This window comes from Lissotriton helveticus, chromosome 1_2, assembly GCF_964261635.1.
Source record: "Lissotriton helveticus chromosome 1_2, aLisHel1.1, whole genome shotgun sequence".
Lineage (NCBI taxonomy): Eukaryota > Metazoa > Chordata > Amphibia > Caudata > Salamandridae > Lissotriton > Lissotriton helveticus.
In genome coordinates, this window is record NC_136058.1 from 248,331,575 (window position 1) to 249,485,007 (window position 1,153,433).

The following is a 1,153,433-nucleotide window of genomic DNA, read 5'->3' on the forward strand; positions in this document are numbered from 1 at the left end:
AGTAGTTGATGGTGTTCTATCACCTCCGTTATCAGGATCTTGTTTTCCTGAGGACTGAACTGTGTCTTCCTCTTCTTGTCCTTGCCCCTCCCTGACCCCGAGATCCCAGGCTTGTCCTCCAGGGGGGCTTGTGGGGTTCTGGCTGTCCTATGTTCTTGCTCCAGCTACCTCCATTGTCCTTCGCAGTTGTTTTGATTTTGTTTTTTTTTTAACTTTTATAGTGATTTTTCCTGCCTGACGTGTGTGAATTGCAGTCCTGGCACAGCTTAGTGCTGATTTTGTTATCATGGTTGGGCCCATCGCAACTTTTTTCACATTGTGGTTTAGATTTTTATCGCCGTCCCGGTGACTTTATCGCGGACATTTGCCACGTGATTGGGAGACTATCACATGTTACCGCTGTGCTGTGAATAGGACGTTAACACAGTTATTTTCCCGCGATAGACGGCGATGTGACTCATTGCAATAACCGATTTTGGCGATGATTATCACGTTCTTGTGAATATCCCCCTATATCCGTACCACACATCCATGTGTTATATCCCTATCATACGTCACTCTCAATCAATCAATTAATCAGTGTTTTATAAAGCACGCTACTCACCCGTGAATCTCTGTAATGAGTATTGCCATTTATAGATCCACATTAAAATTGTTGAGCAAAACAGTTCACTTCCGCGGCGACTGCCTGCCAAATAACAAGGGCAACTCCTTTACAGTTTCAAACTGTGAGGGTTCTGCCAAAATCAATGTAAATCAGCACTATACTGATAGTATTGGAGATTTCAAATTGAATCTCCCCTTGCATTTTGCATTTAATGAGTATTGCATGTCTCATTACACCCAGACTTTTTCTATACAAGCAGAGGCTGTTCCCCATTATTTACAATCTGCCTCGTTTCCGCTGAAGAGGAACAACAGGTCCCCTGCATAATATGTACTAATTTTAAAACATGACACATTCACAAAAAACTTTAATTTCTAATATTTTTTAGGCACAATATTTCTTAATTACGCACTTTTGCATGTATTTGACTGCTCTATTGTTGTTTCAGTATTTAGACATGTTGTCTTTGACCACGATATTTCAGGTCCCTGTAATTATTGTGATTCTAAATACATGATGAGTCAAAAAATAAAATCTACGCATAATGCTACTGTTGACTCTGAATGACTACATTTTATTAGGAAATGCAATTATATTTTATCATTTTATGATGCTGTGCACGCTAGAATAAAAGCCTGTTGAAAAAACTGCAAAAAACCCAAAAGAGTATGAAAGTGTCCTCGGATTTTGAAGGATTTGAAACCATTCTCAGTACAGGAGAAATAATATTTAATTTGTGATGGACTTACTAAAAGAAGAACTTGACAGACTGTCTCTGTCTCTGACACAGTCAAGGAAGCAGTGTCTGGAGGCTACTCAGCTGCAAGGTAGGCGCTCATCTTGACATCCGCTTAAGAAGAGTGACATCCACAGCTGCCAAGTCCCATGCAATTTGTGAAATCCCGCCCTGGCTGTTCAGCCAAAATCATAATGCATGCTAGGATATTGGAGTCCTGACATACAATATAAAAATGATGAGGTAGGTAATAGTAGCCCCTGTAATGCTGGAATGTATTGCTCTATGAAATGATATGTCTTCAGTTTCTTTCTGATCTGCAGGAGGTTGTTCTAATGTTGATACAGATTTTGTTTTAGATTCTAGGAGTGTAAATGGAGAAGCCCTGCCTTCTGTTATTTTCTTTCTTGCATTTCTTCACTTCTGGTCTGGTGAAGCCCACAGGCTCTCTGAAGTGGTTAGTTTGTCTGCCGGTTATTTTTGGAGTCTTCCTAAATGGTTTTAAAGGTGATGTAATTGGTAATGAATATGATACAGGCATGGAGGGGGGAGCCAGTGTAGTTCCTTCGCAGTTGGCATGCTGTGAGCGAAATTTTTCTTTCCCTTGATGAGACAAGTTGCGCTGTGTAGGATGCTTTCCACCCACCCAATGTGGTGTTACAGAGCCCATTGAGCAGAGCGTTGACTCCACCCCAGTGGTAGGGGACTAATGCTTGCATTGCTGTTCGTAAGTTGTCTTCTAGTAGAAAGGCTTTAATGTTTTGTCAGGAAGATTTCTTGGCAATGAGGTCTTTCAAGCAGAGGTCTGTGATGAGGGTGAATACAAGTGATTTTGCATGTGAAGGTCACCTGGTGGTGAGACCCTCGAACTTGGTGTCGGAAAGATAAGTGGGAATCTGCTGTTGTGTGGTTCTGCTAGTAGAAGGAATTCATTATTTGTTGAGTTGTGTTTAAAACAGGTGCTTGACATGAAATGCTGGACTCGCTGAAGGGAGACTTTTAGTTGCTGAATGTCTTGAGCTGAAGAGATTGTGAGGTAGAGTTGTATGTCATTCCAGTACTGATCTATCTTGATGTTGCTGTCAGGGAGCATGATTCAGAAGGCTTGCATTTAGAGGCCAATGGGAGTCTTTGTTGAAGAAATGTCATGCTTGATGGTGTAAGAATATCACCATCAAGGCGGTGGCCTTGATGGAGTTGATCATGACACTGAGTTCAGTGCTTAATAGTTGGCTGAATGTTGTCTTGTTGGGGATTGGGTGGTGTAGAATTAAAGGCAGAGCGGATGTCTGTTTTGTAATGATGATGTTGGATCTGAGGGGCATATTATCAAGGGGGTTTATCTCCGCTTTTTTGGCTTTAAAAGCCAAGAAAGCGGAGATAAAATGATCTCCCTATTACCAGTTAGCGACAGCTAGTAGGAGATAGCGACCATCTTGGGCCCCACTTTGCATGTCAGTGATATTTATCACTAATGACATGCAAAGTGGGCGTGCCAAGATGTTAGCGACTGGAACAGTCGCTAACATCGCTATCTCCTATTACCAACTTTTGGAGATATTCGCGCTAAGCGCGAATATCTCCAAAAGCTAACACCTGCCCTGAGCAGTTCTTAGCCATGTTATCCAATTATCGCTATTGCTTGGTAATATGCCCCCGAGTTTTATATCTTCTCGGTGAAGAGGGTGATGATGTTACACGTTTCTGCTGACTGAGGAAGTTGCTTTCTGGGCATCAAGTTAATGCAATGCTTGACAGTACTGAAGAAAGCTTTGGCTCTGTTGGTTGTTTTATTAATGCTTCAATTGTGATAGAATTCTCGAGGGTGGTTTTCGTTGTGGTGATGGGAAATGTGCATGCCAAATGAAATGAAATGTTTTGAGCAACCTTAGGAGGACTTGGTCCATCTCCATTTCTTATCTAACATACCCGATCTCTGGAAGTTCTTGGTTGTAGCTTGGTGCTGAGGGCATTGGTTTGGTGAAACATATTTCTAGTTGCACACTCAGTCAAAAATTACATCAAAGTGTTGTTGTCAGGATGCAGTCACCTTGTGGACAGAATCTAATGGGAACAATGCTCTTATCCATCTGAGTGGCACAACTGGTCAGGCGAGTTTTGTCTCAGGCTGCACAAAGTACATTTTTACAAAGTTACTTTTCCATCAAACTCAAACTGTAGTGTGCTCTATTTTTTATATATTATTATTCAACCCTATGGGCTTACAAAGCACACTTTAGGGGTGAAATATGAATACACAAAAAAAATTGACTTTCCTCCTTTGAAAACATTGCTATCCTTGGTATGTGTTACATAAGTGCATTGAAACTGTAGTCCAGAAAAAGCACAGTGGTGATCCTGACAGCCAAATGTGGGCCCTGTATGGTCACACTTCAGTCCATATGTAACATTTACATTTTCATGTCATACATGTGTTTTATGCATCATTTATAATCAACTTTCAGGAGAGGTAAGTAAGCTACACAGGGAAATGCAATGTGCAGCACCTGTTTTAGGGATGAAACTCTGGCCCCTTGCTACTGGTGTGGTAAAGTGCACATGATTCTAAAGCCAGTTAAATCAGCCAGGAAAAAATGAGGGACAATGACAAAAAGCATACCATTCCTCAGACACTCGTTCAGGATTCTTAGCAATTAATATATGTTTACTCTACTACTTTATGCATGATATTCATATATACTTATCCAATATAGCCCAATCTAGGATTCTTTCCTGTTCCATAACTGGATACCCCTCATTCAATGTACCAAACCCTGTTAGAAGAGTTCAGCTAAATGTTCAAGAAAATTGTCAAAGTTCCTTTCATCAACAACATGACTTTTCAGAATTCTTCTCTGTATTCCCAAATTCCATCGTCCAATCCAAGGTTCATGCAGCAAAGTCCTGGCTGCAGCAACATTGTATCACAATTGCCTAGCAAAGAACATGGGGGCATATTATCAAGGGGGTTTATCTCCGCTTTTTTGGCTTTAAAAGCCAAGAAAGCCGAGATAAAATTATCTCCCTATTACCTAGCTGTCGCTAACACCAGTGATATTTATCACTAATGACATGCAAAGTGGGCGTGCCAAGATGTTAGCGACTGGAAACAGTCGCTAACATCGCTATCTCCTATTACCAACTTATGGAGATATTCGCGCTAAGCTCGAATATCTCCAAAAGCTATTACCTGCCCTGAGCAGTTCTTAGCCATGTTATCCAATGGGAGGTGGATAACATGGCTAAGAGCATTAGCTCGATAATGCATGAATATCGCTGACTTTTCAGCGATATTCATGCATTGCGGACGATTTTTATCGCATTTGCGATAAACCTTGGTAATACCAAGGTTTATTTGCGATAAAAATCGCCGTAGCTCAGCTGTAAATTTTTGTCTCTAACCAAGCAATAGCGATAATTATCGCTATTGCTTGGTAATATGCCCCACGGTGAATCACAAGGGAAGTTACTCTGGATACACCAAGATGCACACCATCTCCCCACACTACTGCTGGGACATATAGTTTATTGTCAACATGCTGCCTCATAGTGTGTTCTCCGGACTTGTACAGCCTCATTCAAGACAGTGTAGACTCTGGACACTAATGATGATCGCCAACCTTTCCTTCACTGAAAGCAACTTAGCACTAGCTGGCTTTAAGTACGGTATCCCAGACTTGAAATACGGTATCCCAGACTTGAAATACGGTATCCCAGACTTGAACCACACTAAGCCGTATGCAGCATTTCAGACCACTCTTCCTCACGGATGTGATGTATGTTTTGAGGAGTGTGTTCACATGAGAGATGACTTTGTGGAGTTTGAAAGGCTGATGGTTTATTTTTGAGAGTGCCCATTGGAAAGTTGTTTATGGAGCAGGCTGTCTGCTTTTGATGAGTGGAGGTTGGAAAAGGGATAGGGATGTGGTCAATCCAATCCGGTGGTTTTGGGGCCTTGCAGTGAAGCAAGGGAGAAGCTGGCTAGATGAGCTATTAACATTGGGGTGGATTGATAAGGAGACTTGTTGATTGATATTCAGATTTTTGAAGAGTATACAGAGGGAATATTTCACTATCTACCTGCTAACATCACAAGGAAGCTAAAGTCTCAGGAATGTGGGTGGGCATGCCGAAATGACACAATTGTTTCTATGAAGCTCTTGTTTCTGATTGTTCTGTTGAAGGACGCTTCTGAAAGGCAAGCAAGCAAGGAGCTCAAAAGACAGGGGAGGCGGAGGTCATTAAGAGTGTATGGCTAGTAGACATGTGGATGACCTCCAGGTGCTTCGTGTGGTTCTTTCTTTGGATATTGTAATCAAACGTTAATAGAAGTCAAAAACCTGCATCGATATAATTGCGAGACATTTACTTATTTATTTAGTGTTTTATAGAATGCAAACGTGCGCCGTACAGGGATAACACATTGTATAGTAGAATGAAATAGTAAAAAAACAAGCATTAGAAATGCAATAGGTCTCGCATTTTATGAGTTGGAGCTATTGGCATTGTAAATAACAATGGGGCATATTATCAAGAAAGGGCGCTACATTATTGCCGCTTTTATCGGCAGGAAACTGCCGATAAAGCGGCGATAATGGGATTGATAATATGCTCTATGAATTCCAATCGAAGCCCATGTTAGATGTGAAGACATCTAACATGGGCTCCGATTGGAATTCATAGAGCATATTATCAAGCACATTATCGCCGCTTTATCGGCAGTTTCCTGCCGATAAAAGCGGCGATAATGTAACGCCCGTTCTTGATAATATGCCCCACTGTCTTTTACCCTTGTGTTATGGAGTGGATGTATGTGGTTTGAGTGGAAGTATGTGGGTTGGATTGAAATTGTTAGTTTTATGGCGTGGAATTGTGTTGTATAGAGTGGATTTGGGTAGTGTGAAAATGTGGCATGGTGTGCAGTGGAATTAAGTGTATAGTAATTATGTGATGTAGAGCGCAGTGGTGCAGAGTAAAGTTGTGTGGAGCATAGTTGTATAGCGTGGTGCTGCGTATATTGCAGTAGAGTGGAACAGATTGTAAAAGAGTGGCTTAGAGTCATACTCATTGCAGTGCTTGGAGGTGAAGGAAAGCAGAAAAACATAATTAATGTGCATGTGTGCTTTTAAAGGTATCAAGACTCTTCTGGTGATATTTGCACCAATGATGATTTTCCAACTTGATGTAATTTTGCCCCTCTGTTTTATTTTCCACATAAATGTGATCTGTGCTTCTAAATGCTTTTTACACTAATAGTAATGTTTAACCAAAGAGAATGTTGTAACTCAGTGTGGTCTTAACATAATGTTGTCTCACAGCGACGCACAACTTTTCAACGTCATTCAGAATCTTAGTATCACATTTTCTTTATCTATGGAGTGGTTTTGCACCAACATGTGGCCCAGCACCGCGGATGACACCCTGATAACCCTGCACCAAGAGTTATTTTGCACCTAAATATGTTTGTGCACCTAAATGTGATTGCTGTAGCTAAATGTGATTATTGCTTTCAAAGGTGCACTCTCCTTTTGATGTTGTACTAGGTGCGATTACGCCCCAAAAAGTGAGTTTTCCATAAATGTGTTTTTGCACCTGTTACTCAGTTTCTTGACTAAGAGGAAATTGGATGGTAGCCTTAATAAATAACGTGGGGACTTTTAATTCAATGTGCGGTGTGTTTCATGGCAATGCAGCTCTGTGTCCCATCTGTACTGCATTTTGGAGAAGGGCACTCGGTACAGTGGTTACTGCTGTACTAGGAAGTTTTGTATAGAGCAGTGTCGCTGAATTTACGACACATTTTGCTACAGGGGGTGTCCTGTGCGTCCAGTCCCGTACTCATACCGTTCCTCTAAAGTACTTGTAACATCTGTAATTGACCGATTCCTTGTATTTTCCTCACTTTCTCGCCCTTAAAATGTATTCTATATTACGGACCGCAAAGAAAACATTTACAAACGGTGTCAACGCTTTTGTAACTATAGAAGTGTACATTTTCAGACCAGAGTATTTTGTTGAGTCTTTCCGTTTTTTGTCATCTGATTTGCACTTGTGCTGTGTGAAAGCACTATATCGTGCTACGGGGATACATTAAGAGAAGATGGAACTGGATGCCTCAGTTATGTGACTGTAAGGAGACAGACTGCAGTCATTAATTTCCTTTGCACATCTTTTTTTGAATTTCCCTCTCAAAGCTAATCCTGTTGAAGTTGAAGTCTAAATATGATCCTATAACACGTAGTAACAGTCTAATGTGACTGTTACTACGTGCCTCTCCAGCACTGTAACCCCTAGAGCTTATAGGCACATAAGGCGCTGTGCAAACAGGATGAAACCTGTACAGTGCTTAAACTCAGGACACCCAGCTTTGGCAGCTGCACTTTTTAGCTGAGATGATTTACAGCACAAGGGTCTGCATCATGAACCGTGCTCCGCAAAGCAGAACACCTGTTTTGTTACATTTATGTGTCTAAATATAAACATATAACTCCTTGTTAATGCAAGGATTTTGAAAAAAGCAAGTGAGAGAGAATGGGAATCTCTGCTCACTGTTTGTGGCTTGTTCAGTCTAAAGTTCATGCACAACCCCAAACAAACTCAGAGATGTATACATGGGGCCTCATTTATGAGGCCGTGCGTCACTTTTACGCCACTTTTTGTGACGCACCAGCAGCGTAAAAAATGTGCCTTGTTGCTCCATACTTACAAAGTGACGCATCTAGGTAGATGGTTCACTTTGTAAACACCTGCGCTACATTATACCTACGCCAGGTATAATGTATGCAGGTGGGGCGTTCTGATGCAAGAAAGGGTCATAGAAGTGGCGCAGTGAAATGTATGAGATTTCAGTGCGCCACTTCTAGGACACAAATGCGTCAAATTCTTACACCTGCCTGACAGCAGGCGTAAGACTGACACAGGCCCTTTCACATGGGGCTTGCCCCATGTGAAAGGACACATTGCTGGAGTTGCGTCACTTTTGTGACACACTCCAGCAATGCGTCACTTTTGCGCCATACACATACGTCAGAAATACTGGCGTATCTGTAACTCCTTGCGCGATGATGCATCATACTGTAAATATGACGCATCATTGGTGTCGCAAGGAGGGGGCAGTGAAAAGTGACGCATCGCTGTTTTCACGCAGCGATGCGTCACTTTTCATGAATGAGGCCCATGATCTTTACACACCTCAAGCGCAAACAAGCAGGCGCTGGCTGGTATGATAGCTTTATGGCAGTGTTGAAGCACCTCTTGGCGTGGCTGGTATTGTATTGTATTGTATTGTAATTGCATTTATATAGCTCTTACTACCCTTGATGAGGCGTTGAAGCGATTTTTCGGCGAGTAGCACACTACTCCAGGACCCATAGAGGATTAGTGTTGAATTAGTCTAGTGAAACATGCAAGTACATTTTAAGTGGTGAATATGTTAGTCAGTTATTTGGATTTGGAAGGATAGCAAAAGGATAGAGGAGGAAAAAGTTTTGTATTTATATAGCGCTTGTTACCCCTGATGGGGTGCTGACGCACGCTATTCAGGAAGCCCATAAAGGATTAGTGGTGAATTAATAAAGTGAAATATGAAGTAATTTCAGTGATGGCTATTAGTCAGTTATTTGGCATGAGAAGGATAGCGGAGGGATAAAAGGGGAAGACAGGTTTGCATTTATATAGCACTTGTTACCCCTGATGGATGTTGAAGCGCTTTTCTGGTGAGTAGCACACCACTCTGGAACCCATAAAGGATTAGTGATGAATTAGTATAGTTGAATATAGAATTTGAGAAATGAACATGTTAGTCTGTTAATTTTGATTGAAACAGATAGTGGAGGGTTAAAAGAGGGAAAGATGTGTTTTTTTTATTTAGTTTTTTTTAGCAGTAGGAGAAGGCTTTTAGATGAGTAAAAAGGAGTTTTGAGGGAAGAGTTTAGAAAGGTTTGTTTTAGGGGATCGGTATAGTAAAAGAGGTGTCAGATGAAGCAAGGAGGGGTAGAGTAGGAGAGAGTCTAGAAAGGGTAATTTTGGAGATCATAGTTTTATGGGGTTTGGGATAAATGAGAGTGGATGAGGAGGATATATTGAGTGAAGTATAGCCTGAGGAATAGGGTAGTGCATTGAAAATGCTAAATTAGAAGAAAGTGATAAATATATAGATCCATAAGTACCATAAGTTTGTGGATGGTGTGTGCTGGATATTGCTAAAAGGGTTAATGGGCAGCATTTCTTGCGCTGGCCAGTCTTAAACAGGCTCAAACAGGCAACTGCCCTTGTCCTCTCCGCCCTTAGCCTCAACGCCCAGGGTCAGACACCCTAACCCTGGCCTTTTACAGCCCTAGTAATGTTTTTATAGCACAGTACCAGCACTTCTCTGCAATGCTCTAAATGTAATGGGCCAGAGAAAGAATACCCTTTTTTTGGGTGATGTACTTTTCATGGGCACTGCCAGCCCTTCTGCAGGAGTATGATATATTTACATTAGGCAGAAGAGGCAATTTTCTATAGTGCTCATGCAACAACATCTGTTTTTCAGGGAGAACAAAACATGAAACATTGCTTATTTAGCATTGTTATTGTTTATTTTTCTGGCAACTGCCTCAATGTAACTTTCTTGACAGAAAACGACAAGCAGAGGTCAGTAAAATACCAGAATCACTTTAGCAGGGATCACACAGCAGCCTCATCCACGCGCCTGCGCACTGTAAGCAACTCAGACAATGCAACACCTCAGGGTTACGACTATGGGAGGGAAGGCAGAAAATTATCATTTTCATTGTATGCGAGGATTTTCAAATAATATGGACCCGTACAGAATAGCACTATGGTTAGGCATTCCTGTTTCCAGTTTCTATTTTTAGTAGATTCTGGTGGGGGGTTTTCAGTGTTTTCAATACCTTAAAAAAATTGTGATTATCAGTGGTTACACATTTTCGTGACATTAAAAAAAACGGTAACAGTGTTTTTCTGGTGTTTATGGAATGTTTTGCTTTTATTATTGCTTGCTTTTTGCACCGATTGCACATGTGTATAGACAGTTTGCATACAGGGTATATGAGGTCCAAATATATTTTTACAAATCAAACTTACTATAGTACACCATACAATACTTCTTTAGTGAGTCTTTGGTCATGCATGCTCACTCTTTCCTTCCCATGTAAGCGTTTATATGTGAAAAGGCCCTCTCAACATTGGCACTTGAGACGTGCAACTCCAAAATAGCCAGTACACAATTTGCTAACTCTGGCCACTGATATAGCTTTCCATGCCGATACTGGGGCACCTGAAGATTGTGATTCTTTAGGACAGGTTCTGCAAAATATGTGTGTTGAACTGGGCATATGTTCCCTCAGTTATTGAAGCAATAAAAAATGAAGCAGTACTTTTCAAAGTCTGGAGAAAAGTTCCCTTTATGGAAGGGATCTAGAACTTGTGCAGAGTACCTCAGTGAGGCTTCATTGACTTCAAATACCATGGTCGGTGAAGGGACATTTCTTTGCATCATTGCAAGCCATTTCTGATGCGCTGTAAAATAAAATTTCTTGAATTGGTTCTCAACATTTCTTTGCTTACCAAGAGGCAAGAATTCGAACATGGAACATGTTGCTGTGCTTAAGTCTCTAAAAGTGTCGCCAAGCTTATTCTCATGGAGATGTTTCACATCTACACCAATTACACTGAATGCTTGGTTGTCTTCCGCGTAGGGACTTTTTTTCTGTTCAACTACCTCTGTTTAACTTTCTTAATAGAAAACGACCAGTAGAGGTCAGTAAAATATCATAATTGATTTCTGCTTGTTCAACTGCCTCTATTTAACGGTCTTGATAGAAAGCAACCAGAAGAGGTCAGTAAAGTACCAGATTTGCTTTCTGCTGAGGGACTTTCTTTTTTTAATTTTTCTGGCAACTTCCTCAATGTAACTTTCTTGACAGAAGGCGACAAGCAGAGGTCAGTAAAATACTACAATCACTTTAGCATTCTATATATTTCAGTCCATAGAAATTGTCTTCCACAAGCACCCATAGATGATAATATTTGTTTCAAATCTTGTATTTTCAGTGATATGACCACCGAAGGTCCTGACTTGTGAGGGAGATCTAGTAATGACTAATTGTACTGCAGCTCTTTGTAGAATTAATTTGATATTGGATACTGTAATATTCACTGCCCACTGCTAATCTCGTCCCATAATGCTTTGCAGGGCCTTTGGTTGGTATTGTTTTGTTGCCAATAACTGTGCTTGGGGTGGTCCTAAGAGGATGGGATCACCACCGAAGTTCAACAAGATGAACTTCAAAAAGATATTTAAAAAAAATGACACCAGGGAACGCACGTATCCCTACTTGATGAAAGATTTTTTTCCAACAGAATCCCAACCAGTCCAATTGGGTACCGAAACACACTACCTTTTCTGATACAGCTTCTTCATGCTCGGACGAAAATAAAAGTCGAGGAAACACCCCTAATTATAGATTTGGCAGAGGATATAATCCTTCTTTTTTAGCGAGAGGCCAACTACCACAGAGAGGTCGAGCTCATAACACACAGAGGGGATGGTTCAGGAACCAATATACTTCTGGGTTCTGCCAAACCAGGAACAGTTACTACGAATGGTAGAGCCAATACCTGATGATAATATACCTACAATGGGAACTCAGAGTAATCCTACATTGGCAGTAGTCCCTATTTTCAATCTATCTACACATAAATTGAGTTCAAAAGAGATTGAGCTCTTGAGTCATAGATTATCGTTTGTTCCTACTAACAGAAATGATTCATTTATAACCCAGGTTGAGATGTATAAATTCTTTAGAACCTTACGGTTGAAATAACAAGAATTTGAATATTTAAACTAAAAAGATTTTTCCATTCCAGCGTTTTATGTTACCAAAAATACATAAGAATAATGCACATTCCCCTGGTAGGCCTATTGTTGCTGGTTGTCAGTCGATTTTACAACCATTGGCTGAATATGTTGATTTTTTCATTAAACCTTTTGTTTCCCTTACAAGATCGTACACTAGGGACAGTTCAAGTGTGATTACAAAACTGGAAGCTCAACCATTTAATAATAATAATAATAATAATAATAATTCTTTATTCGGTTAATCACAAGGAAAACCATAAAAGAAACAGTCAACAGAAAAAGATCCATGCATATACAGATAAGAAAAAACATTTCATAAAAAACATTAGTCGTTTGGGAAATAAAAACAGGCGTTTTTGTTAAAAACAAGAGAATATTTGCTTTTAAAAGTCATTGCTTTTTCTTGTGCATGTTGCTAAAGATTTTTTCTATGATTAATAATACATTTTAAAAAATTTAGAACTAGGTAGCAAACTTCTTCAGACTCTAAAGATTGCAGACGATAAAAGGCCGGTCGGCACTGTCTGGGGCCCCACCGCCTGCATATCGGGAGAATCCAACGTTTTCTGTGAGGGTGGTAAAATTTGCAAAACATAATAACGTGAATATTAGATTGAGTTGATTTCCCGTCGCAAGGGCATAGGGGCATAGTTTGTTCCCAGGCCTTATTTGTGGGAAAAGCAACCAGTCTGTAGAAAAGGTTTAGTCTGAGCCTAGTCAATAGCATCCTCTCGTATATTTTGGTCTGTAGGGTAAGATAAGGTTGAATGCCAAAAGTTTGCTGAACTATGTTCGCGTGAATCACTGTGGGTTTTGTGGCATCGGAGGACAGTCTTAGTGCTTCCAGATGTCGTAGGGCAAGTTCTTTAAGCTCCTTTTTTGGAAGAGAGACAATTAACTCTGGTTGGAGATAGTATTTTTCGAGCTCAAGGTCGGTGAGAAAGTTTCTGATGTAACGGAGCCACTTCAGTCTAAGGGAGTGGTCGAGTAGCATTGTATCAGCCACTATCGACTGAGTTAATGTATTCGTCTCCGATACCCAGATACGCCTCCACAGGAGCAAAGGCTGGATTTTGATAAGATCCTGGAGATAGGGAATTCCCAGTTCGATGTGGGAGGCATAGGTTGATGAGCCTTTCGGAGTGGCAAGGAGAAATCTTATAAATTCATTTTCAATTTTCTGTAGGGCGCCAACATCTGTATAACCCCAGACTCCTGCTCCGTAAAGAGCAATGGCCTGGCACTTGGCTTTGTAGATTCTCAGGAGTTCTACTGGGCGTCTCCTTCCCAGTTTCCGGGAGAAAGACTGCAGCGCCGCTGTCGAACGTTTGAATAGATGGCATCGGGTGTCCACAGCTGGTTTCCATGATAGCTTATCATCTATCATGATCCCAAGGTATGGGTATTGCGCAGTGGTCTCAAGTGGTTGGTTGTCAAGAACAAGGTTTTTTGTACCTTTCTTCACCCCCCCCTGTGATCATCACAAATGTTTTTTTAACGTTGACCTTTAGGTCCAGGGAGTTCATGAAGGAGGTGTATCTGTTAAGTGAGTACTGGAGTTCGCGGGGAGTTCGGGCCAGGATAACGGCGTCATCCGCGTAAAGGAGTGCTGGAATCGGTCTCTGTTTCAGTTTTGGGAGGTCCTGGGCCCCCCTCAGCATCGCTTCCTCGAGGCCGTTGGTGTAGAGCGAGAAGAGAAAGGGGGCCAGGACGCAGCCCTGCCTGACTCCTCTCTCCACCCCGAATGGCGCCGTCAGCTCTCCGTTCTTTCCAAAGCGGACTCTCGCCGAGGCCCCAGAATACAACTCTCTCAGAATGTCCAACAGGGAGGGGTCCACATCCATTTCTCTTAGGACTGTCCATAGTTTGGAGTGTGAGAAACAGTCAAAAGCGGCAGACAGGTCCACATAGACCATGTATACCGTAGTTTTCTTGGCCTGCATGTATTTGGCCATTATGAGACTGAGGTTGAGTGCCTGCTCTACTGTTCCGAGGCCTTCTCTAAAACCAAATTGTAGGTCCGAAATGATGGCTTTTTCCTCGCTCCACTGTTGGAGTCTCTCCAAAATGACCCTCCCCACCACTTTACCAAGAGAGTCCAGAAGGGAAATAGGGCGATAGCATTTTGCGTCCTGGCGATCCCCTTTTTTAAAAATGGGGACCATGATTGATTTGGTCCAGGAGTCTAAAATACCTTCGCTGGCTGCAGCTGCACAGACTCTTGTGAGGATGGGTGCCCAGAGATCTTGATTAAATTTGAAGAGGTCAACAGGGACACCATCAGGGCCCGGGGCTTTTCCTGTCTTGCTTTTTTCCAAAGCCACCAAGATTTCAGAGATGTCGAAAGATATTGGGATTGGATATTGTACCTTGTTGTAAAGATTCGGTAGATGGTCTATAGTTCCTTGAACTTTGAATATGTTTTCAAAGTGGGCTATCCAGGTTCCCTCATCTATGGCCACCTCTATCTTGGGCGAGTTGTTATCGGAGAGGTATGGGGATCTAACCGTTCTCCAGAAGTCCTTGCTGTTTTTCGATAAGGAGCTCTTATCTAGATCTTTCCACAGTTTCTCTTTCATTTGTTGTACTCTTAAGTTGCGATCCTTTTTGTATTGTCTTCTCAAGAGTTGAATGAGACCCGTGTCTCTTGGTTTTTTATGAAGGGCGGATTTTAAGTCTGTTAGGGCCCTCGTGCAGTTATGGTCAAACCATCCTTTTTTTATTACTTGTTTGTTTGTTATTTTCCCCGTGAGCAGTTCTTTGGCTACTGCCAAGATTTCTCCAAAGTTTAGGAGGACGTCTGCATGATTTGTCGCCGGGTCCAGGCAGTTAATAATGTTCGGATACGCCTGGTTTACTAACTTCTTCGTAAGATTTTGCGGGTCGATTTTTTCCCATTTTATGGAGTAACCATTATGTTTCCCTAGTTGCAATCTGTTTTGGCTGAGAGCTTTAGCTATATCAGTGGCCTTAGAATTATATTCTGGTGGATGAAGTACTATCCTTAAGGCACAGTGATCGCTTAGTGTGTTTGTCATTACTTTATAATCTGTAACCATTGTGGTAAGGCCTTGAGAGAGCAGGATAAAGTCCACTGTTGTCTGGTGGCCTCTGCCCACATAGGTTGGGTCAAACTGATGCTCCTTTGCCTTTGTGGAGTTAGCGATCGTTAAGTCAAACTCTGACAGTATGTTGTTCATGACTTTGCCGGATTTATTGTGGGCGAAATGGGCTAGTGGGACTTCGTGTTCATCCACAAACCCACAGCATTGGGAGACTACCATTGGGCATGGATGAAGGTTGAAGTCACCTCCCCAAAGAAGGTGAGTCATTTTGGAGTTAGTCTCCCGCTGTAATGAGCTTCTTAATCTCTCCTGCATGTTTTCCGCGAAAATCAAAAAATCATTTTCCGTTAGATTGTTGTATGAATTAACGAGGGTAATAATGTGTTTGCTTGCAAAGGAGAGAGAAAATATCTGGCAGTTAGGGTCGGTGAAAAGATTAGTCACTTTTAGGCGGGAAAGGGTGTTGGCAATGTAGGTTGTTAGTCCTCCTTTGGGTCTACCTATCGAACTACGAATAGCTGGGGAAAAATAGGTTTTGTACCCCAGTATGTGAAGCTCTGAGGTTGTCCAGGTCTCTTGAAGACAAATTATTTTGCCTTGTTCAAGGAAGTTCATAGCTATAGGTTCTTCGATCTTAGAGCGTAGACCCGCCACATTCCAAAATAGGAAGGGTAGTGTGAAGGAATTAGGTTTTGGGGCTAGGGTTGGTAAGGTCTTCACAATGTTGTTAGTTAGGGGAGGGGAGTGTGAGAGGTTAGAGTTAGTATAACCTGTATCCTTTGGTGGTCAGTCTACCATTTCTAGGGGACTATATCTGTTTGCTAGTGGGATGTTATGCCAAGGGTCCCATCTGGGCGGTTCTCTACGGGCCATCCTCTGCTGTTGATATCCCCACTCCCCCCAATTTGGTCCCTGATGACGTGGATTTACTGTATGCCAGAGATTTTCCTGCTCGCGCAGGCGAGGGGGGCCATATTGTCTACTCTCGTAGACTGTGGGATGGCGATGGGGTCGTTCGACCCACGGGAAAACAGGGTCCTCAAAGAAGTTGCTGTTTGTAACTTGGAATGTGGGATAGAAGAAGGAAAGCGGTTTGATTCTAATTCCTCCAATTTCGTTGGATTGATCCCAGGAGGTAATATACTCTGCCGCCCAGGGGTCCTCAAAGGTTATGATGATACAGTCCCCTGAGGACTGTTTACTTCCTTTCCCTATCCATGGGGTCCTACGTAGGGAGGAAATCCTTCCGTGGCAGTTTGGTGGCATGGGACGATTTGTCTGTAGCCAATGGTGTACTTTATTTTTTAGGGACCATGGCGGTTCCGCCGTGTTAGGAGCTAATTCAGGTACTCCGATCATAACCGCAACATAGGGGGCAGCCTCGGGGGGAAGCTCAGAATGAGCTCTGATTTCTCCAGTCCCTCTTAGGGTGTTTCTTTGGGTTGGTTGGGTAAAGGGGTTGAGTGCGGGAGGCTTGGGAGGTACGGTTTTTCTTGGTACTGGTAGTGACGTGGTTGTTGTGGTTACTACGTTATTATCTTGTTTTGAAGTGGTTGGCGCTGTGATAGTAGAGTTTGAAGTAGTTGAGGTCAGCGTAGCTGAGGGTAGAGGGGTGGGGGGTAGTGCTATCGATGTGACTGTCTGTGGTGTAGTAGTTTGGGGAGTTATAAGTTTTGCAGTCGTGCCCGAAGGATTTGAGAGGGTGCTATGAAAAGGATTTGTACCCCCTTTCTTTTGTTGGGGAGGTGCCTGTTTGTTTTGTGGCGTAGGAATAAGCTTCGAGATCTGAGACTCTATCTTTGCTAGTTTTTGTTCTACGGGTTGTAGAAGTTGTTTAAAAAGTTCAGCTAGCTTGTTTATGAGAATAGAGTTGTCGTTTACTTCCGGACCCGTTTCTACGGTAAGTTGGGTTGGTGAGACCAATGAAATGGGAGTAACACTTTCTTGATGGTCATGATGTACTATTATAGTGGAGAGTTGTTGCTGTACTAGTGGTGTTGGGATGGGAGGGGGAGCAGTTTGCAGTATGATGGGAATTATTTGAGTAGAGTTGTTTTTGCTAATTGCTCCTTCCCTCCTGCCTCTGGCTTGTATATCCTCCACGGGTAGTATTTGAGTGGGGGATTGGGGGGGTAGCTCAGGAGTTCTTTCTAGTTCTGAGCCTAGAGGAGAATCTATAAACTCGGATACAGATAGATCAACATTGTTTGGGAGGCTGCGTCTGCCCTCACTCACAATCCCTGGTATTATTTTGTTGGTGATTGAGACAGGGGTTCTGGCTTCAGCTAGATTTCCCAGGGAGGATCTTTTGGCAAATTCTAGATCCAAGGAGACTCTGTTTTCCATAAGGGAGATACTTTGGTCGATGAACGAATTTGCTTTGGTGATAAAGTCGTCCATGGGACCCAATAGTTTTCCGACACTCCCTGGAGCTAGGGTCTTTTTTCCTCTTGTGACTACCATCTTGTGGAGTTGAGAGTCAGTGTTATAGTTGGTATTACAGAGATGAGAATGATAAATAAATAAATAATAATAAGAAGATGAGTGTGCAAAAGGTGTGGATGTTTACTTACAAAGGGAGTGGCCCAGTCCAGTCTCTCAGGTCCTCGAACGGCCTCAAACGGCCCACTCTTTGCCCGGTCTTCACCCCGGGCTCCGACCCGCGCGCGTCCCGCGGTGCGCGTTCCAAGGATCGCTTTTAGGGTGTGGTGGATTGTAGGGGCGTGGCACTGTGAGGGGGCGCGGCTCTCGCGGGAAGAGGACCAGCTGAAGCTGTTGTATGCTGGTCCTCGCAGTCCCGGGGCCAGCGCCTCACCCTCCTCTGCGGCCACGCGGTGTTTACCGGCGTCCTGGCTGATCCAGCAACGCAGGGTCAAGGTGGTTCTGCTACTCCTGTAGCACAGGCGGCAATTCAGGGCTCCCAAACAACAAAGTCAATTACGAGTGGCACAATTACATCCCTTTTTTATCATGGGTATCCTTACTTCTTGGGTCAGAGAGGTGACTAATAGTAGCCGTGTCGCTGTCGTTATCTCTTCTAGCAAAGTCTCCCTTCTCGCGTCCTCATTCCCGAAGCAGTGTGAAGAGCTCAACCATTTGATATCCTTGAGACAATGGATATAGAGAGCTTGTATACAAGCATACCTCAATTTGAAGCCCTCAATGTCATCAGAGATGTTTTAGAGGAGAGACCATGTCCACATCAGGTTCCCTCTGACTTCATTGTAAACTGTGCTAAAATTGCGCTTGAACCAAACTATTTCATGTTTAATGGGGATTTTGTTTTGCCAATTAAAGGGTGTCGCTATGGGAGCAATTTTTGCTCCAGATATAGCGAACCTATTTCTTGTCTCCTTTGAGGACCGAGTGATTTATAACAACAACCCCTTTTCATCCATACTGATATTATAAAGAGAGAGCCCAAACCTTTGAGGCGGGTAATCTCAGTAACCACAGCACCAATCACAACACCTAATACAGCGTTTGAAAGGGCAGTTGCAGCAGAAGGACATAGGCTATGCAAACGGCCACCATATACATTTAAAAGGTAAAAGAACCGTGCCAGCAAAGTAGTCCCTTGTGGGCGTGTCTGCGTTCTGCTGTGGGCGTGTGCTGGGGGGCGTGACAAACGCTGGGGGCATGTGGTCTTTTCCACCCTTCATGCCATGTGAGTCGTAATTGCGCCGCATCAAGGGGAACGCTGGGGGTGTGACACGCTGGGGCCGTGACAAATGCTGTGGGCGGGTGTCCATGCTATGGACGTGTGTCTGCCCTTCATGCCATGTGAAGCGCCAATTACGCAATTGCGCTGCATCAAGGGGCACGCTGGGTGCGTGAAAACACTGGTGGCGTGTGCTACATTCCGCACTTCATGCCATCTGGGTCGTACAGATTCAGATTCAATACACTTTATTCGATTAAATTAAAATCATAAAAGGACACAGCATAAAAATACAATATAAGTACATACAATCGATGGGTGAATACTATATAAAATGGGTAATATTCATAAAATTTAAAAGTCAAGTGCCATGCTTGATTTTCTTAGCAACAAAAGGTGCAAAAATGCATAACCAGAATACATTAATCAGATCGTCTGCTGTGGCCATGTGCTGGGGGCGTCACAAAGGCGTTCACCTCGAAGAGTGGTAAGTAACCATTCGCAAGACTCACTTGGGGGACTGCCCATTGTCTCACACATACTGGGGGTGCGGAATGCAGTGTGTGCCTTGGCCTGGGTGCGTCTGAAAGGGCCGAAAGCAGTGTGTGGCCTGGCCTGGGTGTGTCTAAAAAGCACTCGGGCCAAAGAGCGTCGGTGTGGGTCATAAAAAAATAAGAACAGCGGGAAACAATCATCTAAGACTCACACAATTCTAATTGTAGACGGTCGCCACTGGCCCTCAAGCGGGGCACACGCAACTGAGCGTGTCTGCGGGGACAATTACAGCAGCCTCTCATGGGCGCTATTACTGAACTATCACATTAAACCAAATTACACGCAACTGCTAACATCAGCCAGGGCTGTAGCCGGGCTTAGGCGGCGGATCACTACACTAATTACATGCGCCTGCTAACATGAACCAGGGCTGCAGCTGGGCCTCAAGCGGGGGGACACGCGCCTGCTAACATCAACCAGGGCTGCAGCTGGGCCTCAAGCGGGGGAACACGCGAATGACCGTATCTGAATACACACATTACACACATTCTATTTCATACCCGGACAACGACGGGACGGGCTGCTAGTTCCCATATAAAGAAATATCTATGATACATAGATGATGTATGTCTAATATGGGAAAGTATCATCACTATACTACCGGAGTTCCATTCTTGGCTCAATGAGCAAGATACCAATCTTCAATTTACAATTGAATATAATAACCAGTCCATAAGTTTTTTAGACTTTCTCATTTGGAATGATGAGCGTGAGCTATCAGTAAGTCTTTTCACCAAGCCTACTGCGAGAAATACGCTCTTAAAATACACGAGTCATCATCCGCGTAATTTACGAGACAATCTCCCTTTTGGACAATTTTTACGGATTAAACAAAATTGTACCAAAAGAGAGGATTATTTCAAAGAGGCCAAAGTTTTACAATCCAAGTTGGTGATGAGAAATTATCCTTATAGAATTGTGAAACACTTGTTACAACGGGCTTTGTATTATGACCGACAGGCTTTGTTGCAAACTAAAAGTCATCATGAAAATGAATATGACTCTATCACCTGTGTTACTACTTTTGAAACTGAATCCAATACAATAAAAAAAGATAGTGTCAAAGAATTGGTACAAAAAATTGAACCACAATTGAAGCGACCTCGATTCGCTTTCAAAAGGGCAAGACGTTTGAGGGATCATTTGTTGAAAGCATATAGAGAACCAGCTCCTACAACCCTGCAAAATATATGGGGATTAATGCCCATAGTAGGACACTATCCATGTGGACATTGTGCAGCTTGTGCAACTACATCTGTGGTAAAATCATGTATTCTAAATGAAAAAGAGTGGATTTTACGACACCATTTAAATTGTTTGACCAAGAATGTCATCTATTGTATACAATGCCCGTGTTCTTTGTACTACATAGGGAAAATTACACATGAGATGCAGTCCTGCCAAGCGTCACGCAACAGGTGTGACGCACACGCATTTCAGTGCGGTGATCCGCATCACCGCACTGAAATGCATTGTCACGCATTTTGTCACCTGCCAAGGCGTGCCAGTCGATGCTGCTGTCAATCACCGTGGCAGCATGGGGGCCTGGGATTAATATTCCGGATGTGCTGGCTTCGGCGGTAGAGAGTGCCATCATGTCCCGGAGGAAGCTGGAAGTAGGCAAAAGGGGCGGGGGATTTGAATGCAGCAGCACGAGACACTTGAGTCAGGAAGGCGGCAAGTCAGTGTGAGGTGCGTGAAGAATGCGCGGCGACGAGTCGCTGCGCAGAGTCTCACAAAATGTCATGGCCAGGCAGCGCGCCATGCATGAGGCCTCACCTGCGGCTGCACTGTAGCATGATCGGGCCGGCGCGCTGCGTGTGCCGCGGGGAGACTGGCGCTGCAGACTTGCGCACACTGCTGCAAGGCTGGCATGATCATGATGAGCGGCGCGCCGTCCGCCATCCGACGAGAGGCTGCAGGTGCAGCACTAACAGCACTCAGAGGTCTGGCCCCCCCGCCTACCGTGTGGCTCAGCGCCCACTGCCCGGTGTCACCCGTGTCTAGCAGAGAGTAGTGAAGTTGAGGAACTTCGAAGACAACACAGTAAGTAATAGTAGAACTTTACTAGTAACGCTCGTCTGACTGTCTGAGGCAGCCTGCAGTGCTCAGACAGTGCTCTCTGCCATTCTGAGACTCTGCCAGTCTCTGTGTGTAGTGTGTTATGCAGTAGTTACGTCGGCGGCTGGGCTAACTTGTCGTGGTGTAGTGTGACGAGTGTCTCTACTCTTAATGCCACACAGAGCTCAGCCTCAGCTGCACGCACGGCACTGACTGACTCACACATTTGTGGCATTCTCAGAGGCCCCTGAGTCCCCTCATCATACTCTCCTGATTTTTCAGGCAGAAGCTGGCCAGGGGGCGTACTAGGGTTAGTGCCCTTCCATTTCTGGTGCTCCACAGCATTTTCAAGAACTTCTTGGTATCCTAAATGGCTGTAATTTCTGATATTTAGACGTTTCCCAAGTCTTCATGGCATGATATTTGCCCGTGAGAAAGTGTTACTCATTGTTGTTGAAATGTCACTCATAATTTCGCAAAAATTACAAAAATGTCACACATGGCAATCTGAAACCTTGGCAGCTATGGAGATGAAAAAACGTATTATGCAGCATTAATCTGCACCGTTGGTTGAGCATTATTTGGAAAAATCACATACTCCTATGGATATGAACTGGTTTGTTCTGGAAATTGACAAGAGTTCAAGGAGAAGGCAGAATTTCGATCATCTACTTATACTCAAGGAGAATAGATGGACCTGGTCAGCTAGAACTGTGGAGAAAGGAATGAACTTTTATGTGGGGTGGCCAACATTAGCAACCTTATAAGGGGCCAGATGACTCACTTGAATATATTACTGTATATGAGATATATAGATGATTAAGATCTAAGTTATATATCCATTGTGACACAAGGCATCCAGCAGGTAGTTGATATTTAATTGGCAATCAATATTCTGTAATACGCTGTATCTATTTATATATGAGCATGTTGGATTTTCGGACCATTGTCTGAAATAACAGACTGTTTACATGGTAGTGTGAAAATTGTAGGTTTGCAGTAAGGTTATGACATGAAGCTTTATAGATAACATCCTGTGCAATATGCTATACTACAACGCGGCAGTTTCCACGAAAGGCTTTACCACGCATGCATTAGAACGCATGCGTGGTTACCACAGAAGCATTTACCACGCATACCTTTACTACGAGATGTGTAGTAAAGGCATGTGTGGTAAATGCAAAAAAAAAGGGGTGCATCGGGGGCCTACCCAATAAAAAAAAGTGAGAATAAAAAAGGGGCTTGGGGGATCTCCCCCCACCAAAAAAAAAAAAGAAATTACGAAGCAAAATGGAGACAATCGGCAATCGGAATTGTTAGAGAGGAAACGGAAAGAAACTTCCGCTTCCTCTTTATGACGTAGAACGTCATCAAAGAAGATGAAGAACGACGTGAAGAGGTAAGGGGAATTAAAAAATAAAAAAAGATTGAGGGTTAAGGGCAGGGGTAAATAGACAAAGGTTTGGGGGCTGGGGGACACGTAAGGGTAAAAGGGAGGGGTATGACCTTTCCCAAGAGTATGACCTTACCATGCATAAATTAACAACAAAAATCGTTGTTAATCTATGCGTGGTAAAGGAATATTCGTGGGAAAGGTTATGCGTGAAACAAGCATTCCGTAGTAACGCATGGGTGGTAGAGGCATCCGTTGCAACAGAATTCGTTCTAACGACATATAACCTATTACGATACGGTATGTTATAGACAATACCGTGTTAGTACACCTAAGATGGCCGACACATTTTTGGCGTTGGAGCACGTTATGCCAGAAAGGTTATAGGTCAGGAAAGATACTGTGTCCTCACTCGGTCTCGCTGTCGAGTGTTGGACGGATTAAGTCAAGTCCCTAAAACTGTAAGTCAGCATGTTATACAGATGCTGAGTGAGTTTGTGTGTTAATGTTTTGTAAATTAGTTGGCAGTATGATTTCAATCATGCTGTGGCATTTTCGTTTTGTAGGAAATAGATGCGGAGTGACACGGAAAACTTCTTTGTGAGTATAACTTGATTTTGGTATAAGAGCTCTGAGTTGCTGCATTAACACTACCCTTGAAAGCGCAGTTATGGAATTAACAACTGAATGTATTCTAGTTTTAGATCTAATGAGAAGTAAATTGAAGGTAAGAGTAGAAGTTTATATTTTCACTAGTGGAGATCGGTAGTGGTTAGTTTGAGTTACTCATGAGTTGGTGTTGTTTTTATGTTAAAGTTGCCGAGAAGTATGCAGCGCTTAAGTGATTAAGAATGTGGTTCATGTGGTATTGTGGTTTTTGCCACTACTGGTGTTGGGCCAAATCATGTAGGATGGTTCTTTTTGGTGGTCTTCAAGAGCATACACATTGTTGGCTCTTATGTTTGAAAAGTTTTGGCACGTGGTTATGTACATAGAGGGTGCACTCTATTTTCGTATTGAGTAATAAGCAGATGATACTCTTTTGAACTCCAGTTTTTTCTAAATATATGTTTTCTGAATATGTTGATATTGTATGTTTTATGCTATATTCATGGTGTAACGCTATCGTCCTGGGGATGGTCCTGTGGTTTTGTCAGACCTTATATGAGGCCGAAACGTCGACTCTACTACACCTTTTTGTTTATTTAGTTATTTGCGGAAGCATATTGAAATGAATATAAACAATGAATTGATTGCAATGTATGGCTGATTCCATGTACTGTCCATACTGTAGAACAAAAGGTGTTTGATACTACTGTTTATGCTATACGAATTAAGGCAGTAGTTAATGTGTTACCATACGTGATATGATTAATTAATATTTTTCTATGTTCTATGATAAAGTTCATTGTGTTATAATTGATTGATTCTAATATAAAAATATCTATTTATTGATGGAAAACTCTTTGAGTTTTGAGGAAATTTTGTTCACTTGTGTGACGACTCCTAAATGATACGTTACAGTTGAATGATTCCTCAAGTATAATCTATGTTTTGTTATCGGTTATTAGGCCAGCCAGCCCTTGTAAGATCTGGCAATATTAATGAGCAATTCTAAAGGATCCACTTCAGTCCTAACACAATGCTATGCAGTTTGTAATGCAAGAATCAGGCACTTTGCAATGTAAAAATAATGCAGTTCTTTATGCAAAAATCAAGCAGTTCATAATGCCAAAATAGTGGAATGCGTAATGCAAAAATTAGGTTGTTTCGTATGCAAACTAACACAATGAGTAATGCAACAATTAAGTAGTTTGTTATGCACAAATAGCGCAAAGCGTAATGCAACAATCAGGCAGTTCATAATGCAGGAATAATGCAATGCATAATGCAACTTTCAGGTAGTTCGTAATGCAAAAATAATGGAATGCCTAATACACTAATCAGGTAGTTCGTAATGCTGAAACAATGCAATGCATATTACGATAATCAGGAAGTTCATAATGCAGAAATAATGCAATGCGTAATACACTTCAGGGGGTTCGTAATGCAAAAATAATGCAATGCGTATCACAACAATCAGGTAGTTCGCAATGCAGAAATAATGCAGTGCGCAATACACTCCAGCAAAGATCCCGGTGCCCTGGGCGGTCTCTCCGCCACTCGCGGTCAGCTTTCATCAGCAGCGCCCCCAACACGGGTATGATGTAAACCAAAGTGCAGCTCTGCACTTCTGCCCTGGTACTGCCACTCCTTGGCAAGTACAGGCCGTGACATGAGCCAAAGCAGAGGCCCATGTTGCAGGAATGAGAGAGTCTGAGAGCGTCTCCCTCAAAGTCGGTACACTAGGCGGCGACACATGTTACATGAGGAGGGTGCAACTTCACTCTCCTCTCTTCTTCCCGCAACTTGGGCCTCCGATGCAACTTTGTAGATTCTGGGCAGGGGAACTCGGGCTCTCCCTTGATGGGGTTGATTTGAGGTCCCGCTCTTTTAATGGCGGTCTCGGGCCGGCGGCTCAGCTCCTCTGGGGCTGCCGGTCTGGGCCGCTGGTGCTAAGAAGATCTCAGTCTGCAACAGGGCACACGCACACAGCGTCGCTGAGACTCACTTGAGCTTCGGTTGAGCACGTTCACAGGGCACTCCTCACGAAGGTGACAGGCTGCACAAAGCACACACACACACACACAGCGTCGCTGAGACTCATTTGAACTCCGGGTGCACGATAAAAGGTCACACCTCACAAAGGTCTCAGGCTACACATATAACACACACACAATGTCGCTAAGACTCACTTGGACTCCAGGTGCACGATAACAGGACAATCCGCACGTAGGTCTCAGGCTGCACAAATCACACGCAAACAGCGTCGCTGAGACTCACTTGGACTCCAGTGCACACGTTAACAGGGCAATCTGCACGAAGGGCTCAGGCTGCACAAATCACACGCACACAGCGTTGGTGAGACTCGCTCGGACTCCAAGTGCCTACGATCAAAGGGCAATTCTTATGAGGGTCTCAGACTACAAAAAGCACACGCACACAACGTCCCTGAGAATCTCCTGGAAACATTTTGTGTTCCTGAGTTTTTGCAACAGGGAGCCAGCTCACCTCAGGCCCTTGGGGATAAGTTACTTCCGAGCACATCATACAGCAAAGTCCTTTCACGCAGGGGTACACAGCACACAGCAAAGTCCCTTTATTCTCTCTTTGGGTAAAGCAGCAAACTGCAGGCCAGCCCCAGAACACACAGCAAGGGTCAGTCCTTTCCTTCAGTCTCTTCAGCTGTTTCTTCCTAGGCAGAGGTTCCTCTTGACCAGAATTTAGGTTCAATCCATTTCAGTCTTGATCAATCCATTTCCAACTTCAGGGGCATCCGCTCTCATAGTTATACCGCTAAATGTCTTTGAAGTCTTTGTGTTCAGGGGTCACTGACCCCTGTTCAAACCAGTTTTGGGTGCCTCCCTGCCAGTGACACCTTCTTCCTTTGATTAGTGGGGGGTCTGGATTCTCAATCACTCAGAAGGAGATGGTGCCATTGTTTTATGGCAGCAACCCAGGCCTCTTCACCTCTAGGGGCTACTCCTTCCCCCTTCACTCCAACTGCAGGTCAGCCTGATGCTGTCTGGCCTCCTCTCTGAGCTCAAGACATTCCCCAGATCCTATCACTTTCAAATCCAGACAGTCAATCCACAACCAGGCAGAGACACACAGAAATGTTAGAGCACAAAACCCCAACCACTTCTAAAAGAGTGGTTTCAAAACACGCACTGCAAAAACCACCTTCATAAAAAGATTTGTCATTACACTGGTGAGTTCAGGCACACTAAACTTCACCTCTCCATCTGAAGCCTATGGGAAGATACGCTGGAAAACATATTACACAGCCTCCCCATTGTGTCCTATGGGCAAGATGGCCTTTCAATAGTGAAAAACGAAATGGAGAGTATTTCAATGTCAGGACATGGTACACACATCTCAGTACATGTCCCACCTTTCACATACACTGCTCCCTGCCCAGGGGGTACCTTGGAACTACCATAGGGGTGTCTGATGTGCATAGAAGAGGAAGGGTAAGGCATGGCAAGTGGATACATTTGTCAGGACAACATGGCAGTTTAACAAACTGCGTACAGGCACTGCAGTGGCAGGCCTGAGTTCTCTCTTTAAGGCTACTTGTGTGAGTGACACAATTAGTGCTGCAGGCCCACTAGTAGCATTTGCATTGCCAGCCCTGGCACACATAGTGCACTTTACTAGGGACTTTACTAGCAAGGCAAACATACCAATCATTGACAACCAATTGCCATTATACTTTACACAGGCAACACTATGTCAGAAAAAAGGTCTAGGGGGAAATCAAAAGGTTTAGGGAACTTTAGCCAAAACGAGCCAAGTCCAACAATAACGTTTTTAAAAAGGAGGCAAAGCCCCGGGGGAAGGGGCACACAGGGTCAAAAATGGCCTCGGGAGGGGGACTGCACGGTCCCCTCCTATAAATGGGAAAATATATATTTTTTTTAAATGTGTGGCCATGCCCCGGGGGATGGGGACCCCGTAGCCAAAAAAATATTAAGAAAAGGGAGCCACACAGCCTCCCTTCAAAAAAAAAAAAAGAAAAGGAAAGCTGGCATCTCTCCAGAGGGGCCTAGCTAGTAGAATGCACCTGCCCTTATGTTATAACTATCAGGCTATTCTTACTGATAAGCTCAGTTTGGTCTCTCCTCGCACTTTGTTGAGCAAGCAAATTTTGTATACCCGTATAAGTCATTTTGCATGCTGGTATGAGCCAGGACCTCCCTTTGGTTTTATGCTGACTATTTAAACCTAACCATATATAAGGCCCCTGTTTTCTGTACTCCTTAGAATGCCTCCTACAGTTTCCTGAGGGTACTGTGTGACGTAGTCTCTCTCATCTGAGGTTAATAAAGATGTCTTTTATATTACAGCATCTTTGCCAATCTCTTCTTTGTTGGTTTAAAAGGACCAGGTTAATCAGTGAGACCCCTGAGAAGGTTTCTATTTTCTTCACTGGGAGATGATAAATAGTTCTTTGTGTGGTCCGTTTTAAGGTTCTCTACCTTTATTGGTAGAAGTTGTAGGGAACCAACAATATCATCCGGACACTTGAGGTTTTTTAAGGCAGTTGTTAATTTGCTCAGGTTCTGATTGATCAACATTAATATTTTAGAATTTTCTTTCATCAGCGCCAGTTCCACAGAAATCTGTTAAAGGAACCCAACCTGCTTGGCAAGTAATGACGATTGATTTGTTAAAATATCTACCATTTGTGTTACTGATTGCTCCCATTGCGGTCAGCACTGAAAAAGTCAGAGGTGTGTCTTCATCTCCTAAAGATTTAAATATGCGCTTATCCCCATTCAGGGATTGGATGTTTTGACCTTCTTTGGGCCAAAGCCTTGGATCTGAGTTATTGTGTGAAGTGTTATGTTGTAGATCCTGACCAGATGAAGTGAAATTAATTGTATTGACTATATGTATCAGTTCCTGCAGTTTCCCAGTTGACATTGAATTGTTGAAAGAATCAGCTGCTGTTTCTACTTGATCATATTTTTTGTCAGCCATCGCCTAGAACAGGTGGTAAATGTCCTCTACAACCTGGGGAGGTCAAGGAAGCAAATAAGTAACCAGTGATCCCACCTTCAACTGGCTATAACAGCATAAGAGTGGGGTATTGAATTCAAGTCAAGTGTGTTGCAAAAATGAGCAAAAGCAGGCAACCAGCAGAGCAAGTAAAGCAAGGAGGTCCATGGAATGGACAGCAAATGGCAAACAAATGGCAAGCTGTGGCAAAGAACAGCAATTGGTGAGCTGCGGCTAATGGTCGACAACAAGATAGCAGGACTGGACCTCCAAAAGCGTAAGCTGCAGCGGCCTAATGCAGGCCGCTTCCATGCCAACGAAGGGAGCCGCAGATCTAGCCTTACTGCTGAGTATTGCCGAGACCGCAGAGAGATCACAGAACCTCCAACGCTTGGAACTGCGGCTCACTTACCATCACAGACCACACCTTCTGAGAGGATAGGTGTTTCTGGAGACAATTGGTACTAGCCATCTGTGTGATAAAAATATGCTGTATTTGTGGATTCAAAGCTCATCTTTGCAGTGGGAACTGCTTTGAAAATGCAAAGGGCAGTCAAGAGTTACTGTACTTCAGTTGCAAAAATGGTGACTTTTTCAATCTTATTCCCAGATCCCTATTGAATCCCAAACTAAGCAACAAGTACCACATTAACACTTGGCAAAGTAGACAAGGCTAACACAGGAAAGAGGAGTGAGCTGGAACGTTAGGCCCCTTGATTTTTAACACTATCTTTTCAGCAAGTGTTTTAGCTTTAAATGAAAACTATTGTATTCTAACAAGCCCTGGGTTTCTTGTGTTCATGTTCAGGGAGGACCTGGCTTGGTAATTCAGGCTGGACAGGTTCAAGACTGATTTACAAATAGCTGATTCCAAACTAAAGTGTCATAGTGTCCAAAATACCGATGGACTGAGATGAGGCCCGAGTAATTACCAGGGGTTGAGATTAATTCAAGCATTCCTTCTATCAATTTTTTGTATACTTTAGTGATTCTGTGATTAAGCACCTCCAAAATGTGGGTTTCATGATGTAATGGGGAACAAGTCAAGAAATAACAGATAAAGACATTTTCGAATCAACCCTAAGGCGCTTCCACCAGCTGATATGGAACACCGTGTGCAGATCATTGATGCTGGCACTAACAGCAGCAAGGAAATCTTCGCCATCATCAAAGATTTCACTGCGCCTCCTGCTACCTCCAACAATATTACCCCTAACTAAACCTTTGCAACAAGCTATCTGAGTTTGTCCATAGCAAAATCAACTCCATATACAGCATCTTCTGTTGTGTCTCTGGCTCTGCTCGATGAGGTTTACTTTCACAGCCATGGGTGATCTTAGTCCAATGTACCAGCACTGAATGTGAAAAACAGGTTATTGTAGCACTGCAGATCCCACCCATTACATAAATGTGGTGATGTCAATGATTTTGGGTTATTAACAGGAGCAGTGGTAATCCACAAGATTGTTCATTAATGATTTCCACACTCAGTAGATCACTAGAAACAGAATATTTATGTCAATATATTTATTTTTACTAGTATTCCTCCAAAGCTGAGAGGTACAAAAATAACATATTTTTCCTACGCCGATGACTTAAACATCAATTAGGCCTAAAACATCAATTAAACCATTTGCATAAGAATAACTTGTAGAAAGATTAATTGCAAATATGCCCAAAACAAAAGTCATGACCTCAAATTCCGAGATCTAGAGTACATAATATTAGTAATATCACAGAAGATAATAAAAAGCAGCTAAGCTTTTTAATACCAGTGAAAATAGGAGACAATAGAAACAATACAACTTAAAGCCCTTACACTCTCACTGTTCTACCTCAAAGCACTATGCTAGCGCTGGCGGTGAATAAATAATAAGCCTGAACTTTGGATGTGGTGCACATATCTGGACAACAGGGTTTGTTGTATGTTTCGAATAGCTTGTCAGCATTTTTGGAGCAAAAGGTCAAGAGCTAGGGGACTGTGTCTACAACAGAACAAAATCAGGCACGAGTTCATGAATTCAGAATGGAATGCTTCACAGAGCTTTGGGGAGTCTTGCCGGACGCTTCTTTGGTCAAGATGGAATCAAGTGCCATGCTCTTCTGGATCTGTGTCTGCAACTTGGGTGATATTTCTCTCATAAGAGGTCAAGCGGTAATCCTTATAAATTCTATCTAATCTAAGATGGAATTTACAATAAATCATTACAAAGACTTTACTACTTGCTGTGCATAATGTACCAAGTAAACTCTCAAAACAATGACATCCCCAGCAGGGATTATATTGTTTTGTTAGCACAGACTGTGAAATATTCACATAGTTAAGTGCTGGATAAATCTCAGCTAAGCGAAATTACATTAGAGCACGCAATTGTTTTGCAAGAGTTCATGTTGTACATGTGTGTGGTAAGTAATGTTCTATCTAGTCAGGTGTTTGGAAAACCCAAATATAATGTGTGATGTAGAGATTTTAAGGTATGGCTCTTATGAAATATTCACTGTTTTACTGCAAAGAAATCAGGACTAATATTAGCCCATGAATGAAGAAATATACTGAAACCTATTTAAAAAAAGAAAAGTGGTTATATTTTGTTTTTGTGGCCCAATGTTTAGCTGGAAATCCCATTGGAAATGTCCAGGGTTATTTTAAATGTATATTTGTATAATTTATTTTTATAATAATGTGTTTTGTCTAAATGTATACACTCTAATACTATTATTTAAGGTTTGCCACGTTTATTAAAACCTGAAAACCAAGAGGTTTTCCTTATAGAACTGCAGTGCACACCATCAGGGGGGGGAGTCTGGTACCCTGAATAAGTTACCTGCAGGCCCTCTCACGGAGTCAAACAAAAATGAATCATCTGGAGCAATAGCAGACCAAATGATGGAAAATACGTCCTCAAGTAGTGAAGCTCCCCCGAAGAGTATCTTCTAACAGGTTGTGAGGATCCATCACTGCCTAGAATAAACCAGGCACTACTGATACAGAGAACAGAAGCACACGAGTACTATCAACAGGCCAAAGTAGACAGTAAGGAGATAAAGCAAGTCCTGTTGGAGGTTACATCCAAAGTTACTCAGCTCTCTTCAGAGGTTACAGATTTTCAGGAACGGGTTGCTGTAGTAGAGGAGGCTAATACGTATTCAGTGAGCCTGGTGAAATCGAAAAACTCTCAAATTGGGCTTATGCAAGCAACTTGGAAGATCTCGAGAACAGGCAGCCACCCCAGAATCTAAGGGCCTTTGGTATCCAATAAGGGAAGGAGGGCAATGATCCAAGGGCATTTATTGTTACTCTTTTTCAAAAAGCCTTTCCCGACCTAGGAGACTAAGAAATGGATTCACAAATCCAACATGCGCATAGGCTGCCCTTGGTTCTAACACAGGCTAATCAAGGCCGGCCCAATTTTGCATGGCCAATCCTGTTTTTTTTGTCAATTTTCTATTTTGCCAGGCAATATATCTGAAGGCTTGCCCAGCAGCACCTGTTAAGGTTGACTCAATGTCCATATTTGTGCAATCTCATTTATGCAAGCAAACAATGGATAAATGATGGGAGATGCGCCAGTTGATGGATCCTTTCAAGAACTTCTGTTCACAAGTTTTTTCTCAAGAACTGGCACGCCTTAAAGTAATGAAGGAAGGCTGAACACATTTTTTCTTTAATGAATACGATGCTAATTGAGCTCTTTCGGAGTGGCAGTCTGCAGCCAAGAAGGGACCAAATACTTAATGGCATATGCTTTTCTCTCTTTTTTTCTTTTTTTTAGAGCGTCTGGGAACAAGGGTTTCTCAATCTAGATCAATAGAGAAGAATGATTTGTGAACAGCTGTAGAATATGCTTTATACATTCATTTGTATAGGGTTTTGAATTACAACCATGGGTGAAAGCAGATATGTATTAAGGTAGCCATGGTGAGGTTGGGTGGTGGCCGGGGTCTTGCAGGGGTAGGCAGGGAGTGTGTCCTCCCCAGATGCTGCCAGGGTGGGACAGCAGATAAGTGGGCTATCCCTTTCCATAGACAAGGGGGAGGGTTGGTTGGGTGGGGGCGAGATCTGGAACTCAGTGTTCTGAACTTGTCTTACAATATGACAGGTGGGGATGGGAGAAGGGAGGGAGGGGTTTAATTAGTCACAGTTTGGTGAAGGTAACACTGATCGAGCACAAGGGAAAGAGAAATGCAATCAGGGGGAACAAGTGGTGTGGTTTTTTTTTTTATATGTTTAAATGTTGTACATAAAATATATGTGCTGAAATGTATCCGGCCTCAACAATTCTGGGAAACGTCGGCTAGTAACGGAGGAACTTTGAATATTTAAACCCCATATATATTAGGACTCTCCGAAACCCATCTGGCTTATAAAAATAGAACACACTTCAAAATGATTGGTTATGATGTACTGGTTAGCACGTCGCAATCGATTTCTATTCAGGGGGTTGCTATTCTGAAATCTAAAAATTGCCAGGCTACTGCGCTACGTAAACTGGCTGATTCTAAGGGGAGATGGGCAATAGCTCAGGTACTGATCTATGGGCACAAAGTTACGGTGTGCGCAGTGTATGGCCCCAATATCGACTGTCCTGATATGTTTTCTTAATTGCGTACTGAGTTACTGGAATGGGACGATGATCTGATCTTCATGGGAGATTTTAATTGTAATTTAATTGTATTATGGACAGAAAAATAGATACCACTAACACTTTAACCCGGTCCAGGACGGGCAAGCTTAGGGATGCTATATCCGAGCTTCTTCATATACATCAACTAGAGGATGTATTGCAAAGATTAAATCCTACGGTGCCAGGTTTATTCAAACCCTCATAAAACATGTTCTAGAATAGACATGATCTTCACTAGTAATAGGACCTTAGAGAGGGCACAAATTGAGGTATGTCCTAAGATTAACTCGGACCATAATCCGGTAATGTTGACCTTGCAGCTTCATTGGGGTGTTACAGAGTCAAGGAGAGATTTACCTTTTCCCAGATACCTTCTTAATAGCCTAGAGTACGTGTAATTTATGCAAGGAACACTGGGGGAATTCATCAAAAATAATGAGGGAACAACGTCACAGCAATGGTCTGGGATTGTATGAATGCATTTGTTCGAGGGGCTACACTGAAATATATATTTTTTTAAAATAGATAGGGGCTATCCTAGCTGGAACAAAGACATAAGACATATCTAGATTTAGAGCAAAAGCATCTTAGGGCAATTGCTTTAAGGAACCCGGGGGAGCAGCTGATCTATTAACAGGTGATAGACGCCAGAGCTAAACTTAAAAAAAAGTTTAGGGGACAAATTAGCAAATGGCTACCATAAGTTTAAAAATAAACATTACAATTATGGGGAAAGGGTTGGGCATGTGCTAGCTAATCAAATTGCTGATATGAGGGTCAGATCTAGTATCAAATGTATTAAAGAGGCAGTCAAGTAAGTATATACCAGAACGGAGGATATAATCGAGCAACTTAAGTCATACTATGCCAACTTGTATGATCATTCAACTTGCTTTAACCATCAAATTGCAACAGGTTATATTGAGGAGAGCACTATGGGGCATATTACCAACGATTAGCGATATTTATCACTAACGATGCTTAGCAACAAATGTTTTAACGCTAAGCATCGCCGGAAATTATCGCAGAGATATCTTGCTATTAGCAAGGTTTGTCTCAGAAGTGATAAAAATCCTCGCGCTAACTGCCAAATGAGAGATTATCGCTGGAAAACCAACGACAATCTCTCGAAGTTTGGCGTTAGCTTGATGATAGGGGCTCACAAACCTAGCCATGATATCCACCTTCCATAGGATATCATGGCTAAGTCAGGAAAATACCAGGTGTAAAAAAAGCAGTGCTAACCGCGGTTAACGCTGCTTTTTTTTTAACACTAACAGGGTTAGCGAAATGCTTGATAATAGGAGAAATGTCGCTTAACAACATTTCTCCTATTATTTTTCTCTGGAACGCCCCCTTTGCATCTCATTAGAGATGAAAGGGGAAGCGTAGAGAAAAAGGGTGCTAACATGCGAATTTGCGTGTTAGGAACCCTGTTGCTGATAGGGAGATAATTTTATCTCCGCTTTCTTGGCTTTTAAAGCCAAAAAAGCGGGGATAAATCCCTTGATAATATGCCCCTTTGTCTTTCTTGAACGGCTATCTTTCCGAGCCTTTACAATGGGATGTTGATCAGGGGGAAATAGTGGGCGCTATTAATATTTTGCCTACCGGTACAGCTGTGGGTGGTGATACAATTCGGCTGGATTTTATTCGTTTTTTTAAAATAGGCTCCTACCGGTCTTTCTTGCACTATGTAAGGAGATCACGCATGGGGGGGAGTTCCACCCTCCTAGAATATCACTAATATTGTAGTGTTTTAAAAAAAGGGGAAACCAGCAGAGGAGCTCAGCTCATATCGGCCGATATCATTGATAAATGCCGACGCAAATTTTTTTTCCAAAATCCTTGCATCTCATCTTGCCCCGGTTATCCACGTTTTAGTGTCAGAGCATCAGCATGGGTTTCTTCCAGGCAGAGATACAGCAGCCCACATTAATACAGCCATTGCCGTGTTTGATGTATCGGGCCGATTAGAACAGCGTGTTCAGTTGCTGATGTTGAGAAGGCTTTCGACCGGGTGGTCTGGGGATCACTATGGCTACAATGGTCTCGGTCAGAGGTTTATCTCTGCAATCCAGAAACTGTATAGCAATCCGACAGCTTTGGTTAAAGTCTCTCCTCATCTTTTTTTGAAGTTCAAAGGGGCACGCGACAGGGTTGTCCCCTATCCCCGCTGTTGTTCGCACTTTATATTGAGCCCTTTGTACAACACTTGCTACGTAATGCAAGGATTCTACCAGTATTTCTTAATGGCGTAGCGCTCAAACTGACTGCGTATGCTGATGATATAGCAGGCTTTTCTAGTAAACCTGAAGACTCTATAGTTGAGATCAATTCAGAAGCCCAGCGCCTTCGGTCATTTTCAGGTTATAAATTAAACTTAAACACAACCCAAACAGTATTGGACTACCAATCAAATGCCGCCCTGGCGGCTTTGGGAATTACACAAACAGCAACATATTTAGGGGGTTGCATTTGTAGTCAAATAGACAAGGTGATTGCACTTAATTATGAACCATTGTTAAAGAGGGTTGTGTCAAAAATGCGTAGTTGGCATAGGCGTCCCAATAGTATTGTGGGGAGATGTAACATCATCAAAATGAATAATTTGGCAAAGTTTTTGTATTTATTTCATACTATCCCATAAATGGTCCCCCAGGCTTTTTCTAAATGCCTGGAAGGTGCTATAGGTAGCTTTAACTGGAGCTACTTGACGTGCTTGGAGAGCCTTACGTTTTATTAAACTACCTTATATTCAAGGTGGGTTTATGCTTCCAGACTTTAAATTATATTTTTGGGCTGCATTCTTTGGCCGACTGCAAAGTTTGTTTAATGGTCCTGATAGTGGCAGTATCTGGCTTTCATATCAAATAGCGAATGGCCCGATGCAGGGTTTTTGATATACAAAACCATGGATCCCAACTATTACAAAAGGGTGCGATTTAAGATTTTGAGAGATATTGTTAAGATATGGCAAGATATCTCTAAAGCATATTCCACTGCATATTGGCATGTATACACTAGGTAATGGGGGAATGCTGCATTGCCAGAAGTATTTCATGACTCTGTTGGATGCAGGTGTAGAAGCATGGGTATAGATTAGAACAACTTGGCCAACTGTATGATGGGCAAGGCTTCCGGTTGTTTGCTGCTTTGCAGGAAGAGTCTGGGTTGCCACAGACTATGTTCTTTAAGTATCTACAAATAAGGGACTGTTTGCTACGCGGCTTGGGTTTATTACAGATACCAAGTCCCTCTGAGATACTTTCTGTACTCTTCCAGACTTGTGGCCGGGGGTTAATCGGCTAAGCCTACAAGCAGCTTTTAGCTACTGCTATGATGATGGCATACAAATTGCAGAAAAGTTAAGTTGGGTTTTTCTAATCAATATAACTAGTAACAAAGTACAGGAATCCATGGCGACTACAGATACAGCAGTAGCATCGGTCAATTTGAAGCTACAGCCACATAGGTTAATTTTTATGCAGCACTATACTCCTGAGCTAATCTCTAAATGGGCTGTGAATCAATCATCTTCTCGTAATGCATATTGTCCAAAATGTCAAATGTATGCTGCTGATTTAAGCCACATGTTCATTATGTGTCCAGGGTTGAGTGTATTTTGGTCTAAAGTTAATCATGTTCTTTCAATTTTGGCTGGACACAGCATTCAAATGGCAGAGAAGGAACTTGTGCTGGGGATAATACAGGACGAGGTTGTCTCTCTGGTGCATTTATATCAATTTTAATCATATGCGCTTGTTTGTGTATTGCTCGCATTTGAATCCAAAAAAAAGGACCCAGTATCAATGGGCCCGATTCACAGAATGAACTTAAGACTCAATCCTAAACTTAATACTATTTTGGCATTCACAGAATGCACTTACTACTTTTGGCATTCACAGAATGAACTTACTACTTTTGGTATTCACAGAAGCTAGGATTTTGTCTTAAGTCTGTCTTAAGTCTGTCTTAAGTTTGTCTTAAGTCTGTCTTAAATCTGTCTTAAGTCTGTCTTAAGTTTGTCTTAAGTCTGTCTTAAGACTTTCTTAAGTCTGTCTTAAATCTGTCTTAAGTCTGTCTTAAGACAAACTTAAGGCAAAATCCTAACTTCTGTGAACACCAAAAGTAGTAAGTTCATTCTGTGAATGCCAAAAGTAGTAAGTGCATTCTGTGAATACCAAAACAGTAGTAAGTTTAGGATTCAGGCTTAAGTTCATTCTGTGAATCGGGCCCAATTAATTTTGGTCTTTGCTTCACGTAATATATGAAATGGAAATGCTCTTGCGAAAGTTAGAGGTCCACATTTTTGCCGAAAATTTGAACAGGATTAGAATTGTGTGATATACATATTTTGTTGAGGTTTATATTTAGCAAGATATGTTTGAGTTTATAATTAATCTTTTTTTATTTCTTTTTCCTCTTGTATGTTTCCTTGTTCTCCCTTTCTCTTTCTTTTTGAAATTTGTCAATGTAATCTCCTGACGTGCTTGTTTTCTGTTTATCGATTTGCATTTATAGCTACATAAAATATTTAAAAAATTAAAAACTCCAGGGCACTCTTAATGCCTAGATATTGTAGCTAGTTGAAAATAGTTGTTATGTCATGTTTAGCTTCCGTCTTAAGGGGAAATTAAGCCTGTACTTTAGGGAGTCACTCACTAAGTGAATGACATGTAGAACTGCATTTTGTATTCCACACCGCTTTATTTCTATGCAGGGTGGGAGCCTATTTTAAAAGTCCATTTGCTTGAATATTGTTCCCTGAGCTCTTCGGGTACTAAGGAGGGAGAAATGGCAATATTATGACCTCCCCACTATGAGGTGCATCCCTTCATAAAGACTAGAGGCCAGTCAACATCTGCAAAAGATTATGCCAAAAAATGTATGTGGTATGCCCGTTTCAATCTGTATATTGTTTAGTTGAATTTATAACCGGATGGTCTTTTTTCCAAGATTGTAGGGAATTTTTACCTCTTCAGTTGTGCTACCCTGAAGCACTATTTATCGATTGATAACATAAACGTATTGTATGTGCTGAACATTTTTGTGCAGGTCTGGTATCAACTAGTCCTCTAAAAGTCATTTGTATGATCTATAGTCTAAGTCACCTATAGACTAATAATACTTACTTCAGTAAGTGTGTTACTTGTAGAAGTGTAAGTATGTGTTTGTCAGCTCATGGGCTAAGCCCAGCCAACATGTGACAGGTGACTCTGTCTTTATTTAGCAAACCCCTACTAACATTCTGTGATGTATGAGGCAATTAACTACCAAACGATGGATGGTGCTCATTATGTCTCAAAGGGATTTCCAGGGCTCAGTAGAGTAACTATTTAACAACAAACTTTGTGTCTAAAAGTTTCCAGTTTTGGGACCTATGTAGTTGAACTCCAAACCTTCACCCATAAGCGAAAATATTCGCAAAAGAAATGCAGCAAATGCATTTACAAATATTTTGAAAGAGGTATGCAGCGAGTGCATTCACTCTCTCTTCCTGTTAGGAACACTTCTGTTAAAGAGGTATGAATGTGTGCCCTGAAATAAATCTCCTATGACAATAGAAGCTACTTGTGCCATGTTAGCAAGCAGATTAAATGAACATGAAAAAGGTCAATTGGGGAATAACCTATTATCAGCCAAGAGCTTAAAAAACCTATGTTGAATGTTGCTCCCCATTTAACAAGTAAGAGATAATACACCAATATTATGCCAAATGGTCCGAACATCCATTTTTAAGCATAGCATTGATCTTTTGAGTGTGTAATCCAAATCTACAAAAATTCCATAAAATCCGTACGTTGAAGGGCCACATGTTGCATAAACCGAGTCTCTGTCTTAGCTCTACAAGGATTTTTTCACACCCATGCGTAACATGGGGAATTTACTCCAATGCACCAGTGCTGAATGTGAAAAACAGGTTATTGTCGCCCGCAGAATTCCACCCAGTACATAAATTAATGCTTTTGGGTTACCAACAAGGAGCAGTGGTAATCCAGACAATTGTTCTTAATGATTTACACAATCAAGATCACCAGAAGCGAAATATGTATTTCAGCATATTTACTTTAAATAGGTATTTTAAAATGCCAGGGTCCAGTGCACATAATATTGGTAACATCACAGAAGATAATAAAAAGCAACTAAGCTTTTCAATAACAGTGAAAACAGAGAAAATCAAATAACCACAATATACAGCCATTGTACCATCACTGTGCTATCCCTAAGCGCTATGCTAGTCCTATCAGGTGAATAAATAGTAAGCCTTAGATCCGGAGGTGGTGCACATACCTCGACAACAGGGTTTGTTGTCTGTTTGGAATAGCTTGTCAGATATTTCAAGCAGAAGGCCAAGAGCTAGGATATTGTGTCTATGAGAGAACCCAATCCTGGCACCAGTTCATGAAGGCAGAATGCAATGCTTCAAAGATCCTTCAGCAGCCCGCTGAAGGCTTCTTCAATTGAGATGGAATCTGCTGCCATGCTCATCTGGATCTGTAATCTGTGTCTGAAGCCTGGGTGAAGTTTCAGTCCTAAGTGGTTTCTGCAATTTGCGTCTGTGACCTGGATGAAGTTTTTCTCCTAAGTGGTCAAGAGGTAGTCCTTAGGTAATCTATCTTATCTAAGATGGAATTTGCAATGTCAGCTTAGGAATGTTATGTCACAATCATTTACATCAGTGGATGCACAAATAAGGTAAATATGTCGCTATGGACTACATTATTTCAGGAAACATCCTTTATGACGCAACTTTTACCACAGAGTTCCTTTACAACGCAGGTTTTTCAACGCAAGTCATTCCAACAAATTGTGCTGGGGGGCGCTCTAGGATAGGTAATACTTTAATTTACTATCCAACACCTTCCCTACTATCCACGGGGATTGGAGTTGGAATAGTAAATTAAACTATTCACTATCCAGCACCCCCCCAACGCAAGTCGTTGTAACGACTTGCGTTGAAAAACTTGAAAAGGCATGCGTAGTAAAAGCATGCATTGTAACAATGTACATCCCATTATTTGGGTTATTGTTGTTATTTGACTTTCAGAAAAGCACCTGTTCTAGATTGATGTCTCACTGGGGGCTTTGTTGATGTCTATATCTGAATTACTTGATACTTTTACAGTTCTTGGAAAGATAAGCACAGATGACATCTGCGTCAAAGGTAAACACTTTGATGATTCTGCATAATTTGAGGAAAAATGGCAACCTTCATTGTCAAAGATGGCGTCCTCCATTATCTAGGATGGATCCAGGGCCAAATGTAAACAAGCAAGACAATCTTTCTAAAATTAAGGTTATAGCTAAAATGAAACCTCTCCTGTATGTGTTTTAGAACAATGAACTAAAAGAAATAAGTCTAAAGTGATTAAAATAATAAAACTATGGAGGGACACAGTCATAAGATTTATGACTTCCGGAAATCATTATTAAGCTAAATATTTACTAAATTATCACTGAATGTGTTTTTGATTGATCTTACTCAGACATAGTCATTATACATTTACAGATTAAAAGCACATCCCAGAAGCGTGCATTTGATAAAACATCAATTAATCACTTATTTCACGTTTAAGAACACTCTTCAAACTGAAATAAAATCGCCTGAGAATCTACCAGATATGGTCTCACCTACTGCCAGTACATTTCAAGGATGTTCATCTCGCCTAAAGCTGATAAATCCGACACTTCTGGAGGAAGACCAACTGACTGCTACTGCAAGTTCGCCTTTCACAGGGAACACTTGCACATCTCCGCTAATAAAGATAGCCTTTGCTGTTAACAAGATGTGCAGTGTGTCTCTTCTCACTAAGAAAGTGTAGACTGAAAGTTGTTCTGCCTTCCATGCTCTCTTAGTGTAGAACATAGAAATAGGCATTTGGTTGTTATGTTTTAAATTAAATTTTAATACCTGCTGAAAATGTTCAGTTTATTCTTGTTACCTATAATTTGTCTGTTTGCTGTTTTTATAACATACTGTGTAATTGCCACTATGCTTTAAATGGCATTTTTAAACATGCTAGAATGTTTAATCTTATTCATGTTACCTATAACGTGTCTGCTTGCTGTTTTTATAATATTCGGTCAAATTATTTTTAACAGGACCCTATCCCTGTCATAAATAATCTTCCCATCACAGCTGAAGAACAAACCCCGACTTTGTGGCCCACATCGCCATCATCGAAATCGCTGCTACTATGAAGACCATTGAGTGCCAACTGACCCTTGCCCCCACCATGCCTGCATCAAAGGACTCCAACCAATCTGTGTTCCACTAACACTCATCCTCAATGGCGCCACATTCCCAGACACCACTGAAATGTCACTCAAGAAACCATCTTCTGACCCAGCCACACTTTCCATCTACTGACCCATCTCCCTCCTCCTATAGCCAGCAACAGTCCTAGAGAAACTAATCAACCAACGCCTCACTGATCATCTCAGCAACCACCAGCTCCTTGATGCCATGCTGTTCCGATTAAGGCCCAACCACAGAATAGCACTCATCACCACCAAAGCCTACATCTCCATGATCCTTGACAGAGGAGACACAACAGCAGTCATGTTCCTGGACCTCTCATCAGCATTTGATATGGTTTCACATTCATCCACTTTAGGCGCCTGCAAGTACCATCTTTCCACACAACATCAACATGCTCCACTATAATGATGGCACACAATTCATACTCTTCCTCTCAATAAAACCCCCAACACAAGACACAAGTTCACCACCTGCACAACCAAAGTCACTAAGTGGATGAAAGTCAACGGTTTCTAACTCAACACAGACAAAACAGAATTAGTGATCTACCGCAAGAACACCTCACCATGGGACTGCAACTGGTAGCTAGCCAAACTCAGGCCCACCCCCAGCATCAGTGCCAGGAACCTCTGAATAATTATTGACAGCAAACTGGATTTGACTAAACAAGTCAACTGAGTAACTGAATCCTGATTCTACAACTTGAAGATGCTGAGGAAAATCTTCAATCACTCCCAAGAAACACTTAAAAACCTGTTACTCAAGCCCTTGTCACCAACAAGGGAGGCTTTGGTAACACCCTCTATGCCAGGATTACCAAGCAACTCACTTGAAGACTTCCAAACCATCCATAACTCAGCAGCCAGACTCATCCTCAACCTCCAAAACAGAAGTGCACCACACCACACCACAGGAAGCTCCTTGGCTCTCAATACACAAACAAGCTCATTTCAACTGCTCACACACATCCAAGACACTACACAACTTAGGTCAAACTTACCTGAACAATCACATCTCCTTTCACCAACCACCCAGATACCTCCACTCCACAAGACAAAATGAAGGATACTTTTTACTTCTTTTTAGACGGCAAAAGTGTAACACTGACTGCTCAATTTGGCATTCAGATGTCAAACAAAATGCACACCCTGAAGTGGTTGTTGGCTCTGTGACACACAAGGTTGTATTCTCAATCATTAGAAACACTGCATTGGGCTCTGAAATAAATGACAATGTATCAAATATTACCTATTAAATTTATTTATTAAGATGTTTATTTTTTACACTGTAAATGACAATACAAATTCAAAGAAATAAAAAAATAACTTCAATGCATGTTGATTTTGCAAAAAGCATTTGAAAATGAGTTTTATTAGCCTTTCATTTTTATTTACTGGAAACCCCTTCTCTGACCACCTTGGTCCTCTACCCAAAATGCCTTCACACTGACGGGTTCCACTAGAGCCCCTAGAACCTCTTCTTTGCAGCGGCGAGTGTTTCCACTTCCTTCATGAAGCGAAGGCAAAGCTCCTCCTGCCAAGGCAGAGCCACACACTGCACAGATAGAGGCAGTCCCACACCACTCTCTATAGCCTGTAAGAGAAAGAAAGAGGAGCATAACTAATACGAGGGAAACAAAATGCATTAAGAGCCGTAGTCAAAAAAAGATGATCCAGAGAAGAAAGTAGAACATATATCAACTAGCTGAGCATAAACAGCAGCAACAAAAAAGTTTGCAGGACTGATATACAAAGTATAAATTGTCAATTACTTAAGGATAGCATAAGAAAGAACTTAAGTTCAGGGCAGATTTAAGCAAATCACCCCTCAAATGAACAGCAACAAACTAACAGAATATTCCTACTGAAACATATACGTTCCTAGATGGAACCCATCTGTTTCATGTGTCGATGCTTGGACATTCCACTCTGAACTCGACTAAGCAGTAAGACACTACACATGTTCTTCCTTAACAAAACAAACAAAACTCTAGGGTAAGACTAAAAACAATTTGAAGAGAAAAGAAAGGCTAAATGAAAAGAACACTCAGTAAAACCCTGAAAACCGACAAAAAAGTGCAAATAATAAGTCCATTTGTGATATAAACTCTTAAATATTCTGTTTAAATACTGAGTGAAGTTAGTCAAGTTGAGATATACTTTAACAGATACACAGTTCTCAAAGCATATTTCCCAACATTACGAGTGCCACTACCGTGAGATTCTCCCAAGTCAGCACCAGCTGACTGACACCCCAAACCAGTCAGGCACCCCACAAACTTCCAACTGTCTCTCTTGTCTTTCTTTTTCATCATTATGCACCAAAATCCAACTTAAAATTCACAGTATCGGATCATCTATTTTTTATAGCATTCAAGATTCCTTAATAATTGCCATGGGATTAGTGAATTTGGACCAACTAAAAGTACCTGGTGGTGCTCTAATCTCCACACAAACTCAAACAACCACACTTTGGGCCAGATGAATGAAGCGTTTTCCCGTTCACAAATGGGCCAATTCGCAGAATTGGCCTGTTTGCGAACCGGAAAAAGCCTTATTGGATCTATCACCCCAAAAGGTCATAGCAAAATAAGGAATGCAAAATTTGCCTTTCCCTATTCTGCGAATGCATTTAAGGAATCGCAAATTGTGATTCCATGAATGCAATTTTGGAAGCACACAAAATTTGTGATCTGGCCTTAAGGAATCGCAAATTACCACCAACTTCACGTTGGTGGTAACTTGCAATTTCCTGGAAAAACTCACTTTTTTGCATTTTTTTAAGTGCCATGTGGTGCACATACGTGCCACATGTGCACACATGCATATTTCAGGGATGCAAAAGGGTGTCCTATTGGCACCCTTGAAATTGTATGCTCATTTTGCGAGTACCTATTGGGTACTCGCAAATTGCGCATGCAATTCCCATTCATTTTTATGGGCCTCTTGGCCCATAGAAATGAATTGGGAGCCATTCCTTATTTGCGACTCGCAATTTGCGACTCGCAAATAAGGAAGGCATAGGAATCGCTATTTTAATAGCGAAACCTATGTACATTACATTTTGTGAGTCCTTAATAGCGAATCTGTAAAATTCGCTGTAAAGGAATCACAAAATACAATGTTGATACATCTGCCCCTTTGCTCCTTAACATTCTTGCTGATTGTATCTATTCCTTCATGATTTTATTAAGTCTTTCTACCACCCCATTTGTCTCTGGATGGTACAGCACTCAATCCATATCCACAGCTCTGTGTTCTTATAGAAATTACTCACACTCTTGCACAAAACTGGGCCCAATTGTCAGACAATAAACAATTTGACAACCTTTCTTTTACAAACACTTCAAAAATCTGATCACAACTTCTTGTATCCATAACCATTTTTACCTCTGGCCAGCTGGAAAATAAATAAACCGATACCAAAATAAATGGAGGGCAACAACCTGGAAGTGGATGCAACAAATCCAGTAACACCCTTCAAAGATTTCTTTGGCAATAACCTACTGTGCACTGCAGAGTCCAAATCTGCCCTATCTTGTCACCTACCTAACATTCTGTAGAATTCCTAATTGTTCTCTCCACATACATATCTAACACTGAAACTTTACAGGTGCTGTTACAAACACGAGCCCCTACTTCTGAGCAACTTACCGACATCGGGGACCGACGAAGGGCCGCGCTGTATCTGACTCTCAGAGGGCCACTGCTCCGATCGCTGGACGGAGGGAGTCTGCTGCGGACTCGACGATTGCGAGGCACCCTGTGACTGCTGGTCAGTCTCGCTCGCTGCTGCAGAGACATAGGACGGCCGGAGCTGCGCTGAGACCATGGGGCTAATCAAGTGAGTGCCCCTCAGTGCCAGTCGGTCTCGCTCGTGAGACGGCCAGAGCTGCGCTGTGGCCGCGGGGCGAATCGAGTGAGTGCCCCTCTGGTGACCGCAGGTTGCTGCAGGCTGAGGGCGAGCCGTGCAAGTGCACCGGGTGCCTCTGAGACCCTGCGAGCCTGCCTCTATGGGGCCGTCGAACTGACCCCCGGATTTGCAGCATCCGCTGGCCAATCCCGCCTCGCCGAAGTTGCGGGAAGAGGATGCTGTGCTGGATAGAACAACGTTGGGGCTGCGGGGCCGATTAGTGAGGATTTGTGAGGATGCTGCCTTGACCCTGATGAGCCTCCTTTGCTGGGGATTTATTGCTTTGTCGATGCTCGTGAGCGCCCAAGCCCGGTAAGGAGACCACACTGCCTTCTGCGGCCCGGTCTCTATATCGCGAACTTATCGGCACTTGTGGGCGAGCGCCTAAGCCAGTCCCGAGGTCCGTGCTGCCCGCTATGTGCTCTGCGACCGCATACACCCGAGGTTGCATCAGCACGTAGCGGTCCCCGCTCCGCGGGTGTCCGCTGGTGCCATGACCACTGTTTACCCCCCTGTTCTGGATCTGGTCGATGGCAACAGTTCTTTCGCTCTTCTCACATATTGGTTAAGGTCCACATGATCTAACCACTCGTTTCTTGCTGCCTGGCCCTAACATGGCGGCTTCTGAGCCAACCCAGCTCAGCCATCTTAAAAAAAACATTGTTTGTGCAACCGATTCTCCATTTTCCTGGGTGCCTGAAAATTACTTCACATGCCCCTCCCCATAAAAAGTGAAAGAAGACTGCCCCAAAGCATTCATAGGAATAGAAAAAGGACTGATCAATCTCTCAGTCCTCTCATATCCCTCCTCAGGGAAAGCGAAAGAGGATTGCTCAAAGTGTATCTGGGACTGTTAAATGAGGACCGCTTGAACTTCTGTAGCTGCCATCCTGGCATTGTTTTTAAATCGGTCCTAGTACTCTTTTTGTTCTGAAGCTCTGGACCTTTACTACAATGTGCACCCTTAGAGGGGGCAACGCATTGTGCACTCTTTAGGTAAGCCCAACTCATAAGGCAGACCTTTTTGGGCACTTTGACCGACCACATACCTCACTACTATCAACAGTCCCCCTGGGCGAGAGGATCAATACTCTCCCCAACATGGCAGGACCTGTCCTGACCCCCACGGACGACAACTCCTACAACTTTATCTATCCTCCCAACCTCTCCAAAACGGCTGCTAAATCCTTGAAACACTCCATCCTGAAAAGGCATCCTGAGACCCTAGTCTCTGACTTTCGCTCCAGCGCAGACCAAGGTGCAATCATTAATGACCTTATCTTCTACTCCAGGAGAGCGTCGCTCTGGCGCAAAGCATTCTCGAATCTCCTCAACGTACATAATACTAGGAAAATTCCACACGGCAACAAACTCACAATCGCACCATTCGCAAACCTGCGTGCTGACCTCACCATCACCAAAAACGGCATCATCTAGATCCAAGCTCCACCTAAAGACCTCAACAAATTTGCGGACCTCTTCTCTCTCCTTAAAAAATATGTGCACAACCCCACCTCATCCTCACTCCCCCCCACCCGCCCCACCTAATCCACCAAGGGAACATAGCCTCTCTCCATCCATCCATGACAGGGCTCCCAACACAGGTCGGCAGCGCCCCCCTACTATGCATCCAGCGCTTACCAACTGCGACATGCCCCTACCCCTAACCTACAACCTACATTCTCATCCCTCTCCTATGGATACTGATACCCCCCCTTGGCCCAACCCTCCAGATGTCCTGGCCCATCTACCAGGCCGCCAGCACAAGCCACCAGAAGTCTGCCCAAATCTTCAACCTCAAATCCTCCCTATCGCAGAGATATTGAAACTCATGACTCTGGCCGATCTAGCTTCATTACGGGGCCTATGGCACACTTCACCAGTTCTGTCCCCATACCATTGGCCCCCTACCTGTAAAAGCACCCCTCTTTTATGGATTTGGACACTCTCCACTGCAAAGCTACCGAATTAACCTTGAGCATCCACAATTCCATTACGGACCTACAGAACGTCCTGCACCTCACCGAGCTCTCTATTTCTATCAGGATTTCGCAGAACTCTACCCCCCACTTCCTCCTCCGAGCTCCTTTGCCATCCATTCCCGCTAACTCTGAGACACTTGCGCCGTCACAGACAACCCTGCCACCTCACAGAGAAAGAAGTGCTGGCCCTCCTCCAAGCCTACACACCTACTCCTGCAACGACAAGCCCTCTGGAGCTCTCGGAGGAAGAAAATTGTGGACCTCCTCATTAGCTATGAAACCTTATGCCCCTCTGACCCAAGGAATGAACAACCTATACGTACAATTGCAAGCAACCCCTACAGATCAGCTGCTCTCTGCAACAGAGGGGTAGTCAACAGTAACCTAGTGCTAGTCCAAACCTCTGCCACTAGTCACAACACGCACCCCGTCCCCCCTTTATCCGGTATCCTTATCAACTGCCGCTCTGCGGTAAAGCATGCCTCTGATGTCGCCAATCTCATCCTGAACCCAAATGCAGACTTAGCGATCTTGACTGAATCCTGGCTAAATGAATCTTCCTCGCCCCGCCTAGACCTTCTAGTCCTGCCCAACTATCACATCGTAAGGCTGGACAGGCAATCAGGAAAAGGGGGAAGGCATTGCCTGCATCTACCGCTCCAACCTCCCTATCACTGAACTTCTGGCCAAACCTACAGACTCTTGTGAATATCTTGCTCTCTCCGTGTGCAGCAACACCACCCTTTAGTGCAGACTGCACATCCTTTACCACCCCCCAGGCAAGAATGACACCTACACAGACTACTTCATGGAAATCATCACTGCCAAGGCCTCCCAGAACTCCAATGACATTTTCCTTAGTGACTTTAACTTGCACTGGAACGATCCCAAGGTCCTGCAGGTCAACACCATCAGAGACTGCTTGACCAACCAAGCCCTTACCCAAGCCTGCTCTCTCCCTACTCACTCGAAAGGTGCCATTCTAGACTGGATCATCTCCAAGGAATCTGCGGTCAAGCTCATCTCCATAGATCCTTGCGACTGGTCTGACCACCATGCTATCACCTTCCTTATGTCAGGCACTCACAAGACATGGACACCGCAACCGGTGATCCCCAAAAGATGGATCAGAGACACCAAGATCCTTGACCACAAGAAATTGGCTGCCCGTTGTGAAACTGACCTCCCCCTCCTCCAAATCTCACCACGGTCGACACCCTCACTGAACATTATTCCACAACTATATCCAACATTATTGATGACCTTGCTCCGCTAAAACTAAAAAGAATCCAGATCAAAGACAGGAACCCCTGGTTCAACGGATCCCTCAACAATAAGAGGAGGTCCCTCCGGCAAACAGAACGGAATTGGAAAAAGCACCCATCAGCAGCCCATCCTAAACTTCTCTGCCAGGCCTGAAAAGCCTATAACAAGAAAACACTCAACTCTAAAAAAGATTTCTTCGGATCAGAACTGGATAACGCCAAGAATTGACCTTGCTAATTATTCGAGTTGGTCAAACACCAATCCGACAAACTGGCTAACTCATCCAAAGAAACCCCTATATCTCCAATCCCATGAAAGCAATTCTCCTCCTTCTTCTGTGATAAAGTCTCTGCCCTAGGAAAGGAACTCATATCAGCTACCTATTACCAAACCCCGCCGGCTCTTCCTCCTCACTCCGCACAACCCTCCCAGACTTCTCTCAAAAACCAAGCACACTGGACCAACTTTAAAGTCTACGATGTACAATCTGTCTCAAAAATACTATCCTATTTAAAACCCAACAATCACTACAATGACCCTCTCCCATCAAACTGCTTAGCCGCCGCCTCTCAGGCTATCATCCCTTCTTGGACTGCAAAAATCAACGCCTTCTTCTTATAGGGATCGATACCTGACTCTCTCAAAGCCGGCCAGGTTGTCCCCATTTTAAAAAAACCTACGCTAGATCCTGCTTCTCCTGGCATCCCACTCCTAGCTAAAATGCTGGGAAAATGTGTACAACAGGAGTTGAGCCATCACATCACCAACTTCCACCTACAAGATGACTTGTAATCCGGATTTAGACCCAGGCACAGCAGGGAAATCACACTCCTCCACATCGTGGATGATGCCCTTCAAGCCCTTGACCAAGGCAAAACCTGTCTCCTGATCCTCATAGACCTATCCTCTGCCTTTAACATGGTTAACCACAAAATTCTCTGTAATCGCCTCAATCTTAGGATGGGCCTAGATTGCACTGTTCTTGCTTGGTTTAGGTCCTTCCTCCAGAATTGCTCACAGAGAGTCCTGATCAATGGTAACCTGTACGCTTCCTCTCCGATTACGGTGGGAGTCCCTCAAGGATCAACCTTGTCCCCTACCCTCTTCATCTTTATCTTGAACCGCTCTCAGAGGTGCTGCGCACCGCCAATATCTCCTACCACATGTATGCCGACGACACACAGCTCCACAACAAAGTCTCTTCTCCAGAGGGTATTTGCTCCCTGAATGAGACCCTGAAGTTGACTGTTCACTGGCTCACTTCTAACCAGCTTAAACTCAATGCACAAAAAAACGGAGTTCCTCTTAATTGCACCATGCAACGCCAATACTGACATTCAAGAATGGATCAAGGCAATCTCAGCGCTAAACTGCGCTCCTACCATTGTGGACTGTGCTAAATCCCTTGGAATTATCTTAGAGAGCAATCTGAACATGCGTGGCCATATCAACGCAATGGCCAAAACTGCCAGATTTCACTTGAACTACCTAAGAAACATAAAACCATTCCTCGACACCCCAGAGCTAACATCGTCAATTCAGGCCCTAGTCATCTCTAGGCTAGAATATGGTTGCTCCACCCTCGCCGAAGAGCTCTCTGGCACCCTTGAAAGCCTGCCTCAATGCCGACGCCAGACTTCTAACTGGCTCTAAGAAATACAACCATATCTCATCCCACCTTAAAGCTCTGAACTGGCTTCCTCTTGAGGCCAGAATCCAATTCAAGCTGGATTGCATCACTCACAAGGCTCTCTATCCCAAGTCCCCTGCATTTCTCGCCCAGATGCTCGTGATATCTGGAGGAGCCAGAAACTCCTGGTCCGCCAGAGACCTTTTACTCCAACCTGCATGTTTCATCAAGAAAAGAACGTACAATCAGGCCTTCCCTGGTGCTGCCCCAAGAATATAGAACTCACTCCCACCCGCCATTAGAAGAATACCGTCTAGCCCACTTCAAAAGAGAGGCCCAAAATTTCCTAATGGGCAAATTCCTCTCCTAACGCTCATGTTACAATCACCTCCGTAACCTGGCTTCGCATATCGATACAGCTTTATCCCGGGGCCCACTCCCCCTATGACACCCACTCCGCACTCCCGAACATACCCCCTGGGTGTTGAGACTGCTACTCTTACTTAATGTATTGATTTGTTCCTACCCCAAAATGTATCCAGATATAACAATTGTTGGTTCTATCATATGCTATATCCACCTGTCCCTATCCCATTGACTTTTTTTTCCTTCCTCTGTCCTTGTATCCCACCTGTTACTTCTGTAAAGCGCTCTGATACCCTCACGGGTCTGGTTCGCGCTCTATAAAACACTAAATAAATAAATATCTACTACCCATAAAAAACAGTCCATCTTTCCCCCCTACTTCATTGTTTTTTCCATTATCCAGAACACCCTCAACATTCATCGCTGGCACCCACACTCCTGAAATCTGGAAATCTACAATGTCTCCTCCTTCCATCTGTCTTCCGATAAGGCTCCATTTGTTGCACTGCACACTTGGACTTCAACAATTCATTAAGTAATTTCTCCTCATCCACAAAGACATGCTCCACCAAAACCAGCCTGGATAGTAAGCCGTCCCGCTGACTACCCCTGGTATGTTATCGACTGTCTTCTTTCAAACTCAGTATCCATTTCCAAATTCTCACACACTGTGTCCAACCCTTTCTTGTTGAATATTACTCTTGAAGGTTTAGGATCCATCCTGACAGGAAATATTACTCATCATGAAAACTGTCTGAATTTATTTATCACCCTCTGCTTCACCAAGGTTACCCTTTCAATTACTGAATAATTAACCTTGTATCTGGCCGCGGTCCTTGAACTGAATGATATACTCTTCTCCTTATCTCCGCCAAAATGAAATAAAACCGCACCTCACCTTTTGTGCTAGCATCGGTAACAATTTCTGTCTTCCTACCTGGGCTAAATGCTTGTAAATCCATAGCTCTTCTCAAATGTTTCTTCAATGTCTGAAACTCCTTTTGACACTTCCCATTCCATCTATGTTTCTCAGCATCCATAGGAACATTCTCACTGCAGCATTTTCTTCTGACAGTCTCTCAATAAACCTCCTCTAAAAATCCACCATCGCAAGAAGTTACAGTAGTAACTCTTTGCTGTTGCGAGGTGCCTCTAACTTCTCAATGAGTTCCATAAATTCTTTCTTAGGTCTCATACCTGAAGCTGAAACTTGATGACCAAGGTAATTAATTTGATCTTTCCAAAACATCACTTCTCACATTTTAAAGCCAGCCTACTTTCCTTGAATTTTCCTAGCACCCTCCTCACTAGCTCATTATCCTTATTCTATGTTGTCGCATAATGTAAAGCATCAATTTTGAAATATTTAAGTGAATTAATTTCTCCCAGCATAGTTGTCAATTATTTTGAAAACTCGTGCTGCTGGGATAAGCCAAAAAGCATCTATATGTTCCTATTGGCTTTACAAAGACAGTGAAGTCTTGTTAGGCATCATGTAGCCTACCTTGAAAGTACGCACGCTCAAAGTGTAAGATAGGAATACCTTTGAGTTCTTTGGCACTGATATATAGGAATGGGAACTTACTCACAATAACTGCTTTACTGAGCAATCTCATACTGAAACACGCCTGTATGTCACTATTGGGTCTCTTGGCTACCACCACAGAAACCACCCATTCTGTAGCTTTCAATAGCTCTATTACACCTGATTCGCCTAATTTCCTCAATTATTTAACAATATTATTGTATGAAATCCATCTTTTATGATTGGTCAGTGCAAAGTTTTAACTTTTTGTTGCACCCTTTATTTTTCCTGGCTTTGGAACTATGCATACTTTACTCCTGTTAACCAGTAGTAAAGGGCAGTGCTCCCCCTTGAAACATAGTTGAATAGGCATATTGCTAACTGGAATACTTAACTTGCCAATAAGGCCCTCCTACATGGGACACAGTCACCCCATGGTCTGGAAGTTAAATACCACCATGTGGACTGCAGCACCTATTGTGCCATCCATTACATTGGTGTGTAAAACATGGCTTCAGGCCTAACCTGTGCAGCCTGACTGTAGCAGAGTAAAAACTGCAATTCGACCAGTCCAAATAAACCCTTTTAACCGGTCAATATCAGCCTTTCGAATATAAACAAGTCATCGCTATGTAGCCCTTGTATCCTACAAGGCAGAGTGCATGGTATTCAAATGTTGGACATGCATTAACATTAACATGGTCTTACAGTGGCTTGCACCTCAAGGCTACTTTCACTTTAGGAAGACTGACTGGCCTATAGCAAAACACTGGGATGCAATATTAAATACTACTACTATATCTCGAGAACGGGACTAGCCAGAAAAATACGTGAACAACAATTATTTACTAGTTATTTTAAATTCAATGCAATGGTGAAGTCAGATTTTTTATAAATATTAAGGAATGGTAACTTTTAAAAACCTGCCTTGTTCTTGCCTGATGTTCCTAGAGGCTACTTTGCACTTGATCTCCATCTTTTCCCAGTTAGCAATCAGCATTTGAATATATCAGAATAAATTGTGAAAAGACTTACAGGAGCTATGCAATAGATCGCTGTGATTGAAAGGTCATCCTGGATAGACAGGGCAGGGATTATTACTTTGAGCTCAGCGGAAGGGTGGGGGCTGTGAGCATCCTTTTTGACATTACAGTGTCAAATCCTGCTTGGAAGGTCTGCTGAGTTCACATATAATACGTGGGGCAGACTTTAAAGAAAAGGAACATGATGCAAGACAATTCTTGTGTATGCACTGTCTGGTTGCAGAAGAATCTTGCTTTCCCACTAGACTTATGTCTCTCGGTTTGTTGTGAGTATAGTGGCTGAGGTGCAGAACACTCTTCACTCACTGCCAAGCCTCAGAGCCCAAATGTAGTGTGGCAGAAGAATGTTGCCATCTTGAATATGCCCAAAGTGCGTAGAGTTGGCCCTGGGAATGTTTATCCCATTGGTTAGGGTGTGCCAATGAGTTATTCCCACCTACTAGCTAGTGCCAGGCACAAACATGACTCTGCTAGACTTTAGGAAGAAAAGGAGATGATGAAACCTGCTGTCTTTGACCTGGGAGGTGCCCTGAGGGACTGGAACTGCTTCCTCTTGAGAGGAGAAAGAAGTGGACTCCAATTGGGATACAATAAACTTCAAGAGCCCTTTCCTGCAACTGCTTGACTCTGACCACTGGCAACAGGACCTGAACTGGACCCTGCTGATGACCACAGCCTCACACACTGTGAGTCTCTAAGGGGCAGATGTATCATCACCATCATTTGCAATTCCCAAATAGCGATTTTTTAGAAATCGCTATTTGAGAATTGCAATTTGGGATGTATGTAGAAATTCGCTATTTTTTAGCGATTTCTTAAAATTACATAATTGCGATTAGCAAATCGCTAATCGCAATTAAGAAATAATTTCCCATTCATTTCTATGGGCCAGCAGGCCCATAGGAAGAAATGGGAAAGTTATTCTCAATTTGCGATTCGCAATTTGCTAATCGCATATTGAGAATAATTTCAAGGGTGCAAGGGTGTCTTAAGGACACCCTGCTGCACCCCTGAAATTTACATGAGTGCGCATATGGCGCACATACATGCCCTAAGGGCATGTATGAGTGCCACATGGCACCTTTACAAATGCAAAAAAGTGCATTTGTAAAAGAAATCGCAAATTACCACCAACTACAAGCTGGTGGTAATTTGCGATTTCTTAATGTGGATTCGCAAAAAAAATGCTTGATGCATAGCATTTAAGGAATCGCAAAATTGCGATTCCCTAAATGTTTGAGCAAAATAAGGAATTGCAATTTTTGCGATTGCTTACTTTGCGATTTTGCTCATACATACCAAAACACAGTTTGCAATTCGCAAACGCCGGAATTCTGCGAATTCTGGCGTTTGCGAATCGCAAACGGCTTCTTACATCTGGCCCCTTGTGTCTTCACTGAGGTGTTGGGGTTGCTTTAAGAGTGTCATTCTGAGGTGGCTTGGGATTTTAAGGACTAAATCAGAAGGTAAAATATTTGACGAGGATGAACCTGGTTGATGTATCCAACCCACACTCCATTGTGGTCAACCTCAAACTGCACCTATGTCCCTGTCTTAGATCTCTGGAGGTGGTGTGGATTAGTACCGACGGCTCAATGGTACACAACAACACTCAAATCATTGTTCAGTCAGAGTGTTTACTTATGAAAAGGAAAATTACTTTTATTACACACACACTAAAAAATACAATGCAATCACTGCAAACAGGCAAATAGAAATAGCATTTGGGACACCCTCAGAACAGTTTAAAGACCCAGCAAGCCCTAAACCCACAATCAAAACACCCCCATATTAGATCAAATATCACAATATAAGGTATTGTCATTATCAATAAGCCTGGCCTACTGGCTTTGTCATGGTGCCACCACAAATGAAAGCAGAAATCATGGTATAATCCATCATTATAACACCAATGAAATCAAAAGGGAAAGTACCAACATTCAATACTATTCAGTATAAGGTAAAACCTTGCATTGTCAACTATTGGCTTTGTCAATAAAACATTGAGTTGAATACAGTGCCCGAGTCTTAGTTCTACTTTAACTATAGATCTACTGAAGCTTCAGGAAAATCCAACAAAGATATGTGTACTTCTGAGCCCATGTGAAAAGCACAAGTTCCGAGAGTTCTAGAAAACATTGAGGGGGATATTCTCAAGAACGTGCGATAACTATCGTAAAATTAGCTTAACGGAACTTTCAACGTCGCAGTCTATCGTGGAAAAATTACGCCGTGTTAACTAAGTATTCACAACACAGTGGTCTCATGATAACACATCAATCGACTGCGTTAAAAACAACACGACGCCGCTAAAATGCGAAACACGAACGCAAAAAAAGCTGTCATGAGGCCAATCACGATACGAAAATTTGCAAAAACCAGCGACAGGCCTGCATTTCACACAGGTCAGGCAGGAATAATCAACATAAAAGTAGAAAAAAACAGAAAAACAAATGCCAAACAACAGCGAAGCACAATGGATGTTGCCAGATCAAATACGGAGGACAACCAGAAGCCCACAAGCCCCCCGGAGAGGACCTGCCTGGGACCTCCGGCCATTGAAGGACAAGGAGAAGAAGAGTAGGAAGAAGCGGTTTACTTCGCAGGAAAACAGGAGCCTGATGATGGAGGTGGTATAACACCATCAACAACTGTTCGTCACCTCCACTGTGTCATTGGAAGCCTAAATAGACTATGGCAGTCCATCGTGGACAAGGTGAATGCAGTGGGAGTGCTGAAGAGGACAATGGAAGAGGTCAAGAGGCGCTGGAATGATGTCAAGCGCAAAACCAAGCTGAAAATCACCATCAACCGGAAGGCAGCAATGTAGACTGGAGGTGGGAGTTCAGCGCCACAGGAGGAGCTGGACGATATGGAGTACATGGTGTCCACAGTCATCACTGGGGAGACCTTGGCAGGAGTTGGGGGGCCGGACACTGCTCAACATGACTGGACACAACAGCACAAGGGTGAGTAACGACCAGGGACTGGGGAGACAGGGGAAGATGGGCACAATGGCACACGTCTAAAATTGAGCTGAGCACATCTGCGGACAAACCATGCCCCAGCCCCCAACTCCCACCAAGAGACCAATGTACCCAAGTATGCAACATCCCAGCACTGCATAGGCACATCGCATGAAATAGAGAAGGGGCAGCAAAATCAGAGCTGCAGGGGCGATTCTCCCAAAATGCAGGACACACACACAACATGCAGAGCACATCAACACTGACAACAATGTGGTACAAACCGCACATGTCCACAGCAGAACACAGGACACAACTGGTTTAGGCTAGAGGCTCAAATAGAAGAAGAGTTTGCTGGGGGACAAGAAGAACAAGTGGAGCAAACTAAACAGACTAAACAGGCGTATATTTTGAGGAGTGCAGCAAAAGGAGTGGAGAAAGTACCTATTATTGATGCAGCTAGATCATTGAAAAAGGCTCTTAAAAATAAAACTGCCAGCAAACAAAGTTGTAAATTGGTGAAACACTCGGCGGTGCACAAAACAAAACCAACCCCCTCCCTTAACACGTACTTTAAGCCCATCCCTAAAACATTAATCTTAAGAGCGGACACTAAGGAGCAAGGTGCAGATTTAGAAGGCTGGCAAGACTGGTCTCCCCATTTGAGTCCCAATAGGTTTCAAATATTTTCAACGGAGACGGATACCGAGATGCAAGGTACAGATACTTTAGACACTCTAGAATTAGTAGGTAAGACGGATCAAGACAGTTTAGACAACACCTTAGTGCGCACACCAGATGAGGTAGGGGAGCTGTTCGTAAACGGGGTGGAGGATCTAAGAAAAAAGGAGGAGGAGGCTATGGGGAAACAGAAAACTTTAGATGACGACGAATCAGACCAGGGCAACCCGGATTTACCTATAATAGCTTTACTGCAGAAACTTGATAGAGACATGCATGAAGGCTTCGACATATCACGGGCCAACCAAGAGAGTATTCGAGCTTCTTGCAACCTGTTAGAGGCTAAGTTTTGTGAGCTAAGCTCTCGTACAGAAGTTTTAGAAAACGAGACAAACCAGCTTAGGGAGACGGTAATGGGAAACCGTAAAGAGATTGAGGAGATTAAATTCAGAGAGAGGCTCCAGGAAGATAGAGTGGAGAGATTGGAAAATATGCAGAGACGGAACAATATAAAAATTTTGAAACTACCTGAAGGCAGAGAGGAAACTGATATTAAAAAATATCTAGTTCACCTATTGAAGACAGAGTTAGAATTGGAAGAGGAGGAGGAGCAGATCTTTATAGATATTCAGCGGGTGCATCGGGATCCCTTCAGGTTAAATGTAAATAGAACCAAGCCTAGGAAAATATTAATTAATTTCCTCACATATAATTTAAAGGAGAAAATCTTGTCAGCTGCTCTAAGGAAGAAAAGTATAACTGTTGATGGAATAAAAGTTGAAGTAAGGTCCGACTTGTCCCCAGTAACAGCCAATAGGCAGTGGGAGCTAGGGAAGCGGATAGTTCCACTTAGAGAGCTGGGAGCAACTGTCCAACTTAAATTTCCGGCATTTTTGAAAATAATGTGGAGAAATAAAATGTACTCTATTCGCACTGTTGAGGAGGTTGACATATTCATTGAGCAATGTCGTGAGCTATCGAAAGAGGCAGTGGTATAACCCCTAGCTCTAAATCTAATCTAGGCTGACAAATAGACCTGCATAAAAGTATGTAAATAGTTTTGATGATAAAAAAGCTGAGCACCACCGCCAGCCACACTCGAAGGGCCTAGGCCATGAGTAGGCTGGTGGGGTTTTCAAAGAGAGGGTTGGGGGGGTACAGTGAGATAGGGGGTGGCGGGATTGGGTTGGGTTGGGAGGGTGGAAAAATTGAAAAAGATCCTCAAATGCCAAATAGTCGCCTGGTTGATTTTTGTATTTGGTGAGTTAACCAATGAGTGGGGCTAGTCTATTGGAAATAAAAGTCTTGTCATGGAATGTCAATGGATTACGTGTAAAGTCCAGGAGACAGCTAATTTTGAAAATATTTAGAAGATTCATCGGCCCATATAATCATTTTACAGGAGACACATTTAACTGCCACAGAGTCTAAAGCTATATTTGGAAAACAACGTTGGGTTGCACATTCTTTTTATACATCCCAATCTATTGTAACTAAGGGAGTGGCGATTTTGATAAGGCAAGGTGTACATTTTAGTTTTGAATCTATGGTAGCTGATTTTAGAGGAAGGTGGTTGATTTTGCAGGCCAAGCTGGCAGGAGAGAAATTGATTATTATTGGATACTATGGACCAAACCAGGACGACGTTGGACCTTTGGATACTCTGGCTTCTGAATTGTTAAATTTTTCAGGGAAGATTATTATAGCGGGTGATTTTAATACAGTAATGGACGGTAATTTAGACCGTTCTGGGAAGAGAGGACAGGGTAATGTGAAGATGTCGAACAGGGTTAGGTTGTTGTTGTCCCTGTTTGGTTTATGTGATATATGGCGCAAAAAATTTGGTCAACAGCTTGGCTATACATATTATAATCTAAAATACAAGCATAAATCTCGAATAGATTATTTTTTGTTGAACTTGAGAAGGGATCAGTTAATAAATATTAACCACTTAGGAGTCCATCTCTCGGATCATTCGGCTATAATATTAATTTTGGGATTTAAAATAGAGAGGGGGGACACAGCTTGGAGGCTTGACCGAACTCTTCTTCTAGATGAGGGGTATTTGAAGGTTATAATGGAGGAATTAGAAGTCTTCTTGGAAGCAAATAAGGGTTCAGCTAAGCCTGAGATAGTTTGGGAGGCTTGTAAGGCTTTTTTAAGGGGTAGGTTGGGTGCTTCGGGTGCAGGAAAACGTAGACAGTATTATAAAAAGGTGGCAGACTTGGAAGAGAAGATTCGGCAAATAGAAAGGAAGGTCCTGGAGGAGAGAGATTTAATGAAAAGAAAGCAGGCGGTACAGGAATTAGCTGTTTTGAAATCTGACTTGGTGGCTGTGCTAGCACACAGAATCAAAGAGAAATGGGATGCTAGTAACTTGGCACATTTTAGTTATGGGGAGGGAACCAGCAAATTACTTGCATGGAAGGCAAAAAAGGATCTAACCCGCAACTTTATTAAGGAAATCAAAAAAGTTGATGTAGATACTACAATATCAGATAGCAGAGGGATCACAGAGGCTTTTTTTGAGTATTTTTCAAAGGTCTATCAAGAAGATTTAGAACCGGACTTCCGGGCTGTCAGAGAGTGGGTGCAATTGGTAGACCCACTTCCACCGCAGTGTAAAGAGATTTTGAACTCTGAGATATCTTTGACGGAGGTTGAAAGATCTTTAAGTCTCTGCAAGAGAGGCAAGGCGCCTGGTCCGGACGGCCTACCATCAGAAGTATATAAATCGTTGACAAGTTTAATTGCTCCAACATTGTGTCAACTATTTAACAGTATTTTTCAAGGAAAAGCAACAATGCCAGATTCTTGGAATGAAGCGGTTATAGTCCTGATTCCTAAACCCGGTAAATCCCCAAAAAATTTAGAGTCATATAGGCTGATATCACTGCTTAACTGTGATTATAAACTTTTTGCTAAGATATTGGTGGATAGGCTAAGTTTAGTTATATCACAGATAGTTCACGAGGACCAGAAGGGATTTATCAGGGGAAGATTTTTAAAGGACCTCACATTTCAATTGATTGGTGCTATAGATATTGCAACAACTTTTAGGCTTCCATTGGCAGTAATCGCTCTTGATGCTGCTAAAGCCTTTGATCGTGTCAATTGTTTTTTTTTTTAAGGTTCTTTTGGGGCACCTTGATTTTGGCACAAGTTTCACCAACACTATATTATCTTTCTACTGCTCCCCTACCTCCAAGGTCTTGGTAAATGGTACTTTGAGGTACAGCGCGGTACACGGCAGGGGTGTTCCCTATCCCCATTACTATTTAATTTATATATTGAGCCTCTTGCTTCTAGGATTAGGAATTCAGACAGCATATTACCATTTGTAGTGGAAGGATGGGAGAAAAAAATAGGTCTGTATGCAGATGACATTATTATTTATACCCCTAACCTGCATTATTCACTGCCAAGCTTATATGGAATAACTAAGGAGTTTGGTCAGGTGTCTGGATATGAACTTAATCAGGATAAAACTGAAATTATGTCATGGAATTTAGATACAGAAGACATAGTATTAAAAAAAGACATGCGCTACCTGGGGGTAAGGATCACCCATGACATAGCAGACATGTCTAAAACTAACTTTAAGAAGATACAAAAAGAAATAAGCTCTACTCTGCGAAGTTGGGGCCACCTACTACTCACTCTTTACGGACGTACCAATCTGGTAAAGATGATGATTCTTCCAAAGATGACCTTCTTGTTTGAGACAATACCTTTGTTATTTAACACAGTCTGGATTAAGAGGCTCCAAAGTGAAGTTTGTTCGTTTATTTGGGCTATGAAAGGGTCCCACTTGTCCTGTAAAAAACTTAGGAGGAGACTATGTAAAGGCGGATTGGCGGCCCCGGATTTTGTGTTATATTCATGGGCTTTTCAGTTAAAGAATTTTAGGATCTTATTAGGAGTTCCAAAGGATACAGATGTCGGAATCATGTTTTATGTTATGCTTGAAAAAAGCAACTATAATAAGGAGGGCTATATGTGTAAATTTTCTGACCCCAAATTCTTCAAGAAAGTAAGGTTGAAAATCTTGCGGGATGCAGCGCAATTGTGGTGTAAGGTCAGGAGGACTATAAAGATTTCCTATTATGGACACAGGGCACCAATATGGGATGCCCCAGGCTCTCCTCTCTGGTCTCAGGATGCCTTGGCTATACCGCTTAGAGCAACAGGGTTAGACTGTTGGGGAGATCTATATCCGGGCGGAAAACTGATTGACTGGGGCCAGGGCGAGGCTCCCTGGGGGAAGTGATTTTCAAAATTTAAGTACCTCCAGATTCAAACTTGGGCAAGCAAACTGGAGATCGATATCGGTCGGCATAACAATTTGAAAGATAAACTTTTTTCTAGTCAAGCATACAAGAAAGAAGTTGCTTTATGGTACTGGGCAATGTTGGAAACTGAAGACGGTGTGTTCCAGCTTCCAGAGGCTCTGTGGGGAGATTGCTTGCCAGACATCGCTACAGAAGAACAATGGCAAGTAACGATGGCTATGTTGTATAAAGTGGTTAAATCTGCAAATTTAAGGAGAAATCTTTTGTTCACTATCCACAGAGCTTACTGGTCTCCTCGAAGGCTCTCGAAGTTCAAGGCTGGAGGTATGGTGGAATGCCCTAAATGCAGAAGTATCAACGTAGACGATCTACACATGTTTGTGCAATGTCCAAACAACAGAGAGTTTTGGAAGGATGTAAGGAAAAGCTTGTCAAAGGTGCTTGATGTAAATATGGATGTAAGCCCTGAACTTATTATCACTGGAAGATATGACTTGCAAAGTAAGAATATTACGGACAAGGTTAAATTGGTGTTCTATGGAGTTTTACTCGCCCGCAGGGAGATTTGTAAATTATGGGTTTCGCCTACATCCCCAACACGATTGGATTGGGTAAAAGCCATGAGATACTTTGCTAAACTAGATTTTTTGGGTCAGAAAAGGAGAAAGTATAGATTTTGGTTACCTTTTTTACAACATTTTGGTTAAGGGGGGAAATAATAAAAATCCGATGATTAAGGTCTTGGCCTATCTCGCTGGCGGCCTTTTACTCAAATGAGGCTATACAGATAAGGTAGCAGCTGCCAGAAGATTTAAGTCTCGGGGTTTTTCGGCTAGCATGTAGTTAGAGGCTTAATATTACTGGGCGGCAGCACAAGCCTTGGACGTTAATGTCGGCGTATGAGATAAAAGCCCATGGACAGTACCGTATTGAGTTTCATTTGTGCATATGGGTGGCTATAAGGCTAATGAGGATAAAAAAAACATTTAAAAAAACAAAAAAACAACTGGTGTCGACTGGGTGTAGACACTGGCCAATCACATTTTTTTTTGGGGGTTTTTTATTAAGCGCAGCCTTTCGCTCCGAAGGGAGCATCTTGGCGCTAAGCGAGCGTGTGCAAGATTGGATGATAGAGGATCTAGATGGCTGCCATCACATAGGTATCGGATTGCTGATATACCCAAGTCTTCAGTTGTTTCCTGAAAAGACTCTCAGTCTCAATCAGTCTGAGGTTTACGGGCAGGTTGTTCCAAGCCCTTGCTGCAAGGACTGTGAAAGTTTTTCCACCCCTGGTTTTGTATTTATACCTGGGGATCTTGGTGAGGTTGGTCCCGGAGGATCTCAGACAGCGTGCGGGGTCATAGTGGATGAAACGGTTGGCGAGGTATTTAGGACCTATGTTTTTCAGGGCTTTAAAAACTGTTAGTAAGAGTTTGAAAAAGATTCTCTTATGCAGAGGCAACCAGTGGAGACAATTTAATGCTGCTGAGGCGGAAGATTTCCTGGGTAGTTTTAACACTAATCTTGCAGCAGCGTGCTGTACACTTTGCAACTTCTTCAGAGTGGACTTTTTCACTCCGGCCATCAACCCATTGCAATAATCGAGTCGGGAGAGTATTAATGCAACCACGACCGATTTCCTAGAAGCAATGGGGAGGAAGTCAAAACATTTTTTTAGAGATTTGATGAGTCCAAAACAGCAACCGGCCGTACTCCTGACGTGATCGTCAAAGGAGAGGGTTGCATCATATTGTACGCCCAGGGTGCGAGCAGAAGTCACTGCACTAGGCGGGGCCTCTGAATCTTTGGGCCACCAATTCTTAGGGCAAAAGAGTAAATCTTTCCCTAATGGTATGATTTCAGTTTTCCCGCTGTTGCACTTCAAGTGGTTTGTATTCAACCACTGAAATACCTCCGTGAGACAATTCTGAAACCGCAGCTCTGTATCCGTGCAGTTTTTGTCGATAGAGACGACGAGTTGGGTGTCGTCAGCATATGACGTGACAAGGATCCCATGAGACTCTATCACAGCCAGGAGGGGTGCCATATAGATATAAAAAGTAATGGGCTTAATATGGACCCCTGCGGTACTCCCGATGTAATGGTTTTTTCACTGGATAGGTGGGGACCCAAAGACACAGATTGGGACCTATTGGTCAGGAAAGATTTTACCCATGCCAAAGCTGTGTCTGTCACGCCAATCTCACGCATCCTATCAATCAGGATGACATGAGAGATTGTATCGAACGCTGCTGTGAGATCGAGCAGGATGAGGACGGCTTTCCTTCCCTCATCCTGCAGGAACTTGATGGAATCGGAGAGTTCTATCAGGGCCGTTTCGGTAGAGTGGCTGGGGCGAAAGCCAGATTGCTGTGGGTGCAGAATGTTATGGTTCTCCACAAATGCTTTTAGCTCCCAGTACACTATCTGTTCCGTGATCTTTCCTAGAACAGGCAGGAGTGAGATGGGGCGCATGTTCGTCAGATCCAAAGGGGATTTATTCAACTTTTTCATCAGGGGTTTCACGATGGCCTTTTTCCATTCGTTAGGCACTACCCCTGAGTCTAAGGAAGCATTTATGATAGCGTTGATGTTAGGATTGACTACCTCAATTAGATGATGCAGTATGCGAGGGGGACAGGAGTCAGTTGGTGCTCCTGATTTGCAGGCCAGAATCGCCTTGCGGGTCTGTTGGAGGGAGACAGGTTGAAAGCCGCAAAGGGAATGATGGTGATCGCCTACCTGTTTCTGGGGTCCAAGAGTGGGAATGGTCAGGGAGGGCGGGAAATCCTTTTGAATGATTGCAATTTTTTCCCCAAAGAAATCTGCAATTTGGTTGCACAGAGTTTCAGAGGGGGGGATTTCGGGCTGGAGAGCTTTGGGGTGAGTGAAGGATTTGACGATGGAGAAAACCGTTTTTTGCTTCTGATGGGCGTCGTTGATAGCTTTTGTGTAATACTCCTTTTTGGCAGACTTTATGCTTGAGAGGTATAATTTCCTCTGCTGAACATAGAGGGCTCTTGAAACATCATCGTATGTTTTCCTCCACTTCCTTTCTTTTATTCTACAAAGAAGGTGGCTCTCAGTTAAGGCCTGGGTGTACCATGGGGCGCTCAGTTTCCTTCTGGGACACTTCACACGGTCACCTTTGGAATTAGAGTTTTCCGAGATAATTTGATCCATCCAGACGTGGAAGTTGCGAGAATCAACCGATACGTCTCCCACCAACGTAGGGGCCTGGGCCAGTTGCTGGGAATCCAGCTTAATACGGTCGGTCACCTTTCTCCAGTTTACCGAGAAGGAGGGTTGGGAGCGCTTTATTGTTGATGAAACTGGGACTTGTTGCTCAATGTCAAAGGGAATGAAACAATGGTCGGTCCAGATTTGTGGAATGGGAGGGGACGTAGTCATTGTACTTAAGTTGGAACAGATACCGTCCAAAATGTGGCCGGCTTGATGGGTAGAAGCGGTCACTAATTGAGCCAGTCCAAAGATATTTAGGGTATGTTGGAAACAAGTGGCATGTGGGTCGACGCACGATTCCAGTTGCATATTCATGTATCCTAATAGAGTAAAGTGAGGGTAGCGTAACATGAGTGACCCAAGTACTTCATCTAGGGAGTCCAGAAAGGAGGTGGCATTGCCTGGAGGGCGATAGATTAGGCCTCCCGAGAAAGAGGTAGAGGCATTGAGTTTGATCGAAAAGCCGATACTCTCGCTACCCTTAAGAGGGCCTAAATCAAATGTGTGGCACGAGAAAGACTTTTTTACAATGAGAGCAACCCCACCTCCACGCCCGATTGGTCTGTCCTGCCTGAAGATGGTGAAATCAGGGGGAAGGGCAGTAGCCAAATCGGGATTAGAGGAGTCGTTGAGCCATGTTTCTGTTATAAAAAGAGCGTCAAGATCATAACACATGATTAAATCGTGTATATCTTGGCTGTGGCAGCACAGCGAGCGGGCATTGATAAGACCTCCCTTGAAATTATTGCAGCCGTGCTTAGGGGGAGCGGAGTGATTGGGCATTTCTGTGGATGTCCAGGGAGACGTCCATTTACAATGTGAACATGAAAAGGGGCCCCAAATTTGATCAGTGGGGAGACAACCCGTACATAGATCACCTATCCTAGGGCGAAGTGCCAACAATTCCCTACTGTCATACCTGGTAGTGGATAGATGTTGCCCAGCATGCCCCGCGCCCGGCGCGATCCTGGCGCGAACGGGCGCAGACGGGCTTGGCTTAGGCGCGGCTTCGGCGCGCCCGCTGCGCCAGCCCGCTGCGCCGTCTGGCCGGTCTACACATTATATAGGGAGAGAGGAGGGTGGGAGGACGGCGCGACTAGAGCGCTCCCCCAGCCTCAAAGATGGCGCCCACCGCCGCCGAGTATCGGCTGGAAAACGGCTGGGCGAGGAGGAAGGAAATTAAGAAATGGGTAAGGGTGTCAGTGTGCCTGGCTAATAATTCCCACTTAACACTGTTAAAAGCCCCCAAAGTTAAAAGCTGTACCTGTAATCTGAGTTCATAATTTACAAGTACAAACACACACCAGGCATGTTGTCGAAATGTCCACTGATCCCCATCAAATAGGCAGCTCCTCCCAAACAGCCACAATGTACGCAATCATGTAGGGTCCGATTCACAGAACTAACTTAAGACAAAATCCTAAACTTACTACTTTTGGTATTCACAGAAATTAGGATTTTGTCTTAAGACAGACTTAAGACAGACTTAAGTTAGGATTCTGTCTTAAGTCTGTCTTAAGTCTGTCTTAAGTCTGTCTTAAGACAAAATCCTAACTTCTGTGAATACCAAAAGTAGTAAGTTTAGGATTTTGTCTTAAGTTAGTTCTGTGAATCGGGCCCGTAGTCTGTATGAAAACTTGTACAATGCGACAACATACGTGTGGACACAATGTTAAACTGCATCTACCCTTAAAATTGCAGAGGGAGAATTAACACATCCTGCAGAGCAGCCCGAACCTCTCTTCTCTGATGACGAAGAGGACCACCACAGCTTCAACTTCGATGCCCTCCAACAGCTCGTGGACAACCTCCGCAGCCCGCCTCCAGGGGAAGGGCAGCCCAGCTGCTACGAGGAGACCCCACCCCCTGCACAGACCACACATCAGGCAGCACCCACCACCACGGCTGCCTCCCAGCACCCCCACAAAGAACACATGGCCTTCCAACACCATGTGTTCGGGTGCGAGGAGAATCTGGCTGAACAGGTGTTTGTGGGCTTCGACCACATGGTAGACAGACTAGATGCCATACGAGGGTGTCTAAGTCCCATCAGGGACCACTCACAGTCCCTAACGGATACCCACAGTCGACTCCATGCTCTCCAACGGACCATGGCTGACATCACTGGAGCCCTGACTCAGAGAATAGAACGACTGTCCAGTCAGAGTGGCTCTAGCAATGTCACACAGGAGTTGGAAATCATGCGGAGTTTAATGGAGACCATGGAGCGGGCGGATGTGGAAAAAGTGGCTGCCAAGGCTGCACACCAGCGAGTAGAGCTTGGTTCCTCAATGACCTCAAGACCATCCTCATGGCATTGCTGCCACAAGGCCCGGCGCTGATGCATACTGCTGCTGCTACCACTACATCCTCATCTCCACCCCCTGAAGTGTCAGTGCCACACAGTGTGGCAGACATTCCACCTCCGGCCCCTGAGGTGTCACTGCCACACAGTGCAGGAGACAGAACACCACCACCCACACATGAGGCACATGCAACAGCAGTGGATGAAGATGCGGATGAACCTGCCTTCGTGGTATGAAGGACGCAGTAGTATTCTTCTCCGCCATATGGCCGGTTTCTGCTTGGTCCTGCTCTCTGCATCATCACCTTCCACTGTCCCTCAATGCACTCTGCAACACTCACCTTGGACCTCGACATGGACTGCAATATGCTGTTTGATCGCCAATGATACAGCAATCAGATTGCGGAGTGAACTCTTCCTCTTCCTTTGGACTTGTCATTCCCTGAAGGACTCTGGCTGGCCCTCCCTGGACCAACATTGTCATGTGGGGTTTGCATGGCCCTGTACTGCTCCAGATGCAACACTCCACTGAATGTGCATTAAACATTCCTAATCACACAGTTGTGTCATGTCTATGGTCTTTTGAGTGTGGTAGTATGGATGAATGTAGGCTCAGTAAATTCCTCTTACGTCCATGAGGCTCATGTTGCAGAACTTGGGTCACAGGGTGACACATTGCCCAATGCGGTCCCGATGACCCAGACACAACAACAGGGACACACGCATTAGTTACTTCCTTGTCCAGCCCAATACAAAACCACGCCCGGGGTCATTGTTCACAACCTTACGCTGGACTGGCATACACCAGGCCAGCCCACTCTGCTTACGCTCACCGGCGCTACATGTCCCAGGTCTTCTCTGTAGTGATCTGCTGGTCACAGGTCTAGTTGTCAGCATGCTACAGCCACTCACTCATGGCTGATGTACACCCACACCACACCCATCCAGCACACGCGTCACAGGACATGTGACCCTGCCAATAAAAAGGGCCGAGCGCAAGTGCTTGACGCTATTTCCACTCTGTATCTGGGTGTATTCGTGTGGTGTTCATGTAGGCATGAGGGCCTATGGCCCTGCAATATCACATTCCCCCGGCCCGGAGGTGACATGATGGCACCACGATACTCAATCATAACGGGTCCATGACTTGTTGGCACAGACTTGGTGACACCGGATACACTGTGGCCAGCACAGGCACACCGCCAAGGGACGGTGACTTTCAGTGCACTGAGGTGGAGGTACCTTAAGTGCTGAATGGGTGTGCAGCCTGCAATGATGCCCTGTCCTGTCATTCCCTACTGATCAGGATTTGTGTGCCCTTCTAGACTGCAGTGTAGACCAGGGCCAAAGCCAGAGGGCAGTGCGGTCCTACCGCAAAGTGGCGTCACCTCCCGGTTCACAGAGTTAGAGGCACCTCAAGGGCTGAGCGGGTGTGCAACCTGCGATGATGCCGGGTGCACTGGTATGTACTCTACCACTGCAAAATCAAGACCCATAATCAAATGTGAGACCTGGTGGCCTGCAGAGCGGGGCTGCATGATGTGGAGGGTGCCATGTTCGCAGGCCCCGGTCTTTGGGCTTGCACCGGCAAATGGTGGGCCTTCATGGTGACACGCCAGTGGCGGAAGGTGAGCAGTGAGGCCTGGGTGCACAGGGGCAGGCGTGCATCGCTGGGCAGCGGGAGGGTCTGGGGTGCAGCTGCCTTGGTGCGCATGTGTGGGCCTGCACCACTGGGCGGTGTGAGGGGCTAAGATGCAGCTGCCTGGGTGCGCAGGGGCGGACATGCACTGTAAGTAAGTAAGTAAGTAGCATGCACTGCTGTATGGCTGGAGGGGCTGGGGTGCAGCTGCCTGGGTGCACAGGGGCAGACAGGTGTTAATGTAGTGTGTGCAATTGTATGTACCTTGCCATTCTTGTATCTGTTTCAGATGAGGGATCTGTTTCAGATGAGGTACCTGCTGATCTGCACTACATACCGGCACGTGGTTGGAGACATACCGCTGGCAGCAGGTGAGCAGTGAGGCCTGGGTGCGCAGTGTCGGCACTCTCGCTCCCTGTCTCTCTCTTCTTTTCTCTGTGTCTATCCCTCCCTCTCTTTCCGTCTTCCTCGCTATATCTCTCTCTTTCCGTCTTCCCCCCTCTCTCTCTCTCTCCTTTACTCTCTCTCTGTCCTGTGATGTCTGCATGACACACCCTCTCATCTGGATTTTTATCTTGCAGGCTGTGACCTACAGATTGTCCAGTGGACAGCAGACATGAGTCTTCATTTATGTTCTTTTGTGTTATATTGAATAAATGGTTTATGGTACTTTGAAGGTGAATGTGTGATGCTCCTTGTGCGACATCAGTCGTATTTTTTTTACATGATTTCATGGAGTTGATGTGACATGTCTTTGTCTGGGGGGGTCCTGGGGGTGGTGGCAGTGGGTTTTGTGGCCATGTTGGGGCTCCCAGCTGCATGATAAGTGGCTCCGTGGCATCTGTTGCCCTTCAGGTGTGGCTCTGGGCCGGGCTCCCTTTTGTGGTGCAGGCTGTCATCCGACTTTACACCAGGTCAGAGCTGGTGTTGATTTCCTGTTGCTAACGTGCCTTCTCGCATGTTTTGTGATTTTATCACCGATCTGGCTGGTCGTTCATAATGTTGCATAGAGGTGTTGTCGCAGCTTTTGGCACGGGTACATTTACTCTGCATCTCATCAGCGATAGTTGAGGGGGTCATCTGTGGCGATATTTTTTTTAACTGGTGATATGGGCTGTTAGCATCAGCTTGTGAATAGGGCAATACAGTTATCGCCACTTTGGCTGTGATAAAGTGCCGTTAACTCGGTGATAACTCCTTGAGAATATGCCCCTGAGTGTCTTCTAAGGGCATGGGTAGAACTCCCTGAAGATTTAGGGTGACATTTTTGAGGGATTCTTATATGGGCTTTTGCATTTCCTCAAGGCCTCAACAACACTTCCACAATATTTTGGTGGTGCAAATATGCAAATTTAGAGCCTTGCCCAAGGGCTTATTGGAAGCTTCAGCTCCTATGCTCCATTTATGCATACAAAAAAACTAAGCAGCTTTTGCAACAAGCATTTGGCTCTATTGACTTTTAACACATGGCCTTGTGCCACACTTTAAAAAAACGTAATATACCAGGTGCCTGTGTCCACTCGGTCAGCCAGGTAACATATACCTCTGGGGGACTTGTGGGGAGCTCAATCCCACCCTTGTCCTCGCGGATGGGGTGATATGGAGTGTATGCACCATGCTTCCAGCCAGACATGGACAAGTGGAGCATGAAAGGCACACTGCTATTGGTAGTGCAGTGGCACTCATCTCTGCACCCAAGAATATCGGGTCACCCGGGACAGTTTGCTCTTGCATCAGGCCCGGGAGATGTGGGTCATTGGAGCTCGGAGTGACTCAGGGAGGGAGCACATGCATGCCCTCTCTTCATTCAATTTAAATAAAGTGAGGATGCAATGACCTACGAGGCCAAGGCCCTACCTGGGCTCAGATAAAGAAACTGCTACCAAGTGCGACAGGCTTTGTTCACATTTCAGTCCACTCCTCTCCTCCCCCATCTGAACATGCTTCTCACGTGGTTTTCTTTTGCCCATAGCGATCATCACAACTTTGGCATCAATTTGCTAGTAACCAGGAGCATTTTCTTCAGGCTTCATGACATGCACAGCTTATGTTTGTGGAAAGCTTGATTTTTGTAGCTTCCTTCATCAGACCTTATTATGCCTCGGCTCTTAATGACTCTCCTGCTTGGGGGGCATCTTTCATAGCCCCTCCACAGCCAACAAGCTTGATCTTTGTATCTTCCTTCATCAGATCTTATTCTGCCTCATCTCTTGATGGTCTCTCCTGCTTGGGGGGCATCTTCCATAGCCCCTCCACAGCCAACAAGCAAAATACTGTCCCTGCCAAACTCATCCCCAGCTCTTGGCTACCTATGTATCAGCAGAGTCAAGAGCTAATCCACAGAAGTCCCACTGGAACTGTCCAGGATCCCCCAGCAGGTCCACGTCCCCAAATGTTCTCGTGGAACATAAGGGGGCCAATGCCACTGGTGCTGATCCTCATCCTGGGTGCCAGTTGCCGTAGAAGTCCGTCAGTCCACCTTATCGGTGGGGTCAGATGGCTTCTCCTTTTAGTTTGGTATTTTTTGTCTGTTGTCACTATCAGGTGCAATGTTTCTGATGTGTTGCTTCCATGATGAGGGCTATTAAACTTTGGGTGGATATATCTGGTAGGTAGGCAATCCTCGGGGTTACATCATTACTCCACCCTACCCAGACCCTCCTGCACAACATTATGAAACATTTAAAGTTGGCCACTTTAAGTTGAAGCACCGGGGCGCCTTAAACATAAGCAAGCAATGTCTATGGGAGTGAGGACTGTATACACAAGGAGGGGAAATCTTATAATATTATGACTCCACGACTACTGTCAGCCACAGACTTCTGCTTGCCCACTGAATTACGTTGATGCTTTAAGCAGAATAATTATACGTGTATTAGTGCACTGTGATGTGGAATTAAGTACATTTTCATTCTATAAATCAAATCACTTATTGGCCAATGGTTTATTAGGTGTTATGGTACACAGACATAATATCGACTCCAAAATATCGTTTGGACATAATATCGACTCCAAAATATCGTTTGGAGAAAATATCGACAGGACAGAATATCGACAGCCAAAATATCGTTTTTAAGGTAAGTGAAGTAATATCGTTTTTAAGGTAAGTGAAGTAATATCGTTTTTATTTTTAGGGTTCAGGGTCAGTTTTGGGTTTTTGGGTAAAGGGGTATTTTTAGGGTTCAGGGTCAGTTTTGGGTTTTTGGGTAAAGGGGTATTTTTAGGGTTCAGGGTCAGTTTTGGGTTTTTGGGTAAAGGGGTATTTTTAGGGTTCAGGGTCAGTTTTCAGTTTTTGGGCAAAGGGGTATTTTTAGGGTTCAGGGTCAGTTTTCAGTTTTTGGGTAAAGGGGTATTTTTAGGGTTCAGGGTCAGTTTTCAGTTTTTGGGTAAAGGGGTATTTTTAGGGTTCAGGGTCAGTTTTCAGTTTTTGGGTAAAGGGGTATTTTTAGGGTTCAGGGTCAGTTTTCAGTTTTTGGGTATTATTTTATTATATTTTATTACTATATATATATATATGTTTAATAAATATGAAATAAAAAAATATTTATTTAACTTTCATTAATTATTTAATTATTATAAGTTAATTTAAGTAATTTTAAGTATATTTTAGTAATTAATTATTAATATTAATTTAATTTAACACTGTTTTTAGTAAATACGATATTTTTTTACAACTATATTTTTGTAAACGATATTTTTAACTCGATATTTTTGTACTTACCTGTTTGTAGATAGAAACTCGATATTTTGACTGTCGATATTTTCTCAACGATATTTTTGATGGTCGATATTCTGTCCGTCGATATTCTTTCAGTGATCCGGTGTTATTTATGTTCTGCTGAGTTCGTGGTCTCTAATACCCACATCACATCTCAGTGTAGTCTTTCAACTTCTCTGCTTTGCGACTTTGAGTGTTGATTCAAGGGACATACTTTACCTAGGAACATGAGACTTGCCCACCAAACTTATACAGCTGCCTGATCCATTCCTATAACAAGCATTTGCAATGCAATAGGTCTCGCATTAGGAAAGTGTGAGCTATTGGTATTGTAAATGACACATTTTTTAAATATGAATGAGAACAAGCATATGGGGTGTCAGAGAGGGTAATAACATTTCACTTCGAGCTGAAGAATCAGGAGCAGGGGAGAAAGAGCCTGGGAGGGATGCTGGAGAAGAAAAAAAAATATCAGGCTACGTGCAGGAAAGTAGCAGCTCCACTGAAGCCTGAGTGAGCGGGAGGGGCAGAGGGGGAGGCTGGAAAAGAGCAAACACACGGTTTTATTTATTTATTCTGCAGCACGAAGCAGCAGAGCTTTCCTACCATTGACTTAATACATGCTGCATTCCTCTTTAGGGCATAGGGAAAAGGAGGAAGCGGCAACGCCCCCTCTTAATGCACACATCGTTGTGCATGACGGGCTTCACTTGTATGCAGTAATATTGGCTTTACTGTTCGCCGCATATAGGCTTTGCAATATTTATTTGAAAAGTAACATGATCTGTGCAGCAATAATTTCATTAACAAGTCGGGTGGGGGTGGAGGAGCAGGGGAGCGAGCGAGTGGGAGGGAACGAGCATATGGGGTGTCAGAGATGGTAATAACATTTCACTTCAAGCTGAAAAATCCAGAGCAGGGGAGAAAGAGCCTGGGAGGGATGCTGGAGAAGAAAAAAAAAAAAGCATTGGCCATGAAAGAGACACGGGCTCGCGGCCGTGAAAGTGAAAGCGCGGCCGTGAGATGCGCTCTGTAGTGGGGGAAGGGGAGGGGCAGGGGCCGTTGTGAGATGGATTCCTCTGAAGTCTGCCTCTGAAGTCTGATACGAGGTAGATGGTGTTTAATGTGCACGCGCGTCTCGCACAACTGGCATTGCTTTGAAGGCTGATGGCGGGGGAGCAGCTTGGGAGGCATTCCATTGAAGTCTGGTACGAGGCTGATGGGTTTAACGTGCATGCGCGTCTCACACGAGTGCATCACATGAACTGCACGTAATCCGCGCTTGGTCAAGAGTTTGTTTCGCCTACTATATACTCGCCTATTTATCCCTGCAGAATAGAATAGTCGAGACCTAAAAACATCATAGAGGAGATCCTCTTGTGTTTGACTGCAGTCTAAAAAAGTATGGCTTTCTCCTTTGTTTATGTGGCTTGGGCTTGCCCAATCTAGTTGTAGTATAAAGAGTTAATAAGCACATGCACATTTTTCCCTACACCTTACTTTCCGAGCACCATTGATTGCTCTATTTTGTGAGGGGGCCTTTGATCCTCCTGCTGGTTAGCAGAGTAATTAATTGGATCCTGTGGAAAGGGGGAAGGGCAAAGACCAGAGTCTGGTAATGGCAGAGCCTATGACATATGAAAATTTGTAAAGTGCCACAAGGAGTACAGTTATCACAGGAATGACAGTGAATCTGCACTTGGTGTACACATTTACCCTATGTGAGAAATTAATTTATTAGTTGAAGTAGATAGTAGTCCTTTTAAAGTAATAACTGAAGTATTCATTACTAGGTCCAGATAGGCCTCTTTAAACCTGAGTTCAAACCTGGGTACCTGTAGCCCGGAGCAGACAGGTTTAACCATGAATAACTGCGTAAACCATTGATCCGCACCAAAAAAGTTAAAATGTAGAAAGCATAACACAACAAAAATCTGGAGCGTGGGCTGGATACAGGGGCAAGGTTTGTCCTGATAGAAAGTTTACCTTCTCACTTTATTCTGGAGAAAAGTCCTTTTCAATGGTTGGTAGTTCGGGCTAGGCTGGATCTGAAGAGAGGCTTGTTGATGGCAGTTGGCAAAAGTGTGGGTCCTCAGTGGGAGCCTCAAATTCTGTAAAAAGTTTGAGGTTCTCAATGTTGCAGGTGGGACAACTCAGAACAGGTGACGGTTGAAGTCGGGGCCCAGGAAGACATTACCATTGAGGTGCTGTTCAGCATTTGTCCCAGTGAAGTACATTATGTTCAGACTTAGAAACTTTTCTGAAAGTCAAAATCCGTTCACTGGGCAAACCAGCAACTTGAGTCCAACTAGCAGTTCGACATCAGCTGCTGCAGCTCGGCAGTGGTCCGGCTGTAGATTAAGGTTCTTCTGGCAAAAAGTTAATTAAAAGATTTTAAGTGTACAGTCCTGCATTTGAAGAGGGGCCAGTACCCTCTAACATCAGCTAAGAGTCTAGGACTTTTTGGGCACCACTTAAAGGAGAGGACTCAATCTCCCAGAAGGCACCAACAAGGTTCAAGGAAAATCCAGTAGGAGATGATCATCTGGGAAAAGCAGAGAAATGGGATTCTTGCAGCTTTTGTGTTCCTGAGGCTGAACAGGAGGCTATCAAACTAGCCCTTAGAGTCCCTTCTTCTGTTCTAGGTACAAGTGGTGAGCAGGATCTGCCTTTGGGATTACTGTGTACTGGATAAACAGCAAGTGCAGTCCTTCTTCAGTCTTCCATGGGTCCAGAGGTATTCTGAAGAGAATAATGAACGGCCATTTTTATGCCTAGTGTAGGCCAGTGGTTCGGGGGATCCTCTGGCCACTCCCTAACCAATGGGCTAAAAGTTCTTACTTTTGCAGCCCTTTCTGTGTGTTTTACTGTAAACGATCCCGCAGTACCATTCTTTACCTAAAACAAATATGGAGGCACCTGTGTTCCCTTGTGCAGAACTCAATGGGCCCAACCAGAGGTGCAATGGGCAAATCTGCACCTGTGGTCACTAAACCGGCTCTGGAGGCAGCCCCTATCCCACTGGGAATGATGCCCAGTGGAATATCACGACAATGAGGAGGCAGGACTCAGTGTGGGTTAAGCCTGCTTGTGACAGTGTAGGTACTTATTGCAGTTTAATTAAGTCCTGGGCACAGCCCAGAACTACATCCGACATCCTTTTGGGGAGGGGGGCATCTCCCCACACCCAGGCCTTTTGTGCGATGTCTGGGAGCAATACACATCTCACCCCAGAAGAGCCATTAACAGTCAAGTGACACTGCATAATGGCAGTGATTAACTACATCCATGTGGGACATGAACAGAATGTTTGCACATGGGAGAACCCTTGGAGCCTCGTCGGCCGCCATTCCCCGCGCCGAGCAGAGGGACACGCCCCCTTTTAGGCCACGCCCCCTGCCACTCGTATAAAGCGCGCTGATCTGACAAGCGCCACAGCTAATCTTGGACCCTCCTGAGGCTCAGCCGGGAGTAGGAAAATTGTTATTTGCACCTATTTTAACCTTTGCTTGTATTGCTTTTTAAAGTCACTCACCCTGGCCTCTGACGCTGATCTCTGCGTGCAGGCACCCCCTCTCAGCGGAGCTAGCGCTGAAGAGGGAGAACCCTTGGAGCCTCGTTGGCCGCCATTCCCCGCGCCGAGCAGAGGGACACACCCCCTTTTAGGCCACGCCCCCTGCCACTCGTATAAAGCGCGCTGATCTGACAAGCGCCACAGCTAATCTTGGACGCTCCTGAGGCTCAGCCGGGAGTAGGAAAATTGTTATTTTGCACCTATTTTAACCTTTGCTTGTATTGCTTTTTAAAGTCACTCACCCTGGCATCTGACGCTGATCTCTGCGTGCAGGCACCCCCTCTCAGCGGAGCTAGCGCTGAAGAGGGAGAACCCTTGGAGCCTCGTCGGCCGCCATTCCCCGCGCCGAGCAGAGGGACACGCCCCCTTTTAGGCCACGCCCCCTGTCACCATCCCAGCCCTATAAACATGTGTTTGTACCGGAAGCGCAGCGGACGAGCGCAGCGGGCGCGCCGAAGGCGCGCTTAAGGCAAGCTCGTCTGCGCTCGCCTGCGATCACGACGCGGCCGGGGCCGGTCCCCCTGCCCGATTCACCAGCGATACTACCGTAACATACACTCGGACTGAGTTGATGTCCCTGAGACTTTCCCCATGTTTGATCTGCCCCTGGCCTACCCCTGACGCTCGGAGCCTTGCCTTTGTATGTAAAGTCTGCCATTTTTCCCTTCCTCCCCTCGACCTTACATACAGTCCGGCTCTCGCTCTGAATTCCGCCCCCACTTGTGGAGCCTGCCCTTCTTTTACCCTAAGAGCTGCATTGATTAACTGCAGATCATTGAGTAAACACGCCATTGACATCTGGCAGTCCCTTCGGGACAACAATTGGGATCTGCTTTTCTTAACAGAAACTTGGCTGAATGATACCACGAACCCCATCATCACCCTCGCCCTTCCAGTGGGTTACAGTATCGTCTGTGCCAATAGACCCAATGGTAAACAGGGAGGTGGCGTTGCCCTAATCCATAAATCCAAATGGACGGCTACCTTCCCTTTATATGACCCACTTGATTGTATAGAAGGTCTACCTTTCAGTGTTCAAATCTCCCCGTCTACCTCCTGCTCGGGAATACTTGTCTACCGCCCCCCCATCTGCCGGCCTTGGCAGACTATATTTTCCAGCTTAGCACACGCTACGCCAATTTCACTGCTTTGGGGGACTTCAATCTCCACGCAAATGAGGAATCTTGTTCGCACAGCCACAATTTTATCTCCACGCTGGCGGCTTGCAATCTAGAGCAAAAAATAGCCTTACCCACGCACAAAGCGGGACATACACTAGATCTGATCTGTTCCAACCTACCAAGTATTCGGGCAGCCTCCCCCATCCCGGTCATTTGGTCGGATCATTTCCTCATCCCTTTTGAGATAGATATTTTCTGTTCCACTAGACCCATTATCACTCCTAAAGCATCAGGCAGAAACTGGAGCTGTATCACTCCAGAAACGCTCCAGGAATACTTAAAAAATTCCCAACCCATCCCGTCGTCTGACCCAGACAGTGGTATTGACCATCTGGACGCCTGGATCAGTCAAGCCATCGAGGCTTTGGCCCCATTTAAACCTATCATAACCTACAGGGCTACACCATCTGCACCTTGGTATTCCAACGAGCTTCGTCAGAAAAAGGCCTCGTGCAAATCTCTCGAACGCTTCTGGAGGCAGAACTACTCCCTGGATAGTAAAACCATCTATAAGACAGCCCTCAAAGAATACCGCAGAATGATTGAGGAGCACAAAAGGGACTTTCTGGCCTCTAGAATTAAACATGCTAATAACAGCGCCAGGGAGATTTTCAGCATAGTCATATCCTTTACGGACCCCAACGCGCTGACTCGGATTCAGCCTGCCTCCCAGTCTTTGAGCGATAAACTTTCGCAATTCTTTGAGGAAAAAATCAAGACCATCTACTCCTCCTTCCCAATCTCTAACAGAGAAGGTCCGACAGAGGAATCCACCTCTTACATGCTACAGTCTCCCACTCTGATAGAATTTGCAGTCATTTCCGAAGCCGACACCATGGCAGAACTACTCAAATGTAAGTCTGGCTCGCCTAATGATCCTTGGCCAGCCAAACAATACAAGAAACTGGCTCCCCTGCTCAATCCCTACTTGAACCACATCTGGAACGAATCCCTGAGAATGGGCTGCTTTCCCTCCAAATGGAAACACGCTTCCCTGATCCCCATTCTGAAAAAACCCAATCTGGACCCTGATAACCCCAGTAACTACAGGCCTATTTCTCTCCTGCCTGCCCCAGCTAAGATCTTGGAAAAACTGGTACACTCCCAGCTAGCGAATTACATCGAATCCAATGGGCTCCTACATGACTCCCAGCACGGCTTTCGGTCGGGCCACAGCACGGAGTCAGCCCTTGTTGAAATGGCTGACTCGGTGAGATGGTCGATGGACCGGGGGTCGAGGGCGGTGTTAGTGCTGCTGGATCTTTCAGCGGCATTTGACACCGTCTCTCATAAGATCTTGCTGAGAAGGCTGGGGGACCTAGGTATAGGCGGAACGGTTCTGAAGTGGTTCTCTTCTTACCTATGTGACCGCACTCAGCAGGTATATACCTCTCCATATACCTCCTCCGCTAGACCACTCAAATGGGGAGTTCCTCAGGGCTCATCCCTGAGCCCGCTTCTGTTCAATGTTTATTTCACCCCCCTGGCTAAACTGATTGCGCAAACTGGGATTAAATACACCTCCTATGCTGACGACATTCAGTTACTTTTTACCTTTGTGACCCCCTCCGCCTCTGCCTTCGATCCGCTGAAATCCTGTCTTAGAGACATCTCCAGTTGGATGGACTCCAACTCCCTCCGACTCAATGCAGGAAAAACTGAGATCCTGTTTTTTAACTCACCATCCTCTTTGGATCCCAATCTGTGGTGGCCAGATGACCTGAGCCAAGCCCCCACGCCCAAAGACTTGGTGAGAAACTTGGGAGTGCGTTGGGACAATCATCTTAGTTTTAATGCTCAGGTCCAAACAGTAGCAGCATCTTGTTTTGCAAAGATCAAGACGATTAACCGGCTTATCAACTATCTGCCGGCAGACTGCCGTAAGACTGTGGTACAAGCATTGATAACATCTCACCTTGACTACGCCAATGCATTATATCTTGGTATCACAGCAGGCCTTTGCCATAAACTACAGACTGTCCAAAATGCTGCCGCTCGGCTGGTGGAGAGAATCCCAGCTAGACATCACATCTCTCCTCACCTCCGAAAACTGCATTGGCTACCTATTGCCAAGAGATGTGTATTTAAGGCCATGACTCTGGCTTTCCGCGCTTCTAAGGGCAATGGCTCAGCCCACTTGAAAAGCACTCTGAGGCCGTATGTCAAGGCCAGGACATTACGTTCTAATTCCCTAATTCTCCTGGAAACCCCAAGATTCAAACGTACTCGTGCCGGAGGGAAAACATTCGAGGTTTGCGCCACTCAGTGTTGGAACAAGCTTCCGGTTACTTTACGTGCCTGTCAAACTGAAGCGGCATTTCGAAAGTCACTAAAGACCCACCTTTTCTCCATATAATGTTTTCCTCTTTTCCTACCCTCACTGTTCCCAGATTTACCAGCGCCGGGACGCCCCGTTGGGGCAGCTGTGCGCTTTATAAAACACACAAATAATAATAATAATAATAATGTTTTTATGTGGGATAAGTGCAGTAGTATAGAAAAAAAGTAAGCAAGTATGCATGACTGTATGTGGACAGGAATCCATTTTTGAACTCCAATGTTCAAGTGAGAGGTCAAAATGAGTCTTTTCAGAGAGGGATTTGAATTTGTGGGAGCCGCTCAGAATATTTCTTAGGAGTGACCAGGCTCCTCCAAAGGTTGCGGAAGGATGAAATGGACTTTTAAGATGGAAGATAGACCCAAGCTCTGTACCTGCTACCCCTCATTCACAGAAGTGGGATGCAGACAGAGATGAGTAGTGGCCAGGGAGGGAGCAGTAACTTTTTCTCTGTAACTTTGCTGCCAAGCTAGGAATCATCCTCATCTACCCTTCAAACGTTCAAACACCCAGACCAAACATGTTGTGGCTGAGTGGTTCCTAGGAAGGGATTTTTTTTCTTACTTTCTTTATTGCAGTTTTCTGGCATACTTCACATATGTAAACAGTTACATCTCATGGACCACCCTAAACAATAAGCAATATATTCCCAGTCAGAGGCTAATGATCCAATATGGTTTCCACTGAAGTGATTACCAAACTATCAATCAGCATCCTAGGAAGGGATGTAAACTACCTGAGATATGACACACCTAACCAGAGCATGGAAGCTCTGTAATCCACATTTAGTCTACTATTCAGGTATAAATATGATCCTGAATCCCTAGATTGGGGTTCGAGGGACTTCTCATTGACTGGTGCCTGCCCAGGCGGTGCACAGCAGTGTTGCATGACAAGATTTCTGTATTCAAGGATGGTGTCTTTGGCAGTCACAGTGCTACTCAAGGACGGACTTGAAGGCCTGCAACATTAGTGCTTGTAGATTTACTTGAAAATATGCTTGAAGGAAAAAGCAATCACTGTTGAGAAAGGGGCATTAGAGGCATTCTTAGGAACTGAATAGAAAGTGGCATAAAGACCAGTTACCTGTAGGATAAATTTATGTGTAGAAAAATAAATTAATCACATGGGTGAAGCACTGAGAGAGACATCAGGGATAGATCAGACTACTGTCGCTATGGTGAGCTGACTCCTGTCCTTTCACACTAGTGTGCTGCAATGCCAATTCTCACTAGGGCTTGTAGCCTAACTTGCAATGCACTGATCTAAGCATAGAAGTCTAGCAGTCAGAGGCCAGTGAACTAACTTTCATCCTGCAGACTGCATTCTTTCAAACATCTGTGGTGCAGAACAAACCCTAAGCATCTACAATGGAGCCCCAGAAGTGACCAATGGAGTGATATGATTAAGCTTCCCCCTAGTACTTGAGGAAAAGAATCCCTGCACCCTGGGGATCATGATGTGCAGGTAAGCCAAGATCATTGGAGTGGTACGTTTGGTTATTTTGGGTTTTCATTCGGCTGCTCAAAGCTGGCGGTTGCACTCAAGAGATATAGCCAGCGAGGGCTAAAAGGAACAGAGTATTAGCTAGAATATCTCCAGCAACCTTCTGTTGTGTAGTTCCTCCAAACCTAAATAGGATCTGCTTGTTTAGACAACATAAACTAAGGGATTGGTGTCCAAGTAGAAAGACATATGTATATAGGTAGAGTGAAAGACAGATAAGACTGGTAGATAGACATGTGTATAGTTATACATACGACATAGCTTAAATGAATAATATAATTATTAAATGTCTATATGAGCAGGACATACAAGAGCACTGAAAGCAAATTAGAAATCCCTATAAGTTGGACAAACTGGATAGATTTGTTTACAAATATAATTATAGTCTTCAATTAACATTGATACATGAAAGCCAATCAAGGATGCAATTATAAATGCAGTTAATTGAGTGCATATTGAAAAGAACATTACTTTATGAATAACATTTTCAAACAGACACAATATGGTATGCTGTGAAACTGTATTAGTCAGATAAGGGAAGGGTACTGAAAAAGGAATTTACAACAGCATTAGGAAGGGACAGAAACTAATAAAGCTGGAATGTGCCCGGTACATACATCTGGTAGCTATCACAGTCGTTAACCCAATGGCTGCTGCCGTCGGCCAACGGACGTCGCGTGCACTACCTTGGAAGTGCTGCGCACGTCCGTTGGCCGACGCTGCCTCACCCGTTTTTCGAACGTTCAGCACTGGAGCAGAACGTTCGACGCAGCCAACGGGTTAAACAAAAAGGCATCACTGAACAATAAAGTGAATACAAAAACACTGGTGCTGATGTGTTCTTTGTGAAAGAGAAAAATGTAATCACTCAAAGTGATGTTAACCAGTGGTGGAAGTAGTCTGACCCGCTGTTCTATGCGGTATGCTGTAGTGGGCAGCAGGAAAATATTAATGGCACAACAGACCAATGGAGACTCAAAGCCCCTTTAAGTAGGTATATTCTAAGTATGATTTTAGTAAAATCAAAAAGGTCTTGGCTAACGCCAGACCTAAAAAGTGAAACCTACAAGAACGTTTTGAGTGGATGCTGGAGTTTGCTGACTCCACATTACACGCCTCTGGAGGTAGACATCAGGAGATTTCTCACATGGGTTTAAATATTATTGAATTATATGGCACTGTTCCCTTTTCACCTAACAAATCCATTTATGTTGCACCATTTTTTTTATTTTTCTGTCTCTTTTCTTTTTCTCATTTATTTGTTTCAGTTTTACTACTTTAGGAACTTTTGGTGTGGCTACATGCTTTTATTTGCTATCATGCTTTTCATGACTCGACTAGTCAATTTAGCTTACTTAGTCTTCTAGTGGCGCATTAAGCACATGTTATAGTGTTTGATTCTCCTTAGTCTTAATGGAAGAACTGAATTCAGTGAGGGAAAATAATATTCCATCCAAGCACTTTAAAGGGGTCAATTAATTTAAAAAAAGGGATATGTAAACACACCCACAATGGACAGATTGTAAGTCATGGGTCAACTTTTTGAATAGTTAGTGACAATGATAATGGATAAAATAGCCTACAGAAATGATTATTCTTTTATAGAAAACGCACTTTGTGCCACAATCACAAAAAAAGATTTTCCTAGAAATAGATTGATCTCTCAATCTATTTCTCAACATCTTCTTCTTTTTAGAATGGGGCCGTCATTTTATTTAGTGTGGAGTTACTATGTCCGAATAAAGACAATCCAACAGTATTATACAAATTACTATTAGAATAAACTGTTCAGAAAACTATCCGGAAAGTTGGTGTTGACTTTAGGCTCATGAAAGCTCCAGGATTAGACTCCCCTAATTCAAGGAGAGACTTTTCTTAGCCTAACATTTGCTGCAACTTGGGCTGGTTGATCCAAGACATCAAAAAATCTCTGTGCTTTAGACTACAGTTTCATTTTGATGAAATATAAAACTGCATCCAGAATCGATTATTAAATTCTCACTCAACAAGCCATCCAAAAAACAGCTCCTGATTGGAGTCTTAGGCCATTCTTTCATTATGTAACAATTTGCCATTTCTAAATCTAAAACTACATCAAGGAGAAGAGATCTTCATAAACTTCATCACAGAATTGAGTTTTTCTAGAAGCTATGAACATTTACATCCTACTGTTATTTTCTAGACAAGGGTGGATTAGCCTGTCGTGTATTTCTATAGGTTCTGAATCGATCCCCCTATTCCTGACCCTATTCTGGTTAAACTACCTAGCTAGTTAACTAACAGTCAGCCCATGAGGCAAGAAATTCCCCATGATGCAGATACCGTTATCTGACGCAGTCACACTACGGCACAGGAACGTGTTATCTGATTAGGTCATAACGCTTGAGATCTAATTAGACAAGCGATATTCCTCCAGCCCCTGATAAGGCATACGACGTTCTCATAACAAATCAAACCTATGACAACCTGGATAATCCGTGCGGCCATTGTTTTGATTTCACAGAGAACTTTAGTAAAGAATGTGCTAACGAGCAAGTCGTATGACATCTTTATTGACGTACCTATGTCCATCCTTACGTCAATCCCGGCACCTTTAAGGTATAAATATTGCCGATCTTGCCCTATGCAAAACACACGCGTGGTGACAAGACGGAGCAGCCACACTTGCCGAAGCCGAGAGCAGAAGCAGACCCCGCTGGCAGCAGCCCCGCCTTCCTGACGCGCTGAGAGACGCGCTGCTATCTCAAGCCGAGAGACCCAGCACCGGCGCTTCCGGGTAGCCCTCGCAGGCAGCCTGGAATATCGAGAGCAGAGAAAGAGATACCATTCCTCATTCATCCTAAATTCCAGGTACAGAACTGAATAACCCCTCCTAGAGAATTCTTTAGTTATTCACTTGGCAAAAACAAACTTAACTTAAACTGTAACTTTCTATTCCCGCCCACGCATTAGACTTAGGTCAGGTACACGGGGTAGGCGTATTTAGAAACACCAGTTGAGTACGTTTAGTCAAATGTATATGTGTATGTAAATATATTTTAATCATTTTAAACATCATATGGCTCAGAAACCATATCAATGTTTTTACAGTATTATTTTATACTATTGCTTCTAATGTATGCACTTTACTTAACTATAAGTATCGCAATAATATCGATCCATTTCTCTTGTACGAGAAAAGAGACTGATCAATAAATAACATCTTTTTATTGAACACGCCCGTCTCTTCCTTTTCTCTACATTCTGATGAGACTAAGAATGCACGTACTGACTGAGTAAAATAATTGCCTTGTGCTCACACGACTCTTGAGATTGACTCTTGATTAGGGGAGAGCAAAGTTGTCATGTTCTATGGTTGTCAGAAACTAAATCCCTTCTTGTCTAATCAGGGGAGTTAATCCTTCCTTGAACATTCGAGAAAGTTTCTAGCGAACTCTGAGCTTAGCTGGCAAACCCAAAAATTAAGTCTAGTATCGACAGTAGTAGACCTAGTTAACGTCTGGCCTAGGCCTTTACTGCTGTAGGTATTATTCCAATGCGCAGAGCCTATTGGGAAGATAGGAACTACACTACATGGCGCCCAACGCGTTTGGAAAGGGCGATAAAACTAACGTAAGACATTTAGAGTAACTCAGTCGTGCTTTCTCACTCAGACCCCTTTTCCCAAATACTCCAAAGACGTCTGGAGTGGGTGAAAGGTTATAATATCCTCCAAAACCTCGCAGGAGGGAACTCCTATGTATGGTTCTTGGTATAGTCAACGTTGAAGGATAAAACAGTTCCAAAATATTGTGCACCTAATCTCTGTTTCCATAAAGAAACCTGATCTGCAAATAAACATAATACCATCCTGTCTGTAAAATGGGAGACAGTGATGGAGAAAGAGAAGCAGTTAGATTAGCGGCTGAAATAGCAGCAGCTGATAATGCTGCACTAGATGCGGACGCGGATATAATACTCATTCCGGTCGCCAAAAGGAGATCTATAACCTTAAAACTTATAGAAAATGGACTGACACCTAGAGGTGGCACAGTCATATTCGTAATCGAGGCACACGAATATCGGCAGACAGAGATATACTATACATGGATACATTTCCCAGCAGCAAATGCTGTAACAAAGTACTTCCACTATTACAAAATAGAGGTTCCACCAGAAACGTACACTCCTTTCGAGGAGGTGGAAGTACCACTCAAATTCCAAGAGCATTTGCTCTTATTTGATGGCGCCCTAAAACATAATAATCACATTACAAGGCTCGGTCCTTTAGGAAGACCAGGAGCAACGTGGCCGGTCTTAGCCGGATACACACCACATCCAGACATCGACGAGATGCCTGCACCAGAGCTATTAATACAGCTAAAACAACTACTAAAAATTCACAGACAATTAGTTCAGTATGTAATGCGGACTTCTACAATTCAGCCAGCGATTAAACTACCACAGCTGACCTCTCACCAGGGGAACACAAATAAAATTACACCACAGAACATCCAATCCTGCCTAGGTAAGGTTCCAGCTAAACGGGAACAGATACCATTCTGGTTGGCACAGAAAATCACCCAAATAGAGGCGGTGTTTCCTGACACCACCCCGCTAGAAAAACACAGGATTCTGACTATATGTCTCCCAATGGGAATCGCACCACACATTGAGGACTGTGACACTTGGGGTACAGTCTTTGCTTCCATCTACACAAAAACGCACGGTGTCCCATCCATTTCGGTGATACCAGATGTGCTAAAACAAATTCAAGATGAATACGGTCCAGAACCTGCTTTAACTCTTGGTATGAAATTACTGAAAGACTTCAAGCAGGTCTCGGCTATATTACTAGCCAACATAAAAGGTGAAGCAGCAAACGTGGCGATCCGCCAGAGGTTAAAAGAGACAGATATAGCAGACCAACCAGCTGAAATTGCCAGAATCATAGAAAAATCCTATGAAGAACTAGGCAGAGATAGTCTAGGTGGAATACCGGTAAAACCGCAACTGACTACAAGTCCAGAAAAAATATTTTTTAATAATAATAATTCACCAAAAAAGAACTGGGATGGAAACAAACAATCCAATCCAAAAGAAAAGAAATTCCAGTCCAGAGGAAGGTCTCCTAGGCGAAGAGAGAAATCTCCAAACCCGAGACAAAGGTCACCTCAGAGTGAACCCTCTGGGAATAGATATAACCTTAGAAATAGGGATAATATTAAAAAACCTGATAGATATCAAGACATTGATACACGTCCCTCTCAATCTTTTCAGAATTCCTCGCAGAAATCGGAAAGAAGAGGACGATCAGAAGAGCACGCCAAGTCCAAAGACAAGGAACCTGCTCAACTGAAAAAGAAATCACAATTTCCAAAAAAGAAGGTAGCCAGTATCAAGGTAGTTAACAATGCCGAGAATACTGAGGACACAATTGAAAAACGGAGAGTGGGCTCAGACAATGCTAGACAGCGCAGCAGAGGTGAGCATAGCTCGCAAAGTCCTTATGAATCATCTGGAGACAGTGGACACGAATGAATACCTTCAAGTGGAAACTGCAGATACCAGAGTTAGCAAGCCCCACAAAATATATGAGATAACATTACGTATAGAGGGAGATAAGACTAGGAAAATAAGGGGACTATTTTGGGATAACCTATCCAAAGGCTATGACATCCTTCTAGCTGAAAAAGACTGGCCACCGGAGTTTGTCAGGGAGTGCCCTCATGGCGAAGAAGTAATTATGCCTGCCTTCTCGAATCAAATACCGATTCATAAAAAATACACACTTGCTAGAAAGTGGGCAGTGGCCTTAGCACCTGCTTTATATAAAAATCATGTAGGATGGGATGAGGATTCTCCTCCTCACAAAGTCCAGTTAAAATCACAACCAACTGCACAAAGGCAGTACCCAATTAAGCAAGAAGCTAAAAAACAAGTAAATGAAATACTAGATCAGCTAGAATACCAAGGGGTGATTGAAACTTGCACCTCACAAATGAACAATCCTTTGTTTCCGGTCTCCAAACCAGACAATTCGTACCGTCTAGTTTTGGATTACCGACACCTTAACACATGTTGCAAAACTTTTGCAGTGCAAAACTCACACAGTGCTGCACTAATGAATAACATAGTGCGCAAAAAATACAAAACAACCTTGGACATCTCCAACGGATTCTTTTGTCAAAACATAGCACCAGAGAGCAGATATTTAACTGCATTCTCAGTAAATGGCACTCAAAAACAATTCTGTCGGTTAGCCCAGGGGTACAAGAATAGCCCGGGGGTATTCTCAGCGAGAGTAACAGAATTACTACAACAATATGATGATGAAGCATTATCTTATGTCGATGACATTTACTTAACAGATGATGACTTGGAAACTCACTTGAAAAGAGTGAACACCATAATACTTGGTTTCGCTGCAGAGGGTTACAAATTCAACTTCAAAAAATCCAGAATTGCCCATCTGAAAATCCAGTACGGAGGATATGAATTATCAAGTATTGCCTGGTTGACAGTCTTTTAAGAACTAGAAGAATTAAAAAATCTAAAATATGAAAAGACGTATCCTCTGCCAATCGACATTCTGCCTCTACGACATTACGCCTGTGTAATCTATACAGACGGACATGCTCAACCATCCGTTTGGGGAGAACAAGCATACAACCCCACATGTGAGATTACAAAAGAAGTGTGGCGCGGAGGTAAACTAAGACCTCTATTAACAAAGACACACTCAGTAGAAACCAATTCAGAACAACAAACTGAAATATTAGCTTTGAAAATGGCGCTAGATAATGCGGATCGCGAATTCCCGACACTTATAGTGTCAGATTCATATTTCTGCGTCAAAGCATATAACAAGGATTTGCAGACATGGATTCAGAACGGTTACAAAGATGACACAGATGCACCAATAAAGCAGAGACTTCTCTGGGAACAAGTAGCTCTTTTGAAGAAAGAACTACCAAAGACTCACGTGACTCACTCACTGAGTCATCAACGTGATGGCGTTCACGTTGTGGGGAATTCATTGGCTGAGACAGCCGCAGCGGCAGCCACTAAATCGGCTCCCGTAGATCGAAAAAAGCGTACATTAAAATACATTGACGGCGAAACATTGCTGGCGGTGAAAACGTCATCAAAAGGCGACTGCTCAGCGTTACCGATCAACTATCCACTCAATTATACATACATAATCGATGCAAACTCCGTCCCTTTTGCTCGAATCCCTGGAGTGGGGGATAGAGTGATTCCAAACATGGACAGGAGAAACTTGTTAATCGCAGACGCACACATGGGCGAGGGTCACAGACACCTTAAATTAAAAGATTCTCTGGAAGAATTACAATCACGGTACTGGTGGCCAGGCATGAGCCTGCACTACACCATGTTTGTAAAAAACTGCCCAAACTGTAACAGAGATCGCAGTGGGGAGAGAAGCAGTTTAATACCTCGTCGTATCAAGGCAGATAATATTACCAGCAAAAAGAATGGCTTGCGATTAACATACACAGGCTAGTTCCACTTATAATGTAGATCCACAGCACTCGGCTGACGTCCGGACTGTTATACAAGATTTGCGAGTCTAAATGGCATATACGCTAAGAGCATGCTACGTTCGACCAATTTTTCTTTTTCTCAGGCAATCCAGCCTGGGGGGGGAAGGAATGGCCAAATGAGCACAGCCCAGCGGGAATCTTCTCACTTCCTTCCTGAGGGTATGGGATGGTGTAAAGAAAAAACCAAGACAGAAAGCAATCTATAATAGAAAGGATATTAGGTTCGGGAGCTGGGTGGGTCAAACATCTAATAAGTGTCCAACGTAGTCTAAATAACTTGCCAAGAAATTCTCTGAAGGGATTCAGTCCGTACGAATTATTATTCGGAACTAGGATGTTGATCTCTGACCTTGATAGTCAGACTTCAGTGGTAACAGAAAAAACCTTTGATGTCAAAGACCGTTTGGCTATTTTGCAGGACTTAAACAAAACAAGAAAAGACCTGAGCAACATACAGTTGAAACAACAGCCAACAACCACTGAAGATTCACCACCTGTCCCAGCAAGACCTGTCTGGATTCCAAAAGTCGGGGATCTAGTCAGGGAAAAGATCGCGGTAAAGAAGGAATTTGGGCCTTCTTACAGAAAAGCAGTTCCTGTCTTGTCTGTCAACGGGACAAGATCAGTTGTACTACCGCCACTTGCTGGAAAAAAGGAGAACCGAGTTGTATCCATCGACCTGGTAAAACCACAACATGTGGCCGATAACAAACAGTAGGCCAAGTGGACTCCCAATAAGTAGCAGAACACCAAGGTTTGCTACCAGTACAGAGGTCCTAACAAAGAGGCTCATCACATTCGAAACGCCTACAGAAGAACAACAAGGACTATGCAACAATGCAATAGAACTTAGACCTCTGAAAACCCAAATAAAGACATTTAGCAGAGACACACCAATCTATACAGAAGTACCAAGTGAAAATGCAAGAAACAAAAATCCTGAACCAATTGGAACAATTGACAGAACTGCATCCGGTTACTTCATCAACTTCGATGATTCCTCTGAAGGCTTCAGCGAACAAAAGACACAGCCATCATCAAAATCCTTTAAAGACAAAGCAAAGGAGCTTTTGAAACAACTAAAAGAAACATATCTGATTTCTCCATGGATTGAATTTTGGGTGGGTTTTGGTGCATTTATCCTCATACTTTGGCTCATCATGGTATTTACCTTGGGACGCTTCATTGAGGGAAAATATGCTAAAATGGACACAGCAAGTCAGAACATCAACTTGGTCCTCAAACCACACACATCTTCACACGTCGAGAAACGAGAACTTTCTTCAGAACTTTCTTCAGCCAACTTCACAGCAATTCCAATACCTGGTGGGGTAGCCTGGGACAACACTGACTATGAAATTTATGGTCCGGTCGAGATCCTGAAATATCCACACCAAATCAAGATCTCTTTGAGTGACTTTGCAAAACCAAACTCATTTGCTGATGATTGGGACTTTGAAAGTATTAACAATATGATGTCTGACTTAGTAATGTCTGCTAAATTTACAAAACATGATTATTTGCAGGGTTCTACAAATTATGATAGTATGTATTGCTATAACCACTATGGTAACCATTTCTTGCATAAATCTGCACAACCTAGAAATGTTTTAAGTTATAATCAATGGGAACATTGTGCTACACCTCCAAAAGGGAGCTCTAGAACCGTATATGACAAATATTCATATTTTTCAGGTTTTAACATAACTAATGCTGAAACATTTTATTACAAATTGTCAAACAAGACAGGGATGAAAACCATGATAACCAACACAAAATTGATATATTCAGATTCTTTCTTTGAAAAAATGAATACTTTTGAATTTGATTATTGGGACAAACATGTTGATTTGAAAAGTGTTTGGGGTACAAAAGAATGGCAAGTACAGGGTTTAGAAGCTTTGTTTAGAGCCTGCATGATCCCAGAACAAATGATATTTTTAAATGACACCGTCCAACAAACCACCTGTCTTGGCCTAGCAAAAATCAAAGATTTAAATAACCTGTCTATTCCAAAGCCAACAATGTTTAGCAATAACTCTGATACAGATGAAGAAATAGACATAAACCATATACTTAACCAAAACAGAACACATCCTGATTGGAAACAATGGTTGATCTGGCCCACAGATACAAATAACTGTCAAGATAGATTCCTGAATAAAACACAGGGTTTCAAAATGAACAGGCCAGACCCTAGATATCCTCAAAGACATCACCCAGGGATAATAACAACCTACAGTGTGGGCAAATTATGCCTCCAATGGCTACAGTCTTCCACACTGCCTGAAATTAAGCAACACCTAACTTTACTTACTGATGGTGCTGACTTGCGTGATTTCATACTGGGACCACGCAAACAGCGTCATAAGCGTTTCATAGCAGCCTCTGTATATGCAGCATACAATGAGGCCTGGAAGGTTACTCAAATTGAGACAGCAGAAAGAATATGGGAAATTTACCGTATTAATTTGGAAAAATCACTTTCTGTAGTGGACAATGGGTTAATGACTCTGTCCTCCAGAATTTTTTCATTGGACAGCATTGTGTCTTCAGCAATCGATATATTATCGCAAGACTTACTATTATTACAACATGGTCAGTCACAATTGCGTTCTATTGTACAGCTTGGCTGGACGTTACAAAATCTGCGTTCAGGCTATGTGCCTTGGCGTTTAATCAACACAACGTCACTATTCCAAATCTTTAACCTTACTGATAGACAAATCGGTATGGCGCAGAAGGGTGCTGATTATACAATCTTGAGCATTGAAAAACTAGAAAGATTACCAATGACAATGTCAGAACGACCTGTCAGTGAATGGATAATACACGGAATCATAAATATTCCAATCTCAACCTTCAGGTTTCAATACTGCCAAAAATATATACAGGCTGGCATGTACGAGAAATTGGGAAAAGGGTACCTTAAAACAACTTGGAACCTGCCCTATTCACATGCATGTGTCAGTAACAAAGGACAGAAAGTGTTTCTTAGTGGCAACAATTGTGCTATGTCACTGAGCGGCACGCTTCTGTGTAACGGTATTAGTTTGCACGGAGCCTGTGAAGGGAATTCATACAACCTTTCATGTCACCAGCAAGGCGCACCTGCAACTGAAATAGAACCATTCTTTCAAAGACTCTATAATGGGAGTTACATTCTTATTGTAGACCGCAGATGCTGTAGTCTTATGCCCGGGACTCCTTATCTCGTCACTACGACGGCGAAGGTCAAGTGCTGTGGACGTTCTTTGTTCCCCAGCTCCTTTCCAGACAGGGAGGCAAGGGCATGGCCCGGTCTGAAAATTACTTCTATTCGAATAGACACTTTAAGCAGAATGAAAACAGTGCTTCTTCAGACGCCTACAAGGCTCACGTCATCTAAAGAAACGTATGATCTACAAGTCGCAAGGACGACTGCAGAGATACATACATTATTATCAACCAATTCCCCCGTACATTTCGCGGAAATCCTGAGCGAAATCTTAAATATTTCTGATACCACAGGGGTCTCAAAGGTATTTAAGACAGTATTTTCGATGGCATTAACACCATTCAAAGCCATACTGGGTATTTTTCCAGACTTCGTCCATCCGATTTTTGGCGGACTTCCCCTGATCCTAGGACTAATTGCAGGAATCCTATTCCTGGTCCTTATTTTTCGTTATGGCAACCCATGTCACAGAACAAAATCTCACGACAATCGAAGATACGATCCTAGCCATTGGATACCGGGACCGGATATCAAAAATCCTGGGACTCTCCCGGCTTAGAGACCTAAACATGACTTGGTTTCTATCATTTCGACCAATGTGGCAAAGGTGTGTTTTACCTGTACTAAGGTGTCTGCTATGCGGAGAAGAATGCGTGTTAGACACCTGTCTGACGCTACAATCGGATGCGCCAGTGGATGCAGATACACTGTTGGTTCCTACCAAGGTTCACGCACTGTGCTGCCCTCAAAGGCTGCCAATTCTGATGACGGCATTCCTGGAATCTTCACCACTGCCATTGAGAAGTAGTGAAGTTCAAGATGAAAGCAACATCGAACAGGTACGACCTTCTGTCAGCAATGCAAATCAGAATGTCAATGGAGACAATCATGCGCACGAATGCATGGTTACCCCTATTTCCGACTTAGTGGAACTTTCCCATGAAGCTGTTGACAGTTTTTTCGAAAGCCTGAATGATATGATGTTCTCTCCGGAACAGAAATAGAGACTTTTGAGTAAACTCGCACGCGGCGTTCCCTGAATTCGGCCTTCAACTTTAAAAATAAAGTCACATGAACAATTACAATCCAGTTCACGGACAGCAACTTTTTTCAGCAAGCCCCTAAAATATTTTTCTATATATTTTTTCCCGGGACACTGATCTTCTGCTTAAAGTAAGAAACTATTCCTAGAGAACTAAGATTTCTATTTTTTTAGATTCTTTATAGACTTTATATAGACTTTAGCTGCCCACTGGTATGTTCACAATATATTTTATGTGATGAAATGGTTTCGACTTTTTTTCTGTATAGCCATATTAAGAGCCATTTCATGTGTATTTCTCATATACCAACAAACAATAATGCATAACAATGCGTGTTTACTTTTGCATTTGATTCATAGCTTAAGTGCATACGATATATATGACTGCAATTTTTCAGTATATTTGAAAATTTCAAAATGCATTTATGTATTTTGGGGTGGTAAGGTATACACTATACTCTATAGTATGTTGTACTATGTTATACTATGCATAGATTAGTAGATATGACCATAGTTAGCGTGGAGTGGGTGTCGTGTATTTCTATAGGTTCTGAATCGATCCCCCTATTCCTGACCCTATTCTGGTTAAACTACCTAGCTAGTTAACTAACAGTCAGCCCATGAGGCAAGAAATTCCCCATGATGCAGATACCGTTATCTGACGCAGTCACACTACGGCACAGGAACGTGTTATCTGATTAGGTCATAACGCTTGAGATCTAATTAGACAAGCGATATTCCTCCAGCCCCTGATAAGGCATACGACGTTCTCATAACAAATCAAACCTATGACAACCTGGATAATCCGTGCGGCCATTGTTTTGATTTCACAGAGAACTTTAGTAAAGAATGTGCTAACGAGCAAGTCGTATGACATCTTTATTGACGTACCTATGTCCATCCTTACGTCAATCCCGGCACCTTTAAGGTATAAATATTGCCGATCTTGCCCTATGCAAAATACACGCGTGGTGACAAGACGGAGCAGCCACACTTGCCGAAGCCGAGAGCAGAAGCAGACCCCGCTGGCAGCAGCCCCGCCTTCCTGACGCGCTGAGAGACGCGCTGCTATCTCAAGCCGAGAGACCCAGCACCGGCGCTTCCGGGTAGCCCTCGCAGGCAGCCTGGAATATCGAGAGCAGAGAAAGAGATACCATTCCTCATTCATCCTAAATTCCAGGTACAGAACTGAATAACCCCTCCTAGAGAATTCTTTAGTTATTCACTTGGCAAAAACAAACTTAACTTAAACTGTAACTTTCTATTCCCGCCCACGCATTAGACTTAGGTCAGGTACACGGGGTAGGCGTATTTAGAAACACCAGTTGAGTACGTTTAGTCAAATGTATATGTGTATGTAAATATATTTTAATCATTTTAAACATCATATGGCTCAGAAACCATATCAATGTTTTTACAGTATTATTTTATACTATTGCTTCTAATGTATGCACTTTACTTAACTATAAGTATCGCAATAATATCGATCCATTTCTCTTGTACGAGAAAAGAGACTGATCAATAAATAACATGTTTTTATTGAACACGCCCGTCTCTTCCTTTTCTCTACATTCTGATGAGACTAAGAATGCACGTACTGACTGAGTAAAATAATTGCCTTGTGCTCACACGACTCTTGAGATTGACTCTTGATTAGGGGAGAGCAAAGTTGTCATGTTCTATGGTTGTCAGAAACTAAATCCCTTCTTGTCTAATCAGGGGAGTTAATCCTTCCTTGAACATTCGAGAAAGTTTCTAGCGAACTCTGAGCTTAGCTGGCAAACCCAAAAATTAAGTCTAGTATCGACAGTAGTAGACCTAGTTAACGTCTGGCCTAGGCCTTTACTGCTGTAGGTATTATTCCAATGCGCAGAGCCTATTGGGAAGATAGGAACTACACTACAAGCCTTGATTTATTTACTCTTTATTCAATTACAAGCATATAAAAATAAAAGAGCACGCAAAAAATGCAATATAACTACATAAAAACAACAGTAAGAACATCATCATTTCATATTGCTACACACTTTGTGATTCAACTATCATCCACATAGATGGCTCTGCACAAAATAAAAGCCATAGCAAATAAAGTGCTCCAATGCAGTACATATTCAGTAAAATGAGAAATCTGAATTGTAAGAGAGCTAGAAATCAATGACTTTCACCAGCGGAAACCATGTTTAAAGAATGCTTCCACAGAATACACACTCTGAATAGTCAGACAGCATACGGAGAATTACATTTCAGGCTAAAAACCGCAAGTTTTAGGAATTGATAAACTTTACAAAACAAAAAAGTGTGTGCCATGGTTTGGGGGGAGAATTCATCCCATGGGCATAGTAAAATGGACTTTGAATCAATTTGACCTATCAGAAAACAATATGCGATCCAATAGTCCTCATGCGAAATTTCATCAAAAGTGCCCTTTGCCACACGTTGTGTACATATGAAAGATATGGCTCAACACCTATAACGGTTTGAATGCTAACCAGCGCTCTAATAATGGGCTTCATGATCTCCCTACCCTCTAACACTAGTGATGGCCCACCTCAGGTAAAGCTTCTTAACATTACTGACTTCACCTCTTGAGCTGGCACGAGGTGTGGTAAACAAGTCTTAACTTCATAAGGGTTCCACTGTTTTCATAAGATAATTCAGCCACTGGATCCTGAGCCCAAGATGACATGCCAAGTAGTCGAATGTAACTTATTGGTTAAAAGCTGCTTTACGGGTACTCCATATAGAAACTTAGAGGAGAAGTGATGCAAGCACCACTAGATCAGTAACGTAAGCCAAGCCCAATACCTCATGAAAAATATACTGGGTTCTGCGGGGCCTAACTATAAAAAGCATCTGCAAAAAAGTTGCCCTCCCGCTGTAGACAAGAGCAATCTCAAAAGACCCAAACTCCCACCGCATATTTTAACACAGGTAGACATTTCAGCTTATAAGTTCCCAACAGGGGCGATATTGGTTTACTACCTATTTTAGGTGATACATTAAACAGGGCCCCAAAGGTGTGGTTACAACAAAGACAACTGTTGGAGAGCCAGGGCAAGAAACTGTTCAGGGAATCAAAAGTCACTCCTGAATAAGACAATTCCTTGACCCAGGTGATATTATTACCCTTTATAAAGATAGACCTGACTTTACTGCTATGAGGACTATACACCATGAAGTGAGTTTTGGTAGTGTTCATATCTAAATCCAGGATATCCATAAAAGGTACAACGTTCTAAACTAGGGCCCGTAATCCATTAGCTGTTTGAATGAGCAAGACTGCATCAATAGCATAAAGTAAAGCTGGTAGTGGGGTAGATTTAACCATTGGTAAATATTCACCATTATTGGTAAGCGATGAGTTTAGGACATTAATATATAAAAGAAACAAAATCAGTGCCAAAACGCACCCCTGGTAAACTTGACGAGGCAGGGTTGAGGAGGATCTACACTCACCATCTATGCCATACCTGACCATTGCTAAACCCCCATATGCTAATGCTCATAAAACATCCACCAAAGTTTGGGGCATGCCCATCCGATAAGGATGAACCATAATTTAGAGTGCTTTACACAATCAAAAGCACAGCTTAAATCTATGTAGACAATATAAAGGGCGCCCGTTTTGATCATGGAATAATTCCCAACCAATAGGCTCAGGTGAAGGCCCTGTTCCTGAGTCCACTGACCCTCTCTGAATCCATATTGCATCTTGTAAAGGACACAAGTCTGTTGGATCCAAGCCTCTATCCTTCGCAAGAGGATACACAGACCACTTTAACCACTGAGTCCAAGAGTGAGTCAGTCAGTCTGAAGCAGTGAGGGTCCTGTCAATTATCTTTCTTAAAAATTGGAACAATAACTGCCTCCTGTCAGGAGAAAAGGATCTTACAGAATAGCACCACCCTATGAGGTATTCAAACAATGACTAGAAGTAAGAGAATAACTTTTGTATCCTCAATTTTCCGGAAAAATGAAGAAAACCTTAAACCAAACACAATATTGCAAGGCTTGGCTCAAATGTATGTCCTGGCCAGAAAATAAATGTAAATAGCAAAAAGTAAAACATGATTTAAAAGGCAATCATGTATAACATAATTGAATGAATTCAGCATCACTCAGTCAGAATATGCCAGCAGATTGTTTGCTTGACCTGTTAATAAAACGTGGTGCAAAAATGTGGCGCAGGTAATTATTGAGTGAGACACAGCTTTACAGGCCTGAGATGAGGAAGAACTAAAAACTCTGTTTTCAAAATCACAATAAGGAATTATATCAATCTGACAGAATGATATCTACTATTGCTATATAAGAGTGTCAATCTCATCTCTCTATTCCTGTTTTTTCCAAAAACAGGACCACTCCTTTTTTCCTCAACTACTCATAAAGCAAGAGATACCAACAGTGGTGACTGACCTTCCTAACAAGAAAGCATACAGTGAGGATAAAATCCCCGCAGAATTTTTTATGTCTTTCTCAGAGCTTTTGATCAGTCCTCTAATACGACTCTGAATTCACATTTTGATGGAGATGTTTCTTCCTCTTTCAAAGTTAATCGAAGTGATTTACAATGTAACTGTAACTAAGACAGAAGTCATCCTGCTTATTGATGAAGACAAATCATTTATCACTTTCTGCGCAGAGACAACAAGAACAGCATTAAAGTTGAGTTGGACATTGCGACAGACACATATTAAAACATTTCTAGCCTGATGGACCTATACCAGAGTCAGAAACTAATGACAATGAAGGTATGTGATTATCTGTATAATTTGGCATCCAATTCCAGGATTGTACGGTCAGCAGGCAGACGAAGGGCCTTGCCAGCCAGCACATAACCTGCTCAGATTCAGAGGAAAGAGAGGAAGACTGTTTGGAGACCAAGACACCTAACCCAACAGTACAGCAGATACTTTTTGTCCTGGCCTTTTGGCACTTTGTTTGCCTCCCCATCCCAGTCACGGCTGGTAGTGGGAGTACCGGCCGGGCGGTAACGTGGGGAGGAGGAGGGGCAGGGTGGGGGGTAGTAATGTATGGATTACGGACTTTAACAGGTAAGTAAACAAATAAATAAAACGAATTTCGTTGCGCGCACTGCATCACATTTGGTGATGCAGTGCAAGGAACGAAATTCGTTTTATTTATTTATATGTTTACTTACCAGTTAAAGTCCGTAATCCATACATTACTACCCCCAACGCTGCCCCTCCCCTCCCCACATCACCGCCCGGCCGTTACTCCCACTACCGCTGCGGCTGCCCCATCCTCAACCACCACTGTCTGCCACACAGACCATCTGCAATAGAAGACCTTTTGAAGGAGCTGACCTGTACTTCCAACACTGAAACAAGCCGAGCCCACCACCCATTGAGCAGGCAATGGAGCCACAGTCATCCCTCCTCATGCAAAGAATATAATAATTCCGACACAGCACCCATTGGACTTGTGAAGGATCACCAGTCACCCCTCCTCCAGCACCAAAAAGAAAATCTCAGACCCGCTGGTCTTTGGGTATGAGGCTGGCCCCCCCTTTCAGATGGTAGGAGGCTGGAGACAGGGTGCTCTAAACCACTTAAAGGTAAGTTGGGTCCACCAACCATGGGGCATGCAGCGAGCACCAAACCTATCCTCCTCCACACAGATGACAAATTGACACCTCCAGTCCCATCACCTAAAGGTAAGATGGGAACACAGCGGAGCCCCAGTCATGCCTTCAATATCAAAGCTCTACTTTCCCCTCAACTCTCCACCATGAAAAAGTAAGTACGGCCTGCTAGCAATGGCAGGCCTTTCAACACCTATCCCTCCACCCAAAGTACCCATGCCCACTCCATCTCTCACCACCCAAAAATACGTTTACCCTGCCTTTCAAGGGGTATACGCACGATCCCTTCCACCCCTCAGCACAAAAAGCACCATTTCCACAAACTCGCCAAAAAGAATTAGGCTGGACTAACAATTCTTGCGCCTCCTGGTCATCCCATCATAACTCAAGCATCACTGGCCATTCCACCACCCCACCATTCTAAAGTAAGCTGGACACACCACCCAGGTTGCATGTAGCAAGCTCGCAGTAAACCCTCCCGAGTATTTTGAGGGTAGGAGGCCAGGAAAGGGGACAACTTTCAATGTTGGGAGGCAGAGGTCAGTGTTTTGAGGGTAGAAGCAGTTTTTAGTGGAAAGGTGGCAGGGTATATAGCAGTGTTTTGCGGCCATTTACTGGCATCATGTAGGTGGTAGAACAAAATGTTGTGGGGTTGAATGACAGGGGCATAAGGAGTAAATGTTACTCTTTTATTCGTAGAGGAAAGTGTTCAGAGGGTACTGTAGAAGATGGTGAGCAGTGTTTTGGGGGCAGGAGGCAAAGCTCGGGATAGGGTGACAGTGGAGTGGCAGAGTTTCCATGGTTGGGCTGCAGGGAAAGGAGCAGAAGTCAATGTATTGGGGAAGAGTGACAGGTAAGGGGTTAGTCTGATCTAACCTTTTTGTAGAAGAGGGAAGAATCTGCGGTTCAGCAACTGTCCCGCACTGTGGTAACAACACAATGCAACTGATACTGAGACAATGGGTCAGGAGGTTAGTTTGTGGTTATTTATACTTTCGGGAAGATGATACATAAGCCAATACACAGTCCTTTAATTTATGGGCTCAGATTTCTGAGAAGGCACTGTCAGTTGGTAAGGATCCTGGGTGCCCCCAGACAAACTTTGAATGTTGGACATTCTTTGTGAGGGTGTCATTGCACCCTTTTCACATGAGCTGTTCCAGCGAAGTTCTGTAATTTTTTTCTTTGTGCGAAATAATCTACCTTTTTTTTTATTGAGTCTAGATTGCTATTTTAACATTTCGCCAAAATGCATTTAAAGTATATGGGCCATATGTATTAACAAACTATTTTGCGATTCCTAAATAGCGATTTTTAAGGAATCGCTATTTAGGAATTGCAAAATAGTGTGTATGAAGAAAATCGCTAATTAAGGAATCATTTCCAATGCATTCCTATGGGCCCGGAGGCCCATAGGAATGATTGCGAAATAATTCTCAAATTGCGAATTCGAAATTTGCTAATCGCAATTTGAGAATTATTTCAAGGGTGCAGGGGTGTCTCAAAGACACCCTGCTGCACCCCTGAAATGTACATGTGTGTGCATATGGCGCACATACATGCCCTATGGGCATGTGTGTGCATCACATGTCACATTAAAAAATGCCACATTGTGCATTTTTTGAAGAATTCGCAAGTTACCATCAACTACAAGTTGGTGGTAATTTGCGAATTCTTAACCATAATTCGCAACCCAAAAATGGTACATACATAGCATTTAAGGAATCGCAAAATTGCAATTCCTTAAATGCTATGGCAAAATAAGGAATCGCAAATATTTGCTATTCCTTATTTTGCAAATATTACATACATACCAAAACATGCAAAAAGGCCGTTTGCGAATTTCGGCCTTTGCGATTCGCAAACGGCTTGATACATATGGCCTTAAGTGTGTGAAGTTATTTTTGTTCAGTTGCAGTTTTGACTTTATTCGTGCATTAATGTTATTAATTTTATTATTTCGCTTCTTTTTCTTCAAAGTGCTCCTTTTTGAAACCGAGTTCCTTTTTCTAACTTTCTCACTGTAATTTAATTCACAATGTTTCATTTTTGCCCTACTCTGCTATCTGTTCTCTTTTCAAACTAAGTTTGTCTATTTGTTCAAACCGGTTTCATGCTATCCATTCTTAGGTGCAACCAGTAGTCTATTGTGATTGTGTTTCAGTTTTTTTGTGGTTACTTTAGAGCACACTTTGGAGCATTACGTCAGATTGTCCTTACACGCTTTTACTCTAGCTCTTTCCCCCCAATTCCTTTGGCGTGCTTTGGATCAGAGCAGGCGTTTTATTTTGAAACATTTTGAAAATGTTTTCATTAAAGATTGTAACCATTAGCTTTTTCCCCAATTGCTTTTTTCCCCTTTGGGGCACGTGAGATAGCACTGATAACATTTTCAGAGCAGTCCCGGGGGAATGCATTAAATCCCCTCAGGGAACTCAAACCTGCATGGGGAACTTTTTCATGTGTCACCTGCAGGCAAATTACTTCTGTGTTCCACTGCTTCAAACGCTTTATGTTCTTTCTAACTGCAGAAAATTGTGGTTTAAATCTATTGACTAACTATTCACAGGGCCCGATTCACAGAACTAACTTAAGACAAAATTCTAAACTTACTATCATTTTGGTATTCACAGAAGGCACTTACTCATTTTGGTATTCACAGAAGGCACTTACTCATTTCGGTATTCACAGAAGTTAGGAGTCCTAACTTTAGGACTCCTAAATGCCTTCTGTGAATATCGAAAGTCTTAAAATTAGGATTTTTCTCAATTTTACTACTACTAAACTGAGAAAAATCCTAATTTTAAGACTTTCGGTAATCACAGAAGGCATTTAGGAGTCCTAAAGTTAGGAGTCCCAACTTTACTACTATTAAACTGAGAAAAATCCTAATTTTAAGACTTTCGGTATTCACAGAAGCCATTTAGGAGTCCTAAAGTTAGGAGTCCTAACTTTACTACTACTAAATAGAGAAACATCCTAATTTTAAGACTTTCAGTATTCACAGAAGGCATTTAGGAGTCCTAAAGTTAGGACTCCTAACTTCTGTGAATACCGAAATGAGTAAGTGTCTTCTGTGAATACCAAAATGAGTAAGTGCCTTCTGTGAATACGAAAATGGTAGTAAGTTTAGGATTTTGTCTTAAGTTAGTTCTGTGAATCGGGCCCACAGTCTTTAGCACCATAACTAAAGAAACGCATAATGAACCAGTACATCTGCCATTAACATCACACACATACTTATGTAGTGAAAAAAGAAGGAACTGTTTATCATGCTCTAAATATTGCATTCAAATTATAACTCTGCGGGTCCACATAGAACGAGGAGGGAGGTAGGAAGAAAACAGTACAGATACAGTGGCGTAGTAAGGTCAGGTTGTAGCCGGGGCGGAAAATTTCTTGTCCCCCTCGACTTAACAAAATGGTGAAAATATGTGTTTAAAACACATATTTTGTCACCCCCCTCAGTGATGACACCCGGGGCGGCCCGCACCCACTGCAACCCCCTTCTTATGCCACTGTACAGATAGACCCCATTTAGACTAACATCTTACGCAAAACCTCAGACGCAACCCACCTTTGCCAACATCCTAGAGTAAATGTCACAAATTGCATCCCAAGATGATCTGAAAGGGAGATTTTTGGAGTTTAAATCCAGCCCCCTGTATGAGTCCTTTTGGGACTTCATTTAAAAACCCTTGGATAGAAGACTATACTTCCTATTTCGGCTGGGCACCCTCCCACTAAAATCCCTCACACGCAAATGGTACAACACTGATAATATTGAATGCCAGTTATGAGTAGATCAAATGGAAACCTATTCCCACATTCTCTTTGCTTGTCCAGCCTATGAGGCTCCAAGGAAAAAATGGTTGAGGCCATTATGTAAAAATATAGGAAGCAGAAACATTCCACTGAGAATATTATGTACAAAATAATCTGAGCAGTGTGCAATATCTGTCGCTAAATTCCTGGGATGGATGTGGATAATAAGTACTAAGATGCAAATCTTATCTGGGGGCATTTTATCCAGCAGTCAATAAAGCACACATGATGTAGATCAGAAATCAAGGACTTGAAGTCTGTCTAGTTTAGTCATATACTAAACAATGATTTTTTTGAGTTTAACTGTTTGAAGCAGTGTTCAAAATCATACAGCACATAATTGCTAATTTGCACTAAGAGGAAGTTTTGGGATGTAGCACATAGGAATAGCACATTTTGCGAATGTAGCACATAAGTATAGCACATTTTGTGACACTCTGAACTTTGTATTGTGGTCTCTAGCACCATCACCACTCCAAAATGGCACCCACGCATGCGCAGCCATGTCCCAGGCCTGCATACAGAGTCACGCATATGCCCACACATGACCCAAACGCTACCAGCTACTGACACGACCACATGCAGATCGCCTCGCTGCTAAGGAAAAACTGCGGCAAAAGCAAAGCAGCATTTACAGAGACGGAGTGAGGTTAGGTAGGTTAGCGGACCTCCTTTCCCAACGAGAACTGTAAGTAACAAGGCATTTCTTCCCTAGCAGTCATCGTGGAAGGCCGCACATTTAGTTTTTCCCTAAAATACGCTACTTTTGCCTAATGCTATAACTCTCCAAACAGATCTCGAGGACACCCACAGCCGAATGTCATGGGGACTTTCTCCTGTGAAATTTGGGCAGGTTTACAACTTGCAGTATATGGGCTATGCCTACACAGTGACCTGAGGTTTGCCATCAATGGTGTAACCTAGAATAGCTACGTGTTTTTATGCACCATATTTTGCGCTACTTACCTTCCATGGTGACTTTACAGCGATCCTTGACTGATAATGTTAATATCTGTTGGTTCGTCTATGCCACAAATTTGAGATCGCGCCATATTCCACGTACGCCTATTGTTTGTTCGTCCTTCATATTGCTATATCTCTATAGTCCACAAATGGAATCACCTACTATAACATAACAGTAGATAATAAGATATCACAAGCACTTGGTTCACCAAAGGGGGACCCAGGACCCTTTTAAAGTTACCCTATCAGGAGAACTATTATGTAATGACTCTTCCTTTCTCTGTTTTTGTCATTCCAGAATACTATTCCCTCATTCTAGTGGCACTAGATTGATCGTTACGGGCCACTAAATTTTCCTAGCACTCACTACACTTTTTCTTTGGTCCTGAAGAAGCATGTGGTATCTCCTCCTGAGACCAATCATTGCGCGAAACATGACAACCTCTAAACTTGCCCACTAGAGGTATGCTCTATGGCTAGCTACCGAGGGCCATAATCCCCCTCAAGCAGCACAACCTTTGGGTTTTTTCCCAATGGCAGAGGGATCTCTTTTTCAATAAATCCACTAGCTACCCCTCCAGTCACCTTTTAACCTGATGTTAGGACACCACTGCCAATCATACCCTCACGCACCCTTACGGCTTCATCTTAAAAAGATCTCTGACAAAGTGCCCCTTCGGGAGACCCGTAGGCCATTGCAGTGCTGGCCCGACGAGGAGCATTGCCCAATGAATGATGAAGCATGACATCCTTCGTGGGTGTGTGAGGGCACCAAGATCAGGACACACGGTCCCAAGCCATTACAGTATTAGAACGACCGCAGTCTTACTCCCTACTTCTCTACTAGAAGAACGGTGACTCTCGTGGGATATTAGTAAAATTGCACATATAGGAGACATAAATAAAGGGCTACTTAAGTGGGTGGCACAATCAGTGCTGCAGGCGCACTAGTAGCATTTAATTTACATTTACAGGCCCTGGGGACATACAGTGCACTTTACTAGGCACTTATAAGTAAATAAAATATGCCAATTGTGGATAAGCCAATGTTACCAGAGTCTAGGGAGAGAGCGCATGCATTTTAGCACTCGTTAGCAGTGGTAAAGTGCTTAGAGTCCTACAGCCAACAAAAACAAGGTTAGCAAAATGGGGAAGAAAGAAGGCCAAAACTTTTGGGGTGACCCTGCAGAAACTGCCATTTCCAACATTTCTCTTTGGAGTATGGGATGCAACATTCAACATATTTGCATACCAGTCCAACAACTGTGCATCACACCCTCACAGAGAACATCAAGCTTAGCTCCAGGGTTCAAGCATGTCATCTGACTGCAAAGGACTTCTGACTTCCTGTATTTAAACTCCTTTGCAACTTAGTTTTAAAAGGTTTCAGGTTTTCTATTCTTTGCAGTTGATTGTTTCTAGATTGAAACTGTGTTAATTTTCACCTTTTTCATTGTCCCTACTTGATAGTTTTGATTTTTTATTATAATTTTTTTAGTGGATTTTATTCCCCTTTTTATGCAAGCAAGACAGAATACATATTAAAACATGAGGCAGAGAAAAAAAAAAGAAAATACAATACATCGCAAAAAAGCAACAAAGATCATACACCGTTCTCAAAGATGAAAAATAAGCATGACAAAGTAATATTTGTTCGTAATCAGTAACAAAGACAGGGAAGAATGGTCTCTGCTAGTACAAACAAAATATTTCAAATACCCCAAAGAGGGCATATGCTAAATCCAACTCCCCTTGAATCCACTGCCGAACGGGTGCCCAGATCTTCATGCCCAAAGCTCTTTTTTTCCGGCCCTTCGTTCTGTATATAGCCACTTCTATATTATATGTAGCTAGGAGGTGCGCTCTCCAAGTATCAAAAGGAGGGGGAACTGGATTAATCCATCCTTGGATGATACATGCCCATATTATTGCCATACAGATAAATAATAGATTTTCTTCCCAACCGGTAATGTATCAGTAGTTACCCCAATTAGAACTAGTTCCCCTGTTAAAATAACTGTGGATCCAAACAATAGTGCCAAAAATATCTGAATTGCAACAAAAAATGAGGATAACTGAGGACAGGAAAAAAATATATGTAGTGCATCGGCTGCAAACAGCCCAAATCTACTGCACGATGTACCCGCAGTCGACCCCCATTTAGAAATTTTTAAGGGCGTATAATATAGATCAAATAGGGCCATATAATGCTGTGTGCGTGATCTGCCTGTAATCAAGATGGTGTTCGCCAAGGCGATGAATTCCTCTATCTGGATATCATTGCTGCCTAACTTTTCTGCCCATCTCCCATGGTGAAACTCTAAATCATCTAAACATGCAGAGATAAGCAGCTTATAATAATAACCTATCGATTTTTTAGAGAACATGCTATCGATAAGTGGAATCCTACGCAAACCAGAGCGATCCTGCGGGTGTAGAGTATTAAAGAAACTATGAATCTGCAGGTACTTGAAATAATCATGGCTTGTTAAATTATACTTGTCTAAAAGCTCAGAAAAAGAGATTAGGTGATCGTTCTGCCACAAGTCACCCACAGAATGAATTCCGCAGTTACGCCATCTGGTCATAACGTAATCTTGAAAAACGGCGGGAAAAATGCTAGATGATGAGAAGGGTGGATATAACAGGATCTTCTGAATCCCTAATCGGCGCTTGATTATCCTCCATACCCCATATGCGGCTTTCAAAGTCTTAAATTTAGTTTTTTTGTAGTAGCTTGGCTCTATATTTTTAACAAGACAACCACGACACTCCTCTCCCAATGCAAATTCATAAATTGATGGTGAGTGACTCACTGGAATTCGTGCCTTTCCACCAATTAACAGCGGGCTGATAAACTGTAATACTGCTGCAAAATAATAATACAAAAAATGCAGAATTCCCCACCAACCCCTAGCCTTTGGTAGAATCATCTTCTTATATGATCTGCGCTGGTGTTTATAACCCCACAAGAATCTAGCTGCCATCCTTTCTAATTGTTTAAAACAACTCAGGGGGAATTCCAGAGGAATTTGATAGTTTTCAATCTTGATTTTGTTTCTACCTTTTTGATTTTTTTTCTTCGTGCAAGTGCAATTCAGCAAACATTGGTTCATTTTAAAATTGTGTTTTCTTTCAACATTTTTACTCTGCTTTTATTCTAATTGTGTGCGTTTTTCCCCCTTTGGAATCAGTGAAGTAAAACCTAATATACTTGAAGACCAGTCCAGCAACAGGGCAACATTTCCCAACAGAGAACTGCAACTTTCTTAGAGTCATCCAACAACTGTGCCACCTTTCTGCAATCAACTTTAGGATTCCTAGAGAGCAATCAACATTATACTGCAGGTAGAATGGAAAATTCATGAAGCCTATGAATGATGAGAAGAACTTATCACATTTAGTTATCCAAATAATTGCAGTAGACCAGACCAGAGAATATAGCGATGTGAGGCATGCTGATTTCGGAGTGATGCTTTGCTCTTTATGTATTTTGATGTACTTTCTTCTAAAGCACAAAGCAGGCCATGTTTGAAAGTTTATGAAGGATATACATGTGTGATAGCAAAGACTCATAAACACTGCACTTGCAATGCAGACATCAATATATCCCGAAATGTGTCCATCAGACGACTGTGATCTCACTTTTCCCAAACAGTATCAGGACTGGTGCATTAACCGTAAATTAAAAGTAGGTGGGTCAACATCTGTACAGCACTGAAAATTCCACTGAGCAAAAATGATTACCCTGTGTAGAGTAGATTCCATCATCAGCAAATATTAATTAATAAGTGGTACAATCCCAGTAAGTCATCAGCGTTAAAAATGTAATCTCCCAGAAATATTTTTGAGAGCAGAAGAACATTTTAAAAAGCAAATGCATAACTGAAATATCAGTGTGATGTTTGAAGAAATAACTGATGCCAAGGAATGCTGTCTGCTGAAAGTTATCTGTTGTGATCCCATTACAAGTTGGCCCTCGAGTCCAGGCACACTGACCAGACTCGGTTTTCCTCCCATGGTGGAACCACTGAATAATATTGCAAGCATTTCTCAGGGTCCTCATAATTTGCAACATACAGATTGCTGGAGAGTCATTCAACACGCCTTTTGTGAAGCTGACTGCTTTCATGTTCTACTTCTCAATGAATCTTCTACAGGACTAGTAGCAGAAAGCGAAAGTACCTCCATTACCATGCGGAGGTCCATGAAATGAAACCGTTACTGGAACATGACCCTTGCAGTATCCAAAGGAATTCTTGGTTTTCATTTGTCTGGTACCACTGCAAGCACTGCAATGCCTATGCTGGGTTTGTTAAATATGAGATGCAACTCAGCAAATCTCTCTAATTACCTTGAAAATCTTCAGAGAATTCGGTGCAGTAACAACAAAAAGTGTATTACAGTTGAGTTTGAAATTGTGGCAGTTAAATATCAAAACATTCCAAGTCTGGTAGATCTATGTCAGAGTCAGAAAGTAATGACAATGAAGGTATTTGATGATTTGCACAACTTGGCATCCTATCCCAGTACTGTAGTACGTATTCAGTCATCCCAGGTTTAAGCGAGGCTCAAGATCAGGAGCTTCAACTCTACTTTGAACATGAAGGCCAAGAAACATTTCAAACATCAATTTCAGGGGTTATTGACACTGACGTCTTCGGCAGCCATATACAAGGATACTCTGATTAGTTCTACAGATGCTGAAAGGAGCAACGGCACCTATAAAATAATGTTCTCATATAGATGGTTCTCACTCATGGAGCAGTCCATCCATGTGCAGGTTTGTTTATACTACTTTTAGCAGCAGGATATTGGACTAGAATGGGCTGCTCAGAACAATTTAAACAAAATAGCCAAGAAGAAGAACTTTCAACAATAATATTTATAACAATGTCTTAGAATAAACTTTCATGATATAATTTACAGAAAGAAGTTTCCTGTTTTCGGTTGAAAGAGTATAAGTACACAAATGTGACATAAAGGGCCAAAAAATTCCCAGTTTGGTGGCACCAAACTGGCTTGCGTCTGCTGCAATATTAAGTGGTGGGCCCAGGGGAGGGGCCTGATAATAATACATTCCAAAATAACAGGTTTAATAAAGATACCCAGAGGCATGCCCTTTCTCTTCCATCTTCTTTGACTTGTTGATAGACCCCTGGCCATTGCTCTATGAATAGCACCTGATATCTACTGCCTGTCTCCAGACTTGACAAAATATATTTATACTCAGATGATACCGTTTTATGTATAATTTGCCAGTTTTGAAATTGTCAATATATCTTTTGCCTTAATTTAATCTATAACTGTGCTAAAAGGGATACAGAGTAAATACTTGTAAAACAAATAACATCTTATTACTAAATAGTTCTTCATCTCTTCTTGTAAAAAAAATAAAGTCTAGTTATTCTGCATTCTCGAAATTATACTTAGAAGCCCTAATATATGAAATAGGTACACACTCTATGTGTAGTTTGTAGTTGATATAACCATAAGAGGTGTGGCGCCGCGGCTAGGGCGAATGACTCTGGCTTCTGGGATCACGGTCCGATCCCCAGCACCGGCGGCAGATTATCCCAGCACCATGTGACTCTGGGCAATAGCTTGCTTAATCTTTCCGATGGCCCCCAGCGCCGAGAGACCCCTTATGGGTGATTGTGCGCTTTACAAATGTGGATTATTATTATGTTATTGATTCCTTTTCCGTTATTTTTGTCTCTGTTTTCCTTATTTCAAGGAAAACTCAATACAAAGATTTAAAAATTAAATTAATACATGTTCTATAAGCTTACCTATGTTCAACTCCTTAGGAAAATGGTTGCTATGGGTTGGATAGCCTTCATAAGGATATGACTGTGATCTGTTTTTATTTCCTCTACACCCCCTTCCTGTTTTCAGGCTATATTATTTTAGAAACTTCTCTAGTCTTATATAGAGGAACTGAATATGCCAATTTCTGAGGAAGGAATAGCTTTATGAAACTTCTTGCACTTCTATTATGTATCATTTACATTTAATTGTTACAAATGAGTATAGTCTAGCGGGCTATACCGGCTGTTAAAGGCCCACTCCAGTGTTAACGGACTGAGCCGACGGCAAGGGCCTTTAACAAGGGAGCAGGACTTTAATGGCGGTATAACCCAACTACAGAGGGCTATGGGGCCATTAAAACATTCCACCACTAGAGGGCAGAATGTTCTAATAAATAGAACAAAGGCCTCACAGAGCCTGAGGGGATAGAAATCCTCTCTGGCTCCATGAGACCTTTGTTCACAGCAACAGATGTGAACACCAACATTGGAATGTTGGAGCTTTGGGCTTCTACCACTCGTTAGAAGCCCAGGGCACTCCATTGTTTTCAATGGAGAGCCCAACATTCTAATGTTTTAATAAACATTCATTTTTTCGGTTAGTACTCTGTAATACAAACAAGGTAGATACAAGTTTCCAGGTACCATGCTGAAAGCTAACATGACATTTTAATTGAACATACATTATCCCTGCAGTACATGTTGAAACAAGGATTAACAACTGCAATGCGTTCATATCAAAATTAGAACGCAAACTATCTCCATTTGGGAATCTCTTAGTATGGGATCTATTAAAAATGTATTGTTGACTTGATTATATTTAGCCTTGGGAACATGTTTTAAAATTGTCTTTTTTTGTATGGCCAAATAGAGAGCCTTCTAAAAACGCTTTCTTAGAAAGCTATGGCAGATTTTTTAGAGCTAATTTTCAAACTCTTTTTTTATGTTATCAGGTTGGGTCCCATTTAAGAGTGTAGGGCAATTTCTAGCATATTTTCATTCCATTAAAGGGCTGCCATGTCTTGCAATTGCTATTACATATAGCAAGACAATACTGACATAGCACCTTACTTCTATTATTTGGGAAGAAGATTGCAGTTGTACATTTTCTTCCCAAAGAGTCACCCGTTTGCGAAAGATGTAGTTTTATTCTTCCTGGATGCTGTAATATAATCTAGCTCAGTTCAACAAAATGAATGACTCTATATCAGTGCACTTTGTGTGGAAAGCATAATACCAGAGATTGAGTTTATAACATATGGGCTTATGCCCAATTTAGATAAATATTGAATAGACATCTGTTGGTATGTTAAAAGAGTATTTGGAGTTCAGATTGAGCGAAGCCATTTGATAAGCATGACAGGAAGCACCTACGAACTAGAAGGGTTACAGATCTAACCACAATTTAGTCTTTATAACAATGACAACAGCTAGATCACTAATTACATAAAGGTGGAAGAAATCATTGAAGCAGGCAAGGAAGCAGAAGTGAAAGTTGCTCCTGACAGCAGGAGCAGCATTTTTAACTGCTCCCAGTTAGAGGAACCCATGTGGTCGCCCTCTGGATGCAGGGAGCCGGCTGGGGCTGCGGGAACATTGGGGCTCCCCCATGGGCTCCTATAATAATGTAGGGCACCCTCTACTGACCAGGTACTGGGGGATGGCGTCCTCGTGGCCAATACACGGCCAGGGAGGGGGCTGTATGCCCCTTCCCACTTCATAATGTGGCTAGGCCCCGGGAAATGGGGTCCCCAGGGTCAAAATAGGCCAAGGAAGGGGCAGGGTTGCATGCCTCGCCTCATTTTTATTAGGGCTGGCCTTTGGGAGATGAGTTCATTGGGGCCAGAAATTTACAACGTGTCCAGGCCCTAGGGGCATGTGGTTCCCGGGGCCAAAATGGGCCCAGGGAGGGGGCCTGCATGCCTCCCTCCCTCCCTCATATATTAAGCAATGGGCCCTGGGGATGGGGTCCCCCAGGCCAAATACAGCCTGGGGAGGGGGCTACATACCCCCATCCTAGCTGCAGCCCATGCAGATAAGAGTGGTGGGGCCATGGCGCCGGGTGGGGGGTATTTCAACAGATGACGTGTCTGCCTTCCCTAAAGAAAATTGGTGGGCCACGGGGGATTGAATCCCTGGGGCCAAAATCAAACCAGTGAAGGGCTGCATGTCACCCTCCTGGGTTGAATGCCTTAGGGGGGTTGGCCGCAGGGCCTGGCCTTGGACTTGTGGCCAATCTGCCACCATGCACGGCCATCAACTGTGTTAGTTGCATGCGTGGTGTTGACCACCGTGCCAGATCCGGTAAGGGTGAGAAAAGCTTGCTGGAGATATGTTAACTGAATGAGCCTCGCTATGCAGAGAATGCCAAAGTGCATGCGTGCCATAAAGGCATCAAGGCAGTCCATCTCATTTAGGGGTACCACCCACTGCTCCCGCTGTCAGGGATCCCATCAGGGCAGGAGAGTGTGTAACTAAGGTTTTGTAGATTTGTGAAATTCCCCCTTTCCCCAAGGGACCCATGATCACTTGCATTTCGAGTGGGATGTACTTTGGGGCATCCCCCAACTCCTCTTGGTACTCGGAGAGAGCATACCTAAGTTGTAAGTATTGAAAGAAGGGGGATATATGCATGTGGAACTTGGACTGTAAGTTCTGAAATGATTCAATGTCAATTATATCCCAAGCGCCTCCCAGGTGCAAGAACAATGAGGTCCCAACCTCGTAATGCTTTGACGTTTGACACACAAATCATTCAGCAGCCCACCCACAAGGGAGTCTCCAGCGTAAGCCTACTGGCCCAAACAGTAGAGTCACTCTCCATGCCCGGAAACCTACTCTGGTCAGTTGTGGGAGAGTTTCTGGAACCAGGGGCCTATAAAGGATACTCAATATATTCTATAGTTGAAGTATGGCTTACTCTACCCTGTATGCTGGGTCCTTCCAGCCCTAGTGGAACCAGTCATTCATCATTAGGATGTGGGCTGCCCAGTAAAACAGATGGATATCCTCCTTGGCATGTCCCACGTCATACAAGGAATGGACACATTTACCAAATGCGACTGTAGGAGGCTTATTTGCCCATAGGAGCTATCTCATGAGAGCATCTAGGGTGATAAACCAGGTCTGCAGAATGTGGATTGGGAAGTTTTGAAAGGCATAGAGTGCCAGGGGAGGATCATCATTTTAAATATGGCTATCCTACCCATGAGATTGGGGGTCAGCTTGTCTCATCAGGTCATGTCCATTTCAGCCTTCCCTAACAATGGGTGGATTCTGGTTCCCAGGATATGCACACCTCCAGGTATGGAAAACTATGCAGCATATGAGGATGCTGGGTGGCAGGTTTTATCTTGTTGGTCACCCAGGACGGGGACAAAGAAGGATTTATCCCAGGTGACACATAGACAAGAGGCCATGCCAAATGTGTACAGAATGTGGATAAGTCGAAATCCCATCACAGTGGGCTGTGAGAGGAACAGGAGGAAGTTGTCCACATTTAGGACGATTCTGTCCTGCTTCAGCAGTCCTCAGTCAAAGTCCCATACCTACGCATCACAGCACACCCAGGCCACCATGGACTCACACATTCTGAGGAACCTTATCATTCTCAGGAGCTTTCACATTTTTAAAGAGCACAATAGCTCTAATCAACGCCTCGCATAACAATTCTGAGCTTGAAACTTCTAATATCCAAACCATTCCCTCCAACCCATTCATAGAGGTTAGTGTCAATCACAGAACCTCAAACTTGGTCAACTTGCTCCCTATCACTACTTCTCACTGCGAAACACTTGTAACTAAAGCTCACAACAAATCAATGCTTATTAACTGTATGTATGCGGTAAGACATGCTGCTGATATCGCCGATCTCATTCTCTCTCAAGATGTAGACCGCCTTATCTTGATGGAAACCTAGATTAACAAATCCCTTTCACCAACATTATACATCTTAGTTTCCCCCGAGTATAACATAATATGACTAGATGGACCTCATGAAGTCAGAGGAGGCTTAGCCTGCATTTTCCCATTCACTTCTCACCCTAAAACACACAAAAACAGATCCGATGTCTTCTTTTGAACACATGGGCATCGAACTCCGGAACAACAAAAGCTTAGTATCTTTACTACACATGATCTATCATCCCCCTGGAGATAACAATCTCTTTGTAGAACAAAAAATGGAGACCATATCCTCCTATTTGGATGAAAATCTGATGCATATCTTTCTAGGTAACTTCAACCTTCACTGGAACAACGCAAAGGATCCCTTGCTGTGCACTTTTAAGGCCTTCCTCTCTGATCTAAACTTCACCCAATACTGCAATGGTCCTACCCACATCAAAGGATCCACCCTTGACTTAATCATTATGAAACACAATGTTATTCAAGTAACCGCCATCACCCCCTGTGACTGGTCGGATCATTACCTAATTTCTTTCAACATCTTGAAAAGAGTAGCACTCAGGTAAGGTCAACCTCGTAAGGCCAAACAATGGTCAAGAGATTGAGGAACATCAATTTTGAGATAATTAGAATCAGCAAAAAACGTTTTCTCCCGCCCCCCCAACCTGTCAAATCTTGAGGAACTCACTGATCACAACACTCATTCCATGGCTAATATTATTGACCCAATTGCTCCAAACCAAATCAGAATTCCCAGCAAATCATCCAAACCTTGCTTCAATTGCTCCCTTAATGATAAAAGACGCAAGTTAAGGATGGAGGAGAGAACCTGGACAAACTCGCCTTCTGCTACAAACCTTAAACAACTGCGGATAACAAGAAGCATGTACAACAAGAATATCTGTAGTGCCAAGACCAACCCCTTTAGATCACAACTCATCCTCACCAAAAACAGCCCGAAAAAATTGTTCGAAATCATCAAACAGCAAGCCAAACACTCAATTGACCAACAATCCACACTCAATAACTTAACTCAAAATAGCAAGGAATTCTCTGCAGACTTCTTTGAAAGACAAGAAAGATTGAGTTAGAATTACTACGCATCACTACAAATACACATGGTATATCCCAATCCATTACCTCTACCTCACCCTTGTCAATTGCCCCTCTCTCTGATTCACAGTATTGCTCTACAAAAAACCAAGCACTATGGAATAACTTTAGACCCCCAGACGACGTTGAGCTCTTTAAATCGATCAATCATTTGTAAAGCGCACTACATACTCGCGAGGGTCTCAAGGCGCTGGGGTATCCTCCTGAAGGTCAGCAGGTCTTGGGTCTGTCATAGGCTCAGTGGGAGGGTGTTCCATGTCTTGGTGGCGAGGTGGGAGAAGGATCTCCTATCGGTGGTTGTTTTATGGATGCGCGGGACGGTGGCGAGTGAGAGGTCGGTGGAGCAAAATTAGCAGTTGGAGATGTAGAAGGAGAGCCGTCTAGTGAGGTAGGCTAGGCCGGTCTTGTGGAGTGCCATGTGTGCGTTGGTAAGGAGCTTGAAGGATATCCTCTTGTTGACGGGGAGCCAGTGCAGGTTTCACAGGTGGGGTTTAATGTGGCCGTGGCGTGGTACGTCGAGGATCAGTCGTGTCGAGGTGTTTTGGATGCGTTGTAGTTGTTTGATGAGCTTGGTCGGGGCTCCCGCATAGAGGGCGTTTCCGTAGTCGAGTCTGCTGCTGACGAGGGCCTGGGTGACTGTCTTTCTTGTATCTGTGGGGATCCATCTGTAGATCTTGTGGAGCATGCGGAGGGCATTGAACCAGGAGGTGGAGACGGCCTTGACTTGCTTGGTCATTAAGAGCGTTCAGTCGAGGATGATTCTCAGGTTGCGTGTGTGGTCGGTGGGTGTCGGGGCTGCCCCCAGTGCCGTCAGCCACAAGGATTCGTCCCCGGCTGAAGGGTTGGAGCCGAGGATGAGGACCTCTGTCTTGCTCAAGTTCAGCTTGCAGATGGCTGGTCTACATCCAGTCGGCGACCGCCTTCATTCCTTCGTGGAGGTTGGCTTTGGCGGTGAAGGGGTCCTTGGTGAGGGAGATGATCAGCTGAGTGCCGTCGGCATAGGAGATTATATTGAGGTCGTGCTGTCAGGGCCATGTAAATGTTGAACAGCGTCGGGCTGAGGAAGGATCCCTGGGGTACGCTGCAGATGATCTAGTAGACTTTGGAATGGAATGGGGGGAGGCGGACGCTCTGGGCTCTGTCGGAGAGGAAGGAGGTGGTCCAATCCAGAGCCTTGTCTCGGATTCCTCTCTTCTTTAAAGCCCTCAAACCATTTCAATGATCCTCTTCCAGCCAATCTCTTCTAAGATCTTTTATGCTCAGTGCTACCACTCTGGTCTAAAATTGTCCATGAATCTCTCCTGCAAGGAAGATTCCAGACTGTCTCAAAATGGGTCAAGATACCCCATCCCCCAAAAAAACTAATGCAGACCTAACGGATCCTAACAGCTTCAGATCAATTTACAAGATAATAACTTTAGCCAAACTAGTTGAGAAGTGTATCCACACACAACTATGTAATCACATTGAATGATTTCAAAACCTCAACCTTCACCAATCAGGATTCAGATTGGTTCACAGCACATCAACTGCCTTGATTCACATCGTCGAAAACACTTTAAACTTCTGGACGAAAATGAAAGCTGCCTTCTTACACTTCTAGATCTCTCTTCAGCATTTGACATGGTCAAATGGTTGAACAAAGGATGTGGTTAGCAGGCCCAGTCCTAAATTGGTTCTCCTCATTCCAGCACAATAGAATGCAAAGAATCAAAATCAACCATTCCCTTTCTTCCCAAGTCTTTATAGGAGCGCCTCAAGGGTCAACCCTGTCTCCCATGCTCTTCAACCTATTTATGGAACCTCTCACTGAAATTCTGAGTCATTCAAACATACATTACCACATGTACACAGATGATACTCAACTGTACTTGAAAATCTCTACTCCAGAAGACATCAAAACACTTAACTCTGCCCTTGAGAAAAGGCAAAATTGGTTAACCGATGCTCTCAATATTCTGAAAACCGAATACCTCCTGATCTGCCCCCGCAATCATTCGACCCCACACATTCATGACTGGCTCAACAACTAACAGCCCTCAAATGTACCCCTCACATTATGGACTCAACTAGATCTTTAGGCATAATACTGGACAAACACCTAAATATGCAAGACCAAATCAGGGCAACAACCACTAGGGCTAATCACCAACTTAACACCGTAAGGAAAATCAAACCCTTCCTTCCTACAGCTGACATGAAACTGGCAGTCCAATCACTAGATATCTCTCGCCTAGATTACAGAATTGTGACTGTAGCTTGACTCCTCAAAGCCAAACTGGCCCCTTTAAGGGCTACACAGAACTCTGCAGCCAGACTCATTACTAGTTCAGGAAATTGTGAACGTATCACACCAGACTTAATTCAACTCAAGTGGCTCCCCTTAGAAGCAAGGATTTGTTTCAAGATTGCCTTCTTGACACATAAAGCACTTCACTATAACACTCTGGTTTACTTGGCAAATAAACTTGAACTATCCGGCTTGAATCGATCCCTAAGAAGTATTAAGAATATACTGCTGAAACCACCACAATTCAATTAGATGAAAACCTACAACCAAGCCTTCTCAGGTTTGGTGCCGAGAATCAGGATTGCTCTTCCTCCTGAAATCGGATCCAACCGTTCGATTGCCACAATAATAAAAAAGAAGGCATACTCCTGAACAGCAACTTGCAAAAATTTACATGAAACCATCTGATGTGAAACCAATTCGCCAGGCTCTTCAGTACTCTCAATCGAATGATTTATGTTGCATTTGTTTTGCTTTATATCTCCAATTTTTAGGCCACGTTTCTTTCCTGCTTTTAGTTAAGTGCCTGATCATTTGTTCAAATTGCTACCCTTCCTTTCATACTGCTTGCTTTTGTGTACAGCGCTCTGATACTCAGATGGGTCATGTTTGTGCTTTGTAAAACCTTTCAAATAAATAATTATAAATAATAGAGCCATTCAGGAAATACAAGGGAATGTCAGGGTCTGATGGCCAACTATCAACTATCCAGGTCCCTCGAAGTGGCTGCTTTGAGGGACCTGGACGAGGGATAGGGAGCAGCCCTTCCGCTTTTGCTCCTTCTCCCCTCCTCGAATCGATTGAGAGACACCGGGTGCCGGTCCGGGAGGCAGGCAATCAAGCGGTGCATGAACCCTGTCCCAGCCGCCGAATTGCAGGCATCGGCTGTGACGCAAGAAGCGGGCTCTGGAGGAAGTGCTGTGAAAGGCCCAGACTGTTCTAATACAGCGCTGTGAATCAGACCGCAGCAGCGAAACACCAGAGGGGAAATAAACTCGGGCGCCTGCATTCCCCCCTCGCCAAAAAATACAAATAAAATAATTTGCAAATTTAAAGACTGGAGCAGGCGAAGGTGCTTTGTGATGCAAAGTGGCATTTGGCCCGAGGGGTGCATTGTGGCGGGACTGAGTAACCCTCCAGATAATTGCTGTGGGCGTGACCCGAGGGCTAATATTAAGCAGGATCCCCTACATCAGTGGCGGCCACTTGTTGAAGGTGGATGCGTGAACTCAATCAATCAATCATATCATTTGTAAAGCGCACTACTCACCCGTGAGGGTCTCAAGGCGCTGGGGTGGGGAATGCTGCTACTGCTCGAAAAGCCAGGTCTTGATGAGTTTTCTGAAGGTCAGCAGGTCTTGGGTCTGCTGTAGGTGGAGGGTGTTCCAGGTCTTGGCGGCGAGGTGGGAGAACGATCTACCGCCTGTGGTCGCTCTTCGGAAGCGGGGGACTGTAGCGAGGGCGAGGTCGGCAGAGTGGAGCTGGCGGGTGGGGGTGTAGAAGCTGAGTCCTCTGTTGAGGTAGGTTGGTCCGGTGTTGTGGAGTGCCTTGTGTACGTAGGTGAGGAGCTTGAAGGTTATCCTCTTGTTGACCGGGAGCCAGTGCAGGTCTCTCAGGTGGGGTGTGATGTGGCTGCGGCGAGGTATGTCGAGGATCAGGCGTGCAGAGGTGTTCTTGATGCGTTGGAGCCGTCTCAGGAGTTTGGCCGAGGCTCCTGTGTAGAGGGCGTTTCCATAGTCCAACCTGCTGCTGACAAGGGCCTGGGTGGTACAAAAGGGGGTGGTAATGGACGGAGCATCCGAACCAATCAAACACTCACACCCAGTCAAAAGAGCTGGGTTTAATCCATCACCGTTCTTTAGCCCACTCTGCCACCCCAGTTCAGACATGGCTATATGCAAATCAGGCTGACCCTGTGCCTCATGGGAACAGTCCAGCCCGAACTGCCAAGTCATGCCTTCCATGGACCGGAAACAAGCTACCGAGGACCGGTTTCTGGCATTACAGCCGTCTTCAGCTCGGCTTGCTTGAATCCAGTGGCAAAGTGAGCAGGGGACTCACGTCTGAGCATACCCTGCCACACTTATGGCGGCCAAAAGCGGTACAAAAGGGGGTGGTAATGGACGGAGCATCCGAACCAATCAAACACTCACACCCAGTCAAAAGATCTGGGTTTAATCCATCACCATTCTTTAGCCCACTCTGCCACCCCAGTTCAGACAAGGCTATATGCAAATCATTCTGACCCTGTGCCTCATGGGAACAGTCCAGCCCGAACTGCCAAGCCATGCCTTCCCTGGACCGGAAACAAGCTACCGAGGACCGGTTTCTGGCATTACAGCCGTCTTCAGCCCGGCTTGCTTGAATCCAGTGGCAAAGTGAGCAAGGGACTCACATCTGAGCATACCCTGCCACACTTATGGCGGCCAAAAGCGGTACAAAAGGGGGTGGTAATGGACGGAGCATCCGAACCAATCAAACACTCACACCCAGTCAAAAGATCTGGGTTTAATCCATCACCGTTCTTTAGCCCACTCTGCCACCCCAGTTCAGACAAGGCTATATGCAAATCAGTCTGACCCTGCGCCTCATGGGAACAGTCCAGCCCGAACTGCCAAGCCATGCCTTCCCTGGACCGGAAACAAGCTATGGAGGACCGGTTTCTGGCATTACAGCCATCTTCAGCCCGGCTTGCTTGAATCCAGTGGCAAAGTGAGCAAAGGACACACGTATGAGCATACCCTGCCACACTTATGGCGGCCAAAAGCGGTACAAAAGGGGGTGGTAATGGACGGAGCATCAGAACCAATCAAACACTCACACCCAGTCAAAAGATCTGGGTTTAATCCATCACCGTTCTTTAGCCCACTCTGCCACCCCAGTTCAGACATGGCTATATGCAAATCAGTCTGACCCTGTGCCTCATGGGAACAGACAAGGGCCTAGGTGACTGTTCTTCTCGTTTCATGGGGATCCACTTGTAGATCCTACGGAGCATGCGGAGGGTGTAGAAGCAGGAGGAGGAGATGGCGTTGACCTGTTTAATCATGGAGAGGTTGGAGTCGAGGATGACCCCTCGGTTGCGTGCGTGGCCGGTGGGTGTTGGAGCGGTTCCCAGTGCGGTCGGCCACCAGGAGTCGTCCCAGGCCGAAGGGTTGGATCCGAGGATGAGGTCCTCCGTCTTGTCCGAGTTCAGCTTCAGTCGGCTGTTCGTCATCCATTCAGCAACGGCCTTCATTCCTTCGTGAAGGTTGGTTTTGGCGGTGTGGGGGTCCTTGATGAGGGAGAGTATCAGCTGGGTGTCATCGGCAAAGGAGAGGATGTTGAGGTCGTGCCGACGAGCGACGTGGGCGAGCGGTGCCATGTAGATGTTAAACAGGGTTGGGCTGAGGGATGAGCCCTGGGGTACGCTGCAGATGATCTCATTGGTTTTGGAGCAGAAGGGGGGAAGGCGGACGCTTTGTGTTCTGCTGGAGAGGAAGGAGGTGGTCCAGTCCAGGGCCTTCTCTTGGATCCCAGCGTTGTGGAGGCGTGTTCGTAGTGTGTGGTGACAGACTGTGTCGAAGGCGGCTGACAGGTCCAGGAGGATGCATGCTCCGGAGTGCCTGTCCGTGCCCAGTAGGGGCCTGACCCTAAGATGGCGTTGGCTAGGGGGCCAGACGGCGGCTCAGAGACTGAGAAATTAACGCATGTGCAGAGGCATCTCCTATCTGGCGGGGCATGAATAAACGGTGCCAACAGGACTCCATCACTCCATCCCCTCAGGAAAGAGAGCCCACATGTGAAGGGCGGAGCATTCAGAGTTTTGAGACACTGGGGGAACCTACTCTTGGTCCGAATTCATTCACAACGCCGACACATGGAGCGCTGCCACAATGCCTTACTCTCAATTGCCTTTCTCTCAATTGCTTTTCTCTCAATTCTGCTTCTGTGAATTGGGGTTGATCTGCTTACCTTCGGAACTGTCCCTTCCACCTCTCCTCTCATGGGGCAAGCTGGAAGATGAGGCTGATGGAGCTTCCTAGTAACACCTGCACTGCTACAGTCAATGTAACTCTGACGATGCCCCAAGGGCGTAAACCGAAACTGTATGTACTTACCTCGGAGACCCAGTACCCTTGGCCGTTGCCCGGTGGAACTGTCCTATGCAGCTATAGAGGAGTCTGGTTCTGGTTCACCACTTGGCCGTCACCTACCTAGCTGGACATTGTTTTTCACTGTTCTTCTTGGTTTATCTGTCTTTCACAGTGACTGCTTGGTTCCCCTTGATGGACTTTCCCCCTCCTGCCTGCCTTGACTCTATCGGCATTCCCTGTTTTCCTTTCCCTCTCTCTGTTACGCCGCGCACTATTAATGCATACTACAGTGTTACTGTGGCTCCATCATGTGTCCTTATGTGCTTTTCACTAGTAAAACTTGTTGTTACTTGGTAATCACTATGTAACTTATGTAAACATTTTGTAACTTGCAACTCGCTGTTCCTCATGTAAAGCACTCTGATAACTCCAGTTCTAGCCAGCGCTATATAAAACTCTAATAAATAAACCAATAAAATAGAATCATTCTCTGGATGGGTGCCCGGAGAGGTTACAGAGGCCCCTCCTGAGATGTTATGATGTTATATATGAGCAGACTACAAATCTGTGAAATGTTTTATCCAGGAATGTGGTTTAATAAAAAAAACCTCTAGGAGACAGTAATCCATTAGGCTGCCATGGCCTACAATTGGCAAGAAAACACTGCATTTTGGTGAATCTACAAGGTTCAGCCAGTAAATATTGATCCAATTCTGTTTCGTTGTGGTCATTTTTTGCTTGTATCTAGTTCTGGCCACTGTAACCCGATCTGGATCACGCAATTTGATGGCCTGGATTAGTGAAGACTCTGCCTTGCCACAATCACTAGAATACCTTGACATAGTCTTAAATGTGAGGGGTTTTGAGGTTTATTCTGCTTTGATGCATCATATTTCAGTGGCCTAAACAAGGTGCAGTGGAGGTCTGTGATAGGGAACTCACTTGTATGGGATTTAGCAAAAGGACCTAAAAGGGTTATATATTTGGAGTAATTTGTCAGGCTTAGTTGTCAGATTAGTCCATTTAACAGAGCTTCTATTGTTCCCAAGGGATAAAGGTGTCGCAAACAACTTGTAAGTAGCAGTGGAATCAAAGAAAGTGTTGCCCCACAATGATAGTTTTAGCGTATTATAAACACGATCCATTCTTTATATTATGAAAAATCTTCCATAGTATGCTATAATTTTAAATAAAGAATAACATAATAGACTCTTCTGTTACTCCACCTTATAGATTCAGTATCTGTTCTATGGGTATCATATTTAGGTTGTTCATTACAAACACAAAGGCCATTTGAAAGAGTTATAGACACTAGCTAGATGGCAGCTGTAGACCAAGTATTCATTGGGCCAGCATCAAGCCTTTGTATACCTGTAACAAAATCTTCAAAATCTTTGATTGTTTCATGCATTTTAGGGGCTCAAATGATAGATTTTAATATAACAAGACAGAAGAGTTACCTAGTCTACTTGATGAAAGGTGATCCAGTAATGCGTTGGAGATTCTTTGTTTTTCAGCAGTGAACGATTGTGGATGCTATACGCATTCACAGCTAAGATACTACTCCCCTGAATCGTCGGCCCGATTATGTCAGAGATGTCTATCACCAGTTTTTTGATATTCAGGTTTAAGGAATACCTAACGTAAACTAAGATGCCACCTGAAGGGCGTTTAGCTATGGACAGGGTTGCTTCAATACTGGAATTTGAGTAGCCAGATCTGAATTATAGTTCTAAGGACCAGGGGGCATATTACCAAGCAATAGCGATAATTATCGCTATTGCTTGGTTAGAGACAACATTTTACCGCTGAGCTGCGGCGATTTTTATCGCAGATAAACCTTGGTATTACCAAGGTTTATCGCAAATGCGATAAAAAACGGCCGCAATGCATGAATATCGCTGAAAAGTCAGCGATATTCATGCATTACCGAGCTAATGCTCTTAGCCATGTTATCCACCTCCCATTGGATAACATGGCTAAGAACTGCTCAGGGGAGGTGTTAGCTTTTGGAGATATTCGCGCTTAGCGCGAATATCTCCAAAAGTTGGTAATAGGAGATAGCGATGTTAGCGACTGTTTCCAGTCGCTAACATCTTGGCACGCCCACTTTGCATGTCATTAGTGATAAATATCACTGACATTCAAAGCGGGGCCCAAGATGGTCGCTATCTCCTACTAGCTGTCGCTAACTGGTGTTAGCAACAGCTAGGTAATAGGGAGATAATTTTATCTCCGCTTTCTTGGCTTTTAAAGCCAAAAAAGCGGAGATAAACCCCCTTGATAATATGCCCCCAGGTTTCCTGGAGCAGTATTATATCAAAATCATCTATGGCATTATCCCATAGAGTATCAATGGTTTTGTCACTTATACCTGCCAACTCTATGGGAGGAGTACTCCCACTCCCCACAGTTGTTGGGTCCCAGTAGCTTAATTTTGAGTTACACTCAACAAGATGGAAACCATATTCTCACGGGCAAATCTATTCAATCTTACTATATTCTAGTCTGAACGTCATGAACTCGGGAGCCCAAGCAGTGAGTTGTGGATGGAGTTTATGGCTTTGAAGGGATTTGTATTAATTAATTGAGAATACCCTATCTCCACCTTGTGAGTTACTCATTACTTAGTCAATCTCTGCTAATCTTGGAGCATAGGGGCTTATTGGGATTGAGGCTCTCTGAATGTTTTGATGTTAATTAATTCAAAAAAATAAATAATACATTACATTTGCCCCAAAAAATAACCCCATATATAAATATTAAAAAAAAGATAATATAAAAAAATACAGTAAGTGTATAAAACTCATATCGACACATTTATTACATATCCATTAATAAAAAAGAAAACTATCTTATATAAAATATATCTTTTTAAACATTTTAAAGTTTAAAAACGTTGCACACTATTCCCCTACAAGTCCTACATCCTGCTCCTAAATTATATTTTAAATGTGTTTATATGTAAACACACTTAAAAAATATATATATTTTAAAAAAAGTAAACATTATATTTAAAAGAAAGTACATCAATATAAAAATGGATCAATCTAAACAAATAACAATAGGTAAATACATAATTCATAAACATTGCCTATACATTTAAAAGTTAAACACAATAAATAATCAAAATTTAAATAATCCACAGTCTACCTCCCTATAAACCACACATCCCATGGCTAAAATGTTTTGCAATTTTAAATGCAAAAAGAACAATTGATGGACAGAATGCAGAACAATGTCATACATTCACCCCAGTCCAGAGATCTGGGCCTAAATCCATCATTTTTTGTTGTTTACCATGCCATTCCAGTTTCGATCCAGCCATATGCACATCAGTCTTGACCCTGTGCCTCATGGGTACAGTCCAGCCCGAACTGCAAGGCCAGGTCTTCCCTGGACTGGAAACAAGCATCCTAGGACTGGTTTTGGGATTTCACCCCTCATCAGCCAGGTTAGCTTGACTCCAGTGGCATGGATAGCACAAGGCCCAATTCTGGGCATGCCCGTCCCACTCGGGTTGACAAATGCAAAAAGAACATTTGATGAACATAATGCAGCCCAATACAGAGATCTGTGCCTAAATCCATTGCTTTTTGTTCACCATGCCATTCCAGTTTGAACCCAGCCATATGCAAATCAGTCTTGACCCTGCACCTTACTGCCAGGCCAGGTCCTCCCTGGACTGGAAACAAGTATCCTAGGACCAGTTTCGGGGTTTCACCCCTCATTAGCCAGGATAGCTTGACTCCAGTGACATGGAGAGCACGAGACACACTTCTGAGCATGCCCATCCCACTCGGGGTGACAAATGCAAAAAGAACATTTGATGAACAGAATGCAGAACAATGTCATACATTCCCTGCAATACAGAGATCTGGGCCTAAATCCATCACTTTTTTGTTCACCATGCCATTCCAGTTTGAACCCAGCCACATGCAAATCAGTATAAATAGCAAAACTGAGGGCAGAGGCTGATGAGAACCACACTCAACACTTGAATAGTGTTTTTAAAGTAGCTGATGGTGCCCGGAACCAAGGAGTACTTCCCTCTCTACTCCCCACAATCTAGGTGCAACACCTAACAAACTATGAACACAAAGATGGTTCCAGCACTCTTTACAATGATGTCAAAAAGTTCTTCATTATCTCTAATCAAACAATTCAAGTAATTCAGCACATAGGGAAAAACCAGGTATCCAAGTCCAGAGTATATTTTCCTTTATCCTAATGTTCTTTATTTTTCACAGACAGTTTTCTTCTTTCATAGATTAATTCATCATAGCCAACGTGTTTCGTCTCCTGAGAGACTTCTTCAGGGCTTCCAACATATATCCTAATGTGAAATTCCCCTACAGAACACAGTGTTTCCAGTACCAGTATGGACAACGTTTTTTTCTATGCAATTTTCCAACAATCGATACGCGGCATAGTAACCGCCAGCAATTCGTGCAGTGTTTCCGTATCTACGGAAACACTGCACAAATTATAAAGAGTGCTGGAAACATGCAAATCAGTCTTCACCCTGTGCCTTATGGGTTCAGGCCAGCCTGAACTGCCAGGCCAGGTCATCCCTTGACTAGAAACAAGAATCCTAGGAACGATTTCATGGTTTCACCCCTCATCATCCAGGATAGCTGGACTCCAGTGGCATGGAGAGCACAGGGCCCATGTCTGGGCGTGCCCGTCCCACTCAGGGTGACCAATGCAAAAAGAACAATTGTTGGACAAAATGCAAAACAATGTCATACATTCACCATTTGCATATAGCCATGTCTGAAATGGGGTGGCTGAGTGGGCTAAAGAATGGTGATGGATTAAACCCAGATCAGTTGACTGGGGGTGAGTGTTTGATTTGCTCAAACGTTCCGTCCATCATCCCCTTTTGTATCGCTTTGTTCGCCCTAAGTGTGGCAGGGTATGCTCAGACGCGAGTCCCTTGCTCACTTGGCCACTGGATTCAAGATAGCCTGGCTGATGAGGATTATGAATCCGAAACCGGTCCCAGGATGCTTGTTTCTGGTGCATGGAAGACATGGCTTGGCACTTCGGGCTGGACTGTTCCCCGTGAGGCACAGGGTCAGACTGATTTGCATATAACCATGTCTGAAATGGGGTGGCTGAGTGGGCTAAAGAATGGTGATGGATTAAACCCCGATCAGTTGACTGGGGGTGAGTGTATTATTTGCTCAAACGCTCCGTCCATCATCCCCTTTTGTATCGCTTTGTTCGCCCTAAGTGTGGCAGGGTATGCTCAGACGTGAGTCCCTTGCTCACTTGGCCACTGGATTCAAGATAGCCTGGCTGATGAGGATTATGAATCTGAAACCGGTCCCAGGATGCTTGTTTCTGGTCCATGGAAAACATGGCTTGGCAGTTCGGGCTGGACTGTTCCCATGAGGCACAGGGTCAGACTGATTTGCATATAGCCATGTCTGAAATGGGGTGGCTGAGTGGGCTAAAGAATGGTGATGGATTAAACCCAGATCAGTTGACTGGGGGTGAGTGTTTGATTTGCTCAAACGCTCCGTCCATCATCTCCTTTTGTATCGCTTTGTTCGCCCAAAGTGTGGCAGGGTATGCTCAGACGTGAGTCCCTTGCTCACTTGGCCACTGGATTCAAGATAGCCTGGCTGATGAGGATTATGAATCCGAAACCGGTCCCAGGATGCTTGTTTCCGGTCCATGGAAGACATGGCTTGGCAGTTCGGGCTGGACTGTTCCCATGAGGCACAGGGTCAGACTGATTTGCATATAGCCATGTCTGAAATAGGGTGGCTGAGTGGGCTAAAGAATGGTGATGGATTAAACCCAGATCAGTTGACTGGGGGTGAGTGTTTGATTTGCTCAAACGCTCCGTCCATCATCCCCTTTTGTATCGATACATTCACCACAGTACAGAGATCTGGGCCAAAAACTATTGTTTTTTTGCTCACCATGTCATTCCAGTTTGAACCCAGCCATATGCAATTCAGTCTTGACCCTGTTCCTCATGGGTTTAATCCAGCCCGAACTGCCAGGCAATTGTTTCTTTTGCAATTGTCGCCCTAAGTGGGAAGGGTATGCCCAGACGTGGGTCCCATGCTCACTATACCACTGGATTCAAGCTATCTTGGCTCATGAAGGGTGATGCCCCGAAACCTGTCCCAGGATGCTTGTTTCCGGTCCAGGGAGGACCTGTCTTGGCAGTTCGGCCTGGACTGTTCCCACAAGGAACAGGGTTAAGACTGATTTGCACATGGCTGGGTCCAAACTGGGGTGTTGGGGTGTGCAAAAGAATGACGGATTTAACCCAGATTCTTGTGACTGGTGGTGGATTCTTGTATTGCCCAGCATTCCATTCATCAATTGTTTCTTTTGCACATGTCGCCCCATGTGGAAAGGGTATGCCCAGATGTGGGTCCCGTGCTGAGTACACCAATGGATTCAAGTTAGCCTGGCTGATAAAGAGTTATACACTGAAAGCGGTCCCAGGATGCTTGTTCCTGGTTCAGGGAGGACCTAGCTTGGCAGTTCGGGCTGGACGGGTCCAACAAGAAACAAGGCCATGACTGATTTGCATATGGCTGGGCCCAGCGTGGGATGGTGTGGTCAGCAAAAGAATGATGGATTTAACCCAGATCCTTGTGACTGGGGGGTGAATGTTTACATTGTCCAGCATTTCGTCCATCAATTCTTTCTTTTGCATATTGCAATTTTAAATAACATATATGTGAACACATAAAAAAAGAAAATCAACATTTAACACAACAATATTGTAAACAACAATATTTTATTACGGTTTTAAAAACCTATAATAATAGTATTCCCAGTTGCGATATGTATCACAATAATTTCTCTTCGATAGTTTGGTAAAACACCCCAAAGAGTAATAACCCTGCTGCAGCACTGCCTGCTTCAAACGTGCTCAGTAATGCAAGTCAGGATTCAGAAGCTGTCCCCAGATGCTGGGCTTGGGCAGGTCCCAGGAATTAAGGCAATAGATATACACATACCTTTTTCATCAGCTTGTCCCACTCATCATCATAGCCACTTCCGTAATTCTTCATCTGCCTCTCATCTTCCTCCGTCACTTTACCGATAGGTACCACACCAGCAGGGAAGTTCAGGATATTGAACAGCACTGTATAGCAAATGGGAGCTGTAAAAGAAACAGAAATAAACTACACAGTAAAGAAATTGCATGCCCTACTATGTAAAATGCAGTTACTGCAGCTTAGATAGTGTAGGAGATGGAACATAAAGCTTCCTAACTCTGCAATAATGTGATCACCTCTATACTATGAGCAGTAGAGAGGTGCAGTGCTGGAAATAGAATAAATGCACCCTGGAAACCAAAAATGTGGGGGCAATTGGAAGTGGTAGAAAAGGCTGCACGTCCATGCCATAGATTAATGTGTACACAGCAAATAGCAACGTTTATCATAGTAAATATAACTAAGGAGATTAATGCACTGACTAGAGAGATCTTTCTGCAGTTGCTGGTAACAAGTTTGAATCATCAGAAAATAGCTCCAAGAGTTAGCGCTGTCTATATGTGTCGGTCACAGACTCCTGTTCCACATAAGATACCTATGTGGTTTATGCTTTTATTTTAGAGTTCCTCGTATAACTTGCAGGTGAAAAGTTACAATTCTGTGAGTTATGCATCTCCTGCACAATCAGCTGTTTATACTTTATAAGGTTTTAAATCATTCTTTCCCTATTCTGAAGTTGATAAAATGGGGTTTATTTGGTAGATACCCAAGGAGCTTGAATGTGAATTGGTGCTGCTCCATGTGTCCTGGTGCTGACACAGTATACTGAGGCATTGTCAGAATAATTTGCTAGTGTTCATCCTGAATAGAGTTTTGGCTCGGAGATAGCTTTCACAACCGCTAACCAGCTGGTTAAGACTCAATTCCAGTGCTGATAAATGAAGCATTGCTTACTGCAAATTAAAGTTTACTACCAGGGCAAAACTTGAGCAGAGTACATTGTTCCAATAACCCTTGAGTTGACCTACAGGAAGTGGACCGAAACCTTTTTAGACTTGTCCACATTTCAATTTAAAATGCAAGTCTGTGTTTGAGGCAAAAGCAGGTTGATGCATGTTCCATTACAATACAATAGATAACAGCCCATTTTTAGATCGAGACTAGAGTTAGTGCGCTCTAGGGAAGTTCTCCGATACAATACAGTAGAGAAACCCCGCCCACTAACCGGCCCATATGTGTCATTGGCGTGTGTCTTTGTCCTTCGTAAATGCTGGCTTCTGGTTCCTGAATAGGCTTGTTAGTCCGTCCTTAGTACGGCTGTGTTGTGATTTGATTCCTCCCATGGATACTGGCCCCTTTACTTCGGTTCTTACACCATCAGCACTAGGGGGCATATTCATAAAAGACTGGTGTTAAAATTATCGCTGTTTTATCGACAGGAAACTACAGATAAAACGGCGATAATGGGCTTGATAATACGCCCTTAATTCCCATAGAAGCCCATGTTCTGGTGTTAACGTGTATTTATGGTAAGAACAGTGGTTCAAAGTTGACCTGATAAGGTCCAGTAACACAAGGTTAAGTATTATTTAAACAACTGAATCAATCAGTGGTGGGAGCAGGCTTCATAGGGCAACAGATAGTCATTGTATGTAGATTCATATTTACAAGTGCTCACATAAGTGACAAGGGTGCGTAAGGTGACTGAGGGAAAGTGACAATACACAAAATATCACACAAAATAAACATAGACATCCAAGACGATATGTACAGGTGAAGGGATTTTCAACAGGGGGTCGACGACGTTTCGATCTTTTGTTACTTTAGATCATCATCAGGACTGTGTGAGCTTTTCATTCAAGAGTAATAGGGAGCCATGGTCGTACTTCAAATTCGGTACAGTGGGAAGGGGAAACATTCACGGTCTGGATTTACAGATTAACTGGCTCAAGACGTAAAGGGACCTTAGTCGTGTTTCGGTTCAGTACAGTTGCGGTAGGAAACATTCAAGGACAAGTTTATCAGATTAACTGATTCAAGATAATAGGAAGCCTAGGTAGTGCTTCAAAATTTGTGCAGTTAGGAGGCGAACCAATCAATTACTGGTATGTTCATATTTTGGAAGCATTGCTGTGAAAATCAAACCCGATCCCAAAGGTGGACCAGGATGGATGGCGGCATCGTAATAAATAGCTTAGGGTGAATCGTGAGGATTGAGACAAAGTAAATCAGTCAAGGGGCTTAGTAAGGGCCTCCGTTTCCTCGTGGTGCTGGAAATTCAAGTCAGGTTTAATTTAATGGTGCTACCATCTGGATCGTCCTCGCGGCTGCTGTCACGGCTGGAGCTGCGAGCTGGTGTTAGCATGGGCTTCTATGAGAATTAACAAGGGCGTATTATCAAGCCCATTATCGACGTGTTATCGTCAGTTTCCTGCCGATAAAACGGCGATAATTTTAACACCAGTCCTTGATAATATGCCCCCAGATTCTTTGAGTTTGTCCTACTTGAGGCAGGACAACGTGCTTTGTTTACTTTCAACGATCTATGCACCCTTTCACTTTCAAGGGTGCCGGGACAATCTCGACCACTTGTTTCATTTGGATGTGGATTCGCTCATCTCTGGGTTAAAATACAGATGTGCTGAGTCTACTTCGGGGTGAGTCCCCCTTAAGATATGACTTTAATGTTAAAAACAAGTTTTTTTTCTAAAATACATTGGTCCACGGTGATGTGAAGGGAAGACGGGATAATGCAAATTGTTTTCTTTATATATATATAAAGAGAAAACAGAGCTAGCACAATAACAATCATAGCGGTCTAAAAACACTGGAGCAAATGTGGCATCGTACATTACCTGACTATGGGCTCGCTGGAGGCATGTCCCTAGCGCTTGGTAACCCCAGTCTGGGGTGTATTTCTCTGGAAAAGCGCCTCTTTCCCCGACCATGAGGTGGTGGGAGTGCGCAGGTCAGACCTCCACTGAATGGGATATACATTGGGGAGGCTCGCCCTGACCAACTGCTCTCTTCCCTGGGTTTGTGTCGGGAGGTGCTTTGATCAGTCAAGCGCTTCCTTCCCATGTGTGGGTGCAGGCTGCCTCGGCTCTCAGTGGGACAACTTGTCTCTGCTTGGGTTAGAACTGGAAGGATGGCATGTGGACAAACGCGTACAGGCTGGAGGGGGGGTTAGCGATCCCCTCTCTGGGGGGTGTGTAGTAGGTTGGATGGAGGTCTCTGTGAGTATTCTTCTCCTGAGTGGTGTGCAGCAGATCGGAATGGATTTTGTCAAGTTTGTTGTGCACTAGACTGTGTTGCAACAGCAGGCAGGGAAGGTTCCACAAGCTTCTTGTGCACGGGGAGTGTGCATCACTAGGCAGAAGAGGTTCTCTGTGCACCTGCTTCTTGTGCACAGGGAGTGTGCACAGCAGGTCAGGAGGGCTCTCTGTGCACTGGGTTGCGAGCACCAGCCGACAGGAGAGACCCGGGACTTTGTGTGTGATGTGAGGCAGTTGCCTGCTGGGCCAGCTTTCGTCAGCCGCCTCTCTCTGCGAGCCGTGTGCGTCTGCAGGGATCCATTCAGGAATGTGTCTCATCTCTCCACGACTTGCTGGTGTGTTCATGACAAACCACCTATTCTATACCAGATGTGCACAAATCCTAGCACACACCAAAGTTTTATGGGAGAACCGGAAGTGCCAGTGCTGGAAAAATAAATCAGTAGCCCTCTTTTAGGACCATACCATTTCATGAAAGAACATGTGTTGACTATCAGGAAGAACAAAGAAAAACCAAAGGTGATGATGGACGGAGCGTTGACAATACAAACACTCACCCCCAGTCAACTGATCTGGGTTTAATCCATCATCGTTCTTTAGCTCACTCCGCCACCCCAGTTCAGACATGGCCATATGCAAATCAGTCTGACCCTGTGCCTCATGGGAACAGTCCAGCCCGAACTGCCAAGCCATGTCTTCCCTGGACCGGAATCAAGCTTCCCAGGACCGGTTTCTGGCATTAAAGCCGTCTTCAGCCGGGCTTGCTTGATTCCAGTGGCAAAGTGAGCAAGGGACTCACGTCTGAGCAAACCATGCCGACTTAGGGCGAACAAAGAAAAAACAAAGGTGATGATGGACGGAGCGTTGACAATACAAACACTCACCCCCAGTCAACTGATCTGGGTTTAATCCATCACCGTTCTTTAGCTCACTCCGCCACCCCAGTTCAGACATGGCCATATGCAAATCAGTCTGACTCTGTGCCTCATGGGAACAGTCCAGCCCAAACTGCCAAGCCATGTCTTCCCTGGACCGGAATCAAGCTTCCCAGGACCGGTTTCTGGCATAACAGCCGTCTTCAGCCAGGCTTGCTTGACTCCAGTGGCAAAGTGAGCAAGGAACTCACGTCTGAGCATACCCTGCCAACTTAGGGCGAACAAAGAAAAACCAAAGGTGATGATGGACGGAGCGTTGACAATACAAACACTCACCCCCAGTCAACTGATCTGGGTTTAATCTATCACTGTTCTTTAGCTCACTCCGCCACCCCAGTTCAGACATGGCCATATGCAAATCAGTCTGACCCTGTGCCTCATGGGAACAGTCCAGGCGGAACTGCCAAGCCATGTCTTCCCTGGACCGGAATAAAGCTTCCCAGGACCGGTTTCTGGCATTACAGCCGTCTTCTCTGGAAGTGACCAGAGAAGGAATTTCATAATTATCTAATGAACAAAGAGTTTGGATTAGGGACTAACCTCTAGGGTCTGATAGAATTTCCATTCAAGAAACCTTGTTCAGCCTCGTAGGGGGAAGAAAAAGATTTGAAGAGGAGATGCACAGATGAAAGAATTTCCTGCTTCACTTGTGGCCAAAACAGGTCAGAAGTCACAGGCACCAGTCCTAAATTTGCTTTAAGAATACTTTGGAAAATGTATTTTGCATTACAAACCTTATTTTTCAGTGCATTTCTCCTCTACTGAAGGACAAAAGCTATATATTTGCAGGAATCTGGGACCCGGAAAAAAGAGGTGCAACAAATGTGTGAACTTTTTAGACAGCCGCACAACCATATAAGCTTTTTTGGTTGTAAAAAAATTGATACAGCTGAGCCACCTATTTAGGCTAGCCATGAGCTCCCATGGTTTGTCCTTACTTCGACACTTAGCTACTTTTGGAGCTTTTCTTGTCAGATGATGGGCCTTCCTGAATGATCCTTCAACACATAACCAGTGCTTTGGAACCCTGCTTAGGTAAAACTTCAACTTTAGTCCCACTTGATATGTTTCTGCTCCATACTTCTTTATTGTCAATCGGGGTTTAGAACGAACTATAGTACAGAAACGGCCCTATTGGAAGTCACTGAATCTATCAAAGCCACCCTAGATAGAGGAGGTAAGGCACTATTGGTACTGCTGGACCTCTCTGCAGCTTTTGATACCGTGCCCTATAGACGACTCCTACAGAGACTCTGTGAATGTGGCATTGGGGGCACGGTTCTCAGGTGGTTTTCTTCCTTTCTGGAAGGCCGTCAGTAATCTGCCTGGTCCCCCCTTTCTCAGCGGATATTTCACCGCTGAATGTTGCAGTGCCTCAAGGCTCAGTATTGAGTCCAACTTTATTTAATATTTATATAGCCCCATTGGCACCCCTAGCTGAACAACATGGGGCAAAAGTGATAACTTATGCTGACGCCATTCAACTGTTGTTCACATGCAAGAAGGGCAAGATGTTTAGTGATAACACAATCAACTTATGCCTGACAAAAGTGTTTTACTGGTTCCGACAAAATCAACTGTCCTGTAACTCTGCCAAAACTGAAATAATCTTCTTCGGACACACTCCGGAGGATGAATGGCGTAATTGGTGGCCCAGGATCAGTCTCCACCTTCTAGTCCAGTTACCACTGTGAAAAATCTAGGAGTCTTGCTTGACTCGGATCTTTCTATGAAGTTGTAGGTTCAATCAGTGGCTGGTATGTATTTTAGGCTCCTAAAAATGATGAGCAACTTCCTAACGCTGCTCCCCTTGCCCATAGGAAAACAGTGGTCCAAGCCTTGATCACGTCAAGGCTGGATTATGTAAATGTGCTATACCTGGGCATCCCAAATTATCTATTGGGCTGCCTACATGTAGTTCAAAATGCAGGCGCTAGAGCTATCTCTCTGGTCAGGCCCAGGACTCACATGACCGCTCATTTAAAATCTCTGCACTGACTCTCAGTGAAAAATAGGGTTAATTTTAAGTCCCTTGTGTTGGCCTTTAAGGCTTTACATAATAGTGGGGCTCAGTACATCAGAAATAAAATTTACCCTATACCCCAGCCAGGAGATTGAGGTCATCAACCCAACATTTGCTATCGGTGCCTAATTTCGTCCGGGCTAGGAAGTGGGGACTTTCATTCCAGGTGGTAGTTGGAAGACTATGGAATGGTCTGCCTCTTTCTCTCAGACAAGAACAAGCGTGTCTCAGTTTCAGGCGCCAAATTAAGACTTGGCTGTTCCATCAGTAATGGGGACTTTGCGGGATGGGACTGTACACTGTTTTCCGTCAAGGGGGACCTGTTAGAACCGGGACACTCCATGGAGTAGCCGTGCGCATTATAAATACCCCAAAACATTAACATTTTAAGAACAGAATTATAACCCTGCACCAGGATTAGCCTCCAGTTTTAATCCAGCTACCTGGACTTGAGCCTCTGCCCCTTGAGATGCCTCTGTCTCAATAGGGCCTCTGAAATACACTAATTTCTATCTTGACATTACAAAGTAATGCTCTATTGATTTGCAAAGTTACCATTTTCTCATAATATCTGAAACCCTTAGCCATTTCGATTTATTTTGCAGTCTTTTTTAAATTTCACATTCATGTAATATTTTTACAAACTTTGAGTGGATTCTTTATTTATATGTGCTGTTGTTGGGGTAGTTTACTAAACAAAGTATTTTAACAGTGGAATGTCTTATTGCTCAGGTCAAGCCACAAAAAGTCGACTACATTTGCATCTGTCTAACCAAGACTGTGAATGCTATAGACCATCCTATTCCTTACACAGGATCCATCATCCCACAATCCTGCTGCCCTGTGGACATCTGCATTTAGAGCATCCCACAAAATGCAGAATTAGCAGCTCTACTTCTTTTGCTACCCCAAAAGAACCAATTGCCAACTTTTTATTTTTTGGAGCATTTCATGGTTACTTTGTAAATCCTAACCATTAACACTCTAGAATATTTTATCACTGATATCCGCCATTGAACGGTCTAAAGAAATACTTGTTCTGTGCTCCTAATACTAGTTTTTATGTAACGAGGACACCCACATGCAAGGTGGCAAACCACCTCTGATGATAAATGGAGCAAAAAAGGAGTCTTTGCCCATTTAGTTAATGGCCAGCATTATTGCAGTGTGTTACTCAATGACGTAAACCTGTGGTTAGACCCCTTACACAATAAAACTTGACACATGTTACACTACATATAGGGATTTCTTTTCCGTCTTCGTGTTTCACATCCAGAAACAGTTTTGGTGAAGACCATTCTCTACAATTACAGGGAGGTCGTTTTGCTGTCAATACTCCAGTGTTAAAATGTAGAAATATCCACGTTGCACTGTTCGAACAATGTGCCCTTATATTTTGCATTTCCTTGGCGCAAACTCTAAATTGTGTTGCAATGCAATGTAGTTTGCTCTGCCACATCATGCAGGCCCTCTTTTCTGCATAGTTTCAGGGACTCTTGTTAAAATCTGTGCATGTCCCAGCAATTCGAGCCCTTGAGAACAGTTTGAGGAAGAAGACTTTGAAGTGTGGCTGATTATTCGTATGCACTTTAATGAGTGAGTCTATTGAGTTAAACAAAGTGTAAAGTTTAAAGCAGTGTTACCTGATGCAAAAGTTACAGAAACCACTTGCAATGGCCTGGCACATTGCAGTGGTTTGCTATGGTTTCTCTATCCCAACATGCAGTAGATTACTCGCACTCTATATGGCAAGGTTTCAAAACTATTAGTTGAAAATGCAGTAAGATTACAATTAGTCACAGTAACATGAGCCAAACAGAGATGGGCTTGAGACCCTCACCCCTCTCTCTGACCCGCTTCTAGCCCCGCCCCACAAAACTAACTTCCAACAAGAGCTGGTAACGGAAAACATTTTTGGGCTCACAACACATAGAAAAAACCATGAAAGCATGCCCCCCCCACCTCCCCCCCCCGGACTGATACACTACCAAATAGAAGTCCGGGGTATCCAATATTAAAAGCAGGACCCAACATTGGACAAAGAACAACATCTAACTTCAGCTTCTGCCATTCCGCGATAAAAGCCTCCTTGTATTCCTGAGTAGAAAGGGAGAGAATCAAGTGAGAAAAGGCAACACAAGACATTTTTCACACATTGGTTTTGTCGCATTAAGTGATAATACCATATTAGCATGTCCGCTGTTTTCCAGAGTTGTAGGAAAGACAGGTATGAAGTTACCACAAATTATGTCAAACAGCCCCCACACAAATCAATAACCAAACACTACACCCACACTTTCCTCTTGCATAAAGGCCCACTCCTAGAGACACACTTCCATTTAGTACACCTAGCGCTCACATATATTGTCCATCCAAGAATTACCAGCACGTCGGAGTGAGCACACATACACAATCCAATCCTTTAGGTACACTATTAACAGAAATAATACTCAGATAGTACTACAGAGGATACTTTTGCCACAACATTTCCAAAAATCGACTTAGATTTCATCTGGTATATTTGAGTAAGTGAAGGCACCATGTGCCTTGGACAGAGAGGGGTGGATGGATACATTACAGTCGATTTGTGATGTATCCTGTAATAATGAGATGACAGGTAAAGTTATTACAGGTAACTTCTGACATTACAATGTTTGCTGCCACCAGTGAAGATTAAAGACGTCATAGAGCATAACTACAGCTGAACTTTAAAGAAGAAAAATGGGAATTATCTTTCCATTCTTTAGAAATGTTTTCCAAAAGAAAATGAGCATAAAGGAGATATGTATTACACTATGTTTACTTTTTCTCAATACTTGTAATTACAGGGAAAAATAAAACCTCTCAGCATTTTTCTACACTTTCTTAGTGTAGGCATTTTAAAAATTTTGATTTTCACAGCACTGAAATCTTTGGGCAACACATTTCTCATTTCTTTTCGATGTACTTAATTTCGATTAAAATCCCACTGTAATTCTTTATGTCTGCAGTCATACTATCACTTTCATATAAAGAGAATGCCACAAAACATTCAAGTGGTTGAGGGAAGGGTGCTGATGTGACAATCTGACAAATGCCCGTGGTTCATTATATGGCTATTGCAAGTGACACTGGAGTTCCATGACCTACCACTAGAATGCGATGGAACTTCTTAGTGGCTTGTAAAATCTTTATAATGCATGGCGGTGGGGGGTACTTTAGCCCTATTATATTACGGTATATTATTACTGTGCACTTCTGCATATACGGTTTATGCCAGGACAATTTTTCATGTGTATGTATTTAACCAATTTATTTAACCATATCCCAGATACAAGGAAATTAATTTGTGTAGCACAGTAAAATCACACTCGTGACTAGGAGAGTTGTTTCCATCTGTGAAATAATTGCTATATTCAAACTGTGGGGCTGTAAAATGTGTTTTTTCTCATGTCATCCTTGCTGTACTGTTAAAATTCAATACATTTCCACTTTATCAATAAATATGTTAATGCGAGTCTATCAGCAACATGGGTCTAAAGAACGTTATTAGGCCACATTTATTTTCACTGCCTTGGCAAAATATCCAACAATTTACCGAGAGAGCGAGAGAGAGCGGAGATAAATAAAGGGGCGAGTGAGAGAGTGAGTGCATGTCTCTTTATTCCCCTCTCTTTCTCTCTCTCTCCCCACCCACTGCTGATGAAGGAAATTTGTGAGTGAGTAACAAAAAGAGAGAGAGAGAGTGTGTTTTGAAAGGAATATACACATTTTTAAGGCATATCCTTTTTCAGTCCTGCTCCTGCCCAAAATGATGTTGAAGATAATCCCAGATTAGTTCCTAGGGATGCTAGTTTGAGGGAGCCAGTCTATATCCCATTTCCCCACTGACGTTCTGGATTCCGTGAAGATATTCTCTCTCCTGCTTGCATCACAGGTGAACAAGTTAGCTGGTAGCTGTTTTGGTCTCTTGAGAACATTGAGGAAAACTCTCAGATGGCTTCCGGCGGAGTACAAAAGAATAGTGATCCAGGACTGATCCTATCCCTCCTTGATTACAGTAATTCACTCTACCCACGTTGTGATGGGAAGTCTTCAAATTATTCAGAATGCTGCAGCCCTGACACTATGAAGTATTCCTAAATTGCAGTCAGCTAGGAAAGCTTTAAAATCCCATCACTGGGTTCCCATAAACTGCAGAGTTCTATTTGAAGCTTTTTGCCTTGTACATCGGGCCAAACACAGGATGAGCCCAAAAGGTCTTCATTGGTTCCTCACACCATATCAACCCAATAGGGCTCTCAGATCTAATAACCTTGATCTTTTGCTGCTGCCAGGCCCGGACTGGCCATAGCGGGCACCGGGCAATCCCCCGGTGCACCGCAAGGGTGGGGGCCGGGTTTGGGCCCCTGGGGCTGATTTTGTTACAGGGCCGATTTTGCTATGCTGCAAAATCGTCCCTGCAACAAAATCGGCCGAAAATCGGCCCTAGCAAAGTGCTCGGCGGCTAGACATAAGTTATTGTTAGACAATCAAGGAAATCTTGTAGCTGGAAAATGTTTTGGGATATTAAAAGTCCTTAAGAAGATTCTGGAGATCTTATCTTTGTCATCCCAGAAAATAGTAATTGAAGCCACGGTTTATTTGCAAAGTAAGCAGCGGGTTTGCCTTCTCTTTGCCTGAGTCTTGCCAGAGTCCTGCCCGTCTGCGCCCGTCAGCGTCCCGGAGGCAGCGGAGCGGTGTAGGACTTTGACTTGGCTGGGAGGATGATCTGCTATTCTTCTACGACTCTCCGGGCTTTGCAAATTTCTTCCTGCGCGTGCCGATCCGTCTTTCCGGGTCGTTTTAGGGAAAAACGGCTCTGCCCTGGATGTGGTTGGTCGCCTGTTTATGCTCCCTCCGCCGATCTTCGGCTAGGCGAGGACCGTGTGAAACATCGATGCTTACTGCTGAACATGAGATCAGTAGGCAGGCATGCCCTCGACATTTTTGATCTTCTTGTCAGGGAAAATCCTTTATGCCTTCTGCTGACTGAAACCTGGTTGGGGGAGACGTCCAATCCGGACATCCTAGCGGCCATTCCACCGGACTATAACATCTTTCGCCAGGACAGAGCCAAGGGAAGGGGTGGTGGGGTGGCGGTGGTTGTTAAGAAGAGTGTATTATGCTCTATTCTCCCCTTGGACACGATCGCAGGCTCTGAGTCCCTTGCCTTCACTATTAGGCTGTCCCTGCATCAAGCCTTGAAAGGGCTGCTGATATACAGACCCCCAGGACCTGCGGGCTCTTTCTTCGAGGACCTCCAGGTGGCCATATCCGGTTTGGCTTTGTCTGGCAGCATTGTCTGCTAGCGGGCGATTTTAATTTTCATTTGGATGTGGCTGAGGATTCGAATTCAAATAAATTGATTGATATCACTGCCCCTCTGGGCCTTGCTCCTTCTCTGACGGGCCCCACACATGATAAGGGACACACCTTGGATCAAGTGTTTTCATCGATCCCTTCAGTGGATATTGAACTTTTCCCGGTGCTCTGGTCTGATCACAGGTTGGTTGGGTTCTCCATACTGGGGAGTGAGCATCTACCCGGCGGCGCACCCACCCAGCCTGGATTAGCCTCGAGGGCACTACACAGAGTGACGCCAGAGTTGTTAGCTCAGGCGTTTGTCGACCATCCGTGCCCCATCTCGGGCGACCTGGAGCTGGATACAGAGGTCATGCAGGTGTGGCTGGCAGAGAGGCTGAATGATCTAGCCCCTGTAATGGCCCCCCGACCTACGGCCAAGCGGCGGTCTGCGCCTTGGTTTACGGAGGCGCTGCGTATTGATCGAAGCCAGTGTAAGGTAGCCGAGAGGGCGTGGCGCTCTCAGTTTGATGGGGAGGCCAGACTTGCCTATAGGATGGCGGTTAAAGCCTACCATCGCAATATTCTCTGTGCAAAAAAAGAATATCTTGCCAGAAGGATAGAGGCGGCCTCCAACTCATGCAAGGAGATTTTCACGGTGGTGAGGGAGTTTACGGCCCCTAGATCCAACCGGCCGCAAATAGTGTCATCTGAGTCATGGGTCTGTGATCTCGCCAGGTTTTTTACGGATAAGATCAAATCGATCCAGGCCTCCTTTTCAGAGAGGTCCGTTGAAGGGGTTTTCAGCACTGGGGCGGGACTCGTTCCATCGTCTACGCCAGATGTTGTTTTGGTGGAGTTCCCCTCTGTTTCCCCCGATGCTTCCCTTACGCTTTTGGCCAGTCTTAAATCGGGTTCGCCACTTGACCCCTGTCCAGCCAAATTTTTGGCCAGGATGGCGTCGGTGATGAACCCATTGGTCAATCCTCTCTTGAACTTGTCTTTGAGGGAGGGGAGGGTCCCGCGGTCCTGGAAAAGGGCTATGGTGATCCCTCTCCTCAAGAAGCCTGGACTGGATGCTGAGGTTCTGGCCAACTATAGGCCAATCTCCCTTCTCCCGGCCCTGGCGAAGCTCACGGAGAAGCATGTGCATGGCGTCCTTTCTAGCTTTCTAGAATCAAATGACCTACTGCACCCCTCGCAATCCAGATTCCGGCCTAACTTAAGTACAGAGACGGCACTCCTCGAGGTGTCAGGTTATTCGGGAGACACTGGACGTAGGAGGCAAGGCCATGCTTGTCATGCTAGATTTGTCGGCGGCCTTCGACACCGTCCCCCATGAGGCGCTGCTCGCCAGACTTTATGACATCGGTCTAAGGGGGACGGTGCTCAAATGGTTTACTTCTTTTCTTGAGGGCCGCCGACAAACGGTCTGTGCCTCCACGAGCTCCGCTGAGATGCCGCCTTAGGGAGTCGGAGTTCCACAGGGCTCTGTGTTGAGCCCGACTCTTTTTAACATCTTTATGACCCCACTGGCGGCACTGGCGGAGGCTTTTGGGGCCCAGATCGTGTCTTATGCGGATGACACTCAACTGCTCTTCACGTGCAGGAAAGATCAGGCATTTGATGGAGAGAGCATCCGGGGGTGCCTAGGGATGGTCTTTGACTGGTTCCAACGGAATGGCCTCAAGGCCAACTCCAACAAATCGGAGGTTCTGCCTTTCGGCTGCGCCTCGGACCCTGAATGGCGTGAGTGGTGGCCAACGGACATGTGTCCTCCTGCTCAGTCATCTTTGGTGGCCAAAAACTTGGGAGTCAAGTTTGATAACAACCTCACGCTAAGATCACACATTCTTGGTCTGACGGGCACCTGTTTTGGTATCTTGAAGATGCTCCGGAAGTTCTTACCTCTGCTTACAGAGGAGCATAGAAAGATCACTGTTCAAGCCTTAATAGGCTCTAGATTGGACTATGCCAATGCCCTATATTTAGGTCTCCCGGACTATCTTGTACAGCGGCTGCAAGTGGTGCAGTACTCCGTGGCTCGCGCCATTTTTGGCCTTCATAGGCGAGCGAGAACATCCGGGTTGGTGCAGTCGCTTCACTGGCTGCCCATCCGGAAGCGGATTATGTTTAAAACTCTGACTTTGGGGCATAAAGCACTTTTTGGCTCGGGAGCAAGGTATCTGCAGCGAAGGCTTGCCTTTTATCGCCCGGCCCGCTCACTTCGGTCAGAATCTTTGTTCATGGCTGTGGTCCCTCGAGTGTGGAAGGCTCGCACTGGGGGTCGCTCCTTTAGTCTCAGGGCCCCCCAGCTGTGGAACTCCTTACCTCTGGCTTTACGTAGTACTCCCAATCTGTTCCTGTTTAGGAAGAGCCTTAAGACCTGGCTTTTTAACCTTTAGGGTGCTCTTTTTTCCTCTGTCACTGTTTTATGTTGTTATGTTTTTTAATCGCTGAGCTGCCTACATAAAGCGCCGGGACACTCTTTTTGAGTAGCCGTGCGCTATATAAATAAAAGTATAACATAACATAACATAACATAACATATAGCTCTGGGTAGACCCCGATGTATCCGAGCACTTTACATGAGGCTCTGATCCTCATGTAAAGCGCTCTGATACAGGTTACATAGTTACATCAATTACAGGTTTAAAGTAAGGACATAGGAGAACACAAAAACATGAGATGTGGGGGAGGAAAGGAAACGCAATGGGGCGACGAGGAAAACAATGCCAGATGTCCGGCTGGGTAGTGTCGGCTGAGGGGGTGAACCAGAGCCAAAACTCCTCTATAGCTGCATAGGACAGCTCCACTTGGCATCTGCCAAGGTTGCTCGGGCTCCGAGTTAAGTCCAAACATTTATGGTATCCGCCCAGGGGGCATGGTCAAATGTTCCATCGACAGGCACCGGTCCTGTTGTTACTGGGAAGCACCGGCAAGGTCGGCAGATTGTAGGACAACCCATCGTTCTCCTGGCGGGGGTGAAGCTGAAAAGGAGTTGTGCCGAGAGACCTGATCCTCATCAGGCTTTAATCCTGTATAGTCCTCTATAGCCCCCCATAGCGACAGTTGTAGATTTGATCTGGGCGCCATTTTAGAGTCGGGCAAGCCTGGGACTGACCTACACTTTGAATAAGCAGGTCTCACTATGCCCCCAGTTTAGGGCGCTGATAAAAGGGGGCTCCTTGGAGTGTCCCAGCCGACATCTATGCTTTGTAGTGCTTTCTCACCGAAGACCTTGCTGTGCACCTTCGGGCTTCTTTAGCGTGAGAAGGTGGTAGCTTCCCCCAGTCAAATGTCCCCAGTGGCGGCCATCTTAGAGTCAGACGCACGTTGCAGCTCTGGATTCTCTTCACATGTGACTCACATCGCTTCCTTTAAAGACCTTTGGGACTCCTGTTTTAAACCTCCCCATCAACTGGCACCTCCTGTGCTACTTCGTAAGAGATCCACTCACTGGAGTTATGCTCCTGCCATCTTAGATTCAGACGGCATGGAGGGTGTGCCCCCGGTACCACGCACCTTCTTGATGGGCTGAGCTGGCCCCCGCTGCCTAGCAAATAAGTGCAGCTGGGTCCAGAGGTCTACCGCGCTCACAGGTTCCAAGAGCGCCTGCCTTCACTCCGGCCAGAGAGGGTTTTTGGGCCTACCACCCAAAGGCAGACTTGCTGGGCGTCAGCATTACTTGCTCTGATGGATCTATTCACAAGAGAGCTATGAGGGCAGGTTATCAAGCTGGCTAGGCGGGTCTCAGGGGAACAGGCAATTCATTTCAGGAAACTGCATCTCTGCTAGAAACCATGTGGACATTGTTACATTCATTAATTAAGTCTAGTAAAGAGTTACAAGAAATGTTATATCAGTCGGTGAACTAAAGCCAAATATTTTCAAAATATAGGACCCGATTCACAGAACTAACTCAAGACAAAATCCTAAACTTACTACCATTTTCGTATTCACAGAAGGCACTTACTCACTTTGGTATTCACAGAAGACACTTACTCATTTCGGTATTCACAGAAGTTAGGACTCCTAACTTTAGGACTCCTAAATGCCTTGTGTGAATACCAAAAGTCTTAAAATTAGGATCTTTCTCAACTTTACTACTACTAAACTGAGAAAAATCCCAATTTTAAGACTTTTGGTTTTCACGGAAGGCATTTAGGAGTCCTAAAGTTAGGAGTTCTAACTTTACTACTACTAAACTGAAAAAAATCCTAATTTTAAGACTTTCGGTATTCACAGAAGGCATATAGGAGTCCTAAAGTTAGGAGTCCTAACTTTACTACTAATAAATTGAGAAAAATCCTAATTTTAAGACTTTCGGTATTCACAGAAGGCATTTAGGAGTCCTAAAGTTAGGACTCCTAACTTCTGTGAATACCGAAATGAGTAAGTGTAGGAAGGTGGCTACCTGACTATGGTTACCCCAGATTTTTTGCCTGTGTTTAGCTGGTTTTTTTTGACTTAGTTGACCTGGTTCCCTGCTAATCAGGGCCCCAGGCCATCTGCTCTCTCTGTAAAATGGATTCCATGTACCCTAGGTACATACCCCAATTGGAAATGGACTCCTTGTCAGCCCCTGTATAATGCACTATAGGTGCCCAGGGCATAGGGGCCACCAAGGCCTACCAGGGGCTGCAGCATATCTTTTGCCACCCCTGGCTGGTTCTTAAATTGACACAACTGGCTGATCACTCAGCTGGGGTAAGGTGGTGTAATCACCCCTTGCTTAGATATAGTATACCTATATCTAAACCTATATCTGGACACATATTAACCTGTGAGCCACTCCTATGGAAGGCCTCATCAATCCTGGAGGCAGAGTGCGTGGTTTCATGTGAGATGGAGCTCTAGCATGAGCTGAGCCTGTCTGCAGCTGTCGGGAACAAATCCCTAAGCTGTTTCAGGATAATGCCATACCATATACTATTAAGTGCCTTATAATCCTCGCGGTTATTTAGCAACTTTGGTTTGGCTTTATCAAAACATGTCGTGTAAGGTGTCATACGATTTGGAATACCATCCCCTCGCCAGTTCTGGCGACGGGGATGGCATTCCACCCCTCTAGAGGGGTAAGACATGTTCCTTTACTAAATGCGGTTAATTTCTCCAAAGACCTTAAGATCCACAAAATGGATGCCTCTGCCACAGACAAATGTCTAGACCCCTGCAGTTGACCGAAACTCAGCAGATGGGGTCTGGACAAAGGGTTTCCTGTCACAGGAGGGTGTCACCACCCTCCAGACAGGAGATAGTGTATTGTAGCAGGGAGGTTTGAAAGAAACCAGACACTGCCTGGGGCGCACAAGGCTGCCCCTTGCATAATCCGGCCAAACCGGTTCTGGGGCACTCCAGCCCTCGTGCCAGGGCGGCCTGGATCAAAGGAAGGGGGTGTATCCACCCACTTCCTGGGTCCCACCCATAGGAGGGGACCTAGCAGGTAATCACGCCCCCCAGATTGGAATAAGAGTGGGAGCAGTGCCAATGCACATCAGATTTCCTGGAAGAAACATTTGAAACGATATTCTGGACCCTTCGCCCTCCATCTCAACGTGGAAGCCCGAAGAATCTCCCTTGTGGTCAAGGAGTGACCACCCTGCAGCAGCAGGCACCATCCAGCCCTCGACGTCTACTTAGTTGCAGTTCCCGCCGGAGCTCGAGCGACTGAGATCGACGAGATCAAGCCTGCCTGCCTTCTAACAGCCCGATCCACAGTCCCTGCAAAGCTGAGACCCGTGGAGGCGACCGGAAGCGTGGGGCACGCCATCTTGAATTGACCACGAGACGCTGACCGTGCAGCCCACGAGTGACCCTCGAAGCTGTGCACCGGGGTTTGAGAAGCCCCCACCCTGAGCTACTCCTGAGCCGAAGTTCAGCCCTCCACACTCGACGAGTGCTGCGTGGGGCCCTTTGGCACTATTTGGCTCAACGCGTTGGCCCGGTCACTTGCCAGCTGGCTAGTGGTCCCTGTGCCGACGAACTACCTAAGAAGACTCGTGAATCTGGTTGCTCCAGATCCACACCAGCTCCCCTGAAAAGGAGCCCCGACTCTGACCTTCCTGGTCCGAGTGAGAAGCAATCTTCCAATCCTGCGTGGATTGCTCTTACCAAGGCTTGTTTGCTCCAAACTTGAAGCCGACTGCACCGACGGTGAGAGCCTGCGTGGGACAGATCGTGACCTGCTCCTGGACGTCGCAGATGTCCCAGAGCCCACGTGACAGCGGAGAGAAGCTCCTCGACGACCACCTGATTGCGCCCGACATTGCCTGGTTCCGTCCTGGTTCCACCCTGGTCACTGCTGAGTGACCCAGACTCTGTCCCCTCTGCTTTCAGGTACTCTACAACTTGAGTCCACCCTTGGACTCCACCGGACACTTCGTCTTCACCCTGCCTGCAGCCCTTTCAGCTTCAAGCACCAAGAGCCTGCGTGTCAAAACCCGACGCCACTTCGACCCTGTGCACCCACTTCCTGTGGGTGAGGTAACTTTGCTCCGCCGGTGTTCCCACACTGGTGCACACCTCTAGGGTCTGTGTGTTAAGTTTTGTTCCTCTAGGTTCAGCGGAAGTGTCCTTAAACTTTAACTCTATGACTTTTACGCACCATTGGTTAACATTGGTGCATGCGTGCGCTTTCCGCACATCTCCCGAATCCCGAGGGCCATTCCCGACTTCAGCATTGCTTGTCCTGACTGCTCCCAGCGATTCCCTAGGCCCTAGGCCTAACCACTGTTCGAGTGGTCTCTCTTATACCACTTGTTTAGTATATGGTTTGAGTGGCCACCCGCCCTCATCCATAATTGTGCAACTTGTATGTTTAAACAGTGCTTTTGATTTAACGCTTGTGCCCCTTTATTCATAAAGAATACTGGGGATTGTTTTTAGTAATAAACACATATATTTTCATAATATATACTTGTGTGGTGTCCTTTCATTTGGTATTACAGGATTGTATGTGGTAAAACAGCTCGCTTAACACGACCTCTTAAGTTAAGCCTTTAGGCTGCTTAGTCCATGCTACCCCTAGGATAGCTTGTCTAATAAGGTTGACTTACAACCAGACACCATAAGGGATTGTTTGGTCAGGTAGTAGGTGGTTCCAGAATTGGAAACATCCCCTACCAGGCCAACTTCTCACATTGGTGAGCAGCGGTGCGGATTTGAGCTTGCTGTTGTTTTACCATTGCAATCTTTATATCAAATTGAAAGATCACATCAAGTACCTCTAGGTACATATAAAATCAAAAGCTTAGCATATTAAGTTCTACTGAACTTAGTAGTTGTAGGTTGAAGGGATTAGCACACCCTGACTACAACTAACTAGCAAGGTACAGTAGGAAAACACTTAGTGTAGGTAAGTGCACCACTTACACCTCACTAGTAACCATGTCTGACACAGGAAAAGCCTCTGGGTCTGCTCCTGTGACAGTTGACCCTACCCAGGCAACTTTTGGATATGACAAACTAACCCGCAGAGACTTGATTGCCTTGTGCAAAGCAAGAGGGTTAAAAAGGGGCAGAAGCCCCACCTGCCTAATCCTGGTAGAAATCCTAGAACAGGATGACTTAGAGAAGGCTAAAGCAGCTTCCCTAGACACAGGAAATGGAGGGAACCCCCCTGTAGTTGATCCCCCTGAAGAGGAGGATGATGATGACTTGGATGAGGACTCAGATGTTGAGGACTTAGAAGTACAGGATCAGGGTAGCCAGGTTCCAGTTGGTAGGCTTAGCCAGGCCAACTTGGACCTACTGGGGAATGGAGAGGGCCAGCACCTCCCCAGAACCCAACATGTGATTCTCCCAGGCAACAGAAGAATGAGATCTCCCTCAGGGGACTCTCATCTTTCTAGTGCCTCCAGAGAATCAGAGAGAGGCATGAGTGCTTCTCAGAAAGCTGAGCATAGGGCCAGAATGAGGGCTGTCGAACTCCAAATAGAGAGGGAGAAGGTAGCCTTGGCTCAAGCTAAACTTACCATGGCCCAAGCTAAACTTGCCTTGGCAAGAGAGCAGAAATTGTGTGGCTTAGATGCCACTGGTGGCAGCAATATTCCAAAAGAGAAACCCAGGTCCTATGATAGTAGAAACCTGACAAAGATTGTGCCCCCCTTCAAAGAAGGGGATGACATCCACAAATGGATGACTGCTCTTGAGAGAGCCTGCATGGTACAGCAGGTTCCTGAGGAACAGTGGGCAGCAATCTTATGGTACTCCTTTTCAGAAAAAGGGAGAGATAAGCTCCTCACTGTTAGACATGAGGATGCAAACAATTACAAAGTCCTGAAGAGTGTTCTGATAGATGGGTTTGGCTTAACCACTGAACAGTACAGGTTGAAGTTCAGAGATACCCAGAAGACACAGACTCAGGACTGGACTGATTTTGTAGATTGTGCTACTAAGGCTCTGGAGGGTTGGCTACATGGCAGCAAAGTACATGACTTTACAGGATTGTATAATTTGATTATGAGGGAGCAGATCCTAAGTAATTGTCAGAACCAGCTCTTACACCAGCACCTGGTGGACTCTGATCTGACCTCTCCCCAAGAATTGGGAAAGAAGGCAGACAAGTGGGTCAGAACCAGGATTAGGCCTAAGAATCAGGACAGTAACCAGAAGAAGGAGTCTACCAAGCCTCAAGATAAGGGTGGGGATAAAAATAAAGAAAAGACTTCCCCAGGGCCCCAAAACTCCAAGAATGGGGGTGGGTCCCAAGACACTTCTTCAACTGAGAAAAAGCCTTATTGTTATGCCTGTAAACAGGTTGGGCATTACAAAACAGACAACTGTTGTCCCAAGAATAACAATAAAGAAAATATACCTCCAAAGCCAGCTTCAACACCTCCTGTTACTGTCAGCAATAATCCCCCAGGAAGTGGAAGCACACCCAGGAATCTGGGTGGGTTTACTGTTGGAGCTCAGGTGGACCCTGGCCTATCCAGGTCCCCATCACCCAATGATCTTGTTTATGAGACTGGCATGGGGTTTGCCAACTTCTCTGCTTGCCCAAATACTTTGAGCAAGTATAGACAAGAACCCATCATCAATGGTTTGAAAGTTGAAGCTTTTAGAGACACAGGGGCTAGCATCACCATGGTGGCTGATGGCCTAGTCCCCTCTAAGCAACTTTTACCTGGTGCCACATACCAGGTTACAAACATTGATGGAATCCAAACAAATCATCCCATGGCAGTAGTAAGTCTCAGCTGGGGAGGTGTCATTGGCCCAAAGAGAGTGGCAGTGTCACCAAACTTGCCTGTAGACTGCCTACTTGGTAATGATTTGGAGATCTCAGCCTGGGCTGAGGTTGAACAGGAAACCCATTCTAGAATGGTGAATTCCAATGGAAAGGTTAGTGGGGCTGTAATGGCTACAGCCCCAATTCAAGATGTCCTTCCTGAAAAGGTTGGTAGGGCTGAGAAACTCTCTGCCCCATCTTTAGCAAAAGCTCTTCCTGAACAGGATAGCAAAGCTGTTATGATAACAGCAGAAACCCAAACTGAGTCTCCTCCTGAAAAGGTTGGTGGGGCTGTGATGGCCACAGCCCAAACTCAAACTGATATGTGTGTTGCGAAACCTAAAATGATGGATAACTCCACACAAACTGAGAGCATGGAGGAGGAAGAGAAATCTCCCCCTCACCAGACTTTAGGACAGGATCAGCCTCCTCAGGGAACTGATCTTACCCCTGATGAAGGAACTGCCCCAGAGGTGGTTGGGCCTAACCTGACAGAACCCCTGATGTCAGTGGACCCTTCTCAGGTGATACCCAGTCTGGAGCAGGTAACCTGCCCCTCTCTCCCTTGCCTTAGCCAGCCCAGGGCTGCAGAGGACAAGAAGGACAGTGAGACCCAGAGGGCCCCCTGTCAAATAAAGCACCCCCATCAAAAGATTAGGTGCACCAAAACTAGTAGCCCTAGTAAGGTGAAAACTTTAAAAACTCCTGAGGGAGCCCCCTTAAAAACAGTTAGGGACCTCCCACAGATGGATTCTGTTGGGCACAGCCAAACTTGGGACCCAAAGGGCCCAAACCTGAACTGTCCCTCCAGCAAGCCAAACAGAGGGACCCAGCCTCCAGCTTTAGGTAGCCAGAGGTTGACCCTGAGAGCACAGTGCAACTCAGTTAAAGAAATAAAGGCACACATGGTGGAAGATAATTGGAGGAAGCCAAGCCCTAACTTAGTAGAGCCTCACTTCAATACTCCATATCCAAACCAGCCTTTAACTTTGCATAAACACACCCAAGGTAGTAATTCCCTATGGTGGAGACCCTCTAATACCCAAAGGGTGAGGGACTGCTTAGTGGACCATGAGACAGGGGGTACCCATGCTAGTGCAGGTACTTCCTTATATGGCCACTCAGGCAATATAGGCTTACCTGGCCAAGGATAGCCTTATCTCCTTTCGTTTGGGGGGGGGGTTATGTAGGAAGGTGGCTACCTGACTATGGTTACCCCAGATTTTTTGCCTGTGTTTAGCTGGTTTTTTGACTTAGTTGACCTGGTTCCCTGCTAATCAGGGCCCCAGGCCATCTGCTCTCTCTGTAAAATGGATTCCCTGTACCCTAGGTACATACCCCAATTGGAAATGGACTCCTTGTCAGCCCCTGTATAATGCACTATAGGTGCCCAGGGCATAGGGGCCACCAAGGCCTACCAGGGGCTGCAGCATATCTTTTGCCACCCCTGGCTGGTTCTTAAATTGACACAACTGGCTGATCACTCAGCTGGGGTAAGGTGGTGTAATCACCCCTTGCTTAGATATAGTATACCTATATCTAAACCTATATCTGGACACATATTAACCTGTGAGCCACTCCTATGGAAGGCCTCATCAATCCTGGAGGCAGAGTGCGTGGTTTCATGTGAGATGGAGCTCTAGCATGAGCTGAGCCTGTCTGCAGCTGTCGGGAACAAATCCCTAAGCTGTTTCAGGATAATGCCATACCATATACTATTAAGTGCCTTATAATCCTCGCGGTTATTTAGCAACTTTGGTTTGGCTTTATCAAAACATGTCGTGTAAGGTGTCATACGATTTGGAATACCATCCCCTCGCCAGTTCTGGCGACGGGGATGGCATTCCACCCCTCTAGAGGGGTAAGACATGTTCCTTTACTAAATGCGGTTAATTTCTCCAAAGACCTTAAGATCCACAAAATGGATGCCTCTGCCACAGACAAATGTCTAGACCCCTGCAGTTGACCGAAACTCAGCAGATGGGGTCTGGACAAAGGGTTTCCTGTCACAGGAGGGTGTCACCACCCTCCAGACAGGAGATAGTGTATTGTAGCAGGGAGGTTTGAAAGAAACCAGACACTGCCTGGGGCGCACAAGGCTGCCCCTTGCATAATCCGGCCAAACCGGTTCTGGGGCACTTCAGCCCTCGTGCCAGGGCGGCCTGGATCAAAGGAAGGGGGTGTATCCACCCACTTCCTGGGTCCCACCCATAGGAGGGGACCTAGCAGGTAATCACGCCCCCCAGATTGGAATAAGAGTGGGAGCAGTGCCAATGCACATCAGATTTCCTGGAAGAAACATTTGAAACGATATTCTGGACCCTTCGCCCTCCATCTCAACGTGGAAGCCCGAAGAATCTCCCTTGTGGTCAAGGAGTGACCACCCTGCAGCAGCAGGCACCATCCAGCCCTCGACGTCTACTTAGTTGCAGTTCCCGCCGGAGCTCGAGCGACTGAGATCGACGAGATCAAGCCTGCCTGCCTTCCAACAGCCCGATCCACAGTCCCTGCAAAGCTGAGACCCGTGGAGGCGACCGGAAGCGTGGGGCACGCCATCTTGAATTGACCACGAGACGCTGACCGTGCAGCCCACGAGTGACCCTCGAAGCTGTGCACCGGGGTTTGAGAAGCCCCCACCCTGAGCTACTCCTGAGCCGAAGTTCAGCCCTCCACACTCGACGAGTGCTGCGTGGGGCCCTTTGGCACTATTTGGCTCAACGCGTTGGCCCGGTCACTTGCCAGCTGGCTAGTGGTCCCTGTGCCGACGAACTACCTAAGAAGACTCGTGAATCTGGTTGCTCCAGATCCGCACCAGCTCCCCTGAAAAGGAGCCCCGACTCTGACCTTCCTGGTCCGAGTGAGAAGCAATCTTCCGATCCTGCGTGGATTGCTCTTACCAAGGCTTGTTTGCTCCAAAGTTGAAGCCGACTGCACCGACGGTGAGAGCCTGCGTGGGACAGATCGTGACCTGCTCCTGGACGTCGCAGATGCCCCAGAGCCCACGTGACAGCGGAGAGAAGCTCCTCGACGACCACCTGATTGCGCCCGACATTGCCTGGTTCCGTCCTGGTTCCACCCTGGTCACTGCTGAGTGACCCAGACTCTGTCCCCTCTGCTTTCAGGTACTCTACAACTTGAGTCCACCCTTGGACTCCACCGGACACTTCGTCTTCACCCTGCCTGCAGCCCTTTCAGCTTCAAGCACCAAGAGCCTGCGTGTCAAAACCCGACGCCACTTCGACCCTGTGCACCCACTTCCTGTGGGTGAGGTAACTTTGCTCCGCCGGTGTTCCCACACTGGTGCACACCTCTAGGGTCTGTGTGTTAAGTTTTGTTCCTCTAGGTTCAGCGGAAGTGTCCTTAAACTTTAACTCTATGACTTTTACGCACCATTGGTTAACATTGGTGCATGCGTGCGCTTTCCGCACATCTCCCGAATCCCGAGGGCCATTCCCGACTTCAGCATTGCTTGTCCTGACTGCTCCCAGCGATTCCCTAGGCCCTAGGCCTAACCACTGTTCGAGTGGTCTCTCTTATACCACTTGTTTAGTATATGGTTTGAGTGGCCACCCGCCCTCATCCATAATTGTGCAACTTGTATGTTTAAACAGTGCTTTTGATTTAACGCTTGTGCCCCTTTATTCATAAAGAATACTGGGGATTGTTTTTAGTAATAAACACATATATTTTCATAATATATACTTGTGTGGTGTCCTTTCATTTGGTATTACAGGATTGTATGTGGTAAAACAGCTCGCTTAACACGACCTCTTAAGTTAAGCCTTTAGGCTGCTTAGTCCATGCTACCCCTAGGATAGCTTGTCTAATAAGGTTGACTTACAACCAGACACCATAAGGGATTGTTTGGTCAGGTAGTAGGTGGTTCCAGAATTGGAAACATCCCCTACCAGGCCAACTTCTCACAGTAAGTGTCTTCTGTGAATAGCAAAATGAGTAAGTGACTTCTGTGAATACGAAAATGGTAGTAAGTTTAGGATTTTGTCTTAAGTTAGTTCTGTAAATCGGGCCCATCGTGACTAGACTTTTTACGTTTTTTTTTAAATTAAGCAGCCCGTTTTTTGATCCATTCATAGGGACTGAGTCCAACTTTAGTGTCCTTAGGGAACTGTAAACCTCCATCATTCACACAAAATCTAACATGTGGTAAATGAAGTAATTTTATTTTACTGTAGACTGTGCTCCAACTAAGCTGTACTTCCAGGACTGGATAATTGTGTAATCTCCATGGCCAGGAAGGGATTCCAAATTATTCTTCAGATCCGTTTCTTGGAGCATGTCGGTCTCCTTTGAGGCATCACCTGTCTTCTTCTGGTTCCTACATCCAGTCCTACTTTAAAGCAGCTATTAAAGAGGGTGACAGGATACTGCCCTCTAAGCATGCACAAAATACCGAATCTGAGGCTCCAAGCCTATTTCGCCTGTCCAACCACCCCAAAAACTGTCTCTGAACATAAACAAGGCCAGTCGCATGTCCTCTGCAGTGCTCAAGCCTTGGCCTCATGTCATGGGTTGTAGAGGGGATGAAGATGGTGAAGAGACCACCTTTCATTGTAGTGTAGTCCAAAAGGAGTCGTCTAAACGTGACTAAACAGATTACAGCATATCCAAAATTCTGCTGTGCACCTGTTGTTGAAACTCCCCAGACACGTCTCTGCTGAAGCCGGTTTGACAAAACTGCACTGGCTCCCTATTAAGAAGCGAATTGCCTTAAAAGTTCTTTGCTATTTCTACAAGGTGCTGTCAAATGGACGCTTCACTGGCTGCCCATCCGGAAACGGATCATGTTTAAATCTTTGACGCTGATGCATAAAGCACTTTTTGGCTCAGGTGCTAGGTATTTGCAACGGAGGCTGTCCTTTTACCGTCCAGCCCGCTCACTGCGGTCAGAATCTCTTTTCATGGCCGTGGTTCCGCGTGTGAAAAAGGCCCGCACTGGGGGTCGCTCCTTTAGCTTCAAGGCCCCTCAGCTTTGGAATTCGCTTCCGATGGTTTTACGTAGCACCTCTAATTTGCTTCAGTTCAGGAAGAGCCTAAAGACCTGGCTTTTTAACCTTTAGGCTTTCTTTTCTCTCCCCTTTTTTTTGCTGTGCGGTCTGTTATTTTGTCTGTTGTGTTATTTACACTGAGCTGCATGTGGAAAGCGCCAGGGCACTCTTTTAGAGTAGCCGTGCACTATATAAACACAATATAACATAACATAACAAATGATGGACCTTGGTACCTTCGGTGTTTGACTAAACCTTATGTCCCAAGTTAGGAATTTAAGATCATCTGATGCCAGGATAGCTCTGGTTCCAAATTTTCAAAAAAGTCAGAATTGGAGGCAGATCTTTTAGCTACTCGGCATCCATGATCTGGAACACTTTGGGCCAGATGTAGGACCCCTAATACTGGTCGGTAACGGCCGAAATTACAGAATTTCGGCCGTTACCGACCGGTATTAGGCATTTGGGATGTAGATGGCTACATTTCAGATTCGGCAATTTACCGAATCGGTATTTAAGAATCCGGTAAATTTCTGAATTCTTAAAGACTGATTCGGTAAATTACCGAATCTGAAATGTAGGAAGCACTCAAGTGAGTGCTTTTCACCTGTAAGGATTCGTTATTTACCACCAACTACAAGTTGGTTAGTAACTAGCGAAAACCGTTAAAAAACAATTTTGTGCTTTTTTAACAGTGCCATGTGGCAGATATACATGCCCTTAGGGCATGTATGCGTGCCACATGTGCACCCATGCACTATTCAGGGATACAACAAGGTGTCAATTTGACACGCTGCCACCCTTGTAGGTCTTCCCCCTTACCGATTTGGTATTCACCAAATCGGTATTCCCCATTCATTCCTATGGGCCTGGAGTTAAATACCGAATCGGTATTTACCGAATTTTACAGATTTGGTAAAAATGACCGAATTAATATCTACATAGCATTTACCCATTCTAAAATACCGAATCGGTAAAATTCGGTATTTTAGAATCGGTAAATGGTATTTACCTACATCTGGCCCTTTGTCTTTAAAAATCCGGCATGGACCATCTGAAGCCTCACTTAGGAAATAGTTGAAAACTTGGCTCTTGGCCTTATGTTATTATCCTCTCATATGAGTAGTTCTTGTTGGAATGGATTCCTAGTGCTGGGACACTTCAATGAAGTAGCCATGCACTCTATAAATCTGATTTTATTATTATTATGGATAAGTTCTGGTCTGAAGGTCACAAGCTCATCAATGCTGTAGGTTGGTAAAATGAGTACCTTTACTTTGGATAATAACCATCTTTTAATACAGCATGTAGAGATGCGAACAAATGGAATGCAGTGTTCCAAAAGAGTGATCGATATTATTTTATTACAATAGTTCAAGAAAGTTCACCAATGTTCACCTTTACCAACATTATCTTTCCTTGATTAAGTGGATGTAGAAATACGTTTTGGCAGCAGAACCAGGCAAATTCACCAAGTGAAAAGGCAGGCAAAGTTTCATGATTATGCCCAAGATCAAGTTAAATTCCCTGGAGATAATGTGATCCTTCCCGGCAGGGTGGGACTTCCAGCTATAATCAACTGGTACTTTGTTTCCCTAAAGGGAGATTTTTTAATGCTACCGCCAAGGCAATTATTATTAGTGCAACAGGTCATGTTGCACTGAGGGCATAAGTGTAACAGGTCCAATTTCATCTACTTATACTTGGTTTTTCCTACCCACTTGGGAGCCTAGGGGGGCAATTTTGATTGTGCGCAGTAAGGCACATGACAGCTTACTGTGTTACTGCACTCAGGTATACCAATAACTTTGGGCAACAGTGGGTAAACCTACCTCTGCTTGCCAGCCAGGTTTAGGCAATTCCTTGCTGCTCAGAAGGTTGGACTTTCACCAGTGGGACTCACAGTGTGGCTAAGGGGAAACCTACAAGAGTTTCCTGTTGTCACATAATCCCCATTTCTATCTCCTTTTTTTAAACTTCACCAGCTTTGCACAAATTTGCAATCCAATAGCAGTTTAAAATTGCATTTTCTTTTAATAATCGGGGAAAAATTCTCTTACATCTTCACAAGCAAGAAGATAGTTGTGTTCATCGTGAATTGGTTAGCTACTTTCCAGTAAGAAATATTTCAGTTCTTTCAGATGAAATCCTCAAGATCCCTACCATTCTTGCAGCGGGGCCAAGATATGTTGACCTGTTAGCTCAAAGGGCATAAAAAAACAAAGTGAATGATACAATGCCTTATCTATTCTCAACTACTGTCGATCGCTTGGGCCCTATCACAATCCATCATTTTCATTCACCATGTCGCCTCAATTGAAGCAGCCTTATGCAAATCAGCCTTGATCCTGCACCACTGAGAACAGTCCAGCCCGAAAAGCGAGGTCCTCCGTGAACCGGAACACAAGAAACCCAGGATTGATTTCATGTGTATTATGGACTCATCAGCCAGGCATAGATTGATTCCTGTGGCACAGTCAACACAGGATCCATGTCTGGGAATATGCATCACACTTAAGGCATAAAAATCCATGTCTGGGAATATGCATCACACTTAAGGCATAAAAAAACAAAGTGCTGGATGGAATGCTTGATTTAATCTCAGCCACTGGCAATCACTTGAGCTGCAACCCAATCCATTGTTTTTCGCCCACTATACCACCTACGTTTGGACCCAGTCATATGGAAATCAACCTTGACCCCGCTCCAATGGGAACAGGCTAGCTGGAACTATGAAGGGCTTGATGGGCAGTGCTTAGCATGTTTAGCAGTGGTGGCAGCATACTCTGTCTTGTGAATCCTCATAGTTGACCAAAGTGTTTTATCTGAGAGTAAGTCTTACTGTCCCTTTTTATGTAAAGTTTCACTGTTATGTGAAACCTAGAAACTGTGTGTATGTTGATGGTGTGTGCATGTATAATTTGCTTGTTGGACATTTATAGTTGCCGGAGTCTGTGTATTAGTCTGAGTTATGAAGCTTGTTGGGTCCATTTTAGATGCTCATGGTTTATCACAGTGCACGATGGATGATGAGGACAGCTTCCCTGGACATCAGAAGTGTACTGCCTGCATTTATGTGGCTGGAGGGTGGACATCCAGTAAATTAACCCGTCCGCTGTGCCGAACGTTCCGCGCTGGTGCGAAACGTTCTATTGCGCGGGCGGGGCCGGAACGTTCAGCGGACTTGCACAGCACTACCGAGGAAGTGCACGCGACATCCGCTGAACGTGCCCCGCACGGAAGGGGTTAAGTAGGGAGGATGGAGATATGGTTACCTTCATAAATTCCATCAAGATATTTTTAGGAAGGGTCTGCTGATGAGTTTTTCCTGAGCACTGTCATTCGGTTGATTGTAGGTGACCTGACATCCTTTGTGTGCTTTTTCTCAACTTTTTGCTTTCAATCCACCTGTTTTTATGGACTTTGTTTTTGCCTGTCTTAAGACTCTCTGCACTTTACCACTGCTAACCAGTGCTAAAGTGCTGTGGTCTCTCCTTTAAACATGGTGAAATTGACTTACACCTAATTGGAGCATTCAACTTATTGTATGTTCCTAGTAAAGTGGTACAAGCTGTACCCCAAACCTGTAAATTAAATGCTACTAGAGGACCTGCAGCTTGTATTGTGCCACCCACTGAAGCAGCCCTTTAAACATTTCTCAGGCCTGCTATTACAGTCTATGTGTGCACTTGGAAAACAGACATTTCTACCTGGCCAAATAAACCTTTTGCCAAACCTTCCTTTTTAATACATATGAGTCATCCATAGGGTAGGATGCAGTGTATTTAAAGTGCTGGACATGTATTTTGTAACTTTTACATGTGCTAGTAGTGAAGAACGATTTAATTCGTTTTTCACTACTGAAAAGCCTGCCTCCCCATAGGATGACATTGGTTTACCTTATTACGTTTAATATGTGAAAAACGTCAATTGTGAGCAGTAAGGGAAGTCAAGTTTGTTCCCTAAGGAATTTTAGTTTAAAACCCTCATTAATAGTAAAGTTGGATTTTAAGTCACAAATCTGAAAATGCCATTTTTAGAAATTTGTCCCAACCATTCGGTGCCTGCAGTCTGTATCCTGGGACACATAACTAGGTGCAGCTGCCTGTTGGCCTTTGTGTATTGCTCTCAGACAGTGACACACAGTGAGAATAGATGTTGGCCAGATGGGCCATCTCTGTCAGAAAAGGGGGAGTAATTGTCCCCTGCACAGCTGCACATCACAAATGTTCCGACTCAGCACACTCACACACAGTTTTAAACTAGTCTTTTGCACTCCAAGACATGCTGGGACCGGGGCAGGGACGTTGTACATTCCAGACACCTCTTTAAGGAGAGGGCTCTAGAAGCTTCTCCCACTTCAAAGTGGGCACCAGGTATGAGTAGGGGATCCTCAGACCCAACTCTTCAGTACACCTCTGGGCCTGCTGAAAACTTTGAAGAAGGACTTTTGTGTTGCTCTGCTGCAAAAAGGGCTGTTTTGCTGCCCAGCTACTCTGCTCCCTGAGTGAGAAGGACTGGAATGTACCTTTAATTCAGGACCACCAGAGTGACTCCAAGTTCTAGTTGGCTGGCTTCCTCGTCAGAGCCTTTTGGGACAGAAATGGCCCTAACCATCTTAATCCCTACATCTGGACTATGCCTGCTGTTAGTCCTACCCCCCCAAATGATGCACCTCCAGACATGGACTCTTAGAAGCACGGTTGGAGGTGCTCTGCCATTCCTGCTCTGGACTTCACCAGAATTAATGCAGTGTGTCGCAAACCTGCCACAGTCTCACATCGCCTCATCAGAATGATACAGCCTCAACACAAGCTCACATCGCAGTCCTTGCAGTTTCTCATTGGAACTGACATGTGACAACGCTTCGACGCAAGTCTGCATCACAACTTCTCATCAGAAACGATGCAGCACAAAGCATCCTTCATGCAAACCCACACCGCAGCCCTCGCAGTTCATCGGAACTGCAGCTGTGTGACGCAAATATTGCATCAGCTTTCGGAACCATTATCGGCGGGCCTATCTAAGTCCTTGTACCCGGCACGTGCGCCATCGTGGTGGACCTAAACATGTGATTTTAGCCCTATCCAGCGTGACCAGATAATCACAGTTGGCATTTTGTGCTTTTAAAGGACGAATTTTACCTGAACCTTTCCAAATGAATGTCTCTGGATTCTACTAATTACATTTTTCATGTTTTACTGTCCAATAATGTATTACATTTTACTCTGTTTTTCTAAATTGGTGTGAGATTTTTCCTGTGTTGTGTTCTTACCTTATAACACTTTGTGTGCTGTATAAATACTTTACCCAATGCCTCTAAGTGAAGCCTGGCTGCTTTTGTGCTAAGCTTGCAGAAGGTTAAGCACAGGTTAATTTAGGGTTTGCGTGTGTTTCACCATGATGATAATTGTGGTTGCTGATTGAGTAGGGTTTCACCCCCAGCAACCATTTTCCCACTTTACTTCAGTAGGTGTGAGGTAGAACTGCAGTTTCTGTTGTTCAAGTTATGGAAGTTTCTGGGTCAAGCCTGGCCTTTTGTCTGACCCTGATTACTGCTTCACAGGTACTGCTATGTGCAAAAACTTCACACTTCATTATGCCAATGCTGGAAATGCTCTAATTTGGAGACAGCCACAATACTACCTGAGGTAAGAAGTATCACTTTATGAAAAGCAATCTGGCAAGTATAAATATAAGAGAACAACCCCAAACTGGTTCTGCAATCCTAGTTCTAGAAAATGTAAATTAAGGTGGGACTCATACTACCTAACTTTTCTCCAGTTCCAAGTTCTTTGCAGCACATGAAGGGTGTGCTCCACTGAGTATTCAAAAGACTGCTGTGTGTGGAGAGCTGATGTCTACCTGACAGCCAGATTCCCAGAGATGATGGTCTTTACTTTCGAGCTGAAGGTCGGCCTTGTGCCTTGACGCCTATATGCGTGCTGAGAGAGGGAAAGAGTCTACCTGACACCAGAAGAGGAGAGGTTGTCCAAGAGAAGAAGTCCAACATGTTTCTGGACTGAAGGACACCTTGAGAAAGTGGACTGCCTGGAAGAGGGAAGACAGTTGTGACACATGCTGTAATACCTATCCCATTCACTATCCGCAGTTGTTGTGAGAACTGCGAAAACCTGTCTCAGTCTGTAACTACTGAGCTGCATGAATCCAGCACTGGCATATGCTGGACTGCAACTGCCTTGCGGCGTGAATATTGTACTGGCCCATATCATGCTGCAACTGCCACATTGCATGAATGCTGTATCCACCCATGTTACACAGCACTTGCCATGCTGCATGACTTCTGAACCAGCTGTGTGGGTATCAATCTGCTGTGCTACATGAGTCATACGCATGCCTCTGTTGGGCTGCAACTGAGGTGCTGTGTATACGTCAATGTTGGCCCCAAAATAGGTAGGCAATGCAGAGAAATATAAAGACTGCTGCCCAAGGTTTTCTGACAGCCTCCTATCACCACTTGAAAGATGCATTTGGGTCCCCTTGTGCCCACTACAAGGACAGCATACTGGTAACAATGACCACGGTCTGTAATTTAGACCCAGCTACTGCAACAAGATGAGGTGACCAGCGTAGTCTCGACAAGCATATTACTAGTTTCCTCTCCGCCAGGGTTGTCATGATGGTTTCTCCTCCATGAAAACCATGGCGGAGAGGAAACAAAGGAGGCCTTACAGGGCCCCCTTGTGCCTCACCCCCAGTGGATGCACAGGTGGGGGGAAAACATGTGCCCCCCTGTATGCATGCACAGAAATTCAATCAAGGCATGTACTTATTAGTCCATGCCGTGCTGGAACTATTTTTGACGTTCCCATTGCGGTGCCTATTTTATAGGGACTGTCGTGGGAACGCTAAAGGAGTTGCCCTTCAATGACTAAAAAAGTAATTATACGGCAGGCAGTTTTCACACAGGTTTGGTGGTGTGGAGGCAGGGCAGCCCCGCCGCCGCACTGTTAAACTCATAATTGGCCCCATAGTGTGTGCTATGCTACATGCATGCAGTCACAGTTCAGTGTAAACTCTATCATGCTCAGACATGTTTTTCAGGCATACATTTAATGTAATTTATTTTATTGGTTTATTTTTATTCAAATCTTTTTAAGGGCTTGTCTACAATAACTATCTACTGCTTTTAGTCCAGAGGATAGTCTTGCATACTCTTACAACAAGGGACTGAAAGGCCAACACATATTCCACAACTTTTTCGTTAATCAAATAACGTTGGCACATTCCCCACACCAGTGGTTCTTAACCATTTGACTTCTTTTGACCCCCATTTACTCATTACTGCACCTCAAGGACCCACAATGAATCATTATTGCAATCTGTCGACCCTCACTGAGTCATAATTGGAATCTGAGGACCCCCACTGAGTCATTACTGGAAGCCGATGACCACGGCCTAAGGATTTTCAATGATATGACCTGCACAAACAATACACAAAGACATGCAGAAATAAGGATTCATCACACATATACACAAATGATGCAAAATGTTATTTAATTCACAACAAATATAAACAACTCGGAATAAGAAGGTTGGATCTTTTCTAAGTTCAATTGAGGCCACTCATTCTACTATATTTTGTTTAAAGCACTCGCACTGCTCACACTAATCAAACTGAAGATGCAACTTAATTTTTCACCCCCAAATTTAAATTCCTTCACATTTACAAAACGGATTCAAATGTTCAACTGCACATTTTTCTTGTTCATTTATAAGCCCTGTTAATCTGTTAAAAGTATTTAATTTTCTAAGCAGTCGGGGACCCCCCTGAGTAGGCTACACTCGTCTGGCTCAGTGAATCGATGTATATTTAAAACAGACATGGTGGATAGATATGTGTTTCTTGTTCTTCAGAGCAAGCACCTGTATTGTTCGCATATCAATCAAAAACATGGGCACATGGAGTTGGCTAGGAGAAGATGGACCATGCACAGTGAAGAAAAAGACGAAGCAGGTAATCACATAGATTGCATTGTGACAAGATGTGGTAATAGCAATAACTAGATGTGTGGGAAGTAGTCAGAGATTCTTATTCTCCACATCAAATAGGAAGCTGAGTGAGCAATGAGGCTTGGACAGTTATTGGGTTATAACGTCTATTTTCAGAGCCCACAGTTCTGCCACAAACAATATCTATCTATTTTATCCATTCTTTTTCTATTTTCTAATTTCCCCGTGTGGTTGCAAGGTCGTGCGGTACATCCTTTCCATCCCTTACAATTCCCTTTCATCTAGCCTAGATATTCCTAGAATTCTTGGGGAATAACTCAACCCCATTACCAATTAGTAGCAATCATGTAAATATTCTATCTTCTTGCTGTTTCGCCCTTGTTAATCTAATCTGCGCACTGTGGCATTTCCACACCATGCCCCATGCAGTAATGTTAAGCTTTTCTGAGTTTTTTACACTGTACGCAAAAAACACCTTGTCAAATGGTTAATAACACTTGAACCTAAAGGCTTGCTGCTGTGGTGAAAGGGATTGGAACATTGGAGTACACCAAAGAATAGAGGCAAGTAAAATGTGACATTTTAAAAGATAGTTAATAAATGATATTTAAAAATCAAGTACCTGTTGTTCTGTCTGGGCCGCCCACAGTGTCTTCACCGACCTACATGTTTTTTAAAGACATTTGTAAATTACATGCAAAATACACAGTATAAATGACCCACTATCTTGTGGAATAAGGTATTAGTTAGATAAGGCACTTTCACATTTCCAGCGCCCAATGTATTCTGGAATAATCACATACTACTAAATGAACTGTACCCAGTGCCTAACATCGTTGGCCATACAGAGTTGCAATACCCTATATTGTTAAAACAAATTGCAACCAATGTTTACGGTCATCATTTACAAAAGTGGGTGAAAGGACAGAAATGGACATCAATTTTAAAATAATCTGTATTAAGCTGCAAATCTTGTTTAGTCTTTTAGTATTTCGTGATATGGAAGTAATTCTTTGGATGCATATGTCAATTTTAAAATGATATTTTCTCTAGTCTTGGCTCTTGGAGATATTTCAAACAAATAGTCTTAATTTGAGTTTAGCAACACCCTTGACAAAGTTTAATTCCCCTTTTTATGTGAGCTTTCATTCATTGTTAGGGGTAGACTGCCTTGAGCTTAAGTGACAAGAGTGGTCAGCTGAAAACACTACAGACCAAATCACTGCAACAAAGTCTACGTTGCATGTAAGTTAGGTCTACACTACGCTGTGCTCTTAGTGTTCCGGCTTTGAGCTTCCTGCGTTTCCTTGTTTCACGTTTTCTATTTATTTTTACTTGTTCCTCGAGGTGTTCATAGAATGACCTTCTCAATCACTCTGAAGTTGTCTGATTTGTGGAAATAGACAGGGACCTGAATTACCGGAAACTTTAGGGTTTGTTCGTTGGATATGATTTTTCAACAGCAGAAAGCTTTTTTCTTTTATTTACATATACTTTGTACACTACTCTATCAAGCTTAATCTCAAAAACAGTGGTAAACTTGTGTCTTCAGACTTGAAGCCCACCATAGAGGCAGTGTTATGACAGTTTGGATTTCAAAAACACGTTTCCGGTCCAGTTTACAAAACTGCACCCATTACAGCATTCCAGAGCACTCAGTTCTCTTTATGCTTTAAGGAGTTAGCCTCATGGATGCCCAGCCATTGCCTAAAATTAAATGGCAACAAAACTGAAATACTGATAGTTGAGAAAGCCCTTTCTATATGGTCATCAGCATGGTGGCCTGAGGTTTTGGGGCAAATTCATGCCCAGAAAGCAGAAGCTAAAAATCTAGGGGTTTGGCTGGATTCCAAACTAACGTTTGAGAGCCAAATCAGGAAGGTGGCTGGGAAATATTTTGGAACTCTCAAAGTCCTAAGGAAAAGCCTAGATCTATTACCGATTGCTGCCAGAAAAAAAATGGTTCATTCCTTGGTCACATCCCAGATAGATTATGATAATATCCTCTATCTTGGAGTATAAAAAAAAGGTCTAACCAAGTTCCAATCTATTCAAAATGTGTTTGCACGTCTAGTCCTGAACCTTCCAATAAGAGCACCTGCCGCAAAGACTCTGGCTACCCTCCACTGACTTCCCGTGGAAAAGATGATTACTTTTAAGGTTATGTGCTACCGTCAAAGAAATCTATGGAAAAAGTTTCAGATATACCTTCGCCCTATGATAATATCTTACATACCGGCAAGTAATTTAAGATCTAAAGTAACTTTCTTAGTCAGGGTGCCAAGAAAGCAAAAAGTCAGGATGGGAGGTCGATCTTTTGGATACCTCGCAGCCAAGATTTGAAATACCATGCCAGTGACTTTGAGAACCGAACCCTGCAAAAGCTGTTCCCATCTTCAAACAAGAAAACTTAGATCCTCTTTAATGTTCTGGTGACCCCTAGCTGGTATAGCTTCACCTCCTGATCCACTCAATAGTCATATTAGTGTGGGGACACACCGGTGGTGTAACTATGCACTTTACAAAACGATAAAACTAACCTAAAACGAAACTAAACATGGTGAAAAAGTTATATGAGTTATTTTTATTTAGGCAACCACACACGTGAGTGCGTTTTAACACAGCAAAATATACCAAGCACCAAAGCACTTTCTACTTTTTCACTTCTTTCTTCCATGGGGAAAGAAAATTCTTTCAGAGACACAACCCCTTTCCATGGGAGCAATACCTTTTTTGTCAAACGTTCCCTTGTCCTTGCAGCAATGGTAGTGAGTCATTACCTCCTTTGTCAGAGTCTATGTCCCAAGATTTCTAGGATGGGAAAGGGTTAGAGAATGGTGTGTGAAAGCCCCAACATGACTATTCTTGTGGGTGCTCACATATTTCATGAGCTTTTATGCTCTGGAATGTCCTCTGCTGTCCCACAGGAGGATATATATTCAGATGAGGTGTGAGTAAATCCTTTTACAATTACAAACTGGTGAATTGCAAAAATAGATTGCACTTGTAAAAATGTTATGTGCCGATACATGAAAATCTTTCTCAAACATACTGCTCAAGCTTCCTCAGCCCTCTTTATTACTTTATTTGCCAAATATGACATGAACCATGACTTTGATCACCCACACCACCTATGACTCTATTTTATCTGCCATGAGCGCTGGGTGATAAACAAGGAGGCATATTATTGATATTATTGATAATTTATTTGTGGGCTTTAACCTGCTTTCAAAGGAAAAAAAAGTCTTATGATACAACGTACAATGTTCATATGTCTTCATTGTAAATCTTTGTCAGTAAGATGTCAGTGGCAAATGCTTTCTGAAGATATCCAATTTTTCCTACTTTCTGAAGGGAAGGTAGTTGGTGAATAAAAACATATGCCATACAGTAGGTTGTTTAAATGGGTATTACCAGTGATTGCAGAAAGCAGTGTATGTTCCTAGTTGGAAGGATGTGTGAGTACCACTGGATCTCTACAAAAAGGGGGATCGTACTGTTCCTCTAAAGAAAATACTGGAGGAGTCACGAGTAACTAGGTCCCACTATATTGAGGAAAGATATAAGTGGGGATCCATATGTTGGATCTTAATGCCCTCACACACCCTTTCAAGTGTCATGCTTCATCATATGGGGTGTTCCTCGTTGGGTTGGCGGTGCAATACCCAACGGGCTGCCTAAAGTAGGGGCACTTTGTCGGAGATCTTCTATCCAACTGCCGTTTGGTGAAGTGCGGGTGTGGGGCCAGGACTGTTTAGATGTGATGGAGTGATTTAAAATAGGAATTGGAGTACCTAGAAGGACAACTTTATTCTCAGGTCTCCTATCCTAGCTAAAAACAGTGTACAAGGCACACATGCCGAGGTTGATGGCAAGTGTGGTGGTGTCCTTGTTAGAGTGTGTTGGTCAACATGTAAACATCTAAACAGTTATATATTGGGAGTACAATTAACCCTACATACCCCTAGTCAACCTGCTTTGGCCATCCTTCAGAGTTGTTTTGAATGAGGATGCATTGGATGAGTGGATATATTCCAGATTAGTTAGGCTTCCATTATTCACTTTTTATGTAGTAACGTTTATGATACCTCATGTTATGTCTCATATGTTCAAAATTTTGATACTGACTTTTCTAGTGAATAATTGTTGTTCTGATGATTTACTTCTGGGTCTCCACGCTTCCAATGCAACTGCATCAATGCAATTAGAATGCACATTTAAACGGCTATTGACACTCAAGATTTGTTAAGACACTCATATGCAGTCACTCCTAAACAGGGTGATAGACATTTCTATAGCATATATTTCAACAAACTAAATAAACTCTACATAAGAAACAAATACAGATTTTCATGAAGCCTTGAAAAAGTCCAAAAGAACAAAATAAGTATCAACTCAAGTAAACGGTATACTAATGTGAATAAAGAATGTAGGACCAAACTTTCAAACAAAGGGTTATGGCATTATTTACCTGACCACAAAAAATTAATCAACTATATATGTATGTTTGCACATAAATATGGCATTTGTGCCTCACGGAAATATATATAGGCAACTATTTGTAACACTATACTCATTAAACCACAAAGAGTGGAAAAGACAGTTAATCATACCTTGATGACGACAATGTACTGAGCAACCTGGAAATACGTGGACTCTGGAAAAGAAACATGATTTATTGTTTACAGTTTATGACAATTGACATTTAATTCTCTACAGTTATGAGTGGAGTGGTGTGGCTCACTGGTTAGAGGTGGCAGACCCGGAAGCAGAGAACGGCCCGGGACCAGGGTTCAATTCCCGACGCGGCAGGGTCATGGACCAGGGTCAGCGGACTCGATAATTCTCGCCTCGGTGCCTACTCTAACCAGGAATCACACTCTGCAACTCTGGGCATTAGCTTGCCTCATTTCTACAACGGCCCCCCACATTCGCTGGGGATGCCTGGTTTCCCCTTGGAGATACCCAGTAGGGACCATCTCACAGGGATAGCCAGGACAGGTTCCCCAGCGGTCTACAGCGCCACGACGCCTCAGGGCAGCAGTGCGCTTTACAAGACACATACATACATGAGACCTTTGCTAGGGCAGTCATCAAAGTGGAGTTGTATTGCAAGAGTTACCTCTCCTGGTCCAGCAGAGTATCCCTTTGTAGATCATAAAAAGGTGCACCACTAAAACTTGCTTTGCTTTATATAATACAACTGTGCTAACAACATGGTATTAATAGAGGGATTTACAGATTGAAAGCCTTACTTTCTGATCCTGTAACATTCTTGATTTGATTGGTCAATAACCTTGTGCAATATCTGGGCATATGCTTGCTGAATTTCCCTAGATTCAGTTAAAAGGGTCCAAAAGGAATGCCTACAGATTGTTTCTGTCAGCAAACTCTGTAATCCCAAAGGTTATAGAGATTCAGGAGGAACAGAGTGTTGAAGATGCAAATATAATCTAGTAGTCCATGTTTACAAGGAAAGGACCATCAATATAGTGTAGTGCCTCACATTTTAAACTAGATTGTTTTCCTACGGAAAGTCTTTTTAGGCCACCCTTATATAAAAAAACTCACATTAGAAAACATAGAAGGTTTGAGAACGATTAATTGTAAACTTAAGCAGGTTTGTTCTGGGATAGAATGTCAGTGAAAAAGTGGTGACCTAGACACTTTACTGCTTTGAAAACAAATGTTAAGTGTTTGAATATGGTCTGGTTGATAGTGTAGAGGCAGTTGGTTCGAAGTTCTATACTGAGGTGAGGACATGCTCTGTAAAGTATAGAGAGCTCTGGTATCAAAGTTCATGACTGTCAGGTGGTACACGTTGATTTGGGTTTTATTCGTGTTAAAGGATGTATGTGTTTGCATCTTGCATAGATTCATTAACTGAAAACGTGCTGTGACAGTTGTGTTGGTAAATAAATGCTTCAATTGTTATGGATGGGCAGAAAAGAACCCAAGGTTTCTGACACAGGAGGCAAATTTCACACAGCAATTAGGAAAGTTGATGAATTTTGTTGAAGAGATGGTTGCTGGTAAAGGTAACCATAGTTCCATCCACTGTCCAGTCGCAAGGAGGATTTTGGTAATGCATGAACTGCATTAATGAATGGAGGTGGAACTTAAAAACAGGACTGGAAAAATATTTGGGTGTTATCTACAAAATATTTATAGGAGAAACTGGATGAAGATATAATACCAGTAGGAGCAGATGTGAAGAGTGAGAAGTGTATTTCGTATATCATTGCATTTCAGCATTTGCTTACACTGTAGTCACTTTATTAAATGTCCAACTCTGATCCCATTTAATATCATTGAGATACGTTTTGATTAACCCCTTTGGCGCTGATGACGAGCTCAGCTCGTCATCAGTTGCGCCGCTCGCACACTGATGACGAGCTGAGCTCGTCATCTAACGCGGCTTTTTGAAAAAAGCCGCGTAGCGCGAAAACCGCCGCAGCGCGCATGCGGTTAAAGCAATATTTTCGATCTCTAGTATCATAAAAGCAACATACATTGTACAAAACATAAGTATGAATACACACACTTACATATGCATAAAAGACAAAATCAATTATACTCCCAACACAATCCCATACTAGGAACAAATATACACATATATTTTTTTAGTTTTATATAGCGCAAACTGGACCCAAAGGGATCAAAGCGCTTTACATACGCACCTGTTGCATTACAGAGAGACACATTCATTTTTGTTAGGCATGAGGGAATTAAGTGATTTTCCAAGAATCACAGGTTGTTTGAACGTCCCTTGCTGAGACTCAAATCCGGATCCTCAGCTTCAAGGTCGACAACTCGAGCCATTAGGCTACATACTTTCCCCCTTCTACTCTTAAATCATTTTTATATGTGAACAATGTTTATAAAGTGCCACTTCAAGCAAGGTCGTACAAAAGGGGGTGGTGATGGACGGAGCATCTGAACCAATCAAACACTCACACCCAGTCAAAAGATCTGGGTTTGATCCATCACCGTTCTTTAGCCCACTCTGCCACTCCAGTTCAGACATGGCTATATGCAAATCCGTCTGACCCTGTGCCTCATGGGAACAGTCCAGCCCGAACTGCCAAGCCATGCCTTCCCTGGGCCGGAAACAAGCTTCCGAGGACCGGTTTCTGGCATTACAGCCGTCTTCAGCCCGGCTTGTTTGAATCCAGTGGCAAAGTGAGCAAGGGACTCATGTCTGAGCATACCCTGCCACACTTATGGTGGCCAAAGCGGTACAAAAGGGGGTGGTGATGGACGGAGCATCTGAACTAATCAAACACCCAGTCAAAAGATCTGGGTTTGATACATTACCATTCTTTAGCCCACTCTGCCACCCCAGTTCAGACATGGCTATATGCAAATCAGTCTGACCCTGTGCCTCATGGGAACAGTCCCGCCCGAACTGCCAAGCCATGCCTTCCCTGGACCAGAAACAAGCTTCCGAGGACCGGTTTCTGGCATTACAGCCCTCTTCAGCCCGTCTTACTTGAATCCAGTGGCAAAGTGAGCAAGGGACTCACGTCTGAGCATACCCAGCCACACTTATGGCAGAAAAGCGGGGCCCTAGATGGTCGCCATCTCCTACTAGCTCTTGCTAACTAGTGTTAGTGACAGCTAGGTAATAGGGAGATAATTTTATCTCCGATTTCTTGGCTTTTAAAGACAAAAAAGTGGAGATAAATCCCTTGATAATATGCCCCACAGTTTCCAAAAATCTTAAGGCACTTTTAGTGGATGCTGAAAAATTAAGGGCTATCTTCTCCCAGGGTCCGGTAGGAAGAGGTACTGGACACAATGGTCTCTCTTGTAATTTCCAGTGCTTATCAGAATCCAGGCACTGAGGACAAGCATTCACCAATGAGTGAACTTCATTATTCATGCCGGAGCAGCAGTAAAAGTGATGCAACTTTTTGGATGTGGAGGAAAAACCTAGCCATCCACTATGAGCACTTTTAAGAAGACCCGCCTGGAAGCTAACTGGTGGGATGAACCAATGTTGTGTTTCATTTTCATATGAAAGCTCAGAGGCTACCTGCGCATATGCATGAAGATCAGAAGTATGGCATCTGCCACAAGGTCAGCCTTCCTGGACATGTTTCATCTTACATTCAAGAACATCACCTGCTTTGAAGTAATCTGAATCCAAAAATACTTTATCACAGACACTCACTCCATCAACAAGTGTCAAAACAAACTCTTTTTTCATTGTCATAAACATCTTCCCAACAACTCTCTTTGAGAGGCAATCTGGTGAGGCCGTCCATCCGAAAGTTCTTTTCACCTTGTACATATTTTATTGAAACATCATACTCCTGCATCTTAGATAAATATCTGACTAAACAAACAGAAGCATTACAATGCCCATTACCATTCAGTCAATAAACCAATGTTTTATGGTCTGTAAAGATGTCAACATTTGTTCCCCAAAGATAGGAATTGAACTTCTGAGCAGCTCTTACACATGCTAATGCTTCTCTTTCGATAGTGCTATAGTTCATTTCTGCAGTTTTGACTGATCTAGAGGGAAAACCACTGTACACTTCTTAATATTCACCATTTGGTCCAAGACTGCACTCAAGCCATACATGCTAGCATCTACACGTATGACATACCTTTTTTCCAGACACAAAGAGTTGTAACGCAGGTGCCTCAGCAACTAGTTTCTTAGTTTGCTCAAAAGCCTTTTCCGGAGATTATAACCAGTCAAACGTGACAGCATTCTTAGGAAGGCATCTCAAAGGTTGAACAGCAATGGCATACCCAGGTAAAAAACAAGCATAATATTCACAAAGCCATAAGAATGACCGTAGGGTATCTTTGTCAAATGGAGGAGGTGCTTTTTGCATGGCCTCGATGTTGCCACATTTAAGGCGAATCCCTTCTGTAGATATAGTGGGGCATATTATCAAGGACGGGCAATACATTATCGCCACTTTTATCGGCAGGAAACTGCCGATAAAACGGCGATAATGGGCTTGATAATATGCTCTATAGAATTCCTGTCGAAGCCCATGTTAGATTTCTTCACATCTAACATGGGCTTCGATAGGAATTCTATAGAGCATATTATCAAGCCCATTATCGCCGTTTTATTGGCAGTTTCCTGCCGATAAAAGCGGCGATAATGTATCACCCGTCCTTGATAATATGCCCCAGTGTTTCCTAAATAAACTATTTCTAAAGTTAAGAGTTTACACTTCTCAGGTTTGACTGTCATCCCTTTGTTTTTAAGAATATTGAGAACATGCTTAACAACGATCATGTGTTGTTCAGCATCAAAACAGGAGTTCAAACAGGAGCGCTCATTTCATGGAAAACGAGTTCAAGGCCAGGAAGAAACAGGTTACACTTTTCAGGTATACTATTCTGTGAAGCACTGTGCTTACCTGAATGAATCACCCTTTCTAATGCAATCAAGATGGAACTAAAGAGACCTTTGCTGCTTTCAGTTGTAGCAAATTGATCATTTGGAAAGCATCAACACCATTTCATGAAAAAAGCTGCACTTTCTAAAAGCACACATTTTAAATAAGTGGATGTGGGAAAATATTTCCTTCAGAATTAAAAACTACTATTTTGAAAAACAAATATTCTGCATTTTCACAATGCCCTACAAACATTATAGGAAGCCACCTTAACCATGGTTCCTGTGATCCTGCTTTAGGTGTTTTGGCGGGGCCTTTTCAGTCCACTACTTGGATTCCTTCTGTGAGCAAGACAGATTTCCTCCTAATACGAATAAAGGGTCAAAGAGAAGCTATCCGAGCTCTACCTCAACCTACCATCAAAAATACATTTGATTTCGTACTTTATTCCAGCTGCTTAAAGTCTGCGTTTCATCTCTTGAAAGAGACACATCCCCTGAAAAAGCATTGAACTAATGTCATTTTCTGGACATTTCATGATCTTCAAGCAGCTCTATCCACTGATCAGGTCTTAAAATATCTTGACTTCAGTTAATTTCTCTCTCTCAGCATCTGTAGCAGACATAGGTCTGAGTGCAATTCTCACCCAGGACGAATACAGCTTTGTGAATATGGTCCTGTTTCTTAGCTGAAACCTGCTTCGTTAGGAGACTAAGGGCCATATGTATCAAGGTAAAAATTAGCGATTCTGTAATAGCGATTTTTAAGAAATCGCTATTTCAGAATCGCTAATTGGTAAGTATCCCGAAAATTGCAATTTTTTAGCGATTTCTTGAGATTCTTTAATTGCGAATTCGCAAATTGTGAATTCGCAACTAAGGAATACTTTCCCATTCATTTCTATGGGCCAGGAGGCCCATAGGAATGAATGAGAAGTTATTCTCAATTTGCGATTCGCAATTTGCTAATCGCATATTGAGAATAATTTCAAGGGTGCAGGGGTGTCCAAATGACACCCTGTTGCACCCCTGAAATATGCATGGGTGCACATGTGGCACATATACATGCCCTAAGGCCATGTATGTGCGCCACATGGCACTTTAAAAAATGCAAAAATGTGCATTTGTCAAGGAATTCGTAACTTACCTCCAACTAGAAGTTGGTGGTAATTTGCGATTCCTTAAGGCCATTTAGCAAAATGTTTTGACTTCTTACATTGCATTTAAGGAATCGCAAAATTTGCGATACCTTAAATACAATCGCAAAATAAGGAATCGCAAATTTTGCGATTCCTTATTTTGCATGCAGATTTGTGTGATACATACCATTTTGCGAAAATGCATTCGCAAACGCCGAAATTCTGCAAATTTTGGCGTTTGCGAACGCATTTGGGCATGGTACATATGGCCCCAATTCTTCCACAGTTGTTAAGGAATGGCTCACCAACGAACCTGTGCATTACCTTTTTTATTATATGGGCTGTCATTACCTGAAAATGCCCCACAACGAAGACAATATCTCCTATGGATTCATCATTGTGTAGTTGTTACAAATCTGTATTACCTGAAAATGTAAAGGATCCCTCAATGCAGGTCATACTATTGTTCCTCGAAGCAGCAAGCTACCCTACCCAATTTTGCAGTTTCCTTGGGATCCATGATAGGCTGGGTCAGCACAGCTCCTCAAATGACACCAGCAACACCACACAGCAAACACCAACTTGTTCAGGCTAGATTCTGCTGAAGCAGGACAGGCTGCCCAGAATTGGCAACCTTGCGGCTATTAATCGAGAAGAAACTTGCAGACTACTAAATTGCTGCCATCTTACACCTCTGCTGCCTCTACAGGGCTCTCCGAGTAGCTGGTGACCATTGTCGCCAGCGACGCTCAAAGAGTGGCAAACAGAGGGCTTTTTGACCCTGGACTACCTCTTTGAGAATGGCGCCTTCATACATTATGATGTGCTAGTTGGCAACTGTGATGCCCTGCATGCACACTTCCTATGCAGTACATAACTACCACTGAAACCTTGTCTCATTCACTCCTCTAATATCTTCACACACTGGGAACCAGAGACTGCCTTATTACCTGGCTATCTGGGCACTCCAATACCCCAGGCAGGTCACCCTCATGCGCCTGAGTGACAAATGGGAGGCTGACAAGACCAGATCCCTACCTGATAAGGAATGGAACGAATCCTGGTTTACTCGGCGACAGTATGGTGAAATGCCCGGTTAAAGCTCCTGCAATTCTTTGTGCTTCATACAGCATATCTAGCTCTGGAAAGAATCAACAGATACTTTCCTGGTGCTTAAGCAGTTTGCCCCCACTGCCTCAAACAGGATGCAGACTTTTGCGACATGTTTTGGGCGTGCCCATCACCTGGTCCCTACTGGCCTTCAGGCTTCTTTACTTTACTTTGTAGACTTATAGAGCGCAGGAGAATCATCCTAAAAGGGGATCTCTCTGCGCTATGGGAGGAAGTAGGGAGGGCACACCCATCTAGAACAACCAAGTATTTAGAAGTTTCTTAAAACTGGGTAGCTCACTGCAAGCCCTGATGTTTGATCGCAATTTATTCCAGTGGCTCGCAGCCAAATAACAGAAGGCTCTACTGCCCTTCGTTACCCTCTGTATCTTCTGAATACATAGAAGGTTGGCATTACTAGATCTTAATTGTCGGGCCGGTTGATACCGCCTGAGTTTATTGCTGAGATAAACAGTTCCTTCCCCCTGTAATGATTTGAAAACAACACAGAGCATCTTAAAAATAGCTCGTGTCCTCACCGGGTGCCCATGTAACTGGCTCAACAGAGGGACCAATGGGGTCTGTGTCGGCTTGTTTAGAGCGAGGCGGGCTGCAGTGTTCTGCACTACCTGCAGACGTATTAGTAGGTCCTGCATGGCACCCACCAACAGCGAGTTACCATAGTCCAGCCGACTTACCAGGAGTGACTGGACAAGGGTATTCCGCGCTGACAAAGGGACCCAGGAAAAGAATTTCCTGAGCATCCTCATTGTGCCAAAACACGTGCCAGACACTATCTTGACCTGCTCCTCCATAGATAATTCATCATCCATCCTGATGGCCAAATTCTTGGCCCATCTCCTGGGTGACAGAGCTTCGCCCAACTCGGGCGGCCACCACTCAGGGGACCAGATAGTCTCAACTATCCCGAATAGCAGAATTTCTGTTTTTGAGGAATTGTGTTGTAAGAAATTCCTCCTCATCCAGACGGCAATACTAGACATGCAGCTTCTAAATTTCTGTTGGGTTGACATAACATCTTCCTCAATGGGAACAATTAGCTGCGTGTCATCCCCATAGGAAATAGTCTCAAACCCAAGGCCTCTGATGATGTCAGCTAGGGGTGTCACATATGCATTGAACAGGGTCGGACTAAGTACAGAACCCTGCCGGACACCCCTGTCCACCCCTATTGTCTGTGATACAAATGAACCCAACTGGATGCTCTGTGTCCGCCCCGCTAGAAAGCTCTGAATCCACTCTAGAGCCTTACCCCTCACCCCAATCCCCCCCAGTCTGTCCAGCAGCAACCAGTGTGAGATGGTATCAAATGCTGCTGACAGATCAAGGAGGACTAGGATCACTGGAGTCCCTCCGTCTAATGTCATCCTGATGGTGTTCGTCTCTTCTAACAGTGCAGCCTCCGTGCTATGTGATGCACGGAATCCAGACTAAGAGGGATCCAGGAGATGATTCTGTTCCAGATAGTGGGAGAGCTGTTGGTTCACTAGAGTTTCCAGAACCTTCGCACACCAGGGGAGGAGTGAAACAGGCCTGTAGTTCTGCAGCTCAGACGGATCCGCCGTCGCCTTCTTTAGGAGTGGCTTAACCTGTGCTCTTTTCCACTCATTCGGAAATATAGCTGTCTCCAACGAGATGTTGTATATTTTAGAAAGCGCATCTGTCAGCACTGGGCTGAGTATTGATATCACAGCCGGTGGTACAGGATCAGATGGCGAGCCCGACATTACACAGCTTAGTAGGGAGCCTACTTGCTCTCTACCTCCCGCAAGTAACCAATTTAATCCCTCCACACGTGGGAGGTCTGTGCCTTGCGTTGTTTTCTACAACCTGTGAGACATTTCGCCATACTCCAAGCAAGATGCATCATAGCGCTTCATTGAAAAGCTATTTAACTTCCAAGTCCGGTGGTGCAGAGACATTCAACCCTGGCTTGGGGTGAGGCTGAGAGCACTGCGCGTCGGGCAATTACAAGCCCTCCTCTTTCTCGTTTCGCCCAGTCTAGATCACATCCTTTCTGACTGCGCATAGCATTGCCACATTATTGTGCTCTGCACAGGGAAACCTCCCATCTTCACTCCGACACAGCCACTATATATATTGCTTGCCCCCGCCTTATTCATTTCCCTCCCCTTCATAATTAAATTAGGCCTTTAGTGGATTGGCCTGCTAGAATTTGGCCTGCCTTCCTTCTACAATTGCACATGCTTAATCATCTTTCTTGGGCTGACTTATGATCCTGCTTTCCCTATAATTACTACTACCTCCCAGAATGGCATATGATTGTATTGTATTTTTGTTACTGCCATTATTGCATACTGTAAAAATAGTAAAGAGCATTAAAAAGCAACAGTCGCCTTGGAAAACTCGAATGTGCAGGACTGCTGACATTGCCATTTTTTTACTGATAACACTTGTACTGACATTTGTGCCTGTTTGGGTGGTCACTAGTGTATTGCTACCAGAACAGATGTGGTTACTATTGCACTGTGGCAAAATTTGCTTTTAGCTCACAAAACATTCCTTGAGCAGAAGTAGCTCTAAGTTGAAGTTCTTATAAGTTACCTTCTCCAATTTTCGTTGATCGCAGAATTTGAATTATAGGAATGCTGTGCCTCATTGGTTTTTTTTAACAAAGTTACAATTTCTGAAAGGTCACTCACACAGTGAAAATTCTTGTTAAGATGCGTCATTGGTCCCTGCTCCAGCATTGGTACCCAGATTCTTCAAGCAATTTCCAGATACGTCTGATTGTTCGCAGGACAGGAATATTATTGAGCTGACGCAGTTCCTTCTGCCTCGCTCTGACCAGATGCCTCGCTCAGAAAAAAATAACATAGGCCTGCACAGATGAGAGTGGGCTGGGTTATGGTGAGCCATGACAGTGCATTAGCACTGACAGGGACTTACTCACCAGGAAGCGGCCAACTCTCTGGTGCAGGCTTCTCTTAAGGCACTCTTCCCTGTCGGGGGACGCAGTGCTGCAGGGCGATTGCATCGCATATTTGCACTCAACATGGTTGTTTCTCCTACCAAAAAGCACTGGGAGTTGAGTTAAGGAAGCATCTTATTTCCAAATTCAAGATGGCCGATGGGACTTAATATTCAATCTAATGTTTGGCAAACAAAAATGGAGGTCTAGAGATTGTGGAATATCTTCCGGCATACACGCTATAAGAGGGGAAGCCTCTTGTCACTTCCATGCTTTCACAAAGTTATTTTTGGTCTTGCTCATCTTTCCTGTTTTTTTGTCCCACGTTTTTTCTAGGAATTGGAGACATCTTCTCTTTTATCAAGTTCTCTAAATCCTTCTCCTTTCATCTCCAGCTGCCTTGCAAATCTCCAATACTACTCTTCACCATCTTCTATGGCGGTTTTTTGCCAGCTGCTTTTTTTCTTCTTGGGGCTCATTTCTTGAAGGATCTTGCTGATAGGTGCTACCTAGTCGGCAGCACTGTAGCTACTGGAAGGGGCCTGCCTTACATCTGGCAGCCAAGAACATAGAAGACAGAACCCGAAAGGTGCCATTGACGTGACCGACATCACAGGAAACTAAGGCACTTTTTTGCAGACAGTTAAAAGAGCAAGAAGGAATGTGCCATTCAAATTGGATACCCAAAAAGTGGGTGATTGCATATAAAGTGCTTTTAAGATAACCAATAGAACCTGAATAGGAATCACTTGTGCACCAGATGCCAGGGCAGTTGACGAATGTGGGAGAAATGTGAGCCTATATTTTTTGGTCTGTTACTACTTGTGCTGAAGTATTTTGGATCGGTTGTAATTTTTGTGATTAATGCCAATTTCATGAGTGGCCCTGTATCTCAAGCTCTTTGCAAACCCATATTTGCGCATGAGTTGGAATTATTATTGTACATGTATGTTATTGTACCCGGTTATAACTGAGTGCAACATGGTGTGCACGTCCTCTTTAATTCAACAAGTCAAACCTATGAGAATGTGACAAGGTAGACATGCCTGCTAAATACTGAATTTTGGTACTGGTATTTCCCATTATTGGTGGATACACTTATAATATGTACTATTTATTCATGGGCATATACTGATGTCTCATATTTTATAAGGTGTGACAAATATCACAGCCTTCTCGAGGCCACTCATTACAAGGGCCCATGAGCATTCGATACTGATCCAAGTAAAATGCTACTCCCATTTTTTATTTATTCTCGATTTAACCAAAGAAATTACCACATGAATGCAAGCATGCAAAGAAATACAACTTACCCAAGGTTTCATAAAGAAGGCCAGCATTTTCTTCATGAAAACTGGACTCCTCAATGTAGATACTAAGCCTTGGTGAAGCGGCTCAAGAATATTTCCTTTGCTGGAAAGATGCAAAATGTATATTGTGAAAGCAGTTGGGTAAATACATTTTATGGGAATAACACTGTAAGTGCAGATTAGGTTTGCCCATAGTGGTCACAAGTAGTATTTGTGATTTGAGATGGGCCTGAGTAAAGCCTAGTTTTCATGATGTGAGATGTACAGTGACAGCCCTCCTATCCCACTGGATTCATGCACCATCCCAGAGGCATCCAGGTCAAAAGCAAAGATACAGCTTCTCACGCTATTTTCTAAGGACCAGATTTGAGTGGGGAGGTTATCCTCATGAGTATGCAAATTGGAGGCATCAGCTAAATCAGGATTACAAACGCAGTGGGAAAGCCGCTCTTTTAGTGTTTTCCCTCATGGGCATTTCACCACCTGCAAGCTGGTGAAACCTCTGGGTGGGAAACTGTAAAATTACTGTCACAATCAGGTGCATGAGTGCAGATTCACACACTAATTCCAGTGCTTAATTTGTAAAAAAAAAAAGAAGTGCAGGTGCTAAAACTTTTGCCAAGGAGGCCACCGCTCACGTCTTCCTCCGGGGAGCCCCAATTTCAACACTCTCACTGCCTCAGTCTCTATCTTCTAACCTTGATATGTGGTCTGTCCCCTAAGTCTTTGATCTAAGAGTCTATCCTCGAACCTCTCTAATTGTTTTCTATCATCTTTGTAACACCCTGTATTTCTGATTTGCCCTCTATTCATTTTAGCCCTGCCCTTTTTTCTCTTCACTTTTATCCATGCTCTGCTCTCTCTCCCCTCGATCTTGGCTCTTTACTATCACTCTCTAGCAGTGATTAGCAGCGTCTCCATTTTATTGTTTGTCTGCATTTCTTCCTCTGTCCTGTCCTCCACATCCTTTCATTCTATCTTCTCTCTTCTTAATGCTTACTTCTTCACATCATGGCTGCTTTCTCTTTGTATCGGATTTGCTCTCCTCCTTTTCTTCCACTTTGCTCCGTTATATTTCGCTCCTCTCTTGTTGTTTCTTCTCTTCACTCTTGCTGTCTCGCATCTCTAACATTGCTGCTGCCTGTGACCACTGTCGTTAGCCTGTACATGTCCCTGCTATTTTGAACTCTGCGCCTTCCTCTTGTCATTCCTAAAGAAGCAGAAGATGACGTGTTTTACTTTCTTACCTACACCGAGTGCAAAAGCAAAATGTACACCAAATATACACCAAATTTGCATATCATAATCAGTGTGGTATGACTGAGTTTATTGCGGAACAGGTGGCTGCTTGAGCACAGCAGGTCATGTCACTGCTAGTGCTGCCTGTAATTAGTATGTCCAGGGATGGCGATGGCATAGACATCCACTGCCCAGCTTGCTGTGACCCTGCCTGCTACAGCACAGGCATTGTCGCCAGCAGTAATGCTGCCAATGCCGGTAAATATGGCTGTGGTGCCTACTGGACTCACTCACGCTCAGCAATTACCATGCTGGGGTGCAGCCACAGGTTCTACAGGTGACGCCATGGCGCACAAAAGTTGTGTTGGGCCACAGGCGTACCGAGCACATTGAGGATAGCAGCAATGCAGGGCTGCCGGATATGCTACTCTGGCTACGCAACAAGTGGAAAGTCCACACTTACTTTCATTTATTCTTCCTCAAGAGCCCTCACTCCCAAGTTCCAAATGCGCTCTTGCAGCTTCCTTGCCTCAACTCCGTAATGAGCCAGACCCCAGCTACAATTATCCAATGGGAGGCTTAGGCTCAGGCAGTGGCAGGGTGTAGCAGACTAGGGGAATAGAATGCAAGCCATGGTTCGTCTATGACTTCTTGGATTTTTGATCAGCGTGATGACACCATCACTAACGTGGTGATACACAATCATGCCTGCCTGGACAGGCGTATGCCGGCCTGCCTATGAACATTTACCTACCAGTCACCATGCAATGTTTGTTATTCTTTTTATTTTGAATTTGAACAATTAATATTGAGACCACCACCTGTAGGTTCAGATATGTTAGCCCTGGCCCTGTGTAAGAAGTGCAGGTGCTCAGCACCTGAGGGCACCTGCTCAAATTAAGCACTGACTAATTCTCTACTTCTCAGCAAGCAGTTAGGAGCACACTCTGAAATGGACTCAAATTCTCTATCACAAAATGACTGATATATTCAGTATTAGTAATTCTGGGTGCAAACTTGCCAATGCAGGATTACAGCATCACTTATACTAGAAACCAAAGTATTTTGCTGCCAATTTCAGTTAAGACTGACATAACTGTACTGAAAGTCAACAAAAATCCATTACTAATTGGGCTGGCCATCTGCCCTGCTATTAAAATAAACAACATGTCGAAAGACACATAGTCCCTTAGACCTACTGCTCTAATTGCTGCGAACAGCAGCTGCCACAAAAGTGATATATCACCAAATGTACTGCATTCAATTCTTTCAAAACGAATCTTGTCCTTATCTTGATAATCCGTTGTGTTGGTTTTCATATGACTTTATTCCTCACATTCTCCTATTTTATTGGTATCATGCTTAGTCATTTCTGTATCCATTAACACATCACCGGCTCATCCCTGATGCATTTCAGAAGGATTTCAAACAAAAATAAACACAATTACTTGATGAAGATTAGACATGCATTATTAAGTTCCAAAACAAGCTATTTTTGCATTATTCGCAATATCGTGAACGTAACAATCCATGCATGAGATGTACCCTATTATGAAGGAAAACACATCAATCATCCATGCCCCATAAAAAACAACGTGATAATAAATGCATGGGTGTGCCTAGTTAACTGCAAACACCATCTGCAACAAAATGCCCGTTCATTTTTTGCATAAAATCCAGTTTCATTGTTACCTGTTCCTGAATGGATGCAACCTCTACCTAGCTCATCTTGAGGCACCTTAAGTAGTGACTCAATGGAAATCCTGCACCTTACTTGCTAAAAACAACAGGCAGATGGTAGATGAAGCTAGAAATATCTCAATTGTATGCTGCCAAAAGCCCAGTGGGTTTAATGTAGTAATTGTCTGTTAGTCAATCAAATAACTAGCATTAATGATTAAAGTCTCTATATACGCATAATCAATGGTGCAAAATAAAATCTGGACGACCACATAGGCAGCCCCGAGGTCTCCACTAAGAACTGAAAATGATGTGACCTTAACAGATGTGAACAGACTATTTTAAGGTTGACCCATGAGGTATTGACAAGTGAATTCTTGTGAGACTGTGGTGTGTGTCATTAGGTCTACGTTTGAAAGAGTGTGCGTATTCTAATCACGTGTTAGAAACTGCTTTTGGCCATGGCCTAGAGTTAAACTGAGGTGGCATGGTTGAGGTTCCGTGACAATTTTAGATGATGTTTTTGACTCGCACGAATATGGTCGAGTCTGGTATCTAAGAACCGCAAATGACGAGTTTAGTAATTGTGCACAGTTTCGCTGTGCTATCTTAAACCGTTCATTTGATATGTGAGTTTTCCATCTGTACCCACGGGTACCATCTTAGATACGGCATCCATTTTGTCTCTTGCCCTCAAGTAGCCAGCGAACGGACACTGTCCGCTTCGCGACCCTGGGACTCCCACGATATTTACGGAAGACACATGTTCTTTGTAAATGTTTTTATGATGAGGGGGATGATACTGTAAGGCAGATGGCCCCGCTCGAGGCTCATCTTGCCGTGCCAGTTTATTGTCTCAGCCGTGCATCTCATTAGGCACGTCCCTTTGATGCCTGTATCTCGTGTTTCCCGATACTCCCCCTTTACACCCTTTTCGACTCTCTCACTGTTTCCATCTTCCCCTTCACCTGTTTTTAGTTCCTATTTCGATCTGTTTTACTGCCGATTGGAATTCACTAATGTTGGGAAGATGGGTTTTTACAGTTGGGAACCACCAAATGTTTCCGCACTTATGTTCCGGACCTTATGTGTCTCAAAGTGACCAAAGCGACCCCTCTGAGGGATAATTATGGGAACCGGGTTGTAAACTTTGTGTATCATGATGTCCTATGGGTAAAAACTGTATAAAAGGAGCGATCCACAGAACCAATTTGAAGCAGTCTCCCCAAGTTGCACGTGTTGTACTTGTCGTGACTTCTGTGTTCCCTGCAGTAATAAACCTTGAATCTTTGACGCCGAAGGAAGTGTCCCGTGTCTCTGTAGTTTGTGCGCCGAAACAGGTAATCCCATGAAGGTTATAGGTGTTGTTCCCTGGCACCGCTGGTACTGATAAAAGTCCAGTCCTTCAGTTGGCGCCCAACGTGGGGCGACTTCAGCGGTACCGGTCCGGTCCAAAGCCTGATGTTCGTGAGGAACTTCGTGTGAAATCTCCGAGGGAAGGTGCACCCCGCTTCATCGATCCTGTTGTCGAAATAAGTGGCCCGAAGTTTTTCCCTGCGAAGATTCCCGCCTCCTGACGGCTGCAACGGACTGATGCCCTGACTGTCGACCTGTCTTCGACGCCCGGCGTAGACCTTTGTACAGAGCGAGACGATAGACGGGCCTTCCTGGTGACGCCATTGAAATTCTGAGTTAAGTATTTGTGGGTCGCTCCCAGTCCTTAGTGATTGTTTTTAGCTTTTTGAAAGCTTTGGTGTTAACCTTTAAGGTTTTTGTTGTAATAGCTCATTGAGCTTTGTAATAGCCTCCTCAGGCTTTGTGGTAATAGCTCTCCGAGCTTTGTAATAGCCTTACGGCTTTGTTGTATTGCATGGTTCCATTGCATTTGTGGTTCTTAGTATTGGTTCTTAGTATTATTTGACAGTTGCAATTGCCAAAAACCGAGGGTTTTGACTTACACGAGGTTTTATTGCTTCGGTAATCCTTGAAGTTTGATACTAGGTTAGTGTGCACGATGCCTAGCCATAGTGGTTTGTTTCGTATTTTCAAATGTTGCGCAATGGATTCCCGGTTGGAGGACTCATGTCCGATACCTCCAGTTGGAACTCCGATACATGATCTTTATAGTCGACACGGTGTGGGTCCCATAATCTATAATGATTACTGGATCCGCTACACAAAGAAGGACGGTGACCTTAGATGGCCACCACACGGAACTTTTGAACTTTCGATTTTAGATAATCTTGAGGCTAAATTATTTTTAAAGAAAGCTAGGCCAGCTATGTTTGATTCCTTTCGGATATGGCGCAAAGAGGCCAAGCAGAAAGAAATCAAACAACTTAAAAAGGATAAAAAGCAAGAATTTGTTCCGATAATGCAAGCTATAAAAGAATGTAGACAAGACAAAGAAGAAAAAGATATGGAAATAGCTACTAGATTACATCATATGAGAATAGATAAATGTTATCCAGCTTTACCGAATAAATTAGAAAAGAAAGAAGAAGATTCGAAGGAGGATCCCTTGCTATCATACTTGATGAAATCACCACCTCCTTATGTACAGGGTGCTACTGCTCCTGTAGTTCCTCCTGTAATACCTCCTGTTGTTCCTCTTGTTGCTCCGGCGGCTGCGGGTCAGCCCGCTGTTAACCCTACGTTTGTTCCACCACCTGTCCTCGTTCCTACTGCTCCTGTACCTGTACCCCTGCAGTCTGTTGTTTCTGCTACTCCGACTACCTTGTCTGTTTCTACTATGCCTTCCTTTACCTCTCGTGTTGTTACTCCTGTTTTTCATTCCCCTTCTGTTCGTAAGCGTGTTCCTAATTCTGTTGCTACCCTTTATTCACCTCTTCCTGGTCCGTTATTTTCGTCGGATTCATCTGATACTCCTCAGAGACGGAGTCAGATCCCTAGTGGTAGGGAGAAAGAGACGTTAGTAACAATGGCCCATAGGTGGATAAGACATCCTGCCAATTACACTCCACGTGTAGTGTTCGATACATTTTCTCAGTTTAATGAGCCTACGCAGAGATTCGTATTTGAGGAAATGTGTAACTTTTTGAGAGAAGAATGGTACAATAATGATGTAGATGATGTACCGTCCGACATAATTGAACTCCAGAGTAACTTTTCGAATGGTATGATTGTAGGTGACGATGTACGACGTGCCGTGGAACGTTTATTAGCATTCAGACCCACAGCACGTTCTCGAGCGACATTAGATAATACCACTGAGAATTGGAAAGCGGGTTCTGGTCAGTATCCCATGAGAGAAGTCCCGCCACTGTGGGTGCCTGGAGATCCGCAAGCTAACCCTCCGGTTTTACCACATTTCCAAAGGGTGTGGATACATCTTCCATGGAAGCGATCGGAAGTTTTGCAGGTAAAGCAATCCTTACCCGATCCGCGTAAAAATCCGACTGGTTATTATAAGGAGTTATCACAACTGGTGGAAGCTTCTATTATGAATATTGCCGACATCGACATGTTGTTTGGCAATGTTGTACCGCAACCAGTTTGGGCTAAAATTCGTCAAGCCAATCACGCAGTTGAATTAGGGGGTGATTGGGCTGCACTGCTAACAGCTGATGCATTACAAGTTGGTGGGGCCAAACCTGAACAGTTGATTTTGGATTTACCTCAGAAAATCATTACGCTCATGAAAACTCTCATGCCAGCGATGAAGGTGAACTGGGATAAGTTGTCAGCTTGTAAGCAAAAGAAAGACGAGAGCGTCTCGGATTTCTTTACGAGGTTTGAGGAAGCGTTTATCGACCACAGCGGCCAGGACATGGGCGCTGAGGGAGGTCAGCGGTTATTCGTTGACAAATTCGTGTCGAATTTGTTGCCTGAGCTCTGCAACAAATTAAAGAATTCAGAAAGTGCGTGGGCAGTCTCGACCCCTGCGCAAATATTGGCAACGGCTCAGTATTATGAGAATAGGGAAAAGGAAGAAAGTGATCGTGTAGAAAAGAAAACGAAGGAGCTCAAAACGAAGGTTTTGTTGCAGCAAGCATACCCTCCACGATCAAACCAAAATGATGCGCAACAGCAGTATCGGCCACGAGCACAGACTGATAGGATGCAGCAGCGTTCTGACAACTTTGATTATAGATCTACACTTGGATATAATCAGTGTGCATATTGTAGGAAAGAAGGACACCTAAAATTTGAGTGTCTTGCTTTAAAAGACCGTTTAAATGGTGTGTCAGCTCGAGGAAATCGTGGCAGTGGTCCTCAACAGGCACCACGTGGTAAAGGTCGAGGTATTTTCCCCAATCAGAATGACCGTTATCAAAATCAATCGGATGCAAATAATTGTTTTGACCAGCGGAATGCGGGATCAGTCCGGTCTACACAGTATAATGTGGATGATTATTATGTAGAGCATGACACTGATGCAAATGACCACTACTAGGATAGCCTAAGACAAAGAGAGGGAGTAGTGTCAGTTCCGGTCGATCAGAGTGGGCCTTACGTTGCAGTAGCTACATCGGGTGTAGTTGAGCCTTTTCTGTTAGACACTGGTGCGACGAAAAGTTCCATCATGCATTCAAAACTCCCTGGCGCACCTCTGTCTGGCTTAACGAATGTTTCCGTGGGATTCTCTGGCGCCCCTGTTAGTAATCCAGTCTCTAACCCTTTGTCTCTTATGATTGGACCACGTGAGCTAACGGCTCCACTGATTCTATCTACAGGTTGTGGTGAAAATCTTTTGGGCCTGGATTTGTTGAAACGATTATATGCAACATTGTATTGTTCCCCTGAAGGAGTGGAACTTACATTGGGGAGGAGAGTGATCTCTCCCATGTATTTATCGGTTGATAAATTCCCACCGGAATTGAATTCCCTTCCTGCGTCCTTATGGGCCACAGGTCCCAATGATGTGGGCCTGTTAGACATTCCACCCTATGTGATCCAATTAAAACCAAATGCGCGATTACCGCGGTTACCTCAATATCGTATTTCTCTTGGAGGCGAACGAGCACTGTTAGGAATCATTCATGATCTCATTGGAAAGGGTGTTGTTGAAGAAACTCGTGGAAACGTGTGTAATAGCCCTGTATTGCCAATTTTGAAACGAACTGACCCAACTAAACCCCCTGTGTATCGTTTTGTTATAGATTTGAGAGAGGTAAACAAAATAGTGGTTCCGCAATTTCCTGTGGTTCCCGACATTACGGCTTTACTAACAATGATTCCGGCATCTGCCTCCTGGTTCACAGTGATCGATTTAAAGAATGCTTTCTTTAGTATTCCGATCGCAGAAGAAAGCAGAGACCTGTTCGGATTCTCATTAGGAGGTCGCAGTTTTAGGCTAAAACGCGCTCCACAGGGTTACTGTGAGAGTCCATCAATCTACAGCCAAGCACTTAAAGGTCAGCTTGATGACTTTATATTGCCTAAAGGTGCAGCTTTGATTCAATACGTAGACGATCTTTTAGTGGCAGCTGATACAGAAGCTATTTGCAAAACGGCTACAGTATCATTATTGCACTATCTACATGACTTGCACCACAAGGTATCACCTTCGAAGCTACAGTATTGTTGCCAAGAAGTTACCTATTTAGGTCACTTATTGTCAAAAGAAGGGAGAAGGTTGACCCCAGAGAGAATTACAGCAATTTCCCGAATGACTGTGCCAAAATCCCAAAGAGATGTTCGTGCCTTTTTAGGTATTACGTCCTACTGCAGACAATGGATTCCAAACTTTTCATTGTTGGCGAAACCATTGATAGCCCTTACATGCAAAGACGTTTCATCCCCAGTACCTTGGTCCGAAGAATGTCAGAAAAGTTTTTCTGAATTGCGTGATGCGTTGTGTTCGGCTCCTGTGTTGGGTACTCCTGATTACAGTAAGCCGTTTACACTATACGTTCACGAGAGGGATGGTTGCGCGTTGAGTGTTTTGACACAATCTTTTGGTGGTAAGCAACGCCCATGTGCATACTTTTCTTCGACTTTAGACCCAGTAGCAAGAGCCTTGCCAAGTTGCTTAAGGGCAACAGCGGCAGCTGCGGCGTCCATTCGACAGTCTGCAGGTCTAGTCATGGGTAATATGCTCACGGTAATGGTTCCGCATGCAGTCGACACTCTATTGAACCGAACGAAAACTCAACATCTGACGAGCGCAAGATTGTCTGGGTATGAGTTGACGTTGCTGGCCAGTCATATACGGATAAAACGATGTAATGTGTTGAGTCCAGCAACATTGCTGCCGATCGACACAGAATCAAGCAGTGAAGCAGTACATGACTGCTACCTCAGAACTGAGGAAGAAACCAAGGGTCGCATTGACCTAAAGGATACTCCATTGACAGATCCCGATGGTACTCTGTATGTGGATGGTTCTTGTTTCAAATTACCGAATGGTGATGTGACAACTGCGTATGCTATAGTTACATTGAAAACGATTGTGGAGAGCGCAAGGTTGAGTCAGAATTCAGCTCAGGCTGCTGAGCTCATTGCCTTGACGAGAGCATGTGTATTGTCTAAAGATAAACGAGTGAATGTGTTTACAGATAGCCAGTATGCATTTGGTGTGGCACATAGTTTTGGACGACTGTGGAGAGAGAGAGGATTCCTTACGTCACATGGTACGAAGATTCAGCATGGCCAGCTTGTGAATGATCTTTTGGATGCACTTACATTGCCTAAGCAAGTGGCGATTGTCAAATGTAGTGCGCATCGTAAGGTGACGGATGATGTTGGTTGTGGTAATGCATTTGCGGATGAAACTGCTAAAGAAACTGCCCGGAACTTTAGCACTCGAATGTATGTGACGAGTTCGGTTAGGGGGCCTGCAGAATCAAGTATGTGTGAAAACACTATCGAGAGTGTGAAAGCAATTCAGAATGAGGCCACCGAAACTGAAAAGACGAAGTGGAGAGAAAGTACGGGGAAGTTGGATACGAATGGTTGTTGGATTGACTTGTCGGAACAGAAAAGATGGATGTTGCCTGATGCGTATGTGCTGGCTGTTGTGACTATGGCACACGGGTTAGCACATATTAGCGCGAAAGGTATCTGTAAATTGCTGTTTCCTGTGTGGAAGAATGATGGTATTACGAAATGTGCTGAACGTTTGGTTAAGAATTGCATGGTGTGTTTGATGCATAATCCTGGTAAGGGCACTCCCACTCCACCTGGCCATTTTGCCCCTCCTGCATACCCTTTCGAAGTTATCCAGTTGGACTTTATTCACATGGAAAGATGTAATAACTTGAAGTATGTATTGGTTGTGGTGTGCGCATTCTCCCGATGGATTGAGGCCTACCCCCTTAAAGATAATACGGCTTTGTCCACGGCAAAAATTTTACTCAAAGAATATTTTTCCCGTTACGGAATGCCTCGGGTTGTGTGGTCAGACAACGGAAGTGAGTTTGTTGGGAGCGTGATGAAGAGTGTGTGTCGCGGATTAGGGATTGTTCAAAAATTTCATAGTGCAAACCATCCACAATCAGCAGGATTGGTGGAAGGGTACAATGGCACCCTTAAACTAAAACTAGCAAAGATTCAGGCTACGACAGGTCTTTCGTGGCCTGACGCTTTACCCTTAGCATTACTGTCAACAAGGGCAACTGTACACTCCCGAGTAGGGCTCAGTCCCTATGAAATAGTGTTCGGTCGTCCTGCCAATGTTTGGGGGGTCCCTAGACCAGGTGTCTTTTGTGAACTTGAGTATCCAATGTTAATCGATTATCTTCATGACTTGACTGCTAAACTGAGGTTAATTCACCAACAGGTTCACGAAGCATTGCCAACACAGACAGAGGGTCCAGGCCACCAACTCCAACCCGGAGATTGGGTGGTGACGCGCAACTTCTCACGCAAGAACAATTTGGACCCTAGATTCACTGGACCCTACCAAGTCCTCCTTGCCACGAGAACTGCAGTTCGTCTTGAGGGGCGCAGAAATTGGGTGCATGCCACCCACACCAAGAAAGTCCCCATTCCGTTGCCAGCAGACTCGTGGGTGAGGAAAGGCATTGCATCAACTAAAACCGAAGGATTGCCGGCATTTGTACCTTTCAGCGACGCACAACCTGTCGGAGAATCCTCAGTGCAGCAAAAAGGCAATACTGAACATTTGTCAACAGAAAACTCAAGACCAGAGCATTCAGCTGATCAACAGGGCGTTGTCCCTCCTACAGATCTTTTGTTTAAAGAACAGACACGTCCTGGGAAAACTAGATATTTTTTGCGATCCAGCACTAAAGACTAATAAAAACCCCGTTCTGTGCATTATCCCGTTTTCTATGATCAGTTTGAACACTCATCCCATTGTAATTATTTTGTATATATTCATTGAGCTTCGTTCCTTACACTTTTTGTTTTCACAGCTGAGAGACATTTGTTTTTGATATATATATATATAGTGAAATAAAGGCCGTAGGGCCGCGCGTGTACTTCCTTCTGGTTAGTAGGTCTTGACGCTAGGTTAAAGACCGTCGATTCCTGGGAACTCCTAGGAATTGACTATTGCTACACAGAACGAAGTGCGTCAAGAAACGTTGCGGACGGTCATAGGGAATGGCATTTTTGAAGCTGATGGATTTGGAAAGAGCTCAAGCAAGAAGATTCAAGCTGCAGCAACTCAGTCGTACCAAATGTTTCATATTCCAAATATTCGTACTGTTTATGACTATTTCTGCATTTTTGGTAGGTGCAGTGTATTACACAATGTTTCACTTCTTGTCTTCTATCATACCTACTCCTACCCCTGACCTTAAACTCATCCCCACTGACTCTCCTCATTCTTTTCACATCTTACCTGAACACGAGCAGGCTAGACGTGCAGAATTCCGCAATAATTCCTTTATTCAACTCCTTCATCAGCATCAGTTAGTGGTTAACACTACTAATTGTTGGGTGTGTGGATTGATGCCACATACTACGGATAAGGGAATTCCATATCTGGTGTTACCGTATAGCTCCCAAGGGTCTGCTCGAGCATTTCAAACAATGTTCCGAAGCGCACTGGGTTTCCACCCCATTCGAGAACCACGTTCCCCTTACTCTGGTCCTACTTCGTACCAAAAATCTTTATCGATAGCAATAGAGGATTTAGATAGCGATATCTATGATCTTTCGCTTATCCCTGAAGAAGAGGTACAAGCCTATAGGGTCCTAAGTAGAGGCGAATATAGTGTGTTCACTAATGAAAAACAGCTTAAAAGCTCGCCTCCGATATGGGTCGTACCCCACATTGGTAATTTTTGCCTAATAGGTCGCGGCCGTAGATCGAAAGCCCGACTTGGAGAGAGTGCTTGCACTGAAAATTACATTCTGCCAATGGTCTCCTCCCCTGTGTTCCTAGCTGCCAAGGGTACCTACTTTATTTGTCATGATCGTGCATATGCATGGTTACCCTCTGACTTTATAGGCGCATGCTTTATTGCCAACTTGTTGCCTCCGACGTTCACTGTAGATGCAGATTATCACAAAACTAGAGTTGTGAGAGGCGTAATTAGCAAAGAGGATACTGCCGGTCAAGAGGCAGGAGACTTTTTCAAAGGTTTCCTTCCGTTTTGGGGACCTATGGTTAATAGTAGAAACCTGAGACAGTTGACTCGAGTGGTAGAATCGACAGCTAATATTACTGCCAGTGCCCTTGGTAATATCACCACAGAACTTCAGGCGGATAGACTTATGACGTTACAAAACCGTATGGTTTTAGATGTGATCTTGGCAGATCGAGGTGGGGTTTGTAAGGTGATCCATTCATCTTGCTGTATTTTCATTCCTGATAACGCTCCGACTGTCTATCAAGCCATCTCAAGGTTGCATAAGATCTCCGAATCCATACACGTGGATGTAGGGGATTGGACGCTACTTGGATGGTTTTGGGGCCTGATGTCGACTTGGGGTTGGAAAATTCTGACGATCATTGGAGTCGTTGTAGTGTTCCTGTTCACGTGTTGCCTTTGTGTGCAGTGCGGTCCTGCCTTATGTGGCCTCTGTGCTACAACGTGTATGAGACAGCCACCTGTTACCGAAGGGTCGCGATTGGACAGAGCTATGCTACAACAACATCTCGAGGGTCTGATGAATATCGAATATGATTCCGATTAGTGCTTGCCTACATGAGGGCAAAAGGAGCGTCTGAGGTTCCGTGACAATTTTAGATGATGTTTTTGACTCGCACGAATATGGTCGAGTCTGGTATCTAAGAACCGCAAATGACGAGTTTAGTAATTGTGCACAGTTTCGCTGTGCTATCTTAAACCGTTCATTTGATATGTGAGTTTTCCATCTGTACCCACGGGTACCATCTTAGATACGGCATCCATTTTGTCTCTTGCCCTCAAGTAGCCAGCGAACGGACACTGTCCGCTTCGCGACCCTGGGACTCCCACGATATTTACGGAAGACACATGTTCTTTGTAAATGTTTTTATGATGAGGGGGATGATACTGTAAGGCAGATGGCCCCGCTCGAGGCTCATCTTGCCGTGCCAGTTTATTGTCTCAGCCGTGCATCTCATTAGGCACGTCCCTTTGATGCCTGTATCTCGTGTTTCCCGATACTCCCCCTTTACACCCTTTTCGACTCTCTCACTGTTTCCATCTTCCCCTTCACCTGTTTTTAGTTCCTATTTCGATCTGTTTTACTGCCGATTGGAATTCACTAATGTTGGGAAGATGGGTTTTTACAGTTGGGAACCACCAAATGTTTCCGCACTTATGTTCCGGACCTTATGTGTCTCAAAGTGACCAAAGCGACCCCTCTGAGGGATAATTATGGGAACCGGGTTGTAAACTTTGTGTATCATGATGTCCTATGGGTAAAAACTGTATAAAAGGAGCGATCCACAGAACCAATTTGAAGCAGTCTCCCCAAGTTGCACGTGTTGTACTTGTCGTGACTTCTGTGTTCCCTGCAGTAATAAACCTTGAATCTTTGACGCCGAAGGAAGTGTCCCGTGTCTCTGTAGTTTGTGCGCCGAAACAGGTAATCCCATGAAGGTTATAGGTGTTGTTCCCTGGCACCGCTGGTACTGATAAAAGTCCAGTCCTTCATGGTGGGCAAAATAATTATGGATTATTTGATCATACCATCCATCACCTTGTTTTTTGGCATTTGCCACCCCAAGTGCGCCGGGTAAGCCCAGACGTCAGTCCCTGGCTCACTATGCCACTGGAACCAAGCTATACCTTGCTGACGAGCCCTAACTAGGGTGACACAGATCTTGAGTTGCTTGTCTTCCTGTTCAGAGAAGACCTGGCCTGGTAGTTCCTTCTGGACTGTTCCCATGAGCAGAAGGGTCAAGACTAATTTGCATAGGGCTGGCTCTAAACTGAGGTATTGTACACAAAGTGGGAAACCCAGTATACCCTTGAGGGATTGGGCTATATAAATGATAAGGAAGGGTTGCCTTCAAGGGATTTTGTTTAAGTACAATTGGATTCTCAAATTTTAATAAGAAATGAATCTTGGGCCTGTATTATTCTGACCCTAACCAAACAATAGCATAACAATTCACAAATTTCACCATAAATATGGATTGAATGAAGCAAAATAACACAGAAACCGGTGTATATAAAAAGTATTCACTTTATGAATTTGAAAAGGGTACTGAAAATGTATATATACAACGTAACAAGAAGGAAAATCATATACAATTAAATAACACCTTCACTGTAACATTTTGTATCACTTTTCCTCTTTAAAAATAAAATACACAAATTAATAGAGGAAAAAGCGTAGGTTGACGTTTCGGTCTCTATCTTTCCAATTCAGAGACCATCTTCAGGACAATACAGATATACAAAAGTTGACCCCTGAGGAGGGAAAGAGCATGCATGAATTGCTGCTGCGTGAGTTACCTAAGGCGCCGGTCCTTTTTCGATGGTCGTCCGATTGAATTACGTAGATCGACCTGTTACATTTGTTGCATAAAGAAAAAACCAATGAGAGACATTAGAAAATACTCGTGTCGCTGTATGGAGTGACTAAGAACTCCACTTCATTGATATTTAAACCGTCGTCTTAACGTTCAGTGAAGAAAATAAGGAATAAACACTGATACGTCGATTCAGACAGATCCGCTTATCTTCGTGGTAGTAAACCTGTATAACACTTTGGAATACGGTTGCTCTTTCCCTCCTCAGGGGTCAACTTTTGTATATCTGTATTGTTCTGAAGATGGTCTCTGAAATGAGGTGGCATCATGGATAAAATATGATGGATTGGGATGCGGTCTACAGTGACTGCCTGGGACTGAGAATAATTTGAGCATTCCATCCATCACCTTCTTGTTTTTACTTTCTCAAAAAGTGGCATGAAAATATTTGCATTGTTGGTGGCTGCGGAACAGTCCATTGGCGTGCCATTCTTCTGTAGATGGAACTCATCTTTCCAAGTGAAATAGATGTGAAACGAGGCAAAATGCAATACATCTAATAGAAATGTTTTGTTTGCTCCAAAATTCTCTTCCTACACCAATGCCTACTCCATTGCATCCAAACCTTGAGGTGGGGGATGGGGGTATATAAGGCAGTAATACCAATAGCACACAGCCAGATGTTTGATCTCATTGAGTGTGACTGCCTGTAAATTGTTGAGAGAGTTAGTGTTTTTACTGAATGTTTCATGGGTGGAACTGTGATGATGGGACACAAAAGGAGGGTCTGTTAAGTTGTTAGGGTTCTTTAGGAGCATGTACAATCCACAGTTTTTAGGATTAATTGTTGTAAGAAAACGTTTGGTCTTGAGCATGATTACAAGAATATTTGGCATTCCTTTGTGGGATCTCTTTGCAACTTAAAGTTCACATTAGTGTAATTGACATGCTCATTTACTTTGCATGTGTAATGCCCTGTATAAATTATGACTAAAGCTACTCCCTTTTCTGCCATCTGTAGCATGGTATTTCGTTTTCCCGCAAGGTTAGTCTGTCCATTTAAGTGAAATTGGTTTGGGTATTTTTCTCATTAAACCATATATTTTTTTCTTTAAATCATTCTTGACAAGTGTATTAAAATTGTCCAATGTTTTATGTCAAGAGGGGACATTAGGTAATTTTAGGTTTGGAATCTTTTGTAGATGTGGTCAACTGGATTGATTGATACTGTTGAGAGGTTTTCAAATGAGAATTTTAACCACAGATTCCTCATCAACTAAAAAAAAATGCAACTTCAATATACAGTTTATTGGTTTTGGTATGTGGGTACCAAATAAGTTCCCTTAGATAATACTTTTGTTTTGGTGTGCAGTTATAGGGGGCAGTTATAGGGGTTGAGAAAATATTAATCACCAGGGGCCACATGTACAAAGCTTTTTTGAGGTCTCAAACAGACCCATTTACAAAATTGGACCGTTTGTTAAATGTCGTATACTTGTAAAGCGCACAGCTGCCCCAGCAAAGGGGCGTCCCGGCGCTGTATACCGCTGGGGAACCCGTCCTGGCTTTCCCTGTGGGATGGTCCCTACTGGGAATCCCCAAGGTGGAGCCAGGCATCCCCGGCGTTGATGGGGCCGTTGTGGAGATTAGGCAAGCTAATGCCCAGAGTTGCCGAGTGGGACCCCAGGTTAGAGTAGGCACTGAGGCGAGAATTGTCGAGTCCGCTGACCCTGGTCCACGACCCTGCCGCGTCGGGAATTGAACCCTGGTCCCGGGCCGACTTCTGCTCCCGGGTCTGCCGCCTCTAACCAGTGAGCCACACCACTCCACTTTGTGAATGTTTTTCGACTAAAACGCAGTCACAAAGCATTCCCTCTTAACCACAAAGTACAAAATATGGTGGTAACCCATTTGCAAACGGGAAGGTGTTCCCAAGAGACCCCTTCCCATTAGTGAATGTATGCTAAAACCGTTTTCAAGAGCAGGCAGTGGTATAAATGAAACTCTTAAAAAAAATGAAACTGAAATGTTTAGTTTAATTTTTTTTAAACAAATCTCACTTTCCTTCAAGGGAAACGGGCTGCATTTAAAAAAAACTAAAACATTGTTTTATGTAAGCAAACACAGTTATGGTGGTCTGCTGGCCCCAGGAGGCGACCATCCCTGTGTTTTTAGCGATTCCCAATGGAGCACAAATGGCGACTTACCTCATGAATATGAATTAGGAAGGCCAATTGCGACCCCACTGGGATTTGCAAACAGGGTGAAACACACTGTTGTACATAGTTGTTTGCCATTTCCTAATAGCCAATCGCAAAAATGTTGCTATTTGGAACTTGCAAACGGAATTCTATGTACATGTGGTGCTAGATCATTGACTTCTCAGATTCTCGCGTTCCGTTTCTTTTGTTTTTTACTTTTTCCTCTCCTGGTTTTTCAATTACATTTGTAAGTATAGGTCTCTTGTTGGAGACTGGAGTCTTGTCTAAAAAAGCAGCATCTCTTGATGTGGCATGATCTCAATTCATCTTTTCTCTGTCACTCTTTTTTTTCCTATGACTGTTGTTTTGTTTCTCCCTATTAGTTCTTCTTCAGATACACTAATCTCTTCTAATGTGGTAGAAGTAGTAATTTTTCAGTGCGCCCTTTTAAGTACTCTCCAGCCCACGTCCATATCTCGTTGAGTTTATAATCAATGGTATCCCTTTTAATTACGTTGAAGTCCTTGTTGTGTTCTATTTGCTGCGTACGGCTGGTGCCTCAAAGGAAGAAATCACCAACTGTATTAAATTCAATTATTTCAAACATTATATTGTCCATTTTTTCGTTATCCATTTTTTTTGGTTTGCACATGATCCCTTCATCGCCACACTCACCACGGTTTTGAGTAGTCTTATTTACAATTCATGTGCGCACTACAGCAGTTTGTTTTTATTTAGCCCAATATTATTTATTTAGAAATGTGGTACAGCATCTTTTTTGTAATGGCGACCCCATGAAGTTTAACAAGATAAGAAGAATCCCTGACAGGAGTTGGAGAGCATTTGGGCTCGATCATACTCAGTGACATATCACATACCTGCCATAAATGTTTCCATTTTATGAGGGTAACTTTCACCAAGTCCTAGGTCTTCAGTTAGCCGAATTCTGGGACTTGTACTCCCACACCGATAATGTGGCACTGTAGCATGAAGGGTTTAGTCTGCACAAACATCTCAATGTCATGTGAGGGATAACTTAGCTTTGTTGCTGTTCTGTGTAAATGTGTAGACAGGCTGCATTGCTTTACAATATCTTAAACGTGTACCTTGTGCTAGCTCAAAGGCTGCCAAGAATTTTCAAAGCAAGAGAGGTATACTGCTGGAGTTTCCGTCTTCCCTAGTTAGCAAACTAATTAAACATTACCTGGAGGAATAGGGCACCCTACTATAAAATAGTATACACACACCATTGCTAAGGATAGAAGCTTCTGTTAGGGAGTTTGGAAATAGTCAGATGTACATCTTAAAATGGTTCCTTGAGGTATGGTGTTTTTCACTAATCCTGGTAACCTACAATTCGCAATTGATCAGAGAGTAATGCCCCTGCTGCAAAAAGCTGAATGGTTTAACACCGCTAGACCTTCAAAGACAATTTGTTCAAGCGAACTGAAATGTAAAAAATAATAATTTTGTGAGACTACACGTTGACTGGGAGTTGAAAGCTGGCCTCTGATACGTGGAACTCCGTCAAAGACAGGAGTTCAAATCTCTGAACTCAGCCCCAGATTCCGCTTGTTTTCACTCTATCGCTCCTGATTGTGGAACCATAAATGTAAGCATTGTTCATATAATTTCCAGCATTCTAGCCCTATTGACCACATGCAGCAATACTGCACCAAGGGGCAGATGTATCATCCGTTTTTTTCTCGCAAGCGCCGCTATTCGCAAAAAAGAAGCGTTTGCGAAAAAAAACGGAAAATGCGTTGTATCATGAAAATCGGATCGCAAAATTAAGGAATCGCAAAATGTGCGATTCCTTAATTTTGCGTCAGCATTTAAGGAATCGCAAATTGCGATTCCTTAAATGCTATGTATGAAGCACCCAAGTTGTGCGAATTCCAATTAAGAAATCGCAAATTACCACCAACTTGTAGGCATGTATGTGCGCCATATGCACACACACATTTAAATTACAGGGGTGTAGAAGGGTGTCCTTTGGACACCCCTGCACCCTTGAAATTATTCTCAATTTGCGATTAGCAAATTGCAAATCACAAATTGAGAATAACTTCCCATTCCTTGCTATGGGCCTCCTGGCCCATAGAAATGAATGGGAAAGTATTTCTTAATTGCGAATTCGCAATTTGCGAATTCGCTATTAAGGAATATCAAGAAATCACAATTTTTTTTGATTTTTTTGATACATACCATTTGCGATTCTCAAATAGCGATTCTCAAAAAATCGCTCTTTGAGAATTGCAAATAGGTATCTTGATACATCTGCCCCCAAGTCTTTAAGCTATTATTACTAAATTGTCGCTCCTTACCAAAACACGCTGAGGAAGTATCCCTGCTCCTTATGGAGGAAAGCCCTGATGTTTTGTTCCTTACGGAAACCTGGCTAAACACAACCGCTGATCCTGACATAGTTCAAGCTCTTCCTCCCGGTTACATAATACAGAGACTAGATCGAACTAATGGAAAAGGGGGTGGAATTGCCATCATCTGAAAGAGTCATCTTAATTGTAGAATTCTTGGGAGACCCTCTTTTAAACTGTGAAAACTTTCACTTCTCAATAGGATTCACATCTACGTTAACTCTATCAGGGATCCTGATCTATCGCCCCCCATGATCTATAGGCCTATTCTGTAACCCACTTGCAGATACGGTCCCCAAACTAGCAAGCTCCACTACTAACTTCACTGTTCTTGGAGATTTTAATATCCATTTTGATGATTTAACCTCCAAAATTGCAACTGAACTGATTTCAGATCTAGCGGCCGTACAGCTTACTCAAAAAGTACCGTCAGTAACACACTTAAAAGGACACCTCCTAGACCCTATTTTCTCGGGGCTGAAGGAGCTATCCTGTCAAGCCCCAAGACCTATTCCCTGGTCAGATCACTTTCTTATCCCCTTTTCCTGGTCTCCTACCAAGCCGACTTGTACAAACTAAGTCACGATGTTGGTCAAAACTCCCATTAGACACCTGGATATCAACCTTGGAGAGATCTAGGCCTGCTCTCGACTCTGATCCGATAGTGGCCAATGAGAAATTTGGCATCTGGATCAATAGTTCAGTTTTTTTTTTAATTTTTTTATAAAGCACTTCACTCCAAGACTTAATTTTGACCTCGACTCTCTGTATTGCTCTAAACTGTCTTTATATAAGAATCTTACTAAAACTATAGTTTTCAAGAAACCTCAGAAATATATCACTTTTAATCTAAATCATGGGGTCAGGAGATCGATCGTTCTGCTTCGATTTGGGATACTACCTGTAAAAACCGTAACATCTAAATGGCACTTAAAAGAAAGCTCTATGTGTAATTTGTGTGAAGGCGGAGAGCAGGATTTGGAGTACTTGATATTTAGCACCTAGCAGCTTTCCCTACAATGGACTATAATTGCCTGCTAGCCACTGTTGACCGAGTAAAAAGTGGTTCACCTTAAACCCTGTCACACTTAGGATTCTCAAATAAGCAACAGAGATAGTTGGCCCGCTCATTTTAGACCTGATTAATTCACCCATTCTTTCCGGAGTAGTCCCCCCCTCCTGGAAAAAAGCAATGGTCAGAGCCTTGTTAAAGAAATCCACCTTAGACCCTGACTGCTTGGCCAACTATCGCCCAATTTCCCTCCTCCCGGGAAATAGTAAAATCTTAGAGAAATATGTAAAAATAACACTCTCTGCCTATTTGGAATCCAACCACCTTCTTCATCCAACCCAAACAGGATTTTGTCCCGATCACGGCACAGGGACAGCTCTCCTAGCTGTCATGGAAGATTCGAGAAAAATCCTCAATTCAGGAGGATCATCTGCCGTGATCCTTTTGGACTTGAGTGCAGCCTTCTATACGGTGAATCACAGTATCCTAATTGACCATCTCAGAAATTTGGGTGTGTCGGGAACAGCCTTAACCTGGCTGACGTCATTCCTGGAGGGTGATCCTTCCAGGTATATGGGGGTGAAGTTACTTCCAAGCCCTGGCCCCTTTTATGTGGAGTCCCACGGGGCTCTTCATTAAACCCACTGCTTTTTAATGCCTATATGGCTCCACTGGCAGAGATCATACAGCCCTACAGAGTGAACATCGTAACATTCGCTGAAGATACTCAACTAGTTGTGTCACTAAACCACCCCTGATACATCCACACCCCACCTTTGCACTTGTCTTGAAGGAATGGCCAAATTGATGAACTATTCCTATTTTAAGCCTATGCTCCTTGGTAATCCGTCACTATTCAGACCAATTAAGATGTGGCTGACTGCAATGGGATCAGCACCCATCCCCAAATCACATATAAAAAGTTTGGGGTTCTGGCTGGACTCAGACCTTATTCTTAAAGTCAAAATAGAAAGGTAGTTGCCGTCTGTTTTAGCATGCTTAGAATGCTACGTAAAGTACTTCCTCTACTTCCCTTTCAAGCCAAAAAACTTGCAGTCCAAGCGCTTATTCTATCACGCCTAGACTTTAGCAATGGACTTTACCTGGGCGCTCCTGAGGCAGTGCTTACTAAACTTCAAATGATTCAGAACTATGCGGCAACTACGCTCATGGGAACTCCCTATCGTCAGTCAGCCAAACCTGCCATAAAAACTCTACATTGGCTGCCCATTCAGGAGAGAGTCCTGTTCAAAGCTCTTTGTATCACTCACAAATTGCTTAGAGGGAATGGACCTAAGATCATCTCCCCTTTAGTCAAACCCTATCAAGCCAATAGGCCTTTACGATCGGATGAACTGCACTTGGCCTTTGTACTAAGGATCAAAAGAGCCAGAAGCGGAGGTCGTCTTTTTCTTATAATGCCGCCAAGCTCTGAAACTCTCTTCCTCTTTAGCTGCGGAAGGAAACTAACCATCTGATGTTTCGATAGTAGTTGCATACCCGGCTCTTTCCCAAATAAGTCTCAGAAGCTTCTTTCACTCCTTAGCGTTGGAATGCCCATGAGTAGCCATGCACTCCATAAATGCTACTTCTATTCTATTCCATTCTATTCTATTATATTCTATTCTATATTTCGTGCAGCCATTCTCTCATTTAGTGGCAAAGTAACAGTGTTCCATTATTTACTCCTGTGCAACATATTAACTGACAAGCTGTGATTCCTTGAACCCCGAATTCATAGCTTGTTCGTCAGAAAATATTGACTATGCATGGACCTCACATCCACCATAAAATTACATGCTGGGGAAAACACGCAGAGATCTATAAATGAGAAAAACACAAAAGTGGTGATTGCATTGCAAAAATTAATATCATCCACTGGTAATTACCCTACTAACAAGACCCAATTTAGACTGAAACAGGCCTGGGGTTGCTTAGGTTCCATTTGGAGGAGCCTTTGCCTGGCAACTTGTGCTGTACTTTTCCTACTAAAGCAGGACAAAGCCTGATTTGCATATGTTTGATTCCTGTCTGTAATGGCCTGGCGGGCAAAAAGAATGGACTAAATTGCGGCACAGAGTACTAATTACCAGTAGCTAAGATGAATTCAAGCAATCCACCCATCTCTTTTTGTTTTCCTCTGTGCAATGCCTGAAGCAGGAGATATGTACTCAGGACATAGGTGCTATGCTCACGGTACCATAGAACTCAAGCTGCAACCTACTGTTGGAGTCCAAATGGCATAAACTGATTTAGGGTTGCTTGTGTTCCTCGTTGAAGGCTGGGCTGGACTGGGAACAAAAGCAGCCTTGGCAAAAAAGTACAGCCTCCAACTGGGTTTACAGTACTCCTTCAGAAAGCTAATTTTAGTAATTTATAGCACAAAGTGGTGCATTTTACATATATATATATACCTATATATATATGTGTGTGTGTGTGTGTATATATATATATATATATATATATATATATATATATATATATATATATATATATATATATATATATAAATATAAATTCACTGACAAGCATTTACAATGCAATGGTCTCGGCAATATTATAGGTAGAGCTATTGGCATTGCTCATTCTTTTTTTTGTATCCCTAAATAAATGGCATTGTCATTTATATTGGCAATAGCTTAATTTCTTGCATATGCGAGACCTATTGCATTAGCAGAGAGAGTGAGGTAGTGAGATAGTGAGGTAGTGAGATAGAGAGAGTGAGGTAGTGAAATAGAGAGAGAGTAAGGTAGTGAAATAGAGAGTGAGGTAGTGAGAGACCAAGAGAGTGAGGTAGTGAAAGAGTGAGGTAGTGAGGGAGAGGAGAAGAAAAAACCCTCTAATTTTGTAGTTGGATAAAAAGAAACTCAATAGCATGTCATCTGCTGCTTGATAATAAGGTTAACTATGTTTTTAAACCTAGCTAGCAACAGAAATGTGTTAAGGTCAATCAATATATGGTTTGTAGCAGACATGAACGTGATACCAATTCTCTCATCGTTAACTTATTAAAAGGGTATTTAAAATCCAATTTTCTGTAAATTATTATACCTTTGACATGCTGTTGAAATCCTGTACATAGTGTATTGTTCAGTTCTTATACTCGTGGGTCAATAACCCAACCCTAACCTGCTCTCCACTTCTAATCCCTCCGTGCCTAGTAAATTAACCAATCTAGTAGATGACTTTAGTGATTTGAAAATCACGTGTGCTACCATGGATACTGTTATGTGAATCACCACAGTAAAAATGGTACCTTCTATTTTAAACTTCAAATACATACATTGATACATTTGTTACATATTGGTATGTGGCATTTATTCTTGTTTCTAATTATAGATCTTAGACTCCTAACTGTCCATTAACAAAATATGTAAATTTTAGTATGATCACGCCAAAATAATTCACATTATATTAACATGCGTTTCCGCACTATTATTTGATTATTGTGTGGTGGGCGGAATTGCAATTTATTCTCTTGAGCAGTTGTCTGTGTTTTATCAGTGGCATCCTTGAAGGGTAATTCTTTTTACTGTGATGCTTCTTAGCAACATCTTTTAATGGCACTCAGGAAATGTCCACCTCGTATCTATTGTTAAAACTCCTGCATAGAATATATTGTATATTAATAACAAGCGTTTTTTTTTTCGTTTAAAGTAGAAATAGCACATGTTAGTTTCATATGTGGCGATTTCTACTCAGTTCACTGTTCTCATTCATTCTCATCAACTAATGCTTAACATGTGGCGGACTCAAGCCCTCATTTTTGAGTAAAATATATTATTTTTTATCATCAGACTTGGTGCCCAGAGCAAAAAAAACACAAAAAAACGATAAGCAGAAACGAGAGGATGAAGGGAAAGAGAGAAAGCAAGGATGGAAAATAATCTTCAAGAGTGTGAGAGCGATGTGAAATGCAGGGTGGCGGAAAGAAGGGTGCACGAGATTCAACAGTAGTGAAATTTAGCAGCGGGTTCCTCAGAAAAATGTTGGGCCTCTGCACTTATAATTTATTTAGTACAAGCTAATCACCTAATAGAATCATCCATTTTATTTAGGTATTGATATCATTATAAGCTACAGGTCACTGATTGGATTCATGCAGCCTTTTCAATCCACCTGACTCTGTTAAATGATTTTCATTGCTCTGAGTAAAATAGGCCCCTTATTTATGCAACTCTAAACAGTTTGTTGTGGCACGAGACAAATCGACAATGTCTTTATATTATGTAGGTAATTCCTATACATGAGGAAAATTCCTACAATGCATCAACAGGTTTATTTCACACTTAAAGTAAATAAAAAACGAAACGAAATAAAACAATTAGGTAACTGATGGTTTTACTATGAGGAATCTCGTGAAGCCAGGTTTTAGCTGTCGTCCCTCCACTCACAAGAGTCTGGTACCATGGTGACCTCGTAAAATCCACAATACTTGTTAATACAAGACCATTTAATCAACGAGAGTAGAGAAAAGCTTCACGGCCAAAGGAGCCCTCATAATTAGAAATGTGCATTTGCCCTCATTTGCTGAGGCTAGAAAAGCTTTTTCGGTCTGCTCAGTGTTGTGTCAAAAGCTAGACCGGCGCACACCTCCCTACAGCTCTGAATGGCTTGGGTTAATAAATGGATCTAAACTACGGCCTACTGTTTACTACTGGAGTTTAACTGCCTCATCCTGAGTTGTCCTCTTCTACATTATTTGGGATGTGCTAGATTCCGGGCCAATATGCTGGAGCGAAACTGGCACCAGATTCATGGGATGTGCAACTTTCCAACACTTTGGTGTAAGATCTCGTCGCTCACAAAGCGCACGCTAATTATTTTCCCTCCAAATGGATGTTGATTTATATTGATTTAATGAGACTAGACACCATCAGATCAGTGCTCTCAGCATTTCTGTGCAAACAAATATGTAAATAGCCAAGTCATGCATTGTTTAGACTTTTCCCTTTTTTACATTTTTCCTCATATTGCCTACATATGAAACAAGCCATACTTTTAGTCGCTATTAAATCTGTCCCGGAAAACTCCGGTGGCCTCACTGCCGCCCTTTGCTCACACAGCAGCCCGTGCTCGGCTTCTTATGACTCACCTCGGCTGTCTCTTTATTCCTTCTTTAACTGGGACAAACATGGCCACGCGACGTGAGGAGGAGCCGAAGAAAGAAAACAAACACTTGCATCGTCATCGCGCGCTGCGTTGGCGGGTCTGCCGCGGCCGGTCCTGCAGTAAGGGGCACGGCGCATGTGTAAGGCCGAAACCTTCCATGGGGCACGGCCCGAGGAACCACTGTAAAATCGAACCCCCTCCGCGCCAACAAGATTCTTAACCCCTAAAGTGCTTAAAGTGGACGGCCGCAGCCCCGAGTCTGCCGCGGCCGGTCCTGCAGTAAGGGGCACGGCGCATGCGTAAGGCCGAAACCTTCCATGGGGCACGGCGCATGCGCAAGCAGCGGGAGGTATTGCTAGCGTCTCAGCTTCCGAGGAGGACAGCGCGTTCACGCGCGCGTGGCCGGCGCAAATCGCCTTGCGCGCGGCCAGGACTGTCCTCCTGGGAAGCTGAGCCGCTAACATAAGGTCTCTGGCGAGAGCGAGCTTCGCTCGCTTCTAGCCGAGACCTAAAAAAACCATAGGTTTCAGACATGTTATAGTTAAGAATTAGCATTTAAAAAACCTTAGAAATACACTGAAAAAACCATCGGTTTTAGGGGTGTTATAGTTAGCTGGACATTTCACTCGTACAAAACCATTGAAATTCCTCCGTTATAGTTAGTTTTACTAAGTATAACTCGGGCGCCTGCAATCCACTGCTGATGATGTCACATATGGTGAAAACCACACAATGGATTCTTATGGAAGGAAATACAAGTTACTGGTAAGTAGGGTTAGAATTACTTTTGAGGGTCAGTGCTAGACTAAAAGATGCAGCACTAGCTTCTCTCCTGATAACAGGTGAGTAAATCGGATTTCGTTGTTGGGATGATTTTAGGTGAATATTTTAAAGTTCCAAAACTCCACATTTAGAAGAATTTCCAAGTGAAACCAGTCAACGTTAGCCTATGGAAGGAAATTCAAGTTACTGGTAAGTACGCTTAAAAAGCTCCTGGACGGGGGACCACGCGCCCCCCTCCCACATTATACAACGCCCCAGGGGGTAGTGGTCCCTGGGGCTTGGGGGTCTGTCACGGAAACCCAATTTGAATATTTAGTGCCCTGGGGAGGTGGCGGTCCCCGTGGCGTGTGGGGGGGGCTTGAACCCCCACACAGGGTGTTTTTAAAAAAAACAAAGCCCTGGGGTTAACGGTCCTCGGGGCCGTGGGTAGGACGTGAGACCCCACCATTCATTTGTTAAAGCCCCGGGGGGTGTTGGTCCCTGGGGGCCTTAGAGCCCCCTAACAAACTAGCAGAAGCCCCGGGGGATGGTGGTCCCCGGGGCCATGGGGGGCCATGAGCCCCCACCATTCATTTTTTAAAGCCCTGGGGGTGGCGGTCCCCGGGGCTAGGGGTGGCTGAGAGCCCCACCAACAATTTAGCAGAAGCCCCGGTGGTGGCATTCCCTGGGACTGGGGGGCCTGAGAACCCCCCCATGAATTTTAAGAAGCCCCGGGGGTGGCGGTCCCTGTGGCTGGGGGGGCCTGAGAGCCCCCCCACAACAAATTTTAAGAAGCCCCGGGGGGTGGCCTTGGGGTGGTGGTCCCCGGGGCTGGGGTAGTCTGAGAGCCCCTCCACCCAATTTAAAGAAGCCCCGGGGTGGTGGTCCCCGAGGCTGTGGGGGGACCGTGACCCCACCTATATTTTGTTAAAGCCCCGGGGGTGGTGGTCCCCGGGGCAGTGTGGGGGGGATTGGGCCCCCCACACTCTTTTTTCATCATGCTCCTGGGATTTCGCCCCCGGGGGCTAGTTAGCATTGAAGCGTGGGAGCCCGCGCTCTGTTTCTTTTTTTTTGATCGGCAGGATCTGCACATCCTGTGCGGATTTTGCCAATTTTTTTAAAAAAGATATTAAAGATTTTGGCCTTGGGGTTCCTTGTGGGACCCCCTGAACAGGCCAAGCGTGTCAGGATGTTTCTACCCTGCCCCCTTTTCGCGTTTTCTGTATTTTTTTAATAGGTTTCTTGTGCCTCGGTACTACCGAGGCACAAGATGGCTGCCAACACTTCCTGATTTGGAGTGTTGACAGCCAATTAGAATACAGCTTGTGCGCTTAGGGTGTGCGGATCCACAGCGGCCATAGATATATATGCACTTTTAATTGTCATTTTCTCAGGAACTACTGAACGGATTTACACCATTGACGCAAAAGGCATGAGTCTGAACTAAGGACTACCTCTTTGCCAAATTTGGTGTAATTCCGTTCAGCAGTTCGGGCTGTAGCCGCGATGAACGGTTCCTATGGAAAAATAAAACTCAGCCCCCGCTCCACGAATCACCCCAAGACTTTCAGGATAGGAGCGGACCGGAACTGGCCATTAGTTTTTAAAATTTCACGAAGATTTGTCAATCGGCGCCAAAGCTATTTCAAATAGAATGTTGCGGATTTCCTATGGAAAATAGGTCCTAACTATAACTACCTACTGGCGATATATATATATAAAAACCAAAGTATGTCTGTCTGTCTGTTAGTCCTTTATGCATTAGTGCACCATCCATCCGATCGCCATGAAACTTTAGGAAGTTGTTGAGTACACTCCGCAAAGGTTTCTGGCATAACATTAATATCGGCCCCCCAGGGCCCTCATAATCTTTCAAATACTGATGTACGCACCAGACGGAAAAACAACAAATCGTGTATCCACAAGCCCTCAAATAAATAAATAGAATTAAAACACCATTCATTCGATCGCCATGAAACTTTGGGAAGTTGTTGAGTACACTCCCGCGAAGGTTTCTAGCATAAATTTGTTCTAAATATGGTCCCCCAGGGCCCTCATAATCTTTTGAATACTGATGTACGCACAAGACGGAAAAAAAAAATTGTGTATCCACAAGCACTCAAATAAATAAATAGAATTAAAACAGCATTCATCCGATCGCCAGGAAACTTTGGGAAGTTGTTGAGTACACTCCCGCGAAGGTTTCAGGCATAATTTATTTTTAAAATATCGCCCCCCCAGGGCCCTCATAATCTTTCAAATACTGATGTACGCACCAGACGGAAAAACAAAAAATCGTGTATCCACACGCACTCGAATAAATAAATAGAATTAAAACAACACTTCTAAATGTTTTCCATATTAAAATGAATAAGCTTCAATAAAAATGACACAATGTAAATCGAATGTTATTATAACAAGTTTCCTTGAATTTCCTTTCTTCGGAGATCACAGCAACGCGCAACGGGTAAGCTAGTATATGGAATCGAGGACGGGCCCACTTGTGGAGTCCATACAGGACTTGATTGTGTGCTTTCCGTACTACACTTCCCAGAAGTCTCACTGGAGCCTCCCATCGACGGGCGAGTTATATAATTGGAGAAGTGTAGCGGGTGCGCACACCGCTTCCGTTAAAGCCCCTGAAGAGAAGCAGATGGAGCTTCGAAACGCGTCGGGCAGATCCATTACGGAGCGGCGTCTACAAGCGGATCCCCGTCCTCACCTACACATAAATAAAGCTGCTGCTCGCGTGCTACTCACATGGTGGACAACCTTGGAGCGTGAATCTATATGCGGCAGTCCAGCCGCAGAGTATGCACCACCCCGTTAACGTGGGGGTCACGGCAGTGAAGTAGCAGCCGTACATGGAATCGAGGACGGGCCCACTTGTGGAGTCCATACAGGACTTGATTGTGTGCTTTCCGTACTACACTTCCCAGAAGTCTCACTGGAGCCTCCCATCGACGGGCGAGTTATATAATTGGAGAAGTGTAGCGGGTGCGCACACCGCTTCCGTTAAAGCCCCTGAAGAGAAGCAGATGGAGCTTCGAAACGCGTCGGGCAGATCCATTACGGAGCGGCGTCTACAAGCGGATCCCCGTCCTCACCTGCACATAAATAAAGCTGCTGCTCGCGTGCTACTCACATGGTGGACAACCTTGGAGCGTGAATCTATATGCGGCAGTCCAGCCGCAGAGTATGCACCACCCCGTTAACGTGGGGGTCACGGCAGTGAAGTAGCAGCCGTACATGGAATCGAGGACGGGCCCACTTGTGGAGTCCATACAGGACTTGATTGTGTGCTTTCCGTACTACACTTCCCAGAAGTCTCACTGGAGCCTCCCATCGACGGGCGAGTTATATAATTGGAGAAGTGTAGCGGGTGCGCACACCGCTTCCGTTAAAGCCCCTGAAGAGAAGCAGATGGAGCTTCGAAACGCGTCGGGCAGATCCATTACGGAGCGGCGTCTACAAGCGGATCCCCGTCCTCACCTACACATAAATAAAGCTGCTGCTCGCGTGCTACTCACATGGTGGACAACCTTGGAGCGTGAATATATATATATATATATTCACTGAAAAACGATAGGTTTCACACATGTTATAGTTAGCTGGACATTTCACTCATACAAAACCATTGAAATTCCCCCGTTATAGTTAGTTCAGCTAACTATAACTTGCGTGCCCGCAATGCACTGCTGATGACGTCACATATTACATCACTCATGACATGGTCAGTGACATCACTCATGACTTCACTGATGACATTTCAAATGACATCACCGATGACATCACTGATGAAATCATCCAGTGAATGTGTGTCTTTCTGAAAAATAAATATTTTTTATATATGTATATCTAAAGGTCGATGGAAGAATAAATGGGTAAATAAGTGTCTAAATGGATGTTTTTTTTGTAAAATTGATTGTATAACTGACTTATTAAGTGTATCTTAGTGAATACATGTATTAACGAGTAATGTTTAAATATTTAAATATCTGTATCAGTGTCTCACTATTTGTATAACTGGCTGCATAGGTTGGTGAGTAGCTACATGAGTGTGTATATGGGTTATTACTTTGTTTTTTGAGTATCAGTATTAGTGTCTGTATAGTTCAGTGGGGGATATTACTTAGCTTATAGATGCATGAATGAGTGACTCACTGTTTGTATGTGTTTTGAAGACAGCATTGTGCAGGTCTGTATGGGTGGATGAGTGTGTGTATGGGTGTGTTAGTGAGTGAATGACTGTCTCAATAGTGTCTTTATCAATAACTACATATGTTTTAAACTAGTATGTGAGTATTGATGTATATAAGTGAGTATATGTGAGAGTGAGAGTTTGGAAGAGTTCCTGTATAAATAAGTATGTGTTTCTATAAGTGATTGTTTAAGAAAGTAAGTACGTGTAAGTTTCTGTAGAAGTAAGTGTAGTGGTGTGTGTATAGCTGTATATGCAAGTAAATGGATGTTTGATAGTTTATTTGCATGTGTGAGTATGTGTGTAAGTAACTCTAGGGATGAGTATTGGTGTGTAACAGGATATATAGGTGTATGAGTACAAATGATGAGTGAGTACATGTATGAGTGACTGTATAGAACTGTTGGTGAATGAGTGGATGTGTATGTAGATGTTGGAATTACTGAATAGGTTGTTGTAACTGGTATTGGTATCTCCATTTTTTTGAAAATTTTTGTTTCTATTTTTGAATGTGTGTATCAAAGGTTATATTAGGGTGAGAGGAGGTCTGCCACTCTTTCACAAAGATGATGTCATCAGTGATGTCATTTGAGATGTCATCAGCGATGTCATGAGTGATGTCACTGACCATGTCATGAGTGATGTAATATGTGACGTCATCAGCAGTGCATTGCGGGCGCGCGAGTTATAGTTAGCTAAACTAACTATAATGGGGGTATTTCAATGGTTTTGTATGAGTGAAATGCACAGCAAACTATAACGTGTGAAACCTATGGTTTTTTCAGTGAATTTGAAAGGTTTCGTAAATGCTAATTCCTAACTATATAACGTGGCTGAAACCTATGGTTTTTCTGTGAATTTCTAAGGTTTTTTAAATGCTAATTCTTAACTATATAACGTGGCTGAAACCTCCGTTTTTTTCAGTGAATTTCAAAGATATTGTAAATGATAATTTTTAAATGTATTAATTGTTATTTTGATTTATACTGATTTACTACATTGTTTTAAAGTATTTATTTTTAGATATTTTATTTTTTAAATTACATTACATATTTTTTAAATAAATTGAAAAAAAATGTTTTTAAAAATATTGAAATTGTAATATTTTTTATTTTTATTTTATATCTTTTTTAATTTATATATATTTTATATAGCAGGCAATGATATCCTATGGAAGGAAATTCAAGTTACTGGTAAGTACGGTTAACATTACTTTTCAGGCTCAGTAGTGGGCTGAAAGATGCAGCACTGAGGTCTCTCCTGATAACAGGTGAGTAAATCGGAATTCATAGTTCGCCTGATTTTTTAAGAATTTTTTAAAGTTCCAAAACTCCACACTTAGAAAAATTTCCAAGTGAAACCAGTCAATGTTAGCCTATTGTAGGAAATTCAAGTTACTGTAAGTATGGTTAAAATTACTTTTCAGGATCAGTAGTGAGCTAAAATATGCAGCACTGAGGTCTCTCCTGATAACAGGTGAGTACATCGGAATTCGTAGTGCGACTGATTTTAAATAATTTTTTTAATTTCCAAAACTCCACACTTAGAAGAATTTCCAAGTGAAACCAGACAATGTTAGCCTATGGAAGGAAATTCAAGTTACTGTAAGTATGGTTAAAATTACTTTTCAGGATCAGTAGTGAGCTAATATATGCAACTGCTAGGAGAGTGGCCTTAAAGGCATGCCAATGTATTTGCAGATGGGTATCTTCAGGGTTATTCTCCATGGAATGGTTTTGGATACTTTCTGTAAGCATTTCTCAATTTTAATTTTAAATAAACCAACATGCATCTTCCAAGTAGAGATAGTGTTTGTTATCTTACCTCTGTTCCATTCCAGGTTTATACGTGAGTGATGGACAAGTTACTTACCTTTGGGAATGCCTTATCTGGTAGAGACATTATCTAGCCACATATTCCTTACCTTTGAACTTACAGGTGACAGGCTGGATCTGGAATATTTTCATACCAGTCCCCTTGTGTGCCATTAGGTGAGGTCGTTCGACTCCGCGTGATGTAGTCAGTGTTGTGTTTGGCATCATTGTGACGTCTGCATGACTCGAGCGCGCTGAGGTCAGTACTTTTCTTGACTTTCCATGCCAGAAGCACGGAACCATCAAGTGACTGACCATGGTGTGTTAAAAAAGACAGCTAGGTCCCTGAAAGGGAAAATCACTAACACTAACAACAATTCTGCAGGGGAGGATGGGTGGGTCGGTAAGCAGTATGCAACTATATCATGTTTCTACCAGATAAGGCATTAACAAAGGTAAGTAACTTGTCCATCTGATAGAAACATCTGGCCACAGATTCCTTACCTTTAAATAGATACCCAAGCAATACCTTCCCCGGAGGAGGGACTGCAAACAAGCTTTAGATCATGAAATCCTGTAAGGCAGAGAGGCCAAACAGGCCCTCTCTGCAAACTTGAGAATTCAGGCAATAGTGTCTGGCAAAAGTGTGCAGAGATGCCTATTTGGCCGCTTGGCACATGTCAGAAATTTAAACACCACACTGGAGGGATGTGGTGGCTGCCTTCGCCGGATGGAATGGGCCCTAATGCCTTCAGAAGTCTGTTTCTTTGCTAAGGCGTAACATATTTTGATACAGAGGTTAACCCATCGTGATATGGTCCTCTTTTGGACAGCATACCCTTTCTTTGCTACCACTTACACTATAAAGAGTTGCTCATCCACCATCTTTAGTGCGATCAAGGTAGAAAGCTAACTCTCTTTTTGGGTCCAGAAAGTGGAGATGCTCCTCTTCTGTGGAAGGGTGTGGAGGTGCATGGAAAGTGGTCAGAGTAACGAACTGTTCCACATGGAAGGAAGTTACAACCAAGGGCAAAAAAGATGCCCTGGTTATTAGCACCACAAGACTGTCAGGTAAGGAGGCTATGATAAACGTGCCTGCAGTTTGCTCACCCTCCGGGCAGGAGTAATTGCCACCAAAAAGGCTGATTAGATAGTGAGCAATCATAGAGGGCAGTTGTGCACCAGCTCAACGGTGTACAAATCAAGAAAGTAAGGGCAAAATGATGGTCCCATTGTGGCATAAGAAAAGGAGAAGCGGGAAACAAGTGGGTTAACTCCTTCAAAAACCTCTGCATCAGAGGGGACCTAAAAAGTGAAGGCTGATCCGGCAGTCAAAGAAAATCAAAATGTCCGAAAGATAGCCTTCAAAGTGTCAAAACAATATCCCTGCTGGGCCAAGGAAAGGTTAAACAGGAGAATATCTGCCAGAAAAGCAGATAAGGGGTAAATAGACGGTTCTGTACAATATTTACAAAATGTATTCCATCTGCTGGTAAATACCGATTTGGTTGAGGGGCGCCTGGCCGCCAGAATAACTTAGCAGGCTTTGGGAGGGAGGCCAAAAGCTGTCAACTGTCGTTGGTCATTCTCCAGATAAGGATGCAGAGAGTAGACAGGTTCAGGTGGAGGACCCTTCCCTGCTGCTGCGACAGAAGATCCTCCCAAAGGGGTAGCCTGATTGGAGGATTTATGCTCACAGCTAGAAGCTCCGGATACCAAACTCTCTGTGCACAATATGGAGCCACAAGAATGACTTTTTCCCGGTTTGTCCTGATCTTGTTGAGCATTCTGGGCAGGAGTGGTATGGGAGGAAAGGCATACAGGAGGCCTGAGCTGCACTCGCGACGAAAAGCGTTGCTGAGCAAGGGCCGCCTTGGAAACTCCAATGCGCAAAACTGCTGACATGGCACGTTTTCTTCGGAGGCGAGCAGAGCTAACCAAGGCTCTCCTCACCACTGAAAGAGACCTTGTACCACATCCGGATGGAGACGCCACTCATGATCTGCATGACATCTTCGGCTGAGTTTGTCTGCTCTGGCATTCAGAGAACCAGCCCAATGTTGAACCACCAGGGAAATGCCCCATTGTTCCAGCCAAGTACAGAGGTGCCAGGCCTCTTGACCCCACTCCGCCTTGTTTGTTGCAGTACCACATGGTGGTAGTGTTGTCCGTGAACAGCTGAACTAGCCTGTAGGAAATTAGGATCTGCTTTCATGGTTACCCCCACTTTCTGCTGGTGTCATTATGTTTTAGTGACTAGTCTGACACCTGCTAACCAGTCTCTGTGCTTCCTCCCTAAATTGGACATGTTGAGTACTTGGGTAACCCAGATTGGCTACTGATGTACCCTTATAACTCCCTAGTATCTGATACAAAGGCTCCCAGGGCATAGATGCACCAGGGGCCCCATGAAGCATGTATTGTGCCACCTGTGGCAGATCACTCAAATTGTGACAATAGGCATGCGATTGCAGCCTGTGTAAGCTGGTGTTAGCACCACTTATGACACATATAAGATTTCATATATATAAAACCTATAAGTCACCCCTAAGACAGGCCTTTCATTCCTGAAGGCAGGGTGCTTGTTTATAAGTGTGAGGGTGCCCCTGAATGAGCAGGTCACCCCTACAACCTTCTGAGTCCATTCTCCTGGGTTGTAAGTGAGACAGCCATATAACATAAAGAGGGGCACTGCCTCATTAAGCGATGACCATCATGAAACTGACCGTAACCAACCCGGTCATGTTTGGTCTCAAACATGTTGGAATCATACCTCCAATTTCAAGCACTGTAAAGGCCCTCCATTCGGCCCTCAGTGCTCCCAGTACCAGTTTTCTAGAACCGGACAGCACAACAAGGCTTCTGCCAACCAGAGATATGTTTCTGCCCTCCTGCTGCTGAGCCAAACTCGAGCAGAGGAAGCCAGAACAATAGGCATCCTGTCACAGATAGGGTTTAGTGCATAGTCCAGTTCAAACCAGTTCAGGGAGCCTTAACTACTGCTCTGGTGTGAAACTGGACAAAGGGCAGGGGAGTATCTCCCCCTTGTCCAGCCCCTCCTTAGGGGGGGAACCCTGTGTCATCCCAACCCTTTCCTTAGGGTATTCATGGGCTTACCTGTGGGTGGGTACCTAGATTATTGTTGGACATGATACAATTCAGACACCACTTCAACTTCGACCATCTGGGCACTCTGGACTTCACTGGACTTCGCTCTGGGCATCAAGGCTGCAACTGGGAATACTCCTGCTGCTCCTGATTGCTTCGCCCTGCTTGTCTGCTGCAACGTCTGTGCCTGTGCTCCATACAGGAAGCCGTCCAGGGCCTGTGGACATCCAAGACACCTGAAGGAATCTCCCTTGAAGTGAAGGAGTCACTTCTCCGTATCTGCAGGCACTGCAACGATGCTAACCAGACTGCTGATCCTGAGCTCCTACTGACTACAAAAGGCTCAGCGACACAAGTAGTACCTCTTGATATCCGACAAGGCCTGCCCTGTCCTCTCACCAAAGCTTGAGGCCAGTATCCTGTGTCAGAGCTGCAGGAACCGAACCTCTGTGCACCGAGTCAAATTGCAGTTGCAAAGGCTTGTTGGCTTTCTTCCACCAAGATCTTCGGGCTCCAAGTAGCCCCAACCTCAAGAATCTCCAGTAACCAATATATTTGTCCTCACCACATCACTTGTACAGTGGGCCTGCATCTTTGGTGAGCTGCTCTAGGTCCTCTGCAACTCCAGTGCCTCCGGCCTGTGGGTCCTCTTGAGGGTCATCTTTAAATTTTTGTGGGCTCCCCTGATTGCTCGGGGCCTGCCCTGACTACCCTGTTTGTGGTCAGTCTCCTGGTTCTTGCTGGTTCCGACATTGCACCCTCTTCAATTTCCATGTTGGTTGCAGTTGCCAAGGCTTGTTGGTGATCCCGACTGACACCGACCCCTCAACTCTCGTCAACCAACGTGGGACAGCTCGTAAACAGCTCCTTGTCGTCCATAGCATTGCTTGGTCCTCAAACCTGCGGCCCCAAGGTCACGTCAACTCTTTTACAGCACCCAACATCAGTGGACATTCGTCTTCGGGGCCTCCTGGTCACTTCCAAGTGGCATAGACTCTGTCCCCTAGGTTTTCAGGAACTTCTCGTATTGAATCCACCTTTGGGTTCGACTGGACACTTTCACTTTCTCCAGCAGCGGCATCTTCTTGAAGTCCTACATTGGGTTTGACTGCAGGTTCCGATGCCACTTCACACCTTTGCACCCGGCTCCCCTGGGACAGGTTCCTACGGTATCCACGGATGGGGTGACACTCCAACCTTCTGTCTTCCACAGGGTTCTTCAGGGTCCCCTGGGAAGGGTCTTTAATCTTCAAAATTGCAACCGCGACTTACACGTTGATCTGTAGGGAGAACACGGTTGTGTTCCTACACTGCACACAATCTCCGTGGGGGTCCTAGATACTCACCTTGGGTGGTGCTTTGGGTTCCCGGATTTCTACGCCCTCTAAGTATTGCCTTGACTCTAGTCGTGGTTCGCATACCACTATTTTAGTATATGGTTCGGTCCCCCCCTGGTGACCACTTTGTAATATGTGTTACGTACCTGTTTCTATTGCAAAGTATTGTGTGCATTGTGTATATCTCCAGATAGGAGATATCTAAATGTTTTAGTGTGTGTCTTATAATAACTACATATTTGTATAAATACACCGTGTGGTTCTTTTCCATTTAATCTATACTTAAAAGATTATATACAGGTAAAACAAGCTGCTTTACACTCCTTTTGGATAAGCCTGAAGGCTGCCCTTCACAGCTACCACTTAGAGAGCTTTCTAAGGTTGTCTAAGATCACTAAAAATCACAATAAGTGTTGTCTGGATCAGTGCAAGGTGTCCACTTACATAAGTGTAAATCATATACTGCGCCTGCCTCTCACAGCTACTACCAAATCATTTTTCAATAAACTAATGTCAACGTAATGTGATCCACACACACACCTGAATTGTTGTTGGCCAAACAAATGTGTGCCTGAGCAAGGTCCTGAGAGATAGGAACAATTAATGGAATATATTCAGTACACTGTAGTATTTCAATTGCCACACTACCAGAATGGATGTATACATATATATAATTTTTCTTTTGGCAAGGAGATTTGGAGACAACTGATAGGTGTGGCTATGGGGGCCTGCTTCTCCCCCAGCTACGCGTGTTTACACGTTGGCTGGTGGGAGGAGCGGGTCCTCAGGGTCACACATCAAGCATGGGTACGTGAGAAAATTGTTAAATACCTTCGTTACATTGACGACATCTTTATTGTTTGGCAAGGTGATGAAAATGAAGCATGTACATTTATTAATGAGATCAACCATAACCACCTTAATTTGAAATTTACCTCTAACATAAGTGCCAAACAAGCAGAATTTGTAGATGTTAAAATCTATGTAGATGGTGACAAACGAATACAAACTACCCTGCACAGAAAAGCTACAGCGGGCAATACCACGCTCCATTCTTCTAGTCTTCATTCCAGACACACCATCCATAACATACCCTATGGAGAAATCCTAAGGTTAAAAAGAATCTGTAGCTCCACTGAGGATTATGATAAATGTGTCATGGATTTAAAACACCGAATGAAAGCTCGGGGATACTCGGAGCGGCTGTTTAATCTAGCTGTAACTAAAGCACAAAAGCGTTCCAGAGCCAGCTTATTCACAGACACTAAAAGCAAAAATGATACAGTCCCTGATGATACGACCTTAAGCAGTACAGACTGTCCCAGGTTCATAACAGACTATAGCAGTCAAGAAAACAAAATTAGACAAATAATTAACCGGAATTGGTCCACTGTTCTCACAGATATCGTTCTGGGATGCTTACTGCCAAATAAACCATCGGTTACTTTTAGGCGAGCGCAGAGTATGGGTGCAGTTTTGGACCGTGGCAGTCCAGAACTACAACAAAAACCTAATTGGCTGTCACCAGCAGGGTTCCGTAAATGTACCACTTGCAGAGCTTGCAAGTTTGGAACAAACAAAACCCATTACAGAACACCATTTTCTGCCTCTGAAATCCCAATTCAGGGCAGCCATACCTGCAAGACAGAGTATGCGGTATATGTCCTGACGTGCACTTGCGGCCTTAATTATATAGGCAGCACAAAACAGCAAGTGCACGTCAGGATTCTCCAGCATATTCGGGCAATTCTTCATTGCGATCAGGCGTATCAGTGGCTCGCCACTTTGAGAGTATACATAACAAAGACATTAACTGTCTCTCATATTATGTGGTGGCGTCTGTCCCTAAATCTAGAAGAGGTGGTAACCGTGAGCTCAAACTGAGGCGATTGGAATCAAGTTTGATTCTAGAGTACGATAGCAAGTGGCCAAATGGGCTAAATAATACTGAGGATTTGCGCCACTTTCTTTAATGCTGCGACTCTATTAACATGCCCACCAGTTAGAAACAGGTTACCTAGTTTCTCATTCTGCTCCCTAGATATATCAGGTTCCCTGTGATCTAGGGAGATGGTCTGTGTTTCAATATTAGCTTCATATAGTATTGCGTTTCTGAACAATGGCAGGGGTGGCTAGTCAAGTTCCTGGTTAGCCACTCCAATGACAATTTCAACCGTTCTGTCCCTTCATGTATATATACATTTATGCAATTTTATGCAATATTTTTTAGTCTAGATGTGTGATGTTTTAGCACTTTTTACACATGTGGTGTTTCTATTATATATGAATTTATATTTTATATATATGATTAAATAGTCAAACCAGTATTAAATGTCTTTTAATGTATGCTTTTGCGTAACATATGGTAGGCTAATATTGTCCTTCTATGTTGCAAAAAACATACGCATTATATACACAGGTTACTATCATCAGGCACCCCTAGCACTGTTTTTTCCTTCCCTCTTGATTTGTATTTTGCACATAATATATTTACTTCACAAATATCAGACTATGGGTCAACAATCATTGTACATTGCACTTTAAATCTTACCCGTTTTTTCCCCAATTTGGTACAGGTCGCTAGTTTAGACCTTGCATACTGTTTCTTACATAAGGGATTTATCCCGGAATAATTTTAGAAACGGAATGTAATAGATGGTAGTCAATCAACGATATATATTTTTTACCGTCTTGCTCAGTTATTTTTCCAATGTTAAGTAACTTATTGGTATGTGCATAGGTCTTCAGCGACATCATAGAGTATTTTCTCTATTTCTATGACCATGTAGCCAGCTTTGAAAATTGGCGGGGAGGCGGACTTCACTGCATTATAAATACAAATGAAAATTGTTGGTTCTTTGCATGTGATCAAGGGCTCGTGGAGCCCGAAACGCGTCTTGCCCGTTTGCTTCCAACCTTTCCTGCAATTAAAAACCTGTGATTTTGTAAGCTGTGGTCCGTCTCCTTGCTTGCCTCGCCGGTCCTGTACTGGGATTTGGAAGTGACGTTTCCTTGGAGTCTGCGTATGTATGTATATATATATATATATATATATATATATATATATATATATATATATATATATATATATATATATATATATATATGTGTGTGTGTGTGATTTCCCACCATACTGAGAGTCCTAAGAAATTTTGATTGGTTTTCATTCCTGCCATCCATCCTGGCCTGCTGAATACTTAAAAAGTATATAGCTTATCAATAGTGGAGTTACACAAGAAGTGTCCTCTACTTATTAGTTAATCCCACTCTTCTTGGGATCGGTTCCATTTATTTTCTGCTTGAATAATCAGACCTAACCCTAGTCTCAATCTACTTGACATACATCACCTGGAATCTATCCTGCAGGTCATAGGACTGCACTAGCTCATCAGGTCTGGAATTCTACCTGATTGAATAGCCGGAAGAAGGTAGAGAATCACACATTGAATCCAAGAAATAAAATGTAATCTAACATTCAACTGGAATTCTTCATTTGAGATTTTTTATCTTGTTTGTAGCTTCAATCATTTACATTTAAGAGGCTGACTTCACTAATGTTAGTCAATGAACTGTAATCTACTTCCAAACTATTGACAATGGTTGCCGTCTTTGCTAATGTTGCTTGAGTACATGTAAGGTTCTTACGATTTCTTGACAAAGAAATTAATATTAATGTCACTCAGAGACTGATACGCAAAGGTAAATGTACACTTTTCTGTTAATGTATGATTTCTTCCACCTCACAAAGCAATGTTACGAGTAGTATATTTACGACTGTCTGTCTTTTCATCTGCAGAGACTCAGAAGTCATAAAGATACTACTCGTTAAATTGTTTTGTGAATTGCAGAAAAGCGTAAGCTAACATAAAAGGGTAAGCTTGCCTTTATGAATCAGGCACACGGTGTACCACAAGGTATTTACAATTTAATGACAAAGATTACTGACTTCATTAATGTCACTTGGTGCTCTGTAAGGATCTCACAATTCATTCACAAAGGTTTCTAGCTTCACTAATCCATCTCAGTGACCAGTAAAGGATTTGCAATTTGGCAAAGGTTACTGATTTCGCTAGTGTCACTTGGTGAAATACAAGGATCCTAACAATTTATTTGTGAAGGTTGCTGACTTTGTTAATGTCACTTAGTGAACTGTAAGGTACTTACAATTTATCTGCAAATGCTGATCCTCCATCTGCAAAGACTAACTTGCAAAACATCTCAGTGGCACCACCGCCCTCCAGTGCAGGGGGTGAAAATGCCACCAGCTGTGTAGAGAGAGATAGAGCTGTTCAAAATACCTTCTTGAGTAACACATTACAGTTTTAAACATTTAGCAGTGAAATACTAACATTGAAAATAAAGATTAATTTGATTCACATGGCACGTACAATGTGAAAATGAAGTAAAGTAACTGAGATGGGATGGTCATACTGACGTGGAGGTTTTCCTTACTGCGTGGGCTATTTTTTCATTGGAACGCACTTAAAATAAGTGGCATAATGAATACATATTGATAACAACTACAATATATGGTGTTTGCTCGTCACATATAAACAGCAGTCCTGGACTGTATTGAATGCAAGGCTAACAGAAAATGTTTTAGATACTAATAATTCAAACACGAGACAGTAAATCAATTTTATCAGTCATATCACTAACCTAGATTCTAAAAAGTTTCTCTTGCACAAATTTCCCCAATTTGACTGAAATGTTCAATCCTCAGTGCACGTTTCCAAATAAATGATGGATGTCCGATGATTTAATTCTGAATGGCAGACTCATTCATTCTGTGCTATAAGCATTGACATAACGGTTTCAATGTCCATTCTCAAATTTTTTAGGCTCCCTATAAAAATGCTATGTTTACCTGCAGTGATTGAATGGACAAAGCATAAGTCTGTTAATGTGCTTTATTTAAATATTTCATTGCAAAAGTTGCAACAAATTAATGTGTGTCAATTAGGGGAAAACTGGGAAAACATACTGGAGGATACAAAACCATGGAAAAGTAATTTTTAGGAAAGACAATTATGAGAAAATGGAAAACAAAGGAAATATCTTTTTTTTTCAAACGTGTTTATTGAACTTTTTTCAAGTACATCGTAAGTTATCGCCATCATTTCACTCATCGCAGTGAGCATTGGAATAACAACGAGACGGAAAAGGCAGATAAAAACACATTATCTAGAAAATGCCCTAGCCCCAAATCCAACGTGAATGCTAAAATGAAGGATACAGCCGTCAATAAAAGAGGGGTGTGGGCAGACCCCCGTGGTCATCATATAAAACTTAACAACCTAATGGGGCGTCTAATCGTTCTTCTGTGATGGTGTGCTATCAAATCCTTCCAACCGGAAAAGTAGTTTTAAGGAAAGGCAATTATTAGAAAATGGAAACAAAGGAAATATAATTTTAAGGCAAAATCCAAAATTACATTAAACTTGGGTGGATTTTAGGACTACTGTGGGTTTTGGGTTCAGGGATGGGAAATGTTTAGGATGTTGAGGCTTTTTAGGGGGTAGGAAGAATTGGAGATCGGGCATAGAGAGGGATTTTAGGGTTCAGTGATGAATGCTGTTAGGGGTAGTGAGTGATTTATAGTTCAATGATGGTGGCTATTTGGGGAAGAAAGGGCATTCAGACTTCAGGTGTTAATTTAAGGGTTTTAGGGGGCAGGGATTGATGGTGTTTAGGGGTTGTGAGGGGTCAGCAATGGATAGTGTTTACAGGTGGTGATAGGTCAGCAAATTAAAAACATTCAAAGTAATTGCTTGAGGTATAAATATGGAATAAGTTCCCCTGAAATAAATAACTCAAACAAAACTGTTTCTGAAAGTAACACATTCCACATTTGCATTTAGACTTAAATAATGAGCATTCAAAAATCGATTTCAACCACAAAGACATTCTATGAATTGGTTTCTATAAAAAGATAAATGCCATTTATTCTGAAATTTTCCATTAAACTGTTTAAATTAAACGGTCTCTCAGTAATGGTTTGACATGAAATTGTTTTACCATTAAATAATTTATAACCCCTGCAAACTGATAAGTAAGTTCACTCACATGGGGGGATTTGTTGATCATTGTCAGAACCCCTTTCAGAGAGCCACGGGGAATGGAGGGGCTACTGGGACCAAATGTGATAGGCTGAGGTATTTTACTCCTGATGTCCCAGGGCCTGGTCTACTATTGATACTAAGCAACTAGGCCAAGTACACCACCTGCACTTGACTCTCAGTGATAGCTGTGGCCGAGCAGTCAAGGCTCCCTCAGTGTGGGGGTGATGTAGATACAGGTCAGTGAACACGACTCATAACTCACAGTACAAACAGTAAGAACAACAAATCAATGTCCAGCCAAAAACGTACCTTTATAAGAAAAGTTGTAATTTATTTCTACCTCGATACATGCAAAGGAATACCACATTTAGAAGCAACAACACAATTCTCTTTGAGTTTGGGGTTCTAGTAAGTGGTCAGCCAAATCTCTGTCCCAACCTCCTTCATTTAATGTGTTCTGACTTATTTCCCATTCACTGGTGACCACACCAGGGAATGCAAACTATTAGTTCGCACTTAAGTGTGCTTCCTTCTGACTCTTCAAGAACTTGCTCAAAAAGGGGCTAAGATGCCACAGCACCATTAGCAGCAGGTTGACCGGGTCCCAACTGGCCCTGTTCTCATCTTGGCGTATATTTAACAAGGACCCCCTGTGTTCATAGAAATAAAGTTCCTAGACCAGGGAAAGAGTAAGCAATTGATATGTAACAATCTAGGCAACCATAAAGAGGCAAATCAATATATGGATAAATAATTGGAAGGAAACTAAGCTACACCATTACTTTTTTGAAAATTCAGCAGTTTATTAATAATAAAAAGTGTCAAAATACAATATTAAATTTCAGAGTTAAAACGCATATTAAAGAATGTAATTTGCACAAAAAAGAAGGAATGGACATGATACATAAATCACATTATATATGAAAAAGCATATAAAATTAAGGAAAGGGTGAGGAAAGGTGGCGAATTAGTACGCGCGTTTCGGCGACCAGCGCCTTCTTCTGGAGCAGCCACAGTAGTTTCTAGAAAATAATAATTTTACATAGAGAGAAAATTACACACTGTTCTCATCTTACCATGTCTCGCATCCCAGCTCAATTCAGCGATGCAGCGGGTGCCTCAATACACAGTTGTGAGTCCTGCTCAATTCAGAGAAGTCAGGCTCCTCGTGGCCCTCACTGCAGCACTCGGCAGCACAAGCTCTCTGTCCAAAGCGACTCAGCCAGAGGTCCCTCAGATGTAAGAGTAGGTTAATGAAGCTTCACGAAGCTCAAGAAGCACTAAGTTCATTCGGGTCAACAGGGGTGGGAAATCCTTTCTTCAGCTTATGAATGGAGCCAGAGAGGATGCAACATCGTCCACGGAGACTCTGGCAGTCCTCAGCGGTGAGTCAGGGGCAATTCCCTCACTGCGCGGGTCCAACTGACTAGTGGTAGCCTCAGTTTCTATTTTGGGTCAAACCTTTGGGCAACAGTGGTCCAGTCTGCCCCTCCTGGCTTACGGGGTGGTTGCGGTAAATGGTGATCCAGGCTCAGGCTACCTGGCCCAGATGGTCAAAAGTATTGGCACTCCTTGAAATGGCACTTTATCAGTGGCCTCCTCTGGCATACGGGGCCACAGCAGCGCCATGGTATGGGTGTAGCACGACCCGCACAGCTTTCAACCAACAGCCAAGGCTATGGTGGCCCTCTCTTGCCATACAGGGGTTGTTTTTTTTTTTTTTTTTTTTTAAAAACCTTTATTTGAGTAAGCAAAAAAGTACAAGGATGGGCCTACAACCACACGGGCCGGCCGCTAAAGAGGAGTAGACACATACAATATACGCCCGCAGAGGTAAGAGTCAATCAACAACGCAATACTCATCACTATTTACAGGACAAAAACAGATTTTATTTATATGAAAGAACAAACACACACAAAAAAGGCGAAAGTGTATTACTGAAAGTCAGCTCAATGGACGTAAGGGGGGGACAGCAGCAGAAGTACAGTAGCAAAACTCTAAGCACTAAGGAGCTCGGGGGGGGGAGGGATACAGAAGTCAGTACAAAAGGGGGGGGGGAGGGCCGGAGACACCAGCGCAACCCCTATATGAAAGGTTCCAAGAACGCTTGCCTAAGGAGTCAGGGCAAGCTCGATAGTGCCCACAAGGGGAGGAGTACAAATGTCGCCACGGTAGTCGTTCCATTGACCCCACACCTTCACCCATGCCCCGGGTCTGCCCCTGGCCACATAGACAGTTTTCTCACGGAACATGGACCAATCCATGTTATCCTCCCATTTCAAGAGGTCAGGGGGCCTGGAGGCCCCCCAGAGTTGTGCAATATCTCGCTTCGCAACCATATAGCCCAGGGTGGCCCATCTAGTCTGTGCCACCGAGTAGTCCGTGGGCTCCCAAACATTCAAAAGGCATCGACGAGGTTCCGGACGCAAGGACACCCCTGTCACCACAGCCATCACTTCAAGCACGGCCGCCCAATAAGCAGCCACCATCGGGCACTCCCAAAGAATATGCAGGAAAGTAGCACGCAAACCACACCCACGCTTACACAATCCATCGGAGGAAAAGCCCATCACCACCAGTCGCGGTCCCGTCACGTACACCCGATGAAGGATCTTCAATTGGACCAGACGGAGACGAGCCGGAATAGCCACCTCCTTCGGGGAGGAGAGGGCTGATTGCCAATCTTCATCATCAAGTTCTAACCCATCACCCATCCACGATTCCCGAAGTCTGGCCAATAAGTCAGTCCGATTGTTAATCAACTTTTTATAGATCAGGGAGATAGTGCTATCAGGAAGATGTTCATCAAGGATACGGTCCTCAAGGGGGGAAGAGTCAGGCGGGACCTCACCAGGAGCAAATACCGAAGCCAGGGCGTGCCTGAGCTGTAAATAACGAAAGAATTCCCGACCACTCAGGCCATAGTCAGCCTGGAGGGCCTGAAACGAACGCACAGAACCCTTAGAGTACACATCCCCCACCTTAGAAATCCCAATCATGTCCCAACGGTCGAAACCCTTGGAAGACCAAAGACCGCCCAGACGTTCCGAAGCATAAAGCGGCGTCGCCAACGTCAAGCGATCCTCCCAGCCCGAGCTCACATTCGCGGCTCGCCACACCGTCAAAGCAGTCAATGTAGGTCCCACAAGATGGCGCCTAGCGGAGCGAGAATAAAGCACCCTGTTAAAGTCACCTCCCGGAAGCTGAAGTTTATCCATTTCAAACGCCGGATTACGACCTGGCGAAAACATAGCGTGATTGATAGCGGACAGATGGGAAGCCCAGTAATATCTCTTAATGTCGGGGAGCGCCATGCCCCCATCATACCACGGGATGGAAAGTTTCGCGAGAGCAATGCGCGGACGCCCATCCCAAATAAGCTGCCTCTGAAGGCTCTCAATCTCCCGAAAATAGGACTTAGGGATAGGATCATAATAATTCTGGAGAGCATAGAGAAACCGCGGCAATGACATCATCTTAAACAGGGCCGCCCGACCCAGGGGAGACAGGGGAAGTTTGCGCCAACGGGCAACGTCCAAACGTAGCCTAAGCAACGGGGGAAGGAGATTACGATCAAAACGAAGGGACGAGTCCAAGGTAACAAAAACCCCCAAGTATTTGAAGCCATCCCTGGCCACCTGAAGAGGAAGTCTGCTCGGCAACGGAGGCAAGACACCAGATAAAACATACACACAGGATTTAGACCAATTGATGATGAGGCCTGAGTTAGCGCCAAAGGACACAAGAACGTCAAATAAAACAGTCAAAGACTTGCGAGGGGAAGTAAGGTACAAAAGGATGTCGTCCGCATAGAGCGAGACGCGGTCTTCGAAGTCCGGGGCCCAGCGAATCCCTTTAAGGGACGGTTCCCACCGGAGCCAGGCCGCTAATGGTTCAAGAGCGAGCGCAAACAACAGCGGGGACAGGGGGCAACCCTGACGGGTACCCCTGCCCAAGGTGAAGGGAGCCGACACTCTACCGTTTACCACAACTTGTGCCAGAGGTTCCGCGTACAACAACTGAATCCAGCTAATAAACTCGCACCCGAAACCGAATTTCTCAAGGGTCGCCCATAGATAGGGCCACTCCACAGTATCAAAGGCCATAGAGGCATCCAGGGACGCCAAAATGGCCGGTTCAGTCAGAAGCCCCGCCCTCGCCAGGACGCCGTGAAGGCGCCGCAAATTCAAAGCAGTGTTGCGATGCGGGATAAAGCCAGACTGATCCGGATGGACCAAATCCCCGAGAACCGAAAGGAGACGGGTCGCCAAAAGTTTAGCCAAAACCTTGGGTTCAACATTTAACAGGGATATGGGTCTATATGAGGAACAGAGGTCACGTGGTTTACCATCTTTAGGGATAACGACGATTGTCGCCAGACGCTGATCATAGGGAAGGATGTTCCGCTCACGAGATTCTAGAAACATGGCGCGAAGATACGGCGCCATCTTATCGGGGCGTAACTTGTACAACTCAATAGGCAACCCGTTCGGGCCCAACGCTTTGCCCGAACGGAGCGAACGGATAGCAGTCGCTATCTCATCATTCGTAAAAGGGGAGTCCAAAGCAATACGGTCCAGGTCGGTGACACAGGGCAAAGTGATATCGCGCAAGAGGAAGCGGGAGTCAGCCACGTCCCTAACAGACACGGGAGCATATACAACACGGAAATATTCCGCAAAACGATCAACAATGGCAGTCGGGTCAATCACATTCTCACCACTCGCAGACTGAATCACAGGCACCACACGATTAACTCTTTCTTTCTTGTCCAACCACGCTAGGAGTTTACCCGCCTTATCACCCACATCGTACAATCTGCCTCGTTGCTCACGAAACATCACCTTTGCAGCGTCAGTGACCAGGGATTTATATGCAAACTGTTTTAGACCCAGGGCATGGAGTTTCTCAGGCGTGACACCAGATTCCAACTCGTCCTCCAAAGCAGAGATCTCCCCTTCAAGGTCCACCACCTCCCTCCTCCCGGCCTTCTTGGCTTCAACAATCAAGGAAAGGGCCTGTCCACGAATCACAGTTTTAAAGGCTTCCCACAGGGACACAGCCGAAGGGACCGACCCCTCGTTTTCCAGGAAATATGCATCCATGGACTTGAGCAAGAGGGTACGAGTCTCAGGGGAGGAAAGATACCATGGGTTAATTGGAGCCACTCGGCCCGCCGCCTCTACCCCAACCTCGAAACGAAGCCAGAGCGGCGAGTGGTCAGAAATACCCCTTGGCAAATGCAAAATCTCACGAACCGCCGACGACTGGGCCGCGGGCATCAGGAAATAATCCAGCCGAGACAGACTGCCATGTGCCCCAGAATGGAAAGTGTATTGGAGCTGAGTGGGATGCAAGAGTCGCCAGCAGTCCACAAGGCCAAAGGTATCTAGAAACCCACCCAACCACTGCTGAGCCTGCGGAGTATCCCTAGGGGGATGGCGATCATGAAGGCCGGAAAGCACCGAATTAAAATCACCGGCCAGGAAGAGAGTACTATCAGGGAGATCTAACAAAACACGGCCCAAATCAGTGAAAGTAGAAGTCTGCAAACCCGGGGGAACATAAACATTAAAGAGAGATAGGGTGCGGCCCTCATATCTACCCACCAAGACAGTATATCTCCCACGGTCATCTTGAATCACCTCGTCAATTGCCAGGGGGAGGGAGGAACGAACAAGGATACCCACACCCCAAGATCCGGAGGTAAACCCCGAGTGCGCCACAAGGCGGTAGCCCCATCTATTCATTGCATTACAAACATTACCAATCAAATGGGTTTCCTGCATGAAAACAATGTCAGGCGACAAACGCCGTATACAATTCAAGACCACACTGCGCTTAATACGATCTCCCAGGCCATTAACGTTCCAGGAAACAAATTTCAACCCTCTACCCCCCATCCCATCCACCCGAGCCAAGACCCCTCATCCATGAGCAAGACATCAGAAACAACAGCAAACACAGGAGCAATTCGCCTTGAAAACAACACACAAGAAAGAAAGAACTTCCCAGCCCCCCTCCCCCAAACTGAAAGGAAACACCCCCCACCCTGCACCCCTGCAAAAAGCTAAAGAGCCACCCCAACCTGCAGTGTGCCTGTCGCCCCATAACCCCTAGTCTACACAAAGACCCCGGAGGAGGAAAGGTCTCCGTTCCACCCGCCCCCGACAAACATCAAGAACGAAAATTAACAAAAGAAAGAGAAAATAATCACATTGCAGAGGAACGCCGGGCAACAATCCCGAAAAAGTATTCAAAATAAAACATGTTAGCCAAACAGTCAGATCTCCACACCACCTTCGGCACCACCAGGGTGAGCGGCGGATTCAGTCTCAGGAGTACGGTCAGGCAAGGAGTCCAGCCAGTCATTAACAGCATCTGGGCGATCAAAGAAAAGGGTACGCTCATTGTACTCGACCCGAAGTCTGGTGGGATAGAGCATAGCATAGCGTAAGCCCCGATCCCGAAGACGTTTCTTGGTCCCACGAAACTCCATCCGTTGTCTCTGAACTTGTTGGGAAAAGTCCGGGTAAAAGTTTACTGTAGCATTCTCAAAGGCCACCGGGCCCTTCACCCGCGAGGCCTGCAGGATAGCGTCCCGGTCTCTATAATGAAAAAGCTTCGCTACAATGGGTCTCGGCGGGGCTCCCGGCCGAACTTTGCCCCCTGGAACACGATGTGCGCGTTCCACCGTGAAGAACTTCGTAAGGCCGGAAGGGGCAAGATGGTTCAAGACCAGATCCTCAACCAGGAGATCCACCGAGTGGGGTTCAGGGTTCTCCGGTACACCAACCAGGCGAACATTGCAGCGACGTGCCCTATTTTCAAAATCCTCCAGGCGTCGGGTCATGAAGTCGTTTACCCGACGGAGATTGCCGACTTCTGTCTGGAGCTCCGAGACGTCCTTCGTGAGGCTGGACGATTTAATGTCCAATGATTGCACCCTCTCATTCGTCTTGCCGAGATCAGCACGAATCAGATTAACCTCAATAGCCACGGTGTCAAGTTTATGGGCCAAGGCCTCGTACTGTAGGCCGGTGGATTCCCTCACGCCCGAGATGGCGCCCATGATGTCTTGTAGGGAGGGCTCCGCCGACTCTTCCAAAACTCGATCGGACGCTGTACTAGAACCAGGCAGGGCAGCTCCGGGGGATCCCTTAGAATGAGTATAGCGATCCATGACATTGGATTGAACCGGAGCTCCGCGCAGAGGTGCTTTCGTCTTGCGCGTCTCTCTGTTCCCTCTGCCCGCCATTTTGAAGATGCGTCACAGGACAAGCCACCAGGGTCGACGGGCCCGACTCCCAAAGTACAGGATCAAAAGTACACAAAAATGAGGGGCACAACTCGGGTAGAGGTCGCCAAGCCAGCAAATAGTCCGCAGGAAAACCCAACAGCCGATCTGCCTCCAGGTCTCAGCCGCAACTCGATAGTCACACCCGTGGCCCAAGTCGGAACAGAATCGAAACTGAAACTTAGGAAGGGGGACCCACAAGGCCAGATCTCCTGCCGTTGTTGTTCAATTCCAGGACGGCTACAGAACCGCACCCCGTCCCGGGGGCACCTCAAGGGCGGAGGCCAAAAGTTCAGACCACCATATCTCAGGAATGCGGGATCCAAATCAATTTCTGAAAGGTGCCAGGCTGGTCAGCCAAACGTCCTCCTCACGGATCCTTGCAAGAAATCAGGATTCAGTCAGGATAAAATGCCGGGAGCGGCGAGGGTCCGGAGAGCGCTGTGCTCAAGCGGCCATCTCGGATGCCCGCCAAGCTCCTCCATACAGGGGTTGTTGAAAGCAATCCTGCACACAGTCCATGACCCACTTGGTGTAAAGCGAATCCTCATACCTTGCATAAGGAGTCCTTCTGATGAGACTCCCCATTGGGCCATGCTCCCTCTAACATTCTTCTCTTCCTCATAGGGCACACACTAGTCTTGACAATCAAGCAGGCACTGGTGCTCTAGGGCAGGTGGTCTTGGCTTTGCTGAGGGATGCCCCCTCACCCAGCAGGGAGACTAGCAGGACTTGCCCCCAAGTTCTGGCCACAGGAAGAAGTCTTGCAGAGCTACCCCTTCTCACTTCCTCCAGCTGCTTGGAAGATGACAATTTTTGGGGATTCAAATCTCCCCTTTTTATTGTCCTTTTCAAGACACCAAATGTAATTTAGGGTTTGGGTCTTTGACGTTTTATGTTGGAGCTCTGCTTTGGGGCACTTCTACTTTTCATCTTCCCTTATGGAAGAGGTCTGCCACTGCGGGCATGACACTGAAGCTGATTGCTTACAGCATAATTCAAGGGATTGACTGGAGTTTACACTTAGATGTCACCCACAGTGATGTCTGCATCAAAGGGTTAACCCCAGACCCCCAGTCCTACGTTTTATGATTATCTTATCAGCCCTATCTTCCTTCCTGAGATGTGCCAAGGCCCCTTCTGTGTGATCTATCACGGAATCAAAGAGCGGGTAATGTGAGGGGAGTTTGTTCCTTCCAGTGTGTACCGTCCCAGATGTCAGAAATGTAACAATTCACAAATCTGTCTGAGGGGGATTCCTCTCCTTCTTATGTCTTCATCAAGCAGATCTGGGCTTCCCAAACTGTTCCTCAATGAAATAAAACATTCCAGGCACACTCACTCAGTGTACATTCATAGTACCCTTACATTTCAGCACTAATATAGCTATGAAATGTGCCCTTGCATGCACATATGCATTCAGTACACACTCTATCTGCTCACACTATTCAGCACTGAAGCTCTTCTTTCTTTACCCTGGAGTGCTTATGAATGTATGACATTGTTCTGCATTCTGTCCATCAATTGTTCTTTTTGCATATTTTAAAACAAAGGCACTGCCAGCACACACACACTCACTATGTGCAGGCTGCACAACTCTTCACCTTTCATGTATTGGGCTTCACACAACCACAAATACACCCAGCACATGCGGTCCCTGTGTATTCACAGCACAGCACTACATCTCTCATGTAATGTATTCCTCTCAGGCATACATACACATTTACTTGTACCAACCACATGTACTGCACAGTACTGCACTATCCATGTACTGTATCTTTCACAGGCGCACAAACAACTAAAGCAGAATCACTACTCCAGCATGCAGCACTCCACATCTACCTGATGTAGCCTAAGGTTGAGTTAAGCACACCGCAGCGGAACTTTTAAAAAGGTGGGTGAGCCTGCAGGCCTCACTTTAATGACACAGGGTAAAAACTTCCTGTTCACTACTACTGATCAGTACACAGTAAGGTACCATCTCTACACTTGTGCTGCTTAACTCCGAGGGAAGGTGGTAGCCTTCCACCACTATGAGGGTAGAACTTTGGACGCCTCTCCCGGTCCAACAAGACCACAATTCGTGAGACAGGCCTGTGTCATGGCACACACGCATGATCTGTGTTCACCTATCACAACAACAAAAAATCTGCATCAGGGATCAAGACAATAATACAGTTGGGCTCTGGGGCAGGGTAAATGCCTCTTACCATGCAGAGGACTTTTCCGTACCAACAGTCATGCATGAAGGATAATTCCCCTTACCAGCACAAAGGACATGAAGAGTTGCATTTGAGTGTGATCTCGATTGGGTATAGGGCTTGCTGCCAATAGTTTCAATATCTTACCAGGCTCTAATCTAGATAATTTGTGAAGTCAAAAAGACAATAACACCTGGATTCAAGGTCAATGAATCAGAATCACTATCCTACCTTTATAAAGTATAGATAAATCTTCCCTCTGACAGTCAATATTGGCTTGCAGACTCACTCCCACGAGATATGAAGACACAGGTGCAGCCCGCAGCACCAGGGTTTCTGCACTCTATGCTAGCAGGGTTGGCTGTCTCGACTTTACTCTTCTGAGTAAAAACTTAGCATTCCTCTCCACATGATGACCTGCAAATACTCTCATAAGTGCAACAGACTCACTCCTAACACATTTTTGTGTGTATCACACTGCATTGTCGTCCTGCAACTAGGTAGGTGACACCCAATACAGCTGCAATGATGTAGTCTCTGGTCTATGAATTTAACTAAAACATTTAGGGCCCGATGTAGGTAATTCTTATTTACCACTTCTTAAATACCGAATTTTACCGATTTGGTATTTAAGAAGTGGTAAATATGAAGGGGGAGATGTAGGTATTTCCAGATGTGTAAATACCGAATCTTTAAGATTCGGTATTTACCGAATCTGGAAATACCGAATCGGTATTTCCTATTGATTCCTATGGGCTGTGAAGCCCATAGGAATCAATGGGCAATACAGATTCTGTAATTACAGAATCGGTAAATACCGATTTTAGCAAGGGTGCAGGGGGTGTCACTTTGACACCCTCTGGCACCCCAAGAATAGGCATGTGCGCCATGTGGCACACAGACATGCCCTAAGGGCATGTCTGTCTGTCACATGGCTAGGTGTGCATGCCCACATGGGCATGCACACCTGTATTCGATATTTTAACACCCAATTGGATTGGGTGTTAAAATACCGAATCTGAAAGGCCTGCGGCACTCAAAGATGTGCTACGTACATATGCTTTTACAGACTCGGTATTTTTACCGAGTCTGTATTTACCGATTCGGTAATTTTACTGAATCTGTAAATACAGATTCGGTAAAATACCGATTCTGTAAAGCATGCTCCTACATCTCAAAATCCAATTACCGGTCTGTAACGGCCGAATTCGGCCGTTACCGACCGGTAATTGGCCACCTACATCTGGCCCTGAAATCTGGCGATTCACAATCATCTAAATATTGTGAAAGCTTGATACCTCAGCATATTTCCCTGCTACCCTTTTACTGCATTTCCCTGTCCACATTCTCTCTTTTTTCTATCATTCTTGCCCTGTTCCCCTGCATTCAGTACTCCTACTACATGTTGATTGCTACTTGCTATTTTCCAGCCTTTTAGAGGGATAACTATATGCACTGAGAGCCTTTGATGGCATCATAAAAAGTCAGGGGTACGCATGGCGTGTCTACTCTTGTGTATCCGCACAACTGAGGAGCATAGGATAGAGAACGTCAAACGTCTTTACAATAGTGATTTGTTAAACACAGGCTCAAATGAAGAAGTGGATCTAAATCACTTGTTGGTATTTCATGAAAATAGTTCCGGTCTTAGATTTGTTGGAAGGCTAGCCCACAAAATAAAACATGATAATTAGATTGATCTGCCGGTGATTCATTTCTATCTCTGTGAAAAGGTTGGCTGATCTCAGAGGTAAACATTGTTTACAACGCGGTGTTTACACCGCAGTGCCTTTACAACGATGCCATTACAACGCAAGTCGTTACTACGACTTGCGCTGGATGGCGCTGTTGGGCAAGGAATGTTGTAATTTTATATTCCAACACCTTCCCTACTGTTACATGAACTGGTGTTGGAATATAAAATTATAATATTCCAAAATCCGCGCCCTCCAACGCAAGTCGTTGTAGCGACTTGCGTTGTAATGCCCGCGTTGTCAAGTACCGCGAATCGCGTTGTACTGACATACATCCATCTCAGATTTATATAGAGTTTGTAAGGCTGCAATATCCTCATGTGATAACTTGGGTCATTGTCTCAGTGATGTATGGGCAAAACAGTGTCTTGAATGGAACCTTTCAAAGGTGGTCAAAGTAGATCTTTGAAAGATGCCTGAATGCAACCAAACTTTAAAGGTGAAGTATGATCTGGGTTGCATGATCTTGGGCCCTTTGGCAAGTAGCAAAGTCTTTTTTAGTCATTCCAGTGGCCTAGCAATCAGACAACAGCAATAAAAAGAAAAGCTACTTTATGAGGAAGGTGCAGCACAGGAAGCAAAGGACATCACAAATTAGTCAAAGGTGATTGAATGCATTTTTTGTGACTGGATTTAATTGGATTCTGAAGGAAAGATCAATGTCAAATAGCATACCCAAATGATGTGCGTTTTTCAATGCTGTAGGTGAGGCCAATCCAGGGGGGGCACACAAGGCCCTATTGCAGGATCTCAGTTTTCTGAATGATGAGGCAAATCCAATTTACTTTTGTTCAGCACTGGACATCTTTCACACTGCTGAGCACTTTTTAAAGGCTTCCAGATCCTTCTTCAATTTAGAATTGATCTGTGAGTCATCAGCATACACATAGTGCCCGATGTGATAGACATTCAAAATGTAAGAGATTTAGAAGGATCCTTGAGACAGTTGCTCATTTAGTGACCACACAGTCAGAATGTTTGGAGCCAAGCTAGAACATGCTGGGTAAGACTCCTCAAGCAGAATGTGAAACCGGATCAGGTGGTGTCCCTGTATGTTGTCTCGTTTTTGAACAATCTCTCTGTGGTTGATAGTGCTGACTACCTCCAAAAGATCCAGGAGAATCTGTACCCTCTTGTTTGGATTTTACAGCAAGATGTTGTGCCATACAAACACGCAGGTAAAACTGGCACATTTAGTAAGGAACCCCAACCTCAGTTTGCAAGAGCATATACAAATTTCCATCCCTGTTTTCCTTTTTGCAATTCAAAAGAGGTCTTAAAAATACAATATAGCAAGGTATTTTCTCGGAGACTTTTTTAAAGGGACTGTGAATGGGTTGTGATTTGATTATTCTCAAAGAATAAGTACAGATGTTTAATGGATATTATGACCTCCTTTGTGACTCAGATGTACCTGGACCAGCCGACAGGAGAGATCTATTTTCATTTGATTCACCCAATAAAACATTTGGAATTATACATTATTTCAGACTGGGAATGCTTCCTTTGGCAGGAAATTTACTCCAGAAAATAGGTGACTCGTGGCAGGATGACAAAGAACTTACACAGCATTTCCTATACTTATGTCTGGTATAAGTGAAGCCTAGGAGGCATTCGTGGAGATATCTGTCAAACAATGCATATGCTCAAACCCAGAGAAAAACACTTGCAATTTGCAGGTTAATCTCTGATTTAGCAAGGCTCCATGAGATCAGAATCGTCCAGACCAGCCAAATGTCTAAGGGCCCGATTTATACTTTAATGGATGGGATACTACGTCACAAACAGGACGGATATTCCGTCACCGAATTACAAATGCCATACGGTGTAATGCAACTGTAATATGCCGACCGGGATATACGTCACATTTTGTGATGGAGTATTCCATATGCCAAAAATCAGGCCCTAAGTAGCAAACAATTTGGTACCTAAATACCTATTTGGCCTTGTATGTACATGCAGGTTTCACGTCTATTTGCAGGGCATGATACATGGATATTGAATATTTGCAGTGTATAACCTATTCCTTCTCTTTCTCTCGAACAAAATAATGATGATAATGGTTAAAGAGCAAACTGCATCTGTATGGCTACAATTTAGGGAGCTATACCACAGACTGAAGGGGATCCACATTAACTTTAATATTATGTAGGTGCAAGACACTTTTCCCCAACCAAGAGATTGTCTGAGGTCAGTAACTTTGACTGTGTTGCTGTCAAATGATATTGCATTAAGAAGCAATCATAATAATGCCAATATTGGCAATAATAGTGAAAATATTTCCTTATCAACAAAAACTAACATAAAAATAACGATGTGCACATTTCGCTACTCAACCCTGATTTATATATGTTGCTCTATATTCTGAAGGATGCTTTACAAGTTTTTTTCCAATAGGAAATGATGATTCAAGTCCAAAAGTAGACCTTCTGGTTTCATTAACTGTCATGTATTTTTAACACTGGTATGATTTATCTTGATGACATAGCACTGATTATTTATTCCCCTTGTAAATATGGCTTTCATTAATGTATTATTTTATTTTCTGTCACAGTTTACCTGAGCTCCACTAGATGATTAAATCCAATAACGAATAGCAATCGGGGAAGATAACCATTTTTTTAACTAGTAATCCATGGAGGAGAAATATGAAATGCTATTGACTATAAGGTATTTTCACATTTTTATCAATGGTAACTCAATGCTTATGTTGAGTGATTTGAGTAAATGGTTTCTCAATAAAGCAATGTAGAGTTCTAATGGCTAATATTGAGAAATGTAGGTAAGCAGTATCTACTAAATTGGGTATTAAGTGACTGTGTCCCTTTCCAGTGCAACAGCATAACTTATTTGATTGCATTTGCATCTTCACTAGAGAACTAGAGAAAGCCAATCATCTCTGTGAAATGTCAGGGCAATTTATGTTATTTGTATCATGTAAAATCAATAATATACTAGGCCAAATGTATCACCTGCCAGGCTCTACTGAAATGCAATCTTGGCAATTCTTTGCACTTTGCCAGGTGTATCAATCTGGCAAAGTTCACAAAGGCTCTTCTCAGGGAATTGTGTAAATTGTGCCTCATAAATGTTCATGATCCGGATTCTATCCGTGAATCATTGCGGCCAACACTGCCGCTCAGTTTGCTGATGGAAAGCTGGGCGGCTGTAGACATCAAAAAGGGCCAAACCGCTCTGGGCAGCGTGGCGGCCATTTTGGAAAGGTAGATAGTTCTCGAATAAGAACCTAAACGATAGGTTGGACTACAAATAACACACACAAAAACACGGTGGGACTTACACAAATTTAATAAAGGTGACTGAAGTGGCAGATATCTTGTTACAGTATCTCAAAAAATAGGACCCCATGTGTTAACAGTTGTGGGGGTAGGGAGCATTCTTTAAGAGGAATCTATATATACATATGGATCAGTAGGAAGCATGTATATATATATATATATATATATATATATATATATATATATGTGTATACAACAGAACCATCTGTTTTCAAGGGTATGTTACAGGGTTCATTATAGGAGAAGCTCTCCTCTCAGGGGTTGATTAAGTATGGTTGTTATTGCAGGTTGTTTATAGCCGGTGCCTCAAGATGAGGTTACACAGATTCATTGCAGGTCATGAAGGTTTTGCTAGAAGGCCCCAAGGAATAGCATCATTCAATCCACTAGTGTCTGTCTTGAGTTTGTACACCCAGCAATGTTCTTTTTCCAGAAGGCGTTTTTCTAGGTTGTCCTGCCCCCATAGGTGTTCCAGGATCACCCATTTCATATCATTAGGGGTGTGTAGTTTTTCGATGAAGTGTGATGTCATCTTAGTAGTGTTCTTTTTACACCGGATGTTGCTTCTATGCTCCACTATCCTTTTGCTGGCTTTTCTCGTAGTCATACCAATGTAATGGAGATCACAAATGCACGTGATCATATAAACTACACCCGTAGTGTTACAATTCGTAAAGTTTCTGATTTCCCACGTCATTTTGTTGTTGAAAGTGATCTTCTTTGTCAAATGGCAGACACTGCAATCATTGCAGGGGTAATGTCCTGTCGGTAATGTTGTTATTGTTCCCTGTTTGTTATTCCTGTTCTCCATTTTCGGTCTTGTGTGGACCAGGTAGTCTCTCAAATTCTTGCCTTTCTTATGACTGAACATGGGTGTTGGAATGTTGAGGTTACCACAGTTCAGGGCGTGCCAATGTTTTTTAATGATTTTAGTCACTCTGTCAGATGCAATGTTGTATGTAGTAATACAGATAGGTCTTTTGTCGCCTGAGGTATCCTTAGTTGTTTTTGGTTGAAGTAATGCCTCTCGGTTGTTGTTGGCAGCTCTCTTTTTAGCTTTATTGACCAAATTCACGGGGTACTGTCTATCCAAGAGTTTCTTTGTGAGATCTTTGGCTTGTTGGTGGAATGTTTCCTTTGTGCTGCAATTGCGTCTCAGTCTTAAAAACTGTCCAAAAGGTAAGTTCTCTTTGAGTTGTCTTGGGTGAAAATTATCGAAGATTAGGAGGCAATTTCTCGCAGTGGGTTTGAAGTGGGTAGTTGTACTCAAAAAACCTTCTATTGCCATAATGTTTAGGTCTAAGAATATAAGATTTGACCTACTCATGGTATGTGTGAAAATCAGGAAAGGATACTGTTGGTTGAGACATGTTATGAAATCCTAAGCCTCTGACTCAGTGTCTTCCCAAATCAGTAGGACATCGTCGATGTACCTTTTCCATAGACTTAGATGTTGTTTGTAAGGGTTAGTGTTATTCAAGATTTTTCGTTTCTCTAATTGGTACACGTACAATCCCGCTACGCTCGGCGCGAAAGTACTTCCCATGCTGGTCCCGTGGGATTGGCGAAATAACGTGTCTTCAAAACGGAAGAAGTTCTCCGTGAGGGCGAGGCGGGAACACTCAAGTATGACATGTCGTGGTGTCTGGTACCTCCAGGTTTGTTCGAATTGAACATCCTCCAAGATCTGTAACGTCTCAGCATGAGGGAGGCTCGTATACAGGCTTTACACGTCTAATCCTATCAGGATTTTAGTGGTGGGGTCAAAAGGTAAGTCCTGTAGTAGTGAGAGAACCCATTTGGTATCTTGTAAATAGATGTCAGTAGTTTGGATCAGGGGTCTTAGGAAAGCGTCTGCAAACTTTGACAGAGGTTCCAGAACTGAACCTATACCGGATACAATAGGCCTTCCTGGTGGATTCGTTATTGATTTATGAATTTTGGGTATAGTGTAGAAATACGATGCTGGAAGGACCCATCAGTTTCTGTCTTAGGCACTTTTATTCGTTTTGTATAGCATCAGAAACGAGGATATCTGGCTAACAGCCAGGGTCTACACCCTAACACAGTTTTTTCTTCCCAACAGATACACCTCTGAATTACAGAAGAGTTGTATGTATATACAGTTATATTTCAATTGCTCATTGTTAGGCATATTATACATTCACTTTTTGGAGTGGAACTCACAGGGCTGGACCCTGTGACGTCCTGAAGAAGAGCTGAGGGGTACAGCTCGAAACTAGTTGGCTTTCTACTAGGGTCTTGGTTACATTATACAGCCAGGGCACCTAGAGAACCACCCCACTTTTAATATATCCACTAGGGGCACGAATAAAGTAATCTCCGCCAACTCACACCACTCCACTCATCCTCCTTTGTCACACTGCACCACACATAGTCAGTCAGTCAGTCAGTCAGTCAGAATATCTTTATTCGACTTATTCAAAGTCATACAAAGAAAAAAACAATAAAAACATATCATGCAAAGTATTTTTCTTAAGAGGAATAATATAAATATACAGTTTTAAAAAGGTAATATACACAATTAAAAAAGTGTTACGTTCATAAAGTGATCATACATGATGAAACATTTACTTTAACGCAAAGTTTGGCAGACAGCTTTCACCCTTGAGGCGGCTACCAGAAAATTAGCTATGCAAAAAGTAATGCGTGGATTAGGCAGTAATTGTAAAAAAAAGCAGGGCCGGTCTCACTTGGGTGAAGCCGGCCTCTTTCAGGATAGGGAACAAATATTTTTTCCTCTGCTCTATGTACAACCCACAAAAAATAACAAAATGCATTGTATCCTGCACAGAAAACTGGTCACAGCTGCAGGGAGGGGCTAAATCCGGCTTCTGCCAAGTTTTAAAAGAACCTAGATGAAAATGTAACAAATTAAATCTAAACTTAGTTAATAAAAACCTGTGAAAGGGGATTGTGACGAAACTAAGGTAAGATGCAAGTGAGGATGAGCTGACCAGGAGGCAATGTTCCCTTACTGATGGTTTCATCAATTCACATTCCTCACGGCATGCTTCCTTCCTTTCCCTGAATGATTTTTTTATAAAGTCAATGTCTTGTACCTTAATTTTCTCTGGGGAGGAAAAAAGCTCCGGACGTCCCAAGTCTGCGAATGTTTTAGCTAAATAGGCCAGCCATGGGATCTTGTTAAATTTGTCCAGCGACAAAACATCGTGCATAATTTTATGGTTCAGGAGAAGTTCTTCGTTCATCCACATTTTCACCCAAAAGATCAGAGGGGACATGCTCAATGTATCTGACAAATAAGGTAGGCCCACTTCTTTGTGGATTGAGTAAGTTGGGGTTGACTGTGGTACAGAAAGCAGGGTTCTGATAAATCTGTTCTCTGCTCTCTGTATTAGATCTAAATTTACATACCCCCACAAAGCGGAACCATATAACGCAATGGCCACAGATTTACACTTGTACATTTTTAAGAGGGCTTCCATAGGCCTAGCCCCTAACTTGCCAGCAAAGCCCAGGAGAGCTGATGACGATCTAATTACAGCTAGCCTCTTTGCACTTATCTGTGGCCCCCAGGACCCTTTCTGGTCAAACAGTACACCTAAGTAGGGGAATGTAGATACCATAGAGACAATGTCCCCCCTGCAAGAGAATGTTTTATGACTTTTCTTGTTGCACTCACGCCCCATTACCATTGTGTGTGACTTAGTTACATTTACCTTAAGGTCCAGACGCTCCATAAATGAGCCGAAAGCATCCAAAAGGTACTGAAGGCCGACACCCGTGCGGGCGATTAGCACGGCGTCATCCGCATACAGAAGTGCCGGAATTTGGGCATCTCCTGCATGCGGGACGTCGGCTTCCTGCCCCCGCAGGTGTGCGCCCAGGCCATTGATATAGATGGTGAAGAGCAAGGGGGCTAGTATACAACCTTGCCGTACCCCCTTTAAAGAGTTAAAAAGGGGGGTACGTCTACCATCATTTGTTACACGTACAGCTGCAAAGAGCTCCTGGTGCAAAGTGGCCATGAACGCGACCAAGGCTTCATCAATGCCCATCTCCAACAGGATCAACCACAGCTTTGACCTATTGACCAAGTCAAAAGCCGAGGAGAGGTCCATGAATGCAAGATACACGGACCCCTCCTTGGCCACGGTATATTTGGAGATAAGCAAATACAAATTAACGCACTGTTCAATGGTCCCTTTTCTTTCTCTAAAGCCATATTGTATCTCGAACAACCCGCCGCAGCTCTCAACATTCTCCCTCAATCTAGATAGAAGGACTCGGCCTAAGATTTTTACAGTTGAGTCCAAGAGGGATATAGGCCTATAACAGGCGAGATCGTCCCGCTGACCTTTATTTTTAAAAATAGGAACGATAGTGGATGTAGCCCATGAGGCTGGAACTGGGTTACCATTAGCTGCATTAAACACATTTGTCAAAACCTCTGCCCACAGTTTTGGTGAATACATAAAAAAGTCGGCAGGGACACCATCAGGGCCGGGTGCCTTGTGCTTTGTAGTAGCCAAGATTGCTTTTTCCACTTCTTGGGGGTTAAAAAGGATAGGGCGGATGGCTACAATGACCAACGGGACATCTTTAATTTCTTTATCCTCATCCCCGTAAACATTTTTAAAATGGGACAGCCATTTTTCATCGGGGATAACGCAGTCCATGGGTTCATTATTATCATCTGAAAATAAAGGCTGTTTAATAATCTCCCAAAATTTCCTGCTGTCCTTCAGCACTGACGCTGAGAGGAGATTTTCCCATGATTCGCGTTTGATGTTGTCCTTCCGTTTCTTTATAGCTAACTTGTAGATTTTCCTTAATCTGGTAATGTCGTCTTTAACCCTAGGAGTTTTTTTTAGGGCTACCAGCAGTGATCTGTGGGCATTTGAACATGCTGAATCAAACCAGCGCATAGTTCCTGGGGTTCCTTTTTTTTGGTTTTGCTAAAAGGTCCTGTGACACCTGGCCACATATTAGCTCAAATGCCTCTACTATTTCTTTGCCCTGCGCACAATGTTTTTTACAGATCTCGACCTTGTCCTTGATTTTGGGAAATTTTTTTGCATAAAATTCTTCTGGGATCACTTTAGCCCATTTCACTCGCCTATCTTGGTCAGTAATCCTCAAGGGGTGAGCGAGTTTTGCTGTTATTGGGGATACTCCCATCTGGGCTCCCCAAGCCACTTCGAGTACTACCGGGTTATGATCGCTAAAGTGTATTTGTACTGTGCGATAATCCATAGTCCGGTTTAAAATACCTTGTGAAACAAAGATGTAATCTATTATTGTGCCTTGCTGGGCACCAATAAAAGTTGGCAGTCTCAGACCGCCGTCAGGTTCATACAGGTCGAAGTTAGCGAGCAGTTCTTCTAGCTCCTCCCCCTCTGTAGAGTGTTCAAAGTGGGGTCCCTGTGGTCCCTCGTCCCCATCGTCACTGCTTCCCCTACAGGCTAGGTTACACAAATGAATATTAAAATCGCCTAATAAAATAAACTCTAAAACGTACTTGATATTCTGGCTTACTGTTTTTAAAATGCTATCTAAATTAGCAACATTGCAACCTCTGTAGTCACTGTTCCCTGAGTTGTAAAAGTTTATGTATATGGTCCTGCTGGTATTGTTAATCACCCTTTCAACCATTAGGATATTGTGGGAATCGGTGCTTATCTGCCTATATCTTCCCTTCAAGTCTAGAGAGAACAAGATCACTAGGCCTCCCTTGGCTCTCCCCATACGACTGGGGACAGCTGGTTTAGTAAAACTAGTGAACCCATCCCACCAGAGGTTGGCGGATGTATCCCAGGTTTCCTGGAGTGCAATGATATGGTGGCTTAAGACGAAACTTGACCATGCCTTATCCTGTCTTTTGGCACTTAGGCCTGCTATATTCCAGCTTATAATCTTGCAGGAATCTGTGGGTTTCTTAGAGTCTTGGTACCCCGCCGGGGCCCCTTCGGCTATTCGCGGCGGTTTTGTCCCCTCATTGATACCCACTTGCAAAAGACTCTGTGAGTTATCGCTGACAAGGCTCTGGTTTGCACAATGCTCCAGCCGATTTAGTGTAAGAAGATAATCTCGATTTAATATGACTTGGCCCTCTAACACTGTCTGGGGGGTGGGCTCACTGGAGTCTTGGCCATTGGTGTGTTGACTTCTCTTGGGTAGTGGCATATTCAGAACATCGATTGCCAAATCAATTCCATCTGTGAGTCAATCACAATCATTTAGGTTCGATAAAGGTCCATACCTATTCCCCATTCCAAATCCCCAATCGAAAGGGGTAGCTACCTGGCTCCATCCACTAGCTGTTGTATTCCACATGGGACGTGGGGTGTTTGGGCGCATCAAAGGCTGATCGTTTCCCATCCGTGATAAAAACCCATTACCCTGAGTTCTATGGTCGTAACCCAGAAATCCAGGACCCCAACCATTTGTAGTGGGCCCATGTGACATTACTGATCTGGCGATTGGCTCAATCGGGTAGTTATATTTTCCTGTCTCATAATTGATCATGGGCTGAAAACGGTCATTGTTATATCGGGGTCTGGTATCCCCTCCCCAGCTAGTGTTATTTATGTATCTCCTAGGTCTAGGGATATTGGGGAAGGTAGCAAACTGGATCTCACTATAAAAGAATTTTAGGGTGAGGGGAATTATAGAGCCACTTCGTTGTTGGGGTGGGAAAATGTTAGAGAGGATATTTGGGAGTACCTCTGCGTTAGCAAAATTTAATATTACGCAGTCCCCCTTAAACTTTTTTGGCTTGTTCCCAATCCATGATACCCTCCTTGTCATAACAATATCCCCTGCTAATTGATCAAACCCTTGATATGCCATATGCATATTGTTAGTGAGCCAGTGTAACGCTTTATCTTTTAGACCCTGGTTAGATTCTGTTTTGTCTTGTGATAGAGCAGGGACATTTGCCAGTACAAGTACTACAGGTGAGGCTTCCATAATAAATTGGGCTGAGTCATCCTCTTGTTGCAGTCGTGCTGGTACGACAGATGGTACTGTGGAGACTTCTCCTACTAGTTCCTGGCTAGGCACAGGTAGTGATGGAGATGCTGGTGGCTGCCCTTGCGGGATAGTCTGTGTTTGGCTTTCCAATGGGATGTCCTCCGCGTCCGTGGCCACCAGTTTTGTAACAAGAGTAGATAGGTTCTCCACCTCTTCAATCAGCTTACTTTGTGACCCGCCCAACTTTTTGACCTCGGAAGTTAATTTATCCAATTTCCCGATCATAGGCTTAATAATTGTCCTGATTTTCATGTCTATCATATCTTGAATCCTATTAAATAGGTCATCATCAATGATGCGTCTTGACTCCTCGTCAACATCAAGCTCCACAGTTTTCCCTTCCCGTCTTGGTGACGTGACCAGCTTTTTCCTGCCTTGCTGTTTCCCCCCACGCTTTGCCTGAAATCTTCTGCAGGTTCTCACGGCCCGTGCTACAGGCAGCTGGGGTGATAGAACTTCATCCACCGTGTCTATCTGATGGTTGGAATCAGAGACTGCGTTTGTTGACAAATCTGCTGGTGGATCTGAGTCACCGTCCTCCATACCAATATCTTGAGGATTAGAGTCTGGTATATATATGGGAGGGTTTTCTACAGGTATGTCGGGCATTAATGCATTGGAGAGGGGGCTTTCAGGGAGCAAAGTTGGCGATTGGCTCAAACCTAGGGATTGCCTTCTTTCATTGTTGATCTTGCTGACAACTTGTACTAGGTAAGAGTCTAAAGTATTGAGTGGCTCAGTGGCAGCAGGTAGCAATTTTTTTCCCATGTTTACGATAGGCTTTTAGAAGCTATCAGGAAACTAAACGGTGCTCAAGGGATTAACTCCAAATAATTTGCCCAATGTTAGCAGGGCAACAGGATGTGGCTATCATGCAACAGTATACACTTTCTTAATCAACTCAAGTCATGAACCAGATGCGTACTTAACTAAGGATCAACGGGTACAGTACCTTTGCAGCTCAATGCAGGAAATGTCTGGGGGGTGGCCTTGCCTGGCCTTTTCGTGCCTCTGAGGGCCACAGAGGGCCCGCCCTTTGCCCGGGCTTCGCCCCGGGCGTCCCGCGATGCGGGGGTGTCGGGGATTTTGTAGCGCCTCCTGGCGCGTTCTCCCCGCATTGTTGGTCACCTGTTGTGCGCCGCCGCGTGGCCTGCCGGGTGTTGTAGTCCCCGGAGCGGCGGCGCGGTGTTTGCGGATTTAGTGACTCTTGGCGGTGGCGGCTGGTACCTGCAGCAGACTCTCGGCGGTGGCGGCGGTAAGTGTTGTGGCTCCCCCGCTCTGCCGGGGTGTCGGGGATTTTGTAGCGCCTCCTGGCGCGTTCTCCCCGCGTTGTTGGTCACCTGTTGTGCGCCGCCGCGTGGCCTGCCGGGTGTTGTAGTGCCCGGAGCGGCGGCGCGGTGTTTGCGGATTTAGTGACTCTTGGCGGTGGCGGCTGGTACCTGCAGCAGACTCTCGGCGGTGGCGGCGGTAAGTGTTGTGGCTCCCCCGCTCTGCCGGGGTGTCGGGGATTTTGTAGCGCCTCCTGGCGCGTTCTCCCCGCGTTGTTGGTCACCTGTTGTGTGCCGCCGCGTGGCCTGCCGGGTGTTGTAGTCCCCGGAGCGGCGGCGCGGTGTTTGCGGATTTAGTGACTCTTGGCGGTGGCGGCTGGTACCTGCAGCAGACTCTCGGCGGTGGCGGCGGTAAGTGTTGTGGCTCCCCCACCACACATAGTCCTAATTGATAGTGCTCCTACGTATTTCGCAAGTCGTAGCACGCCTCAACCTGCAGCGGGTTGGGATGGCCCCTATGATGAAGCATGTCACCGTGAGGCAACTCCGGTGAGTGAGGGGACTCAAGAAAAAGGGTATCCTCCCCTTTTTTCTCTTCATTCTTTCCTTTCTTTCTGTATGAGTAACGTCCAATGCAGACAGTGACTAATCGTCAGAGCTATATTTTTCTATCCGATACTTTGGATTTTATTGATGTACACTTTAGCTGTGGAGGGCGAACCTAGCTAAATTTCCTCTACCTCCCCCCCTCTTTGTTTGAATTTTGTCATTTACAGCGTGAAGCTGTGGGAGTATAAAGATATATTTTCTTTTCTACACAGACCCCCACTCTTTTCACTTAGTGTCTACACACAAAATGGCAGAAATTACTGGCCTCACTTTTTCAGAAGAAGAAGTGGAGAGAATCATAGCATCAATGATTCCATTAACAGACACCACACATAAGGACTCAGATAGTTTCAATCAGAGCTGGGATGAACTATCAGAACTTAAAAAGAACCAAGTAAAGACTTTGATACATGGTGTTATGATGGCTCAGTATCTAAGAGCAAACGCAGCCCCGCGGGGGCTAATAGTAAAAAACGAAGCCTTCATTTTTCAACATGACAAACAGTTCAAAACCGACTGGTCACTAATCTCCTGGCACTGCACCAGAGATTGGCTCATGCTAATCATCAAAACAGCAGGCAGACTGTGTGAAGAAATGAGAGTGGAGGCACTTAAAATTGAAGTACAGCTAAAAAGTTTCCAAAATACCACGGATCTTAACAAACGCTTGGATGAGCTCAACAAACAGATGACGGACTACGAGATAAGTCTTAAGGATACCAAATTTACTAAATTCAACAAAGACCTAAAAAACTTCTCACATGAGAAAGTCTACCCTTATACTGAAGCAGACTACATCCCTTCGAACAAAAATCCGGGATACAATACAGACTCAGAAAATTCGGACAATGGCTCAGATACCTCTAGCAACGGTGAAAATTACACTTGCAATAGAATTAGACGCCCCAGAGGAGGACGTTTCAGGAATAGAGGTGGGTATAAGCCTAACTGGCATGGATATTATGGACCAACACCGTATGGAGCACCACCCCCACCCCCTCCTCCTTTCTTCTATGGCCCACCCGGCTACCAACAACAATACCAACAACAACCCAACAACTTTTGGGACCCAGCACAAGGACAGGAACAACAAAACCTACCTTTTTTAGGAAGAGGCAGAGGACCTCAGAGGGGAAAAACAAGAAGAGGACACCAAGTCCAGTGGGCACAAGCACTAGAAACATCAATGAGGCACACCAGGAGCATGGGCTCAGTAGACCAACCAACAACCAGCAAGCCACCAGCCTAGTGGTAAACCTCTCAGACTTCCCAATCACAGACATCCAAAGGAAAGTCTTGGAGAAGGGATTGGGTTTTGCCCCGACTCCTAACATGGACAAATTCCTTTTAGCTCGTGAAACTAAACGAGTTTATAAGGAAAATCAAATTGCACGTCTTTTTCAAAGACAAACCTGCAAACGCCCTACCCACTGATGATACTGGATTACATAAAAAATCTACCTTCACGCCTCCAAATACGAATCTCCCGGTGGAGCTACCAGCTTTCGAAAAAGCAGTAATGAAAGACATCGGTGAAATAGATCCCAAAACTATCAAAGTCTTCCATAATCTCAGCAAAATTGAAAGTGAAGCTTTGAGGACACAGTCAGCAAGGAAAGAGATTACAATCAAACCGGCAGACAAGGGCGGCACCATAGTGTTACAAAACACCAACACTTACAGGGAAGTATGCCTGAACCTATTAACTGACCAAAGGAACTATGTGAAGATCACAGAAGATCCAACCAACCGTCTGAAAAGAGAGATCGCATACCTCATTGAAGAATCAACGGCAAACAATTGGCTGACCACAAAAGAAGCTGCTTTTCTGGAGAGCAAAACCCCTATCACCCCATATTTCTACACTATACCCAAAATGCATAAATCAATAACGAATCCACCAGGAAGGCCTATTGTATCCGGTATAGGTTCAGTTCTGGAACCTCTGTCAAAGTTTGCAGAAGCTTTCCTAAGACCCCTGATCCAAACCACTGACACCTATTTACAAGATACCAAATCGGTTCTCTCACTACTGCAGGACTTACCTTTTGACCCCACCACTAAAATCCTGATATGATTAGACATGGAAAGCCTGTATACGAGCCTCCCTCATGCTGAGACGTTACAGATCTTGGAGGATGTTCTATTCAAACAAACCTGGAGGTACCAGACACCACGACATGTCATACTTGAGTGTTGCCGCCTCGCCCTCACGGAGAACTTCTTTCGTTTTGAAGACACGTTATTTCGCCAATCCCACAGGACCAGCATGACAAGTACTTTCACGCCGAGCGTAGCGGGATTGTACGTGCACCAATTAGAGAAACAAAAAATCTTGAATAACACTAACCCTTACAAACGACATCTAAGTCTATGGAAAAGGTACATCGATGATGTCCTGCTGATTTGGGAAGGCACTGAGGCAGAGGCTTTGGATTTCATAACATGGCTCAACCAACAGGATCCTTTCCTGATTTTCACACATACCATGAGTAGGTCAAATCTTGTATTCTTAGTCCTAAACATTATGGCAACAGAAGGTTTTTTGAGTACAACTACCCACTTCAAACCCACTGCGAGAAACTGCCTCCTAATCTTCGATAGTTTTCACCCAAGGCAACTCAAAGAGAACTTACCTTTTGGACAGTTTTTAAGACTGAGACGCAATTGCAGCACAAAGGAAACATTCCACCAACAAGCCAAAGAACTCACAAAGAAACTGTTGCATATACAGTACCCCGTGAATTTGGTCAATAAAGCTAAAAAGAGAGCTGCCAACAACAACCGAGAGGCATTACTTGAACCAAAAACAACTAAGGATACCTCAGGCGACAAAAGACCTATCTGTATTACTACATACAACATTGCATCTGACAGAGTGACTAAAATCATTAAAAAACATTGGCGCACCCTAAACTGTGGTAACCTCAACATTCCAACACCCATGTTCAGTCATAAGAAAGGAAAGAATTTGAGAGACTACCTGGTCCACACAAGACCGAAAATGGAGAACAGGAATAACAAACAGGGAACAATAACAACATTACCGACAGGACATTACCCCTGCAATGATTGCAGTGTCTGCCATTTGACAAATGCAACCAAGAAGATCACTTTCAACAACAAAATGACGTGGGAAATCAGAAACTTCATGAATTGTAACACTACGGGTGTAGTTTATATGATCACGTGCATTTGTGATCTTCATTACATTGGTATGACTACGAGAAAAGCCAGCAAAAGGATAGTGGAGCATAGAGGCAACATCCGGTGTAAAAAGAACACCACTAAGATGACATCACACTTCATCAAAAAACTACACACCCCTAACGATATGAAATGGGTGATCCTGGAACACCTATGGGGACAGGACAACCTAGAAAAATGCCTTCTGGAAAAAGAACAACGCTGGGTGTACAAACTCAAGACAGACACTAATGGATTGAATGATGCTATTCCTTGGGGCCTTCTAGAAAAACCTTCATGACCTGCAATGAATCTGTGTAACCTCATCTTGAGGCACCGGCTATAAACAACCTGCAATAACAACCATACTTAATCAACCCCTGAGAGGAGAGCTTCTCCTATAATGAACCCTGTAACATACCCTTGAAAACAGATGGTTCTGTTGTATACACACATATATATATATATATATATATAATTATATATATATATACATGCTTCCTACTGATCCATATGTATATATAGATTCCTCTTAAAGAATGCTCCCTACCCCCATAACTGTTAAAACATGGGCTCCTGTTTTTTGAGCTACTGTAACAAGATATCTGCCACTTCAGTCACCTTTATTAAATTTGTGTAAGTCCCACCGTGTTTTTGTGTGTGTTATTTGTAGTCCAACCTATTGTTTAGGTTCTCACTCGAGAACTATCTACCATTCCAAAATGGCCACCACGCTGCCCAGAGCGGTTTGGGCCTTTTTGATGTCTACAGCCGCCCAGCTTTTCATCAGCAAACTGGGCGGCAACCTTCATATACTGGCTTTTGGGACCGGGCCGGTAAATCCGCCGGTCGTGAGGGACGCCGAGTAGGTGAACAAGCCAGGAACAGCCCGTAATCAGTAAGATGTTAGTTTTTACAGGCCTCACGGTACCGAGGGGCGCCCGTGTTTGATATGCACGCCGCCCCCGCGAGTAAAACGGTAAGAGCCGCGCTGACAGGTTAATCCACCTTTTAACATTACAGATGGATGCAACGGACTTCCTTTGATCCCTTACAGGACCCAGAGGCTTATTAGAGCCCAAAACATATGTATGTGGTTTCTAGTTATATGTATGTCTTATGTATCGTGTTGTGACATTCGTGTGTACATTTCTCTTGGCACTATAATTTCCTAACGGGTCTGTGTAAATATTGCTTTTGTTTTTAATCGTTAATACGCACTCAATTTTCCTTCTAGGACACACGAAGGTTACGAGTTGCATGGGGCTATTTATGTAAATACGGTGCTTACAATTATATTATACCTAGGGACCTCATTATGACCCACACGCGATACTGGAAGGACCCATCAGTTTCTTTCTTAGGCACTTTTATTCGTTTTGTATAGCATTAGAAATGAGGATATCTGGCTAACAGCTAGGGTCTACACCCTAACACTGTTTTTTCTTCCCAACAGATACACCTCTGAATTACAGAAGCGTCGTATGTATATACAGTTATATTTCAATTGCTCATTGTTAGGCATATTATACATTCACTTTTTGGAGTGGAACTCACAGGGCTGGACCCTGTGACGTCCTGAAGAACAGCTGAGGGGTACAGCTCTAAACTAGTTGGCTTTCTACTAGGGTCTTGGTTACATTATACAGCCAGGGCACCTAGAGAACCACCCCACTTTTAGTATATCCACTAGGGGCACGAATAAAGTTATCTCCGCCCACTAGCAAGATATTTTTAACTCACACCACTCCACTCATCCTCCTTTGTCACACTGCACCACACATAGTCCTCCCTGATAGTGCTCCTACGTATTTCGCAAGTCTTAGCACGCCTCAACCCGCAGCGGGTTGGGATGGCCACTATGATGAAGCATGTCACGGTGAGGCAACTCCGGTGAGTGAGGGGACTCAAGAAAAAGGGTATCCTCCCCTTTTTTCTCTTCTTTCTTTCCTTTCTTTCTGTAAGAGTAACATCCAATGCAGACAGTGACTCATCGTCAGAGCTAGGTTTTTCTCTCCGATACTTCGGATTTTATTGATGTACACAGGAAGTAATGCACAGCAAAATAAAGTTTCTCCATTTTGGGTTTAGTTAAAGAGTGGCACTTTGATGAAGTCTACAGTGAAACAAACAGGAAGTGCTGCAACAGTAGGGAAGAACACCCCAGGGAACTTTTACCCCATTGGTTAGGGAGTGGCCACGAGTTTCCCCCTCCAATAGGCTGGCATGGGCATAAATGTGGCACCACCGTACCCTCTTCTGAACACCTCTGGGCTTGTGGAAGATAGAAGAAGGACTGCACCTGCTGTTGCAACCTGTGAGGAGAACCCCAAGGGCAGGACCTGCTAGCACTTGTACTTAGATCTGAGACATGGACTCCAAGGGTCATTTCACTGACTCCTGTTAAGCTACAGGTAAACAAAAGCCACAAGAAGCACCCTTTCCTGAAGACCCGACTGACCAGTTCTAACTGCACCTTCCCTGGACCCTGCTAATATATTCTCCTGGAGTGATTGCTGACATCTAAGTGGTATCCCTAAGATCCTCAGACTCTTTTCCTAACCCTAAATGCTGAGACTTATAAACTTTTTCAAGGATATTTTCCTCGAGAACCGACAGCAGCCCAAAATCAACATTCCAAGCCACTATGACAAAGGTGCTTGCTGCTTGGCCAAATATTCAGGTTGCTCCCATTTCCACAGCAGCTAATCTGTTTCAGCAAGACATCACAAAGAGTGTATAAAGCCTTTTTGAACTCTAATTCGCTACAGCTTGCAGGCTTGTTCCGCTTGAGGAATCCGAGCTCTGAAAAAGAGGACCAGTTCTGAAAGGATAAATCTTCACGTGGTGAAGGCGGCAAAAGTCTCCACCCAGCGAGGGACTTTCCTTGGGAGCGAATTTAGAATTTCTCCCAAACTGAACTGTTCTGCCAAGAACTTTATTGGAACTTTATCTGACGGCTATTCGGCCTTGTGGAACCCATTTCGGACACAGCCTGCTGCCTTGCCCCCCTGAGAATTTTTGACTTACATTTCAGAGATTAAGTCAGAGAGTAAAGCTTCCAACTGGGTCGAATCTGGTCTGTGTATCTGACATGCACTGCATTGTAGTCGGCCTTAAGGTATGACTTTGACCCAGTCTAGCAGGATCAGTTGCCAGTGGTTGGCACTTTGTGGAGCTAAAACCCAATTCAGACTTTAAAAATTAATTTACACAGTTCCCTAATTGGAGTTTGGTTGCTGTGATCTCATTTTGTTCATTAAAATATTCTTTATTTTTATGAAGTGGAGTGGGGTTTTATTTTGTTGTGTTTTAAATTGTTTTACTGCTTTGGTATTTCTAAATACTTTGCACATTTTCTTATGTTAAGCCTGTCTGCTCCATGCCATATTTACGAGAGGTTGAGCTCAGGTTTAAATGACTGAAGCCTTTACTGGACCTCACAGGGATAGGGCCACAAGTAATAATCCACTTTCACACATATGTGTTCCATGGTGGGATTCAGAACCTGTGCCCCATTACGATGTCGGGCAGAAGGGCATTCGGAAGCTTGTTGGTGGCGGTCTGCACGACATCAGTCCGACTGCTGTATTAGGATATTGGCGGTCCAACCGATGACTGCGGGGAATCCGCTCTGCCTCCGACAGGCTCAAGGAGCCCGTCAGGGTAGAGGGCAGGTCATAATCCCCAAAATGGAGCTGTTGCCTGCTTAGGCACTACCGTGGGGATTACGATGCATGTTTCCGACAGCCTTTTTTTTTTAGAAAGGCTGCCGTAAATGGACTTTGGGGGACCCTTGGGCCCCTGAACCTGCCTCGGCCTGCGCTATTAGAAATGGGGGCACCTGTGGTGCCCCCCAACATACATGAATTGTGTGGCAGGCACAGCATGGTGCCTGCCACATGGTGAATGGATGTTTAAAAAGTGTAATTTTCCTATTGCGGCTTGTGCTGGAGCCCACAGTACAAGCTGCAATAGGAATTATGAACTTTCCTTACCCCCCTTCTCTGATATATAAGAATGTGTTGCTCCCGGAAGCGCAGCGGACGGGCGCAGCGGGCGCGCCGGCGGTGCGCCGAAGGCGCGCCAAAGGCAAGCCCGTCTGCGCCCGTCCGCGACCATACGGGACCAGGGGCCACAATCCCTGGTTCCCACATAACCCAGGGCAGGACGTACAGCTCGGCAGCCATTCACAATATAGGAACTACAGCTGCTGTACACTGCACACACATTTACTCACCAGCTGAACTTCCCTCTCGCTGCCTTGGATGCAAACATCCCTTTCACAACACCACATCGCTAGCCGCGACGCAGGAATATTGTATGTATGTGCTAAATTGCCGGTCATTACCGAGGCACAGCACACAAATTGCCCTGCTGCTAGAGGAGCGCAAGCCGGACGCCATCTTTTTGACAGAGACATAGCTTACATCTCAATCTGAGCCAGACATAGTCTCAGCCTTACCCTCTGGTTTTCAAATCTATAGATTAGACCGGACAGAGGGGAGAGGAGGAGGCCTGGCTATCATACTAAAAGACCAGTATCGCTGCCGCACCACAGCTGAAACTATTCCCGAGTGCGAAAGTTTAGCATTCAGCATAGATTTTACTGCGAACAGCTCCTTCTCCGGCACTCTGATATACCGCCCCCCAGAGCCGGCTAAGTTGTTTCATAGGTCTCTTCCAGACATCATAGCCAAACGAATCATGACCTCCGCTAACTACACGGTCCTAGGAGATCTTAATCTCCATTTCAATTCTCCTATAGATCACACTGCCATGGAACTAACAGATGATCTAGCAGCCTTACAATTAACTCAGCTTGTTACAGCCCCTACTCATGAAAAGGGTAATCTACTTGACCCGATTTTTAGTAACTGCACCGAGCTGGTGGTGGGCCACTCGCCTTCCATGGTCGGATCATTTCTTAGTCCCGCTCACCTGGCTCACCTGCAAAACCCCCCTGCCTACCCCCCAAGTCATAACGAAGAGGAATTGGGCTAAATTACCCATGGAGTCTTGGATAAGCAACTTACAGCCTGATTCATGAAGCGAAATAGCGCCCGCAATGGCTGCGAAAACGCAATTGCGGGTGCAAAACACGGAATCGGCATTCAAGTACGAAATAGCGAAATCGCTAAAAAATAATAGCGATCGGAATAGCGATTACGCTGTAATAGTCGCAGACTCCGGGAAGTCGAGCAATAGCGATACGGAAATAGCGACCAACCACGGAATCTGCGAAATCAATAGCGAAGCGCAATATTGTCTCAATCGGCATTCATGAAAGAAATACATTAGCGAAAAAGCGCTAAATCGCACGTTTCCGCGGCGCAATTTAAGGACAACTCAAAGCAGGTGGTAACCATAAAAGCCATGATTAACCAAAATTTGAAAAACTGTTAGCCAATCACCAACAGGTCCAGGCCTGACCAATCACACATAAGGACATTCAGCAGCAGCACTAGGCGTTCCACAATGCCTGGGATGTACATGGTGGTGAGGCGGCGAAGGCTACAGCGAGCAGCACGGAGGAGACGCATGAGGCAGGCAAGGATTTACCGGCAGCGGGTCACCTTGCTGGGCCAGACCAGAGAACAGATTTATGCAAAATACAGGCTGAATGGGGAAATGATCACCTGGCTGATACAAGAACTCGACCCCATCATGCAGCACCCAACAAGGCGAAACAATTCTGTGCCCACACATGTGCAGGTATTGTGCAGCCTGCACCTCCTGGCCTCCGGCAGTTTCCAGGGCATAGTAGCCGCTGCTGGGGGGATATCCCAGCCCACCATGTCACGCTGCCTCCACACTTTTGTTGACGCCATGCTCAGCCAGCTCCACCGGCACATCACATTTCCCACGAGCCAACAGGAATTGGACCTGACAAAACTACAATTTTATAATGTTGCCCATTTTCCCCATGTCCTCGGCTGCATAGACTGTACCCACGTCGCCATCTGCCCACCAGCTGGCACGGAGTATATGTACCGCAACAGGAAGTCCTACCACTCCCTCAACATACAGATGGTCTGCAATGCCAAGACCATCATCACTGACATTGTGGCCCAGTACCCAGGGAGTACCCATGACTCCTTTATCTTCAGGCACAGCGGACTCCACACACGACTGATCAGGGGAGAGTTTGGGGAAGGACACCTACTTGGTAAGTACACTTTGTCGACAATGTCACATTGCTATGAAGTAACTGCGCTGCACAGGCAATCAACATCTGCTCCTCTCATTCAGGTGACAGTGGCTACGCCCTACGGGAATACCTCCTGACCCCTTACCTCAACCCTGCCACACCTCAGCAACGCCGCTACAATGTTGCGCACATCCGGACAAGGAACTGTATTGAAAGGACATTTGGCCTGCTCAAGAGCAGGTTCCGTATACTGCACAAGACAGGTGGGGCCATGTATTACAGTCCTGCAGCGTGCTGCCGCATTGTGGCTGTCTGTGCAATGCTTCATAACATTGCAACCAAGCGCCGGATACCAGTTGACATATCAGGCAGTGAATCTGAGGGGGACGACCGGCCACCAGCACATGCGCACCATGCACGCGGGGAGAACCCAGCTGAAGGCCACAGACGTCGCAACCACATCACAGCTAACAATTTCTAGCCCACCCCCTTCCCCCACCCCACATATCACAATTGCATGCAAAATGTAATGATTACACAAGGCGAATGTGTGCAGCAAAATAAATGTATTTGTTTGATTCACAAGAAAAAAGGGTCATGGTAACAACTATTTACAAAATGCAGTATTCCTGCATACTGCATGAGACGGTTCATGGCAGGCTTAGCTTCAGCCTGCGCCTGTGTCCCTGACACAATGTCATTGGCGCCTCCGGCGCACAATTCCCAGGCGCCTGTGAGGCTCTTCCTCATCCTGGGCAGCTGTACCAGGCGTAGCCCTGGTGCTGCGCCTAGGTGGGGGGGCCTGCGTGGCAGAGTGGCTGCTGACACTCGAGGCACCCTCACTCGCATCGTCTCCCCCCACAATGGCCGGTAGCACAGGTGCATGCAGTGCGGTGACGGCGGTGGTCAAGTGCTCCAGCACCCGGGTAATGTCCTCGCAGCACTGGACCAGTTGGTGCTGCTGGGTCAACGAGCGCCGCGCCAGCTGGGTGGTGGCATTTGCTGACACATAATTGGAGCGACTATAGGTGGACAGCCGGCTCAGCAGCTGGTGGTGGCGCCTGATTGCAACACTGCGGTGCTTCACCAGCGCTGCAGTATTGTCCTCCATAGCCGCCGTCATGCGGTCCATGGCCGCCGTCATGCGGTCCATCCGCTCGCCCACTCCCGCCACATTGCGGCCAATCTTATGCAGCTGGAGCTGGATGGCTCCTTGCTGCTGCGACTGGCGCTGGTGTATTCGGAGCATGCGCCGCTCCACGCTCATGCAGGCATGGAGATGCCCATTGCCCCTCCTGCTGTTGGGCCGCTGTGTAGCGGATGTGGCTGGCCCAGATCTTGTTGGACGTGCTGCAGGTGTTGTAGCAGCTGGTGTTGCAGGTGCGGCTGGCACTGGAGGCACATTGGTGGGGTGCCTGGCTCTGGCAGCCGGTGGGCCTGCAGATGTTGCAGCAGGTAAGGCGGGGGGCCTGGCCTTGGCAGCCGGTGGGCCTGCAGATGTTGCCGCAGGTAAGGCGGGGGGCCTGGCCTTGGCAGCCGGTGGGCCTGCAGATGTTGCCGCAGGTAAGGCGGGGGGCCTGGCCTTGGCAGCCGGTGGGCCTGCAGATGTTGCAGCAGGTAAGGTGGGGGGCCTGGCTGCTGGTGTTGGCGCTGCCGCAGGGGCTGGTGGCTGGGTATCAGGTAGGGATTCCTCCTCCTGGGCCTCCTCATCAATCAGCAGCCTCTCGCTGTCACTGCTATCACCCGCACCTGTGAGGGTAAGTGGATACTCATTAGGTGCATGTGACTGTCAGACGTGCAGATGTTACATGCATGCTGGGTGTCATTCCCTGGGTGGCTGTGTATTTGCGCACTTTGGAACCTTTCTGGCCGCATTGTGGTACTACTACATTGTGGACATACTACGTCTCCCACAATGCTTCAGGGCATTTCCTGATGCACAACATAGGCATGACTAAGGGCCAATGAGTGAGCCTATTTGGTCAGGGGCGGTCATAGGGGACAGGGTCGCAGTCGCATGCCACTTACCTTGGGTGTCTTGGGTGGGGCGGGAGGAGTCCAGAGGGGTCACGCCAACACACGCCTCCCTCTCCAAGGTGTCCTCTACCTGGTCCTCCAGGGGGGTGTTGGGTGGGACAGTCGGTCCACCACCTCCGGTGCCTGATGCCTCACCAAGGCGCTCCGCCACCCTCTCCTTGGCACGCCCTCGGAGGTCGTACCACCGCTTTTTCAGCTCCTCCAGAGACCTGTCCGCAACGCCCACAGAGTTGATGCTGGAGGCAATCCCCACCCAGATCCTCCGCTTCTCCTGCTCTGGGACCCTCCGGGAGTTGGCACCAAACAGCTGGTCGTGGTTGGCCACCACCCCTTCTATAAGGTTCTCCAGCTCCTGCTCGGAGAATTTCAGTTTGCGCTTGCGGCCAGCGCTGTTGCTGGGGCCTGGCTGAGGTTCGTCGGACATGGCGGTCGCTATTTCGGCGGGGTCGGGAGTCGCTAACGGCGGTTTAGCGGCAGCTTTCCGTCGTGAACACTCGACTGATAGCGTCACTGTGGTGTTTGGGGGTGGGATTTGGCTGCTTCCTGGTTGTGATGTCATCACGGTGCTCGGAATGCGTCTTCCCGTTTTCCAGATCTCGCGAGATTGCGACTCGCATTCCCGATCGCACGGGATTGCGAGTCGCTATCCCGTGCGATCGGGATTGCGAGTCGCTATCCCGTGCGATCGGGATTGCGAGTCGCAATCCCGATCGCAGGTAGCCGGAAATAGCGATTTTTCTGCGTTTTTTGTAGGTCGCTAACGGCTTTAGCGCCCGCGTGCGAGTCGCTATTTTTTCCCCGAAAAGTACATGAATGCCGTTTTGCGTTTCCTCAATAGCGAGTCGCTATTAATCGCTATTAGGGACACGCAAAACGGCCCGTATATGAATCAGGCTGATAGATTCCACCCGCCCACCTCTCCGCACAGACCCCAACTTGGCAAACAAGAATTATGAGGGTTGGATCACGAACTCACTGGATACGATTCTCCCTTTTCGGAGATCTATATCAAAGAGGATGCATAAATCCGCACCCTGGTTCTCAGACACCTTAAGAGGAAAAAAACGCCTCTGTAGGAAACGAGAGAGCGTGGCGTCTAGATTTCCTACCTGAAAAAAAGTCCCAATATAGAGAGGCAATTAAGGCCTACAGAGATGGGGTCAGGACGGCCCAGGCCACCTACTTTGCGGACAAAATCATGGAAGCCAAATCCAAACCCAAGGAAATCTTTCACCTGGTAAAAAAATGCACTAAAGTGAACACAGCTCCTCCCTTGGCAAAAACGCAAGAACAATGCAATGAGTTAGCGGAATTCTTCCATAATAAAGTTACCCAGATCTACTCTTCCCTCCCGATAGCAGCCACAAATCCAGGAGCAGCCGACCAAACATCTTCAAGTCACCCCACCCCCCCAGACCAGTCAAATCTTGAACATTTCCCCCCATTAGACCTTGACACCCTTAATCAATTGGCACGCCAAGTCAAATCTGGCTCTCCTCGTGACCCAGCTCCACCGGAGATCCTGCTACAGGCAAGCCAAGCCACCCTGCCCGTAATTCTGGACCTATTAAACTCTTCCATTTCCTCCTGTACAGTGCCCACTGTATGGAAGAGAGCCATGGTACGGGCGCTGGTAAAAAACCCCAATCTTGATCCAGAAGATCACTCCAGTTACCGCCCTATCTCACTACTCCCCTGGGTAAGTAAGGTCCTGGAGAAGTATATAAACACCCAGTTAGTTCAATTTCTTGAGACCAACTTGCTATTGGACACGACCCAGACAGGCTTCAGACCTAAGCATGGAACGAAACCGCCTTGTTAGCGGTTACCGAAGAATCACGCAGGATACTAGATCAAGGAGGATCAGTGGCAGTGATCCTCCTTGACCTAAGTACAGCCTTTGATACGGTCAGCCATGCCACCTTGCTAAACCGTCTACGTAACATCGGAGTAAAAGGCGATGCACTGAGGTGGCTTGACTCCTTCCTGACCAACAGATCTTTTCAGATCTTTGACGGGGAAATAGTGTCAGCCAGCAAATCACTGAGCTGTGGGGTTCCGCAGGGCTCTTCCTTAAGCCCTGCGTTGTTTAACATATATATGAAACCACTGGCTGGGGTCGTCGAACCGCACGGTATTAAGATCATATCGTATGCCGACGATACCCAGCTAGTGGTTTCTCTGGCACAAGAGGGCAACAGGCAATCCTCGGAAGGCCTGTTGAAATGTTTAGAGGATGTCAAGGAGTGGATGACAATCTCCTCTTTAAAACTCAACGGAGATAAAAACTGAGCTCATGCTCCTGGGCCCAGTATCACCAGTGCCACTCATCTCCCTATGGCCTCCCTGTCTGGGCACCCCTCCTACCCCTAAGGATAGTGTAAAAAGCCTGGGAGTATGGCTGGACAAAAGTCTCTCTTTCACCACTCAGGCCACTAAGTTATCTGCCACCTGTTTCGGCCTACTTAGAACACTGAGGAAAGTTCTACCCCTTCTGCCAATGGAAGCCAAAAAAGTGGCAGTACAAGGCCTGATTCAGTCCCGGCTAGATTCTAATAACGCCCTATACGTGGGAGCCCCTGAGATGACCTTACGAAAGTTGCAGGTGGTACAGAACTGTGCAGCCCGTACTTTGCTACAGATCCCACGCACTCAGTCAGCCAGATCCGGATTAAAAAGTTTGCATTGGCTGCCAGTTAGGCAGAGAGTGGCATTTAAGGCACTATGCATTGCCCACCGGGCCTTCTGGAAGACAGGCCCAGCAATCAATGACAACTTAGTCACCCGCTACCACCCAAGTAGAAATCTTCGTTCGAGGCTTTTCTGGCGGTGGTACCTAAAGTTAGGAGAGCCAGGACCGGAGGCAGGATGTTCTCCCTGAACGCCTCGAAGTTGTGGAACTCACTTCCTTCACAACTCCGGTCCAATTCGAACCTGCTCTCCTTCCACAAACAATTGAAGACCCTTCTGTTTGCAAGGTCCACCGAATTCTAACCTCTTCTGCACTGCCCCGCTCTGTCTATATACTCAGCGCTTGGACGCCCATTGGGCAGCAATCGCGCTATACAAATAAATATACAATACAATACAATACATCATGAAGGTGGTGGCATCCTAATTAGGGAAGCGGGACCTCCAACTCCTGGCTGGCGGTCCGGTTTCCGACACAATGCTGGTAGAACGCTCGTCAGACTGGCATCATAAAGAGTTGGAAATTAAAAAGCTCTAAATTGAACTGAGAGCAAAAATTATTTTTGGGATTTTTACTTGGCATAAGGTGTTTAATAGGGTAATATTTTTATTTAATTTTTGCACCTTTTAACATCCGAGGGAAAACGGAGTGGATCTGGCTGCAAAGGCATTTCCCCCTGCTAAGTATCCATCTGAGGAAGCCTGGCAGACATTAAAAGATGCCATGTTTTCCTATAAACGCATGTTTACAGTAGTACATGGCATTGTGAATCAGGTCTAGTGTCTCCAAAGAGCTGTTTTTCTATTGAAATAGTATGTACGACATGTCTACCTACACCTTTGGCAAGTAGTAAAAGATAAAAGAAATGTTTCTGCTGTTTCTGTTTACAAACAAATAACAGAGGACAAATCAAAGAATAACAATGATGAGTAATTAGACGTGATTGGAGCCCTTTTAGATCAGCTCTCTAGCTTATATGAGAAAAGCGGATTGTATTTTAATTTGCAGATCGTTTTATGTGGAAGACTACACACTTGTTGGACACATTTGAAGAAATTTCAAAGGGAAACTCCTAATGCTAACCTCATGAGCTGGGAATTGTGCATGGCAGAATGATATTGTGACAGAAATCAGAGTTTGTAATACTGTTCAATGGTGACTCATCCTGGAGAATAACTGACCGATATAAAATACTGTGGGTAACCCTTTGCGATCACATGAACCCAAATCAAAACCTTTTTAAATGCAAGTGTTCATCTTTGCTTTCGATTGGTGAATGGCTGCTTAAAATGCCCCATCTCTAATTGATTGAAAGGATAACATTCAGAATGAGGGATAATGAAGACAGCCACGACCAAATATGGAAAGACTTCCTTAAAAAATATGATTACATAAGGTATACGATTTATGAAAAGTTCAGTGGCAGAGCTGGTGTTTTTTAGGCTAGGTTTGTTTACTTTTTCGTTTCCATACCCTTCTGTCTTTCTGACAAGATGGCTGTAATTATTTACTCCTTGAATTCTATGTCTACATTATATTACAGTTTATAATGACTATATAAGTTACTTGTATTACAGATGCAATACTTCAACGGTATACTATGTTTCATCTTTCAATGAAAAGAAAACAATAAAACCAAACAATTACCCTAAATTAAAGAAACGTGGAAAAGAAAGACTATGCTCCTAAAACATAGGTACATGGATACAAATGGTGGTAAAGATAACATCTTTAGAAAAGATCCATTACAATGATATTTGAAGTACGAGGATACCAATATTAAAATGTTGTGGTACCACATTAGAATATGAAGCTCAGCAATGCTTACCGTGTGCCCTGCTTCTTCAAGAAGCTTTTTAGCTTCATGAACTGCTCGTCTCATACTGGGGACTGCTGGAAAATAGCTCATATTGTCAAAATAGCCAATCCTAAGAGGTTCGGAACTGGAATAAATCTGGAATGACAGGTTGTGATTGTTTAAAATGTAGGTTTCACTTAAGCAAAAGTAAATGGAGTACACATTTAATGGCTCACACGTTTGCCAATATATTTGAAAAAACAAATGTTGACTTGTTTTACCTCCTAAGGGTCTCTTCTTTCTGTGCTCATATTTACCTGCCAGATGCCTCACACTAACTAGCTTATACTTAAAAATACCTAAACTACAAATCTCCCACAAATGAGTCTGTTTAGTTTCAACCTCATCAACAGATGTGATTCAATGTTCGTCTACTGTGCTTACAATGTGCCACTGTGCTCTTTATCCAGTATGGAAAAATATTTCGTTTTAATTTGTTGCGAACAGTCCTATTCATAAACAATAATGGCATATAATGTGAACTAAAGCAGACTACTAAGAATAAACCACCTTGCCATTTTTGTTCCATCAACCCTGATATGGTGTATGACTTTCAGGACCTCTGCTTAGAAGTTTGTTCAATAATCCACTGTCTAATGTGCACGTTCAACCTCTTTATTGCAAAGAAAAACCAAATGCAGTCAGATGTATCTCTTTATTACAGCCATGTACATGGATACAATTCCTCTTGCTGCCACCTCCTGGTGCCACCAACTCCTGTGAACTAGAACATACAGGGCGTTCCAGAACACTCAAGCCAGGTGGCATCTAAGCATGATGCAAAATACAGCACATCTTCTCCCTTAACAATATACATATAAAGACAATAACAAAATACATATATATATATATATATATACATATATATATATATATATATATATATAAAAACTTACTTTGTGACTACTATATAAACTATATTTACTACCTACAAGTTACTCTATCAAATGTTTATTAGTACCTGCAATATATTGAATACATTTACCGTATTCACAAACAAAATCTTCAGATTTCCTGGTTTTACAATTCTCCTACCAAATATCCCTCTCTCTTCATTCGTGAAGCAAGCTTGTCCAATTTCTGCACTCACTCTCCTTTCTCCATTAATTCCCTCACAGGAATTCCTTACATCTTCACTATGTCCTTCATATGAGTTCCTTACATTATCACCATGTCCCTCACTACCACCAGCAACTCTTTCATCCCCCATCCAAACCAAGTTCCCATCTACTTCATCAACAACATGCCCCTCTCTACCATTCTAATTACACTTCGCCAATCCACTCAAGTGCTAGATTTACCATCATTCAACAATGCTGAAATACACAATATTTTCATTACCTTCTTCGGTGATGAAAACTTGCTTTTATCCTTCCACTTCAACACGCATCCCTTAACTAACAAAATCGCCAACCTCCAAAGTCATCGATTTAACTCAATGCTTACAATCATACAAGGATTTATAAGTTTACCACGCCTGTGCAAATTTCTTTCTTTCTTATTCAGGTGACTATTCCACTCTCCTAGATTTTTGCATCCAACTAATATTATCCTTAGTGACAGCTATCCTTCCTCTCAACAATTCAAATGGACTATGCCCAGTACTTACAGAGGGCGTAATACTATATTATCACATAATTCGTGCGACATCCTTCATCCACTACAAATTCTGCTCTTTGCCAACTATATAGTACCTTTTACGAACCCTCTTGAAGAGTCCCACAAAACCATTTCCTTCAGGATGATAAACCAATGTAGTCTTATGCACTAAGGCATTTTTTAAAAAAAAAAAATCCAGGAAATAGTCTGAAAAAATCTTCGGTCAATCAATCAATCAATCAATACATTTGTAGAGCGCGCTACTCACCGGTGAGGGTCTCAAGGTGCTAAAGGGAGGGGTGCTCTCATTGCTCGAATAGCCAGGTCTTGAGGTGCTTCCTGAAGGTGAGATGGTCCTGGGTCAGTCGAAGGTGTGCGGGGAGTGAGTTCCATGACTTTGCGGCCAGGAAGGAGAACGACCTTCCTCCAGCGGTGGTTCTGTGGCTCCGTGGAACGGTGGCGAAGGCAAGGCTGGCTGAGCGGAGCTGGCGGGTGGGGGTGTAGAACGAGAGGCGGTCGTTGAGGTATTCGGGTCCTTTGTCGTGGAACGCTTTGTGTGCGTGGGTGAGGAGCCTGAACATGATCCTCTTGTTGACAGGGAGCCAGTGCAGGTTTCTTAGGTGGGCGGATATGTGGCTGTGGCGGGGGATGTCGAGGATGAGTCGGGCGGAGGCGTTTTGTATGCGATGATATCGTTTCTGGAGTTTGGCTGTGGTTCCTGCGTAAAGGGCGTTTCCGAAGTCCAGTCGGCTGGTGACGAGGGCCTGGGTGACGGTCTTTCTGGTTTCGGTGAGGATCCACCTGAAGATTTTTCAGAGCATGCGCAGGGTGTTGAAACAGGATGAGGAGACTGCGTTGACTTGCCTGGTCATCGAGAAGGAGGAGTCCAGGATGAATCCTAGGTTACGTGCGTGGTCCGTGGGAGTAGATGCGGAGCCCAGTGCTGTGGGCCACCAGGAGTCGTCCCAGGCGGAGGTGGATTGTCCGAGGATGAGGACCTCCATCTTGTTTGAGTTCAGCTTCAGGCGACTGAGCTTCATCCATTCAGCGACGTATTTCATTCCTTCCTGGAGGTTGGTTTTGGCGGTGGCTGGGTCCTTGGTGAGGGAGAGTATTAGTTGGGTGTCGTCGGCATAGGAGATGATGTTGATGTTGTGTTTGCGTGCGATGACGGCGAGGGGGCTCATGTAGATATTGAAGAGTGTTGGGCTGAGAGAGGAGCCTTGGGGTATGCCACAGATGATCTCGGTAGCCGTTGAGCGGAAGGGAGGGAGGCAGAGAAAGAAGGTGATCCATTCCAGGGACTTTCCTTGGACCCCAGTGTGGAAGAGATGGGTTATTAGGGTGCGATGGCATACGATGTCAAACGCTGCCGAGAGGTCTAGTAGAATGAGGGCGGTTGTTTCTCCGTTGTCCATCATGGTCCTGATGTCATCGGTGGCTGCGATGAAAGCGGTTTCGGTGCTGTGGTTTGCTCGAAATCCGGACTGGGACGGGTCAATGATTACTTATGACATGCTTGGGTAATCCTTATCTCAGAAACACTTTGTCTAGAAACCCTACTGCCACATGCCCATCCACACTACTCATTATCTCTATCACCGGCCACTTAGAAAAATTGTCTAATAGCTCAGTTATATGCCGCACCTCTCCACTTGTCTCCTTAAATGGTCTCATAATAACAGTCCTAACCCTTTCCCAAGACATGTTGGGACTAACAATGGGACACAAAGGCGGTCTTGACGTAAAACAGGATTTGTTTGAATTCTCAATTGTACACAATTTCCCACTAATCCCTTCTTCCTCACATCCATCCCTATCCACCAATATGAAGATTTAACTCTAACCTTGGTTTGTGTTATACCATGATGTCCTTCATGACAAATATTCAAACTTCAACTTGCCATTATACACCAAAAACTCATATCTTACTTCCCAAAGAGCAAATAACTCCTTAGTAATGCTATTCTTTGCTGGCCATCAATCTCTACTTAGTCTACTAACTTTATTAAACATGGTATCTTCTTCCATACTTTTCTCCCATTCTTCTTTACTTAACCCTGAGATTTCCCTTCCTATTAACCTCGCCACACAACAAGTATCCCAGTCATCTTCCTTCTCTTTAACACTTGCAATGGTAGCTGAATTAAGCAATTAGATATCTTATTTTTTACTCTTGGCACATATTATACTTTATAATTGAAAACAAACAATTTCAGTGGCATACGTGCAATGTGCAGAGAAACTAACTTAAGTCGTTTTGTGGTAAGCACCCTTGTAAGTGGTTTATGATCACATCTCAGTATGACTGTCAGACACCTCCAAAAGGGATGGAAATATTCCAAACTTCGCAAAAACTCCAGAGTCTCTCTTTCAATTACAGGAAACTGTTCAGTGGGAGTCAATGACCAAGAAGCAAAGGCTATTAGTATTTCCCTTCCATCCTTCCCAATTGAGTGAGCACAGCTCCTACACTTTTCTTGCTAGCATCAGTTGTTTTTATAGATTAGAAGTGCATGAAGCCCTGGCATGGAATTAATGAGGAAATTGAGAGAAGCCAGACCTCTTTTTGATCCCTGACACATTTCCAATACCGTTATTCAGATGCATATTCTACATTGGTGTGGAATAGGTTTGGTGGATATATTTGAAATGGAAACCTGACAGCCGTACCATGTCTATGGTAGGCTGTTTTTCTCTTCATTGGCGCAGTGGCTGAGATCCAATGGCCGATGCATGCTCCAAACATTGCTGTGCTTGCCCTCCAGTCATGCCCACTACTGCTATTACGCCTGTGTGCCAACCTCTTTGTTTTCGTCTTCACATAGACACGCATTTGCCTCAACCTGGGGTGAGTAGATCTCGCTGAGTTTTGCTCCATGGAATTTCGTGGAGTTACGTGACAGATGAAATTCGGGTATGTTGCGCTTTTCATTCTGATTTTTAGTGCCAGGAGCTCGTTCCGTGCTGATAAAACAGCACAAACGGCAGCATGCCAGAGGGCACTCCTTCTTGATTTGATTTTGATGCCACTCGAGTAGATTTTCTACTGGAGGGGCTGCTTTCTGACCACAAATGGTTGCAGTGCTCGTGTTGGGAAAATCTCATCAAGTGTCCTCGTAGCGACTATGGGATGTCAAACCTCATCGCTCCCACCACCTTATCATTGGTAAGCTGTGCTTGAGAAAAAATTCGGCCATGCAGCAGTTGGCAGAATTTGGCAGGAATGCTGCATTACATGTGTAATACAGAGGGCCAAAACTCCAGCAATTCCACTGTCAGAGCAGAATGTATCGCTCACCCCTAGTGCCCACAACTTGACCTTGCATTCTGCCATTCTGGATTGGCATCATTTACACGCGATTCTTCACGCGTGACATTGTGCTACATAGTGCTAGCGCATTATGAAATGTATCGAAAATAAAAACAGATTGCTGCACGCATACCTAGGAGCACTCTGTACATGATATTGCCTATGAAATGTTTGGAATATAAATACTGACTTGTGACTTTTGGTTATAAACCTGGAAACTGGTAACTTCAATTTACCATTATCTATTGTGCCCTACTTACGTAGCAGAAGTATCAATGTTATTTATAACTGCATGTGCATTGAAGCAGTTTAACGTCACAGTTCCTGCTGCTACTAACTCCTGTGCATTGGAACCTACAGGACATTCTGTTACACTCAAGCACTATGCAAAATACAACACACTTCAATTGGAAGTAGGACGAACTATGTGGAGTGATAGAAACGTCCAGTAAATTGAATTACAACTCTTTTTTGCACCACACTTTTAAAACTATCTCCAGTTGATGCAGTGGTAGTATAGACATATAATTCATTAATACTTCTTCCAATAATATCAAAGCTAACTAGGGCAGAGTTCTAATCCTGGAGTTATTCTGAAGTAAATGTCACCAGAAGCACTGTTTCTTGCATTTCATGGCCCGGCATGTAAACTGGAAATGGTTGTACTACTATTCGGTCTACCTTTTCCACTACCAGCCTTTTAAATATTCTGGTCCAAAATGTTTTCAACAGTCTCCCCTGAGGATCTAAGCTTTTTAGTTTTGGCATAAAGAATGTCAAATTCACCATGTGTTCATGCCAAGCCTCTTTCAGATATAAACATTAGGCACCTTCTGTCTCTGTAATATTTCCAACTTTGTAATTGTCTCTGTTAGAAAGATATGTAGCCACCATGCTTCACAATTAAGGTACATGCTAAACCACATTAACATGGTTTCCAGTATTGTTATTAATGCCACTTTTGAAAATGATTTTTGCCCTCCCAAAATCCATTTGTAAGTAGGCATTTGCTGTAACAGCCTTTGTGTGCCTCTGCAGCTCCCTACTGCACAACAGTAACAAGTCATCACACTGAACGTGCTGACTGTACCAACCTTAACCTTCCCTGTGGCTGTCCCTGCGTTGGTGTAAGCTCCTGGGGGCTGAGGGCCTATTAATCCGTTGCCTGGTGTCAGATGAGAAATATTCCACAAATATAGTGACATCCACACACTTGTTTAAAATCATTGTATAATTGTGTCAATCAGCAGAGGACTGTGGCCATTGGATGTAAAGGCACTCATGGACTTTTTGCTCAAGTATAAACTTTCATTGGGTGCAAGAAGGTACTTAATTTGAGTCAGTGGTTTCCGGTGCCCAGCACCGGCACTTAATTGTCAACACCGGATCTAATGATAGTCCACCATATGTTGATGCTGCCTGCCTAACACATTAAAGAAGGGAAATACCTGCCTCTCACGCCATTCCTATAGCTTTGGATGGCCAAGAATAGGCAGAATGTTCACACTTGTAAAAGTGCGATGGTTAGTAGTTCACTTGGTACTGCTTTTGGTAGTGCTGGCAAGCGCAATGGGTGGTGCATGCTGTAGTGGCCTCCTAAGAAGGACACTGCCACTTACCTTTTTTCAAGTTAAACACTGGTGCAAGATGTATTCATGATGCCAACCTTCCCAACAAATCAGTTTTGTCAGAGGTTGTGAAGTCTCGTAAATGGATTCTGTCTTATGTAAGACAGGCTATTGCCTGCTGTGTATCTGTTATTGCTTTTAGGAAAAAAATTTCCTCCCGCCCAGGGAGGCGAGATTTCCTTACATTTATATTAAAGCAAAAGTGGTGTAACAGTTGTGTTGTATTAGTGCAGTCATCTCAAAAGTGTACTGAGCACCAGCAACTCTTGAGGATACGAGTAATCGTGGCTGCCCTCCAATCCGAGATGGTCAGCCATTACTGATTTTCTTCACACTCATTTTATGGACTGCAAGTAGAATGGCAAAAACTTGAATTGAAAGAGCTCAGCATATGCAATGAATTTCAGCTAATTATTTTGTCCTGGTGTATAGTGCTATCATTGGTAATGTACCCTAATATAGGCTTAATTAGTCACCTAACCTTTCACCTACATTTTCCCTATTATTGTATGACATAACCTTTTTGGTATTGGCCTTTTACCTAGTTGGGTGCTGCATAAATGTTGTGTGGTTTTCCCAGAAAGCTAGCCTCATTTGTTATGCACAAGGATTCTCAGAATCACAGCAGGATTACCATCTTCTGCATAATACCTATGTATAAGGGTCATCACTTTCGTCATCCTCCGCCGACATGACACAGCAAGGTAGAACCCATGAGGGTATGTTTTGGGTATATGAATCCCATATCTTTGCTGGGGCAAGAAGAGGAGAAAGACGTACATGCTGACACACTGGTGTGAGACACTCAGGTTCCTGGTCGCAGACACTCCAGCACGCAGTGGTCTGACATCCCTCGTGGGAGTCCATATCAAGACCAAGATGGGGTCCTTCATTCTCTCACACAGGAGAGTGGGGTTGGTTTTACCCTAGGGGGATTCTTGGCTCTACACTTACATACAAGCTAGACAGATCTAGTTATAGTTGCATCGTAGGAGTACGCATTATTATTTTCATGTATTTATATGCCTGCACATATTCATTGTTTTAGAACTATGGTAGAAATCTACAATCCATTTACTCTGTTGGTGCTTATAATCATTTATATCTGTTTCTGTCTTATGGTTGTTTCAGCACACCTATTTTACACTAGAATGACGCTGGTTCAATAAAAGCTTATTGAAAATACCCCCACCGTTTATTCTGTGTATCTCTCTGAGACAAAGTGAGCCCGAGTGACTGAGCGAAAAGTACTCTACTGTTTCCACGATCCCTGAAGGTACAGTGTTGTCATGTTCAATAGTTGCTACTAACTATTCTCTCCTTGGTAAGAGGAGTTTACAGTTGTACTGTGAGCTAGCTGGTTTACAGGAAAACATACCTGGTGGGGGTGTCTGTAATCAGTCTGGACAATAATCCAACAGTTTATGTAGTCTAAACACACAGATTCTATATAGATTTATAGGAACTACATGAAAATAGGCGTATGGCTTTATCCAACTTACAAGTCTTTCAGCGTCATTAAATTGCCTTCCTGCATTAGTGGGGTTAAATTGTGCAGGGTGTTAATTGTGAACTGTTGTCTTATGGCTCAGTATTGAGTGTCCGAAGTCCGCATGTCTTATGTGGGGCTGTTGTTAAGACGCCACTTGGAGGCCATCCCAGGTGCACACTCTGTCCTTCTTTCTGACTCTAGAAGGTCAGTTGCTGGTGGATTTTGTGTCTCCCAAGAAAGGGATGATTCTGGGTCGCACGGGAGGGACTTCCAGGGTGTCTAAGAAAATCGTCCTTTCAGAAAGATACTTTAATAGCCCCGGCACCTACTAATAACGTAGACTGTAGGGATAACTGGGCAGCAGTTCTTCTATTGTCTTTTCTTGTTTTACCCTGCGATTCCCCCCTGGTTAGAGAAGCTTTAAACTTGGTTAACTCTGTCTAATTTTGTTGCAGCTCCTGTTTGAGTCTGTGATTGACATTCATAACTCCTGTCTGCATAGCCTCCTGCATCACTAGCTTCTTGAAAACAACTTGCTTGCTATATTTTAGCATAAAATGCATCCAGTATGTCAGTTTTTAAAGTGAGGGTGCAGTTTGTCCTAAAAATAGTAAGAAAAAAACAAAAGCACAGCAAACAACAGTTGCTTGCATTCTGCTGTTCCTGTGTGTTCAGGATAATTACAGCAAATGGTGCCTAATTATGTTAAGTGGCATAATTTAAGGAATTTTGCGTTAACAAGTGGAATGCTAAATTCCAGAAATTACGCAAATTACCGTGCGGTAATTTGCATTTGGCACAGGCATACTGTTTTTGCATAGGGTACTGTGCAGCATTAGTCAAAGCCCTCATTGCGAGTGGCCCATACTAATTAATGTTGGGGATGGGGAATTAATTATGTTATTGGGTAATAATATGTAGAAATCAGACAAGTTGTGTCAGTTTCAACATCTTTTTCCCTGTTCTCTACTTGTAGACTTCCCCTACTTAAAACAGGTGAAATTGCTGGGTTAACTATCACTTATCAGCCGTGTTTCCACTTTACTCATAGACACAATGGGCCATGTAATTCTTATCAACATCAGATTTAGTTGGACATTTATAATGACAGATTTCATGGTTTACTTCAGTTACTGTACATCACCCATATTGGAATGTGGTTTATTAGTAGAGGTTAGTAGGTACCAACCACTAGTAATAGGGCCATAATAACAATATAAGGCCCAGTCAAGGTCTCAATAAATGATTTCCTTGCTCAACTCCGGTAGCTGGCTGCAAGCAGACAAGCTTAACTTAGGAGACAGGTGAGTAAAGCATTTAAAAACATCAATACATTAAATAAGTAAGACATAAAATACAATAAAAACCCAACAGCAATTTATTAAAATAGGAATTATGTTTATAATTAAACACGAAAATGACAAAGATCCAATGTAGGGAATCGGAAATATTAATTTTTAAAGAACAAACACGTTCTACTGCCAAAACAGCCAAAAAGGCCACATTGGGATATCTGGTCTCGCTTAACCTGGACAAGTCAAGTTTTCAGACCAAACGCGATGGAGCACAGTCAGATACACATAGCGGTAAGTACCTTCTGACTTAGTCACTTTTTTGGAGCTGTTTCTCCCAACGTCAAGCAAGGCTTCTCGGCACACTAACTTTAGGTTTGGCGGTGGCTTGGCTCAGCTTGATGCCTCATTGAACTCCTGAAAGACTTGTCAATGACGAAAAGCTCCGGACCATCAGCAGGGCTAACCTGAATCTCAGGCTGAGTCGTGGTGCGGCGTCGTCGGCTTGACTCTCGACAACAGGTCAGTCAACTTAGGAGCTTTTTGACAAAAATTCTCCAAATCTTCCCAAACTTCTGGATCTTCTTCCAGTAGGTCGTTTTGGGGTCCATAAAGGGGGTGGTGATGGACAGAGTATCTGAATTAAGCAGAACACTCCTACCCAGTCAAAAGATCAGGGCTTGATCCATCACCGTTTTTTAGATCACTGCACCATCCCAGCTCAGAACCTGGCTACATGCAAATTAGTCTGACCCTGGCCCAGTGCATCATGGGAACAGGGCAGACCAAACTACCAAGCCAATTCTTTACTGGAAAGGAAACAAGCTTCCAGGGACCGGTTTCTGGCATTACAGCCGTCTTCGGCCCGGCTTGCTTGAATCCTGATGGTGCAGTGAGCAAGGGACTCACATCTGAGCATACCCTTCCACACTTGTGGTGGCCAAAACGATTCATAAAGGGGGTGGTGATGGACAGAGTATCTGAATTAAGCAGAACACTCCTACCCAGTCAAAAGATCAGGGCTTGATCCATCACCGTTTTTTAGCTCACTGCACCATCCCAGCTCAAAACCTGGCTACATGCAAATTAGTCTGACCCTGGCCCAGTGCATCATGGGAACAGGGCAGACCAAACTACCAAGCCAATTCTTTACTGGAAAGGAAACAAGCTTCCGGGGACCGGTTTCTGGCATTACAGCCGTCTTCGGCCCGGCTTGCTTGAATCCTGATGGTGCAGTGAGCAAGGGACTCACATCTGAGCATACCCTTCCACACTTGTGGTGGCCAAAACGATTCATAAAGGGGGTGGTGATGGACAGAGTATCTGAATTAAGCAGAACACTCCTACCCAGTGAAAAGATCAGGGCTTGATCCATCACCGTTTTTAGGCTCACTGCACCATCCCAGCTCAGAACCTGGCTACATGCAAATTAGTCTGACCCTGGCCCAGTGCATCATGGGAACAGGGCAGACCAAACTACCAAGCCAATTCTTTACTGGAAAGGAAACAAGCTTCCGGGGACCGGTTTCTGGCATTACAGCCGTCTTCGGCCCGGCTTGCTTGAATCCTGATGGTGCAGTGAGCAAGGGACTCACATCTGAGCATACACTTCCACACTTGTGGTGGCCAAAACGATTCGTTTTGGGGTTCCAAAGTCTCCACAACTCCAATCCAAGGTTCCAGAAGCTCCAAATTGCTCCTTGGGATTTGGGACCAGGTTCTTCTTGCTAGAGATGATGCAGGTGGAGGTTTTTTAGCTTGTTGCTTTCAAGGAGTCCACTTTTCAAAGCATTGGCCAAGTCCTTAGGGCTTTCATACCAAAGTGTGTAGCAGCTTCATTCATTCAGGGTGCAATCCTCTTGGTATAGGCTAATGTTTCAGCAGGGCAGTCCTTCTTCTTTCTGTAGTTCAGGCAGGGCTTTGAGTTGTTGAGCAGCTCTCCCATAATTATCCAGTGCTCTTGGGCGACAAATAGGGGGGCACCCCTGACCAACAAGGGCCAGAGTGCCACCCAGAAGTATGACAGCTTCCTCCAAAGTGGGGCATATTCGTATCCCAGAAAGCACTCTTTTAAAATCCAAAATGGAGAAACTATCCTGTATGTTAAAATCTGACTAAGCCAACCCACTGGTGTGGCTAAGTTTCCCTAGCACTCCCTTTCCAGCCCCTCTGCTAATTCAATTGTTGAGGCTCATGTCTGGCTGGGTATGCAGGCTGTGTAAGTGAGCTTGTGTCCAACCTTAACTGTCAGTCTCTCTTTGAAGACCAGTTTGGCTACTCCACCCCATCCTGCCTTTTGCTCTGAAGCTACAGATCTCCTCCCGCCAGATGTTATTTGTCTCTATGCAGGCCACTTCACATCTCATAAGTTTGGCTCAGTATGCCAAATCTGGCCAATGAGACAAGAGGGTATTGGGAGGCTGGATTTTGGTTTATCAGAAAAGCAAGTTCTATAACTTCTTGTCTGTGATAGTTATAATAAATCTGACCTTTGCAAGTTGTTAGATTTATTCCACCAATTTAATACTTTGAAGTATATTTGTAGCTCGCTCTTATAAGTAAGATTTATTATATTAAAGGATTCCCATGTTAGTCTATGGTGCCAAAGTGCAATAAAGGGGGAAAATGACACAAAGAATTGGCAGTTTTTCCCCACATGGGCATAGAAAGCATCTTTTTTAAATGCCCATTCTTATAGTTACAAGGCACCCTACCCCTGAAAAACTCAGGGCCAGATTACGAGTTTCGGTAGTGCGGGGGCAGACGGTACTCCACTGCTGCGCTCCCACAGCGCTAAGACTCGCTGCTGCCACCCAACCAGATTACAAGTTATTTGTAGTGTAGAAGTGTGGTGTTCCCATGGTGGTGCCTCTTTTAAAGGCTGTTGAAGGCACCGCAATGGGAACACCTCACATGGTCCCTGAACGGCATGGACTTGAAAGTCCATGCCGTGTAGGAACTTTTGTTCATGCACACAGGGGAGGGACATGTTATGCACCCATGTGTGCATGCACAAAGGGTGGAGGCAAAGGGGGCCCTGTAGGGCCCCCTTTCTTCCCTCTCCTCCAAGGTTTATATGGAGGAGGAACCCCTAATATGCTTGGCTGGACCACGGCAGTCCCAAGCATATTGCGGCCTCTGACCGCCACCCCACCTCCAGGGAACGGTGGTTCCCTGGTGGAGTCCGCGGTCCAAGGGTGGTCTGACTAGCCTACTTGTGATTGGGCTGTCGGACTGCCAGTGCGGTGGTGGATAGACCACCACTGCCATGCCACCATGAGTCTGGAGGTTCAGGGACTGCCAGCCTCATCATCGGGCCCTTAGAGGAGACCTTAAGGGAAACATATGAAAAAATAAGGACGTTTTAGACTTTAGAAGTGCCTTTAATCCCCAAGTTTAAACCTGCATATTATTTAATTTTTAAAGCAGCTTGCAAAGAAGGGATGCCTTTAAAATGACAGCATGCAACTGAACAGTGCACACTAAAGTACATTAAGGGCCTGATAACAGCTTTTGTGATGTGGCGCCGGGTTCTGCCTGCCGCAGCACTGCCAAAGCTGTAGTCAGATTAGGAGTTTCCTCCTGTTTGGCAGGCTGGTTTTTTGCATTCCCATGGCAGTGCCTCAGAAGATGGGCGCCATAATGGGAACGTAAAAAAGAGTTCCTGCATGGCACGGGCTGAAATGTTCATGCATGCAGAAACTGGGGTGCATGCACACAGGGGGGAATATGTTGTGCCCCCCTCCATGCATCCCCATGCGGAGGTGGCACAGGGACCCTTTGCGTCCTCTCTATCATGATGTTCATGGAGTAGGAACCTCATAGAGAGCACTGGCAGAAAGAAAACACATATTATGCTTGACACGACTGCGGCAGTCCTGCCAAGCATATTGCAGCCTTGAGACTACCGCAATACCGCCAGGGAACTGCAGTTTCCTGGCGGGAGCAGGGCAAAGTTGATCCATCTGCCCTAATCATAATAGAGTGGTTGGGATACCGCCGCACCCCCGCGAGTCTGGTGGTCTGCGGACTGCCAGACTCGTAATGGGCCCCCAAATCTGCTGTGCCTCTAAAACCTACATGCCCTACCATATACTAGGGGTTTACAGGTAAGGTGACATACCAATTGTAATTACACCTAATTACCATTTACCTTTAACACAGAGCACTGGCCCTGGGTCTGGTTAGCAGAGCCCAGGGCACAATCATAGTTGGTTATCACCAGAATTAGTCAAATAATGGGGGTGATCAGGGTGAAAATGATGACTTTTGGACAATATAGTCAATGTGTTACATGCAATCCACATCTGTGTTTTCGTTCAATCGCATAGGTCACTTTTGGCCCACATAGGCCAAACCTCAGTCCTGCAGTATTCATCTCATTAACTGCTGCTTCTCAGCAGTCCATCATTTTCTTCACTAGTTAATTCTATTTCTACCTCAAAAAGCATTCGCAAAGGCACCAGGTATCACTTATTCCAGATATTGTGCTTACGCAATTTATTTAGACATGCACAGCAGCGTGGCTGCCCTACAGCATGCCTACAGTTTAAAAAAGGACTAAGACATGGCCAGTGCTAACTGCGCAAAGGTACTTTTAATTATTGCTGGCAGGAGAGAGGGCTGGGCAGGATGCAACACCGAGGGAGAGGGGAGGAAACAGAGAGGGCAGATGGGGAGGACAACGCAGCCAGCAGTTTTCGGTTTATAGCACTTTTTTAAGGCTGGTGGGAGTGCAACGTGTATGGGTCAGAGCGATTCAGGTTGGGGACAATGCAATATGGACAGAGGGAATGAGGGTGGGGGCAAGACAATATGGACAGCTGGAGGAAGGGTGGGGGCAAAGCAACATGGGCAGCAGTAGGAAAGAAGGCTGGGGGCAAGGCAAAACAGACGGTGGGAGGTATGGAGCAAAGTCAACATGGACAGTGGAGGGGACAAGCCAGCACGTAGAGAGGGAGAGAGCAGGAAAAGACAACACGGACAGTGGGATGAAGGGAGAGGGCAAAGTCATCATGGACAGTGGGAGGGATGGGGCAAGGCCAAAATGGACAGCGCTGGGTAGGGCGGTGGCAAAGACAACGAGGATGGGACCGAAATACATGACTAAGCCAGGTGAAAAGATGCACACTGATAGATTGCTTAGGCTCAAAGAATAAGTAGCGCCTAGATAAGCAAGCAGGGAAAGGATACAAGTAATGTGCGCATACACCCAGGGAATGGACAAAAACAGGAAGAGGAAGGAAGCTTACAGCAGCTGACCAGTAAGAAGCAAAGAAATGGGAGTGGCAGTGGAGCCAACCAACTGTAAGCAAAGGGGGGCTTGAAGCCCGCTGGAAAGAAAATAAAGGATCTTGCAAAGCACAGAGCAAGAGTGGTCTTAGGTGAGACCGAAAAAGTCATGCTGCTTGCAAGTTCTTTCACCAGAAGAATAATTCTGCACAAAAATAACATCCCATCTCCACACAAATTTTTTAGCAGAACATTATGTATTTCTCTCAGCCTCTAGTTCTCCAACAGTGATTCCTACAGGTTGCACCAATTACCTTCACTTGCCCACAGGGTCCCGATAATTCAAAAGTTGCCTCTCCTCACCAAGTGCTGTGTTGTGTTTTTAATTTAAATTCAACTCTTACACAGTCGTAATGAAAACTTTACATTCCATCCCAGTTGTGACATATAATCTTGACAATTTTGAATTCACAAGGAAAGTTATAGTCATTCTTTTTTTTCTGAATCCACAAATCAGATAAGAATCAGTATTTACTGTTTTTTTTAAAAAATTGTATGTATCAGTCTGTTTACCTCCTCCTTGAATGGAAGAGGTGGCACGGTAGGGTCCAGGAGGAACATGTCGTCACACAGGAGGGATCTCATGAACAGGGCTAGGCTGTCCACATCGTTTGCCATGGGGGCAATCGCTATAGGCACTAGAAGTGTGAGATCAAAGAACGCATTAAAAAATTATCATTGTAGTAAGTCATGAATAAAGCCGAAATTTACAGTGACACAGCTTCTATGATGAAGTTATCAATAATCATTTGTTTAATATGCATAGTGTATGGTAGAGAATTGTTGTACCCTAAGATTACATGTACTCCATAAAACAAAGTAAACATGAAAGAAAGAGTGTCAGCCATAGAAGGGACCAAGGCAAAGTAGATTTTGTTTGCCCTAGAATGTTCTTTCTATCGATCCTTTAAAGTTCAACTATCCCATCACGGTACATAAAGTATATTAAAAGGCTAATCACCTCAGAGCCTTATTTGAGTAAACCCAAGATATTCACCACTATTCCTCATCAAGTGTTCAACATGTCAAGTTAGCTCAACTACTTTTATGCAGGGGCTCTTGCAAAATACTTCAAGACGTCTTATTCACAAAATAAGAAGTAAATCTGTACCCATAGGAGCGCACCTAGGTACATTTGAAGAATTCCTACTTTTTGATATTCACCAATATCTGTAGTAGTACACCTGGAAAGCTTCACATTGTGAAGCTTTCCATGTGTATTACTGTGAATGCCCCACACGGTCCTATTTCATCTGTGTGGAATTCTATATTTGGTTGAATTCCACATAGGTACAATGGAGCCTCTTATGCATATACACATTTTTCCCTCCATTGGAACACAATTTCCCAGTATGGAAAGCCCATCCCCTGCAACCACAGCAAATCTGGGTGTGGTCTCTTCCAATTCTTATCATAGAATGGGCGATACAACAGCCACTGGCTGGAGCACCTTTCCTACCACTTCCAGGGCGGAATTGATGAGAGAGAGAAAGAGTTCCTCTGAAATAAAGTTGTGAAGGATGTAGGCTTGAAGATTCATGGAGGTTTCAGGAATTTGTTTAGGGTATTGCATATATGAGAAGAGTCGACAAAAATATATTGTGGAGTTTGGAATAATTTGTATGCACCTCAACAATAGACGACCCATGGCCACCAGGCATGTAAAGAGATATGATTGCAGGTTTCCCACCATGATAGTTTTATGGCAGTGGCTATTAAAATTTCCACCAGTATTAAGTCTGTGTTTAGGAAATTTAGTGAAACTGCAGCAGCTAGAATCTCCAGGGTCAAGAGTGATGTTGTTTCTGAAGATGTCCTTGAGGTATGAGGCAACCCTATCCCAGAAGAGTGTGATATATTTACAGCTCAAACGCATATGTTCAGAGTTACAAAGGGACTCCTTACAATTTCAAGAAGTCGCTGTGTCAGCCACAATTTAGAAAGTTTGGATTGGGCAGGAGTCCTTGATGAACTGAGAATATTCTGTTTTGAATTATAGTTCATGAATCAACGTACACCTGGCAAGTTGTTCACATACATCGACCAAGTGAGCTTGAAAAGGGGTTTCTGAGTGTGCTTTTGAGTTCTTCTTCTCTTATTTGTTAAAGTAAGGAGGACCTTTTAATTTTATGATTGCTGATGATTTGCTAGATCTTTGATGCTACATGGCATGATTTATTCAGTTTCTAGAGAAGGATTGGGAGAACGAGGACTTAGGGATTCTTATTTTGAGAGTTTGACTTTAATATATAGACCTGGGGTCACAACCTTTTTCTGTGATGAGAGCTACTTTTGGTACTCGTATTATTAGCACTGCAATAGTGTCATCATCAGATAATATACATTAGTGGCCACTATATGCAAGTTTACTACCAGCACTCACATCAGGAATGGTTGCCAACAGTCATGTAAAAAAAGGCTTTGCTAATATAAAATACCTCTACTTGGGTAATGCATAACAGACATAGCTGTAATGCCTCTGATACCAAGATAATAACATTTGTAAAAAGTCTCCTCAATGCCACTGGATTTATTGCTCAAATATCAGCTTCAAATATAAGCTAGAAATACAGCCATTTTCCTTAAAATATAAACTCATGAGTTCTGAAAATTAACAAATTTTCATCTCAAATACACACTCAATGTTGGTATACATAAATTATTTCAGCCAAGCAAAAGCTTCTAATTTAATAGGGTTTTCTAGACATATAATAACTACTTACAGGTAGCTGGAAAGCTACCAGTAGCTCAAAAGGTACTCGTTAGAGAAGCCTGATGTAGAAAGTAGTGCAAATCTATGTTGAGGAGTGACTGGTTGGCTTGCTGTTCTGCAAATGAAAGTGGTTGGCTGTTTTTAGGTAGGTATTTTATTAACAGAATTTCTTCCTAATCCTAGGAAGTCCTGAGTAACCCTGGGTGCAGGACTACGCTATGCTCGCAGAGCGTGCGTAGTTTGCGCTACTACGCGCTACACGAATTGCACATAGCACTGTGCAGAAACCTGTAGTGGGCATTTTTTGCTTGCTCGCGGTCCTCAACGTCAAGTTGGCAACCGCGAGTGAGCAAAATCAACATCCAGGTGAGAATTTTCCCTCGATCGCGATCAGCAACATCAAGTTGCCATTCGCAAGCGTGGAAAATATACCTCCTGGCGACATTGTCAATGCAGGGAGGTCAGGTTTCTTATTGCGAGTGGTCGCGTATGCTCGCGACTGCTCGCGATGATAAACTACCAGTCCACGTTGAGAAAGCTGCCGCTCGAGTACAAGTCTACTCAACCGCTTGCACTGTGCAAGATGCTGTTTGCAATGATTGCACAGTGCGGACAAGCATTCGGCACTTTCCAATCAGTGCGTACAGCCTTTTTCCTACTGCACTACGCAGTTCGCGTAGCTATGCATAGTGAGAAGTGCACTTAGCGTAGCTACGTGTAGCGCTACTAAGCAAACTACACCCAGGGTTTCCTGAGAGCATGAATTTTGTCTTTTACTATTCTTGTAGTTTTCCATAATGAAATTAGGGCAGAATTATACACTGATTGTTTAGAGACTTGTCCAGACTGAGTAAAGTCATGGATGTATCTAGAAAAGTCAATTTGGAGTAAGGTACTATGATTGGGTTCTGTTTGAAAGTGGTTTATCAGTTGGAGTTGGCTTTAGTCAATCACAAGTAATAAAGGGCACTATCTTGATGGGTCCAGTTAAAAATGTCAGTCATTTAAATCTGAGTTAAACCTCTGGCCGCTATGCACAGAGAAAACAGCGTCAACTTTGAGAAAAAGTGGAAAGCATTTAGAAGTACTAAAACAGTGTAAAGCTCAAAATCAAAAACACAATTAAAATCTCACTCCACTTTATAACAAGCATTGGCAAAGCTAATCGGTCTGGCCCTTAACATAGTTACAGTAACTCAAGTAATTACCAGATATTCTTTTCACATCAGAAGAAACTTATGAAGTCTTTAAACATACTGCAGCCCTTAAGAACTTTACTAAATGTTCCACTTGAGTAAGATGCAACTGCTTCAAATGTCCTTCACACAGTTTAGAGGTGTGGATTAGAAATAAAACATTTACTAATCTACTTTTGCCTCTGTAATACATTATGCTTGATTTCAATAGGAAAAGTAAATATTCCAATGCTGCTGAATCAATAGCTCAACTTTCAATACATATTTTAATTATTATGGGAAAATTGCAAGGAAAACCTACTATATATAGGGCCAGATGTATCAAAGGGTTTTATCCATTCTGTGTCTATGGGAAAATGTGTTCATACATAAGGGTCATAGTTACTAGCAATCAAGTGCACTCTACCGAACTGATGAGAAACAGTTTTTTTGTGTGCTACTATAGTTGTGCCCCAGTAAAAAATGCCTGCTAACTTATGCTATAGACTGTGGGAAGAAGAAGACAAATTCAAGCCAATAGATAAAGATATTTGGTGAAGGGTAATATATATATATTAAAGATAAAGATTGCTATTTGCCAACCAATAAAGCGGTCTATGCAAAATGTATCAAGACTTTCCATTGATTGTTAATGTCTTGGAGGGAGGAGGGTTTGATTGACACAGATTAATATAATTTCCTACTCTGTAAATATATCCTGCAATCCCTACTTTTAATCACCACCCCAAAATTCATAAAAATGGCAGTAGACCATCAGGGAGACCTATTGTTGCTTCCATCAATAGTCTGCTAAAGAACTGTTTTATTTACATAGTCTCCTTCCTGGCAACATGGGTCATATATATATATATATACACACACACACAAAGCAGTGCATTGCGGGGGCACAAGTTATAGTTAACTCACCTAACTATAAAAGCTGAATTTCTCTGGTTTTATCAGGTGAAATGTCAGCATAACTATAATGTTCCTCTAACCTTTGGTTTTTTCAGTGACTTTCTAAGGTTTTTTTTAAATGCTAATTCCTAACTATAACCTTTGGTTTTTTTTATGAACTTCGAAGGGATTTTGTTATTCCATTTCCTAATTGTAGCATGTAACTTTTTAGATTGAGTGTGTAACTGAGTACCTGTGAGTGTTTGAGTGGATGAGTTTGTGCGTGTCTCCATGTGAATGGGAGCCAGTCTGTGAGTGGGTGTGTGATAGTCTCACTGGGTGTGTGAGTAGGTGCATGAGTTTCTGAGTGGGTGTCTGAGTAGGTGCATTAGTCTCACAGTGGGTCTATGAATCAGTGTGTGAGTGTTTGAGTGGGTCTGTGAGTGGGTACACGAGTCTCTGAGTGGGTCTGAGAGTCAGGGCAATGTTCTTTGAGTAGATCTGTGAGTGAGAGTATGCATTATTTTGTGAGTGGGCGTATGTGGGCCTGAGTGGGTCCTGCTCATTCCGTGCTCATTTTCTGTTTGTTTCAGACCTTTATTTTTCCTCTTTCTACTCGTTGCTCATCTTTATTTTGCCTCTTCTGTTCGTTCCCGACCTTTATTTTGCCTCTTTCTGCTCATTTCTGACCTGTATTTTTCCTCTTTCTGCTAGTTTCTGAACTTTATCCTGCCTCTTTCTGCTCAATGCTGGCCTTTATTTTGACTCTCTCTTCTCGTTTCTGACCTTTATTATGCCTCTTTCTTGTCCTTTCTGGCCTTTAGTTTGACTCATTTTGCTCACTTCTGACCTCTATTTTGCTTCTTTATGTTGGTTGTTCACCACTATTTTGCCTCTTTCGTATCATTTCTGACTTCTGTTTTACCTCTTTCTTCTATTCTGATCTCTATTTTGCCTCTTTCTCCTTGTTGCTGGCCTTTATTTTTCCTCTTTCTGCTCATTTCTGGCCTGTATTTGACTCTTTCTGCTCGTTGCTGATTTCTATTTTGTCCCTTTCTGCTCACTGCTGGTCTCTAGTTTGCCACTTTCTGCTGATTGCTGATCCTTTTTTTCCCTCTTTCTGCTAATTGCTGATATTTATTCTGCCTCTTTATGCTTGTTACTTATCTTTATTTTTCCTCTTTCTGCGTGTTGCTGACCTTTATTCTTTCTCTTTCTGCTAGTTTCTCACCTTTACCTTGCCTCTTTCTACACATTGCTTACTAAGCCCGGGCGGAGACCTCTGCTCCGCCTGTGGAGTGTGTGGAGATGTGCATCCTCCGAATTCTGCGGGGAAGGCAAATCTCTGCACACTACGCAGCTGAGCTGTCTCCTCCCACCAAGCAAAAGCAAACACCTACCGCCTGATTGTGGGCAGCTCGGGCGATAGCAGCAGTCAGCCTCCATCATAGAATTTAGCCCGGTGAGACGCTATGCCCATGGGGCTGGGGGTCAGCGACCGACCCCCTACTTTAATTGATTTCAGCCCTAGGAAGGTGGCAGTCCCAGGGCTGTAGGAAGGGCCGCGCAGCACCACATAAGTTAGAATATATTGCTCCGGGGAGGTGGCGGCCCCCGGGGCTGTGGGGGCATGAAGGCCGCCGCATTATTTTACTGTATTTGCTTCATGGAGTTGGAGGTCCCTAGGGTGCAGGGCCCCCCCGCATACATATTTTTTAGTGCTCCTCGGAGGTGGGGTCCTCGGGCTGTAGGCAGGGCTGCACAGGCCCTCCTGTATTATTTTACTGTGATTTCCCCAAGGGAGGTGGTGGTCCCGGGCGTGAGTCTATGGGCCCGCATGCATACATATTTTTAAGTGCCTCTGGAGGTGGCGGCCCCCGGGCTGCAGGGTGGCAGAGTGGCCCCCACAGGAAGGTGGTGGTCCCTGGGGCTATGGAGGGCCCTGTGAGCCCACCTACATTCATTTATACACATTTGTCCAGGGGAGGTGGTAGTCCCCAGGGCATTCATAAGCCCTAGGAGGGGAGTCCAGAGCTCCCCCTCCTATTTTTGTAGTATGTCTGCGGGACCTGGCCCACCAGGGTGCCTTACCAGAAACAAGAGTGGGAGACAGTTCCTCTCCCCTGCTAAACCGTTGCAATGTGGGGTTCCGCAAGGGTCGACTTTGAGTCCGACCCTGTTTAACATCTATGTGGCCCCACTTGCTAGGTTAGTAAAATCGCAGGGGATGGAGGTGGTGTCAAACGCGGATGACACACAGATCATGGTGTCCCTGGCCCATTTGGTCAGTACCTCCGCGTTCAGCTTCAGGAACTGCATGCAAGCAGTTTCTGAATGGATGATTCAAAACTCCTTGAAGCTGAATAAAACCGAGGTGCTGGTCTTTGGTAAGGACCAGGAGATTTGGTCCAGCGAGTGGTGGCCCCCTTCGTTGGGAGCCTGTCCTATTCCATCTCACTCTGCCAGGAATCTTGGCGTCATCTTTGACACCTCGTTGACCATGAACCTCCAGGTAAATAGAACAGTGGCCACCTGCTGGGGAGTTATTAGGATTCTGAGGAGAATCGTTCACTATCTCTCCCCTGAGGCCCGTAAGCAGACCGTGGTCGCGCTGGTGTCCTCCCGGCTGGATTACTGCAACGCATTGTATGCAGATATCAATAAAGGCCTTATTCAACGCCTTCAGACTGTGCAGAATGCGGCCGCAAGATTTGTTCTGGATGCCCCTAAATCTTTTTCTGCCACACTAGCCAGGAAGAGCCTCCATTGGCTTCCGATCCAGTTTAGGATCTCTTTTAAAATACTCTGCCTGGTCTTTGGAGCCCTATCGGCAAGATGCTCTGATGCCATAGGCTCCCTTTTAACTTGCTATATTCCAAGCAGGAGCCTCCGTTCCTCCAATATGAATCTTCTTTGCATTCCCCGCACTAATAAGGTCAGATGGGGAGGATGGGCCTTCTCTACTGTGGCCCCCCGATTATGGAATTCCTTCCCCGCTGAGATCAAGACTCAACCCTCGTTGGCCCTTTTTAGAAAGGCGCTAAAAACGTGGTGTTTTATCAAGGCCTACCAGAAAGCTTGCTTTGGGGATACTACAAGCATTTGGTTTAGGCACCTTGACGCCCATTGGGCTAAGTAGCACTATATAAATCGGGTTTCATTCATTCATTCACCGTGCTTGCTTCTTTTTTTACCCTAGATTTGTGACTCCGTCACACGTTCACGTCTAAAATGTAAGCAAGAATTAATTTTTTGGCCTTTGTGAGGACCCTCTGGCACCCGCCAAGAGGCATAGGGGCTCAGAGTATTCCTACCCTGACACCTTCTCTTTTTTTACACATTTTCTGTGGGACTCTGCAGATTCCATGTCCCAAGACTGCTTCCAACACTTCCTGGTTGAAGTGTTGGCAGCACATCAGATTTCAGCTTGTGGACTGTCAGATCCTTAGAAGATCCACTTCCCTATATATACAAATTTGGGTTTTCCTTGATATTTCCAAAACTACTGAATGGGTTTACGCCAATTTACAAAAAGTTCACTTTATTGTCCAACAGCTACCTTTTTGCCCTGCCAAATTTGGAGTTATTCTGTTCAGCGGTTCGTGATATAGTCATGTCTAAATTCTCTGAATCTCTACGGGAATTAACAAGGGGAAATGTGTTTTGGGACCCCCACTTTTTTAGGTACCTGCTTAACTGATGACCACAAAACTTTCAAGACAGCAGCAGAAGTGAACGTTAGAATAGTTTTGAAAATTTCACAAGGATTGTTGGCAAAACAAAAAAAGATCTTTCTGTGGACACTTGGTCCTAATTATTACTACCTACTGGCGACCTCTAGCATGTAATATATATAAATATATGTTGTTGAAGGGTTATACATATATATACACACATCGAATCTGCATCTCCTCAAGTAGTTCCCAGAGTTCCCACTCAAGTACAATGCTAAAACTTCAAAATTCTTAACCAGGGCTGTAGTTCCTCAAGACATTACTAGAGTTTGCTCTTGAGTCAGATGCAAAGCACTGAAACCCTTTAATGAAGCTGCAGTTCCCTAGTCATTACTAGGTATCACTTTCAAGTCAAATGCGAAAGCTTTGATTTTATTTCATTAAGATGCAGCGTTACTTGGTGTACCTCAAAAGTCAGAGGGAAATGCACTGAAATTATTCTATGAAACTGTGCTTTATTATTAATTGACCCTCACAAGTCAAAAGCAAAAGCATTTACATTCCTTTGTGTAAGCGTAAATCCACTATTCGTAATAGGTGTTCCGCATAAGTCAAATGGAAAATTATTCAAATTCCTACAAATACATTGATATTCTTTTGTGAAGATGAAGTTGCACATGTCGTTACTAGGCGTCCATCACAAGTCAAATGCAAAAGCATTGAAATTCTTACATGAAGTTGCAGTTCCACTAGCGATTGCTAGGCATCTCTAACAGATGAAATGCAAAAGCAATGAAGTTCTTACACAAAGCTGCAGTTCCACTGGTCGTTACTAAGTGTCCATCACAAGTGAAATGCAAAAGCATTGAAATATTTCCATGAAGCTGCATTTCCACTTGGTAATTGACTTCCAGCTCACTTTTGCTATTTTAATCATTTGTTCTTGTTTTACATAGGATTGATTATTTACCAAAGCTAGTTCATAATAATGAGGCACAGTTGCAGATTTCAATACAGTTCTTGATTTTTTTTAACAAGTTTGTGATCACACTATACTATTTTTAGGAACTTTTACTCACTGGTAAATACACTGATAAGCACAGTCAGAGAGCTTATTTTTGTTGTTTATATTTCGATAGGTGTAAGCTTTGTGTATGAGTTGAGAGGCATGTTTTCTGCACGCTGCCAGTGCTGCTACAGCACTCCATGAGGGGAAATGTAGCTCCAGTAGCAGTTACTAGAGGTCTCACTCAAGTGGCTAATATATCAATCACTGACCTGAGGGGAAGGTCAACCTAAAAATCTGCATATACACTTTAGTTACTCTAACCATTAGTGCTTATTTTCAATAGGATACATAAATATACCAAAGCTGGTTTATAGTGAGGAAAGAACATTGCAAATTCCAATCAATGTCTTGAGAGCTAAGAAAATAGTTGATGTAACCCTACTACACATAGGGACTAACAGTCATTGGGAAGTGCAAATGTCTAACAATTTTTATTTTGGGGGACAATTGTTTAGGTGCATGTGTACATGTGCAAGGGAAAAGTGAAGTTACTAAAAGAAAACACATCTAATGGCTGGAGTGGGCTTGTCTATTGATCTATACCATCTGCTGGGGTGAAAGGGAGTATAACTTGAGTGACATGTCAACAGAGCAATGCTGAAAGAGTGTTATTTGGAGCCCCTATATATGTATATATTTTGGATATGATTGTTTTGGAAAAATGAGGCTGGCATGCCAGCTAAAGCTGTCTTTGTTCAGGACCTAAAAATAGGGAAAAATGTAAATAATATAATGACACCAAAATGAAAAAATCCAATTAGAGGAACTTGAGATGAATTGTAAAGGTTTAAGTAAAAGTAGCAACAAAAAGCAGAAAGCTACAATGGAAGTAAATGGTTGTGGTGGACAAGGATCCAGTCATGATTTGAGGAGGACCACGACGGAGAGCAACCTGGTCCAAGGTTTTATCAAATAGGCAATGAGTGAGGTACTGCTGAAGACGTTGGTTTGGCATCTCTCAATGTTCATCCCTCAGCCCTACCCTGTTCAACACCTACATGAGTCCCTTGGCCAACATCGTCAGATTGCATGGACGGAATTTCATATCCTACTCAGATGTACCCAGCTCATCTTCTTGCTATCAGAAGACTACTCCGCCATGCGGGCTAACTTCCACTGGTGCGTGATGAGCATCACAGACTTGATGATGGACAACTGCCTAAAACTCAAAACAGGCAAGACAAAAGTGCTGATCTTTTGGAACTATACCTCTCCATGGAACAACCCATAGTTGACTCCTGAACTTGGATCCTCACTCACTCTGTCCGACCACACCTGCAGCATTGGCATCTTCCTGGGCAGGAAGCTCACCATGAAAAGACAGATCAACCTCAAATTGTCTGCCTGCTTCCTCATCCTTCACTTGCCCTGCAAGATCTTCAAGTGGCTCCTCATTGACACTAGACTGACCTTCACACAAACCCTTGTCACTAGCCTCCGGACAAAGATAACACACTCTACATAGGAATCACCTTGCACCTCTTTAAGAGACTGCAAATCATATAGAACTAAGCAGCGAGATTCATTCTAGACCTCCCTAAACAGACCCAAACCACCCCACCTCAAGAAGCTCCACTGGCTTTCCATTCAGAAGAGATGCCAGCTCAGGATGGTGATCCAAACCTTCAAAACCCTCTACAACCAGGGACCAGCTGACATCAACCACCACTTGAATTTCCAACTTCGCTCCAGATACCTGCGCTCTGCCTCCCTCTGCCTTGTCCAAACCCCCCGGATCCGCTGCAGCAACAGTGGAGGATGCTCCACTCATACCTCACTGTGAAGTCCTGGAATGACGTCCCACTTTATTTCATGATCTCATCCTCTGTGCTGGAATCCGGAAAAGGACTCAAGACCTGCCTGTTCAACTGAGCCTCCATTGCAGTAGTGCTCTCAGCACCTGGATACCCTATGGATGATTAGCCACGCAATACAAATCCAGATTGATTGATTAATTGAAAAGCTCTGAGCAAATATGTTGCCCACTGAAGTCTTCTTGCCAGTCGGATACTTTTGTCGCCTTCGCCCAGACAATATATTTACAGTGCAAGTTAGTCACTCTTTCGAAGTTCAGAATCCTACAGCAGGGCAAGGCTTCTGCTGTATCCAATGCTGAATTTCTTGAGGTCAGATACCTTCTTGTAGAGGGTTCGCTGAATCAAATTTGGGGCTTAGAGAAGGTCCAAGTTGAAGAAACCTGATTTCTTAAACCAACATGGTCGCTTGGGGTGGTTTGTCCCATTCCTCCGGAAGTCTGGAAGTTCCAGTCTTGGAATCGACCTTCTTTTGGGAGCTATTCCTCCAGAATTTTCCTCAGGTATGCATTATAGTACTACTACAGTACTCATTATTTTTAATCTTTTCAGGAAGCCCATTATTAAAAAACGTATATGATTGCATCCTAGATAATTTTAGGTTCCCTTTTCCTACTGTGAGAAATTGTGCTGCTGGTTGATGGGGTGAAACTCTACTCGAGCAGCATACACAATCCTTGTTTGGGTGAGGCACAAGCAAACTCCAAATTAACCTGTGTTCAGTTCTCTGGTTGCAAGTCATAGAGCAGTCAGGCTTAATTTAGAGACATTGTGTAAAGTATTTATGCAGCACTTCGAACAGTAATAAAGTGAAAACACCACACATGAAAAAATCAACAGCAATTTAGAAACAGAATAGATTTGAATAAATAAACGAATAAGAAAACGAAAAAAATCCAATCAGTAGAACTAGACATATGGAATAGAAGAGTTCAGTAAATATAGTGCCAAAAAGCACAAAGCTCCAACTGTGGATCTCTGCTCATGCCGGACAAGGACAAAGTCACACATTCAGGCTTACTGCGATGGAGGTGGGCTGGCTACAGGGACCCAGCTGAACAATTGTACCTTAAGTCCGGCTTACGTACCGTTGAAAGGTCCTGTGTCGAGGATGCGTCGCGCCGCCAATGAGATGTGTTAGTTCCAGGGAGCTTAGGAGCTATGATGTGAGGTCCTGCGTCGTTGAAGAGGATTGTGTCGAATAGGGCTGTGGTGCAAAGTCTGGCATCGAGAAAGCATTGTACAGTCGAGAAGATGCGTTGTTTCTGAGGAGCTGCGAGACTGCAATGAGAAGCTGCTGTCAATGAGATATTTACGATGCAAGGCACAGTGGCGATTTCGATGATTTCGATGTACGCTGCGGAGTCGTTACACTGGGAGAACCCTTGCAGAAAGGCAATTTATCGGTTCGGCTTGGGTTGTACAACACAGCAGAGGAGAAGCATCAGTTCTGCTTGATCCACAGATAGTCTGACAAAGCAATTTCAGGCCCACTTTCAAGGGTCCACGACTTGGGTGGCACCACTTGTAACGGCTCTAGTCAGGAGACCAGCCTACTAGCCCTTGAAGTTACTTTGTGGTCCTGGGTTCAACAGATGCCAAGTTCATTCCTTCTCACCCAGGCAAAAGGACAGCAGGGCAGTATTCCTTCAGAGCAGTAGTCGTACACCATTACTTTCAGCAGTGCAGCAGTCCTTCTTCCAGGCAGAGTATCCACTGGTCCAGAAGTGTACTGAACATATGGTGGCTGGGGTCCAATATTTATACCTGGGCCTTCCTTTGAAGCGGGAAAACATTCTAGATGTTTCCCTTAGTAGTCCACAGCCACCATGCCTTCCCTGTCCTGACTCCAGACTACCTGCAGTCCTTTGTGTGGAGGTACGTAACAGCCCATTCAAGTGTAGGTAAGGCTGTGCCCAGCTCTGCCCTTCCATCCAGCCAGTGATGGCCCATCCAGGATCACACCTATGTTACCCATTGTGTTTCGCTGTCTAGGAGGAATACACCAACCCCAACTCTCCAACTACACCCAGTCATGTTCCTCAGGGACAGGCTGCAGGCACTAATGGCTAAGGAAGGAAAGTGCCAACTTGGTAAAAGTGCCTTTTTCAAAATTGTAAGTTAAAATCCAACTTCACCATGAAAGAGGATTTTTCATTAAGCAACTCCCCATGTGACAGTCCCCTGTCCAGCTCGCCCGCAGTCCGCTACCCTCTGCTGCCAGTTTACCTGCTGCCCTCTGTTTGTACCTCCTCTGTTCATTTCTTGAACTGTTTTGCTTTTTCTGCACATTTTTCTGTCCTCTGGTTTGTCCTTTTCAGCTAGTTTTTCAACCCTCTGTTTTGCCCTTTCTGCTGGTTTTTCTGGACTCTGTTTTGTCTTTTCTGCCCTCTGTTTTTCCCTCTTCTGCTCCGTTTTTCCTTTCTGCTTGATTTTCTGCCCTCTGTCTTGCCTTTTCTATCTGCTCATTTTTCTGCCCACTCTTTTTCCTTCTTCTGCTTGTATCTTCCCTCTCCCCGCAGTTTCCTTTGGACCCAGTATTTCGACAGAGACCTCACACCCCAGTGTCCAAATGCCCCCAGGGGTGACAGTGCTGCGCTCTACAAATGCTGATTGATTGATTGATTGATTGATTACAATTCCAAAGACACCAAACATGAACTGGTTACCTGTTCTCATTTGGAAATTACAGTTTACTAAATGCAATAAGGTAATTTCAACCTTATTCTATGAGAGAGGCGGGCATTGCAGTAGTGGAAAACAAATGTAAGAGTTTTTCACTACCAGGACATATAAAACCTAAAGATACATGGCAAACATTTTAAATGCACTGCACCTTCCGGTCTAGACTGTCCAGGGCCTACCCAAAGGGTTTACTCCATAGGGGGGTTCTCTTGTATAGTCAAAGTGACACATGCATGGTCAGACATGGGGATAGGTTTGATCTTTAGATCCGTAGCAGATTACAGGTGTGGGGTTATCAGCTTGTATATAGTCAATGACCAAATGCGATTCATGTGGGAAAGAGAAATAAATAAATTCTTAACCAGCAGAATTTTATAGCCTCCGAACATCCTCTAGTTTATGTGTTATGCATAGATTCTTAACCTGTCTGTGGGAGCTGAATGGGTGAGATTTGGAGGTCAAACGTCTGTTTAATATTCCATCCATTGGGAAACTAAGTCTCCACTTTAGATGATGTTTGCATTTTGGGGGAGTTTGGTTAATTGTTTTGTTAAGGGAGGACCAGAATTCTGGGGAACCAGATTTGTTCTGCATGCTGGAAGCACCAAAGTTTAAATTTGAGAGGTCTCAGGCTTCTGTTGCCTTTACGTCAAAGCAAAAAAGTTGAGAAAATCTGTATGCAATATATTGATTAAATCAAAATATGTTTTATTTCCCTGTAGAATATTGTGAAGGTCTGCATGAGTTGTCGGATGAAAATGATTACTAGAAAGGGGCTTAGGCTGTTTATATTAGTTTTTAGAAGTAGGAAAATTTAAAACATTCAAAAATAAAAATAAGCTGTCTATCAGTAATCACATCTAGTGCTATCATGATCTGTTATCTTTGCTGTGTTGTCAATCCAGTGCTAACCAGTAGTGATAATGTGTGTTTCACCTGACACAGACAGAAATCACTGCATGATCCACTTCAATTGAGAACTATTTCTAGATAGTATTAGTAGCATACCAAAATGAGATGCACCTAAAAAATTACTGTACATGCAGCAACATTTAGGGTCCAGTTCACAATAGCACTTTCATCTGGGAACACCTATAAACATACCTGTGGCCATTCCCAACCCCAATCTGACACTTTTCCACCCTGGAATTGGTCACATATTTAATCAGCCAATAGGCTGTTGGGGAAGGGCTTTCTCCACAACATGGGCCCTCATTACGATGGCATTCAGACGAGCGTCCGACCGCCGTCGTATCAGGCAGGTGTCTGACCACCTACATGTGAGTGGTTACACCTGCTCAATTACAATGCGATTGCCTTGCAGGCAGTCGGAAAATTGCTATTTTGCATTGCAACTTGTGCTGTTGCAATAGAAAAAGGTTGCAGCACAAGCCACAATGCAAAAGAGCAGTTTTCAAACATCCGTGCACCTTGTGCCAGGCACCATGTGGTGCCTGGCACAAGGTGCAGGGATATTTAGGGGGGCACGACATGTGCCCTCCTGGGCCCATAGCAAAGGCCCTCGGGGTAGAGGAGCTCTGCTAGGGACCCCCAAAGTCTAACTCTGTCTGCCTTTACATGAAAGAGGGAGGATGGCCTTCAAAATCCCTACATCTATGCCTGAGCAGGCACCGCCCCTATGGTAGGGATTACAGTCCCACCGCTACCCCAACAGGCTTGAAAAAGCAGTGGTCAGTCCCTACAACCAATGCCTTTGACCACCAGATTCTAATCCGGCAGTCTGACCACTGCTATAGATGTCAGTGAGCCAATGGCCTGTCGGTGGCGGGCTCACCGAAATAAGGCTCCTAGTAATCACAATAGAATCAAAACCTCACCGTTTTTGTACACTTCTCTTCAGACAGTTGAGAAACATCATGGACAGTGTTTAACATTAGGGGCTATGAAAGTGATATGGATGGTTGTGAATCTCTGGTAAAAATGCTCTCTGTAATCAAGTTAAATGTAAAACAGACTGAAGAATGTTCTAAAGTGTTTTGTAACAAACATAGTATATTTAATTTATATTAAAGTGAGTAGCAAATATTAAACAACATACCTACATATTGTCCAGCTACTGGAATGCTCATACCTGAAACACTAAAATAAAGAAAAAAACGTTAATAAGATAGTTAAAGAACTGAATTTTTGATAGATACTGTCAAAAGTTTCCTGTTATCTTACATTTAAAAAAAATATGTATAGCAAGGAAAGAACATCCACTGTCATGTAAGGGAAATTACAATTGTATTGAGGGAGTGGGAGGTTTAAAAGCCTGATGATTGTTCTTCTCCTTGAAAATCCAGATGTCTAAAAGTCTACTGAAAGTAAAACAAGTGGTTGCAAAGTCATTATATGCTCAGGCCAGTACACCACTCCGAAAAGTGTTCAAGGTGAAGACTTCAGTGCAGTTCAACGTTTGCCACTTTTATGAGAAGATTATTATCTTAATGACAAGTCCAATTTCAAAAGGCGACGTCAAGGATGTGACTATTACAAACGATTTCATTTGTTACGTAAAAAATGCCCCCTGTCCCCACCCCTCACATCTGTTAAATCGAGGAGGGGTGTAATGTTTATTCCTCTAAAAATGTTGGTGCATATTATCAAGAACGGCATTAAAATTATCGCCGCTTTAGCGGCAGGAAACTGTCGCTAAAGCGGCGAAAATGGGCTTGATAATATGCCCTTGGGAATTCCAATGGAGGCCCATGTTCACACCAGAACATGGGCTTCTATGGGAATTCACAAGGGCATATTATTAAACCCATTATTGCCGCTTTAGCGGCAGTTTTCTTCAGGAGTCCTTCTGTGGGTTGCAACCCTGTTGTAGTTAACTTCCGGTCAAACAGTTGACCTTTGCAGAGCACTGTCCATCACTGGATGCCAGTAGGAGTCAGGAGTAACGGAGCCTTCTTTTTTCAACTTTCAGGCGTACCAATAGAGAGCAGGTCACATGCAAGGACCAGGTTAGTCCCGCTAAACAGTTATCTTTTCAAGTATAGCGCGAAGGATGCCAATCACATTGGCATAGGACACGGGAAGTAGGCTGTCAGCTCCAGAAACAGATCATTATCATACTAAACAGAGGTCCTTGTAAAAGGATTTAACTTGATTAATGCATATAGAACACAATGGAATCCATAAAGGATACCTAGCCGGGTAGGAATTTTTATTATAAACAATTATATTTCTGTCAAGAGACAGTTTTAATATCCAGTAGGATACAGTCCTGTATCCAAAACAGTACATGTAAAACGTGACAATGGTGAAAGGAGGTGCCAATTTAAACACATAGGTCAAAACAAAAACAGAAGCAAATTACGAAACATTTAGGCGAAACAGAGGAAGAAGCTTGCTATGAGTTATGCTTAATGTGGCAAGCAAATTATGTAGAAAACAGATGTTACACCTCAATTGAAATTATTATGGGGTACGCTGTTATACTAAGTCGACGGTGTTTCGATCCCTTTCATGTGATGGAGCGAGATTTTGTTTTAGCTCGCAAAGTTAAACTCCTATAATAAAACTAATTGTATTAACGTGTGTGGAATGAATATTATTAACCAACTTAGATTAAAATTGCAAATCACGCTACATGGGGATTAACATGTGTGCTCATATATGTGCTTTATGTTGCAGATGCTTGTTCGTGGAAAATAATAAGCTAATTTTGTATATTGTTATGTTAGAATTAATTGCGGCTGTTTTAATTAATGGCATGTGCTTATTTTCGTATGCTTATGTTTTGTCTTTTCGTCTTTGTAAGGCTTATTCTGTTTATTACTAAAATGCTTTGGCTACGTAATATTTATTAATGGGTTAATAATTAGCAAAGGTGGGTGGGTAACAGAACAAACTTTATTTCTTTCATTAATTGATGTTTTGTGTTTGTTTATGCATTAGGTTTACGAATGGGCCTGAGAAAATGGCTGGCAGTCCTGCAGCTCATGAAAGCTTGACCAGAGTAAAGTCTTTACTCATGCGCAGCCGAAAGAGTCTTCTTTTTGCTGAACAAACAATGTTTAATGCAGAAACAATTGCGGTCGAGTTAAACGTGTTCTTGGAGTCTTTGCCAAGGACAGGATGCTGTAAGGCTTGGCAAGATTAGGAAGTGAAAGATTCTCCTCGGGAAATGTAACATTTTGAGGAAGCAAAAGGATGGTGAAACTAAGAACAATAAGGGCTATGATGAGGTCCCGGACTTGGTCAGAAGAGCAATGACCTAATAGTGGACTGACATGGCTCAACCAATCAAAAGTTGGATTGACAGAAAAAATGAGCGATATAGATACTTTAGTTAGTCAGAAAAGGTATAAAAACTGTCACCATGGGAGGGAGGGGGCTCTTCTTCTCCCGATTCCTGTTAGGCGTGACGTGCTGACGGATTCTTTGGAGCACGTAAGGATCAATAGGGTTAAATGACTTTTACCTTTATTCTTTTAGGTGAAGTGAGTTTTAGACAGGGTAAATAGGGTTTAGGGTAATGGAAAACTGTTTATTCTCCATTTGACATGCTATTTGATTTTGCTTGAAACTGACAGACTAATTTGCAATTCCTCAAATAATGCTGCTTGAATAAAAAGATTATAAATAAAATGCACTCTTTTTCTTTGAATAAATAGCTAATAAATAAGATTTTTGAAAAGACAAGCTGGCCTTGTTATTTCACAGTCTTGTTACCATCAGTTGATCCATTTGCCTAAGTGACTTAATTAAATGCTGAGTTTCATAAAACCATGGTAAATTCATCATACTGCAGTTGTATATAAATGTATATATAATTTGTGAATAGGTTTTATTAATTAGGTCACATGATTCAGTTGCTCAAAAATATGTCTTGTTAGTTTATGGGTCTTGTGAGTGTTTCATGATTAATGGTGAGTATTGTGGAGTTGGGTAGCGTTATTATGACATATTTTCTATAGGGGCGCTGGATCAAATCTTTGGTAGCAGAGTGACGGTTACTATGGTAACGGACATGCTACATGGTAATTACATAGGATCCATGACTAAAACATGTTAAGTTTGTCAAAGTTGTTATATGTTGTCGAAAGGTTTTTTCCAGCAGTGTGAAAAATCCTAGTTGTGTCGGCATATGAGTGGTGTGACAAGTGAAGTTACACAGTGCATTTTTTCTGTTTCAGAATAGTGGTATTGTTATCACTAGTGTTGTGGACGTACAACACGAGTTAGGGACTCTAGGTGTGCTAGGTAGAATGTATAGTGAGGATTGTCTATGAAATTGTAGCTTTTGAGTATAGGGACTTAGAGCCTGTTATAAAACTCACTGTGAAAAGAGTAGTCGAATTTATCCAAACTTGTGCGAAGGGTAAAGTGACGTCGTTTATTTTACTGGCAAATGTGGATTTCTATGGCTGGGTAAAGTCCTGCCAGGATTTCATGTATGTATGGTTAGGGAAACTTTCCGTTTAAAAGTGCGTTAATGATTTTGTAATTCCGTTCAAGTCAAACTTTGAATTGCTACTTTATGTGCATTCAGAGGGAAACAAATTCGTTATTACCTGTTAGAAGGGTAGAGTAAAGGTTTACTTTATCAACGAATGTATATTCTGTGAGAGTAGCGTCGTCTATTTCACGCAAAAGAATACTTATATGACTGTAAAGGCTATCACTTTATTTTAGCAAAACAGACAAATGGTTTGTTTTTCTGTTGTTACTAATTGAAATTCATTGAAAAAGTGTTTTTAAAATGGCGCTGTGAAAAGATTTTGTGAAGGAGGGGTGAGCTCTAGGAGTGAGAGACGAGAAGCTTCAACGGTGCCTTCCTTAGGCCTGGTCACCCCCTCCTGTCCCCGCTGACACCGACCACCACTTGAGAGCCCCAGCCACCTGAGAACCGGCCGCCAGACGATTTTACCGCCGCTGCCTCCCTGCGGCCCCGCCCCCCGCCGCCCATTCGCCGAGACCCAGCCGACCCGCCCTCCCGGCTCCCCTCTTAAGGGGACCACGGACAGCCCTGTCCAGTGACCACTGCGCCTTCCTTAGGCCTGGTCACCCCCTCCTGTCCTCGCTGACACCGACCACCACTTGAGAGCCCCAGCCACCTGAGAACCGGCCGCCAGAGCGCCCCAGCCACCACAGAGCCGGCCGCTCGCTCCGATTTTCCCGTCGCTGCCTCCCTGCGGCCCCGCCCCCCGCCGCCCATTCGCCGAGACCCAGCCGACCCGCCCTCCCGGCTCCCCTCTTATGACGCCCACTCCCACGCGCAGCGTTGACGCGCAGCGGGCGCGCCTACTGTGCGCCAAAGGCGCGCCAAAGGCAAGCCCGTCTGTGCCTGGACCGCGCCCAGCGCCAGAACCCCTGGCCCCCAAGGATGCCAGCCCACCCGCGGGACCTACGACAAAGCCACCCTCAACGCACTCAACATCGGCCGAACCCCCGGCTGCTACCACGCCACCCCGAGACGCATCCACGGACCCTTCACCTGCCACTCCTGCGACTTCTCCTGCACCCGGACCGGCACCGCACCCACCAAGCCGAACACCAGCAGCAACCACCTCAATTGCCTCTTGCTCAAAACCCGCTCCGTCCACAGACATGCCGTGGAGCTCTGGAACCTCCTCAACTCGACATCCCCAGACGTCGCCTTCCTCACGGAGACATGGATGAACGCCTCCTCAACGCCCGACATCGCCATCGCCATCCCGGACGGATACAAGATCACCCGGAGGGACCGCGTCAACCAGACGGGAGGAGGCATCGCCATTGTCCATAAGAACACCATCCGCATCACGACCAACACCGACGACACCCTCTCAGCCGCTAAACATCTTCAGTTCCAGATCCACACCGACCCCAAGACCACCCTCAAAGGCACCCTAATCTACAGACCCCCGGGACCACGCACACAATTCAGCGAAGACATCGCAGACATCATCAGTCCGCAGGCCCTCCCCTCCGCTGACTACATCCTCCTAGGGGACTTCAACTTCCACCTGGAGAACAACAGCGACCGCAACACCACCACCCTGCTGGACAACCTCGCCAACCTCGGACTCAAGCAGCTGGTGACCACCCCCACCCACTACGCCGGCCACACGCTTGACCCCGCTTTCTACTCCAGCAAGGACATCTCCTTCAGCCAAGCCACCGGACCCTACTGGACAGACCACAGCTGCGTCCACTTCAGCTTCAGAAAGAACACGATCCACCACCACCAGCAACAGGTTCCAAGCAGAAGCTGGAACATGATCACAGCCGACCAGCTCGCCGCATCCCTGAGACAGAACCCCCCCGCCAGCTCAGCGAACCCCAACCAGGCCGCCAACAACCTGACGAGATGGATCAGCAACTGCGCAGACGACCTCGCCCCACTGAGGACCCCTCCCAGCAGACCCGGCAGCAAGAAAGCATCCTGGTTCACCGACGAACTCAAGAGCTCCAAGAAGAACTGCTGAGCCCTCGAGAAAGCCTGGCGCAGAGACCCGACACCAGTCAACATGACCACCCTCAAGCTCGCCACCCGAAAACACCACCAACTGATCCACGCCACCAAGATAACCGCATTCAAGGACCGTCTAGACAACAACGCCCACAACAGCAAGGAACTCTTCCACATCGTCAAAGAGCTCTCCAACCCCAGCGCCGGAAACAACGACATCACCCCATCGCAAGACCTCTGCAACTCTCTCGCCACATACTTCCACAGCAAGATCGCAGACATACACAACAGCTTCAGCACACAGCCGACGCACCCTACAACCGCAACAACGCCCCCCACCACCACCCTCCGCACCTGGACCCCGATCCACACCGAGGAGACCATACGCACGATGAACTCCATCCACTCCGGATCTCCAACCGACCCCTGCCCTCACCACGTCTTCAACAAGGCCGACGTCGTCATCGCACCTCATCTCCGGGACACCATCAATACCTCCTTCGACACCGCCACCTTCCCGGAGAGCTGGAAACATGCCAAACTCAGCGCCCTCCTGAAGAAACCATCAGCTGACCCCACCGACCTCAAAAACTACCGCCCCATCTCGCTCCTCCCGTTTCCTGCCAAAGTCATCGAGAAGACCGTCAACAGACAGCTGGCCGCCTTCCTCGAGACAAATGGATCCCTCGACCCCTCGCAGTCTGGCTTCCGGGCCAACCACAGCACCGAGACCGCCCTCATCGCAGTCACTGATGACATCCGAGCCCTGCTCGACAACGGTGAAACAGCGGCCCTCATCCTCCTGGACCTCTCCGCGGCGTTCGACACTGTCTGCCACCGCACCCTCGTGCAGCGCCTCAGTAACGTCGGAATCCAAGAGAAGGCCCTGGAATGGATCATCTCCTTCCTCGCCGGAAGGACACAGAGAGTCCCCCTCCCCCCGTTCAGATCAGAAGCCACCGAAGTCATCTGCGGCGTACCACAAGGATCATCACTCAGCCCCACGCTGTTCAACATCTACATGAGCCCCCTTGCGGCCATCGCACGCCAACACAACCTCAACATCATCTCCTATGCTGACGACACCCAGCTGATCCTCTCCCTCACCAACGACCCCCCACCGCCAGAACCAGCCTACACGAAGGGATGAAAGACGTAGCCGAGTGGATGATGGCAGCCGCCTGAAACTGAACTCAGATAAGACGGAAGTCCTCATCCTGGGATCATCACCATCCGCCTGGGACGACTCCTGGTGGCCCCCTGCCCTGGGCAGCGCTCCCAAACCAACGGACCACGCATGCAACCTGGGCTTCATACTGGACTCCTCCCTCTCCATGACCGGACAAGTCAACGCCGTCTCCTCGTCATGCTTCAACATCCTACGCATGCTACGGAAGATCTTCCGATGGATCCCCACCGAAACCAGGAAGACAGTCACCCAGGCCCTCGTCACCAGCCGTCTAGACTACGGCAACTCCCTCTACGCCGGACCCACTGCAAAACTCCAGAAAAAACTCCAGCGGATTCAGAACGCCTCAGCACGGCTCATTCTGGACATCCCCCGACACAACCACATCTCCGCACACCTAAGAAACCTGCACTGGCTCCCCGTCAACAAGAGAATCACGTTCTGACTCCTCACCCACGTACACAAAGCTCTCCATAACCAAGGCCCAAGATACCTCAACGACCGCCTCAACTTCTACACTCCCACCCGCCATCTCCGATCGACCAGCCAAGCCCTCGCCGCCGTCCCCCGCATCTGAAGAGCCACAACGGGAGGAAGATCCTTCTCCTACCTGGCCGCCAAGATGTGGAACTCCCTCCCCACCCACCTCCGCCTGACCCAAGACCACCTCGCCTTCAGGAAGCAACTCAAGACCTGGCTGTTCGAGCAATAGCGGATCCCCCCCTCCCCAAGCGCCTTGAGACCCTCCGGGTGAGTAGCGCGCTATACAAATGCCTGATTGATTGTACGTCACAGGATCCGCGCTGTGATTGGCTAGCATACGTCACAGCTAGCGCACTGATTGGCTCACATGACTCTGACGAGCTTTTAGCTGATTGGCTCATCCTGAAAGCAGTAATTCTATTGGTTGAGCAAGTTGGTGACGTAGCTTAACCTGATTGGCTTGTTGGTGTGTTTCGCGCACGGATTGGCTGGTTTTGTGGAACAACCAGGAAACATTTACGATCATTTTAAATTGAACGGATTTGATTAAAACCTGAGTTATTATTACAAGAAGGAGGAAAAGAAGCTTACATGGCTTTAGAAATTAAAAAATATATTTTCACCTGATAAGAAAATTGAAATGCGAGGTGGAAAATTACTTCATAAGTACAAAACACCTGCAGCCTATATGGAAGGTGAATATGGTTATCATACTTGCCGTTGGTTTGATACATGGATGGATTATACCAAGAATGATGGTGTTCTAGCTTGGCCAGAAGATGGTTCATTTAAAATGAGGGTTTTGAAAAATTTAAGAGAAAAAATGATGGCTCTTGTGCCGAAGCCTAGACCTACACAATTTTAAGCTTTAGTTGAATGGGAGGATGAGATGTTTGAACTTCAACGAGAAGCAACGAGAGGTATAACAAGAGCTCCAAAATCAAATGCTCATAGAGAAACTCATGAAGATAGAATGCGTCGATGGAGACAGGCAGACATGTGTGATGTTTTATACCCAGTGAGAGTAATGGTTACCGAAATACCAGGTCAAAAGAATACCCAAAAGAAAAATAATATTGAAGAAAGTAAATTAGAAGATTCAGTTTTAGAAGAAATGTATTTGACAAATAAGAAACAGACTCCTTTTAAACCAGCTTGTTCATGGTCTACCCCGATGGTTTCTCCAGGAACCACTCCAAGTGCACCTCCGCTTAATGAAGAATCACCCAGATTTTACCCGAATAATCCTGAAACTCCTGAAAGAGTAGAAACGATAACAAATTCTAGTGCATATAATTTTCCTGAAACACCAAATTTGAGAAATGAGGCTTCTAAAAATTCAATGGGAGCAGGGAGAGTTGAAGAAACTCCAAGTACATCAGAATATTTACGATCAAAAGAAGAATTAATTCGACAATTAACTAGAGGCATGGAAGCAGTGACAGTTCCAGTAACGATTGGTCCTGTTCAACCTGTTTTTGATCAGGGAGAAATTAGAAATGCAGGTTTGACTATTCCATTAAATGCAGAAATTCAGAAAGTGGCAGAAAAATTTTACCCAGATTTAACTGAAATCCATCGAGAGAAAACAATGATGCCTGATTTAACTTTTAATCAAAATTCATCATGCAGAACTCCAGCTGGTGCAGAGTCAGATACTGAATCCCCAGAAGAGTGTTGAGAAATCAGATTCAACCGCAAAGCTTGATGTTGCAAGACTAAAAGCAGATTTAGAGGAATTAATTATTGCCACAATTGGTCCTGACAGTTTGAAGCATTATCAAGATGATGAATTGTTATTCATTTGCAAAAGTGTAGAGTGGAAAACGAAAAATAAATATGAACAATTAGAAAAATTTGCTACAGAATTAGAGATTGATTTGAGCAGGCAGGAAATTTTGGGAAAACATTACAGATTAGACTTTACTGAAAAAGACATTGAGAATTTTAATACAATGGGAAGGATTGTGCATATAAAAGATTTGGTTGTGTACATTAAAAAATTGGGTGATTTGAGTAAATGGAGAGTGAAATGGACACAAAAGAGAGAGGAAGAAAAGAGAGAAAGGCTGGCTAATCAGTATCCAATGAGAGAAATAGCAGGAGATGGTTATGTGCATGTTCCCTGGTCTAGACAAGACATTTTGTTGTTCACAAATGATTTTCCTCGGCTGAGAGAAAAGCCCGTAGAATGGTATCGACAGGTGGACACATTCATAAAGGTTTCGAAGGTTCTGTGGATTGATCTTGATGGATTCTTTGACATTGTTGTCCCATCAGATCTTTGGACAGAATGTAAAATTGCTGTAAGTTGGCCAAATGTAGAACATGCTGGAGATGTTTCAACAGGTGCCCCATCATCAGAAGTCATGGGATTGTATGACAAAGTGATTTACTGGTTGAAAAATAAGATTCCCCCTAAAGAAGTTGATTGGGTCAAAATAGACAGAAGCTCTGAAAGCAGGAACAGAAAATCTGAAACTGGGAAGTTGAAGGTAATAGAAGAAGAAGAAGAAGACGAATTACCAAGTACCAGCTATAAAGATAATGTTCCTAACGGAGTGAAGCTGCCGAGTAAAGAAAGTCCTAGGTACAAGTTTCAAGTTTCAGATACAGAATCTGAAGAGAGTGATGAAGAATGTGATATAAGAAAATTCAGAAAAAGAGCTTGGAGAGCAGAGTGTAATGTGTCTGAGCCAAAGAAGAAATTACTGAGAAAAGGTGATAACTGGCCAAAAGAAAATGAAGGTCTGAAATTCAAGTTGGTTAACAGATAAAAGGAGGAAATTAATGAAATAACAAGTCAATAAGATCCTGAAAAGAAAACTGAATCAGGAAAGAAAATAGAAGTCATTAGTAGTAGGGCGAAGAAAGTTGTGAAACCAAACCAGAAATACAAGTCGCCTGAATGGACCTACATAATAATTCCACCTGTAGTTGAGATTAGTAGCAGTAGTCAGGAAGAGATAGATGACAATAGTGACAAAGATTGAAGTATCTTCAGTTACAATTTTTATGTTTTCGTTTTTGGTATAAGGCTGAAGAAATTGTGTTAGGTGACACAAGGTCGAAGAAATTGTGTTAGCTGGGAAAAAACATTGATGTAAGACGCAAGGTCGAAGAAAAGTTGTTAGAAAGTGGGAATTTCTTTAAAAAAAAAAATAAGGGGGTGTTAGAAATTAGATTAGAAATTTTAAATTTTTTATGTTTGTTTTCTTTGCAAGGCTTTGTTAACAGAGTGAAAATGCCTTACACTTTTTTTAATAACAATTCAAGATGTTCCATTTTTAGGAGATGCTATAAAATGTCTTTGATTTGTGTGGTCCTAATAATTTTGCTTTGGTTGGTTTTAGCTGTCATTTTCCCTTTTGGAATTGACAAGGAGATGTATAAGGCCAATATGACGAGCAAAGCTTCAGTTAAACAAGATAAACATAGTGCAACAGGCAAAACTAACAGAGTTATTGATCATAATGCAGAGATTCACCAGGATAGATCTGTTGGTGATTTTTCTAGTAATACTTTTTCAAGACTCCTGGCTGAATATGTAAAGGTCATGGAAGTCAAAGACTGTTACATTTGTGTGAAATTGCCTGCTTCTGTTTCGGAGGGAGTTACCTATAACATGCTTCCTCTTACTTATGGCATAACCTGTAGTGTAATAGCTAGCTTATTTTATCAGACTGGTCGTTTAGAATATTATTATTCAAATTACGATGAGATTTTTGCAAATCTGAAAATTGAGAAAAGCCTAAATAAGCATAAGCAAGCCAAACAGATGAGGGAATTTTTTATCGTGACAAATAAATTCACCTATGAGTATGCTTTTAAAAACAATTTGACATGTAAATTGAGATCTGAGGAAAAGTCTTTCCTGAATTTGGTTGGGGAGAGAAGAGCAATTTATAAAAGAAATGAGATGCTCAAACAGACTAAATCGAAATTCTGGCAGTCAGAGGACGAAAAACTTAATGGCAAAACTTTTGAAAATGTTGCAATACACATTGACCAACCAATTAGTGGTAAATTCTGTATTAGGAGAGATAACACTTTGTTTGATAATTATTTCGTGGGTGCAAGTCATTGTGAGGACACATATCAAATCATGGGGGGTTGGGGATTCAAAGGTGGTAAGGATCCAATTTTTTCTGGAATTTATTTTGCATGTGGAGACAAAGCTTACTATAACCTCCCAGATCACTGGTATGGGACGTGTTTTGTTGGACTTGTTTTTCCATAAATATTTCATGTTGACAGAAATGCAGAAGGTTCATTTGAAATCAGCAATCATCTGAACAGATTCAAAAGAGAAAGTTTCTCAGAAATTTTGGGAGATATCTTTGAAGCAGTGATACCTTTAGTGGGTATAACCCTGAATGCAGGTAGAATCAGAAAATTGTCCACAATTGTTGACAGGTTGTCAACTGACACAGCTAGTGATTTTCAATTAGTGGATACTGAGCTCATTGCTATACGGTCCATGGAAATGCAGAATCGTCTTGTTTAGATATTCTGCTAGCAAAAGAGGGAGGAGTTTGGTCATTTTGCATGTCCAACACTGCTGTACCTATATTCCTGACCGGAGTCAAAATATTGAGATGTATATTAAAAACATCACTGAGTTGCAATCAGAAATTGTACCCTTAGAAGAGGATGATTTTTCAGAACGTCTGAGCAAGAGATTTGAAGCAATCAAAACCTGGTTTCAAGAGATTGGTGGTTCAATTCTTGGCAAAATACTGACACCTTTATTAGTGTAGTCTTTGTGATACTGTTGTTGAAGATCAGTTGCATGTTACACAAAAGAAAGAAATACTTGAGGAAAAAGAAGAGATTTTATAAGCTCAGAAAAGAACAGGAGAGAGAGATAGAACTGGAAGAGTTTCGTAGAACTCAATATGAGAGTTGCAGACCAACAGCTGAGACAAGGCTTTAGAAATACTAATACAGTGAAAATCAAAGCATGTTAATCTTTGGGATAAAAAGTTTTACTAAATTTTTGGGTATGGTTTGGTGAGTTTGAAATCACCAGATGAGGGAGTTGATGGAGCGAGATTTTGTTTTAGCTCGCAAAGTTAAACTCCTATAATAAAACGAATTGTATTAACGTGTGTGGAATGAATATTATTAACAAACTTAGATTAAAATTGCAAATCACGATACATGGGGATTAACATGTGTGCTCATATATGTGCTTTATGTTGCAGATGCTTGTTTGTGGAAAATAATAAGCTAATTTTGTCTTTTGTTATGTTAGAATTAATTGCGGCTGTTTTAATTAATGGCATGTGCTTATTTTCGTATGCTTATGTTTTATCTTTTCGTCTTTGTAAGGCTTATTCTGTTTATTACTAAAATGTTTTGGCTAGGTAATATTTATTAAAGGGTTAATAATTAGCAAAGGTGTGTGGGTAACAGAACTAACTTTATTTCTTTCATTAATTGATGTTTTGTGTTTGTTTATACATTAGTTTTACGAATGGGCCTGAGAAAATGGCTGGCAGTCCTGCAGCTCATGAAAGCTTGACCAGAGTAAAGTCTTTACTCATGCGCAGTCGAAAGAGTCTTCTTTTTGCTGAACAAACAACGTTTAATGCAGAAACAATTGCGGTCGAGTTAAACGTGTTCTTGGAGTCTTTGCCAAGGACAGGATGCTGTAAGGCTTGCCAAGATTAGGAAGTGAAAGATTCTCCTCGGGAAATGTAACTTTTTGAGGAAGCAAAAGGATGGTGAAACTAAGAACAATAAGGGCTATGATGAGGCCCCGGACTTGGTCAGAAGAGCAATGACCTAATAGTGGACTGACATGGCTCAACCAATCAAAAGTTTGGATTGACAGAAAAAATGAGCGATATAGATACTTTAGTTAGTCAGAAAAGGTATAAAAACTGTCACCATGGGAGGGAGGGGGCTCTTCTTCTCCCGATTCCTGTTAGGCGTGACGTGCTGACAGGCTCTTTGGAGCACGTAAGGATCAATAGGGTTAAATGACTTTTACCTTTATTCTTTTAGGTGAAGTGAGTTTTAGACAGGGTAAATAGGGTTTAGGGTAATGGAAAACTGTTTATTCTCCATTTGACATGCTATTTGATTTTGCTTGAAACTGACAGACTAATTTGCAATTCCTCAAATAATGCTGCTTGAATAAAAAGATTCTAAATAAAATGCACTCTTTTTCTTTGAATAAATAGCTAATAAATAAGATTTTTGAAAAGACAAGCTGGCCTTGTTATTTCACAGTCTTGTTACCATCAGTTGATCCATTTGCCTAAGTGACTTAATTAAATGCTGAGTTTCGATAAGCCATGGTTGTATATAAATGTATATATAATTTGTGAATAGGTTTTATTAATTAGGTCACATGATTCAGTTGCTCAAAAATATGTCTTGTTAGTTTATGGGTCTTGTGAGTGTTTCATGATTAATGGTGAGTATTGTGGAGTTGGGTAGCGTTATTATGACATATTTTCTATAGGGGCGCTGGATCAAATCTTTTGTAGCAGAGTGACAGTTACTATGGTAACGGACATGCTACATGGTAATTACATAGGATCCATGACTAAAACATCTTAAGTTTGTCAAAGTTGTTATATGTTGTCGAAAGGTTTTTTCCAGCAGTGTGAAAAATCCTAGTTGTGCCGGCATATGAGTAGAGTGACAAGTGAAGTTACACAGTGCATTTGTTCTGTTTCAAAATAGTGGTATTGTTATCACTAGTGTTGTGGACGTACAACACGAGTTAGGGACTCTAGGTGTGCTAGGTAGAATGTATAGTGAGGATTGTCTATGAAATTGTAGCTTTTGAGTATAGGGACTTAGAGCCTGTTATAAAACTCACTGGGATTTCATGTATGTATGGTTAGGGAAACTTTCCGTTTAAAAGTGCGTTAATGATTTTGTAATTCCGTTCAAGTCAAACTTTGAATTGCTACTTTATGTGCATTCAGAGGGAAACGAATTCGTTATTACCTGTTAGAAGGGTAGAGTAAAGGTTTACTTTATCACCGAATGTATATTCTGTGAGAGTAGCGTCGTCCATTTCACGCAAAAGAATACTTGTATGACTGTAAAGGCTATCACTTTATTTTAGCGAAACAGACAAATGGTTTGTTTTTCTGTTGTTACTAATTGAAATTCATTGAAAAGGTGTTCTTAAAATGGCGCTGTGAAAAGATTTTGTGAAGGAGGGGTGAGCTCTAGGAGTGAGAGACGAGAAGCTTCAACGGCGCCTTCCTTAGGCCTGGTCACCCCCTCCTGTCCCCGCTGACACCGACCACCACTTGAAAGCCCCAGCCACCTGAGAACCGGCCGCCAGGGCGCCCCAGCCACCACAGAGCCGGCCGCTCGCTCCGATTTTCCCGCCGCTGCCTCCCTGCGGCCCCGCCCCCGCCGCCCATTCGCCGAGACCCAGCTGACCCGCCCTCCCGGCTCCCCTCTTAAGGGGACCACCGACAGCCCTGTCCAGTGACCACCGCGCCTTCCTTAGGCCTGGTCACCGCCTCCTGTCCCCGCAGACACCGACCACCACTTGAGAGCCCCAGCCACCTGAGAACCGGCCGCCAGAGCGCCCCAGCCACCACAGAGCCGGCCGCTCGCTCCGATTTTCCCGCCGCTGCCTCCCTGCGGCCCCGCCCCCCGACGCCCATTTGCCGAGACCCAGCCGACCCGCCCTCCCGGCTCCCCTCTTATGACGCCCACTCCCACGCGCAGTGTTGACGCACAGTGGGCGCGCCTATTGTGCGCCGAAGGCGCGCCAAAGGCAAGCCCGTCTGCACCTGGACCGTGCCCAGCGCCGGAACCCCTGGCCCCCGAGGATGCCAGCCCACCCGCCGGACCTACGACACAGCCACCCTCAACGCACTCAACATCGGCCGAACCCCCGGCTGCTACCGCGCCACCCCGAGACGCATCCACGGACCCTTCACCTGCCACTCCTGCGACTTCTTCTGCACCCGGACCGGCACCGCACCCACCAAGCCGAACACCAGCAGCAACCACCTCAATTGCCTCCTGCTCAACACCCGCTCCATCCACAGACATGCCGTGGAGCTCTGGAACCTCCTCGACTCGACATCCCCAGACGTCGCCTTCCTCACGGAGACATGGATGAACGCCTCCTCAACGCCCGACATCGCCATCGCCATCCCGGACGGATACAAGATCACCCGGAGGGACCGCGTCAACCAGACGGGAGGAGGCATCGCCATCGTCCATAAGACCACCATCCGCATCACGACCAACACCGACGACACCCTCTCAGCCGCTGCACATCTTCACTTCCAGATCCACACCGACCCCAAGACCACCCTCAGAGGCACCCTCATCTACAGACCCCCGGGACCACACACACAATTCAGCGAAGACATCGCAGACTTCATCAGTCCGCAGGCCCTCCCCTCCGCTGACTACATCCTCCTAGGGGACTTCAACTTCCACCTGGAGAACAACAGCAACCGCAACACCACCACCCTGCTAAACAACCTCGCCAACCTCGGACTCAAGCAGCTGGTGACCACCCACACCCACTACGCCGGCCACACGCTTGACCCCGTTTTCTCCTCAAGCAAGGACATCTCCTTCAGCCACGCCACCGGACCCTACTGGACAGACCACAGCTGCGTCCACTTCAGCTTCAGAAAGAACACGATCCACCACCACCAGCAACAGGTTCCACGCAGAAGCTGGAACAAGATCACAGCCGACCAGCTCGCCGCATCCCTGAGCCAGAACCCCCCCACCAGCTCAGCGAACCCCAACCAGGCCGCCAACAACCTGACGAGATGGATCAGCAACTGCGCAGATGACCTCGCCCCACTGAGGACCCCTCCCAGCAGACCCGGCAGCAAGAAAGCATCCTGGTTCACCGACGAACTCAAGAGCTCCAAGAAGAACTGCCGAGCCCTCGAGAAAGCCTGGCGCAGAGTGTCTAGGAAATACACGGAGCTAAAAACTGAGTTTTGTTACATTTAGGTCCACCGCTTGATCGAGGATCCCTTTTGCCAAGCTCCAACGATACATTTACAATATCCCTGTTCTTGGTACGTTGGTATAGCAACCGTGTTCATTTACTTTTCTTGTGTCAAAGCGAGTGCATTAGGCACGTATAAGCGTTGTTATGATTTAGATTAAGCTAAGTTGTAAGTGGTGGTTGATGTTCAAGTAACTCAATCAGTGTATTATTGTTGAGAATTGTTTTGAGTAGTGTTTGGAACCCTGTGTGAATCTCGAGTGACAATGATATATGGTGTCACCAACACAGGACTAGATATGTAAAAAAGGCTAAATCAAGTATGAATCTGATTTAAGTCAATTAGACCACTGAAGATGTAATGAGTCATTTAAAATTTGAGTTGGTCGCCTATGTTCTCTTTTACTAAGGTGATGTGCACAAATATTCCTCAAACCTGTTCCTACACATAAGTATTTGTAAATGATATTGTTTTGTGCAGATCCAACAGCTACTCTTAAGTTGTTTGAAAAATAGGGTTTCATCTATGTTTTGTTGAATTTCATGAATGTTTTTTTTGTCTATGTCTTTTGTAAATATTAGTAATATGTCTGCAGTAGCAAGATTAGTCATTCAGTTTTATATGGAGTGTGTCACCTAGGTGTATGATTTTTTGTAAATTATGATGGATGTGTAACTGTAAACATTTATGTTTCAGATTACACCGCAGTTCTTAGCAGTATATAAGTGACATCAGTCCTGAGGATGGTCTCGGAAACTGTGCTTTAAGAGACCGAAACGTCGACACTATCATCTTATCCCTGCAATGTTTAATTCATCTTGATTTGGGATAGATGTTTTTTTAGGTTTTGCTGTGACACATATTAATTTGACATTAACTTTTGTGTACCTGCATCTCCTACTTTCTGCTTTGTTGAATTACTTTAAAAAAAACTTTTGATAAAATTCATTTTTTATATACACCTTTGTGTTTTGTTGTTTATATGTTGTGTATGTGTTCCAATTTGTTACATGTGATTTTATGGTCTTGATTTATTCAACTCTGATGTATTAGTTACACTTTAGGATGATTGACTTCTCCTTCTTCAACTAATTATAATTTACAATTTGTACCTCATTCAAACTATATCCCTTGAAGGCACCTCTACCCCTCTACTGGCGCAGAGACCCGACACCAGTCAACATGACCACCCTCAAGCTCGCCACCCGAAAACACCACCAACTGATCCACGCCACCAAGAAAACCGCATTCAAGGATTGTCTGGACAACAACGCCCACAACAGCAAGGAACTCTTCCACATCGTCAAAGAGCTCTCCAACCCCAGCGCCGGAAACCACGACATCACCCCATCGCAAGACCTCTGCAACTCTCTCGCCGCATACTTCCACAGCAAGATCGCAGACATACACAACAGCTTCAGCACACAGCCGACGCACCCTACAACCGCAACAACGCCCCCCACCACCACCCTCCGCGCCTGGACCCCGATCAACACCGAGGAGACCATACGCACGATGAACTCCATCCACTCCGGATCTCCAACCAACCCCTGCCCTCACCACGTCTTCAACAAGGCCTACGTCGTCATCGCACCTCATCTCCGGGACACCATCAATACCTCCTTCGACACCGCAACCTTCCTGAAGAGCTGGAAACATGCCGAACTCAGCGCCCTCCTGAAGAAACCATCAGCCGACCCCACCGACCTCAAAAACTACCGCCCCATCTTGCTCCTCCCGTTTCCTGCCAAAGTCATTGAGAAGACCGTCAACAGACAGCTGGCCGCCTTCCTCGAGACAAAAGGATCCCTCGACCCCTCGCAGTCTGGCTTCCGGGCCAACCACAGCACCGAGACCGCCCTCATCGCAGCCACTGACAACATCCGAGCCCTGCTCGACAACGGTGAAACAGCGGCCCTCATCCTCCTGGACCTCTCCGCGGCATTCAACACTGTCTGCCACCGCACCCTAGTGCAGCGCCTCAGTAACGTCGGAATCCAAGAGAAGGCCCTGGAATGGATCATCTCCTTCCTCGCCGGAAGGACACAGAGAGTCCGCCTCCCCCCGTTCAGATCAGAAGCCACCGAAGTCATCTGCGGCGTACCACAAGGATCATCACTCAGCCCCACGCTGTTCAACATCTACATGAGCCCCCTTGCGGCCATCGCACGTCAACACAACCTCAACATCATCTCCTACGATGACGACACCCAGCTGATCCTCTCCCTCACCAACAACCCCGCCACCGCCAGAACCAGCCTACACGAAGGGATGAAAGACGTAGCCGAGTGGATGATGAACAGCCGCCTGAAACTGAACTCAGATAAGACGGAAGTCCTCATCCTGGGAACATCACCATCCGCCTGGGACGACTCCTGGTGGCCCCCTGCCCTGGGCAGCGCTCCCAAACCAACGGACCACGCACGCAACCTGGGCTTCATACTGGACTCCTCCCTCTCCATGACCGGACAAGTCAACGCCGTCTCCTCGTCATGCTTCAACATCCTACGCATGCTACGGAAGATCTTCCGATGGATCCCCACCGAAACCAGGAAGACGGTCACCCAGGCCCTCGTCACCAGCCGTCTAGACTACGGCAACTCTCTCTACGCCGGAACCACTGCAAAACTCCAGAAAAAACTCCAGCGGATTCAGAACGCCTCAGCACGGCTCATTCTGGACATCCCCCGATACAGCCACATCTCCGCACACCTAAGAAACCTGCACTGGCTCCCCGTCAACAAGAGAATCACGTTCCGACTCCTCACCCACCCACACAAAGCTCTCCATAACCAAGGCCCAAGATACCTCAACGACCGCCTCAACTTCTACACTCCAACCTGCCATCTCCGATCGACCAGCCAAGCCCTCGCCGCCGTCCCCCGCATCCGAAGAGCCACAATGGGAGGAAGATCCTTCTCCTACCTGGCCGCCAAGACGTGGAACTCCCTCCCCACCCACCTCCGCCTGACCCAAGACCACCTCGCCTTCAGGAAGCAACTCAAGACCTGGCTGTTCGAGCAATAGCGGACCCCCCCCTCCCCAAGCGCCTTGAGACCCTCCGGGTGAGTAGCGCGCTATACAAATGCCTGATTGATTGTACGTCACAGGGTCCGCGCTGTGATTGGCTAGCATACGTCACAGCTAGCGCACTGATTGGCTCACGTGACTCTGACGGGCTTTTAGCTGATTGGCTCATCCTGAAAGCAGTAATTCTATTGGTTGAGCAAGGTGGTGACGTAGCTTAACCTGATTGGCTTGTTGGTGTGTTTCGCGCACAAATTGGCTAGTTTTGTGGAACAACCAGGAAACATTTACGATCATTTTAAATTGAACGGATTTGATTAAAACATGAGTTATTATTACAAGAAGGAGGAAAAGAAGCTTACATGGCTTTAGAAACTAAAAAATATATTTTCACCTGATAAGAAAATTGAAACGTGAGGTGGAAAATTACTTCATAAGTACAAAACACCTGCAGCCTATATGGAAGGTGAATATGGTTATCATACTTGCCTTTGGTTTGATACATGGATGGATTATACCAAGAATGATGGTGTTCTAGCTTGGCCAGAAGATGGTTCATTTAAAATGAGGGTTTTGAAAAATGTAAGAGAAAAAATGATGGCTCTTGTGCCGAAGCCTAGACCTACACAATTTGAGGCTTTAGTTGAATGGGAGGATGAGGTGTTTGAACTTCAACGAGAAGCAGCGAGAGGTATAACAAGAGCTCCAAAATCAAATGCTCATAGAGAAACTCATGAAGATAGAATGCGTCGATGGAGACAGGCAGATATGTGTGATGTTTTATACCCAGTGAGAGTAATGGTTACCGAAATACCAGGTCAAAAGAATACCCAAAAGAAAAATAATATTGAAGAAAGTGAATTGGAAGATTCAGTTTTAGAAGAAAAATATTTGACAAATAAGAAACAGACTCCTTTTAAACCAGCTTGTTCATGGTCTACCCCGATGGTTTCTCCAGGAACCACTCCAAGTGCACCTCCGCTTAATGAAGAACCACCCAGATTTTACCCGAATAATCCTGAAACTCCTGAAAGAGTAGAAACGAGAACAAATTCTAGTGCATATAATTTTCCTGAAACACCAAATTTGAGAAATGAGGCTTCTAAAAATTCAATGGGAGCAGGGAGAGTTGATGAAACTCCAAGTACATCAGAATAATTACGATCAAAAGAAGAATTAATTCGACAATTAACTAGAGGCATGGAAGCAGTGACAGTTCCAGTAACGATTGGTCCTGTTCAACCTGTTTTTGATCAGGGAGAAATTAGAAATGCAGGTTTGACTATTCCATTAAATGCAGAAATTCAGAAAGTGGCAGAAAAATTTTACCCAGATTTAACTGAAATCCTTCGAGAGAAAATAATGATGCCTGATTTAACTTTTAATCAAAATTCATCATGCAGAACTCCAGCTGGTGCAGAGTCAGATACTTAATCCCCAGAAAAGAGTGTTGAGAAATCAGATTCAACCGCAAAGCTTGATGTTGCGAGACTAAAAGCAGATTTAGAGGAATTAATTATTGCCACAATTGGTCCTGACAGTTTGAAGCATTATCAAGATGATGAATTGTTATTCATTTGCAAAAGTGTAGAGTGGAAAAGGAAAAATAAATATGAACAATTAGAAGAATTGGCTACAGAATTAGAGATTGATTTGAGCAGGCAGGAAATTTTGGGAAAACATTACAGATTAGACTTTACTGAAAAAGACATTGAGAATTTTAATACAATGGGAAGGATTGTGCATATAAAAGATTTGGTTGTGTACATAAAAAAATTGTGTGATTTGAGTAAATGGAGAGTGAAATGGACAAAAAAGAGAGAGGAAGAAAAGAGAGAAAGGCTGGCTAATCAGTATCCAATGAGAGAAATAGCAGGAGGTGGTTATGTGCATGTTCCCTGGTCTAGACAAGACATTTTGTTGTTCACAAATGATTTTCCTCGGCTGAGAGAAAAGCCCGTAGAATGGTATCGACAGGTGGACAGATTCATAAAGGTTTCGAAGGTTCTGTGGATTGATCTTGATGGATTCTTTGACATTGTTGTCCCATCAGATCTTTGGACAGAATGTAAAATTGCTGTAAGTTGGCCAAATGTAGAACATGTTGGAGATGTTTCAACAGGTGCCCCATCATCAGAAGTCATGGGATTGTATGACATAGTGATTTACTGGTTGAAAAATCAGATTCCCCCGAAAGAAGTTGATTGGGTCAAAATAGACAGAACAAATCCGGAGCCAAAAGAATCAGTGCATTCATTCTATGAAAGATTACTGTTGGTTTTTAAACAGTACAGTGGCTATGAAAAATTAAGTGAAAAGGATATGAGCCACTTTATTTACAGATTTGTTTATGGCTTGAGACCTGAAATTGGTGAGATGATTAGAAATGGTATTGTCGGATGGCAATCACTCTCAGTTGATGATATACTGAGAAAAGCAAAATACTGCAGTGACGAGATAGACGCCAAACAGAAAAAGCTTAAGGAAAAGGCAATGTGGGCACAGGTGAAAGTAGCTGAACAGCAGATTGCAAATTTAGAGAACAAAAATGTCAATGTTAATCAGAATCAGGGGCAAGGAAAATGTAAGGGAAATTTTAATAAACCAAAATTTATTGTTAATATTGTAGAGCTAAAACAAAAGCTGCCTTGTTTTAATTGTGGCGAAATTGGACACTGGAAACGTGAGTGTAAAAATCCGCCCAGAAATTTAAAAAATGCATCATTAAATACACAGATGCAGAATGATGTAAATCTGCAGCAACAGCTACTGCGACAATTAAATTAGCTAAATCTACAGCAACAGCTACAGCGACAGTTAGTGAATCAGCAGAGTCAGATTCCACAACCACCCCTTCCAAACTGTATGAATGGTCAGAGGTACAATTCGGAAACAGGATTCTGTGGAGGTGAACAGGTAATCAGACCGCAAAGGGTGAATGTGCCAAATGTTTCTCAACAATTTTTGATGACAGAAAATGGTGGAAGTGATTCTGAGGATTACTTATGACGGTGCCTGAGAGAGGGGGAAGAGTGTGTGCTTGGAGCCACTCTTGAGGTTGACCAGTCTGGTTCATATGTAAATGGCAAAGTGAATGAGGTAGAAATCACTTTCCTTGTGGACACTGGTGCTACCCGTTCTACTGTTAGATCAGTGGAAATAGAAAACCTGCCTCTCTCTGGTGATAGCATCCAAGTAGTTGGCGTAGCTAATCAACAAATTAAAACAGATTTGACAGAGCCTGAGAAAGTAGAAATTGGTAAATTCAAAGACAAACACAGGTTTGTAGTTTGCAACAGTAGTCCTGTAAACTTGCTGGGAAGAGATATCCTATGCAAGATGAATTGCAAAATATATTGCTCACCGGGGGGTATTGAGCTTCAGACACTAGAAGAAGATGGGCTGTACAAATTGACAATGTTGATGGTTGAAGCAGAGGAAAGTAAATTATTTCCTGCATTTGATAAAGACAATTTACCTGAAGAACTGAAAAAGACAGTCAAAGCTGAAATTTGGGATTTGACAGGAAGAGAGATGGGTTTGATGAAAAATGTAGACCCAGTTAAAATTACAGTGAAACAAGGAATAGATTTTCCAAACATTCCTCAGTACATAATGAAAGCAGAAACAATTGAAGGTGTAATTCCTGCAATGGACAAATTCATAAAGCAAGGTGTTCTAAAAGAAATTGAAAGCACTCCTTGTAATTCACCGATTATGGGGATCAAAAAGCCAAACGGAACGTACAGAATAGTTCAAGACCTGAGAAAAGTTAATCAAATAGTTGTTCCATGTTGCCCAGTTGTTCCAAACTCAGCAGTGATTCTTTACCAGATTCCGCATGATGCAGAATGGTATACAGTCATCGACCTTTGCTATGCGTTCTTTACTGTTCCATTGCATCCAGACAGCCAGCAAATTTTTGCGTTCAGATTCCAGGATCGCATCCTAGCATGGTGTTGCATCCCTCAAGGGTATACAGAGAGTCCATCTATATTTAATCAGTTGCTAAAGAAATCATTGGAGAATCTAAATTTACCTGGAAAATCGACACTGGTTCAGTACATTGATGACCTCCTTGTAGTGGCCAAAACTCGATATAACTGTGTCACAGATACAATTACTCTTTTAAATAACTTAGCAGATGAGGGACATAAAGTGTCACCTGCAAAATTACAGTTTTGCAAACAAGAAGTAAAATACCTTGGTCACAGAATTGCAAAAGGAATCAGACAAGTGACAATTGAGAGAATAAAAATGATTCAGGGAATGCAACCTCCAAAAACACAGAGACAGGTCAGAATGTTTCTAGGAATGGTTGGCTATTGTCGCCAATGGATTAGTGGATTTTCAGTAATTGCAAAACCACTGCAGAGACTAACAAAATCAGATATAAAAGACCCAATTGTTCTTACAGAAATTTAGATGGAGGCTTTTGAAAAGCTAACAAGAAGCTTGTGTGAAACTCCAGCTTTAGGCATGCCAGATTACGAAAAAGACTTTGAGCTGTACTGCAGTGAAAGAGAAGGATGTGCATTGTCAGTTCTAATTCAGAGATACTGAAAACTGAGAAAGCCTATAGCATATTTCTCAGCAGTGCTTGATCCTGTTGCAAAAGCATTATCAGGCCGTTTAAAGGCAGTAGCTGCAACTAGTGTGAGTCTTGAGCAAAGTGAGGGAATTATCATGGGATTTCCTGTAAAAGTCTATGTACCACACTCTGTTGAAATTCTCCTTACCAGAAGCAAAACGCAGCATTTAACCAGTAACAGGCTTACAAAATATGAGAAAGTTATTCTGGGATCAGACAATGTCTCAATAGCAAGGTGTGTGAATTTAAATCCTTCCACACTGTTGCCTGATGGTACTGTAACAGAAATCAGAAATGAAAATGACATTGACCATGAGTGCTTGGATGTTTTGGAATATTGCACCAAGCCTAGGCAGGACATTAAAGATGTTCCTTTACCTGTGTCAGATTTTGTTTACTTTGTTGATGGTTCTTGTTTAAGAACAGATGAAGGTTTTCTAAGAGCAGCATATTCGGTATGTACAGTAGCTACTGTGATTGAAGCATCATGTCTCGAAGGAATTCGTTCAGCTCAAGTAGCGGAATTGATTGCTTTGATTCGTGCATGTGAAAGATCAAAGGAGTTAAAAATTACCATAATAACTGACAGCCAATACGGATACAGAGTTGTTCATGATTATGGTCAGCTCTGGTCTCAAAGGGGTTATTTAACCTCTGCAGGAACACCCATCAGAAATGCAAAATTGATCAAGAGATTGATTGATGGCATTCAGTTACCAGAGAAAATCGCTGTCATGAAATGTGCAGCGCACAAAAAGGGTGAAGATTTTATCACAAAAGGAAATGCCTATGCAGACGAGATAGCGAGGTACTGTGCGAAAAACAATTTTTCAATTAATCGAGAAAGGGATGATGAACATATTTTGAGCTCACTTATGCTAACATCTGTAGTTGAAACATGGCAGGGAGTAAAAGATTTGCAAGATGAGGCAGAAGATGAGGAAAAAGACACTTGGTTAAAAGCAGGTTGCAGACAGCGAGAGGAGGATGGAATTTGGCTATACAAAGATGACAGATCAGTTTTTCCAAACAGCATGATTGCTGACATGGCTAGGATGTACCATGGTCAGGGACATATTGGAAGAGATTCTATGATTAGGCTGTTCAGGCAGACTTGGTATAACCCAAAGTTTAGGATAATTGCAGAATCTCTTTGCCAACGGTGCTTGATTTGCCAACAAATGAACCCCAACAGAAAAACAATTGTAAGCATGGGAACCATAGGACGGGAGGGTGGTCCTTTCACCAGGTTACAAATGGATTTCATTGAAATGCCACCACACAATAAGTTACGCTATGTGTTGGTGATAATCTGTTTGTTTTCAAGGTGGGTTGAAGCATTCCCCACTCGACACAATGACTCAGTTACTGTTGCAAAATTACTTTTAAGGGAGATAATACCTAGGTACGGTTTCCCGGTAACTGTGGAAACTGATCGTGGAAGACATTTTGAAAACAGATTGTTACAATTGGTTTGTGAAGCTTTAAGTATAGAACAGAAACTGCATTGTGCATACAGACCAGAAACCACCAGGTGTTGTAGAGCAAGTGAACTGTACTATCAAAAATAGGATAGGAAAAATGTGTCTAGCTACAGGTATGAAGTGGACTGATGCACTTCCACTTGTTTTGATGTCACTAAGAAGTACTCCTGATAAAAAGACAGGTCTAAGCCCACATGACATTATCATGGGCAGAGTCATGAGACAAGCATTTATTCCAGTAGGAAAGCTGATGACTATAAATGATAGCGTCATTTTGGACTATTGCAAGAATCTGTCTGACGTCGTGACTTCTGTGTTCCATCAGGTGGGAAATGAAGTGCAAACAAGAGAAAAAGAGCAAGCACATGATCTGTTACCAGGTGACTGGGTGAGGACAAAAGTTCATCGAAGAAGAAACTGTCTAGTACCCAGGTGGCAAAAAGCTAGGCAAGTCGTTCTTGTCACAACAAATGCAGTGAAGTGCAAGGGTTTGAAGAGGTGGATTCACGCAAGTCATACCATTCGTGTACCTCCACCTGAAAATTCTGACGAAGAAAGTGACTCTACTACTGATTCGGATTCTGAAGAAGAACCTGAGAAAAATCCAGATCCTGAAGCTCGACAAGAAGGTCGACATCTGGAGTGTTCAATTGCGAGTCAAGCATTGAATGAAAAAGATTTGGAAATTGTGACACTAGACTCTGAAAATGATGAAGAAGTGTTAGAAAGAGAAGCAGAAAAAGAGTCTAATCAAATCGTAATTCAAGACCAGGAGAGTATTGAAAAGCAGAAAAGAAGCTTTGAAAGCAGGAACAGAAAATCTGAAACTGGGAAGTTGAAGGTAATAGAAGAAGAAGAAGACGAAGACGAATTACCAAGTACCAGCTATAAAGATAATGTTCCTAACGGAGTGAAGCTGCCGAGTAAAGAAAGTCCTAGGTACAAGTTTCAAGTTTCAGATACAAACAATCAATCATGCCATTTGTATAGGGCACTACTCACCCGGGAGGGTCTCAAGGCGCTTGGGGGGAGGGGTATGCTACTGTTTGAACAGCCAGGTCTTGAGTTGTTTCCTGAAGGCGAGATGGTCCTGGGTCAGCCGAAGGTGGATGGGGAGGGAGTTCCAAGTCTTGGCAGCCAGGTAAGAGAAGGATCTTCCTCCGGCGGTGGCTCTTCGGATGCGTGGTATGGCTGCGAGGGCGAGGCTGGTGGACCGTAGCTGGCGGGTGGGCGTGTAGAAGGTCAGGCGGTCGTTGAGGTACTTGGGGCCCAGGTCGTGGAGAGACTTGTGTGCGTGGGTGAGGAGCCGGAACTTGATCCTCTTGTCGACGGGGAGCCAGTGCAGGTTCCTCAGGTGGCTGGAGATGTGGCTGCGTCGGGGGACATCCAGGATGAGTCGGGCGGAGGCGCTCTGGATGCGCTGGAGTCTTTTCTGTAGCTTGGCTGTGGTTCCGGCGTAGAGGGCGTTTCCGTAGTCCAGTCGGCTGGTGACGAGTGCCTGGGTGACAGTCTTCCTGGTCTCGGTCGGGATCCAGCGGAAGATCTTGCGAAGCATACGCAGGGTGTTGAAGCACGATGAGGAGACGGCGTTGACTTGTCTGGTCATCGAGAGGGAGGGGTCCAGGATGAAGCCCAGGTTGCGTGCGTGGTCGGTTGGCTTGGGTGCGGTGCCCAGGGCTGGGGGCCACCAGGAGTCGTCCCAAGCGGAGGGCGAAGATCCCAGGATGAGGACTTCCGTCTTGTCCGAGTTCAGTTTCATGCGGCTGTCCTTCATCCACTCGGTGACGTCTTTCATCCCTTCGCGTAGGCAGGTTCTGGCAGTGTCGGGGTCTCTGGTGAGGGAGAGGATCAGCTGGTTGTCGTCGGCGTAAGAGATGATGTTGAGGTTGTGCTGGCGTGCGATGGCTGCGAGAGGTTTCATGTAGATGTTGAAGAGGGTGGGGCTGAGTGAAGATCCTTGCGGGACACCGCAGATGACTTCGGTGGCCTCGGAGCGAAACGGGGGGAGGCGGACTCTTTGTGTTCTTCCGGCGAGGAACGAGATGATCCACTCCAGTGCATTCTCTTGGATACCGATGTTGCTGAGGCGCTGGACTAGGGTGCGGTGGCAGACCGTGTCGAACGCAGCGGAGAGGTCCAGGAGGATGAGGGCCACTGTTTCCCCCTTGTCGAGCAGGGTCCGGATGTTGTCGGTGGCTGCGATGAGGGCAGTCTCGGTGCTGTGGTTGGCTCTGAAGCCAGACTGCGAGGGGTCGAGGGATCCGTTCGTCTCGAGGAAGGCGGTCAGCTGTCTGTTGACGATCTTCTCGATGACTTTAGCAGGAAAAGGGAGGAGCGAGATGGGGCGGAAGTTTTTGACATCGGTGGGGTCCGCTGTAGGTTTCTTCAGGAGGGTGCTGATCTCGGCGTGCTTCCAGCTCTCCAGGAAGGTGGCGGTGTTGAAGGAGGCGTTGATGATGTCCGGAGTTGGGGTGCGATGGTGGAGTCGGCCTTGTTGAAGACGTGGTGTGGGCAGGGGTCGGTCGGAGATCCGGAGTGGATGGTGTTCATCGTGCGGGCTGTGTCTTCGGTGGTCACCGTGGTCCAGGTGCGAAGGGTGGCGGTTGGGTGCGTGGGTGGGGCGCCGAAGCTGTTGTGGATGTCGGCGATCTTGCGGTGGAAGAACGAGGCGAGGGAGTCGCAGAGGTCTTGTGACGGAGTGATGTCGTTGGTGCCGGTGCTGGGGTTGGAGAACTCCTTGACGATAGTGAAGAGCTCTTTGCTGTCGTGGGCGTTGTTGTCCAGTCGTTCCTTCAGGGATTTCTTCTTGGTGGTGCGGATGAGCTGGTGGTGCTTGCGGGTAGCGTGTTTGAGGGCGGTCATGTTGTCGGTGGTCCGGTTGAGGAGCCAGGCTTTCTCGAGGGTGCCGCAGGTCTTCTTGGAGTCCTTGAGGTCATCGGTGAACCAGGATGCCTTCTTGCTTCTGGGTCTGCTGGGAGGGTTCTTTAGTGGCGGGAGGTCGTCGGCGCAGGCGGTCAGCCACTGTGTGAAGTTGCGGGCTGCTTCGTTGGGGTCCGTTGTGTTGGCGGGTGGGCTCTGGCTGAGGGAGGTGGTGAGGTGGTCCGCGGTGATCTTGCTCCAATTCCTGTGAGGTACCTGTTGCGGGTGGTGGTGGGTCATGGATCTTTTGAAGCTGAAGTGGACGCAGCTGTGGTTGGTCCAGTGGAGTCCGGTGGCGTGGCTGAAGGTGATGTACTTGCTGGTAGAGAAGACGGGATCAAGCGTGTGGCCGGCGTAGTGGGTGGGGGTGTACAGAATCTGAAGAGAGTGATGAAGAATGTGATATAAGAAAATTCAGAAAAAGAGCTTGGAGAGCAGAGTGTAATGTGTCTGAGCCAAAGAAGAAATTACTGAGAAAAGGTGATAACTGGCCAAAAGAAAATGAAGGTCTGAAATTCAAGTTGGTTAACAGATAAAAGGAGGAAATTAATGAAATAACAAGTCAATAAGATCCTGAAAAGAAAACCGAATCAGGAAAGAAAATAGAAGTCATTAGAAGTAGGGCGAAGAGAGTTGTGAAACCAAACCAGAAATACAAGTCGCCTGAATGGACCTTCATAATAATTCCACCTGTAGTTGAGATTAGTAGCAGTAGTCAGGAAGAGATAGATGACAATAGTGACAAAGATTGAAGTATCTTCTGTTAAAATTTTTACGTTTTCGTTTTTGGTATAAGGCTGAAGAAATTGTGTTAGGTGACACAAGGTCGAAGAAATTGTGTTAGCTGGGAAAAAACATTGATGTAAGACACATGGTCGAAGAAAAGTTGTTAGAAAGTGGGAATTTCTTAAAAAAAAAAAAAAAGGGGGGTGTTAGAAATTAGATTAGAAATTTTAAAATTTTGATGTTTGTTTTCTTTGCAAGGCTTTGTTAACAGAGTGAAAATGCCTTACACTTTTTTAAATAACAATTCAAGATGTTCCATTTTTAGGAGATGCTGTAAAATGTCTTTGATTTGTGTGGTCCTAATAATTTTGCTTTGGTTGGTTTTAGCTGTCATTTTCCCTTTTGGAATTGACAAGGAGATGTATAAGGCAAAGCTTCAGTTAAACAAGATAAACATAGTGCAACAGACAAAACTAACAGAGTTATTGATCATAATGCAGAGATTCACCAGGATAGATCTGTTGGTGGTTTTTCTAGTAATACTTTTTCAAGACTCCTGGCTGAATATGTAAAGGTCATGGAAGTCAAAGACTGTTACATTTGTGTGAAATTGCCTGCTTCTGTTTCGGAGGGAGTTACCTATAACATGCTTCCTCTTACTTATGGCATAACCTGTAGTGTAATAGTTAGCTTATTTTATCAGACTGGTCGTTTAGAATATTATTATTCAATTTACGACGAGATTTTTGCAAATCTGAAAATTGAGAAAAGCCTAAATAAGCATAAGCAAGCCAAACAGATGAGGGAATTTTTCATCGTGACAAATAAATTCACCTATGAGTATGCTTTTAAAAACAATTTGACATGTAAATTGAGATCTGAGGAAAAGTCTTTCCTGAATTTGGTTGAGGAGAGAAGAGCAATTTATAAAAGAAATGAGATGCTCAAACAGACTAAATCGAAATTCTGGCAGTCAGAGGACGAAAAACTTAATGGCAAAACTTTTGAAAATGTTGCAATCCACATTGCCAAACCGGATACTATGGATCAGAATATGCCAACATTGAAGACGCATCCGATGTAAGACGCCAAACGCTCCATTGGTAGAACAGTTTTCAAGTCACAGTCATGATAAAAATGACATTGAATGGACCATCATCAGCCAAATCAAACAGCCCCGAGGGGAGCAGACATGACTAGCCTTCTCAACAAAGAGGAATTAAAATGGATTTTGCGGACCAAAAGTATGAAAAATGGGCTTAACAGAACTGAGGATTGGGCCAACCTTCTTTGATTTTAAGTGTTCCAATAATACTGGTTTTGTTTTTACTGTCTCCACCAATTCTGAAGAATACACTGTAATTTGTAAATTGTTTGAATTGAATTTAGCCAATTCTGCATGCTATCCCTCCTTTTTCCCCCTAGGCAATATCCTATAGGCACCCCTAATTCTCACTCTTCTCGCCACTAAGTGTCTTGGTTTCTTATCCCCTCACCCTTGATGGCTGATGTAATTCCCACCCGGTCCCCTGCGCTGAGCACTCCACTCCCGCCATCATATCTACGTCCACACTGCCGTAAGCAGTCTGCATCGAGCCACCGCGCTCGTTCCTAAACTCGCATTGGCGGCTTGGAGGAGGGTCATCCCTTTCGCTATCCCTTACTCCCCCTTCAGAAAGACACCATACAATCAATCAATCAATCAATCATATCATTTGTAAAGCGCACTACTCACCCGTGAGGGACTCAAGGCGCCCAGGATTCAGAACAGCTCCGTACAAGTTTGAAGCGCTGAGGATTCCCGCCAGCCTGGGGCCCCTAGCCTTCATTTACAATTGGTAAGGTCGCACTTTACCCTCTCTCCCCTCCTTGTCCCTATCCAGAGTATTCCCCTCTAACCACATCCCTCCTTCTCCCTTCAGGTTCCGATGAGCGACGCTTATCAGGTAAATTCGCACTGACCCCTTATAACGCCGGTAATTCTCGTTCTGACTTGTTTAGTTAACCCACCCTCCTTATTTACAATTGGTAAGGTTGCACTTTACCCACTCTCCCCTCCCTTGTCCCTATCCAGAGTATTCCCCTCTAACCACATCCATCCTTCTCCCTTCAGGTTCCGAAGAGCGACCTATTAGGTAAATGGTTCCCCGCACGTTTGACTAGATTCGACCACAGTAGATTCCCGGTTCACCCACGTCCCTCACTGGTCCTCACTCAACATGTCTTTCCCAACGCCGTTTTGCTATTATAGTAACCCCTGCACTTCTGCCCGGTTTTTCACGGGTTACTTTTCACAGGCTGGACAGCCCTTGACATTGCATGACCTTAATAAGCACTCTCCATTTAATTCTTTTGGCCTTGATGCACAAATAGTGCCTTCTGTATTAGTAAGTGCATTTTTACCGTGTCTGGCATATGTATAGCACTCAATTCCTAATTATGAATATTTGTACTTTTTTCACCTTTTTCTCCCCCCGTTTTTCCCCGCGTCATTGAAATCTACTGTTATGTGGTAGTGTTGTATATAGGCTTATAGATAATTTTAGTCCTGATTATGATTTTAGCTATTGCATGAAAGGGATCGAAACGCCGTTGACTTAGTATAACAGCGTACACACAAATAATTTCAATTGAGGTGTAACGTCTGTTTTCTACATAATTTGCTTGCCACATTAAGCATAACTCATAGCAAGCTTCTTCCTCTATTTCGCCTAAATGTTTCGTCATTTGTTTCTGTTTTTGTTTTGACCTATGTGTTTAAATTGGCACCTCCTTTCACCATTGTCACACTTTACATGTACTGTTTTGGATACAGGACTGTATCCTACCGGAAATTACAACTGTCTCTTGACAGAAATATAATTGTTTATAATAAAAAATTCCTACCCGGCTGGGTAGCCTATATGGATTCCATTGTGTTCTATATGCATTATTCAAGTTAAATCCTTTTACAAGGACCTCTGTTCAGTATAATAATATGTTCCCCTAGGTCCTTGGTCACCTTTAGGGTCCCCTTGTCTTTTTTGAAAACATTAGAAACAGATAAAGCATTGCAGAAGTTTTTTTGCTTTAGAGTGAGAAGCTGGTTGTCACTGGAGCTTCACGTTGGCAAACATTGCAGGCTGTTACTGTCAGCGTGAAATGCAGGTCTCGCATTGCTGGCTATCATGGGGGGTCACCATCAGTGCAAAGAGCTGGTCGCGCTGGAGCTTCACATTTGCGGCTCATCGCAGTCGGTCTATTCTCAGAGTGAAAAGGTCACTTTGGGGTCACAAGGAGCCAAAAAATCTAGAACTTCACCTTTTCTTTAGGAGGATTTCACACTGATGCCAGCCAAGGATCCAGGACCGGGGGAGCATCTCTTGGGGATCAGAACTCTCTCCAGGAGAGGCAAGCAGCAGGGCTCTGGCTCATCTAGTTGGTGTTGGGCAGCGGGGCAGTAGCAGGGAGGCCACTGGAAGTGTGTTGTGTAATTCATACAGGAGGTCAACCAGCTGACATTAGGAGTCACTCTGAGAAACCTGGGCAAGCAAGTCCAATCCTTTCTTTAGTCAGCAGTACAATCCCTCTTCCTCAGAGAGCAGGGCATTCCTGAATCTTCCAGGAGTGTTTTGATGAGAGGTTCTGAAGCTCCCATTTTATAACTGGTGCCAGTCTCTGAATGGGGAAAATCCCTGTGCGAGTAGCAAAACGGGTTCTGGTCAGTTTTTACCCTTTCCCTGGTCTTGTCTCCAAAATGTGTAGGGTGACAAAGGCAACGGAAGGTTCCTTTGTGTGTGCTGCAGGCAGGGCCCTTTGAAATGCAATCCGCACAGGGTACAGCTCCTCCCCACACCCTCTCCCCTTACACCTATGCTTCCTTTGTTTCACTGTCTGGAAGCAATACACAACCCACAACAGTAAGCTCATTCACAGTCATGTCATCATGGGTGAAAGGTATAGTTGATTTGGGCATAAAAATGCAGACTTTCTAAAAGTGGCATTTACAAAATTGTAACATAACATCCGTCTTCACCATCATAAGAGCATTTTAAATTACAATGTATTTGAGTGTAGACATAATTTCCCTATCTCCCCTCACCTCCCCCCATCTGAAGTTAGCACTTATTAAGTGTAATAAGGCAATACATTGTTAGTCTATGGGAGAGAAAGCCTTGCAACAGTAAAAAATGACTTTCACTGCTAAGACATGAATTTTTTTAACATATATCCTACTTTTTAAATACCATGCACCTTGCCCTAGGAGCCATCAGGGTCTACTTAGGGGAGACATAAGTATTAAATAAAAGGTTTTGACCTGGCAAAAGGTTTATTTTATCAGGTCTAAATTTCAATATAAAACTACACTACAGACTACAATAGCAGGCCTGAAACATGTATACTATCAATCAATCAAACAGTATTTGTATAGCGCTGCACTGCCACCCCTAAGGGTACCTGGGCTCTGAGGTTGAAGAGTCTCCGTCGAAAAGCCAGGTCTTGAGTTTCTTTCTGAAGTTCACCAGGAAGGCAGCTGGAAATTCAATTGGTGGTGATGTAGGATGGTCCTTGTTTGTGTGGAGCTTTGTATGCATTTGTGAGGACCTTGAACTGGATTCTCTTCTGGGTGGGGAGCCAGTTCAGGTTTCTGAGAGGGATGATGAGGGTCTGTTTTGGGAGGTCCAGGATGAGCCTGGCTGCTATAGTCTGTATGTTTTGGAGTCTTTTGAGGAGCTGGTTGGGATTGGAGCACACAGAGTCTCTTTTTGTGGCCTTAGGACTCTGGGCATTTTCCCACTGTGATATATTGTGAAAGTGCGCCCCACCTTCCTACACATGTTAGGAAGTGGTGTTTACCTGGTGTTTTCAAAAATGTCTCAAGCCTGCCATTGCAGGCCTGTGTCTGCGCATTTGCACTTATGCCCAGGTGGCCTTTCTAATTAATTGGCCAATGCTGAGGGTGCCTTTCACTAACACTATAGCACCCCTAGGGAGAGGTGAAGCAAGTGGTACATGAAAGGCAGGTCAAGTACACATGTGTGTTCCCTGCCCAGGGTATACAGTCTAAATATCGAGTTTTTAATATCGAGTTACATTAATATCGAGTTAAAAATATAGAATGGACACAATATCGAATGGACAGAATATAGACTACAAAAATATCGATTAGAATAGCATTAATATCGAATCAAAAATATAGAATGGACAAAATATCGAATGGACAGAATATAAACAACAAAAATATCGAATTTGAGGTAAGTAAGTTAATATTAATTCTTTAAAGTATGTTTTATGTTAGTATATGTGTGAAAAGTGTATATTTATTTTATAATTTGTTTTAATTAATTAATTTTATGGTATTTCATTTTTGCGTAATATAATTCTGTAACGGGTTGTGGGTTTATAGGGGAATAGGGTGGGAAGTAATTTAATTATAATTAATTACATATGTTAATTCATTTATTGGTATTTATTTTGAATTAATTGTTAGTTAATAATTAATTGGTAATTAATTAAAATATAATTGGTAATTATTTTAATTAATTGATTAATTGATAATTATGTTAATTTTATTAATGCATTTTCTGTAGCGGGTTGTGGGTTTAGAGGGGAATAGGGTGAGAAATAATTGAATTATAATTAATTAAATATGTTAATTTATTTTTTGGTATTTATTTTGAATTAATTGTCAATTAATAATTAATTGGTAATTAATTAAAATGTAATTGATAATGATTTTAATTAATTGATTAATTGATAATTATGTTAATTATGTTAACTTTATTAATGTATTTTCTGTAGCGGGTTGTGGGTTTATAGGGGAATAGGGTGGGAAGTAATTTAAATATATTTATTAAAATTTTTAAATGTATTTATTAGTATTTATTTTGAATTCATTGATATTTCAATTTTTAATTGGTAATTAATTAAAATATAATTGGTAATTAATTTTAATTAATTTATTAATTGATAATTATGTAAATTGTATTAATGTATTTTCTGTAGTGGGTTGTGGGTTTATAGGGGAATAGGGTGGGAAGTAATTTAATTGTAAGTAATTAAATATTGTTATTTATTTATTGGTTTTGTTTTGTTGTCATTTTTAATAATGTTTTAATTGTTAAATAATTAATTGGTAATTGGTAAATAATTTGTAATAATAGGTAAATATTTGTAATAATTTTATTTATGTATTTTTAATGTATTCATTATTATATTATATAAAGTTGTTAATTACTTTTAATTAATTTGTATTTGGTATTAATATTTAATTTATTTTTATTCATATATGAAGTATTTACTTTCCCTACTGTTGCACTCTCTGGAGTGTGAATAGTAATTCTTACCCCTACGCTATCCAACGCTTTCCCTACTGTTGCACTCGTTGGAGTGGGAATAGTTATTTTTACCCCTACGCTATCCAATGCTTTCCCTACTGTTGCACTCTTTGGAGTGGGAATAGTAATTTTTACCCCTACGCTATCCAACACTTTCCCTACTGTTGCACTCTCTGGAGTGGGAATAGTAATGTTAACCCTCCCGCTATCCATCGCTTTCCCTACTGTTGCACTTTCTGGATTGGAAATAGTAATTTTTACCCCTACGCTATCCAATGCTTTCCCTACTGTTGCACTCTTTGGAGTGGGAATAGTAATTTTAACTCTCCCGCTATCCAACGGTTTCCCTACTGTTGCACTCTTTTGAGTGGGAATAGTAATTCTGACCCCAATGCTATCCAACACTTTCCTTACTGTTGCACTCTCTGGAGTGGGAATAGTAATTTTTACCCCTACGCTAGCCAATGCTTTCTCTACTGCTGCACTCTTTGGAGTGGGAATAGTAATCTTACCTCTCCCGCTATCCAACGCTTTCCCTACTGTTGCACTCTCTGGAGTGGTAATAGTAATTTTTACTCCTACGCTATCCAACACTTTCTCTACTGTTGCACTCTTTGGAGTGGGAATAGTAATTTTTACCCGTACGCTATCCAACACTTTCCCTACTGTTGCGAGTGGGAATAGTAATTTTAACCCTCCCGCTATCCAACGCTTTCCCTCCTGTTGCACTTTCTGGATTGGGAACAGTAATTTTGACCCCTACGCTGTGCTGTGCCTTCACTGTGCTGCGGTGTGGTTTTATTTGTTTGTTTCGTTACCTAACGAATACTCTGTTTTGACATTGGTTTTAACCATTCGACCTCGGCCCATGTGTAGTGTAGTTCCTATATTCCCAATAGGCTCTGCGCATTGGAATAACATAAACGATAGTTTAGACGTAGGACTTAGGTCGACTGGGTCGCTATTGAATATGTTAGACTTAATTATGAATGCCAGCTAGCTCAGAGGTCACTAGAAACTTTCTCGAATTCACAAGAATGGATTAGTTTCTGACAACCGCATAAACATGACAACATTGCTTCCTCCAGAATAAGGATTATACCTCCAGAGTCGCGGAAACAATAGATAACTATTTTATTCAATCGTGCATGATTAGTTTCACCAGAAGTGCAGAGAAACAGAGAGAAGGGCATTTTCAATAAAAGAGGTTATTTATTGAACAGTATTCTTTCTCATGCAAGAGAAGTGAGTTGCTACAATTACAATACTTGTCATAAAGTAAAGTGCGTACAGTAAAATGAGTATTATGAAATAATACTGTAAAAGCATGGCATGGTTTCTAAGCCATACGGTGTTTAAAATGGATAAAATATATACATTGATAAAATTAAGACTAAGCATACTCAACTGGTGCTTCTAAGATACGCCTACCCCGGTGTACCTAACCTAAGCCTAGTACCTGGGAAGGAGTAAGTGAGATGTAGTTTGAGTTAAGATAGTTTCTGCCAAGAATCTGAATCACGAATTCTCTAAGGGTCTAATCAGCTCCGTACCTTGGTTATAGAATGAAGGAGGTCTTGTATCTCTCTCTCAGGACTCGATCTCCCAGCAACCCGCAAGGATGAGAGGGAGCTGGATTTCTCGGCAGGAGAAAAGACAGCGTCTCTCTCAGTGCGTCCGCGGTAGGGTCGGCTTCCTTCGGCACTTGCTACAGCAGGGCGTCGGGCAAGTAGATAGTCGATCTACTCCAAACCACTGTGTGTTTTGCTAGAGCAGATGCTGGTATATTTATACCCGGAAGGTGCCGAGTTTGACGTAAGGTTGGACATAAGACGTCACTAAGAACTCGCAGTTCTTTTAAGACTCCGGGAGTTCTAGGACAAATCGATACAGAAGCAGGGGGAATTCCCGGGATGCTGAAGGCTTGGTTTGTTTAAGAACGCATTGTGCTTTCTAGGAGACTATGGGAGTAGCCTTGCCGTATTTGGATTGCATTGGTTATGTCTTAATATGGGTATGATTCTTATGCCTATATAAGGATATGATTTGATATAACCACATAAGGGCATAAATCGGGAATATTTAACTAGAGTCCTAGATTCGTTTACAACACCCACTCCACGTATAATGTCCATCATTACTAAATACTAAGCAATTTTAAACATATCTATGCATGTGTTTTCCATCCCACCCCAAAATACATAAAATGCATTTGAAATGGTATATACACGAAAATGAGTAGTATACTGTACATTTTTGTAAGCAGTGGTATCATTCAGATAATGCATATATTGTACATTGGAATGTTGACTGAATGAATCACGAAAATTACATTTATGAAATGGCTCTTAATACAGAAGAGAAGGTCGAGACCATTTCATCACATATTTATACAAGACTGTACATGTGCTAGAGGCTAAATCAAAATATTGTCTCTAGAGTTTTCAAAAATAGAAATCTTGTTCTCTAAGAATAGTTCTACTTTAAGCAGAGTATCATGTGCCAAAAAAGTTAATATTTTGGTAACGGGGAAACAATAATTTCGCTTTCAGGGAAAAATAGTTCCACAGTTTTTTAGAAGTTTTGTTTATCAAAACTGAAGGACGAATTCAGAGTTCAGGGAACGCTGTGTGCTCGTGTTTTCAAAAGCTATTCTCGTTGTTAGGGGAGAACATTAGCTCAGATAGGCTAGCAAAGAATTTGTCTACAACAGTAGGTGAAAGTTGGACCATGTCCGAAAAAGTAGAAATAGTGCATATGTGAGATGCATTGCTGTCATCGGTGTCTAGATCAGCAATGGTCACAGAAGGTTGTACCTGTGTGCCGCTTTCATCTGGTACCTCATCGCCACCTAATCGTAATGGTGAGGTCTCAACGAATGCCGTCATCAGAATAGGTAGCCTCTGGCGACAACACGTTGCATGAGCCATTACCAAACCAAGCAAAGTATCGATATCCATAGGTACTGCTGATGGGAGTGTGAGACAGACGTCTAACACGCATTCTTCTCCACAGAGCAGGCATCGTAGAACAGGTAGGATGCATTCTTGCCAGACTGGTCTGAACGAAAGAAACCAGGTAGTATTCAGATCTCTTAGCCGAGCCAAGCCGAGGACTTTAGTAATCCGATCTCGGTATCTCATTGCTAGGAGCGTTTCTTCCATTGTAGCCTGAGTTTTGTTTGTGGCTGGATTTGCCATATCGGAGCAGAAGGAACAAAAATAAGATTCCTGCTACAAGTCCCAAGATGAGAGGCCGGCCGCCAAACACAGAGTGCACGAAATTCGGGAAGATGCTCAGGACTGCTTCAAAGGGTGCTAACAAGCCCGAAATTGTTTTCTTAAATACATGTGCGATGCCACTGGTATCAGACATGTTCAAGATTTGACTTAACATTTCTGCGAAATGCACGGGGCAATTTGTTGATAATAATGCATGTATCTCTGCTGCTGTCCTTGAGACTTGCAGATCATACGTTTCTCTAGACTAGGTTAAAGGCACAGTTGTTTGTAAAAGAATTGATTTCATTCTGCTTAAAGTATCAATTCGAATAGAAGAGATATTCAGAGAAGGCCATATCGCTGCCTCCTTGTCTGGTTTGCTGTTTGGATACAGTACTTGCATACAGCAAGTGACCCTGGAAGTTACACTGACGAGATAGGCCGTTCCTGGCACCATGCCACAACAGCTGCGGTCACTTATCATAACGTAACTGCCATTGGAAAGTTGTCTGAAAAAAGGCTCTATTTGTGTAGCAGGGGTGCCGTGCAGGTGGCATGAAAGGTTATTTGATGAACCTTCGCATGCTCCATGCAAGTTAATTCCTTGACACAGAAGTGTACCGCTCAGTGAGTTTTTACAGTTGTAACCACTAAGAAATACCTCTTTTTTTCCCCCATTCCAACATCTATGTGTGTAAAGTAGATTGCAGGTTGACTTGATGTAACCTTTACCCAACCTTTCATACAGGCCTGCTGGTATGTGCTTATGGCAATATTGAAACTGAAAAGTTGTTATCGGAATTGTAATGGTGCCATGTATTATCCATTCAATGACAGGTCTTTCGGAGATTTCAATGCTCAGCACCGTATAGTCTGCTCCTTTTTGTGCTAAAGAGATTTGTTTATCTGTAAGGTTAAAGATAGAAAATAATGACGTTGTGTTGATTAGACGCCATGGCACGTAGCCTGAATGGAGATTTTGTAACGTCCAGCCTAACTGTACAATAGAACGTAATTGGGACTGGCCATGTTGTGACATTAGCATATCCTGTTATATTATATGAATAGCAGATGATACAATGCTGTCCAGTGAATAAATTCTGGAGGACAGAGTCGTTAACCCCCCATTGTCCTCTACAGACAGTGATTTTTCCAAATTAATACGATCAATTTCTCGTATTTTTTCAGCAGTTTCAATTTGCGTCATTTTCCAAGCTTCGTTGTAAGCAGCATAGATACCGGCGTATATGAAACGTTTTTGACGCTGTTTGCGAGGTCCCAATAAGAAATCTCGCAAGTCAGCACCTTCTTTAAGTAAGGTCAAGTGTTGCTTAATTTCAGGTAGGGTGGATTTCTGTAGCCATTCGAGGTATAGTTTTCCTACACTGTATGTTGTAATTATCCCTGGATGTTGTCTCTGGGAATATCTTGGGTCTGGCCTGCTCTGTGTTTTGTTCAGGAATCTATCTTGACAGTTATTAGTGTCTGTGGGCCAGATCAACCATTTTCTATCTCCACATCTGTAGTGCTATTACTATCAGGTATGGGCTTTGGTATAGACGGGTTGTTTAAGTCCTTTATCTTGGCTAGGCCAAGACAGGTTGTTTGTTGAAGGGTGTCATTCAGGAACATTATTTGTTCTGGGATCATGCAGGCTCTGAATAATGATTTTAAAACTTGTAACTGCCAGTCTTTTGTACCCCAGATAGTTTTTGTCTCAATGTTGTTTTTCCAAAATTCAAAACCAAATGTAGACATTTTTTCATAAAATTTTGCAAAATATATCAGTTTAGTATTTGTCAACATGTTTTTCATTCCTGTCTTATTTATAGTCTTAAAATAAAACATTTCTGGATCAATGATAATAAACCCTGAGAAGTATGGGAATTTCTCATAAAATGTTTTCGAACTGCCTTTTGGCTGTGTTGGACTATGTTTCCATTGATTATAAGTAAAAACATTTCTTGGATTAGCAGATTTATGCAAATAGTGTTGCCCATAATGATTAAAGCAATACATTTCTTCATAATCTGACGAGCCTTCTAAATAATCATGTTCTGTAAATTTTGCTGACATTTCTAAATGTGACATCATATTATTAATAATTTCAAAGTTCCAATCATCAGAGAAAGTACTAGGTGATACAAAGTCACTTAATGAAACCTTGAACTGCTGTAGATATTTCAATAGTTCAACCGGGCCATAGATGTCGTAATCAGTAGCATCCCATGCTACACCACCAGGTATAGGAATGGTTGTGATGTTTACTGATGATAGTTCTCTTTTTTTCAATGTGAGAAGATCTGTGAGGCTTTAGAACCAAGTTGATGTTCTGACTTGCTGTGTCCATTATACTGTATTTTCCATCAATCATTCTTCCCAAGCTTAAAACCAAAATGAGCCAGAGTAGGAGGAAAAGTACACCTAACACAATCCACAATTAAATCCATGGTGCAATCAGATATGTTTCTCCAAGTTCATGAAAGAGTTCAGTTATTTTTTCTTTGAAAGTTTTATTTGCTGGCTTTTCTTCATGTTCACTTGGATCTTCAGAAAAGTCATCGAAATTGATGAAGTAACCAGATGCAGTTCTATCAATTGTTGGAATTGCTTCAGGATTTTTATTAATCTTTGTAGTTGCTTCTTCTTTTGTCATATTAGTATGGTCAGAGGCTACATCATTGTAGACAGGTGTTTCTTGACGAACTGTTGCAATTTGCGTTTCAAGAGGCACAAGTTCCATGGCTTTGTTGCATAGTCCTTCTTTATTCACTGCAGGTTTATCAAATGTGATTAGTCTTTCAGTTTGAACCTCTTGAATTGTAGCAAGGTTTGGTCTTCTGCTACATCTTGGGAGTCCACTGGGCCTACTACTTATTATTGGCCACATGATTGTGGTTTTACCAGGTCGATTGATACAACTATGTTCTCCTTTTTACCAGCAAGGGGCGGTAGTACTTCTGATCTTGTTCCGCTGATAGCTAAGACCGGTACTGCTTTTCTGTAAGAAGGCCCAAATTCCTTCTTCACCACGATCTTTTCTCTGACCAGATCCCCAATCTTTGGAATCCAGACAGGTCTTGCTGGGACAGGTGGTTTTTCTTCAGTGGCCATTAGCTTTGTGTTACTTAGACTTCTTCTTGTTTCATTTAAGTCCTGTAAAACAGCCAAACGATCTTTGATATCAAAGGTTTTTTGTTCCACCACTGAAGTCTGACTATCGAGGAATTCGATTATCATTCTAGTACCAACCAAAAGTTCATACGGAGTGATTCCACCCAGAGAATGTCTTGGCAGATTATTAAGACTACGTTGGACACTTATTAGATGTTTGACCCATCCATCGCCCGAACCTAATACCCTCGCTGTTATAGATTGCTTTATGTCACAGTTTTTTCTCTCCACTACCGCATTTCCCTCAGGATGGAATGGACTAGAGCAGTGTTTCCCAAACTGTGGTCCGCGGACCCCCAGGGGTCCGTGACACATTCCCAGGGGGTCCGTAGGCAACAGTTTTAAAAGCACAGAAACATTTCTTATATAATTAGCAGCTTTCCAGCAACAATAAAAGTGTCACGAGAATGCCAGTGAATAATGTACCTGCTGGAGAGCGAGGAGAGGTTTGTTCAGTGGCAGCTTTGATTTAACTAATGTAGCACAGAGGGTTAATGTGCCTACTGCAAAGAATGTGTAACATGCATCTTAAAAAGCAGCATTTTATGTGCCTAGGTTAGTGGTCACTGCTTTTGTCACAGAGATTCCTTTATTACCGTGCACTTCATAAGTGACAATCGTAATCTAGCAGAGGGACCTATAAACTGTCATCAAAGAGCTGCTTGCAAACTGCATGGTACCAGTTAGTAACTTATATTTTGTCCCAGTTATTCATTATCCTGATGCTGCTAAAAAGATATATTTGGGTGGAAATAAATTTTCAATGTTAAAGTCAATGCTAGCCACTGTGTTATGCTCTGAATCCTGAGTTTGTACTTTTCCAGACCAAGCACTCTTTAAATATTTTATATACACGCTGATTTACATGTATGATTCAATGTCTCTATATGTGTGTGATGTAAAGTGCTCTGACATCCTACAATGGTATGAGAGATGCTACAAAACAAATGAAATACATGTGACAGAGGGGCTATTACTTCAATATAAAATACTAAGGGCCAGATGTACGATCTGTTTTTATATGCGGGAATGGGTTCGCGAACCCGTTTGCGCATGCAAAAACCTATTGGGCCATGTACATAACCTATTTCGCGAGTCGCAATTTGTTTGCAACTCTCTAAATAGGTTTTGCAACTTGCTATTTGGAAGGGGCATTCCCTTCCAAATAGCGAGTCTCAAAACCATGTACAAATGTTTTGCGTTCGCAAAACAGTCACAATTACCACCTACTTCAAGTAGATGGTAATGCATTCGCAAATGGCAAGGGGTCGCCCAAATGCATGCAAAATAATTTTTTACGGTCAGGCAGTGGTCCCAGGGACCTCTGCTTGCCCTTAGAATATGAAACGAAAACATTTCATTTTTTTTTTTTAAATGCATGGTAAACAGGCTGCATTTTTTTTTAAACTGCTTTATTTAAAAGCAGTCCGAGACATGGTGGCCTGCAGAGCCCAGCAGGCCACCATCGCTGGGAGGGCTGGCATTCCCAATGGGCTCGCAAATTGCGAGAGGCTCATTAATATTAATGAACCTCGCAATTTGCGACCCCATTGGGAATCCCAAACAGTGTTAAACAAAAAACTGTTGTACATTTCATTTAGTGACTCGCAATTTGCCACTCACAATGTGTCGCTAAATGCGAGGCGCTAAATGAAATGGTCGTACATCTGGCCCCAACATCCTTAGTACTTTGAGTATTTGTTTTGTGTGCACACGTGTGTATTTTTTTCGAATTACTGTTTTAACCCCTTGGCCGTGGCGGTAATTCCGCCGCGGAGCTAGTGGGCGGGCGGGCCGCGCCGCCACGCTCGTGTCTGAACCACTCCATCACTGCTTGTGACGGAATGGTTCTGTCAAGGCCCCGCCCGCTCAATAGAACGCACCGCGCAGGCGCGAAATCAGCGCTGCGCAGGCGCGGCGGACGGGCCGTGACGGAACCATTCCGTCACCAGCACAGCCCCACCGTGGCTCGTGACAGAATGGTTCCGTCACGAGTGCGCAAGGGGTTAATGTTTGAAATTTAACTCATACAAATTGCTTGGGGGTCCCCGGCTTCCAGTGGTGACTCAATGGAGGTCCTCACGAGTCAAAAGTTTGGGAACCACTGGACTAGATTACCGCAATGCAATGCCCAAGCTGGGCATGGCCTCCTTGTAAGCTCGAGAGCTAAACGCAGGACCCTGGTCAGAATGTAGCATGCCTATTGCCTATGTGCCGATAAAGACTCGCAAATCTTTTATAACAGTTCTGGCGTCAGCCGAGCGCTGGGGCCACATCCAAATGAATCTTGTCTTAATATTTATGGGATCGCATTTTTCCGTGTGGACGTCTGCGTGTAGATAGCCTAATGCTGTCTAATAGAGGTGTCTGGGCTGGTATCTGGTCCGGTTCACAACTGCGATCTCTATTGCAGTCCTGACAATCCATTGCAAAGTTATAAATTTGCACGCTCATCCCCCGCCACCAGTATTGTGATTGCAATTCTATTAGAGATTTCAAAATCTCTTGGTGCCTCAGACCCATTCCCATGTGTGCTGCTTGAATCAAGTAAGCCCTCGGTTCGTGTTTGGAATTACTCTGTCCCCCACTCCAGGGATTCGAGCAAAAGGAACGGAGTTCGCATCAATTATGTATGTATTATTGAGTGGATAATTTAGAGGTAATGCCGCATAGTCGCCTTTTAATGAGCTTTAACTGCCAGCATGGTTTCTCCATCTATTTGTTTTCTAGAACGCTTGTTTGTAGCTACGGAAGCCGGTTGAACAGCTGCCGTTGTGGCTTTGTTAGCCAATGAATTCCCTGCAACGTGAACGCCATCACGTCGAAGACTCTGCGTATGTATCACGTGAGTCTTTCGTAGTTCTTTCTGTAAAAGAACTACTTGTTCCCATAGTTTTTTATGCTTTATTGTGACACCTGTCGCATCTTTGTAACCGTTTTTAATCCAGGTCTGCATGAAATTATTGTAAGACTGGATGCAAAAATGCGATTCGCACACTATTAGTGTAGGGGATTCGCGATCGGCATTCTCAAGCGCCATCTTTAAAGCTCGTAGTTCAGTTCGCTGAGCTGTGCAGTTCCTGAGTGATTCAGTTTTAGTGACCATTGGTCTGAATTTATCTATGCACCAGCGACCTTTAACAATCGCTCATGCTGCATTATAAACTTGTTTATCCACAAAGTAGTGTTGTGCAAATCTGTCCGTGTAGATTACACAGGTGTACTGTTCGAGAGGCAGCATTTCGATCGACAGAGGACATTCATGTTCGTATTCTAGATGTTCTAGCTTTTTCATTTTGGGACCAAATGCGTGTATCACGTCTGTTGCAGCAAGAGAATTAACCCGTTGTATCCATTTTGGATCTAATGCCATAGCATTTGGAATGCTCGGTCTTGGTACTGCCTCAAGGGCTGATACTGCTGTTAAAACAGAGATGCTCTTCCCTTCGGCTAGGGCTCTTTCATTTGCTACCGCAGTTTGGACTGCAGTCAGAATTTTTTCAGTAGAACTGAATTTCATTTCAAATTGTGTGTACAAGTGTGATTTATAAGCTATTGGTACCGTTTCTCCCTCATTAGAGGTCAGGTACGTAAATCTGCATCTTCCTGGGATGACTCAGATTACAAGTTTGCGTTCGTTTGCGCGTGTTTGCAGTTTTGTTTTAGTTAACATGTCTTTTTGTATTGATCGTAACATTTTTGTGTGTTTCTGTGTCCAATTAATTGGTTTGAAATCAGGTTTTATTAATTTGTAGAGGGGTTTAACCCTCTCTGCGTTAGTTTAGAATGTAAGTTCTTCCGAAATTCAGGAAACCTAGAATTGATTGTAAGTTTTTCAGCGTTTTTGGAGCTTGGAGTACTGCACACTTCTCTAAGAAGTTGTCTGCTAGGCTTTTGCGATCACTTGATAACTCATATCCTAAAAATAGGACAGTGAGGTGGGCAATTCGTGATTTTTTAAAGTTGAATTTGTACCCTTCAGATGCGAACCCAAGAATAATGGTGTTCACTCTTTTCAAGTGTGTCTCCAGGTCATCGTCTGTAAGATAGATGTCATCGACATAAGATAATGCCTCATCATCATACATTTGTAATATTTCTGTTACCCTGGCTGAAAATAATCCTGGGCTGTTCTTGAATCCCTGGGGGAGACGACAAAATTGCCCTTGGGCCCCCATACTGGAGAAAGCGGTCAAATACCTGCTTTCTGGTCCAATGTTTTGACAGAAGAAACCATTTGAAATATCTAGGGGTCGATTCCGATTCGGGAAAAAAAACGTCCGCACGATTTGTATCCGAAGCCCTCTCCGTACGAATCATACCCGTCCGTCCGAGTTGCGAAGTACGATCCGTATTCCGTGAATCTGTCCGAATCGTAGCGATTCGTACGTATTGCAATGCTGAAAGAGTGAACCGTACGACTCGTACACATACCGTACGACTCGTACACATGTCGTACGACCCGACGAGTACGATCCGGACTGGGGTATGAGGACGCGATTCGTACGGTCCACGTCAGGTAAGGGCGAGTTGTACGGAAAAGCACACCAACACATACACACCGTACGGTCCGTACACCCCATAATTGCAGGGGTACGCACCGTAACCCTGCGATCATAGGGTGTACGAGCCGTACCCCCATTGTACGATGGGTGTACGAGCCGTACCCCCAATGTACGATGGGTGTGCGAGTCGTACCCCCATTGTACGATGAGTGTACGAGCCGTACCCCCATTGTACGATGGGTGTATGTGCCGTACCCCCATTGTACGATGGGTGTACGAGCCGTACCTCTTGTACGATGGGTGTACGAGCCGTACCCCCATCGTACAATGGGGGTACGGCTCGTACACCCAGCGTACATGGGGTACGGCTCGTACACCCATCGTACAATGGGGGTACGGCTCGTACACCCATCGTACAATGGGGGTTCGTACAATGGGGGTTCGTACAATGGGGGTACGGCTCGTACACCACATGATCACAGAGGTACGGTGTGTACCCCAGCGATCATGGGGGGGTACGCACCGTACCCGGGGGGGCCGTTCCGTACCTGTTTCGGCGCGAACTCTGCTTTTATGGCTGCTTTCAGCTCCCGTAGAAAAAGGGTTGTACGGTGCGTACCCGACACGTATCGTACTTGCTGGGTCCTAAAAACCAGCCGCGAACCGTACAGATGTCGCATACAGCGGGTTCCGAGGGAGAATCGTACGGAGATTAGAGTCGTACGGTCTCTGTACGACTCGTACGGAGTACGGCTCCTGGTACGAATCGTACTTCGTCGTACGTACGGGGGACGTTGCAGGGTACGATTCGTACGGGAAAAACGCTCCGAACGGCTATTCGGAGCGGTTTTTCCCGAATCGGAATCGACCCCCTAATGTTGTTTTATATTTTTTGCGCACAATGTTATTCATTAGTGCTGCACTGTGTGAGTTTTGTACTGCAAATGTTTTGCAACAAAAGTTTAGGTGTCTGTAATCCAAAACTAGACGATATGAATCGTCCGGTTTGGAGACAGGAAACAAAGGGTTGTTCATTTGTGAGGTGCATGTTTCAATCACCCCCTGGTATTCAAGTTGATCTAAGATCTCCCGGACTTGTTTTTTATCTTCTTGCTTAACCGGATACTGCCTCTGTGCAGTAGGTTGATTTTTTAACTGAATTTTATGGTGAGGAGAATCCTCATCCCATCCTACATGATTTTTATATACTGCAGGGGCTTGGGCCACTGCCCATTTTCTAGCATATGTGTATTTTGTATGAATTGGAATGTGATTTGAGAAGGCAGGTATAATCATTTCTTCCCCATGTGGGCACTCCCTAACAAACTCTGGTAGCCAGTCTTTCTCTGCTAGAAGGATCATAGCCTTTAGATAGATTCTCCCAAAAGAGACCTCTTATTTTCCTAGTTTTGTCCCCTTCTATACGTAAATAAATTTCGTATAATTTATGGGGTACACTAACTCTGGTGTCTGCAGTTTCCACCTGAATGTATTCATTCGTGTCCACTGTCTCCAGAAGATTCATCAGGATCTTGCGAGCTATGGTCACTTCTGCACCGCTGTCCAGCATTGTCTGGGCCCATTCTCTGTTCTTGAGTTGTGTCCTCAGAATCCTCGGCATTTTTTATTTTAATACTAGCTACCTTGTTTTTTGGAAATTGTAATTTTTTACTTTGATGAGCAGGTTCCTTGTCTTTGGACTTGACGCGCTCTTCTTTATGTTCTGACTGTCCTCTTCTTTCCGATTTCTGTGAGGAAGTCTGAAAAGATCGAGAGGGATGTGTATCATTATCTTGATATCTGTCAGGTTTTCTTAAATTATCCCTATTTCTAAGGTTGTATCTTTTTTCAGAGGGCTCCTGTTGTGGAGACCTGTCCCCTCGTCCTGGACATCTATTTCTCCGGGGGAGGGACCTTCCTCTGGACTGAAACTGTTTTTCTCTGGGAGTGGTTTGTTTATTACCCTCCCACTTCTTTTTTTGAGTAATGAGATTATTCTTAATAAAGCTTTTTCAGGATTTTCAGTTAGTTGTGGTTTTAGTGGTTGCCCACCCAAACTATCTCTACCTAATTCTTCATAGCACTTTTCAATTATTCTGGCAAGTTCAAAAGGTTGTTCTGTGATTTCTGTTTCTTTAAATTTTTGGCGGATCGCCACAGATGCTGCTTCTCCTTGTATGTTGGCTAGTAGTATAGCCGAGACTTGCTTAAAGTCTTTCAGTAATTTCATACCTAGATTTAAAGCAGGCTCTGGACCGTATTCATTTTGAATCTGTTTTAGTACGTCTGGTATAACCGCCATAGACGGAACACCATGTGTTTTTGTGTATATTGAAGCAAAGACTGTTCCCCAAGTGTCACAGTCCTCCACATGTGGTGCGATCCCCATTGGTAGACAGATTGTCAGAATTCTGTGGTTTTCATGAGGTGTAGTATCAGGAAATACTGCCTCTATTTGAGTAATTTTTTGAGCTAACCAGAACGGAATTTGTTCCCGTTTTGCGGGTAATTTGCCAATGACTGATTGTATAGTCTGTGGTGTAATTTTATTTGTGTTCCCCTGGTGAGGTGGGCTGTGGAAATTTTATTGCTGGCTGGACTGTTAAAGTCCGCATGACATATTGGGCCAATTGTCTATGTATTTTAATTAGTTGTTTAAGCTGAACTAAAAGTTCTCTGCCTGACATTCCTTCAATGTCAGGATGTGGTGTATAGCTAGCTAGAACCGGCCATGTGGCTCCTGGTCTACCTAGTGGACCGAGCCTGGTAATTTGATTTAGATGTTTAAGACGATCTGTTGCAGGAATGACTTGGGAAGCCGGACCTGGCTTTCACCCTCAACCGATCAGGATGGGGTACAAACTGTGTTTCACCGCAAAGAGATTCACTTTCTGGATGGTCTTGCGGTGCATCAAGGAGCAATCACTGTAGGCCTGGAAATCATGGTCTGACTCTAGGCACCACAAGGAAACCGCATGTGGGTCAGTCACGAACATCTGCTTGAAGCATTCCCCACACGTTTAAACTCTGTTTCAACACTGTAGACATTTAGTCAGAAGAGTGGTCTCAAGTGAGACAAGGGGTAGTTCTGGATCCACATCTGGTGGTGCAACAAAGAAAGGAACTGATGTCAGCACGCATGGGTGACACTTACATAGGCCTGTCAACAGCACGTCCAGGGAGAAAAAAACCTTGGCACTGAGCCACCAGCACCAACAGCCAGTGCACAGGTATACTGCTGAAACTTTTCAGTATCTAGTCTGACAAAAGGGGGATTATTCAAAAGGTGGGGAATCTGTGGTTAGAAGTCCCCTTGAGAAGGAGGTGTATCAAAGACGCACCTTTAGCGTGACAAAGGGTGTCCCATTGCACCCTCCCTATACACAGCGTCAAGACCCCAGGCCCCTCGCAACCGCAGATGCTCCTCGGCCACTGAACTCTGCACTCTGCGTTCCAGATGTCCCTCAGCTCACTGCCCCCATGGCTCCCCCTCCAACACTGAAGATGCATTCGCCTGCATAACCTGCTTCTTCTCCTGCTTGCCCCCCTGCCATTAGCCCCTACCCATCCCTTCCCCTCCTCTTCTTCCCACACAACACATCTCCTCATAATTCACAACCCACCCTGACTTGCCTCTTCCTCAACACTCGGTCAGTCATCAGACATGCCTTCAAAGCATGGGACTTTCCGCACAAATTCTACCAATATTGCTTTTCTTGACAAAAACTTGGCTCTCCCAAACTTCAGCCACGAACATCGCTATGGCTATCCCCCCTGGCTTCAAGATTGCAACACCGTACAGAACTTGCTAACCCAGAGTAGAACTAGCCATCATTTATAAAGAACACAACCACAACTCCATCATCTCAGCATACTTCAAAGACCTCCTGGAACACCTGGTCTTTAATGTCCATATCGTCAGCAATACTATAATGTCGGTGTGTTGGTGTAAGTTGGGGGGCTGCTCTACAGAATCAACATCATCTCATAGTTGGCGACACCAATCTGATCCTCTCAGACGACACTCTCAACACCCAGAAGAAATTCCCCACCTGCATAAAGCGCAACTGCCCAAAGTTCAACACCTAGCAGAAAGAAGTGGTACTCTTTGCAAAGGACCAAAGCCTGATGGCCTGCCAAATTAGGACCAATTTCCAACCCCTCTAACAAAGTCGGGAACCTCTGTATGATAGTGGACAACAAGGATCAGCCAAGTCAACACAGTTGCTTCTTGCTGCTTCCTCACCCTCAAGAGCCTCACCAAAATCTTCAGCTGCCTCCTTTTTAACACCAGTAGAACCATCACAAAGGTTCTGGTGTGCAGCAATCTGGAACAAGGAAAAAACATTCTATGTTGGAATCACCACACATCTCATGAAGAGACTATAGTTCATTCAACATGCTACAGACAGACTCACACTGAAACTCTCTCCCATCTCTTGCATTTCGACACAAGTAAAATATACCCACTGGCTCCAGGTTCACAAGCATGCACTCTTCAAACTCCCCATGCACATATACAAAGCCCTACAAAATCTAGGACCAACTCTCATGAACATCCAGATGAAATTCCCACACTGGCTAGAAATCTCTGCTCAGCCAGCCTCATCCTCTACGACATCCCCTGCACCCTAAGAGCCAAAGCCAACAAGTGTGCTTTCTTGCACCTGGCTCCCAAAGCCTTGAACGACCTCTACATGCACATCATAAACGATACATCAGTCCTTGGATTTTGCATGAAATTAAACACCTGGCTATTCAAATAGGTCCTATCATTGGCCACACCATTCATTATAGCCACAGGATAGCCTCCCTGATGAGATGCCCACCATAAAAATACATATAACATAACATAATGCTGTGATCTTTTGAAATAAGCTGCATGTGCCAGCATTATTCCATATCCATGGTAGCATTCTGTTGTAGTGCTTGCTTCTGGAGTAACTGCAGGCTGGCAGCAGAAAGTTGGTGACGTTTCTCTCAAAGCTAAATAAAAGCTGAATATCTTACCTGGATGTGTCTTCCTAACACATAACATGGTACATGCTGTAAATTAAGTGTGCATTTGTAGCTAGTGCCTCTGCATGGTATAAATTAGGGGCTTCCAAATTCACCTAATTTACTTTTGTCTAATAGTGCAAAATTTCAGGAACATTTTGCAAAATTACACAAATTACTCAAAATGCAAATCCATCATCCAGCACTATATTTTAACAGCTAATGTGTCCTCAAATCAATGTTGACTTAAGGACATATTTTGCTGTAAAACAAAAACAGAACAAAAATCAAGTGAAGCAAGCAACAGCTACTCAAGCTCTGGATATTTGAATTATTCCCGAGTGCTTGTGGAAAGATTTTGCCACTAATGGCATATTATTAAGTAATGATGTACTTTTTATAATTTTGCCTAACAAGCCTAACAAAACATTTCTGAAATTTCACAAATTACGAATGATTGATTAAAATGTTGCTTTGCCTAGTATAAATGCAATATAATAATTAACACATGATATTGCCAACATATAAATGACTTCAAATGACATCCAAATGAGCTGAAGTCTCTGGAGAGAAGAATCAACCTTACTAAAATTTTTGAAAGTAGAAGTACCTATTGGAAAGATGCATTAAAGAGTGTCAAGTCTGCTGTAATGCATGCATGCACAAAGCACAAGGTACACTATATTACAATGGCCTGCAGCAGTTAGTAAACGTACTGAGTGATAGGCTACACCTATACAATCAAAAGGTTACCTTTCTTACCAGGTCAGTATTTATGGATCTAATAATCAGCATTTCAGGATTTGTTATATTAGCTACTCTAAGTCAACAAAGTAAGTAACATACCTAAGGCTCCATGAAAGATTCCCGTGCCAACTCTGGTATAATTATATTATATATTGATTTCTGGAGAATGTATGACAAGCACCCATTTTTGAAAAATCAACAGCCAACATTCCAGCCTCCCTATAACAGAGAGACTACTGACCACTGACAGAGTTATAGGCATCACAAACATGTATGGTCTGTGAGCTTTTTGGTACTGGTTCTAGCTAGTATGAATATCTACAGTGACTAGCACTAATGCCACTAGTAATGTAATTGTGCCCATTCTTAGAGAGCTATTTGAGATTCTCAATACTGGAAATTACCTTCTGTTCCATAGTACATCCCCACATTTTTTACTTGACTGTTTTTGCTGGCTGTAGAACTCCATGCAGCCTGCCACTGTGGTCTCTTTTAAATCTGATGAAATTGGTATACCCATATTTTGCATATTCAATCTACCTATAAGTCCTTAGTATGCGGTACAACGTGTACCCAGGGCCTGTAAGTTAAATGCCACTAGTGGGCTATAGCACCCAATGTGCCACCCCCTGCAGTGACAATGCTAACAGGACTGTAGGTCTACACTCTGTAACCTGGCTGTGCAGTTTTAAAACTGCCAATTGGACCTGTCAAAATAACCCCTTTTGACAGGTCTAAGCCTTCCTTTCAAATACTAATAAGACACCCCAGCAAGACCCTTTTGCCCATAAGGTAGGGTACATGGTATTTAAAATTAAGACATTTAGACATTTCATCTTAAACATGTCCTCAAAGTGAAAAGGCCCAATAAGTTATTTTCACTTTAGAGGGGTTGGCTGTTCCTTAAGAAAGCATTGGTATCGAATTTTAAATGTAACATTGTTGGATTTCTAATAAATATTTAGGAAGAGAGACTTTTAGAAAGTTATTGCTGTCACACAGGAGCTGAATAGCCCTTTGATAAGTTGTAAACTTACCCTCATAGCAGAGACACAGGGCTCGGGTGTGGGGAGTTTTTCTGTTCCTCTGGCAGGAAGCCCATCTGGGCTGTGTTCGTGACCTTAATTAACTTCAACTATGCTTACCCTATTCAGATAGATGTAGCTAACGCCTGGGTCTGAATCCTTTAACCCTCTAGTCAGCCAGACACCAATCCCACTGGGAGAGGAGATACTACCTTGAAATAGTTTTGCATGGCCACAGTGTAGAGGCTGCTCATTTGCCCAGCCTCACCTCTAGGGTGGAACAGGAGTTCTGCACAAGGGATAGAGGCCTCTGCCATCTTGGTTTTAGTTAGTGAAGGGCACTGTGGGATTATTTGCAGTAGAGCACACAAAAAGTGCTACAAATGTGGGAAGGGTCATCACAAGGACATTTTCCCATTGGCAAAGGAGTGGCCAGGGGTATTCGCCACCTAAAAGCTGGGGTAAGACATAAAGGTGACACTCACTTTCTGGACCTGTGGAAGAACAAAACATACTGGACATCCTGTCTGTGACATGCTAAGAGCCGTGAACAAAGGTCCCGTCCTCCCTCTTGTAACCAGTACAAATAAATCCAAGGGTCAAAAGGCTGACTTCCTGATCAAGCAACAGGGACAAAAGAAGCTCCACACTACTTTTTTGCAATTACCTAGCTGACCAGTCAGAACTGGACCTGTCCTTGACCCTGCTGGAGTGAGTCTTTCACCCTTAGTGCTGTCTGCAAGACCCTGGACCCATGGCAAGTGGCAAAGTCTACTTCGCTTAACTTTTACTAAAAGACCACCGGAGGACTGGGACCCACCTGCTGAGCTGATCTGACTAAGGTACTTTGCAGTTGGGCTAAAGATTCATGTTGCTCCCATTAAGATCTTTCCCGCATCAGCAGATCCAATTTGCTGAGAGGGTATCTGGCCTTGCAGAACCCTCTTTGACTACAACCAGTCGCCTTTCCTCACTGGAAGAATCTGAGCTCCAAAAAGTGACTAAGTCTGAAGGTAGAACTCTTCCCCGAGCAAAGGTGCAAAAAGTATTCAGCTAGTGAGTGACCTTCACTGGGTGCAAAATCCAAATTCCTCTGCGCATTCCCGACAAAAATCAATTTGTTTACAGAGGCCTCATCCAGCGACTTTCTGGTTGCTCAGAGTCCTCTTCGACCACAGCCTGCTGTTGTGCACCACTGTGGAATTTTGACATGAATTTCAGAGACTATGTCTGAAGTTAAAACTTCTGATTGGGTCGTACCTTGTTTCTGCATCTGACCAATGCTCCATCTTGGTCAGCCGTAACTAGCACCTAGGAACAAGTCAAGCTAACTAAATTACCTCAGTTGGTGCTTACAGCTCTCTGGCGCTATTCTGAACTTTAAAAACGTTTCTTTTCACATGCAGACACATGAAGCCAATTTCAACTTGTACCTGTGCACACATAATCTATTTTATTCATATCACAACTCTATTACTTCTGTTCATATGCAGGTACGCTTGGTGCTATGCTACAATAGCCAAGGAATGGGCTTTTGTTCTCTGTATCGAAACAGCCAAAGTCATAAGAAAGTTCCACAGGTGCATAACTATAGAGTGATAAATTACTATGACTGATTAAACTATTAATGAATGATATTCGCATGAGTGAAGATAAACTATAAATCTTTTCTGCCCCCAATTTACTATGCATATATAAATAGTTCTAATCGAAATGCTATTTCTATGAAACGGACATTGGTTGATCAAGGGCCTGCACACAATAAGAAGGCACAGACAAAGGTAGAATGTTGTTTCATGCGTTAAAGCGTGTTTGCAATACCGCAAGCGACATGGACCAACCAAATGCAGTTTTCAGAACTTACCTTAGTCTAGGAACAGTTGGGTTCAAGGCACATAATCCACAAAAACTGGCAGGAAATCGGATGCTTCCACCCATATCAGACCCTAATCCGATAATGGAGCCACCAGCGGCGATGATAGCCCCTTCGCCTCCTGAAGATCCTCCAGGGGCCTTTTTGTGGTTCAGAGGATTGAAGGTCTGCCCATTCACTGGATTGCTGCAGTCATAACTGAGAGAGTGTTGAAACAAAATGAAATTATGTTTAGAAGAAGTGGTTTAGATTTGTCTGGATAGTAAAATAAGTTTCTTTCACATAGAGAACAATGCAGTGAAACATAGTGATAACGCTACACCTTAATTCTTGTGTCATTGATTAGCACATGTTGTTTTTTCCCGTTTTATAAAAGAGGTTCAGAAGTCCCTGATTTATACACCTTCAATACCAAAGGTGCGTGAGCCAAGAAATGTTGATGTGGGATGAATGTAAGGCTCTGGCCCGGCCCATGGCCCACGGCGACTGGCGATCGAGAAATAGAGTTCTGGTGGAATCCCAGACACCTCCTTTTTCCCTTACTTAATATAGTTTTCAAAAGATAAAACTGCTAAGCGGATATGGAGATTTTCTCGTCGCTCATTTGCTGAACATCATACTTGCAAACACACTAGATTCAGACGGGAAACACACTATTTTCTCAAGCAAAAAAGGCTCTATTTTAGCAGTTTACTGCCTTAAGAATGCCTTTATTTCAATGTAAGTCAATGGGGTAAAAGACATCCACCGATTCTTTCAATATATCCCTCTTTCTAGTTTGAAAATGTTAGCATGTATGGAACTTCACTTATATCTCATTACACACTTGTATCCCAAGACGTAGGGGTGGGGGGACAGGGAGATCAAGAAATGGAGAGGAAATAGTAACTCGTATGCATTGCACTATAATGCGATGCATGGCCTGATTTCAGTAGTAGGAGGATACTTATCATTCAATCTAAATACAGTAATATCGAAATACACCTTGGGCAAACACAGAAACAGGGAGTAAAGCCATTGAATCAGGAGCCTGGAAAGTGTGAGATACCAGAAAACCATCAAATCATAAGTAAGGAGGGTCTGTCTCAAAGCCCACTCTATGCATTCTATGCTCAATTCAATTTCAATTAATCTTTATTCGATTATATATTTATATATATATATATATCTCCTGCTCCAAACACTCTCTCCCAGCCGGGAAGGAAGTAGCTGCACTCGCGGGATTTTTTATCAGATATAGTTTATTTTCTTAGCGCTTCACAAACGCGTTTCAGGTATGTCCCTTCTTCAGTGTGTTCACGGTAAGTGAACTGAGAAAGCGTTTATTTAAAACAACAAGTGACATGTGCAAACCTGAGGTAGGACTGCTCACTGTCGTTACTCAGTGGGCGCCATCTTGTAATGTGCAAAATCGCAATGAACAATGTACGTATATATACACCAAATCCATCGATATTTACATAATGTACACAAATGTATTTACATAAAAAATATTCAATTCATGGTATTTTGCGTGAATCAGCATAATGCCGAAAGTCAATTGGCCTGCACATCACTTTACAATATAGCCGTGGATCGGCAAATGGCGATTCCATAATCTGGAACCGTCTCTTGACCTCACCAACAATGCTGTGTATCGGCAAATCGCACCCGTCAACACTTTTATAAGAGGTTTTATTCTTATACCTTTTGATATGTATTATAGATAGATTTAAGGATGGCTTAGCCTAGCTCCCTAGGTGAACTGCCAGTCCTTCTCCACTGTTCAACCCTCTTGGGCTTTTGGTTTGTAAATCGATAATAAATCTAGATTCCAACCTTCTAAGCTTCAATGTCCTATCTCCTCCTCTGATATGTGCCGGTACATGATCTAATCCAAAATATTGGAGTAGATTTCTGTTGCTTTGATGTTTGATGGCAAAATGCCTTGCCACCGGATAGCTCATATCTTTATTTGCAATGGCGCGCATGTGCTCAAGAATCCTTATTTTCACACAGTTTATGGTGCTCCCTATATATTTTAATTTACAGGGGCAGGTTAGACAACACACTACATGTGTTGTTTGACATGTAATGAATTTGTTGATGGTTTTCCGATCTTTCAGTCCCGGAACCTCAAAGCCTAACACTCTCTTACTGAATGCACACGCCTTGCATCTTCCACAAGGGAAGAAACCTTTCATCTCGGCTAGTGTGTTCAGTTGTGCTGTTGGGGTGTCTAGATGGCTGTGTACCAGTTTATCTCTAAGGGACCTAGCTTTTCTGAAGGTTACTAGTGGTACTGTTGGAATATCCATGCCAATAATTGGATCTGTTTTCAGGACGTGCCAATTTTTTCGCATGGTTTCCCTGACAAAATTGGCATCTTCGGAGTATGTAGTTATCAAACGGAACTTTCCTTCATTTGCCTTCTTTTGACTTTCATTCACAAGTAAATGTTTCCTTGGTATCCTGTTGACCTTTCTCAAAGTATTTTCAAGATGTTTAAGATCGTAACCCCTGGTAACGAACCTCTCAAGGCTTTCTTCAGCTGCTTTCATGAAATCACATTCACAAGAGCAGTTTCGTTTCAGGCGTAGCAACTCCCCATAGGGGATGCTTTGTTTTAATTTTACCGGGTGACTGCTGGTAGCATGTAAAGTGCTATTTCCAGCAGTCGGTTTACGGTAAAGGGCTGTAGTGATTTTCTCATCCCTAATTTCGATCCTCAGGTCGAGGTAGCTCACTGCCACTGGGCTAATCTCGCCCGAGAACCGATAACAATAACGCCCAGTGGCAGTGAGCTATATATATATATAGCTCATTTATTTAATTTATATAATGGAAATACATTTGTGTATATTATGTAAATATCGATGGATTTGGTGTATATATATACGTACATTGTTCATTGCGATTTTGCACATTACAAGATGGCGCCCACTGAGTAACGACAGTGAGCAGTCCTACCTCAGTTTTGCACATGTCACATGTTGTTTTAAATAAAATCTTTCTCAGTTCACTTACCGTGAACACACTGAAGAAGGGAGATACCCGAAACGCGTTTGTGACGCGCTAAGAATATGAACTATATCTGATCAAAAATCGTGTGAGTGCTGCTACTTCCTTCACGGCTGGGAGAGTGTTTGGAGCAGGATAGTGACACATAGCACCACCGTATGAGCGGCACCCACCTACGAGTGTCCCGTTGTATGTAAAGGTGCAAAGGAGCGAGAATATATATATATATATATATATATATATATATATATATATATATATATATATATATATATACATATATATATATACATATATATATATATTCACTGAAAAAACCATTGGTTTCAGGCCTTATATAGTTAGGAATTAGCATTTAAAAAAAACCTTGCAAATTCACTGAAAAATCCATAGGTTTCAGGCCTTATATAGTTAGGAATTGGCATTTAAAAAACCTTGCAAATTCACTAAAAAAAACATAGGTTTCAGGCCTTATATAGTTAGGAATTAGCATTTAAAAAACCTTTGAAATTCACTGAAAAAACCATAGGTTTCAGGAGTTATATAGTTAGGAATTAGCTTTTACAAAACCTTTGAAATTCACTCAAAAAACTATAAGTTTTAGTGGTGTTATAGTTAGCTGGACATTTTACTCATACAAAACCATTGAAATTGCTCCTACATAGTTAGTTGTACTAACTATATTTCACGCACCCGCAATCCACTGCTGATGATGTCACATATTAGATCATTCATGACATGGTCAGTGACATCACTGATGACATCTCAAATGACATCACTGATGACATCACTGATGACATCATCCACGTGACAATCACATACACTATTACAATTTTTCATCACTCTTTGTAAAATACTGAGTATCATATTTAAATCCATTGTCACAGCAATACAAGTATCTAAAAATCCACTCAGTGATTCATAGATGTATACACACATCTAATCCCTTACCTATGGATTCACTCATACATGCTGTCAATGAACAATAGAACACTATCAAAAATACTTATAAATCTATATCGACATTAAACAACAGCACGCATCCTATTCACAAATGAAGTCATCCTACTCACTTATGCAAACAATGGATCATAGTTACATATTTACTTAGCAAAACACTTATACAAACACCACTTCTTCTATTCATTTAGATAGTAAGTCATACTTAGTGAATTATAAAATCATTATTACAAGTATACAGTTATCCATACAGTCACTCACACAATCATTGTGTCTTATGTATACTTATTTATATACAACAACTGACACATACACTGCCTTTTATTTTTCTAGTTTGTTGGACCTGTACCTTTGAGAAATATATTTGCTCATCACCACACCCATAAAGAGATTCCCTCACCCAAACTGTTAGAACATGTAGTTTTAACTTCATATATCTACTGAATCAACTATTCACACATCTTTGGACAGTCACACACCCCCCACCGAACCACACACACTTTCACACTCCCATACAAATACTCAGTTAACTAATCAATAACTAATATAGACTTTCACATAGCTAGTAACCAACTGTAGAATCAGTTTACACAACAACTGACAAAGTGATACAAATATTCACACAGTTTAGTCACTATCCACTATATTTAGTGAGACATTATAAATTGGTCAAGTAAACAGTCAATTACACTGCTACTAAATCCTCCATCCAAATATTTATTTATATATATCCACTCATTCTTCAATGCAAATTGCTATATATATAATGCATATTTAGTATTAAATCTGTTTATTAAGCAGAAAGAATAATCACACTGCACCTCACAAAGAGAATTAGCATCGACGCCGAGGGGCGGCTGTCTGGGCCAGTGGCATAGTACACGCCCCACATAGTGAAACCAGACGGTGACAGTTAACACAGCAAGCCGCCTACAACCCATCCGGGCCGGCCGCGTCTAAAGAGGTGCTCGGAGGATGCAAGTGGAGCTAATGACAATGCGAAGAAACAAGAGTCTGCAAAATGAAACAAAACTAACCCCAAACTCCCTGCCCCCCCCGCCCCCCCTCCTTGTCCAGTAGTCAAGCACAGGGTATCACATCTACGCCATCTCATCTACGAACCCAGTGGAGCCGCCGTCACCGGGCCCTTGCGTTTGCGTGTACGCGCCTCAGGCTCCGGCAATGGGGTATCTGCGAGGCGTAGCAGTCGGAGATACCGGGGACAGCTTACCTCCCGGAATTCCCCGGTCAGCAGGGAGAGGAAGGGCTGCCACAAAGCTGCAAAATCCACCCCCCTCCCTGTCGCGGTTAGTGAGAGCTTTTCCATACCCAGTATTGCCCAAAGCCTATGTAACCAGCCCAGTTGCAGTGGAGCCTGCGCCGCCCTCCAGTGAGCCACAATGTTCTGTGCCGCCGCCCCCAATGCCAGTGCAATCAGTCTACCCCTCCAGGACTTCAGAGGGTACATGAGGGCGTTAGGGAGACCAAGTATGATGTAGGCAGGGAAACGGGGCAGTTGTGTATCTAGGTGGGAGTCAATGAGGTCCAGGATGGGGGTCCAGTACGGACGGAGCTTATCGCATCCCCACAGCAAATGCTCCAGTGTCCCCAATTCCCCACACCCCCTCCAACAGCGATCGCTCACTCGGGGGTCCCACTGATGCAACCTCTCGGGGGTGTGATACCAGTATGTGGCAATTTTGGTCATCGTCTCAGTGAGGCCTGTGTGGTGGGCCGAATGTCTGGCCCTGTAGTAGACACCCTCCCATTCCTTCCTCGTGAGTTGGCGCCCCAGGTCCCTTTCCCACCTAATCTGACCTGCGTTGTATGTGTGAGTATTGGTGAGGAGAAGCTGCTGGTATAGATCCGAAATGATTTTCTTATCTGATGTGCGGGTCCATAGCCACTTCTCATAGTGTGTGAGATGTCGTTGGGCGCCCGGTGAGATGGAAGGGTGAAGGACCCAGTGCCGCACCTGTAGGTATCGCAGTCGGTCTGCCTCAGCAACACCATAGTCCTGCTGCACCTGGTGAAACGGAAGTATCCCTTTGAGGTCAAACATGTGGCCCACCGCTCTGCAGGGGGTCGCCCGCCATGCCTCAAAAGCCTTCGTGTCCAGTCCCGGTGTGAAATCTGGGTTATCAAAGATCGGCGTCATCGGCGACGGAAAAGAAGTCAACCCCTTCTTCACAGCAACCTTGTCCCAAACCCCAAGGACGGTGCTCGTGATGTCGGAGGCGTATAAGTTGGGGGGTCTGTGGCACCGTGGGAGAAATGGGACCCCCTGTAGTGGACGACCGGCCACTGCCTGGTCTTGAAAGAGCCAGTGCTTGCCCGATTCTAGTTGATGCCACTCCACCAACGTGCGTAGTTGTGCCGCCTGAAAGTATAGCGCGAGGTCGGGTATCCCCACTCCCCCATGTTCCGGTGGCAGAGTCGCTATAGTATGCTTGAAACGCGGACGTCGCCCATTCCAGATAAATCTCGACAAGTCCGACTGTGTGTTCTTGAGCCACTCACGTGGTGGTCGCAGGGGGAGTGTCTGGAACAGGTACAAAATCTGTGGGAGCAAGGTCATCTTGACCGCCGCGATTCGGCCAAGCCACGACAGCGTGAGAGGCCTCCAACGCCGCAGCTGGTCACGGATCTTTCCCGTCAGAGTCGCGTAATTGGCCTCTGCAGTGGCCCGCACTGTCGGCGCCAAGTGGACTCCTAAGTAGGAGATGGAGGAGGCCGACCATTGCACCTGAAACTCCGCCTTGACCTCCGTCAGGACGTCGGGGGCCAGTGAGATATTCAGGGCCTCCGATTTCGCCTCATTGATTTTAAAGCCCGAGGCTTGCGCGAAGGTGTGGAGTTCCACGAAAAGCGCTCGCAGTGATTGCATCGGGTCAGTGAGGGATAGCAGTATGTCGTCCGCATACAAACTAATTTTGTGAGTGTCACCACCAAAGCGGACACCCGAGATGCGATCGTGTTGTCTCACTCTCTGCGCCATCGGCTCCATATAGAGGGCGAACAGGAGGGGAGAGAGCGGGCAGCCCTGTCGAGTACCCCTGCCGATTTCGAACCTCGGGGAGGTATGGCCATTGACCCGCACCGCGGCATTGGGACGCCGATAACAGTTGAATATGCGGTGACAGAGAGTTTCCCCAAACCCGAAGCGCTGCAACACCTGTTCCAGATAGGGCCAATGCACCCTGTCGAACGCTTTTTCTGCGTCGATGGTGAGAAGCATGCAACCCGGTCTCGTGCGCGAGCCAGCCTCGATGAGATGGAGGACTCGCCGAGTATTGTCGCTGGTCTGCCTCTGGGGGATGAATCCCGACTGGTCAGGGTCTACCAGCTGCTGCATATACGGCGCCAAGCGGCTCGCAATGATGCCGGTGTAAAGTTTCAAATCCACATTAAGCAGGGAAATGGGCCGATAGGAGCCGCATTCCGTCGGGTCACGACCAGCTTTAGGGATCACTGATATGGCCGCCTCCAGCAATTCCGGGGGAATGGCACCGGGTCGATCAAAGGTGTTAAACAGGTCGCGCAGGATGGGGGCGACCTGCTGGCAGAATGTCTTATAGAAGGCCGCCGTATAGCCATCCGGTCCCGGCGACTTCCCCACCTTGAGGCGGGATATCGCTGATATGACCTCCTCCAGGCCAATGGGCCGGTCTAGGAAGTCCGCTTGTGCTTGCGTGAGGGTGGGGAGCGTCGCGCCGTGCAGATAGTCCAGGCCCACCTGGGGGTCAAGGCGATCCGCGTCGTAGAGGCCGGCGTAGAAGTCGCCAAAAGCTGCCGCTATATCTGCATCTTCCGTAACCTGCGTCCCGTGCGTGGAGTTGAGGGCGCCCACTTGGCGTCTCTGTTCCTGTGCCCGCAGCCTACTCGCTAAAAGCTTCCCGCAGCGGTCACCACCGGTGTAGTACACGTGCTTGAGACGGATGGCGGCGTATTCTGCCACATCCTGGTCTAGTGCCGCGAGCATCTTCCGCTCCGTGCATAACTGGCGCCACGCCCGCGCGGCCCCAGTGCGTTGGTGCATCTGTTCCAATTCAGCCACCCGCTGAGTGAGTTCGGCTCTTTTCAGTGCTCTGTCCTTGTTATCAGCGGAGGCGATAGAAATGATCTCGCCTCGCAGGACCGCCTTGAGGGCCGCCCATTGAGTGGCCTTGGACGTGTCGTCGTTGGCATTGTGGGCCAAGAATTGCGCGAGCGCGGTCTTGAGCCTATCCTGTGTTGCGGGCGACAACAGGAGTCCGTCCCGAAGCCGCCAGTGGCGCCGTGGTGTCGGCGTAGGCGCCATCCGGAGAGTAGCCACCACCGGGGAATGATCAGACAGCGAGGCTGGGAGTATCTCTACGTCCTCGGCCTGCGCCATCAGCTGTGCGGAACACAAGAAGTAGTCCAGTCGCGCGTAGGTCTTATGTGCCGCTGAGTAGTAGGTGTAAGCCGCGGAATGTGGGTGGAAATGTCGCCATAAGTCAGTGATGGCCAGGTCAGAGAGATGTGCATGCCCCGATACTGAGAGTGCCCCCACCTGTCCAACCCTCTGGCCGGTGCGGTCAGCCGTGTTGTGAAACACCAGGTTCAGGTCTCCCCCCAGCAGTAGGTGTGGATGTGTAGTGGCTGTGGCAGCTTCCAGTGCCGTGAGAAGGAACTTTTCCTGCCCCTCATTAGGTGCGTACACCGAGCCCACCAGCAACGTCTGCCCCGTCACCTGGAAGCTGTGGAGGAGAAGCCGCCCCTTGATCTCGGCCTCTTTCTGCATGACCCGCCCCTGGAAGGACCTAGCAACCAGTATAGCCACCCCAGCAACCTTTTTGTGTGAAGAGGAGAAAATTTGCCACGGGAAGGCGCGCGACCGCAACCTAAGGTGGTCTTTGGGCACCAAGTGTGTCTCCTGTAGGAGGCAGATATCTGCCTTTGAGTGGTCTAGGAAGGACAGGACTGCTCTGCGTTTGACCGGGTTGTTGAGGCCTCGCACATTAAGGGAAAGTATCCTCAGTGGGCGTGTCATGGTGGGCGTAGTGAGTGGTAAGCTATCGTTATGTCTGGTGCTCGCGATGTGGCGGCATGGCGCGGGGCAGTCCCCTGGTCAGCGCCACCCCAGTTCGTGACCCCCAGTAAAGAGCCCACAGGCCCTGGACAAGGAGAGTGCCCTCCCCCCTCCCTCCCTTTAACCAACACCCTTCCAACTCCCTCTTGCAGAACACCGCCTACCCACCCCCTCCCCCTCACCCCAACTGACCCGTCCCCCACTCCCCCCCCTCTCTAGCCCCAAAAATGAACTGTCCCCTGCGCCCCCACCTTCGCTTCCCCCCCCACCCCAATCCCCAAAACCCAACCAAAGAAACCAGAATGAACATCATAGTCCCAGGTCAACCTAGTGAAGGAAGGACCTGTGGAGTAGTCAGTGTCCAAAGTGACCCAAGCCAGTCGGAGTCAAAGTACAGATAGGGACGTGGTGGTAGCGACCGTCGTGGCTCCCCACCCCGCCACCCCTCATGATGCTACTGTCTCTGCACGCCCCCGCAAGGAGTGACTCATGGAGGTCCAGAGGTGTCCTTTGCTACTTCCTGAACCGCGTCAGCCTGCTCCTTGGCAATTGTCAATGGGTCCGGTCGGGCCCGCCGCTTGGGCTGTCTCCGTCTGCGGACCTTCTGCCAGCCGTCGCGACGGGGTCTTGATGAGCGTTCCTGTGACGACTCCGTATTAGTGTCGTCGCCGACATCCTGCTCCGGGAGCTCGATCCCCAGCAAGGTGCAGGCGTCCTGGAGGGAGCGCATCTGGTGGAGAGAGCCATCCCAACGGAAGATTAGTCGAAACGGATGGCCCCAGGAGTAGGGCACCTCCTTGTCTCTCAAGAAAGAGGTGACAATCTTGAATTCCCGTCTCTTTTGGAGTGTGATCGCCGAGAGGTCCTGAAAGAGCTCCACTGATGCATCTCGGAAGCGGAGGGGTCGAGACTGGCGCGCCTCTCTAAGGATTCTCTCCTTCAGGGGGAAGTCTGGGAGGAACGCCAGTATGTCCGGGGGAGGTGCAGGAGCCCGGCGGGGCAGGCCCACTCGGTGTGCACGGTCAATGCGGATGGGGAAGTCCGCCGGCTCCTTGAGGATTTCCCGGAACAGCTCCTGGAGATATAGGGTGACACTATTCCCCTCCGTCTTCAATGGCACGCCCCGGACCCTGATGTTGTTCCGCCTGGAGCGGTTCTCCAGGTCCTCGGCGTGTGCCTGTAGACCTATCTGCTGTTCATGGAGCCGCAGGACTTCTTGCTGAAGATGCACCATCTCCTCGCAGCGGACCTGGTTCGATTCCTCCATCGCGGCCACCCTTTCCCCCAAGCCGTCCATGTCTCTGCGTATTTCCTTTTGTTCGCTCACCAACTCCTGCTTAAGAGTCTGGAAGTCCTCTCTCAACGATCCGAAGAGGGCCTCGAGGAAGGATCTCGTGACCGGGGCCTCCTCCTGGTTCCCACTCTTACCGGACGCGGGTATGGGCGACAACGACGCCGGTTGAGCCTTGTCCCCTTTCTGGGATTGTTTCCCCAGCAGGTCGGCGATAGAGCGGCCTCCTCTTCGATTGGCATTTGCCATCTTGGTGTGGTTCGCCGAGCCCTCTCTCTACGTTCACGTTCTCGGGCTGACGCTCCGGCAGGACAGTCACTACCCCCCGGGGGATCGCTGTGACTCCGGGGTTCAGGGATTATGCAGTGTCTCTGGGGGGCCGCCGGGCCTGACAGATCGCCACTCGCCAATGTCCCAATGCCCCTGTTGTCCCGTGAGTGCTCCCCGGGCGTCCGCGGTCGTCGCGGCCTAGTCCGTCCGACGCTAGCCGTGCCCCCACTCACCGCCCGTAATGCTCAGGGCTCCTCCGGGGGACACCGCTCCCTCCGAGATTGCAGACGTCTCCAACCTCCTGGCTCCTCTCCGCTGGTCCGCCTAGTCCCAGACCGGGCCCTCTATTCTGGCGATGGCCACCTCCCGCCCGGCTGCCGGTCAGGGTGCGCGCTCGTGGGTAGGTCCTACGGTGATCAGGGCCGCAGGTGTCACTATCGCCTCCCAGCCGCCTCCGGGAGCCCCGATCACAGCCCACACTCGCTGCTCCCGAATCAGTGCGCTCCTCCCAGTGGCGCAGGTGAGGTCCTGTCCGCAGCCGGCCCTTTTCCCGGCCGGTGAGTAGGCCCCGACCGGGCCTTTGATGCCAGCACTGCCGGTCTCCTACGTCGCAGGGTGGCACACCTCGGGGACTCTCAGCGTGCCAGTCAGTGGCGACCGGGCCCCGAGCGAGGAGGCGCAACAACACTCAGCTCGGCCGCCAGCCACCCGGCGCTCCCCTTTCAAGCCAGCTCAGGCCCAAGCCGGGGCCTCGATTTGGGCGCCGGTGTCAACCGCTCCCGGGGCCGCTCAGCCGGGACCAAGGCTGCCGCTTCTCCGCGGCTCCCTCACCGGCAATCCTGTGCTGTGGCTACGCCTGCCGCTCCACTTGCCGCCGACGGCGAACTCGCCGCCTCACTAGCCACCGGGGACCACCGCCTGGGTTGGGCCCCCCTCTCGACTGTTCTGTGGAGCTCACCGGCCGCCGTCAGGAACCAGGTACTCCAGGTCTGAATACAGGACTATCCGCCCACCAGGGGCCAAGGCAGGCGGGCGAGGCGACTCCCGGCCAATGCTCCAATCTCCCAGGGTCCCGACTCTGCACCCGCTTGGCCCACGCTATCCCGCCAGGCCCCGACCGGGCCCTCGATTTATAAGCTCCCGGCCCACCTTGTTACTCACTGCCGGGAGCTCCACGGGCCGCTCGAGTCTCTTCTCTCCCTGCCAGTTGCCTCAGGGGCCAGGTGCTTATATTGCGTGGGCCAACTCCTCCAGTGCTCCGCCGTTGCCCAGTCGCATAGGCCCAGACCGGGCCCTCAATTTTCGCGCTCCCGGCGTATCAGATTTCAGCCGCCGGGAGCTCAATGCGCCAGGCCAGCCCCTTGCTCACTCGGCGCCTCTGGAGGTCGGGGGGGTACGCGGCGTCCCCCGATAGGGTCCCCGGCCGCCCAGCACCTCCTCGGTCAGTCCGCTTAGGCCCAGCCCGGGGTCTCGATTTGGCGCCTTCCGCACCTCTCGCTGCTCTCGGTCGGGGTCTCCCCCGGGCGGGACCAGTCTCCGGCTTCCCGGTGTTGCAGGGGACGCCGCTGGCCTCTCAGTCGCGTCGGGGGTACTTGCGGCGGTTGTGGGGAGCAGGGCCTCTTGAAGGTCGATGTTTGGGGGCAATTCGCTATGTTTATGGGTGCTGAAGGGGAATTAGGGCAGGGAGCCACGCAGACCTGCGACTGTTCAGGTCGCCATCTCGGCCACGCCCCCTCTATAATGCATATTTAAATAACGAAGCAAACCACATTCACTGGATGATGTCATCAGTGTTACTCCGCCAACTACGCCCACCCTTAGTGACTACCTCAAATGTGTATATATAAATTTATATAGATATATTTTTAAGAAATTCATCTGATACTTGTTCAATTAATTATAAGGAACTCCTCTCAGGGAAATTATTGTTATTGGTAATTAATTTGTGGCTGATTGCTTATTCTAACGTACTGTTTTGTTTGTATGTTTTTATGTTTAACGGCCCTGTAGAAGTCTCAAGTGAACCGGGACGAAACGCGTTGGCTGTTCATCTTGGACATGTCGTCTTGTTTTTACTTGGAAAATTATGAATAAAATTGATGAAAAGCAATCTGAAAGAATATTGTGTATTATATGATTGTTTGCTGTCAAGAACTGTGTCATAATTTGGCTAAAGACCTTATGATGTGTACAACATCTTCCTAGACTCCAGCAAACATTTCTGGTTGTGCTCCTTATTTTGTTTGGCTCATTGGTGTTATACTTTGTATATATTGTATGTTTAGTTTAATGTTTAGTATAGTGTGTATATGTGTGTAGATAACTGTTGTAGGTGGTCTGTCTTTCAGACTGACATGTTTCACAAATGATATGAACAAGAAAAAAGATTTAAAGAGAAGTAAATAAATACATCAGATCATTTGCATCAGAGAATGCTCTTAGTCTGTTGAAGTAAAAGCCTCACTCGAAAATAACAGCTGGGTCTTTGTTTGTTTAAAATGTTGTATAGGCCCTACCTAGCTGCCTTTGGGCCCAACCCCTTTCTTCTCGAATGATAACTTTAGATTGAGAGCAGATGATGTATGATGTATGATGAATGATGTATGCACTTGAATGAATTTTAATGGAAACCCCTCTTAATGGTGAACTTGAATTTTAAGTTACAATCCTTAAACTTTTAGAAAAGTTACTATTTTGAAAATGCCACTTTAAAAAAGTTCAAAGAACAATTGATAGACAGAATGCAGAACAATGTCATACATTGACCCCAGTACATAGATCTGGGCCTAAATCCATATTTTATTTACTCACCATGTCATTCCAGTTTGGACCCAGCCATATTCAAATCAGTCTTGACCCTGCACCCAATGGGAACAGTCCACCCCAACCTGCCAGGCGAGGGGATCCCTGGACTGGAAACAAGCATCCTAGGACTGGTTTTGGGCCCTCATCACCCAGGATAGCTTGACAACAGTGGCATGGAGAGAACGGGACCCACATCTGGGCATACCCGTCCCACTCCGGGTGACAAATGCAAAAAGAACAATTGATGGACAGAATGCAGAACAATGTCATACATTCACCCCAGTACAAACATCTGTGCCTAAATCCATAGTTATTTTGCCCACCATGCCATTCCAGTTTGGACCCAGCCATATGCATATCAGTCTTGACCCTGCGCCCAATGGAAACAGTCCAGCCTGAACTGCCAGGCCAGGTCCTCCGTGGACTAGAACCAAGCATTCTAGGACCGGTTTTGGGCTTTCAGCCCTCATCAGACAAGATAGCTTGACTCCAGTCGCATGGAGAGCAGGGGACCCACGTCTGGGCATTCCCGTCCCACTCGGGGTGACAAATGCAAAAAAGGACAATTGAAGGACAGAATGCAGAACAATGTCATACATTCACCCCAGTACAGAGATTGGGGCCTAAATCCATCGGTGTTTTGCTCATCATGCCATTCCAGTTTGGACCCAGCCATATGCAAATAAGTCTTGACCGCGCCCAGTGGGAACAGTCCAGCCTGAACTGCCAGGCCAGGTCCTCCCGGGCTCTCAGGGACACAACAAGCTTCAGAGGCTTCCGTTCAATTTCCCTGCTGACCTGCTGCATCAGGGCATTTCTGGACCTGCAAGTCAACCAGCCTGTGCCCTGCAACTGGCCTCTGCCGGAGTGAGTCCTGATCCGAAAAAGATGTGGCGCAAGTCCTGGACCCGGGGCTGGCATCAGAAAGAACTCATTCTTGCCTAACTGAAGGTTCTATCAAATCTGGCACAAAGTGTAGAGAAGCCCAGAAAAGCCTTGACGCACAGCTAATAGTGCTCATCGGACCCAAGGTAAAGCCTTGGCATACAGCTAAGTTCTTCATCGGAACAGGCGTTGAGCGCCATGAAGTCCTTCAAAACCTCGCCGCAGAGCTGAGAGCTTTATCGCAACTAATACAGAGTGACACAAAGCCCTGCAAAGCCTCATCACACAGCTCAGAGCTTCTTTGGAACCAACGCAGAGCACTGAGAAGCCTTGCAAAGCACTGCCGTGCAGACCTCGCACCAAGGATATAAGGTACAACTACCAGCAGGCCACACTCGGTCCGCGCCCGGCCTGCACTCCATCGTGGTCGGCATGAACTTGTAGGACCAGATATCTTCAGATGGTGCTTTGCTGCTGGTGGTGCTATTTTTACTTACAACTTTAAAAGTCATTATCTTCATTTCTGCTGACTTGATTTTTTTCGGGGGGGGCTTTCTTTATTGGCACTATAAAATAGTCACAATTAGTATCAGAGAACAGTATAATTGAAATGCAGGAAAATTTGATGAAAAATAAACATTATCAAGAGTAAAAATTGGATCAGATACATGTTCTGAGTTTCAACATATAAAGCACCATAACATGTTAGAATAATGAGACAAGGAATGAGCTTAAACATTTTAATAAGCATCTGTGATATTTGTAGGCTAGCAATTCATGTGCAGGGCAAGGGGGCTGACTTTGTCATCTTTAGATGTTTCCAGTAAGTGAATTATTTTTTCCATTCTGGTATCATTTTATAAATCAAAATGTACTCTATGTTTCGAACTTATATTGGTAGTTCTGGACTCTGAAACGACCTAATGATGAAGGCACTTTACAAAGTCTAGGAAGCAAAAATGACTGAGCTATGCCCAGTCATCATGTTTGCTTATCTGATATCAAAGTAGAAGAGGTATTTGGGAGTAAATGCAGTCGCAAGAAATGTATCTCTATTTAAGAGAATACATGGAATCGGAGGCATGAGATAAGGTAATCCAACCGAAAATAATTAATCTTTCCCATGGGTCCTCAGAGAATACAGGAACCTTGCTCTCCCACAGAAAAACCTCACTCCATTCTTCCACTGACACAGAGGACAGTTCCCAAGCCCTTCATTAACTATGACTCTTGACAAGTCTACCTAGACTAGATACAACCTACTTCCCCAAATCCAGCTATGTGCCCTACCAGCAGTACAGAACATTTAATAAAGCTTTAGCGCCTGGCTTTTGCAGACTGTTAGAGTGCTATTTGTTTGTAGTTTTCTTTGAGTCCTTTAATAATCTTTTTCCTACTTTGGAGCAGGATTCAGAAATGTGCATGCTCACAAACCAGATAAACACCCCTCTGCGTCCTAATGTTGGATTTGTACTTGACCAGAATATCATGTTAAACTAGACACTCTGCTGCACTTGCTGGGTCTTGGGCATATGGATACCAAAACAATTACAAGGGCAACCTGAGACAATTTTACTATGCAGATTCCCTATTCCTAAAAAATAGGCGAGACTATAAGAGCTCCCTTGGATTTCCAAAGGTTGAGCCCCCAGATAAGTTTAGAATATAGGTGACGAGGACTCGATGACGAAGCATGCTACTAGAGTGAAAGCACAGTGGGTGAGAGCCCTTAAAATAAACCAGCAGGTTTGCCAGAGAGGGCCGTACTTGATGGAGTGTGCCCCTTAGGTCGTGGGCACCCCCTTCTGAATTTAATGTATGCAGATGACACACAAATTCACATGTATACATTAATATACCCTTTCACTCAACTCCTCCAAGATCAGGATTCTCCTTCTTGGCCTGAATGATCCACATCCAGATCAAATTATCTGTAACCTGCACATTAATAATAACATCAATCTCTCAATGATCCACCAGCTAAATAATGTATCTAAACATCTTTTAGACAACATACACATCCTGACATGTCTTCCCCGGGTGATAGGCTCAGCAGCATGTCTGGATTTCTGGATATTCCCAAACACAGGCTCACGGGTTAGTGAACAGCTAAAAGTAATTTCGGATATGGCACACTTACCATGCAATTCCACCATACCACCTCACTAGAGGGGCTTGTTATGGTCTGGAGATGATCAGGGTAGTAGGAGACTATGGGCTTCAGGTGTCTATTGCCTGTGGCACAATAGAGACCCATGACACTTTTACATTCAGTAAGATGGTGCTGTCGACTGGCTCACAATGTTTTCCTATGGTACCCTTCATGCATTGATGGGCAATACAATAATTCATAAGGTTTAGTTACTTAAACCAATATTGCAGCCATGTATTTTGGGTTACCTTAAGTACAGCCTCATTCAGTGCGGATTATATTGGCACGCTGCCTGACTAGTGTATGTATATAAGTTTCCTTGATTATAGTTTGTGACCAGACTAATTCCGTACTTTCTAACTAGCCTAGTTTTCGTTGTGCACTTTTATTGTTTTGTTTGTTTTCGCTATGAGGATTTTTTTCATTTCTACTGTAAACTCTATTTATATTACTCATAGACTTGCATCGAAAGTGACGTGGTATTAAACGATAACTGCATTACTTCAGGTGGTGAGTGCCACGCCATTTGACTCTTATGGCAGTTGGTTTACGCTTTTCCATGATTGATGTTGTTGTCTTCCTTGAAGTCTTCTTTGCCTACCAGCAGCACATGTGCTCACTAACTTCCCTACCCTTGTTTTCCAGTTCCCCCTTGATTCTACAGTTTGAAACTGTGATATGTCAAGTCCTGAACACTTTAAGATGGTTGGGCACTCTGGGTCACTGGCAGGATCAGTTACTAAACCCCTGACACAATTCTGCCCTCTTTGGAAAGTGTTGCTGTAATGTTATATACATTATTCTCTCTGATAATACTATAAATAGAGTCCAAAACAATGCTGTCACTCAACTTGTCTACAGACTGGAATGCACACATCATATCACTAGCCTCTCTGATGATGCTTCACTATCTCCCAGTATAACAACGGACTGGCTTCCATGGCTTATGCTTTGCACACAAGGGGCCTCATTTATGAGGCCTTGCGTCACTTTTACGCCGACGGTGTGTCACTTTTACGCTGCCGGTGCGTCACTTTTTGTGATGCACCAGTGGCGTACAAAATGCACCTTGTTGCGCCATATTTACAAAGTGATGCATCTAGGTAGATGCGTCACTTTGTACACCCCTGCGCCACATTATACCTGCGCCAGGTATAATGTATGCAAGGGGGGCGTATTGACGCAAGGAGGGTCGTAGAAGTGACGGAGTGAAATCTATGAGATCTCACTGCGTCACTTTTATGACGCCGTTGCGTCCAAATCTTGCGCCTGTCTCACAGCAGGCGTAAGACTGACGCAGGCCCTTTCACATGGGGCTTGCCCCAAGTGAAAGGACGCATTGCTGGAGTTGCGTCACTTTTGGGACACACTCCAGCAATGCGTCACTTTTGCGCTTACAGATACGTCAGAAATACTGATGTATCTGTAACTCCTTGCGACATGATGCGTCATACATTAAATATGACGCATCAGGAATATAGCAAGGAGTGCGCACTGAGAAGTGATGCATCGCTGCTTTCACGCAGCGATGCGTCATTTCTCATAAGTGAGGCCCAAGGCTCTCAATGGTCCATCGCCAGACTAATCTTCTTAGGTGCTTCTGCCTATCAACTGACCACATGCCTAAGGATGGCTACACAAAACATTTTGATGTTCACCCTACAAGAAACACAATATTGGTGGCTGATAATGTGTCAGTGCTCCTAATTTTGTAACTTGATTTCTTTATTTTTATGTTCAGAAGACAAGCTTTTAAAGTACAGGAACTCACTAAAGAAGCATTTCTTCGAAAAGGTATTTGGTCTGCCCTTCGTATGACATTTAGATTCGAACTTTAATATATGACTTTAAATTCGTGCTGCTGTTTATCCTTTCGCTCCTCCTCCTGTGTAACACCACAATTTAAAAATACCTTGATGTCACCCCTACTTTGTTCCAGGGGTTTATAAAAACAATGACTAAAACAAGATAACTGCAAGCTCTATTTCTTTCATGTACTGAAACATAACTTGAGATCCAGCAAGGCTTATTTGATGACCCAGTTCAGCTTGACTGTCAAGAGTCACAGCAAGAGATTGATCCGTGCTTCTTGGGGCTCTCGCTATGACCAACCTAAGGGATCTTTCAAGCCTGGCATAGTTCAAGAACAACTAAAAACCTGCAGGTATACAGGGGAATTCTCTTTCCCTGTGATGTTCTTTCAGCATCCAGCTTCAACAAAGGAATGCAAAGCATGAACAGTTGGACCTGCAACACGTATTTCTTCATTATTAAAAAAAAGCCATATGACATAAAAGCACATAATTACCTAAACAACGCCTGTGGGATATTAGTCTTCACAAAGGGGATGCCTCCTTGCTTCTTCAAAACCTGGATGAGCACACAGTCCTCTTCGTCCATAACATCGTGAAATTGTAAAAGGCCAGAAGCACTGTCATAACCCTACAAGGACAAAAAAAGGATCCACATATAAATCAAAAGCTGGTCCCAAACCGTGTTTCATTTAATAACAAAAAATGCAAATCGAGAGCTGATGTGTCCAAGTACGTTTGAATAGAGGTAAACAATGATGAAGGAAAGACAAAGGGCGCAATTAGAAGCATTCCTGCATCTTTACATGACTCAGAGCCCCTTCATGTTGTAAGCAAAAAAAGGAAGAAATATGTGCATGACCAATAAACACGTTACATTTTCACAAGCTGAAAAAGTAAGGATTCTCTATTCCATAAAACTATTCAGGGTGGCTGTGTTGGAAAATGCCACAAGTGACCAGTAGCCCGCTAGAATAGCCACACATGGCCCTTGTTACCCTATGCCAAACCATGATCACCAGATGTATTTATATTATACCACTGTGTAATGCCCATTCAGTTACTTCCAGTAACATATCTGTTAGGCCATTCCAAGCTTTCCTGATGCAAGCTGTGAGACAACCTATTCACCATCATGTAGCCTCCAAATACCCCACAGTCATCACACTTGTCAGCATCCTACAATGCTCACACAGCTGGTGTGATGACTCTGAGTGCACCCCAAGCCAAGCTGTCCTTCACGGCCCATAGGATGAAATCTCCACAATGCTGGATTCATATTCGCCAATGACATCAAAATGTATAAATACATCTCTGTTAGACCTGAATCCAAAACACAACTTATCACAAACATCTGATTTCTGCCTACCTTTTTCCTAAAAACAGAATTGGTGGAAATGGTTTCCCAGCCTATGTTTTAAGGATGGAACCAACTCAATCTTTCGGTTCCTGGGGTGGTCACGTTAGAGGTACTTCCCAGCCTAAGAAAACATTGGGCACCTGATTCTGTAAAGTTTCTCACCAATACTGGTCTTTTGATAGTGGTGTCCACGCCAATGTCCAGCTCCCACAGGCAAAAAGAGGACCATGGGACTTGGATCCCTGGAAAAATTGTCATCTCATGATGACCAAGCTGGATTAACCAATGACATGCCCATAAACGTGGTCAGTGAGCACTATCAGTTCGGCCAGAGGGCCAGGGGCGTAGCTTCGGTGGTGGAGGGGTGTTTGGGGTGTTACACCCTCCTAATAAATGTATTTTCTGAGGACTAATTGGGTACAGGTGCTTTCAGTTAGGTATGGTGAGGTGCGTATTGGATTTCACCTGGGATTTTTGCATGCATACACTGGCAAAAATCACACACACACTCTCTCATCTCCGCTATGAAAGTCCTCAAAATGTTGGCTATTTTACAAAATATAGTGCTTCTGTCACTTACTATTTCTTTCAAACTGCATTCCTCTCCTTTTCCACTGCTCCTTAAGTCTCTCTCATGTAGCCTTCTTGTCATATAATTTATTTTAACATTATATGAAAGCATGATTGTTGGGAAATCTGAAGCTCAAACCCCTTTAATCTTACTGACCAAGCTACGCCCCTGCAGAGGACTGGACCGGTCCCGTAGTCCCAGACACTGCACAAGTGTTTCTGTGAGACCTTCCGCGGGAATTTTGGCTCTGGCACATCAACACGCGGGAGTGCACTAAAACCTCGGACGGGGGAGCAAGAGGAGTCTCTATGTCTTCAACTTGAGGGTCAAGTACCTTGAGTCAAAAACGTGAGTAAATCTGAAAAGAGCAGAAAGAGATTTAATAACCCCTGATCCAGCTGCTCATAGCCCAAGAGATCACATTAATGTACTCTTTATTACCCAATCTCACATTCTACCAGACTGGGTGCTTGGGTTGACAACTGCATAAATGTGAGGGTACAGACTAGGGCCAGCAGAAGATGCTTTATTTTCTGAGAGCTTAATCTGGGCCTCTACAGGATGCAGGTAGGTCATAATGTGTTTTGCGTTTTATGTTTGCCCCATTTGCATATGAGTTCCACAGGTCCAGACAGAAGTTGGTTTGTAGAGCTCCCAGTCCGTTGTTGAATTTCTGCTCAAATAGCTTAAATGACTCACCATGGGCATCTAGCTTGCTAATTATAGAGTTATTAGGAGCCTTATTGGTTTCAACCAGGACTGTTTCTATTTGATGTAAACCTTTATTTGTATTATCTATTCTCTTACTACGTGCAGGTCTCATTCTTGGGCAAGTGGTTACGGATGATTGGGGGGCTTTCTTACTCGTTTTAGTGGAGGTGGTGAGTTGGATTCAGATTGAGAAATTCACTCAAAAATAAATTGAATACACCCATTATGCCCTGGGCCCGCAGTCACACCATTGCCCATTCTTGAGCACCTTCCTTCAACATTAATTGTGTCACTCTCTGAGGAGTCCTTTGGGTCATTGGAGGAGACATTGGTCAAAGTTGCGGAATATATTACAGGTTCTCCACATGTTAGCAGTGATTCTTCCACCGAAGATATTTGCCTGTCTATGTCCCCCAATGCTTTTTTAGGTCTCGCCTGACGTACGCAGCGCACAGCGCTGCTCTCGCCATTCGAAGGCTTTTTGTTATCAATTCAACATGTGCACCCGTACGGAGGGACAAAGTTGGCGTCGGGCTGTCCACATGCACCTGCATTTTTTGTCCCTCCAAAATTGGTGCACATGTTGAAACGGAGTTAAGCCACTTCGCAGCTTTATAACAATGTGGGGACCTGCATGCGCGCCCATGTTTGTAACACCCAAAGCATGTAGTCTGCAGTAGGATGGAGCAGCAGCGCACTCTGCTGGACAGTGGAGATGACAGCTTGTTCACAGAGATACGCATGGTAATGAAAAATGAGTCATGAAAGACAAGACACTGCCACAGGGTGTCTCGCAAGGCCTTCACTCTGATGTAAACCACGCCCCCTTCTTCAGTGTACTTACATCCCTGGGCCAGTAATGTCGTTCACGCCTCTTCTCTCTCCTTTACAGTTCTTACACCTTAAGAATGCTTCTCTTGTGATTCTCCCGAGATATATTTTCTTTCTCTTGTGCCCCTTGCGCCTCCACCCTGTACCTCTATTGTCTGGGGCATGTAAACACCTCTCATAACCTTGAGATGAGGTAAAATAAGTCAAAACAAAGCAACAAGACAACTTCTGCAGGTAAAAGGACCCCACCTGTCCTGTGTCAAAAGCCTTTCGATGGTTTCCTGTTGCTACAAGGTCTCCTTTGTAAATCCTTTCACTCCGCATCACATACAATAAATGACGTGGAAATGGTCCAGTTTTCCTTTGCACAACGTTCAAGAGACGCTTTCAGAAAATTTACCCCACACTGCTAGAAGAAAGCCACAGGCTTCACTGTAAGTCTGAGCCCATGAGGTCTGCAGCTCACCGCCGGCAAGGGGATGTATGTCATTACCACGCATGCTTTTACAACGCATGCCTTTACCACGCAACTTTCACAACGCAAGTCGTTACAACGACTTGCGTTGGGGGTGCTGGATAGTGAATAGTTTAATTTACTATTCCAACTCCAGTCCCCGTGGATAGTAGGGAAGGTTTTGGATAGTAAATTAACTATTCCCTATCCTAGAGCGCCCCCCAGCGCAAGTCGTTGTAACGACTTGCATTGTAAAAGTTGCGTGGTAAAGGTACTGCATTGTAAAAGTTGCTCTTCCCTCGGCAAGGACACAAGCCATCAGCCACCCACAACCACCTGGAGGTAAGGATGATGGAGCCCTGGTTAGTCCTCACCTGACTACAGTAGCAACATAAACACAACTACACCCTTCCACCCAGCAGTGTGAGAAAAAGAGCAGAATCCCATCTCACTCAAAGAAATATCAAAATCTTACAAAAACAAGCATTGGCATAGCCAATAGGTCACACCTTTGGGACCTTATAAGTGTTTAGTTATCCAGCACAATATCCTTGGTGCAACAACATCAACTGTTGTATGGCTAAACACTTATAAGGTTCCAAAGGCGAGACCTATTGGCTATGCCAATGCTTGTTAATATATTTTAGTAAAGACAGTTGTGATTTGTCTGGGGGCTGGGTGAAGGATTTGTTGGCAAAAACAGTGTGTTTTCTCATGCCCATGTTTAAGAAATGCTTTTAGAGTGGAGAAAGGTAATAGCAATAAAATCAGAAAATCATCATAAATCAGAACAGTAAAATGAAAAGTAGGTGCAAGTTATTACATGAAAGGTTTCCAGAGTGTCCAACCCCGCGAACTCACAATCCTAGTACAGACCCCCCTGATATTCGTAGAACCAGTACAATACAGCACCACAAAGCATAGTTCGATACTCCACCCCTCTCCAATTAAGTGAAATGAAGTTTTATCAGCTCCTGGAATAAATGTACAGGGAGTGACTCAGAAATGCCAAGTTGCCTTTCGAGGAAAAGTCACAAGCAGAAGAATAGGAATGCATATACAAGCATCTAAAAGGACCTTACTCTCAACGCAGGTGGGTACATCACAATAAAGCTACCTGGGGTAAGCATTCCAAAGCACTTCCAGCCGCAGTGACAATGGTCAAATTAGGCATCCCCATACTCATATAGCAACAATTTTAGTTTATGGTATACAAGACGAGTAGCTCAATAGTTGTATTTGGCTTCAAGGATTGGATTTACTGTAATCATATATATATTGTAGGGCAAACAAAGAGTCTTCGAAGAGCCCCATATTATCTAGAACAACACTGGAGACTGAGGGATAATATCGCATCTGAGCTCCTGTTGCAGTCCCCATCTTGGAATGGGCTCAATAGATCAGAAAAAAGGGGAAGGTGTGTTTGTCTTAAAAGGTCATTGAAAGACAGCAGTGAAAAATTGAATCAGTGTGCACTCACAGGAGCATCAAAACAACTTTGGAATCACTGAGGCAGTACCATCTGTGTCTTGTCACAAGGAGATTAAGTTTGCATTGGTATGACCGGGAGAGAAGACTGGAGTGGTTCCGGCAGATGTGTAGGTTGCATCAGGCCACAAAGTTGCAGAGATGTTTATCTGTAACCAGGGTTTCTCTTCACATCGATAGGGCATTGGATGTCTCAATGCTCATAATATGTTCCATTCCAGAGGACAGATCGAACTTGATGCCATTGTGGCAGTAAAAAGTAGCACCATCGAAAGGAGCAGCAGTATTATGATGCAATCTTCAACTCCGCCAAGCTAGGCCCTCATCCCCTTAAAATATCTCAAACAACTTTATTCATGAAAGATTTTCTGGGTTGCACATGCACTTCTTAGGCCGCATGAACCCACTTGTGGCTACTGATGTATTCTAATATCAAAATTAACTTCATATAGAAGATTGAAAGAATCAAAGCTAAAATCAATATTATTTTCAGGGTTATAGAAAATAAATATTTTCCAAAATGGGCAAGTCTTTTGTTTTAATCTACTGACGGTAATATAGTGCTTATGTTAAATAGTTTATATTTATGTTTGTATTCAATCTGTATTTTCCATGTGCACATGTTACTCTTTGATTAGCTGAATGGCCAAATGGACTTGACTCTGCACTCAAAGTGTCTCTTAGTTGTAGTTTCTTTGTATACTTTTTCAATAATGTGGCTGGTGCTATATGTGGATCCCCTGCTGAGCCACAGGGGTAACTTAAACTACTATGGATACGTGTTTCTTGAACCTCAAGATTCACAACCACATCAGTGCTGATGTGGTTGTGAATCTTGAGGTTCAAGAAACACGTATCCATAGTACTCTTTGATTAGCACCATGGAGATGGAATGTTCATGATGAATGTTGAGTCAATTGCACCTGACTCCGGCTTGCTGATGGATGGGACATTTTATGCTCTTGATTAAACTTAATTTGTGCTACAATTGGTCTTCTCAAAATATTCATTTATCTAATTTTACACTTGCTACGACGTGGTGAACTTAACCCTATGCCCAGATGTAAGGTGATTTGTCTCAACATCAACACATTTTAAATCAAGAGTCTTACTTCAGCCCTGTAGCAGCTGTTCATGTGAGTTTATATTTATCCATCCTTAATAAGTAAGCATACGCCACATGCCTCACCCTGTTGTATCTAATACATAGTGGAGAGGTTGGGAGGCTTCAATGGGGGCTCATTTTAACTTTATATTCTGACTTAGTAATCTTAGCCGTCAAGGGAAGAGTTGCTTTGATTAAAAAGAAATCCATTTACAATATATTAGGGCATGCACCACACATCTCACCTTTCTTTTTCAAATCCTGAGAGGTTGGGAGACTTCCGTGCGGGCCCTATTTTCTCTTCCATAAGTTTCATAGTTGTTTTTAGAAATATTGTGATTGCGCTCCTGTTCACTGTGGCTTTTCCTTGGATCTTTTAAAATTGCTGTGACTTAAAATTAAGAACCAGCGTTTTGAAAGCCTATTTTCCAAGGAGCGTGTTATGCAGTTGGAAGTGGTATTTGTCAAGCAATTTCTAAAGGATTGATGTATTGGAGGTGTCACTCTAAATGTCTGATGTACTGGAGATGTCCACGCTTATTTTTAGGTTTCGCCTGGGGCACGGAGCGTTAGCTCCGCCTCCAGAGAAATCTCTAGTCTTCAGTAAGGGACTCTTGGAATACGCCCTCTGTTCCATTGGCTAGCTCCATAAATGGAGGCTAGCCATTGGAACAGAGATCTGTCCGTCAAGGCCGGACCAGATCGGGGGCGTTCCCCAGATTTTTTCCCTCTCCACTCACTTCTGTTCGTTATCACGGTGGTGGGTGTGTGTTACGCAGGAAGCGCTTTATCTATACCCCCCTAACGCTTGGAAGCGCTTTATATTCCTCACAGCGCCTGGCAGCGCTTTTATTCCTATAGCGCTGAGGAGCGCTTCATCTGTTACCGCCGGTGCCCCCCCGGCATTGCCCGAGATTGTCCCTGTCGCCGCCCGGCTGAACCGGAAGTCAGGCAGGCCGGGAGCGGGACAGGAGGAAGTGCCAGGAAGTAGGAGGGCGGGAGCCTACCCCGCCTCCCACGAAGCGTCGCAGCTTTCTGGAGCACCGGAGCAGGCAGGAGCCTTCCCTGCGCCCCGGTGCCCTCGCCCCAGAAAGAGTGAGGAGGAGACTTGGAGGCTCACGAGAAGACCGCCGTCGCCGCCTCTGTCCGTGCCGCCAGCCACCAGCCAGAGGAGAGAGAAGCTGGTAAGTGCTGGGGCGGGAGGAGAGTCCGGCGAGATTGTCCCCGTCGCCGCCCGGCCGTACCGGAAGTCAGGCAGGCCGGGAGCGGGACAGGAGGAAGTGCCAGGAAGTAGGAGGGCGGGAGCCTACCCCGCCTCCCACGAAGCGTCGCGGCTTTCCGGAGCACCGGAGCAGGCAGGAGCCTTCCCTGCGCCCCGGTGCCCTCGCCCCAGAAAGAGTGAGGAGGAGCCTTGGAGGCTCACGAGAAGACCGCCGTCCCCGCCTCTGTCCCTGCCGCCAGCCACCAGCCGGAGGAGAGAGAAGCTGGTAAGTGCTGGGGCGGGAGGAGAGTCCGGCGAGATTGTCCCCGTCGCCGCCCGGCCGAACCGGAAGTCAGGCAGGCCGGGAGCGGGACAGGAGGAAGTGCCAGGAAGTAGGAGGGCGGGAGCCTACCCCGCCTCCCACGAAGCGTCGCGGCTTTCTGGAGCACCGGAGCAGGCAGGAGCCTTCCCTGCGCCCCGGTGCCCTCGCCCTAGAAAGAGTGAGGAGGAGCCTTGGAGGCTCACGAGAAGACCGCCGTCGCCGCCTCTGTCCCTGCCGCCAGCCACCAGCCGGAGGAGAGAGAAGCTGGTAAGTGCTGGGGCGGGAGGAGAGTCCGGCGAGCAGTAGGTTCCACGAGGGCTCCGGGCCCCATTCCCAGTGCCCGTCCCTCTCCTATGGAACGAGCACAGGAGTGTGCAGGGCCCGGGGGGCCTTACATCAATCTCAAGTCCCCCGAGCGAGGGGGGACTCCATTCTCAGGTGCACAGTCTTGTTTGAGAGCCTTCGCTGCGGTGCCTCAGTTTGTGTGATTTTTATCGCAGACGCTGCAGAGGTTTTACAGCAACAAAGAGTGGGCCATTGACTTAAGCGGAGCCAATCACTGTATGAAGCAGCCAAGAGGTGTAGTACTTCCCAACACTTTATGAGGCCTATTCGCTGTTTTCAGATATCTAAAGTGCTTTAAGGACCAGCGCAGGCCTTAGTTTTGAAAGCAGTTACCATGCACGTTACTTGCAGGGAATATGCGTCCATGGAGGGAAGATAAAAGAACAAGGAAAGTGGCTAGGACAGCGTCTCTTTAAAGGTAGAGTTTTGTCTCTTTCTCCCATCGCTCCGCAACGAGATGGTTTAAAGCGCTATATGCTTGTTTCCCCTTGTGTGCAGCAGTTTTAGTGCTGGGCTGGATCCTGCGTGGAGGGAGGGAGCCGGGGAGCACGTTAGCAGCAGGAAGTGCCCTTCTTGGAGCATGCCTTTGAATGAATGGCAGTTGTTTCTTGCGTCCGCCAAGTTCTTTAAATTTGTATGACTGACCGTGGATCCGGTTTGTATCTAGGGGGTGCAGGAACCAGACCACATTTGTTTGACACCTCTCAATCTGTGCATTCAAAAAAGCGCATGGGTTTCCACTTGAACTGCCTTGAGCCAGTATAGTTTTTTTAATTAAGACGTTTAATGAACAGCAAAGCAAAAAGGGCTAATGCAATTGACTGATAATGAACATTGACACTACAAAAAAATGAGGCTGCAGTGCATCTGTCAGATCCCTTTAAAACCCAAAGCATCTCCTGCCCTTTCCCCTCCTTCCCACTGCGTCGGCAATAAAACGATAAACCGTATTGACACAAGGACGAGCGTATCGCTCTCGGTGTTATTGGAGGAAAGGGTGAAAGTGCCACCCGGCAGCCGTTGTGTTGACACCTACCGCTTTTTTTCTGTAGATATTTTTGTTTCCCCTTGCTGGTGGCGTGTGTTGGAGGAGGGTCTGCCCTGACAGCTCGCGTGGACCGCCGGTGCCTCGACAGGGCCCTGCGCGCATCCTTCTCGTTATCCCGCAGCCCCAAGAGGATCACTTCCAGGCGGGATTAGGTTACCCCGGAGGCAGGGATTTGCCCTTGTACTGCCTGTTGACCCCTCCAGCCCTCTGGTGTGTAATACTCGTTTTATTACACTTTCGCTCTTGCCTGGCATCATTAATCGTTCTGCCTATTACATTTACATCGTTCTGTGCATTTAAGCTTCAGGGAGTCGGCTCCCCAAATCCAAAAAGTGGATGCTTTGGAGTTCCACTGACAGGGGCAGAAGATAACGTCCGGGTGCATTTCTGTAGTGTTTAAATTAAATAACCGGAACATAGCGCTTTTGCATGGTGACATTCTAGCACCGTATACTGCTTATACCTTCTGGAGCGATCCTTGTTTAAGGAGAAATCCTAGTCACTCCCTTAATTCCCCGTTTTCATTGGTGACAGATCCATCATACTGATTTGCTCCTAGTTGCTCATTTGGTCATTCTTGGCTTTCTTACTCTTCCTCAGTGCCCTGTAATTAGTAGCATAAAAAAGTGCTCCTATCTCTTTGTTTCACTTTCTCCCCTTTTAGACGTTTGATAATAGTTGACACCTGTCCCACATAATCTGTTATTGGCATGGCATTGCACCTCTTCTCACGATTTTCAAACCTCTTTGGATTTTCTTTGCTGGAAGTTGATTTTAAGTATGTAAAATAAAGATGCCTCCACTTCAGTGAGTTGTAGGCAGGGAATTATGCAGCAGGGAGCACCAAATTACATATCAGGGTTGATTAATTTATGCTGCAAGAAAAGGGAAGTTATAGGGCTTAATGCTAAAACTTACAAGAGCAGGCGGCACAGATAACTTATCAGCAGTAATAATAAAAACAGCTATTCCTTGGTGGAACAACTTGCTCCACCTGCTTTTTCAAACAAATTCTCCTGAAAAAAGCTTCCTAGATTGCTGGAAGGGGCAGTCCCTCGAGTCTGGGGTACACCTCCTCCACCTCTGGCCAAGTTAGAACCCCCGCCCCACGTACGCAGCTCTATCTTCATTGTTTACCTCCTCTCTTTCATCACTTCTCCCTTACCCTCCCTCTATTTCATGCTAGAGGCTTCATGCGAGCCTCAGCTGGTGAAACTCTGCTTCTGTGCCACCCCTGACCTCTGTGTGGGGCTCTTTGCGTGTGTGTGGGGCTCTTTGCGTGTGTGTGGGGCTCTTTGCGTGTGTGTGTGGGGGGCTCTTGCATGTGTGTGTGGGGGGCTCTTGCGTGGTGTGTGTGGGGGGCTCTTGTGTGTGTGTGGGGCTCTTGTGTGGGTGTGTGTGTGCAAATGCAATACGTCTTGCATTTGCGACAGAGTAAGCTGTTGGCATTGTAAATGACAATGCCATTTATTTATCTGTTTTCAAAACAAACACATAAATAAAAAGTTTGTAATTTACAATGCCAATAGCTCAAACTTTTCCGAAGGCGAAACCGTTGCATTGTAAATGCTTGTTTGAATTACTTGCTACCTTGAAAGTCACCGCCTTAGAAATTATAGGCGTTTCTTAACCACATCGCTGCTTAAGAGTTTCCCCTGCTGTGCTGGACAGCAACGAAAACGGGTGTGGTCATGACGAGCTGAGCTCGTCATGAGCACCTGAGAGGTACATGCCATGACGAGCTGAGCTCGTCATGAGCATGGAAGGGGTTAAGGAGCCTCGATTAACAGTTTTTATTTTTCATATCTCTAAATTCTAGCTCGAGATGATTGGATTGTGTTGTTAAGCACTTTCAATTTGTGGTTTTTATTTGTTTATGGCTTTGATGTACATTCGTTATACTTGGAAAACCACCAGCACATGCATGTGCGTCATTTGAAATCAGCGCGTGTCTTTAAAATCAGCGCATGTATTTATCACATACAAAAGCCTCCAGAACATATCTACGCATCATTTAAATTCAGCGCGTTGCCATTTCCTTTTGAGCGCTTACTGTTCAATCCGCGCTTCCTGGGGATTTTATTTGTCTCTTTCTCGTCATCCTTTGGAACTTCACTCTTCCTAGCTCCTCACGACCTTCAACTTCATTGCGTCATGTTACGCAACGTATTCTTAGAGCGTAACGTGACGTGAGCGCAATTGTTTTTTCCTTCATTGCCGCTGTCACTCACAATTTGTAGCACCTCCATAAACGCTTAGCTCTTCGTGTCAAGAGTAAAAGCATCAAAACGACCAATGCATCAAGAATAAAAAGTAATCAATTCTTTGACTCCACTGTCACCTAGTGGGTGTAGACATAATTGCATGTTTCTTTGTTATTTTTTTTTGTTATTCAACAGGTTAGGATACCATACTATTTCTCAATGTATTCGTTTATGCTCGTTCAAAGCACGAAGTATAGACATGAAAGGACTAGTTTTACCATTTTTATTATTATTTTTTAATTGAAATTTTGAAATTTGAGTCGCATTATCCAATTTGGGTAAGCTCAGGGGTCATTTTGTCCTTATCATACTGGCAAATCTTTGGTACTCATTCATTTCTGTTTCCTCAGGACAAAGTTCAAATTAAACCTAACTTGAGGACTATTACAAAATTGAACCCTTTTACCCTATTCTTTTTTGTTTCAAATTAAGTCTATAGTACATTGTCACATATTGAACAAGCAAAACGTTGCCACACCACCTTTCTTTTTGTCATCACCGGGTGATCCACCCATAAAATGGCAAAAATGGAAGAAAGTTTTCGAAAGGTATGCTAAGGTATGTGGTACTAACCTGAGTGCAGAAAGAAGAACTGCGTTACTGTTGCATTGCCTAGGATCTGAAGGTCAGGAAGTTTTCGATCATCTTCCTGAAATTGATGATACCACCTTAAACGAATATGAAATATGCATTGCAAAGTTAAATAAACACTATTTACCCAAAGTAAGCACTATTCTTGAGAGGTACCATTTTGTGAGAAGAAACCAAAATGAGGGTGAAAGTGTTGAGAATGATATCTCTGCGTTGAGAAAACAAGGTTCTTCCTGTAAGTTTGGTGCCTTAATTGAAGAGAGGATTAGAGATCAGTTCATGCTTGGTCGCAACATACAAAAGGTTAGAGACGATATTTGGCAAAAGGATGAGTCATCACTTGACAAAGTAGTTTCTATTGCCAAACAGATAGAACATTCTGTGAAATGTTTGATATCATTACAAAACAGGAAAAAACTAGTAGTGCAGTTGTACATGAAGTGAAAGTGAACGCTAAACAGAATGTCATAAAGAAAAATCTTAAGCATAATTCAAAAGATAATAGTTTTCGTTCTTCCCAGAACAAAATTTATCAACCGAAGTGCTTTCGTTGTGGAATTATTGGTCATTTAGCAAATGACAAAAAGAGTCCTGCATAAAGAGTATGTGTACAAAATGTAAAAAGGTTTGTCATTTTACTAATGCTTGTCACTTAAAAAAGACAAAGACCAAAGTTAATCTAGTTGACCAAAATAGGTGCACAGAAGATGATTCTGATTCTGATTTCGACTGTGGGCAGATCGTCTCACAAATTTCTGATAAAAAGGACCTTTTGACACAGTGATGATTGAAGGGAAAGGTACTCGCATGCTTCTCAATTCTGGTGCAAAGATTTCTATTGTATCTAAACAGTTGCTTAAAAGACAAAATAAAAATTATGAATGCAGACATCAGTCCGTTTGCTTATGGTGGCGAACCCATCAAACTTTTAGGGTATTTTAAAGGATTGATAGAATATAAAGGTAGACTCACTGCTGGCAAGGTTTATGTCTCTCACAAAGGTGATAGCATATTAAGTTGGCTACACCAAGAAGACCTTGGGGTCATGTTAGATCCAAATAGTGATCCACCAATTGTATTAAAGGAACATTTCAAGGTAAACTTAGTTAACTCTACTGGTGACTGTATGAAATACTTTGACAATCTCAAAACTTCCTTCCCAAGTGTCTTTAGGAAAGAACTGGGTTGTCTTCGAGGGTACACCCATAAAATCAAATTAGTTTCAGGGGCTGTCCCTGTTGCGAGTAAAGTTCGCAGCATGCCTTTTTCAGTAAAGGATGAAATGAAGGAGCAGATAGAGAAATTCTGACAGAAGTTTACGCTTATGCATAGACTTGAGGAATTTGAACAAACAAGTAGTTGTTTATAAGTATCCCCTACCAAAAATTTCTGAAATGCACATATTACTGAAAGGTGCTAAGGTCTTTTCCACTGTAGATCTTAAGTCTTCCGTCTCCTCACCCACGCACACAAAGCCCTACACAACCAAGGCCCGACTTACCTCAACAGCCGCCTCAACTTCTACGCTCCCAAACGCCATCTCCGCTCGACCAGTCACGCCCTCGCCGCCGTCCCCCGCATCCGAAGAGCGACAACAGGAGGAAGGTCCTTCTCCTACCTGGCCGCCAAGACTTGGAACTCCCTCCCGACCGACCTGCGCCTGACCCAAGACCACCTCTCCTTCAGGAAGAAGCTCAAGACCTGGCTGTTCGAGCAGTAAAGGCACCCCCCCTCCCAGCGCCTTGAGACCCTACGGGTGAGTAGTGCGCTCTATAAATGTCTTGATTGATTGATTGAAGTCTGCGTACCATCAGATTTTGTTGAATGAGTGTTCCAAAGATTATACCGCGTTTATCACTCCATTTGGCACCTTCTGGTTTGCCAGACTGCTTTTTGGTTTGATATCCGTGGCCTCCGTTTTTCAGAGGGCTTTGGAGAAGGTTTTGCAAGATCTGGTTGGGGTTAATATCTGTTTAGAAAAAGAAGTGAGCTACCCCACTGTACAAGAGAGGGGCTACCACAGGTAAATAAAATGTAGAGTTCTCTTGGAGAAAGAATAAAGTAAAATAATGTTCACAATAACATCTAATCCTCTTGTTATATCCTCCACACGACACAAGATCTCAATCATACACAATCACTCAAAAGACCCTAGACCCAACTGGTCAATTATGGTAGTATTACAAACAAATGCATTAAAAAAGGATATTTATTTATGTCAAAAGTATCTATTGCAAATTAAAAATTACAATACAACAAAAATGTATACATTAAAAACACAATGTTGCATTCATATGACAATGGGAGACAAAAACCAAATGCAAATAATTAATTGCATCTATTGTGGGTTGTTTCCTATGGAATTTGTTTTGTTATATGTTAGACTGTCCACAGCCCTTCATATTCTATTGGACAGTAACAAGTTCCTGGGATACAACCAATTAAAAACCACAGGCGTCAACGCATTTCGGTGATATTGTTCAGATGTAAACCACCTTTCTCAAGACTAAAATTATATAACAGTCTCTCTTATGAAAAGAACCAGCAAATTTGTTGGCAATTCCAAGGATGGCATGGGAATTTATATCTTCCACTTGATATGGGCAGGGCTCCTATGGACTCCAAGCGCCAGTTATACACAATCTTCTTTGGAGCTAATACATAAGCGTAATTCTCCTTCTGATTTATTTAAATGATCGAGGTGCAGCCTGGTATTCCCTATAACCTTGATCCTGTGTGGGAATCCAGAACATACTTATGCATATATCGTGATGCAATATTGCTAGGAGTCCGTGTATTGTTCATATAGATAGGGTTTCCACAGTGCCTCAACTGATAGTGGGATCTAGCTCGGCAGTAGCTCCTGTCCTCAATCGGGTCGCAGACAAACTTGATTGAGTGATTGTGTATGATTTAGGCGTTATGTCATGTGGAGGACATAGCAAGAGGATTAGATGTTATTGAGAACATTATTTTACTTTATTCTTTCTCCAAGAGAACTCTACATTTTATTTCCCTGGGGTTAAGATCTATCAGGATGACGTTTTGATTTTTGGAGGCAATGATGAGGAACATAATTTTAGACTAAAGCAAGTGTTTGAAAGGTTCAGTCAATTTAATCTTACTGTCAGACTGGATAAATGTAAGTTTAAGAAATCTTCTATTAACTACCTGGGACACACCATTTCAGAGAAAGGAGTACAACCCAAACAAGAATTGGTTGAAGCCATAACAGAAATTAGTTTCCCCAGCCAATAAAGAGGAGTTGATGACATTTCTGGGTATGGCGGAATACTACAGTAAATTTGTACCAAGGTTTGCTGAGAAAAGCAATAAATGAAAACATTACTATGCAAAGGGGTTGATTTTGTGTGGTCTCCAAAATGTGAAGAGGAATTTGTCACCCTTAAAGCAGATTTAGGAAAAACACCAAAATTACGCAGTTTTGATCGCTCCTTGAGGTCTGTTTTAGTTACAGACGCCAGCATGAAAGGTCTTGGAGCTGTTCTTCAACAAGAGAAGGGAGATCAGGTTAATGTAATGTTATTCCTCTCTAGGAGTCTAAAAGGACCTGAACTCAGGTATTCTGTAATAGAGAGGGAAGCATTAGCTGTACATTGGGCCATGAAGAAGTTAAAAAATGTACTATGGGGAACAAAGTTTACTGTGAGAATGGACCATAAACCCTTATGTGAGGTCTTTAACAAGAAAGGTTTTTATTCCATTTCCAACCAAATTTCAAAATGGGTTGTGGCACTGCAGGCTTACGATTTTAATGTAGAGTATTTACCTGGTGTGGGAAACTGTGTTGCAGATACCTTGTCAAGACTTGTGTGAGAAGATATTGATGACTCAGTTGTTGAGGATGACAATTCTAATGAATGGGTCTGTAACATAGAAGATGATGGCATTAAAGTAGAGAAGTGGAGAGATGAGTGCAAAAATGACGTAGTCCTAATAGAATTGTGTGTTTTAATTAAAAAGGGGTGGTTTAAAAAGACTGATGGAGAGTTGGACAAGTTTTGGAATGTTAGAGATGAATTGTCTGAACTTGATGGCATTGTCTTAAGGGGGTCAAAATGAATTCCTCCTTCGACCTTGTGAGGAGAATTGATTGATCTGGCTCGCAAAGGTCATCAGGGCATGTCCAAAACAAAAGAGAGGTTGAGACTAACTTATTGGTGGCCGGGGATTGATCTCCAGGTTGAGCGATCCATTAGGGAGTGCGTGCCCTGCACTCTTAGTGAAAAATGCCTTAAGCCTTGGGTCCAAACTTAGGTCATCAGGGAACATCCTGAGGGTCCTTGGCATGAGCTAGCTTTAGATATATTAGGTCCAGTCCCAACTGAAGGAGAAGATATGTATGTTTTTGTTTTAATTGACATGTATTCAAGATGGCCAGAAATCAAGCTTACCAAATCAATTGATTCTAAACATGTTATTTCTTTCTTAAAATAATTTTTTGCACGGGAAGTTTACCTAACTGTTTATTAACAGACAATGGGGTACAATTTGTACCTGTTGAAATGTAAAGGTTTTTGGAGAAATGTACAATAAAACATAAAAGATGTTCGCTCTATCATCCAGAAACAAATGGCATGGTGGAACGCTTTGTTAGAGTGCTTAAAGAAACCATCTCTATGGCAAAACAGAATGGAATGGATTGGAAAAAAGAGGTAAATAGAAAGGTTGAAGTTTATAGATTTTCACCTCATGCCATGACAGGATGTACTCCTTTTCATCTTCTCAAAGGAAGACACCCCAATACTCTTGTGGTGCCTTTCTGGGTAAATGATATGGTTTCTAAGAAGGAGGATAGGCCTAGAGTTGATTGCTGGAAAAGTAAAAAGGAAGGTAAGATTGCTGTAAGTAAACAAACATTTGATGTCAGAAAGGCATCTAAGGTCACGGTGGTAAAGGTTGGTGACTTAGTAATGATCAGGGCTCCACTTGGACATAAAACGTCTGCTTTATTTCAGAGGCCTCACAAAGTGGTTAAAGTTTTAACCAATGCTCTTAAGACTGAAGATTCTCGAATATTGAATCTCAAAAGGGTTGTGGTGATCAAGAACACTTCTCTTTTGAGTGGTGATTCTTTTATTGATCCAAAGTCTGTTACATCTAGTAAACTCTTTGATCATCCCAGGAAAAGAAGTGAAAGAATCAGAACCAAACCTATGAAATTTAACGACTTTGTGATGGACAAATAGTTATTATAGGAGGAAGGTATGTAATATAGTGCTTATGTTAAATAGTTTATATTTATGTTTGTATTCAATCTGTATTTTCCATGTACACATGTTCCTCTTTGATTACCACCATGGAGATTGCATGTTCATGATGAATGTTGAGTCAGCTGCACCTGACACCTGCTTGCTGATGGTGAATGGGACATTTTATGCTCTGGATTAAACTTAATTTGTTCTACAATTGGTCTTCTCAAAGGATTCATTCATCTAATTTTACACTGACGTTTCCAAAATGTAACTGGTGTTTAAGCATTCCTGTTTCTTGTGCCTACACCAATGTTTCCAAAGGAATTTAATGTTGTGTTTACTTATCTTTTGGAAAAATAGCAACAATATTTCAATTCAGCTACTTAAGGTTTCTCTGAACGCTCTACAGCTAAATTCAAGTCCAAGTTTATCTCTTGTGGAGTAAGTTTAGGAGTAATTGACCGAGTCAAAGGAAATCACTTCTGTATTTCAGTAGGAATTAAGCTTTCTTTTGGGCCCCTATCTAGTGGTAAACATCACCAATTGCAGACGGTTATAACAGTTATACAATCTGCTCTGTCGTTGATAATGAAGTGCTCATCTTGCGGGTGCCTTGGTGGTTAAGCCTTGGCCAAAGCGTCTGTTGACGCTCCCGCTGCTCACTCTTGGGAAAAGTGCCTGCATGCGCGCTGTGCTGGCAGTTATTTAAGCGTGTTGCGCTTAATATCATAATTTTAAATGCTCGTTTTGATATTTGTTTAATATTTTCCTGTGAGCCTTGGTTTTAATTGTAATTTGGTCCTGCCCACATACTTGCATTTTAAATAGTGCCCCCACCGCGCTTAGCGCGGAGCTTACCGTTTTGTGCAGCTTCCTCGTGGTGCTTGGTCGCCATCTTGGGGTGGTCTCTGCCTCCTTCCGCCTCTTGCCTGAGCGCTCTAGCGCTTCCTGTTGCCCAGGTGAGCTGCTACTTAAGGCGAGCTCTCCCGCTGCTCACTCTTGGGAAAGGTGCCTGCATGCGCGCTGTGCTGGCAGTTATTTAAGCGTGTTGCGCTTAATATCATAATTTTAAATGCTCGTTTTGATATTTGTTTAATATTTTCCTGTGAGCCTTGGTTTTAATTGTAATTTGGTCCTGCCCACATACTTGCATTTTAAATAGTGCCCCCACCGCGCTTAGCGCGGAGCTTACCGTTTTGTGCAGCTTCCTCGTGGTGCTTGGTCGCCATCTTGGGGTGGTCTCTGCCTCCTTCCGCCTCTTGCCTGAGCGCTCTAGCGCTTCCTGTTGCCCAGGTGAGCTGCTACTTAAAGCTCACTCTGGTCGCGCAGCGGTGACGCGCAGCGGTCGCGCCTGACTCGCGCCGGAGTCGAGCCAGAGTCTGCCCGTCTGCGCCCGTCCGCGCTAAGTACGCGGGACGCCGGGGGTTTCACTCTGTTAGATCGCTGTATGCCTCCATCCTCTGATTTGATAGGATGATTGTTTATTCTAGCGCTTCCCTTCGAGCCATCAGGGATTCTCTTCCACGCTGCTCGGCCGCATCATACCATCCGCTATGTGGCCCGTGTCAGTGTGTTTGTAACATGTGGTCGATGGACCGGCCTGTAGGTATTCGCGAGTCTGCTACCTCTCCCGCCCTACGAGCTTGCCCTGGTGCCTTTTCTGCGCCTGGTAGCCTGGGACCTGGTCTACGATTTTTAAATCTTAATACCAGATCTTTAGTAAAGCACCACTTATCTGTGGCAGATCTTATTTTGGATGAGACACCAGATCTGCTGGCTTTAACTGAAACCTGGCTTCAAGACACGGATGACGCCATAGTTAATCTTGCTGTCCCCCGGGCTATCTATGTTTTAGATCTAATCGCCATTCTAGAGGAGGAGGTATTGCTTTATTTATTAAATCTGCTTTCACTTGTACCTGGACGGTCTTGCAGATTGCCGGTTGCGAGAGCGCTCTGTTTAAAGTTACCATCAGCCCCCAGTTCTCGCTGTCGGGGATGGTTGTTTACCGCCCCCCAGGCAGCGACGTAGCTTTTAGAGGTGCTTTTCCGGAGGCTGTGAGCCTATTGGTTAGTGGTTGCGCTAATTTCTCGATCTTGGGCGACCTCAACCTCCACTTCGATAGGTTGGAGTCTCTGGCCATCAGTGGTTTTCTGGCCGACCTAGAGGCTCTGCAGCTGATTCAGTTTGTCTCTCAGCCTACTCATGTGGCCGGCCACATCCTTGACCCGTTCTTCACGACTCTTTCGGGTGTCCAGATTGTGGCGGTTGATCCTGTGGCATGGTCTGACCACTACTTGGTGTCTGCTTGGCTTCCCCTCCCCGCCAACCCTATTATTCCATCTCCTTTGCGGATACCTCGGCGCCACTGGAATAAACTTAAGCTGGAGGACCTTCACTGCATTATGGGTGCTGAACCTTTGGGTCCTCTGCTGGATGCTTCCTCGGGCTATGACCGGTTCTGTAACTGGATTACCAGGGCGCTTGATGCCCTGGTACCTATCATCTCCAGTAAGTCCAGTCCTCGGCAGGCTAGCCCCTGGTACGACAGTGCGCTGCGTGCCATGAAGTCCTCCTGCAGACGGGCAGAAAGGAAGTGGCGTAAAACGTATGACGCCGATAGGAAATCCGCCTATCTGGCCTCAGTCAAGCTCTACCACCGAGCTATATGTAGGGCCCGGGCGGCGTTTTACGCAGCCGAATTCCGAAATAGCCTGAATCCCACAAAAACCATCTTTAAAACCATAAAAGACCTGATGGCAAAGAGAGTACCTCTGCAGTTGGACAGTTCCATCGCCCATTGTGAAGTCCTAGCCACTTTCTTTCTGGACAAAGTTAAGAAAATCTACCAGGCGTTTCCGAGTCCACCCCCACCTGTGATTCCCTGGAGTGGTTCCAGTAACTGTCCATCGCTGTATTCCCTTCCAACTCTCTCTAATGAGGAGTTCGCGAAATGGGCCTTGCAAGTCAAATCTGGCTCGCCGGCAGACCCGGTAAGATCGGCCCTCTTCAGGGATGCTGCCTTTCAGGGGCGCACAGTAGTGTGTTCTCTGATTAACCTCTCCCTGACCTCTGGCCTAGTCCCTGCCAAGTGGAAGCAAGCGGTGGTTTCCCCGATCCTGAAAAAACCATCTTTGGATCCGTTGAAACCAGAAAACTACCGCCCTATATCTTTGCTCCCTTGGCCGGCCAAGGTCATGGAGGCCCATGTAAACCGGGCCCTCATAGAGCATATGACCCAAGTCAATGTTCTGGATCCCGTGCAGAATGGGTTTCGTGCTGGTCACAGCACAGAGACGGCCCTTCTGGCAATGGTTGAGCACTTGCGGAGTGTATTGATTGCAGGTCAAACGGCAGCGCTTATTTTATTAGACCTGAGCGCTGCCTTTGACACTGTTTCCCATCGCATCCTTTTACACCGCCTGCAGGACATTGGCCTTTGTGGTTCTGCTCTGCAGTGGTTCCGCTCCTTCCTCAGTGATCGCTCCTTCTGCGTTGCCACCCCTCCCTTTCAGTCCAAATACCATCCGTTGGACCTGGGGGTGCCTCAGGGCTCCTCGCTGAGTCCCACGCTTTTTAATCTGTACGTGCAGCCGCTGGCTGAAGTCGCCAGGCAATGGGGCCTAACCATGGTTTCCTATGCCGACGACACTCAGCTGGCGGTTACGATCAGCGGGGATGCCAAGAAGGATGCCCTCAGGTTCCGCACTGGACTGAGAGAGGTGGCCAGCTGGATGAATAACAACTGTCTCCAGCTGAACGCATTGAAAACGGAGGTGATGGTCGTTGGAAGGGATGCGGACCGCTGGGGAGAGGGATGGTGGCCTCCTGAGCTGGGAACAGCGCCAGCCCCTGTCCTGGAACTCAGGAATCTGGGAGTATGGCTTGACCACAAGTTAAGCTTCGTGACTCACACGAAGAGAGTGGCGGCGTGCTGTTTTGGAGTATTACGCGGGCTAAGACCCCTGCTCAAATTTTTTGATGCTCCTACAAGACAGCTGGTCATTCAAGCAATGATTATTTCTCGCCTGGACTATGCTAGTTCACTCCTTTTAGGAGCGAACCAAGCTGAGATACTACGTTTACAGCGAGTCCAGAACGCTGCGGCTAGGGCGGTGTTCGGCCTGCCCCGGACCTGCCCTACCTCCAATACCCTGCGGTCCTTACACTGGCTCCCGATGAATAAGCGAATTCAATTTAAAGCCCTCAGCCTGGTTTTCAAAATTCTTCGAGAGTCGGCACCTGTGCTACTTAATAAATTGACTTCTCCCTATGTGCCAACTCGCTCACTTCGTTCCCTGGGACAATCCTTGGTGGTTGTTCCTCGGTTCAGACTTAGTCGGATGGGGGGACGCTCTTTTCGAGTGAAAGCTGCAACCCTCTGGAATGCGCTCCCTTTGGAAATCCGCCTCTTGGATGATTTAATATCCTTCCGTAGGGCCTTGAAAACTTTTTTGTTTTAAAAACTTCCCCTGTTTTTAAGTGCTCTGCTTTTCTGTTGCTGGTTTTAGTGTTGTGTTGTGTTTGCCTTTCCCTGCGCCAGGACGCTCCTTCGCTGGAGTATCTGTGCGCATTAAAAATACCACATAACATAACATAACATGGCTACGTCAGTTCAGATGCCAGACTCTTGTAATTTCTTGAGCTGCAGCTTCACCTCTTCCCTGACAATTATGGGGTGTTATGTACTTTGTGAATTTTGTGGTATGTAGAGGTTTTCACTCTGTTTTGTGAGTGAATCCTTTGAGTCCAATTTTCTGTTTCTTCCCCATCACAAGCAATCAACACCCGTTCTGGACTATTAGGATCAAGAACGATATGTAACACCCTAAGGTCTTTCCAACCTAAATCTGATGAGCCATCAGCTGCTACATACAATTTGCAAGTAGCTCTCCTGCCCTTGAACTCAAACACAAGTAATCTAAATCCTAACATGTCGATTTGTTTCACCTATGAAGCTCTCAGGCTTCATATCTGTAGATTCTAAATGGATTTATTTCCTGACATCCGTATTCTTAAACTCCAATTTGCGCCCAAATCAAGATTCTGACTCTGTGCTAATGGTCCCCACCCTTGTGTTTTTTATCAATAGGATTTGTCAAAACTTGATGCCTATCTTGTAAACAAAAAGCACTACTTACAACCTTGTGGACGCAAGAATGTGAGGAATATGTACAATTAGTCTATTGTCTCACATTGTGTGGGCTGAAACTCTGAATAATGTAGTAATTGAGTGCCCACTAATAAGCAGTATCACAAACTGTGTTTTCACAACTCCTAAGGTAAAAGTGCATCCAGCATATTGCAGACCTGAGGGTTGTATTGTCACCTGAAGCTGAAAAACGATGCATCTCTGGCACAGAGAAAATCTTGGATTCAAATTTGTAATATTTGATGTAGCTGTTGTAATATTCTTGTTATACATCACAACCCAATGTTTCTCTCAAAATGTATTAATATACATAAATTTGACTCTAGTGTTAAGGGTTTAAGATCAATCGCATCAACTGATGGACACTGAATTTGTAGTAGAAGACAACTTTTACCGTCTAAAAAATGTGGCTAGATAGAATGTGCCTTGTTGATGAACTTAAAGTCCAACTTTGATTATATATTAGTATTTTTATGAAACATGTGGTCGCTCTGAGTAAAGGAAAACAACTGAGTTGTTACTACCTAGTTAGAAAAATCAGCGCCGAGTCAGTCTGAAGGTCTCATGATTATAATTCCATTGTTAGCAGCAAAACATGTTTGGTAAAACCTATGCATTTACTGAATTACTGTACGAATGAATGACCTGAGCAAGTCCCACAAAATACTTTTTGTGTAGTTTCATTTCACATTGAGAGTGATAAACATGAAATATTCAAAAGCAATAAAAAGAAATACCTTGCAAGGAATTGAATTCTTTACACTGAATGGTATCCCAAAGAGAGGCCCCTTTTCTTTCTGGTTCTTGAGCTCCTGCAGCTGTAACTCGCACTCCTGTATAAAATCCGTAATGCAGTTCACCTCCCTGTGCACCGCCAAGGCCTGAAATGGATGTAAACAAAAGAGCATACACATTATCAAACTGAAATGTGCACATTCTAGCGAAGCCAATCTTCCCCTCTGGTGCTCGATTGACAGTGCCTCTTAGTCAAAGGTTGGCAGCGCTCATAGCTCTTACTAGAGTATAATCCACAGAGAAACCAGACATCAGAAAGTTCCATACACCAGTTTGAGTACCATTCAATATTTTGTTTATATCTCAGTTTAAAAAAATAGGTCTGTACATTAATAATTGATTTAAAACTCAACAAAAAAAGACGATTCTACAGGTAAAAGCCATGCACTGATCAGATATCAAATCAACTTTGCTGGTCCATTTCTAAATGCTACCTAATATTTCAGCAACTTTTGAGTTCAAGGCCTTCCCACAAATGCTATCCGTGGTACCATTTTCTGTTCTCCTAAATGTTGTGTCCGGAATTAGAAGTTTATCAGAGGGCCACATCTTTATGGGCCGGCCATCTTAGAAGGTCATGTAGCATTGTCATATGGCAGAAGACCAACAGCCCACATCACAGGGACACACGCAAGAGGGGGAGAACAGGAAGGACAAAGATAGACAGCAGACAGGAACACATACAATCTCATTAACATCGGGATTCTCACAAATTATGGAGCGGGAGCTTCCGTCTGGCAAAACAGTCTCACTCATTGTTTGGAAGCATTGCTAAAGTAGAGCCTATCTCATTTGGTGGTAGGTTCACACCACAGGGTGCTGTATCTCTGATTGTGTGCTGGTTTAATGCCTTGCTCAACAGTCTCATATCAGTGGGTGTGTCTCTTACCTTGGAGCACAATCTTGCCTTTTTAGGGAGAAGAACAAGAAAGTGACTTTTAGAAAAAAACAATATTTCGGTACTTCTTGAAGCCATAGCCCAACTGGCTTACAGCAAGCCTGTTAAGTGAGAAAGCCCGACAACCCTTCAGAGAATTCAGGGACTGGGATTACTTCTCCAGAAGAAATGTGAAATGTTTGAGTCAAATAGTGAACGTCACAACACTTTTTTAAAGAATTTAGTCTGAAACATTCCCCAGAAATTTCTTAAAATAATCTCATGAAATAAAAATAAATAAGGCTACCTACTGAGGCTAACTGTCCCGAGGGGTGTTGAGAAGTCATTCTTCTAGGTGTCACAAACCCGAAGAAATGCTTACCCTGCACAAAGGGCAACAAAGTACCTTTCTGCCTTACATTGCGAATGGATTAATTAGTTCATCATCGGTGGAAGTAGTAGCAAACATGCTCTCAGAGTCCTTACTTCTCACTTCCAGTGTGCGGGGGTTCTTGTGTGTTCCCTTCATGCCGATCCACCTACATGAACCCTTTGGATATTTTTTGTCTCGATAAGAATTTTAGATACTTTTTCTCTGTACAGCTATTTTTTAACCCTTACTTCCTTTGAGGAAAGCACCTTAAAAAACTTGGTTTCAGTTTTTTTTTTTAATAGTTCTGCTGTCAAGGGATTGCCGGAAATAAAGTAGTGTTGCTCCTTTGTTCCTCAGAAATTTTAATCTCAGCACTAACATTTGGCTACACAATTTGTATGACAGTATTATTCATATTCAGATACTGTGTTGTTCAATTGTATGTAAGCTCATTTTGTGGACATCAACAAGCTTGCTTCCTATACACTGCTTAATATGGGGCCTTTTCACAAAGGTAAATATACAGTTGTATAATTCCACTCACGTATACTTGCTACCGCACCTAGATGTAAGTTTACACTTTTTTGCTCTTCACTATTTCCGAGTGTGGATTTACACCTAGGTGTAGACTGGTATGTCTCCAGTCTATCAAATAAGGGGGTGGAGCCTCCTTCAAAGTGATTTAATAGAGCAAAGTTACTTAGTAATGTTGCACATGTAGTTGAAGAAGTCCGCCACAGTGGTGAGGTCTCCATATAGAAAAGAGTACGGAAAATGATTAAAGTTTATACTTCTTTAAAATAAAAAAAGTTAATGTAAAATATGAATGTAAATTCATGTTAAATATATATTTTCAAACTAGAACTAATAAAATAAAATGTTACAGCAAATGAACTTAAATAAATGTGTATTGAGTAATTCATTAATTAAATTAGCTATAATAACAACATTTATAAATAATAATTTTTAAATAATTAAAAACACATAGTCTCACATTTTACCTTGGAGACCACAGTACTGGTTAGTAATTGGAACAATATCTAACCAGTCATGCCATCAATGACGCCATTTAACGTGTCATGAGGTGATGTCATATGTGATGGAAAGGAATGCATGATTGGGTCACAAGTTATAGTTAATTGACTAAAGTATACCTGCCATATTTCGGTGTTTTTTTTACTTTAATTTAACCAAAGTTTTTTTCAATCAAATTCTGAAGTTTTTTTTATTATATTCTAAATTGGTCCAGCGCCCACAAGTGCAAAACCAATGTTGTACAAGGTCTCAGGCCATGCACAGCAAGGGCTGGCTGCAGGACCTGGTATCTTGGCCAGGCCCTGTGCCCAATAGTTCGCTGGCACCCAGCTCCTGCTGCACACAACGTTTGTCTATCAAAATGATTGCTACCACAGTGGGATTTTCCCACTGGACCTACGCCCTATCCTCAGTGGGAGTTCCTTTGTGGGTGCCCGAACCACCAGTGCACCACAAGCATGTTCCAAAGGTTGCCTGCAGGTCTTGGCCTCATGGCCAAGCCTGTGTAGGCTGTTAATCCAAGCTGCACAAATAATTTATGTACCAAAATATTTACTATTTAAAAATGAGGGTGGTTTTAAGTCACTGAGAAAAAGGATAGGATGAAGTTGACTAAACTATAACTGCCATATTTCAGTGTTTTTTTGTTGTTTTTTAACATCAGTTTTTGTCTTATTTCAACACCTACATAAAACATTACTTTAACCTTTGGTTCATTTCAAGTAATTTCTAGAGTTTTTTTTTAATGATATTCTAAACTGGCCCAACTCCTCATCCTCAAAGAGTGCAAAACCACTGTTGTAGAAGGTCTCAGGCCGTGCACAACAAGGGTTGGCTGCCGGGCCTGGCCTACTGTCCAGCCTCTGTGTCCAACACTTTGCTGGCACCCAGCCCTTGCTCTGCACACAGATTATTTCTAACAAAATGATTACTATTACCGTGGGATTTTACCACTGGACCTGCACCCAATCCTCTGCGGGAGTGAGTCCCTTTGGGGGTGCCCAAACCAACAATGCACCAAAAGCATGTTGCCTGTGATTTAGCTCAGATTTCATCTGGAGTCAGGCATTGCTTTATTTTTGTGTTGCAGATAGACTGCATTTAAAGTGACACCCAGATTTTGGGGCAACACATGGCACATGAAATATGAAATGAGGCCCAGTCAAATGCTTTTTAAAAGGGGCACTTTTGGTGCATTCCAAGTGAAAGACATGAAATGAGGCCTAGTAAATGCTTTCAGTCTGAAATGCTTGTGCTGAATTAACATGTGTTTTTGCTGTGTAGAGAAACTCATGATTGCAGTTTCCTTTTTAGCTTTAAGGATAATCATGGAATGTGTTCTCTCTTCCCAGACCCTTTTCCTTGTAATCTACACTCTCTGTTCCTGTCTTAAGAGACTTTGGCTATGTTGCATATTTAGACAATGCATATTCATTTCATAACACATCTTCTTATAATGTGTATTAATTAAGCATGCACCAACACTACACGCGGGCAGACGCATTTTGCATGAAAAGCTATCTAAAACATTAGAGCATGTTACTATGAGTGTGTGCTTTGAACATTTGCACTTGTGCATGTTTATGCTATGTTGTACATTGCACATTTTTGCACGTTGTGCACAAATAATGGAAAAGCTGCTGTCAACTTTTAACTAATACAGGGTAATAGTATGGGGAAGGTAAACATAATGGGTTTTATTTTCACAAATTAATACTCTTTTGTGTTTGTTTTGTTTTTTGGCCTACCATAAAATGGCTGCCTGGGAATCCAGCATGGCTGGGAATTGTACTGAATGAGAGACGCATGCGCCGAACCAGCTTGCCTCAAGTGAAGACATGAGTCAAGGCCACAGTGAACTGTACATTCTTGTTATCGTGCCAATGTACCAGTGTCTGTGGAAAGTATCAGTCCAGCGTGCGATGTGAAAGGAAGAAGGAAATGGACTGATACATTTTTCTGCCTTAATATTGCATATTTTGTATAATTATCGATGGTGAAACATAAGTCTGTATTAAGCATATAAGCTTCCTTTGTTAAAACTGGTATGGGTTGGATTTGCAATGAGAACATGATGGGGAGACCCTCATGTCATCTATGCTAACCAATCACAGTGCAAGGTTCTACTGAGAACTGCAACAGTATTAGTGCAGTCAGCCAAGAATTAGAGTATAAATAATGACCTCTTAGGTGGCGTGTCTGCCTTAAGCCTTAGAGCCTTTAAAGAATTCTGACTGACATTTGATGCCTTATTCCCTTCCTTTATGGAATGCCTTGTATTCAATCTGTAATATGTTCTGTATTAATTCTATTTTTCCTATTTTCAATTCTGTAACCTGATTGAATATTTGACTAATGAATAAAGGGTCAGAGAACCTTAACTTTTAACTAGAATTTTTTTTTTTAATACTCACAACTCTTTATTGGCTTAAAAAGTAATTGCATTTTTGATTTGTCATGTCTATGTAAAGTCTGCTGAAGGTAATACACAGTGTCAAGGGTCCAACACCTTTTCAGTGGTAAAATAGAGGTAAATTAGGTTTTGCATTGAGAAATTACCATGAAATTACTGCTGGATCACCTGCAGTTCTTGGCCTCATGGGCAAGCCTGTGCGGGCTGTTAACCCACATTGCTCACAAAATGTGTCTACCAAAAAGTTTACTATTTGAAAATTAGGGAGGTTTAAAGCCACTGAAAAAATGGAAGGATGAATAAACAGATTTGCAAGGGAATACTGTTTCTATGCAGATGTATACCTTTCTAACTATCTTTAGCATTATTATGTCTTAACTTACTGAAGACATTTTTTAGCCTCCTGGTTGTATTCCTACATAACATCTCAATGGTCATTTACTTCAGCCTGCTCCTCAGGAAAGGCTTTAAATTTAGCAGCTCATATTGCAGCAAAATGGCATCCAGGAGTGCCTCATTTCTGTTGTGAGTACAAAATGTTAGCACTCTAGTATTTCATTATAAGTCTGTAGTGAAGCAGCAGTTGGTCACTAGGGAAGTAAATTACAGATTACTGCTTTACATTGTGGGTACATGTTTCACTCTGCCTGTCAGAATGTTTAACTGCCATGGATGAGGAAGATATTTGTGAATTCACAGAAAAGTGTCCTGATTGTAGCTTTCTAGAGCACTAACCATAGTTTAGATGGCATAAAGAAATACATAAATACCTAATTTTTCATTTACTGTTTCCCCCTGTTGGATCTTAGTTCAGTTGTATAGCTTTGATCCAAGCAAGATGAGATTCAAGTGTAGCACACTTGCCATAAACACAGAATGTTACAACTCTAGTTGTTCATTAGAACACTGCGGTGAAGCTGCAGTTGAAGACTGGGGAATCATGTGATCGGCTGATGGTGGTTTCATTCAGTAAACCAAACTTGTTTTTGACATTGATGTTGAAGATATTTAAGAATTTATAGAAAAGGTATCCTCATTTTAGCTTTCTAGAACACTAATCATAATTTTTATGACAAAATGAACCTTCTCATGTTGTTAATTTTTAAAGGTAATTATTTCAGTTTTACAGCTTTGAGTCCATCAAAATGGTATTCAGGTGGGCCATAGTTCTGTCATCAATACAGAATGTGAACACTCTAGTGGCTAATTAGAATACTGTTGTGAAGCTGCAGTAGAACAATGCGGAAGTACATGTTTTACAAAGAATAGTGTTAAGTAAGGTTCCACACGAATTACAGAGTTCAAGCACTTTATTGATTGGCTCAACCCCAGCATCTGCAACACAACTCTCCTATTCGACCGTCTCCCCTGTTCTGCCAACCACCTTACGTCGAAACATTCCAAGCCCTGCCTAGTGAACATTCTAAGCATCAGAACATTCCCATGGCAACCTCACGATCCTCAATGCCATAAACACAACACATCTTCCCCCTTTAATTTGAAAATAAAGATAATAAACAATAAAGGACTACAACAATTCACCTGATTAGTTAACCAAGTGCAAAATGGAACTAAAGTAATTATGCAGCAAAATATATGAACCGTATGAAAATGGAACATTCCTGAGAAATATCTGCATTCCATACAAACTTATAACCTTTTTAAAGTAGCTGCCTTATCGGGTACACCTTCCCAGAAAAAGTGTATACATATTTATAATAGAATTCCGCTTGCCCTAAAAAGGAATACATTTTATCTTTACTTTGGGGCACAGGAGCTTGTATAATAGCATCAACTAGGAAGACTGTAGCCTTAGGGTTTTTTACCAATCTAACCCAATAAAGGATTGGCCGTAGGACTCTAATTTCTGATATTGGGGTAAAATTTAGCTCTGTGTAGAGTGTCACTAGAGGGATGCATGGTCCAAGCCCCCGTACAGCTCTACGGCTATTTGGAATCGGACATTCATGTACCCCAATAGGTCTGTCCCATACAATGCAGCCGCCACTGCATTTGCTTTTATATTTGCAGAATGACATTGATGTTCTGGCACTGGCCTTATGCCTAGACTTCAAAACTGCTCCAGCAATTTGCCTAAAAACTGAAGTAGCCTTCTGTATTTGGCAGTGCAAATTCTCTGAAAATCATATTCCCAGATAATCAAACTGCTTAACAGATTCCAAGGGTACACCTTTAACTGAAGGTTGCCACCTTAAACTAGGAGAGGACCTCAGTACCATGCTCGTTGTTTTGCTACCATTAATGGTCAAAGACTTCTTGTTGCAATATGCCACAAAACATAGTAATAACCTATGGGTGGTGTTTTCTGTTTGCGACATCAACACAGATTCATCCGCATATAATAATATTGGCACCCTCTTATCGGCTATAGTGAGGAAGTCTAAAGGCTCTTCCATCAACGTCGCTACATCGTTAAAATTGAGGCTGAAAATAAAGGGCACCAGCACACACTCCTGCTGGACACCTTTTTTGACAGTGCAGTGTTATGTGCACTCCCCACCCTGACCATACCTTACTTTAGCCGTATTACTGGAGTGTAGGGCCCTACTGGCAATTACTAGGGAGGTATCAACTCCAAGGTCTTCCGGGGATCTCTACAGCTTCTCTTGTTTGACTAGATTGAAGGCAACTTTCAGAATTACAAATATTAAATGTAGCAATGACTTCCTCACCACTGTAACTTTGTAAGAGATCATGCATAATCGGAGCGCCTGGTCAATGGTCCCTATATGTGGCCTAAAACTGCCCTGCACTTATGTCATGATATTATGGGCTTCAACCCATCCCTAGAGTCCACTGAGCAGGACTTTCCCTAAACATGTCCCTGTGCCACCTAGAAGGGAGATCAGATGGTAATTAACTGGTGTACTTTGATCACCTTTCTTATGGATCGGCACAATAATAGCTGAGTGCCATGAAGGGGGTACATCGTTACCAGCAAGAGCAGAATTAAACACTTTAGTGAGAATGCTGGACCACAGTTGGGGCTCCTCATGGTATATATATTATTTTTTTTAAACAGTTTTTATTAATTTTGTGCACAAATCAGACCATTCAAGTCTCAGATCATCCACCTCATATATCGTTCCTCCCCGTCTTGTACACACATACCCATTCAACAATCCTAACCATAACATCCCACCTCCCTCTCTACCCCCCCCCCTTGTCAGTGTGCCTCACATCCCCAATTGCGGTTCGTTTGGTCCAACATTACAACAGCGGGTGGCACTCCCCTTTATTCACCACCCACATACAGCTCCAGGTATAATCCAGCATTATCAAAGTGCAGCGTCACAACCCCGGGGTCCGGTAACCCCCTCAATCTGCCCCCTCGCTGTTCTGGTTGTCAGTTGAACTCCTCCCCTCCATCCCCGCAGCTTCCACCCCGTCCCGTCCCGCCTCCTCTGTCCCATTCGCCGGCTCACCAGTCTCCCCCTCCTCATCAGCCTCCATTCGCGACTGCAACTCTATCACTAGTGCGCTCCACGCCCTAGCCGTCTCCATCGCTTTATCGTTAGCCGCGCGCCTAGCTAATTGCAATCGGAGAGTGCTCTCAGATGAGGCCCATTGCAGGAAACACCTCCGCCACCTCAGGAAGTTGGGTCCCCCTCTAGTTTTCCAGTGTAGGGTAAGTTCCCTTTTGGCCATTATGAACCCCAAATCATAAAATTTACTAGTGACTTTAGTGGCAGGAGTATGGGGAAACCAAAGCAGCAGGCATGCCCCCGCGTCTGCATCAATCTGCCGACCCGTGACCGCGTTCAGGCAAGCAACAACGTCCATCCAGTACGTGCCGAGCCCCGTACAGGACCAGAACATATGTGCAAAGTCAGCGTCCCCCGCTGCGCAGCGTGGACAGGTCAACAGCGCACCTCCAAAAATTCGATGGATACTGGCCGGCGTCCAATATGCCCTATGGAGGGTATAATATTGAACCAGCTGGTACCGGACATTTCGGGTGCCCTTCCAGGCCCTACGTACCAGCTGGGGCCAAGTCATCTCCGGTATCTGCCGTCCAAGGTCAGCCTCCCAGCGCTCCCGCAGCCCATCAAGGGGAGGGGGTTCAGCCAGCGCCATTCTCCTATATAAGCATGTGATGGCCTTATGCGTGCCAGCCGCCATCATTACGTACTGGCAGCCCAGCGATGTGGGCGGCTCCACCAACCCCATCTTCCAACGCCTCTGAATCCCTGCAACCAAAGCCGCGTGCAACAGGAAGTCACCCCGCGGGAGCCCGAATGTCTCTTGTAATGCACCGAACGGCAGCAAGACACCGTCCTGATACAAGTCACCCAGCATGTGGACCCCAAGGTCCTCCCAGTCTGCTAGCACCGACCAATCTCCGCCGTGCGGGATGGCAGTACACACCCCAAGTGGTATCTCCGGTGCATAGGGCGTACGACACCCCCCCCGTCTGTGGCAGCGCAGCCAGCACTTGCGAAGAGTACGCTCCTCAAGTGTCAGCTGCTCCAACCGAAGTTCCTGTTGGAGCACAATAAAGGACAGAACATGGCTCTGCACAAGCCGCCCCTGCGGGCCGTCCGGTCCTCTGAATTCTCGCGCCACCGCCTGCGTGAGCCATTGAAGTTGAGCAGCCAGGTAATACCATTCGAAATCTGGCACGGCCATACCACCCTCATCCCGGGACCTGAGCAAAGTATTCAGGGCTACCCGTCGCCTGCCAGTGCCCCAAATAAAGCCGATCACCACGGATCTCAGAGTGCGGAAGAAAGAGGATGGGATCCACACCGGCAACGTCCGGAAAAAGTAAAGGAGTCTCGGCAGGACCACCATTTTTAACAAGGCTATCCGCCCCGCGACAGATAACGGGAGGACCTGCCAAAACCTCATACTACCTCTGATGCCTCTCATGGCCCTTCCCACGTTTCCCTCGTACAGTAGCGAATGGGTGTGGTATATATGAACTCCGAGATACTGCAGGCAATCCGGTTCCCAGCGCAGACCGTCCAGCTCCACCGGTTGAACACATCGAGCGGTTAAGGGGAAGAGGCAGGTCTTGGACCAATTAACCCGAAGGCCCGATAGGTCCCCGAATTCCCGAAGCAAGGCACGCGCCCCCGCCACGGATGAATCTACATCTGCCAGGAACAACAAGAGGTCGTCTGCATACAAGGAGATATAATGCATGTCGCCTCGGGATAGTACTCCGGCAAAGGACCGACCCTGTCGGGCCCGAGCCGCCAGCGGCTCGATCGCCAAAGCGAAAAGGAGCGGGGACAAGGAGCAACCCTGTCTAGTGCCCCGCCCAACCGCGCACGCCGCCGATATGGAGCGGCCCGTCCGGACCCTAGCAGTGGCCGACTCATATAAAAGCCCTCACCTAGCCCGAACCGAAGGAGCACGCAATACAGATAAGGCCATTCCACACTGTCGAAGGCCTTTTCAATGTCCACTGACAGCGCCGCCGCCCCCACAGGGCCCTCCCCCTCCACATCCATAATGCGTATCAGGCGTCGTATGCACGTCGAGGTGTCCCTAGTGGGGATAAATCCCGATTGGTCTGGATGAACCAACGAGCACATATGAGTTGAGAGCCTCGTCGCCAATATTCTGCTCAGCACCTTATAGTCTACTGTGAGCATCGACAATGGCCGATACGCCGTTCTAGCCGTAGGGACGCCGCCCTTTTTCAACAGCGGGATGACAATCGCCTCTCGCACCGACGTCGGTAGCCTACCCCGCTCCCAGGCCTCCCCATACACCTGGTGGAGGCGTGGTGCCAGCAAGTCCAAAAACGCCGCGTAAAACTCCACAGGGAGACCATCCCCCCCCGGTGTCTTCTTCCTGGCCATATGTTTAATCGCCGCCCTAATCTCACCCTGCGAAATAGCCGCCCCAAGCAAAGTGCTCTGTTCTAGTCCTAGCCGTGGTAGCTGGGCCTCCTCAAGGAAGGCATCCAATTCCGCAGGGCAAGCCGTCATCCGACTCCGATAGAGTTCCGCATAATACTCCCGGAACTGAGTGTTAATCTCCAGTTGCGAATGGACCACGTCCCCGGTCGATGTAGCTAACGACAAAATCGGCGTACCCCTGGTATCAGGGTTCGCCAGCCAGGCCAGCAGCGTGCCGACCCGATCTCGCTCCGCGTGCGCCCGGACCATGTATTCCCGGTAGTCATGACAACGGAGCCTCTCCACCTGGGCGGCCACCCGTTCCCGAGCCTCCAGCACATCGTCCTTATTACTACCCACTGCGTGACTGGTCCTCTCCGCCAGGCGCAGTGCAGTCTCCTCCCGCGCGATATCGGCTAACAGCGTCCGGCGAACCCCCGACGCGTACGAGAGGCACGCGCCTCGCACCACCACCTTGAAGGCGTCCCACTCAAGTGCCCGAGTGGACGCTGTCCCCGAGTTCTCTAGGAAATAGCGCTCAATGCAGGTCTGCAAGTCAGCGTGAAAGACTGGGTCCTCCAGCGTCAACGGATTCAGCCGCCACAAAGGAACCGGTTGTCACTGCCTGGTCCAAATGACCGTAAGCAGGCAAGGGTTATGATCCGATATGGTCCGCGCCAAGTACTCGCAATCATGCGTGAGCTCTTGGGCCCCACTGGAGCAGAGGAACGTGTCAAGACGCACATGTAAATCATGCGGTACCGAATAGAACGAATAATCCCTGTCTGTGGGGTGACACGTCCGCCACGCGTCCTGCAGTCCCCAGCGGTCCTGCCAATCACTCCGGACCGCGGCTACTCTACGCACCGCCGATCGAGCCAGCGGCGGATGAGAACGGTCCAACTCAACATCTGTCACCGAGTTAAAATCCCCACCCATGTACACCGTACTCACGAGCACATCCGAGAGTCGACTCGACAAGATGGAGAAGAACGCTGCCTGATCAAAGTTGGGGGCATATACGCTACAGAACGCCACATCCCGGCCATCCAGCCTCCCCAACACTGCCACAAACCTCCCGTCCTGATCCACTCTAGTGATCAACGGTTGAAAGGGGACACCCGCCTTCACCCAAATGAGTACCCCCCTAGCATGCGCAGAATAAGTAGTATAGAAGAGGTGCCCTCTCCATCGCCGCTGCAGCGCCTGACCCTCCGCCAAAGTTAAATGCGTCTCTTGCAAGAAAGCCACCTGGACCCCCCTCCGGACTAAGTATGCATGCACTTTATACCTCTTCCTCATGGAGTTAAGCCCCCGCACATTCCAGGTAATGCACTTCAGTTCCAATCTAGCCGCCATCAGTGGGCACATAGCGCAGTCCAAACCCCAACAGTATCACCGGCACACTGACAATACCCAGCAACTCAACAGCCCCATAACATCCCCAACCAACGCCCTTCCCACCCACCCCCAGAACAGGCATCAAACAGTTGTCACCCATCCAAACCCCACCCCCGAATACGAGGGAAACTCTGGTAACTACCAGAGACTCACGAAGTACGTGAGGTCGAGGAGGTGTCCACTCACCAACCCGCCGGACAGCCCAAACCCATCCCACCAGAGGTGCCGATCCCGGCTAGTAACAGTCCTCCCCCACCCCACCCCCGGCTGCACCACCCCGTATCAACAATCAGGCCCGAGGCCCATCACCCTCCATAAGATGCGGAGCACAGTTGCCCCTCTGGGCGCCCAAAGCACAAGGCCTCTGGAGCCCTCAGTTCGTTCACCCCGCCGGGCCCGCAGACCCCCTTACTGTCTGGTACTCAACGGCTCGCAGTCACTCGTCCAGTAAGCCATCCGCCGTCTGCCGCGTGATCCGGAGCCGTTCCCCTATGTCCTTGTCCGAAGCTTCATCTGACCCCCCTGGTTCTACCTCTTCCGAATCCTGTCTCGAGCTCTGGTCTGCCACCTGAGTCTGATGAACCACTCCAGATATGTCCGACACCGCTTTCAGGGCATCTCTCCTTTCCTGTGCAGTTTGAGAAGCCGATGGCGACCTTCTACCCTGCTCTCTCCTCCGATTGCGCCTGCTCCTGCGCGGTCTCGGCCGTGTCTCTGCACTCTCCGTCCAATTGCCCGATCCATCCTTGCCCGCTCTGTATCGCTCCAACCACTGCCAGGCGTCGTCCGGGGAGTCACAGAACGTCGCTACTCCGTCCACCAGCACCTTCAGGCGAGCAGGAAACAACAGCGAGTATTGAACCCCTTCGTCACGGAGGGCTCTTTTTACAGCGATAAAGGAATAGCGGCTGCGTTGGACCTCCTGGGAATAGTCTGGGAAGATGGATACAGAGGCGTTGTCCACCTTATAGGGGCCGGCTAGTCTGGCCTGCCGCAATATAATGTCCCGGTCCCTGAAGTGGAGCAGCCGGGCTATCACCGGCCTCGGGGGTCGGCCCGGGGAAAGGGGACGCGCTGGGACCCTATGAGGCCTCTCCAAAGTGTAGAAGGGCGTCAAGCCCTCAGAGACCACCACGTCCCTCAGCCAGTTCTCCAGGTACGCAACCATATCGTCCCCCTCGATATTTTCAGGCAATCCCACCACGCGGATGTTGTTGCGTCTGTTGCGCCCTTCTGCGTCGGCCGCCCTCCGTTCCAACATCTGCACCCTGCGGGTTAGGTCCTCCAGGGCAGCGTTCGACGTCTTCTGGGCTGGTTCCATCGTTTCGATCGCCAGTTCAGTGGCTTTGACCCGGTCCGCAAGCTTTCCATGGTCCGCCTTCAGAAGGCCAAGGCTCGTGGATACCTGGGCGATGTCCTGGCGCAGCGCCTCTCTCGTATCTCCGATAGCCTGGAGAATCTGGTCCAGCTGTTGCTGCTGTAACCCCGCCGTCCGGTCACCCGCAGTTTGCTGCTGGTCCAGGGGGTCCGATGAATCCTCCACCTGGTCCGGTTGCGCGGTGCCCACTCCCTTCCGTGGTTTTCCCATGGTGGCGAACCCGTGAGCACAGCACTACCAACCCCGCACGAACACCCAACCTGGATCCGCAGCAAGGCCAAACTTGGTAGTCCGCCAATAAAGGCCTATCTGGTCAGCAGGACCCAGCCCAGGAAGGGAGGGCAACCAGCCAGCACAGCCAGGACTCGGCCCCACTATCTCCAAAGTGGTGCGCTGCGCCCCAGGCCCCCAGCGCCAACAGCGTAGGCCGCCAGGGATCCTGCACTGCGCCCAAATCGTCCCCGCCGGTCACCTGCTGCTCGAGGTCCGCGAAGGGGGTGGAACGGGCCCAGGCCCTTCCCGGCGCCAGCTAGTCGTCCCAGGGAGCTCGAAGGGCAAGGTCACCGGTGTAGCTGGTCGTCGCAGGACACAAGAGGGCCCCCTCTGGTGATCCCCGGGCCCCCTCAGCGATTCTGGCCACTAGGCCCGGCAAGCACCACCAAAGTCCGATAGTCCCGCTTCCAAATCAGTGCCCCCGGGCACTAGGTCAGCGGCGCTCCACTTATGCAGCCGCAGGAGCAAGGCGCCAGGCGGTTGCTGTACCGACCTCCGACGGCGGGCACCTCCGCCCCCAGCAGCCGCTTCCGATCGTCTGTTGCGCCGGTGTCCAGGCGTCCGTACCGCCAATGCCCGGTGTGTCAGGCCCGGTCTGCAGGGCCCCAGGGCGTCGCTGCCTTTTCCCGGGATGTAGGCGCCCGTCCGCGCCGCCCACCAGCCTCTCACGTCCGAGAAGCTCCGGCGGCCCCCAGAAATCGAGGCCGGGGATCTGCCGGCACGCACAGGCCCAGGCAAGATGGCCGGCTGACGCACTCGCGGAGCCCGCCGAGGGGCGCGATTCTCTGCTGCTGCGGGACCCAGCGCAGTCCCTCTCGGCGCTAGGGCAACCCGCGGCTCTCAACTGCCGAGCCCGGGTGTTGGCGCCGCCGGGGGGGGTCTGCGATCAGGATAAGTCCCGAGACCGGCCTGGAGCTCAGGGCTCAGGCATCCATGCTCGGCGGCTCCGTGGCCACGCCCCCTCTTGCTGCTCCTCCTCATGGTATATAGCAGTAGGCCCCACATCGGGGCCTTTGGCTTAGTGTTTCTGCCTATCGCTCAAGTATCTTTCTATGTCTGGTACTAGGCTGAAAGTCCCCACGGCCCCAAGCAAACACCTTCTTGAGCTAGCACCGGAACTGTGGGGTTGTCACTATATTTGAAGCTAAAGAGTCCATACAGATAGCCCAATGTAGGTTTCTATGATATATACTGACCCTTTCTCCACCCTTGATTCCAATTCCCACAATGTTTAGGAATTTTTTCCTCCCAAAGAGTCAATTGGTTCAGCAGTTTCTTAGTTCTCAAAAGGAGTTTATATTCTCAAAATAACAATTCACTTTGTGGACTACAGTGTTGTTGTACTAGGGCATATGAAACAACTCATTCCAAGGCATTCCTCATCATACCCTTGTGCTCCTTTTCGCGTCCTCCACTATGGCAGGTTTAGGACCAGTGGGCTTAGACCAAATGGTCTTCAGCTCCTTTACCATCCCGTTATAGACTACTAGGATTACACAGTTATCATCAGAAGGGGAGTTCAAAATTGCTGATCCATACTTAGTCATTATACACTCCAGCAGTGGGAGTTTGTGATAATATTCTCACCTTACGCTCTTTCTGCTATTGGATGGGACAATCACATGCCTATAACTCCTCTCCATTTAGTTATTTACAATGGCTCCTCTCCTTGGGCACAATTTCGTGCCACAGGGGAATAGTCACTTTCCACTCTTCTGACAACAGCCGTATCATGCACACATTCCCAACTCTCTATATTGATTAGGATGAAGTCAATTAATGATTGACTTCTCCTGTTTTTAAAAGTTGCCCTGGCAGTACTATTGAAGGGAGTGTGGACACTAATAAAGCATAGTGCGTAGCAGGCAGTTTAGTCGGAAGCTCACAGAATGCACCACCCTTCTTTGAGGATTTAAGATTTAAGATTGATCATAGCTGACTTGAGTATACCTAAACAACAGTCTTCCATTAAGACCTCAGTATTATTTATAGCATTGAATGGTTTTGTATTAAAATCTCCACAAATCAATAACATGTACTTCTCCTCTTTGCCCTCCTCCCTCATACTCCTGATGTAGGAAACCAAATCCCCCCAAATCGCCTGAACCTCTGTAGACCACCCTGGCAGTAAATAAATGTCAACCACCCCACCTTTGGAGCCTGTGAGCCAGATTCTCACATGTTGTACATCGGGAGACAATTTAGCTACCCCAAGTTGTTCAATCCTGCATTTCCGCTTACATGACACCCACAGAGTAAGCCCACCTGAACACCGACACCTCTGAAGGTGGTTAGCCTGCATGTTGCTATCTAGAAAGCCATTTAAACTGAATCCCTCAAGGGCCCATGTTTCTTGAAAATAGCATATATGATATTGCATGACAAACTTCAGCCAGTCCTCATCCTCTGTTTTACTCAGTAAGCCTGCAATATTCCATGTTAGTACATGCAAATAGTAATTCATAGACTTGTCTGTAGAACTGGCTCTCTATCTCCCAGTTGGAATCAGGGTAGCATACTCAGAGGGTAGATTCTTCCATACTCAATCAGATTCCCGTCTAGTGAGGTCTCCAGGTTTTGTTGCCACTGCTGCTGCTGTCCATGTACAGTCTTTGTGGTCAAACTCAGTTTCTTTAATCCCAGGATTTGTAAAAGTAATTGTTCTGCAGTTATTGCAAGCAGCACGGCACAGGTCCATATGGGATACTCCATTTAAGTTTTGTGGGTCGCTCTTCAATGGCCCCACCAATGATTCATAATTAATGGGGAGTTCAGTGATGGAGAAGACAGTATGTATCCCATATTGCCCTGATGGGACTTTGTCTTCACGGTCCGGGCTTGGTCCGGGTTTGGACAAAGCAAAACGTCAACCTCCCCTACAATGTAGAAATCATCTATATGACTGAGAACCAGTCTAGGGCGGGTACTGGTCTGAATACCCCAGTTTGGCCATCTCCCAGTCTCCCCAACTGAACGGCAGACCGGCTTTGCAAAGGAGTCATAGAAATTCCAGCGTTTGTTAACCTATCTAGTTGGGGCACCTCTGCAGCTCCTTTGATGAGTCAACTTCTACTTTTGGAATTCCCTTTCCTTTTTGGTTGTGTAAAGAGCTTTTTCACTTGTAACATGGTGGTGGCTTCTTGACCACCATCATTCTGCATAAGCATTTATGTTTTCTAGGCAATTAGTGTCATTTGTGTTGTTTGTAGCATTCACTCTCACAATAGAATGGATAGAGGTTGGTTCTTGAGGCATCATGTTCTCTGTTGTTTCTGTGCTTGTCAAGCTATTTCTTAGGTCGGGTCTTTAGTGCTCCCCTTGGAGTTAGAGAAAAGCCACTTGAATGAGTATACAGAGAAGAGAAGATCAGTCCTTTACTTTTTTTTGGATCTTACCGTCTTCCTGGTGCTTAGCGATTTTTGGATCTTACCGTCTTCCTGGTGCTTAGCGATTTTTGAGTGGGGCTCCTCAAAGTTGTTGTGAGAGGGTCCCTACACTCTTCAGGGCCAAAGCTTCCCACTGCAGTTCCTCTTGGCACAGACTTGTGATCTGCACTTTGACTCCTTGTGGTATTATTGAGGCAGTCAAGAGTAGAACTGGTTTTAGTTTCCTGATTTTGATTTTTCTATCAGAAGAACAGGCTGTTTAGTTATACCTTTACATGCTGAGCTACTTTCAACTGTTCTATCAGGCTGAGTGGAGGAGATTGCCTTCTGTGCTATCAAATTACATTTCACATTTTGAGAGTCTGTCTGCAAGGGTGCATTGTGTTTCCTGCCTGCAGACATGAGTGGAGGAAGGATCAGGGTCAATAGTGACAGAATATGGTCGGACCCCACAAGAGCTCTCTGTAACAGCTAAATAATTGAAGATAAGACCCTGTCAATGGCAGTCATTGCTTCTGAATTTATAAAGTCTTTTGAGGCCTACAAGTTGACTAAGGTTCTTCCAGAGAAAAAGTTTGCAGGGATTTTTGCAAGATAGAACCATCGAAGTGAGGACTCCCTATAAAGGCTCTACTACTTTCCTCAGGTGGGTCTTCAAACTCTACCTGGGCCTCCACAATGTTGTCTAAGATAATAATGGGATCATCAGGATGTCCATCGCCCCCTGTGCTTGCCCTCCCATGCACTGAGACACTCAATGGTACCTCGGTCGGAGTGTAGTCCAGAAACATTAAAGAGGTGGTACTCAAAGAGTCACTGCTCGGGAATTTATCTTCAAATAGATCAATTGGTACTTCTGCACTTTGGGTAACGTCCTCTTGTGCTAGATACATTGGTAGTTCAGAGGATGGGAGATTGTTAACTTTGCTGAACTTCTCTGCCATCACCTTGTACTCGCTCTGAGGCAGGACCCCTGAGCTTTGTATACCATCCATTGGACCATGCAGCCTTGATTACATTTGTACCAGTGCCAGTGTCTGGTCATTTAGACCAACTACCCCATCATTGAATTTGAATTCATGGGCACCCCCCTTGAGGTTTTCTCTGTCAGACTTTTCTTCATAGGGGGAGCCAGCTCACTTTTGAAAGGGTGCAGCCCCAACTCGGTCGATGAGTCATCACCATCAACCATCATCAAATATCTTTATTTTGACTCAGAAGAGCCATAAAAGTACATCATAGCACAACTGATTACAAGCACAATAAAAGTATAAAATGAGTAAAATAACTACACAATAACAATACAACATTTGAGATACAAATAATGATAATACAATAAAAAGTCATAAATATCATAGACCAATAAATCATTTATAATACCCCCTGGTGTTAAAGGGTCCAATTGTACTTTAAAAGTACTCCCAGCATATCGAGGGAGTGAGTTTCAAGTTTGCTTGGAATACATCAGCAATACAGTAGAACAAAATTGTTTGTATATGTTATAAGGCATAGCTGGATACCCCCAACTATTTCCCTGTTGGAGAAACACCTCTCTCTATTGGTGGCCTGAAACATGGTCTCTGCTAGGAACCACAATGCTGTCCAAGTAACTAGTAAGTAAAAACAGAGTAGAGGATTCCCACAGGGCACTAGCTATTGCTAAATGTGGTAAAGTGAACAGTGCATTAAAAAATGTGTTGCGAATCAGCGTTAATGTGTATGGAATTCTATCCTAACAAGCATTGGCATAGCCAATAGGTCTCGCCTTTGGGGCCTTATCAGTGTTTAGATATCCAGCACAATATCCTTGGTGCAACAACATCAACTGTTGCATGACTAAACACTTATAAGGTCCCAAAGACGAGACCTATTGGCTATGCCAATGCACTGCCAATAGGTCCCGCCTTTAATATGCAGGCATTTACAAATTGGCTTTGCTGATGCCTGTTAGCTTTAGTTAAAAGGGTAATAATACTGTGTTTTAACTAGCAAAGTATCATCCTTGCCACCCGCTTATTCCGTACCCTACTCTCCTCCACCAATCTATATATGTCACGTTAGTAGTGTCGTTTTAGATGGAGCCATCATGGCCAGTATCGAGGGGATGCCAAGCCCCAGAACCCCACACTGCTTGTCCTGGCGGAGGCGCTGTAACAAGCTTAAAAGCACCAGATATATAGGAAAGGGGATGGAGAGCAACACAGTGGAAAGCAGTGGTGGTATGAGTAGTGCTCACACTGCTGCCATCGTAGTCGCGCAGCATTACACCAGGATCTGACCCCTCAATAACACTGGATATACAAAGCAACTGCCTCACCGTCATTATCCCACACAGAAAACACAATGTATTGAATCAGGCGGAAAATAGGAAGCAAATGAGCATGCGCTCAATGGAGACACATTTTAAATGCAGTATGTGTAAAATGGAAACACACAGTTGAGAATTACAGACAAGAAAAAGAAAAGGATACAGACTTTGCAACTCCAATCTCCGATTGTTAGATGTTTCATTTAAGCACCAAAAAAGGTGTCAACAAGTAATTGAACATTTCTACACAAAAAAATAGAGCATAAGTAATCAATTGCCCCATAACTAGTCGAGCGTTGCGCTGATCTTAGGCAACAGTAATGAAGTTGATAAAAAAAACAATTACCAGCTTTCTCGTCACATCCTTTTGGATAACACCTCCAAAATATCAGGCATAGGCGACTACTCCAGCCAGGTTTCATTAAAACAGTGGATGTGCAGTGAGCTTATCTTCCAGGAAGTTGTAGATTTCAGTGCTAGCTTGCGCAGGGACCTGGTACTTAGGAGAGCCATGTTGTAGAGAATGATAGGAATTTACATCTCCTTGGCCGGGCATCTGGGGCAGGCCTAAAATTTGACTGCTTGGTCACCCACTTGTATTTACCCCAGAAGAGGATCAATGTAGAGGCATTATGCCAGACCTGTGTGACCTGTCAGGCCAGTAGCATGTATGGACAGAAGGACAAGGCTCCCCTCCATATTTTCCTTTTAGAGGGGTGGACATTGTCGGCCCTCCTGACCCTAATACAACCTGGAGTTGGCGGACCATACCACCTGGTACACTGAGGCCATGCCCTTGGGGGTAGTGACTGCACCTATTGTGGCTATGGCACTGGTAGGAATATTTACCCAAGGTTTCCCGAAAAGACAGTGTCAAACCAGAGGACAAGCTTCATGTCAGCATACATAAAGTCCAGGTGGGATAGATGTGGGGTTCCTTACAAGTTTTCCACAGCCTACTATCCCACGACTAATGGGGTTGTTGAAATGTTTACGAAGATCCTCAAAGATTTGAAAATGGGCCTATCAAAGCTGTTAAGAATATAAGTAGAATGTCTTACTCCCATGCCTGCTGTTTGCATAGGGATGTCCTGCAGAAGGGAGTGAGTTTTATCCCCTTTGCACTTCTGTTTGGCCACCACATGAGAGGAACTCCGAGACTGGTAAAGGAGGGGCGGGAGAAAGCTTCCAGGGAAGCTTCACAGGACGTTGTGGACCATATATTAGGTCTTGTGGTCCAAGATGAGACAATGCATGAAAGATGCCAACCAGAATTTTGATGCCAACCAGAATCTGCTAACCAGTCAGGAAATGATTAAGCAGTGGTGCATCCAGAAGGACACTCTGGGAGAGTATCAACCTGGCCAAAACGTGTGAGTAATGGTGCCCTGATCCCTCCAGGAACAGGTGACTAGACCCTACAAAGTCAAGTGGAAAAAGAGTGACATCACATACATAATGGATCTGCTGACTCCCAGAAACCCTTTGAGGGTCCTACATGTAAACCAACTCAAGCCCCCGTTGAGAGGCCCAAGATAACTATGCTCATGGTGATAGATGGTGGAGAAGAGAAGGAAAGCAAGCCCCTCTCAGGTCTCCTGCCATGCAAGAAGGAAGATGGCTCATTATAGAGAGTAATCCTCTCTCAAGCTCTAACAAAAGAGTGAGAGAGGGAGTGCCGCCAGTAACTGGGATATTTTGATATAGCCACAGGGACAGCATGTCTGTTAAGAATAAGAACTACAGACTGTCAGAAAAGGTGAGAGCTAGAATCATAAACAAGGTATCTGCAATGCTGAGCCTGGGAGTGATTGAGTCCTCTGATAGTCCCTCGCCCAGTACTGTGAACTCAATACCAAAGGCTGACTACTGGATAGCACCACTGAACTGTACCGTATGGACTATAGAATGCTCAACTCGGTCACCAAGAATAATGCACACCTCATACCACGGTCTCTTGAGCTCATCAACAGGCTAGGGACTACCAAGTTCCTCAGTACCTTTGACTTGATGTCAGGGTTCTGGCAGCTTGCCCTAACTAAGGCTGCAATGAAGAGATCAACAGTCCCCAATCTAGAGAGGCATTTCTAATTGCGGTTGAAGCTTTTCGGATTGAAGAATAACTTTGCTACCTTTCATCGGTTGGGCTACCAGGTCTAGGATGGGATGGAGGAGTTGGCTGCCACCTACATGGACAACAATGAAGTCTTTAAATATAGCTGGATAGACCACCTGGTCCACCTCCCCAAAATGCTTCAGACCCTGCAATAGGCATGCCTGACTTTCAAGGCAAGTGTCAGGGCAGGGCTCTGTAGTGTACCTTGGTCATCAAGCTGGCAGAGTAAGTAAAGTAAAGTCCACATTTGTAAAGCGCACAATCACCCGTAAGGGTCTCTAGGCGCTGGGGGGCCGTCGGGAAGATTAAGCGAGCTATTGCCCAGAGTCACATGGTGCTGGGCTAACCTGCCGCCGGAGCCGGGGATCGAACCGTGGTCCCCAGATTCCAGCGTCAGTCGCCCTGGCCGCGGCGCCACACCTCTTCCTCCCCCAGAGGACACATCAAGCCCTCAAAACCAATATCCTGACCAGAATCGCCTGGAGCCTCTCAAGAACCAGACACAGGTGAGAGCCTTTTTGGGCCTCAAGCCTACTACTATAAGTTTGTGAAGGCACTGCATTGTTGCCTCCCTTACACAACTCACCCAAAAGAAACAACCTAAAAGGTGATATGGACATAGGCTTGACTAAAAAAGCATTTGACACCCTGAAGGAAGCACTGTGTACTACGCCAGTCCTCAAGGCACCCAACATCAGCAAGGAATTTGTGGTTCAAACAGACACTTAAGAGCGTGACACTGGGGCACTTCTTTCACAGCTAAGTGAGGAGCGCCTGGATCAACCTCTAGTGTTCGACAGTAAACAACATCTACCCAGGGAGCAAAGGCAGAGCATTGTTGAAAGGGAAACATTAGCTATGGTCTGGTTTCTAAAGAAACTGTGACCATGCTGGTTTGGTACTCATTTCCAGGTTCAGACAGGCCAGAGACCTCTTATGTGGCTCATGTAAACTCAAGGAAAGAATCCAAAACTGCTGATATCTCCTAACAGGGTATTGTCTTCAGAGTGGAGCACGGCCCTGTGACAGACTATGCCATTGCTGATGGCCTTTCCAGGTTTTTCCACCTTAGCAATGAGAACTCCCATGTCTTCTCCCCGCCTTCTGCTAGGGTGAGCATGTAGGTAATTACCATCTTTTGCATAATGTCCCACCAATTTATGTCCTGTTTGCTTAACAGGTGTAAATTGCCTGTGCTCACACTTTAAACATGTCAAACGTGGCTACATCCTGATTGCTGTAATTAACTAGCCTATAAATTCCTAGTGTAAGGTGTAAAAAGTACACTCACTGCCTGGACGTTAAATGCCACTGATGGAATGCAGCACCTACTGTCCTATCCCATCCAGGGACAGGGAAAACAAGACTAGAGGTATAGCCTATGTGGGGAGACTGCTGCAGTGAAAACCTGCCAATCGGTTCGTCCCTATCCCTTTCTGATAGCAACATGCCTCCTTTTCAAATATAAGTAAGTCTACCCTGTGAAGGTCTTGTAGCATGCAAGGCAGGGTGGTGCATGGTTTTTAAAAGTGGAAAAGGGAGAAGATTAATATTAAAATTTCCCCACAGTAAAAAAGGAGCAATGGCAATTTTCAATGTTGCAGGCCTGGCTTTCCTATGTAGACAATAAGCAACTAAAGTTCATAGTTTATAAAATAAAATCCAATTTAGTGATGAAATTGGATTTTTAATAAATGTTAAGGAAAAGTAAATTTAGAATAAATATGTTTCCTCTGCCAGAGGGTCCTGAAGGCTAATGTGAATTAATTCTCTAGTAACTCCCAGGCTGCGCTTAGCCTGGGAAGAGGTCCAAAGAGGTGTGAATTTCCTCCCAGGGACATACAAAGGGTTGATTTGATTGAGCAGAGATGACCCCTCTGAGCTCAAAGGAATATGTAAAATGGGGGTGTAAAGATGTGTACATATCTTTAAGGTTTTGGTTCTTTCTTTATTACCTAACTTGCACACATAATAGAATTGTTTTGCTTTGACAATCACAGTTGTGCATGCTGTAAACATGTTTATGTGTAATATGTAACCTGTGACTGCTCACTCACTCTGTGAGTTTGGAATGCCACTGCCAGGCAAATGCAGATAGAAAGCACAGGACGAGGACGCACTCCCTTGGGCTCCTGTACTTTATTTAAAGAAACTGTGAAGACAAAGGCAATATCTTGCTTCAGAGTCCTTCCATTTCTACTAATTCACAGGGGGCTGTGGGCATTCGGTTTACACCAAAGTTCCAGATTCTGCCTGACAGGTCTGATGAGCCGCAAGTACAACTTTGGCACACTTGAAAGGGAGACAACTGGATGCGAGGACAATTTTTGTATTTCCCTTGTCAGATTACCGAATGACCCTGCATCTGTATATGACAATTATTAAATATACAGTAACCCGGATTTGAATCTGACCACCTGGCATTTACAGATCTTAACTAGGCATTCAACAGAGTTAACTGTGATAAATTGTGGTCTATCCTCTTTTCAATGGGGTTGGATCCTGACATTGTACATTTTCTATGGGATCTCCACGCTAACACTACAGTATCAGTTTGTTACACAAAAAACTCTGCACTCACCCCTTTGACACAGTTGGGGTTTCCTGCAAGGGACGATACTCACCCCTTTTTTACTCAATTTATATAGAAACAGATTCAAACAGGCACTGGTGGCTGCACGGGTAGATTGTCTCCAAATAGGTACTCGCTTGTTCCCAATTCTGTTCTATGCAGATGATGCAGTTTTTATGGCTAGGACAGCCACAGGCCTACAAACTTTACTGACTACCTTTGTGGCCTTTTTGGACAATCTGGACATATCAGTTAACTTTACCAAATCTGTTGTCATGGTGGTGGTTCCTTGATCAACTAGATCTATAATGTTCAAGGTTATCACATACCTTGTTAACGGTAAAGGCCTTTCCATAACTAGGACTCAACTTGAGCTGGAAACCCCTTATTACATCCAAGAAAGGGGGGGTTGTAAGGGCTAACGCTGCCAATTTTAACTTAGCACCAGAATCTCGAGCAGACCACTTAAGGCCTCAGTCAATATTTTTTAGGCAAAGTGAATCTCCAAGGTTTCATATGGTTGTGACATTTGGGGCTATGTATCGGCTAATCAACTTCAAATTATAGAAATCATTTCTGAGGCTCTTGTTATGAGTTCCCTTAAGCACCTTGTCATTTTGTGTGCAAGAATCTGGGTGAGTTAAATGATGCATTTCACGGAACCTTATTTAGCAAGTAGGAAAAGTAAAATGGGGGTGTGGGGGGGAAAAGGTTCTCCGGGGGTGGTCTTGTCCGAGGGGAAAAATTCTTTAAAAAAAGCAACACGAGAAGGAGAGTCATTGAATATGATGGGAAGGAGTTATCTTTGTTTTTTAGTGAGCAGAATATTAGAAATTGTTTAACCTGTGCTCTGGAACGTATAAGTTAAGATGCTTAGCTTGAAATGTCGCAGGTCTTAATAATAAGAATAAAAGACGACTCGTTTCTGAAGAGCTTAGACTGTATGACCCACATTTAGTTTTTTTATCCGAGACACATATTGCCCATAAAGACAGTAAGTTATTCAGCCAACTAGGCTATGATGTTATAATATGCTCTGCATTACAGGTATCAATTAGAGGAGTTGCTATCCTTAAAGATAGACGACTCAGAGTGGAAACTCTCAAAACTGCCTCAGATAAAAATGGCCGTTGGGCCAATGCGCAATTATCCACAGGAACCCGTAAATATGTACTCTGTGTGATTTATGGGCCAAATACCGATGATTATATTGTTTTTGACCAACTAAATATAGAGCTTCTGGGGTGGGAAGGGGAAGTTATTATTATGGGGGACTTCAACTGCATCATGGATTATCAGCGAGATACTACCAGACAAGGCACTTTTCAGCGTATGCGTAAAGTGCGTGCCGCAATTTTAGAAATTGGCCGTATACACAATATCAGGGATATCTGGCGCTCTCTTTACCGCAATATGTCAGGTTATACTTACTATTCAGCGCCCCATAAATTATGCTCCCGTATTGACATGGCCTGGGCTACAGATAATATATTGCACACCAGTTCTATTGAGATTTGCCCTCGGGTTACCTCGGACCACAACCCTATTTTGCTTATGTTCAATAACCCACAAACTCAAGTGGTTCCAAGGATGTTTTCCTTCCCCCGTCATTTACTTTCTGACGCAGGTTACATATCACAGCTTAAATTACATCTCTGTGAATTTATCAAATTCAACCTTAATTCTACTTCCTGTATAATTGTCTGGGATGCTTGTAAGGCTAGTATTAGGGGGTTTACCCAACAATTTGTTCCCAGGCAGAACTCTGAACGTAGTAATACGAATAAAAATCTGACATCTAACATCTTGGCACAAGAATTACTTCTGGCCGATGCTTTACGAACCGGCTCTTCCAATGTGGTTGAACTGGGATTAATACTCGGGCACTTAAAATCAAATCTAAAAACAATTTTCATTGAAAAAAGCAGCGCTAAACTACATAAATTTAAAATTTCTCACTATGAAGGTGGAGACAAAATCCGTAAAATTTTGGCTTATAAAGTTGCGGATGATAGAGCTCACACCTTGATTAAAAGCCTTAGAGGCTCCAATAATATCATATACGATCAGCCAGCACAGACACTGGATCAATTTGTGGAGTTTTACAATATCTTATATACCCCTGAGAATCAACCTAGTTCAGCGAAGATACTAAATTATTTGGATAGTAATATAAAAGAAAATCATAATACACCCGGGTTAGATCAATTATCTGAGGAGATTACTTTCTTAGAGATCAGGCAAGCTATTTTTTCTCTACCCTCGGGGAAAGCAGCAGGGGAAGATACTGTTCCAGTAGAGCTTTAAAAAATTTGTATTGAGGAACTACTCCCTCTATTTTCTCAAGTAATTCGATCTATCGGGGAAAGCGGGAAGGCTCCCAGCTCCTGGAACATTGCCAAAATGTTTTTTTTTTTTAAAAGGGCAAACCGGCAGATGAGTGTGGGTCTTACAGACCATCTCACTTATAAACACGGATGCCAAGGTTTTTGCAAACATTTTAGCTACCCGATTGGCTCCGTTTATACCCAAAATAGTAAATTCACAACAACATGGATTCGTAATGGGAAGGGACACTACTGCCCATATTAACACGGCCATAACTGCATTCGACATAGCTGAGACAGAGTCCACCCCACTCGGTATGATTTTGTTGGATGCTGAGAAGGCTTTCGACCGAGTGGGGTGGGACTATCTTTGGTCTGTTATGACCTTTATTGGTTTCAGGGGCCAATTTGTCAGTTGGATACGAGCCCTATATGATAATCCTATAGCGAGTATCAGCTATGCTGGGCTGACCTCTTCTACTTTTGCCATCTCCCGGGGCACCCGGCAGGGGTGTCCTTTATCACCCCTGCTGTTTGTTCTGTTGATGGAACCCTTTCTCTACGCTCTCCAGCTCCAGCCCCGAATAACACAGTTCAGATCTGGTCCGCACTCTCTGAAAATTACCGCATATGCGGATGACATCGCTATTTATTCTACCGATGTCGTAGAGGCACTAGAGGGGATTACGGCCGAGGCAAGCAGATTCGGAGCCGTTTCAGGATACAAGCTAAATATAAATAAAACACAAATAGTAGTTAACCATAAACCATCTGCTGTTGTCTCCGGAATCTGTAGGGTTGCCACTTATCTAGGGGTTAAAATGTCATCCAAAATTAGTGAGGTTATCACAATAAACTATGATGCCCTATTAAAATCAACAGCTTTGTCTTTAAAAAAATGGCAAAACTTCCTTTAAATATTATCAGTAGAATTAACCTGATCAAAATGAAAGTGCTTCCTAAATTTATTTATTTATTTCGCTCCATACCACTAGCACTTAGTAACTCTTTTTTCAAAAAACTTGATGGGATATTTAGCAGCTTCATCTGGGGATACAGGAAGGTGCGTAGATCTTTGATGTTACTCAAAGGTTCTTTAGATAGCAGGGGACTCAATTTCCCGGATTTCAAATTATATTATTGGGCTACCTTTCTCGGCCGTTTACGTTCTTTGCTTAATTCAGACACTCAATTTTATTTTCATATCATCATGTTAAACTCAGACTCCAAAATGTTTCTGTTAAGACTTAATGACCCTAACTACTACAAAAGGGTTACATTTAAGACTGCAAGAGATACTGCTAAGATTTTGGTTCAATATCTTGGCATTTTGTAAAACTTCCTTGTTTCATTCCAAATTGTGGTTATGGGGAAACCCGGGCCTTCCTGAGATTTTTTACGATGGTTTGGCAAATATATGGTCTGCTCACGGTATCACAACACTGGGGGACCTTTATGGCTCTCACGGTTTCTTAGACTTTGAGGCACTTAAATATTTATACAAACTGACCGAACCAATGAGATTTAAGTATATATTCAAATTCATGACTTTTTGGTACGCAAGATGAAAATATTTGAAAGTTTAGATTCCGACATCTGGAACTGCTTTTACTCAATGAAGACCAAATCTTTAATTAGTGAAGGATATAGATGCCTTAACACTTATAAGATTGGTGATTGCTCTTAATTAGCAGAGAAATGGAGCTCTAAGTTGGGACTTAATATAACTTCAAATCAGATTGCTTTTTCCCTCTCCAATCTCAATAATCTCGTTCAATCTTCGAGTCTAAGATTACAGCAATTCAAAACCACTTGTATGTTATATCACACTCCTGAAATGATTTCTAAGTGGTCCACAAATGTTTCTTTCAGTGATCGTACCAAGTGCCCAAAATGCGATTTAGCAGGTGCTGATTTAGAACACATGTTGTTTTCTTGCCCGGTTTTAACGGAGTTTTGGTCTGCTCTGGATAAGGTTTTGAAATTGAAATTGGTTAGGCCACCTTCTCTTCGGCTCTAACAGTACTGTTAGATGTACACTCTGTTTTCTTGCCCGGTTTTAACGGAGTTTTGGTCTGCTCTGGATAAGGTTTTGAAATTGAAATTGGTTAGGCCACCTTCTTTTTCGGCTCTAACAGTACTTAGATGTACACTCTGTCACTCTTCCTCAGCAGGCCCTAGTCACTATATTACTATCATGTGCCAAATTAACCATCGCCCGTGGCTGGATCTCCCCGCAGCCCCCTCTTATTATCGAGTGGTGGTCACTGGTCAACGAAATCCATTCTATGGAGTCGGCTTTGGCTAAACTTAGAGGTGTCCGGTCCTTAAGGAAATGTGAAAAAATCTGGGGCAATTTCATTTAAAATGTAAAGCATTAAATTTGTATTTTTATCTTGAACATTTAAGGGATAAATCTCCCACAAAGCTCGAATTTAATATGATTGTTTCACTGTTTCATTGCCGTTTTTACTTTCCTGCTTTGCGCTATTATGAAGTAATTGTTTCTTTATTCATTCTGCCACATTGTTGTAAACTATTCCCATCCTGATTTGTTTTGTTTTATTCTATCCTCGCTTGTCGTGTTGTTAATAAAAAATATATTTAAAAAAAAAGGAAAAGGAAAATGGAATGATTCTTGCTTACTAGGTTTAGCACCTGTTGCTTGCTTCACGTAGAGGTTGGCATGAGATAGGGTCTCTAGGTTCTTTTGGCACCGAACGTGTGTCTCCACAGGATACAATGCATTGTATCATGTTTTATAGATATTTTAACATGCCAAGGAAATATTTTACTGTTCCTTTGCTCAACCAAGATTTTTAAAAGTTTGATCAGCTTTAATGTTTCTACAATGATTAATTGATAAAAAATGTCATATTTAGTGTTGCCAGTTTTTTACAAGACATTGTGAGATTGAGGTATTCGTAAATGTGATCACTGTGCTACATATTGACATGTATTTTGCTAATTGTGCTGCATTTGTGAATGTGATTCTATGCTTTTATGTTTTGACATGTAACCAAATAAAGATTTATAGACCCTGCTTTTGTCCCACTAGATTTCTGTCTCCGGGTTTGTTGTTGCTACAGTGCCTACTTCAAACTGGATTTTAGTTATAGATGTGGGTGGACACAAGTAATAACCATAATGCATCCCCCTACACACGCACAACCCTCAGATCCAAAGTTTCATGTGGTCAAAGGATTTTGTCATCTTGAACATTTTGTGACTCATAGCATTTTGTCCTTTTTGAAGTTAGCAAACAGGTACTACTGGAAAAGCGGGTAGGGTTGCTCCCAGAAACTTTGACCAGTTGATTAAGGAGTGGCCAGGTATCACCACCACTCAATAGCTGGTGCCAGTCTTAAATGTGGCGCCCAAAGACACCTGAGTAAGTAAGGGCGGAAAATTCGTTCCGCTCGCGGAATGTGCGAATTTTTGGCAATTTTGCGAGCCGCGAATCGCGCGAAATTGCTCAAAAATCCGCAATTCGCGAATTGGCGGATTTTTTTCTTGTTCGCGCTTCAAAAATACAATATCGCACGCGCAGCATTGACTTACCATGATTCTGCGTTCGCTGATGAGTTTTCCTCCCTGTTCGCGTGCGCTGCGAGATTTTGGTAGCTGGCCGAGCGACGCCACGATCGCGAACACGTCATTGCGACCCAAAACAGGAAATTGAGAGCGCGAACACGTCATTGCGACCCGAAACAGGAAATTGCAAACGCGAACACGTCATTGCGACCCAAAACAGGAAAAAGGCATCACGAGCAGGCTGGTTATGTGGAAACAACATGTTTGCGACCGTTGCGACCGCATGCGCAAGTTCTCGTTCCCGAACTGGTAAGGAAATCTTGCGAACTCGCAAAAAACAAAGTTTGCAAGCTCGCAGAATTTGGCGTATTTTTGCGAATCACGATTACGAATTCGCGCTAATTCGCGTATCGCAAATTCCGCCCAAGCTTAGACCTGAGAAGAGCTTCAAGGGACTGGACCCTTTCCCCTTATGCCTAGAACTAAGAAGTCATTGAAAAACAATGGGGTAGACCCAGAAAGTCAACAGGACCTGGGTAGTTATATATTTATAGAAAAAGTGGTCCTAGACACAATTTGTTAAACCAGACACAATCAATGTAAGTGTTAATTATTCACACTAAGTAAGGGGTCAGATTTAATCTGAACAAACAAAAGGAGATGTATTATTAGCTAATGCTGCTATCAATGCGAAAGAACCCAACAAAACAGTACCAAAACAATTTATACTGCAGTTTTATTTACATATTGATAAAAAATTTGGCAATAAGAGAATTAGAAAAAGGGGGGTGCTCAAGTGATGAGAAGGAAAGGCTGAAAGCACAGGATTTAGAATAGGTTCAGTGCAAAACAAGAATTATATTTACATTGCACAAAAGTAAAGCCTACCCCTACAAAGTATATACACACTATTATACACGGGGACTGGGAAAATGGTACAGGCTTTAGGAAATTAAAAGGGGGGCATAACCGTCGACGTTTCGACCCTGGCGCAATACGGGAAAGTTGCGACCTCTGCTACGGGTCTTCTTCAGGACAGATGGGGGCGGGGAGAGGGGAGCACCACGGCAAAGACTGTGGCGGTGTAACAAGGCCAGATCATTTGGGCGATACACCTCTGACTGATAAATTCAATTTGAAGCCAAGATGGTGATTATGGATAGGAACAATGAGGCGATATCAATCGTGCCTGATATGGTCAAACAGTGACCAATTAGTTGCGGGCGAGGGAAACCAAGCTCCTGTTTGGAAAGGACCTGTATTGAAATAAACGGACCGGGTGTTTATTTCAATACAGGTCCTTGTTACACCGCCACTGCACTGAACCTATTCTAAATCCTGTGCTTTCAGCCTTTCCTTCTCATCACTTGAGCACCCCCCTTTTTCTAATTCTCTTATTGCCAAATTTTTTATCAATATGTAAATAAAACTGCAGTATAAATTGTTTTGGTACTGTTTTGTTGGGTTCTTTCGCATTGATAGCAGCATTAGCTAATAATACATCTCCTTTTGTTTGTTCAGATTAAATCTGACCCCTTACTTAGTGTGAATAATTAACACTTACATTGATTGTGTCTGGTTTAACAAATTGTGTCTAGGACCACTTTTTCTATAAATATAGAACTAAGAAGTGCATTTGAAAGGACAGCTGTCTGACATCCTGTGTAGCTACACGGACACAAGTGGCAAAATTCCTTTTCCCTAGTGTGCCCAGTTGATCACTGGCGACTGGACATTACAGGGGGACCCTGCTGGAGTGAGATTAGACCCCAAGTCCTGACCTAGCTCCTGGGAGCCTTAGATATGACCCAGAGGAGTTTCTCCTGAAAACCCTGAAAAGTTGGGACTCCAAAGACATAATGTAATCTTTTTGACCACCACCCGCACCAGCTGCCTGACTGCCTGGACCAACGTCAGCGACGAAGACACCATCAAAACCATGAACTCCATCGACTCCGGATCCCCATCCGACCCCTGCCCTCACCACGTCTTCAACAAAGCCAGCACAACCATCGCACCCCACGTCCGGAAAACAATCAACAGCTCCTTCGACACAGCAACCTTCCCGGCAAGCTGGAAGCACACCGAGATCAACGCCCTTCTGAAGAAACCCAAGGCAGACCCCAAGGACCTCAAGAACTTCCGGACCATCTCCCTGCTCCCTTTCCCGGCAAAAGTGACAGAGAAGATTGTCAACAAACAGCTGACCCGTTACCTCGAAGACAACAACGTCTTCGACCCATCCCAATCTGGCTTCCGCAGCAACCACAGCACCGAGACCGCCCTCATCGCCGCCACCGACGACATCAGGATCCTGATGGACAAATGAGAAACAGCTGCCCTCATCCTCCTGGACCTATCAGCCGCCTTCGACACGGTCTGCCACCGCACCCTATCGGCGCGCCTCCACGACGCCGGAATTCAAGAGAAGGCCCTGGCCTGAACCACATCCTTCCTCTCCGGCAGAACCCAGAGCATCTGCCTCCCTCCCTTCCGATCAAGAACCACTGACATCATCTGTGGCATCCCACAGGGATCCTCCCTCAGCCCAACGCTGTTCAATATCCACATGGCTCCACACGCCCACGTTGCACGACAACACAGCCTCAACATCATCTCCTACGCCGACGACACTCAGCTGATCATATCCCTCACCGAAGACCCCAACACCACCAAAGCCAACCTCCACAGAGGATTGAAGGCCGTCGCCGACTGGATGAAGGACAGCAGACTGAAGCTGAATTCAGACAAAACGGAGGAGCTCATCCTCGGACCCAGCCCATCAGCCTGGGACAACTCCTGGTGGCCCACATCGCTAGGCACACCCCCGGAACCCACCGACCACGCACGCAACCTGGGTTTCATCCTCGACTCCTCACTCTCCATGACCAAGCAAGTCAATGCCGTCTCCGCGTCCTGCTTCAACACCCTTCGAATATTCCGCAGGATTTTCAAGTGGATCCCTCCCGACACGAGAAAAGCCATCACCCAGGCCCTCATCACCAACAGACTCGACTACGGAAACGCCCTCTACTCAGGAACAACTGACAAGCTCCTGAGACGACTACAACGAATCCAGAACGCCTCAGCACGACTGATCCTCGACGTCCCCCGGCGCAGCCACATCGCACCCCACCTGAGAAGCCTGCACTGGCTCCAAGTCAACAAGAGGATCACCTTAAACGAACCTGGTTCTTGTATCTGACCTGCCCTCAATCATGGTCAGCATGACATCGCATTTAGGTCCCGGTCCACTGTGACAATAGACTGTCATTAGCACTTTGCACTTTTTGGTGATATCTCTACTTAACATGTAAAAAAAATCATATCTCTGGCTGCTCTTGTTGGATTTTTGTCCTTTTGGTGTAATTTTGTTTATTAAAATGTACTCTATTTTTCTCATTTGGATTGGAATTTTTGTATTGCTTAGTGTTTTGACTTCAATACTGTATTGGTACAGTATGAATATTTTACATATTACCGTAAGTAGTGAAATTCAGGGTTCATCCTGACAAGAGATGTGATTAATCCTTTAGGTGGGCAGTCACACTCTTGACATGTTTTGCTACAGCTGTCAACAAATCTACATAGATTTTATGGGTGACAGGTGAAAGCCATGATGGAAAGAGTAGGCACGTTTCCTTTGATTTTAACTGCATCCCCTGATTTGTAAATACATTTGACATTTATTGCTGATTTTATCAAAGAATTTCACAAATAGTAAAAAACAAAAATGAGCAACACAAAAACAAATCTAACAATTCATAAATGAATAAACGCATGCTCACCGTCAGGCTTCAGGAAATTCTTGTTATTGAAAGCAAATGTAAGATCCAAGACTGAAAAGTTCATTTTCTTATATTACAGTTTCATGTCAGCTTAAGAAACAGGATTGCTTCATTAAAACAGCCATATAGGTTTCCTCACCTTTCCCATATAGGTGTAGAGGACACTTTCTGGGGAGATAGATCCATTCTGCAGGCCATCAGCCAGGTCCACCATTGACATTGAAAGGATCGTCCTAGAGTCCAATTTGGGATTCTGAAAGAAGCATAGGTAAAATCAAAGGTATCCTTCCTCTTACAGCAGCAATGGGTCACAGTAGCTCACAGGACATCCTGTCTAACAGGCACATGTCCCAGCATGATCCTCCATCACCAGTACCTATCAAAAATGGTTTTATGACGGTACATTGCATGCAATTACTTTGCATGCCTTTTACACGCATTTTTAGCGCATGTTTTTACTGTGAAAATACATTTAAAACGCATGCCAATACCACACATTGTTTTTATATTTAAAAACAATTTATTTGTGGGGGGGGAAACCTTCCAGTCCCCCTCAACTTACATTAAGTGCGTTGTATTGGCATGCGTTTTAAATGCAAATTCGTGGTAAAAATATCTGCTCTAAAAATTCGTTGTAAAGGCTTAACAAAGTAAAACCTCATTGTAAAGGCTGTTTACAATCAAAAATGTATTTTGATCAATAAAATTAGCACTACCAAATGTCATCAATGGTTAAAGTAACACAAGATTGTTCATTTTCCTGTATCGCCGAACTCCCCTGAATTGTCATACAAAAGAACGTGCTTTCTTAGAGATCTGTCTACTGTCTAGTCCGTCAAGCAGGTCAGCACCCAGCTCTGCAAAAGTAACATTTTCCGTGCCGACTTCCTTTCAGCATTTAGCTGCTGCCCATGCCACGACTTGAGGCATAGGAATCAGGTTATGGAGTATCCTGTTCTCATGGCTTGCCTGTCGGTTCCTGTATGTTGCATGTTCTACTTTAGTCGAAGATTGATTGTGGCGCTCAAAGCTGCACAGTTAGTATTTGGGTGGCAATGCACCAGTTTAAGCCAAACACCAACTTATTGTCTAAGTTGTCGAACCACATTTGCACAGTTGCACCATCTGAATGAAACCCAACAAACACAGTGCCAGTTCCCCAAGCTGCCCTGTCCCTGGCAAGGTCGAGACTGCACTGCACATGCATGCCCCTGCAAACATGGAAATGTCTAAATCCCCCCAAAAAATACATTCACCTGTTACTATTTCTAACATCTGTTATGTGAGTAGCTGTGTGACTGTCTGTATCCATGTGTGAGTGGATGTCTGAGTACCTGTATAGGTGAATATGTGGGTGTGTGAGTAACTGTATGGGTGTGGGGTTGAGGGGTGACTGGCTGTATTGGTGAGTGAGTGGGTGTGAGAGTGGCTGTATGGGTGTGAGTGGCTGTATGGGTGAGTGAGTGGCTTTGTGATTGGCTCTATGAATGAGTGAGTGGGTGTGTGAGTGGCTCTATGGATCAGTGAGTGGGTGTGTGAGTGGCTGTATGGGTGAGTCAGTGACTGTGTGAGTGGCTATATGGGTCTGTGAGTAGATATGTGAATGGCTGTACTGTCGACTAAGTGGCTGTATGAGTGGCTTTATCAGTGAGGGACTGTATGTATATGTGGCAGTATGGGTGACTGAGTGGCTATTTGAGAGGGTGTTTGGTTAAATGATTGGGTATCTGAGTGGCTGAATTAGAGATTGAGTATCTATGTGAGTGGCTGTATGGGTGAGTTGCTCTGTTGAGAAGCTGTATGGGTGAGTGACTGGGTGTGTGAGTGATTATGTGGGTGAATGAGTGGCTGTGTGATTGACTAAGGGTGAGTTAGTGAGTGTGTGAGTAGCTGTATGGGAAGTGAATGGTTGTGTGAATGGCTTTATGGGTGAGTGAATGGTTCAATGGATGATGTCATCACTGATGTTATCAGTGATGTCATTAGAGGTGTCATCAGTGATGTCATTAACCATGTCCTGAGTGATGTTAAATGGGAGGTCATAAGCAGTGCATTGCGGTGGCTTAAGTTTAAGCATGGACCTAAAATCCGTTCCGTTCGCGGAATTTGCGGATTTTCTGCAATTGCGCGGTCCGCGAATCTCGCGAAATTGCAGAAAAATCCACGAAATCGTGTTCGAGACGGATTTTCAAAAACTGAAGTACATGAAACACTTACAGGGTTACAGCAGGTGCCCAAGTTGAAGCTAAGTTCTTTGTAACCATTTACAAAATGGTTACAAAGAAATTAACTTCAACTTGGGCACCTGCTGTAACCCTGTAAGTGCTTCCTGAGCGGCGCCTCCAGAGTTGTATTCTCTGACCCTGCTCTGACCCTCGAAGCAGGGTCAGAAAATAGTTACAAGTATTGCACAATGCTCCAGGCTGTCACAAAAATTAAACCACAACAGGAAGCACTTACAGATAAGGAAGCAGGTGCCGGACTTGAAGCTCAAATTCAGTAACATATTAACCAGCCCCCGGTTGAGGCTGGGCAGGTGTGCTTTCTCCCTATAATCTACAGTGGTGAACCAGAGGGTGCTGTGATGAACCAGAAAGTGCAGTTGTGAACCAGAGGGTGCTGTGATGAACCAGAGGGTGGCACTGGTGAACCAGAGGGTGGCAGTGGTGAACCAGAGGGTGCTGTGATGAACCAAAGGGTGGCAGTGATGAACCAGTGGGTGGCAGTGATGAACCAGAGGGTGACAGTGGTGAACCAGAGGGTGTCAGTGGTGAACCAGAGGGTGGCAGTGGTGAACCAGAGGGTGCTGTGATGAATCAGAGGGTTGCAGTGATGACCCAGAGGGTGACAGTGATGAACCAGAGGGTGGCAGTGGTGAACCAGAGGGTGGCAGTGATGAACCAGAGGGTGGCAGTGGTGAACCAGAGGGTGACAGTGATGAACCAGAGGGTGGCAGTGGTGAACCGGAGGGTGGCAGTGATGAACCAGAGGGTGGCAGTGGTGAACCAGAGGGTGGCAGTGATGTACCAGAGGGTGGCAGTGGTGAAGCAGAGGGTGGCAGTGTTGAACCAGAGGGTGGCAGTGATGAACCAGATGGTGGCAAGGGTGAACCAGAGGGTGGCATTGGTGAACCAGAGGGTGGCAGTGATGAACCAGAGGGCGGCAGTGATGAACCAGATGGTGGCAGGGGTGAACCAGAGGGTGGCAGTGGTGAACCAGAGGGTGGCAGTGGTGAACCAGAGGGTGGCAGTGATGAACCAGAGGGTGCAAGTGATGAATCGGAGGGTGGCAGGGGAGAACCAGAGGGTGGCAGTGGTGAACAAGAGGGTGGCAGTGATGAACCAGAGGGTGGCAGTGGTGAGCCAGAGGGTGACAGTCGTGAACCAGGTGGTGCTGTGATGAACCAGATGGTGGCAGGGGTGAACCAGAGGGTGGCAGGGGTGAACCAGAGGGTGGCAGGGGTGAACCAGAGGGTGGCAATGGTGAACCAGAGGGTGCAGTGATGAACCATAGGTGGGCAGTGGTGAACCAATGGGTGGCAGTGGTGAACCAGAGGGTGGCAGTGATGAACCAGAGGGTGGCAGTGGTGAACCAGAGGGTGGCAGTGATGAACCAGAGGGTGACAGTGATGAAGCAGAGGGTGACAGTGATGAACGAGAGGGTGGCAGTGGAGAACCAGAGGATGGCAGTGATGAACCAGAGGGTGGCAGTGGTGAACCAGAGGGTGGCAGTGATGAACCAGAGGGTGGCAGTGATGAACCAGATGGTGGCAGGGATGAACCAGAGGGTGGCAGTGGTGAACCAGAGGGTGGCAGTGATGAACTAGAGGGCGGCAGTGATGAACCAGAGGGTGTCAGTGGTGAATCAGAGGGTGGCAGTGATGAACCTGAGGGTGGCAGTGATGAACCAGAGGGTGGCAAAATGAACCAGATGGTGGCAGGGGTGAACCAGAGGGTGGCAGTGGTGAACCATAGGGTGGCAGTGGTGAACCAGAGGGTGGCTGTGATGAACCAGAGGCTGGCAGTGATGAATCAGAGGGTGGCAGGGGAGAACGAGAGGGTGGCAGTGGTGAACCAGAGGGTGGCAGTGATGAACCAGAAGGTGACAGTGGTGAACCATAGGGTGACAGTGGTGAACCAGATGGTGCTGTGATGAACCAGATGGTGGCAGGGGTGAACCAGAGGGTGCAGTGATGAACCAGAGGGTGGCAGTGGTGAACCAGAGGGTGGCAGTGGTGAACCAGAGGGTGGCAGTGGTGAACCAGAGGGTGGCAGTGATGAACCAGAGGGTGACAGTGATGATCCAGAGGGTGGCAGTGGTGAACCAGAGGGTGGCAGTGATGAACTAGAGGGTGGCATTGATGAACCAGAGGGTGGCAGTGGTGAACCAGAGGGAGCCAGTGGTGAACCAGAGGGTGCTGTGATGAACAAGAGAGTGGCAGTGATGAACCAGAGGGTGGCAGTGGTGAACCAGAGGGAGCTGTGATGAACCAGATGGTGGCAGTGATGAACCAGAGGGTGGCAGTGGTGAACCAGAGTGTGCTGTGGTGAACCAGAGGATGGCAGTGATCAACCAGAGGGTGGCAGTCGTGAACCAGAGGATGGCAGTGATCAACCAGAGGATGGCAGTGATGAACCAGAGGGTGGCAGTGATGAACCAGAGGGTGGCACTGGTGAACCAGAGGGTGCTGTGATGAACCAGAGGGTGGCAGTGATGAACCAGAGGGTGACAGTGATGATCCAGAGGGTGGCAGTGGCAAACCAGAGGGTGGCAGTGATGAACCAGAGGGTGGCAGTGATGATCCAGAGGGTGGCAGTGGCGAACCAGAGGGTGGCAGTAATGAACCAGAGGGTGGCGTGATGAACCAGAGGGTGGCAGTGATGAACCAGAGGGTGGCAGTGGTGAACCAGAGGGTGCTGTGATGAACCAGAGGGTGACAGTGATGAACCAAAGGGTGGCAGTGGTGAACCAGAGTGTGGCAGTGAAGAACCAGAGGGTGACAGTGATGAACCAGAGGGTGGCAGTGGTGAACCAGAGGGTGGCAGTGATGAACCATAGGGTGGCAGTGGTGACCCAGATGGTGGCAGTGATGAACCAGAGGGTGACAGTGATGAACCACAGGGTGGCAGTGGTGAACCAGAGTGTGGCAGTGAAGAACCAGAGGGTGACAGTGATGAACCAGAGGGTGGCAGTGGTGAACCAGAGGGTGGCAGTGATGAACCAGAGGGTGGCAGTGGTGACCCAGATGGTGGCAGTAATGAACCAGAGGGTGACAGTGATGAACCAGAGGGTGGCAGTGATGAATTAGAGGGTGCAGTGGTGAACCAGAGGGTGCTGTGATGAACCAGAGGGTGGCAGTGGTGACCCAGATGGTGGCAGTAATGAACCAGAGGGTGACAGTGATGAACCAGAGGGTGGCAGTGATGAATTAGAGGGTGGCAGTGGTGAACCAGAGGGTGCTGTGATGAACCAGAGGGTGGCAGTGATGAACCAGAGGGTGACAGTGATGAACCAGAGGGTGGCAGTGGTGAACCAGAGGGTGCTGTGATGAACTAAAGGGTGGCAGTGATGAACCAGAGGGTGACAGTGATGAACCAGAGGGTCACAGTGGTGAACCAGAGTGTGGCAGTGGTGAAATAGAGGGTGGCAGTGATGAAGCAGAGGGTGGCAGTGGTGAACCAGAGGGTGGCAGTGCTGAACCAGAGGGTGGCAGTGATGAACCAGAGGGTGACAGTGATGAACCAGAGGGTGGCGCTGCTAAACTGCCTGGGAGCCCTGTGGGTGTGAGCCCCTGCGCTGCTGAGCTGCCCTGGGGTTGTGAGCCCACGCGCTACTGTACTGCCCCGGGGCCCAGTGGGTGTGAGCCCCCGTGCTGCTGAAATGCCCCGGAGCCCTCTCAGTGTGAAAATCATTTGTGCTCAATTGCCTGGGAGCCCTTTGGGTGTGAGCACAAATTGTGCTAAGTGTCCCCCTGCCCCCTGTACATATATACCCATACCGCACAGCACCATTATGCTCTTGCACCATGAAGTCTGGTGCCTGGATGCTCCTGATCCGTGTAGGTGGTACCACCATCTGGTGCAGTAATGTAAAGTCATAACTTGCTACACAGCACCAATAAACATGTGTCCCCCCTGGCACCGGTATGCTCATGTACCAGGCGTGGAGCACCCGCATGCCACTGCACCCTACTGCCCAGCGCCAGCATATGCCTGTACGGGGCAGTTTAGTAGGAGATGGGACATTGTCCAGCAGCAGCAGCTGCATGCGCCTGAACCCACAGAGCAGGATCAGTATGGCTTTGTACCAACACGCGCAGCAGAGCTATCTTGGACATCTGAAGGATTCTGGGGTCCTGTGCCAAACTTATTTTTGCATCCATGAGTTTCCCGAGCGCCATCCCCGTGTAGCTCCTGTGACCAGGAGGCTGCTTTCTCCTCATCTGATGCTCTGCTCGGTCTCTGACCCTTTATAAACAAGATGCATGTGAACTCGCATAGAAGCCCCGCCGGTTTGGCCCCATCCACCACACACTAGCAGTATGAAACGTCTTCCCGTCCGTCCCCACTATAATGGCCAGCTCACTCAAGGGACCTCAGCGCCTTTTGGCGCGCTGGCAAAGTTACATGCACATGTGGTCACATATTTGTGCAAATTGCACAAAAATCCGCAAGTTCGCAGGAAAATTCGCGAACTCGTGGACTTTTTTTGCAATTTCGCATGAATTCGCAGACCGCGAATTCGCAAATTTCGCCCATACTTACTTAAGTTATAGTTACTTCAGGTTAATATAATTTCAATGGTTTTGTAGGAGTGAAATCTGAACCTAACTATAACGTTCCAGTGATGGGTTTTTTGTGAATGTCAAAGCTTTTTAAAATTGTATTTCCTACGGTAACCTTTAACCTTTCAGAGTGGGTGTGTGAGTGACTGAATCGGTCAGTGAGTGGATGTGTGAGTGGCTGTATGGGTCTTTGAGTGGGTGTGTGAATAGCTATGTGGGTGAGCATGTGGATTTGTGAGTGGTTTTATGGGTCTGTGAGGGGTGTGTGAGTAGCTGTATAGGGCTGCACTGTGGGTGGATAATTTGGCAGGGCCTTCAAAGAGCTCTCATCATTCCAGCTGTTTTGGACTTACTGGTGGAAAGGGAAGAGGTTCATGGGCCACAAGGACCCTCGGCATCCAAGGGGACTTCATCCGCAATCTTTAGTGCACCAAGAGACATGTTTGCAAAGTGGTGGAGAAAGGGGACGGGCCTCCAACCAGCTCTCAGCAATCCCTCTGTGTCAAACTTACTGGTGGTAGAAACAGGAAGTGTTCTTGGGCCCTAATATTCTTCAGCATCCAAGGGGACTTCATACCTAACCAGTAGTGCACCAGGAGGCATCTGCAGAGAGTTGGACAAAGGGTGTGGGACCTCAATGACCTCTTAGCAATCCCACTGTGTGGGACTTACTGGTGGTAACAGGAGGGGTTCTTGGCCCCCAAGGACACTCAGCATCCAAGGGGACTTTATCCCCCAATCCATAGTGTGCTAGGAGGTGCATTTGCAGAGTGGTGGAGAGAGAGGGTGGGGCCTCCAAGTAGCTTTCAGCAATCCCGCTGTGTGGGGCTTACTGGAGGTAACAGGAGGCGTAGTTGGCCTCCAAGGACCCTCGGGAGTCATACGGACTTCATCCACAAACTAGTAATGTGCCAAGAGGCGTGTTTGCAGTGTGGTGGAGAAAGTGGGCGGGGCCTCCGATGAGCTATCAGCAATCCTGCTCTGTGGGACTCACTGGAGGTAACAGAAGAATTTCTTAGTCTCCAAGGACTTGCAGCACCCAAGGGGACTTCATCCCCCAACCCGTAGGGCACCAGGAGGTGTGTTTGAGGAGTGGTGAAGAAAGGGGGAGGGCCTCCAACGAGCTCTTAGCAATCGCTCTGCATGGGACTTACTGGAGGGAACAGGAGGGCCTTTGCCCCCAAGGACCCTCAGCATCCAAGGGGACTTCATCTGCCACAAGAAGTGGGACAGGAGACACGTTTGCAGAGTGGTGGACAAAGGGGACGGGGCCTCTGATGAGCTGTATCAGAATTCGCTGTTCCACAGGGAAGGGGTCGCACCGAGCACCCCAGAGGATTCCCAGATAACCGCATATTGATAAATAAATGTTGTAAGGCAATTTATTGTCCTTTATGAGTCCCTCTGGGACCCTTCTAACACACCCATGGGGTCAGGGTACCTCTACCCTGACCCCTTTATTCACTTTGCACAGACATTCTCAGCCCCAGGAACCGTTTCCCGACAAACAAAATGGTGGTTGCAACTTTTTTGTGAAGGTGCGGCCAACCAATCAGGACTTTGCTTTGGTGCATGCATCTGCCGAGGATCTGCGTGCCTATACATACAAATTTCGATTTCGTTTAATATCTCTAAAACTATTGAATGGATTAACATTAAATCTAAAAAGCGTGATCTGCAAACAAAATCTACCATTCACCCATATTTAGTATAATTCCGTCTAGAGTTTTGGGCTGTAGTCCTGTGCAAAACTCTTACAGGAATTAACATCGGGATAACACATTTCAGAACCCCCACTCTTTCTCGGGCCTCACCTCACAAATCATCCCAAAACTTCCCATACAGCAGATGAAGCAAGCATTCAACCTTTTGGGAGAAATTTGTGAAGATCCGTCAACCGGCACCAAAGAGATAGGTAAGTCAAAGAAAAAACCATTTTTCCTATGGAAACATGGTCCTAACTATAACAATGTAATATATATAAATATATACAAATTCAATGTTTCGTGAAAGTCACTATCAGTGTGTCTGGTAAAATCTCTTTTAGATCCAAGTCCAATTTCATTATACCCCAATGTTTTCTGAGGCACCTGAATATTTCTTGATTACCTTTCTATATTGAGTAATATACCCTTCTCCTTCCTCACTTTCTTCACAGTCCTTGGTCTCAGTAATTCCTCTCTCTTAATCGGTCATACTTGATAGCTGCCATGTATTCCGATTGCATATGAGTGACCTTTTCAAGTTTTCAGTATACGTATGAGTGACACTCGACAACCAAATGTGTGACACTTGGAGTGATACTTTCTTGCAAACAGACCTGTTAGTCCTGGTACAATTGGGGTGAGTCTCCCTTCCATTTTTTACTGATTGCCTTTTCTGTTTTTGATATGTTTTGCTGGTTTGGATGCTTTGGGCACTGCGCCACTGCTATTCAGTGCCGCAGTGCAAGTGATCAATATGTTAAATTCATGTACTGATTAGTGACTCCATGATTGGCTTATTTGACTTACTTGTCAGACCTTAGTATATTACACCATGTGTGCCCAGGGCCTGCAAATCAAATGCTGGTGGTGGGCTTGCAGCACTGATTGTGCCATCCACAAAATCAGCTCGTAAAGTGTGTCTCAGGCAGACCATTGCAGAGCCTGTGTGCACTCTGTGACTGCCATAACGACACTTGGCAAGTGCAGCCACTTGCCAGTCCCTAAACCTTTCCTTTTCTACATATCAGACAACCCTAATGTAGGCCCAAGGACAGAGTGTATTTTATGTAAAAGGTAGGACATGCACTGATGTGTGTGGCATGTCCTGATAGTGAATTACTGCCATTTTAGTTTTTCACCATTGCAAGGCTAACTGTCCCCATAGGCCAGTATGGGCAGTTTGATTATAACATCTTATAATCCTAACTGACCCAGGGAACATGGTAGAAATTCAAATTTAGTATGCGTGAACTCAGGATGATAAAATATCTTTTAGTAAAGTTGGTTTTTAGCATTCTGTGTTTGAAAATACCACTCTTAGAAAGTTATTTTCTTACCTAACCATCCAGCCTGCGTCTGCTAGCTTGTGTATTGCATGTCTGGTTTGTGAGTGACAGGGGCTGTGGTGGCTCCAGGAGACAGGGTGAGTCAGCGCAGGGCTAAATAGACCTATCTGCATGTACAATGGTCGGAGGAGTAGCACCTGGGCCTGAATAGGACTGTGTCTGCCTTCCACAATGCTAGCTCCACCTCCTTTAGTGTGTCTGATGACCCTTGCCCACCCTGCCAAAGGAAAGAAGTCGTCATGTAAACAAAGTGTTCCAGGACTGCACAGAACTGGTTTGGACTAGGTGCAGGACCCTCTGCCTTCAGAGGACAAAGGATTTTGCAGTATAAACATTAGACCCCAGGACTTTAGATCACTTCTGGGAACACAAGACAAACCTTTGCCAAGGAGAAGAACCAAGGAACCTGCAGGAGTTTGGACTGCCCCTCTGCCAGTGTGCTGTTTGTTGGGTTGGCCTGCAGTGGTTTCTTTATTGCCAAGGAAAGGAGAAGGATTTTTTAAGGAACTTTCATCATCTTGCAGAATATTTCTCCAAGGGCTTGAATCTGAGCTTGCCTCCTGACCGAAGTCTCAGGGATACCAGATTTCACCCCTTCTGTTTGCCTGCATCTGCAACTTGCTATTCTAGCTGCTACAGAAAGAATTCTGCTACACCAACGCCGATGAGCGCCGCCGCCATCTGCATCGAAGCCGTGAGCGATGCTCCGACTTGCAACGTAGACCCGCCCCGGCTGCCCCAGGACTTTAGATCACTTCTGGGAACACAGGATGAACCTTTGCCAAAGAGAAGAACCAAGGAAGCTGCAGGAGTTTGGACCGCCCCTATGCCAGTGTGCTGTTTGCTGGGTTGGCCTGCAGTGGTTTCTTTATTGCCAAGGAAAGGAGAAGGAACTTTTAAGGTACTTTCATCATCTTGCAGAATATTTCCCCAAGGGCTTGAATCTGAGCTTGCCTCCTGACGGAAGTCTCAGGGATACCAGACTTCACCCCTTCTGTTTGCCTGCATCTGCAACTTGCTGTTCTAGCTGCTACAGAAAGAATTCTGCTACACCAACGCCGACAAGCACCGCCGCCATCTGCATCGAAGCCAGGAGCTATGCTGTGACTTGCAACGTGGACCCATCACCGGCCGCCGTGCCTCCTCGACGATTGTATGACAGTACAACGCGGGCTATTATCACGCGTGCCATTACAACGCTGTTTTTACAATGCAAGTCGTCACAACCACTTGTGCTGTAAGCGCTGGTTAGTGGAATAGTTTAATTTTCTATTCCAACTCCAGCCCACGTTACAGTAGGGAAGGTGTTGGAATAGAAAATCAAACTATTCCTTGTCCAACAGCGTCCTCCAGCGCAAGTCGTTGAAACAACTTGCGTTGTAAAATCAGCGTAGTAATGGCAGCGCGTGGTAATGCCCCCATTGTAAAGGCTATTCCCCCTCCTCGACGCCAGTGAACGACATCGTAAGCCTGCCATAGCATGAGCGCTACTCCGACTTGCAACGTAGGCCCGATGCCTGTTGCTGTGCGGCATCGACTCCGAAGCCGACATCATCGCGGAGCCGAACGTCGACGTGGGTTATCAAGAATCCATCAAAATCGTTACATCGTATGGAACCGTGGTTTCGGCGCCATCATGACGTCACCTCCTCTCCGGTCAGGAACTGACGCCTACCCTGCCTGTGCTAGCATCCAGGTCCCGACGCATCACCTCCCCCGAAGCAATGAACCGATGCCGCAATGCGCCATCGACGCCGCACCTCCGCAACGCCGTGAGCTGTCTTTTTTTGCTTTTCCAAGGTACTGTTCTCTGTGGGTTTGTTTTGACTCCGGGCCCTACGCCGCGCACCTCGCGGTCAGCGCCGTACTTTGTGGATTTCTTTGGCCTTGACGTTGTGATAACTCCAGTTGGGGTTATCTATTGTTAAAGATTGCTTTTAAGTGAATAACCTATTTTCGAACTATTTCTACCATCTTGAACAATTATTATTCATTACAGAGTCGTGGATTTTTGCCGTTTATGGTCTTGTTATAAGTCAATATAAAGAATCCACATTTTTATAAAATCTGTGTGATGTCCATCTGTAGTGTTTTCACTATATTACTTTATGTGTTCATAAATGCTTCACACACTGCCTTTGTGATAAGCCTGTCTGCTCGTGCCAAGCTACCAAGTGGGCGAGCAGGGTTTATCCAGGAGTGTAATAGCTCTTTTCCTGACTAAGAAGCAAGGGTCCCTATTTGGTCAAAGGTGTGAGAAGTTGGCCTGGCAAATGCTGTCCACTATTTTAGTGGGCACGTTGCACCAGTCCAAACGACCCTTATTGATGGTAGGTTAAAGACAACCTTTATAGAAAGCTATCCTAGTGGTAGCTATGTAGAACAGCCTTCATGCTAAGTCTTGGAGGAATTTAAAGCAGCTTGTTTTACCAGTCTATAATCTTGTGAATAACCAAATGAAAGGAGAACCACACCAGGTATATATATAAAATATATTGTATTTATTCTAAACACCTCCCTCTAGTCTCTTTATGAGGCTAGAGGCAAAAGTACATTCAGTAAACTCAATAACACACAGTAAATTATCACAATATACGTTGAGCCCTAGGGGCGTACGAAACCATATATTAAGAAAGTGGTATAAGAGCCACAACTTGCATAGATACAAGACCTAGAGCCTGTAAAACCATTGGAGCCACCAGGAACCACCCAAGGTAGTGACACAGGTGATCCACGGGGGACACGTGCAGTGTCTAAACACAGCCGCAAATCACCGTTAACTTCTATGGGGAAAGTCACGGTTGGAAATTTAAAGATAAAGGACACTTAGTGGAGGACTTTCAGCAAACCCTTTAGACTTAAAGTGTTCTAGAGCCAACACCCAAGGGAGCATCAGAATACTCGAGTTACCCCACCCAGGGAAGCCGGGTGCATAGGTGTCTTTTGGTGTCGGGTTTCATTGTCGTTTTCAATGGCGATCTGCTGAAAAGTGCTGCTGCCGAAGAAGTGGAAAGTGTCCAGGGCGATCCAAGCCTGGATCGCAGATCAGAAGAAACAAAAAGCAGAGGGGACAGAGTCTGGGTCACTAGCCAGTGACCAGGGGCACGATAGTCGAAAGCCCACAGATGTCGGGTAATTTCAGGTGAAGAAGGTGAAGCTTGACTCTTCAGCCACGAGGACCAGGAGGCGTTGACAATGACCGGGAGCTGAATTCCAGCTGTGCCACAAAGGGTGTCGAGTGCTGCGGTGTGGGTTTCCAGATTGGACCCAACAAGCCTTGGCAACAGCAACCCACACAGGAATCAAATAAATGCTTTGGTGTGGACCAGCAAGGTCTGAGGGACTCATCACTTGGTAGGGAGTCAGGGTAAGTCTGGAGCAACCAGGGAAGTCCAAGGAAAATCAGAATGGCCAGTTGACAGTCCAGTGATCGCAAAGGAGCCTTAAGCAGAAATGCAAGAAGCAGGCTCACGGAACACTTGTGGAGTGTAGGCCCACAATCTTTGTTGCAGATGGTGTGCGGGGCTTGGGCTATAAGTAACCCAAAGCACAACTTCAGGAAAGCTTGGGAAGTTAATGCATTCAGCAAATGTGCAAGTGTGCAGGGGTTCCGGTTCCACGTCACTCCTGAGGGCGGTGGGTCTCAGCTTTGCTGGGGACTCGGGTCGGCCTTCGAGAAGTCTAGAAATCCTCTTCCCGGACTGCAAATACTTCAGAATCCGGCATGAGCTTTGGAGATGCAAAACGGCAAATGCTTCATTGGTGCCTGCTTGAGCAGGTGAGTCACTCCTTGACCCCAAGGGAGATTCTTCCATCCTCTAGTCTTTAGTAGAGCGTCGAAGTTCCAGGATTCAGTTTCAGAGTTTAGTTCAGGTGTAATCTAAAGTCCTGTTGTCAGGGGTCCCTTGTTTATACTAAGAAAAGGGGTTGGACATACTCTGGGGACCCACATATGGGAGGGTCTGGAAAGAGGGGTGGCTACACCCATTTTCTTTGTCCAGTTTTATGCCAGAGCAGGGGTGGGTAGCCCCTGCAACCGGTTTGAACTGGACTATGCACAGGGACACCAAATGTGCCCCCAGTTCAGACTTCAAAGCACTCTCAGAGTGCACCCACCCAGTCCCAATACACTAAAGCCTGTCTGGGAGGTCATTAAACCTCCTTGTAACAGGAAACCTATTGTCCAGGCCTCCCCTGCCGGAGTTTCGGTCAGCAGCAGGAAGCCAGACTCGTGTCTGTGGCTGCAGCATCCATTTTGTGATGCCAGGGCTGTTTTAAACTATTACCGGTTAGACCAGTGTGTACATGTCTCTCCTTCTAGAAGGGTGGAATTCTACCCCCGCCGCCAGGACTGGCGGGGGGTAGGATTCCAAAGTGTCAAACACGACATGTTTCCATGCAGCCATTCCAAAGTTAGCATTTACAGCGAGGTTATAATACACTTAAGAGTATGTGATCTGGCTGCATCATAGAACAGCCTCACAGAATAGGCTCCGAAAGATGCAGAGGGGACCAGCTCATGCATGGACACCCTCCCACACCAAACCAAACACTCTCCCTTCAGGATTGATAAGGCCTGAATAGGAGTGACTGATAGGCTTATATGTGTCAGTGATTAAAGGTAGATATAGGTAACCTATATCTTAGTAAGGGGTGCATGCACCACCTTACCCAGGCGCAGTTGCAGTCCTGTGGTGTCATTTTGAAAGGCTTCCCAGGGGTGGCATAATACATGCTTCATCCCCTAGTAGGCCTCTGGGGTACCTATGCCCTTAGTACCATATACTAGGGACTCACAAGGGTAACTCAGTAACCAAACTGGAGTGTACCTAAAGTACAGGCAATCATTTTAGGGAGGAAGCAGCTAGGCTGGGGTCCTGGATAGCAGGGCCCCAGCCAGACTAAAGTCGGAAAACAGTGAAACACCAGCAAAAAGTGGGGGTAACCATAATAAGCCAATCCTACTCTCCTGAAAAAAAGGTACCTACCTCTGCCAACCAGAGACCCACAGTTCTAACAAGATCCAATCAATGAAGACCATGGAAAAAGAAATGTATTAGAAATTACACACTTTTGAGCAAAGATAAAAGCTCTAAAATGTTTTGAAACTACTTCAAAACCTGTGAAACAGAAGGTCCTAACTACAAATGTAATCAAGTCTCAGACAGGAAGCGGGCCGTCTGCTCAGAATTCCCAAGGCACAGCCCTTGGTAGGGGTAGGGGTGAGGGTGAAATTACAGATTCACTTGTGCATGGCTTTGCAGCATCCATAATTAAAAGACCACCAAACTTCAGACAGTGCTGGTCTACATTTTATCTTATATATAACATACCCATTTATTTTGTTGGTTTCAACCAGATGATCATTTCCAATTATTATATGTCCCCTCATGTAAGGTATACTACCCATTATATGAGTTACAAATTCTCAACAAAACTATTAATTTACGCATTTCCATCTGTGCCATAAATTTACTGAACACAATGGACAACTAGGTGGCAGTCGTGCGTCAATTGAGCTAATTTCTTTCATAAAATTTTCTGACAGGGTCAAAAGTATGACTACTGTATAAGTTTGAGCATAGACCAGTCACGGCCCGTCCACTGCAAAAGTTGTTGGCGGGCAGGGAAGGGAGCAGGGGGGTGGGAGAGGAGGAACTCGGGGTGGGGGGGGGGGGGGCGGGGGGGTACAAAATAAAAAGAAAAAAGAAACTTACCTGATCGCCTCCGCAGTTCGCTCCAGCTCTCTCTTCCTGATTGTGGGACAGGCTCCCAGACAGCACTGCGGCTGAGCGCTACAACGTTGTGCTCCCATGCAGCCTGTGAGCCTGTAACTGCTTTCTCCAGCCCAGCAATGCAGCTGGGGCTGGGGAAAGCTTAATTGTGCATGAGTGTTTGGCTGCCCTGAAACGGCCAGAAATCACCTCATGTGCAGTGCACTGCCCCAACACAGTGTTAACCCCATCACTCACCCCAAAGACTCGTCAGAGGTCTGGGGGCGGGTCCAGGGGTATTTAAAAAAAATTATAATGAAGAGGGTTAGTAACCTGTTTTATTATCGTTTTATTTGCAGCTGGTGGCTGGGTGGCAGCGCTCCTCCAACCTAATGAGGGCACGCCGCTGACGTAGACCGTTTATTTATTTTAGTTATAATAATTTAAACTTGCAAATTGCTGTAGAATGTAAGATGTGAAATGCATACAAACACGTCTCCACTGAACTTCTTTAGGTAAAGTAGAACGTACCTGTCGCGGCTAAACACAGTTGGCGTAAAGATGGACTTCCCTACAGAGATGAGCTGTATGAAGGACAGCAGCCTGCAGGACACTTGTGCGCCCACATGGCTGTTTCACTTTAATTTTCAGAAAGAGGCTGATCTCCGGCTCTGCAAGATGGCTGAGAAATTAATATGGTTGGATCACATTACGTGTAGCGATCCACTCTGGTGCTGTGTCACCCAGCTGTGGTAGGAGCGAGGACTGTGGATCTCTAGCGTATTTATTAATTCAGAAAATCCATACCCCAGCATCCTGTATAGGGCTTTTTAGACAAAGAGTTCAATGAGAGCGGGAGACCAGAACCTAATGTGAAATGTGCTGCTCCTTGGCAAACATATTTAAAGAATTATCTGAATCTTCAAATTTAATGTGGATCTTGAGCCCTGATGATGTCTGTAGGGACGAAACGCATTGACTGGCCTGCGTGGATTGCTTCAGATGGAAAGCATTGATTGAATAAAATTTGGATTTGTACTAAGAAACACACGACTCCCAAGTGTTTATTCTTTGAATTTTGGAGAGAAAAAGTATTGATGGACTTTTACACATTCTTTTTCTTCTAAAGTTGGACTTTGCATTATCGTGGCCAATGGGCAGTAGGACCACATAAAGCTGAGTGTTAAAGTGTGCCTTAATAAGGTTTGTTATATTACACCAGTGTGTCCTTTTTCTTAGCCCACTACTGACAGTTGGTAAATTTTTCGAGGCTGGTGGTACTTTTTTACGGTTGCCTGAACCGCATGTCTGCTCCAAGGTCCTACTCTACTAGCAGCTTAAATAAATAGATCGCAAAGGACATCCATAATGCAGGGATGCAATTAGCTTATGGACTCACCTGATTGCCTGACAATGTCCTATACTATCGGTGATGCGGAGGATGGGCCCAAAATGCACTATTCTACTGTCTGATGCAGGGCACTTGGCAGGGCTGAAAGAGTTGCATCTGAAGCCAACCTGGGACGACTCCTGGTGGCCAACAGATCTGGGTGCTACAGCCAGCCCGACGGACCACGAACAAAACCTTGGCATTATACTGGACTCTTCGCTCACAATGAACTGCCAAATCAACACAGTCTCCTCAGCCTGCTTCCACATGCTCTGCCTGCTCTGAAAGGCTTTCAGATGGATCCCCACAGATTCCAGAAGGACGGTCACCCAGCAGATTAGACTACAGCAATGGACTCTACGCTGGCATCACCCAAAAACAGCAAAAAAAACTACAGAATGTCCAAAACGCCACCGCCAGGCTTGTCCTTGTCAGTCCCACCAACACAGCCACATCACACAACACCTTCGACAACTCCACTGGCTCCAAGTCAACAAGAGAGTCACCTTCAAGCTCCTCACTCACGCCTACAAAGCCCTACACAATGAAGGACCAGCGTACCTGAACCACCACCTCACATACCACGTACCCACCAGACAACTTCGATCATCCCAACTCGTCCTCGCCTCCATCTCCAGTATCCACAAGACCAGAACCGGAGAGAGATCGTTCTCCTACCTTGCCGCCAAGACCAGGAATTGCCCCTGCACCGTGGCAATTATAGTCACTGACTCGTTTCATGAACGACCTCAACACCTGGCTCTTTGAATGATCCTCCACCCAGTGCGACTAGCAGCCCCCCACTCACAGCGCCTTGCGACTCTCACAGGTGAGTAGCTGCACTTTATAACCCCCTGATTGATTGATTGATTGAAGTGCTGGACTGACAACTTGAAATATATACAAGTAATGGCGCAGGTAGTGAAACAAATGTTATGTAAAGAAAAAACAGCTAGGGGTTGCTTATCTTGTAATTCAGGGAGGGCATTACCAAGCAGTTTGGACTGGACTGTTTCTTATAGAGCAAGGTTAAGACGGATTTCCTTATGGCTGCATCCAAAATGAGGTGGCAAGATGGTAAAAAAAGTGATGGGTTGGAATGCCAATCCGAGCTATTGGCAGTGGTTGCTTATTGCAAGCATTTCTCCCATCACCTTTTTTGTGTTCAATGTAACGCCCTAAGTGGCCAAGGGTATGCCCAGACATGGTTCAGCTGTTCATTTTGCCTCTAGAACAAGCTTCACCTGACAGAAGAGTCCCAATAAGGGTGAAACTGGTCTAACTTGATTGTGTTTCAGTTCAAGGTGGACCTGGCCTGGAAGTTCAGGCTAGACTGTTCCTATTGGAGTAGCATCAAGGCTCATTTGCATACGGTGGAGAAAAGAACAGAGAGCCCCACCACAGCATTGACTTTTTTGGGAGTGGAACTAGACTGTATAGTGATGTGGTCCCTTCTCTTGGGGGAGAGGGGTAGTTAAAGACCATGATGAACTTGTTATTAGAAGTGAGAGACGGGACCAAACATGAGTTGAGACAAATGCAGTGCTTAATTTGTGCCAGTGGTTTCTGGTGCTTAGCACAGGACTTATTTAACAGGGCCAGGTCTATTGATTTTATCTTTTGTGCTTGACGGGTCCAATAATTAATAAAAATAAATGTACCTGTCTGTTCTGTCCTACATCGGTTCAGCTGTCTACCCGGTATTGCCTGTTAGGCCTCCAGATAATGGCCCACCCAGGTCTAGGCATGAACACTGCATCATGTTAGGGATGTCAGTAGTTCACGCCTGTCTGTAACCAAGGAGTATGTATTCCCATTGGATAATTACAGTTGATGGCAAGTTGGCTGGAAAAGCTCAGGTCTCAGGAAACACTAATTGCAAAGTCGGAGTAAATTAAAATTGCGTAGCCAGATAGCATAGCATACATAACAGCTTGCACGCTCTGAACAGAATCCATCTGAAGCAGGCCATACATAATTCATTCTGCTGGTCTTTTGCATGCTTGTGGTTTGGGCCTACCACCAAGTACAGATCATGTCAGAAGGATCCTGTACTGGGGTCTGCAGCGCTATAAAACAATGCACCAGCACCCTAATTGTTGTGCTGCGTAGGAGCCTGTAAGTGGCAGCATGACAGGCAGGGCCAGACTGGGAACCGAAACCGGCCCTGGCAAAGAGCTCAGCTGACCGGGGAAGGGGTGGACATGGCTAGCGGAAATCTTTGTGCCACTTTTGTTGCTGGGGGCCGATATTGCAGCTAGGCTACAAAACCGGCCCCGGGAACATAAACGGCCCACAGGGGTCTAAAACCACCCCATTCCCTGGCGGCTCACCAGGGAAACGCCCGGTGCCCGATACAGCCAATACGCCCCTGATTACAGGGAGCAACTAGTTAGCAGACTTGGCAGGCCAAGCTGGACTTTAGACCTGCACAGAAGATTAGAACGTGACAGTGATGTGACCTGCTGTGACCAGTCGACATCACATCACACCTCACAGAGCAGGTAAGTTAGGAGCAAAGTTACTTGGCAAGGGGCATAAGATGAAAAGTGAATTTAATCAGAGGATTGCATCATGACATTTTCGTTTTGCAGTGTTACTGTTTGCATAGGGAGAACTTGGCCGTAGGGAATTAGAGTACATTAAAACAGACAGCCACAGAAACGTGGTACAGATAAAAATCCATTTGAGCCGAATCTGTGATGTAAAAATGGATTGTTTTTTAACCACAGTAGTTTGTACTAGAAATTATATTGGATTCTAGGAAAGTGAAGTGTTGTGGGCTTTAAGGGCTGTAAATTGACAATCTTATGGTAACATTTGGGTAGAAAGCCTATGTTGAAGTACGTGTTGAGGAAATGATTTCCATTTCAAGCCAGGAAAATTGAGCTTATAAAATAGATAATAATGTACAGAAATTCAAGAGCTTATCGAGAAATTTCACTGAATTATGGGGAATATTATCAAGGGATTTATCTCCGCTTTTTTGGCTTTAAAAGCCAAGAAAGTGGAGATAAAATTATCTCCCTATCAGCAACAGGTTGCTAACACGCAAATTCGCATGTTAGCACCCTTTTTCTCTACGCTTCCCCTTGCATCTCTAATGAGATGCAAAGGGGGCGTTCCAGAGAAAAATAATAGGAGAAATGTTGTTAAGTGACATTTCTCCTATTATCAAGGATTTCGCTAACCCTGTTAGTGATAAAAAAAGCAGCGCTAACCGCGGTTAGCACTGCTTTTTTTACACCTGGGGCCTCATTTATGAAAAGTGACGCATCGCTGCGTGAAAACAGCGATGCGTCACTTTTCACTGCGCACTCCTTGCGACACCAATGATGCGTCATATTTAATGTATGATGCATCATGTCGCAAGGAGTTACAGATACGTCAGTATTTTTGACGTATCTATAAGCGCAAAAGTGACGCAACTCCAGCAATGCGCCCTTTCACATGGGGCTAGCCCCATGTGAAAGGGCCTGCATCAGTCTTACGCCTGCTGTGAAGCAGGCGCAAGATTTTGACGCAACGGCGTCCTAAAAGTGACGCAGTGAAATCTCATAGATTTCACTGCGTCACTTCTACGACCCTTCCTTGCGTCAATACGCCCCCCTTGCATACATTATACCTGGCGCAGGTATAATGTGGCGCAGGGGTTTACAAAGTGACGCATCTACCTAAATGCGTCACTTTGTAAATATGGTGCAACAAGGCACATTATTTACGCTGCTGGTGCGTCACAAAAAGTGACGCACCGGCGGCGTAAAAGTGGCGCACGGCCTCATAAATGAGGCACCCGGTATTTTCCTGACTTAGCCATGATATCCTATGGAAGGTGGATATCATGGCTAAGTTTGTGAGCCCCTATCATCAAGCTAACACCAAACTTCGAGAGATTATCATTGGTTATCCAGTGATAATCTCTCATTTGGCAGTTAGCGTGAGGATTTTTATCACTTCTGAGATAAACCTTGCTAATAGCAAGTTATCTCTGCGATAATTTCCGGCGATGCTTAGCGTTAAAAAATTCTTTGCTAAGCATCGTTAGCGATAAATATCGCTAATCGTCAACAAGAGAATCACCTTCCGGCTCCTCACCCACGCACACAAAGCCCTACACAACCAAGGACCAGGATACCTCAACAGCCGCCTCAACTTCTACGCTCCCAAACGCCAGCTTCGATCGACCAGCCACGCCCTCGCCGCCGTCCCCCGCATCCGAAGAGCCACCACAGGAGGAAAGTCCTTCTCCTACCTGGCCGCCAAGACTTGGAACTCCCTTCCGACCCACCTCCGCCTGACCCAGGACCACCTCGCCTTCAGGAAGCAGCTCAAGACCTGGCTGTTCGAGCAGTAGCGGACCCCCTCCCCCCAGCGCCTTGAGACCCTCCGGGTGAGTAGTGCGCGATATAAATGCTCTGATTGATTGATTGATTGATTGAAGGAGTAAAGAGTGAGGTGAAAAATGCATGATGTGGAATAAATATACACAGTTTGGGCACTTGGCATTCTTAATATTCAGTAGCACTGGCCGTGGGATTTTGAGCAAAATTTTGGGCCCCAGCAAATTAAGCACTGGACAAATGCAACAGATCTTGGGACACTTGAACGTTGCCTGAGGAATAATTGTGCGGGAGGGGGGAGTCGGGGGGGGGCCTTCTGCATGCATATGGGAGTCCAAATGATTTCTCATCATAAAAAACATGCAAAAGAATGTTGTAATTTCGCAATCCTTCCTATCTTCTCCAAGTATAGCAAACAGATTAGGAGCAAGGAAAGAAAGATAAGGAGAAGCTTTTACTTGAAGTATGCTTTATTAAGACATTGATCGGGACCTGAAGGTATAAAATTGTAAAACATTCAACACAGTGTGAGATTTTAATTCTTTATTGCGTGATTAATAAAAATCATTGCAATCAAAACATCTTCACAATCACATATAATATATAAAAACAGAGAGCTCCTTACTGCAAATGTTATTACCAATTGTACCAATACATACATGAATATGTCGTAAAATCAACATAGACCGGATCATGCAATAAAAACGAATTCCAAGAAGAAACAATTAATTTTTGAAAACGTCAAATACAATAGTAAGATATTGTTCATATTGTGAAATGAAGTGTCAACATGCATAATTAGTAATTCCTTAGCTCAAGGACATTAATAAAGTGAATCAATTAGGTCTGACCCAGGGTTGTCTCAGTTATTACATTGCTTATTTATTACCCTGAAAACATATACACTTGTTCTACTAGGTATCAAACTGTGCAAAGGATCGCTTGGGTTCAGGTGATACAAATCATGCTATAAATAGTAATGTCATTAATGAAACAAAGTTATATATATTTTTAAAGAAAATATCGACAAATACTATAGCAAGATATTACACCTATTTTATGTGAAAGTGCCAATGTGCCATACGTTGTAATTTCATAGGTCTAGGATGATAATGAAGTGCACCAAATCTCTTTCCCAAAATAGATACAATTAGTTCAGTTTGTACTACTAGGTATCTGACTGTGCAGAGGATCTCTTAAGTTCAGGTGATACAAATTTAATGCATCTCAAACCGGGAATACCAAATATTTTTCGGCTGCATATACATTTTTTATTAGCGGGCATAATAACGGAATCGACTCATAAGATAAGGACCTAACAAGTGTCTGGTGGGCTGATCTAACCCCAATCTTCAAAAAAAGGGTTTTAAATAAAAACGCCAAATTGTAATCAGTTTAGGACAAACACATACTATATGAACTAATGATTCTTGTGGCCATCCGCAAAATCTGCAGTTGGTATCCGTCCACTGCTCAATCCAAGGCTGCATACACTCTTATGTAGGATGTATTCCCTTACGTAGATTTAAAAAGCTATTTTTTATTTTAGCAGAGAAGTATGCCATCAAATAGGGATGAATACGTAACGACTGATTGAATTAATCACATACCATGCATGCTTTTTCCCTGCTAACCCGATTTTATCCAACTTAAGAGATTCAATTTTTTTTTTTTTAAATCAACTTATAATTGGGCATTGTCAATTTATGAAGCTCTTCTTACAGACCAATATCCCTTAGGCATGTGAAATATGAGATCTCCATTTAACATCATAGGCAGACTTATTTATATCAATTCAGCAATACTTTTCGAAGGAGGCAGGGGCAGCAGAAAACATAGAGAACATACATTTCAAAAAGGCTCCGGCTGACACCAAGCTCTGCCTTTGGAAACCAAACTCTAGTCTTATACCTTATAACACAGGGTGAGGATAACTACAGGGGTTTGAAAACAAATTAAAGATTAGTTGACATTTTGCTAGGTAGGTCGCTCCCCCTCCACACAGCACCGCCTGTGTGTCCTTGCCCCAACTGCCGCTGCTGAGGATGTTCAAGGCCCTCCTCTACCCGCAGGCTACCACCTGCGCCTCATCCCTGGTGGCCAGTGGCAGGCCGTAGGTTTGTATCATCATCTGTATCTTTATTGTATTGCCTTATTGTTATTTTGGTGTCTGTGACTGCTGCTGTCTGTTTTCCCGCCGAGCCTGTATTTGGTCTGTGCCCTCTCTTCCTTCTGTTCCCCTCGCTGTTCCCGTGTTTCTCTGCCCGTTTTGCCATCTGTTCCCTTCGTTGCCCCTGTGTTTCTCTGCCGGTTTTTGCCTTCTGTTCCCTTTGTTGCCCCTTGTTTCTCTGCCCGTTTTTACCTTCTGTTCCCTTTGTAGCCCGTGTTTCTCTGCCTGCTTTTGCCTTCTGTTCTCTTGTTTCCCCCGTAATTCGGTGCCCTTCTGCCTTCTGCTCCCTTCGTCACCCCTCACCGCTACTGCTCCCGCTCCAGCTGCTGCGTCCCCAACTCCCTGACCGCCCATTCGCTGCTCCTGCCCTGCCTCCCGCATCCCAGCTGCTCCTCCCTCCCACCTCCCCATATATGGCGGCTGCTGCGTGGTGAGGAGAGAGGCCCTTGACCCTGCTAGGTAGGTCGCTCCATCTCCACACAGCACTGCCTGTGTTTCCTAGCCCCAGCTGCCGCTGCTGAGGAAGTTCGAGGCCCTCCTCCACCCACAGGCTACCACCTGCGCCTCATCCCTGGTGGCCAGTGGTAGGCCATAAGTTTGTATCATCATCTTATCTTTATTGTATTGCCTTATTGTTATTTTGCTGTCTCTGACTGCTGTCGTCTGTTTTCCCGCGGTGCCTGTATTTGGTCTGTGCCCTCTCTTCTTCTGTTCCCCTTGCTGTCCCCGTGTTTCTCTGCCCGTTTTGCCTTCTGTTCCCTTGCAGTCCCCGTGTTTCTCTGCCCATTTTTGCTCTCTGTTCCCATTGTTGCCCCTGTGTTTTTCTGCCCGTTTTTGCCTTCTGTTCCTTTTGTTGCCCTGGTGTTTCTCTGCCTGTTTCTGCCTTCTGTTCCCTTCGTTGCCCCCGTGTTTCTCTGCCCGTTTTTGCCTTCTGCCTTCTGTTCCCTTGTTGCCCTTGTAATTCGGTGCCTTCTGCTCCCTTCGTCGCCTCTCACCGCTCCCGCTTCAGCTGCAGCATCCCCGCCCCCCTGACCACCCATTCACTGCCCCTGCCCTGCCTGCCACCTCCCAGCTGCTCCTCCCTCCCACCTCCCCATATATGGCTGCTGCTGCGCGGCCTAGCCGCTGGCGTGCCTAAGGCAAGCCCGTCTGAACCCGTCCACACCTGGACCGTGCCCGGCACCAGAACCCCTGGTACCCGCGCCCTCCGCGATGACCGCCGCTGCTATGATGCCAGCATACTCCACGCTCTCAACTGTGGACAGACCCACACCTGCTTCAAAGCCGCCCCAAAACGCCCACCGGGCCCCTTCACCTGCCGGAACAGCAGCTACACCAGCCTCAGAGCCGCCGAACCACCCGCCAAGAAAGGCCCCAATCACATCCGACGCATCCTACTGAACACCCACTCCGCAAGCAAACATGCTGTCGAGCTCTGGGACCTGCTCGACACTTCATCCCCGGACATCACCTTCCTGACAGAGACCTGGATGAACAACTCCTCCGCACCCGAAATCGCCATTGCCATCCCAGACGGCTACAAGATCACCCGCAGAGACCGCACCAACGGAGTCGGAGGAGGAATCGCCATTGTCCACATGAACAGCATCAGGGTCTCGACTAGCACCGACGACACTCTCAGCACCGCCGAACACATGCATTTCCAGTTCCACACAGACCCCAATTCCACCCTTAGAGGCACCCTCGTCTACAGACCCCCCCAGACCCTGACCCCAGTTCAGCGACTCCATCGCCAATTTCATCAGCACGCACGCCCTGCCCTCCACCGACTACATCCTCCTCGGAGACCTGAACTTTCACCTTGACAACAACAACAACAGCATCTCCACCACCCTGATAGATAACCTCGCCAACCTCGGACTGGGGCAACTCGTCACAACACCTACCCACTCCGCCGGCCACAAGCTCGACCCCCTCTTCTCCTCAAGCTCCCACGTCTCCTTCAGCCACACCACTGAACTCCTCTGGACCGACCACCGCTGCATCCACTTCACCTTCCAGAAACCCACCACACACAACAGATCCCCTGCAGCTGCTGAAGCAAAATCACCGAAGACCAACTACACGTAAACCTTGCTCTCAGCCCACCCACCGAACCCTCCAACACCGACGATGCTGCCCACAGCCTCAGGCATTTGATCGACGACTGCGCCAACACCTTCGCCCCACTGAAGAAACCCTCCTACAGAGACACCAGCAAGAGGGCCAGCTAGTTCTCCCCAGAACTCCTAGCCTCCAAGCGAGCGTGCTGGAAACTAAAGAAGAAATGGCACAATCCACTCTGGCTCCCTGTCAGGCCCATTCCTGTACCACATCTTTAACAAAGCCAGCAGCTCCATCGCACCCCATCTACGCAAAGTCATCAATCTCTCCCTAACGACCGCGACCTTCCCAGAGAGCTGGAAACACCCTGAAATCAACGCCCTACTCAGAAAATCCAAGGTGGACCCAAGAGACCTCAATAACTTCTGGCCCATCTTTCTTCTTCCGTTCCCAACTAAGGTCGTCGAGAAGAACGTCAACAGACAGCTAACCCGATACCTCGAAGAAAACAGAATCCTGGACCCTTCCCAGTCAGCGTTCCGCAGCAACCACAGCACCGAGACTGCCCTCATCACCGCCACCGTCACCAGGACCCTGCTGGACAATGGTGAGACTGCAGCCTTCATCCTCCTGGACCTCTCCGCCGCCTTATACACCGTATGCCACCGCACACTACGCGCACACCTTCACGCCGTAGGGATCTGAGACAAGGCTCTGGAATGGACAACCTCCTTCCTATCTGGCAAAACCCAGAGCGTCCACCTCGCCCCCCCCCCATTCCTATCCAAAGCCTCCAAGATCATCTGCGGCGTACCTCAGGGATCTTCCCTCAGCCCGACTCTGTTCAACATCTACATGGACCAGCTGGCACACGGCACCCGACAACACGACCTCAACATAATCTCCTATGCCGACGACACTCAACTGATCCTCTCCCTCACCAAGGACCCAATCACCACCAAATCCAACCTCCATGAAGGAATGAAGGCCGTCGCCGACTGGATGAAGATCAGCTGGCTGAAGCTGAATACGGACAAGACAGAGGTCCTCATCCTCAGCTCCAACCCTTCAGCCAGGGACGACTCTTGGTGGCCGACAGCACTGGGGGCTGCCCCGACACCCACCGACCACACACGCAACCTGGGAATCATCCTCGACTTAACGGTCTCCATGAACAAGCAAGTCAACGCCGTCTCCTCTTCCTGCTTCTACACGCTCTGCATGCTCCGCAAAATCTAGAGGTGGATCCCAACAGATACAAGAAGAACAGTTACCCAGGCCCTCATCAGCAGCAGACTCGATTACGAAAACGCCCTCAATGCGGGAGCCCCAACTAAGCTCATAAAACAACTGCAATGCATCCAAAGCGCCTCTGCACAATTGATCCTCGACGTACCACGCCACAGCCACATCACCCCCCACCTGAGAAACGTGCACTGGCTCCCCATCAACAAGAGGATATCCTTCAAGCTCCTCATCCACGCACACAAGGCACTCCACAAGACCAGCCCAGCCTACCTCAAAAGACGACTTTCCTTCTACATCCCCAACCGCCAGCTCTGCTCCGCCGACCTCGCACTCGCCACTGTCCCTCGCATCTGAAGAACAACCACCGGCGGGAGATCCTTCTCCCACCTCGCCACCATGACCTGGAACACCCTCCCACTGAGCCTACGACAGACCCAAGACCTGCTGACCTTCAGGAGGCAACTCAAGACCTGGCTCTTTGACCAATAGCGCCCCCCTCCCAGCACCTTGAGACCCTCACGCGTATGTAGTGCGCTCTACAAATGACTGATTGATTGATTGATTGATTGATTGATTGATTGATGAGACCCGACCCCTATGAGTGGAATGTGTGTATATACTCAGATGCTACAGAAGCTATATTGGAATGGGAGGTGGTGCGTTGAGACGTGACTTGATGACTGCAACAGGTGGAATCATAGCATAATGTTTATGGAATTTTGCCTCCTCGTTTTGGCAATGGATTTGTGAAAACATGTGCTGAGTAATATTTTAATTATTGCCAATAAGGCTGTGGTGAATTAACAAATAACCTGCTAGTGATCAGTGGATACTGAAGACATGGGGCCTTATTTATGAAGGCCTTGCGCCGCCGGTGCGACACTTTTAACATGGGAAAAAGTGACGCACCGGCGGCGCAAGGCCTTCATAAATAAGGCCCATGGTGTTTGAGGGTGAATGTATTGTTTCAGGCCTGTCCTATCTTTCTATAGGTGGAGTTTGCCACTGCAAATGTGGAGTTTCCACAGTGGTACAGCTACTTTTAAATTGTTTGTGAACACCAAAAAAAAAAGGAAAATTACACAAAAGTGTAAGTTTACCTTTGTGAATCAGGTCAGGTAAGTTTAAATAGGGAGATGTGCTGGAAAGCAGCACGGGAAATGTGGTCCCCTGGGTCTTGTACTGGCTGGTGTAAGGAGAAGGGATGGTGGTGCAAGCATGCAAAATGCAGAAGTTAGTCTGTGGTTAAATATATTGATGTTTGACAAAGGGTAAAGGGTAAAGGGTAGGGGAGAAAAACGGGTCGGTAATAGGGGAAAAGGGGAGTGGTTCATATTGTACTGTTAAAGCAAGAGGTACGAGTTTTAGAATATGCAGCTAAACCGAGGGTTAAACATGTGTGAGCTCTGACTGTTTCCAAATAAAGCAAACTCTACCACAACTTGAGAAAAACAAGTACGGTCATAATCTTAAAGTGAAACTTAGGAACCGTTCTCAAACCAAGTTTTTGAGCTAAAATCTCTCGATGATTTTAATGACGTGTGGAACCCAGCTTTATATCCTTGGAACTCCTGTGGCACTAATTAGGCATTTGAAACTTCTAAGTGATGTTGCTTATATCACGTATTTTGATCCCTATCAAGGATACTGATTGGTCATACACTCTCAAATGGCTGAGGATTTTTAGACACAGTTATTTGTTTTCATGGTTGTATGGTGTTGCTTACTTCACGTTAAACACAACCATGGACGTGTTTGTTGTGACCCTTTGAGTTGGTTTTCATGCATGCAACAAGGGTCTCATATCATAAAGCACCTTATAAGAAGGGTCTTCTGGTTTCACTGATGATTGTGTCACTTGGTGTTTGGGAGATTACAAAATGAGATTGTAATTTTATTATTTTGTAACACATGGTTTTTCAACCCTGATGAAGTTACGCATGACGAAACGTGTATTAGCTGGAATGTATCAGAAATTAAGAATTTTCTAGTATTCCCAGAGACTGTAATCTGGATTTTGTGAGGACAATTGGATAAAACTAGTATTTGGGGGAGTACTATGGAACTATCATACATCAATAAAAAGTTTATTTTTTGGTATGGTTGGGAATGGGCATCATATACAATAAGAATCAGGACCTGCTTTTCCATGATTGGCAAAGTGTGTTTGGGCACTGCCCTCGGCATGAGAGCGGTCTTGTCACACAATTGCCTTTCTCTATCATTGGATTCCCTTGTTTAGAACCTCTGGGTTCTCAGGCTGGAAATGAGGCTTGCAGTACGCCCTCCTCTGGTGATCCTTACCAGTGTTATCATGTCTCATATGAAAGAAGAGAGTGAAACCGTGAATCCATTGAATTTTCTGCCGCTCTTCAAGTGTGAAAAGACTGTGGCCAGACGCTGACGCTGTTACATTTGGCCTGTCTGCTTGGTACCCCTGACGTCTCACGGCCACGAAGGCAGTTAGTTGCAGGAACAGAAAATTAACACGTCTCAGTCTGAACACCCTGGTTTCAGCTGGCCCCCTTCTGGCACTGGCTTGCTGGCTGGCTTTTATATTTTTGGACCATCCCATAGCATGTTGAGGCTCTCTTCATAGAAAAAGTAACGCCACAGGAAACTTCAGTGGGCCTCATTTATGAAAAGTGACGCACCGCTGCGTGAAAACAGCGATGCGTCACTTTTCATTGTGTCCTCCTTGCGACACCAATGATGCGTCATATTTACAGATAAATCAGTTTTTCTGACGTATCTGTATGGCGCAAAAGTGACGCATTGCTGGAGTGTGTCACAAAAGTGATGCAACTCCAGCAATGTGTCCTTTCACATGGGGCAATCGCCATATGAAGGGGCCTGCCTCAGTCTTACGCCTGCTGTGAGGCAGGCTTAAGAAATTGACGCATTTGCGTTCTAGAAGTGGCGCAGTGAAATCTTATACATTTCACTGTGTCACTTCTATGACCAGGTATAATGTAGCGCAGGGGTTTACAAAGTGACGCATCTACCTAGATGCGTCACTTTGTAAATTTGGTGCAACAAGGCACATTTTTTACGCTGCTGGTGCGTCACAAAAAGTGACGCACCGGCGGCGTAAAAGTGACGCACCAGTGTGTTTTCAATCCACATTAAAATCATGGCCCAAACGCTACTTGATAATGTAATGGGACTACTATAACCTCCCCCTTGCTGGGCCCCGGCCAGTTCACAGCATCCTCGTAGATCAGGGTTACAGTTCATGGTGGCTACGTGGGGCTTCACATGTCCAGGAGTAGAGTACTCCAGGACCATCAAGGAGAATTTCGTGAAACATCGAGTAGGAAATTTGCCAGCCATCCAGCTTACCACCATGGCTGCGGGGCAAATGTCTCCACATTGCCGTCTGTTCAACAATGGAGTCGAGAACTTGGCTCACCTGATATGCACATTACCAGGTCTAACAAGAGAAAGATCATGCCTGCTCAAGTATCACTTCAACCAGCAAGGTATCCAAACACAGAGGCAAGCTGTGATAGCCTGTTTTATTTTATTTATTTATTTATTTATTTATTTATTTATTTATTTATTTTTTGAAGACCTTTATTAAAGTTACAGAATTAGAACACAGCCTCGTGCCTACAACCTGATGGGTCAGGCCGGCAGCGTTAGCATATAGATCAATCATGCTCCGCAACCCTGGGCAGGGAGCCAGAAGTGAACACAGCATGTCGCCTACAACCCATTTGGGCCGGCCGCGAAGCATGTTATTTAAAGCTGTAAAAAGGAGGCATAATACCGCAGGCAGTTGATAAGGTAATGTCAATTCTTAAACACTTGAGGTCTCATCATTTACTTTTTGTTGAACTCTAAACATTAACAATAACTCATTACAGAACTGAGGCGGTCAGTCCCCCTCCCATGCGAAACCCCCAGTCGGGGGGGACGTGGTAGGCAGGGTCTCTTAACTCCAAGACCAGCAGAGTATGTCCATAAGCATTGGGCTAAATGTGAGAGTGAGTGCATACTTTTTGGTATAAGGGCCAATCGTGTATTCCCCATGGGGGGGCGGGGAAGGGGCCATGTGCAGGGCCTGTGCCGGTCTTTGGGTATTGGGGAGATAATCCACCGTGATGTGTCATGATGTGTGCAACGTACCTGGGAAAGTAGGGGGGGGAGAACAGGGGGTGGGGGGGGGGCAGGGGTGGGGTGGGGGGGTAGGAGGATAGCAGTGTCCAACTCCGACACCGAGAGGTTCAGAAATCCGTCACGTGTTCGGCCAGGGATTGAGCGGAGGGTACCCATATATATTCATATGTAGGCTTCCAGGCCTACACTTGCAAGAGCATTGATGTCATTACTTCCCAGCTCAGGGCGTCCCTAGCGGGCGGGTGATAGGGGTGCTGTAGCGTTACGCGGCGATTGAGGGGAAGCGCCATGCAATTCACAGGGTTGCCCAGCTAGCCCAGCATCCTCTCGGTCTTCAGCACCAGCTTCAGCATTAGGCTGGGCCCGGAGCAGATAGGCGGAAAGCGGGCCCCACAGGTCTTTGGGTCGTGATTTATGTGGTAGCAAGTCGGCATAATTATGTAGTTGGTCCTGCCAGGTTGACATAGTTGCCAGCCATATTTTGAATTTGGGGGCGCGTCCCCGGCCCCACCTGCACGCCACATGACGTTTCGCAAGCAGGAAGCCCAGGGCAGTGAATTTCCGGTATTTGTTGTTCGCTGGGGTGGGGAGCCCTAATAGTGCAATTTTGGGACATAGTTCTATTTCCAACCCTATCATCATGGATATGGCCTCATGTACCTGCGCCCAGTATAGTGCAACAGCTGGGCATGACCACGCTAAGTGCATAAAGTCGGCCCCTTCTTGTTTACATCTGGTGCAGCGGTCATCTTCGCGAAGGCCAAAGCAGCACAGCTTGGCGGGAGTGTAATAGAGGCGGTGTAAGAACTTATAGTGGATCGGTCTAAGGCGAGCATTTCCCGTCACTGAGACCGTGTGGGAGCAGCTGTCCTCCCATTGTTCGTCTGAGAGGGGAGAATCTAGGTCCGCGTCCCAGTCTAGCCTAGCTCGCAGCCCTGGGGAAGCAGAGGACACACACGATTGCTTGTAGAGCATGGAGACTACGTGTTTCGGGGCGTCCTGTTGAAGCAGTGCATGTAAGGGCGCAAAGATTTCCGGTTCACCCGGGAACTCTGGAGTTACAGTTTTGATATTCTGTCGTAGACGCGTGTAGAGGAATGTGTCCATAACAGAAGGTGAGTGCTCCCCGAAGAATTGGTCCCTTGTGCGAAACCGACCATGCACATATAAATCTCCCCATGTATGAAGGGCTAGTTTGGAGAGTAGTCGACGGCCTATTTCCTCCCGTGCAATACTTACTCTAGGGTCATTCGCTAGGGTCATGTGTGGGGAATACATAAGGGTCACTCCCATACGATCCGCAATTCTACGCCACGCGCGTACGGTGCAATCCACCGTGGAGGGGTCCCGATCCGTTGCACTGACTTCCGTGTAAAGATACCCCGACGGTTTTTCTGGTCTCATATACCCATCCTCCACAGCAAGGTGCGCCATAAAGGGAGGTGGGTGAAGCCAGTAGGAAGCAAAGTGGCCCTGTGCGCAGTCGTAGTACAGCCGAAAGTTCGGCACAACAAATCCACCCTGATGGTAGGGCAACATTAGCGTCGCAAGTTTTAGCCAAGCTTGTTTCCCCCCCCATATAAGTCGGGAGAGCTGGGACTCTAGCGCCCGAAAAAAATGCGAGCCTGGACTATAGGGAATGTTGGTGAAAAGGTACAGCAGCTTAGGAAGAATGACCATTTTAATCATGGATATGCGCCCTGCCATGGACAGTGGAAGATGAATCCATTTCGTTATGCTGTCCGTCAATTTGTCTAGGACCGTACCGTAGTTTGCCCTGATTAGAGCTTCACGGTTCCTGGTCACATTGATTCCTAAGTACTTTATCTCATCATTCTCCCATACTAGCGGGTAATCAAGGGGGAACTGGGGAGTGTTATCTGTGAGGGGGAACAGGGCTGATTTGGACCAGTTGATCTGTACCCCCGCTATTGCTCCAAATTTGGTAATCTCGCGTAGTAGGGGATTGAGGTTTTCCTGCAGTTTATGAACATATAAAGTCATATCGTCGGCATATAGTGAAATAAGCAGCTGGCGTTCCGGATAAATCAGGGACCTGTGGTTATGATGCTGGCAAAGCTTGGCTGCAAGGGGTTCGATAAGTATAGCAAATAAAACTGGGGATAACGGGCAACCCTGTCGGGTTCCTCTACGTATCTCGAAGGGGGCCGAGCGGGACCCATTTAGTAGGAGCGAGGCTCTTGGTTTAGTGTACAGAAGCTTGATCCAATCTAGGAAACTAAATGGAGTACCCATCCGTTCCAGCAGCGACAAAAGGTAGTCCCATTCCAGGGAGTCGAATGCTTTGGTGGCATCGAGGAAAACCGCCGCTGCTTCGCATTTAGGGTCAATATCTTGCATGACCGCCTGCAAGGTGCGGAGGTTGTGTGAAGTTGCACGGTTCGGGACAAAACCCGCCTGATCCGGAAGGACCAGCCTCTCCATCAAAAGATTCAGACGCGTCGCCAGTACTTTTGCCAGTATTTTAACGTCAGTGTTTAATAATGACAGGGGTCGGTAGGAGTCACAAAGCTCAGGAGGCTTACCCGGCTTAAGCAATGACGCTATCAGCGCCTCTCTCATACTAGTTGGCAATGAGCCCTCCTCGAGAGCAGAGTAGTACACCCTCTTTAGGATGGGGGCGAGCAGATGAATGTATGCTTTATAGAAATCTATCAGCAGACCATCCGTCCCAGGAGATTTGCCAGATTTCATGGACATAATGGCGTCCTTTATTTCATCCAGCTCCAGCTCAAGGTGTAAGAACTTCTGTTGTGTCGGGCCCAACCATGCAATCGCTGTGTCGTCAAGATATGCATTAAGGTCTAGAGGCAACCGCCTCTGAGAGGTGTACAGCGTCTTGTAGTGGTCCGTGAGTACGCGAATCTGTCCAGGCAGGTCTCTCTGTGGCACCTGTTGGTCATCAAGCAGAGACGTGACGTAATTGTTATGTCTAGGGGGCCTTACAGCTGAGGCTAGAGCCCTACCCGGCCTATCTCCCTCACCATATATTCGCGCCACGAAGGGCTTCCCTAGGAATTGACCCTCTTTATCCGCCGCTTCAGAATACTCATTGATCTTTTCTCTGAGCCGAGCACGCGTTCCGTGTTCTTGTGTACCACGCATATTATCTCTCTCAAGCTTGCGTATTTCGGCTTCTAACTTACGCAGCTCCCCCCGAAGGGATTTGAGTACTCCCCCTCCTTTGGAGATACACCAGCCTCTAACGGTGACTTTGAAGGCCTCCCATACGGTAGTAAGGCTGTCAACTGAGTTAATGTTGCGATCAAAGAAGTCTTGTATGTCCTGCTCCAGCTCCGTCTTGAAGGCAGAGTCTGTAAGATGCGCGGGATTGAGGCGCCAGCTTAAATAAGGGGAGACCTCGTGGGGGACGCGTAGGGAGAGTAGGACAGGTGAGTGGTCCGAAAAAGTACGAGCTGGGTGCATAGTGTTGTTAACTACCCAGGAAGTAAGGCCTGCCGTAAGGAATATGTAGTCTATGCGAGCCCAGGTGGAGTGAACTGCCGAGTAGTGAGTACCTTGACGCAAGGTGGGGTGTGAGTATCTCCATGCGTCTGTCAAATGGTGGTCCTCCATGATGCCGAGTAAGGAGCGTTGGGTATGCGTATAGTGTAGTGATTGTGGGTGCGACCTGTCAAGAACAGGTTGTACAGCTGTATTGAAGTCCCCTCCAAGTATTACATGAGCTATACCCAACGTCTGGATTTTGCCCCACATAGTGAGAAGTGCAGTCGGGTCATCTGTGTTTGGGCCATAGTAGCATGCAACAAGCACCGTATGAAAGTACAGTCTCCCCCAGACCATGCAATATCTCCCCCCCTTATCAGCGTCCGTGCCTGCTGGGGTAAAACCCACCCCTCTACGTACGAGGACAGTGACCCCTCTAGCATAGCTGGAGTAAGATGAAAAGACCTTGCACGAAGCCCATTTGGATGCGAAAAGAGGGGACCCAGTCGGCGCTAAATGAGTCTCCTGTAGGAGAGCTATAGACACTCCATGTCTGTCTAGGTATCCCAATACTTGTTGCTTCTTTCTAGGGTCATTGAGCCCTCGCACATTCCATGACATCACCTGGACTTGGAGTATTGGCGGTGAATTCGTTACGTCATCCATCCCCCCAATGAAAAATAAATATGACATGTAGGTGTAGCATTTAACAGCAGACAAGCCACAGCATAGTTACAGATGAGGACATTGCCCCGCCCCACTCTATAGGACCCTCCCCCCCGGGACGCACCTCCAACAAGTAGAGAACAGTGTAATTCACGAGCCAACTCCCCCCCACCCCCACCCCGGCATCCCCAACCGACCGGAGCGTCATCCATCCCGCAACCCCTAAATGCCCTTCCCCCACCTTTGTATCTAGCATATTAATGCTCGCAGAGGCAGTGCATACAGTCCACCCACCCACACCGGCATCCCCAACTTGCCGGGCACTCAGAACCCGCCCCCCCTCCCTCAACCCAAGTATAACCAAAATCAATACAAGAACTACATTCACCCTAACCCCAGAAGGGGGAGAGGTGTTGTGAGAAGTTGGCCTGGTAGGGGATGTTTCCAATTCTGGAACCACCTACTACCTGACCAAACAATCCCTTATGGTGTCTGGTTGTAAGTCAACCTTATTAGACAAGCTATCCTAGGGGTAGCATGGACTAAGCAGCCTAAAGGCTTAACTTAAGAGGTCGTGTTAAGCGAGCTGTTTTACCACATACAATCCTGTAATACCAAATGAAAGGACACCACACAAGTATATATTATAAAAATATATGTGTTTATTACTAAAAACAATCCCCAGTATTCTTTATGAATAAAGGGGCACAAGCGTTAAATCAAAAGCACTGTTTAAACATACAAGTTGCACAATTATGGATGAGGGCGGGTGGCCACTCAAACCATATACTAAACAAGTGGTATAAGAAAGGCCACTCGAGCAGTGGTTAGGCCTAGGGCCTAGGGAATCGCTGGGAGCAGTCAGGACAAGCAATGCTGAAGTCGGGAATGGCCCTCGGGATTCGGGAGATGTGCGGAAAGCGCACGCATGCACCAATGTTAACCAATGGTGCGTAAAAGTCAAAGAGTTAAAGTTTAAGGACACTTCCGCTGAACCTAGAGGAACAAAACTTAACACACAGACCCTAGAGGTGTGCACCAGTGTGGGAACACCGGCGGAGCAAAGTTACCTCACCCACAGGAAGTGGGTGCACAGGGTCGAAGTGGCGTCGGGTTTTGACACGCAGGCTCTTGGTGCTTGAAGCTGAAAGGGCTGCAGGCAGGGTGAAGACGAAGTGTCCGGTGGAGTCCAAGGGTGGACTCAAGTTGTAGAGTACCTGAAAGCAGAGGGGACAGAGTCTGGGTCACTCAGCAGTGACCAGGGTGGAACCAGGACGGAACCAGGCAATGTCGGGCGCAATCAGGTGGTCGTCGAGGAGCTTCTCTCCGCTGTCACGTGGGCTCTGGGGCATCTGCGACAGCCAGGAGCAGGTCACGATCTGTCCCACGCAGGCTCTCACCGTCGGTGCAGTCGGCTTCAAGTTTGGAGCAAACAAGCCTTGGTAAGAGCAATCCACGCAGGATCGGAAGATTGCTTCTCACTCGGACCAGGAAGGTCAGAGTCGGGGCTCCTTTTCAGGGGAGCTGGTGTGGATCTGGAGCAACCAGAATCACAAGTCTTCTTAGGTAGTTCGTCGGCACAGGGACCACAAGCCAGCTGGCAAGTGACCGGGCCAACGCGTTGAGCCAAATCGTGCCAAAGGGCCCCACGCAGCACTCGTCGAGTGTGGAGGGCTGAACTTCGGCTCAGGAGTAGCTCAGGGTGGGGGCTTCTTAAACCCCGGTGTACAGCTTCGAGGGTCACTCGTGGGCTGCACAGTCAGCGTCTCGTGGTCACTTCAAGATGGCGTGCCCCACGCTTCCGGTCGCCTCCACGGGTCTCAGCTTTGCAGGGACTGTGGATCGGGCTGTTAGAAGCTGGGCAGGCTTGATCTCGTCGATCTCAGTCGCTCGAGTTCCGGCGGGAACTGCAACTAAGTAGACGTCGAGGGCTGGATGGTGCCTGCTGCTGCAGGGTGGTCACTCCTTGACCACAAGGGAGATTCTTCGGGCTTCCACGTTGAGATGGAGGGCGAAGGGTCCAGAATATCGTTTCAAATGTTTCTTCCAGGAAATCTGATGTGCATTGGCACTGCTCCCACTCTTATTCGAATCTGGTGGGCGTGATTACCTGCTAGGTCCCCTCCTATGGGTGGGACCCAGGAAGTGGGTGGATACACCCCCTTCCTTTGATCCAGGCCGCCCTGGCACGAGGGCTGGAGTGCCCCAGAACCGGTTTGGCCGGATTATGCAAGGGGCAGCCTTGTGCGCCCCAGGCAGTGTCTGGTTTCTTTCAAACCTCCCTGCTACAATACACTATCTCCTGTCTGGAGGGCGGTGACACCCTCCTGTGACAGGAAACCCTTTGTCCAGGACCCCCTTGACTGGGTTTCGGTCAGCTCCAGGGGTCCAGACATTTGTCTGTGGCAGAGGCATCCATTTTGTGGATCTTAAGGCCTTTGGAGAAATCAACCGCATTAAAGTGAAGTAACATGTCTTACCCCTTTAGAGGGGTGGAATGCCATCCCCGTCGCCAGAACTGGCGAGGGGATGGTATTCCAAAGCGTATGACACCTTACACGACATGTTTTGATAAAGCCAAACCAAAGTTGCTAAATAACCGCGAGGATTATAAGGCACTTAATAGTATATGGTATGGCATTATCCTGAAACAGCTTAGGGATTTGTTCCCGACGGCTGCAGACAGGCTCAGCTCATGCTAGAGCTCCATCTCACATAAAACCATGCACCCAGCCTCCAGGATTGGTGAGGCCTGACTATAGGAGTGGCTCACAGGTTTACATGTGTCCAGATATAGGTTTAGACATAGGTATACTATATCTAAGCAAGGGGTGTGTACACCACCTTACCCCAGCTGAGGATCAGCCAGTTGTGTCAATTTAAGAACCAGCCAGGGGTGGCAAAAGATATGCTGCAGCCCCTGGTAGGCCTTAGTGGCTCCTGTGCCCTGTGCACCTATAGTGCATTCTACAGGGGCTGACAAGGAGTCCATTCCCAATTGGTATGTGCCTATAGCACATGTGTCATTAATTTAGTGAGAGAACAGCAGGCTGGGGGTCTGATCAGCAGGCCCACAGCCTCAGTAGTCGAAAACCAGTGAAGCAAAAAGCAAAAATTTGGGGTGACCATAGGATAGCAGACCCTACTCTCCTACACAACCCCCCCCCAAACGCAGGGACATTAAACTAACCTTGACCAGATAAGTCTTCATGTTCTAAGTGGAAGTACCTGGAGAGACCATCTGCATTACCATGGTCAGTCCCTGGGCGGTGCTCCACTGTAAAGTCCATCCCCTGTAGGGAAATGGACCACCTGAGCAGTTTGGGATTTTCACCCTTCATCTGATTAAGCCATAAGAGGGGCTTATGGTCTGTTTGCACCAGGAAGTGAGTTCCAAACAAGTAGGACCTCAACTTCTTTAATGCCCAAACCACAGCAAAGGCCTCCCTCTCAATGGCTGACCAACGTTTTTCTCTTGGGGTTAGCCTCCTGCTAATGAAAGCAATTGGCTGGTCTTGACCATCTTGATTAAGTTGTGAGAGTACAGCTCCCACCCCCAACTCAGAAGCATCTGTCTGAACAATGAACTGTTTGGAGTAGTCAGGACTCTTTAGGATAGGTGCAGAGCACATGGCCTTCTTCAGGTCTTCAAATGCCTTCTGACAGCTAACTGTCCACTGAACCTTTTTTGGCATCTTCTTGGATGTCAAGTCATTTAATGGTGTCACTATGGACCCATAGTTTTTCACAAACTTTCTGTAATACCCAGTCAGGCCCAAGAAGGCTCTGACTTGTGTCTGGGTAACTGGAGGAGCCCAGTCCTGTATGGCCTGGATTTTGCTTTCCAGTGGCTGAACCTGGCCTCCACCTACTAGGTGGCCCAGGTATACAACCTTACTCTGCCCTATCTGGCACTTTGTGGCCTTGATAGTTAGGCCTGCTTTTTGCAGGGCCTCCAAAACTTTCTTCAGGTGGATCAGGTGATCCTCCCAGGTGGAGCTAAAGACAGCAATATCATCCAGATAAGCTGCACAAAAGTCATCCAACCCAGTAAGGACTTGGTTCACCAACCTTTGGAAAGTGGCAGGTGCATTCTTCAACCCAAAGGGCATTACCACAAACTGATAATGTCCACTAGGGGTAGAGAATGCTGTTTTGGCTTTTGACTCCTCAGCTAGTCTGATTTGCCAGTAGCCAGCTGTCAGATCAAATGTGCTCAGAAACTTGGCAGAAGCCAATCTGTCAATGAGCTCATCTGCTCTTGGAATGGGGTGAGCATCTGTCCTAGTGACAGCATTGAGACCCCTGTAATCCACGCAAAACCTCATTTCTCTCTTACCATCTTGGGTATGAGGTTTTGGCACCAGGACTACTGGGCTGGCCCATGGGCTCTCTGATGGCTCAATCACTCCAAGCTCCAACATCTTTTGCACCTCAGCCCTGATGCAATCCCTGAGATGATCAGGTTGCCTGTAGATCTTATTCTTGACAGGCAGACTGTCACCAGTGTCCACAACATGGGTACACCAGTCAGTTTGGCTGGGTGTGAGTGAAAACATTTGCCTGTGAGCCTGCAAAACTTGTCTGCAGTCCCTCTGTTGCTGGTCAGTGAGGCTGCCTGCCAAGGCTACTCCATCAACTGAACCATCATCAGGGTTCTGAGAAAGCAGGTCTGGGAGAGGGTCACTCTCTTCCTCCTGTTCCCCATCTGTGGCCATGAGCAAGCTCATGTCCTCCCTGTCTACAAATGCTTTCAAGCGATTCACATGGATTACCCTGTGAGGGCTCCTGGGGGTTCCAAAGTCTACCAAGTAGGTGACTTCCCCTTTCTTCTCAATAATAGGATAGGGTCCACTCCACTTGTCTTGGAGTGCTGCTGGAGCCACTGGCTCCAGTACCCATACCTTCTGTCCTGGTTGGAACTCTACCAGCACAGCCTTTTGGTCATGCCAAGCTTTCTGCAATTCTTGGCTGGCCTCCAGGTTTTTGGATGCTCTTTCCATGTACTCAGCCATCCTGGAGCGGAGACCAAGTACATAGTCCACTATGTCTAGTTTGGGCTTTTTGAGAGGTAACTCCCATCCTTCCTTCACCAAACACAATGGACCTCTCACAGGGTGGCCAAACAAAAGTTCAAAAGGGCTGTAGCCAACCCCCTTCTGTGGGACCTCTCTGTAAGCAAAGAGCAGGCAGGGTAAAAGAATGTCCCATTTCCGCCTGAGCTTCTCTGGTAATCCTTTTATCATGCCTTTAAGGGTCTTGTTAAATCTCTCCACAAGCCCATTGCATTGTGGATGATATGGGGTGGTAAACTTATAGTTTACTCCACATTCCTTCCACATTGCTTTTAGATAGCTGGACATGAAATTTGTCCCTCTATCTGATAGTACCTCCCTAGGAAAGCCCACTCTTGAGAAAACTGCAATGAGGGCTTTTGCCACCACAGGTGCTGTGGTGGTCCTTAGGGGAATAGCCTCTGGGTACCTGGTGGCATGATCCACTACCACCAGTATGAATCTGTTCCCAGATGCTGTTTGGGGGTCCATTGGACCCACAATATCAATTCCAACTCTCTCAAAGGGGACCCCCACCACAGGTAGTGGTATTAGGGGGGCCTTTGTTGTGCCACCTGACTTACCACTGGCTTGGCAAGTGACACAGGAGCGACAAAACTCCTTGACATCCTCTGACATGTGAGGCCAGTGAAAGTGTGGAACAAGCCTGTCCCACGTCTTGTTCTGGCCTAAGTGTCCTGCAAGGGGAATATCATGGGCCAAGGTAAGGAGGAATCCCCTAAACTGCAGAGGTATCACCAACCTCCTGGTCATGCCAGGCTTGGGGGCTCTAGCCTCTGAGTAAAGGAGTCCCTCATCCCAATACACAGTATGGGTACCTTGGGCATCCCCAGCAGCCTCAGCAGCAGCCTGCTGTCTGAGGGGTTCAAGGGAAGGGCAATCTAATTGAGCCTGCCTCAGGTCTGCCCTTGAGGGTCCCCCTGTCCCCAGAAACTCAACCTGGTCAGGTTCAAGCTCCTCAGAGACAGTCTCCTCTTGGACTGCAGAATCAGTTTCCTCTGAAACCTGATCCTCAACCTGGGGCAAGGTGGAAGGCGAGGCCTTTCCTCTCTTGCTCCTTCTCTTGGGTTGTGGCTGGTCTATTGTCTCAAGATCCACCACTGGTTTAGGAAGGCACTTCTTAGCCTGAGCCCTTGTCATGGCAAGGACATGCTCTGAAATCCCTAGCATTTCTGCATGAGTCCTGTACTCCACTTCTGACCATGCTGAGCTTTCAAGGTCATTGCCTAACAGACAGTCTACTGGTAGGTCTGCACTCACCACAACCTTCTTTAGGCCATCAACCCCTCCCCAGGAGAAGTTCACAACTGCCACACTATGGGAGGTAGTGGAGTTGCTTGCATTGGTTACTAGGTAGCTCTCTCCTAGTACAATCTGTCCAGGGTCCACAAAGCCAGGGGTCACCATGGTGACACTAGCACATGTGTCCCTGTAAGCTTGAGCCAGTTTCTCATTTATTAAGGGAGTCTGCCTGTATTTGCCCAGGTTAGTGGGGCTTACTGCAGTGGGCAACTCAATGTAAATGTAAATGTAAATGTATTTCGATTTATATAGCGCACGTTTCACCCAGGGGTCTCAAGGCGCTTGCTTAGGGAACCCGTCCTGGTATTTCCCTGTGAGAGATACCCCGGCAGGGTATTCACAAGGTGAAAGCCAGGCATCCCGCCGCGAGGGGCCGTAGTGGAGATTAAGCAAGCCATTGCCCAGAGTCGCAGAGTGTGACCCCGTGAGTCGAGTAGGCACCGGAACGAGAATTGTCGAGTCCGTGGAATTTTTGAGCCAGAGACCCGCCGAGGCGGGGAATCGAACCCTGGTCCACGGCTGATCTCAGCTTCCGGGTCTGCCGCCTCTAACCACTGAGCCACACTTGTCCACATCATACAGGAGAACTGCCTGTGTAGGGACTCTGACTAGGCCAGATCCTACTTCAATACCCAGGGTCAACCCAGCTACACCCTTGGACTGTGTTCCACCACTGCTTACTGTACTTGGGGTTGCAGTTGCTTTAGGAGCTGTAGTGGTGGGAACTGGATTTGCCTTGGTGCACTCACTGCCCCAGTGTGAAACTGATTTGCAGGTATTGCACCAAGGTGTCTTTGGACCTTTGTTCTTCTTCTTCTTGTTACCAGTTTGGGAACCACCCTCCTTACTATTAGTTTGGGGGCCTGAAGACTTCTGGTCTTTTTCTTTATCTTTCTGATTCTGATTACCACCCTTCTGGTCTGTTTTCTTCTGGTCACCACCTTGGTTCTGGGGTTTCTGCTTAATCCTTGTTCTGACCCATTTGTCTGCCTTCTTCCCCAATTCTTGGGGAGAGGTCAGATCAGAGTCAATAAGGTATTGATGCAACAGCTGGTTTGTACAGTTATTAAGGATCTGTTCTCTCATCATAAGATTGTACAATCCTGTATAGTCTGAAACTTTACTTCCCTGTAACCAACCCTCCAAAGCCTTAGTGGCACACTCCACAAAATCAGTCCAGTCTTGAGTCTGTGCTTTCTGGGTGTCTCTGAACAACAACCTGTATTGCTCAGTGGTTAGGCCATACCCTTCAATGAGAGCACTCTTCAAAACAGAGTAGTTTTTGGCATCCTCAGGTCTAACTGTGAGGAGCCTGTCCCTCCCTTTCTCAGAAAAGGAGTACCACAAAATTGCAGCCCACTGATTCTCAGGAACCTGCTGTACCATGCAGGCTCTCTCAAGAGCAGTCATCCATTTGTGGATGTCATCCCCTTCTTTAAAGGGGGGCACAATTTTGGTCAGGTTTCTATTGTCATAGGCCCTGTCTTTTTCTCTTGGAAAATTGCTGCCACCAGTGACATCTAAGCCACTTAATTTCTGCTCTCTTGACAAGGCAAGTCTAGCTTGAGCCAAGGCTACCTCCTCCCTCTCTATCTGGAGTTTGACAGCCCTCATTCTGGCCCTATGCTCTAACTTTTGAGAAGCATTCATGCCTCTCTGTGATTCCCTGGAGGCACTAGAAAGATGAGAGTCCCCTGAGGGAGATCTCACTCTTCTGTTGCCTGGGGGAATCATATGTTGGGTTCTGGGGAGGTGCTGGCCCTCTCCATTCCCCAGTAGGTCCAAGTTGGCCTGGCTAAGCCTACCAACTGGAACCTGGCTACCCTGATCCTGTACTCCTAAGTCCTCAGCATCTGAGTCCTCATCCAAGTCATCATCATCCTCTTCTTCAAGGGGATCAACTGCAGGGGGGTTCCCTCCAGTTCCTGTATCTAGGGAAGCTGCTTTTGCCTTCTCTAAGTCATCCTGTTCTAGGATTTCTACCAGGATTAGGCAGGTGGGGCTTCTGCCCCTTTTTAACCCTCTTGCTTTGCACAAGGCAATCAAGTCTCTGCGGGTTAGTTTGTCATATCCAAAAGTTGCCTGGGTAGGGTCAACTGTCACAGGACTAGACCCTGAGGCCTTTCCTGTGTCAGACATGGTTACTAGTGAGGTGTAAGTGGTGCACTTACCTACACTAAGTGTTTTCCTACTGGACCTTGCTAGTGAGTTGTAGTCAGGGGTATGCTACTCCCTTCAACCTACAACTACTAAGTTCAGTAGAACGTAATATGCTAAGCTTTTGATTTTATATGTACCTAGAGGTACTTGATGTGATCTTTCAATTTGATACAAAGATTGCAATGGTAAAACAACAGCAAGCTCAAATCCGCACCGCTGCTCACCAATGTGAGAAGTTGGCCTGGTAGGGGATGTTTCCAATTCTGGAACCACCTACTACCTGACCAAACAATCCCTTATGGTGTCTGGTTGTAAGTCAACCTTATTAGACAAGCTATCCTAGGGGTAGCATGGACTAAGCAGCCTAAAGGCTTAACTTAAGAGGTCGTGTTAAGCGAGCTGTTTTACCACATACAATCCTGTAATACCAAATGAAAGGACACCACACAAGTATATATTATAAAAATATATGTGTTTATTACTAAAAACAATCCCCAGTATTCTTTATGAATAAAGGGGCACAAGCGTTAAATCAAAAGCACTGTTTAAACATACAAGTTGCACAATTATGGATGAGGGCGGGTGGCCACTCAAACCATATACTAAACAAGTGGTATAAGAAAGGCCACTCGAGCAGTGGTTAGGCCTAGGGCCTAGGGAATCGCTGGGAGCAGTCAGGACAAGCAATGCTGAAGTCGGGAATGGCCCTCGGGATTCGGGAGATGTGCGGAAAGCGCACGCATGCACCAATGTTAACCAATGGTGCGTAAAAGTCAAAGAGTTAAAGTTTAAGGACACTTCCGCTGAACCTAGAGGAACAAAACTTAACACACAGACCCTAGAGGTGTGCACCAGTGTGGGAACACCGGCGGAGCAAAGTTACCTCACCCACAGGAAGTGGGTGCACAGGGTCGAAGTGGCGTCGGGTTTTGACACGCAGGCTCTTGGTGCTTGAAGCTGAAAGGGCTGCAGGCAGGGTGAAGACGAAGTGTCCGGTGGAGTCCAAGGGTGGACTCAAGTTGTAGAGTACCTGAAAGCAGAGGGGACAGAGTCTGGGTCACTCAGCAGTGACCAGGGTGGAACCAGGACGGAACCAGGCAATGTCGGGCGCAATCAGGTGGTCGTCGAGGAGCTTCTCTCCGCTGTCACGTGGGCTCTGGGGCATCTGCGACGTCCAGGAGCAGGTCACGATCTGTCCCACGCAGGCTCTCACCGTCGGTGCAGTCGGCTTCAAGTTTGGAGCAAACAAGCCTTGGTAAGAGCAATCCACGCAGGATCGGAAGATTGCTTCTCACTCGGACCAGGAAGGTCAGAGTCGGGGCTCCTTTTCAGGGGAGCTGGTGTGGATCTGGAGCAACCAGAATCACAAGTCTTCTTAGGTAGTTCGTCGGCACAGGGACCACAAGCCAGCTGGCAAGTGACCGGGCCAACGCGTTGAGCCAAATCGTGCCAAAGGGCCCCACGCAGCACTCGTCGAGTGTGGAGGGCTGAACTTCGGCTCAGGAGTAGCTCAGGGTGGGGGCTTCTCAAACCCCGGTGTACAGCTTCGAGGGTCACTCGTGGGCTGCACGGTCAGCGTCTCGTGGTCACTTCAAGATGGCGTGCCCCACGCTTCCGGTCGCCTCCACGGGTCTCAGCTTTGCAGGGACTGTGGATCGGGCTGTTAGAAGCTGGGCAGGCTTGATCTCGTCGATCTCAGTCGCTCGAGTTCCGGCGGGAACTGCAACTAAGTAGACGTCGAGGGCTGGATGGTGCCTGCTGCTGCAGGGTGGTCACTCCTTGACCACAAGGGAGATTCTTCGGGCTTCCACGTTGAGATGGAGGGCGAAGGGTCCAGAATATCGTTTCAAATGTTTCTTCCAGGAAATCTGATGTGCATTGGCACTGCTCCCACTCTTATTCGAATCTGGTGGGCGTGATTACCTGCTAGGTCCCCTCCTATGGGTGGGACCCAGGAAGTGGGTGGATACACCCCCTTCCTTTGATCCAGGCCGCCCTGGCACGAGGGCTGGAGTGCCCCAGAACCGGTTTGGCCGGATTATGCAAGGGGCAGCCTTGTGCGCCCCAGGCAGTGTCTGGTTTCTTTCAAACCTCCCTGCTACAATACACTATCTCCTGTCTGGAGGGCGGTGACACCCTCCTGTGACAGGAAACCCTTTGTCCAGGACCCCCTTGACTGGGTTTCGGTCAGCTCCAGGGGTCCAGACATTTGTCTGTGGCAGAGGCATCCATTTTGTGGATCTTAAGGCCTTTGGAGAAATCAACCGCATTAAAGTGAAGTAACATGTCTTACCCCTCTAGAGGGGTGGAATGCCATCCCCGTCGCCAGAACTGGCGAGGGGATGGTATTCCAAAGCGTATGACACCTTACACGACATGTTTTGATAAAGCCAAACCAAAGTTGCTAAATAACCGCGAGGATTATAAGGCACTTAATAGTATATGGTATGGCATTATCCTGAAACAGCTTAGGGATTTGTTCCCGACGGCTGCAGACAGGCTCAGCTCATGCTAGAGCTCCATCTCACATAAAACCATGCACCCAGCCTCCAGGATTGGTGAGGCCTGACTATAGGAGTGGCTCACAGGTTTACATGTGTCCAGATATAGGTTTAGACATAGGTATACTATATCTAAGCAAGGGGTGTTAGGGGTGTTACAGGTCGTCTTGCATAAATCAGATTGTTTATGGGCAGTCTAAGCATTGTGAAAACTGATAAAAGGTATTTAATATTTAATTTCAAATTTAGGTTAATACCTTCATGTTATTTCAGTAAGAGGGTAGGAATTGGTTTTGACAATGCTTGATGATTTTTTAGGTAGTTCATAGGCTTCTGTGTTGAGAGGTTAGATTGTAAGCCCCTTGAGGGCAGGGCTCGCGCAACTCCGCGTGGCTGTCTCTCGTGACGGGAGATCATCTATAAATAGAAGCATTTTCCAACCGTCAATGCTTCGTCTCGAGTTGTCTTTCCCTGACGAGCGCTTCTGACTGCGCTCAGCTGTCATTGATTCCTAGAAGTCCTGTCTGAATCCTGATTTGCCCCTGAACTTATGACCTATCAGCCAGTTACTTTCCGCTCTTAATTGTTTATTCAGCCTTTAATTTCCTAACGAGGAAGTCCCGTCCTTCCCTCAGCGGACCCGACTGGTTGTGCCTTCGCATTTCCTTCATGTGCGTCTGCGGACGCTTCAAGCCCCTGTCAACGCGGAGCGACGCGGAGGCTTCTCTTGAAACGAAGCTCCGTTCTCAATCCCGGCTATCCCGCTGGGTTTGCGCATTTCCTCTTCCCGGCATCGGCAGGCAGTACGAGGCGGCCCTGTCAGCGTGAGTCAGCGCGGAGGCTTCTTGGAAACGAAGCTCCGCTCCTTCACCGCCTCGTTAGCGGGGAAAACACGTTTCTCTTCTTGGGTGCCTGCTGGCAGTTCGAGACTGCAGACCTCACTGGAATTTGAAAAGGGACAGTAAGATTTTACTCGTTTTTGTTAATTTAGGTATTTAGGTCTGGAACTATTTAAAATAACTTCTCTGCAAGTAATTGACTTTTATAAGGGCAGAAGTCTTAAGTTAGTGGATTTAAAGACACACAGTCTTGTCAGGACAACAAGCTTTGGCAAGGCAAGACTTTTGAGAATTAAAGTTGAGCATTAGGAATTTATAGGAAAACTAAGAGACTTTGAGACTTGCTTCCTTTTTAAGAAGTAAACCTTGGTAAGACCAAGGAAACAATCGTTTAATTGGATATAAGAAGTATTAATGCAAACAGAGAGTGTTTAATGTATGTACAAAAGCAAACTGTTAAATTGATTGCTTGAAGATAACGTTGGGCAATCAGTAAGGTAGCAGTGGGGGGGAAAGTTGTTTTTTCTCCTTCTTATCGTCCACTGCAGATACCCATGTGTAGAAGAGATTGCAGAAGACTACAGGTATGAGTGTTTGCATGAGGAATTTCGTTAAGTTCACTAACCGGTTTTAAAACTAACGCATTATTCAAGTGAGACTATGTTTTGACTTTAATCTTATTTTCAAAGGGTCTAGAGAATGACGCTGAGTAATTCTGAGCTTTCTGAGTTAAAAAGTGTGTGAACCAAGGCCGCAAGAGTTAATGGTCAGTAATTGTGTTCTTTAATCATCACAGTATAACGGAGTGAATTTGGAGAGTTATTGATGGTACATTTTTTAAAAACCTCAGACAAAACTACGTGGAACCAGTAGCATGTGTCAAGTTAACTGCTGACGGCCTGGAGCACAATCAAGAGAAAACAATTACTGAAGACAACATTTCTTTATTTGTTGTATGTTTGTTTTCTCGGTCCACTTCCCCTTTCCCTTCGGGGAAAGTTGATTCAGTCAGTGTTAATTTCCTGACTGTGTTGACTTGGTCCTGAGGGAGTTGGGAGTTTGCAGCTTTGAAGGAAACAACAGGAGTGCTCTCAGGACTTCGCAACAGAAGACGAAGCCTTTTAATTTAAAACGTTTCCTTCTGAGCCTGCAAACTCACCCTCATGGAAGTTTCACAGTTGTCGCAATTAGTGCAAAAAATGACTGGGGAGATGGAGAATTTGCGATTGGAGAATCAATCGCTTCGTCAGGAATTGGAAAAAACTAAAGCAGAATTTTCAGTCTGGAGGGATCCTTCCAAGGAGAAAAGACCAGTACTAGCGCCGACCAGATTTGGGGCTGACGTTCGTCAGCCGCATTCTTCGGGAGATCAGTTAGAAGGGCAACCAGTTCAGGTCACTGTAGTTACTCCTACACCTGTTCCATTGGCAAATCCAGAAAGGTTCACTGGAGATAACAGTAGGTTTGCAACCTTCTTTAGTCAGTGTCAGCTGCATTTCATGTGTAAACCCCAAATTTTTTCTTCAGATACTTCCAAGGTAGCATTTATAATTTCTTATCTTGGAGGGGTAGCTGCAAATTGGGCAATGCCTTTGGTAGATAATAATGATCCGTTACTTCATAATTTGCAAAATTTTAAGGTAGCCATGTCCAATTTATTTGCAAAACATACCTTGGTACAGGCATCTGATAATGAATTGTTGAGTCTTCGTCAAGGAACAAAGGATCTCATTTCCTATATAACTACTTTCAATAGACTTCTGACCGAAACTCATTGGCCAGAAGAAAAAAGAATTTCTTTATTTTATAGAGGTTTAAGAGATGAATTGAAGGATTCTCTGGCACATATAGTTAATTTACCTGAGGATTTTAAAGAATTTCAGGATCTGGTGGTTAAGCTCGATCACAGGTTGGGTGAGCGTAAAAACGAAAAGTCTAGAAGTGAGTTTAGAAGTTCTTTTAGAGTGGAGAAAAAAGAATTAGAAGTTAAGAGTACTTTAGCTGAACCTGTTCTATCGGGTGGGTTTAAGGGGCCACTAACTCCTGAAGAAAAAGAACGTAGGCGAAAGGGCAATTTCTGCTCATCCTGGCTTTAATAAGACGTTAGATCTATGTCAGCGTCATTTTTGGTGGGAAAAAATGATTCTTGCAATTCAATTATTTGTTAAAACCTGTCCAGTTTGTTCAAGGCAAAAATCTTCACATGCAGTTCCTATGGGTTTACTTCGTCCAATGACTATTCCTCCTCAGCCTTGGCATACTATCAGTTTAGATTTTATTACTGATCTACCTAAATCTAATGGTTTTACTACTGTTTTGGTGGTAGTTGATTTGTTGTCAAAAATGGGACATTTTATTCCATTACATAAAATTCCCACAGCTGTTGAATTTAGTACTGTGTTTTTATCAAACATTGTTAAGCTTCATGGTCTTCCATCTAAGATAATTTCTGACAGAGGCCCTCAATTTATATCAAAATTCTGGTCGCAGTTGTGCAAACAGCTGGGAATTGAGTTGGCCTTGTCTTCTTCCTTTCACCCACAAACTGATGGTCAGACTGAAAGGGTTAATCAGCATGTTGAACAGGGTTTACGATGTTTATTGGCTAATTCCTCTGGTCATTGGGATGAAGTTTTGCCCTGGGCTGAATTTTCTTATAATAATACCACTCATTCTGCTTTGGGTTGTTCTCCTTTTTATTTTCTCACTGGTCTGCATCCCAGATCTCTTCCTATTCTTTTACCTGAGGACCAGCAATTCATGCCTGCTGTGTCTGATAGATTGACTGCATTGTTGAGTATTCAGGAAAAGGCTAGGAAACTGTGGATTAAAAGTAAAATAACTATGAAAAGAACTGCTGATTCTCATCGCAGGTCTTCACCTATTTACCAAGAAGGTCAGTGGGTTTGGCTGTCTACGAGGAATATTCAGTTGGAGGGTCCCAGAAAGTTGAAACCTAGATTTATTGGGCCTTTTCAAATTGAAAAAATTCTGAATCCCGTGTCTTTAAGGTTGATTTTGCCTGATGAATATACTATTCATCCTGTGTTTCATGTATCTCTTTTGAAACCTTTTGAACCATCTACTCGACCTGATAATCCACCCCCACCTGTGGTTATAGGGGATCACGTTGAGTATGAGGTTAAAGCAATTTTAGATTCAAAGAGAATTCGGGGTACTTTGTTTTACTTGGTCGATTGGAAGGGGTATGATCCTTCCGAACGATCTTGGGAGCCTGAAAGGAATGTTCATGCTCCTAGAATTGTCAGGTCTTTTCATGCTTTACATCCTGATAAACCTCGTCCTGTAAGACGACCTTTGGGGGGAGGAACTGTTAGGGGTGTTACAGGTCGTCTTGCATAAATCAGATTGTTTATGGGCAGTCTAAGCATTGTGAAAACTGATAAAAGGTATTTAATATTTAATTTCAAATTTAGGTTAATACCTTCATGTTATTTCAGTAAGAGGGTAGGAATTGGTTTTGACAATGCTTGATGATTTTTTAGGTAGTTCATAGGCTTCTGTGTTGAGAGGTTAGATTGTAAGCCCCTTGAGGGCAGGGCTCGCGCAACTCCGCGTGGCTGTCTCTCGTGACGGGAGATCATCTATAAATAGAAGCATTTTCCAACCGTCAATGCTTCGTCTCGAGTTGTCTTTCCCTGACGAGCGCTTCTGACTGCGCTCAGCTGTCATTGATTCCTAGAAGTCCTGTCTGAATCCTGATTTGCCCCTGAACTTATGACCTATCAGCCAGTTACTTTCCGCTCTTAATTGTTTATTCAGCCTTTAATTTCCTAACGAGGAAGTCCCGTCCTTCCCTCAGCGGACCCGACTGGTTGTGCCTTCGCATTTCCTTCATGTGCGTCTGCGGACGCTTCAAGCCCCTGTCAACGCGGAGCGACGCGGAGGCTTCTCTTGAAACGAAGCTCCGTTCTCAATCCCGGCTATCCCGCTGGGTTTGCGCATTTCCTCTTCCCGGCATCGGCAGGCAGTACGAGGCGGCCCTGTCAGCGTGAGTCAGCGCGGAGGCTTCTTGGAAACGAAGCTCCGCTCCTTCACCGCCTCGTTAGCGGGGAAAACACGTTTCTCTTCTTGGGTGCCTGCTGGCAGTTCGAGACTGCAGACCTCACTGGAATTTGAAAAGGGACAGTAAGATTTTACTCGTTTTTGTTAATTTAGGTATTTAGGTCTGGAACTATTTAAAATAACTTCTCTGCAAGTAATTGACTTTTATAAGGGCAGAAGTCTTAAGTTAGTGGATTTAAAGACACACAGTCTTGTCAGGACAACAAGCTTTGGCAAGGCAAGACTTTTGAGAATTAAAGTTGAGCATTAGGAATTTATAGGAAAACTAAGAGACTTTGAGACTTGCTTCCTTTTTAAGAAGTAAACCTTGGTAAGACCAAGGAAACAATCGTTTAATTGGATATAAGAAGTATTAATGCAAACAGAGAGTGTTTAATGTATGTACAAAAGCAAACTGTTAAATTGATTGCTTGAAGATAACGTTGGGCAATCAGTAAGGTAGCAGTGGGGGGGAAAGTTGTTTTTTCTCCTTCTTATCGTCCACTGCAGATACCCATGTGTAGAAGAGATTGCAGAAGACTACAGGTATGAGTGTTTGCATGAGGAATTTCGTTAAGTTCACTAACCGGTTTTAAAACTAACGCATTATTCAAGTGAGACTATGTTTTGACTTTAATCTTATTTTCAAAGGGTCTAGAGAATGACGCTGAGTAATTCTGAGCTTTCTGAGTTAAAAAGTGTGTGAACCAAGGCCGCAAGAGTTAATGGTCAGTAATTGTGTTCTTTAATCATCACAGTATAACGGAGTGAATTTGGAGAGTTATTGATGGTACATTTTTTAAAAACCTCAGACAAAACTACGTGGAACCAGTAGCATGTGTCAAGTTAACTGCTGACGGCCTGGAGCACAATCAAGAGAAAACAATTACTGAAGACAACATTTCTTTATTTGTTGTATGTTTGTTTTCTCGGTCCACTTCCCCTTTCCCTTCGGGGAAAGTTGATTCAGTCAGTGTTAATTTCCTGACTGTGTTGACTTGGTCCTGAGGGAGTTGGGAGTTTTTAGCTTTGAAGGAAACAACAGGAGTGCTCTCAGGACTTCGCAACAAGGGGTGTGTACACCACCTTACCCCAGCTGAGTGATCAGCCAGTTGTGTCAATTTAAGAACCAGCCAGGGGTGGCAAAAGATATGCTGCAGCCCCTGGTAGGCCTTAGTGGCTCCTGTGCCCTGTGCACCTATAGTGCATTCTACAGGGGCTGACAAGGAGTCCATTCCCAATTGGTATGTGCCTATAGCACATGTGTCATTAATTTAGTGAGAGAACAGCAGGCTGGGGGTCTGATCAGCAGGCCCACAGCCTCAGTAGTCGAAAACCAGTGAAGCAAAAAGCAAAAATTTGGGGTGACCATAGGATAGCAGACCCTACTCTCCTACAGGTGTTGTGGGGATCGCCCATTGGAGGCGTAACCTAAGGGGCGCCAGACCTGCCCTCCACCTCCTTACTTGCACCCACTAGCACCCGGGACCAAGGTCCAGACTGCGGGCGTGGGACGGAGGTGGGTGATCCAGCACTCGTTAATGTTGTAGATCGGTGAGAGAAGAAATCAGGAGTGGTACCTCACCGGGAAGAGTTACATCTAGTCCAGATGAGGGCCGCTAGCAGTGGCGGTACAATTGGGAATACAGGTCTCCTTTTTAGTCCTGTTGGGATAACGGAGAGTGTGATCTGGACCGTCGTTCCTCCCTCTCATCTCGGAGCCGTTCCTTCCTTTGCTGCTTAAGAAAATCCTCCACCTGTTGTGGGTTGTGAAAAAAATGTTGTGTGCCACGGTGAGTGACCTTTAACTTCGCGGGATAAAGCATGGCATAGGGGATTTCTTGGGTTTGGAGTTTCTTTTTCACAACGGCGAATTTGCGTCTTGCGTCCTGTACTGAGGGGGTAAAATCAGGAAAGAAGGAAAGTGTCGTGTTGCCATATGTCACAGTGCCAAGCTCTCTTGCGCAACGAAGTACCGCATCCCTGTCCCTGTAGTTCAGAAAGCGGGCGATGATGGGACGCGGGGGCCCCCCAGGAGGAGGAGGTGCAGCAAGAGATCTATGTGCCCTTTCCACTATTAGATGGGGGGAGAAAGATTCCATCCCAAACAATTCTACCACCAGCTTTTCCATGAAAATCTCAATTTTTCCAGTGTTTGTGGACTCCGCAAGGCCCAGGACGCGGATGTTGTTGCGCCTGGACCTCGCTTCTAAATCTTCATTTTTATCCGCAATTATTTTGAGCAATTTGTCCATTTGCGTAACTTGCTTGGTGGTCGTCGTTGCCCCGTCCTCCAGCGTAGAGATCCTGTCTTCGGTTTCTTTGATGCGGGTGTCATGCTGTTCCAGTCTCGTCACAACACTATCCATTCGTGTGTTAATGGTGTCAATCTTGGCATCAATGGTCGATAAGCTTTGCCGCATTCCAAGCAGGAGCGTTTTCCAATCATCGTCCTGGGGGGTCTGTGCGGCGGGGTTGTCCTCCGCTTCCGGCGTCCCCCTGGTAGGTTTTTTGGACTCAAATGGTATCTTGGACTGTCTGGCATCGTTGCGCCCCATTTCGCGCCTCGGGGTCCGGGCCGCCACCAGTGAAGAGGCCGCCAGAGTTTCAACTAAAGGAGATCTGATAGCGGCGGGCGCAAGCAGTCACGGTGCGCAGGATGAGGTCTTCTATTTTACCTTGTCACCCGGGCTGGGTGTAGGGGTGCTGGTCACGCTTTGGAGTCCCACCCCACACTAATCCCGTCCTTCAGCGGGAGTAGCAAAACTCAGGGGGCAGTTGGGTCGACAGAATCCACCACCGGGTGGGGGGTGCGTAATCAGTGTCTGAAGGATCTTTCTGGAGCAAGGGGCCTTCGCCACCCAGACGAGGAGTCCATGCAGTGAGGTGTGCAGGCCTACGCTGCCCAAGGTACCCAGCGACTGCTCCCAGGAGACGGCCCCTCAATGCCTCACGTCAGCGCTACCTAGGCCAGAATCCCTGCACCTTCGTGGCCCAGCAGACCAGCAACTGGCCCGACACGCTCAGGCCGCAGTTTTAGTCCCACATGTCGTCCCCCCGCCAGGGCTCTTGATTCGTGAGGTGGATCAATGCAGGAGCGAGGGGGGGGGTGCTCCCCCAGCGCAGCAGTCCCCAGCAAGTAGAGCGGCAGGCGAGTCTCCCCCGCAGCACAGGCCCGTGTGGCCGAGCAGTCCGGCGTAGGCCGCTTCACCTCGCCGCTGCGTAGTGCGTCTCTCCGACGGGCGTGATGTGGGAGGCAGGCAGGGGGCAGTTACAGATCTCCCCAACCCGGGCAAGCCCAACAGAGAAAAAGCAGCGCGAAATGTAGCCGCTTCTACCCCCTCACCTTCTATGTGGTCCACCAGGCCGCCAGAGTCTTCCCGGGTGAGCGCGATGTACAGCGCTTTCCTTGGCGGGAGCGGTGTCAGATCCCAAGCAATGTTCGCCGCACAGCACTGCGCCGGGGGTCTCGCTGCATTGACTTCCCGGGCTGGCCCCAGGGGGAAAGTGGGGGGGGGGGGGCTCAGCCTCCGAGCCGATGTCCGATAGCAGCGTTTTGTAGGCCGCAGATCCCCGGTCTAGCCTAGTGTGCAGGTCCGGCAGTGTGCAGCCCTCGCTCCGTCTTCTCCACCCGCTCCCGAAGTGGCGGCTCCTCCCAAGGCTGCCGGGCGCGCAGAATCAGCAAAGTACACACCGTTGCGTGCAGGAGGCTGCAATGAGGCCGGTGGTGAGGGCTCCAAGTCGATTTTAGCGATCAGGATATTGTAGGATCGTGAAAAGTGCCAGGTCGGGCGGGAGCCTCACTCCAGTGCGGCCATCTTGGTTTGGCGCCACCTAGCGCCCCGTGATAGCCTGTTTTAAATCAGACGATCACAGATGAACTGTAAGCTAGTACAAGTCTTAGCACGGATAGATGAGAAGCTGGGAAACGTTGGTAATACCACTGGGAAATGTTGGAACATCCTTACATAGCGGGAAAGCACACAAGACTAATGAACTGATGTTCTATGGTGAGGGGACTGGTTCAGGGAGTGGTCTCCATCAGCTGACAGATTGACATTGTATTTAACTGTTTGGTTCCAAGTTCTTATTCGGATGGGAGGTAGTGAGCCACCCGGCTGCTACCATACTTTGTATCGCACTCAACTCCTTGGGCCGCGCTCGGACCGGGGAGTATTTAATAAAGGGTGACCTCAGTGCACGTGGCTGACGGCACCAACAGAGCATCTGTGTAGATGTCCCTTATTGCTGCTCTGACTTTAGTAGTTAGGCCTACCCCGTCCCATTCCCTAAAAGACGGTTACAGCCCCGACCGCATGTCCCAGGAAATGCCTGTGGGTGTCACCCTAGGTCTCGCATGCACCCGCATACTTGGAATATCTCAGGCATCTAGACATTTATCCATGCTGCTTTCCACAACATGGGGGCTCCTCGGAACCCATAGCATTGCCACCCCTAACTCTTGAGTATTGCGTCATCAAAAGCAAGATTATACCACCATGCATGCAACATAACAATTGACCTCCAGGTCTTTTGTGGGCAAAGTTATGTTGCGTTTGACTACGGGGTTGAGTTGGCTCCGGGGCAATCCTTGTGTCAGAGGTAAATTCAACTAACTGCTGCCATCTATTCTGAGAAAGTCAAAGCTGTCTTGTTCCTGTCAGAAGCAACACCTAAAACTATTTAAGGCTCATTACACGTAAATGCGTCAACACCCTTTTCTTTTTGGCAGCATGGTCCTGACTAATTAAGTAGACAGGCAAACCAATGCCTGTCTACTTAATTAGTCAGAATTCCAGCCGTCTCTTGAGGGGTTAAAGAGCACCATGTGCCATCTCAGGCCCCACCCCCCAATAATGAATTTTGGTGGCCTGTGGAACTCCCTATAGGCTCCAAGGTGCACCTTCTGGAAACCCTTGACCTTTAGGATTGTTCAGTTTGTGGTGAATATTTTTCTTTCTGCTTTGCAAGAAGAATTTACAAAGTTTCTCCTACATATCCATATATGGAGGGTGGTTGGAGACCCTGAACACCAAAGAGGTCTAGTCCTACCTGTTGATCAAGTTTAAGGCTCCCTTGCCTTTGGGTGTTGCAATTAAGACGGCCAAAACCTATGTGACTTGTTTAGAGGGATGATAGCGACCTCTCCCTCAGATAATTAGAAGAAGCTAAGCAGTTACTTTTGCGGCATCTAAACGACCCTTTAATCTATAAAATATGTATTTCCAAACAACGTTTTAATTCTTACTATTTCTCTCTTCAAGTTTAATATTTTTTTCAAGTGATAACATTAGCAGATTTTAGACAATGTGAGCCTGGTGTCTGCAGATTTCGTGAAGATTTAGGCCAGTGTTAGAGGAGAGAACAGAATGTGTGTGTGAAGTGAATACATAAGAGTAGAATGTGTGGTATGGGTCTGAGAGGGTGGTTGGCCAGAGACAGAGAGCATGACACGGATCTCTATACAGAGGGATCTACATACAGAATCATCTCTACAGAAAGAACAGAGTATGTCAGGGGGCTCACTGTACAGAATGTGCCTCAGGAAACTCACCAACGTGAGAACCGTAGTGAAGATGTGCAAGGTAGTCTGACCACATTGTTCACACTAACTACAAGTGATTTGGGAAACACATAAAAAGTGAAGGGAGAAATGCTTGCAATAAGTCTAATGACTGGCAACGCTCGGTTCTTTTAACCCTGTAGGAACTTAGGGCCATATGTATGAACACATTTTCCCATAGCCACAGAATGGGTAAAATCCTTTGATACATCTGGCCCTTAGTTTGGACCCATCAGTATGCGAATCAGTCTTGACCCTGCTCCAATAGCAACAGCCCAGACTGAACTGCCAGGCCAGGTGCTCCCTGAACCAGAAGACATGCAAGCCAACAGTTTTTTTAATTTAGATAACTTCTGCGTCCTCCATTACATTAATTGATTTCAAGTGGTCAGTCCAGTGCTACACATGCAGCTTTTTGTGTTATGTTTGAAAAGAGTCAGGAAAACCATCTCTCAATGCCACCAAACCCTGAATTAGGGCTCCTCAGTCAGGTGTAGCATGGTTTGAGTGGCACAGTGATCACAGGATCCACAAGCTGAGGTGGCATGGGGGGAAAAGAACAGTGGGTTGGAATGCTACCCCAAGCGACTGCCAGTGGTTAGAAAAACTACAAGCATTCATCCCACCACATTTTGTATGTTTGAAGTACCGCCTTTAGTGGCAGGGAATGGCCAGATCATGGCCCCTCTGCTCACTGTTCCCACTGGCACCCAGCTACACCTGACTGACAAATTTCAGATTTTTGTGCTTGTAGTGTTTATCAAATTTCAATGCCTAAATATAGTGTCACTTTAACCTTTGTTCTTTCAGCGAATTTAATTCTATTTTAACATAAACCTAGATAGTATTACAATACCTAACTATAACATTATTTTAAGCTTTGCTTTATTCAGTGAATTTCTGATTTGTTTTTAACATAGGCCTATATTTTATTACTATACCTCTCTAAAAAGTTATGGTATATATATTCGCTGAAAATAACAACGGTTAAATGGACGTTAAAGTTAGGTGAGAATGTTGGTTAAAACATACAGGGGCATATTACCAACAACTAGCGATAATTATCGCTATGTTGGCTTAGCGGCAATAATTTTATCGCCGTGTTGCGGCGATTTTTATCACTTAGGAGCCTTGCTATTATCAAGGTTTATCTCCTACGCGATAAAAATCGGCCGAAATGCATGAATATCGCTATAAAGTCAGCGATATTCATGCATTACCGAGCTAATGCTCTTAGCCATGTTATCCACCTCCCATTGGATAACATGGCTAAGAACTGCTCAGGGCAGGTGTTAGCTTTTGGAGATAGCGATGTTAGCGACTGTTTCCAGTCGCTAACATCTTGGCACGCCCACTTTGCATGTCATTAGTGATAAATATCTCTGACATGCAAAGCGGGGCCCAAGATGGTCGCTATCTCCTACTAGCTGTCGCTAACTGTGTTAGCGACAGCTAGGTAAAAGGGAGATAATTTTATGTCCGCTTTCTTGGCTTTTAATATGCCCCACAGTTTTAAATAAAACCACTGAAATTCACCATTTTTTAATTATTTCACAGTACTATATCTTGTGACCTAAAGTAACTATAACTTGTGCCCCCTCCATGCACAGTTTTGTAATCAATGAAGTTTCATTTAATGAGTTTTATATAGCGCTGGCTAGACCCGGAGGTATCAGAGTGCTTTACATGAGGATCAAAGAAGTTACAGGTTACGAGTTACATTTGTTACACGAGCATAGTCAAAACATAGGATAGGATAAAAAAGCAATGTTCGGAAATTCGTCAAAGGAGGGGGGAAGAAGGAGACAAAAGAACAGGGAGACGGGGAGAAACTGTGCCCAATGTCCGACTGGGTAGGTGACGGCCGAGGGGATGAACCAGGGCCGATCTCCTCTATAGCTGTCAAGGCAGCTCCACTGGTCGTCGGCCATAATGCTCGGACTCCGCTGCCAGGATAAAGATCAGGAGTAATCTGAGAATGTTGTAATCTAGGGGGAAGTTGGGGAGATGAGAGACCGCAGTCTGAACAAAATCCAGTCATCATCCTGAGGTCAGGCACCGTCCTGAGAGGACTCTGCAAAGAATATTTTGGCTTCAAACAAAGTCCCTGGGCCAGATCATTATGTCAGGGAAGATACCCAGAAATGCCCCCACTGCTATCATTTAAATGATTAAATGTGTCTGGACAGGCAGAACTCCCCCATTGGATGGATCCTGCAGATCGTGCAGTCCCCGGAGGAAACCAGGGGAAGACGCCAGGCTTCTGGACCCAGCTTTGTAAGGGTAGATCATGCTGCCTTTTCTCTCCATTTATCCATTAAACCCTTGAGTGTGTTTTTCCTCCGGTGTACAGTCCTCCACTCGTCACAGATACCTGACTGCCGCAATTTTAAAGTCAGGTGGGCTGCGTTAGATCAATGTTGCGTGTTTGGGCGCTGTGGGGATTCTGTCCTAACACATCATTCCCTCCCGGTGCCTGCCTTTGTGACCTGAATCACCGGAAAACACTGGTACGCAAGGTACGCCATGGTTCTGCCGCTTCAGCACTCTCTAAGCCGTTTGCAGGCAGTCACTTCCCTGCCGCCACATGGGGTCACTTCTATACGCATTGGGGAGGCAGAGTTGCAGCTCTGGGACACGCCACTCCTCTGACGCAGTCTCCCGGGGGCCCGCTCTTGAGTACGTGGCCCCCACTTATATATTGAAACAGGTTCACTGCGTCCCAAGCACCATTTTGAGGCGCAAACGTCTGGCAAGTTCAAGCCGATTACACGGCAACAAAGCAGTTAGGGGGAAAGGCGCCCAAAGCGGCAAACACCCCCAAAGCTCCGATGTCACTAGAGAGTTTTTCCAGCTGGTTTTGGTGCGGTGAAGTGCCGCGCTCGGTTGCCATGGCGTTGGGCTTCCTCGGAGCTTCACCACCGAGCAGCGGGATGGACTCAGGCCACACCACTCAGATCTTGCATTGATGTTATCAACAATGTCCTAGAACATGTAATGAGTGAATTAATATGGCAGGTAATTTTAAGTGCATGGCGAGGGCACAAGTTACAGTTAATTTCAGGTACGAGATATACTTACATGATCTTTGCCAACCGTGCACCATATGCACTGATGGTGTTCTGTTGCAAAGGATGCATGCCTTCTTGTTCTGGGAATCACAAAGCCTTCGGTGCTCCTAGGAGAACTTCAATCCACTAGGGCAATTCTCAGTTCACCTCCTTCACACACGTGTTGGAAGATTACCAGTCTTTCATCACTGACTAGGTCGTATCACATGCGGAAACACAAGGATGTAACCAGTGGCGGTTCTTCCATGGGGGCGTTTGGGCGCCGCCCCCCCTGTTTTCTCGCCGTGCGAGAAGGCAGAAACAAATGGTAGTGTAGTTATTGCCGTTAATATAACTACCATTGTTTCTGCCTTCTCGCACGGCGAGAAAGCAGAACTTCCTGGTTTAGAGTTTTACTCGAGGGCAGGGGGGAGTGGCTTGGGGGAGTGGCTTGCCCACTGTTGTTAATACTGACTGTTTGGGCAGCCTGAGGCCGCCCAAACAGACAGTATTAACAACAGTGGGAAAGCCACTCCCCCAAGCCAGTCCCCCTGCCCTCGAGTAACGCACCCAGTCCCTGACTCTCTGTATGCTTCAGCAGCAGCATAGAGAGAGAAAATGACGTAGACTGGGGCAGCCGGCCGCACCAATCAACCTGCGGCAGTGGAGAGGGAGGCTGCCTGTCGCGCCGCCTTCCCGATGACATGCTGCCTGCAGGACTTGAACCAGGATGGCAGGAGTCGGGACGGAGCCTCTACGGACGGTAAGTTTACTATTTTTATTTTATTTTAAATATATTTGTTGTTGTTGTATTATGTTGTTGTTTCCAAACCCCTCCCGCCTCCCCCCTCATCCCCTCAAGTGCGACCGCATTTCCAACCCCCCCCCGCCCGTAAAGCCGGCCGCGACTGCATGTATTGCCTATTTGCCTTATTTTTTGTCAATTCTTTGCCCACTTGATATTTGTAACAGAATTTTGCCTCTGGCAGATTTATTGACGATTATTTTCATCTTCTATCAAGAATAGCCACAAGATTGAAAACGCTTTGTTTGGTTTTCCTTGAGGGTGGCTGGAGGGGGAGTCTGGGCGGGAGATAATGTGGATGAGGGGGGAAAAGTTTCTGTGACCCATACGGAAAGGGGAGGGCACTCCACCTCTACGGCTGCCTGGTTGAACAGGGTTCGGCATTGTGAGGAGGGGCTCAGACTTCCGCCATAGCTGCTGCGCAACAGACCTGAGGTGAATGGGGAACCTGTAGATGGCTTGCAGCATGTGGGAAAGAGGGGACGTTACAGGGCAGCGTTGGTGTTCACTGGCATAGCTGCGTGCTGAGCCCAGTACCACTAGACATATTGTCAGGTATTGAGTGCCCGCAATTCTTTAATTTTAGTATGACAGTAATTTTTCGCCCCACTACTTTCAAATGTCACCAGCCGTGACTGGATGTAACTTCTTGTCTGTGCTGGGTAGAACGGGCCCTGAGGGGTGCTCAATTCACAAGGTCTCTGAACATTTACAGTTGCTAACAAAAGTCTATTTTATTTGAGGCAAGCAAGATAGTAATTTGCTGTCCTCCTGAAATGGGACATATATAGATGGACGAAATCAGTGCACAATCAAATGAGGGAAATAACCAACTTCAGGATGCACAGATCCCCCCAAGACTCTAATCACAAGTAACTTGTTTCATATCCTCATTTGGCTTTTTCCAACAGTATGCAAACAAGGAAGTCATTAAAAAGGAAACAAGGGTTCATTGAAGTCAAACCTAAGTGAGGAGAAAGGTTGGGGGGGAATAGACATGGTGGAAGAAGGTCTTCTTGTAAACATCTGAGCTTTTTCCCTGATTGCAGCTCATGTCCATTGCAACAAAGAAAACTTCACCTAAATAAGCCGGGGCTATTGCCTATGGCAATTCTTGTTAAGACGCCATCAATGGCCAATTCACCTCTGAGCTTTTTGTTGCTATACCCTGGAGAATTTTCTACACAATGAAGCGCTAGGACGAGTAACAACCCTCTCAGACATAGTGAGTATGTCAGGGTTACAAGTGATGTAGCACAGTCGCTCCAGCATATTCCAGCCTGATCCCCTCTTTACTCTACAAAGCCATGTCCTGCTAAAGTCTTCCATAGGAGTGGGCGAGTTGGCAGAGTACTACTACGCAGAATTCCACGAAGATTAACAAAAACTCTGTGAATTCCGATTCCACAACTTTGCTTTGTCAACTACCAATTAATAAAACAGAAAGCTCACATACTTTTGATAAAATAACAAGTATTTATGTCTTTACATGCTAAAAATGCATTTAGTCATTTGACGAAAGTGAAAATGAAACTTTAGCAAGCAGTGATCGAGGTGATGATTTTGGGATCCTCCCTAACCTAGGGAGAGAACCAAGCATATGCCTTGAAAACAAAGAGCACATCTTGCTGAATGATTCAGTGGTGGTCCCATCCTCTTAGGACCACCCCAAGCACAGTTTTGGGTAAAAATACAATCCTAACCAAAGGCCCTTCAAAGCATTATGGGACGAGATTAGCAGTGGGTAGTGAATATTATAGTATCCAATATCAAAATATTTCTACAAAGAGCTGCAGTTCAACTAGTCGTTACTAGGTGTCCCTCACGAGTCAAATGCAAAAGCATTGAAATTATTACATCAAGCTGCAGTTCCACTAGTCGTTACTAGGTGTCCCTCACAAGTCAAATGCAAAAGCATTGAAACCCCTTCATGAAGCTGCAGTTCCACTAGTCATTACTAGTTGTCCCCCATGAGTCAAATGCAAAGACATTGACCTGCAGCGTGATGTAATAATTTCAATGCTTTTGCATTGGACTCCTAAGGGACACCTAGTCTCCCTTTCCTTGACCTTGTGATTATTCCTGACAGGAGTGGGTTGGTGACAGGGTTTACACAAAACTTGCCAACCTTAACTTCTGTTATGTTTTGATAGCCAGGATCCATGATCGTTAAGGGAAAATCTACTTTTGAGCCAATTTTAAAGATTAAAAAAACTCAACTGTCCTTTTCTCATACCAACAGGCTGAGATCCGCACTTCTAAACTTTACAAATGGTATCATAATAACGTGACACACAAAGCAATAAAATGTGCCTGGAATAATCACAGATAAGCTCTCAGAGACATATCTCAAAACGCTTATGTCATGAATAACCTGAGTCAGTATCTTTTCTGTTACGTCTAATAAATATCTGATATCGATCAGAAAATATTGCCATATACTCAATGTTGGTAAAAATTGTTAAGAAATACCATTATTCACCTTCCAATGTGAATGAATTTTCAAAGGGTCGCTAGTACGCAAAATCTTCATCTGCCACACACTTTCATGAATAACTCACACTGGGAGGGTTACCCTGTGTCATGGGGTAATTGCAGAATCTTTCTGATGAACAAACATTTACACAATCTGTATTTAGGACATACACCACAAATGTAGCAACAACATATGCAACTGCAAATGCTACAACATAATATACATGATTACTTGTCCATGCAAATTACGTTATACTGGTTTGCCCACATGAAAAGAAACATTGTGGTTCAGTGAACACTGAAGCACCAGTAGATATAAGTGGACTTCTACTAAACATTATTTAGAATCAGCCCATACAGAAGACCACTTGAATGGACCACTTTGGAGAAACTCTGTAACAACATCCTGCAGAGTGAAGCTTCTTTAATACTTAAAAAAAAAAAAAAGAAGGGTCTTTAAACTTCACGCTAATTTGAGGAGCCTGAATGATAAAGTACCTTGGCAATTATTGTATAACATGACCTGATGTACATCACTTGTGGTAATAAGGTGGGTCTCACTCTGTTGCCATTCAAATTACGACCACTAATATTATTACCACTCAATAGGTGTTCTACTTCGCCTTTAGGTGCATATAATTATATGACAATATCCTACAATATTGTAGACCCCCACACCAGGAGATCAACTGCATACGCAGACCTCACAGTACCCACATAATGTTAACTTATGCAGTTTAGCTGTGGCTAGGTCGATATGACCATTTTATTCTTTTTTAGACAAAAGAAATTTGATTTTCATTTTCTTTGCTTCAGCTCTATTCTGGGATATCTGCAGTAGGTAACCCTGGGAGGCAAAAAACTGAAATAAGTTGGATAAGTGTCTCTGAATAACATTCTGCGCCTGTTTCACAAAAAGCCTCTACAGTCATAGGGGAGTCTTCGCACTCGTGGGCGAATCTCCACACTGCACTTCTTAATCCAGAGATTTTGCTACTAGTGCGGAGACTCCGCCATGACTGCAGAGGCTCTTTGTGAACCAGGCCCTTTTTTACAATTGTAGTGTTTTACATTTAAAAAAAAAAGTATTTTACCTTTTCACTTTTAAAAGCCTATATGCAAGAAAACATTTGCATACCACCATTAATTATTGGTTATCTCTATTCTTTCAGTTGTTCTAAGCTATGTCTTCCCCTTATTCTAGGAGACACCCCAGTTAATTTCAACACATTACCTATCCAACTGCACCAGAAACTCCCAAGTTCAGTATTTACCTTTTGTCTTTACATTTTGAGATATCATTATCATTGCTTTGCATGCCACCTGTTGTTAAGGTCGATCTTTCTGGCTACCTGCCTCTTTTAGCTGTCTGCCGAATTCGTTGTTTTGATTTAGGCCCTGAAGAAAGCCTTTAAACTAACTCTTCATTGGGCGTTGACATAGAGGTGAAACATGTTGACCAATACTTAGGGTAGGACCTACATCACTGTTGTTCTAAATTACTTTTGAGTGGCCCCCATAAAGATTTGCTCAAATTTAACTTTAAGTCATTTTAGTTCACACCTTTATTGATCCCTTCACTTCTCCTTGGAAGCAGGGTCCAGGATAAGACTTTTACATCCTACAAGTCATCTTGATAGGGACCCCTTTACACTGTAGCTTCATCTCTTTACCTGCACAAAGACCATCAATACAGAGGTGAACCTGTCAATGTCACATACTACTATGCAAAGGTGGAGCACGGGCCCAATGAAGAAGCATGCACCCAAGGATGGGAAAGGTTGCACCAGCCTTGAATGGCCACGTTGCGGTTTACAGGGACCCGTGTCCAGAACTAAAAACGCCGAAACTCAGTGAGGAAGCTTAGCAGGGACTTCCTCATCAAAACGTTTGATTCAGTTCTTCCGATTTAGGATTGCAAAAGACAAGCCTCCATGTGCTTTAGGAATTTACTTTGACCTTACGGCACTTTGTACTTTATTCAATCTGGAACGATTCACTCGGAGATTGGACTGATTTTCCAAATTTTGACTTATTCTTAAATTACCTGGGCGTGAAATTTTTATGTCGTGGCTATGAATACGTACAGAGGGTAATGACTAGTCAACAGAATTTAGAACTGTCTTGAATAAGTCTATAATAGACGAAACAGGTGTTGGCTGATCTGTGGCTGATTTGTGCTGGAAATAATAATAATCAATAAACCAATTTGAAAAACAAATGCACTCTTGTAATATCTTCACTCTGCAGCAAAGATATTCAGGTACTATAGATATTTTGTGCTGGAATGATTTTGGATTAACTGTATTTATGATTCCAATATATTCATGACTAAATAAGTATGTTTACTAATTGAGGAGGGTGGTGAACAAGGTTCTATTATATACATATTTGGTTGTATATTAGATTTCTATTGTACTAATTGCCTTCTATGGTAGTAGGGTGACAGAATCATAATAGCACTACCATACTTTAACAAATTGGCTTAAAAAAATAAAAACATCTTTGTCACACACAATTGGATGGAACACAAAGGAGTTTTTTGAGGTGCAGTAATTTTCCCCGAAGGGACCACTACTACCACATCCAAATTCTTTGTGATCTGATATATACACCATACTGTACATTGCACATAGCAAATGTCTTCAATTTAAGTTGTTTACCTATATGTAGGTGGTAGGTCATTTGGAATTTGGTAAACATTTGGCAGTATATATAGCTCCAAAAGGGATCTCATGGTTCTTCATTTACTTAGGGTCTGATTTAGATGTTGGTGGACAGGTTATTCTGTCACAACAGTGACGGATATCCAGTCTGCCGAAATATAAATCCCATAGGATATAATGTGATTTATTATTTTGGCGGACAGGATAGCAGTCACTGTTGTGACAGATTAACCGATCTGCCAAGATCTAACTCAGGCCACTAGTGTTGATTGAACCTTCCCTGTTACAACAAGTGCTATGTAATGAAAGCATTATGTTCTCGGTCAAGGGATGTATGACGTTACAACGCAGGCTATTACAACGCCTGCCTTTACAACGTGGTTTTTACATCGCATACCATTACAACGCATAGCGCTTTTGGGTGTTGGATAGTGAATAGTTTAATTTACTATTCCAACTCCAGTCCCCGTGGACACTAGGGAAGGTTATTGGATAGTAAATTAACCTATTCCCTATCCTAGAGCGCCCCCCAGCGCAATGCGTTGTAATAGTTTGCGTTGTAATGACCGCGTTGTAATGGTAGTGCGTTGTAAAAGTTTCGTTGTAAGTGATGTTTACCTCGGTCAAGGGTACTGTGACATATGTTATTTACAGAATATTTTTGCTTTAGTTATAACTTTTGTTATGTTCTAGGAAAATGCCAGCCTGGACCTTTTTTGTTTACTGTGTAGGAAGCTTTGAATGGATAGCTCTTGATGAAGGCCAATTGGTCCAAATTGCACTTTACACCATTAATGACAACTTCATTACAATGTTGATAGTTTATACTACCAAATTTTAGGGCTGGGCTTCCCTATAAGCGTGCACTTCTTATCGTCAATGAGCCCGCTTTCAATGACTACTGCTTACAATTTGGGGCCCCAAACAAATTAGAATAAATTAATAATTGAAATCTAATGAAGCGCACTTGCAGGCATCAACCACCATTAAGAAGAAATACAACACTGAAGAAAAAGGTTCAGCCATCTGAGCTATTTGTTTGAGTCCATCTGAATAGTGGTCCAGAGTGAGCTTGACGCGTTTTCTTATTTGACTCACAGAAATCATCACCTATAACCAACTTTTACAAATACCTATCACCCCAGTACAGACACCTCTACAATGTAACTAAATGATTTGTAATATATGTAAATTATCAATCTAAAAAAACTTCTGGGCTAATGGATGAGTAGGATATATGGTCTCAAATATCAGCTGTGCTTACAAGGTAACAGGCATACACAAGACAGCGGATGGTATGACTGTAGGGTGCTGATGGATAACGAAAATCCATCTAATTTCTAGAAGTAATTTAAAACATAGATATCTTTGCGAAAATCAAGAAGTCTGACCTATTTACTTAACCGTAGGCGCTTGTTTTGTCGGTTCTATGGTTGCCAGACGAGTTAAAGGATATGTGGTATCTATAATGAAGGAGCTGATGTAATGTAGAAAATGGAAGGTAGACTGTGATGAAGGTGTGGAGAGGACATTGACAGCAGTTAATACTGATCTCCTGGGCCCTTCGTACTGCTTATTTACTGTCCTTTACTTATATTAATAAATATAAGTTACAAACTACTTCATTGCCAGGACATCATGACTACACAAAAAAGTGAATGGCGGGGAGTTGGACTGGCAGATTTTTGGACCAATTCCTTCTGGATTTTATCATAAGGTACTGTGTTGTTTGTGTTTGAGGGCCCAAGGATCATTTGTAAAAAAAAATGTTAAAGTAATTTGAAAGGGTTAATATATCTTGTTGCTGCGATTTTTAGCATTTCTGGACATTCTGCGGGGATTGGTTATGTACGATGAAGACCCGTTCGGCCTGGGCATTATTCAAAGGCACGAGTGTGTGAAGAAGGTGCGAGCGAGAACCGGTCTGTGCAGCCTGGATGGTGTCCATTATTTGTTCTCAAGGGTTTGAAGGCTGCCACGTGCATTCACTAGCGTCTGTGAGTGAGGATCGGCTCGTGCTAGTTGATGCTGTAGCAGAAAAGAACAGAGGGCCCGATTCCAGAACTAACTTTAGACAAAATCCTAAACTTACTACCATTTTGGTATTCACAGAAGGCACTTACTCATTTTGGTATTCACAGAAGGCACTTACTCATTTTGGTATTTACAGAAGTTAGAAGTCCTAACTTTAGGAATCCTAAATGCCTTCTGTGAATACCAAAAGTCTTAAAGTTAGGATTTTTTGCAATTTAGTAGTAGTAAAGTTAGGAGTCCTAACTTTAGGACTCCTAAATGCCTTCTGTGAATACCGAAAGTCTTAAAATTAGGATTTTTCTGAGTTTAGGAGTCCTAAAGTTAGGAGTCCCATCGCGCTGCTTGCTCTGAAGTGTTACCTGTCATCTTAAATAAAGGATTTCCTTCTCCTGGCTATTGGTGTCAACAGCGACTGCTACACTTACTCATCATTTTCTGCAGAATCCTGTCGTGATGAGAGTGATTTGCACACTTGATTAGCAAACCAACACCAACTCGCACATTGTTTTTCCCCTTTCATTGAATATTGTATCCTGCACCATTTTCGGCAATATTCTGGCCGTGTTGACATTATTGGCACCCTTTGTTTGCAAATCAATATTGATTGGTATGCTTTTTCATTGTTGTCTGCTGCATACTGAGTGTTCAAACAGTGATTTGCACACTTATGTAGCAAATCATTTAAGAATTGTTTTATTTTCAGTGCTTTATTTTTTTCCGTTCTCGTCTCTACTGTCTGTGGAAAGTGCATATTGCCATACACTTAGTGTACAGCTGGGTTGTTTCATATTTGATTCATTATGACCTCTTAGTCATTTTCTACATGAACCTGGTGAGCCACCGGTAAAATGGTGTTTCTGGTTTAGATCACACATATTTGGGTACTATTGATGGGCTGAAATTCAAAACAGAAAATTAATTTACTGAAGTATTATGTGGGAATTGAGGGTCAAAAAGTGTTTCACCACTTGCCTGAATACACTTGTCTTGATTTTGAGGCTTTGGATGAGTTTCAAATAGTGTTGTTTGGGCCGCTCTTTCACTACTGTGGGACTACAAGGACCAGGAGCAGCGTGCTCTAGCACACCTGTGCTGCCACGCCCCCAGCGCTACTAAACTCCTCGTGGCCCCCGCTTCGAGGGAGATGCTCGAAGGAGGAACTGGTGTTGTTTTGGCCGCTCTTTCAATACTGCGGGATTACAAGGACCAGAAGCAGTGGGCTCTAGCACACCTGTGCCGCCACGTCCCCAGCCCACAGCGCTACTAAACTCTTCGTGGCCCCCGCTTTGCGGGAGCCGCTTGTAAGAGGAACTGGTGTTGTTTTGGCAGCTCTTTCACTACTGTGGGACTACAAGGACCAGGAGCAGCGGGCTCTAGCACACCTGTGCCGCCACGCCCCAGCCCACAGCGCTACTAAACTCAGCGCGGCATCCGCTGCGTGGGATGAGCGCGGGCGCGTGCCAGGTGAAGACCGGGCCAAGGGCGGGCCCGTTTGAGCCCGTTCGAGACTGAGAGAGGCTGGGCTGGGCCCTCCCTCTAAGACCCTTAACATCAACGGTCATCTCATCCCCCTAGTAAGTGGGCATTTGATTAGTATTTGGTTATACTCTGATTTTCATTAAGTTGATCTAAGAAATGGCAAGTCGCAAGGGACGAGGGAGGAAAGCAGCCGGAGCTGTCTACGTCGCGGGAACTCTCGACCAGTTTATTACGAGGGCTACATCTGTGTTAGCCCATGAGATAGCCATCACTGAGCACAGACTCTCTATGGACCCTGTATTCTCTTAATGGTCATCACTGGGGGGGATAAAGAATACTCGTTCACCAGAGAACTCCCCTTGTTTCCAGACGCTGAGTCCAAGTTTGCAGCAAGCTGAAACTCCAGGCATTATTGATGGAGACCCGTTACACCCTACGTTATTCCAAGCAACCCGTTGCTTAACTCACCTAAGAACATAGTCACGTGTGCCGCAGAGGTTCATAAAGAGCCGATAAAATCTAAGGAACATGTACAGAGGGCTATTTTAAAGAGGAAACGAGGAGGAACACAACAGAACGGGAAGAACCCCAAGGTCTCCAAGCTAAGTAAACCGGGAGAGAGAACAAAGGCAGACCCCCCAAACACTGAGGTCCCCCATCAAACGTTGCCTGTAGTAAATGGAGTGTGCACGGCTGAAACTGTTACTGGACTGCTACTGGACTGCCACAGACAGATGATGAATACTGGTCAAAAATAGGTGCTCTTATGACACTGTTTCTGGAGCTCTTATTAACGAGACTTTTGTTAATTGAGAATAGGCTCGAGAAATTTGAATCCTCATTAATTTCTACTGTGGGAGGTACAAAGAATAATATAGTGGGTTGTGGCCAAGGTAAAGATTCGGCGAAGGAGGGAGGAGGGGAGCTTGCGGCACATTCAGGAACTAATGTAACAACAACTCTGAGGCCGGTAGCCCGACTAAAGGATTCCAATAATCTATGGCCTGAAACTTTCAGTGGAGGAACTATAATGTCCGTAGAGACACAGGGTGATAGTCGCATGTCCCACGGAGAATTACAGGGCCGATCCCAGATAGCTGGCCTAGTTCCAAGGAGGAATCCTATTGGAAACGAGGTGAAAAATGCTCACCACCATCTAGACCTCCCCCCTGAGTGGTCACCCTATGTTGCTGCTCTGATTGGTGTCCCAGAACTGCAACATGGGCAATTGGAATCTTATGAGCAATTAAAAAATAAGACAATACACTGGTTAAATAGCAATAGACCACTCCCCCGAGAGATACAGTCCAAAATTTTATTTGTGAGAAGGGTGAGTTGGGTAGGCTGTAGATTAAAAAACACAGCAGGAGATTGTATTGTCATTATTTTTGAAGACCCAATGGCCGTGGAGCATGTTTGCTGGGGCTCCCTGGTAAACCCACGATCTTCTATTCAGGTCAGGGTCCTAAGCTACTTTTACATCCTCCCAGATTCTATGCCTAACCAGGGTAATTATGAGTTTCCGAAGGGTAGGATGGGCCGGCCAGCTATGATGACCATCTGGGCAAATGGGGAGAACGGTGAGCAACCGCCAGAAGTACCTCTCAACAACAGATTTAGTGTACTGGATCTGGTGGATTGACTGACACCTATTGATATTCACCAGGTTACAATCCCGGAAGAATATGTCACCGTAGGAGCGATAGGGAGTGGGGATTCAGACCAATATCCAGGATCATCTGATGGAGTGGGGGTTAATAAGGACCCTGTGTCTAGCTTAGCTAAAAAAGCGGGGGAACCGGAGAATGTTATTCCCCCAAACACAAGCAATCATGGTAGCGGTAGAATCTGTGCCAACCCCCACTGGAATTTGCAGCCTTGGGATGGCTGACAGACCCCTATTGGAGGGAAGCGGCAGGTCGAGCGCACAACTGACTTCTGGTGCCCCTAGAATTTTATCTTGGAACATTGCAGGTCTCGCCTCCAAACTAGACCAACTGGATTGGGGGGAATATATTGACTCCCACAAGATATGCCCGTTCCAGGAAACTTGGGCGGTAGAGCCACAATATAGGGCAGGTTATGTAGCATATTGTGAGGGTGCAGTGAAAGGCCCAAAGGGTAGACCATCGGGGGGACTATGCATATGGATAGCCTCCCACCTAGGATGTAAGATTAAACGAGTTGAGACACACTTCCCAGACATCACATGTATCCTCTTGTCATATAAGAAGCTACAGAAACTCGCCATCATTAATATTTATTCTCGACCAGTTCAGTATTGTGGGATATCAAAAACGATAGATTGCTTGTTAAACCTCCTGAACTCACTGGCAGGGAACCTATATTTTTTAATTTGCAGAGATTTTAATTGTCAATTCCAGCACCTAATATGTATTCCATCAGCCGATGGACTCCTCTAGTTCTGCAGTTAACCTCCTTAACTTTGTCTTTTTCTCTAAGGGCCTGTAATTGTCGGTTCCCTGGCGACAACCCTGGGCGTCCGACCTTCAAGAGGCTTGGGCAGGCCACGGTCATCGACTATATCTTGACTAGTGTAGAGATATGGTTAAATCAAAAAGAGACTAGCTCAAGTTACTTTTAGGGGAGGGGGAAGACTCTGATATGTTTTGTCACGGAGTGTGAACACCCAGCAGGTGTGTTCAAAAAGCCCTCACCCACCAACCTGGTTGGTGGCATGCTTCATCATCGGGCCCACCTAGTGGCACCTAGCGTGCCCCGGGTGTGCTTCAACGCCTGACTACAGCGGAGCTGGTATTTTACTGAGTGTGCGGTGAAGATAGTTAAGGAAGTGATGTTAAAACGGCTGAACGGTGGTCCCAGTACCCGAAGGTAAAATTAGACTTTAATACCTGGGCCTCCGTCAGCGGTTAAAAATAAGGCAAGGGGATGTAAGAGGCGAGTTACGACCTCTCACATCCAATGGGTCAACATGTTTCAGCCAGTGCCTTATGACTAGACTGGCTTTCTTCAGGACCTAAAATAAGTGAGTGCAAATTACCTAGTGGGGGTGTAGGGGAGACTATGTGTCTACACGCCCTAAAGTGTATCTACGTGTGAGAGGGGGATTCCCTTCTCAAGACCACGCAAGTTATTTGCTCAGTCTGACCTCAAGGTTGGGAGGTGGCAAAAGGCTTGACCAGTACTTCTGGGTTGAGCCTGCTCTGGACCTGTAGTGCCTCCTTCGTATACCGGCGGTGTAGAGATATGGCATAACGTGGTGAACTTTTCTGTAGAAGAACGTAGTGAAAGCGACCACAACCGCCTAGTCATGGAGTTGGATTTTCAGTGAAGGGATTCGGGTAGAGACCCTGAGGAACCGCACCAACTCAACCTGGTCGTTGTAGATGGAGGGAGATGGATCAGATGGTCCAAGATAAATCAATCGGTGTAAACAATGTCAAAGTTGTATGCTGGTATTATACCTCTGTGCTAGAGAGAGCAAGCGTTGCTGCAGCAAATGTAACCAACCCTGGTTTTGAAAGTGACCTAGGTAAAATACACCAAGAAATGGCTTTGGTTGTGGCTGACTGCTTTTTTAACAGTGGTCCTATTAAATATAAATCTGGTGGTGAAAAAAGATCTTGTAGGGAAGCAAAACTAGTTTTGTTGACTGCATTAAAAGGGGCCGATAGCTCCTGTATTAGGGAAGCTAGGGCGGCCTACAAGAAAACAATTGCAAATGCGAAGTCTGAGTGGGAAATAGACAGATGGCAGGAGATCAACAAGGCTTTGGACCAAAAAGATAGTAGAAGCTTTTGGAATCTGGTTCTCTCCGGGAAAGCGGAAGGGAGAACCACTCTTGATCCAAACATCGATGAGGATGCCTGGCACTCATATTTCAAGGAATTATATTCCAGTTCTCACACTGACGTAAGTGCTATCAAAACCCCAGAGTGCAATTTTAACCTTGACATTTTATGTGAAGCACACCCATGTAATATGGGAGAGGTGACATCTGCTTTTAGCTAAGTTGCAGCCTAACAAAGCCCCAGGATTGGATAAAATCCTGGGTGATTTGTTTAGAAGTGAACAGGTAGTTTGGGCTCCTTATTTATTATTACTGTTTAATGCAATCTTGTATGGCCTTCCAGCACCGCCTACGTGGGCTGGCGCCGAAATTGTTCCAATTTTATAAAAAAGGATCTCCGAGTGAACCATCTAACTATAGGCCCATTAGCCTTATTGATGTTTCTCAAAAACTATTTGGGAGGGTATTATTAGGGAGATTACAGGAGTGGATGGAAGACCGTGATATATTAACCCCGCTACAAGCTGGCTTTAGAGCTAAGATCTTAACTGTTGATAAGCTGATTAGGGTGCAGTTGATATACTGGAAGCACATGGTTTTGGAAGGTGGGAGTCTTTAACTTACCTTCATGGATTTGAAATCTGCGTTTGACATGGTTGACCGTGACCAGTTATGGAGTATCCTACTGGCCACGGGGGTACCACCCTATCTCTGTTTTCAACTCAAACGCCTCCACGAGGGTACGTATGCCAGAGTAAGATATGGTAAAGATGCCCGGTGGACAGCCCGGTTGACAGCCCCCTTCCCTGTAGACAAGGGGGTGAGGCAGGGCTGTGTGCTCGCGCCGACCCTCTTTTCACTTTTCCTAAAAGGCTTAATTGAAAATCTACTCGCCGTGAAGGACTTGGATTCCCCGAAAATATAATCTCGCAAATTTCCTGCATTGATGTTTGCGGTTGATACCCTGCTCCTCTCGAAGTCACCTATAGGGATGCAGCGAGTTTTAAGGGAATTGAGCCAGTTCTGTAAAAGGAGGAAACTTTTAGTCAATATTAATAAAACAAAATGCATGGTCTTTAATGCCAAACCAACTACCTACCCTCACCCAATAATCGACGATATCGCGCTTGAGCGAGTCCATATCTTTGAATATTTGGGCCTAACCCTGAATGACAAGATGGGCTGGGACCCTCAAATTGATAAGGCTAACTTGAAGCTCACTCAGGCAATAGGGGGATTATTGAAAGTCCAGAAGGGTTGTTCTTCTAAGGCTATAAGTCCACCCCTAGAAATATATAAAGTACAAGCACGGTCGGCTTCCCTTTATGGGGCTGAACTATGGGGCCATAGTCCAACAAATGCACTGACCCTCACTGAAAATAAGTTTATTAGACGCATTATTGCTTTGCCAATAAATACTCCTTTGGTACCCCTTAGGATGGATTTGGGTATCCTCCCTATGGTGGACTTAATCTCGAGCCGATCGTTGCTCTATTGGCGACGGTTATGGAGTACACCCGAGCTGAGACACTATAGGGAGGAATTCAAAGCGTTATTATCGTCACTGGGGCCGTGGGTAGCATACCGTGGCTGTCTTTTGTGAGGGATTCGTTTCGTGCTATTGGTAGGGAGGACTTATGGGTTACCCCGGAGGAGTCCTGTTTAGCTACCCCAAAAAAACTTTAGCTAAAGAATTAAGAGATTTTAAATTGATTAGGTTAATCCAGGCGACTAAAGCAACGAGCCTGATGTAGGGTTTTTTGGACTTTAAGTCACATTATCAATTTGAACAGGTCCTAGATTTAATACAGCCCGCATTAACAAGGAGGCTGTTTCTCCAATTTAGATACGAGACCCTTCCACTTTTTGCAAAAACTAATGGGTATCAGGGATTATTTTGTATTCTATAGGATTTTAAAATCTGATACAGACCCAAAGTATGTGGTTGCAATCTCTAAATTTCTCCAAACTATGTGGCTGAAACGAAGGTACTTGTTGAAAATTGATACGTAGCTAACTGTGACCGTTCAAATTAGTTGCAATTGTTCTAGAACATTTTAAAGAATTATATGATATGTTTAATATTGTTCTTAAAGTTTTTATTTTAAATTATATTTTTAAAATGAATTCCTATTTAAAAGGGTCTTGCTTTTAAGAAATGAGTGAACTTTATGCATCCTTACATCTGCCAATGCCACCACAAGATTCTATTGAATACTGCTATGGGAAATGTACTGTTCTTTGTTCTTAATTTATATGTGCTTTTATGACTGTAATAGTCGCAATAAAGTAATTATGACTGAGTGAGTAGTGGTAAAACAACTAAGCACTTACTTTGAAGGGAGTGTAAATCTGGTCGTTCACAGACGTAAATTCATTTAGAAGTCTACTAAACAAAGGAGCAGATTTTGTTTAGACACCGGTCTGTCAGGAGAATGTTCAGTTAATTTATCAAAGTATGGTGGCAGCTCCAGCACTCCAAGCTTATGTTGGGGGTTTTGAAACATATGTAACAGTTGATGCGAGCTACAGGAAATGTGGGCAGTACTTTCACAAATGGTTGGTAATAGAGAAGCCACAGTTGAATGTGCATCCTGGAGGATGAATGAAGTGGAGCTCTGGTATTCAGTGATAGAGAAGGAGATGTTAGCTTGTGTGTGTGGGTATAGAAAAATTTCAAGCCGTATTTGTGGGGTAGGACATTTTGGGAAACAACCAACCATAAACTATTGGTGATATGCTATCCAGTACTAAGATAAGGAGAGTGACAGCCAGATTGGCAAGACTGGCAACTAATCTTTTGAATTTTAATTTTGCCGTTACTCAAATTTCAGGAGGTATGACTGATTTTAACCTAGATTACCTGTGGAGGATGGGGTGGTGGACATAAAAGTGGAGCAATGCGCTATAGGATTATTTATTGAAACAAGTCATGAAGTTTGTTATCACAGGTTGGCCTAAGCAAACTTTAGTGGCTAATGAGCTATCACTAGAAAACAAAATGTTAGTGAGGGTTGACATTGGTACCACCAAAGCGTTTCAGACAAAGAATATTAGAAACCACCCACTCTGGTAATTTAGAAATGTTGGCTACAAAATAAACAGTTAGGCATGACTAGGGTGGATCGGAAAGTTGAGATGTTGGTGAGGGTGTGTGCAATGCTCGTATAGCGAAAAATCTTTGGTCATGTCCACACTCCCCCAATCCTGTTTTGTGTCCAGACCTAGTATGGCAGGGAGTGGCTGTAGATTTTTCAGGGCCTTTTCACATTTTACCCAACTCTATGAAGTATTTCATTGTTTAATAGATTACTTATCCAGGTGGGTGGAAGCGCGAGGTGTGTCGGAACCCAATTCAAAGTCAATGATTCGTCTTTTACAGGATGTCCTCAGCAAGGAAGGAGTCCTTGAGGAACTATTAACGAACAATGGAGTACAATTCTCTTCATTCATTATACAGGATTTTTTTTAACAGGGTGGTTATGAAGCATTCACGCATGCCATCATATCATCCCCAAGCAAATGGCAAAGGAGAGAGGTTTAACAGGGTGTTAGTGGAGTGCATTCAGAGTTCTATTAAGGCTAAAGCCGATTGTGAGGTTGTCACAATCATGGTAAATAAATAATTAATTACCGGATCAATTTTTGACTATAATCAATAAACAGGTAGCTCAATAAATAAGAGTCAAGATTCGAGGTAGCTGGAGTTGACAGGCTTTAATCAAGCATAAAGGACAGGAACAGGACAGCCTGTACGGGAATAGGATGGCAGCTGCCGGGGGCAGGAATAGGCTAACTTTTAATAACAGTGCACAATATTTATAGTTAAACAGAATACATTACATTCAATATAGTAGGCGTAGCAGTAGGCGGGGTTTGTAGCAGTCGCGAAAGATAAGGGCAAAATGATGTAACAAGAAGGCGTGTACAGGGCGTATACATAGACATGTGATGTAAACGTAACAGAATATGTCATAAAAGGGGCGGAAACATGGAGGGGGCTACCTGAGCAGCTGGGACCTTTAACCTAGTGGTGCGCGCAAACTGGCAATGACGTGTTACCAGGGAAAACTGGGGGCTATGACTTCTGCGCTAGAAGAGGAGACTAAAGTCTGGAGGGTCAGAGCGACATGTACCCAGGCATATCTAGTATCTAGTGTTTAGAGTACATGTTGATAGAATCCAAAAGTTATCAGGGCAAAGGCTAACAGACGCTAAGACTGGTGCATGCATTATTCTACATGTATTGCGTGTGTGAGGAATATTCCATGAACATTAATACAGTATTTCTCTTACATGGAGACATAAAGGCTAGACCATGACGGAAACTATTGATGCGATTCAGTAGCTTAGGAATGCAGAGAAGGAGGGTTGGACTGATAACTGGAAACATAACATATTCTTGGCAGACTGGGAGGCAGAGCCAGGCCGAGCCGGGCACTGCGTGGCATGAAGTAAGCTAAGGGTCAGGGATACAGGTGGGGGCTGTATCGCTCCTCGGAGAGGGTTCAGGAGACAGGAGCTGAATCTGAGTCCGGGCCCTTTTGAGGCCTAGAAACGGGGACAATTCAATGAATTAACGTGCACACTGTAAAATGTGGCAACGTAGCTTTACATAGGCCTAATATTCGTTGTATTCACGAGGACTAGAAACTGGCATACTAGAGATGGACACAACTATAATTGCGTCTTTAATCGATCAGAAGAGGATACATGCATATCGATCATGCACATATAACATAACATGGGGAACACGTAGGCACATACAACATGGCAAAATTTACTTTTCCACATTCCCTCCTTGTGCCCTACGTTTCCATCAGGAAACATCAATATTCATGATACCATCTATCATTTCATATAGCATCATTTGCTCGTCTCGAATTGTCTTGGAACGGGATTTAGGACTAGGAATACAAGAGGTAGCACAAATGCCGCAAATCGCAGGGCCACATTGTATACAGAGGCAGCAACTGAATATGATCATTACTGCAATACCTAGGAATGACAATACTTTCCATCCCCAGGCAGATATGATACTCCAGAGCCAACCGGACCATGTCCAGGTGCCTGGATTCTGGTGTAACTGATGGGCAATTTTATGAAGTCTGGTTATAGCTGAATAAACAGACGGCGCGTTATTAGGAATGAAAATGCAGCAACTAGATCCGATGACTCTACATGCTCCTCCTCTATCGGCCAGTATGACGTCAAGAACGAGACGATTTTGGAGCACAACAAATCTCATAGCAGATTGCTCTTCGGTTAAGTTACCTAGAGCAGAAGTAGTCTCATTCACTACTGCTTCAAGGGTTCTGGTTAACCTACGGATTAACTTACTATTCTGGACAGGGCCTATAAAGAAGAAGAAACCTTTATTAAAGTCTTGATACTGTTCTAGAGTACTTTCAGTTTGATCGACAATTGGGGACTCGATCTCCCTTTTATGTCTGACGTGTACTAGATGTGTGTTTCTGTGATAATCAGATGGGGCTAGAAAAACTGGTGGCAGTAGGAAGGCAATGTAACATGTTCCATCCCAATCGAGGGGCAGACGAACATATGCGGTCTGACCACAAACAAAATAAGAATGACGTGAGGCTTTGAAAAGAGATTTCCCACTGTCACTATACTCGACAATAGTAGTACAATCACTATGTCCTACATGGGCGGAACCATTCTTTCTGACACATAATTCGCCTTTAACTGGTAGTACTGAAATAGCAGGTAAGTCTGGAGTAGTATCAGACTGAACATTCAGGACCATAAAATTCGAAGAATAATTACCTAAATCATATACTTCATTTTCTAGATCTAACCCTGTTCTATGGGAGAGACCTTGCTTGTCTGGAAAACATGTTCTATTCAGAAGGGACATATCAGTTGAGGATGACGTTAAAGTGGACCATGCTCCACACGAACCATTATGTGAAAACGGATAAGGAAAGAGTGGCAGAACTCCCTTCGGTGTCTGGAAAGGGGGGAGTCGATCACACACCCAACAATTAGTGGCATTGCTGGTCTGGTGTGAATAGTGTAACATTCTAATGAATGTATTATTTCTCATAGCAAGACGATAGGATAACTCGTGAGGAGGCAGATCACTAAATGTGTGCTCTACTGTAGCATTAGAAAACTTATTTACATGTGAACTTGGAAAACATAAATGTAATGCATAACTTGTGCAGGTAACCATCAAACTTAGAAACAATAAGAAACTTAGAAAAACGATACATCGTATAGAGTTTTGACTAACTCTCTCACTATGGGGGTCTATCTCATACATGTCAGATACCTGTCTAACCGTTTCACCCGAGAGGGACTTAGACAATTAAACTGGCTGACTTATTTTACTAGACCGGAGCTTTAACTTATACTCCTGTTGCGGAGTTTTCTCTAACAGGGGAGGCTTGGATTCAGAGTCAATTTTTAGGCAGTCCTTAGAAATGTTCTTGACAAATGTTTTTATACGCAATCCATGGAATTTCTTGATGTGGGACAGGTGGACCCACCCCTTGCGGCCCTCCAACTTCACGGCCGTGCGGGTGGTCAGAAGAACAAGTCGTGGCTCTTTCCAGCGAGGCTCCAGCAGACTTGAACGATCAAAGTTCCTTACAAGGACGAGGTCGCCTGGAATGACCTCATGCGGTTTCACTTCGGTATTGTCTGGGAATGCGGCGGCAACCTGTGAACGACAAGAGTGTAGGGCAGACATCAAGGAAGCTAGGTAATCTGTCAACATATTACTGGAAACATCTGTAATACTGCGGGGTCTAGGTGTACCCCACATGTTTGGGGGGCGGCCGAATACGACCTCATAAGGGGACAGACCTGATCTGGAATGTGCAACCATTCGCATAAAGAATAAAGCAACTGGCAGGGCAACTAGCCAGTCTACACCTTTCTCTTTACATGTCTTGGCAATACGGATTTTCAGGGTTTGATTATGTCTCTCTACGAGACCGGCTGCTTCAGGATGGCGCACACAATGGAACTTCCACTGGTACCCTAACAGAAGGGAAACATGTCTCATTAACTCAGATGAGAATGGCTGGCCGTTATCAGAATACACGACTCTAGGGAGTCCATAGCGGGGAAAGAATTCACGAACCAACTGCTTGGCAGTGGTCGCGGCTGTATAATCTGGAACTGGATATGCTTCTGTCCACCTGGACAAAGCGCATACGACTACGAGGACATACTTGAAACCTCGACATCGCTCCATCTGAATATAATCCATCTGGAGGACTTCAAAAGGGTGGTCAGGAGGTTGGAATCCACCTTGTTCCACCGGGACACTTTTACCTGGATTGAACTGGCAACATATCATACAGGTACGGACTTTCTGCTTGGCTGCAGCTCGTAAGTGCTTGTTGAACCAAAGGTTCTGAATACTGTCTAACATAGCTTTTTCTCCTAGATGTGCTGGACTATGTGCGGTATTAATAATGACTTGAACCATAGAGTCGGGGAGAAACCATGTGGCTTTTCCCTTCGTCACCCATCCCTGATCTGTCTGGACCCCTCCTTGTTCGGACCATTTCTTGATTTCTTCGGGAGTAGCATGTGACTGTATGTCTATGACATCTTGTGTAGGGTCCTTAACTGTCATACAAGTAGTCTGTTCTGGAATGAATGTCTGTGTCTTGTTAACTGGAATGTCTGGAGTCTGAGCTGTAAGCTTGGCTGTTCGATCTGCTAGATCGTTACCTTGGGAAATGATATCAGTAACTTTCGTATGTGCCTTGCACTTCATGATAGCAATAGCTGTCGGTAAATGTATTGCATCTAACAGAGCTTGAATGAGGAGACCATGCTGAATCTTGGTTCCATGAGAAGTCATGAAACCTCTCTCCTGCCAGAGCACTCCGAAGTCGTGTACAACTCCGAATGCATAACGTGAATCTGTATATATGTTTACTTTCAGGTTCTTGGCACGTATGCAGGCTTGGGTCAGAGCAACTAGCTCTGCTGCTTGAGCAGACAGGGTGTCAATACGATGTGTTTCTATAACTTCAGTGTCAGTAGTCACTGCATACGCGGCTACTAGTTCTCCTGTACTTGTTCTCATACATGAACCATCCACATAAAGTGTCAGGTCGGGGTTAGGTAATGCAATATCTGTCAGGTCTTGTCTTGGCTTAGTCATAGTGTTAACAATTTCCACACAGTCATGTGTGGCAGGATTTGAAGTAACTGACGGTAACAGTGTAGCAGGATTTAGAATGTTGCAGCGTCTGATTTCTATGTGTGGCTGGAACAGTGTCAGTTCATAACCTGTTAAACGTGCAATTGTCAAGTGCTGAGTCTGTGTTCGGTTTAAAAGAACTTCCACGGAATGTGGAACTTGTACTGTCAGGGAGTGTCCTAACACTATGGAATCACTTTGTCTGATTGCTAGAGCTGTGGCTGCAACTGACTTGAGGCACGCAGGCAGGGCCTGGGCTACTGGATCTAATGTGCTCGAAAAATAAGCACAAGGCTTGTATTGTCCTGCTTGATCTTGTGTGAGAACAGATAATGCAGTACCATCACGTTCTGTGACAAAAAGTGTAAAAGGCTTACTGTAGTTCGGTGTAGCTAGAACAGGTGCTTGGAATAAGGCTTTCTTTAATTCATTAAAACTAAGTGTATGTTCAGGTGTCCAAGGGAGGACAGTCGATACGGCTGCCTCCTGTGTCGTTAACTGTATCAGTGGCTTAGCTAGAAATGCATACTGAGGAATCCATTGTCTGCAGTAAGAAGTGAGGCCAATAAAAGCACGTACCTCCTTCTGCGTCTTGGGCTGTGGAAGACTCGCTATTAACTGGATACGGTCTGGTGTCAACTGCCTACCCCACTTGGACAGTAAGTGGCCTAAGTAGATCACTTGCTGGACACAGAATTGTAATTTGGAAGGGGACACCTTGTGCCCCTGCTCGGCCAGAAAATACAGGACTGTAAGTGACGCTCGCTCGCAGTCACGTTCAGAACGGGCTGTGATCAGTAGATCATCGACATACTGGAGCAGGGCAGTGTCAGTTGGCATGTGAATATTGTCTAGTTGTCTTTTAAGTGCTTGACTGTAAATACTAGGACTTTCTGTGAAACCTTGAGGAGCTCGTGTGAATTTATAGCTCCTTCCATTTAAACAAAAACCAAAAAGGTACTGGCTGTCTGGATGAATGGGGACACTGAAAAATGCATTTTTGAGGTCGATAACAGTAAAAAATGTAGCTTCAGAATCAATGGCTGTCAATAGGGATGAAATATCTGGGACTACTGGATACTGGGGTATGATACATTTATTAAGCTCTCGAAGGTCAATCACTAATCGATATACTGGAGGTGCATTTGGATCAGTACGTTTCATGACTGGAATAATAGGGGAATTACATACATTGGAGTCAGTTTCTACAACCACTCCTTGAGCAATGAGCTCGTCAATAATTTTGGATAAGGCTGCTACAGCCTCAGGTGGCAATCTGTACTGTCTGATTCGTGGCAAAACTATACCTTGTTTGAGAGTCACACGATGGGGTGTGATTTGCATAAAACCTACATCAGTTGGACCTTGCGCCCATAAATGCTGCGGTACATTTAGTAACCTTGGATCAAAATCGCGTACTACATAGTGACCTTTAAAGTCTCTTAAAAACAATCGGATTCCTTCTGGGGAGCAGCAAATTACTGCACCTAATTCTTTTAATGTTTTAATGCCTAACAAATTTTCTGGACATGACTTCGTAAGTAACAAATCAGTAGTTCGGGACAATGGACCAACTTCTAGGGAAACTGGTTTTGAAATCTCATTAACAATCGGTTTTCCTGAAAATCCAAGGGAAACATTTTTAGAGCCTGAGAGCGGAGCCCCTGGAACCTCGTCATGACTGATAGTAGTCCTACTTGCCCCTGTATCAATCAGAAACTTTCTGTCTTTCCCTAATACTTGACTGTGTACATAGGGACCCTCTTGATCTACAGGTATCTCGATGAGAGGCAAGCCTACCTCCCTCTCTAGGCTGTTTCATGAATACTGTTGATACTCTGGATACTCTGTCTGGGCATACTGGTACATCTGCTGTGTAACATGCTGTGTTGCAGCGATAGGCTGCGGTGCTGGAACTGTCTGTTGTGCATTCTGTGGTGACTGAGAAGTCTGTGAAACTTGTTCTTGTCTAGGCGGACGTGGTCTTTCTTTAGTTTTACCAGTTGCTATGTTGTGTTTCAGAACTGCACACTCGTTTATAAAATGACCTGGCTGTTTACAATAATTGCATGTCCCTTTAACGGGAGCTGCAGGATGACTGGCTTGATTCGGACCCCTCTTCTGACTGTCTTGTGGAACAGATTGTGCAACTAGTACTTTCATTTTCGTGTCTTTCATACGTCTCCTCTCGTGTTCTTGCTCTTCCCTGATTCTGTTCTGGTGATACTGGAGCATTTGAAGCATTTGTGACGGGGTCAAAGCTTGCCAGCTACTTTCGACTTTCAAAACTCGATTTTTAACTTGTGGACTTGAATTCTCGACTAGTTTAGTAACAAAAAGATGAGGGTACGACTCGCTACTTGTCTTCAAACCACTGTTAATAATAAAACATTTTTCAAATCTAGAATAAAAATCACTAGTGTCTTCATCCTGTTTCTGTTTACATGCTGAGATTGCATCCCAATCTTCCTTTTTCGTGGCTAGTAACCTTGGCAAAACTTGAATCAATAACTCGGGCAATTCTTTACATTTGTCCCCAAGACCGGTACCTGGTACTCGTATTTTATCTTCAGCTTCTAGAGCTGTCCAATCTATCTTTTTCTCTCCCACCTCCCATTCTTTTTCCTTGAGTTTTTCATATACCCCTGCGGGCAACAGGACCTTTAACATTTTAATGATATCTGGATACGTGTATTCTCCCATACGGAGCATGTCTTTTAATTCTCTATGGAACCCTGCTGGATCTTTGTCGTGACAGGGAATTAATTTCTTCATCTCTAAGAGTTCCATTTTTGTAATAGGGGTGTAAACAAATACTCGTTGCATTTCACCACCCGGTGTCCTAACTGGGTGTACTTCTCGTAACGGATGCTGTCTATCTATGTAGAATGATTTACTTTCTGGAGGTGAGACATGAACAAAATGCGGATTCAGAAACGTTCTATATTTGTGGCGCTGTTCTAGAATGATACTAATTAAATCGGTACCTAAACCTCTCCATCTATATTGGAATAACTCGTTCAGAACATCATGTAACGGACCTGGATCAGAATGCTGACCCTCATACAGTGTGATGAGGTGCTGGATCATATACATACCCACCAGTCGCTGCTCGGCTGGGGGCAGTTTCAGAAACATTTGTGCCACTATTTCGTCTGGAAAAGTGGTAGAATCAGTAGTCCATCGGACTGCTGATCGGGCTAGTTCTTGTTCATGCATGGTACTAAGTTCACTATAACCGATTCGTGATTTCAGAATGTGATCGGTAGCTTGAAATACTTGCTCAAGATTCTCTTGTTCTAGTGCTGGAAGGTGAAAAACTTTCTTGTGTTCTAGGCGTGAATGTAGGTCTGGAAGTCTAGTTCTACCTACATACGCTATTCTGGTGGGATTCTCGTCGTCTACCTCTTCCGTAGAAGAGTTGTCTTCTTTCTCAGACACTTGTGCTGTTTTACGTTGCTCGTGCAACCTTATTATTTCCTTACGAATTTTCTTGTACATACTCTCTATACCACTGAGTGTCTTGTGTCTTCCCTCGGCTATATGATCACTCCACCTTGTCAGGACTTTCATTTCGGTCGGATCTTTGTCTGGATAATCTTGTTCCCTTATTAAACAATTTATCAGAAACTTTAGAAGCATGAGCTGAGTCTCAGCTTTCCTTAGAGACATGATTTCGCCAATACTTTCTGGATCTTCTCCTGTACGGATGAAACGATATATTCTGTCTAGATCTTCTTTCATATTCGGTAGGGTGTCCAAATACTCGGTCACCCGTCTTACACGCAATGAATATATAACCATATTATCATCGCCTGGGACTGGATCATAACGGCATTCGGTAAGAGCTCGTCTGATATCTGCAACGGACTGATGTTTGGGCGTACGCTGTAACGCACGTTCATGTAACTCGACTAACGTTACACGTTTGTGTGGCGGCGGGGTACCAGGAGGACCTCTCCCTGCGGCCCCTAAACTGGAATCGTCGACTGACACTCTTCGTGCTGGCAGAGTGACCGATGTAGCGGGTACTTGTACTACGGGCTGGACCGGGGGTACCGTAACAGGTGCTGTAACAGGTGCCCCGGTGGCTGGAGGAACAGGAATTACATTATTTACAGGAGCTGGCGGAACAGGATTTGCATATTCTGGGACTGTGTCGTCCAAATAGGACGAGAGAAAAATATCAGCTGCGGTCGGTTTGTGACGTAGCTTAATCGGAACTAATGGTGGCGGAAAATTACATGGTGCTTCTGGGGTTGCTTTCGGCAAGCCCTCGGCAAGAAGAGGATACATACCCTTAATGAGGGCATTTCTCTGTCTGTCTGACTGTTCGGCTTTAACTCGTTCACCTATTTCGATTAATTCCCTTTCTTGGGCTCTTTCTTTTTTTTTTTAAACGTTTTATTTTTGTTGTTGCCATCACATGGTATACAATAACAGTGAATCGCATTGTAGGGCAGCGTCAACATTCAGCTGCCCACGATCAATAGAGCAACTTTTAAGTTTTCCCCCCCCCAACATAAAGCTTGCTACTTCAGGGTTTGCATTATATGGTCGTGAACTGTAGGCTATAATAACAATGGTCCGCAGACAGGCGGTCAGCAATCCTAAAGACAGACTCTAGCAATGTCATTCTGTCTTCCCCTTGTGTTTCCCAAGTCCTGGGGCCATGCAGTGCACCTGGGACTCCCGCTTCCCCCCTCTTATCACTCCAAATCCTCATCGTCCCCTGAGCTGTCCCCATCCTCCCCTTCGGGCAAAGGCTCACAAATGTCCCCCCTGTATGTATTCCACGGTGACCAAATCCTGTTCCATTTACGTGGATTTCGTCTCTGTTGATATACCGCCCTCTCCGTCACCATGAGTACGTCCATATTCCTGCACCATTGCGCCAGTGTCGGTGCTTCTAGTGCCCCCCAATTCTTCGCTATATCCCGCTTTGCCATCATTACACCAATGACCACCCAGCCCCTGGCATGCAATGACAAATCTGTTGGGCCCCATACATTCAGGAGACAAATTCTGGGGTCAGGCGTGAACGGGTTGTGAAGGGCCTGGCTGATCGTGCGCGTGACACGCCTCCAGTAGTCCTGTATGATAGGGCAGGCCCATATAGTGTGGAACAGTGTGCCCTCCTCCCCGCATTTCCTTAGGCAATATGGGTGTTCTGCCCTGTGTATTTTATATAGTGTGGTGCGAGTGTAGTAGACCCTATGTAGTACCTTGAGTTGGACCAGCCTGAATCGTGTGGAAATACCCGCCTCCCTGGGCGATGCCAGGGCTGCGTTCCAGTCCGCCTCATCGAGGTCTCCTACCTCATCCTCCCAGTACTCCTTCAACTTTCCAAGGGGATCCGGCAGGTTATTCATCAGTTTGCGGTAGGTGAGGGAGGTTGCACTGGACTCCATGTAGTCCGTAAGCAATCGGTCTTCTAACGGGGCCGATTCCGGCAGCGTAACACCTGGTTCTAACACCGACAAGAGTGCGTGCCTAATTTGTATGTATCTGTAAGTTTCGGTCACCTCTAGGTTATATTGCTCCCTCAGGGTCGCAAAGGAGAGCACGCCCTCTCTTGTCCATAGGTCGCCCACCACGGAGATCCCAATGGTACCCCACTGTGTAAACCCTTTTGAGCTGCGCAGGTTGCCGAGTGCTTTTGTGTCCCATAGTGGCGTGAGATTAGTGATCACTCCCTCCCATGCCAGCCGCCTCTGCGCTTTGTGCCAGATGGCTACTGTGTGTTTGGTAGGTCCCTCAAGCTTCCTCACTATTCCTTTGTTGTAGAGTGGGGCCAGAAGGGTGGACGTGCCCAGCTTCTTGGGCTCTTTCTGAGGATTCTCTACTTAATTCTGACTTTCTGATTTCTTTTTCGGTTCTTTTATGAGATTCTTTGCGCCATAACTCGATGGCATCTTTCTGGGACTGTCTGGCTTTCTTTTTCCATAATACTTCTTCTACTCGCATGATGCACTCGGCATCCCACGTACCTGATACGGGCCATCTATATTTTTCCCCTAATTCTTTGGTGTACTCTACCCATAAATCTAGATATAATATGGCACTTATGCCATGCTTTTGATACATAAAATGACCTGGACTGTCCCTAGGCGGGACAGGAACTGCTTCCTCGAGCAGACCTTTTATGGTTTTTAACTGACGTAACTTCGTGAACAGAGGCATAACTTAGACTGGAATCTGGACACAATACAATACACGATAAACACAATAATAACTTGAAAAACAAATCACTCATACCACGACATTGAAAACACATGAAATAACATTTAAAATAACAGTTCGAACAGAATACTACCTGGAATACTGAGAACAGAAACACATGATTTTCTCGAGAACAGAACAGAACTTACTGGAATGACTAGATGCATTGCTAAAACAGTACGAAACTTACCGGTCTCATAAAGAGACACGTCAGGACCCGCATCCACCTAGGTGGACACTTCGTGTTGGATCTGTGTACCCAAACCCACGGACCAGAGACAAATTAATTGACCCTGTCTAGATACTACCCCAGCAACGGTACTCACCGGGCAGCAAGAACGGAAGGCCTCGGACTGGACTGGACTGCTACGACGACGGACGGACGAACTTCGGACTTCAGTTACAGGTGGGCCTCTGGATACCTCGGACCTTGGACTCTCGGCTTGGGCTCTGGTCGGGACTCGCCGCGTTCCTCCACCGCCTCGTCTGGATGCTGGACCGCAACCTCCGTCTCCTCCGTGGGCCTGAGGGATACTTGAAGCAGAAATATCTGCACGTGGCCGGTATGGTTCCGTCACGGCTGCAGAGGATCAGGGGGCCTGCGTGGCTTCTCCGGCGCGTGGGGAAAGGGCAAGTTCCTATTCGGGCGCCATTATGTGGTAAATAAATAATTAATTACCGGATCTATTTTTGACTATAATCAATAAACAGGTAGCTCAATAAATAAGAGTCAAGATTCGAGGTAGCTGGAGTTGACAGGCTTTAATCAAGCATAAAGGACAGGAACAGGACAGCCTGTACGGGAATAGGATGGCAGCTGCCGGGGGCAGGAATAGGCTAACTTTTAATAACAGTGCACAATATTTATAGTTAAACAGAATACATTACATTCAATATAGTAGGCGTAGCAGTAGGCGGGGTTTGTAGCAGTCGCGAAAGATAAGGGCAAAATGATGTAACAAGAAGGCGTGTACAGGGCGTATACATAGACATGTGATGTAAACGTAACAGAATATGTCATAAAAGGGGCGGAAACATGGAGGGGGCTACCTGAGCAGCTGGGACCTTTAACCTAGTGGTGCGCGCAAACTGGCAATGACGTGTTACCAGGGAAAACTGGGGGCTATGACTTCTGCGCTAGAAGAGGAGACTAAAGTCTGGAGGGTCAGAGCGACATGTACCCAGGCATATCTAGTATCTAGTGTTTAGAGTACATGTTGATAGAATCCAAAAGTTATCAGGGCAAAGGCTAACAGACGCTAAGACTGGTGCATGCATTATTCTACATGTATTGCGTGTGTGAGGAATATTCCATGAACATTAATACAGTATTTCTCTTACATGGAGACATAAAGGCTAGACCATGACGGAAACTATTGATGCGATTCAGTAGCTTAGGAATGCAGAGAAGGAGGGTTGGACTGATAACTGGAAACATAACATATTCTTGGCAGACTGGGAGGCAGAGCCAGGCCGAGCCGGGCACTGCGTGGCATGAAGTAAGCTAAGGGTCAGGGATACAGGTGGGGGCTGTATCGCTCCTCGGAGAGGGTTCAGGAGACAGGAGCTGAATCTGAGTCCGGGCCCTTTTGAGGCCTAGAAACGGGGACAATTCAATGAATTAACGTGCACACTGTAAAATGTGGCAACGTAGCTTTACATAGGCCTAATATTCGTTGTATTCACGAGGACTAGAAACTGGCATACTAGAGATGGACACAACTATAATTGCGTCTTTAATCGATCAGAAGAGGATACATGCATATCGATCATGCACATATAACATAACATGGGGAACACGTAGGCACATACAACATGGCAAAATTTACTTTTCCACAATCACAGATTTAGTTTAGGCAGGCGGCTCCTTCATGTGGGTGGAGGAGCGTCGCCTCACTCCTTTCTCTTAGTGCGAGAAACATAAAATTGTATAAATACCATTTTATGTTTCTGCTTCTCGCACTGCGAGAATGCAGAAGAAGGGTTTGGTTGGGGGCGGGCGAGCGGTCCTGCTCAAGGGCAGGGGAGGAGTGGCTAGCCCTGACTGTTTGGTCGGCCCCAGGCCCGACCAAACAGTCATGTATACTCTCACTTTTCTCCATGTAGGCTGCATGCAGCCTACATGGAGAAAACGACCTCACCATAGACGCCTGTGTGGTTGGCATCCCAGCCAATCACAATGCTGCCATTGCAGCATTGTGATTGGCTCAGGGGAGGGAAGGGAGGCTGTCTGCGGCTGCTTCCTGCGAGAACCACACAAAGCGAGACCGGACCGGCGAAGGTAAGTTTTATTTTATTTTTTATTCAAAATTAAATCCCCCGTGTGACGCCATCCCGCGCGACCCCCGCACCCCCCACCCATCCACATGTCATGCCGGCCGCGACTGAGTTTGAGCCTACAAAACTACTCCACCGTCTGTTACTTTTATAATACAGTTTGAGTTGATGAAAGGCAGGAACGTTTTTTCTGCATTGAATCCTTTTTGGGAAATCAAAATATTTGGTGAAAAATGTGATGTTTTGGACGAAACTCACAAGGCTAAAACTTTGAGTGAAAAATGTAATTGTGAGAAGTGTAAGAAAAGGATTTCTTGAGGAAGAGGCAGAATGTCACCTTTCAGGAGGAGGATTATGTTCTATTAAAAACCTGTTGTTGGAAAAACGGAAGTTAAAAGTTCAGGGACCCTACTTGTACAATTGACATAAAAGTTCAGGCTGTAAAAACTACCAATAGGCAGTGGTGGGACAGGTCTCTCCTTGCCAAAGTTGGCAAAATTGTACAAGAAACAGATAAATTAATAAGAAATCAAAATGAAGTTGTGTTACGGAGAAGTACAAGAACCTGAACAATGCCTAACAAGTTATATGAATAGATTCATGTGATTTCATGACTAGTTTTTCAAATATTGTATATAGTTCCTTATTTGTTTTTGTGTATACTGTTGGATAGAATTTTTGCAGTTTATGCTTATTCATTGTGTAAGAGGTAGATAAGTGGTATCTAGAGTGTAAGAGCTGATGTAATGTAGAATGCGGAAAGTGGCATGTGATGAGGGTGGAAAGAGAACATTGACGGCAATTAGTGCTGATGTCCTTAGCCCTTCATACTGCTTACTTATTGTCCTTTACTTACATTTATATAAGTTACAAACTACTTCATTGCCTTGACATCGTGACTTCACAAGATATCAAGAACAATGATGGGCAGAAAACTGAACTTTCATCTCTGAAGTCTAATTACACTGATTTTTACAGGTGAGCGCAGCTGGTTTCTTATTATTATTTATCCATGCATGCAGCTGTCCCACAACTTGACACCACACCTGCCTATTTGGAGATTAGGACACATCAGATTTTTTAATTTCGGTGCTTAAAGGCTTCAATTTTCAGCGTCCCTTGTATAAAAGGTAGTAGCAGCAGGTAGTTAAAACACACATTCAATTCCATTTGATTAGGAGTGGCACTTTATCAATATTTATCTGAATGCAAGTTCACTGTTTGGCACAGGTGGCCTTTGGATATCCAGATCACACTACTGCAAGAGAGTCAAAGGAATTAATTTGCAAATCAGTACAGGAAACGCTATGAAACAAAATGAATTGTCTCATTGGATACAATAAATATGGTCTTGGGAGCAGTTCATTTGCGTTTTAAGGAATACTAACTTATTGAGAATGTGTTTTCAGTGTATTCTCGTCATGCATACTGTAAGTTAAGTATAATGTTTTAGAAGATGTCTGTGTGTTTGTTTTTGAAATATGAGCTGCAGTTTCCTACGAAGAGCTTTTGGTTCAATGCTGGTTACATTTCACATTCCATGCACGTGTTCAATGGGTCTTCTTCCTTCAGCCTTGGCTTTTTGAAAACCCTACAACTGCTTTCTGTTGCTGACAATTTGTGGACAAGCGAATCATGCTGTGTGTATGAACACTAACCTCAAGAAGGCAGTGTTCCAAAATGCATTCCCGTTTTTGGTTACACACAAGAATAACTTGTCAATCTGACTGATGTCTATATTCCCTTCAGCATCAGTGGAGTAACGAACCTTGAGGGGGGCCCCCTGCAAGGCACGTGGAGAGCCCCCCTTCGGACTCAATCATGAGCTCTCTGACCAGAGTAATGTGCCGAGGGGGTCCACTGGAGTTTGGTGGACCACCGCACGGCGGGGGCCTGTGTTATACCACTGGCTTCTTGTTCTTTTCTGGCCAGTGTGCCTTTAACGCTTCCCCTCCATGTTATAGAATTACAAACCCTTCCCTCTTCTATCCCTCCACTATCCTTTTTTTATCCAAATACCAAACTTACATGTCCACCGCTCAAATTAATTTCATATTTACATATACAAATTCATCACAAATCCTCTTTGGGTTCCGGAATAGAGTGCTACTAGCCGAAAAGCGCTATGACGCCTCGTCAGGGGTAGTAAGCACTATATAAATACAATACAATTTGTCCTCCCCCTTTCACACTTTGGGCAATGGAGTAGGGTGACCGAACCTTTTTCAGTCCTGAGCTTTTAACCTACATATAAATATCATTGCGGGGCAAATTTGCGCAGTGAGAGCAAACCAACACAATCGAAACACACGCTTACCCAGAGCACCAGCGCTTCACAAGTTAATTGACGAGGGATTTATCCAATTTAGGTTTTGTTTCTGTATCTCCTAGAGCTTGTAGGTGTGTGTGTGTACGTAGTGTAAATTCAACACTACATGTAGCAGACCACAGCAAAGAACCTGTTGTTACCTTTATTCTATGCATTTTAGGACCTGAAGAACTGTTGATTAAATGAAATTTAGGATTACAATTATGGGACACAGAAAAATAGAAAGAAAAATAGCTCAACTGGACGAGGTGCTTGTGAATGGAATTTTGAAACACTTTGGTCACCAACATGTGCTTGTGAGCAGAGGCCTCAAGTCTTCAGCTTCCATGAGTGAGCAGCTCATCAAGTCCAGGACTTTCCATTGAATTGTGGGACTTGTAGTCCAGGTTGTTTAACTGTTTGAACAGGACAGAAAATCCCAGTATGCATTGAAATAATTTTGGCATGGATGACTTAATCACGGCCGGGCCGGAGTAACTTGAGAGCTCTGCTGTAACCATGTCCTTTATCATTATGTAATTCTGTGTCTGCCACATATTTTGCATAATTATGGATTTGCCGCTTTTGCCACATTACCCATCACCTGCATAATTTGCAGACTGCAATGAAAAAAACAGTTTTTATCTCAAATGGCTCACACGTATTAAAATGAGACAACACGTGTTGCCGCCCAGGAGCAGGCCCTTCATAAAGGTTGAGTGGTCAACTTTCTTTTGGCTGTGGCTGTATTTGGGTATTAAGCCCAGTGGTAGAAGTGGGTGGCATCTGAGGGGCAGGACGTGCCCATGTTGCACACATTGTCCAGTATGCTCAGCTGCCAAGTTTTCCAGATCCATGGGTGGTGACCTGCTTCAGTCCAGGTTTTTAGCCCCAGTTTTAAAGTGGAATAGAGATTAAAGGAAGAAAACTGGACTACAGCGGCTCATCACACAAGGACCTGGGGAACGAGGCAGGAGTGACTGCCCCAGAGTCACCAGGAAGAGGTACATACATTGCCAAATGTATTCCAATAGCCCCTGGTCCAAATGCTTTTCCACTTACGGCTCATTCCAGAAAACAGTGCAAATAAGTCTAGCCCATCACTGTCCTCTAAAACCAATGTTAAGTGACTCGTGACTCGGGGTTAAGAAGCTGAACTCCTACCCGGTGTGTAAGGGATTCATAGCTGCCAAGGTTTCAGAACGATGTGTGTGACATTTTCATTTTGTCAGCGTAGTTATGAGTGACATTTCAATGACTATGAGTGACACTTTCTAGTGAACAAAATCAGCAATGAAGATGAGGGAAACAGATAAATATCAGAAAATAGCAGCCCATCCCGACGTTGTCCGGAGATGAATGCGTGTGTGATTCACGCTGGTAGTTTGAGTGCTTTGAGGCCCCGCCTGAGCCCCGGACTAAATTTTAATCGTGAAGTGGCTTTTATCGTGTGGTACGCTGCCTACCTTGAGTCTCCGCCAGAGCCATTGTAGAGTGAATAGCGCGCTGAGTGAATGGCGCGCTTGTGCACCCCTTTATATATTTTTTGTGCAGCCCCCACTGACAAAGCTGTCGGCCAGAAAGGAGGAAAGGTTTGTATTTTTTTCCAATTTGCGACGCAGTATGGCAAGGTCCGTGAATGCTGCGCACGTTGGTGTTTGGAGACGGCCGTGTCAGAAGTCAGCAGAACGCGAAGGTGGAGCATGAATGTGCGCGCACATTGCTTGTGAAAGCCGCGCCCCTTTTTTTAAGTTTTTTTCCAGCCCCCTCTGACAACGCTGACGCCCACAAAGGTTGCGCCGCACTATATATGAGTAATGCCGCCTGAATGTCAATGGGCGTGAATGCGGCGCACCTTGGTGTTTGGAGACGGTCGTGTGATAACTGAGCAAAACGCCAAGGTGGAGCATGAATGGTCGCGCACATTGCTTGTGAAAGCCGCGCTACTAAAATTGTAAAATTGTAAATTGTATAGCGCACTACTCACCCGCAAGGGTCTCAAGGCGCTTGTACGAATACCGCTGTGGAACCCATCCTGGCTTTCCCTGTGAGATGTCCACTCCTGGGCACACCCAAGGTGGAGGCCAGGCATCCTTAGCGTTGTGGGGGCCGTTGTGGAGATTAAGCAAGCTATTGCCCAGAGTTGCAGAGTGGGACTCCATGATTGGAATATGCACCGAGGCGAGAATTATCAGGTCCGTGGAATTTTGAGCCCAGGACCCGCCGAGGCGGGGAATTGAACCCTGGTCCCGGGCTAGACCTCTGCATCAGGGTCTGCCGCTCTAACCATTGAGCCACACTTCTCCTGAGCTACTGCTACTGAACTCCGTGGCCATTTTTTTTTTTTTGGTCCATGCCCCTCTGACAATGCTGCACACCCACAAAGGGCTAATGTGAAGTGTACTTTGACACGCCCACGCCAACTTTTTATTTGTGCCACGCCCCTCTGACAACGCTGCATGCCCACAAAGGAATAATGTGAAGTGTACTTTGACAAGCCCTCGCCAACGCCCACAAGGGACTACTTTACCCCTAAGGTTCTTTGACCTTTGTAATGTATATGGTGGGCAGCTGTATAGCCTATGTCCATCTGCTGCAACTCCCCTTTACAATGCTGTATTGGGTGTTGTGAGTGGTGCTGTACTTCTTGAGCTTACCCGCCTCAAAGGTTTCAGCTCTCTCTTTATAATAGTAACTAGCAGCCCGTCCCGACGTTGTCCGGGTATGAATTGCTGCCGGCCAGTAGTATATTGTTTTGTAGGATTTCGTTTTGATAGCATTTCTTATCTGTGACAGGCCTGTGAAACTCTCCGATTCACAGTGCACTGCTGATGCACTTAAGAGTGCGCGTTCAGCAGTGTGTGAACTCGAGTTTCCCTACTTTATTTTTCCTTGCAATATTATATAGCGCGAACTCGACAACATGGCATGAGCACAATTTACATTACATAAGAACACATTCATTTGTGGTAGGCACGGGGAGACAAAGCGATTTGCCTGGAATCACAGGATGTTGAGCTGATGCCGAGATTCGAACGTAGCTCCCCAGCTCTAAAGTTCGCAATTCTAGAACTTGTGGCGGGAGGTGTGTCTAAAAGTGTATGTCGGTGCTGTCCATCAATGAGAGAGACCTGTGCATTTTTCAAATCGGTGATGAAAAAATATGAGTATGTTGCTGGAGATGTGGGCTGCCGTGCCACCAATGTACTTACCGGGGGAGGGTAAACACCCATTATTCCGCAACTTTCTTTCCGCATACCATCACTCCGCATACTCTCATCACGAAAGTACCATGACTCCTCCATGCCGTTATAACGTATGGCATTACATTTCATATGCTTTTACCACGCATACATTTAAAACGAAATTCGTTGTAAATGCATGAATGGTAAAAGCATGTTTTTTTTAATGTTTGGATAAGGTAAGTATGGGTATAGGTGTATATGTTTTGGGGTACTGAGGTATATGTTTTGGGGTGTTTGGGTATTTTAAGGGTTCAGATATAGTTTTGGGTTATGGGGTACAGGGGTAGTTTTAGGGTTTAGGGATAGGTATGGGTTTTGGGGTACAGGGTATTTTAAGGGTTCAGGGCTATGTTTTGGTTTTGGGGTACTGGGGTGTTTTTAGGGTTCAGGGCTAGGTTTGGGTTTTGGGGTACAGGGTAATTTAGGGTTCAGGGGTAGGTTTGGGTTTTGGGGTACAGGGGTATTTTAAGGGTTCAGGGCTAGGTTTGGGTTTTGGGGTACAGGGGTATTTTAGGGTTCAGGGGTAGGTTTGGGTTTTGGGGTACAGGGGTATTTTTAGGGTTCAGGGCTAGGTTTGGGTTTTGGGGTACAGGGGTATTTATAGGGTTCAGGGCTAGGTTTGTGTTTTGGGGTACAGGGGTATTTTTAGGGTTTAGGGATAGGTTTGGGCTTTGGGGTACAGGGTGTATTTATAGGGTTAGATGGGTTAGTGTTTAAGGGTGTTGGGGTATTTTAAGGAGTAAGGGTGGGAAATGATTATGGGGTGCAGGGGTATTTAAAGGGAGCAGGGAGGACAACCGGAGCTGGAATGTTTTTTTTTCCTGTAATCCCACGCCCCGCACACGACCACGCCCCCAGCACACGATATGAGACATGGCATGAAGGGAGAAACACAAAAACAACAGTTGATGGACAGAATGTAGTACACTGTCATACATTCACCCCTGTACAGAGATTTGGGCCAAAATCCATTGTTTTTTTGCACTCCACACCAACCCAGGTCAGACATTGCCATATGCAAATCAGCCTTGATCCTATGCCTCATGGGAACAGTCCAGCCCGAACTGCCAAGCCATGTCTTTCCTGGACCGGAATCAAGCATCCTAGGACCGATTTCTGGCTATCAGCTGTTTTCAGCCAGGATAGCTTGTCTCCAGTGGTGTGGAGAGCATGGGACTCACGTCTGAGCATACCAATCCCCCTCGGGGTGACAAATGCAAAACAACAGTTGATGGACAGAATGCAGAACAATGTCATACATTCACCCCAGTGCAGAGATCTGGGCCTAAATCCATCGTTTTTTTGCACTCCACACCACCCCAGTTCAGACATGGCCATATGCAAATCAGCCTTGACCCTGTGCCTCATGGGAACAGTCCAGCCCGAAGGGCGGAACGTACCACATGCCCCCAGCATTTGTCACGCCCACAGCACACGCCCACAGCACAACGCAGACACGCCCACAAGGGACTACTTTGCTGGCACGGTTCTTTTACCTTTTAAATGTATATGGTGGGCGTCTTCATAGCCCATGTCCTTCTGCTGCAACTGCCCTTTCCAACGCTGTATTGGGTGTTGTGATTGGTGCTGTGGTTCCTGAGATTACCCGCCTCAAAGGTTTGGGCTCTCTCTTTATTATATTAGTATGAATATAAATATAATATCGATTACACCCATTGGAGCATTAAGAAACTCTAAGAAGATCTTAAAACTTCAACAAATTACCAGAAATGAAAGGAAGGCCACTAACCCAAGACAGACTGCATGACTGTAGTTCTCAGTGACAGAGACATGTTTTCCCTTGAAATAAAACCAAGGACTTAAGTTGATGGAAATTTCCAAAATGATGCCCTTTAAAATAATAATAAGCTTTGGAAAGACTTTCAAGATGCTGCAAAACACCTGAATTGCAAAGTTACTAACCTACTTGCCCTTTCTAAGGTGATTGTTACATGAAGGGGATTTGAGAGGAGCCATTTCATATTTCAGGCTAGCAACAGGCTTGTCTTTTAAAACTCCATTGAGGTAGAAGTTGCACAGAGATAACCAATCCTTGTAATTAAAGAAATACATTTTAGAACCATTAATTGTGAACTATAACTTAGTCCAAGTGTGATTGGTTTTTAAGGGACAATTTCTCCCTTTTCCATTTTCATACTGCTTTTCAAAAAGTGTTCATGTCTTACAAGCAATATGCTGTTTACGCCGAATGTGGAGAGCAGGCCACCATGTGCGGATGGCAGCACTCTAACATGAAACCTGACGCCAGAAATCCCAGCGCTTTTAGATTACCTCTAGATGCCATAATGCACTACAGAAACAGCTCGTTGAAAATAAAATGTAAGGGCCCGGTTCACAGAATGAACTTAAGACTCAATCCTAAATTTACTACTATTTTGGTATTCACAGAATGAATTTACTACTTTTGGTATTCACAGAAGTTAGGATTTTGTCTTAAATTTGTCTTAAAACAGACTTAAGACAGACTTAAGAGAGACTTAAGGCAAAATCCTAACTTCTATGAATGCCAAAAGTAGTAAGTTCATTCTGTGAATACCAAAATAGGAGTAAGTTTAGGATTGAGTCTTAAATTCATTCTGTGAATCGGGTCCTAATAGTTTAGACAAAAACGCAGTCATGGAGAGCGGAAGCAGTCAGGGCATGAACATAAAGAGAGGGGTCCCGATTTAAATATACTTGTGTCACTGTGTTAAACAATACCAAAGCAGGCCTCTGCAACACGTCTAACTTGCATAACGTAATGTAATGTGAATGCAGAGCCCACACATGGCCCAGATGAACAGAGGGGCTATTCGTTTTCAGTTATGGGCTGTCACAGAGCAACTACAATGACACTCACTGGCAGGCGCTGACTATGTGAGCTGTGCTCTGAATTAAGGTCGCTGAAAGTAATATAGGACTGGCAGCACTGGTGACGCGCAAGTAGGTGCTTTTAAAGCTATTATTTAATTTCTAAATAAACCGCACCCTCCACCCCAATCTTAGCTTTAGGTGCGGCTGAACCACATGTAATAAAAGGATCTCTGCTACAAAAGCAGCAGCCCACTGAGCTATCTCCACACAATACAGTTCAATACAATACAATATGGTGGTAGAGTTTCTTTGCAGTGGGCAGATTAACCCTCTGCGCTACATAATGGTGAGAGTGAAAACTGTCACTAGACAAAGCTCTGACCTCTCTCCAGTGGGAACATTAATCACCCCACTTATCTTTGACTTAGCAAGTCTCACTGTGCTGGAAAATAAAGGCTTCTTTGTACTTACTGGCACTGTTAAGCATGAATAATAAAGACTTTGTACTAAGAGATCAGCAAAACTGCTAATTCAGTTAGAAAAAAACTCGGAGATGGCCCTGCATTTCCAGCACAGATAGACAACTTTAGTGTACCCATTCTCTAGATGAACATTTTGAATCCTGTCAGCAGCGGCTTACTAAATTAATATCTGACTTACCTGATTTCTTGATAGCGAGCCATACTGCCCTGCAGCCTCAACCTGTGCCACCTGCTCTTAAAACGAGACTCGCGCTGGCCTGGTGATTGCGGGTCACAGTTGGGCTCTGCCTGGGCTGTTGCTGTAACAGAACATGTCGAGGTCAGGAGGAGGTGAACAGGCGGTCGATTAAAGAAACACAGGCTCCCTCCTTTAACTCTGGGCCACAGAGTGCGCAGAGGATCAACAGTGAATTCCTGGGTGCCTTGGGGGCCGACTGGGGGGCAGGAAATTGAAACACCCTGTCACAGCCTGGGCCATCCGGTGTGTCCACGTGGGAGCGGACACGACCTGCAGAACATCTACAAAAAGCAGGTTTGGCGCAAGTGTCAACAGCTTTCCATGCCATAAATAACAGACTGGGTAATTATTGCATTTGGTAAATAGATGCCTCTGCAGAGTGGAGCTGCTGCGTCTCCTCGATCGTCTGTGCTCAACCCACCCGTAGAGACTTTTGCAACACATACACTTCTTAATGCTGTGTCATCATGGGCTTCTTTCTTGCTTCTCCCCTCCGTGATCTCAGCGGGTGCTGCAGCGCCCCTGCATGGCACATTCTTCAGTGCCTTTTTACACTCCGAGAAGCATGCTGATTATAAGGGGGGTGGTGCCGTTTGCGTAAAATCAATAAAGTTGCTTCAAACAATTCAAAGAGTGAAGTGTCTTTCAGCAGACCTGGCCAGGCGGTTGGGGCTGGATTGTTCCTCTGGGATCGAGGTTCCAGCATGACCGTGAGCTGAGCCAAGGCTTCCGGCGCGAGCCTGGCACGAGCTTTCAGCTGCTCGCCGGGAGAGGCTGTCCACTGTCACACCTGCCTTCGCCGGGAAGTTCAAAAAGCGTGTGAATGTGCCGCCCTTGCCGCCATTTTTATTATGAAAAATAATATGCTTCACTTTCAAGGAAGTGCTGCGTTTTAGAAATTAAACGAGGGCAGTTACTATAGGTTTTCCTGAGGAGCAATTTAACCCCGTGCCTGCCACTTTATTGTAACTGCCCCACCCCTAACAGTGCTGACTGCATTCAGGTTGGGAGTGCTAACGCGGGATTAGTGGTTACTAATTATCTTACCAAATCCCATTTCCTGTCGACTGAATCGTTGGTACCTGTCTTGAGTAAAAGGTAATCTCACAATAAAAAAATCAATTTAAGAACTTACACCACTCTAAATGACCACTGACCAAAATTAAGTTTTAAAGATTTAATATAAAGTCAAAGATAACTGAAGATACAAACTTCTCAAAATGAGATTCAAAAGGTATATCGGTATCACTATGAACATGAACTTCTTGAATAGTCTGAGTCTGAAGAACAAAATAATAAGTACAAGTTCGAATACCATCAGGGTTGCTAAAATGGATACAAGTTGCAACCTCAAAGTCATTACAGAAAAGAAAATTAAGGTTAGTCTGTCCCTACACTACACTAAATGACATCCCTACTTAGCAAGATCTTAACCCTCTAGGTGTCAGCCGTGGTGATTTCCTAAGAAGATCACGCACTTCTCTTTGTCTCTTCTCTGATAATGGGTCTCTCCTGATCAGCCTATCTGCCTACCCATCCGCTTCCTTAGGCTCCCAAAATCATCTGCTCTGCTCTCCTCCCGGGTCACTTTCCCTAATACCAAATCACATTTCCAATAGAAACGCCCCTTGGGACGCCCCTCACGTGGTACATCTTTCCGCGGCAAACTCCATGATGGTACTCTTGAAGACCCTCGTTATAGTTGACCTTGGCTCCCAGGCTTCTTCTTCCGTGCGCTGATACCCCCTGAAATTCCTGGAAACTCCTACAGGCCTGCGCAAGGCGCCACTGAACAAAGTCCCTTTCATTCGAGCTGATTAGGACCCTCGCACCTGCATACAGCTCGTCCTGCAGTGGGCCTCAAATTCCAGACTTCACCATATCTTAGGCCATAAAACACTCTCAGAGCTCCATACTGGACACCTCACGACCTCTCCTCTAACGAGCACATGACGATTTAAACTACATGACATTATCTGCTCTGGCCTACTTGATTTACATGCAGCAGGTTCCTGCACTCTTAAAACGTTAACTTGATTTAAACAGCAAACATTCTTAACTAGCATACGTTTCTAAAATAACACATCTATAAAGCATATACTTTTAACCCTAAGTTCAATAGTACATTTTGAAAGAACCATGTCAACCTTGTCTCACATTATTTTAGCAGCACGTTTAGATTTGCTTGTGAATTGCCATGAGGCCTACACAAAATACTGGGTTTTAGAGTTACATTCAACTCTTACATTATTCCTTTAACATGAGAACGTGAGGTTTTCATATTCATCCCAAACATTTCTACATTAGTCTCACACAGTTATGATTATTGTTACTCTACTTAAACATTCTATGCATTTCACCACTGAATATAAGACACTCGGTGTATTTCACTTCTAAATATAAACACTCTGGTGCAAAGTACATGTTAACTAACTACGTGCTTGTAAATATGGCGTACTTATACATTTTTTTCAAACTTGTGCTCTCTCAGTCCCCCCTTTGATGACCTTCAGGGGTCATCATTACCATGACACTAAAAATGTAGAACCTTTAAAGTGAAGTCAGGACAGTACCACTTCTTTTCATACTCTCTAATGCTTTCAGACTTTTGTATTGGGTGTCCTGCATCGCCGTCAACTCTTCTTCCTGTTTCTTCATAGCTCTCTGTAACCTATTTGCTCTATACCATTGATACAAACGCACCAATCCCCACAAAGTGATTACACAAATCACTACTATGATGATGGGTTTCAATATGTACCAAACGATACCCTTTCCTAAGTTGGCAAACCAACTTCCAACTTTACCCATTCCATGACCTACTTTTTCCCACACATTTACCTTTGCCAGGTCCTCAATTTCGTAGTGTATGGCAGTGATGTTTTGTATATACTTCTCTAGAGGCTTTGAATTGTCTGGAATGTAAGTACAACATTCCTGGACCTTCAAGGCCCTACAGACTCCTCCCTCTTTTGCTAACAGAACATCTAAAGCAAGTCGGTTCTGAAGAACCATTGCCCTAATCGATTGCATCTCCCCTTCTATCAGCATCAAGGATCTCGCAGTACTGGCAGACAGTCTATCTACGACTGTAGCTAACCTCCTGATCTTAATGTCATTCATTATCAATCCTAAGAAAGGGAATGCAGCACCTATTACATCTCCAACTACTTCTGCTGCACCCAGCCCTCGCTTCCATCTAGTTGATATTTCTTTCTTAGGCGTGTCTAAATTCTCAACATGATATATTTTAGGGAAAACAACAGCCAGATAGCATGATCCGTACCAATTATCTGGTAACTTCACATAGGCATATCTTCCACATACAAAATATACATTTGGTATTGCTTGCATCCCTTTCATGAAGTTCTTAGAGTAGTACTCCAATTGAAAAGCATGTTCGCAATTGACTTGTCCTACATAAACGTTTTCATAGTAGGAGTAACTCCTGTGAATGCACAGTTTCCCCCGTTTCTCCTTATCCAAAGCAATTGGACCAATACTACCTTTTCGTTGTTGTGCCCTTTCCTCCTTGGTCCAATCTGTTTCCCCTTGTCCTGATGCCTTCAATAACTTCTGCTTCCTGTATCTAGTATCTACCTGTGCTATAAACTTTTTCTCAACTTCTGATATTTGACAAGTCAGATTGTTTATTCGAGCATGTGAAGTATCTAACGTTCTCCATGGAATAAACCATTTGTGTAATCTGTCTTCGCTTTTGTAGTAGTCCCATTTGTTCAAATGCTTGAAATTCGGAACCTCTGGCAATGTCGAGTCGAAATTCGAGAAGTAATACTCAAATCCGTCTCGTCCATAAAACATACTTAACAATAAACTGCACGTTATTCCATATGTCAACGGGAGATGATGGTATTTGATACCCTCCTCCACCGAAATTGGTAATTGCATACATACATAGCAGTCCTTTACCTCCATGGCATCAACATATTCATAAAGCAACTTAGCATAAGCATTTGACTTGTAATTCCCCTGTGACTCATCCATGTGTAACCTTTTTACTTCTGCATCTAACAACGCTTTGTCTTTCTCATTGATGTTTCCCTTCTCCTTAATAATGGTAGTTCTCGGTGTTGACACTCCCTTATCCTCCTTAACTGTGGTTCCATCCCCTTCGTGTCCCGCTAGGAATGAAACAGTTACCACTAAAATTATAAGAGAAACCACTACTCCTAAAAATGTAACAGCTATACATTTTGCCCTGCGGTTCGGGTTGCCAGCCTCCATGTTCTCAAACAGTGTAGTTTTCTTTCTTCTAGCATTCACTTCCTCTTCTTTTCAAACAAAGTCTTTTTCTCTTGCAATGTCTTTCTTTGAACACTTGGAAGCTTAACAATTTATTTCCGCAAAACAATTCAAAGTCCAGTAGAAAATAGACAACCCTAGCCCTTCTCCATCCACTAAAATGAAACCCCTATCACTTTTCTTCTTCCACTCGGCGCTAGGTTATCTTGCAACAATTTACAATTTCTTTGCAACAGTCTTATTTTCGTCTGAAGTTATGTATGGTTCAAGGAGTGACACTACTTCTTCATAAATGTCCATCCGAAGTATCATTCCCTCAGGTTCTGGACAATTCGTACCACAACATGGAAAGTCAACCTTTTCTAGGATTATTCTCCTTATTTCGCTCAAGACAAGTGGACGGACGAAATTGAGAGTTAGCGTTTTTTCAATTTCCAATCCTGGTACTATCAGTTCTATATCCACAATTACAAAGGGGTTCGTTCTAATCAAGATCACTTTCTTCACCTTTCCAGATCTGCACCCCCTTGAAGCCATTCGCAATATGATATTAGTCCACAACAATGAGCGCTCCTAGCATTTCTACTACTCGCTCAAGCATTTCCAAACGAAGAAGAGTTCCCTCCAATATTGGATATCGTGAACAGCAAACTGGAAACTCAACTGTCTCTAAAAGCAATTTTCTTATTCCACTCAGGAGAGCAGGATGAACGATGTTGAGTGTCAGCAACCTTTCGGTCTCCGCTCCTGGCAGTAGAAACTTTATTTGCACTGTGATGATCGGGTCAGTTCTGATCAGTTCCACTTCCCTGATCCTCCCTGTTCTGTGTCTCCCAGACATCTGCAACGAGGTAGGTCCAATCGGGAGTAGAGTATCTTCTGCTAGGCACTCGCACCCTACTTGATCTTCTAAGACCCTCCTCGGCTTGATCCTGGATATCTTCTTCTGGATCTGAGTCTTCGGATATAGGAGTAAGCGTTTCTTCTTGGGCCGACCTCAAACTTAGCCTTCTTCTTCTTGCTGGCCAAGTGGCAGCTCCAAGCCTTATTCTCCTATTCCTTGTCCTCCCACTTGGTTCTTGGTCGCTCCGATACGGATCTGAGTCTGAGTCGTATTCACTTCTGCTCTCTCCTTCAGTTGCGTCTTCTGTCTCACTGCCGTCCTGCCTTCGCTCTTCTTCTGAATCCGATGCGTTCCCAACTTCTTCCGACACCTCCTCAGCTGCCTCAATCCCTTCTTGCGACTCTTCTTCCACTTCCGGGCTTTCGTCTGGGATGGGAGCTGTTCCTTCTAGAGGTGCTGGAACTCTTCTAGTATGGGATGCATGAATCCAATTTGGCAGCCCCCCGCACTTCACCGCGGTGTTCGTTATCAGGATTACCTGAAAGGGCCCACGCCAGCGAACATCTAGGCAGTTCTTCCGGACGTGTTTTTTAACCAGGACCCAGTCCCCTGGGTTCAGGTCATGACACAGGTTCCTCGCTGCTGGAACTTCAGCCGCATGCACCTGAAGGGACACAGAATGGATGGCGTCAGACAGTCCTTTACAATAATCCAAGATCAGATCATCTGTAATATTCAATAGAGCAGTAGTTGGAACTGTAGGAAGTCTCATGGCCCTCCCCATCAGGATCTCGTGAGGAGAGAGACCTGTCCTCCTATCAGGTGTGCTGCGCATGCTCATGAGCACCAATGGAAGAGCATCTGGCCAACTCAAAGATGTGGATGCCACCACTTTAGCCAATCTATTCTTCAAAGTGCCATTCACTTGTTCCACAATTCCTGAAGCTTCTGGTCGATAACTACAATGCAGCTTTTGATCGATATTCAGTGTGGAGCACAACATCTTCACTATTTCGCTGTTAAAATGTTTTCCTCTGTCCGATTCCAAAGAGGCAGGCACCCCGAAGCGCGGTATCAACTCCCTGAGCAACAATTTAGCCACTGTGAGTGTATCGCACCTACGTGTAGGGTACGCCTCAACCCATCTGGAAAATACGCATACAATCACCAACACATACCGAAGGCGATTGACTCTTGGCATTTCGATGAAATCTAGTTGCATTCTATTGAAAGGCCCCCCTGACCTCCCAATGTGACTCAGTGTGACTGGTGTTCGTTTGCCTACGTTCAGTTGTTGGCAGGTAACACATCGCTTACATACTGATTCTGCTGCTATTCTGAATTTCGGGCAATACCAAGTCTGCCTAAAAACTCTCATCATAGCATCCCTTCCTAGATGTACTGGACCATGTATTTCTCTCGCCATGGGATTAGCTAATTCTTCAGGTAACACAGCTCTCCCATCTGCTGAAACCCAAAAATCCATTTCACTTCGCACACAGCCTGCTATTTCCCATGCCTTTTTCTCTGTTTCAGGTGCGTTCTCCTGCATTATCCTTAAATCCTCCCAAGTGTCTACAGTTTCTAACATCATACTTAATTCAGTCTTTTCTTCTGCACCTTCTATTTCCACCTTTGAGAAAGAATAACTTTGTTCCGCACAATAGCGTGCGACTTCATCAGCATATCTATTACCTTGTGACACAAAATCTGTATTCTTAGTATGAGCTACACACTTCACCACTGCAATATCAACAGGACCTTGTAATGCTTCTATCAGCAATCGCACAAATTCTCCATTTCGAATGGGCGAACCAGAGGAGGTCATGTAACCCCTCTGAGACCACAACTGCCCGAAATCATGAACCACACCGAAACCATATTGGCTGTCCGTGTAGATGGTGACTCTCTTTCCATTTCCTGCTATGCAGGCACGAGTTAGGGCAATAATCTCTGCTACCTGTGCGGAATGTACTCCTTCCAGGCAAGCGGCTTCCACAACTCCAGTAATGGTACAAACAGCATAAGCTGCTCTCAACCGACCAGTATCGTCTCTTAAACATGAGCCATCTACAAAGTAAATTTCATCGGGGTCAGACAATGGCTCATCCACAATATCTGGTCTGGGTTTCGTGCATAGTTCAGTCACATCAAGGCAATCGTGGTCTTCACATCCTTCGCCTTCTATTACAGTAGGTAATGGCATCAAAGTAGCAGGATTCAAGACAGAGCATCTCCTGAGAGTCACGTTTTCTGCGGCAAGTATAACTTGCTCGTAACGCGTGAGCCTGCTATTGGTCAGATGCTGCGTCTTCGTCCTGGTCATTAACAATTCAACTGAATGCGGTACATACACCACTACTGGATGTCCCATCACAATACTCTCGCTCCTTCCAATGCTGACACCCGTTGCAGCAACGGATTTGAGACATCCGGGCAACGCTGCGGCTACTGGATCTAATGTAGCCGAAAAATATGCAACTGGTCTACCGGCATTACCGTGGGTCTGTGCCAAGACTGACAAAGCACATCCCTCTCTCTCACAGCAATAGAGTGAAAACGACTTTTCATAATCTGGCATTCCCAGAGCCGGAGCACGACATAAATCGTCTCTCAGCTGTAAAAACGCCACCAGACATTCTTCATCCCATGGCACCGGATCACTCACCTCCTTGTGCGTCAGTTTCTGTAAGGGCTTTGCTTTCAGTGAAAAGTTAACTATCCACTGTCGGCAGTAACCCACCATCCCTAGGAACATTCTAACCTCTCTCTGAGTTGTAGGCGCATTCATTTTCATTATCGCCTCAATCCTCTCTGGGGACACCTTACGTTTCCCTTTTTCTAACCTGTGCCCTAGATACTGTACTTCTGTCAGACAATACTGTAACTTGCTCGGAGATACCTTATGTCCATTTTCAGCTAAATGATTCAGTAAGGCAATTGAATCTACTTTACAAGCTTCCTCTGTTTCTGACGCAACAAGTAGGTCATCTATGTACTGTACCAGAACCGAGTTCTGTGGCAGTACTAGATTCTCTAGATTCTTCTTCAACAACTGATTAAAGATGGATGGACTGTCTGTGAATCCTTGTGGAATTCGACACCATGTTAAAACGCGATCTTCCATTTTAAACGCAAAAAGGTACCTGCTCTCTTCATCCAATGGGATTGAAAAGAAAGCCTGACAAAGATCTATCACTGTGAACCATTCTGCTTGACATGGTATTTGAAACAATATTACTGATGGATTCGGTACCACGGGACAACATGAAACGACTATGTTGTTAATCTTTCGTAAATCCTGAACTATCCTAAACTTCCCACTAGGTTTCTGCAAACCCATAATCGGGGAGTTACAAGGACTGCCCACGATTTCTTTCAGTATTCCCTGCTGTATCATTGACTCGATCACAGGCTTTATTCCTGCAATCGTTTCCTGGGACAATTTGTATTGAGGCGTTCTTGGAAACTCAACATTTGGTTTCACCAGAATTTTTACCGGTTCTACCCCTTTAATCAATCCTATATCTTCTCCTGTGAAATCCCACACCTCTGACGCCACTGCATCTCTTAAGTCTTGTGGAAGATCTTCTACAGTCAGAGTAGGATATAGTTCTACACAGAATTTTGAATTGGCCACCTTAAAGGTAGCATCATCGTCGGTAGTCTGTACCTCCACTCCTTGTGGGGTGCAGTATATGGTGCAATTCAATTTGCATAACAAATCCCTACCTAACAGACATACCGGACTCGAGTCACAAACCACAAACTGATGTTCGTTCATGTGGTTTCCAATTTTCACAGACACTGGTTCTGTCAAGGGACTAGTCATTCTTTTATTTGCGACTCCTACCACTTGAATTGTTTCCCCTGACATTGGCAAGTCTGGAACTACCGCTGACCTCAGAGTCGAACGAGTAGCTCCAGTGTCCACTAAGAACGTAGTGGGACACCCTGCCACTTCTGCCTCAACAAATGGCCCCCTCTGATCCACTTCTAGAACTGCCCCGAGGGTACAGTCTTCTTCACTGCTCACCCGTTGTCCTGTCAATGGATCAATGTAATAACATTTTTCTTCCTCGATAAACAGAGGCATTTGTTTAAAGACCTTTCCTCCAGCTGCTATCTTCGGTGGCTGTGGGAATTGGGCCCGTGGAGCCGAAGTCCCCCCTTTGGCCACCTTACTGCTTGGGACTGTCACTTTTTGCACTGAGTCTTCTTGGACCTGCTCTTCTACTTCTTGCTCTCCGTTTTCAGGGTTAAAGGGACACTCGCGTCGCCAATGTCCCACCTGGTGACACAGATGACACTTTGTCGTTTTCTTTAAAGTGGCAAAGTCTATCCTAGGTCTCTGCCCTTCTTCATTATCTTTGTTCTGACCATTTGGTTTTCGTCCCATCCCCTGCTTCTGCTGGCCACCCTTCCCAGCGGACTGCATTTGCACCACCATCAATTTCTCCTTTAGATTCTTGGCTTTAGAATCTATCTCGTCACTGCAGTACCTCGCATATCGTAAAATCTCATCTAGTGGTTTGTTCTGCCAACAGATTAAATGTTGCTGTATCATCAAACAAATATCAGGTCTCAACCCCAATACAAACTTTGACACGAACTGCCCTATGTCTTTGGGATCCATTACATCTAGTCCACTGTATTGCTTGAATGTTTTCAACAATCTTTCATAAAACTCGTGAACTGTCTCCTTGGGTTCCTGCCTTGTTCGGTCTATTTTTACCCAATCTATATCCTGTGGTGGTACCTTATCTTTCAGCCATGCTATTACCCTTTCATACTTTCGCATGACAATCTCAGATGGTCCATTTGTTCGAACATCTCTCAATGGTTCAGCATTTGGCCATTCGACACTAGTCTTACAAGGGGTCCACAAATCAGATGGGACCACGATGTCAAACAACGTGTTCAAATCTATCCACAGTACTTTCGAAATTTTAACAAACCTCTCTACCTGCTTATACCACTCGACTGGGTTGTCCCGTAACTTCGGAAATGAGTTGGTAAATGCGGCTAAGTCTCCTCTACTCCAGGGCACATGTACATAATTTCCATTTGATATTTCTCGCAAAGGGAATGCCTCCATCTGCATTACCCTTCCCTCAGGGGTCATCACATTTGTACTTCGCCTAACTGTACCCTTTTTCGACCACCTTTCTTCCCATTTATCCAGTTCTCTCCACACTCTTATCCCTGTTACCAACTCTCTTATGTGTGTTTTTAATCCAGCAGTTCTCTTCTCATCTAGATCTTGGTCTGCGTACTGTAATCTGTGGTTACTCTGCAATGCCCTTGTCCTAGACAAATCCACGGCATACTTGTCTGCCAAATCAGTCAGTTTTTCATGAAACGCTCTAGCTTTCCTAGTAATATCCTTTGCCATGAACAATAACTCATCCTGTTCATACAATTCTATCCTTTCCAAAGGCAATGTTCCATCTATTATCTCATCAACATCTGATTTTAAACTGGTAACATCAAGCCTTTTTGCCTTTATTTCAGCTTTCAAGACACTCAATTTAGCTCCTCCATCTGCATCTCTCCCATCCCAGCTCCGAGATCTACGTTTAGGTATTGGTGAATTATAGGGAGTCCTCCCCTGTTCCCATCTCTCTAAGTCCCATGCCTTTCCGTCTTCTCGGGGTGGGTGGTGAAACACTCCTTCATGCCTCCCAGCCTCTCTCTCTCCATCCTGGCTAGTTTCACGGGATTGAGGATAAGAGGTTCTATTACTCCCTCTTTCTTCCCTACTTCCCTGTGCTTCCTGAGTATTCGAGGCGTGGCGGGACTTATCGCTGTTCTCCTTTCTCCAATGTTGAACGTCTTCCCCAAGGGTATGATGAAGGCACCTAAACCTATTCTGGAAAGCCCGTACCGCCTCATCTCCTCCGTTCCCCCAGAGACGGGACATTTCCTCACATTCTACAATCCTAGTATTTTGTTCCGGCTGTTCTCTCTGATTTGTAGGACATGCATCCCCTCTATTCTCTTGACTTTGGCCTTCCCGGTCCTGACTGCTTTCGCTGGCCCCACAATGAGATACAGTCCCGTTACCCCTGCTTTCCCACTCTGGTTCCGTTCTTGTCCTGTTACTCGGAGATACTATGGACCCGTCCCATTCCCTCAAATCAGCTCTTAACTCTGAAAAAGATCTTGGCCGCGGTCCCCTTAGGTCCATTGGTCCTCTCGGACCTCCCTGTTCTGAATTGGGACCGACAGTTGTGTCTAATGGGGTGTTCCACGTTACCGAACCTGGTAATTGTTTCCATGCATTCGTCACATTATTCCTCCTTTCCATCTCAATCCTTTCCCTATCCAATTGCCTTTGTTGTTCCCCTCTATCTCTCTCAGAATTATAGATCGAAACTATGGGTCCTATGGTAACAGGCACTTGAAGAGCGTCTGGCAATCCCACAGACTCAACCCTTTCTGTGGTTGGCGTTTTCTGCACCACAAACCTTCCCACTACACTCTGTACAGTGTTGTTTGGAGGTGTTTCTCCGCCTTTGCTAGGTGTCCATTCCGATATAGGGAGTGGTGTATATCCCTCTATCTCATTCCCATCTTCCCTTGCGAGCCCTCTATCTTCTATCAATCCCACTCTCGGAGGTGGTCTATCCATTAACAATCTGTTTATCAGATTGTCCTCCGACTCGCTTTCCTCGTCTTCTTCCATGAGGTTTCCTCCTCCTGACACCTCCCTCATCGGATACATTTTCTCCACCTCAATAGTCTGTACCCTCCAACGCTTTTCCTCCTCATCCCATTTGGAATCTCGCACTGCCCTTACCGATCGCGTCAGCCTTTGTTGACGCCTGTTCAAATTTCGGTCGTGTGCAGCCTTAATCCATGCATTAAGAGCCTCAAACTGTGTTGGTCTAGGTGAGGGTTTCAATGAGGACATGGTTGCTTTTAGCCGATGTAACACCTCTAACTTAAACGTTCCATACTTCGGGAACTGCATTTCCTCATTTCCTTCCGTAAGCTTATTCCAAGCCCCAATCCACAATATCGTATGCAGCCCCACATTCGTTGCCATATAATGAGCTGGCGTACCCTCTGGGGGAGCCTCTTCCCCGTAATAATGTTCACTTCGTTTACGTTTAAAAATCCCTTTCAAACACTTAAAACACTTCATGATTTCTCTTTTCTCCGCGTTTGTTTACTTCCTGATGATATTCCACCAATCTCAGCCCCGTTCTCACTAACTGGCCTATCCGTACACGACTTTCCTCCGACGTCACTCTAGCCGCCCAACCAGAGCGCGGCTCTAGCTAACGTCACACCAACCGCTCAATCAGAGCGCGGCTCTAGCCGACGTCACCCGTCCCCCTTCGCAGCAGTTCCCCTCCTTTCTCAGCTCGTCTCCTCGGTCATGCACGCATCCCATTCATACTCTGAAAAATGATTACTTCCGTCCAAGCGATCACCTTTCTTTGACTGTACGCCCACAGTCTTTCTGTAGTTGTCACCCTAACTTGGCGAAATGTCTTTCCGTTTACTTCCAGACAATCGCCTTCTCCGATAGGTTACTCACACGCAGTAACTTTCGACCAGCGTCCGTTACTCATACACTCACTCTTACACTCCCCCTATCTTGGATCCACGGCGGTCAATGGTACCTCGTGACCTCCGTACTATGGTCGACAACTACCCTGGATGTTCGATACACCCAAAACCACTTAAGCTCTGGCCTGAACTTAAGATTTCACCAGTTCACCCGTTTACCAGGTTACCAGTTTACCAGGTTGCGCGCGCTCACAACCTTCTCTCTTTCACACTACAGGCATTCAACTCCGCAAGACATTACAATACAAATACAACACAAAACACCGCAATCTGTTCACGCATGACCCTTTTTATACTCACTCTCCGATACTGCTGCTTTTCTCGCACCGTCTGCACCTTTCGGCACACGATTCTTCCGCTGCTCGTCTCTCGACGTCTCGGGCCTTGGGGTAAACTAACCTCTCTAGATTACCTTCCTCAAGAAGATAACCATCCTCACTCTGCTACCAACTGCTAACGCGGGATTACTGGTTACTAATTATCTTACCAAATCCCATTTCCTGTCGACTGAATCGTTGGTACCTGTCTTGAGTAAAAGGTAATCTCACAATAAAAAAATCAATTTAAGAACTTACACCACTCTAAATGACCACTGACCAAAATTAAGTTTTAAAGATTTAATATAAAGTCAAAGATAACTGAAGATACAAACTTCTCAAAATGAGATTCAAAAGGTATATCGGTATCACTATGAACATGAACTTCTTGAATAGTCTGAGTCTGAAGAACAAAATAATAAGTACAAGTTCGAATACCATCAGGGTTGCTAAAATGGATACAAGTTGCAACCTCAAAGTCATTACAGAAAAGAAAATTAAGGTTAGTCTGTCCCTACACTACACTAAATGACATCCCTACTTAGCAAGATCTTAACCCTCTAGGTGTCAGCCGTGGTGATTTCCTAAGAAGATCACGCACTTCTCTTTGTCTCTTCTCTGATAATGGGTCTCTCCTGATCAGCCTATCTGCCTACCCATCCGCTTCCTTAGGCTCCCAAAATCATCTGCTCTGCTCTCCTCCCGGGTCACTTTCCCTAATACCAAATCACATTTCCAATAGAAACGCCCCTTGGGACGCCCCTCACGTGGTACATCTTTCCGCGGCAAACTCCATGATGGTACTCTTGAAGACCCTCGTTATAGTTGACCTTGGCTCCCAGGCTTCTTCTTCCGTGCGCTGATACCCCCTGAAATTCCTGGAAACTCCTACAGGCCTGCGCAAGGCACCACTGAACAAAGTCCCTTTCATTCGAGCTGATTAGGACCCTCGCACCTGCATACAGCTCGTCCTGCAGTGGGCCTCAAATTCCAGACTTCACCATATCTTAGGCCATAAAACACTCTCAGAGCTCCATACTGGACACCTCACGACCTCTCCTCTAACGAGCACATGACGATTTAAACTACATGACATTATCTGCTCTGGCCTACTTGATTTACATGCAGCAGGTTCCTGCACTCTTAAAACGTTAACTTGATTTAAACAGCAAACATTCTTAACTAGCATACGTTTCTAAAATAACACATCTATAAAGCATATACTTTTAACCCTAAGTTCAATAGTACATTTTGAAAGAACCATGTCAACCTTGTCTCACATTATTTTAGCAGCACGTTTAGATTTGCTTGTGAATTGCCATGAGGCCTACACAAAATACTGGGTTTTAGAGTTACATTCAACTCTTACATTATTCCTTTAACATGAGAACGTGAGGTTTTCATATTCATCCCAAACATTTCTACATTAGTCTCACACAGTTATGATTATTGTTACTCTACTTAAACATTCTATGCATTTCACCACTGAATATAAGACACTCGGTGTATTTCACTTCTAAATATAAACACTCTGGTGCAAAGTACATGTTAACTAACTACGTGCTTGTAAATATGGCGTACTTATACATTTTTTTCAAACTTGTGCTCTCTCAGGAGCATCAGAAAGGATGCACTGCTCGGCAGTCAGGTGACAAGGAGCTGCAATTTGCCACAACCACAAATTCTTGTATAGAGATGGTGATCTTTGGGTATAAATTCCTCATGGTTATTGGCGTCCTTTGCTAGGCAATCATGCTACATTGTTGGTTCGGCTAGGACCTCGCTCCATGGACCTCCTTGAATCTCTGATTTCCTTTGCTCTGACTCCTTGCTTCCTATGTTATAGTTTTTAGTCACGTTTGGATTACACAGACATAGTTTGAAATATAAAGGTGCTCCAAAGGCAAGCCCGTCTGAGCCTATCCGCTGCGCTGGAGGAGGGAGGGGCACTGGGTGGCGGTTGGCGGGGCAGGCGGGAAGCGGTAGGGAAACAGCTAGAAAATGGTTGGGAGAGCGGCAAGAGTGAAAACAGGCACAATAAACAGCAAAACAAAGGAGGAAAAATACAACAGAATACAATACATGAAACCCACAAACAATACAGAAAGCACCAAAACAAGACTAAACAGTAGGTATCACAAAACAGTTACCCTACAGACAATGTTACCCACACCAACTAAGGGAACACAGAACAATGGGACTAGAGAGGTGAATAATAAACAGGCAGTCCAATGGGCAAAACAAAGGCCAAAAAGTAAGGCAGTAAGGAGGCAAGGCAAGAACGACAACTCGGGCAGCAAGAGGAAGCTGGAGTGAGGACGTGCTCAATGAGTTTGTGCTGTGGCCTCTAATAAGTAGGTCCAGGAAGGAGAGAGGTGCGTTGCGTGGCCGAGGGCAAGGCAGGAAGTGGGAACTTATTTATGACCCCAGTTAGATTTAAATGTGCCCATTTTGCAAAAGCATGCTTCATTTGGGAAATCAGTGGCTATTAGACAACTCTCATAAGGAGCCAGTGGCCTCTGCCTCTTTGAAAGCATCTCTCTGGCATTAATACGAGTGGCTATATTTCCATGCATGCCTCTTATTGTCTTAATAAGAAGGCAAGCATTTCCCCTTGGCTGCTCTCCTGATTCATATTGTATTTATCTTAGTTACAGCAAAGGATGGCGATGAGGGTTGTGGGGCAAGACAGACAACCACTTTGTTTGCACCAGGTCGTCTTTGCTCTGTGATATATCCTCCTCACAACTTACTTCAGCAGGCCACAGCAAGGGGTTCAGAAACATGCAAAGGTTGTGTGAGAGGCTGATGTGCACTATTTGCGGTCCTTCCGAGAACTGGAATCCATCAAGCGCAACCTCCAGGGGTGCCTGTTCGCTTCGTTTTGCAGGAGAGAATGTATGAACAATAATGCTTTTCTTATCTGTGATATGGGCCCCGAGTGCACTGTGACTCAGAGCTTCTTTACAGGGTGACCATCTTCAAACATGGCCAAGCTCCTTCTCAGAGTGTTTTTCATAAAATTTAAAATATTCTAATATGTCTAGCATATTGGGGAAAGTCTGTCCCACAATGATTGTAGTTTTGCTGATGCTCAACTCACAACCTGAACATGTCTGAATTTGTCTACTGATCTTGCATAGCCACAAAAGCAGTGTCAGATTTGGACGTGATCATGTCAAGGTTTTCTGCATAAGCAATCACTTTTGTGGTGTAGCCAGGGCAGCTGGCAGAAGTTACTGCAGAGGATTATTTAATCATCACTAGCAGAGGCTCAATAGATGGAGCAATGAATTCTAAAGTTAGCGGGACTTTGCAAGAGATGGCACTGTTTGAATGATCATCCCCTAAAGGTTTGGACTAATGCTGCTGGTTTTTAGACCCTGAGAATGCACTCAGACCTCACTGCCAGTGTTCTGACCCTTAAAAGTGTATGATTATTTGACTTATATCCAATTGGCATAAGTTCACTTACTTACAAGTTCCTAGTATATGGTACCAGGGGTACCCACGGCCGGTCAGTTAAGGTGCCTCATGGACTGCAGCACTTGTTGTGCCACTCTGAGTGTGACTAAGTAAAATCATGTCTCCCAGCCTGCCACTGCAGACAGGTAGAGTAGTCTTAAACTGATAACGCGACTTTGCCATGTAAAGTAATGGCAAACCAAACCATCCTTTTTAGGTCGAGCCTAGGTAGCATATGCGCTGTGTGCAAGACCTGAAATAATGACAATACAGAGTGTAATCCCGCCTGCTACTTGGCATTGGTTTACACCTGCATCACTCCTATATCCTGGCTTCCTATTGTTTGGTGCTGGTGAAATGTCATTTCTGTTTTTTAGCCCAGCAGCACCGCCCAACTACAGTTTCATTACACTGTAGATCTTGATGTGTTTTGTTTGGGGACTACTTATTTTTTGCCATGGCGCCCACTTAAATTGCCGCCATGCACATAAGTTTTATGTACACGGGCGCCGTGCTTTGTTTCAGCAAGGCGCCTGCTTAATGTAAAAAACAAAAAAAACATCACGTACTTAAGTTGGAAGCCAAGACTCTGTCGAATGAAGATGATTTATGTATGAGGTGAGCACTGGTTGTGCTTTCCAGAATAGAGGAATGCCTTCATGCTCTCCTTTACCATAAAACAAAACTACTCCAGGAAGCATATAATTATAAACGCTGTTTTACTTTCTTTACCGAGGCTTCGGACGCTGAGCTTCGTGCATGTTTACCATAAATCACCTTATCTCCCAGTTGCACCCCCCACCTGCTCCCGCACGTCGCTACTGCTCCGATAGAAGAAATCCGAGTGCATGTGCCCCTTTGCATGGTGAATCACGTACTTAAAATACAATGTGAAAGGCTGATGGAAATAGGACACTTTTAGAAGTGCCCCTGAGGAAGAAAAGAGGCAGACGCCAGCAAAAGGCATATTTGCAAGCCCTGTTTTAACGTTATCCAATCCCGGCACATAAGTGCCTCTCTTTTGCAGTCTGTATTTTAGAATGAAAGAGTGGCCCAATGGAAAGGCGAGTGGCCTAGCAGTCTAAGTCGCAGGGTTAAGGCTTCTGTCTCTCTGGGGGCATGGGCTTGAGTCCCACTGTTGCCAGTTCCGTTTTAATCTATTGCAATGTCCTATCGTATTTTGTCGATGTCTAGGACATTAATATTTAAAAAATATTAGGATCTGGTCTCTTCATCAGGAAGCGATGCTTCTCGACATTCGCGCCATCCAGAAACCTGTGAATAATTGCACTATTATAGACATGGAAAGGCAAAACGAGGAGTGCGACTACAACCTAGGCACATGAGCTACAGTCAAATAGATACTAAGCGATCAACTCGGGCACTTGTCACAAATCTGGTGAGTGTTCTGATTGACAATGAGAAAAGAAGAACTGAATGACGAATTTTCAATCAGGCAGGAGGGACCAGTGGCATTGGCATCCGAATCTTTATCATATTAAAAGGTATTGTAAATAGGAGGTAAAATAAAGTTTTGCTCGCTTCACCTCTTAGGAGCTGTAGAAAAGCAATACATTTGTACAAGAGTACTGCATTTTTATTAAACGTTTTTTATGCCAAGAGTGCATAGTTTTGCTGCAATTCCCTCATTCGTATGTTGAAGGTAGATATAGTTCAGGAATAGTTACGCAGTGATCAGTCCTCTGTCCTGATTTCCAGGCTTGTTCTTTAGAGACTTTTTCTCTGATTCCAAGATCAGAGCAAACATCCGGACCCTTGAAAAAAGGTCTGCACAGGAATAATAATTGTGAGTTGTGTGATACTTAATACCCCTATACGTTTTCCCCTCATAGGCTCTGGTTAAACGTTTTGAGGAAGGGGGGCGTGGCTTGGCGCCCAAGGGTAATGGCGGCGCCTGAGTGAGACGCTGTCGCGGCTCCGGGAGACTTACTGCTTAGAGTTCCCCGTTTCCAAGTTGGAGGCGATGTTTGGACGTCGGAACCCTTCTGGAATGCTTCGCGACCCTTGAGGTGTTCCCGCATTCACCGGAGGCGACATAATTTACCGAACTGTGTCGGAGGACTCTCTCCATGGTCGCGGCCGCCATCTTAGGTGAGCTGACGTGCTGTGCTCCTTTTGTAGAAATGTGCGCGTCTTCCACGACATATCCTTTTTGACGGCGGTTGCCGAAATTGGAACATTCCTGCTGCTAGAGTGCCGTTGGAGCCCCTTTGCAACTTTCCAGGTGAAGCACTTTTCAAGTGAGTGTGAGCCCTTTTACTTTAAGCGCGGCCGCCATTTTGTGGAACCAGGCGCTTCGCGCTATCCATGCCGCACTGTGACTGTGCCTCTTCAACTTCTCTAGCTTTGGCGTGGTTTCCATACTGCCTCACAATATGTTTAATCTTACTGGCATAGCATGTTCTTGGCATCATTCTGACACTGTGTAAGTGCGGCAGATTGCTTGTCGCCTACGCATCGGCACAGTGGTTATCTCAAGTACTTCACAAGACTTTCTTTCATGGCTCATATGTCTATTTAGGCAATTCTCAACTGGATGGGAATTACATTCACCCACAGTTACTGTTTGCCCTGCAGTCTATGGCCTGTTGGTGCTCCTGTATGCTCCACCTACTCTCTACACACGCCTTTACTTGGTCGTTCTCTTTGCGGTGCCCTCAGACCTGAGATGTCCTCCCTCTGCGACTTGTGCCGCAATTACGTCCTCTTCATATTCGCATTGCCGGCCTGGGGTTTCCATTTTCCAACAGTCGGGGCTCCTCAGACTCCTCTCACCATGTCTGTGTCTACGCTCCTGCCTTCTATTGACTCTTACTCGACCAGCCACTGATTTTAATCTCCATTGGCTTAACTGCTCTACTTCTTGATTGCAGTCGTACCTGTTGCCACCACTGTTCCTTGCTCACATTAATATAGCCTCTGATTAGTATCTTGGACTTGGCATCAAGTGACTTATCTCATCGTCAACAGGGCCTTCTTCTGTCTTCAGGGGCGTCCTTCACAGTTCTCACGTTCCTTGTTGGCATTTTCTACTTTACTGCGCTGACTGAGTACGTTGCGCAGTTGTTCTTCTCCAGTTGCTTCTTTATGGGACGACTCCAATCTATGTCGCGCCTACCCTCCAAAACGTCAACGAAGGAGGCCTTTGTGAAAAATTCTAAATTATTTTCTGCTCTTTCTAAATTGGAGGACTCTCTCGCCTCGTCTGGCTCGAAAGCAGCCATGGAATCTTCTCAGCCAGCACTGGGGAAAACCACAGTTAAACGACCAAAAAAGGACCCCCCCTTCGCCACTTAAGCAATCCACACCTGTCTCTATGGAACTTTTGCTGGAAGAGATAAGATCTTTTCGCCCTTTTCTAGAGGAAATCGGGACATTGCGCCCTTTTATGGAAGAAACCAATGCCAAGCTTCAGATTCTTACGGACAATTGGTCACAAATCGAAACGAGAGTCTCCTCAGTTGAACAGTCCGTCGCATCATTTCAGGAAACTCACACCACAGTTTCTCACTTAATTGGAATTGGAAAACAGAAGCAGGCGGAATAACCATCGCATTTACGGCTTGGCGGAAGGTCTTGAGGGCTCGGACCCATTTGCTTTCTTCAAATCTTTTCTCCCCAAATTGCTTCATTTGCCAGAAGGCACGGCTCTTAACATCCAGCGTGCTCATCGTCTTGGCCGTCTACCTACTTCTGCGTCTATGTCACAGCGACCAAGAGGCTTCATTCTCTACTTTCTGGAGTATACTGACCTTTTGAAACTTCTAGCAGCTGCTAAGGCTATTCCCAAATTAGCATGGTCCGGCTCTTCTCTGTTCTTCGCTCAGGACTATGCCAAGGCAACTGCGAATCGTAGGAAGGCTTTCGTGGGCATGAGAGATGTTCTTCGCTCCATGGGTGCTCGTTATGGCCTGTATCATCCTTGCCTGTTTAAAGTCACCTACAACAACAGAACGACCACTTATGAAGATCCGGTGCGACTGCAGAGCTTCATTAACGCACATATGACCACCGCCATGGACGCCTCTGGACCTTCCTCCTCGTGTCCTGGCTGAGCTGGAATCCCGCTTGTTTTTATAATGTTCTCGTTTTTGGTCACAGTTTTTCTCCTATAGCGTCTCACTTGTTTGACTGTTACCTCCCTTACCTTACATTGTTATTGTTTGCTTCATGGTCTTCGTTTCACTGACGTTTGTAACCTGTTCTCGTTTTCCCCTCTTGGTCTCCACAGGAACCCTTCCTTGTCTGGTGATGTCTTCATGGATCCTCGCCAGCTGCGCTTGCTTGCGTTGCCTTACCTACGTGGTCCATCCCCCCCTTGTTTCCTTCTCGTCTTCTCTTTTTGTACCCATGGCGCCGGGAAACCCATTGCGGGTAGCTGAGCGCAATACAAATTCAATAAAATAAATAAATAAATAAATAAATAAATAAAAATAAATAAATGTTTCCTCTTTGTTTTTTCCCCTTTCTTGTTTTTGTTTTTACCCTTCCCCCTTGTTCCCGTTTCCTTGCTTCCACTGTAATGATAACTTCTTTTTTTCAGGTTGTAGTTATTTTTATGCCTTCTCGCTTCTCCATCTGATCCCTCTACAATTACTTTTAATTTTCACTGTCTTCTTTCTACCTGCATATTCTCTTATTCTCATTGCTCTCCTCTTCCTTTTTCCTTTCCTCACCTCCATTTTATATATATCTTCTCTTTTATATCTATCTTCTTCCTCTTCATCCTTATTCATGGATCTTTATTCTGACTATGCTTATGATGTATTTTATGGATTATTGTTTATAGTATGCCATTGAACATTGTATCGTGAAATGTTAAGGGTATTTACTTTCCAAGTAAGCGTCAACGCATTCTGTCACACCTTGCCAAATTGAATGTTGATGTTGCGTTCCTCCAGGAAACCCATCTCTCCGACGTAGAATCTGCAAAGCTTAAGAGAGGTTGGGTGGGTGAGGTTTTTTATTCACAAGGTGATGGTAAGCGTAATGGTGCAGCAATTTTATTGCAGATCCCTCCCTCTCACAATTTTTTCCCAAGAATCGGATACTAATGGCAGATGGACGCATGTCATACTATCGCTTAGAGGTGTTCCAATCTCCCTCCTTAATGTCTATGCTCCCACCAATGGTCATCCTCTTTTTTGGGCTGCGTTTTCTCAACGTATCACCCAATTTATGGATGACCATTTTATCCTAGCTGGAGATTGCAATCATCCCCTAGATCCTTTTACTGATAGGAATTCCGATACCACTTATGTTCCCAATAAATCACACAAACCTTTCACCCACACCATCTCCCAACATAGGCTCGTCGATTCCTGACGGCTATGTAATCCAACCCTACGGGAATTTACTTTTTATTCACCGTCCCACTGATCTCAGTCGCGGATTGACTATATTTTTGTTTCTCATACTCTTGCATAAACACTCACCGTTGCTGAAATTGGTCCGATTTTGCTTTCGGATGACGCCCTTGTTGTAATTAGCGTTGACGTGCTTCCTAAGACTGATGGGCCCAAGAGGTGGCGCTTTAATAATACTCTCCTTCTGGACCCCAAATTCACTGCTTCCTTCACTGCCTTTTTTGATGAATTCTTCCTGTTCAACGATACCCCTTCCCTCCCGAAACACACAGTTTGGGATGCTTTCAAGGCAGCAGCACGCGACTTTATTATTAGCTATGTCGCAAAGAAGCGTAGGACTGCCCGTCTATACACTAAAAATCTCCTCTGTGACATTAAGAGATTGGAACATGTCTACTTCACTTCACATTCAAAAGATAGTCTGACGGCTCTTGTCGCTGCCAAGATGAAATTTAATGAGAAGTCTACAGAAGATGCTTCCCTATATTTACTGAAGTCCAGTGCTAAGTTTTATGGTGGAAGAAACAAGGCTGGGAAAATTCTTGCCAATTATTTAAAGGTCAAGCACAACAGACTGAACATTGAATCTATTTACGACACAAACTCTATTTACAGCACAAGGACGCTGACATCCTTAATGAGTTCTCCCGCTTCTACAACAACCTATACACTTCTGAAACCCAACCCTCACTTGACTCCCTCACGCATTTCTTCTCTACTATCCAGAAGCCTGCACACTTTCCTCTTGATATTTCCTTCTTAGAGCATGACATTTCGCTGAAGGAATTGATTACCGCGCTCCAACGTCTCAAACTTAATAAAGCTCCTGGCCCAGATGGTTTTACCGTTGAATTCTATTTCCACTTTTCCACCTTGTTAATCCCAAAATTGCATTCTCTTCTCAACACCTTTGTTGCTTTAGGTAACTCCTCAGGAACCGTCTCCGATGTACATATTTGTTTAATACCCAAAGAGGGAAAGGATGTGAAGTATTGCAAAAATTACAGACCCATTTCCCTTGTCAATATTGACTACAAACTCTTCGCTAAGGCATTGGCGATAAGGTTGGACCATGTACTTCCTGACCTCTTAGGCGAAGAGCAGTCTGGTTTTGTTAAGGGTCGCTACATCACTGATAATACCAGACTTTTATTCAACATATTGTCGAAGTCCTCTCACCTCCAGCATTCCCTTGCAGCGATTGCCCTAGATGCCGAGAAGGCGTTTGATTGGGTCGAATGGCCATATCTTTTCCACACTCTCGGATGGTTTGGCTTTGGCCCTAAATTTATCTCCCTGATCTCACTGTTGTACTCTCACCCACGGGCTGCGGTTTTTGCGAATGGTCAGATCTCCTCTTACTTTGACCTAGTTAGAGGTGTTCGCCAAGGATGACCCCTTTCCCCTTTCCTTTTCAATCTCGCTTTAGAGCCCTTTTTGTCCAAGCTTCGTCAGAATCCCCACATGCATGGCTTTCAGACTGCGGAATCTTCCATCAAACTTGCTGCCTACGCAGATGATGTTTTACTCTTCATTTCTAATCCCACAGACTCCATTCCCGCTTTCCTAGAGGAAGTTTGGAATTACTCCTCAATCTCTGGTTATAAGCTCAACAATGACAAATGTGAGATTTTGCCCCTGACGAATTTCACCTTTAAACCTGACTTCAGTGCTTCCAATTTTGCCTGGAGTCCCTCTCATATTAAATATTTAGGTATGCACATCACCCCCTCCATCTCAGACACCAATTCCTTGTGTTTGACCAAATGTTCTCAGAAAATATCTGACCTTACAACTAGATGGTACCCTCTATATTTGTCTTGGTGGGGTCGTCTTGACACCATTAAGATGATGTTGTGCCCTATAATCCTCTACCCTATCTCCAATATCCCTGTTTCTATCCCAGCCAAATTCTTTAAGAAAGTTAATTCGCTCCTATCCTTCTTCTTGTGGCATAACAAGAAACCCAGAATGTCCCTCACCAGGCTAATTCGCCCTGCCCTTGAAGGTGGAGTCAATTTTCCGGACTTTCCGGCCTATCACAAGGCCTTCTTGTTACGCCAAGCTTCCTTTTGGTTCGAAGATCCCGCCTCCCCCTGTCCTCTGTGGACTAAAGTTGAGCGCCTTTTCCTTTCCCCATTTTCCTTTGCTGAGTATATCTCTTTCTCACGTAAGCCCTCCTCGATCCCCACGTCTATTCAAAAATTTACTGTCAAGCTCCTTCTCTCCTCTAATCCTCCTCCCCCTACGACTATTGCTGACTTTCTCTCGTCTACCATTTGGCATAACAAGTATCTTTTAATTCATAATAGACCCTTTTACTGGAAATCCTGGTGGACCAGAGGATTGCTTTGGAATTCGCAGTAGTTCTCTGCCTTTTCACCTTTTCACACTTTTTGTTCCTCCTTTGATCTACCCTCTTCCTTTGCTCCTAAATACCTTCTACTTAAATCAACGGTCATGGAGATCTACACACGGCTCCTGCAGACATCACCTCCTTCCACTTCTCCTGATCCTGCCCTCCGCCTTCACTCTCTCCTACACACTACTCCTAATGCTTCCATTATCTACAAGCATCTTCATGCTCATACCTCTACTAGACCTAAGTCTAGGGTGGAGGTGCAGTTGGAACAGGACCTTGCTATATCTTGGCCTATATCCCTGTGGGACAGGATATGGACAAAGATTCGGAAAACATCTAGAGCAGCGTCCTTGACACAATCCTTATTTTTCATCTACAACAGGTTGCTCCATACTCCCTTTACCCTTAACAAGCGGTTCTCTACTGTCTCAGACACTTGCTGGTCATGTTCCTTACCTCACGCTACTCTGTTTCACATGCAATTTCTTTGCAAACATGTTCATGATTTTTGGTTGCAGGTTTGGCCTCAAATTAATGTCATTTTCCATACATGTATTTCCTTGTCCCATACTCATCTTTTTCTGTGGAGCCTTTCTCCCTGTTGGGAGGAGACCGATCTACATGTTCGCATCGTTGATTTGCTTTTGGCTGTTGCTTTCCAACAGATTACTATTAATTGGAAGACTTCTTCTGACATTTCCTTTAAAGTATGGTGGTACAATGTTTGACATAATCATAGGCTTGATACTGCTTTTGTTTTTCCTTCCCAATTGGCAACCAAACGTGCAGACTTGTGGCTTCCTGTTACAATGTATTTGGATAATTGTGTGACTTGTTCTTTTTGCCCACCACCTGCTCAGCAGGAAGTCTCCAAACCCCCTTGATACCCTTTCCATTTCCTTTATTTTTATGCATGATTATCTGCTTTGTCCTCATTCACACTTGCTTCTGATGTATACATATTGTACCCTTTATTTTTATTCTTCTTACCCATGATAAGTTTTTGTGCTACTTAATATCTTGTAAGTATATCATGATTATTCTTTCTGTGTTTTCCCATTCCCCCCTTCTTTTCCCTCATTTCTCTTGTTTTATTATGTACTGATACCGTATTTTATGATTAATAAAATTCTTCTTGAACTCAAAAAACGTTTTGAGGAATTGGGGGAGGGGGTATTTACCACTCCTGGTAAATACAAATAACAGGGGTTAAGGTATTTTCCATTTGTGGTTCAGGCCTCCTATCCCTTATTGCCCTTATTGTCAATTTGAACAAGCATTTGCAATGCAATAGGTCTCGCATTTGTGAGGGTTTAAGCAAATGGCATTGTAAATGACAATGCCTTTTATTTATGTTTTAAAAATCAACACATAAATAAAAGGCAATCATTTTAAATGCCAATAGTTCAAACTCTCGTGAATGTGAGATCTATTGCATTGCAATTGCTTGATAATATATATGTCCATCCTAAGGTAGGCCTATTGAGTCCTAAGGCAGGGTGCTGTATATTTAAAAGTTCAAGAGACAAAACGAGGTGGAGGAACATAAATCGAAAATAATTACACCAGAATACATTTAATTACCATTGTGCATAGGATCCTAATCCCATCAAATTTCAATATATTTTTCAAATAAATCACATTCATAATTCATTCCAAGCAACAACTGTAATTTATTTCTATTTTCATATCTGGTTGAGACTAATCATCTTTTTACATTTATTCTACAAACAATTTACATATACACTAAACATTATACACTACATACAAAATTACAAACAATCAAAATCAATTCCTAGACCCCAATTTTTTATATACAACAAGTGTCCGTACACAAGACTATGTCGCAGTCCACTGTGAGGTAACCCTAATGCACAGGTGAGGTAATCGCTCCACCTCAACGTAATCTTTTTTCTGTGCAAATCAATCAATATATATCACTGGGTTCCTCATTTTTGTAGTAATATTAAAAAGTAGGATGTATGTCCTAACAGCAAAAACCCCAAACTTTTGTTTTAGCTGTAGAAAGGCTAGTAGCCCCGTTGGCAAGTACAGAGTTACAAGCTGACGATTCAACTATGCTAACTTCTGAATGGGACTAAAGGTAACAAAAGAATGGCACTTAACGGTAACAAAAGAATAATTACATCAAACCCAACTTAATCCCCAAGTCGAGTTGTATGTAACTTTTAAGTAAAAGGCAACTTTAGAAAGTCACTCTGTTGCCCAAGTTTGCCAGTGACCGTTTACTGTTGCTAACCATGAGGTGACCTTCTAAGAAGAGGTATGAATGACTCCCAGGAAAGGACACATTAGGAGCCTGCCGTTCGAAGAGGCGTTACTTCTACCAGGTAGGAAGCCCAAGCAAGGTGAGCGAACAAAAGGCGAGCTTCAATAGCGATGCAGCCTTTGAAGGGCAAATAGTGTACACACACGATAAGGGCTGCTCTTTTGTTCTGGCAGACAGGTTGGCTTCGGGGACAAAGAAAGGTAAAGTGTTGCAAAACCAGTTTTCTCTGCAGTGTGTATCCCTCAGGTAACCACACCTCTATGGAGGACTATCAGGACCCACACATCGCTTGCGGGTAAGTTGTGGGCATAAAAGTGGCGTGCCTGACTTACAACCTCAGATCACATCCGTAATGTGAAGAGGAACGAAATAGGACTGCCCTGATGTTCCCTGACTTAGCAAAAAGAGTCTGAACCATGACTGCACTGTACCTGCTGCTCCTGTGCTAGCAATGGGAAAGGACTGTGCCTGTGGTGCTGTGCTCAAAGAAAAGCTGACCCAGAACCCCAAACAGAAGTGGTGAATTCCAAGAGCCAGTTGGCGTACTTCCAGATACAGCTCCAGGGCCACAAAAGCTGAAGAAGGCTGCCTTGGTGAGGTGATAGCTACAATCGCTTGATCTCTACTGACAGCCTGGGAGACTGAGACCTGACACTCAAAGTTGCACCCTAGCAGTGGCCCCAAGAAGACCCCCCCATCAACTGGATTAGATGCCAGAGCATCCTTCAGCATATAGAGACCAAAACTAGACTGGAGACTGTTTTGACTGTAAGGTAACTGTCCTGCTAAGCCTTATTTGCCCCTGTGACTTGCCTCCTGCTGGAACCGGTTGCCCAAAGCAGGTCAAACTAACCAAACCCAGCTTTACAAACGTTTTCATAGTAACTTAAGTGTGGTAGTTGCCAATGCATGTTTGCAATTGGAGTTAAAAGCAGTGATTTACTATTTACTGAGCAACTTAGATCTCAGGCACACGCTGCAACTATTTAGTGGGGGAGTTCTTCAAGTAAATCAACAGTATTTTCATCTCCTTCCCTCCCTTTGAGGACCACACACCTCATACTAATACTTATAGTAACCAACCTTTCCTGGAAACTATTCCGATGATGGATAGGCCAGTACTGGAAAGCAACCTGTCCCAGGTAAAAAGTGGGTCACCTAAAGACCCAGTACCCATAAATATATGGAGGGAGGTGGCAGGAGTTGTTTCCCCTGTCATCTTAGAGTTGATTATTGTATCACTCTCTTCTGGAGTGATCCCTCCCCTATGGAAGGAAGCAATGGTAAAGGCACTTTTTAAAAAGCCTAGCCTCGGTTTTTGGAAATCTCTGCCCTATATCACTTCTTCCGGGGATCATCAAAATTGCTGAAAAACACTTTAATTCTGTACTATCCACGTTCTTAGAGACGCATAAACTCCTCCATCTCTCCCAGACAGGTTTACGACCCCTCCAGGGAACCAAAACAGCCTTACTATCTGCTGTGGAAGAGTCAAGGAAAATAGTGGACACCGGAGGCACTGCTGTGGTCATTCTGCTGGACCTCAGCGCTGCCTTCTATACAGTAAACCGTCATCTACTGGTCCACAGACTCAGAAAACTGGGAGTCACCGGAACTTCTTTGGCTTGGCTACAGTCCTTTCTGAGTAACAGATCCTTTCAGGTCTTTGATAATGGGGTGACCTCTACACCAAAGCCCCTTTGTTGCATGGGTCATCCTTGACCCCACCTTATTCAACACTTACATGTGCTCTTTACCAGAAGTGGTATTACCTTTTGGCGTTCATGTAGGTACCTATGCAGGTGACATGCAACTTGTGGTTCAACTTAATCATGCTGATAGTTCCCCTTACAGTCTTCACCTTTGCTTAGTAGAAATTTCCAACTGGATGAATGATTCCTTCCTGAAACTGAACGTGGACAAAAGCAAGATAATGATCTTGGGAATTCACTCCCCCCTTGATCTAAATATAATATGGCCGACCACCTTCAGTCCTGCCCCCACCCCAAATACTCAACTAAAAAGCCTGGGGGTCTGGGTGGACCAAGAACTCACTTTTAAGATCCAAGCCCAGAAGATGGATGCCACGTGCTATGGCATCCTGAAAAGGATTCATAAATACTTCCCCTTCTTCCATTCCAGGCAAGAAAAATCCTGGTCCAGGCCCTTATCTTGTCTCGGTTGGACTACAGAAATGCTCTTTATCTGGGCGCTCCTACCACAACCCTCTCCAAGCTCAAGATTATACAAAATTGGGCCACAAGACTTCTCTTAGGTAATACCGAATACCATTCCGCTGAACAAGCTTTGAAATCCCTCCACTGGCTCCTCATCCATGAGAGAGTCAAATTTAAAGCTGTATGCATCGTTCTCAAGTCATTAGCGGGAAAGGGTCCCACCATTCTTCACACCACCATTCAGCCCTACCGGCCTAACAGACATCTTCACTCAGAGGCCATTAATTTTGTCATCGCTCCCAGGATTAAGAAAGCCAGAAGTGGAGGTTGGTTATTTTCATACAACGCAGCCATGCTCCGGAACTCCCTCCAACCCCACTTACGAAATGAAACCAATCACCTGGCTTTACGCAAATCTTTAAAGACCTGGTTGTTCCCCTAACTAGCCAAACTCCATATATCTGCAGCTACCAGCCCTGGGATGCCTCCAGGTAGCCATGCGCTATACTAATGTATTTTTCATTTCATTTCATTTCATTTCTGGATCCCTTCAGTGAAGTTGGTTTATTTTGTTGTCTAAAATTCATGAAAATAAAATCTATTTTTATAAACTGGTGTCGGATTTTCTTAGTGTTGTGTTTCTTTATTATTCACTGTTTTGCTACTTCTAAATGCTTCACACTTGTTCCTTTGACAAATCCTGACTGCTTGAAGCCACAGCTACCCTGAGTTGAGCTAAGGTCTTGCAAATGAACCTGACTGGACCCAAGACAGGTTTGTGAGTGTATTACACGGTAACCACATCATATAACAAAACGCATTTCCTCACAGCCTCCGTAACAAGTACATAGCTGAATCTGTAAAGGAGCAGATATGACTCCATGAATGCACACTGTAGTGACCAGACATGAGTAGAGGGCATTCTCATCTCAAATAAGGACCGAGGGTATTTATATAACTGTTACATATACCATGGAAAATTCAACCAGCACAGGAATCTCGACATCTAGAAAGATAGCCTTGAGAGGTACGCTCTCAGTTGGGGCAACATCTGTCAGCATGGTAATTAGATTGGTGAGGTCAATAGTGCTGTATCTCGTAATGAAACCAAGCCACAACCAAGCTGACAGTTATTTCGTCAACAAGAAGAAAATTATAATTTTTGTTGTAGTCTGTCCCCTGATTTTTCTGGGTTTGTTGCAGCTCTGCTGTTAGGCTGCATTTAGCAGTGCCAGGACCCCAGGACTCTATGAAGGCATGGAGGTGAGAGTATGAACCTGCCATGGAAAGGAGAATTGAAACATGGTGGAAAAATGTCACACTATAGAGAAGAAACTTGAAAAGTTTGTAAAGAGCATACAGCCCCTGGGAACAATGGAAAGTGACCCCCCCCCCCCCGCAGCCAGATGCATTCAACCTTTAGCCGCAAGTACGCCTGGGGAGGAGACACTCCTAAACAGGGTATGGAAAACAATGCAATATGGCTTTAGTGCCTGCCGATACAGCAGCCTTCATTGACAACATCTGTCCTCCACCACATCCATGGCTTCAGTGCCAGCCGCTAGTCTTACCATCAACATAAGGGACAGTGGCTCCCTACCAACCCGTGACTGTAACCTTCATTACATTTGTCAGACACTGACACATAGAAAGGAATACAATTCCTATTTGCTGGTTCCATTTTATAACATCCTAGCACCCACCCCATGTCTAAGAAAGATTAATCTGCTTTGCCGTTAAGTCCAACCATATCAGTTACAAGAGGTGTACAATACTGAATAGGAATAAATGTCCATAATGTTCATCATAACTAGAAATACCTCTCCATTTATTGTCGTGCGTGTCTTCAATTTAGGATAGGCGAGTGGGTGAACACAACAACATGGTGAATGAATGATTGCTTGAATACAGGGGTGGATGACAGAGTTCATGAAGGATGTCTGATGGAGTGCCTAAATTAAAAAATCAATGAAAAATCAAATTAAGCGATATGTCAGACCTACTGCTTTGTCAATACTTTATCTATATTGCCTTACCATTATTAGGTGATTCAACTCACCTGGACCACCATCCTGAGTAGCTAATGCGCTTGACCTCTTCAGGGGGGAAATTATGTGTATAACCATGTGGATGCTAAGCCATGAAGGATTTGTAACTCAACCCTTGTGGTATTAACACCTTGATAGGAACTCTCCATTAAGTGGCCTTCAAATTTAGGGGCCTATTAGGATGGCGGACGGACCTGCGTCCGTCCGCCACCCCAGAGGATGAGGGACCGTCCGCAGGGGCAGCAGCGGTCCCTCCGTGCCCATTAGGATGTGACCCCCACCCTGGCGGTCACATCCTGTATACTTAACATTGCGGCGGGTGCTGCTTGAAGCAATGTTAAAAAAATGCATGTTTACCTTTGCATGCACGAAGCTGCAGGCACCGCGTGGTGCCTGCCGCTTCGTGCACGCAAAGGCAGGGGGGTACCATAGGTAACCCCCATGTGCACCCCCACCCCACCTTCAACCCTGGGGGCCCGCAACGGGCCCAAGAAGACAACACCGTATGCCTTTCCACGGCGGAAATGCCGCCGTGGAAAACCATATGACCGCAGCTATCCTAATATGGCTGGCGGTGTCTCATAGACACCGCCAGCCATGTTAGTGCTTTTCCGCCGCGGTCGGAAGGCGACCGCGGCGGAAAAGCGGCGGACGGAAAATAGATCCCCCAGCCATCCTAATCTGGCTGGGGGTCTTTTTCCAGTCTGCAGCGGATAATCTGCATCCTCCGGGCCGGCGGTGGATTCCGCCGGCCCGGAGGATGTGGATTATCCGCAATCATAATCGGCCCCAAAATTGGATCTCTGGAGATATATAGGATTAAGGATAGTTAGAATAGGGATAACAAGATATATATTTTTTGGCTACAAAATCAAGGCGCTAAGGGGCAACTGGCAAGAAAAGTAAAGAGTAAGAATAACCCTTAATACTGAAAATTCAAACTACTTCGGTAACTGTTTGGATTCTGAGCGCACAGCTAGTTATAGAGGAGTAATATACAAATATCAGTGTTGGTGCTCCTAGATGAGACAGAAAATGATGCCACATATATAGCTCACAAATTGATTATTCTCATCGAGCACACAAAGTCCACAATAATTATTTCAAATACGGTATTCAATTTTAATTGTATCAGTCTTAAGATGTTTCAATTTCCATCTTCATTGAAATCAATCTTCTTTTAACAATCTTCAGCAATTTTGCAGCCAACACGTGTTTCGTCTGGTCTAATCTGACCAAAAAAACTTCCTCAGGGCTGCAACCCAAACATAACATAAGAACATCATTACTATCATTCTAAAACCAATCAAATAAAGGTTAGAGTTTCAACCTGATGTCAAAGGGACACTTCCCAAAGCCAAAGCCGTGCTCATAGTATAGAGAGAGTCAAAGTTATTATCTCACCACCAGGATGAAAGCTTGAAGCACCAAATAAAGTTCTGTAGGAAGGTAAATTATCCTAATTCTTCACCCGAGAGTAATTTTTTAGAAGAGGTCCAACGTCTACGGAGAGGGAATCGAGAAACAGGGAGATCCAGAAATACAACAACAAGAGGACCAGGAGAGGCAGGAGAGGAAATGGGAGATCAAGGGTCAAAGATAAAAAGGAGCTTGGGATCCTGGAAGCAACAGCCATAAGGGAAAATGGAGAAGTAAGTGACATAGAAGTGATTAATTTATCTAACTCTCTTCTCTCTAATGATACGATAAGTATACTTAAAAAAGGTTTAGGCTTCTGTCCAGCTAGGAGGCAAGACTGGGTGATGACAAAAATAGATCTTTTTAAGTTTACTAGAAGGTTGAAACTCAAAAAATTCTTCACTAATGTACCAGAGAAAAAAACTAAACTGTCAACTAGTGGATTAAGCAATCTCACGATACAGGAACTTAAAGACACACAGCTTTTATTATCCCTGACAGAAAGTGAGGATGATCCTACAACCATAGCACGAATAATGGAAGACTTAGAAGTAGAACGCTACCTGACTGAAGGGAGCGGTTTGAAACTACGATCTAAATGGACCCCTCAACTTACACAGAGCAATACGATAGATGTTTTCTTTAGAGCAGTGAGCACTGACATTGATAAGGAACTAGAATGCAAACAACCAAACTATTTAAATCCAAGCCAGGATAACCTAACAGCAGGAGAAAGAAAGGCCCTCAAAGAACTTAGGGATAATAAGAACATCATAATACGTAGAGCAGACAAAGGTGGCAATTTAGTTATACAAAATACTGTTGATTATAACAAAGAAGTTCTTTCTCAACTAAATGACAGGCGATACTATGTCAGATTAGAAACTAACCCTATGAAAGATCTACAGGAAACTCTAAACAACAAAGTCAAAGAGTGGTATGACCTATCACTACTAGATCGAGATGAATACCTTTATCTCCAGATAACCTATCCTAAATCACCTATACTGTACACTTTACCTAAAGTCCACAAATGTCGAGAAAACCCCCCAGGTAGACCTATAGTATCCGGCATAGATGGACCTACAGAACATATGTCAGAATATATAGACATCTTTCTTAGAGAACATGTATACAATTTGCCGTCCTTTGTTGAAGACACCAAGTTTATACTAAATATTCTAAATGAACTACTTTGGGAGGAAGGGATGATACTAGCTACGTTAGACGTAGTATCCCTTTACTCTAACATTGATCATGACCAGGGAATAAAGGCATTAGACTATTTTCTCAGCAAAAGACCAGCTGAATTTTATGATCATTCACAAATGATACTGCAAATGACAGAATTGGTACTTAAAAACAATGTTTTCTTATTTGATGGAACCTGGTACCGACAACAACTCGGCACTGCGATGGGAGCCAGATTTGCTCCGTCTTTTGCCAACCTCTTCATGGGCTGGTACGAGGCGGAGCGAATCTGGGGACCGGCTAACAGAGAATGGATCCAGTATATCCACTACTGGGGTCGATTCATCGACGACTGCCTCTTAATCTGGACGGGATCTGTTGAAAAACTTAAAGGATTTTTCGACTACTTGAACGATAACGTATACAATTTACAATTCACTACACAGTACGACTATTACAAAACTACGTTTCTAGACATTGAGCTATTTGTGGAAGAAGGTCACCTCAAGAGCCGAATGTATAGAAAACCTACAAGCTGTAATGCAGTTCTTCACGCTAAAAGTTGTCACCCTACCCATCACCTAAAATCAATACCATTTGGCGAAATGGTAAGGGCGAGACGCAATTGCTCATTAGATAGGGACTTTGACGATAACCTGAAGGATATGTCAAAACGCTTTACACAGAGAGGGTATAATGAGAACCTGATTGGTACAGCAATCAATAGAGCTAAAAAACTCAAACGTAAAGATACACTCAAAGAGAAGTCGGATAAAGGGAAGAAGACAAATGCTGATAAAGTAAGAATGATTACGCAATACAGTACAGAAAGTACTAAACTATACTTGATCCTTAAGAAACATTGGCATCTATTGATGCTAGATCAAGATATTGTACCGTTTATCACACAACATCCCTCTGTTACCTTTAAGAAAGGCATGACATTATCCAATTTACTTAGCCCAAGCTACCCCAGGAAACATGTAAACAAAGACTGGTTATCTAAATTCAAAGGCTTCCACAAATGTGGAAGATGCTCATCGTGCAGATGGGCCAAGAAGAAAGTAGTTACCTTCAACTATAATGGGGTGGGTGATTACACTATTGAAATGTTTATAAATTGTGACACAACTTACGTTGTATATGTAATTGTATGTAGCTGTGGTATGATATATGTAGGGAGTACGAAAAGGAAACTGAAAGAAAGGATGACAGAACATTTCAGAGCAATAAAACAAGGAGACACCCGATATCCAACCGCAGCACATCTAATTAGAAACTCTACTGAGAGACAACAACATAGCTTTAGTTATCATGGAATAGATCATATAGAATCAGACCCCAGAGGGGGGAACAGGTTACTGAAGCTAAGGAGGAAAGAAGTAACTTGGCTGATCAAACTGAAAGCTGTAGAGAAAGCCCTTAATGTTGATCATGAGTATGAATTCTATCTAGGTAATGAATAACTGTATATAATTTTGAGATGATCCTAATCACAATGCTCTGTAAAAAATGATATATTATATAGGTGTACTGAAGGTAAAATTTTGAACATTTTGAGCATGTATTTATATTATGATTTGATAGTATGTATATGTTAGAAGCTGATTTGGTATACAATGAATACAGTATATATATATATGGAGATATGTTAACCACAGTACACAGGTGTCTATTCAAATGATTTTGATTGTATAATCTAGACCATAGGAACTATGTAGAATATGCTACTATGCACCACTGGAAATGACCCTCTTCCATCTCCTTAACTGCATTTCTCTGTTACTCTTGTAACTACACTCTTCATTATATTAATGTATACCAATTTGCGAGACAAACTGCCAGTGTCCCTCCGCCTTGCACAATTACTTAGACATCTATTACCCAATATACTCTATAGAGTATTACTATAAACTAATATTCAGATCCATCCATATGGAAACCTACACCCTAGTGAATGCCAGAATCCAATTATTTTTCTTATATCATAATTTACATCTTAAATAAAGACTACTTTACAACACCACGAAAAAACGAAGATTTACTGAAACATGTTACTATGACGATTGTAGTCGACTACCTATATTGAATTTCTATAATATGTTTAGAAGCAATCTCATACAAATGAACTAGAATCATGGTGATCCTTTTAAAATAACTGAATGGGAAAGGTTAACAATTATAACGACGTGTCTAGGTCTATATTACATTTTGACGTCAAATACTACCCCTTTCTGCCCTGCTCGCCTACACAAAATTAATATTTCAAGATGGCGACTTTGGAACTCTGTAATTCCTCTACTTTTACCTCTGACCTGCACCTCGGACCATGTGATTAATAACATGGAGATCGTATATTATAATCGGACTACTGGTCTATTATAAATAGAAACACACCGAATATAGTGATACGCTAACTTACGTTGTAACGTCTATTTATTTAGACATCGAATATATAGAATGGCGAACAAGCACAATTTACTACTACTAATAATATTAGTACACGAATAATCGTATTTGCACCTATCTCTAACTTAGATAACATTATTTTAGAGAAAGGCGAACTGTATGTTCAAGTTATCGCTAACTAAACCGGCTGTTAACATTACGGACTGCACCAATATGGCGCCTCACGCCTTCAATGGGCTTATAAACTAAGAATAACAATATGGCGCAGTACTAAGACGCTGGAACGAGAGAAAGCGCCACGAAGAACACAAGGCACATATTAAGGTGAGAATAAGACGGATTACGGGGCAAACACTAAAGTAGATCGAGCAACGGACATTAAACATAGTGAATATATAACTTATTTGGGTATCTGGCTTTACAGGTGACAGACAGCGGCACCTTCAAACAAGAACCCATTACTTGGGGAGAACACTATAAGAGAGGTAAGATAGTATCAGTGATTACTATCGCCTCATAATCAAAACTAGTTATTGTACTTATGTTAGTACAAATTTAACATTTAAATTAGACAACGGGGCAACCACCTAAGCAGATCGAGTTACTGCCATTTAACTTAGTGAACTTATAACTAATTTGGGTATCTGACATTACAGGTGACAGACAGCGGCACCCTCTAACAATAACCCACTATATGGGGAGAGCACTATAAGAAAGGTAAGATAGTGTCAGTGAATAATATTGACTCATAGTTAAATCAAGTTATTGTACTTAAGCATAGTGGTACACCAATATCTAAATTAGGTCATATTATGTTACAGAATATTTTGCGAATACAAAACTACGAATGCTTTTAATTGAGCAACAAGGAGGAATATAGGTAGGATGTCACGGTTTTGGTTATACTATTATACCAGAGAAACTTTCTCTATATATACACTTTATCAGTTAACTTATGGTATAGAATTAGGATAATTTACCTTCCTACAGAACTTTATTTGGTGCTTCAAGCTTTCATCCTGGTGGTGAGATAATAACTTTGACTCTCTCTATACTATGAGCACGGCTTTGGCTTTGGGAAGTGTCCCTTTGACATCAGGTTGAAACTCTAACCTTTATTTGATTGGTTTTAGAATGATAGTAATGATGTTCTTATGTTATGTTTGGGTTGCAGCCCTGAGGAAGTTTTTTTGGTCAGATTAGACCAGACGAAACACGTGTTGGCTGCAAAATTGCTGAAGATTGTTAAAAGAAGATTGATTTCAATGAAGATGGAAATTGAAACATCTTAAGACTGATACAATTAAAATTGAATACCGTATTTGAAATAGTTATTGTGGACTTTGTGTGCTCGATGAGAATAATCAACCCTTAATACTGTATCCTATCCCATTTTGTGCACATTGCAGGGCAGATCATCCCGATCAATACACTCCTTAGAGCAGTTTGTGCGGTGCAGGTTGGAGTTGGTTAGGGGAATATGGGATTAACACTCAGCTTCCATAAATGGCCACACAGGTTACCATAATCCTGGAATATCATGCAGAGAGTGCACATAAGGCTCTTCTAATACAATCTTTGGGTTATGGGTGGGTCCTGCCATTACTATTTCATCTATTATCGATCACTGGGTCATTGGTTAAATAGACCACATAACTGGTCTTTTGAGGGGGGAAAATCCACTTGTTACCAATCTCAGTGCTGTGGGTTTCATGAATATAGCAATGACATACTGGCACTGCATGACTGAGCACATCAGTGCACTCTGAGCATGACTGGTAGTATTTGAGGTTAAAATGTGCTAGACCAATGCCGAGGACATTTAAATATTGTATTTTGTCCATGCAGCACACGTGCTCTATAAAATTATGACACTTTATCTGAATCTCGTGGGTACAACGGAAAAACGCTAAATAATCATGAGAACTGACACACGAGTACATGAACCACACCCGAAGGGTATTCCCAGTTAAACACCTTGGCTGCAACAGAGTCAAGGTGCCACATAAATGGAAGAACATTTGCATGATTGCTGTTTTGCTAGACCGAGCATCTGTAGAGACTGAAATGTATCCAGGACAGTTTTACGGCAAGAATTCAAACTTTTAGTAAATCTCTGGTAAAAAGCCAGTTAATGTAAACTTAGACTTACTTAGTGCAGACCTGAGTGTAACCAAAATGTGGGACTTAGTAGGAAAGGCTAAATTGCTGCCCTCAGAATATAATGTGGTAGAGCTTTCTAAACTATATTGTTTTGAATCCGAGCCCCATGTTGTAAATTCTTGGTTAAGACTCGATGAGGAGAGCCTTCCTGTATAATCCTAGAAATATAGAAGTCACTAATGGCATTAGAACTAGGGCTATGTAGCTCCGCCCCTTCAATTTGCAGTTCTGTAACATGTTTTACCTTAACCATCGCACTTTAAATGGAACCCCGAAGTACCTGGTTGCCGAACACGCGTTTAAGGGACAATCAGACACCCTCACAATGACGGGAGGTCCTGCGCGCAGGTGCAGGAATATGTGACATAGGACTTACCTTACTGCATCCCTTGTTTTCATAAACTATGTGCACACTGGTGGTGCAGATTTACCGATGAATTTGAATTTTCAGTTGTCGCAGCGTGATGCAGTCAAACGGCACAAGTCACTTGAGAAACATCCATTTAGTGGGCATATGACATGCAATTCTTCCCACCATACTTTGCCCCCCTTATGCACCTCACAAAAGGCACCATACAACGTGACTGGTCTTCACTGCGTAGTCTTTATTAATTCTCTCAGATAACGCCCTCTTTATTTGTTGATGCATTGTCAACATTAGACCAACTTTATTAAAACAATCCAACACACATTAATAAACATAGGGTCGTGCAGTATTCTTTTTCACCACAGGTTACAATTGTATTTACAAATCAGGATCTCCCAATCCACCTTGGATGTGGGTTGTACCAGCAGGCCACAACCCATCTCCATTGCTTCGATTCCATACCAGGTAACTACCCGTTGTCTACCCCCTAGACGCGGCCACCTGGTACTGTTTTGCGCCTTTCCTTGCGCCCCAGCTTTCCCCAAATTGCTTCTTCCAAGCACCTGCATCTCGGGTAGGGCCGGAGAGTCCAGGATCACCAGCAGGACGGCCCCCTCTCCCGCCAGCCCGGAGCCCCATTGAGTGCCCTCCTTGTTCCAGGATGATCCAGTCCCCGCCAAAAAGGGGAGTCCCCGACATTTTCTTGGCCGGGACCCCGCCATAGGGCGAGGAGCCAACTGGTGCTCTCGCCCTCCCCCCAGTAACTGCTTCCTTTCCAGATCTGGCGCTAAGGTCCCCAATTTAGTGTGGATGGATGATGCCAACCCTGCATTCCTTATCACAGGAGACTCCTGCAAATAACCATTTTGGTACTCGCCCCAATACCATGAACACTGCAGTATAGGCAGCACTGCTTAAACCAGGTAGAAATCGCAATTGATGTGAAAGTAGTACTGGTACCTGCTCTATCCGTGGTAAATCCCAATATCCAACACCCAGCTAACAGAGTCTGCTCCCCTCTCTGGGAAGCTTCCACTTTTGTCCCGTATCCACGTATCCACCAAGTTCTACCTACATGTGGCTATGGCCCGCGTTATTACCTTGTAATATTCCCTACATCCTCGATGGTAAGCGCTACCCTTTGTTCTTTTGCTCCCTTAGGATGGTGAAGTGCACTATAGTCTAAACCCATGACAGGACACATAACAACTATTAAAGCACTACCGGACCGAACGCTAAGTCCTCCACCATTGAGTGCCGGTACTGAATGCTGGCTATCCTGAAGGTTCTGTCAGTTGCCATCGGGAGATCATATTACCCCCATGTCAGCACCATGCACCTCTCACCAGCATGTGGAGAAAAGAAAAACAAACAGTCAGCGTTTGGAGATTCACCTTTTGAAGGCGCACTTATAAATATATAGCAGACAGTACATTTGTATAAACCCATAAGCGGCTCCCTGGCAAGAAAGCCTTAGTACCAGTACACTCTGAAGCTGCTCTTTCCCAAGCGTGAGCTATGTAAGCACCTTCTGGCTCACCCACACCCGTGCTTAAATCACGCCTTTGAAGACCTCGCCCTGCATGTTTGGCATGCCTTCACCTCTGCAATAATTGTGCCTCCTGCATAGCAGCTATTAATTCACTTGTCTCCAAAAATGCCAGTGGCCCTAAGTCTAACCTGCCGGGCTGTCAGCCATTTAATGTAACTGCCCCAACTGATATTTGGAGTAATCTGACGACCTGCCAGCTATTTAGTGAAAGTGCCTAACTTGTTTTTTGGGAGTAACCTGCTGACTAGCCCGACATTTAATGTAAATGCCCCCTTTGGCATTGAGAAAGAAACCACAGATTTTAAAAACCTTTACGCTCATATGCATACATAACCAAAATGTTATTGCTGAGCAAAGTAATAACCGACTGAACCTTTCAGTTCCCTCCTGGCAAACAAGGAACATGTTAATTGCTGGTTAGCCACCTGCTCAATTGAGAATGGACTGGAACCAAAAACTAATCCATCCAAGCGCAAAGTAAAGAGCAAAAACAGCCCAACTATTTCTTGACGCACAAGGTACCAGAACAGTGCCCCTTTCACCAATACCATCCGTTTTCTTATACACTGCACCGAATTATCTATGGCGCAACACATACTACCAGGCTACACCACTAGAAAATACTGACCCGTCTGCTGTTTGTGCCCAGCCCTGTTCTTCACCTCGAATAATATAACCTAAACCTCTCCAGTCTGGGTGTCAATTGTGCCGCAAGATACACCAACAATCATTAAACCGGATCTGGCGGCTCCGTGAACCAATACCGCCCCAACGGGTCCCCTCAGCCTTCCATTCACCTGAGGTTGACTGCATGAGTACCCTTAAGTTGGGTAACAAAAAACCCCTGCTACTCAGCGCCAAAATACCCACGAGTGAACACTAAAGATGTCCGCTTATCATGCAAAACCATTCTTGACAATTATTAACAAAACCCCCCAACTCCGTTTCCAAAGGCAGTGATAAGCTGACATGCTTTCCCAAATGACATGCAGCAGATTCTAAATGGCATCCGTAATATGACACCTCTTACACTTATTGCACCACCGACCATGCAGATGTGTGCATGACTATGCATCCCCGACCTCTGTCTGCTACGCCATCCTTACGGAATTGTTCTTTGTTCATAAAATTGTAACCAGCAACCCCTTCTTGACGTAATATTGACAATGTGACCTCAAAATGACAGGATTTGAACTCATAACTTTAGAATACAAATTCAGGACCTTAACCACGAGGGCACCGTGACTCCTTTGACCACTGTTTATTAATTGTGCCATCGTCTGCCACCCCAATACGACTGCCACCAAACAGTCAACCTTTCGACTCTTTCACCACTGACGGCAGTTATAAAGTATCTTGCTACCACAATGACCTTCCAACCAATTAATTGAGACAACTGAGAAGTGTTGCAGATCTCCTAGGGCATCTGCCATCTAAAGCCAAGCACATGCCGATGCGTATCTAACTATGCATCCCCAACACCTTAGCCCGCTACACCATTCTTTCAGAATCTTGCTTGTGCATAAGATTGCCACCAGTAACCCCTTTGTAAAGAAATACCGCAAATGTGACTCAAAAGAACCTTATTTGAACGCATAATCTTTGGAGTCAGAGACCTAACCACGAGATCTGCGGTGCCCCATTCACACCCTGTTCTTTAAATGTGAGATCGTCTGACACCAATTTTTTGGACTGCCCACAACCTGGCCACCTTTAAGCTTGTTTACCACCTGTGACACCTGTTGCAACATCTGCAGCTCTGGTCCAAACTCCTAAACCACCGTGTAATATGGGAAAACGTATTTGGGCATTCTCCATCGATATTTTAACAATTAGATTTATGCGTTAACATGCATTACTTGAAATGTATATGACTACACACCAAGTTAGGGCTTTAATAATGTTATTACCTTCCTAATTGCTGTCCCTGTCAAACACTGACGCCATTCCCAGTCCACTGCTAAAAATCCGCCTAAACATTGCATATTGCTAATATCTGTCTGAATATGTACTAAATTACCCATGCAAAAGTCCAAAAAGGTGCTTTTTGTCCCTCAAAATTGGAATACTGGCCCGCAAACAAATTTGTAAATTGGTCCTTCAGATATTCGGAACGGTTCATTTATTTATTATTATTATTATTATTTTTTTTTTTATGTAGCGTGAACTCGACCAGAAAGCAGCAGAGCGCATTACATGAGCACCCGTTGCGTTACAATAGACAGACCCGTTCTGTTTTTGTTAGGCACCGGGAGATTAAGTGAATTGCCCCGAATCACCGGATGTCCCTGCCGAGACACGAACCCGGGGGCATATTATCAAGGGGGTTGATCTCCGCTTTTTTGGCTTAAAAGCCAAGAAAGCGGAGATAAAATTATCTCCCTATTACCTAGCTGTCGCTAACACCAGTTAGCGACAGCTAGTAGGAGATAGCGACCATCTTGGGCCCCACTTTGCATGTCAGTGATATTTATCACTAATGACATGCAAAGTGGGCGTGCCAAGATGTTAGCGACTGGAAACAGTCGCTAACATCGCTATCTCCTATTACCAACTTATGGAGATATTCGCGATAAGCGCGAATATCTCCAAAAGCTAACACCTGCCCTGAGCAGTTCTTAGCCATGTTATCCAATGGAAGGTGGATAACATGGCTAAGAGCATTAGCTCGGTAATGCATGAATATCGCTGACTTTTCAGCGATATTCATGCATTGCGATCGATTTTTATCACATTTGCGATAAACCTTGGTAATACCAAGGTTTATTTGCGATAAAAATCGCCGCAGCTCAGCGGTAATTTTTTGTCTCTAACCAAGCAATAGCGATAATTATCGCTATTGCTTGGTAATATGCCCCCTGGTTCCTCAGCTTCGAATTCGACTGTCCTAGCCCCTAGGTCACACTCTATAATCGTTACAAGATAATTTCCTTTAATGTGAAGTGCCCCTCTGTGCACGTTTTCCACAACAACGTGATTTGTGCATACACGCAAAACAATTCGAAGCGTGGGACGTGTTACAAAGCAAAAAATGCCCCGTTTTTCTAACCTTTCCGTTTAAGCTGGTTTTTGTTTGGGTCTACTGTTCTCTTCACGGCTAGACCCACGAAAAGGTATTCAAGGGACATAGATAATAGACATGGAGGTTGGCAAAGGTCACAGAAAGGAAGGTTCACTCCAGACTGTACTTGGTTCACCTCTTGCTTAGAACGGCTCATGAACAAAGTCAAATCGTTCTCTTATCCCCCAACTCTGCTGACATGACGTGAACTGCTTCAGGGTAAAGCTCTATTTTTTACAAGGTGCATAACTCTTCTGACCCATATCTTTTAATACTACCATATCAGGCATCATACATATGCTGCCGCTCTTTCCTCGTACACAGGAGAGTAAACACACCAAACCATCTACATCTTTTCCTTACAACCTAATAAACCATCCTTATACTTCTCGAGTGCTTATCTAATCCTACACCTCCTAGACAGGGCTACCAGTGAAAAACACTCCCCACGCTGCTAAGACAACCGTACTATAGTGTCCAGCACATATTTGGTCAACAGCATTCTATTCACATCTTGTCGACCCTGAAGGCTCTTTATTTTTTGTAGCTATAGGAAAGATAACATTCCAGGACTTGTTTATTACTTAAAGCTCTGCAGGAGATACCCACAGTCAAATTACAAAAGCCTACAGGAGTCATACAGCAAACTTGCACACCACGGAAATCGTCTGTTTTCCTCATGCAGAGCAAGTACGGGGTATTTGGGGGGCAGCCGAGCCTCGAGGTCTGCCCCCCGGGCAGGTTTGGGAGGGGGAAGGGGTAAACATGGGAGCGGCCATTTTGTGCACCCTGGGGCTGATGGGACCAGCCCAAAGTAGCCTAAAAAGTCCGAATTATAGCCCAAATAGCCTTTTTGGTCGGTTTCCGCTTCCTCCCAGCCACCATTTTAGGTATTGAAACCTGGTGGCTGGGAGCGTGAAGCAGCTTGTCGTGCGTTTGTGGCAGTTTTTTGTATGCGGAGCATGTCGGTTGCGGAAGATGTTCGCGTGTTAGAGGCCATCCGCCTGCTGAGTGAAGCAGGGCGGATGGACCTCTTGGTGGGGCCGAGGCCGGTGCAGCCGGTGAGGCAGGCGTCCTTCGGCGTGGCGGCGGCAGTTATGGCCTGCTCGCCGCCGCGGAAAGCCCCTCGACTACAGGTGAGTCTCCGGGGCAGCGCCGATGCCAGGAGCGCGGCCCCGGGAGACGGAGGGGAGCGGGCTGTAGAAGAGCGGGCGAGGCGCATGTCCAGGGCGCCTCGCCGCGTCTCTCTGGTGCGTTTGTGGGCGGGCGGGAAGGCGGTGCGGCGGGCGGGAGGCATGGCGCCGAGGCCTAGCAGCCGCGCTCAGAATCGCGAGGCTGCTCAGAGATAGTAGAGAGTGGCCGGCGGGCCCGGGGAAGGAGCGAGGCATCGGGTGGGGGCAAGGGACAGGGAGTGCGTGACGAGTCGGAGCGCGGGAGGGTGGGGGTGGGGGGGAAGGAGGCGGGAGCACGGTCGGGCGGGGGGGGGAGGGGCGGTGGGAAGGCAAAGGGGGGGATTGAGAGAGGAGGTCAGGCCACGAGGAGGCAGTATGAGAGCCCCTCGTCGGCCAGGCAGGGGGCAGAAGGGATGAGGGGGAGGGGCAGGAGCGACGGAAAGAAGGGGGCGAAAGGGGGGATGCGGGGAGGGGCGGGTTCAGGAGGTAGGGGAGGGGAGAAGAGGCTGTAGCTTTGGGGGAGCGGGCAGGGGGGGAGCAGAGGCAGTTGGGGCGTTGTTTGACTCTGAGGGTAGTGAGAGGGAGTGGGAGGGGCTGGATGTGTTCGCGTCTTGGGAGGCTCACATGGCGGCGGCGAATGCGGCGGTACAGGAGGGGGACGAGGCGGGCCCGTCGGGGCGGGGGAAGGAAGGGTTTGGACAGGGTGGCGGAGGGGAGCTGGAGAGGCAAGGGGAGACGGGGAGGGGCTGGGCTTGGCGGTGGACGAGGGGGCAGGGGTATGGGGGCTTAGTTGGAGCGATGAGGAGGAGGAGGATGAGGGTGGGGTGGGGGATGGCTGGGGGATGGGTATCGGGCGGGCGGTGGCGCGCAGTGGCAGGGACCCGGCACACCAGCAGTACCTTTTTTCTTGCAGGGGGAAGGTCGGCGCGGGGGTGCGGACTTGGTAAGGCTTGGGGCGGCCCAGTGACACCAAGGAGAAGGGAGGGCGGAGCTTCCTGCGGCAAGCCTGGAGACCACGAGGGATCCCGGCGCGGCTGGCTCAAGAAGGCCCCCGGCGGGCTCGCCGGCCCCTGCACCCACAGGGCCCCAGCGGCTTGTGGAATAGCAGAGATCCTGGAGCATCGGCAAAGAGGACTATGTTAATTTGAGTAGGGGCAAAGGCGAAGTTAGGGCCTCTGGCAGGTTTCAGTCGGCGCCGCCACCGGCACGCCGGACATATCGGTGGGGTGGCATGGAGTTGACAGAAGGCGAGGAGGACAGTCCGGAGGAGGGGGAAGTGAGGGATGGGCCGGGCGGACGGGGGTCCGGTAATGGTGTCAGTTCTTTTTTGCAGGTGTCACGGGGCCTGGGTGGTGCGGCGGCCCAGACACGGTCGGGAGACAGGTCGGCGCCGGACAGGAAAGGCGAGGAACGGCGAGGGGATACTTTGGTTACAGGTAAAGGCAGGGGGGCGCCGCGGATGGTGTCAGTAGGGGTGGGGGGGAGGAGGGGTGGGGGAGAGGATCGGCTTTGCAAGGGGAGGTATGTGGTAGATCGGGGTGTGGGGACGGATGTGGGTGCGCCGGCGCCTGGAGGGAAGGTGGCTGGGGACACCGGAGGCGGGGGCCCGGAGGGGCTGCCGGTGGGGGCCCAGTTGCAAAGCCGGAGGCAGAGGGGAGTGCGGGCAGCGCAGTGTCGGTGGATGAGGGCGCGACGAAGCCTGAGAGTAAAGAATTGAAGTTTAAGCGGCTCCCTTATATGGGGGTCACGAAGCCGCTAGGGGCGCATTTGATGGTGGCCACTAAAGAGAGGATATGGAAGGGGGAATATGTGGAGTTGTTGAAGTTGTTGCACCGGGAGGTCCGGTCAAAGGAAGGGTCGAAAGAGGAGGAGTACGAACTGCAGAAGCGCCCGTGGGTGCCGCTGACGATAGAGAATTGGACGGCGGCGTTTTTGATTTTCGCGAGTGTGTATTGTGAGAAATTCCCGGATAGATCGGTGTCCCTTTTTAAGTACATGGACGTTATCCGGAAGGCGCAGATTACGGGGGGGGAGGGGGTTTGCGTGGGCAAAATACGACGAGGAGTTCAGGGCAAGGATGGCGTGGGATCCGGAGGCGAAATGGGGCGAGCTGGATTGTGATTTATGGCAGCACACGATGGGCTTGGCGGGGTCGGGCAAGACTATCTTTACCGCAAGCGGGCTCCCGATCATATATCGGCCCTTTCAGGGGGTCCCCACCCGAGGAGGGGTGGGGGCCGGAGCTAAGAGCCAGCCCAGTACAGCAGGGCCCTGCTGGGATTTTAATAAAGGGGCATGCGCCAGGGAACATTGCCGTTTTCGACACGAGTGCTCTGGGTGCGGTAAATATGGGCACCCGGTGCTGCGATGTTGGGGCCCGGCCGGGCAGCAGCATGGCGGTACACAGGCGGCGGCAGGGGCACCACGCCCCGGGGGCGGACAGCCGTCATACACCAGCCGAGGTGGAAGGGGTACTGGGCCAAAAGGCTCGTACGCCGGTTAGACTGGACAGGTTGACGGCAGCCCTGCGCACTTACCCGGACGCGGGGGCCGCGGAACGTCTGCAGGCCGGGTTTTGGGACGGGTTTCGTTTGGGATACGAGGGTGCCCGGGTGCGTCGGTGGGCAGACAATTTGCGTTCGGCGCGGGAACACCCGGAGGTGGTACAGAGTAAATTGGACAGAGAGGTACAGGAGGGCCGCATGGCTGGGCCTTTTGAGGACTGGCCACTGGCAGAGCTGATAGTATCCCCGATAGGTGTGGTGCCCAAAAAGGAGGCAGGGCAGTTCCGGCTCATACAGCATCTGTCTTGGCCGGACGGAGGGTCGGTGAACGACTATATCAACGAATATGAGGCGACGGTAGTGTACTCCTCAGTGGAGGCGGCGATGGCTTTGGTGGTGAAGGAAGGACGTGGTGCGGTGATGGCCAAGTGCGACATCAAGTCGGCTTTTCGTTTACTGCCTATTCACCCAGACGATTGGGGCCTGCTGGGAATCCAGTTTCACGCCCGCTGGTATGTGGACAAGGCGCTGCCGATGGGCTGCTTGATGTCCTGCGCGCTTTTTGAATGTTTTAGCACGTTCCTGCAGTGGTTTTTTACAAACCGCACGGGTCACCAAGGAGTCACGCACTACCTGGATGACTTTTTCTTGGTCGGGGCCCCAGACTCCACGAACTGCCGGGTGGCACTGGACAGGTTTCAGGAGATCATGGTGGACCTGGGGGTGCCGTTGGCACCAGAGAAAACAGTGGGGCCAGGCACGGCGCTGTCGTTTTTGGGCATTGAGATTGACTCACAGTCGATGGAGGCGCGGCTGCCGTTGGACAAACAGCAGCAGATGCTGGGGCTACTACAGGTGATGGTGGCCAGGAACAAGGTGACGGTGTTGGAAGTGCAAGTGCTCTTGGGACATCTCAACTTTGCGTGCAGGTTGGTGCGGGTGGGAAGGACGTTCTGTAGACGGCTAGGCAGGGCATTGGCGGGGCGGAGGCCACCACACCACCGCGTGCGAGTGTCGGCGGGCGTGCGGGAAGATTTGCGGATGTGGCGGTTTTTCCTGAACCAGTTCAACGGGGTGCCCTTACAGCGGGACGTGGACTTGGTTTGGGATGTGCAGATCTTCTCGGATGCGGCGGGCAGCGAGGGTTTCAGTCTCTACTGGAACGGGAAATGGTGCGCGGAGAGGTGGCCCCCAGAGTAGTCAGGGGGAGGCAGGAGCATTGCATTCCTTGAGTTGTTTCCGTTGGTGGTGGCAATCTGGCTGTGGGGGGCAATGCTGGCACATCGAAGGGTCACTTTAAAGGTGGACAACATGGCGGTGGTGCACGTGGTGAACCGCCAATCCGCCAGGGATGAGCAAGTGTTGAAACTGCTGAGAGTGTTTGTGCTGGGCTGCTTGCGCCATGACATTGTTTTTCGCGCGGTGCATGTCCCAGGAATTGACAATGACATTGAGGACGCTCTCTCTCGTTCGCAGTGGGGGAGATTCCGTGGGTTACCCAAGGACGCGGAACGGGACTCGACACCACTGCCGGAGCTGATGTGGGACATAGGCAACACAGGATGTTGCAGCTGGTTCTAGGATCTTTGGCGGAGTCAACAAGAGCAGCGTATGTGTCGGCCTGGGGGGAGTTTGTGGCGACAGGGGCGCGTTGGCGGCCGCCGGGCAGAGACAGACGTGAAGAGGTGGTACAATACTTACTGGATCTGATTGGAAGGGGTTTGTCCAGGGTGACGATAGCGGGTAAGATGGCGGGGATAAGTTTCATGGGGAAGCTGTTTTGGGGATATGCGCCATCAGCAGGTGAATTGGGGACCAGGATGTTGGAGGGTTGGGCGCGGGAATGCGGGCAGGGGAGGGCAGTTTGGCGGCCGGTGTCAAAAGAGCTGTTGAGCGGAGTGGTGGGTATGCTGCCGAGCGTATGTAGGGATGGCAGAGAGGCTTGCTTGTTCGGGACTTTGATGGTGTGGATGTTCGCGGGGGCATTCCGGGTGTCTGAGCTGTTGGGTTCTAAGGCCGGTCAGGGGTGGAATGGCATGAGGTGCATGTGGAACAGACGGAAGTGCGCATGTGGCTGCGTAGGTCCAAGACGGATCAGAGGGCTGTTGGGGCATGGGTGGTCCTGCAGAAAGGAGACGACGGGAGTGAGTGCCCGGTGCTTTGGGGCAGGAAATGGAGGGGTGAATGTGCAGGGAGGGGTCTGGTGTTTCAGCATGTGAATGGGAAGTGTGTGACGGGGTCGCAGCTGTTGGGGGTGCTTCGGAAGACCCTGGACAGAATGGGAATGGATGGGCGACAATTTGGCACGCACTCTTTTCGAATAGGGGCGGCGTCTGAGGCGCACCGGCGGGGGTGCGGGAGGGGGGCCATCATGCGCTTGGGTAGGTGGACCTCGGATTGTTACCGTCTTTATGTGCACAGCGAGGATCCAAGGGGAGCGCGCGAGTTGGGGCTGGGGGGACAGTGTTGATTGCCATTTGTTTCTCATTTCAGGTTCGGTGGCGGGCCCCACGTCCCGGGACATGTTGGTCTGGATTGTGGGACATTATTTTGTGTAGAGGGCACAGTGGCAGGCGCAGGACAGATATTTTGGGGATAACCTGGGTTTTAATCTGGCTTTGTTTCAGGTGGTGTGGTCAGGGAGGGGGGGCATGAGATGGAAGGAGTTGGTCACGATATTGAATAGTTTGGTTTGCGGGGGGCGTTGCCCTGACGTGTTGGTCCTCCACTTGGGGGAGAACGATATGGTGCAGGAGTCGGGTTTGGTGCTCATGAGAGCGATGCGGCGGGATTTGGCGGAGCTGCGCAGGGGTTGGGCGGGTTGTGCGGTGGTGTGGACCGAGCTGGTTCCGCGTAGAGTATGGCGGGGAGCGGTGAAGCCGCAGGCGGTGGACAAGGAGAGGCGGAAATTGAATGTGGAAATGGTGCGTTTTTGCAGGCATTTGGGTTTTACGCGCATATGGCACAGGGACATCAGGTACGATGCGCTGGAGATGTTCAGGGGAGATGGAGTACACCTCTCCCGCATTGGCATGAATCTTTATTTGCTGGAGCTGCGGGAGGTGTTGGCGAAGTTGTTGGGGGTTCACCGGGAGTAAGAAGTCTCCATGGACGAGCATTGGTGGCGGGGAGGATTGGGGGGGCAGGGAAAGTGAGGGAAGGGGTGTAACCACTTTTCCCACTTTCCCTGGGTGGCGGATTTGGGGGGATGTTGGCCAAGTTTGGCTGGAGTTCGGTTCTTTATTCTTATGTTTGGGGTTTTGGGGAACGGGAGCGGGGAAAGGGTAAACAGCTTTGGAGTTACATTAGAGGGTAATTAGTTACAGTTGCAAGAAGGCAGATAGGTCTGTAGGTATTGGCAGGTTTTGGAGTTAGGACGTAGGGGAGAAAATTGGATACTAGGAGGATGTAATTGAATTGTATATTTGTAATTGCGGGGTGGGGGGACTGTATCATGTGGGGATCGTAGGGGTGGAGGAGAGAAAACCTAAGGGGTCAGGTAACTCGATGTTTAGAGAGGTTTTAGTTTTGTTAGGCGGTTGCCAGGCAATTATGTGATGTGCACCTGTTTCAAATAAAGCGGCCTTTTACACACACAAATTGGTAGTCGGTCTTGATTGCCCCCTTTATCCCTCCCAAGGGGGATTTGGGGGGCAGCCGAGCCTCGAGGTCTGCCCCCCGGGCAGGTTTGGGAGGGGGAAGGTGTAAACATGGGAGCGGCCATTTTGTGCACCCTGGGGCTGATGGGACCAGCCCAAAGTAGCCTAAAAAGTCCGAATTATAGCCCAAATACCCTTTTTAGTTGGTTTCCGCTTCCTCCCAGCCACCATTTTAGGTATTGAAACCTGGTGGCTGGGAGCGTGAAGCAGCTTGTCCCTCCCGCCCACCCTTTGGATTCGTGGTGTGGGGGTTTTTAAAGTATTTCGGGGTAAGTTTTATAGGTAGGCGGCTTTTGGGGACAGGTGCACAAGAGGGATTTTTGTATGTTATTTGTCGCTTTGAACAGGTGCAGGCGGAGTTGGGGGGATGTTGGCCAAGTTTGGCTGGAGTTCGGTTCTTTATTCTTATGTTTGGGGTTTTGGGGAACGGGAGCGGGGAAAGCGTAAACAGCTTTGGAGTTACATTAGAGGGTAATTAGTTACAGTTGCAAGAAGGCAGATAGGTCTGTAGGTATTGGCAGGTTTTGGAGTTAGGACGTAGGGGAGAAAATTGGATACTAGGAGGATGTAATTGAATTGTATATTTGTAATTGCGGGGTGGGGGGACTGTATCATGTGGGGATCGTAGGGGTGGAGGAGAGAAAACCTAAGGGGTCAGGTAACTCGATGTTTAGAGAGGTTTTAGTTTTGTTAGGCGGTTGCCAGGCAATTATGTGATGTGCACCTGTTTCAAATAAAGCGGCCTTTTACACACACAAATTGGTAGTCGGTCTTGATTGCCCCCTTCATCCCTCCCAAAGGAACGTTCGCAGTCCTGCCTTACGCCCCCGTGCTCCCCACATTCTTGCCTATATACTTCCCACAGGCACGTCGCGCCTTAGGTATTCGCCTTCGTTCCTTCGAATGCCAAGAACGCACGCTTCGCGCCACCCCCACCCCAGAGCGCGTTCGCATCTCCCGAATCTCAATCTTGCCAGCGACTCCACATCTGCGGGAAACAGCATCATCACCTGTGCTCGACACGTCCTCGGGGAGGCCACCGACTACAGCTTCCCCTGCCAACCCCCCACCTCTGCAGAAATTCTCAGGCATACCAACCACCACCTCAGGAGTTCTTCCCAAATGCTGAACACTTCCAACCGATTTCTCCCCAGAGCCCGTGGACAAACGTACTACGCGTTCTGCAAACCGATATGTCTTTTCTCCTTTCCACTTTAAAAAAAAAATGTGCTTGAACTCAGTGATTCTTCCCTCTCACCGGCATCACGAAGACTCACAGAGTCAAGATTCTGACTGTCACGGTGTCTGCTCACCACAGGAGAAACCACAGACACCGTGCAATGAATACTCGCGTCACATTCTCAGACCGTAAAATGCACTATTACGTGCACTCAGTGCCATTCATTCCTGAGAAATTAATTGCGCACGGACATGCTTGCACTCACTCTCGGGGAACGTTGCAGTCGCATTTAAGCAAACAGTCATGCCTGTGCAATCTCGTCGCGCTCGTCACGCTCTCCTCTGGGACCTTTAACGGACCGTCCTCATTCGATAACTAATTCCCACAATTACCGAGACAGGTCAGGCCCTGGCCTCGAACCCCAAGCTCAATAAGGAAATACCGCTGGCTCCTACACGGCGTATCCCGCCTTCTAAACCCACGACGGCCCCCTACTCAATTCCACATTATCCACATAATATCCATTAAGTGCCGACAAACAACGGCCCTAAATACGCACCTGCCTTCTTTGCTACGCTGTGAGGGTCCCTCACCCCGGTGTCCGCCGCCACCTTCAACTTCCTTTTTGCTGTGACCCGTGGGACCCGAGGCAAGAGGACAAAGAGGGCTTCTCCCTCGTGGCCAGAGCTCTTATCCCTTTTCCTGGGGAGGGGTCGCCTGCGTACCTAGGTGACGCCCTAAGATCGTCCTACCTCCTCACATTTCCTGTTAACCCCTCCCACTCCCCTTGACCACCTGACTACTGCTGGCCCAGCCTCTTTCTCACTGCCTCGTGCCCGTAATGCCACTAAAGCCCCCCTCCCCTAGGCGGGGGGGCCTCTCATTACCGCAGTCCGTCTTCACTTTTTCAACGAAAAGAGACAACTGGTGGTTGGTGTACTGCAGCGCATCAGCTCAGTCATTTTTGAAACCCACATAAAATGGTGCTGCTCCATTTACTTTAATTGCAGAGTCTGTACTTGGTGCCTTAATGGTGATAGTTAGCAAAATGAGTTGCTAACCTTTAGTTTGAATAAACATTTATGTGGGCTGTAGCAGCAGCATATGATAGTCACTCATTTTTTATTTGGTAGGTTAGTATTGTATTTGTCTTGTATTACACAGAGACTCCTGGAGCCAAGCGGAGATAAGTACAGCGTTTATTTCATGCTGTACTAGGTGATAAATCAGGAGTCCATACACCGCCTGTTCTCATGCCTAAGATGCCCCACAAAAGACTGAGCAACCAATGCGGGACAGAATGATGGGTCATAAAACAGTAACTTAAGGGGAAATATAGCTATCAGAATGTATTTACATTTGACAAGGGAGCTAGCTCCGCAAAGCAGGAGCTTGCTCACTCTAAAACGTTCTTAAAGGTACTACACACACCATACATCACAGCAATGTCTTATGGTACAACATCTTGGTACTTTAGATCAGATAAACCAAAGTCGTTGCTGTACTGAAGTACATGAACAAACACTGCCACCTTCTGGGATGATTCAAGTAATGCTGGATTTATTTAATGTTGATGAAATAAATGTAGCTTTGTCAAATCTATGTAGAAATGCTAAATTAAGGGATTATCCAAATCACATTGTTTATGTTGTATTTACAACATGAACTATTCTGTCCCAAATAGATACAAGCATTGGCATAGCCAATAGGTCTCGCTTTTGGGACCCCACAAGTATTTAGTTATGCAGCACAATGTCCTTGGGGCAACAACATCAACTGTTGCATGGCTAAACACTTATAAGGTCACAAATGCGAGATTTATTGGCTATGCCAATGCTTGTTTTACTAGGTGAGGAAATCCTTCTGGCAGAGCTGGCCCTGTTATTCCCATAGGAGTAAAATCAAAGTGCAGGGACATGGGTCACTCAGATTGTCTTCCCATCAGGTTTCCCTCTAGCAGGCTGACAATGAGGACCAATCCACTCTGCTGCGAGGACGATCGTAACAAGGTCCTGAGCACAACGTCACTCATGGACTCATGGGAGCCTGACGTGCAGGGAAAGAACTTGCAGGAAAAACTGATCTTCCACTAAAAATGAAAAATCCCTTTGTGGATTCATACTCTACCGAGTTTTATCACATGTATGCATCTTTATGTTATGCAAAACAAGAACTGTTTAATATTTAAGTTGGTGCAGAGGGAGTGGGGTAACATAAAGGCGCAGACCACTCTCCTGAGCGAGTTAGTTATTCACAGAAAGGCCAGAATACATGGATCACACCGGTGATTCAGCAGATGTGCATTGACACCCGGGCAATACTGCACTAGCATGAACTTAAACCAACATGAGCAAGAAGACAATTGTGCTGAATAATTAATGCAAGAATGACTGGAAAAAAATGCAACTAAACATTTCACATGTCAATGAACACAAATACCTTTCCTAATTTGTATGTAATCTAGTTTAAAAAACCTGCACAACTCGTGCCAGTGACGGGCCTTTGGTTGTAATAGTAAATGAAGAAATTAAAGAACCCGACCACACTGTCGCATGTCATACGCAAGAGCTGAATGAATCTAATAGAGGAAGGGAACCTGTTGACCCAAAGGTATTCTCTCCTTTACCAGTATTGAGGCACTTCCTCCTAAAAGGTAGGACCTCGACATCCATAATTATTGGAAAACTAAATAGTTTTGAAAGCTATACAGATTGCAGATTGTGCTTTTGAATGCCACATGAACATCAAAACATCGAACCGAATTGCATTGTCAATGCTTGTTTGCAGAGCAGCGCCATGGAGGTGGCGCCGAGTATGGCATCTCAAAATTAAAGCTGCAGAACAAAATGGTTTCTGTAGCATACAATGTTTGGGTGCGTTTTTCTGTGCTTGCTTCCTAGTGCCACCTGGCTGCTCGCCATATTCCTCTTGTATTCCAACGCAGCTAGAAGGACACACCGAAAAACAAATACAACATTGTGAGAGGGGAAAGAATCTGTTGGAAGATCTAAGATGCGATGGCAATATCTTATTGTCTAGTCAAATGCTGATGGTCGTGGAGCAAAAGAAGCCAAAGGCTGAAAGAGGCAAGCATAAAGTAATTTAAACTAAGTATAGAATCCATACGTTCGCCATGAATGGCATAAGCACCAAACATGTTAAACTGAAAAATACAATCTGGCACAAGAAAAAGTAAGTTATGGTTGAAAATAACCTTGTGAGCCCATAAATCAAAAGAATATATTGATTAAGAGACCTATGGATGAAGTGCCGAGCTAAAGTCCAACAACATGGGAATATGCAGATTTACGTGCAGTCCATGATGCTGTGGTCATGCAGACAATACAAGAACACAGCTTCAAGTCAACCGAGGGAAAGAGAACTAGCACAAGCGCTTGCCTCGCGCAGCAGCAGAGGGCCTGTGTGATTCCCTTGCGGGAGCGTGCAACAAGGTGCAATGATTGCGACCATATGTAAATGTAAATGTATTTGAGCTTGTAAAGCGCACTGCTACCCGTCCGTGGGTTTCCTGGCGCTGTATAACTCTGGGGAACACGTCCTGGCTTTCCCTGTGGGATGGTCCATGCAGGGAGTCCCCAAGGTGGAGCCAGGCATCCCCGGAATTGATGGGGCCATTGTGGAGATTAGGCGAGCTAATGCCCAGAGTTGCCGAGTGGAACACCTGATTAGAGTAAGCACCGAAGCGAGAATTATCGAGTCCGCTGACCCAAGTCCACGACCCTGCCGCGTCGGGAATTAAACCCTGGTCCCAGGCCGACTTCTGCTCCCGGGTCTGCCGCCTCTAACCAGTGAGCCACATATGGCTCCACCATATGGCGCCGCGCGCTCCCGCATGGGAACCGCCAGACGTGCACGCATTGCCATTGCAAGCAATACAACACATACACGTTTTTTCCCCCAAAGCTGTGCCGATGGCTAAAGGTCTCTCTTCTATGCAGCGCATGCGCGCTGCGTATGCGAGACCTAAAAAACGACACTAGTCACTCACCTTGTAAACTTGGTAGTAACTATGAGACCTTTAGTTTGATATTTAGGCTTGACATGGCATTGAAATGAGGGATTTACGAGTACCTCAGATTTTTAAATGTCAATTCAGGCCCCTTCCCCACATCTTTGCCAAGTGTCACTTATAGCGTGTTAGAGTAGTACATTCTCTGCAGTTTTCCCACATTGCTGCAGCATTCGAGATTTCTTACACAAATAAGACGAGATGTGCTCTTGAAAATGACTTTGTTCTGAACTTTTAAGTTTTCTTCTGCCTGAAGCCACAGAGAGACAATCAGGAGAATGTTCGCATACATCTGTCTGATAGACCAGGCCATGTGAGTGCCTTCATTCTTCATTGGCCACCTATCCATGGCATTGTCTGTGATTGACGGGGTTCGATTGGGCCTGCCTTATATGCATGCTCTAACCTGCTGTAGCTGCGCATGTGGGTCATGTGCGTGTGGATTAAGGAAGTTTGGACGTCTGTGAGGGACCACTCTGGTCAAGCTGTTGATGCTGCTCAAATCAAAAGGAGACTAAAGTCACCAAGCACAGGGACAAAAAGCAAGCTGAGAAATGAATAGGAAATCATAAGAACAATGCAACATGTTTCCCTCAGTGGACAGCGGAGATAATTCTGTTGCAGCCAGCTTAACTGATGTCTGCTCTGCAACCCTCACCTCAATCCAGTAAATTACGATTTCACTTCGGCAGAAATGATGCACAACCAGTTCGAACATCAAAGCAAACTTAGTTTTGATTGCTGTTTGCTCTCCCAGCCAGCTTCAGGGCACGAAAATTAGCCAATGAAACTAATTCGATACAAGAGCAAACTTTGATTTTTGAGGTCTAGAGTAAAATGGTAGTTGAAACATTCGATCATTTTAATGTATCGTATCGCCCCTTCCCCGAACTCCAAGGAAATACAGAACAAAATGTTGAGATTCTGTAGGTAGGTACTTCGGGCCAGATGTATGACCATTTAATTTTGTGAGTCTGTAATTGTGATGTTTTGCAACACATTAGCGATTCCCAATGAGGTTGCAATTTTCCTGCCTCATCAATATACATGAGGCAGGCTGCAATTTGCGTCCCATTTTGAATGGGCAATAACAAAGGGATGGTGGCCTGCTGGGGACAGCAGACCACCATGCTTGTGTTTGCTTTTAAATGAAGAAACTTTTTTTTTAAATGCAGCCCATTTTCCTTAAAGGTAAACAGGATGCGTTTTAAATAGAAAAATAAAACATTTCTGCTACATATTTTAATGGTAGGCGGTGGTCCTTGGGATCACTGCCTGCTCTTAAAAAACGTTTTTGGTAGGTGGTACCCCAAGGGACCCCTTCCTCTTTGCAACTGACTTACCATATACTTGAAGTAGGTGATAAACTGAGATTGTTTTGTGACCGCATTCCATTCACAAAACATCCTACACCTACCTGCGACTCACTTAGAAAGGGATGGCCTAGGCACACCCCTTTCCTTTCTAATAGCAACTTTTAAACTCTATTTTGCTAGACGGTAATACGTTGCCAACTCTCAATATAGGGTTTGTACATAGAAAAATGCATTTTTTAGGTGACAAAGGCCCGATGGACCATTTGCAAGCAGTACAATGCTTCATAGGGTAGGCGGTAGGGAGACGGTGGCAGTGTCTCCCGGACCCGCTGCTGCACCTGTGAGTGATCTGTGACTTTGCTACCTTTGCGTGGGCTGCGAGAAGTATTAGCGGACATATTATTTTTAAACCTTTTTAACCAGGACATTTTTACTTGCCTTCACTTGTCCCCCTAATTCTCTCCCCGCATCTTGCTGTCTGCCTGGGCTCGATATTGGAGCCTGCCCGCCTCGGTCCGACTCGGCAATTAGTGCCGTTGTGCGGAGGGCGGACAGGTAAGAGCCAGGCAGCACTTCCGGTTCTGCCGGAGTTGAGGTTAGCGCTCTAGTGGCTACCTCACTCCGGGCTATTTAGCCACGCCCTTCCTTCAAGCGCGCAGCGGTTGCGCGCAGGGGGCGCCTTCGAGCGCGCCTAAGAAGCGCCGAAGAAAAGCCCAGCTGCGCCAGTCCGCGACAGGACGGGGCGAGGGGCGATGGACCCTGACACTGCCCAACGAGTCTCAACCGGTAAGGGTAACCACATAATTACTTACTCTGGCCAAACGTTACTGAGCCTCAGACCATCTACGCGTTGTAACACCAAAATTGCATGGCACTATGTAGAGGGAGGCTTTTCCTGTTTACAATGTCGGCGTCTCTCCAAAAATAGCACACCTCCCTCCGACTTAAATACCCTCCCACAGGGCTTGAAGAGTTTCCTTTTAAATGTGCGATCGTTACCCAAACACCAACATCAGGTTTGGGATTTAATAAACACCATTGAGCCAGATATATGTTTTCTTGTTGAAACATGGTTGAAACCCCACACAATAACTGCAATTGCAATGGGGATCCCATCCGGATTTAAGATAAAACATTTAGATCGAGAAATTAAAACAGGAGGTGGCCTGGCTATTATACATAAGGACCACATAAAAATCACTATAATTGAACAACATCTACACCCACAGTTAGAAATTATGATTTTTAAAATCATTTTAACTAGCCATATTACCTGGAAAGGTGCTTTGATTTACCGGCCTCCCGGACCTAACCCTAATTTTGCTCTCACCCTCCAGGAAATTTTAGCTCCCCATCTTAAATCCAAAGAAGACGTTGGGGCATATTATCAAGGACCAGTGATAAAATTATCGCCGTTTTATCGGCAGGAAACGGCCGATAAAACGGCGATAATGGGCTTGATAATACGCCCTTGTTAATTCCCATAGAAGCCCATGTTATGGTATTAACATGGGCTTCTATGGGAATGAACAAGGGCGTATTATCAAGCCCATTATCGCTGTTTTATCGGCAGTTTCCTGCCGATAAAACGGCGATAATTTTATCACAGGTCCTTGATAATATGCCCCTTTATTCTTCTAGGAGATTTTAACACGCACGTAGATCTGCCTACACTGTCTGAATCTACTGCTCTGATCACGGACCTTCGTAACCTAGGCTTAGAACTTCAAAACCATGGACCAACCCATAAAGGAGGACATATGCTTGATCTACTCTTCTGCAATTGCGCCAAAGTAATCTGCTCTCCGGCAAAAGATATATCATGGACAGATCACTCCATGTTGGAATTCCTATTAATGACTCCACCAAGATCTGTTAAAAGTGCTCCCCTCCCCCCTATCTGGCGACGACAATGGCACAAAGTGACTGTTAATAAAGTACAGGAAGTTTGGGCAAGTCCTGACATTTGGGCAACAGACACAGCAGACATGGCACTGGCTAAACTTAATGTCTCTATTAAGCAAGCCATTGATACCATAGCTCCTCTAAAAAGGCATAAGCAGTACCCTGCGTCCAAACAAGAAAATTGGTATACACATGAACTGAGAGCAGGCAAACAAAAATGCAGACGAGCTGAGAAGGCATGGAGGAAAAGGAAAACCAAAGACAGTCGTGTAGTTTTCCTAGATGCACAATCAGAGTATTACAAAAATATTAAGTTAGCTAGGAAACAACACCTAACACAACAGATAGCAGAAGCGGGTAACTGTTCTAAGGAACTCTTTAAAATCCTGCAAAATTTTATTAAACCAACTGCATGTGAGAGCTCTGATGACTTCTCGCAGGTTTTATGCGATGAAGTCTCACTATTCTTTGAGGATAAAATAAATACCATTTATGAAAGAATAGTAGCAGCTAAAAATACCACAGACACGACCAATAAACTTTCTTTTCAGACCCCCCTAATATGCAACAAACCTTCTCTGTTATCCTTCCCTCCAATTGATAATACAGAGCTTCTCTCCCTCTGTAGTCACATTAAATCAGGATCTCCCAGTGACCTCATTCCTGCCAAAATGATTGGCCCTCTGATCTCTCTCCTGGGTCCTCCCATACTGGAGGTGATTAACACCTCCCTTATGAAAGGCCAGGTCCCAGCAGATTGGAAAAAGGTGGTGGTGAACCCGATAAGGAAGAAAGCAGCATCCCCTTGGACTGACCTATCTAACTTACGACCTATCTCCCTTCTACCCTATCTGGGAAAGGTTGCGGAAAAGCATGTGAACACCCATCTTTCTCAACATCTTGAAGCGACGGAAGGCCTGGACTATTCACAATCTGGGTTCAGGCCAAACCACAGCACAGAATCTGCTCTTCAAACAGTGACCAATAACATCAAAATGGCACTGGATGATGGCAGCTCTATGATTCTGGTGCTGTTGGATCTTTCCGCCGCTTTTGATACGGTGTCTCACATGGTGCTTCTCAACCGCCTAAGGGAGGTAGGCGTGGAGGGAGGGGCTCTGGCGTGGATGGAGAGCTTTCTATCTGGTCGATTCCAAGAAGTGAGGCTGGGCTCCCACAAATCCACCCATAGGGAGCTCAACAGGGGAGTGCCACAAGGGTCTTGTCTGAGCCCTACACTTTTTAACGTGTATGTGGCCCCCCTGGCCAACTTAGCAAGATCCTTCGGTTTCACCCCAGTGTCGTACGCTGACGACACCCAACTCCTTTTTCCCTTTAAAAAACTTACACCTGCAATAAAAAGATCTTTTGCAGATGGCATGAGAGCCATTGCAGAATGGATGTCATCAAACTATCTGCAGTGTAACGTTGGGAAAACCGAGGTCATGCTGTTCGGGCAAGCAGCAACACACTGGTCATCGGACTGGTGGCCCTTGGAGTTAGGCCCTGTCCCTATCCCCAAGAGTACGGTCAGGAACTTGGGCGTGCTACTTGATCAGCAACTTACATTTAAAGATCATGTAAATCAAGTTGCCGGCACCTGTTTTCGGGCTATTGGGATGCTTAGACGAGTCTTCCCCTACTTACCGGATCATCACAGGAAAACGCTTGTGCAGGCTCTTGTCATCAGCAGGGTGGATTACTGTAATGGTTTGCTCCTTGGAGCTAACGAGGAGCAACTTAATAAATTACAGGTGATCCAAAATACAGCAGCGAGGATTGTCCTGAATGTTCCACCGAGGACTCCCTCCTGCCCCCTGCTGATTAGACTCCACTGGCTTCCAGTGAGGAAACGAGTCCAGTTTAAAACCTTATGTACCATCCACAAGTTGGCAAATTGGTGCCTGCAAGGGTAGGAGGTAGACGCTGTGATAAAGGGCTGCGCGATTTTGCGCTAACGCGCTTATTTTTTTAAATGTAACATAACGTTTCATTTTTTGTGTGTATAATTTGTGATTTTACTACAAATACTATCCATCTGCCTTAGCGCTTGTTCTGGCCCCTCACCTGCATTTAAAACATTATTTTGCACCGCCGTTTGGTGGGCCCGGTTCTGGGGTGGTGAGGGAGCGCCATGTTGGTGTAGCCTGCGAAGCCTGACGCCGCCATCTTGGTGCGGGTCGTGGCGCCTGGGTTGCTCTACTTCCGCCGGCCTACTTAAGGCGGAACCTTCGGACGATCCTTCTTGGCAAATTGGTGCCTGCAAGGGTAGGAGGTAGACGCTGTGATAAAGGGCTGCGCGATTTTGCGCTAACGCGCTTATTTTTTTAAATGTAACATAACGTTTCATTTTTTGTGTGTATAATTTGTGATTTTACTACAAATACTATCCATCTGCCTTAGCGCTTGTTCTGGCCCCTCACCTGCATTTAAAACATTATTTTGCACCGCCGTTTGGTGGGCCCGGTTCTGGGGTGGTGAGGGAGCGCCATGTTGGTGTAGCCTGCGAAGCCTGACGCCGCCATCTTGGTGCGGGTCGTGGCGCCTGGGTTGCTCTACTTCCGCCGGCCTACTTAAGGCGGAACCTTCGGACGATCCTTCTTGGCAAATTGGTGCCTGCAAGGGTAGGAGGTAGACGCTGTGATAAAGGGCTGCGCGATTTTGCGCTAACGCGCTTATTTTTTTAAATGTAACATAACGTTTCATTTTTTGTGTGTATAATTTGTGATTTTACTACAAATACTATCCATCTGCCTTAGCGCTTGTTCTGGCCCCTCACCTGCATTTAAAACATTATTTTGCACCGCCGTTTGGTGGGCCCGGTTCTGGGGTGGTGAGGGAGCGCCATGTTGGTGTAGCCTGCGAAGCCTGACGCCGCCATCTTGGTGCGGGTCGTGGCGCCTGGGTTGCTCTACTTCCGCCGGCCTACTTAAGGCGGAACCTTCGGACGATCCTTCTTGGCAAATTGGTGCCTGCAAGGGTAGGAGGTAGACGCTGTGATAAAGGGCTGCGCGATTTTGCGCTAACGCGCTTATTTTTTTAAATGTAACATAACGTTTCATTTTTTGTGTGTATAATTTGTGATTTTACTACAAATACTATCCATCTGCCTTAGCGCTTGTTCTGGCCCCTCACCTGCATTTAAAACATTATTTTGCACCGCCGTTTGGTGGGCCCGGTTCTGGGGTGGTGAGGGAGCGCCATGTTGGTGTAGCCTGCGAAGCCTGACGCCGCCATCTTGGTGCGGGTCGTGGCGCCTGGGTTGCTCTACTTCCGCCGGCCTACTTAAAGCTCCACCCTATTCAACGCGCAGCGGTGACGCGCAAGGTGGCGCCTTCCCTGCGCCTGAGTCGTGCCAGAGTCCTGCCCGTCTGCGCCCGTCAGCGTTCCGGCAGCGGACGGTGCAGGACGGCTGGCAGGCTCTTTTTAAGTAGCTGGTACTGTACGTTTCTTAAAGTCTTATAATGTGCTATTTTTATTCTTCTGAGACTCTTTCTGATCTCCGTCCGCCGCTAGGGCGCTGCCACTCGGTTTTTCCGGGACATCGAACCTTAAGGAAAGGGTGTCAGGTTTGTGGTTGGCGAGCCCCTTCATGTAATAGACCAAAACATATTTCCTCGGAAACTACTATTACTTGTTTACTCCTTAATACACGTTCATTAGGCTGTCATGCCTTAGATATATGGAATTTACTTGATAACTCCGACATATCTTGTCTTTTTCTCACGGAGACATGGTTGAGTGATACCTCGGCCCCAGACTTAGCCAACGCCATCCCACCTAATTATTCCATCTTTAGGAGAGATAGAACATCTGGGCGTGGGGGCGGTGTAGCAATTATTGTCAACAATAAGCTGCACTGCACCACTTTTACGGTAGATAACATCCAGAACACCGAGGCGCTGGGTTTCACTCTCCATTTGTCTCCTCATTATGCTTGTACTGGCATTTTGGTATATCGTGCCCCTGGTCCATTAGGTTCTTTTCTGGACGAGCTACAGGTTGCTCTTTCAGTCCCATGTCTCAAATCTAAACATTGTTTATTTTTGGGTGATTTGAATATACATATGGATGAGGCTGTAAACCCCGACACGATGAAACTTCTGGAGGTTACGGCTACATTAGGACTTACTCCTTTCATTCATGATCCTACTCACAATAAGGGTCATACTTTGGACCAAGTATTTTCCACTGTTTCGATTAATGTACTCGCCCCCCAACCCGTATTATGGTCAGACCATTCCTTAATCACTTTTAGTCTTTCAAGTGTCTCTTCTGCCAGATTGAACCCCGTTAGTTCTGCCAAACGTTTGTTTAAGCCTTTTCATCTGCTATCTAGTGACACGTTACTCCAGGTCTTGGCTCGTTCACCCTGCACTTTGTCCGGTGAGGTGGAAGTTGACCTACCCCGTTATACGGAGTGGCTCACGGCCATACTGGCGGATCTCGTGCCTGAGAAAGTTGTCAAACCTGGAATGAAACGTTCTTCTGCTCCTTGGTTCTCATCTAAGCTTAGAGAATTACGTCAAAATTGCAAGAGAGCCGAAAGAACTTGGAGGAAAGACTATAACCCTCGTGAGAGAGAAAAATTTAAAGATCTGACCAAATCCTATCATAGGATGATCTGGAGTGAAAAAAAATCCTTTCTTGAACGGCGGATAGATGAATCGGATAATTCCTGTAAGGAAATTTTTAAAATTGTTAGAGACTTCACTTCCCCATCCTTAGCCACGTATGTGCAGTGTCATTCAGAATCTTGGCTGAATGAACTTGCACGTTATTTTGTTGAGAAAATAACCACTATTCAAGCCGACCTTGCCACTCATTCCATTCAGCCTCGGGCTGTGGATCCTGATGCTATCTCTCTTGCTATTCCCACTCTTTGGGAATTTCCGCAGCTAAGCCTTACTGCTTCACTGGATCATTTGACAAGCTTGAAATCGGGCTCTCCCCTTGATCCTTGCCCGGTCTCGTGTCTTAACAAAATAGCCTCTGTGCTAAATAGTCCCATTAATTCCATTCTAAATTCCTCATTGTCCGCCGGCATTGTGCCACAGGCCTGGAAGAGCGCCTGTATTATTCCTTTAATAAAAAAACCAACTTTGGATCCCATCATACATGCCAACTATAGGCCTATTTCCCTACTCCCTGCTTTGGCAAAGGTGGCGGAAAGACATGTGCATCGATCCATCTCCGATTTTATCGAGATTAACAACCTATTGCACAGTACTCAATCTGGGTTTCGTGCGAATTATAGCACCGAGACCACATTACTGGAAGTCACCACTGCCATTAGGGAGGTTTTAGACTCAGGAGGAAAGGCCATGTTGGTTATGTTAGACTTGTCGGCGGCGTTCGACACCGTTCCCCATGACACTCTCCTAATTCGACTCTGGGATTGTGGTCTAAGGGGGACGGTGTGGAAATGGCTTAAATCATTTCTAGCCAACCGTCGACAAACGATCTGGGCGCCACCTCACTCCGCAGCTATGTCAGCCCTGGAAGTGGGGGTCCCTCAGGGGTCTATTCTTAGCCCCCTGCTTTTTAACATCTTTATGGCCCCCCTTGCAGAGGTTGCGGAGTTGTTTGGCGCCCAGATCGTGTCTTATGCTGATGACACCCAGCTCTTGTTCACTCAGAATAAGAACGAGGTGTTTGATGGGACCCGCATCAGAGGCTGCTTAGAGGCAGTCTTTGATTGGTTCAGGAGGCATGGCCTGAAATGCAACTCCGATAAATCGGAGCTGCTCTTTTTCGGGTGTGTCTCCGAACCAAACTGGAAGAACTGGTGGCCTCAGGATCTTTTTCCCCCTGCCAATGCCAGTACCAAGGCTAAAAACCTTGGTATTATTGTTGACAACGAGTTGACTTTTGGACCTCAAATAGCCTGTCTTGCAGGGAAGTGCTTTGGTATCCTACGGATGCTTAGGAAATTCCTCCCTTTGGTTTCTGTGAATTATCGAAGGGTTATTGTCCAGGCATTGGTAGGGTCGCGCCTGGACTATGTTAATGTCCTTTATTTAGGTCTTCCTAAGTATCTTGTAAGAAGACTTCAGGTCGTGCAAAACTCAGCTGCTCGGGCCATTTATGGTCTACCTAGACGAGCTAGTGCTTCCAATCTGCTGAAGGAATTGCATTGGCTTCCTATAGCCAAAAGGGTGCTGTTTAAAAGCCTGACGCTTACCTATAAGGCCCTCCATGATTTGGGCCCTAGGTATATTAGAAAGCGCCTTGCTTTGTACCAACCGAGCAGAGCTCTTCGCTCCGCCTCCTTGTCTACAATGCGCGTTCCATCCATCAAACGAGCCAGACAAGGGGGGCGTTCGTTTCATTACCTGGCCCCACGTGCTTGGAATGAACTTCCAATTGCTCTTAGACAGGCCCCTAGTCTGTTGTCTTTTAGAAAGGCATTAAAAACATGGCTTTTTATTTAGGAATCGTGTTGTCTTTTATTTTCAGTTATGTTTCCTTTCCATTAAAGGTCCTCTTCGCCAAAGCGCCGGGACACTCCATTGTGAGTAGCCGTTGCGCTATAGAAGAGCCAATTAACATAACATAACATAACAAGTGTATGATAGGGGAAGGCCCAAAATACCTCGCTGAAATTTTTCAGCCTTACATCCCCGAGCGTTTCTTACGCTCCAGTAACCGGCAACTGTTGCAGATACCTAGAGTAAAGAAGACCAGACAGGGTGGCCGTGCGCTGGCCCATGCCGGACCAGTACTCTGGAACTCTCTGCCCCTCGAACTAAGATCTCTTAATAGTCACCTGATTTTTCGGAAAACCCTAAAAACCTACCTGTATCCCAGTAACTAATGTATGTCTTGCCTGTATATCACCACTGCAGCACACTTTTCTCAGATCACCCTCCTTGCAGCAATAGCGCGGAGATACCCCTTCGGGGGTCTATTCTGGCGCTCTATAAGAGTATAAAATAAAATAAATAAAAATAAAATACATCTGGCAGCTACTAACACTACAAAAATGCCATCCTTCCACGTGAACTTTTATTCACTGGATTGAATGATCTTTTTCTGTCCCTCTCTTTACAGGGTCTATTGGCCACAGGGAAATAGTGTATTTAGTAATGCAAAGGGAATAAGTTACCTCTAATGTGATATTGTTATTTGCCAAATATGTCAGAGGTTGCTGTGCCCTCCTATAATTGCTGCCCACTCCAGCTGGGTCTGAAAGTCTAGAAACGTTCCTGGTTTATAGTGATGTGATTTGTATTGGTCTATTTATGTTTAGCACCTTCTACTAGTGAAAACAAGTCACTCAAAGTCTCACACATAAGGGAGTGAAATGTCATTCCTCTCCAGACTGAAAGTATGGAACTGTCACTCAAGCATTACGAACACAGCTATGTACTCAAAATCAAGATTTCATCCTCATTTAAATCTGAAACCAGCTTTTCTGAGCCAGGAAGCATAAGTAAGTCTTGATCTGGCACATGCATCAACATTGCAGTTTGCGATTCCTTAATTGCGAAAAATAAGGAATCGCAATTAAGGAATCGCAAACTGCAATGCATCAAGAAATCACTAAATAAATTGTGATTTCTTAAAATTCCTTAATTGCGATTCTCAATTTGAGAATCGCAATTAAGGAATCCCTTCCTATTCATTCCTATGGGCCTACAGGCCCATAGGAATGAATGGGAAGACATTCTCATTTTGCGATTCGCAATTAAGGAATCACAAAATGAGAATGCAATTTCAAGGGTGCAGGGGGGGTCCAAAGGACACCCTGTTGCACCCCTGAAATTTGCCATTAAGTAACCACATGCCCCATGTGTGTGTGTAAAATGGAACTTTGAAAAATGCACTTTTGTGCATTTTTCAAAGTTTTCGCAAATTACCATGAAGGTCAACTTCATGGTAATTTGCACCCCTTATTTGCGAATTCGCAAATTTTAAAAGTTTGATGCATTCCATTTAAGGAATCTCAATTTGAGATTCCTTAAATGCAATAACAATTTAAGAAATCGCAATTTTGCAATTTCTTAAATTGCGAAAACATCAAAATGCATAATGCATCCTAAAAATGGAAACTGCATTCGCAAACAGCCGAATTTTCGGCCACATGCATCAATGTTGCCGTTTGCGAATCCTTAATTGCGAAAATTAAGGAATCGCAATTAAGGATTCGCAAACGGCAATGCATGAATAATTCGCTTTTTTTTAGCGATTCGATAATTTTCCTTAATTGCGATTCTCTAATTGAGAATCGCAATTAAGGAATTTCTACACATTCATTCCTATGGGCCTAGAGGCCCATAGGAATGAATAGGAGGGCATTCTCAATTTGCAATTCATCATTGTGAATTCGCAAATTGAGAATGCAATTTCAAGGGTGCAGGGGTTTCCAAAAGACACCCTGTTGCACCCCTGAAATTTGCTTTTGGATACATCTTACACACACACATGCACCAAGGGCACGTGTGTGTGTAACATGTAACAAAGAAAAAAGCATTAAAAAGCATTTTTCTAGATTTTCGCAAATTACCATGAAGGTCTACTTCATGGTAATTTGCATTTCTAATTTCCAAATTCGCAATTTATAAAAGTATGATGAATTGCATTTAAGGAATCTCAAATTGAGATTCCTTAAATGCATTTGCAATTTAAGAAATCGCAATTGTGCAATTTCTTAAATTGCGAATTTCTGAAAAAGATTGGTGCATCCCAAATCAGGAAATTGCATTCGCAAACGGCCGAAAAATGCGATTCACACCGTTTGCGAATGCTATTTCCTTTGATGCATGTGCCCATTGGTGCCAAGCCAGAGACTAAAAGGAAGGTTGCAGCTTCACTGTTAGTCTGCATTAGGCAGTGCCAGGACCCTAGGTATATATAGAGGTGAGAGCCTGGCCCTGCCAGCCAGCAGGAGGAGAGAAACATGATGGATGAACTTAACAATGTACAGAAGAGACTTTCGAAGTTTGTAGAGAGCATACATCCACTGGGAATCATGGAACGTGACTTCCACCCCAGCTGCCTGGTTCGTTCAACTGTTAGCTTTATGAACCCCTGGGGAGTAGACGCTCCTGCACAGAGTGTGGAAAACAATACAATATGATTGTTTTTGCCTGCTGATACAGAAGACGTCATTGACAACATCTATCCTCCACCACATCCATTGCTCCAGGGTCAGCACCTGGTCTTTTTATTATATTTATACCTTAAAGGTGCCGAGATTGACGTAAGGATGGACATAGATACGTCAATAAAGATGTCATACAACTTGCTCGTTAGCACATTCTTTACTAAAGTTCTCTGTGAAATCAAAACAATGGCCGCACGGATTATCCAGGTTGTCATAGGTTTGATTTGTTATGAGAACGTCGTATGCCTTATCAGGGGCTGGAGGAATGTCGCTTGTCTAATTAGATCTCAAGCGTTATGACCTAATCAGATAACACGTTCCTGTGCCGTAGTGTGACTGCGTCAGATAACGGTATCTGCATCATGGGGGTTTTCTTGCCTCATGGGCTGACTGTTAGTTAACTTGATAGTTAGTTTAACCAGAATAGGGTCAGGAATAGGGGGACTGATTCAGAACCTATAGAAATACACGACAGTATCAACATAAGAGACAGTGCTACCATACTATCCTGCAATTGATTAGGCTTATTACATTTGCCAAATACTGAACCCAGAAACGAATACAATTCCCGGTTTCTAGTGACATTTTAAAACATCCTTGCACCCACTTCAGGTCTAAGAATGATTAATCTGTTTTGTTGTTAGGTCCAACCATAGCGGTTACAAGAGGTGTACAATACCGAATAGGAATAAATATCCATAATGTTCCTCATAACTAGAAGTGGCTCTTGGCCTGATCAGGGACATCTTAAGGATTTGTGGGACCCTGGGCCAAACGAATTTTAGGGGCCCCTGTTAGTAACAGGTTTAAATTTACGATCTAGTTTCAGCTCTTTCATGCTCTCTTTGACAAGGTCACAGACAGTGCACAAGCACACTAGTTCAAATTTTAAATGTATTTATATATCTGTTATTCAGGGATAGTGATGAGTGTTTTAAATATTGTAACACAGAACCATCTCACTATTATTAGTGGAAATAATTTCAGTGACACCCTCCCATTTCTCATATGTGAGGTCCTGTTTTTACCTAAAAGAAACTGGTTTATGGACGTTGCATGAAATATAAACACTACAATTTGTCTGCAAAATGTCCGCAAAAGACTTTCACACATCACCAACATTAAAAATAAATGAAAGAAAAACGCTATTTAAAACAATCTGTTTAAAAATTATACAAGGTCGTCAGGGCAGGAGTCTCTCCAGGACAGAGGTGGCTCTATTAGAGAGGCCCCTGAATGGCTAGGGCCCTGGGCCAAAGCCCACTTTGCCCATGCCTTAAAACGTCTCTGGGCCTGATTGGTGTGTGGAATACAGGATGGGTGCATAGGCGAATACAAGCATGGGTCACAGGGTGAATGAATGCAGAAGTGAATTGCAGTGCATGAATCATTAGTACCTAAACTCAGAAAACAATGTAAAGGTAATTTGAGTGTTGGGTCAGCACTGTTGGCATTGTCAATATTTGTTCTGTACTACCTTAACCATTTATAGGGTGGTTCCACTCATCTGGACCACCATTCAGGGTGACTAAAGCACTTGACGTCTGAAGGAGCAAAAGGATGTGTATAACCTTGTGGATGCCCAGACATGAAGGGTTTCCAACTTGATCCTTTTGGCATTAACACTGTGAAAGGAAGTCCCAATTAAGTGACCCTCACCCAAATGTAGTTGGTCCTCTGGAGATATGTGGGACCAATATTAGTCAAAATAGGAATAATCTGCTAAAATGTTATATACTGTTTGGAGGAAACATCAAGGCGTGTAGGTGCAAATGAGAAAAAAGGTTCACCGATTATGGATCACCCTTGATACTACATCCTTTCCCAAGGCAGCCATTTTGTGCGCAGTGCAGGGCAGAGCCTCATGACCAATAATACATTCCTTAGAGCACTCTGTGTAGTGCAGGATGGTGTTGGTTAGAGGAACATGGGATTAACCCTCAGCTTCCATGAATGCCCACACAGGTTACCATGATCTAGGTATATTATGAAGAGAGTGCACATACGGCTCCTCTAAAGCAATCTTTGGTTTATGGGAGGCAACTGACTCCTCTGTTATCCATCACTGGGTTATAGGTTAAAATGACCTCTGTTCTAGACTTTTGAGGAGCAAAATACCTTTAACCACGTGTTGCCCTTTTTAGTGCAGCTGGTTTCATGAATACATGTATACAGCACTGTGACATATTCTGATTTACTGGCACTTCATGAATGAGTAAATTAGTGCACTCTCAGAATGCCTGGTAGTATTTCGGGGAAAAATGTTTTACATTAATTCTGAGGACCTTTAAATGTAGCACTTTGTCCATGCAACACACCTGTTCGGCACAATGATGACACATTCTTTTAAATCAAGTCAGTACAACTGAAAGGCACTAAACTTAATGAGATATGATCAGTCAGAGTGTAGACGGACCGTACCCAAAGGGTGTTACCATTTAACTCCCATGATGCAAGAGTCAAGGTGCCACATTCCTGGAAGAAAATGTGCATGATTGCTGTTTTGCTAGACCAAGCACACATCAGGCTTTCGAATGTACTCGGTCCCAGGTCATTTTTCTGCCAAATCCTGAACTTTTAGTTGATCACTAGTAAAACACCAGCTACAGGAAAACTACACTAGCTGCCAAGGTTTGAGTTTGCTTATGTGTGACTTTTTTTTATAATTTCATTGTAATTATGAGTGACATTCAACAACTATGAGTGACACTTTCTCACAAGTAAAATCAAGGAATGAAGATCAGTGAAACATATAAATATTAGAAATTAACCCATTTGAGCAACAAGAAGATCTTTAAACTGCCGTAAAGCACGCGAAATGGAAGGGCATTGCGGCACCCGACTTTACCAAACAGGATGTGAGAGGCCCCAGCATGGATAACAGACAACTTTTCACTCTGCAGGATGCAGAAAGACAACTAAGGACTTTCTTTGTTGCCACAATGAAACACCTGGAACAAGTTAGGTACAAACTGGATCATATTCCTTTTCACCTGCCTCCTCCATTATTAGTAGATAGGGGAATAATTTCTTAAATAGGAGTTATCTCTCACACACATTATGGATAATGTAAACAGGGTGGTTAGCATGCAAGGGATTTTGGACTTCTTGAGTGGGCGCTTGGGCCGAGGGTTTAGAGGGTGGTCTGGACTGACGTGTTTTGATCAGTCCTTAGGTGCTGGTGGCTTCTGGAGTAGCTCGGGTGAGTGGTGTCTGAGGATTATGGAGTCTGAGAATGTTGTGTAAGTGCATGCATCCTATCTGAAAATTTTCATTTTCAGCTCATAAGCCCCTACTGAGCATTTGTTATGAGGTGAACAGCTGTAGCCATTCCTATAATCATTGATGTCACATCAATGTGAAGGCCAAGTTTGGAAATGCCCCTTTTGTATGATCACCCAAACATATTGGACTGATGACGCTGTTTTTTGGACCCTGAGAGTGCACTGATGCCTGCTAACCAGACTTCAGTGCCTGTGTCATTTTCTTAAACTGACATATCGAATTGGGTTTTAACCAATTGGCTGAGTTAACTTACCTGTACGTCCCTAGTGAATGGTACACAAGGCATATGAATTGGAGGGTCCCCCCAGGGATTGCAGCATTGGATTGTGCCAACCTGGATCGGATACAAGTAAAATGAGACACTCAGCTCACCATTTGCAAAGCCAGACTTCTCATGATATATGTGTAAGTCACTCCTATGGCAGGCCTATAGTGTCTTATGGCTTAGTGCAACATACATGTTTTACCTGTTTTACATGTTTGACCTGTTCTGATGGTAAAAATGTGGAACTGTATTTTTTATTGTGGAAAAGCTTGGTCGCCCAATTGGAGAGAGCAGACATACAGGTTAAACCCTCAGGTGTGCTAACTCTGGAACAATGTGACCAAAGTGGGTCATCAAGGTATCAAACAACTTGTTACATTAAGCTCAACTTGGTTGTCACATCAAAATTAATATAACAAGATGTTGTGTTCAACTTTAGTGAAGTTGCCATTTTATTGCCTTAAGTCCCCTGTGCCCATCCTAGCTGCACAGGGGGCCCTGTCCCCGAGACAGCTTTCTGCTTTTCTGGGGCGACATGCTAATGATTCCAAGGAAATGATGAAATAGAGGCCTGCTCTGGAAAGAGGTATCACCTCCCTTCTGTAGGAAGCCAGCTGGGTGTTGGCACAAAAGGTGAGGTTCAACAGAGAAGCCGCCTTTGAAGGAAAGATGCATAGCACTTGGGAGAGGGACTGCTCCATTGTTCAGGTAAACAGGCGGGTACTTGGAACAGAAGAGGGGAAACCAGTTGTCAAATCAGTTTTCCAGGGGAGTGTAGCCTCCTTGGTTTCCACACCTCTGAGTTGGGCTAGGGAGCTCCACACGCCGGGAGAGGGGTCCTGCTATATTGGGCGTTGGCAGAATGGTGCATTCTGGACTGCCTACATGCCACACTTTGCAGGAAGTGGTCATCAGGTGGGCGGGAAAGTGGTAGTCCATGGTATATCAACCGCATCCTGCCCAAGGGCATTTTCTGAGCATATGCAGGGCACCCATGGCACCCCAAACTCAGATCTCGACTGGACTGGAAGAATGAAGGAAGAAGGACTACCCTGCTGCACCATGTAAACAGCAAAGAGAGGCTGCACCGGAGTGGACTTCACCAGCTGACCATGGTGGCTAGAAAAGGAGAGGGACTGTGCCTGCTGTGTCCTGCCCAAAGAGAAGCCATCTCCAGAGCCACCGCAAAAGCTAAGAGACCCCAATGATCAGTGAGCTGACCTTTTGTCACAACCCAGGGACAAAACAGTTGAGAAGCCTGGGGAAAGTGAAGTAGGAGAAGAGAACTAACTACATCGTTTGCGGGTTGATAAGCTGCTGTCCTTTACTTCTTGGGTATTTTTTCCCCAATTTTTGTAAGCTTTTTCCTTATTTGGCTCTACCTGGTACAAAAATCCCGTCCTCAAAGGGGGGCCTTATGAATCCCCATCTTGTTCATCATGCGTATCTTTTATTGTATTGCCCTGACTGAGGATATCACATTAGGCAAATGGGCCCAGTGAAATGGCCCATTGGCTAATTCATCAGTGCCTTAAGCTGGGATAGACTTGGCAACTCTGGGTTCTGTAGTATTTGATATCTGTAGGTCCCATGCTCCAAGACAGGTCCATAGTTATAAATATGCTTCTGTCAGCAGGTGATGGGTGGTGATTTGTTGACGACTGGCACAGGACTGATCTCTGATTCCAAAGTTGAAATTGGAACTTTAGCGTCCCATCATTCCCCGCCATAAGTGCTAATCAACAACGTAGCCAGTGGCAGACAATTACACTCCATCTAACCCATTGCACTCTTGGCTGACCCCACATAATCCATTGGATACTGCCTAGAGGGATTGATTGATTCGGACATATTCTTTTGTCCCCAATTCGATGGACGGATGGGCGAGAGATCATAGATTAGCTGTCCATGGGCTGAAGCATGTTCACTGGGTAAAGCTGCATTGTTCACTCTCCGTTCCTTCTTTCCAGTGCCACCTCAGCACTCTCTTTCCTCTACCCCCAGGTGCCCACACCTGTTATGCACCTCTGGTACTCACAGCTCACATCTGACACCCACTAACCGATAATGACCAAATGACTAACCACAGTCTCCGTGAATGTGAACAGCTTATCCCGATATGTTAAGCATAGGAAAATCCTATAATCTTTTAATATAAAACGGGCAGATATAGCCATGCTACAGGAGACCCACCTCTCCCTGGAAGAATTATTAAAGGTCAGACAGGACTGGGTTGGCAGAGTTGTCAAAAGTAACGCGAGAGGAGTTGGCCTAACGGCTAAGGCACTCGACCTCAGACCTGGGGAACTGGGTTCGAGTCTCGGTAATGACATGCTAATCTCCCTGTGCCTAAAAAAAGTGAATGTGTGTCCTCATGTAACGTAGCTAATGCTATGTAAAGCACTCAGATACCCTATTCGGACTCGGGTCAAGTTCGCGCTATATAAAACTTTGCAACAAAAAATAAAAACAGGATTGTCAATGCTTCCTCCCCAAGCAGCAGTTGGAAAAATGGGGAGTAGCTGTTCTCATATGGAACGGACTCCCATGTGAGATCCTAAAGACATGGGGGTAGATTTACAAGCCCCTTGCGCCACGTTTACGCCACTGTTGCATCACGCAAGGCGGCGTAAATGTGGCGCATCCCTACAATGCATTTACAACGTGACGCATCTATGGAGATGCGTCACGGTGTAAGGCCCTGCGCCACATGAAACCTGCGTCAGGTTTCATGTAGGCGTTCCGGTGCAGGGGGGGGGGCGTTCCGTCGCAGGAACGCCCCTGAAAAGTGACTCTGTGAAATCTACAAGATTTCACTGAGTCACTTTCCCAACGCTGATGCGTCAAAACCCTGCGCCTGCTTGAAGCAGGCGTAAGGCTTGACGCACCACGTTAAAGATAGGGCAAGTTGGAAAAGTGCTGGAGTTGCTTGTCGCACGCAACACAACTTCAGCACTGCGCCAACTTTACGCCCAAGATGTGACACGCATCTGTTCATTCCTGCGCCATGGTGCGCCGCATTGTAAATGCGGCGCATCATGGGTGGCGCAAGGATGAACTTGTGTGCCGTATCTTTCCTGCCGCATCTCTGCCGATTTGCAGAGATGCGTCAGGCAACGTAAATCTGCCTCTTAGTAGGTTGCAGAGGGTCAATGGGCGCTTGCTAAGCTATGTGTCCGCCAGAAAATCATTATCATAGGTTTCATTTATGCACATACTTCTGACAAAACACACTTCTGTGCATGACTTTTACACTTATTTGGAAAATCACCTGTTATATTAGGAGGGGACTTGAGTCCGCCCCAGACCCGATATTGAATAGGAACAGTCACCCAGACGCATACTATGAGAAAGTTAGTGCCCTCCTCTGAGACTTCATTGCAGATCATGTGGTAGTGGGGGGTTTGTCACTAATTGAAACCACCTGACAGGGACTACACCTTTTTTCCCTAGCTTCTTGGCACTCAGTCTCACATAGAATATTTCCTTATCCACGGTAGGCTACCACCCAATGGAATAAGTTGCGCTATCCTAGAGGCAGGTGTTGCCAATTATAGCAGTGTACTCTTTGGCCTAGACCTGGGGTTAACGCCTCTACTTACGAGATGGTGGTTAATTAAGTTGTTTGCCTACAAACTACCTGAAGGTAATGAGCATTTCTGTGACCATATCCAATCATACTTTTCCAGTGATGAGGGGTCTGTAGGATCACACAGACTCCTCTTGACAGCCAGTAAGGCCACTTTGAGAAGGAGGATCAGACAGAACTTATCATCTGCCTTCTAGAGATATATGTCTGCACCTTGACAGACCAGTCCTTGGCTCCCCTACTCCTGCCTTAAAGCAGCAGCTTGAACTCGCTAAAAGATGTCAGAACTGTTTTTTAACTACAGCGGTCAAACTTCAGTGATGTAAATATAATCATAGAGAAAAAGCCAGGAGGCTGCTGTCCACACAACTTCAGCAAAGGGAATCCCTCGTAGGCATTCTTTGATGTCCAGGGAACTTTCCTGACACATCCTATGATCTTGGAAATTGATTAGCCTCATAATATACTTTTCTCTTCATGCTGGAAAGGGGGACTACTCCTTCACAGGTAGAGTATTTTGTAACACCACTGAATTTACCATCACTATTAGAAACAAGCTGTGCTATACTAGCAAGTGAATTCACCAAAGAGGAAGTAACTGAAGCCAATTCAGCACCCTCCACATGCAAGTCACCAAGGGAAGGCAGATTCCTAAGGGAATTCTTTAAGACCTTGGTGCCACATCTGACCTGAGCATTTTGGAGTCAGAGAAGCACAGTTCCTCAAGGACAATATCTAACAGAGTCACCGTTACTGTTGGACTTGGCCCTTTCGGCAGGGTCATCTCCAGATTTTTTTTTGGCTTCTTCTTATTTTGTTACTGGATTTGCAGGCTTTAGGACTCTGTCCCCTTTATGACTGCTAACCAGTGCTAAAGTGCTTGTGCTCTTTTCCTTACAAGATGGTAGAGATCGTAATACCCAATTGATATATTTAATTAATTTGCAAGTCCTTAGTGAAGTTTGCCCAGGGCCTGTACATTAAAAGCTATTAGTGGGCCTTCAACACTGATTGTGCCACCCACTTAAGTAGCACTTTAAAAAAAAAACACGTCTCAGTCCTATCATTTCAGCCTGAGTGTGAAGTTTTAAACTGCCATTTTGACCTGTCAAAATAAATCTTTTTCCAGACCTAAACCATCCTTTTTACTGCATGCATGCCACTCCTAGGTTAGGCCCTGAACGGCCATGGGGCAGGCTGCAATGTATTAAAAAAGTGGGACATGTACTTTTAGTTTTACTTTTAGTTTTACATGTCCTATTAGTGAAAATCTCTAAAATATATTTTTTCACTACTGCAAAGACTACCTCTCCCATAGGCTAATGTAACAAGTACCTTATTATATTTAATAAGTTAAAATCTCCAAATGGAAGAAGGTAGCCAGTTCATGTTTGGTGTCTTTGAAATTGGAATGAAAAGTCCTCTCTTATGGTGGTCAGATTTTCGTGCCTTAGCCATTGAGGACCTGCAGCCTCTCACTAAGTCACATGAATTGGTGTAGCTGGCAGTTGGGCTTAGTCCATTCCTCCTAGGCAGCCACACACAATAGAGAGCTTGAATGGGCCATCACAGTGGTGTCCTGCTACCAGACAAAGAGCTGCATACCCCTGTACGTAGTCTGGATCTCGTACAGGGAAAGCAGGATGCCGTGGGACTTCAAAGAGGAAGCTCTTAAAGCCTTTGCCACTTCAAAGGAAGGCCAAGGTATAATAATTAGACCCCAGACACCAACTCCTCAGTGCACTTCTGGGCCTGTGGATACTCTGCCAGGAAGAAGGACTGATGTGCTGCTAAAAAGATTGCCACTCTGCTGGACTGCTGCTCTGAAGGACTGCTACCCACCTGAGCTACCTTCCACCCTCTTACCTGGGGGGTAGAACAGGACCTGCATCTGTTAAACCCAGGACCCCAGAGTGACTTCAAGGGCTATGTGGCTGTCCTCCTGACTGGAGCCTCAGGGACAGAAGACTCCAACAATCTTGTACCAAGCAAATGTTCTCTGCCATTTGTGAGTCCTAACCTGCCAAGTGGTGCCACCCTAGCCCTGGACCCTTGGAAGTGGTCCTGAAAGTGATCTGCCAACACATCTTTGGATCCAACAGGACAAACTCTACTCTGCTGCTCGGTGCAATCCTGAGTAGAACAGATGCATCGTCACTGTGTGAAGCTTCACATAAGCAGGCCCTCACATTGTAAATCTCTTGTCAACGGCAGCCTTGATAATGAAGCAGATTCCTGCATCGCAGCCCTTCGGAATCAACTCCTCGACTACATGATGCATCCTATTTGCCAGACTTCACATCCCTCATTGATGGGATCCTCTATGATGGCACAGGACCTCGCATTGCAGCTCCTCGGAAACCGATGCATCTCCTTTGTTGCGCAAAACCATTCTCGAGCTGGACCCCTCAGCGCTCTGGGAGCAGGATTTAAGGTACTCTTGTACTGCGAACCTAACTAGGTCCCTGTAGCCAGTCAGTGCTCAATTCCGTTCAGCCTGAACTTGTGACTTTGTCTGGTGTGGCACGATCAGATATCCACAGTTAGCGTGTTGTCTTTCAGATTTTTGTCATTTTGATCTTGATTTATTTATCAAAATTAACTCAGTTTTTCTAAATTGATGTGATGTTTTCACTTTATTACTGCTTGAAGTGGTGCATAAATACTTTACACATTGATTCTAAGTTAAGCTGGACTGCTCTGTGCCAATCTACCAGAGGGTTGAGCACAGGTTAATTTCGGGTTTGCTTGTGCCTCACCCTGACAAGGTTTGTGGTTGCTGCTTGAGTAGGGTTTCAACTCAATTTCTCACAATTACCCTTCTTTTTAAAGAAAATAAGTACCAATTAGACTGTGTCAGCTACTGCCCGATTTTCTTACTTAATACAGTCCTGAAGATCACGGCTAAGCTACTAGTGGTGCGCCTAGGTAAGCTGATCCCTCTTCTCATTCAAAGGTGGGGTTTGTTCATGGACGCACCTCTCAGAATGACATGCGGATACTGGCACACCTTCTGTGGTGCACAGAGGACAACCCAGCAGAGTCTGTGCTGTCACTGGATGCTAAGAAAACGCTTGGGTGGACTGGTGGTATCGCTACCAAATCATATCCATATGGAGCTAGGTGATGGCTTCATATGCAAGGTCCGTCTCTTGTATGACATTCCAGAGACAGAGGTCACTTGTAGGAGATTTCTCACTGAGACCAGTAACATTAGCCATGGTACATGGCAGTGATGTCCCTTTCCTCTTCCACTTCCTCTTAGCTCAGGAGTCCCTGGTGGCAGCGATCAGCATCCACACGGTGCTGGGACTGGAGGGTATATATACTGAAGAGGGTGAGGTGAAATCTGTACTATGTTCAGATGATATGCTGCTCCTCCTGGGGAGCCCTGCCGCAAACGTTGGGACACTGACCTGTTTGCCGCCACCGTGAGTCAGAGCCCTTCCGCAACCTTGCCGCCACCGCCAGGACTACAGGACTACAGTACCCGGCAGCACTCGCGGCGCGCATGCAGCCACCGTGTCCACCAAGCGCCAGGAGGCGCTTATAAGGAACTCAGGGCTCCGGTGGAGCGGGAGCCCTGCCGCAAACCTTGGGACACTGACCTGTTTGCCACCACCGCGAGACAGAGCCCTTACGCAACCTTGCTGCCACCGCCAGGACTACAGCACCCGGCAGCACTTGCGGTGCGCAGGCCGTCACCGCATCCACCAAGCGCCAGGAGGTGCAAGGAACATGGGGCTCTGCTGGAGCGGGAGCCCTGCCGCAAACCTTGAGACACTGACCTGTTAGCCACCACCGTGAGTCAGAGCCCTTTGGCAACCTTGCTGCCACCCTCAGGACTACAGTACCCGGCAGCACTCGTGGCGCGCACGCCGCCACCGCGTCTAATAAGCGCCACGAGGCGCTTATAAGGAACAAGAGCTCCCGTGTCGCGGCACGTGCGTGGGAGGCGCCGGGCGAAGCCCGGGACAAGGGCGGGCCCGTCTGCGCCCGTCGGAGACCGGACGAGGCCAGGACAGGCTCCCCCTCTAAGCTTGCTGATCTGGAAAGGGACGTGCCCTGTACCTGGAATTCAACGGGTGAGAGCAACACTTATTTTAAGTTGTACGGAATTGCTTGTGCCGAGTTGGGATCATCGCTTTATGGTCGGGGCTTCAGTTTCAGCAGCAGCGGATCCAGTCTACCTTGATATAGTGCCGCGTGGCAGAAGACAGTACCTGAGAGCTCCGTAAACTAGAAAGGACTTTAGTGCAGGGATTGTCAGTTCTGGAACTTAACTGATAAAAGTTTTGTGTCAGTGTTAGGCCCCAGCTGTGCTTGACATTTTGGATATTTCTGGACTTGCTTCTCGTAGAGATTAAATACATTTCTATGCGTTAGAATGATATTGATGGTGTAACAAGAATTTACTTCTTTAGACACTTGTACTTTAGTATCTTTATGTGCTTGACCGCTCAGTAGTTGTGCTAGTTGAGAAATCAATTGCTTGCAGAATAAGTGTTATTTTAGACCTGAGGAATATTTTATCATTGTGGTTTGCATAGATACATGTACCTCTTTTTATTTTTTAATGTATATGATCATTATATTGTAATAGTCATCTTATTTTTACTTTGTGATTTTTTGTATAGCAGAAGGGAAACTTTACTGAAAGTTATATATTCTGCGAAGAATGAGCAGACATAAATTAAATCCAGGGAAAAGCGTGGTAGGAACTCTAGATGCCTTCCTAACGAGGGCTGAATCAGTTCCTAATAATGACATCTTATTGACAGAACGCAGGATATCCCTGGAGCCCCTTGCTTCTCAAGGTAGGCTTTCCCTCACCCCTGTGCCTCCTGCAGCTTCACCGACCATAAACCAGGTTATACAGCAAGATCGGTTGAGTCAATGCTTAGATGGAATTTCTGTAACACCGAACAACTCAGGGGTATATTATCAAGGGGTTTATCTCCGCTTTTTTGGCTTTAAAAGCCAAGAAAGCGGAGATAAAATTATCTCCCTATTACTAAGCTGTCGCTAACACCAGTTAGTGACAGCTAATAGGAGATAGCGACCATCTTGGGCCCCGCTTTGCATGTCAGTGATATTTATCACTAATGACATGCAAAGTGGGCGTGCCAAGATGTTAGCGACTGGAAACAGTCGCTAACATCGCTATCTCCTATTACCAACTTTTGGAGATATTCGCACTAAGCGCGAATATCTCCAAAAGCTAACACCTGCCCTGAGCAGTTCTTCACCATGTTATCCAATGGGAGGTGGATAACATGGCTAAGAGCATTTGCTCGATAATGCATGAATATCGCGGACTTTTCAGCGATATTCATGCATTGCGGCCGTTTTTTATCGCATTTGCGATAAACCTTGCTAATAGCAAGGTTTATCTGCGATAAAAATCGCCGATGTGCGGCGATAATTTTTGTCTCTAAACAAGTTAGAGACAAAAATTATCGCTAGTTGTTGGTAATATACCCCTCAGTTTCCTCCATGTCTGCGGAGCAGGTATCCAGCCCAGTTAAATCTAAATCGAGAACTAGAGGGCAGAAAGCTATATTGAAAAGTAACCACCCAAATAACTCTACAGAGGTAGCGAGGAAGACCCTTTTTCTTGAAATAAAAAAAAACAGAGACATGTACTACAAGGAGAACCAAGGTTGTTGTTCGCCCTGCAGGTGCTAGTAGCGAGGACAAATCTTTTATTTTGCATCACAATAAGGTAGGGTCATCATCCGAAGCCAGTATAAAGGGAGATTTTTGGGGCAAGATGGAAACTATGTTGACTACAATAATAGATCCTACTATCCAGAAAATAAGTTCTGTTGAAAATAGGTTGTCTAATCTAGAGAAGTTGATGGTCCCTGCCCCCTCAGTGAACCCAATGGCAATCTCGAATAAGCTTATAACTCATGTAGTCGTGGAAGGGGGAAGAGTAGGGCAAGACAGGGATGGAGGACTCCCATGTGTCAGGAAATCTCTTATAAGTATGTTGCCTGTTTTGAATGGTTCTACTAACCCATAGAGCTTTAGTATAGACCCCATAGTCCCAAGACAGCTTCCATCGACATCAACAGGGCTCCCTATCTTGCAGAGAGATTAGATACACAAAGATAAGAATCTGCATGTGACAACTCTCCCTACTATTGACCTTCCACCAGAATCAACCCCGTACGTAGTGATTCTGGGGGGTGTTCCTGCTCTCCCATTGGGGAAGAGCAAATAATATGATCAGCTCCTCAATAAAATAAATCACTGGTTTACTCAAACACTACTTTTGGCTCGTGCATACTTAATAACATACTTATGGCACGCAGGGTTAACTGGATTGGGGGCTCACACAAACTAGGGATAGGGGACTGTATCATCATAAATTTTGATAACCCCCACATAGCCGGCCGGTTACTTTCTAGGGAATACAGTCTGACCCACTTAATGGGCTCTGCCATTAAGATATTACCCTTGGGCTTCTTTTATAGGCCGTCTAATAGCAGGCACAGGACAACGGTTTGTATGGGGGAACCATTAGATGGGGGTGGCCAAGTAAGGCCATATTGCAGCTACTATTCTGTTCCCCCGGTTCATCATCCACTTTTATCTGTAGATAGGCCACTTGGCACTAACCAGAGTTTGGCACTATATAACAGATTTGACATCTTGTCTAGTATGGAAGATTGTGATTGACTGGGGGATCCTGATTTAATAGGGCCGGAGGTGGTTGTACTGACCCAGGATCAAGGGGATGTAGTGTAAGGCCTTTAAGACCACCTTCTAATAACTTCCTACCGTGGAATACAGCAGGGTTAGCAGCAAACTACAGGATCCTAGATAGGTAATTTATGTGAAACAATTCCTGGTAATTTGCCTACAGGAAACGTGGGCGTTAGATTGCGACCTTTTCCTGGAAGGCTATAAGGCCTTTTTTGTTCCTGCTAGACCATCTCGGAGTGGGAGACCTAAGGGTGGCCTAGTCACGTACATCTCTGTGGCTATTAACTGCACGTTGCAAGTAATGCCCATTTTACATCAAGGTATCCTGGCGATAACGGCCCATAAAGGAGGCACGAGTTGGGGAATTGTTAATTTTTATAATTCTTTTTCGTCTTCATCAATGTCTAGTAATTTACTTGCCCTGGAAGAAGCTATAAAACAATCCATGAGTGTTTATTTACACAGTCTCCTGGTAGTCGGTGATTTTAATATACACCCCAGCGGTTAGCCTCTTACGGCTTGTGTGGCGGAATTGGGTTGCCCATGTATACACGGGTTCCACTTTGAACATTCGGTTCAAGGTGAGTTGTTAAACAATATGACTAATGAATTATATCTGGTGGCCACAATGTATTCCGTGCACCAATTTTCCTGTGCGCACATTTAAGGGTAATGGTACGGGGTCTTTCATAGATTTCATTTTAATTTTGTCCTCTCTACAGTCTTCTGTGAATAACTTTGAAATCCTAGGGAGTAAATTTAGTGACCATAATCCCTTAACGGTTTATCTGTCAGGTTTACAGGCATACAAGGGTGGGAGGAAGAGAACCAGGGCCTACTGCAGCCAACCGACGGTAGACAAAGACTAAAATGGTCACAAGTAACTCCAGAAATATTTTATGACAAGGTCAAAATAGCATATTTTAATGAATTGTCCCTTTGTTTAGAGGAGCGGTCCTCGCCAACAGAGATCTTAGATGCCTACAAGTCTATATTGCACAAGGTGTCTGTGCTTTTATCCGCTCCAGCAAGAGGACACACTAGGTCTGGGCCCAGATGGTTCGACTCCCAATGTTCCAAAGCTGCAAAGAGGCTGAGGGAAGCTTTGGCTAATAAACCTAGAATTCAGTCTGAGGTTATAAATTGTCGTAGGGAATAGAGAGCGGCCCTCTCCATTCGAAAGGGTACATTAAAAGATGAAGCCTGGAGGGAACTGATAGAATCCAACACGCTCAGAAATGGCTCGAAATTTTAGAGCATTGTGAACAGACCCCTGTTTACTCAGGAAGGTGGGGAAGGGACTCGAAACTTACATAACCGAAGATGAGTGGCTAATACACTTCGAAACCTCGTTTGATAGTTGGCCTGGGCATAGTGACAGGGAGCCTTATGATATACAGGAGGCAGTAATAAAATTCGAGATTGGAGAAATCCTGGAAGGCATAATAGGTCTAACGGCTGGTAAAGCACCCGGGTTGGACGGGATCCCTCCAGATCTCTTTAAGTCAGATCCCTCTTTCTGGGTGCCGATACTGGAATCTGTATTTAATGAGGCAGCATATTATGGTTGTCCTGAGTCGTGGGCAACATCCACAATAGTTCCTGTTTTTAGTAAAGGTGACAGAAAGAGCACCCTGTGTTACAGACCTATTTCATTTATAGGTTCAGTGGTAAAGGTGGTAGGCAGGGTCCTCTTTCAGAGATTAACATCCTGGGCTGAGGACAATTAGATTTTGTCTGAAGTCCAGTATTGTTTTGTATTGGGACGGTCTACTGTAGCTCAATGTCTTCATTTGTTCTTGATTGTGAGCAAGTATACTGTTGCACGTTCTGGGACCATTCACCTGGCATTCATGGACTTGTCATCGGCTTTTGACTGTGTTAATAGGAGCAAGCTATGGCATTCCATGAGGGCTATGGGAGTGAAAAATAGCATTGTTCATTTTTAGGAGGACATACACAAATCCACTAAAGCCAATGTTAGGTTTTCACAGGATCTGCGTGTAACGAGGGATTTTAACATTAAAAAGGGAGTTAGGCAAGGTTGTATAATGGCCCCCTTCTTATTTAATTTTCATATAATGAACTGGAAAATGTATAAGGGCAACAGGTGCTGATTACCCTAGTGTAGGACGGCGTGGGATTCCCGTCCTGCTATATGCGGCAATGCTGTTCTCATATCCAGGACGGAAAAGGGGCTACAAACGCTTTTATCTGGTTTTGCTAGTTTCATGTCAGACAGGGATTTGTTATATGTTATGCAAGTGGGGTTGATGGGTAAGAAGAACTACCAATTCAGAGTAGGAGATTCAAAGATTCCCCGCACCAACGTGTTTTCCTACTTAGGGGTCCTCTTTGATGACAAGCTCTACTGGGGCCCTTTACAACAGAAAATAAAAGGGGGCCTGGTGAGGGCGAATTCAGCAATCTTCAATTTCGCAACCAAACCAGGGAAGAAGCCCACTGGAGCTATACTGCAAGTGTACCAGGTGAAAAGCCTGGCCATAGCTTCTTACGGTAGCGAAATATGGGGATACAACGCAGGTCAGACCCTCCAAGTGTCAGAAAATGACTTTCTGAAACGTTTATTATGTGTCCCACGGGGTACATCTAACTTAGTGGTTCATGAGGAGTTGGGGGTTCCTTATTTAAATGATGTACTATCCTTGCGACCCCAGACCTGCTGGTTGAAAAGTTGGCTGAATATAGATCTCCCTCTTACCCACTTGATTTTAAGAGATTGTATGGCCCATGATAACTCAGCATGTATTCCTTGGCTGACTTATGTGAAGAGAAGCCTAGAAAGGCTGGGACGGGGGGATTTCTTTAGTAACCCTGACTGTATTGTGAAGAAGGATGTGGAGGCCATAAAGGTAGCCTTCTTGTCAGAAAGGAATATGGAAAGGGAAGCCAAGGAAGTTGAGAAATCTATTGTGCGTACATATATTATGCTTACAACAACTCCCAGGGCAGAGCAATACCTTATGGGGTCCATGTCTATGCACGAAAAATTTTTGTTAACTAGATTTCGGTTGAACCTCTTTCACCTTTTACTTGCCAGACCCAAATGTTTTACTAGAGGCAAGGTGGCAGCTCCCTGCGGCTGCGACGAACAGTCTCCGCAGGATATGCTGCATTTTATGTTCTTATCTATTTTTTATGATTTCCCTCGTAAACGATACATGGTCCCAATTTTAAAAAGAATGAATTTTAGACAGGCCCGTCATGCATTGGTATACCTGCAATTAATGAAAGATGACTGTTTATTTTTTATATTGGGATTTCTAAAAGCTTCTGTTAATTACAGGGACTATATGGATCAATAATGTATGTTTTCCTCGTTTTTTTTAAAATTATTTATTAACTCTTTACTGTTATTATGGTCCTCTTTTCTGCATAAGTACTGTTTTTTTAAATTGTGTCAATGTTGTGTAACTTTTATGGTTTGTATAAAAAACCGAATACTGATACTGCTACTGCTGCTCCTCCTGTTACGTCCACGCTCTTCAATTGCTGCAGTTTTGTCTATCATTGAAAACTTTTCCCAACTGTTGGCCTATAAAATCAACGTAAAAAAATGTGATGTGCTTCCTATGTCCATAATCACCACCAACGCCTGCATGCATGCTTATAATAGGAGAAGGGTATCGGAAGGGCTTTGATATCTAGATATCCATGTCAACATAGGAACGGTTTGCATGGCTGAGGATAACTTTCTCCTTATGTTGGAATGCGCCAAACAGAATTTGTCTCTATGACGGAAAATGGAAAAGTGAAAATTACAGCAGCTCCCTGTTTCAACAAAGTTTTAAACATGCTGCCCCTATAGGTCCCATGTCAACTCCTGATGGTTACAGAATCAACAAGCATTTGCAATGCAATAGGTCTCGCATTTACGAGAGTTTGAGCTATTGGCATTGTAAATGACAATGCCTTTTAATTATGTGTTGTTTTTAAAACAAATAAATAAAAGGCATCGTCATTTACAACGCAAATAGCTCCAACTCTCGCAAATGCGAGACCTATTGCTTTGCAAATGCACTGGTACTCGTGCTATAATAAACAAAAAGCGTTAGGACATACTGGTTCATCGCATGGTGAATTTTGACAGTCAGTGCGATCATGTGTTTTGTCGTACATTTTTGGGAAGCAGCCCTTTAGCCATCCGTTCTCCATCTCTGGTGCTCAGAGGGTTGAGGTACATGAAGGTCATTCTGCACCATCTTAGCTCGAGCTTGGCACCCAATTCAGTGTGAGCGGGAAGGCCGACACCCTAAAAAGGGCTGCAAAGTTATTTCATGTCTAGCATCTTTACGAAAAGGAGACCAAAAAATATGGAAGAGACAGGATAGTGAATAGTTAACCGTGAAACACCTTACCTAATAACAATGGATACCTAGTCACATCGGGTAATCGATGCATAAATAATTTATGCTTAATTGTGTGAATTGTTTGGCTGCCCCTGTTTTGAGCTTATCTGTGTTTTCGTGTGTGCTTTCTTCTTTGCCTGTGTGTACGAATCCTTGACTACATGCCTCTCTGTAGATGTGTGTACTCTGTTCCTTTCATGTCTGGCTGCAGCTGTGGCAATACTGCTGTCTAGCTTCTGACTGGTTGTGTGAGTGTGTGGCTCACACGGGTGGCCTCCGGTCTGTGCCCCACCGGGTGCCCATGCTTAGAGTCACCCCTCTGATTCTTTTCTACTTTTTCTGCTCTGAGTATGACGTCATGACTTCAGCTTCAATGTGTACCTGATTTATTACTTTTACTGACACGTAGAAGCTCGCTGGTGCCTGAGACGACTCTTTATCCATGCATTTTCCTTTCACCTCTTCCTGCTGGTGCGTCCGGGTTGGCGTGGGCACTGGGGTCCTTGGGGCTGACATGTTCTCATGAATGCCACTTTCATTGGAGCGCTCTTTTTACTCTACCCGTCCCGGCCCTCCTGTCAAAGATAGGTGCCAGAAACACATTGTCATGAAATGGTGAGGCTGCTGTGGGTTTGCTTCTGGCGGACGGCTAAATCAAAAGGTACAGGGATGCCCGCTCCCCCCTGCCGTCTGCGCTGCATCAGTACAATGAATACATAAATAAGGATGCAGCGGGGAGAGAAGGAAAGGTCAGTGAAATGATGGATGAGCTTGAACCCCGTGTCTTCACACCCAGTGGACTGTGGACATGCAGGGACCCCAGGTCATGAGAAGAGTCTGGTGACACAGTCCTCGCTGCAAAGGCACATAACACATGTGTCAGAAGCAGGCCAGATGTGCCACAATCATCTGTTCAAACTCTCCGATGATCTGCGTGTCCTCTTAAGAACATATGCAGTTTACCCGCTTTAATTAGGAAGTAAAAACAGAAAACAAATTCTATGTTCCAGATTGCAGGCCTTTCTCTGTTTGCTTCATTCAGACTTGACAGAGTTTCAACAACAACATTAACATTGCAAAAATAAACACGAAAACCCAACCACCTGGTACCCGCATTCATTGCGACTGACCACAAGACCTGGTGATACATGAAAATAGGTTGCTTGGAGGTGTAGAGGGAACCTCGTGCGCATGAGGTGTGAGACACGTGAAAAGTGTTGTGTGGAACGACCAGTCATTACATCTCGGCACCTTACCTTTTTTGTTGCAGTCTGATATAGCGCGAACTCGACCCAAAGGTATTGGAGCCTTTTCATGAGCACCAGTTACCTTACTGGAGGACGCATTCATTTTTGGTAGGCACAGTGAGATTCAGTGATTTGCCCAGAATCATAGGATGCCGAGCCAACGCCGAGACTCGAACCTGGCTCCCCAGCTCCTTAGTCGGCAACTCTGGCCGTTACGCCTCACCCTTTCATAAATACAGTAATTCCAAGAACAGGACACAGCTTCCATCATGTAACCCTTCAACAGATTGAGGAACACAAGATAAGCATCTCTACCAGCTAGTGGGGGCTGTAAACTTTACCCCAGTGCCACTAAGGCCTGGGCCAGGGGAAGGGAAGAGTCGAGGCATTCATTCCTCGAGACAGATGTCCTGTGAACCGCCTCGGGACACACACCACTGTCCGGTTTCAAGGCTGGATGTTGCTTCCTGCTGTTAATGTCCATTGTGATAGCAACAGAGTAAACAAGGGTTTTCCAGCTTAGTTTACAGCAGAGGTCTTCAAACTTTTGTAGGTTGAGCCCCCAGCTGAATTTTTGTAGATGTTGGGCCCCCCCCACCACCTGACAGAAATTTCTGGACTCGACCGCCACACACACATTCTGGGCATATTCAGCAAATAACATTCAATACAATAAGAGTGTTAAGAGTGTTAAGAGTAACTGGTGTGGTGAAATGACAGAGGCTTATTACACAGCTCAAAACACCACTTTCCAAGATAAAATGTGTGCAAATTGTTTTTACTAGGATGCTTTGTTTTACATATGACATGGATTGATAATAACACCACCAACATAAATGTGACAGGTGTGCCTGGTTTTCAGAGATGGTCAATCTGTGGATGGATTTTTGCTTCTGCCATCCTCAGGTTGTGCTCCACATCCAGTCTTGAACGGTGCTTCGTCTTCAATACCCCATGTGCTGAGAACCCAATAGTGGTGGGCTTATTGGAGTGAGATTGCAGATTGAACAGTGAGGGGGACAGGTGAGTGAAGTGTCACGAGTGCAGGTTGAGTAGTGTGCTCGTGTGACTGCAGGGTGAGGTACAGGGTGAAAAGCGCAAGTGCATTGTGAGTGCAGAGTGATCACTGTGAGTGGAGGGTAAGTGGGTGAATGGTGTGAGAACATGGTGATCAGTGTGACTGCAGGGTGAGCGGGTGAATGGTGTGAGTGCATAGTGATCAGTGTGAGCGCATTGTGATCGCTTTGAGTGCAGAGTGATTACTGTGAGTGGAGGGTAAGGGGTGAATGGTGTGAGAACATGGTGATCAGTGTGAGTGCAGGGTGAGCGGGTGAATGGTGTGAGTGCATGGTGATCAGTGTGAGCGCATTATGATCGCTGTGAGTGCAGAGTGATCACTGTGAGTGGAGGGTAAGTGGATGAATGTTGTGAGTGCATCGGGGTCAGTGTGAGTGCTGGGTAAGAGTGAAAGTGAAGGGCAAGAATGAGGAGTGAGTGGTCTGAATGCAGGGTGCATTCCCAGACACTTGAAGTAACTCAGCATGTTATTGACGCTGCATAGGGTTTCAAATGTGTTAAACTATTGATATTATGGCCATAACCAGGGATCAGGGTGGAGGAAATAAATAATGAGCTGATCCCTCAGCAAACTTCCAGTCTTATGATTACAGTTGCCAGCTCATTATTTTGATGTCACAGATGGTATAAAAATAAGCAGTCGCCTAAAGCTGTATTTTCAGCACTTGTCTGTGCATACTTTGAACAGCAAATATAAATAGAAAGAACGTTTAATTGTTTTCTAGAGCTGGATGAATGATCCATGACTGATAATAAAAGGGAACAAAGATAGAAAAGTCACATTACAAATGAATCAACAAAAAGAAGGGGGGGCCGGGAGCTCGTTAACATTACAAATTAATACATACTTCTTATTTATAACCATATTTAGCAATTTGCAAGCTGTTTAAACAACACATGCCTGGCTGGCATTTTGCGTGCCTGCCTGTGTAATTTTAAAAGAAACTTTCAGGGACGTTTTAAGGATTTTGGGGCCTGTGGGCCAAATGTATTTTTGGGGCCCCTGTTCGGACCAGCTTTGATTTTATGATCTAGTCTCAGCTCCTTCATGCCTTCTTTGGTTAAATACTAAATGTGTGTACATCGGATATTCAGGGATAGTGATGTGTGTTTTCGGTATGTAACACAACAGCAGTTCACTAATATTACTGTAAATAATCTGTCACACCCTTCTATTTCTCATATGTGAGGTCATGTATTGATCTAAAATAAACTTTTTATATGGATGTCACATGACGCATAAACACATTTTGTCTGCAGAGTGTCTGTAATAGACTTTTACACATTAAAAATGAATTATTGAAAAGCGCTATTTACAACATTGTGTTTTAAAATGATTCAAGGTCATGAGGCAAGACTGTAGAACAGAGCTGGTTCTTTCAACTCCCCCCCTCTCCCTTCCCCCCATTCCCACCCCCTTGGAAAGGCTGGGGCCCTGGGCCAGAGCCCACTTTGCCCATGCCTTAAACTTCTCTGGAAACTTTGTCTCCGTTCTGGGAAGAACTAACTCTCCCAGGAGGGGATTAATTCACAGAGCTGACAGCTTCAGGTGCAGTGGGAGGCGAGGGTTCTCCTCTGCTAAAACCGAAAGCATGTCTGTTTGTTTGCTTTTGGTTTTAGCAGAGGAGACTCCTTGCCTCCCACTGCAGCTGAAGCTGTCAGCTCTTTGAATTAACCCCCTCCTGGGAGAGTTAACATGACAAAAGAACAGCATCTGCTGCCCCATCGATCTCCCCTCCCTCCCCCTTCCACATACAAGAAGACTTGCACGGATGGACGGACGCAGGGAACAAAGGTCAGATTGAAGTGGAGTGCGCGCCCCCCCGGGAAGGTGTCGTGCACCCCCAGGGGGGCGCGCCCCACAGATTGAAGAACACTGGTTTACAGTATGGATGCTAGGTTGTGTAAAAGGAGTGTTAGTTGAAGTTATTTTATGGAGGCCAGATTAAGTAAACTTTTGCTACAGGTTCAGCGGGGTATTGCTAGCTTTCATTAGCTCTGGAAACTAGATTGTGCTAAAGTATGATTTGCTACTTTAAGCTGTTATGCAGATTATGTTGTTTTCTAGTTTTAGTAATGCTATGCAGGCTAGTTTGGGTTAAGCAAAATACTTCTGGTTTAGATTAGCCCTGTCTGCAAGGGTGTGTTAGGCTAGGGTTTGCTAGTTGAGGTTATGTAATACATGCTAGGCTGGTTAGGTTTTAGTATTTGAGGTGATGTTATGCAGGTTAGATTAATGTGGATTATTTCGTGCAGGTTGAGCTATGCTTGCTATTTTGGGGTATATTATGCAGACTTGTTTGTCTTAGACTAGGGTTGACTAGTTAAGGTTATTTTATGCAAGATAGGCTTGGTTAGTGTAGGTTTTGCTACTTCATGTTACATTGTGCAGGTGAGACTAAGTTTGAGTACTTTAGGATTTGCTATGTACACTAGGTTTGGTTAGGGTTTGCTAGTCTGGTGGGCTTACCTTATGAAGGTTAAACAATTTTTTCTTGGTTGATTTATTTGTGACAGATTAGGTTGATTTAGCATTGTTTTATGCAGTGCACTGTTGTACTAGTCTAAGTGTCACTAAAATGTGTGCTGCTATAGATTTGTGGTGGCCGAATGTGAAATATAGGTAGGTTTGGCAGTTTATTTATTTATTTATGTGCTTTTATAGCGCCTGAATAGACCCCCGAAGGGGTATCTCTGCGCTTTTGCCAGTGAATGAGACTGTCCTGTGCACGATCGTTTACAGTAACTGAGACAAGTGAAAAGACTAGCTACTACTAAAAAGAAAAGTCTTGAGGGTTTTACGAAAAAGAAGGTGATTAGTGATGATTTTTAATGTAGGGGGAAGGGAATTCCAAAGCACTGGTCCAGTGTGTGCCAAGGCCCGGCCTCCCTGGCGAGATTTTCTTATTTTAGGGACCTGTAGTATGTGAAGGCTGCTAGATCGTAAGGAGCGGCCAGGGATGTAGGGTTGAAAAACTTTAGCAAGATATTTGGGGCCCTTACCTATCAAGCATTTGTGAATCGTGCACAGTATTTTAAATTTAGTGCGTTGCCGCACAGGCAACCAGTGAAGTTTATCCAGTAGAGGTTGGGAGGGGGTCCTGGGTGGAACATTAAGGACTAACCTCGCCGCCGTGTTTTGGACTACTTGCATTTTGTTCATTTGGCCTTCATTAGTTGAAAAAAGAAGGCCATTGCAGTAGTCCAATCTACTGGTCACTAGTGCCTGGACTAGAGTCTTCCTGTGATTATCCGGTAAGTAAGGGACCACCCTTTTCAATAGACCAATGATCCTGAAACATGTACCAGCGACTTGATCGACCTGATGTTTGAAAGTCAGGTCTTGATCAAACAGTACTCCTAGATTTTTAACAGTTTGCTTTGGGGTAGGTACTGGTCCTAGTTCTGCGGGCCACCATTCATCAGACCACAATGTCACCGCCTCCCCAAACAGTAGGACTTCTGTTTTGCCCACATTGCACTGTAAGCAATTCTCCGCCATCCATTTTGATACTGCCCTCATTCCTTCTGAGAAAGACTTTTGTAGTGCAGGGGTAAAGGTTTTAAAAGGGAACAGAAGTTGGGTGTCATCAGCGTAGGACACCGAGGTAAACCCAAAAGACCTCACCAAGTCGGCCAGGGGGGCCACATACACATTAAATAATGTGGGGCTTAGGCATGAGCCCTGTGGCACCCCCCTGGTGAGCTCCCTGGAGATGGATGTATGGGAGCCCAACCTGACTTCTTGGGAACGGCCGGAAAGAAAGCTCTCCATCCAGGACAGCGCCACTCCTCCCAACCCCACATCCCTCAGACGGCCGAGAAGCACTTCATGAGACACTGTGTCGAAGGCAGCGGATAAATCCAACAACACCAGAATCATAGACCCCCCATCATCCAGTGTCATCCTGATGTTATTAGACACTGCAAGTAGGGCCGATTCGGTGCTGTGATTTGGCCTGAACCCAGATTGTGATGGGTCCAGGCCATCCGCTGCCTCGATATAGTTAGACAGGTGGGTGTTTACGTGCTTCTCTGTCATCTTACCGATATACGGTAGGAGGGAGATGGGGCGGAGGTTGGAGAGATCCGTCCAGGGGGAGGCAGCTTTCTTCCTGATGGGGTTTACCACCGCAATCTTCCACTCCCTAGGGACTTGTCCCTTTGCCAGTGAAGTATTCATTACAGACTGAATAGAGGGTCCCAGGATGGAAATCAAAAGGGGCACCATTTTTGCAGGGAGGAGATCATTAGGAGAGCCGGTTTTCATGTGGTTAATGAGGAGTGGGAGGTCAGAATCACTAACTGGTGGAATTGTTTGAAAAGAGTTTTTATTTAAATATTAATGGATCATGCAAAGGGGGGGACGATATTCCTCCTAGATTTTGCGAAGCCACAATTTTGTTATAGATGAGATTAATTTTGTCTTCGAAAAACCTGGAAATCCCATCACAAAGAGTTTGTGAGGCATCATCCGGGCTTTCACAGGCTATGGTTTCACAAAACTTTGCAAAATTTTAAATAATTCCCTTGGATTGTTACCAGCCTCGGTAAGTTGAAGGGAAAGATAGTTTTTTCTTGCCAGTTTTATATGTTTATAATAGTTTGACTGAGCTTCTAGAAAAATTTCCCTTTCCTTTCCAATTTTGGATTCCCTCCATGCTTTTTCTAGTCGCTTACATTTCTGTTTTTCTTTCCTAAGATGAGTGGTATACCATTTTTCTTGTTTGGTCGGGGGATACTGTTTGTGGAGTTTTAGAGGTGCAAGAGTATCAATGGCTGATTTAAGAGATTTATTAAATTTTTCCAGTGCTGAATCAGCCGAATCTTCGTCTGATAATAGTGGGTGTTGCCAATATTCACGAAGGTTAGTTACAGATATGTTGTGCCATTGGCGACGGAAAATAGACGGGGGAGGAGTCTTATACTTCCGTTTGGTTGGTCCCATCAAATAAAACTCAATTAAAAAGTGGTCTGTCCAATGGACTTCCTTAGCAAGCAGGCATCTAATCCTAGTGCCATTGGAGAAAATGGAATCCAAAGTATGTAAATGTAAATGTAGTAAATGTAGTTGAGCTTATATAGCGCACAGCTACCTGCAGTGGGTTTCCCGGCGCTTGCTTAGGGAACCCTTCCTGGTATTCCCCTGTGAGATAGCAGGGTATCCACAAGGTGAAAGTCAGGCATCCCGCCGCGAGGGGCCATTGTGGAGATTAAGCAAGCTATTGCCCAGAGCCGCAGAGTGTGAACCCGTGAGTCGAGGAGGCACCGGGGCGAGAATTATCGAGTCCGTGGAATTTGTATGGCCACCTACATGTGTGGGACCACTATTTATAGCTATTAATTCAAGATTGGACAGATCCCCAGTTAGCCGAATTGTTTCAGGATTTTGGGGATTATCCATGTGGATGTTAAAATCTCCAAGAAGGAGAAAATCCTCTTTTGCCTTAATATGAGGAACCAGTAGTTCCAAGAGAGACAGAGCAAAAGCTGGGTTGGAAGTTGGTGGACGGTATACTAATGCACCTTTCCATGTAATGTTACTGGTTAAGCTAATTTAAAAAAATATAATTTCCAGCAGGGAGGTGATCTTCTGTTCTAAAATTACAACTTTAAAGATATCTTTAAATATAATGGGTAAACAACCTCCAGCCTTAATGGGACGGTCCACATGTATGATCCTGTACCCTATTGGGACCCCTAATGAGATCGCTGTTATAGTATGTGGTTTCAACCAAGTTTCTGTGAAGAAACATATATCAGGCTGCTGATTAAAAATCAGATCCCAGATTTGTAATTGATGCTTAGGGAGGGACCGTACATTTAAAAGAAAACATTTAAGTTCCATGGGGGATGCTGACTTAGGACCATGATCGTAGTTGTTGTTAAAAATCACATCCGACTGAAAATGACATTGTAAACATGAAAAGCAGCCCTCGAGCAAGTTGGACGACAGGCGCGTGTCACAGATCCTCTTAGGATGTAACTGGCGTAATGTGTCAGCAGAATAGGTAGGTAATCGAGTACCTGGAATGTCAGAGTCCATGACGCCAAGCCTTCGGCCCCTCTGCCCCGTCCTGTCGCGGACGGGCGCAGACGGGCTTTTCTTTGGCGCTTCTTAGGCGCGACGAGGGCGCCCTCTGCGCGCAACCGCTGCGCGCTTGGCAATAGGGCGTGGCTAAATAGCCCCGCTGACGTTGACGCATAGAGCGCTAACCTCCGCACTAGCGGAAGTGTAGTTTTGAGTGTGCCTGGCTCTTACCTGTCCGCCCTCCGCTCAACGGCTGTAATTGCCGAGTCGGACCGGGGCGGGCAGGCTGTAATATTGAGCCTAAGCAGTGCGGGGGAGAGTACAAGGAATATGAAGTGCAAATGATATGCAGTTTAAAAGGGATTGTTATTCAATCCTAAACACAACGATTATCAAATCAATCGTAACGTTTAAAAGTTTAAAAGTTGCCAAAGTAAATAAAGGATAATGGATATTTCCTCGCTCCTCGCAGCCCTCGCAAGCAAAAGGCACAGACAATCAGCGTCTTAGCTACACACCAAGCGGAAAGCGGGTCTGGGAGACACTGCCACCATCTCCTTACCGCAGCTGCTCGATGGAGAGATCAGTCTAAATAGCCCCGCTGACGTTGACGCATAGAGCGCTAACCTCCGCACTAGCGGAAGTGTAGTTCTGAGTGTGCCTGGCTCTTACCTGTCCGCCCTCCGCTCAACGGCTGTAATTGCCGAGTCGGACCGGGGTGGGCAGGCTGTAATATTGAGCCTAAGCAGTGCGGGGGAGAGTACAAGGAATATGAAGTGCAAATGATATGCAGTTTAAAAGGGATCATTATTCAATCCTAAACACAACGATTATCAAATCAATCGTAACGTTTGAGTTGAGGTGTGTGGTGGTGGGGCAGGACGTGTCTGTATTGTTGGGAGCAGGATCTTGTAGAGTCTCGCTGCTGGAGCATTTCTTTTTTTTATTCATTTTATTGATCTTTAAACTACCTCACAAAAAAAGACAAACATTTCCTGTACACAACAACCCATTTGCATCCTCTATATAGTATTACAAATTAAATATCAAATTGAAAATTGTTTGCCTTGCTCACAGGCTTTCTTCCAGTCAGAATCTGTGCAGAGGTCTGGGTGCACCGGTGCCCACCTTTCTCGTGCATGTTTGGGATCCACATTCCTGTCCTGCGTTAGTGCCAAGTACAGGTTCTAAACTAAGCACTTAATTAATAAATTAAGCCAGACCCAGGATTCCTTACCTTAAAGTCGGCCTTTTTTATGGGCCCAGCTGGAGTCTAAAATATAAAAGCCCATCTCACTGCTAGCACGTTGCTGCTGGAAAAGAAAGCAGAGAACGTGCAGGTGCTGCTGAATGTGTCCTGGTGTCTGAAAATGACACCTAGATAAGTTCAGCATATTTCAGTGGGGCCCACTTCTTGCAGGGTGGACCGTGTCCCCCCTTTGAAAATAGTGGGTGGACGCGGTGTTACCTGTGTGTAGCCCCCATTTGTGCCCTGACTGGAATAAATGGTGTGATATGTGGCCAGATATTCCCATCTTCCTCCATTCGCTGATTCCTCAAACGTTCTAGCACCTAGAGTGTGGTCGAAAACACCAGCATTAGGGAGCTACATAAAAACTCTTCTGTCCCATCCGGTAAGATCCTAGTTTCCTCCCATGTTACTGCTCCTGACTGGGGGGGTGTTCACCTCCCGCCATCCTTGCAGTGAGCAGCTCTTTTCTGGTGCTTAGTTCAAATAATGTCTTCAAAGACGCGCTGTACCGAGGGAAGAAACCCCGCAAGCAGCAAAAACTAAACAAAACAATGCCAGCCTCAGACAGTTGACTCAGTTGTGATAACAAACACAAGCGCACACCGTTCACAGAAAACAATGACCGCACCGCTCCAACCTAGCGCCTGCTGCAGAGTAAAGAAACAAAGAAAGCTGCACTGTGGTGGCAGCAAGGTTCGGCAGGGCTCCGGCTTCACTCTTGGGCTAGCCCTCCGGCGGTGTCTTACACCCCCTCAACCCTCACACTACCAGTGCATTTGCCAGTGCATAATTTGGATACTGGATGCTGCGCTTGCCCCGTCTCATACAGCTCCGTGAAGCCCCCAGACACACTCGGCTGTAATCCCACCCTCTCGCAGATGCTGGACTGCGGGGACAGCACACATGGACCTTGGAATGCCAGGAGTGCACACGCGCCTCTTACGCTGAATAAGCACGCCGCTGCACGGCTCGCCTACCCCGCCTGCCCAGAGTGGAATCCCTTTCTGAAACAAGTTAAAAAAAGACAAAAAGGTAATAAAAAACAGCGAGCGGGAAGGCAAGTTTAAACAAACTGCACCCGGCCAAATGACAAACTGTGACAGGCGGAAGGTGAGCATTATTACATGTAATGTGGAGAAACCGGGAACACATCAGATCTGGTGGCAGGCTGTTGCTGCCGCCTGGAGGGTGCAGCCGCCTAATGGGAGAAGGAGGAAGACCTGTGACTGAAGCAGCTGGTGTCTGTAATAAAGATCGGGCGGTGATGTGAATTAGACGAGGAATGCAGCTGGCTGTTTCTTGAAATCGTCCCTCACGCACACCAGCTCATTGCACACCTGCCCCTGCCATATTTATGTCAGGCAGATATGCTTGAGACAAAGAAGGAGTGCGATCAGTGCGGACTAAAACTGTAGTTGGTGGCGTGTGCTTCCGGACTACACAGAAGTCAGTTTGGCATCAACTGCTAGTCAAAACTAAGCTAACAAAAGCTATAGCAACATTCAGCAAATGGCAAGCGGCAGGAGTAACTACCGGCCGCTTGCCAACACATAGAGATTACTTTAGGTCTCGCTGAGACAGCATACGCAGCGTATGCAGTGCATGCGCTGCCAAACACAAGACCTGAAAATCAGGTCCTATATCTGGAGTGGGGGTAACCCAGGTTTCAAGCACCTAGTCTGTGAGTGGATACCGTGGCTTGGAGGCTTGAGACTTATATGACAACGTATAGTCTTGCCTTTGGCTTGTCACAATTTACTGCACAACTGGGCGCAGATGGGAGACACGGCTATGGGTGTGCCTTAAACATCATCTTCTTAATTGCCTGCTCCTGTCCGTATCAATGTATCTCATTACCATGGACCACGCTATAGCCTCAAAGCCAATTTTGCTTGTGGCAGTCGGGCCTGAAATGGGGGCCTTCAAGCTCATGGGCATCTTTCCATTGAAGCATCTTAAGGCACCACTATGGCATAATGCAGCCCTAAGTACAGATGCTAAACTGGTCTTTGGTGACCCTGACATTACAAAGGCCCAAAACGGATAGATAGGATGTTTGACAGTGGTCAGATCAAAATCCCCCCAGCACTGCAACTATAATTTGGGTTTCAGAATGCAGATCACTGGCGGTATTGCAAGCTCACACCCTGCTTGCGTGCCAACATGCAGAGCCCTTCTGTAAAACTCCCCTAGTTGCCTATCCTCCAATATCTACATACTGTGGGAATACACAAGGCAATCTACTGTGGCCTATATGGCGACCTTATTAAAACCTTACACTCTGGCCCCTCTCTACGCATGATTAGACTTGCATGACTGTTTTATCTCCCAGCCAAAATATTAATCCAGTTCTTACATTGGTGTTCAATGTTGGAATATAGAACTTGCGTTTTTCAGTACCACACAGTGACATAGGTTTGAATTTAAAAATCACTTTCTTACATTTAAGGCCTGATTACAAGTTTCAGTGGTGGGGGGCGGGAGGTACTAGTTAGCCATGCCCTCGCAGCCCTGGGACTCGCTGCTGCCTATCTGTCAGATTACAATTTATTTGTAGTTTGGTAGGCGGGTGGCATGGTGTTTCCAGGGCAGTGTCGCTTTTAAAAGCTGTGGTGCCTTTGAAAAAGGAACCACAATGGGAACATCTCACAAGAATCTTGCATGGCATGGCTTTCAAAGTCCATGCTATGTAGGTACCTTTGTGCATGCACACGGGGGGGGCACTTGTTATGCCCCTCTGTGTGCATGCGCAATGCGGAGCTTTGTTTCCTCTTTCCTCTCCTCCAAGGTTTATATGGAGGAGGAACCACCATGTAAACCATGGAGCAGAGGAAACTCGTAATATGCTTGCTGGACCACAGCCTATTGTGGCCTCTGACTGCCATGCCACCTCCAGGGAACAGGGATTCCCTGGTGGCGCTGGTGGTCCCATGGCTGTCCGTCTGTCCACCTTGTCTGCCCACCTTGTATTGGGGCGGTCGGACCACCGCTGTGGCGGTGGATGGATCTGCCACCACCACACCACCATGAGTTTGTTGGCCCGTGGACTGCTTGGCTCGTAATCAGGCCCTGAGTGTTAGACCCTAACTTTTTTCCTTCAACAGCCCTGTTTTGCTGACCTTGTTTTTGTAGTTCTGTAGAACTCTGCACACTTTACCACTGCTAACCAGTGCTAAAGTGCTTGTGCTCTCCAAGTGAAACCAGGTGGAATTGACTTCTTCCCAATTAGCATATTTAATTCACTTGTAAGTCCCTAATAAAGCAGCACAACCTGTGCCCAGGGCCTCTAAATTAAATGCTACTAGTGGGTGTGCCAACCTACACAAATAGCAGTACTGAGCTCTAATTGATAGTTGTATTTAACTCTAGTGCCAATGTAAATATATCATTGGTCCCACGAAAGGTTAATTTCTCAAGTTTGTTTAATTTTCAAACCTTAGTCTTCTTTTTCAATAAATACAAACAAAATACAACAACACAACACCTCTTCATTTTCAAATCCACTACTTAACAGAAGACACCCCAAACACTCAATACTCTCTACCAGCCATTCCACACTCAATCCCGATGCATTACCCACTTCACACATTCATCAGAATCACCCACGGGGAAAGCCCACTTGGATTTACAATTATTCGAAAAGGCTCCCAAAGCATGAAGGCACCCAGCTAGTGCTCCATATTCATAAAATTAAGCTACTTTTTTAATGCATCTAAAAATAAAGAGATAATCAAAAACTAAAATGAAAAGAAAAGTCATACAGCCCTCAATCTGTCAGAACAAGGATGAATGCCCACACTCTTATCAGGACTTACTTACATGGTGGTGTTGACCCCAATCTTTAATATTGCAGTCCCCCTCCTTTTTTAGGGAGAGGCCAGCAAAAACAAAGAGGCAGGAATCGGTACAACAGTCAATGATGGGAAATGACCACCAGGAGACAGTACTACAAGAACTAAGGCTTTCTCCTATTTTTAATTTGTCTGACCGTGTGTTCACCAAGGCTGAATCATCAGTACTTGAAAAAGGCCTCTCGTTTGTGCCTTCAAGACCAACGGACTTTGTGAAAATGAAACAGGAGACCATTGAATTGTGCCGCAAAATACGTCTTAAAACATTTTTCAATGACGACCCACCTTCAAATAATCTTGAAGTCACAGGCTTTCGGAAAAAATCTATGTTCTGCCCTCCGTCTAACAAAATCTCCAAAGAGGTCCTCACCTTTGAAAAGACTGTCCTATCAGCCATCACAGCAATGAAAAAATACTGACAGTATGTCAAATATAATATATCAAAAGAACAGAAGGAAGCTATTACGTATCTGAAAAATTATGCATCCGTAGTTATTAAACAAGCAGAAAAAGGTGGATCAGTAGTGCTTTGGGGGACGACAGAATGGACGGCCGAAGTCATGAGGCAACTGGATGATGTTAGCTGTTATAAAAAAAATAACTAAAAATCAGACTGGTGAACTGCAGGGGCAACTATTTGAGATTCTAAAGAATGGCTTTGAGCAAGGAATCCTAGGACCGAAGGAATATGCATTCCTTCAAATTAAGTTCCCCAGGGTGCCGGTCTTTTACGTCCTCCCCAAAGTTCATGAAAGCGAAACGAGTCCACCCGGTAGACCAATAGTCTCTGGCTGTGACTCCCTAATCGAGCCCATTTCAAAATATGTGGATCACTTTTTGAAACCGTTTGTGAATAACATTCCTGCACATCTTCAAGATACGACAGCTTTTATCAACAGGATTGCAGAAGTGGACTTTGATGAATCTCGCAATATCTTGGCTACCTTTGACGTCGTGTCTTTGCACACGCAGAACCCCCAGGAAGAAGCAATAGAAGTGCTTACACATTTTTTAGACACAAGGACTAATCCAAATAGAGTCTCTACAAGCTTTATCATCTAATTAGCAAAATTTGCCCTTCAACTCAATTATTTCAACTTTGGAAGTGACTTCTTTTTTTAAATAAAGGGAGTAGCCATGGGCTGTCCATTTGCGCCAGAATTAGCCGTATTATATATGGGGCTATACGAAGAGAAATTCATCTACAAAAATCACTTCCGTTTCATGAGTGCATCTCTAATTGTATGCAATATATTGACAATGTCTCTCTGGTTTGGTCAGGCACCCAAGAGCATCTCAATGACTTTCACAGCTGGTTGAACACCAGGACAGAGGATATTAAATTCAGTTTAAACTCTTCTCGTCAACGCATCACCTCTTTGGATGTTGAAGTATATCCTTCTGAAGGCAAACTGGTTACCACTCTTTTCAGGAAGCCGACAGATAGAAATAAGGCGCTTCATTTCAACAGCAATTCTAAGAATTAGGCGTAATTGCTCTTTCAAGGACGAATATCTAATACATGCAAACTCATTAGTGGATCGTCTAATGGAAAGAGGATACACGAAAAAACTGTTGAAAAATGCCATGAAACGGGCTTGGTGGATTCCAAGCGAAACCCTCCTTAATAAAAGAGGTAAACCACGAATGGACAGACTTGTATGTGTGTCTACCTTTTGCCCCAATTCGATTGAATTTAAAAGAATCATTAACCAAAATCTGGACAAGACGCTGGCACAGGCTCCGCTTTTCGCCTTCAAAAAAGAAAAAAGCATCGCAAACCACATTGTACAGGCAGACTTAACAAAACCATCCAAGACTACACTGAGGAGCTATGTAGGATTGTCACCCGTGATTGGCCATAATAAATGTGGATCATGTACCTGCTGTGACCAAACAGTTGAAGTGTCAGTAAATCTAAGGGGGTCGTGTATGGAATTCTCTGCCCTTGCCCTAAACTGTACGTAGGAAAAACAAGTCAGGAGTTCCTTCAGAGAGTCACACAGCACAAATCAAGGATCAAGAGAAATGTGGAAAATGCCCCCCGGTCAACCATTGTAAGTCCAAAGAACATGTAATTAGTGATCTAAAGTGGACTGTAATTTCCAAAATTGAAACTGACCCAAGAGGTGTTGACAGTTGCTTACGTCTGTCTCAGAGTGAGGCAATGCTTATTTTGAAATTCAGCACTGCGGTCAATGGATTGAATGAGATCTCTGAGATTTTCAGACTGTAACATCATAGGAACCTGGACGTATAGCTTCTGATGCAGGTACACGACCAAAGAGGGGATTACACAACAATGACTGCTTTTGGTCATGACTGCTTTTGGTTATAAGATGAGGAGGTGTGACCTTGTGGTCAGTTCCCATACGTTTCAACGCATAACCAGACTCTTGCGCAGCGTGGGTCTATAGCCTAGGAGCAATATAAGTTACCAATTGGGATCTGACAGAAATGGTGGCGACACGACGGCCGTATGTGAACTAAACATTTCCTCACTCCCTGTTCGGCCGGCCTTGGGGTCAATTGTAGTGACAGCTCGGGACTACGGTTGTCCATGGACTGACTCATGATTCGTTCTATTGGCCTCACTGTCAGCGATACGAATGTTGCAGGGACGCTCCATGTTTACAAATGGACCGCTTCTTGTGGCCCCTTTAGTTTATGGATGTAGCACCGTTACACTGCTAATGTTAAGAGCAGCAATATGTGTTGAAAGTAGATACCATTAAAGTTTTTGTTGACGGTTGCCACGTTATCCAACTACGTCTCCCAGAATTCCTTGTTACGTTCGGTGACGTCGGTTTCCGCTGCTTTCATCCCTTGGCATTAGTGCAGTGTTTGTTAACCGAAATTAGGCAATTGTCCGCACAAGCCTTTGAAATCGGCATTCACAGCGTCAGTGATTCCATCTAGTGTTAGCCATTGGTTGTCATGACTACGAGATGAAGGCTTAAACTACTTCTCCCAGAACTCCTGCCGCCACCTCACTTTCTCGCGGAACTTGATGCCGCGGATTGTTCAGGTGGACTACAGACGCCGTGCTGCCACTGGATCAGCATTTTCCCCGTGCGATTCAGGTACATATCTTTAATTGGTCATTGCCACATATGAATTTTTTTAGCTTTGTGAGACTTGGGCGCATGCTAGTGAAGTTGGACATAGGAGCTGTTATCATTGGATTTTGACTGTGTGTTAGGCAGTATGGTGTCTTCAACCCTCCTTGAACCCAGTTCCCCGGTTCTTGTTTCAGATTGACTTCCAAAGCCTGGGTCACTGATTGACTTGCCCTGTGCTACTGGTCGTTTCAAATTGGACAGACCTGGTACGTACGACAGACATTAACACTAGTGTTCAGGACGACCCCATTTATTGATATGACCTCAGTTACATGCCACCTTCTTGCTCTGCAGATTTATGAATACGATTGACTACAACACCCTCTTCACTTGAAGCACTTGACTGCAATATTAAAGTTTGGGATCAGCACTACCATGTAAGTCCTGATACGAGTGTGGGCATTCATCCTTGTTCTGACAGATTGAGGGCCGTATGACTTTTCCTTTTCATTTTAGTTTTTGATTATTTATTTATTTTTAGATGCACTGAAAGAGTAGCTTCATTTTATGAATATGGAGCACTAGCTGGGTGCGTTCATGCTTTGGGAGCCTTTTCGAATAATTGTAAATCCAAGTGGGCTTTCCCCGTGGGTGATTCTGATCAATGTGTGTAGTGGGTTATGTATCGGGATTGAGTGTGGAATGGCTGGTAGAGATTATTGAGTGTTTGGGGTGTCTTTTGTTAAGTAGTGTATTTGAAAATTAAGAGGTGTTGTGTTGTTGTATTTTGTCTATCGGTGAGTCATGTTTATCTGTTTGTATTTATTGAAAAAGAAGCCTAAGGTTTGAAAATAAAATAAACTTGAGAAATTAACCTTTCGTGGGACCAATGATATATTTACATTGGCATTAGAGTTAAATACAATTATCAAATAGAGTTCAGTACTGGCATTTGTGTTGGTTGGTTCGATATTGGCTCAGCCTTTCTGAGTGGAGTCAAGGCCCTTGGTTGTTCCTTGGCTAGTGGGAATGCAGCACTGATTGTGCCATCCACTTTAATAGCCTTTTAAACATGTCTCAGGTCTCATGTCTTGCAGCTTGTATGTGCAGTTTTTAAACTGCCATTTTGACCGGGCAATATAAACCTTTTGTCAGGCCCAAACCTTGCATATAATAAGCTGTAACTTCCAAATGGGAACAGGGAAACAGTTCATGATTGGTGTCTTTGGAATTGTAATGAAAAATCTTCTCTAATGGAAAACAAATTACACAAGGCGTTGATTGTTGCTCCATCAGCTTTATTTCCAAACGATGTAAGAGCAATAGTGTCCTTCAAAAATGATGAATTCAATGATGACATAAGATGATGCATTAATATGGTTGATCCCAATGCATTTCGGGCTTCACAAAATAGTCGTATGTATGACTTGCAAGTACAAACACCAAATATGATAAGAAAAGCTCAAGCGTAGGCTGGACATTTGATCAATAACCATGTGTGGAAATGACCTTACACAAAAGCAATGAAACATAAAGAAAGGAAGGGTAATGACTACAAAGAACATGAAAAGGGGATATGAAAGATTAGAATACGAAGGATAACTTGCAGTGGATTTCCAAGCATCATTGTATTGAGCAAAGGAAGTAGGTTTGAGAACTACAGGCGCCATAGAAGAGAGACTGAAATAGAACAGTCAAGGGATTCTGGTTAAAGGAAAGAGGAGGAATTCTGGGAGCTTCCAGATAAACGACTGAAAACATTTTCTAATGGCATGTTACCATTTATGACGGACCTGGGGCCACAAGAAGAGACATGTCAAAGGATTTCATACAAGGAGATCGCAAACCATACATAGAAAGGTTGGAAAATAATAAGACTGATGCAAATTATGTACATATTTAGGTTATTTATACTTCAATTTAAATATATTTTACTCTGGTGCCTTTTAGACAACATTTGCGTTGATATACAACAAAGTAATATATGAACGTAAACATGTATGCAACGAAGGAAATGCAAAATTGCATTGCCGAAATTGTGTTTTGACGACACAATATACTGGTTTGTAGATGCGAATATGCGCAGTTGGAAACTGTCAGCTTCACCATAAAGTAAAACCACTTAAATACACCACCTTGTGTCAGTCTCAGCAAAGAAGCCGCAGGTTGAAGGAGCAAGGGCTCTAAACTAGCCCTCTGCCCTATAGGACTGGATTGAGGCATTGGTGGTCAATCTCTGTAGAAGGTCTACTGGAGTTGGAACTGCGCTGTATGGTACATTTCAGAAGAAATACAAGCCACATACATACCAAAATCAGAAAATGATTCTAGGAAAACTCCATCTTAATTAAATAAGACTGCCACACCTGTTAGGCTTGTATAACTCCATTGAATCACCAGATTGAAGTAATACACCAACGTATTTCAGTAATACACCGCAGCACCCAATTATGAGATTTATTTAGTTTAGAGAAGCGCTCATATTACAGAGAAAGTCTATACTTTGCAAAGCGTGGGAATCTCACCATCAAACAAAAGAGAAGCAACAGCTCTGGCAAAATGCAAATGAGCATATCTACAGCGAAAGCCTGCTGTGCTTATGAAATAGCATGTCAGGAGAAAGTGACTGAGCTTTTAATTCAAGTTCTTTTTTTAAAGTTTAGCAAACATTCTCAGATTCTGGCTTGCATTGATTAATCATTACCAGTATATTCAAATTGTACATATTCCTTCTTAATGTTCTCAGCTCGCTTCACCCATCCTCTATATCATCAAGGGCATAACAGAAGCCCCCATACTGCCTGTGATGCGGGGGGCCCCAGCCTAAGGGGGCTCCTCATCCATTTCGGCAGTCTGTGGGAAAAAGGTATTCACAAGTCATTAAGAGCAGACCTCGCTTATCTGCTTACAGCATTAACCCATCACTGCTCTTCCCCAAGCAGTGAGCAAAAAGTATTAGTAACAATATTTGCAAAATAATTTCTTGCAAGAGGAGAGGCAACCGCTCTGTGTCTCTGGGCACATGAGTAAGGAGGAAAATACATAAGAGACAAAGCAGTGGAAGGGAAGACTAAAGGAAGGAGGGCAAAATGACTCTACAGGTACAGTAGTGAGCGAGAGAAGTGTGGAGATGAGTAAGCGAGTTTAGAGATTCAGCTGTAGGAGAGAGACAAGAGAGAGGCATAAGAGATAGGCGATGAGAGAGCAGAGATGAGAGATAGAGACACATGTGGAAACGGGAATGGGGTGATAAATGCACACATTTAAGAGATGAAGTGGGAGACAGTTGTGAGATGGAGACCGGTGTGTGTGTGTGTTTGTGTGTGTGTGTGTGTGTGTGTGTGTGTGTGAATCCAGCAAGAAGGGGTGATACAAACGCTTGTGACGGAGGCAGTGAGAGGCAAGCAGATAAGAGAGGGAGAGAGAGAGAAAACCAAACACACACACATGGGAAAACAAGTGAAAGATACATAGGTGTGATAAAAGAGAAAAACATGGGATGGGATATTTCAGAATGTGAGGGTGACACAAGTGACAAACAGGTGATAAAAAACAGATAGAGGTGTCAGAGGAAACGTGTGAGAAAGAGGAGAAAATCGACAGGTGATAGACAGCTGAGAGAGAAATGGAAATGTAGATGGCAGCAGATAAAGAGACAGCGAATAAAGAGACAGGTGATTAGGAGTTGTGAAATGGCGGAAACAGACTAGTGAGAGATAGCTAAGTAATACAGAAATAGGTGAGAAATAAAACTGAGGGAGAGGAGGATAAATGAGAGGTGGTATCAGAGAGAGAGAGAGAGAGAGAGAGAGTAGGAACACGGTGGAAGAGGTGCTAATGATACAGACAAAGAGGAAAAAGTAAGCTGGGAAAGACAGTGAAAAGATGGGAGAAGGAGACAGCTAATAAGAGAGTGAGTAATGGGAGACCGGAGAGAGTGAGTAATGCACAGTTTAGAAAGTGAGCTAAAAGGAAGACAGCTGAGAGAATGAGCTTTGATAAAGAGATACAGGCAGATAAGGAAGATGCCTGAGAGGGCGAATAAGTGAGAGAGCGTGGTTAAATAGCTGAGAAAAGCAAAGTTCAGACTAGAAGAGGTAGGTGTGTAAGAGACACCCTAGAGAGAGGGAGGCAGGTGAGATGAGAGCTGATGGATAAAGAAAACAGGTGAGAAGAAGAAACGATAACTGGGAAAGAAGTGCTACAGAGGCAAGTGGTATAGGGAAAGTTACAGAAGAAAAATAATCTAGGAGGAGACAGAGAAAAGAGAGAAGAAAGTGCGGTTGGGAGCAGAGGAAAGAGGATAGGTGAGTGGTCTTGGAATCGCAGATGTGAAGAAGTCGAAAGACTTTTATGATATGAGACAGGTTTATTTAGAAGCTTGTTTGCCGCCTGGTTTGTACCAGGGTCTACTTCAGGATTCTTAGTGATATGTTCAAAGAGCCTTTTCATTTTTTCTTTTAACCACCACCACTCTGCTAAGATTCCAAATCCGGTTATCTTCCAATTTGACCATAACAACTCTTTGAGGGCTACTACACTTTGCCGATTTTGATCCACTCATTCAGTTTTACTCTGACCAAATCATTTGCAGAACCTAATGTACTTTTTACTGACTTTTTAATGTCATACTCCTTGTTCCTACTTAACATTTTCTCTTGTTGCCTCCTTTTCCAAAGCATTCCCATCTCCGCCTCCTTTCCCTGGAGATGCTAACCCAAGGCGAGCACATCAAAGAATCGGGATCTGTTCCCCTGTTCCCCTGAACAACTCAAAAATGCACCTTGCCATTAACTGAATGTTGAGTGAGGCAATTGTTCGACTCTTGTCTAAATCTCATCTCATCTACCGGCTGACCTGCGGTAATACCGACGTGGGAGGGGTAGGTGACTAGACGCCCTCTGCCAGCGATAATCAGGTTCCGTAACCTATTTCTGGCCCCACCAGGTCAGCGCGTGAGAGCTGTCCGACCCTGGGATCACGGCTCTTGGGAGGGACTGGACGAAGGATTGTCCCTACGACACACCCCAGGTCGTATACTTGATTCCTCTGATTACTGAGGGATTTGTCAGCAATTATATGAGCTTCTTTTTGGTCCTGATGAATTGCCTGAGCGGCAAGAAACATGTTGACCACACGTTCACTAAGGGTTGAATGAGGCACGATTACTTTAATTGTCCCGCCTCAATACCCCTTATCGTTCCTTTTAATAAAGCAGTGAGCCATACTATTAAATTCTTTTCCCCATGGACTCCACTGACTTTTTTTAGACCACACTCACGCTCACTATTGCACTTTTTTAGGCCCCTCACACTCACACACCCTTTGGCTAAGGAATAAAAGAACCCCGCCAAAGTGCAGCATCCGGTGCTGCCCGACAGGCATTGCACCGCCAGTCTGTCGCAGGGGCAGGATACCGATGATGACGCTGGACGATCGCCGGGTGGGATGACAACAGTCGTCCAACCGGTGACCTGTGTGAGGCATCCCCAAATTCCGTAAAGGGTTCACAACATTCACTTTTTCTGTTGAACTCAATATGAGAGAGAGGTTCACGTTAGTCATTTAGTTGACTTTGTCCGGGGAACTCTGTAAATTCTTTGTTGTTGGTAAATCTCATCTCTCCAAACTTTTGCTTCTTGTTTGGCTATATGTATCCTTAAGCTCTTTATTGAACCTTTCCACTACTCCATTAGGCTCTGGCTGGTACAAAGCATACTTCTTATAATGGATACCTCTCAATGAACGTTGTCTGTCAAAATGGAATCAGGCACTCCCTCTCTAGCAAAGACATCCTTCAAACCTTTCACCACAAGCCTTGCCTCAATATCTTGAGTAATCTTTATTTCTGGACACCTTGAGAACGAATCCACCAAAACCAAAAAATATTACAGACCTATACTTGGGGGCAGATTTACAAGGTCTGGCGCATCTCTGCAAATCAGCAGGGATGCTCCAAAACACTTGCGACCCGCAAAACCACCCGTGCGCCACCACTGATGCGCCGCATATACAATGTGGTGCACCATGGTGCACGGATGGGCAGATGCGTGTTGCATCTACCGGCGGAAAGGTGGCGCATTGCTGGAGTCACGCCGCAAGCGCATCGCAGCTCCAGCAAGGCTCGAGGTACCCCTATGCCTAACATGCTGGGTCAATCCTTATGCCTGCTTCAATCAGGCACAGGCTTTTGACACAGCATGTCCGTAAAAGTGACTCAATGAAATCTTGTAGATTTCACTGCATCACTTTGATTTATTTATTTTATTTTAAAGGTTTTATATAGCGCTGGCTAGACCCAGAGGTATCAGAGCGCTTTCAATGAGCATCAAATCATAGTTACAGGTTACATTGTTACAAAGGTTCCACAGTTATTAGAGCATGGCAACACAGTTACTAGTAAGGTCAAGATAAACAATAAGCACACATACGTATGGGGAAAAGCAGGCAAGGGGAAAGATTCAGGGGAGTGGGTAGGAGCTGGGGAAGTAGACAGGTAATGAAGATGGGAAAGAGGAAGGGAGGGTGAAGGACACCGCATGGAAAGAGGAAGGGAAGGGTGAACCGGGACACAAACCGGTAGACGAGTCAAAGCAACGTCCAAAGTCCAGTAAGCTGTGATCCCAAGGGAAGTGGTATAGATTCTCTATTGCGGGAGGCTCCCTTTACGCAGTGGACTCTCTCAGAGGGGTCTCTGAGACTCCAAGGCCTACATATTGGATCCCTCCCCAAAAAGGGGAGAGGGAGTGCTTTGGCAAGGGGTGCCATACCATACCTCAGCAGTGAGTGGCTCTCTAGGCGCAGTGGACTCTCTCAGCGGGTTCGCTGAGACTCCAGAGTATAAATATTGGATCTTTCCCCAACAAGGGGAGAAGGAGTTCTTAGTTAAAGGGCACAAAGGACAGGGGGCTAGGCATACTAGCAGTCAAGATGAGAGATTCAGGGGAGAGGTGATAGAAGCTTGGGAAGTAGACAAAGAGAGAAAGAGTGCTAAATGGGAGCATATTTAATTAATGAGGTATTATATAGCGCTGGCTAGACCCGATGGAATCCAAGCGCTTTACATAAGGAACAATAATGTTGCAATGTACATCAGTTAAAAGTTACATAAGTATCAAGAAAAGCATTTAAAGAACATAAGGGACAAGGTGAATGGAGCAAGGAAGGGTAAGGGGATAGGATAAAGTGGTAGGAGAAAGATAGGATGTAGAGACTAGGGGGAAAATATGCCCAAGGTCTGGCAAAGGGGGGGGCACAACCCATCTCGTCTTCAGCTATATGGTAGCTCCACGGGGCATCAGTCAACTCGCTTGGTCTCCACAGTCTGGGGTAAGTTCCGTAGGTTCCATATCCTGTTGTGTTAGCAGGTTAGGGGATAGGTTCAAGGTCTGGTCAATGTCCCATTGTTGTCCCAGGGAAGTAAAACAACGTGGAGGGGACCACTATGGAAGCCATCTTGGGCTCAGGCAGGGGACTGTACTGTACACTGGTACACTGGTGGCCATCCTAAGGTCAGGTATCTGGCCGTTAGAGTCAATATTCAGCACAGCGGCTGCCAGAGAGTAACAAATCCAGCATGCACACACAATCGCACGCGCAGACATGCACAAGCACACACAAATGTGAGCACACACTCTCATATGCGCACTGACGCACGCACACAATCACATATACAGAAACATCCAAAAACACAAACACACATAAAATCCCATGCTCTAGTACAAAAACACCCAAGAACATGCACACACCATTACATGTAAAGACATGCACAAGCACACACAAATGCGCTCACACTCTCACACACAAGCACACAAACAGAGACTACCAAAAACACAAGCACACATACAATCACAAGCTCCAGAACAAAAAAACCAACGTACACACAAGTACATGCATACACACACACCATCACACGCACAGACATGCACAAGCACACAAATGTGCACACACACTCTCATACGCGAACAGAGGGTGCACACGAGCATGCATACAGAAACATCCACACACACAAGCACACATACAATTACATGCTCTAGTACAAAAACACTCAAGTACATGCACACACCATTACAGGCACAGACATAGGCACACATACAGAAACATTTGTATAAAACACTCATAGAATCACATGCTCTAGTACAAAAACACCCAAGTACATGTCCACACCCTCACACGCACAGACATGCACAAGCAAACACAAATGTGAACATAGTCTTTCATACACGCACAGGTGCACACACACATGCATCCTCACACACCCCCTCATACACACACAGATGCACACACAAAAGCATTCACATGACACATTTCTCCAGGACTGCGGCAGCTTTTACCAGGTGTACCTGCGAGGGAACGCCCCCCACCCCTGTGCCAGAACGCCCATATGTGGCGCAGGGCTTTGCAATGTGACGCATCTCCCTAGATGCATCACGTTGTAAATACAGCAAAACATGGCGCATGATTTACGCTGCGTCACAGAAGTGACGCAACAGCGGCGTAAATGTGTCGCAAGGGGCTTGTAAATCTGCCCCAAAATGTCTTGAGCAACTTGCTTACAAGGGCTTTAAAGTTGTTGTATTACCACCATGGGTTGTTTTCCTGTTTTTCAAACCTTGTGGCTATTTTTGCAACTCAGGCACTCTCTGATTTCACATTCCACCTATATATCAAGATCTGACCACCAAAAATGTGGTCTAAGGTTTCTTTCATTTCACTGATGTCTAGGTGTACCTGATGTGCGACATTCGTTAATTTACATCTTAGCGCTGCAACCAGAATCAACTTAGTGCCCCTCCATACCGATCTATGATGTGTTGCTAACTCATTTCTTACCTCCCAATATTTCTCACATAATGGACTCACATTCGCACATCCCCCCAGCCTTTATCACTCATTTCTGTATCATTTATCAATTCCTCATCTTTAGTTACTTGATCTTCCCATGCCTCCCTACTTATAATTCCCTCTGTGATTTCGCACACCTCAAACTCATCCAGTTCCCACAAATGTTCCTACAATGATTTCTCCACTTCCAGCATGTTCCCATGAACCAATCTGGATAAGCAATCTGCCACACAAGTCTCCGTTCCCGGTATATACTCAACCCTGAAATTAAAGTCCTGTAAGAAATTACCCACGTGTAAATTCTACTTGGCACTGTGTCCACCCCTTTTTTTGTCAAAAAATGTATTAAAGTGGTTTATGAGTGGTTGTGACCACAAAGTGCATGCCCCATAGAAAATTCTTAATTTTCTTTCTTGCCCAAATTATGGACACATATTCTCTCTCTCTTGCTGGTCAAAACATTATGGTGTGTCCCTCTTATTCAACCCTTGTTTCAGAACTGGGCCTAGTTCAGTAACTAAAATAGATTCATCATGTGTTTTGAGCATTTTCAATGATGGTGCATGTGACAACACTTTTTTGAGATCATCAAATTCTTTGCTACACATTGCATACCATAAAAACTTTACTCCCTTTTTCAAGAGCTTCCTCATGTTATACATGCTGGGCTGCAAAATAGAGGATACATTTGTGATAGTATTCAGCCATTCCCAAGAACTTAATCAAATCTTCCTTACTTTCCGGGGCAGCCAACCATTTAATAGTCTCTACCAATTCTTTATTTGACTGATCCCACTCACTGTCAGTTTGTGACTTAAATAAATGATTTCCTTACACCCAATCTCATATTTGCTTTCCCTTAGTGTGAATCCATGTTGCCAAAATGTCTCAAAACCCTTCTCAAGCATTGATCATGTTGATCTATGTTTTCCCCATTGACCAAGACATTTTCTTGAGGCACCTTGATGCCTTCTAGCCTCTCTAATACATTGTCAATTGCCCTCTGAAAGGCTGAGGCCATAGATACAAAGCCAAAAGGCACCCTCACATTTCTGAACACTCCAAAGGGTGTGATAAAAGTGGTGAGAGCCTTAGAATATTCTCCTAACACAATCTGATGGTAAGCAGCCCTAAATCTGATGTAGAGAATAGGTTTGCCCATCCTAGCTGCATCAGCATGTCAGAGATATTGGGCAATGGCAAGACATCTACAATCACCTCTTTATTTAAACCCCATGGATCCACACAGAATTGATACCTCCTAAAGCTTGGCAAGCTACCCATTCGGATACCTCCACTTCCTCAATAATGCATTCCTTCATCAACCTGTCATTCTCATTTGTCGTAGACTACCTCAAAACCAGAGAAACCCCCTTACCTTACTAATATTTGGTCCAACTTTTTTAAAAATGATTATATCATGGGTGTTTCCGTTCTGGCATCCTAACCGGTCATTGAACACTTCCCGGATTTCTTTCTACCAAGGCAAATTCCTCTCAAGACCCATCTCATCCTTGGAAACTCCCACTGAACGCAATCCAGGACTACTTTGCTTCTCCTGATCCATACTGTGTTCTTTGTTTTAAAAATAATTTGTAGTGAACTTTTCGTATCCAACATTACTTCCAAATTTCCTTAATAAATCCAATTAATTATATTATCGCCTTTATTTGCCAAATACACTTTAACTGCTGTTATCCACTCTTTGTACTCTAATTGCCACAAGAAATATCCTAACAGTTTGATAGGTTGACCGTGGTAAGCTAGAGGTCTTATATCAGGCTTGAAAGTGTTTACCTTGTCAGCCAAATTCTCCTCAAATATAATTCTGCCAATGAGAGGGATTTTTGCTCCTGCATCACAATTTTGACCTAGCACCCATTCACATGCCCTAGGTCCTTCAGTCCACATCCTTTCTCTTGTTCCCACACTTGTAAAGAAATTGTTACCAACTTGCAAGTCATCATACTCCTCCTCTACAGGAACATCATACAGATTTAGCCTTTACTTTTGCATTCTTCTTTTGTGAGCTACAGAACTTTGCATAGTGACCTTTCACACCACATGATTTGCACACCACATCCCTTGCCAAACACTTTATGTAGTTTTGACCAACTATGCCACAACTAAGCATATCCCAGCAAACATTTTCTGTTTTTCTTTTGTTACATCTACACCTTTGGACTTCACCATAGTGTGTACTTGTTCCTTGGTTAACCCTCCATTCTCTTTCATAATAACTCCCACACATGCCATGGAGTGTTCTTTTTTCTTTGCTATGAGAACTACTTCATCCAACTTAGGATCATCTTTTCACCAAAGTGCATCTCTTACTTGTTTTTTTATAATGCACCTTAGCATTAAATGATCCCTAATATGCTCTTTCATACTTCCCTCAAAGATGCCAATTTATGCAACTGAGTTACATAATTTTCCACTTACTCGTGGCAACTGGACCTGTCACTCAAAATGATAGCATTCCAAAATTGTTCTAATTTTGGATAAGTCATGTGTATCCAATGTTTTTATGCATTCCTCAAATTCACTTTGCCCTACTGCCTCTGCATCATCCAATTCCGAAAGATGTTGAATTCCTCCTGAAGCTCCGGACCTAGATAATGCATGAGGAGGGAGGTTTTTCAATGTTGTCCCACACAATTTAGAATAATGAGTGAAAACTTTTTTCCATTTGTCCCACTTTAACTTTAGGCTTCCGGGTGAAATAAAAAAAAACAATGGAGGTGAAATCTTCTGCAGTATATGTTTTCTTATGCCCACCAGTGTCTGGCTCGACACCCGAAAACCACAGATAAAATAATAAACTAAAGAAAGAATTGAACAAAAAAACAGAAAACTAACTCTCTGATGCCTGATTTGGCAATGTAGGATCCTTTCACTCTTTTCCAAGCACTTTGCTCTCTGCCTCACAGCCATTATCCTTCTCCAAGATGTCTGCCAATATTTTCCACCAATAGCAGAACTCCCTCCAATGAATATCCATCTCCAATGAAAATCCACTGCTCATGGGAGATGTAGAAATGAGACGTCTTTAGACAAACATGTTTGAGTTGCAATAAGGGGTGGGTGTAAATATGATGGGCTAGGTTTGTGATGAAACTGTAAGTTCCAAGCGTCCTAAACCCCAACGAACAGAAGTGTTACCCTGCTCGTCGCCACAGAGCACTGAATAAATATGTGCGAGCTGCATAGTCTCTCAGATCTGTTGCCTGAAACTACAAGGAGAGAAAGGACTGCCCTGCTGGAATCTGGATCTGCACCCAAAGGCCTTCACTCTGAATGACTGAGCCTGCTGCACAATCTGGTACTGCAGCCCTGGGGACTGTGCCTTGCTTCAAAAAGGATTAACGAGTGGACTCCCTGCAAGCTACAGGTTCACAGAGCCCACCTGCATCATCTCCAACAAGAGTCCCGATCCTGGAGTGTGTCCTGTGGCCTTTTAGGGATTTGGCTAGTTACATTGTTCGAATTGTGTTGCAGACATCCCAGAGACTATTGAGGAGATTTCAGACCATTGAATTGCTGATTTGGACACCTTGAACCTACAAGGATACTTTCAGGGCACACCTCCTGAAGTTTGGAGAACTTTGGAGAAGTTTTGTGAAAAAGCTCCATGAGGTGACCGACCTGATGTCAGGAGTCATGTCGACTATGTTAAACTGCAACGTAGCCTGGATTTCAGGTTAGTCCCACTAAAAGTTCCTGACTTCCAGGATTTGACAAGGGCCTTGCAGAAAGTCATGCTGGCGAACCCTGACTGAACCTGGCCTGCTGTGGAGGGTTAAGCGACGACCGAAGAAAATTCTGCATAAAAGTTTCTAATTGTGAAGGTAAAATTTTGGCCAGGGTTCCGCTTAGTGTATCTGGCCAGGGCTCAATTGCGGTCAGGCCGGTCAAGTACGACCTGATTTCCCAGCATTGCGCTCTGTTTTAAAGCACTATAAAGTGGTTAATCTTTAAAAATTCATATCTCTGGTTCCCTACAGTGGAATTTTGTTGTTTTGATATCTATTTGTTCATTAACAATATTTACTATTTTTAGAAGTTAGTGTGGGATTTTGATTGTGTGTTGTGTGTCTTACTTATTTGATGTAATGCTGTTTTAAATGCTTTACACTCCTGTCTCCTAAATTAGGCCTGACTGCTCGTTGTCAGCGGTCAAGGGTTGAGCAAGGGGGTAATTTACTGAGACCTTTACTGGACCCTGTACTGTGTTGGTGACCCTGTTACTAATGGTAGGTGCATAGTTATCCCTACCAATAACCCACTTTTCAACAATTCTTTTGTATCAGGTGGCTCACTGAATGATGATAGTAAAGCAAGCATCTATAAAACGATTAACAGTAAGGCTTACATACATCTCTGAGTAAATCATACCAGTTCTTCACTGTTTCTACAATTATCTGGAGCAGCAGGACTTTTACATTTCAGAAATGTTTTTTTTCTAAAATGGAAATCCTCAAGTGATTTTCACTAAACCAATCTAAGATGTAAAATGCTTTATTCAATTATATTATTGTATGTTATCCCTGGCATCTTTGGCATGGTTTACCCTGTCTTTCTGCATGTACCTCCTGTATTTGCCATGGTATGCTGGACTTTATTTTTGCTGGTGTTTGAACTCTTGGCACTTTACCACTGCTGATCAGTGCTAACGTGCAAGTCCTCCCTGTGTAAACTATAATTATGATTGGTTATCCATGATTGGCATATTTGATTTACTAGTAAGTCCCTAGTAAAGTGCACAGTGTGTGGCCAGGGCCTGTAAATCAAATGCTACTAGTGGAGGACCTGCAGCACTGGTTGTGCCACCCACATAGGTAGCCCTGTAAACTTGTCTCTGACCTGCCACTGAAGTGTCTGTGAGTGCAGTTTTAAAATCCCATGTCGACCTGGCAAGTGTACCCACTTGCCAGGCCCAAACCTTTGGGTTTACTACTTGTAAGGCACCCCTAAGCTAGGCCATAGGTACCCCAATGAGAAGGCTGCAGTGTATGTGAAAGCTAGGACATGTATTGGTGTGTTTTACATGTCCTGATAGTAAAATACAGCCAATTGCGTTTTTCACTATTACACAGACCAGCTCTCCAATAGGTTATCACTGGAGCTGCCTTGTAACATCATTTTTTGTTTTTGAAAATGCTACTTTTAGAAACTGGGAATTTTCTTGCTTTACCATCCATTGCCTCTGCCTGTTTGTGGAATCAACGCCTGGTTTCGACTGACAGCTGGGCTGTTTGTCCATTTAGTCTAGACAGCCACACTATGGGAGCTGAGGTGGGCCCTGTATATCCTGTTTGCTCAGCATCAGGCTTATGGGCCTTCCTAAGCGAGAGTGGTGTGAGGAGTTGTCACTGACACTTGAATAGAGCTGTGCATCAGTATACTATCTAACCAAGATGGGGCTGCTAGACAGCTGTGAGAGTTGCTCCCCCGCCATGTAGCAACCAGGTTTAGAGGAACCTCACAAATTAAGCAGGCGGACCTAGAAGTTATTTCACAAGAACCTGCATGGGATATCTTATGCTTTCGATCGAGTCCACTCAAGAATCGCTGGACTATTGGCACGGACAGCGGACGTTTTCCACATCGGCATACAAAGAATAAAGCGCGGCTCATACGTGTGGCGTGTTGGGGCTCTGTCGATCTTCACCACTGCCCAAAGAATCCCGGGTGCTCTAGAACAAAGCAACTCTTGAAGGCCGGCGCCGTGGCAGGAATGGCAGGAGCGAAGGGGGCCCTTGCAGCGAGAAAGATATTGTATGCCTCAATAGGGGCCACTACGGTAATACTGAAGATCAGGAGAGTTAAGAGGATGATGGATAACTCATTCTTAAAGAAAGAATTAAAGAGTTTAATCTCTCCAACAACTTTGAAATGACCAAACTTCTGATTGGCATGTCCGGAACAATAACCACCTAAAAGCACAGTTTTCTGAAAACGGACTAGAGAGAGAGCTTCCACTAGTGGATTTGCACATATACCAACCAATATCACTTCCCCTTTCCACACAACTGTCAGGTATGAAGGCTCCCATACAACAAGAGATAGGCAGCCTCACCTCCACCCAGACAACTTGTGCCAGAAAGGCTGAATATCAGTATAAGGGAAATATTATTTTACATGATCTTTCAAGGGAATAAACCAGCAAAACAACATCATGGTCTAGACCACAAAAAATAGATTTTGGCATGAGAAAAGGTGTGTTACAAAAAAAGCTTTCCCTAAACGTCACCATTTTTCATATTGCTCGTATTCCAGTGACGAATCTGCTGTGGTCATCTGTTTGAGCCTGTAAGTCACTTGTTTGAATCCTGGCATGTACACAACTTCTTAACTCTCGGCAGTCACTGCAACGAGTACTAAGCATGCTGGGTAATCCCTTCCTTTGAGGTTTCAGCCTTCCTTCAGGCACTAATCTTTCTAAAGGTGTCACGTTTCTTTAAACCAATTAAATTTAAAGTGAAGATAAAGACCGATTATTGTATTAGCCTCAACTTGTTCAGATTTTTCGCAAGAGCTCTGACCTAGTTCCTATGTTTATAACTCTAGAATGCTTTTACAAATGCATGGCACCCTACTGACAAGAACTCATAAAAATGTCAAAGCAATGTAATTTAACCCCTACTAAAAAACGAAGGGAAGTGTAAATAGGAGGCAGCTCCAAAATTAAGTCCAGGAAAAAATGTGCAGCACACATAGAAACAACAAAACGCCATGAATGATTGTTTATGTGCAGGAAGGTGTCCCTTTCTGCACATAAACAATCATTCCCTCAATACATGCACCCTTACACTATGGTGCAAGGGTGCCTGCATTGGAGTTAGGCAGCTTAATTTAGCTCCAGCGCTAGGGAAAATACAGGGATGTGCCGTATCTTTGTAAATACAGCTCATCCCTGCATTTACACAATGGCAGAGCGTGGTGTTAGCATTTTGTGCTTAATACCACGCTCCGCCATTCCCTTGTAAATATGCCCCTAAGTTCACAACTCTCTTATTTGATTGGGATAATTTAGGGTTCAGAAGAGGACTTCCGCTAAAAGTGATGCTGTAGTTCTAAGCACTGGAACCATTACTCCTGTTATATTGTTTAATTGTCTGGTTTCTCTCCTCCTCTGTTTACTGTCCTCTTTCCCGTTGTATTCTGTGATGTTAGAGATGGCTCTGGCATGAAAGCTAACTAAGGATAACATCGAGGCGTAAAGCTTAGGCTGGAACTGGTTGGTTAGCTTTTATCAATTTACGAAGGATATTCCCTTCTTTTATTTTTAGTGAATTTCAATGGTTAATTGGGATATATTCCCGGGCATATGGTGGAATAGGAGGAATTTTCAAACCTCTGTAAGGGACTGAAAATGTCTATTCCCAGTGGAGGAATATAAAAGTTGCAGTGCGCCAACATGGGCATCTGCTTTTTTTGTAATGTTTGTGTAAAAATTTGCACCAGGTAAGTATCTTCTTTGACCACCTCAATGGGTTTGCCCCCTAGTGCACAGTTAACATTAGTGACTTGCTTTCTTAATCTAAAAGGAACTACTTTTGTTTTAGATATATTTGGCACAAAAACATTTTCCTCTGTGTAACTGGTGAGTTCATGTAGACTTCTTTGTAGGCCGATTGGTGTGAGATCTAATTTAGCTACATCGTCAGCATACATCAAAATATGAATATTACTGGATGATAATTTGGGGGGGAAATTGTAAATTTTTAAAAAGCAATTCGGGAGGTCTCTTATGTAAGGAGAAAATAAAAGGGGGGCTAAAAGACAACCTTGCTTAAGTCCATTTGGTGTAGCTATTGGTTGAGTGAGTTCCTTCTCTCTTGCCATTTGTATTCTACACCATGTTGTGGTGTGCAGCGATATGATTATCTTAAGAAGTTTATCAGGCATTCCTTATTTTTCTAGCTTCTTCCACAATGTGGGTCTATCTACTCTGTCAAAAGCTGTTGTAAAGTCAACAAATACAGAATAGACAACCTGCGATTTGGCACTACATAATTGTCAATAATCGCCTGCAGAGCCATGATGTTGTCAGTTACGGGGTGTTTTGGGCGGAAACCAGCTTGAGTCTTAGCACTCACTCCACTTGAAAAAGCCCATGCCTTCACATGTTCCAGAATACTGGCCGTAAAGATCTTCCCAATGGCGTTCCGCAAGGCGATTTATCGATAATAAAAAATTTCCTAGCTATCGTAACGGAAAGTTTCAATTCTATTAAGGACAAGGAGGCGAGGATTATGCAGTACTTTCTTCTCTTTATTAAAATAGCAAATTTAAAGTGGACCAATAAGAAAACTTTACAGAAACTTCAACTCCCATGAGCACATGGGCCACAGTGGCCATAACAACTGCCATCCAATCACGGGGCTGTCCACTGTATAATCGGTCCTGACGTCCCTTCCTCTTCCTCTTCTGCTCTGTGAGGAAAGATCTCCAGGGCGTACATCATTCCTTCTGGTCTTGTCCTAACCCAATATGAGACAAACCGTTATCTTGATTCCTTTCCGTATACGGAAGCAGAGAATGCGATAAACAGAGTTGCATAACCAGGTAACCTTGAAAAGTGTCATAAACAAGCTTAGAATAGTCACGTATGCCAACAATTCTGATAATGAATTCCCATAGTCTCACAATCAACTTGAAACAAATACAGTTGTATCAACATCGTCAAACCCATTCGAAAGATTACTTACTGAGATTACGGAGACTCCGGGTGGGTGAGACCAACAAGTCTCGGGAGGGATAATCCTCGCCTCCTTGTCCTTAATAGAATTGAAACTTTCCGTTACGATAGCTAGGAAATTTTTCATTCTATGTCAGGACGGAGGCGAGGATTATGCAGGTTTAAAGCCTGTCCACCACCAATTCTGCTGCACCATAGATGGGTTTGAAGTAAAAAAAAATTGAATATGGACTCGGAAGACCAGTCCGCTGTGGCCATAATATCCTCTAAGCGGCCGCCAACCTGAATAGCCTTAGAAGCCATTGCTCCTCTCGTGGAGTGAGCCCCAAATCTGGTCACGTCCACCCCTGCCTCGGTCATGATCCAACGGAACCACCTGGCGATGGTTGGAGAGGAAACCGCCTTGAACGGCTTTTGCAAAGCAATGAGGAGTTGACGTTCTCCCGGGAGGCGGTACTCTGACGTCAAGTCCTCATACGCCTTGAGGCACCGTACCACACAGAGTTTGGGTTGATCTGGGAAAAAGGGGTAAGATACCGACCTGATACTAGTCTTGGTCCTCCTAGCCACCGTAAAGGTGACTCCCTCCGGGGTGAATGCCCGTGCAGTAATGTCCAAGGCTCTGACATCTGAGACACGCTTGCACGAGACCAAACAGAGCAATATTGCCAACTTGGCAGATAACTCCTTTCTGGAGAGGTATTGATTGTCCCTCCATGAACAAAGGAAACGGAGAACGATATTGACATCCCAGAGGGAGTCATATCTGGGCTCCGGGGGTTTAGACAGTCTAGCACCCTTCATCAGCTTACAAACCCAAGGATGTTCTCCTGCCGGTCTGCCATCGATATGGGCATGCCCAGCTGAAATGGCTGACCTGAAAGAATTAATAGACAGATAGGCCAGTCCTGATTGGGCTAATTCAGCTAGAAAATTCAAGATGTGGCTAACATCCGCCCCCACGGGATCGGCGTGCCTTCCCAAACACCAACGACGCCACCGCTGCCAAGCCGAGCGGTACCTCTTGACCGTTCCAGGAGCCCAGGCTCTACGGATGAGGTCCTCAGCGTCTGCCGAAAGGCGTCCGTCTTGCCAGTGTCCCCTGAAATCCTCCATGCCATGAGTCGCAAGGCCCCCTGGGTCACCAGAGGATGAGGCTCCCCCTGAGGGCCCGAGAGCAACAAAGGGAACAAGGGCAGTAGAATGGGACAATCCCATGACAGTTCCAACAGAGAGGGGAACCATGCCTGAGCCCTCCAGAAGGGCGTCACCAGGATCATGGAAGCTTGTTGACGGCGAACCTGAGCTGCCACTCGCGGAAGCATGAGAAAAGGGGGAAACGCATACGTTTGTTCCTGAGCCCAATCCTGCAAGAACGCGTCGACTGCCGACGCTTCCGGGTCCGGTCTCCAACTCCCGAATCTCGGGAGTTGTCGATTGAGCCGGGATGCAAACAGGTCCATCGAACATGGACCCTACCTGACCATCAAAGCCAGGAAGACCGATAGCTCCAGTCGCCAGTCGCTGAAATCCTGGAAGTACCTGGATTGCCAGTCCGCAATGGAGTTCTGCCTGCCCGGCAAATACTCTGCCGTCACCGATATCTGTTTCTCCAGACAATAATGCCAAAAATCCTTCGCCAGGTTCGCCAAGACCCGGGATCGTGGGCCGCCCAGGCGATTGATATACTGCACTGCTGACACATTGTCCATGCATAGCAGAATGCAGCACAATACCTGGTTCCGCGTAAGGGATTTCACCGCGAAGGAACCCGCCAGGAGCTCCAGACAATTGATGTGGAGGTGAAGCTCCTCCTCCGACCTCCCATCGTGATGTCGCCACAACGAGCACCCCAGCCCGATCTGCTGGCATCCGACTCGATGACTAGATCCGGGCTGGAACCGAAAATCGCTCTCCCGTTCCACACACTCATGTGCTCTATCCACCACCGCAATTCCTTTCTCGTTTCCTCCGTGAGGGAGATGAGTTCGGAGTACGTGAGCCCCTTCCTGAGGTGCAGCGCCTTCAATCGCTGCAGGGCCCTGTAATGAAGGGGGCCCGGGAAGATCGCTTGGATCGAGGATGAGAGGAGGCCCACGATCTGAGCCAACTGGCGTAGAGAAATTCTGTCCTTCCGGAGTACATGGGAGAGTTCCTTGCGGATTTTGGTTACTTTCTGAGAGGGAAGGCTGAGGGAGGCCGATATCGAGTCTATCTGGAATCCCAGAAACGTAATCTGAGTCGACGGTCGGAGTTCGGACTTCTGGACGTTGATCACAAAGCCCAAGTCTTGGAGTAATGCAATAGTCATGTTCAAGTCTAGTTGGAGACGCTCTGGTGATTGATTCAGAATCAATATATCGTCGAGATAAATGATCAATCGAACTCACCTCTCACGAAGGGTCTCCACCGCCGGTCGAAGGAGTTTCGTAAAGCACCATGGGGCCGACGATAGGCCGAAGGGCAGAGCTTGAAACTCGAAGATCATGTTGTTCCAAAGAAACTGGAGGAATCTCCGGTGTGGAGGGAAGATCGGAACCGTTAAGTAGGCGTGCTTCAAGTCCAGACGCACCATCCAGTCCCCTTGGAGTAGAAGGTCGCGAAGCAGATGGATCCCCTCCATCTTGAAGTGGCGGTACACCAGCCACTCGTTGAATTCCCTCAGGTTTATTACCGGGCGAAAACCTAGGTCCTTCTTTTGGACTAGGAAGATGTTGCTTAAAAACCCCGCAGGGTGTAGTTGAGATATGCGGATCGCCCCTTTCCTGAGGAGATCTGCTACTTCGTTGTCGATCAAGACCCTGTCTTCCAAAGAGAAGACGAGGGGGCGAGGGCGAACCCTCTGACGGGGAGTCCCGTAGAATTCTATCTGGAAACCTCGCACCGTCTGAAGAACCCAAGGGTCTGAAGTGATCCTGCACCAGGCGTAAAAGTTGTCCCGTAACCTCCCCCCCAAAACGGACGGGGAAAAAAGGGTAACACTCACCGGATGGACCTCCAGGTGCATTGGCTCCGCCACGGTAGCCTCTGCCGCGCCCTTTGCCGGCGCCTCGACTGGGGTAGAAATTTCCCTGACGGCCGTCGTTCCAGCCATTGTTACGACGTTGCTGGTTTTTATTGTTGGGGCCCTGTTGAGACTGGTGGCCGGAGGAGCGACCCCTACCTCTTCCGGCCCCTCCAAAAACCCGTCCGGGAAAAATCTTTTTGATCGACGTTTGTGCCCTATCTAAGGCAGAAAAAGTAGTGACAAACTTGTTCAATTCTTTGATAAATGGTTCGCCAAATAGTTTGCCCTGAGCAATGGGTCCCGCTTCCGAGGTGGCCAGATCGCCTAGCTTAGGGTCAATTTTAATGAGGGGAGATCTCCTCCGCTCCGCCGCCAATGCGCAATTCGCGTTGCCCAAAAAGCATAGGGCTCGCTGGGCCCACCCTGCCACGATTTCCGTGGACATCGCAGTCCCCGACTCCTTAGCCCTCTCGGCCAGCTGGATTATTTGAGTTACAGGTCCTACTGCGTCCAGGAGCTTATCCTGGCAGTTGCGCCAGGAGCGGTCTATACCCTTCTTGGGGTCTCGTATGAATTTGGCAAAAAATGCGCAGAGCTTTTCGTCAATATCCGGGGTGACCGCCACCCTGCCGTCTAATTTCGGCCGAGGGCACTCTCCCCGCATGCGGGTTCTAACCTCCCTCTCCAGAGGTTGGCGAACTTTGCTCGCAACGTATTTCGCCACCTTAGGATCGGGGATCCACTCCGATGACCTAGGATGGTAAATCCTGGTTGGGTCAAACATGTCCGAGTATTTATCGTCACCCTCCTGGGATTCTGAGGAATGAGACGCCGGGCGCCAAGGACGACCCGAGTAATCATCCTCATCCCCCGAGGAGGCGTCGTCATCAGAAACACCCTCTCCCTCCACGGGGAAACCATCCTCCTGGTCCGTGTCCGGGGCGACCTTGTCGCCATCCTCTCCGGGGTAAAATCCCTCCCGGCAGGGTATATTCTTTAACGTCCGCGCACTCTTACGGAAAGAGTCTCTGAGACGATCAAACTCTTCCAGGTGCCCCGCGTATTGTTTACCAGAGACTTTGCCCCCACCCTGTCTTCCCTTGGGGCCACGGTCGACAGGCGCTGAGCCCCCGAACACCCCGGGGATACTCTGGGCGAGTGCGTCCACTCTCTCCCTCAGCGGCGCCAGGGCAGAGTCAGCGCCTGCGAAAGCGCGCGACCAACCGCAGGTGGCAAGGGTTGGGAGACACCATGCTCTTCCATCTCCTGATTGGAGGTATTTAATTGGTCACTAGACTGCATAATGGAGGGTGTGAGCACCTAACACTTTTACACCTCTTAATTTAATTGAGGTAGCCCCCTCGCCGGTGCTCAGAACATGGTCTGTCTTGAAAAACCACCAAAACGGGTGCGGTACCACTAATTGGCCACAAGGTGGCACTGCGCCAAAGCGCGTACAAAGCACCGAAGCCGAAGCCGGTGTCTGGCGAGGGTTGGTGAGGCGGAGAGGACTCCTGCCTCAGCGCGCCCGTGAACCGAGCGAAAGACCGCGAACGCAGCCGTTCACCCGAGGCGGGCGCCCCACAGAGTCAGAGAAGCGCTGAAGCTCGCTTCACACGCTCCGCGCATAAGCGGCAGAGACGGAGCAAGCAGCGCCTGTCAGTCGTCACGCTGCCACAAAACGCTGACACGCAGCAATAACAATTTTAGCGCAATAAGGCAACCACAGAAGCAAAATACTTTGCACAGAATAAACTCAATCAAAAAACAGCACAATACGTCAGAAAAAGATATGAAATGACTTATCTGACGAGCAGAGAAGAAAGAGGAAGAGGAAGGGACGTCAGGACCGATTATACAGTGGACAGCCCCGTGATTGGATGGCAGTTGTTATGGACACTGTGGCCCATGTGCTCATGGGAGTTGAAGTTTCCGTAAAGTTTTCTTATTGGTCCACTTTAAATTTGCTATTTTAATAAAGAGAAGAAAGGACTGCATAATCCTCGCCTCCGTCCTGACATAGAATTACTGGGAAGTGTCCTGGATCCTTTTTTATTCTTATAAATTGGAATCACAATTCTTTCCCCGCCATGATTTTGGAATTTCCCCGGTGGCATAGCAATGGGAATATAAGGGGAGGCTAAAAAAGTACTCTAATCTTCTGGGTTGGTTTGGAGAACTTTGATCGGGATCCTGTCTGGTCCTATTGCATTGCTGCGGAAGGTCTAGGGTTCTTTATGTGATGAACTATTTGCTGGATTGTTGGGGCTAGAGTATCTTGGTTATTTTTTTTCTTTCCTGTAAGTAACTTTGTTCTGCTTTTCCTGCCTCGTGTTCGATTTGTGTAACTCATAGATGTATTTTTCCCACTCCGATGATGAAACTGGTGAAGCTTGCAGGAATTTCCTTGTTCCTGTTTCTGATGCAATTAAGCTCCAGAACACCTTGCTATTTTTATGTTTGACTGCTATTTGGATATTGACCCAGTTTTTATCCTGTTGATCGTGTCAATTTTTCTCTTTTTGCCTCTGAGAGATTTTATTTGCATTTTAATTTCTTTCTGTGTAATCTCCGAAAAGTTTTGAAACTGTAATCAAATTAATTTATTTAACTTGGTTGTTTTATAACATGGGAGCTTTCTTTTTCAATGTCCCAAGTGCTTTTTTTGACCATTTTGTATTTTGTGCACGGTAGCCACTACTGTAGAGAAAATATCTTCAAAACTTGTACCTGGATCTGTTGAGTTATTGCACTGAAATAATTGCGAAGCAGTAATTGCAGAGTTCATTTTGTTGATTGTTTTTTAATTACATATTAACCACCCTTTTTTCTGTTCTACTTCAGTGGTACCATACGTCTGCTAAGGACCATGGGAATGTAGACTGCATTGTAATTCCAATTTTGAGGTACAGAATTCCGTCATCCCTTTCTAGTGTAAATTAGCTTTCCTGCATATATCTTGACTACATATTATGTAGTCTAGAATAGAAAAACTAGAGTTACCTTTTCTTGTAAAACCAGCGGGGATATCTCCTTCTACGCTTTCATTTAGGATACCTCCATTCATTGCTTTTTACGGAAGTGAGTAATATTTTCCCACGTCGGCCTGCTTTTATCTTTGTTGGAAATACTGGTAGTGGGATTGACAAGGCTTCCTCTTGGTCACCAATCTCCCATTTTTCCAGGACTGCATTTGAGATTTTCCCATAAAAATCTCCAGTTAGAATGATGGGGGGATACCCTTTAGATTCTAATACTGATTCAGTTGCCTCAAATGTTTTTATCGTTCATGAATCCAGTTTGAGTCCTGAGGGAATATAGATGTTAAAAATTAACAGATCTTGAGAGGTGTCCACATTTTCTTTCCTGTGCTTGTTCTTAATACATTGTACATTGAAAACGAGTGTATTAATTACTTCCAAGTCCCACTGGAATTCTTCTCTTCAGAGGATTGCAAGTCCATCTTTGGTATGGCCCCTCTTCAGGGCTTCCGCCGAGACATCATAGACAAAGTAATCTTTTTGGTCAAACATTTTTAGAGCCCAGGTTTCTTGGAGGGTCACTATAGCAGTGGTATTTTACAGGATTAGGGCTAACTTCTCTGAATTTTACCCTGCAATATTTCAGGACGCCAATTTCAAACTTCTGCTAAAAAGGGAGTTTTTCATGACTATTCAGATTTCGGAGATCCAGGACCAGCAATTTGTGTTTGGTGATATCTCCACTGTTGTTGGAAGTTTGTTCCAGATTTGTCTCTCTCCGTTTTTGATAAAAATGGTTAGATTTCCTATGATGGTTTTAGAGGAATCTTTAGGACCACAGGATATTTGATTGTAGTGGAGATTTTTCCTCTCATTTCGCTCCTTAGGATTTTTTGGCTGCTTTAGATTTTGATTATGGTGTACTCCTGCGACGTCAACTCTATTTTAATGGAGGATGTCGCTCTCTTTTAGAATTAAGGAGTGAATCATATGGGACCAGAACGCAACAGTTGCCACCGTGGTTTGAGATTTATTTGGGAAGGCCGCTGGTTTTATTTCTGATGTTGTCAGAGAGTGAAGTGAGTGGATCTTGCAGAAAAGATTCACGATTTCCCTCGGTTCAGTGGATCATTTCCCATGGGGAATAGGTCAGTTATTGCAAGAATACAGGAGTGAATCTGCTCCTCGTGTCCATTTACGGTCCCAAAGGTTGGTTCAATTTCACGATCTGAATAAGTCATAGACAGATAGTTGTTTATCTTGTTTATAGAAACATTTGGTGCCAGGAGATTTAGTTGTTTGTGGTCTTCTTTTGTGCCTATTGGTAATTGATGATGGCCCTTATTTTGTGCTGTTTCTGGAGACGTAATTGTTTACACATTTGCTAAAGCTTTCTGTTCAGGGGACAGAAAGTGCGGAAATGTTAGGTTCGGCACCTTTCGTTTGGGGAATCTTTGTTTTGCTCTTTTCTTAGTACTTTTCCCCTTAGTTTTGTAATTTCTGTTTCCTTTCTCAGTGAGACATGCTCACACTCTTTTGTAGCTGTAGTTCTGGGTTTAGTTGTTTCTTCTTTATATGTTAAGTGATTATCCGGTTCTAAGAATCTTCTCTGATTAAAGATTGGAAAGAATGGGATGCTGTTGTGTGCTTTTTGGACGTTTGTAAGGTCCTTACATAATTTACGGAGGGAGTACATTTTTAATTCTTGATGTTCTTGCCTTTTCTCTCTTTTTGAGTGGTACTACCCGGTTGGGTCATCTTTTGTTTCCTGTATGGGGACTGGTCTTTCGACACTGGAGATGCTTTGTGGCTTTGTTCTTTTCCTTCTTCATTTTTCTTTCATTTCTTATTGGTAGCTGAGGATTTTGCTGAAGTTGTTTTTTTCTCTTTTTACCCACTAAGTATTGGAGTATTCCCGTTTTTATTTCTAAAATCTGATTGGAGTTTTCCTTGTAATTCTCTAGAAGAGTCAATATAGATTCCAGGATCCTTTGTAATGTGAATAACAAACAGGATACAGGAGAATAGGTGTTGAACAGCGGAAATTCTGGTGAGTGCCGGACATTTTCCGCCTAGTCAGATATGTTACTTGGGTGCTACTAAATAGTTGAAGTGTCTCCTTTGTTATTTTTGATGCTTGCAGAGGAGGACCTAGATTAAGGTTTATATCTGATAAAGTATAGTCTGTATCTGGTATTTGTAATGTGTCTGTTTCTGTTATTAGAAAAGATGGTTCATGGTGCTCTGAGTGCTCTACAGCTTTGGTTGGCTCTATTTTTGTTGGCTCTGTTGCCTGTTCTCTTTCATGTCCTTTGATGATTTGTTAAGTAATGTTACTATCCAGTGCATTCTCTGGACCTGTTTCCACATGAATATATTACAGACCTGCGTTGCAGCGAGCATGCGCTGCTTGCTCTGCAAGGCTTCATGTAATCGAGTAGATTTTAGAAGGGGACTTGAAGCTCGCCCATCATTCCTATTGACTGGCGTCATTGTGAATGCTAAACGCTGGCTTCCGATTCAAAATGAGGCTTCTTTGTTACTACCTTGTCTCCTTCTCAGACAGCCCATCCGGACTGGATCTTTCACTTGCAGCGTTACACTGTATCCTTCATGTCAACTCGGTAAGCACTATGTTTTTTCAATCGGCTTTGGCAATGGCAGCCCTGTGTTTATTTTTGCATTGCGCTGTCACCTAAAGTGAAAGTGTGATGCAAATATAAATAAGTGACTGCCTTTGCGCAATGGCGACAGCTTTTTTTTAATTCACTGCGTGTTAAAAATGTTGTAGTGCTCTTATTTTAATATTTATTTTGATTTAGTCAGTACGTGAATATTATTTTTCGCGCTTGCGACGCAACTCCAGCTATGCGTCACCATTACGGCACAGATGCGCCACGCATCTGTGCCATTTTTGCCCCATGATTAAAAGAAAAGCATCTGTTTTTCAACTTGAGAAACAGATGGGGGCAGATTTACAATTACTGGCGCATCCCTACATATCCCCAGGGATGCACCAGTAATTGTGCGCCGCAGCTCCGCCACCCATGATGCGCCATATTTACAATGCGGCGCACAGTTACTGGTGCATACCTGGGGATATGTAGGGATGCACCAGTAATTGTAAATCTGCCCCATCTGTTTCTCAAGTTGAAAAACAGATGCTTTTCTTTTAATCAAAGCGCAGCATGCAATGGATTCACTTTAATAGTGACTTCGCCCCTTTCTTTAGAATCTGTTTGTCTAAAGAAGGGGACGCGGCATCCATAAATGTGAAAACGCTGCATGGCGCAAGTGAACAAAAACAAATTGTAATGCAATATGCAAGACCTATTGTATTGCAAATGCATTTTTTTAAGGATCTAATGAGGCCAATTGTTGGCTTCACGCATGCGAGGACCAGGCAATGCTTATAGTGTGTTTCGTCTACGTTCAGTACTTTGGTGGTTGTGAGCAGATGTTGCACGGGCCATGAGGGAGGCAAGGCAAAGTGCAAAGACCACACAGCAGGTAAGGAATGTGTGTGAAATAAGCTTCAAGTGGTATAACGTGTAAGTGTGATTTAGAGAACAACACATTATCATTGCATTTGTGCTGTGCTGATTGCAGGGAAACACAAGGCGTCATCAAGGAAAGTTAGACTGAGTTTGACCTCTTCCCTAGTACACATGTTGTTCCTCATTTGTTTTGCTCACTGTAACAATGAGGCTTTTGCACAAAGCTAAATACATATTGAACCAGGGCAGTTTGTTTTTCATTTTCTTGCCTTCAAACTTCTCAGTTTCGATTAACGGAATGATTATTTAAACTTTGATTTTGCTTTAACAAAACAATCTTTGATGGTGTTATATAGAAGAAACACGCCTAGACATCAACTAACACCCATGGTTATAAAGATTATATAAGATAATTTTTTTTTTTAAATGTTGATGTTGCAAAAAGGGCAGATCTGTGTGGTTCCTTCACATGATTGTCTGTTGTATTGAGATGTTAAAGCCATGCTAACCTTCAAGCCTTGAGAAAGCCCTGGGCCTCCATTCCATGAAAGGGTAAAACACATGTTGGCTGGCAAAAAGGCACATCACAGACCTCTATGGAAAAACGTACGTTAACAAAGAAACTTGTAAAACAGAAGGAAATGGGCTGTAAATAACGACTTTTAACTGATTAAAGCTATATGACCAGAAACATGAATGAAATGAAAATGAGCAGTTCTTATGAGTGAATAGTGTCTTGCCTACAAACAGAGCTTCATGGCCCTCTTACAGGGAATGTTGACTGTGGATTACTTTCAGTTGCCCATACACAGAGTGTCATTCAGGACCGGATACCAATCACATACTTCTTCCACTCCCTTGTTACTCTCATAACAAGCATTTGCAATGCAATAGGTCTCTCATTTTAAAAACTTTGACCTATTGGTATTGTAAATGACAAAGCCTTTTATTATTCCAGGTTTTTTAAACACATAAATAAAAGGCATTGCCATTTACAATGCCAATACCTCAAAATCTCCCAATTGCGAGACCTATTGCATTGCAAATGCTTGTTTCCTATTCAACTAATATTTTTGCATGTTTGATTTTAGAATTTTGGGGGGGGGGCTGTTATTTTTAAACTTCCGGGGAGTACTCCAACATGGGCTACCTTGCATTTGCTCTTTCTTGTAGAGTGTTTCGTGCCCAGTCTTTTCATGTGGATTGTTCGAGATCTTAATTTCCTGTAGACCTTGTACAGGAGAGGAGAACCAGGATTCACCTAGCTTGACTGCAGATCGCTAAAGCTTAAGCAATTGAATGAGTACTAGGCCCCATCTTCTGCCTCAGAATTGCTACGTTCTTCTGTAGGTAATTTTCAATCTTGCAGTTGCATATAGCTAGAGAGTGACACCGTGTGTTCCTATGGTGTTATAGTCAGAGATATCCTTTGTTTTTCCACAACAGCTGTACGATGGACTGTATAATAAGCGCTCCGACTATAACTTAGACTTGGTCTTAGAATGTGACAGAGCGGTGGGTACAGTATGATGAGTTCTATTAACCCAGCTCTGTTGTCAGTCAGAAAATCCTAGATACACCAGCCAACACAGACGTTATGAGCTGGGGGCTGGCCAGCAGACCCTGCTAGGTACTCCGGGGGAACTAGAAGGAGCAGGCACCAACAACATGGTGCCTTGCTACCACCCTTGCCACTACTTCCACAAGTTGTTCCCTAAGACTAGGGTCTGAGCTCCTGGGGCAGGGGGAGGGAGTGAAGTGTGGAGAGATGAAGATGAGGTGAAAGCTGTTATGCAGAGCAGCTGCCTGAGTGGGAGCTCACTAGAGCCCCAGCAAGCTGCACCCAGACCTAGCTGGGTCACTTCCGCAGGGACCTGGGCTCACACTTGGTGGAAGTCTGGAAAGGCTGCTGCGCTTGGGGGTACTTTCATCCACTCACCCTCTGCCTGGCTGCAGCCTTGATGCCCTCTTGCCGCTTGCTTGCTCCACGACTCCAGTGGTAAAGATGAGGTGAAGGCGTGGGTGGGATCCTTTTAGGGCTTCAGGGCTGTGAGCGCGACTCAGACTCGGCTCAGCTCAGGCTCGATCATCTCCCTCTTTAAACGTTTACCGTACTTGTAAAGATGCCACATCCATCAACAAAAATAACCCACTTTTTTACATTCAACAAAACCTGATTTAATTCATGCACACTTATTTGACAATGCCATAGACCTCCAGATGTCTGAAGAAGAACAATGTTCTGGCTTTCTCCCTGGATGTATCTGTAAATGAGACTGGGTCTGCTCCCACAGGAATCGGTTTAGGCAACATCCTTAAATGTGATAAATCAATATGCAAACTCATATATATTTGTCTTAGCAAATCTTTCTTCCAACGAAAGTGGGGATGCACACCTCCCATGAGAAATTTGGGTCGGATGGGAATCAGCCCTTTTTTTAGGATTTTCTGTTTTTAAGAATTATTGGCGATTACAGTATTAAAGATCTCTACTTATGCCTAGGGTCTGTTCAGGCTCGTTAGACCCGTGCATATTTTGCTGTGTTTAGAGTTACTGTTGGGGAATATAGCCATGCTTGGTCTTTAAATATTCCCTTAGACCCCCTATGTCTTCGTGTTTTTTCTAACCAAACAGTATGCCCAGCATTTCAGTTACAGTTTTCAATAAACATTTCCTTACTTGAAAAAATGAGTGCTCTTTTCAAGCTAACTGCCTCAAAATAAATGTGTAATATGTTATTTACATAATGTATAACATGAACTATATGTCTAAATTGGCAACTCTGCATGCTAGTAACATTTACAAAAAACTAGGGGCCCGATTCACAGAACTAACTTAAGACAAAATCCTTAACTTACTACCATTTTGGTATTCACAGAAGGCACTTACACATTTTGGTATTCACAGAAGGCACTTACTCATTCACAGACGATAGGAGTCCTAACTGTAGGACTCCTAAATGCCTTCTGTGAATACCGAAAGTCTTAAAGTTAGGATTTTTCTCAATTTAGTAGTAGTAAAGTTACAGCAGGCATTTAGGAGTCCTAAAGTCAGGAGTCCTAACTTTACTACTACTAAATTGAGAAAAATCCTAATTTTAAGACTTTCGGTATTCACAGAAGGCATTTAGGAGTCCTAAAGTTAGGAGTCCTAACTTTACTACTACAAAACTGAGAAAAATCCTAACTTTAAGACTTTCGGTATTCACAGAAGGCATTTAGGAGTCCTAAAGTTAGGACTCCTAACTTCTGTGAATACGGAAATGAGTAAGTGCCTTCTGTGAATACCAAAATGAGTAAGTGCCTTCTGTGAATACCAAAATGGTAGTAAGTTTAGGATTTTGTCTTAAGTTAGTTCTGTGAATCGGGCCCTAGGCCTTCAGCCTGTTGGTTTATGATGTCAATTGAAGTCCACATTGCACTATTACCATTATGTATCTCCTCTCTCGCTATAAATACATACACATATGTATGGAGATAGAAAGAGCGAGAAAGAGAGGAACATTGTTGAGTTTTGGGAGGGTTGATGACTCATGAGACACAAAATCCTCGAGTGAGTTATGACCCTCCATTGATCTGGACATTTTGCTTTGACCTACCGCATCATACAGAAAAGGGCCATGGGCTTTAATATAACAAACTCTGATTATTGGCACCTGTATAGTACTACTCAAAGAACAGTAGTTAAAGAATAAGTTTAAGGCATGTGAGATTACCAGTGACGACTAGTACTTATGCACACTGGAAAGTCATCACAAGTATTCCATAGGAGTCAAGAAATTTAAGGAATGATAGCTCATCATCCTAAACTAGCTTTGGCATATGTACTTTATACTATAGAAAACAAGATAGCTTTTTTAGAGTAGCAAATGCCAATCAGCTTAGATTTCAAATAATTGTTTCTAACTCCTTTGGCAAAATCAAGAGGAAGCATATGTTGTTGTTTGTTTTTGTCATTTGACAAACCTATTTTCATTATCCTTCTCTTTCCCCGTTGTTCTTTTCTTTACACCTAAGTTTGTATTTTCTAAGTTGGAGATGTTTGTGTAACCTTGTGGGTACCAGTTTATTCTTGTTTAATATTTTTTGTGTATATGTTCTTCATGTATCAACACACTTCTCTTTTAATAAATGATTGTGGGTACTGTATTATTTGTTCTTTTTTAAATTGTCATTCCATTTATTGGGTTGTTATGGGTTATAATTGTTTTCCTTTATTTTAATTCTTCCCTGAACCATTGTTGCTTTCATCATTTTAGAAAGTGGACATTTCTCTGCCATTACTGCTCTGGGTGCATTGCAGCCTGTCTCCAATACACATCTGAGGTGGGTGACAGCTACACTTTTTGCATTCCCTCTAGACAGCCACAAACGCAGGAACGGTGGGTGTGACTGAGAACTCATATGCATTCTGATAGCTCCTACTGGGCAGGAAGAGAGCGGGTGAGATGATACTTACACCTGATTAGGAAGTGCCCAGTTTCACACACAAGGGGCTGATTATCCTCCTACTGATAGTCTGGAACCAGGCCTGGGAGGAAAGGGGGACCTGTATACTTTAAGTGCCTGCTTTGAAGTCAGCCCCACTTCAAAGGCCCAACTGGATGTAGGTACTGTAACTCTGACCCTACCAAGACAGTACACCAATGGACCTGTGAAGAACTCTGCCAGCAGTAAAGACTGCTGTGCTACAAGGATTGCCACTCTTCTTGTCTTCTTCTTTAGAAGAACTGTGTTACTGCTTTGCTGTGTTGCCCTGCTGCCTGCTGATCTCTGCCCTGCTGAGGACAATTACTGGACTGAGGGGCATATTATCAAGGGGGTTTATCTCCGCTTTTTTGGCTTTAAAAGCCAAGAAAGAGGAGATAAAATTATCTCCCTATTACCTAGCTGTCGCTAACACCAGTTAGCGACAGCTAGTAGGAGATAGCGACCATCTTGGGCCCCACTTTGCATGTCAGTGATATTTATCACTAATGACATGCAAAGTGGGCGTGCCAAGATGTTAGCGACTGGAAACAGTAGCTAACATCGCTATCTCCTATTACCAACTTTTGGAGATATTCGCGCTAAGCGCGAATATCTCCAAAAGCTAACACCTGCCCTGAGCAGTTCTTAGCCATATTATCCAATGGGAGGTGGATAACATGGCTAAGAGCATTAGCTCGGTAATGCATGGATATCGCTGACTTTTCAGCGATATTCATGCTTTGCGGCCGTTTTTTATCGCATTTGCGATAAACCTTGATAATACCAAGGTTTATCTGCGATAAAAATCGCCGCAGCTCAGCGGTAAAATTTTGTCTCTAACCAAGCAATAGCGATAATTATCGCTATTGCTTGGTAATATGCCCCTAAATTTTTTCATGGGGTCGATTTACAGGCAAGGTTCTCTTCATTTGGACAGGTCCCACTGAACAATTGCAAAGATACTTACAATACCTAAACAATAATAACCTAAATGTGAAGTTTACCATTTCACATGATAAGAACAAAATACGTTTTCTAGATGTAGAACTTTATGTAAAAGGAGAGTCTATCCAAAGTACGTTGTACAGAAAACCTACTGCTGCAAATAATAATAACTTAAGAGCTGACAGTTTTCACCCTAGTCAGTTATTAGTGGTATAACCTATGGAGAGATGGTAAGATTATGCAGAAATTGCAGTGAGAAAGAAAGTATTGAAAAGGAAGTTGGCAATCTGAAAAAAAGATTGGTGGCACAGGGTTACAGTAACACCTTGCTGGATCAGGCTGAAAGAAGAATTTGGGCAGTAGATAGGAAAACTATTTTGGTGCAGAAACCTAAAGGTCTGGGTGAAAATAAATTAGCCCTGATTATCATGTTCTGTCAGGAACATGATACTATATATAGGATACTAAAAAAACACTGGCCACTCCTGTTAGGGGTGCCAGGGCTAACTGGAGTAATTACAGATATACCATTTATAACACACAGAAGATGTATGACTGTGAAGAAAATAGTCATTAGAAATTATCTGTCAGCAGTAAGTTCTAATGGTGAGACCTGGTTATCTGAATCCCCTCAAAAGATTCTCTGTTTGCACTCCTTGTTATATGTGTGATTTTTGTTTTAACAAAATGAAGGTGTTTAAATACAATACAAAATGAACATATCACATTCAACAGTTTACACATTGTAATAGTGTATATGTTTGTGGTATTATGATTTGTAGATGTTCGAAGACATATGTGGGAAGTATAAAAAGAATGCTCAAACTTAAAGTACAAGAACATGCTAGAGAAATTAGAAATCAAGATCAGAATTCTTCCCAAGCTCAACAGATTAGAGATTGTAATCCGGATAGAATAGAACAGATTAGAAGGATTTTTGTATAGCGCATGGCTACCCGGGAGCATCCGAGCGCTGTATTGGACACTAGAGAGGGACCTGCCTTCTACAGAAGAGACAGGTTTTACGTTTTTTCCGGAATGCTAGATGGTTGGGTTGTCTGCACAGATGCAGTGGCAGGCCGTTCCACAGTTTGTAGGCATTGTATGAAAAACGCCGGCCACTGCTTCTGGCCTTCTTGATCCTTGGTACCACTGCAAGGTACATCTCATCCGAGCGTAGGCTTCTAGTGGCCTTATAAGGGCAGATCATGGATTTCATCATCGGGGGGGCCATTTCATCCTAGGGACTTATAGGCAACACACAAAGCCTTGAAATTAATTATTTTCTGCACCGGTAACCAATGGAGCTTGTGTAGTGCCAGCTTTGCTGAACATCGGTTCTGGGTACCCGTGAGCAGTCTTGCAGCTGAGTTTTGTATAATCTGCAGTTTTGCAATGACAGGGTTAGGGGTGCCCAAATAAAGGGTGTTACCATAGCCTATCCTAGAAAGGATGAGGGGCTGGACCAGCATTTTTTTGGCTTGGTCCGGTAGTAGTGGCAGCCCTTTGTGGATCATTCTTATCATGCCATAACATTCGCGCAGCGGTTTTTCTGACTTGGGTTTTAAATGAGAGATCTTTGTCCAGCCAGATACCCAAACTTTTTATCTCTGTTTTTGGGATGGGCTGCGGTCCAATACATTCTGGACACATAGCATTAGAATTAAAATGTAACTGGTTGCCAAGTAGCATCAGCTCTGTTTTGTCACCATTAAGTTTGAAGTGGGATAGCCATAATATTGCGCAGCGATTTTTCTGGCTTGGGTTTTAAATGAGAGATTTTGGTCCAGCCAGATACCCAAACTTTTTATCTCTGTTTTTGGGATGGGCTATGGTCCAATACTTGCTGGCCACATAGAATTAGAATTACAATTTAACTGGTTGCCAAGTAGCATCTGCTCTGTTTTGTCACCATTAAGGTTGAAGTGGGATAGGCTCATCCATTTTGTGACTTCTTCTAGACAGACTTGGAGATCAGAGGGCATATGGTCGGCATATGGTATGACACCACTACACACATGACAAGAATTTTAAGTTTCATGGGTTACAAAAGATAGGTCAGATCCAAGGGATGGTAATATGGAGCTTAGGCTAGGCCTTGTGGTATCGGACGGATCGCGTCTTCTCAATTGAATTGTCCTGACCAGTATATTTCATAACTGAATGAATGTTCACTCCAACTACTGGTTGTATATAAGTATCAATATTAACGGTGGGTGTAGTTGGCGGAGTACCAATACATAGAATTCTGTGGAGTTGAACAAAAACTCTTTGAACTCTGCTCCGCAACTCTGTTCCATCTCATCCCAATTAATTAAACAGAAATCTCACATAACTTGGATAAAATAACCAATAACTCTATCTTTACGTGCAAAAATGCATATAGTCATCTCACAAAAGTTAAAATAAAAATACAGCAAGCAGTAAGAGAGGTGAGGATTTTGGGGTCCTCCCTAACCTAGGGAGAGAACCAAGCAAATGTCTTGAACACAATGAGCACATCATGCTGAACGATTGGTGGTGGTCCCATCCTCCTAGGACCACCACAAGCACAGTTATGGGCAAAAAATACAATCCCAACCAATGGCCCTGCAAAGCATTATGGGACACTATTCTAGGGTGCAGTCAATATTATAGTATCCAATATCAAAACATTTCCCAAGTGGCAGGCTCTCTGGCTCATTTGAGAGCTAATACTATAATATTCACTAAACTCTAGAATCTCGCCGCATACTGCTTTGCTGGGATTTTGGTTGGCATTGTATTTTTGCCCATAACTTTGCTTGGGGTGATCCTAGGAGGATGGGACCACCAACAATTATCGGCCAATTTCCAGAATTCCGTTCTGCTCAAAGGTCCTGGAAAAATTACTCAACATCCAACTCTCTACCTTTATCTCCACCAACAACATGCTTGATCATTCCCAATTCGGGTTTAGAGAGGGCCATGGCACTAAAACTGCCTTAATTACTGCTAGTGAGGAACTCAGGAAGACACTGGATGAAGGCGGTAAGGCCGCACTGATATTATTCGACCTGTCGGCGGCCTTCCATACCGTCAATCACTAAATATTAATCTCAAGGCTGTCGAGTCTCTGCTTTCAAGAATCCACCACGACTCTATTAACATCCTTTCTGACCAACAGATCTTTTTGAGTTGAACTAGATGAATCCAGCTCTTAAACATTCAATTTACAGTGTGGCATCCCGCAGGGCTCATCCTTGAGCCCTACGTTGTTTAATATCTACGTGACCCCTTTAGCGGCTCTAATCAGACTGTTTGGTTTCTCTGTGGTATCTTACACAGACGATCCTCAGGTAGTGGTCTCTTTAACCAACAATGAGGAGATTGCTGATCGCTTTAATAACTGCATGCTCCACATCAGCTCCTGGAAGCAAGCTAACTGCCTTAAACTTAATGGCAGTAAGACCGAAGTACTACTCCTAGGCACCAATCCCTTGTCATGGTCCTTGAATTGGTGGCCACCTGAGCTGGGTTAATGACCACAGGCTGACCTTTGACAGCCAAATAATCAATGGCCTCACTTCCATCTTCTGGACAATCCTGAGAATGATTAGGAAGATGTGTGCCTTCATTCCCATTGAGGCCTTAAAAACAGTGGTGACGGCTCTTGCCATTACGGAAATGCCCTATATATAGGGATCCAAACTCAATTCTTGAAAAAATTACAACGTCTGCAGAACGCAGCAGCTAGACTGATTCTTAATATCCCTAAACACGAGTGAGTCTCCCAACAGCTTGAATCACTGCACTGGCTACCGGTCAAGAAAAGAATACTGTTTAAAGCATTGTGCATCACTTTCAAAGCTCTTCAGGGCAAGGGTCCCGCCTTCCTGACATCACATTTAAAATACTACAGGCCGTCTAGGAACCTTAGATCTATTCAACAAAACTTGTTGCAAATACCTAGGTTCAAACTAGCATGTTGGGGAGGCAGAAGCTTCCTCTTGAGATTCACCAAGACCTGGAACCTTCTTTCATTGTCAATCAAAAACAGCACTGATCTGAAAACATTCAGGAAGGTAGTTAAAACGTGGCTATTCCAATCTGACTTATAGGGCAGCCGCAGTATAGCGGTCCATGGTCTCTGAATCCGCAGCGCCAAGACGCCTCCGGGCATTCATTGCGCTTTACAAATCTAAAAATCAAATCAAATCAAATAATCATTGAGCACGATATACTCTTTGTGTTCAAGGCACCTGCCTGGTCCTCCCCCTAGGTTAGGGTGGACCCCAAAATCATCACCTCTATCATTGACTGATATTTTTCAAAGCTCACTTTTGTGAATTGGTTATAAGCTTTTTAGCATGTAAAGATACAGTTGTTTTATCAAGGGTTGGGGTGCAGTAGCTTACTCCAGAGTTTATGCATGAACGCCATTTTTGTGTATTAATACACGTTTTAAACAGAAATCTCACACACCTTCAATAAAAAATATATATAGATCTTTTCATGGCAAAATACATGTAGCCATCTCACAAAAATGAAAAGATAGCAAGCAGTGCGTTTAGGTTAACAATAAATAATTCTATCTTTACATGCTACAATGCATACAGTCATCTCACAAAATTGAAAATAAAAAATTGTAAGGAGTGAAAGATGTGATGATTTCGGGGTCCTTCCTAACGTAGGGAGAGGACCAAGCAGAACACAAAGAGCACATCTGGTAAGACTGAGCGGGTACTTACAGGAGACAGCCACAAGCACTGGGGCCCACACTACTGACCTTAAGAGTTGGGCTCCTCTCCTTCTCCCTCATCATCGGCAAAAACACTTGGAGTCACACGAAACACCGATCTATCATTGAAAGCGCAAGTGGGTCTTGTAGTCTCCAAGTGCTTTTTCCAACTTAGGAAAATTAGAAAGGTCCGTCGCCTCCTCACGCCAGAGTCCCTCACCCAGGAGGTGATAGCCACTGTCTTGTCCCACCTCGACTACGCCAACTCCCTTTACCTTGGTATGCCACTCTACCTGTTAAAGCGACTGCAGATGGTTCAGAACCACGCAGCAGACTGACCCTAAGTCAACCCAGAAGGCAAACAGCCACTCCGTTACTTAGAAAGCTTCATTGGCTCCCCATGTCTCAACGCTGCACTTTACAAAATGGGATGTCTGATTTTTAAATCTTTACACAGCAAAAGTCTTAAATTCATAAACAACTTGATAGTCAGACATACGCCCACCCGCAACCTACGCTCAGCCCACCTCTCACTTCTTCACACCCCCTCCTTAAGGCGGAAGCGCACAGGAGGCTGCAGATTTGCCACACTCGCCCTTAGACTCTGGAATTCCTTCCCCTTGGAAATCCGAGCCTGTCCGGACCTCATGAAATTCAGAAGAGCACTTAAAACCTGGCTCTATAAGCAAGCCTACAACTAGTGTCCTGTTGAGTAGCGAATTCTGCCTTTTCCTATAGCGCCATGAAACTAATTGGTGTAAGTGCGCTCTACAAATCATTCTTAACATTAACATTAATATTAACATTAACATTAACAGGTCTGGACAAAAATACAATCCCAATCAAAAAGGCCCTGCAAAGCATTATGGGACGGGCTTCTAGAGTGCAGTGCATATTATAGTATCCAATATTAAAACATTCCTCAAGCTGCAGGCTGCAGGCTCTCCCGGCTCAGCTGAGAGCGAATACTATAATTTTCACTGCACTCTCGAATCTCACCCCATAATGCTTTGCTTGGCCTTTGGTTGGCATTGTATATTTGCCCATAACTTTGCTTGGGGTGGTCCTAGGAGGATGGGACCACCACAATCGTTGAGCATGATATGCTCTTTGTGTTCGAGGCATCCTTCCCCTAGGTTAGGGGGGACTCAAAAATCATCACCTCTGTCATTGCCTGATATTTTTCAAAGTTCACTTTTGTGAATTGGTTATATGCTTTTTAGCATGCAAAGGTAAAATTGGTTTATCGAAGGGTCGTGGATGAAGTAGCTTACGCCATAGTTTTTGCATGAATTCTGTAATCTCCGCTTCGTGAAACTTCCCTCATCTCATCCCAATTAATAAAACAGAAATCTCACATACCTTTTGTAAAACTACAAATACCTATCTTTACATGCTAAAATGAATATAGTCATCTCACAAAAGTGAAAATGAAAATAAAGCAAGGAACGAGAGAGGCAATGATTTTGGGTCCTCTCTCTAGGTTAAGGGTGATCTTAAAATCATCACCTATCTCATTGCCTATTATATTTCCAAGTTCACTTTTGTGAATTGGGTATATGCTTTTTAGCAGGTAAAGGTTAAGTTGTTTTATCAAAAGTTTGTGGATGCAGTAGCTAACTCTGCTACGTGGCGGAGTCGGAATTTTGGCATGAATCCGTGTTTTCAATGTAAATAAATCTCCGAAACCTCCGCTAGCAGAGCGGAGTTCGTTGCCCACGGTTAATCAATATACACTTTTTGACGTCACTGAATTAGTAGTAGTGGACACTGTACTTTTTTTTTCACTGATTCTGGTCCTGATGAAAGCCTCTGCATACTTTTTGGGAGTATTAGGCAGAAACATGTCGACCATTCTCATACTTTGACAGATTGAATCACTCTCTGTCCCAGCCTTTTGTTTTCATCATGAACTGCGGATGCCATAATAAAGTTGCCCAGCATACCACTGAGTCAGTTTTAATCACCTCTCACTTTTTTCACACCTGTATCACCACATCCAGCTCATCTAGAGGTTTAGTACTCCTCAATATCCCCACCAAAACATCCTTGAACTCAGTGAGGCGGTAGTAGCCCACACTACGACTAGGTTCGTAGTGGGAAGAGATCCCCTAAGACGAAGCATGCCACCTTTGGGTGGGTGAGGGGATTCGTCCTAAGAAAGAGATACTTCAATACCCCATCAATAATTCTCTAGACCCAGTGGCCCATATTGTGTTTTTCAGTTATGCCAGGCTGAGGTTAAATGGATTAGTAGGTTGAAATCCTTGGAAAGATAGCCTGGCATGAGACATTGGTGTGAATAGTGTAGGCATAGAGTACAATGGATTGGCTAATAGTGGGATTTGAGGCAGCTTACTGGACGACAGAAAGAACCAATAGAGATATTTGGCATAAGACAATAATGGACAATATTGGAAACCTAGATGTAACATGAAGGATTTCTTGCTGACTGGTGTGTCGGATATGAGATGGTATTTGATTGGTCGAGACAATGAACCAATAGAGATGTTCAGATTTTATGCTGTTTTTTGAATATGCTTAATGGTATGAATGCATTGGGGCACCAGAACACAGGCCACATTGGAAACCGTGACGGAAGACTAAAACATTAATTGTAAGTTGGATGGTTAGGCGTGGAAGCTCGTATTGGCTATAGGTAGGCATTTAAAGGAAATGCAAAATGCAGTTCTTACATACCAGCCATCAGTGAGAGAGTGAATACTCTAGGAAGTAGATGTCGATACGATAAGAAGAAGGACCAAGAAAGAAGGCGAGTTTGTGTGTCTCTTGAATTAAGAAGGACCGAGAGGGGGTTTGTTTCCTTAAATAAATTAGGGAAGGTTGTGCTAAGATTTATTTTCTTAACGCCACACTGTATAGAATGGTGATTTAAATTATGTGTGTGCGACAACAAGAGGTGGCTGTTTGAAAAGCTTATAGCTGTTTATAAAATTGTAAATTGAAGCTTATTCCTGTGTTCCCCCTCCATTTATACTGGAATTTTCATTGTCAATGACCATTAATGATCCACGATATTGAAACTACCTATATATCCTGCAGACAGTAAATTGTATATGGTGATATTAATGTTCAAGATATACGTGCTATTTGTACTTTGTAAAATCATTTTGAAAATTACAAATTGTAAAAGGGAAAAGAAAGAATAAAATGAATTGATAATTTTATATTTAGATAGTTTTCGCTTTACTCTATTAGGTAATGTTGGACTGGGGAATAAGGAAATAGATATTGCAACACTGGATTTTTGTGCGGAGTTTTATATAGATGCATACAGACTCTTAAAATTATTATAATATGACAGGTATAGACATAAATAGAGGGGGCCTAAAATGTGAATATAAAATTGTAAATATTCTCTGTGTTTTTAAAAATAGTTTTTGCTGCACATCCGTGATGAAGTCCTTGTTGAAGGGCAAAACATCTTGGCTGGCATGGATGTTTCTATTTTGTGAAGAATAAATTTTTTTTGAAGACTCACCTATACGTTTTCTCTATACGTTGGACGAATGGAAGAAGTTCTTGACCCTTCTGGATGGGCTTTGTTATGATTAAACTGTCTTTTTGTTCTTAATATTGATATTAATATAACACCCCCATGATTATTTTGGTAGTGCTCCCTGTTGCAAATTCTCTTCACAAGGACTGGTCCCTCCTCAAGTGAACCCAGAGTGCTTCCATGGGCTTGCTGGCTTGCCCCCTCTTCTGAATTCTGAGGGCCATCCAAGACTTCCTACAACTATACAACAGCACCTGGACTCTGCATCTGTGAGTCCTGCTCAGCCAAGTGGTGCCATTCCAGTCCTGGGACCTTCAATGTCAGCTTCTGTTGTACAGAACCATCAAAATCGAGACAGCGACAACTTAGAGCCAATCGAAAATGACTCATTGCCTGTTGACGTTGATGCAGGAGCAGATTGATGACATTGTTTCGACGGACTGTGTGACTCGAAGTAAATGGACAGCATGTTTTGACAACAATGGAGATCCTGCGTTGTAAAGGGGTTTGTCAATAAAGCCTAGATCACCTGCGCTGAAGGGAACTGATGCAGCAAGTCTTTGATGTCGACGCTTGCTCCAACCAAGGTACTTTTTCAGAGGGGACCTGCGTGAGTCCTATATCAAGCCTCCATCGCGGTCGGCCTGAAGTTTGGATTTATCCCAGCCCAGCGTGGCCTTAAGGAACCCCTTAGTGCTATTTGCTTCTAAGCACTAGATTTTTATGTATTCTTTAAAAATTCATAACTCCGGTTTTACTTATCGGATTTTTGTCATTTTGGTCCTGTTTTACTCATTGAAATATCATCAATTTTTTAACCCTGTGTGGTGTATTTCTTTGTTGTTTTCATCATGATACTGTGTGTGTGTGTGTGTACGCGTGTGTATGTGTGTGTGTTGCACAAATACTTTATGAAAAGAATTAGTTGCCTCGCACACCGCTCTTTTGCTAGTTTCTCTAAATTCATTCTCTTGCAGAGCAATCCTGGTTGACGCTTCATCCTTGCTGCGTCGGTCATGTAAATTAGAAAGAACGCTGATGTACATAGTACTACCAGTCCCAGGATGCATCACGTTTTGTAGGATAAAGATAATCCTCAACGTTAACCAAATTTAATCCATTAATCCACATATTTCAGTTCGTGTTTTCAATGTTTATTGATATGTTGGTTGGTTTGTTCAAAACAAGTTGATTCTAATTTTCAAGTGCATGTATAATGCCCAATCGCCTTTAATACAGCATGTTAAAATCCCTTGTTTCGAAAATACGAATAATTAAGCACAAATACTTTACACATTGCCACTTTAGATAAGCCTGACTGCTCTGTACCAAGCTACCATAGGGTGATAAATAGGTAATTTGTTGGTGTGTATCTAGCTTAATCTGACTAGAGTGGTGGTTTCTGCTTGTACAGGTTGTGTACACTGACAACCAGAAAACCCATTTCTAATATGACCACATTACTCTTTCTCTATTTTTAATGTTACAAGTTAATTTTAGGAAAGTTATTGATTAAATGGTGTTTCAAAGTACAGCTAACAATGCACACTAATTCAAATTAGAATGTTTAGGTTTACCTTTCATGAAAATAATTTTGTTAACACAATTGAGATGGATCAAGCCCAGTGGATTTTAAGGCTGCATTGTTTAAAACATAATTATGGTTTTTCTATATTTGCACATCATTTTCTTTATTTGCAGATTTGATCAACAAAAGTTGTTTCTAGCTCAAATGGATGAAAATATTACCGCCGCATAATTTGTCTTTTAGTCGCAAAATATAGATACATCTGTCGCATAATCCGAATGGCCCTGACAATGGTAAAGCCCTGCTAAGTGGTTTAGGGACTCTTACGATTACACAACATATTTTTCACAGTTCCATGTAAAATGTGAGTTTTTATACCACTGTATTTTCTGCTGAAAAAAAGTACCCAAATATGTAATACAGTAGACGGGCAGCGATATCGCCTGTGATCCTTTGGTTAAGTGAGAATCTCTATTGTAAATTTTTTATAAGAACTGTGGCACACTTCTGTTAATATGCAGGAAACTTTCCAAAATGAAGATCATCCACTTTGGATTCTTCATGGCAAGCTTCATGCAGATCCATCAAGTAGGGACCAAAAAAAGAGGAGAAGTGTCCTAAAGTTAAATTTCCCATTTTTCATTGCATAGGATTCTTTTCTCCTCTGAATGAAAGTAAACCAAACTTGGCATGTTAGAAGTAATTTATGTATGGAAGTGCCGTTGCTGAATTTGTGTAAATTCATTCAGTACTTTTCATGAAAATAGTCTTTAAAAGTGTTCCAGTCTCGGCATGAAGAGATCATGTTTCACAGACAGTAGCGTTAATCAGTGGATTTTTCATGGATTTACGTACCTAGTTAAGAAAATTAAACTGCAAAAAAAAAAGAAAATTAAACTGCGCCATTAGACAAGAGACCTTTTTTTTCCATCACCCATTGCGTATGTGTGAATCCTCCCTGCTCTGATAGGATGGCCGTCACATGTTGGTGCCCCCCATTACTCAGCATGGTACACTGAGCATCCCACTGAAAAAACCAAAAACAGAAAGTCCATTAGGGAACAGAGTGAGCCCGCCATAACCCCTAAGCACTTGTGGGACTGCACAAAGGAACCCCCTGGCATTAAAATAAATCAAAGTATGTGTTAGTGAATCTTGCGATGAATGGGTGAATACTGCGCCTTCTAATGGTCCAGCGGACCTCCTTGCGATATCAGGATTGATTAATCCTTTTTTTTTTAAGTATTTGGTGCACTACACTTATGCCTGGTCAACTCCCACAACATGTGTCTGCCACACCAAGCTAGAGGAAGGACTTGGCCAAAGGCCAGACACTCCTGCTAACTTACATTGCATTCAAGTAAATGGCATGTGCAGCCTGGTTTGGGAAGTGTGGTGGGTTGGGAACAAGATTTGGCTGTATGTTAGCCCCAGTCGCTAAACCCCACTGCAAACTGCAAAAGACTGTGCCCAACGTGGGTTGTCTGCCTGCAATGAGTTAGGGACAGGACCGGGCCAAAATGACAGGCACTGTAGCCAACACTCACTGACAACCAATGAAGGCTGTGTGCTGTGGGGTTGCCAGGAAATAGGAGGTTAGAAGCAATACCAGTTGTAGTATATGATTAAAAAACAGGATTTCAAGAATAAAACAAAGATTAATGTGAAGTTATGAATTGCTTTGACTATAGGACCTCAACATGTGTATAAAAAACAAATCTAAAAAAATGACCTAAAATAAGCACAGTTAAAATGTAGTTATAGATACAAAGCCTAAAAGCCATAGATATTCACCAAGTCTGATTTGGTAAGACAAAAAAGATAATTGTGTTGGTCTAAGACTGTGAGCCCTTAACATTTCTATTAAACAAAAGTGAAAAATGGGGACTATCCATATATGTTGGGTTTGCAGCCTTCAGGTACGCATGGCCTAGTACTAAAAGGGTTGGGTTCTGTCAAGTATCTAAACTCTAGGCTTCCGCAGGAACAGAATGACAAATAGTTCCCACTGTCCCTCCCAGAATCACACCTGTAACCAATTAAAAGCTGGTGACAGGGAAACTCCAAGGGGGAGAGGTGATTGGGAGAAAATAATAAAGAACAAGAAGAGACTGCTTCTGCTCGTCTGGTTCCTTTTCCCTCTTTGTTTATAATTTGTTATCTTATCTTGGTGTAGGGTTCTGTCTTATAAATGGGTGACCCTAGGAACAAAGCAATTACATGTAGTTAGGATTTCACTTTATTTGAATAGAGTTTAGCCTATATCATGGTGTATGCTTCTCTTGTATTAAGGAGAATAGCTGTCTTATCTTGTGGAATTTCTTTCAATAAATTAAGTTGTCGCAGATTCACCTGTGAATTAACTTTTGTCTTTATTTTTCTCTTTCTGGAATTCGAGAGACTCCCAAAAGAACTCTGATAAGTGTTTTCATTTTTGACTGAAAGGTTTTTCTTCAAGTCACTATCACTAAGCTTCCTTTTTTGTTCTTAGAATAAGATAAACCTTCAGCACAAGGATAATAAGCTTATCACTCTTCTGGCAAGAAGCGAAGATGAAATCCTCTCGAAAAGGGAATTTGGTGTTTTCTCTCTTGTGCAACTCTGAAGGGATTAGTGTTCTAAAATACCTCTTCAGGGAACGGAGGGGCTGTGCAAAATTACTGGTGAATTCTTTGGTCTTGGTGAAGGAAGAATTATCGCTGGGCAGGCTCGGGTAATAGGCTCTGAAGGTTTGAGAAGGGGCTTGTGTACGATACGTATAGAGTAGTCCTGAGCAGGCTCGAAACGAGACATTCATCCACTGGGAAGTATGTGGAGAAATGCCAACACGACATGTCGGAGATTCAGATACAGCAGACGAAGGTACTAAAAGAACATCGCTCTCTACCCTAAATCTAGCTATTTCTGACGGAACCGCTAAACCAAGATGTGTTCCTAGCAATTACTTCAGTGAAGTGCATGGCTTATAGAAGATGCACTCTTCAAATAGAATCTTTAACAGATCAAGGGAACAACTAGAACTGTTCCTCAAACAGATGTGTCGGCCATTTTGGAGTTTCTTTTACTCCATGCCTTCCTCCACGATTGAAATTGTTTTCCAATTTTCAACAAACAAGGGCTTCCATAAACTATTGCACATAGTGTATGGTCTCTGATTTTTGGAATCCTGACAGTACCCCCTGGCAAGGAAGGTCCTTCTGGTCGGGGTTTTGTTGGAAACTTTATGTGAAAGGACTTTACAAGTGTAGGAGCATGTACATCAGTGTCCATTTCTCAGGATCTCTCCTCCTGTCCACAAACTTTCCAGTATATCAACGCTTAGAGTTTGCTCTTCATTTCTTTTTAATCCAGTATTCTCTTGACTTCAAATTCGGTTCCAGATTCTAATTGCACAGGCTTAGGAGGAAGTGATATCCTCAAATCTTGGGGGTCTTTTTAACAAAGAAACATGAAAGACTGGGTGCACCCTCATTTTACTTGGTAATTTCAAACGGAATGTCACTAGGTTTATAACCTTTTCAATAGATATTGGGCCCACAAATAGAGGTTGGAACTTGCTAAGCATGGGCGTAAAATCCGTTCCGCTCGCGGATTTTGCGGATTTTCGGCAAATTCTCAATCCGCGAACTCTTGCGAACTTGCCGAAAATTCGTAAAATCCGTGCGAAGCGGATTTTTTGCTTGGTCGCACTTGCCAACTAGAATACTATACAATTTCGCGGGAGTAAACACTTGCGAACACGTAGATGCGGCGGGCAGCGACAATCTCGCAATTGCGAGATTGCAAAATTTGCAATTTCGCACAAGAAATCCACCAGCAGGCAGCATAAACCTTGAAAATTATGATTTTTATCAGAATAACGCCTCAGGTTGACATTTGCCTGCACTTTTTCTTTGCAAGGAGTCCATTTTGGGGGGGGGGAGGAAGGAAGTGCCCCATAGTCTCCAACTTCCTGTTCCTGTCCAGCAGGCTCCTCCCAGTGCTTTCTTCATGTGCTGGTCACTTTGATTTGGATCTTGACCTGGAAGGGTTACTTTTTGTGGATGCTGCTGGATATTTGGATTTGTGCAAAACTGAAAGCACTCAGCAGGTGCAAAAGTTCAATCTTATCATTAGTAACCTTTACCTGTAGTGCTTCCTGAGGGGCCCCTTCAGAGTTCATTTGCCTACTTGCAACTATTCTATGACCCTGCTCTGACCCTCACAGCATGCTCAGAGAATAGCTACAAGTATACAACAAAGGTCCTGTTAAAAAAATTACACTGCAACAGAAAGCAATTACAGACAAAACTGAAAGCACTCAGCAGGTGCAAAAGTTCAATCTTATCATTAGTAACCATTCCCTGTAGTGCTTCCTGAGGGGCCCCTTCAGAGTTCAGTTGCCTACTTGCAACTATTCTATGACCCTGCTCTGACCCTCACAGCAGGCTCAGAGAATAGCTACAAGTAGGCCACAAAGGTCCTGTGAAAAAAAATTGCACTGCAACAGAAAGCAAATTACAGATAAGGAAGCAGGTGCCAGCCAGACTGGAAGTTTAAATTCAGTGACACATTAATCAACCCTAAATTAATTCATGTCAGTTGAAGCAGGGCAGGTGTGCTTGCTTTTTTTCACCCCCATAATCTACAGTGATAAACCAACCAGAGGGTGGCAGTGATGTACCAGAGGGTGGCATGGGTGTACCAGAGGGTGGCAGAGGTGTAACAGAGGGTGCTGTGAACCTGTGATGATGAACCAGACGTAGAAACAACATAGTCGTGGCCGTTGCGAGCCGACAAGTAAGTTCGCAATTGCGAACTGGTACACAACCCTCGCGAACTGGCAGAAACACTTGCGAACACAAAAAAAAAATAATCCGCAAATTCGCGAGAGTTCGCGGATTTTGTGGATTGCGAATCCGTAAATACGCAAGTTCGCGGATTGCCAATTCGCAAAATCCGCCAATGCTTAGAACTTGCGGTTTCCTTTTAATCTGAGATTTTTTGTGTATAGCCAAACTCTGTCTCCTACTTGCAAAACTGGGCCTTCTCTTCTTTTTCTGTTTGGTGGACCTCTGTCAAATGCTGTACTACATCTCTAACTGTTGGTACCGAAATCTCCCTACAAATTACTGAGGAATGTGGATGCCTACCCTAATTCAAATGGAAAGAAAAATAACCTGACATGTTGGGTTTGAAGCCTTCAGGTACGCATGGCCTAGTACTAAACATGATTTGCATTCTTATGTGCAAACTATGCTGCCTATAAAACATCTGGCCAATCTCCTTCCTGATCTATTCAAAATAGTTTCAAATACTGCTCTAATTCCTGATTTATTCTTTCTGTCTGCCCATCTATCTCTGGGTGATAAATAATGGAGTATTCTGTCTCAATTCCCAACCCTTTCAAAAATAGGACAAGATATGGGATTCTCAATTAGAGGTAACTATCTTTGGAATACCATGAACTCACACTATAAGAGTACAAACAGTGTTTGGCAGTTGGAACCCCTTTTAAAGCAACAAAGTGTGCATCTACACATACCAGAATCGTATCACATCCCTGACTATAAGGTACATTCACAATTAAGACTACAATTATGGTGTGCCAAGGGTGAGGGAGGGTTGGCATTGGCATTGGTAGTAATAGGCCCTTGGGTAACTGCTTCTCTGACTTTTCCCTGAGCACATATCTCAAATGTCTTGACACAATAGTGAATATCCTTGATCATTTGTGGGCACCAGTAAATTCTGTTAACTAAATCTTCAGTTTTTATGATTCCTTTATTTATTTATTTAATTTGTAAAGCGCAACAGCTACCCAACAAAGGGTTTTCCCGGCGCTCCTTTGTGAACAACTAGCACACTATCGTGGCATTCTTTTAAGGCCAGATGTTGTAGCCCTTGAGTCGGTAGATATACATTTCCCAGAAGAAAAGCAGGTTGTGCTGGATTTCTCTCCTGGAATCTTGCTTCACCCAAACTAACATTTCTTCTGGGGTCATTGTTTGAAGTACTTAGTCATCCATTGTTTCTTGATTTACAGTTCCCATAATCTTGGACTCTTGTATGATCTTCGGACTTTCAAGATAACATTTATGTTTTTCTATATCAATTCGAGGTAAGGCATCTGCCTTCCCAATTTTTGACACTGGCCTAAATGTAATTACAAAATCACAATCTGCTAAATATAATGACCAGCAAAGCGGTTGTGGAGTTAGAATTTTTGAAAAAACATTACAACTTCAGATTTTGACAATCTGTGAACACTGTGACCTTGTGTTTTGCTCCCATCAAGTAATGTCTAACCCTGGACAATGAACTCCGCTCCGCTAGCAGAAGTTGCGGAGATTTGGTTATTATTCATTTAATTGAAAACACGGAATTCGTGCAAGAATTCCTACTTCGCTATACAGTGGGATTACCTACTGTACCCACAACCCTTTGGTAAGACAATTTTACTTTTACATGCTAAAAAAAAGCATATAACCAATTCACATAAATGAACTTTAAAAAACATCAAGCAACGAGAGAGATGATGATTTTGGGGTTACCACTTACCTAGGCGGAGGGCAAGCAGATGCATTGAACGCAAAGAGCATATCATGTTGAACAATTCGGTGGTAGTCCCATCGTCCTGGGACCACCCCAAGCAGAGATATGAGCAAAAATACAATGCCAACCAAAGGCCCAGCAAAACATTATGGGGCAAGGTTGTAGAGTTTAGTGAATATTATAGTATTAGCTTTCAGCTGAGCCTGAGAGCCTGCCCCTTGAGGAGTGTTTTGATATTGGATACTGTAATATTCACTGCACTCTAGAATATCGTCCCATAATGTTTTACAGGGCCTTTGATTGGAATTGTATGTTGCCCATAACTGTGCTTAGGGTGGTCCTAGGAGGATGGATCCACCACCAATCATTCAGCAGGATGTGCTCTTTGTGTTCAAGGCACCTGCTTGCTTCTCTCCCTGGGTTAGTGAGGACATGAAACTCATCACCTCTCTCAGTGCTTGCTGTATTTTCATTTTCACTTTTGTGAGATGATTATATGCATTTTAGCATGTAACAATAGAGTTATTTGTCATTTTACCAAGGGTATGTGAGGTGTCTGTTTTATTAATTGTGGTGAGATGGAATGGAGTTGCGGAGCGGAATTCAATGAGTTTTTGATCAATTCTGCAGAATTCCACATAGTGGTACTCCGCCGACTAGGCCCACCCTTAGTAATGCCTCCATTCTTTCAATGTACCATTAATGGCCAGCAATTCCTTCTCGTGATGGTGTAATTTATTTCTCCCAGGGTTAATTTCCTTGACCGATACGCCACTGGGTGAAGTTGTCCTGTTTTCTTATGCCATTGTGGGAGAACTCTCCCAATGGCCAAATCAGACGCACCTGTTTACAAATAGAAGGGCTCTGCAGGATCCACATGCAGTAGAACTGGTGCAGTGGTGAATTCCTTTTTTAAATATTGAAATGCTTTCTCTGCCTCTTCTATCCACTCGAATGGAACACCACTCTTGAGGAGATCAGTAAGAGGAATTATCCTGCGTGAGAATTCATTAATAAACCTTTTTTAGAAATTGGCAAAACCTATAAAGCTTTCTACTTCTTTCACACAACTTGGGGATTTCCACTCCATGACTGCCTTTATTTTGTGTACATCCATTGTGATTCCCGATGGAGACAGCACAAATCCCAAGAATTCCACTTCCTTCTTTAGTTTCACATACAGTTTATTTTCTCTCAGCCTTTGTAAGACCTTTTTTGCTTGATCAGGATGTTCTTCTTCAGAGGTGGAGTGAATTCAGATATTGTCAATGTACACTGTTGCACATTGGTCAATGCATTCGCCCAGAGCTCTGGGCCTGATTCACAGAACTAACTTAAGACAAAATCCTAAACTTACTACCATTTTGCTATTCACAGAAGGCACTTACTCATTTTGGTATTCACAGAAGGCACTTACTCAATTCGGTATTTCAGAAGTTAGTAGTCCTAACTTTAGGACTCCTAAATGCCTTCTGTGAATACCGAAAGTCTTAAAAATGGGTGATCCTAGGAACTAAGCAGTAACATTTAGTTAGGAGTTCACTTTATTTGAATAGAGTTTAAACTATATCCCTTGTGTATTACTGTACATAGTCAGAAACCCCTGGCTTGTGCTTCTCTTCTATTAAGGAGAATAGTTGTCTTATTTTGACTTGTGGAATTTCTTTCACTAAATGAAGTTGTTGCAGATTCTCCTGTGAATTTACTTTTGTCTTTACTTTTCTCTTTCTGGAATTCGAGAGACTCCCAAAAGAACTCCGGTAAGTGGTTTCCCTTTTAACTGAAAGGCTTTTTCTTCAGCTCACTTTTATCATATCTATACTATATATACAATCAATAATGATGCCTTTTTTTGTTCTTCGAATATGATAAACCTTGAGCTCAAGGATACTTAGCTTATCACTCTTCTGACGAGAAGCGAAGATGAAATCCTATTGAGAAGGGAATTTGGCATTTTCTCTTTTGCGCAACTCTGAAGGGATGAGTGTTCTCAAACCCCTCTTCTGGGAATGGAGGGGCTGTGCAAACTCACTGGTGACTTCTCTGGTCTTGACGAAGGAAGAATTAACGCTGTGCATACTCAGGTAGAAGACTATCAAGATGTGAAAAGGGGCTCGCATAAGAAGTGTACAGACTAGCCCTGCACAGGCTTGAAATTAGACAGTCATCTATGGGAAAAAGTGGGGAAATTCCAACAGGATGTGTTGGAGATTGAGATACAGCAGACAAAGGTACTAAAAGAACGACGCTCATGACGCTCGCTACCCTTAATTTAGCAAGTCCCGATGCAACCGCTCAACCAAGGTGAGTTCCTAGATATTACATCAGTGAAGTGAGCAGCTTCTAGAAGGTACGTGCTTCACATAGCACATCAAGGGAACAACTAGAACTGTTCCTCAAACACATATGTCGGCCATCGTGGAGTTTCTTTAACTCCAAAGCTTCCTCCAAGATTGATGTTTTTTCCCAATTTTCAACAAACAAGGGGTTCTATAAACTATTGCACATACTGTGTGCTCTCTGATTCTTTGAATCCTGACAGGTGCAGCGCCAGGCCATAGGCCATGCTATCCATTTAACCCGTGCGGTGCATGGCTGATACTCATTTGCAATGGGGGTATAAAGCTCACAAATGCTCGATACACGTGCTGGCTGAAGATCAGGCCCTTTGGCCATCCAACCCTGCACACAGTTGTAGGTTGTGCGCAGTGAATTTTCACCACCTGTGGAAGGCTGTTGACGTGGCGGGCCTTAGGTCAGGTGCTTTGGTCAACCCCAGTTAGGCATTGATAAAAGGCTATGCGTTGTGAGGGTGGTAGCACCCAGAGGTATGGACTGTGGGCCTCCCCTTAGAGTCATCCTTGCTGAGCTTGGCTAATTTACCATGGGGGTTGGCCACCTGTGTAGGGTTAGGCTCAATGCCTGACTATATATCAGTCCTTGCAGCCAACCCCCATTCAACACAGGTGAAGGTCCTGTGCAGTGGGAGTTGGCAGCCTCCAGAGGGTTGGATGTAGGTTTGACCAGGATATGGCTTCAACCCCCACAGCAGTGTACAGTGTTGGTTGGTTGCTCACAGAGGGTGAACAAAGGGTCTTCTCCTGGCTAACTTTCACTTGCCACAGCAAAAGTCATATTATCGGTACCACTAGATGCATTCCTCAGTCATGTAATTTGGGAAATTATCAAGGATGTCATTGAACACTCAAAAGTGGTGTAATATGTACGGTCATAAGCAGTGAGTTCTGAATAGTTTATCTAACCATAATAGGCACCTTTCAGTAGTTGTTAGGTTTTATTTGTGACTTGAACTGCATTTTGACTGTTTTTTCTGAGAACTTTAAACTTTTGTTTTTTTATGAAATAAATATACACATTCCTAACCAATGCCACCTCCACAATGCAAGTGGCCTTGCAGAGGAGTGCAGAAGGCTATGAATTCCAGTTGGGATCACTGTGCTTCACTGTGATGCCTGACATGGCATGAGCACTAAGTCAGAAGTAATAGTGGGGGACAGAGAAGACCTCGAGAGACGTAGTCCCTAAGCAGTGTAGTTATATGATGGGCAAGCACCACAGAAGCACAGTTTGCCCCAGAAAGGAGAGCACCTCAAGTGTATGAGTGCAACCCTGCCTGCTCTTCACTAGTGTGCATCATGTACTTGCAGAGAACAGGCAGTAGGATTTCCAAAAGCATTTTTACTTCGGCTCCATGTTTTTAGGTCTCGCCTAGGCAGTGCATGCGCTGTCTGTTCTAGACATGCTGCATCCAATCTGTGGGTTTACAGCCCCCCATCACTTTTCATTCATTACTTTGCATGCCCTTCGAAAAGCCTTGCTTGTATGATGCTATTGTTATATTTGTTCCTCCTTTTGGTGTCTTGCCCCCTCCCAATGAGCCTGGCCTTATTACTTGTAGCCTTAAACTTATGGCTATTTATGTTAGTTTTGACGCACTATTTTTTTTTCAATTGTTTCAACTTGTATTTTAGGAATGCAGTGTTTTTTGGATTTCAGAACAAAAAGCACTCAGTTCTCGAAATGTTTAGTTCACAGACACACTTTTTTCCTAAATGTTTATTAAGTCAACGTGTAAATGCTTTTTATTTGTATGTTGTTTATTTTAAAAGGGGACTCCGTTATATTTAAATCATTTATTTGTGAACGCTTATATCGGGTATGCGCTTTTTAAAGCTATTTGTTTGCTTTTATGACAAAATGTGCTCAGCCAATGGGATCGTGTTTTAGGAATGTAGTATTTTCTTATTTTAGATGAAAACGGGCTCATCCGATGGAATATTTACAAATTTCAGCTACCTTTAAACATTGAAAGGGCGAGATTTTGATCGATACCTTATATCTATTGATCCAAACCTCGATCTGGTCGACTGAACCTTTGTTGCCTGTCTTGGAAGAAAACAGTACACCTATCTGCAAGTTAGTTCACCCAATAAAGGACTCTACTCTCAAAGATCACGGACAACTTCTAGGTTTCAAAAGTTTATTGTAAAGATATAATGAGCTGCAAATACAAGCATCTCAGAATGAGATTCACGAGATACACAGGTCCAATTACATACATGTGCTCTCGAAAAGCCCTCAGACGAGCAACAGAAATCACTAACACAAGTTCTAAGAATAATAAAGCTATCAGCATAGATGCATATCTCTCCTTCATTTAGGTTGGAGGAAAACAAACACAGGTTAGGCGTCCCTACCCTGTTCTAGATGGTATCCCTACTTAACCAAATCCCAACCTAACAAAGGTGTCAGCAGTGAATGACCCCAAGGGAAGTCACCCACTCTAAGTCTCTTGGTGAAAACCTAAAGTTCTCCAGTCATGACCCCTCACTGCCTATCCATCCGCTCTCTAAAGGGTCCTCAGGTCTCTGCTCTAACTCCACCCAGGGGTGCTGTCCCTAATACAAAACAGTCAACAACATTTGAGACGCCCCTTGCGAAACGCCTCTCACGTGGTGCAACTTCAGGCTTTTTCCATGATGCTTTGTATTGGGCCTCAGACGTTAGAGTTGACCTTGCTTCTCAGACTCTTCTCCGGCCCGCTGATACCCCTTAAACATTCCAAAACCCTCCTCCATGTCTGGGCCGTCTACTGAACAGACCTCTATTCATTCATTTATAATTGGATCCCCCCTTTCCTGTTGCAGACAGATATCTGCCGCCAAGAACCCAACTCTCATAGACTTCTAAAAAGGCTTGCAACATTTCTCAGCCCAGACATGTACGTGTAAATCAATGCTAAAACATTTCAGGCCTATAATATTTCTCATTATGATTATAGCATTCAACTTCTTCATTTAATTAAAACATGTTAATACTCTTATTCTATTATTTAGAAAACATTACTATAAATCATGGCCCATTAATGCAATGACCAAAAACATTAAAACAATCTGTGTCGTGAAAAGAAACACCTTCCCTTTTAGCTCCAGCTCTGGCCCTGAGGCCTACCACGTTCTGCGTTTTACCACAGACCATCTTACATGTTAACAGCTACACGACATAGATTCAAAATAATCACGTCTAATAAAATCATATAATGTCACACATTTCTGTATTAGTTCCACTTCTACTTAAATCTCTACAGTAGCTATACCTTCAGAATATATTTGCAGATACTATTAGCACTCATGGCATTTCTCTTCATGACTTGTGCTTACTATAGGTAAGTGTGATGTACTCATACATGTAAATCAGTTTGCGCTCTCTCAGTTCCCCCCTTTGATGACCTCTCGGGGTCATCACTAACATTTAAACTGCCGTTATTGCTGGCATTCTCTGCGCTTCCAGAGCTCTCAGACTCCTGTACTGATTATCTTGTATGGCAGCCAATCTCTGCAACTGTTCTCTTTGGGCCCTTTCTGACCTTCTCGCTCTGTACCATTTGAATACCCTCACCAATCCCCACAATATTATCACACAGATCAATATTATGATGATAGGCTTTAGGATATACCAAATAAAGCTTTTGCCTAAGGTGGAAAACCACCCTCCAACTGTACTCATTCCGTGGCCCACCTTTTCCCAGACATTTTCTCTACTCAAGTCTTCGATCTCCTTGTGTATATTAGTTATGTTCTTAATAACCTTCTCAAGGGGCTTCGAAAGGTCTGGAATGTAAGTGCAACATTCCTGGACCTTCAAAGCCTTACAGACTCCGCCCTCTTTTGCTAATAAGACATCTAATGCAAGCCGATTTTGAAGAACCATAGCCCTTATCGATTGCATCTCTCCTTCTACCAGCATTAAGGACTGAGCAGTGCTGGCAGACAACCTGTCGACAACTGTTGCCAGTCGTCTAATTTTAACATCATTAAGGATTATTCCCAAAAGAGGGAACATAGCTCCAAAGACATCTCCAACCATTTCGGCATCACCTACATCTCTCCTTCCCCTCGATGATGTCTGACCCTCAATGATCACTAAGTCTTGTGCATGATATATTTTGGGGAAGACAATTGCCAAGTAACATGATCCATACCAGTTATCAGGTAGTCTCACGTAAGCATTTCTTCCACATACAAAATACACATTTGGAATCACTTGCATTCCCTTCAGGAAATCCTTAGTGTAGTACTCTAAATTAAAAGCATGCTCACAATCAACTTCACCCACGTATACATTTTCATAATACGTTTTGGCTCGGTGAAGACATAACTTTCCTCTCTGCGCTTTATCTAAAGCTATTGGACCACTACTACCTTTTCTCTTGTGTGACTTCTCTTCCTCGGTCCAATCTATTTTCCCTTGTCCTGATTTTTTCAAAATCTTTTGTCTCCTGTAACGATCATCCACCTGCCCTATGAACTTTTTCTCGACTTCTGACACCTTACATGTCAGGTTATTTCTACGGGCATGTGAAGTATCTAAGGTAATCCAAGGAATGAAGAACTTGGCCAATCTGTCTTCACTCTTCCAGTAATCCCATTTATTCATCTGCTTATAATTTGGGACTTCCGGCAACACAGAATCATAATTGGAGAAATAGTATTCAAAACTATCTCTCTCATAAAATATACTAAGCAATAAGCTACATGTAATGCCATATGTCAAAGGGAGGTGATGATAGCGAATTCCTTCATCTACAGACGCAGGCAACTGCATGCAGACGTAGCAATCCTTAACCTCCATGGCATCCACGTATTCATATAAAAGTTTAGCATAAGCATTTGACCTAAAGTCTCCTTGGGACTCGTCTACATGTAACCTGCGGGCTTCTGCAGCCAATAACGCTTTCTCTTGAGTGTTTTCCCTTTTCTCACCAGCAACGATAGGTGTAAGCGTTACTACAGAACTCACATCAGTTACCTCCACCTCTTCCTCATGTCCCTTTACATAAGAAATTGTTACCACTAAAGCTATTAATATTATCACTCCTACTATTAGTGTACCTATTATACATTTAGCTCTGCGGTTCGGGGTGCCGGCCTCCATTTCGTCAGATATTTTAGCTCACTCTTTATCTTTGCAAAAAGTTCTTTTCCTCTCGTTCCTTTACAGTCTCTTTAAATCCTTTTTGTCTTTAGAATCCACACAGCTGGAGGCTGACAGCCTTTTTCTCAAAAGTCCTTTCACAGTTCAAAAAGACAACCCTAGCCCTTCTCCACCCACTCAAGGGGTTCCCTAAAATTCTCTGCTTCCTGGGCGCTAGGTAATCTTCTTTTTCTGCTTGCTTTATTTACAAAATCCTTTAACAGTCAACTATCAGATTTGTGGTTGCAGCTTCAATAGCATAGTTCAATATTTCCATGCGAAGAGTATGCTCTTCATGTGCTGTTATCGTTGTACCAAAGTCGGGGAATTGCAATTCTGTAAGAAACATATGTTTTAACTTGCTGAGGCGGGGAGGTCTGGGGAGCACGAATGTTAGTGACCCTTCTTGTTCGACACCGGGTACCAACAGTCGTATTTCCACGGTGATAATGGGCTCAGAACGGGACACCACCACCGCTCGGATCCTCCCTGTCTCCGGTTTCACAGACATTTGTCGCCAGATATGTCCACTCAGGTGTGGAGTATCTTCTGTTAGGCACACGCACTCTTCTTGACCTCCTTCGGTCCGGTGCCTCAGCGCCCTGAGCACCTTCTTCTGGGTCTGAGTCTTCTGATATCGGAGGAAGGGTTGCTTCTGGAGTTGACCTCAGGCTAGAGCTCCTTCTTTGCGGCCAATTAGCTTCTCCACGTGCCCTTCTACTCCTTCTCCTTCTGGTCTGTTCTCGCTCTCTTTCAGACCTGTCAGGGTCAGACTCGTACTCCCAGCTACTTTCTCCTTCTGTAGCGTCTTCAGTTTCGCTGTTGTACTGACCGTCCTCAGCTTGGTCAGACTCGTTCCCTGCTTCCGCGGGCACCTCTACAGCTTGGCTAGCCCCCTCTATGGCTTCTTGGTCCTCAGCTGGACGTCCATCCGAGAGAGGAGCTGTTTCCAGAGGTGCTGGAACCCTTTTCGTATGTGACGCGTGGATCCAATTGGGCAGGCCTCCCACCTTTACAGCTGTACTTGTGATCAGGATGACCTGGTAGGGCCCACGCCAACGAATATCCAAACAGCTTCTTCTCACATGTTTCTTCACCAGGACCCAGTCCCCAGGATACAGGTCATGGCAAGGGCCCTGGCACGCTGGAACCTCTGCAGCCTGCACCTGAAGGGACACAGAACGCATGGCGTCAGACAGCCCCTTACAATAGTCCAGGATCATATCATCTGTGATATTTAACAGTGCAGTAGCTGGAATAGATGGCAGCCTCATTGCTCTCCCCATTAACACCTCATGTGGTGACAACCCTGTTCTTCTGTCTGGGGTACTACGAAGGCTCATGAGGACTAATGGCAGGGCATCAGGCCAACTCAGGGTCGTTGAGGAGCAAACTTTCGCTATTCTGGACTTGATCGTGCCATTAATTTGTTCCACAATTCCTGAGGCTTCTGGTCGGTAACTGCAATGTAGCTTTTGATCAATATTTAGTGCAACACAAATCATCTTCACAAGCTCGCTGTTAAAATGTGTTCCCCTATCTGATTCCAAAAAGGCCGGCACCCCGAAACGAGGGATAAGTTCTCTAAGCAGTAACTTAGCCACTGTGAGGGTGTCGCACCTACGTGTAGGGTATGCCTCAACCCATCTGGAGAACACACAAACAACCACCAGGACATAGCGGAGGCGGTTGCATCTTGGCATTTCAATGAAATCTATCTGCATTCTGTTGAATGGACCTCCAGACCTTCCTATGTGACTTAGTGCAACTGGTGTTCTTTTTCCTACGTTCAGCTGCTGGCAGGTCACACAACGCTGGCACACTGCTTCTGCTGCTATTCTAAACTTAGGATTGTACCAAGTCTGTCTAAACACTCTCAGCATAGCATCTCTCCCTAAGTGTACGGGACCATGTATGAGCCTAGCCATTGGACTCACCATCTCATTGGGCAACACTGCTCTGCCGTCTGCTGAGACCCAAAAATGAGTCTCACCCATTACACATCCTGCCTTTTCCCATGTTTCTTTTTCAGAATCAGGAGCATTTTCTTGCATGATTGACAGTTCATCCCAAGTATCAACAGTTTCCAGTATCATGGCTAATTCAGTTCTTACATTTATTCCACCCACATCCACCTCTGTGAAAGAGTAACCTTGCTCCGCGCAATACCGCGCAACTTCATCTGCATATCTATTGCCTTTCGAAACAAAGTCCTCATTTCTGGTATGTGCGATGCACTTTACAACTGCGATACTTGCTGGGCATTGCAATGCTTCTAACAACAGGCGCACAAACTCTCCATTGCGAATGGGAGAGCCTGAAGAAGTCATGAACCCTCTTTGAGACCATAACTGCCCGTAATCATGAACTACCCCATACCCATACTGGCTGTCGGTGTAGATGGTGACTCGAATTTGATTGCCTGCTAAGCAAGCACGTGTCAGGGCAATAATCTCGGCTACCTGAGCGGAGTGTACTCCTTCCAGGCACCCAGCTTCCACAACTCCTTCAATTGTACAAACAGCATAAGCTGCTCTCAATTGCCCAACTCCGTCTCTTACACATGAGCCATCGACAAAGAAAACTTCGTCTGGGTCGGTCAGTGGCTCATCTACGATGTCGGGTCTGGGTTTGGTGCATAGTTCAGTCACATCGAGACAGTCATGGTCTGTATATTCATCATCATCATCAATATCATTTGGAAGTGGCATTAAGGTAGCAGGGTTCAAAACAGAGCATCTCTTGAGGGTCACGTTCTCTGCAGCAAGAATAACTTGCTCATAGCGCGTGAGCCTGCTATTGGTCAGATGCTGTGTTTTGGTCCTGGTCATCAACAGTTCAACAGAATGTGGCACGCACACCTCTAACGGGTGCCCCATGACAATATTTTCACATCTCTCAATGCTGACACCCGTTGCAGCAACGGATTTGAGACATCCGGGCAACGCTGCGGCTACTGGGTCTAAAGTAGCCGAGAAATAAGCAACTGGTCTACGGGCATTCCCATGGATTTGGACCAACACAGACAACGCACAACCTTCTCTCTCACAACAGTAAAGAAAAAATTGTTTATTGTAATCAGGCATTCCCAATGCCGGAGCACGACACAGGTCCTCTCGCAGCTGTAAGAATGCCATCAAACAGTCTTTGTCCCATGGTACCGGATCACTCACCTCCTTGTGCGTCAGTTTTTGCAAGGGCTTTGCTTTCAGTGAAAAGTTCACGATCCACTGTCGGCAATAACCCACCATCCCTAGGAACATCCTGACCTCTCTCTGTGTCTGAGGCGCATTCATTTTCATGATCGCCTCTATCCTGTCTGGTGACACCTTTCGTTTGCCTTTCTCAATTCTGTGTCCCAAGTACTGCACTTCTGTCAGGCAGTACTGCAATTTTCCCGGGGACACCTTGTGCCCATTGTCAGCTAGGTGATTTAACAAAGCAATGGAGTCTTCCCTGCAAGCTTCTTCTGTTTCTGACGCCACAAGGAGGTCGTCTATGTACTGGACCAGAACTGACTTCTGGGGCAGCACTAGACTTTCAAGATTTTTCTTCAGAAGCTGGTTAAAGATCGATGGACTCTCTGTATACCCCTGAGGGATACGACACCATGTTAGGACGCGATTTTCCAGCTTAAATGCGAAAAGAAAATGGCTATCTTCGTCCAAAGGGATCGAAAAGAAAGCCTGACAAAGATCGATCACAGTGAACCACTCAGCTTGGAATGGAATCTGAAACAGTATCACTGATGGATTCGGTACCACTGGACAACATGAAACGACTATGTTATTAATCTTTCGAAGGTCCTGAACTATCCGAAATTTCCCATTTGGTTTCTGCAGACCCATAATCGGGGAGTTACATGGACTACCCACGATTTCTTTCAGTATTCCCTGTTTAATCATGGACTCAATCACGGGTTTTATGCCTGCAATCGTTTCTGGAGTCAATTTATACTGGGGTGTTCTTGGGAACTCAGCATGCGGTTTCACTACAATTTTCACTGGGTCCACCCCTTTGACCAATCCAATCTCTTCCCCAGTGAAATCCCATACTTCTGATGCCACTGTCTCTCTCAAGTCCCAGGGAAGCTCGTCTACTGTCAAAGTAGGGTACAGCTCCACACATATTCTTGAGTTTGCAACTTTGAAATCTGCATCATCATCATTAGTCAATACCTCCACTCCCTGAGGTGTACAATATATAGTACAATTCAATTTGCATAACAGGTCTCTTCCTAGCAAACACACAGGGCTTGAATCGCAAACCACAAACTGGTGCTCATCACTGTACTTCCCTATTTTCACCTGTACCGGTTCTGTTAATTGGCTAGTTATCCTCCTGTTTGCGACCCCTACCACCTGTATGGTCTCTCCAGACATGGGCAGGTCTGGAACTGCAGCTGATCTGATCGTGGATCTAGTGGCTCCTGTGTCCACCAGAAATGTTGTAGGGCACCCTGCTACTTCTGCTTCAACATAGGGTCCCCTCTGATCTACCTCTAAGGCTGCCCCAAGGGTGCAGTCTTCTCTTTCCACTCTCTGTCCGGTTAATGGGTCCACATAATAGCACTCTTCACCTTCCACAAACAGGGGCATTTGTCTATAGGTCTTACCCATGCTCCCTACTCGAGGAGGTTGCGGGAACTGGGCTCGGGGAGGAGCCCCCCCCCCTTTGAGCACCTTTCCTTGGTATGGCGTTACCCCTCTTGTAGGCGCGCTCTGAACCTCTTCCTCCTCTATTTCTTGTTCTCCTATCTCTACATTGTAAGGGCACTCGCGTTTCCAATGCCCCAGCTCGTTACACTGGTGGCACCTAGTCGTTTTCTTCAAGGTAGCTATGTCTATTCTGGGTCTAAAGGTAGAACTCTCCTCATTACCCTTGTTCTGACTGTACTGCTTCTTTCCTCCTGTACCTGTCCCTTGCTGCTGTTGCTGTGGTCCCCCCTTCCCGGCTGCCTGCATCTGTACCACCATCAACTTTTCTTTTAGTTTCTTAGCCTTGGAATCTATCTCATCACAGCAGTACCTGGCATATCTCAGTATTTCGTCTAGGGGTTTACTTTGCCAACAGATCGAGTGTTGCTGAATCATTAAACTAATATCCGGTCTCAGTCCCAGGACGAACTTGGACACAAATTGCCCTATGTCTTTTGGATCCATTACATCCAAGCCGCTATACTGTTTAAACGCCTTCAGCAATCTCTCGTAATATTCATGAACTGTCTCTTTGGGTTCCTGTCTTGTTCGGTCTATTCTGACCCAATCTATGTCTTGCATTGGCACCTTCTCTTTCAGCCAAGTCATCACTCTCTCGAATTTTGCCATCACAATCTCGGACGGCCCATTAGTCTTGGCATCTCTCTCTGGCTCCGTTGTGGGCCACTCAGCGCTAACCTTGCATGCTGTCCACAGATCTCCTGGTACTACAATGTCAAACAGCGTGTTCAGATCTATCCAAAGGACCTTTGAGATTTTTACAAATCTCTCGACTTGCTTGTACCACTCCACAGGGTTCTCTCGTAACTTGGGGAAAGAAGTGGTAAAAGCAGCTAAATCTCCCCTACTCCAAGGGACATGTACATAGTTCCCATTTGCAACTTCACGCAAAGGGTAAGCTTCTATTCCCTGCTGTCCTGGTGTCATACCAATCATGCTTCTCCTGCCAGTCCCTTTCTTGGACCACCTCTCTTCCCACTTATCTAGTGCCCTCCATGTCCTTATTCCAGTAATCAGTTCCCTTATGTGTGTTTTCAGCCCAATCGTTCTCCTCTCATCTAGGTCCCGATCTGAGTAATGTAGCCTGTGGTTACCCTGTAATGCTTTGGTTCTTGACAAGTCCACCATATATTTGCCTGCTAGTTCGACTAACTTCTCATGGACTGCTCTCGCCTTTCGTGTGATGTCCTTTGCCATATACAGTATTTCATCCTGTTCATACATTTCCATTCTTTCTAAAGGCAGGGTACCATCTACCATGTCATCCAGATCTGACCTTAAGCTGGAGACATCAAGTCTCTTGGCTTTTATCTCAGCTCGCAATATGTCCTTTGAAGGGGGCTCACTGGTCTCCCTACCATCCCAACTTCGAGCTCTGCGTTTGGGCTCAGGAGAGTTAATGGGTGGCCTCCCTTGCTCCCATCTCTCCAGGTCCCATGCTCGGCCATCCGATCTTGGAAGGTGATGGAACACAGGCCTGTTATCCCTACTCTCTCTCTGCCCACTCTCGTCTTCTTCTCTCCTCTCACCGCACATCTCTCTGTTATTTTCCCTCTGGTCGCTACACTCCCTTTGCCTCGTATCGCTCAGTATCCGATACGATCCTTCCTGGTTCCCCATATTCCCTGGGCTGCGCTCATTTCTGTCATCACAGGGACTATGGTGCGACCTCTCACAACTCCCATTCTGTTCTCTGGTGCCAGGCACACAGTGTGGACACTTAAAGCTGTTCCTGTACTCTTGCGCTCTCCTCTCCCCTTCACTGAGTATTGGGCACGCCACCCCTCCACTCCCGGGGCCCCCGTTTTCCAGGTCTGTTCTACCTCCATTCCGGGCCCAATGGGTGACTCCCCTACTCCCTCTACAGTCCCACTCCGGGCTACTCTCTCCAGCCCCGCAGTGAGTCCGTGCTCGGCTGTCCTGACTTTCCCTTTCTGCTTCTGCAGCATTGATGCACTTTTGAGCCTTCACTGCCTCGTCCCACTGCTTCATGTACTCATTTAGCTCTTGAAAGGATTTTCGTCCAGATCCCCTCAGATCCATTGGCCATCTGGGGCCCCCAGGATCTCCCCCTGGGTCCCCTGCTGTGTGCATCGGGGTACTCCACTCTCTGGGTATCGGCATCTGACTTGGGGAATTAGTGGTATCGTTCCTCCTTGCCTGCTCTGCTCTTTCCCTGTCTTTCTGTTTCCGTTCTTCCCCTTTTGCTCTCTCTTGGTCATATATCGATATTATAGGACCTATGGTAACAGGTACCTGTAGTGCATCTGGTAATGGGTAGGATGTGGCGCTTTCCGTTTCCGGCGCTCTTTGTACCACAAACCTACCGACTACCTGTTGCACCTGACTAGGCTGGAGCAACTCTTTCTTTGGCTCAGGATCCCACTCTGAACTGGGAAGCGGTCTATTCTCTCCTGCATTGCCCCCCTTTGCTCCTTCAGTGTTCTCGACCTCCCCCCCTGCTCTATTATACGGGGGTGGCCTGTCTGTCAGTAATCTGTTTATCAAGCTATCCTCTGTTTCGCTCTCATCATCTTCTTCTAGGGGACTTTTATTTACTGGCGCCTCTAACACTGGGTACAGTTTATTTATTTCCAAATTATGCACTCTCCATCTTTTAGCATCCGCATCCCACCTGGCATCCTGTACTGCCCTTACCGAGCGTTTCACCCTTTCTTGTCGTCTGTTCATATTCCTTTCATGCGCTGCCCTAAGCCATGCATCAAGGGCTTCAAACTGGGTTGGTCTAGGCAAGGGTCTCTTTGAGGTCATGACTGATTTCAATCGATGTAACACCTCTAATCTGAACGTCCCGTACTTCGGGAACGTCAGTTCCTCATTTCCTTCAGTAATCTTACTCCACTCTGATATCCAAAGGATCGTATGCAACCCAACATTTACTGCCATATAACGAGCTGGCGTACCCTCCGGCGGGGCTTCTTCCCCTTCATACGATCCTCGCTTCTCTTTCTTAAACAGCGCTTTCAACCATTTAAAACACTTCATAATTATGCGCACAAAATCCAGCCTCGCTACTCTGTTTACTTCCTGATGACAATCCACCAATCCTGTCGCAGCTTTGCTAGCTTGGCCTATCACAGCGCGGTCTTTCTCCTATCGGCCAATCACGTCGCGACCCTGTCTGACGTGTTCGCTAGCTGGCCTATCACAGCGCGGTCTTTCGCCGGTCAGCCAATCACTGCGCGACACCACCTGACGTCACTTTTCTCCGCTTCGCAGCAGCACCCCTCCTTTCTCAACTCGTCTCCTGGTTATGCATGCGTCCCATTCATACACTGAAAAATGACTACTTCCGACCAAGCGGTCACTTCTCTCGACTGTACGTCCACAGTCTATCTGTAATTGTCAACACAACTGACGAGATGTCTATCGTCTCTCTGATAGGTTGCTTACACACACAGTAACTTCCGACCAGCGTCCGTTACTCACGCACTCACTCTTACGTTCCCCCTATCTCGGTCTTTTGGGTGATCAATGGTACCTCATGACCCCCTTCACACTAGTTGACAATTACTCTAGGTGTCCGATACACCCGAACCACTTAAGCTCTCCTTGAACTTAAGATTTCCACCGGTTGCGCGCGCTCACAACCTGTTCCACAGTCACTCTACAGACATTCAACTCCGCCAGACATTACAACATAGATACAATACAAAACACCGCAATCTAACACGCATAACCCTTTATACTCACTCTCGACCGATACTGCTGCTTTTTCTGTCTCACGTCATCCGGATCTTCATCTGCGGGCTGTTCTTCCGATCATCAATTTCTAGGGGCCTTGGGGTAAGCTAACCTGGCCTAGGTCACCGTCCTCAAGAAGGCAACCATCCTCTATAGCTACCAACTGAAAGGGCGAGATTTTGATCGATACCTTATATCTATTGATCCAAACCTCGATCTGGTCGACTGAACCTTTGTTGCCTGTCTTGGAAGAAAACAGTACACCTATCTGCAAGTTAGTTCACCCAATAAAGGACTCTACTCTCAAAGATCACGGACAACTTCTAGGTTTCAAAAGTTTATTGTAAAGATATAATGAGCTGCAAATACAAGCATCTCAGAATGAGATTCACGAGATACACAGGTCCAATTACATACATGTGCTCTCGAAAAGCCCTCAGACGAGCAACAGAAATCACTAACACAAGTTCTAAGAATAATAAAGCTATCAGCATAGATGCATATCTCTCCTTCATTTAGGTTGGAGGAAAACAAACACAGGTTAGGCGTCCCTACCCTGTTCTAGATGGTATCCCTACTTAACCAAATCCCAACCTAACAAAGGTGTCAGCAGTGAATGACCCCAAGGGAAGTCACCCACTCTAAGTCTCTTGGTGAAAACCTAAAGTTCTCCAGTCATGACCCCTCACTGCCTATCCATCCGCTCTCTAAAGGGTCCTCAGGTCTCTGCTCTAACTCCACCCAGGGGTGCTGTCCCTAATACAAAACAGTCAACAACATTTGAGACGCCCCTTGCGAAACGCCTCTCACGTGGTGCAACTTCAGGCTTTTTCCATGATGCTTTGTATTGGGCCTCAGACGTTAGAGTTGACCTTGCTTCTCAGACTCTTCTCCGGCCCGCTGATACCCCTTAAACATTCCAAAACCCTCCTCCATGTCTGGGCCGTCTACTGAACAGACCTCTATTCATTCATTTATAATTGGATCCCCCCTTTCCTGTTGCAGACAGATATCTGCCGCCAAGAACCCAACTCTCATAGACTTCTAAAAAGGCTTGCAACATTTCTCAGCCCAGACATGTACGTGTAAATCAATGCTAAAACATTTCAGGCCTATAATATTTCTCATTATGATTATAGCATTCAACTTCTTCATTTAATTAAAACATGTTAATACTCTTATTCTATTATTTAGAAAACATTACTATAAATCATGGCCCATTAATGCAATGACCAAAAACATTAAAACAATCTGTGTCGTGAAAAGAAACACCTTCCCTTTTAGCTCCAGCTCTGGCCCTGAGGCCTACCACGTTCTGCGTTTTACCACAGACCATCTTACATGTTAACAGCTACACGACATAGATTCAAAATAATCACGTCTAATAAAATCATATAATGTCACACATTTCTGTATTAGTTCCACTTCTACTTAAATCTCTACAGTAGCTATACCTTCAGAATATATTTGCAGATACTATTAGCACTCATGGCATTTCTCTTCATGACTTGTGCTTACTATAGGTAAGTGTGATGTACTCATACATGTAAATCAGTTTGCGCTCTCTCAACATCAACTTTTGCATGTACATCATTTGACCTGCTTCACTCTTGAATGTGATGCAAATTGCTTCCGTTTCTTTTCATCGGTCTGCAATGAAAGACAAGTGACGGTGCCTCTTGTTGTTAGGAGACAAACATTTGCTACGTGGCTGCTCTCTGATTTTAGCTTCCTGGTGACTTTAGTCTGAAAGTGAGTACTAAATTCTGATCTTATTGAGACTGCCATATTATAAATGTTCACAGTGGGCGATTTGCAGAAGGTCGCGGAAAATGTGAGGGTATTAATTTCGATATTTTAGTATAATTAAACAAATTTGTGTGAAAGGAAACAAGTCCTACACTAGCGTCAGGGCACTTTTCTTTCTAGCATGTCCTGTGAGCGGAACAGCCACGTGGAAAGGGATGGGCTTTAGTTTTGGGGGCAGAGGGCAGATTAGTCCAAACTCTTCCAAGTTCAGTAAGTTAATTGATCATTTCATACAGGCAGGTCACTCACCCAATGACCTGCGGTGGACAGTAATTGAAAAAATAGACACCCAGGATATCACAAACGACAAAACATTACTACTGAAAGAACAACATTGGGTTTATCACTTGTCTACACAGAAGACAGGATTAAACTATAATAACCCATGGAACAGCCTAAATAGATACCTTTAGGCCCTTTTGACACCATAGGGCTCATAGTATATGACCCTCAGATATCCCACCAATGAACATGCACCAACAGATTACAGCATATTACATTCAAACTCAGCTGTAACGCCCTTGTGAGCTTAACCAACACCATTTTCCCATAGTACGTAATAACCACTGCCAAGCAGGTAGGAATAGGCCCATTCATCACAAGCACAGCCCAGCCGGTGTTTAGATGCCGACCTATCGCTGGAACCATGCATGTGCTAAACACTCATGTGAGCCCTACACACCTGTTATCCTCTGCTAAAGCAAATATTCCTATATATCAAGAGCAGACACATGACAATTCATCACAAGCACAGTGAAAATGACACCTTCGATATGTATATGAATTTTGATGGTTGGTGCACAGCCACAATTTAATTCTCTTTGTGTGATTTTAAAATTTGATTTTAGAATAGTTCGGCTGCTCCTTAGGTGGCGTGTCCGTCCTGGGGCCACGTCTGAGTAAATACAATTAGTGATGTGTTTCCATGAATTGGAAGCATCCCTTTTAGGGCACTCCTTTGGTTCCTCAATGAAGAGTCCTCAGATTGTTTGTTTGAAAAGATTCTTATTTTATTTCATTATATCTTTTCTTTGGAATTAGTTTCATTCCATTTTTTTCTTTTCAATTGTATACTTGGCATTCAGAATATTCAGAACATTCATATTTTAACCAGCTCCGATGCATTTCGGGCTATTTCGCCCTTCTTCCGGGAGCTTATCTACAAAAACATGTATGTAGCTTCTATGTATTCAATCATATATCAAACAGTAATAATACAATATCATTGCATGTTGTCTATTTCATGCATTTGTACATTGATTGTGGCAAACATTAGTGCGTGACCCCAAACAAATGGTGCGGTTCGTGCCAGTGGTTTGTGTTTTGATAAGAAAAAAGAGAGAAAGAGCTGCGTACACACACTCACTAAAAGGGATGCTTCCAATTCATGGAAGCACATCACTTATTGTACCTTCCATATGTATTCATAGTCTTTCTTCTCTTTTGCATTTGTAATATATTTCACACACCAAACTTAGATTCCCAGCATGACTGGAATTTATTTACACAAAACTTCCAAGAGGTTAAGGTCTCAACAAAACTGTATGCGCTACAGCGTAACAGACCAATTGCACTTTTTGCGATATGTTTCATACACCAAACTTGTATTTCCGGCAAGACTGGAATTTATTACACAAAACTTCCAAGAGGTTACAGTCTCCATAAAACTTAAGGCGCTACAGCGCAACACACAATACTTGCATGCGCTGTCTTCTATTTTCACTTGCGGATGCCACTCCCGGATCAATATTGCCTGCACCTGGAATCCACCTGGAGAGTATTTATAACCCCGCTTGGCACCAGGCACACACTAACGGAGTTCTGATGCGGCCGCAGTAGGTACAGAGGTGGGTCCTCGACATTGAAGAAGTAGGTTGGGTTTCTTTTTAAATTGCAGGAAGGTCTTTCAGAATCGCGGTGACATGCAGCCAGGCAAACACGCAGTCAAGTGCGATGTGGCTTTTTTTCTCTGTTTTTAACTAAATACAATATCTATATATTCTTCGTTTCTCTCCTACAACACACAGAGTGTGACAATAGGTCGGGCCCCCAAACCAGAACTCATGGGGCATTTTACAGAAATACTCTGAGTAAGCAATTCCGCTATACAAGCAATCTGTCTTTTACATGTGCACTACGATAAAATTGCTTTGACTATCACCCAATATCACATATAAATGAGGCGTAGTATAAATCCACCTAACACCACCCTCCGTCCTCATTACACTTTTGCCCATATAGAGCACGGGTACCACGCTCCACAGTCAGTATATGTACCAAGGAACAAACGGATACCACGCTCCACAGTCAGTATATGTACCAAGGAACAAACGGATACCACGCTCCACAGTCAGTATATGTACCAAGGAACAAACGGATACCACGCTCCACAGTCAGTATATGTACCAAGAAACAATCGTTCTTCTAAATGTTTTTGTGTATGTTTGTCTGTCTGTCAACTTCTATCCCTTGCAGGAATGCAATTTAGAGGAAACTCTCCTCTACCACATAACGCACCTCAGCATGTGCGCCACATAGCTGGTCTTTAACACACTACTCTTTTATACCTAATTTGCACTCATTCACTTTAGGTCCTGACGAAAGCCATCTTAATAAAGAGAGCATGGCTAAAACATGTTGACCAATAGAGATATCGGAGCTACTAAAGACCTCCAGGGATATCCGCCTCTCGTTTTTAACCACTGCCCAGATAATAAAATATTTTTTTTTATTCCGGGACCCTTAGGACAGCTTTTTTATCTATATTCCTTCACCCATCACTGCACACTCACCGCACAAAACCAGCTCTGCTGTATCCAGGCGTTGAAGCACATCCAAGGAACATTCGGGAGCTTGGGTGGGACCCAATGATGAAGCATGTCACCAACTAGGTTGGCGAGTGAGGGTCTTCGAAAAAAAACAATGTGTTTTCCCAAAAAACAATGTGTTTTCTTATGAACAAACATACACTAGGAGCATCTATTTTGTAGCTTGCTCTTTTTGATTCACACAATGAATTTAAAGTTCCATTGATACACTCCAGTTTTTAGATAACAGCACATAGTGGTCATCGGCATGCCAAATGAAAACAAATGTGAATTTCTCCTTTTAGCTCTTACTATATAAGCAAGCTGTGTGATTACATTGCTTCACACCTTTGAGACTTGCAATATTGCACAGTGATGGCATATTCTGCTAACCCCATAAAACGTCAGCTCATCGTCTATTTTTCTTACATATTAGACAGGAGAATGCTGCAGCCATTTGTTTAGCCTGGATCAGGGTTTTAAAAAATGAATTATCGCACAATATTGCATTACATTTTTCACCAAACCGCATACCTCATCTGTATTATGTGAGCTCCTACAAGCAGACGATGAGTAGCCAGCAGCTGCGCTCAGTGGCGGCTCCTCCAATAAGGTGGGGGAGCGTCGCTCCACTGCTCACTGAGTGAGCAATTTAAAACGGAAAAATAAAATGATAATAACTTAACATTATTATCATTTTATTGAAACGTACTGGCTCTGTTGTTTGGGGGCGGGCAGGACTGGTTTATTTAGAGACTGGGGAAGAATGATAGCACCCTCTTAAGTACGCATAAATGTTTATACACATTCATGTGTACTTTGCATGTTCTCCACCAGGCTGCATTACAGCCTGGGGGAGAACATGCACAGGGTACCATTCCCTGTCTGAGCACCAAATAATGGTGCTCAGACCAACCACAACTCTGCATTGCAGCGTTGTGATTAGCTCAGGGGACCCTCAGTGCTTCCTGATTCCACAAAAAGCCAGGAACAGTACAAGAGGACCCGAGGAAAGGTGGTGGACAGCTTACTCCAGGGAAGGTTTTTTTAATGTATTTTTAATCCCCTCCCGCTGTCCCCCCCCCATATCCGTTCGGTAGCAGTTGCTACTGGCTGCGCTGTAGAAACAAGACATTAAAGCAGCACTGCCCAAAAATGAAATGGATATTCGATTGCACCAGATCTAGTAAGGCGAAAACAGGAGCAAGTGCACAAATAAACCTATGAAAGAGAGAAACAATGCCTCATTGCCTGTTTTAAATGCACGTTTTATTGAAGTAGTCATCTTGTGTTTTTGGAATACACACTGCAGCTTCCACCTTTCATGCTTTCTGACAACTGGAAATGTCTTGAGTAAAGAATGTGTGAGCTTGGTACTTAAGACTTTATGGTCATCAGGCACCGTTCTTCAGTTTAGCAATCCCTCTCTCTATGAAATCTAGCCATACAGAAATCTCGGCTCACAGAGTTAAGTGCTCGTATTGACATTGGTGCTGTCAGCTACTGTTTGCAATTTACAGAGTTGGCATGGTGAACACGAGGGTTTAGCCTTCTAAGGTAAAAATAATAGAGTGCTGCTAAATTTGGGATAAGTACCACCGTTTATTTACACTTCCTATAAATTGAATATTGTGATAACGCTCATTCTGTCAGGTTAGTGTAATATTGAGATGCTGGTCCAACAGACCTTTCCAGTGAAGAGTCAGGAATTCTTGTCAGGCACTAGGGAGGACAAATATGTGGACCGCATCAGAAGAGACCAGCCCCACAATCTCCAGAAAGGCAATACTTGACTCCCAAAGAGAACACAAACTGGCCCTATTATGTCAGGGGACCAGATCAAGTAGCTTGACCTCCAGGTTCCTGGATATCAAGCAGCAATATAGGCTGGAATCGGTGCTTGATCACATCCAACCATCTTTGGCTAAGAAACTCTTTCTTCAATGCAGACACGGGCGCTCCCGCTTTGAGCATTTACCAACAACTGGCAGGGAGCCCACAAACTTGATTGCCCAGGGTGTGACCAAGTTAAAGGAACTGAACTACATGCTCTTTTCTTTTGCCCCGCCTATGGAAGGCCAAGGTCTAAGTGGGTGTTACAACTCTGTAGAAACATGGGGATCAGACACTACATAGAGGTTTACAGGCTCCTCAAGCAGAAAACTGATACACTTATTGTGTTCGCTATTTCCAGGTTCCTCCACTCGATGTGGTGCATTCGCAGTGCAATTGTAAAGAAAACTATTGAAGGAAACCCGTAGTTCCCAGTACCTTTAATACATGCTGCTATGCTACATTTGCACATATTCAATGTATGATTATTGCTATCACAAATGTTCTCCCTCAGGGTCCTTCCTCTCCTTTTTTCTCAAAATGTTTTATATTACCTGTTTAATGTGTTTTTTAGCATTGTTACACACATGTACTATATAAGGTCAAAAGCTTTTTTACAATTGAAAGGAGGTCTACATATATTAAGAAATTTACTATTTTAATAGGCGATATTTTAAGCCCTCTCGCGCCTATGGCAGAATACATTTCCCTTGTTGATTACTGATTTGTATTCAAGGTTAGTACCATGTGCTGTAGTGAGGGAGTGCATTAATGAATGAACTAGTACATTTTGCACAAACAATCCTTGTACCATCTTTATAGCACCATTGAACACAAATTTTATGATGACATATTTTTAACATCATTCCTTGTTATGTCAAATATATTGTATTGTTTCCCTTTTATGTGCTTTTATGGCCACACAGTTGAAATAAAGCTTTTTTGACCGGCTGAAAAGTGGTATATGCATTAAAACACTACTACAGACCAAAGCTAAAAAACAAAAACAACTACCTCTCAAAAAGGCTAAACCTATTGGCTTTGCCAATGCTTGACTTTCTTTTCTGCCTCCTTTTCATGTTCTGGCTTCACAGGGCAGCTGTTGCTAGGCAATTATGTGAGAACACCAAACTATCTGCTTGTAATACTTCACTTTACCATACAAAATTCTTTTAAAGCCAGACCCATTAGTATTGCCAGTGCATGTTATGATTCGACCTTCCAGCAGAGCTATTGCCTGGCAATATTTTCACAAGCGAGAGGCTTTAACTCTATCCACATCTTGGGAGCCACAAATATATGTTTTGACTGGGCAGACGTTGTGTGCTTCTGCAACAAAAGTGCTTCCCATCCATTGCTGTTTTCATTTTGTTTTTTATCCAGCTGCCTAATCTTGAACATTCATTGGCACACACAAGGCAGTGCTAATAAACTGTCCTAGGTAGCCAGATAGTTTATGTTGTATTTCTCTATTGGCAGCCCAGATGGGAGGCGGGCAGTCATTAATGTACCTGAATTTTTAGATTTACAGTGTAACTGTTGCCGAACCTATCAACCTAAAACAATATATTAAAAAGCCCTTTGCTTCCACACAAATACATATCTATTCCCATGCTATTTACTTTTAATACTTCATTTTACCAACAGTCCCTTGAAGCCAGACCTATTGGCATTTCGAATGCTCGTTTTTCTCTACAACTCATTATCTTTCCTCCGCTTTTTCGAGTGTGCTGTGCATTCCCTCCTCGTACTGCAGCTTTCAGGTACTTACACTCCTCTCCGTTCTCTCTCCTAACTCCTTTGATTCTCTTTGCTCCTTCCAGTCCTACTGAGTAATGTTCCTAAAGGTGTGCGAGAATGAGTAGTGTAAGAGCAGGGTGAGGTATGTGCCTCTGAAACTATAAGAGGGCACCTGCAGGACTGCTATATTAAAGTGTCTTGATCCACATGACCCGCAACTTAACTGTAGATTGGTAAAGTTTTAACCCTTATATGAAAAATTGATTTGACCTAGCATTTTAAATGGTCCTTTACTAAGGAGATGAAACTTTCGATACATGGCTCAATTATTGTTTTATACAATTGGAATTGGTTTCTGCAGCCGACAACCAGTAAGTGTAATAGGTATATATACTTGTGCTAACACGGTCTTGATATGGTATCATCAAAAGCTGTATATTTTATTAATGGTTCTAATATGTACATTAAATGTTCCTCTGCAGACTGATTAATTTTATTGGAATTGTTACGGTTTTAATTACCTTAAACAATAAAGATACATTACAATTACAATATAAGAGGGAAGAGCCTGTGTAAATGCAGGGTCAAGTCAAGTCAAGTCAGGATTTATAAGCATGTGTGAGTGCAGGCTGAACTTTGAGCCTGTGTGGGTGCAGACTAAGCAGCATATCCGACTGAGTGTATGATGAGAGTTGGAACCTTTGAATTCTGTTTCTAAGCCCAGGGAGCTGGTGATCATTTGTTTACAAAACCCTTACGGATCGTTTAGCCTATAGACATCGTAAAGTCAACCCTAACAAGCATAATCAATGTTGTGTTGTGATCTATACAGCACTACATTTCTTGAAGTGCAGCAGTTGTAAAATTGTGAAAATTGATACTGAGGATCGGGGTTGAGGATCAGTGGTGCAGGTAGTTTGAAAAATAGAAGATTCTGCTAAAAGTGCAATCTCATATACCTTCCCAAGTGCAACCCTGCCACGTTTCCCTGGTTCATCCGTGATGTTCTGCTCCAGTCTAGGTTTTTTCCTTGAATTCTGAGACTTCTCGTCTTCCTTATTCCGATATAAAACAGAACTGCAAGTCCCAGGTTTCAAACGAAAAATCCTGGACTGGAGCAGCTCATTACACATAGAACTTGAAAACTTGGCAGCTATCTCAGTGTGGGCTCATAAATCCAGGGGCCTTATTTATGAAGGACTTGCGCCGCCGGTGCGTCACTTTTAACATGGGAAAAAGTGACGCACCGGTGGCGCAAGGCTTTCATAAATGAGGCCCCAGGTACGCAAGAGGTCCCACACCAGTGAAGGCTGCAAGAGCACTTAACACCACACACATTATCAAGGGACAAAGAGTCATACGTATGTAAATAAGTCTATAGGGAATTTTACATAAAACAAAGGATTACAAGGTGTAGGAGTCACATGTCACCAATACAAGTAGGCAGTATATTTTAGGAGTTTTTAGTCTGGGAAGCAGAAAACTCATGATTTAAATTATACCACAGTTGTTGGCTTTATCAATAAGAATTATTTCTATTCAATGTAATCCATTTTAGCAACATTAGTATAATAAAGGACTGGAGGAAAAAACCAGAACTTTCTAACATATACCATGCAGTTTGCAAGCAGCTCTTTGATACAGTTCATAGCTCACTGTGGTATATTAGGGTTTCAACTTATTACCTGCAAGTAACAAAAGAATCTCTGTGACAAAAGCAGTAACTCTCTGAGCGATCCACATGAAATACTGGGGCATATTACCAACAACTAGCGATAATTATCGCTATATTGGTTTAGACGCAACATTAATATCGCCGAGCTCCGCCGATTTTTATCGCTTAGGAGCCTTGCTATTATCAAGGTTTATCTCCTAAGCGATAAAAATCGGCCGAAATGCATGAATATCGCTGTAAAGTCAGCGATATTCATGCATTACCGAGCAAATGCTCTTAGCCATGTAATCCACCTACCATTGGATTACATGGCTAAGAACAGCTCTGGGCAGGCGTTAGCTTTTGGAGATAATTGCGCTTAGCACGATTATTTCCAAAAGTTGGTTATAGGAGATAGAGATGTTAGCGACTGTTTCCAGTCGCTAACATCTTGGCACGCCCACTTTGCATGTCATTAGCGATAATTATCGCTGACATGCAAAGTGGGCACCTAAATGCCCGCTATCTCCTACTAGCTGTCGCTAAATGGTGTTAGCGACAGCTAGGTAATAGGGCGATACAATTATCGCCGCATTAGCGGGAAATCGTCCCGCTAATGCGGCGATAATGGCCCTTGGTAATATGCCCCACAGTTCTGTATTCTCCATGGTACATGTTCTGTGCAGCTGCATATTAACCCTCTGCATGGAAAGGTGCACTAAACAAAACTCCAAACTCTTTTCAGCAGGAACATTAATCATCAGAGTTATTTATCTCATGTAAAACAAAAAAGAAAAAAAAAGAAAAACCTAACTTGTGCTATGTAAAGCGCTCTGATACCTGATTCGGTTCGGGTCTAGTTCGCGCTATATAAAACTCTACAAAAAAAAAAAACTGCGGGACACACAAGGAACTCTGCAACAGGTGCTTTTTAAACCAGTGTTATTACTAAACACAACCACAAGGTCAGTGCCAGGTGCAGCTGCACCAGTCCACCAACCTAGAGCCTGCCCTGAACGGAAACTGCTGTTGGCCAAAAAGCCAAGAATTACTGAATATTCCACACTTGGCATGGGGACACGTGTCACTTCCATGAGGGGAAAAGTTACAGAGCTTTCACGTTACCTAGTAAAATGGATGTAACGTGTGCTGTGGGTAGATTTTTATCGGCTCGGTGGAGGGGCTGGGATTTTGAATGTGTAAAACCTTTTATGGTTATGTATTGTATGCACAGTATAGTTTGATTAACCATTGGTTTAAATAAACAACAATTTTACTACAACTCCTACTAGCAAAATGAATGAGTAGTTCAACCAGTACAGGATCTTTAATTAGAATTCTGGGATTTTTAGTACTATAGAAACCCTCAATTTGATAAACTACTCACGAGTAGACCTGTGAAACTTGCTAGTTTTACATTAAAAGAAATTGCATAATTTGTAAAAGGAAGTTAAGTGGCCCGAAAAACCTCAATGACCCACCTCCAACTCTTTACCCTCCACTCTGAAAATACCTCTTTTTTAAACCGCTGAACTGCCCTCTCCATCTCCCGAAGTCCCAGTTCGCTCCTTTTCTTCGCCTCCTCCGTCTTCTTGCGGATGTTTCTCTGCTTCAGCCATCTCACGGCTACGAGGGACGCCCCCGAGCAGACGACCAGAGCCGAGAGAAAGGTGCGATCCGACGCAAACTCCGGCAGGAGCTCCCGGAGGTTTTCAGGGACCATGGTGAGACTTGTCTCTGCCGCGCTGCTAGAATACAACAGGCACCGAGAGATGCTGCTGCCGCAGTTAAATCACCTGGTGGCGTGTTGGATGGAATCCAGGACCTCTCGACGAGTGAATTTTCTTTTGGGCGGGGCACAAACCTGGCACGAACTCTGACTTAGTAGTAAAAAGTTTCTGGGTAATTATAAATGCAGTAGTCACCCACTAATTACCTCAGAATTCCAATTGTAAACAAAAATTTACTCTAATTGTAGACATATGTAATAAAAAAAAATTTCACACGATATTTTCAGTTTCGTGATAACAACTATGGTAATAAATAAGAACACATAATAGTAAAAATCCGAATCACAACCCTGTGTGGAACACAAACCCCCCCCAAAAAAATGTCCAAACTATATATTGAGATCCTAGGGCCTCATTTATGAGGCCTTGAGTCAGTTTTGCGCTTCCGATGCGTCACTTTTTGTGACGCATCGGCGGCGTAAAACATGCCTCCTGTTGCGCACTATTTACAAAGTGACGCATCTAAGCACTTTGTAAACCCCTGCACTACATTATACCTGCGTCCGGCAAAATGTATGCAGGGGGGCGTTCCCCTGCAAAAATCCTCGTAGAAGTGACGCAGTGAAATCTATGAGATTTCACTGCGACACTTTTAGGACGCCGTTGCGTCAAAATCTTCACTGACACAGGCCCTTTCACATGGGGCTTGCCCCAAGTGAAAGGACGCATTGCTGGAGTTGAGTCACTTTTGTTACACACTCCAGTAATGCGTCACTTTTGCACTTGCAGATACGTCAGAAATACTGACGTATCTGTAACTCCTTGTGACATCATGCGTCATACATTAAATATGAAGCATCAGGTATGTCGCAAGAAGTGCGCACTGAGAAGTGACCCATCACTGCTTTAACGCAGCGATGCGTCATTTCTCATAAATGAGGCCCCTAGTGAGCAGCATTTAGGGACAGAGGAGGCATATATAAGGCATGTTAGCTTTAGCCGTCTGGCTGATGCTCTGTTAGTATCGCGGTGCAGCCTTACCGGCTCGCCACTGGTTGGTGCATAATCCCCTCCTGTTGAGGGCTTGCATTGCAATGCATGAGAGGCTATTACATGTCAAACGTGCACTAGAGCAAGTCAAATTTAATGCTTAATGTCATCGTTGCACTGTATACACAAGTGCAGTCATTCTTACTTCCACTGGTTGGGGAGTTTGTTTCTCCGTATCGCCAGGCCCACTGGAATTATGCAGCAGGAGAGGGTCAAATTATGTGGCACAGAAAGGCAAGTTATGCGGCGTGATGTGGCACATTTTTTAATAGTATAACTTCATTATTTTGTACTTTTTACACTTGTTTATCACTGTCTGTGTGTTGGGTGCACCTCATTGTTACTAGTTTAATACCCAAATATTGCAATAAGCAATAGAAAGGTGATGAGGCGCAACATCCTGTGAGTCTGGGCAAATCATTTAAGCTCCCCGTGCATATGGACTGTGTTTGGATACCTTCATGGGTGATAAGCCGCGCAACCTGTTAACCTTTGCAAAAGGCCTTCCACTGCACAGTAACACGTGGTGCTGCAGTTTTAGTAACTTGTGAACCGTTTGAGCTAGAAACGAAATATATTTTTTGTTAAAATCTGCAGTTTATGGAGCAGATGATGGATTATGTGACAAACGCGGCAAATTTATAACTATGCAAACATTGCCGCAGCAGTGCACTCCCATAATTCCAGTGGCCATGCATACAGCATTTTATTAACATTTTGTGTGGAGAACATTAATGCAAGAACTACAGGGCAATCGGTACTACCAAAGATATTCATATCCATTATTCTATTATATAATATATTTCTTCCGATAAATCCATCCAACATTCTTGTGCACCATATAAGACCAGAATATATTGAGAAAGCATTACGTTCAATTTATGAGTAAACAGTGACAGTTAAAACAACAAACATTACGGCAGTAATCGTTATCTACCAGTCTGCCAACCAACCATTGTAGCGTAATACTGCAGCATCAGTTCCAAACCTGTGCAAGCCTCTGTGTAATAGGGCCAGTTTAATGCCCCCAACTCAATCCCAAGCCCGCAGCACCCATCATTAGAGGGCTTTAAGTGGAATGATAAAACTGTGGGTCTCTCAAAGGGGTTTGGTCGATGTAATTAAGGGCATAGCTTACAAACACAAAAGCTAAAAATATGTGCTTAGCATAATGTGCCGCTTGACTATTATTATGCTGCTTCTGTCATTGCATCCAGATATATAATACAACAAGTAACATTACACCTACCACAAGCCAGGGCTATTGGCTTTGTTAACTGTTGTTACCCCCAGATTCATCAAAGTCCCGTTTTGCGAGTCCTTAATAGCGATTTTTAAGGAATCGGTATTAAAGACTTGCTAAACGGGATGCATGTAGGAATCGCAATATTTTTTGCGATTTCTACTGCTTCCTTATTTGCGATTCGGTGATTGCTAATCGCAAATAAGGAATGGCTTTCCCATTCATTCCTATGGGCCTAAAGGCCCATAGGAATGAATGGGGAGTCAGTCCTTATTTGCGATTAGCAATTAGCGAATCGCAAATAAGGATGCGATTTCAAGGGTGCCAGGGTGTCCTAAGGACACCCTGTAGCACCCCTGAAATGGTCATGTACACTGGTGTTGCGCACACACATGTCCAAAGGACATGCGTGTGTGTAACATACAACTTAAAATTTTTCTATGTTTTCGCTATTTTCCATGTAGTTAGACTTCGCGGTAAATAGTGGCCCCGGATTGCGAATTCGCAATTTTAAAATTGTTCATGAATTGCATTTAAGGAATCTCAAATTGAGATTCCTTAAATGCAATTATTCGCAATTTAGCGATTTCTAGGTTTGTGATTTTTGCATTTGGGATGATGAATCCCAAATGCAAAAATAGCGCTCGCAAAGGGCCAGATTCTCAGAATCTGGCCCTTTGCGAGCCGATTTTGCTTTGATGAATCTGGCTGCTAGTTCCGTAAGATAAATAAGCAACCACTATGGCTTTGTTGTATAACATATCAAAACTGTTTCAGTTCTGACTTGATGAGACTGTTAAAGGACTATTAAGAGTCTTTGAAGTAACATCAGAGGCAGTGAATGGTGATACTGCTGCAGTGTTAAGATTTTGTTTTTACCCTGTGGGTGAGGGCAAAATGGAGAGGGCGATAGGGACCCGTCTCAGCACCTCCTTTTTAGAACTGCCAATGCTGAGCACCGGCAGGACGCGGCCCACTTGAAGCCCTGCATAAGTGCATATATTGCACTGCCTAAGTGTCCCCACCTATGCAGTACACCATCTCGTCATGCCTATAGGCTACTTTTCGGCAATTGGTGCAAGACTGGCCTCCCAACCCATGGCATTGTTCCTGTTGGCTATGATCAAGCCCAGATCAATACATTTACATAAATGTTTGGTGCCTATCGATCTCAGCATACCTCCAGCTTGAGCTTCAACTGTTTCTAGGTGGCTTTCTACAAAAGCACAAGCACTTAGACCAGTACCGTCTAGCACAGTCTCATGCCATTTACGTGAAGTTCGCCTGTTCTGACCAATGCCTAGGACACATGTCAGGGACACCATTATAAATGCGCCCCAATCTAACAGACAGGATTCTCGCAGATAATAATCTGTGTGAACTTAAAAGGGGGAGTTTTTTGAGACAGTCTTAGAATAGACAGGTATCAGTACCCAGTCCCTATCTGGAAACTCTTTGCCTGATTCTCAAAGGGCCTAGCTACTTGTGGCAGAGGCCAGCAGTTGTGGGGGAGTTTTCCGCACTTAGTGCGGAATTCTCATTGCGGAGATTCTGCCCTGAGTTCCAAGACTCTCCCATGACTGAGAGGCCTCCACCACGAGTGCGGTGCCCCTTTGTAAATCAGGCCCACAGTTTCATGTTTGTCCTTAGATAAGGTCTTCAGCGTGGAAACATTTGGTTAAAACTCTGATGCCACCACTCCATACATCTGCATCATCGCTTGCCGCCCGCACCCCCAATCAGGATCCTTGTCAGGGTCTCACATCCATGGGCTATGAATAGGACTGGGGCCAGACCAAATATGGACTCAAATGTCAAAATATTCTCCCCTGATAAAACATCTGCAATGCACAGCAGTCCAGCCTCCTCCAGGATCTCCTGCATGGATACAAGCAACTTCCTGAATCAGGTAAAATACCAAGTGGACAATTCTGGGGCATGTAGGGAATTATTGATAAGCTTTTTCATAGGGAGCTGTGAGCAATATTTGATCTTTCACAGTGTTGGTGGCAAAACTCCACCAAAGGGCGCACCCCCAATCAGGATTCTTTTAATGGAGATGTCTAGGTGGATCTCCTTAATCCTCTTTCCAATTAAGTTTAGGGGGCCACCCATCCAATTAGTAGGCCAAATCAGCTGCGCCTCTGCATAATAGTAGTGGAGAGGTGTGGTGCAGTGGTCAGGGCAGCTGACTTCGTAGCACAGGGTTCACGGTTTGATCCCCGGCTCAGCTCAGCACCATGTGACGCTGGGCAATAGCTCACTTAATTTCCACAACGGCCCGAGTGCCTTGAGACCCGAAAGGGTGAGTAGTTGTGCTTTACAAATGTGGATTTAGATTTATAATATGCCTCAAAGTTTGGGGTGCCTAAACCTCCCCACAGATTAGGTGCATAACCTTCTCAATCAACTTCCGCTTGGAAGCGCCCCAGATTAGTTTTGACCGCAAACTATTGAGATACTTCATTTACAGCTAATCTCCATAGCAGGGCCAGGAAGTGATGCATGATTCTCGGGATGATTAACATTTTGGATGTCGCTATCCTGCCCAGTTGGGAGAGGAACAGTTTAGCCAAGAAAGGGATCATCTGTCAACAAGAAGCAGCAAGTTCCTCCTACATTTCCAGCCATGAGATTTGCTTCCTCATGGTTTATGTTTATGTTTATAGGATTTATAGAGCACGTGACTACCCATGGGAATCTCAGTGCTAAAAGAGCAGTGCAGCGAGAGAAGTAAACTAGTCCTGTGGGAAAAGCCAGGCCTTACGTTTTTTTCTGAACTGTGTTTCATCTTGGATAGATCGGATGTTGGGATCTAGACTGTTCCAGAGTTTAGGAATCAAATGGTAAAAATAACTTCCCCCCCCATCTGGCTCTTTTGGTTACGGTACTCTTCATGAGAAACTTTGAGCTGGACCTGAGTTGTCGTTGGGGAGTGTAGTGGGTGACCAGGTTTTGAATGAGTGCCGGGCCCCTTCCGTGCATGGCACGATGAGCCAGTTTGAGGGATTTAAATTTAATTCTGGCTTGAACAGGAAGCCAGTGTAGTTCCTTCAGTCTGGGTTTAATTGACTGAGGTCTGGGTATGTTTAATAATAGCCGTGCTGCTGCGTTTTGGACGACTTGAAGACAGTTGACTACATATTTCGGGGAACCCAGAAAGAGGAAGTTGCCGTAGTCCAGCCTTGAGACCACCAAGGCCTGGACCACTGTTTTCTTACCATCTTATTTATTTTATTTTATTTATTTTTAAAATTTCTAGAGCGCACAAATACCTTACGGTGTCTCGGCGCTAGAGTTTGCAGATTACGAGGGTTCCGGTGACATCTTACTGATTAAAGAGCCATGTCTTAAGATGTTTCCGAAATGAGAGTAGCGAAGAATGGTCTTTAATCTGGGAAGGAATCTGGTTCCATAATTTTGATGCAGCCACTACAAAACGTCTATCTCCCCATGTTACCTTTTTTGTGCATGGAATTTGGAGCTGTTGGGCCGAAGATGACCGTAGTGTTCGACTGGGTTTATACATTTTGAATGCTTTTTTAAAGAAATCAGGTCCATTGTTGTTCAAGGCCTTGTGAATAATGCACATGGCTTTGAACTTTATCCGGCTTCTTATAGGTAGCCAGTGGAGCTCGCGAATTGTGGGAGAAATAGAAGCGTGCTTCGGTATCCCCATAAGAATCCTTGCAGCAGCATTTTGGACAAGCTGTAATTTGCTCACAACTTGCTCCTGTGCGTTAAGTAGTAGGCCATTGCAATAGTCCACCTTGGATAACACCAAGGAGGACATTAGGGTTTTACCTGCAGTTGGGGGAAGAAAAGGGAGCAGTTTCTTCACCATTCTTAGAGTAAAAAAAGAGGCCGAGACCACAGCATTGGCATGGCTGAGGAACGTGAGCTTATTATCAAAAAGCACGCCCAAGTTTTTCACCTTGGCTACTGGCAGTGGAGGAGTTCCCAGTTCCGAAGGCCACCAGACTGGAGACCAAGACGGAGTTAGTTCGCCAAAAACCATTACCTCCGTCTTGTCGGAATTTAACTTTAAGCAATTCCGGTTCATCCATGTGCTGATGGCCTTCATGCCTTCCTGAAAATTCGCTGCCACTGCTTCTCCATTTTTGTGTATCTCCAGAACCAGCTGTGTGTCATCGGCATATGATGTTAACCCCATACCGAATGACTTAATTACCCTCGCCAAGTCCGACACGTAGATGTTAAAAAGTGTCGGACTTAGCGAGGAGCCCTGGGGGACACCACAAGGGAGAGTGAAGTCAGGAGAGCAAAAACTCCCCATCTTCACGGACTGTACTCTATTGGCCAAAAAGGATGCCAGCGTTGCTCTGGCCCTGCCCTGAATGCCAAAGGCGGCGACACGGTCGATCAAGATGGAGTGATCGACCGTGTCGAAGGCCGCGGATAGATCCAAGAGTATCAAGATAGCTGCACCACCCCTGTCCATGATTATCCTGACCTCCTCTGCCGCTTTTATCAGAGCAGTCTCCGTCCCATGGCCCTTCCTGAACCCAAACTGCGTGTTGTCGAGTAGATCGTTCTGATCAATAAAGGTCGACAGCTGTTGGTTCATTACCTTTTCAATTATTTTTGAAGGGTAAGGGAGAGAGGCATTTGGACGGTAGTTTTTAGGCTCTAAAGGGTTTAGTGCGGGTTTTTTTAGAAGAGGTGTGACAATTGCCTTTTTCCAGATAGGGGGATACACACCTGTCTGAAATATGGCATGACAGATATTGCTGAGTACTGGGGCTATTAGGTCGGGTACGGATTTGATGATGCGTGGAGGGCATGGATCCAGTGATGATCCTGATTTAACAATATTTAAAGCTCCGCTATGGACAGAGGTGGCAGAAAAACCTCAAAGTTTGGTTTTGGTGACCGAGGGGGAGTCTCCGGAGTAGCTGAATCGATGGTCGTTATTTTAGTAAAGTTGTCGAAGATATCCCTAACCTTGGCCTGGAAAAAGTCCGCTACCTTGTTGCAGAATATTTGGGACGGTTCGATTGGGGGGGGGGGGGGGCAGGAGGATTAGCTAGGTCTTTTACCACCTCATACAGTTGTTTATTTGAGTTGAGAGCACGTTCTATTTGTGTGCTATAGAAGGCGCATTTTTCAACTGTGATCAACTTTCTGTAGCTAAGCAAGGCATTCTTATAAGTCTCTCTATCGATGTTATCATAATTCCTGCGCCAGCGCCGCTCCAAGTTTCTGCAGCGTTGTCTTTCGAGCCTTAGTGACTCCGAAAACCAAGCCGCAGAAGGTTTGGTGCAATTTGGCTGCGTTTTTTTATTTGGTACTAAGTGGTCTAATGCCTTAAGTAGCCAGCGTTGATAATTCTGGGATGCTTCGTGAGAGTCGAGTGTATCTTCAGGTGTCGTGGATTCCAGGATGTCATGTAGAGCAGTGACATCAATATTTTTCCAGTCGCGACAAAGGATCGGAGGGCATGTGCTGGCAGAGGGGTTCTTATGATACTTAACTGAAATTGAAAATTTGACAGCTAAGTGATCCGTCCAAGTGAGTGGGAGCACTGTAGAAATAGTAATGTGGGCGTTGTTAGTGAATAGACCATCTAAAGTGTGTCCTGCTTGATGGGTAGCTGAATTAACCTGCTGTTCTAGGCCAGCGGCCAGAAAGTCAGAGATCAGCATATGCGAGTCCTTATCGTTATCATTCTCCAAATGGAAGTTAAAATCTCCCAGTATGGTGTAGTCCTGATTGGCGGCTACTGGTTCTAATAAATGATTAAGTGATTTCAAGAAGAGCGTGCGTGAAGTAGGTGGTCGATAGAGGAGAGTTCCTTTAAAAGTTTGTGTAGGAGAGAGAAAGATCGTAAAGGCAAGGGCTTCCGCGCAATTGTAATCGAGCGGTTCGGTTTTTATGGCTAGCTTAGCTCGGTGTATAATAGCTAGCCCCCCCCCTCTTTTCCCTGATGATCTGTCTAGTCTTGTAACTTGATAGCCATCTGGAGTAGCGATGTTAAAATCCGGGCCAGATGCGAGATCTGCCCAGGTCTCGGTAATAAACGTGACGTCAATATTTTGGCTAGTTATTAATTCCGCGACGTCGTTCCTGTGTTTTATGAGGCAGCGTGTGTTTATAAGTACGCAACTTATGTGTTTAGTGCTATCGTCTCCAGGAGGTGAGGCAGAAGAGTGTTGGAAGAGGGGTGATGTGGTCTCAAAAGCGCAGTTAGCACAGGCGTTGTAAGAGAGATTATACAGTGACCCAAAATCAAAGTGGGTACACTTCCTGTCATAGAATCTGTTTCCAATACTCAGAAGCTGTGATCTAGAGTAGGTAATTACCTTCAGTGTTTGTTGGGGAATGTTGTGAACAGGGGGACTGGCACACAGCACGGTCCCAGCGCGGACTGGCGCAGACTGGCACCCCTTTGGCACGGCTTCGGCGCGGAGACGGCGCTCCCGCTGCGCTCTACCGCTGCGCTTCCGGGTGGCCATTTTATGTCCTGAGCCCCGCCCCCAGCTGAAACACTACCTCTATTCAGATTGGTGAGCCAGCGCTGAGGCACAATGGAGCTGACCCTGCCCTCCACACAAACGGCACAGAGCCGCGATGGAACGGGGCTAAGGGTGATAGTATTACAACAATACTGGTAAGTTAAAAGCGGACTTTAAAAACATACAATTAGTTAATCAATTGCATCAAATGAGAAGTGCGCTTTAAAAGTTAAAAAAGATTTCAGTTAGTAAGCGTTTCACAATCTTCTGGGAGTAGGGGCATGATCTTCCTAAGCATGGTTTATCTCAACACTCAGGTATTCAAGCACCACTCCAATGGCAAACCCATCTGTAGTGAAGGTCATCAAATACAGACACGAGTAGAATTGGGTCAATAAAGTATTTATTCCTGCTGAATCATTAAGAGAAAGGCAACGACCCCAGCCAGAGCAGCAGCCACAACAGGTGACAGCTTCACTCTGTCCCCACGGCGCTCGCCTTGGAACACTGGTCACGGTGACATTCTAAATGATGTCACCGCGAGCAGTTCCATTACATGCAGAGCTGCCGGGGGGGGAAAGGAGTGGAAGATACCACACATCCCCCTTCCCTACGGAATGAGGCATAAGAAATGCAACATCAGAAATAGAATGTACAACAGAAAATACATCATCACATACTGCTCCAAATGTCTGGGTGGTCTGGTCACTCTCCAAGTTGTCCTTCCAACCGGGTGAGGGACCGTCCCCTGTTCCCTGGGAGGGGGACCCATACTCCCCACAGAATTGCCTTCGCACCCACTTTCTCTACAGGAATCTTGCCCGGGGGGGTGATATCTCACTACTCTTCCCAGGTTCCAGATCTTTCCTTCCTGGGTTTTGACGGCATTCCTAAACAATTTAGTGATCTTTGCGGGCCTACTGTATCCAGACCAACTTGCCCTGCCAGTGGGTATCCTGATCTTAATATCATCCCCTACTTTGAACCCAGCCTCCTGTGTAGAGTGGAGCCTGTCGAACCTTTCTTTCCTCTCAACCATTGCTTCCCTCTGTCTCTCTAACCCCTTTGCTTCTTTGGAGTGATCCGACCATCCCTTGTGCCAACCCATCCAGCCCGGCGATAGTTTGGTGTTGGGTATTCTTGGTCGGAGCAACTCAAACGGGCGTCGTTTGGTGCGAAGTGAACCTGTACGCTGCTATCCGCCTCCATACTTCTTCCTTCCAGTTCAAGCCGCTGGTCCTGGCCAACTGAATGCTCTCTTTGAGAGTCTTGTTGAAGCGCTCGACCATGCCATTGGTCTCAGGGTGATACAGAGCGCAACGTTTATGTGTGATTCCCCTCTCCTCAAGGAAATCTTCCATCTCTTTCGAGCACAGTTGCACCCCATTGTCTGTGAGTAGACTGCTGGGTAATCCCTCTCTAATGAATAAGCCTTGAAGGAACTCAATGACGGCCTTCGTCGTGATTTCACCTACAAACTTCACTTCCGGCCACCTGGAATACAGATCCATGAGCACCAGAATGTATGGCGTGCGCACTTCTCCCGTCAGTGGGCCAACAATGTCCAACGCCAACTCTTCCCAAGGTCCTGATGGTGGTGGCCTGCACACCATTGGGGGCGTCAGTTGTCTCAGCACTTTGTCACTGATGCTGCACGGAATACAGTCTCTCACTTTCCTTTCAATGGCAAGGTCCATGTTCGGCCACCAGTAGTCTTCTCTCAATCTTTGCTTGGTCTTGGTGATGCCCAGGTGGCCATCGTGAGCCATATCCACCAGGTTTTCTCTCACTGCCGCGGGAGGTTCCAACCTTGTTCCCCTGAACAGACATTCGTCGACTACGGACAGCTCATCTTTGACAATCCAGAATGGTCGTAGAGCGTCGTCTCGTTTATCTTCAGCTTTCCATCTGTTTTTTACTCTTTTGCACACCTCATCTAAGACTTCGTCTTTCTTTAGTGCTCCTTTCCATGTTTCCTCACCTATTGCTCTCTGAATTGCGTACACATTTTCTTTTTGATAGTCTTCAATTTCATCTTCCACCACGTCTTGCGTTCCGTTCACGTCATTTTCTTTCACCAACCGTGACAAACAATCTGCTGCAAAATTGCGTGTTCCAGGGACAAACTCAATGCAGAATGTGTATTCCTGGAGGCCAACAACCCAACGTCTGATCCTGCTAGAGATCGCATCCAAGCCCTTTTTACCATAAACTTCTACCAAAGGCTTGTGGTCAGTACGGAGAATGAACTTTGCGCCCCACAGAAAGTCCCTGAATTTTCCCAATGCCCAGAATACTGCCAAGGCCTCTTTTTCAATCACAGAGTAATTGCTCTCTGACTTCTGTAAGGATCTTGAGGCGAAGGCTATTGTTTATTCTCCGTCTGTGCTTACTTGGGTGAGGACCGCCCCTAGCCCTTTTGCGCTTGCACCGGTGGTGACTACAGTCGCTCGATTGGGTATGAAAGACTTGAGGCTGGGTGCTTCTGCGAGTGCATTCTTCACGTCCTCAAACTCTCCTTGACATTCATCACTCCAGCTGAACACTGTGTCCTTTTTCAACAACTGTCGCATAGCATAAGTCCTTCTTGCAAAATTCCGTATGAACTTGCTGTAGAACTCCAGCATACCCATGAAGGACTTGATTTCGTCCTTACTCTTCGGGGGCACCAAGTTCATGATGGTGTTCTGGAGCTCAGCTTTCGGACGGATTCCTTCTGCTGTTACCTTATGTCCCAAAAAATTCAGTTCCCTGCAGCCGAACACACACTTTTCTCTTCTCACAGTTAGTCCTTGCGACCTAAATCTGGCCAGCACTTGTCTCAGTCTCTTGTCATGTTCCTCATGGTCTTTTGCAAATACTAGCACATCATCCTGGTAGCATAGGACGCCAGGAATCTCTCTCAAGATGTTGGCCATGAGTCTCTGGAACACAGCTGCCGCTGATACCAGACCGAAAGGCATCCTCTTGAACTTGAACGCGCCCATAGGCGTCACAAACGCTGTGAGTTCTTGCGACTCCTCGTGCAGCTTGATCTGAAAATAAGCTGAGGTAAGGTCAAGTGTGGAGAATACTTTTGCGCCCTCTAGCATGCTCATCATCTGGGTGATGTTGGGCAGTGGGAAACGGTTGACTACGACCTCTTTGTTTAAAGCCCAAAGATCAATGCACGGCCGGACCAAACCATCCTTTTTCTGGGCGGCTACGATTGGTGCCAGCCATTCTGTCGCTTCCACCGGTTCGATGCTCCTGCTTTGCACAGTTTCTCGAGTTCAGTCTTCACCGCTTCTTGGATGGCAATGGGTAGCTTCCTTACTTTGGCTACTACAGGCTTTACGTTTTCTTTCAGTTTGATCTTGTGGCAGTAATTCTTCAAACACCCAAGTTCTTCTCTAAATACCTCTTTGAACTCGGTCACCAAATCTTCCTTTGACTCTTGCACTTCTTGTATTAAGATTTGGGGATTACTATTGGGATTGAGATAGACCCCTAACTCCTTCTGTGCCTGCCAACCCAAAATGTTATCACCAACAGTAGACACATAAACCTTGGACACTGTTGTCCTGTCCCTGTATTCAATTGTGTCCCAGAAATAACCCTTCATAGAGATGGGGCGACCTGCATACCCCCCAGGCCTTACATCCATTCTTCTCAAACTAATCCTCCCCTTGGACGCCCGTGAAAATTCCTTTGCACTGATGATTGTTATTCTCGAACAGGAATCAAACAATGCCTCTAATTCAGTACCTTTTACTTTAATTGTGTCTTTTGGACTGCAGACCTGACCGTCACCAACTTGCACGACTATCTCATCACATATAGTGTCCTTGGGACCGCAGATCTGACCTTCACTTACTTGCACCACTATTTCGTCGCATACTGTGTTTGTCCTGTCCCTGCTCTGTCTACTAAATCCCTGTCCACTCCTGCAGTATTGCCTGAAATGGCCTTTCTTTCCGCACTTGTTGCATGTGAACTTGAGGGCAGGGCACTCCTTGTCATTTGCCATGTGCCCCTGCTTCCCGCATCTATAACAGGCACCCTTGAATGACCATCCCATTTTGTTCTCTTTCTGCTCTTTACCAACTATTTTCTGGCCTTTGATCACAGACACAGCCTCACATTCAGTCACGACTTCGCTTACTTTGGGTTTGTCTTCGCTTCTTTTCTCACCACTGTCCTGTTTGATTTCACTGACACACTGCAGCATGTGTTCTACCTGTTTTGCAACTATTAAGACCTCTCTCAGAGGTGGGTCATCTTTCAACCACAACTCTTCACGTACTCATTCCATCCTACACACTAGCACAAACTGGTCCCTGATCCTCTCCTCACTTGCACCACCGAACTTGCAAGTCGCAGCTAGCTTCCTTAAATCAGACACAAAATCTTCAATATATTCCCCTTTCTTCTGTACTCTTTTCCCAAAATGGTATCTCTCCATTATTGTGCTAGTCTTGGGGAGGTAGTGCAAATCTAATTTCTTCAGGCTGACTTCCAGCTCATTCAGACCCCTTGCTTCCTGCGCCCCTAGGTCTGGGAGGTGATCCAAAACTTCTTCCCCCTCTGCTCCTAGGTAGTATGCCAAAAGGGATACTTTTCTTTCTAACCCAAGATTTGGGCCACACGCAGTAGCATTATTTAAAAACACTTTTTTCCACTTTTTCCATTGAATTGCAGGATCCCCTGGATTAGTTAGGAAGAAAGGTGGAGGTGTTACACTCTGCATAATTTCACTGTCCCAGGGGCCTCTCCCCAAAAAAACACAGTAGAAAACGTGCACTTTGGGGTTAAAGGGGGTGTGAGGAAGCATAATTAAACCTGTATACCGAAACAGAGTGTTCACATGTACAGATCACAATGAAAAGTAGGCTGAATAAGCTGGCACTGTAACACTACTGGCGGTGTGGGCAAAAACTTTTTAAACCACTGGGTGGCACTGTGGCGCCAAAGTCAGCTCCCACTGAGGTGGGTTTTACTTGAAATAACTGGTCTGTTGTCATTCATGTGCAGGACGTCACCAGTCAATAGACGGCCAACCCTCTTCACTTTCTTTCCTCACAAAGCAGTAGGGCTGGTCCAACAAAGTCTTTTTCCCCATGGAACAGGTGACGGGAAGATCGCAGGGTAAGCGCATGTCAGTCCACAATCTGCACGGAGGTGAGGTTTGTTACTGAGGAAGTATACAACTAAGATGTGACGCCTGGAGCTCACTACCCTTCTCAGGAATCTTATCCGCAAGGCTCAGTCACGCGCTGTTCTAGTCAGCCGTCACCTCAAAGTCAGCGTACTACAGTCAGAGCATTATACCAAAGACCCGGAAAGAGCCCGTGTCTCCACCCGCTGACGTGGTCCAGCTAGTGGCAGCCGCCCCGCCTGATAGTCACACTGCGACTCACCGCTGGTGTCCCGTCACGCAGCCACGCGCCGTCAGCACCCCACCTGCTGGTTATGCGCGTTGGCCACTTTGCGCACCACAGACACTTCAGGCATTCCGCGCCGCCTCCTATTCCCCTTTTCTCGATACTCTTCACGGAGAGCACGGCTAACCTTTGCTTCACTCCTCCGCCAGTCCTTGACTCTTATGTGAGATCTGCCACAACTCCACACTCAGTCTGCTCTTTGCATGCCGGTAATTGCGCAGGACGCCTCACAAAGTGCTGACTCTTCACGTTGTGAGAATTTGGCCTGGTATATGCTGCTCACTAGTTCTAGTGATCACCTTGTACCATGCCAAGCAACCCTTATGATGATTGGTTGTAAGTCAACCTGATAGACCAGCTATCCTAGTGGTAGCGTGGACAAAGCAGTCTTAGGCTAAACTCTGTAAGGCATGTGAAGCAAGCTGTTTTACCATACACAATCCCCTTGAATACCAAATGAAAGGACACCACACAGATATATATTGAAAATATATATATATATATATTTATTTATTTACTACAAATATCCCCTATACTCTTTATGAGCACAGAAGCAAATGCATTAAAACAAAACACAGTTTAAATACAAAAAAGTTGCACAATATGGATGAGCCCTAGGGGCCACTTAAACCATATACTAAAATAGTGGTATAAGAACCACCAATGGGAAAGGAAAGAGGCCTAGGGCCTGGGGAATCGCTGGAGCTGTTCGGGACTAACAGTGATGAAGTCGGGAAAGGCCCGCGGGACTCGGGTGCAGCGCTTAAAGCGCATGCATGCACCAATGCAATGTCAATGGTGCGTAAAAGTTACAAAGTTAGTGTTTAAGGAACCTTCCGATGGACCTAGGAGGACAAAACTTTAGAGCTAGGCACTAGAGGTGTGTACCAGTGTGGGAACACTGGCGTTGCTGAGTTACCTCACCCACAGGAAGCGGGTGCAGAGGTGCGAAGTTGTGTCGGGTTTCGTCACGCAGGTCGATGGTGCCTGGAGATGAAGATACTGCAGGCGGGTCGTCGAGGAGAGTTCCGGTGGATCCAAGGGTGGATCTGAAGACGTGAAGACCTGAAAGCAGAGGGGACAATGTTCAAAGTCACTAGCCAGTGACTACCGTGGAACCAGGATGGAACCAGGCAATGTCGGGTGCAAACAGGTGAAGAAGTGAAGATTGTCTCTGCAGCCACGTGGACACGAAGAGGTCGAGGACGTCCAGGCGTTGGTCACGAGCTGTCCCACGAAGGCTCTAGCTGATGGCGGTGTCGGCTTCTTGATTGGAGCAAACAGGCCGTGGCTAATGCAAGCCACGCAAGAATCGATGCAAGCTTCTCACTCGGACCAGCAAGGTCAGAGAGGGTGCTCTCCTTTTCAGGGGAGCAAGGGCCAGTCTGGAGCAACCAGACCAGCGGTGTTGTTCGTATTTTTCATTGGCAAGATGGCCGCTAGCCACGTGGCAAGTGGCCGGGATGGCGCGTCGAGTGGCAAAGTGCAAAAGGGCCCCACGCAGATCGTTGAGATGCTGGGGGGCTGATCTTCGGTGCAGATGCTGCTCAGTGTTGGGGCGTCTCAAACCCCAAAGCACAGCGTCGAGGGTGCCTCGGGTGCTGTGCAGTCAGCTTCTTGGGGGTCTTCCAAGATGTCTGGCGCCACGTCTCTCGGTGCCTCCACGGGTCTCTTCTTTTCAGGGACTGTGGATCGGGCTCTGAGATGTCTGGGAGTCTGGGTCTTGTCAGGCTCTGGGCTCGGGCTCCGGCGGGAGGCGGCGGCAAAGCAGACGTCGAGTTGCTGGTTGGTGCCTGTATTCACAGGGTGGTCACTCCTTGGCCACAAGGGAGATTCTCTTCAGTCTTCTGTGCAGCAGAATGTCGAAGTCCAGTTTTCTTCTTAGTTTCAAGTCGAGTTCAGGATGATCTGAAGTCCTGGGACACAGCTCCTACTCTTATTCCAATTCTAGGGGCCGGATCACCTACTAGGTCCCTCCTCTGGGTGGGACCAGTAAGGGGAGTGGTTACACCCCCTTTCCTTTGTGCAGCTTCGCTCCAAGACTGGGGCTGGAGAGCCCCAGCACCGGTTTGAACTGGCAAATGCACAGGGACACCTTGTGTGCCCCAAGCATATCTGATTCTATTCAGCCCTGTCCTACCCAATACACAAAATCCTGACTGGGGTGGTGCTAGCACCTCCCAAGGCAGGAAACCCTTTGTCCAAGCCGCCCTCGCTGGAAGGACTCCCAGCAGCAGGAGGTCAGACTTGTGTCTGTGGTGGCAGCATCCATTTTGGGATTCTAAGGCCCATGTTTAACTTTAACCGGGGTTCAGGTTAGGTACATGTCGTGTCCCTCTAGAAGGGTGGAATGCTACCCCCGTCACCAGAACTGGCGAGGGGGTAGTATTCCAATTCGTATGACACCTTACTCGACATGTTTTGATAAAGCCAAACCAGAGATAGCATTTAACCGCGAGGTTCATAATGCACTTAAGAGTATTTGGTATGGCAGTATCATGAAACAGCTAAAGGACTTGGTTCCGAAAGCTGCAGACAGGCTCAGCTCATGCCATAGCACCATCTCACATATTTCCAAGCACTCTGCCTCCAGGATTGATGAGGCCTTCCATAGGAGTGGCTGATAGGAACATATGTGTCCATTTTAGGTTAGATATAGGCATACTATACCTAAGTAAGGGGTGGTTACACCGACTTACCCCAGCTGAGTGATCAGCCAGTTGTGTCAAATATGGAGGCCAGGCCAGGGGTGGCACAATACGTGCTGCAGCCCCTGGTAGGCCTTGGAAGCACCTATGCCCTGGGTACCTGGGGTACACTGTTACAGGGGCCAATAAGGTGAACCAGTTCCAATTTCGTAATGCACCTAAAGTGCATTGGCATTAATTTAGAGAGAGAACAGCAGGCTGTGGGTCTGATTAGCAGGCCCACAGCCACATTAAGTCATAAACCAGTGAAGCAAAAAGCAAACATTTGGGGTGACCATAGGATAGCAGACCCTACTCTCCTACTCACGTCAACCACGCTTCTTCCGCTTTTCCGATGTTCACAGCTGATGCCTCTCACACGTTTCACTTTCAGCAAATGATGACTCACCGCCGCTCTATTCCACAAGTCGCTCGCAGTACACTTTTCGTTCCGACCGCCTCAGGACTTCCTAATAATTCTCTTCACTGTGCTTCTTGATCACACAAGCGTGTTGGGGTCGCTGTCCCTGGTTGACCCTCGTCGCCAGTGTAGTGAAGGTCATCAAATACAGACACGAGTAGAATTGGGTCAATAAAGTATTTATTCCTGCTGAATCATTAAGAGAAAGGCAATGACCCAAGCCACAGCAACAGCCACAACAGGTGACAGCTTCACTCTTTCCCCACGCGCTCGCCTTGGAACACTGGTCACGGTGACATTCTAAATAATGTCACCGCGAGCAGTTCCATTACATGCAGAGCTGCCGGTGGGGGGGGGAGGAGTGGAAGATACCACACCATCCCAAGAGGGGAAGGGAGTGGAGGCGCCAGCAGGGCTAGTGGAAATAAACACTGTTTGCTCCAGTTTGTCCTGAGGCTGAAGAGTGCACTAAATCTTTCCAACTCCTAAATTATATTTGGGAGGCTACCAACAGGATTCCTGATGTAGAGCATAGTATTATCTGCTTGCAACACGATCATGTGGATTTTACAGTAGGGTTTTTAAAAATGTTTTTGTCAAGACTCGTGAGATAGTCCTGACCTTAGGAGACAGGTGTGTAAAACATTTGAAAACACCAATACATTGAATAAGTAAGACACAACACACAATAAAAATTCAACAGCAATTTATGATTAAAATGGGGGAACATCCTTTACAACGCAGATGTTACCCCGCAGTACCGTTACAACGCGTCTTTTACAACGCAAGTCGTAACCACGACTTGCGCTGGAGGGCGCTCAAGGATAAGGAATAGTAGATTTACTATTCCAACACCTTCCCTACTGTACGTAGGCTGGTGTTGGAATAGTAAATTTAACTATTCCTAAGTCCGCACCCCTACAGCACAAGTCGTGGTAACGACTTGTGTTGTAAAAGATGCGTTGTAACGGTACGCGTGGTAATACCACGCGTTGTACCGTCATACAGCCATTAAAATGACACCAAAGCTACAAAATTCCAATGTAGGGAATTGGAAATATGATTTCTTAAAGAATAGACACCTTCTCGTGCCTAAAAGTCAAAAGCACCACTTTGGGACATCTGGTCACTCTTGACTGGGACAAAGTAAACATTTCACGCCAACCACAATGAAGCACGTGTCGGATACACTTAGGGGGCCATTAGGATGACGGGCGGACAAAGTCATCCTACCGGTGATCTGGACCGCCCGCCATAAGGGCGGGGGTCCCGTGGCCATCATTAGGATGCGCCTGCCACAGTGGTGGGTGCAGCCAGCATTCCAACCATTATGGCGGGCGGTGCACTCAGCACCACCCGCCACAATGTCAGGAAGGCATGCCATGCACTTCCATGCACAGCATGGCAGGCACCGCGCGGTGCCCGCAATGCTGTGCATGGAACTGCTGGGGGGTACCATAGGTACCCCCCATGTGCACCCCCTACCCCCCGGAGTCCTTGGGGACCCGCAACGGGCCCCCACAAGCAATATCCGCCTGCCTTTCCAGTGGCAGCATTGCACACACCACCATATAAACCCTTTTCCGCCTCGGCCGCAAGGCGACCGGGGCAGAAAAGGGTCCCTCCAGCCATAGTAATATGGCGGGGGGAAGTGGGTGGCGGGAGGGAAAGGATGTGGGGTGGATCGACACCGCCCGCATGGCAGTTGCGATCCGCCCGACATCTGAATGGGCCCCTTAGTGTTTGGGCCAGGCCAAGTTTTTACCTTCTGATTTAGTCAAATTTTGGGAGCTTTTTCTCTTCACGTCGAGTGAGGCTCCTTAGCAGGCCAGCTTTGGGTTCGATGACAGCGGCTTGGCTCAGCACAATGCCTTGGTCAACTCCTGGAAGTTTCATCGGCATCGAAAAGCTCAGGAGCTTCAGCAGGCAACTTTGAGTCTCAGGCTGAGTTGTGGTTTGATGTTGCTGGCTTGACTCTCGTTGATGGGTTAGTCATCTTATGAAACTTTTTGACAAAAAATCACCAAACTTCTGGATCCTCTTCCAGAAGGTCCTTTCAAGGTTCCGTGGTGTTCAAAACACCGATCCAAGGTTACAGAACCTCTGAGTTGCTCCTAGGCATGTTGGGACTATGTCTCACACAATGTACCTGACTAAATACTTTAAAGTCCAGCAGACGGTTGTCAGCTGGGATCTTCTTGTTGGAGTAGATGCAGGTGGACTTCTTTTTACCTGTTGCATTCAGAAAGTCCACTCCTTCACTTTTCACAGCAAAGCAAATTCCTTGGGGCTGTAGTTTCAAAGTGTGCAGCAGGTGCAGTCATTCAGAGTGCAATCCTCTTGGTACAGGCCAGTGTTCCAGCAGAGCAGTCCTTCTTATTTTTCTTGTAGTTTCAGGGAGGGATCTGAGTTGCTCGGCAGCTGTCCCATACATATGCACTGTTCTGCAACCCTGACCAATAGGGGGCAGGGTGCCACCCTCAGGTATGACAACTTTCTCCATAGTCTGGCATAATCTTGTCCCAGAAAGCACTATCCCTTTAAAATCTAAAATGGAGAAACTCTCTCGTGGAAGTTAAGATCTGGCTAAACCAACCCAATGGTGTGGTTAATTTTTCCCTAACACTCCCCTTCCAGCTTCTCTGCTCATTCAATTGCCCAGGCTCTTGTCTGGCTGGGGGTGCAAGTAGTGGGGGTGAGCTGTGTCCTGTCCTATTGTTGCGGGGATTCTGCAAATACAAAGAACTATGCGCAGGAAATCAGGACCTCAGTGTATAAGGGGTTGTACCTACCTTCCTACCACCTTAGTACCCAAAATCCCAAAAGCGACTACATCATCACAAAGCTACAATGCTACAAATGATTAGACAACCCAGACCACAACACTCCTGACTCTCTCAGGAATCGCGGTAGCAAGACATACCCTTTTGCTCACTCACTCGTATTTGTACACAATAAGGATTGTCAGAGTCACTGTATAGTTCACTGTCCACTGGGAATCCCGTCCCATAATGCTTTGCAGGGCTTTTGGTTGGGATTGTTTTTTTGCCAATAACTGTGCTTGGGGTGGTCTTAAGAGGATGGGACCACCACCGAAGTTCAACAAGATGTCCTTTTGGTTATGCTCTTTATGTTCAAGGCATCTGCTTGGTCCTCCCCCTAGGTTAGGGGGGACGCCAAAATCATCGCCTCTCTCATTGCCTAATATTTTCATTAAAAAAGTTCACTTTTGTGACTTGGTTATATGCTTTTCAGCATGTAAAATTGCTTTATCAAAGCATCAGAGGATTTTGTTTATTTAGCTGCTACGCTACATGATAAGCACACTTTTTGTACTGTGCTACAAGCAATTTTTGGAGTGCGAATTTGTATAAATTACGTATGCTCCGTTGGCGTAGCATAGTACTATACCCAGGGTTAGTTATCGCACACTAAGGCATGGCTTCTGCTCATGCTGGAGTGTCAGCGACAGTCTCTATTTTACAGCAACGCTACTGATGGCATGGTTTATATGAACAGACCCGTAATTGCGTACTTTTGTAAGACATTTGTCAAAAAGTAAGCCATCTACTGTCTCGCGCCCACCACAAACACAGCTGTGTATTTCCAATTAGCCATTTGTTTGTGTGTATCTAGATCACTGCAGTCCACTCTCTTCAGATACTGCATATAAATATATCTTGGTTGCAGTTGATTCATGCACTAGATTCCTTTGGGTATGGCCACAATGCAGTGCTGACACTCGAAAGTCACCAGACATTTGCATGTCCTTGTCGAGATGTTTGTCTGTGACACCTTCCATTCTGATCAAGGCTGTCAGGGCTCATCTAGGGAGATAGCGTGGCATTCGTCACGGAGCACAACAGGGGGTGGAAACTACATTTCCCGTCATGCCTTTTGTGCACGTAGCCCAGGGATGCACTGACGCCAACACGCCTCTGATGTGTCGTCATCAGAACGGTATAAGGCAAGATGGCGCCCGGAGGAGGACGTCGATTAATCCTGCCGTTTCTGTGTTGCTGATCTGTACGGATGGTAAGGGTGCGGTTGCACCACCCCTTGCACATTATATTTGAGCCTCCTGTGAATCTATGAACTTTTTGAGGTTATTTTTTGCATTCTTCTCCCGTTGGCGAGACACAGGTTTCCTGCGTGGTCTCTTGCGGGAAGAAGATAACGTTTACCTGCTTTTCCTCCCTTTTCCCGTTGGCGAGACGCACTCTTCCAAGGTGCTCTCTTGTGGGAGAAAGGACCTTTGTTTTTTGGCATTGTGTACTCGAGCTTTTTCCCATTGGCGAGACGCACACTTCCAAAGTGGTCTCTTGTGGGGGAAAAAGCCTTTTGTTTGCTGGCATCACCTTTGGAATGATTTAACTCTTGTATTGGATAGAACTGTGAGAGTTTGACTCTGTGTTCAATATCGGTGGTATTGGTGACTCTTATCCTCACACTGTGAAGCAACAGGGCATGACATACTCAAAAGACATGAAGTAGAGTCATTTTCATATAGTACGTTTGTTACAGAAAGATGATATAACCATCATTGGAACTCTCAGTAAATCCAGTACTGTGTTATCTTTTGTTCTAGGGGAGATCAGTTGGGAGGATCCTGGGCTAAGCTGTTGCAGTTTAGTAAGGGACAAGCCTGAGTCTTTTACAGGTATGCATATATACATCTTGGAGCTAAGAACCCCAGAATGAAAATGCTTCATTGTTTTATTAATGAAAACGAACTCAATCTTTCCTTGCATTAGATTTTTGCTGATACCGTGTAACTACCCCGCTCCGGTCTCACCCTCATTTACAGCCAACCTTATTTTGATTTACAGGTAGTTATAGATATATATTTATAAATAGCTATAGAGTGGCCATTACAAATCATCCTGCCTGATAGATAGGAATCAGTAGGAGTTGTATATCTCAATAACACTGTGTTTCTCCCTTTGTTTACTGCTAGGTTTCCCTCCCAGCTGTTCCTACCCTTTCCTTCCCTTGCTTGACCATCCCACTAGTCCGAGAGGATTTATTCCTTCCGGACTTGGGGCTGTCGAGAGGTGGACCCCATTAAGCTTCAACCTGATTCAGAGGAGAACCTGGTGCCGTGATAAAGGCCAAGCGTTTGCCTCTAAGGCATACTAGGACGCAATGATGTCAATGGGGGTGCAGGTACATTTTTCGCCTCCATATAGGCCTGAGAGCAACTCAATAGTGGAGCGAATGAACCGTAACTTAAAGCAATCTCTGACAGCTAGCGTCTTAGGTACTGGCAGGAAGTGGCTGGCCCACATGTATGGGGTTAAACGTGCACATATGAAATGCTCTTTGGCATTAAACATTTTTGTGCCAGACCTTGATGGTCTGGATGTTGTGGCGTCTGCCGCAACCTTTGACGTAGATAATTGTTCTATTATGTTACAGGATCTAAAAAAAACTGTGACAGCCACGAAACTGAACATTTGCCCTCTTCCAAGGATGCGCACTGCTGATTTCGGTTGCTGGGTGGCTTCCTAAGATTGGAGATCTGGTACGAGAAAAACTGGAGAACAAAAAAGAATTTGCTCCCACTTAATAGTGCACCGGTTCCAGTCCTTGGATTAAAGGGTACTCATACAGTCATTTTACCACCTTTACCTGGCCGCAAAGACAACAGATATATCTCAGTGGACAATGTCAAATTACACCATCTAGCCGATACTGAATAGTGTCACGCCTGCTGTTTCGTGCAACGCAATTTCATTGACTCTGCTGACTTCCTCCTCTTCCACTAATGCCCATGTGGTTGAGGAAGTGATGGACACTACTATTGACCTTTCACCTGTTCTGCCTCCATACTCTTCCAATACAGATGCAGAGTATACTTACCCTATAGATGAGTCTAATAGTGAGATGCCGAACAGTTCTCGACAACATCACGCTGAGCTGGCACTACCACCTCTAATTAACAGAACTGCAAGCAGTTACATTGGAGATCATGCCAGTTTCTCTTCTGACTAATCCTCCTTGTCTTCCACTTTGACTCTTCCACCAACAAAATTATGTATTTTTGTCTCTTGGTTCAAAAAGACTTACCTGGTCCCACCCTGGACCTATATCTGGTTGGTCCTTATCCTGATTTTCCTCTTCATGTTGATTGGATTTGTAACAGTGTTTTTCTTACTGATCAAGGGTCATTATTTGCCAGAACGCTCTGCTGTGAACTCGGTCCACAGAGTTCTGGCACCTCATACATCATCCCATATCATGAAATGTGATCAAATTCTTATTAACATTTCGGCTTTCCCAGTTGCAGATGGCATTGTATGGACTAAAGTAGCTTTTGAAATTAACGGCCCAACGGAGATCCTTAAGATACCATATGTGTTTTATGTCTCCTTAGGAGATGTGATAACACAGGACGTATATTCTGATGATTGGGAGGTGCAAGCTGTGCATTCATTGTTTTCTGATTTGAAATACTATGCTGCTTTTGATACTGAAGATTTGTATTTAAATTCTGCCAATTCTGCTGATTTATTCTGTTTTCAACATTATGGCCATCACTACTTACACAAAACAAGCACATTATGACCTGTCTTAAATTACCCTCAATGGGAACATTGTCCAACTCCCATCCAAGGGAGTTCTAAAACACTTCGGGATAGGTTTGCTTATTTTACCGATTATAACAGGTCTCATCCAGAATCTTATCTTTTTAAATTGCATTATTCATGGCAACCCACATTTATTTTTACCCATACTAAATTGATCTATTCCAATTCCTTTAGAATTGGACAAACATGGTTATGATCACTGGAAAGATACCGGTGATTTGAAATCTATTTAGGGCACTGAAATTTGGCAGGTTCAGAGTAATAAAGCTCTGCATCGTGCCAGCCTGATTCCGACTCACATTTTATTTTTAAATGATACAGTACACCAGACCACTTGTTTTGGCTTGGCAACTGTTAAAAATTTGAATATCCCATCATCCCCTCCTTACCGGAATATGGCAAATGGCGTGCACAAATTAATTACACGATCAATATATTACAAGCTTTGTTTTGCAATTACACTTTTAATACTTCTGAGATTGACCCATCTGGTTGGTTGGTCTGGCAAACAAGTTCAAATGCATGTCAACTGTACTTTTATAATGTAACACATGGTTTAACACAGACTAGACCGGATCCTCGTTTGCCAAATTCATATATAGTCATCACATAGTCCGTGGGTAAATTGTGCCAACAATGGTTGGAACATTCCACATTATCGTCAGTAAAACAACACTTATTATTCTTGTTGAGCGACATTATTTTGGCAGATTTTGTTTTAGGTCCTAGAGCCCCTAGAAATAAGTGATTTCTCTATGCTGCTTACAATGACATTTGGAAACTTTCGCAGGCCGAAGTGGCTTTACGTCTGAGTCAAATAGATCAGGTGAATTTGGAAAAAGTTCTTGCTGTGGTCGACAATAGCATCAGTACACTGTCTTCATGCATTTACACCTTGGATAATATTGTTTCATCTGTTCTTGATATTGTTCAGAATGATGTATCTGTGTTGTAGCATGGTCAATATCAATTACGATCAGTTATGCAGTTTACATGGGCATTACAGACTCTCAAGATTGGAAAAGTCCTGTGGGATTATTTAAATGCTTCTGCTTTGTTTTCACCCTTTAATTTGACTGATAAGCAGAGATTTATGTCAATGAAAGATGCTACATACATGATATTACACATTGAACAGTTAGAGCCCTTGCCATTCTCTGTGGCGGAGACAGATTCAGCTATTTGGTTAATTCATCGGGTAATATCTCTCTCCACTAGGTTGCTTTGAGCCCCTGGGTAGTGCAGCTTGTTTTTTTTGTTTTTTTAAAGGAACGCCCGTCTCATCAATAATTCCCACATTTACATTGCTTCCAAACAGCATTTATCTTATCCTGAACAACCACGGTCGGGTATTCCGTATTTAGTAACAGTTTCACAACGTGTTACTTGTCGTAGCAATGTGCTTTTTCCACCCCGCATGGGAAAGTAGATAGTTCAATTTGGCCTTCAATTCCTACTATGAAAACAGATTTCAACAAATTGAGCAGGCTCAAAGCGCTATTGTTTCAACAAGAAGTAGCCCTCACTTCAGCTCGAGAGACCTTCGAGTTGCAGGTGGCTAGAACATCTAGCGAGATTCAGTCACTTCTAAACACTAAACTCCCACTTCACTTTAATGACACCAAAGGCCCTGCTCATTTTTTTAAGCATGTGGGATTCGGCCTTGTGACTTCTTTTCAGATGATATTTGGAGTAATACCAGTTTTATTCATTCTATCTTTTCTAGTGTCTTCAGAAGGTTTCCTTTGTTACTTGCAGGGGAAATACTGATCCTTCTGCTTCTACTATGCAATGGCTGCTCATCTTGTGGAAATGCACAGACCAGGTCAATTGCAAATGTACCGTGACCGAATGCAACAACTTTTTGGCTGCTTGCCATTAGCAACACTCAGCGTGAGTTATGGATTGACTTTTCACTTTGCCTACTTCACTTGCGTGCAACCTGTGTTTTACAGTCAGAGGTGCCCTTTCTATTGGGCTTTGGATGTATGCCTCTCCAATACGTCATGTACAGTCCCGGATTTTCACCAATTGATGGGTCCCTTAGAGGCCCATGAATAGGCCTGTTCTGGGAATGTCCACATGGCTCGTGCTGCTGGACTTGGGATCTTGGCTGAATGGGATATCTGCGCAGCTGAGCAGAACCTCCTACAACAAAGTTTCAAAGAATATCACACATGTTGTCCAGTTATGCTCTTGGAAGCATCACAAAATAAAGAGCATGTCTGTTCCTTCAACATGCTTAATTGGATGGCATCCCTTTTTTCTACTAGCGATAGGGATGACCTTTTGGAACACATTTTATTTTAAAGTTTGCATACTTGTATGGATGTTCCTCCTCCTTCTTAATCCCGTTTTTCATGAAACGAAAACATTTGAATCATCATACATTTTTTTACAATTTTGTTTTTTTTACAATTTGTGTTTTTTCAGGCGCTTCTGGACTCTGCTTGCCTTTGGTCTTTTGTCTATATACTATGGCCTTACCAAGCAGAGGGTTTTATATGGCCGTTATGGTCATTCTCGACATTGCTAAGTTAGCATGAGCTCTGCTGCCATGATGATTTGTGTCTTTCACATGAGAACTGTCGGCTTTCTGCATTCTTTGCTGTTCCTAGAGTTTAGTCTCAACACGATGTGCAAGGTCTATAAACATGCCCCATGTTATTCTGTTCTGGTCAGTCACTAGCACCTAGACAAAACATGCTAAATACAGCTGCACTGCTGGAAAGCTCGTGCTTTGATATTACGGGGATGCATGTTGTTCACAGACACTTGTGGAGAAACCTTTCCTTGGAGAAGAGCTATGCTGTTCCTATAATTTAAACCTACCATCTAGGCTCTAAGGTATGGGGTCTGCTGACAAAGCCCAGAGATCTTCCTTTATATAATAAACTTCAACTTACCAAGGGGAGGGTGTTTAGGTCTTATAGTCCTTTTTCCACTGTCTGTATATGATGACACAGCCATTAATATTCTATGGTTTTGTAACAATGCTAACTGTGTTAGGTGTATGCATTTTGCTGCTGGTAGTGGGTTGTATACTGCATTGTAGAGCACAATAGTTTTTGACTAGACCCTTTCATGAAGCTTTTGCCTTTGACTCATGTGGGACATCTAGTAACGACTAGTGGAACTGCAGCTTGATGTAAGAATAATTTCAATGCATTTGCATTCGACTCATGAGGGACATCTGGTAACGACTAGTTGAACTGCAGCTCTTTGTAGAATTATTTTGATATTGGATACTATAATATTCACTGCCAACTGCTAATCTTGTCCCATAATGCTTTGCAGGACCTTTGGTTGGGATTGTTTTTTTGCCAATAACTGTGCTTGGGGTGGTCCTAAGAGGATGGGACCACCACCGAATCGTTCAATGAGATGTACTTTTTGTTTTCAAGGCATCTGCTTGGTTCTCTCCCTAGGTTAGGGAGGATCCAAAAATCATCACCTCTCTTACTGCTTGCTAAATTTTCAGGTTCACTTTTGTGAAAGTGCTATGTGCTCTTTAGCTTACAAATATAGAGATACTTAATTCATCATAACTGGCACTGTGCAAGATGTGGTTTGCAATTATTGTACAGTGCAGATTAGTACACAGGGCCATCAGCTACGCACTACGCAGTTTGTGTACTATGCAAAATTCAGTACTATGCAAAGTTCATGCATTAAGAGACTACAGCCAGATCTACTTGCTCTGCCCACTCCTGTATTGTAGTAAAGCAGCGTATACGTGACTGCTGCCTTTGTTAAAGGCTGTAAATAACATGTGTTATTATTATAGAGTTGGTTTTCAGTGAAAAGTTTGATGTGTCCCTACTGCATGTGGGGCCCTTTCCAGTTGTGGGTGCCAGATACACCAACAAAAGTGGGGTACCATTTTTATCAGAAGACATGTGGAAATGCTGACTGTTATGACATTTGTTGATCTCCCAGGTTCAGGAACTTTCCCTCACAGAAATATGTGAAAATGATGTGTTTTTAGACAAAGTTTGAGGTTTGTAAGGTCTTCTGGGTAAGAAAACCTTGTGAGGCCAACACAAGCAACACCATGCGGGACTGTTACAGCCCGGTCTGCTGGCTTAGTGGATTAATGTATCCACTGTAGGGGCCTGTGTTTGACCTTATGGTCACAAGTTCAAATCCTGGTGGGTCCACTCAGCCTTTCATCCTTCTGAGGTTGATAAAATGAGTACCGTTGAGTGTTAGATCTGGAGGTCTCTAGTTGGCAATGGTATTCACCATTGTCCAAATAGGGACCCTTACTTCTAAGTCAAGATAAGGGGATTACACTCCTAAATAACCCCTGATCACCCCCTTGGTAGCTTGACACGACCAGACAGGCTTATCTCAGAGGCAGTGTGTTAAGCATTTGTGAATATATATAGAATACAGTGAAAACACTACAGATGGACACAACACAGGTTTTATAAAAATAATTATTCTTTATATAGACCTAACACAAGACCACAAACGACAGAAATCCACAATACTGTACTTAAAGTTAACTTAAAGATGATAAAAGTTACTTAGCTCAAGTTGATGATAAATGCGACACAGTTCTCAACAAAGTACCTGGATGCGTAACGCAAAATGAACAAAAGGCTCGCAAAAGGGGAGATGCGTCGGTTCCGTAATCCGGGAGAGATGATGCATTGCACCTCAATGCTTGCGCAGAGTAGGGGATGAGTTGTGATCCTTACCGGTGCGGGGATGCTGCGTTGATTCTCAGTTTGAGATCCGGTTGCGATGCACAAGATGTCGCCTCAATGCGATGCGATAATCCTGATGCGATGCAAGAAGATGGCACCCTTGATGCGACGATGATGCATAGACGCCCTGGCAGCCTTGCGCCTACTTTGTACTTTGGAGCCGCGACATGCCCTGCGACACGCTCCTCCGGTGATGCGATGGTGACTCTCTCGATGGCATCACGCTTCTCCAGTGATGCGACAGCAGGCAGCTTTGATGAAGACACGCTTTCTGGGAGATGCGGTGGTGGCACGCTTCTCTGGCGGTGCGACGATTTCAGCTGTGGCGGCGACACGCTTCTTCTTGTTGCGTCAAGCTTCCAGCTCCCAGCAACACGCAGGCTTCTGCAGTTACAATTCCCAGCAAGGAAATTCAGGGGGGAGCTGGAGATTAATTTTTTTGTCCGTGAGACTTCAGCAGGAGGCAAGCACAAATTCAAGCTCTTGGAGAATATTCTGTAAGGTGATGATAGTCCTTAAAAAGTTCCTTCTCCTTTTCCTTGGCATTAAAGAAACCACCGCAGGCCAACCCAGCAAACAGCACACTGGCAGTCCAAAGCTCCTGCAGCTTCCTTAGTTCTTTTCCTTGGCAAAAGGTTTTTTGTTCCCAGAAGTGATCTAAAGTTCTTTGGTCTGAGTCCCAATAATTATAACACTTTTCTCTTTGTTCTCTGAAGGCAGAGAGGACTCTGCCTAGTCCAAACCAGTTCTTGAGCACTTTGTTTACAGGACTCCTTCTTTCCTTTCACAGTGCAGGGCAGAAACATCAGACGCCCTACATGAGATGGAGCTAGCATTGTGGAGGGAAAGCACAGCCCTGCAGCACTTTGTTGACATGATTACTTCTCTTCTTTCACAGTACAGAGCAGAGATATCAGCCGCACCCCAGGAGGTGGAGCCAGCATTGTGGAGGGAATGCCGAGCCCTATTCAGGTCCCATGTGCAACTCCTCCCGCCCATCTAGATCTCCCTATTTACCACTGGGCTGACTCATTCTGTCTCTTGGAATCCCCCAGCCGTGTCACTCAAATCTCCAGACAAGGAATACACAACCTAGCAGAGGCAGGCTTTGGATAGTTAGACAAGAAAATACCTACTTTCTAAAAGTGCTATTTTCAAACACAGAATGTTAAAACAAATTTTACTAAAAGATGTATTTTATCATTCTGAGTTCAGACATACTAAATTCAAATTTCTACCAGGTTCCCTGAGTCAGTTAAGATTATAAAATGTAATAATCTAACTGCCCATTCTGGCCTATGGAGAACAGGTAGCCTTGCAATAGTGAAAAAAGAAAATGGCTGTAATTCACTATTAGGACATGCTACACACACCAGGGCATGTCCTACCTTATACTTACAATGCCCCCTGCCCTTGGGCCTACCATAGGGGTGTCTGATATAAAGAAAAGGTAAGATTTAGGGACTGGCAGGTGGGTGCACTTGCCAAATTGACATGGCAGTCACAGACTGCACACAAGCCTTGCAATGGCAGGCCTGAGACACACTTTACAAGCTGCTTCTGTGGGTGGCACACCCAGTGCTGCAAGCCCACCAGCAGCATTTGACGTACAAGCCCTGGGCACACATGGTGCACTGTACTAGGGTCTGACAAGTAAATCAAATAACCCAATCGTGGAATCACTAATTAGTACATCAATTTAACATAGGGAGCACTTGCACTGCGGCACTGAATAGCAGTGGCACAGTGCCCAAAGCATATATCCAGCAAAAACATATCAAAACAGAGGAGGCAATCAGTAAAAATGGAAGGGAGACACATGCCAATGATGCCAGGTCTAACATTGAGTAACAATGAAAATCTGTTATTCAGTACCAAGATACCCTTCTGGCTTATCATGTGCGTTACAAATACACAAGTAATGTCACAGGTGTCAAGTTTGCAGAAATGTCTGGGTATGGGATGTTTCCCTGTGTTGCAGCTGAGCTAGAGCTCCAAATATGTAGCCACCCGCATTTCAGCCAGCAAAGCACTGATTTTGCTGACTAAAATAGGATTTTGTTTTGGGTTATGTTTTGGGACATTTCCGTTGCAGGCACTAAGCTCAGTCACCCAAGCGGGGTACCGATTTTATCAGCAGATGTGTGAGAACACAGAATAGTACAACATTTAATATTACCAACCGTATTTCTCTGCTTTTCTGGCTACCAAATGTAAACCAGTGTGCAATATAGAAGCCAATTGTCAAAATGTCATCAGAATCACAGGCTAGTATGAGAACCCACAAATTCAGAGATGTACAAATAACCTTGGGGTATATTATCAAGGGGGTTTATCTCCGCTTTTTTGGCTTTAAAAGCCAAGAAAGCGGAGATAAAATTATCTCCCTATTACCAAGCTGTCGCTAACACCAGTTAGTGACAGCTAATAGGAGATAGCGACCATCTTGGGCCCCGCTTTGCATGTCAGTGATATTTATCACTAATGACATGCAAAGTGGGCGTGCCAAGATGTTAGCGACTGGAAACAGTCGCTAACATCGCTATCTCCTATTACCAACTTTTGGAGATATTCGCGCTAAGCGCGAATATCTCCAAAAGCTAACACCTGCCCTGAGCAGTTCTTCACCATGTTATCCAATGGGAGGTGGATAACATGGCTAAGAGCATTTGCTCGATAATGCATGAATATCGCTGACTTTTCAGCGATATTCATGCATTGCGGCCGTTTTTTATCGCATTTGCGATAAACCTTGCTAATAGCAAGGTTTATCTGCGATAAAAATTGCCGATGTGCGGCGATAATTTTTGTCTCTAAACAAGTTAGAGACAAAAATTATCGCTAGTTGTTGGTAATATGCCCCCATGTTCCTAAAATCAGTATCTAGTTTACATTTCAGAATCACATAGTTGTCGTTCCTCCCCATTTTTCACAATTAAACGTTTTCCATATGAATTGCCCTATACTCAGTGCACAATGAAAAAACATTGTATGGTGGAGCTCAGTTGTGGGCTATGAGACTTTTGGGTTCTTGGAGAACCTACAAACCCTATATATCCCCATGACCAGAAGGGTCTGGCTGATTTAAAGGTATCAGACATCATGACAAGAAGTTACAGATAAAAACATTGTCACAAATAGTTGTTTTTACAACTCATTTTCTTTTTGTAATTTCAAGTTAGTTTTTTGGGAAAAAACTTGAGGAATCCACACAGATGACCACTTTTTAAATTCCGAAGTTTGTCTGTTTTCAGAAATATATAAGTCTTCTGGCATCACTAGTGTGTTTCACACCTGTTTCCATCACAAACTGCAAGTAGGGTAAAACAACAACCTTTAGGAAAAATGGGCTACCTCTCTTAGAAAAATGTTAAAACAGTGGTTATGAATTCTGGTTTTGGTACAGCTTGTGTGTATGTTTGCCTGTTTCTGAAAGCGGAGAAGACAGTGATCTTATCACAGAAAATCTCTTGTTAATGCCATGTTTAGGAAACAAACAGGTCCTTTCTTGGACAGCACTTTCCCTCATTTGTTCCAAAAACACAAAATATAGCTATATGTTGGCTATTTTGTCAGTTTCCTCTATGGGAATCTGCAAATCCTGGGTATCTTTAGAATCCTCAACGCCATCTGTTGAAAGAATAGAGAAATTCTATGCAAACGTTTCTGAGTCCAATGTAAAGCTTGGGGATATTCAGAAGATGAGGAATCTGAGGTTTAAAGTCTCTATCAGGCAAATGATGTTTATTTATTTATTTTATTTATTTTAGACATTTATAGAGCACACTGTTACCCGGAGGTGTCCTAGCGCTGATGAAATGCTCCCAAAGAGTATGAGCCAAACGAGATTACTGTGTGAATAACCAAGTCTTGATGCCTTTCCTGAAACTCATAAGATCGGTGATGCTTCTCAGGGCAAAGGGCAAGGCGTTCCAGGCCTTTGTGGCCCCCAACACAACCCCCCCCCCCCATCGTGCTTTCCTTATGCGAGGAAATATGACCAGGCGCAAGCTCCCTGCTGCATTTTGCAGGACCTGCATCTTGTTAAGAAGTCCCTGTTGGGCATTCAACAACAAGCTGTTGCAGTAATCCAGCCGGGGTAGAACCAGGGATGTAACCACTGTCTTTTTACTGCTTTCGGGGAGAAAAGGAAGTATCTTCAGCAACATTTTCAGAAGAAAATAAATTGAAGATGTTAAAGCATTAACCTGGGGCCTGAATGTGAGTTTGTCATCTATTAGAACCCTTAGATTCTTCACCTTTGCCACGGGAAGAGGGGGGATCCCCATCTCTTCTGGCCACCATTGCGGGCTCCAAAAGTCATTACTGAGGCCAAAAACCAAAACTTACGTTTTTGCTGTTTTCAACTTCAAGCAGTTTTCGCCCATCCACCTTCCCACCGCCAACATGCATTCCTGAAATTGTAAAGCCACTCCATCTTTCCTTCCTGGCAGCACTGACACCACAATTTGTGTGTTGTCTGCGTAGGAGGTTAGATTAAAGCCGAAGGACTTAATAATTGGGGCCAAGGAGGAGACATATATATTGAACAGAGTGGAGCTTAGGGAGGAGCCCTAAGGTACCCCACATGGTAGAAAGAAAGATTTAGATACGTACTCCCCCATCGCCACACTCTGTTCTCTGTTATTCAAAAACGCATTCACCAGGTCTCCTGCTTTCCCCTGCACCCCACAGTCCTTCAACTGGTCCATCAAAAATCCATGATGGACCGTGTCGAAGGCTGCGGAAAGGTCCAAATGGACCAGTCCAGCTCTACCCTCTAGGTCCATTACTCCTCTAATTTCCTCAGTTGCCTTTATTAGGGCCGACTCAGTACTATGGCCCACTCTGAACCCTTGCTGAGAGGGGTCCAAGGCACAAGTTGTGCCCAAAAACACACTGAGTTGATGATTCATCATCTTTTCAATTAGTTTGGCTGGGAGTGGGAGCCTTGAAATGGGACGATAGTTGTTGGGATCCGTTGTATCTAGATTTGACTTTTTGAACAGTGGAAGGATCGATGCACGTTTCCAGCAGGAGAGTAACTGCCCGGTTGCAAACATGTTGTTGAAGATCGTTGTTAATGTTCCCACAATAGAACCAGGCGCCAGCTTGGCTACCATTGCTGGACATGGGTCATATTGGGATCCTGATTTTAGCCCGTAAAGCACTTTTTTTGTTTCTTCCGTGCTTACAGGTGTAAACTCTTTTAGAATAACTTTCTGTGGGTCGCCCCCAAGGATCTGATTTTGTGCCAATGGCCACCTCCTAGTTATGCCTGTGAAAGCATTAAAAACTGTCTCATCTTTAATCCTGAAGAATGTGGCCAGGGCCTCACACAGATCTTGGCTGGGCTGCGGCGCTGCAACTTTTGGGGATACAAGACTAGAAAGTGTCCTGAAAAGTTCTTTAGAGCAGTTACTAGCCTGACTGAAAGGGTTCGTAAAATAATCTTGTTTTGCTTGGGCAATCAACTTCTTATATTCAAGAAGCCTATATTTTAGGTTCCTCTTGTCCCCTTCCTTATAGCCTATGCGCCATTCCCGCTCTAGCTTTTTACATCCTATTTTCGCTAATCTGAGCTCCTCAGAAAACCAGGGGGTCGAGGGGATCTCCCTCTGCCTGCAACCTTTTTTCAAAGGCACTAGAGTTGTAGTTGCGTGTTCCAGCCAGCTCGTATATGCCAGAGCCGCTTCCTCCACATCTAGTGGAGGCTCCTCTTTCGATGCCACAAGGAGTTCCTCCAAATCTCCTCCTGCAACTTCATGGTTGTACAAAAAGTGCCCAGAGCCAGCAACCATGCTTAAGCGCCAATTAGATAGTGTGTATTGTGAGTGCAGTGGTGGAGTGTACCATTATGACTACAGAATAAGTGGTTTGCCTAAGTGAGTAATGTGAGTGCAGGGTGAGAGCTGTACATTGGGAGTTCAGGGTGAATGGATTGCTTGTGGGGAGTACAATGAGTAGTGTGCCTGTGTGAGTGTATGGTGAGTCGTGTCTCTGTGAGTGTAGAATAAGCGGTGTGTCTGAGTGTGTGTATGGTGAATAATATGAATGATTGCAGAATTTCTATTTTTTAATGTAAGAAGGGTGACAATGTATCTGTGTGTGTGTTTAACTTTTAAACGTATGGGGAGGTGTCCTTCCTAGAAAGTAGTATCTTGTTTCTAGTATCACTCAGTTGCGTACACAGACGAGAAGTGTGTGTACACAAGAAGGTCACTGCTGCATGGAGACAAAGCACCTGGAATTTGTCTTTCCTTAAGAAGAAGTTCAGAGAGCGTGGATCTAGGTTGGGACAAAGGCCTCCATTCTTCTTCGTTATCAGAAATTATCAAATAGGCCCAATCTCTGAAATTGGCACTCTCTCTCTCTCTCTCTATTGCTCTTTTGGCTAAAAGAGCTAGAACCTCTCTGTGGAGTATAGACAAGCATTCTTGTTTTGGTGTGGGTCGCATGTCTGGATCATAGGAAAAGAAGGGGTAGCAGGTAACCTTATTTCATGATGTGGAGCACCCACTTATCTGAGATGATGCTTCTCCATCCCGGAGGTAATGGGTGATCCTGCCTCCAACCAAGTGACTGTAAGTTTGTAAGGTCAAATTAAAGGGGTTTTGATGCAGCAGCTGAAGGGGGGCTGTGGTTTGGACAGAAAACTACTCCTGGGGGCTTGAACATTGCTGGCCAGCTCCCTGAGCCCTTCCTCTAAAGGACTGTGAGGAGAGGTTTGCTGCAGCTGAAGCAAATACTGTCTCTGCCTTTCTAGGTAGCCTTTTCAGAAGCCTTGAAAAGGACATTGTTGCTGGAGGAGATGACAAGATGGCTGTGTTCAACCTAGAGATCGAGTAGTACCCTTACTTTATTTAAATCGCTAAAAAAAGACGGAGTGTAGAGAGTGGACTGGCTCTTCATGTTTTGTCAATCGAAGGGAGAAGGTGGTCATCATGATCTTCATCATCATTTTCATCTTGATCCTGATTCTCTTCCTTCGTGTTCTGGAAGTTCATGAGGTCGCTGACCTCCTATGTATTATATGTTTTCTTCTTCGTGTTTTCCATCCTTTAATTCTTTCAATGTGCTTGAGTCTTTTATTTTGTTTTATCTGTAAAGGGAGAAGATATGTTGTATGTGTATACTTCATTCAATATGACTACTTGGTGTCTGTAGTCCTTTCTTAGTGTCCCTACCTTCTCTACCTCCCATACTACCTAAGAGTGTTCTATCTTGTGTGTGAAGATTCCAGCCTTGGCAGTTGATGGTCTGGTCAGCTGTGAGGTTTACTGCTCTCCTTTGTTATTCTATATAACTTAATAAATCCATCTTAATAACCTGAAGACGTCTCCTGCTGCCTACTTAAATTATCTACAACATCTGCCTCACCTCAGAACAACCTGGAGCCATCAAAAACATGTCCATGACAGAATGCTGGTCATCTGTGGCAAGTCCAGCTAAATGAATCCAAGCATGGTGTCTAATTGTCATGCTAGTACTGATTTCTCTTCCTAGGCAATTGTTTGTTCCCAGGCCCAGCCCCCCACATACATGGACTAGTCCTCTGACCAGTCAAGGCCCTTTCTGACACCACTTCCTTGCCTCACTCCGTTCAGCTCTCTCTGCTTGCACCCCCTTGTTGCCTGTAGCTTGTTCTGGTTATTTTGTTCAGACTCCTTGTGCTCTTCTTGTTTTTTTTGTCAAAACAGCGGTCTTAACCTCCTGAGTAGGCACATTAAGGTCAAGGACCTCTGCTGCCCGTCCTATCACAGTTGCAAAAGAGGCTGTCTCCTCAGTAGCAAAACGGGATTAGGAGAGGTTAATCCAATGTCTGGAGAAGGATCCCGACCATGGGCATTATGTAATTCTTTCAAAATATCATCCTGTTACTCAGGATGGTATTCCTCATTAAAAAAACTCTTGCCTTGTCACATCGGTTCCAGAATGTGCCTAAACCCTTGACCTAGGCAGAGGATCAGCTTCAAAATATGATAGAGTGGTCAGATTTTCAATCAGCGTCAATGACGCTGATATCTGCACCCCCATTACCGGTGTTATTCATCTGGGTGCACTACAATAATGACTTTGAGTTGTCAACAATGCAAAGACACCAAAGGCAAGTTTGTGGAACTGTAACTGATAACTGCTGGGTGGCGGTCACAAGAGGCTAAACCCTGCAGGTGTAGGTGCCATTTGTGCACACTGAAGAAACACGCAATTTGTCTAATCACAGTTAAAGATCTGGATCCGCGTTGCTTGGCACAGAAAGAAAGGAACTGTTGCTAGTGCAAGCAAGTGGCGTACATATACTAGTCCTGACATCACATCTGCAACTTTTTTTTAAAAAAAGGGGCCATTCAATTTACCATAAGATTGTAAGTAGGGAAATGTCCCTCCTAGATGTGGAGAACAGCATGTCAGCTAGGTATTTCTCTACCTCAACATTTCAACCAGGTTAAATATTACACTGTTTTCTTGGAACAGCCAGGGCTTTTGCAGTAGCATCTCTTAAACACAAGTATATAAATAAAACAGCTTTTATGTTTTTTTATGCTCTTGTTTTAAAAAATTTTGAATCTGCACAAACATGTTCGTTATTTTTACACTTGAACAGTGTGTAAATCTTGTGGACTGCTATTCCTGTTTCAAAGACAGTGAGTTAATTTAGTTTCTTTTAAGAATGTTGGTAGTGGTCAGGTGGAGTCACACCTAGAAAAATCCAGAGTCATCCTTCACTCTCTGTTCATTAACAGGTCATCAAGAGCTCTTCTCCTGTCAGCATGAGATTCCTTGCTTATGCATACTCCTTAATGCTCTCTGCATGGTGAAAAGGAGACTGTGCGTGGCCACTCAGGCACGCAGCCTAGACGCAACATAAGCCAGGAGTGTTATCAGTTCTTTGGCCTTACCAGTGCACTTCGGGTGTTCACAAAAGTGATAGTGATGGTCGCAGCATATCTGTGGAGGTTGGGAACAGCAGTCTTCCCATACCTCAAAGACTGGCTACACAAGACAGACTCACCTCAGTCACTAGCCACCTCCAGAGGGCAGACAACCTGCTGACATTGTTGGGATTTTACAGCAACGTGCTGAAGTCACACTTGACTCCTTCACAATGGCTCCCACCCTGGATACAGTACTATTCCAAGCTACCCCTCCACCTCAACGATCCCAGGACATTCAGACTATGATCTGATCTTTCAGCCTGCAGCTTGTGTCTCAAAGAGAGGAACTCAGAGGATTCAGTCCCTTTTGGCCTCCTGCATTCTGCGTGTGACCCACAACAGGTGGCACATGCAGGCTCTACTGTGGGATCTGAGGTATCAGTAGACTCAGCACCAAGGAGATTGGTCAGATTATATTCGAATGTTGGAGGATACTGCGTAAGAGCGCCAGTGGTGGTTGCTTAACCGGAACTGGCAGCAGACCCCCTATTCCCACCCCACCCAGAGTTAACTGTTGTGATGGACGCAAGATTACTAGGTTTCAGAAGGTCATCTGGGAGAGGTGGAGATTAAAGGACTCAGGTTTCCAGCAGAGGCTCAGCTCCACCTGCTGGAGGTGTGATTGATTCAATTGTCACTGAAGGTGTTCCTTCCGATTATCAAGGGAGAACGGGTGCAGGTTCTTACAGACAACATACCCGCCAATTGGTATTGGATTTTTGCCTCTGCAAGTGGCTGAGCATTCAGGGCATATTCCTGATCACACAACATCTGACACAATCTCTAAATACCAGGGCAGAAAAAACTCAGTCGACGTTGCCTAGCACATCATGGATGGTGATTGCACTCTGAGGTGGCACAGGAAATCTTCCAGCAAATTGGAAAAACCTGGCTCAATCTATTCACCACTGCAGAGAATGCACAGTGTCAACCCTTTTGCGCAATGGAGTTCCCATGGCAGTCCTCCTTCTGAGCTGCCTTCTGCCAGTATTGGGGCTTGGAACTCCTATATGCTTTTCCACCCCTTTCTCTCCTACCAAGAATACTGAAAATTATCAAGCGAGACAGGCCCAGGTAATCCTAGTGGCATCATATTGATTGGGAGAGGAAAGTGTGATACATGGAATTTTCTGGGAACCTCTGGCCATGGGCATGTGTTCTCTGATCCAGCTGCCTCTTGGAGAGGATCTCCTGTAACAGCAGGGCATAATTCTGCATCTGAACCTGTGTGACCAACACCTCCATTCATGGAGACTGAGTGGCGACAGTTAATAGCTTGTGATCTTCTTCCTGAAGTAGTTGGCTTCATTTTGGCAGCTAACTGCTCTTCTACAAAGACTGTCTATGGTGGATCCTGAGGTAATGTTTGTTATTTGGTGTTCTTCTTGTCATATCCAACCACTCCAGGCTTTCCTGTCTGATATATTGACATTTTGTTTATCACTGGCCCAGCAAGGCCTTCCTGTGTCCATAGTCAAAGGTTACTTATCGGCGCATTCAGCAGTTTACCAGATAAGCCATCCTTCTTCAGGTCATCTGTTGTGATGCAGTTTGTGAATGGGCTGACCCATATGTTCCCACTTACTCCTTTTATAATGCCACAGTGGGATCGAACTCTTGCGTTGACCTACCTGATGAAAATGCCATGTGAACCTTTGACCAGTTGTTTTTTACACCTGCTAAGATTTAAGAAAGTGTATCCTTTCATCATAGTATCTGCCAGGCAAGTGAGGGAACTACAAGCCTTGCCTTCTGTTCCAGCATTTGTCTACTTTTTTCCAGGCAAATTAGCCCTTTCAACAAACGCAGCACACCTATGCATTTTATGCACCTCCTAATCCATCGAAGGAGGAGGCACTGGTAAATCATTTAGGGCCATATGCATCATTGTGAATTGCGGTTGCAAAGGGGCAGATTTGCATTTGGGATTCATCATTCCAAAGGTAAAAATCACTATTTAAGGAATCGCTAAAAATGCGATTACTTAAATTGCTATTGCATTTAGGGAATCGCAAATTGCAATTCTCTAAATGGAATGCAACAACCCCCCAAAAAATTGTGATTTCACAATTAAGAAACAAAAATTACCATCATAAAAGTGCATTTTTCAAAGTTCTATGTTGCACACATACATGTCCTTGGGGCATGTGTGTGTGCAACATGTGTTGAAATTTCTATTTCAGGGAGGCATCAGGGTGTCCTTTTGGCACCCTTCCACCCTTGAAATTGCATGCTCAATATGCGAGTACCAATTTGGTACTCACAAATTGCCCATGCAACTCCCATTGATTCCTTTGGTCCCAGGAATGAATGGGAAGCACTTTGAAAGTATTTGCACTTTTTCTTTTGCTTTACCAACTACAGTTTGTATAGATTGTCATTAGGTACTTGCTGATATGATTTGTTTTTATTCTACATGCAGTGTTATTTATGGTATTGCTTGCACTTGTCTGTAATACGTGTACCTTAAATCTTGTATTTAGCATTGTTTACACTACAGAAATGATAAATTAATACAGACAAACATCTGCATCAATGTTCTGAATCATCCAAACAGTTTTCTTCCTCAGCCTTGTTTGCCTGTCTGTTTTGCAGTGCTTACTAATAAAGACATTATGATTGAAATGGCTTTCTCAGTTCACGTTATTATCATGCACAACCCTTGACAGTTGCTAGTGTGTGGCATGCAGATAATTCACCAGTCTATTTCTCTTGACTTTTGCAGGATACTGAGTTATAGCTTGTGTACTTCTCATGTATATTGTCAGTCGAGTTTTTATGGAATTGCTGGTTTGGGTTTGTCTTTCAAAGTTTCAAGGTATTGTCAATTCTATTTCAGACCCTTCATAGTTGTTCTTTGTCTTTGTTCTTCAGCCATAGGCAGTTCCTGAGGGAAAGGGATCACTCCTTGGCATTGTTCTGATTGCTGCCTCTGTTAAATAATCTGCTTTTGACAGTATTGTTACAAATGGCATAGCTTGTATGTTAAGAGTGTTTCCCACTTTCTCATTAGAACGTAGTGAAAGACAATATAGAGTCATTTCATTGAAAATGTTGGAGGATTCAAATCAAAATATGCTAGATTTCTGCGTGGTAGGGCAAAGTGATAGATGGTGGGCCACGCCGCCGGGGGGGTCCCCTCAAGTTTCACTGACAGAATACAGACAAGCATTGATGCCGTGAGCCGAACAGACAGCAGTCCCAGAATGACAAGCAAAGAGCAGTGGAGCGGATCAGGCTACGTACCACCTACCAGCTGAGCTGGCCTCCGCTGCCGCTTCCTGCACCAGGCCCTTGGATACTGGGAAATGTAGTTTCCCCGAGCAGTCGGCTCCCAGACATCCCGCAATACAAAGAGCAGAGCGATATGTGCCTGCGCCTGCCATGCTGCCTAACCCCCAATACGATCACAACAGCCACAAACACATTGTTTTAGAAACTTCAAAGATAAAGGCACATTAAATGATACCAATTTCCAATTGATATAATTTCTGTTTTATAGACCGAAATCGTACCTACGTGCTGTCAATAAGAGGCGTTGTAAGTCTCACAAATTTGTACATACATTTTGACATGATTGACATACATGATACCTATAGCTCACTCAAATGGACAGCATCAATAAACAACTGCAATATAGCATAATATCAAAGCAAATGCTTACTATTTGTATTCAGCCATATGAACTATAAAACATGCAGAACGAGTAGGAAGGCAGATGGCAACTAAACATGCCAGGTTTTTGCTAATGACAGTCAGATTGTGTGGAAGTCTCAGCACATTGAAATGAATGCTAGCATAATAACTGGTGTGGCTAACATATCTAGTTAGTTTGTGTAGGCAGAGAATTTCATGTGATCTGCAAACTGGTCTCACCCCCCTCCCCCGAGCCAAACTAATGTCCAAGCAAGTATGTTCCCAGACAGTTGCCACTGCAGTCGCAGACGGAAGGATTCCACGCTGACATATTTCCGTTGCCATAGCACAAGGACCTGATAAATTCCCGGATGCTTAAAAAAAAGCCATTAGCAGAATTGGGATATGCTGGGGAGCACTAGTCAAATAGACATCCAAAGGAGAGAGCAGTACATTCACGGCAAAAGAAACTCCCATTGGCAAACCGAGACACAAATCCGGTTCTAATTTGTACAGGCACAACAGACAGCAGAATACAGGTTGTACACAGTGGCGCCACACTGGACTAAAACACTGAAATTAATGTTAATTTAGCCCCAGAAGCCAAGCTGTACCTAAGCACTGAACCATATGTTCCTGTCACAGCAGCACCAGTGTCAGTGATTGATCCATTTCATCTTGAACTTGGACATCCAGAGCTGGTTTCTCACAAAACCAATGCAGTCCCCACTGCCAGGCGAATCATAAGCAGCACACCTTCACAAAAGATTTTGTAATGAGCAATAGTTAGAATTACACAGATCTGGGTCTGAAAGTAGCCGACAACACCAGAGGAAGACCAAGTTTAAAGAAAGTGTTAGGATACCGTGCTATATGAACATGATATGAGAAACCAGCTCTCCTACATGCTGTGTCAAGTTGGTAGGACGTTCCGGGGCTTATTTATGAGCCCTTGCTACACTTTTGCGCCTTGGTGCATCACTTTTTGTGATGCACCAGCAGCGTAATAAATGCGCTTTGTTGTGCCCAATTTACAAAGTGACACATCTAGGCAGATGCGTCACTTTGTAAACCCCAGCACTACATTATACCTGCGTCAGGTATATGTATGCAGGGTGGGCGGTCCCCCACATCAAAGCCTCGTAGAAGTGTTGCATTGAAATCTATAAGATTTCAGTGTGCCACTTCTAAGATGCCATTGTGTGAAAACCTTACACCTGCCTCATGGCAGGTGTAAGGGTGACGGAGGCCCTTTCACAAGGTGCTTGCCCCATGTGAAAGGACACATTGCTGGAGTTGTGTCTGTTTTCAAACACACCCCAGTAATGAGCCACTTTGGTGCATACTGATTCGTCAGGAATACTGATGTATCTGTAATGCCTTGCGACTTGATGCACCATACTTTAAATACAGCTCATCTATGGTGTCGCAAGGAGGGTGCACTGAGAAGAATGCAACACTTTTTATAAAAGAGGCCCTCCGTATCTATCTTGGATACCGTCTTTCAAAATTCTAGATAAAACAGCTTTCTGGGCATAAGTTGAGTAACCGTGGGCAATAAACTCCGCTCCGCCTGTGGAGGTTGCGGAGATTTAGTAACTACGCATTTCATTGAAAACACGGAATTCATGCAATAATTCTGACTCTGCTGCGTAGTGAAGTTAACTTCTCCATCCACAACCCTTTGATAATGAAACAACTTTACCTTTCCATGCTAAAAAGCATATAACCAATTCACAAAAGTGAACTTTGAAAACTATCAGGCAATGAGAGAGTAGATGATTTTGGTGGAACCCCTAACCTGGGGGGAGGCAAGCAGATGCCTTGAACACAAAGTTCATATCATGCTGAACGATTCGGTGGTAGTGCCATCCTCCTAGGACCACCCCAAGCAAAGTTATGGGCAAGAATTACATGCCTCCATGCCTATCTTAACATCTCACATGATACACAATAGCCACATAAGTGCCGTTCAAACCAGATCAACATAAAGCTATGCAGACCAACATTGTAGAAGGTATGTGAGGCACTCACCTGCTCATCTGGTGAGCCATGCAGTTTACTGTAGTGGAGGAGGGCCTCTTCCACCAGGGTTTTCAACTCCTCTGGTTAGAAAGCTGGGGCGCTCACACCTTCTACACAGCTAATGATGGCTCACAGAGGCGGCAAACAGCAGCTGCAGTTGAGGAAGTGTTAATCGCAGCAGTGTCAGGAGGCAAGTGGAGTGTATCGTTAACCGCAATGTATTTGTACACAACAATGGGTACACAATGTACACAACATAGGTGGTCTGAGCCATGCACGGACACCCCCATTGGTCCATGACTTTCAAAAATTTCCAATGTGATACAAAGTATTCAGTTTCCATGTGCAAGACCGCCTTCCTCATGGCAAATATCCAACGTAGATTGTTGTTTTTTTAGAGTCCCGGGACCAACACCAGGCATTGGCCATTTTGTTTGCTGTTATTTTTCAAATTGCTAATGCCAAACTAAGGCTTGCAACCCAAATATATATATATTTTTTTTAATTCATGCTGGAATTTGTCATGAAATGGGCATGGCCGACAGTCTTAAGATCCAGGATTCAAATCTGACTACATTATGGATTCATGAGTGTCTACCATAGTGTGACATCACACACTTGATCATTGCTGAGTAATGTATTCCAACATGGAAATTCTCATGGATGGTTATGTGACCATAAGAGTTTGGTAACTACATTCACTGTAGATGCCAATTCTTTTTTTTTCCTTTTTTTTATCGTCATCAAAAAGTGCAAATATATACATAAACATAAAGGGCAAAAGGAACAAGTATATACATCAAATTAAACCAAACGTTTGGATTAAACATCAGGTGAAAAGATAAGTGTAAAACAAAGAAAAACAAAAACAAAGAAAAACAAAGGAGAGCTAGAAACAGTCACAAAGTTAATTAATACAACCCAATCGGCGATTAAGGTGATACATCCAAAGCCAATGGTCCCCATGTTGCATCTAGCTTAATCAAGGAACGTGCTCCCCTTCCTTTAGCCAAGGCTGCCTCCAAACAATACGTCTCCCTAATAATAGTCCACCAATCCTCAACCAATGGCGGTGTCGTAGAAACCCAAACACGAGCAATAGTCAATCGAGCAGCAGCCATCAGTATTGAAAAAAGGCGTGCACGTACAGATTTATCTCACTTGTAACCCAACATAATTTCAAAGTCAGTGAATGAGGGATCGACTCCCAATTTAGGATGTAGGATCTGACCAATCTTCTGCCAGTAACCCCTCAGTTCTGGACAATCAATCAACAATGTTGGCAGCATATAACCCCCATTAGGACATTTTATCTTGTCCCCCGTCTTGTTCCCTTGGGCCCATTTAGCTATTTTTTCCGGAGAATAGTACAATATACATGTCGTGCGTAGTTGCTGAAGTTGCAGGCTAACAGAATGGACGAGTCCCCTATATGTCCTAGAACCTGTTTAATCACTCTAGGTGTAACCCCTACACCCAAGGTTTGACTCCAGTGCTGCGCTAGTTTTTCACTGCCATCTAGCTGAAAGCTATGATAATGTTTATACATTTCCCCCATCAAAGACTTTTTTTTCCCACCTTATAAACAGTCCCAGATATTTGAGTGAGTTATTGCAGTTGGGGCCAGATTTTGCCCCAAGTAGTCCCTGATCTGTAAATACTTAAAGAACAAGCATCTGCAATGCAATAGGTTTCGTATTTACGCGAGTTTGCGCTATTGACATTGCAAATAATGCCTTTCATTTTTGTTTTAAAACCTAAATAAAAGGCATTGCCATTTACAATGCCAATAGCTTAAACTCGGGTTAATGCGATACCTTTTGCATTACAAATGCTTGTTTGATTTGAGTTTCACACTCCATGAGAATGCGTGTATTTCCCAGCTGTGTCACTCATGTGCTTCTCTCTTCTTGCACTTGGTGTTGCTCTCTGTCACCCATGTGCTTAACGCCGCCCACTCCACGATGTACACGCATTCTGTACCTCCCCCCCTTTGCGGTCTTGCCCGTGTGCTTCTCTCATACCCGCTCAATGCTGTTCTTTCCCCGGTTTACTCTCAGATGCTCCACTTTGCTCTCAACGTATCTTGTGCTGTCCTCCCCGCCCGCGCCCTCCACTTTGCTTATTCACACTGCGCCCTCCGTTTTGCCTCCCTGCACCCCCACCGCCCCATGAGGCTTGCCCCTTGTGTTATTGCCTCTCCTCCTGTCCCCAGTGTTGCCGTCACCTTCACTGCTTCAGCCTCCCAAACTCAAATCTTGATTTTATGCGTTTTTGTTTTTTTAGTGACTGACCCAACTTGGATCCGGAACTAAAGAAATAGAAAGTGATTGTGTCATTTTGTAGGCGAGTACATGCATGGTGTTTGCACCCAGAAACATGTTTTCTTTTCTTTAGTCACGCTGCTCAGCATCGTGGATAATGTGCAGCAAACCAGTGCAGAGTCGACTCTAGTCTATTGTAGGCAGAAGGGGAGACTGGCCCTGCAGAGGGGGGGTGGGGGTACAGACAGGAGGATGCTCATGTACCGGCATGATGGGGGGCGGGGTAAGAAGAGGGGTGACAGGCACGAGAGATGCAGGATAATCAAAAGGAGCACCGCCAGCTGGACACAGGGGGAGAGGGTGACAACACCCGCAGACAGACAGCGAGACAGATAGCGGGACAGCCAGAGGTAGGTGGGGTGAGAAGGGCAGAGTAAAGCAGAGGGGTGAGAGGCGCGGGGCGCCCTCAGGGACCCAATCACTCACCACGTAGGAGGACCCGCCCTCCCCGCTGCGGGTCTCGGTCTCTGGGATGGAGAAGTGCATGTCCCCCGGTCTCGCGCACCACGCTCCTCTTTCCAGGCACGGCACGCGCCGTCTCACGCCTGCCCTTCCCACACACCTTCCCCTCTCCTCACAGCATCACAGACAGTGGGCGGGAGGGAGGAGGCACGGACAGTGGGCGGGCGGGAGGGAGAAGGCAGGACAACGGGAGGGAGGGGTATTTTATTTATTTATTTTATTTATGCATATTTATATAGCGTGGACTTTACCCGAAGGCATCGAACACGGACAGTGGGCGGGCGGGAGGGAGGAGGCACGGACAGTGGGCGGGCGGGAGGGAGGGAGAAGGCAGGACAACGGGAGGGAGGGGGATTTTATTTATTTATGCATATTTATATAGCGCGGACTTTACCCGAAGGCATCAAACACGGACAGTGGGAGGGAGGAGGCACGGACAGTGGGCGGGAGGGAGAAGGCAGGACAACGGGAGGGAGGGGGATTTTATTTATTTCTTTTATTTATGCATATTTATATAGCGGACTTTACCCGAAGGCATCGAACACGGACAGTGGGTGGGCGGGAGGGAGGAGGCACGGACAGTGGGCGGGCGGGAGAGAGACGGCTAAAAAAACAAGGCCAAGGGAGAGAGGTAGGGCGAGGACATGGGAATGAATGGACGGGGGTGGGATGGGAGTGCGTGTAGGGATTCAGGGGCGTGTTTTTCGTGCTCTCCCCTTCCCATTGGCTGGAAGGTAACATTCCAGCCAATGGGAAGAGGAGAGGGCGGGGCTTAAAAAAAAGACCCAGAAACGCCCCCGAATCGCGTTCTCACTGGGAAAGACTGATTGACAACGCTGTCTTCCAATGGCTAGCCTCCATTTATGGAGCTAGCCAATGGAAGAAGGGGCGGATTCAAGTCCCCATAATGTAAACAATAGCTTTCGTCTGGGCGTAGCCCTGCTTCGCAGTGCTACGGCCAGGTCGAAACCTAAAAATGTCATGATAACTCTGATGAATAAACTTCTTCCTAGAGCGAAATCGGAGATTTGCCTAGTGGAAGTTTTGACTCATGGAAAGATAGCGCAGAGGGTTAATGTGCCTGCTGCAAAGAAAATGTACCAGGCCCATCACAAAGTGCACATATTGTAAATAGGTCAGTGGGTTACTGCTTTTGTCAGTGAGATCCTTTTGCTACTTGCAGTTTATAAGTTAAAATCCTAACAAAGAACAGTGAGCTATTAACTTTCATCTAAGAGCTGCATACAAACTGCAAGGTATAAACTAGAGCGTTATGGTTTTTTCCCTAAGCCTTTGATTCTCCTAATGTTGCAAAAAGTGTTATTTTTTATACAAATCAATAATGATTTTTAAAGAGAACCCCCAATCATGTTATTAAGTTTTAAATTCTGATTTAGTGTTTCTCCAGGCCAATCACTATTAAACTATACTGTCTACTAGTATGGTTATCATGTGACTCCTACACCTTGTTACATAAGACAAAGGACTACATTTCCTATACAGTCATTTACACACGTAAAATTGATTGTCTCTGTGTATATTGCTGACGACAGAAAATCCATGGCTCGGAAACAAATGGCTCGTGCTTCCGCTTTTAAGCATTTTTGGGACATTCTGTGATTAAAATAAATTCACAAAGTGAATATGTTTCTAATGTCAATAGCTCATATTAATCGTTAAATAATCATGTGTATCCATTGGTTGAATTACATAACATAATAAGCTGTAACTGGTCAGTGAAATGCCACACAAATACTAAAGATTGGGATGTTTTGCGCATCCTGGCCACACCTCTAACTCCGCCCACTGATCCAATCCCCAGGTTATTCCCGCCCTCTGATTCTCCGCCCACGGTTCCCCTACTTTTTTTCCCCCCACTTCGACCACTGCCATGGATACTGGACAACAACATTCACAGGGTTAACACTCATGAGTCAGGCCACCCACAAATACATACCCCAAGCATTTACAGACTTAAGCAATTATTTCCAACTTCCACAGGGCATAAACCAACAAAACCCAGGATCATAAAACAACCATCAACGTGGGCACAGCCAACAATACCCAGACATTTGTTGACAGTCACCAAACACACATAGCGGTGTACTGGAAGGCCACAGCTAAATACCAGTATCTATCTATAAGACAACCACCAACAAATACCAAAGAGCACAGGATATATATATATATATATATATATATATATATATATATATATCAGAGCATGGAAGCAGGGCGACCAGCAATAAATACCATGCGCTACAAGGTGTCCACCAAGAAATGCTCGAGACATAAAAAATTCAGCAATGTGTTCATAAAGGCAAGGGACTGACACCAATAATTAATGCCCAAATGTATAGGCAATAAATGTCTACGAGTACAGGATAGCCACGAATAACAACACTGGGATGAGTAAAATAGAGCAGAAACAAACCATCATGAAAAATTGTCATGACACCAACTAATCGACGTCTCGTCAATAACAAATTACCAGTAATCAATAACTGAAGATTTAGCACGGACAAAAATACACAGCCATGAGTATTCCTGCTGCAAATTAGTGCTCGGAGGTAGTAAACACATTAAGTGCCTCGAACGTCCACCAGTGAATGGTTTACGTAAAGCTGTTACTGATAAATATTGGGGCCCGGGGGGTGCCTGTAATAAACTGACGAACCCAATGAGCTGCACTAAGCAAAAATACAATACATACCACTTCTACTTAGCCGCAGCGGGACTACTACTAATACCAAGTGCACGGCTGATACCAAGTGTGTAGGTGATGTGATAGAAATTAGCATTAAAATAATAAGGGAGGTTGGACTTCTAGCAAATAGCAGTGACTGCCATTATCACGTGAACACCAAGTAATAGCACAGAAGCCAATAAATACCCTCAGGACCTACGGTCCCCTCCCAGGCGTCCTCTGTACTGCGCCATACGTACTCCTGGGACCTTCTCCCCGTCAGGGCGTCGTACTCACCTCTCCCTCTCCCTCTCCCTCCGCCTCCGCCTCCGCCTCCTCCTCCTCCTCCTCCTGCGCCAGCAATTGAGTATCCCGGGAAGTCGAGGGCTGCTCTCCGTCCATCTCTTCTGGGGAGCAGCTGGCTACCTCCATTTAACTCACTATTTACACTGCGGCCTGCGCGCACGCCTGTTAGAAGCCAGCCCAGTCTGTCAGTGCTGCCCGTACGTGTGACGTCAGCTCGTTACGTGTCGCGTCGACTGTCTGTCTGACTCGTGCTGCCTGCTGCAGCAGGCCGTCGCAGAATAGAAAGGCAAGGGCACGCTTTCTAAAGTCACGCAATGCTTCCTTGAGGTAGCCGTTAGTGTGTTTAGTGCCTTTAGAGAAGCATGTAAAAACAAGTCAGGTCCCGGGCCGCGCTGGGATTGGCTGACGTCACGGGGGTTTCCCGGCCGGCAGCCAATCACAGCGCGGCCAGGGAATGACGTCACAGGGGTGTCCCGGGCCGGCAGCCAATCGCAGCGCGGCCCGGGACAAAGGGGCGGGGCTTAAAAAAAGCACCAGAAACGCCCCCGAATCGCGTTTTCGTGAGAAAGCGCGATTGACAGCCTCTGTCTCCCAATGGCTAGTCTCCATTTATGGAGCTAGCCAATTGGAAACAGAGGCTGTCCTAACCTCACTATTGAAAACAATAGATTTCGATCTGGGAGGGGCTTCGCCCCTCGCCAGGTTTCGAAACCTAAAAAATGGGCAGGGAGTTTATATTGTACACGCAAATTTTCAAAGACTTAATTCCGCTCTCATCATACAAATCACTAAAGCATGTAATTCCTACTTGTCCCAAGATTTACCTGCTTGATCATGGAACACTTCGCTGAACAAAGGATTCCCCCAGAGTGGAAGTTTTGCATGAAATACGGATAGTTTACATCTTGCAAACATAGCTCGCCATATACATACAGTGTCTCTTACTGGCTTGAACCTGACTCGCTTAAAGTAATTTGGATCTCTAATCCGTATGAATACTTTTCTCTCGTGTTGCCTAAAATGAACCTAAAGATGGAGTCTGTCTGGTCCAGCCGGGTTTGTGCTCATACAGACAGATTCCGATAGGGACCGTTCTCACCACAAGCATGTTAGTACTCGCTGGCCTGGGTGTTATGAGTACCCTGGCCACATTAATGTGCAAGTACAAGCATGTTCCGACTTGGATACAGAGGGGATACAGTTTGTTAATGGAGGAGCAATGCTGTGACTGTCACTACCAAAATCATATATGACATTTCTTATAAACCAGCAGTGTGTTTTACCACAGTTACACTGGCAGTTATTTGGTCAAAAGGGGCCACAATGTCACACTTTGGTGTGTTCATTCATTTTTATGTTCATATTGAATGTTCCACATTCAAAAATACTAAATTAGAGTCCCTATGCTGGTGACATGGATTAAACATTTTCAAAGGTGTTCCAATACCCATTTATTTGGTTCAAACTGTGAATTTTAGGGCAGAAAGTGTGCCTTTCAAGTGTGGTTTTTAAGCTCAGTATTAATTAAAACAGTGACTGGGATCTATGTCGAGACAATTGTATTTGACACCTGTGCGAACACTGTTCAGTATATAGAGTACCCTAGTACTGTCCCGAACGTTTACAGTACAGGGAAAATATGTGAAACATAAGACTTTACCCCTTTATAAATTTTAGATATTGATTGTTTCATGTGGGTACCTGTCTGTGCATACAGAGATTGCTGCACATACTACTGACGAATAATGTGTACAGTTGCATTATGCACCCTATACACATGGTGAGAGCTCTATGCTTTCCTATCTGACATGCAAGTTATGTAAAGTGGACAGTAATCATGAATCATCAAACCATGCAAAGATGGTGTCTGTGGTACAGGCAGGTCGGCCGTGTGAAAATAGTTTACACCTGTGTGCACATGTGGACTGTTGTACTCTGTCAACATGTGTAATTATAATTTATCTCAAACTTGAACTGTGATGTGTGGCAACCACAAACATTTGCCAGATATGCCATTCGATCATAACCAGATAACCATTGCACATAACTAACATTATTCAGGGCAGGCTCATTTCTTGTGCGGCAGCATGTCAATCCATGTAAAACCTGGGCCTCTCAGACTGTTTCCATTTATGGGTGCCATTTACGGATTCAGGCACCTATCTGTTTTCTGAACAAACAACATGCCACTTCACTTGCCAAACAAACACTGTCAGCACATATTCCCCTGGAGGGGCATCACATGGGTTGAGCAGGCCCCTCAGAGATAGAACACTGGCATGTGGTCTAGAGTTTGGAATGACTAGGCGTGGGCTTACGAGGTGTAGATTTTAGTTTGGGAGGAATGTACTTTTCCCTGGGAGTGCGTATTTGGTGAGTGAAATCGGTTCTACCTCTCTTCCTCTTCCTGGGAGTGGATTTAGGATGGGTAAGGCGTGCTGACAAAGGATAGGGGTTAGGGATGGAAAAAGAGGGGGCTGGGATGATGGAGGGGTGGGAGTTGTCCAACAAAGCAAATTGCAAGCGACAAGAAGAAATGGTTATGGGTAGAGGTTGAGGGTAAATCGGGTAATAGTGTCAGGTTCGGAGGAAGAGGAAATTGAGGTGTCAGCTGCTTCTAAAGGTGATGTGGATGGAGGTGTAGTGCCTGTGCTGATAAGTGGTGGTACTGCTGGCTGTATGTATGGAGGTGTAGTGTGTGTAGTGATTGCTGGGGATGTTGCTGGTTGTGTGCTGCAGATGTGTGTTTGGGTGGGTGCATGCACAGGTGTGCATGTGCTTGGGGCTGGCAGAGGTGTAGAATCTAGGGGTGGAGATGGGGATCGTCAAGGTGTTGGGGTCGGTGAAGGCTGTTGGATGGAAGGCTGAGGGCTAGGATAGAGGTATATCTGCCAATAATGAGGTGGCCAGAGCCTGAACGGACCCCTGTAGGGCACACATCCCAAAGTAAATACCACCCAGATAGGCAGCGATCTGTGTGCATTGGCTGCCCAAATCCTAGAAGGCCTTCAACAATGCAGTCTGCAGAACAGAGATCTTTTTCAGGAGGTCAACAGCCAACTCACCAAGGGCAGCTGAGGACAGAGGGGCAGGGGTAAGATGCCTGCAGCAGAGGAGCTGGCACACCCAGGAAGGGTGGGGGCCTGTGCAACTGCATGGGGAGCAGCAGGGAAGGGGGAGATGACTAGGGGGTGGCAGACGATGACAATGCACCAGGTTCTATGGTAGCCACCACATTCAAGGGAGAGTCCCCGGAGTCCAACTCGATGGATGTATTCATCCGGTCTGGATTATCCACGGCACTCCCCTCACCCTCTTGGCCACTGGGTCCATAAGTGTTAGTGTCCCGACTGGAAGCACTTTTACCAACTGAATCCCCTACATCTTGGCCATTGTCTCCTCAGCTTGGTCTCTGTAGATGCTGCAATGGAATAATAGCTATATTATGGTAAACATTGTAGACTCACAGGAGGCAAAACATAGCACTCTGAGCAACTAGCAATGTTGACATCCAAACAATCCTAATCAGTATGACAGTAGTGATTCTGATTTGTCAAGAGCACATGCATGTCTACAATGAGCTAGTAATCACTCCACACATGGTGGCATTGAACACAGGATCTGACAATTGAGTGTGACAACTTTTCGATACTCCTCATCCATGCCTGTAGCAGGGTCTGTTCTCTGTGAATGTGTAAAATTCACACATGATTGGGAAAGGTGACACCAACTCACAAGACATTGCTTACTTCAATCATACTCATTCCTCACACAGACATGGTAGAATCAAAAAACATGCATAATGAGACTTTCACTTGGACTGATTTGATCCTGCTGCATGATTCTCACTGGACTATGTCTGTTACATAATGTTTTTAGCAAAGCCAAATCAATTACAAACTGTTAGTAGTAGTTTACTTACTAAGTTGTTTATTGAGGATGCACATTGTAATGCAGACTATAGGGTGTTTCCCATACTTTGATAATTTGACTGACATCCTGTGTAAATTCTAAACGAAGTGATCAACATGTTCACTTGACCTATGAACACACACATCCACTTTCAGTCTGGGACTTATTCCTAACTGTTTCGATATGGAGCTATTTAAGAGACGGCATATAGTAGGTGTGCTGTTTTCAAGGGAATCCAATGCAGATGTGAGTTCGTTACTCCTGTAGACCGTTGGGAAGATACATCAAAGCAACACCACCAGGACTCTCATACATATTTTGTATGTTGGTGCTCTCCAAACGCATCCACATATGTACACATCTTTTGTTGTTCCCATTACATGCTACTCATCTGTAGGCACTATCATGTTTGCAACCATAATTCATTTGTGTATGCCATTAAACTTGCATGAAAACTCAGCTGCATAGGACCTCCCTATGTAATTCAGTATTGTGAGTCCTCAGGGCAAGTATATCTGAGACTCTGCATCAGATTTAGATAGTCTCAAGACACACGTTGATGAGTATGTCAAAAAAACACCCATGTCCTCACATTACTGTTAAGATACGTATGATGCTGTATTTGAACCTCACACATAAGTCCTTGACACCTTTACAGCCTGCTACTCTTATGTTGGTCACTGAGGCCATCCCACGAAGAGACATAGATTTACTTGCATAGTGCAGTGTTGATGGTGGTCCGACACACATATGTGGGCAAAGCCTGACAACACGACAGTCATGTACTCTGTAAGGTGAATTGACATTGCTCACGGTACAGATATCTCCATTTAGGTGTACCTGTGGCATTACAATTGTACTTAGGTATTGAATCATACGTCAAGATTATTGCCACTTCCTCCTAGCTGCTGTTGGGCCCCAACTGCCCATCATGCTCAGCATAGGTCACTGCCAGAATACCGGCCATGAGTGGAGTCAGGGTCTGGCTCCTACCCCTTTGAAATGGAGAGGACTTTCCAAGCTGGACTAGGGTGTTCTTTGGGTTCTAACATCTGAGGTTCTCCCACCTCTTCCGACAATGGAAACTATGCCAGTGAAATACTCCCTGGATCCGCACTTTCCTAATGATGGCTTTCCATATCCTTTGCTTCATTTCGGTGTTGTCCTGGAGGGATGAAATACAGTGGTGAGGTGGGGGTAGGGCAGGGGTGGTTGGACATAAAAGTGACAAACAACGGAATAGGTAAGATAAAATCTATATATATAAAAACGAATGTATGTCTGTCTGTCTGTCTGTTTGTCCTCTATGCATTACTACACCATTCATCCGATCGCCATGAAACTTTGGGAAGTTGTTGAGTACACTCCCGCGAAGGTTTCTGGAATAAAATGTTTTTAAAGATCGGCCCCCCAGGGCCCTCATAATCTTTTCAATACTGAATTTGCAACCGCGACTTTGCAACGGTACAAGACTTTAGGTGAAAAAGATGATGAACAATGTCATCGAAGCTACAATTTTGAATGGGAAATTCAAGGAGGAAGATGTACTGTTGCCACGTATTCCAATGATCCCAACAGATATGCCATTTTGATTAGCAACCATGACTTTGCAACGGTACAAGACATTCGGTGAAAAAGATGATGAACAATGTCATCGAAGCTACAATTTTGAATGGGAAATTCAAGGGGGAAGATGAATTGTTGCCACGTATTTCAATGATCCCAACAAATATGCCATTTGAATTCAAACGTTTACAGTTTCCGGTGCGACTCGCTTTTGCAATGACCATCAACAAAGCACAAGGACAATCGCTGCAAGTGTGTGGACTAGATTTGGAGAATCCGTGCTTCTCAAAAGGACAACTATATGTGGCCAGCTCACGCGTCGGAAAACCTTCTGATTTATTCGTGTACGCACCAGACGGAAAAACAAAAAATATCGTGTATCCACAAGCACTCGAATAAATAAATAGAATTAAAACGACACTTTGAAATGTTATCCATATTAAAATGAATAAGTTTCAATAAAAATGACACAATGTAAATTGAATGCTATCATAACGAGTTTACTTGAATTTCCTTTCTTCTGAGATCGCAGCAACGCGCGACGGGTAAGCTAGTAAATAGATAAATAAATCCACTTACCTTGCGCTCGCCGCACCACTGAGTCTGCGATGTGGTGAGCGCACGGTAAGTGGTTTTATTTATTTATTTTATCTCACCTATTCTGTTATTTTTCACTTACACCCCCACAACCCCTGCCCCGCCCCTGCCCCGCCCCACTGTGTTTACCTGCACGGGCCACCACTGATTAATCAGATGTGTGATGTACGTCACATGCAAGGCATGTAACTTTTAGGACACTGATCAATGCTTTTGGAAAACTAACATGTGCAAGATGTCCATTACAACAGGATAGAGACATCACGCATGTGTGCTTTAATTGCTTTGAAACATTTTGCTTAGTCCAGGGGTCAGGCCGATTTGAAAGCAAAACTAAGGGTAGGGCCAACACTCACAGTCTGTTTAATCAGTCAAGAAGTCACACTAGACACCTTTGGCAGTACAGTACAGGTGCAATGACAATGCTAGACTTTACAATGATTATGACAAGCCAGTACTATGACTCCATACATGGAGTACACAGTATCTGTGTATCTACTGTGACATGTTCCAATATGTTTTTCTAAATGTAATTACTACCATTTGTGGTGACTCATATTCCCATCGTAAGACATAGTGTGCATCTGTGTGACACTGAGAGTGACACCGGTCATGAACATGGTGCGTGTGTGCAATGTCAGATATACTGAGGTTCACCATTTTGGTTTGTAAAGCACTGTTAAATGTATCATATAGACTAACCATTTATAAATTGGGTTCTTACATCCATTGTTAGACACATGGATGCTTTGCGCAATGATATGAAGGTGATGCTCAGAAATAGACACAGGAGTGTCAAGAGTATGACAAATCTGAACAGGAAAATGTACATGACATCACACAACAGTAGTTGTGATTGGTTATTGACAATGCTGTGCAAGACTTATTTGAATAACGTTAAGGGACAAGTTGTATCAGCTATGTGACCCATATGTAGTGTTATCTAGTCAGGTTAGTCTGTTTGGGAGTTAGGACCAATGCTCCCACTGAAACAACATACGTTTCGGAATGTCAATAATTGAAGAATATGGTAGGTTGGTAATTCGTAGATATCATGAGACTTGATAGGAGTGCCTGAATTCATATTTTCATCCTACATATCTCATATTTAGGAGCCTCAGAATATCCCTACTGGACATGGATGTTCATGCCGTTCAGAAATCCTACAATGCCTGCTGAACAACGCTTCAATGATGCACTAGGAAGGACAAGGAAGTCAGAGGAGTGGATTTTGGCCTCCTGAAAGCCAGGTTCCGCTGCCTGGACTAGACTGTTGGAGCCCTCGAAGAGTCACCCATGGTGGCCGGCTGTATCATCCACAACATTGCCCTGAGACGGGGGATACCGTATATCCCAGAGGATGGAGAGTATGGGAACCCAGCTTCTGGGCACTGAGAAATGACAATTGATGATGATAGTGGTGAGGATGATGGAGCTGAAGTGCGTCAGTAACTCATCCACAACTACTTCTCCTGAAGGTAAGTGTGTCTTTGAGATGTGGTGTTCACAGTTGCACTAGGCACTGCAAGGGTGTAGTACAGACCGAGGAAATGTTTTGAGTGTTTATGACCATGTTGAGGCAAGGAAAAGTGCTTTAGTATTATGTTTTTAAGCTGTTTAATTACGCCAATGTGTAGTGTCATTGTTATAAAATGTTGAGCCTCAGAAAAAAGCCTTCATGGGGTGAGTTCTGATTTCAGCTGGTATGTGTTGCTGTTTCTAAGGAATGGAGTAAACATAGATTGTTCCTGGAACTCTATGTCATAGATGAAGGGTATGACACATCTTCCTAAGCACAGCTTGTACTACGATGGTTTGGCAAGTACCTTGTGTTTCTTGGAATTTTGTCTCGTGGTGCATTGTTCCCAAATCAGTATGTGTGACAGCAAGTGTCACAACAAATGTTTGGGTTAAGGCCAGTTAATGTCAATCTGCCTTTACATGGCCTCATTCCTCATTGCTCATGCCCTGTATGTCACTGTTTTGGTGTCTTCTCATAATGTTTCCAGAATGCTTGTCACACATGACTAACATGTACATGTGTACTACCATCAGATGTAGGCAACACATGATTGTTTAGTTTCTGGAGGCCATGACTGTGGTGTAGACATGTCTGTGTACTTATTCTTCAATGTCTTCCGAAAAGGAAAGTGAAATTCAGTTGTTTCGCGTAAGCATGGGAACAAGTCTGCTTTCAAGGACTGTTTGTCACCTACACATATTGGAAATCCAAGTTCAGTGTTCAGTAGTACTGACTTTGCCCACACAGCAGGACAAATAAACCTTGTGTGTGAATTACAATTGGTTTGTTCATACATAAGTCATAAAATGTATGTGTATGTGCGTGCACATCAACATTACAGCTAATGTCCTTCAAGTAAATACCTGTTTCAAGTGAACACAGCAAGAAATAAAAATCACATGTACATTACCTAAGTGTCAATACATGTACATCATTGTAGCATGCAACATGGTGAAAGAAATGTGGTGTAGCAGCCAGGGCGACTGACTCTGAAACCCGGGGGCTCATGGTTTGATGCCCGAGGTCTGTGGCAGATCAGCTCAGCACCATGTTACTCTGGGCAATAGCTCGCTTAATCTTCCCGACGGCCCCCAGCACCTTGACACCTTCGGGTAATTGTTTGTGCTTTACAAATACTGGACATTTACATTTAACATATGCCACAACGCGTGTGGAGTTTCAAGGCGATTTAACTTAATTATGAAAGTATTTCATAAACATACCTTTTGGATATATCACATCTCGGCCACGCCCCCTCTGATCGGGTATTTAAGCTGATGCCAGAGCGCTACCTGTCAGAACCTAGATCCTCTTGAGGCGAAAAGCCGGGAGGTTGAGAAAGACTGTTTTTACTATTTGTGTGTCACTTTAAAATTGCTGATTTTACTAGCACTCTCACCTTCTGTACAGGACTTATCACCGCCATTTCCACCACTCTGCTGCCCCAGCACTGCCCCAGCGCTGACAGCGGGTTTCAGGAAAAGTTACTCGGCGCCATTGCCGGCGTGCGACTAAACCACGCCCCCTTGGTGGCCACGCCCCCTCTGATCGGGTATTTAAGCTGATGCCAGAGCGCTACCTGTCAGAACCTAGATCCTCTTGAGGCGAAAAGCCGGGAGGTTGAGAAAGACTGTTTTTACTATTTGTGTGTCACTTTAAAATTGCTGATTTTACTAGCACTCTCACCTTCTGTACAGGACTTATCACCGCCATTTCCACCACTCTGCTGCCCCAGCGCTGCCCCAGCGCTGACAGCGGGTTTCAGGAAAAGTTACTCGGCGCCATTGCCGGCGTGCGACTAGACCACGCCCCCTTGGTGGCCACGCCCCCACTGATCGGGTATTTAAGCTGATGCCAGAGCGCTACCTGTCAGAATTTAGATCCTCTTGAGGCGAAAAGCCGGGAGGTTGAGAAAGACTGTTTTTACTATTTGTGTGTCACTTTAAAATTGCTGATTTTACTAGCACTCTCACCTTCTGTACAGGACTTATCACCGCCATTTCCACCACTCTGCTGCCCCAGCGCTGCCCCAGCGCTGACAGCGGGTTTCAGGAAAAGTTACTCGGCGCCATTGCCGGCGTGCGACTAGACCACGCCCCCTTGGTGGCCACGCCCCACCCTTCATCTGCTTAAAGCATGTGTCACTTCCGTACGCGCAGCGGACGGGCGCAGCGGGCGCGGCATTTGCGCGCCGAAGGCGCGCCTAAGGCAAGCCCGTCTGCGCCCGTCCGCGCCTGGACCGTGCCTAGGGCCAGTCACCCTGCCCGCACGTGCTGGACCAAAACCCAACTACTCCTTTTAAACCCTACTCCCTGCTCGGCTACTACTCGTTGCAGTCCTGACCTCTTGGAAGATGCCCCCTTCCACTGCCCTCAATGCAACTTTACGCTCCTGCCTTATAACCTTCATCGTCCCCCCTGCCCTAACTTGCAGAACCCCCTGCCTCACCCCCGGACGCTGAAAGCAGGCCTGGTCAACTGCCGGTCATTGCCCCGCCATGCCAACGACATTTGGATGTCAATCATCTCTGACGATTGGGACATTTTATTTCTCACCGAGTCTTGGATCTCTGACTCCTCTACCCCTGATATCCACCTCGCCACCCCGCCAGGGTACGCCATAAAGTGCATCAATCGGGCTGGGGGCAAATCAGGAGGCGGTTTAGCCGTCATCCTTAAATCCCATCTTCATTTGACTAGCACCAAATTAACTAACATCGGGATAATTGAAGCTATGTATTTCTCTGTCTCCGACTCTGCGGCAGTAATACTGGCGGGTACTCTAGTCTACAACCCCCCAACTGCCTCCACCCTCTCACTTACTGCACTTACTCACCAGCTGGCTGATCTCTCCCTCAAACACCAACACTTTCTGGTGTGCTAGGTGATTTCAACCTCCACGTAGACAATTCTTTCTGCGTGAAAGCTAATAACCTGTTGGAAACCATGAAAAGTCTAAATCTTCTACAACTAGTCATTGGCCCCACTCACATTGCGGGTCACACCCTAGATCTTATCTTCACCAACTTCTCTAATATCACAGTCCTCCCCCCCTCCCCCTCACCTGGTCTGACCACTATCTTATCCCTTTCGTCCTTGCCTTGGGCTTGAAACCTGCCCCTATGGTCCCCAGAAAAGAGCTGGGAAGAAAATGGCATAAGGTCACCTGTGCCACCTTAGACCCATTATTCCACTTCCAATCGGACCATCTTTCCACTGACATTGATGGAAATGTTTCTAGGCTCAATACCGCCCTCCTCCAAGCTATCGACTCCATCGCCCCCCTTAAATCCATCTCCTCCGCCAGATCCCGCCCCTCTGCTCCTTGGTTCTCTACCACCCTCCGTGAGGAAAAAAGCAGATGTAAGGCACTCGAACGCAAGTGGAGGCAGAACTACGACCCTGTAGCCAAAATCATTTATAAATCCGCTCTGAAAAACTTCCTCAAACAAAAAAAAAACACTATGAGAGACTACTTCTCACTTCAAATTGCTAACGCCAAAAACTCATCAAAAATCCTCTTCACCATTGTCAAAGACTTCATTAACCCCCCCGCTAGGGCCTCGCAGAACTCTGCTAGTCAGGCCCTATGCGATGGACTCTCTGACTATTTCCTCGAAAAAATAAACAATCTTTGCGCCTCATTCTCTAATGGGCTATCTCCCCAGCCCCCCACACTAGGCCCCCTGTATCCTCTTCCCTATTATCCTTCAACAAGCTGACCATTGATACCGCACTTAGGTTATTCACCCAATGCAAATCTGGTGCCCCCTCCGATCCTGTCCCTGCCAAACTTATGGGTGAATTGGCCCCTTCACTAGCCAACCCCTTTCTCTCCATCTGGAATGCCTCCCTCCACCATGGCTTCTTCCCAACTACTTGGAAGGAAGCTCTGGTGGTCCCCATCCTGAAAAAGTCCGATGCCGACCCCACAATTTTCGCCAACTACCGCCCCATCTCCCTCCTCCCCAAACCAGCTAAAATCCTGGAAAAGGCCGTGCAACTGCAACTTACGGGGTATTTGGAGAACAACTCTCTGTTGCACGACTCACAATCAGGATTTCGAGCGGGATTCAGCACTGAGACGGCTCTTTTCGAAGTGGCTGAGACCGTCCGTGAGTGTGTGGATAGGGGCGAGGAGGCCATGCTCGTCCTCCTCGACCTATCCGCTGCTTTTGATACGGTCTCCCACTCCATCCTCCTAGACCGACTCAAACAGGCCGGCATTGGCGGCACTGCCATCACCTGGATTGAATCCTTCCTTACTGGAAGAAGTCAGAGGGTGTTGCTGAGGCCGTTCAAATCTGAGGATAAACCCTTGCTGTGTGGTGTGCCACAGGGCTCTGCACTCAGCCCTCTATTCTTCAACGTTTATCTCGCCCCACTGGCCGCTGTTGTTGAGTCCTGCGGAGTCAGAGTGGTCTCTTACGCTGATGACACTCAGCTGATGTTTTCCTTCAGAGACCACTCGGACTCCACGTTCGCCAACTTCCGCCAATGTCTTGACAGCATCAGTGTCTGGATGACCAACAACCATTTAAAACTCAATGCGGATAAGACAGAGGTGCTGTTTTTTAACCAGAAAAATCCTATCCCCCCCTCACGGTGGTGGCCAACGGCACTTGATCCCGCTCCCTCCCCCGTCCACTCTGTCCGCAACCTGGGATATCAGTTCGACGACTCTCTCTCATGTAAAGCTCAAGTTAACAAAGTTACATCTGCTTGCTTCATGAAGCTGCGCATGATTAAGAAGATACTTCCCTATCTCCCCTTGGACTCCCGCCGAACTGTAACCCAGGCCCTTATTACGTCTCACCTGGACTACGCCAACAGCCTTTACGCTGGTGCTCCTCAGTATCTGATCGACCGGCTTCAGATCGTCCAGAACGCGGCAGCCAGACTGATCGGAAACATCCCCTACCGTCAGTCAGTCACCGCCTATCGCAAAGAGCTCCACTGGCTTCCCATTGCCAGCCGCATCCAGTTCAAGATCCTTACCCTTACCTATCGAGCTATCAACGACCTTGGTCCCAACTACCTCAAAAAGCGAGTGTCAATATCTCATTCCATTAGATCCCTGAGATCTAACAACCTCCGTCTCCTGATCTCTCCCCGCTTTAGACGCGCCAGAATGTGCGGCAGAGGGTTCAGTGTTATCTCTGCCAACTGTGGAACGGTCTTCCTATCGATCTCAGATTCTGCCCTTCTGAATCCATCTTTCGGGCTAGACTTAAAACTTGGCTGTTTTCCGGACTTTGATCCCCACCATGCTGATATCCTCCCTTCCTCTTTCCCTTGAGGTTCTGGTTCTAGCGCCGGGACACCCCTCCGGGGGTAGCTGCGCGCTCTATAAACTACATAAATAAATAAATAAATAAATTGCATGCCTCAATGCCCATCTTAACATCTCACATGTTACACAATGGCCACATGAGTGCCGTTCAAACCAGATCAACATAAAGCTATGCAGAGCAACATTGTAGAAGGTATGTGAGGCACTCACCTGCTTATCTGGTGAGCCATGCAGTTTACTGTACTGGCAGAGTACCTCTTCCACCAGGGTTTTCAACTCCTCTGGTTAGAAAGCCAGGGCCCTCACACCTTCCACACAGCTAATGATGGCTTACAGAGGCGGCAAACAGCAGCTGCAGTTGAGGCAGTGTTGATCGCAGCAGTGTCAGGAGGCAAGTGGAGTTTATCGTTAACCGCAATGTATTTGTACACAACATAGGTACACAATGTACACAACATAAGTGGTCTGAGCCATGCACGGACACCCCCAAGGGTCCATGACTTTCAAAAATTGCCAATTTGATACAAAGTATTCAGTTTCCACGTGCAAGACCTCCTTCCTCATGGCCAATATCCAACGTCGTTTTTTTAAAGTCCCGGAACCGACACTAGGCAGTGGCCATTTTGTTTGCTGTTATTTTTTAAATTGCTAATGCAAAACTAAGTCTTGCAACCCAAATAATTTATTTTTTATTTTTTCGATTTCAAGCTGGAATTGGTCATGAAAGGGGCGTGGCCGACAGTCTTAAGATCCAGGATTCCAATCTGACTACATTATGAACTCAAAACACACAAAAAAGTTTAAATAGGGTCGGAGGCCAAAATTTAAAGACTAACTGGAATATGCAGCCCCATACTGATATGGAAATACAAAATATATACCAGTGTCTAAGAGGTAGAGAAAGAAGGGAAAAACTCAACAAAGCCCATGATTCATAAAGATGACATATAGTTTATATGTATGGATTCCCATCACTCACCATGCCTGGTGATTAGCTTCATCATTTGGGTATCCTTTTGTAAAGACTGACATTCTTGCTCCATAGATATCAGAGCTCTAGGATGTCAAAAGGTATGGTTACAAAGATGAGCAGAATGTAGGTAATGGAGTGTATGGGACAAAAAAGTGCAGTGCAAAAAAGGTGAAGTGAAAAATAAAATTGATGCGTAGACAAACTGAATTTTATTAATGTCTGCCACAATCAAAAGTTAAAAACAGTGTTAAGGACCAGTTTTAACAAATAGCCGTCCTTGACAGAAGTGGTCAACATGTTTCAGCACTCAACGGTAAAGATAAACCATGTGCTTTTATAAGGACCTCTATATACAATAAAGCTACTGCTGTAAGTGTTAGCTAAACCAAAGTTTAGAGGAGAAATGTTTTCTCTATGGACAATACAGTAAATACCCTCAAGGAGGGATAGTGTTGCCCAGTGTGAGAGAGGGGGAGTTGCAATAACCAGGAGCGCTATACCTAATATCTTTGGTATTTCGTTCTGTTTTTAATGGTATACACCCGTTACGACGCAACTTTTACTCCGCACTACCATTACAACGCGGGCATTACAACGCATGACATTACAACGCATTGCGCTGGGGGGCGCTCTAGGATAAGAGGTAAGTTTAATTTACTATCCAACACCTTCCCTAGGGTCCACGGGGACTGGAGTTAGAATAGTAAATTATACTTACCACTATCCAGCACCCCAAAGCGCTATGCGTTGTAACGGTATTCGTTGTAAATACCGCGTTGTAATGGTACGCGGAGTAAAAGTATGCGTTGTAACGTCATACATCCGTTTTTAATGTTGAAGGTTGTATGTTACACCCCAAGAATTTTTGTTTGGTGTACTTTTCCTTCTAGAGCGGTGCCTCCTTTATCCTGAGCTGTTGCCAGGTGGGGTGAGGCCTTGTCCTCCATACTCACGAGGTAAGACGGGGGTTATAGCTCATTTCTTGGGCGTGAGTGGGATGGTTTAACCTATTACCACGCAACAAATAGAAAATGAATGGGAAGACTCTTTCCTAAGATTCAATTGTACATTGTGTCACTTTATTTATTTTTCCAGATCACTGGTGAGTCTACGAGGAATTCTGGACTGTGAGATATTATACTCACATTATATCATTTTCTGGTTTGCAAAAACTTTGGTTTACTATTTCCAATGTCCCTGGAAAACAGCTCAACAAAATGGTCTTGCTCATAGTGTCAACTTTTGAGGAAGCTTTCACGCTAGCAGTGTAGTTCATGCTGAGCCACCTTTTTTGAGACTTGTTGATGTCCACACACATACCATCATTCCTCTGATGCAGTACCAACCAAGTTTACTGGACTGTGATATATAGCTACATGAACATTTTCATAATGCTTGTACACGGTTCACATGACTATGCCAATAGATTCCACATTCAGACATTCATCCATGTGATTATCCCTGCTACAGGTCTCAGATGTAGTGTTGTACACATTTCCAGAGATTGGATTTTAATTGCATACAAGTAAGTGCCATCTTATGCTTACACATATTGTGCAAACATAGTTATTGAAAGGTAAATGGACAGATGTAAGGGATACGATTGTCGAAATCCTAGTGTATATGTTTGACTTTTACAGTTAGAGATAGTGGTATCTGCATCTTCAAAGCACTATTCTGACCTTACATGCTCCTCTGGTAAACCACAAAGCTGTTTATATTTGGTGGGACTTCTCCAATAAGGTTCTTCAGCTCTTCATCTGTGAAGGCAGGATCCGTCACATTGGTTTGGCCTGGCGTGGTTGCTCCCAGAGGTAACACACAGCAGCTGATCACTAGGAGTGGTTAATGACAGGCATGTTAAAAGGCAAGTGAGTGTATTTTCTATTTGTAGAGTACTTGCACGACTCATACACATACGTACACGTAGACGCTCATAGCAATTGGTAGGCCACAAACAAATGTAGTCATGGTTATCCTATGAGGGAGAGCGCCATGCATTAAAACCGCAAAGTGCACAGTCTTTCTCCGCTTGCGGTGTATGCCTATATTTTCTTATTAGTGCAAATTCAGGCATCAAGTGTGATGTGTTTGCAATGCCCTCTGACCCATTTGTTACTGTTTTTTGACAATTGAATATGCATCACTACATTGTGATTTTGAAAGGTTACTTTTTCATATGCTCTTAATAGCAGTCAAAGTGTTGTAGATGGTACTCATTGTAGAATGCATGGATGTACATGAAAGGTAGGCAAACTTTGCAACATGTGTCTACCAGTTTAAACATGTCAGACAAACCATCCTTTTTGTTATGTCAGCTACTTTCACCTGATGTAGTGCATGATCAAGGTGTTGGGATGTGAATAATGACCTCGTAGGTGACTGATAGTAAACACAGGCTGGCTAGTAATGATTTCACTGTACCTACTTTCCTGCATTTAAAAACAATGTCATTTACAGTTGTACAATGCTTTATATGTAAAAAGTATTTTAATGTTGTAAACAGAGTGCCATGATGTTCCACTACTCTCTCACTTAGGTACCCATGGAGAGGGGGAGGCAGGCATCCTCCAGTGTTCTGTCCATTCCATATCCTCCAGACCATAGAGTAGAGGCACATCATCCAGAAATACAGATTGGATCGACATCGACCATCACTTTGCTGATTAGTCGGCTGGAGTGGGATCTCCGACCAGAGAATACCAGTCCCTACAGTGTCAACCCTCTTGTAAAGGTTTTTTCTGTTTTGCACTTTTTGGCCACTTGCTCTTTTCAGGTTACTGTGGCCACCTTAGGTGGGATGTCACAAGCGATGTTCAGTCTTGTCCTTTGCAGAAGATCTTGCTGCTTTGTTTAAAGCGCTACAATCAGTTCCCAGGTCGTGATGATTTGGGTGCAGTGAACGCAGCTTTTTATGGCCTAGGTCACATCTCACATGTAATTGGATAAATTGATTTTACACACATTCCCTTAGTGGCACCACACAACCGTGAGCAAGTTTACATGTTCCGCAAACACTACTACTCCATTAACAGGCAAGCTGTCTGTTTGGCAGATCTGTAAATCTCCGTCTGTGCCCGGTTTTTAGGATCTGCAAATGATAGCTACATCCTGAAGAACAGTAACATACCATGGCTGATGTCACAATTCCAACCAGAAAGGCTATGGCTTGTGGGTATCTAGGATTCGTGGTAGGTTGATAATTCGTAGATATCATGAGAATTGATAGGAGTGCCTGAATTCATATTTTCATCCTACATATCTCATATTTAGGAGCCTCAGGATATCCCAACCAGCCATGGATGTTGATGCCGTTCAGAAATCCTACAATGCCTGCTGAACAACGCTTCAATGACGCACAAGGAAGGACAAGGAAGCCAGAGGAGTGGACTTTTGGACTCCTGAAAGCCAGGTTCCGCTGCCTGGACTAGATTGGTGGAGCCCTCGAAGAGTCACCCATGGTGGCCGGCTTTATCATCCACAACATTGCCCTGAGACGGGGGATACCGTATATCCCAGAGGATGGAGAGCATGGGAACCCAGCTTCTGGGCACTGAGAAATGACAATTGATGATGATAGTGGTGAGGATGATGGAGCATCCACAACTACTTCTCCTGAAGGTAAGTGTGTCTTTGAGATGTGGTGTTCACAGTTGTACTAGGCACTGCAAGGGTGTAGTACAGACCGAATAAATGTTTTGAGTGTTTAAGACCATGTTGAGGCAAGGAAAAGTGCTTTAGTATTATGTTTTAAGCTGTTTAATTACGCCAATGTGTAGTGTCATTGTTATAAAATGTTGAGCCCTTCATGGGGTGAGTTCTGATTTCAGCTGGTATGTGTTGCTGTTTTTGAGGAATGGAGTAAACATTGATTGTTCCTGGAACTGTATGTCATAGATGATGGGTATGACACATCTTCCTAAGCACAGCTTGTACTACGATGGTTTGGCAAGTACCTTGTTTTTCTTCCAATTTTGTCTCGTGGTGCATTGTTCCCAAATCAGTATGTGTGCCAGCAAGTGTCAAAACAAATGTTTGGGTTAAGGCCAGTTAATGTCAACCTGCCTTTACATGGCCTCATTCCTCACTGCTCATGCCCTGTGTGTCACTGTTTTGGTGTCTTCTCATAATGTTTCCAGAATGCTTGTCACACATGAGTAACATGTACATGTGTAATACCACCAGATGTAGGCAACACATGATTTTTTAGTTTCTGGAGGTCATGACTGTGGTGTAGACATGTCTGTGTACTTATTCTTCATGTCTTACAAAAAGAAAAGTGAAATTCAGTTGTTTCGCGTAAGCATGGGAACATGCCTGCTTTCAAGGACTGTTTGTCACCTACATATATTGGAAATCCAAGTTCAGTGTTCAGCAGTACTGACTTTGCCCACACAGCAGGACAATTAAACCTTGTGTGTGAATTACAATTGGTTTGTTCATACACAAGTCATAAAATGTAGGTGTATGTGCGTGCACATCAACATTACAGCCAATGCCCTTCAAGTAAATACCTGTTTCAAGTAAACACAGCAAGAAATAAAAATCACACGTACATTACCTAAGTGTCAATACATGTACATTCATTGTAACATGCAACATGGTGGAAGAAATGTGGTGCAGCAGCCAGGGCGACTGACTCTGGAGCCTGGGGGCTCATGGTTTGATGCCCGAGGTCTGTGGCAGATCAGCTCAGCACCATGTTACTCTGGGCAATAGCTTGCTTAATCTTCCCGACGGCCCCCAGCGCCTTGACACCTTCGGGTAATTGTTTGCGCTTTACAAATACTGGACATTTACATTTAACATTTGCCACAATGTGTGTGGAGTTTCAAGGCGATTTAACTTAATTATGATAGTATTTCGTAAACATACCTTTTGAATATATCACGTCTCGGTACAATTGCATGCCTCCATGCCCATCTTAACATCTCACATGATACACAATGGCCAAATAAGTGCCGTTTAAACCAGATCAACATAAAGCTATGCAGAGCAACATTGTAGAGCCATGCAGTTTACTGTACTGGAGGAGGGCCTCTTCCACCAGGGTTTTTAACTCCTCTGGTTAGAAAGCCAGGGCCCTCACACCTTCTACACAGCTAATGATGGCTCACAAAGGCGGCAAAGAGCAGCTGCAGTTGAGGAAGTGTTTATCGCAGCAGTGTCAGGTGGCAAGTGGAGTGTATCGTTAACAGCAATGTATTTGTATATGTACACAACATAGGTACACAATGTACACAACATAGGTGATCTAAGCCATGCACGGACACCCCCATTGGTCCATGACTTTCAAAAAATGCCAATATGATACAAAGTATTCAGTGTCCACGTGCAAGACCGCCTTCCTCATGGCCAATATCCAACGTAGTTTTTTTAAAGTCCCGGAACCGACACCAGGCAGTGGTCATTTTGTTTGCTGTTATTTTTTAAATTGCTAATGCAAAACTAAGTCTTGGAACCCAAATAATTTATTTTTTCGATTTCAAGCTGGAAATTGTCATGAAAGGGGCGTGGCCAACAGTCTTAAGATCCAGGATTCCAATCTGACTACATTATGGACTCATGAGTGTCTACCATAGTGTGACATCACACACTTGATCATTACTGAGTAATGTATTCCAACATGGAAATTCTCTTGGATGGTTATGTGACCATAAGAGTTTGGTAACTATAATCACTGTAGATGCCAATTCTTTTTCCTTTTTTTATTGTCATCAAAAAGGGCATATATATACATAAACATAAAGGGCAAAAGGAACAAGTATATACCTCAAATTAAACTAAACGTTTGGATTAAACATCAGGTGAAAAGATAAGTGTAAAACAAAGAAAAACACAGGAGAGCTAGAAACAGTCACAAAGTTACTCAATACAACCCAATCGGCGATTAAGGTGATATATCCAAAGCCAATGATCCCCATATTGCATCTTGCAATCAATGAACGTGCTCCCCTTCCTTTAGCCAAGGCTGCCTCCAAAAAATACGTCTCCCTAATAATAGTCCACCAATGGCGGTGTCGTAGAAACCCAAACACGAGCAATAACCAATCGAGCAGCAGCCATCAGTATTGAAAAAAGACGTGCAAGTACAGATTTATCTCACTTGTAACCCAACATAATTTCAAAGTCAGTGAATGAGGGATCTAGTCCCAATTTATGATGTAGGATCTGACCAATCTTCCTTCAGTAAGCCCTCAATTCTGGACAATCAATGAACAATGTTGGCAGCATATAACCCACATTTAGGACATTTTATCTTGTCCCCTGTCTTGTTCCTTGGGCCCATTTAGTTTTTTTTTCAAGAGCATACTAAAACATACATGTCGTACGTAGTTGCTGAAATAGCTGGCTACCAGAATGGACGAGTCCCCTATATGTCCTAGACCCTGTTTAATCACTCTAGGTGTAACTCCCCAACCCAAGTTTTACTCCAGTGCTGCGCTAATTTTTCACTGCCATCTACCCGAAAGCTATGCAAATGTTTATACATTTCCCCATTCAAGGACTTTATTTTCCCACCATATAAACAGTCCCAGATATTTGAGAGTGTTATTGCAGTAGGGGCCAGATTTTGACCCATGTTTGTCCCTGATCTGTAAATACTTAAAGAAAAAATCGGCAGGGAGTTTATGATGTACACGCAAATTTTCAAAGAGTTAATTCCGCTCTCATCATACAAATCGCTAAAGCATGTAATTCCATACTTGGCCCAAGATTTACCTGCTTGATCATGGAACACGTCGGTGAACAAAGGATTCCCCCAGAGTGGAAGTTTTGCATGAAATACCGATAGTTTACATCTTGCAGACATAGCTCGCTATATACATACAGTGTCTCTTACTGGCTTGAACCTAAATCGCTTATAGTAATTTGGAACTCGAATCCCGTGTAAATACTTTTCTCTCGTGTTGCCTAAAATGAACCTAAAGATGGAGTCTGTCTGGTCCAGCCAGAGTGTGCTCATACAGACAGATTCCGATAGGGACCGTTCTTACCACAAGCATGTTGGTACTCGCTGGCCTGGGTATCAGGAGTACCCTGGCCAAATTAATGTGCAAGTACACGCATGTTCCGACATGGATACAGAGGGGATACAGGGGCATATTATCAAGGGATTCATCTCCGCTTTTTTGGATTTAAAAGCGAAGAAAGCGGAGATAAAATTATCTCCCTATTACCTAGCTGTCGCTAACACCAGTTAGCGACAGCTAGTAGGAGATAGCGACCATCTTGGGCCACGCTTTGCATGTCAGAAAAATTTATCACTAATGACATGCAAAGTGGGCGTGCCAAGATGTTAGCGACTGGAAACAGTCGCTAACATCGCTATCTCCTATTACCAACTTTTGGAGATATTCGCGCTAAGCGCGAATATCTCCAAATGCTAACACCTGCCCTGAGCAGTTCTTAGCCATGTGATACCAATGGGAGGTGGATAACATGGCTAAGAGCATTTGCTCGGTAATGCATGAATATCGCTGACTTTTCAGCGATATTCATGCATTTCGGCCGATTTTTATCGCTTAGGACAGTGGTTCCCAAACTGTGCGCCGCGGCACCCCAGTGCGCCGTAATGAGGTGCCAGGGGCGCCGCGCGCACAATGTGGGAAAGATATGTGAATGTGCACAATTAACAAATGATGCGTCTTTCCTGTCAGCTTGAAGGCAGCAATCCTATCTAAATTACCCAGACGCAGTGCAACACACAGGGGTGTTACAAATGCCACCTGTGTAATCCTGAATCAGGAGTGCAGGGCCCCATACGAGTTTACGACGTGCTTTCACGTAGCCTCCATTTACCCGTGCACAGCAGTCTGTGGAGCCTCGAGCATTATTGCTGCCCGTGTTGTGCTTCGCCTCTTAGGACCCTCTTCTTCACGAATTACACAGGTTCGTTGAAATACTCCTTGCTTCCCTGCAAAGAAGGGGGACTAGACAAACTTGTGACCCCCAAGCAGCCCCTGTATTTATGCTGGGTGCTGTTCGTGACGTACTCCTACTCTATTCCTGTGGAGAAACACCGCGCTGGAATTTACAAGCCCTGGCCTAGTGTATGGAAACAGGTTTTGAATAATGTATGTTTCCACACTACTAGGCCAGGGCTTGTAAATTCCGGCGCTGTGTTTCTTCACAGGAGTAGAGTACGAGTACATCACGAACAAAGTGCAGGAACAGCAGCCAGCATAAATACAGGGGCTGCTTGGGGGGGGAAGGCGGGGGGTTCACGAGTTTGTCATGTCCAAACACAAACGGGCGCCGTTTGGCTTGCCTTTGCCACGCCTTCATGCTTCACGGCATGCCAGTTGCACGTCCGTGCATTGGCCTGCTTTTTTTTATCGATAGGGTGCTTAGGAGGCAGCATGTGGTGGCCACTACTAACTATCCCTGTATAACGGACTAGCTAGCACTAGCACACTCGTTCTGTGCAATTCTTTCTAGTTTAAGTCAGAGATAGCGAGTGAAGCGGTTGTCATACCCAGGAGTCATGGCCACATCTCAGTGCACTTCCAAACTGCAGTTTGTTGCCATATTCCTGCAGTATGCCACAACAATGAAAATACAGCACTTTTACAAACCTTAGTCATAAAAAAAAACACCCTTCCACTCGTCCTCCATGGTAAATCCGTCATAGACCATTTCTGGAGGCCTTGAAGCCTGTTTGTTTCTAATCCAGTCTTGCAATTAGGCTGTGCTTCACTCTAGCTGTGCAAGGGTTTTGGTGGTGCTTTGCCTATCGCTCGGAGCATCCCAAGGGTCTTAAAGAGAAGGAACTAAGGGCCTTTTACCCTCAGTAATGCTCTCTAAGCATCACATTGCACAAGCACCTTTACCGGGTATTTGCCAAAGCAGTACAGGGCACTGGGACGACTGCTTGATCCATGATCCGCTGCACCGATGAGGCAAGCCCTACACAGGTTCACACTAGACAAGCTCACAGTACACACTAGTCGTGGTCTCAACATGCACAAATAAAGCATACACTGCACACAATCCTAACGTAATGTGTCACACCCATTTAAAAATCTCACACTGATTTGAAAGATTCATACCTGTGATTTGTAGAGTAGCAATGAACATGTGTGCACTCCTTCTGTGCCCTCTTGTTCGTCTCCATCTCTCTCACGCACACTTCTCTCTCACTATTTCCTCTTCCCCATAACCTCTCTTTCCGCCCTCCTACCACAATCCACAGATAACAATACAATCAGCTCATTAAAAGTATATCTGTGCCATGCAAAGGAAGGCACCCTTCTCAATGCATTGCTGCACAGGATGCCACCCCTTGCCCACTCACCTCACACAAAACCAAGTCTGATTTTCGATTTATTTGTATAGAGCAGCTAGCTAGTAGCCAGAATGGCCGACAGGGAACAGTAACTAGATTAGGAAGCGCTCATCTGTTCGACACGCCCAGCCCCACCTTCTTGTTTGTAATAGTTTTATCTCCCTTGAGAGAAACACTCTTACCTTCTTCTTTGTCATCTATATGAGTTGATTTGTATATAATTTGTCATAACAGTATTTATTTGTATTCTTACACATTCTGGCTTTGATTCTGCTGTATTTATTATTACTTCTTGCTCTCTCTTGTATGTTATTATTTCCCAAGTTATGTGAAGTGGTCTGATGTGCCTGGGCTTTGTACGTGGTACATAGAAATAAATGCAATATCACGTCTCCATGTATTTAGTTTTAAACTTGTATGCAATTTTAATTTGCATCATTATTTTTCTTTCATGGTTTCCATGCCCCCTCTTTCTTATGGGCATATCTGAGTGGAACAGAGAACCACAGCTAGAAGAAGGGAAAGGGTTGTTGTAGGAGACAAAAAGACACATTTTTAATCTACTTCAGGGGCTTCATCCCAATTAATTTGCTTACATTCTCCCACCAGTAAAAAAAATTGACATGATGGGGAGCCACGGCCAGCTGACAATTAGGTCAAGGGAGCCACAGGTCAAAAACAGTTTGGGAACCACTGGCTTAGGAGATAAACCTTGATAATATCAAGGCTCCTAAGCGATAAAAATCGTCGCTACACGGCGATAAAATTATAGGCGCTAAGCCAACAAAGCTATAATTATCGCTAGTTGTTGGTAATATGCCCCACAGTTTGTTAATGGAGGAGCAATTCTGTGACTGTCACTACCAAAATCATATATGACATTTCTTATAAACCAGCAGTGTGTTTTACCACAGTTACACTGGCGGTTATTTGGTCAAAAGGGGCCACTATGTGACACTTTGGTGTGTACATTAATTTTTATGTTCATATTGAATGTTCCACATTCAAAAATACTAAAGTAGAGTCCCTATGCTGGTGACATGGTTTAAACATTTTCAAAGGTGTTCCAATACCCATTTATTTGGTTCAAACTGTGAATTTTAGGGCAGAAAGTGTGCCTTTCAAGTGTGGTTTTTAAGCTCAGTATTAATTAAAACAGTCACTGGGATCTATGTCGAGACAATTGTATTTGACACCTGTGCGAACATTGTTCAGTATATAGAGTACCCTAGTACTGTCCCGAACGTTTACAGTACAGGGAAAAATGTGCGAAACATAAGACTTTACCCCTTTATAAATTTTAGATATTGATTGTTTCATGTGGGTACCTGTCTGTGCATACAGAGATTGCTGCATATACTACTGACGAATAATGTGTACAGTTGCATTATGCACCCTATACACATGGTGAGAGCTCTATGCTTTCCTATCTGACATGCAAGTTATGTAAAGTGGACAGTAATCATGAATCATCAAACCATGCAAAGATGGTGTCTGTGGTACAGGCAGGTCGGCCGTGTGAAAATAGTTTACACCTGTGTGCACATGTGGACTGTTGTACTCTGTCAACATGTGTAATTATAATTTATCTCAAACTTTAAGTGTGATGTGTGGCAACCACAAACATTTGCCAGATATGCCATTCGATCATAACCAGATAACCATTGCACATAACTAACATTATTCAGGGCAGGCTCATTTCTTGTGTGGCAGCATGTCAATCCATGTAAAACCTGGGCCTCTCAGACTGTTTCCATTTATGGGTGCCATTTACGGATTCAGTCACCTATCTGTTTTCTGAACAAACAACATGCCACTTCACTTGCCAAACAAACACTGTCAGCACATATTCCCCTGGAGGGGCATCACATGGGTTGAGCAGGCCCCTCAGAGATAGAACACTGGCATGTGGTCTAGAGTTTGGAATGACTAGGCGTGGGCTTACGAGGTGTAGATTTTAGTTTGGGAGGAATGTACTTTTCCCTGGGAGTGCGTATTTGGTGAGTGAAATGGATCCTACCTCTCTTCCTCTTCCTGGGAGTGGATTTAGGATGGATAGGGCGTGCTGACAAAAGATAGGGGATAGGGATGGAAAAAGAGGGGCAGGGATGATGGAGGGGTGGGAGTTGTCCAACAGAGCAAATTGCAAGCGACAAGAAGAAATGGTTATGGGTAGAGGTTGAGGGTAAATCAGAGATAGGGTCAGGTTCAGAGGAAGAGGACATTGAGGTGTCAGCTGCTTCTAAAGGTGATGTGGATGGAGGTGTAGTGCCTGTGCTGATAAGTGGTGGTGCTGCTGGCTGTATGTATGGAGGTGTAGTGTGAGTAGTGATTGCTGGGGATGTTGCTGGTTGTGTGCTGCAGGTGTGTGTTTGGGTGGGTGCATGCACAGGTGTGCATGTGCTTGGGGCAGGCAGAGGTGTAGAATCTAGGGGTGGAGATGGGGATCGTCAAGGTGTTGGGGTCGGTGAAGGCTGTTGGATGGAAGGCTGAGGGCTAGGATAGAGGTATATCTGCCAATAATGAGGTGGCCAGAGCCTGAACGCACCCCTGTAGGGCACACATCCCAAAGTAAATACCATCCAGATAGGCAGCTATATGTGTGTTTTGGCTGCCCAAATCCTAGAAGGCCTTCAACAATGCAGTCTGCAGAACAGAGATCTTTTTCAGGAGGTCAACAGCCAACTCACCAAGGAGATGCCTGCAGCAGAGGAGCTGGCACACCCAGGAAGGGTGGGGGCCTGTGCAACTGGCTGGGGAACAGAAAGGGAGGAGGAGATGACTAAGGGGTGACAGACGATGACAATGCACCAGGTTCTATGGTGGCCACCACATTCAAGGGAGAGTCCCTGGAGTCCGACTCGCTGGATGTATTCATCCAGCCATGTCTACAATGAGCTAGTAATCACTCCACACATGGTGGCATTGAAAACAGGATCTGACAATTGAGTGTGTCAACTTTTCGATACTCCACATCCATGCCTGTAGCATGGTCTGTTCTCTGTGAATGTGTAAGATTCACACATAATTGGGAAAGGTGACACCAGCTCACTAGACATTGCTTACTTCAATCATACCCATTCCTCACACAGACATGGTAGAATCAAAAAACTTGCATAATGAGGCTTGCACTAAGGACTGATTTGATCCCGCTGCATGATTCTCACTGGACTATGTCTGTTACATAATGTTGTTAGCAAAGCCAAATCAATTACAAACTGTTAGTAGTAGTTTACTTACTAAGTTGTTCATTGAGGATGCACATTGTAATGCAGACTATAGGGTGTTACCCATACTTTGCCAATTTGACTGACATCCTGTGTAAATTCTAAACGAAGTGATCAACATGTTCACTTGACATATGAACACACACATCCACTTTCAGTCTGGGACTTATTCCTAACTGTTTCCATATGGAGCTATTCAAGAGATGGCATATAGTAAGTGTGCTGTTTTCAAGGGAATCCAATGCCCATGTGAGTTTGTTACACCTGTAGACCGTTGGGAAGATACATCAAAGCAACACCACCAGGACTCTCATACATATTTTGTATGTTGTTGCTCTCCAAACGCATCCACATATGTACATATCTTTTGTTGTTCCCATTGCATGCTACTCATCTGCAGGCACTATCATGTTTGCAACCATAATTCATTTGTGTATGCCATTAAAATTGCCTGAAAACTCAGCTGCATGGGACCTCCCTATGTGATTCAGTTTTGTGAGTCCTCAGGGCAAGTATATCTGAGATTCTGCATCAGATCTAGATAGTCTCAAGACACACGTAGATGAGTATGTCAAAAAACCACCCATGTCCTCGGATCTATGATGTTACAACGCATACTTTTACAACGCATACCGTTACAACGCATTTTTTACAACGCAAAAACTTTTACAACGCATACCATTACAACGCATGTTTTTACAACGCAAGTACTTTTACAACGCATGCCATTACAACGTAAGTATTGTTAAGTATATAATATATATTTTTTTAATTAATTGTAATTAATATAATTTAATTTAATTTAATTTATTTAATTTAATTTTTTTACCCTGTACCCCTGTACCCCCAAAACCCAAATTAATCCAGAAACCTAAAAATACCCCTGTACCCCAAAAACCCAAAACTGTCCCTGAAACCAAAAAAAACCCTGTATTTCATAAACCCAAAACTGTCCCTGAACCCTAAAAATACCCCTGTACCCAAAAACTGAAAACTGACACTGAACCCTAAAAATACCCCTTTACCCAAAAACTGAAAACTGACCCTGAACCCTAAAAATACCCCTTTACCCAAAAACTGAAAACTGACCCTGAACCCTAAAAATACCCCTTTACCCAAAAATTGAAAACTGACCCTGAACCCTAAAAATACCCCTTTACCCAAAAACTGAAAACTGACCCTGAACCCTAAAAATACCCCTTTACCCAAAAACTGAAAACTGACCCTGAACCCTAAAAATACCCCTTTACCCAAAAACTGAAAACTGACCCTGAACCCTAAAAATACCCCTTTACCCAAAAACTGAAAACTGACCCTAAACCCTAAAAATACCCCTTTACCCAAAAACTGAAAACTGACCCTAAACCCTAAAAATACCCCTTTACCCAAAAGCTGAAAACGTAAAAAAAAACCAAACATATAAAATATTAAATATAATTATATACTTACCAATACTTACGTTGTAATGGCATGCGTTGTAAAAGTACTTGCGTTGTAAAAACATGCGTTGTAATGGTATGCGTTGTAAAAGTTTTTGCGTTGTAAAAAATGCGTTGTAATGGTAGTGCGTTGTAAAAGTTGCGTTGTAAATGTTGTTTACCATGTCCTCACATCACTGTTAAGATACGTATTATGCTGTACTTGAACCTCACACATAAGTCCTTGACACCTTTACAGCCTGCTACTCTTATATTGGTCACTGAGGCCATCCCACGAAGAGACATAGATTTACTTGCATAGTGCAGTGTTGATGGTGGTCCGACACACATATGTGGGCAAAGCCTGCCAACACGACAGTCATGTACTCTGTAAGGTGAATTGACATTGCTCACGGTACAGATATCTCCATTTAGGTGTACCTGTGGCATTACAATTGTACTTAGGTATTGAATCATACGTCAAGATTATTGCCACTTCCTCCTAGCTGCTGTTGGGCCCCAACTGCCCATCATGCTCAGCATAGGTCACTGCCAGAATACCGGCCATGAGTGGAGTCAGGGTCTGGCTCCTACCCCTTTGAAATGGAGAGGACTTTCCAAGCTGGACTAGGGTGTTCTTTGGGTTCTAACATCTGAGGTTCTCCCACCTCTTCCGACAATGGAAACTATGCCAGTGAAATACTCCCTGGATCCGCACTTTCCTAATGATGGCTTTCCATATCCTTTGCTTCATTTCGGTGTTGACCTGGAGGGATGAAATACAGTGGTGAGGCGGGGGTAGGGCAGGGGTGGTTGGACATAAAAGTGACAAACAACGGAATAGGTAAGATAAAATCTATATATATAAAAACGAATGTATGTCTGTCTGTCTGTCTGTTTGTCCTCTATGCATTACTACACCATTCATCCGATCGCCATGAAACTTTGGGAAGTTGTTGAGTACACTCCCGCGAAGGTTTCTGGAATAAAATGTTTTTAAAGATCGGCCCCCCAGGGCCCTCATAATCTTTTCAATACTGAATTTGCAACCGCGACTTTGCAACGGTACAAGACTTTAGGTGAAAAAGATGATGAACAATGTCATCGAAGCTACAATTTTGAATGGGAAATTCAAGGAGGAAGATGTACTGTTGCCATGTATTCCAATGATCCCAACAGATATGCCATTTTGATTAGCAACCATGACTTTGCAACGGTACAAGACATTCGGTGAAAAAGATGATGAACAATGTCATCGAAGCTACAATTTTGAATGGGAAATTCAAGGGGGAAGATGAATTGTTGCCACGTAGTTCAATGATCCCAACAAATATGCCATTTGAATTCAAACGTTTACAGTTTCCGGTGCGACTCGCTTTTGCAATGACCATCAACAAAGCACAAGGACAATCGCTGCAAGTGTGTGGACTAGATTTGGAGAATCCGTGCTTCTCAAAAGGACAACTATATGTGGCCAGCTCACGCGTCGGAAAACCTTCTGATTTATTCGTGTACGCACCAGACGGAAAAACAAAAAATATCGTGTATCCACAAGCACTCGAATAAATAAATAGAATTAAAACAACACTTTGAAATGTTAAGTTTCAATAAAAATGACACAATGTAAATTGAAGGCCATCATAACGAGTTTACTTGAATTTCCTTTCTTCTGAGATCGCAGCAACTCGCGACGGGTAAGCTAGTAAATAGATAAATAAATCCACTTACCTTGCGCTCGCCGCATAACTGAGTCTGCGATGTGGTGAGCGCACGGTAAGTGGTTTTATTTATTTATTTTATCTCACCTATTCTGTTATTTTTCACTTACACCCCCACAACCCCTGCCCCGCCCCTGCCCCGCCCCACTGCGTTTACCTGCACGGGCCACCACTGATTAATCAGATGTGTGATGTACATCACATGCAAGGCATGTGACTTTTAGGACACTGATCAATGCTTTTGGAAAACTAAAATGTGCAAGATGTCCATTACAACAGGATAGAGACATCACACATGTGTGCTTTAATTGCATTGAAACATTTTGCTTAGTCCAGGGGTCAGGCCGATTTGAAAGCAAAACCAAGGGTAGAACCAACACTCACAGTCTGTTTAATCAGTCAAGAAGTCACACTAGACACCTTTGGCCGTAAAGTACAGGTGCAATGACAATGCCAGACTTTACAATGATTATAACAAGCCAGTACTATGACTCCATACATGGAGTACACACTATCTGTGTATCTACTGTGACATGTTCCAATATGTTTTTCTAAATGTGATTACTACCATTTGTGGTGACTCATATTCCCATCGTAAGACATAGTGTGCATCTGTGTGACTCTGAGAGTGACACCGGTCATGAACATGGTGCATGTGTGCAATGTCAGATATACTGAGGTTCACCATTTTGGTTTGTAAAGCACTGTTAAATGTATCATATAGATTAACCATTTATAAATTGGGTTCTTACAGCCATTGTTAGACACATGGATGCTTTGCGCAATGATATGAAGGTGATGCTCAGAAATAGACACAGGAGTGTCAAGAGTATGACAAATCTGAACATGAAAATGTACATGACATCACACAACAGTAGTTGTGATTGGTTATTGACAATGCTGTGCAAGACTTATTTGAATGATGTTAAGGGACAAGTTGTATCAGCTAAGTGACCCATATGTAGTGTTATCTAGTCAGGTTAGTCTGTTTGGGAGTTAGGACCAATGCTCCCACTGAAACAACGTACGTTTCGGAATGTCAATAGTTGAAGAATATGGTAGGTTGGTAATTCGTAGATATCATGAGACTTGATAGGAGTGCCTGAATTCATATTTTCATCCTACATATCTCATATTTAGGAGCATCTGGATATCCCTACTGGACATGGATGTTGATGCCGTTCAGAAATCCTACAATGCCTGCTGAACAACGCTTCAATGACGCACCAGGAAGGACAAGGAAGACAGTGGAGTGGACTTTTGGCCTCCTGAAAGCACGGTTCCGCTGCCTGGACTAGGCTGTTGGAGCCCTCGAAGAGTCACCCATGGTGGCCGGCTGTATCATCCACCACATTGCCCTGAGATGGGTGATACCGTATATCCCAGAGGATGGAGAGTATGGGAACCCAGCTTCTGGGCACTGAGAAATGACAATTGATGATTATAGTGGTGAGGATGATGGAGCAGAAGTGTGTCAGGAACTCATCTACAACTACACCTCCTGAAGGTAAGTGTGTCTTTGAGATGTGGTGTTCACAGTTGCACGAGGCACTGCAAGGGTGTAGTACAGACCGAGGAAATGTTTTGAGTGTTTACGACCATGTTGAGGCAAGGAAAAGTGCTTTAGTATTATGTTTTTAAGCTGTTTAATTACGCCAATGTGTAGTGTCATTGTTATAAAATGTTGAGCCTCAGAAAAAAGCCTTTATGGGGTGAGTTCTGATTTCAGCTGGTATGTGTTGCTGTTTTTGATGAATGGAGTAAACATAGATTGTTCCTGGAACTGTATGTCATAGATGAAGGGTATGACACCTCTTCCTAAGCACAGCTTGTACTACGATGGTTTGGCAAGTACCTTGTGTTTCTTGGAATTTTGTATCGTGGTACATTGTTCCCAAATCAGTATGTGTGACAGCAAGTGTCACAACAAATGTTTGGGTTAAGGCCAGTTAATGTCAACCTGCCTTTACATGGCCTCATTCCTCACTGCTCATGCCCTGTGTGTCACTGTTTTGGTGTCTTCTCATAATGTTTCCAGAATGCTTGACACACATGACTAACATGTACATGTGTACTACCACCAGATGTAGGCAACACATGATTTTTTAGTTTCTGGAGGTCATGACTGTGGTGTAGACATATCTGTGTACTTATTCTTCAATGTCTTCCGAAAAGGAAAGTGAAATTCAGTTGTTTCGCGTAAGCATGGGAACATGTCTGCTTTCAAGGACTGTTTGTCACCTACACATATTGGAAATCCAAGTTTAGTGTTCAGTAGTACTGACTTTGCCCACACAGCAGCAGAACAAATAAACCTTGTGTGTGAATTACAATTGGTTTGTTCATACACAAGTCATAAAATGTATGTGTATGTGCGTGCACATCAACATTACAGCCAATGTCCTTCAAGTAAATACCTGTTTGAAGTGAACACAGCAAGAAATAAAAATCACATGTACATTACCTAAGTGTCAATACATGTACATCATTGTAGCATGCAACATGGTGAAAGAAATGTGGTGTAGCAGCCAGGGAGACTGACTCTGAAACCCGGGGGCTCATGGTTTGATCCCCAAAGTCTGTGGCAGATCAGCTCAGCACCATGTTACTCTGGGCAATAGCTCGCTTAATCTTCCCAACGGCCGCCAGCGCCTTGACACCTTCGGGTAATTGTTTGTGCTTTACAAATACTGGACATTTACATTTAACATATGCCACAACGCGTGTGGAGTTTCAAGGCGATTTAACTTAATTATGAAAGTATTTCGTAAACATACCTTTTGGATATATCACATCTCGGTACAATTGCATGCCTCCATGCCCATCTTAACATCTCACATGTTACACAATGGCCACATGAGTGCCGTTCAAACCAGATCAACATAAAGCTATGCAGAGCAACATTGTAGAAGGTATGTGAGGCACTTACCTGCTTATCTGGTGAGCCATGCAGTTTACTGTACTGGAGGAGTACCTCTTCCACCAGGGTTTTCAACTTCTCTGGTTAGAAAGCCAGGGCCCTCACACCTTCCACACAGCTAATGATGGCTTACAGAGGCGGCAAACAGCAGCTGCAGTTGAGGCAGTGTTGATCGCAGCAGTGTCAGGAGGCAAGTGGAGTTTATCGTTAACCGCAATGTATTTGTACACAACATAGGTACACAATGTACACAACATAAGTGGTCTGAGCCATGCACGGACACCCCCAAGGGTCCATGACTTTCAAAAATTGCCAATGTAATACAAAGTATTCAGTTTCCACGTGCAAGACCGCCTTCCTCATGGCCAATATCCAACGTCGTTTTTTTAAAGTCCCGGAACCGACACCAGGCAGTGGCCATTTTGTTTGCTGGTATTTTTTAAATTGCTAATGCAAAACTAAGGCTTGCAACCCAAATAATTTATTTTTTATTTTTTCGAATTCAAGCTGGAATTTGTCATGAAAGGGGCGTGGCCGACAGTCTTAAGATCCAGGATTCCAATCTGACTACATTATGAACTCATAACACACAAAAAAGTTTAAATAGGGTCGGAGGCCAAAATATAAAGACTAACCGGAATATGCAGCCCCAAACTGACATGGAAATACAAAATATATACCAGTGTCTAAGAGGTAGAGAAAGAAGGGAAAAACTCAACAAAGCCCATGATTCATAAAGATGACATGTAGTTTATATGTATGGATTCCCATCACTCACCATGCCTGGTGATTAGCTTCATCATTTGGGTATCCTTTTGTAAAGACTGACATTCTTGCTCCATAGATATCAGAGCTCTAGGATGTCAAAAGGTATGGTTACCAAGATGAGCAGAATGTAGATAATGGAGTGTATGGGACAAAAAAGTGCAGTGCAAGAAAGGTGAAGTGAAAAATAAAATTGATGCGTAGACAAACTGAATTTTATTAATGTCTGCCACGATCAAAAGTTAAAAACAGTGTTAAGGACCAGTTTTAACAAATAGCCGTCCTTGACAGAAGTGGTCAAAATGTTTCAGCACTCAACGGTAAAGATAAACCATGTGCTTTCATCAGGACCTCTATATACAATAAAGCTACTGCTGTAAGTGTAAGCTAAACCAAAGTTTAGAGGAGAAATGTTTTATCTATGGACAATACTGTAAATACCCTCAAGGAGGGATAGTGTTGCCCAGTGTGAGAGAGTGGGGAGTTGCATGAACAAGGAGCGCTATACCTAATATCTTTGGTATTTCGTTCTGTTTGTAATGTTGAAGGTTGTATGTTACACCGCAAGAATTTTAGTTTGGTGTACTTTTCCTTCTAGAGCGGTGCCTCCTTTATCCTGAGCTGTTGCCAGGTGGGGTGAGGCCTTGTCCTCCATACTCACGAGGTAAGATGGGGGTTATAGCTCATTTCTTGGGCGTGAGTGGGATGGTTTAACCTATTACCACGCAACAAATAGAAAATGAATGGGAAGACTCTTTCCTAAGATTCAATTGTACATTGTGTCACTTTATTTATTTTTCCAGATCACTGGTGAGTCTACGAGGAATTCTGGACTGTGAGATATTATACTCACATTATATCATTTTCTGGTTTGCAAAAACTTTGGTTTACTATTTCCAATGTCCCTGGAAAACAGCTCAACAAAATGGTCTTGCTCATAGTGTCAACTTTTGAGGATGCTTTCACGCTAGCAATGTAGTTCATGCTGAGCCACCTTTTTTTAGACTTGTGGATGTCCACACACATACCATCATTCCTCTGATGCAGTACCAACCAAGTTCACTGGACTGTGATATATAGCTACATGAACATTTTCATAATGCTTGTACACGGTTCACATGACTATGCCAATAGATTCCACATTCAGACATTCATCCATGTGATTATCCCTGCTACAGGTCTCAGATGTAGTGTTGTACACATTTCCAGAGATTGGTTGTTAATTGCATACAAGTAAGTGCCATCTTATGCTTACACATATTGTGCAAACATAGTTATTGAAAGGTAAATGGACAGATGTAAAGGGATACGATTGTCGAAATCCTAGTGTGTATGTTTGACTTTTACAGTTAGAGATAGTGGTATCTGCATCTTCAAAGCACTATTCAGACCTTACATGCTCCTCTGGTAAACCACAAGCTGTTTATACTTTGGTAGGACTTCTCCAATAAGGTTCTTCAGCTCTTCATCTGTGAAGGCAGGATCCGTCAAACTGGTTTGGCCTGGCGTGGTTGCTCACAGAGGTAACACACAGCAGCTGATCACTAGGAGTGGTTAATGACAGGCATGTTAAAAGGCAAGTGAGTGTATTTTCTATTTGTAGAGTACTTGCACGACTCATACACATACGTACACGTAGACGCTCATAGCAATTGGTAGGCCACAAACAAATGTAGTCATGGTTATCCTATGAGGGAGAGCGCCATGCATTAAAACCACCAAGTGCACAGTCTTTCTCCGCTTGCGGTGTATGCCTATATTTTCTTATTAGTGCAAGTTCTGGCATCAAGTGTGATGTGTTTGCAATGGCCTCTGACCCATTTGTTACTGTTTTTTGACAATTGAATATGCATCACTACATTGTGATTTTGAAAGGTTACTTTTTCATATGCTCTTAATAGCAGTCAAAGGGCCCGATTCACAGAATGCACTTACTACTTTTGGCATTCACAGAATGCACTTACTACTTTTGGTATTCACAGAATGAATTTACTACTTTTGGTATTCACAGAAGTTAGGATTTTGTCTTAAGTCTGTCTTAAGTCTATCTTAAGTTTGTCTTAAGTCTGTCTTAAGTCTGTTTTAAGTTTGTCTTAAGACAAACTTAAGACAAAATCCTAACTTCTGTGAATACCAAAAGTAGTAAGTTCATTCTGTGAATGCTAAAAGTAGTAAGTGGATTCTGTGAATACCAAAATAGTAGTAAGTTTAGGATTGAGTCTTAAGTTCATTCTGTGAATCGGGCCCAAAGTGTTGTAGATGGTACTCATTGTGGAATGCATGGATGTACATGAAAGGTAGGCAAACTTTGCAACATGTGTCTACCAGTTTAAACATGTCAGACAAACCAGCCTTTTTGTTATGTCGGCTACGTTCACCTGATGTAGTGCATGATCAAGGTGTTGGGATGTGAATAATGACCTCGTAGGTGACTGATAGTACACACAGGCTGGCTAGTAATGATTTCACTGTACCTACTTTCCTGCATTTAAAAACAATGTCATTTACAGTTGTACAATGCTTTATATGTAAAAAGTATTTTAATGTTGTAAACAGAGTGCCATGATGTTCCACTACTCTCTCACTTAGGTACCTATGGAGAGGGGGAGGCGGGCATCCTCCAGTGTTCTGTCCATTCCATAACCTCCAGACCATGCAGTAGAGGCACATCATCCAGAAATACAGATTGGATCGACATCGACCATCACTTTGCTGATTAGTCAGCGGGAGCGGGATCTCCGACCAGAGATTACCAGTCCCTACAGTGTCACCCCTCTTGTAAAGGTTTTTTCGGTGTTGCACTTTTTGGCCACTTGCTCTTTTCAGGTTACTGTGGCCACTTTAGGTGGGATGTCACAAGCGATGTTCAGTCTTGTCCTTTGCAGATGATCATGCTGCTTTGTTTAAACGCTACATTCATTTCCCAGGTTGTGATGATTTGGGTGCAGTGAACACAGCTTTTTATGGCCTAGGTCACATCTCACATGTAATTGGATCAATTGATTTTACACACATTCCCTTAGTGGCACCACACGACCGTGAGCAAGTTTACATGATCCACAAACACTACTACTCCATTAACAGGCAAGCTGTCTGTTTGGCAGATCTGTTTATCTCCGTCTGTGCCTGGTTTTCAGGATCTGCACATGATAGCTTCATCCTGCAGAACAGTAACATACCATGGCTGATGTCACAATTCCCACCGGAAATGGTATGGCTTGTGGGTATGTGTGATTTGTGGTAGGTTGGTAATGTGTAGATATCATGAGAATTGATAAGAGTCCCTGAATTCATATTTTCATCCTACATATCTCAAATTTAGGAGCCTCAGGATATCCCGACCGGTCATGGATGTTGATGCTGTTCAGAAATCCTACAATGCCTGCTGAACAACGCTTCAATGACTCACAAGGAAGGACAAGGAAGCCAGAGGAGTGGACTTTTGGCCTCCTGAAAGTCAGGTTCCGCTGCCTGGACTAGACTGGTGGAGCCCTCAAATACTCACCCATGGTGGCCTGCTGTATCATCCACAACATTGCCCTGAGACGGGGGATACCGTATATCCCAGAGGATGGAGAGCATGGGAACCCAGCTGCAGGGTGCTGAGAAATGACAATTGATGATGATAGTGGTGAGGATGATGGAGCAGATGTGCGTCAGGAACTCATCCACAACTACTTCTCCTGAAGGTAAGTGTGTCTTTGGGATGCGCTGTTCATAGTTGCACGAGGCACTGCAAGGCTGTAGTACAGACCGAGGAAATGTTTTGAGTGAATAAGACCATGTTGAGGCAAGGAAAAGTGCTTTAGTAAGCTGTTTAATTACGCCAATGTGTAGTATCATTGCTATAAAATGTTGAGCCTCACGAATAAGCCTTAATGGGGTGAGTGTTTTTATATTATGCAGAACTAATCACTGTGTTGTTCACTATTAGATCTTTGCACCATATCGTCTTCATGTGTTTATAATCGAGTTCTGACTACAGCTGGTATGTGTTGCTGTTTTTGAGGAATAGAGTAAACACATATTGTTCCTGGAACTGTATGTCATAGATGATGGATGTGACACATCTTCATAAGCACATCTTGTACTACGATGGTTTGGCAAGTACCTTTTTTTTCTTTGAATTTTGTCTCGTGGTGCATTTTTCCCAAATCAGTATGTGTGCCAGCAAGTGTCACAACAAATATTTGGGTTAAGGCCAGATAATGTTAACCTGCCTTTACATGGCCTCATTCCTTCCTGCTCATACCCTGCATTTGACTGTTTTGGTGTCTTCTCATAATGTGTTCAGAATGCTTGTCACACATGACTAACATGTACATGTGTACTAACACCAGATGTAGGCAACACATGATTGTTTAGTTTCTGGAGGCTATCACTGTGGTATAGACATGTCTGTGTACTTCTCTATTTGTTATTTTGATTAAACATGCATGTCATATGCATTTTGGATTAATCACTTGTTCTTGACATGAAGTGAGTTTGTGACTACTTTGTAATCTGAAACCAAGTTGTAAAACTGGTGCTTGTCTTGATTTTTGCTTTTGCAGCAGGTGCTGCTGAACATGTAAAGCTGACCTGACACACATATGAACAGTCTCTGTATGTACAGATTCAATTATGTAGATGATGAAACACTGTGTGTGTATCTTCATGTAACCTACTACTGTACAGAGGGAATAGCACTGTTGTTTAGCAGACACAACTACATTTGCAGTAGAGTAAGAAAATGTATCTTAGCAAACATAGAATGTTACATTGACAGTCATGGAACGATGTTAAAAAGAATATGATGGACAGCATGATAAGTGGGATGTTTTACAATTTATTGAAACAAAAAACAATTTCCAAAAATAATAAGAGATTGTGAGAATAATAGTGATAGGAGTGTGGATAAAAACAAACAATTGAAGTGAGGGATAAAATCATGGTGGATGAAAACATTGAATTAGAGTCCCTACTTACCGGGTTCCAACCCCCAAATGACTCCTCACATCAGAGTGAAAAATATGGGGAGGTCCAGTCAACAACTTGAATGTGTGGCACACACAGCATAGATATTAGTGATGAGGTGGGTCTCTGCCATTGGTTCAGGTCTTGACACCCTTCCCTCCTGAAGTCTTACAACAACATCCCTTCTTCCTGGGTGAGTTGTATCAGGAGTTGCTCAGCCTGGGTTTGTCTACGGGTGAAAACTCCTCTGTCAGGGCAGCCCTCCTGTTGTGTAGTTGCTGTATCCCTAATAGGCTCTGCACATTGAAATAACATACACTATAGATTTGACATAGCACAGAGATCAGTATGTCTCTATCAAGTATATTAAACTTAATTGTGTGTGTGCCAGCTAACTCAGAGGTCACTAGAAGCTTTCTCGAATAAACAAGAAGGGATTAGTCTCTGACAACCGCATACACATGACAACTTTGTTTCCCCTAAAATAGGAGGAATATCTTCAGAGTCGTGGAAACAATAGAGAACTATTTCACTAAGTCAATCGTGCATGCTTCATTTCTATAGAGTTGCATGGAAATAGACAGACAGGGATTTCAATAAAAGGGGTTTATTGAACAGTCTTATTTCTCATGCAAGAGATATAAACTGCTACAATCGTTAGACAGAATGCAAAGTATAATGCTTACAGAGTAAACAGTAATATAAAATAATATTGTAATAGCCTTTTCTGTTGCTATGACATACAAAAAATACATACATAAATAACACAGGCTAAATACTCAACGGGAGCTTCTTAAAATACGCCTACCTAAGTGTATCTAACCTAGGTCTGGTACGAGGGAAGAATTAGGTGTTGGTTTAGCATAGGTTTAGTTTTGCCAAGAATAGCCAAAGGTTTCTCTAGGTTCTAATCAGCTCCATACCTTAGAATGAGAGAGGTTGGTATCTCTTTCCCGGGACTTGATTTCCCAACACTCCAGAAGGGGAGACAGAAACACTGGAGCTGGATTATCGGCAGGAGGATCACAGCATCTAGTCAGTGCATCAGCTGAGGACTTGGCTGCCTTCGGTACTTGCTGTGGCGAGCTGTGTCGTGTAAAGAGGTAGTCGAACTGCACCGAACCACACCGTGCTTTGCCAAAGCAAGTGAAGGTATGTTTATACCTTGAAGGTGTTTAGGAAAGCCGGTATTGAGGTAAAAGTCGAGCATATGAACGTCATGAATGAACCACTAAGGAATAGATATTCATGCATAATAAATTAGGTCTTAGGGAAATCAATATCTAAGCAAGGGGAAGTCCCTAATGGCTTAATAGTCTGGTTTTGCAAGAACTCGTTGTGATGTAGATGAACGGATGGAAGTAGCCATGCCTGTATTTGGGTAGCATGGACTATGCCTAAATGAGGACTGGATTTCTATGCCTATATACGGGCAACGTGAATTGTACCTAGATAAGGGCATGAATCGGGAAATTCATACGGAATCTAAATCGATACTCAACACCTACTCCACTTTCTTATGTACGACATTACTAAATTCTCAACATGATAACATATCTAAAATCTATCTTTACATGAAGTGCTGAAAGCATATAAAATGCATTGGTGCTGTACACATTAAAGCAAGTATTCATTCTAAGCACATGTAGATATTTTTTTTTGTTTTAATATTTTATTGAAAAGGAAAAAAGACAACAGCAGAGTCATCATCCAATAATCACTAAATACAATACAGAATCAAAGTATCGGGCATATACAGAGATAAATCATTCAAGGATCATTACTTCGTCTCGGTCCAGCCCTATTCAATGCCATTTCTAAGGAGGGGGAGGTACAGATCTCGCCTCTAAATACATGCCAGTGTCCCCACTTCCTATCCCACTTCTTGGGGCATCCCCTGACCTTGAATACTGATTTCTCAGCCAGCATGCATCTGTCCATTTCGGCCACCCAACCCACCAGGAGAGGCCTCTGGGGGGCACCCCACTGCATTGCCACTGCGCGCTTCACCAGCAGGAAACCCAGGGCCACCTACTGAAGCTCTATCTTTGTGAGGTCAGTGGCACCCCATATATTGAGAATCCCTTCTTTGGGGGAAAGAGGAATGGGCTTCCCCACCGCATCCGTCATTTTACGTACCGCCTTGTACCAAAATTGTTGGACAACTGGACATTCCCACAGGACATGATAAAAGGTGCCGGGGAGGCCACACCCGCGGAGGCACAGCTCATCCGAGCGTCTTCCTAGTTTGGCCAGGAGGGGTCCGGCATGTACGTTCTGTGTAAGATTTTTAGTTGGATCAGTATGAAGCGATGATTCATCGCCGTTTCCCTGGGGGACATCAGTGCCGTTCTCCAGTCCTCATCGTCTATGTCACCCACATCCCTCTGCCACTTATCTCGCAGGGCCTGGAAAGAGTTAGGCATATTATTGCACAGTTTATGATATGTGCACGATATCGCCTTCGACTGGAGTGGCTCTTAAAGTAGCCTATCTTCCAGGGGAGAGGCCTCCGGAAGGGAGGAGAGATCTGGTACGTTGGTGGTGATAGCATGTGTAATTTGGAGGTACCTGAATGCTTCGGATTGGGCAAGATCGTGCTTCTGTTGAAGTTCGGCAAAAGTCAATAATTTCCCCTTGTGGAGCAGGTCGCCTAGAGCGGAGATGCCTATCGTGTCCCACCTGTCAAACCCTTTAAGGTGACAACAGGAACCTAACTTTTGTGACGCCCAGAGCGGGGTTTGCAAAAAACAACAAGTGATGGACTGAATGTGGATCAATGTCACACACTCCCCCAGTCAAAAGATCTGGGCCCAAATCCATCGTTTTTTTGCACTCCACACCACCCTGGGTCAGATAATGGCTTTATGCAAATCAGCTCTGACCCTGTTGCCCCATGGGAACAGTCCAGTCCGAACTACAACAGCCATATCTTTCCCAGACCGGAATCAAGCATCCGAGGACCGGACCGGTTTCGAGGTAACACCTCTCTTCAGCCCGGCTAGCTTGACTCCAAGTGGTGTGGAGTGTCTGGGACCCACGTCTGGGCATCCCCAGCGTACTTAGGGCGGCAATTGCAAAAAACAACAAGTGATGGACTGAATGTGGATCAATGTCACACACTCCCCCAGTCAAAAGATCTGGGCCCAAATCCATCGTTTTTTTGCACTCCACACCACCCTGGGTCAGATAATGGCTTTATGCAAATCAGCTCTGACCCTGTTGCCCCATGGGAACAGTCCAGTCCGAACTACAACAGCCATATCTTTCCCAGACCGGAATCAAGCATCCGAGGACCGGACCGGTTTCGAGGTAACACCTCTCTTCAGCCCGGCTAGCTTGACTCCAAGTGGTGTGGAGTGTCTGGGACCCACGTCTGGGCATCCCCAGCGCACTTAGGGCGGCAATTGCAAAAAACAACAAGTGATGGACTGAATGTGGATCAATGTCACACACTCCCCCAGTCAAAAGATCTGGGCCCAAATCCATCGTTTTTTTGCACTCCACACCACCCTGGGTCAGATAATGGCTTTATGCAAATCAGCTCTGACCCTGTTGCCCCATGGGAACAGTCCAGTCCGAACTACAACAGCCATATCTTTCCCAGACCGGAATCAAGCATCCGAGGACCGGACCGGTTTCGAGGTAACACCTCTCTTCAGCCCGGCTAGCTTGACTCCAAGTGGTGTGGAGTGTCTGGGACCCACGTCTGGGCATCCCCAGCGCACTTAGGGCGGCAATTGCAAAAAACAACAAGTGATGGACTGAATGTGGATCAATGTCACACACTCCCCCAGTCAAAAGATCTGGGCCCAAATCCATCGTTGTTATGATTTGCATATCGCCATTGTCTAAACCAGGGTGGTGTGGAGTGGAAAAACGATGGATTTGGGCCCAGATCTTTGGACTGGGGTGAATGTGTGACATTGATCCACATTCTGTCCATCATTGTTGTGTTTGCAGTTACCGCCCAGAGCGGGGTAGCTCGAGTAAATACGTCAGCCCAACCTAGGCTCTTAGTAGCCCGGTGCCATACAGCAATAGTTTGAGTCATGGGTCCCACATATCGATTACGGGGGAACTTACCATAGAGGGCGCCCAGATATCCCTCCCGGCCCGTCTGATAGCATTCCAAATGAAAGGCTGGGTTAGTGGGTGACCCACGGATCCAGGTGTTGGTGGCCACCAATTAGGAGGCCCAATAGTAAAGGCGCATATTTGGTAAGGTGATCCCCCCATCGTACCATCCCTGAGTCAATTTATTCAAAGCAATTCGAGGCGCTTTACCGTCCCACAAGAGGAGCCGCAAATCACCCTCCAAGGTGTGGAAGAAGGAGTCAGCAATCGGGTACGGACAGTTTTGGAGGGCATACAAGAAACGCGGGAGGGCCAACATTTTGAAGAGAGCTGCTCTGCCAGGGAGGGAAAGGGGAAGGGTACCCCAATGGGAAATGTCACTGTGGAGCCTCTGAAGTGGGCCCTTCAGATTGCGCTCGTAGAAAAGTTTGGGATCTGGAGTAGCAAAAATGCCCAGGTATTTGAAGCCGTCTTTGTTCACAGTAATGGAGAAAGCTCTCGGAAGAGTGGGTGGAGGGCCGTGAAGACAGTACAGGGCAGACTTGGACCAATTGATTGAAAAACCAGAGTATTTACCGAAATTTCTAATGACATGAAAGAGACTGTTGATGGAGGATCTGGGAGAGGAGACATAGACAAGAATGTCATCTGCATATAGGGATATTTTATCTAACGTGTCGTCATTCCATCTCAACCCCTTAATGGAGGCATCCGTATGGATTCAGTGGGCTAGAGGCTCCAACGAGAGTGCAAATAGGAGGGGGGAGAGGGGACATCCCTGCCTAGTTCCTCTATGTAATTGAAACTGTCTAGAAGTATGGGCGTTGACTCGTACCTGGCCTAACAAGCCGGTGTAAAGCAGACGGACCCACTGGATGAAGACCGGGCCAAATCCAAAGCGTTCCAAGACTTCAAAAAGGTAGGACCATTCTATGGAATCAAATGCTAGGGTGGCATCGAGGGATAGAATTGCGGCATCTTCCTGGATGTAGGGTTGCCTACCCATGATGTTATGGAGTCTGCAGAGGTTTAAGGCCGTGTTCCGGCCCGGGAGGAATCCCTATTGATCGTCGTGCACTAGAGAGGGGAGGACTGTAAGGAGTCTGGTGGCCAGAAGTTTGGCCAGGATCTTGACCTCTGCGTTGATGAGAGAAATCGGCCTGTAGGAGGCACAGTCAGTGGGAGGCTTATTGGGTTTATGGATGACTGCTATAGAGGCAAGGCGCTGGTCCAGTGGTTGACTGCCACGCTCAAGACTTTCCTCAAACATAGCCTTTAGGTGAGGAACCACTTCTTGGGCCATCCCCTTTAGGAATTCAATGGGGACCCCATTAGGTCCCATAGCCTTGCCTGAGTTAATAGCAAAGAGGGCGCTCATAAGCTCCTCGGTTGTAAGGGCAGCATCCAATTCTTCCCTATCAAAGTCGGAGAGAGTGGGCAACTACATTTCCTCCAGAAGAAGTAGGGATTCGGCAGCTGAGTAGTATGCTCTGGAGGAGTAGACATCCTCCAGATAGTCTGCAAAGGCCTTCGCTGTGTCCAATGGGGCCGTGATGCGCGAGGCATCAGGACGAATCAGCAGCGGGACCCATCTAGAGCCCTGCTCACGTCGTTCAAGCCATGCCAGCATTTTACCTGCCCTGTCACCCAGTTCATAGACCCGGTGGCGGGTTTGCAACAATTTCGCCTGAGCCTTTTCTAGGGTCAGCACTCTGTATTCTGCTTGCTTTAGCTGAAGACGGGTAGCCGTCTCATCAGATGGGGTAGTGTTAAGGTCAGATTCTAGGCGGTGTAACTCCGACTCGGTCTGAAGCAACAGCTCGGCCTGTCTGAGTTGATAGCCCGTCTTAAGTGCTAGGGCCCTCCCTTTGATGACAGCCTTGTACGCTTCCCAGATTGTAACGGCCGATTGGACCGAGCCAAGGTTCTTGGCAAAGTAATATTCAGTGTGTTCGAGTAGGCTGTCTCTGATGTCAGGAATTTTCAAGAGCCATGGGTTGACAACTATGGGGCCCCTGATTACTTGTCGATGGTAGGTGAGTTCGGCAGTGAGAGGAGAGTGGTCCGAGATACCTCGGGGGAGCCCCCTTGGGTTGCGAAAGAGGCCTATTTCTGCTGTGTGGCAAAAAATATAGTCGATGCGGGACATACTATTGTGGGCGTTGGAATAGTGTGTGAAATATGGAGTGTCGGGGTGAGAGGACCGCCAGAGGTCCTCCAAACCCATCGCCCGTGTAAAGTCCAGAAGTTGAGAGCTCTGTGTATGGGAGCCACGTCGGGGGTGTCTATCGATAGTGTTGTCCATAGTCATGTTGAAGTCCCCTCCAAGAATCAGCGTACCCTGGGGGAGGTCCAACAACAGTTGCTCTAGCGTCGTCAGGGCGTCTTTACTCAGTGCCGGTGGAATATAGGCCGAAATAAAGTTGAGGTGGCGCCCCTCCCATGTGGTTTCGGCGACCGCAAAGCGGCCCAATGGGTCAGTCCACGTCTTAGTACATGTAAGTGGGAGGGTTTTCTTGACCAGGATACCGGTGCTTCGGAAACCAGAGGTGAATCCGGCTTGTACCAATGGTGTGTACCCCCCTCGATGAAGTGCCCCACATGTGTTGCCCATCAGGTGTGTCTCCTGGAGTAGCACCAGTTCAGGGGCGTGTCGTTTGAGGTATTGGAGCGTCAGCCCCCTTTTTACCTTGCTACCAAGGCCATTAACATTCCACGTCAGGAGGGAGAGCGCCTTAGTGTGGGAGTGCGTCATGGTGGATTATACAGTATAGGACGGATGGGCCGGATGATAATCAGAGGTTGCGCAAATCGGGAGCAAGAAAGAACCCCAATAAAGTAGCAGGTGGCACCGAAGGCCGGACAGTTGCGCCAAATGTGCCCATATTCAAGGAGGTCTCTGCAAAAAATACAAGCAACAAAAGGAAAGAAAAAAGGCCAGCGGAGATGGAAAGAGAACAAACCAGAAAGGAAAAACAAGAAAGCCAAAAGAGAGCAACCCAGAAACCCCCTCCCCCCATTCCAACCCCCCACCCAGCCCCCCTGCCCGCGGACTTGAAACTATCCACTCCCCAACTAGGCAGAGTGCCTGTCGCCCTTCCAAACATGTACGGGGTGTGTGGAGAGCCATGTACGCCCTCGCCCAAAACTAAGCAAATAGTGGAGCCTAGTGCATAGTCAATCAACTTATATCTGTAGTAGTATTCACAGAGTATACAAAACAATAAAACCACCTGGACGCCCCATGATGGCCTGACCACAGAAAGGAACAAATGGAATAGCAATAATGAACATAGTACCAGTGTGTCCCGGGCCAGTCAGGAACAGGAGATCCCAATCATATCATATGGGTCCCGGGACAACGTCACACTGGATCAGTGGAGAGGAGCGGGCAGCTGATAGGGTCACGGGTCTACTCGAGTGCCATCCGAGAACAAATCTTGGCTTCCTGGGAGCGGGCCCGGGTCAGCCCGTTCAGTCGATCCACGACAGTGGCGCTGAGTGTCCTCTGAGTGACGCCATCCTTCGAGCCAGTCCCAGACTTCTGCAGGTGATAAAAAGAACCAGGTCTTACCCTCCAACTCCACTCTCAATTTGGCGGGAAATAGCATAGCATACTTTATGTCCTTGGCTCGAAGTGCCTTTTTGACTTCAAGGAAGCTGCGTCTGCGAGCCTGGACCTTCACCGTACAGTCGGGAAAGAGTGTGATCTGGGCGTTCTCCAATCGTAAGGGCGGTCCTACTCCTGCCGATTGAAGGATGACATCCGGGTCCAGGAAATTAAACACCCGGGCAATGATGGGTCTGGGGGGGCGCCAAATTTCAGTCTTCCCCGGGAACCCTGTGCCCCTGCACTATGGAGAAGTAGTTGGACAGCTGTTTCGGCTGAAGTTGTTTCACGATTAGATTTTCAACGAAGAGGTCAGCAGCTGGCTCCTCCATCTGTTCCGGAACCCCTAGGATGAGGAGGGTGTTGCGCCGTGCGCATCCCTCATAGTCGTCCAGGAGCTCCCCCATTTGCACCTGTTGTTTTTGCTATTAGTGCTGTGATTTTGACCTCTTTATCAGGGACTTTGGAGTCCATTTTGCGGAGGTCTGCTCGCATTAGGGTGACCTCTATATTCACTGAGTCAATCCGTGTTTCCAGCGACGTGCATACTCCAGCTATCGCCTCCATCACATCCTCCAGTGTGGGGGTTTGCGCCGCCGGAGGGGGAGTCACAGTCCTAGCCGCAGGCTCAGGATTCGTCTCCTTGGGCTCTCCTTTAGAGCCCCACAATAGTTTATTAAGTTGTCTCTGGTTTGATGGCCTGCCGCCTTTGTTGGAGGCCATTTTGGGTGGCGACAGGTCTGGGCCTGTCCGACGGCGCGGGCCGATATCAGTCCAGCGGGAGTATACTTCAACCCCTCGGTCCCGGCAGTCCGTAAACACCCCGACTATGCTGGCGACACCAGAATGGATATGGCGAAGGTGGGGGCATGGGGGGAGGAGCAGAGTGACAGCAAGTTCCAGGTGAGCGCAAAGTCGCCCCTCATCAAGCGGTAGACCACAGGTCGCACAGGGGAGCGCCCCAAGAACACAAGAGTCCAGGAAGGCAGCTCACATGGGGAGGGGGTGGGGGGCGGGTTTAGATAGTCAGGGATAGGTCCCAATCCAACCATGCGCTCCGCGGCAGGGTGGACAAGCGGCTCGCCCTCGCAAGTAAGGCCAGGCGTGAGGCAGGAAATGGCCCCTCCACATCTGCGTCGTCAGGCCGGTGTCCGCAATACAAAAAAGGCAAAGTCCCCACGGAGCATTCCACTCCAGCCTCCGCTTCGCCAAAAGTTCAGGGCGCTCGAGGGGAGGCAGAGCAGGCTCGGCAGGCACGGCCGCAATAGCCCCCTCCGGCATAGTTAGGTTAGGCCGTCATATGCATCAGCTCTTCACCGTCGGAGCAGCGCCACGGAGCTCTTCGCAGCGGTGCAATGACCACCATCCAGCCCCACAAGGGTTAGTGGCGAGGCAGGGGAGGCGGTGAGGTAGGCATGGGTCCGCTGGAGCAGCTGGCGAAAGTGCAGACAAGGTGGGGCGGTCCACGGCAGTAGTCCTGAAGCCGGGGACTCGAGTAATTATCACAACTGGCACCAGGGGGATCCGTAGCACGCAGTGATGGTCCGCCCGCAGTGGGATCAGCAGAGTGGAAGTCTCTCGTGGCAGCAGGCAATCAGTTCCGCTGCACTCGACACTGAGGGGACCACGTCGCAGAGGCTTCCTGACCCCAGAATCCACCCCGGATTCAGAGTCCGCGGCAGTCGGCGGTCTCAGCCGCTATCTTAGGCCGAGGGAGCAGTCGGGACCAGGAGACCGGTTGGCGGCTGCAGGAGCGTAGAGGCCGCTAGGGAGCAAGCGGCCGCGTCCAGGTGAGCCCACTATGTATGCCCCTCGATGCAGGGGGTATCAGAGGCACTGGTTCATAGATGGAGCAGAAAATGCGGGCGAGGGCCGAGGAGCCGCTTCAAAACGCGGCCATCTCTCCCGGCTGCAGACCACGCCCCCACATGTAGATATTTTTAAAGGCTCACTGAATGAATCACGAAAATATACATTTATGAAATGGCTCGTTAAATACAGAATAAAAAGTGCCGAAACCATTTAATGTCAGATTACATAAAACTGTTTGTTTCAGGACAAGGTCATATATTGTCTCTGGAAGTATTCAAAGAATTATTGTACACTATGAATAGTTCTACTATAAGCAGATTACTTGTGCCAAAAAATGAAATATACTAATTTGAGGAGCAAAAACATTTATCAAAGGAAATAGTTACAAAGATAGTACTTTGTTTTTGATACATGAAGGTCAAATTCAAAGTCTATCAGAACACTGTGTGCCAAATTCAAAAGTCAGTGTTAGGGCTTGGAGAAAACATGACATTTTCTATGTCTGTAAACAAAAAGTCGTCTACCATTGTAGGTGAAAGTTGGATTACCTCGTTTAGAAGATTAACCGCACATAAATGTGAAGCATCTCCTTCAGCACTGGTCACTTCAGCAATGTTCGTATTGGATGGTACCTGCGCGCCTGTTGTTTCCTCTCGTACCTCAGCAGTTACGATTTGCGTTTGTCAGATCTCAATGAATGCCATCATCAGAATTGGTAGCTGCTGGGGACAACACAGAGCATGGGCCGTTACAGGGTCAAGCAAAGTATCAACATCCGTTGGCATGACTGATGGGAGTGTTAGACAGATGTCTAGCACGCATTCTTCTCCGCATAGCAGGCAGCGTAGAACAGGTAAGATGCAATCTTGCCACATTGGTCTGAATGACAGAAACAATGTGGTATTTAATTCTCGAAGACGAGGTAGTCCCAAAATTTGGACGATGCGCTCACGATGTCAGGCTTTGAGCCAATGCGCCTACATTACTAGAAAACTACAATTCCCATGTTTCCTGCCGGTGCAGTGGGCAGGTCCTTCTCGTCATTACCGGCGTGCGCAAGCAGTGGGTGCGCGTAATTCAGTCAGTTACTCTGCCGTGAGGTCTCACGGCTTCCTGATTCTTCATTCCATGGAGTAATGGATTCTTGCCTGACACCGGGATTCTAATGGCGCCCTGGCAGAACCGGTGTTTCAAGGGACCGCGCAAGAAGTTGGTTTCTTCTTTGTCTACGCGCTGAGGTAAGCGCTGGTTGTTTTGCGGACTGGATTGCACTTCGATATCGCCCTGACGTTAAGCACTGAGCTTCCATTGATTCTTTGAGATAATACTTCCAGCTGGAGACGCGCTGACATAAATGCTAAGGTCCTTGATTTTGTTGTTTCTCTTGGCATTTATTCGGGACTTTGTTAGTGTGCAGGACTACCTCCGTTTTCAGCCTCAGTAAAATTCTTCTCTGTATCAGCTTGCTCAGAGGTAGAACATTCTCCCCACACTCTGTGTGTACATTTATGGAACCCTGTTCTTTTATCTACTAACATCATCCCTCTCATAGGGAAAAGGACACTATTGGATTACTTATTTTTGATAGTTTTTTCTTGGTTTTGATATCAAAGAACAGTATTAGGGGAGCATCCTTGAATTATCTTATTTGTATTTCTCCAGAGCATAACAATATTATCATTGGGCATGTATGAGTATGAGAGTTGGAGTTTGTATTGTCAACAGGTATGATTGGGGAGTAATCCGTTTCATGCTTTCTTGTTGTAGGTCTACAGCAATAGTACTGGAGAGAAGTATCTCTATTGGTTCAGTACTGATATACAGGAAGACAGACACTTTCCTTATCAAGCCCACAGGTAATAGACATTCATAGTGAGATCATATGAGAGTAGCAAAGAGATTTACGATTTGTATTAACCTTGTATTCTTTTGTTACAGGTATCCTCATCCCCGCTGTTCCTTCTCTAATCCCTTTCCCTTGCCTGATTGCCTTATTACTCTGTGTTACCTAATCCAGAGTTGGGGACGTCGGTAGGTGGACCCCTTTATGCATCATCCAGAACCTAAGGAGTATACATGGATCTTACAGAATTACGCACCCACGAAATATCACTCCTTCCGTTTCGGGCGAGTTCCAAATATGGCGTCTTTAGATGATGTTTTACAAGCACTAATGTTAGTGCAAAAGGAATTGGCTGCATCTAAGGCAGAAACTGCTGCCTTTAGAGGAAGGGTGGACCGACAAGCTAGGAATCCTTTCGATGCATCACAGTTAACATCCCAAATACAAGTGAATATGCCTCCTCCTATTCCTTTGGCTAGTCCTGAGAGGTTTTCTGGAGACCCCTTAAAGATACAAACATTTTTAACGCAGATCGTGTTACACTTTTCATGTAAACCAGCATCATTCCCTACCAATCATTCTAGGGTTGCCTTTGCCATCTCCTACATGACGGGAGATGCGGCTAATTGGGCTGTACCTTTGGTTAAATACGATGATTCTCTTCTCTCGGACTGGGATTCTTTTCGCAGAGAATTTGAAAGGGTATTTGATAGGGGAGCTACAACCTTCTCAGCAGACAGAGAGTTGTTGGAACTTAGACAAGGGAAGCAGGATCTAGTGACATATCTAACTAAGTTTAATCGCCTAATCGGAGAAACAGCCTGGCTGGAAGAAAAAAGAATGTCTCTGTACTACCAAGACTGAGGGACGACATGAAAGATGTCATTGCCCAGATTGATCCTCAGCCTAACACCTATACAGATTTAATTAACCTTACGTTGCGTTTGGATCATAGACTACCAGAAAGGAGGGGAGAGAGGACGTATAACCATTTTGAGAAAACAGAGAGAGGAACTAGAACCACCGTGTCTCCCTCTGAGCAACACTCTGAACCCATGGAAGTAGGAGCTGTTAGAGCTTCGTTATCCAGAACTGAACAGGAGAATCACAGGATGTAGAGACTATGTATGTATTGTGGAAAAAAGGGTAATTTTGTGAGAGATTGTCCCACTAAACCCAAGAAACCAGGCATGTATTATTCTAGTAAAAAGTTGGCTGTTACTTCAGTTCCCTGTGTTCTTCCTCATAAGACTGAGATAGAAGATAGAGTAGAACAAACACAGTCACAAGGTTTGCAGTTGCCGTCTTTGGCAGGGACCGAGTTGGTTACTTTTGAATCACACATAGTTCTAACCATGTTCATTATGGATAGGTCAAGAACTCATCAGATTGGAGTAATGGTGGATTCAGGAGCCACCGGGAACTTTATTGACAGTGGTTTGGTTCAGCATCTGGAACTCTTGCGTGTTCCTAGAGGAACACCCAAAAGAGTATTGGCAGTAGATGGGAAGCATTTAAAGTCAGGTCCCATCACTGAAGTAACAGAAGAATTGGAGCTAGTCAGAAAGGGGAATGACATGGATCATGTTGAGAACATTTCTTTGAATATAATCGAGGCATCTCAGTATGAGGTAATATTGGGTATGCCTTGTTTGTGGAGTCATAACCCCACGATTGATTGGACAAATAAAAGTGTGGAGTTCGAATCAGAGCAGTGTACATTGTCATGTATCCACACTCACAGTACTCATTTATTGGCTCTGACTCAGGTGTATAGTATAGCGACAGCTGCAGAAAAAGAGACAGTACTACCTTCAGAGTATGTCAAGTACAGAGAAGTATTTAGTGAACTTAAAGCAGAGATCCTACCCCCACACTGTGACTATGATTGTCAAATGGATTTGATACCTGGAGCAATCTTGTCTTTGTGTAGGGTTTATGCGTTGTCAGAACCTGAAACTCAACATCTACGTGAATATTTAAATCACTACGTAGACATAGGGTGTATCCAACCCTCTCATTCACCGGCTGCTTCGCCTTTATTTTTCATAACGAAAGCCAATGGGGAATTGAGGACATGCATAGACTTTAGGGTATTAAATAAAAACACTGTCCAGAATCGATACCCTCTTCCACTCATCTCTGTCTTACTTGACCAGGTGAGGGAGGAGGCCATTTACACCAGACTTGATTTACGAGGGGCCTATCATCTGGTGCGGATCAGAGAGGGGGATGAGTGGAAGTCGGCTTTTAAGACAGGCTATGGTTTGTTTGAGTACCTGGCGATGCCGTGCAGGCTTTGTAATGCTCCAGCGGCATTTCTATTTTTTTTAATGATACGTTGAAAGGCTATGTGAACAAGTTTGTGGTTGTCTACATAGATGACATTTTGATTTATTCCGACGATCAGACAACACACGTTAGCCATGTGTCTCAGATATTGCAGAGGTTACTGGAACACGATTTCTTTTGCAAGTTGTCTAAATGTGAGTTTCACGTGCATGAGGTTGAATTTCTTGGGGTGGTGTTGAGCCCATCCGGTTTATGCATGGCGGAAAGAAAGGTATTGGCAGTACAGGAATGGCCTGTTCCACAGAATGTGAGGGATGTACAGTGTTTTTTGGGTTACTCCAATTATTATCGGAGATTCATCTCTTACTCTTCTCAGCTGGTATCTCCCCTGCACGTCTGTTAAGGAAAATAAATCCTTTTTGTTGGACCACAGAGGCCATGGAGGCATTTGAATATCTGAAAAGAGCATTTACCACAGCACCTATATTGCACCATCCACAAGTAGAGATGCCATTTATTGTGGAGGCAGATGCATCAGACATTGCGGTTGGGGCTGTTTTGTCTCAACTCGATCAGCATACGGGGCAGTTGCATCCTATAGCCTTCTTGTCTAGAAAATGGAATCCTGCCAAACACAACTACACGGTAGCAGAAAAGGAGTTGCTGGCAATAAAGAAAGCCTTCCAGGAGTGGAGGCACTATCTGTGGGGGGCGAAACACCCAGTCACAGTATACACAGACCACAGAAACTTACAATACATGAAAACAGCACGACACCTCACCCAGAGACAAAAGAGGTGGATGCTGTTTTTTGAAGAATTCGATTTTGTGGTTACCTTTAGGCCAGGTTCTGAAAATAGAAAGGCTGATTCGTTGTCAAGACGAGGACGTTCTTGAGACAAACAAAAGCATACAGGAAGCCATCATTTCGCCAGAGAAGGTGCTATGTTCTGTCAAGCTGGAAAGCTTCTTGGAAGAAGTAAAGACACACAAAACCTATGAGTGGTGGAAAAGATGGGCAAATCAGGATTCGCAGCACACGCTCAAGCATGGATTACCTTTCTACAAGAACAGGCTACACTTACCCACCTGGGTTCTCCGACTAAAGACTTTCAATTGGTGTCACGACTCGGTGATGGCAGGCCACACTGGATGTACTAAGACTCTACAACTACTGCAAAGACAGTTTTGGTGGGAACACATGGTTCAGGATGTCAATCAATGGGTAAAACAATGTGACACGTGTGCTTGTGCAAAAGGGGAACATTCTAAAGCAAAGGGCAAGCTGGTTACCATGCCTACACCCTCTCAACCTTGGCACACCATAAGCATGGATTTTGTTCTGGGCTTACCTTTGGATCAGGGTTGTGACGCCATCATGGTGGTGGTGGACAGTCTTACCAAAATGGGTCATTTCATCCCGTGTAAAAACTTACCCACAGCAGGCCACACAGCTCAATTGTTTCTATCCCATGTAGTCTGATTGCATGGACTCCCGAGAGTGATTGTGTCGGTCCGAAGGCCAGAATTCATTGGAAGGCTTTGGAAGATGTGGTGTGAGGCTTTTAGGATTGAGGTGGCCTCGTCGACTAGCTTTCATCCTCAGACGGATGGCCAAATGGAAAGGCTGAATTAAACCCTTAAGACCTGACTCTTGAGTGTCCATGCTGTGGTTGGCGCAGTTGTCGTATAACAACACTTGGCACAGCTCCATAAAGGAATCTCCTTTCAAGGCTAATCATGGATTCCATGCTAAAGTCCTTCCGCTGTCCATTCCCAGTGATGTTGTGAATCAACCTACTGTGGCATCTCAGATGGAGGTTCTTCGAGCACTTCATGCAAAGGTGCGAAAGAATTTGGATCTGGCTAAAAGGCAATACAAGACCTGGGCGGATTGTCGTCGCCAGGATGGCCCCACTTATTGTCCTGGTGATCGTGTGTGGTTATCCACTAAGAAATTTTCGGTTTCGATTTAGCAGCATCTTCCATCCCAGGTACATTGGTCCCTATGTTGTGGTGCGTCCTGTCGGCCATGGGGCATACAAACGGAAGTTGCCTTTACGCATACATCCCGTGTTTCACTGCAGTTTGTTGAAGCCTGCGCTGGGGGCCAGGAGGGTGGCTGTTCCGCCGGTGGTTCAGGCTGGTCAGCTGGAATACGAGGTGCGGAAGGTGTTGCACTCTAAGTACCGTCGTGGTCGTCTGTGGTATCTCATTGCATGGAAGGGATATGCGGCGGAGAACGACTCGTGGGAACCATCGTCGAACGTCCATGCTCCTAGGGCAGTGCACTTGTTCCATGCTCGCCATCCGGACAAGCCTGGATCTAGGAGGCGCTTGGGAGGAGGGCGTACTGTCAGGCGCTGAGCCAATATGCATACATTACTAGAAAACTACAATTCCCATGTTTCCTGCCGGTGCAGTGGGTGGGGCCTTCTCGTCATTACCCGCGTGCGCAAGCAGAGGGTGAGCGTAATTCTGTCAGTTACTCTGCCGTGAGGTCTCACAGCTTCCTGATTCTTCATTCCATGCAGTAATGGATTCTTGCCTAACACCGGGATTCTAGTGGCGCCCCCACAGAACCGGTGTTTCCAGGGCCCGCGCAAGAAGTTGGTTTCTTCTTTGTCTACGTACTGAGGTAAGCACTGGGTGTTTCGCGGACTGGATTGCTCTTCGACCTCACGCTGACGTTAATCGCTGAGCTTCCAGTGATTCTTCGAGATAACACTTCCTGCTGTAGTTGCACTGATGTAAGCGCTAAGCTCCTTGATTTGGTTGTTTCTCTTGGCATTTATTCGGGACTTTGTTAGGGTGCAGAACTACCTGTTAGCGACTGAAAGCAGTCGCTAACCTCGCTATTGCCTATTAGTGAGATAGGCGAAGTGATAAAAAATTGTGCGCTAAGCGCGAATAACGCTAGAAACTAACGCCTGCCCAGACCAGTTCTTAGCCATGTTATCCAATGGGAGGTGGATAACATGGCTAAGAGCATTTCATCGCTAATGCGTGAATATCGTTGTATTCTCAGCGAAATTCACGCATTTCGCCGCTATCGCTTGATGTTTTAGTACAATGGAGAAAAACATTGCTAAAAGCATGTTTTCTCCGCTAGCATATCCAGCGATAGACAGCGATAAAAAAATCGTCGCTACGCCTGTTTAGCGATAATTATCTCCACTTGTTGGTAATATGCCCCCTTGTTCTTTTATCTACTAACATCATCCCTCTCATAGAGAAAAGGACACTATTGGATTACTTATTTTTGATCGTTTTTTCTTGGTTTTGATATCAAAGAACAGTATTTGGGGAGCATCCTTGGATTATCTTATTTGTATTTCTCCTGAGTATAACAATATTATTATTGGGTATGTATGAGTATGAGAGTTGGAGTTTGGATTGTCAACAGGTATGATTGGGGAGTAATCCATTTCATGCTTTCTTGTTGTAGGTCTACAGCAATAGTACTGGAGAAAAGTATCTCTATTGGTTCAGTATTGATATACAGTAAGACAGACACTTTCCTTATCAAGCCCACAGGTAATAGACATTCATAGTGAGATCATATGAGAGTAGCAAAGAGATTTTGGATTTGAATTAACCTTGTATTCTTTTGTTACAGGTAGCCTCATCCCTGCTGTTCCTTCCCTAATCCCTTTCCCTCGCCTGATTGCCTTATTACTCTGTGTTACCTTATCCAGAGTTGGGGACGTCGGGAGGTGGACCCCTTTGTGCATCATCCGGAACCTAATGAGTATACGTGGATCTTACACACGACTCTTCATCGCCAGTAGAGTTGACTCCATGGAGAACTGGGTGTCGCTGGTGAAGTGGCTTGCTATATCGCAGCAGTAGGAGCAAAAATAGTATCCCTGCAACAAGTCCAATAAGGAGGGCCAGTCCGCCAAACACGGAGTCCACGAAGTTTGGAAGGATTCCTAGGTCTGCTTGAAAAGGTGCTACAGTCCGGAAAATACAGTCTTAAATGCATTTACAATACCACTCGTACCTGACATGTTTAAGATACGACTTAACATTTTTGAGAAATGTATAGGGCAGTTTGTATTGGTAAGGGCATGTATCTCGGCAGAAGTCGTTGCAATTTGTAGATCATAGGTCTCTTTGGCCGAGGTCAGTGGCACAGTTTTTTGCAAAAGAATGGCTTTCATTCTGCTTAGAGTATCAATTCGTATAGAAGAGATGTTCAATGAAGGCCAAAGTGGTGACTCCATGGCTGTCTTGGTTTTTGGAACCAATACTTGTATACAGCAAGTGACCCTGGATGACACAGTTACTAGATGTGCTACACCTGGCAACATGCCACAGCAGCTGTGATCATTCAACATGAGGTAACTTTCAGTTGAAAGTTGTCCTCAAATTGGATCAATCACAGCAGCTGGTGAATCTTGCAGGTGGCAGGATAAGTGGTTGGAGGAACCATCGCAGGCCTTGTGTAAGTTTATACCCTGACAAATGAGAGAACCGCTCACTGTGTTTTCACAGTTTGAACTGCTAAGAAACACTTCACGTCCCCCACTCCAACATCTGTGCGTGTATGGTAAATCCCAGGATGTCTTGATGTATTCTCTACCCAACTTTTCATATGTGCCTGCTGGTATGTGTGTTAGGCAATGAAAATGTAAAATTGTAACAGGCAGAGTGATTGTTCAATGTAAAATCCATTCAGTAGCTTGTTTTTCTGCCACCGTAAATGCCAATCTTTCCAGTTTTTCAATGCTCAGCACCGGATAGTCTGCTCCCCTTTGTGCCAATTTGATCTGTTTATCAGTGAGATTAAATTCGGAAAACAATGACGTAGTATTGATTAAACACCAAGGCACATAGCCTGAACAAAGGTTTTGCAACGTCCAGCCTAATAGCATGATAGAACGTAGCTGAGACTGACCATGTTACAACATGACCAAGTCTTGTTCCATGATGTCTATGGCAAAAGACACCACGCTGTCCAAAGAATATATCCTGGACGACAGAGTCGTTAACCCATTGTCAACCACAGAGAGAGATTTCTCTAAATTAATCCGATCAATTTCTCGTATCCTTTCTACTTGCATAATCTTCCATATTTTGTTATATGCAGCATATATACCAGCATATATAAAACGTTTTTGATGGGGTTTTCTTGACCCTAGCAAGAATTCCCTAAGATCTGCACCATCTTTAAGTAAAGATAAGTGTTACTTTATATCCTTAAGTGTAGATCTTTGTAGTCAATCAAGGCAGAGCTTCCCTACACTGTATGTTGTTACTATTCCAGGATGCTGTCTTTGGACATATCTTGGGTCTGGCCTATTGAATGTGAAAACCTGTGTTTTGTTCAGGAATCTATCTTGACAGTTGTTTGTGTCTATGGGCCAGATCAACCATTTATTTCACTCGGGATCTGTTCTGTTTTGATGCAAAATAATATGTACTTCGACCTCCCACTCTGAAGTGTCATCACTCTCAGCTGTAGGTATGGACGGATTATTCATGTCTTTGATCTTGGCGAACCCAAGGCAAGACATCTGTTGGACAGTGTCATTCAAAAGCATAATTTTCTCAGGGATGATACAGGCTCTAAACATAGCTTCTATTCCCTATACCTGCCAATCTTTTGTATCCCAGACAGTTTTTGTCTCAATGTTGTCTTTCCAAAAGTCGAAATCTAGTTTAGACAGTTGGGCATGAAAGGCTGCAGAATAAATCTGTTTGGTATTTGTTAACATACTTTTAATTCCTGTTCTGTTTACATTCTTAAAGTAAAATTATTCTGGATTGGATACATTGAACCCTGAGAAGTATGGACATTTCATAGCAAATGTTTTTGAGTTACCCTTTGGTGGCGTAGGACAATGTTCCCATTGGTTATACATTAATACATTTCTAGGACTTGCAGATTTGTGCAAGAAATAATGACCATAATGGTTATAACAATACATTTGCTCACAGTCTTGAAGTCCCAATCATCAGAAAAGCTACTAGATGAAACAAAGTCACTTAATGAAATCTTGAAAAGTGTGGAATCTTCAACAGCTCCGACGGGCCAAACATGTCTAATTCTGTTCTGTCCCAAGCTACACCATCAGGTATAGGAATGGCTGTGATGTTCACTGATGACAAGTCTCTTTGTTCACAATGGGATGATTTGTGTGGCTTGAGGAATAAGTTGACGTTCTTACTTGCTTTGACCATTTTGACATATCTTCCATTTATCAGCATACCCAGTGTTATTACTAGAATCAACCACAGTAGAAGAAAGAATATACCCAACACAATCCCAAGTTCAATCCATGGTGAAACCAGATAAGTCTTTTCCAGGAGATAAAAAAGGTTAGTTGCTTGTTATTTGTAAGTTCTTTTTGCTGGCGTCGTTTCAGGCTCACTGGGATCTTCAGAAAACATATCAAAGTTAATGAAATAGCTAGAGGCAGTTGCTGTCAATAGTTGGGATTGCATCCGGATTTGTTGAAATTGCTGGAACTACTTGATCACTTGTTACTTCGTTGTAGACAGATGTTTCATGACGAACTGTTATTTAGGTCTCAAGAGGTACAACTTCCATAGCTTTGTTGCTTAGTCCTTCTTTTCTCACTGCAGATTCCTCAATGGTGATGAGTCTCTCAGTTTGAGCCTCTTGGATTGTAGCTAGAGGAGTGTGTCTGCTACATAGGCAGCGTCCACTTGGCCCACTGCTCAGTATCGGCCACAGTGTGGTTTGATTAGGTCGATGGACACAAATCTGTTCTCGTTTTTACCAACAAGGGGCGGCAGTAAAACTGTTCTTGATCTGTGGATTGCTATGACAGGTACTGGTTGTCTGTAAGAAGGCCCAAATTCCTTCTTGTCCGCGATCTTTTCTCTAACTAGATCACCAAGCTTTGGGATCCAGACAGGCCTTGCTTGGATGGTCGGTTTGCCCCCAGTGGTGGTTGGCTTCAGGAACACTGTGCTTTGTTTCATTCTTAGATAATTTAAGTGCTGTAAAAAAGCCAAACGTTCTTTGATATAAAATTTCTTTGTTTCCACCACTGATGCGTGAGAATCAAGGTCCGGGACCAAAAGCTTTGTCCCAAAAAGGACCTCATATGGAGTGATATGGATGTATGACGGAATAACGCTAGTTATTACAACGTGTGCCGTTACATCGCGGTCATTATAACAACTGCGAGGTTACCACGCTATGCCATTACAACGCAAGTCTTTACATCGACTTTCGCTAGATGGCGTGCTAACATTTGAAAAGTGTAATTTACTATTCCAACTCCAGTCCACTTAAAAGTAGGGAAGGTGTTGGGCTAGTAAACTACACTATTTGTAATTTTAACACGCCATCTAGCGCAAGTCGATGTAAAGACTTGCATTGTAATGGCATGGTTACATCGCAATTGTTGTAACGACCGCGTTGTAACAGCATTGCAGTGTAGTGACCGTGTTGTTAACGATGTTTCCCAGTTATACACCCTAGAAAACTTCTTGGCACGTTATTAAGACTACGTTGGACATTTATTAGATGTTTGACCCACCCATCACCCAAGCCTAATACCCTAGCTGTTATAGATTGCTTTATGTCACGTTTTTTTCTCTCCACAACCAAATTTCCCTCACGATGGAATGGACTAGAATACCGCAATGCGACGCCCATATGGGCCATGGCTTCTTTGTAAGCTCGAGAGCTAAAAGCAGGACCCTGGTCAGAATATAGCATGCCAAATATGTATGTGCCGATAAAGACTCGCAAATCTTTTATAACAGTTCGAACATCAGCCGAGCGCTGAGGCTACATCCAAAGGAACCTCGTCCTAATATTTATGGGACCGCATTTGTCCACAGGGACTTCTGTGTGTAGAAAGTCTAATGCTGTCTAACATTGGTGTCTGTACTGAGCTGGCTATGCTACAGTCAGGTATCTGGGGCCATTCTGTGCTGTGATCTCTATTGCAGTCAATGCAGTCAATGACAAACATATGAATGTGAGTATTCATTCCTGGCCACCAGTACATCTCATTTACAGTTAATATTGTTTTAGAGATCCCTTGATGTATCAGACCCTCTCCCAAATGTGCTTCGTATATCAAAGCTACTCTACGTTCCCTGTTTGGAATTACTCTATCCCCCACTCCAGGGATTCGAGCAAACAGAACGTTGTTTGCATCAATTATATACTGCACCGCTGTCTTTGTTTTTTGCATTGACAGCCAGCATTATTTCACTGTTTATTTTCATTTTTGAACGAGTGATTGCAGCTACGGAAGCCGTTTGCACAGCTGCCTTTGCGGCTTCATCAGCCAATGAATTCCCTTCAACGTGAACGCCATCACGTTGATGACTCAGAGTGTGTATCACATGAGTGTTTTGTAGTCCTTCTCGCAACTGAACTACTTGTTTCCGAAACATTTTATGCTAGATTGTGCAACCTTTTGCATCTAGAACCCATTTTGAAGCCAATTCTGTAAATATTCATTGTATGATTGACACAATAGAAAGAATCGCACACTATAAGGGGCCTATTACGATTGCGGATTTCCCGCATCCACCGGCCGGCGGAAGCCACCGCCGGCCCGGAGGATGCGGGAAATACGCAGGGGAGCCTTGAAAGACCCACCACCATATTAGGATGGCTGGTGGGTCTTACTATCTGTCCGCCGCTTTTCCGCCGCGGGCGGATTCCGCCCGCGGCGGAAAAGCATTAACATGGCCGGCGGTGTCTATCAGACACTGCCAGCCATATTAGGATGTCTGCGGAAAGATGCCTTTACACGGCGGCATTTCCGCCGTGTAAAGGCATACGGATTTGTGTTTGGGGGCCCATTGCGGGCCCCCAGGGGTGAAGGGGGGTTGGGGGGTGCACATGGGGGGTACCTATGGTACCCCCCTGCATTTGCCTGCACATAGCGGCATGCACCGCAAGGTGCCTGCCGCTTTGTGCATGCAAATGCACAACTTACTTTTTTATCATTGCGGCGGGTGCTGCTTCAAGCAGCACCCGCCGCAATGATAAAAATACAGGATGTGACCGCCAGGGTGGCGGTCACACCCTAATTTGCACGGAGGGACCGCCGCTGCCCCTGCGGACGGTCCCTCCTTCTCTATGGTGGCGGACGGACTCAGGTCCGTCCGCCATCATAATCGGCCCCATAGTGTGGGGAATTCGCAATCCGTATTTACCAGTGCCGTTTTGAATGCTTGTAGTTTAGCTCGCTGAGCTGTACAATCTCCTAGAGATTACCTTTTTGTGACCATAGTTCGGAATTTGCCATCACGAATATGACCTTTAACAATTGTGCATGCAGCACTATAAGCTTGTTTACCCTCGTAGTGGGTTTTGCTGATCCGTCAGTATAAATTATGCACTCATACTGTTCTAGAGGCAGCATTTCAGTAGGCAGAGGACATTCTTGTTCGTATTGTAGAAATGCTTGTGTTTTCAAATAAGGATCAAAAATATATTCAACATCAGTTGCAGCAAGAGATTTAACCCATTGTATCCATCTAGGATGTAGAGCTTTAGCATTTGGAATGCTCGCTTTTGTCACTGCCTCTAAGGCAGTTACGGGTGTCACAACATTAATGTGTTTCCCCTGTGCTAGGGCTCTTTCTTTTGCTACAGCGGTTTGAACAGCTGTCAGAATTTTTTCTGTAGAAATGAATTTCATTTCTGCTTGTGTGTACAAATGTGATTTGTATGCAATTGGTACTTTTCCACCTTAGTTAAAAGTTAAGCAGGTGAATCCGTAATAACCCGGAATGATTCAGATCACTAAGTTGCGTACGTTTACGCGTGTTTGTAAATGTTTGGTTGCTAACATGTCTGTTTGGAGTGAATGCTAAATTTCTGTTTGTTCTTTTTTCCAATGAATGAATTTAAAATCAGGTTTGATTAATTTGTAGAGAGGTATAACCCTTTCTGCGTAGTTTAGAATGTAAGTTCTTCCGAAATTCAGGAAACCTAGAAACGACTGTAAGTTTTTCAGCTGAAAATAACCCAGGACTATTCTTGAATCCTTGAGGGAGATGACAGAAGTGAAGCTGTGTCCCCAATATTGAGAAAGTGGTCAAATACCTGCTTTCAGGTGCAATGTTTTGACAAAAGAAACCGTTTGAAATGTCTAATGTGGTTTCATAATTTTTACGCACAATGCTATTCATTCATGCTGCACTGTGTGCATTTTGCCCTGCAAATGCTTTGCAACAAGAGTTTAGATGTCTGTAATTCTATACTAGACGATATGTATTTTCTGGTTTGGAGACAGGAAACAAAGGTGCATGTTTCAATCACCCCTTGGTATTTAATTTGATCTAAGATCTCCCTGACCTGTTTTTTAGCTTCTTGCTTAACTGGGTACTGCCTTTGTGCAGTGGTTGATTTTTTTAACTGGAATTTGTGGTGAGGAGAATCCTCATACCATCCTACATGACTTTTTTATAATGCTGGGGCTTGGGTGGCTGCACATTTCCTGGCATATGTATATTTTAAATGTATTGGAACATGGTTAGAGAAGGCTGGCATTATGATGTCTTCGCCATGCGAGCACTCCCTGACAAATTCTGACGGCCAGTCTTGTTCAGCCAGTAGTATGTCATAACCCATAGAAATTCGTTCCCAAAAGAGTGCTTTCACTTTTCTAGGTATGTCTCCCTCCATCCAAAGTGTTATTTCATATAACCTATGTGGAGAGCTAACCCTGATATCTGCAGTTTCAACTTGAATGTCTTCATTCAAGTCCACTGTCTCCAGAAGAACCTTCAGGTTCTGGCGAGCTATTGTGACTTCTGCTGCGCTGTCCAACATTGTCTGAGCCCATTCTCCGTTCTTGAGTTGTGTCCTCAATATCCTTTTTTTTGGTGAATTGAGGTTTTTTTGTTCTTCTGAACGTGTTAATCGCCTTTGGACTTCACACGTTCTTCCTTGTTTTCTGACCGTCCTCTTCTTTTGGATTTCTGTGACAAAGTCTGAAAGGTACGAGAGGAACGTGTATCAGTATCTTGATATCTGTCAGGGTTTTTTCAAATTATCCCTATTCCTGAGGTTATACCTCCTTTCAGAGGGCTCCTTTTGAGGAGACCTGCCTCTGGAATGAGAACGCTTCTCTTTGGAAGGTTGTTTGATATTTTCCCACTTCTTTTTAGGAGGAGTAGGAGTGTTTTTAGAAAATACCTTTCAGGACTTTCAGACAGTTGGGGTTTCACTGGTTTCCCACCCAAACTGTCTCTGCCTAATTCTTCATAGGATTTCTCAATTATTCTGGCTAGTTCTTGTGGTTGCTCTGTTACATCGAATTCCCTTAATTTTTGGCGGATCGCCACCGATGCTGCTTCTCCTTTCATATTAGATAATATTATTCTAGAGACCTGTTTGAAATCTTTCAGTAGTTTCATACCTAAATTTAGAGCAGGCTCTGACCCGTATTCGTTTTGAATCTGTTTCAGGACATCAGGTATTACCCCCATAGATGGAACACCGTGTGTTTTAGTGTAGATTGCAGCAAAGACTGTACCCCAAGTGGTGCAGTCCTCCAGATGTGGTGTGATCCCCAGTGGTAAACAAATTGTTAAAATTCTGTGCTTCTCATGAGGGCTAGTATTAGGAAATACTGCTTCGATTTGAGTAATTTTCTGAGCTATCCATAACGGAATTTGTTCAAGTTTTTGTGGGTAGTTTACCCATGACTCTGTGTAAAGTCTGTGGAGTAATTTTAATGTATTCCCCTGGTGAGAGGTTTGTTGTGGAATTACTATTGTAGTTTGGACTATAAGAGTTCGCATGACATATTGGACCAATTGTCAGTAGATTTTGATTAACTCTTCGAGTTGAGTTAGTTATTCTATAGCTAACATGTCGTTAATGTCATGATGTGGTGTATAGCCGGCTCAAACCAGCCATGTTGCTCCTGGTCTACCTAGTGGACCAAGCCTGGTAATGTGATTTAAATGTTTTAGGGCGCCGTTAAACCAGAGCTCATGCTCCTGGTATGTGAGTGGAATTTCAATATCCTCGAAAGGAATATATTCCCCTGGTGGATCTTCTTCTTTGAAGAAGTGAAACATACGTGTTACTGGATTTGCTTCTGGGAAGACTATACATTAATAGAATACCTCTGTCTGGTGATATTCAATAGGCCTCTGCCACAAAAACTGCTCTACCACCACTTGACGATAGGTCATGTTTTATACGTTTTTTAGTGATGGCTGTCCTTAAATTTTGAGGAATTATTACAGCATTTGCATCATTTTCTTGAAAACCTGTATAGTTAAAAGCTGCATCAGCTGGATCAGCCGCAGCTCCACCGACCCCGGGATTATCTTTGTCCGCCATTTTGTTGACTGAAAGTTTGCAGAGCAATTTTCAAGGGAACAAAGATAAGGTGTACAATATTTTGGAACACTCTATCCTTCAATGTTGAACAAACCAAAAAAGCTAAAACATAGGATTTTTTGTCCTACTCAGCTATGGCGGATATTATCCACTCCAGACGTCTATTGGAGTATTACAGAAAAAAGGTTCTCTGAGAAAAGCACGACTGAGTTACTTCAGTATCTAGCGTTAAATTAGTGCCTTACCAAACAGTTGGGCGCCATGTAGTGTAGTTCCTATATCCCTAATATGCTCTGCGCATTGGAATACCATACACTATAGATTTGACATAGGACTGAGGTCTGTATGTCTCTATCAAGTATATTAAACTTAATTGTGTGTGTGCCAGCTAACTCAGAGGTCACTAGAAACTTTCTCGAACAAATAAGAAGGGATTAGTCTCTTACAACCGTATAAACATGACAATTTTGTTTCCCCTAGAATCTGAACAATATCTTTAGAGTGGTGGAAACAATAGATCACTATTTCACTCAGTCAATCATGCATGCTTAGTTTCTACAGAGTTGCATAGAAATAGAGAGACGGGCGTTTCAATAAAAGGGTTTTATTGAACAGTCCTATTTCTCATGCAAGAGATATGAACTGCTACAATCGTTTGACAGAATGTGAAGTATAATGCGTACATCGTAAACAGTAGTATAAAATAATACTGTAATAGCATTGTCTGTTGCTATGACATATATAAAAATACATACGTAAATAACACAGGCTAAAATACTCAACTGGTGCTTCTAAAAGACGCCTACCCTAGTGTACCTGACCTAGGTCTAGTACGAGGGAAGAAGTAGGTGCTTGTTTAGCATAGGTTTAGTTTTGCCAAGAATTGCCAAAGGTTTCTCTAGGTTCTAATCAGCTCCATACCTTAGAATTAGAGAGGTTGGTATCTCTTTCCCGGGACTCGATTTCCCAACACCCCGCAAGGTGAGTCAGAAACACTGGAGCTGGATTTTCGGCAGGAGGATGACAGAGTCTAGTCAGTGCATCGGTACTTGCTGTGGTGAGCTGCGTCATGCAAGTAGGTAGTCAAACCGCACCGAACCACACCGTGCTTTGCCATAGCAAGTGAAGGTATATTTATACCTTGAAGGTGTTTAGGAATGCCGGTATTGATGTAAAAGTCGGGTATCTGAATGAACCCCTAAGGAATAGATGTTCATGCAAAATAAATGAATTCTTGGAGAAATCAATATCCAAGCAAGGGGAAGTCCCTTAAGAGTCTGGTTTTCCAAGAACTCGTTGTGACGTAGATGAACGGATGGAAGTAGCCTTGCCTGTATTTGGGTAGCATCGACTATGCCTAAATAAGGACTGGATTTCTATGCCTATATAAGGGCAACGTGAATTGTACCTATATAAGGGCATGAATAAGGAAATTCACATGGACTCTAAATCGATACACAATACTTCCAGTGGCAGCTGCAGAGGTTGATGGTGGTGATGAGCTTGGCACACAGGAAAAGGGAGCTGTTGGGGAGAAAGCCCTTCAGCGAGTGCTGCTGATATCCCTCAGCAGCCCTACCATGGATGCCACCTTAGAATGTAGGCTGGCCACCTTGGTGCGGACCCCTACCACATCTGTACCTAGGTCTGCAACCTTGTTGTTGAGGGCAGCCATATCTTCCCGGATGGCAGCAATCTCCAAGTATGTAGACTCATGCAACTCCTTCATTTCCCTAACTTCCCTGACAACCTGGCCCAACACACCTTTGAAGTCCTGGTACAGAGCCAGAACCTGTGTTATGGCTGCCTGGGCATCCATCTCATCAGTAGACTCACGCTGGGAATCCACATTTGCCCTCCTCTGAAGTCTGGCCCCAATATCCTGTACCCTAGACACAGATGGCACACTACCACTGGATCCTGGCTCCTGACTGACTGGGGTGGTGGTGACTGTCTGAGAACCTTAGACTGGGGGGCAGGAGATGTTATTCCCTGTGCTAGGCACAATGGTCGTGGGGACAGATGTTGTCTATGTTGTTCTTGCCGTAGTAGGAGGTGTGGTTCCAGAGTGGCCAAATTTTGAGGTCAGATGTGGTAGGCCGGTCCTCAATGTCCAATGCTTCAGGAGCTTGTTGGTCACTGAAGGCTACTTCATCTTCTTCGTTTTGGTTTAGTGAGGAACTCTGCTGACTTTCCTCCATGTGCTCGGCAGCAGTTGGTGGGTCAGCTATGTATTTAAATGAAGATGAAAGTTAATTACAGCATTTATGTGAGTACATCTAGGACATTTGTGCCCAGGCCATTGCTGAGCTGAAGAACTGATATCTGTAACTAGTGACATAAATGCTCTTTAACATTAATAATGGAAATCTGCAATTATTTCAAATTATTTTTCAAAAGGTGAAATTTGCTGTTTACTCAGTGAGTCTTCAACAAATACATACACGGAGAGGGTATGATTCCAATGTATATCTGTACATATTGTTTTCTAGGGTGTCAACAATGACTTTGTGGACTTGTGAGCATAGTCTCAGTTGGCGTTGTAGAAAACCTAACTGTCATATTTGGCACACATTTTTTGTTGTATAGTTGGGTTATTCTGTAGCTCAGGCCAATATAGCTCATGGTTTGTGTGCATGACACCAACAACCTAAGATGCCTACCTCATTTTGCATTTCTGTACCTTTCTCAATGTGACAGATTTCATGTTGGATATATGAGTAGCAAGTAGGCTGCCAGGTGAGAATGGTGCTGAGGAGTCTAGCATGCTAGGTGGTAGGCCTTATGGTAGATGTGGTGAAGGGAATGTACCTTAAGCAAAGGCTGAGAAGAGTTGGTCCCCTTCAGTGGTGTTAGTTCCAAAGCAAGATGGCTGCCATGTGACAAGTGTATAAAGCTCAGTGGTGGTGAAGAGAAAAAGCCTCATGGTAGATCTAGTCACTTGGATGTGACTTTGTCAATAAATGAGCAGAGTTGGGCTCTTTGAGTGGTATTATAACTCAGTAGCAAGATGGCTGCCAGGTGAGTAGGGTGTGAAGAGTGTAGCCTGCTGGGGGCTGGTGAATATAGCAAGCCTCATGGTAAATGTGGACAAGTGGATGTGACTTTGTCAACAGCTGAGAAGATTTGGGTTCCTTGAGTGTAGTTAGATAAGTAGCAAGATGGCTGCAAGGTGAGAAGGGGGTGAGGAGTGTAGCATGCTGGGTGGTGGTGAAGAGACAAGGCCTCATGGAATATATAGTCACTTGGATGTGATTTTATCAACGGATGTGAAGAGTTGGGCTCCTTGAGTGGTGTTAATTCCCCAGCATTATGGCTTCCAGGTGAGTAGTGTGATGAGGAATGTAACATGCTGTGTGGTGGTGAACAGAGCAGGCCTCATGGTAGATGTGGTGAAGGGGGTGTACCAATAGCAGAGGCTGAGAAGAGTTAGGCTCCTTGGTGGTGTTAGTTCAGTAGCAAGATGGTTGCCTGAAGGTGAAAAGTGGGGTGAGGAATGTAGCATGCTGGGTGGTGGTGAAGAGACAAGGCCTCATGATACATGCAGTCACTTAGATATGACTTTGTCAACGGATGAGAAGGGCTGGGTTACTTGAGTGGTTTTAGTTCAGTAGCACAATGGCTGCCCCAGGTGAAAAGAGGGGTGAGGAGTGCAGCATGCTCGGTGGTGGTAACGAGAAAAGGCTTCATGGTAGATGTAATCACTTGGATGTGACTTTCTCAATGGATGAGCAGAGCTGAGCTTCCTGAGTGGTGTTAGTTCAAGAGCATGAAGAAAACCAGGTGAGTGGGGGAGTGAGGAGTGTAGCATAGTAGGTGGTGGTGAAGAGAGCAGGCCTCATGGTAGATGAGGTGAAGGGGGTGTACCTTTAGCAGAGGTTGAGAAGAGTTGGGCTCCTTGGGTGGTATTAGTTTAGTAGCAACATGGCTGCCGGTGAGAAGGGGTGAGCAGTGTGGCATGCTGGGTGATGGTGAAGAGACTAGGCCTTATCTTAGATGTAGTCACTTGGATGTGACTTTGTCAACAGTTGAGAAGAGTTGGGCTCCTTTAGTGGTGTTCGTTCAGTAGGAAAATGACTGCCAGGTGAATGGGGTGATGAGGAGTGTAGCTTGCTGGGTGCTAGTGAAGAGAGCAGGCAGACCTCATGGTAGATGTGGACTAGTGGGTATGACTTTGTCTATGGCTGAGAGGAGTTGGGCTCCTTGAGAGGTGTTAGTTCAGTAGCAACATGGCTGCCAGGTGAGAAGGGAGTGAGCAGTGTGGCATGCTGGGTGGTGGTGAAGAGACAAGGCCTCATGGTAGATGTGTTTATTTGTTACTTTACTGATGAGTATTGTACCATAGCTGTGTAGTGTACAGCTCTTTGATTTGACACACATTTACATGATTCCACATTACATGCTTCCAGTCTTGTAGGATTTGATGCAGCACTTACAGATAGCATTGGAATATGATAACATTTTTCGCAATGAATATCTGTAGTATAGTTAGCAATAATATTCTTTGACACATTCAAACAAACTTTTGAGAGAGTTTCTATGTGCCACGTTCAGGGAGTTGATATTAATTAGGACAGAAAAGTTCTATTTGATAGCAGACAGGACTTTGTGATATTTTGTCCGTTCTTGTAGTATGGCTTACCAGAGTCCATTCCTCCCTGTATTCCTTCCAAGTCCTCGGGGTGTAGGATGGCCAAGCCATTCTCCTCCCAGGGAATGAGTTGTAATGGCACGCTGAGACGACCACCGCCAGTTCTCAGTGCCTCTTGAAATTGGTCATTCCACCTCTTCCTAATATGTAGCTCTGTGCACGGGGTGTTTACAACAGAATTCACACTGTTGACTATCTTCTCCCGCATTTCCAATCTCGTACAGTGAGGAGTATGCTGGACTTGACAATTGAAAATTTGGGGCTCTAATTTAATTATTTCATCCACCATGGTTGTTAGTTCCCTGTCAGTTAAAGCTGTTTTTTGGTGGCCATAGTGAGGGGAGGATTAAAATATCAGGTTAGTGAGATCAAAGGGATAATTTAAGAAGGGAATAATGGGTTACACTGTGCAAATGAATTTAGAGGGTGGTGGTTGTGGTTAATGAGTGAATCTTTAGAAATAATAGATTGAAAAGTTTTTTATAGTTGTGCTAAATGTGGCTGCTCTGTTTAGAAAGGCACAGGATGTAGGTCAAGTTGAGGAGTGTGATTTACAGTGTGGTTTGCAGGCATGGCAACTTGTGGCAAGATTTCAGATGTGTGGTATTTGAGTCCAGCTAATAGTATTTTTTTTTTTTAAATGAATAAATATTTTAGTTCTTTGCACATGGTCAATAGACTGCCTCTGAGTAACTGTCATTGGTTGTCCACTGCTGTGACACCAATAATGTCACTTTGTACTCGGAGGTGGAGAAGCTATCCTGGCGGTGTCCACCGTATGCCGACAAATCAGATCGCTATGAGTCCACTGCAGAACCACTGACAGGATCTCCAGGGTGGCACTGTGTGTTTTGGACTGCTTAACTCATAATATGCAGGCGGTTGGCCGCCGACAAAGCAGCGTGTGGAGTAGACATAAGCGGTTCTCTGGCGGTCAGACCACCAATCTCGTAATCAGCCACTGAGATTTAGAATACAGACACCTACAGTTGTAATTGATGCAGGAATTGGAGAAGTACAGATGGTTCCTTTGAGGGAAGTATCTGGTGGAGGGTATGTACATGTGCCTTGGACTAGAGCTGATATTATGTCATTCACAAATAAGTTCCCGAAATTGAGAGATAATCTTGTGGAATGGTACAGACAGATTGAGAGGTTTGTGAACATTTAAAAGGTTGTGTGGATAGACTTAGATACCCTGTTTGACATTGTGGTCCAAGGAGACTAGTGGACAGAGTGTAACATTTCTGTGGATTGGCCCGAAGCAGAACCAGAGAATGATTCTAGAACAGATGCCCCATCTCCAATGGTATTGAAAAAATATCAACAAGTGATTACTTTCCAGAAAATCAAGATTTCTCTTGAAGAAATCGATGGGATAAAAATTGACAGAATGACCCAAGAACTCAAAGAATCAGTTCATGCATTCAATGCGAGATTAAGTCAGGTTTTCCCACAATTTAGTGGAACAGAAAATTTACCCAAAAACATCTGGGACTTTTTGTTTACAGATTTGTGAATGGTGTGAGACTTGCGATTACTTCCATGATTCACCAGCGTCTAGTATGCTGGCAGAACAGGGAGATTGACAAAATGTTCTGTCATGCGAAGAACTGTGGAGACAAATTCAAAATAAAACATACGAAGTTAAAAGAAAAACTCATAATAGCTCAGATGAAAGCAGTACAGAAAGGTCAGAATTCATTTCATATTGAAAATACAGTTCTAGCACAGGGTGGTTTTAATTTGGTTCCTGTGATACAGGGTGCTACTGAATTTTCAGTTACATGGTAGAGGTTGTAGTGTTCCAGTGGAGCAAGACCTCTGACATCCTGGTCAGGGATCACTGCTCTCCCCTTGCGCAGCTCCATCATTGCGCCACTGCCCCCAGCACCTCTATGGTCTTAGGTAGGTGTTCCAAGCCCTCTTCCACCTGCAGGCTCCTGCTAGTGCCTCATCCCTTGTGGTCCAGTGGGAGAGCCTTGCTCTTCTGCTTGTCTGCTCGGCCATCCTTCCCTGTTTTCTGTTTCGGTATGTCTTTTCTCTCTGTCTGGTTCTGTTTAAGGGTGGGCGTAGTTAGTGGAGTACCACCACGTGGAATTCTGCAGAATTGAGCCAAAACTCAGAAAACTCTGTTCAGTCTCATACCAATTAATAAAACAGAAACCTCACATACCATTGATAAAACAACAAATACCTTGCAAAAATGCATATAGTAATCTCACAAAAATATAGCAAGCAATGAGAGAGGTGATGATTTTGGGGACCTCCCTAACCTAGCGAGAGAACCAAGCAGATGCCAAAGAGCACATCCTGCTGAACAATTTGCATCCTCCTGGGACCACCTCAAGCACAGTCATGGGCAACAATACAATCCCAACCAAAGGCCCTGCAAAGCATTATGGGACGATATTCTAGAGTGCAGTAAATATTAAAGTATCCAATATCAAAACATTCCTCAAAGAGCAGGCGCTCCAGCTCAGCTGAGAGCTAATACTATATTATTCACTGCACTCCAGAATCTCGTCCCATAATGCTTTGCTGGGCCTTTGTTTGGCATTGTATTTTTGTCCATAACATTGCTTGGGGTGGTCCTAGGAGGAGGTTGGGACCACCACCAAATCGTTCAGCATGATATGCTCCTTGTGTTCAAAGCATCTTCATGCCTCCCTCTAGGTTAGGGGTGACCCCAAAATCATCACATCTCTCGTTGCCTGGTATTTTTCAAAGTTCACTTTTGTGAATTAGTTATATGCTTATTGGCATGTCAAGGTATAGCTGTTTTATGAAAGGGAAGTGGGTGCAGTAGCTAACTCTGCTACGTGGTGGAGTCAGAATTATTGCATGAATTCCGTGTTTTCAATTTAATGCATAGTTAAAACATCTCTGTAACCTCCGCTTGCGGAGCGAAGTTCATTGCCTATGTTTTTTTCTGTTTATTGTGTATGTTCTTTGTCTATCTGTTGTTTTTTCATCTTTTTTCTTTTTATTCTGTCTGGTTGTGTCCTATTTTTGTATTGTGCCCTTTGAGTCCATGTTCTCTGCCCTGTACCCGCCACTGCTGCCCCCATGGACCGTCCCCCCTTCTGGTTCTTGGTACTGCCTCCCACCTGCACTCCCGCCCCCGGGCCCTACTTAATGGCTGCCGCTGCATGAACAGGTGAGCAAGAACTCTGATTATCTGGTCTGGGAACTCTGCTCTCCCCTCATGCAGCTCCGGCATTGCGCCACTGCCCCCAGCACCTCTCTGGTCTCATGTAGGTGTTTGAGGCCCACCCCCACCTGCAGACTACTGCCTACACCTCATCCCTGGTGGTCCAGTGGGAGAGCCTTGCTCTTCTGATGGTCTGCTTGGCCAAGCTTCTCTGTTTTCTGTTTCGGTTTGTCTTTTTTGTCTGTCTCATTCTGTTTATTGGGCCTGTTCTCTATCTGTTGTATATCTTTTGTTTTTTAATCTTTTTTTTATTGTGCCTTGTGTCCTTTTTTTACATTTTGCTCTTTGTGTCTATTTTCTCTACCCTTTTTTAACCCCCTGCTGCTGCCCACTTGGCCACTCCCCCTCTGCTGGTTCCCACTCCCACCTCCCAGCTGTGCTCCCTCCCCCATCCCCTATCTAATGGCAGCCGCTGCGCTAGGAGGTTGAGCAAGACCTCTGACCTCCTGGTCAGGAAACTTGGCTCTCCCCTCGTGCAGCTCTGTCATTGAGCCGCTGCCCCTAGCACCTCTCTGGTCTCAGATAGATGTTCGAGACCCTCCTTCACCCACAGGCTCCTGCCTGCATCTCATCCCTGGTGGTCCTGTGGGAGAGCCTTGCTCTTCTGCTGTTCCGCTTAGCCATCCTTCTCTGTTTTCTGTTTCGTTCTGACTTTTCTGTCTGTCTGGTTCTATTTATTGTATTTTCTCCGTATATCTGTTGTTTTTTCATCTTTTTTGCTTCTTATTGTGCCTGGTTGTGTCCTTGTTTGGTATTGTGCCCTTTGTGTAGTTTTCTCTGCCCTTTTCCTTTTGCTGCTGTTGCTGCTGTCCCTGCGACCCCTCCCCCCTGCTTGTTCCTGCCTCCCAGCTGCACCCCCTCCCCGTCCCTCCCTGAAGGCATGGCCAAATGCAAGTACGTCTGCGTCCGTCTGTGCCCGTGTGCGCCTGTCTGCGACCCCACCGCAATCAGCGCCAGTGACCCTGGTCCTCCAACTCACCATCGCTATGACTTAGCTGCCCTCTATGCACTCAACCCCGGAACAAACAACAACTGCCAGCTGTTGATGTCAAACACCACCCACTGACAGTTTTCCTGCTGATACTGCCGCCTAACCTTCACCCACCTCTGGGCCACCACAGCAACTGCCCACACACTGTACACCAGCACACCCGAATCCCTGAGGTGCATCCTCCCCAATGTACACTCCCGGCACAGATACGCAGTAGAAATCTGGGACCTCCATGTCACCCTATCGCCAGACGTCGCTTTCCTCACTGAAACTTGGACAAACTCCACCTCCTCCCCCGACATTGATACCGTCACTCCCGGAGGATACAAAATCCAGAGTAAGGACTGCCCCACCCACCCAGGAGGAGAACTCACCATTGTGCACAAGAACCTCCTACTCACTACTTTCAGCACGAACGGCTCCTCGTCCCCCACGGAACACCTTAATTTCCAGAACCAGACTAGCCCCATATCGACCCTATGTGGCACCCTAGCCTACAGACCTCCCGGACCATGAACCGCGTTCACCACAACCATCACTGACCTCCTCACATCCCACACCATCGCCTCCATGGACTACATCCTACTAGGAGACATGAACTTCCACCTCGGCAACCTCAGTGACACCAACTCCACCGTACTCCTGGACTACTTCTCAAACGTCAGATTAAAACAGCATGTCACCACCCCTACCCACAAGGCAGGGCACACCCTTGACCCCATCTTCACAGTAGGCAACAACTTCCACTTCAGTCACACCCCTCTGAACTGCCCAAAACTGTCTACACTTCTCCTTTGACAAAATCACCACTTACAAACCTGCACAACGCCCTCCGCGAAGGAATTGGTGCAAGGTGTCAGGCTCCAGCGTTCCAAATCCTATGGGCTGTGTTGATGCTCTAAATGGGTCCACCTCTGGACAAACCCAAGTCCGGCACATGAAACACACAGGCTTTTGGGGTAATCAAGCGGGAGAAGGAAAGGGTAGGGACCGCTGGGATGGAGATCTGTGAAAGAGACAAGAACACAGTTTGAGCACAGATACCACCTATAAGAGGCAAAGAAGCAAACTGTAGGCAAATAATGGTGTTTTATCACATTTCCCACCCCTCACCTGAAAAGCAAAAGGTAACAACCAGGACTTAGAAGAGAGTAGAGGGCAGCGGCAAGTTCCCCTTCTTACACTAGGTTTAGAAGACAAACAAAGAAGTCATGCTACAACAGTTACCAATAGTTTGCATATATAAGATATGGAGGTTTCTTTATCCCCCCTCCTATAAACCTACCAAGGTGTCATGAAGGGAAGCTGGATGCCTAGTCATTAGTGACAACCCCCCTCTTCGAACCTCTCTCCTGTAAAAGGAACGAAAGAAAGAACAAAAGAAGTGATGAGTACTTTTCTGGACTTGAAGCAATAACCTCTTGTCTTCAGTCCGGACACTTTAGGGCGATGAATATGATCTCCATCGCCAGTATGCAAGGGTCAGACATTCACATCTGATTTGAGTCAATTACAAACACTAGTTTTCTCCTGATACTTATCAGTTTGTAACCTCCTTAGATGTTGCACCAAAACAGCTCCTCTGTACCACACCGTAGTATACTGGTCTCAGCCAACAGAGAAGATTACCTCCTGACATCCGTTGGAGACAAAACTAAATTAACGCACAAAAAACACCTCTGCACGAGACCATGATTCCTATATCTCTGCCAACAGAGGAGTCAGTCTGGAATGCTCAAAATGTGCACCAAAGGCTCCTCTGCAAGAGACCTCGGAAGACCGGTCTCAACCAACAGAGGAGTCAGCAGGCTGTGAGAACCTGTGCAGCTAAATACCCGGACCGAGACCGAGGGAAAGTGGCCCAAGTCACCTGGGGAGTTCAGCGAGAGTTTAGCAGCAGGAGAATTCTCCCGCTCACATAGAGCGTTACCATATTCCAAGTGCCTGTGCACTCTTACCACCTCACCAAATGTGGCTCAAACAAGGATGATCACAAAAGGCTGCAAAACACGGAATCATTGGCGGGGCTGTGATCCTCCCATCGCCTATTGACCCCTCGATGGCTTGCGTGGTAGTAACGTGGGGCGTGACTTCGCAAAGCTTGTCGGGAATTGGAGTTTTATCGGCTCAAGTATCGTCCCGCACCCGGTAATACTAAAACGAGAGCAGTCAGTGATTACCCAGCATCGGGATCGTGACACAAGGTCACCGAAGAACGCCTCGTCTCCACCCTCAGCCATGATACCCCATCCACCATGACCAACGTCAACTCTGCAGCCAACAAACTACACTGATGGATCACCAACTGCGCAGACAAGCTTGCCCTCCTCCATAACTCCAACAAACAGTGCTCCATGAAAGCCACCTGGTTCACCACCAACCTCCGAGAATCCAGAAGCACCATGCAGACATCTCGAGAAAGTATGAAGAAACAGCAAAACCCCAGAATCTCGGACCAGCAACAAGAACGTCATGACAGAATAACACCAACGCATCAGATCCACCAAAAGGACCTTCATCCAAGACAAAATCCTCAACAACTAGAAGGAACTCTTTAACATAGTACAGGAATTCACCAAACCCCCCAGTGCAAGCTCAGATGTCACACCTTCCCAGGACCACTGCAACAAACTTGGCTCATACTTCTATCTCAAGATCAAGTCCCTCTACGACAACTTCAACAAACAGACATCAGACTCCGAAACCACTCCTAACTCCAGCAACACCAGCCAGCCTAAAATCTCTGGCTGGACCCCGATCACCACCAAAGACACCACCACGACCATGAAGAGCATTCATTCAGGAGCCCCACAGACCCCTGTCTGCCGCCACCATAGCACCAAAGCTACGAAGCACCATCAACGGCTCCTTCAAATCAGGCACATTCTTCGACGACTGGAAACTCCTAAAAGTCAAGCCTCATGAAGCCCTCTGCAGACCTGACAGACCTTAAAAACTACAGACCCACCTCTCTCCTCATCTTCGCCGCCGAAGTCACAGAGAAGATCATTAACATCCAGCTCACTAACCTCATCAAACCCAACTCCATCCTTGACTCTTCCCAAACTGGATTCCGCAGCAACCACAACATCATGACCGGACTCGCGCTGCCATAGGTGACATCCACACTCTCCTCGACCAGGGCCACACGGCGGCAATCATCCTACTGGACCTCTCAGTAGCCTTCGATACGGTCTCCTACTGCACACTCACCATCAGACTCCATGACACCGGCTTACAGGGATCCAACCTCGACTGGATTCGCTATTTCCCTGCCGGTTGAACCCAAAAAATCAGAGTTCCACCTTTCCTCTCCAAACCCACAGAGATCAGCTGCGGAGTACCGCAAGGATCATCGCTCAGCCCCACTGTCCTCAATATCTACATGGCCCCCCTCACCGCTATCGCTAGCAGCATGGACTCAGCACAGTATCCTATGCCAATGATGCCCAGCTCATCCTCTCTCTCACAAAGAAATCTAACACTACCAGGAAGGAATGAAAGACGTGACTTCCTGGATGAGCAGCATCTGTCTGAAGCTCAACTTAGAGAAACCAGAAGTCCTAGTCCTCTGACCCCTCCCCCCTCTCAGCATGGGACAACACCTGGTGGTCCACTGCACTCAGTAACTCCCCCACACCCACAGACCATGCCCACAACCTCAGCATCATACTCAACTCCTTCCTCAACATGACCCAACAGATCAATGCCATATCCTCCACATGCTTCAACACGCTCTGCATCCTCCACAAGACCTTCAAATAGATCACCCGAATCCAGAAAAAACATCAACCATACATTCATAACCAGCAGACTTGACTACAGAAAAGCCCTCCACTCCGGAATCAACAAATCCCTGCTCCAAAAGCTCCAGACCATCCAGAACACTGCTGCCAGACCTGTCCTTGGCATCCCTTGACATGACCACATCACCCAGCACCTATGAGACCTCCACTGGCTCCCTTTCGAGAAGAGAGTAACCTTCAAGCTGCTCACTCATGCCTACAAATCCCACCACAACACTGGAACCCAATACCTCAACAAAAGAATCTCCTTCCATGTACCCGAGAGAAGCCTCCGCTCAGCCGACCTCACCCTTGCCAAAACGCCAGCGCATCTCTGATGCCAGATTGAGTGGATAAGCCTACTCTTACATTACGGCAAAGACCTGGAACAAGCTCCAGCTCAACATGAGACGTTCCCCCACTCTACACACCTTCATGAAAAGCCTCAACACCAGGCTCTTTGACTGAATCGGAGCTGCACGACAACCCCCCAGCACCTTGAGACTCTCACGAGTGAGTAGCATGATTTTCAAATCCTTGATTGATTGATTGAGTTGATTGTAGATCAGGTGTTGATGTGTTGCCTTTGAAGAAAACAAATCCATGTCATCAGTGCAGAAAATGTGGGCATTGGACACAAAAGTGTGGATTTAATGTGAATAATCCTGGAAATCAAATACAGAATGAAAGGTATGCACAGTTTAATATATTTATATTATATTTATTTACTAAGCTTCTTGAGATGTGACATGTATCCATTGATTTTGGATCTTTAAAGCAATTAATAAATTATCTAAATTAGTTTGAAACTCTTATTGTGTCTTAATGTTCTTTCTGCCGAAACTATGCTTATTAATTATATGGTTCAAATATTGAGGTTAAAAATATCGACCTACAAAATTATCAAGACATAAATATCTACTACAAAAAGGTAAGTATTTCAATAATTATGTTGTATTAAATATCGATTTTATACACATATAAATTTAAAAGTAAATACTAACATTAATTTAAAAATGTCATGCATATTGCAACTAATATACCATCTAAACTTACTTTAAACAAGTTAAACACACACACACACAAATATATATATATATATATATATATATAGAAGCTCCCAATTGCATCGGCAATCCCGAGGCACTCACCAGCGGGTGCAGATTCCGCGCCGATACTCGCGGTCAATTATTAAAGCTCAAACCATTTCCATCACGAAATGTATAACGCACTCCAGGGGTAAGTGGCAAGATTTTATTTCAGCCCACAAACTTGTGTAACAGACGCGTTTCGGACACAGAGTCCTTCGTCAATGTTTGCATGTTTGACCATCTAGCGGCGCAATATATGCATTGTTTCACAGGTAACTGAAAACGGACAATTATTTCAGCGCATTTCAGATATAGCGGCCATCTTAGAGAAGGTTAAATAACACATTTCACATTGATATAGCATAAACCGCTAAAGCCGGTATATTAGGTATATATTGCCGTGTATCGGCAATTGACCGGCATCTTTACCTGAGCGCTGTTAGGCTGTCCGTCTGATCAGTACAAGAGCACAAACATATTCACATAAATATGCACATACCACAACCACATCGATCAATCTGGTGATTACTGATGTAGGTACAAATGCATACTGTATTAAATACCATAAATCAAGGCTGGTAATAAAATAAATATACAAGAAAAAAGAAGAACAAGGCTGTGCATCGGCTTTTCACCACTCCTTGCCAGACTAGGGGCGAAAGAATTAATAAAAATTTCCATGATTATCATTCATATTTACATTTTCGGAATTGTCAAAACATGATTGCTGATTTCAGGGGGTAATGGCGCTGACCATTTTATCGTAGAGTTCTTGTTACTCGCCACCCACATTCTATCAGAGTCAATCAAAATATCAGGTTTTCCCAAAGTTCATGTTTAAAAAAAGGGGGAACAAAAGAGAGACGAGAGTTCATCATCATTACATTTTCTTTAACATGCATTTCTACGATCATGTATACCAATCATCTCCCTAGATGAACAGTTAATTCTTCCCCACTATTAAGACCTAGTGGGTGTTTTGTTTGCATGTCTATAATGTAACGCGATAAGCCAGTTAAAATGATTTTTTAACTGGCTTATTAAGTATATCTTAGTGAATACATCTATTAACAAGTAATGTTTAAATATTCAAATATATGTATTAGTGTTTCACTTTGTGTATAAGTGGCTGCATGGGTTGGTGATTAGCTACATGTTTGTGTATATGGGTTATGTTTTAATATCATTATGAGTGTCTATATGATTTGGTGGGGTATTACTTAGCACATAGATGCATGAGTGACTGACTCTCTGCTTGTATGTGTTTTGAAGACAGCATATGTGCAGGACTGTATGGGTGGATGACTGTGTATATGTGTGTGTTACTGAGTGAATGAGTGTCTCACTAGTTTCCTTATCAGTAACTACATAAGTTTAAATCTAGTATATGTGAATATTGTTGTATATAAGTGAGTATATGTGAGAGTGAGAGATTGTAAGAGTTCCTATTTAAATTAATAGGTGTTTCTATAAGTGATTGTTTAAGAGAGTAAGTATGTGTAAGTTTCCTTAGAAGTAAAGTGGTAGTGTGTGTGTTAGACGGGGACCTGGAGGGTCGGCCGAGCACAAGGGGAGAGGCCTCCGGTGAGGGCCGTCTCCAGCGATCGTACAGACAAGTAACTCCCCCCCCACAGATGGACACCACACGAAGATCAGATTAACACCTTTTATAGGCAGTTCTTGAAGTAAGGTAGTACGATACAAGGAGATCAGGACACGATGATCCTCTCAATTCTAGTCTCTAGTAGGGAAAGGGGGTAGCGGGACAGTCTTGGTACCTACGGGTACTGAGGTGAAACGGCGGTAGCTCACAATCCTCGAGCTCGGCGGTCGGACGGGTCGGACCGTGGCAGCGCCAGCAGGTCCCGAAGAGATCGTAGGGGGCAACGGGCCGCGGCAGCGCCAGCAGGTCCCTACGAGGGTGACGGTTACACCGGGCCGCGGCAGCGCCAGCAGGTCCCACGAGGATGGAAGTTACAACGGGCCGCGGCCGCGCCAGCAGGTCCCACGAGGATGAAGGTTGCAGAAGGCCGCGGCAGCGCCAGCAGGCAGGACGATAGTTCACAAGGCAGGGCTGCGGCAGCGCCAGCAGTCCGTCAAGGATGAGTTCTTCTCGGTGTCTCTCGACTCCAGGATACAACTCCCTTCCTGCTCTGGGGCTGCCTCAGTTATAGGTCTGGCGCCCTTTGATGTCCGGACCCTCGCACTGGGAGGTCGGGGGGTCCGGGATGAGGGAGTCCAGACACCCAGCAGGGGGGTGGAGCCAGCACCCGGGGAGGCTGGGGCGATCGGCACCTGGCGGGGGGAGAGCCATCGACACTTCTTTCTCCCATTAGCCTGCCAAGTGGTCCATTCACCTCCTGGGTGGATGGTGGTGCCGGGATGGCGGGGCCTGGCCAGGCCCAGGGTTGGGGTCGAGCTGAGGCCACGCGGCCGCGTGGTGCAGTGTCCAAGATGGCGGCTGGGCCGGGCAATGGGGCTGACGGGGGCCCGGGCCCGTGACACAGAGATATCCGGGAGCAGGCGTCCCGGAGGGGACGGGTTGCGGGTTGCTTCTGCGGGTAGCTCCCGGAGAGCCGGTGTCTGGGCCCTGTCATGCGGGGAGGGAGCGAGCCCTTCGTGGGGCCTGTCCAACATGCGTCCCCCCCAGCTGAAGGCGGGGAGAGTCACCCATCCTCTTGGGGACTCTCCTCGTCGAGGCGGAAAAAGCGGGACAGGCCATCCGCGTTGGCGTGGTCTTGGCCAGGGCGATGCTCCACAGTGAAGTCCATCCCCTGCAGGGAGATGGACCATCGCAATAGTTTGGGGTTCTCCCCCCGCATTTGCATTAGCCATTGCAGGGGCCGATGATCTGTTTGTACCCGGAAGTGGGTTCCGAAGAGGTAAGGCCGGAGCTTCTTGAGGGCCCATACTACTGCGAAGGCCTCTCGCTCAATGGTGCTCCAGCGCTGTTCTCGGGGCAGTAGGCATCTGCTGATGAAGGCCACTGGTTGGTCGACTCCCTCGGGGTTCAGTTGGGAGAGGACGGCCCCGATGCCATGGTCTGATGCATCAGTCTGGACGATGAACTCACGGCTGTAGTCGGGGGCCTGGAGCACAGGAGCGGTGCACATGGCGGCCTTCAGCCTCTCGAAGGCCGCTTGACAGTCGGGAGTCCAGTTGACTGTTTTTGGGTTGGTCTTGGATGTGAGTGCCGTGAGGGGCCCCACAATGCTGCCATAGTCCTTTACGAACCGCCGATAGTACCCGGTGAGCCCCAAGAAGGCTCGGACCTCGGTTTGGGTTACGGGGGGGCGCCAGGACTGGATGGCAGCGATCTTGAGCTGGAGGGGGGCCACCAGACCGCTCCCCACTTGGTGTCCGAGGTAGGTCACGGACCCCTGGCCGATTTGGCACTTGCTGGCCTTGATTGTGAGGCCGGCCCGTTGGAGGGCCTGCAGGACCCCTCGGAGGTGGCGGAGGTGGTCTGACCAGTGGTGGCTATACACCGCGATGTCGTCTCGGTAGGCGAAGAGGAGGCACGGTAGTAGCACGTCCCACTGGCGGCGTAGGGGTTCTTCCAGCCCCATGATCATCCCCTTGAGAGTGCGGTTGAATCGCTCGACCAGTCCGTTTCCTTGCGGGTGATAGGGGGTTGTGAATTGGTAGGTGACTCCGCACTGTTGCCATAGGGATTTCATATATTTTGAAATAAAGTTCGTGCCCCTGTCGCTGACGACTTCCCTGGGGAAGCCCACTCGAGAGAAGATCCCCATTAAGGCTCGACCTACCACTGGTGCTGTTACAGTTCGAAGGGGAACCGCCTCAGGATAGCGGGTGGCGTGGTCCACCAGGACCAGGATGAATCGATGCCCTTGTGCTGTTCGGGGGTCCAGGGGCCCCACAATGTCTATTCCCACCCTCTCGAGCGGGATGGTCACAACGGGGAATGGTTGCAGAGGTGCCTTGAGTTTGCGGCCGCTCTTCCCACTGGCCTGGCAGGTCGGGCAGGACCGGCAGTGGGTGGAGACGTCATTTCTCATTTTCGGCCAGTAAAAGTGAGTCACCAGGCGGTTGTATGTTTTGTCTTGCCCCAAGTGTCCAGCCAGGGGGACATCATGGGCCAAGTTCAAAAGGAGGTCTCTGAAGCGGAGGAGCACCACCAGCACTCGACTGGCCCCCAGCTCCGCTATTCTTTGTTCGCTGTACAGTAGGTCATTGCCCCAATAGATCCAGTGGGCCCCTGCGGTGTCTCCTGCGCCCTGGGCGAGCGCTTGCTGTCGCAGTCCCTCGAGGGAGGGACATGTCTTTTGCTCTTGCCGGAATTGTTCTTGGGTGGGCCCCCCTTCCTGACGCCACTGAGCCAGGTCCGGAAGGTCTTGGGGCTGAGCGGGCTCTTCGTGGGTTTGTTCCGGGGTGTCAGGAGGGATGGAGTCTCCCTCTGGAGCGATCGGGGGAGGAGGTGCTGGCCATTCGGGTTCTTCAGATCTAGGGATGGTGTCGGCGGCCATGGACCGGGTTGTTACGCACGCCCAGCCCGGCTGCCCACGGGGAACTCTCGAGATCGTTCCCCAGGAGGCAGTCCACGGGGGCATCGTCGCGGACAGTCACTTTTAACATACCGGAGACTCCTCCCCATTCGAAGGGGACGCAGGCCATCCGACACAGGCTCTCCGAATTGTCGGCCGATCGGACGGGGCAAAGAACGTTTGGCAGAATTTGTTCTGGCGTCACCAGGTGACAACGGACGGCCGTCACACTGGCCCCTGTGTCACGCAGGGCTTCGGCCTTCCGCCCATTTATGTTCACCCACTGGCTGTATTTCCTGGTGTTGGCTGGTAGGGGAGCCCGCGGGATCAGGTCTCTTCCCCCTAGGCAGGCCAGGGTCATGGCGGCAGGTTCCCTCTCGGGCTGCTCCTGCTCGTACTCTTCAGGCTCTTCGGAGACTTGCTCTTCTCCTAGGGCGGCGGCAGCCACCTGGCGGGGCCCGGGGGTCTGGTTCTTTGGGCAGGTCGGGTCACTGGCATAGTGGCCGACTCGCTGGCAACGATGACACGTAACGTTGGCTCGGAACCCCGGGCGCATCGGGGGGTTGCCCCGGCCGGCCGGGGGCGGGGTGTTGTTGGCGGGAGCGGCCGGGACGGCGTCTCTGCCCCGGCCCTGTCCTCCTCCTCCTCCTCGGGGACGATGATGACCTTGGTTGGTTCTGTTCTGCTCGTTGGGCCCACTCCGGGTCACTCGGGTGCTCTCCCATCGGTCAGCCTCGGCGGCGAGCTGCCGTGGGTCAGTCAATTTACTGTCGAGGAGGTGCTGCCTGAGCTCGACGAAGCAGTTGTTGGAGAGGTGTTCCCACACAATGAGGTTGAAGAGCTGTTCATAGGTTGTTACGTTGCTACCCTTGATCCATCCCTCGAAGGCTCGGCTGAAATAGTTCACATATTCTATCCAGGTTGTACCCGGGATCCGGGTGCAGTTGCGGAACCTCTGGCGGTACATCTCGGGCGTCAGCCCGTATCGACTGAGGAGGGCGGCCTTCATGTGGTCATAGGACGTCATTTGATGGTCCGGAAGCTGCAGCAGGGCATCACGGCCTTCATTGACGAATCTCCCCCATAGACCGGCTCCCCAGTCACTTCGAGCGATCCGGTGGGCAGTCATGGCGATCTCGTAGGCCTTGAACCACTGCTGTATGTCGTCGTTCCAATAGTATTCACGGACCACATCCTTGGGGATGTGGACCTTCTGTTCGGTAGTACCCGGGGGGCGCGGTTGCTCGGGCACCCCTAGGTCTTTGCTCTGTTTGCGCATTTCTATCTCCGCTAGCTTGCACTCGTGTTCGTATGCCAGTCTTTTTTCTTCGAGTTCTCTCTGTTTCTGCTTTTCCTCTCGCTCTTCTTGGAGCCGTAAGTGTTCTAAGTTCATCTTTTGTTCTGCCAGTTTCAATTCTCCGTCTAATTTGAGCCGTGCCAACTCTAACTCGTGTAGTCTATTTTTCTCTCGTTCTCGGATCTCTTCCCAGGAGAGATCCGTTCTCCTTTCTTCCGTCAGAGTGGTGTTTGTCTCCGGGGCTTCGGCGATATTTGTCTCTGCCCAGGATTCTAGGGCGTGTTTGAAGTCCTCTTTCGTGCTCAGACCAGTGGTGGCAATGCCTAGTTCTATGCAAAATTGTTTTAGCTCTCGGTGGTTGTACTCTTCCAGTTTTTCCATCTGGAATTTCTCTGCAGATCCGCTCTCTCTGGTCGTCATTGTGGATTAGTCGTAGGGTGAGTTACTCTCTGTACGGTTACGCGTTGGTTCGGATCGCGCCGCTGGCCACCAATGTTAGACGGGGACCTGGAGGGTCGGCCGAGCACAAGGGGAGAGGCCTCCGGTGAGGGCCGTCTCCAGCGATCATACAGACAAGTAACTTCCCCCCCACAGATGGACACCACACGAAGATCAGATTAACACCTTTTATAGGCAGTTCTTGAAGTAAGGTAGTACGATACAAGGAGATCAGGACACGATGATCCTCTCAATTCTAGTCTCTAGTAGGGAAAGGGGGTAGCGGGACAGTCTTGGTACCTACGGGTACTGAGGTGAAACGGCGGTAGCTCACAATCCTCGAGCTCGGCGGTCGGACGGGTCGGACCGCGGCAGCGCCAGCAGGTCCCACGAGGATGGAAGTTACAACGGGCCGCGGCAGCGCCAGCAGGTCCCACGAGGATGAAGGTTGCAGAAGGCCGCGGCAGCGCCAGCAGGCAGGACGATAGTTCACAAGGCAGGGCTGCGGCAGCGCCAGCAGTCCGTCAAGGATGAGTTCTTCTCGGTGTCTCTCGACTCCAGGATACAACTCCCTTCCTGCTCTGGGGCTGCCTCAGTTATAGGTCTGGCGCCCTTTGATGTCCGGACCCTCGCACTGGGAGGTCGGGGGGTCCGGGATGAGGGAGTCCAGACACCCAGCAGGGGGGTGGAGCCAGCACCCGGGGAGGCTGGGGCGATCGGCACCTGGCGGGGGGAGAGCCATCGACACTTCTTTCTCCCATTAGCCTGCCAAGTGGTCCGTTCACCTCCTGGGTGGATGGTGGTGCCGGGATGGCGGGGCCTGGCCAGGCCCAGGGTTGGGGTCGAGCTGAGGCCACGCGGCCGCGTGGTGCAGTGTCCAAGATGGCGGCTGGGCCGGGCAATGGGGCTGACGGGGGCCCGGGCCCGTGACACAGAGATATCCGGGAGCAGGCGTCCCGGAGGGGACGGGTTGCGGGTTGCTTCTGCGGGTAGCCCCCGGAGAGCCGGTGTCTGGGCCCTGTCATGCGGGGAGGGAGCGAGCCCTTCGTGGGGCCTGTCCAACAGTGTGTATACCTGTATATGCAAATAAATGGATGTTTAATAGTTTATTTGCATGTGTGAGTATGTGTGACAGTATCTTTTGGATGACTGTCGGTGTGTAACAGGATGTATAGGTGTATCACTACATATGATGAGTGAGTATATGTATGAGTGACTACATAGAACTGTTAGTGAATGAGTAGATGTGTATATAGATGGTGGAATTACTGAATTGGTTGTTGTAACTGGTATGGGTATCTCCATTTTTTTGAAAATTTTAGTTTCTATTTTTGAATATGTGTTTCAAGGGTTACATTACAGTGAAAGGAGGTCTGTCACTCTGTCACAAGGATGGTGTCATGAGAGATGGACTAGTGATGTCACTGACCATGTCATGAGTGATGTAATATGTGACGTCATCAGCAGTGCATTGCACGCGCAAGTTATAGTGAGTCCAACTAACTATAACGTGGGAATTTCAATGGTTTTATGCGAGTAAAATTTCCAGCTAACTATAACTGGTGTGAAACCTATGGTTTTTTCAGTGAATTTAATAGGTTTTTTAAATGCTAATTCCTAACAGTTTTTTTCAGTGAATTTCAATGGTTTTTTAATAGCAAATCTTTATAGTTATAAAAAATAATAAATGTTAAAGCGAATTTTATATTGTATAATTATGTCAATTTTTATTTATTTTTTACCCCGGGGCGCTCCCGGGGCGCGTACCGGTGAACGCACGGGTAAGCGCAATGTCCTTAGGGTATGCGCCCCCCCCCAAAAAAAGAAAAAAAAAATTAATGAAGCAGTTAGCATGAGGAAAGGACACAAACAGAGTTATGTTAAGAGAAAAAGAACTACAAGATGACCACAGAGGGATTGTTTATTACATAGTAAAAAATAGAGAAGGTGTAATTGGATGAAAGTGAAAAAAGTAAAATGACTAAAGGAGCGAAAGAAAGGAAGAGAGAGGAAGAACACTAAAGTAGAGATAGTGTGAGACTGTGATTGGCTGTTAAAAGAAAAAGAAAAGACAGTAAAAAATGGAGAATGAAGGGTAGTGGCTGAATCACGATAAATAAAGAACAATGAGGGAAAGTGAGTGAAGACCAGGTAGTATAAGTAAAGAGGGGTGAAAGAGGGAGAAAAATTGAATTACGAAAACACATGTGGAGTGACAAAGAGAAAGGACAAAGAGAGTAAAGGAAACAGTACCTGAATGGGCTTGAGTAAAACAGCAAAAAAAGATAAGTAATGCAGTGTGTGTGACTTATAGGGAGTCAGTGGGTGTAGGTCGCAGTGTGGGTGTGTAAGGTGTGTCTGTGGATGTGGCTGTGTGGGGTGTTTCGGTGTGGCTGGAGGTGAGGGTGTGTGAAATATGTGTGAGGAGTGTATGACTGTGGGTGTAAATATGTGCGATGTATGTGTTTGTATGGAATGTGTGTGTGTGTGTTTGAGGAGTGTGTGTGGGAGGATTTTTTGTGTGTATGAGGTATGTGTGTGGTGTGTGCGGGGTGTATGTTATAGGTGTGTGTACGTGTTGGAAGGGTGATGAGGTGTATGTGTAGGAGTAAGGTAAATAATTAAGAAAAAGAGAATGAGTGAAGAAGCAAAGGAAGGGATTAGAGGATAAGTGAAGTAAAGAAAATGGATTGAAAGAAGTTGAATATGAGATGGGAAATCGGAAAAGTGGAGTAAACATGTAGAATAAGAATAAGTGAGGGAAGCAGAGTAAAGACACAGGAGTGTGGTAGATTGAGAAAATGTTAGTGAGCTTAAACCAAAGGGTGATGACAAACTACATTTTTTTAGTCATACTTACCATATAATAAATAAAACTTTAATAAATTTTTTTAACTACACTTTGTATCTGTGAAAGAGAGAAGAAAAAATATGTTATAATTAGTAAAATATGTATTTTAAATTAAAAGATACAAATGAAGAGGTTAAAAATCATAACGCTCTATTTAGAAATAAAGTTAGAGTGAAGAACACAGAAAGGGAAATAAAACAAGGTAGAAGGACAAAAAGAGAGAAAAAGAGGACATTACAAAGAGTAAGGCATATAGATTCACTGACAAAAAGAGAGAGAAGAACAGAGAAATGAACTGAAGGTAAGAAAGATACTAAAACAATGTGAGTTAGCAAAACTAAATCAGGAAACAGAAGTAAGTAAAAAGATAATGACTGAGACAGAAAACAGTCTAATTAAGGATGCATTTAGAAGAATGAGGAATAGAAGATAACTGAGAGTAAATGAAGAACAGTCATAGAGTGAAAGGATGAAGGGAGACAGGATAATATACAACGATTGAGGAAAATGGACTGAGGAAGTTATAAGGTAGACACACTAAGAGAAAAACTGAGTGAGGTGGAGTACAATGAGTGAGAAAAGGAAATGAGTAAGTGAGCAAAAAGGAGGAAAGAGAGGAGAAGACGACTAAAACAGTGGTACTGAGAAAAAATAATTTGGTGATGAAAGTAAAGAGAAGGACATTGAAAGAAAGGAAATGAGGGATAGTAATGGAACCAGAGTAAAATAAATGGGATAAAGAATGATGAGAGAGGAGCAGTGAAGTTGTTGTTAAAAGAAGTGATAGAAGGTAGATAAACACAAGTGAAAATAACACAAGTAGAGTGAGACACTGAGGACATAGAAGTAGTGAACGAAAAATAGGAAGAAGAGGTCAAAAGTAAGGAGCAAACAAAGATAAGCTAGGGAGAGTGGGTGATTTAGATTGATAGAGTGCAATAATACTGCTGAGTGAGTAAACAGGAATTACTAAAAGAGCAAAGGAGGAAAATACGGAAAAGAGAAGTAAAGCATAGAGACTGAAAGCTGACAAGTTATGCAACGGAGAGACGGGATACACACAGTTGAAATGAGAATGAGGGGTTGTCAAAGAAGTGGAGTAAGGGAACGGGGGTTACAGAGAGTGAGAGAAAGACATTATAAGTGACTAAAAAGAGCTGAAAGAGGATGGAAAAAGGAAAATAAGTGTCAGAGAATGGGAATACAATTTAATTTACACAATCCAAAGTATAAAATAACTTGTACAACATGTTACAAAGTTTATTTTTGCTGTTCTCAGAATATATAGAATTTCACTTAAAACAGTGAGTTCAAATTACTCTTCATATGACAGCGGAAAAAAAAACACAATCTAAAAGATTGTGTTTTAAAAAAAACTTAAATACTGACAAATGACAAATGTACGCTAAAGTTAGATTGACTTACTTTTCCTTGAGGCCAAATACTGTATCATGGTGGTCCTTTTCTCGTTGGAAAGTACTTTGCTGTTCACTTAAAAATCCATTTCATCGACTTTCTAGAAGAAAAGCTCCAAGAACATCTGAAATATTTTCAATATTTTCATATACTCCTTTTTTCAGTCATGACTCTTTACTCATTCCAGCACCTTTCCATTTGGCCAAATAGTGTCAGATGTATGAGTATATGTACAAATTAATTCTAAGGCACTCTGAAATGACCTTTTTCCCGATGTTGTGAAAGAAAGGCTCTACAACATTTTCACAATATTTAAGTATTTGTAAAACCATCTCTGACTCACTCATGTTCATCATTTAGTATAATACTAACATCAAATACTATGAGATCCACTTACAATACATATATGACAAGTCAATTTTTTATATTGCCTGGATCACTTTTACTCAGAATATATTTTTAAACAGCAAAATAACCTTTATTAACTGCTCCCGTCTTCAGTAACCAATTACTTTTACCTAAATTTTGGCTGTAAAAACACTAGGTATGAATTTATAAAGCCAAAAGGCAAACGTTGTTTGAAAGTCAGATGAGTGTCGTTACATTGGGTCCAACCTTTAGAAGTTTTTAAATAGCATGTGTAAATCCCTGATGTTGTAGAAGGACCATCATGAAAAATAATAGCTACAGTTGCAAAGGTTCTTCCTGATATCGATAACTGAGATGCCACGAAATTTTTAATAGAAGTTGTCAATTTAGTTCCATCAGGTCTACATCGTTGGAACATTAAAATGACATAGTGACCATAACTTTGTTGAAATAATGTGGACAGCATTGTAGACTTGCATTGGGTACACACCATATTGTGATCAGCTGCTTTAACTAGATTATTAAAAGGCACAGATTTGCAGTCTGGTAAAGTCAAATATATAAATCTTTCAGAGTCTATTGTAGTAGTACTTGATGAAGCGCAGTTATCACAGTCATGTTGCCATTGATAAGAAAGGTTAAAAAGATTTTTTATATCTATTCCTTCATCTTCCAATACATCAAACATATACATTAAAAATTCCTGACAATCCTGCTGAATTATCTGTGAAAATTGATTTTGACCTGAACATATGTCTACAAGATTCCTAATTTCTGAAACACTTTCTATTTTTCCTCTATCACTACTACATTTCTCTAACACAGAATTCAATAAACAGCACAATGTTTGTTCCTGATTTTCGACAATCTGTTTTTGTAAATTTTGAAGAAAAAAAACAACATTAACTACTACATTAGCATAGCAGTTGACACCAGAACTGTTTTCAAACTGAAATCCAACAACATCCTCAACAGAATCCTTTTTCCTTCTGCTTACAATTACAGTTTCATCTACTTTTTGTCTTTTTGCTACTACCTCACTGCAATTACTCTAATTTATTCTTTTTCAGCCTACCACACGTTTTTCAATCAGAGGATATTGAGGCAAATGTGGAGCATACTCTCTTCTTAACCTATTGTATTCTTTAACACAATCTAGATCTGCACAAATCTTTGTTTCATCACACTCAATCAAGTACAATCCTGATAAAGTTCTGACTCGTGATAATGCCACATATGCCATACCCTCTTTAAACACAGAACTTCCAATGTTCACCAAAGCACTATCTACACTTAAACCTTGAGATTTATGAATTGTCACTGCATATGCCAAACAAATAGGAAACTGTTTTCGGCGAACATATAAGTCTTTCACGAGCAAAAATCTAGCTGAACAACGACAAATTTGTTCTATTTCATCAATGCCATCAAATTTAATTTTTAAAATTTCAAATCCATCTCTATTTTTGTAATTCACAAAACCAACAACATGACCCATTGCTCCATTTACCAGACCTCTTTCAACATTTAAATTCCTTCTCAAAATGACACGACAATTCAAACACACATTCAGAGTCTTTTCAAAACCAGCAGTTTTAGATATACTCTTCTCTAATTAATCCAATTTTGATTTCAAATTTTCAGGCAAAACAATTGTTGCTCCCATATGCTCTATTTTATCTGTAGCTTCCAGTTTCACTATCTCTTCATTTTCTAAATGTAATATTTTGTTGTTGAAAATGGAACATTCTTTCAGAGTTGGCATCAAACATATGGCAGATTTCGTCTCGTTAATTTTCTTAAAAATATTCTCTGGAAGAATGTTTTCATTTGGGTACAAATTTGAAATTAACCGTCCATGTAAAGCTTCTTTCCCTTGCTGACTTATTTTTCCTACTCTTACATCTTGTAAAATATTTTTATAATCTTCATCCTTTGCCTGCCGCATATTTTGAAACAGTTCTGCATATTTGAAGTTTAACCATATATTAACGTTTCCAATGCTTCCTAGGCACTTCCTGGTATCTTCATGCGTGAGCATTTTGAACACAGGTTGTCCTTTCACTGGAGTCAACTGCAGAAGATCTCCAAAAACAATAATATGTTTTCCTCCAAATAAAACATCATAGTCTGTTCTAAGAATTTCTTGCATTCTCAAATGTACAAAAGCAAGCATTATATTTGACACCATGCTTACTTCATCAATGATAAGAAGTTTAATTTTCTTCAGGACTCTCGAAACTTCGGAACACGCATCTCCAGATAGCTTGTGATATTGCAATTTGTTATCATGCTCCACTGGCAGCATCAGTAAACGATGTAAAGTAATCCCTTTAATATTATGTGCTGCCAGCCCAGTTGGAGCGGTAACAACACAAGAGAGCGGTGATTCAGTCCTTTTCTGCAGATAAGATGCAATTGCTTTAATCAGAAAACTTTTTCCAGTTCCTGCTTCTCCACTCACGTACAGTCGGACAGGCTTAAATGATGTACATGAGCACTCTTTCTTCTCATGACTCAATCCATGTTCAACCTGTTCTGTGACTTCGTCATATATCTGTTTCTGCTCAAGGTTTAATTGTTTCACCAAATCTTCTAAATTAATTACATCCTCTTGAGCTTGCTCCATATCTCTTTCCACTTCATCCATGGCACTGGCAGCTTCATTTTGGATAATTGGTCCTCCTAGTGGATCCTGACTCAATGAAGCAGAAATCTGACTGCCTTGAGAACTGTCTCTCGCAATCTCTGCAGCAATTGTTGATTCTTGCTCTATTTCTTCATTCAACATTTGCAGATAATTTGGAAAAACAGGACATTCTATGGTATCCTTCATAGCATTAAAAGAGTCTTCATAACAGAGAAAATCTCCAAGTAATTCCTCTTCTTCTCGCCATGCTTTAAAGAGTTGCAAAAGAGCCAAATAGTAAAATTCTCTTTTGTCTGGAATTTCACAACTCAATTTTCGATGATTAATCAAATGACCTTTTTTCTGTTTCACTAGACATCCATCACATCCAATGATTCCAATTATTCCATTATTGATATCTTCTCTGATGTTCCTCTTATAAATATATCTTTGCAGATCTTCATAAAGGCAAGCGTTCTCAAGGTGAGGACTTCTATTTGGATAGTATGTTTCCAACATGTTTGTCTTCAAAATATCTGTACTTTCTGGTTCTTTCTCCGCCAAATACTCTATCTCTTGTACAGATTTCAAAACTCGGTTTCGTGTTGCAGCAAGACCTAGACTCACCCAAATGATGGTTCTAGATTTCGCATAGAGACTTGCTGACGACAATCGATCAGAACATTCATATGCTCCAATTTCTCGATGCGACAACATCTTCAGACTGTAACTGTATAATTTCTTGCTTAGGCTCTTTTCATGTGAAATGTCCTCCCACATTTCCTTCAGTTCTGTCTTTTCTTTTTTTGTGATGTAAGACGTCACATATCGAGCCACAGCAATAGAGTTGTCAGCAACTAATTGAATATCCATGTTAGCATTTGACATGGACAAAATCACTGGGCTGTAGTCGTTGATGTACTTGGACTCTTCGTTTCTTTTTAAATTGTATGTATTTTTTGGTGATTTCCTCATCACAGTATGTCGCAGAGAAGACATCAAATTATTTACTCTTCCTTTAGAAATCACTGGTCGTGGAAAGCCGAAACGACATTTTGTGTAGAACTTGTCCTTGTTTCTGAATTTTCGACGACAGTACTTTCCACAACGATGGGATTGAAAGCGTAAAACTTGTTGCCTTAAACTGTTTTCTTCGGTAGTTTTCGGAACAGCACATGTTGAATACTCTTCAATGAAGCTCATCACTGTCTCATCCGAATCTGTTCCAAATTTGGGCGCATCTTTAATCCATAACAACATATGTATGTGAGGAGCACCTCTCGCTTGATACTCCTTTCTCCAAAAGAAATCCAAAACCTCTCCAAGGGGAGGATTTTTTTTGTTGGAAATAAAAGATATTTCACTGTCTTAATCTCCATCGCCGTTCCACCGTAGTATGGCAAAAATCCGGCCTCACGAAGAAAGAGCCACCGTCAAAAGCCCTCTTAGAATCTGGTCTGGCTTTTTCTGCAATAGATTGGCGCAGCAAGAAATTTCCAATATATATCAGGATTGCTCTGGGCTTATCATCTGCTCTAGCATTCTGCCTCATCCTGAATGGTATGCGATGTGCTCTCTGGATTTCAGTAGTCCAGTTCCACCCTGCGACATCTGGAAATGCTTTCTCGAATATTTTTACAACAAATGCCTTGGCATCCTGTCCTTCACAACCTTCTGGAATCCCTAAGACTCTAAGGTTGTTTCTTCTTAGTCTGTTTTCCAAATCTTCTAGCTTCCACTGGACGTCCTGTGCCTGTGTATCTAGGGATTCCACTTTTCTTGTTGCGGTTGCCGCCTCTGCTTCAGTCGAGACAATTCTCTCTTCCAAATTTGAAACCCTATCTCCCATGTTCTCACAAGCTTTCGAGAGCTTCCTGACCACCCCTTTCATTTTCCTCATGGTAGCCTGGGCCTTGAGGCTGTCGGATCTGGTCTCCTCCCGATGTGCTGTGATACCCTGATGGATCGACTCCATCATTAACATCATTGAGTTCATTGAGGGTTGTGTGGTGTCCTGTGATGCTGATAGGGGCACCTGACCCTGCAAGGGATCTGCTGCCTGGTTTAGGTTACCCTGTAGCAGAGTCGTCGGGGAATGGTCCCATGTTAAATCACCTTGACCTTTTTGAGAGTGCAATGTTTTAACTGTCTGTGGTGGCTCTCCTTCTGGGTCGCTTCCTGATTCTAAATTGCTGCCATCGATGTCCGAGCTGTTGAGCTCCTCATCATCAGCTGACCAGTCGGCCTCCTCAGTCACTGAGAAAAAACACTCGCTGGGGGTTTTCTCTTTCTCTTTTTCTTTCTCTTTCCCCCCATCCTTTTGGCCATTCCGGGTGACAAATTCGGCTCTCTGATCTTGGCCTTGGTCTTGACCTGAGGTTTGGCCTAGGGTATGACCCTCCATGGAGCTAGCCGCTGCACTCTCTGCACTCTCTGCTAATACGCTAGCAATATCACCTGTGCCCTGGGAGTGATGCTGGCCTAGGTCTGCCTGACAGACATTTGCAATAATGTCGGCAGTTTGAGAGGGAATTTCATGATTAAGCACAGGCTCGATTAAACAGTCCGTTTCCTCTACTGAGGATTCTGTTGCCATCTCAGTGACTGTGATAGAATCGTTAACGCGCTCTTTGCCTACCATCTCACAGGTCCCAGATCTTTCGCCGCCAGGAGCCCTGCTATCAGCATCAGAAACCACTGAAGTCATGACAGCTACATCTTGTCCTGTTTCTTGCCCCAACCCGATGTTCCCATCAGTGAGTGGTGGTAGTGGTGTTAACCTGGCCACAGACGCCATCTCCGTGTTTTTATTTTTCAATTTTTTCTTCTCTTTCTCTTTCTCCTTACGATTCATGAGCTCCACTACACTCACTGATACTGTAGCGGCAGCTGTGGCAGCAGCTTGTCTTGTCCTAACAGCTGGGGGCCTCATTCCCTTGGGGGTGTGCAGCACCGATGCCAGTTTACTCGCTGTAGCCCTGGAAGATATCCCTGCTTTGCTTTTTTCAGATTCTAAAGCTTCCTCTGCAGCAGCGACTATTGGGCAGCTAATAGTCTCTGTGTCCTTTGATTCCTTTGAGGTTAGTCTGATCTCGGCGTTTCGCCTGCTCGATATCGGCTTACCTCCTGTGCTCAGGCCAGTGGTCACACACGTTGAAGGCTCCGCTTGTATCGTATGCGCCTGCTGGTATCTCCGATGCCTGCCTCTGCACCTTGCGGGCTCCGCGTTGCACTTCCCGCCCCCGCCGCTGTTGCTGTGGCTGGAGCCGCTCACCTGGTCGGTGTGGACCCGCCCCCTGAGTCCGTGAGCTCTGCGCACTCTGCCGGCGTCCCAGCCGGCTAACCTGATCCTGAAGAGAAACGCCGCGGCAGCTCTCAGCACCTCACAAGGCAGCGCTTTCCGGTAAGGAAAAAAGAACGGCATCGGGTTTCAAAAAGTGAAAATTCAAGAAAATCCTGGTCGCTTCTTTATTTTGTCCTCACATTTTATCCGTGCGTGTTAGTTAACGCTCAGTGGTATTCGCTCTTCTCGAAGTAACCGCTACATAAGGGAAAAGAAAGTCCCTCTCACAGCCCAGAGCGGAGCAGAGTGGTGTGCCTAATTTGTCGGGGTGTTTCCTAGGATCAACCCGGTAGAGCCAACACTGCTACACGCTGCAGCTCAGCCGCGAGTCACGGCCGCCATCTTGCTCCTTCCCCTCCCAGTGAGCAAGCCATTTCAGGAAAAAAAAATGCAGGTCTATCTCATCAACCCGGCACAACTTAAAGTTATCCATCAGGGAAAGACTCTTTATTTTCCTTCAGAAATCAAAGCCCGGGACTTTTTAGACTCAGTATAGATTGAGCTCATGTTTAATCAGCACTTCTAATTCAGACTAGTTCTAGGGTGGTATAACTGAGGTAAGGTGTGTGGCTAAGGGCTAAGCATAAAATTCGAAGGTTTGAGTTTGAGACTGTGTGGTGCCATCATATGTTATTATATGTTTTCAGGAGTTAAAACAGCTCGAAGCTGGTAGAAAAAAAAAAACCAAAAAAAAAAAAAAAATAGGCAAAATAGGCAAATATGGCAAAAAAAAAAAAAAAAAAAAAGGGGGAATCAATTGGATTTTACTTTATGGGTTCTGAAAAAATCTCAGGTTAATGGTGTTTCCTAATTATATGTATTCTTTTTGTTTTTGAATTTAGAGCCCACTGCATCGCACGCTGCATCCACCACACGCACAGACTTAGTCTGCGCGCTCCTTTTGGGAGGGGGTCAGGGTCAGGGGTGGCTTCAGGGTGGGTCGTGACACGGGGTGGGAGGGCGGGACATGGGGGGGAGAAAGCAAAAAAAAAGAAAGTTCTCATAGCTAAGATGTATATTGTCAAAAACGTTAGTTCATCATTGCTAAGGGTATTCTATTCATGTAAAGTTTTCAGGGGAATAATTGATCGGATAGACCAATGGATACGATTCCTGCAGGGTTATGTCTAAGCTAAATGTAGTTAGCCTCAACATAGGTGGCCTCAATAACTGGAAAAAAAGAAGGAGGTTGGAGGAGTATATCAAGATAATAGGGGCTGATATTCTTTGCCTTCAAGAAACTCATTTGCCTTGGAAGAATAAACACTGGTTGAATTTTAGGGGATATGATATTTTATCATGTTCTTCACAATCATCTATGATAAAAGGGGTAGCAATCATTGGAAAGACAGGATTGGGGGGGGCCAAAAGGTGTAAGTCAGATATGTCTGGACGCTGGGCTATATGTGAAATGAACATAGGTCTCACAATTTGCACAATATACGGGTCTAACCTTGATGATCCGGCAGTAATGGATTATTTAGAGCAAGAGTTAACAAATTGGTCAGCCCCGGCAATAATCTGTGGAGATCTAAATATCTCAGCAGATTTTACATATAGGTGTGTATATACAGGTCGGAAGCCACGGGTATATAAGGCGCTATCTTCTGTTATTAAATCGCATGGCTTGGTAGATGTGTGGGGAAGCTTAAAGCGAGATAATCCAGGGTTTACATATTTTTCACACCCTTGCAACAAATATACCAAACTGGATTATTTTATGATAACAGCTAACTATCTTCCAAATGTGGAAATAGTAAGGTTGCCCAAGATAATCTCGGATCATAATCCCCTTGTGTTAACAATTGCTGTTAGTCAACAAGGGAAAAAAGGTAGACCGTGGACTCTCGATAGGAAGCTTTTAATGGACACAAATTATATCTCGCATTTGAAAACTTGGTGTCAGTCATTTTTCGATGCAAATAGATATAGTGCTCCCCGCAACATTGTCTGGGATAGTTTTAAAGCTGGTCTGAGAGGTGAGACAATTAGCTATGTCGGGCGAATGTGGAAGAAAGGCAAGATAGAGAGGGAACGGCTATTGGTTAAATTGGCAGATGCAGAGGAACAGCATAGGAAAGATGTAAGTCAGGGGTGCCAGGGTAATTTAAGCTTAGAGCGACTGAATAGTATCAAGGCTGAACTCCAGCTACAATTGGCAAAAAAGGCTGCAGCCGGATATCATTCATATAGATCTGGAATGTACGAAACAGGGGAAAGTGCCGGTAAGGCTCTGGCTCTGCGGATAAGGCAGGTTGCCTCAAAGAACATCATAACCGAAATAAAAGAAGGAGATCAAACTTATAAAAAGTCAGATGAAATCCTGGATGTTTTCAAGAGATTTTACCAAGAACTTTATAAGGAAGAGGCAGAAAATGATGATCCAGGTATAAACTGGTCAGAAATGGGTACCAAACTCAGTGCTAACCAAAGAGAAAAATTGGAAGGAAGTATTACTATAGATGAATTATCCGAGGCATTACAGGATCTATCATCAGGAAAGGCGGCAGGACCTGATGCCATTCCTTTGGAAGTATACAAATGTCTAAGGGAAGAAATAACACCCTTATTATTGGATTTATTTAATGGGGTTATCAATACCGGGGTTATCCCGGAATCTTGGACCGAAACAAATATTGTGGTCTTCCACAAGAAGGGGAAACCGAAAGAGAGTCCTGGGTCATACAGACCTATATCATTGATAAACAGTGACAACAAATTATATGCCAAAATCATGGCGACCCGGCTGGCCAAGATCATTGGGACCCTGGTTTCTCCCTGGCAGCACGGTTTTATTCCTGGTAGAGACACGACCGATCATATAAGGAGGGTCATTACACTATTTGATATACAAGCTGCTGAAGGAGGGAGGGCTGCTATGACCCTTCTAGACGCAGAAAAAGCTTTCGACCGCGTCAGGTGGAGGTTCTTGTGGCGGGTTATGAAAGACAGAGGTTTTGGCCCTAAATTCCTACAGGCAATTGGTGCTATGTATGTCAACCCAACGGCCAGGATCCATCTTATGGGTGAGCAGTCAGGTAGGATTTACATCTCAAGGGGCACGCGACAAGGGTGCCCGTGCTCACCCATTCTCTTCGCTCTGTATATAGATCCTCTAATAAATCTGTTAATGGATAGTAAAATTAAGCCAGTGGTTACCAAAGGATTCCAGACCAAAGTACTCGCCTATGCGGACGACATCGCTATTTTAACTACGGATCCTGATAGTGCCCTGAATGAAATTGTTAAAATCACTTCTGAATTTGGGAGACTATCTGGATACCGTCTTAACGCAGCTAAGACGCAGGTATTATGTACCGGTAATATAAACAAAACGGATAATAGATATCTGGATTCAGTTGTCTATCTAGGAATTACAATTAATGCCCAGCCAAAGGATATCATCAAAGATAATTTTGAGCCATTACTTATCAAAATTAAACAGGATTTAAGGAGAATAGACAAACTTCATCTATCAGTCATAGGAAGAGCAAATGTTATTAAAATGTCTATGTTCCCAAAAATTTTGTATAGATTTAGGTCTATCCCTTTCAAAATTGAAGATCTATTGATAAAGGAAATGGAGTCGATATTCATGAATTTTGTATGGCAATATGGTAAGGTTAGGAGATCCAGTAAGCTCATGTCTCTTCCTCAAGAAAAGGGGGGGCTGGGAATGCCCAATCTCAGGTATTACAATTGGGCTTGTTTCCTTACAGGGATGTCTGTGCTTCTCCTTCCAGATGATGCTAGATACAGCCAGGGAGTTATCCCCACTATTTACCACCTGGCACTGGGGGGGGAAGTATATGGAATATTGTCAAGGAAACATGACAAACGTTTCTTTAAAGCCTCAGGCTATAAGACTATCGGAGATATCTGGGGGATATGGTCATCAATCCGCAAAGATCAGGACATCCCAAAGTATAATCAGCACACCCTATTATGGAATTCAGATTTATTTCCGCATTTAAGCGATGATGGCCCATGGAAGCATTGGGAAAGGCAAGGGATTAATTCATTAGGCCAAGTAATGGTTAAAGATGTCTGCAGACCTCTAGAATTGCTTAGGACACGGTTTTCACTCCAAGGGGTCCAAGTATTTAAGTATATGCAGCTGGTTAATACCATCAAGTCAAAAAGACCGGGTTTGAATATATCTAATGAATGTGCTTTACTGGATTATCTGAAAGGTGGAGGTCATAGAATCAAAGATTTGTACAGGTTACTTATGGAGAGTCTTTCTGATGATTTGATCAAGGTTGAGGAGTGCTGGGCTCACAATCTGCAGGATCCGGAAATCGATCTTGACAGAGCACTGGTAATGGACAAAAGGTTTCTGAGATCATCAAATTTAAGAGCACAGCACTTCAAGACTCTTTTTAACCTATACTACACACCAGCTAAACTGTTTAAATGGGGTAAGAGAATGGATCATAATTGTCCTAGGTGTGGCAAGGGGCCGGCAGACATATTACATATGTTTTGTAATTGTTTAAACTTGGGACCAATCAAAAATGAAATTGAAAAGTTCTTAGAGGGGCTGCTAGCTGTCAAAATTGACCTATCCCCTACACTGCTAATATTTGGCTGTGATGTAAAACTAGGTTTGAGTATAGAAATAGAGGCGTTGGTTTTTATCTCGACAGCTGTTCTTAGGATATTAATCGCTGCTGCATGGAAGGATGTGGACCCTCCAACTTTCCAAATGTGGATGTGTCGGCTGCTAGGGATTCACAATATTGAATCGGAACTTTATGCCCTTAAAGGAATCAAAGCCAGAGAAATGGGTTTACGTGTATGGGCACCAGTGGCCAGCTGGAGGAAGGCAAGATGCGCGACCCTCTAGACTTGATAATAATAAGAGATGCCCCGGACATTTCTCTGCATGTTTTGTTCTTACCCGGTTATTTAATTATACCTGTCTTTTTTGCTATTGTGTAATGTTGCTCATATTGTATTTATCATATTATCAAATGTATCTATATATGTCTATATTTTACATTGATTTATATATGCATATTTATGATCTTAATGTACATCTGGCAGCTGTGAACTTTCAATAAAGAAAAAAAAAAAAAAAGGAAATAAAAGATATTTCAATCATAGCTTCAAATCTATGATTGAAATATCTGCATACATTCACTGGATCCAAAGAACACAGTTCTCCAGGTGTTTTGAATTCTATATTTTGTATATTTGCATTTGCCTCTCGTAGAAATTGAAGTAAGTCCTCCCATGCATACTCGGCACAGCTAAGAGTGAGGAACCATGTAGGAGTTCCTAAGTTTCTTAGCATACATTTCAATTCCCCATGGCGACGGTACCAATACTCGTTTGTACCACGCTGACATGCCATGAGATTGATTAGATGAGATTCTAAAATTTTATCTTGCAGATTCACTTTCTCCATAAAGTCCCTCGCCGAAACATTTTGCAGATGTGCTCCACTTTTCAGTATATGGTTTACTGCATAAGAAAGCCCAGACAAGTCACTTTCATACAGTAGATGAAACAAATAGGGAATGCATTGACGAAACCTTGGATCTTCAGCATATAATCTTACAGTTCGATATTCAGATGCAGGAATTTGAAGTGGTCGATCGTCATATCGTCCACCTCGACCTGTTGGAAATAGCTGTGGAAAACAACGAGCTTCCAAACTTTGTTCCCATACACTAATGGGACTTCCTTTTGCTGCTTTCATTTGAAACAATTCAATTGCATTCCCCATTACTTCTTTGGAATGCAAAGGATGAACAGTATAATGTTCATATATTTCTTCACTTCTAGACACATCAACTTTTTCAATTTGGCCGCCTGAACAATCACTGTCTTCATCTCCAGCTGTTTCCTCTGCTGCAACACATACATCTTTGTAATACTCATTGTTTTTGACTAAATACAACGTTGCCTTTTTGACTTTCCTAACATCCACTAAATCTTGCCAGATTTTTTTTACTCTTTGTCGGAACCCCATTAACTAGAATAACTAAAGGTTCCTCTTCTACTTTTTCTATACCAATTGTATCAATTTTTTTTAAAAATCTAGGGGCAAATAAACAACTCTTCCCTTTAATCCTCTCTGCAAATCTGTAGGAGGCAATTTCCCTATCTTAGGCTCCATGCGAACAATTGCCTGAAAAGGATGGACACATTGAATCAAAATAGACTCATATGTATTTAAATCCATCAATTCACGGGGAATGTCTACCTACTCCAGATTATTATGAACAGCTCTAGCAGGCATTCTGTTTTGATTTAATTTATCATAACAATATTTACAAATACGCTGATCAGAACTCAAATCAAAACAATTCTCCACCCACAAATAAGTTGCAAAATCTTTCCACTCATAATTATTCATCTTTTCACTTTTTACATATAAATCAACTAATCTAGTTTGATGCTTATAATGACTTCGTCGACAACACACACAAGTAAAATTTGGCCTTTCACTTGATTTCACCTTAAACCTGCTAATTTCCTGCTCAAACTTTTCTGTATTTGAAATCTGTACATTGTCTTCCACATTACCTTGAATTGCTGTCTCAATTTCTATACTGTCCTCTTTTTCACCAAAATAACAAATCTCAATTTCTTCACAAATCTTCTTCACATCTAATTCAGTTCCATGCAAAAGAGCACTGTTTAATTGTTTAAGCTTAAGTGCTGGACTTTTTGCATAATACAACATTCTCACTAATTTCCTCATTTTGGTATGATGCACTGCTAACATCCTAAAATGATGAAAAACACTCTGACAGACTTTTCTAGAAAGGCAAGCCAGTGAATGGCCTTGCAAACCTGTGATTTCTCTCACTCTGCAAGGATCTAAGTCTTGCAACAACTTCACTTTCTGCTTTAGACTTTTCTTACTATATGTACGTAAGAAATTACAAAACAAATCAATTGATTCCTGTCGCACACTACAAATACTACTACACTTCCAAGTGTACACTGGACCCTTAGTACGTCTCCCTAAAACTTCATCATTTAACACCTCTTCTAGTTCTCTAGGCACAAGTTTCTCTTTTTCACTCGGACGACCGTCTTTCACTTCATACGCTCGACCACTGGTGTCAACTGCATGCACTAAATCATTCTCCTGGAAGTAACTCTCCTCATTAAAAAATGGCTCACAACTTGAACTGTGCATCCATTCTCCTGAAAAAACTTTACAAAAATTAGTCCATTTAATTACTCTTTTCCATCTACTGTTTGATTTGAAAACATCAATTGTCTTGTTAAGTGTCCTAATTCTATTGATTATTAAAATAAATAATTTTTTCTTAACTTCAAAAGCCTGATCAACAATCTTCTCTACACTTTTCTTTTTCTTATAAAAAGCAGCTCTCTGTTTACCTTTCCTAATGTTTTTTAACAAATTTAAAACCACCCTATTGCGAAACATTCGTTTACGTATGTCTCTAAACTGATTCTGCCTTCTATTCCTATACATATTATTCTCTGCTGCTCCAGTTTTAGGATTCTTTGAAGTCCTCTCCTTCCTTTTCAATTTTACTCTCTCATTTTCTTTTTCTACATGCTGTCCATCATTTTTTTTTTAGTACATATGTTCCGAATAAAAGACTTAGTTGTCTTACCAGGAGCTTGGTTCCTGTTTTTTGAAGTATTTGTTGTGGAAGAGTGCTGTAATTCCGTTGCTGTTTTTGATTTTTCCCGGTAACGTTGTTTTATTGTCCTTTCCCTTGTGGGCATCTTTGCTTACTCTTGAAATAAAGATTTCAATCTGTGTTAAAGAAAAAAATAGCACATTATAGACCACTATTACCAAACAACAAAGCAATTACAAAAAGCAAACGATCTATTCAGGGTTACAGATCAGGTGAGGATTCTCCAGGGGTGCACAAAAGGTGAGGCCTGCATTGAAGAGTATAGTGGAAGACAGCTCTGTCCACAAGTACAAAGAAGATGAGACCTGTGTATAAGTCCACTGCACTCTTATACACAGGCTTCACCACCTATGCTTCCCGAGAAAGGCCTCTCTCCCACTACAGTCTTGATCATAAACCTCACCTCCTCTGTCCCTCTGGACATGTATCACCTCATCTGCACAATCTACATCCTAATCTCAGGTAACACAGATGACATATTTGATCCTCATTTATAAAGCCATGCGTCAGTTTTGCGCTACTGAAGCGTCACTTTTTGTGACGCATTGGCGTCATAAAACAAGTGCCTTGTTGCACCATATTTAAAAAGTGACGCATGTAGGTAGATGCGTCATTTTTAAAACCTTTTGCAGCACATTATACCTCTGTCAAGTGTAATGTACAGAGAGGGGTCATTTCTCCACAAAAAGCCTCGTAATAATGACGCAGTAAAATCTATGAGATTTCACTGCGTCACTTTTAGGACACTGTTACATCAAAATCTTGCACCTGCCTCACAACAGGGATAAGACTGAGGCAAACGCTTTCACATGGAGCTTCACAATTTTACAAAATACAATTCCTCTATGCAAACAAACTCAATATGCTTCCTACACTGAGTTAACACAGGTAACATCATTGTAAAGAGTCAAATTGACACCTGTGTCTAAGAATGCAGACGGGGATAGGCTTCATGGAGCCACTGCACTCTTAGATACAAGCCTCACATCCTACGCTCCCCAGGAAAGCCCAAACATGTACCTTTTTGCACCATATATAAAAAGTGACGCATGTAGTTAGATGCGTCACTTTTTAAACCTCTGCGCCACAATATACTCAAAGATGTAAAAACCATTCATTTTCCCCAAAATCGTTTTTGACATCACATTTAGGAAACACAGCCCAGATCCTATGTACAAGCATCTGCCTCACAGCAGGGATAAGACTGAGGCAAACGCTTTCACATGGAGCTTCACAATTTTACAAAATACAATTCCTCTATGCAAACAAACTCAATATGCTTCCTACACTGAGTTAACACAGGTAACATCATTGTAAAGAGTCAAATTGACACTTGTGTCTAAGAGTTCAGTCGGGGATAGGCTTCATGAAGCCTAGTCCACTGCACTCTTAGACACAAGCCTTACCATCTACGCTCCCCAGGAAAGCCCAAACATGTACCTTTTTGCGCCATATTTAAAAAGTGACGCATGTAGGTAGATGCGTCACTTTTTAAACCTCTGCGCCACAATATACTCAAAGATGTAAAAACCATTCATTTTCCCCAAAATAGGACAGATCCTATGTACAAGCATCTGCCTCACAGCAGGGATAAGACTGAGGCAAACGCTTTCACATGGAGCTTCACAATTTTACAAAATACAATTCCTCTATGCAAACAAACTCAATATGCTTCCTACACTGAGTTAACACAGTAAACATCATTGTAAAGAGTCAAATTGACACCTGTGTCTAAGAGTGCAGTCGGGGATAGGCTTCATGAAGCCTAGTCCACTGCACTCTTAGACACAAGCCTCACCACCTACGCTCCCCAGGAAAGCCCAAACATGTACCTTTTTGCACCATATTTAAAAAGTGACGCATGTAGGTAGATGCGTCACTTTTTAAACCTCTGCGCCACAATATACTCAAAGATGTAAAAACCATTCATTTTCCCCAAAATAGCACAGATCCTATGTACAAGCATCTGCCTCACAGCAGGGATAAGATTGAGGCAAACGCTTTCACATGGAGCTTCACAATTTTACAAAATACAATTCCTCTATGCAAACAAACTCAATATGCTTCCTACACTGAGTTAACACAGGTAACATCATTGTAAAGAGTGAAATTGACACCTGTGTCTAAGAATGCAGACGGGGATAGGCTTCATAAAGCTTAGTCCACTGCACTCTTAGATACAAGCCTCACCACCTACGCTCCCCAGGAAAGCCCAAACATGTACCTTTTTGCACCATATTTAAAAAGTGACGCATGTAGTTAGATGCGTCACTTTTTAAACCTCTGCGCCACAATATACTCAAAGATGTAAAAACCATTAATTTTCCCCAAAATAGCACAGATCCTATGTACAAGCATCTGCCTCACAGCAGGGATAAGACGGAGGCAAACGCTTTCACATGGAGCTTCACAATTTTACAAAATACAATTCCTCTATGCAAACAAACTCAATATGCTTCCTACACTTAGTTAACACAGGTAACATCATTGTAAAGAGTCAAATTGACACCTGTGTCTAAGAATGCAGATGGGGATAGGCTTCATGGAGCCTAGTCCACTGCACTCTTAGATACAAGCCTCACATCCTACGCTCCCCAGGAAGGCCCAAACATGTACCTTTTTGCACCATATTTAAAAAGTGACGCATGTAGTTAGATGCGTCACTTTTTAAACCTCTGCGCCACATTATACTCAAAAATGTAAAAACCATTCATTTTCCCCAAAATAGCACAGATCCTATGTACAAACATCTGCCTCACAGCAGAGATAAGACTGAGGCAAAAGCTTTCACATGGAGCTTCACAATTTTACAAAATACAATTCCTCTATGCAAACAAACTCAATATGCTTCCTACACTGAGTTAACACAGGTAACATCATTGTAAAGAGTGAAATTGACACCTGTGTCTAAGAATGCAGACGGGGATAGGCTTCATGAAGCCTAGTCCACTGCACTCTTAGATACAAGCCTCACCACCTACGCTCCCCAGGAAAGCCCAAACATGTACCTTTTTGCACCATATTTAAAAAGTGACGCATGTAGTTAGATGCGTCACTTTTTAAACCTCTGCGCCACATTATACTCAAAAATGTAAAACCCATTCATTTTCCACAAAATAGCACAGATCCTATGTACAAACATCTGCCTCACAGCAGGGATAAGACTGAGGCAAAAGCTTTCACATGGAGCTTCACTATTTTACAAAATACAATTCCTCTATGCAAACAAACTCAATATGCTTCCTACACTGAGTTAACACAGGTAACATCATTGTAAAGAGTCAAATTGACACCTGTGTCTAAGAGTGCAGTCGGGGATAGGCTTCATGAAGCCTAGTCCACTGCACTCTTAGACCCAAGCCTCACCACCTACTCTCCCCAGGAAAGCCCAAACATGTACCTTTTTGAACCATATTTAAAAAGTGACGCATGTAGTTAGATGCGTCACTTTTTAAACCTCTGCGCCACAATATACTCAAAGATGTAAAAACCATTCATTTTCCCCAAAATAGCACAGATCCTATGTACAAGCATCTGCCTCACAGCAGGGATAAGACTGAGGCAAACGCTTTCACATGGAGCTTCACAATTTTACAAAATACAATTCCTCTATGCAAACAAACTCAATATGCTTCCTACACTTAGTTAACACAGGTAACATCATTGTAAAGAGTCAAATTGACACCTGTGTCTAAGAATGCAGACGGGGATAGGCTTCATGGAGCCTAGTCCACTGCACTCTTAGATACAAGCCTCACATCCTACGCTCCCCAGGAAAGCCCAAATATGTACCTTTTTGCACCATATTTAAAAAGTGACGCATGTAGTTAGATGCGTCACTTTTTAAACCTCTGCGCCACATTATACTCAAAAATGTAAAAAACATTCATTTTCCCCAAAATAGCACAGATCCTATGTACAAACATCTGCCTCACAGCAGAGATAAGACTGAGGCAAAAGCTTTCACATGGAGCTTCACAATTTTACAAAATACAATTCCTCTATGCAAACAAACTCAATATGCTTCCTACACTGAGTTAACACAGGTAACATCATTGTAAAGAGTCAAATTGACACCTGTGTCTAAGAATGCAGACGGGGATAGGCTTCATGAAGCCTAGTCCACTGCACTCTTAGATACAAGCCTCACCACCTACGCTCCCCAGGAAAGCCCAAACATGTACCTTTTTGCACCATATTTAAAAAGTGACGCATGTAGTTAGATGCGTCACTTTTTAAACCTCTGCGCCACATTATACTCAAAAATGTAAAACCCATTCATTTTCCACAAAATAGCACAGATCCTATGTACAAACATCTGCCTCACAGCAGGGATAAGACTGAGGCAAAAGCTTTCACATGGAGCTTCACTATTTTACAAAATACAATTCCTCTATGCAAACAAACTCAATATGCTTCCTACACTGAGTTAACACAGGTAACATCATTGTAAAGAGTCAAATTGACACCTGTGTCTAAGAGTGCAGTCGGGGATAGGCTTCATGAAGCCTAGTCCACTGCACTCTTAGACCCAAGCCTCACCACCTACGCTCCCCAGGAAAGCCCAAACATGTACCTTTTTGAACCATATTTAAAAAGTGACGCATGTAGTTAGATGCGTCACTTTTTAAACCTCTGCGCCACAATATACTCAAAGATGTAAAAACCATTCATTTTCCCCAAAATAGCACAGATCCTATGTACAAGCATCTGCCTCACAGCAGGGATAAGACTGAGGCAAACGCTTTCACATGGAGCTTCACAATTTTACAAAATACAATTCCTCTATGCAAACAAACTCAATATGCTTCCTACACTTAGTTAACACAGGTAACATCATTGTAAAGAGTCAAATTGACACCTGTGTCTAAGAATGCAGACGGGGATAGGCTTCATGGAGCCTAGTCCACTGCACTCTTAGATACAAGCCTCACATCCTACGCTCCCCAGGAAAGCCCAAATATGTACCTTTTTGCACCATATTTAAAAAGTGACGCATGTAGTTAGATGCGTCACTTTTTAAACCTCTGCGCCACATTATACTCAAAAATGTAAAAAACATTCATTTTCCCCAAAATAGCACAGATCCTATGTACAAACATCTACCTCACAGCAGAGATAAGACTGAGGCAAAAGCTTTCACATGGAGCTTCACAATTTTACAAAATACAATTCCTCTATGCAAACAAACTCAATATGCTTCCTACACTGAGTTAACACAGGTAACATCATTGTAAAGAGTCAAATTGACACCTGTGTCTAAGAATGCAGACGGGGATAGGCTTCATGAAGCCTAGTCCACTGCACTCTTAGATACAAGCCTCACCACTTACGCTCCCCAGGAAAGCCCAAACATGTACCTTTTTGCACCATATTTAAAAAGTGACGCATGTAGTTAGATGCGTCACTTTTTAAACCTCTTCGCCACATTATACTCAAAAATGTAAAAACCATTCATTTTCCCCAAAATAGCACAGATCCTATGTACAAACATCTGCCTCACAGCAGGGATAAGACTGAGGCAAAAGCTTTCACATGGAGCTTCACAATTTTACAAAATACAATTCCTCTATGCAAACAAACTCAATATGCTTCCTACACTGAGTTAACACAGGTAACATCATTGTAAAGAGTCAAATTGACACCTGTGCAGTCGGGGATAGGCTTCATGAAGCCTAGTCCACTGCACTCTTAGACACAAGCCTCACCACCTACGCTCCCCAGGAAAGCCCAAACATGTACCTTTTTGCACCATATTTAAAAAGTGACGCATGTAGTTAGATGCGTCACTTTTTAAACCTCTGCGCCACATTATACTCAAAAATGTAAAAACCATTCATATTATATCATATCACAGCAGGGATAAGACTGAGGCAAAAGCTTTCACATGGAGCTTCACAATTTTACAAAATACAATCCCTCTATGCAAACAAACTCAACATGCTTCCTACACTGATTTAACACAGGTAACATCATTGTAAAGAGTCAAATGTATTTCTTTAAACATGCACACATTCTTTATTCCTTTAAAAAAATGTAAAAGCCATTCATATTTCCCAAAATCGTTTTTTACATCACATTTAAAAAACACACCACAGGTCCTATGTAGAAGCATTCCATGTCACTACTAAAACTTCACAATTTTACAAAATACAATTACTCTATGCAGTAAAAACTTTTTACCAAGCATTATCAAAAAGCATGACACAAAGCAACATTAAAAAAACACAATTTGCTTCCAAATCTTCTCCATAGAGTATACAAGTCTCTATGTATATTAAATGAATCATAACTCACCTTTACAAATATTTTAGGAGATTCAGAACAGTGTCAGATACACACACCAATATTTCTTTAGCAGAGCAAAAGGTATGTTCTCCAGGCACTGCAAACCATAAAGGCACAGAAAACCTCTAATTCTACACACATATTGCTCATGGTAACCAATCAAAACTCTTCCCTCTGTATTTTCAAACCAACACCCTTCCCCCCCTCAGCCCTTTCTACCTGTTACCATAGCAACTCCCTACTCACTGAGCTCCCAGGGTTAAAAGTTTATTCTACAATGTTGCAAATCACCTCAGCAAGGATGTTTGACCTGCGAATACACCAGCTTTTCTGGTGCAGGGTTTCTTTAAATGACTTTTTTTAACCATTCAAATTACTTCTTACACAGAACACAACCATGCACCCTAACTTTCAGTTTTCAACTATCTCATTCTACCAATCATTGCTTGTGATTCAAGAGCACTGAAACTCCACAGGTTTTTTTTTGCAAACTCCTATTGTTCCAACTGCCATTTCTTTTCCACACTTCATCTGACTGCATCAGAATCTCCTCTCACCATGTATTCTGTCTGGATTATTAGACATAGCTATATCCACTGGGCTCAAAGGTATGCAGCTACCAGAAATTTTCACAACCTTGACTTACCAAATGTGAAGATTAAATGGATTGGCCAGAGAGGATTGAAATGTCACCAATTGATACCATTGGTGAAAACCTTTTTGCATTTGCCACACCCTGACCTTTTAATTGTGCACTGTGGAGGAAATGACTTGGGCACTTTGACTGGGGTAGGTCTGGAAATGCTTTTAAAGGACACCTTTGATCAATTGATGGCACTTTTTCCTCAAACTGCCTTGGTATATTCCAATGTATGCCAAAGACAGAAATGGAAGTGGTCCAATCAATTTTGTCAAAAATTTGAGAAAGCACGGAAACATGTGAATAAATCTGTTTCTGCTTACATGAGAGACTATGGAATGGGTTCAATATACAATAATAACTTGCGTTACAACATGCAAGATATCTACAGGGGAGATGGTGTGCACTTTTCAGATGAGGGGAATAGAATATTCCTCCTGAATTTAAGACTGTGCATTGGTACCTACTTGTAGGTACCTAAATCAGCCACAGAACCCAAAAGCCCTTTTCAGGGCTACCCTATCTCTGATCACTCCAAATGATTATATTTTTCTAACTTTTTTCACTATTTTTCACCATAGTACGCTCCCCGGTACGCTTCCCGGTGCGCGTACTGGGCGCTCCCCCGGCGAAAAATAAAAAAAAATGTTTTTGTTTTTTTTTCCTATTTGGGCCTCCTAAGACCCCCTCACAAAACATAGAGGGTCAAGGAGTGCCTATGATGCCCCCTTATACCCAATTCCCAACGTTGTTTGTCCTCCATTTTCTGTCTTAAATCTACCGAAAACAAAATGGAGGACTGCCGTAGCGCTGCCGGTACGCGTACCGGGGCGCGCACCGGGAAACGCTAAAAAAAAATGTTAAAAGTTAATTTACATAAAAACCACTGGAGACACTTTCACCAAATATAGAATAGCTCATACTACATACGAATCCCTACCATTTCCCCAAATTCGATGGAATTCCATTGAGCCATTTAGCCTGTAGACCTCTCTAAATACCCTGAGGTAAATTACTTCACAAAAACACATCTGAAGTGTTAGAATTTACAACCAATTAAAATGTTACTTTCATTTTCTACTTTTTTTTCCTGACATTTGATTGGTTATGTACATGAATATAAATCAAAAATGAGAGGTAAACACGGCCATTTTGACTACAACTACCTGAGGTACATCTTGAAAGGATTTTCGCATTTTGTCTTCTTCACCTCTCTGTAAAGTAAGTTGATAATTTGTAAGGGGCACTTTAAGTTAATTTGTAAAAACGTTTTCTGATAGTTATTTACTGTCCCTCTGCTATAGTTATAGATATAGATAGGCTCCTCTGTTATATTTATGCATTGACTTAGGCTTCTCTGCTATAATTATGAATTTACTTACGTTTCTTCACAGGCACTTTTTTATATTTCTACTTCCTGCCTGTTACCATACACTGCCCAAAGTTAACTTCACTGTTAAAAAATCAAAACTACCTGTCTGAACTTAAACCCAACAGTGCCATATTTCTACAGATTTTTTTTTAATGCAAATTTCAGCACAAAAATGGAAGAAGAACAGAACGTTTCCTTTGAAATTGTCCTAGAGATGAACAATGAAGAAATCATTGAACCCAATGACTTGGAATTCATGGATGAATCACGGGACCATGAACTTCTACAATGTGTAGAATCTGTGGATTTGTTAATTCAATATGAGGACATTTCTGACAGTCAAATGTTGGAAGTTATGTTCACTCAAAAAGAGGACATTTCGGACAGTCAAATGTTAGACGTTATATTTAATTTGGAAAATGAATCTCAAAAATAAATGTATATTTAATAATTCTAAAATTGTTTGAGACATTATTCATTTTTATATGTAATTCTTAAACTAGTACCAAATTGATTATAATGTAAAGTCAGACTTATAGTATACTGTGCAACTTTTTTGTTTTACATAGTAATTTTGCTCATAGATACTTCCTTTCTCCCAATATATTATCTCCAATGTGTATTTGACATCTCTTTTTCATCTCCTGCCTCCATGTTCTTTCTGCTTTCCTGACAGACTATGGTATGGATTCCCTATACCACAATAACTTCTATAACAACATTGAAATTATCTACAGAAGAAACGGTGTACATTGAATTTAAGACTCTGCATTGGTACCTACATGTTGGTACTTAAATCACCCACACAACACAACAACTCTTTTCAGAGATACCCTACCTCTAAGCACTTTAAATTATTATTTTAGTGTTTCACTGAGTTTTCCCCATGTGTGGGGGTGGGGGAGTTGTGTGTGTGGGATGTGCGGGGTGTGTCTGTGAGGTGTGTATGTGTGTGTGTGTGTCTGGGGGGGATGAGGTGTATAGGTGTGTGGGGTATGTGGGTGTGGGTGGGGATGTGGGTGTGTAAGGTGTGTGTGTGGGTGTGGGTGTGTGGGGTGTTTGGGTGTAGGTGGGAGTGTGGGTGTGTGAGGTGTGTGTGGGGTGTGTGTGGGTGTGGGGGGTATGTGTGTAGGATGTGTATGTATGTGTGGGATGTGTGGATGTGTCTGTGAGGTGTGTGTGTGTGTGTGGGGGGAGGGAGGTGTGTGTGGGGGATGTGTGGGGTGTGTCTGTGAGATATCTGTGTGTGCGTGTGTGTGTGTGTGTGGGGGGGGGGTGGGGTGAGGTGTGTGTTTGAGTGTGGGTGTGTGGGATGTGGGTGTGGGTGTGGATGTGTAAGGTGTCGGTGTGGGGATGTGGGGTGTTTGGGTGTGGGTGGAGGTGTGCGTGTGTGAGGTGTGTGTGGGGAGTGTGTGGGTGTGGGGGTGTGGGGTTGTGTGCATGTGGGTGTGTGTGGGACGTACTTGTAGGAACCTAAAACAGCCACAGAACCCAAAAGCTCTTTTCAGGGCTACCCTACCTGTAATCACTCAAAATGATTATTTTACACTATTATTTTCAAGATTTTTCACCAAAGTACTCTCCCCGGTACGCTCCCCGGTGCGCGTACCGGGCGCTCCCCCCGCGAAAATCGAAAAAAAATGATTTTTTTTTTGTCCCCGGGACCCTTTTATGGCCCCCACATTAAACCTAGGGGGTCAGGGGGGGTGTACCCTGCCCCCTTTTGCTCATTTCCCCCTTTGATTTTTGCCACCTCTTGTGTCTCAATCCTACCGAGACACAAGATGGCGGCCGCTGCGGACTGTTTCGAATGTTTACAGACACCCGAGAACCAATCAGCTTGCCGTGCGCAAGTCGCATGGCGCGCCCGGAGCGCTCCCCGGTACGCGTACCGGGGCGCGGCTCTAGATATATACATTTTTTGATCCTAAATTACTCAAAATCCTCTGTAGCACATATCTTGAGACATAGCAAAGGCACATCGGGCTACCAGTCCCTACAATTTTGCCAAGTTTGGTGAAAATCCATTCAGCTGTTCGAGCTAAAAGTGCGACAGACCGCCCTATGGATATTAACATGGGGAAAACACGTTTGGGACCCCCCTTTTATCTCGGCCCTGCCTTGACGAATCCCCCCCAAACTTTCTGGGAAGGAGCGGAGAGCCGCGAGGCAAAGTTGCTGAAAAGTTCAGGCTGATTCCTCAACCGGCGCCAAAGTTATTCCAAATAGAATGTTGCGATTTCCCTATGGAAATCAATCCTAACTATAACTACCTACTGGCGACCGCCAGTAGGTAATATATATATTCACAAAAAGTAATGTAACTACAATTCCCACAATGCTTCATAAATGGCTAGATATGGGATAGTACAAATAACAACACTGAGGAGGGACTAACCAACCGTGAGCAAGGCCAGTGTTGGCTGAAACGCGTTGGTGGGGTGAAGTCTTGATTAAAAAGGCTTAAAACAGTTCCTGATTGTGCCGCCTCTTTTGTTTGCCGATATATATATATATTCACTGAAAAAAACCATAGGTTTTACACCAGTTATAGTTAGCTGGAAATTTTACTCGCATAAAACCATTGAAATTCCCACGTTATAGTTAGTTGGACTCACTATAACTTGCGCGTGCAATGCACTGCTGATGACGTCACATATTACATCACTCATGACATGGTCAGTGACATCACTCATGGGGCGCGTACCGGTGAACGCACGGGTAAGCGCAATGTTACGGCGCGCCCCGGGGCGCGTACAGGTGAGCGTCTCGATAGCGCTATTGCCGCGAACGAAAACAACATCGTGACGTATCGCGTAGCCGCCACGCCTTGCGTCATATGACACGTATCGCGTAGCCGCGAGATGCGTCTTATGACGCACCGCGTAAGCGCACCCGGAAGCGCATACGATCGCGCAACGTAAGCGCCCCGATGCGCTTACGATACACGCCCCGGGACGCGCCCCAGGGCGCGTAGCGTAAGCGCGTCAAGCCATGTGACTTTAAAATAACACTTTTCATTGGTTCAGAACTTTTTTTTTTCCAAATTGTGTGAAACCCACCCATTTCTCTCACTATTGCTTTGTACTTGGAGAGAGCAAGAGCTGTTATGTGTACTGTCTTCATCTCCTACTTTCCTGATCTACAGCAATGGCTGCAAGGGAGTCATCCAGCAGACTGTTTCGAATGTTTACAGACACCCGAGAACCAATCAGCCTGCCGTGCGCAAGTCGCTTGGCGCGCCCGGAGCGCTCCCCGGTACGCGTACCGGGGCGCGGGTCTAGATATATACATTTTTTTTAACCTAAATTACTCAAAATCCTCTGGAGCACATATCTTGAGACATAGCAAAGGCACATCGGACTACCAGTCCCTACAATTTTGCCAAGTTTGGTGAAAATCCATTCAGCCGTTCGAGCTAAAAGTGCGACAGACCGCCCTATGGAAATTAGCATGGGGAAAACACGTTTTGGGACCCCCCTTTTATCTCGGCCCCCGCTTGACGAATGCCCCCAAAACTTTCAGGGAAAGAGCGGAGCGCCGCGAGGCAAAGTTGCTGAAAAATTCAGGTTGATTCCTCAACCGGCGCTAAAGTTATTCCAAATAGAATGTTGCGATTTCCCTATGGAAATCGATCCTAACTATAACTACCTACTGGCGACCGCCAGTAGGTAATATATATATATATATATATCAAGAATCCTGAAACTTCGGAACCTCCGTCTCCAAATACTCAGGTACAGACCTCAAAACAATGTGCTCCAGACAGGTAATAGATCAGTGCATAATCTTTTTATTGCAGCTTAGCCAGCATGACGCGTTTCGGCTGCAGGGCAGCAGCCTTGATCACATGACACCCTGGACATAGTGCTCGATTTAAATAGTAACACTTCCTGGTCAGGCTAGATTGCTTAACAAGTAAAAACAGAAAAAATACTATCGACAATCACATAAATATCCTGGATCCAAATAAACAGTGTACATTGAAAATCGTAAATACTAGCAATTAAAACATAAATATGTCTTAAAACCAGATAATATATTTACGATAAAAAATGCAATACAAAAAGGTCAATATTGATAAACACTTATAAAAATAGAGTCAATCAATATTATTATAGTCCTTAATACAAATGAAGGCCAAGTGGCCAAATGACTGCATTGAATATTTCTAGGATCTTTTTAGATAGTTTAGATATCTCTGTTACTTGCAAATACAATCAACTCCTTGAATAAAGTGCTAGTGCAAAATTTAACAAATTCCCAATGGGCAAAGTAGTGCGTAATATCTAGGAAAAACATGATATTAAATATTCATATCAAAATAGACTCCAGGATAATAAGTTTATAATTATTATAATCAGAGAAACCTAAGTCGCGTAAAGCTCCACTCCATAAAAAATTGAAATTCATAACATTCATAAAATGCCTGTGCAAAAAATGGAAAAGTTTCCTTGCAGTAATTTATTATAGGAAAAACAGTCATACTCATACCTTCAATTGGTTACTCAGAGGCAATGAGAAAACACTCTACCAGTTGCATGATACAGCGCGCTCATTAGGAGCATTATTGCACTTTTAAAAACTCCCGTTTTTGTCTGTTTCGTTAAAATTGATTTTGACATTGTGACCTTGATTTTAATATTGAAATACTCACTGCCGCATACCTGCACCTTAAATTGATACATCACCGCGCTTAGAGCGGGTCCCTGCCCATTGAGAAGCACACCACACCGCCAGAACGGCGGACATCTTAGGTGAGGGCTAGGATCGGGGCGGTCTAGTCGTCAGAAGGACGCTAGACCAGTACTTAAGGCTGACAAATTGGGCGGCCAAACACTTGGGAAATCGCCTCTTGACAACATAGAGGAGCTCTACCAGTTGCATGATACAGCGCGCTCATTAGGAGCATTATTGCACTTTTAAAAACTCCCGTTTTTGTCTGTTTCGTTAAAATTGATTTTGACATTGTGACCTTGATTTTAATATTGAAATACTCACTGCCGCATACCTGCACCTTAAATTGATACATCACCGCGCTTAGAGCGGGTCCCTGCCCATTGAGAAGCACACCACACCGCCAGAACGGCGGACATCTTAGGTGAGGGCTAGGATCGGGGCGGTCTAGTCGTCAGAAGGACGCTAGACCAGTACTTAAGGCTGACAAATTGGGCGGCCAAACACTTGGGAAATCGCCTCTTGACAACATAGAGGAGCTCTACCAGTTGCATGATACAGCGCGCTCATTAGGAGCATTATTGCACTTTTAAAAACTCCCGTTTTTGTCTGTTTCGTTAAAATTGATTTTGACATTGTGACCTTGATTTTAATATTGAAATACTCACTGCCGCATACCTGCACCTTAAATTGATACATCACCGCGCTTAGAGCGGGTCCCTGCCCATTGAGAAGCACACCACACCGCCAGAACGGCGGACATCTTAGGTGAGGGCTAGGATCGGGGCGGTCTAGTCGTCAGAAGGACGCTAGACCAGTACTTAAGGCTGACAAATTGGGCGGCCAAACACTTGGGAAATCGCCTCTTGACAACATAGAGGAGCTCTACCAGTTGCATGATACAGCGCGCTCATTAGGAGCATTATTGCACTTTTAAAAACTCCCGTTTTTGTCTGTTTCGTTAAAATTGATTTTGACATTGTGACCTTGATTTTAATATTGAAATACTCACTGCCGCATACCTGCACCTTAAATTGATACATCACCGCGCTTAGAGCGGGTCCCTGCCCATTGAGAAGCACACCACACCGCCAGAACGGCGGACATCTTAGGTGAGGGCTAGGATCGGGGCGGTCTAGTCGTCAGAAGGACGCTAGACCAGTACTTAAGGCAGCCATGCTAACGCGCAGCGGGCACGCGCGGCGGGCTCGCCGAAGCATCGCCGGAGTCACGCCAGAGTCCTGCCCGTCTGCGCCCGTCTGCGCCCGTCCGCGCACGGACGGGCCCGGGGGCACGGACTTCTGACCAGTTGCGCTCCTACTCCTCGGAGGAACTACGCAGCCTGGACAAAGGTGAGGCAAGCTTGGATAGTGATACCCTGCAGAAACTCAAAAAATACGCGATATGCAGCTCACACAATGCGACCCCTTTAGAGGTGTACTCCTCACTGGAAATAGCGAGCTTAAATACCCGCTCACTCCACTGTCACCACGCCGAAGTCTACACTCTGCTGCAAGACAACGAGATAGATATACTGACCTTGACAGAGACCTGGCTGGGCGAGAGCTCGATGCCAGACATCATTGCCGCTCTTCCCAGCGGCTATGATGCTTTATGGCACAACCGCCCAGGAAATGCAAGGGGGGGAGGAGTAGCTGTGATATTCAAAAAGGCTCTGTCAGTGGAAATACTGCTATCAGAGACAGTCGACCTGGCTGATCTACTCGGGGTGAAAATCACAGTTAATAACTCATGTTGGGTGGTGCTGGCGGTCTATCGCCCACCCAATGCAACCCCAACGTTCCAGGACCTATTTGGCCCCATTATGTCAGATCTATGTACTCGTTATACAAAAATCCTAGTCACAGGAGACTTTAATCTGCATTGGGACAAGCCCCAGTGGGATCTACCTATGCGCCAATTGGACACTTTGATGTCAGCACTAAGCTTTAAACAACTGGTGAGGGTTCCCACACACATTAAAGGTCACACTCTTGACCTGGTGTGGACTACAGACCCAAATGTGACACTGAAGGAGGTAGCCCCATGTATATGGTCTGATCATCATTTAGTGTCCTGTGAGATACATATTAATGGCCAAAAAATAAATACACCATCGGAAGTTAGGATAATTCGTAAATGGGCAGAGGTTGATTTGAGAACCCTGACCAAGGCGCTCCCGCCAAGGGACTATCCTCCAAGCTCAGACTATAGTCTGGACCAGCAATACGCGGACTTAACGCGGAGCTTGACTCTAGCTATTGATCAGATAGCACCCAAGAGAACTAAGCTGATAAAAGGACCTGGTAAGGAGGCCCCATGGTTTACGCCTTTGCTGAGGGACCACAAAAGGAAACTCAGAGCCCTGGAAAGAGGTTGGAGGAAAACTCAACAGGATTCAGCCAGGATCCTTTACCGAACCTCTCTTAATGCATATAAAAAACTTATCACTCTTGCTAAAGCCGAATATTATGAATCCCGCCTAAGCAAGGCAGCCAATGTGCAGAAAGAGACCTTCAAGATCCTGTCGGAGCTGACTAAAAAACCAGACAGCTTTCAGTCCCCCATAAACTGTAATTCCTTTCAGGGTTACTTTCTGGAGAAAGTTAGAACTATTATCCAGGAAATAAAAAGTAGTATGTCAAATGGGATGGTTACACCTACAGCCCCTCATAAATCAGTTGACTGCTCCATCACACTGTTTCCAGAGATTGATACTCTGAGTCTGCAACAGCTGATGGATAGAATCAAGTCTGGATCTCCAGCGGACCCATGTCCACCTAAAGTTTTTCAGGCAGCCCGTCCCTTATTAGAGGAGCGTGTCATCTCCCTCCTAAATAGGTCCTTAGAGACTGGGCAATTACCAGCAGAACTTAAAGAAGCGCGTGTAAGACCTTTGCTGAAAAAGCCAGGCGCAGACCCCGCAGTACTAAAAAACTACAGGCCAATCTCTCAGCTACCATTCCTCTCTAAAGTACTGGAACAACACGTACTAAAATCCCTGTCTATGTATCTGGAGTCTCATCATCTACTTCATGAACGACAGGCAGGGTTCCGAGCACATCACAGCACCGAGTTGGTGATGCTCTCGGTGCTGGATGAACTGAGAGGCCTGGCTGACGGTAAAAAACCGAGCGCCCTGATCTTGTTAGACCTCTCAGCGGCGTTCGATACCGTCAGCCATGCTCTGCTTCTGGAAAGAATGAGGGATTTTGGCATCAAAGGCCTGGCCTTCAGTTGGTTGCAGTCCTTTCTGTTAGGAAGGACCCAAAGAATACAACTGGGGGAAGAAACTTCCGCAGTGGGGAAATTAGAATGTGGGGTGCCCCAGGGCTCGGCCCTGTCCCCACTTCTATTTAACCTATACTTGCAACCTCTGATTGCCTCTCTGGCGCACATGGGCTGCACAGTATTCAACTACGCGGACGACACGCAGCTGTTGCTGAGTGTCGACAACACAAGTGCTGCACAACTTCAAACTCAGAACATCTTGAGATACACAGTCCAATGGATGACAGGAAATCTTTTAAAAATCAACCCAGACAAGACTGAGGTACTGGTGATTCCATCCGCCACCTCACCATGGTGTGACCTCTACTGGCCCGCAGAGTTAGGCCCGGCCCCAAAACCCAGTCTGAACGTGAAGAGCTTGGGGATTAAATTAGACTGCGACCTATCAATGGCCAATCAGATCCTTTCAGTGGTGGGTAGCTGCACTAACATCATCCGGCAGCTACGAAAGCTAGTACCCGTCATCTCCCAATCCATGCTGCGCTCGATTGTCGCAGCCACCGTGATCTCAAGGATAGATTACGGCAATGCCCTCTACCTTGGCCTGCCAAAAACCTTGACAAATAGGCTACAGGTTGTGATGAATGATGCGGCTCGTCTTATTTTTAGACTGCCAAGACGAGCCAAAGCATCTCCCCTGTTACAGAGCCTTCATTGGCTCCCTATTAAGGAGCGAGTGGATTTTAAAAGTTTGTGCATTGCTCACAAAGCCATTTATGGCATGGCGCCCGCATACATTAAAGATCGTGTGGCGGTGTACAGCCCAATGAGAACTCTCAGATCCTCCGACTCTCAACTACTGGTCTGCCCGCGGTACAAACTTGTTACCAAGGGAGGAAGAGCCTTCTCGGTGCTAGTTCCTCAGTTATGGAACTCACTACCTGAGTCGCTGCGCAGGGAAGAGAACCTCCTACGCTTTAGAAGGGGGTTAAAAACGCTGTTGTTCAGGAAGTCCTTGAGTGCCAACTAGGATAGTGGACGCTTTTCTCTGTGTTGCTAAAGTTGTTGTTTGTACCATCGATTTCCGAGCGCTTAGAGACCTGCAGGTGATTGGGCGCGTTACAAATCACAAATAACAATAACAATAACAATAACAACACTAAGTGAGCAGCAATAATGATATTGAATCTAAAAATACAGAGGCTATTGCTACAGAAAATTTCTACAGAAAATTACTACAGAAAATGTCTTAAATCCTCCCCCATGTTAAGCCCATTGGGGATTCTAGCATCTAACATCAGGATATATTTAGACTCCAGTTGTCTGAGATGTTTTTCTCTGTTTCCTCACCTGATGTTTTTGGGTACAGACTCTATAACATAATAGCTCAGATCATTCAAGTTTTTAGCGTGTATGAGCTTAAAATGTCCAGCAACTGGGTAATTATCCTCAGATTTTACCATAGCTCTCAAATGCTGCAAAATGCGGACATAAGCTTGTAATTTCGTACTCCCAAAATATTTTAACTTACATGGACATTCAAGTATATATACAACCTGGTCCGTACGACATGTGTAAAAGCCCTGAATTTTAGTGGGAGTTGATTGAACAATAGATTGATATTCAGTGGTGTTGACACCAAACTTGCAAGCTCTGCACGAGATGCACTCAAAAAATCCCGCTCTATTAGATAACCAGTTACTTTTGGCTGCTCCTTCTGGGCTAGATTTGACAAGTGCATCCCTCATAGAGGATCCCCTTCTGAACGTGATACATGGTTGTGCAGGGAGCAGACAACAAGGAGGGTAGAGCGGACTGTTATTTAATCAGGTCCAGCATACATGTCCATAATGATTGAGGAGCAAAATAAGTATGCAGTTCCTAACAGGGCAGGTCGATGGTATCCAAGGGGACTGGATAATACGGAGAAAGGGTTTTCTCCTTCGGAAAAAGACCCTTACACACCCAGCCAGCTAGGTGTCTTGCTTCATCATCGGGTCTGCTCCTTATCGGGCCGGCGGTGCAATGCCCGATCAGGCGCCCGTGATGGGGCCTACTTAGCGGAGATCTTTTTTTCCTTTATGCCGGAGGGTAAGGTGCGTGTGAGGGCCCTAGGAGGGTGTAGGTGACAATTAATGTAATCGGTGTGGAAAACTAAAATAGGGCAGGAGGTCCACTCAAAACAATTTAAATGACTGTGGCCCCTAACCTAATTAAAAATATATACAACAAAGACGCGGAGCTTTACTCTAAGGATGTGGAGCGCACGTGTTTGTGGGATGAGGTCAACATGTTTCTCGCCTTAAACCTAATTTGATGGCGATTCGTCAGGACCAAGGGGATCTACCTACACTTTTTGGTAGTGGTCAATTCAGGTATACATTGTATAAGTGACCACCAATAAAGCACCCTAAAAAGTGGTACCTAGTAGATCTTTATGAACACAACCTGCAATATAAATGAAAAAACATTAAAAATGCAACACTCAGTATTCACAGTGCATTGACCGATGTCTGTGTCAAGATACTTATCTATTGTGCTTAAGTGGTGTTCGAGAACGTGAAAGACACAAGGCATGCGTCATGTGAGCACACCGTGTCACTTCAAATGGTATTAAAGTAAGAGCTGAAGAAAATGCAGGGAAATCCATTGAAACTCACCCACATAGGGTCACAGCTATGTAAGATCAGTACCGGCTTGTGTAGACACTCAAAAGTAGTGTCCTGCTGAGGAAGACGTAGGTGAAAATGTAAACAAACAAGGTTAGGTGAGGAGAGAACACAGCAAAGAATAGGTAACGAGCACTACAGGCTGTGGCCTGCACATTGTAGCGGGCGCTCACCAGTACTGGCATGGTCGCTACCGGTTAGAGTTGCGAATAACCGGTAAGTGAGAACCCGTCTCGTGGGACAGATACCGCCCGGGCGCCTTGGTTACAGTCAAATGAAAACCCGGGGTCGACGCCACACAGCGAGTTGGGGGGGTCCAGCCAGGTTCACACTCAACTCACGGGTGCTGGCGAGGGAGCCCCCATTCCATAACAAAGCACCAATGACTGGGGGAAGTAGTACTGCACCGGGCGGAGGTCAGGGGAGGACAGGCAACACGAGGGACTGCAGTGGGTCATTTGTCCTTGGAATCACGACGAAACCATGCCCAGCAAGGAGGGGGAATATGAGCACAAAAAAGAATCTCAACGGATTGCAAGACTCCAGACCTCCGCATAGGCAGGTGTCCACTCGGTGGGGGAACGCGGTAATCGATCATGGACAAATCTGGCAAGCTTAATGTACTTACGCGCACTGCGACGCCCAGGGAGAGGATCCTACCCCCACGAAGCCGGTCCGGGTAAAGGAGCATACTTGACAAAGTAATGTCTGTTTTTAGGATGGGCCAGTGTTTTTAGGTCTCATGACCTTAAATGCGCGCAAGCGCATTGAGGAACGAGAATTCAAGTCGGCAAAATCCTCGTCAAACCAAAGGGCTTTCAGCCGGCGTTTTCTTTCAGTTCACGTGAAACACAAGCACGCGCATCACGCACTCCTCCCACACCTCACGGACATCTGTTCATTTCTCCTGCACAAGGCTCTCCTCCCTCCCCACATCAAAGGCATCCCAGGCTTCCCCAGCGCTGCCCCGCCCATCAATCACCCTCCCACGCCAGCAGCTCTTCCCGCTCCGACCCCCTGCTCTCCGCCCCCTGCTGCATCAAAATCTTTTTTGTTTTTACTTAAATTACCATCTGTTCCAAAGCCTTCTTCGAGAGCAGCTCGTAATGACTAGCCACAGCAGTCGCTTCATAGGCTGCTGCACATAGCTTTGACGTACATGGGCGCTGTGCTATATGTTTAACACGCGCCCGCTTTCATAATTACAACACACACTTCAAATTGGGCCCCTGATTTCTTCGCGCAACCACACATCCCCTCCATGCTGTTTCACCTCAGATGCATTGCTAAACAAGCATTGGAAATGCAATAGGTCTCGCAATTACGCGAGTCTGAACTATTAGCATTGTAAATGATAATGCCCTTTATTTTTGCGTTCTGGTTTTTAGAACATAAATAAAAGGCTTTGTCATTTACAAGGCCTATAGCTTAAATGTGCGTTAAAACGAGACCTATTGCATTGCAAATGCTTGTTTAATTATAGCCCTAACCTTCCTCTCTTCTGTATTGTAAGTTGTTATGAGTCTAATAGGTTCCGCGGCTGAAGGATCACCTCCAACATCCTTTCCTCTTTTCAAGCTGCTGGAATTCATGGTTTTGTGAAATCCATCTCTAGATTGGCAGTTAGCATTCTTTTTAGCTACAGTGAGGGTTTGCTTGCTGTAACCCCTTGCCAGAAACCTCCCAAATGCTTCTGTCTGACAGATCTCTAAGTCATTGGGTGAGCTACAGATCCTGCGCATCATTAAAACTCCCCATAGGGAATACTTTTAATCAAGTGACCAGGATGTGCGCTACCGGCGTGCAATATAGAATTGCCCGCCGTTGATTTCCGATGTAGTTTGGTTTCAATTTTCTGATTCTCAATGTAAATCTCTACATCCAAAAATTGGATTCTACTCTTGCTGATATCTGCAGTGAATTGTAGATTAATGTCGTTGAGATTAATGACTTTAACACACTCCTCAGCTGATTCTATAGTACCTTTCCAGATCATACAGATATCATCTATAAATCGCCAGATTTTCACAATGTTAGAATCATAAACATCATTGAGGGTGCCCATGAGGACGTGTTCCTCCCACCACCCTACATGTAAACATGCAGGGTTTGGAGAGAAACACGCCCCCATGGCCTCACCCCTCAACTGTTGATACATGGTTTTGTCAAATAAAAAATAATTATGTTCTAAATAAAGTTGAATCATTCTCAACAACATTTCGTTGTGTAGGCGATATTCGATGCTGCGTTGGTCTAGATAGTATTTAACTGCCGCCATACCATCTTTGTGGTGGATACTGGTATATAAGGCGCAAATATCCATAGCTATCAAAATGTAGTCATTTTCCCACTTTACATTGTTCAATTTAGATAAGAAGTGATCTGTATCTTTTATAAACGTGGGCAACATTTCTACTATGTCATTTAAAAAGTAGTCCACATATTTAGATATGGGTTCCATGAGGCTTTTCTGGGCCGAAATAATAGGTCGACCTGGGACAGGGGAAGTTTGTTTGTGAATTTGTGGTATAAAATACAAAGTTGGTATGATTGAAAAATCATTTATTATTATTATTATTATTATTATTATTATTATGGAGATTTCTAAAGCGCCTGGTTACGCGCACCGGCGTGTCCCCGCGCTGTGGTGAGAGACAGTGAGGAGGCCAACAAGCCACTAATCAAGCGTAGAGCGGAATAAATGGGTTTTAAGAGCTCTACGGAACTTAGCCTCTGAAGGTTCAAGACGCAGTTCCATAGGGAGCCTGTTCCAGCTCTTAGCTGCAAGGTCTCTAAATGATCTGCCTCCCATTCGCACCTTCTTGATTTTGGGAGCAGCTACCAAGCCAACACCAGTGGATCTGAGTATCCGATTTGGTCTGTAAGGTGTGATGAGGCTCAGTAAAGGGATGGGCGCCTTGCCCCCAATAATGCGGTGACATAAGCATAGCGCCTTAAAAGCAATCCTCTCCCTGACAGGAAGCCAGTGGAGAGCTTTCAAGGCGGCTTTGGAGGCTGCTCTTTTAGGGAGCCTCAGTACCAGCCGGGCTGCGCCATTCTGTAACACCTGCAGGCGATTCAGACCCTTAACCGTGGTCCCCAGATAGAGAAGGTTAGCATAATCTAGTCGTGAAGTTACAAGGACATGCACCAGCATCCGCCTCGCACTAACAGGAAGCAAATCCAGAGTCTTCCACAGGTTTTTTAGGATGCCAACGCACGTCCCAACCACACGTCCAATCTGGGGAGGAAATGAAAGGTCTGAATCAAACATTACCCCAAGATTTTTAGCCTGCTGACAAGGTACAGGAGTATTGCCTAGGCATGCCGGCCACCATGCCGATGACCACACAGACGGGCCACCCCCCACTACGAGCACCTCAGTTTTGGCACCGTTCAATTTCAGGCAGTTGTTAGACATCCAGGAGGCAAGCTCCTGCATGCAGGCACTGAAGTTAGATGCCGCAACCTCGGGCGCTTGTGACAGCGAGATGACCAGTTGAGTGTCATCGGCATATGACACAATTTGCAGGCCATGACTCTCCACAATATTTGCTACGGGGGACACATAAAGGTTAAACAGGGTTGGGCTCAAGGCAGAGCCCTGCGGCACTCCTTGATCCAAGTTGATCATACGGGAGTAATACTCCCCCTGTCTAACCTGAAAGCCCCTATTGAACAGAAAAGATTGAATCCACTTCAGCGCAGTCCCCATGACTCCACCCTTGTTCAGACACTGTAGCAAGGTGAAAACCAAGTTCCTCTTTACTTAACAATCCTTCCCTTTTCCATTGGTTCAGTTATTTCATGACCGTGTCCTTTAGTGTTTTCATATCATTCATAATTACTTTACGATAACAAGAAGTGTCATTGAGGTGTCTTGCAGCTTCATTCATGTACAACACACGTGGCCATATAACAATATTACCTACTTTGTCTGCTTTATTGATAATGAGGTTTGAGTTTGATATTAATTTCTTCATTAAGTTAAAATACTGTTTATCCTTATACTGGTGCCTATTTTTCTTCCTGTTGGACATGTTCTGCAACGCTTTGAGATCCTCTGTTATTACATCATTAAAAGTATCTATGGCGTCTCTAGCCATCAATGAAATACATGTGGAAGATGGCTTACATTTACTATGGCATGGCACATTGCTCCTTATTCCCATAATATATATATATATATTGCAGAAATACTCCTCCCAGACGAAAAGAGCAGAGGCCACATCGAGGAACAGAGGCAACATCTTTTATTTAAATTGTATGGCGAATACATTTCGGCCTTCTCCGGCCTTCGTCAGCGCCGTGATATTTCAGGGGATTACTGATGCTGTGCATATAAATGTACCTTGCCGCACTGTGATAGGTGCAATGTCCGCTCCGCCCCTCAGCAGGTGAACTCACTATACTTTCAACGGTCCCAGATGCTTCGAGGACTCCGTCTCCCAGGATGCACCTGATAGCTCCCAGGTAAGTGATGCCAAGGGTCGTGCTCAGAGTAGTCTGAGTTTTCAGCGGATGGCAGGGTACTCCGCACAACGCTCCAGAACTGCTGGTGATAAAAACTTGAGATGCCCCCTCGGGTCCCCTTTCACCCCTTCAGCCATACGAACAGGTTTCCAATAAGCGGGGGCAGGAATGGCCATACATCCCGCCCAGGCTGAGGTTAATAACCTCGCTGTACCGCCACAATTTCACCCGTGCTGTAGGCGGGCCTGAATTTTTCAATTACTTGAAGAGAACAAAATGCCGAAGCAGGGGCCAGAACCTCCAGGCCAACTTGTGAAGGTGGGGCCTCTGTGACACGTTTTCTGGTAAACGTGTTAACAATTGCAGAAATACTCCTCCCAGAGGAAAAGAGCAGAGGCCACATCGGGGAACAGAGGCAACATCTTTTATTTAAATCGTATGGCGAATGCATTTCAGCCTTCTCCAGCCTTCGTCAGCGCCGTGATGTTTCAGGGGATTACTGACGCTGTGTATATAAATGTACCTTGCCGCACTGTGATAGGTGCAATGTCTGCTCCGGCCCTCAGCAGGTGAAGTCACTATACTTTCAACTTTCCCAGATGCTTCGAGGACTCCGTTTCCCAGGATGCACCCAGGTAAGTGATGCCAAGGGTCGTGCTCAGAGTAGTCTGAGTTTTCAGCGGATGGCAGGGTACTCCGCACAACGCTCCAGAACCGCTGGTGATAAAAACTTGAGATGCCCCCTCGGGTCCCCTTTGACCCCTTCTGCCATACAAACAGGTTTCAAATAAGCGGGGGCAGGAATGGCCATATATACATATATGAAGCAATCTGCAGATCAGCTGTAGCAGCTATGTCAACGCCACTCCTCAGCATATATGGACACTGACCAGGTAAATAGGTGCAGATTATTTTATTTCGTACTGGTTTGCCGCCATTACGTTTCGGCTCCTCCGAGCCTTGAGCTTTGATCACATGACAACGTGAACCAATAAAATCATCGTATATGTTAGATCTGGGGGTCTCTAATTGGCAGAGGTAGGTGCCAATGTCCAAATAGGGACCCTTGCTTCTAGTCAGGGTAAGGAGGAAACACTCTTTAGATAACCTCTGCTCACCCCCTTGGTATCTTGACACGAGCAGTCAGGCTTATCAAAGGCAATTTGTAAAGTATTTGTACCAATACTCACAGTAACACAGTGAGAACACCACAAATGGACTCCACAACTGTTTAGAAAAATAGAAGTATTTAATCTAAACTAAACAAGAACAAAACAACAAAATTCCAACATACACAGTTCAAGAATATGGTTTCAAAAGAGTTCTTAAGGTTGCTTTAAAATAATCCACAGTTGCGTCATGTTTTAGCCAACAGTACCTTTAGATGCAACAAAAGTTCCAAGTGAAAGCTGCAGCGTTGAAAAACAAGCGATGCGTCACTCCTGAGACCCTGGGGAGGCGATGCGACAACCCCGCTGGACGCAGCGGGCATGTTGCTATGACTCCGGTCTGTATGGGGAGCGATGCGATACCTTGTATGGATTCCGGTGCGCAGGTTTCGTAGGAAGGTACGATGCGACGATCTTCGGGACGGGACGATCTCAGGTGCAGCAGCGATGCACGGCGCAGTGTCGAACTTCTCCTCTCGCGGCTCCTTGATGTGATGGCTCTGCGATGACTCTCGCAGTGACGTGATGCGGTCCGCAAGCAAGGGGTGTGACGATCTCACCCAGTGGCGACAGGCTCTGCGATGATACTCGCAGCGATGGTACTTTTCCCGCACCGGAGCGATGCGTTCCGCAAGCGAAGAATGCGTCGGTTCTTGCAGCGGCAACAGGCGCTGCGATGATCTTGATCTTGCCGGCGGTGGGTATTTCCTCGCACTGTGAGGGATGCGCTCCGCAAGCGAGCGATGCATGAAACTTTGCAGAAAGTCGTTAGTATCTTCTTTTCTAGCTTCCCAAGCACAGGTACAACTTCCAGAGGCACCACAACTGGCCCAAGCACTCTAGGAAGGACAGAACTCTCTCAGTAGAGTTCAGGGAAGCTGGGGATGAAGTCCTTTTGTTCCTGGGACTTCTTAACAGGGAGCCAGCTGAACACAGGCCCTTGCAGATCTCTTCAAGCAAGGGGACACAGCACAAAGCAAAGTCCTTCCCCTCTCCTTTGCAGCAAAGCAACTGCAGGTCAGCCCACAAACACACAGCAGGACAGTCCTTCCTCTTCAATCTTCAAGCTTTCTTCTTGGCAGAGGTTCCTACTTGATTCCATGATGATCTAATTTTCTGTAGTCTGGGGTCCTATACTTATACCCCTAAAAGTCTTTGTTCCCATTGTGCAGGAGGGCTCTGAGCCCGGTCTGAACCAGTTCTGGTTGTTCCTTGAGCACTTTATTTTCCTTGCCTCTCCTTTCCTTTCACAGAGAGGGGCAGGATTGTCAGCCGCTCAGCAGGAGGTGGAGCCAGCATTGTGGAAGGCAGGCACAGCCCTATTCAGGCCCGGGTGCTACCCCCTCCCACCACTCTAGATGCAGATGGAGCTGTGCAGCCCAGGGATGGCCCACTCAGCCTCTGGGAGCCACCCAGCCCCTGCCACTCACACCCAGACAGTCTATTCACAAACAGGCCAAGGCACACGGAAAGGTCAGTCAAGAGAACAGCAACTTTCTAAAAGTGCTGTTCTCAAACACAGGATTTAAAAAACACCTTTCCTAAAAGATGGGTTATTAAATTCTGAGTTCAGGGATACCAGACTTTTATGTCCTTGCTTGCTCCTATGGGAAGATATGCAGGTAACCACTGTACACAGCATTCCCCATGACAGCCTATAGGCAAGATAGCCTTATAATAGTGTAAAACAAAAATGGATGTAATTCACTACCAGAGCATGTCACCTGCACTAGTACATGTTCTACATTTCACATACACTGCACCCTGCCCAAGGGGGTAACTTGGGCCTTCGATAGGGGTGACCAATGTGTACTGAAAGGGAAGGGTTAGGCCTGGTCAGTGGGGACACTGGCCAGGTTGACATGGTAGTTTACAGACTGCCCACAGGCACTGCGGTGGCAGGCCTGGGACACTCATGTGGGTGGCACAATCAGTGCTGCAGGCCCACTTGTAGCATTTGTATCACCAGCCCTGGCACACTCAGTGCACTTTACTAGGGACTTCTTGGTGATACAAATATGCCAATCATGGATGACCAATTACAATAACGATTTACTCAGGGAGCACTAGCACTTTGACACTGATCAGCAGTGGCAAAGTGCTCAAAGCATCTAAACCAGCAAAAACAAAATCCAGCACAGCATCAAAAATACAGGAGGTAGAGGCAAAAAGACAGGGGAAACCACGCCAATGATGCCAGGTCCAACAGTATATGAAGTGACTGTGCATAATGTGAAACCCACTAAGTGATTTGTTTGCCGGCTAAAAATAGAAGACATACTTAAACATCACCAATGGCAGTTAAAGTGAACGTGCAAATTGGTACAGCATTCATAACAGGTACATTGGGTTATACAATGCTAGTTATACATGAAACTATGTGCAAAATTCGCAATGTATGTGCAAAGCGCGCAAATGTGCTAGACCTTGCATGTAAACATCATTACATTTAGAGGACATACGAATACATGGATAAATCCAAACAACATAACCATGCCTCAAAGCAATACATAAATGATAATGCCTATTCATAATAGTTTCTCAACCTAGGTTAAATCCTTGACATGTAATGTGGTGAACAGCACCCGGCATATAGAATTGTTATATCTACTGTCAGTGCTAATCTCACCTATCTAGGCACTGTTTTAACACCCCTTCGCCATGTGTCCACAACTGCTAAAAGACTGATCACTTAATTAATAATCTATACTTGTAATGTTGTCCATATTTCAGTTTTCAACAATTAAAGTCAATTTTGGGATAAATACCTAAATATTCATTCACTTCTGTCAGCCTGACATGGAAATACATGTACAGGGCAATACCCTTCAGTTTTCTGTGCAAAATAGTGCAAACTATAAAGTGCTCAGTCATACTGAAAAGCATATGACTGCTGTGAATAAAACCATATGTTAAAACCAGCTATTAACATTCTGGGAAATACACCTTGCATTGGGGTGGACTGAGCCCAGTCATAATCTTCTATTATCAAGTAAAATATAATAGTACACAGATATTTCACTATACTAATTTCCCAGTGATCAGATAACTGTTTTATCTATTGTACAGTACAAATACCATTTCATTGTTCGGAACTCGATAAGAACATATATCATCCACAAAACATGGGGGAAAAACCATACAGGGTTTCCATCGCCGGCAACTGTCTATTTTCCAACAATGGGAAGTGTAGGTTTTGGGGTTTTAATTTAATGGCTAAAAAAAGAGGACATGAAAGTTGGCCACCATGACTTTAAATACGGAGTGAGATAACTTGTTAAGCACTCTTATCTAATTGTACCTTTACAACAATAAATACTAGGTAAGAACCCATTCAGGGCTGGCCTACTAAGATAAAAATCACTGTATATCATGGATGAAGATTTCCAACTAGAATTTAATATAAACATGTATGCAAGTCCTCTGTGATATTCAGACCCCCCCTGGATGTTTGATATTGAGCTTTAAAATGTATTTTGTTTCAAGTTTGAGAAGCTTGAATTCTCTGTCACCTCCTCGTCTGCTGGCATTAACCGCATCAATAACATAATATTTTTATATATATATATATATATATATATATATATATATATATATATATATATATATATATATATATATATATATATATATATATATATATATATATATATATATATATATATATATATATATATATATATATATATATATTACCTACTGGCGGTCGCCAGTAGGTAGTTATAGTTAGGATTGATTTCCATAGGGAAATCGCAACATTCTATTTGGAATAACTTTGGCGCCGTTTGAGGAATCAGCCTGAATTTTTCAGCAACTTTGCCTCGCGGCTCTCCGCTCCTTCCCTGAAAGTTTGGGGGGGATTCGTCAAGCAGGGGCTGAGATAAAAGGGGGTCCCAAAACGTTTTTTCCCCATGTTAATTTCCATAGGGCGGTCTGTTTCACTTTTAGCTCGAATGGCTGAATGGATTTGCACCAAACTTGGCAAAATTGTAGGGACTGGTAGCCCGATGTGCCTTTGCTATGTCTCAAGATATGTGCTCCAGAGGATTTTGAGTAATTTAGGTTCAAAAAAATGTATATATCTATAGCAGTGCCCCGGTACGCGTACCGGGAAGCGCTCCGGGCGCGCTACGGCAAGCTGATTGGTTCTCGGGTGTCTGTAAACATTCAAAACAGTCCGCAGCGGCCGCCATCTTGTGTCTCTTTAGGATCGAGACACAAGAGGTGGCAAAAAACACAGGGGAAATTACCAAAAGGGGGCAGGGTAGACCCCCCCTGACCCCCTAGGTTTGATGTGGGGGCCATAAAAGGGTCGCGCGGGGCGAAACATTTTTATTTATTTTTTTCGATTTTCACGGGGGGAGCGCCCGGTACGCGCACCGGGGAGCGGACCGGGGAGCGTACTACAGGGAAAACAGAGTGAAACAGGAAAATAATAATTCAAAGTAATTAGAGGTAGGGTACCTCTGCATAGAGTTGTTGTGTTGTTTGGGTGTTTTAAGTACCAACATGTAGGTACCAATGTTGAGTCTTAAATTTAATGTACACCGTTTCCTCTGTAGATATCTTGCATGTTGTTACAGAAGTTATTGTGCTATATGGAATCCATATCATAGTCTGTCAGGAAAGCAGAAAGAACATGGAGGCAGGAGATGAAAAAGAAATGTCAAATACACATTTGAGATAATATAGTGGGAGAAAGGAAGTATCTATGAGAAAAATTACTATGTAACACAAAAAAGTTGCACAGTATACTATAAGTCTGACTGTCCATTATAATCAATTTGGTACTAGTTTAAGAATTACATATAAAAATGAATAATACATTAAACAATTTTCGAATTATTAAATATAAATTTATTTTTGAGATTTATTTTCCAAATTAAATATAACGTCTAACATTTGACTGTCCGAAATGTTGTCATTTTGAATGAACATAACTTCTAACATTTGACTGTCCGAAATGTCCTCATTTTGAAGGAGGAAATCCACAGATTCTACACATTGTAGAAGTTCATGGTCTCGTGATTCGTCCATGAATTCAATGTCATTTGGTTCAATGTTTTCTTCATTGCTGTTTGCAAGGACAATTTCAAATGAAACTTTTTGTTCTCCTTCCATTTTGGCTGAAATGTGCATAAAAAAATATATATATATCAGTAGAGATAGGGCACTGTTGGGTTTAAGTTTAGATAGGTAGTTTTTAACAGTGAATTTATCTTTGGGCAGTGTATGGTATCAGACTGGAAGTAGAAATATAAAAAAGTGTATGTGATGAAACCTAAGTAAATTCATAATTATACAAGACAAGCCTAAATCCATCCATAACTATAACAGAGAAGTCTATCTAAATCTATAACTATTACAGAGGGATAGTATATAACTATCAGAAAAAGTTTTCCATATTAACTTTAAGTGCACAATATACTTCAGTTTTCAAAATAACAACTTACCTTTAAAAAGAAGTTGAAGTTATTAGTGAAAATCCTTTTGAAATGTACACCAGGAAGTAGTAGTCAAAATGGCTGTGTTTCCCTCTCTTTCTTTATATATATTCATGTACATAACCAATCAAATGTCAGGAAAAAAAAGTAGAAAATGAAAGTAACATTTTAATTGGTTGTCAATTCTAACACTTCAGATGTGTTTTTGTGAAGATATTTACCTCAGGATATTTAAAGAGGTGTACAGGCTAAATGGCTCAATGGAATTCCATCAAATTTGGGAAAATGGTAGGGATTGGTATGTAGTATGAGCTATTCTATATTTGGTGAAAGTGTCTCCAGTGGTTTTTATGTAAATTACCTTTTAACATTTTCTAGGAGCGCTTCCCGGCAGCGCTACGGGAGTCCTCCATTTTGTGTTTCGGTAGATTTGAGACAGAAAATGGCGGACAAACAACGTTGGGAATGGGTATAAGGGGGCACGGTAGGAACTCCCTGACCCCCTAGGTTTTCTGAGGGGGGCTTAGGAGGCCCATATAGGCGGAAAAATAATATATATTTTTAAATTTTCGCGGGGGGAGCGCCCGGTACGCGTACCGGGGAAGCGTACGGGGGAGGGTACTTTGGTGAAAATTAGTGAAAAAGTTAGAAAAAGATAATCATTTGGAGTGATTAGAGGTAGGGTAGCTCTGAAAAGAGCTTTTGGGTTCTGTGGCTGATTTAGGTACCTATAAGTAGGTTCCAATGCACAGTCTTAAATTCAGGAGGAATATTCTATTCCCCTCATCTGAGAAGTGCACACCATCACCTCTGTAAATAGCGAGTCTCAAAACCATGTACAAATGTTTTTCGGTCGCAAAACACTTGCAATTACCACCTACTTCAAGTAGATGGTAATGCATTCGCAAATGGGAAGGGGTCCCCAGGGGACCCCTTCCCTTTTGCAAATGCAGGCAGGCAGAGGTCCCAGGGACCTCTGCCTGCCCTTAAAAATAAAACTAAAACGTTTCATTTTCATTTTTTTTTTTAAATGCATGGTAAACGGGCTGCATTTTTTTTTAAAAACTGCTTTATTTAAAAGCAGTTCTAGACGTGGTGGTCTGCTGAGCCCAGCAGGCCACCATCCCTGGGAGGGCGAGCATTCCCAATGGGCTCGCAAATTGCGAGAGGCTCATTAATATTAATGAGCCCCGCAATTTGCGACCCCATTGAGAATCCCAAACAGTGTTAAACACACTGTTGTACATTTCATTTAGCGACTCGCAATTTGCAACTCGGATTATCAGTCTGAGTGAAGCACAACTGCAGCGGAGCTTGGTTACAGCAATACATTTTTTTTTACACAGAGGTACGATTGTTTGCATGGTTCATGACCCGCTAACAAAGGCGTGACGGGCCGTCGCAGGCTAGCGAGTTGCACCATGAATAATTCAGGTTGAGAAAAGAAAACATGAAGTGAGTACAGTTGAGATTACGTCAAACACATGAATACCGTTTTAGTATACAATAAATTCAGTTGTGAATATGGATTAAAAGAGGGAACGTATACATTTGAAATAATTATTCAATGATGCAGTGCTTTGAAGCGAAGTTTATTATGTAATATGAGTAAAGATATTATAAACAAAGTAATCGGCATAGTTACTAGTCCATACAACATAAATGGTGGAAGTATAGTATGATGCAAAATGAATAAGGTTTAAAAAAACATATTATACACTCGCTAACCAAATATATTAAATTATATTAAATGTAAGAAGGTGTCTTTTGATTTTAAGTTCAGTAATCATATTAGAAAATGCTAGTGGTTAGACATCACCTCAATAACAGTTAGTTCTCTGCATACGAAGCACTATCAAGTTTGATGTATGGTATTGTGTAAGGAAATAAAAAACGCGCCAAAAGCGAGAACTTGGGTGGAGGTGCATGTATGTTATCTGCAGGGACGTTCGAAAATCAGTGTTCAGAACAACTACTGTATTGAGATAATTTTTGAAAGGTTTCAGTACTCAATGTCACATACAGCTCGATAAGCAAGGGTAATATCAGTGTAATCACATACTTTTCAGTTATGAATCAAAAATAGTTCACTAGGCAGAAAACAAAAGCAGCACATGTGTGTGAGGCGGAAATAAGGAGAGAAAGGGAAAATGGCGTTTCACCATATAAAAAGTCATTGTAACTATACACATTTATCACGGCACATTTAACCATATTTTACCAAGCCTTGTTTCGAAAATGTTTCAAATAAGATAAGATAACATAAGTGAGTGATTTGTTGAAATTAGAGCACCATGAAATGTTTTGAACGAAATCGAGTAGGTGAGGGAAAAAAATTAACTGCACATAAAACAGGAAAATCTCACCAGCACGAAATTGCAATGTCCACTGTTAGTAAAGAAAATAGTTCTGTTTATATAAAAAAAAATTCGAAAAATAATATGAAAAATTGGGAGGGAAAAAAACAGTTAAGAAGTCAATGGCTTGCATAACAGTCATCCTTGCATTGAGTAGGCAAAGTAAGTGGCAACCGCTTCTAAAAGGAAGTCATTGTTATCGTCCAAAAACAAGTCAGCCATCCAATTGAAAAGAGGAAATGAACATACATGTTCTTTAATTATCGGAGCGTCTAGTACCATCAGAGGACAACTCGGTGAATTTTCAATGCAGCTGTGTGCCAAGAAATCTTGCGCCGCTGCGAATATATTCCAATGACCCAGAACTCCATGTATTGCTGCAAAGGCCATAATCCCTCCGTCGGAACAAAGCTGTTCATGATTGATGAACGGATTCATGAGATGATTGTAATTCACTTCAGGAGATACCGAGTTGCAGAGACATAAGTCCAGGGCCCACATGAAATCACAGCTCAGGCAATGAAATACAGGCTGCACACAGGTGAAATAGGAAAATCGAAATGATAATCCATATGATGCACTCAAAGTCGCGAGAGGAAGAATTCCAATCTTGGGCAAGCATCCTGTGGCGAAACTGTTAGGGGTGTTACAGGTCGTCTAGTCTGATTTTGTATTATTTAATATTTTAAGTTAAATAATTGTAAATATAAAAGAAACTGGAATTTCAATTAAATGTTTGTTTAAAAATTTAGGAATTGTTTTTTGATAAGAATTAAATAGATAAACTTTTATTCAGCTATTGTTAAAAGCAGTTTGCTAATTTGTATTGTTTTGGAGTCCTTGGGAACTGTATACAGTATCTGCCCCTTCAGATTGTGCGCTCTTGAAGAGAGAGGCTCGCGCAGGACCTCGTGAATGGAATCTTCTTGGATAAGAGCTCGCGCTGGCTCTCGAGACTATACGAAGTCTATAAATAGACTTCATCTCCAACTGCCCGGCGCTTCGTCTGACGTTGTTTGTTTGTTTAGCGAGCGCTTCTGTCTCTGAGCCCTGAGAAGCTAAAAGATACATTTCCCCTTTCAATTCCTTCATTTTAAAAACTGCGCTTCCCTTTCCCTGTTCCTCGTCGTGCATCGTGATTAATTGCCATCTTCAGAAGGAACGTGTGTTTTCTCTTGAAGATCCGAGGATTTCCTTTCGTGGCTGTCAGCGGAGGCATCACGTTTCAGAGCTTCATCATCTGTTCACAGAAAGCTGGTTCAAGACTCCTGTTGTCGCGCTGTGCCTTCAAAAGAAAAAGGGCAGTAAGATTTATTCACAATTAATAGTCCAGAAGAGTCTAATGAACAGCGAGCGAGTGTTCAGGGAAAAAGTTGAACTTGAACTATAAAACATTTATAAATAGGCTGAAAGCCAGTTAGTCCGTGTAATAAGACAAGCCTTGGCAAGGGCAAGGAAGTTTTGTGATTTAGCCTGAAATGTTTATTTAGAGTTAACTTGGTGTTAAGGTTTGAGGTATTTGTTAAATCACCTGAGTTGGTAACAAACCTTGGCAAAAGCAAATATTCAACTGTGTTTCACCTGAGTTAGTAACAAACCTTGGCAAAAGCAAATATTCAACTGTGTTTCCTTGATAAAGAACTAAAGAGTAAATAAGAAAACATTTGTAAAACTTGTAAAGTAAAGGCTCTTGTAGGAAGGGTTTACAAGAGAGCTTTAGGAACACAAATTTGAATGTACAACAGTATATGCAGTTGGTTGTTGTCATTTATTATCTTCCAACTGCAGATTATCCAGGAATTTAAAGAATTGCAGAAGTCACAGGTATGGGTAGTTGCATGATTGTCAAGTTAGTTCACTAAATCAATTAACTAACTAACCTGTTGTTTGAGAGAAAAGTTTTAATTGACCTTGTAATGTTTTTTCTAAAGGCAACTAAGTTTGAGACAGTGCAATTCAACTATCGATAGAGTGTGAACAAGGGCCTTCATAATTTATGGTCAGTAATTGGTGGGATTATTGATTTCCTTGAGGTCAGGACAACTTGACTGATTAATAATCAATTGTTAACCTTTCATTACAGTTCTGCAAGAAATCTGTGAAACGTTTTTAAAAGAAAGATCTCGGCCTGGAGCACTCTCTGAGAAACAACAGCAGAAGCCAGTGTTTTGTTTATATGTTGTTGGTTTCTCTGTCCACATCCCCTTTCCCTGGGGGAAAAGTTGTCTCAGTCAGAGTTGAAATCCTGATTGTGTCAGTTGATCCTTGAGGGAGTTGGGAGTTTGCAGCGTCAAGAGGAAACATCAGAAGTGACTCACTGGACCTTCGCAATAGTAGACGAAGCCAGCTTTTTAACAAATCGTTTCCTCTTGGTTTTGTAAACTCATCCTCATGGATGTTTCACAGTTGACACAGTTAGTGCAGAAATTGAATGTGGAAATGGAGAATTTGCGATTGGAAAATCAATCGCTTCGTCAGGAATTAGATGAAACTAGGGCTGGGTTCTCTGTTTGGAGAGATCCTACCAAGGAGAGAAAACCAGTTCTAGCACCTACTAGGTTTGGTATTGATGCTCAACAGTCACGTTCCTCAGTAGATCAATCTGGAACTCAACCAGTCCAAGTCACGGTAGTTACTCCAGCTTCTGTCCCATTGGCTAATCCTGAGAGATTTTCTGGAGATAGTGGTAAATTTGCAACCTTCCTTAGTCAATGTCAGTTGCATTTCATGTGCAAACCTCAGATTTTTTCTTCAGACACTGCTAAGGTAGCATTTATAATTTCATATCTTGGGGGAGTGGCTGCGAATTGGGCGATGCCTTTGATTGATAATAATGACCCTTTGCTTCACAATCTGCAAAATTTTAAGGTAGCCATGTCCAATTTATTTGCTAAACATACGTTAGTTCAGGCTTCAGATAATGAGTTACTGAGTCTTCGGCAAGGGACAAAGGATCTTATTTCCTATATTACAACTTTCAATAGACTTTTGACTGAAACTCATTGGCCTGAGGTGAAAAGAATTTCCTTGTTTTATAGGGGCCTTAAGGATGACTTGAAAGATTCCCTTGCACATATAGTCAATCTTCCAGAAGATTTTAAGGAATTTCAGGATCTGGTAGTTAAGCTCGATCATAGGTTAAGTGAACGTAAAAATGAGAAAACAAGGAGCGAATTTAGAAGTTCACAATTTAAAATTGAGAAAAAAGAGTCTGAGAATAAGAGTTCTTTGGTGGAATCGGTTCAGTCGGGTGGGTTTAAGGGACCCTTAACTCCTGATGAAAAGGAACGAAGACGTAAGGGTAATTTGTGTTTATATTGTGGCAAACCGGGGCACTTTGCTAGGGATTGTACTGTAAAACCTGCTAAAAAGAAAGCTCTAGTGGTAGAGACCCTTTCATCTAATCCGTCGGAAAACTAGAAATCTCGAGGAAAGTGGAGATCGTTTCTTCGAGAAAATCTTCTTCTTCCAAGATCTCTCAGTTTGTTACTAATGTAACTACACATATTCCCAAACATTTCACAATTGGGATGGTTTTTATTTTAACTACACTTCAGAGACATAGTATTCCAGTGCTTCTGGATTCTGGAGCCACAGGGAATTTTTTCGATATTGAATTTGCTCATAAATTAAATTTGAAATTTGTTGCTAAAAAGGAACCAGAGCCAGTGAGAGCAGTGGATGGTTCGGTATTGTCTTCTTGTATGATTCGTTTTAACACTGAGGCATTGACCTTGGTGGCTGACAATGGTCACACTGAAAAGGTGGTTTTTGACTTGATTGATGCTCCGACGTTTGGTGTAATCCTGGGTATTCCTTGGCTGGAATTGCATAATCCTAGAATTGATTGGATTAAAAGAACTGTTACCTTAGAATCTTCTTTTTGCAAATTGCATTGCTATCAAGAAACTAGAGATCCAGTAATGCCTCTTTTTTGTGCTAGTTTGAATCCTGAAATAAATAGACTTCCTGTTGAGTATCAGAATTTTTTGAAGGTTTTTGATCCAGTTGAAGCAACTAAACTGCCACCTCATAGAGTTTATGATTGTAGAATTGATTTGGTTCCTGGAGCTGTTCTACCATGCAGCAGAATTTATGCCTTAACTGAACCTGAAAACGATTATTTGAGGAAATATTTGGACGAACTCTTAGAACTCGGATTCATCCGTCATTCCACTTCTCCTGTCTCGTCTCCACTCTTCTTTGTTGCGAAGAAGTCAGGAGATTTGAGAGCTTGTATCGATTATAGAGCTGTTAACAAAGCCACTATTAAAAACAGATATCCATTACCGTTAATTCCTGTACTTCTGAATCAAATTAAGGGTTCTAGTATCTATACCAAGCTGGATCTTAGGGGAGCATATCATTTGATTCGAGTCAAGGAAGGAGACGAGTGGAAGACCGCTTTTCGTACGAAATTTGGTCTTTTTGAGTATACTGTTATGCCGTTTGGTCTCTGTAATGCTCCGGCTGCCTTTCAATATTTTATCAATGAGGTCTTACATAATTTGTTAGATGTCTGTTGCATAGTTTATATTGATGACATCTTAATTTATTCTAAAAATTCAGAGGAGCATGTGCAGCATGTTCAAGCAGTTTTGCAAAGATTGAGAGATCATTCATTATTTGCAAAATTAGAAAAATGTGTATTTAATGCCTCCAAGGTGGAATTTCTTGGTTATTGTTTATCACCTGAGGGAATCCATATGGATCCTAAAAAGGTTGAAGCAATTTTAACTTGGCCAATTCCTGTTTCTATTAAAGATACTCAAAGAATTTTAGGATTTGCCAATTTTTATAGACGGTTCATTTCCAAATTTTCTGAAATCGTTACTCCTATTACTCAGTTGCTTAAGAAAGGAAAAGTCTTTTCTTGGACTGAAGAGGCAGATCATGCTTTCTCTTTATTGAAGAAGGCTTTTACTTCAGCTCCGATCTTAGTTCATCCTGATCCTGATAGGCCGTTTTTTGTAGAAGCAGATGCTTCTCAGACAGCTATTGGTGGTGTGTTGCTTCAAAAGGATTCAAATTCTGGTCATTTACATCCAATTGCGTTCTTCTCTAGGAAGCTTTTGTTAGCTGAGCAGAATTATACTATAGCTGAACGAGAGCTTTTAGCTATTAAAGATGTATTTTAGGAATGGCGACATCATCTTTTGGGGGCAAAACATACTATCAGTGTATTTTCTGATCATAAAACTTTACAATTTTATTCCACGGTAAAGGCTTTCACTCCTAGACAGATGAGATGGTTGCAGTTCTTTAGTGAATTCGACTTTTTAATTACTTATCGACCTGGAAATAAGCAGTTGTTATCTGATACACTTTCTCGATTAGTTTGTGAAAAAGATCTTATTTCAGTGAAGGAGCCACCGAGTATCCTGCCTCAGGAGAAAATAGCTGCTGAGATTCATTCTGACAGTTTTTTGGATTCAATTAGGGAAGAATTAAAAACTTATAACATTCATGAGTGGTTAGCTAAGAAAGGGAATTCAATCAGAGAGGGTCTGTTTTATCACAATAATAAGTTGTTTATTCCCTCAAAAGGATTGCAAGATAAGGTTATGCAATGGAATCACGATTTGGCTTTAGCTGCTCATCCTGGCATTAATAAAACCTTGGATTTATGCCAGCGTAATTTTTGGTGGGGAAAAAATGATTCCGGCAATTCAGCAATTTGTGAAAGCTTGTCCAGTTTGTTCTAGACAGAAAGCTTTACATGCAGTTCCTATGGGTTTACTTCATCCAATGGTTATTCCTCCTCAACCTTGGCATACTATCAGTTTAGATGTTATTACTGATCTGCCTAAATCTAATGGTTTCACCGCAGTCCTTGTAGTGGTTGATTTGTTGTCTAAGATGGGACATTTTATTCCTTTACACAAAATACCCACAGCAGTAGAATTTAGTTCTGTGTTTTTATCGAACATTGTTAAACTTCATGGTCTTCCCTCAAAGATAATTTCTGATAGAGGTCCTCAATTTATATCTAAATTCTGGTCGCAGCTTAGCAAACAACTGGGTATTGAGTTAGCTTTGTCTTCTTCCTTTCATCCACAGACTGATGGTCAAACAGAAAGGGTTAATCAGCACGTTGAGCAAGGTCTACGATGTTTGTTATCAACTTCCTCTAGTCATTGGGATGAAATTTTACCTTGGGCGAAATTTTCTTATAATAACACCACACATTCAGCCTTAGGTTGTTCTCCTTTTTATTTTCTCACGGGTCAACATCCTAGATCACTTCCAATTCTCTTACCTGAGGAACAGCAGTTCATGCCTGCAGTTGCTGACAGGTTGACATCTCTGATTGATATTCAGGAAAAGGCTAGAAAACAGTGGATTAAGAGTAAAATAACTATGAAAAGAACTGCTGATTCTCATTGTAAGATTTCTCCAATATACAAGGAAGGTCAGTTAGTTTGGCTGTCTACCAGAAACATTCAGTTAGAAGGTCCCAGAAAGCTGAAACCTAGATTTATTGGGCCGTTTCAAATTGAGAAAATTCTGAATCCTGTGTCTTTAAAATTAGTTTTGCCTGAAGAGTATGGTATTCATCCTGTTTTTCATGTATCTCTTTTGAAACCATTTGAGCCTTCTACTCGACCTGATAATCTTCCACCGCCTGTGGTTATTGGAGATCATGTTGAATATGAGGTTAAATCTATTTTAGATTCAAAGAGAATTCGGGGTACCTTGTTTTATTTGGTTGATTGGAAGGGTTATGATCCTTCTGAACGATCTTGGGAACCAGAAAGGAATGTTCATGCCCCTAGACTTGTTAGATCTTTTCATGCTTTACATCCAGACAAACCTCGTCCTGTTAGACGACCTTTGGGGGGAGGAACTGTTAGGGGTGTTACAGGTCGTCTAGTCTGATTTTGTATTATTTAATATTTTATGTTAAATAATTGTAAATATAAAAGAAACTGGAATTTCAATTAAATGTTTGTTTAAAAATTTAGGAATTGTTTTTTGATAAGAATTAAATAGATAAACTTTTATTCAGCTATTGTTAAAAGCAGTTTGCTAATTTGTATTAGCCAATGCTTTTTGTTTTGGAGTCCTTGGGAACTGTATGCAGTATCTGCCCCTTCTGATTGTGCGCTCTTGAAGAGAGAGGGTCGCGCAGGACCTCGTGAATGGAATCTTCTTGGATGAGAGCTCGCGCTGGCTCTCGAGACTATACGAAGTCTATAAATAGACTTCATCTCCAACTGCCCGGTGCTTCGTCTGACGTTGTTTGTTTAGCGAGCGCTTCTGTCTCTGAGCCCTGAGAAGCTAAAAGATACATTTCCCCTTTCAATTCCTTCATTTTAAAAACTGCGCTTCCCTTTCCCTGTTCCTCGTCGTGCATCGTGATTAATTGCCATCTTCAGAAGGAACGTGTGTTTTCTCTTGAAGATCCGAGGATTTCCTTTCGTGGCTGTCAGCGGAGGCATCACGTTTCAGAGCTTCATCATCTGTTCACAGAAAGCTGGTTCAAGACTCCTGTCGTCGCGCTGTGCCTTCAAAAGAAAAAGGGCAGTAAGATTTATTCACAATTAATAGTCCAGAAGAGTCTAATGAACAGCGAGCGAGTGTTCAGGGAAAAAGTTGAACTTGAACTATAAAACATTTATAAATAGGCTGAAAGCCAGTTAGTCCGTGTAATAAGACAAGCCTTGGCAAGGGCAAGGAAGTTTTGTGATTTAGCCTGAAATGTTTATTTAGAGTTAACTTGGTGTTAAGGTTTGAGGTATTTGTTAAATCACCTGAGTTGGTAACAAACCTTGGCAAAAGCAAATATTCAACTGTGTTTCACCTGAGTTAGTAACAAACCTTGGCAAAAGCAAATATTCAACCGTGTTTCCTTGATAAAGAACTAAAGAGTAAATAAGAAAACATTTGTAAAACTTGTAAAGTAAAGGCTCTTGTAGGAAGGGTTTACAAGAGAGCTTTAGGAACACAAATTTGAATGTACAACAGTATATGCAGTTGGTTGTTGTCATTTATTATCTTCCAACTGCAGATTATCCAGGAATTTAAAGAATTGCAGAAGTCACAGGTATGGGTAGTTGCATGATTGTCAAGTTAGTTCACTAAATCAATTAACTAACTAACCTGTTGTTTGAGAGAAAAGTTTTAATTGACCTTGTAATGTTTTTTCTAAAGGCAACTAAGTTTGAGACAGTGCAATTCAACTATCGATAGAGTGTGAACAAGGGCCTTCATAATTTATGGTCAGTAATTGGTGGGATTATTGATTTCCTTGAGGTTAGGACAACTTGACTGATTAATAATCAATTGTTAACCTTTCATAACAGTTCTGCAAGAAATCTGTGAAATGTTTTTAAAAGAAAGATCTCGGCCTGGAGCACTCTCTGAGAAACAACAGCAGAAGCCAGTGTTTTGTTTATATGTTGTTGGTTTCTCTGTCCACATCCCCTTTCCCTGGGGGAAAAGTTGTCTCAGTCAGAGTTGAAATCCTGATTGTGTCAGTTGATCCTTGAGGGAGTTGGGAGTTTGCAGCGTCAAGAGGAAACGTCAGAAGTGACTCACTGGACCTTCGCAACAAGTTCTAAGTGTTCCAGCTCGTTTGCGAAGGCAGGACGGACATCCATTTTGTAATAAAGAAAATAGGAACAGAAAAGTAGCAGCTGCTGGTAGTAGATCTGGAAGTTCAGAAACATAGGTCAGAGAATATGGAGTGAAGAGTAGCAGAATGCCTTTAAATAATTTGGTGCAAAAAAATCAGCAAACCATTGGTTAGTAGTTGCAAAAAAAATAGCCCAGATGCGAAGTGGAGGAGCGTTAAAGATTATGGGAGTCACCTCAGAAAATTGTAAAGGAAGGTCACTATTTAATTAGGTATGCAGTTTTCTGTGAATGTTAGCTAAGTGAATGAGATGTGTTTCTGAACAGATGCTCGGGTAACTTCATTTTGTGACAATAAGGCTGTTGTTCAAGTCTTAGGATGGAACTTTGAAATCAAGGTCGGATTTCTCGGCCAGCTGGAAACATCAAGGTTCCCATGCGGGGGTGGATAAACTACATTTTTATAGAGAGGCATATGTAGAGTGACTTTTACAGAGTAAGGCTTGTCGTTTAAAAACTCATAGTAATTCTCATTCTTTGTAAATAAATAAGCACTGTTGAGCAATAAGGTAAAAGTCGGCATTATAGCAGGCACCGGTGTACCTTTGTGAACACATGCAATATTACAGCGCTTCCTGTTAAATAAGTCATGCCATTGGTAGTGCCTGGATGTGAAGGACTAATTCCATGTTTCAGTACGCTCATATCTATACAAATATATTTTTTTGCCGTCTCTAAGGCATTAGTAAGTAAAAGGGAGCAACTTGGTTTCATGTTACTAAGAGGTACTGAGCCAGTGGTATGTATTTCTGTGAAAAAAATCTGTGGAATTTAAACATTAAAAAAGCGCGAAAGATAGAGTAATTAATTCATAGATTAAGCATGTTGGAGGTGCAGCTTCTGAGTAAAAAGGGTAAAGTGTCTAAACGTTGAATGTGGAACACCGAAAAAGAATCATGTGTGATGGAAAGGAAACGTAGTTTGAAAATAAGAATTAAAGGTGGAAAGGGAAAGGTGACATGAAAATAGTTTCAGGGCTTTAAGTTTGCCGGGTTTTTTCGTGTGTCAGTAGAGGCACTTTCTTAACGCTAGGTTAAATCGTGTTCATCCTGTAGCTCTCTTTGTCTTAACATTACTCTCTTTGTGTTCTTCCCTCATGCTAACTCCTTCATTAATTTTTTTTAACGTTTTTTTTGGGGTGCGCTCCCTGGTGCGCACCCCAGTGCACGTACAGGTAGCGTACCCTGCTGAAAAAAGATTGACACAGATTCATTAAAAATATAGGTTTATTTTTATAAAGTAAAGGTAGTTCTAAAAAGAACTGTTTTTTTTTCTTTTTGTTGTTTTATATATTTTTTTTAATGTTTTTTTGAACATTTTGTACTTTTTTGGCTTTTCTGAACACTTTTATATTTGTTTTGTATTTTTTATGGGGATAAACAAAAAACAGGGAATTGTAAATGGCTCAAGTGGAGCATAAAAATAATCAGGAAAAATTAGGGTTTCAATTGACAGTTATGGTTATCACCAGCAACCATGATAAGTTCGATGCTTTGCTCACCAAAGCAAAGTAACTTGTTGCAATATCTGCATAAAATTTTGTAATCATTAAACTTAGGTTGGATAGTAGCCAATGTGTCTCTTGCTCCCGAACCCGATGGAGTGGGTTGTTTTGATGTTGAGCGTCCAGACGTTGATGGGGGTAGTTTACTGCAGAGGTCTCTTTACTCTGCAGTACAGTAGTTGTTTGGATGCGCACGCGTTATGTGGCGAATCATCGTGTGATTCCCGAAGGAATACTTTTTGTTAGGGTTCCCCCTGGATAGCTCAGCATCACAAATTAAACAAGTCACCTTTGCTGCGTTGACTTTTTTAAAACCCCTTGGGAGTTTGTAGAACTGCCATATAAAGTGTTCTTTGGGTTTGTAGGTTTCAAACCAGTTATAGTTAGGAATTAGCATTTAAAAAACCTATGAAAATCACTGAAAAAACCATAGGTTTCACACCAGTTATAGTTAGGAATTAGCATTTAAAAAACCTATGAAATTCACTGAAAAAACCATAGGTTTCACACCAGTTATAGTTAGGAATTAGCATTTAAAAAAACTATTAAATTCACTGAAAAAACCATAGGTTTCACACCAGTTATAGTCAGCTGGAAATTTTACTCGTATAAAACCATTGAAATTCCCACGTTATAGTTAGTTGGACTCACTATAACTTGCGCGTGCAATGCACTGCTGATGACATCACATATTACATAACTCATGACATGGTCAGTGACATCACTCATGACATCACTGATGACACCGTCCTTGTGACAGAGTGACAGACCTCCTTTCACTGAAATATAACCCTTGAAACACATATTCAAAAATAAAAACTAACATTTTCAAAAAAATGGAGATAGCCATACCAGTAACACCAACCAATTCAATTATTCCACCATCTATATACTCATGCACTCATTCACCAACAGTTCAATAAACTCACTCATACATATACTCACTCATCATATGTAGTGATACACCTATACATCCTGTTACACACCGTCAGTCACCCAAACGTTACTCACACACATACTCACACATAGAAATAAACTATTGAACATCCATTTATTTTCATATACAGCTATACACACACTACCACTTTACTGCTAAATAAACTTACACATACTTACTCTCTTAAACAATCACTTATAGAAACACATACTAATTTAAACAGCAACTCTTACAATCCCTCACTCTCACATATACTCACTTATATACATCAATATTCACATATACTACATTAAAACATATTTAGTTACTGATAAAGACACTAGTGAGACAGTCATTCACTCACTAACAGACACACATATACACACTCATCCACCCATACAGTCCTGCACATATGCTGTCTTCAAAACACATACAGAGAGAGAGTCAGTCATTCATGCATCTATATGCTAAGTAATACCCCCACCAAACCATACAAACACTCATACTGATACTATATGACATCACTCATAACATGGTCAGTGACATCACTGATGTCATCTCAAATGACATCACTGATGACATCATCCAGTGTGTGTTTCTGTAAAGTTTAAATATGTTTATTATACATAGGTAAAGGCGTATTGAAGAATAAGTGGATGTCTGAATGGATGATTTAGTAGGTGCATGACTGACTCTATAAGTGAGTGATTAAACTTATCTTACTGAATGCATGAGTTAGTGAGTAAACTGTGTGAATATCTGTATCTGTCTGTCTGTTGGTGTGTAAGCGGCTGCATGGGTTTGCGAATAGCTACATGAGTGTCTATATGCGTTATTGATTGGTTGTCTGAGTATCTGTATGGGTGCCTGAGTGTTTGTGTGGGTAGAGTGTGTGAGACTCTGTACATAGATGTGTGAGTGGGTGATTCACTGGGTGCATGGTTTCAAGAGTGCATCTGTGATGGACTGTATGGGTGGGTGAGTGTGTGTATGGGTGTGTTAGTGAGTGAATGTATATCTCAGTTGTATATGTGTGAGTAACTACATATGTGAAAGGCAGTATATAGGTGTGTTGGAGTATATAAATGACTATAAGTGAGAGTGTGTGATTGTGAGAGTGGCTGTATGGATGACTCTGTGCTTGTATCAGTGATTCTATAAGAGCGTAAGTATGTGCTAGTATTTGTATGAGTAAGTGAGCTGGTGTGTGTATAACTGTATAGGTGAGTAAATTGCAGTGTGATTAATTATTTGCATGACTGACTAGGTGTGTGATGCCTCAATGGATGAGTGGCAGTGTGTGCGTTTCTATATAGGTGTATGAGTGCATATGATAGTCCTGTACTGGGTGACCATAAGTATGAGTGACTGTACGAGTGAGTGAGTGGATGTGTGTGTTAACTAAAGAATCAGTAAGTAACTGTCTATGGTTTTGAGAATGGCAGTTTGTAATTTAGAGTGGGTATATGCTTGGATATTTATTTCTCCAAGAACTCATTTACAATGCATGAACATCTATTCCTTAGGGGTTCATTCATGACGTTCATATGCCTGACTTTTACGTCAATACTGGCATTCCTAAGCACCTTCAAGCTATAAATATACCTACACTTGCTATAGCAAAGCACGGTGTGGTACGGTGCAGTTCGACTACCGTCTTGCACGACGCAGCTCGCTACAGCAAGTGCTGAGGGAAGCCAACTCTCCAGCTGATGCACTGACTAGACTCTGTCATCCTCCTACCAAGAATCCAGCTCCAGTGTTTCTGACTCCCCTTGTGGGGTGTTGAGAAATCGAGTCCAGGGAAAGAGATACCAATCTCTCTCATTCTAAGGTAAGGAGCTGATTAGAACCTAGAGAAACCTTTGGCAATTCTTGGCAGAACTAAACTATAACTAAAAACAGCACCTACTTCTTCCATGGTACTAGACCTAGGTGAGGTACATTAGGGCAGGCGTATTTTAGAAGCACCAGTTGAGTATTTAAGCCTGTGTTATTTATGTATGTATTTTTATGTATGTCATAGCAACAGACAATGCTGTTACAGTATTATTTTATATTACAGTTCACGCTGTACGCATTATACTTCGCATTCTCTCTAATGATTGTAGCAGTTCATATCTCTTGCATGAGAAATAAGACTGTTCAATAAACTCCTTTTATTGAAATGCCTGTCTCTCTATTTCTATGCAACTCTGTAGAAACTAAGCATGCACGATTCACTGAGTGAAATAGTTCTCTATTGTTTCCACGACTCTGAAGATATTATTCTGGTTCTAGGGGAAACAAAGTTGTCATGTTTATGTGGTTGTCAGAGACTAATCCCTTTTTGTTTATTCGAGAAAGTTTCTAGTGACCTCTGAGTTAGCTGGCATACACACAATTAAGTTTAATATACTCGACAGAGACATACTGACCTCAGTCCTACATCAAATCTATAGTGTATATTATTCCAATGCGCAGAGCCTATTGGGAATATAGGAACTACACTACATGGCCCCCAACGGTTTGGTAAGACACTAATTTAACTCTGGATACTGGAGTAACTCAGTCGTGCTTTTCTCAGAGACCCCCCTTCTCATAAAACTCCAATAGACGTCTGGAGTGGGTAAGGGATAAATATCCGCCATAGCTGAGTAGGATGAAAAAATCCTATGTATTAGCTTTTGGTTTGTTCAACGTTGAAGGATACAGTGTTCCAAAATATTGTGCACCTTATCTTTGTTTCCTTGAAGTTTGCTCTGAAAACTTTCAGTCAACAAAAATGGCCGACGAAGATAATCGCAGGGCCAGTGGAGCTGCAGGCGAAAACGCCGTACCAGCTTTCAACCTAACAGGTTTCCAAGAAACCGATGAGAATGCTATAATCATTCCTCCAAATTTAAGAAAAGCCATCACTATAAAACTTTTAAAACATGGTCTAACATCGAGAAGTGGTAGGGCAGTTTTTGTGATAGAAGCACATGGATATCACCAGACAGAGGTATTCTATTCATGGATAGTCTTCCCAGAAGCAAATTCAGTATCACATATGTGTGACTTCTACAAAGAAGATGATCCACTAGAGGAATATATTCCTTTCAAAGATATTGAAATTCCACTCATCTACCAGGAGCATGAGCTCTGGTTTAAAGGCTCCCTAAAACATTTAAATCACATAACGAGGCTCGGTCCACTAGGTAGACTAGGAGAAACATGGCCAATTTTAGCCGGCTATACACCACATCCTGACAACGAACCTCTCACCAGGGGAATACACTGAAAATTACACCGCAGACTTTATACTCAGTTATAGGTATATTACATACAAAGGTGAGCAAATTCCTTTCTGGAAAGCTCAAAAAATTACTCAAATCGAAGCAGTATTTCCTAATACTAGCCCTCATGAGAAACACAGAATTTTAACAATCTGTTTACCAATGGGGATCACACCACATCTGGAGGACTGCACCACTTGGGGTACAGTCTTCACTGCTATCTACACTAAAACACATGGTGTTCCGTCTACGGCAGTAATACCTGACGTCCAGAAACAGATTCAAAACGAATATGGGGCAGAGCCTGCTTTAAATTTGGATATCAAACTACTGAAATATTTCAAACAGGTCTCAGCAATAATATTAGCTAATATTAAAAGAGAAGCAGCATCAGTGGCGATCCACCAGAAGTTAAGGGAATTTGATGTAACAGAACAACCACAAGAACTAGCCAGAATAATTGAAAAATCATATGAAGAATTAGGCAGAGACAGTTTGGGTGGGAAACCAGCTAAACCATAACTGTCTGAAAGTCTTGAAAAGGTCTTTACTAAAAACACTCCTACCTCTTCTAAAAAGATGTAGGAAAATAATAAACAACATTCAAAAGAGAAAGATTTTCAATCCCGAGGTAGGTGTCCTCAAAAGGAGCCCTCTGAAAAGAGGTATAACCTCAGGAATAGGGATAATTTGAGAAAACCTGATTAATATAAAGATACTGATACACGTTCCTCTCATACCTTTCAGACTTCGTCACAGAAATCTGAAGAAAGAGGACAGTCAGAAAACAAGGAAAAATGTGTCAAGTTCAAAGACGATCAACACGTTCAGAAAAACAATAAAACTCAATTCACCAAAAAGAAGGTAGCAGGTCTAAAAATCAGACATGCCGAGGATCTTGAGGACACAACTCAAGAACGGAGATTGGGCAACAACAATGTTGGACAGCGCAGAAGAAGTCACAATAGCTTGCCAGGACCTGAAGGGTCTTCTTGAGACAGTGGACTTGAATGAATTCATTCAAGTTGAAACTGCAGGTACCAGGGTTAGTTCTCCACATAAGTTATATGAAATAACACCCCGGATGGAGGGAGACATACCAAGAAAAGTTAAAGCACTCTTTTGGGAGAGACTTTCTAAGGGTTATGACATACTTCTAGCTGAAAAAGACTGGCCACCACAATTTGTCAGGGAGTGCCCACATGGCAAAGACATCATTATGCCAGCCTTCTCCAAGCATATTCCAATACATTTAAAGTATACCTATGCCAGGAAATGGGCAGTAGCCCAAGCCCCAGCATTATACAAAAATCATGTAGGATGGGATGAGGACTCGCCTCACCATAAAATCCAACTAAAGAATCAACCAACTGAAAAGGGGGGGCTCTTGGCCCCCCCCGCCCGCATGGCGGCGCGGCGACCGCCCCCCTCTCCAGGCCCCTCGGTGGTGAGGGCATGCCCTTCCGGGCGCGCCTCATCACCGATTGGGTGGCGCCCTCCCTGACCCGGATGTCATCATAGGACTTCCGGGTCATGGGGGCGGGCCGCAGGAGGGGCCGGGTGGGGGGCTTAGCCGCCCCCCACCGGGCCCCTTAGGAATATAGAGGCAGGGAGCGCCCAGGAGACCCTCTTGTTCCTGGACGCTCCCACGCAACCGGTCGTGCCCCGCGCTCGGGGGCCTCTTAATTTATCTTTTCTTTCGTTTCCATACAGGTCGGCGGAAGGACGGAGTCGATTGGGTCGGCGGGTCCAGGGAGCAAGAATTTTGTTTTTTGTCGTGTAGATACAGGTCGGCGGAAGGACGGAGTCGACTGTGCCGGCGGGTCCAGGGAGCAAGGAATCGAGCGTTGGGTCAGGGATTGAGCGGTTTTCATTCTCGCGGAGCAAAGGTATTTGCCGGGTTGGGGTGTGGGCTGGAAGCCGGGTCGCGGTTCAGCAGAGTTGTGTGATGAGGTGTGGGCGGATAACGGTGTGATGTATAGGCGCACCCGTCTCTCATAGAGTGGTTTATTGTTTCAGCGCCTCCCGGTAAGAAAGGAAAACGAGCGGCAATTAATTTAGCGCATTTTGTAGGCTGCTCCGTTTATCCTGCCCTCCAAGCAATTAAATGTTGCGCACTTGTAGGCTGCTCCGTTTATCCTGCCCTCCAAGCGCCTCCCGCCAGCAAAGTGAGAACACGAGGTTTTGTCGAGTAGGAATTAACGCGAGTGAAAGGGGAGGTGAAGCAGGGTCGGTCAGGGTAGCTCCTGGATGGGAGACCTGTACCAGTGACTGTTGGAATTAGGTGCTGTGAATTGCTACAGGAAATTAAGGCCTCAACTGTTGTTTATTTATTAAATAAAGGGGAAATGAACTGCGGTGGGGGCGAACCAGAGATTAAGGATTGTGTGAGCTGCCATTAGACAGAACTATTTACCTGCACCAGGGATTGCTCCAATTTTTGGGCCCCCCCCCTCACTTATTAAAACTGTTTATTTTATTGCATTAAATAAAAGGTTGACCCAGAGAGTAATAATTTGTTCTATTGCAGGCAAATTTTAGGCGGTAGATTGGAATCCCGTGCAAAGCAGGCCAAGAGTGAACAGGGACGTGGTCACAGTACCGGCTGCTGATGTCCGCAGGATTTGATCGGTAAGAGGAGAACGGGGGGCTAGCATTTCATAGCTCCTGGTAGCCGCCGGGTGGGTTTACATTAGGTTTACTCACCTCTTACATAGCCGGATAAGCCGGTGGTGTTGTGGTTGCCGTTGCATGGTGCTGAAAGCCCCCTGGAGATCCTCCATCTGGTGAAGGTACAGAATACGCCTGATTGTGATACTAGGAGTGTAGCAGTTGTCATTATGCCAGGATCACGGGGTGGTAAAGGAGGGTCTAAGATGGAGGTGATGATGCGAGCCATGATGCGGGAAATGGGCGAAATGAACAAACGGTTGGGGAAGATCGATGAGTTAGAGGCACGGATTAATGAGAGGTTTGATGATTCCCCTGGCCCATCGGGTAGGCCTGTTCGTCAGAAAGCACCCCCCCTGCCAAGGGGGGATTTTGTCACCTCACCAAAGAGGTCTAAGGCCAAGAAACCTAGGTATGCTGCCCCTACCCCTGAGCCGGTAGTCCCGGTGCCCATTCCATCTACGCCTGTGATCTCAGCGCCCGTGGCACCGGCTCCTGCCATCCCGCCGGCGCTCCCGCCTGTGGGGCCTGCCCCTCCGCCCCTGGCAACAAGTCCAGTCACGCCCGCACCCTTGCCCATTGCTCCGGCCCCCCCGGCCGTGCCCCCAGTGATGCCGGCGGCCCCCGCAGGTACTGACACAGTTCCTTCGGAATTGGTATCCCGGATAGCTGATTTGCTGCCATGGTTGAAAAAGGGGGGGATGTCTTTTGATTCATCTGATCATGTAGCTGAAGCAGAAAAGTTGGTAGAAAAGATTAAGGCTGCAATGGCGGTTGCCAGCAGTGCGGGACCAGCATCTTCTTCCCTTACAGGTTCGCGTCCTGCCCAGGCGAACGGGGAGAGTGCTTTACCGGCCCAAGTGCCTGTGAATGGTAAGGAAGTGTCTCTGCCTCTTTTGGGGGACGGCTTAGGGCCAACGAGAAGTGAAAACTTGGGGCAACATGTGTCCAAAGAAGTGAAGGAGATGATTTGGGCAGGGAAATATGTATACATTTTCTCTTTACTGCTGGACAATAGAGAGATGGAACAGGCCAAGGTATTGAAGGAGTGGATGCATCCAAGCGAATGGAGGGCACAATGCTCCAGGTTTAGAGTAGAGGAGACATTGAAGAACTGGATCAGGGCCTTTGCTGTCCTTTCGGCCATCACGGCAGAACGCCCCCCAAATGTGCAGGCCGAAATGGCTTGTTACCTGAGTAGGATTGTGGGGTGGAGTGATCAATACACTGGGGATGCGTGGAAGGAGTATGATGTTAATTTCAGGAAGGCCAAGGAATTTGATGCATCTCTAGCATGGGATAAGGTCGACTCCATGTCTTGGCATAAACAGTTCTCAGGTGACTCAGCTCCTTCACAGGCCATCAGTACAGTCAGGGTGTTTTCCGCGAAGCCTCATCAGCCCTTTCGTACAACACAGGGGAATGAGGTCCCGGGGAAAAGTAAGGGGGCGGGGTCAGAAAGGAGAGGGGTATGCTGGGATTTTAATAGGCGCACATGCACAAGACCCCAGGGCACATGTAGATTCAGGCATGCATGTTCGATCTGTGGACACCCGTCACACCCCGAGACAACCTGCAGGTCCAAGCCAGGCAACCATGGGCATAGGGGAAGGGGGAAGCCGGAGTAACTTTGACGAGCTGGCCCCCCCACACCAATAGATGTGTTAGCATTGATCCCATGGTTAAATAGATACCCTGATCACGCAGCGGCCACCCTACTTCAGGAGGGGTTTTCACAAGGTTTTAGGATCCCGGCGGTGGGTTACACAGGTAGCAGTAATTGCAGGAACCAATTGTCAGTGAAACAAAACCCAACGGTTGTGTCCGCTAAGATTACCAAGGAATTGTCCCTAGGCAGGATAGCGGGCCCCTTCCAGGAGGCACCTGTCCCTAATTTTGTGTGTTCACCACTTGGAGTAGTACCCAAGAAAGAGAAAGGTGAATTTAGATTGATCCACGACCTATCAGCGCCGAGAGGGTCATCCTTGAACGATGCGATTGATGAAGGGATTTGTAGTGTGAAATATGCCTCTTTTGATCAGGCGGTGGCCTTGTTGCGTGCCCTGGGACCAGGGGCATTGATGGCTAAATCTGACATAGAATCCGCTTTTCGCCTCCTCCCAGTGCACCCGAGGGACCACCACCTTTTAGGTTTCACCTTTGAGGGCAAGTTTTACATGGACAAATGTATGCCCATGGGCTGTTCCATATCATGTGCCTATTTCGAGACATTTAGCTCATTCCTAGAATGGGTTATGAGACAGGCGACGGGCCACCAGCAAGTTATGCACTACTTGGATGATTTCCTGTTTCTAGGTGCGGCGGACTCTCAGGAGTGGGCTTGGGCATTGCAGGAATTTTGCGTGCTCATGCGGGCTTTTGGGGTTCCGCTGGTGCCGGGGAAGACGGTAGGCCCGGCTACTTGCTTGGAATTTCTGGGCATTGAAATTGACTCGGTACAAGGATGCTTCAGGTTGCCCAAAGACAAGGTGTCTAGGTTCAGAGCGGCTCTGCGGCAATGTTTAGGAAAGAACAAGGTTTCCTTGCAACAGCTGCAGGAAGTGGTGGGGCAACTGAATTTTGCACTACAGGTCATCCCAATGGCACGCCCATTCTCACGCTCTATTGCCCAGGCTATGAAAGGACTGCGGGAGAAGCACCACCGCACTAGACTGTCAGCTGAGGTTCGCCAGGATATGCAGATCTGGATGGCATTTCTGAGGGACTTTAATGGCAGGGTAGTGTGGGCAGGTCCTCCCGCTTCATCAGCAGAATTGGGTTTATGGACGGACGCTGCTGGTAGTGTTGGCTTTGGTGCCATTTTAGGGACCAAGTGGGTAGCCCAACGGTGGCCAGAGGAATGGAAAAGATGGGGCTTGACGGCCAACATTGGCTTTCTGGAACTTTTTCCGGTATGGGTGGCATTGAAGGTCTGGCCAGAACAGCTATGTAACCAATCAGTGGTGTTCTGGTCTGATAACATGACAGTGGTCGAATGCATAAACCAGCAGGGGGCACACTGTCCGTTCATCTTGCGTCTGATCAAAGGAGATTGTGCTTCAGTGCTTAAAATGGAATGTACTCTTCAGGGCCAAACATGTCCCAGGCGTCCTTAATAATGCAGCTGACTCCCTTTCTCGCTTTAAAATGCAGGTTTTCAGGGAACATCTTCCTGCAGCAGACCCCTCGCCAGCACAATTCCCGACAGTACTCTGGCAGATTGGTGCCCCAGATTACAGGACCTCGTGGTTGCTAGCCTAGCCCCCAGGACCAAGACATCTTATGAAGGGGCATTTTTGTCTTACCGCTCGTTCCTAGGGCAGGAGTGGGAGGTCAGTTGGGCGCAGGAGGACAGTTTTGCGGACTATTTGGAATGGATGCACAAGGAAGGGAGATCAGTGGCAGCCGCAGGCAGACATAGGGCGGCTGTCTCCTTCTTTGCACAGGCTAAGGGCATGCCAGATCCCACAAATAATTTTATGGTGCTTAAGGCCATGAGGGGATGGCGCCGGTTGCAGGGCCATGCTGCAGATACAAGGAAGCCCATAGGATTGGCGCGGCTGACAGCTTTATTAGTGGCCTTGCACCAGGTATGTAGTTCAGATTGGGAGATACATCTGTTCAAAGCTACTTTTGCCTTGGCATTTTATGGGGCCCTAAGAATTGGCGAACTGGTGGCAGGGTCAAAAGCGGATAAGTTGGGCGGTCTACAATTGAATAGTGTTAGGATCAAGGAAGACACCATGTGGGTAACAATTCAGAGGTCAAAAACTGATCAGGAGTCTCGGGGTTACACCATAGTGCTCCACCGGGCCAAGTCCAACCCCTGTTGCCCGGTTTCTCATGTGGAGGCGTTCCACAAGCAACGAGGGGGCACGGCGGGGGGCGTACTATTGTGTCATGCCAATGGGACACCATTGACTAGATACCAGTTTAGGCGGGTTCTGGAACTGACTGTTAGACAGGCAGGGTTGGATCCTAAGGAATTTGGCACGCACTCCTTCAGGATAGGGGCGGCAACAGAGGCTGCTCTAGGGGGTTTATCGGCAGAGAGTGTGAAGAAAATTGGGAGATGGTCATCGGATTGTTATAAGCGATATGTACGGATTGACATGTTATGACAGGATGATTCTCATGCTGGTTATGTTTTCTGGTTCTTGCAGTTTCTCAAACCTGTGACGCAGGGGTGGAACTCGCTGGCGGGAACAAAGGAGCTACACCAGCACAGCACAAGCAGCAAGCTGGACGCAAAGAACTGAAGATCTGGATTGTAGGTCACTCTTATGTAAGGCGGGTGCAAAATGTTTTTCTTTCAGCAGACCGTAAGAGAAAGGCGGCAGTGAAGGGGTTGGACATCTCATTCTTTGGGAGAGGGGGTCTGTGCCTTGAACAGTTCAGGAACTTTTTTCTGGGACTGTTAGCTCAGCAGCCCGACTCCCCGTCAGTGGTGATACTTCACCTAGGGGAGAATGACTTGGCCAAACTAGGGAGGCGAATGCTCATTGATGAGATCATTTCCACTGCGGGGTGGGTGTCCAGGACTTGCCCGGGTTGCACGGTAGTATGGTCGCAACTCATCCCTCGGTGGCAGTGGCGAGGGGGGGACTCAGTCAGGGCGTTGAATCACTCGGTAAAGAGGATCAACACACAGTTGGACAAATTATTCCGAGCCCCCCGGTTGCAGAGGATCCCACATGGGTGTATCTGGGGTGAACGATTCTACCAGGGAGATGGGGTCCACTTGACTGAGGAAGGGAACGTCCTGTGGTCTGATAATGTCTGGGCCTGGTTGGAGGGTTTTGCTAAAGTGAGAACTTGCTAGGGTAGGTCAAGACAGGGGGAGGCCAGATCGTCGGTTAACAATGCTGGCCTGTGGCGGTAAGGTCATGACCGGTGAGCAGCTAATTTTTAAGGTCTGAGGGGGCGGGCATCATCCCATGGAGGTTCCCGCCCAGGGGGAGGGGCCATTGGCACCTCCTAGAACTTCAGGGGCAAGGTAACTGGTGCTTCAAAGGGTCGCGGGTTGGAGTAGTCACGCTTTCCTTTGGCTGGTAGCCACCCCGCGCGCGCATACTCATGACGTCACCAAATGGCGCAGAGTAAGGGCCCTCCTTTAGTGGGTAAATGGAGTTCACGGCGTGGACCGGGTAATTTAACGGGCCTGGCTACGCATGCGCACATCGCTAGGTAAGGCGCAGCTTGTAGGACCTGACACCGGTTAGCGACCTTGCCATATGGCCAGAAATGTAATACAAAAATCTAGATGAGGATGTTAGATTCGGTTAGGAAACAAAATGTATTAGAGTCTCCGTTAAGGTTAGGCTTTCACATTTGTTGACAACATTGTATCTAATGTCTTGATGATTTTTGTATAAAACGTTTATAATGCAATTAAAAATTTTATGATCTTATATCTTAATAAATACGGCCGGGGGTTTCGTGACCCCCGCCTTCCAAAAGTTAACCATGTCTCATGAGCCTGTGTCCTGGGTTGGCGTGGTGAGTTCGAGGGAGGGGGGCGGCAGCCAGTCGGCGACCATGTGAAAAGGGGGGCTCTTGGCCCCCCCGCCCGCATGGCGGCGCGGCGACCGCCCCCCTCTCCAGGCCCCTCGGTGGTGAGGGCGTGCCCTTCCGGGTGCGCCTCATCACCGATTGGGTGGCGCCCTCCCTGACCCGGATGTCATCATAGGACTTCCGGGTCATGGGGGCGGGCCGCAGGAGGGGCCGGGTGGGGGGCGTAGCCACCCCCCACCGGGCCCCTTAGGAATATAGAGGCAGGGAGCGCCCAGGAGACCCTCTTGTTCCTGGACGCTCCCACGCAACCGGTCGTTCCCCGCGCTCGGGGGCCTCTTAATTTACCCTCCCACCATCCCTGGAACAAAATGACTGTGCAGTAATAAAATTGGTTTCTTGTAAATTTGTAGATTAGGTTCGGAGAAATGTGTAATATGTTATGCTGTTCAATTGTGTGTAGGCCAATTTTTCCCTTGATATTTACGTGTTGAATTATGTCTTGCTGTGACAATGATATTTAGGCCCTTTTTTCCATTGGTAGATATGTGGATGCGTTTGTGTTTAGTGTAGAGTAGTTGTTCTTTAGAATTTTTTCCCATAGGTCGTCGTATTTATTAGGTATGGGGCATGCGGTAAGGTCATGACCGGTGAGCAGCTAATTTTTAAGGTCTGAGGGGGCGGGCATCATCCCATGGAGGTTCCCGCCCAGGGGGAGGGGCCATTGGCACCTCCTAGAACTTCAGGGGCAAGGTAACTGGTGCTTCAAAGGGTCGCGGGTTGGAGTAGTCACGCTTTCCTTTGGCTGGTAGCCACCCCGCGCGCGCATACTCATGACGTCACCGGATGGCGCAGAGTAAGGGCCCTCCTTTAGTGGGTAAATGGAGTTCACGGCGTGGACCGGGTAATTTAACGGGCCTGGCTACGCATGCGCACATCGCTAGGTAAGGCGCAGCTTGTAGGACCTGACACCGGTTAGCGACCTTGCCATATGGCCAGAAATGTAATACAAAAATCTAGATGAGGATGTTAGATTCGGTTAGGAAACAAAATGTATTAGAGTCTCTGTTAAGGTTAGGCTTTCACATTTGTTGACAACATTGTATCTAATGTCTTGATGATTTTTGTATAAAACGTTTATCATGCAATTAAAAATGTTATGATCTTATATCTTAATAAATACGGCCGGGGGTTTCGTGACCCCCGCCTTCCAAAAGTTAACCATGTCTCATGAGCCTGTGTCCTGGGTTGGCGTGGTGAGTTCGAGGGAGGGGGGCGGCAGCCAGTCGGCGACCATGTGCACAAAGGCAGTATCGAGTTAAGCAAGAAGCTAAAGAACAGGTCAGGGAGATATTAGATCAACTTGAATACGAAGGGGTGATTGAAACATGCTCCTCGTCAATGAATAATCCTTTGTTACCTGTCTCCAAACCAGACAATACATATCGTCTAGTATTGGATTACAGACATCTAAACTCTTGTTGCAAAACATTTGCAGTGCAAAATGCACACAGTACAGCATTAATGAATAACATTGTGCGTAAAAAATATAAAACCACATTAGATATTTCTAAGGGTTTCTTTTGTCAAAATATTGCACCTGAAAGCAGGTATTTGACCGCTTTCTCAATTATGGGGACACAGCTTCACTTTTGTCGTCTCCCTAAAGGATTCATGAATAGTCCTGGGTTATTCTCAGCAAGAGTAACAGAGTTACTACAAACTTATGATGATGAAGCATTGTCATATGTGGATGACATCTATCTGACAGACGATGACTTGGATAGTTACTTGAACAGAGTGAACACCATTATACTTGGTTTCGCCTCTGAGGGTTATGAATTCAATTAAAAAAATCTAGAATTACCCATTTAAACGTCCTGTTTTTAGGATATGAGTTATCAAGTGAAGGCAAAAGCCTAGCAGCTAACCACCATACATTTTGCATTCACTCCAAACAGACATGTTAGCAACTAAACATTTGCAAACACGCATAAACATATGCAACTTAGTGATCCAAATTATTCCGGGTCAATGCGGACTCACCTACTTAACTTTTAACTAGGGGTGGGCGTAGTACTCAGGTCTGTCCACGGAGTGTGCGTAGGTTGCCTACATCGCGATTCGCAAAGTAGTCATAGTAGGCAACACTACGCATACGCCATGGAGGAGCGAAGTTGCCTGCACCCGCGGCCCTCTTCTAAATGCCCTAATATAATTTTAAAACATTCTAAACCTAGAAAACGACTTAACTGCGATGCGGTGTCCCGGGGCTCCCTCTACCTGGTATCTTGCCGACTTCTTCCTCACAAATGCACATGCGCGGGTGCGAGGGCGGGAGGGAGGCGGGCGGCGCATAGTGGGGCTACGCGAAGTGTGTGGGTGCCCGTAGATTCCCACCTACTTCGTGGTGCTTCGCGTAACCCCACTACACCCAGGGTTACTTTTAACGAAGGTGAAACAATACCAATAGCAGACAAATCACAATTGTGTACACAAGCAGAAATGAAATTCACTTCCATAGAAAAAATTCTGACAGCTGTTCAAACTGCTGGAGCAAAAGATAGAGCCCTTGCACAGGGAAAACCAATTATGGTTGTGACACCTGTACCTGCCTTAGAGGCACTGACGAAAGCAAGCATCCAAATGCTAAAGCTTTACATCCGATATGGATACAATAGGTTAAATATCTTTCTGCAACTGATGTTGAATACGTTTTTTATCCATATTTGAAAACAAAAGCATTTCTACAATACGAACAACAATGTCCTCTGCCTACTGAAATTCTGCCTCCTGACAAGTATGAATGTATAATTTTTACTGATGGATCAGCCCAACCCGCTACGGGGGGGGGGTAACCAAGACTATAGTGCGGTGTGCACAATCGTTAAAGGTCATATGCATGATGGCTAATTTAGACCAGTGGTCAGTAAAACGCATTCTCTATTCTCTAGGAGATTGTACAGCTCAGTGAGCTGAACTACAAGCATTCAAAATGGCACTTGAAAACACGAATTGCGAATTCCCCACACTCATAGTGTGCAATTCTGTCTATTGTGTACAGTCTTATAAAGAATATTTACAGAACTGGCTTCAAAACGGTTTCAAAGATGCAAAAGGTGGCACAATTAAGCATAAAAGGCTTTGGGAACAAGTAGTTCAGTTATGAGAAGTACTACAAAACACTCATGTGATACATACGCTGAGTCATCAACGTGATTGCGTTCACGTTGAAGGGAATTCTTTTGCTGATGAAGCCGCGAAGGGGGCTGTGCAAACGGCTTCCGTAGCTGCAATCACTCGTTCAAAAATGAAAATAGATAGTGAAATAATGCTGGCTGTCAATGCTAAAAGCAAAGGTAGCGGTAGTACGTCACCTAAAGGGTTTCCACTCAAATACTCATATTTAACTGATGCAAACAATGTTCAGTTTGCTCGATTCCCTGGAGTGGGGGGATAGGGTGATTCCAAACATGGAAAATAGATTAAGACTAATCCTAGCTGCACATGAAGGGCTCACCTCTGCACATAAAGGTGTTTCTGCCACAGTATTGTTATTAAAACAGAGGTACTAGTGGCCACGCATCAGGAAATAGACCAGAAACTACGTCTTGGGCTGTAAAATATGCCAAAAGCCGAAAGTCTCTACTGTGAAATGTCCTGCGCGGACGCCCCTGTTAATTTCAGATAAACCATACAAATATATCATGGTCGCAGTGGATTCATGTTCAAGATGTATTTAGATGAGGACTCAGTGCTCGGCTGACGCTCGAACTGTTATAAAAGATTTGCAAGTCTTTGTCGGCACATACGCAATCGGCACGCTACATTCTGATCAGGGTCCTGCATTTAGCTCTCGAGCGTACAAAGAAGCCATGGCCAGTTTGGACATTGCATTGCAGTATTCTTGTCCATTCCATTCTGAGGGAAATTCGGTTGTGGAGAGGGTATTAGGTTCGGGTGGCGGGTGGGTCAAACATCCAATAAATGTCCAACGTAGTTTAAATAACTTGCCAAGAAGTTCTCTAGGGGGTATCACTTCATATGAGGTCCTTTTTGGGATAGGAATGTTGGTCCCCGACCTTGATTGTTAGACATCAGTGGTGGAACAAAAAACAATTGATATCAAAGATCGTTTGGCTGTTTTGCAGGACTTAAATGAATTAAGAACGAAACAAAGCAACGTGTTCCTGAAGCCAACTACCACTGGAGAAAAAACAACTGTCCCAGCGAGCCCTGTCTGGATCCCAAAGCTTGGTGATCTAGTCAGAGAAAAGATCGCGGACAAGAAGGAATTTGGGCCTTCTTACAGACAACCAGTACCTGTCCTAGCAATCCACGGATCAAGAACAGTTTTACTCCCGCCCCTTGCTGGTAAAAAGGAGAACAGGTTTGTGTCTATCGACCTGATCATGTTGAAGAGAAGGGAGAGGTGGCTCACTCGGTCCCAGGGGGCTATGCCTAGTCTAAGGAAAGCAAGAAGAGGTTCCCCTGATCAAACCACACTTTGTGGCCGATACTAAGCAGTGGGCCAAGTGGACTCCCACCAAGTAGCAGACGCACTCCTCTAGCTACAATACAAGAGGTTCAAACTGAGAGACTCGTCACCTTTGAGGAATCTGCAGTGCAAAAAGAAGGACTATGCAACAAAGCTATGGAACTTGTACCTCTTGAGACCCAAATAACAGTTAGTCAAGAAACACCTGTCTACAACGAAGTAACAGGTGATCAAGTGGTTCCAGCGATTTCATCGAATCCTGATGCAATGTCAACAATTGACAGAACTGCTTCTGGCTATTTCATTAACTTTGATACGTTTTCTGAGGATCCCAACAAGCCTGAAACAGCGACAGCAAAAATAACTTTTCAAGCAACTGACTTTTTTCATCACCTGGAAAAAACTTTGGATTGTGTTGGGAATATATTTTTTTGTTCTACTTTGGTTAGCTCTGGTAATAACTCTGGGTATGCTGCTAACTGAAATATATGTCAAAATGGACACCGCAAGTAAGAACATCAACTTACTCCTGAAACCACACAAATCATCTCATTGTGAACAAAGAGACTTGTCAACAGTGAACATCACAGCCGTTCCTATACTTGATGGTATAGCTTGGGACAGAACTGAATTTCGACATTTTTGGCCCGTCTGAGCTGTTGAGAATTCCACACCAGTTCAAGATTTCATTAAATGTCTTTGCTTCATCTAGTACCTTTTTTGATGATTGGGACTTCAAGACTGTTAATAATATGATGTCAGATCTAGAAATGTCTGCAGTATACACAAATCATGAATATTTAGAAGGTTCTTCAGACTATGAACAAGTGTATTGTTATAATTACTATGGTCATCATTTCTTGCACAAATTAACAATGCCTAGAAATGTATATATGTATAACCAATGGGAGCATTGTCCTATGCCACCAAAGGGTAGCTCAAAAACGTTTGCTAATAAGTTCCCGTACTTTTCAGGGTTCAATGTATCAAATCCAGAATCATTTTACTTTAGAAATGTAAACAAAACGGGACTGAAAACTATGTTAACAAACACAAAATAGATTTATTCTGCAGCCTTATATGCCTAACTGTCTGGACTAGGTTTCTACTTTTGAAAATACAACATTGAGATAAAAACTGTCTGGGGTACAAAAGATTGGCAAGTACAGGGGGTAGAAGTTTTATTTAGAGCCTGTATAACACCTGAGCAAATTAAGTTTTTGAATGACATTGTCCAACAAACGTCTTGCCTTGGGTTAGCCAAGATCAAAGACATGAACAATCCGTCCATACTAACACCTACACCTGATAGTGAAGCCACTTTAGAGGGGGAGGTCGATGTACATACTATTTTGCTTCAAAACAGAACAGATCCAGATTGGAAAAAATGGTTGATCTGGCCCACAGACACAAACAACTGTAAAGATAGATTCCTGAACAAAATACAGGGTTTCACATTCAATAGGTCAGACCCAAGATATCTTCAAAGACAGCATCCTGGAATAGTAACAACATGCAGTGTAGGGAAGTTATGCCTTGATTGGCTACAAAGATCAACACTTAAGGATGGAAAGCAACACTTATCTTTACTTACAGATGACGCAGACCTTAGGGAATTCTTGCTAGGACCAAGAAAACAGCGTCAGAAACGTTTTATATATGCCGGTATTAATGCTGCTTATAATGAAGCATGGAAGATTACCCAAGCAGAGACTGCAGAAAGAATACAATAAATTGATCATATTCATTTACAGCAAACTATCTCTGTAGTTGACAATGGGTTAACGACTCTGTCGTCCAGGATATATTCATTGGACAGTATAGTATCCTCTGCGATAGACATCATGGAACAGGACTTGGTCAAGCTGCAACATAGTCAGTCGCAACCACGTTCTGTCATGCTATTATGCTGGACGTTGCAAAACCTTCGTGCAGGCTAGGTGCCTTGGCGTTTAATCAATACCACGTCGCTGTTTTCAGAATTCAATCTCACTGATAAACAGATCAAACTGTCACAAAGGGGAGCAGACAATACGCTGCTGAACATTGAAAAACTGGAAATATGACCATTTACAGTTGCTGAAAAAACAGCTAATGAATGGATAATACATGGAACAATCACTCTGCCTGTTACAATTTTCCATTTTCAGTATTGCTCAAACACATACCAGCAGGCACATATGAAGGTTTGGGTAAAGAATACATAAAGACATCCTGGGGGAATTACCATACACAACAGAGATGTTGGAGTGGGGGACGTGAAGTGTTTTTTAACGGTAAAAACTGTGAAAAAGCACAAAGCGGTTCTCTCCTTTGTCATGGCATTCATTTACACAGGGCCTGTGATGGTTCCTCTAACAATTGATCATGCCACCTGCACGGTTCACCAGCCTATGGATTTTAGTTTAAGTCGACATCTTGGGTAGTGGGATGTCACCGTCACCCTGAAATAATTTGGACTGTTAATATGAATCACAACCAAACTTTATTGTAATTCCAAGATTGGTAGTGCGACAGCCTATACCACCACTACCTGTGCTGTATCATTGACAACAGCAACTTTGTCTGTCTGCAGTTTCAAGGCTCCCGTCGGAACCCAAAGACTCTGCGATACAAGTACTGGACTTCCAGACTTCTCTGACCTGACCCACATCAACAGCAAAGCTGAGATACGTGGCGGACATGAGAGACGTGGGACCGGACATCTTGGACATCCTGCCTTTTGCTACCTGCACTCCTTTCCTAAAGCCTCAGTAAGTTGTGCATTGGGCTATGAGAAGCCCCAGCCCCAAGCACCATTTGCACTGGAGCTCAGGCCCCCCGCACTCTGCGAGTGTCCCGTGGGCCCCGCCTTTGCATTTGAGCTCAATGCATCTTCCTGGTTCCTTGCCCATTGGCTTGTGAGCCCCCTGAAGACCTTCCTTTGAATTTAACTTGCGATCCTGGTTGCTCTAGGGTTGCTCCAGCTTTCCTGAAAAGGAGAAGCACCACAGACCTTGCTGGTCTACAACAGAGCCAATCTCAATATCGTGCATGGGTTACAGTTGCCAAGGCTTGTTGGGTCAAATCTGGATTCGGATGCTGCAGTCATCTAGATCTATCGTGGGACAGCTCGAATCCAGCTCCTGTTCATCGTTGATGCCTCCTAGACCTCGTGCCTGAAGAAACAAACTAACCTTTTTCACCTTAACGCACCCGACATTGCCTGGTCCCTTCCTGGTTCCTTCCTGGTCACTGGCTAGTGACCCACACTCTGTCCCCTCTGCTCTCAGGTTCTTCTCATCTCCGATCTACCCTTGGATCCACCCGGACACTTTTCCTCTGGTCGCCTGCAGCACTTCTTTGCAGCTCTGAATAGAAAAACCATACACGAAAAGACACCTATGCACCTGGCTTCCCTGGGTGGGGTATCACGAGTACTTCAGTGCTCCTTTGGGTCTTGACTCTCGAAGTGTCCTAGTTTAAAAGGGTTCCATCCTAGTCCATCCGGAAGTGTCCTTAATTTGTAACGTTGCATCTTTTACGATCTCCATAGAAAGTCAATGAGAACCCGCGCCTGTGTTTAGACACTGCACGCGGCTCGTGTGGGTCTCCTACTTCCTAACCATTGGTTGTTTAGTGTAGCCCTAGCGATTCTACAGGCCCTAGGCCTGCTTTCTAATTCTCTCGTGGTACTTATACCACTTTCTTAGTATATGGTTTGTGAGGCCCCTAGGGCATAACGTATACTGTGCAACTTATTGTGTATTAACTGTGTGACTTGTATTGTATTTTTACCTCTGACCGCATAAAGAGCGCAGAGGGGCTGTGTTTAGATTAAATGCATATATATTTGATATATATCTTGTGTGGTGTCCTTTCATTTGGTATTCAAGGGATTATATATGGTAAAACAACTTGCTTAACTCGCCTACTGAAGTCTTAGCCTGAAGACTGCTGGTTCATGCTACCACTAGGATAGCTTTCTATAAGGTTGACTTTAGAACCACCATCAATAATGGTCGATTAGACTGGTGCATGGTGCCCACTAGAACTAGTGGACATCATATGCCAGGCTAACTTCTCACACAAAACAATTAGTCTGAAGGTAAACTTTTGACCGTGGTGAGATGGCAAATGTATCGGATCAGCAAAGCACCCTAGGAGGCCATAAACATTGCCTTGTTTCACCTGGACTTTCTGGCACCAAAACTAGATGCTTAATTAGGACCTTTACAACAATGAACCTCACTTAGAGGGATACTGGGCGGCAACAGCCTTGGACCTTACCCGACTTGAAGACTGAAACTTTCATTTCAGAGGCCAAAGGTAAAATCTTTGACTGGGATGATCTACCTGGAATGCCCAACCTCCACTTTATTGCAGTTGGACTGAAATCATGCGTAGGTTCTAATTAACTGCACACTTTACTTTTTTTAAGTGCTTTTTTCCTTAAAATGTTTAAAAAATCCTACATTTCGTTCCCCTTATCCTATTTTAATAATCTTAGGGGCATATTCACAAGGAGCTATCGCCAAATTAACATCACTTTATCGCAGCTAAAGTCGTGATAAATTTACCCCACCATTGACAAGCTGGTGCTAACAGCCCACATCACAAGTTTTCCTGCGATAGCAGCCGCAAAAAATATCGCCACAGAGGACCCCCGCAACTATCGCTAATGAGCTGCAGAGTAGGCGTTCCTGTGACAAAACCCGCGACAACACCACAGCTCAACATTCACAACGACCAGCCAGACCAGCAATAAGAACATAAAACACACATAAGGCCTGACCTGGTGTAAAGTAGGACCTCAGCCTGCACCACAAAAGGCAGCACAGCCAACATCCACACCTGAAGACAAACAGAAGCCATAGAGCAACTGAACATGCAGCCCGGACACCCAGGAGGGCCACAACACCCACCGACACCACACCCTGGACCACACCTCCCTGGCAACCCCCTGACCAAAGACATGCCAAATGAGCTACACTGAAACATGTACGAAATAATCTGCCTGATGTCGCACAATCACAAATGGCAGCTCCCTTCGACACAATCCGTAGGTCACAGCCTGCAAGACAAAAAACATGCTGAGAAGGTGTGTCCTGGCACATCGAAGGACATAGAGAGAGTGAAGGAGAGAGAGAAGAAGACAGGGGGAGAGAGAGAGAGAGGGAGAGAGAACAGGCGAGGGGCAGAGAGAGAGAGAGAAGAGGAGAGAAGAGGGGGAGTGAGAAAGAGAGACTGACTGAGTGACTGAGAGTATTTGTGAAGCGCACTTATGCCGAGGCGTCTTGGCGCTGGGTAGAGTGATCTGAGAGTTGCACTACAATTAGCATTGTGTAAAGAGCCTGGTTTTAACAACTTTCCAGAAGATGGTGCGTGAGGGCTGAAGTCGGAGCGAGACGGGGAGCAAGTTCCATAATTTGGCTGCTAGGAATGAAAAAAGTTTCCCTCCCCAATTGAGCTTTTTCATCTTGGGAGGAAGAACCAGCCCAGTGTCCATAGACCTTAAGCAGCACGATGGAATGTATTGGTGGAATATTAATTTAATGTCTTCCGCCCAACCTTCATAGAGAGCTTTAGAGCTTTGAACTCCACCTGTCGTCTCACTGGAAGCCAGTGTAGTTGTTTAAAGCTGGCCGAAGTGGAGTGATGCTTGGATAGATCGTATAGAACTCGAGCTGCAGCATTTTGAAGTGACTGAAGCTTATTGAACTGTTTCACACCAGTGCCCAGATAAAGGGCATTTGCAATAACCAATCCTCGATAGGATAAGGGCGCCAACCACTGTTTTCCTGAGGGAAAACGGGATGAATGGGAGAATTTTATGCAGTATCTTGAGTGTGAAAAAACAGGCAGAGACTACTTGGTTTATTTGGGGGGCACAAGTGAGAACTTTATCGATAAGAAAACCGAGGTTTCTGACCTTAAACACTGGCGACGGACATGTACCGTTCTAATCAACTGCACATTTTACTTTTTTAAAGTGCTTTTTCCTTAAGACATTTACAAAAATCATACAATTCGTTCCCCTTATCCTATTTTAATAATCTTAGTGTCTATTTTCCATTACACCATTCTTTTATTTCTATATTGGTTTGGGGGATGATATTGTATTGTATTCTTTACTTTAAAATTGTTGCCAATCCTTGAACGTAACTTGCACTCCCATGAGATGTTATCTCGGAAATGCATTTTGTCCTTACTAGAATGTATTTATGAAGTTGAGAGGGGTCACTCCCCTACCATAATCAATAACTCAATTTCTAACAGTGAGGATCTCCCTTTCACATCTGAGAAACTATTACTATGCCTCCAGCTAGTGTGCATTAATTCCTGAGCCAAAGCTCCTCAGTGGAGCCCTGAATTTGAACAGACAGAAGAGCTATGGGGAGTAATATTGATCCACATCTTTTATTCAATTATAATATTTTATTGGATGCACCACATGCCACAAGATTTAAGAACAGGTTCAGAGTCTAGTCAGAAACTGACAAGCCTCGGGGGGAAAGTTACAGAGAAAAACTGCCCCCCCATGGTTCGGTTGTACTTTGGGTTAAGCTACAGCTGAGTGTGTTTTGCTGTGTCTGGATCTTATTGGTATTTCAACAATGGAAGCTATACTGGGCGTGAAGACATTGAAGATGCTTTGCCAGATTTGTGTTGCTTTTGATTTATGGTAGGGTTGAGAGGTGCCCCAACGCCCAGAGCTGCTGACAGTGGAACTAGTTTGGAGTAACAGATTTGGCTCAGCATCACTGTATCTATGGACATTAATTCAACAAAATGCCAGGGGTAGCGGAAGTGACATCACACGCTATTTGACCTCTACTTTCACTCACACACACACACATACTTTCACAAACACACAAATTGACATACAAACACTCTCCCACACATAAACACACTGTTAGACCTGCTACCATTGGCATGAGTCTCCCTTCCATTTTTTACTGATTGCCTCCTCTGTTTTGATATGTTTTTGCTGGTTAGATGCTTTGGGCACTGTGCCACTGCTATTCAGTGCCACAGTGCAAGTGCTCCCTATGTTAAATTGATGTTTTAATTATTGACTTCATGATTGACTTATTTGGCTTACTGTCAGACTCTCGTATCGTGCACTTTGTGTGCCCAGGTCTTGTAACTCAAATGCTGCTGGTGGGCTTGCAGCACCGATTATGCCACCCACCGAAGCAGTCCGTAAAGTGTAACTCAGGCCATCCACTGCGGAGCCCGTGTGCAGTCACGACCTGCTGTGTCGACTAGGCAAGTGCACCCACTCGCCAGTTCTTAAACCTTCCCTTTTTCTGCATATCAGTCACCCCTATTGTAGGGCTACAGGCAGGGTGCGTTGTATGTGAAAGGGAGGACATGCCCTCATGTGTGTTGCATGACCTGATAGTGAATTACAACCTATTTTGTTTTTCACTATTGCAAGGCTACCTGTCCCCATAGGCCAGAACGGGCGGTTTGATTATAACACCTTATAATCCTAACTGACCCAGGGGAAGAGGTAAAGATTTGAGTTTAGTATGCCTGAAATCAGAATGATAAAATGCATCTTTTAGTAAAGTTGGTTTTAACATTCTGTGTTTGAAAATACCACTTTTAAAAAGTAGGTATTTTCTTGCCTAACCATCCAGCCTGCCTCTGCTAAGTTGTGTATTGTGTGTCTGGTTTTGTGAGTGACAGGAGCTGGGGTGGCTCCAGGAGACAGGGTGAGTCAGCACAGGGCTGGGTAGACCTATCTGCATGTAGAGTGGTGGGAGGAGTAACACCTGGGCCTGAATAGGACTGTGCCTGCAATCCACAATGCTGGCTCCACCTCCCGTGGTGTGTCTGATGACCCTGGCCCACTCTCCCAAAGGAAAGAGATGTCATGTAAACAAAGTGCTCCAGGACTGCAAAGAACTGGATTGGACTAGGTATTGGACCCTCTGCCTTCAGAGGACAAAGGATTTTGCAGTATAAATATTGGGGCCCAGACCCCAGGACTTTAGATCACTTCTGGGAACACAAGACAAACCTTTGCCAAGGAGAAGAACCGAAGGAAGCTGCAGGAGTTTGGACTGCCCCTCTGCCAGTGTGTTGTTGCTGGGTTGGCTTGCAGTGGTGGCTTCATTGCAGAGAAAAGGAGAAGGAGCTTTTACAGAACTTCCTGTAAAATAGTTCTGGAAGGGCTTAAATTGAGCTTGCCTCCTGACCGAAGTCTCAGGAATAACAAACGTCACCCCTTCTGTTTGCCTGCTTCTGGAACTTGCTGTTTCAGTTGCTACAGAAGGAAATTGCAACACGAACACTAGCAAACGTCATCGCAATCTGCACCGAAGTCGTGCGCGCTGCTCCGACTTGTACACGTAGACCGATGGTTGCGGTATTGACTGCGAAGCCGACATCATCGCCGAGCCGATCTTTGATGAAGGTTGCCAAAAACTCATCTACGCCTTGACATCGAAAGGAACCACGGTATTGGCGCCATCGTAACGTCACCTCCTCTCCAGTCAGGAACCAACGCCTCCCCTGCTTGAGCCAGCATCCAGGACATCAACACATCACCTCCCCCAAGCAAGGAACCGATGCTGCAATGCGCCAACGACACCGCACCTTCCCGACACAGTGTGCTGTCTCTGTTTTCACTTTCCACGGTACTGTTCTGTGGGGGTCTGTTTTGACTCCGGGCCCGAAGCTGTGCACCTCGCAGTCGGGGCCGTACTTTGGGAAACTCTTTGACCTCACTCTCATCATAATGCCAATTGGAGTTATCTGTTGCTAAAGACTGATTAAGTGGATGACCTATTTTTGAATAACTTCTACCATCGTGAAGTATTAATTGTAATTACCGTATTTGAGATTTGTGGTCTTGTGATAAGTATATGTAAAGAATACTTTTTTTATTAATTTCAAAGTATTTTTATTGAAAGTTTTTTTTATACAAACAAATGTCATCGCTTTATCATTACTGGGTAAAAGGCCAAACTGGCCGTATTTGTCTGAATCAGGTAAGTGGTATACTTGTTTGGCTATCCCCTTTCCCACTATCTTATTAAGAGAATAAGAGTGTAAGTGAAGGGGAAAGATAGCAATTAGAAGAGAGAGAGGAAGAGATAGTATACAAGAAGATTATTTCAGTCGTGGGTCTGTTCAAGGGTTAAGGGGATTTGCTCGTGGTAAAACGTTTTGCTCAGCTGAGTTCATGGGGGTGCGTAGGGGTCCAGGAACCGCAGGGCTGTACTGTCTGCGCTTCTGAGATACATCACCCGATTAAGCCATCCTTTAAATGGCGCCTTGGCTGTATCCTTCCATATGGATAGTATTATTTTCACTGCTGCTGTGAGTAGGAGATCTAACAGGTCCCTGTCGTGTTGTGAATCTAGCTCCGCCGTCATAAACGCGGTGGCAAGGGTCGAGAATTCTGGCTTTAGTGTGAATCCCAGGGCTTTTTTTATGAACGTGAATATTTTCTCCCACAACTTTTTAACTTTGGGCAGTAAAAGATGAGGTGTGCTAAGACCCTCTTTTCTTTGTTGCAGTTCCAGCACAGGTCGTTATCCCTGCGGCCCAGTGCTGCAAGGCGAGCCGGGGACCAGTGAGTTTTGTGTAGTAGCCAGAATTTTGTTTGAGCTAGTACTGGGAAGATTTTGTTTCATGAGGGGGAGGCCCAGAGGAGATTGAGTTTGCGCTCGCTAAGAGTGGAGCCACGTTGTTTTGCCCAGTAGTCAGCTGGTTTGTCATTGATTTTTGTGGCGCTAGGGCGTTGTAGCTTGTATATGTGCGATACTTGGTGACCTACTCTGTTGAGTTTCTTCATGTATTGTATTATTGATGGGTTGTGTATGTCTAACTTTGCTTTGGTCAATGCTGTTCTGATCTTTAGGAAGCTGTATAGTTCGATGTCAGGAAAGTTATATTTCTCTTTTAGCGAGGAGAATGCTACGTGGCCGCCTCCCTCTTCTAACTGAGTAGGAGATTCCTAATGACTTCCATGTCTCTCTGGAAAGGGGTTCCCCCTGTATTTAATCTTGGTGTTTGCCCATAAGGATTCCCACTTTGAGTTCTTTATACTGTGCTTCATTTTCACATCTACTTTGAGCATGGCTATTTTTGTGTTTCTGAGTATTGAATTAGAGGCGTGTGTGTTTTTATTAGCTGCTAGGAGTACCAGTGGTTCCAGGTTGTTTAGGATGGCGTGCTCGACTGTTAGACGTACCGGCATGTACCCCTGGAGGGGTGACAGCCAGTAGGCTCCTTGTTTTGCTAGGAATGCGGTTTGGAAGGTTCTGTAGTCTGCTAGATTTAGTCCACCCAGTTTTTTGTCTAGTCTTAGATTTTTTATGCTTATTCTCGCTTTCTTGTCCTTCCATAGAAATGTATTAACCATCTTGTCTCGTCACTGAGTAGGCGTGGTAGCATGCTCAGCAGATAGTTTACCATCGGGGTGATCATCATCTTGACTGTTTCTATTCTACCCCACCATGTTATAAAATTGGGGACCAGGATTCTAGAAGTGACTTTATTTTATCTAGCAGTGTCTTCTCACTTTTATTTAGTGTGGATTAAGGTAATTGCCGAAAGTACAACCCTAGGTATTTGATGAATCCCTTTTGCCACGCCATTCCTGAACCTTCCATCATGTCTTTAGTGGTGTGGATGTTGAGTGGTTTACATTCAGACTTGTCCTTGTTGAGTTTGTAACCTGAGTGGCTTGAGTACGTTCCTATAATTTCTATGAGGGCCGCGATGGAGGTCCCAGGTTGCTCTGTCACTATGAGGATGTTGTCCGCATACGCGGCTAGTTTGACTTCCACTTCGTTGATGCTGATCCCCCTCACCTTCTCGCTGGCCTTGATGTCCCTAATCAGGGGTTCCAAGGCCAGCAGCAATTGCGAGGTGGACAAGGGGCAGCCCTGTCACATTCCGCGCCGTAGATCAAATGCATCGGAGACCGACCCATTAACTACAATGTGTGCTCTGGGGTTCCTGTACAATGCCATGACCTTTCGTGTGTATGTATCACCAAGGGTAAATGCTTGCATGCACTGCTCTAGGAAGTCCCAAGATAGCCTGTCAAATGCTATCTCTGCATCTAGTGTGATAGCCACCGCTGGTTTCTCTGGTTTGGAGGTACATTCAAGAATGTGGCATAGGAGTCTGGTGTTATTGTGTGACATACGGGTCTTTAGGAATCCTACCTGTGAGTTACTTATTAGTCCTGGTAGTATGGGGTTTAGTCTTAAGGTCAGGATTTTAGCGTATATTTTGCAGTCCACATTGATTAGTTATGGGTCTGTAGTTTTGGGGTAATAGTACATCCTTGCCTTCCTTTGGGTTTACGCTTATATTTGCCTCCGACATGGATTGGGAGACTATCCCCTCCTCTGCGCAAAAGTTGAACACATTTTTCATGGTGGGTTTCAGGTGCTTTATAAAAGTTTTGTAGAAAGCAGCCGTGTATCCATCTGGCCTGGTGCTTTGTTATCTTGTAGGGACTTGACCGCTATCTCTATCTCTGCTGAGCTTATTTCCTGTCCTAGTTTCTGGGCCTCCTCCTCTGTCATCTTTGGGAGATCTAATCTATCTAGGTATTTTGCACACCCTTCTTGGCCTAAGGCCTGGTCTTTTTTGTAAAGTTCTTTATAGAAGTCTTGGAATGTCCTTAGTATTTCTTTGTGCCTAGTGTGCGTGCTGTTGTGTGCGTCAGTGATTGATGAGATGGTAAATTGTCTTTGTTTCTGCTTTAGGTAGGAGGCTAGAATCGTCCATTCTCTATTAGCTTAACAGAGATTAATGGCCTTATATTTGTTCACCCACAACCCGGCCTTCTCGCTTAAAGTTTTGTGGTATTCGTATTTCTTTTCAGCGAGTTGTGTTAGGGTGTTAGTGTTCCTTGTGTCTCCGGCGTGTTCTATCTCCAGTCTTTTGATGTCCTGCTCGAGTTGTGTGAGTTGTTGGTTAGCGTTTTTGTTGATTTTGGCCTTAATCCCTATTATTGTGCCCCTGACTGTCGCCTTACGTGCATCCCACAAGGTCTTGGGGACAGTTTCTTGTGTGTCATTATGCGTGAAGTATTCCTTTATGGCCGCCTCTATTTTGGTTTTGTTTCTTTGGTCTGTCAGGACGTCGCTGTTGAACCTCCATCTACGGGGAATGTCTACGTTGTGGTTTCCGCTCAGCTGTAAGCTGATACACGAGTGGTCTGAGATTAATCTAGGTGCAAAGTTGGTGTGCTCTATTAGTTTTGTATGTGGACCTGTGATTAGTATGTAGTCTATCCTGCTCTATGAGTTGTGCGGGTTGGAGTACAAGGTGTCGTCTCTGGTTTCCGGGTTTTGAAGTCGCCATGGGTCTTTGAGGTTGAATCTGGTGCACATGTTTTTTAGCACGTTGTGCGCTCTTGTCAGGTGTTGGTGGCATTGTGATTGTCTGTCTAGTATGTGGTCAAGGGCAATGTTAAAATCTCCTGCCACCACTGTAAGGTCGTTGTTCTATCTTTTGTGAGACCCCTTCCCAAAATGCTGGGTCATCTGTATTAGGTCCGTAGATGTTCGCAACATGAATGTTCTCCTCCCCTCTTCAGGTGTGGTAGCAGGACTCTAGTTCAAGTTCAAGTTCAGAAATTTGTATAGCGCACTACTCACCCAGAGGGTCTCAAGGCGCTTGAGGGGGGGGTGCTTTACTTATCGAATATCCAAGTTTTTAGTTGCTTTCTGAAGGAGAGGTGGTTCTGTGTAAGGCGGAGGCGGGTGGGGAGAGAATTCCAGGTTTTTGCCGTAAAGTAGGAGAAGGATCTTCCCCCCATGGGGGATCTATGGATGCGCGGAATTGCGGCGAGGGCTTGATTGGACGATCGTAGTTGGCGGGTGGGGGTGTAGAAGGACAGTCGCGTGTTGAGGCATTCTGGTCCTAGGTCGTAGAGGGCTTTTTGTGCGTGGGTGAGGAGACGGAACGTTATTCTCTCGTCAGTGAAGGTCTTTCAGGTGACCGGAAATGTAAGCTTGACGAGGGATGTCCAGTATGAGTCTGGCTGAGGCGTTTTGGATGCGTTGGAGTTTTTTGTGTAGTTTGGCTGTGGTTTCGGTGTAAAGGGTATTTCCTCTACCTCTACCTTCTTCCTCGTGGTGGTATGCCTCTAATGTTAACTTGGAGTTCTTACTTAACATGGTAATCACTCTGTGCTTCTTCCCTACTGCCGGTGAGCAAGCTACCTGGGCTATCCATCTGGCTTTCACTCCCTTAGAGTCTTCCAGAGATAGTTTGGTCTCCTGCAGGAGGATCACATCTCCTTTGCTCTTAGCCAGGTAGTCGAGTATCTTTTTCCTCTTGACTGGGTGGTTGAGGCCCTTTACATTGAGGGAGACTATTTTTAGGTTACCCATCAGGGAAAGGTTGTTGGTTTGTGTCATTGGTTATCTTCTGTGGGCGCTGTTACCACCATGCCCTGCCCCTTCTTACGTACAGTGTGTGTCTTCCCCTCCCATATGGCTTCCTGAAGTGATGATTGGGACGGTAGAGAGACAAAATATCGAAATTAAAGTATCGATATACAATAATATCGATGTTTTCATTTCGATGGTATAGAATATCGATGTGCAATAATATCGATAGACAGAATATCGATATTAAGGTATGTATGTTACTAATATGGAATTTTTGTTTAGTGTTATGTATTTTATTATGTTGTTTATATGTTTGTTAAACATTTTTTTAATGTATGTTTAGAAATTAGTAATTTTGTTTACATTTTGCGTTTTAGTATCAGAGCGGGTTGTGGGTGGGAAGTAATTTAATTATAATTAATTAATTCATATTTTTTAATAAATATTTTTGATTAATACATAATTATTAATTACTAAGTAATTGGTAATTAATTATTATTAATTAGTTAATTGAATTAATTAGAGTTAATGTAGTAGTATTTACTATTTTTTGTTATTGTTAATTAATAATTAATAGGTAATTAAATATTATTAATTAGTCAATTAGATTACTTAGAGTTAATGTGCTAATATTTTTAATTTTTTGTTATTTTTAATTAATAATTAATTGGTAATTAATTATTATTAAGTGATTAAATGACAATTACATTTTTTATGTGATTTATTTATGTGTAGTGGGTTGTGTGTTTATAGGGGAATAGGATGTGACATAATTAAATTAAATTAATTAAAGAGATTGTATTTATTTATTGGTATTTATTGTTAATTAATTGGTAATTAATATGTGTTAATTAGCTAATTTATAATTACATCAATTTAATAATATTAATTGTTATTAATTGATTAATTGATATTTATATTAATTGTGTTTTTTTGTATGTGTAGTGTGTTGTGTGTTAAAGGGGGAGTAGTGTGGGAAGTAACTTTTACCCCCATGCTATCCAACGGTTTCCCTACTGTTGAACCATCTGGAGTGGGAATAGTAATTTTTACCCCTACGCTATCCAACGCTTTCCCTACTGTTGCACCCTCTGTAGTGGGAATAGTAATTTTTACCCCTACCCTATCCAACACTTTCCCTACTGTCGAAGCCTTTGGAGTGGGACTAGTAATTTTTACCACTCCGCTATCTAACGCTATCCCTACTGTTGCACCCTTTGGAGTGGGATTAGTAGTTTTTACCCCTACGCTATCCAACGCTTTCCCTACAGTTGCACCCTCTGGAGTGGGAATAGTAATTTTTACCCCTATGCTATCCAACACTTTCCCTACTGTTGCACCCTCTGCAGAGGGAATAGTAATTTTTACCCCTACGCTATCCAACGCTTTCCCTACTGTTGCACCCTCTGGAGTGGGAATAGTAATTTTTACCCCTACGCTATCCAATGCTTTCCCTACTGTTGCACCCTCTGGAGTGGGAATAGTAATTTTTACCCCTACGTTATCCAACGCTTTCCCTACTGTTGCAACCTCTGGAGTGTGAATAGTAATTTTTACCCCTACGCTATCCAACGCTTTCCCTACTGTTGCACCATCTGGAGTGGGAATAGTAATTTTTACCCCTACGCTATCCAACGCCTTCCCTACTGTTGCACTCTCTGGAGTGGGAATAGTAATTTTTACCCCTACGCTTTCCAACACTTTCCCTACTGTTGCACCCTCTGGAGTGGGAATGGTAATTTTTACCCCTACGCTATCCAACGCTTTACCTACTGTTGCACCCTCTGGAGTGGGAATAGTAATTTTTACCCCTACGCTATCCAACGCTTTACCTACTGTTGCACCCTCTGGCGTGGGAATAGTAATTTTTACCCCTACGCTATCCAACGCTTTCGCTACTGTTGCACCCTCTGGAGTGGGAATAGTAATTTTTACCCCTACGCTATCCAACGCTTTCCCTACTGTTGCACTCTCTGGAGTGGGAATAGTAATTTTTACCCCTACGCTATCCAACGCTTTCCCTACTGTTGTACCCTCTGGAGTGGGAATAGTAATTTTTACCCCTATGCTATCCAACGCTTTCCCTACTGTTGCACCCTCTGGAGTGGGAATAGTAATTTTTACCCCTACGCTATCCAACGTTTTCCCTACTGTTGCACCCTCTGGAGTGGGAATAATAATTTTTACCCCTACGCTATCCAACGCTTTTCCTACTGTTGCAATATGTGGAGTAAGTATATATATTAATTTATATTTAGAGATTTTAATTTATTTTAAATGTATATGTATTAGTTATTATTTTTTAAATATTTTTTAATGTTTATATTTATAATTTGTTAAATTATATGTATTTTTAAAATATTTTTACATTATTATTAATACATTTAAAAAAACGATATTTTTAACTTCGATATTTTTGTACTACAATATTTTTTTTCGATATTTTTGTACTTACCTTTATGTAGATAGAACTCCGATATTTTCGATGTCGATATTTTTGTGTCGATATTTTTGTATGTCTATATTCTGTCTGTCGATATTATGTCATAGATTCGATTGGTACCTGTGTTCCCCTGTGTTGGCTCTACTGTACCCCTGGTTAGCCCTGGTTCTAGTGTTCCTTCCTGCATCGAGTTGTATAGAAAGTATAGAAGACAGTGGATAGATTAAGCACATGTAGACAAGACAATCGTTCCCCCCCTCAGTCCGACCCCCCTTTTACAAAAATCTCGTATTCTGAACGTGTGACAAGATTGCCGTTCCATCCCCCCATATAGAATGTTACTTTTCCGCCCCCCGCGATTGACTGCCTGGCACTTAAGATTAATCTTTGAGCGGTTTTGTTGTCCATATGCTCGTATCGGTGAGGGTCTGTTTCAACCCCCTTCTGTGCCCGCCCTTCATCATGCTCCCCAACAGTTTTCATATGAAAGGATATATAGTCCGTCTCTGGTTGTTGCAGGCTGTTGTTTCTCTTGGTTTATGCTCCTGAGAGTTCCACAGTTGGTTTTGCGCCTGGCATTTGCTCCTGCTGCGAAGCGCCTTGAGGTAGCTGATATCTAGTCCATAGTGATTGTGTTCTTGAGGTAGAAACGGTTGTTTTGCCGGGGCTTGCTTTGGTGTTGTGAGGTGGTTTCAATTCAATGTCTGAGGTAGTTAGGTTTGTAGTTCCAGTGTGACCCATCTTGCTCAATGTTTACCTTCTAGTTTCAGCACATGCTCCCTCCACTGTTAGGTCTGGTGATGCTCTTCTCTTGGCTGATGCTGTTTGCGATGTTTCCATATCTTGTTTCGTTGGTCCCTTTTGGTAGCTGTTTAGTTCTCTCGGGTCTTCAAAGACAAGAGATTTCCCTTTGTTGTTGATCCGGAATCTTGTAGGGCCCATGAATGAGAATGTGATGTTGTTCTTCCTCATCTTGTCTCTCAGGGCCAGGAAACCTTTTCTGATGTCCACTGTGGGTTTGGAGTAGTTCTGTGTTGGGATTATCCTCTGCCCATTCCACGTAATGTTTTGGTTTTTCCTTGCACCCCCAAATATGGCCTCTGTGTGATGCGATCTTAGCAGTTTGCATATTATTGGGCGGGGGCTCGTCCTTGTAGATGCTTTGGAGGCTGGGACTCCTTAGGCTCTGTCCAGCTCAAAAGGGTGATCAAATTTGAGGTTTGTGATTTTCGGTATCATTTCCTCGATGAAGGCCAGGCAAGAGCCTGCCTTTTCTTCCTCGCCTTCTGGCACTCCTAGGATTCTTATGTTCCCTCTTCTATTACGGTCTTCCAGGTCCGCCGTCTGTTTCTAGAGAATTGCTGTGGTCTTAGTTAGGGTCTTAAGGTCTTTGCTTATCTGTTGGTCCGTGTCTTCAGTGTCGCTTATTCTCTGCTCACCCATTATCCATCTGTTGTTTGCCGCGTGTATGTCCACTCTTACTGCTCCCAGTATCAGTTGGATTGCGTCCGTAGTTTGTTTTGTAGTTTTGGCTAGGTCATGGATCTTGGTTAGCTTTTTAAGAATCATGTCCAGTGTGCTGTTGATATCAGGTTTTTGCTTGATTGGAGAGTCTATTAGTGTGTCCGCCCTGTTCTTTTTCATCTGCTGTTGAATTTTTCCTTCGCTCCCCGCCATGTCTGCTAGCCCTCTCTTCGTCTGGTGGAGCTCAAATCTTCCCTCTTCTTTGTGTTGCGGGTTGGCCTTCCTGTTCCTGAGGCAGCCCTCTGTGTATCCATTGGCTCCGTTTGGGTGTCACCTCTGGGCGATCTCCCGCGGGGATATCGGAGTTTGCGTTCTGTGTGGCCGTTCTGTTGGTTGTCTCAAGGGTGAGGCAGGGTTGGCCCTTGCTTGGTGCACAGTTGAGGTACTTGTGCTGCCACCACACCACCTGTTGCTGCTTCCGGCAAGGATGGGTCTGTCAGTCTAGTGCAGCTGTGGTTTTACTTTATTATAGTCTTCCCCACCAGCGCGCAGTGGTGGCTCGATTTCTGTCTGTGTGGGGACCTTGTCCTCCCAGTGTTGCCTCCCCGAGGTAGTTTAATTCTTTCTCACCTCACAGCACCGTTCCCTCTGTGTTCCACTATATGTTCCCTCTTCGGTGCCTATGTGCTGCTGCTCTGTGTGATCTCACTCTCTCACTGATCACTCTCTGGTAGGGCCGTGGACTGCTGGCCATTGTTGGAATTGCAGCACCTCCTCCTACGATGGCTAGTTCTTGGGGGTCTTCAGGGTTTCAGTTTTGATTATTTTTTCCCCGCTGGGTGACCACTCCTTGTTTTCCTTAGTTCTTCGCTCTGTTGTCGGAGTCGGTCCGCTCTTGTTTGTGGGTCCCCTTACCCCTCTTCTGGTCTATGCAGCCTTGTTTCCCCCTTTTAGCCGGTGTCTCGCAATTGTTATTTTTGGAGGATATTTCTTCACACAATGCCGACGCCTTCCCTAAGATGGCGGCTAGGTTTTAGTTTTGTTGTTGGCGGCTTTTCCTTTAACGTTCTCTTCATTTAAATCGCTGGCTTCGTCTGCCTCGTTGGTCCTCCCGCTAGCTTCCGAACTCACTAACACTCACTCCATTCACGCTTGTGTCACCTCTGTTAGGGCTATTTGGGCTATCGGTCTGGGACGCTATGGAGGTGCTGCGGCGCCGCTTCTTGCCTTTCCCTTTACCCCTGGACTTTGATGATGATGGGCACTCCACTGCTCTTCTCCGTTGTGTGTTCCCTGTAGGTACGCGATGCGATGCGAGGGCACCGCCCCTACTATGGCGGCCGCTGTGGAAGTTAAGTTTTGAGTGCTCCTGGGTTTCTTTTGTTATTTTGTTCTTTGCCCTGTTTTTTTATTTACTTGTTTCCTCTCTTTGCGGCATATTTCCCCTACGTGTGTGCGCTCTCGCCAGAGCGTTAGTGTGGCAAGTGAGCTTGGGTGTTCTTTGTTAGGGCTTTGGACTCGCAGTCTGGAGCGCTGCGGTGCCTGGTCTTCGCTGTTGAATGGGGTTCCTCTCTTTGCGGCATATTTCCCCTACGTGTGTGCACTCTCGCCAGAGCGTTAGTGTGGCAAGTGAGCTTGGGTGTTCTTTGTTAGGGCTTTTGACTCGCGGTCTGTAGCGCTGCGGTGCCTGGTCTTCGCTGTTGAATGGGGTTCCTCTGCCCTTCTCCGCTATGTGTACCCTGGTTAGCGCTGAAGGTACGCGATTGAGGCTCCACCTCCAAGATGGCGGCAACCGGGGTATGCTTTCCAGGCTTTAGTTTTGTTTTGAGTGCTCCGGTGTTGTTTCAATATTGGTTCTTTGGTCCATTTTTACCTTTTTGCGCCGTCCCCCCCTCTGTGCTTCCGCGGGTCTCGTATGCGCTCTCGCTAGCCCAATAGTATGGCAAGCATCATTTGTGTCTTCGGCGGGTTATGCAGGCTCGCTACGGGTTGCAGTTTTTGGTGTAGTAGATGGGGATTATATTCTTTGACCTTATTTTCATCACAGGCGTTGGGACTCCGACGCTCTTTGTAGTCCTTGGTCGCTGATTCCTTTGGGGTTTCTGTGGGAATAGTTTCGGTTTTGTGGCGCCATCTTGTGCCTCGCCCTGGATCGTTGAAAAATCGGCGAAAACACATTAATCCACAGTGCTGGACATCTAAGTTATGTCATTTCTTCTACCCCAGACCTTCCGACACACAAGGGTATCATTTATGTGTCCATTTGCTTGGCGTGGGGTTCGGAATCTCACGGTTGCTCCCAGGTTTCGGCGGAGCAGCTGATTCAGGCAAACATCCTCTTTGCCGTCAAAGCCACGCCCCCCACGCGCTCGACCTCGGACCTGGAGATCTAGGTTGGAATCTCGGTAACGGCGCCAAAACCTCCTGTGATTCTGGGCAAATCACTTAATCTCCCCGTGCCTAAAAAAATAAATGTGTGTCCTCATGTAACGTAACTGTGCTATGTAAAGCGCTTTGATACCCGATTCGGTTGGAGTCTAGTTCGCGCTATATAAAACTCTGGGGGAAAAAAAACACAGTGTGGTGTCCGTCTGTAGTGTTTTCACTGTATTACTGTATGTGTTCACAAATGCTTAACACACTGCTTCTGAGATAAGCCTGTCTGCTCGTGCCAAGCTACCAAGGGGGTGAGTAGGGGTTATCCAGTAGTGTAAATCCCTTTCCCTGACTTAGGCACAAGGGTCCCTATTTGGACAAAGGTGTATACCCCGAGTTCTAACACACACTCATCCACAGGCACATTTAAAAGCATTTTTCACTTACCTCAGATGCCATGGAACAGCATATTCCAGTCTATTGTACTCCATTGCATTATACTATTAGTGAATAAATATTTGTTAGTGTAATAAAAAATCTACAGATAATACAGAAAGTGGAGCCCCTGCTGCCCCTGTGTTCCTGGCAGTGAATTTGCAAGCTCTAAGGCCAGGGGTCAGAAAGTCAGTCCTATTGGTAGCACAGGTCAAGCTAGGGTCGCAGCTACGACCTCTGGCGACACCAAAAGGATGTCCATGACTTCATCTCCCCATGCCTAAAAAACAAAATGATTCTGACCTTGTGTAATATAATCTGGTGCTCATTTCAAGCGCTCTAATGCTCCTTGGCCAAGTTCATGCTTACACTAGACTTTAAGAAACCCTGAAATGCATCCAGATCTGCAGCTATGGACAAGCATTGCTTTCTAATGATACTGAAAGAAAACCTGCTGGAGTTTTCATCGCCATTAACTTGAAAGTTACTAAAGACAACAGGCAGGTTTTCGCTTGTCCTTGATCACAATCCATCATTTGTTTCAGTGCCTCTAGTTTGTTCAAGACTATGTCGAATTTACCACTCAATAGAAGTTCTTTCCAGCATGTGTTCTGCTCTGGTAGAGATTAATCCGCTTTTGTTTGCTACCTAACTTGATAGCTTGACAGGTTGCAAGCTCATTCGAAACAACACTCTCCCTGCCAACACTTCCTAACAGTTTTGCCCGGGTTAAGACACCAATCAACCTATTAATTGTTTATTTAACATCGCCTGCTTGTGATCTAACACATGCAATCAGCAATTTGAATATTAAAGTTTTTTTTAAAAGGTCACAATAAAAGCAGATTCTGTCCAGAAAAAAGTTAATTAATGGGAAAAATAACTTCCATATACTTCCTCTGATGATATCTATTAAAATAATCACCAGTGTTCATACAGGATGCAAGAAGAATTGCTTTCGCAGCTGATAAAACTTTTTGGGCCAGAGGTAGGAAGCCAAATTGCGATCACAAACGCTGAAATTCTGGAAGGCAAACACCTACTCACAAAATAAGGAATCGCTATAATTGTGATTCTTTATTTTGCGCAAGCATTTAGGGAATCGCAATTTGCGATTCCCTAAATGCTATGCCAGTAAGCATCGCAAATTGCGATATTGTCTTAAGGAATCGCAAATTACCACCAACTTCAAGTTGGTGATAATTTGCGATTTCTTTTAAACAAGCACGTTTTTAGGGGCATATTATCAAGCAAGGGCGTTACATTATCGCCGCTTTTATCGGCAGGAAACTGCCGATAAAGCGGCGATAATGGGCTTGATAATATGCTCTAAGGAATTCCAATCGAAGCCCATGTTAGATGTGAAGACATCTAACATGGGCTTCGATTGGAATTCCTTAGAGCATATTCTCAAGCCCATTATCGCCGCTTTATCGGCAGTTTCCTGCCGATAAAAGCGGCGATAATGTAACGCCCTTGCTTGATAATATGCCCCTTAGTTTTTTAAAAGTGCCATGTGGCACACATTCATGCCTTTAGGGCATGTATGTACACCACATGTGCACACATGCACATTACAATGATCAATGATACTTTCACAGCAATAATTAAATATATGGTAGCCACAGTCCTATCATTCCGTATTTGAACACAGGTATTTAGTCTGGCAAAGTTATATTTTAAAAACATTTCTTTCTTCATGCACAGATGAAAATTTGAAAGTCAAAAAGATTTTGTATTAGTGGAAAAGTGTATCTAACACTAAATTCATGCAGCAGCAAGAAACTCCTTTGGAAGGTAAACTAAACTTGACAAGGTGAAAGCTCTTCATAATTTGTGAGTGACTTCTGGTCTGGAAACATACCACGCTTCAAGATTGTTGACATTTAGCTACGAGGCCATTATGGTATCATCTCACTTAATGCAATTAAAATGTAAGTGTATTTATTTTTAAATTCTTAATATTTACTATGCAATGGAGGCTCATTTGTGGAGTAATATATTATTCTCTGTATTTTTTTGTGGTGTCTTAAGAAATTAAAAGTATCTGTAGTGCCATGTGTGATGCAAAGTTTGTTACAAGACGGGCAGATTTATTCCAAATCACTCAAAGGTCCATTTTAGCTGAGAAGCTTCCAACTCATTGTGCAAATAATGGTATAGTTGCATAATTAGAAATGAGGCCAGGCAACTCAGAGTGCTCCGCGCTGGGAGAGGTTGGGAGCAAGAGAGTGAACGACGTGATGACGTGGATGCCACGGGGCCACCAACGTAGCGTTAGTGCGTCCTGTCCTGTGGCAAGCACACTTTCCTTTGCGCATGCCACAGAGCTGAAGGGAATTGCCAGAGCCCCTGCATTTGTGACAGTTATTTAAGTGGCAGTTTTCTATCGTTTTCGGGCGCAACACTGCTTAATTAAGGAATATAAGGCAGTATTTTTTCAGATTAAATGGTCTATTGATGTCTTCATTTACCCCCTAAGAATGTGAAATTCACCACGTGTTTGCTCTTTAGAAGGGGTCGGGCTGGTTCCCCCTGGCATTGATCGCTCAAGGGGGGGGGTCAATGTGTTCCCACCTGCTCCCAACTTGCAGACTCCTCACGTGTTTCATGAGGCAATTTTTGCATGTGGACCCCCTCCCAGGTGCCGGAGAAGCTTGGGAGATCCTGAGCGGGGCAGTGGTTGGACTGCTAATGTTCCCACTCTGCTGCTCATCAGAGGAACGGCGATGCCAGTCCCAGGGCAGACAGGAATTGGGCAAGGAGCTCTGGAGGAGGCAGGGTTCAGATACAAAAAAGCGATCGAGTGGACCTAGCTGTCTCAGGTGCAGGACAAGGCTAGTTCCAGATTTTGGCAACATTGCACGAGCCTCCCGTGGATACCACCCCTGGAGCAGAGGGGCCATGCCAAATGGGTGCACCTGTGAACAGGTCCTGACGGATGTTCAGGTCACCATGCTACCGCTCCCTGGCAGATGAGTGAGGTTCAGGCACTGTTGGTACCGAGGGCTGGGAATTCTTATAGCCAGCGTTCTGGCTGAGCAGGGGGCAGGGGATGGATGTGAGGTGCTACGGATTTCTGGAGAATCAGTGGCAAGCAGGAGATGCAGGGCCCAGGGATGTTTCCTACCAGTGCTAACATTTGACTAGTTTGCTGTTTTAACTGCGGGACCTCTGGTTTGAAACAATCTATAACAGTCTGTCTTCCAATTTGCAGAACCCATGCTCGTGTGTGCTCATGAATGTGTAAGCTTTGCTGTGCCAATAAGCATAGTGCCAACATTGGCCCATACCCCAGCCCGCTCACAACAATTTCCCATAAGAACAGACACCACACAATGTTTTGTTGGAGAAAGTTGTTGCAGCTTTATTTGCATAAACATTATGCCAACATGTTGGGTTATCTTACGGGCGATCCAGGGTCAGGCCGCCCCTCGCCACATGCCCACCTGATGAGCCATAAACCCCCTGTGGTGTTAACCGCGGGGTGTTGTCAATTTTGCGGGAAGGGTTAGCCCCTCCCCCCGGCGGACCACCAGTCTACCCCTTACTCACGCCCCTCCCCACTACGGGGGCGGAGCAATGCAGGCAACTCCCGGTTGCTCAGGTCCACAACCGCCCGAAGGACTATTGGGGCGCCGTCACTCCTCCAGGATCCCACCGGGGATCTCCCTGGGGATAATTGGCTCTTGCACCCTTACTGTGCTCCTGTAGAGGGTACCCTTCGGTACCTTCCAGCGTTGGATCGCCCTGTAACTCCGCCTGCAACACAAAGTAAAATAGTATTAGATAACTACCCCCCCCCCCGGCTGCCCGACCACAGGGTTCGTGGTAGGGAGGGAAAAACAGCGTCCGGGCAGCACCGCTCATCGGTGTCAAGGGGGGAGGATCCGTCCACGGGGCCGACCAGGGATCAAAGAGGGCGTCAGGCCCGCGACCCCAGGCCCTATACCCTCGGCCCCGCCCTTCCCCTGACGAAAGTGACATCACTGGGGACCCTCCAGGTCCCAGACACTAGAACGCTTCCTGGGGGCTGTGCCATCATGTGGCACTAAGGGTGGCTGCCCTCTTAGGTGGCCCCCTTCGGTGGCCCGGGGCAGCCTGGCATAGTGCCAACATCGGCCCATACCCCAGCCCGCTCACAACAATTTCCCATAATAACAGACACCACACAATGTTTTGTTGGAGAAAGTTGTTGCAGATTTAATTGCATAAACATTATGCCAACATGTTGGGTTATCATACGGGCAATCCAGGGACAGGCCGCCCCTCGCCACCTGCCCACCTGATGAGCCATAACCCCCTGTGGTTTTAACCGCTGGGGTGTTGTCAATTTTGGGGGAAGGGCTAGCCCTTCCCCCGGCAGACCTCCAGTCCATCCCTTACTCACGCCCCTCCCCACTGCGGGGGCGGAGCGTTGCAGGCAACCCCCAGTTGCTCAGGTCCAAAACTGCCCGAAGGACCAACGGGGCGCCATCACTCCTCCAGGATCCCACCGGAGATCTCCCTGGGGATAATTGGCTCTTGCACCCTTACTGTCTTCCTTTAGAGGGTACCCTTCTGTACCTTCCAGCTTTGGATCGTCCTGTAACTCCACCATGGCTCTGGGTGTGGCCCCCGCCGCCCCAGAGCCCCCCCCACCTTAGATAGTTCTTTTCTTATAACCTGCCGCTACCAATGCCTCCGCTAAATCTAGCAGGAAGAGGTCCATCCCCACTTTGGATAGGTGTATGCCATCTTCTTCAAAGCACCCTGTGCATTTTGCATGTAGCAACTCATGCCTGACAAAACCAAAACCTCTTTGCTCAGTGAATTTGCGCATTGCGCTGTTCACCCGCCTGCGCGAGGCCTCCATTGCCTCCCCTGACCTTGCGCCCCGCAAAGATAGCCTCGGGGTAATTTCAGACCACCATATCTCACAGGTCCCCAGCAAGTTGCTCAATTCACCCAAAGTGCTCCTCATCATGTGCAGCAGGCCCCTGCGCCCCAGGCAGATGTTTTACACATTGTTTAATATGTACATAAACCAAATTCCTCAAACACTGCAAACATGATTACACCGACTCCAGGTCACACAACAACGGCACATCAAAATTCGAGGTCAGTGCCTAAACCTGCCTCTTAATAACGTATGTATTTCTTATAGCAACGTGACTCCCAACGTCCCACTTGTCTTATGTGTTCCACTGGCAAGCCTGCCTGGAAAACCGTGGTTGCTGCCCCTATTCCAAAGGAGTGGCTACAAAAGCGCTTGCCCTGGACTTTGTTGCTTGGGAAATGCAAACACACCTCCATTATGCAGGAGGTAACCCTCGCCAGGGGGGCGCAGCGCCAGGTATCTCACAGCTAGGCCCACCGGGCAGTACTTGACAACTTCCAACCTGTTCAACAATATAACTTTTCCTGCCCCTTCCTGGTCCGTTTTAGATCTCTTCAACCTTAAAGTCAGGACCTCGCCTGTCAGGACAGCATGCCGTCTGCACAAGGCTACTCCTGATGCGTCCTGTTTGGATCCCGCCACTATCTCCCATTCTAAATGCATCAAAGAAAGCCAGCGCAAAAGTTGCTGAAAAGAGAGCTGCTCGAAAAGCAGAGTGAGTGGCCCTATAGACCTAGTGACCTCCAGCCTGTTCATTCAGAGGCCTCCCTTGGCTCAAGCAAGGACATGTCCTCTCCTCCTCTGGACAGCAGTGCTGCCCAGCAACCAAAATCCCTTATCATTTCTGCCGCTCCTCCGGACTGAGAAATGTATCAGCAATTTTCCTGAACCTCTCAACTAACACTGCAAACTGTGCTCTGGAGATGTCCGTATTAGTGCTCCATCCCCTCCATATCATCACTGACAAGGCCCCTCGCACACTTCTGGGAATGGCTCACTCGCGCCCCCCTGTACACAGAAAGGCCTATTTATGTGTAGCCCATAACCTTGCATTTATTCCCGACAGTGTATCAGGGTTCTGCTGAAACATAGTTTGCTTGACTGCCCGTGCACATTGCTCCGTCCCGGACATGATTTTCTCTACTCCGTTTTCGGCTGCCAAGCTGCTGACCTTCCCGCCCCAACCCTGGGCGAACTAAAAGACGCTATACTGCTCTCCATATAAGCAGCTGCTGTTGCTAATGATGGTCCCATACAGAACTGGCAAACTAGATGCTGTACCATATCATTTACACATGGTGCATCACCCCTTGGCCCATCACATCAACTTACAACCCAGGAGCAAGCCTGATCTGGCTACCCCAGGTCCATGCTGCACACGCCTTACTTTAAGGTGCTCTACCCAACAGAGCATACGTCCCACAGAACTGACCCATTTGTAACCCATAGCAGTGTGTCAAAAGAAGCGAACCAGGCCCCCTTACGGCTAAAAGGATGCCGTGCTTACGGAAGTCTAGACTTGACAATACCGTTGCCCCAGACCATCTGGGCAGGCCCTCTTCCCTGCTGCGTGCAAACCCTATAGTGTGACACAAGTACTGACCTGCAGGTAAGTTCTAGAGAAGATCCCTGGGCACCCCCTAATAAAAACCATACCAGTCTTCTGCCCATCTCCCCTTGTAGTTACCCCTCCTGTCACCTATGAGCTGAGGCCAGCAGTTGCATAGGTACTTGAGCACAACTGGGGCTGATGTGTAAGGGGGCATGGTAATTGCGCAACTTATACCCTTAACACTGCTTCTACTCTCCCCTACAAGAAGTCAGAACCGGGTTGTCACCTTGCCCCCCAAGAGCACTTAACCAGTAACAGCATGCAGGCTCCGAGACCGGAGCACCCTTGGCCATTCCTGCTTCCGTTCCCACCTGTCCTTTTCCGAGTGGTGCCTGTGTACTTGATCCGATTGTCCTGAAATTAGAAAAAAGGTTACCCTCCAATCCTGGACGTGCTGACCCAGAACACCACACACTGGCCCCAGTGTGTTCTTCCCCTGTTCCTGCTCTGAGTCCTGGCAGGTCAGCTTGCTAGGCGTGTTTTGACCATTATAGCACGAAACCCGTGCGTTTCTGGAAGAAATAACAAATCTATGAAAACAGCCCTTAACCAGCATTGACAGGTAAGCCTATTGCTCGCTCGATTGCCAGGATCAAAGCCCCTTACTTGCGCACCAGTTGCTGTACAAACGAATACATTCCCTTATTGCACATGGGATGCGTGATATGCCCGGATACCAATTGTGTAAAAGAAAACGTGTATCATTTTTTGTCACAGGGAATGCATGATTTGCCCACACTCTGCCACTGCTTACAGAGAGAACACCCCAGTTATTGCCCAGTAAAACAACAAAAATGCCCGGCCGCATCACTTGTTTTTCAAATATAACATCCAATTATTGCACAGGGGCTACCTATTATGCACAGACTCACCGGTTAACTACCAATGTATTACTTCCATGGGGTGTACCTAAGCATGGGCGGATCTAGCGGATCTCGCGTACGCGAAATTGCGGATTTACAGATTCGCAATCCGCGAAGATACGCGAACTCTAGCGGATTTGCGGATTTTCCCGTTTTTTCTGTTGGCGCGCGTTCGCGCCGATTTTGGGACAAGTTCGCAATTGCGAACTTACTTTTCGGCTCGCAATGGCCGCGACTATGTTGTTTCTACGTCTGGTTTATCATCACAGGTTCACAGCACCCTCTGTTTCACCACTGCCACCCTCTGGGACACCCATGCCACCCTCTGGTACATCCTCACTGCCACCCATTAGGTTTATTTATCACTGTAGATTATGGTGGTTGAAAAAAGCAAGCACACCTGCCCTTCTTCAACTGCCATCAATTAATTTGTGGGTCATTAATGTGTCAGTAATTTTGAAACTTCCAGTCTGGCTGGCACCTGCTTCCTTCCTTATCTGTAATTTGCTTTTTGTTGCAGTGAAATTTTTTTTCACAGGACCTTTATGGTCTACTTGTATCTATTCTATGAGCCTGCTGTTTGGGTCATAGCAGGGTCATAGAATAGTTGCAAACTCTGGAGGGGCCCCTCAGGAAGCACTACCTTGAATGTTACTAATGTTAAGTTTGAACTTTTGCACCTGCTCATTGCTTTCAGTTTAGCTAAAATCGTTTTTTCTGCAATTTCGCGCGTTTTTTGGGGCTCGAATCCGTGCGAGATCGATTTCGGAAGCCGCGAATACGTGCGAATACAATATTGTTTTTTGTGGGACGTGTATGTTCGCGTGATCTTGCGCGTGTTCGCGAGGCGCTTCTAGCTATACGTTTGCCAAGTTACCCTATCGGTCGTACACGGGCGCGGCCATCTTGTTTGCGTGACGTAATTCCGTTTCCGGCCGCTATGTGTAATCTCGCAAAGTGTGCTGCTCGCTAGTACAATTTCGCGCGTGCTCGCAAGGAAAATCTCGCGCGAACTTACCCACGCGGTCGTGAACGGGCGCGGCCATCTTGTTTCTCATTCATTGCTATGGTTCTGGGCATGCTTCTCTATCCTCTCTCAATCTCTGCCATCCTTTGCTTGTTTGAAGTTTATTTGATCTAATTTTACTTATTATCTATTCCTCTATTTTTCTAGCTCTATATTTTTGTGTTTTCTGCTGCTTTTATTTACTTTTAAACTACTTTTTTAAACTCTTTTCTTTTCTTCTTCACTATTCTATTTCTTGTTTATCATTTAACTGTATTTCTGCCCAGACCATGGTAAAGGGAGCCGGGAAGCACCCTGAGAAGGGGAAGGGTCCCGTACCCCGTGCCCGGCTCCCGTGCGGGCGTTTGAGGGGGGAGCAAGTGGTCCCGCGGGAGATCTTCAGCGCGGAGGAAGTGGCGGCACTCATCTTCCACGTCCAGCGCCGCCTCCCCAAGACGATCCTGGGAGGCGGCAAGATCGCGACTGGCTATGGCATCCGGGAGCGCCGCCAGCGGTGGGAGAAGGTGTGCCGGGCCATGTATAAGCTCTCTGGGGTCCGGCGCACATATAACCAGGCCACCCACCGCTGGACCGATGTCATGGACCGGGAGCGGGACTTGCTGGACGCGCTCGGCGTAGAGGTCCCCGGGCTTGGTGAGTAGTAGTAGCTATTCATTTACTACTCTGTTTTATCCGGCTCTGTTATTTGCAAATCTTTGTTCTTTACCAAGAGCAATAATGCTGCCGATTACATTGAGGTAAATTATATTTCAAAATCTTCTATGCATTTCAGGTGCACTGCTCTCCTTCTCAGTAGCCTTGCTTGCTACTATGCTTCTTTGTTTTGTATGTTGTGTTCAGAAGCATTTCATTGGCCTGAGAAATTATGTATGAGTGTAGTGTAAAGATAAGAACTGCGTAATGCTAGACACTAAGGGTCATATTTTCAATTACCGGCGCATCCCTGCAAAGTAGCAGGGATGCGGCAGTAATTGTGTGCCATGCCACCACCACCCATTGGCCCAAAACGTCACAGAAGCCTTACGCATCTGTGCCGTAAAGGCAGCGCATTGCTGGAGTTGCGTGCCAACGATGGCGCAGCTCCAGCAATGCTCTGGGGTACCCTATCTCCCCAATGCTGCATCAAGCCGTACGTCGGCTTCAAGCGCGCAGGGTTTGAGTCATGCATCATTGTCCTAAAAGTGACTGATTGACATCTTGTAGATTTCCCTCAGCCACTTTTAGGATTCGTTCCTGCGCAGGTACGCCCTCCCTTGCGCCGGAACGCCCCCTGATGGCGCAGGGCTTTACAACGTGATGCATCGCCCATATGTCCATATGTGTTTTTTTTTTAATATATACGCCGCACCAACACCATGGCGAGTCTTTTGTTCTGCCGCTGCGTCACAAAAGGCACGCAACAATGGAGGAAAATGAGCCGCAAGGGACTTCTAAATCAGCCCCAACAGACTGAAGTCCAGTCCTTCCTTTAGACACATGGCTATAAGAAGAAATAGTGGCGGTGGTGGGTGGATTGATAGTTTGAGTATTCACTGATCTGCAAGCAGGATGGACTTTGTCTGTCATGTCACTTCGCGTGCTGCGGACTGCTGCCTGCAGTGCCAGGCCTAGGCAAACCTCTTTAGTAGTCTGTTTATTGAGTTACATAGGAACTTTCTAAGTCAACGTTCCGCAAATCAGGCAATACGAATAACGTAGTATACCACATGAGATAGATTCCGTGGAATAGTTGTCTATCTATTTGCTATTTCTCCAAAATATTTTGTTATTGTTCTTTTGAAATGTTTGATTTGGTTGAAAAATCTCATCCATGTTTTCTGGTTTTTCTTTCTTTCATGTTGTACATCAGCTCCCCCCAAGGGCAAGAGGACACAGGAGGAGGGTGCTGAGGATGCAGGCCAGGATCGGGCAGGCGAGGGCTCCTTTGCTGGCCCCAGTAAGTTTACATTTTAATAAAGAGTACCTATTTTTTCCTAGCGTTCCTCATTCGATTTTTTCTAAATCGTCTTTGATCTTCTTGTAGACTGGATATAAATTCTTATCCTGCCTCGAATATGACTCCCTGTGGTATTACTAGACTATTCTTATTAGTCTGTCTGTGTAGCTAACTAAGATTGGACATTTGACAATTCCATTGGACTCCCATTCTATTCAGCAATAGCTCTATGCACTGTCTCCTTACTGACTAGATAGTGTGGCAGAGTCATTCAGCTCCCGAAGTCACCGATTATTGATCCCCAATGATCTCTAGATTATCGTACGCAGGACAAGAGAGTACGGAGTCACAGCACAGTCAAGAAGTGTCAGAGGCACTCATGCTTGCAAAAATTCCAAAACCTTTAGCTCATCCACTCTAGTCTGGAGGAACAAAAACCACAGAGTCTATTTAAGTTTAAAAGCTTTATTAAAACTAAACACATTTATTAAAATCTACTTTGTCATAAAACTATTTAACTGAAAACGGAAAAGTGGTTAGTGCTGACGATTAATTGGACACATTTCTTGTGGTCGAGCCGAGCTCTCACCTGGTTTGAACTTGATCCTGGTCGTGTTCTTAGGAGTCAAGCTTCTGTCTGTTAGGAGAAAAAGTGTTGCGTGTTAAAAATCAAAAGCAAGCATTCATCAGTTGTGCATAAAAGTGCAGCAAGACAACAGCCTTCCCTGGAAAATGGGACATTTTTACTTTGGAGTAGACAGTCACAAATTATTACATTGTATTCAGTTTTTTTAACATTTCTCCTAGACCAAATATTATATAGTAGTGAGTGGTGTATTCTAACCTTCTTAAATGTACTTTGTAGGTGTAACATCTGGTGACGGGGCCAGCGCGGAGGTGGCTGTGTTGGGCGAGGACTCGGCGGACTCTGGGGAGGAGGCGGTGCAAGAGCCGGCGGACGCTCCTGTGGGGGTTGAAACGGTGGTGGCGGAAACAGGTAAGCTATATATTCCTTACTTATTGAGATTGAAGACTGCATAGTGTGCTTTCTGCACAGGTGTATTACAAATCAACCAGGTAGTAGCCTCCTCGAAATGTACTTCGACTTAGCTATGAAGTTTTTGGTGAGAAGAATCCCAATAAGTTCTTAGACGAACGTGATGGATGGGATGAACGAAAAGCGAAAGAAGGGTGTAAGTAAGTGGGACGCGAACTTGTATGATGGCTGGCAAAGAAGAACGATATGTGTTTGCTTGGCCCCCGAGGTGGCTGGGAAGGAAAGAATATGGTATGGTGCATGGCTGGGTCAATGATGAAGCAAGGATGGGTGGAAGGACAGCAGCCTGGGTGGGTGAAACAGAAACTGTATGTGTGCGTATACTTTGACTGAATGGATGCCTGGAGCATGGTATTCTCTGACTCTTAGATAGCACATGTGTATCTAGAGAGAGTAGATGGTCGCCAGATGAAGTAAGTGTTACCTTGAAGAGCATGTACCACCGCACCCGCACGTCCGTTCCAGTGCAGGGAAGGCAAGGAAAAGAAATTGTAAATGTGTCCAATACTACCATGAATAGTAGCAGTACTTTGTATTGCGTCTGCAATCACAGCATATATCTGGTTATTACGGTGGACACTCCGTACCTCTCTTAATAACTTTAGTTTACTTGTAGTACGTCATTCATGTGTGGGTGTATCACTGTTCACTCAATATTAAGCAAAGCACCTAAAGTCATCCCATATGTCATCAAATACGTCCCATGTGAAGTGATAGATAATCAAATTAGTTAGCTTCTTCATTTTCCTTTTCTAGTACTCATTTGCACTGTAGGGTGGAAGGTAAATTAATTAAGCAGTAGCCCTTGTAACAGAGTATTCTCAGTGCCACCCGTAATAGAAAAGTAATAGCTTAACCACCTGCATGTACTGGACCGGTACAGTAACGCAAGTCTGTCTCACTCATCATGGTGTGCAACTTTTTTTCTCGGGTGCAAGTTCACTGTGCTGTCCATGTCATTCTGCCGGCTTGCATAAGATAACGTACCAATTTCCCTAAACAAGAGAGAAGAAGAATAAGACTGGTGTACTGTCATAGTCGACTGTAATGGAAGTCCATAGTGGTCGTAGAATTTGTTCATTAAACTACCACTAATGTTAGAGCAAGGATGCAGAAGTGGGAGGTTACATAGATACTGTCCTCACTAGTTATGTACTGTGCTTTCAATTTGCTACTTGTACTGTGACCCAACTTTCGGCTCAATCACTTTGTGTTATTAATGCTAAGGAGCATTGGTTACAGACTATGTCTTTCTTTCTTCATATAGTTGCTCCTTCCAAATCAACAACACGGAGGGAGCAGGCTAGACTGGCCCGGCAACGGAGGCTGGAGGCCACTGTCGCCGAATATCGGCGGCTGGTGGCCCTGGAGGAGGAGGAGGACACGCAGTCGAGCGGGGCAACAACAACATCCTCGACTGTGACCACTGCATCCTCCTCCGTGACTAAGCCAGCGGGACCAAGCCGGGCTAAGAAAGACAACCGCCACCGCCAAGCAACAGAAATACCAGCTGCCCCCCACAGGAGCTGCAAGGAATGCCAACGCCGCCTACGAGTCCGAATGTCCAACCTGGAGCAGGAGGTCCTGAAGTATAAGAACTTGGTTAAGGGCCTCCGCTCCGAGCTTGCCACCCTCCGCAAGGAGTATGATGCCCATGCGGCAAAATGCACCAGCACCAGCACCCTCCAGTAGTGGAGTGTCCCTTGCCCTTTTTTTATAGACTTTTGGGGGGTGGGATTTGGGAGTTGGGATCGTTTTGGGACGTTTCAAAGACAATCGTTGGGGTTAGGGTGGGTGAGGGAGATTATTTTGTTAGGGCTACATAAATATATTTTTAAACTTTATCTGACCATACCTGTTTTTTACTGCTTTTCAGTCTGGTGGGTGGGGGGCGGGGGTGTAACAGTAACTTTGTTTTCCTGAACAGTCGTAGGACTTTAGTAGTACAACCGTCAATCTCTTGTCTACTCCGAAATAATACTCCATTATACTACCTCCCACCAAACGCTTATCTTACCTGTAATTTGTGTTAGAAATTAGGGCTAGGCCCAGGGCTGGCTCCACGTGAAATGGGGATTAACGTTGTCAATCCTGGGCGGGTGACATTTCCTCATTGCGGTGGTACTGGTGGTGTGACACAGTGGCAGTTGAATGCCTATGGAAAAAAAGAAAACGAAACCTTGTTTGTCCTTACTGTAGCATTACAACGGTTACGGTACGATCGAGAATATAGCAGGTGACAGACAGAACAGTGCCATAATGTAGCCTAACAAATGGTAAAGTATTTGCTTGCAAGTATAACTAGTACTTGCGTTGAATTTATTTGACATTGGCTACTACTACTAGAAGATATAGTACTGAAGCTGAGTAAGTCTAGAAGATATCCTCGTATTCCTTCACCAGCCTGTTGCTATGACCTTATCCTCCCCAGCAAGTGTGTGGAATTATTGATGTCATTTTAGTCCGACATCAAGCAAAACAACACAGCCCGGGGGAAGAGGGTTAGGGTTTGTAAAATGGATGGGAATGGGGGTTTCTTTTTGGGTAGGTTTTGTTGAGAGAAGAAAAAAAAAGCAGAGCATGGACAAACAATAATTGAAGATAAAGACAATCTTTGGTTACAAAGTAAAGCTAAGCACATGCAGTCACACTCATAGAATAATACAATGGATACTGTATCTGTATTGCGTATGTTTTTGGTGTTGTCCTTGAATTTGGTAAGTAAGTTGCATGCAGCAAACAATTCCTCTTATTGGCGGCACTCCTCCATTCCAGCTGACGCTTCGTCCATCAATGTTGGTGACCACTGACAGAAGACACCCTGTCCACTGCCTGCCTGGCGGATGTTGACTGAAACCCGGCCTGTAATTATTGAACGGAAAACAGGAAGTGCTATTACAATACCACTGATAAATAAATAAAAGGTATGTACGCTGTGTGGTTCAAAATGTGACAATTTGATTTCCCTAATAGACAGTACAATATTTTTGAAATTGCGTGCTCTGTCGGACTCACCTTTTTAAAGATAAATAAGTATGGCCAAAATATTATAGCGGATCTTTCCCCTCAATTAAGGTGTAGTATAAACTGTGTTTTAGAACAAAATTTGACCTTCCCAGCAATGCTCCCACCAATACCCTTACTAAAGCCAGTCGCAAAAATGTAGAAGAACCCCAATCAGATCTCCAAAAACGATGCCTAGCAGAAAAATGGTTACAAAACGTACTTTGAAAGTAACAGTAGGCCCAAATACAGACCGTGGATTGTATTCCAACCACTTGCAAGCAAGCAAAAGTATACATAGCCAGCATCGCTCCAACAGTGCTCTACAACACCAGAACTTCGTTGCAATAGAACCCCCCGAAACACATGCAATCGTGCTGGTAGGACTAACCCTAACGAACCCTAACTTACAAAAAGTGCCAAAACTGGTGTTTCCTTCAGGATTTTGTCCAAAACACTTCTATCCGGTATTGGACCTTCCCAGGAATGCCCCAGGCAAGACCCGCCAACCCACCCGGAAAAAACCACCCGACAACACCCCCAAACAGCGAAAAAGCTAAATCTCATACTTACAATATCTCTCGGCCTTCGGTCCAAACGCGGCGCTGTGCAGCTAGGTCACTCATCATCATCAATCATCATAACTCCTGTTTTCCACCACGGATTTCCTGAAAAGCAAATGCAATCAAGATTAGATTGTCGCAGCAGTGCTTCGACAGAGACCCCGGCCGCAACCCACCCACGAACAGCAGGAAGCCCCCCAAAACGCTACATTGAGCAAGATGACAGAAGAAATAGCAAAAAAAAGGCTGTTCCTTCAGGATTTTGTCCAAAACACTTCTATCCGGTATTAGACCTTCCCAGGAATGCCCCAGGCAAGACCCGCCAACCCACCCGGAAAAAACAACCCGACAACACCCCCAAACAGCGAAAAAGCTAAATCTCATACTTACAATATCTCTCGGCCTTCGGTCCAAACGCGGCGCTGTGCAGCTAGGTCACTCATCATCATCAATCATCATAACTCCTGTTTTCCACCACGGATTTCCTGAAAAGCAAATGCAATCAAGATTAGACTGTCGCAGCAGTGCTCCCAGACACCAAAAATTACCCACAAACACCCGGAACCCCGCCAAAGAGCACCTCAAAGGCAAGCAAGTCAGCAAAAACGGCAAGAAATTTCCACCTCATATTTGGTCCAAAACACTTTTGTCCATTATTAGAGCTTCACAGCAATGGGCCCAAATCCGTCAACTCACCCGCAAAGAAGTACAACACCCCCACAAGTGCTGAGTCTTTCTTCATTGGGCGTAATCCAGCACTCTGCTTTGAGGGAAATCGCAGTCTGGAGGAGGAGGATAGAGGAGCATGTTCTTCAGAACTTGTGAACCTGAGGAATGTAGACTGCGGCACCTTCAAATCAATAAGCAAACAAGTGAAGACAGTTCTGATGATGGTCTTGTTTTTGGGATTAGGTGATTAAAGTTTGAATTAAATTAACTGTGCAAAACAAAGAAAGAGAGACACAAAGCACACAGGAATAAAAGTTAATAAGGACGAAAAAGAAAGTTCTTGATTGATTGTCTCATTTTCAGGGCTCGGTGTCAGGGAATAAGAACAAGATTTCGTCATCATACTCTGCGAATTCAGGCTGGATGAGGTCAGTGCCACCGAACAGAGAAAAAATCCCCTCATCTACGTTGCCGTCCTCCTCGTCTTCATGCGGCGTGCTTTCTCGTACTTTGTAATCTGGTGGTATGAGGTGCTGATTCATCTTGATCATTGTCAGCCGCTCCACATTTTTGGGCGAGAGGCGGCTCCGTTTGGGAGTTACAATGCCACCAGCAGCACTGAAAACACGTTCAGAAGACACACTTGCGAGTGGGCAAGACAAATAGTTTATAGCCAGGTTGAAGAGCTGTGGCCACAATTGTTTTTTGCCATGCCAATACTGCAATGGCTCATCATTAAGAAAGACCTCTGTTGAGTCATTCAGATAGTCCTGCACCATCGACTCAAGGTCATCAACTGTTTCTCCACTTTGCTTACTTTTTGCTGTGCCTGTGACATTTTTTCGAGAACCATACCCCATCAAACTTAGCCAATCCTCCTCCGCAGCCACTGTTAGTGTTGTCATTGTGTGTGGTGCAGATGATCCAGTTGCCGGTGTCTTTAACGGCTGAGAGGTCACTTGTGCCCCAGCCACAGGTGCAGAAGTGGATTCTTGTGACTGGGGATGGCCTGCTGATGCTGATGCTGATGTACTGGCTTCTCCTTAAATAACCTGCCGCTCTTTTTCAAACCTCTTGGCTGACCAGGCTAACCAATGTTTGTACTTTTGAACATCTGCATCAGCAAAAGGAAAGAATGCTTCGCCTGCCAGCGCCTTTTTGTAGCGTGGATCCAGAATAGTAGCACAAATGTAATGCTGATCTGACTTGATCTTTTGAAGACGTTCATCACCACGTAGGCACTCTAATAATTTCTCAGACAAAATAAAATGGTCTTTTTTTTGTGCATCTTTTTCAAACTCAGAAGACACCGCCATCAGTTGGTGCTCCAGCATGCACAACAATGGGATAGCTTTTCCCAAATTACAGTCCTCCTGGCTGACTGCACGCGTGAAGAACTCAAAAGGACGAAGCATGTCTGTCAGGCTTTTAACTATGTCCCATTGCGCCGCACTCATCCGCAGGTCCTCCTTCTGAGATGTACCCTCTGTGAAGAAATAGTGATCGAGTACCGTATACTGCTCATACAGACGCTCAAGCATGTAGAAGGTTGAGTTCCAACGTGTTGCCACCTCCTGGATGAGTGCTTTCACTGGCATTCCACGTTGAAATAGCAGTCTCCGCAGATGCTTCCGGGCCTTAAAAGAATGGCTGAAATGGTTGCACATTTTGCGGCAGGTGGCCATTACCTCGAACGCTGGACTCTGTTTATCAATCAAGAATTTTTGAACTACCAGGTTGATACAGTGCGCCAAACACGGCACTCTAACATGGTCACCCTTCAACATGGCCTTAACTACATTGGCGCCATTATCCGTGGAAACATAACCAATCTTGCGTTTTAGGGGGGATAGCATTTTCAAGACCTTTTTGTTAAACTCTTCCAAAAGGTTTTCTGCTGTGTGACTTTTCTCCAAGCCAAACATGGCTAGTGTTGCATGTTTCCGAGCAGCTTTGAAAACTTTGTCCGGGTCAACACCTGCGTTTAGCTTTGCTTTAACACCTGAAAAAGAGACCCAGTGTGCAGTGATGCACATGTAATCAGCGCCTGCGCCACTGGTCCACATGTCTGTTGTCAGATGTATTGTGTGAACAGCACTCTTCTGCAAAGCTGCCCCAATCGCCTCCAGCACATCTTCATGTAGTGCTGGAACCGCAACTCTGGCAAAATAGAACCGGCTCGGAACCTTCCATTTAGGGCAGAGCGTTGCCACTAATTCAAGAAAACCTACCGCTTCTACAAAAGAAAAAGGTAGAAGGTCCACAGCTAGCATTTTAGCCAGCTTAGTGTTATACAGACGCGTCAGTGGGTGGTTGCGTTCATATGGCACGTCTGAAGTAAGCATTGTTCTAATGTTGCCCTGGACCAAGCATTTACGGGCTGATAATGACTTCGTTGACCCAATTTTGCTCGCTGGTGAACTTTTGTGCGTTGGTATCTCACTCGCTCCAACACTCTTAGTGTGCCTCACATTGGGTGTGCTGCTGACAGGGGTACTGGGTGTAAGGGAAGTGTTTGACACGTCTTCTTCCTGCTCGTCATCATCAGATGAAACATCAACGTTTCCTTGAATTTGGCCTTTCTTGATCGCATCTAGGTGCGCAAACCATTTGACAGTGTGCTGTCTCCTAAGATGACCTCTCTGGCCTCCGGTACCATAGTTGGTACCTGGCTTACCACGACTAACTGCTTGCTTACAAATGGTACAAATGGCAAACTTTGGATTTTTTGGACAAACAGTAAAGAAGTCCCAAACTGGGGACTTGAAGTGTCTGTGGGACATGGAGGAGGCGGCGATACTGGTGGTGGTGGTCATGAAGCTAATGCCAGATGAAGTGGAGGATCTGGATTGCCCAACTTTTGTACGTTTTGCACTTTCACCGCCACTAATTAAGGTCGAGGTTGACGGAGGTCTCTTCTTGCCAGAAAGAAATATGGAAGCGGGACGAGTTGGTATACTACTTAACTCCAATGATTGTGGTGTTTCCACTGCCTCCTCATCGACAACATCATCATCATCATCACACTCAGCAGCTCTTCGGGCTAGGGTCAAAATGTCTGTTTGCTGCATGCCCGCTGGGGCTGCAGTGACCTTTATGATGACTGGGTCGTCGTTGGCAGAGTCTTCATCAGCAGCAGTATCCGCCACTTCTTGTTGAGACTCATCACACTCCATAACTCTGAGACTTTGGACGAGCTTCCTTTTACGCTTAACTACCTTTGTCGGATCATGGTGTGCCTCACTCTCAGACGGCTGTGGTGCTGGTTCCCAAGTTTGATCCGTATCATCAGAAGGAGGTGTGCTTGAAGAAGATGTAGACACCACCCTTGATCTCTTCCTTGCTAGGGGTGTGGAAGACAATGAAGGATCATCAGGAGGAGTGGCTTCCTCAAATGATACCTCGCCTTGATTGTCGATTTCCTGATGTGCCCCTACTTCGGGAGGAACAACTATTGTGGGCACTTGTGACCCTCCATGCACCTCTGCTTGCGCATCTCCTTGCGCTGCCTCTCCTTCCACATGTACTTGGGCTTGTACTTGCACATGTGATTGTTGTTGCGTCTGTGGTTGTTCAACACTCGTCAGATGAGCTACAACAACCTGTGTTGATTGAGGGACATTGCTGCTGCTTTCTTGCGATGAGCCAACATCACTGGTCGATGGTGATTGAACAACTATACTGGCTGCCTCTGCAGCACTCAAGGGCTTGGACTTAAGTTGGCGTGGTGGTGGTGGTGGCACTGAGCCCAATGGAGCGGGGGTGCTGCTGCCAGCTTGGTCCCCAGCAGATCCCGCTGCTGCTGCTGCAGGCATACTTTTTTTTTTACTCCCAAAAAAAGGGGCGGGCAGCACACCAGTGTCCTTGGTAACTTGCTTCTTCTGCTCCTTACTGGCACCTTTCTTGCTAGAGGAGCTACGGGTTACTTTTTTGGGGGCCATCTTCTTCAGAGCAGGTCAGCACGGCAGCAGTTGCACGAGTTGCAGAGGGTTCTGTGTCCAGACGTGACGTCGCGTGACGTTATGCTGCACACACACACCGCTGCAGGACTTCTTCCTGGCACTGGTGGTTCTCTTGAGTCTTTTTGTGCACCTAAAAGCAATGGAAGACAGAGGAACATCAGTTCAGTTATACACCCCAAAAAATCGACAAAGCACAGAAAAATGAGCACAATACCATGCCATCCATGATGTTTACATTGAAGACACCCCACAGAAAGACTAGGGAGTGGGACATGCAAGTATGCAACACTCAGTCACTACCCCTGGGCATAATGGATGAAAAGTAGGCAAAATAAGTGCAGGCCTCAGACACTGCCTCTCCTCAAAATGGCCCCTTACACCCCAAGCACATGTTGCCTGTACCAGCCAGCACTCAAGATGGCCACCACCACCACCCACATGGCCAGTCCACATCAACAGTACACCCCCAAAAAACAGAAAAACAGCCAGAAATCACCACAATCCAATGCCATCCATGATGTTTACATTAAAGAGAGTGAGACCACACCACAGGCACACTCAGTCCATGCACCACCACCCCTGGGCAAAAGGCCACACCAGCAGCCCCCCAAAAACGACAAAAAACAATAAAATCAGCACAATCCCAGCCCATCCATGGCCTCAATGGTGTTTAAATTCAAGAAGACACCCCTCAGAAACACTAGGCCCATGCACACTCACTACCCCTGGGCATAATGGATGAAAAGTAGGCAAAATAAGTGCAGGCCTCAGACACTGCCTCTCCTCAAAATGGCCCCTTACACCCCAAGCACATGTTGCCTGTACCAGCCAGCACTCAAGATGGCCACCACCACCACCCACATGGCCAGTCCACATCAACAGTACACCCCCAAAAAACAGAAAAACAGCCAGAAATCACCACAATCCAATGCCATCCATGATGTTTACATTAAAGAGAGTGAGACCACACCACAGGCACACTCAGTCCATGCACCACCACCCCTGGGCAAAAGGCCACACCAGCAGCCCCCCAAAAACGACAAAAAACAATAAAATCAGCACAATCCCAGCCCATCCATGGCCTCAATGGTGTTTAAATTCATGAAGACACCCCTCAGAAACACTAGGCCCATGCACACTCACTACCCCTGGGCATAATGGATGAAAAGTAGGCAAAATAAGTGCAGGCCTCAGACACTGCCTCTCCTCAAAATGGCCCCTTACACCCCAAGCACATGTTGCCTGTACCAGCCAGCACTCAAGATGGCCACCACCACCACCCACATGGCCAGTCCACATCAACAGTACACCCCCAAAAAACAGAAAAACAGCCAGAAATCACCACAATCCAATGCCATCCATGATGTTTACATTAAAGAGAGTGAGACCACACCACAGGCACACTCAGTCCATGCACCACCACCCCTGGGCAAAAGGCCACACCAGCAGCCCCCCAAAAACGACAAAAAACAATAAAATCAGCACAATCCCAGCCCATCCATGGCCTCAATGGTGTTTAAATTCAAGAAGACACCCCTCAGAAACACTAGGCCCATGCACACTCACTACCCCTGGGCATAATGGATGAAAAGTAGGCAAAATAAGTGCAGGCCTCAGACACTGCCTCTCCTCAAAATGGCCCCTTACACCCCAAGCACATGTTGCCTGTACCAGCCAGCACTCAAGATGGCCACCACCACCACCCACATGGCCAGTCCACATCAACAGTACACCCCCAAAAAACAGAAAAACAGCCAGAAATCACCACAATCCAATGCCATCCATGATGTTTACATTAAAGAGAGTGAGACCACACCACAGGCACACTCAGTCCATGCACCACCACCCCTGGGCAAAAGGCCACACCAGCACCCCCCCAAAAACGACAAAAAACAATAAAATCAGCACAATCCCAGCCCATCCATGGCCTCAATTATGTTTAAATTCAAGAAGACACCCCACAGAAAGACTAGGCCCATGCAACACTCACCACCCCTGGCCAAAGGGCCCCACCAGCAGGCCCAAAAAAACGACAAAAAACAATAAAATCAGCACAATCCCAGCCCATCCATGGCCTCAATGGTGTTTAAATTCAAGAAGACACCCCTCAGAAACACTAGGCCCATGCAACACTCACTACCCCTGGGCATAATGGATGAAAAGTAGGCAAAATAAGTGCAGGCCTCAGACACTGCCTCTCCTCAAAATGGCCCCTCCCTTACACCCCAAGCACATGTTGCCTGTACCAGCCAGCACTCAAGATGGCCACCACCACCACCCACATGGCCAGTCCACATCAACAGTACACCCCCAAAAAACAGAAAAACAGCCAGAAATCACCACAATCCAATGCCATCCATGATGTTTACATTAAAGAGAGTGAGACCACACCACAGGCACACTCAGTCCATGCACCACCACCCCTGGGCAAAAGGCCACACCAGCACCCCCCCAAAAACGACAAAAAACAATAAAATCAGCACAATCCCAGCCCATCCATGGCCTCAATTATGTTTAAATTCAAGAAGACACCCCACAGAAAGACTAGGCCCATGCAACACTCACCACCCCTGGGCAAAGGGCCACACCAGCAGGCCCAAAAAAAGGACAAAAATCAGCACAATCCCAGCCCATCCATGGCCTCAATGGTGTTTAAATTCAACAAAACATTTGTATCATGCACCCCTAACCAACCCTGGTCCTACTGGATACTGTGGCTACCCACAATATAATTTATTTAATGTTCTGAAAAAGTTCCAAAATTTTACTTGCAGCAACTGTAATGCCCCAAACAAACTTACTTGTGAAAGTTGATTTCTAATCCAAAAGTGATCCAAAGACAGTCAAAAAGGCCTCAAATCCAAATATCCAGCAGCACCCACAAAAAGTAATCCTTCCAGCTCCAGATCCAAATGAAAGTGACCAGGAGATGGACAAAGCACTGGGAGGAGCCTGCTGGACAGGAACAGGAAGTTGGAGACTGTGGGGCACTTCCTTCCTCCCCCCCCCCCAAAATGGACTCCTTGCAAAAAAAAAGGCCATGCAAATGTCAACCTGAGGAGTGATTCTGATAAAAATCATAATTTTCTGAAGGTTTATCCTGTTTGCTGGTGATTTTCTTGTGCGAAATTGCAAAATCTCTATTTCGCAAGTGCGAGATTGTTCCTTTCCGCCGCAACTACGTGTTCGCAATTGCGAACTCTCGCGAGGTGTGCTGTGCAAGGTGGCAAGCCGCGAGTACGTATTCGCGGGAACACGCAGCAAGATCTAAAATGGCGCGTCACTCGCAAAGAAAAACAACTCGGCAAACGCTAAATGACGGAAAGTGAACGCCGTGCACCACGCCGCGCGCCGCAACCAAGCAAAAAATCCGCCGCAAGCGGATTCACGGATTTTCGACAAATTCGCGAGCGTTCGCGGATTGCGAATTTGACGAAAATCCGAAAAATCCGCGAGCGGAGCGGATTTTACGCCCATGCTTAGGTGTACCCTGCGCGCCCCACAACAGCGACAGTAATGACACCTGCGGAGAACCTAGGATCTGGATGGGCTAGGAGAAAATGCACTGAACATATTCACATGGTTTTGTGTTATTTCTGCCATCGCATCTGTATCATTGCCATGTAACATCGAACCTACACGAAGTGTGCAAGAAGGCCTATACCTGGCTCTTGTGATGGACATCCACCTCAGCAGTAACATAGCATGTGTACATAGAAACGCTTCCACTTGCTACTGTTCATCTAAATTTAACCATTACAGACTCTAACGAACACATGTAACCCCAGTGCAACCCCAGCTAAGAAACACCTGATTCTATGTAAAGCGCCCTGACACCTTCGAGTAGTGTTTCCACTAATAAACTCATAAATCAATGACCTAGGCACAGCTCCTGCCAAAGGCGTTGAGGGAAACATTACGTGGCTTACATAAATAGCGCTATTCTTCAGTGAAACGCTCGTACACCATCGGGTGATATTCGTGCTGTATTCACCCGTATTTCATCATCAATGCTCCAGCTAAGCCGCAACATTTGTTCTTGTGTTTGAGTGTCCTTCATTTATTGGTATTATACCTCTACTTGCACTCTGTACTCCCTTGTGACCTGCACACAAGTCACCCCTTCCTTCTGTAATGCACCACTTGCTACCTCTTGCATCCCTGTATTGTTCACAATTGTCACCCCTGGCTCAAACATATGTTCGCCCATACTAGTTCTCATGTATCAGTTCTGTTCCCATCGTGAAGCGCTCTGACACCAACGGGTAAAGCCCGCACTATATAAGATTGCGTAAAATTCAACAAATAAATCGTGCCACCATTGCCTACGTAATGTTTGTTCTTGTGTTTGAGTGTCCTCCGATTATTGCAGTATTATACCTCTATTTGTACATTGTACGCTTTTGAAACCTGCACACAAGTCACTTTTGCCTCCTGTAATGCACCGTTTGCCACCTCTTGTATTGTGATGGCTCACGATTGTCACAATTGCCTCATGTAATGTAACGTTAGCTTTTGTAATTTGTTCATTTGTATTGATCTCATGCATCAGTTCTGTTCCAATAGTGAAGCGCTCTGAAATCTTCGGGTAAAAGTCTGCGCTATATAAAAACGCATTCATAAATAAATACATAAATTGCCTCCGCCCGCCCCCCTCCACCTCCAACCCCCATGCAGGCTCTGTCCGCGCCCCGCCCCGCCCCATGAGGCTCAACGCAGGCGGGGGCAAGGAAGGGAGCCGCAAGAGTCGAGGCTCCCATGCCCGAGCCGACCCCCGCCCAAGCTGGCCAGGAGCCTCAGGGAGCCCCCTCCCTCCCCCTCCCTCCCGCTCCCTCAAAACAGGCCCGGGAAGGCACGCACAGGGAGACCAGCAACAAGGGGCACAGGCAGCAAGGCACAGACAACAGGAACAGCAGCGCGCACACCAGCCCCAGGACAAAAAGGCAAGTAAGGGCGCAGCGGGGCAAGGGGACACGGCACCAGAAAAAGTGGAACGGAGAGGCACCGGGAAGCAGGGCCGCACGAGATTGTGATCTCCCCCCCCACCCCAAGAGCCCACAGGCAGATGGACGGCCGCATGGCCACACCACGCCACGATCAACAAACCCAGTATAAGTCTACCTCAGCTCATGCCCCACGTGTGAGGAATGGCCTGCGCTGGCCACCACACTCATATCTCTCCACATGAGAATGTCCTCCAGTACACCAGATTCCCCAGCGGCGGAAGCATAGCTCAGCGCTGACGAACCTCTACGCCAATTGTACGCCCAATGAATGCGTACGTGCATGAAACCAGGCCTCCAGAAATGCGAAGCCCTGCCCCAACCGAAGCAAAGACCCTGCATGCACCCTCACGTTGTCCCCCACCGTCCGCAAAACCAGGCCCAGGCACCCCCCCGTTACCCCACCGCAAAGGCCGTGCCCGACCACCAGGGACCCACAGGAAACCCAGGAGCAGGGAGAGGGGAGGGATAGGGGTCGGAGAGAAAACCACTCCGTCTCAAAAAACAGCGTTCGGGCAGCACCGCTCATCGGGGTCAAGGGTGGAGGATCCATCCACGGGGCCAACCAGGGATCAAAGAGGGCGCCAGGCCCGCGATCCCGGGCCATATACCCTCAGCCCCGCCCTTCCCCTGCCGGAAGTGACATCACTGGAGACCCTCCAGGTCCCAGACACTAGAACGCTTCCTGGGGGCTGTGCCATCATGTGGCACTAAGGGTGGCCGCCCTCTTAGGTGGCCCCCTTCGGTGTCCTGGGGCAGCCTGGCAAAGTGAGTAGCAGTTTGAAAAGAGGGCACCTCTAAGAGAACAGCGGAATGATTTCTATCCAGTGATGTTAATAGAGCATAAATTGGCGAGCTGCTACAGATGAGAGTTCTCAGCAGCAGTGGTTTTAGTTGGACTCTTTCCATTCCTGCAGTCCTTTGATCCAAGCCAGAAGTGTAGTTGTTCTTTATTAGTTAAGTGTGAGTGGCCCAGGGCGTTTCAGAAGCTGTGGCTGTACTTGGCAGTTATCCTGGATGAAGACGGCTGATAGCCAGAAACCGGTCCTAGGATGCTTGATTCCGGTCCAGGGAAGAAATGGCTTGGCAGTTCGGGCTGGACTGTTCCATGAGGCGCAGGGTCAAGACTTATTTGCATATGGCCATGTCTGAACTGGGGTGGCTTGGTGAGCAAAATAACGATGGATTAAACCCAGATCTGTGACTGTGGGTGTGTGTTTTGCAATTGTGCAACATTCCGTCCATCATCTTGTATGTTTTGCTGTACTTGACAGTTTGTCATCTACCAGTGCTAAAAATGTAATTAACTTGCAGTTTATCTGCGGGCCTCTGGTTTGAAACAAACTATCACAGCCTGCCTCCGCATAGGGGGCCCGATTCACGGAACGAACTTAAGACTCAATCCTAAACTTACTACTATTTTGGTATTCACAGAATGCACTTACTACTTTTGGTATTCACAGAAGTTAGGATTTTGTCTTAAGTCTGTCTTAAGTCTGTCTTAAGACAAATTTAAGACAAAATCCTAACTTCTGTGAATACCAAAAGTAGTAAGTTTATTCTGTGAATACCAAAATAGTAGTAAGTTTAGGATTGAGCCTTAAGTTCATTCTGTGAATCGGGCCAATGGATCCCACGCTAGTAGAACCGCAGTTTAAGCAGGTGAGACCTCCCCTCCTTCAGGCTGATTCACGTACAGATCTGACGTGTCATGTCCTCATTTCCATTGCCACACAGGCGGCTGTGCAATGGCATATCCTCCCTCAGCCAATTCAGCCGCGGTCGGTAGTAGGAGTTCCTGCTGGGCGGTGATGTGGGGAGGGGGAGGGGTAGGGTGTGGGGTAGTAATGTGTGGATTACAGAGTTTAACAGGTAAGTAAACATATAATTAAATAAAAGAATTGCGTTGCGTGCACTGCATCGCATTTGGCGAAGGTGAAGCGTGAAGCCCTTAGGACTGGGGGAGTCCTGCCTGCCGCGTTTTGCGAGGAGTACGGAGCTAGAGTGAAGAGCGGACCGGCTGCGAGAGGCTGTTTGGCAGCAGTTTGGCGTCTGGTGTTTTCAGCATTTTAGGTATCTAAGTACCGGGCTGCATCTGGAGCGGGCCGGGTGGGCCGCCTTTGGCCCCACTTGGCCCTCCCCAATCGGGCCATAACTCCCTGAAGCTGCCGGCTGCCCTGTGCTTTCAGTATCACGCCAGGGAGAGAGACAGCGCTAGAGAGACAGCGCTAGGGAGACAGTGTGAGTGGCGCCGAGCTGCTGTGCCGAGCCGAGCCAAGTCAAGTCTGCTGAGGGTACTGGCAGGAAGAGTCCGGCTGCTTCAAAAGGCTGCTCCAAGGGGTCGGACCCAGTCCTTGGACCACGCGTCGTGACCTAACCACACCCGAAGAGGTAGGGGTGCAGAGTTTGAGGCTCGTGTTATCTAAAACTGTTGCTTGCCTTCTGGGTTTTGGGTTGGCGGGACACGGCGAAAAACAACTACACCTACTCCCATACCCACACCCACACCCAGTCCCCACTAAAAACTGAGCCCTACGGCTAAAGACTGTACCGTTGTCGCCGCCATCACCCTGAGTGCTGGGGGTGCTGGCTGGCGAATAGAAGAGAAAGCGGGAACAAGGCAAGGGACACGAGTTTGTGGGTTTTATGCCTGAACGCTAGCTAACCTCTCGCGGCCCGAGGCGTGTAGGCATAAGAGATCAGTGACCAGTGATCTGGGCCTTGTGAAAAGGGACCTGTGCCCAGCGATTGGTGGCCAGTAGCAGCTGATTGAAGCTCTGCCGTAGCAGAGGTCCAGTAGTAGTCCTGTGAGCCTTTCATCAGTTAAGCTCCTCATCTACTTTGTTGACTTGAGATGAGATCTGGCAGGGTGAGGATAACGGCTCCTCAAAGGAAAAAGAAAAGCAAAGGGAGAGACATGAGGACAGTCTCGGACCCAGAACAGTCACCTTTTCTGCTGCTGAGCGACATCGATATCACAATTGATAGCGAGTCTCAGGCCTCCAGGAAGTGTACTAATACAAGGGCCAGTAAACCTTTTGGAAATCAACCGAAGATAACAACAAAATTCAACTACATAAAGGACGCCGGGTCAACGGTTTTTTCTAGCAACAAGAACATCACTGGGCTTCCAACCCCCCTAAGCTCACTGGTGATCATTTCCAAGGGCCGCGCAGCAAATGGGGCATTAAGGACTACTCAATGCAGTTACAAGTCAACCACAGCTTCCATCAAACCGCTAACAGCAGTTCGAACCGCGCTCAGGTGGAGCCCAGTAAGGAAGACTACCCCAAGACTGAGAGCGTGTTGCCACAACTCTGCTCCATCCACACTCGCTATATCCATATCCAGCGTTGGCCTCAACACAAAGGAAATCGATATAGAACCAGCGGCAGAAAAAAACAGCATTTTGGGAAACTCTAACCAAATGCTTCCTGAAGCCAGCTTCAGCATCCCGTGCAGTCAAAACGGAGAATCTGCGCTTCATTTCATCAAGGGCATTAACACCGCCTTTGGGGGGGTGGTCGCAACCAACAGGACCTACAACGTGTGTGCAAATCTGAGCGAGTGCACACTGAAATCGTAACGAACACAGAAGATGCTGAGGGTGTCATGAAGGAGCTTTCCTACCCCGATTCGACGGAATGGGCAAAAATGTTGAATTCATATGGGAACTCAAATCCAGGCCCTCCTAAGCCACCAGCAACTCCAAGGCAGGACAAAAGTGAGGTCCCCTCACAAGAAAAAGCATGGGCTACCGCCCTTGATATCCTTCAAAAGTCAGCAGATGCAATGTTCTACCAGGCTGATAAAATGGACATTCAAATCAGCCTTCTAAATACACTTGCCGTATATGTTGCAAAAATCGACGAAAGGATCTCAAATCTAAACAGCCTGATTAGACGGGCCCAGGAAACTGTAGATCGCCCGCAGCAAGGATGCGATTGCTCACCAATAGTGGAGAAACTTTGTTCGCTTCCAGGCATAATGGAAAAGCTTGTAGCAGACTTAAAAGAAATAGCAAAAGCTACACCTATCTCTGGGAATGGCAGCGATACAGATTTAGGTAATCCAAGCGAAGCTCGTCAATCCAAAATAGTTTTTAATTCAAGGCTAAGAGAGGAAGAAGCTGTCAACTCCCCACGACCTGAAGAGAATACGGTGCAAGGTGGCGGCACAAGAGGAAAGCAATCTCCCCAGGTCACTAGCAGAGTTAGTTCCACCCCTCTCTCCCCAATTGAACAAGAAGAGGAAAACCCTGCGGGAAAAGTCAAAATACAGAGGAAGCGGAAAGGACGCAATAAAATGAGAAGGAGCAAACAAGTCCTAAACCTCTACCCGATGTTCAACAGCCTTAGACGTCCTGGTGTCTCCGGAGACGATCAGCAAGGAAATCCCCCTGACCCAGGAATAACAACGGAAGCACAACCAATTAACCAGGATTGTGACAAAAGGAAGAGCCTCATTTCCAGCTCGCCAACAGTAAAGAAACCATCAACGGTCCCTCCGGGACAATGCTTGCTCATTGAAGCAAAAGAACAAAAAAACACTACCATCTCAGCTCCCCCTAACACACACATCAAGCAGAATGAAACAGATGTGAATCATACTCCGAGTCTCGCGACAAGGCCGCCTGGAGGCCCCATTTTAAAGCAGGAAGATACAGTAAATCGTGTCAACTACCAACAGGGCGCACTCCCAGCAAGTGAAAACTGGAACGTTGGTCATGTAAACAATGAAAGGCCCGATACTGTGCGCAACGAGATCCCTTTTACGGGTCCATTGATAAAAATTGCGCAATTGCCACTCATGGACAAAACAGAGGCAATGCCCAGGCCAAATAGCACAGTTCGGAGTGGGGACAACCTCTCTACCCTCTTCTATCCAGAATACAAGTCTAAAGGCAGCCACGACATCTTAAATCGGGGTAACATCTTAAAGCTGATACAAGCGTCAGGTTTGTCAGACGAAATTACCACTCAAGACATAATATCGGTAGAATTCATTGCACCATGTCAAGGCCAATTAAACGAATCCACAAAGATCACCTGGAGAACCGCAGAGGCAATGAACAAAATTCTAGGGTCAACCGACACCTTCAAGCAATGGGGAATACTGATACAACCGGGCAGGGAAGAGGGCTATTCATACGTTCTACAGGGAAGCTGTGGTGTTGAACATAGAAGTGTAGGGAGGGGTACAGTTTACTCCATCCTCAGGGGTGCATGCAACAAAACTCCCACTTCTGTCCACCCAATGAGGAAAGCAAAAGAAGACGGGATCACAATAAATAGGAATCAGGACGAGGTGGGTTCATGGTCATGGCTGGCCGGCGCCCTGAATACAACCCTCCCTTTACGTTGACATCCCAGCAGGGTGGACTGCCACGAAAAGATTCCTTTAAAAATCTGTTCATTGAATATAAATGGCCTTACGATCAAACTCGAGGTCAACGCTACCATTTCCTACTTTCGGGGTTTCGACATACTCTTACTACAAGAGACATGGCTTACGGCACCGCAGCACCTAGAAGGCTTTAAAACCCACCATATTCCAGCGCATAAACTGAATCATGCAGGAAGAGGGAGTGGCGGTCTTGCAGTCTATATATCAACAAAAAATGCAGTCACCTCCTGGGACCTGCCGGGCTCATCAAATCGCCTCCAATGTGTGGGAATCTCTCTTACTTTGCACAATGGCCAAAATTGGAGGTTAATCTTCATGAATGCCTACGTCCGCCCAAACACAGCATCCAGGAAATCCTTTGAAGACGAAGTAACAGCGTCAGTAGTAGGAGTGCAAACAGGTTTTCTAAACTCAGAAATCCTACTCACTGGTGACTTTAACATGTGGTTAATGTAAGTCCTTCAAAAAAATGAGGTCACTAAATCACATGATAGCATCTGGGTGATCCCACCGCAAGCCAAGCCTGGTTGGCACAAGGACGATCCACATGGAAGTTCTCCACAAGGTAACCTTGAAAATCTGGGCCTAAGAGCCTTAAATGGGCGTTATCCTGCTGACAAGCCACCTCGATTCTCCTATCTATCGAAAAAAGGCACTTCATTAATTGACTATACCTTCGTCAGCATTTCATTGCTCCATCAAGTAGCAGGATACTGTCTTGGAAACAGAACAGAAAGTGATCACTGCCCGCAAGAAATTATTCTAAGGACTTGCCTTACACAACACAAAAAGGTAAGGGACTTGCCATCTGAGAGCCTTACAATCAACCTCAAACGCATCAAATGCTCCTTTAAGTATCTTCAACTCCTATCAGCAGAGGCTAAACAAATAATTGAGCGCCAAACGTGCCCGGACAACATATGTGCCAACTGGTCAACATTTGCTACCGAACTTACTGACAGATTCGCCAAACCAACAAAACACACAAGTCAAACTGATCAAAAGTATACGCCGCGCTCGAATTCTGAGATACTATCTGCAATAAGATCGATGAATCGCTTATGGCGGGGTTTAAAAACGGATCCAATGGATCCCATTAAAATAATAAAATGGAGAGAGGCCCGCAATCACCTCAAGAAAGCAAAACGTGAACTATGCACAAGCCAATGGAACCTGTTTTGGGTCAAACTGCAGCATGACATTAAAACAAACAACTCTGCCAGGTTTTGGCGCACAATCAATAGTGCATCTGGGCGCACATCCAAAGTTGCTTCTTCGAGCATTCTTGAAATAGAGTGGGTTGAATTTCTCTTTTCCCACTTTAATGACCAGGAACTGCTCGTTAACCATCCAAATCCCCCTCCCATGGACACATTAACACAAACGGAGATTGTCCTGGAACCTCTCCTGAACACTTCAAACTCCCTAAAGAAGCTAGGTCACAAAATGACACCAACAAAAGAACGTCACTCGACCCAAAGCTGCGTCAATTTTGCGACAGTCCAGAAGGTCGAAATTGAAAAAATAATAAAAAAGGGACGCAAGGATGGCGCGCCTGGTCCAGGTGGAATTCCTCAAGCTCTGTTCAAGGAAGATGCAACTTTCTGGGCTGCGAAACTAAGCCCCCTTTTTAACACATGTCTGCAAAACAACACCATACCGCCCTCCTGGCGTGGATCCATCCTTGCACCAATCTTCAAAGACGGGGACAAAAAATCCCCAGGGAATTACCGTCTCATCGCACTCATTGACAACGAAGCAAAGTATTTTGCGGGAGTGCTGCTCAACTCACTTAGGACATGGGCTGATGAAAACTCTATAATTCCTCCGAATCAAACAGGTTTCACAATAAACACCGGTACCTCAGTCAATCTCATGACCCTTTCATGCTTAATTGACCAAGCGAAATTGTGCTCTTGTTCACTTTATATGGGGTTTATAGACTACCAAGCGGCTTTTGACAATGTCAACAGAAGTAAACTCTGGCAGAAGTTGTCCAGACTTAACATTCCAGAGGCCCTCCTAAGAGCCATACAACTCCTACACCAGGACACATGGGTTAGAATTAAGATAGGGGACGGCTCAAGACTGTCTCGCCCGATTCCGACGGAAAAAGGCCTCAAACAGGTTTGTGTCTTCGCCCGACACTTTTTAATCTATTCTTAGCTGACCTCCCTGAAGCTCTTAATAAGGTCAACTCCCACGCTCCCAAACTATCTGGCTTGCCGCTGACAAATCTATTATATGCTGATGACGTGGTACTGCTAAGTAAAACAAAGATCGGAATGCAAAGACTTCTGGATGCTACTTCCGACTACTCAAACGACAATGAGCTTCGCATCAACAACAGGAAGGCAAAAATGTTAGCGGTGCACTCAAGGAAAGTTAAGAAACTGTCTTGGGCTTTGAACAATGAAAGCATTGTCGAATCAAATTGCCAAAGGTACCTTGGAGTCACTTTCAATAACAATGGAAAATATAAATCCCACCTAGAAGAGCAAAAAAGGAAGGGTACGGCACTCGCTTTTGCAATCGGACTAATTCAAAAGAAACTACAAGGCTCTACTCTCGCACCCACACTACAGGTGGGCCAGGCAAAAATCATTCCTACCTTAACTTACGGCAGCGAAGCTTTAAAAGGATTGGACAGTGACCATCTGGATAAAATAATTACTAAGATCTACAGGTCTGTGTTCAAATTACCAAACCATACATCACCGGCACAAATTAGATTGGAACTTGGCATCTGCAAACAACGATTGGCCAGAGCCATGTCTTTCCTCGTGTGCTGTCACAAATTGAGGTTATCAAAGGAGTGAAGTTTAGGATACCATTTGTGGGCCAGCATTGATAACAACTCATGGCGAGCAGGACATGAATACTGGTCAAAAGGCTTAAAAACCCTGTGCCTAAATGACCTCTGGAACTTGCATGCTAGCCAGATGGAATTTAAAAGGCTAGCAAAAATCAGCACCAAACAATTATCAATAGTGGAAGACAAAGCCAGCCTTGCAAAAAGAAGTCATGGGTGGATGACCCTTCAATCTTATGCCTTGCTAATTCCACAGCCGTACCTTACTATATTGTTTAGTGCTCGGGTGAAACTAAGTTTTTTAAAACTGAGACTGGGAGTTATTAACCTGTTGACTCATTGGCCAAAATGGAAAAGAAAACATGGAAAAGTTCAATGCCGACTTTGTGGGACCCACAAAGAAGACATCATACACATCATATGCCTGTGCCCTCTACTTTTGACGGAGAGACGGGCCTTACTCAAGCATCATTGGAATAGAAACATGATTAGAAGCTGTAGAGCAGCAGTTTTGGCCTGTTTCGAACACTAAATTAAATTGTGCCCTAGTAAGATTCATGGAGCGCGCTGCAAAAAAACTTACTGAGCTGCCCAGAGTTTGCGACACCCCATTGGAATAATGCTGCCAAGCTTTACTTGCTGTTGCTGGCTTTTTATGAATATGACTTTTTAAATGGAAGTTTCATTTGTTATCATCTATACATACTGACTTTTAATGAATTTAACATTCTAAATGCAATCTTGAACCTTTTAAATGTTTTGTACTTGCAATGGTTTATTTTTAAATCACACAATAAAGATTATTATTATTATTGCATCGCATTTGGTGATGCAGTGCATGCCCCTCCCCCTCCCCACGTCACCGCCCTTCAGGAACTCCTACTACTGACCACGGCTGTCAGCCATGATGGGGGATGCAGGATAGCTGGGAGTTTTCCCAGACGATGTTTCCGAAAGTTTTGCTTGGTGTTCCTGGAATATCCTAGGTAAAATATGGCTGTGGACTTAGCAATGTGTAGCCATTGATTGTCATCCAAGCATGACTTCTTGATGAGAAGGTGGCTTTGTCTTCCACACTACATTTTTTAAAATTGCATGTGTAGTTGGAACTTCCCAGAGCTGGGTGAGTCCAGTGTTTGCAAAGGAATCCTGTTGGAATTGTTTTGCCTGTGATGTCGTTCTGTGCTGGAGCACTTGCCAAAGTAGGTGATTTAGTCTGTTCGGGGAGGCGTTCCTAATTTTGTGCCAAAAGGTTATGTAGGCCAAATCTGTGCTGCGGAGGCATAAGTCAGAATGTTGAACATGTGTCTATAGGCCCTTCGATTACTGGATATTGCACTGAATACGTTTGGCACCTCAACCACCACCCCCTTCGAACATTCCTTGACCTTAGACGACTCTACCTGAAGAAGACTGTCCTGCTGAAGGAAGACTCCTGACTCCTGCTAAAGAAGAGGACTCACCCAAGAGCATTAAGACTTCTAACTCCTGCTGGCACCCAGGGACTGAAGCTGCCCTCTAAGGGCCAAGAGGTTGACCTTCTTCTTGTCAGCTTCTGGAACACAAGTAGAAGGACATCTGCCTCTATGGAGGCTCAGCTGACCACAGAGGACTCAACCCTGCAGGAAATTTGGATGGATAGGCACCTGGTACCCAGTACTTTCCCAGCAGCTGGAGAAAAGTGAGACTTATTCAGTTTTGTTCACTTCCAGAGGACTGGGACAATGTATTAAGGCTTGCCTGAGCAATGTTGCCCAAGGTTGCAAGAAAAACAGCACCATCCCACTTTAAGCTTTTTGACATGCTGAAAAGAGATTAATCTGGACCTTGCAATAAAGGTATCCATCCTTGTGGAGCCCTGTTTGGCTACAGCTTCCAGCCTTTCGATGAAGGCCTGTCTGGCTTCAGCTTCCAGACTTTCTGTGCTGAAGTATTTTGATTCCCAAAACAATTACTAAGTCTGAAGGTAAACCTTTGACCGTGGTGAGATTGCAAATGTATTGGATCAGCAAAGCACCCTAGGAGGCCATAAAACACTGCCTTGTTCCACTTGGACTTTCTGGCACCAAAACTACAAGCTTAAATGGGACCATTACAACAATGACCTTGACTTAGAGGGTTACTGGGCGGCCAATGCCTTGGACCTTGCCCTACTCGAAGACTGAAACTTTAATTTCAGAGTCCAAAGGTAAAATCGTTGACTGTGATGATCTACCTGGTGTGCCTAAACTCCACTTTATTGCAGTTGACCTGAAATCATGCGTAGGTACTAATCAACTGCACATTTTACTGTTTTTAAAGTGCTTTTTGTCCATAAAACGTTTACAAAAATCATACATTTTGTTCCCCTTATTCTATTTTTATAATCTTAGTGTCTATTTTCCATTACACCATTCTTTTATTTCTATATTGGTTTGGGGGATGATATTGTATTGTATTCTTTACTTTAAAATTGCTGCCAATGCTTGAACGTAACATCCACTTCCAGGAGATGTTATCTTAGAAATGCATTTTGTCCTTACTAGAATGTATTTATGAAGTTGAGAGGGGTCACCACCTCTCCCTAATCAATAACTCAATTTCTAACAGCGAGTATCTCCTTTTCACATCTGACAAACTATTACTATGCCTCCAGCTAGTGTGCATTGATTCCTGAGCCATTGCTCCTCGGTGGAGCCCTGAATTTGAATAGACAGAAGAGCTAGGGGTAGTAATATTGATCAAGATCTTTTACTCAATAGTAAGATTTTATTGACTGCACCACAAGCCACAAGATTTAAGAACAGGACTTGGAGGCTATCCAGAGAATGACAACCCTGGAAGGGAAAGTTACAGAGAAAAACTGCCCCGACATGCTTCGGTTGTACTTTGGGTTAAGCTAAAGCTGTGCGTGTTTCGCTGTGTCAGGATCTTATTGGTATTTCAACACTGGAAGCTACACTGGGCGTGAAGACATTGAAGATGCTTTGCCAGATTTGTGTTGCTTTTGATATATGCTAGGGTTCAGATGTGCCCTAGCGGCCAGACCTGCTGACAGTGGAACTGGAGAACTAGTTTGAAGTCACAGTTTTGGCTCAGCATCACTTTATCTATGGACGTTAATTCAACAAAATGCCAGGGGTAGCGGAAGTGCATCACGCGCCATTTGAACTCCACTTTCACTCACACACACACACACATACTTTCACATGCACACAAATTTACATATAAACACTCTCTCACACATAAACACACTGTTAGACCTGGTTCCATTGCCATGAGTCTCCTTTCCATTTTTTACTGATCGCCTCCTCTGTTTTGATATGTTTTTGCTGGTTCGATGCTTTGGGCACTGTGCCACTGCTATTCAGTGACGCGGTGCAAGTGCTCCCTATGTTAAATTGATGTTTTGATTAGTGACTCCATGATTGACTTATTTGGCTTATTGTCAGGCTCTCGTATCATGCACCGCGTGTGCCCGGGGCTTGTAACTCAAATACTGCTGGTGGGCTTGCAGCACCGATTGTGCCACCTACCGAAGCAGCCCGTAAAGTGTAACTCAGGCGGGCCACTGCGGAGCCCATGTGCAGTCACATCATGCTGTGTCGGCTAGGCAAGTGCACCCACTCACCAGTCCTTAAACCTTCCCTTTTCCTGCATATCAGCCACCCCTACGGTAGGGCGACGGGCAGGGTGCATTGTATGTAAAAGGTAGGACATGCCCTGATGTGTGTGGCATGACCTGATAGTGAATTATAACCTATTTCGTTTTTCACTATTGCAAGGCTACCTGTCCCCATAGGCCAGATGGGCGGTTTGATTATAACACCTTATAATCCTAACTGACCTGGGGGACGAGGTAGAGATTCAAGTTTAGTATGCCTGAACTCAGAATGATAAAATGCATCTTTTAGTAAAGTTGTTTTTAACATTCTATTTTTGAAAATACCACTTTGTTTGAAAATACCACTTTTAGAAAGTAGGTATTTTCTTGCCTAACCATCCAGCCTGCCTCTGCTAGGTTGTGTATTGTGTGTCTGGTTTTGTGAGTGACAGGGGACAGGGTGAGTCAGCACAGGGCTGAGTAGACCTATCTGCATGTAGAGGGGTGGGAGGGGCACCTGGGCCTGAATAGGACTGTGCCTGCCTTCCACAATGCTGGTGCAACCATCTGTGGTGTGTCTTATGACCCTGGCCCACCCTGCCAAAGGAAAGAAGGAGTCATGTAAACAAAGTGCTCCAGGACTGCACGGAACTGGTTTGGACTAGGTACAGGACCCTCTGGCTTTAGAGGAGAAAGGATTTTGCAGTATAAATATTGGAGCCCAGACCCCAGGACTTTAGATTACGTCTGGGAACACAAGATAAACCTTTGCAGAGAAGAAGAACCCAAGGAAGCTGCAGGAGTTTGGACTGCCCCTCTACCAGTGTGCTGTTATTGGGTTGGCCTGCACTAGTGTCTTCATTGCAGAGGAAAGGAGAAGGGGTATTTACAGAACTTCCATCCTCTTGTGGAATATTTCTCCAATGGCTTGAATTGAGCTTGCCTCCTGACCGAAGTCTCAGGGATACAAAACTTCACCCCTTCTGTTTGCCTGCTTCTGGAACTTGCTGTTTCAGTCGCTACAGAAGGAATCAGCAACACGAAAGCCAGCAAACGTCGTCGCAATCTGCATCAAAGTCGTGAGTGCTGCTCTGACTTGTACACATAGACTGACGCCTGCTGCTGTGCGGTATGGACTCCGAAGCCGACATCATCGTGGAGCCGATCTTCGACGAAGGTGGCCAAGAACTCATTGACGCTGTGACATCGTAAGGAACCATTGTATTGGCGCCATCGTAACGTCACCTCCTCTCCAGTCAGGAACTTATTCCTACCCTGCTTACGCCAGCATCCAGGACACCAACGCTTCAGCTCCCCCGAAGCAAGGAACCAACGCTGCAACGTGCCAACGATACAGCACCTCCCCAATGCTGTGTGCTGTCTTTGTTTTCACTTTCCAAGGTACTGATCTTATGGGGTCCTTTTTGACTCCGGGTCCGAAGCTGCGCACCTCTCAGTCGGTGCCCTTCTTTGGGAAACTCTTTGACCTCACTGTCATGATAACTTCAGTTGGGGTTATCTGTTGCTAAAGACTGATTAAGTGGATGACCTATTTTTGAATAACTTCTACCATCGTAAAGTATTAATTGTAATTACAGTATTGTGGATTTTTGTCATTTGTGGTCTTGTGATAAGTCTATATAAAGAATGCCGCTTTTGTTTGCTACTAAACTTGACAGCTTGACAGGTTGCAAGTTCATTCTAAACAACACTCTCCCTGCCAATACTTCCTAACAGCTTTGCCCGGGTTAAGACACCCATCAACCCACTAAATGTTAATTTAGCTCGTCTTCTTGTGATCTAGTACTTGCAATCAGCGATTTGAATACTAAAGTAAAAAGAATAAGGTCACGATTAAAGCAAATTCTGTCCAGAAAAAAGGTTGAATAAAGCTAAAAATATCGACCAGATAATTCCTCCGACAATATCTATTAAAATAATCACCATTGCTCATACAAGATGCAGGAAGAATTGCATTCACAGCTGATAAAACGTTTTGGGGCATATTACCAAGCAATAGCGATAACTATCGCTATTGCTTGGTTAGAGAGAAAATTTTACCGCTAAGCTGCGGCGAATTTTACCGCAGATAAACCTTGGTATTACCAAGGTTTATCGCAAATGCGATAAAAAACGGCCGCAATGCATGAATATCGCTGAAAAGTCAGCGATATTCATGCATTACCGAGCTAATGCTCTTAGCCATGTTATCCACCTCCCATTGGATGACATGGCTAAGAACTGCTCAGGGCAGGTGTTAGCTTTTGGAGATATTCGCGCCTAGCGCGAATATCTCCAAAAGTTGGTAATAGGAGATAGCGATGTTAGCGACTGTTTCCAGTCGCTAACATCTTGGCACGCCCACTTTGCATGTCATTAGTGATAAATATCACTGACATGCAAAGTGGGGCCCAAGATGGTCACTTACTAGCTGTCGCTAACTGGTGTTAGCGACAGCTAGGTAATAGGGAGATAATTTTATCTCCGCTTTCTTGGCTTTTAAAGCCAAAAAAGCGGAGATAAACCCCTTTGATAATATGCCCCAAGTTTTTTAGATTTTTCAGCTCCAGTGGCATAGAGTTTCCTCCTGAAAACCTCATATCCAGGGATAAAGCTAAGGTTACATTTGTTCTTGGCAGTTCAGTTGAAAATGCATAGAAAGCCTTATGTCAATGTTACAACCTGGAAGCCAGCCACTGTTTATCAAATCGCTCAACTGATATTTGCTTAGACATGTACTGTGCAAACTGGACGAGCAGGTGGGAATGCGCCCAGCTGTTATTAGCAGAGTTCCGATGGGTATAACAGGCCAAAATCAATTATACTTTCACAGTAGTTATTAAATATATTGTAGCCACAGTCGTATCATTTCGTATTTAGTCTGACAAGGTATATTTCAAACACATTTCTTTCTTCGTGCACAGATGGAAATTTGAAAGTCAAAAGAAGATTTTGGATTAGTGGAAAAATGTATCTAACACTAAATTCATGCAGCAACAAGAAACTCCTTTGGAAGGTAAACTAAACTTGACAAGGGCGAAGCTCTTCATGATTTGGGAGTGAATTCTGGTCTGGTAACATACCACGCTTCACAATTGTATGTTGACATAAAGCGCTTTTTAAAATTTGTATTCTTAGGGCCTTATTTATGAAACGTGACGCATCGCTGCGTGAAAACAGCGATGCGTCACTTTTCACTGCGCTCTCCCTGCGACATGATTGATGCGTCATATTTATAATATGACGCATCATGTCGCAAGGAGTTACAGATACGTCAGTATTTCTTACGTATCTGTAAGCGCAAAAGCCACGCATTGCTGGGGTGTGTCACAAAAGTGACACAACTCCAGCAATGCGTCCTTTCACATGGGGAAAGCCCCATGTGAAAGGGCTTGCGTGAGTCTTACGCCTGCTGTGAGGCAGGCGCAAGATTTTGACGCAACAGCGTCCTAAAAACTCGGTTGTTTCCACTTAAAGTGACCCCACTTTAAGTGGAAACAACCGAGTCATTAACTGGTAAGTTTCCCACACATATTTTACTTATGTCAAACTGACCATTGAATAAAAAAAATTCTGTATGGTACAGTTTCTGACATTTTTAATTCACATTTCCTTTTGACACTTTTGCCACAAAGAACCTGCTCCGCAGTAATCTGGCGTTGTAGCACACCAGGGAGGCATTCGGCTTCTCCTGGTGGGCCCGATGATGAAGCATGTCACCACCCAGGGTGGTGAGTGAGGGCTTTCTAAAAAAAACCCGCTGATTTCCACTGTGACTTCTTCAGGGAGATTTCTTCTCTGTGTCTAGTGCTTACACACTTCTCTCACGACACTCTTTTGTTGTTTTACAAGATTTAACAGGGGGACCAAGAGTGCCCTTTTCCCTCTCTCTCAATTTGTTTTTACCAACCACAATGGAGGGCAGGCTGCCTACAGGACTCAGATAGGTCCTGCTAAAGCTTCTTTCATAGAGCAAAGCATCGATGTTGAGGACTCAAGGTAAGGAATCAAGGAGGTGCCACATTGTCATGGATCCCATGGATGGAGTTGTTCGTTGCTGATGATCCGTTCTATTGATGGAAGCTCTGTTGACAAACCTTGGTACGATGCAGGTACTGCGTTGTCATCATGCCACACTGTCGGTCGACGTTGAGTCGCGCCGGCTGTAGAATCGCTGTTGCCAAGCAACCACTGATTTGGCACTGAAGGCAATATGTTGGTTCTGATTATCACAAAGTCACAGCTACATCGACATTGATGTAGAAAAAGCTGCAAGACCCGAGTCTGAGTCCAAGGATTGGAGAGGCAGCTCGCTCAAAGGTAGTACTCACTGATAGCAGAGTCCATTGGCACCAGCAGGATTGTAGGAAATCTGTGATGACCCTGGGACTTCAGAAAACAGGACAAGCCCTTGAAGTGACTCTGTGTTCAAGTGAGATGGGTCCAGTCCTTTACCTCAGCAGGGCAGAGTTCAGCAGGCAGCAGGGGCAGCTCAGCACACCCCTGAAGTCGTTCCTCAGAACAGTCAATCAAGCAGAGTGGCAATCCTTATAGCACAGCAATCCTTACTCATGCAGAGCTCTTCACAGGTCCAGTAGTGTACTGATTTGGTAGGGTCAGAGCTCCAGTACCTATACTAAATTGTGCCTTTAAATTGGGGGTGACTTCAAAGCAGCTCCTTGAAGTGCACAGGTCCCCTTTCATCCAGCCCTGTCTGCCAGACTATCTGTGAGGGGTAATCAGTCCTCGGTGTGGTGACAGAAGACAGCATAATCAGATGTAAGTGTCAGCTCCCTCTCCCCCTTCATGCCCATCAGAATGCAGATAACTTCAGATGAGTCCTCTGTAACACCCACCCTTCCTGTGTTTGTGGCTGTCTAGAGGGAATGCACAAACTGTAGCTGTCACCCAGCCCAGACATGTATTGAATTGGAGCCATGCTGCAGGCACACAGAGCAAAGTTAAGAGCAGAGAGCAGTCCTCCTAGGACCACCCCAAGCACAGTTATTGGCAAAAAAACAATCCCAACCAAAGTCCCTGCAAAGCATTATGGGATGAGATTAGCATTGAGCAGTGAATAATATAGTATTCAATATCAAACTAATTCTAAAAAAGGGGTGCAGTTAAACTAGTTGTTACTAGATGTCCCTCACGATTCAAATGCAGAAGCATTGAAATGCTTAATGAAAGGATGTCAATGCTTTTGCATTTGACTCGTGAGGGACATCTAGTAATGACTAGTGGAACTGCAGCTTGATGTAAGAATAATTTCAATGCTTCTGCTTTTGACTTGTGAGGGACATCTAGTAAGGCATATGTGTAGATAAGGCATGCATGGTTGGGCTTGAGGGAAAACGGTACGCGTCACTGAGCCTGCGTTGTTAAGGCCGTTTCTCAGGAACTGGAGCTTAAGTATGGCTTGAAGAATTCCCAATGCTAGCCTATGAGAGGAGCGGTCCTCACTGTAGCGAAAACAAATTTAGCTGTTTTTCACGATCAGGAAATGTAAAACTTAAAAATGGATGTCCTACTTTTTGGTGACATGGCACCCTGCCCATAGGCCTCCTTAGGGATGACCTATGTGTAATACATGGGTTTAAAGCTTGGCAAGTGGGTTCAAAGGCCGAGTCAAAATGGCAGTAAAACAGGTGTGCAAAGGCAGGCATGAGAAAGGTTTGATAGGCTACTTGTATGGGTGTCACAATAAGTGCTGCAGGCCCACTAGTAACATTTAGATGACAGGCACTGTGTCTATGGTATACCACTTTACAAGGGACTTACAGGTAAACCAAATATGCCAATCAGGTATACATCAATGTCACCGTGTTTAGGGGAGAAGCATCATGTACTTTAACACTGGTCAGCAGTGGTAAAGTGCTTATAGTCCTAAGGCCAACAAAATGATACAGCAAAAAGTAGAAGTAAGCAGGCAAAACTTTGGGGCAAGACCACCTAAAGGATGACAGGTCTTACAGCTGCCTTTTACTTTTTAGTCCTTTCCAAGTCATTCCACCAAGAGTGGAGTGGGGGATGTGCAAACATCAACCCAAGGGAGTCTGTTGAAATTTTAACATGGCTGTTGATTATAGGTCCCTGAAGGTCTGCAAAGCAATGCAGGAGGTAGTATGGGAGAAGCTGCAGAAACTTGAAGGTGCCCCAAATAGGGGTGTTGCCCAAGAAAGGTCTGGGGGCAGTCAGGCTAATACACCATCTGTCATAGCCTGAAGGGGATACTGCAAATGATTGATTTCATCAGCCAGGCAAAGTGTTCAGTGTCATATTCATTCATTAATCTTTATTTCGGCACAAATAGGCCATAAAAGATAGATAAAACATAAGATACATAACGCATTTGTAAATAGAGGAATAAATGATTTTACAGATAGTCAGATGCCATTAGGAAATCGGTACAATAAAATCCATAAATTAGTTAAGAAGACAGGCATAAAATGTGTGGATAAAATTAATTACACCAGTTCCAGTATTAAAATTAACAATAAAATACATGAGTATGCAACAACTTAGTTAAATCAGAATAACAGCACCTTAGATTCAGATACAGAAATAAAACTAATTACGATTTTACTTATAAGTCCAAGCCCTTTTTTTCCATACGAAGCTTATTACAAGTAGGAATCTACTAACACCAAAGACAATCACTTGCCTAGTATCCGTTTTTATGATCCTATGAGCTTCCTTCTATGAGCGGACTCCTATAGCATTACACAGTGGCTTGATCCATCTTTTCGTGGCCATCTCATATACTGCACAAAAAAAGAGGATGTGATATTCATCTTCTTTGGTGCAGTTCTGACACAGCGAACAAAGCTCACTAATTTTTGTTTCACTTGACTTAGACCACCTTTCTAGAGTTGTATTGATTTTCAGCATTCCTTACCTGAATTTCATGTATAAGCTTTTGGCCAGCGGTGGACAGACCTCATCTAAGAAATCCTCAAAGTACCGAACATCCTTAAAAACCAAAAAATGTCTTATCATTAAATCCGCCAGTATGGCCATTGGACCAGTTATGTACTATGTAGGCCCAGAAAGTCGTTTTCACCAGTTTTTTTTAGGCCTGCGTCAAACTTTTGGGGTTTTCCCAGAATTGCGACATCCCAATTCTATTTAGCCATCTACGCACATGTTTTTTTTTTGTTGTTTTTTTTGGTCCTCATCTCACCTTGCAAGCCTCTGCGGGTCTTATGAAGCCGCCTTCGATATCTGTCGCCCCTACGGCTTACCGCACTCGCTTGGGTCGTCCGACCAGTCTCCTTATTTTGTGAGGGACCCTGGTGTAATCATAAGACCAATGATGTTACCATAATCTTAGATTCTTACCCCAGCTCACGAGGGGGTGCCAAATATTCGAGATCTTATACGCACATGTTTTAACCATACATTAGAATTATGCAAATCCAGTCTCAATATTTCTTGGAGTCCATCTCTGTAATCTACAAGCTCTGGTGTACACCAGAGTCTTACCCAGAAGGATAATGGTCGTAGGATTGCATAATGGTCAGTGCGCCTCATGTTTATATCTGGTACAAAAGGGGGTGGTGATGGACGGAGCATCTGAACCAATCCAACACTTACACCCAGTCAAAAGATCTGGGTTTGATCCATCACCGTTCTTTAGCCCACTCTACCACCCCAGTTCAGATATGGCTATATGCAAATCAGTCTGACCCTGTGCCTCATGGGAACAGTCCAGCCCGAACTGCCAAGCCATGCCTTCCCTGGACCGTAAACAAGCTTCCGAGGACCGGTTTCTGGCATTACAGCCGTCTTCAGCCCGGCTTCCTTGCATCCAGTGGCAAAGTGAGCAAGGGACTCACGTCTGAGCATACCCTGCCACACTTATGGCGGCCAAAGTTGTACAAAAGGGGGTGGGTATGGACGGAGCATCTGAACCAATCAAACACTCACACCCAGTCAAAAGATCTGGGTTTGATCCATCACCGTTCTATAGCCCACTCTGCCACCCCAGTTCAGACATGGCTATATGCAAATCAGTCTGACCCTGTGCCTCATGGGAACAGTCCAGCCCGAACTGCCAAGCCATGCCTTCCCTGGACCGGAAACAAGCTTCTGAGGACCGGTTTCTGGCATTACAGACGTCTTCAGCCCGGCTTGCTTGAATCCAGTGGCAAAGTGAGCAAGAGACTCACGTCTGAGCATACCGTGCCACACTTATGGGGGCCAAAGTACGGTTGTAATGCCAGAAACCGGTCCTGGGAAGCTTGATTCCGGTCCAGGGAAGACATGGCTTGGCAGTTCGGGCTGGACTGTTCCCATGAGGCACAGGGTCAGACTGATTTGCATATGGCCATGTCTGAACTGGGGTGGCGGAGCGAGCTAAAGAACGGTGATGGATTAAACCCAGATCAGTTGACTGGGGGTGAGTGTTTGTATAGTCAACACTCCGTCCATCATCACCTTTGGTTTTTCCTTGTTCGCCCTAAGTTGGCAGGGTATGCTCAGACGTGAGTCCCTTGCTCACTTTGCCACTGGAGTCAAGCAAGCCCGGCTGAAGACGGCTGTAATGCCAGAAACCGGTCCTAGGAAGCTTGTGTAGCGAATTTGAGGTCGAAGGGACTGATGCCCTATCATGCACGAAAAGCGGGAAGTGTACCTAAAACTACAGCTACCAGCATGCCTTGGGACCTTTGCAGCAGACAGAAGCCCCTCCTCTACAGGGGAAAGGTGCTTGTCAATTAACTTGTTTCCGGAGAGGAATGGCGGATGGTGATCCCCGCCGGATTCCAGCGTGAAGACTGAAGCCTCGTTGGAGAATTCCAGCTGTCTTGTTCTGAACGTGGTGAAACCTAAATCCTTGGAGTAGCGGAGAGTTTTCTCGAAAATCACCACGCAGTATTGTGGAGAGAGAGCGGGCTCGCCTCCTTCACCTTGATTTATGTTCGGGAGAATCGAAAGTCCCTGTTCAGAAAGTGAAGCCGCGCTGCATTAATAGCGCGGAGACGCGCTATAATGGCACGTGAGTAAAAGAAAGCTTTTAAACTGTGTATCGCGTCTGAGTCTAAAGACGCGTCCGGTGCAATTATTTTCAATCGTAATGAGGAATTCTTACTGAGGATTGCCTTAGTGGCTGTTTGGGACATAACTTGTTTTGCATCGTTTTCCTGGAAGTATATTGGAAAAAGCCAGGAATTTGCTTGCATTACGGATTCGAAGTGGTGCCACTTAAAATAATCCATGGACTTAGTGTTGTGACTCTAACAATGCCTTGTCAATAAGGGAAGACAAAACCCCTTTTTCTAGTGACTATTTTTCTTTGGTGAATTGCAGCAGTCTAAGACTTTGTACCTTTTGGGGGAAGCATTTGTTTGCTGACATTTACTCTCGGATATTGGGCATAAACTATATCTACCCTAAGGATAATGCACTCAGATCAGAGCACATATTATTGAAGTGGGCTGTGAGACCTTGGTGAGTCGGGGGAAAAGAGAAGAACAATTTCCTGTAAAGATATAACAAGTGGACAGAAAGTAATCTTCTGCTTTGTCACCCCTATGCAGCCTTGAAGGTCTTTCGAACCCAGCACAGAGTGTATACCACGACCTTGAGAGGAATACCGAAACCACAGCCTCTTATTTCTTTTATCCCCTTCCCCTTTTTTCTCCGGGGCACGAATTCACGCAGTGAGTTTATCCTTCCCTGCTGGGGTTCGCGTCAGGAGAAATTGGGGGGCTTAGCTTCAGACATCGTCTCCGCTGGGCACAAGAATAAGGTTAGTGGCGTTTTTCTGTCTTGTGCTGCTGCCAATCCCGACAGCTTGATTCCGGTCCAGGGAAGACATGGCTTGGCAGTTCGGGCTGGACTGTTCCCATGAGGCACAGGGTCAGACTGATTTGCATATGGCCATGTCTGAACTGGGGTGGCGCAGCGAGCTAAAGAACAATGATGGATACAACCCAGATCAGTTGACTGGGGGTGAGTGTTTGTATTGTCAACGCTCCGTCCATCATCACCTTTGGTTTTTCTTTGTTCGCCCTAAGTTGGCAGGGTATGCTCAGACGTGAGTCCCTTGCTCACTTTGCCACTGGAGTCAAGCAAGCCCGGCTGAAGACGGCTGTAATGCCAGAAACCGGTCCTGGGAAGCTTGATTTCGGTCCAGGGAAGACATGGCTTGGCAGTTCGGGCTGGACGTTTCCCATGAGGCACAGGGTCAGACTGATTTGCATATGGCCATGTCTGAACTGGGGTGGCGGAGCGAGCTAAAGAACGGTGATGGATTAAACCCAGATCAGTTGATTGGGGGTGAGTGTTTGTATTGTCAACCCTCCGTCCATCATCACCTTTTTTTTCTTTGTAAGCCCTAAGTTGGCAGTGATGAAAAAGGGTTCAGGCAGATCAGGTCATTATACCCCTTTTCTAGGTTTGCCCGGCGTTAGCCTCTTCTCACCCAACTCACGATTACCAAATAAAGAGGCAGGCGCTGGAGACTGGAAGGCAGGAAACAGGAGTTTATTTCCGACGGAAACAGAACACGTCAAATCAGACAACAGGGTATCTTCTCGAGGTGCTCTCTCGACATCTCTGAGGCCTGGCCTCTTATACACTGGTTTATTACTTTATTACATGCAACACATTCTTGGAAATGCTTTGAAGTACGGAAAAGGCGTCTTTGGAATCCCCGGTTCAAGCCCGTTCCCACACATATCTACAGTAGGAGTCCCCACCCCAATCTCAGCATGATGGCTATCGCGCAGCTGGACATTCCGCTGGGAACAGGAATGCGGGCGATCGATCGGATCTAGGGGTGTGAGGGCATTGATTGATCCCCGCTCCTTTGATGTGAGGCGAGGTCCTACTGTGGGGGAAATAAACCTCATCTGTTGGGCTAAGTGATGGCCTGGGGTCGGGCCGGACAATCGGACAAGGAGGAAGAGGTTATCAAAGGGCCCGGTTTATGGATGATATGAAAGAGTGTGGGGGTTTCGGCACGGGATGTGGCTCGGAGGCAGGGTCGCGCTGGAGGTGCGTTATGGCCCAGGCAGGAGAGATCGGGGGCTGTCCGAGCACGGGGGATGCTTAAGAGGCGAGAGGGTGAAGGGGGGGGGAGACGCGCTGGCTATCGACAGTGGGCAGAGAGATCATGGCATTCAAAATGGCTGCTGCTTACGCGCACGTATGGATCTGAGAAGAGACAAGATGACGCCGATAATGTTTACGCCACGATCTAGATTTTAACAGTCCTCCCTTTTCAACATATCTAGCCAGCTTGTTAATTTACGTCAATGCCCATTATATTTCTTATTTCGAGGTCATACAATGCTTTCATGTGTTCAGTTTTGAAGTCCGAAGTCTTAGGGCACATGCAGTTAACAATGAGCGAACACAGAGGTGGCAAACATTGAATACCTAGGCAACACCCACATAGTATCACGACCGGTATCAATATAAATGTGAATAACCTCCATCCCCAGTCCTTCAAAGTGCCCCAAAACCAGCTTCCAAGCGACCATCCTTCCTGTTCCTGGTGAACCTCTGAGGAAAGTCTGTGGAGGTGTTCGATTGCTTTGTAGACTGAGGGCGAGTTATCTGGCACGTAGGTGCAACAGCTGGATCCAATGATGCGGCATGCTCCTCCTCGGTCAGCTAGAACTACATCTAGAACAAGGCGGTTCTGAAGAGCCACCAGGCGGACTGCCTGAAGCTCGGCCTTATTGTTAGTGAGGATGCCAGCCGTGATGTTCATGGTCGTTTCTACTGCCTGGGTCAGGTGTCGGATGGCGCGGCTGTTTGCCATTGGGCCCCACAGAGGAACAAGTCCCTTCACTGCATCCAGGAACTGTGCTCCAGTGGAGTCGGCTTGTTCAATGTCTCTCGCGCGCTTCTGCCGGTGATGGTTGGCTGGGGCCACGTACGTTGGAGGGAGAATGAAGGCGACGTAGCAGGTACCCCCCAACTTTTTGGAAGCCACGTATAAGTTTTGGTGCCACAAACAAAGTACATATTCGGAGAAGCAACAAAGGAGGGGGGATCGATGGTGTCCAATGTTCTGGTGATGTGGCAGGAACTGTGACCCACCGGCTGTGTTCCCAAGCCTTCGAGGCACACGAGGCCCGTGACATTGATAACAGACAGAGCCACCGTCAGAGTGGCAGCAGTTCGTTTCCGTAAGTAGGAGAAGGTGGGTCTGGCTGGATTATGGAACACCTGCATTTCGACTCGCTCCTTGGCAGGGATGTCCATCTGGAAGGAGGAGCCAGAGGTCAAAGGACAAAAGGGAGCAGACGTCCTTCCGGTTTTGTTCAGCCAGAACCCGTGGTAGAAGTGTGACACTGTTTGACCAGAAGTGGCGTTGTCCTTGTAGCTCTCTTGCAAGAGGGTCAACCAGGCAAGGCAAGAACCGTGAACTGAGAAAGGGGAAGGGATGAAAGGGATGGAGTGTCCAGTGGCATGCGGGAGCAACCCGCAGATCCAGCAGTTTGTGGCGTTGGCGGCAAGGTTGTGTTGGTGCAACAGTTGCACGAAGGAATTGTTCCAGAACTCCTTACGCCTTTCTCGGAGTTGAGGCGAAAGGGAGATCAGGTGATGTTCTTTCATAGTGGTTGGCTGTGCAGTGGTCAGCAATATCTGATGAGCGGGTGCGCTCTCCTCCATGATCCAGAAGGAAGTCATGAGGAGGAGGCAAAAGAGGAGAACAATGAAAAGAGCAATTGTCTTTGATTTGTGTATACTGTCAGTCTTTGGGTTTCGATAACGGGTATTTCCTGTTGCTTCCGTCGTCTTCTTATCTGGCTCTTCCATCATCTTCAAGGTGCTCGGTAGTGGGCAGAACCGCTGACTTCGTTTAGCCTCTCTTCGGGTAACCCTTGGTTGTGTTTAGGCTACCGTTCTGAGATTCAACTTAGTCTGTGGTTCTACTTAGCCGAAGCTCCCTCCTTTCGACGCAGGAAATACCCTTCCCTGGATGGCACAGTGGGGTCAGAGAATTTTGCAAGTTCGAGTGCCTCGGTATCAGGATAACAGTTCAATGATGGCCGGTCTTTGTTCAGCAGTTCTTCTTGGGTGCTGACGTTTTCTGTCGTGGTCAGGGTCGAGGAGACCTTCTTACAGTGGTGTGCGTGCAGCCAGTGTCTCTTCCCCTCCACTCGAAGAGCCGTTCGGGTGGTGATCAGTACTTGCCAGGGGCCCGTCCACCGGGGTTCCAGACTCTTCGTCCGTTGGAAATTCCGGATCAACACATAATCTCCCGGTTGGATATCGTGACCCGGACCCCTGGAAGCATCGGGGATGGCCTGCTGCACCTGCTGATGAATGACAGACAATGTTTTAGTCAATTTGCACAAGTAATCGGACAGTAGGACGTCTGGGACGTCGTGAATGGAAGTCGGTTTATGGGCAGTCCAGAGATTCATGGGTCGCCCGAATACAACTTCGTAGGGGGTCAAATGGTGCATAGTGGGAGTGGAGCGCATCGATAGCAATGCCAGTGGGAGGGCATCTGGCCATTTAAGTCCTGTGGTGGCCACTATCTTTGACAGTTTTAGTTTCAGTGTGGCGTTGTGTCGCTCAACTAAGCCAGCAGATTGGGGGTGAAAGACGGCGTGGAACCTCTGTTTTACCCCCAGCCCTTTCAAGATTAGTTGGATAACTTCAGCTATGAAGTGGGGGCCGTTGTCGCTCCATAGAATTCGACAAAGGCCGTAGCGAGGGAAAAATTCTTTCAGTAGTACTTTAGCAGTGGTCATGGCAGTGTTATCACGGGTTGGATAGGCTTCTACCCATTTGCTGAAGGCACACACAATGACTAATGCATACTTCAGGTTTTGGCATCTTTCTAGTTGGATGTAGTCCATCTGGAGGATCTCAAAGGGATGGTCGGGGACCCCAAACCCTCCCCGGGGTACCACAGTTCCTTTCCCAGGGTTGTGTTGCAAACAGATAAGGCATTGCTGGACCAGGCGTCTGTCTGAGTCGGGGATTTTGTCGTTGTGCCAGACCTTGGAGATGAGTTCGATCATGGGGGCAGATCCTATGTGCGCAGGGGAGTGAGCCATAGTCAGTATGGGGATCAGGTATGAGTTGGGTAGCAACCATTTGTTAGTGTCCTTTGTCCGCCAGCAGCCTTCATCGTCTTTCAATCCCACCCGTGCCCATTCAGTCAATTCGTGTGGTGAGCTGGCCATGTGGATTTCCCTAATCGTTTCCCTTGCGTCAGTCCATCTTTCTGCTTGCGACCTGGTCACATACATGTGTGTCGTTGTCCTATTCTCAGCTGTGGTTCGGGCAGTGATGTCGGCTAGCGCGTTTCCCTGTCTGACTAAGTCCGTCACCTTCTTGTGTGCCTGACATTTGATTACCGCTAATCGTTTGGGAAGGAGAACGGCTTCAATCAAGGCGGAGATTAAGTCTCCGTGGAGGATGGGCGTGCCGTGGGACGTCAAGAATCCCCTTTCCCTTCATAAGAGTTCAAAATGGTGAACCACTCCGAAGGCGTACTGGCTGTCCGTGTAAATGTTTGCAGTAGTCCCTGTCGCTATAATACATGCTCGTGTGAGGGCAATCAGTTCTGCCGCTTGTGCGGATCGTTGCGCGATGCGGGCAGTTTCAACTACGGTTTGGGCTGTGGTAACTGCATAGGCAGCTGAGGTGGTGCCGTCGGGGAGTTTTATGCAAGAACCGTCTACCCATAGCTCTCCGTCAGGGTCTGTGAAGGCGGTGTCCCGGAGGTCAACCCTACTCCTAGTCTGTTCGTCGGTGAGGGTCACACAGTCGTGTATGGGGGGGACATTTGGGTCGTTATCGGGCAGAGGCAACAGGGTGGCTGGGTTCAGTGTGGTGCATCTTCTCAGCGTGATGTGGGGTGCAAGTAGAGTCAGTTCTTATCCGGTCAGTCGTGCGCTAGTCAGGTGTTGCGTCTTAGTCTGGTTTAGGAGGGTGTCAACAGCATGGGGCACCAATACCGTGAGGGAATTCGAGAGTACGATCCCCTCACTTTGTCAGATAGAGACAGCAGCGGCGGCTACGGCTCGAAGGCAGGCAGGCAAGGCTCTCGCTACGGGGTCAAGGGTGGCAGAGAAATAGGCACATGGTCGTTGCTTGGGGCCGATAGTTTGAGTCAGGACAGACAAAGCGCACCCCTCCCTTTCGTGGATGTAGAGAGAGAAGGGTTTGGTGTAATCGGGGGTTCCTAGGACTGGTGCAGAACAAAGGGCGTCTCGGAGTTCTTTGAAGGAGGATTGGCATTCGGGGGTCCAAGGGAGTGGGAAGGGGACGTCTTTGGCTAGTAGGGAGAGTAGTGGCTTTACAATGAGACTGAAGTTTGGTAACCACTGCCGACAGAAGGAGGTGAGGCCTACCAGGGAGCGGACTTGTTTCTGGGTCTTTGGGACAGGGGTGTCTAGAATGGCCTGGATTCGATCAGGTGTAAGCTTTCTCCCGTCTTTGGACAAGAGGTGGCCTAGGTAGGTGACCTGGGTTTGGCAGAATTGCAACTTCTTCTTGGAGACCTTGTGGCCATTTTCCGCAAGGAAGTGCAAGAGTTGGATGGTGGCTGTGACTGCAAGTGGAGTGGTGTCGGCCGCCAAAAGGATGTCATCGACGTACTGTATCAACACCACTCCCTCTGGTAGCTGAACGGCGTCCAGCTGCCTCTTGAGGGCCTGGCTATAGATGCTGGGACTTTCTGTGTAACCTTGGGGAGCTCTACAAAATCTATATGAGCGGGATTTTAATGTGAAGCCGAAAAGGTAGCGGCTATCTGGGTGGATGGGGATGGAGAAGAAAGCGTTTTTGAGGTCTATTACAGTGAAGGTGGTGGCTGTGGAAGGAATCAGGGTCAGAATGGTGGCGATATCTGAGACTACAGGGTACTGAGGTACCACTACCTTGTTGACCTCTCGAAGGTCGATGATGAAGCGGTACGCTTTCTCATCTCCTTCGCCCTGCTTCTTCACAATGGGTAGGATAGGGCTGTTGCAAATATTGCTGACTACTTCCTCTACCACTCCTGCCTCTACCAGGGACTGGATTATCATCACCAATGCCTTCTCACCTTCGGGCGATATCCGATATTGTGGGAGTTTTGGGAGTATCGCATCTTGGCGGACAGTTATGCGCACGGGGTCGATCATCATTCGTCCTACATCAGCGTCAGTTTTAGCCCATAGATACAGAGGTAGAGAGTCAAGTAAGGATGCGTCAGTGTCAGAGATAGAGAGCATGTGTCGTGCATGATGATGTCTGAGCAGAGTCGGGTTATCGTACAGAATGACTCGAACCCCGTCCTGTGAACACCTGATAGTAGTTCGGAAATGCTTCAGTAAGTCAAGTCCCATAATGGCATCGGGGGTGTTGGAGGAAAGCAGAAACGTCGTGTCAGTGGGGTTACTGTCCAAGTCGAAGGAAACCGGTGCGGATAAAGGGTTAGTGGAGGGCGTTCCATCAAAGCCTATTGATGTTATGTGTGAGCCAGACAAGGGTGCCCTTGGAATCAGTCGTTTAGATAACGCACTACGTGTCGCGCCAGTGTCTACCAGAAAAGGAGACTTCTTACCTAGGACCTTAGCGGTGACGTAAGGACCTTGCTGGTCAACATAGAGCTCGACTGGATCCCTTCCGTGCCCTTGGCAGTCCTATGCGAAGTCGTGGGCGTTGTCGCAGTCAGACTGTTGGCACTGATTCTGTCGGGGGCGGTCAAATGTGTTCGGTTTGCCAGGTCTGTCATTGCTGGTGTCATGGGTGTGCCCTTGTCCCTGCCCTTTAGACCTGGGGCCATTCGTCATGTCTCTCGTTTCTTTATTTTTAATCATTTCCTGAAGAACCGGACATTGGGACTTCCAATGGCCAAATACTTTGCAAAACGCACACTGGTTCTCATCGAGGTCTGTTCGTGGAGCGCCGGGTGTGCGGTCTCTAGGGGGTGTATTCCTAGGGGCATTTGACTGGTAGTTTCCTCTATACCGTTCCCTCCCTGTCGTCACTCCTTGTAATTGAGCAATCATCACTCGTTCTTTCAAGTCCTTTTTCTTTTTCTCAGTCGCCCTATCGTTCTCGTTCTTTTGGTGTTCGTAGTACTGAGCCATCTGAAGGATAGCTGCAGGTTTGGAGGCCCCCCAACTACTCTCGCTCGTCTGTAACTTTTGGGAGACCTCTTGCGATAGCCCTTTTACGTAGTTTTGCACGAATAGGTGTTGCCCGGTTGCAGTGGTCATGTCTTGGCCACTGTAGTCGGAGAACACTGTCTCAAATTGGGAGAAGTATTCTGATACGTCTTCCTGGGGTTTCTGACGGCATGCCGTGACTACCGACCAGTCTACCTTCTTCTCTGTGATCAATGTCTTTAGCTTCTGACCTATTTTGTCCGGGAGTTCCAGTATGTCTTTTACAGGTTTCTTTCCGGGCTCTCGCTGCCTATCTAGTTCACTGAGTTGATTCCAGGTATGTCCGAACAGATCTGTGTGGTCGGCTTTTCGGATTTGCTTCCACACATCAGCCGGCAGACATAACCCGAAAAACAAATCAATGTCCGCCAGAGTCATTATGGTTGAGCCCAAGGCTGTACCTAGTTCGGTATAAAATGCTGTCGGGTTCTTTCTTAAATCGGGCAGGGTTTGCCTAAAAGTTAAAATATCTTGCCGATCCCATGGTTGATAAACCCAATTGTACACAACCCTCCCTTTTGCATCTGCATGGTTGATATCGTCGTTCGTTCCCTGACCTCGTGGGGGAACCCAGTAGGGGGCGGCTTCTCTGATAGGCATCATAGTGTTGCCTACTTCTGCTGAGGACCCAGTCGTCTCGGGAACTGTAATCTTAACTTCTGGTTTCTGTTCCGTGGGGTGGCGGAAAACCTCAAGCGTTTGCATGAAGAGGTCCGCCGCGTCACGCTCGGCCTCGTCTCCAATATCGACTTTTCTATATAACGCTGTCAGCTTAGCAGGACCCCGATTCTGATACCTATCCTCATATGCGTTTAGGGTGTGGTAACTAAACCGTAAAATGAAATGCCGTCTGTGGCTACCGGCATGCGAATTGTGCATATCCATCGTGTATTCTTCGCTCTCCTTCCGTTCTACCAGTGCCTTTGCTATCTTGTCAATTGCCTCTCGCTCATCTTTGCTCAATCTATTCAGTCTACTCGGTGGTTGTTTGCTAGTCTTGGGTTCATCTGATGTCGTTACTAATGCGGCCGGAGCGGAGGCCGTGAGGGCTGTGGCACTAGCTTCAAGGTTATTCTCATTTGCACTCGGAGCTGGCAAGCGCTGTACTAGGGGTTGGGAGGGGGCATATGGAGGGGGCATATAGATGATCGGGGGACCTAGCAGCAGCTCATCGTTCGCCCGTTGTTTGGAGGTCAGCTCAGGGTTGAGCGTAGAGGGGGTCCTAACAGGACACTGGCCTGTCGACTCAGATTCCTGTTTTTGTCTGGCTTCCTCCCTTTCTTTTATCTCTTCTTCTAGTTTCTTAGCGGCCAGGTGGGCTGCTTTTCGTAACTCTTTTCCTATTCTCGCTTCTTCTCTTTTCTTTTGTTGCTCTGCTTCTTTTCGCCACATGCCGAAACTATCAAGCATAGTGGGCGTAGTTTTATTGTTACAAAGGGCTGTTTCCAGCACGCTTATTTTTGTGTCATCGAAGGATCCTATCAGTGGCCACTGACTTTCCTGATCCTTTTTAGTATATTTATTCCATAACTTACTATAAGCTACGGCGACTAGTCCATATTTTAAAAACATATCCTTATTAGGGGTGCCCTCCAGAGGAGCCGGATGATCTACCTCTAATAAGCGGTCCGGGCTGAACCAACTACTGACCAATGGGGAGAAGATAGGCATGAGGGACAAAAGTCTGCACTACCTATCCTTCACTACTTTGTGAAGACTGGACAGAATATTTCTATTCTGCAGTATCCGCAATTTAGGGAATACCCAAAGAGAGAACCAATATCGAACAATTAATGTCTGTTCAATCAAACAATCAGTGGCGAGAAAGAAATAGGCACGACGGGTTACAACGGGGGCAAAAGCCTGCGTTACCTATTCTTCACTATCTGCAAAGGAGGACAGAATACTTTTATCCTTACCCGTTTGTAGACAGAGAATTCTCGAGAAAACAATCCTCGAACAAACAATGTTCGGGTAAACAATCAATCAGTGGGGGAGAAAAATAGGCACGACGGATTACAACGGGGGCAAAAGCCTGCGTTACCTACCCTTCACTACCTGCAAAGGAAGAGAGAATACTTTTATTCCTCTCAGTTTGCAGACAGAGAATCTCCAAGAGAACCAACAATTCGGAGAGTAATACTAGTATTTTCCAATCAAACAATCAAATATTTCCAGTTTGTCGTGTTACACGACCTTACCCGGACCGTATGGACAGTTTCTTGTCTTCCGCTTCCAGCGCCCGATCGTCCTCTATTCTCCGTAATTGCTGTGGCACTCCTGATGGTTCCCAGTCAGGACCGTAGATCACTCGAGAGAGGTCTGCTCGGAACCAGTGAAGTTCGGATGATCGGCTGCCAGACGAGGGTCTATCGGGCAGGTGCACTTCCCGATCGTTGCAGTCGTTCACTCCGTCGTCGGGACCTCTCCCACTGGATCCACGTGTCGCTGATGGGCCCCACGTTTGGGACGCCACTTGATGAAAAAGGGTTCAGGCAGATCAGGTCATTATACCCCTTTTCTAGGTTTGCCCGGCGTTAGCCGCTTCTCACCCAACTCACGATTACCAAATAAAGAGGCAGGCGCTGGAGACTGGAAGGCAGGAAACAGGAGTTTATTTCCGACGGAAACAGAACACGTCAAATCAGACAACAGGGTATCTTCTCGAGGTGCTCTCTCGACATCTCTGAGGCCTGGCCTCTTATACACTGGTTTATTACTTTATTACATGCAACACATTCTTGGAAATGCTTTGAAGTACGGAAAAGGCGTCTTTGGAATCCCCGGTTCAGGCCCGTTCCCACACATATCTACAGTAGGAGTCCCCACCCCAATCTCAGCATGATGGCTATCGCGCAGCTGGACATTCCGCTGGGAACAGGAATGCGGGCGATTGATCGGATCTAGGGGTGTGAGGGCATTGATTGATCCCCGCACCTTGATGTGAGGCGAGGTCCTACTGTAGGGGCAATAAACCGCATCTGTTGGGCTAAGTGATGGCCTGGGGTCGGGCCGGACAATCGGACAAGGAGGAAGAGGTTATCAAAGGGCCCGTTTTATGGATGAGATGAAAGAGTGTGGGGGTTTCGGCACGGGATGTGGCTCGGAGGCAGGGTCGCGCTGGAGGTGCGTTATGGCCCAGGCAGGAGAGATCGGGGGCTGTCCGAGCACGGGGGATGCTTAAGAGGCGAGTGGGTGAAGGGGGGGGAGACGCGCTGGCTATCGACAGTGGGCAGAGAGATCATGGCATTCAAAATGGCTGCTGCTTACGCGCACGTATGGATCTGAAAAGAGACAAGATGGCGCTGATAATGTTTACGCCACGATCTAGATTTTAACAGCAGGGTATGCTCAGACATGAGTCCCTTGCTCACTTTGCCACTGGAGTCAAGCAAGCCCGGCTGAAGACGGCTGTAATGCCAGAAACCGGTCCTGGGAAGCTTGATTCTGGTCCAGGGAAGACATGGCTTGGCAGTTCGGGCTCGACTGTTCCCATGAGGCACAGGGTCAGACTGATTTGCATATGGCCATGTCTGAACTGGGGTGGCGGAGCAAGCTAAAGAACGGTGATGGATTAAACCCAGATCAGTTGACTGGGGGTGAGTGTTTGTATTGTCAACGCTCCGTCCATCATCACCTTTGGTTTTTCTTTGTTCGCCCTAAGTTGACAGGGTATGCTCAGACGTGAGTCCCTTGCTCACTTTGCCACTGGAGTCAAGCAAGCCCGGCTGAAGATGGCTGTAATGCCAGAAACCGGTCCTGGGAAGGTTGATTCCGGTCCAGGGAAGACATGGCTTGGCAGTTCGGGCTGGACTGTTCCCATGAGGCACAGGGTCAGACTGATTTGCATATGGCCATGTCTGAACTGGGGTGGTGGAGCGAGCTAAAGAACGGTGATGGATTAAACCCAGATCAGTTGACTGGGGGTGAGTGTTTGTATTGTCAACCCTCCGTCCATCCTCACCTTTTTTTTTCTTTGTTAGCCCTAAGTTGGCATGGTATGCTCAGACATGAGTCCCTACCTCACTTTGCCACTGGAGTCAAGCACGCCCAGCTGAAGACGGCTGTAATGCCAGAAACCGGTCCTGGGAAGCTTGATTCCGGTCCAGGGAAGACATGGCTTGGCAGTTCGGGCTGGACTGTTCCAGTGAGGCACAGGGTCAGACTGATTTGCATATGGCCATGTCTGAACTGGGGTGGCGGAGCGAGCTAAAGAACGGTGATGGATTAAACCCAGATCAGTTGACTGGGGGTGAGTGTTTGTATTGTCAACGCTCCGTCCATCATCACCTTCGGTTTTTCTTTGTTCGCCCTAAGTTGGCAGGGTATGCTCAGACGTGAGTCCCTTGCTCACTTTGCCACTGGAGTCAAGCAAGCCCGGCTGAAGACGGCTGTAATGCCAGAAACCGGTCCTGGGAAGCTTGATTCCGGTCCAGGGAAGACATGGCTTGGCAGTTCGGGCTGGACTGTTCCCATGAGGCACGTGGTCAGACTGATTTGCATATTGTCATGTCTGAACTGGGGTGGCGGAGCGAGCTAAAGAACGGTGATGGATTAAACCCAGATCAGTTGACTGGGGGTGAGTGTTTGTATTGTCAACGCTCCGTCCATCATCACCTTTGGTTTTTCTTTGTTCGCCCTAAGTTGGCAGGGTATGCTCAGACGTGAGTCCCTTGCTCACTTTGCCACTGGAGTCAAGCAAGCCCGGCTGAAGACGGCTGTAATGCCAGAAACCGGTCCTGGGAAGCTTGATTCCGGTCCAGGGAAGACATGGCTTGGCAGTTCGGGCTGGACTGTTCCCCTGAGGCACAGGGTCAGACTGATTTGCATATGGCCATGTCTGAACTGGCGTGGCGGAGCGAGCTAAAGAACGGTGATGGATTAAACCCAGATCAGTTGACTGGGCGTGAGTGTTTGAATTGTCAACGCTCCGTCCATCATCACCTTTGTTTTTTCTTTGTTCACCCTAAGTTGGCAGGGTATGCTCAGACGTGAGTCTCTTGTTCACTTTGCCACTGGAGTCAAGCAAGCCCGGCTGAAGACGGCTGTAATGCCAGAAACCGGTCCTGGGAAGCTTGATTCCGGTCCAGGTAAGACATGGATTGGCAGTTCGGGCTGGACTGTTCCCATGAGGCACAGGGTCAGACTGATTTGCATATGGCCATGTCTGAACTGGGGTGGCGGAGCGAGCTAAAGAACGGTGATGGATTAAACCCAGATCAGTTGACTGGGGGTGAGTGTTTGTATTGTCAACGCTCCGTCCATCATCACCTTTAGTTTTTCTTTGTTCGCCCTAAGTTGGCAGGGTATGCTCAGACGTGAGTCCCTTGCTCACTTTGCCACTGGAGTCAAGCAAGCCCGGCTGAAGACGGCTGTAATGCCAGAAACCGGTCCTGGGAAGCTTGATTCCGGTCCAGGGAAGACATGGCTTGGCAGTTCGGGCTGGACTGTTCCCATGAGGCACAGGGTCAGACTGATTTGCATATGGCCATTTCTGAACTGGGGTGGCGGAGCGAGCTAAAGAACGGTGATGGATTAAACCCAGATCAGTTGACTGGGGGTGAGTGTTTGTATTGTCAACGCTCCGTCCATCATCACCTTTGGTTTTTCTTTGTTCGCCCTAAGTTGGCAGGGTATGCTCAGACGTGAGTCCCTTGCTCACTTTGCCACTGGAGTCAAGCAAGCCCGGCTGAAGACGGCTGTAATGCCAGAAACCGGTCCTGGGAAGCTTGATTCCGGTCCAGGGAAGACATGGCTTGGCAGTTCGGGCTGGACTGTTCCCATGAGGCACAGGGTCAGACTGATTTGCATATGGCCATTTCTGAACTGGGGTGGCGGAGCGAGCTAAAGAACGGTGATGGATTAAACCCAGATCAGTTGACTGGGGGTGAGTGTTTGTATTGTCAACGCTCCGTCCATCATCACCTTTGGTTTTTCTTTGTTCGCCCTAAGTTGGCAGGGTATGCTCAGACGTGAGTCCCTTGCTCACTTTGCCACTGGAGTCAAGCAAGCCCGGCTGAAGACGGCTGTAATGCCAGAAACCGGTCCTGGGAAGCTTGATTCCGGTCCAGGGAAGACATGGCTTGGCAGTTCGGGCTGGACTGTTCCCATGAGGCACAGGGTCAGACTGATTTGCATATGGCCATTTCTGAACTGGGGTGGCGGAGCGAGCTAAAGAACGGTGATGGATTAAACCCAGATCAGTTGACTGGGGGTGAGTGTTTGTATTGTCAACGCTCCGTCCATCATCACCTTTGGTTTTTCTTTGTTCGCCCTAAGTTGGCAGGGTATGCTCAGACGTGAGTCCCTTGCTCACTTTGCCACTGGAGTCAAGCAAGCCCGGCTGAAGACGGCGATAATGCCAGAAACCGGTCCTGGGAAGCTTGATTCGGTCCAGGGAAGACATGGTTTGGCAGTTCGGGTTGGACTGTTCCCATGAGGCACAGGTTCAGACTGTTTTGCATATGGCCATGTCTGAACTGGGGTGGCGGAGCGAGCTAAAGAACGGTGATGGATTAAACCCAGATCAGTTGACTGGGGGTGAGTGTTTGTATTGTCAACGCTCCGTCCATCATCACCTTTGGTTTTTCTTTGTTCGCCCTAAGTTGGCAGGGTATGCTCAGACGTGAGTCCCTTGCTCACTTTGCCACTGGAGTCAATCAAGCCCGGCTGAAGACGGCTGTAATGCCAGAAACCGGTCCTGGGAAGCTTGATTCCGGTCCAGGGAAGACATGGCTTGGCAGTTCGGGCTGGACTGTTCCCATGAGGCACAGGGTCAGACTGATTTGCATATGGCCATGTCTGAACTGGGGTAGCGGAGCGAGCTAAAGAACGGTGATGGATTAAACCCAGATCAGTTGACTGGGGGTGAGTGTTTGTATTGGCAACGCTCCGTCCATCATCACCTTTGGTTTTTCTTATGTTTATATCTAGCATTAAGGGTATTAATGGGGTGCGTTTAGGTAGCTTCAAAAGGCTTCTAAAAAAGTTATTTACGCTATTCGTAAAAACGTTCCCAGCTATAGGCCCCCATATTTCAGCGCCATATAGTGCTGCGGCCTGGGCCTTAAACTTGAAAACTTCAAGTGCCGGAGAAACGGCCTTGCTGAGGCTCGCCCGTGTTTTTTTAAAATCGTACTGGGTTAGTATCAATTTACTGTTCTCCACTTGGGTCTTCCACGAAATCTTTGAATCTAATGAAACTCCCAAGTAGTCAAAGTTCTGTACTAATTCTAACTTTTGGTCGTTTAGAAATAAATTTCCCCTGAAAGTTTTGTGAGGGTTTATGGCCATACATTTAGTCTTTTTTGTGTTGATCTCTAGGCCTTTTTTGTTGCAATACAATTGGAATTAATTTAGAAGGGATTGTAGACCTCTCAGGGTTTGAGAAATTAGTATTGTATTATCTGCAAATAGCAGGGCTGAAACCCTTTCCCGTTCAACTTGGGGGAATCAATATTACAATCAGCGAAGTGAGGTGGGATATCATTTACAAACAAAGAGAAAAGCGTGGGAGCCAGCACGCAACCTTGGCTGACTCCACGCTTTATCGAAATAGCTTTAGTTAGTTCTCAGTTTGGTCCCCAGCGCACTCTTGCGTAATTATTTTCATGTAACCTTATAATCTGTTGAAGTAGACAGACCGGGAGCCCCTGCGAATACAAGGAATTCCATAAAAGATCACGTGAAACTAAGTCAAATGCAGCCCTGAGGTCTACAGAAGCAACGTAAATGTGCCCTTTCCTTAAATGAACATACTTCCAACAAAGACAACAAAATCTAAAAACTTGATCAGTGGTGCTTATTCTACTCCTAAAATCAGCTTGGAACTTGGTGAGTATAGAATTTTCTACCATCCATAAATTCATACGTATTAAATTGTGCCTGGCATATATTTTTTGTAAAATATCCATTAAACTGATCGGGCGGTAGTTGGATGGCTCATTCCTATCGCCCTTTTTAAAAATTAAAACGATTTCCGCGCCCTTCCAACTATCTGGAAAATCTGCACCAGCTGCTAATATATTACACAAATGATTAATATAGGGCGCCCAGACGTTAATCTCATGTTTATATAGGTCGCCTGGAACTTTGTCTAAGCCTGGAGCCTTGCCACTTTTTACTGCATTAATGGCTAGCTCAGTTTCCTGTATAACAAACTCTAATGAACAGTTACAGATAGTATGCCAGGGTGAATCCTTTTCCCGTGGCCCCATATCCTCCGGAGCTTTATATAAATGCGAGAAGTGATCAACCCATGCCTGTTCATCTAGGAACACATCTTTGGCCACTCTTCCTGTATGAATTCCATTGGCCACCAGCCTCCAGGACCCTACTTGGTCCCTATTCTTTGCTGCCATTAACAGGTCCGACCAACTTTCTTCATCCCAATTCAATTCGGCATTTGCCTGAATCGTCTTGTATTCTTTTCTTGCCACTTTGATCTCTTCCGGTGATTTACTTTTTATCGCCTCCAGAAGCCTAGCCTTACCAATGCGGCAGCCTTTACCATACCATGGATTTCTTTCAACTAAATTAATTTTCCAATGTTGTTTTTTTTGGCATTTTCGTGACATATGGTATTAATGACTTAAAAACCTATTATGTAGATCAATAAAGGTATTGTCCCCTCCTGATAGGCTTATGTAACTGGAGAACGTATCTGCTAGGAGCGAGTAAATGCCTGCTAACGCTGTTCCGTGATCCAAAATGTGTGCCTATTTAAGAGAGCGTCGATTGTTACTAACTAGTGGGGCATCATTATTTATATTTGGCAAATCAGAACTCTCATTCCCTGCGGTGACACTACAGAATAAACTAGCAGCAATTAACAATTGAAGTAGGCACTGGTCACTTTCAATCCTAGGCAAAATCTCTAGGGGCCCGATTCACAGAATGAATTTAAGACTAAATCCTAAACTTACTACTATTTGGTATTCACAGAATGCACTTACTACTTTCGGGATTCACAGAGTGAACTTACTACTTTCGGGATTCACAGAATAAACTTACTACTTTCGGTATTCACAGAATAGATTTAAGACTACTAACTCTAAGTCCGAAATCGGGGAGTAAATTCCGGCCCGGAGGCGGAGCTTCCGGCCTGGAGGCGGAGCTTACGGCCCGGAGGCGGGGCTTACGGCCCGGAGGCAGAGCTTACGGCTCGGAGGTGGGGATTTTTGCCATGCTGAAATCTCCAACTCTGGGCCGCAAGCTCCGACTCCGGGCCGGAAGCTCCGCCTCCGGGCTTAGAGTTAGTAGTCTTAAATCTATTCTGTGAATACCGAAAGTAGTAAGTTTATTCTGTGAATCCCGAAAGTAGTAAGTTCACTCTGTGAATCCCGAAAGTAGTAAGGGCATTCTGTGAATACCAAATAGTAGTAAGTTTAGGATTTAGTCTTAAGTTCATTCTGTGAATCGGGCCCCGTGTCATTTAAATACGGCCAGATAGAGGAAACTAGAATATAATCAATTTTGATTTGACAATTATTTTTTACAAAAGTCGGAGCCTTTAAGGAATCTGAAGGGAGACAACCATTACAAGCCCTCAACCCATATACAGTAGTCAACCTCATGATTTGAGCTGCCAACGCACTGGCTCAATGTTTTCTAGGAGAGGAATACTGTTGGCCCTATCTTCCTCATCAAAGACATCACCGAGAACCACAATTGGCTCATAATTACAATTCAGATCTCCACCTAATATCATACTTGGTTTCTCTTCCATACTGTTTAAAAAACTATCCAACTTTTCCAGTGTTGTGTTTCTATCTAGGACCCTAATTCGATATTCCCGATTTATGCCCTTATGTGGTTATAATAAATAATATCCTTATAAAGGCATAAGAATCATATCCATATTTAGTCATAGCCCATGCAGTCCAAATTAGGCAAGGCTACTTCCCTAGACTCCTAGAAAGTACAACGCGTTCTTTAAACAAACCAAACCTCCAGCAACCTGGGAATTCCCCATGCTTTTGTTTTGATTTGTCCTAGAACTCCTGCGAGCACTGAAAGAACGGCCAGTTCTTAGTGACATCTTTTATTGACGTCTTATGTCCAACCTTACGTCAAACCCGGCACCTTTCAGGTATAAATATACCAACATTGCCTTAAGCAAACACACGGTGGTTTGGAGCAGAGCGGCTATCTACTTGCCCGAGAGCCCAGCTGATGCGAAAGCCCACGGAAGCTGCCCCTCCCATTTGACGCACTGAGAGAGAAGCTGTTATTTCTCCTGCCGAGAAAATCCAGCTCCGGTGTTTCCAGATACCCTTGCGGGTTGCTGGGATATCGAGTCCTGAGAGAGAGATACCAGACCTCCTACATTCTATTACCCAGGTACGGAGCTGACTAAACCCTTGAGAGAATTCTTGATTCAGATTCCTTGGCAAAAACTTAAAACTGCTACTTACTTACTCCTTCCCACGTATTAGGCTTAGGTCAGATACACCGGGGTAGGCGTAGATTAGAAGCACCAGTTGAGTACGTTAGTTAATGTTTTTATGTATGTATATATTTTATCCATTTTAAAGTATCATATGGCTAAGAAACCATATCAATGCTTTTACAGTATTATTTCATAATACTCTCTTTACTGTACACACTTTACTTTATGATAAGTATTGGAATTGTGGCAATTCATTTCTCTTGCATGAGAAAGAAGACTGCTCAATAAATAACATATTTTATTGAAAACGCCCCTCTCTCTATTTCTCTGCACTCTGGTGAAACTGAGTATGCACGATTGACTGAGTGAAATAACTGTCTATTGTTTTCACACAACTCTAGAGATACACTCTTTATTCTGAGGGAGCAAAGTTGTCATGTTTATGCGGTTGTCAGAAGCGAATCCCTTCTTGTCTAAATCAGGAGAGTTAACTCTTTCCTGAACATTCGAGAAAGTTTCTAGTGACCTCTGAGCTAGCTGGCAAAACTAATTAAGTCTAATATAGTCAGTAGAGACCTAGTCGACCTCAGTCCTACGTCTACACTGCTGTTTATATTATTCCAATGCGCAGAGCCTATTGCGAATATAGGAACTACACTACATGGCGCCCAACGTTTGGTAAGGCGATAATCTAACGCAAGACATTAGAGTAACTCAGTCGTGCTTTTTCACACAGAACCCTTTTTCCGTAAAAACTCCAAAAGACGCCTGGAGTGGGTGAAAGGTTAAAATTCACCAGAACTTAGTAGGATGAGAATCCTATGTATTAGTTTTTGGTTTAGTCAACGTTGGAGGATACAGTGTTCCAAAATATTGTGCACCGAATCTTTGTTTCCTTGAAACTTGATCTGCAACAAAAATGTTTCTGTCAGTGTTGAAAGTTGGACTGAGACCGTCAACATTATCGGCGCCCTCTTGCTTCCTTAACCTTTTTGTGCGCGTAAAACAGCCGCCATTTTGAACACCATGGCTTCCCTGCTCCCGCCGAGAGCCAGCGCGCCTCTCTCCCACTCCTAGCTTCGCCGGCATCCCCCCGCATACTGACAACCCCCCTGCCTGCACCTGCCGCGAATCATAAAACCCCTCTTCAGCGCTGCTCTGCCCCAGGCCCTCGTCCTGGTCCCAGCGCGACACCTCCCTTCTTCCCATTTATGATCCCCGGCCCTTTGATGCAAACCCCTTTTCCCCGTGTGCCCGTTCGTCTTCCTCGTTCCCAGCGCGACACCTCCCTTCTTCCCATTTATGATCCCCGGCCCTTTGATGCAAACCCCTTTTCCCCATGTGCCCGTTCGTCTTCCTCGTTCCCAGGCCGACACCCAGCTCTGCCGATACTGTTCCTTGCCCCTCCCCGTACAATAGAAAGTTCCCCCCCAGCAAGGGATCCCCGGGTTGATCAAAGCCCCCCGCCCTACGAGACCCGATCAAACCCCACACACTCCGTGAATCGGCGGAATATCCAGCTGCGCGATGATCATCACCTGTTGTGACCGGGGCGGGGACTTCCACTGTAACCTTGCGTGGGAACGGGCTGGGAAAGGGGGGGATTCTGAGGATGTCTTTCCGTACATCAAAGTATCGACGAGAATGTGTTACATGCAATAAACAGATAAACATGTGTATAAGAGGCCAGGCCTCAGGGATGCAGTTAGAGCACCTCAGAACGATACCTTCTGTCCGTTTCGTTGTGTTCTCCTCCGGAGAGAATAAAAACCTTGTTTCCTGCCTTCCAGTCTCCAGCGCCTGCCTCTTCAATACTTTAACTTCTTTGTGGGTTCAAGAGGCGACACCGCCGGGCAATACTTAAGGATCTTATATTCTGGTTGGTAGCGCCCCCCAATTATTTTCTACAATTGGCGTCCCAAGCGTGGGGCCCATCAGCGACCCATGGATCCAGTGGGAGAGGTCCTGACGACAAAGTGAACGACTGCAACGATCGGGAACGCGTCTGTCCGATAGACCCTCGTCTGACAGCCGATCATCCGAACTTCACTGGTTCCGAACAGACCTCTCTCGAGTGATCTACGGTCCTGACTGGGAACCATCAGGAGTGCCGCGAGGATAACGAAGAAGAGAGGACGATCGGGCGCTGGATTCGGAAGACAGGAAACTGTCCATGCGGTCCGGGTAAGGTCGTGTAACCACGACAAGTCGCGAAATATTTGCTTGATTGCTTGTTTGTTTAAAAATACTAGTATTGCTCTTTTTATTTATTTGGAGATTCACTGTCTGCAAACGGAGAAACAACGGGCTCTCTCTTTGCAAACAGTGGAGGATAGGTAGGGCAGTAGCCGTGCTTATTTTTTCTCCCCCACTCAATAATCACTTGAAACTGAACTGTTGTTCACAAAACTATTGTTTCCTGGAGATTCCCTATCTGCAAACAGGGAAGAGACCACCCTTTTTGCAGATAGTGAAAAGGGTAGGTAACGCAGATCTTTGCGGACCTGCTCATTCTCCCCATTGTTATTTATTGGTCTTTTGTTATTTTTGATCCATGAGGTATTCACTGCCTGCAAACAACGTAGAATAGAAATATTCTGTCCAGTCTTTGCACCTAGTGATAAGATAGGCAGTGCTGACTTTTTAGTCCCTCGTTACGAGCCGTCATGTCTGTCTTCTCCCCACTGATTAGTAGCCTGTTTAGCCCGGACCGCTTATTAGAGATGGACCATCCAGCCCCACTGGAAGGCACCCCTAATAAGGACATGTTCATGAAGCATGGATTGACCGCTATAGCCTATAGTAGACTACGGCATAAATATACAAAAAAGGGTCAAGAAAGTCAATGGCCCCTGATAGGATCCTTCGATGATGATAAAATAAAAACGCTAGAAACTGCCCTGGGTAAAAACAAGACAACACCTACTATGCTTGACAGCTTCGGCATGTGGCGAAAAGAAACTGAACAACGTAAAAAGAAAACTGAGAGTAGGTTGGAAAAAGAGCTGCGAAAAGCAGCCCACCTAGCTGCTCAGAAACTAGAAAAAGAGATAAAGGAAAGAGAGAAAGCTAAACAGAAACTAGAAATGGAAACGCCAAGCCAGTGTCCGGTTAGAACCCCCTCCATGCTCTACCCTGATTTACCCTCGAAACGACAAGCCAATGAGGACCTGCTGTTAGGTCCTCCTATCATCTACATGCCCCCTCCATATGCCCCTTCTCAACCCGTGGCGCAGCACGCGCCACCCCCAGGTACAAACGAAGGTACCGCCACAGCGTCGGCCCCAATGGCCTCTGTGCCAGCCGAACCCCTTGTGTTAAAACCCGCATCCACAACAACGATAGACGACCATGAGACTCGAGGGGCTGGCCCTGCAAGAACAAACAGACTAGACAAAGATGAGCGAGCGGGGATCGACAAAATAGCAAGGACACTGGTAGAAAGGAAGGATGATGAAGAGTACATCACAGATATGTTCAGCTCGTATACAGGGAGTCACAGACGACATTTTACCGTACGACTGTGTTATCATGTCTTGAATGCATACGAGGACCGATATCGAGACAAAGGTCCCGAGAGCCTAAGGACTCTGTACCGGAAGGTCGATATCGGGGATGAGGGCGAGTGTGATGTGTCGGACCTCCTTACGCGTACGCTTGAGGTTTTCCGCCACCTCACTGAACGAAAGCCGGGAGCTAAATCCGCAGCCCCCGTAGTGACCGAACCACCAACCGAGCAATCTAACACCATGATGCCGATACGTGAGGCTGCCCCTTACTGGGTTCCTCCTCGGGGTACAGGGACTCACGATGATGCAAACAACCAAGATGCGAAGGGAAGGGCAGTATACAACTGGGTCTACCAGCCATGGGACCGGCAAGAGATACTGACATTCCGGAAATCTCTACCCGACCTACGTAAAAACCCCACTGCCTTCTATACTGAATTGGGTACAGCCCTGGGTTCAACGATCATGACCCTGGCTGACATCGACTTGTTCTTCGGGTTATGTCTACCAGCTGATGTGTGGAAGCAAATCCGGAAAGTCGACCACCTTGAGCTGTTTGGACATACCTGGTCACAACTCGATGACCTGGACAAACAACGGGGACCAGGACAAAAGCCGTTGAAATCCATTCTAGACCTCCCAGATAAAATCGTAGAGAAATTAAAAACCCTAATCCCAGAAAAGAAAGTGGACTGGTCGATAGTAACAGCCTGTCGCCAAAAACCCCAGGAGGATGTATCGGAATACTTCTCCCGGTTTGAAACGGTGTTCTCCGATTACAGCGGCCAGGACATGACCACTGCAACCGGACACCATCTGTTTGTCCAGAATTATGTTAAGGGCCTATCATCGGAAATCTCCCAGAAACTACAGGCCAGCGAGAGTAGTTGGGCAGCCTCCAAACCTACAGCGATTCTCCAAATGGCCCAATATTATGAGCATCAGAAAAATGAAAACGATAGGGCGACAGAGAAAAAGAAGAAGGACTTAAAAGAGAGGGTGATGATTGCCAAACTGCAAGGGGTGACTATAGGACGAGACCAATACCGGGGAACCTACCAGACAAACGTCCCTAAGACTACATTTCCCCAGGACCGCACTCTGACTTCCTACAGTGGACGCACAGACCTTAGAGAAGACCAGTGCGCTTTCTGCAAAGGGACTGGCCATTGGAAATCCCAGTGCCCAGTTCTTCTGGAAATGATCAGAAACAAAGACCCCAGGGATGTAGCAAACGGACCGAGACCTAAGGGACAACAACGAGGGCCCCCAAATGACGCAACTAATGACAGATCAAACAGACCAAATACGTTCGACCGACCCAGGCAGAACCAATATCAACAATCTGACTATGACGACACTCACACCTTCGCATAGGACAGCCAAGGGCGAGGGAGGGATCCAGTCGAGCTCTATGTTGACCAGCAGGGCCCTTATGTCACTGCTAAGGTCCTGGGTACCAAGTCTCCATTTCTGGTAGACACTGGCGCAACACGTAGTGCGTTATCTAAACGACTGATTCCAAGGGCACCCTTGTCTGGCTCACTCATAACATCGACAGGTTTCGATGGAACGCCCTCCACCAACCCTTTGTCTGCCCCGATTCTCTTTGACGTAGAAAACAACACCACCGACACCACGTTCTTGCTTTCCTCCAATAGCCCTGACGCCATTATGGGACTTGACTTACTGAAACACTTCCGAGCGACGATTAGGTGTTCTCAAGATGGAGTTCGAGTGTTTCTTTACGACAACCCCGTTCTGCTTAGACATTGTTCCCCCCGACACATGTTTTCCATCACCGACGTTGACGCGTCCCTGCTTGACACTCTACCTCCGTATCTGTGGGCCAAAGCGGATTCGGACGTAGGGCGTATGTTAATTGACCCAGTGCACATTACTGTCCGACCAGACGCAACACTCCCAAAACTCCCACAATATCGGATATCGCCAGAGGGCGAGAAGGCATTGGTAATGATTATCCAGTCACTGATAGACGCAGGAGTGGTAGAGGAAGTGGTTAGCAACGTTTGCAACAGCCCTATCTTGCCCATTATCAAGAAGCAGGGAGAGGGAGATGAGAGAGCATACCGTTTCATCATCGACCTCCGAGAGATCAACAAAGTGGTGGTACCCCAGTACCCTGTGGTCTCAGACATCACCACCATCCTGACCTTGATTCCATCCACTGCCACCACCTTTTCCGTCATCGACCTCAAGAACGCATTCTTCTCCATCCCCATCCACCCAGACAGCCGATATCTCTTCGGCTTTACCCTAAAAGCCCGCTCATATAGGTTTTGCTGAGCGCCTCAAGGCTACACGGAAAGCCCTAGCATCTACAGCCAGGCCCTCAAAAGACAACTAGACCAAGTCCAGTTACCCGACGGGGTGGTGTTGGTACAATATGTCGATGACATCCTTTTGGCAGCCGACACCACCCCTCTAGCGGTTACCGCCACCATTCAACTCTTGCACTTCCTTGCGGGAAATGGCCACAAGGTCTCCAAGAAGAAGTTGCAATTCTGCCTACCCCAGGTCACTTACCTAGGCCACCTTTTGTCCAAAGATGGAAGAAAACTCACCCCTGATCGAATCCAAACCATTCTAGATACCCCTGTCCCTAAAACCCAGAAGCAGGTTCGCTCCCTATTAGGCCTCACCTCCTTCTGCCGACAATGGTTACCAAACTTCAGCCTCGTTGTAAAACCACTGCTTTCTCTGCTAAACAAAGACGTCCCTTTCCCACTCCCTTGGACTCCTGAGTGTCAAACTTCCTTCACAGAACTGCGAGATGCTCTTTGCTCAGCCCCTGTCCTGGGTACCCCTGATTACAGAAAGCCCTTCTCCCTTTACACTCACGAAAGGGAGGGGTGCGCTTTATCTGTCCTGACCCAGGCCATCGGCCCTAAGCAACGACCGTGCGCTTACTTCTCTGCCACTCTTGACCCTGTCGCCAGAGCCTTGCCTGCCTGCCTTCGAGCTGTAGCTGCTGCTGCAATCTCTATCCGACAGAGTGAGGGGATTGTACTCTCGAATTCCCTCACGGTACTGGTACCCCATGCAGTCGACACCCTCCTGAACCAAACCAAGACGCAACATCTGACGAGTGCACGACTGACTGGATACGAACTGACCTTGCTTGCCCCCCATATCACCCTGAAAAGATGCACCACACTGAACCCAGCAACTCTGTTACCCTTGCCAGAGAACGATCCCAATGTGCACCCCGTACATGACTGCGTGACTCTTACGGACGAACAGACCAGGAGTAGGGTCGATCTCAGAGACACGGCTTTCCCTGACCCCGACGGGGAGCTGTGGGTGGACGGTTCTTGCATCAAACTCCCCGATGGTACCACTTCCGCTGCCTATGCAGTCACCACGGCTCGAACTGTAGTAGAAACAGCCCGCATCGCCCAGCGATCTGCCCAGGCAGCGGAACTGATTGCTTTGACGCGAGCCTGCATCCTGGCAACAGGAACCACAGCGAACATTTACACCGACAGCCAGTATGCCTTCGGGGTGGTTCACCATTTTGGGCTCCTCTGGAGGGAGAGAGGATACTTGACCTCACACGGCACACCCATTTTGCACGGGGATTTAGTCTCCGCCTTAATCGAAGCTGTCCTCCTCCCCAACAAACTTGCCGTTATCAAATGCCAGGCACACAAGAAAGTGACAGACATTATTGGACAGGGAAATGCACTAGCCGACATCACCGCCCGAACGACAGCTGAAAATAGAACGACAACACATATGTACGTGACCAGGTCACAAGCAGAAAACTGGACTGACGCCAAGGACACAATTAGAGACATACAAACGGCTAGCACACAACACGAATTGACTGAATGGACACGGGTGGGATTGAAAGACGATGAAGGCTGCTGGCGGACAAAAGACACGAACAGATGGTTGCTTCCTGATTCGTACTTGATTCCCATATTAACCATGGCACACTCCCCTGCCCACATAGGATCAGCCCCCATGATCGAACTTGTCTCCAGGGTTTGGCACAATGACAAGATCCCAGATTCCGCCAAACGCCTGGTCCAACAATGCTTAATATGCCTGCAACACAACCCCGGGAAAGGAACTGTAGTACCCCGGGTGGGATTTGGGGTCCCAAACCACCCATTTGATGTCCTGCAGATGGACTACATCCAGCTAGACAGATGCCAAGGCCTGAAATATGTACTCGTCGTGGTGTGCGCATTTAGCAAGTGGGTGGAAGCATATCCAACCCGTGACAACACCGCTATGGCCACTGCAAAGGTTCTGTTAAAGGAGTTTTTCCCCCGTTATGGCCTCTGTCGTGTTTTATGGAGTGATAATGGCCCCCACTTTGTAGCCAAAGTTATCCAGCTCATCCTAAATGGGCTGGGTATTAAACAGAAATTCCACGCAGTCTTCCACCCTCAATCTGCTGGGCTTGTCGAACGACACAATGCCACACTAAAGCTTAAACTGGCCAAAATAGTGGCTACGACGGGCCTGAAATGGCCAGACGCCCTCCCATTGGCATTGCTATCGATGCGCTCTACCCCCACCCGACATCACTTAACCCCTTATGAAGTTGTCTTCGGTCGACCCATGAGCGTCTGGTCTGCCCCGAAACCAACTTCCATTCATGACGTTCCGGATGTCCTAATGTCTGATTATCTGTACAAATTGACTGAAACTTTGTCTGTCCTTCATCAGCAGGTGCAGCAGGCCATCCCCGATGCTTCCAGGGGTCCGGGTCACGCCATCCAGCCGGGGGACTTCGTGCTGATCCGAAATTTTCAGCGATCAAAGAGTTTGGAACCCCGGTGGACGGGCCCCTGGCAAGTGCTGATCACCACTCGGACCGCACTTCGAGTGGAGGGGAAGAAACACTGGCTGCACGCTCATCACTGCAAAAAGGTCTCTCCAGCCCTGGCCACGACAGACACCGTCAACACCCAAGAAGAGCTCCTGAACCAGGACCGACCATCGTTGAACTGCTACCCTGACACTGAGACACTTGAACTTTCAAAACATCCTGACCCCACTGTGCCATCTCGAGAAGGGTATTTTCTGCGTCGAAAGGAGGGAGCTTCGGCTAAGTAGGCCACGGACTAGGTTAAAGGATCTCAGAACGGTGACCCAAACTACCAAGGGTTACCTGGAGAGAAGCTAAAACTAAGTCTGTGGTCCTGCCCACTACCGAGCACCTTGAAGACGAAGATGATGGAAGCGCCAGATAAGAAGATGATGGAAGCGCCAAATAAGAAGCCGACGGAGACAGCAGGAAATACCCACTGCAGAAATCCGAGAATAGACAGACTCCATAGCTCAATCAATCAATCAATCAGGTCATTTGTAGAGCGCACTACTCACCCGTAGGGTCTCAAGGCGCTGGGAGGGGGGGGTGCCGCTACTGCTCGAACAGCCAGGTCTTGAGCTTCTTCCTGAAGGAGAGGTGGTCTTGGGTCAGGCGCAGATTGGTCGGAAGTGAGTTCCAGGTCTTGGCGGCCAGGTAGGAGAAGGATCTTCCTCCTGTTGTCGCTCTTCGGATGCGGGGGACGGCGGCGAGGGCGTGGTTGGTTGATCTGAGGAGGCGCTTGGGAGTGTAGAAGTTGATCCGGTTGTTGAGGTAGCTCGGGCCTTGGTCGTGTAGGGCTTTGTGCGCGTGGGTGAGGAGCCGGAAGGTGATTCTCTTGTTGACCGGGAGCCAGTGCAGATCTCTCAGGTGTCCGGAGATGTGGCTGCGTCGGGGGATGTCGAGGATGAGTCTCGCCGAGGCGTTCTGGATCCGCTGGAGTCTCTTCTGGAGTTTGGCAGTGGTTCCGGCGTAGAGGGCGTTGCCGTAGTCCAGTCGGCTGGTGACGAGGGCTCAAAGACAATTGCACTCTTCATCGTAATCGTAATCCTCCTCTGTTTTCTCCTCATGACTACGCTCTGGATTATGGAAGAACACGCACCTGCTCACGAAACATTCCTAACCACTGCTCAGCCTACCACCATGAAGGAACATTATCTAATTTCGCTCTCTCCTCAACTAAGAGAGAGGCGAAAGGAGTTTTGGAACAACTCTTTCGTGCAGCTACTTCACCAGCACAATCTTGCCACCAATACCACCAACTGCTGGATCTGTGGGTTGCTACCCCATGCCACTGGACATTCAATACCATTCATCCCTTCACCCTTCTCTGTCCACGGCTCCTGCCTTGCCTGGCTGATCCTCCTGCAAGAGAGCTATACGGGCAATGCCACCTCCAGCAGAACTGCAGCACATTCTTCTCATGGGGCCGGGCGAAACAAGACAAAGACACACTTCTGCCCGCTGACCCCCAGCGACTCGAACCAAATGGACATCCCGGCTAAAGAACGAATCGAAATGCAGGTGTTCAACAATCCAACCAGACCCACCTTCTCCTATCTGCGGAAACGAACGGCTGCCACTCTGACTGTGGCCCTGACGGTCATCAACGTCACAGGCCACATGTGTGTAGAAGGACTTGGGACACAGCTGGTGGGTCGCAGCGCTTGCCGCTTTACCAGGACTCTGGATTCCACGGATCCACCTTCCTTTGTGTCATCCCCAAACATGTATTTCATCTGCGGCACGAAGGCCTACACCTGGCTCCCCAAAGGCTGGGGGGGCACTTGCTACATCTCCTTCGTCCTTCCTCCAACTTATGTGGCCCCAGCGAATCACCACAGGCAAAAACGAGCCAAAGACGTTGAGCAAGCCGACTCAACAGGGGCGCAGTTCCTCGATGCTATGAAAGGACTCGTCCCCCTCTGGGGCCCGATGGCAAACAGCCGTGCCATCCGACATTTGACTCAGGCAGTCGAGACAACCATGAACATCACAGCGGGCATCTTTGCCAACAACACTGCCGAACTCCAAGCGGTCCGTTTGGTGGCTCTCCAGAACCGCCTCGTTCTAGATGTGGTTCTGGCGGACCGTGGAGGAGCATGTCGCATTATTGGGTCCAGCTGTTGTACATACATACCGGACAACTCACCCTCAGTGTACAAAGCCATCGAACATCTTCACAGACTCTCTTCGGAAGTTCACCAAGAGCAAGAAGAATGGTCGCTTGGTGGTTGGTTCTGGGACACCGTCAAAAGCTGGGGCTGGAGACTGCTCACCATTATCCTGATTCCCGTAGTTATAATATGTGGCCTATGCTTAGGAATTCAATGTTTGCCACCTATGTGTTCTTTATGTGCGAGTTGTATTTTTCCCAAAACTGTGGACATTGGAAGCGAACATATGAGAGCATTGTATGATACCGAAGTTAGGAATTTGATGAAAATTGACATTGAGTAAAGCAAGGTGGCTAGATATGTTGAAAAGGGGGGACTGTTGAAAGTTGGACTGAGACCGTCAACATTATCGGCGCCCTCTTGCTCTCCTTAACCTTTTTGTGCGCGTAAAACAGCCGCCATTTTGAACACCATGGCTTCCCTGCTCCCGCCGAGAGCCAGCGCGCCTCTCTCCCACTCCTAGCTTCGCCGGCATCCCCCCGCATACTGACAACCCCCCTGCCTGCACCTGCCGCGAATCATAAAACCCCTCTTCAGCGCTGCTCTGCCCCAGGCCCTCGTCCTGGTCCCAGCGCGACACCTCCCTTCTTCCCATTTATGATCCCCGGCCCTTTGATGCAAACCCCTTTTCCCCGTGTGCCCGTTCGTCTTCCTCGTTCCCAGCGCGACACCTCCCTTCTTCCCATTTATGATCCCCGGCCCTTTGATGCAAACCCCTTTTCCCCATGTGCCCGTTCGTCTTCCTCGTTCCCAGGCCGACACCCAGCTCTGCCGATACTGTTCCTTGCCCCTCCCCGTACAATAGAAAGTTCCCCCCCAGCAAGGGATCCCCGGGTTGATCAAAGCCCCCCGCCCTACGAGACCCGATCAAACCCCACACACTCCGTGAATCGGCGGAATATCCAGCTGCGCGATGATCATCACCTGTTGTGACCGGGGCGGGGACTTCCACTGTAACCTTGCGTGGGAACGGGCTGGGAAAGGGGGGGATTCTGAGGATGTCTTTCCGTACATCAAAGTATCGACGAGAATGTGTTACATGCAATAAACAGATAAACATGTGTATAAGAGGCCAGGCCTCAGGGATGCAGTTAGAGCACCTCAGAACGATACCTTCTGTCCGTTTCGTTGTGTTCTCCTCCGGAGAGAATAAAAACCTTGTTTCCTGCCTTCCAGTCTCCAGCGCCTGCCTCTTCAATACTTTAACTTCTTTGTGGGTTCAAGAGGCGACACCGCCGGGCAATACTTAAGGATCTTATATTCTGGTTGGTAGCGCCCCCCAATTATTTTCTACAGTCAGTAAAATGGTGGAAAGTGATGACGAAGCAGAGAGAGCTAGATTAGCAGCTCAACTCCTAGCGGATGACACAAGTCTCCAAGAAAATGACCCGAATGTTATACTTATTCCGGTCAACGTAAGAAGAACTATAACTCTTAAAATTATAGAAAATGGACTGACATCACGAGGTGGTACAGTCATATTCGTGGTAGAGGCCTATGAGTATCGGCAGACAGAGGTATTCTATTCATGGATACACTTTCCAGCAGCAAACGCTGTAACAAAAGAATTCCACTATTACAAAACAGAGGAACCTCCGGATGAATACACTCCTTTCGAGGATGTTGAAATCCCACTAAATTACCAAGAGCACCTGCTCTGGTTTAAAGGCGCCCTAAAACATCAAAATCACATCACCGGGCACGGTCCACTAGGTAGACCAGGAGCCACATGGCCGGTTCTAGCCAGCTACACACCACATCCCGACATTGATAAAATGTCAGACCGGGAACTTTTAGCTCAGCTAAAATTACTAATTAAAATACAATTGGTCTAATATGTCATGCCGACTTCAACAGTCCAACCAACAGTTAACATTCCACAGCTGACCCCTCATCAGGGGAACACAAACAAAATTACACCACAGAACATACAATCATGTCTTGGTAAAATACCCGCAAAACGGGAACAAATTCCATTCTGGTTAGCACAAAAAATCACTCAAATAGAGGCAGTATTTCCAAATACTACTCCTACTGAGAAACACAGAATTCTGACTATCTGTCTTCCAATGGGGATCGCACCACATGTGGAAGACTGTGACACTTGGGGCACGGTCTTTGCTTCCATCTACGTCCATGGCGGTTATGCCAGACGTAGTAAGACAGATTCAAAATGAATACGGTCCAGAACCTGCTTTAACTCTGGGTATGAAATTACTGAAAGACTTTAAGCAGGTATCGGTTATATTATTAGCCAACATAAAAGGAGAAGCAGCATCTGTGGCGATCTGCCAGAAATTGAAAGAAACAGATATAGCAGAACAACCTTTTGAACTTGCCAGAATCATAGAAAAATCCTATGAAGAACTAGGAAGAGATAGTTTGGGTGGGAAACCAGTAAAACCCCAACTAACTGAAAAACCTGAAAAAACCTTTATTAAAAATAATCTGAATACTCCAAAAAGGAGTTGGGATGGTAATAAACAATCCACTCCCAGAGAAAAACGATTCCAGTCCAGAGGAAGGACTCCTCAACGGAGAGAAAGATCTCCAGACCGAGGACACAAATCTCCCCAGAGGGAGCCCTCTGAGAAAAGATACAACCTTAGAAATATGGATAATTTGAAAAAACCTGATAGATATCAAGATATTGATACACGTCACTCTCGATCTTTTCAGACTTCCTCACAGAAATCGGAAAGAAGAGGACGGTCAGAACACAAAGAAGAGCACGTCAAGTCCAAAGACAAGGAACCTGCTCATCAAAGTAAAAAAATTACAATTTCCAAGAAAGAAGGTAGCTAGTATTAAAATTAAACATGCCGAGGATACTGAGGACACAACGGAAAAACGGAGAGTGGGCCCAGACAATGCTAGACAGCGCAGCAGAAGTGACAATAGCTCGCAACACTTCTGTTGACTCCCACAGGGATTCAAGAATAGCCCAGGATTATTCTCAGCAAGGGTAACAGAGTTACTACAAATATATGATGATGAGGCATTATCTTATGTCGATGACATCTATCTAACAGATGATGACCTGGAGACACACTTGAAAAGAGTGAACACCATAATACTTGGGTTTGCAGCTGAGGGTTACAAATTCAACTTTAAAAAGTCACGAATTGCCCATCTAACTGTCCTTTTTTTAGGATATGAATTATCAAGTGAAAGCAAAAGCCTAGCAGACAACTTCTTTCCTGAATTTCGGAAGAACATACATTCTAAATTATGCAGAGAGGGTTAAACCTCCCTATGAATTAATAAAACCTGATTTCAAACCAATCAATTGGACTCAGAAACACACAGAAATTTTAAGATCATTGCAAACAGACATGTTAGCTAAAACAAAATCGCAAACACGCGAAAACGTACGCAACCTAGTAATCCGAGTCATCCCAGGAAGATGCGGATTCACGTACCTTACCTCTAATGAGGGAGAAACGGTACCAATAGCTTACAAATCACACTTTTACACACAAGCTGAAATGAAATTCAGTTCTACTGAAAAAATTCTAACTGCGGTTCAAACTGCTGTAGCAAAAGAAAGAGCCCATGCCCAAGGCAGGAGAATAATTGTTTTAACAGCAGAATCAGCCCTTGAGGCATTAACAAGCCCACGCAATTTGACTGCTGTGGCATTAGCTCCAAAATGGATACAATGGGAAAATTCTCTTGCTGCAGAAGACGTGAAATACTATTTTGACCCGAAAATGAAAAAACTAGAAGATCTAGAATATGAAGAAGAATATCCTCTGCCAATCGAAATTCTGCCTCTCGAACAGTACACATGTGTAATCTACATGGACAGATTTGCACAACACTACGATGTAGAGAAAAAATCCTACAATGCAGCGTGCGCGATTGTTAAAGGTCACTGGCGCTTTGGTAAATTCAGACCAATAATCACCAAAACTGAATCACTCCAAAACTGTTCAGCTCAGCGAGCTGAAATAAGATCTTTAAAGATGGCGCTTGAAAATGCCGATCGTGAATTCCCGACACTAATAGTGTGCGATTCGCATTTCTGCGTCAGGTCTTACAATAATGACTTGCAGAACTGGGTTCAAAGCAGTTAGAAAGATGACACAGGTGCCACAATAAAACATAAGAAGCTTTGGGAACAAGTAGTTCTTTTGCAGAAAGAACTACAAAAGACTCACGTGATACATACACTGAGTCATCAACGTGATGGCGTTCACGTTGCAGGGAATTCATTGGCTAACAGAGCCACAGTGGAAGCGGTTCAACCGGCTTCCGTAGCCACAAAAAAGCGTTCTAAAAAATATATAGACGGAGAAACCATGCTAGCGGTAAAAACCTCATTAAAAGGCTACTAGGCAGCATTACCTCTCGGCTATCTACTCAGTAATAGATACATAATTGATGCAAACTCCGTTCCTTTTGCTCAAACCCCCAGAGTGGGGGACAGACTAGTTCCAAACACGAACAGGAGAGTCTTCTTGATTGAAGCGGCACACATGGGATTGGGTCTAAGGCACCAAGAGATCGTGAAATCTCTAAAAGAATTACAATCAGAATACTGGTGGCCGGGAATGAGCCTGCAACATTACAAATTTGCAAAGGCTTGTCCAGTCTGCAACCGGGATCGCAGTCGTGAACCCGACCAGACTATTGACAGGACCCCTTTATTAGAAAGCATTAGGCTATCTATTCGCAGAAATCCAGTAGGAGAAATGCGTCCCCATAATATTTAAGACTAGATTCACCTAAAATGTAGACACCAGCGCTCGGCTGACGCCAGAACTGTTATACAAAGATTTGCGAGTCTTTATCGGCACATACGCAATTGGCATGCTACATTCTGACCAGGGTCCTGCGTTTAGCTCTAGGGCTTACAAGGAGGCCATGGCCAGCATGGGCATTGCATTGCGGTACTCTTCTCCATTCCATCCTGAGGGAAATGCGGTAGTGGAAAGAAAAAACCGGGACATAAAGCAATCTATAACGGCGAGGGTATTAGGTTCGGGTGATGGGTGGGTCAAACATTTAACAAGTGTCCAACGTAGTCTTAATAATCTGCTAAGAAATTCTCTAAAAGGTCTCACTCCGTACGAACTATTGTTCGGTACTAGAATGCACATTCAGGATCTAGATAGTCACACTTCAGTGGTAGAAGAAAAATCCTTTGATATCAAAGACCGTTTGGCTGTTTTACAGGACTTAAATGAAACAAGAAGAAGCCTGAGTAATATAAAGTTAAAGCAACAGCCAACAGCCACTGAAGAAAAAACACCTGTCCCAGCAAGACCTGTCTGGATTCCAAAGATTGGGGATCTGGTCAGAGAGAAGATCACGGTGAAGAAGGAATTTGGGCTTTCTTACAGAAAAGCAGTAACTGTCTTAGCTGTCAGCGGAACAAGATCAGTTGTACTACCGCCCCTTGCTGGTAAAAAGGAGAACCGAGTTGTATCCATCGACCTGGTAAAACCACAATCATGTGGCCAATATTAAGTAGTAGGCCCAGTGGACTCCCAAGAAATAGCAGAATACCAAAATTTGCTACAATCCAAGAGGTTCAAACTGAGAGACTAATCACATTTGATAAACCTGCAGTGAATAAAAAAGTACTATGCAACAAAGCCATGGAACTTGTGCCTCCTGAAACCCAAATTGCAACAGTTCGTCAAGAAACACCTGTCTACAATGATGTAGCATCGGACTATACTAATGTCTCCAAGAAAGATCCAAAGACTAAAGAAAATCCGGAAGCAATTCCAACAATTGACAGAACTGCATCTGGCTACTTCATCAATTTTGATGGCTTTTCTGATGATCCAAGTGAACATGAAGAAACGCCAGCAACAAAAACTTTCAAAGACAAAGTAACTGAACTCTTTCATCAACTAAAAGAAACCTATCTGATTTCACCATGGATTGAATTTTTGATTTTGCTAGGTGTCCTTTTCTTCCTGCTTTGGCTCATCATGGTTCTTTGTTTGGGAAAATTCATTGAAGGAAAATACAGTACAATGGACACAGCAAGTCAGAACATCAACTTGGTCCTAAAGCCTCACAAGTCATCTCACATCGAGAAAAGAGAACTGTCATCAGTGAACATCACAGCCAATCCAATACCCGGTGGGGTAGCATGGGACAAAACGGATTATGAAATTTATGGCCCGATTGAGCTATTGAAATATCCACACCAGTTTAAGGTTTCATTAAGTGACTTTGTAAAAACAAGTACTTTCTCTGATGATTGGGACTTTGAAAATATTAATAATATGATGTCAGATTTAGTAATGTCAGCAAAATTCACTGAACAAGATTATTTGCAGGGTTCAGCAAAATATGAAGAAATGTACTGCTATATTCATTTTGGTCATCACTATTTGCATAAATCTGCGCAGCCTAGAAATGTTTTTAATTATAACCAATGGGAACATTGTGCAAAACCTCCTAATGGCAGCTCGAAAACATTTTATGAGAAATTCCCATACTTCTCAGGGTTTAACACAAGTGATGCAGAAATGTTATATTTTAAAATGTTAAATAAGACAGGAATGAAAACAATGTTGACAAATACTAAATTGATTTATTCTGAAACATTTTATGAAAAAATGACTACATTTGGTTTTGAATTCTGGAAAAACAACATTGAAACAAAAACCATCTGGGGTACAAAAGAATGGCAGGTCCAAGGTTTAGAATCATTATTTAGAGCCTGCATGATCCCAGAACAATTAATATTCCTGAATGACACCATTCAGCAAACAACCTGTCTTGGTCTAGCCAAGATAAAAGACTTAAATAAACCGTCTATTCCGAAGCCCATACCTGATAGTAATAGCACTACAGATGTGGAGATAGACGTATCCCATATTTTACACCAAAACAGAACACATCCTGATTGGAAAAAATGGTTGATCTGGCCCACAGACACAACCAGACCGAAGATACTCCCAGAGACAACATCCAGGGATAGTTACAACATACAGTGTAGGGAAACTATGCCTTGAGTGGTTACAGAAATCCACACTGGCTGAAATTAAGCAACACTTGACTTTACTTAAAGACGGTGCTAACTTGCGTGATTTCATACTGGGACCACGCAAACAGCGTCAAAAACGTTTCATAGCGGCCGGTATATACGCTGCATACAACGAGGCTTGGAAAGTAACACAAATTAAAACAGCAGAAAAAATACGAGAAATTGATCGTATTAATTTGGAAAAATCACTTTCTGTTGTGGACAATGGGTTAACGACTCTGTCCTCCAGAATATATTCACTGGACAGTATTGTATCATCTGCTATTGATATATTAGAGCAGGACTTACTAATGTTACAACATGGTCAGTCCCAATTACGTTCTATTGTACAGCTTGGCTGGACGTTGCAAAATCTGCGTTCAGGCTACATGCCATGGCGTTTAATCAATACAACGTCATTGTTCTCTATCTTTAACCTTACTGATAAACAAATCAGTTTGGCACAAAAAGGAGCAGACTATACGATTCTGAGCATTGAAAAACTTGAGAGATTACCATTGACAATGTCAGAAAGACCTGTCATTGAATGGATAATACACGGAATAATTACAATTCCGATAACAACTTTCCAGTTTAAATATTGCCAAGAGTATATACCAGCGGGCCAGTATGAAAGGTTGGGTAAAGGATACATCAAGTCAACATGGAAATTACCTTATACACACAAATGTTATAGTGTAAGGAAAAAGGAGGTATTTCTTAGTGGTAACAATTGTAAAAAATCACTAGGCGGTAGACTTCTGTGTCAAGGTATTAACTTGCACGGAGCTTGTGAAGGGTCTTCAAATAACCTTTCATGTCACCTGCACGGCACTCCTGCAACACAGATAGAGCCATTCTTTAGACAGCTTTACAACGGCAGCTACGTTCTAATAAGTGACCACAGCTGTTGTGGCATGGTGCCAGGAAAAGCCTATCTCGTGAGCGTTAGTTCCATGGTCACTTGCTATATGCAAGTATTGTATCCAAACAGCAATCCAGACATGGAAGTGGCAATATGGCCTTATTTGAATATCTCTTCTATTCGAATTGATACTTTAAGCAGAATGAAGTCTATTATTCTACAGACAACTGTGCCTTTGACCTCGTCCAAAGAAACGTATGATCTGCAAGTTGCAAGGACAGCGGCAGAGATACATTCCCTATTATCAACAAATTGCCCCGTGCATTTCGTAGATATGTTAGGTCAAATTTTAAACATGTCTGATACCAGTGGCATCGCACATGTATTTAAGACAATTTTTTCGGGACTGTTAGCACCCTTTGAAACAGTTCTGGGCATTATCCTGAATTTTGTGCATTCCATCTTTGGCGGTCTGCCTCTTCTATTGGGACTCGTAGCAGGAATTTTATTTTTGATCCTTCTGCTCCGATATGGCAAGCCAAGCCACAGACAAGACTCCAGCAACGATGGGAGAAACGATCCTAGCTATACGCTACCGGGACCGCATCACTAAAGTCCTCGGATTTGCCCGGCTAAGAGCTCTAAGTACAACTTGGTTTCTTTCATTCAGACCAATCTGGCAGAATTCCATTTTACCTGTTCTTCGATGTTTGCTATGCGGAGAAGAATGCGTGTTGGACATCTGTCTTACACTACCATCAGCAGTACCAATGGATATCGATACTTTGCTAGGTCCTGTAACGACTCATGCATCGTGTTGTCCCCAGCGGCTACCTATTCTGATGACGGCATTCGTTGAGACTTCACCACTACGAGTAGGTGGCGGTGAAGTACGAGAGGAAAGCAGCACCAAACAGGTACGACCTTCTGTGAGCATTGCTGATCCAGACATCGATGATAGCAATCATTCTCACATGTGCACAATTTCAACTTTTTCGAACTTGATCGAACTTTCATCTGATGTTGTAGACCAATTTTTTGCAAGTCTGTCTGAAATGATGTTCTCCCCTGAACAACGAGAATAACTTTTAAAACAACGAGCACACAGCGTTCCCTGAACTCTGAATTCGGCCTTCAGTTTTTGATAAACACAGCTACTGAAAACATTTGGAACTATTTTTTTTCCCCTGAAAGCGAAATTATTTTTTTTTCACTTCCAAAATATTTACCCTTTTTCTGGCACATGGTAATCTGCTTAAAGTAGAACTATTCTTAGAGAATAGAGCTTCTAATTTAGGAACTCTAGGGACAATATTTTACCTCAGCCTCTAGCACATGTACAGCATTTTTATAAATATGTGATGAAATGGTCTCCACCTTCTTTTCTGTATTCAGAGCCATTTCATGTGTAATTTTCGTAATTCATTCAGCTGATATAAATATGGATTTAACTGAGTGATACCACTGCTTGAAAAGCGTACAGTACCAATACTCATTTTCGTGTATTTACCATATACCATTTCAAATGCGATTTATGTATTTTGGGGTGGGTTGGAAAACACACATGCATCGTTATATGTTTAAATATTGCTTAGTTTTAGTAATGATGGACATTAATTCGTGGAGTGAGTGTTATGTTTCTATCTAGGACCCTAATTCGATATTCCCGATTTATGCCCTTATGTGGTTATAATAAATAATATCCTTATAAAGGCATAAGAATCATATCCATATTTAGTCATAGCCCATGCAGTCCAAATTAGGCAAGGCTACTTCCCTAGACTCCTAGAAAGTACAACGCGTTCTTTAAACAAACCAAACCTCCATCAACCTGGGAATTCCCCATGCTTTTGTTTTGATGTGTCCTAGAACTCCTGCAAGCACTGAAAGAACGGCCAGTTCTTAGTGACATCTTTTATTGACGTCTTATGTCCAACCTTACGTCAAACCCGGCACCTTTCAGGTATAAATATACCAACATTGCCTTAAGCAAACACACGGTGGTTTGGAGCAGAGTGGCTATCTACTTGCCCGAGAGCCCAGCTTATGCGAAAGCCCACGGAAGCCGCCCCTCCCATTTGACGCACTGAGAGAGAAGCTGTCTTTTCTCCTGCCGAGAAAACCCAGCTCTGGTGTTTCCAGATACCCTTGAAGTTGCTGGGATATCGAGTCCTGAGAGAGAGATACCAGACCTCCTACATTCTATTACCCAGGTACGGAGCTGACTAAACCCTTGAGAGAATTCTTGATTCAGATTCCTTGGCAAAAACTTAAAACTGCTACTTACTTACTCCTTCCCACGTATTAGGCTTAGGTCAGGTACACCGGGGTAGGCGTAGATTAGAAGCACCAGTTGAGTACGTTAGTTAATGTTTTTATGTATCCATTTTAAAGTATCATATGGCTAAGAAACCATATCAATGCTTTTACAGTATTATTTCATAATACTCCTTTTACTGTACGCACTTTACTTTATGATAAGTATTGGAATTGTGGCAATTCATTTCTCTTGCATGAGAAAGAAGACTGCTCAATAAATAACATCTTTTATTCAAAACGCCCCTCTCTCTATTTCTCTGCACTCTGGTGAAACTAAGTATGCACGATTGACTGAGTGAAATAACTGTCTATTGTTTTCACACAACTCTAGAGATACACTCTTTATTCTGAGGGAGCAAAGTTGTCATGTTTATGCGGTTGTCAGAAGCAAATCCCTTCTTGTCTAAATCAGGAGAGTTAACTCTTTCCTGAACATTCGAGAAAGTTTCTAGTGACCTCTGAGCTAGCTGGCAAAACTAATTAAGTCTAATATAGTCAGTAGAGACCTAGTCGCCCTCAGTCCTACGTCTACACTGCTGTTTATATTATTCCAATGCGCAGAGCCTATTGGGAATATAGGAACTACACTACATGGCGCCCAACGTTTGGTAAGGCGATAATCTAACGCAAGACATTAGAGTAACTCAGTCGTGCTTTTTCACACAGAACCCTTTTTCCGTAAAAACTCCAAAAGACGTCTGGAGTGGGTGAAAGGTTAAAATCCGCCAGAACTTAGTAGGATGAGAATCCTATGTATTAGTTTTTGGTTTAGTCAACGTTGGAGGATACAGTGTTCCAAAATATTGTGCACCGAATCTTTGTTTCCTTGAAACTTGATCTGCAACAAAACACGTTTCTGTCAGTAAAATGGTGGAAAGTGATGACGAAGCGGAGAGAGCTAGATTAGCAGCTCAACTCCTAGCGGATGACACAAGTCTCCAAGAAAATGACCCGAATGTTATACTCATTCCAGCTATGTTCCATGATATTAGTTTTAGACTTGACGGAGTACTGCCACTCCTGTCTATCTGGTTGCCATCCAAAACACTTCCCTTATGCCATTGTTCGCACCAGTTGATACTCTTGCAGCACCCAATATTAATGGCAATTTCTGTCTCACCAGAGCCTCTATTCCTATATCTTCCCTGCCCAGTACCTGTACATCAGCTTCCAGTCTGGTGTCACTGGACCCTTTGTCCCCGGATTTTTCCCTCCCAGCCTCTAACCCAACACCTGTGACCATTGATGGAAATAGTCAGTCAACCATTTCCAAGGTTGATAGATCTTGAAATCTATTAGATATAGGGAAAGGGAGTGAAATTCCAGACAACTTACTTACTCCCTCATTAATCGGTCTGTAAAAATATCCCAATGGGAGGGCGTGAATGTTGGTGCGGGCTTTCTGTGTCTCATCACATGTTCTCAATAAATGGCGGACTGTGTTGGAACGATTAAAGTTTACAACTATACAGTCCCCATCGATATCTTTCTTTTGTTCTCCTACCCAACCCACCCTGCGGACCATGATAATCTCTTTCATTCTTTGTGTGCTGAAACCTTTATACTTTTTGAGCCAGTCCACAACCTTGTTCCTGAGATTATGCCAGGTTTCCGATTGCTCTCTCCTTAAGGCGGGTACGCCAGTTAAGATTAGAACATATGGGCATGAGGCTGGAGGTAATCTTAGATTGTCGCTATTTGGGGTTACATTAGTTTCACCAGTATTTAATATGAGAACAGGTAAGTTACCGTTACTAGGATGGTCCGATCTCCCTATTACCCGTTCGGACTTTCTGCCACCTATACCAGAGACATTAATTTGGAGTTCTTTTTCTTTTAATGAACAAACTCTTTATATACTATATTCCTATTTGGGGTCACATCTTTATTTCTAGCATTACTCAGTATCAGATCCGCAATTAATTTGGCACCTTCCTCAAGGTTGTCATTCCCCTTTTTAATCAAAACATCTAATTCAGTTACAGCCTGATTTATACTTTTGATGTTGTCATCTAAATCCTTCAATCTAGCAGTCATGAGAATATTTATTTGCGGCTGGACAGATTCAAGAGTAGACTTAAAAATATCAGCAACAACAGCTTTTAGCGACTCCACCATACTATCTGCACCAGTCGGAGGCGAAGGGTAGACCATCTCAGTTTGAGTACCAAATGATCTACTCTCAGGGCTCGTATAATCAGTTGATTCTATTTGATTATCATGTGGCTTCTTCTCTAACTCGCCCACTCCTCCCTTTTTGTTGTGGGTCCTCTTCCCTTGCGTCTTATACTTTGCTTTACTTTTTTCTTGCATCCCTTGCCTAGCCCCCCGCTGTCTGGTCACCCTCGGCGGAGTTAGGGACACATCAGGGTCCAACTGGGTTCTATCATTAAATTGAGGGTGTACCTCTGATGTACTCTCTAAAATATGCACAGGGGATTTTAGGCGCTCACTTGATGTTATTTGCAATGGGTTTGTAAGAGCTAATGGACTAGGGACATAATGGGCCCGATTCACAGAACTAACTTAAGACAAAATCCTAAACTTACTACTTTTGGTATTCACAGAAGTTAGGATTTTGTCTTATGTTTGTCTTAAGACAGACTTAAGACAAAATCCTAACTTAAGTCTGTCTTAAGTCTGTCTTAAGTCTGTTTTAAGACAAACTTAGGACAAAATCCTAACTTCTGTGAATACCAAAAGTAGTAAGTGAATACCAAAAGTAGTAAGTTTAGGATTTTGTCTTAAGTTAGTTCTGTGAAGCGGGCCCTATGTATTTGCAAGGTTGAAGGATCCAATGACAGCCTTTTTTTCACGAGTGCTATATCATAGCTTATGAGAGATTCCGCATGTAAGATGAAGCCGTCCAAGGTTCCTGATAAACATTTTTGCTTGCTCATTTTACTAATTGCTAGTTAGTTACTACCTTTTTATTTTTCCACTCGGATTCCTTCAAGCGTTAATTTGGTGCGCACTTTGTGAAATCGCTATGCTAATGAAATCAAATTACATGACATTTAGAATGGTATGATAATATAATATACCGCAACACCCTAGAAGCTAGATATCATTAGGAAAATGGGACAAACAAGGTCCTTTGCTACGCCCCCCAATTTTCCCCACCAGAATTTCAGGTAGGTCGGATAATTTAAACAACACAATAGGTGGACCCAACCCACCCTTTTATAAACCAGCTCAACCAAGTATCAGTAAGGGCTAGACCCTCAGTCCATAATACGACAATGTCAACAATATGGCATACCCAGTCCTAGATGACGCAGGTGCTTCACGTACAAGCCAAGAGGGGTAGCCCAGCCCAGCCTCCTTCGGCCCCGGACAGCCGCTGTTGGCCCCGCCCTTGTCCCAGGCTTCTCCCGGCGCGATCCCGCGCACGTCCTGCGATGCGGGGGCTCTCAGGGGTTTTTATGCGCCACCGGGCGCACAATGATTGTCAGCGCGTCCAGCCGCAAAGGCTCGTGGAGGATGTAGTCCCCCCCTCCCGACAGCCGCGCTGCGATAACCAGCGACTGCGGCAGCGGGAGGGGGACCAGCACCAATTGCAGGAGTCTTGTGGCGGCAGGCGGTAGCAGCACTGACTTCAGGAGGCTTGTAGCGGCAGGCAGTAGCAGCAGACCCGATAATGTTACCAATTCAAGAGAGCTCCCGCTCCCCCGGGTCTCTCAGGGGTTTTTATGCACCACCGGGCGCACAATGATTGTCAGCGGCGTCCAGCCGCAAAGGCTCATGGGGGATGTAGTCCCCCCTCTCGGCGGCCTCTCTGCGATAACCGGCGGCTGCGGCAGTGGGGGGGTGGGACCAGCACCAATGGCAGGAGTCTTGTGGCGGCAGGCGGTAGCAGCACCGATGTCAGGAGGCTTGTAGCGGCAGGCAGTAGCAGCAGACCCGGTAAGGTTACCAATTCAAGAGAGCTCCCGCTCCCCCGGGGCTCTCAGGGATTTTTATGCGCCACCGGCGCACAATGATTGTCAGCGGCGTCCAGCCGCAAAGGCTCGTGGGGGATGTAGTCCCCCCTCCCGACAGCCGCGCTGCGATAACCAGCGACTGCGGCAGCGGGAGGGGGACCAGCACCAATTGCAGGAGTCTTGTGGCGGCAGGCTGTAGCAGCACCGATGTCAGGAGGCTTGTAGCGGCAGGCAGTAGCAGCAGACCCGATAAGGTTACCAATTCAAGAGAAAGAACGACGCTCATAACACGACCACCCTGCCCACAATCTGAAACCAAAATTGGATTTGGACAGGATTCTGAGCTTTGAAATGTGAAGTCTCGTTTCTTATTTCGAGGGAAAGCAGTTCAGTGTAATATGTTAATGTAGACACAGCCATTCAGTTAGGTCAGTGTTGCAGGCAGGCACAAAATTGGACAAGGCAGCTATTAAATGGGCTTTTCACCTTCTGCCATTGCTACTAGATGATTTCCACTTTGACAAGTGCATGCCTATGGAATGTTCAGATGCGTGCGCAGTGTCTGAAAAATGTAGCCCCTTCCTGGAATGGGTGGTTCGCACAGTAGCAGCATCAGAACAGGTTCTCCATTACTTGGAACATTTCTTGCTAGTAGGGAGAGCAGGGGCAACAGGTGAGTGTATGAGATTGACTAAGACATTGGCATCGTTGTGGACCTTTTTGGCATGCCACTGGCAGCTGGAAAGACCGAGGGAGAGCAATGACTTTTGTTGGGATTGAGTAGGTTTTTGTGGCAATGATGTTGCGTCTTCCAAGTGACAGATTGGAGGTGCTAAATGGTGTGATTGATAAGCTACTGTAGAGAGGGAAGTGTGTGCTGCAACTGGTGCAAAAGGTGTTGGTAAATTTGAATTTTGCTTGCATGATGGTGGCCCCATGGTGTGCTTTTTGCAGATGCATTGCCTTTGTAATCCAGGGGGCTGTAAAGCCACTTCACAGGATTTGTTTGTCCAGATGAGTTGAAGAGTAATGTCACTTGGCATGCAAGACACATTACTCTTTTTGGATTACTTGACAGTGGTACTTTTTATTTCTTTACAAAGTTTTTGATATATAGTTTTGATTGTCCTCTTGTTTCTTCTCCAAGGTTTTGACTGGAAGTCAGCTTGCCAGCACCCTCGAGGAAAGGAGAATCTGTGATGCTCACTGCTAGGGTAGGTCCCAACCCATACCACCAGTTGCTCTCACACGCCTACCCTGCCGCGACCATAACTGGTCACCCACCTGTGTCAGCCACACTCCTCCAGGAGCGTGGTGGGGTGAAGCATCCTTCCGTTGGATGTCTTGATCCTGCCGATTAATCTTAGCGTCGTCCCTCAGGTCCTGTAGCCAAAGTCTGCCAGTGGGTCCTTCTCAGGATTTCATGGTGTCGCGCGGGCTTGCAGGGTTGGTCTTCCCACTCTCAGCATTCTCCTTGCTGGGAGAAGTCTCCTCATACTTCTGGCTCCTGTTTTTGAGTCTGTCTTTGCTTTTTATGTCCCTTGGGTTTGTCTGTTCTAGTCCGTCCTTTGTTTCTGTGACTGCTTCCTGCAAGAAGAATACGGTTTCTGTTTTGACTTTTTCAGGTGCAGCGCAGGAAGGTGTGTGGGAGACAGCCCAGTGGGGCAGTCCAGGTAAGTCCAACCCGATCTCAACCTCTTTGTCCTGACAGGTCTCCCGGAAGGAGCTTCTGTAAAATATATTAGGTCCCAAGGGCGCAAATCCTCTACCTTGAGCTAAACCACAAGTTAACTGCAAGTGTTCCCTGGACACTTTGCTCAAATGGTTAGCTTGGGTTTTTAGAGCATCACGAAAAATCTTGCGATCTGCTTTATAGAGGAAATGTGAAGTTCCAGATCTCATTCGAGTTTTCTCTGTCCTTGGAGGAGTTATTGAACTACAATATCATCTTGTATCAGAGGATTAAGGTGCCCTCATTCTCCACCATGTGTCGCTTGGCATGCGAGACACTTTACTCTTTTTGGAGTACTTGACAGTGGTAGTTTTATTTCTTCACAAAGTTATTGACATATAGTGTTGATTCTCCTCTTGTTTCTTCTTCAAGGTTTGGACCAGAAGTCAGCCTGCCAGTACTCTCAGGAATAGGAGAAAACACAAGTAAATTAGATTAATCTATATACAATAACCTCTTCTCTGACTATTGTTTGTTATTTATATTGTCGTTGAGTCCCTACTGGTTTGTCTTAATTTGTTTTCAGGTGGGAGGCTGGTTTCCCTCTTATAGTGGGTTTCCCTGTTGTACCCCGAAAAGGGTTTCTATAAGAGGTGAGCGCCAAGTTCAAAAATCTCCCTTCCTTTTCAGGGATTGAAATAAATAAATGATGTGAAACGAATGAAAGTAAACACTCCTCTTCCTGATTAGGCAAACTAAAAGTACCAAACTAATTAGAATATTTTTATTATGACTCATGACTTGGTAATAACCTCCTGTAGGGTCAATCTGGGATGCTCACACCTAGCTTCACCCCCACCTCATCTTACCAGTTCGGCCTCCCTTGCCACAACCATAACTGGTCACACACTGCAGGGCGAAGCATCCTGCCGGTGGCTGTCTGGATCTTACTGATTACTCTCGGCATCGTCTCTCAGGTCCTGCAGCCAAAGTCTGCCAGCGGGTCCTTCTTGGCAATTCACTGTGTAGCAGGGGCCTGAGAGGTTGGTATTCCCACTCTCAGCATTCTCCTTGCTCGAGTCCTGCACCTGTGCCTGAGTAAGTCTCCTCTTCCTTCCGGATCCTGTTTTTGAGTCTGTCTTTTGCTTGATATGTCCCTCAGGTTTGTCTGATCTGGTCCTTCCTTTTGTTTATGTGGCTGCCTTCTGCAAGAAGAAAACGTTTTCTGTTTCTTTCTTTTTCAGGTGCGATGCAGGATGTGGTGTGGGGCACGGACCAGTTTTGCAGTACAGTTAGGTCTACCCCAATCTCAACCCCTTCTTCCTGACAGGTGACCTCTTGGTTTGGAAGCATTTTTGGTGGGTTATAACAGAGTAACCATGTGGCTGCAAAATGACCTCAAGACGTGAAAGGTGGAGATTTTTTCAAATGCCTTGAGAGCTGGGGTTTTGGTATGATCTAGGAGGGGCATTGGTGCGTGGAGAGCTGGCCCAATCTTGGAATGACAAGGGCCAAAGTATTGCTGGTTTGGAATTTTTTCTGTTGATGTTTGCAGTATGTCTTTGGGGTAATGAGTTGAGGAGCAGGAGAGTAGCATTTGTCTCTCCTGATGTAGCAGTAGTGCATGTGGTGTACATGATGACTACTTTTGATGTACGTGTGTTGAAGATTCTGAGAGAGTTGGTCTGGCTATGCTTGGAGAAGAACATCTTGCTTCGAGCTAAGCACATTGTGGGTCTGGACAAGAGTCTGAACAGTGCATTTACTCATTTACAGTTGGAGATGCTCTGAAGTTTGGCCCAAGTACGGTGAAGGAAGGCCTTCATTTTCCAGAAAACTTGTGGCATATCAGGCCATGAAAGCATATATGTTAGTGGAATATTGACTGCCGGATTTAACAAAAAAGTTGTACTAACAGGGATAGAGGGAGTCCACAGCAATGGGTTCAATGCGTTGTGGACATTACAGGGTGGGATTAAGGTTGACATGAGAGGACATGCTTGAATTCATTTTGGGACAAATAGAGAAGTTGACAGGTATTGCATTGTATGGGAAGATGTGATGGGGATATTTGGAGGAGAGTTGGGTCGGAGACTGTCTGGCAAAGTACCCCCAGTAAGGCATCTGATTTCGATCGGGGTCCTGAGCGCAATAGTACAGCAGGCGAGAGTTGCATGCGCTTCTGTCTGAGAGGCAGAGCTCTTCAGTGTGCTATTCATTTTGATTTTTTGGGTTTCAGGTGGGAAGTGAAGTTTGAAAATGGTGTTGGCTGGCCTGGTGTGCTCTACTTCCCTTGTTGACCACGTTGACCAGAAGAATGCGAGGGCAGTGGAGCACTTAACCGTTCAGGTGAGGCACGGGTTTGCTCTTGGTGGAGGTTGTGGGCCTTTTTGGAGTTATGGAGCTGGGGTGCCGGCGCCATTTTCTTGCATGAAAATATTTCTGCAGTAAGCTTGGTTAAGTGCTGTGAGTGTTGAGAAGATGCTTACAGTTTTCGGGCTTGCCGGCACTGGACTTTGGCACTCGCTTGTTTTGGATAGGAGGAGTGGCAGAGTGTTTCTGGCTACGGTTGGGGGAAGACAGACAGACAGACTTTCGGGAAGAAAGGGTGTACCCCAGGGCTCATCCCTCAGCCCGACCCTGTTCAACATTTACATGGCCCCCCTTGCACAAGTGGCCGGCCAACACGACTTGAACATCATCTCCTACGCCGACAACACCCAGCTCATCCTCTCTCTCACCAAGGACGCTCACACCGCCAAAACCAACCTCCACGAGGGAATGAAGGCCATCGCAGAGTGGATGAGGAGCAGCAGCCTGAAACTGAACTCGGACAAGACGGAAGTCCTCGTCCTCGGCCCCACCCCTTCAGCCTGGGACGACTCTTGGTGGCCAACCACACTGGGAACAGCACCGACACCCACGGACCACGCACGCAACCTAGGATTCATCCTCAACACCCTCCGCATGCTTCGCAGGATCTACAAGTGGATCCCGACTGAAACCAGAACGGTGACCCAAGCCCTCGTCAGCAGCAGGCTAGGCTACGGCAATGCACTCTACGCAGGAATCCCGACCAAACACCTACAACGGCTGCAACGCATCCAGAACGCCTGATCCTCAATTTCCCTCGATGCAGCCGCATCACCTCCCACCTGAGAGACATGCACTGGCTCCCCGTCAACAAGAGGATCACCTTCAAGCTCCTCACCCAGGCACACAAAGCACTCCACAACAGTGGACCAGCCTACCTGAACAACAGACTTACCTTCTACACCCCCGCCCGCCAGCTTCGCTCCGCAACCCTCCCCCTCGCAGCCATCCCTCGCATCCAACAAGCAACATCTGGCGGCAGATCCTTCTCCTTCCTCGCTGCCAAGATCTGGAACACCCTCCCCACCCATCTGCGGCAGACCCAGGACCTGCTCGCCTTCAGGAAGCTCCTCAAGACCTGGCTCTTTGAACAGTAGCAGCACCCCCTCCCCTCAGCGCCTTGAGACCCTCACGGGTAAGTAGTGCGCTTTACAAATTCCCTGATTGATTGATTGATTGATTGTTATCAACAACTGCAAACACTTTTTCTAAATTAGCTTGGTCAATAGCACTCAATCTAGATGCAGCTTCTATTTGTGATAATTTCCATACTTCGTTATAAACAGCATGGTAGGTGGAGGAGCTGTTGCAGGGATTCTGCTCATACACAGAACTGTGCACAGAGACCCAGGAGCTCAGTGAATTTTGGTGGACCAAAAAACTCACCTCAGTACCTAGAACCCTAACTGACTAGCATCAGTGTCACATTAGCTCTTCATCCTATAGCAAAGGAACCAATGATTAGACAACCCAGAACATGCGACTTAGGTTACTCTCAGGAATGGTGGGAATCAAGAACACTCTTTTTGTTTGTTAATCTCATATCAGTCCACAACATGGGCCAAAAGAGACCTGGTAAAGTTTAAAATGTTTATTTTAATGACGTCCTCTAAGATGCAGTATTTTTGCTAACATAAGCAGGCGTATTATTACAAATAATACGATCAGCATTGTTAAAATTCCATAAGACACAAAAAGAGAAATCAAATTATAATGATAGTGGCAACAAGTTCTATAGTGCCTTGTATGCCACCCTCCCTATCTAGGAAATATGGGGTCCATTAGTATGTCGGGCGGATTGCCTCCGCCAGGGTGGCGGTGGCCACCGCCACCCTGGCGGAGGCAATCCGCCCGACAAGCACTCTCGTTTTCCCCTCCGCCAGATTAAGATGGCGGAGGGGACAGCGGCGGACGGAAAGACCGTCCGCCGCTTTACCGCCGTGGTCGCCTTGCGACTGCGGCGGTAATAGATTAATATGGTGGCGGTGTCCAATGGACACCGCCAGCCATATTACCATGCCACAATGTAGGGGCCTTTCCGCGGCGGCAATGGTGGAGATTGCTGCAGGGGCCCCCTGCAGGGCCCCCAGGTTGCCACCACGGTCGGGGGGCACATGGGGGGTACCTATGGTACCCCCCACATGTACATGTGCAAAGCGGCTGGCACCGCGCGGTGCCTGCCGCTTTGCCTCCTGAAATGCGTCAACATATGTTCTGCATTGTGGCAGGCGGTGCAGAGAGCACCGCCCGCCACAATGCAAAACATATAGGATGTGCCCGCCACTTTGGCGGGCACATCCTAATACCCACAACGGGACCCCCGCCCTTATGGCGGGCGGTCCCGATCTCCGTTAGGTGCCGCCATCCTAATGGATCCCTAAGTTTTATAAAATATAGAAGGTCTCCTAAGCTTGAATGGAGGACCCCATACCTCCAAAATCAGCAGAGGTGAATCACATCAGGATCTTCAAAAGCTCTCTTGCTCTCTGGAAAATGAATTTATCCAAGTGTCTTAATTGATGCATGCAGTGCCGATCAGCCCGAAAAACAGCTAACATTGTTATGATAACCTTGGAGGCTTTAGCCCTCACTTTGCAGACTAAGGTCGCGGTGTAAGTCTAGGGATGTTGAAAACAAGACATTCTAATGGGAAGATATCCACGCAGTTAAACTTACAACAACAGTTACATGCAGTGTCGTCTGCGAATGCGGCAAAAGGGCAAAATGGCGTTTAAACTTTTAATAAGCTTATGCTAACTTAGCAATGTGCGCAAGCAGAGGCCTGCCTTTACTACACCCTCCCTTGATCGGAAAACGCACAAGAAGGGGGGCAATTTTGGGACGCAGAGTTCAAGTTCGAATTAGACAGACCAAGTTCAAAATGTTGCCAAACCGGAAAATTGGGAGTAAAATTCCGAATTAATAACCACAAAAAAAATTTAAAACCCAACAGCGGGTGTATAGTGTCCAACACATGTAATGTGGAGAAAAGAAAAAATGAATTAAAAATCATTAGTCCAGTACGTGTCTATAAAGTTGTAAAAAATGTCACTTCAATCCAATAGCGTATAGGCACAATACGTTGCAACTGCTTCCAAGGGGAAGTCGATATCATCATCAGCGAACATTTCAGCCATCTAATTCATCAATGGAAAAGAACATACATGTTCTTCAACAGCCGGAGCCTCTAGCACCATCAGAGGACAACTTGGGTGTTCTTCGAGATAACTGCGTGCGAAAAAGTCATGGGCTGCAGTCCATATATTCCAAATACCTAGGACTCCATGTGCCGCTGCGCATGCCATTTTTCCGACACAAGAACAGTCTAACTCATGAGCAACTAAGGGACTCATTAGTAGATCATAATCCGGGTTAGGAGACACCGTATTGCAGAGACACAAATCCAGAGCCCATTCAAAACTGCAATCCATGCAATGGAAGACAGGCTGTACGCACGTAAAGTACGAAAACCGGAAGGACAATCCATACGCCACACTCAATGTAGCCAGAGGTAGCGATCCATAGTATTCAAGCATCTGGTTACAAAGTTGGAGCAGCTGGGGCAGGTTGTCATGTGAAACAGAATATGCAATAATCTTTAAGGAAGCAAATTAACAGCAGTACGCCGGCAGCCAAGGCGAGGGTTAACGGTAAACCGCCAAGGAGGCTGGAAAAAAAAGAATGAAAAAATGCTGGTATTACACCAAATATAGTTTGGATTGAGGTCACAAGGCCAGGACTTACTATCTTAAAAAAGTGCGCCAAGCCTGTGGACGACGAGGCATTGAATATAGTGTGAATCAAAGTGCCAAAATGCAGGGGGAGATCAGTATTCAAAAGGGCATGCATCTCGGTACGAGTGTTTGCCACATGAAGGACAAATGTTTCATGCGAGGAAGTAAGGGCGACTTCTTTTTGAGACAAAAGAGCCCTTATTCAACTCATCTTGTTGAACTCTGCTTTCAAGGTCGGAATGGAAGGCCAGATGGATACATCGAGCTTCCCATGCGGAGGAGGGAATAGCACATTTTTGCAACAGACTACATGTCAGGAAACAGTCACAATGCACGGTATCCCTGCTATCATACCACTGCAATCTTCATTGTTTAAAATCAAATAACTAATGTTTGCTAGCAGCGTGAAAGTCAAAGTTATAGCCTGGACTGGATTCCCTTTAAAAATGAAGGCTAAATTCGGTGTGTCAGAATTACAAGAGCTGTGCAATTGGATGTTCCTGCAAACTAATGAGTGAACAGGTGTTGAAGTGCAATCTTCAACCTTCAAATAAACTTCTTTACCCTCCCTCAGGCACCTAGTGAATGGCAGAGACCAAACTTCATGTAGACATGCACTTCCTAAATGTTCATATCTACCTATGGCATAATACTTCATACATGACTCGAATTTGAATAAGGGAAAAGGCTATGATATTAACCATTGAATGAGCCATACAGTAGAATTATATTCAGCCACAGAAAATGGTAAAGGTTCCAGTTTTTCAATATGCTAAAGTGAATAGGTAGCATCTTACATAGACATAAATTGTTGCTTATCAGACAAATTAAACGGTGAAAATAAAGAGGAGGTGTTCATGTAGTCCCATGGAACTTTACCAGCCTTCAACGTTTGTAATGTCCAAGCAAATTGCGTGATTGAGCGTAATTGATTTTGACCATGGTACAAAACAGACACTTCATCCTGTACAATATCAGCAACAGATGTTACAATATTATCCAATGTGTAAATTCGGGAAGAAAGGGTGTGAATACTGTTATCAACAACTGCAAACACTTTTTCTAAATTAGCTTGGTCGATAGCACGCAATCTAGATGCAGTTTCTATTTGTGATCATTTCCATACTTCGTTATGAACGGTATGCAGTCATAAGATCGAGTTTTTTATTTCGACTGGACAGAATATTGAGTAAAAAACTATCGACTGGACATAATATCGACTAGACATAATATAGACAACAAAAATATCGACTAGAAAAAATTAATATCGAATAGAATGGACATAATATCGAATCAAAAATATAGAATTGACATAATATCGACTAGACATAATATAGACAACAAAAATATCGAATTTAAGGTAAGTTAATATTATTTTGTATTTTTTGTGTAATATAGTTCTGTAGCGGGTTGTGGGTTTATAGGGGAATAGGGTGGGAAGTAATTTAATTATAATGAATCAAATATATTAATTTATTTATTGATATTTATTTGGAATTAATTGTTAATTAATTATTAATTGCTAATTAATTAATTATTAATTGGTGATTAATTATAATTGATTAATTGATAAATATTTTAATTTTAGTAATTTATTTTCTGCAGCGGGTTGTGGGTTTATAGGGGAATAGGGTGGGAAGTAATTTAATTATAATTAATTAAATATCTTAATTTATTTATTGATATTTATTTAGAATTAATTGTTAGTTAATTATTAATTGGTAATTAATTAAAATATAATTGGTAATTAATTATAATTGATTAATTGATAAATATTTTAATTTTGTTAATTTATTTCCTGCAGCGGGTTGTGGGTTTATAGGGGAATAGGGTGGGAAGTAAATAAATTATAATTAATTAAATTTCTTAATGTATTTATTGATATTTATTTACAATTAATTGATAATTAATTATTAAATGGTAATTAATTAAAATATAATTTGTAAATAATTATAATTGATTAATTGATAAATATGTTAATTTTATGAAATTATTTTCTGTAGCGGGTTGTGGGTTTATAGGGGAATAGGGTGGGAAGTAATATAAATATAATTAATTAAATATATTAAATGATTTATTGTTAATTATTTTTAATTAATTGTTAATTAAATAATAATTTGTAATTAATTAAAATATAATTGGTAAATAAAATTAATTTACTCATTTTTAAATTGTACATTTATTTATTGTGAATAGGTAATTAATTTGTATTAGTAGGTAATTTTTATAATTAAATACTTTTTAATTTGTATTTATAAATAATTATTTAATATATTATATACAATTGTAACATATTTTAATTATTTTGTGATTGGTATTACTATTTATGTTATTTATATTTATATATGAAGTATTTACTTACCCTACTATTGCACTCACTGGAGTTGGAATAGTAATTTTTAACCCTAAGCTATCCAACACTTTCCCTACTGTTGCACTCTCTGGAGTTGGAATAGTAATTTTTACACCTACGCTATCCAACACTTTCACTACTGTTGCACTCTCTGGAGTTGGAATAGTAATGTTAACCCCTACGCTATCCAACGCTTTCCCTACTGTTGCAGTCTCTGGAGTGGGAATAGTAATTTTTACCCCTACGCTATCCAACGCTTTCTCTACTGTTGCACTCTCTGGAGTGGGAATAGTAAGTTTTACCCCTACGCTATCCAACGCTTTCCCTACTATTGCACTCTCTGGAGTGGGAATAGTAATTTTTACCCCTACGCTATCCAACGCTTTACCTACTGTTGCACTCTCTGGAGTTGGAATAGTAATTTTTACACCTACGCTATCCAACACTTTCCCTACTGTTGCACTCTCTGGAGTTGGAATAGTAATTTTAACCCTTACGCTATTAAACGCTTTCCCTACTGTTGCACTCTCTGGAGTGGGAATAGTAATTTTTACCCCTACGCTATCCAACGCTTTCCCTACTGTTGCACTCTCTGGAGTGGGAATAGTAATTTTTACCCCTACGCTATCCAACGCTTTCCCTACTATTGCACTCTCTGGAGTGGGAATAGTAATTTTTACCCCTACGCTATCCAATGCTTTCCCTACTGTTGCACTCTCTGGAGTTGGAATAGTAATTTTTATTTTTATTTTTATTTTTTTTAAAAACCTTTATTGTGCAAAACATTAACAAATACGGGCCCACAACCGTCAGGCCGGCCACAATACTTTTCAGCACAAAAGCGAACAATACAGATTCCCAGCAGCACCAGGATAAAGAGCAATACTCTAGGAATAAGTCCGAAAACGATTACGTGCCACCAGGAAAACAGGAGCAGTGAAGGTTAGTTTTAAAATTTTTAAAATGCAAAACATAAACAGTGAAGAATAAAGATCAAGGAGTACTGAGTCCGTATCATTACTTCACATCATGAGCAGGTAACAGCATAGTATGGAATCAACCGTAGAAGCTGGCATATAAGACAACATGGCGGATCAAGGCAAAACAGCAAGAGCGTAAACTGAAAAGTACACGCCATGCACAGCGCCACCCACTCCCACTAACCCGTCCCTCGAACCCAGGACAGAAATAGGCGAAGAAAAGCGCAGAAAATAGAAAAGGCCCATAGAAATGAACTGTATGAAATTAAACCCCCCCCCCACCCTACAACAATGCGGAGGCTACGGCCTACCCCCCCCCGCCAGCGTGTCTGTCGCCCACTAAAGAAACCGAAATATAGAGAAAAGAAAGAGAGAAATAGAAAAAGAAGTTCCTAATACTGGAGGAGGGCCAAATTCTAAATTCTAAATCACCCGAACTCCCCGGCCATCAAAACTCTCCTCTACCCACGACAATGAAATCAGAGCATCCAAACATAAAAAGGGCAGGGAGAGACAGCAAAAATCGTTTCAGCACGCGTCGAGGTAGCGTCCCGTACCGGGCCCCCACCCGTCCCTCAGCACAGTTAACACGAAGAAGATCACTCCTAACCCTGGCCAGATTTCAAGCGTCCACCCAAATATGAACCTAGATAACACACCGCCCCAGATAGAACAAAGGGGTAAGATGGCCGCCCTCTACAAGGAGAATGTCCCCCTGCACGAATAGTACACACCCAGGCACCAACCACGGCATTGACCCAAAATAGCGTCGCACCCAAGTCCATACAATGCGGCATAAAACAGTGACTTAAATCCACAGCATCTCCAGCCTGAGCAGCGTAGACACCTAGTTGCATCCCCAGCTGAGCCACAAACGAGGATAGGGGTACATCGATCGACAGTGAAAGCTGAGGCAGGATAGGAAACAATGTAGCGTCCACGACATGGGCTGGCGGCAGTCCTGCAAAGAATCCAGTCTCAGAATGTTGCCCCAGCTGATAGTTATGCAGCAACAATGTCCCCACATCGATTCCAGGAGAGACTCGGTCGATACCACAAGGGGGGACAGCTGGCGAGGCACTCTCCAGCCCCAGAGCGGCTGCTTCCAACTTCGCGCCGAGCGCACAATAGCAATCATGCCAGTCTGCCCCTAAATCGGCTAACGCTGTGAGGATGGAGGCATGGGTGATGCCAGGCGGCCGATCTAGAAATTCGGTAGTGCAGAGTTCAGCCAAGTATTCCGACCGCCGCTTAAATCCATGGAGGGCGACACCGTCAGGGACAGAGACGGAGCCCATTCGCGCTGCAAAGGAGACGTCCGCCATATTGTGCACCAACCAAGGGTTATCCACTCGTACGGGTGGGTCCCACGATAGGCAGCTGGGGTGCGATCTCACACAAAATCCTGAGTTCCCCTCATCAGCTTGCGATGATTCATGTGGGTCCCGTCATGGAGACCCGCACCGGTGCGGAACAATGGCGAGTCGCAGCGGCCATGTCCGCCCAATCAAGCACAAAACAGCGCGGCTCACCTCAACGCCGCTCTGAGGGGAAGAAGCGATGGAAACCCACTGCCAGTCAAACAGCACTTCCTCAGGAGTGATCGGTGCGGGCACCCGACAGGCGACGAATCGCAGCGGAGGACGCAGGCACACCACCCGTCAGTGGGCTCAAAGGAGCTCCGACCGTCTCCAGCGGGGCACAGTGACCCGGGGCACTGGTCCAGGGCTCGGCATCGGTCGTAGAGAAAATCCGCCGTTACAACCAGAAGTCGGGCAGGTAAGAGCACCGGAGAAACGCCACCAGCAACAGCGCGCCATCATCGTCCTTTCTCGGCTAATTCGCCGCAGGATAGTAGTCAGGATAAATTATTAGCGGAACAGGCTTGGGGAGCCGGGCGATTACACGTCCGTCTCCGCCGCCATCTTGGCTCCTCCTTTGGAATAGTAATTTTAACCCCTACCCTATCCAACTCTTTCCCTACTGTTGCACTCTCTGGAGTTGGAATAGTAATTTTAACCCCTATGCTATCCAACTCTTTCCCTACTGTTGCACTCTCTGGAGTTGGAATAGTAATTTTAACCCCTACGCTATCCAACGCTTTCCCTACTGTTGCACTCTCTGGAGTGGGAATAGTAATCTTTACCCCTACGCTATCCAACACTTACCCTACTGTTGCACTCTCTGGAGTGGGAATAGTAAGTTTTACCCCTGCACTATCCAACGCTTTCCCCACTGTTGCACTCTCTGGAGTGGGAATAGTATTTTTTACCCCTACGCTATCCAACGATTTCCCTACTGTTGCACTCTCTGGAGTGGGAATAGTAATTGTTACCCCTCCGCTATCCAACGTTTTCCCTAATGTTGCACTCGATGGAGTGGGAATAGTATTTTTTACCCCTACGCTATCCAACGATTTCCCTACTGTTGCACTCTCTGGAGTTGGAATAGTAATTTTAACCCCTACGCTATCCAACTCTTTCCCTACTGTTGCACTCGCTGGAGTGGGAATAGTAATTTTTACCCCTACGCTATCCAACTCTTTCCGTACTGTTGCACTCTCTGGAGTGGGAATAGTAATTTTTACCCCTACGCTATCCAACGATTTCCCTACTGTTGCACTCTCTGGAGTGGGAATAGTAATTTTTACCCCTACGCTATCCAACGCTTTCCCTACTGTTGCACTCTCTGGAGTGGGAAAAGTAATTTTTACCCCTACACTATCCAACACTTTCTCTACTGTTGCACTCTCTGGAGTGGGAATAGTAATGTTTACCCCAACGCTATCCAACGCTTTCCCTACTGTTGCACTCTCTGGAGTGGGAATAGTAATTTTAACCTCTACGCTAACCAACGCTTTCCCTACTGTTGCACTCTCTGGAGTGCGAATAGTAATTTTTACCCCTACGCTATCCAACGCTTTCCCTGCTGTTGCACTCACTGGAGTTGTTACAGTAAATTTAAACCTCTTGCTATCCTACATTAAAAATATTGTATATGTTTTGTTATTAATATGTATATATATATATATATATATATATATGTATTAAAAATAAATTATTATTTTTAAAGTTGTATTAATTATTTTTTAATGTTACGTTTATTTAAGTATTTTAAATTAGTTAAAAATAATTTTAGTTATTATTATATTACTTTTAAATTACTTTTAAGAAATTAAAAAAATTCGATATTTTGACAGTCTATATTTTTTACACTCGATATTTTGGAGTCAATATTTTTGTACTTACCTGTTTGAAGATAGGAAGTCGATATTTTGTAGTAGATATTTTGACCTCGATATTTTGTCATCTCGATATTGCGACTGTCGATCTTCTGTCAGTGATCCCTTATGAACAGCATATAAACCATAAATAAATCTTTTCCATCTGCCACCTGCAGGGCCTTTAACAAAATCATTTAGATCGACCTCATCAGTTAATTTGGACAAATGGAGTTTAACTGACGCTAAGGTGGAATGGTTGAGCCAACTTTGACATAATTTGCCTACTGAATAGGTAGTACCAGTGTGGTCACTTTCAAAACGAGGATCCACCCTAACGTGTGTAGCCCGGCGTTAGACCCAGAAAACAATGTTGGCACAGATCCAAACTTTTTTGCCATAACAACCAACCTCGGGAATCAATACTGGAAATACTAAAGGAGGAATTTGGTATCAGAGCCTCTAACTCAGTAAGGGACTTATCGGTGTGATTGTACCACTTAGAGTATTCTCCCAAATCAGGAAGAGAAGGAACATTTAATTTTTTACACGTAGCCACTCCAAAGCAGGTGGTTTGGGAAATAGTCTAATTCAAAAACAACATATGGTTCGGGATGAGACCTGCACGATGCATAGCCTCAGTGCCTTGTACCTGCCAGCCTTTAGAACCCTAAACAGATTTCAGATCAACAGTATCTTTCCACAGTTCATAGCCCCCAATAGCCAATTGGTCAATAAAGGACTAAGAATTGAATAATTCAGTGTGGGTAAGTCTAACTTTGGAAGAGAAATTATCAGTCATCTTAAAGTAAAATGCCTCACAATTGGACTGATTAAAATCAGTAAAATAAGTTAACTTCTTTAAAAGAGTTTTTGAGCTGCCTTCAAAGGGAGCAAGACAATGTTCTCATTTTGTGTAATTAACCACATTTCTAAATGTGTTTGCTGTATGCAGAAAGTGATTTCCATAGTGTTGGTAGCAAAACAGGTCTGCATAATTTGCTGAGTCTAAATACAAATCTTCAGCATCAAAAGCAGCATAATACTTTAATTCAGAAAACAGAGCCTCTACGGCTTGAACATCCCAATCATCAGGGCGTATGTTTTGTTTCACCACATACCCCATTGAAACACTAGTACATTGGGAACAATTACAACCTCTGTGGGTGCATGGATCTGAAATTTAACAGCATCCCATACAATTCCATCCAAGACAGGCCAAGCAGTGATATTCACAAAAGTCTGGTCCCTCTTCATTTTGTGTGAAGAGGAGTGGAGTGCCAAAGTTCCGTCAACAAGTCTAATTGTAGATATTTCTTTAACATAATGACCATTCAGAAAGCGGAAAAAATACGCCACAAATCCAATGGACATGAATAAAAAAATTGAGAAAAGCACCAGCCAAATGTAAGTCCAAGGGGGTATCAAAAAATGTTTCTTAAACCAGACAGCAAAAAGAGAAATCTTTGAGGGCGACTTTGATGTGGTAGAGTCTGTGTCAAATGAAAAGCGTGACTGGTTAACTACACTTGTTTGCATATCCGGCATTGACAAATCTGTGGGGTAAGTATACTCAGTATCATCAAGGGGATCAACAGCCAGTGAACTCAGTAAAGGATTTGTAACTGTAGGCATCTCGATGGCAACGTCAGGTCCGGTGTTACTTGTCGGAGCCAAAACAGAGATTCTCAGCATCGCTGAACAATAGACTGCAGGTGTCATACTAAGACGAATCTGCCACTCGCTGTAATTTGACATTGTACTTGTTTTCCTTGCCACCAGGAAGTGGAGGTAAAATGACTGCCCTTGTGCCCCGCACACCAAGTAGAGGAACTGGTGCTCAATATGAGGGGCCGAACTCCTTCTTGTTCTCCACCTTCTCACGGACCAGATCACCAACTCGGGGTAGCCAGCCAACTACCGGAATCTAAAGAGCAGCATCAGATGTGGAGGGCAATTGTTCATTTGCAAGACTGTCTCTGGTCTTTTGTAGGTTCTGTAAAACATCAGAATGTTCATCTACGTCAAAGGATGCGGCAGACGCTGCCTTGTCTAGACCCTTAAGGTCCGGAACAAACATTTTGATGCCAAAGAGCATTTCATATGGGGTCCGCCCACCCATAGACCTTCTAGAGAGATTATTAAGTGCACGTTGCACTCTATAGAGATGGGCTTAGCTGTCAAGGATTGCATTAACTCACGGTTTATTCGCTCCTCACCACTATTGCCCTCAGGCCTGTATGGAGACGAAAATTTGACTTGGACCCCCAATGAAGCCATGGCATCCTTGTATGCCTTAGAGGCGAACGCTGGACCCTGGTCCGAATGAAAGGTACCATATGCAAAAATTCTAACAAAGACATACAAATCCCTGATGACAGTGCGGGCATCAGCACTCCTTATTGGCCACACCCAAAGTGTGTACACAAATGTACTGCAACTAAGATGTACTTATACGCAGTATCTGAGGAGAAAGGACCGCAATGGTCTAAATAAACACACGCAAGTGGTTTATTAGATATGTGCCCCTGTGTCTGGGGTGGGCGCGCTGCAGTTGAAGGTTTAATCTGCTGGCAAATGTCACAATGAAGGACATAATCATGCATCTGTTTGTACACCCCACACCACCAGTAACACTGTTGAAGGAGAGATACAGTAGCTGACATGCCAGCATGCGCCGAGGCCATACCCTCGTGAGCCACTGTTATCAAAGTCTGCCTGCTGTGCGTGTTGGGAATCAACCTGTCAGAAACGTTGTTAATTCTCACATAGGGAACTTTATCAGGACTTAAATGATAAGAGTATTTAGAAGGGAAACCTTTAGGGTAATTACCTCCCTTCTTTGTTGCTGCAGTAGCTGCCAAGATGTCATCATCAATCTTACTTTCGGAACGTGTAACCGCTGCTACTACATATGTTGCAACTGCTGTCTTCGCTTCCTCATCAGCAAGACCGTTATCAACGACATGTACCCCCTCGCGCTGGTGACCAAGAGTATGAATTACAAAGACGAGCAGGAGCTGTTCTTTAAGCTCAGCCAATCGAACCCATAGCATTTTGTGTTTGATTGTGCTACCTTTGGAATCATGATAGTCATTCTGAGTCCAAAAGATTAAGTTGTCGTTGTAAGACTAAACACAGTAGTAAGAGTCACTTACAATAAGAGTAGTCACACCAGGGTCCGCGTACTCCAGTGCAAGCACCAGAGCACGGAGTTCTGCCAATTGGGCGGTACATTCCCGTAATGTCTGTGTATTGCCAACATCAGACTTGAACTTACCATTCACCATAGTATCAACCACTATTGCGCAGGCCGCTGAATACGCATGCTTAGACCCCATCGCGGGTTGCGCTGATCCGGCTGTGTATATGACACAATGGAAATCCTCTAGTGGGCGCATGGTCAGAGGATCAGGATGAACAAATTCATACTGAAAGTACTCTTGAGTTTGCAAAGAGGAATCAAAAATAAAAGTGACATCGAGAGACGTCAAAGATGTGGCCTATTGTATCCACTGCGGATGTAAAGCTTTCAAATTAGGTTCACTGGCTTTCGTCACTGTCTCAAGGGCAGGATACTGTGTAACAACCAACATGCGTTTCCCCTGCAACAGCGCACGTTCTTTCAGAATCGCCATCTGCACTGCAGTCAAAACTTTTTTCTCAGAGGAAAATCGCATTTCAGCCGAAGTGTACAAGTGTGACTTGTAAGCGATAGGGACCATGTCACCCTCATTAAAAGTCAGGTACGTGAAACCCCCCACCCCAGGCACAATTCTTATTACCCTGTTGGTGTGGTTGTCATGAGTCAGTAAGAATTTAGATTCAAGAAAATCAGACTGCAAGGATTGCAAAATTGCAGAATGTTCAGGCAGCCAGCAAGATTTGGAGAAAGTAGGGTGTACCCAGACATAAAGCGGCTTGATACGCTGGGCATAATTGGGAATGTAAGTACACCCGAAGTTCAAAAACCCCAGTAAAGATTGTAGTTTTTTCAGAGTTGTAGGAGCGCGCAGTTGTGCGCATTTCTCCAGGAAGTGAGGTGCTAGGAGCGATATGTGCTCCCTCTAATCCCCTGCCTCACACTCTGCGCTCAGCTAATCTTATCCTCGCGCGAATTCCACGCTTTCAAAGGACCAGATCTGGGGGCTGCTCCTTTAGGCGACTGGCCCCTACCTCGAATTAGACAGACCAAGTTCAAAATGTTGCCAAACCGGAAAATTGGGAGTAAAATTCCGAATTAATAACCACAAAAAAAATTTAAAACCCAACAGCGGGTGTATAGTGTATAGTGTCCAACACATGTAATGTGGAGAAAAGAAAAAATGAATTAAAAATCATTAGTCCAGTACGTGTCTATAAAGTTGTAAAAAATGTCACTTCAATCCAATAGCGTATAGGCACAATACGTTGCAACTGCTTCCAAGGGGAAGTCGATATCATCATCAGCGAACATTTCAGCCATCTAATTCATCAATGGAAAAGAACATACATGTTCTTCAACAGCCGGAGCCTCTAGCACCATCAGAGGACAACTTGGGTGTTCTTCGAGATAACTGCGTGCGAAAAAGTCATGGGCTGCAGTCCATATATTCCAAATACCTAGGACTCCATGTGCCGCTGCGCATGCCATTTTTCCGACACAAGAACAGTCTAACTCATGAGCAACTAAGGGACTCATTAGTAGATCATAATCCGGGTTAGGAGACACCGTATTGCAGAGACACAAATCCAGAGCCCATTCAAAACTGCAATCCATGCAATGGAAGACAGGCTGTACGCACGTAAAGTACGAAAACCGGAAGGACAATCCATACGCCACACTCAATGTAGCCAGAGGTAGCGATCCATAGTATTCAAGCATCTGGTTACAAAGTTGGAGCAGCTGGGGCAGGTTGTCATGTGAAACAGAATATGCAATAATCTTTAAGGAAGCAAATTAACAGCAGTACGCCGGCAGCCAAGGCGAGGGTTAACGGTAAACCGCCAAGGAGGCTGGAAAAAAAAGAATGAAAAAATGCTGGTATTACACCAAATATAGTTTGGATTGAGGTCACAAGGCCAGGACTTACTATCTTAAAAAAGTGCGCCAAGCCTGTGGACGACGAGGCATTGAATATAGTGTGAATCAAAGTGCCAAAATGCAGGGGGAGATCAGTATTCAAAAGGGCATGCATCTCGGTACGAGTGTTTGCCACATGAAGGACAAATGTTTCATGCGAGGAAGTAAGGGCGACTTCTTTTTGAGACAAAAGAGCCCTTATTCAACTCATCTTGTTGAACTCTGCTTTCAAGGTCGGAATGGAAGGCCAGATGGATACATCGAGCTTCCCATGCGGAGGAGGGAATAGCACATTTTTGCAACAGACTACATGTCAGGAAACAGTCACAATGTACGGTATCCCTGCTATCATACCACTGCAATCTTCATTGTTTAAAATCAAATAACTAGTGTTTGCTAGCAGCGTGAAAGTCAAAGTTATAGCCTGGACTGGATTCCCTTTAAAAATGAAGGCTAAATTCGGTGTGTCAGAATTACAAGAGCTGTGCAATTGGATGTTCCTGCAAACTAATGAGTGAACAGGTGTTGAAGTGCAATCTTCAACCTTCAAATAAACTTCTTTACCCTCCCTCAGGCACCTAGTGAATGGCAGAGACCAAACTTCATGTAGACATGCACTTCCTAAATGTTCATATCTACCTATGGCATAATACTTCATACATGACTCGAATTTGAATAAGGGAAAAGGCTATGATATTTACCATTGAATGAGCCATACAGTAGAATTATATTCAGCCACAGAAAATGGTAAAGGTTCCAGTTTTTCAATATGCTAAAGTGAATAGGTAGCATCTTACATAGACATAAATTGTTGCTTATCAGACAAATTAAACGGTGAAAATAAAGAGGAGGTGTTCATGTAGTCCCATGGAACTTTACCAGCCTTCAACGTTTGTAATGTCCAAGCAAATTGCGTGATTGAGCGTAATTGATTTTGACCATGGTACAAAACAGACACTTCATCCTGTACGATATCAGCAACAGATGTTACAATATTATCCAATGTGTAAATTCGGGAAGAAAGGGTGTGAATACTGTTATCAACAACTGCAAACACTTTTTCTAAATTAGCTTGGTCGATAGCACGCAATCTAGATGCAGTTTCTATTTGTGATCATTTCCATACTTCGTTATGAACGGTATGCAGTCATAAGATCGAGTTTTTTATTTCGACTGGACAGAATATTGAGTAAAAAACTATCGACTGGACATAATATCGACTAGACATAATATAGACAACAAAAATATTGACTAGAAAAAATTAATATCGAATAGAATGGACATAATATCGAATCAAAAATATAGAATTGACATAATATCGACTAGACATAATATAGACAACAAAAATATCGAATTTAAGGTAAGTTAATATTATTTTGTATTTTTTGTGTAATATAGTTCTGTAGCGGGTTGTGGGTTTATAGGGGAATAGGGTGGGAAGTAATTTAATTATAATGAATCAAATATATTAATTTATTTATTGATATTTATTTGGAATTAATTGTTAATTAATTATTAATTGCTAATTAATTAATTATTAATTGGTGATTAATTATAATTGATTAATTGATAAATATTTTAATTTTAGTAATTTATTTTCTGCAGCGGGTTGTGGGTTTATAGGGGAATAGGGTGGGAAGTAATTTAATTATAATTAATTAAATATCTTAATTTATTTATTGATATTTATTTAGAATTAATTGTTAGTTAATTATTAATTGGTAATTAATTAAAATATAATTGGTAATTAATTATAATTGATTAATTGATAAATATTTTAATTTTGTTAATTTATTTCCTGCAGCGGGTTGTGGGTTTATAGGGGAATAGGGTGGGAAGTAAATAAATTATAATTAATTAAATTTCTTAATGTATTTATTGATATTTATTTACAATTAATTGATAATTAATTATTAAATGGTAATTAATTAAAATATAATTTGTAAATAATTATAATTGATTAATTGATAAATATGTTAATTTTATGAAATTATTTTCTGTAGCGGGTTGTGGGTTTATAGGGGAATAGGGTGGGAAGTAATATAAATATAATTAATTAAATATATTAAATGATTTATTGTTAATTATTTTTAATTAATTGTTAATTAAATAATAATTTGTAATTAATTAAAATATAATTGGTAAATAAAATTAATTTACTCATTTTTAAATTGTACATTTATTTATTGTGAATAGGTAATTAATTTGTATTAGTAGGTAATTTTTATAATTAAATACTTTTTAATTTGTATTTATAAATAATTATTTAATATATTATATACAATTGTAACATATTTTAATTATTTTGTGATTGGTATTACTATTTATGTTATTTATATTTATATATGAAGTATTTACTTACCCTACTATTGCACTCACTGGAGTTGGAATAGTAATTTTTAACCCTAAGCTATCCAACACTTTCCCTACTGTTGCACTCTCTGGAGTTGGAATAGTAATTTTTACACCTACGCTATCCAACACTTTCACTACTGTTGCACTCTCTGGAGTTGGAATAGTAATGTTAACCCCTACGCTATCCAACGCTTTCCCTACTGTTGCAGTCTCTGGAGTGGGAATAGTAATTTTTACCCCTACGCTATCCAACGCTTTCTCTACTGTTGCACTCTCTGGAGTGGGAATAGTAAGTTTTACCCCTACGCTATCCAACGCTTTCCCTACTATTGCACTCTCTGGAGTGGGAATAGTAATTTTTACCCCTACGCTATCCAACGCTTTACCTACTGTTGCACTCTCTGGAGTTGGAATAGTAATTTTTACACCTACGCTATCCAACACTTTCCCTACTGTTGCACTCTCTGGAGTTGGAATAGTAATTTTAACCCTTACACTATTAAACGCTTTCCCTACTGTTGCACTCTCTGGAGTGGGAATAGTAATTTTTACCCCTACGCTATCCAACGCTTTCCCTACTGTTGCACTCTCTGGAGTGGGAATAGTAATTTTTACCCCTACGCTATCCAACGCTTTCCCTACTATTGCACTCTCTGGAGTGGGAATAGTAATTTTTACCCCTACGCTATCCAATGCTTTCCCTACTGTTGCACTCTCTGGAGTTGGAATAGTAATTTTTTTTTATTTTTTTTTTTTAAAACCTTTATTGTGCAAAACATTAACAAATACGGGCCCACAACCGTCAGGCCGGCCACAATACTTTTCAGCACAAAAGCGAACAATACAGATTCCCAGCAGCACCAGGATAAAGAGCAATACTCTAGGAATAAGTCCGAAAACGATTACGTGCCACCAGGAAAACAGGAGCAGTGAAGGTTAGTTTTAAAATTTTTTAAATGCAAAACATAAACAGTGAAGAATAAAGATCAAGGAGTACTGAGTCCGTATCATTACTTCACATCATGAGCAGGTAACAGCATAGTATGGAATCAACCGTAGAAGCTGGCATATAAGACAACATGGCGGATCAAGGCAAAACAGCAAGAGCGTAAACTGAAAAGTACACGCCATGCACAGCGCCACCCACTCCCACTAACCCGTCCCTCGAACCCAGGACAGAAATAGGCGAAGAAAAGCGCAGAAAATAGAAAAGGCCCATAGAAATGAACTGTATGAAATTAAAACCCCCCCCCCACCCTACAACAATGCGGAGGCTACGGCCTACCCCCCCCCGCCAGCGTGTCTGTCGCCCACTAAAGAACCCGAAATATAGAGAAAAGAAAGAGAGAAATAGAAAAAGAAGTTCCTAATACTGGAGGAGGGCCAAATTCTAAATTCTAAATCACCCGAACTCCCCGGCCATCAAAACTCTCCTCTACCCACGACAATGAAATCAGAGCATCCAAACATAAAAAGGGCAGGGAGAGACAGCAAAAATCGTTTCAGCACGCGTCGAGGTAGCGTCCCGTACCGGGCCCCCACCCGTCCCTCAGCACAGTTAACACGAAGAAGATCACTCCTAACCCTGGCCAGATTTCAAGCGTCCACCCAAATATGAACCTAGATAACACACCGCCCCAGATAGAACAAAGGGGTAAGATGGCCGCCCTCTACAAGGAGAATGTCCCCCTGCACGAATAGTACACACCCAGGCACCAACCACGGCATTGACCCAAAATAGCGTCGCACCCAAGTCCATACAATGCGGCATAAAACAGTGACTTAAATCCACAGCATCTCCAGCCTGAGCAGCGTAGACACCTAGTTGCATCCCCAGCTGAGCCACAAACGAGGATAGGGGTACATCGATCGACAGTGAAAGCTGAGGCAGGATAGGAAACAATGTAGCGTCCACGACATGGGCTGGCGGCAGTCCTGCAAAGAATCCAGTCTCAGAATGTTGCCCCAGCTGATAGTTATGCAGCAACAATGTCCCCACATCGATTCCAGGAGAGACTCGGTCGATACCACAAGGGGGGACAGCTGGCGAGGCACTCTCCAGCCCCAGAGCGGCTGCTTCCAACTTCGCGCCGAGCGCACAATAGCAATCATGCCAGTCTGCCCCTAAATCGGCTAACGCTGTGAGGATGGAGGCATGGGTGATGCCAGGCGGCCGATCTAGAAATTCGGTAGTGCAGAGTTCAGCCAAGTATTCCGACCGCCGCTTAAATCCATGGAGGGCGACACCGTCAGGGACAGAGACGGAGCCCATTCGCGCTGCAAAGGAGACGTCCGCCATATTGTGCACCAACCAAGGGTTATCCACTCGTACGGGTGGGTCCCACGATAGGCAGCTGGGGTGCGATCTCACACAAAATCCTGAGTTCCCCTCATCAGCTTGCGATGATTCATGTGGGTCCCGTCATGGGGACCCGCACCGGTGCGGAACAATGGCGAGTCGCAGCGGCCATGTCCGCCCAATCAAGCACAAAACAGCGCGGCTCACCTCAACGCCGCTCTGAGGGGAAGAAGCGATGGAAACCCACTGCCAGTCAAACAGCACTTCCTCAGGAGTGATCGGTGCGGGCACCCGACAGGCGACGAATCGCAGCGGAGGACGCAGGCACACCACCCGTCAGTGGGCTCAAAGGAGCTCCGACCGTCTCCAGCGGGGCACAGTGACCCGGGGCACTGGTCCAGGGCTCGGCATCGGTCGTAGAGAAAATCCGCCGTTACAACCAGAAGTCGGGCAGGTAAGAGCACCGGAGAAACGCCACCAGCAACAGCGCGCCATCATCGTCCTTTCTCGGCTAATTCGCCGCAGGATAGTAGTCAGGATAAATTATTAGCGGAACAGGCTTGGGGAGCCGGGCGATTACACGTCCGTCTCCGCCGCCATCTTGGCTCCTCCTTTGGAATACTAATTTTAACCCCTACCCTATCCAACTCTTTCCCTACTGTTGCACTCTCTGGAGTTGGAATAGTAATTTTAACCCCTATGCTATCCAACTCTTTCCCTACTGTTGCACTCTCTGGAGTTGGAATAGTAATTTTAACCCCTACGCTATCCAACGCTTTCCCTACTGTTGCACTCTCTGGAGTGGGAATAGTAATCTTTACCCCTACGCTATCCAACACTTATCCTACTGTTGCACTCTCTGGAGTGGGAATAGTAAGTTTTACCCCTACACTATCCAACGCTTTCCCTACTGTTGCACTCTCTGGAGTGGGAATAGTATTTTTTACCCCTACGCTATCCAACAATTTCCCTACTGTTGCACTCTCTGGAGTGGGAATAGTAATTGTTACCCCTCCGCTATCCAACGTTTTCCCTAATGTTGCACTCGATGGAGTGGGAATAGTATTTTTTACCCCTACGCTATCCAACGATTTCCCTACTGTTGCACTCTCTGGAGTTGGAATAGTAATTTTAACCCCTACGCTATCCAACTCTTTCCCTACTGTTGCACTCGCTGGAGTGGGAATAGTAATTTTTACCCCTACGCTATCCAACTCTTTCCGTACTGTTGCACTCTCTGGAGTGGGAATAGTAATTTTTACCCCTACGCTATCCAACGATTTCCCTACTGTTGCACTCTCTGGAGTGGGAATAGTAATTTTTACCCCTACGCTATCCAACGCTTTCCCTACTGTTGCACTCTCTGGAGTGGGAAAAGTAATTTTTACCCCTACACTATCCAACACTTTCTCTACTGTTGCACTCTCTGGAGTGGGAATAGTAATGTTTACCCCAACGCTATCCAACGCTTTCCCTACTGTTGCACTCTCTGGAGTGGGAATAGTAATTTTAACCTCTACGCTAACCAACGCTTTCCCTACTGTTGCACTCTCTGGAGTGCGAATAGTAATTTTTACCCCTACGCTATCCAACGCTTTCCCTGCTGTTGCACTCACTGGAGTTGTTACAGTAAATTTAAACCTCTTGCTATCCTACATTAAAAATATTGTATATGTTTTGTTATTAATATGTATATATATATATATATATATATGTATTAAAAATAAATTATTATTTTTAAAGTTATATTAATTATTTTTTAATGTTACGTTTATTTAAGTATTTTAAATTAGTTAAAAATAATTTTAGTTATTATTATATTACTTTTAAATTACTTTTAAGAAATTAAAAAAATTCGATATTTTGACAGTCTATATTTTTTACACTCGATATTTTGGAGTCAATATTTTTGTACTTACCTGTTTGAAGATAGGAAGTCGATATTTTGTAGTAGATATTTTGACCTCGATATTTTGTCATCTCGATATTGCGACTGTCGATCTTCTGTCAGTGATCCCTTATGAACAGCATATAAACCATAAATAAATCTTTTCCATCTGCCACCTGCAGGGCCTTTAACAAAATCATTTAGATCGACCTCATCAGTTAATTTGGACAAATGGAGTTTAACTGACGCTAAGGTGGAATGGTTGAGCCAACTTTGACATAATTTGCCTACTGAATAGGTAGTACCAGTGTGGTCACTTTCAAAACGAGGATCCACCCTAACGTGTGTAGCCCGGCGTTAGACCCAGAAAACAATGTTGGCACAGATCCAAACTTTTTTGCCATAACAACCAACCTCGGGAATCAATACTGGAAATACTAAAGGAGGAATTTGGTATCAGAGCCTCTAACTCAGTAAGGGACTTATCGGTGTGATTGTACCACTTAGAGTATTCTCCCAAATCAGGAAGAGAAGGAACATTTAATTTTTTACACGTAGCCACTCCAAAGCAGGTGGTTTGGGAAATAGTCTAATTCAAAAACAACATATGGTTCGGGATGAGACCTGCACGATGCAAAGCCTCAGTGCCTTGTACCTGCCAGCCTTTAGAACCCTAAACAGATTTCAGATCAACAGTATCTTTCCACAGTTCATAGCCCCCAATAGCCAATTGGTCAATAAAGGACTAAGAATTGAATAATTCAGTGTGGGTAAGTCTAACTTTGGAAGAGAAATTATCAGCCATCTTAAAGTAAAATGCCTCACAATTGGACTGATTAAAATCAGTAAAATAAGTTAACTTCTTTAAAAGAGTTTTTGAGCTGCCTTCAAAGGGAGCAAGACAATGTTCTCATTTTGTGTAATTAACCACATTTCTAAATGTGTTTGCTGTATGCAGAAAGTGATTTCCATAGTGTTGGTAGCAAAACAGGGCTGCATAATTTGCTGAGTCTAAATACAAATCTTCAGCATCAAAAGCAGCATAATACTTTAATTCAGAAAACAGAGCCTCTACGGCTTGAACATCCCAATCATCAGGGCGTATGTTTTGTTTCACCACATACCCCATTGAAACACTAGTACATTGGGAACAATTACAACCTCTGTGGGTGCATGGATCTGAAATTTAACAGCATCCCATACAATTCCATCCAAGACAGGCCAAGCAGTGATATTCACAAAAGTCTGGTCCCTCTTCATTTTGTGTGAAGAGGAGTGGAGTGCCAAAGTTCCGTCAACAAGTCTAATTGTAGATATTTCTTTAACATAATGACCATTCACAAAGCGGAAAAAATACGCCACAAATCCAATGGACATGAATAAAAAAATTGAGAAAAGCACCAGCCAAATGTAAGTCCAAGGGGGTATCAAAAAATGTTTCTTAAACCAGACAGCAAAAAGAGAAATCTTTGAGGGCGACTTTGATGTGGTAGAGTCTGTGTCAAATGAAAAGCGTGACTGGTTAACTACACTTGTTTGCATATCCGGCATTGACAAATCTGTGGGGTAAGTATACTCAGTATCATCAAGGGGATCAACAGCCAGTGAACTCAGTAAAGGATTTGTAACTGTAGGCATCTCGATGGCAACGTCAGGTCCGGTGTTACTTGTCGGAGCCAAAACAGAGATTCTCAGCATCGCTGAACAATAGACTGCAGGTGTCATACTAAGACGAATCTGCCACTCGCTGTAATTTGACATTGTACTTGTTTTCCTTGCCACCAGGAAGTGGAGGTAAAATGACTGCCCTTGTGCCCCGCACACCAAGTAGAGGAACTGGTGCTCAATATGAGGGGCCGAACTCCTTCTTGTTCTCCACCTTCTCACGGACCAGATCACCAACTCGGGGTAGCCAGCCAACTACCGGAATCTAAAGAGCAGCATCAGATGTGGAGGGCAATTGTTCATTTGCAAGACTGTCTCTGGTCTTTTGTAGGTTCTGTAAAACATCAGAATGTTCATCTACGTCAAAGGATGCGGCAGACGCTGCCTTGTCTAGACCCTTAAGGTCCGGAACAAACATTTTGATGCCAAAGAGCATTTCATATGGGGTCCGCCCACCCATAGACCTTCTAGAGAGATTATTAAGTGCACGTTGCACTCTATAGAGATGGGCTTAGCTGTCAAGGATTGCATTAACTCACGGTTTATTTGCTCCTCACCACTATTGCCCTCAGGCCTGTATGGAGACGAAAATTTGACTTGGACCCCCAATGAAGCCATGGCATCCTTGTATGCCTTAGAGGCGAACGCTGGACCCTGGTCCGAATGAAAGGTACCATATGCAAAAATTCTAACAAAGACATACAAATCCCTGATGACAGTGCGGGCATCAGCACTCCTTATTGGCCACACCCAAAGTGTGTACACAAATGTACTGCAACTAAGATGTACTTATACGCAGTATCTGAGGAGAAAGGACCGCAATGGTCTAAATAAACACACGCAAGTGGTTTATTAGATATGTGCCCCTGTGTCTGGGGTGGGCGCGCTGCAGTTGAAGGTTTAATCTGCTGGCAAATGTCACAATGAAGGACATAATCATGCATCTGTTTGTACACCCCACACCACCAGTAACACTGTTGAAGGAGAGATACAGTAGCTGACATGCCAGCATGCGCCGAGGCCATACCCTCGTGAGCCACTGTTATCAAAGTCTGCCTGCTGTGCGTGTTGGGAATCAACCTGTCAGAAACGTTGTTAATTCTCACATAGGGAACTTTATCAGGACTTAAATGATAAGAGTATTTAGAAGGGAAACCTTTAGGGTAATTACCTCCCTTCTTTGTTGCTGCAGTAGCTGCCAAGATGTCATCATCAATCTTACTTTCGGAACGTGTAACCGCTGCTACTACATATGTTGCAACTGCTGTCTTCGCTTCCTCATCAGCAAGACCGTTATCAACGACATGTACCCCCTCGCGCTGGTGACCAAGAGTATGAATTACAAAGACGAGCAGGAGCTGTTCTTTAAGCTCAGCCAATCGAACCCATAGCATTTTGTGTTTGATTGTGCTACCTTTGGAATCATGATAGTCATTCTGAGTCCAAAAGATTAAGTTGTCGTTGTAAGACTAAACACAGTAGTAAGAGTCACTTACAATAAGAGTAGTCACACCAGGGTCCGCGTACTCCAGTGCAAGCACCAGAGCACGGAGTTCTGCCAATTGGGCGGTACATTCCCGTAATGTCTGTGTATTGCCAACATCAGACTTGAACTTACCATTCACCATAGTATCAACCACTATTGCGCAGGCCGCTGAATACGCATGCTTAGACCCCATCGCGGGTTGCGCTGATCCGGCTGTGTATATGACACAATGGAAATCCTCTAGTGGGCGCATGGTCAGAGGATCAGGATGAACAAATTCATACTGAAAGTACTCTTGAGTTTGCAAAGAGGAATCAAAAATAAAAGTGACATCGAGAGACGTCAAAGATGTGGCCTATTGTATCCACTGCGGATGTAAAGCTTTCAAATTAGGTTCACTGGCTTTCGTCACTGTCTCAAGGGCAGGATACTGTGTAACAACCAACATGCGTTTCCCCTGCAACAGCGCACATTCTTTCAGAATCGCCATCTGCACTGCAGTCAAAACTTTTTTCTCAGAGGAAAATCGCATTTCAGCCGAAGTGTACAAGTGTGACTTGTAAGCGATAGGGACCATGTCACCCTCATTAAAAGTCAGGTACGTGAAACCCCCCACCCCAGGCACAATTCTTATTACCCTGTTGGTGTGGTTGTCATGAGTCAGTAAGAATTTAGATTCAAGAAAATCAGACTGCAAGGATTGCAAAATTGCAGAATGTTCAGGCAGCCAGCAAGATTTGGAGAAAGTAGGGTGTACCCAGACATAAAGCGGCTTGATACGCTGGGCATAATTGGGAATGTAAGTACACCCGAAGTTCAAAAACCCCAGTAAAGATTGTAGTTTTTTCAGAGTTGTAGGAGCGCGCAGTTGTGCGCATTTCTCCAGGAAGTGAGGTGCTAGGAGCGATATGTGCTCCCTCTAATCCCCTGCCTCACACTCTGCGCTCAGCTAATCTTATCCTCGCGCGAATTCCACGCTTTCAAAGGACCAGATCTGGGGGCTGCTCCTTTAGGCGACTGGCCCCTACCTTATGGAATTCCCTTCCTCTACACATCCGTTGCATTGCTGATCACCAGGTCTTCAGACGCCTTGTGAACACTTGGTTGTAGTCTCAACTCTAATCCCTCCCTGTCCCTCACTTTGCCATGCATCAGCACTGGGACGCCTCTTTGTCGAGACAGCCATGTGCTTTACAAGTATTCTAATCTAATCTAATCCAAACCTCGACCTTCATTGTTGAGCTCATAGCCCAGGAACAGCACTGTGTACTCTGCAATGTGTAATTTTGCAAAGTTAAATTTGTAACCGAAGTCCGCAAACATACAAATGATGCAGTCAACGCGACACAGATGCATCCACAATTTGTCGTCTGTGAGTTAAATGTCATCCACATACGGGGACGCATCAGGGTCGAGCCTCTCTAAAAGAGACTATGTCGGTGGCAAAGACGCCAGGACTGTTCTTCTAGCCCATATCTAATCTTCTGAACTGTTTTTGCTTACCGCCACAGGTAAATGCTGTCCATTAACTACTAATAGAGGACAGGTTATGGCTAAAAAAGCCATTGGATATGTCAAGTGTGGTCTTAAACCTAATACACACAAGACTATCCACAAGGGCAGAACTGAGAGTATTAATAATAAAATCATTTATAAAGCGCCTGGTTACACGATATCAGTGTGTCCCCGCGCTGCGGATACAGTCCACAAAGTGAGCATGCCTACCAACCATCATCGCAGTAAAAGGATAGAGAGACTCTACGACAGTGCTTAGGCTCGGGGGAAGATGCGAGTTTTAAGTTTGAGCCGGAACCTTGCTTCCGATGGTTCCATACGGAGTTCAATGGGGAGTTCATTACATCATTTACAGGCAAGGTATCTGAATGAGCGACCTCCCATTCGCGCTTTATGGATGCGGGGCAGCCGAAATAGCATGCTTCCCATAGATCTCAGGTTACGTTTGGGGCAGTGAATAGTCAACCGCTTTTGAAGATAGATAGGGCCTTTTCCTTGAGCAATGCGGTGTGTAATACACAACGCCTTGAACAAGATACGTTCCCGTATGGGGAGCCAATGAAAAGTCGCTAAAGCCTGCTTTCCTGATGCTCTTCTGGGCAAGTTCAGGACCAGTCGGGCCGCGCAGGTCTGACAATGGGAGTTTAAGTGCCGGTAATCCAATATTTCTGTCACAGGATCTTTCGCTTCACGTCGCATGGGAAATTGGAGTTGAGGCTGTGGCATAGACCGCAATGGAATGTCATGTCTGGGCGAAAATTTGCCCCATCCACATTGAGTACGGTACACCGCTGGTGCAGGCACCTTAGCCCACTCTTCCACAAAATGTAGGGCCGGCTCCTTTGGCACAGTATGTGCGAAAGCAGGGAGGATTACCTCCTCCCCTTGCTGAGCGGCCAGAAAGAACAAAAGGCGGGGGCCAATCTACTTCCCCTAACAAAATGTCATAGGTAGTCGTAAGATTCTCCCAAAATACCCCTTTTATGGAACGTTGTATGTCACCTTCAATTAAAAGAACGATTTTATATAGTCTCTCAGGTGGAGCCACTCTTGTGTCAGCTGTCTCAACAGCAACAAACGTGTCAGTTGCTGTCACCTTCAGAAATGGACGCAATGCTTTCCGCACTACTGTAATTTCCGCCTTACTGTCTAACGGTGTCAGCGCCCACGTCATGTTCCGAAGCTGTGTTCTCACTATCTGTGGCATATCTCGCTGTTAAAGCCGCAACCTTCTTCTTCTGAAACTGGGGTGGAGTATGTTGAAAGTCGTCTTTCTTGCCTTTACCTTCAGTCTTGCAGGGCTGCTCATGGCCTTGTTGGGCACCCCGACCTTTGCCGCCGTCTCCTCCACTGGTTGGTGAGACCGATTTATCCTGCAAAGAGAGAGGAGAACGTTGATCAGGAACCTGAAAACGATCAGGTGACTTAATAGTAGAGCGGTCACGCAAATCATAAGTGCGCTCAGTAGACACAGGTATTGGCGAAGAAGGACGGGACCCCTGTTTCTGTTGCCTTTTCCCCTGTTTCTTATTCTTATTGCAATTCTTCTTTGGGAAATCGGGGCGTTCGTCTTTATTAGACTTTTGCTCCTGAGTTTGCTTCTGTGCTGCTTTAGCAAAAGGCTTAACACCCAAACTATTGCGGCCAATGGTCTTATAAGCCTCCTCAATTATTTTAGGTACCTGTCTGGGTTTATTGGCATCGGGAACACTGCACAGAGCATTAGATACCTGGAGGTTTACCGCATCTCCCCTGACATTAGCAAGGACCAGATCGGAAACCACCTCAAACACTTCCACGAGCCTCATCCCCAACTCAACAGCCGTCTCCGCACCATGTTCATCCTGTACACGCTTAATGACGGACGCTAGGACAGTCATTCATGGAGTGCCGAAGCACTTAGTATAGACTGTCGAAAAAATCTTACCCCAGGTCTCACAATCAGGAATTAAGTCTTTCTGCAAACTTTTTGACAGAATCCTGTGTTTCTCAACAGGAGTCGTATTAGGGAACACTGCTTCCAGCTGGTCAAATTTCTCAGCAAGCCAAAAAGGCATATCATCCTACCATAACCGCATTAACCATGACGGGATTAATTTTCATCCCGGCCTGTCCAGATGGTTGCGCCGCAGCACCAGGTGACCCTACCTGGACGTTGCGGGGTACGTATTGCACTAGAGAACGGTGCACCCCAACCAAAGAGGCATTGAGCACATGTAACTCATCAATAGTGACTGTAAGGTAACGCGGATGCGGTGTGTAACTGGCCAAAACCGGCCACGTGGCCCCTGGAATAGACAAAGGGCCCAACCAAACTGCTGTCACCAATTGGGGAAGGGCGCCATTAAACCAAACTCGATGCTGCCAGGCTCAAATAGGAATCTCTAGCGTCCTATATGGGGTGTAGTTTATAGGCACGGCCGTGGGAGTATAAATGTGAAACAGACCAGAATCCGCATTGACAACAGGAAAGGTAACCCATGAGTAGTAAAGCTCAAATGGGTATGCTGCTTCAGCATTCACCACAAAAATTACCGCCATGCCATCTACAATGACGCCATACATCCGCAAATGATTGCAGACGGCCACCCTACTATGTTGGGGAATCTCAACGTCAGCCATAAGGACACAGTAGAGAAGAAGCACTAAGAAAATGTAGCATAACACAAAATGGGTAGTAACTCAAAGTATGAACCTTTCCAAATTATCAAGCTTGAAAAAAACTATGTAACTATAGGTAGGTTATACCCTCACCACTGTCAACTGGAAACAATAGTGAGGGTGTCGTGGACTGATATAAGCACTACTCGAGAGTCTCAAAATAAGATCACTACGTTAGGTGCACCATGTTGCAGGGATTCTGCTCATACACAGAACTGTGCACAGAGACCCAGGACCTCAGTGAATTGTGGTGGACCAAAAAACTCACCTCGGTACCTAGATCCCCTAACCGACTAGCATCAGTGTCACATTAGCTCTTCGTCCTATAGCAAAGGAACCAATGATTAGACAACCCAGAACATGTGACTTAGGTTACTCTCAGGAATGGTGGGAATCAAGAACACTCTTTTGTTTGTTATTCTCATACCAGCCCACAACATGGGAAAAAAGAGACACAGTAAAGTTTAACATGTTCATTTTAAAACCGTGCTCTAAGATGTAGTATTTTTGCTAACATAAGCAGGCATATGATTAAAACTAATACGATCAGCATTGTTACAGTTCCATAAAACACAAAAGGAGAAATCATATTATAATGATAGTGGAAACAGGTCCTATAGTGCCATGTATGCCACCCTCCCTAGCTAAAAACTATGTTTTATAAAATATGGAAGGTCTCCTAGGCTTGAATGGGGGACCCCATACCTCCAAGATCAACAGAGGTGAATCACATCAGGATCTGCAAAAGCTCTCTTGCTCTCGGGAAACAGAATTTTTCCAAGTGTCTAATATCATGCATGCAGTGCCACATTAAAGGCGCCAGAATTTCAGTTAGCTGCAGCTGCATGTATGATGTTTCTAAGCGTGAGCCGATCAGCCCGAAAAACAGCTAACATTGTTATGATAACCTTGGAGGCTTTAGCACACACTGTGCAGACTAAGGTCGCGTTGTAGGTCTAGGGATGTTGAAAACAAGCCATTCTCATTTGAAGATATCCACACAGTTAAACTTACAACAATAGTTACATGCAGTGTTGTGTGCAAAAGCGGCAAAAGGGCAAAATGGCGTTTAATCTTTTAATAAGCTTATGCTAACTTAGCAATGTGCGCAAGCAGAGGCCTGCCTTCACTGCAGAGCAGTTGTGTATGGAGTTATGGTCGGCAAGAAATTAACTAACTTGCTTTATTGGAAGGTGCTTGTTGTGTGGAGTCTAACTGGTGGTATCTATGGATCTGCGGGCACTCCTTTGTGAAGTGGGGCAGGGTGCAACTCAAGAGGTAATTTGGAAGCAACCAAATAGGCATGGAAAAAGATGGTGCCAATATGCCTTGGGAACAACTGGTGGCAGACTTATGGGAGCACTAGGCAAAGTGGGGCAAGCCCAATGTTTTAGTCATTCATCTAGGGGAGAATGATATGGTGCAATAAACTGAGGTGGATTTGCTGAATTCCATGAAGCAGGACTTGGAAATACTGGAGGTCAGGTGGGTTTCCACAGATGTTTTGTGGACTAGACTGTTGCCTAGGAGGGTGTGGAGGGGTGGGCAGCAGCCGGTTGCGGTAAATCAAGCCAGCAAGGAGCTGAATAGAGAGATTACTGGTTTCTGCAAGGTCTGAAGGCTGTGAGTGAATGTGTATCAGAGCATTCTTTTTTTTAACATACTTAATTTAATTTGCAAGGTACCTAATGGGCCGAGAGGCCCTGTGTATACATTCAAATGACATACATTATCAGGAGTACTAATATGTACTTGCAACTGTAACGCCTGCAAAACCAGCAGGCAAAATAGCCACACTAGTGCACAGATAATCCCAGACCCCATGAAGCTCGGCAAATCTGAATGTGGGTAAGTTTGGACGGAAGCATTACATTGTCTGGGCTGCTCAAAAATCAATTGTATGTAAGAGAACAGTCTTATGAGGGGTCTGTGGAAATTAGGGGGGTAGTTCTATGCCCCAGTAATTCGCCCACCAGGACCGTATTGTTCTATTTCTTCAGGGACTGCCCTGGGCCTGAAAGACCACAGTCTCTGCTCCCATGCATCTATCTAGGGCCTTTTCCACCCACCAATTGTTGGAGGTGACGTTCCTTTCCACAACTGGGCATTGTCTCGTAGAGTATTCTTTTTGAGTACGCATATTTGTTTACGGACGATGGGGTGCACTTGTCTGATCAGGGCAAGTGGCTGTATTTAAAATCAAGGATGAGGTCACCGGGAGAGTGGATGAAAGAATGTAACAGGCTCTAATTTGGGGGGGACAGAAATTACACCTCAGGGGAGGGTCTTTCTGGTGGCAGAGGAAGGCAAAACATTCAGCTGATTTGGGGAAAGATGGAGGGCTTTAAGAATGAGCAAAGAACAATGGAGCAAAGATTTAGGGAGAGGACCTGGTCAAAGAGCAGGCACACTCAACAAGATGGTTAATGTGGGTTCCAGTGCAAGGACCACAAGGATGCACAGCATTTTAAAGGTTGTGTGTGATTCAGAAGTGTTTGAGGTGGGAGGTTGAAGTTACTTAGGGGAGGTGGGTTGGTTTAGAACCTTTCGATAGACCAGACAGGGTAGGTTGTGTGGCTCAGTTGAAGGCCTAGGCGCTCTGCTTGACAGTGGTTTCTAAAGCAGCCTTTTGCACAAACACCAAGTGGAGGCAGATGATTATTTCCTGCCAATACCTGGTATGTAGATACTGCATCGTAAGGTGCATGCATCGGAATTATAAAAGTCTTCCATTTTACAAAGCGTGATGAAACAATATTCAAACCTCACATGAAGCACTACTCTTTTTTTATGAAAAAAAATATTTGTACCTCTTTATTGTTTATAGTACACGTAAGCATCCATCTGATGTCCAGAACACCTTTTTTATCAGTTTATTAAGGTTTTAATAACATCAGGGCAGAGCAGTGTCACATAGTATAAGAGAGAACAAGACAGTAAGCAAGGCCATAGTTTTATAGCTATTCCACTTTTACTTCAAAAGAGATGGTCCTGGTGTATTTGCTAGTCTCACCCAGCATTGAGCCGGAACGGGTAGGCACGTTCACATTCAATCAGCAGGTCATAGGGCAGAATATCACAAATGTTGTTAATGATAGTTTATCATGGATGGAAATGGAAAGTTTGAGCCCCTTTAAAACCACAAGATGGGTGAATCAAGGCATCATAACAGTGAGTACATACTCTCTCTGCCCTGCCTAGGCAGGCGGGTTACTTAGTACTATCAGTGGGGGATATTTGTGGGCTTCAGGCTTAGGATGATTTTTGAAAACACATGGGGATGATGGACGGAGCACTGAAACTTTTTAGACACCCACCCCCAGTCATAGATCTGTGTTGAATCCATCATCGTTCTTTAGCTCACTTCGGGCCTGATTCACAGAATGAACTTAAGACTCAATCCTAAACCTACTACTATTTTGGTATTCACAGAATGCCCTTACTACTTTTGGAATTCACGGAATGAACTTACTACTTTCGGGATTCACAGAATAAACTTACTACTTTCGGTATTCACAGATTAAACTTACGCTACTAACTTTACGTCTGCCGCCGGGCCGTAATTTACGGCGCCGGGCCGTAATTTACAGCTCTTCGGCGGAATTTACGATTCCGGCCCACAGTTTGCGGAAGAGTGCCGTAATTTACGATTCCGGGCCCGAAGATACAAATATTTCAGCAGTTGGTCATGTTAGCCAAGGGTAAACACCTGCTCAAGTGCCTACCATCTCCCACCATTGATCAGCTGACACACTGCAGCCAATCCCAGCCACCAACATTGATAAATGCAGAGCAGACACAAACAAACCTTTTCATGATGTCACTGAATGTGCTCGTAGCACTGCCCCTTGCCATGCGGCAAAACTACTTGAGGAGGAGGAGGAGAGCAGAGAGGATTTTCAGGCAGAGGATCAACCTATTTGGAATGACCAGCCAAGATGTAAGGGCCAGGTACCGTTTCCCACCAGAAGCCATCTTGGATATGGTCAGTGAGTGGAAGCAGGAACTTGATTCTGTGTCCTGCTGCTCACATGCAATACCAGCATACCTCAAGATCCTTTCTGCCCTACACTTCTTTGCAACTGGGTCTTTCCAAAGGGTCACCAATGACCTTGTGGGCATTTCCCAGGCGAGCCAGTCGCGGTGCCTGCATCAGGTACTGAGATGCATCACTGCTAGAGCCCCCAACTGCATACAAATGCCACATACACTGGCCATGAGACAAACGGCAGCAAGAGATTTTTATCTTGTTGCACAATTCCAACATGTGCTGGGTGCAATTGACTACACCCATGTGGCCCTTCAGCCACCCCGCCACATTGCACACATCTTCTGCAACAGACACAGATGGTATTCCATCAATGCGCAAGCTGTCTGTGATGCCAGTGGGAGGTTCATCAAGGTGCATGCAGTGTTCCCAGGCAGTACGCATGACAGCTTCATATTCCGCATGTCACCTCTTTTCCGGCGTATGGCTGCAGGAGAATTTGGCAATATGTGGCTACTGGGTAAGTACCAAGCACTAAAAATTAGTGATATGTGCCATTGAAATGTCTGAATGCCCCCCAATATTAACCATTGTACAATGAGAATCATGGCCCAACAGACACTGCATGTACGAACGTATAGATCATGTTCTGTGCAAGTTAAAAAGGAAAATGTTAACAACTGCCCTTTCTTCCCTCCTGAGGCGACGCTGGCTATGCACTCTCCCCACATCTCCTCAACCCTTACAGGCGTGCAAACACTGTACCTCAGCGTAGGTACAATAGGGCACACATATGGACTCGAGCCATCATAGAGCGCAATTTTGGGCTGTTGAAGTCGCGATTCAGATGTCTCCACCGTACAGGGGGTGTACTGCAGTACTCCCCAGAAGTTGTGTGCAAGATTATATATTGGCCTGTTGTGTTTTGCACAGCATTGCTTTAATGCATGGCTTACACATGCCTCTGGAACCTTGGCGAGCTCTGAATCTGGGAAACCGGGCCATTGCACATGACCGACGGCAGGGCATGCAAGTCCATGATCAGCTCGTTGCCACGTTTTTCACATGAGCCACCTGTAGTGTCATGGACAAAATGTGGCTTGCTGTCTGTTGTCAATGATGAAACTTGGATAGACACGACAGTGCCAATAAATCCCACCCTGAGACGACTTTGCAAGCCACACTAACTGCATGCAAATCACAGCCACTGACAGTAGTCAAAAGGTGGACTGTGCCTCAGGTCATGTGCCCATGTCAGCGATCAGTGTAGTGGACATCCCTAAAACCAACTATTCACGCTGATGACAAACAATACATGTCCTGAGAGACATACCTGGACCACATAAGGATGGGTCACCAATTCACAAAAGGTTGCATACTTAGGCCTGTGACCTCAACAGATTTGACTCCACCACAAATGATGGGCCCTGAATGTGAGTGATGATGTCATGGGAGAATCAGGCACCATGGGGCATATTTACAATAACTGGTGCATCCCTGCATATCAGCAGGAATGCCCCAGTTATTGTGCCTCGCAGCAGACACGCCTAGCGCCATCATGGATGAACTGCATTTACAATGCGTCGCACCTTGCGGCAAGTATAGACAGAAGCCTGTTGCAGAAGTGTGGCTCAATGGTTAGAGCGGCAGACCCTGATGCAGAGGTCTAGCCCGGGACCAGGGTTCAATTCCCTGCCTCGGCGGGTCTTGGGCTCAAAATTCCACGGACCTGATAATTCTCGCCTCGGTGCCTATTCCAATCATGAAGTCCCACTCTGCAACTCTGGGCAATAGCTTGCTTAATCTCCACAACGGCCCCCACAACGCTAAGGATGCCTGGCCTCCACCTTGGGGGTGCCCAGGAGTGGACACCTCACAGGGAAAGCCAGGATGGGTTCCACAGCGGTATTCGTACAAGCGCCTTGAGACCCTTGTGGGTGAGTAGTGCGCTATACAAGTATCAATTTACAATTTATGCTGCCATAAAGGAGAAGCACTGCTGGAGTTGCGTTGCAAGCGCAACGCAGCTCCAGCAAGACAAGCGGTGACCCTATGCCTAACATGCTGCGTCAATCCTTATGCCTTCAACAAGCAGGCGCAGGGTTCTGACGTAGCATGGCCATTAAAGTGACTGAGTGAAATCTTAAAGATTTCACTCTGCCACTTTTAGGAGGCGTTCCTGTGCTGGAACCCGCCCCCCCCCCGTGCAGGAACGCTCAACTCTAGCGCAGGCCCTTACAACATGACACATTTCCCAGATGCGTCACGTTGAAAATAAACCACAGCATGGCGTTGGCTTTGCGCTGCCGCTGCGTCACAAAAATGACGCAACTGTGGCGCAAATGTGGCATATAGGTCTCGTAAATCTGCCCCCATGTGTCTGTGACATATCCACACTGCTCCACACCAATGTTACGTAACACATCACACAACTCTGATACTGAGCACTCAATATGGACTACATGTCCCATAATGCAAAGTATGAGAAAATGAAACTGGGGTCTGATGTTATGTCAGCCCCCCTCCTGCCTGTGCAGAAATGTCATGAAATGATCTGTTTTCCCATTTTAGATACATATTCATGATTCACACCTGGACTGTCATTTCACTTTTTACTACAACAGAACAACAGGATGGCAGTGGATTTGATTACTGATTGTGGATGGACCATGATGAATTCAAAATGGCTGCCAATTACTTCCTGTGATGTATTTCCTGTCTCCCACTTCCTGTATAACATCTCCTGTATGATATAATGTGTTCCGGGTCATTTTTGGAGGTTACGGCGCAAAATCATAAGTTCCGGTGCCGCCGGGTAATGGGCGTGCGCGTATACGACGCTCCGGAACAGGAAACTACGTTTTCGGGCCATAATTTCCAAAAATAAACTGGAACACATTATTTCATACAGACAATGTTATACAGGAAGTGGGAGACATGAAATACATACAGGAAGTAGTTGGCAGCCATTTTGTGTTCATTGTGAGTCATCCTCTATCACTGATCAGATCCTCAGGCATCCTGCGGCTCTCATCAAACTTATTTCCCCATAATGACTGAGGAGTATGAGTAGAGAGCACCCCCTTTCTCAGAAAGGGAATTGGACATCTTGGTGAAGGTGAAGGGGGTGCTGGAGAAATTTCCTCAGTTATATAGGGGACCCTGAGCACCAGCTGAGCACTGCAGCCCGGGGCAGGCTATGGGCCAACATCGCCGAGCGCTGCAGTACAGTGGGAGTGTCCACCAGGTGTGCAAGGGCGTGCCGCTAGCGCTGGGAGGACCTAAAGCGCTGGGCCCGTCACAAGGCTACGGAGCTGGCTGGCCTGTCTTCCCAGCACCATGTGGATCGTCCTCGCCTCTCCCCACTGTCCAGGAGGGTCCTGCGAGCAGCTTGGCCGACCCTCCATGCTCAGCTGGAGGAGCATGAGCAGCAGGGACCTAGTAAGTGCATCATATGCAATATGTGTCTGCGAGTATGATGTGAGTGAAACATTGCGTGTCCCATGCATTCATTCACCAATTCCGTGTCCAAGCAGCAGTCACCAAGAAGCACACTGTGTCATATGGACTGTACAGGGCAGAGTGCATTTTGGGAGTTGTAGTTACTTCATGACAACTGGGTAAATGAGCCACACTAATGCATTCATGTTGTATTCTGCTCTGCCAGCACCACTACCATTGAACCAAGCTATGGTACAGAGACTGTCCAGTGTGCGCATTGCAGGCCAAAGGGTATTGGATGTTGTGATTCGCATTGCACCTGTAGATTTGGGTTCCAATTGAGACAGATCATCATGTGCCATGGAGTCAAGACAGACTTTGAGATTCTTGCATCACTCTTAAGTGTTCCTAAATTTAGAAGGTGTGTCCACTGACAGACCTCTCACCCTCTTGGACCTCTGGTCACTCCCCACGCCGCATGGCTCCTCCTGGTTGCCCGTGACAGCCCCACTGCTGCTGCTGCTGACGGTCCGCCGCTGGTTCGCCGCTGGTGTGCCCCTGGTACCTGTTTCTTTTTATTGTATTGTTGCTCTTTTTTTTCCCCATACCCTGTTATTTGTTTTATTTGTTCCCCTGATTGCCGTTCCTCTGCACCCTTGCCCACTGTGCCCCCCGCTTTCCGCCGCTGCTCCCCTGCGGCCCGCCCCCTTTTTTCCTTCTGTGCCCTGTGCCCTCGCCCATTGGCCGCCACGCTCCTGCCTCCCAGCTGCTCCTCCCTCCCACTTCGCCTCTTATGGAGGGCGCCGCGCGGAAGCGCAGTTGACGCGCGCATCTGGCACGCCGAAGGTGCGCCAAAGGCAAGTCCGTTTGTGCCCGTCCGCGACTGGACCGCACCCAGCGCAGAACCCCTGGACCCCGCTTCCCCCGCAACACCAGACTGCACTACGACTCCAGCACCCTCCACGTACTCAACACCGGACGAGACCACCCCTGCTACCAGGCCACCCCGAAGCGCACCCAATGGCCCTTCGCCTGCCGGAAATGCAGATACACCAGCATCCAGCCCTACAGGCCACCAGCCAGCGAACCCAACCACCTCCGCTGCATCCTCCTCAACATCCGCTCCGCTCGCAAGCACGCCATCGAACTCTGGGACCTCCTAGACTCCACCGCTCCGACGTCGCCTTCCTGACGGAGACCTGGCTGAACGACACCTCAGCACCAGACATCACCATAGCCATCCCACAGGGCTACAAGATCTCCCGCAGAGACCGCACCAACGGAGTCGGAGGGGGAATCGCCATCATCCACAAGGACACCCTCAGAGTCTCAACCAACACCGACGACACCCTCGCCACCGCCGAGCACATGCACATCCAGATCCACACCGACCCCAACACCTCCCTCAGAGGGACCCTCGTCTACAGATCACCCGGACCAAGACCACAGTTCTGCGACACCATCGCCGACCTCCTCAGCACTCACGCCCTCGCCTCCACAAACTACATCGTCCTCGGGGACCTGAACAACAACGACGCCAACTCCACCGCCCTGCTCGACAACCTCGACAACCTCGGACTTAAACAACTCGTAACGACACCCACCCACGCCGCTGGACACACACTGGATCCCATCTTCTCCACAAACCCCCACGTCTCCTTCAACCACACCACCGAACTTCACGGGACCGACCACAGATGCATCCACTTCACCTTCAGAAAACCCACCGCACATCATCGCACCCAACAGCTACCATGCCGCTGCTGGGGCAAGGTCACCAAGGACCAACTGAGACCACCCGCTGACCCCACCGACCCAGACACCGCCGCGACCAACCTCCAACAATGGATCAACGACTGCGCCAACACCCTCGCCCCTCTCAAGACCTCCACTACTAACCACACCAGCATGAAAGCCGCCTGGTTCACCGAAGACCTCCGGACCTCCAAGCGCACCTGTCGGAAGCTGGAGAAGAAATGGCTCCATGACTGAACACCAGACAGCCACACAGCCCACAAAAGCGCCACCCGCAGACACCACCAACTCATCAGGACCGCCAAGAGGACCTCCTTCAAGGACCGGTTACACAACAACGCACACAACACCAAAGAGCTCTTCAGCATCGTGAAAGAACTCTCCAACCCCAGCTACAACACCAATGACATCCCACCATCACAGGACCTGTGCGACTCCCTGGCCACCTTCTTCCATCGCAAGATCGCCGACAGCTTCAACTCCGACATCCCCACACCCACCACCGATTCCACCACCCCCGCAACCACCACCCGCACCAGCCGAATGACCGCCTGGACCAACGTCAGCGACGAAGACACCATCAAAACCATGAACTCCATCCACTCCGGATCCCCATTCGACCCCTGCCCTCACCACATCTTCAACAAAGCCAGCACAACCATTGCACCCCACCTCCGGAAAACAATCAACAACTCCTTCGAGACTGCAACCTTCCCGGCAAGCTGGAAGCACGCCGAGATCAACGCCCTTCTGAAGAAACCCAAGGCAGATTCCAAGGACCTCAAGAACTTCTGGCCGATCTCCCTGCTCCCATTCCCGGCAAAAGTGACAGAGAAGATTGTCAACAAACAGCTGACCCGTTACCTCGAAGACAACAACGTCCTGGACCCATCCCAATCGGGCTCCCGCAGCAACCACAGCACCGATACCACCCTCATTGCCGCCACCCACGACTTCAGGATCCTGACGGACAAAGGAGAAACAGCAGCCCTCATCCTCCTGGACCTATCAGCCGCCTTCGACACGGTCTGCCACCGCACCCTATCAGCACGTCTCCACGACGCCGGAATTCAAGAGAAGGCCCTGGCCTGGACCACATCCTTCCTCTCCGGCAGAACCCAGAGCGTCCGCCTCCCTCCCTTCCGCTCAAGAACCACCAAGATCATCTGCGGCATCCCACAGGGATCCTCCCTCAGCCCGACGCTGTTCAATATCTACATGGCTCCACTCGCCCACGTCGCACGACAACACAGCCTCAACATCATCTCCTACGCCGACGACACCAAGCTGATCATATCCTTCACCGAAGACCCCATCACCGCCAAAGCCAACCTCCACAGAGGAATGAAGACCGTCGCCGACTGGATGAAGGACAGCAGACTGAAGCTGAATTCAGACAAAACGGAGGTCCTCATCCTCGGACCCACCCCATCAGCCTGGGACGACTCCTGGTGGCCCACATCGCTAGGCACACCCCCGGAACCCACCGACCACGCACGCAACCTGGGCTTCATCCTTGACTCCTCCCTCTCCATGACCAAGCAAGTCAACGCTGTCTCCGCGTCCTGCTTCAACACCCTACGAATGCTCCGCAGTATTTTCAAGTGGATCCCTCCCGACATGAGAAAAAACGTCACCCAGGCCCTCATCACCAACAGACTCGACTACGGAAACTCCCTCTACTCAGGAACAACAGCCAAGCTCCTGAGATGGCTGCAACGAATCCAGAACGCCTCAGCATGACTGATCCTCGACGTCCCCCGATGCAGCCACATCGCACCCCACCTGAGAGGCCTGCACTGGCTCCCAGTCAACAAGAGGATCACCTTCAAACTCCTCATCCACGCACACAAAGCGCTACACAACACCGGACCATCATACCTCAACAACCGACTCAGCTTCCACACCCCCACCCGCAACCTCCGCTCTGCCACCCTCGCCACAGTTCTCCGTATTCGGAAAACCACCGCCGGCGGCAGATCCTTCTCCTACCTCGCCGCCAAGACCTGGAATGATCTCCCTGCCAGCCTACGACAGACCCAGGACCTGCTGGCCTTCAGAAGACTTCTCAAGACCTGGCTCTTCGATCAGTGGCAGCCCCCCGCCCAGCACCTTGAGACTCTCAAGGGTATGTAGCGCGCTTTATAAATGCTTGATTGATTGATTGATTGAGTGGCCTATATGACATTTTACATGTACAGGTAGCTGTCACAACCACCCACCACTGTTCACTGGTATAATGCAGTACCTTTTAAGTCAACAAAGCCAATATGTGGCACTGGATTGTCCGATGATATGTGGGGCAGCAAAAGGCTAGACTCACAATGTAGCTAGATGAGTAGTCCAGACCCTATGCGGATGTGTGACCCACATTCGGCCTGACCCATACAATGCTCCAAAGCAGATGACGCTCGTCCAGACGTTAAATAGATGCAACTCCATATCAATGACAAGAATGTATTAAATCTGGACTCTTCATGTTCTCATTTGGTGGACTGGTTATTGAACATGCACATGTAGCAGTGACAGGACATACAGATCACAAGAATGCCAAGGTTGAGGCTTGGTCAATACAGTTGCGTAAGCCACAATAATACACATGAGATGTCCATCTCAAACTCAATTCAGTATATGACAGTGAACATACATGTAATGTAAGTTCATAAACAGAATGGGGGTTGGGAGCACACTGCCTCACAGTCCCAGCACAGTTTGCCCCTTTGCATCCTGGTAAATGCAGTACACAGTTCAAACTCACTTCTAAATTATCTGGAGTCATTCACCAAAGTCGGTGCAGACATTGCTGTATATCTCTAGACACGTGTTTCTGTATTGAGCGCTTCATCAGTAGAGAGCAGCAGTTTTAGAGAGCAAAGAAAAATCATCTGGGGTTGCTGTGTGCCTGTGAGTGGTACTGTGACCTGAGAGGAACTTGGCAGCATTTCCAGCAACCACAGTTGATTTTGAAGTAAGTTTGAACTGTGTACTGTATTTACCAGGATACAAAGGGGCAATCAGTGCTGGGACTGTGAGGCAGTGTGCTCCCAACCCCCACTAAGTCCATAAAGACTGAGGGGCAGATTTACAAGGCACTTGCACCTCTTTTAGCCCGCCATTGGGTCACTTTTGTGATGCAGCGGCGGAGCAAACAAAGCACCATGCTGCTGGGTAATTACAATGTGACGCATCCGGTGCAGGAACGCCTCCTAAAAGTGGCTGAGTGAAATCTACAAGATTTCACTCAGTCACTTTTAGGGCCATGCTGCGTCAAAACTTTGTGCCTGCTTGAAGCAAGTGTAATGATTGACGCAGCATGTTAGCGATCATGCACTCCCGAGCCTTGCTTGAGTGGGGTCGCACATGCCACGCCACTCCAGCAAAGTGCCGCTATTTCACACATCTGCCTACCCAAGCACCACGGTGTGCCGCATTGTAAATGCGGCGCATCAGGGGTGGCGCACGGGTGGGCAGATGCATCGCAACTCTTCTGGCACACCTCTGCTGATTAGCAGAGATGCGCCAGAAGTTGTACATCGGCCCCTGACAACTGTGATCAGAGGAGAACAAAATCTGACCTTGGCTCATATATGTATGTGTATCGTCCTGCATGAAACAACCACCACATCAGGATTTTGCTTACAGTTCTGCAGGCACGGCTGGTGAGACAGAAGATACGCAGGAACAAGTCCGGAGCAGGAGGACATCAGTTTGCCGGCGGCTACACCCTCTTTCTACCAGCGAGGAAGAAGAGGAGGAGGAGGGGCCCTCTACATCTGCAGGCCAGGGGGTTGCGCCCACCCGGTATGAGGAAGACCAAGACTCTGGTACTACGTCCCGGGTGGAGGCTGTGGACATTGTAGCGGGGGAAGGACCGGACACCTCGGACCATGATGTGGTGGAGAGCTACTCGCCACCCACACACTCATCACCAGTGGGTCACGAAGAGGTGCCCCCGGGGCAGGTCAACATTCAATCTGGGCCTGCCAATGGCCCCTCCCTACCTCTAGAATCCCCTAATGCCATCGGGGGCTCCAGCCTGATCCCCTGAAACCTGTCCCCCTCCTCGTAGCCGCCAAGCAGAACAAATTAACTCCGGACCAGAGGCACCACATCCCTTCTGCCCCCCACCCCCGACCACTCCCGGTATAGTTCCTCCTGTGACTGTGCCAGGGGACTTGAGTTGAATGGTCGAGGGTCAACCTGACAGGTCCGCTCGTATGTTGCTACAAGTGTGTCTGGAGATACGCTCTATGCGAGCGGACCTTGTCCGATCAATGGACAACCTCGGCACCCACATACAGTCCCTGAGCACAGCCATGTCGTCTTTTGTCTCCCAAATTTCTTCCCATACCACTGTCAATGTGCCCCCCTGTCCATTGCCCCACACAGTTTCCCCCCGTACTCCTCGTGTGTCACGTCCCCATGTGGTGCCTGTTCCTGCACAAGCCAGCCGTGTGGATGTGTCAGACCCTGAGGATCTAGACATTGTGGTCCTGGAGGATGACCAGAAAGACACGTGACTTTTGGACTGAGACATTGTTCTGGACGAAGATTTCTTTTTCCCCTTGTAAATAGACTGGTTTCACTGACGCTCCCTGACGTGTTATATTTGTTTTGCCCCACCCCAATCCAAGTTCCCTTCTCCTTCTGCATTAAGATCATCATTTGTTTTCCTTTCTCCCTTCCAAACGGATGGTCAGTTTTTGTTCCTACATAAATATCTTTAATTCTACTTTGTTTAACTTGTTTGACTTCATTTTAAATGTCTGTTTCCAAAGATGGACACAAATTTAGTTAGTCATATGCTATGCACATAATAACGTGTTGCTATGATGTGTTACACTTGTAACTGTCTCACACACATATGCCTACATCACTAGACAGGACATGATGCACAACACGATATTACTTTTGTAGATCTTTATTTTCACGATACACCTAAGGACCCCAAGACAAATTGTCCATGTGAATGTCACTGGCGATCGTGTTTGCGTTTCCGCAATAGTGGGGGCGATGAACGCGGTGAGATGTGAGGTTGAGCTTGTCGCCTTCGTGTATGTGGGTGTTGTACAGGGTGATCAAGAGGTGCAGGAGCATATGGTGTCTGCACATTTGGTGTCTGTACCCGGACAAGGGCTGGTAGTGCAGATGATGGAAGTGACTGTCCAGAGGTTGGTGGTGTTTGTGCAGGTGGTGGGGGTGGTGGGAGTGACTGTCCAAAGGTTGGTGGTGTTTGTGCAGGTGGGGGGCTGGTGGGAGTGACTGTCCAGAGGTTGGTGGTGTTTCTGCAGGTGTTGGGGGTGGTGGGAGTGACTGTCCAGATGTTGGTGGTGTTTGTGCAGGTGGTGGGGGTGGTGGGAGTGACTGTCCAGAGCTTGGTGGTGTTTGTGCAGGTGGTGGGGGTGGTGGGAGTGACTGTCCAGAGCTTGGTTGTGTTTGTGCAGGTGGTGGGGTGGTGGGAGTGACTGTCCAGAGGTTGGTGGTGTTTGTGCAGGTGGTGGGGCTGGTGGGAGTGACTGTTTAGAGGTTGGTGGTGTTTATGCAGGTGGTGGGGGTAGTCGGGGTGCCTGTTCAGGGTGCTGGTGTTTTTGTGTACCTTAGCTGTGGTGCTGTGCAGTTGGTGTTACAGGTGTGTGGATGTGCTGTCCTGAAGGCCGATATGATTGTTCCCCTCCCTGGGTTGGCCGTGAAGGTAGACTTTGGATCACTCTCACCATGCCCTCCATCATCTCATGGCCAAGGCATGGCGTCTTGCACTCTCTTCCCTTTTGATGGATATCAGGTCAGTGCTATCCATCCAATCCACAGCTTGGCACACCCTGTCCACCCCCTGAGGGAATTGGAACATGTCCTGCAGGGACCCTGACATGACTGACAGGATAGCCACTATGGCACGAATGTCCTGCCTCACATCTGCCTGTTCTTGGTAGAAGTCCTGCTCCCACTGGCCACCATCACCACGTGCAGGCCCCCTCTGCAGGTGTCTGCCAGGGATGAGATGAGCAGGTCGAACAACAGGGGGATGGCAGGTGGAAGACTGTGGGCAGGAGAAGGGTGCCCAGGGGATACCTGCACCACAGCAGGGCTGGTACTTCCCACAGATGATGGAGAGGGTGGCAGGGATACACTGCGTAGGGAAGAGTGGGTAGGGAAACCACCATGTTGGTCCCGGACGTGAGGGTTGTGAGGGAGTGATGTCTGTGATTGGATGTGTGTGAGCAGTGGCTGGTTCGATTTATGCCAAGGACATGGTATTGTTTGTTTGAGAGAAGGCAGACGAGCGTTGCTTGGCAGAGGATGTGATGCCGTGACGTCAGTATCGTCATCCCCGGATTCAATGGATATGTACTCATCATCCTCCTCAAAGTCGCACGTCCTCTTGATCTTGATCCTCCTCTTGGGCATGAGTTGCTGCCGACATTACTGCCTGGAGGATCAGGGGATTCTCCCCTCTGATTCCCCGTCGTCCAGCACTGGTTGTCGGTCTGTCAGCCTCTCCCTCAGCATCATCTGAAACACAGAGGTTGCAACTGTATCAGTGATTGACCAGGTATTACATGTGCTGTGACACCAGGGTTGTATTAACTGTACTTTGCATCAGCAGATGAGGATCATGTGATCTGGTTAGGGTACCACCACAAATGACCGTTCACACCATAGCACTGAGGTGTTACACAGAGATGTACATAATACTAGCAAACTCACCAGCTCCAGCCACAACTCTCTGTCCCTTCGCGTTCCCCCTTGGTGTATCCTGCTGCACCTGTCTCCTCATAGTTGTTGTAGACATAGCTGTAGAGGGTAGAAACTACGGGGCTGATTACCAACAACTAGCGAAATTTATCGCTAAATGCGCTTAGCGACTTTTTTTTTATCGCTGCCTATCCCTGGATATTTTAGCGTAGAAAACATGCTCTTAGCAACGTTTTCCTCCATTGCGCTAAAATATCCAGCGATAGCGGCGTAATGTGAGAATGTCGCTGAGAATATAGCGATATTCTTGCATTAGCGAAGAAATGCTCTTAGCCATGTTATCCACCTCCCATTGGATAACATGGCTAAGAACTGGTCAGAGCAGGCGTTAGTTTTTGGCGATAGCGGGAATATTTCCATCGCTACCACCAGCCTTGTAATTAGGCGATAGCGACGTTTTCGACTGCTTTCAGTCGCTAACGGTTTGGGTACGCCCACTTTGCATGTCATTAGCGATAAATATCGCTGACATGCAAAGCGCGCCCCAAACCGCTCGCTATCGCCTTCAAGCTGTCGCTAACTGATGTTAGCGACAGCTTAATAATGGGGCGATAGAATTTTCGCCGCTTAGCGGCGAAAAGTGCCTATCGCTCCCCTTGATAATATGCCCCTACATTCTCAATGATCTGCATCACCAATTGACAAACAGGCATATGTGACACTCCTGGTTTGTATTTCACTTTGTAAACAACAACTGTTGATTCCATGCAGAAGGGGATCTCGATCTCTGTCATGGCTTAGTAATCTAAGCTGGTGACACACCTCATGCCCGATTTACCTGAAGGACAGGTGCGCGTCTGTTTCACAGCTGCAGCCAGGATGTCATGCATCCCCCGGGATTGTCCGCTGCAGTCGTCTCATCCTATCAGCACCTGTGATGAGAAATACATGTGCATATTTTAGTTCAACAGATTGTAGCTATGAGCCAACATGTCTTTCTCATTAACCATTTGCGGATAATAAAGGACGATGTGCAGCATGTTTACCTCATTGACTTTACTTGTGGGCACCTGCTCACAAGCAGCATTTGACAGCTGTTACATCCATGCAGCATTTGACAGCTGTTACATCCATGCAGCACTGACATCAATATGATGACACTTCAACTGACAAACTTGTATGAGAAGGTTACTGATATTTCAAGGAATGGGATAAATGACCCTGACTCATCTGCATCACACTGATTTCACCTTTACCATTGAGACTACCTTTTATCATGGGTGTAATGTTGTCTGTTAACAAGTCAGAAAGGAGTTCATGTGTGAGATGTGCAGTTGTCAGGGACATGATGTTGCCTATTTGTGCTTCCCTACCCATGAGGTCACACAGCTCATTTATGAATGAGAGGACACAGATTACTAATGTTCATCCTTTGAGTGTTCTCTGTTCCCATACTCCAATTCCAACATCATGGTACTACTTACATGACAACGGATGGTGTCTTGTGCAGCAGACATCCAAACCTCATATGTCAAACACTCAACTATACATGTGAATGCAATAGAAGGGAGGCAAGCAGAAAACAACATTTGGTTATGATCACACATTGCAGATGAGGTGAGAAGCTTTGAGGCTTCTCGCCTGCACTAGATTATCGTGTTACTCTTCAGCCAATTCATTTTGCAGGTGTAACTGCGTGAAGAGTCACCTTAGCAGCCCCTAAACCCATCTGAAAGGTACAAAACTGGCACCAGTGTGTGCCTCAGCCATACCAATTTAATTTTGATTTAACCATGTACACTTTGCTAGGGATTCATCCTCTCATTGAATTGCAAGCCTGTTGTGTTTTGGTCAGTTCATATGACACATTGTTCTATTTTATGTCCATTCTGCACACACTTGGCATACATTTTGTGTCAGCCTCTCATTTGCCACCAGGGTCTGATCGGCCATGTGTTCAAATGCCCTATGTGAGCATATTGTGATGCAGGACAACAGTGTTGTACAACACATACGGTGGATGTGAAAGGCACAATTAATGAGCATTCAGCCAGGTTGACTTACCTTGACCCAGCACCGGAGCAGTGTGTGGTCCCTGGACAGATGACAAGTCCAACCTAGTAGCAGAAGTCAGTGTGCGTCTTTGATTCTGGGAGGACCGCATTGTACCTACAATGATAAGTGTGTTTTGCAACTTTGCATTCCTGCTGCCACTTGAGATGCATTCAATTTCTGGCACAGAGGACGAGCACAAGCAGTTGTGAGCACCACCGTTGCAGTAGTGTGTCATACATAATATAAGGAATGATCCCACATATCACTTAGAATGGGCCCACTACCTTGATGCTACCTATATCACAATGACATGCCTACGAATTCAGAGGTAAGGTCCACTATCGTATTTTGTTGATGCCCAGAAAATTATCCATCCAATGTACGCAGTACACGACCAGCTGTGTGGACTGTGCAATTTAATGTATTTTGAAAAGATTTGAAGTTGGACAGTGTATGCATTGTCAACACTACAGAGACTGGTATCTCACTGTTTGTTTTTCATTTCCATATCTGTGCAAATAGACTTTCTTGATTAGGTCTACAGACACTATTACAATATAGTGGGTACACCCTTTTGGCTAGTTGTGGCCCTCGATTACAGGATTGGTTTCCCCGGTCTGGGTCTGCTGGTGAAATACATGTTGTGTACCACAATTACAAAGGTATGATGAGCCAAGACATTTTATATTTTGTCTTTCGCTGTTCACAAATGTCATATGGTAAAGGTGAATGTCCATTGGCAACTCCAATTTTAATGGAGCAAATTTTGCATCACTGGTTGACTTACATAGCTGGGCACTATTTGTCGCTCTGTCGTCTCCTGACAATGTATGCATTTTGACCATCTCCTGGCCAGTTTGACTTATCAGTTAGTGTGGTTGCCATGCCTTCCTCTGTACGTTGCCGATTCCTCCCAATAGATGCGGTGACCTCTGCTACTGCAGTTGTCTGTGCTTTGGCTGGATGTGTCAATGGGTGAGAATAGAGAAAAGTAAACAAATAGGAAATGTGCCTGTGGAACTTTTCGGGGATTTGCCCATATCTTTTGCGTGCTAACAGTGTTTTGAAGTACTGCCACAGACGGGGCAGGTAGGAGCAGTGGTGTGTTGGGGATGTAATGGCGTGGCAGAGTGGAAAATGGACAACAGAATATGTGTATGACATATTACATCTGATGATACTCTCACCTTCTGCTTTGTGATTTCGGCTGGCACAGGGTGATGTAATTCTTGGAGAATTTGTGGCAGGTTTGCAAGCCCCTTGAATAAGATTTACACTGCTGTTGCCTCACTTCTGTGACACAACAGTGGTGTACAACAGACGACACATTTAGAATTATTCACAACGTGACACTTCTATGGTGAAGCATCACATTGTGAGGCCCTGTGCTTCATTGAATCTGTGTCAGCTTTGATGTAGCCAGGGTGGGCATTCTTTTGGGATATGCAGCGTACAAGTGATTCAGTAAATCTACAAGGTTTCACAGAGTCACTTTTCAGATGCCGCGGCGACGCAACCTTACGCCTGCTTGAAGCAGACTTAAGGATTGGCGCAGCACATTAGGTATGTGCAGTGCATGGACATTATTGAAATTACATCGCTCTTGCGACACGACTCCAGCAAAGCCCCCCCTACACACCATCAGATTCAACACACATCTTTCTATCCCTGCGCCACAGTGGACCACCATCTGAACACAATGCATCCGTGTTACCGCAAGGGTTGAAGTGCATGTCACATTTGTACTGGTGCTTCCCTGCTAATAATTGTCAATTGCTACTTTATATTTTTGCAACTTTATTTAGCATTTTGTATATAGCATTGCAAATTTTCAATCAATATGAACAGTTATTGAATGTGCCGGGTTGTGTATGTACGGCTGCAGTTCTGTGCCAATGTTTTCAAAAGGGGGAGGGATTTGCCATTTCTAATGCAAAGGAGTCAGGACTTGTGGTGCTACATACAGAGGGTGACACATGAGTCTCTGACTGACTATATTTTTATATACACTTTGGACAAGTTCCTTAATACCAATGACAGTGTAACACAGACAATCTTTTCATTCCACTTACCTGGTACCACGTAGCGGACGTCACTGACAGGCAGCCCATGGACCAAGTGGGGGTGTTTTGATAGTGAGGATATCCTCCTCCAGTGTGGTGAGCCTGGTGCGGGGTCCAGGGCATGCAGCAGGGAGGATCCTGCTTAATTCAATCCTGGAGTATTTCTCCTTCACCCTCTGCCTTTTGTCCTGTCACTTTTTTTAATGTCTTGTACTGTGCGCCTCTCCTCCCCCAAGGCAGAGACAGCAGTGGCTATCTGCTGCCATAGCTCTGCCATAGCTCTGCCTTCTGTGCCCCACTGGTGCTGTAGGGTGTGAGTCCATAGAGGCGCTTGTGGTGCCTGACTATGAACTCCACAAGCATGGTGGTCTCCTATGCTGTAAAGTTCCTTTTTCTCCTCATTTCCATTTTCTGTGACACTGTGAGCGGTGTGGACTCAAACTCTGTGGACAAACCTGTTCCTTCAATGTGTGTTGCTTTTATGTGTTTTCTAGTGCTGATCAATTATTGCTAATTGGCTTCAGCTGGAGCATGGTGGAGGATGGTAGGCACTGGCAACATTCACCATGGCAAAATTGAGCTGTTGGCTGGGATTGGCTGCAGTGTATCACCTGATCCATGTTGGGGGATGGTAGGCACTTGAACAGGTGTTTACCCTTGGCTAACATGACCAACTGCCAAAATTCGTATCTTCCGGCCCGTAATCGGAATTTCCGGCCGGTATTCGTAAATTACGGCACTATTCCGTAAATTGCGGGCCGGAATCAAAAATTCCGCTGAAGAGCCGTAAATTACGGCCCGGTGGTGAAAATTACGGCCCGGCGGCAGACGTAAAGTTAGTAGTCGTAAGTTTATTATGTGAATACCGAAAGTAGTAAGTTCATTCTGTGAATCCCGAAAGTAGTAAGTTCATTCCGTGAATGCCAAAAGTAGTAAGTGCATTCTGTGAATACCAAAATAGTAGTAAGTTTAGGATTGAGTCTTAAGTTCATTCTGTGAATCGGGCCCTTTGCCACCCCAGTTCAGACCCATCCATATGGAAATCAGTCTTGACCCTGTGCCTCAAGGAAACAGTTCAGCCTGAACTGCCAAGCCAGGTCTTCCCTGGACCGGAAACAAGCATCCTAGGACCGGTTTCGGGGCAACACCCATCATCAGCCAGTCTAGCTTGAATCCAGCGGCAAAGTGAGCAAGGGACCCATGTATGGGCATATCCTGCCAACTTAGAGTGAACGAAGCAAACACAAGAAGATGATGGACGGAGCACTGAAACTTTTCAGACGCTCACACCCAGTCACAGATCTGGGTTGAATCCATCATCATTCTTTAGCTCACTTCACCATTCCAGTTCAGACCCAGCCATACACAACTCAATCTTGACCCTGTTCCTCTTGGGAACAGTGTAGCCCGAACTACCAAGCCAGGTTTTCCCTGGACCAGAAACAAGCCTCCTGGGACTCGTTTGGGGGCAACACCCCTCATCAGCCAGGCTAGCTTGAATCCAGTGGCACAGTGAGCAAGGGACCCACTTCTGGGCACACTCTTACTGGGTACAAACCATCACATGCACCACGTCTCCATCGATGCATTCTATCCTCATAAGTTTCTCGATCAATGTCTAATCTGGTACCTCTTTTTATACCTTTATTCTCCCTTTCCAATTGAAACATCTCATCCTCCCATTCAGCTAAAGCCTCAAATTGTGTATGTCTAGGCTTTGGTTCAAGTGTCATCATCTTGTCTCTTACATTTTTCATAACTTTAATGTTAACCACATGAATGCTACAGCAATTCATCCTCTGTGCTGAAGATCCAAGATTCCCATTGTTCATGACGAGCTCAGCTCGTCATGAGCACACAAGCAGTGTACGGCATGACGAGCTGAGCTCTTCATGAGCTTGGAAGGGGTTAAAGGAACCATCTTCCGGCCATGCTAAAACACCATCATTCTTGGTATAATCCATCCAATTCTCAAACCAAAGGCAAGTATGATAACCATATTCACCTTCCATATAAGCTGCGGGTGTTTTGTACTTATGAAGTACCTTTCCACCTCGCGTTTCAATTTTCTTATCAGATTTCAATTTATTTTTCAATTTCTGAAACCATGAAAGTTTCTTTTTCTGCTTAATATAATAATAATCCATGTTTTAAATCTGTTTCCCTTGCTTCAGTAAAGATCATAACAAGGAAGTTGGTATTTCGCTGCACTAGCCAATCGGTGCGCGAAACTCACTAACAAGCCAATCAGGTTAAGCTACGTCACCACCTTGCTCAACCAATAGAAATACTGCTTTCAGGATGAACCTATCAGCTGTCAGCTCGTTTTAGTCACGTGAACCAATCAGTGCGCTTACTGTGACGTATGTTAGCCAATCACAGCGCGGACTCTGTGACGTACACTGCCGCTGCAGCTTCGCTGGCTCTCACTCCACAAACTCACCCTTCCTTTACAAAATATTTTCACAGCGCCATTTTAACAATTCTTTTCAATGAAATTCAGCTAATAACTACAGAAAAACAAACCATTTGTCTGTTTCGCTAAAATAATGTAATAGCTTTTACAGTCACTCAAGTATTCCTTTGCGTGAAATAGACGGCGCTATTCTCACAGAATATTTAGTTTCGCCGATAAAGTAAGTATCCTTACCCTACCCTTCTAACAAGTAATAACAAACTCGTTTCTCTCTGAATGCACATAGAGTGACAATTCAAAGTTTGACTCGATCGAATATTACAGAATAATTTACGCACATTGAAACGGAAAAATCCCTAACCATGTATACATGAATCTTGGTAGGACTTTAACCAACCAAAGAAACCTCACTCGCCAGTAAGATAGATGACGATTTCTTACCCTTCACACAAGCTTGGATAAATACTACTACTCTTTTCACAGTGAGTTTTAAAACAGGCTCCAAGTCCCTATACTCAAAAGCTACAATTTCGCAGACAATCCTCACTATACATTTTGCCTTGCACACCTAGAATCCCTAAACGTGTGCTGTACGTCCACAACACTAGTGATACATGACAATACCACTGTTTTTAAACAGAACAAATGCACTGTGCAACTTCACCTGTTACACTACTCTTATGCCGGCACAAAACCAGGAATTTTCACACTGCTGGAAAAAAACTTTCGACTACATATAACAACTGAACAAACTCAACATGTGTTAAACATCGATCCTATGTAATTACCATGTAGCATGACAGTTACCATAGCAACGGTAACTCTGCTACCAAGGAATTGATCCAGCGCCCCTATAGAAAAACTGTCTCAACAACGCTACCCAACACCATGATACTCACCATTAATCATAAATCACTTACAAGGCCCATAAACTAACGAAACAATTTTTGGGCAACTGAATCATGTGACCTAATTATTCAGAACCTATTCACAAACTATTTACACATTTATATACATCTGCCGTTTATCATCTCTTACCATGGTTTTTATGCATATATCATTTTAATTAAGTCACTAAGGTAAATGGATCAGCTAATGGTAACTAGACCATGAATAAACAAGACCAGCTTGTCGTTTCAAAATCTAATATTTTTTTTTTTATTCTTAAAAAAAAAGCATTTTATTTAATAAATCATTATTTTATTAGCAAATAAGCAACATTTAATGAGGAATGATCAATTAGGCTGACATTTCAAAGCAAATCAGTAAGCATGTTTTTTCCAAATCCATTCTCGGTGGCAGAGATAGCTCTCCATTCTATGGACAGCAAACATTGCTTGAAGTTTTATTTACAAAGGAATAGAGGGGCATATGTACGAGGAAGTGCTGGAGTGAGGTGTTACTTGTCATGGCTTAACACCTCACTCTGCCACTTATCCTACATTGCCAATGTGCATGAGATTAGGAGACTGGGACACCAAAGAAGTCTCATACACTCCCAGAGCCTAGCATTGATTCCCCAGAACCCACGCTCTCCACTACAGCTCACCAACCAGCTGCCCTGAACCATAAATGCCCAGCTAATACTCCTGCCCTTACCAGACACTACCACCTTGGCAATCATCTGACACAACTGATACTGTCAACACCACCAGAGACTCACCATAGAACCTGGAACCACATCCAGGTGAGCATGGAGTGAAGCCACAGCCACTCATGGGGAGACCGGGCTGGAATCCGTTGTGGTAGCCCCAGTACCCGCCCACATACCAGGCTCCCCTGGGGAACAGTTATGGGCAGCATTACTGGCCTCTGGTGATCTGGCAGACCCCTCCATTCCCACTCACCTGCCTTGTCCAGTGAGAGGGGGGAGGCTCCTCGCTTCACGGAGGGACAATAGCATGATTGTTCATGACCTCAGGCAAGGTCATAGACAGTAAGGTAGAGGCAGAGGAGAAAGGGGAAGGCAGAGATGCAGTTAATTAGGAGAGGGGGAAAGGCACATGGTACCCAGAGAGTAAGGCTGAGGCATGATGTTTCTAACATTCTACTTAACAAGCACAAGTACGTAGACGCAGATCGTTTACTCTAAACAGTTATTACCGTCCGCTCGGCCATTGGATGTCTTCTGGAGCTGACATTATCCAGGCACCTAATTTTCATTCAATATTGGGAATATTCTAGGTTTGTTAGGGGAGCAGGGTTAGTGTCTTCTTGGGAAGGAGTTGGAAAGGAAAGGGTCGATGGAGTGATGTGGCTGGGTAGAGGGAGCAGGGATGTGTGGGTTTTAGTGTGTGGTGGTGATTGCAAGTTGTATGGTGTATGTCTGGGTGTTTGTTAATGTTTTCCTTTATATGGGTATACATGTATGGGTTTGCCGGATTTGGGTGTATTTGTGGATGAGATTGTGTGTTTTGAGGATGTGTGTGGTTCTGTGTATGGGTGTGTCACTGGATTTATATGTATACATTTATCAAGCAACTTAAATTATTTTTAGAATTCTACACAATACAAATTAAAATTAAGGCATTTGTTAACCATAAAATTATAAAATGCATCCATCCCTATAAAGAGAGGGGCCATTTCTTTTAAAATGTGATGTTAGCTAGGTAATATAACCTGTTACTAAAACATATCCTATAATTACAGTACATAAAACAACTTTGAATTATGATTTGTAAATCATGTAATTTTAACAATGAAACTATTTAAAGGTTGTGGTAGTTGATAAAAAGACATCAATTAAATTAATAATTTATGTACTATTTATTTTAAGCTGATAAAACGTAGGGCCCGATTATGAGTTTGACAGTCCAACCACAGTACCAAACCAGCAGCGTTTCCGAGAAGACAGCTGCACTGGTGGTCTTCCACTCTCTGTATTACCAGGCATGCAGCCTGAAATGCCAACCGTGTTGAATGCTTGGTTCCCGCCTGCACCACGACTGTCTGTAATGCTGGCGATGCATACTCTGTCGCCATCTGGCTGTGGCTTCCCGCCTATTACGATTGCACAGTTGGACTGGCGGGCCCTCTGCGGCAGTTCCCCATTGGCGGTCGACCACCACAGTATGCATGAAGCAAAGTACCACAACAGTGCCTATTGGATGAATTCCAAATCTACTAGCAGCTGCTGCTCATTGGTCAAGTAGGCACACCTGTAAATCACATTATAAAACACACCCCATCCCTGACCATGATCCTTTGCTATTCAACTGCAGCCCACAAGACAGCCACCACCGTTTTGTGCTTTTTTTTAGATAAGGTAGCCCTTTTATTTCTTCATCCCATTTTGCACTCTGCACACCGGTTATTTCTCTAATATCCCTTGGTTTTATTTTTTTCATTGTCACTTTGCCCCAAAAATACATGTTTTACAGAGGCAGATTTGTCAGTCTTGGCGGATGAGATCATAAGAGTAGGGCCACAGTTGTTTGGCGCCCAAGTGCAACATACTCCTCTCAGTGGTAAAATGGAAATGTGGAACAGGATAGTCAACAAAGGGAATGCAGTTGGTACAACTCTGCACACACAGCTGGAAATTAGGATGAGGTGAAACGACCTCAAGTTCAAAGTGTGTTCCCTGGCCTCCAAGCACAACCTGGAGGCCCAGAAGACTAGCAGTGGTCCTTCTGGCCCCACATTACAACTTTTTCCTTGGGAGGAGAAGGTCTTGGCCATCCTGTGTTTTGAGGGCTTGACAGTAATATCTGGGGGAGTGTCATCAGGTAGGTTACACTTCACTAACTGTTGCAGTACCTCAATATACTTTTTGCTCTCAACTCTGCTTTTGCTATGGTGTTGCCTACTTACTTTCTTAACATTCAATCGTCCAAGTATCAAAGATGTTGGATTGTCAGTGTAAATGTTTATTGTTGAAGAGAAGATATTATGTATCAAGCACCATTACATGCCACATGTTGGAATGCCGTCTGTAAGTGTATAAATATAACAATATCATCCCAGGATCCATGATATGTGTTAATCTGCAAATGTATGGTCCATCCCAATTGCATGTTGCCAACAGGTACGTTATATCAACCATTTTCAAGTGCTGGAAAGTCATGATTAAAATGAGTACACCTACAATGAGGTCCTGTTATTGTAACTAAACAAGACGCAATAGTGATCTTGCCTATTCTCACTAGTCTGCTCTGTTACTTCTGATGTTCACTTATCATGTAGGTTATTATTTGTTAAGTGTTGGGGAGTTCTGATTGAAATGACTACAACTACCATGTGGCTCTGTTACTTCACAGCTAAACAAGATGCAATAGTGATCTTGCTCATTCTCACTAGTCTGCTCTGTTACAACTGATGTTCACCACTGTGGACTGTGCACTGTACATACAATGCTCTATCCACAGACATGTTTGACTTCTTTGCTACATGTTGTCCTGGTCTCCTCAACTGAAACTTATTTATTAATGGCATGAGTGACACCATACTATGGGATTGATTCCGTTTCGGTAAAAACCGCTCTGAATAGCCGTTCGGGTCCTTTTTCCCGTACGACTCGTACCCTGCAACGTCACCCGTACGTACGATGAAGTACGATTCGTACCAGGAGCTGGACTCCGTACGAATCGTACCGAGACCGTACGACTCTAACCTCCATACGATTCTCCCTCGGAACCCGCTGTACGCGACATCTGTACGGTTCGCGGCTGGTTTTTACGACCCAGCAAGTACGATACGTGTTGAGTTCGCACCGTACGACCCTTTTTCTATGGGAGCTGAAAACAGCCGTAAAAGCAGAGTTTGCGCTGAAACAGGTATGCAACGCCCCCCCCCCCGGGTACGGTGCGTACACCCCATGATTGCAGGGATACGCACTGTACCCATGCGATCATGGGGGGTACACACCATACCCCGCGATCATGCAGTGTAAGCACCGTACACCCAGCGACCATGGGCTACGGTGCGTACACCCCATGATCGTGGGGTACGGTGCGTACGCCCCATGATCGCATGGGTACAGTGCGTACCCTCTCGATCATGGGGGTACGCACCGTACGGTGTGTATGTGAATGTGTGCTTTTCCATACGAATCGCACTTACCTGATGTAGACCGTACGAATCGTGTCCTGATACCCCTATCCGGATCGTACTCGTCGGGTCGTACGGCTTGTGTACGAGTCGTACGGAGAGAGCTTCGGATACGAATCGTACGGACGTTTTTTTCCAGGATCGGAATCAACCCCTAAGTGTGTACCTCAAATATATGTAAGGCATGAAGGTAACTTGACTTTGCACTGCTCACATGATGAATAATGCGAGATATACTATTAAGCTGTGTGTTTTCCTGTATTCTATGCAACAAGGCTTTCGAATGGTCAATTGGACATGTTATGTCTAAACTATGTTGGCTTAAATGTTCTGAAGTTGTCATTTTCTTTTTTAGATTTATAAAGGGATACTCAACCTGAAGATCTCAGAGCACTTTACAGAAGCACCAGTTGCGTTACAGAGGGACACATTAATTTTGTTAGGCACAGGGAGATTAAGCGATTTGCCCAGAATCAAAGGATGTTGAGCTTCCCTGCGGAGACTCAAACCCATTTCCCCAGCTTCGAGGTCGACCCTCTGGCCGTTAGGCACATCAGCACATCTAATGAGCTGCTCAATTCTACTACATGTTTGAATGTCTCCAAAAGTCTTGTTAACAAGTTCAATACCACTATAATAGAACAAAGTAGTAATCTATTTTTTGTTTCTTCCTAGGTCTCTACTTACTGTGACACAAACAAAGTGGGTGAACATACTACATTCTTACCTATAACAATGGTCTTTATTTCTTGACAGGTTTATCTGGCAGAGCATCTGGAAAGAGCTTGCCCAGTGAGCAGACTCCCACTCGAACCCTGGATCAAGCCCTCAGTGATGACAACACTCCTGTAGTTGTGGACGTGGATGACCTTCCTTGCACATCTGGTCAGCCTGGGCAGACGGCAACAGTGGGTTTCACTGTGTCCACAACAACACCTCCCACCCTATCTGTAACAATACAGGCAAAATGCGCCCCCCAACCTATGTATCTAACTTAGTCAGTAACATATTGCGCCACCAGTCCTGGATCCTGAGGTGGCAATCACTAACCCAGTCACTGACGAACCAGGACCTAGTGGGAGGGTGCAGCCTGGTCCAAGGTCACAGGCCAGAGGGGTTAAGGGGCATAGGAGGGTAACTATGGGCCCACTGAGTGAGCCCACTGAGGCCACTCACACCCAGGCCACCATCCACCAAGTCTTGGGAGCCTATCAGGACTCCCATGGCGTGATCGGCCAGGTACTAATGGAAATCCAGGAGATGAAGCAGCTTCAGAGTGACGTATACCACGAGGTGGCCGGCATCAACACCAATATGGGCTCACTCGTTGGGGTGCTGCAGGACATCATCACTACTCACTGCAGGGCTTTTCCATCACAGTCTACCCCATCCTGTGGTCAACCTACATCCAGCCCAATGACATCTGTGGCAGCCACAGGAACAGAAGTCCTGGATGACATGACTGCAGAACCCTGTGTCTCAGCAGTAGCCGATCCACCCTCACCAAAAAGAGGGGATGTCCACCCCAATATCCAAGAGGTGTGAATGCAATAAACCTGCCACTGCCAGTAAGAAACTTCACACATAATATCCTCCTGTGTTGTTATTACTTATTAAGCACAACAAATCACCCTGACTGGGTCTCTAGGCCCTGCTACAGGCAACAGATTCTGGTCTACTAAATTGTAAACCGTTAATGGACTAATATAACCATGTTTTAGGAGCTTTTTCAAACTGTGTAAAGTCAGTGCAGGCATGAAGATGTATTGAAAGCTGGTTCCAGTGCTGAGAAGCCAGGAACTAGAAAGATCTGCCCCCATATCTAGTGGTACGAATGCGGTGAGGATGTAGCAAAAGTTTCCCACTAGACCTAAGACTCCTTGTAGGGGCATACCAATTAAGCTTTTTCTGTAGGTATTGTGGTCCATACCCATAAGGGGTTTGTGGACCAAGCAAAGAAGAGTAAACAGTGATCGCTTTATATGGGCAGCCAGTGGAGGCTTCTGAGAGAGGGTTCTGAGGGCGACCAAGGTGGAAGGTGACAAACAAGCTGTGCTGCTGTATTTTGGACCACCTGAAATTTGGCAAACAGTCCTTCATTCATAAAACTCATTAATGTGAGTGTGCAACACATTTAGTTTACTTTGTGGACTATTCCAGGACACATTTGCATTTCTGAGGGGAGTAGTAGTTTGGACATTGGACTCCAGATAATGTTGCATCTACAACTATGGTTTCTTCCTCTAAGACTGACTTCTTCTCTTTTGGTTTTCCCTGTTTGGTTTGGCACACTATTTATTTTAACCTTGTTCACTGCAATAAATACACTAGCCACAAAGTCATTACCTCTTGTAGTACCTCTCACATTCAGCAATGTATATATATTCTCATGTAAAATTTACAATGCCAAAACAAGCTACTTCTGTAAGCATGGATATGTTGAATGTCAACAATGTTTAGCTCAGGATCACAACCATGTCACACCAACTCATACATACAAGTGTCTGGTCCTATAACCTCTTTATTCCATTATTGAAATCTTAGACTGACATGATGTCAGAAACAAAGCACATCAGACATCGCTCTTATATACTGTGTCAGTCATTACATTTTAAGTTGCAGACCTTAACGACATGGAAGGAGGGGACACAGCTGACATTTTCCTATGCAATAGGCAACATAAAATTAGGTGTATTCATCATTTGGAGCACTATTACCTATCTCACAAAAGGAATCCCTCATCATTTAAACCACAGACGCATGGCAGTACAACAGTTTCTGATTACACAGTAATTCCAATCCAGTGTTGATGTATCTGGGGGAATGTCACAAACAAATGTCAGTGATGTGCCACAAGCACTGTGGTCTACAATGAGGACAGCTACATACAGTTCATACTCAATGAGGATTTAGCCAATGTGAAGGCAGAATACCATGATTTGAGCCAAACACAACATTGTGTTGGAGCAATGGATGGCACACATATTGCATTAGGACAACCACAGCACAAGGAACAAGTCCAATGGAACCCTCTTAACCTCCACCCTTTTGCTGTGCAACCTGTCTTGGTACAGGCTTTGTACACCCAAAGTCTGTGATAGACATTCCCAGTAATAATCCAAATCCAGTTTGTCTGTAAGAACAGCATCAATTAACTTGTTAATGTCACAACTCTGAAATGGCCGAAGGAAGATGCCATTCTGAAGGTATCTAAAACAGACCAAAACAAAGAGGTTAGCTATAAAACAAACATGTTGGAAGTGGGGGTCCTAGTGGCTCACCTCTGTCATCAAATGCTGGAGGCGGGAGTCCCCGACCTCTCGCTTCAACGTTAGGCTAAGTAAGGACACCGTCTGAGATAGCCCTGCTCACCCCCTTAGTAGCTTGGCACGAGCAGCCAACCAAGGCACGGGTGTACAGTATGTGCAACCACGCTCACAGTAACCCAATGATGTCATCACAAATACTCCACCCAAGTTTTTATAAAATGAGTATAAACTTTATATAAGATGTTATACGACATGACCACATGATACAAAATCAACATACAAGAATGGGTAGCATTTTTTCCGGTGGGTTGGTAGGTTCTAATCCCAACCACTGCTTCTAACCAACAGTTAAGCTCACTTCTAACCGTTTCCAAAAGGTTAGGCCAGTTGTATTGCTAGAATCACACACGTTGCAAAAGAAAACAAATACTGCAATGCGTAACGATATGCTCTTTACTGTGCAACAGAGAAACAATGACATACGTAGCGCCACATTCATGCACTCAGCAATAGAAGGAATAATGCAATGCATATCACTACCAGCATGCCCGGTACCAGGAAAAAACAAAGCAATGCGTCACGCTACAATCCAGTACTGTGCAAATGAAGAAATAATGCACTGCACCACATTATAATCAGATACTGTGCGATGAAGAATTAATGCAATGTTCTACGTTACAATCAGGTAACTTGGCAAGGGAAAAATAACGCAGTGCATAGCGCACCAAGCATGTAGCACGTCAGGCACAAATGAGGTCAGGCGTCATATGACAGTTTGATAGTTCGTTAGCGGCAATAATGCAAAGTGTATTATGACAGTTTAGGTGCTCCGTTAACAGTGCCCCCACTATGGATCAATGAAGACACAAAAATACTGCTTCCCACTACGGCCCCAGTACTGCCCCTTCTTGGGTCCGCACGGGCCGGGATCAGAGCCGAAGCAACAGGCTCGCACAGCTGACGGAAGCAAGAGGCCGAGAGTGTGTCCCTCCAGGCCCACACCCCACCCCAGTTGGTGATCCACGTTACCTGGGGGGGCGCGACCCCACTCTCCTCTCTGATGTCAGCGACTTAGGCCCTGATCCAGAACACTTTCATGGGGTGCGGCAAGCTGGGGCCGGTGGCTCAGCTCCTCCGGGGCTGCCGATCCGGGCCGCTGCTGTGTAACTCCGAGGGCCCAATGACTTTGCTCTCCTTCTGGCGGTCTCTGTGAACACCGAGACCCGCCCTCAGCACTGCGGAGACTTTACTTCAATTCGGTGCACACCCTACCCAGGCACTCCTCACCAGTGCCTCATGTTGCACCACGACAGGCACATTGCAAATCCGAGACTCGTCTCTTCTCCGGTGCTCACTATGACCCTGCGCACTTCACCAGCACCTCTGCTTGCACTTCGACACGCACCCTGTATATCTGAGCCTCTCCTCTTCTTCCGGTGCACAAGATGTCCAGGAGCTCTTCACCAATGCCCTGGCCGCACCACGACAGGCACTCTGCGCGTCCGAGACTCACTTCTTCTTTTGGTGCACACAAAGACCAGGTGCTCCTCACCAATGCCCTTGCCTGCATCACAACACGCACCCAGCCCGTCCGAGTTTCACTACGTCTCCTTGTGCACACAACGACCAGGCGCTCCTCACCAACGCTTTGGCCTGCACCACGACACGCACCCGGTGCGTCTAAGAGTTAGCTTACTCCTGCGTGCCCATAATCACAAGGCACAACTTCTGAGGGTCTCAAGCTGTAAAAGTACATGCACACCATGTTGTTTGGGACTTCTCCAGAAGTTTTTATTATCCTGTATTTTCAAACAGGGCGCCAGCTCACCTAGGGCCCTTGGGGTTACAAGACACAGCACAAAGCACAGTCTTCTTCAAGCAGGGGGACCCAGCGCCTCCAAGCAAAGTCCCAACAGCCTCTCCCTTAGTTTGAACAACAAACAGCAGACCAGCCCCAGATCACGAAGCAAGGATTGGTCTTTCCACAGCAGTCTCTTCAGTTGCTCCTTCTTTAGCAGAGGTTGCTCTTGACCCCGAATGGGTCTAAGCCTTTTCAGTCTCAATCCATTTCTGTTTCATTCCAACGTTCAGGGGTTTCGGCTCTCATAGTTATTTCCCTTAATGTCTATGACGTTTGCTTGTGCTCAGGTGTCCCTAGGCCCTCATTAAATCAGTTCTGGGTATCTCCCTCCCAGTGTCACCATTCTCCCTTTGATACTGGGGGTCTGGATCCTTAATCACTCAGCTAGGGAGATGGGTCAATTGGTTTATAGCACCAGCCCAGGCGTTTTTACCTCCCGAGCTTCTCCTCACCCTACTCCCCAGAGGGCAGCCTGGTGCCATCTTCACCACTCCCTGAGTCAAGACCTCTCCCTCCTCCTCTTAACTTTTTAGATCCAGACAGTTGATCCACATTTCAGCAGAGACACACAGAAATGCTTAAAGCACAAAACTCAGCCACTTTTTAAAAGAGTGGTTTCTGAACACACAGTGACAAAACCACCGTCACACAAAGATGTGTTATGACACTGTGAGTTCATACATACTAAACTTCACCTCTCCATTTTAAACTTACAGGAAACTAGGCTAACAAACACAACACCCAGTCTCCCCCATTCTGTCCTATGGGCAGGATGGCCTTTTAGCAGTGAAAAACGAAATGGAGTGTTTTTCACTGTCAGGACATAACACCTACCTTATTATATGTCCTGCCTTTTACCTACACTGCACCCTTCCTAGGGATTACCCGGGACCTACCACAGAGGTGCGCAATGTGTATGCAAAAGGGAAAGTAAGGCCTGACAAGTGGTTGCACTTGTCAGGACAACATGCTAACATAGCAAAATGTGCGCAGGCCTGAGTTCCCTTCTCCATGTGCCCCTGCATTACTATCCCAGGCACACACAGTGCACATCACTAGGTACTATTCTAGTAAGGCAAACATACCAATCATGGCCAACCAATCACTATTACATTTCACATAGGGAACACTTGTACTTTGACACTGATCAGCAGTGGCAAAGTACCCGAAGCATCTAAAAGCAAAGGAGGCAGAGGCAAAAGGTCAGGGGAAATCACCCCAAGATATGCTAGGTCTAATAAAACATATGACACAATTAACATAGTCAACTTCTAGAGAACACAGTCCAAGACAACATTCTAAGCAAAACAAGCAACACTAACAAAAGAAACACCTTTCACCTGTTTTGCAATAGCTTTTGTCTTCCCTACTATTTTCCAAATGCATACTCCTCATATCTTCACAATAGTTGCTTTAATTTTCAGAGTCATGACATCTCACAACTTACTTACACTCATGAAAAGAAGTTGTCAATGAAATCTTGATGTAAGTCAACTCCTTCATCTTCACCACTATCATCAACAGTAGGCATTTCAGGTTCCTCCCCCAGTGGCTCTTCATTGTCTCCATCCCTGCGATATAAGGGATGTTCCATTCCAGGACGATGTTGTGGGGCATGAAGCAGGACATGGTGGTGAGTAGAGGAGGGCTCCCCAGTCTTGTCCTAACATTGAACTTGGCCTTAAGAAGCGCAAAAGCACACTCCACCAGCCGCCGTGTTCTTCCAAAGGGCTAATTGAAGTGGACTTTCCCAGGCATTCTTGGATTCATCAGCAGTGCCAACAACTATGGACGGTTGGGATACGTTGAGTATCCTAGATGAAAAACAAACAGAAATACAACAATACGTTAAACACTTTCTAATTATATCACCTGACATTACCCATACAAGGTTAGGACAGGTCAAACTTACCAACAAGCCAGGCCTTCTCCGGTAGCAGCTGTGACATCAGCTGGGGTATGGTGCTGTTCTTTAGTACAAAGGAATCATGGGCGGATCCTGGGAACCGGACACAGACGTTTGAGATGTACAAATTCAATAATTAGACACCTTGCACGTTGATAGAATGGAAGTGCTTCCGGTTACAGTACACTTTTCCCTGGCCTGCAGTGGCAGTAAAGCAATATGGGGTCCATCAATGCCTCCAACCACATGTGGGTGATTATTAAATCCAAAGAAATCCCCCTTCACATGGGCTAAATCCTGACTTCTGGGGAACTATATGTATCTGTCAATGTGTTTCATCATTGCAGAAAGCACATCTTTGGGTACCCCACTGAAATTGATTATGACATACCACTGGATATAGCCACGGTGTCCCAGAAGGAACCTGAGGGCAGAAAATGTAATACTGTCATAAGTCTCACTATTAGTGGAATACATGTAAGTGGTTTTGATTCTGAGCCCTGGGTGTGCGGATTGGTTCGTGGTGATCGTGACGTCAGACGCCGAACGCTGTGCTGTGTTGCTGTGTCGCACTGCTGAGGATGCAGCCAAGGAAGAGCTGGGGGGGAGCCGTTAGAGCCGTTAGAGGCAATCAGGGCTCTGGGCTCTGGGCTTTGGGCAAAAGCCCTGAATCCCCACCCTCGCTGCCGCTGTCACCGCCGCCGCCGCTCACCGCAGCCAACCCCGCGGTGGTGCGAGGCCAATCCGAGGGCCAATCAGGTGGGGTTGTTGGCCGCCAGAGTACGGGCCTGCAAGACGGGCAGTGAAGAGGCGGAGGAGCGGCGTGAGCACACCAGTGCCACCGGCGGCAGCCGCGGCCGCAGTGAAGAGGTGCAGTGGTGAAGCAGAGGAGCGGTTGGAGCACAGAGCGGAGCGGAGCGAGTGTCTGCAAGACAGCAGGAGGAGGCGAAGAGTTGGTGAAGAGGCGGAGAAGCGGTCACAGCTCACCAGCACCACCGGCGGCCGGGGCTCCCGAGGGCAACTAGTCAGCCCGCCAGGTGAGAGATCCACCACAAGTTGCCCTGTGTGGGAAGGGCTCCTGAACAGCGACTTGCCCCTTCAGCAGCAAACTCTAATCCTAAACCCCAAACCCACAGGGCTAGTTAGTGCAAGGCTGCACCCCCCGGCGCACTGATGCTTTAGAGATCGTCAAGAGATCGTCAAGTAACAAGCTCAACTTGCTAATTGCTGCTTACCTCAAGGGAGGAGAAGCTGGGAGTAGGAGCGATCGGCGTGGGAAGCAGCCATAAAAATAGGTAGTAGTTTGAGGTAAAAGAGCCGGAACCACAGTAGCAGAGGTACTGGGCACAAACTAGAGGAACCCCTTCAGAGGAACCTCTTCAGATTCCACTCCACCTCAGCGCCAATAATAGGTCCGGGAATCTACCCAGTAGCTGGGCAGGGTGCTGTGAGAGAAAAGACACCCCTCCTTGGGAGATAAGCTGTAATAGCCATAATAGCTAAGCAATAATAACCAGCACTTGCAACCAGTATCTATCGTGAGAAACAGGCAACAACAACAATAACAAGTGCTAGTAACGCGTAATTTCTCACGAGAAATAGGCAACAAGAGCCAGGAAACGACGCCTCCCAGTGAAAGTTAAGGAAGTGCATGCCTGTCTCCAGCCCCTGGGTGTGCGCCAAAAAAAAAAAAACAACAAAATAAAAAAACATAGCGTCAGGGTTCTGTACAGATGCGATCAGGGACCATCCGTCAGGGGGTCACAGAAAGACCGCGAAGGAAACGAAAACAAAAAACCAAAACTAAAATCACAAGAAGAGGAGGTCTCACAAACCAACATCAGCGAAAACGGAGCTGGCCACAGGGATAGGTTGGTCTCAGTTCCCACCCCAGCAACAAAGTTAAATTCCAAACCGACCCAGCAAACAGTGTTTCAAAAGTTTTTCTTTTTAAAAGACCCCATGGCGGCAATGTACGCCCCCCAAAAGGAATTAACTCTGTTGCCAACCCCAATATAGCCGGACAAAACACAGCCTTCTCTTAGAGGTACCCCAGTAATATTGGACACCGCATCATAAAAAGAACCATTACTAGAGAATCAGTTGGCTCATACAGATGGCAGGAAACTGGTTCCAGTAACAGCTCAGGTACATCAGGCACCAACCGAAATGCCAGGACTAACTCTCAAAACAAAATCGGGAGAATCAAACGAAGCTCATAAAAAAATCACAACAAAAGTAAAAATAATTAATACCGGAGATCCTGTGGAACCTTTGGATTTTGAGGCCCCTGTGGGGATAAGCAGAGAGCGTGGAAAATCTCACTCCTCTCTAGAAGGATTAATACAGGGACAAAATGATCCTTCACTTATAGTAAATCCCAACGCCGGCAAACTTCCTTTAGGAAACAAGGAACAGTGCCGAACCAACTCAAGATGGTCAAAGGAGGAAAAAATAGATTTAATAAAATCAGCAGCAAGCGCAGCTTCAAGGGAAACGCTGATCGGCAAAACGTTCCCTAATATAAGGGAGGCGAATCTGATTGAAATTCTGGAGTCTCTAGAGGGGACGGGACAGGATAAGGAGCACCGTACCCCGAGCCCAAAGAAAAGGAAGCCACAAAGAAGACCCATTTTGGTTTTAAACCCCCCTGAACCCTCACAAAAATCAGAATGACAGCACGACAGAGCCACAGGTGGATGGCCACAGTCCCATAACCAACAAACAACTAATCCTTTCATCACCAAAAACGATCTCTTCCGGAAATGGTCAATCCCCGGCTCGTCAGCCCTGGCTCGACACAATGATGAGCAGGACCACACACAGTGGGCCAAAACTCTGATTCATACCCTGGAACAATCCATAAAAGTACTAAACTTTCAATCAGACAAAATGGATGTGCAAATTGACCTAATCAATCTCATGACCAGTCACATTGCTGGAGTAAATAAAAAACTGGACGTAATAACATCGCTATTAACAAAAAAAGAAACTATAGACAGGCAAAGTGACATAAATAACCAACAAGCCACATGCCACTGTAGCCCGATCATAGAGAAACTGGCAACACTTCCGGAACTTCTAAAAGATGTTATAGGGGCAGCAAAACAGTCCTTAAATACCCATTACCAAGGAACATCTCAAAAACCGATCTTGCAAGAGCAAACCTCTCACCTATCCAAAGTCAACAATGAGGAATCAAAAAACATAAACGAAGCTCAAATAAACCTAGAATTTGAGATTAACCAAAGCCAACGCGATGATCAAACAGCGGCATCACAACCAATAGCAAAGGCGGGAGGCAAAATCACAAAACGGGAAAGAAAGCGCGCGAGGAAGGCCAGGCTAAAATATAACAAACAACCAAGCCTTGCCCCGGTGAAATTATTCCCACTTTTTACAGTAAAACCAAACACAGAAATGAAAGCAACATGACGCTCCTTAACCGAGGCAGGAAGCGACGAAAGAAATCAAGCACACTGCTCACAGACCTCCTTTGCAAACAGTCAAGGTCTTAGGCACACGGCAAAATCTTATTCTGAGCCTCAAAACAAGCAAGGAGTTATAAGCCCTGTCCGCGAGAACAAAGCAATCGGTAAAGAATTCCGGGCTGTGCAGCAACCGAAAAATTCTAAATTAGTCGACAGCGAACATGGCGAAGTAGCACATAGGAAAAAGCAGCAATTGGCAGGACACAGTAGCCCGAGGGGCGGCAAAGTACAAAACAGCCAACAACTTGCATGGCAACAAGCAGAGACACATGAGGGGTCCAACTTAGCAGAGCCTAAGCAGCACCCAGATAATAGGTCGGAGGTCACACTGTCAACCAGCCCACAAATCCCCCGCAAAACAATTGCTGTAATAACAAGGGGAAAGGACCGCTACTGCAAACTTTCAGTCCAGGAGCAAGTGGACCCACAAATAAGGACGTCGGACCGAAAAAATGTAGGCCCTCCATTCGCCAGGCAAGAGGTATTAATCAAAAATGCAGTAGAACATGAACAAGGAAGCAGTCAAAACCCCCCGCTAAAGCTCGCAGGATCAGGGGGAAGTAATGAAAGCGCACCTTTGTCATCCGTAAAACAAGTCGAAACTGACCCGTGTGAATTGAAAGCTGTCTTTTATCCCGGAATACTCATCAAAAGGCACCCAGGACACGCTCAACAGGGGAAACCTCTTGAAACTCTTCCATGAAATCCCCGAACTACAAGGAATCCGTTCGTGTGACCTAATCTCATTGGAATTCAAGGAAACTCCCGGAAGGGGGGTAGAGGAGTCACTGACAACTTGGACCTGGTGGACAACATTGCAGCTATGAAAGGAAGATTTGAGGCATGGTGAATCAGGCTAAAGGCAGTGCAACGCCCAAGGTACCCGTATCCCTTTCTAAATAATCCTAATGAAGAGAAAAGCGCACGAAAACACCAGCAAACCTGTTTCCGCGGCGCACGCTCCAACTCACCGATTACATACCTGCAAAACAATAGGCACCCCAAAAGCGAAAGTCCGGGCTCCATCAGGGGAAGCCTGCAGGAAATCAAGGACTGGGCCTGGATCTCAAAAATGCTGAACGATAAGCATTCCTAACCATGGAATAAAAACACCGGGACCAGTGAGAGAAAACAACAAATTAATTAACATCTCACTCTGTTCATGGAATGTGCATGGCTTCAGGGACATGGGCCAAGATCAAGATACCGCAAACTTTTTAATGCAACAACAAATAATCTTGATTCAGGAAACATGGAACATGGGGGCAACCTCAATACCTGGCTTCATTGAACATCATTGCCTGGCAGAAAGACACTCAAATTATGGTCATGCGAGAGGGGCCTTATCAACTTTTTTAACCCAAAAACTGCATTGGGAAACAGAAGAAATATTCACAGGGGTAAACCGGATCCAAGTGATCAAGGTAACTGCAAAGGAACAAACCATACAACTCCTCCTAATAAATGTCTATATCCATCCAGATAGAAAGAAGCAGAACAGTAAATATACAACTCTTATAAAATTACTAAAAGCATTGCAGAAAAGTCACATAAATACTTGTATGGTGATCGCCGGCGACTTTAATACCAATCTTTTAGCGACAAAACGGGGAAGAAACAGTAAAGTTCCTCACGGCGCATCTGACTTTGTCTGCAAATTAGCAGCACTTGACCTAATAATTATGAATGGTAAATCCCCGTGGGACTCGCTCCCCGCGGCAACACATCTGAGTGGAAAGGTCGCCTCGACAATAGATTTTAATATTACTAGCACAAATCTAATTTCACGAGCAGAAAGCGACCACCTGCCATTAATCTTGAATCTGAAGAACAGAACTAAAATTGCTCAGAACCGAAACGCCATTATGCTGCATTCAGAAACGTTCAATTTGCGCAAAGTAAAATGACGAGGAGTGGTCCCGCAATCCATGGAGGAGAAAGTAAAGGCCTTTAATGAAATCCAAGGCCCTGTACAAGAACGGGCTCAGGTAAATCATTGGGAGCAACTGGCCGAGATCTTGCTTCAAACCTTCCCGGTTTCCAAGTCACAGAGGTCTACAAAAAAGTCAGAAGGGACCCATGGTTCAATCAGGATCTCAAAATGCGCAAAAAAGAGATCGCGAGAGAAGTGCGTCGCCTATCCAGAGAGGGAGAAAAGGGCCGAAAATAAGAAAAAACAAAGCTGCAGGCACTAAGGAGTGCCTATAGAAAGAACTTGGGGAAAGCAAAATGAGTGTATAAAGAATCAATTTGGCAGCAACTATTAACAGCTAGCAAAAAATCCAACAGCAGCGATTTCTGGGGAATTATCAATACATTATTAGCTGGCCCAACACTTAAGCAAGAGGCAGGAATTGGAGCAGAAATTTGGATAGATCATGTAAACACCCTGTTCAATAAACCAACGAGGGATCTAGAACAACTACTCCAGGGTCCACACCATGTCCAAAAGGAGGCTCAAGCCAGACCTAGTCATGTTACATCAATAGACAATTCAGCCCATTCGAACTCCTTTTCCAATGAGCAAATTTCTCTGACAAATGCGAAAGAACTGATCAGACTTATAAAGAAACTAAAATCCGAGGGAGTGGCCGGGCCAAACGGCATACCAAATGCAATTTTCAGGAACAATCCAGAGTTATGGTCGGAAACCCTTACCCCAGTCTTCAATGAGATTTACGCACATTCTAATATCCCAGTTTCCTGGAGGGGGTCTGTCATTCACCCCATATATAACAAGCATTGGCATAGCCAATAGGTCTCGCCTTTGGGACCTTATAAGTGTTTAACCATGCAACAGTTAATGTTGGTGCACCAGGGATATTGTGCTACTGCATAACTAAATACTTATAAGGTCCCAAAAGCGAGACCTATTGGCTATGCCAATGCTTGTTTTTCTAGGCATGGATGCCAACAGAAACAATCATCATTTCACCTATTTTTTAGTTAGCAATCTTTATTTAAAAAGGAAGTAATGTAACCCATCGATTGGGGAGTCTATAACATGCCTCAGTGTCGAGCTTTTAAATTTGCTGATGGCAGGAAGCACTAGAATGGGTGCGTCGGGCAAAAGTGAAACTGTGAACACCACATTTGTTTAATTGACAATGTTCATGCCTGGTCAGTACTCTGGTAAGCATTAACGTAACCGGTGCCAGTAGAACGTATTCCGTGAAAACACGGCATAAAAACCTCAACGAAGCTCACTTGGGACAAAACAGATAAAAGAGGGACAATGTAAGCAGGGGAAGGGGCAGAACGAGAGTGGAGGGGAGAGAATGAGCGAAGGACGGGACAGAAAGAGATAACACTATGCCTATAAACAGATGAAAGTCGCAGTGCGCCTGGCTTAGGATGGGGCAGAAAAGAAACGAGGGTAAAATGAACGTGGAATGGAGGACGAGAGTCCGTGCAAGAAACAGGCAGGCAAAGGGAGGTGGGGGAAGTATGAACAAGAGATGGAAGAGGAAGAGGAGACTCTGAGCAGAGGGCGCAACAGAAATTAAGGACATGGTAGAGTATATGCATTGGATGGGCATAAAGAAAGGTGATGATGGGGCACAAGAAGGAATAGAAAGGGGAGGTGAAGGGTATGTGCATGGGGCAGAGCGGGGACGGAGGGGATGATCAATGGACGGGAGAGAAAAAGAACGAAACGGGAGACGTGAGCTGGGGCAGTGAGAGGAAGGCGAGGTGAAGCGTAGGACAAGGGGTGCAAAAGAGGAAAGCAGACCCCTGCGTCTAAAGCAGGGTCGGAACTGCAAGAGATTCGAGAGGGGGGATGAGCAAGGGATGGGATAGAAAGGCAGGCGGGGCTGTGAGCAACGGATTGGGCAGAAAGAGAGCTGGGGTGAGACCAACGGATGGGGCAGAAAGAGGGCGGGGTAAGAGCAACGGATGGGGCGGAAAGCGAGGTAGAGGGGGCACTATGAGCAGTGGATGGGGCAGAAAGAGAGGCAGAGGGTGCAGTATGAGCAGTGGATAGGGCGGAAAGAGAGGCAGAGGGGAAGTTTGAGAAGTTTATGGGGCAGAACGAGAGGCTGAGGGGGCAGTATGAGCAGTGGATGGGGCAGGAAGAGAGGCAGAGGGGGCAGTATGAGCAGTGGATGGGGCAAAACGAGAGGCGGAGGGGGAAATATTAACAATGAATGGGGCAAAAAGAGAGGCGGGATGTATGAGCAACGAATGGGGCAGAGAGCGAGGCAGAGTGGAGTATGAGGAAAGGAAAGGGTAGAAAGAGAGGAGGGGGAATATTAGCAAAGGATGGGCAGAAAAACAGAGGGGGAGTATGAACAACAGATGGGGCAGAAAGAGACTGAGTATGAACTTCGAGTGGGCAGAAAGAGAGGCAGAAGAGGTAAAAGGAACGGATGGGGCAGAACGAGAGGCATGGGGAGAGTGGGCAACTGATGAGGCAGAAGGAGGCAGAGGGGGTAGTTTGAGAATCGGGTGGGGCAGAGGGAGATGCAGAGGGGGCAGTGTGAGTAACGGATGGGAGGAAGAGGCGTGGGTGAGTAACGAATGGGAGAGAAAGAGAAGCAGCGAACATGAAGCACCTGAGCATGCGAGGCCGAAATAAAGTGCAACAGTCTGTGGAAATATTTATAAGATGCGCAAGAGCAATTATTATTGAAGGATGGGGGTAGGGACAACAAGCTCTTTGCATTGCTGTGGGTAGGGGGGAATGGGGGAGGAGAAATGCGACGACATGGCCTGTCGGCCGTGAAAGTGAAAGTACGGCCGGCCGGCCGTGAATAATTAGGGGAGGAGAAATCCTTTCAAGAGCTGCCGGCCGGCCGTGAATAATTAGGGGAGGAGAAATCCTTTCAAGAGCTGCTGGCGGCACCAAGCTGGGGAACAGATGGCTGACGATTTGATGCTGTGCACGCGCATTTTAGGTCAATGCGCTTACGCATTGACCTAAAAGCACACGGGCACAGCATCAAATCGCCAGTTAGTTAAAGTCTGGTTAAATCCCTATAGTCTCGCTTCCGCTCAATGCACATGCGCATTGACAGGTCGTGAGACCTAAAAAGGGAGATCACGGCAAACCAGGGAACTATAGACTAATCTCATTGATTGACGTGGAAGCAAAATTATACGCCTCGTGCCTACTGAACCATCTGCAAGGTTGGATGGAGGAAAGCAAAATCATCCCCAAATTTCAAACAGGATTCAGGCAAGGCATGGGCACCCAATCGAATCTTGCAACTTTAGCCCTCTTGACGGAACAGGCACAAAGAAGGAAAGCCCGCCTCTTCGCCTGTTTCGTGGACATTAAAGCCGCATTTGACAGAGTGAGCCGGAATCATTTATGGAGCAAATTCAAAGGATGGGGCCTACCAAATGTACTCCTCACCGCCATCATAACCTTGTATACTGACACCTGGACAAGAGTTAAGTTGGGAAATGGGTCGAGTACCACCGCAAGTATTTTCATATAAAGCGGTCTGAAGCAAGGCTGTGTCTTGGCCCCAAGCCTTTTTAATATGTATTTATCGGACATTGCCCGACACTATGAAAACCCAAACTGCCATCCCCCGAAACTGGCTAATGAACCAGTCGCAATCCTCCAATACGCAGACGACATAGTCTTGCTAAGTCAGACCCCAGTGGGGCTACAAAGATCAATAAATAACCTGGCATCCTACTTGGACTCGGTACAACTAGAGATAAATAAAGACAAAACAAAAGTCGTTCGCCTAGTTGACAGTAGGAAATTAAAGTTCAAATGGATGATCAAGGGGGTTCATGTAGAAGAAAAAAGCTCATACAAATATCTGGATGTAATAATCGGGCAGGGCTCAAGTCATACAGAACACAAACTGGCCCTTGGAGCAAAGATCCAGTCCTTGATTTATGCCTATAGAGCACTGTGCAGAAAATTGGACTGCCCAAACCTTTCTCATCTGCTAAAAGTCATGTCCGCCCAAATCCATTCAAGTTTGTCCTACGGCTTGGTCCCCTGGCGTGGTAAAGATTTGCATTTACAGAATGGATTGCAGTCAAAAATCTACAAATCGGTTTTTGATCTGCCAAAATGCGCCTCGCCTGCCCAGGTAAGACTGGAATTTGGGCTCCAGGATCATAAATACAAGGGAATGAGCAACTTTATTAAATTCTGCCATGCCCTCCGGTCATCCGAAGCGGACACTCTAAACAGACTCTGTTGGGAAGAAGTAAGGTCACAGAAGAAGCAAGAAATTCCAAACTCTTGGGGGAGTTTCCTGAGCACATCCTTGGCCACGTTGGAATTGCAACCAGCATGGGACAACACGATGGATAGAGTTTATTTTAACAAACTTGCGAAAGTGGAAAGTAAAAAGAAATCCTTACTGGAAGATAAATTGGCGCTCACAAAGAGGCGGCACGGATGGACAGTTATAAAATCATATAGGACATCAAAGCCACAAGCCTATTTATCTGCCCATTTTAGTTCTCACTTAAAGATGTGCTTCTTAAAGTTCAGGATGGGGCGCATGTCTTCAAGGACTTATCCCCCTCATGGGTAACAGGTTTTAATTCAGAAGGCTGTCGATTGTGCGGACTCCAAAAAGAAACCTTCACTCATTTGTTGTGTGCCTGTCCAGCCATGTTAAGCCAAAGGAGACGGTTCCTAAAGACGATTTTTATTAACTTGAACATTCGATCTAGCAGACAAGCAGTGATAAGCTGGCTGGAGGGCTCGTCATGCATCCTGGCTTGCCAAGGAGTCAAGTATATGAAACTCGTCAACAGTTGCCTATCGCAAGCGGATGATGACTAATTATAATGGCTTGTAATACATCCTCACATCCTTATTTGGGGGTACATATTTTATTTTTCTTGCAACTTGATTGTAACATAGTTTTAGCATGATTTTACAATATTAGAATTGTATACACTTGAAATGTATGGCAGACAGAGCACAGATGTAACATGATCGCTCGCATAATGACAATCCTAGCTGCCTGTGTAGATGCACTTTATTTATATTTTGTCGGGGGGGGGGTTTGTGATGATTTTATTTAATCAAGCAATAAACTTTAAACTTGAAACCTGAAACTTGTAAGTGTTTTGAGGAAGTAGATCAGTCTCCAACTGATGACATAAGTCCTTTATTGTTTGCCTGTTTAAACAAAACTTCTTGAATATATGCCATTCTTCCATGGTCTGAAGGTTTGGAAATGAGCATTACACTGGAGGCTGTCATCTCCTCCCTCTCCCAGGGTACCTATGTGAGGAGTGAAAACAATTTAAAACATTGGTCACAGTGTCCAGAGTAACATATATATATATATAGTAAGCCAAAAGTCATATGACAAAACATAACTGCTTCATAAAGCACTACATATGTTTCACATGATCATTGTCTACTGTTCAACATACACCAATAATCCCCATAGTGGCCTTCACATGTATCTGTAACATAAATGTGCACATCATCCATTCAGAAATTAAAAATGTACACAATAATGATGATTTCCTGAAATTTACGGTAAAAAAGTCAACAGCGGTGTATAGTGCACTGCGCAAATTTTGCGTTTGCTTTGATGCACAGTAATGCACTATACAGATGATGTGTGTACTGTAAATTGCATGGGAATGAAGTATTTCAAATGTAACCAGGTGAACCCTCATTTGTAGTGATGGTGACACGTAAGAGTCACCAATACTGTAGTTCAAACTGCTAAAATGGCGGATGCCTGACCTCACATATAGGACATTTTGAGCTACTGTCGCTGGCGGAAGTCGACTGAGCTTTTCATCCACGGCAGACACAGCCATAGGCTAATGTTGGTGATTATGACTGTCGCAGCCCAGTGGCTGTGTGCGGCTACGGTGATGACAGCAGACGTTGCATACATGTACACTGCGGTGTGAAAAATGACTCACTTGCCTCCTGACGCTGCTGCTATCAACACCTCCTCCATTTTAGCTACTGTTTGCCTCCTGTGGGAGAAATCATGCCAGGCCAAGCTGGTGAGAGGGCCCCTGCCTTCTCTCCAGAGGAGGTGGAGAAGCTTGTAGAAGAGGCCCTTCCCTGTATGGGCAGCTCAATGGCTCACCAGAGGAGCAGTTAACTAACTCACATACATATTTTACTCTGTTCAACTCAATGCTTACCATTCCCACAGGATCCGAATAACTTTCGACCGGTAACCAACATTCCTGTATTTTCCAAACTAATAGAGAAATGTGTACAAAAACAACTTAGCGAACACATTGACAAATTCTCCCTACTGGATGACTGTCAGTTGGGTTTCAGAACAGGACACAGCACGGAAACAGCAATTCTACATATAGTCGATGATGCCCTAAAGGCCCTAGACCAAAATAGATCATGTCTACTCATCCTCCTAGACCTGTCATCTGCAATTGCCACGGTAAATCATGCAAAATTACTGAACAGGCTCCAGGACAGGATGGGAATATAGGGTAATGTGCTGAATTGGTTTGAATCCTTCCTCAAAAATAGAACGCAAATATTCCTGGTCAACCAAGCTCTGTCACCTTCATGCCCTAATACGATTGGAGTCCCTCAAGGTTTTACATTATCTCCATCATTGTTTAACCTGTATGTCGAACCGCTGACGGAAATTCTTCGAAAGTCCAAAATATCCTTTCATATGTACACGGACGACACACAGATATACATCAAGATCGCGTCTCTAGAAGACATCAGGTTAATGAACGAGGCTTTACAAACGACATTACATTGGTTAACAATCAATCATATGAAGCTAAACACTCAGAAAACAGAATTCCTACTAATTTCTCCACCAAAGAACCACACAGAGGTCAAGGAATGGTCTAAAATGATCACGGCACTTTACTGCACCCCTACTTTAGTTGAATCGGCTAAACCACTAGGAATCACACTCGACGAGAACCTTGATATGAAAGCCCACATCAAAGCAATGGCTAAAAGTGCCCGTTTTCATTTGAACTACATTAGAAAAGTGAAACCCGGGGGGCGTGGCTTGACTGCCGCGCAAGATGGCCGGCTAGTTACGGAGCTCCGCCGCACCGAACAGCCTCCTTGAAGCTTCCTCGATGTGAAGGGGATTGCCTTCGCTTCTGACTCCTGGATTCTACTGTCGGAACCTCCGGAGAACACGCGGAGCGCCAGTGCGGCTTTTGAACTGCCGTTTTTCATCGGTTTACACGATGTTGCTGCCGCTCCTCACGCAGCCGCCATTTTAGGCGTCCCTCGACACACCGGACCTCCGCCTCCTCAATAAGCCGGCACGACCTCGACCACTATGTGTCGCTCTGCAGTAATGACTTTTGGGGTGAGCATTTAAGATGATTTATGCTACGCTTATTCTCTGCTGAGGCGCGTCTGTTCAGACTCTACATCATGAGGCTTCCACTGTGAGACCCGCTTACCTCAGACGCTTTGCCACTTCAGCGTCCATCACTAGCGGTGTACTGCGGCTGTTTCAATAACTGTTTGCTGACTTTCTGCCTCACAGTTTTTTTCTTCTATGTCATGTTTTGCGCCCTTTTTCTTCAATAATACCAGCATCCACACCATTCAGCTCGCTGGCGCTTTCCAATGCAATTTACTTGCGCTTCCTCAGGCACATGATTTCATGTTATTTACCTGATTTTTTGGCGCCTTTGGCTCAAATACCCCTCCTAGTATTTCTATGCTAGTTTCTCATGCCAAGTATATGCTTTGAACTTGATAGGTATGTTTTGGTGCAACCCTGTCATATTCAGCTGAAGTCTTCAAAGATACTACTTCACTCTTGTCAGCAATACCCACAGTGATATGTCTTTGGAACATCTTGTGTGTCTATAGTGACTGGCTTGCCTTATACTACGGTGACCTTCTGAATCACTACTGTCGCCTTTCTCTTAACTTCTACGCGCCTTGAACTCAATTGTTGTCTGAAGGAGGAACTCCCTATGGTGACATTACGTGAACCTAAGTTTCTCCTTGACCCCTCGGTGAGTACTCCGGTGATTTCTTCAACTGCTGCGTCTACATTGCCTCAGTCTGCAAGAATGTCGACTTCTTCCTCTAAGCGTGCCCCCTCGGGTCACTCAGCTTCCAGTAGAACCTCTCCACCGGCTCCAGCTGGCAAACGTCTTAAACAAAATTCTCCCACACCGGAAGACCCCTCTTCCTCATCTCCTATTGATCAAATTTTGGAAGAACTTCGTGCAATGCGTCCTTTTATCGAAGAGACGAGCAAGGATATGCAGCTTCTGAAAGATAAATGGGAGTCCATGGATGCTCGCCTTTCTTCTGTAGAACTACTTACACCTGAGGTTCAGTCCAACACGCAACGCATTGTAACGTTAGAAAAGACTGTCCTCTCTCTGCAGAAACATACGGAGGATTTGGAAAATCGCAACAGAAGAAACAACCTTCGTATTTACAATCTGCCAGAAAATCTTGAGGGTGACAATCCAGTGTCTTTCTTCACCTCCTTCCTTCCGAAACCTTTGGACATGCCCACCTCTACGTCCATCAGTATTCAAAGAGCGCATAGACTTGGCGCCAGACAATCTTCATCTACCAAACCTCGTGGGGTCATTATCCTGTTTTTGAAGTTCACTGACCTTCTTTTGGTCCTTTCAGCAGCAAGAGGCAAAAAACAATTGACTTTTCAAGGTCAGCGAATTTACTTATCTCAAGATGTCTCTAATGCTACTGCCTCCAGACGTAAAGAATTTCTAGCAATGCGTCCCTCTTTGCGATCTCTTGGAGCACGTTATGGCTTATTTCATCCTTGTACCTTCAGAGTCACTCATCGGAATAAGACTTGGACATTTCAGGATCCTGGTGAACTACGTAACTTTCTTCTTCTGTAGAATGAGGAAGGGATGGAAGCTTCTTCCTCTCCTTCAAACAGTGGCTGAAATGTTTCTGTTGTATTCATGTCTTGCTCTCTAATTCTCTTTTTCTCTGGTTCCATGTACTCTTCTCGGCTTTTTCTCTTGATCTTCTCATTTTTCTCCTCTTGAATATCTTCTTTTTCTTGAGTCTCCTTGACTATGATCTACATAACTCTTCTTTCTATTTTTCTGGTTATATCTCTTGTGTCACATGTTCCGTATGTTATTAATTATTTTCTTTTTCCCTATACAGATCTGTATCGGATGTTCCCTTCACCATCTTGTTCCGTCCTTTGTTCCCTTTTTGTGAGGTCTCGGTGTGGTTCCGCTCCTGTTCCTGGTCCCCCGTCTTGTAACGCATCACCACCTCCCCGCCTTCCCCCTTGTATATTTACCCCCTTCAGGTATGTTTATCACAGTCATCCTTTTGGATTTGTACTGTCTTCTATGCCTTCTCTCTTTTCCTTCTTCACCATCCTTTGCTGACCTTTTTTCCTTTCCCCTCGCCTTCTCCCTTTCCCCCTCTCTTTTTCCTTTTCCTCCTACTCTTCCTTCTACCTTTTCAATGGTTTACATATTTTTCACTCTCTTGCAGTTTGAATTATTGCTTATACAGTATGTTTATCCATTTTTCCATTTCCTAGTTATAATAGCTTTTATTGTCTCTACTTTACCTTATTGCATGTACAGTATATTTTGGCACCTGTTATTTCTGAATAGTTTTATGCGTTCTCATGTTTAATGTTATTTCATGGAATGTGAAAGGATTTAATCATCCTATTAAGCGGCAGAGAGTACTTTCCCACCTCTCCTCTTATAATCCTGACATTGCTCTTATCCAAGAAACCCACCTCTCTGACGTTGAATCTTTGAAACTCAAAAGACTTTGGGTGGGCGATGTTTTCTTTTCACCTGCCTCTCATAAAAAAAATGGGGTTGCTATTCTAGTTCACAAACGTCTCAAATGTAAACTACTCCTTGAAGAGAGGGATGAAGAGGGTCGTTGGATTTTGGTTAAACTACTTGTCAATGCTATCCCGATTACTATACTGAATGTTTATGGTCCTACATGCCCTGACTCTTCTTTTTGGCCCTTGATCACAGCAAAATGTATCCAATACAAGGACGATACCTTTCTATTAGGTGGAGACTGTAATCAGATTGTAGACCCCTTTTTAGACCGAAAATCTTCTGTTCGTTTCATCCCTCATAAACCTCACAAGCAGTTTCTTGACACTATCTCTCAGGTTCATCTCATAGACTCCTGGAGGATCACACACCCTGACACTTTAGATTTTTCCTTTTTCTCTCCCCCACATTCTTCCTTCTCCCGCTTGGATTACATTTTCCTTTCTTCCTCCTTATCTCAAAATCTTCTTTCCTCTTCTATTGAACCTATTGTCATTTCTGATCATGCCCCTATTCTTACTGTCTTTGATCTTCTTCCCCCTGCTCCTAAATCCTCTCGCTGGCGTTTTAACTCCTCTCTTCTCACTGACCCCCTTTTCTCTTCCTCCTTTCGCTCTTTCACCTCAGAATTTTTCCAACTTAACTCTACCCCTACCACCCCTCTACACATCCTCTGGGATTCGTTTAAAGCCACGGCCCGAGGTTTCATTATTGACTTTGTCTCCAAGAAAAAGAAAGCGTTTCTTCAAAAACGCAAGGTCGCCCTAACACATATCAAGTCACTTGAACACCAATTTTATACCTCCTCTCCAAATCAGATGTCTCCTGAACTTCTTCGATCTAAAATTGCCTTTAATAAGCTCACCACGGATTCAGCCTCTTCTTATCTTCTACGCAGTAGTGCTCGGTACTACGGGGGTCGCAACAAATCCGGCAAACTGCTTGCTAATTACCTAAAATCCCGGAAGGAGCGGACTATTATTGATGCTAATTATTTCCCTTCCAATACTCTCCTACATACAGATAAAGATATTTTGGAGCAATTTCACTCTTTCTATGAATCTTTATACACACCTGAAAATCCCCCTACCCCAGATCTTCTTCAGTCATATTTTGATCGTCTGCCTAAGCCTGATACCTCCCAGCTCAATTTCTCGACTCTAGACTCTGACATTAGCCTTTCTGAATTGTCCACTGCATTAACGTCTCTCACCAAAGGCAAGACCCCCGGTCCCGATGGCTTCCCGGTTGAATTTTATCTACATTTTTCCGACATTCTTTTACCTCATCTTCTTCTCCTTTTTCAGTCCTTTTGTTCCGACGGCCTGGCTCAAGGATCATTCCAAGATGCTACTATCTGCCTCATCCCTAAAGAAGGTCGTGATCCCAAATTTTGCAAAAACTATCGGCCAATATCTTTAGTCAACGTGGATTATAAGCTGTTTGCTAAACTTCTCGCTCTTCGCCTTGATCCCCTTCTGCCACACCTCATAGGGAAAGAGCAATGTGGCTTTGTTAAAGGTCGCCTCACTTCGGACAACTCCAGACTATTCCTTAATGTTCTTAGTAAAGCCCCTTCCTTATCTATCCCTCTTGCAGCCATCTCAGTGGATGCTGAAAAAGCTTTCGACCGAGTCAATTGGTCCTTTCTGATGGCTTCCCTGAAGTGGCATGGTTTTGGCCCGAAATTCATTTCTTATGTTTCCTTAATCTATTCCATGCCCAAAGCCTCTGTTCTAGTCAATGGTAAACTCTCCTCATCCTTTACACTTAAACGCGGTGTCCGCCAGGGTTGTCCTCTTTCCCCCCTTTTGTTCATCCTAGCTCTTGAACCCTTTTTGACCTCTATCCGTAATAATCCTTCCATCTCTGGCTTTCCATACGGACCCAATCACCTTAAATTATCTGCATATGCTGATGACATCCTTCTTTTTATTTCTGACCCTGCTACCTCAGTCCCTTCCTTATTGGTTGAATTTGAGAATTTTTCTTTGGTCTCCGGTTATAAAATAAACTCGGATAAGACGGAGATTCTTCCCCTCACTAAATTCTGCCTTCCACACTTCTTTTCTTCCACTGGCTTTGCTTGGCAGAGTAAGAAAATTAAATATCTGGGTGTACTTTTTTCAAACTCTATCTCATCTTCTGTTCAACTCAACATGAACGCAGTTATTTCTAGGATAGATGTCCTACTCTCCTCCTGGAATCCCCTTTTCCTCTCATGGTGGGGGCGTCTTGACTCCATTAAAATGATGATTGCCCCAATGTTAATTTATTTACTTTCCATGCTCCCGATCCATCTTCCGACTCTTTACTTTCGTCGTATTGACTCTGTCTTGTCCAAATTCCTCTGGAAACAGAAAAAAGCACGCATCTCAATCTCATCCCTTCGTAAACCCAAAGTAAATGGTGGCACTAATTTTCCGGATTTCCGTCTTTACCACAAATCCTTTTCCCTACGTCAAGCTTCTCGTTGGTTGTCACAGGACATCTCCTCTTTGTCGCCACTTTGGCTTTCTGTTGAACGTGATCTGTTACTCCCACATTCATTTAAGGAAGTTCTCCAATTCACCGCTAAAGCTCCGTGTCTTATCTCCCCTTTATTTCGACATACTTCATCTCTTTTGCGACCCTTGACTTCATCTGCTCCTATTTCTCGTGAGTCCTTTCTGTTCTTGCCCATCTGGTATAATTCACTTATTCTTATATGGAACAGACCTATTGCCTGGCCTACCTGGAGATCGAGGGGTATTATCTGGGTCCATCATCTTTTCGATGGTTTATCCCCTCGCTCCTTTCCTCAATTTCAGTCCTCCTTCCACTGTCCTTCCTCCTTTGCAAAGAAGTACTTCATTCTTATGGAAACTGTTCTTGAACGGTACTACTCTCTTGAATCGGACGTCTCACCCCCATCATCTTCTTCTTTACTTACACTTCTTTCCACTGTTCCTAAGGCCTCCCTTATCTATCGGTTTTTCTCTGCTTCTGACCCTGATCGCCCCAAATCGAAACTGGAACTCGCTTGGGAAAAAGATTTCGATTCCATATGGCCAATTTGTCTTTGGGATAAAATTTGGACTAAATCTCTAAAAACCTCCCGCAATGCCTCTCTTACTCAATCTATATTTTTCTTTTATCATAGACTCTATTTTTCTCCACTCTCCCTATCTCGTTTTCTCTCCTCTTCTAGTGCTAATTGCTGGACCTGCAATGCTACCAATGCGGATTCCTTTCACCTTTTCTTTCTCTGTCCTTCAGTCCGCCTTTTTTGGACACAGGTGTGGACCCGTATTTCTCATATCTTTCACTTTTCTCTCCCTTTCTCAGCCTCCTTGGTGTTTCTAGGCAGTCTGTCAGATTCCCTTGACCTCCCACCACACTCGAGAGGTCTCTTTGACCTCATGCTTGCCCTTGCCCTCCAACACATTTCTTCTAATTGGAAATCTCTACACAAACTTTCCATAGTCTGTTGGTGGAACTTACTCTGTCATTCCCATAGGCTCGACGTAGCCTTCGCAGCCTTGTGCAAACCCTCTCGTAATGTTGATTTATACTGGTTACCTCTAACTCTCCATTTGGACCAATCTGCCAAGACGAAACCCTCTACATTTTCCTCTGCCAATTTTAAACCCCCTTGAATATTTGTACTCCTGTATGTACTCACATTACTTACTCTTTCACTTATGCCGTTTTCTGCCTCATAATATTTTATGTACTGCCTTTTAGACCGTATATTTATCGTTATTGGTGCTTTTACTGTACTTTCTTATGCTTGTTGTTTATAATTACTGCAATTTTCCATTTATGACTTATTACTAGGTTTTCTTACTCCCCCTCCCCCCTTCCCCCCCCGCTTCCCCCCCCCTCTTAAAAACACTTAAAATGCTTTGTTCCTCATTTGTACCATCAGCTTTATTTTTTATTCTCTCCTCATATTTCCTCTTCCTCATTTATTTATGCTGATGTTACCTTGTTGGATTGATTATTTACTTCAATAAAGCTTTCAAACTGAAAAAAGAAAAGTGAAACCCTTCATCTCTCAAGCAGATCTCAAACTAGCAGTCCAATCATTGGTCATCTCGAGGATTGAATATGGTTGTACTACTTTAACAGGTCTTATTAAAATATCCACAGCACCATTAAAAGCATGCCTCAACGCAGCTGCAAGAATTATCCCCGGCTCAAGAAAGTTCGACCATATCTCTCCACACCTGAAAGTATTAAACTGGCTACCGTACGAAGCCAGAATTCAACTAAAAATGGCATCACATCACACAAAAAGCACTCATTACAATACACCAAGATACCTTGCCCAGAAAAATGAAATATCTGGAGGAAATAGACCAGCTAGGAGTGCCAAGGAGCTGATTCTGAGACCACCCTTTTTCCGGAAGAAGAGAACCTATGATAGAGCTTTCTCAAGAGCAGCACCCAGAATCTGGAACTCTCTTCCGCCTAACATTAGAAAAATAATAAACACAGCAACTTTTAGGAGGGAAACGAAAATATTTCTAATGAGCAAGTTCCTCACATAGACAAGATGGCTCAGCTTTAACACCATGTCATAGACCTGACCAAAACTTTTACTCTAAGGAAGTGAAAACAAAGTCGCCGGCTGAGTTGGACATACGCGAGGGCAGTACGACATGTATCAAGACCTTGAGTGGAGAAGATGGTTTATAAAGGAGAAATCAACTAAAATTAATTTGCACTGAGGCGTTTCCCAGAATCTACCTCTGGTCACTGTATGTATGTTTACTAACCCGTTACTTATAGGCCACAACTCTTTGGGAGATAGCCTTTCAAACAGTACTATACAAATTCCTGGACACAGAACTAGTAGAATATAAAATGCTTAGGAAAGGTCATTTAAAACTTATTGCAATCAGGAAGTCGAATCTTCCAACGTAATGAGTCGTATCACATATCTTACTCATGCACTGCATAATTGTGTTAACCCTGTAATTTGCTTGATCGTGTTGTTTGTATTCTTCAGTACATCATTTAACTGGGTATAGTTGCACTATACTAAACTTGTCTCTATTCTACCTAATGCAATGTAAAGCGCTCTGATACCCAATGGTTTTGTTTGCGCTATACAAAACTCTTAAATAAATAAATAAATAATGTAATCTCCCTGTAGACCTGCACTTTGGATGTTACCAAAGGAGTTTTCTGAACCACTACTATACCACATTAGTTTTACATGGACTGCATTTGAAATGGTGACTGAGGTACCCCTCTCGACCTTATACTTCTTTCAATTGACCTACATTGTCCATGGCTGTAAAGCTGTCTGTGCAATCATGATAAAGTAGATAACCCTTCAGAAGCGAACAATGGTGTGTTGTGTTTCAAGCATCTCACATCACAGCTCATATAGGCTGACCCTGGCCTACATGATGTTAGTGGGCTGGCTTAGTCAGTATAGGTCATGACCAGGCTTGTGTTTGCCCAGGCTTGATGATTGTCAGCAGATAAGTACAAAAGTGTGTTTACATGTCTTTGTAGTGCTTACCATGTGAGACTGACACATGCAGTCTGTTACCTATTGATTAATGTTGGTGCTAGGTGTATACAAAATGAGTGTCAAACCAACAGATATCCTAAGACTTGCAGTTATAACCTGTGTATTCATCTATTGTGTCCATACAGGTCAACGCCCATCAGAAGAAGTCCATTTGGAAAGCCATTGCACAGAAGGTGCGGACCATGGGGAACTAACGCCGATACAGCATCCATTGGTGTAAGAGGTGGGAGGACCTGGCGTTCTGGACCAGGAAGATTTTAAAGGTCCAGCTGGGGCTGTCCACCCAATGTGGATGGAGTGTGTGCCGTACCCCCGCCTACCCAGAGCTTGATGGGCAGCTGAGGACCCAACAGCACTGACAGGGGGGTGAGTCCTGACCAGAGTCATACATGTAACATTAAAGGGTGGGTGGAAAATTGCTACTCCGCTCTCCACTTACATACTTAGAGCATGTAGAGGTTGGCAAATGTGTGCACACTTTAATAGGTAAACATCCTTTACAACGCAACTGTTACAACGATGTTCCTTTACGACGCAACCATTACAACCCACCTTTTACAATGACTTGCGCTGGGGGCGCTCTAGGATAGGGAATAGTTTCCAACACCTTCCCTACTATCCACGGGGACTGGAGTTGGAATAGTAAATTAAACTATTCACTATCCAGCGCCCCCCAATGCAAGTTGTTGTAAAAGTTGCGTTGAAAAACTTGCGTCGTAAAGGCATGCGTTGTAATAGCATGCGTTGTAACGTCATACATCCACTTTAATATGCTCTGCTCCCTGTCAGTTGATTCCCTCAGTCACCTTCTAAGGCTTAGCTAATTTTCCCCTGTCTGTTTTGAGTGGGGTTAAGGAAAAAGGGGATTGACTGATGGGGATTAACAGATCTCACTGACTCGGGCCGCACCCACTGGTAGCGCCTAGGAGGCCCCCTTGGATTGTGAGCCTTGCTGAGGTACCTGGAGAGCTCTAAAGGTAAGTTTACTTTTTTCTCATCTAGCAAGCTTGCCTCCCTTCCCCTGCAGTCTGCCTGTGTGCTGCTCAGCCATGTGTGCGGCTGTTGGAGGAAGAGCCGAGGCAAAGGCAGGATATGGCTGCAGTGCACTTCAGGGCAGAGAGACAGGCTCCACAGAAAACCGGGGGGCAAAGCAGCATGGTGTGCTAGGGGAGCCCCGCTTTCTCGCCTTCCTCCCAGGGGTGTATCACAGGGCCCCGCGGTGCTGGGGCCCCAGAGCTGCAGGGGCCCCCCGCAGCACAATACTCAGGCCAAAAAGCTCAGGATTAAATCCCGTCATGTACCTGGCAGGGGGCCCCTCAACTTTCGTTAGGCCACTGTTTCCTCCCTCTCTCCTGCCAGTGTCCGGTTGTGATAGTAGGGCAGGAAAGCATAGGCTGGTGCACTCTAGGAGACAGGGTGCTGTTAATGTTTACCCATGATTCCGTTTTTTAAGGTGTTTCATTGTAACCTTGTGTTTGCTGGGATTGCTTGGTTTGTATCTGCGCTGCCGAAGGCTGGAGTTGCACAGAGAATTGGAAGCTGCAGAGAGCATGACAAATTAGTTAGAAGGTTGATGCTTTTAGTGGTTGCCGCTTCTGTGTTATTTGTGTCATCATGCGAGTGTGTATTTTGCTGGGTGCGAGGCAGATCTCAGTCAGTGCATCCTGCTCTGTCAAACCCGTTTTTGTCATAATTTGGGTGGTTTTCACTGGGTTTATAAGTGCTAAAGTAGTTTTTTTAGGGCTGGTGTGGAGAGGGGGCGGGGAAGCTCTGGCCTGGGACATGTTTCTCGAGCTTTGGGAAGATGCCTGGGTAAACTCCTTGCAGTCTGGCTTTGAAAGCCAGTTGGGACCTCGGGCCTCTCATGCACGGCAGAAGGAAAGAGAAAGAAGTCTCCCTCCTCTCTCTCTCTCCTGTGTACATCTGTTCAGGAAGCCAGAGAGAAGGGTGTGGGGGCAGAAACACCAGGCAGATGGAGGGGCAGCTCCCGATCTGAGCCTTTGTGAAAGGAAAGGGAGGAAAGCTGTTTGTGGCTAAGGTAGACTCTGCTTTACCCCAACGGGGAAGTGGGAGTGTTGGGGTGGGGGGAGGGGGGAGGGAGGTAGTGCAGGCACTTTAGGCAATGTCAAGAGAAGGTAACCTACTTCTGTTACCTACTTTTTTCTATCCTGCTTGAACCCTTCTATACTTGATATCAGTTGTTTAAAGCACTTTATTGCAATGGATTTAGCCAAGTTTAAAATACTTTCAGGTGTAGATGTTTGAAATGTACTAAGAGGAAATACGTTAGTGCTTTCATCGCGGTAAGAGAATTTATTTTGTATTTTCAATCATTTTATTTGGAGTGTACATGCATGTTGTATTGTACGCGTGTGTGGATACATCATGCAAATGAGTCCATTTTTTGGTCACTATAGGCATTGTGAGTCTGGGTACAATGCTTGTAAGGATGCCATCTATTGTAGAAATAGTTACATTATTTTAAAATTGGTACGGAGCGCAAACTGTGCAAAATATTGTAATTTCGGGTTCCTGTCTTTTTTTTTTTTTTGTATTATGTGCCGTGCAGCTCATTACTTCAAAGCAGTCAGGAGATAGTGCGATAATTTAATGAATGTAAACAAAAGAAATAACAGGTTTTCGGCCGTGATTTAGTACCTGCTCTTAGGTATCGCTGTACTAGTGATTAATAATGCTAATTGACTGCTCATAGCGTGCTGTATCAGTGCTGTGTGAAATCGCGTCATTACAGTCGTTGGATACTCTTGAAAGAGGTGTGACTGTCATAATAACATTCACCTTTTCATTTTGAGTTGCTAAGCTAACTTGTTGTTTATTTCTGGGCACTTCCTGTCTTTTATAACGCATACATTTAAAACTAAAGGTGAATATGGAATTTCTTCTGGTGAAATAATACTCCTAGTCATAACCACCCCGCCTCTGGGCTGGATTCTGTGCTTGCCAAGCAGTTGTGGTACAAAAGGGGGTGGTGATGGACGGAGCATCTGAACCAATCAAACACTCACACCCAGTCAACAGATCTGGGTTTAATCCATCACCGTTCTTTAGCCCACTCTGCCACCGCAGTTCAGACATGGCCATATGCAAATCAGTCTGACCCTGTGCCTCATGGGAACAGTCCAGCCCGAACTGCCAAGCCATGCCTTCCCTGGACCGGAAACAAGCTTCCGAGGACCAGTTTCTGGCATTTCAGCCATCTTCAGCCCGGCTTGCTTGAATCCAGTGGCAAAGTGAGCAAGGGACTCCCGTCTGAGCATACCCTGCCAACTTATGACGAACAAAGTGGTACAAAAGGGGGTGGTGATGGACGGAGCATCTGAACCAATCAAACACTCACACCCAGTCAACAGATCTGGGTTTAATCCTTCACCGTTCTTTAGCCCACTCTGCCACCGCAGTTCAGACATGGCCATATGCAAATCAGTCTGACCCTGTGCCTCATGGGAACAGCCAAGCAGCTGTGGCACGGGTGAGGGATGCCACTGCAGTCCATGTTCCATAGGTTCTGTGTACATATCCCTGCGTGCACCATACTTTCTTTTGCCAGCCCTTGAATCACCCACTCTCACTCCAAACCAGCCAATCTTTTAGAATTTTGCTGCTGTTAATCTCGCTGTTTGGTGTCTACACACGTTACTTTCGCAACAATAGAAATAGTTGCTTTTCTCCCAGTGGCAGCAATGAGGAGGGTTCAGGGAGGCAAGGGGGGGGGGGGGGGTTGCTCTCTCCCGTAAAAAAAAAATTGGCATCTTTGTGTGTGCGTGTACGCAGTTATGCTGCACAGATTTGGCCATGTAGTGCTGCTATGTTACAGTATATTGAATTATGTCAGGCTATGTTATATTATAGTATTGGTGGATATGTGGGCATGCACTGCACACTGCTGTTTTACTATGCTGAATGTTATGCTCTATGATGAACTGCAATCTTGGACAGGAATCAAAAGTTCTCGCATTGCAAAGTTTTGTATAAATATTGATATGTTGAAGAAGAGCACTGCTTGCAGTTTCTTTGGTAAAATTGGGCACCGGAAGCAGGGTTGTTGACAAAATCAAAATCCAGACTGAATCTAGAATCATTTTGTTCCCCAGGTGCAAAGACATATGAATCAGACACATATACCATCATTGGACCAAGCCCAACCAACTTCTGTGCAGAAAACATTCCTGATGAGAGAGAGATTCCCAAGGATTTTTCCGGAGCTCCAGTGTGGCAGCAACATGTGAAAAATAAAATGACATATCATTTAGGATACCAGCATAATCCAATGATTCTGAGTAATGATTTTCCTCAGTTTTCTCCAGATAATAATTCCCAAAGACTGTACCCGGCAGGGGCAGGGGGAATGGAGGATTGTTTACTTGGACCAGTCCTGGAGGTAGACCTATGTCATGGTAAAGCCAATTCTTGATAGATACGGGGGACTACCTGCTGTACAGTTTGTTCTGAGGAGTTTCCAAACCAATAACTCTTGGTAAGATAAGTTGTAGGCATCAGTAATATTTAACTTGGAGGCCACAGGTACCATTTGGTACAATATACTAAGGGGCAGATTTACAAGCCTCGTGCGCCACATTTGCGCCGCCGTTGCGTCACTTCTGTGATGCATCGGCAGCGTAAACCATGCGCCACATTGCGCCCTATTTACAACTTGACGCATCTAGGGAGATGTGTCACGTTGTAAAGCCCTGTGCCACACGAAACCTGCGTCAGGTTTCATGTGGGAGTTACAGCGCTTGGGGGGGCCTTCCATCGCAGGAATGCCTCGGAAAAGTGCCTCAGTGAAATGTACAAGATTTCACTCAGTCACTTTTCCGACGCCACTGCGTCAAAACCTTGCGCCTGCTTGAAGCAGGCGTAAGGCGTGTCGCACCATGTTGAGGATAGGCCAGGTTGGAACAGTGCTGGAGTTGCGTCGCACCCGCGACATAACTCCAGCACTGCGCCAACCTTATGCAGGCAGATGCGACCTGCATCTGTTTATCCTTGCGCCATGATGCGCTGCATTGTAAATGCGGGGCATCTGTGGTGGCGCAAGGGTAAACTTGCGTCACGCATCTTTCCTGGCACATCCCTGCTGATTTGCAGGGATGCGTCAGGAAACGTAAATCTGTCCCTCAGGACTTATAGGTAAGGTAAATATGACGTTAGGGGATGTCAATTACATCACATTGAAAGGAGGAGCACGGGCAATGTACTCCTTGTTCGCAGGGGTAATGTCCAGAGAGTTCTACAGCCAGCAAAAACAGTCAAGGCAAACATCTGGGGGTACACCACACAAAAGACAGTAATTTCATAACATATGCCTACCATCACTACTGACTATGACACCACTAGCTCATCCTCCTTCACACACAAATCTCCTTATTATCATCCCCACACATATTGAGGAATAAAATCAGACAGCATAATGTCTGAACAAATGTAGACCATAGCTATTCATAGACAAGCAGAAATATTATCAAGGACCAAGTTTACACCTCTCCTTGTAGTCACCACCACTCCTTGTTTCTGCCGCCCTCGATTAGTTACCCTGTAGGGCCCATTCAACTTCACCAGAACACTAGCACAAAAACTAATGCCCCCAATACTGCCTGAACCACCCATAATCATGATTGACATGATGATAAGTGGTATTACTGACTTTATAATTCATTACAACCGTTTACTACTGACCAGAGCACATATCTCTTACCAATGCCTCAAAATGAAGTGCTTGACATTAAACTGAAGCCAGATCACATGCATGGTACAAAGTGCAAACTGCACTCTTCATCTTTCTCCCATAAGAACTGTCCGCCTGAAGACTGATGTCCTAACCACAATAGTTATTGATAGTAAAACTTGTGTACTGATAGTGGGCCTAGTACACTTCAATTACAGTAATCTTTTTCTACCCCAGAAGGAGAAGTGATCTAATTTTTGTTCCTCGCATTAGTGCCTGTGGCACCCTTGCTATGTTACTGCTTCTCATCATTATAACGCCTCACTGTCTACATATATTCCTGGAGAGTCAAACAGGCACACCAACCCCTAATTCCCTGGAACACTGGTTCTTAACTTTTTGGCTCATTATTGGAATCCCTGGACTCCCATTGACTAATTATTGGAATCCGGGGACTTAGACTGAGTCATTACTGGAAGCTAGGGACCCTCTGCCTAAGCAATGTTGATGTTTTGAATCACAAAACAATGCAAAAAGCTGACATATTGTATTTAATTCACAAACAAATATACAATAATCACAATTTTAATTTTAATGTCAACGTTGGAGCTTTTCGAAATTCAATGAAGGCAGCCTATTGTCCTTACTATATTCTATTTGATTCACTTGCACTGTCTCACTAATCAATATGAGGAAACCAACCTAATTTTTAGCCTCTAGTTTCACATTTTGCTCTCTTATTCATATACACTTTGTTACTTTGTTAATATTATTTAATTTTGTAAGCAGTTAGGGACTTCGCGGACCACCACCGGTCCCCGGACCACAGGTTAAGACTAAGAGCCACTGCCTTGGAGCATTCATCCATGTGCATTAAGTCTAAGGCATCACAAAAAGCTGTATACTCTTGTGAGAAATTGGTTTGTTGTTTTAAGGAGATGTGGGCCCTTCCCAAGCAACAGCCACAATCCTTATCAGGGTGAACCACAGGAGCCACAAAATTACCCTGAGCTTAACCCTCTTGTAGCTTGGCAGAAAATCAGTCAGGTTGAACTTAGAGGCCATGTGTAAAGTATTTCTGCAGGATTCAAACAGTAATAACCTGAAAACACAATACAAGAAAATTTACGTGACATAAAAATTGCAAATATCCAATCTGTAAATTTGGAGTTATGAATTTTTAAAGTTTTTAGTAAAATCTAGCTCCTAAAAGATGGATGCACCAACCATGGACATCTAGTCGCGTGTCAAAGTCGAAAGCTTTGGCCAACCGTGATGGAGTGGGGTTTGGGTACACAAAGTGGATTAGAAGAAATGTCAGGGAAAAATGCCTGAGAAGTTAAAGTTCAGCAGGGCAAGGCAGCGGCCGGTGTCCAAGGAGGAGGCGTCATGGTTGGGGCACCACTGGACGAAGTTGTGGTGGAGATTTCTTTGTTCGTACTTAGGGGCATATTTAGAAGAAATGACGTATTGTTGTGATGTATTCCTATAGGTTCTGTATCGATCCCCCTATTCCTGACCCTATTCTGGTTAACAAGTTAACTAGCAGCCAGCCCATGATGCTGAAAACCCCCATGATGCAGGAACCGTTATCTGATAAAGCCACACTACGGCACAGGAACGTGTTATCTGATTAGTTCATAACGCTTGCCATCTAATTAGACAAGCGATATTCCTCCAGCCCCTGATAAGGCATACGGAGTTCTCAAAACAAATCAAACCTATGACAGACCTGGGAAAAACCCTGCGGCCATTGTTTTGATTTCATCGAGAACTTCAGCAAAAGAATGTGCTAATGACCAAGTCGTATGACATCCTTATTGACGTATCTATGTCCATCCTTACGTCAATCTCGGCACCTTAAAGGTATAAATATTACCGATATTGCCCTATGCAAACTCACGCGGTGGTGACGAGATCGGAGCAGCCAGACTTGCCGAAGCCCAGAGCAGAGCAGACCCCGCTGGCGCAGCCCCGCCTTTCTGACGCGCTGAGAACGACACGCTGCCTTTCTCCTGCCGAGAAATCCAGCTCCGGCGCTTCCGGGTAGCCCTCGCAGGCAGCCTGGAATATCGGGACCAGAGACGAGAGATACCATCCCTCATTCATCCTAGATTCCAGGTACAGAACTGAATAACCCCTCGCAGAGAATTCTTTAGTCAGTCACTTGGCAAAACAAACTTAACTTAAACTGTAACTTTCTATCCCCGCCCACGTATTAGGCTTATGTCAGGTACATTGGGGTAGGCGTAGTTAGAAACACCATTTGAGTACGATTAGTCAAATGTATATATGTATGTATCTATTTTATTCATTTTAAACCTTCATATGGCTTAGAAACCATATCAATGTTTTTACAGTATTATTTTATACTTCTGCTTTTAATGTATGCACTTTACTTAACCATAAGTATTGCAATAATATCGATTCATTTCTCTTGTATGAGAAAAGAGACTGATCAATAAATACCATCTTTTATTGAACACGCCCGTCTCTTCCTTTTCTCTACAATCTGGTGAGACTAAGAATGCACGTACTGACTGAGTAAAATAAGTTGTCTTTTGTTCACACGACTCTAGAGATACACTCTTGATTAGGGGAGAGCAAAGTAGTCATGTTCTATGGTTGTCAGAAACTAAATCCCTTCTTGTCTATCCAGGGAGGTTCAACTCCTCCGTGCCTATTCGAGAAAGTTTCTAGTGAACTCTGAGCTAGCTGGCAAACCCAAAACTTTAAGTCTAATATCGACAGTAGTAGACCTAGTTAACGTCTGGTCTAGGCCTATACTATTGAAGGTATTATTCCAATGCGCAGAGCCTATTGGGATAATAGGAACTACACTACATGGCGCCCAACTCGTTTGGATAAGGCGATAAAACTAACGTAAGACATTTAGAGTAACTCAGTCGTGCTTTTTCACTCAGACCCCTTTTCCCCATAATACACCAAAGACGTCTGGAGTGGGCGAAAGGTCATATCCGCCAGACCTCGCAGGAGGGAACTCCTATGTATGGTTCTTGGTTTAGTCAACGTTGAAGGATACACTGTTCCAAAATATTGTGCATCTAATCTTTGTTTCCATAAGAAACCTGATCTGCAAACAAAAGTAATAATCTTCCTGTCGGTAAAATGGTAGACAGTGATGATGAAAGAGAGACAGTTAGAATAGCAACTGAACTCGCAGCAGCTGATACTGCTATACAAGAAGCAGACCCGGGTATAATACTCATCCCGGTAATCAAAACGAAATCTATAACCTTAAAACTTATAGAAAATGGACTGACACCTAGAGGTGGTACAGTCATATTCGTAATTGAGGCACACGAATATCGGCAGACAGAGGTATTCTACACATGGATAAACTTTCCAGCAGCAAATGCTGCAACAAAGTACTTCCACTATTACAAAACAGAGGAACCTCCTGAGGATTACACTCCTTTCGAGGAAGTGGAAGTACCACTTAAATTTCAAGAGCACCTGCTCTTATTTAATGGCGCCCTAAAACATAACAATCACATCACCAGGCTCGGTCCCTTAGGTAGACCAGGAGCAACGTGGCCGGTCCTAGCCGGATACACACCACATCCAGACATCGAAAGAATGCATGCACCAGAGCTTTTAACACAGCTAAAACAATTAATAAAAGTACATAGACAATTAGTCCAATATGTGATGCGGACTTCAACAATACAACCAGCAATTAAAATTCCACAGCTGACCCCTCACCAGGGGAACACAAATAAAATTACACCACAGAACATACAGTCCTGCCTAGGTAAAGTACCAGCTAAACGGGAACAAATACCATTCTGGCTAGCACAGAAAATCACCCAAATAGAGGCGGTGTTTCCAGACACCACCCCGTTAGAAAAACACAGGATTCTGACTATCTGTCTTCCAATGGGAATCGCACCACACGTGGAAGACTGTGACACTTGGGGTACAGTCTTTGCTTCCATTTACACAAAAACGCACGGTGTTCCATCCATTTCGGTAATACCAGATGTGCTAAAACAAATTCAAGATGAATACGGTCCAGAACCCGCTTTAACTCTTGGTATGAAATTACTAAAAGACTTCAAGCAGGTCTCGGCTATATTATTAGCCAACATAAAGGGAGAAGCAGCAAATGTGGCCATCCGCCAGAGGTTAAAAGAGACGGATATAGCAGACCAACCAGCTGAAATTGCCAGAATCATAGAAAAATCCTATGAGGAACTAGGTAGAGATAGTTTAGGTGGAATACCAGTAAAACCACAACTGATTGAAAGTCCCGAAAAAATATTTTTTAATAATAATTCAACATCACAAAAAAGAGCTGGGATGGAAACAAACAATCCAATCCTAAAGAAAAGAAATTCCAGTCCAGAGGAAGGTCTCCTCAGCGGAGAGAAAAATCTCCGAACCAAAGACATAGGTCACCCCAAAGTGACCCCTCTGGGAAAAGATATAACCTTAGAAATAGGGATAATATAAAGAAGCCTGATAGATATCAAGACATTGATACACGTCCCTCTCAATCTTTTCAGACTTCCTCGCAGAAATCGGAAAGAAGAGGACGATCAGAACAAAGAGAAGAGCACGCCAATTCCAAAGACAAGGAACCTGCTCATCTGAAAAAGAAATTACAATTTCCCAAAAAGAAGGTAGCCAGCATTAAAATAGTTAACAATGCCGAGAATACTGAGGACACAACTGAAAAACGGAGAATGGGCTCAGACAGTGCTAGACAGCGCAGCAGAAGTGAGCATAGCTCGCAAAGTCCTTATGAATCATCTGGAGACAGTGGACACGAATGAATATCTTCAAGTGGAAACTGCAGACACCAGAGTTAGCAAACCTCATAAAATATATGAAATAACATTACGTATAGAGGGGGATAAGACTAGAAAAATAAGGGGACTATTCTGGGATAATCTCTCCAAGGGCTATGACATCCTTCTAGCTGAAAAAGACTGGCCACCAGAGTTTGTCAGGGACTGCCCTCATGGCGAAGAAATAATTATGCCTGCCTTCTCAAATCATATCCCAATTCATAAAAAATACACACTTGCCAGAAAGTGGGCAGTAGCTCAAGCTCCTGCTTTATATAAAAATCATGTAGGATGGGATGAGGACTCTCCTCCTCACAAAATCCAGTTAAAATCACAACCTACTGCACAAAGGCAGTACCCAATTAAGCAAGAAGCTAAAAAACAGGTAAAAGAAATCCTAGATCAATTAGAATACCAGGGGGTGATTGAAACTTGCACCTCACAAATGAACAACCCTTTGTTTCCGGTCTCCAAACCAGACAATTCATACCGTCTAGTTTTGGATTACCGACACCTTAACTCATGTTGCAAAACTTTTGCAGTGCAAAACTCGCATAGTGCTGCACTAATGAATAACATAGTGCGCAAAAAATACAAAACAACATTAGCCATCTCTAATGGATTCTTTTGTCAAAACATAGCACCAGAGAGCAGATATTTGTCTGCGTTCTCAATAAATGGCACTCAAAAACAATTCTGTCGGTTAGCCCAGGGGTACAAGAACAGCCCGGGAGTATTCTCAGCGAGAGTAACAGAATTACTACAAACATATGATGACGAAGCATTATCTTATGTCGATGACATTTATTTAACAGATGATGACTTGGATACTCACTTGAAAAGAGTGAACACCATAATACTTGGGTTCGCAGCAGAGGGTTACAAATTCAACTTTAAAAAATCCAGAATTGCCCATCTGACAGTCCTGTTCTTAGGATATGAATTATCAAGTGAAGGCAAAAGCCTGGCTAACAATTTCCTAGAGAAATGTGCCGTGCTCCAAGCACTTAGAACACTAAAAAACCTACAGTCAATTCTAGGCTTCCTAGATTTCGGAAGAACATACATTGCAAATTACGCAGAAAGGGTCAAACCCCTTTATGATCTAATAAAACCAGATTTTAAAAGAACCAATTGGACTCAAATACACACAGAAATTCTGAGATCCTTACAAACAGACATGTTAATTAAAACAAAATTGGAAACACGTGATAACACACGCAATCTTGTGATTCGAGTCATCCCAGGAAGATGCAGATTCACATACCTGACCTCTAATGAGGGAGAAAAGGTACCAATTGCATTCAAATCACACTTATACACAGAAGCTGAGTATTAAAGAAAACATTGTTCTTGCAGTTCAAACCGCAATAGCGAAAGAAAAAGATAAAGCTGACGGTAGACATATCAGAGTCGGAACAGCAGAATCAGCCTTTGAGGCATTAACAACACCGTGTAATTTACCAACAACAGCATTGAATCCGGAATGGATACAATGGGTGAATTCAATTACAACGGACAAAGTATACTACTATTTTGATCCAGAATTAAAAGAATTAAAAAATCTAGAATATGAAAGAACATTCCCTCTGCCAATCGACATTCTGCCCTTACGACAGTACGCCTGTGTGATCTATACAGACGGACATGCTCAACCCTCCGTTTGGGGAGAACAAGCATACAACCCCACATGTGAGATTACAAAAGAAGTGTGGCGCGGAGGTAAACTAAGACCTATATTAACAAAAACACACTCAGTAGAAACTAATTCAGAACAACAGACTGAAATATTAGCATTGAAAATGGCGCTAGATAATGCATATCGCGAATTCCCGACACTTATAGTGTCCGATTCATATTACTGCGTCAAATCATATAACAACGATTTGCAGACATGGATTCAAAACGGTTACAAAGATGACACAGGTGCAACAATAAAGCAAAAATTGCTTTGGGAACAAATAGCTCTTTTACAAAAAGAACTACCAAAGACTCACGTGACACACTCACTGAGTCATCATCGTGATGGCGTTCACGTTGCAGGGAATTCATTGGCTGAGACAGCCACAGCGGTAGCAACTAAATCGGCTTCCGTAGCTCGAAAAAAGCGTACAGTGAAGTATATTGACGGTGAAACAGTGCTGGCGGTGAAAACGTCATCAAAAGGCGACTGCTCAGCGCTACCGATCAACTATCCACTCAATTATACATACATAATCGATGCAAACTCCGTCCCTTTTGCTCGAATCCCTGGAGTGGGGGATAGAGTAATTCCAAACATGGACAGGAGAACCTTGGGGCATATTATCAAGGGGGTTTATCTCCGCTTTTTTGGCTTTAAAAGCCAAGAAAGCGGAGATAAAATTATCTCCCTATTACCAAGCTGTCGCTAACACCAGTTAGTGACAGCTAATAGGAGATAGCGACCATCTTGGGCCCCGCTTTGCATGTCAGTGATATTTATCACTAATGACATGCAAAGTGGGCGTGCCAAGATGTTAGCGACTGGAAACAGTCGCTAACATCGCTATCTCCTATTACCAACTTTTGGAGATATTCGCGCTAAGCGCGAATATCTCCAAAAGCTAACACCTGCCCTGAGCAGTTCTTCACCATGTTATCCAATGGAAGGTGGATAACATGGCTAAGAGCATTTGCTCGATAATGCATGAATATCGCTGACTTTTCAGCAATATTCATGCATTGCGGCCGTTTTTTATCGCATTTGCGATAAACCTTGCTAATAGCAAGGTTTATCTGCGATAAAAATCGCCGATGTGCGGCGATAATTTTTGTCTCTAAACAAGTTAGAGACAAAAATTATCGCTAGTTGTTGGTAATATGCCCCCTTGTTAATTGCAGACGCACATATGGGCGAGGGTCTCAGACACCTCAAACTAAAAGATTCTCTGGAAGAATTACAATCAAGGTACTGGTGGCCAGGCATGAGCCTGCATCATACCATGTTTGTAAAGAACTGCCCAAACTGTAACAGAAATCGCAGTGGTGAGAGAAACGGTGTAATACTGTGTCGTTTCACTCCAGAAAGAATCAACAGTAACAAGCAAAGCGTCCAATTAACATATGCAGGCTAGTTTCCACTTATAATGTAGATCCCCAGCACTCGGCTGACGTCTGGACTGTTATACAAAGATTAGCGAGTCTAAATGGCATATACGCTAGGAGCATGCTACGTTTGACCGATGTTTTCACTTTAGCTTTTAAGCCTGAGGGGAAACGTGGCCAAATGAGCATAGCATAGCGGGATTCTTCTCACTTCTTTCCTGAGGGATACGGGATGGTGTAAAGAAAAAACCAAGACAGAAAGCAATCTATAACGGAAAGGGTATTAGGTTCGGGAGCTAGGTGGGTCAAACATCTAATAAGTGTCCAACGTAGTCTAAATAACCTGCCAAGAAATTCTCTGAAGGGATTCAGTCCGTACGAATTATTATTTGGAACTAGGATGTTAGTCTTAGACCTCGACAGTCAAACTTCAGTGGTGAAGGAAAAAAGCTTTGATATCAAAGACCGTTTGGCTATTTTGCAGGACTTAAACAAAACAAGAAAAGACCTGAGCAACATAAAGTTGAAACAACAGCCAACAACCACTGAAGAACCACCACCTGTCCCAGCAAGACCTGTCTGGATTCCAAAAGTCGGGGATCTAGTCAGAGAAAAGATCGCGGTAAAGAAGGAATTTGGGCCTTCTTACAGAAAAGCAGTTCCTGTCTTGTCTATCAACGGGACAAGATCAGTTGTACTACCGCCGCTTGCTGGTAAAAAGGAGAACCGAGTTGTATCCATCGACCTGGTAAAACCACAATCATGTGGCCGATAACAAACAGTAGGCCAAGTGGACTCCCAATAAGTAGCAGAACACCAAGGTTTGCTACCAATACAGAGGTCCTAACTAAGAGGCTAATCACATTCGAAACGCCTACAGAACAACAACAAGGACTATGCAACAATGCAATGGAACTTCAACCTCTGAAAACCCAAATAAAAACATTTAGCAGAGACACACCAACCTACAATGAAGTAACAAGCGACTATGCAAGAAACAGTAATCCTGAAGCAATTGGAACAATTGACAGAACTGCATCCGGCTACTTCATAAACTTCGATGATTCCTCTGAAGGCTTCAGTGAATCTAAAACACAGCCATCAACAAAAACCTTTAAAGATAAAGCTAAAGAACTTTTGAAACAACTGAAAGAAACATATCTAATTTCTCCATGGATCGAATTTTGGGTGGGTTTTGGTGCATTTATCCTCATACTTTGGCTCATCATGGTACTAACTTTGGGACGCTTCATTGAGGGAAAATATGCTAAAATGGACACAGCAAGTCAGAAAATCAACTTGATCCTCAAACCACACACTTCTTCACACGTCGAGAAAAGAGAACTTTCTTCAGTCAACTTCACAGCCAATCCGATACCGGGTGGGGTAGCATGGGACAACACCGACTACGAAATCTATGGTCCAGTCGAAATCCTGAAATATCCACACCAAATTAAGATCTCATTGAGTGACTTTGTAAAACCAAGCTCATTTGCTGATGATTGGGACTTTGAAAGTATAAATAATATGATGTCTGACCTAGTGATGTCTGCTAAATTTACCAAACATGATTATTTGCAGGGTTCTACAAATTATGATAGTATGTACTGCTACAACCACTATGGTAACCATTTTCTACATAGATCTGCACAACCTAGAAATGTTTTAAATTATAATCAATGGGAACATTGTGCAACCCCTCCAAAAGGAAGCTCAAGAACCTTTTATGACAAATATTCATACTTTTCAGGTTTTAACACAAGTAATGCTGAAACATTTTATTTCAAATTGTCAAATAAGACAGGGACAAAGACCATGATAACAAACACGAAATTGATATATTCAGACTCATTCTTTGAACAAATGAATACTTTTGGTTTCGATTATTGGGACAAAAATGTTGAAGGAAAAAGTGTTTGGGGTACGAAAGAATGGCAAGTGCAAGGTATAGAATCTTTGTTTAGAGCCTGCATGATCCCAGAACAAATTATATTTTTAAATGACACTGTTCAACAAACCACCTGTCTTGGCCTAGCCAAAATCAAAGACTTAAATAAACAGTCTATTCCAAAACCAACAATGTACAGCAATAACTCTACAGATGAAGAGATAGACGTAAATTATGTATTAAACCAAAACAGAACACATCCTGATTGGAAACAGTGGTTGATCTGGCCCACAGATACTAATAACTGTCAAGACAGATTCCTGAACAAAACACAGGGGTTCAAACTGACCAGGCCAGACCCTAGATATCCCCAAAGACAACACCCAGGGATAATAACCACCTACAGTGTGGGCAAATTATGCCTTCAATGGCTACAAACTTCCACACTGGCAGAAATTAAGCAACACCTAACTTTACTTACTGATGGTGCTGACTTGCGTGATTTCATTATGGGACCACGCAAACAGCGTCAAAAACGTTTCATAGCAGCCTCTGTATATGCAGCATACAACGAGGCCTGGAAGGTGACTCAAATTGAGACAGCAGAAAGAATACGGGAAATTGACCGTATTAATTTGGAACAATCACTTTCTGTAGTGGACAATGGGTTAATGACTCTGTCCTCCAGAATTTTTTCTTTGGACAGCATTGTGTCTTCAGCAATCGACATAATATCGCAAGACTTACTGTTGTTACAACACGGTCAGTCTCAATTGCGTTCTATTGTACAGCTTGGCTGGACGTTACAAAATCTGCGTTCAGGCTATGTGCCTTGGCGTTTAATCAACACGACGTCACTATTCAATATCTTTAACCTTACTGATAAACAAATCAGTATGGCACAGAAGGGTGCTGATTATACAATCCTGAGCATTGAGAAACTCGAAAGATTACCAGTGACAATGTCAGAACGACCTGTCAGTGAATGGATAATACATGGGATAATTAATATTCCAATATCAACCTTCAGGTTTCAATACTGCCAAAAATATATACAGGCTGGCATGTACGAAAAGCTGGGAAAGGGGTACATTAAAACAACATGGAACTTGCCCTATTCACATGCATGTGTCAGTAATAAAGGACAGAAAGTGTTTCTTAGTGGCAATAATTGTGCAATGTCACTAAGCGGTACACTTCTGTGTAATGGAATTAGTTTGCATGGAGCCTGTGAAGGGAACTCAAATAACCTTTCATGTCACCAGCAAGGCGCACCTGCAACAGAGATAGAACCATTCTTTCAAAGACTCTATAATGGGAGTTACATTCTAATTGTAGATCGCAGATGTTGTAGTCTTATGCCCGGGACTCCTTATCTCGTAACTACGACTGCGAAGGTCAAGTGCTGTGGACACTCATTGTTCCCCAGCTCCTTTCCAGACAGGGAGGCAAGGGCATGGCCCAGCTTGAAAATTACTTCTATTCGAATAAATACTTTAAGCAGAATGAAAACAGTGCTTCTTCAGACGCCGACCAGGCTCACGTCATCAAAAGAAACGTATGATCTCCTAGTCGCAAGGACGACTGAAGAGATTCACTCTTTGTTATCAACTAATTCCCCCATACATTTCGCAGAAATCCTGAATGAAATCTTAAATATTTCTGATACCAGTGGAGTCTCAAAGGTATTTAAGACAGTATTCTCGATGGCATTAACACCATTCAAAGCCATACTGGGTATTTTTCCAGATTTCGTCCATTCGATTTTTGGCGGACTTCCCCCTCATTTTGGGACTAATTGCAGGAATCCTATTCTTGGTCCTAATATTTCGTTATGGCAAACCATGTCACAGACAAAACACCTGCGACAAGGGAAGAAACAATCCGAGCCATTGGATACCGGGACCGGATATCAAAAATCCTGGGACTATCCCGGCTTAGAGACCTGAACATGACTTGGTTTCTATCATTTCGACCAATTTGGCATCGATGTGTTTTACCTGTATTAAGGTGCCTGCTATGCGGAGAAGAATGCGTGTTAGACACCTGTCTGACGCTACAATCGGATGCGCCAATGGATGCAGAAACATTGTTGAGTCCAATAAAGGCTCATGCTTTGTGCTGCCCTCAAAGGCTACCAATCCTGATGACGGCATTCGTGGAAGCTTCACCACTACGATTAAGGGGTAGTGAAGTTCAAGATGAAAGCAGCATCGATCAGGTACGACCTTCTGTCAGCAATCCAAATCAAAACGTCAATGGAGACAATCATGCGCACGAATGCATGGTTACACCTTTTTCCGAGTTAGTGGAACTCTCCCAGGAAGCTGTTGACAGCTTTTTCGACAGTCTAAATGATATGATGGTCTCACCAGAGCAGAAATAGAGACTTTTGAGCAAGCTCGCACACGGCGTTCCCTGAATTTGGCCTTCAACTTTAATAACAGAATACCATGAACAATTTTCCCTCCAGTTCACGGACAGCAATTTTTTCAGCAGCCCCAAAATATTTTTGCATATTTTTCGGGACACTTATCTTCTGCTTAAAGTAAGAACTATTCTTAGAGAACTAAAAATTCTATTTTTAGATACTTTATAGACATTAGCTGCCCGCTGGTATGTTCATAATTATTTTATTCTGTGATGAAATGGTCTCGAACCTTTTTTCTGTATTAAGAGCCATTTCATGTGTAAATTCTCATATACCAATTAGCAATAATGTATACAAATGCGTGATTACTTTAGCATTATTCTACGGCTTGAGTGCATATATTACATATGACTGCTTTTTTCCGTATATTTGATAATTTCAAAATGCATTTATGTATTTTGGGGTGGTAAGGTATACACTATACTCTACTGTATGTTTTACTATGCCTAGATTAGTAAATATGTCCATAGTTAGCGTGGAGTGGGTGTGATGTATTCCTATAGGTTCTGTATCGATCCCCCTATTCCTGACCCTATTCTGGTTAACAAGTTAACTAGCAGCCAGCCCATGATGCTGAAAACCCCCATGATGCAGGAACCGTTATCTGATAAAGCCACACTACGGCACAGGAACGTGTTATCTGATTAGTTCATAACGCTTGCCATCTAATTAGACAAGCGATATTCCTCCAGCCCCTGATAAGGCATACGGAGTTCTCAAAACAAATCAAACCTATGACAGACCTGGGAAAAACCCTGCGGCCATTGTTTTGATTTCATCGAGAACTTCAGCAAAAGAATGTGCTAACGACCAAGTCGTATGACATCCTTATTGACGTATCTATGTCCATCCTTACGTCAATCTCGGCACCTTAAAGGTATAAATATTACCGATATTGCCCTATGCAAACACACGCGGTGGTGACGAGATCGGAGCAGCCAGACATGCCGAAGCCCAGAGCAGAGCAGACCCCGCTGGCGCAGCCCCGCCTTCCTGACGCGCTGAGAACGACACGCTGCCTTTCTCCTGCCGAGAAATCCAGCTCTGGCGCTTCCGGGTAGCCCTCGCAGGCAGCCTGGAATATCGAGACCAGAGACGAGAGATACCATCCCTCATTCATCCTAGATTCCAGGTACAGAACTGAATAACCCCTCGCAGAGAATTCTTTAGTCAGTCACTTGGCAAAACAAACTTAACTTAAACTGTAACTTTCTATCCCCGCCCACGTATTAGGCTTATGTCAGGTACATTGGGGTAGGCGTAGTTAGAAACACCAGTTGAGTACGATTAGTCAAATGTATATATGTATGTATCTATTTTATTCATTTTAAACCTTCATATGGCTTAGAAACCATATCAATGTTTTTACAGTATTATTTTATACTTCTGCTTTTAATGTATGCACTTTACTTAACCATAAGTATTGCAATAATATCGATTCATTTCTCTTGTATGAGAAAAGAGACTGATCAATAAATACCATCTTTTATTGAACACGCCCGTCTCTTCCTTTTCTCTACAATCTGGTGAGACTAAGAATGCACGTACTGACTGAGTAAAATAAGTCGTCTTTTGTTCACACGACTCTAGAGATACACTCTTGATTAGGGGAGAGCAAAGTTGGCATGTTCTATGGTTGTCAGAAACTAAATCCCTTCTTGTCTATCCAGGGAGGTTCAACTCCTCCGTGCCTATTCGAGAAAGTTTCTAGTGAACTCTGAGCTAGCTGGCAAACCCAAAACTTTAAGTCTAATATCGACAGTAGTAGACCTAGTTAACGTCTGGTCTAGGCCTATACTATTGAAGGTATTATTCCAATGCGCAGAGCCTATTGTGATAATAGGAACTACACTACATTGTTGCATTGTGGCAGCGATGCATCAAAAACAGTTAAGATGCACAGAAATCTGTTACGCCATGGATGCGTCATATTTACAGTGTGCCATGGCACAAGGATGCACTGTGTGCCAGAAATTTTGATGCATCCGTGGGAACTTTGCAGTAGTGAATTAGCCCCAAAAGTGGTGAAGCGCCTAAAGTTGGCCTCACAACTCACACAACTTCAGTGATGCCTCAAAATCCAGAGGCGCTGTGTCAGTTTTGACTGATGCAAGTAGCCTAATGTGTTAGGACCAATGTGAAAGACTAGAAAATGGTGTATTAGCACCTTTTACAATCTCACATTGAGCCTGGATATAGTGTAAGCAGTATGGGTATGTGTCACTTTACAGTGGGCATACTTTACGTATGAGTATGTAGAGACATGAGTATGTGTAACACAGTAAGTGACTGTGTAATGTAAGTGAATACAAGTATATGGTGTATTGTGATGGGTAAATACATGTATTACCTACCTTATTCTTGTACTTACCTGTTGTCCTTTGGAGAAAACAGACCTGAACTTGGGGACCACTTCCACCATGGAGAAGTGACAATCCTGGCCTGTCCCTTACAACATCATATATCATTAGTACAACACAGGTAAGGGGAGAGGGATCAGGAATCTTTGGATTCTGACAGAGGTGATACCTCCTTTCGGCCGAAATCTCAATTTACCCCTCAATTATCCCTGCTACCCCCACAATTGGCGGCATTTGAACAGACGGTAATCCACGATTTGGAAAACTCGAGTCTAGAACAACATTACCATTTTTCTAATTTGTCGAACTTAGAAAAACAGGCTCTTAAGGAACTTGCTGACAACAAAAATATCATCTTGAAGCTGGCGGACAAAGGTGGGGCCACGGTGATCCTTGACCAGGATACCTACTGGACAGAGTGTATCCGCTTGCTTTCCGATTCGAGAACCTATCATAGATTGACGGCGGATCCCACTGATACCATTACTAGGGAGATCAACATGGTGGTCGAGGAGGCTCGTATCAACGACTGGATCACAGGACATGAGGCGGAGTTTTTGATAAACCAACATCCCAAAACTCCGTACTTTTATGTCTTGCCAAAGATCCATAAGGCACTCAGACCCCCTCCCGGGATACCAATTGTCTCCGGGATGGGGTCACTGCTTGAACCTTTATCACAATTTTGCGATTTTTTTCTTTAAACCACTTGTACAAAAACTTCCTGCATACCTGAGGGACACCCTGGACATTCTGAATCTCCTCGAAGACACCCCCTTTGACCCCGACACTGAGTTTCTCATAGGCCTGGACATAGAGGCTTTATACACTAACATTCCTCAACGAGAAACCCTTCGAATGTTGGAAACTATTTTATTTGAGGAGGAATGGCGATATCATACACCTAGAGCCTTCATTCTACACCTAGCGGGAATAGCCTTAATGAGAAATGTTTTTGAAATCGAGGGCACGATGTACCTACAAACCCATGGTACTTCCATGGGGAGTGTCTTTGCCCCCAGTTTGGCCGGATTATATGTGGGGGCATTTGAACAACATACAATTTCTGACACCACGGGCCCGTGGTTTTCTCATCTGAGGTTATGGTGTCGTTATATCGACGACGTCTTGGTGATTTGGAGAGGCGACGCAACATCTGTGGGTTGTTTCCTTGAATGGCTGAACAAGAGAAACCCCTTCCTCCATTTCACCTCGACTGTCACCAAGACCAGCCTCCCCTTTTTGGACTTGTTGCTTGAACCTAGTGAGGGCATTTTGAAAACTAGGGTGTTCCATAAACCTACATCAAGAACGCGTTGTTGGCATTCGAAAGTTTCCATCCTAAGTCCCTATGGGAGAATTTACCGGTGGGCCAATTCTTTCGGATACGCCGCAACTGTTCAGACCGTGTAGATTTTGTCACAGAGGCTAACGCCCTAACACTGAAACTACAGCACATGGGGTACCCACCGAATACCATCAAGAGAGCTAGGAAAGGGGCATTGAATGCCGACCGTGACTCCCTTCTTTCCATAACAGTGAGACCTAAGACAAATAAACCTGTCTTTGTTTCTACTTTTAATACAGCATCCCAGCAGATTAGACGACTGGTTTTGCGTAACTGGAAAATTCTAAACACAGGGGGGATGTACATGGAGAAGCCAGTTTTCTCGTTCAGGCGGAGTTAGAACCTGAAGGACCTTTTAGTCCATACAAGACCCAAAGTTACTAATGTGACCAGGGACACTGTGTCAGTGACTGGTCTACCCAGACTGATGGGCCACACCAAATGTGGTACATGTAGCGTATGCACCCTCACGTCCAATACCAAACACATTGACCTGGGCCTTTCCACCCCCTGGGAACAGAGATCCCACACTAACTGCAATTCCCAGGGGGGGGAATCTACCTTATCACATGTCCTTGCAATAAATTTTACGTGGGGATGACGAGTATGAAGGTGCGTACAAGGATTACAGAGCACCGGAGTACAGTGAGATGTGGCTGATCAAATACTAGACTAACAGCACATTTTTTAGAAATGGGACACTCTGCTGACAAATTAGGATGGACTGTCATTGAAAAACTGGACTTAGGTAGCCATATGGCAGATGAACAACGTATTTTGCTTCATCTGGAACAGAAATGGGTTTATCGCCTGAGAAGTCATATTACCGGTCTCAACGATAACATCCCTTGGCAAAGTTTGGGAAGACATTCGTTTATTTGTCAAGGATGGGCTGGTATAGCAACATCGAATGAATCTTGGCATCGTGTTGCATCTATCCGTGGTGAGACAACTGCGGCAATTTCTGGTGATGTGAACTTCTACCTGTTGCCTCGCCATAGTACTCTGGGATAGACACTTACTACCTGCAAATATTTTCACTGTACCTTGTCACTGGGGGCCATTTTCATGTGGCGGCACATCTGGCTCCCACAATGAGGTGTAACATTTTGTATCAACCTCTGTGTTTGGAGTTATGGGGGTTTTGACTCCAGTTTGTAATTTTATGTGGCTCTTTCTCTAATAAGGGCTTCTATATCCTCCGCTCCTTCTTCTTGTCTGCTTTTTATCCCTTTGACATTACCTATCCTAAAGGGAGGAGCTCAGGTGCATTGAGCTCGTTGTGTAACCTAAATGCGGGGCGTAGCACACTATTTTTGTGGCCAGATAAGATCCTATGTTTAGTTTTTTATTTTTATTTTTGGACCGAGAACTGTGTCATTTCATGATACGGTGCGTTATATTCGGTTCAGGATGCGGGGTGATTTCTGACAGAGGGCATTGGTCCTCAGGCAGGGCTTTTGCTAGTAGCCGCGAACTGGACTCAATCTCCCATGACTCCTGTGCGCATCACGTCGGACGAAATAACGTCAGACGCGGTGTCACGTGGTGCGCGTGCATCTTGCGTTGACGTCGGGAACAGGTGATATTTGAAAGAACTCCCGGAGCCGCTGTTACCTACGCGGCGATCCGGAAGCAGGCAGTTGTGCGAGGTCTCTCCCTCGGAACAGTAAGGGGGATACAGGGGGGCTTTGATTTTTCTATCGAATCATGTAGGCTCTCTTCCATGGGCCAACTTCGGCTTACATCGTTATGCATGGCTTGCTTGCTTGTTGTTGATGATGCCCGTGGCAGGGGGTCACGTAAAGATCAAGCATTATAAATAAGAGCATTTTTAGTGTTACTCTTACACTTGTCTTGTTCCCTGGAATACAGGTTGTGTTCTTGGGACACCTTCCTGCAGGGCGCCATGTCGAGTTCACATCTAGAATAAACTCGGTGAGTACAAGAACGGGAGTTATTAAATATCTCACAGTGACGTTGTGTGTGGGACATATAACCTTTGAGTAAACATTACAACTGGATAGATGATTTGGACTTATAAGATACATAGAGATCTGTCTGTTTATAGCATTGTACATAGTTCTTTTACTCGTAGCCATGGTTGATAAATATAGTATCCTCACAGGCTTTAATAAGTGGACCGAATCAAGGATTCTTGTTCGTCATAAACAATGGGGTGGTTCGAATAAGTTTGGAAATCTTTGGCACCCATTTACAACATACTTATGTAGGATTATTTATCATTCCAGTTTTTGTTTCCCGTGTTGTTGGGATCCCCTCCACACGTGGTGATTCAATTGGAATCTCGTGTGATCAGTCATTTGGTACTTTGACCGAACTATGGTTTGACCAACATCAGGACTGATAGCGACATACGTCCTGAAGAAGACCGGGGTGACCTTGTAGGCGCAGTAAGTCGGTCAAAACATGTTGACATAAGCAGTATTAGGAGGGTTGTTTTGAGAACTTTAATTTTCTCTTGGAAACATTACCCATCCTTCTTTTTCTTTTTAATCCTGGTTGTGGAACCTAATATTAAAGATTTGTTTGGTATCCTCAAACCAGTTTTAAAGCACTTCCTCTTTAACTGCACTTGTTGTACTCCAGTTCTAGTCACAGGGTGACATTCACTGATCACTTTTTTGTTCTTTATATATATACATGTTGTTTGGTTTTGTATTGTGTCCTGTGGTCCTTTATGTTCATCCCCTCCCTTATGGCTACAACTGGGTGTATTGTAAGCATACCCGATGATGAAGCATGTCACACACTTCGGTGTGTGAGTGAGGGCAGTATTTTCAAAACAGTTATATTTCTTCTATTTTGTGTTGTCTTATGGTTTTTTTGAGTCGCTCCACCCCTCCATGTGTGTATGATATATCATTAGTGCCATGGTCCCAGGTTGGTCAAGAGGTTCTGCAATATCATTGGCACATGTGCAGACCAACTACAACTAGTGGTGATGCGATTTACTGACATCCTTCAGGGTGTGAAGTGGCCTTAAATGGTCAGATTCATGTTTGAAAGCCACTGTGTCAGTCCCTAGGCCTGGGTTTAGGAGGCGTAGGAATGTTGATGCATTGCCGGCTTTGGGAGACGCATCTGACAGATGCATCAAACGAGGAAAATCTTGTAAATTTTACTGCGTCAGTTGCAAGTGAGTTTTTCTGATGGAACGCCCACTCTGCATACATTAATTTCTCCTTCACACAGCTGAATTCCATGCAGGTTTTTTTTAAACGTAGGGCCCAAAACAATGACACAATAGAGTTTTGCCACTGCATCAAAAAACCATAATGTAACAGCGGCACAAGCTCCTTGTAAATATCTTATTTACAATATGCAGTGCATTCAACCACCACTGATGCACAATTCACAGCTGTGTGCCAATGCAGGCACCCTTGCACCATGGTGCAAGGGTGTCTGTTTTGTTTTCATGATTGTGTTTGTGCAGGAAGGGACACCTGCCTGCACATAAACAATGATTGGAGTTGTTTTTCTCTTTCTATGTGTGCTGCATAATGTAGCACACATGGGAAGAGGAAACAAGCATTTGCAATGCAATAGGGCTTGCATTATTAAAGTTTGAGCTATTGGCATTGCTAATAATAATACAATACCAATAGCTCAAACATTCAGTAATGTGAGACATATTGCATTGCAAGTGTGGGGGGTCTGAAAGGAGGGTAGGGGTACACTCTGTGTCTGGGGTATGCTAGGTGGGTTGGGATACACTGCGTGTGTGAGGGTATGAGAGGAGGTTTGGGTTGCACTCCGTGTGAGGGGTATGCAAGGATGTTTTGGTATAAAGTGCGTGTGTAGGGTTATGATGAGAGATGGGTGCATAAGGGGGTAGGCGAGAAGGTTTGGGTTACGCTACGTGTGGGGGTGTATGCGAGGATGTTTGGGGGTACACTATACTTGTGTTAGGGTAGTGGTGGAAACGAGAACAGTTGAGGTAAATCTGCTGGCTGGAGGTAAGGGTAGTGAGACCACATGCAGGTGGGTTGAGGTTCTGTATGCTGAAGTGGGGCGATGGTGGGAGCAGAGGGTGGGTGAAGAGCGTTTTCAATCAACCATGAATACACGTCACGCAAGTTGGTATGTGAATTTCCAGAAATTACACCATTTAGCATAATTACGCTCCATTTGCAGTAAAGATTTACAGTACAATATGTCATTTGGGGAAAAAATTGCACACATTTTGCACAAATTTTATTTTTTAGAGTTTTTTATAGCGCGATCTAGACCTGAGACATCGGATATCAGAGCGCTTTACATGAGCACCAGTTTCGTTACAGATGGACACATTCCTTTCTGTTTAGGCACAGAGAGATTAAGTGATTTGCCCAGAAGAACAGGATGTTGAGCGTTGTTGCTGAGACTCGAACCCGGTTCCCCAGCTTCGAGGTCGACCACTCTAGCAGTAAGGCTGCATCCACTAATAAGGCTACATCCACATGAAGTGGATGTAGTAGCGGCACAGGTAGTCTCAGGGTATATGACGCCCTGAGATTCTAGATGTAAGTGAAAGTGTCCACCACAGATACTGCCATGTAACTACCAAGTTACCCTTGACCTCTGGAAACAAAATTAACTAGTATTGTTGCAGCACTGCACCTAACAAATCCCTGCTTTGTGTCAGTAAAACCACATTTGTGTCAAACATATGTATTGAACAGCGCTGTAGAATTAAAAAAGTGTCTTTGTGAAAAATCATGGTTATGTGACGTTCTAATTTAATCTAATTAGACAGTTCGTTGCCAGCTACATGTCCAAGGGAACATGTCTGCAGCAGTCTTCATGGTTCCTTGGCCAAGGTAACTTGTAAAGGATCTAGGGGCAGATTTACAATTACTGGCGCATCCCTGCAAATTAGCAGGGATGCGCCAGTAATTGTGCGCCGTAGCTCCATCACCCATGATACGCCGCATTTACAATGCGGAGCACCATAAGGCCAAAACGGCACAGATGCGTCACGTATCTGTGCCGTAAAGGCGGCGCATTGCTGGAGCTGCGTCGCAAGCGCGATGCAGCTCCAGCAATGCTCTGGGGGGGTCCTATTCTTTCAATGCTGCCTCAAGCCTTATGCCTGCTTCAAGCAGGCGCAGAGTTTTGACGCATTATTGGCCTAAAAGTGACTGAGTGAAATCTTGTAGATTTCACTCAGCCACTTTTAGGAGGCATTCCTGCGCTGGAACGGGCCCCCTGCGCAGGAACGCCTCCTTATGGCGCAGGGCTTTACAACGTGACGCATCTCCCAGATGCGTCATGTTGTTAATACCCTGCACCATGGTGCAACTTTTGCGCCGCCGCTGCGTCAAAAAAGTGACGCAACGGTGGCGCAAAAGAGGCGCAAGGGGCTTGTAAATCTGCCCCAAAGTCTGTCCCATATTAGTGAGATATGATGAAACAGGACTGGGTTTGCCCCGTCTCATTATACCCCAAACTGTAGCGTACCTTCAGGCGTGGCTGGGAAAAGTCCATCTCTTGCAGCGTATTCAAGAAATGTGCAGTTTAATTACATTTCAATTCTACTGGGGCATAGCATATTATAAACATAAATACGATAAAATATAAATTTCCGAAGTTTAATGCAAGCAGATTAGTTAGATTTCAGTGTTATTGTCCTTAGCAAAGTAGACATAGTAAGAGAAGTATGTAAATTACAAGCATCCCAGGGAATTCTGAGAGAGTGTTCGCCACGGGTGTATCCTCCCACCCACAGAAGAGTAAAATATGAGATAGGAATTTAGTGGAGAGGACATAAAGCTTTGAATAAAACCCTGTGGTTTTTGTACTGTGCAGTATAGAATGAGATATGGGATAATGTATCTTCTTCAGGAAGGAATAATGATGTTAAAGTTTATTACTCCGGGATACTTGATGGAGACTGTAAATGCTGATTAGTTACTAGTTCTTATGGAATGGAACTTTCTAGAACAGAGTTCAATTCGTTATCAAGTCCGCGAGTTACAATCAGGATCTCACAGGTGTTGTCCGCATAGGGGAGCCTCTGAACAACAATTTAGGGCTTTGGGCATTTCCAATGCAGGCAGCAGGCAGTGCTGGTAACGGAAGAGCGAGGCACCAGTTCAGGAAGTGTGTGGTGCTACTAGGGGACGTGCACGGTCCCACCTATAAGAAATGCTGGGAACCTGTGCTTACTTTTTTTTTTACAAATTAATCACTAATTATATATTTAGCCAGAGAGCCATCAGAGAGTTGATGTATACAGCATCACATCCGGTTTATATGTCTGAGTTTTTCCTGCTGTGTCAAAATCTTGAAAGTAATCTCATGGAGCATAGCTCCCATCCAGCTGTATATTGTTTCTAGACTCATTGCCAGGTTATGGACACTATAATTGGTGTATATGACAGTGAGTCTTGCCCCTACAGTACATCACTTCTGTACAGGTTAGCATAAACTGACCAGCAGTGAAGGTGTGCCATACATGGGGTAGGCAGTGCCTATGTGTATCGGATGTATGACGTTACGACGCATACTTTTACAACGACTTCCTTTACAACGCATTTTTTGCAACGCAGGATCCTTTACAACGAATGCCTTTACAACGCATGATATTACATCGCAGATGCCTTTACAACCCATACCATTACAACGTAAGTATAGGTAAGTATATAATATTATTTAAAATTTAAATACATTAAAATTAATTTAATTAAATTTAATTTAATTATTATTATACTTTATTTTTCTTATTGTTTATATATATATATATTTTTATAAAATAATGTAGGTGTTTAAAACAATATTCTAACTCCATAGGGGTGAAATAGTAGGGTAAGTGCTGGATAGTGTAGGGCTAAAAATTACTATTCTTACTCCAGGGGGTGAAATAGTAGGGTAAGTGCAGGATAGTGTAGGGGTAAAAATTACTATTCTAACTCCAGGGGGGTCTAATAGTAGGGTAAGTTCTGGATAGTGTAGGGGTAAAAATTACTATTCTAACTCCAGGGGGGTGTAATAGTAGGGTAAGTGCTGGATAGTGTAGGGGTAACAATTACTATTCTAACTCCAAGGGGGTGAAATAGTAGGGTAAGTGCTGGATAGTGTAGGGGTAAAAATTACTATTCTAACTCCAGGGGGGTGAAATAGTAGGGTAAGTGCTGGTAACTCCAGGGGGGTGTAATAGTAGGGTAAGTGCTGGATAGTGTAGGGGTAAACATTACTATTATAACTCCAGGGGGGTGTAATAGTAGGGTAAGTGCTGGATAGTGTAGGGGTAAAAATTACTATTCTAACTCCAGGGGGGTGAAATAGTAGGGTAAGTGCTGGATAGTGTAGGGGTAAAAATTACTATTCTAACTCCAGGTGGGTGTAATAGTAGGGTAAGTGTTGGATAGTGTAGGGGTAAAAATTACTATTCTAACTCCAGGGGGGTGGAATAGTAGGGGAAGTGCTGGATAGTGTAGGGGTAAAAATTACTATTCTAACTCCAGGGGGGTGTAATAGTAGGGTAAGTGCTGGATAGTGTAGGGGTAAAAATTACTATTCTAACTCCAGGGCGATGAAATAGTAGGGTAAGTGCTGGATAGTGTAGGGGTAAACATTTTAATTAATAATAAAATTACTTAAATTAATATTTTTTATAAATGTTATTTTTTTAATATACATTAAAAAATTAATATGTAATTATTAAAAAAAATTCATAAAATACAATTGTTATCATAATTATATACTTACCTATACTTACGTTGTAATGGTATGCGTTGTAAAGGCATCTGCGATGTAATATCATGCGTTGTAAAGGCATTCGTTGTAAAGGATCCTGCGTTGTAAAAAATACGTTGTAAAGGAAGTCGTTGTAAAAGTTGCGTTGAAACAGTTGTATACCATGTGTATGACCATGGCTGTATGCTATGCATACTGTAAACAAGTTATCCAACATACTGTAATGCCGAGGACTCTTCCTCATACATTAAACCCTACGGATGCCTTATATCATATAGCCCAGGGGAAGGGGTGTGGCCTGCTGGGTAGTGTTTCCGACCTGGCCTTTGGGCATGAGGAACCAGGTTCGAATCCTACCCATGGTTCAGAATCTTGTGACTCAGGGAAAATCAAAGCATCTCCTAAGCCCACTAAAAAACCTGTAAGATAAACATCGTGAACAGCGCGGCTTAACGTCGCATTTTCTGCTAGAAATTGTTGAAACTCTCCTGTGGAATTCCATTAAGTAGGTAAAGATATAGGGAGGTAACCCAAACAAGTTTTGTTGGTGAACACGTCACGTATAACTGTAGCAACCATTCACCACTCGCATAGTACATGGTCACCCATTAGCCCATCACCAGTACTAACCACTAACACAAAACCACAGAGGAGTACTTAAGTTACCGTCGCCGACCCAGAGTACCCAAATCAGCACACCTGCGACGTTTACCTCTCAATCTCCCGTTTACTACGGTTTATCCACCGTGTTCAACACCATGAACCAGCAAAAATCTCTACACAGAGTAGACGTCAGTATGTGGAAATAAAAGAATGAGGCCAGTACAGACCAGTACTCACCATCACCGGGATGGCGGTGGCCCATGGCGGCAGGCTCCCAGTCACGGCCTCACACATGGGTACAAGGCATCTAGAGGCGCCGGTGGGCGCTGTACACAAGTCCTGCGGCGCCCTCCCCGTGGAGCCCCTCTCCAAGCTACAGTCAGTGTAGGAGGAACTCAGAGGCGGAGGAGGAACGCCGGGCTTCCGCCCCTCCCTTCCCTAAGGCACTTACTGCGTTAACCTTACAGGAATGTGACAGGGCGGGAGGAGTGTTGTACCAGGGGAGGGGAAGCAAGAAGGAGAGAGGGAGACATCATCCCGCACAGAGTGGGGTGGCGAAGAGAGGGGAGAATGCGGCTGAGGGAGAGAGGGTCCCTCAGGACAAAAGGACAGGGAGAGGACATGGCATACCAACCAGAGCTGCCAACTTTGGAACTGAGGAAGCGAGTACAAGTATCCGCATCGGCTCAACATACTATGATTCCGGGCAAATCCCTTGATTTTCCCCTGCCTACCAAAAACACCTGTCTAAGTGCGAGGGCCCCCGTGAAAAAACATAACTCTCGGTTGCTTGGGGGGGTCTTCCCTCAAAGCACCCTCACTTTTATTCTGTGCCATGATTCAGCTTCAGACCTTGTCTTCCAATCTTATGTTTTGTGATGGGGCGTGCACAGAGCGAAAGCCCGAGTGTGTGGGAGCGTATTGTCGGTCCGTTGATGCTATTGTATTCAAGGGGGTCAAAGATGTCAAGGGGTCGTGCTCGACCGGGACTTGGACTGGGAAAATGATAAAAGTCTGAAGGTTGCGTCCGGGCACGATAATTGAAAAGAGATGTCAGCGTGCGGGTAACAGACACCAATAGGCTATGGGCGGAGCAACGCGACCGCCTTTGGCCTATTGTGTGCTGTCTTTCTAAAAAAGACGACCGCAAACTGCAATACAGTTGACCAAAAGGAATTGCACACGCACGAGCCTGTGCGATTCCAGGGTCTGTTTTGGAACCTTCCACAAAAGGGCTATCACCCTGCGCGAGCAGTGCTGCGCACTTCATCGCTAGGGGCGAGCCCTAAAAATTAGGAGAAATGAAAACATTTCTCATCGTTATGCCACCTCTGGGGAAGTGCATGGTTTTAACACATTCCCAGATTAATTCCATGTTGTAAGTCCTGGAATGTGTCAAAACCTATGGACTTTGCCTGGGAACACCCACTGCAATGCCCATGGCACGCCTCACTGACACAGTGCAAGGCAATGCAGCAACTTGCGCTGCATTGCCTCACTCCATTTCTCCAAGTTCCTGAAAAGACAAGTAGGGTAGCTTTACGTTGTCTTGTTGATATGGTGAAGCCTGTGCGCCATCAGAACATCACAAAAAGTGATGTTTCGGCAGGGCACTGGACTTGTAAATAAGCCCCAAAGTCTATTTTTTGGAACATAAAAATCTCGAGTGGAACAAAGCTGCAGCCTACATACAACAAGGGCCCCAGGAGGCCTGATACCCTTCGAGAGAGGAGCAGCTGAACAGGATTTGCTGCTGCAGAGAATAACGTAGAAGGAGCTACAGCAAACTCAGGTTGACCACCAATGCACCTTGGGCAAATCGACGAGCAGGTAAGTCTTGGTCTCCTCTGGGTTCTCAGGGCACAATAGTGTAAGTTTACCTTAGTGAATAAGGCCCAAATCTTTGATTTTTTTATGATCTCAAATCCAAACACACTTGCATCTAACTAATATGTTACTACAGAGGGTATCCTGGTATCCTCTTGCCATGACCATGTAGATTTAGACTTCCCACTCTAGGTGAAAACATTTGAAAGTGAGCTCGGTCAACCTTTTCACATGCACTGGTGTTTTACAGGGTCATTGCCTATTGACACATCAAAATCCCACAAGGCCTTTTGTTCTGAGCATCACATAAATAGTGCATGTTTGTGCTGTAGGCATACACATATAATTTAATACATGGCCTTTTATATTTCTATAGGTTCTATATTTCTACTATCAAATAGATAGACACCATTTTGAGCAAAAGTACCATGTGCGAGTAAATACATTCTTTATCTGGTTAGGGATCCTTCACAGCCCTGAGACTCTTGACTCTTTGGGCATTGGTACAGGCTGAAACACATTGTCAGTCACAAGGATGTCTGATTCCAAACACTCTTTGCGCATCTGTCATTTTATACTTTACCCTTGGTTCTTGTAATTCAAAGGAACGATTCTTGGTTTAACCTGTTGTCATTTTAGGGATCTACTCCAGTAGCTTTTGTAAGGAACGCCCTTAATTAGAAGTTAAATCCTGCCTGATTATAGCTTCTTCTCAGGCTAGGGCGAGGTGGCCTATAATGAAGCATGCCACGTGGGTGAGGCTTCCTCAATTAGGAAGGCATGGTATGGATGTTGTGGTTATGAAGACTAAATCATTGGGTTGTTTATGTAAAAGTAACCTGAGCATTTGAGACATTGGCAGATGCCTAACACTGATTCTGCATTGATAAAGCTGTAAACAGGTAGTGATTACTAGGCATTCACATCTATGAGCAGGGATAACACCAGACTATACATGTGAATAGTCAATTAACACAATCACTCCTGCAGCTGTGACAATCGATGTACTGTCAGCTTTGAATTATAAACTTTCAAATAATTGTTTCTCAAAATAAACTCTCTGTGAAAGAGGATATCAATTATTCCCAACCATTACTTATTTCTGTAACTACACATTTTATTCACTGAAGCTGACTGGATAGGATCTCTTCCAGTAGGTTGCTTGTCAAACAAACATTTGTGAATCGGGCCCAATGTGAAAACGTAGAAATTTGCCCCTTTCGATGCAACTTGAGGAGCATCTTGCTTTTCTTTTGCTCATTATTTTTTGATAATCATTTTACTGGAATTCCTCAGCTCCTCACCTCTCACAGGGGACTGTTCACTCGCACAAATAATTGGTGGGTCATCACACTTCATCCTGCACACAGTCCAGAAAATTGTGGCCCCAAACACATTGTTGCTGCACACATAGGAAAATAATTAGAGGGAACATTATATACAACCCAAGAGAAGAGCCCATGAACTCACAAGAGAGGATCGATGAGGTTTCAGTCACACAAAATTCCACAAAGACATCTTCACTGTAGCTAAGGTATTCTGTACAATCACCAACCATCCTGATTGAGCTCATGAAAACCCCTGGCTGTTTATTATTCTCCCCAGACATAACAAAACATTTACATTCTATGATTTAGTTTAATTTTATAAAACCCTTTGTTTTTCCAGTTTCAGTTTGAAAGACTAGACACAGAACCCCTACGTCTATGTTTTAAGCCCTCTGGATAGATTTACAAATTGTTGTTGGTGGCAATGAAGGAAAAAACACAGAGCATGACCATTCTTCATGTACAGCAAATTATGCTGTTAACCCCTTATGTGTGGCCAATGACATGGCCCATTACCTCGCCAGTTAATTTGTAGACCATTGGCTGACGCTAAGGAGGCATGAAAAGGCTGCACCCGTGTTTGCACCATAAGATTCCTTTTTTAAATGGTGGTGGCAAAGCGGCATCGCTTCTGCTTCAGCCGTGTGCCATGATGCCTCCTCACTTTTTAGGGAGACACTGTTGGAAAGGGGAGAATCTCCCCTTTCCACAGATATCTTCCTGAAACAGTTTTCTGGTTGTGGATTGTGGTTGCACCACAAACCACAACCACGCAATCCACTTGGCCACCACAGACCTATGTTTGGAGGGGAGTCCATGCTATGAACAGGCTGACCCTGTCCGGGAGGCAAATTGGCAAAGTGCCTCCAAATTCTTTTTAGAAATGTGTGTTTTCCCCTAGGGGGCGATCAATGGTTCCAAGGGAACCACACATGTGAAAATAATGTAAGACATGTAGGTAGGAGGTTGCATATGGGTCGACCCTCTTTAGGGACAATATGTATATTTTTTTTAGAAATGTGTATTTTCTCCTGGGGGGGTGTACCTCCTGTTAAAGGGAAATAAATACCATTCTGGTGTGGTCACCTGTGGTCACAACCCACCACAAGCACCTCTTCACTGAGAACCAAGGAAATAAGATATGAGATGACAAAGATCATGTTTGAAGTGGCATTTTATTTGTTAAGTCTTAAGTGCATCAGAGAATGCATTTATTAATTTAATTAGCATGCGCAAGAAACCGTTGAAAACCTGACTTCACTCCGTCAGGAATAAAACGCAAGTTCACATTTATAATGTGCAAGAGCCTAGAAGACAGGCTGGAGCAAGGATCTTTCAAAAGGCACAATTGAAATCAGTTAGAGAATTAATGATACAGAACACATTCTATAACATTCTAGTTCCTAGAGGCAACCTAACTAGGGAAACTAGCCATGCAAGATCTGACAATTTAAAGAGACCTTAAATGCAAGGAATTGGGTGTGGATGAAAAATACTGAGAATAATCAGAGAGATTAAAAAGGCAAAAATAGGTTATCTAGATTGGGAGGCACCACCTGAAAGAGAGGCTTTGAAGTCCCAAATCAGATAAACGGCCGGCCGAAGAACCCACGCATGTGTTGGACAAGGCAGCAGAGTTCTGGCTTCTAATTGAGGTGTTGGATCTATTATACCTGTAAAATGCAAAACTATGACACCGTCTGACGTACTTTCTGGTGCAGGTGGCTTGACCGCATATCCTAGGACACGGAAATGGTCAGGTGGCTGAGCGGGTGGTTGGCCATGCTTGGCCGCAAAATATAAACAAAGAACATCTTGTCACGTACATATCTCTAAAAATATATATGAGAGCGGAACTTAAAGCAGGTGCTATTATCGCAACATACAGCTGTGGTTTCCCTTGAGCAAGCTATCTTTCAAAATAATAATGTAGCAATGGTCCAAGATGTACCAACTTGCATCAGCTGGTCCTGTGTACGTGTGTGTGTTTTGGTCTTGCAACTGTGGAAATTTACTGTACTTTGTGGTTTTCCCAAGCTACCTCGTCGTGTGCAGCGCAACAGAAATGCACGGTTAAAAAATCATTAGGGCCTAGTGGATTTTATTATCATGAGGCGGTGGCCTTTGGCCTTTGGCTTAGGCCTATATGCAGGGGGTTCAAGGAATGGGTGGGCTGTTATTTACTGACTCTGTATGGTGAAAAAAATGGTAAATTTAGCATATATTCAGATTTTCTCTAGTAGGGCCCATATTAGACCCTCATTCTATCAAGGTCGAACAAAATGCTATATTGGGGCTCAGATGGTAACACGTAATCCTGCATCGGATGTATGACGTTACAACGCATACTTTTACAACGCCTACCTTTACAACGCGGTTTTTACCACGCATACCATTACAACGCATAGCGCTTTGGGGTGCTGGATAGTGAATAGTTTAATTTACTATTCCAACTCCAGTCCCCGTGGATAGTAGGGAAGGCTATTGGATAGTAAATTAACCTATTCCCTATCCTAGAGCGCCCCCCAGAGCATTGCGTCGTAATAGTTTGCGTGGTAAAAGTTGCGTTGTAATGGTAGGTCGCTGTAAAAGTTTCGTTGTAAAGGTTACATACCCCTGCATCACTACTATCGGACAACACACTTTTAAAAAAAAAAAAGTGCCACATTTGCCGTATAATCTATCTGCTGCATGATATGCGGAGTTTTAAAAAGAATAATTCTACAACAAACGGATAAAAAGTTGATAAAAATGTGGCAACGTATTGGCATGCAGTGGAAGGTCCTGCACAAAGGTTGACTGGTATTCTTGGAGTTGCTTATTTCTGTATTTAGTTGCAAAACTGAAACTAATTAGGTGAAATATATGCCCAGGCCGGATTGTCATGTTTACAAATCACAAAATAATGAATACTACTAAAACAATTTGCTGCAGTAACCCACATAATTTGCCTTTTCTTGGCGCATATTTTCAGTGACCCTGGTGAAGGCACTGCGAGTTTTCACAATGAACACGCCTGAGTACAAACTTGCTGGGACTAGTATGTGAATGTGTGCTTCTTGACATCAAAGGTAGAGTTTTGGCTCCAGGAAATGACTTCTAAACTGGCAATGGGCCAGCAGCTCCCCCAACAATAAAGTTTTGCATATGCCATGACAAAGTGTGCTGTAGTTTTTAGTAAACGGCAAGGTGAAGCAATACTGTGTCTTCTTTCTCTTTTTTTAGTGCCTTTGGAGAACCTGCAGCTACATGTAAACAGAATAAACAAAATAGTTATTTACTGTTGCACACACACTGACTTATTTTGAACATTACTTCTGCCTTCCATGTAGGACAGTGTTTTGGATGGAAGGTTATGGCCATTCAGCAGACACAACGTCTTGGTGCAAGACTGCTCCCCAGCCCCTATCTTGAGTTATGGAGGACAGCTCTGAGGGATCAGATACTGAGACAGCATTTTAAGAAGAAGGAAATGGAGGAGAATCTAGCAGTGATTTTTCAGTCGACAGAGGCCCATCCAATGACTTGTCCTCCAGTGATTCTGAGGAACATGTTCATGGCAGTCGTAATGACCCTTAGCAAGCACAGTCTATGCAGCAGAGCGATTGTAGCAGGGTAGACCAACCATAGAGAGCTGGCATGTGCAGCGGCAAGCACAGATGACATGCTATCTTGGCAGTACCCCAATTTAGTGCTGCCCCCTACAGTCTCCCATTCACCGGAGATGCTGGATGTAAAGACAAGACCACAACATTTTTGCCATTTGCCTGCACCTATCTCTTTTTGGATGTTAACTTCCTTGAGGAAATTGTGCAGCAAACAAGTTTACGTACAGAACCAGCCGCGGTCCATGCAGGAAAGAGCATTGGGGTGGTGGGGCTGGATTTGGGGTGATTCAACAGACTACGACAAGTAAAAAATAAATAAATAATAAATTCACCTTGTGGTCGTCTGTCGAAATTCCCCCAACCCAGCCCCACCCCCCACCGACCTTACCTGTCCGGGCCGCGGCTGTGCAGAACAATTTCTGAGTGATCATGGAAGCACATTTAGACCTCATTCTAGACCGGTGGACTCCCACTTCACCTGAGGAGTTGAAGACATTTTTGAGACTCACACTTAGAGGGTTAGTGCACAAACTAAGCTTCCAGTCCTACTGGTCTACTCACAGGGTTTGGATAACACTCATCTTCGCACTGTACATGAGCAGAGATTGTTTTTTTTGCAATTGCATCATATGCTCTATTTCAGTGATAATTCCGCTGCATTGTCCCAGGACCAACCAAACCATGACAGGTTGTTCAAATTCTGGCCTGTCGTTGAATATTTGTCTGCCAGGTTCCCAGAGATTCATACTATTGGAAAGAATATAGCCATTGATGAGTCCTGTACAAAAGACGGGTCCTGTTCAGGCAGTACATACTGAATAAAATACTTTGTTATGGCATCAAGTTGTACATGCTGTGTCAGAGATCTACTGGCTATGTATACAGCTTGAGAGAGTATACAGGAAAGGACTACGCTCTAAATCCTATAGGTTGCTCTGTCACACTGGGTGTCATGGAAAATATTGTATGTGAGTTTGTCCAGCTACTCCTTTATAAAGGTTATAACCTTTATGTGGACAACATCTATATGGGAGTAGAGCTGTTCAATAAGCTGTTCAAAGCTGATATTGTGGCATGCGGTCCAGTTTGATGTCTCCACAAAGGATTCCAGCAGGAATTTGCTTGTAAAAAGTTCCAAAAATTCCAGATCACAGCAGTGAGAACCAACAAACTGCTTGCAGTCAAGTTCTCTGATAGGCATGATGTCCACATGCTCAGTACAATCTATGATGAGAGCACTTCACCCGTCTCGGTTTGGGGTCAGTTGGCTGAAGTTCATAAGCCTACCTGTCTACTTGATTACAACAAGTACATGGGCTGAGTGGATAAGAATGACTAGATTTTTCAGCCATACAATGTGAATCATAAAACTCACACTTGGTGTAAGAAGCTGCATACCAACCTGATAGAGATAACAACATACAATGCATATGTTGTTTGTCGTCAGACAACAGCAGGAAGACCAACGTCTTTTCTTCACTTTCAGTTGACCGTCATTGAAAGTCTTACTGCTCAAGAAGCAGCAGCCTCCTCTTAATATGCTTTGGAGGACGTGGCAAGGCTGTAGGGTCCACACTTTGCTGACCGCATTCCTGCAACAGCTGGAAAGACTCAACAAGGAAAGAGGCAGGAGGCTCTTTGTTACTGTCCCTAGTGCCAGCCCTGAGCCAGCCCTATGTTTCTCTGTTTGCTTCATGTTGTCCCATGCAAAAGTGAAGTTTTAAAAAATGGACTGAGGTGGAGCCCCCATAACATATACCTTTTAATGGCTGTGCATGGATACACACCTTCCATGGACCACTACTTCAAAAGGCAAGCAGCTGTATAAATTGTTTTCCTCTATGTAAGAAAATCATGGACTTGCTTATGTCCGGCTTGATACCTCTATCTGCCGTCAGAATGCGGTTGGTGTTCTGTTCACCATATGACAAGTGCATTATTGTCACCACACTCCACATGACAGTGGATGGAACATAAGCTACATTGTCATTTAGTATCCTGTGTGGAAAAAATGTAAACTCTTTAGCAGTTTAGGAAGTGCTCTTGAAGGAACTGAGGCAGTCTTCCCCAGCATGTTTGCCGTAGTTTCAAAGGAAGATATGTTCACTCAGTTTGAGGAATTTGGACCTTGAAAAGTAGTCTCAGACACCCTCAACTTGCATCCACAGACTGAAAGGAGTTGGATTTAGCATAGTGATTGTGTTAAAGGTGCATAAAGGGACATGTTTTCTTAAACTTCAGGTATTTAGCCACGGAAGTCATTAGTAAAAGGTCCACTTGAATGTGTATAGGATAAGTCAGAAGGGGACAGACACAGGAACAAGTAGGACATTTTTAGGCTAGTTGTGCTTTCACCAAGATATCTCATAGGTTGAAGTGCCGAGCTGTAAATTGGCCAAAGCCTGTTAACACTTCAGGCACAGTATTACGGCTTTGGATTGGTGAAATACCATCCAAGCCAACCTGCAATTAGTAAAAGCAACACCTGACACGTGTTTAGCTGTCATTAGTGCTCTTCAGAGAGGTATAGCTTTTACCAGGCACAATTGAGCAGCCAGTACAAGTCAAAACAAAACCTTTCAGGCATAGAATGACGCATAAATTATGCAATCAAATAAGCAGGAAACACTGGGTAGTTCTCAAGTTTAGGTGGAAAGCAACTGCAGTATAAAGCACTCTCAACACCAGCGACACTCTAAATTTGCTCACCTCAAATGTCTGTTTTTTTTATCAAAGTCTTTAAGTGTAGGATTAGCATAGTGCCATCTAATATGTATATAAATCTGCACAAAACCAAAGTCCACGAAGCCCAACTCTATGATAAACACCAATGTTTAATGAGTCATGTGGCAGCATTTCCTGATGCGTTTCGGCTGTAACATCAACCTTGATCACAGGTGAGCCAGATGATAGCGAAGGTGTTCAGCCTTTATAAGTGACATAATCACGTGGCGTGGAATGTTCCTACAGTTCCCAAAATGCATTGGTAATGAAAATTAAAATATCAATGGAGTGTAATGTAAAGGTGTCACGCATTATAGCATCAACATTCAGTCTTTAAAAATGTTTTCACCCAAGTGCACAATGTCCAAAATTCAATTACCACATGTATTTTTAAAAGTAAATCTTTGGTGCATTTTTTCTCTCTAATACCGTACTTGCTCAACTAACTTGCTGCCACTCGCAAATCCATACTTACAAACAACAGCGATTTAGAGTCAGCCAGAGTGAAACACTTCTCCTCCAGTCTCAATTCCTCACCTTCATTCCATGAATAATTGGTAATCCAATAATGATGCATAAACGGTGAGCGAGTCATGCTCTCCAAATCCATTTAGAACAGCAACAAGCTCCATTTTGGGAGCCTCCAACTCTGCAGGGCTGCTTCATTTATGGGCAAGGAGCAGCCTGTGAAATTCAATCCCAGCACAAAACAAAAGTCCACAAAGCTTAACTCGCTGAAACCAACGATGGTTAATGAGTAATGTGGCAGCATTTCCTGACAGTTTTTGGCTGTAACATCAGCCTTGCTCACAGGTGAATATGAATAAATGAAGCGCGTGAGGAGCACTCCGTATTTTATCAAGTTTTTCAGTTTTCTCCAACGGTGCTGCGATTGATCAGGGTAGTCAGTCCTGTACCATCTGAATAGGTTATGATGGGTTGTTGGACCCACGCAATCGTGCACTGTTCACGTGGTGCTCCGCACCTTAATTACTCATTACACTTTTACTGTTGTGGTATTATTATTCTTTTATTTCTGTTTGTAATTTTGATTATTGTATCTTTTATGTCAATGAATGTGCTCATATGTTATTTACAATCTTCATAACACAAGCATATGATTCGTTTCCTTAATCACATTAACATTGATGCATTTTACAATTTCAACATTTTCAATACTTTGGCATTACTTAGATTTATCCACATCATGTACATAAATTTACAAGTGAGCCCAATGCATTTCGGCACCTCTACAGTGCCTTCGTCAGGGGCGGCTCTGTAATAAAAACATATAGAAATGTGTGAAATTCATTTCTGTGATAGTTCGTGGGGGTATGTAACTAGATAATGTGTAATAATCCTACCTTATATCAGTAGTTGTAGATATACGAATGTGTTCGCCTCACTCTATTACTCAAAATGGAACGCTGTAAATAATGGTAAATATCTATGTAGGTTAGATGCTAAACATCAACTGACAGCTAGTTTGACACTGAAGAATCTAATTAAACGTACCTGATAAACGTGTTCGGTACTCTCTGCAATGAAAAGAATGTAAAACCTATCAGGACCAAAAATAAGCCACTCGAGAATAGGATTACTCTAACTGTTGGTCTAAAAGCCCTTACCTTGTCTTCACCATTGATTGTAATCTGTATGGTGAGAAAAAGAGATATTCTTACTATATCACATTACGGGGCTAGTTGGGGACTGAGAGTTATTTCCTATTACTGCCTGTTGCGTACCTGATATGCCAAAGGTTCTCTCCGTATTTAAATTCCTGCTCCCGTTGCTGTCGTCAGGTTTCCCCCATTGTCTGCGGTCGCCATTAAAACTCCGCAAACTCCGCCGAAATGTGGAGTTGGAAACATAGACAACGGACTGACTGTCCAGCCTCAACCCGAAGTGTTTGCTACTATGGCCGCCATGTTAGTATCGCTCCTGTAACTTACTGTGTGGTGCATTGAATGCTGTTTAACTCATCATATTAGTCCCACGGCGATCAGCATAATACTGTATGCTTCTATTTGAAAAAACCTCATGAATAACTCTATCTAAAGACGGATTATCGTTATGTTGACGGAGTCCTTCGTGAAAGTTATCACGATACTCTCTTAAATATTCTGAAAAATGAAATAAAGTTCATTTACTTAATATAGTAAATACAAAAAATAGAATGAAGACAAAAGACCCAATGTGAAAATAAATGAACGGAGAACGCAGCCTGCATGAAAAATTATCGCACGACTCAATTGGGTGCTCTAAAGTATGGTTGTCCTGTGATCAAACGTCCTAATATGTGGGACGCTGACCTCTGCAAATCCTAATGTTGTTAATGTACTCCGGTTAGATGAATATTGTGTGAATGTCCCAAAGGGACCATCGGTAGTGTCCCTGATAATTCAAACATAAAACAGTCATTGAAATTAATGCTATGCTCAATAATAAACAATTTTGCAACAATGGTGCTGAATCTGATACACAATTACTAATTGGCATATACAACATTAGATCATAAGGATAATACAAAACTTCTATGACCCCATGTGATGTTCTCATCCTATAGTATATAGTGTATTATCCTTATGATCTAATGTTGTATATGCCAATTAGTAATTGTGTATCAGACTGTTTTATGTTTGAATTATCAGGGACACTACCGATGGTCCCTTTGGGACATTCACACAATATTCATCTAACCGGAGTACATTATCAACATTAGGATTTGCAGAGCTCAGCGTCCCACATATTAGGACGTTTGATCACAGGACAACCATACTTTAGAGCACCCAATTGAGTCGTGCGATAATTTTTCATGCAGGCTGCGTTCTCCGTTCATTTATTTTCACATTGGGTCTTTTCTCATCATTCTATTTTTTTTACTTACTATATTAAGTAAATGAACTTTATTTCATTTTTCAGAATATTTAAGAGAGTATCGTGATAACTTTCACGAAGGACTCCGTCAACATAACGATAATCCGTCTTTAGATAGAGTTATTCATGAGGTTTTTTCAAATAGAAGCATACAGTATGATGCTGATCGCCGTGGGACTAATATGATGAGTTAAACAGCATTCAATGCACCACACAGTAAGTTACAGGAGCGATACTAACATGGCGGCCATAGTAGCAAACACTTCGGGTTGAGGCTGGACAGTCAGTCCGTTGTCTATGTTTCCAACTCCACATTTCGGCGGAGTTTGCGGAGTTTTAATGGCGACCGCAGACAATGGGGGAAACCTGACGACAGCAACGGGAGCAGGAATTTAAATACGGAGAGAACCTTTGGCATATCAGGTACGCAACAGGCAGTAATAGGAAATAACTCTCAGTCCCCAACTAGCCCCGTAATGTGATATAGTAAGAATATCTCTTTTTCTCACCATACAGATTACAATCAATGGTGAAGACAAGGTAAGGGCTTTTAGACCAACAGTTAGAGTAATCCTATTCTCGAGTGGCTTATTTTTGGTCCTGATAGGTTTTACATTCTTTTCATTGCAGAGAGTACCGAACACGTTTATCAGGTACGTTTAATTAGATTCTTCAGTGTCAAACTAGCTGTCAGTTGATGTTTAGCATCTAACCTACATAGATATTTACCATTATTTACAGCGTTCCATTTTGAGTAATAGAGTGAGGCGAGCACATTCGTATATCTACAACTACTGATATAAGGTAGGATTATTACACATTATCTAGTTACATACCCCCACGAACTATCACAGAAATGAATTTCACACATTTCTATATGTTTTTATTACAGAGCCGCCCCTGACGAAGGCACTGTAGAGGTGCCGAAATGCATTGGGCTCACTTGTAAATTTATGTACATGATGTGGATAAATCTAAGTAATGCCAAAGTATTGAAAATGTTGAAATTGTAAAATGCATCAATGTTAATGTGATTAAGGAAACGAATCATATGCTTGTGTTATGAAGATTGTAAATAACATATGAGCACATTCATTGACATAAAAGATACAATAATCAAAATTACAAACAGAAATAAAAGAATAATAATACCACAACAGTAAAAGTGTAATGAGTAATTAAGGTGCGGAGCACCACGTGAACAGTGCACGATTGGGTGAATTGCTCACAGGTGAGCCAGATGATAGGGCAGGTGTTCAACTTTTATAATTCACATAATCACGTGACTTGGAATGTTCCTACAGTTCCCAAAATGCACTTGTACTGAAAATCTAAATATCTCTGGACTGTAATGTAGTTAGGACCTAGTTTCCATAGGAAAGGCATTTTTTGACTTGCCTATAATGTTGGTGTCATTTGACCAATCTTCATGAAATTTTCCAAACAAGTGTCAAGGTAGGTTCTGGTTCTCTTGGAAAGATTGGTGGTGACCCGTGCAATGGGGACCGAGAAATTGTGGCACAAAATAAGGGTGCGTTTGTAATGTTAATTCTCTTTGGAACATTTAGCCATATCTACTGCCCGAACCACTGAACAGCCTTTCACCAAATTTGGCAGGGGGGTAGATGTTGGTTCAAGGAAGTGCCTTTTGCTTATTTGGTGTAAATCCATTCAGTAGTTTTTGAGAAATGTAAGTTTAGAATTAGAGTGATATCTCTGGTCACAAAATCTAAGTGAACAAAAACGAGCTCGTGCAGGGAAATGCACTGCTCTGATTAGCTGCCAACAGTTCAAGTAGGAAATGTTGGCAGAAATCATGGCACTCAGCATGAAGCCAAGTCGCAGAAAAAAAGTTTAAAAAATAAAGAAATACAAAGCATACACAAAGAGATAATGGATGAGTCGCTGAATCTTTTCAGACACTCGTGCACTAGCTGAGTCAGGACAGAGGCGGGGAAGTGAGCTAAAGAACGATGATGAATTCAACCCAGATCCATGACTGGGAGAGTGTCTGAAAAGTTTCAATGCTCCGTCCATCATATCCTTGTGTTTGCTTTGTTTGCCCTAAGTTGGCAGGGTATGCCCAGACGTGGGCCTCTTGCTCACTTTGTGGTTGTGGGATGTGCACTGCCTGTATTTGTCCGTATTATCCGTGCTCTCGAGTATCACTCCCCTCCTGGAGTGTGTGTGAGAAATCCGTAAGTTGCAGCTCTACTGCTCGTAGGTCTGTCACCCTAGGCACTGGATTGAAGCTGAACTATATTCAGGCCGCAATTCATTCGTACTTCAAATCAATTCGCTTATACTCCTTATTTTCATCAATGTTTGATTTATTCTTCAATCATGGTTTTCTGCTTATAAACATGTTTCATTCACATGGTTTCATCTTGATGTACCAAATACATGTATACATATTCCAATGCATTTCGGTGCTCTCTGCACCTTCATCAGGGAACAATCTGCAATTGATAAACAATCATAAACACCCATGGTATTTCAAATTGATCTTTTCATATATACAATTTTTATACTTAACAGTGATATCTCTAGTCAATATTATCCGCTCTCCCCTATGAGATTTAAGCGCCTGTGCTTTTTGCATTTTCTGTTTATGAGTGTATCCCTCAGTTTCTGTTCTATTGTGGTTATCTACTATGTAACTTTATCCATTCATTAGATTCGAGGGTAAATACTGTCTTTGTATAACTACATCGGTACCTGCTTAGGGTTCTGTGACTTGAAAAGCCTTGCGTTGGTTTCTCTGTTGGTGAAAAACTAGTATGTGTCTGATTCTTTCCGCCTTATGTTTTTAAAAACTTGTTAGTAGATAGCTGTTAATGCTATTTAACTGCGCTGCTGTGTGCTTGCTCTCGCTTCGCCATACATTAGTTGACATCCTGTCTGGTTGGCTTGTTAACAAAAGCCTAACTAGTTTCACTGCTTAGATAAGCGTTTTCTCTTCTCTGCTACGCCTCCCCGTATTACTTGAAGCTATGCCCTGCTGTTCTATTTGCGTTCCATAAGGGAAACGACATGGTTTTCTTTATCAGCTCACCTCGTAAGTTTAAACGTGTCCGCTCAGCTCCACCATTACGGCGGTTCTCCCTGGCTGTTTCCGTGTTGTGTGAGTCACGTGTTATTAACCCTGGATGACCTTTCGCGCTTGCGTACTTTGGGATGTTCGCGCTTTGTTAGTACATTTGAAAAACTTTATTGGGGTTTGCGATTCTAACATTGTCTAAAAGACCTCTCTATGAATTATCAAAAAGCGTGCTATATAGCCCTTATCCACGACTTGCCATATGGCGTTTGAAAAATTCAACCAACGTTAATGGTAACTGCTATTGTCACAATATGGTTAAACACTAATATTAAGTTCATAAATAGCAAGTGAACTCTGTCCTGTCATTGAGCCCATTTGGCTTTAAACTGTTAAGATGATATATCCAGTGATTCTCTCTTTTTAACAAATTTTTCTTGTTCAATGGTCCTTCTTTTTTAGGAACAATTTCCAATACACAAGCTCTTAACTGACTGATGTGGTGGGTTTTTTCGTGAAAATGTACCGCTACCGATGACTTGGGTGAATTGGTGCGAATGTTGCTTCGGTGCTCATTGAGCCGAGTTTCCAATTTTCTTTCCGTGTGTCTGACATATACTGAACCACACGGACATTTTAACATGTACACTATGTTTGTAGTATCACACGTCGCATTGACTTTCAAAGGAATCTTATATCCTTTCATGGGATGGGAGATGAAGCTCCCCTTCATCACGTTGTGACAATTTGTACAGTTTAAGCAGGGGATTGTCCCCCGAAATGAGCTCATCGGTGGTTGTTCTTTCGGGTGTTTCAACAATTCTCCTAAGTTTTTCGCCCTGGTGTGTGTGAATAGTGGTTCTTTGATAAAGATTCCTTTGAAATCTGGTTCTAAGGTTAAAATCCGCCAGTGTTTTTTTATTATGGCTTTTTATTGGGAAGTCACATTTGAAAATTTACTAACGCATGTGATCCGTTGTTCTGAAGACCGTTTTTGCTTGTTAAAAGTTCACGTCTGGATTTGGTTTTTGCTCTTGTCAGTGCTTCCTGTGTAATTTCATCTGGGTATCCCCTTTCCTGGAATCTTTTCACCATATTGTCCAATTGCCAATCACATTGTGTATCTTCAGAGACCACTCTCTTGACCCTGAGAAACTGAGAATAGGGTAAATGTTTTTTGAGTGTTTGGGGGTGATGACTCTCATATTTCAGGAGATTGTTTCTGTCTGTTTTTTTCCGATATAGGTTTGTGGTGAATTGGTTAGCTTCCTTCGTGATCTCTACATCTAAAAATTGAATGCATCTGTCACTTATTTGCCATGTGAATCCTATACGTTCATTTTTTGTATCTAAAATCTCCAATTGTCTTTGTAGTGACTCCGTAGGGCCTTTCCAAAGGATGAATATATTATCTATAAATCGAACAAACATCAGTACTTGTTGTTTCCATTCCTCGTTCTCATAAATGTGTTGTTCTTCAAATGATGTCATGTACAGGTTCGCATAAGCCGGTGCGGCACAATTACCCATCGATGTTCCACTACGTTGGATGAACCATCTATTTTCATAGGTAAAGTAGCTGTGCATAAGGGTAAATTCCATCAGTTCCATTAAGAACACTTGTAATTCCTGTGGATAGGTACTGTTGAGTAAGACTTTCTCAACTGCCTCCAGGCCTTGTTTATGAGGTATCGAAGTATACAGTGCCTTGATGTCCACTGTAGCCATAGTTGTTACTTCTTGTGCTGTGAGAGTTTCCAGTTTCACCAAAAAGTCTGTAGTGTCCTTTATGTATGATCTGGTTTAATGAACTAATGGTTGTAGGTATTTATCCCAAAATTTCCCTATGGTTTCGTGTAGGCTCATTTTTGTAGAAACGATGTGGCGACATGGTGGTTTTATCTGGTCTTTATGTACTTTAGGTACCATATATAGGTTCGGACTGATGGGATTATTCTGTGTCAAGTACTTCTTGGTTTTGTCATTAATGATACCTCTATCACGTGCCTTATGGAGAATAAGTTGCAGCGTTTTTCGTATCTCTTCTGTAGGATCAAAATTAATTTCCATGTATGTGTGCTTATCATTGAGATGTTCTGTGACCGCTCCTTGATGATATGATTTGTTTAAGATAACCATCGCTCCCCCTTTGTCTGCTTTTTGGCAGATTATGTTTTTGTGCCATTGATCTGACTATTCCAAATTCTTTGTTGGTCATGTTAGTCCGTTTTGTGTTTTTCGTGGTGTTGATTTTACCTATTTCTTGTTTGCATAACTGTTCAAACAGGTCGATGGTTTTATGGCTGATTGGCGGCACGTATGTACTAGAAGTCCTTAATCCCTTGAGTTCATCAGTGGATTCTGTTTGAGTTTCTGTGACAACGTTTTCAAAAAAATTACTCAATCTCATTTTGCGAGTCAATTTAAATAGGCTCACTTCCAATTCCAATTGGTTGGTGTGTGCTGTTGGTACATAAGACATGCCTTTTTGTAGAGTTTTGGTTTCAACATGACTCAATTGGCGATCTGATATGTTGATAACTAGGTTTTGTTCATCTGTCAATTTTTCTTCGTTTTGTCCTTCTTTGCCGTGATGTTTCTGGTCTGTGGTGGACCCTTCTCTTTTTGTTTTACCATGTCCCCTCCGGGGTCTTCCGTGTCTTCTGGGCCTCCTTCTAAAAAAGACACTCCTGTTGAAGGTCCTGCTTTATCCTGTTGCTGTGGGGCTCTTTGCTGACGGCCTCTTTCAGATGTGGGTTTCTCACTGTCAGTGGATGATGTGTCCGTTTGCGATGTGTAGGTTTTGGTTTGTCTCCTTTTGGCGTATATTTCTGCCCAAGTATATACTTCCTGGAGCTTATATTCAAGCGTATCTCGCTTGTATTTCCTGAGTTTCCTATCATTGACTTCTTGTGTATGCCGGATCAGTTGGTTGTTAATATCCTCTAATGTCTTTTTTAATTCTTCTTCTGAAACTAATTGCTTGAGTTCTTCTGTAGTTTTGTCTATGTCTGTTTTTAATTCTTCCAATTTCTTTGATACCTCTTCTATTATTAAAAGAATTAAATCTAAACTGCATTTGTTTAGGATAGCAAACCATCGTTCTGTAAATGGTTTGGAATTCTTGCATAATGAGGGTCTCAGGGCTATGCGAAGGCCCCTGGGGATTCTCTGTGCTTTATGATACTTTACCATGGTGCTGGCATGTAGCCGCTGATTGATTTCCTTTCGTGTTAAATATAGCAGGTTTTTAATATGTTGTTACTTGTTTTTGGTCAAAGTGTGTTCCACTGGTTCTGCTTGAATTAGTGAATATATCCTTTCACTGGCTTCTGCCGTGTATGCAAATGTTTCTGCTCTAATCTCCGTAGAGTGTGTGATGTCCTCATTTCAAGATGAAACCATGTGAATGAAACATGTTTATAAGCAGAAAATCATGATTGAAGAATAAATCAAACATTGATGAAAATAAGGAGTATAAGCGAATTGATTTGAAGTACATATGAATTGCGGGCTGAACATAGTTCAGCTTCAATCCAGTGCCTAGGGTGACAGACCTACGAGCAGTAGAGCTGCAACTTACGGACCTCTTGCTCACTTTGCCACTGGATTCAAGCTAGCCTGGCTAATGAGGGGTGTTATCCAGGAACCGGTCCCAGGAGGCTTGTTTCCGATCCAGAGAAGACCTGGCTTGGC

At 44.8% G+C, this 1,153,433-nt stretch overlaps 1 protein-coding gene across 2 annotated transcripts; it reads right to left on the minus strand.

Annotated features, from left to right (window-relative positions):
• Window positions 1–42,681: 42,681 nt before the first annotated feature.
• LOC144800424 (vitamin D3 hydroxylase-associated protein-like) lies at window positions 42,682–696,772 on the minus strand. Of its 2 annotated transcripts, none has more exons than XM_078671680.1 (15): window positions 696,477–696,772; window positions 419,522–419,635; window positions 385,671–385,814; window positions 362,772–362,905; window positions 344,039–344,245; window positions 289,454–289,494; window positions 273,881–274,005; window positions 258,722–258,847; window positions 217,481–217,581; window positions 176,631–176,730; window positions 165,359–165,402; window positions 161,368–161,407; window positions 135,197–135,305; window positions 126,994–127,139; window positions 42,682–43,030 (listed from the first exon to the last, which is right to left on the minus strand). In XM_078671680.1, the coding sequence occupies exons 1-15, from the start codon at window positions 696,684–696,686 to the stop codon at window positions 42,905–42,907; spliced, it is 1,767 nt and encodes a 588-aa protein (XP_078527806.1). In that variant the 5' UTR covers window positions 696,687–696,772; the 3' UTR covers window positions 42,682–42,904. The 2 variants fall into 2 exon arrangements, with proteins under 2 accessions (XP_078527806.1, XP_078527807.1); XM_078671681.1 differs by lacking the exon at window positions 696,477–696,772 and adding an exon at window positions 434,936–435,063.
• Window positions 696,773–1,153,433: the final 456,661 nt, after the last annotated feature.

Bases quoted from the DNA above. Each gene is read 5' to 3' on its own strand.
- LOC144800424 (XM_078671680.1), bottom strand. From the start codon at position 696,686: ATGGTCCCTGAAAACCTCCGGGAGCTCCTGCCGGAGTTTGCGTCGGAT. The intron at 274,006-289,453 runs GTATGTTGTTTA...TCACACTTCTAG, and splicing joins AGTAGCTGGACAATATGTAG to TGCCTATAGCGATTGCCCCC. The intron at 217,582-258,721 runs GTAAGCATTGCT...CTCTCTACACAG, and splicing joins TTGAAGAAGCAGGGCACACG to CTGGTGGCATTTTCACCCCC.